General features: G+C 41.1%; 7 protein-coding genes, 3 long non-coding RNA genes, 1 other non-coding gene and 1 pseudogene across 35 annotated transcripts; 4 read left to right on the top strand and 8 right to left on the bottom strand.

Moving 5' to 3' along the window:
• Positions 1 to 63816: 63816 nt before the first annotated feature.
• On the top strand, positions 63817 to 68507 carry LOC106025290 (uncharacterized). Its single transcript, XR_001198859.2, has 3 exons — positions 63817 to 64797; positions 66327 to 66426; positions 66527 to 68507. It is a non-coding gene; the product is annotated as an uncharacterized LOC106025290 (long non-coding RNA).
• Positions 68508 to 94229: 25722 nt separating this feature from the next.
• Positions 94230 to 118506, bottom strand: LOC134470684 (uncharacterized). Of its 2 annotated transcripts, XR_010039741.1 has the most exons (6): positions 118411 to 118506; positions 110451 to 110630; positions 108908 to 109168; positions 107569 to 107786; positions 95371 to 95497; positions 94230 to 94992 (listed from the first exon to the last, which is right to left on the bottom strand). It is a non-coding gene; the product is annotated as an uncharacterized LOC134470684 (long non-coding RNA). The 2 variants fall into 2 exon arrangements; XR_010039742.1 differs by lacking the exons at positions 110451 to 110630; positions 118411 to 118506 and adding an exon at positions 109355 to 109475 and having other exon boundaries at positions 94230 to 95497.
• A 38512-nt stretch (positions 118507 to 157018) lies between these two features.
• Positions 157019 to 200570, bottom strand: Mn1 (MN1 proto-oncogene, transcriptional regulator). Its single transcript, XM_003478351.5, has 2 exons — positions 196782 to 200570; positions 157019 to 159738 (listed from the first exon to the last, which is right to left on the bottom strand). The coding sequence occupies exons 1-2, from the start codon at positions 200560 to 200562 to the stop codon at positions 159557 to 159559; spliced, it is 3963 nt and encodes a 1320-aa protein (XP_003478399.1). The 5' UTR covers positions 200563 to 200570; the 3' UTR covers positions 157019 to 159556.
• Positions 200571 to 238670: 38100 nt separating this feature from the next.
• Positions 238671 to 301756, bottom strand: Pitpnb (phosphatidylinositol transfer protein beta). Of its 2 annotated transcripts, XM_003478350.5 has the most exons (12): positions 301622 to 301756; positions 296862 to 296892; positions 293467 to 293612; positions 284225 to 284316; positions 283585 to 283592; positions 283017 to 283091; positions 279080 to 279163; positions 258871 to 258948; positions 246936 to 247046; positions 245168 to 245290; positions 241702 to 241787; positions 238671 to 240592 (listed from the first exon to the last, which is right to left on the bottom strand). In XM_003478350.5, exons 1-11 carry the CDS (start codon positions 301639 to 301641, stop codon positions 241740 to 241742), a joined length of 816 nt encoding a protein of 271 aa, XP_003478398.1. In that variant the 5' UTR covers positions 301642 to 301756; the 3' UTR covers positions 238671 to 240592; positions 241702 to 241739. The 2 variants fall into 2 exon arrangements, with proteins under 2 accessions (XP_003478398.1, XP_005007346.1); XM_005007289.4 differs by lacking the exon at positions 241702 to 241787.
• A 34873-nt stretch (positions 301757 to 336629) lies between these two features.
• LOC134470777 (uncharacterized) lies at positions 336630 to 365847 on the top strand. 3 transcript variants are annotated; one of them, XR_010039936.1, is made up of 6 exons: positions 336631 to 336840; positions 337636 to 337771; positions 338367 to 338454; positions 361792 to 362236; positions 362697 to 362824; positions 365610 to 365847. It is a non-coding gene; the product is annotated as an uncharacterized LOC134470777 (long non-coding RNA). The 3 variants fall into 3 exon arrangements; XR_010039934.1 differs by lacking the exon at positions 337636 to 337771 and having other exon boundaries at positions 336634 to 336840; XR_010039935.1 differs by lacking the exons at positions 337636 to 337771; positions 361792 to 362236 and having other exon boundaries at positions 336630 to 336840.
• On the bottom strand, positions 342193 to 1035242 carry Ttc28 (tetratricopeptide repeat domain 28). Of its 8 annotated transcripts, none has more exons than XM_063227059.1 (23): positions 1035039 to 1035242; positions 992293 to 992571; positions 651569 to 651716; positions 642910 to 643182; positions 641816 to 641946; positions 519491 to 519998; positions 456523 to 457864; positions 454719 to 455242; positions 450739 to 450848; positions 447845 to 447974; positions 445476 to 445694; positions 443472 to 443637; positions 399462 to 399602; positions 374043 to 374187; positions 363633 to 363812; positions 361856 to 362576; positions 357823 to 357947; positions 355223 to 355454; positions 354484 to 354560; positions 352963 to 352986; positions 352091 to 352220; positions 348778 to 348885; positions 342193 to 347745 (listed from the first exon to the last, which is right to left on the bottom strand). In XM_063227059.1, exons 1-23 carry the CDS (start codon positions 1035138 to 1035140, stop codon positions 346115 to 346117), a joined length of 7446 nt encoding a protein of 2481 aa, XP_063083129.1. In that variant the 5' UTR covers positions 1035141 to 1035242; the 3' UTR covers positions 342193 to 346114. The 8 variants fall into 8 exon arrangements, with proteins under 8 accessions (XP_063083129.1, XP_063083133.1, XP_063083130.1 ...); XM_063227063.1 differs by lacking the exons at positions 992293 to 992571; positions 1035039 to 1035242 and adding exons at positions 761734 to 761900; positions 762128 to 762891; XM_063227060.1 differs by lacking the exon at positions 352963 to 352986.
• LOC100720564 (microtubule-associated protein 9-like) lies at positions 416438 to 443463 on the bottom strand (annotated as a pseudogene).
• A 4885-nt stretch (positions 1035243 to 1040127) lies between the features above and the next one.
• Positions 1040128 to 1077275, bottom strand: Chek2 (checkpoint kinase 2). Of its 8 annotated transcripts, none has more exons than XM_063225995.1 (18): positions 1077122 to 1077275; positions 1075727 to 1075802; positions 1075349 to 1075467; positions 1074861 to 1075233; positions 1065776 to 1065900; positions 1065511 to 1065658; positions 1064358 to 1064448; positions 1060238 to 1060346; positions 1057111 to 1057164; positions 1055509 to 1055570; positions 1051333 to 1051432; positions 1048651 to 1048737; positions 1047124 to 1047287; positions 1046786 to 1046901; positions 1045532 to 1045617; positions 1045085 to 1045195; positions 1042312 to 1042392; positions 1040128 to 1040370 (listed from the first exon to the last, which is right to left on the bottom strand). In XM_063225995.1, exons 3-18 carry the CDS (start codon positions 1075361 to 1075363, stop codon positions 1040281 to 1040283), a joined length of 1812 nt encoding a protein of 603 aa, XP_063082065.1. In that variant the 5' UTR covers positions 1075364 to 1075467; positions 1075727 to 1075802; positions 1077122 to 1077275; the 3' UTR covers positions 1040128 to 1040280. The 8 variants fall into 8 exon arrangements, 6 of the variants coding, with proteins under 6 accessions (XP_063082065.1, XP_063082067.1, XP_063082068.1 ...); XM_063225997.1 differs by having other exon boundaries at positions 1075349 to 1075450; XM_063225998.1 differs by having other exon boundaries at positions 1075349 to 1075445.
• An 80-nt stretch (positions 1077276 to 1077355) lies between these two features.
• Positions 1077356 to 1096007, top strand: Hscb (HscB mitochondrial iron-sulfur cluster cochaperone). 5 transcript variants are annotated; one of them, XM_023560864.2, is made up of 6 exons: positions 1077356 to 1077416; positions 1078577 to 1078673; positions 1079386 to 1079480; positions 1080176 to 1080320; positions 1093054 to 1093101; positions 1095847 to 1096007. In XM_023560864.2, exons 4-6 carry the CDS (start codon positions 1080221 to 1080223, stop codon positions 1095936 to 1095938), a joined length of 240 nt encoding a protein of 79 aa, XP_023416632.1. In that variant the 5' UTR covers positions 1077356 to 1077416; positions 1078577 to 1078673; positions 1079386 to 1079480; positions 1080176 to 1080220; the 3' UTR covers positions 1095939 to 1096007. The 5 variants fall into 5 exon arrangements, 4 of the variants coding, with proteins under 4 accessions (XP_023416632.1, XP_063082074.1, XP_003478397.1 ...); XM_063226004.1 differs by having other exon boundaries at positions 1077369 to 1077416; positions 1079386 to 1079475; XM_003478349.5 differs by lacking the exon at positions 1077356 to 1077416 and adding an exon at positions 1077423 to 1077682 and having other exon boundaries at positions 1079386 to 1079475.
• Positions 1096008 to 1101222: 5215 nt separating this feature from the next.
• Positions 1101223 to 1115859, top strand: Ccdc117 (coiled-coil domain containing 117). 3 transcript variants are annotated; one of them, XM_003478348.5, is made up of 5 exons: positions 1101223 to 1101598; positions 1102245 to 1102295; positions 1108972 to 1109196; positions 1110104 to 1110241; positions 1113012 to 1115859. In XM_003478348.5, exons 1-5 carry the CDS (start codon positions 1101417 to 1101419, stop codon positions 1113250 to 1113252), a joined length of 837 nt encoding a protein of 278 aa, XP_003478396.1. In that variant the 5' UTR covers positions 1101223 to 1101416; the 3' UTR covers positions 1113253 to 1115859. The 3 variants fall into 3 exon arrangements, with proteins under 3 accessions (XP_003478396.1, XP_063082072.1, XP_063082073.1); XM_063226002.1 differs by lacking the exon at positions 1101223 to 1101598 and adding an exon at positions 1103343 to 1103389 and having other exon boundaries at positions 1101621 to 1102295; XM_063226003.1 differs by lacking the exons at positions 1101223 to 1101598; positions 1102245 to 1102295 and adding an exon at positions 1106097 to 1106115.
• A 3040-nt stretch (positions 1115860 to 1118899) lies between these two features.
• Positions 1118900 to 1124170, bottom strand: Xbp1 (X-box binding protein 1). Its single transcript, XM_013142119.3, is given in 6 exon segments — positions 1118900 to 1120037; positions 1120371 to 1120478; positions 1120481 to 1120516; positions 1121518 to 1121664; positions 1122952 to 1123048; positions 1123880 to 1124170. Coding segments are annotated over 6 exon segments (1176 nt in total). The 5' UTR covers positions 1124110 to 1124170; the 3' UTR covers positions 1118900 to 1119479.
• A 2948-nt stretch (positions 1124171 to 1127118) lies between these two features.
• Positions 1127119 to 1127255, bottom strand: LOC111754008 (small nucleolar RNA SNORA2/SNORA34 family). Its single transcript, XR_002788745.1, has one exon. It is a non-coding gene; the product is annotated as a small nucleolar RNA SNORA2/SNORA34 family (small nucleolar RNA).
• Between the last annotated feature and the right edge of the window lie 26178 nt (positions 1127256 to 1153433).

Raw genomic sequence — 1153433 nt, 5'->3', positions numbered from 1 at the left:
CCCAGATTTTCCCTTTTTTCTCTGCTTCCCGGCCACCAGGACAGAGCAGCTTTCATCTACCATGACCTTGTACCATGCTGTTTGTGCCTTGGAGCAAGTCAACCAGGGACTGAACCAGGATCTAACACCATCAGACAAATGAACTTCTTTAAACTGTGAATGTCAGGTATGATGTCTCAGTGATGGCATAGTGGCTAATACAGAACACTGGCACGGGGGACATTGTGTTGTTACGTGACAATACCCAACCAGCTGGCTCAGTGGCCTTTGTAACTGGTTTGTGGGAAGAGTTTGTAAAGGTTTGAAGATGCTACAGAAGCCCCAGAATGATGTGAGCAGAGATGGATGATTCTGGTCAGAGCTCGTAAGATCAGAACGGTGGTGGGAAGATGTACAGAAAAGACCTTCAGAGGCTTCCGTTGGGAACAAGGACTCCGTTGACAGTTGGCCTAGAGGCCATCTGTGTTGCACTCCTGCAGGAAATTTGTCTACACTTTGTCCATGTCTTGAGACTTTACAGGAGAAGGAGATTAAAGATAGTGGACAATTATCTTGAGGAGGAAAGTTCAAGACAGCTCAAAATTCACACTGTGGCATCGGCACTGCTGGTTGCTTTTACTAAGGTTTATAGTGAGGATCAACGGCAAAAAGTAAAGGCAAAAGATGCAAAAAGTTTGCAGTTACACCAGAAAGGAAGTACAGTCCCTGCAAATTTGGGGTCTAGGGGAGTGTGGTTGGTGAAAAGATTACCATTAAAAAGAAGCCAAGTAATTTGTATCAGGATGTTAGGAGCAATGCCCTGAGGGCATCTCAGGAAATAGCCACACCCTATCCATTGGGCAAGCTCAGATGTGTAGAAAAGTAAACTCCCTTAAAAGATTTTGCTCTGAAAGTCCATGGGACTTCTGCTCAGCCCACCTGGGCAAATGTTTCCCTTAGTTTAGCCACGTGGGTACTCAAAAGTCACTACAGCCATGGTCCAAGGAGGCCAGGTTGCTGTTCTCACCAGCGGTGGACCATGGCATCACTCATGTGCTGATTTTTCAGGAGGCAGAATTCAAGAGTTGTGGGAACATGAAGCTTCCACCCAGATTTCAAAAGGAGGCCTCTGAGACCAGGCCAGGAGCCCCTGGAGGGTGGTGTGAGGAGCTGAAGGTGCGGTGAAGATCTCAGGAAGCTGGACATTGTAGGAATATGGATATTTTCTATAGATTTGGGCTTTGGTTTTTGGTTTTGGTTTTGGTTTTTACCAAAAACTAAAAATACACTCACTCCGGGCCTGCCAGACACTGTGCTGCCTAGCACTGGGCCTCTCTACCCCCTAGTCACCCACTAACCTGTCCTCCGACAGTGCCTCTCCTGGGAATCCTCCCTGCCTGTCTCCTCACACGGCCTCACACCAGTCCCTGTGCGGCTCCGTCTTTCCTCCCAGCCACTGCTGTCATCATCTTGATTTCTCCACTTTGGGCCTCACTCTCTTCATTTAAGCTGTCAGCCTTATGCTCCTCTAGTTTGTAGATGCCCGGTATTTGCATTTTTCCTGGCACATGATGATAAATATTTGTTGAGTGACTGACAGAGCAATCAGGAAGAGGTAGTGGACCAGTGCAGGATATTTTTCAGGGAGGAGGTCACACTCTGCAGTTCTGAGACACCAGCCCCAGATGCCAAAGGCCTGGCTGTAGAGGGGGCATTCATCTAGGCACTGAGGGCATGGTGAGAGTGGGAGATTGTCGATGTCGCTCCCAGCCGGCAGGAAGGACACACGACAAAGTCTGGCAATGGACAACCTTTTCTTTTATTTTCTCTCCGTACAGCCTGCCCTGGGATCGCTCCCAGCCGAAGCCTCCTCTGGTCCGCTCCCCGCGGCTCCTTCCGGGCTTCTACTTCCCCCCAGGGGTGGCACCAGTATATATACGGATACAGTGTCCAATCATATTAAAGTAAGCAAGGCAAGCTGATTGGCTAACATATTATTGAGCGGGTTGTTTACGCGGTAAGCAGGAAACTAACGTGCTCGATGGGAGGGGTAATCTAACTCAGGCTTTACTCTTTACCACAGGCCGCATGATCGCTATATGCGGCGGCTCGGCAATGTGGTGGCTCCCAACAGGAGATCAATGTGGGGGGCAAATGATGACCCATGGAACATGCCTGTGACACAGTCCGAGGTGATTATGGTCACGAGGGACAACAGAGCTAGGGAAGGGGTGGAGTCATGGTAGGCTGGGGTCCAGGAAGATCTCATGCACAAGCCCTGGCATAGGTGTCCTGGGTAGAGGGGCACAGTTGAACATGCACAGGCAGTGACAGCTGTGCAAGGCCAGGAGCACAGTAAATAGGATGAGGACCTGCTGGCAGGGCCGGTTCTGAGGCAGGGCGAGATCTGAGGTGTGGGTTCAAAGATCCCCACTCTGTGAAGGGAAAGAATGGGACCAGGGAAGACCTGGGAGCTGGCAGGGGAGGCAGGAATGGGGGCTCGAGAGGCTTAGTGCCAGGTCAGCTTGACTTGCAAAGGGGGTGGGGTAGGCAGGGGTCGGGGGATATTCCTTCTACTGGACAGGAATCTCACCCCTACTCCCCACCCTGTGTCCCCACAGCATCCTGAAGGCTTGACATTGTGTTGTCACACTCCTGCAGTGCTGGGGAGCTTGCTCCCTCCTAGGGCAGGGCTGTCATTGCCACATATACATCCTTGAAAATGAACTGCTCTGGGGTCTCATGAGCTCTCCCTGCACCCAGCCCCTATACCACACAGAAGCCACTAAACAGGAACAAGGAAAGGGAGAAAGAGGAACAACCAGGGATGTTAGCTTACCGAAGCTCACTTCTTCTCCCAGAGACTCTGCTGTGTGGCCACTGCCCCCGGGCAGCTGCCCAGGAGTCTGTGACTCAGGGAGAGGACCCAACCTACCCCAAACCACCAGGAGGCACAAGGCCACGGTGAGAGTCCAGCCTGGGAGTGGACCTCACTTTAGCTGCATCTGTGGACATACACAGCCTCCGAGCCCAGTGTTCTGGAGGCATCCCTGTCTGGCTCCCAACCCCCAGTGGGTGTGGAGGAGACAGGCAGCCTGGGAAGCTCCAGAAACACAGCCCACCTGAGTGACAACAGATCGGATGGCCCTTGATCTCTCTGTCTTGGGAAGACCTAGAGAAACAATGTGGGGTCCATCATCTCCCTGGAGAAGTGTACCCGCAGTGATTTCTCCTGACACCTAAGCCAACCAGGCTTACTGATCTACTTCCAGGTTCAAAGTTCAGTACCAGCCCCAGCACTCAGCTCTGCCCTTTAGCATACAGTAGATGCTCAATAAACACAGCTGGTGTGTATATGAATCATAACCTGTGTCTGCCCCCTTCCTCCCCAGTAAGGGGGAAAAGTCCATGAAGCCTGTACATAGACACAGAATTTTAGAAATCAGTCTAAGGAGTCAATTGCAAGACCGAGGCCAGGCGGGTGCGCCAAGTCGAGTGGGGACAGGGAACTGTGTCAGCTCCACTGTGAGCCACTGATAAGAGGGGCTCGGCTGGGGAATCCAGACAGCTTGTCTTTCAGCCTATTAAACACCATTCTTACAAGTTTTCTCTCCCTCCCCCCTTTTCATTAATACGCAGGGTGAATAGAACATTGAATAAAAATCAGCCCTCACAGCACAATTGCGGGATTGAAAGGTAACTGTCAACAGAAGGATTTGGGTGACAAAGGGAACGGTTTCAGCGCTTAGCAAATGATTTTCGGCTTGTCATCTCAATGGGCTGTGTTTTTCAGAGATTGTGGGGTGGGTTTTTTTCTTTTTCTCTCTCCTTTTTTTTTTTTGAATAGCATTTATTACCATGCTTTAAAAAAATTGTGTGCGTGCGTGTGTGTGTGTGTGTGTGTGTGTGTGTGTGTGTGCACGCATGTGTTGTCTCTTTGCAGACACCCTTCATTCACAGATGCCCAGTTTGTCTGCTCTCTGGTCTCACGATGCAGCGTTCTTTACGTATAAAATAAGACACAGCATGGATCTACAAAGCCAGGAAGGGAGAAAATGTTTTCCTGGGCACAGCACCAGGGCTGGGACAGAGGGTGAGGGGACCAGGGAGGGAGGAGCAGGCATCTGGGCGCTCAAACCCTGACCAGGCCACACCAGCCCGCTCAGGCCTCCAGCCTCATCCCTAGTGGCCACGTTTCTCCTTTTAGATGGAGTCTTCAGCTCAGCGATGTCCTCTGTCCCTGTTGGGGAGGAGGTCATGCAGCCTCCTGGAGGCTGGACCCCACCATTTACTCTGGGCAGCCAACGGGGGTTATAGATGGGAAAAGAGTGTCTGTGTGGTGGGGCCCAGAAGTCATCCACAGTCCTGCTGTGGTGACTCACTCTGGAGGACAAGAGCAAGCCAGCTCTCCAGAGGAGCCAGAGCACAGAGTGACGAGGCAGATCACCGCATGTCTGCAGACACCAGCTACCGTATCAAAATAGCACTCACCACACTTCCAAGCAAAGATCACATGCAAAAAAAATACTTAGGAATCCATCTAACAAAGGAAGTAAAAGATCTCTACACTGATAACTACAGTACTCTGAACGAGATTAAAGAGGATATCAGAAAGTGGAAAGATAACCCTTGCTTTTGGTTAGGAAAAAACCAACATAGTGGAAATGGCCATAATTCCAAAATTGTCATGCAGATTTAATACAATCCCAATTAAAATACCATTAGCATACTTCATAGAACTACAGAAAGCATTTCTCAAAATGATTTGGAACCCAAACAGACCTAGAATAGCAAAAACAATTTTAGGCAACAAAGGAAGTTCAAGGGGTGTCACATTCCCTGAGCTGAAATTATACTACAAAGCTACTATGATAAAAACAGCATGATACTGGCAAAGAAAAAGACCTGAGGATCAATGGAACAGATCAGAAGATTCAAAATCAAATCCAAACACATCCATCTACCTAATCTTTGACAAAGGAGCCCAGCACATAGCTTCTTTAATAAATGATACTAGAAAAAACTGGCTTTCCACATGCTGAAGATTAAAATTAGACCCATGTCTATTATCATGCACTAAACTAAAATCAAAATGAGTCAGAGACCTAAATATTAAAACATAAATACTACATCTGATGGAAGATAAAATACAACTCTTGAGGACATAGGTGTAGGCAAAGACTTCATGAACAAAACCCCAATCGCATGGGAAGCGCTAAAAGAATTAACAACTGAGATCTCATCTTATTAAAAAAAGCTTTTGCACAGCAAAAGACAACTCACAGCATTAGAAAAAAATTTAGCCAGTTGTTCCTCAAAAACAGACATCATTTTAAAGAGCGCTTTCCCTCTCTTGGGTCAGGAGGACGAGTGACATGCACAGCAGGCAGCTATGCAAACTCCCAGAGCGGGCAACCCAGAGTGGCTCCTTCACAGGGTCCCGCCACACTTCGCTCCTCTGCAGCACCCTCTGAGGGGACGGATGCTGGGATGCCAATTCTGCGTCAACTTATGGGCCACGGAATCCCCAGAGAGCCAGTTAAACAGTGCCCTGGGCGTGGCTGCGAGGGTATTTCTGGAAGAGAGGAGCATCTGAATGGGCAGACTGAGTAAAGCAGGCCCCTACCCCGTGTGAGTGGCGGGCGGCAAGTCCACTGAGGCCTGAGCAGAACTGAAAGTCAGAGAAACGTTGGTTCCTCTGACGTCAGGCTGCGGGAGCTGGGGTGTGGGTCCCCTGTGCCTGAGCTGCAGGCTCTGAGGCTGTCGGACTCCAGCCTCCACCCACACCTGGCTCCCCGGAGTTCCCAGTTAGAGATGGCACGTTGTGGAGTTTCCCGGCCACTCTAATAACAAGAGCCAAAGCCTTCTCATGCATTGCTAGACAGGGCCGGGGAACCTCTGTGGGTACTAAAGTCCGTGGGTGTTCAAGTCTTTTGTAGAGAACAGTGTAAACATTTGCACAAAGCTTGTGCACTTCTTGTAGACTTACACTTAGTACAATGTAAAATGCCATGTTATAGACGACCTACTGTGTTGCTTAGGGAGTAACGACAAGAAAAGTCTGCACACGTTCATCAGAGAATACAGTGGAGAGGGTGGAGCGCTGACCGGTGGCCGCCACAGCTCCGTGTCCTGTGGTCTCACTTCTCTAGAGAACCCTGCTCAGACAAGCACCTTCCCCCTTGCAGTGAGGAGCAAGCTGCTCCTTACCACTTGACCAAGTTCTGCCCTTCTGTGGAAGCTTGTGGAAGGTGCATGTCGCTTGGCTTGGTGAGTGCTGGAACTCACGGGCCCCTCACTCAGAGAGGAAGTGAATCTCTACCTGCTCCCCAGCTTGGATTGTGCCTTGGTTCCCCCACCTGTAAGAGGAAGAAGGCAGGACAGGTGATCTTCCTGGTGCCTTGCTGAGAGCCCAAGCATCTCCAGGGCCTCGGTGAGGACTCAGGTGGGTCCCTGAGGAGCACCTGCTCCGTCCACCACCTGCCGCACCCCTGCATGCCCACCTCACTCACCTCCCCACGAGGCAATTTTAGTCAAATGAAAACATTACCCAGTGTCTTCATCCCCCTTAGTCACCAGATCTGCAACCATGCAACTTCAAGCTCTTCCACAAAGTCAAAATGATCATATAGTTAAATGTTTTCAATCAGTTCGGGACATGAAGGCAGCACCACTATAGACACTCATGAAAGAGGACTCCCGGGGCTGCTTCAGAAACTGGCAGGAATGATGGGATGAGTGTGTTTGAAGGGAGGGGGTATTTTGCATGTAGTTAGTGGCAATGTGGCCTTTACTGTAATATATTTTCTCATTGAATAGTCACCTTAGGTTTCTACTGCACTTCCTAAGGCAGTTATGTGATAGAAGGTCAAAACTGTGACGGGCAAAAGCAAGCTGGAGAGAGCACCGAGAAGCCCAGAGGTCGGGCCAGCAGCGGAGCTGGCATAGAACGTAGTCAGGGGGAGAAGGATCCTGTGGACATGCAGGTCAGGCGTGGTTAGGCAGGAGGAACAGCAAGCTCAAGGCAGAGCCTGAGTGTGAGGGCAGCCAGAGGAGGAGGAGGAGGAAGAGGAGGTGGCCAAGGAGCTGGGGGGATCCAGGGAGGGGTCTCAAGGAGGGGTGGCGCAGAGCAGGCATGCTCACTGCTGGTGAGAGGCCCATGGGGAGGCCATTGCCCGCTCGCATGTCAGGTCCCTCTGGCCACCAGAGATGAGGATAAGGCGTTAGAGCCAAGGATGGCAGCAGAGAGGCCCGGAAGAAGGTGGCCACCATTATCCAGAGGAAGGACGATGGCGGCTCTGTCTCCTTCCTGGGGCAGTAAGGCCTCCCTGGCCCTGCCTCTCCCAAGCACCCTCCTGAGGACATGGCAAGTGTCTCGCTGAAACCTTGGAGCTGTGCCTGGCTCAGGACCAGCATCTGATGAGCACTAGTACCTACTCATAACTTCAGAGACCCTTCCACGAGGGAAAGAGGGATGTGGAGAGCCAACCCCAGTCCCAGAAAACTCTGGAGTCACGTGGATCCGAGTTCCAGTCCTGCCCTGCTACATCCTCACTGTGGGACCTGCCCCACACTGAGCTGTAGTGACCCTCCCCTTCCTGAGCCTCAGTTTCCCCACCTATAAAATGAAAAGGGTCATCTAAGTCACACCCTCCTTGGAGGTAACCCGGTGCCTAGAGATAAGGACTCCTGACTGCCTTCCCAAGGTCCCGGGCCTCCAGGGATGCTCTGGGCCTGGGAGCTGCTCTGAGGCTCCGATGTGGGTAAGCCTCACTGTCCTCCTCTATCACAGGCACCACCCCAAGTGCATCCCATGGCCCATGGCTGTGATGGAGCCCACAGGAATGGCCACAGGGAGCTGGGGTGCAGAGATGCCTGGGCCCTCAGAGGCAGGAAAGAGAGGAAGGATCCTCCCTCAGAGCTTCCTGAGGAAACACAGTCCTGCCAACACCTTGACTTCAGACTTCTGGCCCCCAGAACTGTGAGAGAATAAATTTCCATGATTTTCCATTACTTTAGGTCACCAAGTTTGCAGTGATTGTAATTTACAGCAGCAACAGGAAACTAATACAGATTTTTCCCCTTAATATTCTTGCATTGCTATGATTGTTTATTGCAGCTGCCTGCACATCTGTCCTTCTCCCTCCTATGAATTCTCGGAATGCAAGCATTGTATTTGTGGGGACTATAGATAAGTGGGGTCCTGTTAGCCATTTACACTAGAGAATAGCAGCCCCTGCTTGGCCAGGCTAGAAGAGGCTTCAGAAGCATCTAGAATAAGTTCTTTATGTCAAAGCTAGGGAAGAGCAGGCCCCATCCGATACCGCCAGCAGGACTAGAATTTGGAGCCCTGAGCCCTAGTAAAGCTCTCTGGGATTGTGGCAGCTCCTGACAAGGGCACACACAGTCCCCAGACATATGTCACCCTCTCAGCCAGCATTTCAGGCCCTGTCCCAGTGAAAAGTCAGAAGGAGAGAAGAGGGAGAAGAATGAGGAGGAGGAGGATGCAGGCAGACAGAGAAAGAGAGAGATGGAGAAAGAGTCCGAGAGACAGGAAAGGAGCCTAAGGATCTCAAGGGACTTCTGATGCCTTCAGTCAAGTCTTTGAGAGAGGCTGCATTTTATTAATACCAACAATTGAATGCTGTGATTCACAACGCTTAGGAAGAACTGGCTCGGTGCCCACAGGCATTGACAGGTGGGCTGGAGTTGTAGGCTGCTGGGGGGAGTCTGCATGTGGGTTTTGGAGGAACGTGAGCTCACGCCTGCCTCCCTCCACTCCCTCCATTGTCTCCGAGGCAGGACCTCTGTGTCCCACTCCAGGCCCGTAGCCATGGAAGATGCACACCCCCCCCCCCCGCAGTCTTTTGCCTCCTGTGCCTTCCTGGCAAATCATAGATGATGGCTGCCATTGTGGTTATGGCTGCTGGTCAGACTCAATATATGGGAGCCCTAGTAAAAGTCCTGGTGTCCACTCTAATCTTCAGGGCATTACTCATAATGATAAAGGATGAGTTTTACCTGGCATGTGCCTGAGTCACATTAGATAGAGGATAGATGGATGGGTGGATGGATGGATGGGTGGATGGATGGATGGATGGATGGATGGATGGATGGAGAGATGGACAGATGGATGGACAGACAGAGTGGATGGACAAATGGATAGATGGATGGATGGATGGATGGATGGATGGACAGAGGAACAGATGAACAGATGGATGGATGGGTGGACAGATGGATGGACAGATGAATGGATGGATGGACAGATGGGTGGATGGATGGATGGACAGACAGAATGGATGGACAAATGGATGGATGGATGGATAGATGGATGGATGGATGGATGGATGAATGGACAGAGGAACAGATGAACAGATGGATGGATGAGTGGACAGATAGATGGGTGGACAGATGGATTAGAGAAAGCATAGATGAAAATTAAATGAATAAAGGATGGAAAGAAGGAAAGATGAAGAGAAGGAAGGAGAGAAGAATGAAAGCACTATTAAAGGAAGGAATTTATTGGGGTCAAACAAGTCTTGGTTCACATTCTTACTCCTCCTGGACTGTACCTGTGGGCCTTGCTCCAGGTCTTTCCTCCCTGCTCCTGTTTCTGCTGCTGTGCAGTTGATGATGCTCAACTGTAAATGAGGATGATGACGTCACAAGACCCCTAAAGTGTCTAGTTCAGCTGTCATCACCCTTCTCAGTGTCCCCTGCCTGCAGCTCAGCTGGCACACATGCTGGTCCTAGGGAATACTGAGTTGGCCTCAAGGTCCTGATTTGGAGGCCTTTGTGTCCTTTGTGAAATTAGGGGGGCACTGTGATTCCCACTCCTGCTGGGGGTGAGAGGACCTAGGTGGGGTTGTGGTAGGTCCCACCCAAGCCTTGTCCTCTGCAGGAGGAGACTCCAACATGTATAGCCCCGACATCCCCGATGGAAAATAAAAGCAACTCCTTTTCCTCCCATCTTGGCCCTCAGAATTGGAAAAGGAGAACTTACAAGGACAGGATAAGGTCAATGCACCCCATTTCTCCAGGAGTCAAGAGTCAATGTTTGCAGCCACCCCACCGACCAGCGCAGATGACATTTTGAGCCCTAGGCAACCTTCTCGATGAGCTATAAAGTCCCTCTGCTTGTACATGTGCAGAAGACGGTACAGGCTCAGGACCTCCAAGTCAGTCCCCAGTGTCCTTGAGTGTGACATTACGGGGCTGGAAAACGTCTCCAGCCACATGGGATGCACATGCCACACCAAAAGATCCTGAAGACAGCAGCGTGTCTGAGAAGCATGAGCTGGGAAGAGCAGCCCACTGCGTGAGAGTGGAAATGCCCAACTCATCACACCAGACACCTGCTCAGAGGTCACCTGGCCTTGCTCTCAGTTCTTTGCCTTTTCTAGCAGGTGTCAGAGGCTCTGCGGGAGAGACCTGGAATGTTCTGCATGAAAGCTGCCCCATTGCAAACTCCAGGGTTACCTGGGAATGCTCCCACTTCCTCTTACCCAACCCTTCCTGCTTGCGCAATGCAGCCCAGAACCTTTTACTCCTCCACCAGGGGCCCCAGGAAAGGGCTCTCAGAATAATTGAATAACTCTGGGACAGTATGAGCAGCTGTGGAGGAGGTGTGTGCAGGAGGAATCCAAGGTGAAATTTATTTCTGTCAACTGGTGGTCTATTTCCCTGATACCATTTCCTTGTATACAGATAAGGAGTTATCTTAAATGACCATGTCTCTTTCAATTTGTACTTAACAGTCAATCCCATTTTCCTTATATGATACTATCGCAGCTGGATGAAAAATGCATTCAATAATCCCTAAGGATCTTCATATATCAATATCAAATGGTCTAAAATTGACCTGTTATAAAATACAGTCCTTCAAGCCAGCAAGAGACTAAATCAAAAAGAAGCAAATTTGAGCGCTCATGGTGTTTTGCGTAAGCCGAATGCCCTGGCATCAAAGCCTGTTTTCCAAGGCCTTAATGAGGACCGATGGGCAACATCCATTAAAAGACAAAAACTTAGCAGAAGGATGTATCTGGATCGTGATCTGTTCATCTAAGGCACAGGGCTTCTCCAATGGCCTGGCCTGATAGGAGGGGGTTTATGACATTATGAAAGTCTTAGGGTCCTGAGCTTTGCATCCACACTTCAGAATGTCTTGGAGTCTCAGGCAGTGGGACTTGGGCTCAGGATGGAAGGCTCAGACACACACCTCACCGAATTCTAGGTCCAGGTGCCTCAACCCCATCTCTAGGTAAATACGTGACTAGCGTTGTTCATGGTTCCTCTGATGTTTGCTCTGGATAGTTAAAACAAGGGGAGTTGGTGACAGTTCACAGCTCTTGTCTGCCCTTAGCAAGCAATCAGGAACTCTATAGAGAGGGAAGTTTTCTTCTCTACTGATCTAAAGTCTCCCAGATTCACTCCATTAACCCTTCAGAGGTTATGCTGAGCTGAGAGACATAAACAAAGTTTTCTTACATGTAAGACAGAACACCTGACCTGCAGCCTCCTAGAGTTTATAGTTGCATGGAAAAATTGTCTAAATCCATCCGGTTTAAGTCTCAGAGTCACCTTTGACATTGAACAGGATGGAACTAGAGCTGAGGGTGGTAAAGGGGCTCTTCCAGGGCCACCATGGTAGTCGCAGAGCTGAAGTTCAAACTTAGAGTCTGTAAACACAGGGAGGATGACCTAGAGCACGAACAGCTCACCCCAGCAAATGCTGACTTAACAGCTGCTGGCTGGGGAGGGGAGCGGAGACGGTACCCCTCGTAGCTTGGGCTCTCTGAGATCAGAGGGAAAGGGGGTCCCCCTGACGTGGGATGATCAGTGCAGGCTTCCTAAAAGAGGTGGTACAGCTAGGGCCCAAAGAGGGCAGATGCTGACACTGACCCTGTGGGGTCCTCGATGCCACCAGGTCCTGCCGGCTCAGGTATGCACTGAGGGCCTCGGGAATCAGAAAGGGAAAGAAAGCCAAGGATCCTGTCCTCGGGAAGAGCCAGGCAGGAATCTGGTCATCACAGAGGAAGGGAAACACAGCCATTGCTTAAGCTGGCCCATCCCCTCTACAGGAAGACAGGAAGTGGGAGGGTTACACAGGCGGAGTCCACATTCTAGCGTGACCACCTCAGAGCCTATGACTCAGGGTACCTCGCCCAGTCTCTACCTCTCGTGAGCACAAAACGCCACGTGAGGAAACTCCAGCCCTGACTTACTGCCCCCGCCAACGTGGCCTTCTCCATCCTGGGGGGGATGTCAGCTCACGAGTCAGGGGAGGGCATCCCCAGCACCAGGCAAGGTGGGGGTCGGGCATGACTGTCCAGTGGATGGACCTGGCTGGACAGATGCATACAGAGCCACCCAGACTCCAGACCACTTGTCAGAATGCTCTGTAACCTCATCTCTTCCCTGAGAAATGTGCTCCTGTACTTTTTTAAAGTTTAATTTAATTTTATTTTTTGGTACTGGGGACTGAACACAAGGCCTTCACATTAAGGTATATCCCCAGCTTTATTTTAAAATTTGAAATAGGGTCTTACTAAGCTGCACAAGCTGGGCATAAATTGGAGATCCTGCCTCACCCTCCCGGAGTGCCAGAGTTACAGGTATAACCGTCATGTCTAGCTGTCCTGTATCCCTCCCCTGGGTGCTTGCCAGTTTCTTGTTATTTCAACAAGTGCTCTAGTCTCCCAGGTCCACAGGCAGAACTCCAACATGTACAAGGACTGCTCATCTTGCCAACATTGAAGCCAAGAAACCAAAAGTCACAGCCCCTCAGCATATCTAAGCTCAGGGGTTCGATGGTGACTTCATTCTCACCACACTAGCCTTCTTCTCTCTAGTACATGCTTGGATCATGCCTGCCCCAGGACTTTTACACATGCTGTGCTCCCAGCTTGGAATGGAAGTTCTCCACTTTTCATGTAAACAACCTCCTCTTTTCTTTGCTTCCTAAGCCAAAAGTTACCTTCCCTGGCCAGCTCTCTCATGTAAAGTAGCTGTCCTCTAGTCCTCTAATTTTCTTTCCTGGGGGGAATTTATAATTTACAGGTATCACATAAATCTGTCTCTTGGCTGGTTTTGCCTGTCTCCCCGGTAGACTATGGACTCCATTCGAGCAAGGAATGCCACACTCACTTCTGCTACCGTGGTAGCCAAGCAGCAGGTCTACAGCAAGTGCTCCATGTAGGCTCCTCAAATGAGAGAGAGAGAGAAAGAGAGAGGCAGAGGCGTCCAAAATCTGGAGGCCTAACATCGGGCAGAGGAATCATGTGCTTCATTTTCCTTTCATGGTTCTAGGACCCCAGTGTTGTGAAGTGAGGTAGACAGACACAGGGCCATGATGAGCTCCAGTTGTTCTGTGGGCCAGGGGACCAGGTGTGGCCTGCTGGACTTGGCTAGGGCTGCGCTGGCCGTGGGGAGAGCAGCCACAAAGCCAATCTCCTACATCGTGCTTCTCCCCAGGAGCCGCCTGGACCACCTGCCTCATCTCTGGGAAGGACAAATGGGTCTTACAATGCTGAGGTCCAGGTCACCAGTCCTAGTCCTAGGAATCAGAATCTCTAAGGCCAGCTCCTGAGCATCTGCATTCTCACCTGCCTGTCTGGCATATTCCAAGCACATCAGAGTTTGAGAAATGCTGCATTTCTGAAAGTCAGCAGGAAATCTGCTGCCAAAGTGACTCAAGAAGCAAACGTGGCGCCGGGTGTTACTGCCCCAGAACTTCTCTCTGTCCGTGAGGAGGGGCGCGTCTCACACAGCTCTTCATCCCTCAGGTTGGATGCTCCCCACTTCCCGGAGAGATCCCAACTCCTTGGCCGCCCCCAGGACCCCAGCAACCCGCCGAGTCAGGGAGACAAGTCTACAAACAGCACAAACCAAACATCACTCCTCCTGGTTGGAGAGCACTGCTTTTTTAAAGAGGAAAAACTCTCTGATGATTGACTGTGTTTTTGCGTCTTCCAGCCACTTGCTGCTGTGTAATATAGACATTTGCCTGTCAACAAAAACGCCGTCAGTTTTACAAACACGCGTCTTCTCCTGGCGGCGTCGGGGGGAGTGTTTTGACTGGCTTCACTTGTTGAGTGTCTGTGCACTCTCTGCCCACCGCCAGCTGCAAGACAGACAGACCTGGGCTGCCCAAAGATTTCCCTTCCCAGAAGCCCTCCTGGGTTGCAGACCAACTGGATCCAACCAGCAAAGCCCCTGGGTCCAGCAGGAACCGAGGCAGAAAGAAGAACCAGACGTGGGACCGGGCAGAATGGTCTACAAGCCTTGAACAAGTCAGGGTCCTGTTGGAGCCTCAGCTTACTCCCCTGTAAAATAAGGCTCAGCCTTGAACTTTCTCAGGTTAAATTACATGAGATCTATGTAAAGGAGGCCCCAGGTGGTAGCCAGCTGCCGAGGTTCCCGCTACTCACACCTCTGTGGTGTCCACTCCTGCAATCAGAGCGCCCAGTACCGCTCTGCACTGGACAGAGCATGTGACGTCTAAGGATGGATCCAGGAGCCACCGTGGCCTCTGCTTGTCCTTTCAGACTCTTTGAACTGAGGGACGCTCAAGTGTGGACTCATGTAGATACGAAGAAACTGAGGCTCCCAGCCAACAGCCAGTAATGAATGAGCCGCCTTGGAAATCCGCCACGCAGCCTGAGTTACCCCCGAGCTGCTCCAGAATTCCTGATACAGGAAAACTGCTAAAGATAAGAAATGACTATTATCACTCTAAGCTACTTAAACAATAGTGTGGGCTGATTTGTTCCTCGGCAGTAGATAACTGATACACACAACAGCTGCCACATGTACCCTGAATGATCAACAGTCACCATGACTTGCTGTTTCCTGTGTGCCACGTGCGGTGCTCCGTGACTGACACAGGTTTCTCACCCTCGCCCGTCACCTGTGATGTGCTCCCCAGTATGAAGCTTCTGTCACAGGTAAGAAATCAGGGCTCAGAGACATGGAGCAACTCGGCCAGGGTCACACAGCTTGAACCTGGCAAAGGCAGGATTGTAACTCAGACCTGTCGAACTCTAGAACCAAAATTCTGAATTACTATGCTACACTGCATTGTAGATACAGATGTGGATTAGGATTATCACCAGCATTAACTTTTTAAGAGGTGTTTTCCCCGGTGCTGTGCGAGCCCTAAGAGAAATGATAAATTGCTCCTGAGTGAGCTCCCCGAGTCCCTTCAGCTGGGCAGACAAGCCCAGACCTCCCCAGCCCTGCTGCAGGTGACCGTGGGAGGGGCAGGCAGGAGGCACGGAGGTGGGTGGAACTTCAGGAGCCCAGCAAGAACGGCTCCATCTGCTGCCTGTCTGCCCGGAGCTGCAGGGGTTAAAGAGAAATGCCTGGCTTCCAGAAAATCTCTCCACCGGTGTTAGAGCAGGGGAAAAGGCAAAATGATTGTAAATTCCGCCAGGGGAATTCTGCCATGAATCCGGCTCACCTTTCGTAGACCACCCCCCTCCCTGCCCCCCGCCCCGCCGGAGAGGATAAGTGACCTTTGGAGGGAAATAATGAAAAGAAGAAATTCCTTGGAGAAAATAATGTGTCCGGGCCCCAGTAATGAGATCGGCTCCTTTTATGTTGCCATGGCGACGGCAGTCATTTTATAATACAAAATACATGAATGGGGGTGGGCAGGCGCAGCCGGGCCAGCCGGGGGCTGCGGGGCAGTGGGGTGTGGGGTTAGCCTCTTGCAGGCTCAGGGCTGGAGGTCGGGTGAACAGCTGGGGTCAGGGGCCACCGTGCCTCATTTCTCCCGAGAAGCAGGCCTGGCTCTGGGGTCTTCTCGGGCTGGGGCCTGGGACACAGAGACAGACTGGTGCCTGATGGGCAGAATCGGCCCAGGCTGGGGTGTGGTGCTCTAACATGGCAGTGTCACCCCAAGACCCACTTTGCCCTGGCTGCGCAGCTGTGTGGCCCAAGACAGAGCTTCTCAGCTGCTATCCTCAGGGGGAGGGGACAGGAGCTCCATTGTATGGATCAGGAAACCAAGGCACAGGGAGATAATGACCCCGAGATGGGGACCCCAGCCCAGGAATGGTTGCAGCCATACTTTTGGGTTAAGACTATGGACTCTGGGTGCTCTGGGATGTTGACACAAGTGAAATTGTCCCAGTACTAAATGTGTGCTACTTGGTGACAGGTAGCAGATGCCTATAAAATGCAGGGTGCGGGGTTCAGCTCAGTGGCAGAACACTTGCTGAGCGTGCAGGAAGACTCCAGGTTTCATGCCCAGCTCTAAAAAAAAAATAAAACTAGCGGCCAGGTGTGGCGGTACACACCTACAATCCAAGCACTCCGGCAGGCTGAGGCAGGAGAATCCCAAGTTCAGTGTCCGCCTAGGCATTTTAGTGAGAGCCTTCCTGCCTCAAAATCTAGAAAAAGATGAAAATAAAAATTTTAAAAGGGACAGGACTCAGTGCAAAGGCCTTGCATTCAATCCCCAAAATAAAAATAACCAAATAAGCACTGAGCCTCTTGCTTAGACTTTGTACGTGGTAGTGTGTAAATCAACTCTCAGTGCATAAAGTTGTGTGTGTAAAAAAAAAAGTTGCGTGTGACACAACAGGAAGGTAAAGGGAAGGATCTCTGCTGTCAGGAAATCTAAACCAAGTCTCAGCCTCAACCCCAGCTTCCCGGGTGCCTCAGCAAACAGCTGCCCTGTCCTGAGAGTGCCTGTGACACGGTGCGGGAACACGCCCACGCTCTGGGCCCAGGAATGCCCCGGATGCAGCAGGTCCTGCCGCACTGCTGCTGCCTGCCCTCACCCTCCTGCAGTCTCCTCTGTGAGAGGGGGAAGAATGTTCTGAAGAGAGAAGGACAGGGGAGATTGGAAAGGATGGAGAAGAGTTACAGAGAGCAGGAAAGGTGGGTAATTAGGTGAGAGAAGAGACAGCAGGGGGAAAGAGTTACGTCATTGTGCACTTCTCTGCTGTGTGTCCATGAGAAAAGTGCATCCCTCTCTGAGCTGTGGCTTCCTCACCTGTAAAGCACTACCCAGCAGGTCCTGGGGACACACAGTGGGTCCTCAGGACACCAAGGGAGAGGAGAAGAGGCAGGGCTGGGGTGGTGCGGCCTCCCCTCCCAGAGCAGGAAACAGAGCCCCCACCTCGGATGTCGGCCTCGGCCCCCTGTCTGCTCCTCGCCCTGCAGCCAGCGCAGAGCTCTGCCACCAGCCGTGGGAACCAGGCCTGTTCCCGCAGAGCCCCTCGGAGGGAGCTGCGGTGGCAGCCCGTAAATAGCAGCCCCACCCTGGTCAGCTTTTTATAGTTCTGGGTCTGATGCAGGAAGATGTATGGGGATGCCTGTCTGCTAAGAGAAATTGGGCCAGGAGAGCTCCACGTCTGCAGAGAACCTCAGATCTGTCCCCAAGGGAGGCCTGGAAAGCCAAGGGCTCACAGGGTAGTGGCCTGTGACTGCAGCCAGAGCCGCCTGCTGAAACCAGGCTCCCTGGGATGCTGAGCTCCTTTCTGCATTACTTAGGCTCTTAGGCTCACCACAAGAGCTTCCTGGGCCAGTCCTGCTCAGCACTGCCCATCTAACATCTCAGTTAGCCTCATGAACATAGGCCATCCCATTTCACAGATGAGAAAACTGAGGCTCAGAGAGGTCAAGCCACATGCCCAGCTCATGAGCGGCCCAACTGGGACCTAAACTCCTATTGGCCTCCCACAAGGCCCACACTCTGGACCCTGATGCCCTGGAGAGAGGGGATAAGACACTGCCAAGGAGAAAAGGAACGCAAGCTTGAGGGAAGCAACCGTACAGTGTGTCTTCATACCCCTTATTGACCACATCTGGCACCATGCAACCTCTCACTCTTCCCCAAGTCAGAATGACCACAAAAGGCAAATGTTTTCGATCCATTCAGGACATCAAGGCAGCCATGACAACACAACTAGAGACCGCCGGGAAAGAGGATTCCAAAACTGCCTCAGAAAACGGCAGGAGGGTCGGGTAGGTGCGCTCACGGCAGGGCGAGTGTTTTGAAGATTCGCAGCAATGAGGCTGCGCTGTAATATACTTCTGAAGTAAAAGCCTTGGCCACAGCTTTTGATCACACTTGCTGTGCCAAGGCCATGTGGCGCTGGGCCCCTGGGTGATTCCGAGAAACTCCGTCTGCTCGTCAGGGCCTCAAGAGCACTGAACCAGGGCCAGAAGCTGCCGCAGAAGTCAGCGCTGCCTCCAGCTCCCGCTCTGCACGCTGCAGCCGGGAGCCGGTAAGGAAAGGTTAACCGGGTTTTCCCCAGGCCCTGGGCGTGCTGTCCATCGCCTCGGCTTTCCCAGGGCTGCACTGCGACTGACGGTCCTCCAGACGCCTTTGGACTCGGTGCCCGCGATCCCTGTGACAACCTCGGAAGGCCCCGCTGGCCCTGCCACAGGCCGGCCTTGAGTCCCCCACTGGTTTCAGCTGAGATTCATTCTCAAAGTTCCTGCCTGAACCTCGGTGAGCCCTGGGCCTCCGCCTGACCCCGCTGACCCAGCAGGGCAGCAGAGCCCTTTCCAGGCTGGCTCCTCTCAGCCTGAGGCCGGTTGGTGTCATAAACACGGGAGGCCGTCTGGCGGCCCCTGGGCTCGGGGTTGCTGGGGTGTTAAACACATCTGGCCGGTTGGCGGGAGCCACAGCAAACATCTGGGAGGTGGGAGGAAGGGAGGGAGAGGAGGCGGAAGGAAGCTGATGCTCGCTGGGTCTGAGGGGCGGGAGCTGGCCCGGCTCCAGATGGCCAGGTGAGCACTCTGCCTGCGGCTCGCACACCCACCATGTGAGTTAGCGCACGCACGTATGCAGTGTGTGTGTGGGTGCCGGTGTCTCCGTGCCTGTGTCCCTTGTCTCTGTGCACAATGCGTGACTACACTGTTATACACGCTGTTTGTGTGTAATGTGTCATCTTGCACACGCACACAGACACACCCGTTTGCTTGTACACATGTAGTATGCTCACGAGTTCCTGTGTGTCTAGGTGTGCACATCAGGGTGGCCCCAACACACTGCCCTGTGACCCCGGCCCGTTCACCACATCTCTCTGAGCTCAGTTTCCTCCTCCTCACCCAGCTCAGGAGGCCTGGCTGAGACGGTCTGCAGAGGCTGAGCTCCAGCTCTCGGCCCAGCAGAGGCTGCGTCACTGGCCGTCGTGATTCCTCCTGGTTTGCTGCTGGCTGTGTCCTGGGGTCCTGCACAGAGCCGGAGGGAGGAAGGACCAGCCGGTTGCTCCCGAGCTGCCCGCACCCCCGTAAATTCAGGAATGGCCTGCCGCGGGAATGCCATATTTCTATCATTTCCCAGACAGCGTCCGCCTTTCAGAGCCGTTTCCCCCTGGCTTGGAGCCAGGTTTAAGAGTTTTACGAAAATTCCCAAGACCTTTAGCCGTCTCGCCTTGAGAAGAGAGGGCTGACGGGGATGGGGGGGAAACGAGAGGCTACTGCAGGCAGGAAGTGAGCTGCATTCCTGGTCCCACCGCCAAGGTACGGCGGGCGGGCGGGCAGGAGGCTTGGAACGGCCAGGACATTCCTCTCCCAGATAAAAATACGCAGCACGTCAGCGGCCTGGGCCTCTGCACCCTCTGTCTAGTCCAGAAATCACAGCGGTGCAGAGCAAAGGGAGGTCAGCCGGGCCAGAACCCAGCCGACCCGTGTCCTCTGTATCACTGCCCAGGCCGCCTGGTCCCTTCTGGTCCCCTGCCGGGTTCACCTGCAGCCACCTTCTCCCAAGCACAACATGTGTGTCTGAGGCACCGCTCCTCGCATGCTGCGTGTCCTCTGGAGGTCACTGCATGTCTCTGTGCCCCAGTGCGAAGTGAGAAAGGCCTCCTCCTTTCCCTGGCTGAGCTTCTCCTGTCCTGATTGATGCACACACCTGTTTGAGGGACAGGGACACCCCAGGCCTGAGCACCAGGAACCTGGACAGTGTCTGCCTTCCAGAGCTCTTTTGGCTGGGCTTGGCTGACCCCTGCGTGGTATCTTGACGTTTCTGCATGGCTCCAGGCAGATCATGGAAATCTCTAGTCCCTCTCATGATGTGAGACAGTTGAACCGATCAGCAGTATCTTTGTCATTTTCAGTTGCTCTAACAGGATACCTGGGACCAGGTCCTCTATAAAGAAGGGAGGTTTATTTGGCTCACAGTTCCAGACCAGGAAGTTCAAGATCATGGCGCTCGTCAGGGCAGGCCTGTTACTGCCCAGTAACCTGGCCCAGGGCACCTGAGTGAGACGGGACAAGAGCACCAGCTCAGGTCTCTCTCCCTGTCCTCCCAAGGCATTGTGGGGCCTCATTTCACAACCTCATCAACCCTAATTGCTTCCCCAGGGCCCCACCCTCAGATACCACCCTATGACTTTGGAGATTCAGTTTCTAACACATGAACTTTCAGGACACACAGATGCATTCAGATCTCAGCAAGAGGTTTCAGTCCCCAGGTGAATGCTAACACCCCAGCAGCCGAGAGAGAGTGGCAGGTGGTATACAAGCTAAAAAAAAATGTACGTAAGCTTTTAAAAAAATTCTCAAATATTTATTTTAATTTGTAATAAAAATATCATTGTCGCTTCTAAGGATGTCATGGATATTGTTGCTAAGGCTAAGTTTTTTGGGTTTTTTTGAGACAGTCTCACTATGTTGCCCAAGGAAGCCTTGATTTGGTGATCCTCCTGCCTCAGTCTCTCCAGTGCTGAGAATACAGGTGTATACCACTGTACCTGGCTCCAGGGTCTTCTTTTTTTAAGTGAGCTAACGTCAAATGGATGTAAAGGGTGACATGGGGTAAATCACGGGCATAAACCCCCATGGTCGCCCATGAAAGACCAACTTTGGGGAAGTTTGTCAGAGAAAGCAAGTTCCAGGGCTGGCCTCTCCCTCCCAGCATAGAGGACAAGAATGGAGAATGTGAGTAAGCCGCGGCATCTCTGAGTCTCAGTTTCCTCCCTGGTGGAGGAAATGATCAAAGTGGCTCCCCAAAGGCCATGGGTGGGGTTTAGGCAGGAGGAGGTTGTAGCATGCCCCACAAGACACCCAGGAAGTGAGTGGTCCTGCAGAACTCCTCCTATCTCAGCCCAAGGACTCACTGTGGTTCCAGATCATAATTAACTATGTTTCAGTCACCTTCCAGACACATCGCAAGTTTCCAGTGGCTGCTGCTACCTCGGTGGTGAGAGTTTGCTCAGCACTTATTACACAAGGGCGTTTCCCATGTCTGAGCCCTTGGGATCCTCCTAACCGTCCTGTGTTGGTGCTGTCCACTGCGGTTTATTGAACGTCTGCTTGGTGCGAGACCCAGGGTGTGCAGAGTCAAGGAGACAGGCCACACCCCCCTGCAGAGGCTTTGGTGACACACGTGTCATACATTTCCAGCCCCTCTGGTTTTTCCTGTCTTGGTTCTGAATCTGCTGCAGGGCTGGGTTGGACTCTACATTATTCTGCAGCTCCCCAATTGTGGGAGACACCCCTGGCACTGCCTGTGCACAGCACATTCACTGGCCTGACCTAGACTGAGAGTGTGTGTGTGTGTGTGTGTGTGTGTGTGTGTGTGTGTGTGTGTTCAGGGTGAGCCATGTGCATCTGTGTCTATGCCTGTCCAGACAAGTGTGCCCATCACGTGTTCAAGCATGAGTGTGATATGCACAAGAGAAACATGCCCCAGAAGTACACCGTTGGCTGGAGTCCAAAAGAGGTCTACCTACAAAAGGGTTTCCTGCTTGCCTCTCTGTTTGGAGAAGCTCCAGGTGCAGAGGAGAGACACCCATGAACCCAGGCTTGGGGTACCCACCTGTAATCTCAGCATTGAGGAGGCTGAGGCAGGAGGATGCCAAGTATGGGGCCAGCATGGACAATGTGGCAAGTTCAAGGCCAATTAGTTTATTTAGCAAGATTCTGTCTTATAAAAGAGAGGAAAGGAAGAGAGGGAGGGGGGAGTGGGGACCATAGGCCCTGCCCCAGCACCATGGGCCCTGGTCCCCCACTAGGAAGGGATATGGAGGGAGCAAGAGAGAGAAGAAGGGAGAAAGGCACCCATCCCTGCTGAGCTGCTGGGTCAGAGTGAGGAGCTCAGCCCTGCTTGGGACTGGGTTGCCTGCATCTTACGGAGAATGGGAGCTTGGCAGGAAACACTGCTCACCGAGCCCGCAGAGGAAGTCAGGATCCTGTCCAGCCCTCGGGGCTGAGTCCCCTGGGTCCCACTGCCTCCACCAGGGAACGTCCAGGAGACAGAGGAGGAAGAACTCGGACAGCTGCAGCTCCTCCCCAGCCTTTGGCGGCAGAGCCCCACACATGACAATGGTGTGAATGCAGAGATGGGAACAACAGCTGGTCCCTCCCCGGTCCAGATGTGGAAAAGACAGTTTCTCCCAAAATACTCTCACTGTGACGCCAGGAACTTTCCTGGTATAAACAGAAAGCGCTGCTCGACATAGGGAAGGAGCTGCTCATGTCCCATCAAGCCCACCTGCCGCTGGTGCTCGTGGGGACTGGGAAACCCAGCCCCCCTGCAGCCTATTTTAGGACCTTCCCTGCTAAGGATACCCAGGGGATCCTGACTCCAGGCATCTTGGTGGAGGCAATGGCTCACATGATGATAAACAGTGGACGGTGAGGACACAGGGTGACCGATGTTAGGTGTCCAGCTTTTTCCTCGCCAGTGCTGAGCTCTGTTCATTGAAGGAGTTCCCAAGGGCCCACCTGCTCTGGCGCTCACTGTCCCACCTAAGATTTCATCCAGAGGAAAAGAGGGGAGATGGGAATTCTCTAAAAATCACTGACTTGCCATCTCCCCAACACTGAACAGGAAATTAGGGTCCAGAGAGGGCAAGTGACCTAGCCAAGGGGAAGCAACAGGTTTTTGTAGAGTACTGCCGTCCCCACCGCTGAGGTGGGCACCTTGTAAACCCCTCAGGCCTGCTGGAGGCTAGAGGAGGGGACTCTGGGTCCCACAGTGTCCAGCAGAGGCAGGGACTTTGGGAGGACAAGATCTCCTTCAGGGACACATTCAGACCCAGTGTGGGACAGAACAGACAGGGCTGGCGAGGAAGAGGGAGTAAGCAGGCCATGGACACCCCGCCTCCTGCTGACGAGGGACATCTTCCCTGGTACAGACAGTGATGGGCACCGTGGGCCCTGGCCCTCCATTGTGAGAAGACGCTCTGGTCACCTAGATTCCTTCAGGTCAACTAAAGCTTTGTGAGGAAACAGGAGGACACAGACTCCCTGGTTGAGCAACTCCATCAGGAGGATGAGGATTCCTCCCCCAGAGGATCCTCACTCAACCCAACCTGGAGCCCGGGTTTAACACCTCCTGCACCCTGACACTGCCAGGAAGAAAGTGTGTGTTACAGTCAAAGGAAACCAAGAGCCCTTCGGAGCCCAGAGTGCCTGGAAACACCCACACCGCCATGTCCTCACCCAAGGGACCCACCCAGACAGGCAGCAGAAGCAGCAAGTCAGAGGTCTTGCGGTTGGGCATGGATCCAGTGCCAGCCAGCAACTCCCAGAGCAGTGGAACAGGCTGAAGGGGGTGGAGAGACACTCCCAGCCCACGAGTGGGGGTTCTGCAGAACCCAGCAGGCTGAAAGAGCCAGAAGCCAGAGTGACACAGGCTGAGAGTGAGGAGGTGAATGGGCTCCGAGCCACCAGGCTTGGGGCAGTTCCGAGGAAGGGGATCCTGGCCAGTGCCCAGTTCACACTCATGGATACTCAGAGCAGGGAGGAAACTTAAAAGTCTCCAAAACCAACCTTCTCACTGATGCTGGAGCCTTGTCAAGGAGCTGTCTAGTATCCGCTTGCACACCTCCCATGACAGGGAGCTCACTCTTCATTTTAGGTGCAGACTGAGGTGCTCCCTATTGAGTTAAATGGTTCCCCACTCACTTATCTGCACTTACATCACACTGAACACAGACTGAAAACATCCAGGTCCTATTTATAAGTTTGTTTTGCTTTTCCTGAAAAAGCTAATTCCAAGAGAATTCTCTGTGTGTCTTTCCTGCTATTCTCTGGTTTCAGGCACAGTACTGGGCACACAGTAGCGGGCTGCTGAGTGACCAGAGGAACAAGAGAGGCTGGGGACTGGCAGAAAGCACCTCTCCTCCTGTGCAAGCCAAGTTCCCCGGTGGGCTAGATTGGAAAGGAAAAATCCCCCAGGGTGGCTAAAGGTATGAAGGGGGAAGGAGCACCCGTGGGTCAAGTTCAGGGTAAAGAGAGGGCAAAACACAAAAGCAAGACAGGTGAGAGGCCAGGACAGTGGATGCAGATGAGACGGGTGCCAAGTGCACAGCCAGGGCGAAGGGGTAAAGTGGGCATCAAGTCTCATTGTTATGTCCTGCGGAGCATCGGGAAGGTGGCCACAGGCACACACTGCAGAGGTGGGCATCGAAGACTCTGCAGGATCCAAGAGGACGGCACGGCAGCCCAAAGGCAGGCAGAAACCTGGGCTGAGGGCGGGCCTGAGGCCTGGAAGCCACGGAGACAGAACCAGCGGGGGTCTCCTCCCTCTGCACCCCTTCTCCTCACGCTCCTCCAGAGGGCAGATAAGGCAGGGAGAGGCGGGGGAGGATCGCTGGGGCTCTTTGGAGTTGGGAAAGTGCTGGGAAGGGCGTGGACCCCGCCCTGCTTGGGCAGGTGCGCTGCACAGGCTGCAGGGAAGCGGCAGAGGGCGGTGAGTCAGAGCTGCGCCCATGGCTTGGCCACCTCCTCATTTCCTCACTGGGTCACTTGGGACAAGGGAGTGAACCCCGACCCCTCTGCTCCTCAGGTGCAAAATTCCATCAGGAGGAGCTGCCAGGCCTCGACATGGGTGCAGTGATATGTGTGCGCACAGTAAGTGCTCAGTAAGCGTTGCTCATCCTCCTCCAATCTTGAGAGGAGCCAGTCCCCAGCCTCTAATGCCTCCGGGGGGCCTCACCTGGACAGCAGGGGGTGGGCAGGGGAGGTGCTGAGGATGAAGCTTCTCCGTGCAGTACCCCCACGCTCCCAAGCTGGAAGAGTGACCCAGCCCACTGTCCATACCTCCTGCCAGGGACTCAGTGTCCCCAGCCCCCCAGGGGAGCTGGTAATTTGCTAATTTAATATTTGTTCCTGCCTATGAGTAGAGAAAGAAGCCTCCAGGAACCATGGCTTGGTGTCTACTTATCCATTCATCCATCCACACAGCATCCCTTCATCCATCCATTCATCCTTCCACTCATCCACCTACCCATTCATCGATCTACCCAGCCATTCCCCCATCCACCCAGCCATCTAGCCATCATCCATCCACCCACTGTTCCTCTTTGTTCTACCCATATTCACTGAGCACCTGTTGTGCCAGGCCATGAGCCACGGTGTGTTCAGAAGAGGACAACACAGACCTGGATCCACCCTCGGAGTTCACCTTCGGCACAAGGGCCCAGGGAATAGGAGCACCATTCAAATAACCAGTCAAATCATGCGTCTCACACTCTAACACTTTCCCCACTCTGAAGCCAAGGAGCCTCAGAGAAGCCAAGCCTCTCAGACAGGGAGCAACAGCCCCACGTCCTGGGAGGGAAGACCCACATCCTCGTCACTGCTGGCCAGGTGAAGGGCAGCATCTTTCAGAAAAACAATCCCACTGCATCTCTGAAACTGCAGACTCTGCCTTGCACCCCAGGCGCACCCTTCTTGGGGTCCCTCCCACAGAAACAAATGAGGTCACAGGCTCAAGAATATTCCCTGGTGCAGCAAAAGGTAAGACAAGGCAAATACAATGCATGCCCTAGGCAGGGCAGGGCAGGGCAGGGCAGGGCAAGATGTTGCTAGGGCATCCTTGAGCCCATGCTCTGGGGCATCCACAGCACTAGACTAGAAGGCACAGAGTCGAAAGGACCAACCATGCATGTGTGATCATATCCCACTGCTGGCAAAGACACATCCTCCATGCACTGCATTGCATTTTCTTACGCTGGACCATGGGGATGTCAGAATGGCGCCAGGGTTGGGATCTGAAATGCCCCCCACAGGGCCGATGTGATGAAGATATAGTCCCCAACAGACTTTTGAAAGTGACTGAATGGTGAGGCCTGTGACCTCATTAGTGGTTTAATTCCTGGTCAGGTTCATAATTTGGTGGCATTACTATGTGGTGACAGGAACTCAGGAGAGGGCCCAGCTGGAGGAGGTGGCCATGGGGTAATGACTTTAAGGACTACATCTGGCCCAGGCCCCTTCCTGCCTGCCTCCCCCTCTTTTCTCCTGCTCTCTCACTGTCCAGCCGCCACGAGGTGAGCAGCTCTGGCCCGTCGTGCCGTCTCTATCATAATGTTCTTACCTGTCTCAGATCTAAAGCACTGAAGACAAGCTGACCATGATCTGGAGGCTGCAAAACCGTGAGCCCCAAGAGATCGCTCCTCCTTTAAGTTGTGTGTTTCAGGCCATTTTGTCACAGGGACAGAAAGCTGACAAGCACACAGGGGAAAACTAGACAATCTTGGGAGACTGGTGCTCAGCTCTTAACCTGGTGGCCCGGCTGGAGGTGGGCTGGAATGGGAGGAGGAGGCAGCTGGGGCTTCAATGCTTGTTTCCGTCCCCAAACTCACTCTGAGAGCTGCTGGCCACTGCGTTAGTGTTGAGAGGCCGTAGGTGAGCACGCTCTGGGACCTCAGAACCCAGACGCGGAGAAACGCCAAGGCTTGCAGTTTACCCAGTCTGCTACAGCAGCACTGAACGGACTACAGCAAGAGTGAAGGAAGCCAAGGCCAGAGAGTTAAAGGAAACGAAACTGTCACTGCTGGAGAGGCACACGGGGGACATGAGAGTTATGTCTGTAAATAAATCTGCACACAGGCATAGCATATCAAGGAATCCAATTAAAACGTTTAAGAGAAATTCAGACCATGCCCCCCACTGTGGCCACCCCATCTCCTCTCTGGACTCCTCCACCTCAGTGCCTGCAGCACTGTCCCTGCTGGTCACCTGAGCATGTCACGTCCCACCTCTGGGCCTTTGCATGCACCCCTCCCTCAGCCTGTGATGCTTTCCCATTGCTGTACGCCCATGGTCTCTGAGAACCCCTGAGGACCATGCACCAGCTAGCTCTTGTGAGCACCTACTGTGTGCTGGGCCTCGGGTGAGCTTGGAGACTGACTTACTGACCTCACGCTCACACTGCCCTGGGTTGTGCTTCTCTCCTCTGCCACACACTGTGCCAAGTACAATCTACAATCACATCTGCCCAGGTCGACCTTCTCGCCCAGGATCTCAGCAGTGTCTGGTTTATTCCGGTCTGCAGAGGAAAACGCTGAGGTCTCAGTGGCAGGATACTGCGCCCAGCATCACACAGCTGGTGCTGCAGGATTTGAATCCAAGGCAGATCCCTCGGCCTGGCCTTATTCTCACCACACAGGCTGCTCCTGGAAAAGACAGAAGGACAGGACGTGGGCCGAGTTCTGGCTGTGCAGGTGGAAGGTTGGTTCCTCCTGTCTCAGATGCTCGCTCCAGAGTGAGATGGGAAGCTGAAAGAGCCCGAGGGCCCCAGACAAGGCCAGGACAGCCTAGCTTCCCAGCTGGAGATACGCGCCTGGCCTGGCTCCCAGTCCGCAGCCACACCGCCCACCTAACGTTTACCCACTTCATTACACACCCTCTTCTTGGTGGCCTCCTGGCCTCCCTGCCTCCCACGCTGAGCACGCACAAACCTCACAGCCGTCAGGGCTATGATATAAACCTCTGGGTTGGCTGAAGAACTCTCACCATCTCCTGTGGGACGCAGCAGCTGGGCCCTGCCAGGTTAGAATCAGATGCTCCTAGAATTGGGCTCTGCCCACATATCTACACCAAAGCTTCCTTGGGGCTGGAGGACAGAGTTTGCCACAGCAAGATCATTCAGAGCTTCGGCAACATTGGCAAGCACAGCACAGAGAGGTCACCACGATCCACTGCATGTCGAAGCCGGGGTCCAGGCACAGAAAGGACACAGCCCTGACCCAACGCCACACAGCAACTGAATCAAAGGAGCTGACACTACCCAGTACCACAAAAAATGTCAGCCACAAACATCATCTAGGGTCAGGGTGGGACTCAGTGGTGGAGGGACTCTCTAGCAGGTGCCGGGTCCTGGGTGTGATCCCCAGCACCACACACACACACACACACACACACCACCACCACCACCATCATCCTTGTCACCACCACTGTCTGCATCCAGCGTACATCTTTACCACCCTACCTTCCATTCCCAGACTGTGCCCAGCCCCCGGTGCAGTGCCGAGTACTTCCCAGGAGCTCTCCGGGCCTTGGCAAACCGTGGTCCTTCCTGTCTCACCATCTCTGTCCCTGAGTGCCCCTCCCACCACAAGCACACACACAATTTGTTCGTCTTCTTTTAATGATCTCCTTGTTTGCCTTGTTTTGCTTTTTAACCTCAGCCTCATCTGCAGCAATAACCTGAACAAATCCACTGGGAGGATGTGCTCGATAGCCTTGCGTCCAATACAACTTTGCTCCTCTCCTGTCCCGTTTGCCGGGGAAATGCAGACTCACCGATAGCAAACATCGTGTGCGTTGGTTTAATCCCTGGAAGGCTTTGCATGGTTGCTAGGCCATTCCCATTTCACAGAATGGTAGGTACGGCACAGAGAAGGGAAGTAGCTCATTTGGCCATCAGCCCACGAGCTGCAGAGCCATACCTCAGAGCAGGACTCAGACCCCTCCCTCTGCTGCCTCCCGGACCTTTTAAACCTGTTCAGCCTGGAAGGACTGGAAATGCAAGCACACCAATCCAGCAGAGTACCCATTCCACAGACACAGGAACCGAGTCACACTGTCACCCAACCGTCCTGTAGAGGCCACCAAAGAGGCAGAAAGGAGCCGTCCACTCCCCAGAATCACACGATGACCACAGCACCCTGGAGTCTCTACCGCCCACTGAGGATCTGCATGGCTGCTGTTCCTCCTGGCTGGCCCCCACCCATACCATGGTCTAACGTCCCTCCTCCGCCAGTTCCCCTGACCACCTCCTCGGGCATCCCGCTTTGCTCTTTCATTATTCCCTTTCAGCCATTCAGGGAGGCCAGGCATCCCCATGGCGTGCGCAGGACCATGGGACAGGGCCCCGTCACCGCGGCTGGAGCTGCAGCACGCAGAGGCCCAGCTCCCTGTTCCCTGCCGTTTATGACATCAGGCACCGACTGTCGAGTAAATGGAGAAGGAATGAATGGGTCGCGCCTGGCAGCCGGGATCTCTGTCAGGCTCACCTGCCTGTCACCTCCCAGCACAGGGCACAGCACGCAGCAGCTCCAGAAAGGTCTGCAGACAGAAGGGAAGGGGACAAAGAAAGAGGGAGAAGCACAAAGAAAGAAGGAAGGGAGAAAGAAGACAGAGAAACGGGAGGAAGGAAAAAGGAAATGAGGCAGAGAGGAAGGGAAGAAAGAACAGAAAAGAAGCAGTGACCACGCGCATATCAGAGTTGGGAAACATGAGGCCCAGAGAGGAAAAGCATTGCCAAAGGCCACACAGCACAGTGGCAGCCAGGTAACGGGGTCACAAGATCTCTCAGTCCCCTGCTGTGCGTGCCTAGCACACAGGGAAGGAAGGTGGGCCTGGCCTCAGCTGGGTGCTGGCAAGGTGTGGGAGGAACAATCGGGGGGCAAGCAGGACCCCTCAGCCGCTCTGTCCTCCTCCCACAGCTGCCCAGTTCCAGGAAAACTGTCATGGAGTTGACTCTCATCACAGACAGTGGAATTTGACCAGTTTATCTCTGAGGATAGAACTCTGCACCTGAATCCTGGATTGTAGGACTCAGCGGCCAGTGAACACCCCGTCTCTATGCCCTGTGATGATGGCCACAGCTGGCCACCCTGCATCCTTAGCGATGTATTCTCTCCCAAACCCCCATGCAGACAAGGATGCAGGCAGTGGCCCTGGGTGATCCATAGGCTCCTGTCCATTAGCTGCAGCTGGACTGGGCGCCAGGTGACTCCCACCTTGAAACCTGGCAAATGTGTCTGCCAGGGCTGAGGACACAGTGTCCATGTCCCACAGAGGACAATAGCGCGTCGCCTCGCCTCACAGTGCTCTGCTCTGCTCTGTTCATAGTATTTTCCCAGTGTTAGGGATGGACCCAGGGCCTCATGCACTCTAGACACAAGCTCTAAGCAGAGCCACACCCAGCCCTGCTCATGCATATCGTTAGACAAGAGCTCCTCCCTCCTGGAGGAGGTGTTCCTTTTAGCGGACTGGGAAAGGCACTGTGTTTAGCTCGGAACCAGCCAGAGCAGCCAGTGTCAGCCATTATGGTTCCTATTAGTGCCTTGACTCACAGTGGTGGAAAGGGCCCCAGATCCAAGAGGCTTGAGACCCACATTTCCAGGCCCCCTGGCCAACTCACGTGCTAATCTCATAGGAAAGAATGCATGGGTCTGAACATGCGTGAGGCCATCTCCAGGACAGCAACAAATAAAGTAAAATAAAAACCTGACTGAGTGTGCAGTTACTACAGCCAGTGGAAGGGGACAGACAGACGAATGGGTGCTGGGCCAAGGCCAGGAGGAGTGTCTTGGGGTGAAGAGCAGTCGAGAAGGACCCTCTTGAAGAGGTGACCCAGGGCTGGGGTGCAGAGAATGAGTGGGGAGTTTGCTGGAGAGCTGTAGGGAAAAGCCATCCAGGCAGGGAGTGCCGCTTGCTTAAATCCCTGGAGGCCTCAGAGGTCTGCTGGACTTGGGAATCACGAACAGCTCCTGGCAACAGAGCACAGATACATGGAGCATGGGAGGGGCTGGCCAGGAGGGACCCAGACCAGAGCAGAGGCGCAGCAGCACCACCCAACCTCACCGCCCGGGGCCCCAGAGCCCTGCTTTTGGCTCTGCATAGATGCTGCCTCTGCTACTCACAGTCCCTCTGGGAGGCAAGTGCTGTTGTGACACCCTCTGGACAGATGGAGAAACTGAGGCCCGAGAATTAAAGTATTTAGTCAAAACTACAGAGCTAGGAAGAAGCAAAGGTAGGATTTGAATCCAGGTCATTCAGGCTCCCCACACCTGCAGCCAGCAGTGGAGAGACACTGCCAGGGCAGGGGCGGCAAGTGTGGCATGAGACTGTGCAGGTTGAGCACATACATGCCTCAGAGGGTACTGCGTGTGTGCAGGCATGTGCAAACCATGGGGACAAGCACGTGGGAGGTCACAGTGGATCTCAAGTCCGTGTGTGCATGTGTTTGCACAAGTAGACACCTCCGCTATGTGTACCAGGGCTGATGTACACAAATCTGAAACATGGCATATACTGAGGCTGGATATGTGCCTGGTCACGTAAGTGCATGCCTGAGTGCACCATGTACATGTGTGTAAGTTCGCGCATGCACATATATGTAACACGATATGCTCACAACAAACACATGTGCACAGGTATGCAAGGCACAGTGGCAGGATGTTCATGTACAGACCCAGATGGCCTTGCCAAGTGCATGTGGATACACACGTGCAGACATGTGCAGTGCTGTGGCACGCACACCTGCGTAGACACCTTGCCAGCAGGTGTAGGTCTCCTCGTGTGTGGTTGTCATGCGTGGGCAGCTTCAGCCATAAGCCTAGATAGAGGCCAAAAAACAGGGACCCACCTTACCCCCAGTGCATTATCAGAGAACAGGCCAGCTTTGTCAATACTAGCAGACTAGGCTGGTCTTGGATAGTAATTTTCATTTTTTTTAAAAAAAATGCATCACAAATCAGGCCCCTGCTGTGGTCATTACCACCTCGGAAGACAAGCAGTAGCTGCTTTCAGCACGTCACATGACTTCACTGGGCCAGGTCAGATGAAGCCAGGTCATATAAGGACACTCTGGTCACTCTAGGTGCCCCCATGCTGGGCCTGAGCAGCCACCTCCAAGGAGGAGGTGTCCGAGGGGAGCAAAGTGCAGGCCAGCTACTTGCAGCTCTCCTGGCTAAGCTGACCGCAGGACAGAGGGAGAGGGAGTCTCTGTCACCGTCTGAGCACACTGCTCCCTTCTGTGCATGTCTGGGCAGGTCTTGGGACTCTCTGAGCCTGGCCTCGCCCCTGTTACCTGGAAACCCAAGTCACACCTCACTGGGATGTTACAGGATTCGACAGGACAGAGCAGCAAGGGCTGATGGTGCGCGGGGCACAAGGTGGAGCAGCCACCGCTCCCTCTGGCTGGGACTGCTCCTGTTGCCAAGGAAACCAGCAAAGCTTGGCAGGAGCAGAACGTGCACTGTTTTGACGGCTGGCCAGCTCTAGGCCAGCACTGCTCGGGCTCTGTGGTCAGGGTAGACAACCTGAGCAGCGACACTGGCCATGCCCCCACCGCCATGTGCCCCTGAACTAGTGAAACTGGAACCCCAGGCCCTTCTCTTTCCCCTCTAAGCCTCAGTTTCCCCTCTGTAGAATAGGGATAATAAAGGCGCCTGCCTCCTAAGACAGTTGTCTGGGCTCTGTGGGTCCTGCACGGTGCTCCGGGGACGCCCGGCCATTGTCACCGTTGCCATCGTCTGTTTCTTGTGACTGTGGCTGTGTCCCGTCATCCTTTGAAGGCAGTGCCAGCTGTCCCAGCCTTTTCCGTCCTTCCTTCTGCCTGTCCCTTGACCCGTCTACCTCTGGCCTGCAGCCTCTGAAGCCCCACTGTCAGGCGGCCTGGTTAGAGGCAAATGCTAACCGAGGTCCCTTAGGGTCCTTGAAGTTACAGAGGCATCCAAACTCCAGATCTCAAGCTGCACCTGGAGCTGGAATGGCCGATGGGCTGGAGGTGGAGGACCAGGGCCTTTCAAAGCAACAAGCACCCTACCACCCCCACAGGAAGTTAGGTCCAGAGCACTCTATCCTTAGAGGAAACAAGAGGACTAGCGCTGGAGGCCAACAGCTGTTCTGATCCCAAACTGCCCTTTAGCCTCAACTTCCCCATCTGTGCGATGGGCTAGTACCAGGGCTTAGGTACTGAGCTGACTGTGTGGCACTCTGCATGTCTGTGACAGATGAGTCACACACGCCACCTCCCACAGCAGGGAGGCCTCAAACCCTGACTCTGAGCTGAGTCCTCCAATGACCCCATAGGCTCAGTGCACAGAACAGCAAAGACAGGTGAGGGGGAAACACACTGACTTTGCCTGTACACAGGCAGACCATCAGGGGACTCTGCAATGTAACACACTTTAATGTAGCAACCCTGCTTCTTTCCGTCTCGGCTTCTCTGCACTACAGCCCTTTGGCCAACGTGGGTGTTCAGACTGGGTCTGGAGATGCCCCCAAGGACCCATGTTGAACCCTTGGTTCAATGCTGGGGACCCTTAGGGGCGTGGTCTAGTAAGAGCAAGTCGTCACTGGTGGTGTGGCCTTGAAGGGGATGCTGGGTCCCCAACCCTGCCCCCTGCTTTCCTGCCGTAATGAGGTGAACTGGTCTCCTCTACCACATGCATCTACCATGATAATTGTACCCCTGCAGGCCCAAAGCAACAGGGCCAAGAGTCACAGGCTGCAATCTCCTAAACCATGTGCCAAACAAACCTTTCTTTGTTTTAAGTTAATTATCTCAGGTATTTTGTCACCCTGAAGGAAAGCTAACAGTTAAGTGTGTAAATGTCACCTTTGCACTTATAATCCCACAGCCTCTCTCCAGATGGGAGCAGGCCTCAGCTGAAGGCTGGCCATTGTCCCCGCCCGAGAGAAGCCCTGGCCTGAGGTCCCCCGACTCCCACCGACTCCCACTTCCTCCAGGCTGTGGCCCTGGGAGCCTCAGCTTGCTGTGCCCCATCCCTCACCGGCTCACCACCCCTGACAAGGACCGCTGTGTCTTCCTCGCTGGGTCTCTATCTTTTCTTTTTCTTCCTCCTTAAAACTTGTTTCTCAGGTTGCGTCTTCTCCCTGAACTCTTACACAAGACTGCCAGGCTGAGCGTCAGTTCCTCTTTCCTCCTCTCCCCTCCCTGCCTCACCTCTCCCTGCCTTTCTCTCTTCCTCGTTCCCATATTCCTCACCACAGATCCCAGCCACAACTCTGCCGTCCTTGACCCGATGTCCCTGGGTCCACCTCCTCCTCTTCCCAGCTGTACGCCTTATGCAAGCTACTCCATCTCTCTTGGCCTCTTTCTCACGATAATAAATGTCTAGCTGCTGGCAGAAAGGCCATAACAAAGCGCATGCGGAGCATTCGGCACCGCGTCTGCACATGGTAGTTGTGCAATACACTTGCACGGCTACTGTCTTTCAGCCTGGCTCTGCTGCTGCTCTTACTACTGCCTGGGGCAGGAAAGGCCCGGCAGGAGGACCCAGGAAGCACAGGATTGTGGGTAAGCGCCCCTGCAACATAATGTGACATGCTCGGAGGGTACAGGCCCTCCAGGAAGAGAACAGGCCCTTGGAACTTGTAAGAATCGTCATCCTGTCTTTAGGCCCAAAGTCCACAGCATGGGGAGAAAGATTGGTTTTCCCTGGGAATCAGGGCAGCATCCCTGTAAATCACATTCAGTCCATGGAGCCAGCAGTCAGGAATTCCTTCCCCGCCCTCTCAATTTCCACCACGTGGCCACCCAGTCCCCCTCCTCAGAGTCGTACTCAGATTCCAGTCCTGGGAATGGTGGGGCCCAGCCAGCCCTGGAATGCAAGCTGGGGGCAGGGGGTGCTGGGGGCAGGGGGTGCTGGGGGCAGGGGGTGCTGGGGGCAGGGGGTGCTGTGTCCCTTCAAGTATTAAATGTCTGGTCTCCCTTGCCTCCTGTCTCATTCAGAAGGGCCAGAAGTCTCCTGCGTGACCACTGAGGAGACTGATTCCTCCGTTAGTCTCTCTTGCTCCCGGAAGACCACCCTCCATGAGGCCTGCACGTCTGCTCCAGCCACCATGCTGCCCAGGGCCACGGAGGACACACCAGCACCTCACACTGATAACGGGCCACCCTGCCTGGCCACACCATCTCCCCAAGTGTCCTCATCACTGATGGACTCCCTGGGTAGCTGCACCAGATCGTCCAGTGTGTCTCCCAAAATGCCCACCCATCATTTATAGCTGTAGGCCTCTGTACATGCTGTTCCTTCTGATGGGAGTCCCCCACTTTTTTGTTCTTTCTGGAAGATTCCTTCAAGCGATCTCTCTCGGTGACACTGACCTGGCATGAGTCCTTCCTCCTGAGTATGGGTCAGCATCTAATTCTCACATCTCCCCATCCACACACCCCTGTGTCATCACGGCAGAATATTGTGACAAAGCGTTGGCAGGATCCACACACTCTGGGTCCTGCTATCTAATGACAGAATCCTAAGTTCAAACAAATGTTTAACATAAACTTCTCAAGAATCAAATAGGAGAGCAGCTTGGCTCTAGGAGATGGGATGAGACTGTGTGAAGTGGGACCCTGTCCATTTTCTGCTTCTGTAACAAAATGCCTGAGACAGGGTGTTAAGAGTTCACTCACAAGAAGAACAAATTTATGAAGAATAGAGGTGTATTTGCCTCACAGTTCTGGATGATAGGGAGTCCCAGGGCACGGCACCGCATCTGGTAAGGCCCCTGCCACATCATAGCACGTGGAGGGCTCTGCAAGGGCACACAGGGCAAGCGAGGCAGTGCGGGCCTCCTTCCTCCTCTGAGAAAGACCCTGAGCCCTGTGGACGCCACTCACCCCTTCATCACCCCTGATCACTTCCTGAAGGCCACACCTCCGGCTGCCAGTCAGTTCTCTGTGCCTGAATCTACAGGCACACGGGCAAACTCAGCAGAGCCTTTGAGGTGTAAGTTATAGAAGTGGACTCAAAACTGCAAAAGAAAGGACAGAAGGAAGAGAGAGAGGGAGGGAGGGTGCGAGAGAAGAAGGGAGGGAGAGAGGGAGGATGGGAGGCAAAGGAAGCCAAAGGTTTATGTCCCTGAACCGTGGGAGACGCCAGGCAACTGGATTTGGGAGCAGACCTGACAGCACGGGGAGCCCACACGGTACCTCAGCTTTGCCTGCCTTCACACTGCTTCACTCTGAGCCAGGCTCTTCCCAGCTCATGATGAAGGAAGCTCCCAAAACTCTCGCGGCCAGCCTTCTGGCTCCGCCACCAGCTGAGCAAAGACACAGAGCCTCATAATGGTTGCAGCAAGGAATCAGGGAAAATGTTCACGGGTTCTAATTGGCCAGACTTGAGTCACGTGCTCACTCCAAGCCAATCACTGTAGCCAGGGAAGGTGCTGATCAAATTGGTCCCTCCTGAGTCACATGACATCCCATGATCCAGGGGGTGAGAAAACGTTCAGAATCACTCTAACAGTGAGGGAAGTCTTTGCCCAAGGTAAATACAGGATTCAGGCACCCAAAAAAGGAATCAGGGTAGGTTCCCCAGAACCGATGCCCAGTTCACTGAGACTTCATCCCATTTGCCTCTCTTTCAGGCCCCTAAGACATTTTATAAAACTCTTGGGATCTACAGAAAAACAGTATGAGAAAACAACTCATCTGGTCCCATTTTATAGAAAGAAAAGTAGAGGCCCAGAGAGGGAGTGTGTCTCTCCAAAAGTCACACAGCATATGCCACCAAGCTCCTGACTCTTTGAAAGTGCTGCCCAAGCTTCTTCTATGTGTCTCCTCCCCATGGGATCCACAGCATCTCCATTACTAGGTTTGGCTGAAAGGATTTGTCAGTTGTCGGCTTGCTTGTCTAACTAAATTAATGTTTTACATTTCTCCTCCAGTTTGCAAACTTTTTAAAAAATTAATCCCATCATTTCAACAAGTGTAACAACTAAATTATCATCTTTACATGATTAAGGAGCCTGCCACGTCTTCTCTTGGCAAACACTGCATGCACATAATTTTACTAAATGTAATAAACCAACCATAGAACTATTAATTTTGCCATGGTATTCATGACAATTAGAAACGCGTGAACCTGGAAATGATAAAAACTGAATGGAATACTGAAATCACAGGAAATCCCCATTGCTCTCGCTGCAGGCTGAGGCAGTGTCATGAGATTCAGATGAAGGTCAAGAGACAGAAATTGGATGTTGTTTGCCTCTGAACTGCATTTCAATATACCCAGAATGAGACAGATCAGGCTGGGAGCTAACTCGATGAAGCATTTCCTCCAATGTCTAGAGATTTATGAGGAACAAAGTATCAAAGGATATGCCCCACCTTTTCCAGGTTTAATAGTCTCTAAGAATGTCTAGCCTATGATAGCAAATTCCTGGCAACGATGCCACCAATTCATTTCCCACACCCATGGCAGACATTATTAATTGATCGTAGCACTCGTTTCCACTGAGTTCAGACAGGCAATCTCAACACCCTCCAGGCAGGCATCATCAATCAATCAATCAATCAATCAATCATGAGGTGCTATTATTTACTGTTCCAGAGGTAGTCCAATTCTGCTGGTTTGTACAGAGAAAGCCTAGGGTATAAAGAGAGAAATGACTGCTCAAAGTCAGGAATCCAAGGCTGAGTCTACAAGAGAAGCTGGGATGCCATGCCTTTATTATAATAGGCCAGGAGGCAAAGCCCCCATTAACAGAAAGTTGCCCTCCTAAAGAGAAAGCTACCTCCCCCAAATCCTAGCAGGTAAATTGCCCATGACCCCATCTCCTTTTTCTCTCCCACTATTTTATCAAATGTATTCTAACCCTTTTCTTTCCTGCATTACCAGTAGAACAACACATTGGTACAAATTTCCTAGAAAATAGCTGCATTTTCATTAAAAGATTTAAATATCAAATATTCTTTTGCTCAGAATTTTTCAAGCATAGCCCTAAAACATAAGAATACTTATCATGATACTGTTTAAAATGGAGTAAAATTGAAAACAATATAATAATTGGTATTTTTAAAGCATTTTAAATGAGGTATTTGTTAATATAAACAAAGGGTGACTTTTTGGTGAGAAGTGCAACTTTTCAAATAGAGTATGTAGTTTGTTGTCATTTCTGTAAATAATAAACACCATTATAAATCAACATATAACCAGATGCCCAGATTATACACTACACAATTATAGTCACTTAGAATATGATAGAAAGAATGTCTGGAGTTATGCAATGTAACATCCCCACTTCTGGTTGAAAAATATGAAATATTCTTTATCAAAATAGCAACAGTGACTATGACAGAGAGGGGATGTTTGGTCCTTGTCTTGATTTTTTAGTATTCCTATAATAAACATGGCTTCTCAAAATATGTAAAATAGTAAGCCTTTTGAAGCATGTTCTAGTTTGTAATTCAGTAATTAGGTGTCCTGACTTACTTCTTACATATCTGGCTTACTTACTTTTTTTTAATATTAGTTTTTTCAGATACTGGGCATCGAACCCAAGGTCTTCACACTGAGTTACACCCTCAGCCTGTTTTATTTTTTGAGACAGAACCTCACTAAGTCACTAATTTCCCAAGCTAGGCTTACAGTCCTCCTGCCTCAGCCTCCCAGGCCTGCACACCTACACCAGCTCCTGGTTTACTGTGATGTGTGCGCATGCGTGCCTACACATGCACAGATTGCACAGAGTAAAACAGGCACTGACACTGGACGACTGAGGGCCAAGCCTCACACTGAAATTGTAGGCTCAGTTCTTGCTAGTTTCAAGTCTGTGCACGGGGGTGGGGGGGTGTAGACTCAGAGCAAAGACATTGCAAACAACAGTGGGGAGGGCAAAGCCATCTGCCCCAGCATGGATGGTAGAGCTTCCGGAATGTTCTGCAGAATGCACATGGGGAGGCTGGACTTCCCAGCACACGACCAGCTTAGGCCAACATGACCGAGAGACAACCTGGGACCCCTCCTCCGGCTGTCTGGGACACTCCGAGCTTGGTACTCTAGAGGTCTGACAGCAGAACACTTGCATTTGAACCCAGACAACACCTCAGTCTCAGTTGTTTCTGTGAACTGGGAAGAACCCTGGGCTCCCCAACTCCCGAGGAGTAGATGAGATAAACCTGACAATGTATGATTACCTGGTCTGAAGAACATGCCGACTGGCGGCAGCAATGCTTGTTTCTTACTAACGGAATTCCATCTGAGCCTCAGCTGAGTGGGGGCAGACGGCAGCCCCACCCAGCCCTTCCTGACGGGGCTGGAACAGGATCAGGAAGAAACTGCTTTTCCAGGCTGGAGACCTGCGTTCCCCCTGGCTGTGCTCGGCGGGGCTGGCTGGGAAACACAGCAGCGCCCAGGTCTGCCAGATCCCCTCCCTCTGCCTCCGCTTCCCTGCCTGTCCTGTCCCCAAGATCTTTCTCCCTCTAGGCAAATCATAGTCTGTGCATTTTCGACACCCACGTTTCACAGGAAATTGAAACTATCTGCAGGGCCAGTGTTCCCTTCCTCGGCTCCCAGAATCCCCAAGACCACCACTATTCTTCTTGCTAGCCCTTTCCGGATAAAAGAAGCCGGGCGAAGACTTAAAGTCCTGACTTCTTTCCCCAGCTCTGCTGCACGCACACGGGCTAGGCCGCCATCCTGGGCCTCAGTTTCCCCACTCCCCGGCTGTGTGTTTCCACAGGTCCTTCCTGCTCTGAGTCTGACTTGCTTCAGTCTGGTCCTGCTTCAGACAAGTCTACGGGGTGTGTGCTGTGTCCCGCCACACTGGGGGCCAATTTTCTCTCCAAACCACCGTGTTTCTGCCACCCAAAGGACTGTATTTCCCAGTGAGGATGCTTCCCTGTACCCCAAATAAGACTCAAACCACCTTGGCCCAAGACTCTTCCAGGCACCACCAATGCTCCCAAACGTCACACCCCACACCACCCCCAGTCCCCCCCATACCTGAGACCATCTCAGAGTGGTTGGACTACCGACAGTACTGGGCTGAGTCTCCAGACCCCTAGCACTTTCATGCGCTTTGGCCACCTCTCCAAGGACTGGACTGGCTGACTGGGTTCCTTCAGTCATTCAGTGAACGTGCACCCAGTGTTTAGGGTATGCTGGGGTTTACAGCAGGTGCTGGAGACACAGAAATGAGGCAAGTCCTGGACAGCCTGGCCACGGAGTCTCACCAGGGGCAGGAGACTAAAGGAGACTTAGTCATTCAATATAAGGCAGGAGGGTCAGCTTTGGAGAAAGTGGCTGGGCCGCTGAGACTCCCGGGGGCTGTCTGGAGTGGGGCAGTGGGGGGTGGGCCCGGGCCACACAGGTTCGTCCTCCTGAGCCTCAGTGAGAAGCCTCTCCGTGTCATGATGAATGGAGGGGGACAAGGATGGACCCTGGAGGGCCACCGTGGTGCAGAGAGGAGAGGAAATGGTGGCCTCGGTAGGGCACTGGAGGTGGGCATGGGAGAGGCAGGCAGATTTGAGAGATGGGGGAGAAGGGGTCTCACAGCTTTGTGGAGGGCTGTGTGGGGAGTGAAGAGGGAAGAGGGCCCTGGGGCCTTCAAGAAAGCACCAGGCGGCCCTGCTGTCCATGAGGAAGGGCAGGCAGGGTGAACGTTCAGCTCAGGGAGCATTGAGTCGGGGCTACCAATGTCCAAAGCAAAATGCACACCCCAGCAGATGTTCCAAACAAAATCCGAAGAGCCGGAGCCCATGGTGGTCAGGAAAGGAGTGTGCAGGGAAGAGCCTGGAAGCCGCTGTCTCTGCCCCACATCCGGCCGAGATGGCTCACTCAGACAGGCAGGGACCAGCTCTCCCATCGCAGGGTCCTGGCCACAGGACCGGAAGATGACGGGCAGCCCGGGGCCTTGCCACTGGCCTCTGTGTCACCCGGAGCAAGGCCCAGCTCTCCGAGCCTCCCGAGGCTACTGCCCAGGCCAGAAGTCTCAGTGCGAGAATGGCAGGCACCCCGACTTCCTCAGTGGGGGGGAAACGCTGGGTAAAGCAGGCCAAGCGTGGGTACGGCTTACTGATCACCTCCCGCACACACCTGTGCCCGAGTCGTGTCCCCATCCGGCCTGCCCCGCAGCCCACGGCCCCTGAGCCCCGGCTTCTGGCCACCGTCCGGGAGGAGCCCTCCTCCTCCTCCTCCCCGGGCCCTCCCAGAGATGCCCGCTGCCCATTCCCCAGGAACAGGAGAAAAATCAATGTGGACGACGCAGGCAAACAGCCCCAGCTGAGCCTCTTACCAGGCAGCCTGTTCTCAAAAGGAAACTCGTCTTGCCCGTGAACCCAATAAGTCTTTCAGTTTGACTCAAAACTCCACATTTTTCCTCTTTAGAAAAATGTCACCGACATTTCTCGGTTCCATTACTCTTGGCTGCGGCTGCACTGGCCCAGGGGAAGCTGCTCACAGAGGGCAGTGCCTGTACCTGGCTGCACCGGGGCCACACCAGGCCACAGCTGGCCGCAGGATGCCAAGTCCACCCAGGCTGGACACAGCCTTAATCTACCTTGACAGGGTCCCCTCCTGGGGCTGATGCACCCCACACACACAAGGTAGTCACAGGCTGGAGACCCTGGACTCTGTCATAGCAGTGGCCAGAGCCCCCGGGCCTCCCTGCCTTTAGCCAGCTGGACGTCTGCTATCCCCCCACTAGGCCCAGATGCTGTCTGCCTTCGAGCTGGTCTGTCCCTGGCTCTCATCTCTCTGTCTCTCTGTCTCTCTCTCTCCCCCTCCCTTCTTTCTTTTGTGTCTTTTTTATGTCTCTGCCTCTTTTCTTGCCATTTAGATTTTCAATAAGCATTTACTGAGCATCTATTATGTGCCAGACACTGTTCCAGAAGCTGGGGTACAGCCAGGAATTAGAGAAGGTCCCTGAGTCCGTGAGACAGTAAATGAAAAAGCAAACAGACTCACACAATAGACCATATTTTCCAGAGATCCTCAGTAACCTCTCCTTTCCGTCCCTCAAAGCAGGCGTAGCCAGAGCGTTGCTGTTCACCTGCAGAGCTGGGTCCTAAGGAGTGCGCACAGCTTAGTTCCCAGCCAGCAGCCGCTCCTCATCGGTGGGAGTGAGCTCCCTCCGGCCTTGTCCCTCCAGCCAGGGGCCCTTGGAGCCACCCCTGCGGAGCCTTATTCGCATAAAACACTCAGGAGCCCATGGGTTGATGGGGTTTGCTTTTTTGCTTGGTTTTGTCTTTATTTCTATTTTTTGGTGCTGGGATTGAACCCAGGACCTTCGCCCTGAGCCCTTCTGTTACTTTTCTCTTTTAAGACAGAGTTGTTCACAATGGGCTTGAACTCCTCCTGCCTCAACCTCCCAGGCCTGTACCACCATGCCCAGCTTGGATTGCTGAGGTTGGAGTCCCTGAGTTCTGGGGGAGTTTTGTTACGCAGCCGCACACACAGTCATGAGGGGTGATCCTGGGCCAGGCAGGCGAGGATGGGAGGTAGGAGACTACAAAGGTGGGCGTCCCACCCAGCGCGCCAATGCTGGTGCCTGAGATGAAGCCAGCAAGCCCACGGACATGCAGGCAACGCGTCTGCCACGGGTGCAGCCTGGGGGACGGGGTGTTCCGAGCCGAGGCCCTGGCCCTGTGTCTCCCTGCCGGGCAGCCCTGGTGCCCAGCCCTGGCTGGAGGAACAGGCTTCTTTCCACTGGGGCCAGGTACACGACAGGACACTGGTGTCCCTCTGCCCCTCCCACACCACGCTGGTTGTCAGAGAAAGGGACCAGCTGGGTGACTGGGATGCCTTGAACGTGTTCAGAAGAGGGAAGACTTCTGTAGTCACACAAGCATGGGAGACAGGGACCTGCACAAAGGACATGCAGAGCAGGACCCCCGGACCAATGCCAATGTGACGGAAGCCCTCAAACTGTGGTCAGAGGTGCGCCCGTGGCCACCAGCCTTTCTGACAACGCAGTCCACTAAGGGGGCTCTGACCTCCCCGTTTCCGGTTCCCAAATGTCCAGCAGCCCTGGGAGAAAGGCACAGAGTTCAAGGCATGAAGACCCAAGGTTCAGTGCTACCCGTGGTCTGCTCCCTACTGTGTGACCCTGAGTAAGTTGCCGCCCCTCCCCAACCCCAAAGTCAAATGGATACAAACGTATCAGTGAAGGCCAGCTTTTCTTCCAAAGCTCCCTGGTCTGTGTGTCCTCCCTGCCCTGCCTCACTGTATCTCCTCTGAGTTGGCCTCCTTCTCTTACTGAAATACACGCTTTTGTTGGGAAAAAAAATAAAAAATGTATTGAAAAATTTTTGACACCACCTCCACTGGGAAACCAGCTTCCCATGCCAGCAATAAAAAAGGAACCATAAAAATGAGGGTCAGTAATCCTAGCACTCTGAAGCCTGGGGCAGGAGGATTCCAAATTCTAGTTCTGACTGAGAATTTAGTGACTTAATGAAAGCCTGTCTCAAAATTTAAAATAATAATACTAATAATGATAAAATAACAAGGAATGGGGTGTGTGCAAAGGTCCTGGGTTCAATCTCTAGTACTGAGAGTGGGCAGGGAGAGGACAGGAATCAGGGGAGGAGAGAGGAAGAGAGGAGAAGAAGAACCCTCTGCTGCTCTGGCCTTGAACTGTGTAACCCATTTTACAAGGGGACTAGCAAGAGAGAAGGTGAAGGACCCTTAGCACCCTGCTGAGGCCTCTGCCACCTTCTCCCTGTCTGCCCCCCCCCGCCCCGTGTGTGTTTGTTTGTGTGTGTGTGTGTGTGTGTGTGTGTGTGTGTGTGTGCCACCTGTGTGACAGCAACCCTGCCCACCTGGCGAGGAGGCCCCACTGTGGAAAGCCCTGCAGCCTTGCCCTAAGGGGGTCAGGGAGAGACATCAGCTGCCCCTGTGGCTGAGGCTTTTGGCCCAAGTCCTCTGAATAGTCAGGGCAGGGCAGGGCCAGGGGCCCCCAAAACTGTAGAAACCAAGAATGGAAGCCTCTGTGTCCCAAAGCTCGGTTCTTGGGGGCAGTGCATGTGTCCCACCCTGTGGACCATTGTGACCTCTGGATCCAGCAGCCAGCGGGCTCAGAACACGGGGGCCAGCCTGGCTGTCCCATCCACATGCTGCCGGGGACCCGTCAGGCCACCCCGCCCACCACCCTTTGTTAGCAGGTTGTGCATCCTTAAGTGAGTAGCCCCAATTCCTGGAGTCCCAGTTTCCTCTCTGTGCCTCAGTTTCCCCTCTTACAGAACCAACTTACCCATCGGTCACAGCAGACACAGAGACTGCAACCCATGTTGGTCTCAGAAGTTTTGAAAATGTTTTAATTTCTTTTGGGATCAGAAAGAAAAAAGGAAATGAGCTTTTAAAGGAAAATGTTTAAATGCATAAGTTTAATATTTTATCTTTATGCTAACGAGTGTATTCATATACATTGTGTGTGTGTGAGTGTGTGGCTTTTTGAGACAAGATCACACTGGCTGAGCTCGCTTTGCAATGATCCACCTACCTCAGCCTCCCAAGTGCTGGCATTACAAGCATGTGCCGCCATGACTGGCTTCATAAAACATACCTTTTAATGTTTTTAATGTAGAAAGCGGCCTACAAAAGCCATCATGTGCCCTCTATAAGACAGGGACAGGGCAGCACCTGCAAAGGGCAGATAACTGTGGGCCCAGGGCCCTTCTGTGGCTCCTGGAGGCTGCCTCAGTCTCCCCAGCTGCACCAGAGCTGTCCCCAGTGTTGAGGTTCCTCCCTGAGGCAGAGCAGCTGACAGCAGAACGGTTAGCCGGCTCTGCAAAAGCCCCGCGCCTCGCAGTCACGTCTGCTACAGGTTCTGACAATCACTGTGGCTTCTCTTTTCTGTCTTGTTTATTTTTAAATTCCAGGATGTTTGATTTGGCCGGGCCCCAGCTCATGTGTTTGCGCTCGGCGGGCTCTGATTACCCTGCTCCCAGCCCGGGTTTTCCTGTAGAAACCCGTAAGGCATTTGCCAAGGGTCCTGGACGCAGCCCAGGTGGGGGAGGCACCTGCCGGAGTGGAGTGGGCAGGGCGTGATGGCAGCGACGGCTCCCAAGTGCCCACTCTGTGCCCTGCGCCCTGCAGGTCCCAGGACCCTGCTGGGGACACAGACAGAAGAGGGGACGGGAGAGGCAGGAAGCAACACGGACTCCGGAGTCAGCAAAGGTCCCCCTGCAGGGCTGAGTGCAGCTGGGGGTGGCCACCTGCTTAGCACACACAAGGCCCTGGCACCCTGAAAAAGAAACCCAGGTTCCCCAAATAGAAGTGACCTCGAAGGCTGAGCCCAGGCAAATGAGCAGGCGTCAACCAAAGACAGGCAGGCCAGGGTGTCGATGGCAGGTAGGACACAATATGCAAAGAGGAAATCGCTTCCAGCCCAGTGAGGGAGACCAGGCCCATCTTACAGGTGGGGAAACTGAGGTTCGCAGAGGTCTAATTCGAACTCTCCTCTGTCTGGTTTCTAACCCACAGGTGATGCTCTTCTGTGCCCTGTGCTTCCATCCTGGAGGAAAGGATGGGTCTCAGGTCACCAGCCAGGTGTGTTTGCAGGGTCTCCACAGAGGCTCTCAGTTTACTGTGTGCAAAAGCAGTCCCCAGCGCCTCCCAGTCCTTGACGGGAGCCTGGTCCATCTCCTACACAAGCGACTCTCCAGAGGAGCCCAGGAGCCCAGCGCAACCCTCGCAAGGGACACGGGGGAAACTGAGGCCCGCACAGCTGCAGCTCTGCAAGGTCAGCAGCAGCGGCCAGGCCAGGGACAGGGCGCGGGCTGCCGGCTCAGCGCGCCTCCGTGGGCGGGACCCCCCCTCCCCGCCCTCCACTCGCCCAGCCCCCTCCCGCCCCTTCCCCCAGGACAATGGGCCCTTTCACAGCCAGACAAAGGGGAGAGTTTAAAAGGCGAGAATTATGTTTCCACCGTGGAGAAGGGGGTGGGGCGGCCCGGGCTGGGGCCGGGAGCAGCGGCGCTGTCCAAACCGACCGGGGTGTATTTATTCATGTCTGACACAACACAATTTGATTTTCCACATAAAAGATCAAATAATATTTCAGTTACAGTTAATTACACACCCCCAAAGCACATCAAAGACGTCCGCGTCCGCCCAGCCCGCTCGGCAGCTCTGCGTGCGCCTGGATTTCACGGAGGGCTTCTCGGAGCCTGCGACCCAGCCGCTCCCACATTCGCAGGCCTTTGAGCGGGGCCGGGCCAGGATGCCCCTCGGCAGCCTCCCAGCACGTCCGCCTGCCCCGTTGATGCCTTGTCTCCCCGCTGAAATAGCAGTCCTGTCTCAGTGGGGAGCGGGTCTTCCCAGGGAAAATCCCCTCCTCATCCCAGCAGGCAGGGAAGGGACTGAGGCCAGCGCCCGTGGTCCCCTATTAGGTGAGGAAGCAGAGGCCCAGACAGGCCAAGCTCCTTTTCCGATCTCACACGGCCTGGAAGTGGCAGAGCAGGGAGCTGAAGTGATCCAATTGTGCGCCTTCTTGGAAAGGAACCTGGGGTTTCTCACTGCAGTCTGAAGGGAGGCCCACCCATCCTGGGTGCCTATCCACAGGTCTGTGTGGGAGGTGGTGTTGGTGTTGTGTTTGTTGAGTGAATAAGTGATTGGGGAAAAAAGTAAAAGTACAAGAAAATGCACTTGTAAAAGGGAGGAGGGGAAGCAGGGAGAGAGAGGGAAGGGAAGGAGGAATCCGGTCAGCCTGGAGCGTGTCAGAGCAGTGCCTGGTGTTGCGGGAGTCCTGCACACTGAGATGCAGCAGCATGAAGACTTTGGGGGAGCACAGGAAGCAGGTGCTGGCAGAGGCTACCTCTGACTCGTGACTCGGGCATCACTGACGCTCACAGCACCTCAGCTCACCCCACACTGGATCTGGGAGTCGTTTCCTGGGCACGTGGCTGAAAAAATTCTGGAAAGAGCATCCGAGACTCACAGAATCTTAGAATCCATGAAACAGACTCTGGAATCACCCAGTCAGAACCCCCAGGAGAAGAATCCCTGTCACCGTCCTCCCACTCTGTTACAAAGCCCAGAGAGGGTGTGCGTTCTGTTCAACGTCACACAGCAGACAGGCTGGGGCAGTGCTCGTCATACTCCAGTAACAGCTCCCAGGACACTGGGGAAACGGGGTGAGAGGGAGGTCTGGAAGTCCCAAGGGAAGGGGGACTTGGGTCTGCTCGGCCACTGGCCTGGCTGCAGGGGACCCCAAATGCAGACCCCTTCCTACCCCTGTCCCTAAGCCTTGAGAGAGCCCTGGACTGCAGCCTGTGCTGGGTTTAAGGGGGGTTACCATGTTCCATCTGCGTCCCCCGGCCCGCCTTCCTTCCCGAGCCTGACGTGTGTCCTGCAGGCCCAGGGCCCGGGAAGGCCACCTGGCTGGCTGCAGCAGGCAGCTATTCTGGGCCCTTCTGCTCCGGCCGTGCGCCCTGAGGCACAGGCCGCCAACGACCATCCTGTCGGGGAGGCAAAGATGTTTCCTGCGCACTGCAGCCGGCTGAAGCTGCCGGGCCCACCGCAAGTCTCTGCTCCCCAGCCGCCTTGGGGCCCAGCCTGCGCCCCACCTGGCCCCGCCGCCCCACTCCCACACTGCACCCCAGCCTCGCTTCCTTATTTTCCAGCAGAAGTCAAATACTCTGATCTCGCAATACAGCGATGGCCAGCAAATTACAGCAGTCACCCAAGGCCGAGTGTGTGGCAGGTGTGTGACGGGCCTGTGGGGTGGCCGTGACACTCTTCTCCTAGTGTACGCCACACAGTGATCTCTGAGCAAGGGCGTGCAGATTTTTTTAAATGAGAGAAAAAGTATTTTTTACTTTTACCGGAGCTCTTGGTTCCCGCCTGCCAGCTCGGCCTAACCGACAGCCTCGGTCACCTGGAGGATGAGTCCGGTAACGTCCTGCAGGCCTCTCCCTACGTAGCCCGCAAGGTTCCCGTGAGGCCCGAGGGAACGGCTCCCTGGACGGTCAGGACTCCTGCCTGGCAGAGGAGGGAGCTACTGCCGGCCCCCACCCTGCTGAGTCCGAATCTTGCTTGGCCCCTCAGTGGGAGCAGTTCTCTCTGGTGAAAGTTAATGACCTCAAGCTGGGCATGGTGGTGCATACCTATAAACCCAGCACTCAGGAGCTGAGGCAGGAGGATTGTCACAAATTCAAGACCATCCTGGGCTACAGAGTGAGCTCAAAGCCAGCCTGAGCTGCATAGTGAGACTTGGTCTCAAAATGACAAAAAAAGAAAAGAAAGTTAATGCCCTCGAGGACAGGGATGTAGGTCAGTGCCACAGCACCTGCCCGACAAGCCTGAGGTTGTGAGTTCGATTTCTGGTAACAACAACAACAACAAAAATTAATGACCTCTGAGAGTGGCCAAAGACCTGGCAAGGGTGAGCAGAGATGCTGGAGGTTTATGCCACACTATACCCTGCCTCCCTCCACCTGGCTTGCACTGAAGTGAGATCCCTGGGCTTGGTCACAGAGGCCTGAGCCCTGCCATGGGACAGGCAAGGCCTGAATTCACAGTGACTCGGTAAAGTCCGACGTTATAGTCAGAAAGAGGTGGGCTGAATGATGTACATCTGAGGAGCATACCTTTGGCAAAGTTGTATAAGTAGCTGATTCACACTCTGCACTGGGTTAGAGTTGTTGGGTCTCTTAGAGTCCCTTTGGAGAAAGCTAGGGGATGTACCCAATGCACCCACAAGTCTCTCTTTCAGTCCCTAGCACACTGTTCCCTCCCACCACGGGGCCTTTGCACATGCTACTTTCTCTGCCAGGGCACCTTCTCCCCAGACTGCCATCTGTATGGTAAACCAGGAGACAGGTGTGAGTCTGGTGCTTGCAGATGCTTGTGATCCTGAAGCAATGTGCCTGCCACATTATGGGCATGTGGGAGAAACGGGTGTGATCTCTTGTACGAGAAAACCAGGTGCTGTCCTGAGTGTGCAGAACTTGGTGTGGCCCCAGCTGGACTGGAGTGCAGTACAGAGCTCACTTTTCCAGGGCAGGGAAGAGAATAAAGTGAGTCACAAAGCCTAGAAAGAGGAGAAAGCCAGAGGGACTGGACTGGAGAGCGGGGATGGAGAGCTGGGGCGCCCCTGCTGGTTCACCCCGGGCTGCTGCAGGCCTGCAGACCACACAAGACACTTCCCTGGCGGTGGCGGCTGTGGTCAGCACCTGTCAGGCTGATTTACGGGTGCTTGCCGCCCGCCGCGCGCCGGCCATCAGCCCCGGCCGCCAGATCTGTTATTGATGAACTTCCCAAGACCTGCTAATTAACTGCGCACCCATGGCGGGCAGTGGCGGCAGAAATACAGCCCCAGACACCCCGGCCAATGTCACGGCTGTGTGACCCTGCCACGTCAGCCAGGGCCCCAGGAATCCCATGCGCACCTTGGGTGAACAGCTCGTCTCCCTGTGCCCAGGCACCGATGGCGGGGACCAGAGGGGAGGGCACCCCTGCAGAGCATGGGCAGGCACCCGTGGCACGGGCGGCCCAGACAGGAACTTTGATGGAGCTTGAGTTCCTGTTGTGCACATCGCAGTCAGCCAGGGCCTTGATCTCTGAGCCCTTGTTTGGAAAAATGGGAATGAAGCTGGCTTGGGGGCCCTGCAAAGTCACCCTGGTCCCTGTCAATGCACAAGGTGCTGTAGGCTCCTGGGGCGACAAGAGCCTCCTGAGCAGCTGCCCTCTGGGGCTCCTGCCTGGTGTCCTCCAGGGCTGGGCCAGGAGCTCACTACCTCTGCTCTCCTCCAGGGTTGAGCCAGCCCTGGAGAGAAAGGCACCGTCAGTGCTTCTGGCTATTTACTGAGGGGCTGGGGCCACAGCAGCAGCAGCTAACATCACAGTCAGGACCCAGGCAGGCAGGACTCGGGAAGGAAAGCGAGCAGGATGGACAGCAGCCAGGAGTTCCTGGAGGGTGGGGGGCACGCCCCAGAGGCTGCTGGAGCCGAGGCTGCATGAGGGCTCCAGGCAGAGGGAGCTGCAAGAGCAAAGGCCCTCAGGGAGGAAGGAGGTGGCAGGCTCTGTGACTCAGTGGGACCAGGGAGGGAAGGGGAGGCTTTGGGCCAGGAATTTGAACTCAGGACCGGTGTGGGGCACCGTGCTGGGAGCTGCCCATGAGCAGCCAGTGTCCCACCCCTGGCAGGAGCGGTTAACAGCAGGCTGGGGGGGGGCTGGGCCTCTCAGCACAGCTTGCTGCTCTGAACCTCATCTCTCCCTTCCTCTCCTCCCTCCCCACACCGCTCCACTTCTTAGGACCCAGGGCAAGGCCCCAGAACGTGTCCTCATTTTACAAATGAGAAATCAAAGCTCAGAGAGGGTGAGCAACCTGCCAGAGGCCACACAGCCAAACCTACCCCGATCCTCATCCCTACAGTGGGGCAGGTACAGACCAGAAGACCCCAGGGCCTCCTCCTGAGCATCGCATCCCCCACAGCAAGGGATGTGGACCTGGCCTTTTCCTGTTCTGTGGATAGGGAGTGGGGCCTGGAGGAGCCTGGAGAAAGGCTGGGGCAGAACCGGACTCAGGGTTTGCTGCAGAAGGAAGAAGGTCCTGAATATCGGTTTGGTTTTCATTTTTTAAATTGTCTTGAGCACTTACTTCCCTTTTTCTTATCTACTGCTCAGTTCGTACAGCGTGTGTTCTGTGTGCTGTGGACCTGTTTCCCTTGGAGCACCTTCCCTCCCCCATAAAAGCCCCTGAGCGCAGCTCGGCCCTCCGGGAGCTCGGTTTGTGCCCTTCACAGCTGCTTCCCATCATCCTTTGGGGTGAGAGGCTCAGGGCTTGAGGGAGGCAGAAAGGAAGCAAAGCGACAGAGACAGAAAAGGAGGGAGAGAGAGACAGAGAGAAGCCGAGACGTGGAGGGAGAGGGAGACAGAGGCCGCGAGATGCCCGGGTGGCTGCTGGGCAGCAAGGCGTGGTGGGCCTCAGCTGCAGGCACCTCTAGGTGTCATTAAAAATCCTCCAGCCCGCCCTGCAGTCACCTTGAGGACAGAGGCGCACGGAACCCTGGACCACAGGGTTGGACCCTGGATCAACTTCCCTGTGTGATGGGGCGCAGGACATGCTACCCTGAGAGAAAGTAGCTGAGCAGGAAACTCTCTCCCCTCAGCAGGGCAAAGGCTGCTAACTCCGCAGGTGACCTCCCTGGACCCCAGAAGGCACATGTTCACCTCTGAAGACCTGAGAGGATGATGATGAGCCTGGCCTCTGCAGGACTTGGGGCCCAGAATGCTGCGACCCTGGATGGGCTGCCTGGACTCTCTGGAGGGGCTTCCTGTGTATTCCCAGAGCCATCTGAGAGCAGGGCACGTCTCCAAGTGAGAGGTGCATCATCATTTCCCTTTGCACCACTGTAGTCTGAAAAGAAGACTAAAAGCACGGTGGTTAAGATTTTCAGAGACAATAAGACCGGGGTTCAAATCCTGCCTCTGCTACTTCCCCACCGCAGGATCTTGGGTGATCCTTGCCCTCCCTGAACCTCAGCTTCCCCTGTGCGTGCAGCGGGGAGCAGCCGTAGCTGCACGGCCTGCAGTCGGGACAGAAAGGAGTATACAGCGGGTGCTCAGCAGGCCAGTGTGCTCCCTGCACTCCGTGCTGAAAAGCAGGCACATCTGGCCTCCAGCCAAACACAGCCACCTGGGGCTCCCAGCCCCCGCCCCCTCCAGAAAGCCCTCTGCAGCCCCTTGGGGCCTCACGGAATGAAAACAATACCAAGGCCTGTGCTTGCCCTGCACAAAGACAGAAGCACAAAACTTCCTGAGCATCGCAAGGGGGCTGGAGGCTCAGGAGAGACCACAGCCTGCCCACCCCTGAGCACAGGGATTCACTCCTGGGGACCCTCCCCATGCACACAGCTGCCTGAAGTCAGGCCCTCATGAGCACCTCCCGTTTGCCAGAGGAGGACACAGGCCAAGAGCAAAAGCTGACGGCTCCAGCCCAAAACCTGAACCCAGAGCAGCCTCCCAGACAGCCTCAGCTGGGCACTGCTTTGCCATAAACATCTGACAGAGGGAATCTTGGGCCATGTGCCACAGCCAGCAAGCCCATGAAGATACCTGATCCTTAATTCAATCACTACTTTTCGTTGATGGCCAATTTTTAGTTCAAAATAGTGATAGAACACTTACTACTGACAAAATAAGAAGCCTGCCCCTTTAAATGCAAAGGAAGAAACTAAACAAAAACAAGAGTAGATGGGTCTGAATCAGGGCTGCAGCAGGAAGGAGGGAAGGCCTTTTGAGAAGCACTTTCCCTCCCAGCACAAGGGACTGATAGTTTGTAGGCCTCACTTGCCCCAGAAGGGTGCCACATACATGCCCTTTCATCAACCATCAACTAACATTGTTGGTTGATGTGGCTCACTGGCTGCTTGTGACACTGTACCACCAAACAGAAGTGGTCCTGCCTTCTGAAGCTGTTATATAGTGAAGAAATAAACACATGAGATCCTCATGGATTGTGATCCATGTCCTGAGGATCCAGTTATGCTAGACCAAACTGGAGGACAGGAAAAGATGGGAGGGGTTATAGAGCACGTAAATGAGGAAGGTCTCCCTGGGGAAGAACATTTAAGCTGTCCCCTGGGGAAGAAAAGGCCACCTATGTGCTGGGATGTGTGGGTATCAAGTGCAAAGTTCCTAGGCAGCACCCAGCTGCCCCAGGAGCAGCCGGGAAGTGAAGAGCGGGCTGTGGGATCTGGAGACTGAGCAGTGGCTACCTGCCCTCACTTAGGGGAGGCGACAGCAGCACACAGCTACTGGCTACTGCAGCACCTCCAGGCCGCGGGACGCAGGTCTGGGGACCAAAGGCAGAACCGCACTGTGCGGTGCCCGAGGGCGGTGGAGGCCCACCAGGACCTGGGGAACGTCCCTGCCCCTCTGCGTCCAGGACCTCCTGTCCTCACCCACAAGGCGTGGTCAGCTGGAGAGGCCCCAGCAGCCAACCCAGTGCCCAGGCCGGAGCAGAGGGTGACCAGCCTGGCAAAGTCCTGGAAGACGGCGCTCGCCTTGCAAAGACAATGTTTCAGCCTCAAAGCTCCATGTAAGCAAGTGGTGGGATGATAGGTCGAGTCCCAAAAAATAGAGGTTGGGTAAGTGTTAGAGCCTGGCCTGTGTCCCATCGGTCCCCAAATCTGCCTCATTACCCCCGTGATCACTGGCAGAATGAATCTGCCATGGAGGCTCCCGTCAAGCTTATTTTTGTTTCCCTCTGAAGGTACGCGGGATGGACCAGGGCCTTCCAACGTAGCTACCGTCCCAGTCCTTTCTAGTTTTTTTATTTTGTTAAGTTGAGACAGAGTTTTGGTAAATTCTTAAACTGCGCGGGCTGGGCTTGACCTGAATCTCCTGCCTCAGCCTCCCCAAGAGCCGGGTTACAGCATCTTACATGTTTAACCTCCGAGCTACCGCCTGCCTGGGCCTGAGATGGATGAAGACAGCACCAGGGAATCATGCGGTCACCTCTGAGTCACCTACTGCGTGCACCGGGCCGGGACCAGTTGGCTTGAACCCCAACGGGGGCCCTTCCCCATCTATACTAGGTGGTCACAGGGCACGATCTATTTTCCAGATGAGAAGATACACCTGGGAAGAAGAAGGACATTTCCAGGGCAGCAGCTGTCTAGGGGAGGGAGGACTCCAGTGCAAACCTCTGGCTGTCAAACCCAGAACCACACCCCCACCCTCGCTGGAGGACCCAGGAGTCTGTAAAGTGACAGTCACAGGCACAGGTATGTTGCTACTTAGACCTCTGGGCAGCTTCCCTGGGTCAGGCCTCTGCCACTCAGGCTGCCCGTCACAGTCTGCGCACACCAAGGGCTGCCCTGCTCAGGAAGCCCCACCACCAGCCACCTCGGCAGGTCCACACCACTTCCCACCGTGTCGGTGGGGCCCGCAGGTCCCCTTCACAGCTGCTACCGATTACAGCTACTTAGCTGGCACATTAACCACGGCAGGCGGCAGAAATTAGCCACATTTTGCTCCATGCTAACAATCACTGCATCACTCGACCTGGCCTTTCTGTTTTGTTCTAGCCTTCCTTTGGTCTCCTCCACATCTAACTGGTAGTCTGGAAAGAAGCCCCGCTGGGCACAAGCCGTGTCACTGGCCCTCTTTCCAGCCCTGACGTTTGCAAAGCTGGGTGTGATGGTGCATGCCTGTCATCTCAGCACACCAGGAGGCTGAGGCAGGAGGATCATAAGTTTGAGCCCAGCTTGAACAATTTAGAGACTTAGTGAGATCATGTCTCAAAATAAAAACACAAAAAAGGGCCAGTGTAGCTCAGGTGAAAGCCCCGTATTCAATTCCCTGTGCTGGCGATTATCCTTTGGAGTAATGTCATTGTGCAGTCCTTAAAATGGAGCTCTCGGAGGAAGTTACAGACTGCCTGCAGCCATGCTTAGAGGCCAGCAGGATGAGCTCCCCGAGGATGCCAAGGGTGGGCTCTTACCCCGCCCCAGGGCTGACTGCACTGCCCTGAGCACCTGCCCAGCAGGGACTGCCTCCCTCCGGGTCCCCTTCCCTCACCCAGAGCACCCTTCCTCTCCCGAGGTCACCGCCGGTCACAGTCCTCGCCACTCTATCTGCCAGTCCTGTGCTGCTCTCCCTGCCTGACTTCTTGCCAGCCTCGTAAGGAAGTGTGACCCCTGTCCCCACACTTTACAGCACTAACAGCACCCAGAAGACTGATCATCTGATCATCGCAGTACTAATGCTGAGCGCCGGCCCTGTGCAGGGTGAGGGCCTCAGGGCTTTGCGATGGCCCCTCTTTTGGGGAAGCAGGTGGGAGGCTCAGGGAGGGAAACCACTCCCCGCCCGCCCCCAGACCAGGAAAAGGCAGCTGCCACCTGTTTCCGCCCCAGCGGGGAGGAAGGGGCCCCAGGCTTCTCAGACCCTGGCAGGGCAGGCATGGGCTCCAGCCCTTCCCCTCAGTTCCAGCCTGGGCCAGGCACAGGCAGCAGAGCTGGGTCCCCACCTTCGGAGGGACCTGGGTTACACCATGACACTGGAGGAGGAATCTGCTGTCTCCATGCTGGAGTGCCAGGGAAGGACAAGCATTCCAACCCCACGAGCCACCCTCGCCAGCCCCGGAACTCCTTCCGCTTTCACAGAAGTAAAATAAACACCCAAGAAGGCCGCCCCTCCCAGGGGGAGAGCAGGAGAGCTGGCCTCGTGACCTCGGAGAGCCGGTCCGGGGCCCATGCCGCCGGGAGACTTAGGGACTTCCTCTCCGAGGAAGCAGAAGCTGTGACCTCCAGCCTGGTGTTTGCGGCCCCAGGACCAGGCTGTGTGTATGCCCTGAGCCACGTGGACTCCCCTTCCTGGGCCGGCCTGCCTCATTGTTGGACAATCAGCTTACTCTTCATCTTGGCCCCCAGAACTCTGAGAGTTTGTATAAGGGGGGAAACTGAGGCACCGAGAGAGAAAGAACTGGTACACCCAGGAAGGCTGGAGCAGAGCCGGCCCTCAGCCCAGCGCTAAATCCCAGGCTGGGGAGACCTGGTTCCCACCCGTGGTTTTCAAACTGCTCCAGAGAACCCTCGGGGTTCCAAGAAGCCTGCTCCGAGGCCCCACGGTGTGAGCAGCAGAGAGCCGAGCAGGGATGCAGGCCCCACCGCCCAGGCCACCCCCTCCTGGGTCCCATTTCAGGGCTTCTCAAAGACTGCGAGTGAACCCCCATTGTCACAGCTAAAAAGGGAGAAGGGTGACAGCAGGAGCGGTGGCGCACGCCTGTGATCCCAGTGCTCCGGGAAGACGGGAAGCTGGACCCCGGCCTGGGCAGACAGAATCTCTGAGACCTGTCTCCGTGTTTTTTAAGAGCCGGGGATCTTCAGTGAGAAGGCCCCAGGTTCCATCCACAGTACCACACGCACACACACGCACACACACACGGAGTGACACTAGAATCCATTCCACAGGACCAACTGCATGGCAAGAGGAAAAACAGGAGGAAAGGGTGCTCCTCCCGGGAAATGGGGTACAGTCAGGTCCCTCTTTCTTCACTCACACTCTAAGGACGAACTTCCAGGTTCTGACAAGAACCACAGTCATTGCCTTCTCCACCACCGGCTTAGGAGTCCCCTGAAAGCTGACCCAGAGTCCCCAGACCCCGAGGCCCTGCACGCAGCTTCCAGGAGGGAAGAGGGGGCCCAGCCTACAGCCCTGGCCCTGCTGACCATGTGTCAGACCTTCAGCCCCTTCCCCCGATGATGGGACGCCAGGAGCCCACGCTGTGGCAGGGCTGCGTCCTCCTCCTGGCATGGACTGGACCTCAGGTTAATTTGTTTGGAAAGCACATTTGTGGCATTCAAGAAAAATGAGCATCAGGTGCCACAAAACAAAAGTTATCCAAAACAGTGAGCCCCCCAAAACTCCAGTGGGCAGGGCAGGCATCATCCAAGGCTCACCTGCTGCGCAAGGGAGCTAGAACTGGTTCTGGGGGGATTCCAGGAATCACAGGAGATTCCAGAGGGAACCTCCCATCCCTCCCAGGAGTGGCCAGCAGCCCCTCTTCCAGGGCTGATAGGGCACATCTGTGGGCTCTGCTTTTTGAACCATAGGGATTTAACCCAGGCCCTCACCCTGAGCTGAAGCCAGAGTCCTTTTTTGTTTTTGATTTTGAGACAAAGTGTCACTTTTCACCCAGTGCTCTGGGCTGGGCCAGAACTTTCAGTCCTCCTGCTTCAGCCTCCCCAAATCCCAGGCTCCTGGGATTCTGCACCACCACCCCGGCCCATCTGTGGTTTTTTTCCGAGAGCTGCTGGACATTCTTGGGGGCAGCCATGTGCACAGAGCCAGCCTCCTGCCTTCAAGCACATCACTCCCGCCCCGTACCTCACACCGGACTTTCTCACACAGCACTGGCCCTCTCTTCAAACGGCTGCTCTCTGAGGAGTTATGTCGCCCTCAGTGACCAAAGACCCACAGGCTAATTAAAGGTCAGACTTGTTACAAGGCCACAGGGAGGGTGTGGAGAGGCTAGCGAGACTCCCTGAGGACCCTATCCCAAACAGGCTTCTAGCAGCAGTTCATGTCACCCAGATGGCCCTGGAGAATCTCACAGGAAGCCCCCATGCGCCCTTGAGTCACACATGAATTTGAGTGAGTGTGTGTGTTTGCCATGTTTGATGTTTTATTTTGAGACAGTGCCTCCACAAATTGTCCTGGCTGGCCTGGAACCTGCACCTCCTGCCTCGGCCTCCCAAGTAGGTGGAATGGCAGGCGAATGCCACTGTATCCAGTCAGTTTGGGTATTTTGCCTTAGGACCTTCAAACCTCAAGGTGAGAGAAAAATGTACAGGAAAAGACAAGAATAAAAACAACGCCCACATTTTGTTCATATTTTAACCATTTCTAGAGGGTATGGTGTAATTGATTTTACCATAAATGAAGACAGTCTCCTTCCCACAGTGAGTAGGATTGGGGCACTTCTGCCTCTGTCCCCCACAACGCACCAGCCTCCCCATCTCCCTTCCCCTCTGTGTCCTGATGTCCGAAGCTCCTCCGCCCACCGCTGGGCCGTGATCCTGCTTTGCCCCTAGTGGGCTCCACAGCACCTTCTCCAGTGAATCCGGGAGGACCCTCAGGACAGCAGGGAGCCTGGGAGAGTCCGGGAGGATGGCAGACCTGGGTCACCAAGGCCAGCCCAGCCCCATCACTTGGTGCGTCCATTCACACGGGGGTGGGTGGCGGGGGCAGCCAGGCCGCTCGGTGTGCAGGGCCCAGGATATATGCAGAGAAACGGGGGGACCTCCCACTTGGTCATGGGTTAAATTCCGGCTTCAACATCTTGGTCCTGGGGCTTTGCGATGGCGAGCAGGCGAACCCCAGAGGCAGACTGCACACGTGCCAGCCCCTGGCGCCTCTCTCAGGAAATGGGGTCTCAGAGTCACAGGACCCTAACTCCAGCACAGTTTTCATCAAAAGGGCTCAGGGCTGCATCAGCACTGACGATCTCACTGTTTGAAAAAGAAAGTGCCTGCCTTGTGGGCTTATCTCGGGTGTAACCCATTTATTATTACAAATTTTAGAGAAAATATCCGTAACTGAAGAGTCATGAAAGCAAACCACCTAAAAACCGGCGAGTCTGGAGACCAGGCTTGTTTTATCCTTTTCCCCTGTATGTACATTGTGCATATTGGTATAAAATGACTCTTCAACGCTGTTAAACATTCACTCATCCACCAAGAAATTTTTATTGAACATCTATTGCATCCCAAGAAGTGTCCTAGTCCTAGATCCTGAAGATTTAGCAGTGAAAAACTAAATGGATGAGCAAAATTTTCGACCTGAGAGAACTGACATTCTTACACTACATCTTGCTAATAGGCTGGCCGTTTGAGATTCCATTACAGGAATGTACTGTTATTCATTTAACAAATCCCCTGTGGTTGGGCAGCTGGGTTACTTCTAAATGTTTGCTGCGACGTGCTTGCAAGGCCACCTCTCTGACTCATCCTTTTATTGCTGAAGCTTTATGTGACCCTGATCATTTAATTTTTGAAATGGCCGAGCCCTGAGCCCCGCCAGTTGACTTTGTGGCTCTGAAGTTGCTCCCAAAGAGGACGCCAGGCAGGATGAGAGCAGTGCCACTCCTTGTCAGAATGAAAGCCCCACGTGGGGGAGTGTGCGGTCACCTGAGGCCCTTGTGAGGGTCGTTTGGATCCCGAGACTCAGAAGTACGTCTCAGGACTGTGCCCTTCCCTCCGATGCCACGACAGTCAGCCTTTTTGCTTCTGATAAGCTTGCACCCCAAAAGTTTAATATACTCTTCAGAGCTCCCAGACCACCAGCAAATGGGAGCAGCAGATCACGCACAAAGAGGCTGTTCTGAGTCCAGGCCAGGGCAGCCACAGTGCCACACACTGCAATCCGTGGGACTAGTGTCCCCATCTGTGAAATGGGACCTCTTGGCATCAGTGAGACTATACACGCAGATTGCCTCCCAGTGCCTCCCAGCCACGGGGCCGAGTGCTCTGACACCAGCCTCGGAAGTGCCATGAGAAGTGCATGCATTCTGGGGAAACTGAGGCCAGAGGGTGACTCCTTCATTCAGAGCCACACCACTGGAACTGGCAGAGTTAGGGGACTCTGTCAAGAACCTGATGCCCAGGAGCAGCTTAGAGCAATGCCTGAGCCCTGTGTCCTGCAGCTGGACCCTCCTGCCTGGAGGCTGCAGCAGGGACCTTGGGACCCCAGTGAGGTCTGACAGTGACAGCTCAGTGACAAGGACACCAGAACTCTCAGCTCTGGAGAAGCCTCACGGCAGCTCCGTGTGGCAAACAGGACCGGCGCCATCTCACAGGGAGAACCTGGGCCCACCGTGCCTGCACAACACCCAGGCCACACGGTGTCAGCCGCCTGTGGCTGCTCTTGCAAGTCACTGTCACCTCAGCAGCTTGAGACAACACCACAGTGAGGTGGTGACCTTGCTGTTCTAAAAGCTGGAGTCCCAACATGCACCTTGCAGGGGACTCACGGTGCTGGCAGGACTCCATCCCCTCTACGGGCTCCTGAGAGAACCTTTGCTGGGTAGGTCAGCTGTGGTGTGAGTCTGTCCCCCAGACACTCCTGTGTTGAGAGCTGAGTCCTGCAGTGTGACTACAAAAAGAGGTGAAGTCTGCTGAGGTCCTGGGGTCACAGGCATTGCACTCAGAGGAACTGAGGTAGTGCTTAGGGACCCAAAACGCTCTCACAAGGAGCAAACGTGGCCACACCCTGGGCTCTAGGCCCTTCTATCTGGCCTCGAGATGGCCATGCTCCTGTATAATGACTATGGTGCCACCAACACAAGCCCTAACCACACCTAATAAGATGATGTGGGCACCACACATTCGATCTTCCAGAACTGTGAGCTATAAAAACCTCTTTTCTTCATAAGGTTACTCAGCCTCAGGCACATTGTGATACTTACAGAAGTTTAAGGACTACGCTGAACTCTTCCAGCTTCCAGAAGTCATCTGCACTCCTTGGCTTGTGGTCCCTTCTTCCATCCTCAGAGCACATGGCTCCGAAGTGTTTCAAGGCCACATCTCCGACTCAGACCTCCTGCCTTCCTCTTAAAAGGCCCCTGGGGAGGAAGCTGACCCACTCAGATAATCCAGGATAATATCTCTGTTTTAAGAATCTTAACTTCAAATTTTCTCCCACATAAGATACGGTTGCAGATTCCTGGGATTAAGGATGTGGCTACCCTGTGTGTGGGGCAGTGGTGTCTAGGAGTATCTGTCCGTGCACAGAAAAAAATTGGCAAAATCAATTTGAACCAGTTCTGACTGGCTCTCGAGTTTTTTTTAATCCCTAGGTTCCCCAAGGATCTTAACTATGGTAGGCAGAGTTTCTAGATAAAATACAGAATAAACAGCTGCTCAGAATAGGTGTGAGGTTTGATGAAAAAATATGATAAATGCTTAAATTTTAAAAATTAGTTGCAGTAAAGGATACATTGCCATTCAGCCCCATCAGGACGCCCCTCCCTGGACCACACTATGCCATGGTTTTTGCCCCTTCCTGAAGCAGTTCTGGGAGTCTTCTTTCCTGAGTCTTTAGTTGCACTGGGGCAGAAATGGAAACCACCTCCCAAGACAAAAGCCACCAGGAACACCAAGGGAAAGAGTCTGCATACTGCAGAGAGCAGGACCCCTCCGGGCAGCCTGCTCCCTGCCCCTTCCCAGTCCACCAGGCCAGGACTGAAGAGGTATTCCCTGGGCCCAGCCCAGATGGGGCTGCAACCCTGCTCAGACGGGAGCCAATTTCCCTGGTTCATTATCCCAAACTAAATTAGGGGCAGCCCAGACTGTGCCACTGCTGGCTTAATTGGGACTCACAGATGCCCCACCCCGTGCCTCCTTTCTCTCCTGCTCCCTGTCTCCAGCCAGGCTATGCCTTGGGGGAGCCAGAGGCTGCCCAGCCCCTGCCACCTGGGCCTTGCAGACGCCCTTGTGTAATCAGTTAGCCCCAGGCCAGCCCCGCATGCATGGGGCACCGCCAGGCAGCTGGGCCCCGCATCGATCCTGGCCCCTGGTGACCCCCAGGGAGGGGTTGAAGCCAACACAACCCATGCAGATGGCAGGCTCCAGGCCTCTGCCCCACCTCCAGCCCAGAGCTGCCTGTGGATGGAGTCACAGGACAGAGCCCTGTCCTGGAGGGCCCTGCAGGGGTCTAGAGGCTGCCTTCCAGGTTTGGTCCTGAAAGAGGCAGGAGAAGCCAGGAAGCCCTGCCCTGCTGGAGCCCGAGTGTCTGCCAGCTGGTGCATTCTTCATCCCCCCAAGCACCAGGTTGTCCCCTCTGGCCAGGGTGGGGTGGGGGCTGTTGGAGGCTCTGAATGCACCAGGGCAGAGGCCGCCCAGAGGCCTTTGGAGAGTCCCCCCTAGGGGCCTCCCCTATGCCCTGCCCCCATCACAAAGGTTGGGCAGGCTGGCAGGGCGGGGGAGGGGGCTGATAGCTGCCGCAGCACATGGATGCTGTCTAGGGAATCACAGGGGCCCTCGAGCAGGGAAAGGCGCCCTCTCAGCCTTAGCTGCCCTCACCATTGGTCTCTGAGGCCCCACCTCGCCCCTCCTGCCCCAAGAAACAAGGCTAAGAGTTTTGCAAGGGTTGGAAGTGTCCAGGGAGTGGGGAGACCTATATGTGGGTTTGTTTCATTTCTGGTTTGGGGTTTTGGTTTTTTGAGACCAGGCTTGCTCTGTAGCCCAGGCTGGCCTGGAACTCTTTCAATCCTCCTGCCTCAGCCTCCTTAGTGCTGGGCTTAAAGCATGGGCTACCACAACCAGCTCCTGAATATGAACCAAGGGGGAAACAAGATTATGTGCATAGCTGTGTGGATTTCAGGGGTGAATTGTGGGAAACAGGGACTCCTGGGTGTCAGCCCCGCTCTGTGCTCCCACATACATGGCAGAGGGAGGTCTGAATTTCTGAGCTTGTGAGTGTGTACATGTGTGCATAGGTGTATGTCTCTGTGTCCATGCAGCACATTTCTCCCTCTAGCCAAGATGGGACTTGACCTCCCACCTTGGGGACCCCAAACTCAGGAGTGCTACTCCTGCTACAGAGGCCTCTGGCTGTGCCACCCCTTGTGGAACTGTTCCTATGCCAGCCTTGAGTCACACTTGCCAGAGTTCAAATGTAGAAAAGCAAATGAATGTAGAAAATAAACCTCCTATAGTGGCAGTGCTCCTCCGCTCTCCGAACAAACTCCTTGGAATCCTGCTGACCCATTACACAGATGCACAGAGCAAGGCATGGCTGAGCACCATGGCTGAGCTGTCAGTGGAAATACCTACATCAGATACAAACCAGGCTTGGGGCCACACCTGGGGGACAGTCCTGTAATCTAGAACTCTGGGAGGCTGAGGCAGGTGAACTGCAAAGTCAAGTACAGTCTGGGCAGTTTAGCAACTTTATGAGCCCCTGTCTCAAAATAAAAATAAAGAACCGGGACGTAGTTCATTGAGGAGGCTCTGGGTTCAAGCCATTAACTGCTAAATAAGAAAAGAAAAGGCTTGGAAGAGACCACAACCTGGCTGACGGAAAGGGATTTGGGACCTCTGAGGGGTCTGCATCCTTTGGGGCTGAATTTTTCGTGTCCAGTCCCCAGCACAGAAGAGTTTTCGGATCTAAGGGACCGTAGCAGGCTTCCTCTCCCTCTGCGACACCAAGTCACACTGTCAGCCAGCGTGATCACAGGAGAGGTCACAGGAGTTGGCCCGGGTTTGAGACTGTGACTCATCGCGGGGTCTAAGCCGCCTGTGCCTTGGTGTTCCCAGCCCTAAACTGGGGTGGAAAGGCCCCACCTCCCAGGACTGAGGGCCACGGCAGGATTGACACTCCGCCTCACATGTTGGCAATGACATGATTCAAGCTTTTCTTCCCCCCCCCTCCAAAAAATGCAGCCAGGGAAGCAGGTGGGAGCAGAGTGGAGGGGAGTGGGAAGCGCGCTGGGGACATCTCTGGGACCAGGCATCCGCACTGCCAGCCCCTACCTTCCTCATCACCATCCTTGCCACTCACCACTGCTTCTTTAGGCTGAGACAGGTCTGTCTTTGCTACCTCTGCATTAGTCCTCCAGCAGGTGTCACCTAAGGTGCCCACTTTCCAGATGAGGAAACTGAAGCCCACAGAGAAGACGCCTGCCTCCAGCCCTGGGGCCTCTGATCCCTCACTCCAATGCCCCCTCCTTCTCATCTGAGCCATGAAGGCTGGCAGGGCAGGCAGGAGCTGGAGCAGGAGCAGAGCTGACACCCCCTGGGCCGGCCAGGGTGGCGGTGCGGGCATGCAGGCTGCGGTCCAGCCACGGGGCACAGGCTGGCTAATTGCCGACACGCGGCCGCTGCCCTGGACGGCGACACGAGCCCCTGACAGACGTGATTTATGAGAGCCCTCAGCAAAGCGGAACCCACTCAATTGCCTATTACCTCACTTAGCAGACACCTTGTCACCGCCCGAGAGCCGGGTGTTAAAAATACAAACCAGGCAGCCGGCCTGCGTGCATGGCCTCCACCTGCTCGGCGCTCGATAATGGGCCTCAGCCGCCAGCTGATCTCTGTGCCCGAGGGACTCTGGGGAAGACACATAGGTCCAAATCCCAGGGTGGACATCCTCGGGCCTCAGTTTCCACACTGGGGATGGGCTGGCATCCAGACTGCTTCAACTGCAGCCAGCGCTGTCTGCAGACACAGTGGGCTGAGGCCCAGCCCGGGACAGCTGCTCACCTCTGACGAGGGGAGGGCTAGTGGAGCCAGGGTCCCAAAGCTGTCAGGGCAGGTGGCCAGTGAAGGGGCAGGAGGACAGTCCCCGAGCTCACTCAGGCCCTGACTCTGCCCCCGAGGGCAGCCCAGGGGCCTTGCACCATGGTAGGGACTGGCGATGGCAGCACCTGCCAGAATCCATCTGTGCCTGGAGCTCCAGGAGCAGCCAAATTGGTGGCAGCTTGGGATAAGGTATTGCTGACCTCAGGCTTTATTTTAGCCACTGGCGTGTCCCTGGGAGCCCCAGTGGGAGGAGCTGGGGCTTTACGAGAAGGATTTGTGCAGGTATTTTCAGTCAGGGTGGAGGGTCAGCTTGGCCTGCACCCACTCAACAGGCAGAGAAGGCTGGGGGGAGATCCAACACCGCCCTCCACCCGCTCTGCCACACATGAGCAGAGAGGCCTGTGGGACATCTGAGCAGACCTGCATCTGGTGCCCCCGAATAGCTCAAGGCTCTAGGGTTACAGAAAAGCATGAAGCGGAAGGAATCGCCCCCATTTCACAGACACAGAGACCGAGGCTCGGAGAGATGAGCATGATTTCTGTGCAGAGGGAGGTCCCACGCCATGCTAAGCCAGGGAATGATGAGCGAAGTTCACACATCCCTCGGCAGCAGCCAACAAACGCCTGCTCTTGCACGTGCCTGCTTCTCTAAGTGCTGACGGATCTCATCAACAGCGAGTCCTCACCCTCACTCTGTGGGTGGCACACCCAAGGGGCAGATGAAACCTAGCCACTGGACCACTTGGGAGCAGGCAGAAGGACCCAGGTCCCTAGTGCGCCTTCCTCTGCCTGACCACTTCGCCAAGCCCTCCTGGAGCCAATGGCTGCCCAGATGCCCCTACCTAAAACGGGGACCTGTGGGAGCTGGTGAGACACACAGCGCCCCTGCTCCCACCTGTCAGCTAGAGGCAGAAGGCAATCGGGCCCAAAGGCAGAGCTGGGGCTGGAAACCAAAATCCATGCCTGCCCTAGCCTGCCTGTGGCTCCCTAGAAAGACCATCAGCCTTTCTGAGACTCAATTTCCCCCTCGTAGAAATTGGAGCACCTCTCCGTATCTGATCTGTGCCCCAGCAAGGAGAGCAGGCTCAAGAGAACACCAAGGCTCTTCTCTGCCTGCTACAGATGAGGAAACTGAGGCCCAGGGAGAAGCTAGAGACACCCAAGTCTGTCTGGAGGGGTAGGACAAAATGAGCCCTTGGAAGTCATGTGCCGCTGCCCAGATGACGAGGAGAGGGACTGAGGAACATCTGCCTCCCACACCAGCTCTTCTGGGAAACAGAAGCGGGGAGGCACGAGCACAGTGATCACCCCAGTCCCCTCCTGAGCAGCTAACTACTAAGCCTCCCTGAACCTTTGCTCGGCCTCACCTCGAAATGTGTGCAGCTGAGGTAGGGTGCAACTGTGGTCTTGCTTTTTTGCCATGAGCACAGGAAACCTGGGGGTAGGGCCAAGGATTGCAGAGCATTTACAAATGGGCTGAGCCTCAAACCGGCTGAGTCCCCCATGGTGCAAGGGAGAGGAGGCCATGCCAAGAGGGTGAGGAGCTAGTCAGCTTCCCTGGGGAGTTGGTGCTTTGGAAGTGCGGGGGGCGTCTGCAGGGAGGGGCTGGAAGAGTACTCTGGGCGGGGGAACAGCAGCTGCAAAGGCTGGTGTCTCACAGCACGGAGCTGAGCAGAGCGGAGGCAGCCTCAAGTAGGGGTGTGAAAGGTGGCTTTTCTGTGTGTGCGTGTGCACGTGCGTGTGTGAGTGTGGCTGTGTGTTCTAGCGGGTCCCACCCCCCAACCCTGCTCCGGGTTTGTTTGCTCAGGCCAGGCTCCCCACCCCCTGCTGTCTCACTGCGCCTGTCTGCCTCTGCGCTCTCTGCCTCTCCCGGGGGCTCCACGGGTCATTAAAACCGAAACAAGCCCCAGTGCTGATGGCTAAACCAGATGCCCAGGCCCCGCCTGCCGGCCTCACAGGTCAGCCGAGGCAGGGGCTGCTGGGGCGAGATCAGGCCATGGGGCGCCCGGGTCCCAGGAGGGACAGCGCCGGGCCAGGGGAAACCCAATCCCTGACACATGGAGATCATTTGCAGGAGGAACAGAATCCGTGACCAACTCCAGCTCCAACCGATGGACACAGGGGCTAGATGGGCTGGCCGGCGGGTGGCCAGGCCAGCAGGAGATGGGCTGAGGCGAGTGCTGGGCCACGGCCTTCTCTCCCTGCCTCCCACCTTCTCTGGGCCTCTGTCTCCTCCTCAGGAATACAGGGAGGACTGAAAGAGACAATTCAGAACAAGCTTCTGACCAGAGGCAGCACACAGTCAGCCCACAGCAAAGAGAATCCAGGCATTGCAGAATCCGAGCCTCAGAGAGGTCCTGAGGCTTCCAAAGGGCGCGCGGCAGATCAGTACAGGCTCAGGGTGGCCTCTCCCCACAGGACCTGGGGACATGTGTGTGTCCAGGCCGCCACTGTCATTTGCTACCTGGCGGCCTTATCTCCCTCGAGGTGGCTTTCCTTTCTTATTTTCCTGAGGGCCTCAGGATACCCCGTGGCTTCATCCCTCTTGTCTTTCTTAATAACACTTTTGGGGGTGTCTAATGTGCCCATTTAAGGTGTATAACTCAGTGAAGGGGTTTTCGGTATATCGTCGATTTTTAAATTTGTGATAAAATACATAATATAAAAGTCGCCATTCTAAACATTCTAAGGGGACAGTTCAGTGGCACTAAACATACTCACAGTATCATACAAAACTCTTTCATCACCCCAAAAAGAAACTCTGCACCCGTAAGGTAAGCGGTAATTCTCCATTTTCCCCTCGCACAGCCCCTACACAGCCCCCCTCTCCTCTGATCCTGTGAACTGGCTGCTGCCCAGAGCACTGGGGTTTGGGGGCTCCCAAACAGTAATGTGTCCAGGACTTCTCTCCTTGCAGCTGACCCGGAGTTTGCTGTATGGATGTACCATGGGTCTTTTGTCTGTTCATCCCTGGACAGACAGACAGACGGTCAGGCTGTTTGCAGCTTTTGGCCAGTGTGAGTAAGTTCCAAGTATTTATTTACAATTCCTCTGGAGTGGATGCTGGGCCATGTGATAAGTCTATATTTAGTTTTTAAGCCACTGCCAATCCAGCAGGTATCAGAAAGTGCACAATCCAAGAAGCCACGGCCCGCTGGCTCCAAGCCCAGCGTGTGTGAAGCTGTGAGAACCGAGGCCCAGCTCAGCCCTGATCGCTGTGTTGTGCTTGGACCGGTGCAGTAGACACCTGGCTACCCCGTCTCTGCCTCTGCTCCTTCCCAGAATGCTCACAGCCAGGAAGATGGTTCCCAAATGCATGCAAAGCTCCCCTCGGCTCCCTAGCTAAAATCCGCAGGTGGCTTGTCTTCTGTGAAGCCCTGCTGTACCCCCGAATCCCCTGCTGCTTCTACCCTAACCCAGCCCAGCACTTAGCATGCTCGCTGAGCTCAGCGGACTCATCTATATCTTGCCCTTGACAGCGAGCGAGCATTCTGAGGTTGGAGATGGACAGATTCATGTCTCCTCCTGAATACTGGAGTTTCTCAACAGATAAGTGCATCTCATAGATGAAGAAACTGGGGCTCAGAGAGTGAATTAACCTGCCTAAGGACGCAGAGTTAGAAAGAAAGTCACGAGAAGCCGTTGGACTAAGTCGGTGCATATGGGAAAGAGTGTAACAGCTAGTACGTGGATTCCCTTCCTGCCTGAACACCCCTGGTCCAGCCCAAGCCCTGCTGCTAATTTGCTGTGTTACCCGAGTGAAGACCGTTGTCCTCTCGGAGCCTAGGTCTCCAGCCCTGGATCTGGAATAGCAGGTCCCTGTTCCCACCCTCTCTGCAGGCTGGGATTGGAGTTGTTTCTGGCTGTCCTTCCCTCCCCCTCCCCCATCAGATTCCTAAAGGCCCAGCGGGCCCCCTGGCCGCCCCTCCTGCCCACAGGTAATTAGACTAATGCAGGGGGTAGGGGGCAGGGAGCCCCAGCAGGCAGTTCCTTCCTGGAAAGGGGCCCCTCTGCGCTGTCCCCGGCCCCTGCTGCGGGAACAAAAGGCCTTGCGGACGTTCAAAGCCAGGCACTGGGCAGGAGGCCAGCGTGGGAGGCCAAAAGGGTGGCCGTGAGGCTCGTGGCTGGGATGGCCGGCGACTGGAAGCTGTCCCCATCCATCAGTCAGCGGTGACAGCTCCCAGGGCCCGAGGCCCCCTGTGGCCCAGCCAGCTGACTGTCCTGTCCGCCCGCTGCAGCCTGATGACCTGAATAATGGCTCCTCGGGTCGGTACGGGAGGCTGCCGTGACAGGCACATCTCTGTCCCCGCTTTGCCTTCTCAGTCCTGTCCCCAGCCACTGGCACCCATGTGCAGAGAGAGATGTGACCCATGTTTGGAAGATGTGACCCCTCATTTGAAAGGGGTGGTGGGTCCTGGGGCACATCATCCTGGGGGTCCAGGAGACGATGGGAGTTTGGTCTTGCTGCCAACTCACTGGGTGACTCCGGACAAGTCTTGGACTCTCGTGGGCCTCAGTTTCCCCTTTGTGAAAAAAGTGTCCTCTGCAAACTCTCATATACAGTGGGTAATGCTGTTTCTGGGCAGAGAGGGAGAGGCAGGATGACCTGGTTTGGGGCAGATCTAGTTCCAAATCCCTTCTCTGCTTGGCCTTGCTGTGTGACCCTGGTTAAGTTACCTAATAATGTCTCTGAGCTGTCTCCTCCTCTTTGCTTATACAATGAAGATCAATCCCACCAGGAGATCATTGTGAGGACAACATGAACGCTTATTTGTAAAGGACTAAAGCCCAGGAGCCGGCACAGTAAAAGGGCTTTGTCAAAGCATATACTACAAGGGGTAATAGAAAGATATGATGAACGCTTATATTTTTAAAAACTTATTCCAGTTAAAGCTACATTGCCAAGTAATGCTACATTGATGCGTTAAGTTCAGTGGAAGCGTGCCGGGCTATTTTGAGTGTTTTGAGGAGGATGGATGCCAGTGTGTCCTTTACTGTAATACGTGCTTTAAACATTCACTGTAGTTTTTGATCATATCTCATTAATCAAACATTTATGGCAATTTCTGTCAAATAAAAGCATTATAGTGTGTCCTCATCCACCTCGCTCACTAGATCTGGCAGTGTGAGACTTCTTTCTCATCCCCAAAGTCAAAATGTCGTGAAAGAGAAGTGTTCTGAATGGATTCAGAACGAGGCAGCCACAACAGCACAAGTTAAGACACTCACGAAACGAGACTCCCAGAACTGCTTCAGAAAGTGGCCAGAGCGATGGGATGAGTGTGTCTGCGTCGAGCAGGAGGATTTGGGCACTCTCGGAGGGATGAATGGCCCTGTGTCTCTTATTGTCATGCATTATTTTCACTTTAAAAGTTCAGTGTATTTTTTGATCAACCCTCACACACGACAGGCAGTGCTGAGTGCTAGGCAGAGAGAGATGAACAAGCTCAAGGAGCTGCTTGCTCCGAGGGAACCACAAACACTAGGCCACTTCCCAAACAGTGGAGCAATTTTAAGTAGTGAATGCTGAGAAGGAGAGAGGGAAAGGGTTGGGGAGGGGTCCTGGGAGGCCATGTGAGACAGGAAAGCCCTCTGGGCAGAGGGGCTGGTGGGAATGCTCCGAGGCAGGACCAAGCTGAGGGCTCCTAGGGACGTGACTGAGGCCACTGCGGACGGGCAGAGCGGTGGGCAGGGTGGCCGTGCTGCTGAGAGCTGCTCTCCCCTAGCAGCTGAGTGGCCCTGCAGAAACTCCTTTGCCTCTCTGGTCTCGGCCTGTGTCTGATGCTGGAGAACAGGCTGGTTTTGCCTCTGATTACCATCAACATGAAGCGGAGGTGTGGAGCCTCAGGGCATGGAGTGATCCTAGAGGAAGCCACACACTCAGCACCTGAGAGTTGTGTTTGTCATTGTCCTCGTGGTCACTGTAGGACAGGGTGAGCTTTGTGACGTGTAGTATTGGCTTTCTGTCACCAGGTGCTTTTCTTCTAGGAAACACAGGAGGCCGGAGTGTTGACTGGTACAATAAAGCTCCTACAGCCTGGGTGGTAAGGAGAAAAAAATTGGAAACAGCCTACATGTCCATCACGGGGAAGATGACTCAATGCGTACTGACACATTTATACCGAGGGATGGTCCTTCGCGGTGACAGCGTGTCAGCTGGAGCATCACGTATCAACAAGGATCAGTCTCAAAATGGGACATCGAGCCAAAAAGGCAATCAAGGAATATACATATGTGTAGGAAGCTGTAAAACGGGCCAAGCCACACCCTGCTCCCTCCCTGGGTGCACGCGTGCGCAGGAGCGGTGAGAGCCCGGGTGAGGGTGACAGAACCAATCAGGAGTGGCGGTTCATTCAGGGGCGTGGCCCCTGTGCCTCAGTCTACTTTGTCCTCAATGTCGCTCTGATGTATTGTCCACTGTCCCCTGATTCTTTGGTCCTGGGTGTTCTTTCGTCTAGACTGTAAGCACCCCACGGGCAGGGCTGGGACTCCGCCTGGAGTAAGCCTGGCTGCTTCCACAGTGCCCAGAACATCTTGAACACTAGAGGAGCAGGTACTGAAGGGAAGCCTGGGGTGGTGGTCTCACCTGTCATCCTAGATCCTCCGGAAGCTGAAGCAAGAGGATCACAAGTTCAAGGCCAGCCTAGGCTACTTAGTGTGACCTAGTCTCAAACAAATAAAGCAAAACAAAAATCAAATCCAGAGGTATAGCTCCGGCATGGAGCACTTGCCTAGCACATGCGAGGCCTTGGGCTCCTTCTTCAGTGCTCAAAAAAGAAAAAATTAAACAGATACCAGGAGGAAGGAGGACTGGAGAAATGGAAGAGAGAAAGGGAATCGTGGTGGTGGGTGAAACCCCAGGCCAACATTATACAAACACAGCACCGCAGAGACCCTGGGGGAAAGCAGAGTTGGCTGGATTGCCAGGAAGGAGGCCGCCTTCTCCCCAGCCTCTACCCTCGGGGGCCCCACCCCTTTATAGGCTCACGGACTCCCTGACTCCCATCTTTTTGGGAAGAAAGGGAGGAAGTGGGGTCCAATCCAGGGTGCAGGCCAGACGCCTGTCTGGCATGAGAGAGATTTGTCCTCTCTGAGTCAGGGCACCCAAGAAACACAAACCCATCACCGTCATGGTTCTTCTTCTTTTTCTGTTTTATTTATTTATTTGCCATGGTGGGAATGAAACCCAGATATGTTCTACCACTAAGCTACCTCTCCAGTCCTTTTTAAAAAATTTTTTGAGACAAGGTCTCACTAAGTTGACAAGACTGAGTCAAACTAAGATCCTCCTGCCTCAGCCTCCCGGAGTGCTGTGATTATAGGTGGACACCACCACACACAGCTCACAATCATAGTTATTGATCATCACGGTCTCCCCTATAGTCTGAAGTCAAAGCTCCCAATCCTACTTGTACACACCGAAGTAGACACCTACGGCCCCAGCATGGGTCCCCTGGACTGCACCCCATCATTTCTTCCAATTATGTCCCCTTCACTACCCCCCAGCCCCATTTCTTCCCTGCACACAGCAGCTCACGTGTCTGCCTCCTCTGTCAACACTGAGCCCTGTTGTCTCTGTAGACACTGCCCCCTCCCCAACATTCCAAGCCCTGCTTCCTGGCCCCCAGGGTCACCAGCTGCTTCCTAGAGTGACCCTGCCCCACCCCTGGGCTTCTGCATGCACTGCTCCCCCAACTCCTAGACATCAGCCCTGGACTCTCCTCCTCATCCCTTGTCCTTCAGTCCCCCAGCTCACTGCCTCCCAGGATCTGCCATCCCAGCCCTTCTGCAGGGAATGAAGAAGTGAGAGAGTGTCAGCCAGAGCAGGTGCCCAACCCCACCCATGGTCCCCACACTGGTCCACTGAGCATGCAGCAAATTATAAGATGCATGGAGATCTTGGCCCGATTTCCTTGCAGGATAGTGGCTGACCCTAGATCTCCACGGCATGAAACCCTCCAGTCAGGAGTGGGCCGCATCTGTGCTGCTGGGAGACTTGCGGTGGGGGCGATCAGGAGGAGGAGCAGGTGAGAGGATGTGGGTGCCTGAAGCAGGGTTGGGGATCTCCCCCCAGCTGCCCTGGACGACTGTCCAGATGGGGAGAGGAGACGTCTGCCCTGCTGGCCCTCAGGCCCCCTAACCCTCGCTCTCACTGTCCACTGACGGTGTTTCCGTCTCCTCTGTTTCTGGATGGGGAGACTGAGATCTAGATCGAGAGTGGAATGGTGGGGTCACTGGAACAGGAACAAGACGGGACAGAGGATTTCAGGGATGCACAGGAGAGGTTTACTTAAACGATATCCTTTTCCTTTTCTAGCCTCATATCCTGGCTCTCTTTGGCAAAGCCAGCACTACCAATTCCTGTTCCCAACAAAGGCACATTGAGGTGCAAGTGTCTGTTATCTTTCGCACCACTGAGACAAAATACCTGACCCTCAGAGTTAAAAGAGGAAAGGTTTGTTGAAAGTCTGTCGATGTTTCAGGCCATACTTGGCTGGCTCCAAGGCAGGGTGGCGTGGCAGAGGGACATGGCAGAGGAGAAACAATCCATGGAAAGCAGAAGACAACACAGCAGCAAGGGACAAGCAGCAAGTAACAGCCTTCTCTCTGTCCCTATGCCCTATCTAGGCTGTCTTCCCTTGGGACAGGTAGCACACACACACACACACACACACACACACACACACACACACACACAGGGTGGGGGCACCTTTGTCCTAGAGTCACATCATGAATCAATCCCAGCATCGCATCTTTGATCTCAGCAGCGCGCTCCCTAGATCCAGACACTCTGAGAAAGTCCCTCCTGTGACCCCGTGAGGCTTCGGGAGGAGATCTAGACACAAGCTATAACAGCAAAGTCCAGTTTTTCCCTCAAAAATAAAACAGGCTAAGAACAGCACCAAGCTACCCGTCTCATTACACCATTAAATTTCCACTGTCCTTGTTTCTAAAAAGACCCTCTGCTTAAAGATACCACTAATGTTGGGTTTGTATTATCTCCAACAATATACAGTATTTCCTTTACTGTGTGTTTAATATGAGTTGGCCTAAAGAAATATAAGTAAATCATATGGGGATGGTATTCAGTAATGCCAAAATCCACATCAACCACCTCTCAGCATTATATTAGATGATTATGCGTATGACTCAGCCTCCTTCTGGACAAAATCCAGGAAGATCTCACTAAGTTGCTGCATCGCCCAGACTAAGCTCAAATTTGCAATCCTCCTGCCTCAGTCTGCCAGAATGCTAAGGTTACAGGTGTGTGCCACTGCACCGAGCTGAGTACAAGTTTTTGTTTGCTGACTTCATGGATTTGTCCAAAGTAGCTTAGAAAGTGCCTGGCATATTATAGCTGCTCAATGAAGATGTGTTAGGGAAGGAGGCGGCTATCCAAGAACGGGGGATTGAAACGCAGCAGAGCCTGCCCCAGTGCTGCGTTTTCCAGCTCTGTGAAGCTGATCTGCCACAATCCCAGTGTTCTCTCATTCTCCAAGACCAGTGAGCCCTGACTGCGGGGCACCAGAGCTCGGGATTCCTGACTCGGTGGTGCTCTGGAGCCGTGACTTCTGTGCCTGGCCCTGGTGGCCCAGGATGACTCCTGAAGGAGGCTGCTGTTGTGCCATGCATGGGAACCAGCCCCAGTGAAGACCCAGCCTGCGGGTGGGGTAGAGAGAGGGAGAGGAAGAAAAGAGGAAGGGGAAGCATGAGGACAGCCAGCAAAGAGAGGAAGAGAAAGGACTGAGCAGAGAGAGGAAACTCAAAGGGAAGGGGAGAAAAGGAAGAAGAAATGGAGGTAACTAGGGAGGGAAAAAACATGAAGATGCAGAAAACAGAAAAAGGAAAGTGGCACACACAGTCCAACCCCGCCTGGGCCCCTCACTGTCCCACTCAGGACACACGGACAAGTCTTCCTGTGCCTGCCCCTCTGTGGGCTGTGTGTCACCTGGGCACAGTTTCTCCCCACTCCATAAGTACAGTGTCACTGGAGGTGGGAGCACCAAATGCACCTGGGTACCTGATGCCAGTGCTGTGCAGAGAGCTGCTGGCTGTGCCCCTTTTCTGTGCCAGGCATTCTCATATAGTCAGTCCCATAAGGTAGGCATGACAGCCTCGTTCTATAGAGAAGAAAGCTAAGGTCAGCTAGACTATATAGCTTTACCAGACCAAGTGAAAAAGGCTTAATAAAGATTAGATGAGTGGATGGGTGGATGGATGGATGGATGGGTGGATGGGTGGAGGAATGGATGGATGGATGGATGGATGGATGGAGGAATGGATGGATGGATGGATGGGTGGATGGGTGGAGGATGGACGGGTGGATGGTGGGTGGAAGGATGGGTAGATGGGTGGATGGATGGATGGATGGATGGATGGATGGATGGATGGAGGAATGGATGGATGGATGGATGGGTGGATAGATGGTGAAGAAGGTGAGTGCATGCATGAATGGATGGGTATGTGGATGGTTAGATGGTGGACTCTGGATGACTGAATGGACAGATGATGGGCAGATGGGTGCATAGATGGATGGAGAAAGGGAAGTAGAGAGGGCTGACAGTTTAGTGGATGACTTTATGGCAAATAGCCCATCTTTATAAAGGATGCATTTCCTCTCCTCCCAAATCAATCCAACATCCTCCACTTTCCACGTCTCGACCCTGTCCCAGGTATGTTCCTATAACTTAATAGCATGATGGCGGCCACCAGCAAGATCCAAAAGAGTGGATAGAAGGAGCCAAAAGGTGAGACGGAGGAGCCACTCCAGGTGGCCTGCAGCAGAGCAGCACCACTACCCAGGAGGGGCAGGTGGAGAGCCAAGCCGAGGCCCGGGGAGTGGGAAGGGCAGGTGCATTGTTTACCCTTCGTGTTGAAGGCCACCGGTCTGACACAAAGGGCGGACATGGCCACTCACACTCTGCCAAGGCCAGGAGCAGGGCATGGGAGGGGGAGAGGGGAGCAAGGAGGTTTGTGCAGGGGCTGGGGGAGGGGTGAGGAGGAGCAGAGGACTGATTCTGGGTCCTTATGGGGGTGTCCTTGTCAGGTCTGGAAATGGACTGGTGTAAAACGTGAGCCAGTGGGGGGATGCAAGTGACCCCCAGAGGTGTGGAGTTAGGCTTTGAGATGATAGGAGGAAATTATAATGAGCCATTGGAGAGTGGACCAGGTTTAAGGTGGAGAAATCAAAATTTCTTGTGTTTACTCATTCAAAAATACTTGTGGAGTTGGATATGGTGGCCGTAAGACCCTGCCTCAAAATACAAATAAATACATAAACAACAAGTAACTACTTACAGAACACCTAATGTGTATCTCCTCCTATCCCACAGCGTCAGGCTCATAAAGAATGTCCCATGTCCACTACCTCATGGCTGCCCAGCACAGCATGTACCCGACAAGTGACCCACCCACTCACCAAATCCCTTGGGAGTGACAGGACCAAGTGTAGGAGTGTCAGGTTCTCGCCAGCCCTGCCCTGAGACCAGCTGGCCTGTCCAGCCTCCCAAGAGCAGGAGGCCTCTCTCGTGTCCCTGTGCCCCTGGATGCTAATCCCTCAACCCTACCCCGGATGTGTGTACAAAGATCTGCACAGTGGGGACCTGTGTCACCCCCACCCAGCAACCACCACCCAGGACCCAGGGGTTCGCAGCCCCTGGTTGGGTGACCTTGGTTGGGCCACATTCCGAAATGTTCACCCCAGGGAAGGAGCCATTTGTTCAGCCACCACCTGCTAGGTGCCTTCCTGGTGCCTGCCAGGCTTAACAACATTCAGACCCCTCCAGTTCTCCAGAGTTCCCTCCCCGGTGACAGATTATCAGCAAAAGTCTTCCAGGCAAGGACTTTTGGAAAACACACCAGCAGAAGTAAATTAGTTGCACGGCACAAATATTTAATCTTCACAACACTTGAGAGACAATCAGGGACAAGCACAAGCCTCCTTGGGTAAGTGGAGAAATTGAGGCCCCCAGAGCCAAGGTGTTGCTGCAGGTCACAGAGAAACTCTGAGATGAGCCAGGTCTCAATGTCACAGCCCACAGCGTCCAGCTAGGAGCCGCTGACCCGGCTGCTGCCTCTCCTGACTGAGGCAAGTGCTGGGAGGTCCAAGTCTCAGACGCAAGGAATGATCCAAACAAGGGAGGTGTTTCGGGAAGCCTGAGAAAGCCGAGAGGATTCCTTGTCCCCTCTGACCACCTCCTGTTCATTCCAGACAAGTGCTGAGGTCCTCAGACCCCAACCAGGAGCCATGATTAGAAAGATGAATCACCCAGGGTTACACCAGGCTTTGCACTGTGCTAAATTTAAAATCACGTCGACCTCAGGACGGAGTTAAAACTCCTGGGGCACAAAGGAGGACACAGGCCAGGTCAAGAGCTTCTAGCACCTCCCTAGGCCCTCAGAGAGACCAGAGGGGCCAGGGGCGTGGGTCCAAGGTGGGCCGGAGGAGAGCATCAAGGTGGCAGAGCTTTGCCTGCCCTCCTGGACCCAGAATGTCTTCTAGTTCCTGCCTAGGGCCACTGTGCTCTGTAGCAAGCTCTTCCTGCAGATAGGATGGAGACACACACACACACACCCCACCTTCTTGCCAGTGAGCCCCAGGCCCATCTGCTTAGAGCAGGGCAAGGCACAACCTCCCCAGGCTGCAGGGGCCCAGGGCTGTTCCACAGGCTGGGGTGTGGCTTAGCCCCCACCCCTCCCCACCATCCTGCCCCCACCAGGCCGGACCACAGGCAAGCACTAAGTCAAAAGCCCTCTTCACAGTCTGCAGGAAGCACAAGCTGGGACTGAGTTTGGACCTCCGTGTTTCTATCTGTAAAAGGGGCTCAGAGTCAATGCTGCTGTGCAGTGTCAAGAAAACAGAAAAGACGGCAGGGCACGCAGCTTATTAATATTCCTGTGGTCATCACCACCCTGGGGAAGCCAAGCTCTGCGAGGAGAAGGGGCCAGGCAGAGCCCAAGCAGACAGGGGCTGCGTGTCCTCAGGAGGTGTGTCTGCAGTGCCACCCACTCAAACTCGAGGTCCCCTCACCAGCTGGGAATGTGGCAGGAATTACAGGAGGCAGGGGCTGAGGGGTGGTGACGCCCCAGGCAATGTCCACACAGCCTCACAGGTCTGCGACAACCACGGGCACTAGTGTGAAATCACCTTTCCCCAGATGGGGAAACAGAGACACAATGTCCCAGCCCCTGTCACCTGCCCAGGACTCCAGAGCCAAGTGAATGCTGCCATCTAGACTTGAGCCAGCCCCCAGCCACTGCAAGGTCTTCCACTGCAGCCACCCTGGCCCTGGCCCTCCATCACGGCTCCCCAGGGTCCACGCCAGGCAGTGGTATTTCTTCTCCTCCTGCTGCCCAGATGTCGCCTGTCTCTTTGTCTTGAAGGGTTTCCCTGTGCCTTTTCTTCTCTAGCTTTCTTTCTTTTTGGTTCTTTCTTTCTTTCCTTTCCTTTTCTTTTCCCAGTTCCAAGGATGGAGGAGTTGCTCCTGGGATGCACTGGGAAACAAAAGGGCTGCTATCAGCCAGCCCTGCAGCGGCTGCACCCCCCAGAGCAGAGGGATATGGAAATGAGCTGGGGCGCATGTAAATGAGGCTCCAGGGAGATTTGCATGGAGCGGGCCTGGGCGGGGAGAGGTGGGAGCAGGTGGGGAGGGCTGTCCAGCTCTCTGCCAACTCCCTCGGGAGTCCTCCCCCTGATAACTGGCATCTTGTGTCCAGCCTCTCCTTGGGGAACCTCCCTAAATGCTCTGGCCTTTGCAGCTTGAAATATCTAGACAGCTGCTGAGGTTTAATCATTCTTATCTCTGTAAATAAAATTAATTTTCTATTCATTGCCTCATTGTGCAAACACACGGCCATTTGGGTTTTCTTTAATCAAATGTGGAGGGTAACTTGGGGAGGGTGTGACTTACCAAGGTTTGTCTGTATCCCAACCGAGTCAGAGACTACCAGGGGAAGGATGGAAAACACACCAAGCTGTCACAGTTAGCCCTGTGCAGAGACCCTGGGCCTAGACTCTGCTGTGCCCTGAGTGGTGCTGAGTGCAGGGTGGGAGTACTGGGGTCTCAGTGACCCTTTCAGGGAGCATGGAGAGGATGGATGATGGGCAGGGAGAAGAAGAATGTAACAGGGTGATAGATGGATGAGGGGAGAGAAGGAAGAGAGGAGGGAAGCAAGAGAGGAGTAATGGATGGATGGGTGGATGGATGGGTGGATGGATGGATGGATGGATGGATGGATGGATGGATGGATGGGTGGATGGATGGATGGATGGGTGGATGGGTGGATGGATGGGGTGGGTAGATGGGTGGATGGATAGATGGATGGATGGATGGATGGATGGATGGATGGATGGATGGATAGATGGGTGGATGGATGGATGGATGGATGGATGGATGGATGGATGGATGGGTAGATGGGTGGATGGATAGATGGATGGATGGATGGATGGGTGGATGGATGGGTGGATGGATGGATGGGTGGGTAGATGGGTGGATGGATAGATGGATGGATGGATGGATGGGTGGATGGATGGGTGGATGGAATCGTGGATGGATGGATGGATGGATGGATGGATGGATGGATGGATAGATAGGTGGATGGATGGATGGGTGGATGGATGGACTGATGGGCAGATAGAGGGAGGAAGAGAAGGAGAAAGAGAGAAGAGGGGCTGAACAGTGCTAAATGGACAGGAGACAGGTGGGTGAATGAATAAAAGGATAGAAAGATGGGTAGGAATAGAAAAGAATGGGAGAGAAGGAGAATGGAAAAAAGAAGGGAGGAGCAAGGCACCTTGGTTCATTCAATCTGTGCTTTAGATGCACGCTGTATTCCCGGAGACACATATGTTGAAGCCAAGTCCCTAGTGGGTGGTAGTGCAGTGTCCACCAAAGGTCTACGTGGCAAAGGCTTGGTCCCTGGGGTGGTGTATGGGCAGGCGATGGGGCCCTGAAGAGGCAGGGCTGAGTGGGAGTTCATTAGGTCACTGAGGAGGTGACCGCCAAGGTGACAGTGGGTTCCAGATTCTTCTGCTCACTTTGGCTTCTTGGCCATGAGAGAATCAGCCTCACCACTGTCCCAAACAACGTGGACAATCAGTGAAGGACCAAAACTGCAGAAACAAACCTTCTCACTGTGTAAGGTGATCGTGTCTGGTGGTTTGTTCTAGTGACGGGAAGTTGACTGACAGGAGGTGGGGACTCTGGGAGGTCATCCAGGCTGAGACTGCAGCCCTTGTGATGGTACTAGTGCCCTTACAAGACGAGACTGGACCTCTCACCTCTTCCCCTCTGCTCTGTGTAAGAAATCAACAAAACCCGACCATCTCAGGAGGACCTAAACTTGTTGGCACCTGACCTCGGCTCCTACCTTCTAGAAATGTAAGAAATAAATTCCTGTTATGTAAGGCACCCACTTATGGGGTAACATGTTACAGCGCCCTAAGCTGACTGAGACAAGCTGCCACTACAAGCACCACAGACTGGAGGCTTAAGCAGCAGAGATTTTTTTTTTACAGTTTTGATGGCTGAGGTCTGATCCTGAGGTCCCAGCTGCTCTGGCTTCTGGTGAGGGCTCTTTGCCTGGCTGCAAATGGCCACCTTCTCTCCGGTGGCAGAGTACTCAGGGCAGTTCCTCTGGGCCCAGGGAGTGACAGGGACCCGGCGTCAGCTCTGAGTCCTTTATTCCCATTTCAGCATGAAGGGCCTGGGTGGTGATGTGGGCATAACACTATCACAGGCCCACAGGGCAACATGAGGACTTGAGCCTGGGCCAGGCGGACTCTGGGGCTGGCCCTAAGCCACCACATCCTCACCCTTCCACCAAGCGTTCCCTAGGCAGAGGGCCACAGGAGTCCCAGACTCTGCTGGGAAGCTTCAGGCAGGCTCCTTGATGTCTCTGAGCCTTCTAGGCGCACATGGAAAATTAAGGCGCATGTCTGTGCCCTGAAGGTGGGAGATGCCATTTAGGCATTCCATGTGCCCAGGGGAGTGCTCAGCTCAGGTCTGGCCAAGGACAGGCTTTCCTTGCAGCTCACACCTTGGCCTCTACACAGGCTGATCTCCCTCCACGGCCCCCACGGAGCTGTCCCATCAGAGCCAGAACCACAGAGCCACAGAGCAGCAGCAGGTCACTGACCTGGGGCACACGCCCCAGGAGCATTATCTCAGGACCACCGCTGGCTGGGAGACAGAGCCCTGGGGAAGTCACAACTTCCGAGGATGTCACCCCACTTCGCCACCATGCAGACTCAGGAGTGACCAGTGCCACCTGAATGCACATGCTCGAGACAAAAGCAGGTAGGAAACAGTCCTGAGAGACAGTTCACATAGAGCCCACTTTGTGGTCTTGGAAACTGAGGCCACAGACGTCCAGACATGGTTACTCCCTCTCCCCTCACTCAGTGAGCTCCTTTTCTGTATCAGATTCCGGGGGTCAGCGAGGCAGAGATTTGGTTGGGTGGGGGGTTCATATTTTCTTTTTTTTTTTTTTTTTTGTCGGTACCAGGGATCGAACTCACGACTGCCTGCTTGCAAGGCAGGTGCTTATGCTGCTGAGCTAAACCCCCAGCACCCAGGGGGTTCATATTTTCAAAGGTACACAGGGAGAGAGTGGGCAGGCCAAGGCAAACCTTGGTCAGTGGATGCTCCAAGCACTGGACGCTCAGCTGCCTGTGTCATGGACAGACCTGGTCCCACTGCCACACTTCCTCTCTGTCACTGTCTCTGAGCAACCTCCTGTCACCGGTTCCCCTCTAGCCAAAGGACAAGTAGGCCATCTCTGGGCTCTGGGCATGTCCCCCAGAGAGGCTACAGCTCTAGAAGTAGTGACCGCCTAGTGGCCACTGCTAGGTCCCCCCAGTGGGTGTTCTAGTGACCTGAGGTCTCCATATTCCATCAGTAAGTGGCATTCTCAGACCTGCGTTTCCATGGAGCATCTGGAAAGTAAAAAAAAATCTCATCTCTAAACCGCAATGTCTTGTCGGGTAAGATCCTGTGACTTAGAGTTCTCTCCTCTTCGCTGCACTTGAATATTAAATGTTGTATTAATAGCTCACTCTTAATTATCCATGAGTAATGTACTACGGCTTGGAAATTAATGAAGGGAAGGACCCAGTCGAGAATATTTCCCACTCCTCTAGGTGCCTTGTGCTGATGGGAGGCTGGAAATTTGCATATGATCTGCATGAGATGTGAATCTGGCCTGTGGACGGGGAGAGTGAAAGCAAGATGTGTGGACCATGATGTGGGGGTCCACTGGGGCGCCTTGCCACCCTCCAGTGAGAGAATCCATTTCTACCCTCTCCTATCCACCCACTTTGCCCACGCAGATCTCCCTGCCAGGCGCAGCCTTCCTGTCTGGCTCCAAGCTGTGCACTGCATGTTTCCCCAAAGCCCAGGTTGGAGGCTAATCCCACTGTGACACTCGGAGGTGGGCCTCTAAGAGATGATCAGGCCGTGAGGGCTGACGGGCTAACGTCCTTGGTGCAGGAGAGGACGTCACCTGAGAGTGGGTCCCTCCCGACCACAAGTGTGCTCTGCCCACGTCTTGCCTCCTCTCTTGGACATGCTCTTCCCTGGGCCTCCATCAGACACTGGTATCTCAGCATCGAACTTGTCAGTCTAACTAGAGCCAAATACACCTGCATCGTTTATAAATTACCCCGCCTGCAGAGCCCTGTCACAGTGTAGGAAACAGAAGAAGGCAGTCTACACATGGGCCACAAACTGTGACCATAACTGCTGCGTACCAAGGATGATGTAACACTGATACACACAGGACGGGGCTCATGTGCTGAACACACGCGTGCATATACAACTGTGCACACACACGCACATGCATACGTACTCACTATTTTCAAAAATATGCTTCAAAATCAGTCTGGCAGTGCCTCGGTAAACAAATGTAAGCAGGCATAGGATTGGACACAGGGACTCAGCCTGTGCATATCCAAGAGAAGTAAAAACATATAGGCATGTAAACACTTGGACCCAAATGTCCATAGTGGCATAACTGTCTGGAAGTGACACAACCCAGTGCTCATCAACTAGCAGATGGAGACAGAAAGTGTGGTCCATCTCTGCAGTGGAATATCTCTTAGCCACAAAAAGAAGCAAAGCACTGACCCCAGCTACAAGGTGAAGGAACCCAAAACACCAGGCTGAGGAAGAAGCCAGAAGCAAATGATTTCACAGCGCACTCTGTTTAAACGCAGAGTCTGGATGAGACAAGTCCACAGAGACAGAAGCAGAGTTGTGGCTGTTGAGAGCTGGAGAAAGGAGGGAGTCTGAAGACGACAGACAAGGGTACAGGGTTTCTTTCTGAGACGATGAAAATGTCCCGAAAGTTACGTGGTGCTGGTTGCACGACTCTTGAACATACTGGGAGCTATGGATTATGCACTCAGACGGCCGCGTTGGGTGGTATGTGACTGCAGTCTCAATAGAGCATTCCCAAACATCCCACGTTTTAGGTCCTGTACCCCCTGGCGGGAACACTCTCCCCATCTCCCTCCCTCTGCCCCAGAGGGGTCTCCCTTGGGGACTGAGAAATGGAGCCCAGAGTGCAACCAAGAGGGACCCGTGGGAACATGACCACACATGGCCAGCTGTGCCCCCACCAGGCTGCACGCCCCTGTCAGGGGACTTCGGGATCCCAGGACCAGAGTGCCAGGCTGTGGGCCCAGTGTGATGTGCTGGGGATGGGGTGGTGCTCAGCTCAGATGCCACCCTGACCTGGGTGCCCAGGGAGCTGTGGTCATCAGGCCCCGTCCTGCCAAGACACTGAGGTCACCAAGAGGCTGGACAAAGCAGGACATAGCCAGTCCGGTTCTGGCAGTTGCCCCAGGACAGGGGTGACACCAAGGCCACACAGGGTGGCACGCGGGCACCTGGCCAGGCCAGGGAGGGGATTTTCTGTTCCTGTCTCTCTGCAGCAAGGGCAAGAGGTCCCCACCCCTCCCACAGAGTGCAGGGCTGTGACCTGTGACCAAGTGGTCCCCTGAGGGACAGCAGAAGGGCAGAATGAGGGCAGTGACATCCAAATATGTGCCAGGAGCCTGGGTTTGCCAAGCCTCCACCATCAGCCTCTTCCCAGGGAACCAGTGACCTTTCTGAAGTGCGTTTGGGCACGTGGCTCCCGTGCTTAAAACGCTGCCTGCCTCTCACCACAGCACCAAGCCGAGGTGCCCGGGCCCTGCCAGCTCTCTGGCTCTGGCTCTTCCCCCCCTTCGCCCCTGCCAGGTCAGCTGCCAGCCTCTGCCCTTGCTCTTCTCTTCCTATCCCCTGCCTCGGCTCAAAGGTAACCCCCCCAAGAGGCCTTCTGTCTGTCCCCGCCTAGAAGAGCCCCTCTTCACCTTGACTGTTTATCTGGAGGTGGCATCCACCCTTCATGCAAGTCCCACAGATGCAGAGCCCCCAGGACCCAGCCCCTGATTTGCGGGGAGACACTGAACATACCCTCCTCTCTAGACAATGGGTCAAAGCTTTTGGGAGCAGAGAATCTCTTTTGTTTGAAATTGTGGGACCCCCAACACCCCTATCAGCCAGACACAAAGTGGTCTGGGCTCACAGTAGGGGTCTGAGGCCCCCAAACCTACTTCCCTTTTGCTAACCTTCCTTGTAAGGTCACGGGGTCCCTCCGGAGCCAGCCACGTGCACCAAGTCCTGGGTTGCTGGAATCCCCACAGCTGAGTTTGAAGTACGTGAGTTTCACTGGGGTAATGCCATCTCCTCAAGCCCAAGGCCACCAGGTAAAGAAAACCCCAGAGCAAGAACCCTGGCAGGAAGTACAGCCCAGCTGGACCTGGTCTTCCCTGCGGAGGAGGTGTGAGGCAGGATTTCTGCCCCTTTGTCCTGTGATTATTTTCAGATTTTCCACCAGAAGTAGGTCTAGATTATCAGAGTAACTTAACAGTCTGAAAACATCCTCCCTCCCTAGTGACAGCACGGCACTAGACCACGGCTCAGGGTCCCTGTCGCCTGGGAGCACCAGGAAGAGGGCAGAGGGACTCTGTCCGGAGGAGGGAGGCCCTGGGCCTGGGGACCCCACAGGAGGACAGCAGGCATGTGGGGACACCAACCCCCGCCCCTTTCCTGTCTTCGGCCCTCATGCTGGCTGCAGGCTTCTGACTTTGCTCATTCTCTCATCACTGTCACGAGCCCCACGGGCCCTCTCTGGGTGCCCCGGCTCTGTGGGCAGCCGAGGGTCCAGCCAGCATGGAGCAGACAGGTCCTGCCCCTCACTCTGCTGAGTGGCTGCGGCCAGCGGCCTGGTGTTTAGAGTCTCTCCAGCTGTGATGTCCAGGGGGGTGTCCCTGGCCCCATGGGGGCTGAGACTGTCACCCTCTTCTATGGTCTACAGCTGTTAGTCTCCCAAGGGCTCAGGTGTCGGAGGGTGAGCCCACTGCATGGGATTAAACGTGGATGGGAGCATGAGAGCGGTGGACCTGCGGAGGTGACCGATCATGGAGGGCTCTGCCCCAGGAGGGATTCAGTCCCACGGGCTGCAGTTCTCCAGAGAGTGAGTGCTCTATACAGAGCACCCCTTGCCTCTGAGCGCCCCTCACCTGTGATCCTGCCATGGCACCATGCACGCCGTGTCCCAGGCCAGGGACACCACTGCCGGCTTTCCAACCCTACCACTGTGAGCCGAACAAGCTTCCTTCTCCACAAATGGGCCGGCTTCAGATACTTTGTTACAATAACAGAAAACAGACCTTTCTCACTCGATCTTAGCCAAAGGCCCAGAAGTGATCTTACACCTTCCTCAGCGACTGCGGGCACCAGCCTTTGTAGCCATTTTGCCTTTGTCATTGTCCCACAAGGATTCAGGCCATCAAGATATAAATCTGCCCAGCAGTCCCCTCCCATCCCACCCTGGATGGCTGCCATTCAGTATTGACGGTGTTTACTGAAATTCCTCCTTTATGTCTTTGAACTGACATTAGATACCTTTTTTCCTGAGTTTACCAAAGTAGCACATGCTTATTGTAGAGAATTTAGTGATTTAACATTTGCCTTGTTACTGGCCATGTAACATCAAGCACAGTACTTCTCTAGAACCCTCAATGATATCACCTATGAAATGGGCACAGTCCTGGCACTCACATCACAGATGCATTAGGAGTAAAAGATACCCAGCACGGATGCACGTAAAGCCTTATCCAGCACAAAATAAAACTCAAAATCAGTGTGCATCATGTTGAGTATCCCTGATCTAAAATTCTTGGATTTTTTTTCAGATTCTAGAATATTTGCATATATATAATGAGATATCTTGGGAATGGAACCCAAAGTCTAAACACAAAATTTGTGCTTCAAACACTCCGTGTCCTCCTAGCTTGAAGAGTATCTCAACACTGTCTTTGGTGCCCTTGTGTTTGCCTGCGACCCATCCCTTGAAGTCGGGGGAGAATTTTTCATATGTGGTATGAGAGTGGTGCTCAAAAAGCCTCAGATCTTGGAGTAATCTGAATTTCAGATTTTTAGATTAGAGATCCCCAATGTGTAATTTGAAGACCAAAAACAGATTCATAGCCTTCAGGGGAAAACTCAGATAACAGTTTAGGTTAGTCCCTTTTACATATTTTCTCTGCACAGACGGGGGGGGGGGGAGAAGAAGAGAGCGTGGTAGAGAACAACTTTTTAAAATTAAGGTTGGGCTCAAACAGGTGGGGGTGTGGCTCAGTGACAAGTCATTTGCCCAGCTTGCATAAGACCCTGAGTTTGACCACCACCCACCACTGCTGAAAGCAAAACTTAGAATCACATTGTAACTCTGTTTTGTAATTTGACTTTTCTCATTTAACACCCTGGAGATTTGGACACAAAACAATATCACTTTGCACTTGTGATGTCTTTTCCTCTTTTGCTAACTTCAGTGGCTATGTAAAGTTTGAACATCCGCCTGCTGATTCTATGTGCAAATACCTCCTTGTCCAGCCCAGCACCAACCCTGGGTATTGTGTCAGTCAGCTGCTGCTGCGTAACAAAACTTCTGCACGGCTACAAGCAGTAGGTATTTAAGATTACTCATGTGTCTATGGGACATTAGTGCATCCGGTGGGCCTGGTATCACTTCCATACCTGTGGTTGGCTATGCAGATTGTAACAGGCTATCCCACTTGCTTGAGGCTTACATTTGTGGCCCAGAGTTTCTCCTCTCCGGGATAGTTTGGGCTTGTGCCTGCCAAGGAAACACAGGTCCAGAGAGCACACAAAGCAGCCAGGCCTCCTGAGGAATCTGCTGAGAACTGCTACACCATCACATGTGCCCATATTCCACTGGGCAGATCTAGCACCTGACTGTGCCCCCTGGCAAGGTTGGAGAACAGGGACCCCCCTAGAGGAGAGGAACTGTAAAGCCACGTTGGGAAGGGAACAGATACAGAGAGGGCCAGAAGACAGAAACTATGTTTGCAATCAATTATTACATTAAATTTTAACCTTTAATTAATCTTTTAAAATGCTCACCCATTTTCTAACCTAGAAAGTGCGTTCTTCGGTGATCTCTTGGTAAGTCGCCTTTTCTTCGGGTCTGTTTTCCCTGCCATTCGTCAGTGGTCTCTCCACACTCCAGCCCTGGACTTCACAGTCACCGGCCCGTGGGCCCCTCGGGCATCCCGCCCGTGCCCTGGGAGCCGCCTGGAAGCTGCCAGCATCCCACACAAGCTCCCCTGCCCGTAATGAATGGGCCGGGAGCCTGTAGGCCGCCCACCCCGCTCTCCCCCGGGCCAGCCCCATGATGACACCATCCATCACTGCCACCCTCGGTGGCTGGGCGCCCCAGGCTGGCCATGGAGGGAGGAAACGCTGCCCACAGCTCAGTGGAGCCCTTAATGATTACGTCAAGTGGCAAGCCATTTATTAGTCTCTTTAGCAGCCAAAAAAAATAAGGCCCGAGAAGCCGGCAAGCACTTTGGGGGACTGTGGTTTGATTTTTTTATGACTGCTTCAAGCTCAGACACTGAGAGGGACGTGGTATTGCTGTGAGCCTTGGGGAAGGGATAGTGCAGGGGTTCTGAGCCCTGAGCCTGTCTCTGCCAAGAGAATATAGGCCCAGAAAGTTTGTGTGGCCTGCAGAGGTCACACAGCATCTTTTTCAGAGTCTACCCCAGGACTGCTTTTCTTTGCTGTTTGTATTCGTGTTAGCAGATCTGTGATTTAATGGCCTCAGATCCTTTTCTGGAGATGGATGAGTGGGAAAGAATCATGAGGAGACATGGTGTGAGAAGAGGGATACAGCAGGTGCTCTGGAATCAGAGTGAGAATACCAGAATGTGCCATTCTCCAAAGCCTCAGTTTTCTCATCTGTAAAATGGGTATGGCCAGGGCCAGGCTCATGGTTGTGAGAGCTTCACAACTGCACTGTGCCATACACTTCGAATTGCGGGCTGAGACGTGGAAGTGCACTGTGCAAAATGGCACAGACAAGGAAAAGGAAAACATTTTCTATCTCCTATTTCAATATTTTGTACTGTGTGAGTGGAGGGTGCTAGGGATAGAACCCGGGGCAGCTTACATTCCAAGCTCTTTCTCTTTTTTTTGAGACAGTGTCTCACTATGTAGCCCAGGCTGGCCTCCAACTCACAGTGATCCTGCTGCCTCAGCCTCCCAAGGGCCGGGATTACAGATACGTGGCCCCATACCCAGCTCCTTTCTGTTTTTATTATGAGTCAAGGTCTTGCTGAATTGCCTGGGCAATTGAGATCATCTGAGTAGCTGGGATTACAGGTGTGCATATACTCATCTAATAATCTCTTTAACAACCCTCTTCTCCTGCTTTCTGAACAAGGGCCCTAAAGCTTTCTCTCTTTGCTGGGCCCTGGAAACTCTGTGGTTGGCTTGAGAGTGACCAGCTCGGAGCCTGAGGGCTCTCGGGGCTCACCCCTAGAAGCGCAACTTCTGCCCTTCCTTCCCATTAAGCCCAGAAATGCTACTGGGATGCCATCTCTTCCTGTCCCGACACAGGTCTCGCAGGTCAGCCCTTCCTGCTGCCTCCCTCCCCCTCCCCCTTCCCCTCCCCCTCCCCCTCTGCATCCGCTCAGCTCAGTCCAGTCTCCCACCACGGCTGCCTGGGTCTCTGCCTCTGGGACCTGACCATCGCTCATCCCCTGGTGTGCTATGGCCCTCCAGGCTTCCAATCCTGGCTCTGAGCTCTAGGGATAGCTACCAACCCCGAGTCCACCTGCCCACCCCTGTTTATTGAGCACCTGCAGTCTAGCAGGACCCAGACTAAGTACCTTACATGGATTATCTCGTTTTATTCACAAGGACCCTGTGACATAGCACCATGAACATCTTCAGCGGTGGAGAAACAGAGGCCCAGAGCAGTCCATTCACTTGCTCCCTGTCATACAGCAAACGGCAGCCTAGCTCCCCCACGCACACTTCCTGGAGTTTTGCAGGAGCCAAGGCTTCCTCAGGGGTATACTCCCCTGAGGGTTTAATCCACCTTAGTACTCCAGATGTATCTACTGAGTCAGGGCGGGAGTAAATGACTGTATCCCTCACTTGCTGTGTGGCTTTGGGTAGGTCACTTCCCCTTTCTGGGTTTTGTTTCCTGTTGAATCTAAAGAATTGATCTCTGAGTGAACCGCAAGCTTAGTGAGGCTTTGGACCCCTGGGATTGGCCACGGCTGCATCCAGAGGGCAGGATAAGGGAGACGCCCAGCTTATGCAGCCGAGGTTATATCTGGGCCATGACTAAGCTTGCCCAGCCCTGGCCCATCTGCCTGGCCACATCCGTCACTGTGAGGAGGGGGCAGGGGTCCTTGTCCCTGAGCTCCAGGCCCACGTGACTGCTCCTCCGAGAAGTGCAGAGCCTTGTGTGAGCCGGCAGCCCAAGCTCCTCTGCTCCATTCCACGAGGCCTCTCTGGACCGCACCCTTCCTTCCCAGTCGGGCCAGGAGCCTGGACCAAGTACAGCCTTGAACCAGTCCTGTGTACAACCAGTGAACAGACGGACACCCATTGTCCCACTAAGCCTGATGATCAGGGCTGGGCCTGAGCCAACCTTGTCTCCTGGAAGTTTCCAGGCAGCCTTGCAAGTCAGGTAATCATGTGCGATCACTGTCACAGAGGGGTCAGGACACACCCAAGATCACAGAGCCCATTGGTCACAGCCAGCTGGCCCCAAGGCTGCAGGCTGGAGTCACTGAGCTTTACTGCTGCCCATGCAAAAGGGGCCAAGGGAGAGACCAGTGTCCACCCTCAGACGTGACCATTTGCAAATGCACACATTCCAGGACCAACTATCCCTTTCCCTCACCAGGTCAGAAGACTCACCTGGGGCCCAGCTACCATTACATGCAGTGACAAGCCCATGCCTCTCTCCCTGCTCCCTCATCCTGTTCCACGGTTGAGCTGGGTGACCTTGGTTGCTTTGCCTCCTGGCTGCCTTTTCTCCCTCATCTGTATACCTTGCAGGCAGAGTCAACCACCAGGCTTATTACTGCAACCTCAAAATCATGCATAGATGTTTGCAGATGATTCCCATTATCCAGATGAGGAAACTGAGGTTCAGAGGAAAGGAAGCTGGGCGCAAAGTCAGGAAGTACATTCAAGGCACAGAAGAGGATGTGGGTGTCCATAGGGCAGAGGTGTTTCCTGCCCAGAACCAGAGGTGGGGGCCAGGCCAACCAGAAGGAAGGGACTTAACCCTTTCCTGACTGCATCCCCCCTTCCTCTCCCTTCCCCCTCCTGAGACCAGCCAAACAAAGCTGCCTTTATCCAGACTGTGGCTGCATTCTTCAGTGACACATGAGGACAAAGGCGGGGGCCACCGGCAGCGACAGGAAAGCTCTACCGCCCCAAACCAGTTTGCAGCCTTCCCACGCCCTGCCCCCACCTGCTGGGCCTCCACAGCCTCCCAGCTCAGTCTGAGCCCCAGGCAGGATCGCCAGACCCTCAGGCCTCTCCAGCCTGCTGGGCTGTCTTGTACACCATCCTGGAGATACGGCAGCCGCCTCCCCCACCTCCTTGGCCTCTGTCTCCTGCCTGGGCAGTGGGTACATGAGCGGCAGGGCTCAGTGAGGTGGCACAGAGGGGCTGACCCGCATGGCTGTGATGGTCATGGTTACTGTTGTTACAGCCACTGGCCTCCTGGCCATTTCCAGCCCGTCTGAGTTTTCAAGTTCCTCGAGTGCCAGTCTCAGCTCAGGGCCTCCACAGGCTGTTCTCTTCGCCCTGAACTGCTCCCCTGTCGGGGCTCCTCCCTGGGCCACCTCCACAGGCACCTCCCTCCTCCGAGGCCGTCTACCCCCAGCTGCACCCCGGCTGACCTCGGGGCTTCCCATGGGCTCCTCTGCTCTGTGCACGCTCCTCACAGGCCCCGGCGCCTTCTACCACCACGGCCCGCTGGCCTTGTCTTCCAGGTCAAGACGGGGCTGTCCGGTTCCCTGTGATCTCCCCAGAGCTAGTCCTGCGCCCAGCCTAGCTTGGGCAGAGCTTGTGACAGGGAGGATAAGGGGGCAGAGAGAGTGGGCAGATGGATTGACAAGCAATGAATCTGTGGGGCTTTGTTTCTCAGACTTGCTGGACAAGGAAGGTAGAAAGGAAGGAAGAAAAAGGAAAGGGGGGAGAAGGGCAGGCAGGACCTTGGAGCACCGAGAGGGGGAGATGAACCTCGGAGCCAAGGCTGCCCCCAGCCCCAGCCCATCCCCAGCTTTGTCTCACCAGCGCTGAGAACTGGAGCTGTGGGACAGCATCGGGCTGCAGAGCTCACATAAAAATAAGAAAAGCGGGAACCTCTCTCGGCCCACCTCACCCGAACCTGGGCCAGCAGAAGGAACCACGCTGTCCCGGCCAAGCCCTCCAACCAGCCCAGTCCGCCATCTGGTGCCCACGCTGCTCAGGCTTCCCCTCATTTCCGTGCTTGTCTCTGGGAGCATCCACTGGATACCGGGTGGACTGGAAAGCGCACACAAAGGAGACACCGAAGCCTGTGCCCTGGCGTGCTCACAACCCAAACACAGCGTGAGAAAGAGCCCCTAAAACGATCTGGCCAGAGGTTACACGGCAGGTTCCAGCAAAGTGAGAGCCAGCCAACCCCACGCCCCACGTTCCAGCACAAGTCCAGGTGAGGAGGAAGGCCAGGTGACAGTGACCAAGGGAGACGGAAAGGAGTGGGAGGAGGGAAGACGGGCTGAGCACCCGCTGTGTGGCAAGCTTCTCCCTCACCCAGCATGCTGGGAAGCGCCAGTCTCCATTCTGGGCAGCTTTTATCACCTCCCGAAACAGAGAACCACAGCCCAGAGTGGACGGGACTCCTGTCAAGCAGAGGGCTGTTGGATTCCCAAGACTGCTCTTTTGGTAGCGTTCAGGCAGAAGTCAAAGACACTGAGCCCTTACTGAGCTCGCGGCAGGTGGGGATTAATTAATGTAACCGGAAAAGAGGGCGCAAGGGAGGCGGAGGAAGGAGGGAAGGCTCCCTGCCCTTGAGCTGCTCACCGTGTCAGGTGGATAAAATATCTTCATGCAAGACAAATAGCCAAGTCATTCTGGGGCTGCCACACACAGGAAGCATGGGGTCTTCCCTAGGCTCCTAGAGTGACCACAGTGTCCATGCTTGTGTGTGAGAGACTGGACCCAGTTAGGCACAACCTCAGCTTTAAGGTCCCCGAGCAGGTCCAGGACAGTCTCCAGCTCAGATGGGCGGCTCCCAGGAGTCGGTGGCCTTCCAGCTGGGCATAAAGAAGGTGTCTAAAAACAAACAAATGACTTCCGGGGCAGAGGGCAGGGAAGTGGCTCTGGCGGGGTGTTTGGGCAGCATGTCAGCCATTCACTCAGCCGTGCTGGGATGGGAGGGGACAGCAGAGAATCAATCATGCTCCGTGTGTGTTTGCAAAAGGGCGTGTGTGGCTGTGACAGCGGCAGGAGCCCCCGGGGAGGCCCCCTGGGGACACGTGTCCACCACCTGGGCCATCGTGCCCTCGGAGGCCCTGTTGCTGAGACAAGAGTACCAGGTCCCAGACACAAGGGGCGACCATGGCCCCACAGCCAAGTGCCAGTGTAGCCCAAATGCTGGCATCTCTGGAGGCCTCCTCCGGACATGTCTGCTGGTCACTGGGCTTGGAAGGCTTGGCTCCCTGCCCGGGGCAGGTCCTGAGGGCTGAGTGGGACTGATGAGGGACGGAGGGCGAAGGCAAGGGGCCCAGGGTTTTGCAGACAGCCAGGTCCCGCACGTGTTTCTGGAACATTCTGCTCAGCCACAGGCAACACAGCTGCAGCTGTAACCACAGGCTCGCTAGGGGAAGGGTCCACAGCTTGTGGCACCTAATGGGTGCTCAGTAAATACCTGTCCATCAAACTGCCCCCCGCAACTGTCTGTCCCTGTTACTCTGTCTGTCCTCTTTTCTGGTGCACCCCAAAGCTATCTGTAATGACTAGGACAGTCCCCATGTCCCATCTGCCCATCCCAGCATTTTCACCCTGAGCCAAGGTTGAGCTCATTTTAGAAAGGCCAGTCGGGCTGGGAGAAAGAAGGCCTGCTGGAGAAGCAGCCCTCTGCCTGGCCCTGTTGCATGACAGACCCCCACCACACACACACGTCTAGGCCTGGGGACCACAGCCTTCTTGAGGGGTGGGGGCTGAACTCATCCCGGCCCCCGTCTCTGCCCAGTGTCTGCAGAAAAGGAGCCCCAGGACCAAGCCACTCACCAACACTGAACAGATCAGGAGTCCAGCCAGCTGAAGGGACGCTGGCCCGGTCACCCAGAAAGTCTGTGGCAGCCCTCACCACCCGCATCACAGGGCGCTTTTGCATCCCAGAAGGCAGCCAAGAATGCAAGACTCAGAGTGACGGAAAGTGGCCACGTTGTCCAAATCTGCCTACCACCCCCGTTTTATCAATGAGGACAGAAAGACTTGCAGAGCTGAGGTGGCTCTGCAAAGACTCGGGGCAGTGGGGATATTCTGGGGCAGCAGTTGGATAACCACAGGTTAAGGCTTCTCAGCATATGGAATTTAACTTAACGGAGGAACACTCAGCTAAGGTCAACTTAAGTAACACATTAAGTGCCCCCAGAGGACATGGTGTGACAGGGTCTTCCCACCCTGCTTGGATTGGAAGATGCCTTCAGAGCCTGGCCCACCCCCTAATCTCCTGTGTGTGTAAGCGGCTGGCTTCTCAGGCTCCCTGGGAGGGTCATACCTCACAGCCCTGAAACTTAGGCCTCAACTTCGCCTGCAGTTTGATGAGAGAATCAACAACACATCCCAGGGCAGGAGGAAAAGCTAGCTATGCTGGACCCAGGAAATGACAGCAGTTGGTCCTGACGCGACAGCTACATGGGGAGCTTGGATGAGTGTTTGACTGTGTGTGACTTTCCCCTAACACACCCGTCCTCTGCCTCACCATTCCCACTGGCCCTCCAACAACCTGAAAAGAAAGAAGACACCAGGCACTTTAAATCAGAATACAATCTACATCCCCCCAAATGGACAGATTGTGAGTGTACAGCTCAGTAATTGCTTCATCGAACAAAAACCTCTCCCCGAGTGTTGTCTGGTATCTAGATCCCCACAAAGCCCCATGAGCTCATAGGTGGGCTCTCAGAGCTGGCTGGGTCTAGGACATATCATACTGAGGTTAAGGGTGTGGCAGTAAATTAGCTCCTGATTGGAATTAGCATAGTTTTGGGTGTGGCTGATGGAGGTCCCACCCTGAGTGGTGGCACCAATAAATAGGCTTAGCGCCCAGATGCAATATAAAGGAGGGAAACCCGGCCTGCTGCTGCTGCCTACTGCCTTCTGCCTGCCATGAACTGTTTCTCCTCTGTGGTGGTCCTCTGCCAATGTCACTCGGTCTTGGAACCAGCTGACTGTAAACTGAAACCTCTACAAACTGTAAACTGAAATAAACCTTTCTTTAACTTGTGGGTGTTGGGTATTTTGTTTCAGCAACAAGAAAAATAACTAAGACACCCTCCTTTTTGGAGATAAAGTAGCACTATGTGGTGTAGGCTGCCCTTGAATTTGCCATCCTCCTGCTTCAGCCTCCCCGATAACTGTGATTATAGATGTGCACCTCTGTGCCTGGTTCATGCTGAGCTTCTCTCAGGGAACAGTGTCTCTGAGATGCATCCACGTGGTCCTCTGTAGTGATAGTTTTCCCTAGTCTCCTTGCTGTGTGTTATTCTATGTATAACTATGTCACAATGTATGTAGTCCTTGTATTGTGGATGATGCATCCCTTGCTGCTAGATAACAAAACACCCCAGCTTTCAGGAGCCTCTAGCACGACCATTAATACAGCACACACTTGCTTCTCAGGTGGGCCCCAGGGTTCCTCTGGGCTGATCTCAGCTGGGCTGGCTCCTGTGTCTGTCTCCTGCAGCAGGGCTGACTGGTCTTGGATGTGGAGGTTGGACAAGCTCCTGTCTGCTCTGCAGACCTCTCATCCTCCAGCCACCTATCGGAACTCCCCACATGGTGGCCCCAGAGCTCCCAGAGGGCAGAGAGGGACACACGCAAGGCCTCTTTCTGCTTGGGCTGGGGGCTAACACACATTGCTTCTGCCACATTCTATTGGTCACAGCGAGTCACATGACCAGCATAGCTTCAAGGGGAGGAGAAAACGCCTCCTCTTAATGGAATGGGCTGCACAGAGCAGCAGCTGCACTAGCAGTCTACCAAAAGAGGCATTTGTGTAATTTCCATTTAAATAATCCTGCTGAGAATATTCTAGTATTGCCCATCTTCCAAAAAATCTTTCATTTCAGAGAGTAGACTTCTTTCTAGGAGAAGGTGATGGGTAAGAAGGAATGGGTTTACACTAGTCTGGATATTTTTGCTGCTATAATGAAATCACTGAGACTAGATAACTTTAAAGAACAGAGGTTTATTTAACTCACAGTTCTGTCAGGTTCAAGGGCAGGGCACTGGCATCATGGCAGAATACACTCAAGACTGAGGGATCTAGTGGGACCAGAAGCCAGAGGGCAGAAAGGAGCCAGTCTTGGGGCCTCACACTAGGCCCTATCCCTTAAAGGCCTCACCACCTCTGCACTGTCACATTGAGGACAAATCTCTGCCTCGTGACTCCCTGGGGACAGACCACAGTTAAGCTACCACAGGTATCATTCCGCTCACACATGTTCCTAGAGGCCTGAGTGTTGGGACAAACACCTGTGGGGTGGATTCTCTTAATGGTGTCCCACAAACACATGTATGCATTCTGCAGGCCCTCCTGTCCCGGAGCAAGCCCCTCCTTCAGCAGAAGCTGCCCTGCCATCTCCCTGCTGGGCTGAATGGTGTCCCCGTCAACGCTAATGTGTCTATCTTGGTCCTCAATGACTATTTGGAGACAGGAACAAGGAACAAGGTAGGATGAGATCAGACTAACTCCAGTAGGCTCTTACCTGGGGACTGATGTCTTTTAGAAGAAAGGAGAGGAGATCTGAATACAGGGACACAGACACTAGGGGACCGTGGCCTGTGCCAATAGTGGCAGAGACTGGATGCATCAGCAAGACCGTGACCTCCAGGGACCACTGGAAGCTGCAAGAGGCCAAGGAGGAGTCTTCGCTAGAGCCGTGGCGAGGTCACTGCTCTGTGGACACCTTGATCTTGGACGCCTGATCTCTGCAGTGGGGCAAAGTGAGATGCCGGGTGTGTTATGTCCCCTGCTGTTACACCTCGATACAGCAGCCCGAGGAGAGCAGCTCACCCTCCTGCTCTGCCCTCAGTCCAGACGGGAGCAAAGGACAAGTTCTCCGTTGCCCCTTGTACTTGACCTTTTCATGCTGCTTGGTCCCCAGGGTCACACGGTAAGTGTGTTACCCGGAAGATTTATCCCAGAGAGCGGACAGAGCGTGGGCCATGCAAACACTTGGCTGCTGGTTCACGGTGATTTACTCGAAGATTACCCTTTGATGGAGGGGGCCCCAGCCGACAAGCCTCTCTCATATATCAAAAGGGAAATCCTGAAGACATCCCTATAAACGCAGTGGGGAGGAGAACCTGGCAACGCCGCCGTAAACTTATGCGATGTGGCGGAGTCAGCTGGGCCATCTGCTGCACTCAGCGATCCAGATGCGAGACTGTGCTCCCCGGACACCTCCTTCTCACCTCTCCGCCGTGGCCAGGACTGCAAGGAGACCCACAAGAGACGCATGTCAGGGCCTGGAGCCCGGCCCCCACTCTGCCACCAAAGCCTGGTGGGAGCACACGTCGCTGAGTTTCAGCCTGCCTGTCTGTGAACAGAGCGCGCTGCAGCTGTCTGGGGAGCGGGAGTCTTGAACGAGAAAGTAGCTTATTAAACCAACCCCTTGCATTCCCCCATCGCCGAGTGGTATGGTCAGAACTCCTGGCTGCCAGTGACAGAAACCCATTTGTTTTGTCACAAATCTGAAAAAATTGTGAAGGTGCGGTTTGTAGGGCCTCCAACGAGGCCAGTTTATTCTCAGGCAGGCTTTCTCTTGGGGGTGCCCTTGGGGCTTCATGGGCCCAGCAGAAGAGAAGAGAAGAGAAGGTCTGTCCTGGGCTGCCATGAGAAAACACTGACAGCAGGAGGCAGGAAAAGATGCCCGGACTCATGTGGGAACATACAGCCGTACCTCGGTTCATGAACTTACTTGGTTCCCCAGTTCTGGGGAAGATGGCTGTGTTCAGGTTCTCGTTGGGAAGATGGCCAGTCATGCTCAGCACCCAATGTGCAGTTCCAGTGGAAGCATAATTTTGCTGAACACTTCTGTTTGCAAACCGAATTATTACCAAGGTGTTCCTGTATTTGTGAGAGGGGACACTGCTTCCTCCCACCATGGCCCAGCTAATCTGCATCTTCTCACAGGAGAATTTCTTCTCTATTGTTCTCCCTCTCTGCTCTTTAGGAGGACTGCCTCCTCCCCCAGGTCCTCCCTGGGCTTCTAGCCCGAGCCTCTCTTTGCTGGGATATCAACAACCACCTTAGACAGATCAGTTTTCGGCATTGTCTGTTATTGTCTAAATTTTGTTCCTTGGATCCTTCAAAGCTAATACTTTTGAGGTTCAAAAGCCAGAGTGGAGAGACTTTAAATAGGCTTTTGAAAGCCAAAACCACAAATTCATTTCTCCTATTGTCCTTCTTTTGTTGTAACAAGCATCCCTGAAGCAGAAAAACTGGAGCTCCCTGCGGTTTCCTCAATCAGAGCTGGGGGTGGGGACATCAGTCAGCACATCAGAGTGTCTCCTGCCTGAAAGGCCCCTCTAAAGACCCACGTGCTATCCAGCGAGAACTTGGTCTTATTTTTCTTCATGTTCTCGAATCACTGCCACAGTCACCGTCCTGCTCCTGTAGGACGGAAGTGATGTATCTAAGCCCAGGCCGGAAATGAGAGCCACACAGAGAGGCAACAGGTTGCTTCAGAGCTAGAGAGGCGACACTGGAGGTGCACAAGGAGAGGCAGCCTGGCAGAGACACTTAAGAGAGGAGTCGGGCAGTCAGGCATCCGGAACCCAAGCTCCAGGAGAAGCGGCAGGACCAGCTTTTGCTAATCACTCTCAGCTAGCACATGTATAGCACAATGCACAGGTCAACAACAGTAATAACAGTGGTTGAGGTTATTTTTCTGTTGTGTAACAAAATACCTGATATTGAATACTTTATAAAGAAGATAGGTTTATTTGGACTCGTGGTTCTGGGGGCTGGGAAATCCAAGAGTTTGGATCTGCCTAGTTTCTCCTGAGAGCCTCGAGCTGCTTCAACTCGTGCAGGTATCAGAAGGGGCAGCAGGGACAGGCAGAAGAGACAAAGGATTAGAACTCCCATGACTGATGGCTGACCCATTCCATGTGAAAATGTGCTCATCGTTCTGCAGCTCACTCCTATGACCCAAACATCGCCCACTAGGACACTGCCCAGCCCCAGCACAGTGAGCAGTTAAGGCTCCGACACTTGAATTTGGTGAGCATCCAAATTCCTGTCTATGATGTCTGTGATCTGTGCATCTGCCCCCACCTCCACCTACCTCCTGCATCTGCTTTCTTCTAGCCACCCTGGCCTCCTTTTCACTCTCACCCCAGTGCCTTTGCTCTTGCTGTTTCCCTGAGACTGAGTATCCTTCCTGCAGTGTTTGGTGTGACCAGCTTCTTTTCAGTCTTCCATCTCAATGTAAATGTTATCTATCCTTTTCAGAAAATCTTCCTAACTGTAGTTCAAAATTCCTCTCCCCTCAATTCTCTCCATCCCTCTGTATCATTACCTTGCTTTCTTCTGCATCACTGAACATCTGATACTATTACATGAAATAACAATGTCTTTTTATTCTGTCTCTCCAGCTGGAATGTTCCAAGGGCTGAGACCTTGTCTACCTCATTCACTACTGCATCTCAGCCCTCATCTCAGTGCCAGGCTCAGAGCAGATCTGCTCAGTAAGTATGTGCTCACAAGGCTGTGTCAGCTAGCTACTGCTAGGTGCTGTGTAACAAGCAGGCCCCAAGTTCTTAATGGCTTCATCAGATCATGTTGTTCTTTTCCTCTGAGGCTGCAAAGTGATCTCAATAAATAGGTGGTGATTCATCTGGCATGGTAGGACAACCCCATAATTTCAGCTACTGGAGCCCAAGATGAGAGGATCACAAGTCTGCAGCCATCCAGGGCTGCTTAGTGAGATACTGTCTCAAATGTAACTTTAAATTATAGAGCATGTGGCTCAATAGTAGAGCATTTGCCTAGCACATGAAAAGGCCTACTACTGAAGAACAAAAAAAAAAAAAAAAAAAGAAGAGAGAAAAACAAAAACAGCCATTGAAAGGCCCAGAGTCCTTCATTTGGTGTCTCCTCCAGCTCTCAGCTAGCAGACCTCAGTTTCCAGCTTCACAGCTATCAGACAGAGAGAGTGGAAGACTATGAGATTAGACAAGAAGCAGGAGTTGTTTTATGGGCCAAACCTAAATGTAACATACGTCATACCTGCCCACATTCTATTGGCCAGAACTCATCATATGCCTACACCTAAGTGCAAAGCAGGCTGGGAAATGTGGCCTGTCTGTGTGCTAGGAAGACAGAGAAATGAGTTCAGCGAGCAACCAGTCTGTGCCACGACAGTGAGCAAATGGGTGGATGGATGACATTATATTTCACATATGCTTTTATTCAAGACCTCTTCTATAGTTCCAACTTGTGCTGGTCCAGAAACTCAGGCACCAACTGCTTTCTGTCTCACTTCATTCACATTGATAGAATGGCAAGAGGCAGAGGCTAGAGCTGAAAACGTGCAGCCCAAGGGACAGACAGACAGACAGAGCTTCCAGAGCCTGCTGGCCCAGATAAAAACTGCCCACAAACCACCTGTGCAAAGCGCCCCTCTCCCTGAAAGGCAAGGGCGATGAGATTCATCTGCTTGGGCTCCACCTGGTACACAGCAGGCCAGGGGACCCAGGGGACCCATTCCCAGTGGAATTTAGGCACCAGGAAGCATTTATTAGGTACTTGCCAGAGCTACTCATTTTTCCCTGGGGCCACAGCTTAGTCCATCGCCGACTGCAGCGTCCAGAACACAGTAAGCACTCAATCAGTGCTTGTTAGCATGACCTTTTTCCCTCTCACAGTGACTGTGTGTTGGTTCAGCCACCAGACTATTCTCTAGGTTCTGGGAGCAGCAGTAGACAAGAAAGAGCCTGGGCGAGCCAGATGGAGAGCCCAGCACCCATGGGCCTGGAGTTTATTGCACATTCAGGTTGTAGGGTACCAGCACCCCCCAGCATGGCACACTGCTTAAGAAGAGGCTCTCAGAACTCCTCGAGAGAGAGTTGGGGAGAAGTATCAGGGAGACACAATCTGCCTGGGAGATTTTTCCTGCTGCCTGTCTTTCTCTATCTGCCCTGGTTGCTCCTAAAGCCTAGTCTCCCCCAAAGGCCTCTTCTTCCCAGCAGGCGCCCAGAACCAGCCTGGAGCTGGGGTGTGGCCACAGCCTATGGTTTCTTTGCCCTGGGGAACAGCAGAGGCTGCTGGGAAGGGGACAAAGCCCACACCGGACCCTGCACTTTCTACATCTGGAATCCAGTCTGGAATGCACTGAGAAAGTGTCTGTGTTCAGCCTTCTGCACTCTGCTGGGTACCCATGCGCTGGTCATTGATCGTCATCCCATGCACTATCCTTGGAGCTGCCTCCGCTGCTCTGGGCCCTGGGTCATCCCAAGGAGCCTCAAACCTAAGCCAACACTTCTGGAACCTCTAGATTTGCCCACATTTTTCAGAACTTCCTATGCAGTTGGTTGAACATCACAGTGATCTTTGTTTTGCGAAAGTGTTATCAGAATGAGGGAAGGACAGGTCTGCAGAAGAGTTGGGCCTGACCGAGAGGGGATGGTCTCATAATCTTGCTATTTTGAAGATAAAAAGGAGGCCAAACTAAGAAGCTGCCAATAGCAAAATATCTGCCACCTCCACCAACTACTGCGTAGATGAAAAGTCAGTAAGGTGGCTGTCACCTGCTCCTCTGGAAAGGAAAAGAGGCAAAATTCTGGAAATAAGCGGGAGGAGACTACAGACTTTGCCTGAACACAGTCTGCATGGCAATTTGATCATTGCCATTAGCTCTCCAGAGTTGAAACTCTCCCTTCTGGCGTCATATCTGTGCATCTGTAATGCTTGAAATGGGAAGGGGTACTCGGTGTCTTCAGCACAGGTCACCTCGGGGCTGATGCTGAGCTGCCTGAAGCTCAGAGACCCCAGAGGTCAGTGAAGAGCTGGGGATGACCAGGGCCTGCCACCAGCCCATGGAGAAGCTCCCCCAGAAGGCCCCCAGATCCCCAGGCCTGAGTCCACCCCAGAACAAAGGCCTGCCGAGACCTCTCTTGTCTGCATCCAGCCCCGGAGCAGGTGACAGCCCGGGAGCAGGTGACAGTGGCTGCTGTCCCTCCACAAGTCCAAGCTACACGGTGGGGAGGGGACATCCACTGGCGTGCACTAAGGGACCCTGTGCATCCTCCTCAGGAGGCCAAGGGCACCCCGGACGTGGGAATTAAAAAGGAGGAGGGGAGGCCCAGCATATTAACCTCCTTAATCTTTCATTTCTGACACAGATTGTGCTCCTTCATTTCAAAGAATTTCAAGCTAATGTCTGGAGGGCAGAAAAATCTATTTCCCAATACGCGGCTGCAGCTTTTTCACCAATCGACTGCCCTTCCTGGTACAATCAGCCGCGCATTGATTTTTTTTCTTTTTTTTTTCTTTCTCTCTCTCTTTTTTAATGCTAAAGCATCATCCAAAAATCTATCAATACAAACAATATCTTTGAGGAAAATACCAGCAGTCCTCGGCTGCTTCTTCATTAACCCTGAAGCTGCCAGCTTGAGATCAGATTGGGAAGGGTTACTTCCTACAGACCCAACCTTGGGGACAAATCTGTGTCCCTTCCCTGAATGACAGACTCCTCCAGGAGTGTAGATGTAAGAATCAGTAGTGTCCTAGTGCTAGAACTCTTTTAGAACTGGGGCCACTGAGGTTATTTAAATGTAAATTAACTAACTTGCTGGCTAGGTGGCCCTCACCTGTAACCACCAGCACTCTGGGAGGTAAAGCAAGGAGGGTCACAAGTTCAGGTCCAGCCCAGGCAACTTAGCAATTAATCGAGAACTTGTCTCAAAATAAAAATTAAAGGGCTAGAGATACAGCTCAGTGCAAAGGCCCTGGTTCACCTTCCAATACTAAAAAAAAAAAAAAAAAAAAAGGTTAAAATTAACTTTTTTTTTGAGATACCATCTCACCATGTAGTTCAGGCTGGTCCTGAATTCACTGTATAGTCCAGGCTGTCCTCGAACTCACAGCACTCTTCCTGCCTCAGCCTCCCAAGTGCTGGGATTACAGATACGCACCACAACACCTGCTTAATATTAACTTTAGATAGCATTTAAAATTCAGTTCCTTGGGTTCATTTCAATACTCAGAGGCAATATGTGCCTCATGGGTACTCTCTTGGACAGCAAAAGTCCATGACATCACAGAAAGTTACAGTGGGCAGTGCTGCTTCAGAACAGGACTCAGCACATACTTTCAGGAGAATGCTTGATTTTTTTTTATCATATACAGTCTCTGTGGGACTACTCAACTCTCACTTATATAGCAGAAAAGTAACTATGTGTACCATGTCGATAAATGACCATGTCTGTGTTCTAATAAAACTTTATTAACAGAAGCAAACAATGGGCCAGCTTTAGTCCACCAGCCAGGTGGTTTGCTAACTTCTACTGTTTCAGAAAGTTTAAGGATCTCAGAAGGTCAGAAATATTTAGAACTGAATGAAGCACGGTATAGGAGCTGTCTGGGCTGAAAACATTCCTTATCTTGATTTGGGCGGTGGTTTTATGGGAGTAGCATGCAATATTTATGAATTTTACTATATATAAATTGTTTCTCCATTAAAAGAAACTCTTTAGAAGCTGGATTATCTTAGGGAGACAAAATGCTTTGAAATGCTAGAGTCCCGTGGGACTCCTGGGCACTGTTCTTGTTCCACAGGACCCTAATGGGTCCCCAGGGGGGATGGTGTTGGGCCTCTCCTACCCTCTCCTCCTTTACCCAGCATTTGTAAGCATTTGTAAGTGTACTGGGCATTGAGAAAGTTCACAAAAATACAGTATGAAGGTCAAAACTAGCTTTTCAGAAAGTGAGAATCATTGAGAGAAGTAGATAAGAAACAGAATTTAGACCCAGAACCCCTGGGAGGAGGAACAGGTGGGACAAAGGGAGGTCTCAGGACCCCAGTTCCTACTCCAGCCTGGGCAACCCCCTCTTCCATACTTTGCCTGTTGGGTTTCTGAGTAACAATTCACTGTGGAAAATGCCAAATCCTTCCCAAAAGTATACAAATCGCTGCCTTTTAGTCTTTTGAGTCACAGTGGTTTGCTCCAATATAAGCAGGGGAATGGAGAGTTAAAAGCCCAAGTTCTGGGGCCAGAAGGCTGGGTTCAAATCCCAACTCCAGCCGTGTGACTTCCGGGAAATCACTGCTCTCTGCAAATGAAAGCAGTGATAGCTCCCTCCTCGTGACTGGTTAGGACCATAGCAGCACTAATGCTTGGAAAGCACTGAGAATCATGCTAAACCTTTCACTATAGGAAAAGGCCTCCCTCACTCATTCCTTGATGGGCTTTCTCCACGGGATACCAGGGTTTGGGAGAGGAAGCAGCTGGGCTGGAGGGTGGCAAAGTTTCCCTCCCCAGCAGGTTGTCACCTGGCAGCTGCCCCTCCTCCGTGCCCTACATGACCCCTTAGGGAAGCCCCACAGCCAGGCCAAACAAAGGCCAACAGCCTGTCAGGCCACCATCCCCAAGCTAGGAACCACAGGTGACCCAGGATCCACTAGTATCCAGTATCCTGGCTCAAAGGCAGGCCATGCTGTTCTGGACCTGGGTCTAATGCCTTTATCACTCTGTCACACAGAGCCTGAACTCCATGTCCAAGTGTCAGAATCCTATTCGCTGCCTCTCCCCCATTTCTGTCCCATTCCCATTTTAGGGCACACAGGTGACCCCAAGCACAGACATTCACCTGCCCATCCATCCTCTTGTGTCCTCTTGGCCCTGGAAAACCCTCATCCTCAGTCCCTCACTTGGCAGCCACTTATGAGATGCCTACTAAATGCCAAGCTGGCTCCCCAAGGCTGGAGTCCACAGGGAGCAAGACAGACATTCTGCCCTTGCGTCTCTGGGAGTTTGCGTTTAGTTGGGTAGACATGCAATACACAAGTAAAGATCATTTTACCCAGGAGTCAGTGTGAAGAAGGAAACGAGAGGTCAGGCATAGGCAGAGAGGGCTTCCTGGATGAGGTGACAATTGCATGGAAACCTGATGGCTGGAAAGGAGCAGACACGGGCAGATCTGGGTACAAGCTATCCACATGCACAAAAGCCAGGCGGTGGGAGCACGCTGGAGAAAAGAGGAGCAGAGCCAACGGAAAGCAAGTGGCCAGAGGTCAGAGCAGCCAATGCCGTGCAGCTCTTGGCACCCACCTCTGTCCTGTCTGCTCTGTTGACAGCCTGCCTTGACCTGGAAGGTAGGGCTGCCCTAATCATTGGTGAACACCAGTGATTAAGGAAGCCACAGGATCTGGATTCAAATTTGACCAACTTTTGCCTAGTTGAGTGAGTTCAGCAAAAGAATTGCCCTCCTGGGCCTCAGTTTGCCCATCAGGAAACAAGGAAGAAAAAGCAAGGAACATCTTCTAACAGGGTGTTGCAAGGCTCGGCTCAGTGTCAGGCCCATGGTGAGTGCTTAGTCAATGTTAGCCAAGATTGAAAATCCCTCCACTCTGACGCCAGGCAGGGCCTAATTATAGATGCCCAGAGGTCACTTTTCAGCCCCTTGTGACTTGGGCCAAGAGCCAAGAAAGCTAAACTGCCTGGCAAAGGAAGTGTCTCCCTGCGGTCCCAGCTCTGTCCCCAGGCTGGCCGACTCCCTGTCCACTCGTAGGTGTACAGCCCCTGACCAGCCCAGGGGCAATGCCAGGCAGGGGCAGAATGACAGACTCAGGCCAGACTGGCCAGTGAAAAGCCCAGGCAGTGCTCAGTTGCCTGGTGGTCTACTAAGTGGAGACGGCAGTGGACCTCGCCTCCCTGGCCGTAAGAGGGCCCAGAAAAAGACCTAAACCCCAGCGGGGCTCCGTTCACCCTCCATACTCCACAGCTCACACAGATGTGGAAGTGGCTGTGATGCAGACAAACGCTCCCTGAGGCCTTTCTATCTTTTATCCAGCTCTGCGTTAAATACTTTGAGTACAGAAATGTCCATGACAGCCACCCAGGGACTTACAGAGCCAACAAAGAGGTCGGCCAGGTGGCAGGGGCCTGTGGAATGTGCTCAAAGAACAAACTAGAGGTTCCAGAGAGAACAACCGTTCTTGTTTGCTCTCTCTGCTCTGCTGATTCAGCCTCCCAGCATCCAGGCCCGATCCAACAGGCCTCAGGCTCTGGAAACTTGCGGAGGACACAGCATCCCCAACAGTGGAACCCCATGTTGTGACCCTGCCTTCCAAAATGATCATATTTGCCCCAAGATCTCAGTTCAAGTCCTGGGTCTCCATCCAGCTGCAAAAACTCGTGCAAGGCATGGAGGAGGTGATGCCTCAGTTCCTCACTTGTGACACAGATGAAAATGAAAGCACACTGTTGGGGCTGTTTGTGGGTTCATGTGATCGTGGGGCTGTTATTTTGTGCTCTAAAGACTACAGCGACAATCACTGTTCTCTTCATTGTCTAGGACATGCTGCAGGCTCCAGCAGCAGTATCACCAAGGAGGTTCAAGGAGAGACACACCTTTACTATACCCTTTGGCACCAAACCATTGGATGAAGCTAGGAAAAACTATCCACTCTTGTTTTTTCTTGGTCACCTCCTGGAAATGAGGACACTATGCTAAACAGAGATGACCACCAAAGTTTGCTGCTGTCTTTCTGTATCTTAGACCTATTGCTATTAAGCAGATGATCATACTGGAACTACATTTCCCAGGAACCTTTGCAAATAGGAAAGGTCATGTGATTTGCTCTTGCCAATAGACTGTGAGAAGAAGTGATGTACATCACTTTTGGACTAGGATGGTTAACCAGTAGTTGTATCTCTTCATCCCCTCTTTCCATATCCACCAGAGAGATTGAGGAAGCTCCAAGGTATATGTTAAAGATGGTAGAGCCACAATCAAGTCCTTTTCCATGTTGCCCAACCAAAACTGCCAGTGGTGGGCTAGCATATTAGTGAGAAATAAGCTTATTCTGTGCTATCCACTGAAGCAACAGTTACCTGTTGCAGTGGCTGGCACTGCTCTAACTGGTACACATCTACTGTGTGTACATACAGATAGTCCCAAATCAGGATGGCTCAGTTTACAATGGTGCTAAAACCATATGCATTCAGTAGAAACTATACGTTCCATTTTTGGTTTTGATATTTTCCCTAGCTGGTGGGTGATACGCAATAGAGTCCTCCTGGCAGTGCTGGACAGTGGAAGCAAGATGCAGTTCCCAGCCAGTCACAGGACCGGGGGGAACAACTAGTACTCTACAGTACACTGGGTGACCTTGTGTTTTGGACAAATATATGTAATAAGTTACATGAGATATTCAATACTTTATCACTACTTTGTGTTAGATCATTCTGCCCAACTGTAGCACATTTAAGGTAGGTTCAGCTACTCTAAAGGGTTTAGTAGGTTAGGATGTAAAAACATTCTTGACTTAATGATATTTTCAACTTTTGATGGGTTTATTGGCATGTAATTCCATTATAAGTTAAGGAGCATCTATATTTTTTCCACTTGTATGTACATTATCTCACATAACACTCAGCAAATCTTTAATAATACAATATACAATAAAACAGCCTCCTAGTCCTCGGAGTGGTTAATTTGTGCCAAGCACAGAGCTAAATCCTTTGCGTACACTTTCTGAGTTGTCTCACTACAGCTCTGTATTGTAGGCTCAAGGATTATTATTATACTCACATCACAGATGAGGAAACTGAAACTCGACAGCTTTCAAATCCCGTCCAAAGTCATCGGCCCATAAATGGAAGTGGCTAGGTTGGAGCCATTGTCCACATTCCTACCATGGCGCTCCGCTGTCTCTGAGAGCCCAAGGGGGCCGACACTGCGAGCCCTGATTTACAAGTGAGGACATTAAAGCTCAAAGAAGGTCCACAACTTGGCCAAGGCCATGGAGTTAGCATGGAACCCAGCGTCTTCCGGCCCTAACCCAGTGCTCTTGGTTTACCCACACTGCTGCCTGTGTTGCCTGCGCTGGCAGATGTCAAAAAAGTGAGCCCATTCCCATCCCCAGTGCTCAGTGCCATAGCCAAAGGTGGGCTTGGCATCTGCAGCATCTGTTGCGTTGCAAAGTGAATTTTCCTCTTGGCAGCCTCGCCTCATATGAAACACCCGGGAGTGCCTCATGGCTTCCAAAGCACTCTTAATTTCTGTCCGATCAGGACGTCCTTCTCTCTAGGGGAAAGGGACAGGTGGGAAGAGGACATGCTCCTGAGGGCCCCTCTGCAGTGCTTCTTCATGTTCTTCCCCTCAGCAGTCCTGTCCCTGCAGTCGGAGTCAGGAAAAGGGGCAAAAACGAGGACGGAGGGGAACTGTGGCTAAAGAGGCTTTGTTTCCCCAGCAATCGCACGCTCTGGACCCGACCTGGAGGTAAACTAGAGTGAAAGGTAAAGATGGATGTACCAGGTTACTAGGGGTCATGATGGTGCTGGTCCAGGGAGAAACCAGAAAGGCCATCAGTGCCTGGCAACAGGGCACCAGTTACATAATGGATGCACCCATTCAAGGAGTGCTACCGGCTGTTAGAAAGAATCACATGAGGCCGTTCAGGCTGAGATTCTGCAGGAAAAGTGGACACAGAGCAGAAGCCTCCTACACTCCCATTTGTGTTAAAACAAAGCTTATAGTGTTAGCATCACAAGCAGTTATCCAGGGTAATACACGTCACACAGTTTTAGACAGCCACATTCATTGCCTCCTTTAAGCCTTGTAAAACCCTGTAACGTACAAATTCTTATTACCCCCAATTTAAGTATGAGAAAACTGAGGCCTGGGCAAGTTCAAGAAGGAGCACCCAGAGTTACATCTTTAACGAGTAGCAGGGCTGAGATTCAAACCCAGGAAATCTGAAACCACACACACATGCACACACTCACCCGCACAGCAGTAGCTAGCTCTCCATGTGTCCAGAGTGGGGAAGGGTTGGTGGGAAGGGCACGCAGGAGCTCCCTGGAAGCCAGGGGGCTTGGTATCTAACAGCCATCTGGGACAGGAGCTCCCTAAAGACAGAGACCTCTGCCTAAAATCATGATTCTCAAAGAAAGAATGAAGTGGAAAAAAATATGGTGGTCCCTCGGGTCCAAATTTTGGAAAAGATGGTCACATTTGTGTCAGTGTGGGAAAGATGGTCACATCACGTTTGTCACCCAATACAGAATTTGCAAACCAAAATAAATCTTGCCAGAGGCTTCTGTTTGTGAACAAAAGCATTCATGAACCGAGGTGCCACTATGCACGGCAGGCAAAGCACAACGCAAGGCAGTTTGGTGTCATGGTTTGGGCTCCATGTAAGGAAAAGGATTCTGTTAGAACTGTGGACCTGAGGTCACCTCCAGCAACTGAGACTCACAGAAACCCCAGACCAGGGAAGACAGTACCATGGCAAATGGGAAAGGAGCAAATGTGTGATCAGAAGGACTTACCGCTTCAGCCCAGGATTCCCACAGATGAATTTGCAATCACCAAGTAGAAAACAGGCCAGAGAGAAAAGTACCACAGAGCACCTGCACAGTCTGCCGAGGACGAGGACACTCCGCGGTGATGTCTTCAGAGAGGAGGGGAGGCGCGGGGAGCAAATGGCCCTGCACTTAACACGCATCTCGGGTGGCTTGAGTTCCTCAAGGCTCTGGGCTTACACTGTCTTTTCATTTAGTATTGAAAATAATAGGTTTTGTTGGAAATGAAAAAAAAGAAAGGAAGAAAGAAAGGAGAAAGAGGAGGAGACAAGTTAGCTTTGCCACCCCAGCCACGGCCTCTAAGACCGCTCCTACACTACTCCTCCCCAGGCGATGCCGCACAGAACGGAGTTGAGAGGGGTCCCGACCCGCCCCCTCCTCCCCCCAAGGATGCTTGCACTTGCATGTTGGTCAGAGATTGGGGCCCAGGCTCCCAAACAGCTTCCAGCAGAAGGGAGCTGTGCCCAGTCTGGCATGTTCCCTGTGAGTCACGGGTTGGAAGCAATCCCCAAAGTCATGTTTAGGTAGCCTAGAGGTAGGGCTTGGGGGGTGATGAGGGTCCACTGAGGTCATGAGGGCGAGGCCCCAGCAGTGGCATTAGCCCCTTCTGAGACGAGGAAGAGAGAGATGACACACTTGCTCTGTCTCACCATGGGTTGCCCTCTACCGTTCGATGTGGCAGCAAGAATGCCCATCAGAAACTGGTGCCACACGCTCAGGCTTCCAGCCTCCAGGATTTCAAGCTAACTAAACCTCCATTCTTCATAAATTGTCTCTGGGACTCCGTGATGCAACAGAAGATAGATAAGGTACCTGACTCTTCTGCTGGCACCACCAACAGCCAGTTCACTGATTCTCCCTCCTTGCCTTTCCCCCTACCCCACTGTCTGTCTCCATCCGAGCCCCTCTGCACCCTGAACAAACCCCAGGCCCGGCTTAGAATAGCCTGCCTACCTTTTCCATTGATCCCACCAGCCCATGCTCCAGCCAGCGGCCAGCCTGACCTTCCCCAAAAGCAAATGCAAGGAGAAAGTATATTGGTCCCCTCTCAGGCACGGAAGAAACTCCAAGACCTTCCCGCAGCCTGCAGTTTCCTAGAGGCCCTGGTCCCCACTGATTGGTCCCACAATGTCACTCGCTGCATCCCTCCCCAACCCCACCTGCTCATCTTGTCCAGCCTTTGCCAGACCTAAGAACTCCACAGGGCCCACAGTACCAGGTCATTTTCCACATGCAGGGAAACTCAGTTTCAGCCTTCAGATTCAACCTAAATGTTCTCCCTCTCGGGCAGCCTCCCTGCACCCACCTGGAGCAGATGCTGAAGGTGCTCGTGGCTTCCCAAAGACATTTACCCTTCAGTCTCCAGAGCCTGTGAATCTCCAAGCTGGCCTGGCCATAGGGGCTGTGCAGATGTGATTCAGGGAAGGGCCCTGAGAGGGAGCGCTGATCCTGTGTGATCCTGATGGGCCGATATCTTCACAAGCATCCTTACAAGAGTGAGGCGGAGGAACGGGAATCAGGGTGGTGAGCGTGACAGCAGCGGGAAGGAGTGGAAGGTGCTCCAACACTGTTAGTTTTGAGGACAGAGGAAGGACACCAAGTTCAGGACGGTGGCCAGCCTCTAAAAGCTAGAAAAGACAAAGCAACCGATTCTCCCCTTGAGCCACCAGAAGGAATGCAGCCTCTGCGATACCTTGATTTCTGCCCCCTAGAACTCTAAGGTGATTAATATCGGTTGTTTTAAGCCACTAACCATGTGGTCTTTGTTACAGCAGCCACAGGAACCCCACAGAACACTGTTCGTATCCCTCAGAGGCGGCCATCCCTGCGCTCTCCAGGAAGTCCACTCACCGGCTCAGATCACTACTGTGCACCTGCAGAAGGAGCACGGGAACGCTGGAAGTAATGGCCCTGGAAGGCAGGGCAGCAGTGCCACAGCTCCCTCTCCTCACAGGGGCACCACTCCGGCTGCCCACCATGGCAACGCTGGACTCACACATCGTGTATTAGCTGCCTTTCCTGCCCTGTCTCACTGCCCCATCCCTTCCAAGCGTCTCCTGGAATCATCTCTCAAATAAACCACTTGCCCATGAACCCTCGTCTCTGAGCAGCGTAAGGCCCCTTGAGGAACATTTCTTCCCATCTCATCCGCCCTCCCAGGCCATGGCACAATGGTAACTCCACCCCCTCAGTGAAAATGGCTGTGCCAGGCCCTGGAGGGCAGGGCAGGATCCGGCTCCTTCACTGCAGGTCTCCTGGGACTGACATAGGGCCTGGCATGGTGAAAATGCTGGATAAATGTTTGTTGAGTGGCTGGCTGAATAAATCAGCTTTTTAAAGAGAGCAGAGCATCCTCTGGAAGATGCGCAGGTGCTCCCTCTGCCAACAGAGCTTGCAAACTGGTCCTTGGGGGCAGCTTTAATGGAGCCCAAGTTCTGGCTGCAATTAGCAGCCTCCATTTGCATGCAAATAATGGAGGTGCCAGATACTTGAAAAGAGTTGGCTCTCCAGGTGGACTCAGCACCCCCTGTACCCAGCACTTGCTTGGAGGGGTGGACCCTAGCGGGGAGCTCTGAAAGAGCCCAGCTCTGCCACAGGTCCACATACACTTGTAGGGGCCTGGTGGATTTCTATGCAGGCCTTAGACTGCACCTTCCACCTGGATTTCCCTCTGTGCACCTGGGAAACAATGGCCTATATTTCAACATTTATAGGACCCATACAAAGTTTTCATTGCCTTCTCTACTTTGATCTTTCCCCCAAACCCCTACTTTCCAGCCTGCTAACACTTGGGGTATCGGCCTCCACCCTGCCTCTCAGGTGGACATTCCTTTCCATCAGACACCTACTGTGTCTCTGACACCTAGTATACAGTAGGTGTCCAATGCTTGCTGGCTTGTACAGCTGTCCTTCAAAGGTCAGGGGATCACATCACAACTCCACCTCATGGGGGTCCTGAGCCCAGCAGCTGGCCACAGTTGGAATTCTTGAGGCCCAAAACAAGGGGTGGGGAGGATTCCCAGCTGTCTCTAGAGAGAAAAAAGAGATAAGGTGAAAGAAAGCCAAGGGACCAGCCTGCTGGGTAAAAAGCAAGCCCCAGGCATGCCTAGTCCCAGAGCAGCCGCACTATCGGTCACTAACACTACAAGGACCTGCAAAGGGCCTGCTCTTCGATGGTCACAAGCTCCTACTGGGTGGTACTTAGAGGACCTAAGGTGAGGGGGAATGGAGACATCAAGCTTCACGCTGCTGAACCAGGAAAAGAGGGCAATGACCTGGGCTTGGATACAGGGCAGAAGGCCCATGTTTTACCCCATTAGGCAGCCTCAGACAAGTCCCCCGAGTCAGCATGGTGCGATGGAATGATGGGAGGAGACTGACAGCCGGGTTCCAAATCTCCCTCCTACCACTTAGCTCCACACGGATTGGCCTGTCTCGGCCTCCCTCAGGCAGAGCCACTGGGGCCTGCAAAAGATCACTGTCCAATCAGCATGCATCTTACGAGCACCTACTGTGTGCCTACTGTGCTAGGGCCCCTGGACTGGATGCAGTAGACAGAAGCCCTAATATGTGAGGGAGAGCCTTAGTATATGAGCAGGAGTTGAGAGAAACAAGGACAGGATTGGGACAGAGCAGGTTGACCAGAGCCTGGCACATAGCTGGCAAGGGTTGGTGTGATTCTCAGGACAACAGGGAGCTCAGGGAACGTAAAATCAGATACTCCCCACCCCTCTGCTCCCTCAGGTGCTCTGGCATCCGTGGACATCTGGCTTATTTCCCCTAAGTAGCCCTGTCTCCCCTGTCAACAGGCAGGCATTTGCAAACTCCTGGCACAGTGCAAAAAGCTAGGATCCTTGGCCACCCTCTCAAAAGGATTAAATCACTCAAAACAACACTAAACAAGTCACAGACAGTGGCGTACATGGGGTAACAAAGAACCTGCGTCCATCACGCCGGACCTTGGTCTCTATTTGGGTGGTGTGTGCTCTGCCTGGCCCTGGCTCTCCTGCATGCTTCTCAGGCCAGTATGCTCATTCCCATGCCTGTGCCATCTTGCTCCACGCCAGCCTGACAGTGAGCTCACCTCTTGTCAGTTCTCACACAAAGTCAGGTGCAGGTAATCAAAATTTAGAGACTTCCTGAGGACAGGTTACTGGCCCTCCATCGGTGACTGCCAACTTGGAATAAGAGGGTCACGGTTCCACCTCGATCTGTGCCCAGTGACTCAGGTATGCCAGCTGCTGACAGACCTCACCAAGAGTTAGAGCTGCCCACAATGGCAAGACGGTTGGGGTCACCACCATTGGCAAAGGTCAGCAGACTCCTTCTGGGATGACCCGATCAGCAATGACCCCTACATGCTCTGCTGTTCAGTCTCTTCTGTCGGGTTCCTCCTCCCAGCCAACACCATAGCCAGCCCTCTAGGACCCCTCACAGCTTTCCTTGACTGCCTTTCTTACTTCTGTTGCCCAGATTTCCCTACTTATCCCAGGAGCCCTTTTCTGGGCTATGCACCTTCACATATGCTGATCCCTCTTTCCGGCAAATTCATGTGCAATACCCAGCTAAAATATCTTCTCTTCCAGAGTTCCTCTGGCTGTGGATCTATCTCCTACCTTCATCTGTCATTCTGGGTCTATTTCCTCCATTGAACCAGAAGGTTCTAGAAAGTTCTAGACCTTCTTCTTTGGCCCAAACAGTCCTATGGTGCTTAAGCTCCTGAGCCTCAGTTTTCCTGATTGGATAATGGCATTGCAGACAGGAAGGAAAATGCACAGGACAGGAAAGGTGATGACTGTCCCTGTAGCAGCCACTTGGACCAGAGCAGAGCCAGCCTGGACCTGGGGACATGAGAATAACGGTGACCATGTGCATCCCAGGAAAGGAGGGGCCAAGCGGAGAACAGACTGTGGAGCGTTTTTTCCCAGCTGCTCAGAGCCACCTTCTTCTCCTGTCCTTCCCCGACCCTGCAGAGGGAGCCATCTCTGCCAGGCCCACACACCCTGATCTCATACCATACCGGTCAGGAGACCAAAAGGAGAATTTGTCCCCTAGCCAAAGGCCAGCTGTCCTCACAAAAGTCACAAGGCCTGATGTAGGCAAAGGCTGAGCCTGAGTATGGCAGGGGCCCCTCCTCCTGTCCTCAGCCTAGCCAAGGCTGTGGTCAGAAGATGGGACTCCCAGTGCCCAGGGGGCTTCAGGGAGCCAGGAGTGTCCTGGATGTCACCTCAAAGCTCTGCTCCACTCAAGCGATGGGAACACTGAGCTGGGTGTCAAGTAATGGGCCCCGGATCCCACGGCTGGTAAGTGGGAGCCAGGATTTGAACCCACCTCTGCTTCTTCACCTGGGCCGTTATCTGCCATGCATGTTCTCATCCCCAAGACTTTGGCCCCTGCTCCAGCTCCAGGCCACATGTTCAGTGTGTGCATCTGAAGCGGCCTTTGAGAAGCAGCAGGTGAAGATGCGGGCTCCCCAGGAACTCCTGGTGTTGTTTCCACGGAGGGTCAGAGGCCTGTGGAGAGCCTGTGCTTCAACCAGGTGCAGCCGAGCTGTGCCCCTGCTGCTTGGGCAGGGCCAGGGAAAGCCCCAGGTCCACCTTTCCATGCAGTGACCTGCACTTATCGAGCACCTGCTGTGGGTGCTGCCACACGAGCAGTGTTCTGCCACTTCCTTGCCTGTGCCCCTTTTGAGCCCCTCCCCCAGCCTTTACGACCTTGGTCATAGTGGTGCCCAGCTGTACCAGGCACCTGGAAGGGAGCCAGGCCCAGGGTGGACACTCCCTGCTTTACCATGGTGACCAGGAGACAGACAACACACAGGCCACCGAACCTGTCACTCAGGAAGTCAGGGTTGCTGAGAGTTGGGGGCGAGGGGCAAATCAAGCTCTGCGCATCCCCAGGGCTTGTCAGGAGGGCAGCCTGGAGGAGGCGGCACCAGAGCTATATACTGAGAAGGGCAAGATCTGGGGAGAGCAGGAGTTGAAGGAACCGAGCAAAAGAAGAGTGTCCCCAGCTCCCCCTGTGCTGTCTCTGTCGCTCTTGGTGTCTGTCATCATCCACTGCGGGACCTTCACAGTGTACTCCCTGGAGAGTGCTGTCCAGTTTCCAAGGCCCGCCCCCACTCTTGGATCCTCACATCTACTGAGACACCAGATAAGGCTCAGAGAGGAAAGGTCGCCCAAGGTCACACAGCCAGGTGTCCCCAGCCCAGCCCAGGCCTCCTCCTCTCACCACCTGCCGCTCGCCTGCTCCAGAAGGCAGCGGCTGGAGGCTGCCGCACCCCTCCCAGGCCCATCAGCCTCCGGGGCAGGCTGGTGGGCGAGAGGCTCCGCACCAGCCCATATATAACCCACTCCGCACACCTTCCCCGCATTAATAAATGGGGAACCGAGGGGCCATAAATCCTGGGGCTGCCAATGTCCCCGGGACCAGCTCTTTCTCTGGCCACGCACTAGTACTTTTTACAACCCATTAATTAGTCCCTCTAATAAAGTTTGACAAAATGATAACTTGCCCATGAAAAGTGTTGTAATAAATACATTTTCCCTAACTTTCGACCATTCGAGCGTGCCTGCCTCATAAACCCGCCGCCATGGTTCACTGCCCTATTGTCTCTCTATATTTCTCCATCACCCTGGAAGTTCAGGGCCTAGGGCCTTGTGGACTTGGGATAGACCTGGGCCTGACTCCGGGCACCCAGCACCTCCAGGCAGACAGCTGTGGGCAGTGCCTCCCCTGCCCACAGAATTTCTGTGACTCCCAAGGCCCAGGACCCAGGTTCCCAACTCCAGTCCCATGTTTCCGGGTGCAGCTTCCAGGGGACCCTTTCCTGGGTAGTATGTTTTCTCTAACTGTTTTCCTTTATGTAAGTTTGTATTGAAAGGAAACTATTCTCACTACAGAGACCTGGAAAAGCAGTGTAACAAACCCTGACAAGAAACCAGAAGCAAATACAATGAAAGTAAATCCCAGCACTCTAGGACCACTATCTGCCTGGTGTCTAAGGCCTGGCTTCTCTCCCTGTCTTTGTAGGGAAGAAGGTCAGTCAGGGCAAGAGAGCCGTTAGGAACACTTAAGCGCCAAGCTGAGACTTTCTCTCAGTGGAGCTGAGGCTTCCAAGGAGGTTCTCAGGAGCAACGGTCTCCCTTCAGAGTAGGCATGATGGTGGCTCATGAGCAGGCGTTCTGAGGGCCTGGGGTGGAGCTCTGGAGAGGAGGGGCCGAAGGAGCCCCGTGCAGGGCCAGCTCCAGCGTGGGATCAGTGACGTGACTGGGCTCTTCCCGTTTTAGACAGTGGTGAGCACTGCCAGTGTTCACAGGACCTGCGGGGGGCAGACAGGGGGAGCTTGGGAAGTCACTCACAGACCTGTGTGCTCCTTCCCATCCTGTTAGGAGACAATGGCCACCCCTTAGCTTGACACTTAGTCAGAAACCCCAGAATCCAGCCTCGTGGCCGGATTCCTACATCCACCTCCACCACTCCAGCTGCAACACCAGGGCCCCCCTCACAAGCCACTCCGAGTTCCCAGCGTTTGTCCCTCCGGCCACCAGGTCCCTTGTCAGTGGCCTGTCAGTCTCAGCCTGTGTCCCGTCCCCAGCCTGCTCTTCACAGAGGGGGCCCCTTGGCTTCATCTCGGGAATCAAGCGTCTGCTGCAGGCTCACTTCACAGGTGAACAGCGTGAGGCTCGAAAGAAGAAACGAGATCCAGGCCCGAGCAGTCCTGAGTGCAGCTCAGGCCCTAAACACAACCCCACACCGGCTCAGGACGGTTCTGCAACAGCCGCCAACCCCTCCGTGGGTGCTTTGGTGCCGGGACTGCCCACATCCCAGGACCCACCCGGACATCACCAGTTTGCAGATCCTCCACGCCACCTGCTCCCTGGGGCAGCTGCTGGTGTAGAGCCCGGCCGGCCCTGGCCCCTCTCTGCAGTCAGCCTTCGGCTCCACATGCTCCTCACCTCCCGCAGCTTCCGCTGGCCCTGGGCATCTCTGGCTTTGCTGCTGCATCGTCCAGCATCTGCCACCATCTCCATGTTGCCTTCTCTTCTGTGTCCCCTCCCCTTTTGTTTCTAAGGACATTTGTCATTGGATTTAGGGTCCATGTAATCCAGACGGATCCCATTCAGGATCTCTAACTTAATTACATCTGCAGACTCTTTCTAAATGATCACATTCATAGGTTTCAGAGAACAGGCTTTTGGGGGAAACGTTGACTATGCACCCCCACTACAAATAGTATCAACACTGAAGGCTGCAAGTCAGCCTCCTGCCATCTGCTTCTCCCCACAAGAGCTCACTACGACGACACTCTCACACCTGGGGCAGCAGGCACCTGTGACCAGGGCCCAGGCCTCCAGGTCCTGCATGGTCTCTCACTCCTGTTTAATTAGGACAGAAGCCTGAACTCCGCTCAATGATACCGGCATCAGAGCAGCCACCTGCCTGGGGACCCATCTCTTTGAAGAAATTTATGGCCATAATTTAGTGAGTGATTTATGGCTGCTGGCACCTGAGCCATGAGAATTGCCCGGGCACATTAAACCTACTTGCTGACACCCCCTGACACCAGAGCCATCCTCCCAGAGGCTGTAAAACAGAGATGGCAGAGAAAGGGACCCTCATGACTGCCACAGGGCTCAGGACTGAGCTGAGGGCAGAGGCCTGGGTGTCCATCCAAGGAGGCCTCGCTGGGCAGGTCCAGGTCCTGCCGGTGCCAGCTGCCCAGCTGTACCAAGAGTGACACAGGGATCGGGTCTCAGGAGCACCAAGGAGATGGGGGAAATGCAGCGTTCAAAGCCCAAGCTGAACACCATCCTGCTTCTCCCAGCCCCACCCAGACACACGGTCAAGGCTGTGTTTGGCAGACAGCACGGGACAGAGCTGTTGTGTTAGTCAGCTCCCCGTCACTGCGTGTGACAACATATCTGGGATAAACAGCTTACAGGAATAAGGGTCTGCCTTGTGGCTTAGAGGTTTCAGTCCATGGTTGCTCTGCTGCACTGGGCCTGAGTTGGGGCAGAGCCAGGGATCATCATGGTGGCAGGAGGATGTGGTGGGGAGGCTGCTCACAGTGGTCAGGAAGAAAAGAGAGAGGGAGGAAGGGACGGAGCCAAGATACACCCCTGCAAGGAGCGCCCCTCTGCTGTTTCCCCCACCTGGCCTCACCTCCTACACTTTCATCACCTCTAATAAGGCCATCACGGATTCACTGTCCCATCCTAGCACTTCCTAGACTCTGGCATCTGAACACTGCGGCGCTGGGGCCACGACATCAACACAAGAGCCTGCAGGTAACATTCCAGGCTCGGACCCTAACAAGTCCCAGACAGCTCAGTTGCCATAACAAGACGCCGTAGACTGGGTGGGTTACACACAACAGACAGTCATCGCTCACAGTCCCAGGGCCACAGAGCCCAAGGGCAGGGTGCTGAGGGGTTCAGAGTCTGGGGAGCATCCACTTCCTGGTTACAGACAGCAGCTTTGCACTGTGCCCTCACATGACAGAAGATGGCAAGGGGTCTCTCTGGGGTCTGATCTTCCTGCCTATTGTCTCATCTATCTATTATCTATCTATCTATCTATCTATCTATCTATCTATCTATTATCTATCTATCATCTATTTATCTACCATCATCTATTTTTTCTGTAATACAGACTGAACCGTGGGCCTTCACAGTGAACTACATCCACTATGTTTTGAGATGTGTTCTCACTAAGTCACTAGGCTGAGTTCCAACTCACAATCCACCTGCCTCAGCCTCCCAGGGTGCTGGGCTTAAGGAACACAACACTGTGGCCAGCTTTAGGTCTGATTTATAAAGTCACTGATACTGTCTAATAGCCTAATAACCCAGTCACTTCCCAAAGGTCTCACCCCTCAGGGTCATCACTTTAGGGGTTTTAATGCACGAAAACACAAACATTTAAATTAGAGTACAGCAAGACCTTCACAGCCCCCTGCTCACCTACAAATCGTGCCCCCAACAACCTCCCACACACTTATGACCCCTGCCACCTTTCGAAGACACCCAATACTGCTACGCGTGTTGGTCCACCCAGACTTCCCCAGCCAACCGCCGGGTGCTGCCCCGTCCCCGGCCCACGTGTGCAGCTGAGGAAGGAAGCCCGGCCTCAGCCCCCGGCACCAGGTACAGAACAACAGCAATGGGGGAGGGCTGGGCAGGCACCAGCAGTGGGGAGAAGCCAGCCAGAGAGCTTCCCAGGAACAGAACACCAAGTCAGATCTCATGGAAGTGTCTCCCAGGACTGCAGGGAAAAGCATTCTCCACAGAGGACCAGAAGGAGCCACGGCCTGCAGCGCAGTGGGTGGTTCTGGGCAGGACATCCGCAGGGCCCTGCTCCTGAGCTTCCTCCTCTTCCCGGCCCAGCTGTCAGCACCCAGCCAGGCCACTCTCACAACCCGTTGGGCCAAGACGGCCTCCCCACTAGAGCTGCTGGACTCTGTCTCACTCCTGTGCAGGCCCACTCACCCCACGGAGTGCCGCGTGGACCTTCCCAGCATGCAACTCTGGCCACGTCACTCTCTTCGTAAGCCCTACCTTGGCGCTCTTGTACCCTCAAACTGAAGACTAAACTTGCTGTGCCCCTCAAATCCTTCCCCACCCCCACATTCAGTTGCGTCTGCCACGCCATGTTTACCTGGTGCAGTATCCTCTTACGGCCTTGCTTTCGTAGGCGCTGCTCCTCCTGTCTCACAGAGCCCTTTCCTAACCCCTTTCTCTACCTGCCAAACTCCTATTCATCCTGCAAAACACATGCTGGTCTCATCCAAAATGACCCTGAACTTACCCTGACTGTTTAGTCTGAGCAGTGCTTAGAAAAGAAGCAGTAAGCCTTGGGGTCAGATCCTCGCAGCTTCTTGGCAATTCAGGTTCTGGGATAATCTGGGAAAGGAATGGGCATGAGATTTAAGATCAGACAAAATCATACGGTGAGCAAAATATATTTTCAGTTATTTTCTTTTTTTCCTAATTAGATTTCCAGATACTAGAGGTAAGGGGAATTCAAAGCGTTTTCAAGGATCATCTTTCTTAGTGCCCTAAAACAGTCAAACTAGTTCAGTTTTTATTTCCTTAGACCTTAGGACCTCAAGCAAGCCCCAGGACAAAGCAGCTGTGTTTCACAAAGAAGGTGAAACCAAACCACAAAACCCACTGCCCAGGGCTTCTGATAGAGTGGGGACAGAGCTTAGCACCAGCAGCAGCCATAATGATGGCAGTGATAACAGGGGACTGAACCCAAGGCCTTCACAGTGAGCTTCCTTCACAACCCTTTACAAAAAGCCTCTCAGCCACAAAAGGCTACACGAACCCACATAAAACCAGCTCCAGCCACGAAACAGGAGGCACTAGCTGAGCTGACATGTGGGAGACTCCAGAGGCTGCTGGAAAGGCATGAGGCAGTCCAAGAGGGCTCCCTGGAGGAAAGCAGCCTTCCCACACCTGCCTTGGCATCTCTGTGCTGCTCCAGGACAGCAGACAGGCCTCTGTCTGCCCTGCGGGAGCCAGGCCTGCCCTGCCAGCCCTCTGCAGCTCTTTTCTGGGTCCCTACAGGAGCCCAAGGCAAAGGGAAGTTTCAAATTCGGTTGCTTAGAATTCCTCGCTGGTGCAATTAGCAGATCCCAAAACATTGTTAATCATGTTTCCTGTGGCCTGTGTACAAATCAATCGATCAGCTCTGTGCTGCCAATTACCAGGGTCACACAGCCCAAGGCACCTTGGGGAGGGGAGGTGGCCAGCTCAGGTCCCAGCATGGGGCTCTGGGCATTTTCTGTCTGGTGAGGCTCCATGAGGGAGGGCACCTGTGGACAGACCTAGAAGGCAGAGCGGCCTGGCACTCAGGTTGGTGACACTGAGTCGGGAGGGGTGGGTGGGCGGCTCACACACATGCAGCAGCTGCGAGGTGGGACCACCCTGCTCAGAATCCAGCTCTACCACAGACCACGTCTGCATCAGTCATTGCTGTCACTCTGAGCCCAGCACCGGGCCTGACACACAGCAGGTGCAGGAAATATGGGAGAGGGCAGAGGGCACTTGACTGCTCCTGGGGCCTCTGCACATCAATCCAGAGTCCCGAGTTCTGATCAGGCTCCTGCCACTGGTTAGCAGCAGGAACCAGGAAAATGTTGTCTCTGTGTGACTCAGTTTCCTCACTGGTAACAAAAATGAGACTTATAGACACCTGCGGCAGTGACCCCTTGGGTCTTCCCAGTGATCAGGGCCAGGGAAGGGAACTGGGGTGCTGACCAGCCTGGTGACACAAGGAGCAAAAAAGGTTTCCTTGGGTGGCCTGGGGACTAAGTGATCCACGGAGCACTAGGAGGACTTAGCAAAGAGCAGCAACACCCAGGGCAGAGGGGGCCCAAGGAGGCTCAGGTGTAGCAAGCGTCTTGGAATCCACGCTGGGGAGGTCAGCTCCAGGCCGCGGCGCTGGGGAGCAGAGAGCAGCCTGATTTGATTCAGATTTAAGCAAGCCATACCAGGCAAAGAAGGAGGCGCCCCAGGGACTGTCAGAATCACTCAGGTGAACGTGCTGGGCACTGGCAGGGACAAGACGGGCAACTTCAGGAGGCAGTTCAAAGCCAGCAGGAGAAGAGGCCTGCAGATAGAAGCTGAGTGCTCAAAGTCAGGGCCACCTTCTGTGGCCGTGCTGCGGTCTCCTCTTCTGGAAAGGAGGCCTGATGGTGTCTCCCCTGCCCCGCTCAGGGGTTGACATGGAAAGCAAATGCCAGGACGATGCAAGAGTTGCCCTCCAAAAGTGTTAAGCACAAGTCTAGGTCTAGGGTCAGGCAGTAAACACTTTAGGCTTCATGGACCATACGATCCATCATTGAAGCCCCCGGCTCTGCACTGCAGCAGCACTGTGACCCTGGGTAACACAGGAACAAACGGGCACGGCTGCGCTCCAGTGACCCTTAGCTGCTCGGTATCCTCACCCCGGGTGCAGACTCATATGCAAACATCAAGACCTTCTTACCCTTCCTCAAATCTCCTCTTCTGGCCCTGATTTCTTCCTATTCGTTCATCTCTAAACATCACAGCCCAAAGGAAGAGAAAGCACAGTTAGACCTCCATGGATTCCACGCTTGTATGCTGAACCCACCATGGATGGAAAATACACTTTTAAGAACTGTGTAGGTACCAAATACATAGACTGTCTTGTCACTATTCCCTAAACAATGCGGTATTACACTATTGCCATAGCGTTTAGATCGCATTAGGCAGCGTGGTGAGTAGAGGTTCTAGGCAAAGATAATACTGTTTCATATACAGGACTTGAGCATCTGTGGAGTTTGGAATCCTTGAGGGTCATGGAACCACACTCTTGAGGATACCAAGAGATGACTTCTACTTCTTCACAAGCACATATTTTACAGATGAGGAAATTAACCCAAAAAAAGAGGCTGTCTAGTAGGTATTTTTTGTTTGTTTGTTTGTTTTCTTTGTGGTACCTGGGAATAGACCCAGGGTTTGCCCGTGGGTGGATGGATGAAGGATAGATGGATTGATTGATTTATAACAAAGTCTCATTAAGTCACTAAGTTGCCTATATTGGGCTCAAAACTACAGCAATCCAGCCTGAGCCACCCACAGAGTTAGATTATAGATATAAAGCACCATGCCCAGCAGCATGTATTTTTAAAACACACATACTAGATGAATGAAAAGACCTTGGTGGTTCAGTCCATGGATAGCACTCCTGTTCCAGATCACATCTTGTACCCACAGCAGACATCACTAATTGATCCCAGAACCCTTTTCCCTGGAGCAGTGGTGGTGAGCCCATGGTATGGAGGCTGCTGCTGGCTGCTTACTATAATTGAAAGCTCTAAGGGGTTTGCCATCACTGCCCTGGAATGTTGATTTTAGGCTTCTGAATTCTCACGGCAACACTGCAGGCAGGCAACTTCAGTCAAGAGCAGCACATAAGATGTGGGCTTCACCTCCCTGCTCTATAGATGAGGAAACTGAGGCACAAGAAGGTCTCATGGGGATCCCTTGTGGACCAGTTGATGCCCCCTGGCTGTCTGCTTCATTCAGCTTGTCCAGAGCTCCAGAAAAGCCTGGTCCAGCTGGGCAGGCAAGGGTTTCAAGGAGGAGCACAGCTGGGCAGCTGGCACCGGCTCATCGCGGCGTTGCCCTGCCCATGCAGGCTGCAATCGGCACTCTGGCGACGTCCCTTCTGTCCTCCGCCCGCTGCTCCCCACAGCTGCTCTTTTGAAAGCCCTGCATGGGAAGCTGCTGATGCATCTCTCTGCTCCTTTTCAGACCATTGTCCCCTCATTGGCGCCAGCCGTGCCCTTGCCTTGGCTGCTTAATTAGCACTATTATCAATGCCGAGAGGGAAGTCACCGGATCCTCTGTCATAGCCCTCCAGCTCAGAGGACGAGCCACGGCAGTCAGGAAGCAGGGCTGGTGCCAGGAGACGCCCGCTCCCTGTCCCTGCAGCCCTTCCTTTGGCAAGGCGCAGCTGGACCACTCAGCACCCAGGGAGGGCCCTGAGGGACAGGCAGGAAGCCAGTCTGCAGGGCCCAGCCTGCTTCGTCAGTCCTGCTCTGAGCAATGGATGCAAGTTAAGTCTTCAGGAGTCAGAACCTTCTCCCTGGGAAGGCTGAGAACTCAGCCCCAGCTCTTCATTACCCACACCGAGAAGCAGCAGCAGAGTAAACACACCTGCAGGGATGGTGTCCAAAAGTTGCTGGCCAGTCACTGTCTCTGCACTCAATCTTTCTCATATCAAAGGCACACCAGGGTACCTGGTCCTGAGCTACAGATGAGCACCCCGGGAGTACCAGACCCAAGACCACGGTTACCTCGAGACATAGTCTCAGAAGTCACAGTGTCACCTCCGCTGTGCTCTACTGACTGAGGCGGTCACACTGAGGTGAGCCCACTGGGCTCAAGGGGCAGTGACCAGACTCTCCCTAGGGAGTGGGGAGGTCCTGCCGGCGATGAAAACAAATGGTTACCATCTTTGGGAAACACAATCCACCACGTCCTGTGATGGGAATCATCATTCCCATTTCACAGACTGGGGAAATGATGTCCAGGGAAGTTAAATTGTTTACCCAAGGTCACACAGCTAAGTGACTGAGCAGGGAAACTGATTTCAAATTTTAGACATTTTCAAACTATTTTTTTAAGTTACAAAACATTTTCTTCTGATACAATCCTCGACAAAGATTTGGGGAGTGAGGGGAAGAAATAGAAGGAAGTCCTCCCAGGAGCTCATATTTCCAAGAAACAGTTTGAAAACCCCACAGACAAATCAGCCCCCAAGTTCCCCCGAAAAGCAACAAGGAAAACCCTTGCATCATGGCCTGACCAGCCGGGTTTCCTGGCCTCCCCATCACCTTCTCGGGCTTCCCGGATCACTTCCTCCTCGGAGCGCCCCCACCAGCCCGGGCTGCTTCTCCACAGCCCCCACACCAGACGGCTTCTTGTTGGAGAAAGTTGCCTGTGGGATGCAAGAAGTTGGGGCCAGGGAGGTGGAAGCAGAGGGAGCCACCGAGGCCAAAGCTGGGCACAGAACAGCAGGCTCAGGTGGGAGCCGGGCACAGCAGGAGCTGAGGCTGGTGGACGAGGGGGCAGAGCCGGGAGCACTGGGCGGGTCTTCATTTTGAGGGTTTGGGGGAGCTGGGCCACCATGTGGAGGATGATGGATTGGGAGTGGGCAGCCTGCACTGCAGGGGGCTCAGGCATGTTGCAGGGTCAGTGTCTTCCATTCTGGGTGCTCGGTGGAGCTGGAGAATGTATCCCCATACTCAGGAGAGGATGGCCATCTCTGGCCGGACTGATGCCCTGTCCCTGAAAACAATCCCAACAATTCAGCTCCCAGAGACAGAGAAGCAGCAAGAAAATGGAGTGACTCAAGCTCCCGCGTCAGCCCGGGCTTCTCCCCAGCTCTGTCTCCCAGCGTCACTGCCTGACGTGATGCCTTCGTGGTGACTTTAAAATGAACACATTTTAACTATAAAAAGCAGTGTTTAAAAATAGCTACCTTGTCACTAGGTGCAGGGAAGCGAGATGCCCGAGTCTCACACGTGCGAGCCAGGGGGAGCTACCTAGCACTCCTGGTACTGCGCCTGTGCTGCTGCCTCTCCTCTCCCGGTACTGACGCCTCCGTGCTCCCTTGGAGTCTCTCTGCTGCTTTAGGCAAATCATCTGTGCCTCAGTGACGTCTGCCAGCTCGGGCCTCCATCTTCCTGGGGCTCACCAAAGCTGAGGGCAACACGCAGTCAGCCTGCGGGGGCCCCTAAGGGGCGTGGGAGCACCACCAGCCTGCTCTGCACACTGCTCATCTGGGTTCAGATCTTCTCCATCTTCCCTGGTGGGGAATCCTGAGTAAAGATCTGACCTCTCCAAGCCTCCATCTCTACATCTGTGAGATGCAACCTGCAAGGCAGGGAATCCAGGGACTCTGGGTGGGGGTGGCCCCTAGCAAGCAAGAGCTGGAAGCCCCAGGACCCACTGGGCAGGGCCAGCAAGTGTGACTTCCCACGGAGACACTCAGCTGAGAGGAGAGCCCACGGGGCAGCCTGAGGGCCTTCAAGCTGCTTGATTAATGTTCCATTTAGTGCAATAAACAATACAATTACTCAGCTCCTGCAAACTCCATCCTAACCAGGCAAGGGCGGGGTGTGGGCCGACAGGATGGGGCTTCTGAGTCAGCCTCGCTGTTAATTACAGGTGCTTGAGCACAGCCTGGGAGATCCAGGTCCCCTGAAGGCTGCTGAAAGGGTGGGTGTGGGGAGCGGACCGAGGGGGGCCTTGTGGTCCTCCACTGTGGCATCTGATGAAGCAGCACAGGCAGACAGAGGTGGCTCATGGATGGCAAGCTCTCCTTCTGCCTGATTGTTCCTTGATCACAATAAATCTGCATGTAAAATGTGGCACCTCCCCAGGGGTGCCCGGTGCTGGGCATCCACGGGCACATCCACAGGCGCTAACAAGGTAGCTAGATCCAACGCCATGTCCAGGGCTCCACCTCCTGTTGGCCGGACATGGGAGGGCCCTTGGATAACCTGCCCCCCCCCCCATCATTAGCAGGCTGGTCCGAGCAGATCCTTCTCTTGGAGGTGGCAGAGGGTAAGATCGAGCCCAGCACAGTGAACCTTTCCAAGCCTCTGCTTGCACCACCGTTGCTGACACACCCCTGACCAAAACAAGCCACCTAGCTGAGCCCAAAGGCAGAAGAGGACACCAGAAGGTCACATGGCAAAAGACGAGCAAACATTTCTCAACTTATAACATGTTCATATCCCAAGAAACCCATCATGATCGGAAAATATTAGAAGTCACAGCCGTTAAGGAAAACAGTATGGAGACTGCTCAAAAGTTTATTATCAGAGGAATGGTAGGACCCCACTCCTGACTCTGCATCCGAAGGAGGTGAAATAAACACACCAGGGACACATCTTCACAGCCCAAAGAGGATTTCAGCATCACTTACAAGAGCCAGGATGGAACTGTCTACCCACCATCTGTTGAATGAGTAAATGAAATATGGTCCACATATTCAGTGGAATACTATGCAGACACAAAAAGGACGAAACCCGGTTCTTTGTGACCTGAATGGAACTGGAAGACATTATGTTAGATGAAATGAACCAGACATGAAAAGGGAAGAAACCCCTAATCTTGCCCATATGAGGAGTCTAAGAAAGCTGATCTCACAGAAAGTAAGAGTGAAAGGTTGGTTACTAGAGGCCATGAATAATAGGACGGAGGGTAGGGAGAAGTTAACCCTTGGACCCTGAGTTACAGGTAGATAAGGAGCAAAAAGTTCTGGGGCAGCCCGTAGGGTGATCAGAGGTAGCGATAATGAACCGTGTATCGTAAAGAGCTGGTTGGATGAAAGCCTTCTGAGTGTTTTCACCAAAGAAATGGTGAGTGTCAGAGAAGATGCGGATGTTTAACCCAGATCAAGCATTACCCAATCTATCAAGACTCACGTGTCAGGCCAAGCTGTGTTTAATCTTCATACATTTACCTATCGGTTTAAAAACTAAATTAAAATTAAACTTTCGAAAAAGAAAAGATCAGAAGTGGAAACCGCACTGCGTCCACCCCGTGTCCCGCAGGTCCCTACTCAGCACCAGCCAGTGCACATGGGCGAGCCCAGGCCCCGAGACGGTGGGCTGACTCAGCCCCATGGCCGCTGTCTTTGCCCGGCACCTCCAAAGGACTGAGGTGGTCCTGAGCCCAGGCAAACATCCAAAGTCAAAATCCCAAGTCTAGGTTCCACAGAACGCATGCTGCTTTCTCCCCATCACAAAGTCAAAAAGTCACAAGTCAGATCCTGCGTCAGGGACCTTCTGCAGCTGGAGGGTGGAGACCACAGAGGACCAGAGAGGCGTTGCTCTCCCCAGCCATGAATAGCTCTGTACACAGCCCGGGAAGGGACAATGAGCTCCTCGGCCTCCCAGAGAAAAGTGCTTTGAAGAGGAACAGAGTGTGCAGTGACAGAAATACGGCCAAGCTGCACAAAGGCTGCGACACCAGCCCCTCCGAGGCACAGCAGAGGTCTGTTTGTTTGAACTGCAACAGCCTGAGAAGCCCGAGAAGCAAAACCAAGAAGTACTTCGGCTGTTTGTTTCACTGTCACTCAAGCAGAGCTGAGATCCCAACCCGGAGGCCTCTGACTCCCCAAAGCCGAGGCCGCTCAGAACAGTCATCTGAGACAGTTTTATAGATGCCCGGGGTGTCCCCACGGGGAACTCATGGGGACAGTGCAGTGTGCCGGTCCCCAGGAGGAGACCCTGGCATGGGCAACCCCTCTCCAGGGAGGCTCATCTCAAGGTCCTGGACCCAGATCTAGAGCTGCACTGATAGCTTAGTCGAGCCAACCCCAGTGGAGAGAACCTCCCAAATGCAGTCAGGAGCTACTGTTTTTGTTCCCACTGTATTTGTTTCCCAGCCTCAGGGTTGTCTTGAGGCTGGGAAAGGAACAGGGGAGTGACAGCGAGGTGAGAGGCAGGAGGCAAATGAGGGGGTCCTGGAGCGGAGACCTGGCTGCTGTGTCCCATGTGTCCTGTGGAGGACACACAGGGGACGGCAGGTCTGAGCCTCGTTTCCAACATCCGGCCCCTAGTTGGTCACCAAGGGACACTCAAAGAAGCTCACCAGAGGGCCCCAGTGCATACTTGTCTCACCTCTCAGACCTGCCAAGGGGGGCTGCCACTGTCCCCAGATCTGTCCCTATTGCTATCTTAATGATAGGAACATTCTGGAAAATGCATCTCCAGGCGATTTTATCATTGTACAAATATCACAGAGTGGGTTCTCCAAAACCAGGATGGCCACAATGTTGCTGAGTGATACAATCTCACAGGACCATCAGATGGGCCATCCGTCATCCACTGAAACATCTTCACACACTACGTGACATAAATGTTTCCTCACCTTCTCTGCTCCAGCCCTGGCCCCTCACTTCCCCTTGGACTGATTTCCCTTCCCAAAACCTCCATCAAATCACCCACACCCGAGGATGTATCTGTTAGATTTCACTGTGTAACAAACCATACCAAAACTTCACACACAAACAAATCCATATTTAGCGCACAGTTCTTCTGGCTTACAGTTTGGGCTGAAGTCAGCAAAGCTGCTGTGGTTGCTTGAGCCTGCAGGCAGTGGTGGGGTAGGTGAAGGCTGGCTCTCACCAGGACGGCTTGCCTTGCCCTGCAGGAGCTTCGCAAGGCTCATTTGCATGCAGCGAGGCAGGGCTCTGCAGATTCCCACAAGGCCCTGCTTGGAACTGGCACAGAACCATTTCTGCCACACAAAACTGGCTAACTCAGATCACATGATCAAGCCCCGTGGTATGGACTCAGTTGTTTCCCCAAAGACTCATGCATTGAAGTCTTAACCCTGGTGAGACTGTATCTGAAGACAGAGGGCTTAAAAGTTAAGTGAGATTAAATGAAGTCACAAGGATGAGGCCCTGATCCAATAGATCTGTGGCCTTCTAAGTCCTCCTATCTTTTCTCCTTTGTCCTTCTATGTGAGAATGCAGCAGAAGATGACTGATTAGAAGCCAAGAAATGTATCCTCACCAAAACCTAACCTTTGTCACATCCTTAGTTCAGGCTTCCAGTTTCCAGAACTGTGAGAAAATACGTCTTTGTGGTCTATTTCATTTGAACAACCTGAGTTAGTTATGACAACCAGATTCCAGAGACAGAAAAAGATTGTGTGTAAGGCATTGCAAAGCCATATGATAAAGAGGCACCGATAAGCAAAAGATCAGGGAAGGAGGGAAGGAGGATGGAGGGCTCAGTCCCACAGCACAGAAGTTACGTGCACCAGTGGTGAAATACCGAAGAAACGGTGGCTTACAGTTGTCTAGACAGGCGGCATTTGGTAAGTCATCTACTTCTCCAAATCTCTAATCCTTCACACACCGAATGGAGATAAAAATATTTCCCCTAAATCCCCAGCCTGGGGCTGGGGATTTAGCTCAGCGGCATAAGTACCTGCCTTGCAAGCAGGTGGTTGTGAGTTCGATCCCCGGTACCGATAAAAAAAATATTCCCTGCCACACAGAGCCATCAGGAGACTAAAAGAAAGGTTGAAGTTGAGGTGTTTGCAACCAGAAGTCTCTCAGTAGGCTTTATTCCTCCTCATCAGTGTTACTCGTGTGGACTTCTGTTTAAATCTGGCTTGGTCACCTGCCCACACTATAACCCGGAGGGAGTCCCGAAGCCCCTCTGCATCTCATGTCCCTTTCCCTCATTTTTAAAATGGGGGAATAACAAATGTGATCTACAAGGGCACTATGGGGTTCAGTTAGATGATTCCGACAAGATGCTCAGCTCGGTGGCTGGCTCGGTGTGGGGTTCTTGGGACGGGAGGTGATTAGGATTGGTAATATGCGTCAGGGAGAATATTAATATTTGGCTCTGAGGAGCAATGGGGTTAATGAACTATGAGGCGCCCCAGAGGCCAAGACAGGATTGCATTTATCAACATGGGATTAGTCATAGGAGGCAGAAGCACTAATTCCGTGCGCCTGCTCAAAATAGGATGCTTTTGGCTTTTGGTACCAAACATTTTGGAAGAGGACAGGTGTGCGGCAGTGCTCTAGGATGCCAGGCTCATCTGGGGATTTCCTTCACCTTCATCTCCTTCTGTCTTTATTGATATCTTTTATTCTTTATTGATATCTTTTCTTCTTTATCTCTACTGAGCAGGTGACATGCTATAAATGGCTCAAGGCCCACAGTCACAGAGGATTAGATCTGCCTTCAACTATGCCCAAAGCAAACACCCAGGAAAGGGCTCTGATTGGCTCAGCGTGGGTCACATGCCCATCTTTAGAGCAATCACAGTGACCAGAGCGTGGGAGAATATACTTGACAGCGCCAATCAGGAGCACACGTTGAAAAGAGGAAAAACAGAAGCTTGGAAGGAAAGAACAGGAATTCCTGGTAGCTACAACCAAAAGGCCAGTTTGGGGCTCTGCACCACCATGCCAGATCTGCTGGGCTATTTGACAGATTAGACTCTCAAGATTCAACAAAGTCAAGATCAAGAACTCACTCAGAAAACACAGGACAATTTTAAAATATAATTTTAGAAACAGACTTCACTCCCAACGCCATGTGATGCTGGAAGGATCTTTGCACACAGGCAGCCCTGTTCAGCCCTTCGCCCAGCCTGGCTGAGGTCTCCCTCGACCCATCCGTGGTATGCTCAGGGGACAGCCTTGGAATCTGATCGCTCCCTCCTGGATGGGTTGTCACTGCCCAGTGCTGCTGGCCCACGAAGCTGAGTCTTGGTAGAGGCAGTTGCCTGCCATTCTCAGTCCCACAGGCAGCCCGGCACTGGTCACTGTATCTTCCAAGAGAAATTGGATCCATATGCTCTGAATTCCTCCACACTCAGCTCACTCCGGCCAGGCCTTGGCACGAAAGAACTGTAGGCTGTGGAAAGGTTTCCCTTCCCTCTGGGCAGATGACAGGATGCCAACAGGATGGCAGGGTCCCCAGCTCAGAGTGTGCACAGAACCTTCACAGCCTTGTCCCACCGGGTCAGAGGAGGACAAAGGCTGTGGTGGGAGAGACCCGACATCCAGGGCCTGGGCCTGGGGGAAGCCAGGCATGGCCCATTTCAGCACCAGCTAGAAAAAGGAGGCAGGCAGCTGGAACCCCATCCCCACTCTTTCTGCAGCTGGGTGGCCACGCATAACCTCGGTTTCCTCATCTGAAAAATGGGGATTAAAATGGTGTCAATTCCACGGAAAAGTAGTCTTAACAATAATGAGATGGGAAACAGGAAAGTGCATGCTAGTTGATTATACTGTTACCACATCATCACCGCCTCACCACCATGATCACTGTTCTCCTTGGGATCCTCTCCATCATCCCCACCACCATCACCACCATCGCCGCTGTCATCAGCACCACTAGTTACTGAGCCTCCCTAATGGCTCTGTCCCCAAGCCACTGCCTCCCTGCAGGTCACCATCACTTAGCCTGGAGCACAGCTACCATCTCTTCCTGACCCCTCTGGTTGCTCTCCCAAAGCCCTGCTCTTGGTCTAAGCCTGTCCACCACCATAGACTGAACCTCCAATGCCAATCCCTCCTATGGGGCACTGGGGCCCTCCCCACTGGGCCCATCTCTGCCTTATCACCCGCGTCCTATAGTTTCAGGCACAGTTAATGGTCCCCTTTGGACTAAATGTGCCACACGTCCCTGTGTGGCCAGGACTGTACCCCAGGATGCCCTCCCTGCTGCCTGTCACACTCCCGGTGGCCCTGTGGGATCACTCAAGTGGCTCCTCCTCAGAAGAACTGCCACCACATTATACCGAACAAACACATCACCTGCAGGGGCCTTGGACTTTGCTAAAAATAGACTGGAGTAAGGCAAGAGAGCGGTCTTAAGGACACATTAGCACCCCCAGGAGTCTCTCCCCACATCCGCAGAGGAACGGGAAGAAAATGGTTGTCTCACTGGGGCACTCAAAGTTGTCCGTCCCATATTCTAGTGGGGAGCACACCCGAGACCTCAGGACACATGGCACATGTGACAGACGAGGGAAAGCTCCACGCAGGATTTTGCGTTCCCTGTCACCTTCTCTAAGCAGGACCAGCCCCGCACTTGTGGGGAACGTGCCGGGAGGCAAGGAGGGAGCTAAGTGGAGGCAGAAGCCGGAGCCTTCACACTCAGCTACACCCTCAGCCTTTTGTATTTTGTTTGTTTTAAGGTAAGGTCTGGCTAAATTTCCCAAGCTGGGCTGGAACCAGCAATCGCCCTGCCTCAGCCTCCCGGAGTGCTGGAATCACTGGTGTCGGCCCCTGTGCCTAGCTGGGATCCCCCTTTGTAAGGCTGGGCTTATGTCATTTCTCCTGTTCTAAAGCCGACATTCTTAGCTCAGATCCCACCCCACCCTTCCTGCCTATTGGAAGCCTGAGTTTCCTGGACTATACAATGGCTGGTTGTGCTCCCCGACCTCTGGGAAGCCTTCCTCTCCCGAGCAAGGGGACAGGGTGCTGGGCGTCTGGCAGATCTGCGCTCCTTCGAGACGAGGAGCCACCCTGCAAGTTTCTGGAAGCCTGAAAGTTTGGGTCCTGGGTGTCCCTAGCAGGGTGGCCCACTCCCTCCCCCTGCACTTCTCTGCCTGGACCCTTGTGGAGTCTAACTGGTGCTCTCTGGGCACTGAGCCTGGCACGGGCGGCAGAAGTCACTAGTCCTCCCGCTCCTTCTCCTCCTCCTCCTCCTCCTCCTCCTCCTCCTCCTCCTCCTCCTCCTCCTCCTCCTCCTCCTCCTCCTCTTTCTCCTCCTCCTCTTTCTCCTCCTCCTCCTCCTCCTCCTCCTCCTCCTCCTCCTCCTCCTCCTCCTCCGCAGGAGCCAGCACTGGGGTGCTGGGTGGGGAGGGGGTAGAGTGGGAGCCCCAGGAGGTCCACACCCCTGCCCACCTCCTCCCTCTATACTCCTGCTTAAAAGGCATTATGGTAAAATCTTTTACAACAAAGACTGTAGAAAAATGCAAACAACATGCCTGTGAGCTGTAGAGGGTGCCTCACACACAGAGCCTGGCCCAGCCCCTCCGGGCCCCCGGCCGACCCCAGGCAACTGCCCCTTCCACCTAGGAAAGGGGGTCCAGAGGAGCCAAGAAGGGGCCAGACCCCAGCTCCTCAGCCGCTGCCCTTCACCTGCTAGCCACTGCACACCTTTTCAACTGCACACCTTCTGGGATATCAGACTGTGCCCATGGACACTGTGAGGATTTGATCTGACTCCTCTGCCCCACAAAAAGCAGAGACCCTGTGCCCTCTGTGTCTTGGGGCACCACCCCTAAGGAAACCTGCCTACCTCACCAGCTCTTTACTTACCACCCTGGCCTCTTGGTTTCTGCTGCAGCCACATTGCTCCACACATGTATTAAACTCTCCCTGCCACAGGGCCTTTGCACTTGCCAAATACTCTGCCTAGAATGTATGTTCCAGTCTCACCTTTTCCAAAAATTTCATTGATTACTTGATGCATAGTAAGGAATCCACCTTGTTATTTTTTATTAAAACATCAAGCTCAATCCTTCATAACTATTTTCACATCAGTAACAATGTTTATCTGTCAACAGAAGCAACCAAGTCAATGTATTCATCAGTGTTTCTCTAAGACCTAGCATCATGACCTGAACATGGAGGTACTCAAATATCTGTAGGATGGGAATGTGGAATGTTCCTGTCTTGGGTGCTTGAAGAAACAAAAAAAGGGACATTTGAAAAGGGTTCTGGAGGATAAGTAGAAGTTCACAGGCAGTAGGAAGGAAGTAATGGAGGCGATAAGCACAGGAAGAAGTGAGCTTGAGGCTGCAGTGGTGTGGCCTGGAGATTCAGGGCCCCAGCAGTAGGCTTCAAATGCCTCGGCTGAAAGCCAGCTCCCCCGTTCATGATGGCCTTGCACTGGGTCTCTGAAAACTTTCCTCGTCTTTAAAATAACAGGGTTGAATGAGGCTATGCTGCGAAAGTACACGGTCTTGGAAACACAGCTGGTCCCTAAGCAAAGGAAAAGGAGGGGAGGCAGGCAGGCAGGCAGGCAGGCAGCTGTGAGCAGGACCGTGAGAGATTCCTGCAGCTCCCAGGGCTCAAGTCAGACTGACAAGAACTCTTGGCAGAGCCTGGAGAATTGGCCAGGGGGGACAGAACTTGGAGTCACAGGCCCTGAGCACATCCATGGTGTGGGGGGTTCTGCCCCAGCTTGTGTCTCTGGGGGCTCCTGGGGGAGGCCCAAGGCCAGGCAGGCGCTTTCCCCTTGAAGCCCCAGCCCTCAGGAAGACCCTTCTCCAGATGTTGAAGCCCTCAGCCAACTCGCAGCCTCTCTGCTAGGACTCAGCCCGCACTGCCACTGGCTCACGTCCAACCCTGGCCCACTAAGGGGCAGTCACTGTTGTGGCCTCTGGCCTTGGGGTCTGAAGTTTCAGTCACCTGGCTTCAGCCTAAGATGCAGAGCTCCAGCCAGCCAAGGGGGAGTTCCTCCCAGCCTGGGGTCAGGACCTCCCGCCCTGCACGGCAGGTAGTCAAGGAACATTTGTGGAATGAAAAAATAGGTGAATTCTTGAGAGGCAGGAAGCAGGCCAACGAACTCAGCCCACACCTGCCCTTGCCACAGGCACCCCATCTTGTCCCCGGGAGCCACCTCTCTTCTTTAGTCCCATTATAAGGAAATGAAGGTGCCTTGAGGTCCTGGTTTAGCTGACTTTGATCTCAGCTGGATCTTTGTCCCTCTCCAGGCCTCAGTCTCCCCATCTGTAAGGGCAGCAGCACCTCTGGACCAGAACCAGCATCATGCATGCGTCCTGTCCAGAGTTTGCCAAACTGACGTGGTGTTCTGTCCTGTTAAACCCACCATAAGTTGAAAATACCAGAAGTCAAAAGCACACTGAATCAATCCACCTGTTACAGCTTCTATGTAGATGTCCCCCAAAGCCTCACGAGCTCTTGGGTGGATCATGGGGCCAAGATACCTCCAGTGAGCAGTCCGCTGATGAGTTCACGGCTGTGGGTGCCCTTGGAAGGTGGAGCCTGGTGCCGGGGCGTGGCCTGGAGGGTTCCTCCCTTCCTGCTCCCCTGAAACCAGCTGACTGTGGACTGAAACTTCTACAAACTGGGAGCCAGAACAAACCCTCCTCCTTCTGGGGCCGATGTCAGGTGTTGCGCCTCAGGGATGGACAGTGCTCACAGCACCGCACGCCGCAGGCTGAAGCTGAGGCCCTTGTGGTCACTGGGCTGACTTGGAGCTGTGCATCCAAGATACAGACACACTACATAGCCCAGAAAAAGACTCGGATTCAAAATTCAGAGTATGCAGAGCTGCAAGCCCTCATGGTCTGCTTGGGCAAGCAGGTGGTAGCTAGGACCAGGGGAAGGGGTGGGGTGGCGTCCCCAAGGGGCTCTGCTTTCTGTCCAAACAGATTTCAAACGCACCAAGAATGCAGTGACCTTCTGAGAAACAAAAACAACCAAGGGGCCCTATCATATCCTCCACCTTTTAAAAATCATTTCATTAACACTGTTAGCTGTGTTAACCTTAAGAGTTCCATGTGATCTTCTCACTCTTCTGTACTACACGCACTGATCAAATCCAACCTGCCCTTAGGATCCTCCCCCACCCCTACATCCTTCCCGCCATCCAAGGGTCACTTTCCTACGTTCTGGGTGACATGTTTGTTCCATACGGAGGATGGAGCCCTGGGCCTTACACACACTAACCAAATACTCAACAGCGTGGCCACACCCCCAAACCCTTGAGACCAGGTCTCACTAATTTGCCCCGCTGGGATCAGACGCACACTCCTCCTGCCTCAGGCTCCCAAGGAGCTGTGATTACAGGTGTGTGCCACGGCACCTGGCTTATCTTTCTTTTCCCCCACTGTAGTGACCCTGCAGTGGAGAGCATTGGTAGAATTGCCATGTATAAGAAATTTAAAAAAAAAACACCTGAGTTACTTTTAACTAGCAATTTTACCATCCTGGTAAAGACTAAATACCTGTGTCCAAGCCAAAACACAAACTAAATTTAGTGATCCCACATGCAAGTTAAAAGCTTTCATATCAATACTTAACACCGGCAATACACATTATAAAGATAATTGGTAAAATACATGTAGCAATACACACATTTATTTAGGAAGACGTTAAATACAAAATAAAATCACAAAGCCAGAGATAAACTACCAAAAAAAGGCTTCTTTTCATGCTCCCCCCCCCCACACACACATCTTCATTTTGCCCTGCAAATTACATAGCCAACCTTCCTGGAAAGGGCAGGGAGCCCCGCCGGGCGAGGGTGAGCTCCCGCCTACGGCCCCATCCCCTGCTCACCCCTGAGGCTGCAGTGGCGGCCACCACCTCCCTACTGCCTGGGACCTGCAGGTGCCAGGGCAGGGCAGCTGGGGGCAGGGACTCTTCCACCTGGGACCATCACCTGTCCCAGAAGTCAGAATTTCTGGCCCCACCTCTAGAGGGTCAAGTCAAGGACCTAAGTGGGATCTGGGGCCACCATGACTTTTCTTTCTGCTTATCTTTATTTTATTTATTTTGTGGTGCTGAGGATGGAACCCAGGGCCTCACGCACGGTAGCAAGAACTCTACCACTGAGATATATCCCCGAAGCCCCGGGCTGTCCTACCCTCCTACACAGTACCAGGAAGACATTCCATAAAACACAAGTCCCTCGCTTGGATACACTGCTTCATTTAGCAGGAGAGGGGTGCTCTCTGTTACATGCAATCCCAGACCCCAGAAAAGCTCTAAAAACAAAATTCTAAAACTTCTATGCCTGCAGGTCTCTATCCCACTAACCGTGCATACTCCGATGAGCTGAGGTGTTTGATTACAGCTCCTGGGGTGTCACGGAGCATGGAATCTGCAGTCTGCCTTGCTTGCAGTTCTAAGTTTTCCAAAATTCTGGATTTGGAAATACAGCTGGCCGCAGGAGTTTCCTGTGTGAGGCAGCAGCCTCTGTATTGCTGTTGATATTAACGCTGTGCACTACAAGTAACAGTAATGACCAGTCACTGGGAGCACAGTACTGGTCATTTCATTCCCCTCCTACCACGTCCATCTCAGAGATGGATAGATTGAGGTTCCCACAGGCAAGGGTCTCACAAGGGTGCAGTTTGTTTGGATGGCAGAAGCAGGACTTGAACCCAACACCAAGGAAGTGCTCCTGCCTTGTCAACTCTTGTCAGTCACTCTATTCCTTCTCTGTCCCCTGGCCAGGCTCCTCAATGAGTCCTTTGTCCTTTCAGGGGCTCAAAAGTCCTATCTGGAGCAGTGAGGGAGGCCTGGGGTGCTGGGCAGGAACTCCAGAGGCTCTGATAAGAAGAATGTGCTCCTGGGGGTAGAATTTCCCTGGGGCCAGAGACTCCTTCGGCCTCACAGGAAGGGCTCTGAGTGTGGGGACAAAGCTGCTGCCCCAGCACACACGGGCATGGCCGGCCAGACCTGGACGGCTCTGCCCCAGGAAAAGGGTCAGTCAGCAGGAGGCCCATCTACGGCAGGCATAGCAGAGCCTCCAGGGGTCCCCCGGCCTGGCCCCTCAGCCCTCAGCCCTCAGCCCTCGCACTGCCCAGGACAGGGGAGAAGGGTGCAAAAATCCCCTGCCCTTCCCACCCTAATTGTTCCTCTCATCTCCCACGCAAACAGCAGTCAGGGACAGGAAAACTGAGCCAGCCCAGCCCGCACTGGAACAGAGCATTTATCCAGCTCTGCTGCATGCAGGGCACGGATTGGGACAGGGAGAGAAGAAGACCCAGCACCTGAGGCCCAGGAAGACCATGTGCTCAGCCCTGACAGGGGACATGGCCTCATGCGGAGGAGTCTCAGGAGCCTCCCATAGGCAATGATGGCATTGCTGGGCTTTCTAGGAAGCTGGTTAGGACGATGGGAGATGCTGGTACCTTTCTTCTATATTCCATCGGTCTTTCGTCTGCTCTCTGGAGAGAGCACATAAAATGCCAATGTGACCTCAGCTTAAGTCTGTCCGAGTGGCAGCAAGATGGACAGATGATAACCACGTGTCACTTAACAGGGAAGCATTGTATGAGATGCATCCTGAGGCAATCCCATCATCGTGCCAACATCTTAAGGTGTGTTTACACGAGCCAGGACAGCTGTGACATCACCAGGTAGTGGGACCTAATGGAGGCCACCACAGTATAAGTGCCCATCCTTGACCCAAACATCAGTATGCACCAAATGACTATAGGTGAGTAGAAAAGAGTACAAAGATAGATCCCTAGGTTCAGTGTGAAATTATTTTCAACAAGGCAACCAAAGCAATCCAGGGAGATGGTAGACTTCCTTCAACAAATGGTTGCTGGCTATGACAGAAACGGAGAAGCCTCAGCTCTGCCTCACGTCATACACAAATCCAGATCAAAATGTTTCCCTGAGCAGAATAAAAGGGTTAAAATTAAAAACATAAAGCTCCTAGAAGAACCCTGGAGGATATACATACAAACAACATTGTCACAAAAGAAATTAGAGAGCTGAGTTGCAGCTCGATGACAGCACTTGCCAGGCGCTCATGAGGTGGCTCTGGGCTCTGTCCCTGGTACCCTAAAAAGAAAACAAACCTGGTTAAATGCACATCTTGAAATTTTATTCTATTTGTTCTTCAGAAGTCACTACGAAGAGAAGCCACAGCTGGGGGAAAAATATTTGCAACCAAGAGAAATCTTTTGCACACAGAATAGATAACACTTACAGCTCAACAATGAAAAGACAGTCTAACAAAAAATTAGGTAAACAACTAACAAGTTTATCAAAGAAAATACACAGACAGCAAATACACATGTGGCAAGAAACTCGATAGTGGGTCAGCACGGGCACGTGAACAGTGTGGCCCAGTACCACGTGCCAACTCCACTCAGCTCCTCTGCACCTCTTTCTCTTCGTGCCCAGCTCAGGGAGAGCTGGAGCCCCAGATGAGCTCCAGTTGCCATGGGGCTGTTATCACGACAGGTAATTTCTTAAGAATTCTCTGGTACTGAGCTGGGTCCAGAGCTGGGGGTGGGTGCAGAGGTGTGGGGAAGACTTGCTGGGGAGTCATGCTCCAGATAGAGCGTGATCAGACACATCCGCCCAGTTCTCGGCACCCATTTCCATCTGGGAAGGTCCTTACTGGGAGAGCCCTGGCAGCACACCCAGCCTACTCTTCTTTGTAATTGGAAAGGCAAAAGCTCAAAGCCAGCATGTCTACCGTGGCTGCCACACTTCTGTCCCATATATGGAAACCTAGAAGGAGAGCCCCAGTTGGAGGAACCTGGACCTTTGCTAGAAAGAGATCCAGTTGTCATCAGTACCCAGGAAGTCCTGCTTTTCCTCCTGCCGCTGCTCTACCACCTCAGATACTGGTGGTTTAAGCTTGTCTCCATGGTAACACCTTCATCTGGACAAGTCAGCCTAAACTGGAAACCTACCTATCCTGGGCAGCCACTACCATCACCATCAGCAGCCCGGGGACACTAATCATTGTAACACAAAGTCTGCCTTCTATTCGGTTCCCTCTGCCTTCTTCCTCCTCTTAGCACCAGAAGATAAGATATAGGTTGGGGCTGGTACTCCAAAGCTTATTGACATAGTCAATCTATTTCCTAACTGGGTCTCCAGAAAATAAATAATTAGGAAAAAGCAGGGATAAGAAGGCAAGAGACACTGATCATTTGAGGGTAAATTCCACATTTTCTCTGGTTGAGGGACTGGTGATTGCAGGCAGAATGGCTAACCCACCAAGATAGTCCTTGTGAGCCAATTCAACAGCAGAAAGGCATGAAGGGGACTTTGGCTGCACATTAAGGACCGTCAGAAGGTCATGGAGCTGCATTCTATTGATGGAATGATCCAGATCAACATCCACAATGGAAGAATGCAGAATCTTTGCAGTGGGCTGAATACCTCTCTTGTATAAAGTCTTGCTAAGAACCCTGCTGATATGACGAATGTAGTCTCGTGTTTGGATAAAAGTTGACCCCTCCTCAAAGCCTTCTTAGAATTACTGTGAGAAATCCTTCAAAATGTCACTCTCCTCATCCTGGAGATGAAAGCCATCATCTTCCTCATCCTGTCCTTCCATTGCTGCTCTGCTGAAAATAACAAACTCTGTGGTCTAGTCATGAGCATCCCAGAAGTCAAAGCAAAGCAGAAGCTGGCTGGATCAAGGGGCCACCATCTTGTTCTCAGTGATCAGCATGGTGCTGGTGACTGCCTTCCATGATTGGAGCAAACAGAACCAATTTCAGGGGCTGCAGAGCCGCTGAACAGGAGCAAAAACTCTCCATTATCCACAGCAGTCATCATAAACTGCTCCCTGAGGCTGAGATGGTGGTGGGGATTATTTCCCTAGTCAAATATGGTGTCCTGATACCTAATAATGGGATTCTCATGCAGAGGAATAATCCTGAAGGTTAACGAGAGCTCTGACAGGGAAGTCAAACTTTGTTGGGAAGTCCTTGGACAAAGACCTACGTCGTTCTCACACACCCACGTGGTGGGAGGGTGACTGCTGTGGGAGTCGATTCCCAGATGGAAGTCATCTTTACACTCTTAGGGCCCAGTACGGGTAAGCAGAATAAAGGAAGAAAACAAAGAGCACCAAATATCAAAACAAAGCAGAGCCCCAGGATGGAGTAGCCTCGGAAATCCAGCCATTCACCAGCCCGCAGGGATCAAGAGTGAGGAAAAGGGCAAAGCAATAGCCAAGGTGTCCAAAAGGGGCAGGGACCAACTGTGTCTGCTACCACAGGTGCCAGCCTGATTCTGTCCTTTGCGACTGACAATTTCGTGATACAATGCTGCCCATGGCTACTAGAGTTTACTCCCATCCATGTTCAGTAGTCACTGTACTGGTGGTGGAGGGGCTGCCACTGGCAGTCTCCATCTCACCAGCCTAAATGATGAAAGATGATAACCTGGTCAGCACGTGGATGCTGGGGAGGCAGTGCTGGCACTCATGCCACCATCTGCTCTGACAAAACAGGCACATGGAGGATCAGTTGATGACGACGGTACAAGCTTACATCAGAGCCCCTGCTGCATCAGACCCCGAGCTCTGGGGTCTTCCTTCCCAGAGTTCTGGACCTTACTGTCAATATTTCTATCAATGGTGCTTACACCTCCAAGACTCTGACCCCTGGAGAAGGAGAGGGCCACACAGCCGTAGAGCAACAAGGCAGAGCACACTCTGCTGGGCTTTATCATCAATCTGAAGCACAGTGGCCAGGACATGCACAGTGAGCCACTAGAAAAGCTCCACGGTGCTCTTCTTCAGCTCTGCACAGTCCGTGAGCACAGTCATCAGGAATTAGCAGGGACTTCTCAGCAGCAGCCTCTGCCCCATCATCTTGCACAAGTGTAGGAGAACACTGGACACGAAAGTGGAGGCAGTGCCATCCAGAACGAGAACAGAGACGACGTGGTATGCACTGTCCTGGAGCCCGTGCCCTGTGAGGGACTTCAAACTCTCTGCATAATGGACTGAGGTTTTGACAACTCAGACCCCTTGTCGTACAGTGAGAACAAGAGCTTCACGGAGCTGACCTGTGTCTCAGCGATGGCACCGAAGAGCATGGGCACCCTGGACATGGAAACAAGCTGACACTACTGTCAAAGAGGTGGCAAGTAACAACGTCAACACGGGCTGGGCCATCACCACCAAAGGTGGCATCCTGATACCTGGAGATCACTTGTTGTGCTTAGAAGACAAAGAATTCAACAGACTCACCCGCAGTGAGGAAGGCAGGGTAGAACAAGAGAAGCTGGGCGAGATGTGCCCCAAGCTTCAAGTGCCGTCTTCCCCCACTGGCCAGCACTCACTGGCCAGCACCATGGGCATCACTGTTGGAGAACAGTTGCAGGTGGTAGCTGTCACTGGTGACGGCACAAAAGATGGCCCTGATCTGGAGAAAGCGGGCACTGCAGACACAGATGTCGAAAGGAGGTACCAGACATCAGCCAAGCAGACGACAGCTTCACCAGCTTCATGAAGGCAGTGGCCTGAGGATGCCATGTCTGTGATGTCTACGACAGCGTCTCCATGTTCCTACAGTTCCAGCTCACTGCCAGTGAGGTGACCGTACTCATGGCCTTCACGAGAGCCCATGTCACTCATGGCTCCCCACTGCAGGCCATGCAGATATTGTGAGTCAGTCTAATCGTGAACACTATGTTCTGCTGGCCCTGGCCACGGAGCCTCCTACGGACTTTTGGTAAAGCATTGTGGGAATAATTTACTATTGACGAGGTGAAGAAGGCGCCGCTTCATCCACCACTCAGCCGACACCCTCCCAGTATTTTCAACGCCTTCATGCCGATGCAGTTCTTCAATGAAATCAAGTCCCACGTCCAGGGGAGAAGAGCATCTTTGCAGGCATCAATCACAATCTCATCTTCTGCTTTGTTGTTGTAGACACATTCATCAGCCAGGTGCTCAGTGAACAATTTGAGGGGGAACCCCTTAGCCTTGTCACGACCAGCCTGACCCAGGGGTTGTGGTGCTTCTTCAGTGGGTCTGGAGAGCTTCTGTGGGGTCAGATCCCCTCTGAGATGATCTGAACCCAGGCTCAGACTCACGCTCTGAAGCTCCTAACAAAGGCTCAGAATGGCATCACTGAAGAGGAAATCACTAAGCATACCGAGGAGCAGGATGAGATCCACCATACTAGGATGGATCTGTGCCGCAGCCAGCTCCTCTGGTTCTGGGGCCCGAACCACACCCAGGCTCAGATCAAACTGGCTGAAGTATCCCATAGTTCTCCTCATGGAAGCATTCAGAAGCCCCAGAACCTAAACTCCACACACGACTTCATGACCCACTCTGAAGTCACGATTGATGGTGTTCTAGGAACACCATTCTTGCATGAGCAACAGGAAGATCTTGAAGTTCCTACAGCTGGGACCAGCACACTCCTGCTGGACGCTGTAGTAATCCACGTGCTAACAAAAAACAACTCCCCGGATTGCGACCGAGTGGATGTCATCGCCCTCCACAGAACCTGGAGCCACCAGCTTGAGCTTTCATCCTGTGACTCCCAACTCTGCCCTTCCTATTCCCTTTCTCCTCTATCCCGCCTATGAGGTGGTGATGGGACTCTTTGCTGCCATGGCAACAGTTCCCAAGTGTGTGAGACATCCCCATGGGACTGCAAAGAAGCAAGAGTGCAGACCTACAAGGTGGTGACTTGACCTTGACTTGTGGTGTGTAGTGGTTTAGGGAGGGAACTGGGGAGGCCTTGGCCACCTTGACCTGAGGCTGGACTTGCTTCAGGACTCAGGTGAATGCCAGGCTCCTTGGGGATATCGGTGGTCATTTTTAAAGAAACTGCCACAATTACATTTGGGAGAAGTTCACCTGGACTTGACCACTCCAGCCTCTTCTCCTGGGCCTCTCCTCCCTCAGCCTTGCCCCTGAGCTACCCCAGGTAGGAGAAATGTAGACACACACTCCCTATACGTTCCCATCATCCCATAATCTGTCACTGTAGAAAACAGAAAACTACTTGATTTTGGTTTGCAAAAGTCACATTCTTCAGCAATCTTTTCTGCATCTTAAATACTCAGGAAGGGAAAAAAACCAGTTTACTCAAGGTGTTAAGTGTTCGCATGTATATTTACTAACTACACCGGAAGATTTAATTCCGTGAAGTCTTAGATCAGTTAAAAAAAGAAGCCAATACCAAGCCTTGGAGACCTCTTTACTACCCCTGCTCCCAAAAGATGCTCATAGCTCCTGACATGTTACTCCTGAGACCTGTGTCTACTTCTTAATTGTGTGTGTGTGTGCTGTGTGTGTGTGTGTGTATTCTAGTTTCCATAGTAAAGGAGAAAAATATAGAAATGTTATGCAAAAATACAGTTTTCTTTAGCTCAAAAACTTGCATTTTTGAGCCAGCCATATGCATTTTGTTTAAAGGATTTAAAATAAAGTGCTGTCACGTAGCCTGTGGAAAGGAGCACAGAACCAGCTGTTTGATATGACAGGTGACTTAGTATATTTATACTTAGTTTAAAAACCAATATACCGTATTTCCTTACTTTAAACGGCTATCTTTATACTTAGGAGGAAATTTTTGTTGGGTTGTAGACATTTTTAACCTAAACTTCGTTGATATGGAATTGGATGAGTGTAAGTGTTTATGTGTATGTGTTTTATAAATGTTTCTTTCTATTCTGTTTCAGTGATCTAACAGGAGGTTAGTAAATATGGCAGAAGTAATTAATGATTTTTCCCAAAATGGTGCTGTGGATTTGAAAAGGGTCAGATGGGGAGAAGGAGAAAATATCACCCTAAATTCCTCTTTTGTTAACCCTAACAAAGCAGGCAGTAAACTGTGATGGTGAGAAAAATTCTAGCATGAAGGGACACAGCTGTCAGGATAGGCACACATGATCCCTGTCCCCACCGCTGCCCACTGAGATGGGCTGCTGGGTGTTTCTGGAGGTAGTGGGCAAGACCAAGGCCTTCTGTCACATTTGTGCTTTTTGAGTCAGCCGGCAGAGTGACACCAGGCTCCGGGGATGCTCTGATTGCCTGGTTGCAGTTTTTTATGGTCCTTTCATGCTCTGTTCCCCTTGGAATTTTCCCTTAGTGAGTTTTGGTGTCAGGATCTGTTTTGTGACTCCTCCCCTCCCCTAGAAAGGCTTTGTGCAGTACATTAGATGTGAGTCAGAACACCAAGTGAGAAAATACGCTGGTCCTGCCCCTGGCAATGGGGCTAGGGTCTTCCCATAGCTGTCCTCTTAAATGATCTCCCGCCCCCACAGGTATTCAAAGAGAGACCTCCTAGAAATCCCTCTGGATCCTTGTGGATTCTTTAGGGTTTAGGATTCTTCTCATCTTAGAGCTTCAGAAAGGAAAGTTTGAACAGATAAACCCAAGTGAGGACCTCACTGCCAACAACCCAAAGGATCCCAGCCAACTCAAATTACCAGTAAACCTCTTAACGTATCTCTTTCCCTACCTTACAGCTGAAGCCACCCCAATATACCACATGCTCACCCTTTGCATGAGGGGCCCACGCACTGCATGAGTGTGAATACATACCTGCTGGGCTTTTGTTGTTTGGTACATGTTTGCAGTACACAGTGATTGCATTCACCATGGGGTGCTGGTACGCCTACGCAACATGTTTCAATTCTTTTTATATCCTCTTTCCTTCCCCTCTCCCTCTACTTCTTGGTCCTCTTGTCATTTGCAAAAGATCTATCTCCTCATTTCCTATTGCCTACCTTTTATTTTTCCCTATATTTATACTTTGAGTTTCATATAAAAGAAATTAGGCAATACTTAAGCTTGTGTGTCTGAGTTATTTCACTTACAATTATGAATTCAAAGTGCATCCATTTTTCAAAAATGACTTAAATGTATCCTTCTTTATAGAAGAGTAGTACTCCACTGTTTTCTTTATCCATTCATCTGTTAATGAACAGATAGGCTACTTCTAAGATTTAGCTATTATGAGTGGTGTTGCTGTAGATATGGTATCACTGCGATGCGCTGGCTTTAACTCTTCTGGGATAACACCAAGAAGAGGAATAGCTGAGTGGAACAGAATTTCTATTTTTAGTTTTTTCAGGTAATCTCCATATTGATTTCTCAAATGGTGGTACTATTTTGAATTCCCAAGCAGTGTAGTTTCCTTTTCTCCATAGTCCTGTCAGCATTCATTGTGCCACTCCAGCCCCTTTCCTCAAAATAGAGGACCTCCCTTCTCTTCGGCTCGGTGCTAGAATCTTTGCCTTCCCCACTCTGCAGCTGGACCTCCAGGCCATTTCCTCCCACTCAGCAAAGATGGAGGGAGATGTGCTCCCCATGACTGGATCAGCTCTGGCCGTGTGTGTGTGTGTGTGTGTGTGTGTGTGTGTGTGTGTGTACGCCACAGGGGACTGGGCCATACAGACGGGCCGGCACATCTCTCTACATTGTTCTTTTCTAATCAGCACACACAGGAATTTAGAAAGATTTTTTTCATTAATTAGCTTAACAAGCATTGGTATTTTGTTCAAAAAAGGGAAAAAATGAGACTGACTACTGTGGTTTGCATGAGAGTGACATAGAAGCAATGTGTACCCTCATGTGCAGCGCCATGATTTGCCATTCAGCTAACCGGTGCCCCAAATATGGAACCACATATTACTAAGATGTATGTACCACACGTTGCCCTGTGCCTGGTGAGTGCGTCTATAGCACAGAAGCAGTTCGGTCCTAGTAATCTATAGCCCATCCCTGGGCCCATCAGTGAGTACAACATTTCCATGCAATGTAGATAAAAAGCAATACGGTGTCAGTTGGTTGAAGTCATGATGGCAAGGTGAGATGACATTCGACTCCTCAACTCCAGCAAGACGAAATTTAGGAATAAGATGGTAGAGTACCAGAGGGACTGCGTTATAGGAACACCCCAAGGGGAATCTTGAGGCGCCCTAGTCTGAGCCTCTCTTCTTCCCAATCCAAGCATGGGACTCAGTGCCCAGAGAGTTGGTCCACTACTACGGCCAATAGCTCTCTGGCTCCCTGTGTGGGCTCCCCTTTGAGCTGCATATTAAGCCAACTCCACCATACAACAAATTCCCTTTTATAAGATTCATTCCTTGCAAGCATTCTGCAATTCACTTTGACCTTCTAGTTTTGAGGGCAAAAATCTCATCATCCAAAATTCTTTCCTATCCCAAAATATTCTCACTCCACATCCATTTTTCTTTACATCTCACTTTCTTCCCTAAATCTATGCCCTAAAACAATCACCACAAAACCCAAAGTCTAGACAAAATCACTTTCCTCCAACAGAACAAAAATGTTTCATTTTTTCTAGAGCATCCAATTTCCTTGTATACAGAATAATGCACCTTAATGAGAACTTTTAGCCCAGGAAAAAAGTAAACCTGGACTGTTTTTATACACACCAATGTATGGCTTGACTCCCCCCTGTTGGGGAAGGGGCTGCATTTGAGTATGGTGAGCCCCCTAACAGGAGAACTTGATGCTGCAGCTGTTGGTCTTGGGCCCTTTGCCTTTAAGACAGCTTGAATGGGGTAGGGATCTGTACTTCCAAAGACCAGCTGGAGGATGACTTAGCAGTTGTAACTACTGCTCCGAGATAACCAGTTTGTCCCATGCCACTGCATCTAACCACTTGGATAAATAGGGTACAAGCCAGGGAACATCTCCTAGTCTTCAGTAAGGACTCTTATTGTTATCCTATGTGATTCAAAATGACAAAGACCCTAGCAAGACTTCGCCATACTACACAAACCCAGGCATCTACATGAAACCAAAATCAACCATCCTCAGAACGTTCCTAGAGTACCTCCATGCACCACTTCAATTAATGTGCCTGCTAGAACTCAGGTAATTGAGAGCTCAAAGTAAAGTCACAGATTGCTGAGCCGCACAAGCCGAACAAGCAAGACATTCCTGGGCAGTTTTTGTAACAAATGACCAAGAGGCCCAAAGAAAACTGCTGTTTTTCTCTACATGCTGTGACAGGGGTTACCCCAGGCCCCTCCAGGGTGATGGCATCTTTGGATGGTGGTGGAGCCTGGAAGATCCTTAGACTGCCACATTTCAGGTATAGACTCTTCCTCTCAAGGAAATATGTCCAACCCTAACTGCCCAGATAACCCTTCCGAGGTTGGTTTCTACCAAAACCTTGATGAGAAAATTTCTGAGGGTCATAAGCGTTGCCCTAAGGTAAGGGTTGAATTAAAGCGGCCAAAAGCTGTGTCTTTTCCTCTAATCTCTGATCGCCCTTTGCCTCTTCTGCCAGTCTTGGTTATTACAAATTTGAAGGCCTCTTCCACCAAAGTTGACTGTGGTTTTGGGGTCCTGCCTCAAACATGTGTACCTCTATGTCAGTATGCGGTGCAGAATAAAAATGCGTGTCCTCTAGGACTCTGCCCTCTGCTGACCCTGGTTTGGTGTTGGAATGCTCCTGGAAGGAAGGCCTCCAACGAGTGACTGAATAACACAGCAGGATTCTCCTCCCTTTGTTGTGTCACCTCTTTGGCTCCCTCAAAATCAAAAGGGCTACCAGACACCTTCCCATTTCTTCTGGGATGTGAGTTACAAAATGCTCCCTGACTGGCTATGGGCAAGGTTTTCGGGATCCCAGTTACAGTTGAGACAGGGGACTACATGTTTCCCAGGCCTCTGGCCATCGTGGTCCTGAGTGTTAGCGGCTACTTCAACAGCTTTTAAAAGAATCAGCTCTCTTCAGAAGTTTAGCCATGGGTTAACACTGCAATCGTGTCCCTCTAAGTCAGAATAAAAGTTACACAGATCTTAGTAAGTTTATCTCTAGATTTATCCAGGTTCTCATAAAAATTACAGAACCTTTCTTTACATTGAGCTACATTCATCACTGAGAAAGGAGCGGACGGTCTAATAACTCCACCATCGCCACCTAATGCTTCCCATACGGAGCAGATTCCCTCGAGTAAAATGGAGTGCTAGCTTGTTTCCTAACCTGAATTACATGGAAAATGGAACTGGTGGGGTAGGTACTGGGGGACAGAGGTAAAGAGGTCTCTATCTTGAATAAGAAAGAAGAGGTGAGAGCAGGAGAAAGGGAGCGTTCATCTGGCTCAGAAGACAAGGATGGTGGGCCCAGAACAGATGCCATAGGTCCCATTCTGAGTACGAGATGCTGAAATTCACCAGCAAAGTATCAGTGGAAAGCACGGATCTGTTGGGGTGTTGGTGTCAACTTCTGTGGGCCTGCGTGATTTAGAAACTGCAGCCACACAAACCCAACAAGGTTAAGTCTAGGGTCCTGGCACACCTCCACAACAACCTGGTTGCAAGGGATAGCTCGCATTTCCCTTCCCTCCCACAGAGCAGCTCTAGCTGGTGTTACACTTGGAGACTCAGTCTTTGGCCAGTATTTGTGATCTCCCAATTTATACTGAGATTGAACTATGGTGCAAAGGATTAGCCTTTTTTTCCCCCTTAAACCATTTCTCTTAAATTTGTCCCAACTACTTAGAGGTATCCTGGTGCAGGTCCTTTGGAACACTCTCTATAGCTCCCATGGGTGGTAGGACCTCCATCAGCTAGAAGCCAGAAACCCTGGACTCATTACCTTTGAGCTACTACCTAGGATAAGCAAGCTACCAAACACCAAAAATGAAATCTCATTTATACAACAGGCCCATAATACTCCTAATAAAGCTAACAGCACCAGAAATAATCACAGGGATGATAATAACAATGGACTAGACTACAATTACAGTAAATAAATATTGGGGCTACCAGTATTTTCCCAGAGAAATACATACCCCAATGAATAAAAATCATAAACAAGCCACACAGACACAATAACAATACAGCACAGACAGCATAAATTAAACACAAGAAAGTCTAAGAAATTAGACCATCTATCCTCCAAAACAACATTTCCAACAGGAAAAAAACTAATGCTTCCATTGAACCAACAAACCAATAAAGCCCAGTATCTGGAAGCATTTGCACCAAACCAAACCACAGGACCCCATCTTAAGGACTAACTATGTACGACCTCTTTAGCTTGATTAACTCAGGTGATCAATCCAGTCCAGTGCGGCCCCAACCTGCCCTGCTGTGACTATCCACTTGTAATGGCAAAACACTGTTGGTGGTCTCACTCTGTCCTTCCAGCAGATATCCTGACATGCACCTATATGTGTGTCCAGTGTACACTGAAAGCCTGATTATTTTCAAACCACAGTCGATTTCAGATTAATTTCAAGTGCTACAAGGAATTGCCCTGCAAGATCAGCAGATCTATTCCCCAGAAGGCAAATTCTGAATTAATAGTTTTGAGTGCACAATTATGAAACCAATTAATCCCAATTGGACACCTAGGGGGAGTGCCCTTTTAACACCAGGAATCCTTAACCAGGAAACAGAAAAGAAAGTTGTCTCGAAGGAGTCAGAAACAGAAATAGAGGGTATAGGTAAGAAGACAGAGAGAGGCAAGAAGGCAGGGAGTGTGGCTAATGCAGGAAGGCCACACGGCAGAAGACAGCCAGGGAAGGACCTCACCACTGACCCAAGTTCAGGCAGCTGTTTGTCATTCATGAGGCAGGTTTTGCAAGCATCAAATATAGCAACCAGTTTTGGGTTCTTTGCTCAATTCAGATAGAAATCACAAATTGCAAAGTGCAGTTGTGCTAGCTGCTCTGGGCTTTCAGTGCCAATGCCCTGCAGCCCTTAAGGTTGTAGCTCTGGGCCCTGATGCTACCTACTCACACCAGCTAACCCTGGATTCCATTAGTCAACATGCTGGTTCCAGGGCTCTGCTGCTACTAACATCACCAGTCAACTCTGCTAGTAAGTCAGCTCTGCCACTGATTTCCATGGGCTTCTGGTGTCCAGGGTTTTTGAGGGATAATAGCACATTTTTAAAGTGGCCATTCTGTCCACACTACTCCAGAGTATCTTTATAGGACCTTGAGAGCCCACATTACCCAAGAAATAAATTAAGCATAGGACCACCAGAGTAAGGCTTTAATTTGACAGATACTGTACTAGAGCACAGAAGTCAGTATACCAGAAGGAGGTCCTCTACATCAACACCCCAAGCACAAAGGGAATGTTGTTTGTATTATAGTTGTAAGCCTGTTATTGGTGCAAATTCTAGTCTACTGGCTGGTCCAAATTTGAGCCTACAATTGGTCTAAAGTTGAGCCTGTTGATTGGTCCAAATTTGCCTAAACTCAAGCCTTTTGATCTGAGCTTGCTGACTCATCCACCTTCAAATCTAATGCTTAATTCAAATTCAAGCCTGCCACCATGATCAGAGCAGACACCTCCCAAGTGGGTGCAAGACATGCAGTACAGTCACAAATTTCATGGCATCAGCGTCCTGTTTCTGCCCAAAATGACAAAATCAAACTGGACAGTCTTCATTAGGGTTATCTATATTAAACACAGCTACTGAGGTTTGAGTATGTTGAGGATGTTACTAATAAGCCTGGATCCTCCCCCCAGTATTTGCTACATTAGGGGTGATTGTCACCCCCTCCCACCCACGCCTGAGCTTCTTCAAAAAGATGTGTGCGGTGGTGGGAGCAGGGGAGGAGACTGAGGCTGACACTGAACTGCACTTCCGTCAGAGCGATCTGGGGATCGGTCATGAGGTCACCTGAGGGGAAGCAGGGGACACTGAAGGAAACTGTCCCAGTCCTTCCTCAGGGGCTGTGAGGAAGTGAAGGGAAGTGAAGGGAGGCGTGACATCTGCCAGCCACGCTCCCCTCTCCTAGTCACCAGAAGTGGGGGGAGTTAGACACTTCTTTGGTTTCAACAGAAGCATCCACAATGGCTGAAAAATAAAACCACCCAACTGGTGAATCCATGCATGAATGAATGAGCAAAAAAATGTGACCCACCTATATATACTGTGGGATAGTAACCTCTTTCACTGTGAAGGGAACAGCCATAACAGGGAGGGGCCCTGGTACCCGTCACAGTGTAGGTGAACCTCAAAAACACTACGCCAGCTAAAAGAGGCCAGGCCCAGAAGGCCACGTGTCAGGTGTAAAGTGTCCAGATCAGAGGAACCAGAAAGTAACTTGGTAGCTGCGAGGAAGAAGGAAAGTGAGGCATGATTGCTAATGAGCACAAGGTTTCTTTTTTGGGTCATGAGAATGTTGTAGAATTAGATGGTCATGATGGTTGCACAGCCCTGCGAATATACTGAAAATTACTGATATTTAAAATCACTGAATGATGGATTTTATGTCACATTGATATAAATTCTGTCTCAATAAAAAATATTCTTCTAAGAGCTCTGAGGCTCCCCATCCCGCTGCTGTAAGTGCACCCTATTACACTGTGTGACTGTTTAGGGATTTGCCCTTAATTCCCAAAGGTGCAGGCTGCTAATGTTGGAGGTGTAGCCTTCTGGAGATGACAAGTCTAGATGAGCGGCGAGGGTGTGGGCCGGCCGTGGCTTTATAAGAACAGGAAGGGGCCTGAGCTGGTGTGCACGCTCTGTCTCAACATGGAGGCGCTGGCCGTCCTCTGACACAGCAAGGGGGCCTCAGCAGATGTGACCCTTTGACCTGCACGCCTTAGCTTCAGAAGAATAAAAGATAAGTTTCTTTTCTTCACAGATATCCCCGACTGCAACTTTCAATGACAGCACAGAAAATGGCCTAAGGTACATTGTGTGAAGTGTGGCGCTTAGCCCACTCACTGCCGGGTCAGATCAGCCCCGTGCAAGGGTCAGGGCTGGGCATCTCCCTCGCCACTGTGTTCTCAATGACTCGATGGCGGTGCCCGTGGTGGAGTCCTCTATGCTGAGCCACAGCGAGTCCTGCTCTTCCTGTCTCTCTCTAAAGCCCATGTCATCTAACTCCTCTGCCGCTCGCTCCCGTGGGACACCAGGTGCACTGGCTGCCACTGTTCGGCTGACCCCTTCTCATTCCCGTGACTGGGCATCCTTCCTTGTTCATGGGCTGTGACCACAGATCTGCTGGCTTCTCACCTCCTTCCCTCTCCCCCAAATGCAGTGGAGCCCGTGGCAGTGATTTACGGAGACCACAGGCTCCAGATTCCTCCTTTCATAGATAAGGAAACCACAGCTATAAGATGTTTAGTCCTGCATCGCCACAGCAACAAGCAGCAGAGCCAAGTTACAGGTCAATCAACTTGCCTGCCCTCTCCAGGTTGAGACGCCAAGGTGTGACACTCAGACTTATGATTTATTGAGCACCTACTGAGTGGTAGGCTCTAGGCTGAGAAAGACTTTACAGTCCTAACCCCTTTGGTTAGGACTTTCAAGGTGTGAGTGCCACCTGCACCTTCTAGCTAAGAGAAGCAGCATTCAGAGAGGCACAGTGATCTGAGGCTGCCCACAGGTCACCCAAAGCCCTCTCTCTTAATGACTCAGTCCTTCCTCCTTGCTCGAGGCAGGGTAAATACTTACATGCATTCTGTAGCCTCTGGACTGGAGCTTTCTAATAGAATTAGGCTGTGCATGATGTGGATTCAAAAGCCTGAGTAGTCACATGCGTGGGTGAGCACACCCAGGGGACCCGGTGACCCACATCCTAGTACCATCCCCTCCTGACTACCAGGGGAGGGACTGTGACATTCCTCTAACCACAAGACCATGGCACAGATGAGGGGATTCACTCACCGTTGGGTTATGTTAACGTACTTCAAGACTCTGTCTTAGCAGACAAGAATGCAAGGTCCTTCCTTACCTGGAATGGTGAGTGCCAAGCTGTGAACCACCTGGGGACACCTAGCAGGGACCATCAGGGACTTTTAGGAGAAGAGCACAGCTCCAACATTGCCAGCAAGACACCAGCGCCCTCAATTTCAGAAGCCCAGGGAGTGAATCCGCAACAACTGGGCTGGTCTGGGAGTGGATTATCCCACAGCCTCCCAACAGCTGGGTCACAGCTCAGGCCCCTGAGCAGGGAACCCCATTACAATGGGTCTGGACCCCTGAGCCACACACAGATGTGGTTCCAAGCCAGGTGCCTGTGGCGATGTGTTCTGCCCCGCTGTGGTTCGCAGGGAGTTTGTCTCCACCAACGCTCATGCTGAAGCTCAGTGCCCCTTGTGACCGTCTCAGGCAGTAAGGCCAGAGCAGACAGTCGGTGTCACAAGGGATTCAGCCCTGCAGATGGGGTAAGGTCTTTCTCAAGTGACTGGATTAGTTCTCTTGAAACTGGATTCCATTTGTGTGACTGAATTAGTTACCGTGAGAGCAGATGGTCATCGAGTGAGTTTGGCTTCCTCAGATCCTTCTCTTGCTTCCTCTACCACTTCGTGACCTCCCCCATGGAGACTCCCACCAAATGCCACCAAACTGTGTTGTGATGGCCATGAAGCCCTCACTAAAGGCTAATGAGTGTGGCCTTCTCATCTTACTTTTGGTCTTCAAAACTGTGAGCTCAAAAAACTTCTTTACTCTATTATGTAACTAGCCTCAGGTACTTTCTTACAGCAGCAAACAATGGTCTGAGACAGCAGCAATAGAAAACTAATGCAGTACATTTTAATTAAGAAAATTATTTCAATTTGCATATTACAAAGATATGCAAATATTTCAATATATGAACAATATATAAAATTTTAATGAATGAGACACCTCTATATTCTTTTTTTTTTTTTTTCTATACTAGATCTTCAAAAACTGGTGCATGTTTTAAATTTACAAAACATTCTGATCTGGACTCGTGGCTGGTGGAGACCCTGTTGGTCAGCACAGGGGAGACATTTAGTGGCCTCCTTCTGTACACCTATGCCACCACCCCATGGTCTCTGCATGTAGCATGGGTGGATGCACACAGGAGTCCGTGACTCCTGACATTACAATCAGGGATGGTCACCAAGCACTCCCTGGTCATTACTGTGACCTTTCCTTCCACACGCAGGTGAGGAAAGGAATCTGAGGTGCCAAAAACGGAGGCCCCCAATCCTGGGCTATGGAACCCACCTGTGTATGCAAGAGCTTGGATGGTCTCCCAACTGGAGCACCAAGTCCCAAAGTCCCCTATACAGCCAGGCGACCCTTCCCTCGCAGACCGCAAGGACCCTGAACAGACTTCCACGAAGCACAGTGACATCCTGACTTCCCCTCTCCTTTCTCCTCCTTTATTTTCCTAACAGCCAACCTCCCTCTGCCAAGGCCTCCCCTGCTCCAATTCCTGAGACTGTACGTTGGTGACAGAAGGTGGTTCCAAGGGCGTACAGGTGCAGATGTTCACACCCTAAAGGCCCCTGGGCCACCACGTCTTTTCACCTCAGAAACCATTGTGTGGGCGGTGGTTTTACAGAAAAGGAGTCTGGGGCCCAAAGTAGCGACTTTCCAAAATATAGTTGACAGCACCTGCCATCGTCACTCCCGAATCCTCTGCGGAACGTGGCTCCTTGTGGGGCTGCAGAAATGGAGCTCACCTGCCATCCACCCTACAGACACCCCCTTCCTCAGCGTCCTGCGTGAGCTGAGTGGGCCAACCCCCTCCTACACCTCCAACGCCTTGCCATCAAGCTAGCTCTGCAGGCCGGCTCCCACTGGGACCTGAACGGGGGTCCCCAGCAGCCATGGCTCTGTCCCTCATCCCCCATGGCTAACCACACTGTTGAACAGAAGGGACCACCATCCTGGGGTGTGACAGGGACACGTGTTGATGGCGCCTCTCTGTCCATGTGGAGGGAGGCCCAACCTGCGAGGTGCACCAGCCAGCTGCTGGACCCCTGTTTTTGCTGGGCCACTATGCACCGCTGGCAGCAGCTCCGTATCACATGTCCCCCCGCCCGTCCCCAGTGATGTCACAGTCTGGTCCTTTTGGTTCTTAGGCCCTTTGGGAATTCATTTGTTCATCCATTCATTCCTTCTACACCAACCCAGAGTCTCCCCAGTGCCCACACCATGCCATCTCTCTTCCTCCTTTTCTCCCTCTGCTCACTTTGTTCAAGAGTCCTTCAAAGAAATTTTAAGTTTCCAGATTAAGGTGAACATAGAGGGTTTATCCCTAAAACCTTGTATGCTGATGAGTATGCTATTATCTATGCCAAGAAAACTTTAAAAATTGAAGGAAAGAAATCAATTAACCTTCTTTAAAATTAGCATCAAATTACATGCTGATATGAATAGAATAAACTCTTATTTAACCATCAAAATCCTACCTACATATGACCCACTGGAAAAAGCCTTCTCTAAGCCTCTCCCACAAGTGACATTCACCTTTTTTGGTACTGTGGATTATTGAGAATATTCCTCTGACATTTAACTGTCAATTTGTTTATCCGTCTTCTCCAAGTCCCTGCTCCACACTGTGAATATTTTTTTAAGTTCATGTAACCTATTAGTTTTCTTCAAGCAGTCAAGATAAACAAGTCGCCAATGGCAACCAGAAGCCATGCACAGTTTTCTGAGAACTGGACCCGCTAAAAGCCTGTAAGAGTGGCTCTGAGTCCCTGTGGCAGATGTGCCTGGGAAGACCGACCTGAATCAGAAGATCACTCTGTGGATGCATGTCAGGCTGGGAGTTGATTCGTAAGTCAAATGGTGCATATTCCTTCGGGAGTGGCCCTCTTGCCAGTGGAAACAGCTATGCTACATAGCATAGTCTTAACCAGGGAGCCACCTGCATCTCCAGATGTGGAATGACTTTTTTGTGAGGGTCCGAAAAACTCCTATTCATGCTTCAAAACTCGAAGTCCAAACAAAGGATCCAAATTCACCTCCACTTCACAGCGTGTTGTTCCCATGGCTGCTTATGGTCCTCTTCATCTGTGACTCTTCTTCAGAGCTACGGATTCTGTCTACGTCTGTGACTGTTAATTTGAATTAATACACTATGACTCTGCTCCTTGATTGGCATTCTTCTTGGGACCAGGTGATCTGTAGTGCCAGTAACAACCAGCCTCAAGGCCGCATCCTCAGCTCACCCCCATGAGCCCGGCAGCTTCCTGAGGCTGTTCTCTTTCTGCCCCGTGTGGGCTGCGAGGGAAACAGATGAGAAGGTCGTAGTGATCAAGCACCCAGGAGGCTGTCTCAGCGCCCTGCAGTGCTATCACCTGGCTGCTCAGGTTGGGCACACAGCATGTGAGTACACTTGTTCGCTGAGAAGAGGCGCGTTCCCTGCCTCTGTGTGTGTCTGCGGTAGGTCGCTGCTGAGGAGAGGGACCAAGTCTCAGAGCTGTCCCAGGGAGGCAACCCTGCTGCAGCTCCCTGCTGTACCTGGCCCTGAACTCAGAGGTGGCCCGGGCACCTCTATGGGGCGGTCACACTAGTGCCCGCTCCTCCTCCAGGGAAACCAAGGCTGTTTCCTTAAGGTCACCACCTCCCCTTGAGGCGCAGTGACTTCAGCCCTCTCCTCACTCGGACCCTGAACCCATCCTCAGAGCAGCTGCAGGAGTGACTTTCCGCTGTGCGTCCTCGCTGCTGAGACGCAAAACTGCTGAGTGTCACTGAGCTTGTCCCCAGGTCTGTGCCAGTCTGGCGGCTTCTGTGCACGAGCCATGTTAGGGGGGTGCTTGTGGGTGAGGTCACAGCAGAGTCACTCGTGGAAGTCTGCAAGCTGTTTGCCTCCATGCTGAATGGGTACACTTCAGCTCTCATCTGCCTGGCATTAGACTCATCAGACTGGCATGGCGGAGCTGACCTGGGGGCTCACACCTGTGACCTTAGCACCTGGGCTGAGACAGGAGGACTGCAAGTTCAAGGCCAACCTGGGCTACGAAGTGAGGCCTGCCTCAAAACACAAGATAAAACGAAGTAATTGTCAGGGAACCCACCAGCCGCAGCCCCCCCAATCTGCGGTGGGCTGGGAAAGGTGACTGCACCTGTGGGGATTATGTATAAAGTAAGAGTTCAACGGATGATTTGAAGCTAAAAATCTGGTGTTCGCAGACGTCTGCCACAGTCCTGCGGACCGCACTTTGGTGTGTTAATGGTGCAGAGGGGGGGCAGGAAGGGTCTGAACCTGAGGCAGCAGGTGCCAAGGTGAAGCCAACGTGACAACGCCATGGGAAAGGTGGCTCGTGTGTGAGTCTGAGCTGCTGGAACTGCACCTCAGCCCCGTGTGTGCTGGCCAGTGCTCTAACACCCACCGAGCTGCATCCCCAGTCCACACTGGAAATGAGACATGGGCCCTCAGTTACAGCACTTGTCATAGTCAGGCCCAGAGCAGTAGGCAGGGGAAGCAGCGTCCAGCCTGGGACAGCGTGGCTGCAGGACGTCACCTGAATCCCGTGTGCGTGCCCCCAGGGCGATCCTGATGCTGGTGGTTGAACATCAGAGCCCCCTCCTTCACCTATGACAACTCAGGGAGCTGGATCCACTCCACAGACGAGGGCGAGGCAGAGTGGAGAAGCTACATAACCTGCGAGGAGTCACAAAGCCGTGCAGAGAGTAACTGCCGTGGACACGGTGCAGCCAGCTGCCCCTTCCCTCTGCCTCCCTCCCCGCTGGGCTCCCAGATCCCAGCAGTTCTCTCCCCAGGCAGTCTCCCCCCAGGGGACACTGAGAGAGGCTGGAGACATTTTTGGCCACCACAGTGGAGTGGGGTGCAACTGAGAGCTGATGGGCAGAAGCCAGGGATGCTGGAATATTCCACAGGGCACCGGACAGTCTGGTCCCACCAAAGAAAGAATTATCACACCCAAAATGACAGTGTCGATGCTGACAAGCCCTGAGGTACCCTAACTTAACATGGGCTGGGAGTTCAGCTCAGCGACATAAGTGCCTGCCTCACAAGCACACAGTCATGAGTTCGATCCCCGGTACCAAAAATACACACACACACACACACACACACACACACACACACACACACACACGTACTCACCCCAGCATCCAGACCTGCACCCCCATAACCCAGAGAACAGGAAGCATCCCAAGGAGATGGGGAGGAACAGCAAGCCCCACCCACAAACATACCTCCGTCACCATTAACGTCATATTTATTGTTATTTAGCTGCTCAGGAAAACATATACAGGTATATACAATATGCATGAATAAGGAAGACTGCACTTTACATATTTTTTTAAAAAAGAAAGAAAAAAATAACACTCAATTTCATGAGCTATTGTCACAGTCTTCCAACCAAGCATTTCAGAAATGAATTTCTCTTAAGAGTCAAAAAAGATGACAGGATTGCCTAACACACAGCAGAGTTAAGTTTTCATATTTTACATGTGCAACAACATTTCGTTTCGTTCCCGAAGAGCTCGCTATGCAGTACCGATTACCAGTGTTCGGGGGCTCGTGCGTCGGGTGTGTTTCTCATTTGCTTTTATTCTTTCCATTAAACCAAATTTAATGAAATTACATCCTTTTGCTTAAGGCTGTTTTAAAAGCTGTTCCATTCTGGGGTCGTGGGGAGCGAGAATGTTTAAAACTTCAGAGGTTTCCAAGATTTTGAGCTCATGGCCAAATGCTGATGGAGTCCACGCTGGGAAAGTCAAAGACAGAAGTTAAGACGCTTTGCTCCCCGGCCTTAAGCAATTAAGGAGAAACCATTCCTGTTTAAAAAGGAAAAGGATGAAATTCTCGAACAGCTGTACATAGCAGGGGTGGGGGTCCTCCTCTGTCCACAATCCGGCCGCTTCTCCCGCAGCCCACGCAGGGGGAACGTCCATCCGTCCCTCCCCATGCCCGTGGGAGCACGGGACCTCGACAGCTCGAACTTTCTTGCTGTTACCTGAACACCACCTGCTCTGTCTGCCCTCTGCAGCTGGGGTCTGTCCCTGGCCAGGCTGTCCAGCAAGAACCTCGGACACCTGGACTCAGACCTCAGCCTAAAGGGCCTACCAAGGAAAGAGGAGGAGGGAGATGGAGGAGCGAGGGTTTTCTGGACGCTGCTCTGGCTTTGCTGAAGAGTTCTTTGAAATAAACAATATGGGTGTTGTGTAGTGAGCCCCAAACCTGAAGGTCATTTGCAAAAAAAAAAGCTGGACCTGTAAACTCTGGGAGAGTGGGATGGCTCAAAACCCAAAAGTTAAGGGGGACACCCTCGGCCACCACAACGGAAATAAGATAGGAAGGAAGAGTCACCCATGGACCCGCCAAGGAACCTACACGCCCCCCACAACCCCACAAGTCACAAATGCCTTTGGCGTGGGCATCACCACTCCCAGGGGTACCCATCCCGGCCCTCACCAGGCCTCTGGGGCCACTGCTTAGCTCTGCCTCCTCATGAGATGGGGGACATGGTTCTAGTTTTAAAACAGAGTGAAATCAAATCAGATGGGGAAACGCAGGGTTAAACAACAAAAGGCCCAGGAATCGAAACCATTAGCTGCGTTCTCTGGGTCCCTCCTCTAAGCCGCCAGAAGTTTGCAAAGAAAAATCTGAAAAAGGGGGATTTCTTTCAGGGTGAGTTAGGGGCTCTTCATCCCTCCCAGGATGGGACTGGGGAGTGGATGAGAAAAGTGGGGAGACACCCCCAGGCCACTTCTTGCCCAGAGTGCATGGCCAGGAAAGAGCAAGGAGCCCGGCAACCAGGCCTCTGAGCTGGAAGGGTCCACCCTCTGGCCCACACTCTGCAAAAGGCAGAACTGGCACCCTGCAGAGGGAGCCAAGGAGGGCGGGAGGGAGGCCCAAAAAGGAGAGGAGAGGAGCCTCCCATCTAACTTCCTGTCCCCCAGCTCCCTCCACTGCACCCTTCCTGAGCAAAGGGACAGAACAGAACACAGCCCGAGGCCCAGAGTGTGTCTGTTGGAAAGAAAACCATTCTCTCTCTCTCTCTCTCTCAATCTCAACAGACAAAACAAAGTCACAGGCAGAATACCTAAGAAGGGTATTAATTGTTTGGCTCCCGCGTGACCCGTGACAGCTGGATGTCCATGTGTGACACTGTGATGCCGGTCTGATCTGACTTTCCCCGGCCATAGTCCAGGACTGCTACTCTCAGGGTTACCATTCTCATAGTGAGCAAAGCAGAGAGGGAGGAGGAAAATAAAGCAAGGGTGGGGGCGGGGCAGAAAAGGAGAAAAAGAAGAAGAAAGGAGAATAAAAAAGGAAGCAATTCTTTTCTTATTATGAAATACTTGGACACACAAGCAGCATGATAATAAAACAAAGAAAGAGGTCATCTAAAAGTGTATGCCAAGATGACAGAGAAACGGGGGAGTCTCTAGCAGGAAAAAGGCTTCAGCAAAGTCTGCTAACTGCCGAGGGTTAACACTGGTAACATACTGTGGCAGACAGTTTCTTTAAAAAAAAAAAAATACTTTGAGGTTCCCCCGCCCCCGCCCCTTTAAATTAACCCTTTCGGGTCCATATGCCACTAAGCAGGTACCAATCAAGACCAAAAAAAGAAGGGGGAAAAAAAAGGAAAGGAAAGGAAAGAAAGAAAGAAAAAGAAAATCATCCACTCAGCAATAGTGGCCCTTTCAAATTAACAGCGGGGTGAGGGCAGGGGAGGGGAGGAGGGGGGAACACAGGGGCGCCTGGTTGGGGAGGGCCCTCTCTTGTCGATTCAAGTCAGGGCAGCCACAAATGTCCCAAATCTGTTGGAGATGTCGGAGTGCAGGGACCGCCAGGCGGGCACAGAGGCACGGGCCTTGGCATCACCCACGTCATCGGTGCAGTGGACAGACAGGCACTGCAAGTGGCTGCCGGGCTGGGTGGCTGAGGCCTTGCTCGCCGGGAGGTCGTGGGCTGCAGAGAGAGAAGGGAGAGAAGAGGTCAGTTAGCTAACAGGCTGGCTCTGGGGCTTGGTGGGTCAGGGTGGTTGCCCTTGGCTTGGCTGGGAGGCCTCAGCCGAGGGAACCTCTCATGCCTACTGGGTCTCAGTCTCCCCCTTGGAAAGTAAGAGTTGGCAGGATAGGCGGGATTCTGTCATTTCTGATGATCTAACATTCCCAAAAGACTGACCTGGGCATGTGGTCCAGGTTACTCAGGAAGGCTTCCTAGAGGAGGGGTATCTAAATTGGGCCCCAAAGGACATGTAGGAGTTGACCAGATCCAGTGAAAGTGTAGAGGAAAGGCCTGCCCACATCTAGAACACAGCTCGTTTTCTTGTCTTCCAGCTGGACGTTTGCTGAGGGGCTACCATGCCTGGGGACCTCCTCAGTCAGTGCCTAGCACTCCTCGGTAGCTGAGAGCCAGGAGGGAAAATGCGCTGCCCCAGCTCACACAGGAGCAGCACAGGGAGGGGCAGGCAGAGATGGAGGCCTGTGGTTCCCCACCTTCCTGTCTCTACCCCCATCCCTGGAGATTCTGTGCAGGGGGTGGAAGGGAGGAGCCCCGGGGCACCTGCTTCTGCTCTCATTCCCTCCCATCCTCTGGGCTTGGCCTTCTCCTCCTGTTTTATGGAGCCCAAGTCTACAGCCCAGAGACTTTGCTGGAGGCACACAGCTCCAACCCAAGGGTGGAGACTCCAGTCCCGCCCCACAAAGTGACCCAAGGCAGATACTTCCCCCGGAAAATGGAACACCCATAAGGCACACAGCGACCTGTCAGAAGCCCCAGCAACAAGGCCCTCTCGTGTGCACAAGGCACCTCAAAGCACAGAGCGCAGGACTCGGTACTCCAGGCAGTAAAGACTGTGAGTCTGAACTCAACCTCCTACCAGAACTGCACCGAGCCCCAGCTCCCGCTGCTGCATGACAGGTGTTGAGGACTGACGTGTGGGAATCTATTCTTTATGTCAATAAAAATCCCCTCGATTCCTGTCCCACTCAGCCACACAGACCCAGAAACACCACGCATCACAGCAATGTCCACATCTGATGCACTTGAGGTTAGGGGCCTGGCAACCATTCACACCTGAGTGTGAACAGGGCCAGATAAGCATCAGAAGTGGGAGTTCTAAGGTAGGAAAGGGAAGGTGCAGTCGTTTTGGAGGATGCTGCCAAGAGGCCACTGGCTATTTTATTTTTCCCCTTTCTCAGAGAGGGCAGGAACATGGGTTTAGTTATGGGCTGATAGGGCTGGGGATTTAGCTTAGCGGCACAAGCACCTGCCTTCCAAGCAGGGAGTCGTGAGTTCGATCCCCAGTACCGACACAAAAAAAAATGTTATGGGCTGATGGTGAATCTCTGCCTCTTTAGAAAGGAAATTGGGGTGGGGCCAAGCTTCCACAGAGGGCACAAACCCTGATAGTACACTCCACAACCCGCCAGCCAGGAAGACAGCAAGCCCAGCAGCCCTGGCCACCCACTTCCCTCCAGGAGCCCAACCTCAGCCCACAGAGAAAATCTCCCGGAGGGACAGGCCACGTGGCTGAGGCCAGGCCATGGGGGAAGACATGGGGATCCCCTCCCTGTAGGACCCGCGTGCTGGATAGAACCTGAGCTGCGGAGGAGGGAGCCCCTCTTCCTCCACTCTCTCATTCATTTGTTTGTAAGCCCTCAGGGCAGGCCTACAATGGACCAGGCACGGTGTGGGGTGGTGATACCAGTAGGCAGTGTCACTTTGGGGCCAGAGCACAGTCCCAGCTCCTAGGCTGTGTGACCCTCCCCGCCCCTCAGATGCCTGGTGGGTAACACGGAGACGTCTATGGCCTGGATCAGGAGGTCCCACTACAGGACCTGGATGGTCTACAGGCAAAGGACCCTTGCAGCTACCTAGAAAATCCTCAAAACCCCCTTTTGGGGGTTGGCAGGGGCACTTTCTGCCTGTGACATTGGCATCTCTGCCCCCTTTCACAGACAGGGAAGCTGAGGCATGGATCCCACAGTGGCAGAGCTGGGTGGTAAGGTGAAGCCATAGCCAGGGACTCCTAGGAACAGGAACCTTGGAAGGTGGAGGGACCGGGTGCAGGGTCACCCAGCACCCACAGACCCTGGATTCCAGTGACCCCAGTGCACAGCCCCCACACCTGCATACCTGAGCCCACTCATGAATGAGGAAACTGAGGCCCAGCAGGCAGAACCTGGACAAGACCAAGTCCAAGCTCCCAAACCCAGGTTCCCTCGCTCTGTGGCTGCAAACACCAGGAAGGTGAAAGTGGCTGGAATGTCCTGAGCACCGTTCCAGGATGCAGGATGCAGGTTAGCTCAGTGATGCCTGCAGATGGACCCCAAGGGCCAAATGGCCCAGAGCTGTTTCCTCCCAAGTCACAGCCCACTCCTCCGCAAGCTGCACCCCAGTCCCACAGACAGCAGGCCTCTGGCTCGGGCTGGATTGCAAGAGGTCATGCCAGGCACACAACAGAACATCTTCTGTGTGTTATCTAGCTCCACGCCCAGCCAGCCCAGCAGCCTGTGACCATCTCCCCACTTCAACAGAAGCACCTAGGGCTCAGAGAGAGTGAAGCCACGTGCAGTCCGGCATCCTCAGGGAACATTTTGAGGAGGATATTGTGCTTTGGTACTTGACAACCAAGCATGACCAAACTCATCCCCTCATCCAATTCATTTCAACTGGGGGACCCAGCACAACCTGCAACGGTGGCTCCCCTGGGCTACAGGGCCGCTGCCTTGATAAATCAGGCCCATGGAAGCTGCCTCAAGCCCCAACCTGTCCCAGCCAGAGAGACGCTGTCTGTCTCCAGGCTTCAGGGCATGGAGCAGGCCATCCCCCACTCCAGCACCCCAAGATAACACCGCCCCTCACCAAGCCCAAGGGTTAGGCCCTGGTATTACCCAGTGCCGGCAGACACCACGGTGTGTGGCCTTCCCTTGTGGGTTTCTGGCCTCCACCAGGCTGCGGTTGCAGTGGCACAGATAAGCTGGTACACAGCAGGTGCTCGGTGGGGTGTAAGCAACCTGCAGTGTGACCCCCAGCCCCGTCTGACACAGGGGGAGACACAGGGAGGCCACAGGGCCTGGTCGGCTCCCTCCTTTCAGCCAAGGATTCCCAGCTGGTCAGTCTGAGGTTGGTTCCTGGATGGCCCGTGTCTGGGCAGCGGGCTTCTGTCTTAGAACCTCGGTTTCCTCATCCATAACTTGGAGGTGAGTTCCAAGAGACCGGGATTCCTGGCAGGCCTGACTCAGCACAGCTTGGGGCACGTGAGAAAGACCTACTGGCAATGACTCAAGATCCCAGCTATGGGGATGGGGAGACAGAAAGATCACAAGTTTGAGGTCACGGTGCACATGGGGTCAGTCCCAGGGGAGGGCCATCTTTGCCTTAAATATATAACACCTCACTTGACTCAGGCCACACAGGAGCTGAGAGGTATGTGTGTGGCCGCCCAGCAGAAAGGACCGCAGGACAGTTTTAAAGCCATCTATTGCCTAAAGCTGGCCACTTGATGTCCACAGCCATGATCTAGGCCAGGACCAGACCCCCCTCCGGTCCTCCTCCCAACGCCCCTTCCAAGCCCTTCCTTCATCCATCACCCCTCTGCACCACACTGTCACCCTGTCCCTGTAATGCTACAGCCTTTGACAGGATCATTTTTGCCAACCAACTTCAAATCATGCCACCAAGGTCAGAGCTACCTCCTGTTTCCCCACTGCCACAAAAAGACCCGCAGTGGACTTTGCCCCATTCGCCTCTCAGTCCACACAGGGACAGGGGACTCCACTGTGGGAAGCATAGAGCAGGGTGCAGGTGCCCAAAGCTGCATGAATACTTAAAGTCATCTGTCCCACTTCCGTGGCTCAGCCAGTGCAGAGCTGCCATTGGTGCCTATGCAGGCAGCTGCCGCGCTCAGAACCTGAGTTCCGGGAAAGCAATGGGTTGGCGGTGGTGGAGGCCATGAGGAGGAGGAGGGACTGACCCATGTGGAGCACGGGGCATGCCGTACTCCCCACCAGTGTGACCGTGGACCAGAACAGGGGTGAGGGCAGTGTACCCGGGACTGACAAGGATGGGAATGTGGGAACAGTAAGGAACCTGCCTCCTGGCTGCTAAGAGGAAGCCCTGGGAAAGGTCCGAGGCTCTGACACTCACGGTTCTCAAGGCGAGGGAACAGATATGCAGTCAGAACCACCACGTGCCAGCTCCGAGCCATGGGGCAATTTCCCTGTGCACAGGTGGGGGCTCCCCCAGAGCACAGCAGGCGAGTGAGAACTCCTGGCATATTTTTAACGGCACTTATGTAAGAGACAGTGTGGGCCCCAGAACACGGCAGAGCGCCTCTCCGGCTCACCTGCTGGAGCCCGCAGAGGCAGATGTGCTGCGGTTCCTCCCATTCTTGGGCTCAGCAGGGGTGAGGGGAGAGATGCTGGTTTCTGTGACAGCTACCACTCTGCTGGGGGCCGGTCCCTGAGGCAGGCCAGGCAGCCACAAGGCTGGGCCCCTCCTCTGGGGCCTTCATCCTGCAGCCACAGAGCCCTGGAACTCCCCAGACACACACAGGCACACCCATGACGCCGACCCCTGAAGTTCCTGCTACCTGTGTACAGATGGGCTGCGCCAGTCCCGCCCATGCTAGCCCTGGGCATCTCAAGTGGCTCTTCACCGGGTCACCCCAAGTACCAGCGAGGGAAGAGGCTGCCTCCAAAACCCACCTCCTTTTTCCTGCCCCGTGGCCCCACCTCCAAAACCCACCTCCTTTTTCCTGCCCCGTGGCCCCACCTCAGTCCAGGTCCCCACTGACTGCTGCCCCCTGGCCTCCTCTCCTCTGTGAGCCAGCAGCACCCTAAGCACCAACCACAGTGCACTTCACTGTTGCGTAAACCTTCCACGGCTTTTCCCTGCCCCAGGATGAGGTCCCCACTTTGGCACAGTCTCCCTCTTTGGGTCTCTGGTCTCATTTCCCTGTTTCTTTTCCATTCCTAGAGCCCCAGCTACGCAGTCCTTCTACAGAGCGCCGATCCTTGTCACCTCCAAATGCTGCTTGGTCTAAAGCACCCTCCCTCCTCACCCCTGCTCCCCCCCATCCTACCTGGCTGCCACCAATGCTCTTCAGACACCCCCTATTCAAGCCATGCGACCCCTGCTGGCACACACACCTCACACACACCTCACACCAGCCAAGATGGGAAGTATGACCTCTGGTCCCGGCAGAGGAGGCATCAGAGCCTAGGTGCGTCCTGAGGGCTTCTGACGACGGAAAAAACCCTGTGGGGTTTGGAGTAGATGAGCAGGTCTGTACCTTGGTCCCTGGCATTCTTCCCTGCAGGCCAGTCACCTTTCCTCCCTACCCTCCCGGCGGGGGGGGGGGACTGAACCCATTCCTAGCAGGGCAATGCCGGATCCATGGGGCTTGGCCGGGGTGAGGAGTCCCCCGCCCCACACCATGGAAGTGACATCACAGATGTTACAACTCATTGTGATTGTGTGGGGCACTGGGGATAGAACCCTGGACCTCACACATACTGGGCAAGCACTCCCCCTGAGCTACACCCAGCTCCTTCAAAGAAGCTTACCTTGCACCTGATCCCTATGCAGGTGGCCCCTAAACCCAACTGGAAGCCTTGCAGCGCCAGGGGCCTCATGCACACTGGATGCAGGGGCAGGAATAGCCGAACTCAGCTGGGTGTCTGGGAGCAGAGGGGGGGGGGCTACACACGGCCACCCTCTGAGGGAGAAAACAGGGAACTGCTACAGTTTCCCTTCCCCACATCCAGCAGCCCCATCTTGAAGTCAGGGACCCAGGCTCCATGGTCATTTGTATCTCAGCTCTGACGCCCACCAGTTGCATGATCTCAGGTGAATCAGTGAGCTGGGCCTCTGTCTCCCCATCACAACTGTCCGGAGAAGGCCAGAGGCGACCACCTGGAGACCCAGGCCAAAACTGAGCCTGACACACTGCACAGCACAGTGTTGGGTGTTTTCATGAAAGACACATTCTCAGCCCTGCTTGGCAGGAGCCCTCCCAAAGCTGGGGACCTCAGGCACTTTAACCAAGCACAGTGACCCACACCCACACCCCCAGGGAATGGAATGGAGGAGCAGGGGCCAGCAGCTCCCCAACCCAGCCTGCCACCTGTGTCCCCAGCCCCTCTGATCTCCCGTCACTGATGATAGTTACCATGACAACACAGAGCCTGTGGGCCACAGATCCATTCCACCCTGCCGGGCCATCCCAGGACCCAGGCAAGAGGCCCAGGTGCTTCCACCTCCGGGAGGCGGTGCTCCAGGCCCGAATAGTGGCCTTAGCAAAATCACACTAAGAAAGGAAAATGTCCCTGGTCAAATCCTGACAGTCCCTGGCAGATGCTGCATCCCTCCTCTCTCCCACCTTCTTAGCCCACCTCTCTCCTGTTCATCCTCCCTCCTCATCTTCCCAACCATCTATCCACGCGCTCTCTCGCCCTCCCTCTCCCTTTTGCTCTATTCTGCTGTTTGGTGGTTTGAGACAGGGTCTTGTTACATAGCCCAGCTTGCCCTGGACCGTGCTGCGCTCCCAAGCCCTGGGTTTGCCTCTTGTTCTCCATCTTTCTTTTCATTCCCAGCTCTGAGGACTGATCCTGGGGGTGCTGCCCCACCACACCACATCTTCAGCCAGACTGGGACCTCTGGGGAACTATCCTGGGGACAACAGTCGCTGCCCGGCCCATGCTGCTCCATGGCCCCCGCTTAGGAGCTCCAGCCACACGCCAGCCTTGCAGGGGCCCTCTGCCCTCGCACAGAGCTGGACTCCACGAAAGCCCCCTCCGACAGTCAGGGGCCCTGACCCCCTTCGCAGGGCCCGGAGGGTGAACACAGGGCTGCGGTGACAGTGAGGGTGGGGCGGTGGTTGCCAGGCCCTGGCAGCCTAGGAAGTTAATGCAAAGTGACTTGGCTGAGGGCAGCTGTCATCTAGATTGAGAGCTGGCCAGGGGCTCGGGGAGGAAAAGCATCAAGGGCACAGGCAAAGCGGCCACCCAGAGCTGGGGGCAGGACCAGGCATAGGGACAGACCCATGCAGGGGACCGTTCCCACCTCGAAAGGGGTGGGTGGGTGCCAGGGCTACGGTCCACAGGGTGGGTGGAGGGACCAGGCTGAGCACTACCGAGTGGCCTCATCCTGCAGCCTCCAGCCACGAGGGAGGCAGTGACCCGTGACAGCTGCGGCCCACACGCCCCCAGCCACTCCTGACCTGATGCTGCTGAGACACAACAGCTCGGGGGGAAGAAGAGCGAGACTCCCTCCGCAGCCTGCAGCTTCCCTCCTGATGGCCAGCAAGGGGGCACTGGTTGGAGGGGACTGTGTGGAAATCAACCCCCATGCCTCAGTTTCCTCGCCAGGGAAACAGAAACAGAGACGTGTCCTCCTCACAGCAGCAGGGATGCAGCCATATTGCAAGCTTCACACTCCGTTTCCTACTGCCCAGTTCACGGTGCTGTTGTGAACCCTGGCTCCCACCCAGCCCCCATGCCTTTTCTTGTTAAGATTCGCCTATGTGACATCAGACCGGATTCTGGCTGGCCTTAGGCAGGACACTGTATCTCTGAGTCCCAGCACCCTACAAGTAAACTGGGACAACCTGGCCTTTCCCTGAGTTCCCAGCATACCAGCTGGCATGGGTAAGTCATTCAACAAACACCTTGGTTATTAAATAAGAAAAATACATACATTCCTTTAGAAGCCCACTTTCAGCTCTAGGAGGGAGGCAAAGGCCCATTCAGCCAAGAATCTGAGTCTCAGAAAGCAAGGCTGCAAAGGACCAATGTTTGGTGCAGAGTTCTGGGGCTGACGGCTCCTCCCTCACCTAAGAGTCTGCTTTTTTCTTGGGGTGAGCAGGGATGGCAGACAGCCAGCTCTGCATCTAGGTTCCCAGAGAACCACTGTGTCCCCAAGGAAGGACTGCACAGGAACAGCCACGCTCCAAGACACATGCCCACCCCAGCACTGCGGGGCTGCATGACCCAGAAGGAGCCCCCTCAGATCCCCAAGTCTCCATTGCCTCCCCTGAAGAACAGTTTCTGTCATTCCCAGCTTCAAAGAGAGGACGAAAGCTCCAGGTCCCCAAGTGCTACTCAGTGTCCTACTGCTGCCATGGCTCCCCCAACCCTGGCCTGGGCAGCCCACACAAGTCAGATGGCAGGGAGGGGGACTGACGGTGTGGCCAGAAGCAAGTGCAGCACACCCAGTGTGGACCCCAGCTCTGTATGTGAAGCCCACCGCAGCCCGTTCCCCAGAGCTCCCAGTCTGGCTGAGAGGTGTTCACACAGACCTGCAAAGCAAAGCAAAAGGCCACCTGTGTTTGGGGTCTCAGCCAGGAACCTGGGGACCCAGAGAGACTTCACAGAGGGGCCTTGTCTTGCTAGCAGTGGGGAGCAATGGAAAGCTTTTGAGCACAGGCAGTATATCAGGAAAGTCAAAATCGTTAAGAAGCCTCCGCCTCATTCATTCTGGCCTTGGCACAGGGCATCTGACTTAGAAACATACAAGACTCTCTAACTCTAAACAGAAGGGAGATAAGAGTTTCCCTTTATCCCCACTCCCCAGAATGCACCCAAAAAGCTCTTAACCAATAGGGCTGCTTTTGAGTCACAGCTGTAACTCAAGTCCCAAGAAACCTAGCCCAGCTCCTAATCACCCCTGCCACATCCAGATGGTAACCCCTATAAGGGACACCTCATCTCTGTACCTCCACCTTCCCTCCTCACACCCAATGGGATCATCGTGTCCAATATCAATGAGTTCTCTCTGAGGCTACATTAGGGAAACTGAGGCCCAAGGAAGTGCTAATGTGCAATCCAGGCCCTCGCACAGGAAGCAGAGAGGCGAGGGTCCACCATTAGCCCCTGTGTTCCTGTTGCCTGTGAGATGAGGTCCTACACCCACAGGGCTGAGTGACATTCCAGAATAGTCACAATGGCAGGTGACAGTGGCAGCCATACCCATCCCAGGTCATCCTCTTACGCTCACTAATCCTTGCCATAACCCTGGGGCAGCACCTAGTCACAGATGCAGAACTTCCAGGTTAGCAGACCACGGTCACACTCAGCCGGCCCCTGCCTGTGCTTGCAAATGCAGCTTTATTGGAACACAGCCACACGTGTGTGTTTATGGGTTGTTTGTGGCTGTTTCCATGGAGTTGCAACAGAGACTACTGGTATCGGTCCGTGTTCTCCTGAGAAACAATAGCCAACAAATATCTGGGCACCCCAGGACCTGGTCAAGTTGACACATAAAAGTCACCATCATGTTGTATAAACCAAAAACCTAAAACACTGGCTGGCAGCCCTTGTGTAGAAAATGTTTGCTGAGCCCTGAATCTGAGCCTTGCAGAGGTGACATCAGTTGTTCAGGTTCACAGGAGGAGGAAGCAGCAGCCAGCCACCCAGGAGACACTCAGTGCACGCTCTGCAGCTGGAGGACTTCACCACGGCCCTCCCGTATTCAGAGGGTCCTTATTGTTCACTGGGGCCGTCCCCCTTCTGGGGATATAGTGAAAACCTTCCTACCTCCTACTTAAAAAGTGATTCGGTGTTAAATGGGGTCAGGTGACGGTTATAAAAGTCAGAAAAATAAGAAGCCAGTCCAAGGTGCGTCCACAACAGCAATAAGAAAGGAGCAGGTGCGGCTGTGCACACCTGTATCTCCAGCTACTTGAGAGGCTGAGGCAGGCGGACCCCAAGTTTAAGCTCATCCTGGGCAACTTAGGCAGCTGGGATGTCGCTCAGTGGCAGAGCAGCCCTGGGTTCAAGAAGAGAAGAGTGGGTTCCCTGATGCACAGCAAGGCCACCTTGGAGGGACAGAGGATGGAAGTGCCAGGTCCCGGGAGCCTGTGTGGAGCAGAAGGGCCTGGGCAGGCCAGCCGGAGGGTGGGAAGCAGGACACTGGAGAGGGCAGGTAAAAGACAAAGCAGACAGTAAAGGCCGGGTTCCTGGGGCCCGAGCAGACACAGGAGGCAGAGTGCGATGCCCAGGCCCTGTGATGCTTTAGCTGATGGGTCTTATTTATCCTCCTGACCCCTCCATCGGGGTCAGAGCCATACAACACAGCTGGTAAATGGCAGAAATGGATGGGAATCTGGGTCTGTGTGAGTCTAGCACCTGAGTTAGTTTAACCAGCCCCTGGCATCTGTCTGCCTAGGGGAGAGTGATAGGATGGGTGGAGCAGTGGGAGCCCCTGTGGGCTTAGAAAGCTCAGGATGATTATTACATCAGTGCACTAGGGAACAAAGCCCCCAGGGTACTTGTGTTTGGCACACCCATCCTTGGCTGTCACTTCCAGAGGGTTCCTCTGGCAAGAGGGTGGCCCAACACAAACAATCCCAAACTTGATTCTCCTCGAGGCTTGGCTCAGCTCTCCCATGCCAGGAAACCAGGATCTGGCTCTGCCTAAAGCTGGCTGTGCAACCTCAGGTACACCACTTGCCCTCTCTGTGCCGCCATCCACTTTGTCCTTGGCAGGAGAGCTGCCTGCCAGGACTGTGACTCTGTGACTTGAACAGGCCACCAAGTGGCTGTCCTCACCCCCAAACTGCACCATGGACTGCTGGGAAATGTTTGCTAGTCTCTCTCTTGGGGTAGCAGAAGGATTGAGTGGCACCAACTAGCTGAGCCCCAGGATCATCCGCTGCGCCCATCCTGTTGCTGGCACTGACCTGAAAAGGTGGGGTGTGGGCCCGGGGGACAGGGAAGCACCGGGTGAGTAAGTCAGCCCCAGCCTCACCTTCCCACACAGGCTGCAACACCCACACCCCACCTCACAGGAGGATTTTCTGCATTTGGGTTACATCTCTGGGGTGAAGAAGCACCCAGAGCTGCTCCTCCCGGCAGAGGTCACAGCCCCTTGTCCCTGGGGCCTTCTGAAGAAAGCAGAACCAGACCCTAGAAGACAGGGCTGAGTGGTGCTGTATTCTGGGGAAACTGAGGCTGGAGAAGGGTAACTCAGGGGCAGAAGCATGACTAGCTCAGCCCCAGCCACCTACGGGAAGCACCGTGTCCACCACTGTCCCCTACACCTGGCCACCACTGTCCACCCTCCCTTGCCCTGGCCAAGTCATCATGTCCTCCTCCTTAGAGGCCTCCCCAGGCCCTCAGTGGGCTCATGTTCCCTGTAATGTAACACTTCACATGGACCCCGACTTCTCATAATTGCCCTGTCTGTCTCAGGACCCCGAGACCTTAAGGCCCACGAACCTGACTGTCTGGTCTCTTGTATTCCCCACTGTGGCCCTGACACCCAGTGCTCAGAAGTCTCCCGCCTGTGTGTGTTGACTGCATCAGTTCCCAGTGATAGAAACAACCTCTAAAAATGGAGGGTACAAGACCCAAAACACAACACAGGCCCTGGGCCTGCAGACAAATCTGAAATGGAGCTTCCAGGGCCTTTCTGGGGGCAGTTACACACCGGCCTTCACCAGTAGGGCTGCCTCCTGTCCTTGCCCAAATTGCCTGCGGCCAAGGAGGACACCCACCAGCACAGCCTTCCCTGTAAGGCGGGAAAGTAGGCTCCTCCAGTTGATCTGAGATCCTGCCAGTGGGTGAAGAAACCTTAAGATAAAGATTCCTTTAACATGGACAGCACACCACAGCTGTCCCTGGGGTACGCTGACAAGTGCCAGCCCTCTCTTCCTGCGTGGGGAGTCTGACCCAGGACCCAGCCATCAGCTCCACCGGCCTGAGAGCAGCCTACTGGGACAGTGTCTGGGATGATTTTTAAGTGGACTCCAGACAGAAGCACTTGGTTGCTGACCCTTCCCTGCCCAACACCCTCTTTGGGCAGGAGGAGGGGTGTGGGATGGGGTGTCACTGTGTGTGTTTTGATGATGTTAGAAGGGGCAGGTGTTAGAGCACTGCAGGGTAATGTAACTGAATGTTTGCCAAGGAAAGGAACCCGGCCTCCTACACATTTTGCACCTATCACCACACGGAATCCCGCCGTCAGAGGACAGGGCTGTTGCTCCTTTCTAAAGGATGCAGACATAGGTTCAGAGAAGTCCAGTGATTTGCTCAATGCCACACAGCAAGAGAGCAGCTAAGGCGAGATCCAGGAGAGTCAGTTTCCAAAGCCTCTTTTACTTTTGACCCACACCAGAAAGAGACAGAGACAGAGTCAGAGACAGAGACAGGAGAGGCCTAAAGGGAGAGAGGAGAAAGGAAAGGACAAAACACGCTTCCCTCTGTCCTTAAGGCCCACCCCCTGCCTTCTTTCGTGGTCTGCCCACTGTGACCTGGTAGCATCTGTCCGTTTCCTACTCTGTCTGGGCCCAGAGTATGATGACAGCCCAGTATACAGGTCCTCTGAGGGGCCAGATCTAGTCCAGGCCCCCACCCACAGAGGCCTGTGGTGCAGAAGAGCAAGGCTCCTCCTCTGTGCAGAGCCCACCCACTGAGTTTGCAGAGGCGGTTCCCGTGGGCGGAGCTCCAAGACGCTGCTTGCCTCTGCTGCCAAGCAACAGGCTCTAACCCAAGGACCTGCCCCGAGTTCCTGGGGCATCACTAGTGGATGACCGATGACTGATTAAGAGAGCTCTTGCAGCTCCAGGACCCTGGGAGTCCAGAACTGTGACATCCAATCAGGTAGCCACCAGCACAGGGGAGTTCTGCATTTTTAGTGAAAGGAAATTTTAAAATCAATCCCTCACTCTGGAACCTTAGTGAAAACAGCCTGGGGCTAGCTTGCTGTATTTCAGGTGTTTGGTAACTACCTGTGGCCAGCGGTTGTCACTGGATAGGGTAGCGAGAGGACATTTCCATAATTGCAGCAAGTTCTATGGGACAGCATAGAAGCTGCCCTTCAGTCTCTCTCAATCTGCATCACTGGCTGCCAAGACAACCAATTTTTATTGCAAAAGGCAATCTCCATCAAAAGGCAATAGGAAAGTTCCATAGATTGAGATAAATGTGGGACTGGGAGGAGCCACAAAGGTTTCTTTCTAGAATCATTAAAAACATAAAATGTCTAACAGAGCATTTTTTTTTCTTGCACCCACAGCAGGCATTGCTAATCAATTGTAGCACTGCCTCCTACAGGATCCAGGCAGCCTCTGACTTTCTCAACACAATGCTATAGGCAACCAGGACTAATCACTTGACATTTGACACCGACTTGACACTGACTCTTAATCCCACCTAGTGCAACTACAAAGGAGGAACCAAAGCCCAGTGAAATACCATGACCTGCCCAAGGTCAGTTGATAGATCAAGGCCAAGCTGGGATTAAAACCCACACTTCCTGCCTCTTATCTCTCCATCAGGCCTCCCCCTTAAACCTCTGGATGGCTAAAATCCACAATCCTTAGAAAAAACACCTGGACACTCAATGACTGAAAACTTAAAAATGAGGATAATAAGAACAGTGATGCCAATGTATTGATCACCCGCTACATGGCGGGCCCCAGGCTCAGTTTTCACTGCGGTGTCCTTTGTTCTTATGACAGTCTGTAATGTATGTAATATTCTCATCTTCTGGACAATGAATAAAGGGAGATGTGAACACCCAAGGGGACCTGCCCCAGGTCACAGTCACTAAATGCCAATCGTGACCAATATGGGCGATTTCAGAGTCCATAGCCTAACCTGGGGTGTAATCTGTATCTCCATTTATAGCACCCCTGATTTCAGTACTCTCTGGCCAGCACAGCACACGCTCCCATGATTCTGAGCCACGAGGCTGTGCAAGTTATCGCTGCCGCCACCCCACCAGCACGGGCATATGCCAGGCAAGTGCTCCAATCCTGAGCTACATCCCCAGCCCTTTTATTTAGCTGTGAGGCATAGACTCACAAAGTTGCCCAGGCTGGTCTTCATCGTGCTGTCCTCCTGCCTCCTGAGCAGCTGGAATTACAAACATGCACAACCACATGCGTGATTTCGCCTGAACTTCAGAACTGCTAAAGGGATGAGAAAGAGAACTTCCCATTCCCTGCAATCCGGCAAGCACCCAGGATGGGGAATCCAGTGCACGGAAAGAGGTCCAAAGGACAGTGATTCCCAGGCAGAGAAGCTGAGGCTCAGGGAAGAAAGGACGGAGGCCCTGGGCCAGTGTGCTTTACAATACCAAAGTGCCGCACAGGATCCCGAGGCCTTTCCAGGCAGACTCCGGGCCAGGCAGGAAACTGTGGGCTCAGCCCACTCCTGCCTTTCCCAGCTATGTGACCTTGAACAAAGCACTTTCCCTCTCCCTGCCTTGTTCTCCCTGCAGCAGCAGTAAGTCCTGCCTTGGTCAAAGAGTACACCAAAAACTGTAAAGACACAGGTGTAAACCATAAAAAGAGAGGGTCATCACAATAAACTTCGCAGTGCAAACCTGTTTTAACTTACTCTTAAATAAACCCATAAAAGGCATTTTAATGTGGAACTGGGAGGAGAGGGGGGTCAGAAAACTACAGCCCACGGGCTAAATCCAGTCTACCATCTGGTTTGGGGGTTTGAGGGATTTTCTTACAGTGCAAGAGCTAAAAAATCTTTGTTTCACGTTTTGTAATGGTTGAAAAAAATAAAAAGTTGTCTATTTCATGACGAATGAAAATTTTATGAAATCCAAATTTCAGTGTCCATAAGTGAAATTGAGTCAGAACACAGCCACAACCATGGGGGCCACCTCTGCCTGAGGATACCCATGTTGGTACGAGTGACCGAGAACTTGGGATATGTAAAGCCAACAACAGTATTTACTGTTGGGTCCTTTACAGAAAAAGGCCAACCCCTAGATTAATTTATAGAATGATTATTGCTCCCATTTTACAGATTAAGAAAACAAGTTCCCCCAAAAGGAAGTGGTTTGCCCAAGGCCCCAAGGCAAGGAAGCAAAGTTGCTAGGACTGGAACCTTGGACAGGAAATGCTGCACCTGGGATTGCGTTACTGGAGATAGAGATTTAGGATCTTCCAGACAGGATGTGACCCAAGACATGCTTCAGGCCACCTGCTGAGGACTCTAAGCCCAGTGCTATTTGCTTCGACCCTTCAGATATAACATAAGGGTGAGGAAAGGGGCTATCACATCCTTCCAGGAGCTCTGTGTCCAGGGAGAAATCACTGCTATGGGTTGCAGGCCCAGTGATGGGGTGTGCGGGCAGGGTACACCCAGCACCAACCGGCCCCGCGCCCCGGCCAGCGGGCACCAACGCAGCTGCCTTCGCCCCGCTACCTTACTGTGTCTCGGCAGAGAAATTGCCCAAGACTAATTGCAAGTAATATTTAATTTTATCACAGATAATTACATGAAATTAATCCGACTTCTACCTGGAAGCACTCCGGTACCATCTGCCTTTCCAGGGAGCCGGGTGGAATCGAGGCACACAGGAGCAATAGGGTGTGGGGAGAAGGGAGAGGGCTGTGAGCTGCCTATGAGTGGGCCGCGGCTGCTACCAAGTCAACCAGGAGCGATAACACAGCACTTAGGTGGCACCAACTGTATGCCTGTGCCCCGCTCTGTATGGTGCCACCTCCCACCTGACCCCAAGACAACCCTGCAGGCACAGAAGCCTGTCCATCACGGCAGATGGCACAACGGCACAAGCCAGCTCCGGGGAAGCCCTCCACAGAGTGGCCTTTTCCTAGCTGCCTGAACGTGGCCAACTTGCTGGCTGGGCCTCAGTTTCTCACCCGGCAATGAGAACAGGGTTAACAGTTTCCCCTCACGGTTCCGAGGAGTCCATGAGAGCACAGAAATCACACTGGACGCGGCTTTGGGTGTCAGTAAGCACTTGTGGCTCTGTGTCCCCCTTATTGCTCGCACCCCATCCCCTAACTACCACTTTCTCTGGCACCATCGTCACTGTCACCACCCGCCTTCCCATCCCTAACACTGCCATCGCTGTCGTGAGGCACGGCCACAGCAGCAGGGCCTCCTGCCTTCGTGGGGCTGGTCAGAGGCTGGGGTGCCCCATCAGGAGTGGCTCTGGGGACGGCCCCACTTCCTCAGCTGCCCAGGGAGGCCCCCCACACAGAGCCTCTGAGCCAAGAAGCATGAACAAGGCTCTGCACAAGCTTGGGAGCCCAGGCCACCCCTCCCCAGACTCTGGCCCCCCACCTAGCCCTCCAGGAGCCCCATTTGGGGGCCCAGGCCCCCCAAGGCACTGAGAAGAAAAAGAAGCCCCTCCCCCATGGCGGCTGCCATTGCCAGCCTCCCCGAGGCCCGAGGGGGCCCAGAGCTGCTCTGAAAGGCCGCTGGGCGCCGGGGGGCTCATTCAGCTGTTTTCGGGTGGCTCCAATGAGTCCATTTTACAGCGGCAGAATATTAAACAGCTCCCGGGGAAGCAGATGCTGGGCTTTGGTTTCAGATGGAGGTAAGAAGGGAGGCCTCGGGCCAGTGAGGGAGAACTTAAGTTCTGCCGGAGGCCGCTCCAGACCTTTCCAGGCAGCCAGGCCATGTGGTTACCATCTTGATGGATGCCAAGGCAGGTCCTGAGGGTCCAGCTGGTCCCTCAATTCTCTGAGTCCTTGTAGCTCCTCCAAGAGGTAGAAACTCCAATGGTGCCCATTTTACAGAAGGGGGAACGAAGGCAGACAGATGCAATATAACCTACTCCAGGCAATACAGGAGAGGGAGCCAGAATTCAGGCCCAGCCCCCAAGCAGCATCTGGGCCCTCTAACTGCAGCACACGGAGCCCGAAACCTGGAACACTCCTGGAGCCGCCGAGAGCTCTGCCTCCCCTGTGCTCAGACTTCCCCCACTCTGTGGAGCACCCATCCTACGTTCCATTATTCTAATAATAACCACGGCTTCTGCACAGCCTTCGTGGAGGCTGCAAAACGTGTCTGAGCATATGGCTTCCTCTAAGCTATACCACAGCATCCCCCTTCCAGATGAGGAAACTGAGGCCCAGCCATCGGGGTGGACCCCAAAGCCACTGCTCAGTGGAAGACAAAGCCATGAAGAGGACCTCCCTGCCTCGGCCACAGACTTCGGTCCAGACTCAGGCTTCTGGCTGACCAAGGAAGCTGGCCTCAGCTCCCACCAGCAGAGCATGGAGAGGTCAGATCACCTGGCCAGGGTCACACGGCCCTAGTTCAGAGACCAAACCTTTGGGCCTCCTGCTTCTGACTGTCACCGGGGACCCTGTGTCCCCGGCCACCCACACAGGTGCTGACCTAACACAGCTTCTTCCTCTCAGGCCCTCGCTACTGTTTCTTGTCTCCATCCTTAGGAATAAAGGATAACAATGATGATTCCTGCATTCAGGTTTACCTGGCACGTGTCAGTGACCATAAGGTTTTGGGTACAAGCAAAGTTTAGTGCCCAGAGCACTCACAAGGGGACACCACCACTGTCTACTCAGACATGAGGAAATGAGAGCTCAGGGACAATGTGCCTGACAATTACACAGCGCCCCTATGCCAGGACAGCACTGCTAGGGACCGACCTATGCCACTGAAGGCCTTGTCCCTTATCACCTGGGCAGCACCCCAGGAACACCCCCTCTCCTAGGCCCCATTTCAGACCATCCAACTCACGTTGCCCTTGGGTCACTCCATGGGTGACAGGAAACCCAGTGGCCATGAGGCCTGAGCTTGTAGCCTTTTCCCCCACTGCTATGGACCCGTGGTGTCCCCAAGTCCGGGCAGCCTGGTCTGGAGGGCAGAAAGCGCAGGAGACAGACCCAGCTCTGCGCTTGTAAGCCCTCAGGCAGGCCTTCTCCTTCTCGGCATTCACCCAGTCAACGGTTTCTCAAGGGCTGGGGGTGCAGTGTGTGACACCCTGGCACACCCTAAGCTCCCCATGCCCATCCCTGCCATTTCAGTGGCCACAGAATGGCATCAGAGTCCAGAAGCAACATCGGAGCCCAACTGCTCCTGTCCCTGGATTCTGGGGAGCTCCAGTAGGCAGGAGGCAAGTTCAGTCCTGGAAACAATGCACCCCAACTCCCTCCCTGTCTGTGTTCAGCTGGGAGAGCGGAGACTGTCACCACCCCTGAGCCTCCTGTAAGTCTCCTAGGATACCTCCTAAGACGCTGATGGGATAAAGCAGTGGAATGGCCTTGCCCCATGACACAGCATCCCAAGCAGCTAGTGTCTCAGCCCTAATACCTTAAGCACCTGATACATGGAGCACACAGAAACAAAAAGCACGGCTGGGCATTCTAAGGGAGGCCACCGCACGTAGCTTAATACTCTAAAAATGACAACGTCCCCAACTGCTGTGAAGAGTGGGGAGCGGGGCCTGTGGCCTGGAGTGTGCAGGCAGGGGCTGGGCTCCAAAGGGTTAAGGCTGCTCTGGTCTCTCCAGAGGGGACAGGCAGCAGCTGAGGCTGCCCTTGCTCCTGCTGCCTGAAGCCTGACCCCTGACATTTCCACTCCCCGCTGCACTTGCATTTAAAAAAGGGAAGGAAAAAACTGGACCGGTGCACAGGGGGCAGGGAGGAGAGCCTCGAGGAAGCAGTGTGGGCTCCAGATTTCCTCTAGCAGGGTTCAGCTCACCCAAAAACAATTTTTTAAAAAAAGAAAGAAAGAAGGACCTAGAAGGGAGGCAGAAGGGGAAGAGGAGAATTAAAATGTGGCAGACAAGTTCTCCAGCATCGCCAGCACGGCTACATTTTCTGATTAATTAACCCTGAAAGGGGTCTCTCTCCTGGCCCTTCCTGGGGAGGCTCTGGCTGGAAGAGCCCTGTTTGCAATGTGGGGTGGCCCGTCCGGAGGGATTCACTCGCAAGTGGGGTGGCAGGCAGTGGGGGAGCAACCATCCCATCTCCGGGATGCACCGTAGTTAAAATCAAGGATGATAAGGAATTTATCAAACGAGATTTAGGCAGGGAAACCCTAATTAAGAGGTTAATTGCCTTCAAACCTAGGCAGGCCCAGGCAGATGGATCTTCAGTCTGACCTCATTAAAAAATAATAATAACCAAACAGAATACAGAGTAAAATCCAAGGTCCACCAGGAGGCTAACAAGAGTGAGGCGGGGACAGGGCCACGGAGGGACGGGGCTGGCCTGACCCAGAATCTGTGTATCACCCCTTGTCATCCCGCCCCTCCCTCTCTCCTCCCTTGAAATCTAGTGATTCCCGGCTTCTCCCTTCCCGAGGTGGCTTCCCCCGCAGCCCCTGAAGCTGGCACGCCAGGATATAAATTTGGAAGCATGCCCTCCACACACACAAACCCAGGCCGAAGCCACACACCGCACAAAACAATTGCAGGCCCGGTCATCTGGGGTTAAGAATGGTTTTTGTTTGGGGCAGAAAATGTGGAGGAGCCCAAAGGAACTGGCCAGATGATTGTTCCGGGAATGAAAGGGAGAGAAGAAAAAGGGGGGAGGGGTGGGGCGAGGGGTGCAGCAAACACCTGGGAAACCACAACCCCCCAGGAACAGACGGGTACGGCAGAAGTTTTCACCCTGGCCCCTAACACACAGGAGGAGACGTGGAGTGTCCACTCTCATAGACAGGCTGTGTCCTCCAGTCTGTCGGCCGCCCCACCACTGTTTTATATAAACCAGAAATGGATGCTGGAAGTGAGAGTGAATCAGAAGAGAGTTTTGTTTTGTTTTGTTTTGTTTTGTTTTGTTTTGTCTTGTTTTGTTTTGTTTTGTTTTGCCAAAAGGTGAAACCAAGAAAGAAGCTTCCGGTCCAAAGTGCTTGCTCATGGTGGAATGGATTTGAAGAGAAACAAGGAGACAGTCCCAAGGGAACAGCTTTCCTGTCCTGCCTCTGCGACCGCAGATGACCAAGCAGCGAGGAACAGTTTTTAGGCCTTCCAACCAGCCAGGCCCTGTATTTAGAGCTATGTGTGGTTTGTCTGGTAACTGTCTGAGGATAACACATCGCCATCTATGTCTTTAACTATAATTAGCATCATTGTCATGGTGTTTCAGCAAAGTGTCCTTACATTAGAAGGGCTGATTTTCCAAACCCTACACAAACACGGACCTACGGGATGGGTACACGGGTCCAGAGGAGAGTTGGGGAAATGTACAATGCTTCTCTCAGAGCCAGTTTCTTACTGACTTGCACTCAGAACTGTCCATCTAGCGGTCTGGGGGTTCCCGTCAAACACAGCACCCACTGGCTCTGCCCTGCCCAGAACCTGAGACACACCCCAAAGCTGTAGGCAAACCTGGCTGCCCACTGGGGAGCCAGCAGGGACACCTGCTCCTCCGCATCCTGCTGTTCCACCCCACCCCTGGTAGGTTCCTGACTTCTCCTGCCCAGGAGATGGACAGAATGTGCATTTTTCCCAAGGCTCAGTGACATCTGTGATGTAGCAGCCGCTGAGCTGAGTGATCTTCGTTTTCCCTATCACCATGCCCTGTTTCACCCAAAGAAAAGAAAAACTCAGGCTTCGGAGGTAAGTAACCTCAGTTCAGCAGGAGGCTGCAGTCCAGGCATCGGGCACTGCCCTCCTCCCAACCTCCAGGACGTGAACACCAACTCCAACAGCCAGAGGTCAGATGGCCAATGGGAAACCCCACCATGGCCAGGGTGTCCCTGATGTCTGTAACAAGCGTCACTTGTTCCGGGAATAAAAGGGAGAGAAGAGGCACAGGGGTATGTCTCCAGCCACAGAGTCTCAGGCAAACACAACTTGCAGGAGGAGCTGGGCCTAACCAGCAGCTCAGATTGGAGAGAGGAGGCAGGCAGAGCTGGGGTGAAGACTCCCATGTGCAGGGCGCCCGCCTTCCCTGCTTGCCCAGCAGAGATGTGTGGGGTCCCCAGCCTAGCCTCCCTGAAGGAAACCCCCATCTCTCCTTATAGGCTGCCAAGGCCACTCAAATCAAAACCAGGTGAGAGGCACTGGACATCTGGACGCAGAGACCATTGCTCACTGGAATCCTAGAAAGACACCAGGACTGACCCATTGGACAGATTAGCAGACCAAGGCTTGACAAGGCGGCGCAGACCTGCCCTAATCACACAGTGCTGTCACCCCAGACCTGGGGTTTTAACCGCTGCCCCTTAACCTGTGGGAAATGCACAAAGACTCAAATATCCAAGGACACAACTCAATAAATGCTATGAGGGATGGGGCCTGGGTGAGTTTTTCTTTCTTGCACCTGCGGGTAGGAGACACGGCTTCCTGCCAGGGTGCTCAGTGGTTTTGAACACAGCCTCAGACAGACCCAGGAATGAATCCGCATTCTGCCCTCTCCCAGCGAGGTGGCCTTGGGGAGCTAACTTTACCTCTTTGAGCCACACTTTTCTTACTTCTGAACTGGGGGATTGGTGGGATGGTACCGAATAATTATAGTCTGTTATGAGTCCTTCACCGCTCAGAGAGTCCCCAAGGAAAGTGAGAGAAGTTTCCAGGAGGCAGACGCCAGTCCTGATGGGCTGGCCTCAACTGGTCTGTGCTTTCCTGTCACAGTGACCTTGGCAAGGTTTGGAGAAAAATGGAAACAGAGGCTCCCAAACCAGGGGGCACGGGGAACAGGGACAGCCCCTTCCCTAACCTGGTACTCTAAACCATTAGGAAAGCATTTTCGCCTCTCAGAAGGGACCAGGGCACAAGGCAGAAAACATGGTATTTTCTCAGACACCATGGGCTCCAAAGGAGCCACCTCTAAATGTTCATCTACTAGGTGGCTGGAGTTCATCCTCGCTGGCCACAACTCCCTCCCTGACAGGATTCCCATGTCTGACTGTGCCCATCAGCCTGAGCAGCCTGGCCCTATCGCCTCGTCTCCCCTCTGATCCCCAGCCATAGCCCCCGCATCACTCTCCCAGTCTCTGTTCCCGGAACACACCAGTTCAGTCCTGCCTCAGGGCCCCTGCCTTTGCTCTTCCCTTGCCTGATACCTTTCCCGTTCGGCCTGGCACGGCTGGCTCCAGTGTGTGGGAGCCCACTGCTAAGGACACGGGAATGCTGCAGTCGGGCTGGGGGCTGACATCACTTTGGCAGCCTGACGTCAGTCAGCCGTACCAACCAGAGCGTTCACACCCTGGGGATCAGGATGAAGGCTCCGGTTACCTTCCAGAGCTGGGGGGCAGCAGGCACCAGGACGCCACCGACTGGCTCCTCATCACTTGAATCTCAGCTCACTGTTGGCACCTCACAGAGACCTCCTAGTGACCCGGCCTAGAGCCTCTCATTCATGTCCTGTCTGATTCTCTCCCGGCCCTGCCCACTCTGTGTGTGCCCATCTGTCTGTTGATTTGTCCTGTCCCCTAGAGAGTGAATTCCTTACAGCTCTGCACCAGAGCTCAGCACCCAGAACAGCATGGCCGTGTGGTTAGGTGCTGGATACCTGTTTGTTGCATGAATAAATATACTTTTGGATTCCGACTTTACTATCATGTTTTGAGGATTATTGGGCCCAACCTCAGTGGCTCACAGGGGATTCTCCACCGGGGCAGTAGTGACCTACGGGGCTGCAGGTCTGTCAGGGGAGGATAACAAGGCCTCTCCTGGGCTCTGTAGGATATTTAGCCAAACCCCAAGCTTCCTGCAGGACACCCCAGCATCATCCCTCTCTCCCTGGGGTCATGGGAATCATGATTGTCTCTAGACATCGCAGGGTATCCCCTGGGGACAGGGACAACATCATCCCATGTGCAGACCCCTGCCACAGCCCAGTCTGCAGCCAAAGACACTGATGGACTTGATGGAGGGTCCTCTGTGGGAATCGGGAGTGACTCCCTTCTAAAACTTCAGAGTCATGTTCTCAGCATCCCTTGGGGAGAATTCTAAGGTGCACACCTGGGGTTACAGGAAAAGAACTAGGGTTCAGAGAGGTGACCCACCCACCCAGGTCACACACCATTAAGTGGCAGAGCTGGGATTCAAACCCAGGCCTGCACACCTCCAGGTCTCGGGCACTCACTCTCAGCCTCTTGGATCAGCCCCAGCCTGCCAAAAATCCCCAGGCCCCACCTAAGGGCCTCAGTTTCTCTGGCCAGCTCCCAGACTGGCTGTGGCTGGCACCGGCTCCTGGCAAAGCGGCCTGAGGCTGCAGACGGTGTGTCTTGTGAATTCCTTCAACAGGAAGGCTGACCATGACTCATGCCTATCAGGGAACTTTCCTTCGGAGGCTGGGATGGACGTCAGGCAGAAGAAAAATGCCATCTCCCTGCCAGGGACAGCCCACCTCTGTCCCACGGGGGTCTGCTCTGAACAAGAGGTACATAGAGGCCCTCTCCCTCCCCAGTTGCACACCCAGCCCACAGTGAGGCTAAACTTGCCCCTGCAGATATAGTGGGGTGCTGCAGAGCCTGCCTTGTGATGCTGTCCCATACTGAACAAATCCCAACTGACAAACCTGGCGCTGAATGCCTGAGCACTTGGTAAAGTTCCTCTCCAACCTCCACCACCCCTTGGCCTTTCTGGGCCTCAGTTTCCCCAGCCCTAAGATGGGTCAGTAACAGCAACATTGCCGTGCCTTTAATAAGTTCATCAAAGCTCTCTCTATGAAACATCTGTCATACTGGAGGTGGGGAATAAAAGCTGCTGCTGGCATTGCACTTGCTGTGGGTCAGAAAGGCTTAACTCGTTGACTCCTCCAAGCCCCATGAGGCAGGAACTATTATCTCTCACCAGTGAGGACATGGGAGCACAGAGGGGTTAAGGAACCTGCCTGAGGTCACACAGCTGTGAGGTGGCTTTGCTGGGGTTTGAACCCAGGTTGTCTGGCTCCAGAGCCTGGGCTCTGAACCTCATACCCTATTTATCCTCCTGATACTTCTAAGATGCAAACACTGTTATTTTGTCTTTTTCAATTTTACAGGAGGAGACCAAGCTGGGAGCTATGAGAGCCTTGTCTGAAGCCACACAGCTGGAAGGCCAGGCCTGAAACTCGGACGGCTTGTCTAATGGGATGTGACCTGGCCACAGCTTCCCAAAGGCCAAGAGTCACTGCAGCAGGTCTGCTCTGTAAAGGCAGAAGGACCAGAGCTGCTGTCATCAGGGGTGTGTGTGTGTCACAGTGCAGCCTCACAGGCCTGGACACTTTCGGTGTCAGAAGCTCCCGCATATGTCTACGCCAAGCTTGGCCAGGAAAATCAGACCCAAACTCCCCCAGTGGATGCCAAAAAGCAGAAGAAGAAAAGGCCAAAGCCAAGGCTCAGCTGAGGTCCAGTTCCCTATTCCTGTAGCTATGCCGTGTTACCTTGGCCGGATGACCTACCTTCTCTGGGCTTTAGTTGTCTCTGTCGTAGAGAAGGGGCATAGAAATGGAAGACCTTTTCCATTGTAGAATTCTACCTAAACTTTCTCCTTAGAGTCGTTTCAACTGTGAAAACTGCAGGCAGGTGTTTGAGGATGTCCATCTACTGTGACCTAGTATCCAAGGCTGCCTAGTCAGGACGTCTAACCCACCAAGGTGAGCCTACCAAATAGTTCCATATGCCCACACCCAGGCGGGGAAAACTGGATCACAGACACTGGCCCGTGGCAGCCGGCGCAATGGCGCTCAAAGTCTTTTCACAGTGATAGCTGAAAGCTTGTGCGGGGGTGCAAAGTCAGCCTCCTAAGAAGTTCTGAGCTTCTGCTCCTCCCAGAGGGCCACATAGGCAACCCTGGCAGAGCGGCCCACAGCAGGGCTCCTTGGTGCCCACAGCAGGGCTCCTTAGTGGGTAGTTGGGAGACAAAAGAGGCCCTTTACCTAGCTGTCACTAAAGGGGAGCAGAGCAGGGCTCAGGACACCTCCTCCCACCCCCCCACCCCCACCCCCAATCCCGCAGTCCTACAAACACCAGAGAGAGACCTGTGACTCAAGGGAGTCCCAGGAATTCTCGGGGTCAAGAGAGGCAGAGGAGCCTCCCTCCCAAGCCAAGCCAGGACCAGCACACACAGCTCAAATTTCAAGACTACTTTCTAGATTTGCTGAAGCCACCAATGACCCCCAAACCTACAGTAGGAAAGCCTCAAATGTGGGCAAAGCCAGCTCCTCTCCTGATGTCCAGCCTTGACGTGGACAGAGCAGAGCCAGAGCCCATTACCAGCAGCCAGAGGATCTCACTTCCAAAGCGGTGCACGGAGCAGGAGGGAAGGGGCCTGCGGAAACCCAGGACACCGTTTTTACAGGCTTCAAAACAGATCAGTTTTACTCTAAAGTTTAAAATGAAACATGCTCCTGTTTGGGAAAAGAATTTCATTAGGGGGAAAATATAATATAAAAATACCCATTTAGAAAGAATGTGCTATTAATTCTTAGCACTCTATGCAGAAGGGAAAATTGCATTTTTATCTAAATGGTTTTTCTGCATAAGCCATTTACAATATTCTTTGCCTCTCTGTAATAGGCCCTGCTACCATTAGTCCTGGGACAACCAGGCTGAGAGCTGAAATCACCCTCAAACACATTTTATACATAACCCCTGGAAATCTATTCCAATGGGGACCTCAGCGCACAGGCCCACATTCCTTTTTAAAGGAAGAAATAAATATTATTGGGGTGGGGGAGTCCATGAAGAAGGAAAGGACAAGATGGTTTAAGTTAAAAGCAAATGCTCTGGGTCCCTTTAGCCAGCTGTAAGATTATAATCCCCTTCTGGCGGTGCAACTGTATCCATCTGACCGTCTTATGCATGTTCATGGATACGTGTGCAGGAATGTTTTGCACAGGCAAACATACACGCACACACACATGAATTTCCATCAGACAAGCAAACAGAAAGGATGAAATGCAGGATATCAAAACAAACTATTTTTAAACGCTAAAGCAAACACACCAAGAGAGCAATACTGCTATTTTCCCATTAAGCCAAGTTTCTCTCGATTTGAAAAGCAAGAGTAATCTAAACAATGCTTCCAAACGTGCTACATGGAGTCAGGGTGTTATGACCTCTGCCGCTGCTAACAAACAGAAAAAAAAATCCCTCCAGAGGGATGTGGGAATGCAGGCAGGCCGAGGCAGGCCGCTCAGCCACACCGGGCTGCATTGCACCAAACACACACACACACACACACACACACACACACACGCACACCCCGAAGCATCCCACGCCTGAGCGCCAAGTTGTCTCAAACTTCAGAATGCAGTACTTTTTCTTTTTTTCCAAAATGTTAAAAAAAAAAGTCTTCCATCTCTTTCTCCCTTGGATTCTCAAAATAACTACTTAATACCAACTGTCGGGGAGCTAAATTAATTCATTAAGGAAATGCAGGGGCTGTGATGGTACTGGGCGTGGGGGCTCTTGCAATTTCTCTGCCAGGAGCCAGAATGCCTCTGGCTGCTGTCTTCCGGCATTACCTGGCCCATAAATTCTGCCTTTAAAACCAGAGTCCAGAAATGTCATAATTATAGCTGATCCAGGTAACAGGTGTGTTCCCCTGCCCCCCCATCCCACCACAGGCCCCCAGACCTGCCTCTAGAAGATTGAGTGGTCTGGCCAGGGGTGTCATAATTACCGGAAACGACTCTGGCTTTAGGGGTTAGATAAAGACCCTCTCCAAATTTAAAGCCAGACACCGATATCCATTAGACTTTAACGGGCCCACATAAAAAAAGAAATTGTATCCTCATCCCTGCAAATGCGTTTCCTCAGCGCCTCGAGTCCACTGCAGGCTGGCCCAGTGCCAGAAAGAGTCTGCCAGCCCAGGCTCTGCAGAGACACGGCCTCGGTGGCAACTCTGCGAGAGGAATTAAGCCAGCGGAGAACGGGGGCGCTCGGAAACCACCGCTCAAAGCTGTTATGCGCCAAACCTCGCTTTTTGGTGGTAGTGGCAGCAGAGGTTTTTTAAAAAATGGAATTTCAACCCGCCATCTGGAAGCAGAGAGACAGGCAGGGCTGTGGGAGCCCCCCAGACAAAGAGGGGGGCATCCAGAGAAGCCCGGCTGAAGTGCCCTTTGGAGACTCAGTGGTAGGGAAGGCCAAAGTCGTAGGCTATTTGGCTTTGTTTTTCTTTTTCTTTTTTTTTCCCCCCAGCTTCCAAGACTTCGGCAGGCATTTTCTTCCTTCTTTGGAAGTCAAACCACGCATTTCTTAAAAGTTACATACGCGCGCGCTCACACTCCACCATCACCTCCATTTGTCAAAGCAGCAGGCGAGGAGGTGCTCCAAAGAGGCTTAAGATTCCTTGGAATCAAGAGACCTCTTGTCCACGCTGGCCCCCAGCTCCCAGCCGATTAAGAATTAATGCTTGGAAACTTTCAGGGGGTCTAGGACTCAGAGACCAGAAAGAAACTCATGTTCTTTGGCGGCTTCCAAGGCTCTGAGAAGCTGGGAGAGACGAACGAATGGGCCTTTTCTCCTTCCCCTCTAACAAGCCACAGACAGGAGCACCACTCGCCCCGTCTTTCCTGTCCTGGGGAGCTGGCAGGAGCGGAGACCGGGGGCCACTTTCCCTGTGATGGGTGAGGAGGCCTCCTATGGGAGAGCAGGACTTGTGAATGCAACGCACACACACACACACACACACACACACACACACACACACACTTCGAATCCCAGCGAAATGCTTCTCACACACTGAGCACAAAATAAATGCTTATTAACTAAAGTGACCCAAAACAGTGAAATGTACAAGTAAATTCATTATGCCTTGCCCGGAGGTCTAACAGGATTACAAATTCGGCAAAAATTGACCACACAGAGATCAATAAGCATCTACTTCAAACCGAATAGAGCCAAAACTTTCTATGAGCGTCTTCTTGAGGGGGAAAAAAATTATTCTTTCATTTATTATTAAGACCTGTCAGGCCTGCACGACTATGAGCGCGTGTGTTCACGCGCGCCCACCAGCAGACCCCAGCAGAGAGCGTCCACCGCTCTGTCCGATCCGGAAAGTCACCGCACAGGGATCATAAAACTGCTCCCATTCTAAATGCAGCCAAATTTGGGTCCACAGCCTCCCTCCCCTCAGATGCTAAACAATTACCAAAAATTACAGCCCTTGGGATGAAAATGGTCAGTTTGTTTTCAGCCAACCAGGGCTCAATACAGAAGCGTTCAGACTTATCCATGGCTGGACCACGGGCCCCCTAAAGGAGAGGGACAAGCAGGTTTTCTCCAGCTTCTTCCTCTGTGTGTGTGCTCTTGCGGAATCCACCACCAACTTGCTACCATTCAGAAAAAGGGAAAAAATATCTTCCGAGTAGGAGACCATCAGGGGTGTGCCTTGTTGGAAGACAGCGGAAGCTGCACAAGGCCCGCAAAGGCAAAGTTCTTCCCCAAAGGGGTTCAGGGGTGAGGGCGAAGTGTCAATGACTGTCATAAGGGTCACCAGCAGAAAAGTCACTCCCGTCCCCCCTCATCACCCTCTCTTTTATGGAAAGATGTGAGCTCATGTCCGGATGCATCCACGGCAAGTCACATGGGCCAGCTCCTCCCCGGACTTAGACACAGAGTTACTGGGGCTTGACCCACCCACAGCCTGGCTGGGTCTCTTCCGCACCTTGTGCCTGCATTCGCCACTAACGAAGCAGAAAGGGACCCTGATTGCTAACAGATCCACCGCGCAGGCATTCATCAGGCTGGTTGAGTCCTCTGTGCCTGTGTCCCCTATACACCTGCGGTCAGATGGCAACCCGCGGCCAGATGGGAAAGCTCAGCCAAGAACTTTCCATCCTTTGTGACGTGGACACCAGCCCCCAAGCCATTCATACATCCCCAGGCTCCCCCGGGAGGTATCGGTACAATGACTTTCACAGTTACAAATTATCTTCCACTTCTAAACCCCAAGACTCGGTAAATAACATTTCAACTTTTATGGATGCTCTCTCATCCCTCTACCACTCCCTCATCCCAAGAAAATAAGCTGCCCCCCAATCTCCATCTGCCATTTACTAACTTGAGGGTGCTTCTCTGGCTCCTAGGAAACGGAGCTGGAGTGTTTGCATCAGGATTCAGGGCCTAAGATTTTCAAGGTGTTTTCAAATGGCGCAAGAGGATAGAGAAGCCACTAACTTCTCAGCAAATTTTCAACCAGTGCTTTCTTTCTCCAGAAGACTGAGCTCTGGGGATTTCACATCAGGCTGGGTTTTCTCTAAGGCTTGCCCGCCCCCTCTAATCATAAGACAGTCTCTCAGAAGTGTTTTATTCCTGGTGGTCGTTGCCAATCATCTGACAAGCTTGTATCCAAATCCATAGGCATCTGAAAACACAACTTCCCAGTAACTGAAAAGGGTCATACCTTACCTTACTATGGCCTGAATGAGTGAACAGGAAACTGTGTGTGTGTGTGTGTGTGTGTGTGTGTGTGCACGTGCATGCACACATGTGCATGTTTGTCTGCGTGTGCATACATGTACAGGAGTTCACTCATTAACTGTCAACTCACGTCCCAGAAACTCCCAAATCAACCAGGAAAATCAGATGAAGCCAAAGGGGGCACACCACTGTGGGACAAATGGATTCCCCCAGTCACACTGTGCAAAGCCAGTGACATCAGAAAGGCCCTAAAATTGTGTCATTCCGGTGAAATTTTTGTCCCATACCTTAAGATCAAATGAAGCCTTCATGCTCAAGGACTCTTTCAATTCTTATCAGTACTGAGAAAGAAAAAGCAAATTTAAATTCTGTTGACTGAATGCATGATGGGCAACTTAGTAGTCATTCAAAAGGCCACTTGAAGAGCAAGCAGAAGGTAGGTCCAGGAATGCCTCAGAATTAGTTCACATTCCAAATTCTGCTCTGGACAGAGTTCCTGAGATATACAGGAGCGGGGAAAGGACCTGATTCTCCTCCACGTGTCTTCAAAGTACCCAACTTTCCAAAGACCTTCAAAGGCGATGAGTCCCCAGTACACTCTTGCCAAAGGCTCTTCCTGTTTCCTTAAACTCCTTGCTAGCACACCCTGATTTAACCAAACCAAGCCCTAACATGGATAAGTCAAATTGCAACTAAGAAAGTCAGAGGCAGTGCAGGGATCAGAATCCCAGGAACAAACATCTTGGGAGAAATCTAGTATTTTCCACAGAAAGGCCAAAGACAGAAGAAAGATGGAAGCTTGGACTCGCAGAGCTGATCCTACAAACTCTCAGGGAAGTGGGGTGACGTGAGTTCTTTGGACCTCTGAGCTTTGACGATCAAAGCATAAAAACCTGCTCCTCTCCACCAACAATGTGAATTTGTACTGGGACATTTGTTGGGAGTTTTTGCCGCTTTTTGGACCAGTCCATTTCAGGTTAGATGTCCCTTCTGGGACATTTAGAAAGAGCCAGCATGTCAGTATGAATGAGCTAAGACCTCCAAACTGTTAAATTCAATTGCCTTAGGTTTAAAGGGCATTTGGGTCCCTCCAATGATACATAAATCATGAAAGGATTTGCAGACGATTGCTATAAAGTTCTCTCTCTCTCTCACTCTCTCTCTCTCTGTCTCTGTGTGTGTGTGTGTGTGTGTGTGTGTGTGTGTCTGATCCAGCCTTACAAGGAAGCGATGATTCTGCAGACCTACCAGCTTTCTCAGCCAAGAGGAAGACCATGAATTCGGCATGCCATGGCTACCACGGAGCCCTCAGTAGGTACCAGGGGTGCCTTCCCACACCCACCCCCGAGAGGTTCGTACCAGAAACTACTGGGGACCTGAAACAAACCCTTGCATCGTGAGACGGGGGGAAACTGCTGCAGTGTACCCGCTGGTGTGCCTTCGAGGCAAATGCTGTTGGGAGCAGACACTTTACTTGCTTCCCAAACCTTAGAGGCAGCTGATTAAAATGCAGGCCAGCAAACAAAGCAGCCTCAGCACTTCTAATCATGACACCCTAAGAAAATGACGTCTTTCAAACATCCCTCTCCACTCAAGTAAATGAAACTTAACTCTGCTTTTTCCATTTGGAGGAGTTTTGAGTTTGGGGCTCACACATGTACAAGATTTCTTCTAACACACTACAAATTGACTGACTGTCCAACACACACACACACACACACACACACATATCCTGCAACCCCGGGAAAGCCACACATTGGACGGGTGTTTACAGAAGATGGCAGGAAACAATTCAGGCACATTTATACTAGGAAATTCATCCAGTGCAATTCGCCAAGACCCCCAGAACTATCTCAGGCTTCAAATCACATGCATGGCTTCTGGGGTCCTGAGCAGACAGAGCCAGGGAACGCAGGCTGGGCTGTTATGCACCAGGACACAGAGGGTCCCTGCAGGCAGGGCCGTGACTAATTCGAAAGCCCAGTGTTGTCCCCGCCACGTCGTTGGTACCAAAAGATTACAATAAAGGAGAGGAATTTCCATAAATGAGAAGCAGCGTCTGCTTCCCACAACTGGGGGGTAGAAACGGGGGAGGGTGCTGATTCAAAGATTCCTCCCCACACAGAAGCCCCATCGCTGGCTGAACTCAGCCAGGGAGGCACCTCCATGCACATTCACGCACAAAACCCAGCAAGGGGTGACATGCGTGTGTGTGTCTGCTACTGAAATACGCCAGATCAAAGTCACACGCAGCCCAGGAGGCCCGGAGGCCGAGATTTCGTAATTAGGATCTTCAAAATCCTCCCTCTATTTTTAGGACTTGCGCTCATTCAGTCCTCTACAGACTCAGAATCTGTCAGCTGAGGCCATTGAGACAGAAGGTTTAGCTCCTCTGCCTGCTTGCCTTTGGGAAAGCAGCTTAAGAGAAAGTACAGGAGTAACTCCAGATTCCGGGGCACTACCCTTGGCCATGCATATGCATACGTGCGCATGCCGGGGAGGGACCAGGGCAGAGGGGGCCTCTTTCACAGGCTGCACTGCAGGGGCATTTGCTCTCTTCTGCTGCCACCTCACCCCGAAATCTGACACCTGCCCTGGCACCCACATAACCCTCTCAGACCATGCTCTTTCAAAGCAGCCCCCAGACTACTTCATTCTGCTCTGCTGTAGGCAAGAAGAAAAGAAAACTTGAAATTATCCCTTCAAATGTCTCTCTTCTCCATCACATAGTCATGTATATATCAACATCGCTGCCACCAGCGATCAAATCCCACACTCAAATCTGTCCACCCCAAGATGCACCTAAAAATAGACACTGTCCTAACACAAACACATCCAAGTCAGAACCCTAACTGCAGTCAAGATGACGAAGCCAGGCTATTCCAGACCCTCCAGTCCAAAGATTTAGGTGGGACAATAAGCAGGCTCAGAGAAAGGAGCAGAAGGCAGAGGTACTGGTTGTAAGAGGCCCCCAGTAGACTGAAGGAAAGATTTGGTGTTTTATGTCATGAAGCGCTTGTCTTCACACACTGCCCAGATATCTGATCCTATTATATAAAGCTACAGCCTTCTAATCTCTAAAATTAACCACGCAGAGGTAAACACAGTATTCCTGACTGAGACTATTTATCTCCTAAAGGCTTTCAGCAGAGCAGACTGCTCCCTGGGCAAGGAACACAATCCGGCACAGTTCTCGCTCAGGTGGAGAGAAACGGGCCACTGGTGCTTTGCTACCTTTTCGGCACAGAGTGAGCGTGGGAGATCCCGTGAAATCCCAGCCACACGCTCAAGTCTGCCCGTCCACAGTGGGAAGGCTTTTCCTCCTCTAATTTCACCTGGTCCTCCCGGACTGTTTATTAAAGATGTATATTTTATATCAGCAGAGTGTATCAAGTAACTTCTTGGCAAAGGCAGCTGTATTTTCAGGACCTATTAAGATTCTTTGTGGAAATTTAAATACCTCTGTCAGGCAAACAAAATCATATCAGGAATCATAGAATTTCATTGCTAGAAAGAGAAATTAGATTAACCAACCCGCACTCCTTTCCTAGAACTCTCAATAAAATAGAAGTAACATTTCAACAGTCTCTTATTTCTGGTCTGAAGAGGCCTCACAAGAAATCTAAATAAATTTGTAAGAAAGCAAGCTATCCCGAGGAAAGCCTTTCAGTCTACAAAAGTTGTGCACGGAGCGAGATTGGAGACTATGTCAGTATATATTGCATAGTAGAAGGCAGTGACTATTTAAAATCAAAACAGCCAGAAAGATCCAGTAGCAAAACCTATAACAAGTTCAGCCCTGCTAAGGATCAGCCCCTGAAAACATCCTTGTCCTTTATTAATATTTAGTGGAAATGTATAATTGCAGATGTGCACTAGGTTAGGGTTTTATGTCGGGAGGCGGGCAAAGAAGACAGGTTTATTACAGCCATGAAATATTAAACAAGCACCAAAGAACAGTAGTTGTATGTCCTAGTCTAGCCAGAGAGCAGGCAGGCCCGAACGTCAGCTGCACAAAGAGGGCCCCTATCTGTTTACATTACCCCTGATTAACACCTGCGAAGTTTTGAGTTACATCTTCCGGAGGCACAAGAGTCCCATGAAGGCATGCACCCCAGGGTGGACAGTTCTGCGAGGAAGCAGGGAGCCATGCTCCTCTCCTGGCTCTCCCCAGACAAGTTTAAGTCAGCCTTAATGATTCTCTGCATGGTGTTGGGAGAATGAAAGAGGACTCAAGAGAAAAGCGATGCTTTGCTCTGAGGCTAAGACCTCCTCCCTCTCAAATCTGCCCCATGGCTGGAGAAATTCAGTGCTCAATTCCTGCCCGCCTAGTATTTCTCAGCGCTGCCTCTCCGTTAGGAATGGAACCCTGACAAAAGCATGAAATCCTAAACATTTCTCCCACATGGCTGGATAAAAATCAGACTTCCAGAGCGAGCAAGACTGGGTGCAGAGGGTCTATACCAAGGGTGCTCCCATTTCAAAATGTGCGAAAGGCTATTCTAGGCTACTCTGGGTTTTAAGAGAGAGAACCACCAACAGAAAAGAACTGGAGCAAAGACAGTTATGGGACACAATTAATTCAGAAGGGGGAAGCTACTTTCTCTTCCTTAATATGTATAATCTGCACATGTTTGGTCAACTCCCTATCGTTACTCCTTTTGGCCCTGTTTTGAAATTTATCTGTAGCCATACACACCCCTTACAAAGACAGAGGATTTTGCAAACTGTTTTTAAATTCATGTCATCCACATAGCCTTAAAAGATGTCTGAACAGGGACAAACTCAAGCTGCTTGTGTGTGTGTGTGTGTGTGTGTGTGTGTGTGCGTGTGTGTGTGTTACCCCCTTTTCATAATCTCACCGTTTCCCCTTCAGCAAACAGAGCCTTACAATCAGATGAAGTTTCATTATACAAAAGTTGTCTGGTGAATTAACAAGTCAAGAGAAGCATAATTTGGAGAAGCTGGTTTTCCTGTTATATGTATGTATAGAAAATCATAATCACTTGTCATTCCAACCTAGACTTCTCAAGAATTACAACTTGCCAATCAAGCGTCCTCCCCGCCAAAGGGCACTCAAATCCTATAAGAAAGGCAAGCTGGCCATGTCCAGCGGCTGCAGGCCTTATACAGTTCTGAGCACTGATTCGTTCCTCCAATCCAGCACGGATCATTTTGTTAAATACCGATGAGTATTTTGTCATTGGAGCAAAGAATTTCAAAAACGTTGTTAATATTTAATCACATTAGTACTGGCGTATTTTATGGTATAACAAAATAAAATATCATTACAAAAATGGACTTTGCCTGAAAAGGGCTGGGAGGGATGAGGAAGAGATTGTGCGGCTGGAACCTAGAGAAGGTATCTTCCAAGCCATCAGACGTCACTGTTCCTTGACTAATGGAACTACAAGGCACATTTTTGAAGAAAAGCAGAACATTTTGCCTGAATTTTTTTTCCCTGACTCTATTTCAAAGTGGCACACTTCACTCTGATTTTTAGCCAGGGGACTCAGGGACCTATAGAAAGCTCTGTGTACCTATTTATACAACCTGTGCAGATGGAACTGCAGGGTGTTATCATAATGAAAAGTTTAATCATCCTTATTTACTATCAGTAAGGGAGCAGGAATCAGATGCAGAAACCTTAGAAAGCCTCTACCAGCAGCCCAAGGCTGCAAAAGCTTGGAGTGACCTCAATTCCAGGCTTTATCTGGGAAACTGTCCTTCCCACTTCAGAGTGGAAAACAAAGGAGGTCAAATGGGTGTCCCCGCCAAAGCCAGTGCCTAGGAGGTGGCCAGCCCCCTGGTCCCGGAGGAAGTCCCTATCTTTTCATATGGGGGGGGGGTCATTTAGTTTACAAAGGAAATCAACCCTAAAGTGACTAACATCTGTTTCCAAAAAATAATTTTGCTCATCCGATTGTAAAAATGAAACAAACCAAACAAAACATCTCTTTTATGACATTTCTTCATCCACAGCCTACATCTCTTTCTCCCTGCCCAGTAAAGGACTGACCAGTAAGAGGGTAGAAAGATACCTCTAGAAAAATCCCATTAAAACCACTCAATACTGCTCCACCTAGGAAAGCCCTTTCAAAGATTAGAGGGAACCAGTATTACTAGTTTGCTTTATCAATTCTCTAAACTGGTTTTTTTTTTAAACTTTTCTCACCCTATTTTGGTCAATATGTTCTTAATTACTGGAGAGCAGGGGGGAGGAGGGGGAGGGGCAGCCAGGCCAGGTAGAAGTGACAGGGGCTGAGATCCGTGCTAACCAGCTATCGATCGGGCCAGATCGAGATGTTGTGTACAAGAAAATAAAAGAGAAGGGAGGAGGGGTGCAGCAGCAGGACGGTATGTCCGACTCCCTTCTTAAAAGGAAAAAAAACCTGCGGAGGGTCCCAAACTAACCAATTTATGGCCTTGCCTGGGAGCAGCCCGGAGCACGCTGACGCTGGACAGGGAGCGCTGCTGTGCATGCTAAACACCCGGCTTCAAATGAGCGCGCGCACGTCCCGGCGTCCCGGGCTGGGCAGTAATGCGAACAAAGAGAAAAGGAGCAAGCTTGCTTTCATGAATGAGAAAACCTAAGGGGGAAAGCGCCCTGGGCTGGCGCCTGGGAAGCCCTGATTTCTGAACTAGCCAGCTCCTTTTCCTCTCCCCCTTGCTTACCAGCCCCCAGCACGTTCCCTGAGAACCTACCCTCACCTTAACCCCAGGGTCAGGAGATGGCGCTTGCAGAGGGCTGGGGAAGAGAAGGAGGAAGCTAGCAGGGAAGGCAGGAATCAAGGAGCACCCTTTTAAGAGACAGGGTTAAACTGTCAGCCAGGGGCTCCACAGTCACATCCCGCCCACTGCAACCCAGGGAATTCAACTAGGGTTTAAAAGAAAAAGATAAAAGATGGCAGAGAAATGATATTGTCTGATTTTAAGGAGCTATTAGTTCTATTTTTGTAAAAAGCCCCACTAAAATAAAATGGATACATACTGCAGCCCCGTCATCTTTAGGTTTCAAAGAATTCTCACGACTTTAACTGGAAGAGTATGGAGCTAACCTCACCCCCCCCCCAACCACCTTAAAGGCCTCCAGGCTTGGTGGGGAAGGGGTGCTTAGAATGCAAACGAGAACTGGGACTGGACATCTGTCACCAAAGCCAAGCGAGATATTGACAAACGCGGGTCCTTTGTGTCTTAGGAATATATATCTGTATCCCCACACACACAAGTGATGTCCTCATGGACTGGTCTGGGATCTGCCAAGCAGAACCCCCCAGCCCCTCCATGCCAAATGTCAAGCAGATGTGCCCTGAAAAGTAGCCTACCTCCTCCAACCCCTACAGGTCTCCGCTTTTCCCCCCTCAGTGAAACTCTAATAGTCACGAAGAGACAAAACAGCTATTCATTAGGAACAAATGTCAAATGAGGCCCTGCCTCGGAGAGATGCTGCTGACACCGGGGCTGGTAACTTTTTTAGTAAAGATACTGTCTCCTAAAAGAACTCCATCTGGAGGCTCGCTGACTAGGAGAAGGTGGGGAGGCATTAACACAACTTTCCAGGTGCCCTGCCAGGAAGGAGGGTACACAGCTCCTAAGAAGGGGAGCTGGCCTGAACATGGAGGCTGCAGAGGGGTCTTGTGTAGAGGGAAGGGGGTTCCTCTGTGTGCAACACAGTGGGCTGTCAGCCGAAGCTGGGGGTCAGGGATGACTCTACAGTGAGTCCCAAAAGTGGCCAGCTAAGTTCTTACCATCCTTTAGATCCAGAATCTACCTGGTGACACTTGGTGATGGGCATCCCAGTAGCCCTTCTTGGTAACCAAGTAAGGATCCCCAGTTCTGAGCCACAGATTAAGAAGGCCTGTGCCCTCCTAACCCTGAGGAATTCAGGGGCAGAGGCCACCCACCTGAGGATGGGTGGTCACAAGGAAAGGAAAGGGACCGAGTGTGCGAATATACCTTCTTTGCTGTTGGGGTTCTGGGGTTTGGCCTTTTCCCAAGGTGCCAGCGTCTTGTCATCCTCTGCGCCGTCCACCAGGGCCTTGTCAGCTGGCATGTACCAGGTGGCACTGTGCTCTGCCATCAATGAGTCCAGGTCAATGGTGCTCATGGCGCTCTTGACCGCCTCTGAGCAGCAGCTCCCCAGCTCGCTGTCACCATTCTGCGTGCCCGAGGCCCCCACTGGGCATTCACCCTTCTTGCCACCCTTGAGCCCCAGGGGCTGGTCCTCAGAGATGCTGAACTGCTGCCTCTGCAGCTGGATCTGCGCCTGGAGAATCTCCAGAGGGTGGATCTCGTCGGGAGGCGCTGCCCCGCTGCTGCTTGTGGGGGTCCTGACCTGTTCCAGGCCCGGAGTGCCCGGATGGCCAGCAACCCCGCCCCCACCGTAGCTGTCAGGGGTCGAGGTAGAGGTAGACATGATGCCCAGGCCAAGCGGGGGTGGAGGCGCCTTCGGTCCATGATCCCCGGTGCCCACCCCTCGAGGAGGGAGTTTGGGTGAGCCAGTCACTAGGGGGCTCCTGCTGGCTTTGGCCAGGGCTGGGGGGTTGTCAGAGCTGGACGACACCTCGTCCTCATTGGTGTAGCTGGTGCTCACCTCGTCGGAGGTAAACTCACCCACGTGGGGCGAACTACCGGTCGACTTGGCCCCGCCGTCCAGGGATGTCATGAGGTCTGGCTGGTCCCCCAGGAGCAACTCAGCCCCTTTTCCCCATGACGGCGATGTGAGTGCCTTCTCGTGGGGCGTGGGCGCCCCGCGAGCCTCGCTCACAGAGCTTCCCCCGACGGCAGCGCCTGGACCTGACTGCTGCCCCGGGCTCACCCCAGGTGCACCCCCACTGTCTGGAGCCACAGAGTACTTGTCAAAGAAGGTCCCAGGGCTCACGTGACCACTGTCCCTTTTTCTGCGACCCCGTCCCCGGCCACCGCCCCCTGGGACCGGCTTGCCATCGTTCCCCGACGTGGACTCTAGTGTGTAGTTGGGGGAGAGGCTGGTGCCATCCCCCTGGGTGGGCGGGTTTGAGGGCCCTGATGCTTTGGAGCCGCTGCTACTGGTCCCTGAGGGGCCTCCAGATCCTGGGGCTCCAGGAGCAGACCCCCCAGGGAAGTAATCCGAGCCGGGGTTGCCTGCCACCGCTGCACCGTCGGTGTCATTCTGGCTGAGTTTCCTCTTGCCCTCGGGTGGGTTCTTCTTGTTGAAGGTCACGTTGAGGTTGGGGGCCCCGAGACTGGCAATCATGTTCTGACAAGCGGTGGAGAGCGCAGCCAGGCAGCTCTGGCCAAACAGGTTGTCCTTGGAGCTGGGTTTATTGAAGGAGCCCAAGGAGAGTGCCCCCAGCTTACTGGCCGAGGCGCGCTGGCTGGGCTGGAAATCGGGCTGTGGCGGGTACGCGCCCCCGCCGCCCCCGCCGCTCCCTGAGCTGCCGCCGCCCCCGCCTGCGCTTGGGGGCGAGTTGACGCCGGGACCGCTGTGCGGAGTGGCTTGCCTGCTCCCTGCGCCGAAAGGAAAGCCCGGCTGACCCCCGAGCCCTGGCGCGGCGAAGTCCGGCGGTGGAGGCCGGCGCTCTGAGGCCGCGCTGGGTAGTCCCACTCCGGCCCCAGGCGACTGCAACTGACCCAAGCCAGCCAAGCTGCCCCCAAACTGCAGGCCCGGCGAGGGCAGCGCGGGCACGTGGCCCTCACCAGGCATCCTCAGCGACTCCTGCAGAGGGCCCCGGAACAGCACCCCCGAGCCCCCGGGCGGAGGGGGAGGCGCCAGGCCCGGATCGTGCGGGCCGCAGTCTGCCGGCAGGCCCGACCCACCCATCCTGCGGGGCAGCAGGTCACCGGGCTGAGGACCTGGAAACCACGCGCTCTCCTGGGCCAAGTGCGGTGCCTGCTGCTCGAAGGTGCCCAGGCGCCCCGAGGCACCCGCGCTGGAGCCTTCGCGCTCAAAGTTCGGCTGGGCCAAGCCACCCACTGGGCCGCCGTGCACCAGACCGCCCTGGCCCACGTCCCCTGGGTGGCCTAACTGGGCCAGGTTGGGCTGGCGCAGCCTCTGTTGCTGATTCCGCGACGCCATCTGTTTAATCATGAGGGCCGCGTTTTGGCGCTGTTGCTGCTGCTGCTGCTGTTGCTGCTGCTGTTGCTGCTGCTGCTGCTGCTGCTGCTGCTGCTGATGTTGCTGCTGCTGCTGCTGCTGCAGGGACTGGTGGTCAGGGGCCGGGTGCTGGAGGGGAGGCCCTGAAGGGAAGCTGTCGGGTACAGGCGGCGTGAACTCGCCGGGGAGGCCCGGGTAGGCGGAGGGCGAGAGGTGGTTGTCCAGGGCTCCGTTGTGCATGTTCCCATTCCACGAAGACGCACAGCGGTCCACTCCCGCGCTGCCTGGGAAGTCGAATCGCGGCCTCTTGGCCACGTTCATGTAGGGGGGCGCGTCGAAATGCTGCAGCCGCTGGTTGGGCGCCTGCTGCGGAGGGGGGTGTTGCATGTTGAAAACCGGCTCGGAGAAAGGATGCATGCTCCGGTTCTCCAGCCGGTGGATGGGGTACTCGAACTGCGCGTGCTGGCTGGGCAGCATGGGACCCCCGTCCTGCAAACCTCCGCTGGGCGTGCCGGCCTCACCTTGCTGGGGCCGCGGATGCGCAGGCGGGCACGAATTTTGTCGGACTAGAAGCCCAGGTGGTGGTGGTGGCTGCTGTTGGGGCGGTTGCTGAGGGGGCTGCTGCGGAGGGGGCGGCGGGGCCTGCTGGGGAGGCTGCATTAGCGGGTGCCTGGAGCCCACCCCGGGCTCCAGACCTACAGGCATCTTTCGGGCCCCGCCGAACCTCTCGAAGAACACGCCGTGCTGCTGTTGAGGCTGCTGGGGTTGCGGAGGCGGCTGCTGCGGGGGCTGGGCATGCATTTTGGACAAGCCCACCATGCCCGCAGCTCTGGGCATGGCCGAGGCACCCGGGAAAGTGCCCCCAGGAACCTGACGACCTGCCGCGTAGTGAGGCAGCTGCCCCTCTGAGTCGTTGGGTGAAAACATGTCAAAATGTCCCGAGGGCGCCTCGCCCGGGTAATTGTATTCCAGCGAGTCCACGGCTCCTTGGTTTGACACCCTCCGGGACTCAAGATTGTGGGAATCGGAGCCGTTGGAGGAGGGCAAGCCGTGGAAAGAGGCGGCCCGGTTAGGGCTCTGGTCCAGCGGCAGGCACGGGGCGGGCACGGCGTGGCCCGAGGCGCCCGAACTGTGGAAGTCCGGAAGGTTTCCTGGTCGCTGAGGGCCGAAGCTATCCGGCCCCTGGCTCTCCGCCATGTGCTCGTAACCCTCTGCGAAGGGCGGCTGGCTGCCCAGGCCGGCGGTAGTGCCGCCGTAGCCGAGCAGGCGACCCCCATGCAGGCAGGAGGCCCCTGGGTCCGGGCCACCGAAGTTGCCCCCGAAGTGGGGGTGATGCTGGTGGGGGTGGTGGCCTCCCGGATGGCCATGGTGAGGCTGCTGGCCGCTGAAGAAGCCGTGCACAGGCTGCGCCTGCAGCCCCCCTGCATGCAACTCCGAGTGGCCCCGCGCGTGGAAGCCGTAGGGTTCCATGTTCATGCCCAAGATTGGGGGCTCGCCCAGTGCACTCATGGCAGGGTCCACGGGACCTGGGGGCCCCCCTGTGTGGAAAGCAGGGGCCTTAAAGTGGGCGTTCATGCTCAGTCCGGTCTCGTTAAAGTTCCTCTCGCCCTGGCCAGCGTTCCTGTTGTTGATCTGGGGCTCGAATTGGTCCAGCCCAAACATACTTGGCGGGGGGCACGGGGAGATCAATAGGGCATGACAGCTTGCTCTCCACCGCGCGCCTCCCGCCAGCGACTCCTTCCAGCCTCGGCTTGGGCGCTCCGGGACGCTCGGCACCGCGGGGGCGCAGCGCGCTCCGCCACCCCGCCAGGCGTGGGGAGACCGAGGGCTATCCGATCCTCTCGCGGAGCTCTGGATATGCCGGGGCGGACCTCTCACATCTTTCGAGGCCGCGGGGCCTCCAGAAGCCGTGGTGGGGGGCCCATGCCCCGGGCAGTTGGCGCAGCTGCGGGTGGATTTGCAGGGAGGGGACCGAGCCGCGGGTGAACGGAGACAAAAAGTTAAGTGGGGGGAAAGGAGCGGGAAGGAGGGTGGGAAAGAAGAGCGATCACCTTCTTAAGTCCGATCGGGTCGATAGGGGAGCCCCGGGACGCCGCCCGCAGCCTCCAGGAGTCCGTAGCGAAGCTGCTAAGGGCCGGGAGGAAGACCCTTCCAAGCCGCGGCCGGCGATGGGGCACCGACAGAGCGGTCCCTCCCCCCGCCCCCCGTGATCCCCGCGCTCCACAGCCCGAGCCTCCGCCGAGCAAGATCCGCTCGCACAGTCCCCGCCGGCTCCGGGAGAGCAGCTGCTGCTTCTTCAGCGGATCGGAGGTCCAGAGGCTCCGCTTCGCATCGCTGGTGCCGGCCTCCGAGCCGAAGAGGCAGCGGGACTGAGGAGGTGGCAGGCGCCGGCGTTGGAGCGGAGGGTCCGAGGTAAGGCGCGGCTGCCCTGCCCGGCAGAGGGTGCGCTGCGCCCCGGCGCGCCGCTTCTCGGCCACGTCCGCCGCCTGCGGCTTCTGTCCTCCGCCGTTGGATCTCTGAGTTCACCGGAGTCTCCGCACCCGGTTGCAGAAACGGGCGAGTAGAGGCGAGGGGCTGGGTCGCTCCAAGGCTCCGGTTCCCTGCCTCCGCGCCGAGGTGCTTCGACAGTTCCCCCTCGGACCCAGGGAAGGGGGGCGTACGCGGGTTGGGGGGCCACGCTGCGCAAGCGAGCTCAAGCGTTCCGACTGCGTTCGTCAAGCTGGGAATAGGGGGGCGGGGGCAGCTCTGAGGATCCGCGCACCCCTCTCCAGGCTGATACGGGGAGGGGGCCTCTGCGTGGGGCGTTCCGAGGGTCTCGGCTCCCCTCTCTGTGTCTGCCTTTAGCCCAGCACCGGGAGAAGCAGCAACAAGTTTTGCATTTCAGCAATCAATTTCAGCCATTACATTTGCACCAATCAGCGCCTCCCAGGCTCCGGGGCCGGGGCGGGGCTCGCTCTTAAGGTGGTCCCGGGTGCTGGCTGCGGAGGCCCCCGCCACGAACCCGAACTACCCCAGCTCTGAGCTCCCTAGCGTTCCGCTCGCCTCGGGGTCCGGCGCCAGTGCGCTGGGGGCGCGCCCTGGCCTCCGGGCGCAAGAGGCTGGAGGGGACTCAGGCAAAGGAGAATGGCGGGAGCTTGGCTTTGTTCGCCCCCTCTCTGTTCACTGTGTTCCCAACTCCCCACCCCCAACTGAAGCTAGACCCGCCGGGTGGCAGGGGGCGGGGAGGTGGACGGTGAGCGGTGCGGGGCGCTCAGACAATGGGGTCGCCTGGCAAAGGCCCTAGACTCGCGGAAAGTCGCAGTCTGCGGCGCTTCCCTTGGGGGGAGCCCTCCCTCGGCTCTTCACTAGTGGCGCCCACGGTGGCCGATCCTGGGATTTTCCTGGAGGTTAAAGCGGACTGGGAACCCTGAAGTTAAGGTTCTGGAGAGATCTGGACGTCTGCTTTCTCCTTCATTAGGGCACGCGCAATGTTCCCTATTTCCCAGGCCTGGGGTTGCCGGTTCACAGCCGCTGGCTTCTGCCTGGAGCAGCCAGGAGCACTCGGCCACTTTGTAGGGGGACATCGGATAAACCCAGCGCGGGAGCTGCGAGCCGAAGCGTCTGGGAACCCGAAGAAGTGTGTACACCGGGCCGGACACCTGGCTCCAGTCACCCACCCCAAGCCTCAGGCCCTCTCCAGGTGGGCGCGAAATTGGCCCCCTTAAAAGATCAATTAAACTGAAGAGGCCAAGGAACGGAATTAGGTTGTGATACTAAAATCAATAGGAGTAATTTAATATCTGCCCTGCTCTTTTTGAAATATTTATCCCAATAATCTTAGTTAAAATGTTTAGATCTTCCTGATCCCCACCGAGGCTGAAATCTATCTTGCAATTAGAAGCTGCAAGTTAGAGGTGATGGAGGATAGACGTATTTATTGTGTGTGTGTGTGTGTGTGTGTGTGTGTGTGTGTGTGTGTGCCTGTGCCCGTCCCTGCGGTCGTCCGTGCGTATGCGGGTTTCTTTCTAAAGTGTAAGTAGAGGAAGAGAGGGAAAGCCTTTAATTGTCTTTGCCATAAAATACCACGAAATTTTGCTAGCAGACTAGAGTTCTTACGCGAAAGGAAGAAAAAAAGAACTTTGGTTGAAGTGCCCCCCCATATCGCTATTAAATCTAAATAAAATTAAGCATGGTGTATAAAAATGCCTTTTCCCCCCACAAAAGAAAGTGTTTATCGCCCAAGTCTGTCTGGCGTTTGCTAAATTGTGCATGAAATCTGAAATGAAATAAACGTTATAGTAAAACTAACCCCTGAGCCCTTTTTATTTAAAAACCTCAGATTAAGCACTCCACCCTGACGGACTCCAGTTTAAAAGTTACCATGTCGTGTGCGAAGGAGCCCTTGCCCCCTGGGCTCCCCAGAACTGCTGTTCCCTGGGATACAAGGCTCAACTTAGAAGGTGGGGGCAGGGCACAGGGTCCTCAGGGATTTCCAAAGAAACCCCCCACATACACACAAATGAAAACAAACAATAAAACTAAACAACTTTAAAACTCAGAAAGCTGAAGCAAGCTGAGATCCAAGCCCCTCCTGGAATATATATATATAATTTTTTTCCTTTTTCTTTTTGAAATTAAAAATGAAAATTACCCCCACCAAAAATGGGGTCCATAAATAAGCATCGAGAAGAAGCATTTGTACAGGGCGGTGGAGTTTTAAAAGGATTTTTCTGCAGGATCAGGTTGTTGGTCTGTGATTAAATATTGATTTTGTGTAATTAGTTTTCATGTGAACTATCCTCTTGCTGATAGCTTAGAGGTTTCAGAACTAGAAAAGAAATGGAATTGGACATGGAAATTATTACTTAGCAAAGTGACAGGGAAGCGGGAGGCACAGAAAAGACTGAGGCTGAGCTGATTTAGGCACAAAGAAAGAAAAGGACCTGGGTAGGCCTCCTGTGACCCCTGTCGCACCTAAGGGCTCTAAGGTCTCTGGGCAAGGCAGCAGGGGAGACCTTAGCACTCCTGGCAGGATGGAGGGACCCTTAGTGGGAACCATTGTGAGAGGAGTCCCCCACATGGGTGAAGTCTGACACCAGGTCACATACTTGGCTCTAGGTTGTGGGTGTCTGGAAAGGGAACTTCATGAATAGTCTTGTGTCTGGAGGGAATGGGAGAGGTAGGGACCTGTCTGGGTTTCAGGGGTGGGCTGGGTGGGGAGAGTGGCTCACAGGCCTACAGTCTGGGGAGCCCCGGTTGGGGTGTGCCGGTCTGGTCTGAAGCATGATTTCACACTGGGTCGTGCAGGGGTCCCCTGCACACCTGGAAGGGTTTCCTGTGGAATAATTCTGTGTGCTCAGGGGTGTGGTGGAGTGGGAGTATTTTTCTGGGGCTGTTTCCAAGCTCTCTGAGGTGTATGAGTATCTGAAAAGAGAGTGTGTTGGGGGCCTGGTTGTGTTTCTGTGCAGGGCTTGTGTCTAGGTCCCCTTTCCTTAAGACTATGAATGCGTCACGGTTATACATGTGCCAGCATTCTTGGCCTGCGTGAGCCTGGTGGGACACCTGTGTGTCCCGTGTTTTTGTCACAGCAGGTGCAAACAAAGCCTACATGAATTTAGGGTGTCTGTGTGGCTGCCTGCGGGCTGCCCCGGCCCTGTGGATGTGCACCCTTCCGTGGGTTTCCACACGTGCACCGTTGCCTCTGTCTCTGCACTCCTGTTTCCCACTGCGAGTGTGAAGGTGTGTGTTACTGCCTGTGACCATCAGTGCCCATGTGTGCCCTGGTGTGTGCGCCTCCAGGATATGGGTGCCCCGTGTGTGCCTGTGCCTGTGTGTGCACTCCACCTGCCGGCCCTCGGAGCTTCTTCGAAACAGACACATTGCCCCCTAGTGCTCAGACGAATTCAGAGTCCCCGCTGGCCAGATGGGGAGCAGCAGGATCCCCAGGCAAGGATCTGCCTGGGGCCTCACCTCCCTTGTCCTACCTCCGCCTCCGGGGAGAGAGATGGCTGGGGAGAAGGGACCCCCTGGGCAGTGGGAGGAGGGGCACAGGTGGCTGAAGAAGGATGCTCCGAGCTGGAGGCGTGTGGGTGCAGCCTGGAATGGTCCCCAGAGGCTGCCCAGAATAGGGTGGGTAATGGGGTGAACTCCTCACTGGATCAACCACATGAGGCCAGCACTTAACCCCCTCCACCCAGGGCACAGCATCTGCACAGCTGCCTGTCAGGCCCCACACCAACACACACACTTACACTGACTTGCAAGAGCTGTATTACCCCTCCACAGAGGGCACGTCAACACACATCTCTGGGCATGGCAGCCTCACTCCGTGTCCATTCCATGTCACATGCCCTATATCCATTTCATCCTCTCTGCAACCCTATGGGAGTCAAGACTCTAGACCCATTTTTCAGATAAGGATATGGAGCTCAGAATAGGCGGCTGGGCCAAGTTCCAATCTCCTGACACTGAGGCCTACCTCCTAACACTGCCCAATCCTCCTGAAGGTCACAGTTAAAAGGAAAGCCTCAAGCCTTCATAGGGAACATGGAAGGTCCCCACTTACTGCCTCTGCTGTCATTATCAAGATTGGTATCATCTTCTCGCACACAAACATGAGAAACTGACCCTTCCCAGGGGCCAGCGGACTTCAGACTTTCAGACCCAGAGTCAGTCTTTTGGGCACAATATTTCCTTCTCTGAAACACAGTTTCCCTGTTGGTAAGGGACATCAGAGACACTTGCTACAGAGCAGAAGGATCAGGGGCGATGTCTGTAAGGTAGCACAGAGCATGGCACATGACAAGCACTCACTGAATTGTAGCCCCTCTTGTTATCATGGTTATTTCCTCGGCTCTTGAACCCAGGGAGGGAGAGATCCCAGAGATCCAATCTAGTTGTCAAACCAGCCAGTCTGAGAGGACGGATGGCCCTCTTTGCTGGTCACCTCAACCTCCCAGGCCTCTGCTGCTGTAGACAACGCAGGCCCTGGTGCCTGACTAAGTGGAATCCAGTGCTGATGCTTCAGAGAAGCCCCCGCATGTGACTGGGACAGAGGAGAAAAGAGCTAAGTGGAGGTCAGAATGGATGAAACCCCCATGTGGCCACAGGCTGCCAGTTGCTAAGCAACAGCACCCCCTCCTTCTCACTACACACGATGCCTGACATCTTTTGGGGTCTCTCTTCTTCCATTTGTTCATTGAATGAATACATATTTAATGCCTACTGTGTGCCAGGATTCAGTCAAGAGCTCAGAAAAAAGTGGAGAGCCCAGTCACAGCCCTCATGCTAGATCAAAGGAAACCTAGTAATTGAGAGGAGGACCACATCAGTAAAGGACTAACACAGCTGTGTTGGAAGGGAGCAGAAATAAAGACGGGATTCCCAAAGGTAGGTTTTGAAGGCAGAATAGGAGTTTGACAACTAGATTCAGCCAAGGACTTTCCAAGCAGAAGAATCAGGCTAGACGGGATATAGGAAGGTTCAGGCAGCAGTGAGTGAAACTCTGGAGATCTGTAAGACCTAGATGAAGCGGACCTCAGAAGCAGGTAAGAAAGCCCCTGGAAAAATGGGTATACCTTGAGACCATAATGTTCAGTGAAATAAATCAGACATACAAGCTTAAGTACTCATGGTTCCTCTTATATGACAGACTCAGTACATGAATAAAGTCCAAAGTAAAAGAGGATACAAGGAAGAGAAAGAGAGTCATTGTGATACAGCATGCACAATGTATCTAAAAGTATACCTTGATTTAGTATAATCGTCTTGTACCTGCTAGCTGGTTGTTAACCTGTGTGTATGATCATTAACTTTATAAGGACTTATAAATAAATGACTGATACTGACCCAAAACAAACGCAGAATAGAGTGAAAGGGGAAAGAGAATTGAGAGGTAGCAGTTCCCTACAGGGCACTGCAGCCACTGGGTTCTGCAAACATGTACTAATACAGGGTTCTAAAGGCCCTGGACACCTGAGGGTCTCCCCTTTCTGATGGTCCCAGAAATGTCTGTGACCTGATTGTCTTGGAAACAGACTCTGTCCCCAAGCAGCTCACACAGAGAAGACCATCCTATGTGCACAGATGAAAGTCCCCTCTGAGTTTGATGACTGTGGACAGTGCACCCTGGTGAGCAGGACTTCCGCCCAGCCCTCGGCTGGGCAAGCAGCATGACGAGGCTGGGTCTCCTTAGTCCAAAGCCAGCACTTGCCTGCCCCTTTGCCCGGATGCAGTAACGCCTGGCACCCAGGTGTCAGGAAAGAGAAAAGTGCAGAAAAGCACCCAGCTCCCATGATAGATGATAGATGGACGGATAGGTGGGTAGACAGGGAACTACCCAAGAAACCCTGTGAAGGAGATTCTCTTTCTCATTTCATAAGGGAAGAAACTGAGCACAGAGAAGGTGAAGAAACCTGGCCAAAGTCATGCAGCAAGGACAGACAGAGCCAGAACTCAAACTAGCTCCATCCGGACGCCACCATCATCCCACACACCAGTCTCCGAGACTCAGCTTGGTTCCCACCCAGCAATCTCCTCTGGAGGAGGAAGCCTGGTCCTCGGTTCCGAGGCCTGAACCTGGGTCCGAGCTCCTGGAGTCCCCCAGTCCTGGAAAAGGGCCTCCTTCCTCTCCACTGCTGCATTTACTTCCCTGCTTCCCACAGGTACCGGGGGCAGCCTGACACCTCCCAAAAATGGAAGTGTCTGTGGCCCAGTTCACCTTGTCAGGTGAGGCTACCTGCACAGGAAAGGAACTGTGGTCACCACAGGACATTTCCGGGTCCCCAGGGTCTGGGGTTCCATGGCCAACTTCCTGCTTGGAGCTCCTCGGGACAGCTCAGTTTCCCTTTGATCACAGCCAGTCCTCAGGAGTGCAGCTCAGAGCCCTGCCGTGTCTCAGCTGCTATCACCACGCTTGGCTGTGATCTGGAGCATCAGAAATGGGATCACTGGGTTGGGGCAGAGCTCAGCGCTCAGGACTGCAGCGTGTGCTTAGCATGCACAAGACTGTGGGTTTCATCGCCAGAAGAAGGAAAGGAGGGGGAGGGAGAGAAGGAGGAAGAGAGAGAGAGAGACAGAGAGAGACAGACAGAGAGAGAGAGAGAGAGAGAGAGAGAGAGAGAGAGAGAACCATGCTTAGAAACACAGAGTCACCTCCTTTCCCAAGCAAGCAAACTCTCCTAGACCCCACCAAATCCTGAAAGCAACCCCAGGAGGTTCACACCTCCACTGTCCTCCGGGTTTGTGGCTCCAAGAAGACCATCTTGCTCTGGGCCACACAGCCAGCAGCCAGCGCAGGGCAGGCCCTGGTTTTAAACTGGGGTCCCTGGGATCCTAAAGCCATTAGGAGATGTCTCCTTCTATATGGATTTTTCTCCCCCAGACAGCAGCCAGCTATGAGCTTCTATTTTCCATTCTCTAAGCAAATCATGCTGAACCCAGGCCCTGCTCCCAAAATAACTCAAACCAGCCCTGCAGGCTGAAAGTGAGGCCTCCACACTCCAGGGCCCAGGCCAGCCTCCCCTTTAAAAAAGTTCCCATTGAGCAAGAAAGGAAAATAAAAACAAACACACACACAAAACATCACCCACCACACAGCAAAAGTTTGGCAGGGCTCATAATTATTCAGTAAACCTACTTAGCATGATCATGACCTTTCCCACCTCCTCAGTTTCTGTCCCTGTACCAATCAGCAATTCGGGCTTGTTACCAGGGAGAATCTGCTGGAAAACCAGCTCGTAAACAGAACCAAGTAAGCATATACTATGGGGAAACTTTGGATAAGCCATTGGCCAACACCTTTCAAATCACTCTGTCGGTGTCAGCACGCAGCCTCTGTGCTCCTCTGCTCCTCGATCCTCTGCCGAGCCTGTCAGAGTTGTGCATACTGCACCTCAGCTGGGGTCAGGAGCAGGTGTTGGGGGCACTTCCATGGCTCCAGTACCTGGGCCCAGGCACATCTTGCAGGAAGGACCTCAGGTGCGGCTGGAGTGACGGTGCCGGGTGTTTATCAGGAACCTGTCGGTGCCGTCCTGATCTTTGCATCAGTGAGCAGCACACGGTCTGAGATCTGCAAGCTACAACAGCTTCTGCCCCTCTCTGTGCCTTGTTCCCAGCAGCACCTGCATGGAAGGGCACTGGGCGGGGGGGAGTGGGTTAAGTGCACCGTCCCAGGAGAAAGGAAGGGGGCGAAGCAGCAGGTGCTCAGCAGGGCTTCCTGAAAGCACAGGCACGGGGTACCTTGAGGCACCCGTGAGTCACAGTACCAGGGGAGGAGCTTCAGGTTCTGAGTGCACCCTGTGCATTGGGCTGCTTTTGGAAGAAGACTCTCCACTCTCACACCAACCCCACAATGGGAATAAAAGTGGACTGGGGCGACATCCTCTCATCTGAGAGCCCCAAGGACTGGGCCAGAATGAGAACCCCCAGACCCCTCCCCAGCCTGCTACAGGATGGCAAAGTCAACAAGGCTGCTGGGCTTTGAATGCCCTCCCCACTTGCTGAGGAGGCAGAGCCCAGCGTCAGTAATGTGCTCATTTCTGCAGATCCTTGGAAAAGTGCCCGTATCGCTGCTGTCGGTGGTGACAGCCTGTCGGCTCTTCCTCGGGATGCTGTTTTGTGCGCAGTATGGCCCAGAAGGTTGGGGGTGGGAGTCAGCCTCAGGCTCAGCTCCTTACAGTCACCATATCCCTCTCTGGGCCTCAGTTTCCCTGTCTGTCAAATGGGAAGAATAAGAGTTCCTTGGATTGGCAAGGAGGTGGGGGAGCCCCTGCAGAGCACTTAGCACATAGTTAACACTCAATAAACGGCAGCTACTGCATGGAGCAGGCCCTGAGGGCGGGTGGCTCCCTGGGGCAACCCTGGAAAGGATTGCCCAGGCTTCTGGCTTGGGTTTGCTCCCCCGCCACTGGCTGTGCCATCTGAGGCTCCTGGCTCCTGTCTGGGGAGGCCTTGCCACATCAGCGCCCCCCAGTGATGGGGAGTGGTGCTGGGAGGGGAACCCACCCTCTCCTAGCCAGCTGAGGCCTCTGACTATTGCCACCAGGCCACCTGGTGAGCATCGGGCAGGCAGCTCCAGGCGCCAGTTGCCCCCACCTCTGGCTCCGATGAGCTCATCTGGGTTTGGTAACTTCCAAAGCAGCCAGGAATGTTCACTCAAATGTTCCAGGCCCAGGGAGTGTAAAGAGCAAGCGGGTGCCCTCCGCCCCCCTTCCCCAGGCAGAAAGCAATCTGCTATAACTCAGGCAGGCCGGCTTCACCAAGCCCAGGAGATGGATGCGGCGTTTTGGAATCTATATCATCCAAAAGGAAAATGCCTCTTAAATCACAGAAGCCAGGAGAGACTCGGGGGTAGGGGTGGAGAGTGCAGGGACCTAGCAAGGATCCCAGCACAGGAGGGGCCTGCGGAAGGGGCGTGGCACCAGCCCCCCATCTCCTCTCCTGTCAGTGTAGCCACTGTGCCTTCTCCAGGGGAGACTCAGACAAAGGAAAGGCAGCCTGAGGGGCTTGGACACCCACTAGGTTGCACACATGTACAAGCACACCCACGTGCACACGCAAAGTACACAGGCACACACACAGGTGCTCACACTGAATCCATCTCTGACGCTGCAGAAATCCGTCCCTTCATCCTTCCCCTGGGCTTGACCCCAGCCTACCTCCCTACCTGGACAACAGCCGGGGTCTAAATCTGAGCCAATCAGCCCACACGTGAGCCCCTGACCGCTCCTCACCCACATACACCATGGATAGCCTTAAAGTACCGCAGTCCGTGAGGGCGGCCTTGCCCACCTCGGTCCCTCCAGTGAGCCTACTGGTCCTGCCCTGCTCGTCTCACCGTCACAGTGGCTCGGAGGGTTTTAGGCCAGCTGAGGCCCAGCCACCCCACCCCCACCCCCACCTAAGGGCCTCGAGAAATCCTCCCCAGCCACTTCCTGGGGATGCCCTCCTAGCCCGAATGTCTGAGCAGCCTGACCACCCCAAGACTACTCACGGGCCAGATCTGGAGCGACTCCTGGACAGTGCACAAACTGGGGTCTAGTGAGCCCTGAGGTGAGGAAACCAAGGTTCAGGGCAGAGCAGAGACGAAGTCAGGCCTGCTGCAGAGACAATTCCTTTCAACGACAGATTTTAAGGATCACCGACTATGTGTGCCGCCTCTGGTGTCCCTGACCGTCAACCCTTGGCACTCCTGGGCTCGGAGACACATTGCTTAAGCCTCTGCCTTCATTATCACATGGTATTTTCCACGGGCCTCTCTATTCAGATTTCCTTTTTATATGAGCACCAGACACATTGGATTTAGGGCCCACTCTCCTCCAGTATGACCACATTTTAATGTGCTTCCATCTACAAAGACTCTGTTTCCAAATAATGCCACAGTCGTGGGTTTCAGGTAGACATGGATATTGAAAAACACCTTTTAATTCAGTGTATCCTCATTGCTTTAAATATACTAGAATGCACTCCAGGGACACCTGCTTTTCCAGTATATATCAGATAAAACCAACAGGGAAGCTGGGCATGGTGGCATACACCTGTGATCCCAGCACTCTGGGAGGCTGAGGCAGGATGATCTCAAGTCCAAGCCCAATCTGGGCAACTTAAAGAGTCCCTGTCTCAAAATTTAGAAATGCAGCTCAGTACAAAGGCTCTGGGTTCAATTTCCAGTACCCACCCTGAACAAACTTATGAGTAAAAATGTTATACTTTTTTGCCAGATTTATCATGTGCTATCTGATTGTTTAGTATGTTCTATTCAGAAACATCACAAAGCATTTCGTTCCAGTTACAGTCAATCTGCAGTTCGTCTCATGCATGCAGCAACCAGCTAACTGCAAAAATACAAGGCTGAATGCAGACAGGTTAAATCTAAATAATTATTATTCAAATATTTAGAATTGTCTTAGGATTGTAATTTTATAATATTTATAAATTTTTATAATAATCACATGCAAATAAATAACTGATTTCTGTTGTTTCGATCAATTATATGCTAATGATAACTGTAATAACTCCACCCTGAAAAAAATTACTATGTTTCTTGGAGCCTTATAATCACAGAAAATGGGACAGATATTAATGCTTGTTAACATGTGTGGAGTAACCTGGCTTGGACAGGATGTTGGGGCTGGGTGACAATATTGCTTAGCAGGCAGCACAGACTGAGACAGGCTGAGACCACGTTCATCTTTCTAGATCCTTTAGGATGAGGTTCAGAGGGCGAGGACTTCCCGCACCCCCAAAGCTGGGCCCAACCCTGGAGCTGGAGCTCCAGAACCGGAGTCCTCTCCTCCAAGCCCCCACAAGGAGAGCTGTGGGCACAAGCCTTTGACCCAGAATGACTTTAAATTCTGCAGAAGCTAATTTTGCCCCCAGAGGCAGCCAGAGCATCGGAGTTGACACCACACCGGCCTAGAGCAGACCTCGCTAGGCCTTCCCCGCCTGTCTCCACAATAAAACTCCCCTGCACCAGCCTGGCTTACCCAGAAAAATCCCCCAGCACAGAGCCCTGGGCAGCTGCCAGCAGCTGTGGCCCTGTGAAGGTGGCTGAGGAGCCAGGCTCACCCTGCCTGATGGAAACTCTCAGTAGCAGGAGGCCAGGCCCTTCCGTGGCTTCACAGGCTCCGCTGGGGCCCTGGGAGTGGCTCAGTGATGGAGCACTTGCCTGGCATGCGTGAGCCCTGGGTTCTATGCCCAGCACTGCAAGAAAATAAACCACCAGCCCCGCCAGACTTGCCCGGGATCCTCCTGGCCGAGTGCTCACCCTGAGCTCCGGCGGCTCAGGAGCCACAGAGAAGGTTTGACACTGGCGCTGAGGGGCTGTGCAGCCCCATCGCCCACACAGCTGCAGAGGTCTCTGCCAAGACAAGCTGGCACGGCAGAGGAGCACAGAGCAGCCCCAACAGGGTGAGCCTGGAATCCCCAGCCTCTTCCTCCCCACCTGAGATTCAGTCCCTAAGGGCTGCAAAAGCCACTTCTTACAGAAGTAAAACACACAGAGCATAAAACTACTCTAAAATGAGCAGTTTAACAGCAATCAGTATATCCCCGATGTTTGGTAGCCACCGCATTTATGTCTATCTAGGTGCAAAATCGTCATCACCCGAAAGGAATCCTATACGCATTAAGCATTTCCCTCATGGTCCTCCCTCCCAACCCCCGGCCACCGCCAATCTGCTCTTTATCACTACGGATTTGCCTGTTTTGGACACTACACGTTAATGGAATCCTACATGATAGGGCCTTTCGAGGCCAACTCTTTTCTGTTGGCAGAACATCTCTGAGGTTCACACACATCACAGCAGGTATCAGGATCACAGCAGCCTCTCCTTTTCGTGCCTGAATACTACTCCATGGCCTGGGTGGCCCGCATCGTGCTTATGTGCTCATCCACTGATGGGCATGTGGGCGGTTCCCACCACCGGCCACCCTGGACGTGCTTGACTATGCGTGGCCATGAAGCTGTTTCCTTTTAAGCATCTACACTATGGTAAGCACTGCGGAAGCAACAGAGAAAGACCTAAAAACCCTCCTTTCCTTGAGCCCTCTGCACCACAAGGCGTGAGCGGTGCAAAGCACAGTCCTTCCTCTCTGTCTCTCTCTCTTTTTTTTTGCTTCTTTTTTTAAAATTAAGTCTATCAGTACAAATTGGATGTACACAGTGATCACACTCACCACGGGGAATCTGCCCCTGCGCGTGCTGTACCTGGTTCCTCTTGTTTCTCCACCGCCCCCTTCCCTTTAACCCTCTTTTCCCTCTTTATTTACAAAAGCTTTGTTCCCATTTTTCCCTTGTTTTCTCAGGTTTTTTTCTTCTTCTTTTTCCTCCCTTCCCCCCTCCCTTCTCCCCAGTTCCCTTTTCCTTTTGAACATTTGCTTCCTATTTCTCAATATCTAGTATATATTTTGGTCCTTATTTACACTTTGCATTTCTCACACCAGAGAGACACTACGATATTTACACACACGTGTCTGATTTATTTCATGTGAGAGTATGGTCTAAGTTGCTAGAAATGTCTTAAGCTTGTTCTCCTTTATGGCAGTGTGGTACTCCACTGTATAAAAAACCACATCTTCTTTATCTATTCGTTGACTGATAGGCATTTGGGCTGTTTCCAAGATTTAGCTATTATAAACTGTGCTGCTATAAACATGGGTGCATGCATATCACTGTGGTATGATGCTTTTAATTCTTTCAGGAAGATACCAAGACAGGGAATAGCTGGGTTGCACGGAACTACAGAGTCCCTAGTTTTTTAGGAATCTCTGTATTGATTTCCACAGTGGTTGTACCAGTCTCCTGCATTCCCACCAACAGGGGCGAAGGGCTCCTTTGTCCTTACAGTCCCATCAGCAATTTGGGTTTTTTTGTTTTTTGTTTTTGTGACAGGGTTTCACTATGCAGTTCAGGCTGGCCTTGAACTCACTTTGTAGCCCAGGCTGGCCTCAAACCCACAGTGGTCCTCCCACGTCAGCCTCCTGAGTGCTGGGATTATAGACCTGCACCACCACGCCCAGCTCTACCAGCACCTGTGGTTGGCTGATTTCTTGATAACAGCCATCCTTTCTGGAGTGAGAGGGAACCTCAGTGTCATTTTAATTTGCATCTCACAAATGACCAGTGGTGTAGAACATTTTTTCATATATTTGTTTGCTATATCTACTTCTTTATCTCAGACATAGCCATTCATTTCAGATGCCCATTTTTAGATTAGTCCTTTAAATTTGTCTGATTTTTTTTCAGCTCTTTATATATTCTAGATATTACGCCCTTGTCTGAGGAACCAGTGGCAAAATTTTTCCCCCTCTGTGAGTTGTCTCTGCACTCTGTTGGTGGTTTCTCATGCTTTTTAGTAAGATGAGATCCCAGTTGTTGATTCTTTGTAACATTTTCCAAAGCACATTACTTTCTGAATGGCTGCTTTTTAGAAATTCCCCCAACTTCTGGCTTAACAAATACAGGATGAAAGGATGAACTAATGAATGACCAACGTCTTCATCTCCTTCCTTACTGGATTCCAGGGCCTGCGTGGGCCGATATACGGTAGGTACTCAAAGCGCCTTGCTGCATGACTGCATCTGGATCCCAATGCTGCTTCCACAGGCGAGCGAGCTTGGGGCTGTCCACTGTGCTGGGGCTCTGGTCCAGATCCTCACCTGCTCCACATCTGGAAGTGATGATGGTGTTGGTGTCCCCTCCTCAGGCCGCTGCAAGATCACCAGGGCCTGGACACAGCAGAAGAGGGAGGGTGCCAGGGCAGGCTCCCCAGCGTCACGTCACGTGGCTGGTGGCCTTTCTCATCAGGACAAAAGGCTCGATTTAATCCAGCAGTCACTGCTGCTGCCTGGGCTGCTGGAGCACAATCCGGCAGGTTTGTGGCCAGTGTCTGCCGATCAGGTTTCGGGTAATATCCCCGCCCGGCTGCCTGGCCCAGCAGACAAAGACTTCTTTGTTGCAAATATATTTTTTAAAACTCTGCACATATTAGCAGTGTGGGGAAGCTCACACTTGCAAAACAGTTCAGAAATTGTCCAAGGAATGTGATCCACTGTCGGGTCTGATCATGAAAATGGAATCTGCCCTTTGTTTCTTATCAGGAACAAGTGTGCTCCCAGCAGATGTGGGCCTCAGACCTGTTCTGAGAAGTCGCCAAGAGCAAACGAGGCTCATGCTCACTGTCACACATATGCCAGCTGTGGGTCACCACTCCCAGAGTCCATCCCAAAGACCAACCCCTCTTATGCATGTTACTTCCAAATCTCAGCATTTAAAATCAGACTGGCAGTCCCATTCTACAGATGGGAAAACAGAGGCCCAAGAAACAGGGCTGGCAATGGGCCAAGTACGTTGGCTCCTCTAAATTGCCTGCCCTGTGACCATGTCAAGAGGTCAATGGTCACAGATGTGGAGCACGTCCCCACCTCAAGCTTGGCCTCACTGGGCAGCCAGGAGGATACCAACGGCCACCAGTTCCCCACCACGCCTATTACCTGAAGGCCACATCAGAGTCTCCCCAGGACATCTTTCCCACTAGCTGTCTCAGGGTTGGCTCCAAGGAGTAAGTCCTCAGTTCCAGACCACGCCATGCATTAAGCCTTCAAACAAAGCGTGGCAACAGTTCTTGAGAGCCACAGAGCACCCTAAAGCAGGCAGCACTTCCAGAACCCTTAGAATCAGGAGAGGACTGTGACCAGGAACTTGGAATAGAAGGACCAGTTCTACCTTGGACTTCACCAGCTGTGTGACCAAAGCACGTTCCATGCTCACCACAAAGTGAGACTTCACCTCACCACATGCCAGAGCTGTTCCACCCCTAGGTACCTATCCAAGAGGGCTGAATGTCTGCACACACAGTTCAAACTGAGCAAGTAAACACTCACGGCAGCATTATTCACAACAGCCAGAACCTAGGAAACAGCCCACATGCCCATCAACAAATGAAGAACATGTGGACAACATGTGGTCCATCCATACAGTGGAATAGTATTTAGCCACAGGAAAGATCGAAGCACCGATACCTGCTGTGATCCGGATGCACCTCGAGAGCATTCTCCAGATGAAAGAAGCCAGACACAAAAGCTCATCTATTGTGATTCTACGAACATGAAATTTCCAGAACAGGCAAATGCAGAGACACAGACAGCAGCTGAGTAGCTGCCAGGGCCTAGGAGAGGGCGCCCAGGGAAACAGGAAGGGGCTGCTCAGTGGGCACAGAGTGTTAGTGCGAGGATGTTCTAGAGCTACCTGGAGGTGACGCTTGCACCCCACTGTGGATGTTTTTAATGCCGTTGGATTGTACCTTCACGATGGCTAACCGATAATTTTAGTATGTGTCTCTGATCACAACCAAACAGTAAAACTGTACGCAGAGTGGAGGACAGACAGTAACCACCATCAGAAGACACGGGTCCCATCTGAGCACTGTGCGCCATGCCGGGTGACCTTCGGCACATTGGTATCTCTCTCTGAATGTCTCTGGGTGCAATTGTCCTTGGCCTTCGGATCCTACGGGGCTCAGAGGAAGCTCACTCAAGAGACTCCAGGGCAGCCGTGACACTCCAGGCCCAGGTTAAAACTGTCTACAGGAACAGTGTCAGAATAAGGACGGCACCCAGGTGCTCCCTGCCGACAGCAAGACACCCCTTATGTGGGTCAAGCTTTATTCTCCAGAAGAATGCAGGCCAGGGATCAGAGGCAGTTCCAGGTCTGATCTGCCCATGTCCTCTCCGACCGGCTTTCCAGAGCACATCCAGGGGTGCACAGCAGCAGGATGGGGGGCGCTTTCCCTGTCTGCTGTATCATTTAAGAGCAGCTTCTCTCTCTGATCACAGTCTGCCTGGTAAACCAGGGTGGGAGCCTCAGGCGCGCCCCCTGCTGGCAGTCTGTGGCATAAGGCCTATTCTGTCTCACCTCGGGCTGTTGGTGAGTGCTAACCCTCTGCCTGGAACTCTCTCCCACGTTATTTTCTTACTGGTGCTGTAACCAACCACTGACTTAAAGGTCAGCCACACAGGCAGGGCCCTACAGTGCTAGAGGTCAAAGCTGGACACGGGTCTCACTAGGCTAACCTAAGGCGTTGGCAAGGCTGTGCCCCTTTCGGGAGGCTGCGGGGGAGACTGTCCTCTTCCCTCTCCCAGCTTCCAGAGGCTACTGCGGTCCTTGGCTCAGCCCTCCTCGTTCCATCTCCAAAGCCAGCACTATCGAATCTCTCCAACATTCTTCCCTAACCACATGTCCCTCTGCACGGAGGCGGGACAGGGGCAGGAAAGGTTTCCTGCTCACTTTAAAGTCCTGTGTGATGAGACGGGGTCCAGCAAGGTGATTCAGGACAATCTGGCCATCTTGAGATCCCTTAATCCTGTCCCACTTGCAGAGTCTCTCTTGCCATGCAAGGAATCTTATTCAAGGGTCCTAGAGACGAAGATGTGGACATCTTTGGGGGCCATAATTGACCTCCACATCCACTCCCTCTTACCTGGACTAACTCCCGTTTGGTTGGTGACCCAGTGCCTAATTCTGGATGTCCTGGGCACTATACTGAAGACACAGAAATGGTCAGGACAAATGTAGCGTCTGCCCTCATGTGCCTCCCCGAGAGGCAGGTCTCTGTGCAGATGGTCCCTGCCTCCGAGAAGCCTTCCTTGACAGCTCCAGGGCTCCCGTGCTGCCACTGTGTGAAGGCCTGTGTCCCCAGCTGCTCTCCCTCAGGACAAGGACAGTGCCTCGGTCACCTCCATGTCACCAGAGCCAGGCACAGAGTGGGCCTCGGGACCTGTTAGCTGAATGGGTGAGCCTGGGCCCCCTGCTAGCTTGGCTGCTTCCTGACTGTGTGACTCTGAGCAACCCCACTGCCGCTTGTATCCGGTTTGGCTAGATTTCACGTGCATGTCCAGGGCAGTACCTGGCTTGGGGAGCTGTTGCCAGAACTGAATCACACGTGGTTCAGCGTGTACAGAGTAGGTGTTCAAGCAACTGCTTTTGCTCTTGTGACTGTTTCACAGAGGCAGGTTATGAGTTATGTGGCCCTTGGGGGGTTGATTTCCAGCCCCAGAAACAGGCCATAGAATGAGGTTATAAAAATATCCACAGGCCCACAGTGCGGCTGCAGGTGCTCCCCACCTGAAACACCAAGTGCCACCTTCGAGGACTGTTTAGAAACCTCGAAGCTGAGGTTTGACTGTATACTCAGCAGAAAAACCAAAGAAAGTGTGAAAGGTGGTCATTTGCACACAGTAGGTGTTTCTGTCCAATAGCCTGCAGTGGTGAAAGCTCGAGCTCCATTCAAGTCCTGGCGCACGGTCACCAGTAACCTGACCTTGCACAAGTGACTTTGATGTCCTTGAACTCAATTTGCCTTTTCAGGAAAATAGGGGAAAAAATGACACCTAGAGACCCCACACTGGGCAGCTGGCACATAGTAGGACAAGATTGCCATGAGCGATAATGATCAGAGAAGAGTCCTGCCGTGACCAGGGCAGCAGCCGGAGACAGAGCCCTGGAAAGGGCCCAAGGTCGTTCTCCAGTTTCCCGTAACTCAGCGACTCCTATCCGCCTCCTAACTCTGGAAAATATTCTCTTAGCGTTTGCAATTCTTGATCTGGGCCCAATGCTGAAATTATTGCAGACTTTTTTTTTTATTCCTTCTTCTCTTTCTTGACAGCTTGAGCAAAAGGAGCTGTTTTTGAATTTCAGGAGAGGAAAAATACACATGCGCACGCACGCATCCCAAACAGCATCATTTTGCAGGACAGAACGTCCCTGCGCTCTGCAGCAGGCGCCCGGCCCTCCCCTGGCCCCACAAGCACTCAGTGTCAGTGCGGCTTATGTAAGCGCGGTTTGGGCCTGTGAGGCTGGCCGCGGCCTGGGCTTTGAAAGGAGGCAGAAGACTTTGGGTGAGGAGCTGTTGAGCTCTTTGGCTCCAAATAAATCCAGGAACTCGATGCAGGGGAAAATATCCCCAAGACTCTGATGGAGGGAGTCGTCCGATGTATAGTTTGCAGAGTGCAGAGCTTTGAAAAAACAAGGCAGAGCTTGGCCAGCGGGGCTTTCTGGGCCACTCACACACCTGGGTGGGCTGAGAGGGAGGAGAGGAGAGGCACCGAGCAACCCCTTCAGGGGGTAAGATGACAGGCAGGTCTCATCCCTCCTGGAAGGAAAACGCCCATTGTTCACTTTCAAAAGTGGTTTGTGCTTCTGTTCCCTGATTTTTTTCCAGCCTTCCTGTTGGACTCCGGAGGTAGCAATTCCTGCGGGCCAGTGGGACGGGGCGGCCCAGCTGGGGAAGAGATGCAGGCGGGCACGGTAACCCTTCATCCCCCTGCTCTCAGACCTGCCCTGCGTTGAAACCAAAGCCGCACGTTCAAGGAAACTTCTCAGAACAGGACAAACGGGGACAATCAGTCAGCCCATGAGAGGTAGTAATGATACCACCGCCATCATCATGGAGTGCCAGCCACATGGCCCGTGTCAGGCCGGGGCTGCTGGTGTAAATTGTCCCGTTTCTTCTCTCCTGCTCAGCTTTCGCATTTATTACTCCTGGCAAGTGGGCCTCAAAAAAGACGTGCGGGGGTAGGAAGGGAAGATGCTCAGGGCTCTTATTAAAACCTGAGGTTCCCAGGCTTCGCTCTGAAGATCCAGTTCAGCTGCTGGGGCCCCTGTGTTTACAGCACATGCAAATCATCCCAAAGTGCGAACCCCCAGTCAGCACCACAGGGCGGCCCTGGGAACCGTCATGAGCATTAAGTTCCACAGAAACAGCATTCAGGCTGAGGGAACAGTGTGAGGAAGGGCGCCACGGTGCAGACAGGAGACTGGGTAGCTGCTAACTGCGGTGCCCTGACGGATGAAGTGGGAGAAGGGCTGCCAGTGACAGACCGACCCAGGGCGCAGAGTCTGGGCCTGAGGCAATGGTCCTGGAGCTTCATCTCACAGGGAGCCAAGGCAAGATGGAGACAGTAGTGACAAAGTGAAAAGTGTATTTTGGAAAGAGGATTCCAGCTCCCATGCGGCAATCATATTGAGGGGGATATAACTGGAAGCAAAAGCAGTTAGGAAGAAAGTGGCAAAAATCCAGCTCAAACCTGCTGATGTAAAAATGGAAATTTTTTTCTCACATAATTGGTACCAGCTTCAGGCATGGCTGAATCCAGGTGAGCAATGTAGAAATCGGTCTCCCCATGTTTTGGCTCCATCCTGCTTCTTGCCAGACAAGCTCTCCCTCTGTGATACCTGGATAACCCGACCTCCCAGGTTGGCCTCTTGTGAGCCAGCAGCCTCACCACAGAGAGAAGCGCATGATTACTTTCGGCCCAAGTCCTAGCACTGGCAGCCACCGGCTCGGGTGGGCCCACTCCTCAGCCAGTCACACTAACCAGCCCTGCATCAAGACCAGTCCCAGCCCAAATCCACAGGCTGAGGCTAGAGCGGGGTAGGGATCTGATTCCCACAGGGAAATCCGTAGACCAGGAAGTGGCCCAGTGTGAGCTGGGACCAAGGTTATCACCTGCCTTTGCCTGACTCGGAAGCAGGGACAGAAGCAGGAGGTCAGACGGCTCCCAGCTTCTTTCGGGTAATGCAGCCCCCCTGGATGGGGACCCTAGTGACTTCCCTTTTGCAAGCCCATCTCCCTATCTACTACATCTGCAGATAAGGCCGAATGGGAACAAGTAGTTGACAAAGAAACACACACACTTCATTGTTGACAAAATTTTTTTTAGTTAACAAAAATTATACACACAGTTTTTGGAATATTATTCAGCCGTATAAAAGAAGATGTCATTTGCAACACAGATGAACCTTGAAGAAATGCTAAGCGAAAAAAAATACCAGATGAGCTCGCTGACACATGGAACCCAAAAACTGCAACTCTGCAGGGCACAGTGGCACGTGTCTACAATCCCAGCATCTGGGAGGCTGAGGCAAGAGGACCCCAAGGTCACAGCCCGCCTGGAATACGTAGTGGAACCCAATCTAAACAAATAAGCTTGCAGAAGCAGAGAGGAGAGTGGTGGCTGCCAGGGCAGGAGTGAGCAGGGGGAAGAGCAGAAATATCAGAGTACAAAACTTCAGTTAGACCAGAGTCAGTTCTGCAGGTAAACATGCAAAGAGAAGCTTCAAGCAAGGTCTGATCCCGAACCACGATTGGTCCAGGCCTCTGAATTACAAGGTCACCAGGGGAAGAAAGAGCTGCGGACTTGATGGAGCTAAAGTCCCGGGAAACACGTGACACACGCTGAATCATCATCCGGGCCAGCTGTTCAGAGGAGCCAGCAGCCTGCGGCGGCCCCAGTCACGGCATGGCCAGTGAAGTCCTCACGTGTCCTCCTCCGGTGTGAGCTCCAGGAAGGACACGGTGGCGTCAGTTGGGTCTTCAGCACCTAACACGGGCCTGGCGCGCTGTGAGCCCGGTAAGTGGCTGCCAGACCCATGAAGGCTGGGCCAGCTGTCTCGCACACCGGCAGGCCCAGGAGACTCACTGCCGTGTGAGGTTGTCTGCTCCTGTGTTGAACAGCCCTGATCAAAGCGCCACCCTCAACCCCCAAGGGAAGAATTACGGAGGAAAACCCAGGGCTCTCCTCCTTTGACAATTGTCTGCAGGAGAGAATTAAAACGCAACAAAAATAAGCAATCCATGTGAAGAGTTTGTTCCAGGGGTGGCTATCATGGTGGAAAGCTAGTATCCATGTGAATGTGGTGTGTGTGTGTGTGTGTGTGTGTGTGTGTGTGTGTGACACTCCGGAGACACCACGCGGACAAACTGACAGGCACTAAACATGCGAATTATGAAATGCAACCCAGAAATGTGGGAACAGTAGGAAAAGCAGGCTACACGTGTGTCTGCAGCTCCCCCGCCATGCATGCCCAGACAGGAGGGAGGGAAACGTGCGCGGAAGGAAAGTCATGTGGGCGAGGTGGCAACACGCTAGGCCGTTCGCAAAAGTCTTCTACCCCTCGTTCTGCAGGTACCGTGACTCCCACAGTGGAGACAAAGATCTCTCGTGATCCCGTCTGCCTCTCCCACCTGAACCTGTCTCAAACCCAGGGCCTTTTCAGGGACCATGCAGGGCCCTCGCCTGACTCGGTTTCCACAGTGCAGACCAAGAAGGCACAGGAGCCAGGACGCCTCCACCGCAGGCAGGAATTGCCTAGAAATGTTCACGCTGCCCCAGCCTGGCCTGTGTGTGAATCGTGGGAGTGGAGGGTCCCTGGAGCACAGCTGCAGGGCAGCAGACACGGTCGCTGTCACAGCTGCCCAGCAGGGCCACCGGCTCTTCAGTACACAGTTAACCTGGCCCGGTAATGACGACTCCCCAGTAGGTGCAGCCTCATCTCTGCAGCACATCCCTAGGCCCAGGCACCTGGAAGACCCTAGAGTGCCCTGGGCTGGTTAAAGGTCCCCTTCTTTTAAGTCAAAAGTACTCTGTGCACAGATCAAGCCTTTATTTTTACCTCTCCTGGTCCCTCATTCTCTCTGTTCTGCAGATGAGGGAACTGAGGCTCAGTATGTGGGCAGCACCATCACATTCATAAGGCCGGAGCTCGGCTCTGAATGCAGTCTCATGCAGAGCTCATGGCCATCTCTGCAGCTGCAGTAACAGCAACTTGTCAGCACCTGCTGAGCTGGCACAGGCCTTGCCCTAGCCAGAGTGACCATGCACATAGAGGGGGGATTGGCTCATCTTCTGGCCACCATGACTCCGATCTGAGGCCTCGACAGACCCGCAGGTTTAGCCACCACTGCCTCAGGACTGAGTGCTGACCACTGGCCACTCATCCCCCTTGGGTCTCCAGTACGATCACCCAGGTCCTGTGGTTGCCGCCTCACCTCAGCAGGCACCAAGCAGTCAGACTGAAGGGTGTTCATCCTCACTCAAGTTTCTCCAAAAGAATATTCTAAGGCTAGGAGTTGCGGTTAACCCTATGGCAGGTGTTCACAGAAGACGGAGTCCGGAGCAGGAAAGCAAGAAGAGAAAACACAGCCAGCATGGAAGAGGTTACACTGTGGGGAAGTGGAGGTGCGGGCTGCCTGGGACCTCAGGACACTGTGACTTACACCTTGGTTGCCCTGCTGGAGGGACATGGGAGCTGGGGCATTTATTTACCCACCAGCATCCAGTCCTCTTCGGCTCAGTCTCTCCTGGGATGCAGTGGAGCTCTTCCAGCCAGCAGCCGGCTCACCCAGCCAGAGCGCACAGGGCAGTGAGCAGGTTACCTACGAGATGACTAGGAAGTGTGGATGGCACACCAGTGACAGGCAGTCCAACTGTCCATCCATCTAATCGGCTGGCAACACAGACTTCTTGGGCACCCTCGTGTTTGCACTCTGATAGAGACAGCATGTCAGGTGCCAAGCTGAAAATTTAAATACACTACCTTTTCAAAGACCAGGTGAGCGCAGGTTTCAGACCCCTCTCAACAATTGTGTTCCCTTCACATTGAAATATTTATCAATAAATGGGCGCAGCTTGAGACCATACTCATAAGTGAAATAAATCAATCTCGCATGTGTGAATACCGAATAGTTTCCCTAATGTAAGTAATAATTCAAATATACAAAAATATGTGGTAATCATGATTCCCCATTATGTGGCCTTGAAGCCTTATAAAGTTTTCACTTATTAATTGGAAAGGCTTTATTCTGGGCTGCTTGATATGGAAATATTTGAAGCTATAGTATATGAAGTTTTATTCAAATATTTCAAGGAAAAAGACAGACACTATGGTAACTACTATTAAGTCGGGTTATTTGGTGGTGAAGCACTAGGTTGCTGAAACAGTCATGCTTTGACCTGTATTGTTATATTGTTATGTCCTGTTTTATCTCAATCTCTCCCTTATTCTTTAAAAAAATTATTTAGTTATTTCTTATGTTTGTTTTAATTAAGGGGAAAAATTTAAAAAATTAGCAGGATATATTATAGTAACTTTTTTTGATTTCCTATTAACTTGTTTTGAAGTCCTGTAATACTTCCACTATCTTGTTTTGACTGATTAGACTCTGTTCCATTCTGTATGATAGTATCAAGTTTGAGGGTATAGGCAACTACTTTGAAGGCAATAAGATTCACTAAGATGCCCATTCTGGTTTGACTATTGTCTCCTTTGGAAGTCCTGTAATGTTTACAATGCCTAAGTTTTATTGGTCTTGTTCTCTACTGTTTTGTTCAACTTTATAATATCTAATGAGATAGACAATTCTTTTTAAGGAAACAAGAGACATCGTTGATAACCATTGTTGATAACCTTGTACTCTGTTTTACATCATGTGCTATGTCTATCCTTGGTTTTGACTGACAGCTTTGTTTTGCCATATTTGACTTTATTCTCTCCCCCCCCCAAAAAAGTAATAAGAACTAAGGAGTAATAAAACCCAAAACGTGTAAATTTTGTTGTAAAAAAGAGAGGGGAAAAAAAAGTGCTCTAAAGGATACAACAGCAAGTGTGTTTAGGGTTGTTAAATAGCTGACCATATTAATGTTTTTGGTTGGATCATTGAACACAACTGTTTGCAGTCTTACTGTTTGAATGTCCACTTTGTATTCTTTGATACTGTGATTTGAGCAACTATTTCTAAGATGATAATATGTAATCTATTAACTGGTGATTTCTTACTGATTTTTTTTTTTTTTTGTAGTTCTGTATTACGTGTACCCTTACACTGCTTTGTTTTGTGTTTTTCTTTTTCCTTTTAAATAAAATTTAAAAAAAAAAAAAACAAAAACAATTGTGTTCCTTCCTACTGACCAGGACCAGAATGGGAGTGTGAATCAGGCTAGAAACTTCGGTTTCTGCATCCTCAAAGAGGGCACGGTATTGGTAGCTGTCTTCTACAGCTGAGAGGACTGGATCTCAGGGTCACGGGCGCTGCACCTGGTGAGAGGAGCTCTCCAGAACTAGCGCTCCTCTGTGTCGCTCATCATCACAGCTCACCACATCTAAGACACGCTGTTCTAAGTCATGGCTCAGCTCACTTTTAGAGATAAGATAATGGGAAGAGTCCCCCAGCCGTTACTGGGAATTGAACATAGGTCCTTTGCGCTGAGCTGCATCTCCAGCCCTGTCTGATTTTTCTTCTTTTGAGAGAAGAGCTCACTGAGTTCCCCACGTTGGACTTGAATTTGGGATTCTCCTGCCTTAGCCGCCCCCTCCCCACCCAGAGTGTCAGTCATAGGCATGTGCCAGCCCAGCTGAGAACACTTACTGGAACCGAGGGGCTGTGACATTATTCCTGTCTTCTAGATTAGGACTTTATTATTTGTGCAGTGCCAGGGATGGAAGCCAAGACATGTGCTAGGCAAATGCTCTGTCACTGTGCCACATCACCAACCCTTGTTAGGACGTTATTATTTCTAGGGCTGGGATCGATACTCAGGGCCTCACACACGGTAGGCAAGCATTCTATGTCAGTTACACCCTGCCCCAAATCGGGACATCACTGCAGACAGGCACAGCTCACCTAGTCCCCTCCACATCCCTACTTCCAGCTCCCAGCCAGGTCCTCACCAGGTCACCGGGTGTCAGGTGCGGGCAGATTTGCTGGAACTGCCACACCGCAAGAGGAGACTGAGCCGTGGACTGTTCAGCTTAGTGCCGCACCAGGGAGAGAGGCAGGCGCCTGCAGCAGTTATGCTGGAGGGACCACACCCACCGGACACCCTCCTGCCTCCACCAAGATGATTCATCCCAAATTAGCCCCCTAATTGTCACAACCCATGTGGACTCTGAGCCAGGGCCCTCCTTGCCCCTAACCTGCACCACTGGGTCGTTGAGAACTTCAGGCTGTCCCCTCGTTGCTGTCACAGATACAGGCCACTGTGTATACGATGTATCTCATCTTAAAGATCTCATGGTAAGAAGTCTGCAGCCATTCACTATGTATCCAGGAACAACAGTGTGACCGTGGGTAGATGGCTCCACGGGGGACCGAGCCCCTTTCCTGTAACAGAGCCACATTCCTGGCTTCCCTGTGGTCACTCATAAGCCTGGTTCCACCTCCCCTCCCTTCTGCCCACCGTCTGCACTCACGGCCAGCCCTCTAGGCTTCTACAAAAGCCCTCTCCACCCGCTTGGGGAACCTGTCTCCTCTGCCTCCAGCCCTGATTTCCGCTTAACCACTTGCCTGAAGAAGGGAGGGGAGTGAACTGTAAGCCTCACGAGGGGAGGAATCACCTCGTTTTCACATCTGGATCTCATCTGGCAGAGCTTGTAGCACAGAAAAGCTGCACCAGACAAGTGGGGCCAGATAAAGAGCAGATAAGAACTAAAGAAGTTTAGTTATAGAGGAGACACAAGAACAAATTGACACACCACCATACCATATAAATTGAGGGCTACACAGATGCCCTCGGGAGAGGGGAGAACAAACTAGAGGTAAATGTATGTATTTGTTGGCTGAGAAAGCTCTCTGAGCACAAGCTGAGAATCCCTAATCTGAAAATCCAAAATCTGAAGTGCTCCAAAATCCCAAAGTGTTTGCGCATCATGCCAGTACTGAGATTTGGATTTTGGAGCACTTGGATTTGATAATTTCCAAATATGGATGTTTAGCCAGGACGGTCTATATGATTATTCCAAAACTTGAAAAACAATGGAACATGGCTAGTCTCACACATTTTAAACACAAAGCCTAAACATGGGTTTTACCAGTGCAAAAGTCCTATGAATGGAATAGGTTTGTTTTTGCAGTGCTGAAGATCTGACCCCAGAGCCTCACACATAGGCCAGTGCTCCCCCACTGAGAGCTACATTCCTGTCCTTTATTTTGAGACAGGGTCTTCTAAGTTGCTCAGGCTGACTTCAAACTCTGGATGCCCTGGCGTTAGCCTCTTGAGTAGAGTAGATATGACAGTTTTACAACAGGTGTTGTTCTGGGGACCAGTGGGGAGGCCAACTGTGGCTCACAGGCTGCTTGACCAGGCTGTGCCACAGTGGAAGCTGGAGACATCAGGAGCCTCTCTTGATGACAGCTGCACTGGAATCATTCATTCCCTCCAGGGCACTTGTCTTCGAGTGGCTCAGCATCTTATCATGGCAGGCAGCCTTCAACTCCAGAACGTTTGGCTCCTCACTGCCCCAGACACAGGCCACTGTGTATTTAAGGTGGTCACATGCTTCTGAGTAGTCTGTCACCTTCTGTGTATCCAGGAACAATAGCATGGCCTTGGACAGATGGCTCCTGAGAGAACATCAGTACTATTATCTTCTGTGGCTTACCTGCAATTTTCTTTTCTCTGTCAACATCAATTAGTAAGATTTATCCTTGCTGGTAACCACTGTCACAACTCCTTCCTCTTCTGGTGGGCGGAGAAACAGGAGGTAATATCAGGAATCGAACCCAAGACCTTATTTGTCCCGGACAAGAGCAGTGGAGCATGTGCCTACCATTTAGCTGCACCCCCAGCCCTGGCTCACTCCTTTTAATTGCTGTGTAATATGCTATTTAGTGAACTTTTCTCATCTATTCACTCCCTGGTGGGAGGATATGCAAGTCATTTCTCATCCTGCTCTGCAGGACACCTCCCTCCCTTAATGACATCACCTATACAAGTGAGGGCTGCAGATGGCTTCCAAGTTTCCACAGACTGGCCACTAAAATGCAGACTTCACCCCTGGGAAGTTCAGTCCAGTTAGAAAGACACGACTTGCACACACCCAAAAGAAATTTTGCCACATAGCAGAACTGGGTGGGAAATAAGTGCTTTGACTCAAACTGCTATGAGCCTCCAGTCCTCCTGAGTGTTCCACACAGGGCCGGGAGCTGCTACAAGAGCAACGCAGGCCAGCGAGTGCTGCTGGTTGCCTGAGACAGGGGGTGCCAGGGGAAGTCTGCTGATGGCCTTGGGGACCCTGCCTGGCCTGTCACTCGTAGCTCAGGCAGGGCGGCTTCCTGGCCCAGCCCAGTGGGATGCATCTCACGTCGCGCAGTGGGAATCCTCTTGCTGTTATTTATGTTGACTGCAAAATCCAGGAAATTGTCACTGGATATATAGCTGATGCTCAGGATTAAGCCCTGTTAGCATGAATCTCATTCCCCAGTACTCCCTTGTGGTCCAGACCACAGGGCCCGCCTGATGGTAGATCCAGATTTGTTGTTACAGGGAAAAAGAAACCAGAGCCCACGTCGAGTAAGCTCAGGATCAGATCTACAACCCAGTGGAAACACTGCCATATGCTTAATTGTGCTCCAATTACACAGAATGCTCCAGAATCACCGCTCCAGGGTGGAGACGCTAATGGGCATTATTACATTTGGACAGCCCTGTTCGGTTTTATGTGATCCTCGAAACTACTATGAGGCTCGCTGAGAGCTGCTGCCTATCCTGACGTGGGAGGAACGGTGGAGTCACTCATCTGCAGATGCTTAACTGGCAAAAGATCCTTATGGAATTTCGGGTGCAGCGGGAAGAGGACACCAGACACACACACACACACACACACACTCTCTCTCTCTCTCTCTCTCTCTCTCTCTGATGGTGGTTAAGTGTTGTGAAGAATTTAGATGGGAGGGAACCCCTGAAGAGGGAACATTTCAGCATGCGATTTGAGGGAGGGAGCCATGAGGGATCTGGTAGATCATTCCAGCCAGCACGATGAGCTCGTGCAGAGGGGACTGCCCATGGTGAGTTGGAGAAGTAGCCAGCAGGTGGTCAGTGTGGCTGCAATGAATGTGGGGAAGACCGGGAGGGACGAGGACAGAGCGGGACCTGCGAGGGTCACTAAGGAATCTCCACTGCACTGTTTCACATAAGACCTTCGGGCAGATGCCTGTAACCTATTTGGTATCTAAAAGGAACCCAGTGGGTTCCTGGGGGAGAGGAGAGTCCAGGCAGGAAACTTCTGAGCAACAATGCTCAAAAGGGAGAGGATGGTGGCTGGCTGGGTTACAGATGTTGCTACAGGGAAAAAGAAATGATGAGAAACCCTGGATCTGGGGGTAGGGGTGGAGCCAGATCTCCAGCTCACCTGGCCACAGCTCAGTCTGTTGCTGGAGAGCTAATCCATTCTCTTCAATGCTGACTGCCACCAAGTCCAGTGTGTTTGAGACAGTTGGGTGACACCCTGTACAGGTGGACGCTTGGCTTATCTCCTGTTCTTTCTTGCCAACAGAATGATCCCAGAGTGTGTGGAAATAACAGTGGCATCACATGAGCAGGTAAAACCCATACAAATAATCCTTTACGTCTACCCACATTAAAGTCACAACACCCAAGAATGGGGTCTTTCTGCCACATGTACAAACATGACTGGGACAGGCAGCTCTAAGGCGATAGGGCTAAGCTCAGGTGACAGGATATCGCTCCCTCGTTAGCCCTGCACAGGTGAAGGAGCAGAGGATCGTGGTGCTGGGACTCTGTAGAGACCACTCTTTGCTCATGCTCGGCCTATTTCCCTAAGTGCTGGTCTCCTCTGCCCAGCTAAAGACCTCTGCACTTGAGTCACGTGCACACTAAAGCACCGAAATACGCTGGGCTTCCCTCATCAACTACAAGAGGCCACTCCTATTCCTACCACCTGCTAAAGCTCCTGTGCTGTTAAGAAAGAGCAATCCCATAGCTTCTTCATGGTCTCAGTGCATCCCATTTTAGAGTTTTTAGATCTGATTCCTTATTTGTTCCGTCCTAGAAAATTTGAAGATTTTCATTCTTAAAAAAAAAAAAAGCCTAGATTTTACTCTCACACTACTAAAGTTTCCTTGACCTAATTTCTAATCAAGTTCACCCCAAATCTTCGGAAACACACACAGGCGTGGGTCGTGCCTACTGTAGCTATTTCCTTGTACCCAATCAGTTTGCCTTGCAGTCTTTTCCCAGTGGTGACTGCCAGGCAGCCAGGCAGAGCTTGGACTGAAAACAGGGGACTGTGCCCTGAAGAAACCAACCCTGTAGGTAAATGATGCCATCGTGTCCTGAGTCCATGCCAGATGTTCTCTCAGTCCACGGTGAGCCAGGCACACCCAAGATGTCATGGACCTTAAAGGCACCAATGGCTCACTGCACTGCTAGGGTTCCCGAATGACCCACAGAAACATGACCAAAACACAGCCCTCAGCACCACAGCACCTGCGTCTTCCTCTCCAGGTTAGTGGGAGGCAGGACCTCCCCATGCAGGATGACGGACTACTCTTGTTTGCCCTGATTCAGAGGGTTCATCAGCAGGGGGGATTTACAGTGCCCAGGATAAAACCAGGATAAAACCAGAAAAACGGAGTGAATTGGTGCAGTTGAAACTCCAAGAAGTAGGAGTCTACAGTTTTAAGATGCTTCAGTTTTAATACAGTCAGTCAACAGGACAGGATAGGTGCAGAGGAAGCCCTGACTCAGTTTTCTCTGTGCCAGGCTGAGTTCCAGGGGACAGGACTGGCTGGCAGAGGGCATGTCACACAGTGAGGGAGTTGAGACTCCATAGAATGAAAGCACCCCTAGAGAGTAAGACCCCAATTCTGCACCAATCGTAATCTGCTTCTGCACCTCCCAGTACACAGCAGGTGAGCTTGAGAAGTTAAAATTAAAAAGGATGGATTAGCTCAACAGAGTGATGTCCAAGCCCGTGGGTATCCTGCGACCCTATTTCCCAGCAGCCTCCAGCCAGGCACAGCTGAACTAAGGCTTCGGTGAGCTGCAGGATATTTGGAATAAAGGCTCAACCTTGGAGAACTATTAATGAAAATGTCACAGGCACTAAAGTCAAAGCAGATGTGAAGCCAGCTACATGGGCAGACATAGCTGATAAGAAACAGCCCAAGAGAGAACAAGACCTCTTGAGATTAGGTCAAGGGCAGAAAGAAAAAAAAAAAAAATCCAGGGGCCCCCATGGCAACTGGGAGGACCGCCGTCGCTCTTGTGGAACAAGCTGACATTTTTTGTGCTGCTGTGTTATATACCTACATCCCGACAGGGCAGCGTTTGGAGACCTCCACATCAGCAAATAAATATTACGTCTCCATCTTCAGCTAAGCAGAGCTGTGGTGCATTCCTATTACTTCATGTGGATTAACCATCTGGAAGTTGAATCAAGCCACAGAGTAAAGAATGGGATCCAATTTTGCATTCACCAAAATAAGCCATACTAGTCTCAATTTATGGCAGATGGTTATGCAGTCTCAGCGGGCCAAAAAATCTCTTTGCAAAAGAATAAAGTTTATGCCAATTACTGTAATAGGAACCAGCACAACAACTGTGTGGGGTTGACTAAGATTGCAGATACTGCAGTACAGCTCATAAACTGCAGGGGGCCAGGGGAACGATGGGGACCCAGTTAATTCATTAAGATAACATGAGAGAAACGAGAAGCAGAGTTAGCCATAAAACAGAAGTATTTCCTCACAAAGGACGGGAGAGTTGAGGTGAAGTGGCTCTTACTTGCCAAGGGGCCTGGGTTATGCTGCGGGAAGAGCCAGGGGATGGCTCATGACAGCAGGCAGGCTGCCTAGCTGCTCTGTGGAAAAGGCATGGGAGGAAAGGGGTTAAACTATGAATTCGTTTCATTCATTCAAATCAACTCGGCTAAGCACAGGCTGCTTTGCTGAGGCGGGCAGTGGGCTGGCCCACGGACACAGGGGCCAGTATCACCAATATTCTTAGTATCTGCCTCAGAGTTCCCTGGCTGGCTGGGCGGCAGTACCCAGTATGGACACTGGATTAGTTGCCAGTTCAGTGATCTTCAACAATGTGGCCCTTGGGCTGAGATCAAAGGAAGAACAGGGTCAGAAAAGGGACTCTGACTTCAGAGAACCTAGAGTAAGGCCCCTGTGGCTGCAGCCTCAAGGTAAGAGGCAACAACTAGGCAAGGATGGAGGGCAGCCAGGACAATGCACAGGGCCTTGCCATCTGACAGTCAAGACGGGATGACAGGATACGCTGTCCCTTCACCGAAGCGCCTTTTTGGCCTATTCAGCAGCTTCTCATCCTGTGTATTCCGGTGTCCTCCAGGAGCAGATGCCGTCTAGGGGGACCGATGCACTGCTGTGGCTCAGGGTCAGCCCGCCCAGGTGAAGTGCTGTCGGACACGTCCTAGCCAGTACCTCATTGGAGACAAGCTTCCACGTACCTACCCTTTCCCAGCTTTGAACCTTTCTGTGCCCTACTAGGCCTGAAGAGAGAACTAGGCAGTTGGTCTGGGGAACATCGGTTTACAAAGCAACATGGTCCATCTACACACTGTTGGTCTAACTTTCAATCTGTTTTGAGAAGCTACTGGCTTAAACATGCTGACATTTGAGTTCACAATAGGGTGACCAACTGCCCCTGGCCCAGTTCATCTAGGCCCATGCTGGTTTCAGCATGAAAATGTGGTCTGGAATCTTCTGTCCTGAGTGAGATAGGATGCAGGTCACCCTAGCTTACTACCAGACCAGCCAAAGGACAAATTCAGCGTTGGGAAGGTTTTCATGCACGTGTTACATATACATTTCTTGTCACACAGTGACATTCCATGTTGGTGTGACTAGCCAGACTTCCACTGTGAGGCCCAGCGAGCCCAAAGCTTTAGTAAGTGAAGCTGCTACCAAGTGGAGGTGGCAGCCTGGAATGCAGGTACAAGACGCCAAAGTCCCAAGTCTAATGTGGACAGAGAGCAACTGTATTCACTGTACAACTACCAGTCAGGATTGCGGAGCGCATTTTCTGGACACATAGAGAAGGAAGGGGACAAAGCTGTTCACAAGCAACAGTAATCCTGCTATTCCTTGCCCGCCCAGACATCTCTTCCCTGCTCCCACACGCCTGAGCAAACACAGGCGCCGCCATTTCATCCTGGTGACCCACAGTGAGGGGTGGGGTCAGTCTGTCCAAGTCCCCAAGAAGCCACCTCCAACTGAGTGAGATGGGGCTCAGGAACAGCCTGAGGGCTCTGCGTGAGGAGTGAATTCCAGAGCAAGTGGGAGAAGCCCCTGGTTGAGGCCCAGCACTGATGTGCAGGGAGCTCGCCAGCAGAAATGCAAGCGCTGGCCTCAACTGCACAAGTGGAAAATCTGAGCTGCCGGGTTGGAAGGAGCGGGGAGGAATCCTGAAATCCCCCCTTCAGATTTCTGGCATGTGTCTAGGAAGAGGACTGAGCTCATGGGCCACCAGATGCCGAGCTGAAAAACCTCATCCCAGACAGAGAAGGCAGTCACGTATAGGGAACTGTTGGTGAGGCCCCGTGCGTTACAAGGAGTTTTAAGTAAGAGTCTCCCGTAAAGCAAAAGCAGTGAAGACAATTCAGGGTGAGGGGAATCTACCTGCAATCCACCATGCTGACCAACACCTTGGAGCGCCCTTCCCTGTGCGCACAGGCCCAGTTTCCTTCCAGGCACGGCTTGTTTTTCCTCCTCCAGGCCGCAGCCTCTGTCCACTTTGCCAAATGTATTTTAGAATTTCCATGGAGCCCTTCCAACGAGTACTTCCAGGGCACTCAAAACAGAGCGCTCGGGTCTGGGAGAACCAGAACCCCTCATGTCTCATGGTACCAATACCAAATCATAGCCCAGCCTAAAGAGGTGGCCTCTGCTGAGGAGAATCCAGCCTGGGAGCTCCCAGACACTGCGACTGAGGGAGCATTCACGCAGTCTAAGGAGTAGTATTTCCTGGCTCTCAACTCCGGGCAGAATCAGTCATGGATGTTTGCTTGTTCCCGGTGTGTAAGAACACAGAGTCTCAATTTATGAGGGTTGCTCACACCGCGCTTAGTCAATGCCTCAGACATGCAGTGCCCGCAGTTGTGAGATGGGAGCTGGAAGAGCAGGAGTTCTGAGTGACTCTGGGGTACCCCTGGGTAACAGCCCTGGCTCCACCACTCTCAGTGTGTAACTGGGGCAAACTACACTAAGCCGGGCCTTGGTCTCTTCAAATGGCGGAACAGCACCAACCACATGGGTGTGGTGAAGATTCTACAAGGCTGGTTATGAGCTACGCTTAGAAGAATGCCTGATACACAGCAGGTACTATTATGTGTTGGTGGGTATTAGTATTGTTTTTGCAATCTGACAAAACTGTGGAAAGATGCTGAAAAGGGACGGGCAAACTATGGCTGCTAGGCCAATTCAGCCTGCTTCCTCTTTGAAGTTTACTGACAGCCATGCCAACTGACTGATGTCATAAATAATGTTACTTTCCATCCTGCAGAACCAGAGCTAAGGAGCTGCAACACAGACACTATGGCCCACAAGCCCAAATCACTTACCATCTAATCCTTGGCAGGAAGGCCTGACGACTGAAGAAATGGAATAGCTGGTGTTGCTTCCTGGGGCTGGTCCTCTCCTGAAAGGACACGGGTGTGACGGCACTTGGCAGGCTGAGCAGCAGTTCAAGGCTCCACAGGCCGTGGGAAAGGACGGGTGGTGCTGAGAACAGCTCTCAGTGTTCTGGGCTGCGAGGAGCCAGCCCGCAATGGGATGCCCAGAGGCAAAGCTTTTGTTCAGCACATACATTAATACACACTGTAAGCCACTCCTCGTTCCACTTCATGAACCTCCCTGTCTGGAGTCCAAGGCAAATCTGCTATCAACTGATTGAGCAGGTGGTGTCAGAATATATAAAGGATCAACAAGGCAGAGGCACGTCACAGTGCTTTACTGCTCCTCAAAAACCCAAGGAATAAGCAGATTCAACTCGAGGTTGAGTAGCACTGACTCAGGGAAACTGGGCCAATTTTCTAGGCAAAGGCTTGGCCTTCCAAGGCCACATCAGGAGCCATGATGCCAATTCCAGGTTAATAAATCAGCAGTGGCATCTAAAGAGCTAAACCTAAATTATACAAAAAGGTACAGCACACCTACGAACCTTTGCATCAATAGAGCATTTCGTTTAACAGCCACAGATGGTATTTTCTGGACAACAGACAGAGATAATATGCCAAATGAGAAGAGTTTAACCAGCATTATATCTTCATTATATTTCTTGTTAACAGCTCCCAGCAGCATGTCCTAGTTCTACCTTTCAACACTCAACGTGCCCGTTGGAAATCAGATGTTTAAAGCCTTTCCTTAGATGGACAACATGGACAGGGTATCAGAGAAACCAGCGGGGATTTTTGTTACCTGCAAACACCACACATAAGGCCAGGAGGCAGATAAGCATCACTGGCTCTGTCACACTAATGGCAGGATGAGGCTTGCAGCAGTCACTGCCTTTGGCTGCTGCACTCCAAGACCAGTGCCACTAGCGACTCAGGAAGCCATGCAGATATCTGAGCAGACCCCAGCACCATCAGGGGTGTTACCCAAAGTTAACTATGCCAGAACCTGGCTAACGCTATACAAGCAATGACCCATGTAAGGGATTGACAATTTACATATGAACTCACCAGTCAAAGCCAGCCCACTGTCTACTTCCAGTTTTATTGGAAATGACACACTTCTTTCTAATTTACTGCCTTCAGGCCGTTTTTGCATTACAAGGGAATAACTGAAGAGCTCTAAAACAATAGGGCTGCCCAAACCAGAAATATTTACTGCATAGCCTTTTATAGGGAGATTGTGGAGCTGTGTGTGAGACAGGAGGATGGTCAGAGTGTAGCCCAGGCCAGCACATACAAGGGGGCAGGGATTTCACTAGGGACACTTTCAAGACTCAAGCACCAAGTGGGAGCCAATGATGTGGTTACTGGTGGGAGGACAGTGCATTCTGAAGGACAAAAGACCAAAAGGAGTTTAAGGCTTCTCCATTTGGAAGGTCTCTGAAACTTCCAATTCAGGTGTCTACAAAGTGAGGAAGACACCGTGGGCGTGGAGCTCCCTCTCCGTTCTCTTATCGCATCTTTACCTTTGGCTACCGGAATTCCATCCAGCTCCAGGCAGTCTGCAGCTTTAATCCTGAGGGCAGCAATGGGACCTTACTGACCCTCTTGCTCAAACTCCAGAACTCAAAAGGAACCTTGGTCTTTTGGTACAGGATAGGCAGACATGTGGACCAGAAGACACAGGTTCAGAGTCTAAGCTTTTATTAGGACTGTGACTTTGGGGTACAACTATGATACTTCCCTGAAGAGTGTTCAAGCTCATATGGGACAGAACATATTAGAGATTCAAAGATGACATCTATCAACCAAAGTGTCAAGCCTGAAAGAATCAAATGAGGGATGCAGAAATCTACAGAGCTAATCATTCCAAGTTAAGGCATTCAACCATGCAGAAAGCGGCATTTGGCGTGGGCTCCAGAGCACAGACATAGATCTGATTACCTGGAGAGAATGTGGCCATCTCAACAATGTTCTGAAAGAGAACAGGAATCCCAACCCCTTTCCTTATCCATTGAAAAGGGGATATACTGATCTCAAGTTACAGAAAGATAACTGGGGGCCAAGTGTCTTAAAGGCTCCCCACAAGACTTCAAGGCAGAGCCAGGACAGAGAACCACTGGTTTCCCCAGGCTGAATTTTACACTTCGGCTTCACAACAGAACTATCACTCAAGACATGGAATCCCAAAGACCCAGCTGTCCATCACGAGAGCCTGACTGAAATGAGGACACTCTTTTTTCACCGAGGGGCCACATTTTAACTCACAATTTAACTTGGTGGAAGGGAACAGTGTGAATGAGGAAGTCATGCAGCAGCAGCTCCCCAGACAAGATTCCGACCCCTTCCAGGGAGGCACGAGCTGTCTTAAGAAACAGGGAAGGGGAACCAGATGAACATCCAGCACAGGGGCATCAAACGGCAGCCAGGGAGGAGCAGCCACAGGGCTGGTATCAGGCTGGCATGCACTGCTCTCCCTCCGCCTGGCTCTGACTTCTGAAGGACTGCTGCAACCTCTCTACCCAGTGAAGTCAGCCGGAGAACTAGCTCTGCAGGAACCCACTGCAGCTGCTTACTATTATTCCTAGGTCAGAAACATAATGCCAGGGTCACTGGCAGGATTCTGGGAACCACTCCCTGTTGACAGTAGTCACTCCAAGCCCAGCAGAGCATCTAAACCTGAGTTCTGGCACTCTCCCTCCCTCACAATCATGCCAAGTCCTATACTCAAAAATGTCCAGTAAGCCAGACCTAGAAGAGCCCATCTGGAGCCACTGAGGCTCCATCTCAAACATTCTGTTACTCTAATGAGATCAGATCTAAGGCTAAGACAAAGAGCACTCTCCTTCCAAATGGGCAGTCACAGGGAATCCCACACTGTGCCCTTGGGACTGGCTGAGTGCTAAGAGGAGACAGACAAAGCGAATGTGAGCACATGCCTTTCGCTTACTCTGCCACAGGATTTTTGGAGGAGGGAAAGCTGTAAAACTTTAAAAATTTAACAAGTTGAAAGGCAACAGAAAGGCCAAGGATCTTAGATTGATTAGGAGGTAGATTGCCAAATGAATAAAACACCGAGGCCTAAAACTTGTTAAGAGTAATACAGTGTCGGACAGTCTCACCACAGGGCATTACAGTTTTAAGCAGCACACGACTCAGGGAGGCGGCAGGCGTACCCTGGGGATGCGGACCAGCACTGGTCCAAGAGCCGATGGGCTGAGATTTTGTATTTCTCTGTACGAGGAGGGTGTCTTAATGTTCACTCAATTTCAATCAACTCTCCACTCTTAACTGTGAGGAACATACAGTTTTGAAGTTTATCTGCTCACAAGTTTACCTCCTCCACTGGACTCTATCACTGTTTTCACTCTTCCTACATCCTCCAGCAAGACCCAAGTGCAAGTATAAAATGCTCAGGCTGCTAAGGACATTAATGACTGCCACCACAAATGTAAACAGCATGTCTGAAACAGAATACAAGATGCTTACCTCAAAAAACAAACCCCAAGCACCCTGGAAATACACGGTACACTGAATCCATTCACACAGCTGGCCATCTTTTCTAACACTGAGTAGCTCTAAAATGCATGCTGAAACTGTAAGACTATGACTTACATCTGCGAAATAACAGAATAGAAATGATAATATTTTGAAGAGGTGAGGAAAAATTAATCCCAAACCAAAGCCAAAGTCTTGAAAAAGAACAGAATCTACAAGTAAAACCTTGGAATACTTTTAAGAATATTATAGATTTTCCTTATTTCTCCCTTTAAAATAATGTTTAAAAACCTGACACTAATGATATATACACTCTTTAACTCACCACTTGGCTTTTAACGACAAAATTATTTACAAAACCAAACATAACTTAAGGGTAGCATGGCTACAGTTCAAGATTAAGTTTATAATTAAAAAAGCAAACAAACAAACAAAAAAAAACCCAAAAATAACAACTTTACTTTCCCCAGGGTGAGAGTGCCACAAATTAAAGAGAAGCCTTGAAAATGTAGCAGAGAAGTGGTCCACGGTGTTCTGAGCCAGATGTGACACCAGAGAAACAACCACTCAAGTACACAAATGGCATTTTGTGATCAAATTTATTTTTGTTTAAATTTCATTTACTGTTTTACTGTAATTTACATGAGAGACTGCCAAGTCAACTAGGTATTTTACATTCACCACACGTCCCCTCAAATCTCCACAGTTGTTAGAAAAACATTAAAATCCATGTGCTGGGCTCTCATTTTCATGTGTGCCCAAGCTCCCCGTGAGACTACAGATGCCAGTGAGACTTAGGTTCATTAAAGGGAGAGGGCTAGACTCTAATCCACAAAATTAGCAATGATCTTCCTTGAACCACTTTGCAAAACAACAATGCTTTGATAAAACCTATCTTACCACAGTGCCCAGAGAGTAAACATCAGTCCTTATCCTGAGTACACCAAGGACACAGGAAATGTGGAATTTGTTGTGAAGACAACAGCATACCACAATGCAGCAGTGACTGTAAACACCACTGTCCCACTCGCTGCCATCACTCCAGGGGGGACACAGGACATGTGGGAAAATGAGGGAGCAAGGAAGGCAGGGCTGTCAGCAAATCAGATTACTAATGTGATTGGACTGCAGGGTTTGGCATGTTTTAGAAAGGCCGGAAAGTTAAAGAAGACAGTTTGTGACCTGAAGGCTTCAACAATATCATTCTACTCAAGCTCCCGAGACTGACAGGAAAAAATTACAGACAGAGAAAGGTGGTATAAAACCGTACCCAGCCACTGTTCTTTCTTTAAAAAAAAAAAAGGTGGCAGCAACTTCTAACAAGCATTTTCATGACACCTCTGCAGGATGTGTTCCTTGATATCCTACTAAAGAGCACACACAGAATCAGAAGGCCACTGGCCTCTAACAGTATGCAGCCAAATCCTGTGCTGCGTCTCATACTAGTCCTAGCTGAGAGTCAGCATCTCGCCCCGAAGTCTATGGCTACATGAAGAGAATGAAATGTCATCACTATATCCTCCTATAAAAGCTACTAGGAATCTAGACCATTTGCATAGTTTTTATGCTACAACTGTAGAAAACAGTCATTTCTGAAATGCTATTCTTCCAATTTTCCCACATGGCCTATAATACCCATAAGATTAACATCTTTGTTAAATTATTTTTTTGTCTAACAAAAGCCTGGAAATTTTCTAGTGCTTATTACAAATCACAAACTGTCTTCTCCATCTTTGCTAGATTTGGTATAGAAAAATACTTGAAATTTAAAATACAAAAATCCAATAAAAATCAGAAAATTCTTCTAAAAGGATTTTTCTCTCAGAGCAAAGTAGTAAAAACTAGTCTATAACTTTACTCTTAACAGATATTGTCAAATTTGGCTGGAAGATAATGACCATCCAGAAATAAATAGCTATAAATACATTGAGTTTACATTCCAGATTCAATGGAATACCAAAAGATTTTGAAGAAATCTTTCTGTGGGAGTCTGTTGCTTATATGACTAAAATAAAAATTTGTAAGAGACTGATTTAAAAGAACAGAAGAATAACAAAATGTTTTATATATATATATATATATATTGGTCCACAAGACATTTATGAAACATACCAGCTAGTATCACATTGCAATCAATTTGTCCATTAATGGGATTACTCTGATAATTATTAAAATCTGTTCCAGGTATATATATTGAAAATATTTTCTTCTGCATTCTTGCTCACGATAGGTACAGTACTTTGGAGAAATTGTACTAATCCCTCAGTATGTCTGTATGTACATATATACACACGTGTGCACCTGGGTCTGTAGCTCTACATGCCTCTATATACAGCCACAAACATACACACACATATACACATGTGGCTGGGAACCTGTGTGTGTGTGTGTATGTCATCACAAGCACACGTCGGAAACGTCAACACTGCAAGATTCTGGTCAGATTCTTCTTCACTCGTCACTGGCTGCGCTTGTTCCCCTCACTTGACCTTGATTACGTAACTGTAAAAAAAAAGTCAAAAGTACAAAATGTGTTAAAATACAGAGAAAGAAAACGCTAGACAGCAGCTTGTCATACACTCTCCAGGCAAAAGCTCTTGATGTGGCAGAACTTTTGGCAGAAAATGTATCCCAATTACGGTACCTTCACATTTTTAGTCTCTTTGGTCTACTAGTATAACATTTTCTTTTATCAGGGTGAAAATAAATCATAAGCAGAAATAAATCATAAAAACTTAGAACTTAATAAAAACAATAATAAAAAAATTTTAAATGAACACTGAGTTTAAAGAGTAAGCTTTCCAGAAATCTTGGAAGTCAGTCTGTTCTTATTTGCCGCTAACTCAACATGTTTATCTCACATTCAACCATTAAAGAGCAGGTAGCTCACGGAATAGGGCAGCAAAGAAACACAATGGAACAGAAAAGAATCACAATGAAGAGCTACACACACACTGTCCTTTCTCTTAATGAACATCGTAATTCAGTATTTACAAGTTATGGCTGTGTAATGGATACTTCTGCTTACCCACACTGGTTTCAGTAGGTGGGGTACATTTTGACACTCTTTTTCCCATCTACAGAAGTCTGTTAATTGGGCATGTAGGTGAAATGTCTTATACACTAAGTTAAAAGCAAAGTAAAAACTAACTGCAAATTAAATAAAGTTTAAACATGAAGACTTTGTGGTGCACAGACAAAAGTTCACCAAGTCAATGCCTGAGGTTGGCTCTTAGGAGTGAATGATCTGTTTGATTTTAAAATGCTTTTACATATATCCTTACTATATCCTGGCTTTACTAAGAAACAAGTTAGTCAACTAACAAAAAAGCCAGCTTCCAGGACAATGCTACATGATGAACAAGTCCACAGGTGGCCAATTTGTTGCCTGTTAACACCATGAACTGGCCAGGGACTGCTACATTTAACCTGTTCCATAGAAACAACTGTCACGGAAGAACTCAAATATTGATTATCAATTTCTAAAATATCTCTTTTACATTCTAAAGACCTTGTTTAACACTTACACCCTCTGTGCTCAGCAAGTTAACTTCCCATCACCAAAAAGGTACAGGTTTTTAAACATTCTTTTTACCGAGGTATTCACTTACACAGTTTGATATTGTCTCTGACCCTAGAGGGGACTCATCTAGGCATCAGCAGCCGAAGTGCCTCGGACGGAACCCTTCTTACGCATCTAAATGTAAAATAAAATCATGAGCTGCTGAAATCAACCTCTAAGCAGGAGTTAGCAAAGCAAAGGGAGAAAAAAGACCCAGAAGAGATTATGAAATGACGGCTGCCTGGATATAACCATACCCACATGAACAATTATACTGAGGTCCCCCTGATAATCTTGCAAAGGTTTTCTTTCCTTACAGAAAATACAGATATACTTTTATATCTAGGAAACAAATACCTGCAGGTTGATTTGAAATTATCAAAGTCACCAGCAGATAAAAAGAACTGTTTGCCAATACAATGTGAAAAAGATGCACAAAGGTCTGGCCTACAGTTTCACAGTTCCTAAACCAGGCAGGAAGTTATACGGTGTGGTCAGCTCTACTCATATTAAGGCCAGGTCTCTCAGAGTCCATTAAAGGAAAGTTATAGAAGAGAAAGACTGAAAGAAAGAAGCAAGCAAAGGAATAACATGTCGTAAGCAATGTAGAATAAAGTGATTAAAAGGAAGGGCCAGGCATTTTTAATAGTCTACAGACAAGCAAAATAAATATTCAATGGGAAAATCAAGAGACACAGAAGAAATAAACACAACAAACACATTTATAAACATCCACTTCCCCCTCCTCCCTAGGAAAGTGCCAGCAGAGAACAAGAATGATGCCACCAACCCATTCAGTGGCCAGGTCTCACCCCACCAGGTTTCTAAGGAACCACAGGGAAGGCTGCTCCTCTTGGGTCCAACCTCTCAAGATACCAGGCCTTATTCCCAGAGCCAAAACCCATTTGGGAGCATGAAAGCCATTTTTTTTTTTCTCCTTTTTTTGAGACAGGGTCTCACTATGCAGTTCAGGCTGACACTGAACTTACTTATTAGCCTCAAACTCGCAGCAATCCTCCTGCCTCAGCCTCCGAAGTGCTGGGATTACAGGTGTGTATCACCATAACCAGCAACAAGCAAGCCAATGCTTAAAAATGTCTGTGAACTAAGAGCATCAATTGGGCCAAATTCTTCCAGCAGGTATAGAGAAAAATGACCTCAAGGACTCAATAAATTTCTGATGGGGTAGGAGTTAAAGCATTAGATACCCTTCAGAAGGTGGGAGTTTCCAGAGTGTTCCTCACCACATTCTGGAGATGTGCACAAATCTGAAGATGCTCTAAGCAGCAGCAATGCCAGGGGAATTAAGCACTCTTCAATGACTCGACTTACGTAGGGTTTAATATTAAGATGATCAGCATCCAATGCTGAAACGTCACTAAATGTTGCTGACATATTGAACAACGAAACTGCTATATTCTGTCTGCAAGCCCAACTGAGTTATACCAATTTCATGAAGAATTAGTCAGTTTGAGCCACAAGAGGGTCCAAGAATGATGATACTAATAAACAGAGTTTGTATTTATTTATTTTATTTTTGGTACTGGGAATCAAACTCACAATCTTGCACTTGCCAGGCAGGCACTGTGCTGCTGAACTATAACCCCAGCTCCATAAATTGGGTTTTTAAATTGTGTGCAGTTTCCTGTCTTAGACCTTCTTCTCAAGTGTAGGTTCCAATTCCCAACTGACCCACATGGAGAAGGAGCCGAGTCTGCAGGCTCACTGCCACAAGTGGAAACAAGAGCAGCCACCTGCGTGTGTCCACCTGCGTGTGTGTGCAGGGGTCCTCACTGTGTGGACACGGACCACAGTGAGCTCAGGAACCTCCTGACTGAGCACTTGCAGAGACACTGAGAGCAGGGAAAGAACAGGTATCAGCCAAGTTCTACCCAGTGGGCTGAGACACAGGCAGAGCTCAGAGCCACACCAAAGAAGACTATATGCAAGTTGACTGGTCAAGGTGAATGTTCTATGTGACAGTTTTTGGGCAAATAAAACAAACAAGAGAAGGGTTCTTTCTGAGGGTCTGGACCAACCAAAACAAATCTGATTCCTGTTTTCTCTTGGTGTGGGTAAATCCTTATTGAAAATGCGGTGCTGTGTCATGTGCTTAGTGTTAATGTGGTAACAAGGCAGCCACTCTGAGCAGTGAACGTCAGCTGCTTGCAGGGAGCAAACCAGGTAGGGCAGGAGAAAAGGGATTCACCTGGGTGGTCTGGTGATAGGGGTGAATTCTTAGTGACGGCTGAGAAAGGGAACTGAAGTAGGTGAGCGGCATGGAAAGAAAGGTAGGCTGCACTTAAGATCCTGTCCAAATATCCATGCCAGCCTAAAAATAAGGGAGCAAAGGGAGATCTTCCACTCTTGCAATTTTATCATCCTGCTCCAAAGATCCAGAACTTGGAGTTCTACCATTAGTATAAGAAACTGAGGCCAAGGAGGTTTTCTACTGGCCGGTTCAGAAAGTAAACCCCAATTACAATGTTGTTCCTATGGGAAAGTATGTTCCAAATTCCAAACAATCAACTGAAAAAAAATCTGGGGCACAATCCATTCATAAATTGAAGTCTGCCTATAGTTTACTTTATGTATAAGATAAGGTTAAAACATTTTATTGCCTTATAACGAAAATATGCCCTAGTCTTCTCAGAAGGTTTGTATAAAGCTAATTAGAAGCAGACCTGCTGCAATCACCAAAAGTAAGCTAATTTAGACATTGAGTCTTTACAATGCACTGTGCTAGAGAAATACATTTCCTTCTGTGCCACAGAATGTGATTCACTGCCGCTCTCCAGTGCTTAAATGGAGTATCTGCCTCTCATGGGGGCATCTGTCAGACACACCTGCAGGGCTTCCAGAGCTGGGCCTGCTGGCAGGACAAGAGGTGACTGCATAGAAACCACTCACGAGTCCTGGACATTCTTTGGGTTCCTCACTCACTGCCAACTACAGAAAAGCATGGCCCAGGGCAAAAACAAAACCAGACACATGCAAGAGCCAGCCAAGGAAGAATCCATCCCTGAGAGAGGTGAGACACCCACTGGTTGCAGAGCCTGCTCACTGGCAGCAGGGAGGAGTTCGAGCATGCTGGCCTTCTGCTAGGGCATCACTCAAACCTGCCTAAAAGTTGCAAAGAAAAAAGAATTCATAGATAGCAGAGGAAAGGAGAAGGCATTTCTAGGATTAGTGACAATATTAGCCTTACTCTATCCACAGAGGAGGGAGCCTTACATCTTGGTCTGATAAAGTGAGTCTAAAAGGACTGTGAACCAGGTACCATCTCAGGGAACTTACGTGTAAGAAGGGATACAAAGCCAATGAACATTTTACAGGTGATAAATTCTCAACAAAAGGGGTATCAGTACCCATCAAGACATTACTAATGTCTAAGAAACTATTTTGATGAAGAAATAGCTTCTGAGAGCATACCTAACTGTGAGGCTATCCTCCCTAAGCTTGTAGTTTTAGAAAGAGAGACAAGGAGAGAAGTCCCACAGGAAGGTAAGTCTTACTGTTTCTAGTTCTTTCTGAGTCTCATCTTCCATTCTCCTAATGTCTTCCATCGTCAGATCAATCCACTTGTCAATCCAACAAAAGAGCTGGCGATGAAAGTTTGTAAATATCCTTTTTTCTTGCTTTAAAAACAAAGAAGAGCAGCATAAGAAGGCAAAAACCTAAGATCAATGACATATTAACTTTATACATCCCAACTCATGAAATTTACACATGCTTCATTTGAAAAGACAATTCTGTATGGATTACTGGAAACCTGAACTTCATCTTGTAATTCTGTACAGCAAAATAAAAACTTTCTCTATGAAATGGGAAGTAATCTCCTTTGACAAAGGTGTAATGATCTAGTAGAAACTAAAAACTATGGTGTGCACAATCTTATCTAACATACTAGTTTGCGCCCAATCTATTTTTATCTTTTCTAAATATCAATGGGCAAAGGGCAAACTAGATTTTCTTCTGCTATGAAACTAACATTGTCATTCTTCACCTTTTTGCATGTCGAAGGAGTATCATGAGGTGGAATATAGTAATGGAGTCAAAGAAAATAGCTCTGGGTTCTTTGGGATAAAGATGTCTTACTAAAGTAACAACTGAGTATCACATATATATACCACTAAGTTTCTGTGCTACATGCTACTGTCACTATAATATATAAAACCATAAATACAAACAGGGGCTTTAATTTCTAAATCATTTAAGTTGTATTCATATTTTCCCACGAGAAAAAGCACACAAACAATGAACACATCTGGACAAACTTCAACTTTTTAAGTTTTCCATGAACAGAAAAGACTTTATCAATCACTCAAGTGACTTCTATTCATCAGGACTGTGTTGGTAATCTGTTACTATGATTCAAAAGGAATGAAGCCAATATTTAGTGTGCTACCATGGGCCAAGTGCAAGCAGCACCAAGAATAAGTAAGGTTTCCAGCACTTTGGGGTCTTTTTCTTTTCAAATGTTACAGTAGCTACAGTACAAAAGTAGAAAAGTTATAGTGAAATATAGGCCCAACTAGTTGTGGGAATCAGACAGAATGGGAGTGTCTTTATAACGATAATGAAATAAATACTCATATTGCAGAAAAAGTGTCAAGGCAACTTTCCACGCCCCTTGTGTATTTATAACCACATGTATTTTTGTTGTTTTATGGTACTAGGGATCGAATCTGGAGACTCATGCATACTGGAAAAGCACTCTATTATAACCACACCCATTTATACAACTGCAATTCTCCTTTCTTCCTGGATCTGACTGCCTGTTACTTTCACTTTAATAAAGAAGACATATAAAAACAAAGACAGAAATGTGAACCCTAAGATCTTATCACTGTAATTCTGACTACACTCGTCTTCAGTGAGAACCTGTTATAGAAGCCACCGAAAATGACAAAGTGATGTCACAGAGAGGGGTGTGGGAAACAGGTAAGAGAGGCAAAGACTGCCCTCTCCATCCAGCCGGGCCCAGGCCAGGGCCCTTGGGAACATGCTGTACATGGGAAATGCTCTTTACAGAAGGGCTGGGCAATCTCTCAGGAAACCATCTTGAATAAAAAACTGCTATGGGCTACCCCAAAGGGAAGCCCCTTAAAACCTCTTCTAGCATCAGTCTCTACTGTTTCTACAGATTAAAAAAAAGCAGAAATAAGTTATATAGGAATAATAATTTTCACCTCATAAAGGAGAAAAAGATTAGTAAAAGATTTCCCATTAGTGTGTAATTTCAAATCCTGACCCAAGTTTGGATGTTTGAACAGATCTTACCTTTTGGATGAAGTTTTCTACTTTATTTTGTAGCCCCCACCACTTGAATTTGATGGTCACCAGTTTATAAGCACACATTTGAGGACAGTCAGGGTTGTTTGCCAGCTCCTTCTAGATGAGTAAAATCAAAAAGGAGAAATCATGACTTCAAAAAGTGACTGTTATGTTTAACATCTCACAGGCATAATGAAGAACATTATAGGCTCACATGTTTAATTCAGAAAGATGGAAATGCAGAATCATTTTACCAAAAGCAGCCACAATTCCCTGGCACAAACCCTCCTTCCACAGACCAAGTTACTTCTTACTCTCAAGTTTACAGGTGTGAGCCTCTACCTCAAATGACAGTATTCAGATTTGGTATTTAATACCAAGTTCTGTTCACATTACATCAACAGCCAGCCTTTAATACGGAAGGGTTCTCCTAACTCCATTATCGTATTCCCACCGCGGATGTGGTGAAGTAACCATCAAAAAATGACAGCACGTTTAGTCTTCTGTGTCTTCAATACTAGCAAAAAGAGTGGCACTCTTACTAAACCGAGGGATTTTCAATAGAAGGGGAAAGGAAAAGTGATGTAGTAGCAAGAGTTACCTCGAATTACACCAAGTATATAAGGCGAATCCTACACATACAACTTTTAATTTCCTTACCCCTCATAATTTAAGTGGTGTAGTTAGGGAATCAAATCAAGTTATGTTTGGAAAATCAAGGAAAAAAAATTTTTTTTAAAGACAGAAGAGAACTAGAGGAATTATCTGGATTAAAAGACACTGCAAACACAAAATATAATGTCTGCAATTTATTTTTAGAAGATGACAAAAAAGATGCAATTAGAAACTGGAGTAATAAATACTATCCTAGGTTCAGAGTATAATGTACCCTAAATTTTTAGGTTTTGCCCCCAAATTTTAAAATATGTATCTGTGTGGAAAATGAAAAGGGAAAAAGAGGGGAGGGAGAAGCACAGCAGTGCCAACAAGTGCCGAATGCAAGTGGTAGTGTCCACTGTCCACCAGCTCTTCAACGCTTGAGTTTCTCATCACAGAAGCAGGACTACCGCGTGGTGCGGGTGATTTCTGTGTAACCGGTGAGGGCAGGCCCCACCTAATGAGAGCAACCCATACGCACACATACTCGCAGAAGAAATGATGTTCTCACTGCAGACCCACATAGCAGGTGGGCCCACTTCCAAGATCATACAGGAATGAGATCCAAACCTCCTGAGCCTACCCAGAAAAGGCTACGGCAGACTGGGAGCAAGAACAAACACGGCACAGTTCTGCCTGCAGGAGCTCACAGTCTAGCATGAAAGGCACGCATGAGAGAAGGGCAGAACGGAGAGGCAGACTGTAGTAAAAATAAATAAATAAAATTTTAAAAAAAAAGGCAATTTCATGAGTGCTAAGCCCTGGGCTGATGTGTTTCTAAGATACTTAACAACAAAAGACCTAGTGCCCAACCACCCCGTCCCCTGCTGCCCATCATCTGAAGACTGCCCTGAGGACTAAGGCAATGTGCAACCCACACGAACTTGAAAGACCTCAAGGGCTTCCTGCATGTTAGTTTTCTCTCCTCATATTCTTTAATAACAACCACATTTAACACTTTGAATCCACATGCAATTTTAACCAAATTTCTACATAAGAGTAGAAAGTCTCATACACTATGGGAGCCCATTTGTAAGAACTGCATCCTAACGGTGGACAAAGTCTTGCACAGAGCTCTTCCTTTCTCCATCAGTATTCTCAGCTCTCCACATCATGTCCAGAACATCACCGTCAGTCACACTATATACACACTACCTGTCACTGTCACTTCCTTCAGATTCAACTTGCACACACCACTGTCAATGAGTTGTATGTGAGCAGAGACCCTTTCTACCCAGATACACGAATTCAAAAAGTAATGACTTTCTGGTACTGGCGACTGAATCCAAAGTGCTTGCACTGAGCTACAGATCTTTTTTTGCTTTTAGAAAGAGTCTAAGGTTTCCCAGTTGCCCAGGCTGGGCCTGAACCTGCAATCTTTCTGCTTCAGCCTTACAGAGCACAAGGATTATAGGCATGGACCGCCATGCCTAACTGGAATTTCTGGATCTTCTTCTAAAACTTCAAGATTTTTGCTCATTTATGTAAAATCAGACCACATTTTCCTCAGTTGGCTATGATATCTGAGACAAATGAATTTAGGTATATGCAGTATGAAAATAATCCTATCTTCATATCACAAGCAGGACCAAAATTCTATAGAGTCATGTATAACTGATCGATTTTTCTTAGGACATCTGTTCTGAAATAACATTTCAACTTCTGAATAATGACCCAGGTTACAGAAGTTCAATCAGTAAGATAATACCACCAAGCCTTTAAATGAAAATATCATCGGACACATCCTTCTGCACGTTAAGTTCTGTATCAAAAGAAGACTGGCAGGCTTAGCTTTTTATGAGCCCCTCCACTAGACAGAGTTCCAATGTGAAAATTCAACAGTTCTAATGCATAAACACATATGCACATTATTCTGTAATTTATAGAGCAAATTTAATCTAGTAAGGGTTCACTGGGTACCATTTACACCTCAACCTGTGCTGGGTATTGTCAAAAGAGACATAAAAATAGCTCATAGAGAAGAATATAATTATGCATAAACATAATGATAAAACATCACTGCTGCCCTTGGTGCCAACAATCCCTTCCAGAGGGGACCTCCTCTTATGGTGGATGCTATCCCCCTGGGCTAAAGATTATATACTAACATCTAACCCCCTTTCTTTGACTTGCTGGCCCTTGGAACCAAGTTAGGCTCCTATGTGTGGAAGAGGTCAACCAGCCCCCCCCCCACCCTATAGCTGGCTTCTAAAGGCCCAGATTTATTGAAATGATGACAGGGTGGATCTTTCATAGATCATTTTTTTAGATAAGCAGTGAGTAGATGCTGTAGTATTTTCTAACCCAGTGAGTGCTCCTTAAGACTCACCTAAGCAATACACAATTTGAGTGTATACACGGTATAGCACTTAAATTGTGAAATATAGTTGCCAAGCAGGAGCACCAGACAAAGAGTAAAGGACTGGTGTTGCAGCTCCTATTATGCAGAGTGTTCCTCTGTAACCCAGGCAGAATCCTTAACCTCTCTGCACATTCAAACTCTGGAGGCCGGGTGAGAGGTAAGGCTATGTTCTATGTATCAGGATTCTTCATCTTTCACTGAAGCAAAACCTTAAAAGACCAGGAGTGGGTGAATTTAGCAACTCCATGGCTTGACTGGATTCAGGGCCACAGATGGTAAACACATGGCCTTTACGTTCAAGGTTTATTCTAAAACTTCCTATAATTTTGTATTTTCTTCTACAACATGCCGAGGCTTAACAAAATAACCCCCTGGCCCACCTACCCAGATTGAGGCACTAACTAACTTAGTGCCAAAGGCCAGCAAGTCAAATTCCTCTATGGCTGAGCACCTCACCGCACCACTGATTATCCCTAAGACGCCCTTCAGACTGAGCAGGTCCTGTAACTGCGGGCTGTTAGAGCTTCATTCTAAACCCTGAATGGCTGGGCACCTTGCCCCCATGCAAACCTTGGTCATTTCTGGTAGAATACCAACTCCAGAATTTTCCCACAATTCTATAAAAACTGGGAACGAAGCATGGTTTTAATTAAAGGAGTAAGCTAAATGTAACACACACATGCTTCTACCAAACTTGAGCTCCTAGGGCAGAGTACACATGTGACTTCAGAAATTAACGAAGTTTCTTACATGCACTAAACTGACTGGCAAAGCACTCAAATCAATACTGGTAATTTATAAAGTAACACTGGCCTACATATTTTAAAAATTAAGCCATGAGTCAATAAGAACCATTTTTCTATGCTATCTCCCCAGATCTAAGATATATACTCATTCTCAATCTGCTTTTTGTTTCCCTTCATTATAATTACTTAAAAAACAACACAACAACAAAAAGACCTTTCAGGAAAGAATTTGTAAACCAGCTAAAAAACAAACAACTGAGCACACAGCCTCCTGCCTTTATTTTCTGACCTATTCTCCATAGTATCACACAAAGTGAATTACAGAAACATAATCTTAGTCTCAGAAGAAAGCTGCAAACACACATTTGTTTCTTCAATTATTATTATAACATGCACATGATATTTAAAATCTTACTCAAGTCTAAAAATGGCATTTAGGAATCATTCTTAATTTGAACTATGGCTTTCAAACCAGTGATTAAATTAGGGAGGGAGCTTTAACATTCTCCACACTAGATGATGTAACAAATTCTTAAAGTACTAAATGTGGTAAGCAAAGTGTTAAAGAACCCTTTTGGTACCATTTTTCTGGGGTGAAATTTGATACGATGCAATAAAAATTCCTACTGGGGCTCATATCTTGTCATACACCTGGTAACCTGGTAATTCCACTTGCAGAAATGTAGCCTATTCATCAGGTAATGAAACAGCAACATCATAGATTTATTTCTATCAGCAAAAACCTATACTTACTATCAACGTCAAAGCCCACCACCACCAGTGGTGAAAACACTTTACAAGCCTTTCAAACAATGGGTATTACATGTACAACCATAAATGCCATCTCTAAAGAACAGTGGGGATGGAATAACAATATGAATAGGTATCCATATGAAGCATAAATATTTTATAACAAAATAAACCACAGAAATTGAACCCAAATAGTAGTAATTAAATTATGGAAATACAATCAACTTTTGTTTTCTTTTAGGTACAATTCCTTTGCGGAACTCACATATTTTATCATCGAGTATACAGGGAACCCAATGCTTTATAAAAAATGGTTCTAGAAACATTTTGGCCCTTAGCCATGTATTTTGGACAAACATTTGCTTTACCCTAAATTGTCTGGGCACTATTTCAAATCTTCATTCTTCTTTGACTATAAACAATCTAAAAATTTTTAAATTCTTTTTTGATGTTTCATAAATCAAACCTAGACAAAAATCAAGCTAATATCTGAATTAAGATCTTTATTAGACATATAGACTCCTATTTCACTTTTCCTCAAAGAAATCACACAATATATACACAAACATGTGATTAATTCTTCAAGATTATCTGGAACAGTCTTGAGAAGAAATGTGTACCTTTGAAATGTGAAAAACCTCAATGGAACAAATACTTGGGACCCTACAGAAACCAAGAAGTCCCTGCATGTGCACCCAGTCTTCAGGAGGCTCATGTCCCAGGATAAGGCAAAACTGTCTCTTTGGCCTTAAATAATACGATCTTGTTTTTCTGATTCTTTTCTGTCCATTGGAAAACAACAAAACAAAAACAAAACACCTTTGAAGTATACCAGGTATGGAATATGCCCACTATTGAAGAGGCTGAGGCAGAAAAAATCATCTGAGCCCAGGAATCTGAGGCTAGTCTGAGCAACACAGAGAGATTCTACTTGAAAACAAACCAAAAAACAAGGACAACAAACACCGATATAGCCAAAATCTCATTTACTATCTTTCCCAAATAACTCCAAAACTTTCCTAACTAGGCGAACTGTTAACCTAAAAACCAACAAAATTATTTTGCTGATAAATCAGTTTTACATATAGACTAAAGCTTGTAAGGTTAAAAGGACAATTTTAAAAAGAAGGTAAAGAAGATTAGCTAGTTACAAAAAGAGCCATCAGAAGTTCTGTAATGGGACTTACAGGCTAACAGAGGAACTCAAATTATATGACTTTTTCTACATTAAAGTCTTAAAGTCTATCTGCAACATAGTAAGCACTAGTTTGTTGTGAAATGCTTCCAAAATTGTATTTAAATAGTTTGTATATTCACTGAATTCTTTACATTTCACGTTACTAACTATAAATGAAGCTTCCAAACTCAAATCATGTTTCTAATTTAACAACACACATGAGGTCACATTAAGGTATGTGGGTGAGGCCTACAGGGGAGTAATGCACCCTAGAGCCACACAACTACCTAAACAAAGGCAGCCCTAGCTAAATGGGAAGCAATCCACCCATGCTATTCATAAGAATTAGTTTCTTGACTCTGTGACAAACACATACAAATGTAAAAGAAAAAAAGAAATCCAATGGAATTCTAGAAATTCATTTTCTAAATATGTAGTGCTCTCAGTCTCATGAGACATGTAAGCTTTGCATACACTTTTTCTGGTTGAAAAGGAACACGGAATAGCATGTTACATATAACCTGAGTTAATACTTTGCAAAGACAAAACAGCTTCTTTATGGTTCGTACTCCATATATTAATTTTTCAATTTTAGATAACCTGAATACTTAAATCCAGTGGCCGATTTTCTAATTTAAGTTTCCAACACAGACTTTCCTAAGAAAGTCAAAAACACACACACTCCCAGGGCTGCCATCGTGTGTGCACCAGTAAGTATCAATGCACGACTATAGAATATATGTGAAGTCTGCATGCTAATTTCAAATGAAGTCCCATTCCTAACTCACAGCTGTTCTCTCAACTTACTTCACTAGTTGTTTGGACACACATACACTGAATAACTGATTTTTGTTTTAGTTAGTTAGGGTTAACCCAGCAAACACTAAGCACCCACTGTGAGCACAGCCCCATGCTTTGCATAGCTACATTCAGGGTAAGGGAAACAAAACAAAAGTGAACACATAAGCCACTAATCAGGCTCAGGACACACCAATGCCAACAACAGGGAAACCATTAGATGTTAAAGGAGTTTAGAGGCAGGAGCTTCCCACTTGGCTTGAGCAGATGGGGCATGTTCAAAGTAACACATGTGAGATCAAAGTTCAAAAGGTTTGACCGTAAGTTAAACCATTTTTACAAAAATAGGCAAAATTCAGACAGGCTAATTTCTGCCCAGGAAAGAATAAGCAGTCAGATTTTACTACACATCCATTTTACTTATCACAATTATGATGGTTGTTTCATGTGTGCTCATTTACCACAGTGTAACATAAAGTACAAACGAAACCACAGATTTATACTCAAGTGGAACTACGAAACACATATGCCCGACAGTGTCAGGAAGGAACACTGCAAGAGGCCCATTCTGCTAAGGTTACTTCTGGAAGCCAGGTAAGATATTTTACTTATCCAGGCCTGATTCCTGCAGCTCTTTGAGACACAGATATTCCACAGCCACAACACTGCCAGAATGAATCATGTGTCTTTCAGTACCCAGCTTCTTGAAAGACATAAAAATGACTTGTTTGGTGTCTTCTATAGGAGGATGCAGGAGTGTAACTAATAAATAGTAAGTACTAAATGCACAACTTTTAAAAAATGAACAAAACTCAAGTCACCAAAGAACTTAAAAAAGCTCACCTACATTTGCATGTTTGCTTTATTACACATAATCCAAAATATAACCTAGCCAGAAAATAACTATTATTAAGCCTCTTTATGTCCAGTATAGAGTTTCAAAGGTGAGATTATAAGGAGGGAGCACATTTTCAAATGCCTTCCACATCCTCTCGAGGTCTCACAGACATGTCTAGACTAGGAGAAAAGAGGACCATCAGTCATCCTGATAGGATGGCTACCAGAAAAAGACACTTCTCATGAGCCACTTGAGTTTGGGGGTCTCTTTCCTGCCAGTCTCTATTTCAAAAGAGCTTTCCACAGCAGGTTTTCAACTTTTTCCTAACACTACTTCCACTATTCCTACCCCCAGCCAACCATCTTGCAGTTTCTTTATCTTAACCCTCTGACAACCAAGGCTACCATCATCTTTTCACAGATGTGGAATAGAAAGAGAAGGAATTTGACCATCCTCTCTGGTCTGGGGGACACAGAATATCCCTAAGGCCTTTCTAGAATAAATCTACAGTGTGACTAAACAAGCAAACAGCACAACTGTTTGAAAGGTCGAGTTTCAAGTGCTAGGGTTTGTGTTTAGATAAAGCTAACAGGACAAACAGGATGTGCTTTAATGATTAAAAAGAGGATACCATATAAAGATAATAACCAAAAAAAACACCATAATTTCTGAATCAACTTGTTTGACCTGATCCCCTTTTAATACAAGGTTTAGAGCACTGGCTAAGATCTCTAAAATTTGTCGAGCACTGTAAGGGACAGATGCTTTGGCAAAGTCTCCCACAAAGGCCTTCTGAGGCCTAATTACTATCATACATACGTAGACACAGAAGCTTAAGTCTTCATGAAGTGTCTGGCTTAAATGGAGAAAAAAACAATGCCTTGCCATCAAAGGTAGTGTTTCAATTTGTTAAGATGACAACTTCTCACCCAAATCAGAGAAGAAAAACAGGAACACTAAAGAGAATCCATACGAGAAATGTTTTAGGTACATTATCAGACTAGGTACTTAGGTCAGTGTTGCAACACATACATAAAGCCCCCTGAACATAAAGTGAAAACATGTATGCGTACACACACACACACACACACACACACACACACACATATGCACGCATATACATGGTACTATAGAAAAGCAAGACATTCACATCCGTCAGAAACCCGTGATTCTGCCTTGAAGCAAAAATCTTAATCAGGTTATAAATCGCTCTCATATTACTATACACACAGTCACTTATTCAAGTGTTGAGCCCTAAATAGCAAAATGTAACTCATGTGCTCAAATTTTAAAATTCTTTCTTCAGAAGAAAAATGAACATTTAACCAAGCCTGCATCTGAGCCTATAGTTTAACAAAAGAAAAAGAAAAAAAATATATATATATATACCTACCGTGTCATAGTGGCGGTGGAGGGGGGAGAGGGAGAGCAGGCAAGCAAGCAAAGTCCGTACTCTTAACCAATGTGGAAAAAAGGAAACATTATTCCTTATTTCCAGCCACATCATCTCCTGCTTAGAGAAGGCTCTCTGAACTATATGACCCTCAAGGCTGGCACTATAGATACATACACCCACAAGGGCTAAGGACAAGTGAAATATGACATCGATAACAGGTGTAACAGCAACTAGATGCTAGAATGAGAGGAATTACTTGACATTAGAGATTTTAAAAAGTGACTGTCATAAATATAGGGTAGCATATTCAGAGATCTCATCAACTTCAAGACACAATGAAGGCATGAAGAACCGCTATATACAAAGACAAAAGTGCAATGATAATGGTATGAAATGTACACTGAGCACCTCCTCTGCCCTGGGAACTTACTTTTATTTCATTGAACCCTCATACTACTTTCTGAGGTAGTTTCTAATGTTCCCTTTAGAGATGTGGAAACGGGCTCAGAGAGCTAAGTCATAGCACTTGCGTTGTTTCATACAAGCGCAGTGATGCAACGCGGCCTAAAAGGTGGAAACACACAGCAGTCACCAGCTTGGGAATCAGACTCTGCTACATCACTTCTCACCTGCCTTCCAGCAGCACTGGATCAGGTGCTACTGAAATGGCAGGCACCATGCAGCTTCTCCTACAATCATCGCCTTTGTTCGTGAAGCCATGTTTTTCACTGATAAAACTAATCAGCTGTGCCTGTCCCAAAGGAGTGTAGGGAAGATTCAATGTGACCTTGTACAGGACCTGACACCATCTAGAGAACATAGGCCATAAACAGTGCAATACTTGAGAAGGAAAATACTTCCAAGGGGTAAGTAAGGAAATGTATCAAAACAATCACAGGGGCCAGGGGTGTAAAACTCAGTAGTAAACTGCATGCTTAACACAAAGGAGACCCAAGGTTTAGAACAAGAATGGAAGAAAAAAGACCAAGGGATTGGCCTTGGTTTTCAAGTGCACTGGTAAGGTAGCAGCCATCCGTCAAAGCACGTGGGTGAGCAGACTCAGCCTTATTTACAAAGCGGGTACACACTTACACCAGGGACAGTCAGCCTTTTAGAGTGTCTAAAGGCCGCAGCCCGCTGCAGCACACGTCCCCTCGCTTCACCACCACGCCCCCACCTCCCAGCCAGCACTTACGCGAGATCAGTCTTCCCTAGATCCCGTGGGACTAGGTCCAGAGCACAACTTCCCCTTCCTTCTTAGCCTAACTACCACACACCTGTCCTCCAACTATCATTCTTCCTGCAACCAGGACAGTTATGCAAAAGAGGGCCGGCTGAACACATTTACAGAAGCTATGGAGCTGAAGCCCACAGGAACCTATTTTCTGTTATGTTGTACTCTCAGCAACTGTAATCTCTCTATTTCGCTTCACAGCAATAAACGGACTGATTGGGTATTCTTGATTACCCAAGTTATTTGTGAGTTCATGATAATTCACTGAAATTCAGAAACTCAATTTACAAAAAGTCCTCAAATCCAGCATCATTTTACCAAAGTGAACAATCAACAATCACATGCATGGGGCAGCTTCTATCAGGGTGATGTTATTATCTGAAGTAGGAGGGAAAAAAATGTACAGGATGAGGCAAGAAATCTGCAAGTTCGAAGGCAGCATGGGCAACTTAGCAAAATCGTGACTCAAAATAAAATTAGACGAAGGAGCCAAGCATGGTACCACACTCCTGGAATCCCAGAACTCGAGGAGCTGAGGCAGGAAGACTGCTCAGAGTTCAAGTCAACCTGAATTAAAATAAGTAAATCAACAAATAAAAATAAAAGCTAAAAATAATAATAAAAATAGGGGTAAGATGTAGTTCAGTATTTGCCTCACAACCAAGGTAACTTGGGTTCAATCTCTGAAAAATATACTACACTTCCACAACTGACAAAATGATAAATTCATATTATTCTAAACACAAAACCACTCGAATTTTAAACATTCCACATAGCATCACCAAGAACCAGACTGAGTGCTTCCTGGAATAAGATGCCCCTTTGGGAATGAAGGCAGCCTCCTTGCAGGAGTTTCAGCCCACCTGCTGCTTGGCACAGTGCTACTTAAAAGGCCAGAATTACATCTCTTCTAACTCTGAGTCTACAGTCTGCAACTAGAAATCTGAAAAAGGGTCAAGACATTCTACACACCATTAGAAAAAATTTAGATCATGCATACTGATCCATTCCTTAATTTATATGTGAGATATATTGCTTTCTAGGTATTAAATTTCTAGTCCTGATCATTGAGAGAACTATAAACTGAATAACCCAGAGAACAAATGTAAAAACAAATAATGAATCATTTCCTATAAAACCAAATCAGACTTATTCTTCTCTTTAGCTGAAATACAATAATAATGGACAACCAATCAACGAATTATCTGTGGAGTGTTACAGTAATCCTCTGCTTGCAAGCAACAACTAGCATCTAGCCACCATTTACCAATACTCTGTGACTAGTTCTCCGTGAACAGACTGGTTTCCAGGAAAACGCTGTGGTGGAAAATGTGCTCAGGGCACTTTTAGGTTTCTGTGTTCTCTTCTGTCAAATCAGCTCTAGCAACCTAGCATCCACACTTAAGCTTCTTTAAGTTTGTCATTTAGTACTGTGGACGTCTTTCAAATGCATTATATCTACAGCAATTCACAATATCACCAGGCACTGCTTTTCTTACTTGTATAAATAAAGCAAAAGTATACTCTTCATTCAAAAACAACTACTTGCCACAGAAATTGTTCTCTGGTGTTCTGCTTTCAAAATATAACTATCAAAAGGCCAAGAATGTGAGCTTTGGTGAAGAGAATTTGTTCAGTTTTTAGTAAGACTAAATTTGTAACTATAAACATTCATTTAACATGCATTTTTACACAGCTTCAAGTCTCAAGAGAATGTTACTATCCCCAAGGACTAAATAACTGGTCTCTTTTAAGAGTTATCAGAATAGCATTATGCTGAAAGTGACAGACGGGCTCTGTGCAGTTTGTTAAGTCCAGACTTGCAGGCCAACTGCAACTGGCTACAAGTCCTTATCACAAATAAAACTATTTTGTGTGCCATTTTTATTCTTCACTTAAACATCACCAGCTCTTCAAGACTCAGGACCTGTCAAGTGTTCTGCTGCCAAGATTCTGCTTGTCAGAAAGGTCAGCATCCAGTACCTTCCAGTTGGGTCCCAAAGGGCCTCTCTTAGTCTTGACTGACTGGTATAATGCTGGGTCTTCATTAGCTTTGTAGTCCTGTAAAGCAAAACAAAGTCAGAGACAGACCAAAAAAAAAAAAAAAAAATCCAGACAACATTCTTTAACCTAGCCAGAACAGCTCTTTGCAGCTACCAAAACCCATGATAGAAATGGATTAAAATGTACTGTGTTTTAGCATATAAATAGGAAAATGCTTCTATCAGACACTACATTTTCAATTTTGTTCCCTTTGCTTTAAGCTTTTATCATAGGCAAAATAAATAAATAAATAAATAAATAAAAGTAACGAAAGCCTTGTCTAGCAACCCACTGTGACTAGTTACTAGACAGCTAACTCCAAAAATGAATCTGCCAACATTTCTCACAGTTCAAGCATTTTGAGAGGGAGAGAACAACATTCAAGAAACAAGAGACAGCATCTCGCTTATGGCAATCCCTATAGATGACAATCCTGGGGTACTAACACCCATCAGAGCAACCACTATGACTGGAAACAATGAAACCGACTATGGCTTCCCCATCTCTTCCATCTTTAGGAGATGGAAATTTTAAGTTCCTGATCAACCCCTCTAATCCTAGTCCAATGAGAGCTGTGGGCTACAGAAATCCCAATGCCTTATGGAAAGAGGGGCTACATTCATGTTGATTCCTTATTATCCAAGGAGGCGACCAAAGCGTGTCATGGGATGGCCTCAGCTACGTCAAGACACAGGGGAATGGCTCTAAAATCTTGTTTAGGCATCAGCTGAGAAGATAATGAGATTCATTATAACACCCATTCTCAAGCTGACTTTTATCTACTTTTGAAGACCTACAATGTCTCCAATGTTTTGGTTTTGTCGGTTTTGTTCTTTACTGTTTTGTTCAATTGTATTACAACTAATGATATAGGCAATTCTATTAGAGATAGCGGGAGGCATTATGGTAACCATTGTTGATCACCTTGTATTATGTTTTTATATTATCTATTATGTCCACCCTTTTGACTTGACCGATTCTGTCCTGTTATGTCACATTTGGTTTTACTCTCTTCCAAAAAAGCAATAAGAACCGTGGGAGCAATGAAACCCAAAATGTGTAATAGTCATTGTACAAAAGAGAGGAAAAGAAAGTGCTCTAAACTATATAACTGCATGTATATTTAAGTGTATAAGATAGAAAATGATATCACAGAGTTTTATTGGATCATTGAACAGAACTGTTTGCAGTATCATTGTTGGAATGTCCACTCTACAAGCTTTAATTTTGTGACTTGAACAATTATTTCTAAGATGGCAATATGTAATCCATTAACTAGTGATTTCCTACTGTGCATTTTTTCTTCTGTAAATCTGTATAACTTGTACCCCTTCACTGTTTTTTTTTTTTTTCTTTTCTCCTTAAATAAAAAAAAAAAAAAAAGAAAAGAAAATCTTGTTTCTTCCAAAGGTCCAGTGCAGTGATGGCAAACACTTTGGAAGCTTTCAATGATAACAAACATTCCACTACAGCATGTGTGCCATCGGTTCACCATCACTGTTCTAGTGCATGTAAGTTCTATGCCCTTTAACATCGTCTTCCTGACAGGATGAAGGAAACATAAACATTTTTAATCCATCTGCTTTATAAAAATCCTCTTGTCATATAACATATACTCGGCAGATAGAAATAAAAAACTACTTTTGAAGTACCAAAAAAAGTGAGTTTAGTAACAGTAGACAGAGGTCATTGCGTCAGTTTAAAACGTGGCTGAGGGGGAGGAGGAACTTTTCCTTTTCAAGCAGAATTTGTGCAACATAGTTCTTCATTGCATTTGTCAAGGAACCACATACTTTAGGGAACTTTCCAGCCAAGTCAGATATGAAACTTCAACAAATAAAAAAAAGTAAAGTACTATTCTAGAGATCAGAGCAGTTCAAGTGCAAAGCACACACTGAACATGCTCTCAAGTATAATATAAACTTTCCAAATCAAAGAAAACATGTTGAGAAGCACTTGAGACTCAATAGTTACTCAGTAAATGCATATGGCATGTTAATTCCTAGGGAGAGTTATAAATTATGTGAAGAAGAAAAGATGTGAGATCCAGGAAAAAACTTTAAGGAAAGATAATTGGGTAAATATGTGACCTTGAACTTGAAGGCTGTCCAAAGGTTGTCTAAGAAGCTACAAAAAAGCCTCACAAAATATCAGTTTCTTTCATACAAGAAATTCAAAATAGAAACAACAAAATAAAAGTCAGATAATAGAAAGCAGGGAGATAAATCTTTCTGAAGTGAGAAGTGATTCAAGAGCTGGAGGGAGAAGAGAGAGGAGGGAGGGACAAGAACATGGATAACAATGGAGGGGATGGGGAATCCAGCCAGGAAGGGAGGGAGAGAGGGAGGGAAGAGGCAAAGATATAAGAAGAATTAAGATGTCTTCCCACAAGGAGTGTAATCATTACACACTGTGAACATGTACTAATGAAAACAAACCAGGCCCACAATGGGCTATAATTATTAAACAAGCAAAATTCCTTGGCTACACTGGGCTTTAACATTTTAAAATATAGAGCCCACCAAAATAATGTATACACACTTCAGTAGTTCAGCAGACTAATAAATGTCTGGTAGCTAAGGTGACTACTTTGAGGTCCTCTTATAACTGTAGGGTCCAAAGATAACTTATATTAATCTCATGTCTCAATAAATTTAGTATTGAAATATTGAAACAAAATTTTTCTTTCCCTGATGTCTCCATTAATTTTTTTTGGCAGATTCTGTATATAATGTGGTACAGCCATGGGCACTAGATCAGCAGCACCCAAGAACAACAAGCTGGGATGAACTGCCTTCAAAAAGCTAGCCAACTGGCATTCCTTCGTAAGTCTGGGCATAGCAGCATAAAGTTCATTTACTGCCAGTCAGTATACATCCTTAAATTCCAACTCAGAAACGCATCCTAAAAACTCACTTCTAACTGAGCAAAGAATCAACTGTACAGGTGACCTCAAAATTTGGATTTACAGTGAGAAACAATCCACTTTGCTTCTGTTCTATGTTAAAGGTTTGAAATAAAAATCCAAAGACAGGCTCACTTACCCCTCAAATTAAAAATTAACACCACATAAAATAAACGCCTTCAGCATCATTTCCCTCAACCAAAATCTACTGAACAGCATTATGTAGATGACAGCCCACAGGTTAAGAGGTGAAAAGAACCAACACATAGTGCAGACTGCATAAAAAGCTGGGAGAGGCAAGCAAAAAAAAATAAATAAAACCCCAGGAGCATTAACAGCCAGTGGAGGATGGAGAGAATAGCTCATCATTAAGGTACATTACGTCTAAAATATTCCAATGCCTAAACTTTAATTATCAGTACAATGCTCCCCGGGTCAATGTACACTACTTTATTGCATCACAGGGAAAAGTCCTGTTTCCCCCTTTCCCTACTGACTGGAGTGTGACACTACCATGGCATGACACTCATGTGTTTTTGTGCTTTTATTTTTGCTTTTTACAAAACCTAAACTATTACGGAACTTAGAGGAATTAGATAATAAATAGTTACCTTTTATATAGGATGCATCATCATTTTATGCAGCATGAAAATAACAGTCAATAAATCATAACTAGAAGACAACTTCTAATTTTAGATTAATATAGGAGGGGGAATGAAGGGAAGTAGAATTTTAGAACTGATACACCAAGCACAGAGTGTAAAATTACTGTGAATTTCAAACTTGCTCACCTCAAGAGAAAAAAAAAATCCACAAAATAATGCACAAAATTACTACTATGGCTAAAAGAATAAAACTGTCAAAATAGCCACTTTGAAAATAACAAGAGGCATTACAGTAACCACTGCTGATTTCCTATTATCTTGCTTTGAAGTCTTATATCACATTCTCTGTCTCTATTCTTTGGTTTGGTTTTAGTCTCTTCAGAAATAAAAATAAAAGAATAAAACTGGTAACAAATATGTAAGGGCAGCACACACACAAACAAAACTTATCTAGAAAGACAACTGGGTCTAAATTGTGGCCAGGCCTGATGTAAAGGTGACAATGCAAGAGAAGAGATTAGATGAACTTCTCTGACAACACTACTCCCTCCCAACCAGCTTCGCAGCACTCTGACAACCTCAGGATCTTCCAATGCCTCTGATACAGATTAATTAGAAAGTGGAACAATACTTAGAAATTTCTCTATTCTGGACCTATTAAAGTGTTCCAAATCTTCATTATTAGTGGTAAGTGATCAGCAAGACAATTTTCTGAACTAAGGACTGCAGAAGCTCAGAGATGAATCTTAAAAACTACCCAGCTCCCCACATTTGACAGATGAGAAAATGACAGTTCAATGAGGTGATATTATACTTCCTACTCTAGGACTCCAACTCAAACTTTCTTAGCCTCTGTCCAGGACTCACTCTGATAGAGCACGTAGGATGACCGCAAAATCTGTCAACAAATTCCAAACAATCAAAATACAGTATTATTTCAAAGGCACCAAAAAGCCACACCACTATAAATATCAACATGAATTTTCCTATGAGGCAGATACACACAGGAAGCTGCAAACACTGAAGATATTAACACTGAAAATGTAAAAAACCCAATTATTAACAATATCACTTTAACCCTGACAGATGAGAATAAGGCATCCTGTCAAAACTTAGGAATTTTGGTATTTTATGTTAGTTTGAATACGTAAATGTTTAATCAGTTGAATTAAATAGCAAGATATTAAAAAGCAAGAAGCAGATGCAGTTTTAACAACCTCAGCTTTGCAATAAACACAATTTTTTTTTAACCGTGTCTTTTTCACTGCAATTTTATTGTTGGGTATCTAGTTTGGTCTTTCTGTATTTGAAAACTAGCCGATTTATATCGGTATCACAATGAACAAATATATTCCTTCATGTATGACAGTCTCAGCATACAGAATGCAACCTCAGCTACCAATTATAGCTGCAAATGAGCAATAGTGTGGAATGAGACAGCCTGCTGGCTTTGTTAGTATTCTGTCTCCTTTGGGATCCCATGGGGAAAGGGGAGGCTCTGATGAAGAGAAGCCCTTGGCTCATGGTTTATTGTGCTTGCCACCAGCTGCAGACTTCTCATCTCATTAGTTCTTTTAGAAGACTGTGGGTGAAGACAGCTGTAGCCTACTTGAGTCTTCAGCTCCTGGGTATTCTGAAGGCTGAATTTGCTATGCACTTTCTGTAATCCTTGGGAAAAAAGAAAGCAAATTCACTAGGCCAAGGAAATGCATTTTTAAAATGAATTTTAAAATCACGTTTAAAAGTAGGAAATTTTTACTGTTAAGGTGCATTGCGTTGAAGTTTTTTATGATCCAATTTTAATTATCTGTATAATGCCCACCTGGCCAGGATAAGGCGTTAGTACAACCATCATTATCAAGTTAGGTGCAATGTCCCCAGACACCACTTACTTCTCAGATAACAATGTTTGAACAACATAAAAATACAATAGTATCAGCATAAAGTAGATTCAGATTAGAGTTAATACAACTCTATTTAATTGAAAACTCTTATTTAAGTAAAAACCAAGGCGAATGAAAAGTCGCCACATTCTTAGGAGAATAAAATGAAATATAATATGGTAAATAAATGGGTTACTGAGTCTCCATCCTGTAGCCACAGAATACATTCATTAAATTCTTATAAATAACTGTGTTCTGTCACTGGAATACAGAAGTTGTGCTACCTCTTGGGTGTACATCTGTTACTCACTATAGTTTCCAATAGCAATAGCAAGTCTCAATAGAAACCAGATTCATTTTGAAGACAAAGAATATTAGTTTTATGAATCTTTTAGCATAGTGGCTGTCCCTTGAAATCCAAGTACAGAATGTGTGCTGAGCCAACCTACATATGTCCTTGAGCCTAGATGATTTAACTCATGATTATGAATGGGGAAGTGAGTAGGAGATGAAGGGCATGCTGCTAGGAGTTTCTTGACAGCTTGTGAAAAAAAAAATCAAGATGAGCTCTACTTTAAACAGCCATGCATGGGTTGCCACAGGTAAGTACATATGTGAGCTAAGAAGAGGGTATCTAAGCCCCAAGCATTAGCAACCACAAAACACAAGTTCATAAAACCCAATCCTAAGGGGGGAGGGTGTTACAGTACAAACATATAAAAGTGAGAAGGCCATTAAGATCCTGCAGTCAACTACAAAATACTCTCCTTTAGCATAAAGTGATTAATTGGATATCTATTCAAACTCCAAGATCATCCACAAAGTTTAAAACGCATGGGTACTGCTCTTCACTCAGCAAAGCTTATTTCCTCTACTCACACCCTAAAAATAGAGCCCAGAATAGGAGAAAAGGTTGAATTAAAAATAAAGATAAGCAACAAACATTATTTACACGCACTCCTCAATGTTTTCAGTATTGTGGCACTTATAAAAAACAAGAAGTTCCTGGATCCGATCACTGCTGATCTCTGTGCCAAATGTATAACTGGAGCTGACAAAATTCAAGCCAGACTCCAAAGGGTAAGCCCATTTTAAAAACTGTTTGTATAAAGTGTTGTAATAGCAAATAACAGAGGTGTAAAGAGAAATAACATTTACTAACTTGTTTAAGAAACTGACTTCAACAGTTATTTTCCAATAAGCAGCTTTCCTTTCTATTTTTAATTACATCTCCCCAGTGACTCCTCACCCTTTCAGGCTCCCACAGAGTACCATTAATATAGTATAAGTAAATCTCATTAATTCAGGTCCTACCACCTTGGAATTCATAATCACTCGGACAGGGGCTGGGCTGAAGTTTATCTTTGCATGATCTATGAAAAAAAGATTTGCTACACAAATTAATAGAGTAACAAGATCTCAGGAGGGCTGTTTAAACAGTTCAGAAGTGTTTTAGAGCAATTCAGAAGCATTCATTTGCATATAATTATTATGCTAATTACAAATCATTCTTATCTATTCATTAAAGCAGATTCCCAAAAGACCACTAATTGTCAATAACTTGTTGGCCTAGTTTCTGTTACTGAATGTACCTCAGAGGAACAAAACTACATTAAAAAATATTCTATAATTCAATCCTCTCATTAATCCTTACTGGCTTTCCACCAACAAATCCTACAAGCTGAATTTTTAAACAACTGAACCAAGAACTGAGAAATGCAGTCAAATATATGCACACTGGACAAAGTAGTTTTCTAATTTTTCTAAACTCACAGAGACCTCCACGGAGTCCTGGGAAACCATGAGTGGTTTTATGTCCTACCCAGGGTCATCAACAGAGCTGCAGCCACTCTGATTAGCAGACCAGCACTATACTAATACAGTTAAAGACTCCTAGCTTATTCCTTGACACCAACACCACCATGGTTTTGAAGAAACCCCTCCTTAAAGTCTTTGGAAAGGTACACCTGAAAAAAAAGTCAGAATTTCAGTCCTTAAAAAAATCTTAACAACCAAATACCTGATGTAATACACTACCTTATCTTATAACAAAGCAAGGAAACCAAATAGTTGTGCTCTGGAATGAGATGACCAGGTAAGGTCAAAAGAGCACCCAAGAAGTTAGAAGAGGATTCCTGGATGGCTTAGAGCTGACAGGCTGTCCTGCTGTCCTAAGCAACTGCTAGTGAACTCCTCTCCAGCACTTCCTTTCCTGGAGCTGCGTTACTGGTCCAAGTGTACTTCAATCACAAATAAGCAATACATTTATTATTTGGCTTTATACTTTATACACAATAGTATTTTAAAGTAAAGACATTTTATACTCTTAAGATACCAATAAAATATGTTTTGGCACATTAACATGTCCATTTTGCTATGGTGCTTGTTTAGTAAACAGTACATTTTTTGAAATTAAACTGCATATACCTTAATAATACACCTAACAAAGTTTTAACAATGCACTTGTTTCCTTTTAAATGATAGGAGACCACTGAACAAACTGTATCAGATTCCATCAAATAAAATGAGGAAACTATGAAAATTCTTAATGTACCACTCCCAGTACAACATTGAATTTGTTGTCTGGCTTTTAGTTCCTAAGACCTAGGACCCACTTGATTCATTAGCACTAATTTGACAAACAATGAGCAGGAAAATTATTGGAGAAAATAAAACACTGCCTTACAGTATGAGCAAAATCCAAAGATCATTATTCTTAAGAGTACTGAAATACTAGGCCAGGTAGGAAGTCTCCCAGTGAGCCCTCCATCACTGGTAAAAATCTTTGCCCAAGTGCACCCCTGCTGAGCAGAAAGCTTGCGACTCAGAAATGCCCTGACACCAAAGCATAGTGGATACTGCAGCAGGGTGGCTTATGCTTTATTACTTGCTTACACTTCAGTAAGCGAAGAGGCTCTGCTACTTCTCAGCCCAGAGAATCTTCCCTAAAAGCTTTTCTAAGGGATGTCCTATAAAAACTTTGAGTGGTTCATACTGGTTTCTTTAACAATATCTGGAACTAGCTGCTTAAAAAGACATTTTCTGGCTCTCAATGGACATTGCTCACCCACGTCACCACTCTCTTCTTTCCTTTAAAACACAGACAAAATTAGAAATGAACATCCAGTTAATCAGTGGGTTCCAGGGGGAAAAAATGGTATTTTGTGCAAGTATGTTTGTACACACAGATTTTTAACAGAAAATTAAAGTCCTTGCAAAGAGTTAAGCAAGCATGAAACAAGCAGTATTTTATTTTCCCACAAGAGGGCACTACCACCCAGCACGCCTTCAAACACAACGGACATTCTCTAAAGCCACTACTAGAAGGCACTGAAAGTACTCAGCCATGTAAGGCAGCAAAATTAAGTGGGAAAACACTTTCATATTTCTTTTTAATGGGAACCACACTTCCACTTACTAATATCTTCTTTGAGAACGGAGGAAATCCTCTACAATTTACTGCAGAACTGATCTGGCAATGGTTTGCTTCATGGCACAGCAAAAGCGAAATGAGCTAAGCATTTGACAGGTGTAAATTTCTTAAGTATAAGCAAAATTGCTGCTATCTCAAAATTTGTATTTGAGTTGTTTTCCCGCCCAATACTGAGGTTACTAGTACATGCACTCATCACAAGTTAGAAACTGCGTCATAATTTTCACATCAATAAAGAGCTTTGAGAATACTCCGATACATCAGGGTTAAATGTCAAGTTTCTAAGATAGAAATGAATGTGTATGTTCATGGTAAGAGCAAAAGGAAAAGGTGCTCCACTGAGATCAAGTGCCTGCTCCTGCCAAAGAGAACTAACCAAAGCAGGATTCGGCAACAACACAGCTTGCTGGATTTCAGCCACAGACTTCTCATAACCAAGAGTGCTTTTCAGATCTAAAAACGTGGGTAGCCATTGCACATTTCCAAGAAGCACAAAGTCCTTTTTAGGAAATATGAAACAACTGTTGAAGCAAATATAACATCTAAAGTACATCTGTGAAAGAGAACCAAACAGAATGACAATGACGGTCTGACTTGGACATTTAGTCTATCATCTACCACAGATTAATCTGGTACCTCTCTCAGGTTGACCTGGAAGAAAATGTCATTTCCATAGCGCAAAAGCTGACAAATAGTACCAACTTCACACTGTCTGATGTAGTATTTAACTTCCACTAGTCAGATTCCATCACTGTTTTTAATTTTGAAAAAAAAATATTTAATCTTACACCAATTATTTAGAAAATATACTTTATGTTCTTACATGTTCTTAAGTCTTTTTTCTAAATGTGTTGTGTCAGTAAGATTATCTACTCAAATACATAACATGCACAGTCTCACAGAATATCTTATCAAAAGAAAAGATATAGGGCTGGGGATAAGATATAGGTAGCATAAGCGCCTGCCTTGCAGGTGATAAGTTCGATCCCCAGTACCGATAAAAACAAAACAAAATAAAAACAAAAACAAAAGAAAAGATATGGCTGAAGCCTTCTGAAGGCATAACAAGCAAGCACTGTGTAAGGTGTGGCCTAAACTCACAGCCTCTAAGAGTCAACCCTAAATAAACCAAGCCTCACCAGCTTGCTACAGCTAGCATTTAGGAGCATCACAAAAAAAAAAAAAAAAAAAGCATGATATAAGCTTTTTAAGAACAATACATGCTCATAGTTCAAAATAATCAAAAGTACTTTAGTTTCTACTTTAGTTGATTAAATTTAATTTAAATTCCACTTTAAATGAGGTACAGCATATTCTCGGCCTCATTTAAAGTGGGACATGGTCATGTGTACCAAGAAATGATCACCAAATAGTCAATGTTAAACAGAGCAAACAAAAAGCACAAACTTTAAAAACCATTTCACTTCCTCAACATGATCCCTAAAAAGATTATCCTAACATTTCTGTAAGATGCTCAGGGGAGCAGTCCAGATGAAACTAACAATTCCTCACGGTCTTTAAACATATAACTAAGATGAGGACTGACCATTCAGCAAAAGACAAATGTCCAAATCTCCCTATTATGATTAGCTCTGGAACACTGACTGTGGCAGCAGCCTGGAGCCTCAGCACCCCTATGTTTAAATTCTTACTCTGCTCCCACTGGTTATATGGCTAGAGAAAGTGACAGCACTTCTTTGGTTTAAAACAACTAAAAGCAAATTATACACAACAAATTCCTGATCAGTGAAAACAGGCCGAGATAAATGCTCCTGGACCATGAGCTCCCCTGGAACTTCCTCTGCTCCAGAGATGTGAGAAGGGTGCCTGCTCTACAGTCTTCACCCACAGTAGTGTGCCAGACCACAGCTCTCCAAAGCAAGCACAGTCAGGCACCACTGGGAGAGCGCCCCGAATCCCAGCCTCACCTCAGAATCTGTAGAAATTTACACTTCAAGCAAGTTGCCAAGGGCAGACCACGCTTCATCTGAAAGGGTACCAAGTGTCTTGGCCTGGACCCTAACAAAGGCTATTACAGACAAGCTCTGAAGTTACTTACAATGCTCCCTGAAGCCCCTCAGGGCCTCTAAAAGAATACCATAACTTCCAAGGAGTGTTCTGAAAAATGGACCTGCTTACAACTGGGACACACATATAGTGTTTTCCAAATGAGACAAAACCGTGGGGTCACTGAGGGAGACTTTGAAAGAGAGGTCATTCTCGATAATGCAAGGGAGGCACAGCTTTATCTATAGCGTAACCTCTTACTTGGGTGGTAAAGCAAGAACTGTGATTAACAAGTGCGGAAAAGATGCCAGAAGAAGCTTTCTGCTGGAAGGAGATCTGCAGAGCAGTCTGGAGTCCACCAGCAGCAGCAACCCAACAATCCCAAGCGGGCAGGGCAGCTGCCATAAAGAGGTACCTGGGCTGCCCAAGGCACTTCAGCACTGCTCCCTATTACTCCCCAGGGGTGACAACGCCAATGACTAAGGGATTAAAAACAAGGAGATTTGGGGCAAATATGACCTGAAAATTATGCTCAGGTCACGGACAGGGAACAGGGAAGCATATGGGAATAACAATTAGGGTGGATGTTTACAAAATTAAAAGAAGGAAGTTGCACAAATGAAATGTGAACGTTTTCTTACTGGGCCATACTTACCGGGTAAACACAAAAAAGAAGCCCCTTCAAGCCCTGCAGGGACATGCCAGCAAAGAACCCTGAGATCTTGTGTGCTGTTTCTGTGACCCAGAAACAATGTGCAAGAAATGTTTCTAGCATGCACTGTCTTTCCAGAAATGCCTTTTTCATGGAACCATTACTCCAGCACCAAAATGAGTAACTCTTGGTTTTGAAATGCCTCACCCATGAAAAAATACCTTTTTCCACACGTTAAAACATTAATCTCATATATCCTAAAATGGGAGGTAAAAAATTCCACTTTCTCCTTGCACTTGCTGCATTTTAATATGATACACAGCTATGCTTTCAAACTACACTGTCCAAACAATTTAGTATTTTTATACTATTAATACATTCTTACCACTGATACCAAAAAAGTTAAACGCTGAGTTGTGTTATCTTTAAATGTGTAAGCTTAAGTTTTTTGAATTACCATTATTTCTACTGTAAAAAATACTAGGAAATCATAAAGTCACACAGCATGCACTGTGGAGGGAAGCTGAGACAAGTCTTTCTTGTTCCATACAAATACCTTAAAATGTGGTTCCAATTTCTTTTTTTAAAAAAACCATGCTCATTTTCGTTCAAATTACTTCCAAAAACGAAGGTTTCTCTGATGTTAATCATGTATACACTTTGGCTTACACTTTAAAGAGCCTTCCTCTCCTGGGAAGTGACTTTTGTATACAAATCATGGAAAGCTATTTAGACAAAGTGCTGGGGATGATTAAAAGGGCCCAGATTCAAATTTATACCTTAAAAAAAAAAGCAGAAGCAGATGTCAACAGACTCATTTGTGTATATTTTGAGAATGAGCTGAAGGTATTCATGTGCATTTCATCAGGATATTTAGAGAATCTCCAACATTTTACTGTAGTTTTATCTCAATGGCAGCTTTATAAATTGTAAAAATAAATTTTTTAAATTTATATTCTAGTGTTTTCTACCTGATAGCTTGACTTGTTACAATTTGATTTAACTAAAACACTTTTAAAAATTTAATTCATTTAGAAACTCATAATTTTTAGAACTAAATATACATCCGACTTTTCTTCATCCAGAATTAGTAAAGTAGGAATTAAAGTAGCACCATATGGTAGTTTACTACTTGAACAACAAAAACTTCCACTTCTCTAAAACACCTTTTGGTCATTACCGTTCTGTTTTTTGTTTTTTTGAGATGGAATACTGTTTATTTGCTCGGGCTGGTCCTGCTCCATCAAACCCATTATTGAGAAGCTCCCTCCCATGTGAGAACTGAGCACCTTTGCCAAATCCTGGAAACACTGAAATGAGAACATGCAGCCAAGGAGCACCCAATTTACTGAGGAAGGCCTTCCAGGAAGGGTGTCTGCGCAGATCTGAAAGCAGGTGAGAAGGTGGGAGGAAGGGCTGGTACGAGAGGGCTGGTGAGGAGATGCATTCTCCTAGAGCGCTGAATTGCTGCAATGCCAAGTGCAAGGATCCTTCTTTCTTAATGCCACATCACATCTTCCCCATGAAACAGAGAATCTGTTTTGTGTGGTGGATACATTTTAAAGGGCCACTGAATGGAGACATTCCAGACTGGTAACTTCTTACTTCAGAACAGTGTTCTAGTTACTTCTAGAACTATGACAACCAAAAAACCCCTTAAACATATACTTAAATATAAGTGATTTCTACACTACTTTGCGAACATACAACCAGTGCTCCTGTGCCTAGAATTACTGTAACAATGCCACTCTTCAATTACAGAAACATGTGGAATTATCCAATCAGGTATTCAATTACACCACAGATTAAATTGTATCCCTTCTACACATAAAATCAGTTCATAAGAATGATCAAAAAACAGCAAGTTAACAACAAGAGAGATATACAAGCCATCTGACAATCTCACATAGAGTGGAACCCTAAAAGTAATCAAGTCATTTGGAATTAAAATGGCAGGGCTGTTTATATTAAACCCACCTGCAGTGGCAGAAAACACCCACCAGGTGGGGTGAAGAGAGTCAGGCTTCATCACGGATCCTTGACTTCCTGTACATTAGTACAGATTCTACCATGTGACTACTCGCCTTCTTAAAATTAGTAATGCCAATTGTTTCATTTTCTTTAAAGCAAGCAATATGAAGCAAAAAACACAATGAAACTTTTTTGAAGGGGAGAGAAAGGGGACACAAAAATAACTAAGATATGTGATGTATATTACACAAACGCTCCGTATGTAATAATAGTTATTACATACGGCAAACATGTATTAATAAAAATTTTAAAAAATAAAGAGCTGGGAATGAAGAGTGGCATGTCTATAGCCCAGCATTTTAGGAAGCTGAAGTAGGAGGGTCAAGTTCAAACCTAGCCTATGTGATTTAGTGACTTAGGAAGATCATATTTCAAAATAAAACATTAAAAAAGTGTTGGAGACATAGCTCAGTGGTAAGGTTCAATACATAGTACAAGAAAAGTTTTTAAAGAAATTATCTCCAAAAAACCCAAGAGCAGTTCAATATAAACAAAAGGAAAAATTGCTGAATAAATCATACGGAGAATAAAGTAGGAGTCAGCATGCCCCAATCTAGGAAATCTCTTGACTTAGTAGAAGGGCTCCTGATCTTTTTTCTTCTTCCACACTATTACCAAAACAAATCTTATCACAACCTTTACACTGAGCAAGACAAGGCACACAGATCTACCTAACTGCTGAATATTCTAAGTAATCAGATCTGGCACACAGATGAGAGAGACACTTTCCAATTAGCCACATTATCTCACACTCAGAAAGGGCGCTCCCTTTCTACCACAAAAGTAGTGTTCTAAAAATCAGAGGAGGAATCCGGCCACAGCCTCCAGCAGAGGACTGAACAGAGCGGAGGCCTGATGATTCAAGAGTGAAGTAGGCAGTGATGCCTCCCACTGAGCTGCAGGATGAGTCTTGAGAAGCTGAGGGGGCCGGAGCTCAACATTTCCCATCTGACCTGGGCCTCCACAAACCACTCTCTGATCCCCTATACAAAGCAAGACCCAGACAATTTAGGGACTCACTAATAACTCCTTAAGTTAATCAGGTGACCCAAACAAGTAGGTGCAGTACTAACCCCAATCCAACCACTCATCCTACTGGCTTACTGAAGTCATAAGTTCCCAATTCCAACCCTTAAGGGGCCTAGTTTTTAGCACTAACACCGGAATGCTTTTGTGACTTCTGCACTCATAGGTGATGGCCTTTGTAAGCCATACTCTTGTACAAACCCTGCCCCTAAGTACAAATGGAATTTCTGACTTGCTACTAAAGAGCACAGAATGGTAAAGATCCGGAAAGCCATTCCTTGATTGGGTTACACTACCTGGCCACTGATGGCAGTGATCCATAAGCCAATGAAAGAAAACTGATGTAGTTAATGAGGAAGACACCCTCCAGATGTGGTACACACAGCCATGTGAGCTGGAGTCTCCATCCCAACTCCCCTGCTTTAAAGAAATCGCTATTTTCAGCAGAGCTGTACAAATTCTTCTAGACTATCTAAACATAAGCAAATACATGTGTAAAGATATATTTTTCTCCCTTTTAAATAAAAATGTATTTTACAGACCTTTATCCTTTTTCCTCTAAATTATGAAATGAATGCTCATCAACACAATTAGAGCTCACTGACTTTTACTGACTAGATGGAACAACTGTTCCATACTCACCACGTTTTTAACCAGGTCCTGATTCATGGAGAAATATTTAGACTTCAGCAGTTTCTAATATTTAGATTTATATTCTTGTCCCATCACAATAAATACATTTCTAGAAAAATTTTGCTAGGTCAAAGGACAAGTACACTGGTAATTCTGCTAGGCCAATTTTACCAATTTATACTCCCACTGGAAAATGTGTGAATGCTTTCTTGCCCCTTTCCAATACATTTGTTACTATATTGATATCAAACTGAATTAATTCCAAAATAAACTCGACTCACACAAGTTAGCCCCAAGCTCATGAGGTTCCTCTGAAATCTCCCCAGAGGAACTGAGACCTGACTTAGATCCTCAAAGACACAAAGGCCTTGAGCAGAAGGAAGGAGTCCCAGAAAGAAGGGAAAGCAGTACATGGGACAGGATATGATTGTGGCAGACCAGTATGAGGAGCAGAACATGTACAGCGCTCAGGGACAACTCAGAAGCAACTGAGAATCAAGAGTCAGCAGAGAGTAATGGATGGGAACAGAATGTCCTCTTCTGTCACCAGTTCAGTCATCTTGAGAAACTAATTCGTCTGGGCTTCAGTTTCCTCACTTGTAAAACGGGGGTTCTAGCCCTGGAACCAAACTTCATACAGCTAAAGAAGTGGGAGTTCAAAGCAAATTTAAAGGCCAAGATGACGATGCCTGATGAACAACAGTTTGTTGGTAGAGGAGAACAGGAGAGACTCAGCCTCAAACTCTTGCCATTCCATCCTGACAACTTAAGGGGACACCTAGAAACTAGAAAAGCACAGCTAGAAAGCAAGGACTCTTAACTAGTTCAGTTTCTATTCAGGTTTAAAAAACATCCCAACTCAATGCGACGCTGGGCCTTTACCCCTCACTTCTATTTTGCTTGATGAAACTCCATCATTTACTTAATACCCATTTACTGAGTACCTATTCAATCTCAGCACTGCTGAAGGAGCCAGAAGACAGGTCAACAGTACACTCTTTCCTCTGAGGTTCAATTTCTATTTGAAAGAGAGAGAAAGAGAGAAATGAGCCAAGAAATTTATAACATGTCAGAGCAACGAAAGGAAATGAAGGGAAAGCGTAGTGAGCAGGGATGGACTGCGCCACCACTAAAACCCTACCCACTGTCACGTCAGCATTCCATCCAGCCTTTGCCATCTGAGAGATTCTCTCTTCTCTGAAGCCCTGCAGCACTTCGGACCTCACATGAGCTTCTGCCACTTGGCAGCTAGCTTTCCACACTTCGGGGTTGGACTCACTCAGACTGTAAGCCTCCTGAGGCCCGATACCAATCTTGAAAAGCTACTGCAGTGCTATGCTGGCTGTATATACTTAGTAGCACTACATACATGTTGACCACTATGACAACACTGTCATTTTAGACTGCAAATGTGCTCTTAATCCTTCCTTCTCTAAACACCATGAACTAAAAGAGCAGAACAAGCTAACTCAACAAAACAGGATATGGAAAGAAGTAAGGACCAAGTCAGCAGCTCTCCTCTCCCAGCAGGTCTCCAGATCACCTCTTCCCTGAACTGGGGCACTGGTCCTACAGCCTGCCACTCACCCCAGCTTTCGCACAAGCCCAGGCAGCTCAGTGCTCTGTCCTCACTCTGAGGCTTAAACACTGTCACGGGCACTTTCACCATCACAGAGTTCCCCTCATCTCTCCTTTATACCAGAAAAATGTGTAAGTGGGGTTCTTTGGATGTCAGAAGGCCTGACAGTCCCTACTTATTAGTTGTACTTTCATTATCCATGACTGAGAAAGTATGTTAAAAAAAAAAAAATGACTGTGACACAAAGGTGACAACACAACAGCCAAGTGAAAAGAAGCAAAATCCCATCAATAAACAAATGCATAAGCATTTGTATGTCCACACAATGAAGTATTCTTTAACCATAAAAAGGAATTAAGAGCAGACCTATGCTATGATGTGAATAAACCTTGAAAACATGCGAAGTGTAAGACAGAAGCCAGAAACCAAAGGCTACTTGTTATGACTAACATATATAAAATATCCAAAGCAGGCAAATCCTGAGACTGTACAGATCAGCGGGTGTAAAGGCTGGGATACCCAGGAGTGCAGAGGCTGTAATGAATACAGGGTGTTCTTTGCGGGGGGACGAAAATATTCTGGGAAACAGACAGTGGTGACTGGCTGCACAATACTGACTACATCTGAAAGGCACATTTGAAAATGAAAGTTTTATGTGTATTTTATCACAGTAAAGAAAAGCCATCACAAATTCAGTATGACTTAAATCCCTACCTATTCAACCCTAAAATGTAACTTGCAAAAGGTAACTACAAACGCTAGAGCTCAAACCTGCACTCATGAGGTGAGCACTCACGGGACGCATAGCACCTGGTATGACTGTGGAGGCTGGAACTCCTGCACAGGTACAGTTAATAACGATGGCACAATGACCAGCCCCTCCAGAACTGCACTCCCCAAGTACCCTCATTTAATCCTTTGAGATAAGCAGCCACGGTATTTCACAAATTAAGAGGCACAGACAAGTCACCAGCAGATGGTGGAACCTCAAAATCTGACCGTGAAGCCAGTCTAGTTTCAGAATGCGCGTTCCTAATCTCCTGCCCACTAACCCACAACGCATGGACCCAACCCACTGTCTCCACCACCTGGCCATCCCTTACCACTCCACAGAGCCTCCTATTCAGGCTTTGCATACACAGAGCTTTCCACCTACAGTTGCTGGTATCTTGCATCCTCTTGGCAAGCAGGTCAGAAGCCTTCCCGAAGGCTTCTCTGAGGCAGAGGTAATGAGAATCAGCCTCTAGAACTCTAGTGCTGTGTAATCTGCCTTACACTGTTCTTTTCACGTATCTGCAAATGCCAAATGCCCACTTTTGCCTGAGGAACAGAACTACTTTTTTTCTCCCTTCTCCCAAACCAAAGATGCCTTGTACTCTGCTGGTTAACAAGAGGGAATGCAAATCAGTGGACCACAAGATCTGACTAACAGAATCACTTTGGCCAGCAGTGTTTCAACACCAACACAGGAAGTCTTCCCCAGGCACTCACATCTGCTGAGCCACCTGGGTGCTTGGTGTCCTCTTGTGATCAGCAACTCTAGGCTGGTCAGTGAGCCTGACCAAGCCAGTAACTGATTCACTGACTCCTAGTTCTCTTCCAATTACCATCCTATTACATACTGTAAATCACGGCTAGGGCGATGCCAAGAGAAATAAATGACCAGAACAGATTACCATTTGGATGTTCTTCATTTCTAAACATAAAAAAAACAACTCGTGTTATGGCTTATGTCTGGATATCCTGTCCCTCCCCCAAGCCTCAGATAGCCACAGTGGGGTTTTTTCAGAAGTGGCTGGATTTGGGGTGTGTGATGCTGAGATTAAAGGCTTGACACAGGGATTAAGGTGTGTAGTACTAAATTGGTCCTCTGATTGGTTTGGTGTAGTGCGGGGTGTGCATACTGGGAAGGCCCACCCTGCATGTGGGTGGCACCACCCGAGGGCTGGATCACCTGGAAGGATGTAAAGGGGCAGAAAGAAGGCGAGCCGGCTGCTGCTTCTGCACTACACTGCTGCCTTCTGCAGACCATGAACTGTTTCTCCTGTGAGGCCCCTCTGCCATGCTGCCCCAGCACGGAGCCAGCCAACTACGAGCTACAATAAACCTTTCCTCCCCTGCCTTTGGGCATTGGGAATCCTGTCTCAGCAAAGAGAAAAGTAGTTAGGATTACAAAGGTGGAATATGGTTTATATGATTTCAAAGGTGGAAATAATGCTACAATTGAAGTAACTTCAAACCACAACACAACTAAAAGACTTCTAGGACAAAGGGTCCCTTCTATGTGCTCACACGTCTAGTCAGGGAAGGGGCCAAGGGGGTTAGGGTCACTGCCGTCAGCCACAACCCGCAATTTCAGAGGAAAGGTCAAAGACTTTTGTTTCCTTTTACCTTTAAACTCAACAGCAAAACTAAACACTTTGTGTTTGACTTATTTCTTTTCAATGATAGCACTGCTCAAGTTCAGAGACTAAACACTGAACAGAGAAATGGAAGAAGACGATCACTGAACATACTACGCGTGACCTTGCCAAAGCAAGGGGCACCAATCACGCTTTATAAAGCTTCGGCTCTCTAGCCAGATGATCACTGTTTGTTTTAACAGGCACAGTTTACAGCTGTGCCCTGCTAGGCTGAAACATGATGGCACCCTGGCATACTATAAAATAAGAACTGGGTTAGTATTCAAAAAGCTCAACGAAGCAATACAAGGATCTTAACTTGGCATGGAACATAAGTGCACTTACTTGTGTGGGGGGGATTTAAAGTCAAAAGCCTGAACTATAAACATTTACCTTGAATAAGAATCAAAACAGAAAACTAAACACTTAAAATTAAGAGATGCTATATCAGCTGGGCACAGTGGAACACAATAAATCTCAGAACGCTGGAAATTAAAACAAGATCACGCACAAAGTTGGAGCCTAGCCCAGGCAATGTAACAAGACTGTCTCAAATTAAAAAATTTAAAAAGGGATGGGGATATACCTCATTGGGAAGACCTTGGGTTCAATCTGCGGTGCCAAAAGAAGAAAGTAGTGATATTACACATCATATACTGTGTACAAACAACTTCAGCCTTAGCTGACATTTTTGTCTTTTTACCGCACTTGAAGTTTAAAATCCAAGGGAGGATACTTTTATAAACAATGTGGGTTTTTTTCCCAATGAAAACATATATGCTAGATATAACATGATCCCTTAAACAAAAGCAAAATCTGCACAGAAAAAAATGGCTTATCTCATCCTCAGGTCTCTGTGCACAGACTACATCTGAGCTCCTAGGTCATTTCAGTATAGAAACACAGCCATACAGAAAAGGGGGAAAAAATGATTTTTAGATGTTTAAGGAAGACTGTTAACATGTCATCAAAATGTCATCAAACTGTACTTACTCCAGGTTCAACTTGACTTCGATCTGCAATATCTATGTGGACTACTTCAACAGTTTTCCATGTGTTTGGATCCAAATCATGGACCTACAAGTGACACGAAAATGAAACAAAGCAAATTCTAGTGGGTAAAAAACTATTACACTCATGTTTTTTCTTTTTTAACTCCTTACAGCTCCCCAAAATAAGGGGTGATGTCCATGTGCAAAGATACTGCCAAATGAAGGGAAAGCTTCATTATGATTTTCTGGTAGTCCTGAGGAGATAGTTTATACAGCCAAATGTTACCAGTCTTGGGCAGACACTGCTCTAACGTAAGATTTAGACTCTAACATATCATTTAGACTTTAAGAAGTCATGCCACATGCTGCTAAATTAAAACTTTTCTGGGTGCTGGAAAAACTGGCTCTCCATTTGCCGAAAACTAAAGCTAGACCCATGTCTATCACCATGTACTAAATTAAAATCTAAATGGGTCAAAGATCTGAGTATTAAAACAGAAACACTAAATCTATTAGAAGACAAACTGGGTAGAAATCTTAAGATACAGGAGTAGGTAGAGAATTCATGAACAGGACTCAAACCGCACAGGAAATAACTTTCCAGAATCAGTAACTGGGACCACTTCTTATTAAAAAGTTTCTGCATGTCAAAAGAAATCTCCAGCATAGTGAAAAGAAAACCCACAAACTGGGAAAAGATTTTAGTGAACTCTCTCTCAGACAAGGGACTCTTGTCTAAAACATATAAAGAATTAAAAAAACTCAGACCCCCAAAATTCAAAGATCCAATCCAAAAATGGGCATCTGAGATGAATACACACTTCTCAGATAAAGAAATACAAATGGCAAATAAATACATGAAAACATGTTCATCATCATTGGTCATTAGAAAAATGCAAATTAAAACCACACTGAGATACCATCTCACTCCTGAAAGAATGGCCAGGATCAAGAAAACCAACAACAACAAATGCTGGAGAGGCTGTGGGGAAAAAGGTACTCTCCTACACTGTTGGTGGGAGTGTAGGCCGGTACAACCTTTGTGGAGGTCAGTCTGGAGATTTCTCAAAAAGCTGGGATTGCAAGTCCCATTTATTCCAGCTATTCCACTTCTAGGCATATTCCCAGAAGAACTGAAAGCATCATACCACAGTGATATATGTGCACCTATGTTTATAGTAGCACAATTTGTAATCGCCAGATCTTGGAAACAACCCAAGTGTCCATCAACCAGGAATGGATAAAAAAGTTGTGGTATTTCTATACAATGGAGTACTACTCAGCTATAAAGAAGGATCACATTGAGATATTTATCAATAAATGGGCGCAGCTTGAGACCATACTCATAAGTGAAATAAATCAATCTCACATGTGTGAATATCGAATAGTTTCCCTAATGTGTATGTGATAATCATGATTCCCCATTACGTGGCCTTGAAGCCTTATAAAGTTTTCACTTATTAATTGGAAAGGCTTTATTCTGGGCTGCTTGATATGGAAATATTTGAAGCTATAGTATATGAAGTTTTATTCAAATATTTCAAGGAAAAAGACAGACACTATGGTAACTACGATTTGGTGGTGAAGCACTAGGTTACTGAAACAGTCATGCTTTGACCTGTATTGTTATATTGTTATGTCCTCTTTTATCGCAATCTCTCCCTTATTCATTAAAAAAATTACTTATTTTTTATGGTTTTTTTTAATTAAGGGGAAAAATTTTAAAAATTAGCAGGATATATTAATTTTTTCTGATTTCCTATTAACTTGTTTTGAAGTCCTGTAATAATCCCACGATCTTGTTTTGACTGATTAGACTCTGTTCCGTTCTATATGATAGTATCAAGTTTGAGGGTATAGGCAACTACTTTGAAGGCAATAAGATTCACTAAGATGCCCATTCTGGTTTGACTATTGTCTCCTTTGGAAGTCCTGTAATGTTTACAATGTTTAAGTTTTATTGGTCTTGTTCTCTACTGTTTTGTTCAACTTTATAATATCTAATGAGATAGACAATTCTTTTTAAGGAAACAAGAGGCATTATGGTAACCATTGTTGATAACCTTGTACTCTGTTTTTACATCATGTGCTATGTCTATTGTTGGTTTTGACTGACAGCTTTGTTATGCCATATTTGACTTTATTCTCTTCAAAAAAAAAAAAAAAGTAATAAGAACTAAGGAGTAATAAAACCCAAAATGTGTAAATTTTATTGTAAAAAGGTGAGGGAAAGAAAGTGCTCCAAGGGATACAACTGCAAGTGTGTTGGGGTGTTAAATAGCTGACCATATTAACGTTTTTGGTTGGATCATTGAACACAACTGTTTGCAGTCTCACTGTTTGAATGTCCACTTTGTATGCTTTGATGCTGTGACTTGAGCAACTATCTCTAAGATGATAATGTGTAACCTATTAACTGGTGATTTCTTACTGGTTTTTTTTTTTTTTTTTTTTTTTGTAGTTCTGTATTACTTGTACCCTTACACCGCTTTGTTTTGTTTTTTCTCTTTTTCCTTTTCAATAAAATTTTTAAAAAATTTAAAAAAAAAAAACTTTTCTGAGTTTGAGGCAAACACTGCTAGTCCCAGCACTTTGAAGGCTGAGTCAAGAGGATCACTGCAAGCTCAAGGCCAACCTGGACTACAATGTAAGTTTGAGGCCAGCCTGGGACTACACAGCAAGACCCTGTCTCAAAAAATGTGATTACCCCAAAGTTATTCCTTTTCACTGGGATGGCAACTCTATACTTCATGTTGATCAATCATTTATTTCTGAAAATCTATGAACCAATTAAGAGTTGTTTAAAAAACTGTCAACAGATATGCTTACTTGAAAGCAGGAAATGGCAGATTATATAGATTAAAAAATACCTAATCATCCCTTTAGACCCTATCTTAGAGAGTTATTAAAAAACATAAAATGTCAAATGATCACTTGAAAGAAAACTCAAGTACTGCAAATTGAAAAGTTGAAAGTTCTAACTGGCATCAAGAACAAAACAGCATAACAGACTTGGCTCCTGTGTTATTCCATGGTGGCCCACCTTCATGCTACAGAATGTACTTCTTTTCGTTTTACTTGGCACAAACTTGCTTTGTAGAGCCTGTTTCTTTTCCTACCTTTAATAAAACGTTGCTACCATTAAAAAAAAAAAAAAAAAAAAGCACAGAAAAAGAACAAAATTCACCACAATACTGAACTTTGTATTTCTGTTACAGTGAATCCTAAGTTTGGATAGTAGCTCTCCAACTGGGACTTGCACCAGCAAACAGACTGCTGAGCTCCATCCCGAGAAATTCTGATTCAGTAGTTCTTGTGTGGAGCCAAACTAACGCATTTCTAACAAGTACCCAGAAATGCTTATGGTGTTACGCTACTGCTTCTCCAGGCACACTTTTGAGCATCACCAAGCCAAGGGCACATAAAAAAGTAAGCCAGACACCCTCCCAAGCTCCCCAAAAATCCTTAATGATCACATTTCTTTGAGCCTAGGTGACGTACATCACTTCTCTGACTTCAACTCCTATCCCAGCAAACTGGAATGCAGGTGAAAATCAAAGCAATCAATCCTGCTGCGGTATGGACAACAGCTCTGGCAAACACAGAGATGAAAGCAATCTAACACTAATGGCTAAAATTGGGCTGGAGATTATCTGTGTTCCACACTCTCCCTATTCCAGAGAACTGCTGACTAGAACAGCAAGCTCACCAAAGTACACTCAAGCACCAAGGCAGGGGACAGAGAAAGCACGCTTATGCCCCGCTGCCTGCTTCCCTCACCTCAATCTGACGGGCCTGATGTGACCAGGTGCCAAGCTGATTAACAACGCATCACTTTGCTCACATTCCCAAGTCTGCTTTCTACCATGTTTTCTACATATAGCAATCCCTATTCACAGGAGATTCTACATCTTTTAGTGTAGAAAACTCAAACTTACATTTTCTAATGTTCCCAAGTCCGGTTTGTGCCACGTTTCAATTTTAATGAAGAAGTCATCTTTCATATATTCATTCTGCAGAAAACAACAGAAAAAGGGAAGTGATGTCCCCCAGCTCGGAGGGGCTGTGTCTCCAGAAGCACTCCCAGCACAAGCATGCATGCTTTGATTTTACAAATAGGCCCTCTAACAGTGACACAGTATTAGCTACAGTTCTTACAGACTTGTCACGAAAACTAAATGCTGCATGCTTTTAAACAATTTAAACAATGCCACTTATCATTCAGCATGCAAGGCTAATAAAGAAGCTGGGAAGCCTGGTCAGCAATGTGGCATATAAAGTAGCAAAAGCACAGTAAAATCAACAGGAAGACCCCAAGGCAGAGCTGGGGAGAGCCCGTGCACGCTGCGGAAGTGTGGAGCGCAAGCGGACAGCTGGGAGGGAGGGAGGGAGGGAGGGGCAGGCAGCAATGCGTAGTTTTCATTAAAAAAGTCAACAATGATTGAAAGCAATTATTATGCAGAACAGAATTGAAAGGTGAAGATTATATTACAAAAAGAGTCTTACCGTTACAACTGAGGCACAATGGAGAGGCAGGCAATAAAACAGGAAAATTTTCAGATTAATTGGAGGTAAAACAATCTGTCCCAATATTTTATGTCACAAAGACTAAACTACCTGAAAACACAGAACATTTAGTAGCTTATGCCTTCAAAACAGTTTCTACACAAGTAACACCATAGGATACTTTAAATTACAGAGTCCAAATAAGGTATGGAGAATAACCTAACTTTAGTAATGCTACAGAGAACAGTGCTGTGTAACAAAATACCAGTTAAAGTTAACAGCAACCAACGGGAAACTGTTTAGAAGCCTGTTACATTCCTCCCAGCACGTGGCACAGTTAGTAAAGCACTGCAGAAAGTGCACTAGAAGGCACTTCCGAGCACAGATAACCTTCACTGTGACTTCCACATCCATCTGCTCACCTGAACCAGAAGGGTCACTGGAGACCCAAATGTGGTTGTCACCTGCGGGAGAACTCATGCCCTTCATAAAAATCTCGGGGACACCCCAAAGCAGTGAGCACTCAAGAACCCACAGAAGGCCTGTGAGGTGTACCCTGAAGCTTAAGGTCTCGGCACCCAGCGGCCTCCTTACCCTGGTGCTCAGTGGCAAAGGGCTGCCGGGAAGGGCGCAGGCTTACTTGTTCGACAGTAGGGGTACGAGTTCCAGGCCTTCTCATGAAACACCAAGGAGCCCTCGGGAGCAATCATCCTCACGAATGTAGGGACTTTGCTGTGAAGAGAAATTAGATATATTTTCAAGTATATTATCAATTTTTTTATTGTTGAAAAGAGTGAAACAATAATTAGCAAATGTGATCATGTTCTAAGTTTGATAAAGTATTCAAGACTTTCTTTTTCCTTGAGATAGGGTCCCCCTTCATAATTCAGGCTGGCCTTGAACTCACTGTATAGCCCAGGCTGGCTCTGAACTCAAGCTGATGGATCCTCCCGCATCAGCATCAAGTGTACTGGGAGTATAGGTGTGTGACACCACACCCAACTCCAAAACTACTATCAAGTTTTATTTCCATTCCAAACTAGTACGTGGAAAATTAATGTTAAAAATTATAATTTAGGAACTTCAATTATATAGGTGGCTGTTTTTCACGGAAACAATTCTTTCTTAGCAGCTTTCAATCTTTCCACTAAAGGGAAAACTAACAAATGACTACGCTACCTGCCTGTACATTAATACAACATATTAATTTTCTTATATAGCTAAGACGACACTATTAGGTTCCCTCATACAAAAAAGACTGAGAAAAGAGTATCTCTTTTGATGTACTCTTATTATATTTTACAGAACAGACCAAAAGTAGTGACAATGTGATTGTATAGAAAATGAGAATCGAGCACATCCCAAGTAGAAAATTCTGCATATAGGGGGCTGGGGATTTAGCTCAGTGGTATAAGCACCTGCCTTGCAAGCAGGCAGTCGTGAGTTCTATCCCTGGTACCGATAAAAAGGAAAAAGACAAAAAAAAACAAAAAGAAAATTCTGCATATAGTGTAAGCAATGACCGCCACTCACTGCCTCAAGTATGAACAAACCAAGGGTTAAACACATGATTAATATTCAAATCTAGGAAGCTTGTGTAAATTCCTAACAGGAGCAACTCCAACAGACAGAGGCAGAGAGAAAGAGAAAGATGGATCGATTTATCAATATAACATGAAAACCATATTCATTAACACATAAACAGAAAATCAATCTTGGAAGTCTTCAAAAATAACTGTTTTTACTGACTGGAGCCTACTATCAACACCAGAGGTTCACACAACCTGGACTCAAATCCCAACACTTACAAGTGACAGCCTATTACGTGACTCCTATGAACTTCCTCATGTGCTGAATAGAGTTAGTCTTACCTATCCCAGTCACTAAAGAACTAAATCAGGTGAAAATCCATAATGTATTCAGCACATCATGCAGTACAATAAAAGCTCAAAAAAGGGTATTCATTTTAAATTATGACATGAAGCTAGGTATGTTCACATGCTTTCTTAACAAATTCCAGTAATACTATGAATGAAGTATTATGTCATCATTTCAGATAACCAGCATATAACTGACTTTTTAACTGTCCAAACTACAGTATGTCCTCCAACTTAACCAGTATCTAGTCTTTTTCCACATCACAGCTGGCTTTTTTTTTTTTTTTTTAAAGAACTTTTTGTTTGTGTTGTTGCTGTTGAGACAGGGTCTTGCTCTGGAGTTTAGTCGGGCCTTAGCTCACAGCTTAGCCTGGCCTTACTCTCACAACAAACCTCAGTGCCTCACCCTCCCAAGTGCTGAGTACGCCATTATACCTAGCCTGAGAACTTTCAAATAACTGCTGCTACTAAAGAAGTAATAAACTGTGCAAAAACGGAGCACAGAAACGACTTCTGGCCAGAACTACTCCTGTACTGAAGTCTGGAGACTAAGTACGGTCTACGGTGAAGAGCCTCACTTCTGCAGAGAGCTGTGCAGCAGCAGAGGTGGCACGCACAATCTTTTCCTGTTAGCTCCCAGACATCTGACCTATTGTATGTAACAGATGCGTACAGTTTGCAAATTTCAGTATTCTGACAAACTATCACAGTAAAGCAAAAGTTAACGTACATTTACATATGGCAGTGCAAGTAGATTCCAGGGCCAAAAACGGTTTTGTTTACACACCTTCACACCCTTCACAGATAATAATGAGGAGGGCTAATTCTTTGATGATTTGGTCTTTTCTAATTGTAGAACAATTCAAACTCTAGAAATATGAAGCCAAGATAAATGAAAATAGTATTGCCTTAAAAGTCAAAGAACATCCACCACCAAAGCCTTCTTACATTATTCAAGAACTAGAACTTTTATCTCGTTAATATGAGTGAGGTGTACTTAAGGCACAGCATAAAACATACTGGTAACTGAAGACAAGCTCCAAGGTTTCTGATTCATTTCAGAGAATGACAAACGTCCATTAGTAGTCAGCTGATTAACTCAGAAAGGCAGACCAGAAACAGCTACACAGCTATGTATTGTTAGCTCAGAAGCATATTTTCACAGCCTCCTGAGGAAAGACTTCAACATCTAAAAATGTTCCAAAGTGAAACGTCCCAGACTTTGCTAATCAAAAAAAGGCAGTTACTGATGGCCAACAGGAAGCAAATCTACAGGAAAGTTTTAATGTTTCTTCAACTTGATCCCAATAACTACTGTCTTTCCATCAGGGTATTTTTCCTACCCTATGAATTTCAACATTTCATCTTTGTTTTGATTTAGAATTAAAAGTCCAACTCTATGGGCTTGTTTTGTTCTGAACTTACTTTTACATTTAACAGTAAAACATTACAGATATAGCTCTCCTCAATGAATCTAAGTAAATTAATAAATGGCAAAAATACATAAATGAAGTACAACTTAATTTCGAACCCACCATAAAGGAGAGGAATTTTCATTAATATACTCCTAATCATAATAAATCCTACCAAGGCAGTCCAGGCACGCCATAAAGATGACTGAAAGCACATACATCATTTTTCCATCAGTATCACTCAGGAAGTCACTTTAATAAAATGCAGGAAATAACTATTTTGAAGCTTGGCAAGCCTCAGAAATGGAACACACATAAAATGAATTTACAAAATGGAACCAGACTTTCAAAAACTAACACAGGTAAAGGACATACTCTTCTCCCACAAACTACTGACAAAATGGTGCTCTCTCATATAAGCCAACATTTACAACAGCATGTCCTTCAAGGTAATGAAGGTGCTGAGGACTAAGTAGTATACACCCCGGGATGCCTAAAGGCGTGAAAGCGCTCCAAGAACATCAACTCTTCTCCTGCCTCTGGATGCGCTCTAGGCACATTTAACACTGGTACAAACAGTGTTTGATTCAATTGTGTGGAGGGGAGACAGTGTGAGGTTTCACTTCAGTGTAACAATGGCTCTGCATCTGTTTGTTGGGGGCAAGGCAATTCTGTCACAGTAAGTTCAGGACCACTCTGAACTACCGTGAGATACTATCTCAAAAAACCAACTAATTAACTAACCAAGCAACCAACCAAATAAACTTCAAGGATGTAAACTGTATGTCAATATTAAAAGATGGCTAGATATCAGTATGGAAACAACTGAAAGAATCTGAGAGAAGATGATTAACTTAGATTAAAAAAGAAGCAAAAGAACCATGAGGGGGAAAAAATACAAAAGTGATTTCAAAAATGGATTGATGGGAAGAAATAAAATAACCAGACACAAACTGGTTAACTTCTGGAAAATACAAGACTAAAAAAGGAAAGACTTACAAAAAACAAAGTATTTTTCACCTAACAAAACATACTGAAAGATGAGACATGCCATGGGAAAACAATGTATTTTCAGAAAATATTTCTGGCAACCCGCAGTGTATGTGCCATTGTTGCCCCCTGGCTGACAAGTTTTGAAATTTTGTTGTAGTTTTTCCTTCCTTTTTTCTTTCTTTTTATTCTTGAAATAAAATGGATTTGGGGAAAAACAAAGAAAAATAAAAGAATATATTCCCAGTACAGAATCGCTATTCAGAAGAAATTTTTTTTTCTTTTATTTTTCTGAGACAGGGTCTCATTATGTAATTCAGGCTACCCTTGAACTCACTACATATTCCATGCTGGCCTTCGACTCATGGCAATCCTTCTGCCTCAGTCTCCCAGGTTCTGGAATTACAGGCATGCACCACTACGCCAGGCAGAATTATGGAAAATTTAAGACTGAACTATCTACCTAGAAAAAAAAGTGTGTCTGTGATGGCTAATCTTCAACTCAAGAATGAGTTTTCATATTTAGCTACTATTTATTTCTTACTTGCACAAAATGCTCACTCATGTAAAACATCATATTTAATTTAAGTTTGAATTTTTATATGTTTTAAGCTTATCATTTTAAAATATAGTTTAAATTCCTGGCACATGACTCTTTTTTGATTACAAAAATGAACTCTTACCTTGAAACCACATGACATTTTAAAACAATTTTTCAGTAAAACATTTTTTGTTTCAACCTTTGGAAAACAGGGCCATTCTGGCACTGGCAAAGCATAACAAACTTCAGGACCGACTGGAGACGGTAAAGACGTAACTCTCATGAACTGACAAAAGAATAAAGCTGACTTCCCACAAGACAGGAAAACGTAAAAATCTAACAAAAAGGACTGAGCAGTGGGTTCATACAGGGAGGTTTCAGGAGAGCTAGAAGCTTTTCTCTGAAATAACCATCTCAAATTTGCAACAGATTTCCCTAAAATTCTTCAAAATTCTCTAGTAGCTGGGCGTGGTGGCGTATACCTATATACTCTATAGTCCCAGGACTCAGGAGGCTGAAGCAGGTGGATTGCTGTGAGTTCAAGACCAGCCTGAACTACATAGTGAGAATGTCTCAAAAGAAATTCTCTACTTAGAAAACCCTCTTCTCCCTCACCAGCATTCAGTGTGTATTAAAGAATTTCTGTGGAGAACAGGGTACAAGATGACAAATACGTATACATACATATGGAAAAATACTTGGTCCAATGTTAAAATGAATAGAAGGGACAAAAAATGAGTTCAGGACGAAAAGTCAGTATGCATTTAAGTAACCAAACAACGTCTACACAGCTCAGAAACACCAAGCAGATTAGAAAAGGCCTAAACATCAGAAGAAAAATGTCCAGCAGGTGGACAAAACCTGGGGCAGGTTATCTCTAGAGAAGACAGAAAAAGACAATGGCTTACTTAGTGCCAGATCTTTATTCTGGAGGGAGCTTTAACAATTGGGAGAATGTGAATATTCCTGAGTACCTTAAGTTTAACTTTACTTTGGACGTAAGACTTTAAAGATGTAAGAAACGAGACACGGTGAGCCTGTGGTTCTGGAGAATGTCTAGGCGAGCGCTTCAGGAAGCACTTCAGGAAGGGAAAGTATTCCCACCTTCCACAGGGCACAGGAACAGCCAAAGTGCTCACGACGGCTGGTTCTGCAGTCACAGCGCCTGCCTGGGTTCACGCACTATCTCTGCCACTAACGCGCAACAAGACAAGAGGCCAGCTACTAAGATCTGAGGAAAACAGACACTTGAAATGTTCCCTCTATTTTCCTAGTACCTTCTCAAGATTGTTTCTCAACCTTCGGGCTGAGATTAAGTATATAAATCTTACCAAGAAGTATTTTGCAAAAATGGGAAAGTATACACTGGCCAGATTCCAGAGACTGGTTACCACTAGATAAAGTGACTCTGAATTTCAAACATCTCAAATGGAAAACAAGGTCTTGGTTGCTTTAGCCAACTTTGTGATTCTACTGACACTTTCAAGGGCAGTGCACATCGCTTGGACTAACTAATTTAGTAACACTAGAAAAGGAAATACATGTTAAGGCCCAAATTTAACTTTCTCAGAGACAGCACTATAAACTCTGCACGGACGGCGGGCACACCTTCACAAGCTAACCTGAAGCTATCCTTAGGAAGCGGAAGTATTAAGGGGCTGTACCGCCAGGCTTGCCCTAGGACCAAGGTCTTTCTACAGTGTGACAAGGCCTTAGGCCTTACCAGGAACGGTTCTTCACCTTCAATAACATGGCTGTACTGTGGCTAACGTGCTTCCTACTTAACGCTGATGAATTGAATGCACACACTTGCTTGCCCTTGCTCCAGCTGCCGTTCTCCCTCCCAAACTACATCAGCAACTGGTCTGTGCAGCGCTGTCACCACTAGACAGGTTTTTAGTTTTTTCTCACTCTTACTGCGTGCTTACCACTTGTCACACTAACTGAGGCCCACTCCTGCCACACACTTCACTTTCCCCCTCTGTGTCTCGTGATTCTATCCACAGTGCTATCTTTTCTTTTTAAGGGGGTGGGGAATCAAACACTCATTTCCATCTAGTCAGTCCTCCTCTCTCCCTCTTCATGGAGACACGCCCACTGGACTCCAAGCGCTGGAGTTGCCTCTTATGATCTAAAGGGGAGCAGAAGTCAGAGTAATCACATCCACCACATTCACACCATAGGCTGTGTGACCTGGAATAAGCCTGTTCCTTAGTAAATGCTCATGTACACTCTGCATACTGCCTATTTCTCCAGACTGTAACAAGAAAAGAGTGCACAGAAGAGGTAAAACCAAAGGCTCCCATGGAATGATTCAGCTCCATCTGGGAATAAAGAAGCTATTCTAGAAGCCCAAGTGTGCAGGAAGGCTAGTCCCCCAAAAAGCAAGACTTTCCTTTATTTAATCCACTAAAGGCCTGAGAGTAGAATTCAGAACCTCTAGCCCAAATAAGATCTGGAGTAAAAATATCACTTGGACTAATCATATTTATAGTCTTCAACCGAAGAATCTCATGATTTATGGCTGAGTGTGATCTAAATCAGATGTTTTAAAACTGATAATGAACAGTTTTCTCCTCATAAGAATGAAATAACCCCAGCACTCGGAGGCTGAGGCAGGAGGACTGCTGTGAGTTCAGAGACCAACTTGGACGACATCACAGAGTTCAAGGCCAGCCTAAACTACAGAATAAGATCCTGTCTCAAAACCTAAACAGGAACAGTGACACGCGCAGGCCACTGCCACTGGGAGGCCAGCCAGACCCTAGCCCCTTCTGGCGCACAGCTGGGAAGCAAGAGCTAACCCCCACCCTGCAAGCAACCGGCTGCTCCGGAGAAACACAGGCTGCAATGATGGCTACTGAGATGAAATGCAGTGATGCTTGGGGTGTTTGGTGTTTCACTGACTCTGCAGGGCGAGGGCCAGTGATCACCTATTCAGAGGATCACGGTACAGTGTGGCATCTATGGATGATCTTCTCAAGGTGGTAGTCATTGTTAATTCCGTATTATCTTGTTTGGAAGTCCTGTACCATTTTCATTATTTTGTTGGGTTGGGTTTTATTCCATTTTGTTTCGTTTGATTTTGTTGTATCTAATGGCCTGGGCAGCTATCTCAAAGACAGCAAGACATATTACAGAAGCCATTTTGGATTTACTACTGTCTTGTTTTGAAGTCCTTTATTGCATGCATTGTTTTGTTTTTATTGGTTCTATTCTGTTTGTTTGATTTTTACTATGTCTGAAGGTCTCTGCACCTACACGGAAGACAATAAGATGCATTATGTTAACAATTGTTGACTCTGTGTTGTTTTGAAGTCCTGTGTCACACTGGTTTGTTTTGATTGGCTTTATTCTGTTTTATTTTGCTTGGTCTTATTCCCTTTAAAATAAAATTTAAAAAATAAAAACAAAACAAATTAAGAGTAAAAATTTTTACTCTTTAATTTTAGAGTAAAAGTTTAAAAGCTCATCCTTCCTCCCATCACCAAGTGATAAATAGTCTTAACATCTTAGCAGTCCATCGTTGTCTTAACCACTCAGCCACCTCGTCAACCATTCTTAACATTTCAGGAAATCTCTTTCTAGGATTTTTTCTGATTGGTTTGTGATTCCCCTGCCTCAGCCTCCTTAGTAGCTGAGATTACAGGCATTCACCATTACACTAGCCTTACTATGTTTTTGAAAAGCTGTTAGGTGTTTTAAAAGCATGAAACATGAAACTTAAAATCTGTCCATGTAGTATTATCAAACATTTCCCCAATATTACAACATTCAGCTGTCAATCAGAATATTATGAATCTATTTGAAATTTATTCACACATAGAATAGCATCTAAAAAGGATGCCATGGCCAGTAGAAAATTTCACATATTAAACTAATTCCAAGAAAGAGTTCAGTGTTTAAGAAAAACTGTTAGCAAAATTCAATTAATGAGTAAACAAACTTTAGAAAAAGAAAGCTGAGTATACAAAAATAAATTCAGGGGCTGGGGATTTAGCTCAGCAGCATAAGCACCTGCCTTGCAAGCAGGTGGTCGTGAGTTCGATCCCCGCTACCAATAAAAATGAAAAAGACAAAAATAAATAAATAAATAAATTCAATACCGTCACTATTATACAGACTATGCCATCTAAAAGGTCAAAATTTTATCTCAACTGACACTTGTATTTCTCAAGTGAACTATACAACAAAAACAAGGAAATGCAGACCTCAATGATACAATTATAAGCAGTAGAGTTTAACTGAGAAAAACACAAAACAATACGGATACACACAACCAATCTACAACTTTACAATACTCTTTACAATTGTATAAAATATCACATCCTTTTCATCCATTCTTCATTCAATGGGCACTTGTTTCCAAGATCTGGTTATTACAAATTGTGCTGCACATGTACAAATGGGTGCACATATACAGCTGTAGTAGGATGTTTTTAACTGTTCTGGGAAGTACTGCCTTTGCTATTCTAGGTCTTCTGGTTCCAGATGAATTTTAGCATTAGAGAGACAGTATTTGTAAAAGACACTAGAAAACATTTATAATCCTTAAGAAAACCTACCATTTAGGGAATAGCTAGGTAAACTAAAACTTTTTACTCAGCTTTAAAAGGAGTCACATGGATATTCAATAAAAACGTGGAGGATATTCACAATATATCCTTACATGAAAAAGCAAGCTGTATAGTATGAGTCTATTTGTAAAACACTAAAAATGACACAAGTGATTTATCTCCCTGGGTGCTTACTGCTTTTAAATCTTTGTCTTTGTAAAGAGAATGATGCAAGAGGATTATCCCTAAACTATTTCAAGTGTTTCTTTGATTATGGATGCTTGATAGCTAGTGGTGAAGGACAGAGAAGTTATAGACTTCTCTGTTGCTTTAATTTTTATTATGCAGGTATACGTTACTTCTATAATTTAAAAATAACCAGGGTGGGAGGTCTTCTGAACAAATTAATACACAGTACACCACACTGAAATGTAACAAAGTACCTCACCTTGTGAGACAGGCATTACATTATTAGTCATGGCATCAAATACGAACACTCCACTTACCTCTTTAGGTGGTAAATTTTGTGTGTAAATTGTCCCTTTTCTCCATCCTTCTCATAAGGCTCGTTCTTCAGGACTTCAATTCCTTCACCACCACCAGTCTCATTCTTACTAGCCTCTGCGACAGAGTAAAGTTGTCCGACCTGATACTGAAATTTCAGAGTAGAGTTTTAACAAGTCTGTAGTAACTGCAGAAACTTCTTGTGCTAAAATCTTACTAGAAGATACAGAAAGTGTATCTCTGACCAGTCACCACCTATATTCTTTATGAAAACATGACTCAAGTTAGAAATTAATGTCTAAAAAAGCAAACACCAGCTAACACAGCTTTAACTAACTATATATTTTACAGGATTTTCATTATTCAAACCATTGCCAGTTAAAAATACTCTGTGGCTTTAATATGTACTGTCCATTCACCAAGAAGCCTTCCTGACATGTGGTTTAATTTCTGAACAAGGCACACCTGCACTCTCCAAGTCATTTTCACTTCTGTTATATCTCAGTTTCACAACATTCTCAGGAAGGTATGACAAGAATGCAACTGTCACTTTGTAAATTAAAGCTGAGCAACCAGAATTTTGACCTTATTAACAAATAGGAAAGAAATAAAGTAGAACAAAAGCCCGGTGATCCAAAGAGCTGTAACAGTCCAAATTTCAGTAAACTTGTGACTTGTATATGACATGCCCAATTTGGTCCTTGCTCAGTTTAACAGAAACAGCACTGAGTAGCCAGGATCAGAACTTTTAAACAAAGTTGCTTAGTAAACATAAACTTTTAAGGTACTATAAGTACACAAATATTACCATAAAAGGCAGGAAATTGCAAGAGCAGTATCTGTTTCATTTTAAATGAACCAAACTTTTTCCTGGTTTTTTTTGTTTTGTTTTGACCTTTTTGAGGCAGGGTCATTACGCAGTTCAGGCTGGCCTTGAACTCACTTGGTAGGCCAAGCTGGCCTCCAACTTACAGTGATCCTCCTGACTCAGACTCCTGAGTGCTAGGATTACAGGTGTGCAACCCCAGGCCTGGTCAAACCAAATTTTTAGTGGTATGCATCAATACTCAGTATTGTTCTGTATCGCCAGCAGATCCCGACAGGTAAAGCAAATTCCCATGGTCTCCAACTTGTTTCATGACCAAACCCTGGCATGATCTCCAATCTCTCCTGCTCTGCAAATCTGACTAAACTTTTTTCCAATGAAGACAGCCTAAAAAGTATCTTCCCTCTTTATTAAGTATGCACAAAGAAAAAGCACAAAAACCTACCTCTTAGAATCTGTAATTCAAAACTAACTTTTTCTGGATAGTGGGGATTGAACCCAGAGCCTTCACACTGTGCTACACCCTACACTTTTAATTTTGAGATAGACCCTTACAAAGTTGCCAAGTTGCTCAAGCTGGACTTGAACGTGTGATCCTACCACTTTTGTATACAAGTGTACTATGATTACAGGTTTATGCTATCACAACTGGCTTAAAGTTTTTGAGAGGAAAAAAAATGAGTCACCTTAAGCTCAGGCAACATTCCTATGTAAAAAGGATATCATAGAGATAGGCTATCTTGCAAATTAACTTTTAAAAACACACACAGTTGTAGTCAATTTAGAGGGATTTGGGACCAAATAAATATTTTAAGTGCTCCCAAAATAAGTATGTTGGGATTTTAGACTTCAGAAGGCTCTTTCCTCTTTTAGAGGTTTTCCATGACCTAACACTACAGTAAGTCTAGTAATGCCATGCTTAAGTCCTTCAAAATATACTTTTTAATACTGTGATATTAAAAAGATTAAACAAGATTAAATTTTAAAACAAGATTAAAATGTCTCTAAACCAAAAGTTAAATTTGATCTTGATCAGGAATACAGTAACAAAAATGTACACAGAAACATCTAAACAACTGTATTTTAAAAAGTTGTTAGCGAACTGACAATTTGTGGTATGCTGCTATGTTTTTCTCTTGTTGTAAGAATAACTTAAGAGACAAGAGCCGTGCTTATTAAATCTTGATATAACAAAAAGCTGAGAAGATTGTTTGAGTGATACTGCAAGATCCAGAGACTTTAACAACTTTATTCAACCAGGGAAAACCAAAAGGAAAACAATCTAACGATGTCAAGTTCCACACAGGAATTTAAACAATCAATTGCGCAAATACAGTAAAACACAGTGCCTGGTTCACGTTCAGTGTATTATAACACAGTGCAACCTCGGGCAGCACTGAGGCATCTACAGCTGTGTCCACGTGCGCACTAAACAGTGTCGGGCAGCTACATCTTTTTAGTTCCTGCACTTCCCCGGTTACCGGGTTGCGCCATCTCATTTCCAGTTCATTGCTCTGCTCTGCCGCCAGCCTTAGGGAAACCAGGTAACTGGCTGAGTAGGAGCTACCTGCAACCTCCGGGGCCCAGCGGGGTTTATGAATTCTACACACACCATATCTTACTCAGCCAGCTTTTCTACCTTTGTCCTCAGTTTGGCGGTCTTACAACTACCTACAAGTACAAGACATAGACTCTCTATAGATGACGTATTTCTACATCAAGGGCAGATCAAATAAAACAAGCTCTCACAGTTAATAGTAGTCAGAACATGTCTGGAATACTTTTTTCAAAGTGACAACTCTAACACATGCAATGATTAGGCCAGTTGGTAAAGAAGTCTAGAAGTTCTGTAATATGACACCAAATGACAGTGCTGGAAACATTTAACACTGTGACCGTCTAAAACAGAATAAAAGGCATGGTGGTACACACCTGTAATCCCAGTATTCGGGAGGCTCAGGCAGGAGGGTCTCCATGAGTTCGAGGCCAGCCTGGGCTACAAAATGAGTTCAAAGCTAGCCTGAACTACACAGCAAGACTCTGTCTCTAAATAAATACATAAATAACAGGGATTAAAGGTCTTGCTGGGGAGGTACCTGAGTTGGCAGGGAGAGCTGCCATAAGAAAACAAAAGGATTACAAAGAGTAAGACAGAGCAGGCCTAATTCCTACTGCTAAAGTTAGATGAAGTATCAACAATATCCAACAAGCCCAGAAAAGCAGCTTTTGATTTAAAGTAATGACAAATATTTAAAATACCCTACAGTACTCATATATAATAAAAACTTACAATACATAGTATCCTACAGTATAGGAAGTTACTTCTCTCAACAAATAAAAAGGTGTTTAAATTCAGGCTGCAGTCTCATTTCTCTGGGATGGTACAGAAAGAATTCCTGCCCTGGTTATATTACTTTTTTTAGACTCTTCCAAAAAAACACAGAATAAAAGAAATTCATTTGTCCTTTATGATCCGTGATGTGTTGAAAAACAAATATTACAAAGATGTGTGTTCAGATGAACATACCAAAGTAAATTACACCAATAAAAAGTTGCAGAAGAGAAACTTACCTCCTGAACAGAACACGGCAAAACCACACGGCTGAAAAAACAAAAAAGAATATGTATTTCACATAAAGTGGCTTTAAATATGTATCTTCAGACATAAAGGAGTTTATAATTTAAATCCAAGACACCACTGACAGAACTCTTTAAATTCAGAGACACAAGAAAGCCATTATGGAAGACATCTTTCCAGTGCCCACTGCCAACATCCGTTACAAGTTATTAAACTGTAAAAATAAAAACTACCACTCCAGGATCACAGTGTTCATTTGCGTTGAACATCCTCATGGTACCCAGAACCCCAAAGGAGTAGTTGCAGTGATTCTTGTGAGGAGCAAGGAAATGAAACAAACTAAAACTCATCACTGAAAACTGTACAGCACATCTGTTCTTTGTAAATTGGCTACTTAGTTGTCCTTCTGAGATGTTGAATATCTGTATTCACTACCTATATACTGTGCATTTTTAAGATGCTTCTCACAGGATACACATCTTGAATTCCCTGAGCAAATGCTTGTCCAAATTGTTCCTTCACTACCCAAGTATTCAAGTCTAATAAGCTAGTAATAAGGGCTCCTTCAGAATTAAGAAAAAACTTTAAGGAAACCACCTGAAGCCTTACAAATAGAGTAACCTTTTCCAGGATAGAGTCAATTTTTATGTTTTTGATTCTGTTCAACGGAATGCATTACTAAACACATCAAATGGATACTTGTAGGCTGGTGGCACATGCCTGTAACCCCAGGACTCAGGAGGCTGAGACAGGAGGATCCCTGCAAGTTTGAAGCCAGCCTGGGCTACAAAGTATGTTTAAGGCCAGCCTGAACTACATGGTGAAACCCTGTCTCAAAAAAAAAGGTTCTTTTATACTTTCATTTTATTCAAAATACAGATGAATTTTAAAAAACTGCAATTTATTATTTTATCAGAAGACTACATTTCACCTCTAGACTTTAACAAGGAAATCTTTTAATACTTTCACCATTAACTTTTTTTACCATCAATTCCAAAAAAATCAAGGCCTCTTCCACATATCAACTATGTATCAACTGTCTCACAGTATCTGGCTTTCTAGAGAGAGCATATCCCCCATCCCAGCCCTCCTTAAACTTTTAAGAGGGAAAAGGGAACAAAAAACCCTCACAACCAACTCAATTCACATTTTGTAGAAAACTCCCAATGGTTTTATTCATTTTTACTTTTTTTTTTTTCAGCTGCCTTCTCTCTTTTTACTTTTCTCTATGAGATATTTAGTTTGTATGACCAACAGTTTTTTTCAACACAGACATTCTTGGTCCATTTTCTCTACAAAAATATGAAATAATACAATCCACATTACAGTTAAGCTTACATTTCAGCTATATGCTCCACCTTTCTCTTTTTATTCTCAAATATCTAAGTTTGAATGCTCACCTAAAAACAATGAATATTCCCAAATACAAGTAACTAATTTCTATTCTCATAAAGAACAAATTTGTCCACCAGGTATAAGAGTGCTCGCCTGTAATCCCAACTCAGGAGGCTGAGGCAGGAGGATCTCTGCCAGACTGAGACTAACCTGAGGTACAAAATAAGCTTAAGGCCAGCCTGAACTGCATAGTGAGATCCTGTCTCAAAAAGACAAAAAAGGGGCCGGGGATTTAGCTCAGCAGCATTAAGCCTGGCAAACAATAAGGTCATGAGTTCAATTCCAGGTACCCACGCACCACCCGCCACCAAAAAAAGCAAATCTGTTGTTCCTCCGGAAGCAAAAATCCCTAATCCTAATCATTTTAGCTGTCCCCTCAGAGCACAGTTTTGCTCACTGCCTCAGTAAGAGACAAACTGAGAGATGAGACACTAGAAAAATATAGGACTTGGACACAATGGAAAGAAATGTATTAATCAGAAAGTTCGTTCCAAGAGCTAAGGGATGTAACTGCAGGTGACCTGAAGAAGACATCTGTAGCCGAGAGAAACCCTGAGAAGCAGGAAGATGAGAAAGCAGCCTTTTGGGAGGCTCCTAGAGCATTATTCAAAAAGGTCTGACCCAAAATGTGGAACTGTAGAGAAAAGGGAAGCGGGAAAAGTTTTCCGTGAAGTTTCCAAAAGACAAAGAATCACAGCTGAGAATTTAGCAAATACTCACTAGCAGAAAGATCCCCATTTTCGTTTAACAACACTTGCAGAGAAACTTCTTTCACAGAAAGAGATTACAACTTTCTAATTTAAAACTTCTGATACAAGGGGCTGGGGATTTAGCTCAGCGGCATAAGCGCCTGCCTTGCAAGCAGGCAGTCGTGAGTTCGATCCCTGGTACCGATAAAAAAATGAGAAAGACAAAAAAAAAAAAACAAAAAAAAACTTCTGATACAAGACAATCTTAAAAAGGTGAAAGCAGAGTAGGAGAAACAATTCTATTCAACAGCACTGAGTATTTTCACAATTCTACAGCACATGTTGTACTAGAAACACTTAAGAAACAGTCTCCACCTGAAAAAAAAAGTCTAGATGGGAAAAAAAATCTGAAAGACACACAGGAAGAATAAATATCAAAAAACAATGTTCCACTCTTAGGAAAAATAGACTTTAGGCATATCTCAACATTTGTTACATTAGCACACAAATTTACATCATGAAGGTAAAGCATGGCATGCAAATTCCCAGTGGGCACTGCTTTAGAAGACTTAGCTTGGTACTACCACACAGCAGACAAAGGCATCTGCTGAACACTTAATTCACATTTTTAGAAGGAGAACGTTAACTCTAATCAAATGACTAGATATCTGATCTAGAATCAGTTCCCTTAATTCGGGCCATATGGCTTGCGCCAAGTTCATTTCTGTCATCTTAACTCCTCCATTAGTCTTGGTATCCGCCACTATGTTCATAACATAGGTATCAGAGTAATAAATGGTATCTGCATGATACATTGTTAGAAAACACTTGGAAGAAAAAACTTACAGAAACCCAAAGTTCAGTACTAGGAATAAGTTTTAACTGTAAAACTTTACAGCAAAAAGCAAAACTGTGCTTTCCAGGATCCGTCACTGACAGATGCTGTAATCTTCCATCAATTCACCTAACTGATATATGTGCAAGAACTACTCTGAAAGACAAAAGAGTGAGCAATACAGACAAATTCATGGAGCTCACATGTAGTAGAGACTACAGCTAGCACATAAATTCCCAGAGGTGAAAGAAGACCTCGGAGGAGGAGAGCTGGTGAGCTGAGGAAGAGCACTTCAGACAGAGCAAAAACGCAAAGATCCTACATTAAGTTTACATATTTGTAGAGTAGCAGTGGAAGAGGAAGAAAAACCAAAGTGAGACTTGAGTGGCCAAAGGAAAAGTAGTAAATGAGATCAGAACAGAAAACATACGTAAGGTTTTGCAAGGCAGTTTTAAACCAAAAAGTACATGAATCACTTTTTTTTTTTCCTGCCAAGTCACTAAATTGCCTAGGCTGGGCTTAAATTTGCCATAGTGTTGCCTTGCTGGAATTATAGGACTGCTCACCATGCTTGGCTACTAATGATAAAAGGGACATAACACACCAAAAATAAAGTGTCTGACGTGGCATGTTTCTAACCTACGCACCTGGGAGGCTGAGACAGGAGGATGGCGGTGAATTCCAGGTCAGACTGGGCTGCACAGGGCGCTCAAGGCCCACCTGAACTACATAGCAACTCTCTTAAAAACACCAAAAATGCTAGGGATAAAAGCTCAGTGGCACAAGCACCTGCCTGGCAAGCACAAGGTCCTGAGTTCGATTTCCTGGTACCAAAAATAAATAATAAATTCTTTAAGTCAAAGCATTTTCTACTTCAGAATTTAAAGTGAGCCAAGTGTGGTGGTACATGCCTGTAATCCCAGCACTAATGAGGCTGAGGCAGGAGGATCGCCAGTCTAGGCTACAAAGTGAGTTGTAGGCCAACCTAAATGACACAGTGAAACCCTGCCTCAAAAAATAAATAAATAAATAAATAAACAGGCCATACTAAAAACCCCTAGTTACCCAAGATATATTGAGGACAGGAACCAAGTTTGTTTGACACTCGGGACACTGAGTGTCAACCAGACGTTTCGCGACAAGAAAATTCCTTTGCCCATCTGTTGTTCAAGCGTCTTGCACCTCACCTCAACCCTGTTAAATGGTTGGTGCCCCGAAAGTCGTCTCATCTTAAAGATGAGGAAACTGAGATTCTGGATAGAGAAATGGCTCTCTTGTCAAGTCAACTGACCAACCAAGGGAGGGTGGGTTTTGCAGGTTTCGGCTCCAGCTGGAACTCTAGGGCGCCAACGTGCCGACACCAGTGCTGCCCGCCTTCACCTGGCGATCTCTTGTCCCGCGGGGTATGAGCAAAACTCCACCCCAGACGACAAATCACAGTCAGATCATCCCGCCCACCCCATCCTCGTATTACAGGCCGGTCCCACCCGTGGGCCTGAGGGTGGGCCCAGAACAACAGGGGTGGCAGGGACAGGGGAAGAGGCTGGCCCCGACGGAAACTCTGGCCGCACCTTCCCAAGCCACACGCTGGGACCCAGACCCAGCAGCCCACGCCCCAGAAAAGGCGGCTCTGTTACCATGGTAACCCTTGGGGTTCCAGGGCGCACCGCGCAGGGTCCGGGAGTGGTTCGGCTTACTTGCCGGGGGTGGGGGGCCGCCGGAAGCGACCGGCCCGGGACTAGCTCTGTCTTACAAACATATGCCCATTTTTCAGCCAATGAACCGCCCACCACCGTCGTTTTAGACTCCCGCTCGCGCCCACGGATCCACTCACAATTCTTTAATCACCACCATCTTCCTGGAACCCCCTTACAACTGCCGCTGCTACCTCTCCCGCTGCCGCCGCCGCCGCCGCCGCCACCACCACTACCGCCTCCCAAAACGCAGGCGCGGCCCCGCCTACCTATCCGGGAGTAACAACTGCGCCTGCGCGTCCACACCCTTCCGCCGCGACCCGTCGCATCAGCGCGCACTGGGTGGCTAGCTCCGCCCAGTTCCACGCCCATCCGGAGGACACGAGGTCTCTATTGCACCTGCGCGGTTCGCCCGCGTGCGCGCGCGGTTCTGCCGTGCCTGCGAATCTCGGCGCGCGCACGCCGACGGGTCTGGTGGGCTCCTCCCTACAGCCTGAATCGGTCTGAGCATCTGTGTAGTCTGCGGCGAGTGTTCCGGTCGGTTTCCTGGAAGGCGTTAGGCGGTGGCCTGTACTGTACTGTCTCACTGCTTTGAGAAGAAACCTGTCTTCTTGACCGACGCCTCACTTAAAAGTTCTCTGGAAGCTGACAACGTGGAGTTCTGTTACCCTCCCTGGCTTTGTCGCCTCAGATTCCGCGGGAACATGTTATTAGAAAGCCAGAACCTGGTTTTTAGGCCTAATATTTTTAGTTTCCTGCCCTGCATCTTTAAACTTAGCATAGGTAGCCTCTGCCAAGAGGGTCAGTTGAATCAAATTCTACGAGTCGCATACAGCCGTTTATTTTATCACTTATATGTGATTTGGGGGCGAAGAGCTCATTGTAAAAGTCATCAGTTTTACTATGGCAAACCAAAAGATTTGTGAACACAAGCACGTGTGCCATTTTATGCACTGATTGATGTAACAACTCTGGTCGAAGAAATTTGAAATCTTTTACCTGGTTTAGCCTGGTTTTTTTTACCCCTAAAATGTAGATATTCTTAATTAGGGGTCCAAAGTTTTTGTAGGGACGCCAAGGGAACTTATGAATGGGTGAAATTACATACATAATTTCTACACACATTTTTCCAGGAAAGGCCTTGCTTACTCTGCCTTTTTCCATTCCTTTTTTCCTTTCCCCCATTCCAGGGTGATATTGGTTGAGATTATTTCCAGGAAAACTAGAAATATTCCCAAGAATGTGTCAGTTGTGCTAAACATCAGGGCTTAGATCATAAGGCTGTCGCGATGTGGGAGAGAGAAGGTTGTAAGAGCTGGGCCCCAGAATCCTTTGCGTTTCCACTTAAAGGTGCAGATGTCTCGAATAAATGATGGTCTCTGAGAGACTAGAATTATGCATCTAGAAAAGAAAACTAATATAAAAAGTAAGAAATCTATGCCACATTTAATGAATGAAAGTTTAAGTATACAAAGCACCTATGTTACTCATTACCTAACCTATTATAGGGTTTTCAGTGAATGGGAACCATTTAAAAGTTCAGAAAACAGGGGCAGTAATTTAAGATAAGTCTCTTAAGGTTATTGCTACTTTATTATCCTAATGCATAAATTAAAAATTCATGCATATGGATATGTGCTCTGGTATCATTGACTGTAATAACATCCTTTACCTACAGTACATAATACAGATTACAGTTCTGTGTTATCACCAGCATTTACCACTGCCAGTTTTTATTTTTGCTGCATTATTGACTTTAAAATGTTTTTTGTTTGTTTTGTTTTTTGTACCAGGATCAAACTCACAACCTCATAACTTGCCGGGTAGAAGCTTATGCTGCTGAACTAAATCCCCAGCCTTAAAATGCTATCATACCTATTCACTGCTTTCCTTTGTATGATGAGAATCTTTGCATCTGTTATTGGCCACATTTTTATTCTTTTTTTTTAATATGTAGGAGGTTTTTGTGTGCACGCAGACAGATGTTCTGGATTTAAATTTAAAGTGTATGTGTACTTTTTGAATACAGTCATACTCTGATACTTGGCTTCAGAGCATGTCAAATGAAGTATTCCTGGCATTTTGATGAGAATTATTTTAGGGCTTGGCACTTCCTCCAGATTTGCTGCACTTGTTAAAACTACTGAGTCAGGACCCGACTCCACAGAAGAGGTGTTTTTCTTGTCCCTGGCTGCTTGGTGTCCCTCTGGTTTGATGGAATGGGTCCATGTATAGTCTCACAGTAGCTTGGGTATACTGCAGGACTCCACATGTCTATCGTTACTATCTTATACTTTTGTGCATTTTAAGTGCTAGTCATGAGTCACAGAAAGATTGATACCACCAAACCAAAAAAAAGCAGCCTTTGAAAAGAAAAAGATTGTAGCTAAGAAAGGGAGTATAGATAGGTGTGATTGCTCTTGCTCTTTAAAACACCCAGATCAGGCTGGAGATTTAGCTTAGTGGCATTAGCGCCTGCCTGGCAACTGCCAGGTTGTGAGTTTGATCCCTGGTACCAAAAAAAAAAAAAAAAACAAAATGAGTAAGTAAATAAATTTTTTAAAAAAGACCAGATCAACAATCTCAGTAATAGTGAGAAATAAGGACAAGACTAAAGCAACAAATGTTGCTAAAGGTGTAAAGTCTGTGAATAAGCAACATTCGCAGATAATAAAATAAGTTGAAAAATTGCTCTGCAAATAGATTAAAGAAAAACATTGGGTGACAGCATGTCTAAGGCAATAATTTGCAAAAACACTAACCAAGTGGATGCTGATCTGTTAATACAGGTCCTCACACTGGGTTGCAGCCACCCATAGCATACTTTTCTAGTGTATTATGTAATTTAGCATAATAGTAGCCAGCTGTGCATCTCAGGAGCTTGCTGGCATCAAGTAGTCACCTACTTGATGCCACAAACAGCAAGGTGTGTGTACACATGTCAAAGGGTAACCAGGTGAGTTTGATCCATGTTACGTGCTGTGTTACACTTTTGTGTATTGAAAAAATTTTTATTGAATGTTTTCTTCCGATTTTTCTTACAGAATTAGCCCAATTCAGTACCTCTGTTACTCCTTAGACTTCAACTTCAGAGAACACAGACTCGATGTATTTGACATCTAGCGTTTTCCCTGTATCAGTTTCACAGTCGTTGAAGCTTTCAGCAGTATATGCTGCATAAACCTCCCAAAAGTGCTATAAAAATATATGCTTGGTAGATATAAACACATTTTACACTTTGAATTTAGAAATGTAACTTGGAACTCAGTCTCCAGGTCTTTATTCATGTAGTAATAAACTTTACGGATACAGAGGGAATATGCAACTAGCAACCAGCTAGATGCCAGATATGTCAAATTCTTATTCCCCAAAATCAAAGAATGAATTCTAAGAGACAAAAGAGGTTAACAGTAGGAAAATTAATTGAGAGATACTCCTGAGAGAGAGGAGAGGACGTGAAAGTGGGTGGTCACCAAGCCCACTTTTCTGAGAAAGTTTTATAGGGCAAAATCACAAGGTGGACACAACATGAGTCAAACTAAAATCAATCAATAAGATCACAAGGACACTTTTGGTCTTTTTTTTTTTTCTTTTGTACTGGGAATTGAACTCAGGACCTCACACTTGCCAGGCAGGTGCTATGCCACTGAGCCACATTCCTGGCTCTTCATCTTTATCTTAGTGGACGGAAGAATACAGCCTATGTCCAGTGAGGTGACAGTCTATTTCTGTGGAAAATCTCGAGAGGGCGGTGCTGATGATCTCAGATTTTCATGTCTCCCACAGGGAACCAGGCAAATCTGGTCACTGTGATTTTAGTCTTCTTTAGATGCACCTCCAGCCAGGTTTTTTTTGGGGGGAGAGAGGGGGGTTTGGTTTGGTTTGCTTTGTTTGTTGTCTCTTTGAGACAGGGTCTCACTATGCAGTTCAGACTGTCCTTGAGCTCACTTGTAGCCCAGGCTGGTCTCCAACTTGTGATGATCCTTGCCTCAGCCTCCGCAGTACTGGTATTTTAGGTATGCACTTCCATGCCCGGCTTCTTGATGTTCTGTCTTCTGTAGTGACTCTCTGGAGGGCTCAGCTCGGCCTATAATATTTCTACCTGACTTAATTATGTATAATACTATGACTTGGTGAACAGACCTGTTGCAACTATTTCAAAAAGTAACCCAATGTGACATTCAACAATTGATTCACTAATTATACATTGATGTTAAAAAACACCAGTTGACGTACACAGGACTATTCTTCAGTACTAAGACTATTCTTAAGTACAAGATTTCTGAAAAAATGTTTTAAGTTCCCAATAGAGAAATGCATAGATTTCTTCACCTCCTGTTTGGCAAAGAAAAATGAAGTAGTCTTAACACTGTCAACATTATTCCATGAGCATAAGATGGATCAATGTGCATAGTAACCCTTTCATTTCCCAGGATATTCCTTGTATGGATACACCAGAATTTGTTTAGGCCCTTACTTATTATGGAATTTTGAGTTCTTTCTAGCTATTCTTCTTTGAGAGTATTGTGTGTTTATGCGTGTGTGAGTACTTGGGATTGAAACCAGGGCCTTTGCCCTGAATTATATTCCCAGCCCTTTTTATTTTTGAGAAAAGAGTTCCTAAATTGCTAAATTGCCAAGGCTTGAACCTATGATCTTCCTGCCTCACCCTCCCACAGAACTGGGATTATAAGCTTGTACCGCTGTGTCCAACTTGAGTTTTTCTTTTTTGTATAAAAAATTTTTGGTAAAAAAAAAAAAGCCTTGGTCAGGTATAGTAGTGCATGCTTGTAATCCCAGCACTGGGGATGCTGAGGCAGGAAGATGGCTATGAGTTCAAGACCAGCCTGGCTACATAGCAAGACCCTGTCTCAAAGAACCAAAGGAAAACAAAACAAAACAAAGCAAAAAACCCTAAAGGAACAAAAGAGCCTCTACAACTATTTGGTGTTTTTTTAAGACAAGCTTTTGCTTTGTGGTTCAGACTGACCTTGAACTCACTCTGTAGTACATGGTGGCTTTGAACTCACAGTGATTCTTATGCCTCCTCCTTCTGAGTGCTGGGGTTGTAAGCGTGCCCCACCATGCCCGGGCACTTTTCATCTTTAAATTCTGATGAGATCAATGATCACTTGTTTTCTTTGTTGTTCATAGTTTATATGTCCTTAGAAATCTTTGCATATCCCATAGTCACTAAGATTTTTATTTTACTATATTTCCTTCCAGAAATTTTAATGTTTTAGTAGATCTGTGATCCATTTCAAGTAAGTTTTTATTCATGTGTGAGGTGAGAATTGAGGCAGAAGAAAACACCAGACTGCCTGTGCCTTTTACCTGAAAATGTCCACCCTTCTACCTGCAAAGTGAGCCGTTATCTTTCTACCTATGGATGGCCCATCACTTCTGCAGTTTCTATAGATGACAAGTTCCACAAGTTTCCACCACCAAAACCACATAAATATTCCTGGGTAGACTATAATGTGCCTCTCTTTTGACTTGTACTTCATTTCTTCTAGTGTGTTCCTTTAAAAATCTGCCTTATAAATCCTTTTATGACTCTTAGAAACAAGCTCTGAAATTTTTTCTTCTGTGATGGGACTTAAGGAACCTGCAACCTGTCTCAGGGGTGAAGTGAGTCAAAGTCCTCATCTCTGTTTTGAGGACTTCCTTGGCCTCTTGTCTTCAAAAATCAAGGCTGAGTGCCAGGTGTGGTGGGAGGCTGAGGCAAGAAGATTGTTGCAAATTGGAGGCCAGCCTGAGCTACAAAGTGAGCTCAAGGCCAGCTTGCAGTACGCAGTGTCTCAAAAAGACAAAAAAAAAAAAATCAAGGCTGGATAATACGTATATATTGCATATGGATATAATACTATGATGGATCCTAGAGATAGATTCCAGGTTCTTGTGTGTGATGGACAAAGGATTGTACATGTACATCACAGATGTGCTGAGGGCAGGTCTGTGCCAACAGAAGCAAGATGGTGTCCACAGGGAAATAAGCATATGAGCTGCCGAAGCGCGCACACAACAGGAAGTAAGCACACAGATAAATCGGACTTTGGGATTCTAACAGATGAGCACGCACCCCTGTCCCTCTCACTGGGTCTCTGGATAAGACTGACAGGAGTGAAGACAGGGTGTTGAGTCATTTCAGGGACACCGTAACACACACACACCTGTGTGAGGAGCCGTGGCAGTTTGCTTTAAATCCTAGGGCATCTGAGGATGCACAAGGACGTGACTCAAGGGTTTAGCACAGGTGCACAATGTGACGCACTTGCACAAACATGTCAGCGTTGACAGCCTCACAGGCACTGCAAAGTTATGACAGTACACAAGGACGTAAGGTTGGTAATGGACACTACATTCAGGGCAAACCACGAAGAAGCTGGCTGCTCTTGCTGCTGCTGCTGCTGCTGTTGGCTCTACATGCTTGCTTTTACTTGGAGACCTCACCTGCAAAAATACCCCTTTTCTCTCTCTCTGTCTCTGTCTCTTTTACACACACACACACACACACACATACACACACACGCCCCACCCTAACAAGTGACATAGTCACTAGGATGAGGTGAGTGTTCCTGTTGCATCTGTGGAAACAGCACCAGAGGGAGGCAGAGCCCTGCGGGGTTGCTGACATGCTCCCCCAGTGTCACCCTGCTTACCTATCATCACCTTCGTAGCAGCTTGGAAGGCAGGGAAGCTGTCCCACTGACACCCAGGGATGCTTGATATGCATGGCACGCAGCCCTTTCAGCTCCCTGGTACAGCCTGTACAAAAGCTGGACAGGACACGGTGAATGGTTGTCGTTTATTGGGGACTGAAAAAACCGACTCCTCTGTTGCATGCAGCAGTGCCTGAGGTTGCTGATTGGGTGGATCACCTGACGCGGGGTCCCTACCATTATGCTGTGGATTTGGCTAATGCCTTCTCCATTGCTGTCATGCCCAACAGGATCAATTTGCCTTCACCTGGGAAGGCAGGCGGGGGGCCCCCAGTGTTCCCACAAGGCTGTTTCCATAGCCCAACTTTGTGTCATGGTTTGGTAGCCCAGGACTTGACCACCTGGACCAAGCCACACTGTGTCACTATTCCATTATGTTGATGATGTTAAACTCTGATTGCCTTGCGGATTTGAAAGCTGCTGCACACAGTCTGAAGGAAGCTTTGCTGGCCTGCGGGTTGCTGTCAGTGAAGACAAGATCTAGGAACCTAGTTTGTCAAATTCCTGGGTGTTATCTGGCTGGGTAAGGCAACACCAATTTCAGGCATATGTGTAACTGGGCTCTTGGTGAATGCTTGTATCACACCTACATACCCTGTTGCACCCTTTATATCACATGGCCGAAGGGGTGTGACATGGGACTGGACAGACACAACAGAAGCTGCTTTTCAGGACTCAACAAGGCAGTCATGCAGGTACGAGCCCTCCAAAGTGTTGACACTATCTGCCATTTTCCCTAAAAATTGGTGTCGATGTCAGGTTTGCTGGAGCCTATGGCAAAAGCAAAGGAAGCAGAGACCCTACCCAGTTTTGGTCAAAGTTGTGTAAAGGAGCCCAGAGTCAGTGTTCTCTGTGTTCTCACACTGCTCTGTGTGTCTGTGAGGTGACCCAGAGGCAGCGCACAGTGGATCCGTAGATGTTTTGTCGCAAGAGTGGAGTGGCCTCAGTTCCTACCATCATGTATTGGGGACATACTTGCAGCTTTGGGCCTCTTTTTTGGCTAGTCTGATGGCAGCTGAATTGGTCACAGTGTTGGAACCAATGACATATATGGCACAGGATGACAGGCTATAGGCCATGACACCTGGCTCCTATGCAGCAGGGAAAGAGGGGCCTCTGGCTGATGCCTGGCATATGGATGAGTCCAGCTGTGTCAACCCAACAGTGGACAGTGGTCACTGTCCAAAGCAGTACACAAATCCTCTGGTTTGAAACCAGTACAGGCAGCTCGAGCCAATGGACAGAGTTGTGGATAGTGTGGCTACTTATAATGCATGAGTAAGGCCCCTTACATGTTTGCATGGACCGCTGGGCCATATTTAGGGGGTTGATGCTCTTGTTACCAACTTGGATGGCCTAGGATTGGCAGATAGAACACTGACCCTTGTGAGGCCCTTATGGCAAGACTTATGGGACCATGGCCAAACAAGTAACCATGTAGTGTATCATGTTTCACGACATAAGCCCCTTCTCTTGTAATGGCACAATTATAGAATAGCAAACTTGCAGATATTTTGTAGCAAAGTGAAACATCAGTTAATAACCTATGTTTATCCTCCTGCTGCTTGTCACATAACCTGCTAAATTCAGTCAGCCTTGACTGTCTGCATCAGCTGCTTCTCTCTGTCTGGGTCAACTAAGCCGTGTCCAGCTTGTGTTTTTCCTTACTTAGAAAAGTATAAACCTTATCCCCCTTCCTTTGAGGACTTCATGTTTGGGACAGACAGGCCCAGTCAAGGACACATTTAACTCCACTCAAAGCCCCACCCCTTCTTCCCAGAAATCTATTTAGAACTAGCTTGCTTGACGACATGTAACTTAATTCATGCAGCCAATCACGTAATGACCTGCCGTCAGCCTTATACTTCCTGTTTGCAAACTGTATTTAAACTGAACTCTAAGCTGACTCCTAGCTGGTGATTTGGAACTGATTCCCACCAGCCTGCTAGCATAATAAACAGTTTCCTTCTCTCCTTAGAGCAAAGAGTCTTCCATTTGGTTTGATATCAGATTTCTGCAACACTCTCACCAGCAGATGCCTTGACAAGGGTAGCTACTCTCGGAGGGCTACATTCTGCGATGACCATGGTTCCATAAAGCACATAGGATCCCACACCATGCAAATAGTAGTGCAGCATTCGCAGCCAGACTTGACTCCTGCTGAGTCAAAGCTGTGGTAAAGGCATGTTCACTACACACCCATTTGGCGCTCTGGAGGAGAAAGATGCCCACGCAGTTTGGCACAATACGGTAAGCACTCCACCCTCTACAACAGTGACAGGTGGATCATGTCCCTTGTAGGGACATAGATATGCTTTGACTACTGTGGATACAGCCACAGGTCTAGGCTTTGCCTGCCCTGTTCCCTGTGCTGGTCAAGACCATACCATTAAAGCACCACAATGGACTGCTGCATAAGGGATGCTTCTAGGGATAGCATCTGACAGGGAACGCACTTCACAGGGGCCCAAGTGCAACAATGGGCCAAAGACAATGGCGTCAAAGGGCACTTCCATGTGTCCTACCAGCCACAGGCTGCTGTCTGACTGAGAGGTACAACAGGCCCTAAAAACCAAACTGGTCTATTTGGCCCCAAGGTTCACTGGGTGGGTGCTGGTCCCACCCAGTGATCCAGCTGCTCAGTGCCCAACCCCAGCGTGTGAGTGACAGCCTTTTGGATCATTTCTTGACAGCACAGCTGGCCCATCTGTATATTGGACCCACAGAGCAAGGTCCTAAGGTAAAGAAAAGGGCCTCACCCCCACCCGGTGTTGGAATCTATGCAGCCAGAAATCTGTCATCAGTGGAAATGGGATCGGCACATGGATCCCCCTGGTGGGGAATTGGGTGTCCCTCTTGGAACCCTGGGGGAAGGACTGAGACATGCCACAGACGTACAGTCTGAACTTCAACATGACTCTTAAGGACCTTGCTGTGCTCTCCACCCAATGCTGGAGCAACCGTTCTGAAAGGAAGTGACACTGTGGCCCTGGCTCATCCCTCTGGGAGAGCTGGCCCTAGCCCTGACTCCTTATCCCTGGTAGCAGCGAGAGCCCAGGTTTGGTATTCTAAGCCAGGGATAAGATGATTCTGGCTACAGTCTTCTCACGGGACAAACATGTGGCCTCATCCTCCTGGATGGGTGAGCTGTCCCTATAACGCTTTCTCTTTCTGCCCTGGGCTTCTGATCAGGAGGAGCAACGGTAACAATGTCATCTCCTGGGCACATATGTTTGCCCGAGTGGCCAGCAATCACATTGTTGGCTATGTATTGAACTCCTGACTGACATCCTTGAGGGCCTCCTATGGAAGATCACGGCAGGGACCCTGCTCAGTTGAACTGACCAGTGGCACCAAAACTGGACCGGCTCTGCCTGGGATCAGTGATGCCACTCACAGAGGCTGGGGCTATTGTGTACAATGGCTGGGATGGTTGACAGGAAATCAAGTACCATTGCTGAATACAGCCCTGCTTTCTATTGAACAGGTGAATGTGGCAGTGGAAAAGCAAACCGTGGGGTGGATGCCCCCTGAGTGGTGTAGCCATGTGTTACTGGTAAATGATACAAGCTCTTGGTGGGGTGGCCCTAAGCTCATCAGTGCGGTGCCCTCCAATTGGCCCATTGCAGAAGCCTTATGGGTCTTCGGCACCACGGGCTGGCTATGCCTACCCACACAACACACAGGTCACTGCACCTAGGGATTCCCATTTATTGAGGGCACTATCAGACCCACCATCACAGACACACTCCATAATTGGGACGCTGTGTACCATAGGTGGTACCATACTCGATGGATGGCCTGGTACTTTATCCAGTGGCTTTGATGCTCTAAGGGACCGGGACCGGACCTTAGACCTAATCCTCCACGTTGAAGCTCTCGCTCAGCATGTGGTGCAAGCCCTGAATGAAATATATTAGGCATTGATGTAGCTCATGGATGAAACTTGACAAATGAAAAGGGTGGTCTGGCAGAACCACACAGCCCTTGATTTGCTCACTGCAGTGCAAGGAAGTGCTCGCACCCTCTTGCATACAGAATGTTTGTATTTATATCCCTAACTGCCAGGCGCAAATACAAGAAGACTTACAGGAAATGGATGCAGAGATTTCTGCCACCCAGGCCTTGCAGCAGGACCTGTGCAGCCAACAGCAGGAATCTTTGGAATTCACCTGGCTCTGGGTGGCCACAAGCTGTGTCGTGGTGCTAGTGGGGTTGGTGACATTATGCTGTTCCCTTTATTGCTGTTGCAGTCTCTGTGCACAGGGGTTAGCTCACAAGAAGTGATAGTCCCCTGACCTTTGGGAGGGTGGGATGTGGGAAGCCACAGCAGATTGCTTCAAAGCCCAGGATGTCATGAGGACAGTATCTCACTGTTCAGTGCAGCGCACAACAGAGTACACTTATGTGAGCTCATGTGGCTGCTACATGCAGGCCAAACAATGAGATGCTGGCTGCTGCTGGTGTTGCTGATGTCAGTGCCACATTGCTGCCTCTGCTGCTTTCTTTTCCTCGGGGACCTCACCAGTGATGATACCCCTTCAGCCACCAACCAACAGCTTGTCTCAGAATTTACTCTGATTAAATCACATAGATGAGAAGCACTCCATCCATATGTATGAGCCTTTAGCAAGCTTCGCGTGACAGTACAGCCACGAGCTCTAACGTGCATGAGCTCTGGGTTGGAGCTTTAGAGGTTTCCTGGGTCTTTGTCATTTTTATTTCTGCTTCTCTTAGGACAACATAAGGAAGATTGGCCCTGGGATGTTACCCAAATTCAGGTAGATAAAGGGGAATCATTTTTCAGCCCTAATTGTTCTGTCTGAACTAGATATACAACAACTACTTCTTTTACTGTTAAAAATAGTCCTCTGTGTATGCACAGCTGTTTCTGACCTCTGCTTCTTTTGCCTCATTTATTGATAATCAGTTAACCATATGTACATCATCTGTTTCTATATCTTATATCATTGACTAAGTGCCACACTGTTTTGACTACAGGAGCACTAACTGGTGCTAGCCCTTGGCCTTCTAGGAAGCAGGCCACGCAGCAGGAGCTGGTCAGAGGGCGAGCCAGTTAGGCTGTGCCCCTACCTCCACTGCTCACCTTACTTCCTATGTTCTGCCTCCTGCAAGACAACAGCAGCGTTAGAGTCTCACAGGAGCGGGAGCCCTCCTAAGGACGGCGCGTGCAGGAGAACTAGCTTGTATACTCTGTGTGAGAGTCTAATGTAATAATAATTAAACAGTACACAATAAATGTGCTTGAATCACCCCCAGACTACACACACACACACACACACACACACACACATGAACACGAACACGCACATGCACACACACGTGCAGACCCACACACACGCACATATGCATACATGCACTAGTCCCATGGAAAAATTTTCTTCCACAATTCTGGTACCTGGTACCGAAAAGGTTGAGAACCATTGCTATTTAGGAAGAATTCAAAAGCACGTAATGCACCTCCGCTAGTTTTTCATTTTCAAAATTACTTTGGCTTTTTAAAATCTTTTGCATTTCCATAGGCATGTTAAATAATCTTACTACTTCACACCCCTAAAATGAAAGTTCTTTTCCCAAAATGAAAATTTTACGATAAGCATTTGGTCTGTAGAATGAGCGGGAAGAATTGAGACGTTACTATTGAGTCTTCATGTACAGTATATTTTTTCATTCATTTAGGTCTTATTTAATGTTTCTCAGCCATGTTTCACAGCTTACAGAGTATGGGCCTTCCAAATACTTTGCTATATTTATTCTTCAGCTATTTATGTATTTATTCATTTTGGTCTCTTTAAGACTGGGTCTTTCTATGCAGTTCAGGCTGGCTTCCAGTTCACTTTGTAGCCCAGGCTGGCCTTGAACTCACAGCAATCCTCCTGCTTCAGCCTCCCAAGTGCTGAGTTTTTAATGTTTGTCCTCGCCTGTAAATATTTTTTTATTTTTAAGAATTGATAACACATATATAAAGATACACTTTTAATTTTTGTTTATTAACTTGCTCACTTATTATTTAGAGTAATATTTCATAATTTTCCACACAAAAATGTTTTCTATAAGTAAAAAGTGCTTTGTCATTGTATTAATTTATTATTTTTTGCTTTATTAAACTGATTAAGAGCGTCAGCACAATATTGCTAGAAGTACTTAAATCAGTCTGAGTACAGTGTATCAATAGTATTGGTCTTTTTAAAAATTTTTTATTTAAAGAAAGACAAAACAAAACAGAAAATGGGCAGAAATAGTACATACTTTCAAAGAAAAGAAATAAACAGTAATAAATCACTAGTTGATATATATATTGTCCCCCAAAAAATAGTTGTTCAAGATACTAAAGTGGAACATATAAATGGGAATTCAACCAGGGGGACTGCAAACAGTTCTGTTCAACTATCCAACAGAAACTAAGCAAATTGCTATCAATCTTATACACTTAGACATGTGCACATTTATCCATATCTTCATTTATGTTGAGACCTAACAAAACTTATTAGATTAAAATCTTTCTGAACAAAGATTAATAATATTGCTGGATTTCACATCATAACACTCTGGACTCAGCACTGGGTACTGCAGTGGCCCTGTCTTCCCTTCAAAGTATTTGTTCATTTCATCATGTGTCATAAGATCAGTTCTCATAAACTGTTCATAGGTTTTACGCAAGCATGAGTCTTACCATGTATTTCTATCCTTTCTGTATTAGAGGGAGAAACAGAACAAAGCAGGACAGCACTAAACTTTTTCCTATAGACACATAAAACTAAAAAGACATATAAAACTGCTGTATAGGGAGTTCTACCATGGTCACTGTGCTGTTTCTTGTTATCATCAACAGAATTGTCTGTATCATCAGATAAAGTATAATTGAATATCAGTACATAACAATTAATAGAAATATAACTTTGTACATAGTGTAGAGCTACAAAAACAGGCAGTAATCAAATCAGAATGGGTATCATAGTGAATCATTGTCATTTTCAGTATAGTTGTCTATACTCCTCAACTTGATACCAGCACCCTAACAGTTTTGAATAAAATCTGTCAATAATAAGCAGCAATCAAACAAGTCAGATTTAACTAAGATCAGTCATGATACAACAGTATAAGTCATACAGGGATCCTGATTGAGTTGATAGGAAATTAAAGATGACCACTGTGCTATATATCCTGTTATCTTCAGGACAGCTCTGTGCCCTCAGATCCAGTGCTTGTATACAAACTGGAACGGAACAAGTTCCATCCAAGCAGAGTGGTGCGAGGAATAAGAGTTTTAATTCCTGATACACTATTAGCAATATCTTCTGCTGTCTTTTTAAAGACTCTTCCTCCCCTTTCACTCCCCCAGGGTGTACTGTGCATTTTTGGGTCTCCCCAACACTCTCAGTTTTATATTGGTCTTCATGTCTATTTTTGTCCTTGCACCATGTCATTTTTGTTACCATGACTTTGTAGTATAATTTGAAATCATATGATGCCTTTAGACTTGCCTTTTTTGCAGACTGCTTTGGTTATTTTGCGTCTTTTCTATTTCTGTATGCGTGTTAGACTTATTTGTTCTAGTTTTGTGAAGGATGTCTTTGGAATTTTGACAGGGATTATACTGAACCTATATGTTGCTTTTAGTAATATCTATCTATCATCATCCCCTCTCTCTCTCTCTGCCCTTCCTTCCTTCCTTCCTTCCTTCCAAGTCAGTCTCACTGAGTTGCTAAGTTGCCCAGGCTGGGCTTGAACTTGAGGTCCTCCTACCTCAGCTTCCCAGAGTGCTGGAATTACACGTATGCATCACCATTCCTGACCAGTATGGCCATTTTAACAATATTCTGCTGACCCATGAGCATGGCAGGGCTTTGCAATTTCTTTTTAAACTCTTCCATAATTTTCACTGTAGATTGGTTAGATTGATTTCTAGGGTGTTTTAAAAAATGTAAACAGAATTGTTTTCCTGATATCTTTCTCAGTTTGTGCAATGTTGATATATAGGAAAGCTATTGATTTTTTTGAAGTTGGATTTGTATCCTCCTACTTTTCTGAATTTTTCATCTATCACATTGTTTCTCTTATATGAGAAACGCATAGTAAAGATAAAGAGAAACACCAAAGACAAGGAATATAAAGTAGCGAGCTAGACTGTTCCCAGAGGGGAAGGATGTGAAGAGATGAGGCCGGGGAGAGAGGAACGAAATGAGTTTGGGATGTGTTAGGTGTGTGTGTGGACTCCTCTCCACACAGCACTGCAACAAAGAAGGGAACCAAGGGGCGGCTGGAGGAGGAGAGGAGGGAGGTGAGCAAAGGGGATGAGAAAAGGGATTAAGAAGTGTTCTGTACGTGTACTGACTCCCCACAAGGAATGTAAACATTGTATACTGCACACGTGTGCTAGTGAACTAACATTTTAAAAAATTAAGGTCTGTCAAAGTCATTGTCATATTGAATATCACAAAAGATAATTTGACTTCTTTCTTCCTTGCTTGCTTTTGGTGTGTGTGTGTGTGTGTGTGTGTGTGTGTGTGAGTGTGTGAGTGACAGGCTGTCTCACCACGCTTTTCATGCTGGCTTTAAACTCCCTACATGGCCCAGCTGGCGTCAAATAATGATCCTCCTGCCTCAGCCTCCAGTGCTGGAATTAGAGGCAAGCAGCATCATGCCTGGCAGATAATTTGATTTCTTTCTTTCTTGTTTCTATTCCTTTTAAATATTTTCTAATTGCTGTGGTTAGAATTTGAAGTACTATATCGAAAAGTGGTGCGAGTGGACATATCGCATCTCTGATTTCAGAGGAAAGGCTTTCACTTTCTCCCCCTGCATCACAATGCTGTTTGCTGAGCAGTGGTTTTTATTTAAATACATACACAGGGAAGTGTAAAGAGTGTAACTATATATGCGGTACATTTTCAATAGTAAAAACACTCATGTCACCATATCTGGATAAAGAAATAGAGCCGGGCATCCCCGCAGTCTCCCCAGCGGCCCCCTTGGCGTTTGTCTTCCAAAGGCGATCAGCGTTTCTTGTGTCGTGGATTAGTTTTTCCTCTCTTGCACACTTGCACACATGTAACCATAGAAGCAGCCTTCTTTTGCGGCTGGCTGCGCGTGCGCAGTGCAGGAGCCGCCCTGCAGGAGTTGATTCACGGCCCTTCTCCCGGCTGTGGGGCGGCCCACGACAGGAACACGCTGTCGCTATTTTACTGATATTGGGGTTGTGTCCAGATTTTGATCATTTCAGATAGTGCTGTTTGTCTTTTAGCAACATTTATATTTGTTTTTATTCTTTACACATGGAGACGTGAAATTGCTGATGATAAGAAACTGCCACAGAGTTTTCAAAATTTTTGAATAAACGTTACCTTCCACTGAGCACACAAGAGCACTCTGGTCATTCCACTGGCTCACTGATGATGGTGTTCCTGATGGCTTGCTTCTCTTTGTTGCTGATTTTAAAGGAGGAGAGGCTTATTTTGAGTCTTTATGTGTTTTAATTTAGTTTAATTTTAAATTTTAATTTAGTAGCTGTTTAAATTATTTGCCTGTGATTTTCACCATCTCAAATCCTTTAATGGTCATTGTCCTTTGAATGTCTCTTGATTATGATTTGCATTTGCTCTTTCTGTTTGTGTTGAACGTCCTCTCTCCTCTTCAGTGCTAGGGATGGAGCCCACGGCTGTGTCCTGCTAAGCAAGCCCACGCTCACCTTACCGCTGAGCTCCTCCCCAGGCCTGTGTGGCTACACTTTGGATTATATCCTAGATGCTAGGAATGACGCAGTGTAAATACTTTTGATCTTATTATGTTCTTCCTATGTATTGATTTTTTTTTCTTTTTAAAATACTAAGCCATTTGTGCACCTGGAAACTCTTATCTCCCTCCACACTGGAGAGCAGCTTAAATTTTAATATGATTCTTTTTAGCCTTATCTAGGCAAATTGGAGCCTGTCCTTCACATGTATGGTTCAGAGGTTACCTAGAGATTTGAGCAATATTTGTAATATAATACAATTGAGCAACACAATTAGATAGTTGAGCAACATTTATAAATACAACGTGGGACTGCTCCACTCTGACCCTATTTAGCCCCTCACCAGCTACTACATTTTCCCAGAAATCTGTCTAATGGGACAAGAAAGTAAAACCATGGGCTTTTGTTGAAATTAGGGCGTGTTAAGTTACCTAGGCTGGGCTCAAACTTGGAATCCTCCTGCCTGAGCCTCTCAAGTGGCCTGGAAGGTAGGCATGCGCCAGCACACCCGGCAGACTATGCATGATGTGGACTGGAGTCTGGTTAAAGAAGAAAAAGGAACATTGCTGCATATACCCCCAACTCCACATGATTGTCCCGCTTCTGACTGCTCTTCAGTGCCTTTAGGTAGTTGAGGGGTTTGCAGTTTTTACCAGAGTGCATAGCTGTTATCTGTGGAATTGCTGTCCGCATAGGATTTGGTCATAACTAGAAGTAAAATCTTGAGACTCTTTTTAATGTATTCAGTTTTACGGATAGGTATCTGCTGACAGTGATTCCTGTAATTCCTTATGAGGTCTGGTTTTAAGACATGGATTCCGTTATAAGACAGCCAGCAATAATAGTCGTTTCCCCAGACTTTGGCTGCTATATGCAGCAAGTAACTGCACCAAGAGCCCCCTTTTAGGGTTTGTTATGTCAGGTGAAGCGAGCCCCTAAATCGGTGATGGGGACGCTTTTAGAGATGCATGCTCAAGCTTCAACTCAAAACCCACATATTCACTGCAAAGTGCCAACATTGCAATTAAATCTGAATACTGAAGTTTAGGTTTTTAAAAAAAAAACCTCATACATTAACATCTTTTATCTTAAAAGAAAAACAAATAAGATGCACGCATAGGTTCACTCCCACCGTGGACTTAACGATGTAAGCAGCAAAGTTACAGGTGAGCAGTTTCAACAAATCTAAGTTTCATGTCTGCGTGGGGCCCAAGAAGGGAAACACGTAATTCCTGTGGTCAGTGAATGTTAAATCATTGTGATGAACAACTGTGGCCCTGGTAAATGACTACAAAATAATACATAATTTAGAATGGTGATGGATTTGGGTGTGCCCAAGGAAAAGAAAATTGCCTGCAATATTAGGAAGTTCAAGATACATAACCATCTGTGACTTGATGGAGGGGGGTGTAACATAAAGATGTATGATGCCATTTGTAAAACTAATTTCTCTTTTCATTTAATCTCTTGTTGCCTAAGAAAATGCAGCTAGTAATTAAGATACCATTTTGGTCTTGCTTATAAATGCTGTTGCCTTCATTAAATTTCACACTTGTGAAAAGGAGCTATTAAGAGACAGCCTAAGGTAACACTTTTGAATAGCTAACTTTGTTAAAAATACGTTTTCCAAATTTCTTGCAATAAAATGTAATTGCATTTTCTGTTTTTACTTGCATAGAATCTTCTCACATATTATCAATTAGAGATAAGTCTTGGTGCTAGAGGGAATATTCTGTTAAACTGAAGTAGTACAGTGACTTTTGAATTCCCTTTTTCCTTACCATTCATAATTAATAAAGTTGTCTGGTTGTTCTGCTACTTTTTCTGGAAATTCCTTTCTCATAAAGTTAGGGAGTGGCAGAGGAGAGAGTCCAGTATGTACAGTTTTGAAGCCATGTCAAATATTTTTAAATTGTGCTTAAAGTATCCGCAATTACTAGGGAACAGCAGTAAATAATCATTGAGTCCAATTCTCAACCCTAGAATACCTCCATAGGAGCCGTAAAGTTAAACTAATAAAACAGTTTAAGGAAGAGGGGACAACAAAACACTATGCCCTTCTTTTATGTTAATGTATAAAAACAGGGCCTCTGAAAACATGACTGTGCAGTAAAATTATACACAGAAAACTGATACATAGAAATAATCATTGCTGCTATAGGATGAACAGTGACTTTGTGAGATGTCTTTTTTGTGTTATGTGTTCTGAGTTTTTTCCACTGAGCCTCTTCTAAGTCTTTAGTTCTGTGCCCAGCCCACAATTAGGGTACTACAAGTGATGAAATGCTCTTAGACTAAGTTGGTGTGATCTCTAAGGATCATGACTCAGTTTTAGAGAAACCTCAAGTGTCTTTATTTACATCTAGGAGAAGCACCGAGCAGGGGTGACAGCTCACAACTATGGTCTCAGGCCTCCAGGAGTCTGAGGCTCAAGATCACAAGTCGAAGTCCACTTGGGCAATTCACCCACTGAGACCCTGTCTCAACATAAATCCATAAAAGAGGCCTGGGGATGTGGTTCAGCGGGAAGCCCTTGGCTTCAACCCCCATACCAGACACACAAAGTCAAAACAAAAAAGAATCATTAATTTCAAGTTTATTTTGTCATTTTAAAAAAGTGACACTAGTAAGATACTTCTGGCTCTTTCTTCAGATATGATCAAAATATTGTCCATTGTGCATTGTTAGCCTCTAAAGTTTATCTTTAAAAAAAATCTAGTTTTATCTTTTAGGGTTATTTTGTTCTTTGGCTCTTCCTGGTGTTACTGGGGATCCTGACACCAGAAGGAGCCAATGACACCCCTCAGTTCCTTGTGTCTCTGATGAAAAACTTCAGACAAGATGCGTGGGCTGTCGCATCGAGTCTAGATAGAGTTCACTGGAAAATGATAGATTTTCAAAGCAAGAGAGATTACAGCTTCACGAGAGAAAGTAAGAAAGTGCTACATGGCAGTTGCCCTGAAGGAGGTCTCAGATTTCATTTATAAGATTAACTGTCTTTCAAGCAACGTCCTTTCCTTCCTCCAAGGTCATTGCTCTTTCACAAGAAAAAGGGGCTGAGTCCTCCCTAGGTCCCTGTGGTTTGTTTAGGGACCTTACGGTTTCTGCAAACCCTCACCCATGGTCTAGACTTTGCCCAGGCCCTGGACCTTATCAGCATATTATGCTCTCGCGAGCTAAAGTTTGAAACCGCAGCTTATGTGGATTTTGTCTATAGCTAATGACTAGGAAAGCGCAGGGAAATAAAAGTCACGTGGTCTTGCCTTCCAAGCAGCCCCCGCAGCCCTCTCCCAGGCCTGTTAACCTCTAACTTTCCGCCCAGCACTAGGGTTGCTGATAGACTGCCCGTGAGTGAGAGTGAGCAGACGCATGAGGTCCTGCAGTGCCTCCCTATCTGTGGGTTTTCCCCCTGCAGTGTCAACCAAAGTTCAAAAAATGTTCAATACAAAATACTACAGTAAACAGTTCGTAAATGAATTTGGAAGTGAATGCAGTTCATGAGTTTTCAAGTGAGTGCTGTTTTTAGCAGCATGATGCCATCTCTGCCTTCCCACCAGGGACACGGCCTTCCCCTGTCAGCGGGCCCGCACTGGTATCAGGCCCTCCGCGGTTACCTTGGTTATCAGAGAGACCGTACTCGATGGAACACACGCTCTGGGGATGAGAGAAGGCACCTCTGTTATTCTTTGTGTGTCAGGATTATTTCATGTCACGTGACGTCCTCCAGGTTCATTCGTGTTACTGCAAATGACAGAGGTCTCTTCTTTTTAACACATTCGCGCTGGGGCCCTTTAGGGCCTGATGGGACCGTCACGCATGTGCAAACTGCAGGCCTGTGTTAAAGCTGTGTGATGTTTCATTGTGCGCGGATGCCACGTGGTCTTCATCCTTTCTTCTATTAATTAACACTTGTTCACTTGATATCTTAAATGCTATGGATACAGCAGTGAATATGATGGTACAGATTTGTCATCAACATGACTTCATTTCCTTAGAATATAATTCCTAATAATGGAATTGTTAGGTCACATGGTAGTTCTATTTTTTTCTTGAACCTCTAGAATATTTTTGTAAGCACCCTGCTAAATACATCGTCTCCTAACAGTGTGCAAAGGACCCCTTTCCTCCACACTGTCACTTGCCTTCTGTCTTTCAGAGCAGTCCCGCTGACAGTTGGGAGGTAGCATCTCCATGAGGAAATAATTTGCCTTCCCCTGATGACTGGTGACAATATTTTACCTCTTAACCATTTGTGTCTTTTTTGGAGATGTGCCCATTCACGTCCTCTGCCTGGTTTTTCATTGAGTTGTTTTCTTGCTTTTGAGTTGTTTCTTTTTTGCGTTATTTACATTACTATGTTATTAGCTGTATGATTTGCAAGTATTTTTTTCCATTACATAGATTAACCCTTCATGTTTTTGTTCTGTATCATTGTAGACACTTTTTATTTTGATATAATGCTATTTGCTTGTGTGTTGGGGTCATATCCAAAAATCATTCTCCAGGTCTAAAGCCTTTCTAACTTTAACTCAGTCTGGTATATTAAGAAAAGAACGCATCCAAAAATACATTAGGTAGCAAACTAGTAAATAGAATTTACAATTTATTGTCATAAGGGACTAATGTCATTTATATACAAGGAGATTTCAAAATACGTAATCAAAAACCCATAGAAGACTAGGTAGGAACTTGTGCATCTGGTTCACAGGAAAAGAGGCCATGGGCTTTCACCTTATGAGAAGATGCTCAGCGACCTTAAGTGAAGTTCAAGTTAAAACCACACTCTGCTACAATGAAACGCCACCCAACCATGAGGAGAAACAAGCTGTTGGTAGCAGTATTATGCTAAGTGAAAGATGCCAGGCACAGCGGTTAAATACTGCTTCATCATATGACACCATGAAATGAGCTGTACAACCAGAAATAAATGGCTGTGAGGAGCCTGTGATAGCAGCACGGATAGGAGTTAGGAGCTGGGTAGGTGATGCTGCTATGGTTGGGATCCAAACGCTCCTGGTGTGAGGGCTTGGTTGCCAGCTGCTGGGCGTTTGGCAGTGACTGGAACATGAAAGCTTACACTTCAAAAGGTGCCTTAGTTCCTCGGCTGAGTGGGTTGTTGAGAGCGGGCCTGTTGCAGGAAGCGGAAGCTGGGGGCACGCTGCTGAGGGGGTGTGCGGTCCCCATCTCCTCGCTCAGGCTTGCTCATTCTTTCTCTGCTTCCTGGCAGCCATGAGGTGACGGCTTTCCCTCCACACCCTGCCACCAAGGTGTTTTTACCTTGCCACAAGCCTAGGAGCTCTGAAGACCAAGCGTGGCTGAAATCTGAGTCCATGAGTCAAGGTAAATCTTTCCTCTGTTAAACTGTTTGTATCAGGTATTTTGTTACAGTAACAAAAAGCTAACAGATGATTATGTTCCATATCTTGGTGGAGGTGGGGGTGGCCATACAAGTGTATGTTTGTCAAAACTCATACTGTGTACCCAAAAAGATGAATACTTTTGGTTGTCAATGATTTTTTTAAAACCACCGTATGATAAAAATTCTTTACAGCTTAACAGAATTTCAAAACTTTGGAGAGGGATATAGCTCAGTGGCATAGTGCCTGCCTGGCAAGTGTGAATCCTGAGTTCAGTTCCTGGTACCAAGAAAAAAAATTGGAAATTCTTTAGAAACATTGGCACTGTCATCCATTACTTGTGGGAGTGCAAAGTGCCAGTCATTTTACTAAAGGAATTTGACAACATCTAAAACAGAATTATGTAGACATATGTGTTTGTTAATTTAGCAGTTCCATTTCAAGAAGAGTGCTCCATTTTTATTACTGCCTATGTTCCGCCTTGTATTAGTCACTTGCCTGTGGCTGGGACAAAATATCAGAGACCTGCAAACTAGAGAACGAAGGGTTTATTTTGGCTCATGGTTGTGGAAGGTTCAGTCCATAGGTAGTTGGCTCCAAGGCACAAACATCACGTTGGACGGGAGCAATGGAAGAAAGGTGTTCACCTCCCAGTAGACCAAGCATAGAAAGAAGGGAGCAGCCAGGAGTGAGGATACTCCAGTCACAGGCCAGTTACTCCCCACTTCTGATGGGGCCCCACCTCCTAATAGCACATTCAGCTGCAAATTCAGCAACGGACTAATCCATTGATGGAGCACCTCGGTTATCTGGTCATTTTCCAAAAGCCCCACTTCTGAATACGTGAGACTTTGGGAGGCACATTTTACATCTCAACCCTAAAACCTAACCTTAAAACACTTTGTCACATGGGATAAGACACCACTGTCGTTCACTGTTGTGTCTGTCGTATAGGTTTTTAAATGCATTTATATGCACATAGAGATGAATGTTCTTCTTTTTGTAGATACACGTGCTTTATGTTCCATAAATGCTTTGCTTTCTTCCCTTCCGGTAGCTCAAAGCGTTTTACATGTGGACATAGAAAGAGCAGCCTCTTCGTGGGTAAGGATGTGGGGGGAGGGTGTGACATTTCAAAAAACCAATTGGGTACAACATTGTACTGGGTGCATAAATTTTATGAACTCTGGTTAACTTTGTGTGCACGTTATGAAAGTTAAGCACTTCAGATTACATTAGACATCTGACTCTATCTGACTCTTATCTGAACTCAGCTACATCTGCAAAATCCTGTTTTCAAATAAGGTACCTCCTGGGAGGTACTGGGGTTCCAAACTTCAACACCTTTCCTTGTGGAATATAACTTAGCTCATAACGAATAGGCATAGAGTTTCTCTTTGGAATGCAAAATGTTTTAGAAATTCTTAGTGGCTAAGGTTGTATAACACTTCATCTATTTTATGCCACTCAATTGTACTCTTAAAAATTATTAAAATGGAAAAAATTGTGTATATTTTATAGCAACTCAATGAAATTTTTGCCTCCTTAAAAATGTTTACTTTCCTTCTCTGCTTTAAGAAGTATAGATACTTATAATTCAAAATTTCAAAGATTTAAATTTAGCATGATGGGACACATCTATAATCCCAGTACTCAGGGAGGCTGAGGCAAGAGGATCACAAGTTTAGACCAACTTGGGCAATTTATTTAGCAAGACTGTGTCTCAAAAATTAAAAAGGGCTGGAGATATAGCTGAGGAGTACAGTGCCGGTGAGTTTGCTCTCCAGTACTATTTTTAAAGAGAGAGGAGAGAGAGAGAGAGAGAGAGAGAGAGAAACCTCAACACTCAAAAGCAACTTATTTTTCAAAATGAGCAACAACTTTTAGTTGTTGGTAACCAATTCCTTTCTTTAAATTTTTTTATTTGTGGTACACGATTAATCAGGGACCAAGGGTACATGTATATAACATTCTAATTCATTTTTTAAATTATTTGTTTGTTCATTGAAGCTGAGTCTCATTATGTTGTTCAGGCTGACCTCAAACTGTGTAGCCCAGGCTGGCCTTGAACTCCTGGCAATCATCCTGCCTCAGCCTCCCGAGCACAGGCACTATGGGTATACACCACCATGCCCAGTTCAGGCTGCCAATTCCAATGGCGGGTTTATTATGTTAAAAAGATTGACTTACCATTCCAAATTAGGTTATCATTTTTACTGTTAGGAAACAGTGAAGGAAATGATAAATTTTTATCACTTTTATAATACTGACCTTATTGTTTTCTTCATAGAAAAATGTAATAGCTTTCCTTTGCTAAGTTTTAGGCATGATTACTGGAGTAGAATTTGACTGGTAAAATAAGAGTTACGGTAGTATTCTGATTTGGCTTCATGTGTCCTTTTGTATAAGCCTGTTGCTTTGATTTGACAGCAGAGTTCAGAGTAAGAAGTGGAAGATGGGTTCCAAAGTGAACTTCAGGACCCACCAAGGAGGCGATAGATCCGAGGCGAAAGAAATGAGGGGCGTTAAGCTGATAATGGGAAGACACTCACGTGTTCCCTGGGAATGGATAGACACTTTTCTGGGAACTCAGGTGTCCCTTTTTTTTTTTTTTTTTTTTTGCTTTCTATGGTTCTTTTGTCCTCCTGGCGCTGGGCGGTGTCATTTTGCACGCAGGTTAATCACAGTGAAGTCAGAGACCCTCTGGCGGTCGCTCTGGCCGCCCTGAGACCTAAACAGTTCTGACAGCTCACCGGAAGAGCGGCCAGTGGCCGACAGGCATCTTGTCCTCCAAGATAATAAGCCGAGGGGCGGGACTGATAGTTCACTAGGTCGGGAAGGCAGCAGGCGGGGTAATAAACTGCCTTTGCTTAGTTTCACTCCTTCCTGGGGGTCGCTGGAGGGCAAAGGTCTGGCTTTCGGGACTTCACACTGAGCCTGAGTGTCATTAAGGGGCCCAGGAGAGAGTGATACACGAGCGCGTAAAGACATAATTTGTTTCACAAAAAAGGGTAGGTTATTTTAAAGGACAGTGCTATCTCTTTTTGCCATGACTAGCTGAACAAAATTTCACAGCTAAGTCCTGCTGCATGTTCTTTCTGGCAACTATTCTGATATAATGCTCTTGAAAATAGCTCTAAAGCTTACCTGGAAAATGAAAGCAGGGCAAACATCTTTACCTGTTAACTATAGTCAAATCTGGATGAATTAAAAAATTGATTCATGTCTCACTAGATACTTATCATCAACTTAATTTTCAGAAAAGGCAAAGTGAGGATAGTATCAATCATTAACATTTTGCCCTTAAAAACTTTTAAAAAGCTGTGGTAATTGGATGACTTTCTGAGAGATAAACCATTAGAGTTTATGGGTCACATTCACAGAAGCCTGCTCCGTTCCAGCATCCCCGTTCATCACTTCATCCTACAATAAACATAAAAGCCTCTGCCTGGAGTTCAGAGCACAGCAAGGGAGAGCGGGGAAAGCCAAAACCCCAAATCCAGACAGCAGTAAGTAGGAAGTGTTTGGAAACCTTCTGACCCCGGCTCAGGACCTCGGCTGCCAGCCGTGGGAGCGGCTCTGTGGTCTCCAGGACTCTCTGAGCCTCGTCAACTGACTTTCCGAGCGTCCCTCAGTAAAGATGGCAGCGGGCCGGGAGGCGCGGCGGCTGGGAGGGCCCGTCCGGGCGCGCTGGGAGCCTGGCCCGGGGCTCAGGCGTCTGTGCCCACCAACGTCGCCGCGCTGGAGGCGCACCCGGCGTCTGTCCGAGATCTCAGCCAGCGTCCTGGCTCCCCCCGCACCAACAGGAAACTCTCCTTCAAGCTAAAAAGCAAATTCCTACTAGTGATTGAAAACGCGCGCGCGCACGCACACACGCACGCACGGACGCACGCACGCGCACGCACGTCACGGCGCGGCCTCTGGCCTCGTGTGGGAGGAGCCACTTGATCATGCCCCGGTGTGGGCCGAGTCTGAGCACAGGCAGGGACGCCGCGTGGTGTCAGCGAGGGGGCCCTGTGTGTGCCTCTCTGCCGGAGGCTGTGGCCCCAGCGTGTGTGCTGATCACAGACCGTGATCTCATAAAAGCACCCACTGTTTTCTCCTGTTTCCCTCTTACCACTTGCCTCATTTTATTTTTGTTTTTGTGGGTTTTACTCTGCACTTATCTTGAGGTTCTTCAAGCCTTTTTGAAGACTATGTCTATTATAAGACTATCGAATTAATATATTTACCTAAGAACTTTTTTGTCATGATTATTGAAAAGCATTATGCAAGTCTTACTGCATGTGAGTTTCTTTCAAAATAAGTCTTAGATTTAAACCTTTTTTTTTAGCCAGTTGTGGTGGTGCACATCTTTACACTTGGGAGGCTGAGGCAAGAGGATTTCTGTGGGTTCGAGGCCAGCCTGGACTAGACAGTGAGTTCAAAGCCAGCCTGAATTGTAAAGTGAGATCCTGTCTCAAACCAACCCCCCAGATTTTAAAAACCTATTTTTAAAAATTTTCTGTTAAGGGCTTTTTTGGTGCAATAGAGAAGCAGAATAAAATAGAGAATAAAGAAGCAAAAGAAAAAGTAGAAGTGGCCTTTTTATTTAAAAGACATGAAGAGGAGCTCACAACCAGCAACGGTTTGGCTTTCTCTTCTGACCAGACATGGGAATGTGGGGTTTACGTGATCTTTGACTGGATGTGGTGCGTGGGGTGGGCACTGATGACGTGCGAGGAGCTGATTAAAATTTTCTTCGCGTGCATGGGAAAGAAAGGAGGAAGTTGTGATGGGGAGGGGGAGGAAGTGGCCATCACCGTAAGCATCCCCGATTTGGCCTTCCTCCATGTTGAACTACTGCCATAATGTCCTGCAATTTATTCCAGGGTTAGTTCTTTTAGTTCTCTTTTAGTTCTACAAGGATAAACCGAATGCCAGATCTTATTTTGTGGTTAAGAAGATGTATCAAAAACACACCCTTCTCCATGAAAAACACTCTTAGAATTAATAACCAACTCCAGCAATGTGGCCGGATACAAGATCAACAAACAAATATCACTAGCATTTGTGTACACCAATAATGAATGAGATGAAAAGGAAATTATGAAAACAATATCATTCACGGTAGCTTCAAGAAAATTGCAACACCTAGGAATTAACCTAACCAAGAAAATTTAAAAACCTCTACAAAGAAAACTACAGTGCTCTGAAAAAGGAGACTGAAGAGGCTGTCAGAAAATGGAAACATATCCTCCTTTCTAGATAGACAGTCAATATTGTCAAAATGGTCATACTTCCAAAACTATTATACAGGTTCAGTACAGTCCCGATCAAAATACCAACAACATACTTTACAGATCTAGAGAAAACAATCCTAAAATTCATATGGAATCAGAAGAGACCCAGAATAGCAAAAGCACTATTGGATAAGAGCAAAGAAGGAGGCATCACAGTGTCTGACCTTAAGCCATACTACAAAGCAACAGTGATTAAACCAGCATGGTATTGGAACAAAAACAGACACATGGATCAGTGGGACAGAATAGAAGATACAGAAAAGTCTCCAGACACATTCAGTGATTTGATCATTGACACAATAGTCAAAAAGATGCATTGAAGGAAAGACAGCCTGTTCAACAAGTGGTACTGGGGAAACTGGACAACTGTTTGGGGAAGATTGAAACTGGGCCCATATCTCTCACCATACAATAAAATAAAAATGGATCAAAGATCTGAACATTAGAACAGAAACATTGAACCTACTGGAAAATACAGTGAAACACTTGAAGTAATCATTATAGGAAAGAATTTTCTAAATAGAACCACAAGGATACACAAAGTAACAGCAAGTTAATAAATAGGACTACAAAATAGCTTCTGTACAACTAAGGAATCAATTAGTAAAGTGAAGAGACAGCTTACAGAATGGAAACAAAATTTGCCTACTATTCTTCAAAAAAATTCCAATACCTAGAGTATGTAAAGAACTCAAAAAAGTAGTGCACCTAAAATAAAAGACCCAATCATGAAATGACCAGAGGAAGAAATACAAATGGCCAACAAATATATGAAAAGAATATTCAGCATCTCTGGTCATTAAAGGAATGCAACTTAAAACACAGAGATTCCATCTTTGTGTGTGTATATTCCAGAAAGGATGGCAATTCTTAGAAAATCAATCAGTGACAAATGCAGGTGTGGCTGTGGTGAAAAAGGAAATTTTCTGCATTGTTATTGGGAGTACAAATCAGTATAACAGTATAGAAACCAGGATGGAGATTTCTCAAAGAATTCAAATTAGAAATTCCACATTACCAGCTATTCTCCTTCAGTGTATCTTCCCCCTCAAAAGCATAAATCATCATACTACAACGACACACGCATGCACATACCAGTGTTTACAATAGCAAAGTTTATAACAGCTAAGTCTTGGAAGCAGTCTGTGTGCTTATCCATAGTAGTTGCACCAGTCTACACTCCCAGCAGCAAGGGAGAAAGGTAGGACCCTCTCCCCCGCAGCCTCACTAACATTTGATATTGGTGATTTCTTGAGAACAGTCAGTCTTTCTGGAGTGAGACGGAATCTCAGTATTCTTTCAATTTGCGTTTCCCAAATGATCAGTGACAGTGAACATTTGCATCTATTTATTTGTTATTTGTACTTCTTCATCTGAGAAATGTCTAGTCATTTCACATGGCATTTTTTTAAAATTGGGTCTCTAAATTTGGAGAGATCTAATTTTTTAAGCTCTTTTTACATTCTAGAAGTTCTTTGAGGAGTAGCTGACAATTTTTTTTCCCATTTTATGGGTGTCTCTTCACTCTGTTATTGTTTTCTTTTGCTATGCAAAAGCTTTTTAATTTGATGTGATCCCAGTTTTTGATTCTTTGTAGTATTTCCTTTGCAATCAGGATTTTATTCATAAAGTCTTTGCCTACTCAGACAGAGTCTTACCTATTCTATCTTCCAGCAGATTATGTTTTTATAGTTAGATCTTTGATCCATTTCAGTTTTAATTAGTGCGTGGTGAGAAATATGAATCTAGGTTCAATGTTCAGCACGTGGAAAATCAGTTTCCCCAGCACCATTTATTAATGAGGCAATCTTTTTTCCAGGGCTGGTGTTTGGCCCCTTTATCAAAGATAAGTTATTGGAGTGTGCTTGGAGTTATTTCTCCACCTTGTGTTCTGTTCCACTGATCCTCAGGCTTGTTTTGTTTTGTTTTTGGCCAGCACCAGGCCTTTTTTTGTCTAAATCATGGTATCTTTGTGATGCCTCTGGCATACCCTGCTTGCTCAGACTTGCTTTTGCTACTCTGGTCTCTTCTGGTGCCGTGTGAATTTTAGGGTTATTTTCTCTAGTACTGTGAGGCACGCTATTGGTATTTTGATTGCATTGAGTCTGCATAACAGTCTTAAAAGTATGTCCATTTTCTGTATTTGTTCTGCCTATTCAAGAACGGGGTATGTTTCCATTTTATCATATCCTTTTTCATCTTTTTCAGAGTATTATAGTTTTCTATGTATAGGTTTTTCTCTTTCTTTGTTTGATTCCTAAGTATTTCATTTTTCTTGATGCTACAGTAAAAGGTGTTGTTTGCCTGATTTCTCTGTCAGTGAGTTTGTTATTTTGTACAGTAGTGCTGTTGATTTTTGAGAGGTGACTTTGTGTCCTGCTGCACTGCCAAGTTTAGTTATTAATTTGGGAAGTCTTGGGCTGGGGATTTAAGTGGAATTAGTACCTGCCTGGCAAGAGCAAGGTCATGAGTTTGATCTTCAGCACCAAAAATAAAAATAGAAATAAAAAAAATTGGGGACTTTTGAGGATCTTCTATTTAGAGTATCATGTCATCAGCAAAAATGATAATTTAAATTCTTCATTTCCTATCTTTATTCTTTTTTATTTCTTTCTCTTGTCTAATTGCTCTGGCTAATGCTTCCAGAACTATACTGAACAGGAGTGGTGATAGTGGACATTCTTGTCTTGTTCCTGATTCTGGAACAAGATAAGCTTTCAGTTTTCAGTTTTGATCACTATTATGATGTTGGTTCTTGATTTGTCACAGATTGCTTTTGCCAGATTGAGATAAAGACCTTTGATTCCAGTTTTCTGTAGGATTTTATCATAAATGGGTACTGGACTTTGTAAAATGTGTTTTCTGTGTGTGTTGAGATAACCTTATGGTTTTGGACTATGGTTCTGGTAATGTGGTGTATTACATTTATTGATTTGCATATGTTGAACTATCCCCTCATTCCTGGGATGACTCCTACTTGGTTATGGTGTAAAATCATCTTGAGGATTTGCTGCATTCTGTTTGCCAATGTCTTCTTGAGGATTTTTACTTCTCTGTTTGTTGAGGAAATTGGCCATTATTTCTCTTTTTTTGGTTGGCTCTTTCTCTAGTTTTGATGTCAGGAAAATGCTTGATTCCTGTAATAACTGGGGAGTATTGCTTCTCTTTCAATTTTATTGAAAAGTTTGAGAAGTAGTACATTAGATCTTTTCTAAAGTTCTTGTAGAATTCAGCAGTGAATCAGTCAAGACCTGGGCTTTTCTTTTTTTTTTTTTTTTCTTATTTTATTTAAGAGGAAAAAGAGAAAAACACAAAACAAAACAAAGTGGTGTAAGGTTACACATAATACAGAACTACAAAAAAAAACATAACAGTAAGAAATCACCTATTGGTCTTCTTCTTCTTCCTCTTCTTCCTCTTCTTCTCCTTCTCCTTCTTCTTCTTCATTGACTGCCATTAGGTTATTTAGAATTTTTATGTCTTCTTGATTTAGCTTTGGTAATTCATATGTATCTAGGAATCTGTCTATTTCTTTGGGGTTTTCCATCTTATTGGAGTACAAGTTCTCAAATATGGTACTGATGATCTGGATTTCTGCAGGATCCCCTGAAATTCTCCCTTTTTATTCCTAATTGCATGGATTTGGATCATTCCTTTCTTTTTTTAAAAATAAGGTTTGCTAAAGATTTGACTATTTCATTTAATCCTTCAAACAACTAACTATTTGATTATTTGTATTGTTTTCTTAGTCTCCACTGCATTAATTTCTGCTTTGATCTTTATACTTTCCTCTATTATATATACTTTGGGTTTAATTTGCTCCTCTTTTTTTCTAAAATCTTGAGAGTCAACATTAGGTTATTTATTTGAGCTTGCTCTGATTTTCTGATGTGGAACTTCACAGCTATAAATTTCCCTTGTAGGACCACTTTCATTGTGTCCCGTGGGTTTTGTTATGTGATGCTGATATTATACTTTAATTTCATTTATGACCCATTCAGGAAGGGGTTATTTAATTTCTGTATGTTTATGTATTTTTTGTGGTTTCTTTTGCTATTGATTTCCAATTTTATTTCACTCTGATCAGATGATATGCAAAGAATAATTTCAGTTCCTTTACCTTTACATAAGCATGTTCAATGAGCCAGTATATGGTCTTCTGGAGAAAGTCCCTTGTGCAGCTTCCTTGTGAGAAGAGTGTGTATTCCGTTGACGTTAGATGGAACACGCTGTAGACATCTACTAAATCCACTTGTCCATTTGCTTCAGCTCTGATACATCTTTGTTGACTTCTTGTCTACTTGATCTATTTGTGACAGTGGCTATTGAGTCCTCTATTACAATTATATTAGCACTTATGTGATTCTTCAAATCCATTAGTGCTTGTTTTATATAGTTGGATGCCAGTATTTGGTGCATGTTTATTTATGGTGGTTATGTCTTCCTCTTGGATTGTTCCCTTAACAAGTATGTAGTGACCTTCTTGGTCTCTTCTGATTAGCCTGATTGGCCTGAAGTTCACTTTGTCTGCAAAAAGAATAGCTACCTCTGTTTTCTTTCCAGTTGCTGTCACATGTACTATTGTTTTCCATCATTTGACTTTCAGTCTATGAATTTCTTTTTGAGTTGAATACGTTTCTTATATGTAGCATATTGTTGGATCATGTTTCTTGATCTATTCTGCCAGTCTGTTTCTTTTGATTGATGAACTAAGATCTTTCACATTGATGGTTATAACTGATATATATTAGTTTATCCTTGTCATATTATTTTCCTGTTGTTGGTTACTTTTATTTTTTTGGTACCAGTGATCGAACTCATGATCTTGTGCTTGCAAAGCAGGTGCTTATGCCACTGAGCTAAATCCCCAGCCCTTGTTGGTTCCTTTTCTTTCTCTTCTATTTAATTGTTTGCCTTGCCTGCTGGTTTCATTCTGTTTGGATTCTTGGAATTGTTTTCACTGTCTTTTTTCTAGAATATCCTTCAGAACCATTTGGAGCACTGATCATGAATTTCTTTAGTTGTTCTTTATCATGAAAGTATCTTATTTCTCCATAAACTTTAAAAGATAAATTTTCAGAGTAATCAATCTGGGTTGGAGGCTGATTTCTTTTAGAGCTTGAAATACTTCACCCCAGGATCCCCTTGACTTAAGGGTTTATGTTGAGCAATCTGCTGTGCTCTGATTCTAATGGGTTTTCCTTTATATGCGACCTATTTCTTTTCCCTAACAGCTTTTAACATTCTGCTCTTGTGTTAAATTTCTAGAATTTTGACTATTATATACCTTGGTATAGTTCTTTTGTAAATCATGGCTGTAGACCTTAACTATCTGTATGTCAAATTTTTTTATATGGTTTAGAAGTTTTCTTGTATTACTCTTGTGAACAGGTTTTTTTTTCCTTATATATATATACCTTTTGTGCTATTTTCTGATTCTTCATTGAGTCTATTTAAGCTTATATTAATCTTCTTTGCATCATCTAGCAGCTGTTGAATTGACCTTTTGTGGTCCCTTGCTACTTTTAATAATCCTTTCATTTGATGATCGCCAACAATAACCTTATCTTCTAAATCTGATATTCTGTCTTCACGTTGATTGACTGCTGCATATACTTTCTGTAGAATTTTTAATGTCCTGCATTTTTATTTGTCTCTATTTTACAGAATCTAGTTATCTCTGTCTTTTTTTGTAATGGATCGAATTCACGCCGCCACACCTGTCAGGCAGGTACTTATGCCATTGAGCTAAATCCCTGGCTCTGTAGTTCTTTTCTGTGTGGGGCATTTGGGGTTTCCATTTCTTTCTTAAACTCCTCTATTTTAAAAGTATCTATACTCTAGATTCACCAACCATTTCCTTCATTATGATCATCATCTCTTTATCTGTTTTAGTTTTATCGAGAGATTTATTCATCTGTTTTGTTACTTCCACTGCTGCCCTTTCATAAAATCCAGCTGGGTGACTTTTGATTTCCTTTCGCCTCATTGTCCCCTTAATTTGCCTCGGGTGAGTCAAAGGCTGTGGATTGGCGTCTTGCTTCTGTGTTTTGACATTTCCTTTTTTCTTTACTTGTTTTCTACATTAAGACTTATAAATTGCTTATGGTAGCCAGCTTTGTTACTACTATTGAGGGCTCTTCAGGAAATGACTACTTTACAGAGATGTCTTCTGGGTGTAGCTGGCTTTATGAGTCTGTCTCAGGATCTTGCCTCTTCCATGGGTTAGGGATATGGGGTTGCTGCCTGCTTGGCCTAGGACCCAGTTCTTTGGTACTGACTGTGGTACTGTTCATGACTGCTAGAGAATCTAGGTATTGGCATACAAGGAGAATCGACTGATTACAACTGTGTCACCTTGGTCAAAGTAGTACTGTCAGTAAGAACAGCGTCAAACACAGGACTGGAAAATAACAAACTGTGGTAACTATTCATCTGCTGCCTTTAACCACAGGTGTAAGATTTATAAAAGAAGGGAAAGAGATTAGAAGCAAGACTGCAGGATAAACGAAGATTATCCGGGCTGCAGTGCGTTTCTCCCTGGAGGCCTCCGGCCAGCGTCTCTGCTCTCTGGATTTAGTCTTCCTTTCTCTCACCAGGAGCCAGGAGCCAGGCAGAAAGCGCAGATGGTTCCTTCCTTTTACTGCATGGCACTGTCTCTTCACTTTCTCTAGTTCCAGGAAAGTGGCTGTGATTTTCTTTTGGTTTTGAATAGTGTCTTTTCATTATGACATTCCCTTGATAAAGTGATCAAGCCACTAGCCTCCGGTGGTACCTGGGACTGTATCTGTATAACTAGCAAATTAAAGTGAGAATTCTCTTTGATCACACTAACCACGATTTAGTTGCTCAGAAGGCACATGGGACCAGTGGCTACTGTATCAGATGGCACAGATTTCCCGCACAGCAGAACACTCTATTTCAGCACGGCACCAAGTTTTGTGTAGAGATGGGGTGGCTCAACTTTTGGATTTGGTTCACTTTTCTCATGGTATTGTGTAACTTCCTCTAATAATCTCTGTATTTGCAGTATATTGAAAGTTACATACACACACTTCGACTTTATTACAAGAGTGTCTCATAGGTGACTTTGCATCTTTTCTACATTACAAAAAACTGAGAGTGATGGGGGCTGGGGATTTAGCTCAGAGGCATAAGCGCCTGCCTTGGAAGTGTGTGGTCCTGAGTTCGATCCCTGGTACCGATTTAAAAAAAAAAAAGAAGTACCAGGATAAAAAATTTAGGGGCTGGGGGTTTAGCTCAGCGGCACAAGCGCCTGCCTTGCAAGCAGGCAGTTGTGAGTTCGATCCCCGGTACCGATAAAAACGAAAAAGACAAAAAACAAAACAAAACAAAAAAAAAAATCCCGAGAGTGGGCCATTAGGTTTTTAACCATGGTTGTAACTGTTGATCTTGTATTAGAGGCAAAACCCCAATTTGAGGCTATTTCAGGAGAGAAGTGAGCAAGCAGAATTGGAAGCACTGAATAAAGACCATTCGGGAAGGGCGGTCAGAATGGGGCGTTGCATGGGTGAGGACGTGAAGCGCCTGACCCCCATGCAGCATGTGCCCTTTCATTGCTGTGTGCAGTTCTCTGGCTGTCATTTCTTCCTGCGGGCTTTCACTCTGTAGCCTCTTCCTGCTCATTTCCTACTGGCTTCTAACACGCCACAGGTTCAGGCACCTGCTACTAAACTCACTGAATTGCAAAAGAAAACAAAAGCCCCATTTCAGTGATCCCAAGTGGGAAGTAACCTGGCACCTAGAACGGCTGGGACCGGCTGCTATCGGGGCTCTGGCTCTCTGTCTTGGTGTTTTGCATTGCTCTCTTCCTCTCTCACTCACAGTTCTTCTGCCTCTGTCATGGTGAGGGGCACATGGCCATGCTGGCCCCGGGGACCTGGATTTATATCCCCACAGTGTGGCTCCCACTTCAGCAGCAAAGAGCCTGAACCTGTCAACATTTCCTGGATTGAACTCATGGGAAGAGGAATGTGATTGGCCGGGCTGAGGGTCGAGGAGGTCTGACCTCCCCTGGGATTGGCTGACCTTGCAGCCTTCCCTGCTGCCGCCTCCACAGCTGCTCCCAGGAGAGGCCTGTAGGACAGGAGAAATGTGTGGCCAAGGCAGGCTTTAAAGAGGGCTTTGGGAGCTAAGGGACAGTGGTTGGAATTTTCATTCCTGAGGCTATTTTAATTGTGGGTAATACAGACAGCAGTAGCATCTAAGTGAAGTGCTTTAACTGTAAGTTACAAATTTTTTAATGTTTAACTTTGTGCTTATTTGCTAGATTCTATTTATAATAAAATCTCAACAAATATTTGTAAAATGAGTGACTTTTAAAATGATAGATAAGGGTTGCTTTTTGATTATCAGTTTTATTTAACTTTTGTATTTTTGGTTCAAAAAGAGAATGGCTATACTTCAGAGGGCTCTATATATGGGGAAAAGAATCAGAATTTCACAAATGCTTCCAAACAGATCAGCATTCAAATTCATTTACCTGTTCCCATGAACTGAAAGTGTAGACTGTCTGTGCATTCTGCTCCTGGGAGTTGAAGTTATTTCAGAATTTTAAAACTTTTATTCAACATAAATATATTGGGTATATTTATTTATTTACGAGTATTAGTATTCCCTAAAGCCAAAATGCACAATTGCTACCAATTTAATAAATATCTTGAGCTTGGATGGAACTCATTTGAAGAGCAAAATGTTGCCTTAATGCCAGCATGTCCTTTTAATGTGTTTGGATCCAGATGTTTGGCCTCATTTGCTGGAGTGGATGCAGCACTAGCCTGTCAGCCCCCTGCTGTTTGCTGTTATTTAGGAGTGTCACAGGCTCCAAGCTTGTGTGCTTCTTAGGAAAGCTTGAAGAAGTGCTTTCAATTGAGAAAGATACCAAGCTGTGGTCCCTGTCCAGAACATTGAGGCTAAAAACAAAATGAAGTGACTATAAATAAAGCATGATAATCTTAATATTAAAAAGTAGTCACCATTGCTCAGTGCAGTCTTTGTTGTATGTGATTTTTGTTTTAGCTATCAGTGGAGGTCTGGAAGCATATAATCAAATCTTCACCAAGGGCTCTGCTGCCCTTCTAAGGAGCATCCACAAACATTATTCCACAATGCAAATTCTGAGCAGTGACAAGAGAACACAAGCTGTGTCCCTAAGGTAATGGGGACCACACAATTGTTCTTGTAAATCCTTGCACTATGCTTTGGTAGCCTTTCATACTTAATCTACAGATTATTGTATTAAAGTAATACTCTTCTTTAATAGTAATAGCAGGATATAGTTCTTATATTGCTTACTAAGAAATGGTGGAACTGCTTAGAATTCCCATTACACTAACATGCATATTTCATTATTCTTCTGGTAGATACAGACTTTGTTTTTCATATAATTATAATGTAAACCATACAACTCAGCCACTCCAGGTCTCAGGGTAGGAATGTTCTCCATAGTTAATGCTTTTTGTTTTTCCAGAGCTCTGGCCCTTTAGGAATGTCACTTGTGTATCCACTAGCAAACATTAACACTTGTAAGTCAGTAATATATGAGTTCACTTTCAAGCTCTGTTTTCTTAGTTTTAAAAATATAAGGATTTGCACAGAGCCTGCCTGGCAAACTTGAGGTCCCGAGTTTGATTCCTGATACAAAACCACCCCCCAAAACTCAGGGATTTAATGGCCAATATTTTATTTAAGATCTTTATGTGTAGGTTCAGAAATGAAATGAGCTTGCGGTTTTCTTTTCTCATACGCAGACTCAACTATCAATGTTATTGAGGCTGGCCTGGAATTTGCAGTGATCCTTCTGCCTCAGCTTCCTGAGATTACCTCCTGCGATAACAGGTACACACTACCACACCAGGCACTCATGGCTTTAGAATTAAGAATTGCACCATAAAGTGGTTTGAGTTACCATTTCTTATTTTGGTATTTTCTATGTTTTCAAAACTATTTTAAAAGAGAGATTAGTGAGCTTCTTAAAATTTGGTAAAATATGTCATAAGACTGGCTATTTGAGAGTTAGTTAAAAACAAGGGTGAGAGGCAGGGAGTTCTGTTTACCATACAAATCTCTTTCCTTTCTTTCTGTAACATTTTATCTTTCTAAAATAACTTTTAATACCTTCTTTTATGTTTATATAATCTAATTTATTGTATAACTGCTAATACTGTTTTCACTTGTCCTTACATTCACCGGGAAATATTTCAAATATATGAACAAGAAGAACTGTATGTTATAGTCTGCTAGAAGAAACTCTTGATGTCATAGCCATAGGCAAGGAATTTCTGAACAGAACTCCAGTCTTATTAGAAATAGTTTTAAAATCAACAAATGAGATCATATCAAGTTAAAGAGCTTCTGTACAGCAAAGGAAACAACCAACAGAGTGAAAAGACAACCTGCAGAATGGGAAAATATTTTTGTCAGTGATTTCTCAGACAAAAGACTCATGCCTGCAATATTTAAAGAACTAAAAAAAAAAAATAAGACCCACCCAAAATAAAAGATCTAATAAAAAATGAACAAGTGAAGTGAATGGACACTTCTCAGAAAAAGCACAAATGGCCAATAAGCATATGAAGAAATACTCAACATTTTTGGCCATTAGAGAAATGTAAATTAAAATAATACTGAGATTTCAACTTATCCCATAAAGTCTATCATCAAGAAATCAAATAATAAATGCTGGAGAGGGTGTGGAATATGCAAACCTTGTGCACTGTTGGTAGGAATGTAATCTACTATAACCACTATGGAAATCAGTAGAGATTCCTGAAATACTAAAACTGAAATTCCATTTGATCCAATTATCTCCCTCCAAGGTATTTTCCTGAAGGAGGTAAAGACATTATATTACAGTGACACATACACAGTCATGTTTATTGCAGCCAATTCATAGTAGCTAAATCTTGGAAGCAACTCATTTGTCCATCCACAGATGAATGGGTAAAGAAAACTGGTATTTACATACCAGAGAGTACTACTGTGCCATAAAGAAAGATAAATTTGAGTCATTTCTAGGGAAATGGATGCACTTTGAGATCATACTGTTATGTGAACTAAGACACGTAAACTTAAGTATCACATTGTTTCTCTCACATGAAAATCCAGAGTATGGACAAAGAGCAAAATAAAAGACAGATATTAGTGTAGGGGATGGGGTCTGTAAATAGATGTCTCAGTTACTTTTCTTGTTGCTGAGACAGAATCCCCAACATCCAAAGTTAAAGGAGGAAAGGGTTAGTTAGCTCACAGTTTGTAGACATTTCGGTCCATATTGGCCGGTTTCAAGGCAAGGTGGCATGTGGCAAAGGGGCAACCATTCATGGTGGCAGAAGACAGAAAAAGCAGAAAGAGCAAAAGTGGGAAGCAAGCCTCTTTTCTGTCCTTCATACTGTATGCAGGCTACCTGTGGTAAGGTGGGCATAGCCCAGCCCAGCAGTAGACAAGGCACTAATCACAACTCTAGATTCAGCCATCTCCAAATGCTTACACCCCATGACTGCATGAGGCGTTGGAGAGACATCTAGACACAAACCATAACAACAGGAAAGGCCTCAGTGGACTTTCTGGCTAATCCTGACTAGAAAAAGTTAAAGCTTTACTGGAGAAAGCAATCAACAGGAATTAAGCAATTAAGGCAGAGAGGCAGAGCACGGGGAAGCCAGGTGCTCAACTCCAAGGTAGCCGCCCCTCACCCACCTCCAGTAAAATCAAAGAAGACAGGGACAGCCTCCTGAAAGATCTCACTCTCTCTCCCTCCCCCTTTCCTCCCCTTACTCCCCCCACCCCATCCCTGTCTACCTCTACCTCTCTATCTCACTCTACTGTGGGAATACCTTGGAGTCCCCACAGACACTAAGAGATGACTATAATTAATAAGTTTCCTGGGGGCTGGGGATTTAGCTCAGCAACATAAGCACCTGCCTTGCAAGCAGGCAGTCCTGAGTTCAATCCCCAGTACCGATAAAAAGACCAAAAGAAAAAAAAAAGTTTCCTAAAAGTAGAACATAAGCAGAAATTAAAATAAGCATGTTTTATTTCATGGATGAGAGTGAGACTGTCGTCTGCTGTGTGAACTTGCAGGCTCGTGTACAAAAGGTAAGCCACCCTCTGTTGTGAGTAAAAGTAAACCCTAGGAACTTTCCAGGATGCATGTGGAGCCTCCACTGGTCTTGACATGTGATATATTCTCACTTCTGTGGTTCTTCTGGCATTCTTCATGGTTCAGATGGTCTTTAGTGTACTTTTAAATATCTGATTAGAAACTTTTATCTTCCTGTTACTGATATTTAACATAGTGATATTACATTGCAATTATGTTGCCGTAGATACTGTTATTTGTTGTCTAATTATGTGGTTTGTTTTCATACCATATGCCATACGTGTATGTGAAGAATCCGGATTCACAATTGGAAACTAGGTTTGTCTGACTCCATCTCATTAGCCTATTTGAATTGCTTAGATGTGCTACATACTTTTAAATTTTTTTTGTCTGGCCTATCAGTTGAGTAGTGGATTAAAATATTTATTCCCTTCATGATAATATATTTTTCCAAATGTGTATTACATTTGACAGTTTTTCCATTATGAATTTTCAGGCTGTAAAGTTAGTTGCATACAAATTTACAATTTTGCTTTTTTGCTAAGTTCATCATTAGAAATGGATGATGTTTTATTAGAGCCTTTCACCTTAACATTTATTTTGCCCATACTTTTATTATCAAATATTTGAGGGCGATAGCTGTTGCTTTTTTCTAAGTAGTATTTCCAAAGAGAATATGATACATTCCCATCATCTGTCTACTTTTGTTTAGTTCACTTACATTTATCACTGATATTTTATTTTTATCTTATATTTGTCCTTTTTGTTTTTTCATGCTTTTTCTTTCCTTTAGACCCACCAAGGTTTATGAAAATGTATTTCTTCCCCACTAACTAGAAGTATAATCTCTACTTCTGTCTTTGTGTGTCATTATGCATTTTTTTTGTACTGGGAATCGAACTTAGAACCTCATGCTAGGCAGGCAAGTGCTGTACTGCTGAGCTATATTCCCAGCCCTGCATCTTTGACTTATTCCAAAAATAGCCTACTGTTCTTCTGTTCCCAAACTTACAATGTTTTAACTCCTAGCCTTTTGTTTTACATGCTCCTACCTATAATTTCTATTGTTGCCCACATGAGATACCACTTTTTATAGTTTTTATTAACATCTATCTCATTCTTTGTTCAGTATTTGTCATGCTTTTTAGGCTTTTTACCTGTAGGATTATTTTTTCTCTTTCTTTGGAAGCATCCTTGCAGATGGGGATCGGATGAGGTTGGCCTGTTTTTCGTTGTCTAAACACTTAATCACCTGTAGAATTCTGTGGTCTTCCAGCTGTGATTACAGAGCAGTAGGGGCAGTTAGCCATCTACACCATCACCCCCACCCCATCCCCGGCACCGGGTGGCTCCACTGTGCACCCTCCCCGGGGGCAGCCGGGAGCACACACTCCCTCGTGAATGCCACCATTCTGCACATCTGAAGAAGCCTAGAAAGAGCAAGATATGTACAGAAAGAGATTCACAGCCAGCACTTAAAACCAAGGGAACTCATGCTTTAATAGACACCGAAATCACAAAGGAAGAAGGCCAAGTGCCTTAGCAGTCTCAATAAAAATATGAAGTTCTTTTTACATGGCAAATTTTGTAATATAAAAAGTTTAACGCCGTCTGGAAACTGTGTAATTTACAAAAACAGTCCATGTAGGCCAAAGATGGCTAACACTGTATTTAAGAGCGTGAGTGGCAAGTGGGGAAGGCTGCGGCGGGCGGAGGGCGGGGCTGGGAGCAGACGGGGATACCGCGGAGGGGTCTGGCACAGTCGAGGGCCTGGATACACACTACATGGACAGTGGGGTCAGATGAAACAACACAACATGTGAGCAAAATTACACAGCTTTACCTTTCGCCTGCTTACTAACACAAACCAGATTATTGCATATTTGTCCAACTTGAACCAAAACTAGCAGAGCTACAGGGCACACAGGGTACTTGCCCACTGGAGGGCCCCTGGGGCAGATGACAGTGGGTCAGGACCAGGTGGGCAGCACCTCGCTCCCATCAGAGTGGACTGTGAATTTTTAAAAAATGAATTGGAGGTGAAAAATAATTCATTTTCTGCACACAAAAGTGGATCAGATTTTAAGTTTTAGTAGCTAATTTTCCTGTGGTACTTTGACTTGGTCAAAAACATCAAAGGAGTTTGAAATTCACTAGGGAGAAGCAAGACAGTCTACAACTTCCTTTATGGTCCTACCAAGGTTTCTAGGAGAGGAAGATTTTATTGCTTATCTTCAGTGTATTTGTTTGCATCTGATGGAAATACTGTAGGGCAGGGCTTTGGCTCCTGAGTTAAAAAGAAACAGATTCAATGCTATCTGCAAATGGGAAGCAAAAAATAACTGTTTTGTAAATTTTCCACATCCATTACTCTTCCTACGAGAGAGGAAGAGCCGGTGGCTAAGCAGACGTTTATGTGGCCCTTTTGTGCTCAGGGTCCCATCATGCTCGTCAGTCTTAATCCACTTCCTGACACTCATTTGTCCTGGGTTTCAGAAACAAAACATTATTCCAATTGCGTCGCCTATCATCTACACCAGGAGTCAGCAAATTTTCTCTTAAAAGGCCAGGTATTAGCCAGATACAATGGCCTGCTGCTGAAATCCCAGCTACTCAGGAGGCTAAGGCAAGGATCTCAAGGTCGAGGCCAGCCTGGACAATTTAGTGAGACCCTGTCTCAAAATAGACACTAAAAAGGGCTGGGGATGTAGCTCAATGACAGAACACATACCTAGCATGCATGAGGCCGAGGCTCCATCCTCAGTACCATTAAAAAGGAAAAAAGAAAAAAAAAAAAAAAGGTTTGTACTCCATTACTTTAGATTTTGTGGGCTAAGAGGCAAAATCAAGATTACTACGTAGATACTTCCATAACCATTTAAAAAGGTAAAATCTAACCTTATGGCCATAAAAACCGGATGGCTTACCAGATTTAGCTTATGGGTCATAGTTGCCAACCCCTTATACAAAAAAATCTGTATGAATTATACAATCTTGCAAAATTTTTAAGTGCATAATTTTTTCAGTGTAGCCTGAAAAATTTACTTTGATTTGAGGACTTTTATATACATTTCACTCTTACAGAAACACCAAGACTGACAGACAGTAAACATAAAACAATGATTCTGGTGATCTTTAGATTGATCACATTATTTTAACAACTTTGTTATTCCTACACTGGAATTTATGTCTAGAACAATGAAAACAACTTTGTTTGGCTCTTGAGGCTGAAACCTAAAATAACAATGTACTTGGGATAAAGCCAGGTCACTCCAGAAGTCCTACTAGGTGGCTCGATCACCACAGGAGGAGGGCTGGAGTGGAGGGATCTGCTCATGGTAAGCAAGTGAAGCAGTGCCCACAGATAGGGCACAGAGCTGGGCTTTCCTATGGGGCTCCGGGGCACTTGGGAAAGAGGCTGGGCAGATGTGCCAGGAAGGGACACCCACCATCTACACATGGGTTACATGTTGGCTTTGAGGTGTATTCTTTGTTGTTGAGGACCTGATTTCGTTATCAAAATGCACAGTGCTATAAACTTGACTTTCCTTTGCCACACTGGTACTTTCATTACTAATTTTCACTAACATACAAACATCTTCAAAATTGCTTAATGCTTTATAAAGTATTTCTCTTCCAGTGTTGGGATCAGGGTTAGAATGTGCCATCCCTATTGTTTGTGTTTATGAACATGGTTGTTGGGTTAAATGCAAAACTCTCTATGACTTAGCTCATGAGAATAGCACAAACTTGTAGATATTCTTTCTTCAGCAGAGTATATTAAGGAACAGGTGAAGTGGGCAGTATATCGTACAAAGTGGAGCTAGGGGTACCTGGGGGTCTTGATGTTCGTGTCTCTCCTGCAGGCCCGCATGTCCCCTCTGTATGCTGCTGATACACCCTTGTGTGACACACCTTCAAAGTGAGGATGGAGGATGAGAGAAGGAAGTTTAGCTGGAGAATGAATTTTCCAACCAAACTTAGTACTAATATGATTTTCAACATTTCATTTCTTTAGTTTAAGTAAATTAATGGTTACCCCTACCTAAACTATTCCCTTGTCTGGTCTGAGCTGGTCCTTAAGTATGCCATCACAGCTGTAGGAAAGAAAGCCCAGCTTCATTTTTTATGGTTCACATCGACTTCTCTAATTTGCCAGTTTGGGTACATGCCAGCCACAGGAGCCCTGCTCTTTAGGACACAGACAGGAGTCTTCTGCAGCGGCTGAGGCAGCTCACTGTGGCACAGGCTCTGGGACTGCGGGAACCTGGCACTGGACTGAGATAGAAGAGGTCCGCAGGGCCTGGATTTAGGAGAAGAGAACACAATTAAGCAGCTAATACAAGGGAATGGGGGGTGGAAGGAGAGGTTCTGGTTGAATCTGGTTAGCCAGAGGAGTGATTTTTTTTTTTTAACTTTTAAATTTTTTAAAATATTTTTTCCCTTAATAAGCAAACTGAACAATTTTAACCTTTCCCCTCAAACTTGATAATCGCTTATGATGTATGACTATTCAAAATTTGATACTTTAAAAAACTTTCTGAGCTTTTAAAAATAATGGCTATAAATGCAAAGTACTATTGATACTAAAACCAAGTTGTTTATCCATGTACAAAAAAGGTCAGTAATGTTTTAAAAGCACAAAGTTGCATTTTAAATCACAATTGCATAGTTCTAAAATGCCTGGATAAGAGTTACATAAACTTTTTAAGAAAATTCAAGTTTGGCTGATAGAAGGGCCCAGAGTTTGATGGAGTGGAGCAGTTCAGGCTGGAAGCACTGTTTCAGTGTGAGTTATTGCATTGTTGCTGGGATGTTACAATATCACGAGACCAAAATTGCTACAATTTAATTATAAATCATTGGCATTTTAAAAACCATTATTCTGTTTTTGGCTAATATAACATTTGCGTGTAGAATTCAACTTAAATTTTCTATATCCCACCCCCAACCAGCACCTGAAAGCCTTAGAAAAGCTCTATTTGTACTTCTGTGTAAAAAAGGTACTGCATATAGACCTCTTAGCAAAATATGTGCTCCCTTTCCTCTCCCATCCTAGAACCATGACCATTTTTTGTACAAAATCCTGTTGAAGAATCACATCGAAGATGAGAAACAGGGGGTTCCAGGTAAACATTTGGTGAAGAGTGTAGACAACGCTGTGAGCCTCCTGTACCAACCCCACAGAAGTCCTGGCTTTGGGTGAATCTGGTCCAGAGGAGCCCCATGTGAGCATATGGGGTTGGGGGTGTGGGAAAGCCCCTCGCCCAGAGAGCCCACCCTGGTGAGGTGGTGCTGGTGGCTGTGTGGGGTGACTGCTCTAGACGAGGGGCAGCCCAAGGGACCTCAGGACCCTGTTCATGCTGCTGTGCACGAGTCAATGGGCAGAAAGATGCTTTAGCATTTGGAAGAAGGGAAAAACCTTCCCGGGGAGAGGAACTTGTAGCCATTAGCAGAAGGGAGTCTTAGGGGGCGTTCAGGTGCCAGGGCGAGAGGGCTGGTGGGCAGCAGCGGGCCCAAAGCTGTAGTCTCGGTGCGCCAATGGCCATTAGGAGGGGCTCTGGGGGGGCCCTCGTCCCGCCGCTGCACAGACAGCTCCTGAAGTTCCAGCTTATCTGCCTCTTCCTCCTTCTTGTTGTGCCGAGGTGACAGGTTTAGCAGGCTGAGCACATCTCTCTTGGAGGTCATGGTTCCTGGTGGCGCACGTGCTGGTTTCACAGGACCTGTGGCATGTGGGGCTGTGTTCTGCCAGAACATCTTCAGGTTGTGCACGGCCTGTACCTTCTCGTCGATGGCTGCCAGCTTAAGCTTGTCCAGGTCAGGAGCATCAGCTGGACTTGAGCGTGCAGAACCCGCTGAGGAGTAGGAGAGTGCAGGGGATGGGGCACTACCAGCAGGGGATTGGTGGCCTGAGCTTGGCGACATGTTCCGTGGTGACTTGGAAATGTGTGCACTGTAAGGAGAGCTGGGATACTTCAGTTTAAAGAGCGGTTGATCAGACAAGGAGGCCTGGGAGTCACAGCTGGGGGACGGGCGGCCACTGTGCTGGTTTGGACTGTCTTTGAGGGATGCCTCTGAAGTGGTAGGGCTGCTGTACCCAGAGCTCACCTTGGGCAGAGATGAGCTCCTGGCTGGGGGCTTTGGTTTGACAGTGACTGGGGATGGCTGACTTTTCTGGTGGGATAGCACAGGCCTGCTGAAGGCGCTTGTTTCTGATGCCCTGAAGACAGTGGCACTGCTATTTGGCACTGACACACCATCTTCCCGATTATGACTCTTGCCCACCTGACTGCCACTCCTCTGAAGACGCTCTACTGCAATCAAGTGACTCTGCGTCTCCTCTAGGATTTTCTGAGCCAGCTCCTGGGGATCTAGCTTTGGATTGCTTTCTTCTTGGGACTTCACTGTGCTGTCTGTCTCGGTGCTGGACTGGTCCGACTCACCCGTGTCTGAGCTTGCTAACTTCCCTACCTTCTGGAAGGGCGAGTTTGGGCTTGGGATCAGAGTCATCTTCACTGGGGAATTTGGAGTGCTCACGCTGCCCTTGGAACTGACCGAAACCTTCACACCTGCAGCTGCCCCAGCGTGGGGCTGCCTGTGGTCTGGGGAGAAGCGCGTCTTTTTGCTCTCCTGGTAGGCTGCCAGGGGCTCTGTGCTGATGATGGAGAAGCCCTCGTATTCCTCCTCTTCTTTGCTGTCAGCAGGACGAGTCTGCGGGGATAGCTGGGTCCGAGGTAGGGTTGATTGCTGGGGGAAGGTATTCTTGGGCCTGTCGTAGTCCTGCCGTCCTCTGGGGCCTCCAGCTTCTGACCCCATCTCAGGCTTGGAGACAAAGCTCATGGAGGAGGCAATGGAGCTCAGACTGTACACAGAGATGGCATCAGAGGCAATGCTTTCGGCACCAGTGGGTGAGAAGGGTGGATGCTGGTAGCCCAGGGGCAGAGCATTGGAGACAGACTGGGCTGATGCCAGCGACTCCAGAGAGGATGAACTGTCCAGGCTGAGGCGCTTGGGGAGCTCTGTGGAATCTAAGAACAAAGCAGTTAGAATTTGATATAGTTTTGTTTTACCTTTCATAATCACAAATCTTTATTTGCATAGAAGCTAGCAAATAATTTGTAAGTACTATGTATCTGTAACTCACAATCCTATAAATATAGTCTGACTGGAAAAAAAGTCTTTTTTTTTTTTCTTTTTCCTTTTTATCGGTACCAGGGATCGAACTCACGACTACCTGCTTGCAAGGCAGGCACTTATGCCGCTGAGCTAAATCCCCAGCCCCGGAAAAAAAGTCTTACAGACAAAAGCACCCTGGGAAAGCTCACCCACACAGCTCAGACCTTCTCCACACTGCTGCCCGTCACGCAGGGTCAGCAGAGGGACCCATGTCTGCCTTCCTGCCTACCCAGGGCCTGGATGCGAACTGTGGTCTCTTTCACCTCCAACCCCATGCTTCCCACCTCTTGGCTCCAGTCACCTGCTCTTCTTTCTAGCAAGCATCCCAGGCGTTGTCTGCACTTGTTGCTCTCCAAACGGTCTCTCCTCTACCTTCTGAACCCACTCGACTCAGGCTTTTGTCCACACCCCAAACTCAGTGTTCCCCACTCAGTTCTGCAGCCTGTCGTCAGTAACTATTCCTAACCTAAGTCACCCTTATCTTTGTGACCCACAGAACACACTCCTCTTCCCCTCTGACCTATAGGGACTCTGGGTGCTTCCATGCACTCTCACACTGGCCTTTTCCTGGATCTCAGATGCAGGGAAGCAGCCGACTCCTGCCTGGTCTCATGCACCCACTGCACCCTGCAGAGGGTGAGACGCAGACTCTTGCCATATTCTGCCAGTGTCGCTGCTCTCCTCTCACCTGTTCACCCTTCCCTGCCACCGTCCAGCCTACCGCCTGCATGTCATTGTCTCCCCAGGATGGTACATTTGGGAAAGCTAGTGTCTCTGTTGACTGCTCTTCAGTAGTCTCTAATACTACATCAGGTCTGATCACTCCCCATCCTGGGGCATGGCTGGCTGGCAGCACAGGGGCTAGATGGAAGAAAGATTCTTACCAAAAAGAGACAGCAGGGACTGGAGCGCAAAGTGCATGGTGCGCCGACTCGCTTGTTTCCCAGTTTTCAGGATAACTTCCTCCTGACCCACTTCACAGAGATCAAAACCTAGAGAATAAAAGGATATATGCATCTGCTTCCATGTCCAGATGCTGAATGTGGCCAGAGCTGTGTGTTCCTTGAACAATCACAGGATGCCTGCATGCCCATCAGCAAGCACTCAACAGGGTTTTCAGGCTGCTTTAACCAGTAGAGCACCGCCTACTGCATAAAGGTACCACTGCCTGGCTCTGGCTGCTGTCTCACCCTGAACCAGGTTCCTGAGAGCTGAGGTTCAACTTAGTAAGTTCATTAACAACTGGCTTTTTTCATCTGTTAATAGAAGCTCAAAGACTCCCCAAGATGAAAACTCCATTCAGCACTAAGCCCCCTATGTAAAGCTGGTGTATAAGAAGGCAGTGATTTCACAAGCATAGGATAAAATTGCCTACATGTTCTTTGTCTACTGCTGCCTGCTCTGAAAGTGAGCTCCTTTGGGACACGGAGAATGTGTTCATTGGGTTGAACTAGCCTACAGGAGCTTCCCACCCCCGCCAACCCCAGAGGTGCTACCCACTGATGCTAATGGCCCTAATGAGACTCAGAGCAGGTACAACAAAAGGCGGAAAGCTTTCTGAGCAAGAGGCTGGGTAAGGAACTGTTGATACTGTGCTTGTACAATTTTAAGAGACATTACAACTAATCAGGTGCTGTGCTCGTAGTCCCAGCTACTTGAGAGGCTGAGGCAGGAGGACTGCTTAAGACCAGGATGTTCAGGGCCAGTGTGGGCAACCTAGCAAGATCCTGTCTCAAAACTGAAATAAAACCAAAAACTGAAAACCAAGAACCAAAAACCAAAACAAAACAAGAGAGACATTACAGAGGCAACCAATAAGTATCTCTCCTTGGGAAGATGCCAAACACCAATGCTGTGGCTCATGGTGTATCCCAGTTGGGGACCACTACGTAAGACTTAGGGGCTAAAGAGTCTTCAGGGTGGAAAGTCTTCACTTGGCCTCCTCAGTGTGCTGAGCTCTCCCTGAAGCCATACGAAAGACCTGGTTCTGGTCTCCCAGGGCACAGGGCAGCTAGAATGCTGAGCTCTGTCCTTTGATCTTGCAATCTTCAAATAACAGGAACCTCTACTACATAATGCTGCTATTGTTTCATGACTGAGCACTTGAGCATGGGTGCCAAGGGGGATCTTGCCCTCTCTTTTTTATGCTGGTTCAAGGGCTCTGAAACTGCTGTTCCCTTTAGAGTGAAGTGTACTACAAGAGCCACTGAGCATTGATTACTTTGGGATATTTTCCTCCCTGACCTGGAAAATAAATAAGCCCTGAAAGCAACAAGAAGGTCTCAGGTAATCTAGCATATAAAATCAGTAACAAAGTATGTAAAGGTAATATTTCTGTTGGGAACATGTTACTAGAGTCATCTGAATTGGCTGCTGCCCTAGAACTGGGCTGTCCACACCGCAGACAGCCTCATAGTGCACTGGGCTGGCTGCTGTGGCCTAGCTGAGGACAGGAGGGGCAGGTCTCCGGGCTGCGGAGCCCACAGATCGTGGGCCTCCACACAGCACCCTGCTCTTCCTCTCTTCCCTACTGTGAGCCAAGCACATTGACTGCCACAGTCCCGTCACCAGTGGGAGCTTGTATTGGGTTTTGTTGTGTTTCTTACTGGACTGTTCCTGTGATACGGCTGACAAGGACGTTGGAAACATGAAGCTCAGTGCAGAGGGCTGTCTTCCTCACGGTCACACCACACCCAAGGAGGGTCAGGCCCTGTGTGAGGGAGCTAGCTCTTCCTTTGTAAGAAAGACAGAGCTTTGTCTTCGACTGGCATATCCGCATCATGGCCCCAAGACTGGCCAAAGACTGTCACAAAAGAGAAGCTTTGTGGACATGGACCTGGCTTGTCTCACTCTGGCCTCCATGTGTTACCGACTACATTTACTTAGTTGTAAATTTATTGGATTTACCTTATTTATATAGGGAGACTGCTTTAATCCACAGGGAAGAAAAAGGAAGAGGAGAGGAAAAGAAGAGGAGGAAGATGAAGAAGGGAGGAAGGAGGAACACAAAGGAGAAGGAGGGGGGAGGGGAGAAGAAAGAGGAAGAGAAAGAGAGGAGGAAGGAGAGGAAGAGGAAAAGAGGAGGAGGACAAGAGAAGAAAGGAGGAAAGCAAGGAGTACCGCTACTCAGGGCTTCCTTCCCCTTGAAACAAAAGGCATCAGACCTAAATGGAGGTGGACTGAACATGGGTGAGAAAAGATGGCCTGGTGCCGAATACTCGAGTCTACAAGTGGGAAGAAACTTTCTTGTTATGGAATCGCTGCCCTGCAGTGTCTGATGGTGAGTCTCTGTGACAGTGAAGTCAGACTGTCGTGTTCAAGGGCTGTCTCCGTCTCTCAGGTCAGAACCTGAGAGATGCCCCATGTCTCACCCAACCCTGCACCAGCCTGGGGCTGGGCCAGTTCTTAGGCCTGGGTCTTCCCTCATCCGCATTCTGGGGCTCTCAGGTCTGCCTGGCGGCCCCTCCTCCAGCCAGTACCAAGCATGGGCTCCCTCACCTTCAAAGAGCTGCCTGAGGTATGGCTCTGATCAGGCCTGTCTGCTTTTTCTAGAATGCAGAATAGCAGGGGAGGATTTTTGAGAAGTCTTTTGGTCACCACCTAGAACCAGGTGTTCAAGAGAAAGCTGTGAAGTTGCTCTCAAGAAGACTCCAGGCAATTAGTGGGGTTATGTGGGGGTGTTTTATCAACAACATGCCTGTTATAAGCAAATTACAATCATGTCAGGGGCTGATCAGCCATTTTACAAACTGTAGGAAAGAGACAGTAAGCTTCCTGGATGGAGCAAGCACCTACTGCGGGCAGCTCTAGGTGCCCACGGCCACATCACAGGTGGTGTCCGTGTACTGTCTCCCTGCTGGTTCCCAGAGCCAGATGGGACCAATTAAGTGAAACCATTGTTTTATGACTGTAATTATGAGCTTTCTTTGGCTTGAACTTTGACAATACTAGAATCTAGCAGATTCCTAGTAAGATAATGTGTTCAGATGAGAAAGAGGACATCATGATATAAGGAGATGGGAATCATCCCAAGGCACTAGAATCTTTGACTAAACTATTTTTAAATAATATAGTAAGAAAACATTGAGATAAGACCCACAAGTGTCTACCAACTTTACCCAACAAAGCCAATATAAAACAGGTTTAAATGAAAAATGGAAATAAGGGATTCATCATTTCAAGGATGCTGTGTCCTACCAAGAGCTGCCAGGAACTCGTGGCATCCTGGGAGCCGCCATAACTGGACGCTGATGGAGACCTGAATGGGAGCCGAAGTGAAGTCTTGCTCCTTCTCACCAGCCTGCAGCTGGACCAGCACCTGGTGGAGCTGAGGAGGAAGGACAGACATGAGCAGCTAGCAGCCTTGGGACTCAGCCCCAAGTAACCGTTATGTCACCTGTCACTGCCATCACTAATGACCCTCTCACCTTCCATATGCATAGCCCTTGTATTCTTCTTAAACTGCCATTATACCTGCTGTCCTCTCTGTGGGGAGGCCAAGGGACAGCAAAGGCTGAGTGGCCTCCTGGGGCCCAGGTTCTGTTGCCAGCCTTGCATCTTTCCTTGAACACAGAGGAGGGCCAAGGAGTAGGAGGAACAAGTGAGGAGACCAATCACTTTCCCGCTTTCTACTAACGTGTTACAAGGAAGTCGTCTTTAGGATCCTGAGGTTCATGGTAAAGAGGAATCCAACACTAACTCCACTTGGAGCCCCAGCACTCAAGGACGAGCCCAGGGGACCTGCTCAGGTGTCTGCGTGGCCCACACCCCAATCTGTGAGCTCTTCCCAGGGTTCTTCCTGTGGGTTCAAAGTATTTCTTGCTTACTGTTTTTTGTTCCTGTTCTTCTAGTGGAACTTAAAAAGGCCAAACCAAGGACACAGGAGTGTTGAACAGGAAAGGGGAGCCACAACCGAGAAGGGGACTGGGCCCCCAACCCAGAGCTCCACAGCCCATTGGGCCCTGCCAGCCAGAGTGAAGTGCATAGCGAGCTCAGAGCTGCCGGGGGACTCAGGGTGGGTGGGTGGAGGGGCTCACCTGACAACAGTTGCTACTTAAAGTTGTACTCACCATTCCCACCATATTTTTAACAGCCTTCGGCCAGCAGATTATAAGAAAAAGAAAGAAAAAGAGAGAGAAAGAAGAGAGTTTAGACTCAAGCACAGGTGTTACGCACACGAGCTGATTGCTGCCTTAGGAAGCACCGCACTGGCCAGCTCTGACCAGGAGAGAGCGAGAGGCAGCGGGACGGACGGACGCACAGGAGATGAGCAGCCACCTAGGCCAAGCGAGTCAGGGCGAGGGGCAGGAGCAGCTAGGCTCTACCCTATCTTCCCAGGGCAGCTCAAAGGGGCAGGGGCATGGGCACAGCTATAGTTCCTGAGGGATTCTGGAAGAGACTCAGCCCTCATCCTTGGGGCTCTACAGTGCTTCAGCCTGAAACTTTTCTCCCACTGAAAGCAAGAAATTTAAACAACTGGCTCTTTTGGGCTCTCGGCCTTGTACTGTAAATGTAATAGTATAATTCTGGCATTAAAATTTTGTTTATAGATCACAGTTTTCTAGGCAACTTGGGTTCTAGGTGTTTTAATAAACAATGTTCTGGAAATGTCTTCCTGGTGCTATTCAACAGCAGAGGTAACAGTACAAAATGAGCAGGAACCAAGAAAGGGAATAGTCACAGGGCGGGTCTAAATCCTGAATAGAAACAACCCTGGGCAGCAGGATACCTCACCCCCACCCCAGCAGCCTCACCCACACAGGAATGTTTGTTGACAGACCTCATCACAATGTGTGTTCTCTTTTCAAGCAATCATACTGCACAGCAACCAGAAGAAACTGTCTTGTACTCTTACAAGGCTTCTCCACCACCCAGAAGCTCTACCACTCCTACGTGACTGTCACCTGGGGCTTAGTGAAGACTTGCCAGCCAGCAGGAAGGTCAAGGGGTACAGAGAAGCTCCAGGGCCATGTTGGCAAGGGCCTATGAGATGCTAAGGAGTGGAATCCTCCACAGTCCTGAATGAGATGCACATTCCTTCACCAAAGGCACATCTCCAAAAGGTGCTCAGTAGACTCACTGCTCACCACTGTGCCTCAGTTGCTCCCCATTCTCATTCCCCAGTGGCTCCTGGCTTTCAGCACAGAGCATGCATCTGATAATAAGTACTGGAGCTCTGCAGCCATCATGGTACAGTGGCTGAAGGCCTGCAACTCAGGGATGGTGGCTGTGGTCCTTGTCAACGAGCTGAAGAAGTTGGGTGGGATGACATGGTGCAAGGCAGCACTGAATGGAAACTCCAGGAAGTGCCTGGACTGCAGGTGACAGGACTTGTAGGTACCCTCTGAAGGCCCTCCACGTCCTTGGCGCTGACTGCCCAGAAGGACACAGAAAGAGCTTGTGCAGGCCCAGAACACACAGGGAGAGTGGCTCTCTTCCTCACAGGCCTTATCCTTTTCCCTAATCATTCTGGCTGACAGCAACAGTGCACACATATCATTTACAGGTCCTATCTTGGGCCAGTGTATACTTTGTCTTTCTAGCCCCACACAGCCCAAATGCCTCGGCTCTACTGTCTGGGCTCTACTTACCCGGCTGATGAGCTGCTCGCCTGTCTCAGAAGCAGTGATGAGTTTGCACAGGGCCTGAAGGGCAGGATTGGGCAGACCTAACCCAAGACAAGGATGGAAGTTATTCAGAGGGAACTCTGTACCCACATTTCTGCCACCTTCCAGGGAAACCCCAAATGCTCAGCATTGGTGGCATTTTTTTTTGTCAGAAGTGTGGCCCAGCATGACATGTATATCTATATGGCACCTGGGGGACTGTGGATCCCAGCAGAGGAAGGAGAGAGGCCTGGCCCTACTACAGTCTTCTAGGTGCAATGACAGTCCTGGGACTCCCTCGGGTGCTCAGGCAATCACCTCTGAGTTAAGCACCAAGGGAAGCCCTGAGAGTGTGCACCTCCTTCACCCTGGTGGCTAAGCAGCTTTGTCAAAATCACAGTTGCCAACAAGGGTTTCAGTTGCAATTGGTATTTGCTCAGCACAGCCTCACATCATCCCCAGAAAGGGCCGAGCAGGGACAATGCCTGCCCAGCATGGATGCCTCACCATGCAGACGTAAGACCGGGTGAAGAGAACACGTGTGCCCCAGATCAGCAATAGGAAGCTGCGGCTGGGGCTCCCTGTCACTTCTCACTTGCTATGTCCCAGCTCTAAGACCTAGCTTTCCGAATGCAGGGACCACATCCACCTCCTACCCTGCCTCTGCTGTGCACCAGATCCTTGGCCATCTGGCTGTACCAAGGCTGAACAGGTCCGTGCCTACCCAGCAGGGACTGGAGCGTGCTGCTGCACTGCTGGAGCCGGTCGCCTGGGTCGGAAGTCGGGAAGAAGACAGCTGCCGGCAGGCCGCTGGCTGGGGGGTCCAGCCGGAAGCCCACAGCAGTGAGGAGGGCCTGCCAGCCAGGGATGCCGCCCACTTTGTTCTCCACACTCTGCTGGGAGGTGTACATGGCATTGCGCTGCCCATTCTGGATACGCTGTAGGGATTTCTCCACCTGGCAAGGAAATCAGAGTCAGAGACTTTGCTAGGCCTGGTTCTTCTCCATGTGGCTCTGAGGGAACGTGAAGCCAACAGAAGCCAAAGCACATCGGCTGGGTGCTCAGGCGGACATCTCAAAAGGAAGGGTCCTAACAGGATGATCTGATCATCAGGTGGGTGTACTGAAGGATTCTGTCCTTTCCCTCACAGGAGGGGTCTGGCTCCAGACATTAATGCAACTTGCCTGAAAACAAGTCTCAGAACAGAGGCGGCCCGACTCATGGAGGGGCACCTTGTCGCTATAGGGTACACTTCAGCCTCCTCCGCATCCCTTTGCTGCCACAGCACCTCTCCCACCCGAAGTGCTCACTTCAGAGCCTTGGCTGGGAGCCTTGGCCCTCTTCCCCTACTTCCCAAACCACCTGGCCCCTGCATCTGTACATACACCCACACCTGGTCTGGCCCCTACACCTACAGAGCTCTGCTGCTATACCTCCCACCCATGCTCTCCTCTCCATAAAGTGTCCAGTGCCCTCTAGGCCTCAGCAGATGTCTGACACCTGGGGAACTTGCCGAGTAACCAATTCATTCTGCACTAGTGAGCATGTTGGCAGCACTACACATGGCCTTTCACGGGCTCACCCAAGTGGCCTCGCCAAGAGAAACCCTGTCCTAAGATGTCACTGGGCCTGAGGTCTTTCTCAGAGTGATCCACTGAGATGTTGGGGCTCAGACATCCTAAGCAAGAGGAAGTGGGCACTCACACCATCGAGGAGGAAGTGGGCATTCCTGAGCTGGAAGGCCCATGGGCCCACTGGGTTCAAGAAGTATTCAAAGTAGTGAGAAGAAGGCGGGGGCTGGTGAATTTGACCATGACACCCATATCCACGCCAGGAGTTAAAGCCAAGGAGAAAGAGAAAATGTGCCTAAGGGACTCCAGGCTGTGTGGCAGCTGAGAAGCCTGGCCTCGGAGAAGAAACCTATGGAGGTGAAGGCATTTTTTTAACCTAACAAAAATAGTCTAGAGCAGTGGCACTGAGGTAGGACTTAAGGGATGATGGGACCTGGGAAGGGACCCAGGCTGAGCAGTGGAAAGGGTAGCTTCCAGACACAGGTTGGCATCACTAGCGCCATCACTCAACACCCTCCAGGCCTGTGGACACATCTGCCTATAAGAGGGCTCTAGGATGCACTGGGCCTGACCTAAGAGCTGCTTGGAGCATAGCCAAGGTAGGCTTACTTGCCATACACTGATGACTGTCAGGTCAGAGAAAATTCCTTCTAAGGCACAATGAGCTAGAGAAAGGGACACAATTTTCTGTCATTAGATGTGCACAGAGAGCCACCACATCCAGGCCCAGGCCCCCGGGGTAGAGAGGACTTACTTAGGTCTTCCCCATGGGACAAGGATTTTGCATGGACCAGGGACCCAGGTACCTAGAACCCAGTGTGCTCCCAGGCCCTGCATGGAACTCTTCTTGGGGTGCTCCTTCCTGAGCATAGAGAGGGCCATGGTACATGCAGCTCCTGGCCTGCAAGGTGACGATGGCACAGGATCCTGGATATGGTATGCTTAAATGCCACAAAGGTCAGGGCAGATCAGGATTTGTCCTGCTGCCCCAAGACTCTAAAAGACTAGGAACTGTAAATGAGGCTATCCTGGCCTTCTTCAGGACAGCCTGCATTGTATCCTCCAGGGTGTACTTTCAGCTTGCCTTCTCCTCTTTTCCTCAGCCCAAGCTTGCTCTGAAGAGCCAGTTTTTCCCTCACTCTTTGCTTTTTCAAATAAACTTTGCTACCATTAAAAAAAAAAAAAAGGATTGTAAAAGAGCAGAAACTGCCATCCAGGCTGCTAGCAAGATAGAAAGATGGGGCAGGGATTATGTCACTGATTCTTGACCTAATTGGTAACTTTTAAATGTCTAGGTGATGTCAGGATTTCATGGGTACTCTCACCCATACCCTGGAAATATGGAGGCAGGACGAGGGCATAGACTTTTAACTGCATGTGACAGAAAGATCACTGGCATCTGAAAATAAAAAATCTGTTAGCTACTAGGGCCCTACTGTGTGCCAGACACTCATATTTTCTCTAATCCTTACAGTAATCTTAAAATGTTAGTTTCACCACTTCCTTCCAGGTGGGGAAAGGTGAGATCAGGTTGCTAGTGACTTGTCCAAAGCCACAGGGAAACACTCTTCTGCTGCCACACTGTCCCGCAGTCTTGGGGAGGCATGGAGCATCCATCTGTGACAGCCTACACACAGTGCCTTGTTCCCATCCCAGTGCCAGGGAAACCTCAACCCTCCCCTTTTCAATTCATTTCCAACCCGCTTTTACTGGCTCCTTCCACAAGCACAGCCCCAAGATACTGGCCTCTTACCAGGTGCAGCAGTACTCGCAGGGCATCCCGTGCATGCTCTGGATGCTGTAGGATCTCCGTGAGGGCCTGGCCAATGAGTGAGGAGGGACTGTTCAGCTTCACATCACTTCCAATGAGAAGGAACCCTGTAGAGAGCATGTTCCACTTCAGCAGTGGCTGGAAGCTCCACCCAGCTCTGCCCCCACCCCCAGCTGGTTCCAATCACAAAGCAATGCTCAAGTTAATTTAGTGGAGAGCCTGGCCCAGGCAGGACATCTACCTTACCGTAGCATCCTATGTCTCTTTCCTTTTAGGAATTAATAATTCCTACTGTTCAAGTAAGTGAAGACAGCAGATTTACAGTGAGAGGATCTTGGGAGGTACCTCCCAAGGAATGACTTGCTTTCCTTCCCTAAAATTCTTCTGCATCTCTTGGGAGGGAACATGCCCAAGATTCGGGGGGAGGATTAGCAGATGAGGGAGCCAGGGAAGAGATGTTCTTGAGTTCTAAGAATGAGCAAACTAAGTCTAGGTAGGGAAAGAGCAAGGAACATAGGCATCCTTACCTATCTCCATACTCAGCCCTTGGGGTCCCTACCTAGCTCCCTTCTGTCTACATGGCCTGAAGGAGTCTTAGCCCTGTTATGCAGACAAAAGGCTGAAGACAACATCTCTAAAGTTAACAAGGGGGGGGGGTAATAGCTCATTGGCAGAGTGCTTGCCTAGTATGCACAACGCTCTGGGTTCAATCCTGTTATGTTTTGGAACTAGATGTCCCCCAAGAGTCTCATGTACTCAAGTGGGGCTTTTAGAAGGTGACTGAATTATGGGGTTGCTACAGCTAACTTGCTATTAGGAGGCCAGGCTGGTTAGAGGGGAGTCGCTGAGTGATGGCCTGGAAGGACGGATCTCCCTCCCCAGCTTTTTCTCTCTGCTTCCTGGCTGCCACAATGTAAGCAGTTTTCCTTCTCCCAGACCCTTCTGCCTTATTTTTTGGGTTTTTTTAAACCTTCTGAATGTGGAATGAAAGTTCTGAACCATGAGCAAAAATAAATCTCTCTTTGCTAGAGTTGCAGGTATCAGGTATTTTGTTCTAACGACAAGGAATACACCTAAGACAGATTTGGGTATCAGAGAAGTAGGGTTGTTGCTGTGACTCTATCTGACCAAGTGGTTTAGAAACATTTAGAACTGGTTCAAAGAAGGAGTTTAGAAAGTTTTGGAAAAGCTGACTAGTGAAACCTAGAATGCTGTGAGCTAAGCTTAGATTGTAGAGTTTGGTTGGAGCTCAGACCAGAATGCTGACAGAAAAACAGACAGTAAAGACCAGAGTTAGGAGGTTTCAGTTGGGGTTAAGGACTCCATTGGCAGCTGTACTCAAGATCATATGCATTATGCTGTGGCAAAACATCTGTCTATGTTTTGTTCATGCCTGTAGACTATAAATGTCTGAGATTAGGGTGGCAGGTTAATTAATCTAGCAGAAGAAATTTCAAGGCAGTACAATGTTCAGGCTACAGCATGGATATAACTTGTTGCTTTTAGCAAGATTCACATTGAGAAATAGAAGTGTAAAGCCCATTTAAAAGATTTTGAGTTTCACTAGGAAAGAAGCTCTTGCAAAGGTGAGGCTTGTATAGTTTTAGTCAAGGAGAACTTGGTTGCTGAAAATATTACCATTTTAAAAAAGTCAAGTATTTGGTATTAGGACAGCAGAAAAGATGCCTTGTTGGCATTGCAAGAATCAGAAGACTCCTCATTTCTCAGAGTAAAGGATGTAAAGATATAAAGTTTTCATTTGAGAAGAGAGTTTCTGGGCACTCTGTTCCAAATGAGCCACCAAGGATATCAGCTCCTTGGGATTCAGTTCACACAGTGCTTGGCCATTCAGGCACTTGGAGGCCTCTGCAATCATGATTCAAGGGGACCTGATTACTGCTTGAGCTGGCAGCAGACTTTGATGTCATCCATGTGCTGCTGATTTTATGGGTACACAGAATACAAGAGTTGTGGGGGTTATGGAAACTGCCACTCAGATTTCAGGTAGTGTACTTCTAAAAGGACCATGCACGAAGCTGTGAGAGCGAAACAAAAAGTACAACGGATGACCCAGCAAGATGGAGAAGCCAGGAATGTGGGACATCTGGGGAAAGCCACAGGCAGTGAACAAAGCTACTCAGAGAGGCCATGGCAGTTTGTAATTGGCAATGCTTTAGGGGTGGAGCCACCCAAGTCCCTTGGAGTTCACATTTTTGCCCCAGATTCTGGACATGGAGAATTTAATATTTGCTCTGTTGAGTTTTAATACTGCTTTGCTTTTCCTTTCCCCTGTTATGGTTTATATTTGGGTACTTCCACAAAACCTCACGTGCTCATTTATGGGGTTTTTGCAAGGTGACTGAGTCATGGAGGTGCTATAGCTAAATGTGATGTTAGCAGGAGGAGCCTGTTTGGAAGAGGTGGGTCACGAGGGCTGTGATCTGGAAGGGCATGTCTTTTCCTTCACTCCTCCTGTCACTCTGCTTTCTGACTGCCATGAGGTGAGATGCTTTTCTCTACCTAGGTCCTTTCACTGCCAGCAGCTGAAACTTATAAAACATGAGTCAAAATAAACCTCTCCTGCTTTGCACTGCAGGCATCAGGTATTGTACCCAGAACTGTGACTAAGATACCCCATATTTCTCCCTTATGAAATGGAAATGCTTATCCTGAGTCATATTTTGGCAGTATTTAGCTTTTTATAGGGGCTCACAGCTAAGAATTTGCCTTGAATCTTGGAGACTTGGGAATTAGACTTTTCTGCAATGCTGAACTGTTAAGTCTTTGACAACTCTTAGAGATGGGCTAAATGCAATTTGCATAAAGAGATAGACATGAATCTGTTGGGTATCAGAGGCAGAACGTTATGGGTAGATCTAGGTGTCTCCCAAGAGCTTCATGCACTCAGGCAAGACGTTTGGAAGGCGATTGAATTATGTGGCGTTACAGCTGAGCTGGTGTTAGAAAGTAGGGTCTGGTTAGAGGAGGGTCACTGGGGACACGACCTGGAAAGACATATCTCCCTCTCTGTCTCCTTTCTTTTCTGCTTCCTGGCCACCATGACATGAGTAGCTTTCCTCTGCCCAAGCCCTCAGGCCACGCCATTTCTGTGTTTAAACCTGCCAAACATGGACTGAACCTTGTAAACTGTGAGTCAAAATAAATCTCTTTACCCAAAATACCCAGGCGCTGGGTACTCTTCAGCAATAAATAAAATGACTAAGACAAACCCTATGAAAATAAAGAGAACAGTATTATTGAAAATAATTTCCCCAAGAACAAAGTTGCAAATTCTGTATTGTCTCTCAATAAAATTGAATCAAGACTCAAAAATATGATATCTATAAGCACCTGGGGGAGACCTACAGAGGGCCAGGCCCCCAAAAACCGGTAAGATATTGTATGAGGCTCAGCCGGGCTCTGAGCCCCTTCTGCCCACCAGGAGTATGAACAAAATAGGTGTCATATGATGAGAAAGTGATGGGTCACTTCTGATTGTCTCATCTTCCCATCACTTTTCTTGCAATGCCTTGTGTTTCACAAGAAAATTCAGCCTAGGGCTTATAGATCCTCCTCGCTTGATACCACCCTGGTCAGGGTGGTAACATCAGCACCACCTCATTGTCTTGTTGTGGTACTACTAAGGACACTGAGCTTCAGAGAGGGTAAGGAATCTGTCTTAGATCACACAACTATAGCACAGAGCTATCTGCATCCTAACCCTTCATCAAATCAAAGGCCTTTCCTACCAACATGGTGTTTTGAAGGAGGTTGCCATGAAGTGGGTCACTCAGTTTCTGACACCAGTTCTGCATGGAGACTCTGAAAATGTCTGCTGCTCCCTGGCCCAAAGAGCAATCTTTCTACCATAGTAGAGACACACTCGTGTGGCAGAGTGGAAGGTCCCCCTCTGTTTCCTCTACAGCTGCCCTCCCTGCCTTCCCCCTGCAGAATGAAGTGGGGGGCCAAGGCGTCCGACCCCGAGGCCCACCTGCAAGGCTGTGCAGCATCCTACCTGCCCAGTTGGAGGGGTGTGAGAAGGCCTTGCTGCTCTGCACTACCTTCATGGCCTCTCCCAGAGCAGCACTGGCCTTCAGGCCATTCAGCAGAGATGAGTAGAAGGCGTGGATGAACATCTTGGAAGCCGCCACTGGCACTGGCCACAGAGACACAAGGACACACTGTGCGCCAGCAGCCAGGAAGGCTCGTGTCAGTGCCACCACCCCATCTGCGGTGACCCTGCTGTTGGCCTCCTGGGAGGAGCCAAGTACCACGAGCTTCACGGGCAGCCGCAGGTCCAGGAGGTCAGCGGCTGTGAGCAGCAGCTCCCGCAGAGGCGGGCAGTCTGAGATACTCTCGCCATCACTGGCATCGTCCTGTACGCGCAGGGACTCAGGTATTGTGTAAGGGTGGCCGAAGGAGCTCTTGCTGCTGGCAGGGTTGCCATCCACACTGGGTGTGAGGACCAAGGCTGACAATTTCCAGGAGATATGGGTGGCGAAGTGGACACACTCAGCCTGGGTCAGAGCACTCATGACCCTCTCCTTGGTGGCCACACTGCCCACCAATGGCTGGCAGCCCAGTAGCTCAGACACCATATAGGCTTCCTCCTCAGCGGATGGCATGGGCCCCCACAGCCATCTGTCCATCACTGCTGATGGGAGCTTGGGATTGCCGATGACAGCTGCCATGGATGTAGAGCTGGAGTATGAGGGTGGGCTCTTCCTCAGGTGACCCTAAAGGGGAGGGTACATAGACAGATCACCGTCAGAAAGGAAGGGTGGCTGGATGTTTCAGAAGCACCTGTTTTCCAATAGCCTCATTCATTCTAATTTTTCAACCTCTTTTTGACACAGACACCTGACTCAACAGAGATTTATACCTGCTGTGAAGAGCACTTAAGAATAACCAGGATGGGACAGGAGAGGAGACCCTTCCTGTGGGCCATCTCGAGATGGCTGGGAAAGAGGTACTGCAGGGACAGGTATGAGATGATCTGGTTCTCGTGTTCAGACTGTGTTTGATGTCCTACAGTAGAGGTGACCAGCTCCTGATCAGCCAGGGACTCGGAGAGGGACTTGTTAAATCATACAAGTCAGTCTCAGGGAAGATGGGGCCAAATTAGAAGCTCTAGGGATTGAAAAGAGTATTCTTCATCTTTACATACTGCTAGATAATATCACTGAATTATAAAGTCAGGATAAAGGGCCCAACAAAGCTAAAACTTTTCCTTCATGATAACTCTTGGCACATTTTGTGAAACACTAAGTTCCAGGTTAATTCAGAGTAACTTTGGAAGCTCTGATAGGTGCCATCTTAAACAGGGTAAGAGAAATGCCAAGCTTGCCGGGAAACAGGCCTTCTCCAAATCAGTGGATGAGTTGGCAAATAGTCCTTCACGGTTACTATCATAATAGAGGCTTTCTGCAGACTGACATCTTCTGATTCATCAGTGGCACTGTGGGGAGGCGGCTGGCCACTGGGTGGCACATTCCAAGGAAGATTACCTTGCTTAGCATCTGGGATCCACAAGCAGTCACAGAAACAGTAAACTGGAGAATCCTTTCTTTTACTTTGATTTATTTCTGCCTCATGAGAAAATATACAACTCAGCTATAAAGACAGTCTAAATTAAGATCTTCAAAAAGGCATGAGCCAGAAACTGATCCCATGTGAACCTGCCAACAACCCAGTTCAACCAACGGGCCAACAAGGACCAGTGGGGCCCCCTGTGTCCAGGGCCTGACGCCTCAGTTCCCTCCCAGAGGCAGCCCCAGAGCTCTGTGCATTACCTTTGAGTATGGGCCAAGTGAGCGGATGGCAGGCACGGCGATGAGGGTGAAGCGTTCATACAGGTACTCGTTGGAGGAGCTGCCCTTCAGGAGGGCAAAGGGGATGAGGTAGAGTTCCCCCTCCAGAACCAGTACCAGTTGCCGGTGTCGGCCCACAGGGCCACTGGAGTGCATCAGGCCCTGCGGAACAAGCACAACAAGCTGATCCATGGGGTAGGGGCTTTGGGATGCCATGCACATCCTGGAACCCAGGAAAAGGGTACAACAATGACCAGGCAGGTCCAGACTTGCAGGGACAGTGGGGTGTGGGGATTGCTCGGGCACCACTGAGAGATGTGTTTGCTCCAGGCCTGGCGGGGGAAGCACAGTGGGGGCTTCTGCTGCCTGGCAGGAGAGAAAGTCAGAGGACAGTTTCTTGACACAGATGACTCGGGGTAGGTGGCAGACTAGAGGTATTAGCCATGAAGGAGATGGCCCATAAAGACAAGGATAGACTCTGGAAGACCCAGATGCTTCCTGGGGTGTCATGGTGCACCACAAAATGTGAGGCAGGGAATGTGTTTGCACACAGACCTTTAGAACAAGGTAGACACAACCTTCTCAAAATGGGCAGCCAGTACTCAACAGGGTGGGATGTGCTCTCCACTCAGAGGGACAAGAGGCTAGAAACTCAAAGGAGAGAAAGTTCAGGGGCCTCGGATGGCATCTCCTGGAGAAGGATCAATGACTGCTCCTCTTCTCAGGAAATAGACACCCACTCATTCCACAGTAAAGGCACACCTTTCCAAAAAGGTCAGTGATGGAGACTGAAGTCTGGGAACCTGAAGAGGGTGAGGAGGCAACTATGAGAACCGGATCCACCCAGCTCAGGCAGCAGAGGCACGAGATACAGCCACTGCCCAGCAGCTTGGAGGGAGGCGACAGGGGGCACAGACAAGCCACAAGCCTTCTCTTTCCCTCACCCGTTCTGCCCAGGCAGGACTGACAAGCTGTGCCTGTAGGAGACAAACATGCTTGCCTGACCCAGCTGCCCTGCTGCCCTGAGCACTTGGCTGAGGGTGGCAGAAGCACTCAGCTAACCCAAAGTGACACATGCCTGGTGGGACATACAGGATACACAAATTCCCATGACTTAAAAAAAAATTCTAGCTACACTGGAACAAAGTACAAATTAAAACTGTTAGGTCAGGTTTGCTTTCAGAGTGCTTTCCTAGGAAAAACTAAAGGAATTGCTGTGACTACTGGCAGGGAGGACCAGGCTGTAATAGAGTGGGCCCAGGGCTGTCTGTGGGTCATTCTGGGTCTGCATAGGGAGTAAGCAGAACTGCAGCACTGGATCCCTGTGCACTGAGCTCCGTGCCCAAGGGTTCTAGCCAGACCTGCTGGGGCTGTGGCTCTGGGGTTCCTCTGAAAGCAGTGCTACCATGCTGGAAAGTGTGCCAGTAGCTTTGGGCAGCAGGCATCAGTGGCAGAGCTGAATGGGCTATGCCCTTGGGGGTAGGGTCAGTAGCTGTGATGGTGGCAACTTCTTACCACTCCATAAGAATTATGCTGCAGATAAGTGTATGGGGGTGTGGGGGGGTTGTCAGCCACCTGCCACTTGCAAGTGCGTGTTACAGGTGCCAGGCCGACAAAGCTTTGACAAGGTGTCAGCCCCAGGCCTGCAGGTGCCCCCAGAGCTCCTGTTTACCCAGGCCCACATCCCAGGTAGGCCTGGTCAGACGTCATGTCACAGGCCACTGAACTCCCCTGGACACACATTCTTCACGGACAAGTCTCTGGTCATGATAGGACCTTTTCAGGGGAACCAAAAGCAAACAATGGAAGGCTGGGTGAGTTATGGCTTATAATTAGATATTCTGGCAAAGCCTCATGCATTCATAGGTGGGGCTTTTTGGAGCTGTCTGAATCTAGGGTATATGATACTGAGATCAATGGTATGTGGTACTAAATTAGTTCACTGATTGAAATAAACAGAGTCCTGGGTGTGACTGAATGGATTTACTGAAAACAGAGGCCCCACCCTGAGTGTGGACAGACAGGATAAAAGATGGAACGCAGGGTGCTGCTGCTTGCTGCTTTGCTGTCTCCTGCCTGCCGTGCCATGGACTGCTTCACCTATTTGATGCCCTTCTGCTGTACCACCTTGCCTTGGAGACAGCTGATTATGGTCTGAAACCTCTACAAAATGTTAGCTGAAATAAATCTTTGCTCCTCTAACTTTGGGTGTTGTGTATTTTGTCTCACTATCAAGAAAATAGCACAGATTTTGGTACCAGGAGTGAGTCATTGTTGTGACTGTAGCTGATCATAAGGTTCAGAGCCTTTTGGAATTGACTTAAAGGGAGAGTTGGAGATGAAGAAGCAGCCCTGTAATGCTGTAAGCTGAACCTGATGGGAGGAGAATCTAGTCAGAGTTTAGAAGACCAGAATGTATACAATACAGCTGGAAGAGACCAGGCTGAAGAGGTTTTAACTGGGAAGAAAGACTCCATTAGCAGTTGGACTCCAGATCAAGTATGTTATCCTCTGCCAAAAAGTTGTCTGCAATTTTCTTATGACCAGAGATTTTGCATGAGACTGAGTTTAGGAGCAACAGATTACTCTGGTGCAAAAAATTTCATGACAGTCTAATGTCGAGGCAGTGGCATAGCTACTGTTGGGGTCTTTTACCAGCAGTACCTTGAGAATCAACAGCCAACAATCACCTTGCCACCATCCACATGGTGATGGCTTTATGTGCATGCTGAATGCAAGAGCTGTAAGATCAAGAAGGCTTCCACATAGACGTCAGAGGAAGACCTGGGAGACCTGGCAGTGGCTCTGAGAGACCAGTTTATGAAGCTGTGAGTGTGAAGCTGAAGGCACAGTACAGACCTCAAAGGATTGGAGATGCCAGAAATGTGGACCATTTAAGGAGAATTCCAGGGAGTGAGAAAATCCAGCCCAAGGGAGAAGACATGGGAGCTACAATCAATGGGAGAGCTGTAGGGGCAGAGCCACCCAAATCCTTTGGAGTTCACGTCTTGCCACAGATTACATTAGATGTTGGATATGGAACTACAGGACTTAATGTTTGTCCTGCTGGATTTTGGTCTTGTTTTGGTTCTATTCCTTTCTACCCTCCTACTGTACATTTTATAATGGAAATGTCTATCTTGTACCATTGTATGTTGGAAGTATTTAACCTTTTTTGTTTGTACAGGGACTCACAGATGAGTTTGCCTTAAGTCTCAAAAGAGACTTGAGACTTGGACTTTTCAGCAATGCTGAAACTGTTACAGCTTTGGCAACTCTTAGTGAAGGACTAAATCCCTTTTACATAAAGGGATGTGCATGAGTCTTTTGGGGGCAGAATGTTATGGTTTGTATCTACAAAGCCTCATCACTCATGGGTGGAGCTTTTCAGAGCTGGCTGGATGTAGGGTTCACACTAGGATTTGGGGTTATGTGTACTAAATAGTCCACTCATTAGAATTAGCATAGTTCTGGGTACAGCTGAATGGATTTACTGAAGATAGACCCATGATGAGTATGTATGGCACCACTCAGGAGACTTGTAGCCTGGATGGAATACAAAGGAAAGAAGGCAGACTCACTGTTGCTGCTGCTGCTGCTTGCTGCTAGGCAGCGGACTGTTTCTCCTCCACCATGCCACACTGCCTTGGAACCACCTGATTATGGACTAAAATATCTACAAACTATGAGGCAGAATAAACCTCTCCTCCTTTAACTGTGGGTGTCAGGTATTTTGTTTCAGCAATCAAAAAGTAAGTAAGATACTATCAGTGGGCCTAGAAAGCCACTCTGTCACTTGAGTCGTGGCCAGGTGATCACCTTCCCACAGCCAGCTCCATAAGGAAACCAAGGTACCACACAACCTGATGCTCAGCAGGCTCCAGCCAGCAGGTGCAACTCCCATGCACACAGGCTCTTGCCTGGTAGCTGATGGCTGCCCACCTAGAGTTCTTGTGGCTTAAGAAACATGTGGGCCATGCAAATCATTAAGGCTCAAAGGACAAGTGGACCCTACATGAGACTACGCCCTACTATGGGGACTGACTCATTTTCATGGGGTACCGACACTGGTGGTTTTAGTCATGCAGACAGCTTGTGATAATTGCTTATATTTTTCCTCCTCTTAATGAGTTGTGGAAATGCTGTTTGTCCTTGGGTGATGTCTGTCCTCATTTGAAAATCTCCACAGATGTCTCAATCAGAAATCTGTTAGATAGCAAGTGGCAGGGCTGCTGTCTCCAGGGGCTTGTCCTCCACTCCAGACTTTTTATCTAACTGATTCTTTGGAGAGAATGTCCCCAGCTATGTCTAAGACACTGGAGTGCCCAGCACCTTCCCTGTCTGTCCTGAGGCAAGCTATTCATTAAGCTACTTAGTTTTCAGGATCACTTAACAAACAAATATTAAGGGAGTCTTCAGAGTGATTACTGTCATAGCCCAGTTACAACCAAGCTCTCCTTGCAGCCCAACACTCACCAGAGCCACAGCCCTGTGAGTGTTCTTTAGGTGAGGGCCTGAGGCAATGTCCCTGGGCTCCCTACTTTAGGATAGCAGTTTCCCAATCTAAGTGGCCCAGACAATAAGTTTTTTTTTTTTTTTTTTTGGTCTTTTTCGTTTTTATCGGTACCAGGGATCGACCTCACGACTGGCTGCTTGCAATAAGATAAGTTTTAAGGACATTTTTTAGGTCTTGTCTGTGAGCAGAGGTGAATAAACAGTATTCTTTCTGGCCAAAGTTATTTAATCTTGCTCTGTGCCCTATAACCTTTCCTTAAGCCAAATCAAATAAAATTAAATGGCAAATAGAGTTTAAATAAAAAGATAAGGGGACAGAGCCTGTTGTAACTAGAACAAGACCAAATTCCAGAATTCTGAAAGGCCCCCAGGTCTCGGTCTTTAAAGATTGACTTGACCAAACCAAGGAAGCTGTGGCTTTGATGCCTGCAGTCCTGGCTTCAGCAGCCCTGGCTTTAGATGAAGCCCATCTGCAGTCTGAGGAGGGATCTGGCTGGGAGTGTATGAGTGGTTTTGCCCAGGGCAGCTCCAAAGGCCCTTCGTCATACATGTATGCTATTGGAGGGGTCAAGAGCAGAACTCTGAGGCACACTCAAAAGACCATTTTCACATGTGGTCCTGTACATTTGGGTGGGGGGAATAGGAATGATCCCATCTGTCATTTCTCAGCCAGTGGGGAAGACCAAGTCCAAAGCACAGATTACTATCCTTCAGTCTAACCGATGGAAAAGATAGTGCTGCAGCCACAAACACATCCCAGTCCCGTTCACACGGAACACTTGCAACTTGCCTTGGTGACATTTCCCTCCCCTGTGTATCAGACAGGATTTGACTTAATGTTTGATGATGGCTCATGTGCAGATGTAGCTGGGCCCTCCTCAAGGATAAGTGGACAGGCTCACCCCATCCTGACAGCAAAGGACGGCGTGGTTCCAGGAAAGAGCCATGGCAGCGCTTCCCTTAAGCCAAATTAAATCAAAAGCTGGTGTAAGGCCTACGGTGAAATATTATCTATTCTACTTTTCATACTGTCTGACCTCGTCCCTTATCCACAGGACTGCGACTAAACAAAGGCAGTTGTTCAAATAATTATATGCCCCATGTGAAGAGGCTAATCGTTTTAGTCTTGAAGTGTCAGTGAATCATAATCGAGGACTTTCGGTTTTGATTTGTAGCCTCATTTGAAAAGAGAAGGTCTGTTTGGCAGCTGACAGCACAAGGCTCCTGGGCTGGTTGATGGGTGTGTATCGCCCTCTAGTGGGCTCCAGTGCACTTGGCAGCTCACAGGAGGAAGTGGAGAATGAGCTGGGCCTCCCTTTCCGGGGCAGCCAGGAGAGAAACCACCTAGGCACTCCTGCTGCACACCCTCAGCTGTCTTCTACAGGTTTAGGAAAGCTAGGAAGTAAACAGATGAAAGTGGGGTAGACAGGACCTCTAATTAGACTCCGACTTCTCAGGGAAACGTTTTTACTGAAACAAAATGGATGTTTTTGTTTTATTCAATTTAAAAACTTTTATGCCCTGTGTGGTGGTGCATACCTGTGATCCCAGCACTCAGGAAGGTGAAGTAGGAGGATTTCTGCAAGTTCAAGGCCAGCCGTATGTACGCAGTGAGTTCAAAACCAGCCTGAACCACATAGTGAGACCTAGCCTCAGAAAACCAAAAAACAGCAGAAGTGAAAAAAACAAATGGAAAAGGTTATAGTGAAAATGATCTTTCAGGTACAAAAATAATGATGCTTAAAATAAAAGATATTAGATGAGCTTAGAAAAAGATGGAAACAAAAAATGCCCCCACATAGGAGACACACGGGATCCAAGAAACAGATCTAAACAGAGATTCAGTAGATTAAAATCTCCATGGAAAGTATATGCAACAGACTGAACAAAAGAAAGGTAGAATTTCATATCTTGAAGACAGAATTGTAGCTAGTGATCATGAAAAAGAAAGATATTTTTAAAATAGCAAGAGACCATGAGAAATCAATCCAACAGCTACAAGATGAAGTAAAGATTAACACAAAATTGGTTGGGGTCAATTAGAAAGCTAGAGACAGCACAAATGCCATAACAATCATAAATATATACACACCTAATACAGGAGGCATCCAAATATATAAGACAGTTATTGGTAGACATGGAAAATCAAATAAGTGATAACATAATTGTAACGGGAGACTTCAATACCACATTGTCACAGAGAGACAGATCAATTAGATAGAAAATCAGCAAAGAAATATCAGAGCTAAACCAAACCTGTGAACAAATGGACTTAGTAGGAAGAAGCCACACCCTGAGGCCCCACTGCCATCAGGGGAGCATTGGTGAACTACCACCACTTGCTTCTTCACCACCCCAGGAACCCCAGATTGGAGGAACCCAGGTTTCTAGTCCAACACACTACACTGAGAGACTGGCAGTCAGTGTAAAAGCTTCTGGGATGCAGCAATGGGCTGATTCAGAGGAACACAGGGAAATTTGAAGATAAAGAGCAAAAGGCAATCTCAGACTTCCAGCCCACACAGAACAAGTGCAGGAGACACAGACAGAGTAGAAATTAGAAGTCATACACCTGGAATGATAGCCATTGTTAATATACTATTACTTTGTTTTGAAATCCTGTATTTTCTTTTGTTTGGTTTTATTGTTTCATTTTGTTTGTTTTATTATGTCTGATGGTCTGGGCAGCTACTTGGAAGATAACAAGATACATTACGAGCCATTGTTGATTTCCTATTATCTTGTTCTGAAGTTCTGTATCACTTTCATCATTTTGTTTTAATTGGCTTTATTCTGTTTTATTCTCTTTTAAAAATACATATTTAGTGTTTTTTTTGTTTTCTTTTGGTTTGGGCTAGGTTTTTTTGAAACAGTCTTGCTGTTTAGCTCAGCCTGGTCTTGAGCTACATAGTCCAGGCTGACCTTGCATACATAGCAATCCTTCTCCCTCTGCCTCTCGAGTGCTGGGATTCTAAGGCATGCATTACCATAGCTGGATGTGTTTAGTTATTTATTTAGAGGCAAGTTTTCCCTCTGTTGTCCTAGCTGGCCCTGAGGTCCTAGGCTCAAGCAATCTTCCCACCACTTGGCTGGGATTACAGGCATGAGCCATGCCACTCAACTATAATAGATGACTTTATTAGCCAAGAAATGGTGCTTGCTCTGGTAATTTACTTTAATGGCTTTAAGAACATTCCACTCTGTTTTATTTGAAGCAAGCAAACACCCTTATTGTGTTTAAACACCTAATTCATGAAAAAGGAATACTTTTAAATATCAGGATTTAGAGAAATGCTTTTGACTCAAGAGACCGATAGGCACGAGCAAGAGCCTTCACCTGCATTTGTACAAATAGCTCCTTCTCAGGGTGAATGTGCAAGTGCTCCTGGCAGCTGGAGTGAGTTGACATGTACCTGGTGGCAGGACCTATCTCCCTCCCCAGTCAGCTCTCTAAAACACTATTCTGATTGATGTTCTATCTTGTTTAGGGCTTGAGTCCATAAATTCCGCCTTCCAATACCCCCGGGGGACATCGGGGTGTTAAAAAAATGGGCTGCTACTAGCCCATTAGCTTATTTTTATTCTTTAAATCACAAGGGAAGGCCCTTGGGTGGAAAGACTGGGAAGACTAGGAAAGACAGGGAAACATCCAGGGCTGCTTTCATACTCTGGGTGAATCTGATTGAGGGGACTCTGGCACTGTGTCCATTTCTCTCCCAGGTGAAGACCCTGAGAGCTCTGAGGCTGCTCTCAGCTTCCACTGCTGATTTCCCTCCGAGGTATGGGGCCCCACAGTCACTATCACTACTGTGCTGCAGACACATCCACCAGGCCATGATTGTGCTCCACAATCACCCAGTACCCAGTGCTACACCAGCTGGTGGATAGAAGCAGGCCTGGCTTCTAACCAGTTCACTGTAAGTGGCATAAGAAGCCAAGTGACTCATTTCTTCATTAAGTCCTCTGCTTTTTATGCCGATGTAGGCCACATACCACTCCATCAACCTTACTGAGTGTCCCTGTACACCAGGTCCAGGACCAGCTGCTGTAGACAGAAATGGGGGACATTTTCCTTCAGACAATGTGGCTAAGTCACAAGGTAGAAAACAAGAGGCCTGCAGAGAGCCAGGTCCTGAGTCCAGTCGACTACCTGTACCACACTGGTACCACAAGATGTACCAGTGTGTAGGGCAAGGGTGGGGGTGCAGGGCCAGAGAGGCCTCAGCGGTTGCACTTGAGCTGGGCAAAGTGCGCGGAGCCTGACCGCTCCGGACGCCTTTCACTCATCCAGGTCAGTCAAGGCTTGCCTCCCTCTGCCCCCTGCTCCCTCATCCCACTCGACATTTGGGGGCACTGTGGACCTCAGGACAAGCAGGAGGGCATGTGGGCCGTGGGTTACCCAGATGGTGTGCAGGACAGGTGGAAAAGCAGCCTAAGGGGCTAGGTGAATATCTCTTCCTCTGAGGGTGGCATAAATCAAGGCAAGTTCCTCCGAATTAGGAAGGTCTGAGCAGTCACGTTCCCTCACTAAAGGAGGGCCAAAGGGCGAGGGTGCTGAGGGGAGAAAGGTGGCACACTGCACGCTTCAGCATTGCATGGGGTGGTCATATCCAGTGGTGGTGGTGCAGGAAATGGTCAAAAGGTGTGGCAGTAGATCCCTGCTTGAGGAGGTGCTTTTGGCACAGCAACTACCCCTTACCAGTTAACAGCTACTTTGGTAACACAGCATGCTCTGCACAGTAGTCCCATCCTAGGGCTCACCTGGCTTGGCAACATGGTTCTCATTCTCCAGTGAGAAAACAGAGACCAAGGAAGGACAGAGCTTGGCCAATGCAAGGGCCAGGAAAGGGCCAGTGCCAGAGGCCGTTTCAGCTGCTGGCTCGCAGGGCTCTGATTTTCATGCATCTGGCATTTCCAGCAAGGCAAAGCCATCGGGCGCTGGGGGAAGAGCAGCCACCTCCTAACCGTGAGTACAGCTGACACATGATCTCAAGAGGCTAGGCAGACAGGTATAGGCATTTTCTGGGGACACAGAAATCCTTGTGAAGAGAGCCTCTCTTCCTGAAGGGCAGCTCTCTCTGCACACAGACCTACCTGCAGTGGCCATTGCGAAGGGACCACACCTGCCCCACCCATGGCAGGCTCTCCTGGAGTGGGTCCCACAGGAGGACACCTGTCAGTTCACCATTCTTATCCACAGGAGTCCTGCCTAAAGAGCTCTATCTGAATTAAAATGTGATGCACATGGACCCTGGAGCTGTGCGGCAGGAAACCCCTCATGGCCATCTCTGCCAGGGTGTCTACTGCTGGACTACAGTGCAGTTGGTGACTCCTGACCCCAGCTAGGCCAAGGGAAGGAGCAAGGCGGGACACTTCTCTGAGGCCTGTTCTCAGCAGAAAGCCCAGCCATGGCTCCAAGTGGTTCAGATGAGATTTCAGAGTGGGGAGGCAGGGAGGTGGGAGACATTCACTCCCTGCAGGGTTGCCAGGGCACGAAGAAGGACCACAGGTCCCTAGCTGTCTTCCACCGATCTGTGTCCCTGCCTGAACCTCACAGAGGTATAGGCTGGCAAGGGAGCAGCATGTCATGTTGTTGCTAAGGATGCCAGCATTGCATTCACTTAGTTTGTGACGAGCTGGACTAGAACTTGAACCCAGCCCTGCTAACCCCAGTTGAGGGCCTCGGCCAGCAACACGCAGCCAACCGAGAAGATGCATCCAGTGGAGCATTCACGTGTGACTGAGAAGGCACACATCCTGAGGAATGTCTGGTTGTCTTGAGAGCCTGTTTTTGTATCTTGGGGGGATACACGGATGCACTGACCAGTAAACAATGTGTCTTGACACAGGGAGCCTCATGCCCCGGGAGGCACTTACCCCTTCCATGGGTGCAATGAGCAGGTCATACAGAGCACGGAGTGGGGGCTTGGCAAAGGAGCTCTGCCTCCGGGGCAGAGATGAAGTGCCGTCCTTGATGGGTGACATGGTGTTACTGAACAAGCTCGTCATGCTCTGGCAGCTCCTGTGGAGAGAAGGGGTGAGAGATGAACCAGGCCCATGTGGCAGGTGGGGTCACCAGCCTCCCTCCCAGCCATGGCACCTCTCTTCCCTTCCAGGTGGTTTTCATGTAACAGTGAGCACTCTAAGACACTGTGGCACACGCCAGCTGCACACAATAGTTTCCATTTCTGTGGGATTTTCCTCACATTATCAATGTCCCAAAGTGCTGTTCAGAGGATTTAATTACATGCTGTGTGGCACAATTGTGCACAGGCAAACGTGAGGACCATAAGGAATCAGAGGAACCAGGCTGAAAAGGGCAGCACCCCACTGCTGGCTCCAGCATGCACTCAGACCAGCCCCTGGACAGTCCCTGCCTAAGCCCTGCCATGGCGCAGCTCTGCAGCCTTGGCGGGTAGGAATGCTGGGAGCTGCAGAAAGGCTTGTTCAAGTGTGGCTGCAGAGTTTGTCTGTGATTTTCAATTTCTGTTGCAATGTCTCCAGACACTTAATACCCCACTTGTCACACTCTTGATACAGGATGAGGGCACACACTGATTGGTTTAGAAATGCTTTCTAAGTACCAGCTGTCTGCCAGGCACTGCTGCAGTCTCAGGGGATCTGCAGAGGACAGGGCACATAGGAAAGCAAGAGAGGAGTGGCACCAGGGAACCAAGCCTGTTCCCAACACAGACGGGACTTCCTTATGCCCTTTCAGAAGCTGCCTCTGCCTCTGCCTGGCCCATGTGGTTCTCGCATAACCATCCCGTGGCTTTCTCTGTATACCTGCTGGGTAGCAGTGATCTGTCAGCCTTGATCTAGACATTGCTTTACAGTTCCTGCTACCTTTGCAGGGCCCTTCAGGACAGTGACCATGGTGTATAACAGATACACCACAAGGCTTCAGCAGGTACTCTGGCTGCTGGCTGTGACAGTAATTCAGCTACTGCTCAATAACAAAGCACAGGTGGCTTTCTCATTAGCCAGGCCAGAATCTGTGACATTCCAGAAGACAGTACAGAAGTTCCATCTACGTTTCCAAGGTTTGGCTTCAAGCCTGCCCCTCCTTCCCTTCTCAGGGATCTCTGCACTTTTCCACTTGATCTGAGTTCTATGACCACAGCAAGCTAAGCTCTGAGCACCCTCCGGCCTCCACCCCTCTGCATACTCCCCAAAGACCAGAGCTGAACAGCAGGATGCAAGAGCCTGGGGAGCAGCTCATGCCTGCCTACTCACTCAGGAAACATAATTACCAGCAACTGGGGCAGTGGGCCGGCCTTGCCGTCAGAGCCAGTGAAGCACAGAAAGCCCTGGAGTGACCCCCAGGCTCACATAGTACCAAGGAACACACTGCAAAGAGCAGTTCTCCCCTGAAGGGGAGATTACCAAACTGCTCTCCAGAGACACTCCGGAGTGACAGGTGGTGTCTGTCATGGCACTGGGTGTTACTACACACATGTGCACTCAGAGACTACAGGAGGATGGTAGCTGGACACTTGGTGTCTCATACCTTTGGTGTTGTCTGTCTGGACTGTGGGCTCACACTGTCTGACCTGAGGCACCAACCCCTCCACCCACCCACCCCTCCCTGCCCAAGCCTCCCAACGGTGGAGCTGCTGAAGGAAATGTGGGGCTGTGTAGGGAAAGGGGACTAGAGCTTGACCAGGGTCAGACAGGATGATGTGGAGGGGAGTGATGAGATGCAAGCAGGGGGCTCTGTGAGCATGTGACTATCCTCTGGTCCCCTCTGCATCTGAAGAAAGCTGTACTGCTGCCCTTTAGGGAATGTAAGGACTGGAAGGACTGTTACAAAGCTTGTAGACCAGTAAAGGCCGATGGTGGGCCAGGCTGGGGCTCCTGGCAGTGGGGTTGGTGAGACAGGATTAGATATTGATGGCAGTGGTGTCTATGGATCAAACAATGGTATGCCATTGGCATCTAAAGTGCTGACCCTCCCCTCTACCCCCACATTACTGCCACCATGTGTATGTTGGCTCCCACCTGGCTCAGGTGTGTGACTGTAGCTGCTGGGTAAACTGGACTGGGGTGGCTTTTGGGGAGAGCATCATGTGATCTGGGGTGAGATTTGGGGAAGATTTGGAGCCAGCCTGCCTGGTGGACTAGGAGGAAGAGGTCATTCCAAACAGAAGGACAACACAGGAAAGGTACAACACTGGGAAATGGAGACCTGGCTGTTAGGTGATGTGTGCAAGGCATGAGGGGAAGGAGTGGAGCACCCGCTAGAGAAGCAAGGGCTTGGGTGGGAGGGCCCTGGTCACCCTGTGGAGAGCAGGCCATTTGCGTCTTTCAGCCATCACTTCCTTCCCACAGCATGAGCAGAAGGATGCCAGCTGCATCTGCAGTCCTTCCTAAGGACCCTACCCTTATCCCCAGTGCTGGCTTGGCACAGCAGCTACAGTTGGGCCACCCGCAGCCCTTTTCATCAGCTGGGTTCAACAGGGAGGCTGGTCAGCTGTCTCCAGGCAGGGCTGGTGACTCATGGCACACTGTGAATCTGCAGAGATTTCCCTGGCACCTTTGGGCATGTGAGTGTCTGTTTTTAGGTGGTGCCCGTTCTTTGTGAATCACGCCCTGTGGGGTGGGCAGGTCCCCCAAGCTCATCAGCAGAGGCCCTGTGTCTAAGTCTCCACAGAGCCACCTGCCTGGTGGCTGGTGGACCTGGCCCCACTCTCTTGCAGTCTGTCAGGCCTGCCCTGCCCCATGTACACAAGGTGATCTTAGACCCTGAAAGTTGCACTGAGAGCTGGCCCTTGGTTACCTACCCTGGCCCCTGCCACAGCCTTGCAGCTCCCAGACCAATGACCTCTGGAGCCATAGTTCCTGCCTTTTTATGATGGTCAGGCAGGAAGCCCAAGAGACAGCCCTGGACCTGCATCACTATCCCTTGGAGGGCACTTATCCCTAGAGAGGATCCTTTCAAGTAAAAACAAAAGGACAGAAACAGTAGGATGGTGACTAAGAAAGCAAAACACAACTAACCTAAAACCATAATGTGAGTTCCAAGTAAGTCCATTCAAGACCGTTCTCTCTCAACAGAAGGTCTCTGTTACTGCCCCCAGACAGCAGCTTTCTTGCTTGCCTCTGTCCCTAGGGAAGCCTGGAACATCACAGCATCAGCTCCTCAACCACAGTCACCTCTTAATTTTCCATGTTAGCTGCCCTGGTGTCACACACCAGGGCAGCAGCAGGAGCTACTCTGCACTGGAAAGCTGTCCCGGGAGCCACAGGCCCAGGAACAGAGAAGGGGACAGGGAACCAAGAGCAAGAGTGACCAACAGCCCCTGGACTCTGAAGGCCCTCTGGGTACACAAGTGTGGAGAGGATCTTACGCTGGGACCCAGAAGCAGAGCAAACCTTTTCCAGCTGCACCAGGGGCTAGGGGTTTCTTTACCTGTGAATTACTGCTGCCCTCTCTTGACCACTACAGTTACAGTGGCCCACTGTACTGCTGCTATACTGGTTGCACTGGACAGAGATCTGCAAGAAGAGATGTTCATAAGGATTCAAATAGCCCAAGTCAGTCCTTAGGCCAGGGTCTGGATGTTTAAGAGGACAAGTGGGACTACTAGGGGCCTGGTATGTCACCAAGGCCCACCTCTTCTCTACCCTTTCCTCACTTGCTTCTTCCAAGCAAGGAAAACCTGGGCTCCTGCCGGCCATGGGGAGTGTGTGCCACCCTTGAACCTTGGCCTGTGCTGCTGCATGCTTCCTGCATGGCTCCCACCAGCCTGGAAGAAGCCACACCAATAGCTGCTGCCCTCGGTGACCCTCCCCATCTCCTAGACCAAGTACTTGATCTGCGGCTCCCACTCCTCCTCCTAGAACCTTAAACTGCAGTGGATTAACCAGCTGAGTTGAAGGGAGACGCAGTGACCTCTCACCCAAACAGATGATCCCAGCAGGCTCCAATCACTATTCTCCTGTGCTTCTTCTGGCATTTGTCCTACAATTTTAACAACCAGTTGAAGTTACAGCTTCACTAAGTAGAATAGGACCAAACAAGAATGAAACAGAATGAAACCCACTCAGAACAAAACCATGAAAGTGATATAAGACTGCAAAACAAGATAGCACCCCACGGACACCCCTCAGCCCAGGACCACGTACATCACTGCACCGTGCTTCCTACGTGCCCCGTGGATGCCGGGACTGAGCCACCAGCCCACCCCTTGGCCCAGGACCGTGTATGCTGCTGTGCTGCACTTCTTGTATGCCCCGCAGACACCTGGACTGATGCCACTGGCCTGTACCTTGGCCCAGGAACACCTATACTGCTGTGCTGCACTTCCTGCGCACCCAGAGGACACCTGAACCCAGGACATCTGCTGGACCCTTGGGGACACTCCCTACCTCCTGGACCTAATACTGCTGTTGATCTTCAGCTCCTACCCTTTCTCCCAGAACCTTGGTCTACAGCAGATTCACTGTCCTAGCTCAAAGGGAGATTCAGTAACTGCCTCACCCAAACAGAAGATCTCAGCAGGCTCCAGTTATGGTGGTGAGTATGCCCCTAAAATAGAGGTGTACAGTGGGTAAATAGGGCCAGTAATAAAGCTCCTTCCAACTAACTGTAAGACCTAGGTGAGTCTGGCAAGAGTGTGGGTGACCCATTTCTACATACAGAAAACATCAGGCAGGGTGAGGAGTATGCCAGTAAGGACTCCCCCAACTTGGAGAAAATCAAAAGGGCTTATGAGACACACGGGCACACAATAGTGACACAGTAGGGCCTCAGCCGACACAAACACTACAGACAGGGAGACCTGGTGACCTGGAATGACTCTTTATGAGTCATTATCTTATCTTTACCTGAAGATAAAGTAATAGCAGGAACTAAAAGTTGACCTACATCAACACTACTAGGCTTGTCAGCCCAGGAAGAATATAGGACTCACCCAACAGGCCCCCAGTGGGAAGTCAGGTGACATGCCCATCTCTTCATTGAGGGACCCAGAAACTGGACAAACATCAACCTTGCATTAGGACTCCAAGATACACACTACCAACAGTTGACACTAATGGTACTGAAGGACCAAGTGGTAACTCAAAAGGGGAAAATGGCAAAACAAAAAAGCAAAATGCAATCTCAAATATCTAGTCCACCAGGAGCAAGTACAGGAGACACTGAAATAGAGGACTTCAAAAGTAGCACACCAGAAATCTCTGAAAAAATAGCGAGTGAAATAAAAACAATTCCATGAGGCTATAGCAGAAATCAAATTAGAAGTATTCTCCCATGTAAAGATAGAAATAACAACCTTAGTAAAGGAGTTGCTGAGTACAACTAAAGAAGAAATAGAGAAAAAAGTACAGGAGCAAGGGAAACTGATTGAAACCTTGAATGAATAATATAGAAAACAAGCAGAATTCATGAAACAAAATCAAAGACACATCCAAGAAACAAAAAATTCTATTCAGAGCTGGCAGAATCATTTAAATGAAGCTGAGGATAGGATTTTAGACCTTGAGGACAGGATTGCAATTAGTGATCAAGAAACGATAGAACTTTTAAAAATAACAAAGCAGCATGAAATGACAATCCAGCAGCTTCAAATGATGCCAACAGCAACAATGTAAGATTAATAGGCATTGGACTTCTGGAAGAACATGGCAGATAGATAGCAGCGGCTATGGAGGCTCTCTGAGATACCCCGCTTAAAATCCAGGAATGGTCCTGTACGAGGAGTCCTAAGCAAGCAGAGATACACCCTGCCAACCCAGGAATGAACTAAGCTAAGAGAAACCAACTGTAAATCCATTCTGGTGCTAAAACAGAAACAGATAAAATCTCAGCACAGAAGCTAGAACCCGCGCCACTGGAAGCCACGATTTGAATTTCCTGCTGCCGCTGGTGCGTCCAAATACGCAAGGCAGGGAGAGAGATGCACAAAAGCTCTGAGAGCAGGAATCTGTGAACAGAGTTGAGAACGGGACTAGCAGGGAGCCCTACATTGACTTGCGGTGAGTGAGCGGAACAGGACCCTATCATAGAGTAGGAGACTCCAGCAAAGGACATACTGGGACCAGGCAGACTTGCTGGAACAGGGCGCTGCAGTGACATTAGTTGCATATTCCCCTCTCAAGCGGGATTGGTGGGGAGTGCCTGGCCTGCGTGATGCCGCTGACTAAGACCCAGTAAGCTAGCCCAAACCAGGTTCCAGCGCCTGGAGGTGCACCCTAGTGGTGAAGCCTTTGGTAGGATGACCTGGAGGGGTGGGCCCAGCAGAGGCTGCCCAGGTCTGTGTCTCCCTAGTACACTGCAGTGGGCGGGAACACCTAGCCAGCACAATTCAAACAAACTAACCGAAAAAGAGAAAAAAATTGGGCCTCCTACATTTGCTTGTATGGAAGGAACAAAAAGCATGGGAAGAGGAAGCAACAAGAAAGGTCCTCAGTCCCCAATCCTGAGAACGCTGATCCAGGAAAGGGAAACACAGAGGAAAACAGAAAACATGCAATATCAGACACGGCACCAATAGACATAAAGCGATATCTCCAGAGTTTCATAGACGAATTTAAAAATGAAGTATTTAATGAAATAAAGCAAGATATAAGTAGAATTGTTAGAGAAATGCTAAGCACCACCCAAGAAAAAACAGATGGTGGAATGGAAGAATAGAAAAAAAGGGGAGAACTGTTTGATAGAGAAAACATAGAATACATGAAGCAGGTTCAAAGAGATTACCAGGAAACTAAAAACTCTATCGAAAGCTGGCATAACAGCTTGAAAGAAACTAAGGATAGATTATCTGAATTGGAGGGCAGATTTGTAATATGGGAGCATGAAATGAAAAACTTCTTAAAAATAACAAGAAAACAAACAGCAATAATACAAAGGCTAGAAGATGATAAGAGGATCTATAACTTAAGAATTAAGAACATAAAAGAATTTGGGACACAAATAAATGGACTACAAAAGCTATTCACAGAAATAATCCAAGAGAATTTCCCTAATTTAGCAAAAGGTAAAGATACTCAGATGTATGAGGCATACAGGACCCCAGCCACCTACAACCCAAACAGAGCTACACCCAGGCATATAATAATCAAAATACCAGAAATCCAATATAAGAACAGAATACTAAAAGCCATCAGAGACAAGAAACAGATCACTTACAAGGGAACACCCATCAGAATTACAGCAGACTTCTCGGCACAAACCATCAAATCACGAAGAGTGTGGGGTGATATAATTCAAGCTTTGAAAGACAATAACCTCCAGCCAAGATTGATATATCCTGCACAACTGTCCCTAGAAATTGATGGAAAAACAAGGTGCTTCCAGGATAAAGAGGAACTAGGGGAATTTACAACCACCAATTCAACTCTACAGAGAATACTGCAGAATATTCTGAAAAAGGAAAATACCAAGACTTCAGAAACAGTGGCAGAGAGGTCACAATGAATGGAGCAGAAAGCGATATGAAGAAGACAAACTGACAACAAATGACAGAAAAAGAGCTCAACAGAAATGAGGCAGAGAAGACTGGATGGTAGGAACAGCTATTTTGGAGAAAACAAGACATCATGATAGCTAGTGCTGATTTAGTATCATCTTGCTTTGAAGTCTCATCAAGCTTTTATTCTTCTGTCTCCATTGGTCTTAACAGGTGATATCTTATTGTATTTTATTATATGTGATAATATAAGCAAAAACTTTTATAGACAAGAAGATTATACAGAAACCATTGTTCATTTTCTGATAGTTGGTTCTAAAATACCCTGTAATACTGTCATTCTCTTGAATGGTTTTACATTGCCTTGATATGTTTGGTGCTACAGTATATGAAGTTATACTCAAAGATTTCAAGGAAAGAGACACTATGGTAACTACTATTATGTCAGGATATCTTGTGGTGAAACATTATTTTGCTTAAATGGTTATGCTTTGACCTGCACTGTTTTGTTGTTATGCCCTCTTTTATCTCAGTCTCCTTTTTTTTAATTATTTAATTTTTTATTTTTATCTTTTTAATTAAGGGAAAAATAAAAAAAAGGCAGGATAAAAAAAGATTAATAGGTATCAGTGAAGATGCAGGAGTCAATGCAAATGACATAACTAAAATATTCATATAAGTAATAGCAGAAAATTTCCCAAACATGGGGGAAAAATACGATACACATAAGTGAGGCATATAGAACACCAAACAGTCACAACTAACATAAATCTACATCCAGAATATAATGATTAAGATCTCAGACATACAGCATAAAGACAGAATATTAAAAGCTCATAGAGAAAAGACACAACTCATCTATCAAGGAAAGCCCATTGGAATCACAGCAGATTTTTTAGCACAAACCCTCAAGTCAAGATGAGCTTGGAGTGAGGTATTTCAAGTCCTGAAAGAAAACAACTTTCAACCAGACTGATGTACTCAGAAAAACTTTCATTCAAATGTAATGGAGAAACAAGATACTTCCATGAGAAAGAACAACTGAAGAAATTCATGTCCACCAAACCAACCCTAGAAAGAGTACTGAAATACATACTAGGTAGAGATAAAAATGACCACAATCTCCAAAACAACAACAGAAAGAAAACACCAGGTAGGACAAGCAATTAAACAAGGGGGAAAAGCAGAAAGCAAACAACTGGAACATAGCATGGCAAAGTCGAGCCAGTACGTATCACTGATACCCATAAGCGTAAATGGCCTCAATTCACCTATCAAAAGAAATAGGTTGACAGAATGGATCAAGAAACATGATCCCACAATATGCTGTATACAACAAACACATCTAATCCAAGAGGAAACTCATAGATTAAAAGTCAAAGGATGGAAAACAGTATTCCATGTAACAGGAACCCAGAAAAAATCAGGGGTAACTATTCTATTTGCAGACAATGTTTACTTCAAGCCTAAAATGATTAAAGGAGATAAAGAAGGTCATTACATACTCATTAGTGGAAAAATTCAAGAGGAAGAACTAACAATTATAAATATATGTGCACCAAATACAAGAGCACCCAACTATATAAGACAAATACTAATGGACATGAAAAACCAAATATACAAGAACACAGTCATAACAGGGGACCTTAATACCCCATTGTTACAAAGACATAGATGAACTAGACAAAAAGCAAAGAAATAATAGAACTGAAACAAACCTGTGAGCAACTGGACTTAGTATATGTTTACAGAGTGTTCCACCCAGCCACATCAGAATACACATTCTTCACAGCTGCGCATGGGACATTCTCCAAAATAAGACCATATACTAACCCATAAAGCATTCTCAAGTAACTGCAAAGGTACTGAAATTATCCCATGCATAATATCTGACCATAGTACACTGAAATTCGAAATTAATGGCCAAAGAAATTGTAAAACCTGCATAACTACATGGAAATTAAATAACAACCCTCTGAACAATCAGTGGGCTACAGATGAAATTAAAGAAGAAATAAAGCAATACCTACAATTCAATGAAAATGCAGAAACAACATACTGTAATCTATGGGATGCAATGAAAGCGGTCTTAAGAGGGAAATATATAGCAATAAATTGACACTTCAAAAAAAAAAAAAACAACAGAATGAGCACAAATAAACAACCTAATGCTTCATTTCAAGCTTTTAGAAAAAGAAGAGCATGTTAAACCCAAAGCTCATAGAATAGAGGAAATTGTAAAGATTAGAGAGAAATCAATGCAATTGAAACTAAAAACAAACAAACAAACAAACAAAAAACCCACAAAGAATTAATGAATCAAACAGCTGGTTTTTTGAGAGAATAAACAAAAATGACAAACCTCTAGCCAATCTTATAAAGAAAAAGAAAGAAAAAAATCCAAATTCATGCAATAAGGACTGAAAAGGGGGAAATTCCTACAGATCCCATGGAAATTCAAAAGATCATGAATACCTACTTTGAAAATCTCTACTCACATAGAGTGGAAAACAGAGGGAATGGACAGATTTCTAGAAACATATGAACTACCAAAGCTCAACCAAGAACATATAGCAATTTTGAATAACCCAATACCAGCTATTGAAATTGAAAATGTAATTAAAAACTTATGAGCAAAGAAAAGCCCAGGTCCTGATGGATTCATGACTGAATTCTACAAGAAATTTAGAGAGGATTTGATGCCAATACTCCTTAAACTCTTCAATGAAATTGAAAAGGAAGCAATCCTCCCTAAATCATTCCTAGAGGCAAGTATTACTCTCATACCAAAACCGGAGAAAGACCCAATCAAAAAGGAGAACTATAGGCCAATCTCACTAATGAACACTGATGCAAAGATTCTCAATAAAATACTGGCAGACAGAATGCAGAGAAGATTGTACACCATGGCCAAGTGGGATTTATTCCAGGAATAATGCAGGGATGGTTTAACATATGCAAATCAATAAATGTAATATACTACATCAACAGATCGAAAAACAAAAACCATATGGTCATCTCAATAGATGCAGAAAAAGCTTTTGATAAAGTCCAACAAATGTTCATGATAAAAAAAAACCCTTCAGAAACTCAGAATACACAATGTCTCAATCTCGTAAAGGCCATCTATGACAAACCAACAGCCAACATTATACCAAATGGACAAAAACTGGAAGTTTTCACTTTACAATCAGGAACAAGACAAGGATGTTCACTATCACTGCCCCTATTCAGTATAGTTCTGGAAACCTAGCCAGGGCAATCAGACAAGAGAGAGAAATAAAAGGAATAGAGATAAGAAAGGAAGAAGTTAAATTATCATTATTTGCAGATGACAAGATACTCTATATAGAAGGCCCAAAAAACTCCATTAAAAGACTACTAGAAGTAATAAACAAATTCAGCAGTGTAGCTGGATACAAAGTCAATGCTCAAAAATCAGTAGTATTTCTGTACACAAATAAAAACTCACCAAGAGAGAAATTATGGAACTACTGCCTTTGACAATAGCATCTAAAAAAATGAAATATTTAAGAATCAACCTAACTAAGAACATAAAAGACCTACATGCTGAAAATTATGCTATGCTAAAAAAGGAGATTGAAGAGGTTATTAGAAAATGGAAGGATACTCCTTGCTCTTGGTTAGGAAAAACCAACATTGTGAAAACGGTCATACTCCCAAAATTGTTATACAGATTCAACGCAATCCCAATCAAATATCATTAACGTACTTCACAGATCTAGAACATTCATTTGGAAACAGAAGAAACCTAACCTAAAATAGCAAAAGCAATTCTGGGCAACAAAGGCAAGGCAAGAGGCATTTCAAGTCCTGACTTGAAACTATACTACAAAGCCACAGTGATAAAATCAGCATGGTACTGGAAAAGAAATAGAACAGATTAGAAGATACAAGCCCAACTACAAAGACACTCAGCCACCTGATATTTGACAAAGGGGCTAGACATGTTCACTGGAAGAAGAATAGCCTCTTTAATAAATGGTTTGGAAAAACTGGCTCTCCACATGCTGAAGACTGAAACTAGACCCATGCCTATCACCATGCACAAAACTAAAGTCTAAATGTACTAAATATTAAAGACTTAAATATTAAAACAGAAACACTAAATCTACTGGAAAAGGTAGGTAGAAGTCTTGGAGGCACAAGGGTAGGCAAAGAATTCATGAACAAAACACAAACTTCACGGGAAACACTTCAAAGAATCAACAACTGGGATCTCATATTATTGAAAAGTTTCTTCACTTCAAAGGAAATCACCAAGAGTGAAAAAAAACCCCACAGAATGGAAGAGAATTTTAGCCAGCGACCCCTAAGACAAGGGACTTATATCCAGAACATATAAAGAATTAAAAAACATCAAGCCCCCCAAATTCAAAGACCCTCTCCAAAAATGGGTATCTGAGATGAACACACAGTTCTCAGGTGAAGATATACAAATGGCAAATAAATACATGAAGAAATGTTCACTATCACTGGTCATTCGAGAAATGCAAATTAAAACAGCATTGAGATTTCATCTCACTCCGGAAAGAATAGCTGCCATCAAGAAATCAACTGATAACAAATGTTGGCAAAGTTGTGGGGAAAAAGGAACACTGCTCCACTGTTGGTGGGAGTGTAGACTGGAGCAACCATTATGGATATCAGTATGGAGACGTCTCAGAAGACTAGGCTGGGAAGTTCCATTCAACCCTGCTATTCCCCTCCTGGATATTTTCCCAGAAAAACTGAAAAGGTCATATCACAATTATATATGTGCACCTATGTTCATAGCAGCACAATTTGTAATAGCTAAATCTTGGAAACAACCCACAAGCCCATCAACTACAGAGTGGATGAAAAAGATTTGGTATTTTTATACAATGGAATATTACTCAGCTATAAAAAGGGTGATCTTGAGGCCTTCGTAGGAAAATGGAGACAACTTAACACTATCCTCATAAGTGAAATAAATAAGAATCATATTTATATCACATTGTGTCTCTAGTGTAAAAAGAAATAAGAACTGTAGGAGTAATAAAACCAAAATGTGTAATTGCTATTATAAAAAAGAGCAGAAAAGTGCTCTAAAGGATATAACTGCATGTATATTTAAGTGTGTAGGATTGAAAACCATATTAGTAGGTTTTTGTTAGAACGTTGACAAGAACTATTTTCAGTCTTGTTGTTTGAATGTCCACTTTGTATGATTTACTTCTGTAACTTGAAAAACTATTTCTAAGAGGACAATATGTAATTTATCAACTAGTGATTTCTTACTGTTTCATTTTTTTGAAATTATGTATTATTCTACCCTTTTTTGTTTTTTTTCTCTTTAAATAAAATTTTAAAAAAAGAATGATTAGTGTTTGTTCCAGGTTTTTCCCAAGGTTACTTTTTCAACTCTTAAAATTTAATAACTGTAGTAGGAAATGTCACTTTAAAAAGTAGCACTATGGTGGTCGTGCCCAGTGTTTGTTTAGGCTCAAATGTTAGTTTATTCCACAACTCTCTGTTGTTCACCTATTATGTGCAAGGAGTGGAGATGCACTAATAAAGTCTTCTGTGATGAAAAAAAAAAAGGAAAACCTTTCTGATGCAGGCTGCTGAGCCCTCTCTGCCATGTCCACCCGTGCAGGTATCCTGTAAGGGTAGTTAGGGTGCCGACACAGCGTCCAGGTGTTGTCATTTATCCTGGAGAGAGGGCACTGCTGAACACAGATGGCATCCTCTAGTGAAGTGCGGTCTGGGGCCTTAGTGTCAGCTGAGTGGCAGCAAGTTGCCAGGCTCTGCGGCCCAGCTGCTCAGGGCGATTGGCAGTATGACACAGGGCATGAGAGTCAACTTAGTCCCGGCATTGCCGTGAAGGCCCAGTGGGTCTGTGGCCACAGGGGTTTGACAGGGCCACAGGAACAGCATCTCAGGTATTGGGCTGCTCTGATTCCTGTGTGACCTCACGGCCTGGGTGACTGCTCCTGCCTCAGTTGTCTAGACTTAAGACCAGAGGATGTGCTCCTCATTATTAGCATAGGAGCTGTGAAAGGGGCCCTGCCAAGCTGCCAGGTTGTGCTGCCCACCCAAGACCTGTGAGGTGAGCTGTGCCTCTACAGATGAGCACCAAGGTTCAGAGAGGGTGATGTCTGCACCAGACCCCTAACGCTGCAGGGTTTTCACTGTGCCCTCCTGGCCAGCTGTGGAGTTACGGTGGGACCAGGGCAGCGGCCCCTCTTAGCAGTGAGGTTTCACAGCTGCAGCACCCCAGAGCTCCAGCAGGTGGCGCTGGCTCACTGTCATCGTATCCATTTCCTGACCAGCTCTACTCAGGCTGTGAGCCCAGCCCTGGGCAGAGGATTTTCTCACACTGCATGGGCCTTATTAGCTCGCTCCTCAAGGATGTTAATCCGGTTCTAGAGAAAAACTCATTTTCTCCTCAGCATAGCAGTCTGTGTGGTGGTGGGGAAAGGAGAAGCAGCAAGCTTGCCGGGAAGGGTGTGAGGCCTCTGTGTGTACAAAATGCAGAGCTGTGAGATGATGTGTGAAGAGTCACTGAGGGGGCAGTGGCATCAGGGGTACAGTTTATGTCTTTGCAATGATGACAAACACCAGCTGGCCTGGGCTGCACCGGGTGCTCAGGAATCTCCCCTCCTGGGAAGAAGAGCTGTGTTCTGAGGTGGGAGATTTGTGACTGTAGCCAGCAGGGTACCAGGGGAGTTCCTGTGGCAGTGAGTATGCCTACCTTGTGGGCTGCCTAGCCACTCCCCTGACCTCCTGCCCAGGCTCTGTTTAAAGACACAGTCAGCTCCCAGTGCAGACTGCAGCCAGTGTGGGTCCCAACCCAGCATGCACGCTGCCATCTCTGGCTTCTGTGTTTTAGATGGAGCTGAATGAGTGCCTGCCTGAGCGCACACTCCTTCAGTCAGCTTCCCCACCCCACTCTGTACGCTGGAGTGGCCCCTCCCTTTGATCCCCTGCCCTGTGTTCCCCTTGCTCACACTCTTCCCCCTGGACCTGGCTCTCAAGCAGTTGCCGTGGCAGTGTGGTCTGGAGGACTCAGCTGGTGAGGCAGATGGAAACAGGGGAACAAGTCTCAGCCCTCCTGAGGGAGACTAAGAAAGGACCTCTTGGAGGCTTGAGGTTCTATCCCACCTGTCTAGACAATGAGGCCAGGAGAATTCTCAAGAACCTGGACAAACCAGGTTAACAGGCTGCCTGGGGTTGGCGCCTACAGGGACAGCACAGTTGGAGGGGGAAGGGTCACTGCTAGAGTGTGACACAGACTCCCTGGCCTGGGAAGGGGCAGGATACCCCAGTAGGGCACAGGTAGAGAAGGGAAGGATGACATTTCCAGAACACACAAAGGGCCACTGTGAAGGAAGAACTAGCTTTGTCTGTGCTTTGCACCTCACAGTACCAAGCTGAAATGGTGGAGTCACTCGCTCTTTTGACATGCAAGCTTCAAGGAGATTTGGTCCTTGCCCTCTGGAGTTCACAGTCTAGCAAGAGCCAAGTGGGGCTTGGTAGCTGCAGTGTGCACCTGTGCCTGCCTGCATGCACGTGGCCTCAGAGTCCAGGCCTTCAGGGACCATCTTCCCCACTACCACCTCTACCTGCTTCCTGCCTCTTGTTCCTCTGGGGTTCAGCCCATACTAGGCACACAGACCAGGAGCACTCACCCAGGGCACAGATGGCCTTGGTGCCTTTAGGATTACCAGAAGGGAGGGAGAGGGAAGGAGCTGACACTGGCCTTCTGGGCTATTCTACACTCAGCCCTCTTGGGCTCCCTGCAGGGGCCTCACTGTCAGGAGGAGCAGGTGGAGCAGGAGGGTGGAGCATCTCCTGAGGTGGCCATGCAGCTCAGGTGTCTGTTCTCTGGTGGTGGTGGGGTACCCTCATCTGGGTGCTTTCTCCCCTAGGAAGGCAGGCCTGGGGTCACCATTTTCCAGGGGATGGCTGTGAGCAGACCTGCTGGCCTCCAGGTACCAGTGAGCAGTGTGGGGAGGACAACAGGCCTTCTTCCTCTGGGGATGGTTTACTCCAGGTATGGAAGCTGTCCCCCAGCCCAGCTGTCTTTCCTTTGCTCAGCAGGGCTCATTGCCCCCAACAGGCACTTTCATTACCCAGCCTCTGCTGGTCAGCTGTCCCAGGGCCTCCTGCCCCTGCCCCTTACCAACTCACTAGCTTGTTCTGGGAGTATTGCGCCTGTCTGCTGGGCTTCTGGCCTCTCTGAGGGCTGATCTCCCAAGAGCTCCTGGTAGACAGTGATGTGGCTCCCTCTCTCCTGGGATTTTGGGACGGCACTGCCTGGGACAGCATTCCTTCCTTCCTTGCTAACCTCAGCCCTCACTGAAGATGATGAGCCCACTTTCCCTGTGGGCTCTGAACTCAATCGAGTCCTCTGAGGGCTAGGAGCTAGCCTGAAAAAACATGAGTTTTAAAGAACCAGTGGAAAAAATTAACTGGCAAATCCATTATGTTCAAGTAGCCAGAAATGCTTCAATTCAATTCTGCAACCATTCAGTGGTGCTTCTCTATGAGCATCCTCACATGGAAGGCTGTCTCCTTTGGGACACAGGCGCCATCAAATGCTGCATTTTAAGTACTTAAGCTGTTGGCACTTTCTGACAGCTAACCTCCTAATTACCCTGTGCCTGCTCCCTCCAGGCTGTGGGCTCCAGTGCCAGGGACCCCGCTCTCCCCTGCACTGGGAGCCTCTCACCTCAGGGAGGCGTCCAGCATACCTTGGCTTCCCTCTCCTGTTCAGGGGCTCTCCTGGGTACAGCAGACTCACTGTCCGGGTGGAGAGGCTGGGCCTACCCAGTACCTTGTGCAGAGGCCACACAGAGCAGGCAGTGCCTGGCCTCGGTTCACTCCATCTGCTCTCTGTTGTGACCTCCAGGAGGTGCTGTGGCCAGGCCTGGAGATGTCACCATGGAAGAACCACTGCCTGGGCTGCTTTGCATAGGCTTTTTCTGCTGACCCCATATGGGATCAGAACAGAGACCCCAGTGGACAGTGGGGGCCTCTGCTGGGTTCAGAATGGAGAAAAGATGGCTAATACGCAGCATGATCCACTGATGCATGTCCAACAACATGGTAAAGCCCCTTTCCAAAGGCCTCTGTACTCCTGGGCAGTGCATGATCCATGTCTGCTCCCTCACATAACTCCTACTCACGAGGGGCCTACTCACTAGTTCACAAAGAACACACTTTTTCAGGAGGTGGAGTTTCCATAGTACAAATCTAAATGTTATGGCTTGTATCTGGATGTCCTCCCCAGGCCTCATATGGTCATAGGTGGGGCTTTTTGGAGGTGGCTGGATCTAGGGTGTATGATGCTAGGATCAAGGATGTGACGCTGGGCTTGATTCACGGTGCAATGCTAGGATTAAGGCTGCCCCACGGTGGTGTGAGTGCCATCTACCGTAAGGGCGGGTAGCCTGGATAGTATGTAAGACTCTCTAAGTGTGTAAGTAAGAGGGCTGTCTGTTGTTTATAGCTTGCCGCCTTACTGCTTTGCTGCTTTCTGCCTGCAAGAACTGTTTCTCCTCTGCGGTGCCCCTTTGCCATGCCACCTGCCCTGGAGCCAGTCAACTGTGAAGAGAAACCTCTACAAACTGTTGAGTCAAACAAACTTTTCCTCTGCCAACTTCGGGTGTTTCTCAGCAATGAGAAAAGTAACTAAGACACTAGGCAAAGGCTCGTGACTATTTGACAGGGGAGTCAGTTGGGTGGGTGCCTGGGCTGCCCCACACTCTCTGGAGTCTGATAGATCTGGATCCTAATGCTAGTTCTATCACTTTCCACTGTGAGATGCTGGCACATGAATTTAATCTCTGAGCCTCCAAGTGCTAATAGTGCCCCTTGTAGCTGCTGGAGGCTCTGAGTAAGCACACACAGCACTTTGGGGTAGCACTCTGTGCTCAGTAAGAAACCAACAGATATTCACTGCTGTCTTCATCTCTGCTAGTGTAGTTGTTATGGCTGCCATCTACCTCTGTTCTTTCCTCCTTCCTTTCTTTCTCTATTTTCTTCTTCTCTTTTCTCCTTCCCTCTTTCCATCAGTCAGCAAGTCCCTGCCTGTTTAACAGAGGGCACTATGCCAGGCACCCTGGAGGAAACAGTGAAATCAAATGGGACTTGGCATTGGGTGACTGCCTAGCCTGGGAGGTCACTGACCTATGTAATGAAAGGAGTCAGCTCTATGCCAGATAAAGTGCCAGGGAATTTTAGAAAAGGAACTGTTCCCAGTTGGGGTAACCCAGACAGACGGTGAAAGACATTGTGTGAGATAGCCCTTCAGGAAAAGCCTTCTTTGGCCCTGTTGCAGAGCCTAAAAGAGGACTCTAAGGTAGGAAAGGGAAGGTCCTGGCTCCTTCAGGTTAGCAAAGGAGAAAGAAAGGGAGATAGGACAGCCGAGGGTGGGGCTCCAAGTATGAGGTGATCAGACGGGAGGACAGAGGACCAGCAGTGGCCTTGGGATGGGTAGGAAAGAATCACAGCAGAAAGCCTCAGGGCCATGCCTTCTATAACTGAAACAATTAACCTGGGACAGGTTTGGAGGGCACATGGAGGGCTGGGGGTGTACGTCGGAGAGCACTAACAACCTGTTTGCAGGATTATGTTACATGGTAATTTCACACAAACAGCGATCGTGGAAAGGAGCAGGCATAGCAGAGGGTACTGGCAGAAGGATAGTGCCATTTGTAGGTCTTCGCAGAAGATTGCGCTTGGGACATGAGATGCCTGGCAGCATGGGCTGTAACAGGGACAAGAGATGCAGGAAGGAGTAGAGGAGGTCTAATTCCTGGGTCCTGGAAAAGCTGAACTGGATGAGGAGAGCTTGACACAAAGTTGTAGCAGCTTTTTTCCAATTTCAACTTTCCTAAACGTACCTGGGCTGTGTTAAACCACACACTCATGTTCAGTAGCTCTGGGCAGGGTCAGGGCTTTAAGCAGGAAGATGACTTACGTATGCTGACCTCAGGGACAGAGGTCAGCCTAGGATGGAGCAGGCGCACTCGTGCACGTGTGCGCACACTATACCTTGTCTACTTTCACTTTCCGTCCAGAACAAGTTTCTCAACCATTTATCTTTAAATGATCTAGTACCATTTATGTTTTAAAATTACTTCTAGAAAAAGTAAATAAAAACAGTAAATAAAATATTGCTTATCAGCTAAATTATGTTTTAGAATATATTGGCAAGCTTGATTCTCAGAGGCAATCTGTGGGAACTCCTTTTGTGTCTGAATGAGTCACTATTCCATGGACCCATACTTAAAGTGACTTTTGCTCACTGTGTCTTACTTTCCCACCTATAGCTCATTTGCATCTATGTTGTCTGGTACAAGTGAGAAACACATAGAGAGCTGGGGGGCACCACATCAAAGAGAGAGGGAGGCCCAAGGGAGTTGCATGCCAGGACAGACACCTGCTTGGGTCAGGTCATGGGGAGGCCACTGCCTAGGACAGTCATAGCAAGGTGGGCACAGGTGTGTGAGGGGCTGGGTCCAGCTTGCAGTGACAGAGAACAGTCAGTTAAGAGTAGGGATCAGGAATGGTAGGACACTGGTCAGAAAGCTCAGGAGTCACTATTATAGGACTGTGCATCACTGTGCATCTGAGTGAGGTCTTTCTAGTGTCATCTGAGGGAAAAGGCATCAAGTTACCCACTCAGGGGTTGGGTAGAGATTCGACTTTCTGGATCTGTTGAGTGTTTGATCCACTCCCCACCCTCCAAAAAGCCTTGGGTGCCATGGAAACCTCGGAGCCAAGATCAGGAGAAAGGAGCCACAGCACATGGGAGCTTTCTTCACGTCATCCTACACTGTAACAACTCCATCAGATGGCAATACTACCCCATCTTCCACATTAAAAATAAAAATCTCAAAGTCACTTACAGATAATGGGTGGCACCAGGTTTCAAATCCAGGTCTTCCTGGCACCAGAATCCAAGATCTCCCCTGCGCTTGGCTTCACCATAGAGAATGCCTAGGCCGGGAGTACAATGGTCCAGAGTCCTTCCATGCTGGACTCCCACAGCCTTGCTGCAGCCAGCCCACACAGATGCTCTCAAAAAAACACAGTTACACATCTGTACAGATGTGCTCAGCAGGGATGCAGAGGAAAGCACCTGTGCAGGGTGTCAGCTTACTGGCCATGCGGACCTTGGAGGAACAGTTGACTCCAGTTCATCCTGCTGACCTTCTTTCCTCTCATGCGGTCACACCTTGCCCTGCTCTGTCCCACCTCCCTGCAGGTGAGGCTCCCTGCTCTGTCCCACCTCCCTGCAGGTGAGGCTCCCTGCTCTGTCCCACCTCCCTGCAGGTGAGGCTCCCGCTCATGGAGCTGGAGGGAAAGGCAGGCTCTGAGGCGGGGGTGGGGGGTGGGGGTGGGGGGTAGGGGGTGGGGGGGGTGAGGAGACTGTCTTCTTTCTACCACCAGAGCCTGACCTTCTGCAGAGGGGAGTTCTGTTGAGTACACAGGGGAAGGGTGAGGGAGACCCCTGCAGGGGCTTCTCCTACACACCAGCCATGGCAGCCAGGCCTTAGAGCCCCCTCCACCCTGCCACAGGCATCTATCCGGATCATTTGTTCCTGAGGCCCTGGCTTAGCAGAGAGCCTCCTGTGGGCAATTAGCAAGGGGCTGACCCATGAGTCCTTCCCAGCAGGCCACACACTTGTGTGCCTTCTACAAGTGGGCATGCAGACCTTACTGAGGCCAGGGCCCTCACTGGGTCCCTCTGTCTTATCTCTTTTTGCCTTGCATACTATCACCAGAGGCCGGCCCTGGGAGGGAGAGGCTTTCTCCCCTTATTGAGAGTGATTTTCTAGGAGGACCTTTGACCTGGTCAAGGATTCATGCTTGACCTCCCCATTCTGTGGGCACAGGGGAGTGTGAAGCAGATGCTAGGTGGAAGCTGTAGTGACTCAAGGTCTAGCTGTACTATTTCTTTTTAAAAGGGAAGACATAGTGCTTCTTTGTTGTCTGTTTTGCTCTAGTTGCAAGTCTCTTGGCAACAAGTAAACCTCTCTCCATGTGATTTTATACATGTGACCATAATGAGGCAAATTTGAGACCTAGGATGTAGGGTGTCCCAGACGGGACACTGTAGCCAGTAAAGCCTTGAAGGCAGAACCAAGGGGCTCTATCTTGAGGTCATCTTCCCTGCCGCTAGGAATTTATCTGTGGCACGAAATGAATACCAATGGGGCTATCTGTGCATCACTAATGCCCCTTAAGCACCACCCCAAACCTGAGCTACATGTATGCCCCCACACCACGTGTCTGGCGAAGAGAATGCCAGATCCCGGAGGGTCAGGGAGTCTCTCCTCACATTCTTTGTCTCTTTTATTTCATACTTCTTATCTTTTCAGCTGCGCCAAAATCCTATCAGATGGTTCTCTTCCGCGCCAAAAATTCTATCAGGTTGTACCAGTGAGAACAATAATAGTCAGACCATTCCTTTAGGATATCAGTCCAAAATGATCCTGGACAACCCACCTTCAACGTCAAGAATCCAGGGTGTGACTATCTTGTTTTGACTGATTAGACTCTGTTCCATTCTGTATGATAGTATCAAGTTTGAGGGTATAGGCAACTACTTTGAAGGCAGTAAGATTCACTAAGATGCCCATTCTGGTTTGACTATTATCTGCTTTGGAAGTCCTGTAATGTTTACAATGTTTAAGTTTTATTGGTCTTGTTCTCTACTGTTTTGTTCAACTTTATAATACCTAATGAGATAGACAATTCTTTTTAAGGAAGCAAGAGGCATTATGGTAACCATGGTTGATAACCTTGTACTCTGTTTTTACATCATGTACTATGTCTATCCTTTTGACTGACAGCTTTGTTTTCCCATATTTGACTTTATTCTCTTCCAAAAAAAAAAAAAGTAATAAGAACTAAGGAGTAATAAAACCCAAAACGTATAAATTTTGTTGTAAAAAAGAGAGGGAAAAAAGTGCTCTAAAGGATACAACAGCAAGTGTGTTTAGGGGTGTTAAATAGCTGACCATATTAACGTTTTTGGTTGGATCACTGAACACAACTGTTTGCAGTCTCACTGTCTGAATGTCCACTTTGTATGCTTTGATACGGTGACTTGAGCAACTGTCTCTAAGATGATAATGTGTAATCTATTAGCTGGTGATTTCTTACTGTTTTTTTTTTTTTTTTTTTTTTGTAGTTCTGTATTACTTGTACCCTTATACCACTTTGTTTTGTTTTGTTTTTTCTCTTTTTCCTTTTAAATAAAATTAAAAAAAAAAAAGAATCCAGGGTGTGGTTGAAAGCCTGTGAAAGCCTTTTTGCTGTAGCACATGTGTTGACTGCCCCTAGGTTCACCCATAGCCCCCTGCCTCTACTGCACGTACACACACCCGCACATGTGGCACATGCTGACTTTCAGGCCTCAGCATAATTTCAGAGGCCTAGGGCTGCTGTTCTCCCTTTGCAGGCCCACACAGGCCCTACACAGGTAGGGTGCTAAGCAAAGAAGGTTTCTCCATTTTTGTTCACTAATGGGTTTGCCCTGGACTCAAAATACAAAAGTGTTTTTTTCTGCCAAAGTGCACAAGCAAGAAGAAAAATAGCGGCCACAGAGACCTCAAAAACAAAAGCAGAACAAAGGCCAATACCTGGAGTGGCAAGAGAGAGAGAGCTCTAAAGCCAAGTCTCACTTGACTTGAATTAGCTACACAGCCTTACTGCCAAATCAGTCCCACTAACAGCACAGGAACAAAAGGGCCAAGGAATCCATAAAGTCATTGAGGCAGAGAGCCCCCAGGAGGCAGCCGGCAGTGTTGGAGCACACCATGTCTTTCGCACATGGCTGCCTCCTCTTCATTTCTGCAGGCTCTGGGCATGGGTGCTCAGCAGGCCCTGGCCACTGTCAGAAGTCTGCAGAAAAGCCACTTCTTAGCTGTCCTGACAAGCCAGCCTACCTCTTAGCCCAGATCCCTGGCTATGCAAGGGGCAGAGAGAGAGGATGGGGACCCCACAGCAGCACAGGGTTTATGAGGGAAGATGCAGGCTGGTGAGGGAGCTGCAAGGTGTGAGCTGAAATCAGCTGTGGCACCTACTGACAGGCAGTTTTCCACCCTCAGGCCTGTGTGTGCTCAGCGTTGAGATGTGCGCTCTCAGGGCTGGTACATTAGTAACAAGGGTACACGAACTCTGTGGGTGCCTGGCTGTAGCTCTGCTCCCTTGTAGGCACAGGCAACAGAGGGCATGCCATGCTGCAAACTGCTTTGGGCCACAAGGATTCACCTCAGAGGGCTGCTGCCCTCTGACAATGTGCCTGATAGCCTCAAAAGGTCTGGAAGACTTGAAGAGATAGCTTCACTTTCCTGAAGGTAGGACAGAGGGCCGGAGCCAGGTCAGAGAATACCATGCCATGGAGGTGGGGTACAAGAGTGGCTATTGTGGGTCTTGCTGCTTCTCACGTGACCCATGGCCTGGGCCAGCAGCCTGCCCACTTGGCACATGGACTGTGTTATTTAAATGATCAATGATCTCAAATGAACAAATGATCTCATAGTATCATGCTCATAGGACTTACCTAGAGCTTCTTGGAAGGACAAAAGCGGTCTTTCTAAAATAACCAACTCTGCAGTCCAAAATCCATAATGCTGTAGACTCAAGGTTGATAAAGTAAGGTTCCAGATATGCCTGGCACAACCCTTTTCTTGTGCAGTGCCCAGGTGGGTTTGGGAGGCTGGCTCCTGAGTACAGGAGCACTAGGGATCAGGTTGCCATGGATGCCTGAGTGTCCTAGGCATGGTGGGACAGGAGAGGTGGAGGGTTGAGGCCACCACCCCAGCTGTTTACAGATTTTGTTCCTTGTGAAGGGCACCTGCCCACACTGTCTTAAGAATTCAAGCTGAGTAGTGTTCTTCCCACTTCATCCCCCAAAGCAGAAAGCTAGCACGTGCACATGCCTTCCATACAGCAGCACGTCAGTGATGTGTTAGTTACACGTGTCCCCTGATACTCCCTTTATTATTTTTTTAAGTTATGGCCAAATTTATTCAAGAAAGTAAAAGTTAAAGGGGGTGGGGAGAAACTGGCTCTGCAGAGTGTGCTTGGGTCAAGTAAAAGAATAAAAACAAGATAAACGAATACTCCGAGAAAAGTCCCAATAGGCGATATCTCCTTTAGAGGACCTCTGTAGGGTAGGAAGTTTGTTCCACCTCAGTGCTGAAGAAACTGAGGCTGACAGTGGTGAGCCTCAACCCTGGACTGTGCCTGCCACAAACTGTACCACTTGGCTGATTGTGGAATCTCAGCTCTGTGCTATGCCTCCTCACATCTGATTGTGCCCCTACACAAATTCAAAGCCTTGAAGCCCATGCGGAAGGGGGTGAGGAAGGAGGAATTGGGTGTGGATGTTCTGGCCTCTTTCTGACCAAGCTGCCAGCTCTTAAATCCCAGGCCCTTGGCCCCTTTCCTACTCAGCTTGGCCCTGGGAAAGTAAACACACTTTTGTCACCCTGACAGCATAATAATGAGAGGAAACCAGGCCCACAGTAGGAACAGACAGGACACATAGTGCCCAGCATAGCTGGGCTGCCAAGCAGAGGCCACCCTTCCCCAACACATAGTCCCATATTCATGTGTCCAAGTCAACCAGCTGCCTTCAAAGACAGGTTCCCAGGCTAGGGCAGGGACCCTGAGTCCACAGTATCCTTCTGGAGAGGTATGTCAAAATGTAACTGCCAGGTTGTTGCCAGGCGGCCAGGTGACAGCAGGAGAGGTGCTCCTCTGCTAGGCACCTGCCCCTGCTGATCTGGACCCAATTCAACACCAGGCCCGTGAAGAAGGAGAACGGCTGTGATAGCTTGGCAATTTCAGCCATGATTCATCCTGAAGCTGTCAAGGTCATAAGGCCATGTGTCATGTCATAGGAAACTGAGGGGTCAGAGCAGAGAGGTGTACTTACACCAAGCTTTCCTGGGCCTCCAACATGCCGACTGAAGATCCTGGGCTTCTTAGCCTCCACAACCATGTGGGGCTCTTATAAATCTCTTTGATCTTGATCTCTCTCCCTTTTTCTTTTTATCTTTTTGAGACAGGGTCACACTGTGCAGTTCAAGCTGGCCTCGAGCTCACTTTGTGGCTCAGGCTGGTCTCGAACTCGCAACAATCCTCGTGCCTCAGCCTCCCAAGTGCTGGGATTACAGGCATGTGCCCTCATGCCTACTTTCCTTTTTATACAAATCTCTTTATACAATGTCTTCATCTCTTAGTTATTATAATTTTTATAATCGCTTTATCTCTTTGCATAAAAAATATCCTACTAGTATATTTTTACTGTCTTAATTTTATATAAATGTATTGTCTCCCCCTTCACACACAGTATACATATTATATGTACACACAGGCCCACCTTCCATTTGTTAAGTTTCTCTGATGAGCTGGTAGGTGAGCCAGTTTCTTTCTCTGGCAGCCCTGGTTTCTCCACCCTTGATGGCCTCCCTGGACCTCAGTTCAGGAAGCCAGCAGTGGTACTTGGCCTTTAGATTAATTCCTTGCAAATGCTATCAAAGGCATGTATGAAGCTACTCTGGCTTCTGTTTGCTGATCAGAAAGTCAGCTGGAGTTTGTGTGAAGCAGCTAACTGTTCCCTTGGTCTCCTCTCCCAACAGAGTGAGGACTGATACATCAGACCTTTCACTGCTCCCCATCTGAGCTAGGATGCTCTGGGAAGCAGAGGCTTTGGTGAGCATGGGTTATCTGGGCATCTCTGATGAGACTGCAACTCTACCACTGGGTCAGCAGCTCTCCAGCCAGCAGGAGCCTCAGCTGAAAGCACATGACCTGAGCTGGGCCCTGCACTGCACCAGGCTCAGGGAAAGGGCCCCCCCTGCACCTGTTAAGGAGGTTATTGCGGCGGACCATTCGCAGAAAGCCAGTGGGGTCGGTAACGGAGTTAAGTTTGTTGTTCATCTCTTCAAACTGCTGGTCCATGATGTCTCCGGCTTCACTCTCTGTTTCACTGCTGGCACAGGCCCTGCAGAAAAAATGATAGAAAAGCCAATCAGGAAAAGGTTGTGCTGGGCTTCTGAATTCAGCTCTGATGTCCCATCTCATGAATCCTAGTACTCATGCCTCCTGACTCCAAGGCCTTCTGCTTCTCTCAGTGGTCCAAGGCCCACTTCCCATATCACTTCTCTGGTCAGCTGTGGCCAGGTGTTCATGACCTGCTGCACCCCATTCTACTGACTGCAGCTGCATGTGACTAAGTCTCATGGTCTCAGGGTCCAGCACAGGCAGAGCACATGCCAGGTACCCACTGTCTGGAGGGGCTGGCCAGACACCCTCCCCACTGGGCTCAGGCTGTGGTATGTACGGCTGTGGGATGACCCCCAGCTTGGGGTCTATGCAGCCCATTACAAACCAATGACTGAGCACCCACACTATGTGGGACACCACGCTAAGCACAGCCTAGAAAGTCACTTCCAAATGAGGAGACAGACATTCTTACAGAGGGTTGTAATTCTGTACAGTGTAGGCACCATTGAAAAAGGCTTGAGAAAGCCTGCTCAGGAGGCCCTTTCTCCAAGCTCAGTATGAGGCAGTGACCATTTTGTGAATTAGTCCTCCTGTGATGGACTTTAACAGGATGCTTGGCAGTGTGTTCTGAATAAACAGAACCCAGGAGTGTCTTGATTCATCAACATGATTAAAATGACAAAAGGCTTGTTAGATGTAAATGTCATTCACTGTCATTCACTGTGTCCCAAGGATAGAAAGAAATGACTAGGACACATGTCCACAGGGGTACTGCCCACTCTCATAGTGAGAGCAGCCTCTCATTCAGCAAGGCCCCCCTCAGCTCTGATCCTAACCTTCTCAGGCATTGGATTATACTGAACTTGGAGATGCCTAGTGGTTTCTCATCCACAGATAAATCTCAACCCACCAGCCCATGACTTTCTCTTTCCTGATGACTGAGAACTAATGTTGATGAGTGGAGAGTACAGGGCCCTAAAGTCAGAAGACAGACTTGCAGCCTCTCCTGTGCTGGCCCAGTGGCACTCTGGGAAGGCTATTCTTCCTGTCACTGTGAAGGAAGAGGCTTGACACATAGGGATTTGGGTTTAAGGTGATCTTCATCCTCATCAAATGACCAGGCTGCTGATACCTGTGATTGAGAAGGATATAAGCCTCTTACTGTATTATTCTGGGGCCAAATGAGATACAACATGTAAGTCTATGTGGTAAGGTAGAATGCTATATTTGAAGTCAACTCTGGCACAATGTTGAATTTTATGTCAATCTGACCGGGCTGCAGGATACATAGATAGCTGGCTGGTTGTTTTCCAGAGTACCTGTACTAGTGTTTCTGGTAGACTGAATAAAGCATGTTAACCTTCTCGGTCTGAGTGGGCCTCCTCCAATCCAATAAAGTACTGAATAGAACAAAAAGGCTAAGCAAGGCAGAATTCACTCTGTTCTGTTTTCTGACTTGAGATCCATACTCAGACTGGACCTATTCCATGGCTTCCCCAGGTGTCTTGGCTGCTGACTGTAGATCCTAGAGCTTCTCAACTTCCATAACTATGACAGCTAGTCCCTTATCACAAATCTCTTTGATCTCTTTATAGAAATTGCTTTATGAAATGTCTTCACCATTTAATCTCCTAATTATATAAATTTCATAATCTCTTTAAAAACATATCCTATTTGTATATACTTTTGTATATATTATATAAATGTATGTGTCTACATACAGATATTTGTATGCACATACATATTTGCCCATATTCTATTTCTCTCATGAATTCCCACAAAAACCCCTGGTAGTGATCCTAGAAATGTGGTGTGGCTGGCAATGAGTTGGCCTTTAGTCCCCTTTCCCTCGAGGCCCAGGCTGACTGGAGCTGGCACTTCCCACACAGAACAGTAGCCGGCATGCGGTCGCTCTGTGAGTGAATGGCTTCTGCTGGAGAGCATTTCCCAATGGGAAGTACTTCTACACAGATTTGATTTTATCTGTACGACATCTCTGTGACCCAGCTCTGACTGTCTCTGTGTATCTGACATAGGTCTGAGAAGCTGAGGCCCCTGGGCTGGCCTGAGAGTACAGGTGGCAGAGAGGGTTGAGGCCAGTTCAGGTCCGTGGCAGGTGATTGCTCGTGTTCTTACCCATTCAAGGGCCATACTTTATACTTCCTTCTGCAGGGGTTTGATTGGGGGTGGAAGGGCTGAGAAGAGGAAACTTCAAGCCTTTAAGCAAATCACCAGGGCCTGCATCGTGCTGTCAAATAAGGAAGCCCCTGAACAGGTGAGAAGGCTAAAGCGTGAAATGCTCCCGTGGGAGCCGAGGACCTTTCACAGAAACCCTGGAAAATAGCACTCAATGAGCGCCTCTGTCCAGGGATGCATTTATCACCTGAATGCAACTGCTTGCGTGGAGCTGAGAAATCTGCTTGTCATTCTGCACTCTGCAAAGGAGAGAAGAATTGGCCGGGATTGGTATCAGCTCCATTATCTCACAGTTCCACTCTAGCTGTCAGCCACAGACTGAGCTCTCAGAAGCTCCTGCTTAATGGGGTTGTTTCCTCTTTCCTGACCCTTCCAAGTATTAACACTGAAGGGGAAAACAAACATGCGATGTCACAGATAAAGGGACCTCCAATTTACAAAACAAGCCTTGTCTATATGGCAGGGTTGCAAGAATGCTGGCCACCAGTCCTCCTGTTACTGTCCCCTCCCAGTACCCACCTTCCTGGCGATTCCTCAGAGATGTCACAGTACACCTAACATGGTCCCCGAAGACCTTGATTCAATTCTTTTTGACTCATCAGTGATTCCTAAGTGGGATGGAGATGCTAAACAGGTGAGTCTTGTTATACCTGCCTTCAAGGCACTTACTGTTCAGAATGACTAATATTCTTAGAGTTTACTTCTTGCTAGATAATCCCTTTGCATTTTATTCTATGTTATAGTTAACTATTCACCTTACGCTATTCCTATGCCAGTTGACCACATGGATTCAAATTTCTGTTTTGACACTCTTAACTTAAAAACATAAATAAAATAAATTCTGCTATTACAGAATCCTGAGAGAAAAGTTAGTTACACCTTGGTAACTAACCACTGGCCACCAGATGACTAACCATCAAGAACATCTGTTACTCAACCAGCATGTGCCAGGACCTTAGCTGGGTGACTTCACATGCAGACACTCTGTGCTGAGAGGCTCAGGGAAGGTGCTAGATGGGCATGTTCATCCCCCACAGAACATGTGCACTACATGCAGAGATCAAATGAGAGTTGGAGAGGAAGAAAGAATAAACATATGAACAGACATAGAGACACAAATGGAGCACTTAGTCTCATGGTTTGATTTTGGCCACCCTTCTGAGGGCCATGATCTGAAACAGAAGGATTGCCAGAGAAGTGATGCTTTACAGACAAAACATAGCTCAGCAGGGAAAAATCCCAAGGGCTTCAAGGGACTGAGGCAATGACAGAGCAGGAAGAGTAAAAGGGGGCTCCTGGGTCCAGCTGCCATGCATGAAGTGCTAAGGCCCTGTCTCTCTTTTCTCTTATTTGGCTTATATTCTGCTGCGCCTGCATAGCTCTATACTCTCAAACCTGGCTATCTGTCGTACCCTGGACTTGATAGCCATATTCCAATTCCCTGTCTCTTGTGCCTTTTTAAGTCTAAGGATTCTAGCTCATACTTCAACTCCTGGAATCTTTTGGGAGGTAGAGGACCACCTCGTTCTTGCTCTAGACCCCTGGCATGGCACTTGACCATCAGCCAGGACTGGATCCCAATGACTCCCCAGCCTATGGTCCGGCAGAGGCTGAAGTTCAGATCATTGTTATGGAGGACAGAGTGGGCAAAAGGTCAGCACAAGCTAGCCTAGGTAAAGACAGTAAGGTACACACCCTAGTGAGTGCTGGTAGGAGGGCAGGAGGGAAAAGCAGTTCAGAGAGGCTGGAAGCTGCCCCACAGTGTCCACAGGTCCTGCGGGCATCTCTTTCAGGGGCCTTTGAGATGTGCAGCCTGAGCACTCTGGGGAATATAAATCCTATCATCAGCAGAGGCGGGCTTCAAATGCTATTCACATGCAGCTTTCCCCAGAGAGATGAAAACAGCCATAAATCAGGGTCCATAGAGCTCTGTCCTGGGGACAGGGTTTGGCAAGAGGCTCCACAGAAGATTGTCATTTGCAAGGGTGGCCTCTTAATCTCTCCAAACAACACAATCTCTGTCATCCCTCTAATAGTTGCAGCTGAAATGCCACAAAGGCACACTTTTATTTATGTCTCACGTCCCTCTGCTAACCCATTCCTTCTTCATCCCCTCACCCTCACCTCCAGGATTCTCTTAAACTGATGACCAGTTACTAGGTCAAAGATCAGCTCTTGCAACCTTCAGGCTGGAAAGCATGGATGAGAAACTTCCTGTGTACAGGGCAGGGTAGCACTACCCCATGAACCCACTCCAGGTGGGAGCCATCCGAGGCAGCAAAAGACTCCTTCTTTCATAGCAAAACTCTCCTTAAAACTAGGGAAACTTGGGGAAAAAAAGCTAGTTTTTTTGCTGCCGCTGTGCACAATCATTCAGAAGCTCCTGATTCCAAAGGCCAGGTTGTACTGCACAGCACCCTGGGCTGAGAGATCCACACCAGGAAACAGAGAATGTCTTGGAGGTATGACAACATGCTCAGAGAATGAGTACCATGGGCCTGCATGGGCTCTACATAGCCAGTCTATGAATAGTGGAAAGAACTAATTTCACCCAGAAGTCATTTAGCAGCATCTGTAACCACAGACATGAGATTCTGGGAACTCAAGATTTCTGAAATCTTTGAAACTTTCCTATGTGAACTACTTACTAGGCAAACTGGTTTTTCATAGGGATCATTAGAAAACCTTTGAAAAGAAAAAAGTCTGGGACTTACTTTAAGATACAGTAAGGAAAAAGGGGGAAGTATCTTAGTCCCTGAGTTGTCCCAATAGAAGAGTCAAAGAAACAGAGAAGAGATACGAGTCTTTAAGGCAGGAATCAGGTACATACTGGGAACCGAAAGGGTGGTGTAGACAGTAGACAGCTGATCACAAAGATTTTAGTTTTGGAAGTTGCTTCTTTGATCCCTGGGTCACAGGTTCCAAAAACTGTATTTGCATCTCACTGCTTACTGGGCCAGAAGGGAATTCCTGTCCTAAGCTCAGCAGGGTACTTTCTGTTTCCTTTCCCCAGGATGTGAGTACTGGGATTTAGGGAGAGCTGAATGTGACTTGCCAAGGGTGGCTCTGTTGGTAAAACTCTGGACCCAGAAGCAGAGTACCTTTTGCACTCTAACTCCATTCTGTAGTTGCCAATGGAAAGTGGCAAAGCGGATAAGTACCTAAGCCAGCCTCACAGATCCCAGGGGCTCTGGAGCTTTCTTCCTTTGTACAAATTTGTGCTGGAGTTCATGGATGCTCCGACTCATGACCTTATTAGACATCCCTCTTCCTGGTTTAAATAAACTTTCAAGAGGATTTTTGGGGTGAGGGAGGAGGTGGGAAGTGTTCTCAGAGATCTGTGTAGCTTTGCTGCACCAAGCCACTACTGCAGCTCCCAAACGGTGCGATTCAAACATGGAGTCACATGGAGAGCCAGCAGGTCGAAGGAGTGTTGGTGTATAGAGAAAGATGTGATACAATCTCTCACGAGGGCAGGGACAAGCTGAAGGCTACCCCGAGCAGCAAATTCTTCCATTAAGTCCACTCATGTCAAGTCCAGACTTCATATTCACATTGAATATCGCGCAGCAAACAAAGACAAAGGTCAAGTCCACTGGTACAAACCCTGCTAGTAACATGACCCTCCTGCATTCCCAGCTGACACTACTTAGGTGATGGTAATGGTTGTTCATCAGAAATTCAGTCATTATCACACATGCACTCATCTCTCTGGAAACATTTATATTCGGATAAAACCAGATTTAAGTCTTTGCTCCTGTGTGTCACTCTAGAAAGTGCTTTTCTCTGTATTCTTTCAAGACTGTAATTCATACTATTATCTCACAATTGTTATTTATAGAACAAACTTCCTGTTGGTCTCAAGGCAAATGATTACATTTATCTACCAAGAATCTACACGTGTGTGCATGTACACAAATGATCAATAAATTCTCACATGTGCTTCGTTAAACTGCTAAAAGAACAAAAGTCTTTTCCCAAAATGGTTTCTTAAGAAATCAACTGTTTAAAAATAAAAGGAAAAGTTCCTAGCCTTTGGGATCCAGAACACTTTGCATATTTGAAGGGCTTTGTAAGTTTCCAGCTTATCTCATGGCCTGAAATTATCCAGTCTGTACTTAAGTGTTAGGAGGAGGAACAGGGTCTTTTCCTAGCCTTTCTTCTTTCAATAAACACAGTGATCAGACAAATGAGGCGGTTTCCCTTCCGCTAGTGTGATGGCCTATGTACATGAATGCAGAAGAGTATAACTGATCAGAAGGCCTCATTACTTGGCATTTTATTTTTGAAAACTTTACTGAGGAAGAGTCACTGCTGAGGGCCGACTTGTTGGCTGGGAAACAGAGTTGTTGGCAACACAGTTCTCCACTGACAGTGTGGCTTTCAAACCCTCTTCTACATGGATTAGATTCTGTCAAACTGATAAAAGCCTAGTTCAACTCATATGAATGATGTGTCGTTGTAGAAAAAGCCAAAGACCTTGGAGACTGGGAGGTAGAGGGTTAATCCCATTCCCTCTGGACACTTCAAATGGAACTTAGGACAAGGAAACTTTCTTCTTTATGTGTCAAATGGGATAATTATTGTATAGGAATGACGAAAAACGTCAGTACAGCACCCAGGGTAGAACCACAGCCTGACACACGGGCAGTGGGCTCCATATTTTCCTTTCCAAGTACTGTGAATGCACGGGATGATTGAAAAATATGACAAATGTTATGAATGTTTAAATTTTAAAGTGTGTATTACAGTAAAATACATACTGCCAGTAATCCCCTTGAGAATACTCTCCCTTGCTTTAAACACAACTTACTCCATCATCCTTACCTCGCTCTCCCTTTGGGTTGTTGTAATCTTCTCTCATTTATTAGGGCAATGTTTAAGAAAGACAAATCAACTTTTGAATATAGAAAAGTATCAGTGCTAAATTATATAAATCAGCCAAAGCACTCTGGAAGCCTTCTTTCTCGAGTCTGTACCAGGTGTGACAAAAAATGGCAAAAACTGTTGCTGAGTGCCATCCAGCAGAAAGGCAGGCTTGTGAAAACATTGCAGTATGTCTTCATTTGCATTATTCACCAGTTCTAGCTCTCTGAAATTTCTGGTTGTTGCCCAAAGTTGAAATGATGAGGCAATGTAACCATTTTGAGTTAATTCAGGACACTGAGGCAGCCACAACAGCACAACTAAAACCACTCATGAAAGAGGACTTTCATGACAGCTTCAGAAGGCAGCAAAAGTGATGTGTATTTGAATTAAGGAAGAATATTTGGAAGGGGGTTAATGGTAATGTGTCTTTTATTGTAATAACTTTTAAATATTTAAACACACTGCATTTCTTAACCACACAGGAGGATGGCATGCATGTGCACTCCTGTGCCTGATACATTGATGAAGAATGTCACCCCATCTGTTGCAGGGCCAGCAGGAGCACATGTGAAAGCCCATGTAGAAACAGAGTGTAGAAGGGAAAGTCACTGCTGTGCTGTCACAAGGTGCACTTAATGGAATGTTCGGCTATACCACTATTTAGCAGCAGAGCATTCTCCTTTGTGAAAATGCCAACAGCTGGAAAAAGTAGTATGGCCACTTAACCTTCACTTTCTTTAAAATCCCATGGTAAATATTTACAATTGATTTAAAAGGTGAGAAAATGAAGCCCCTCCCATCTCACAGCAGGAACACTCCTACACCGCGGGCCCACAGCCTGAGCAAGAGATGTGTGAGAATGCGTGCAAAGAAGATTGTCAGAATGGGACCTTCTAGAAGAAGGTGTCAGTACAATAATTACTACTAGACACATGCAGGACAGGCACTTTTTCTTACTTCCCCATGTGCAGGTGCATGGAGAAAATGGCTTTGAGTTCTGTCTTGGGGCTTCTGGGCCCTATCAGTCCACAGGTCACAGTGGGACCAGAAAGGAAGGAATGAGAATTTTTCCCATGCAAAGCCCCTCCATCCCAGCTTATTTGGGAGAAAAGTGAGGGTACCATTCTCATCCTAAACCTAGTGGGAGGTATTTTCAGGGGGCACCACTCAGAAAACTTGGAGTCTATAGAGAATGTGGGAGGACTGGTACCTGGTCCCTCCATCGTGGTTTCACTGCGCCTCTTACCCTACTGTGCCATAGGGCCAGGCTCTGTGGAAGGTTCAGAGATGCAAAGGTGATTCATTTCAGGTTCTATCCAACATGGTGCCCTGAAGAGGTTACAGGAGGTATATCACTGGACGCCAAGGTTGAAAGACATGCAGAGATGTGCCTCCACCAGCTCCAGCAGTGCAGGGCATCCCAGATGGTTCACAATATATAGATTATACTTTAATCAGCTGACAGACCTCAATTATCCAGAGTAATCAAGCTGGGCAAGAAGTTTCTGTCTCCTTCCTCCTCTCCTCTCTCTGGCCTGCCCACCCCTGATAATGGCAGTGTGGCAGAGCAGACAGGCATACCCTTTATTGTCTGCAGGTTCCAGCCCAAAGCAGCTTAGGTGGGCAAGCTCTTTTCTTTGGACATAATGTGACAAATCTGGCATGCAACCTCATTTGGACTGATAGGAAGTGGTCTCACAGTTCATTTGAAGAGATGAGTCTACCCTGGACACAGTTTTTTCTTTTGGTACAAGAACTCATATTGCCCTGAGATGTGGTGGTAGGAAGCATCCTTGTCATCTTCCTGGAGTCAGGATTTTGCTCTAAGTTGCAGAGAGAACTCCCTGGCTCTTTTTTCATCTTCACATACCACAGGACTTAGGGGCAGGTGCCATGCTTGCCTACATGGAGATCTGTTTCTGCCTGTGGAAATTCGCAAAAGTCTAGGCTCTGGGTCTCTGGGAAATGAAGGTGAGGGGAACAAAGTGTCCAACCCACATGGGCCAGAACAGAATGTACTCACTCACTCAGACATCCTGGACTGTCTGAAAAATGCAAGATGCTGGAGAAACATCCCCCGGCCACTGCCCCTGCCTACCAAGTGCCAGAGTCTGTGGCCCAAGAAGCTCCAAAGCCAGGATGGAGCTGAATGCAGATATATATGTATCTGTCACAACATAAGCCAAAAGCTGCAAAGTGTCCAATGCATGTGGACATGGGGGCCATGAGATAGGAGAGATGCCTCATAGTGAGAGGAGGCCCTTCCTTTCCCTTCAGAGCCAGGGGCACTTGAGATGAATCAAGGAACAATCCAGGTGAGGAAGGAAGAGACAGTTGAAAGCTAAAGATAGATGTGGCATTAAGATTAAGCACAAAATATTATCAGAATGATCTGGAAACCAGCACCCCAAACTTGATGCTTGCAGCAAAACCCTAATTGCAAACAACCACAAATACTACCTACCACTAAGAAGCCAGTGCAAAAGACTGGGGTTCAGATTGCAGACATTTAGCACCAGCCCAGCTTTTAGATCACATCTTCATGCCCACTAAACCAAATATTTCCCAATCTCCAAACACACATTCCTCCTTTGCTTGGTCTGTGCTTTGACCATCAATCCTGATCTGTCTACACACATTCCAGATTAGCTCAGATGTCTGCTCATTGAGAAAGCTTACTTGACCCAACACCTCTCCAGTATGACTCTCCCTTCATAGGAGATGCCTAGCAGGTAACTGCTTCCTGAGATTATTACCATGCAGTGTATTCAACTTTGTCTCTGCCAGGATGGCCCAGTGTGAAGTCAGGGCCTTGTTTGTCTCACATGTCTCTGGTCCTCACAAGTCCAAGCAGAGGGCCTGGGCTCTCCGAAAGCTCACCAGAGGCTGGTGGCTACATAAGGACTCCTAAGGGCTTCCCCGGGTTCATTATGGTTGCCTTCATCATCCTGCAGAGACACATGACAGACCCAGGGTTGTCCCATCAACATATTTGGGAATGGTTTGTTCAGGTTAACTTCCATCCCCTCCCAGGAGAACCAAGTTACTAGGAAAACAAAATGTACACCTTTGAAGCAAACAGTGATTTCACAATAATTTTAAGAAGCCTTTCTTTCATGCCCTTCCTGGAAGTCTAGTACTCTTTTCCTGTGAGATGACCAGAGAAAAGGTGCACTACAGAAAGAAAAAGATTTTTTATTTAACAAAATTCATTTGGAGTCAGTCTCTAGAGTAAAGCATTAGAGAACACAAAAATCCAGAAGGCAGACCCCAAATCCATGGACTTGGCTATCCTTTCCCCATCTTGCTTGGGGATTGCATAAGAGCACGTGATGGTTCCACTCTGCTTCCTCATAGGTCATGTGCATATTGTGCATGCTTGATGTGAAACAGCGAGGGCTCATCTGCAAGGGCAGCATGCCCACAGTGTGTGATGTAACGGGACAAGGTGAACACATGTCAGGGGTCTTGCATGAAGGGCTGTGGGGGACAGGAACTGCATCAGGGGGCAGCTCTGGGTCCTTCTACTGAGCATCTATGATAAAGTACCCATTCTTTAGGACATCCTAATTCCAACTACAAAGGGCAATAAAATTGAGACCCACAGCAGATGAAGTCATCATTGAGTGTCATGGTCTTTCTCTTACATTATCAGTCACCTTCTAGCACAGCCAGGAAGTGCATCATATCTTTGCTGACAACGTCTAAAGGCAGACTCAGAGGAGCTTGGTACTTGTCCCAAGCTCCAGGGGTGTGAGCAGCAGAAGGGCTGGAGTGGATGAGGTTGTGTCTAGGCCTGTGCCTCCTTGGCTTCCCTAGCCTCAGGCTCAGAAGGTGATGCTGGACCACATGTCCTAATGGCAGTAGGGACTAGAAAGCTCAAGGTCCACAGAGGCCTCTGCTTCACCTTGGCTCTTTCAGCAACAGGAGCAGCAGCACAGCAGCTCCCACACACTATGCACACTTTTAAATTTTGTTCGATTCAGTGGTCTTTGAAGATCACCATGAGGTCCATTTGTCTTGTCCACTAAGAGCCAAGAAGGCCCCAGGGAGGAACTGTGCAGATGTGATGCACATGACCCATGATGCTTAGGTGCTTCGCACATCGAGGGCAGGGAGAAGACAGGTTTGTCTCTTAACAGCTGTTCAGGGAAGACTGGCCTGAGTCAGTGCGTAAAGACTTCTGTCTCCTACAATTGCACTAATGCAAGTTATATTAAAAAGCCAAATGACCCCTTTAATAAATGGAGAAGAAACGAGGGTTGAGGATAATGAGAATATTACAGCATGGTTCTCATTGTGCCTGCTTATAATAGCAGTCCTACAGCTAGATCTCCACGGAGGGCTGTGAGGCTACCCCCCTCAGAGTTGCTCTATATCCAAAAGCTGCAATGTGTCATACTGAGAATGCATATTCTAATGCACTGTGATCCCCTTAATGAGGAAAACTGGAAGAGGTGCAAATGCTTTATTTATAACCCTCTAAATCTAGGTATATTGCACACAGTTACAATTTCTATACAAATATTGTCACCAGGAGCCACTAAACCAAGTCTATTTTGTACAGATAATAAAACCACTTAACAAGAGAGTCAAGGTATGCCTAAATGCTAAGCAAAGACTCAGGTAAGGGAGGCTACTTTTCATAGAGGATGTAGTCCCCCTAAGATAAGGGTGACTTCTAAAATCACCCCAAATTTCCTAGACCTTCAGTAAGACCATGTATAACTGTGCAGTAAGAGTCAGAGGAAGACTCTGATTCCTATGCCTCTAGGAGGAATTGCAGAAAGCCTACACACCCCCATATTCATGGCAATTTTTTGAATAGTCATATGCTATTGTCTAAGCTGAACTTCGGGTAGAAACAATTCCCTGTTTGTCTGCAGCATTTGCTTCCTGAGAAGATATCCACAGACACTGATTTTCTGAAGCAAGTCAGAGTAATACAGGGTTTTCCTTTGTTAATATCAAAGACTTTTACCTCTGGGGAGAACCTGTTTCTCTCTCAAGCATATTTCCTTCTCGCTCTAATTGGATTTTCTGAAAGGATCTGTTTCCCCTTCTCTTCCAGATGCTCAAGATACAGCACTGTACAAAAGCCTCTGGCTGGTGTCGTTCTTGTCTTTTTCTGCCACATTAACCCGGTAGGGGGTTTAACAGCCTGAGATTCTGAAAAGCTGTTGTCAAGTCCTGAAAGCCCCCAAATGCAACTTAAATGGTTATTAGCTAGTGGGAAACGTCCCTTGCATTCTAATACTTCCATTTAAATAACAATAATAAAGAAAATAATAACAATAAGAGTAAACTCCATGCCTTCACAGCCATGATTATACCCTACCACCCACAGTCCAAACAGCGTAAGGAGAATGTACTGTATGTGGGGCTAGGAGTGAGGGCACAGCTTTTGGCTTGGCCAGCATGCCTGATTTTGCAGCCAGCCGGCAGGGGTCGCCCAAGTCATCCAGCAGCTAAATCAGAGACTCCATGACATCGTGGATAATTCCTTTAAACAATCTAAGGCATAGACAAAAGAACTAAGGGGGTTCCTTGCTCTACTAAAAGCCCAGAAACACATGTATTTGCCAAATGGAAAGATGCAGAATTAATTGGAAAAGATATGGAATTCGTATTTCTCAGCTCCCTTGGGGTGTTTTATAATTAATAAATATTTGTGAAGCATTTGATAAGCATGAAATACCATATATGTGCTAAGCAAAACAAGCTTTTCCAGGCATTAGGAGTACTTAACGTGTATTCTGTGTTATATTGAAAGACATGAAAATGAAAAATAAGGCAATGGTAACAGTGTCATACACTAACCCCATAATACGCTGGGCCTTTTCCTAAATTATTACTTTCCTCACAATGACTTCATTATTATTAGCATTTCGTAGGTTTTTATTAAAAACTCCCCTAGTGTTATGTGAGGTTCACTTGGCCCAGGAGGCTCCATCAGTAAGCAGAAGAACCAGATTCAAATGGGTTTGTAAGCTAATGCTTTCGAGTTCCCAAATTGGTTTGTGTTCCTTATGTCAAGGATTCCCTGAAGGAAACACTACCACAGATTAAAAAGACCAGCCATTCTCAAGAATGAATAATGAGGTACAGAGTATGTAGGTTATACAAAAAATTTTGATTAGGCTATAGGGTTTCTAAAATAATGTCTCAAGTGTTTTTATTTCCTTATGTATATTCAATGCTTTATAAAATGTCCACAGATGTGAAAATTATAGTAAATATGTTCTGCAACCTTAATTGCTAAACAATTACAAAGTGACTAAACAAGAGGTGGCAGGCTGCCTTGTGGCTTTATTCATCTCTTTCTGGAGAAGAGGAAAATCATAAAGTCTTCCCTGACACAACAGGTTTCTATGGTTACAAGAGATGTAAATATATTATATGTCCTGTGTGACGTGAAAGGACCAGCCAGGCGCTGCGTGCAGCAGACCCCCAGAGGGAGAGCACTCATGTGGATGGCTCTCTACAGCCGGTTAAATATTTGTTTCTGGGTTTACAATGGAGTGGGAATAGGATAAAAGCTGTTGGTGCTGCAGAGACCGTCTACATAGCTCAGCAAATGTATCAGCATGATGGCCACAGAGAAATGCAAGGAATGAGATGGCTTCTGCTCTGTCACACTCAAAAACTAGTGCTCAGTGCACTCCAGGAGGTAGAGGTTGTGTCTATCGTCTCCTCCGGACACAGGGATACCGTGTCTTGTCTCAATGGGCAGGTACCAAATCTACATGGATCCAAATTATCCTAATGGCCTGCATTTTTTTAATCTTAAAGGAACATAACTGAGTAGTGGCTGTTGAGAAACAAAATTTAAAGAATAGTTTCCATGTAAGATAGGAAAAACCTGGTGACCTCTGCATCTAAGATTCACTATAGTATTTGCATCATGAGAAGCAACAACTTGCAATAATTGCATCCTTAGGATTCAGGATGGAATACTGGAAAACTCAAATTTGAAAACAAAAGATAAAAATAGCTTAGATTTGTGCAGAGTTATATTACTGCATAAATTGTGAAGCAATGTCAAATGAAGAAATGCTGTTGGCCATTAAATAGAATCCCTAAAACCCCGAGCTACATCCTCTTCCTGCTTAACCCTGACTTCACATATCCCAGGGGCCCTGGAATCTGGACAAGTCATTTATAGGGCAGCTGCATTCCTCTTTTCCTTTCTAATGATTACAGAAAGATAAAGTAAGGACAAACCAACAATTTCAAGGAAAAAAGCAAGATGTTCTGGATATACAGTGTTTATCTGGAAAAAGTGTACACTGGTATCTTTTAGGGTCAGCAGTGCAACATGCTGTGGGACATTTTCGCTTTTAGACTTTCAAAGAACATATGAAAAATTCTTTGGACAAATGAGAAAAGAGGAGGGTTGGAGATTTAGCTCAGCTGCATAAGCGCCTGACTGGCAAGCATGAGGTTGTGAGTTTGATCCCTGATACCAACAAAAAAAAAAAAAAAAAAAAAAAAAAGAGGAAAAAATGGAAACAAAATTTCTTTTTTGGTACCAGGAATCAGACTCATGACCTTGCACTTGCCAGGCAGGTGCTTATGCCACTGAATCTCTGCCCCCACTAAATTTTTTTTAAATAGGAAGGAGAACAAGGGTTAAAGGGAAGGTAAGAGAATAAGAGGGAGAACCAAGATATATCATGTACAGGTACAAATTCCCTATGATGAGTGTAATAATTATGCATACCTAAAATGTACCAATATACTTAATTTAAAAAATAGCAAAGAGCACATTAATTGTGCAAAAGTACTGAAAATGCAAACTTCAACCTTTCAATAAAAAGCTTGTTGGTATCGTTACAAAAATTCTTTGAAATATAAGTGTATCTTAGTACTTATTAGCCAAGGGATTGCTTAACTGAGCCCCCATACATTCCCCAAGTAACAGAGCTGATGTGCGTTAGAAAAACAAAATAGGAACCTGGTTAGGGAAGAAAAGGCACACATGCTGGTAGCTGGCCCTGCCAGAGAGAAAATGAGGAGGCTGGCTTCCTGCAGCTGATTTTCAGGATCTAGCAATGTGGCAAAGGCAGAAATGGAGAGGGGATGATGGAAGAGACCAAAGGGAGAGCTGTGATGATTTCAGGACGGTCCTAAGTGTAGCTTGTTGAAATGAGGCCTTCTAATGAGTATCCTGGCTTAATCTGAAGACATATAAATATCAGGCCGAGGCTGTACCAAGAGGTCCCTCTTGGGCTTGGGCTGTCTCAGTGGGCTACTATGTGTGCCACATGCATAATGCAAAACCAACATTTCCAGATTGAAATGGTGGGGCTCCAAATGTGTCATTTGGATTTCATTTTGAAGTCAGCATTTGAGCCATGTCTCTGGCCCAGATAAAAGGATAAAGAGGTCAGGAACAAATCAGGCATGAGATATGGGAGGGGACTGGTGACAGCTTCCAACCCATCCATTCACCATCTTGTCCTTTTTACATAATGTGATATCCTATTGAGCAGCCAGCTCCCTTCTGGGGACTCCCTGCCAGCACAGATCTGCCGCCATTCTCAGTCCCTGGCTCATGTCACTCTACACCCTTGGAATGTTCTGCCCTCTCTTTAGACAACCCACATCTCTCTCCACCAATAAACTCTGTTTACTCTGTACGTCTTCCATGAAAGCAAAATGCCTTACTAATCCCAACTGGCTTTGAATATCCAGATTCTTTCATTTAACTTCTAGCATTCTTGGGTTTGATAACATAAAATCTTAGATCAATTCCAACTCTTGAATGTTATTCATAGTTTAACAGAAGAGATGAAAGAGTATCCACCATAAAAGGAGGATTCCTGTCTTTGAAGCCAATGTGTTTGGACTGGGTTGGGTTCTTAATATTGCATCAGGTTGTCTGGATAAGTCTGGCAGGATCAGAAGGGTAGGTAAAAGCAATGGTGTGTCAATGTGTTTATTAGACAGAGCTAAGTGGGATGCACAGTAAAACACAAGGAATGGTTATTCTTTTGCTCATTCATTCAGTACTTGCTGAGCCCTTTCTATGTAGAGACAAAATAATAACAGACATAGATTCTATCTTCCTAGAGGCATCAGTCAAGAACAATACTCTAGAACAGCTGGTGGAAGAGGCCAGATGCATATACTCAAAAGAACACTTCTAAAAATGTGAGACATAGTGGAATAGAGTGGTGTGGGCCACCAGGAATAATGGTCCTTGAAGAGTACAAAAAGTACTACGGTGTTATGAAGTTGCAGAAGACAAGTCCCTTGATAGTTTCTGAGGATTTAGGTAAGTAGGAAGAAAGAAAGTGAACATTCACTCAGTGAGTATCAGAGGTAAGTGCTGGAGGTTCCTGGACATGAGCTCAGTTTAGATTCACATCCACTATATGAGGTTGAAATTGAGATGATAATTCTAATTTTATAGATGAGAAAGGAAAGTCTGAAGAATGATCAACACCTTGCCCAAAATGATGTAACTGGTAACTTGCGGGGCTCAGATCTGACTTTATGTTAAATAGTTGTCCACGGACTTACCCCTAATCCCTCATCTCTTCTCATTATCTTCACTAGTCCATGCAAGGTCCATATACTCAACTATACATCTGTCACTCTTCCTTGTCATCCCTTGGCCCCACTCACATGTCTTTTCCTCTTTGGCAACTATTCTCATATACTTGCTATATATCAATTTTCCTAAATTTTTCCCCTTGAATCTGTATATAGGTATTTTAATTACGTACATATTAGTTTATTTGTTTCCTTATTTTTCCACTATTTTCTTTACGTTTAGGATCTACCTGGCCATGCCATTTTGTATATTTTCCCAATATTTTAAAATGAAAATATTAAACATATAGAAAAATTTAAATACTTTTATCGTGAATATCTATATATCCAGTGCCTTAATTTTATCATTAGTATTTTAATAAAATTTGTTACTGCATATCTCCCCAACTATTCCCTCTTTTTTCCATTATTTATTCATTTTGAATTTGGATGCAGTACAAAGTAAATTACATACTTCAACTAAAGTTTCCCTAAATACTTCAGAAGGCATATTATTAGCTACAATGCAATATTTGTTTATAGACTTTAATATAAAACATATACAATAAAAATAATCACACAAAATTAACTGCACAAATCTTAATGCACATTTAGTTTTGACAAAGGCATGCACTGGTGTTCATAAACCGTACCAAAAAGTAAAACATGTTTTCACCCAGAAAGTTCCTATATAACTTTTCCTAGTCAACATTTTTTCTGTCCTACAAGCAATTATTCTGATTTTTTTCCACTGGAGATGAAGCCTATTCTAGGAACCATATAAATGAAATCATATAGCATATTACTCTTCTCTATAAACTTCCTTTCCTAAGCATAGCATTTCTAAGATTCCTCCCAGTTGTTTGTATTTCATTACTTTTTATTGCAGAAGACCATTCTAGTTTGTGATTACAGCACTGCTTGCCTAGTCATTCAGCTGAGACACATTCCAGCTGGTATCTAGTTTGGGTGCTACAAATGAACCTTCTAATAACCTTTGTGTAGATGTCTTTTTGTGAATGTGGATTTCATTTCTCTTGGGGAAATACTTCAAAGTGAAATTCCTAGCCTATGGTGTTGGTATATTTTGTAAAAATCACCAAGATGCTTTCCTGGGTGATTATATGTTTACAATCATGCCAGTAACACAGGGACCTTCCAGTTGGTCTATATCCTTAAAAACATTTGTGTTATCAGTCTTAAAATTTTATCCCCTCTGCTGGGAATGTAGTGCAGTCTTCTTGCGGTTTAAATTGCATTTCCTTAACAGTTAATGATATTGACTATTTTTGATATATGCACTGTCATCAGAGAATTTTTAAAAATGAAGTATCTGTTCAAATCTTCTGCTTTACAACTGGATTAGTGTTTTATTACTGGAATGTAGGAGTTCTTTACATATTTTGGATCCCAGTCCTGTGTGTGTATGATGTGGCTTGATTACTCAGTTTTTTTCTTCATGATATCTTTTAATGAGCATGTTGGGTTGTGATGAAGCTTAATTTCAATTTTTTCATATTTTCTATAACCCCTAAGTCAGTAAGATCTCTAGTCTCAACTATTATATTAATGATTCCTCTTGATTTCTACTTGGTATGAGGTGAGAGTCCAGGTTCATTTTTTCCATGGATATACTCAGGTATTCTAACATCATTTGTTGAATACACTTTCCTTTCCTCTATGCATTTCATTGGTATCTTTGTCAAGAAAAAAAAAATCAAACAACCTTATTAAATATGGTTTGATTTCTGGGACCTCTACTCTGCTCCCTGGATTTACTTATCAATTCTTACTAAGGGTAATCAAAACATATGGTAAATATTCAAGCTTTAAAAATTTATCATAGAAGAAGTGAACCTATGTCCTCCCATGAGCCAGCAGCAGTCATGGACTGGGAGGAGAACCAAGAAGCCAACTCCCTCCTGTGAGACAGACAGTCTGCAGGCTGGGAGACAAGAAAAACCCCCACTCCAGCTCCCCTGGTAAGCAACAGGATGATTTGGTGGAACACAGGCTGGGATGATAGCAACTGAAATAAAACAACTTAATGCTTGTATTGTTTGATTGACTCTGCAGGCCTAAAGCTGATAGTTGAGCACATATTTAGAGGATAACAACATGCAGTACAGCAACTATGGAGGATTTCCTTCTGTACTGTTTTTGAAATCCAATATTGTTCTTGCTGTTTTGTTTTGTTTTGCTTTATTCTCTTTAAAATAAAAAAGTTATAATAAAAGACAGACTGACAATCTCCCTCAAAATATTCCCCCTTGTTTTAAACATATTTATTATTCTTGTTACTTTCTGAAGCAGTTCTAGAAGTCTTTTGTGAGTCTTTATGAGACACATTAAAAAAATATGGATGCATGTGGCTGTTGAGTGCCATCCAAGAGAAAGGCAGGACTGTAAAAACGTTATAGTGTGTCTGCATTTCCACTGGCACAGAATCTGGTACTATGTGACTCTGGCTCTTCACTAAAGTCAAAATGACTATGAAAGGTAACTGCTCTGAATCAAGACATTGAGGGAGCCACATCAGCATAACTAAATATACTACAAAAGGAGACTTCTAGAACAGCTTCAAAAAGGGCCAAGAATAATGGAATAAATGTGCTTAAAGTGAGGGAGAAGTATTTATATGGGGTTAATGGCAATGTATCTTTTACTGTAATAATTTTAAAAAATCTAAGCATTCACTGTATTTTTCTATCATATATCATATGCACTGCATTGTCTTAATGATCATTTAACCTTTTTTTTCAAGATTTCTTTGGACATTCTGGGTCAAGGGTCAGTAATTCTATTTTTTTTTTTAAATTAAAGGCCAGGTAGAAATGTTTTTAAGCTTGCAGGTCATATAGTACCTGTCATAACTACTCATAACCAGTGTTGCTATACCATGAAAGTAGCTATAAACAGTGTGTGCATACATGAGTATGACTGCATTCCAATAAAAGTTGATTTAAAGAACAACAGCTGGGCCACAGCCTTGGAGTGTGAGCCTCTGCTCTAAGTCCTTTGCATTTCTACATGGTTTTGTTTTGCTTTGTTTGTTTGTTTTGTACCAGGGATCAAACTCATAACCTTGCGCTTGCCAGGCAGGCACTTTGCTGTTGAGCTACATTTGCAGACCTGTCACGTGATTTTAGAATCAGCTCATCAATCTGGGCATTATGATTGATATAGTGTTGGGCCCATAAGTCACTCTGGGGAGAGATGACATTCTAACAATATAGAGTCTTCCAATATCTTAATATAGCAAAGTATAATGACCGGCTTTGAATGCTAAATCAGATTTAATATTCCTAGTGTAAGCCTACTTGCTCATAGTACAGTCGATATGCTACAATTTGTGACATATTTTGGCACCTGCGCTCAGAGGACCTTGCTGTATATTCGCCCTCCTCCTTCCCCAAAACTGATCTTAGATTTTGGTATTAGGATTAAAGTTATTTTGGCTTCATAATATAAGTGGGAAAGCAGTTCCTTCTGAGAGAGTTTGTACAAAATTGTGGGTTTTAAAGAAATGTTTGATAGAATTCATTAGCAAAACCACTCAGGCTTTAAATGAGTTTGTTGAATGTTTTTCGTTTGTTTTGTAGTACTGGGTATCAAACCAAGGAGAATTGTACCACTCAGTGACATCACAGTCTCCCTTACTCTTCTAGAATCTTAAAACAGGGTCTTGCTAAATTGCCCAATCTGGTCTCAGACATGCAATCTTCTTACCTCAGCCTACCAAGTGGCTAGAATTACAGGGGTATACCTCTGTGCATGGATATTGAACGATTTTTTTGGAGAATGAATTTAATTTCTTTAACAGATATAAGGCTATTAATAAAATTTTGTTTAGTATTAGGTGTGATAAAACAAAAAATTCCACTTTTCTCATTTCATGTTAATTGCAGAATTTATCAGTAGAAAGTTGCTTACAGTGCCCTAAGATCTGCAGCAATAATGCTTCTTTCAATCACTGCACTTGTAATTCATGTTACAACTTTTCTTTCTTAGCCAGTCTTGCTAAACTTTAATCATAAACACCATAGGTAGATATGACTTTTTGCTTATTTTATATAATTCATATACTTTCAAAAAATAAGGAAAAACTAGTTGCTAGTCTTTACCTCTTCACCTCCCATTTCTGATGCTTTTTATTCTTTCCTGAAGATCTGCATTTCTACCTAGTAATTTCCTCCAGCTTGAAGAATTATTTCTAGCATTTCTTGTGGAGCACGTCTTCTGATGAAAAGTAACCTTAACTTTCTTTTATCTGAAAACATTTTTATTTTGCCTTCACTGTAAAAGATTCCTTTGTTGTTTATAGAAATTCAGAGCCAACAGTAATTTTTCTTCCAACATTTTAAAGATTTCGCCCTACTGTCTTCTGTCCAGCATCCTTTCTGATGAGAAATCCCCAGTTGCTCGAATCTGTTCCCTTTTATGTAATGTGTTGATTTTTCCAACTGGTTTCAGGACTTTTTTTTGTTTATTTTGTTTACAAGAGTTTGGCTATGATATCCCAAAGCATTTTTTGTCCTTATTTATTCTTCTTGGGCTTCTCTGAGCTTTGTGAATTTTTAAATGTATGTCTTTCACCAAATTTGGAAATATTTTGGCCATTATTTCTTAAAATTTTTTTCTGCATCATAATTTTTTTCCTAGACTCTAAGCACATGCATGTTAAATCACGTGATGGTTTCCTACACATCTATGAGGCTCTATTTTTAATTTTCTCAACATTTTACCTTTGCTCTTAAGATTTGCTATCATCCACTGATTTATTTTCTAAGTCCACTTATTTCTTTAATATTTCCATTACATTGTTTAGCCCATTCAGTGAATTTTAGTTTAAGGTATTTTATTTTTTGGTTTTAGGGACTTTCATGGTATCAATTTTAGAAGTTTCTATTGTCTGATTAACTGTCATATTCTTATTTCCTGTGAGCATAGTTCATTGAGCACAATTATAATTGCCTAAGATCCTTGTCTGACTATCTCATCATCTGAGTCATCTCTCTTAAAAACAAGTCATATTTTCCTGGTTCTTTGTAACTCAAATAATTTTGCAAAGTATCCTAAACATTATGAAAGTTGTAGTGTGGATTGGTTACATTCCTCAAAAATTTACTGATTTTTTTTCAAAGCAGGCAGTTAATGCAATAGGATTCAAATGGGAGACATGACTTCTGGGGTGAAAACTCAAATTTAAATATTTAGATAAAATCTGTTCCATGTGTTTGTGATTTAGGAATCAATCAGAGATTCAGGCTGAGTCTATACAAAATTTGGCTTTCCACTCTCTAGCTCTTTCTATTGCAGAACATACTTGCTCCTTTCATTTTCTAGAAGCTGTAGTTTCCTTGCACACTGTCATCTGGTTCTCCAGACCAGAAAGGTTGTGGGTTTTTGTTGGAGTATTAAATAATAAATGTGGCTACTAGACATGTTCTGATCTTAGGCTAACAGCCATAAAAGTGGGAAACACACTCTGCAATTCCCTTCTTTTGTGTATTGATATTCCTCCAGTGTCTGTGTTGTTCACTTTTGTGCACCATTAGGTAGTTGTACTTTTCCCCAGTGTTTTTTAAGTTGTTATTTATAGGAGGATTGTCTTGGAAGAAGATTATGTCACCATAGTTCAAAAGAAGTCACTGTAATAGCCACTGTTGCATAATATGCCATATGTATCTCCCACATTTTACCTATCCATTGTATGAGGGATGGCATACAGCTCAGGATGATGCCAATTCTGCACCCACGCAAATAGCACAGTTCAGTATGCTTTGTAACACATGCCCCTGCGGTGGGAAGGCGTCTGGATGAAGATTTCATCCCAAGCTAAAGCAAAGAGACAGGCCTGTGAACCCAGTATGTGAACAGATGGAAATAAAAGGAACACAGGAGGAGGGGTAAGCATGGACGTGGGGACCAGTGCACTTGGTGGAGTGGGAGGGGAGCTGTAGTCTGCCTGTGGAGTGTTTGTTGAACTGGAATGTGAAGAGACTGGGATCCAGAAATCTGGTTTACTGTGCTTTCTTAGCCCACATTTGACGGAATGAGAAGCAGGATAAGTATTGTTGGCAGGGATGGATATGGAAGAACTGACACGTGCTTTATTAATTTTCCTCTGGATGAGGGAGGAACACGTATTGATGGGTACTTTGAATTTTGTTCGCAAAGCTGTTCCTCAGGAGACTGGAGACGAAGGAACAGTGGAAGGAATGTCCTCAAACTCCATGTCTGTGGGTTTGGTGTCTTGGGAGGCTGGTGGTATCGCTGACACACAAATCCAAGGGAAAGGGATGACTTCAGGCTTGGACGGAATCTCTGAACAACCTCCTGGGCCTCTCTTGCTTCAAATCTCTCTGGTTCTGTTTCTGAGTGTGGTTTTATGATCATGCTATTTATGCTCTGATGCTTATTTGTTTTACTTCTGTGCTCTCGATTTGATGGCACTGTCTTGAGAACAGGAGCTGGATTTTATCTTTTAAAATGATGTTCTGTGGTATGTTTTTTTAAACACTTGGGTTTTTATAGTATTTTAATAGCTGCTAATAATTAAAACTGATATCTATTTGCTAGATCTTCAAGCAAACAAAATATCTAGCATAGAGATAATAACCATATCTGCAACTGCAATCTGAGGAGACAGCACTACTTCAAAGAAATGGACACAGAGCTGGACCTGAATTCTGCTCCCATCATGCTCATGTTGTACAGACCGGGTAATTTACCTCATCTCTGTGTCTCAGTTTTCTCAACTGCAATGGGTGAATCTCATCTATTTTAGAAGGTTGTTGGGCATTAAATAGCATACATAAAGCAACTTGCAATGTCTGGATTTTCTTTATTAACTCTTTACAATATTGTTCCATTAATTGAAGATGGGAGACAAAGTATTTCTAAGCTCTGAACAGACTCCATTTACAATTTAAAATATACAGCTATGCAGAATCTCCATGCTGGACAGAAGACTGGGAACAGGAGAACGCCTCAAGCCTAATTCTGCCACTCTTAACTTTAACTATTCTCTGTCTTTTATCTATTTGTTAGAGTAAAACACAAGTGAAATGAGCTAGAGAATATAAATATTTTACTACTAGAAAATATCATGTATATTATTTTATTATTAAATAGGTCAAATGCACCCTTCTCCCATATAACTCCAGACTTTCAAAATTATCCTTATCTTCAGAATTAAAGCTGCCCAACATTTTCACTGTCAGTCACTACTACTGCTCTCAAGAAACAAGGAGGCAGGGGCTGGGGATTTAGCTCAACGGCATAAGCGCCAGCCTTGTAAGCGTGTGGTCGTGAGTTCAATCCCTGGTACTGGTATAAAAAAAAAAAAAAAGACAAACATAATAAACATGAGTGAGACTATCTCCAGAAAGGTATTCAGGAAACTGTAACACTGACAACTCTTGGGAGGAGAATCAGGTAGCAAAATAGTTGGGAGGGAGACTGTTAAATCTTTGAATTTGGTACTCTACGCAAGTAAGATTTATTCTAAACTAAAAGAAAAATTAAATAGTGAGTGACAAGATGTACAGAAATAAGCTAAATTAGACTGGGGATATAGCTCAGTGGCACAGTGACTGATTGGTAAGAACAAGGTTCTGAGTTAGATTCTGATTTTCTAAAAAAAGAAATGAGCTATATCAATGCATCATTTTGATACCTTCTACATAAGAACATGTGGTTTTCTCCGTGGCCTCCAGGAACCAACAATGCTTCTGGTATTCCAGGCCAGCCAACTCCTATGCACAGTGGCTTGGCAGCCACTGCAAAACCCCATTAGGTCAGCCAGGACAGACTTACCACACTAGAGTATTTCCTTTCAGTGATTATGGACGCACGTTCTCTTCCCAAAGAGGTAGATGTGAGGATAATTATACTTCCCACCAAGATGAGATTCTTCCAAAGAAGGAAGTAAAACCTCACAGATGCTAAACAAAGTACTGGGTCCTCTGCCACAGTTCACAACCTACATACTTAGCCCCCAGTTCTTCCTTTTCTGCCACTGAGCGCACGCTCTGAGGTCACTGAGTGTCTTTTGCCTGAGCAAGCAGACATTCTTTCTAGTCTGCTCCACTGTAATAACATTATTCTTCTTCAGAAAATGGTTGGGCCAACAAGGGTCAGGTGCTAACTGTGATCATTTTTCTTTTACGAAAACACACTATAAGGTCAAAATAATTTAAGAAAATATGTTTTCTCTGGTTATGCTGAGAACCTGAGAGCCCCTTTGACAGCCTCACCACTGCAGTACATAAAGACAAAGTCACAGCCTTGTCTGTCCTTCAGAAAAAGGAAGCCATTTATTCATTTTCTTTTTAATTTATTCTTAGTGACACTATGACAAAAGTATTCAATTTTAATTCTAAAATGAAACTGGATGAGAGGAGAGTCTGAGTCTATTCTGTTCTGTAGCTCACACTGCCCCGCCATACAAGTAGATTTAAAGAGCAGATTCTGAACATCAGGGCATAGCTAAAACTCTGACGCCTTCATGATGATCCCAGATAGGTAATTTCCTATCAACACAACTAAAGGCATTATTAGGAAATGTACATTTTGTACTTGATTTATTCTTACAGCATTTTCTAGATCAACCCAGAATATTAATTTTCTAGTTTTTTCTAGAACTAGAAATTGAGGCTTTCCCCTTCATAGACACAGTATTTCTTGCTTAATGGCAGATACTCAACATGATATTTAACTGTCTGCTAGGATTTAACAATAGGAATATTTCTATTTTTCCTGCTCAGAAATGACAAAATATATATATATATATATATATATATATTCATGTGTATGCAATAGTTTGATATGTGTGTTGAATAATTTGATACATGTATATATTGTGAAATGATTGTTAATCAACATATGCATGTCCTCATCAAATTATTGCACGCACGCACGTGTGTGTGTGTGTGAATAGTAGGGCTGGTGAAGATAGTTAAGATCTACTCTTTTAGCAAATATCAAGTATAAAATACAGTACAATTAACTTTAGTCACCATGCTGTACATTGCTTCTCTGTTCTTACTCATGCTACATAACTGAAAGTTTGTATCCTTTCACCAGTGTCTCCCTATCCCCTCTACCCCAACCCCCCAGAAACCACCATTCTACTCCCTGTTCTATGAGTTTCACTTTTTTAGACACCACATATAAATGAATTCATACAGCAAGATTTTAAAATAGTTCTTTTTTTCCTTCTAAAATAATAGACTATGTGGAAATATTAACCTAAGACACCCCAGAGAGCAGAGGATAAAATGCCCTTGAGCTCTCATGGGATGATATAGGGCCATGTGATCTTTCTTACTTGCATACACTCCTACCCTGCTGCAGGGAACACATCCCTGCCTGGCTGCCCAGTTCCTGGTCCCCTAATACCGTTCTAGCCTCTTCCCATATGTTCTGGTTTAGGTTATTCCTGTACCTTATTTTCCAACTGAGCTTTCCCCTGCATTTCACTGGTATGGCTACCGGGCAGCTCCTGCCACATCATGGGCTGCCCCTTCCACCTGGGTTTGGCCTGACCAAAACTCACTGCATCTCTAGGTACAAATAAAACAGCATCTTCTCCAGGAATCCTGTGTGCCTTTGGGGACATGATCCTAATCCTCTTTTCTCATAATGGCCAATAGTGGCAATTACATGATGCCCCTCCTGACACATGGAGCTCTATTCTGCTTTTCATGACCTCTGTTTTTATATTTACATAGTTTTCTGTATATGTAAAGAATTGCTGTTACAAAAACTCCATAAGATTAAATTGCTTGCTAAAGGTCATGCAGCTAATAAATGGCAGAGTCAGCATTGGGCATTTTACTTATTGTTTTCTCTATCAGACTGAGTTCCTTACAGTAGCAAATGTATCGGGTTCATCTCTACAACCTGAATCCCAGAAGAGAAGAGGTACATAATCTACGTTTAACAACACTTGCTGAATGAATAGATGACTGTCTTAATAATTAGACTGTCTAGATTGATTGTAGTGTTTCCTGTGCTATGAAATATGAAAATAAGAGATTTAGAGCTGTAGGGCTGGTAAACTTGGTGCCCATCCTACAGTGAATATTACGTGACGCTTCCACTTGTACTTCCCCTTCCCAGTCTACTACAGCTGACACCTGCCAGTCTACCAGCGTAAGAGCTCCTCAAGGACAGGAACTGTGATTTTTTTCCTTTGGGGTGCAGCACAGTATCTTGATACAATGGGGACACTTAGTAAACAGTCTCCGAATAAGGATAAAGAGACACTAGACTTCACACTCTAAAGGAACACAAGATAAACTCACTTGGAAAATGCTTTTTAAAATGCTCCACACTATTTTAACTCTACTTCATGGCTGGTCTTTTAAGTGGAGTTGTATCACACTGACGTCTTATTTATCTCCTCTTTGCTAACTGCTTCTTCTCCCACATTGATTTAAGTAGCTTCAGATTTATCCTGGAACCCACATGCCCACACTAGACCAGTTATTCATATACTGCAGTTTTAAGCTTAGTTTATCTGTAAATCTTAGTGTTACACAGCAGATAATTCAAAGCATCATTATTACAGCTCAGATTGTATTCCTATAAACACTGCTCTAAGACCCAGGCAACACCCACATGTCTCAAACACAGGAAAACTCCATCAGCATTGGAAACTTTACCTAGCCTTGGCAGATCTTTCTAACAATACAGCTACAATCAAGATAGTATGCATTAAGAGAGAAAAATGGCCTGGTAGAAAACCGGGTACTATAGGCTGCAGACCTAGGTTTTAGGTCTGATTCTGTCCACCGTTAGCTGTCTTTGAGATTCAATTTCCCTGTCTTACAGAAAGGGATCCTAACAGTTGTCCTGCCAATCTCCAAGGGCTCCTCTGAAGATTCACGGAGGCATCCTACGCTAAGCTACCTAGCAAAGATATTACCTACATAATGCCTGTGTGACAAGTGCCACTGTCCCTGTTAGGCAGCTACCTGATCCCATGCTGCATATCCTTCTCTTCTTCTCTCCTGAGTCCCCATGGACATACACTGAGGTCATTATTTCTCTTTTTTAAATGAAGTCAAATATGATGCAGATTCGAGTCTATTTCTACGTTGAGCAAAAATCACCGAAGTAATTATTTAGGGGGAGATCAGGGAATTGCATGTAAGATTAAACAATCATTTTAATGTTTGAATGGGGAATAGGTAAATTTTCAGTGATTTTTCATGATGTGCATAGCTTGGTATGAACTATTTTCTCCTTAAGAAATAGCCAGAGCAATGGATTTTTTTGAGAAAATTCTTCAAACTAAATAATTTTTGTTTCTTAAAGTGAAACTGTTCTCCTTACTTTCAAATTCACTATAGTAAGATTTTTAAATTGATGTGTCAGATTTCCCAATGATTATTTCTCTGCCTTTTCATCTTGCATATTTTTCTTCCCTCCACTACACTCTTGAGGTCAGTGAAATAGGAGATTCCTCAGTACTTCAAGACCAAAAGGGAATTTCCAGAAGAAAAAAAGTCCACCAAAATCTCCTAAAGGGCAGAAAAACCTAACGAGACAGTAATGAGTTATCTTCTGTGAGTTTCTTTCTCATTCTCAGACAAAAAAATCTGAACACACAATTTCAGAGACAAAAGAGACCAGTTGGCACTCTGATTCTGAGACTCACTAAAGCTCACACTGCAGTTCCACTGTCTACATAGCTGTGAATCCCCAACCCCTTCTCTCCCCTGCCCGCCTTCCCTGCTCTGTCTCCCTTCCCTTTCCCTCCTCTCTCTTTCCTTCTTCTTTCCTCTCCCTCTCTCTTTTACTTTTGAGACAGGATCACACTATGCAGTTCAGGTTGGCCTTAAACTCACTATGTAGCCCAAGCTGGCTCAAACTTGTGGCAGTCCTCTGACTCAGCCTCCCAAGTCCTGGGATTATAGGTGTATGGGACCAGGACCAGCTTCTGGACAATTTTTGAACTACTCTGAGCATTTGTTGGGTGTAGCGTAAGGTAGGGGTCACCATCATCACCTCAAAGGATGCTGCCAGCATCTAGTAAACTCAGGCACCTGTGTCTGTCACATGAAATGTACTCAAAAGAGGCCATACCTCTTTCCTCTGCTCAAAAAGAAGCAAGCAAACAGGTCCTAACAGGGGTAATGGCTAAGACATAAGCAGTGTCTTGGCATGACAGTAGGGTCAGGCATCTTATGTGCCTTGGTATATTAATATTATTCACTAATATATCTGATGGGAAACCCCATCTGCTGGATAACTGAAATGACTAGTGTAATACAGAATATGGAGCCTCTTATCTGCTAGACTTATTTACAAATACAGTGTAGACAAATAGCTTTTGTCCTTTTTGCAACTTTCTTCCAACTACAATTCTCGACCTCCTTTAAACTTACCCATTTCTAATATTTGAAACCAACATATTCCAAAGTTTTTATTCACTATCAGTGTTACTGTGTTTTTATCTTTAGGGCTTAGAACTCAATACTGAACCAAAGCAGGTAGAAGCGGAGAAGAAAAATACAATAAGGCCTTAGCCTACACTACTTTAAAACTTAGTACACACACACACACACACACACCGTTCTCCAATCCATTTCATGCTAGTATTGGGCCAGTTTTCTCATTCTGTATCTTTCTTTGGAAATGTTTCTTTTTTCCCTTGAGCGTAGCTAGACCCACTCTAGTATTGATTAAAAACTTTCCCAGCTTAAACTTTGACATAATTATGAATAAGTACTGTATTTATATGGGGAAAACAGGTAGGCTCATTTCATTATACAATGATTATTCCCTGAGAGCCAGTCATGTTGCAGGGACTATATTGATGGTAATTTGGACAGATCCAATGTACACCCTCCACGGACTTCCAGTTCAATGGGAGAGACAGACATTACCAAATGAACCATTACCCACATATACTGCAACTAGGGATACCTGGAAACACACAGGGTGCTGAGAAATGGGGAAACAGTGAAATTTACAACAGTAAAAATACCCATACCAAATAGAGGTTTTTTTCTTAAACAAACCAACGGGATCTCTTACATCTTCTAGAGTATAAGAAATCAAAAGCATCGTTAAGAAGCCAGCGTGTAAGGAAGAGTGGAAGTAGTGGGAGGAGGGAAATCAGTGTTGTGTATCACTCCATCTTCCCATTTAAACTTCATCAAGAAAGACTGTTGCCCACCCTGAGGTGATGATCAGTATGTGACACCTACAGTTTCAACCTCATCAGTCTAAATTATATGTATCTGCAAGTTGTGCCCTGGCCAGATTCTTTTGTGGATATGTGAACCTGACTTTTTGTTTTAGAAGGAGCATCACTGTTGCTTGGGCCACTGCGAGATAGTCCTGGTCTTGGGGCCTGGGAGAAAGAGTGCAGGAAAACTGGGACCCAGCTCAAGGTGGAAAGGGCATATAGATCTTTTTAAATACAGGATACTTTCATTAGTGCCATCAGAAAAAGAAGGGTTATCTCATGACGTCTCCAATTAACACAGAGTGAACACAGGAATAAAGAAGACATTTGCAAACTTTGTCTCCACAGCCAGCACATTTCCTGAAAAGACAGATCCTTTAATCAGTTCTGTCTCTCCTTGCTTATTAGCACAGAATTCTCACTATATTAGCATAAGTCTATCAAAAATCCAGGAAAAAACATTTCATTACTTTTGATGCCTCAATAAGTCTTAACCTAATGTTTTACTGGGAATCACGAGTTCACGTGCTGGCCTTGGAGTAGTATAGATGTTAGTTCAAGGTCTATCATTAACTGACTGATCTGGGTAGGTCTACCTCTTTGAGCATACAGGATAATGGGCTTTTGTGCTACTTCGTGTGCTAGAAAAAGGCAAGATGTAACTGTGAATTCCATGTAATCACTTGTGTCAGGCTCTGTCACACTGATGCATTAATGGTGCTAGGCTGCCTGTCTGTTCAGAAGATGTGGTTTGTTCTCCCTCCCCAGGCCCCAGCAATTTGTTCTCCCCCTTCACTTGTCCATTCATTTAACTGGCATTCCCCCAAGGCCTCTTCCATTCTAGATACCACCAAGAGCTGGCAGAACAAAGACAAGGCATGAACACTGGCAGCTTTATTCTGCCTTCAGGGCAGTCATCACCGGGGACTGCACATCTGTATTATCAAAATTATAGTTAGCCATCAAATTCATCAGAGTTCTAAGTACTGTACACCCAGTCTTTCAAATTTTGTTCAGGAAGTAGAGAAAGGTGCAAAACATGGGCGGGTCAGCCTCTTCCAGTCATCTTTCATTTCAGCCAGACCCGCCCCCAATTTTGGCTCCTACCCACCTGAGTAACATTTCTTGCCTTCACCATGTGCACAAGACTTCTAGAAAAGGCCATTTCCTGGGGGTACACAGCACTAGGGGACCCTCACATTAACAAGAAGAAGAAAGAAAACCGCAAATGCAAACTTACTGAAATATTCATGATACACAGGGGCAAGGGAAGCTGGGATTTGTTGGCACAGATAGTACCAGGAGCAAGAGCAGACATGCAGTATGGAGCAGTGGGGCCTGCTAGCCAACTTCTCTGCCAGCACTCCTGGCTGGTCACCTCCATTCTCTGTGCCTGATATGCGGAGGAAGATGGATAACAGTGAGTACTTAATAAATGTCTCTGGCAGCTCAAGGCCAGAAGCACTGTATTGGAAGAAGGAAGGAAGCAGGAAGCCAGCTGGGTACAAAGACATATTCCAGTTAGGGCTGGGCCCAGTATGAGAGAAATGAGGTGATTCTAAGAGAGGATGGGTAAGATCAGGCAGAAGCTAGTAACTGATTAAGTAGACAAAAACAAAGACATTGAGGACTGGGGGAAAATGATTCAAAACTAAGGATCTTGGGGTGTGGGGAAGATGAAGACTTTGAAATTAGTGGGCAAAATAATTGGAATAAAGGCCTGCCAACTGAGGGGCTGCCTCAGGAAAGGTCTGGCTTGGAATATGCTGAGTCTGAGGGGAACTGCCCGAATTTAGGGGCGGTAAAACCTAGAAACCAAAGGCGATGCTGGCCAGGACATGAACTTGTGTCCTTGAGAAAGGCTACATTTCCATGAAAAAGAACAGTGGCCAGTGTGCCCCCAGTTCAGGATCTAGAGAAAGACGAGAACCATGGGTGGGGTGAAGGTGTGTCTGGGTGTGTCAGGTGCAAACAAGACAGATGTGCACACTGGTGCTCAAGAGAGCAAGGGCACATCTTTAACCATGTTAGAACATCTCCAGGGCTTCCCTCTCCCTGGGCCCCTGCTGCAGAGGCTCTAGCATCCTTCAGCCCATCTATACTCATGGGATGAGCATATTACCACCCCACTTATGCTGAGCCCAATGCTCCGGCCTACAGGGCGGGAGAACATGAGAGATGAGCAGAAGTTTTGAATGTGCCTCCTTGTTTTGCTCAGTCTCTTGTCATCCTGTTTTCTGCCATAAAAAGAAATTCCCTCAGTCCTTATTGGTCACAGCTGACCCAACCTTAACAGGAAGCTAAGAGAAGAACCACACCAGGAGACCTACAGACCCAGGACAATACATCACGATTGTGGCTCTAAGTTCCTGAGGTCCTGGGCGCTACATGGCATTACCAGAGGACCACTTGACTAGCTCAGGACGAGTGATGGGTCTGACATGGTCAAAGGTGCTCCCTCAAAGCCTCCTGACCTCTAGGTTTAAATCATAAAAGTACAAGCAGAACAAGAAACAATGCTTGTTTCAGCCAGTTTAAAGAGGAACTTGAAGTTACTTCTCAAAGCAAGATAAGTCAAGAGTTCCATATTACATATCTTAAATATTGATTGTTGAATAAAGCTGAACAGAAAAAATGAAAAAGAAAAGACGAGAGAATTTTCATTAGAGCTAATGGCAGCACATTTGAAGTCAGGGATGTTGAGGTTTGATCAGTTTAAACAGTGTTGTGGCAACAGACAGCCAACAGCTGGTATGATACCAAGAAAGACAATGTCTGGATTGATCAACTGCATCAGAATCCCATTCTGTCCTTTCTCCTCCTGGCCCTTAGACTGGCAGAATCCCACTCCAAGCTTTGTGACCATAAACAAAGGGTCTAGGACAAGAGATAAAAGATACTTGTCTGATGGTCAACAGTGCCTCTCTCTGCCACAGCTTCATGGACTTTGCAAAACTGGCTCCTGCCACCTCCACAGCACAGCAACGGGAGTGGGGGGTGCTCCTGACCTAGGGAGCCCAAGCCATTCAGAGCCCCAGGTCCTCATGCTTGCCCAATGGCAGGCTCATGACAGCATTCCCTATGTCAGGGCTGTCTGCTTGCCTTTGACTGATTCTTTGGTTCACAGCATACTTTTCTTATTCATGGCTTGCTCCCATTCATTTATTTTGCAATCACAATGCAGTAAGCTTCCACAAACAGCCACTCAAAGACAAGCATACCTGAATTATTAGTTACTGAGGCCAATTTGCCACCCTTGCCCTACCCAGCCTGAGGTGAGGACCATCCCTAATCACAGAACCCCCACTGCTGGCTGTCCTTTCTGTACAGATTTAATTGCATCTATCTGAATTCCTAAAGGTGTATTTTTATTTTTGTTTTTATTAAAAGAATGTTCTGGGGTAATTTGGAGGGGCTTCATTTTTTCACTATTACATTTCTAAGAGTGGTAAATCTTTTGGGTGCAGTTTTGAAAGATGCCTAATATTCCACATGGAACCACACTGGCACTCACTTACTCCTGTTTCTTACTGACAGAAAATGGGCCATTTTCAGGAGTTCACTATTGTTTACAGCACAACTCTGGTCATTCTCATTCATGAACAAGAGCCTCCCTTGGTTATCACACCCAAGGTATAGGGTTTGTGGTTCTTCACCTTTATATAAAATAATGCCAATATTCTTCTGATGTCATTACAACTGGCTCTCTCACCAGCCAACACACAGTATGTTTGAGGATCATATCTCCTTTAATACTTGGTATTTTCAGACTTGTTAATATTTGCCATTTGTTATCAGTGTAAAATCAACATTTATAGATGAGCGTTTTGAAATAGGAAAACATATTTGATTACAAAAATAATTTTTACCAGGAAAAATTTAGAAACATAGAAAATCACCATGAGAGTAAAATGATATAATAGCTATACTTTATCATGACTTAATATTTCCTTATAATGAAGGAATATTATCCCATGAAAAAGGAAGTCTACAATCGCAACTTATTTAAAACCTCTTGAGAGTGCTTCTTTTAGACCGGCCTCCTACTGAATACAGTCCTGCCAGTGTTCTAACCAGTCTTAGGGTCCCCAAAGCGCCGCCGCACTGTCCCAGGTACCCAGGGAACAGCTTCCGTGCTTCAAGACTCTGGATGAATATCACAGATAAAAACTGAAGATGTGTTTTGAAATTCATAACATCTCTCTCATGGGAAGCTCATGTTCTGTACACTGGTTTCTACTCCCGCCTCTTTTGATCTGGGAGGAAGGGACTGGAACTGCTTATTAAACACTTAATAAAAGCAACTCTTTTATTTTTAAAATCCATTTCAGAGACTTCTTTGCAGCATTTTACTTCCTTTCAGCAGTAAGATGCCATTAAGGAGAGCAAATCTGCCTGCAGAATAACAAGGACAGTGTGGCCAGGCTGCAGGTAATTGAATGAAGGTATCCCCTAAGGCATAGAGGCTCAATTTCTAAGGGCATGGTGTATTTTACTAGCTCTAGAGAAAGAATCAGAAACCCAGCCCAGCATGAACAGAGTATGCTCACAGCACATCTTCTGGTGACTAAATTTCAAATTACTGAGGTCTCACTGTGTGGGTCAGGTGCTGTTGAGCAAAAATTCAGGGAGGAGGAGGACCCAGCACCTGCTCTCCAGGGTGTTGCCATCTGCTTGGGAAGACACACAAACTACGTAATTTTGAATCAAAGAAGAACAAAGTAAGTGCCAGTATTAGGCACAATCGAGGGCAGTGAGAATCCAATTTAGACTCACAAAAGTTGACATAGATTCTGATGAAAGCAGCAAGAGATTTGAACAGAGCTCTAAAAGGCAATCAGACTATCTATAGGAAAAGATGAAGGACAGTCTGGGCAGAAAGGGGAAGCAATTCATTCATGCAGAGGGTCAGTTAATGGTTCAAACACTGTGGGTCCAGGGCTGTCCTGGAGACCGGGCACAGAGGTGAACAAAAAAAACAATAGTGTTTCTGGGAGACCTGTCCCAGGAGGTATCATTTAAGCAGGAATTTGAAGGATGAAAGAAACAGCCAAACTCAGGGCAGTGGGAAGATTTTACAGAGGGAAGAGGCATACTATGCAGACATCCAAGGCAGTGCTTGTATCTGGCGTACACAAGCGGGGACGTGAGGACAGCGCCACAGGGAAATGCCAGGCTGCTGGAAGGGCAGGCAGAGGCTGACCTCAGGAGTAGGCAGGTCAGTGTGAGGAATTTGAGCTGGAGTTTAGGACTGTCAGAAGACCTGGCAGGATTTAAGCATGTTAGGGGGATTTGCTACAGTTGAGAGAGCAAAGAAACAGAATCTAAATACATATTTGAAAGACTACTCTGGATAAGAGGGAGTAACAGTCTTTGGGAGAAGGGAAAGCAGGAAGTCAGAGAGGAGGCAGCAGTGAGGTTCAGGATAGAGATGCAGATAAGCTAACACTGTGCTTGCTGCAATGGAGACAGTGAAGACGGAAATGGATGGATTAAAAATGCCTTTTAATTGTGGTAAAAACTCATATGAGATTTAGTGTGGTAGCCAGTTTCTGCACACAGTAATTTTTATGGATGTATGCTCAGAACTGGGATTGCTGGATCATATGTTAATTAGGCTGGTTTTGTGATCATGTTGTAGCCCAGGTTGGTCTCAAACTTACAGTGATCCTCCTGCCTCAGTCTCCCAAGTGCTGGGATTACAGGCGTGTACCACCACTCTTGGCTTGATGATTAGCTTTTCATTTGAGGCAGTTTATCTACAGTTGAAGAAATAGTTTCCCTGACGAAGCTGCAAAATGCCTTTTCCATTGTCAGTGTAAGTTCCTAGCATTTAGTTAAAACACATTCTTGTAACTATAAGGAATTAGATGAACGGCTTTTAAATCAGTCTCTAAAATTGGTGAATTGATAAATAACATAAGAACTAAAATTATCAAAACACTTTTGAGAACGCAGTTCTGCATGGAAGGCTCCATGGTGGAAGGGCATCATTTTCAAGAAAGAAATGCTGTTTCTTTTGTTTTCATCCAGTTCTTTCCAGCTTTTCTTTCTTTTCCATGAAATTCCAAGTTCCTGTGGGTCAAGACCAAGTTCACCAGCCATTTTCCATATTCACTGATGGCTTGTTTATCTTTATCATTTGTTTTAGCTCTTTTCAGTTCTTCCCTGGTTTTCTCTTTTTTCCTTTTGCTTTAAGAAAGCTTTCTTTTTTATTACATTTTTCAACAGCAGTTTTCTTTCTTTTTCTCAGCACGTTTCCTCTTCTTTCTATTTCTTTGCTCTTTCATATTCTTTTGCCTTTTTATTTTTCCCTTTAAGATATCCCATCTTTTTCTCTTTCCACTTTTCAGATGCCCGCGATGCCTCTCCTTTTCTTAGTGCATTCTCTTCTTCAGTTTGCCTGCTGTGTTCTTCCTCCGGCCTTATTTTGGCAGCTAGTTTCTTTGCTTTCATAGCTTTCCTGGCCTCAAATGATGCTAATGCTTCTTTTCTCTTAACAGCACTTTTCTGTCCATGTTGAATCTTTAAATTCTACACTTTTCATTCTGCTCTTTTCATGTAAATGTACATTTTTCTTTTCTAACCACTTCTGGTAAACAGCTGCCCTTATGTGAACTGCTCTGTCAGGTTCTGCTTCTGTGAAGGCTTTTGGTCCAAGACTTTCAAAGTCTCTAAGTAGTGGGAAGAGGTAATCAACATTGGAGTTTTCCTTATAGAACTGGATTTCTTCACAAACTCAGAAGTCATTAATCTGGTAGAGGAATGGGATACTCTATTTGTTGTTGATTTTTTACTGTTCATGTTTCTCTCTTCAGTTGTTTTCTGTGCAGATGCTGTTGTGCTAGTAGGTCCGACCAGGGTCCGCAGGCAGTTAAGTGGTAGAGGAGCAGCTGTGAAGTCCTGCCCCACCTCTGGCCTGTTCTCCTCCTTGTCCTCTTCACGGTCATTAGTGGTCACCTCATTTTTCTTGGGTTTCTTAAGTTCAGGAGCAACACAGTCTATCAAAATTGCATTTTCTTCATTTGCATTTAACTTATAAGAATTATGGTTTTTAGCAACTTCTCCATTCTGATCTGTTCTGCATGCTTTCTCCTCAGACCCTGGAGGAAAGCGCCCTCCAAGACTGTTGTAGTCAGGGGTTGTGAGGAGAACAATTAGAATCAGGACACAGAATTTATATCATTATTTTATGATGGTCACCCACAGTTAAACACAAGAAAGTACAGGAAATCTATCCACAATACTAAGACCTGGAATATTCAGCCAAGTGCCTGAATCCCACAGCAATATTTTGCATGAGTCCAGATGAAAACCTAGAGCCCATGACACTGCCTCCCACAAGTCCAACTGGAGGTCCAGAGCCCACAAGAAGCATTCATGTCAGTCTGTTTTGCAGATCCGCACTGGGAAGGCCCAAAGCTCAGTAATGGAAGCTGGAAAGTCTATGCCAGTTGGGTGAAGTAGCTATGCTGATAGGTTGATGCTTCTATGCTGGACTGAGAAGTCACGCTCAAAACAAAGACCAGGGCTGCCTGAAAAGCACCACAACATCCTCAGCAACACGGAGGTTCCAAGCTTCTCCAATGATAAGAACAGTCAAGTACATGCCAGAAAGCCAGTGTGACGAGTTTCTCCTGGAGATTAAATAGCATGTCTTCTCCTCTGGAGCCAGGAAGCGATGCTCGATGTAAGGACCAGAGCTCCCCCAAAGTAAACCACAGTCACTCTCACCAACAAGGTCCCGAGCTCCTCTGATGGCAATAGTTGAACTCACACTGGAGAAACTAGTCATGACGAGCTCCTCCAGGAGAACCAACAGCTCAAAACAGCAACATGTAGGAGAATCTATAATGCCTCACTTATCTTCTCCATGTCTCTATTTGTGCTGGCAACTTTCCTCAGGTAGGCCCATCTACACTCAGCATCATGCTTATTTAATTCAGCTGGTGTTAAGTTGACCACCAGTTTTTAATCCATAACAAAGGCCTTCTTGAAGGGATGATGATGATGGATCCTGTTTCTTGAGACCAAGGTCTGCAAAGAATGCGTCTTTCACCAAGCTTGGGAAGCAAGGAAGAGGCAGAATCCACACTGTCACAGAAAACAGTTTCTTTCTCTTCTCCTAGTTCTTCCTTCTCCTTCACATGGCTATTCTTTTTTAAAAGCTCCTTTGCTGAGGTGAAGGCCTAAACAGTTCATCTGCTTCAAGATTGATGCTATTTTTTTGCTGAAGAGGTGTTTTTGATTAGAATAATTCTGGGTTTCAGTTTTACTTCAATTCTTTTTCAATATCTTGATCTTTACTTTGAGATTCAAAGAATTTGCGACTAAGTCTTCACAAATATCAGGTACCCTTTCTTCACTGTTCTTGACAGCAACTTCTGGTTCATCTCTTATTATGTCACTATTCGATTTCTTAGTTTTCAAAAAAGACAGTCATGGAGAATTCTTTTCTTCATCATCTGATATATGAAAATCACTTATTTTTTTCTTAACTGAATTTTCATCTATTGAGGTATAAGAAAAATCACCTAAGGAAACAAGATCACTCTTAAAGTCATTGAGTACTCTGAACTCCTCTGCCTGGCCGAATGGGCTATGATTGCTCTTAACAGCTCATCCTGGAGAGTAGTTCTTTTAGTAACTTTTATATTCTTCATATATGCCAAAGTTGTGCTGAAAACTTCGTCAGCCATAGTGTATTTTTTCCTCTACCTCTATTATTTTATTTTTGGTATTGGGATTGAACTCATGACCTTGCGCTTGCCAGGCAGGTGCTTATGCTACTGAGCTACATTCTCAGTCCCCCTCTACCTCTATTAAATAGTTAATAAATGGTTGGAATAATTCATTCAACCCTTGATGGTGGCAGGCCAGGTACAGGAGCTTCCAGATGGGCTATGCTGAGCTTGTCCTCTCACTGTGGGAAAATGAGCCCAGCCCCATGGCGTTCTACTCTCTACTCACGACTCCCAGCTCTGCGCCCACCTGGGCTTTGCAGCTGCAGGTGCCGGAACCTGGAGCAGCACGGTTCTCAGGCCTGGCCGGCCATGCTCTGGAACCCACACCTATCTTTAATATTTTGAGGAATCTTCATGCTTTTTTTGCATAGCAAAAATAGTTTTATATTCCAGTATAACTGAGATTGAGTTAGATGACTGTCAGTAATATCTTGGTTCTTGAACTTGATTCTTTCCATGATTCTGGTTGCAAATTGAGTTGGATGAGAACCAAATCAAACTCAGTGGCTAGTTTCAGTGTTGATCTTATTGGGAAATTTGATTCAGTTCTAGTCCAGTTTGATTTATAACCAGAATTATGGAGAGAATTGATTTCATAAACTGAGGTACCATTGTACATGCTAGGTAAGCACTCTAACACAGAGCTGCACCCACCTCTTATTTTATATTCCAGCAAAGCATGGGTTCTGATTTGTACTCATCTTCACCAATAACTGTTATTTTCTGTTACCTCTTTCTTTCTTTCTTTTCTTTCTCTCTCTCTCTCTCTTTCTTTCTTTCCTGGCTTTTTGACACAGGGATTCGCTATGCAGTACAGGCAGGACTTGAGCTCACTTTGTAGTCCAGGCTGCTCTTAAACTTGCAAGGATTCTCTTATCTCAGCCTTCCAAGTGCTGGGATTACAGGTGTGTGTCACCATGCCTGGCTTGTTTTTATTTTTCTGAGAGTGGGCATTTTAATGAGTAGGGTGGTATGCGCATTGTGGCTTTGATTTACATTTCCCTGATTTCAGGATGTTCTTGAGCATCTTCTCATGTGCTTGTCATGTTATATATATGTGTGTGTATATATATACATATATCTTTAAAGAAATGTCTATTAAAGCTCTTTGCCTATTTTTAGTTGGATTGTGTTTTTGGTGTTACTGAATTGTAAGAACTTTTTATATATTCTAGATATTAACTCTTATTGTATATAACAAGGTTTGCAAATATTTTCTATTTTGGAGGCTTCCTTTTTCTATCATTCTATCAAGTTTGATAGTCTTCTTTGTGTATATTTTTTTCATTTGTTGCCAGTGTTATGATATCACATCCAATAGATTAGTACCACATTCAATGTCATTGAAGCTTTTCTCTTACATTTCCTTTTAGGTGCTTTATAATCTCTTTAGGTCTTCATTCCATTTTGAGTTAATTCTGGTACAGGGTAAGACTCCAAGTTCATTCTCTTTCATGTTGACAATATAGTTTCACTAAGAACACTTGCTGAAGAGATATCCTTTCCCTACTACATAGCTTTCACACCCTTGTCCAAGTTCTTCTGACTGTGCACATAAGGGTTTATTTCTGTAGCCTCTGTTCTATTTCATTAGTTCATATGCCGTTATCATACTATTTTACTGTAGTTTTACAATGTGATAATATCAAGAAGTGAAGCCTCCAAGTTGAGTGTGGTAGTACTCACTTGTAAACCTAACAGTCTGCATGGTTGAAGAAGGAAGATCTCAAGTTTAAGCCCACTCTGAACAACTTAGGATTTTAACAAGATCCTATCTTAAATAAAAATTTTTTAAAAAAGACAGTCTCCAGTGCTTCAAATAGCAAAACAAGAAGACCAGCAACTATAGTTCCACCATTCACTCCTCATTACCACCAGCACCATCGCCACTTCTTTCCTAGATTTTATTTTGCTATACATATTTTATATATATTTCAAAATTAAATTTATACTACATAATTCTACAGTCTACTTTTCATTCAATATTTTGTCATAAATATTTGACTGTGATTAAAAATTATGTGTAAACAATTTAAATTGCAATGATATAAAATAATTTGATAGTTAGAAATTAAGGTAGTTTTCCATTTGTTCTATAATAAATATAGACCCTATGGTAAATGCTCCTAAGTATACATGTTTGATCCATTTCTGGAATAGAGACTTTTGGGGTCAAGAGGAAGGAATATTTTTAAAGAGCTTTTGACACTATTAGAAAACTTTTTCAAAAGATTAAACCAATTCATATCCCTAGGGAGTAAGCATGCTTATTCCCTATATCCTTATTATCACTGAGCAATATAGCTTTTTAAATATTTACTAATTATATAGATGAAAAATAGTATATCATGTTTTTATTTTGTTTTTACTGCTTTCATGAAACTGTGAGGTAGAAACCAGAGTCTCATAAAATCTCCAGTCCAGTACATTCAGGTCATGCAAATACAGTGCTCTACTCTAACTTCATAATCAAGAACGTAAGTTTAAGCTTATGAAATATCAACAAATTTCAAACAATTCTATTCCAAAGCCATAAGAGGAGGCCCGGGACCTCATTTCTGGCAGCACAGGGTGGGTTGTAAGCTATGGAGAGCAGCCCCACAGAGTTAAACTTGTCAGCTTTCTGGTGTGTAGGGGAGCTAATGCAGTAAATGGGACTCCTTCCTTCCTCTGTTATTGAAGATGAAATAAAGTACAACCCCAGAGGCACTGTTCAGCTGACAAGGCACCTGGAAACAGAATTCTACAGCCTCCAGAGTTACACAGAAAAGAGCTGCTTAAGTATAAGTGTTTAAAGTTAACTCAAGGCTGATGCCCAGAAAGAAGAGAATTTGGGAAGAGTGAGTCAGAAGAAAATCCTCTTCTTCTTCATGGTAAGTTTAAATCTGGATACCTGCTAACCGGTGTCAAGTGAAATCCATATTTTCACATAGGCTTTGTCTCACCAGTGTTTGCTTTGGATTAGATGTCTTGCAGGCCACCATGGCACCATGAGGGATTTCACATGAACAGGGACTTCAAATGGTAAGTTCTGTATACCTGGGTGCTTTCAGGAATTAGTTCAAACTCTGATTTGTGGCCTTATAAGTTCAAACCCCTGACTTATTTTGATAAGACATCCAAAGAAACTTTGCCCCTTGGGCATCAGAGCCTCCATTAACCATGCCTGAAGAGAGTTGTATAGATCAGAACGGCAGTTCTTATACACATTTTTTTTTTTACCTGTAAGTGCCTTTATGTGCATAACCAAAAGATAACCAGAAAGGGTGGCCAAAAGCATGAGACTGAAACAGGCGAAGCACCTGAGAGTTTCCTCCAGCAAGAGTATCTGAGCCTCTGTGCACCACATCTGCGCTGGCCCTTAGCAGTGTACTTATCATCAACCCTGGGGCTCAGCACAGGCACTGACCTCTCTCAGGAGACTATCTACAGAGCCAGACATGTTTTCCACCCCATTTGGCTTATCCATACTTATTACATCCTGTGTTTTTACTTCAGTACTTATTATAATTAAATATTTTATATATCGAATTCTGTCATTTACTATCTTTCAGTAAGGCAGGAACAGGGGCTCCATCCACCTCGTTTGCCATTTTCTCCAGTGTCTAGCAGTATACCTTGTGTAGGTGAACCTTCCAGGCCTTGTTGGGGTGAGAGATAAGAATGTGAAGATCACATGTCCATCACAGGAACAGCCTTGCCAATGGGACTCCATTCCCCAAGCCAAGACTCTCTTGGTCTATAATAGCATCAGAAATGGGTAAAACCCAAATCTGTCATTTACTCCTCCTCCTTTGTGTTTCCATTACTGCCCAGACACTGCCCTCAGGCTCTTGCTTCAAACACTAAACACCTTTGGTTAGGTTAGTCTGGCCACAGTGGCTCCAGTGTCGTTTATTTGCTGCAACCATTTAGGGCACTGATGGTCTAAGTTAGCAAATAGTCCCTGTTATTTAAATTTCAGAGAGTGGCTCTACTCAAAGTTCTCAGAGATCATCACAGTCTCAACCCCATAACTGCCACATCACTGCTCCAGGATGCACCAAAGTCACAGGAGAAAGAAGTGTGTGCATGTGGGTGAAGCCTGTTGCTACTTCATAAATACAGAAGCTCTAAAATTGCATTCCTCCACACTCTGACTATTTCCCCAATATATGATATTAATTTGATAATTAAAAGCAGAACAAACACTGGCATGGAAGTCTGGGTGAGATCAAGATTGTTTTGAACCTGGCTCTGACAACAGTGTGACTATCAATGAGTCCTACATCACTATGGGCTTCTCTTGGATGAAGGAGTTGAACCAGATGACCACTTTAGTCTCTTCTGATCTTGACATCACATTATTCAATGATTAGATTTTTACCTAACAACTTCTCCCCAGCTTCATCAATATCCCAAAGACTATTCCAGCTACTAGAAATAGCTACCACACATATGGGGTCTGGGTGAAGTATGCTTCTAGGAATCATAGAGAAAGCTTGGGACTTTTACAATTACAAACGAAAATGTCAAAAGACATCTTCTTGGGACCCAGAATCAGCAAACATAGTAGACTTGTTGACCCTAGATCTTCTGGGTACTTGGCAAACACCACCTGGAGGACTGAGATGCCTGAAAGTTGATTACATCTAGTCCTTTAGTACATCGTTGTACAATATTTCTGTGAAGCAGGGTGTTTGCTGAAACTATTTTCCATATGTTCTTACCTTTCACAACCTTCACAGAAAGCAGTTTCCTCTCTATTTTTGATATTTGGGAGTTCATTCCCCCCACCTCAGCCCACAACCCACAGATCCAAACACAGATATTGCACTCAATGACTCTCCAACAGGAGGTCAGCTATTGTAAAAACTCACTATAATCTGTTCATAATTTAAAAAACCAGCCTCAGTTTTAATTAGCTGTATACACATCCAAAGTCATGCGTATGCTTAGAACTATGCTTAGTGTATATAGCCTGCTATATGTATAGCAGGTATATGTAAGCATAGTATATACACTATGCTTAGTGTATATAGCCTGCTTAGGGAGCTGGTATCATAGACGAGGACTTTCCTATTTGAAGGGAAATTACTAACAACACACAACCTTCCAAGGGCCTTGCATACCACACACACACACACGCACACACACACACACACACACACACACACACACATATAGACTGGTTTCTGCTGAAGCTACTGAAAATCAGCTTAGCCTAAAAGAGTGACTGTCATAGAATTTGTTCTACTAGCTGAAGTAGGATGTTTACAAAACAATAACCTTGAAGTTTGAGTGGAAGTGGCTTGGAACTTTGCCTCCCTACCTGGAGTAGTAAGACTCCACACCCAGGGCCTCACGCACACTGGTAATGTGCTGCTCCAGAACCGAACTGGTTGCTGTTGGCAGCGTGGCACTGCTCCCAGCCTGGAAGTCACTGGAGCTCTCCACCGCGTTGTCACCCAGGTAGTACTCGTGAAACTTCAGGATGCCTGAAATGAGGCAGGCACAGCCATTGTCAGACATAGTTGGGATGGCAGTAAGAAGGCTGGAAAGCAGGGATAGGAATGCTTTGTGACTTCTTTGTCAAACATTCCCTGTAAGGAAATCCCAAAACCTAAGATCCCAAGAGGGCTTGCTGAGCTGAGGTCAGTGCCTTTTTACAGCCTTTACCACTAGGTTTGGTGTCTGAAGCTCGGGAATTCAAGATGCAGCTTTTGCTTCTGATGATGTGTTCAGAAGCTAATCAGGACTACTTCTCCTATATTTCCAAACTGATGCTTTTCAGAAGCACCAGCCTTTCAGGATCAGTCCCTGAGTGTGCCTGGATAAAATGAAATCTCAGACAAAAAAATAATTAGCTAGGTAAAAATTGTATCACAAAAGACATTTCATAACAGCAAGTCAAAACAAACATGTAGTATAAGGGCCAAATAAATCATTTTAAGTAATTTTTAAATAAGATCAACTGGTCAATGATCATTAATGGATTAAAAGAGCAAAAAATGAAGGCCCTGAGAAATGGAAGCTATTCACAGTGGTTTTCTGGCAATAAACATAGGCTGTATTCTCAAACAGTAATGAGGTGTGTCAGCCCTGGAAAATGCTGGCCCTCTCTGATTGGATTAGAGGCTCCAGTGAAACCTTCAGAGTCTCATTAAAAGCAAAGAGGAACAAAAAAAGAAACAATAGCAGCCTCATTACACATGGCTCATTATTACAAGGATCTGGATATACCACCTGTCAAATCATGTCCCTAAGATGTAACAACAAAGAAAGAAAGAGTCTGACACCCCCCAGTTGTCAGCCTCTACCTCCTGTGTGCTGGTGCCCCTCTGGGAGTGGGGCTCCACAGGGGCTGACAATTCACTCACCAGGTCACCAATAAAACCACAACTTAAAACTTTTAGCATAAAAAGGCCAGAGATAAGAATGTCCTTTGCGGAAAACACATTAAAACATAGAAACAAAAGGACAAAGATTATAAACAATAATACTGAGACACAGATCACACAGGCACAAGGGCTCAAGCCCAAGAAGCATCTGGGAGCTGTCATGCAGCCATCATTTTTTTTTAAATCAAAGGGAAAGAAACATAATCAAGAAAATCTTGTCAATTCTCCCTGGCAGTTGAACTTTTTACAGATATTCAAGAAGGCCATTCTTCAAAATTCCCAATTATAAGATCCACTTCCCCAGTCAATAAACTCTAATTGGATCTGGTATGTCTCCAACATGGTAAAGCCATCAGCATTTTATTATGCAAAAAATATGGCCCTTACAGCCAATTAGTGGTTCTGTATTTAGTAAAACTGTTACATCCTGAACATTTAATGCCAATTTAATCAAAGGAGATTTTTACTTCTAAAACTGATTTTCAATAGAACTAGTTTAAAAAAGTTCTATTAAATTCAGAAATTTCAAGCTTAAGACTTATTTATAAATAGTGAGAACTGCCATTATCTTTTAGTTGCTTTAACTTCACCATGACAAAAGATCACAATTATTAAATCATATCTAGAAAAAACTCATTAAGACTTGCAGTCTTTGTTTATTAGCTAATGAGCAACAGCTGCCTACAAATGGGGTGGCGTGTGAAAGGTTAGTCTTCCTTGACAAATGCTCTCACATTCACTGGCAAAGAGTAATAATTTCTTGGGAGAGTGAGAAAGTGGGGGTGTCTTATTAACTGAATTCCCACAATAGCTGAGGTTTCACTGGAATCTGACATCAGTTCCCAAGTCTGGTCTATGACGATGCTTCTCCTGCTCTGCCACTGGATTTTCTTAGGGGCTGCATCTTCTCTGCCCAGTTCCCACCGTGATCTCACCTGCGCCAGGAGCAAGCAGCCAACTATACAGGTACCCTGCAGCCAAAGAGTAGTAAAGCACAAGTCCTCGCTGGCCATTAACCATCTCTAAGATCTGATCGATGGTAACTGGGGAGTAGGGGTCCGAGTCCTGTTGTCCTGTTTGTCGTTCCACCAGCAGGTCAGCAAATGCCCTTGTCCGACCTCTTTCTGCCACAGCTAGGGCTTCATCAAGGTGGCCTAGGAGACAAAAGTACAGGCTGAAGGAGTGCACTGTCAGCATAGCAATTCACAGAGGGCCATGGGGTATGGCCATCAGATTTTGGATAATGCCTCAAAAGCCTCTGCTCTGTAATATGTGACAGGTTTGCATCCACACTGTTGTTCACCTTTAACTCCCTACCTCTGTCGGTGGGTGCAGAGTTCACTCAAAGAACCTCACATGACCAGATTCAGCTAGACTTATTGCATGCCATCTAAGTCATTTGGCCTTCCTCTGCCTTGCAACCAGCACAAGAGCCAGCCTAGCTCACAGCACTGTGCCCAGCCCTGCCTGTCCTCTGCTCCACAACCCCAGCTCTTCCTGACCTGGTTTCAAACAACTCCTACTGGATTCATCTGGTTTTCTAGGTGCTCTGAGTTCTTTTCACTTTCCTGATCCCCAGTGATTCTCACCTGGAGTTGCCATATGAGATCTGTGGGATATATCTCCTAATCTTTCTCGCTACCCTAGATACAGCCCCTTTGGCCCCAAATTATAGCTCCAAGTCTTTACACACACCTGTGGCTCTCTTGGGGTACCTTCACTTTTCACTGCAATTGTCTCAAAAAGGAGGAATTGTAATAGCTGTGCCACCTACTTTCAAGGACTGCTGCAAAGATTAAGTGATCCCTCTATACCAATATGCCTGGCAGGTGTTGTCTGTAGACAGGTGGTACCGTTGCTGTTACAATCCTTACTCATTCCATTCTGGGCTCCCACATACTTTCTCCTCTTCTAGTCCCTATGGGCAGCGAGCTGAAATTCTCAAATTGCTATTCCTTTAAAATTTCAAGCAGAGTGTGGCAGCACATGCCTGCAATCCCAGCACTCAGGAGGCTGAGGCAGAGGATTGCCATGAGTTCAAGGCCAGCCTGAACTACATAGTGAAATCCTGCCCTCCCACAAACAAAACAAAACAAATAACTTCCTCTTTTAAGCTTTTCCTTAATCTTTCAATCCAACTTCTACTCCAATGTCCTCTAATAAACTAGTCTGTAATTTAGTTTAAAATCTGGCATACTTATGTAAAAACACACAAAAAAGAAAGCTGTCAACTTTCAAGTGGGGAATGTTTGTAAGTGCTGAAGGAGGACAGTGCAGAGGATTAATGTGCATCATAAATATAAATACAGAGGAGTTGGTAGAACTATGCCCCAAAGAGAGCAGGCAGAAGCAGGAGCTCTGACTACGCTTCCAGAATGACTCCCTTCTTGCATTCCAGCATCGGTAGAAAGAGAATTTCTCAGAGGTTATGCAAATGTATGATTTTACTCTATTAAGTTATTAACTGGAACAGCAGGGACAATTTCTGTGCACATTGGAAAATTGGTCCCAAAGTGCTAGACAAACTTAACACTGTGATTATAGTAGATAATAAATTATAATCCCAGGAAATGAATACATTTAATTCTTCAAGGGGAAACTTGAGTATTCCTATATGTACAGCAAAGAATATGTTATTGAAAAGGCTTCTGCATCCAACTTGAAAGACTTCGTGTCTGTGAATACCTTCTGGGAAGATGCAAGTAATAGAAGCTAGAAAGGACCGAGTGTGATAATTAAGGCCAAGGTAAAGGAGGGAAACTGCAGGCTCTCCAGTACCATGGAACATGCAGGTCTGGGAGGATGATCTCTGACTGCGTGTGTGTCACAGTTCAGGGGACAGGCCAGAGGATACAGACCTTTTCAAAATGGCAACACTGAAGGAAGTGTGGCTGAGAAAACAGAAAGGGGCCAAATACCTTCTTAGGGACATGCCCAGAGTCAGAGGCTTGAACCAGGTGTTAGTGGAGCTGAGAACAGGTACGGGAACACCTGAGTCAGGTTTCTAGGCCTCCTGGCCAGGCTGCTTTATTTCTCAGCATCTGAGTTTTTCTATCTTAGCACCTGCTGAATTACACTGGACTCACTGACTCTTACCACTTGATAGGCAAAGACTACTTTAATTATAAACCCTTAGCACACAGTAGGCGCTCTGCCAATCTTTCTTGAATAAATTAACAGGTATTCAACAGAGGACTGTGATTTCACAATCTAATGTGACAACAAACCACACTTCACCACAGCCTGTGCATGCAGATGCCCCCGCCTCACCCCCATGAGTGCAAGAATCCCTAAAGCCTCTCACCCAGGCTGACCAGCACCCGCTGCAAGGCCTGGTAGGATGAAGTCTGCAGGTCAAAGAGGGAGAGCTTGTAGTCTGTGCTCAGCTGTGCCTCGTGCCGGATTGTTTCAAACAAGGCTGATGCCCTGTAGAGCTGTAAGCAGAGGTGGAGAATGTGATTGTTTCCCAAAACAAGAAACAGCTGATTAAGACTAGTGATGATTTTTTTTCTCATACTTTAGTGCAAAACCTAAACATTTTTTTAGGTTTGAAAGGTGGGCCTTGTGGATCTGAAGGGATGTCACATCATCCCCAGTAAATTATACAATCAATTTTTGTTGACTGATAAGAACTAAAGACTAGGGATATAGACTTATGGTCTGAAGGATATTTTTAAAAATTAGCTATTGATACAAACAAGTTTTGTATTTTTCTTTGCATTGCTGGCAATGGAACCAGATTTTGCGCTTGTTAGACAAGTGCTCCATCACTGAGCTTCACCTAAGCCATTTTTATTTTATTTTGAGACAGGGTCTCACTAAGTTGCCCAGGCTGGCCTTGAACTTATCATCCTCCTGCCTCAATCTCCCAAGTAGCTGGGATTACAGGTGTGTGCCACATCACCTGGCTAACAAGTAAAAGTTTGATTAGAACAAAAAGCTTTCTTCTTGTTATCAATTGACTATCACCATTACCACCAGGCCTCAGAATGTGGAAGGATAAAGACAGACAAGGACAAGAGTGGGGATAGGTGTAGCAGAGACGTCCTGGAGATAGATGAGGTCAGGGTAACAGCAAAAGACACCTGGCTGGAGGTGGGCCAGCACTGTGGAGCCCAACCATCATTGCCCTCTGTAGGGACAGGTCTTTGGTGGTAACATGGACACCTTCAGAACAGACAGACATGTGGGCTGGGAGGGCAGTGACTGGCAGTCCTAACAGAGACCCTTTCCCTGCTGCTCTAAATTACACACAGTAAAAAAAACTCCAGAAGACTACAACAGTGTGGCCAGGAGAGAGCTCAGAGAGAGGAACATGCACCTAACTCTGCCACTGATTCGCCACATGAATTTTGGAGACTCTGAGCCTTGTTTCTTTCCCTCAACAGAGGGGGCAGTTATCACTTAATCTCACAGAGCATTTTGAGGTATGAGTAGAAGCACTGTAAAATTTGTGAATCAGTACATCAATACACAAGAGGTGACTGAAATATATGATGTATGTTTAAATTTTTAAAATTACCACAGAGACACATTGTCATTAATGCCCCTCAAAATATTCCCCCTTGCTCAAACACATTTATTTCATGGTTTTCACCACCATTTGAAGCAGTTCCAAAGTCCTTTTTTTCTTTTGGTACAGGGATCAAACTCACAACCTCATGCTTGCCAGGCAGGCACTTACACCATTGAGTTAAATCCCCAGCCCTTGTAAGTTGTTTTTCATGAGTGTCTTTCAAGGTATGATCAAATCCAATAGAGTGCCATCCAATAGAAAGAGAGGCTCTTAAAAACGTTAGTGTGTCCTCAACCACTTTATCCATTAGGTCTGGCACCATGGACTTCTGGTTACTCTCAAAAGTCAAGTTGAACATAAGAGATGTCTTAGTATCTTTTTTCTCATTGTTGAGATAAAATAAATGACACCCAAAGTTAAAAGAGGAAAGGGTCATTTAACGCGCAGTTTGAAGAGGTTTCAGTGCATAATCAGCTGGCTCCAAGGTATGGTGGGCTTGGAGACCAGTCATGGCATGCAGAAAATAGCAAAGCAATGAGCAGGTGAGACACGACTCTTTTTCCCATTGTATTTAGACTGCTGGGATCAGGGTGGTGCCAAGCCAATTAGTGGATTTAGCAATCACACTCCTTTAATCATAATATCACACACTACATTTAGCCACCTCTGAAAAAAGCCTAAAGCTATATGAGGTTTTGGGGGGACATCTAGACACAAACCATAGCAAAAGGTTAAAGATTTTCAATTAATTCAGGACATTGAGGCAGCCATGATGGTGTAAATAAAGCTACTCACAGAGAAGGACTTCTAGAACTGCTTCAGAAAGTGGCAAGAACAGTGTGACAACTGTGTTCAAAGCAAGGGGGAGTGTTCTAGAAGGCACTGATAACAATATGTGTTTTATGGTAATATTTTTAAAACCATATTTATTGATTATATCTCATATATTTTAATTTTATAGCCAGGATAGTATAGAATTATTTAAATTGACTTTACTAGTTTTAAAAATATTATAAAATATCCTAACATTTCAGGATGCTATGGAACAATTTAGTCATGTCATATCCTCAACTCTTGTGAGCATCTCCAGAGAGGAACCCCACTGTGGTCTCATCCCCTGTCCATCTAGCATCAATGCCACAGTGATCACTCAAACATGAGCTGGCCAAGTGAATCAGTAGTCACTTCAGTCAATCCTCTAATGTAACGAAGACATCTGTAACTCTATGGATCTCCCTAATCTCTGAGGTTAGGATGGCAAGGGACTGCCCGTAAGCTCTTTCTGTACATGCAGCAACACACACACACTGTAAGAGACAGGGAGAGAGAAGTTCTACCTGTTGTTATAACAGAGATCTACCAAGACATTCAATCCAAAAATTATGTACTTTTGTTTTACCTCTGTATGTTGATTTCATAGTGAAGTTTAATGTAAAGTAGCAGCTGACAGTACAAGAATTCCAGAGACATTATTGAGAAATTTAACACTTGAGTGAACAAGAATCTCTACTGATGTGAAAGCTCAACACTTCTAGGTTGGTGCAGGCTGGAAATCCTGTGTGTCAACCCATAGGAAGAGGTCAGCATGTCTGATAAATGTCATCAATACTGAGATTATCACTCTCAGGTCTTTCACATTTCTGGGAAAAAAACTCCCCTTGGGCCAAGATGCTCGTGCTCACCTGGTGTTGGGCCTCCTCCAGGTTTCCACTTGCCCAAAGGGATAGGCCAAGACCATGGCGAATTTTTGCTTCATCTTCTCTTCGGCCTAGTTGCTCAGCTAACCTTAATCCTGAAACCAGATAGAGAAATGTAAATAAACATAAAAGACAGATAATTCCTGTCTTATCCTGCTGATGAGTCCTAGAAGGTAAGTTTGCTTTGAGTATATGTCAAGAATGTTAACAACCCCACTAGGGAAATAGCAGGATGAGAGCCAAATTAGGCAAGACAAAATAAGCATTCTTTTTAAACCCCATGGTTGGTAGCCACATTTGCAGAACACTCAGAGATGTCCCAGTGAGCGCTTCAGTGATGGTTATCATCAAGAGTCAGGTTTGCAGGGCAGGTGAAAACACTAAAACAAATGAACCTTAACCTGATGCCCTCCCAGATGTGAAATCCTTAGCTTTGCAAATAAAAACTGCTGGCTGATAAATTCATCTATTCTTAATCTTTAGTTGGCAAAAGCTTTTTCTAACAGTCAAGTACAGAAGCTAAGATAACACTTCTTCCTATCTCATTGCACAACACCCAATCAGTGCTGATGAGGGACACACGATGCACTTCTGAAAGCAGAACGTGCATGAAGCTGACCCTGCTGCTGTTACTGATACTTCTGACACATCCCATGCTCTATCTGCTTTTTCTGTTAAAGCCTGAACTTTGATGCACCTCAGTGGGGTTACATTTAAGTCGAAAGCCTTAAATGAAACTGTCCTCATTGTAATAGCCTTCAGATAGAAACCTGCAGTCTGGGTCACTTACCCACAGCAAGCTTCTGGGTTTCAGGACACCAGCAGCCTCCGGGGCTTTGTGTGAGTTACAGCTGAAGGCAATCATTTATTGTATTGGTCACTAAACTGTTCTTAGCACCACTTTACCCTCATTATCCTGCTATCTGTGGAGAGAAGTGAGCTGGTTCAGAAGCCAGCCAGCACAAAGGCACACACACAAAGAAAGGGTTTCCTTCTGATCTAAGTCAGGGGTCTGGGAGACATCTCTAGCATGCTGGGTCTGTGCAATTCCTGCTTTGAAAAGTTAACAGTCACTTGAGAGGCTAATAAGAGTGTTACTCAGTTCAAGCTTATAAAATATTATGCATTTCAAAATGCATGTAATACAAAAAAACTTAAAAAGAGCATTTTAAGTTTAAATTGTGTCCTTGGGTAACACAAGTAATACTTGCAAACAATTCACCCTTTCAAACACTTCACAGAATGAGAACACACATGAAAGATGTTATTTCTTGAGAGAAAACCAAAAGGGTAATTTCAACAAACTAATGAGATTGATTTTTTTTTAATGTAGACATCCCTAACTGATCTCAGTTTGTAAGTCAGAAATAAAAACCTACAAACCAAGCCTTCCTTAGAGGGCATGAACTGTGAGAATGGGGACTTTGCTTGGATGTGGCTATATTCCCAACATGTAAGCCATCAGCTGGCCACTACGTAGAGGCTCAGAGAGGACATGGTATCTGACCCATCCCGCACATTTCTGGGTTGGCCTTTAGGAATCTGACTTACCCATTCAGGTCTCTCAGACTGATTGCAGAACTTCAGGTAAATCACTAAATTGCTGCAGTCTCCCTTTCTTTATTTGCAAAATGAGAACTGGGCAAAACTAAGTTCTTTAGCCAGAGGTAGCCATTCAAAATTACCCAGAAAGCTTGTTCAAGGAGATCTGAACAATTTCAACCAAGAAATTACATTGTACAGGGAAAGGGGTAGGGGTACTAATTAGCAGCTACTCGCCGCTGGAGACAGGAAAAAGCACTGGGGTGACTTCCATCAGAACCACTCCTTCCACTGCAAGATGTGTCACACTCAACTTAGAGCACTCAGAAAACACTTTCCAGCTCACAGCTCATGAGCAGATATACGCGGTTTGGCCACCGAGGGACATAAGGAACTGGCTGCAGGATGTCATCACACAGCAAACATTGTGGAGATGCTATAAGACTTAAAAACTATAAGAAACAAAAATGAACTAGAGGCTTTTTAATAACTATTGAGTTATGTTACAATGTCTTGGGCAACTGGCTGGTGCATAGAAACACTATCTCAGGAAGCAGAAAAGTTGTCAGATGCTGGATCTGAATTTAATAATTTTCACAAATTCAACTTAGAAAATCATCCATAGATTGCAGGAATTTTACTGAAGTTAAGTTTCAGGAAACCCAAAGCTACCAGTCATATTCAGTGAATTGAGGCAGAGCCCCTCATAGACTAGGAGCCAAACAAGGCTTAGGCAGGGGCTTGCAGCCTTCCTGGACTTCTCTGCTCCCAGGTTGGTGCCATGCCTGGTCTGCACAGAGGACAGTGAATCATCAGGCCTTTGTCCATTCTCTACTTGGCTTCCCAGCTGGGGCTCAGGAGTAATGAGGAATCTGTTCTTGTGTGATTGGAAGTAACTGCATACAGGGTCTCATTAGGTTCTTGGAGTCAGAGCACCCAGGTGGAGCTCCACCCTGAGTAATTAGCCACATGGTCAGGAAACAATTGGAACATGACATGTGTTGCACTTCTCTGAGCTTCCAGTAACTAAGTTGAAAAATGAGAATAAAAAGATATATTTTTCCCTTAATCACAGCACTCAGGAGGCTGAAGCAGGAGGATTGCTGCCAAGTTTGAGGCCAGGCTGGGTTATGTAGTGAGTTCAAGGCCAGCTTGCACTATAACGCAACACCATGTTTCAAAAAGAAGAGAGAGAGAGAGAGAGAGAGAGAGAGAGAGAGAGAGAGAGAGAGAGAAACATATCTCTCAAGTTTAGTTTAAGAATTAAAACAGATTAAATAAATTATATATGCAATTTGGAAATTACACTAGAGTTTTTGCTTGAAATCAGTAACCATAGCCTTGTCCTAGGAGCTCAGAACAGCAAGTCTACATCTACCCCCTCATCTGGGGGTATCCAGTGTGCCTGCGGAGGGTTCCCTCGAGCCAGGGGCCAAGACTTGTTTAAAGAGGTGGAAGGCAGGCAAACTTCTGTGACATTTCTGCTTTGGGAGAAGGGAAGCACCCAAGGACCAACTATACAATTATCTGTGCACAGATAATTGATGGAACTTGATAGCAAAACCTGATAGAACTTGATGGAAGAGGAAGAGAAGTATCCAGTTGCCAGTCTGCTTGGAACAAGACTCTATCATAGGGGCTGGAGATTTAGCTCAGTGGCATAAGCACCTGCCTGGCAAGCATGAGGTCATGAATTCAATCCCTGGTACAAAAAAAAAAAAAAAAGACTTTACCAGGGTAATAAGCCCTGGTAAGGAACCCTAGTTGAATACTCAAGTGACTCTCAGATGAATGCTTATGGGTTAGACTCTAGCTATCATATCAGAAGTGATGTCCATAAAGAAATATTTTTTGGGTCTTTTTGAGACAGGGTTTCACTGTGCAGTTCAAGCTGGCCTTGAATTCACTTTATAGCCAAGGCTGACCTCTAACTCACAGTGATTCTCCTGCCTCAGCCTCCTGAGTTTTGGGATTACAAGTGTATGCTACCATGCCTGGCCATCGGTACAATTTTGATCTGATTTAGATATTGTCAATGCAGACAACAGAATTTGGAAAAGATGATTTTGTACCTCTGATTTAGACCCTTACAATGATTAGATCTTACTTGATTCAGTCTGTGTGACATGTGTTGTTCACTCAGTTAAAGTGTTCTGAAAACAGAGTTATCAGTTCCTTGGGCAATCATTAACAGTAGATGCTGCCACTGAGAAAGATGACCTGAGTCCAGAGAAGTGGGTAAGATATTACAGAAAATCAAACACCTTATTTTTATCTGTAGACATAGTTGATAAAGGCAACTGCGATTCTGGAATTGAAATGACAGTGTGGCCTCTGAGACACTTACTCCACATAGAGGTGGCCACTCAAACTGCATATTTGTCCCCAAGTCTTAAGAGACCATAGCAGGCCTTCCTACCTACCTTCCTGTAAGTACATGACCGCCTGGGAATAGTTCTGCAAGGCATGATGGGTCCTTCCAAGGCTACTATAGGACACTGTCTTGGCCACTAAGTCGTTCATCTGTGCAGCGATGCTCAAGTGCTGTTCTTGGTAGACCACAGCCCTTTCAAAGGTGCCCAGGGACTCATATGTCAGGCCCAGGTTCCCATAGGCTCGCCCCTGGCACGTAGGGTTATTAGTTTCCTCGGCTATCTGCAGATCAAGCTGGTGGTACTGCAGGGCTGTATCATACTCCCCCATCTGCTGGTAGACGCCCCCCAAGCCACAGGCTGCATCACTCTCCAAGGCTCGGTCTTTCATCTCTCTAGCAATGTTCAGCTGGCGTTCAAGGCAGGAAATGGCTTGTTCATAATTCCCTAATTGGCTGTGCAGACTTCCCAGCTCTCCATAGGCCTGGGCTTTATTGAAGGCCTCCCCAAGTTCATGGGTGACCACAAGCCTCTTTTCAAAGCACACAAGGGCTTGCTGCAAGCTCCCCATTGCCCTGTGGGGATGTAGACAGAAAAGCAATGATATTATTTCGTGCAGGTGCAGACATGCTAAAGCCCCTGAGAAAATGAAAAGCATTTGTCACTGTCACTTACTATAGAAGCTCTTAACTCCTCTTCTAGCTAAAATCTATCATGTGCCCTTAGAGTGAGATGCAGAGGAATTTCATAATCTGGAAAGCAATTCAAAAGTCATCCCTTAGTGACCTTCCCAAGAGCTTGAGATTCAATGGGATATATACCCCAGAGGAAACATAAAATATATTAATAGGCACAATGATAGCAAGTGAACTGTTTGGTTCTTCAGGCCTCCCAATTTCCACTGCTGCTTAGACTATGTTTTTGAAATCACTTTACAGTAGCTATAAATCTTTCACCCTGAGCTTCTTAGAGCACTATGTGGGTGATGATTTAGTTTGACCCTTGCCCTTCCTCCACTCTAGGAGCCCCAATCCCTTCCCTGTCTGGTGAGGCCATATATTCTGCAGACACAGGCACCTTCTTCAGTTCCCCACATTTGGGACAAAAGCATCCTCTGGCGGACAGTGTGTCTTTTTATGCTGTTCAGAGCTGACATGATCAGAGTAGAAAGAGCATGGATTTTGGCGGCAAACCAAACTAGTTGTATAGGCACACACATTTCTTTCCCTAAACCTCAATTTCTGGTGATAATAAATCCCCCATCCCATAGCAGCTGATAGATCATCTTGTACAGTAACACAAGATTGCTGAAACTATTAAGATACCTATGCAAGGAGCCTAGCATGATGCATAGAATACAAGACAGGCTTATTTGCTCCCTCAATTATCAGGTAGCTTTTCCGAAAAGCAACACAAGGAGGGTCCAAGTAAACGGAGTGTCCCAATGTTGTACTAATAAGCATATTCATAAAATATTGAAGGTATTCAGAAAAGATCAGTGATGCACCTTCCTATCTCTGTTAACTCTTTATCCTTCTTATTTTAAAGTAGTCATGAAAGTTCTGCATTTGGAGACAGAGAGCCCTAGGTTTGATCCTCAGCTGTCTCTTTTAAACCTTTTAAACTGGGTAATCTTAGGTATTCACCTAACCACTCTGGGTTTTAGTTTCTTTTTTTGAGAACACAAGAGTAATAATATTGCTTGACTAATTCAAAGGCTTACTGGAGGAATCTAGTGAGATATGTACAAAAGTGCTTTGTAGTTAATAAATTGCTTTGCAGATGTGTAGTTGCTATTACTGTTGCCCCTGTTCTTCTTGCAGGTTTATCTATCTCAATTGTCTTGTCATTTTACCTGTGTCCATTTCCTAGACCCCGGTAAGCCTTGGCTTGGTCTTGCATACGATTCAGACTCTGGGCAACAGATAAATACTGCTCATAGTATTTGATGGCTTCCTCATAGTCACCCAGGGCCTCATAGCAATCCCCAAGGTTGCCATAGGCCCGGCCTCTGTCGAGCACTGACTCATTCCCACTGAGCTGCTGTAGCATGGCCAACTGCTGCTCAAAATAGCCAATGGCTTCTTCCATCACGTTCATATTCATCTTTGTGATACCCATGTTGCCATAGACCTGTGCTTCTAGACTTGGATCCTTCAGCTTCTGCCCCAGGTCTAGCTGCTCTTCGTAGCACTTGAATGCCATTGTGTATTTTCCCAGGGCCATGTAGACAGCAGCCAGGTGCCCATGAGCTCTGCATTCACCTGGCAAGTCACTCAGCTCCTGATATACCTCTAGTTCCTGTGTGTGATAACCTAAGGCCTTGTCATACTTCTGGATCATTCGGTATGCCGTGCCCAGTGCTGCATATGCACTGGCCTCCAGTCTTCTGTCCTTTACGTGGTGAGCTAAGCTCAGCTGCTGCTCATAGAATTTTATTGCACCATTTATATCTTTTTTACAAATGAATATATCACCTAAGTTCCCTAGGGCTCGAAATTTAGCCTGGGAATTATTCAGGGACTGAGCTAGGGATAACAGGTACTTCTGACACTCTTCAGCTTTGCTGAAATTCAGCAGAGCCTTGAATGCTAGGCCTAAGTTGCAGTAGGCTTTTGCTTGGCTCAATTTATCATGAAGGTCTTTGGCCAGGGCCAGATCCTGCTCATAGTACTTTACTGCCTCCTGATAATTTCCAAGGCAATAATGGGCATAGCCAAGATTGTGGCAGACCTTCCCCTCTCCTTCCATGTCTTGAAGGTCAGGAGCCAGCTGGAGATACTGTTCATAATAGGGAGCAGCCTGGTCATACTCTCCCCTAGAGCAGTGGAAGTTTCCCAGGTTGCTGAGGGCCCGGGCCTCGCTTTGGATGTCTCGAAGCTCCCGGGCAATGTTCAAGTGGTTCTGATAGTGCTGCAGGGCCCGGTCATGGGCACCCAGGGCCTGGTACGCCACTGCAAGATTCCCATGTGTAGATGCTTGTGAGGCACGGTCATTAACCTCCATGGAGATCTGCAACTCCTGTCGGTGGTACTTGACCGCCTGGTCATACATGCCCAGTGCGTTGTAGGCATTTCCCATGTTCCCATAGGCTCGACCCTGGGCAGCATAGTCGCTGAGTTCCTGGGCAATGCACAGGTGAGTCTTGTGGAGTTTCAGTGCTGTATCATAATCACCTTTCATCTGGTGTATGATTCCTAAAATACAGAATGGCAGAACAGAAAAAGATGAGTCATTTAGGAAAAAAATGTCATTTTCCACTTGATTTATAGTAAATACAACCCAGATGGATTAAAGAATTTAAAATAACAGAAGGTAGAATTAAATATTTATCACTTCTCCAGAAAAAGGGTAGCTTTCTAAGCTTCAAAATAACAGAGAAAATAATCAACAGATTTGATTACAAAAATGTGAATTTTTGTAGTATAAATATCTGAAAAGAAAAACACAACACTGGAAAATATGTTAATTATATATGAAAAAGTTTAACAGCTATTGTGAGTAAAGATTTCATTCAGTTTTACTTAGAAAAAAGAAATCAAAATCCCAATTTATTAAAACAGGCAAAGAACTATAAATGTTAGCAGACAACTCACATCCAAAGAAATACAAAGAGTAACCATAGGGAAATGCTAATTTCCTTTAATAATCCAAGAAATACAAAATAAGAACCCTGAAGTACCATTTTACTACTACTAAATTAACAAATAAGAATTTTAAACACTCTCTATACTAATGAGGTTGCCCTGAAACTGGTGAACATATCAATTGCTAGATATATAAGTAGGAATAATCTCTGAACAAGAAGCCTGGGGAGAAGTACCAATGTGGCCTGGTCTGACCCACAGTCTGGCTCAAGGGAAAGCATCCTAAGAGATCAGCCAGCAGGCACACAAGCTAATGGATAACAATCTTCACTGTAGCATTATACATGAGTGGAAAACCATGTAATGCCAAACTCTGGGGGCACTGCATGAGCACATTTTGGCATGTCAACTCAATAGAGGATTATGCAGTTATTAAAAAGGTAATTATGAAGACTATGCAGATAAATGGGGTAAAATATTCTTACAATGAAATTAACTGGAGAAAGCAGGAAACAATGCTGCGTGCTCAGAGTGACAACTAGGAGGATGAATGTGCGCACATGGACAAGACCTGCAGGGGAGTATGCAAAGTAAAAAATAGCTGTCTTGCTAGGTGAAGGAATTTGAGTGATTTTTCTTCCAAGATTTCTTGTAATTATGTAATATTGCTTTTACAGTAGGCAATAGTAGTGCTTCAAGCACTCTCATAAACTATGCTATTGCTATGAAGCTAAACTACTGTTTTTACAAGCAGTTCAAACTGAGGTCTATGATACATATCTTAAACATCAAGTACTGTAGTTCCAAATGAGGGATGTCATGAAGATAACTTGGAGTGGGGGCCCTTTTTAAATATGGAGGAACCCAGTGTGCAAACAGACTCCTTGCCTTTGGTTTTAAACACACTTTTCTGTGGGCATATGAGCTTTTCAATGATGACCCACAGAAACACAAAAACTCAAAAACACCAGGATGGAATACTATGATAGCATTAAAAAGAGTGAATTATGTATTAACATGGAAAGAAATTTATTTTAAGGGACTATGTCACAAAACAATACATTTTAATAACTTTAATAGAGTACTGTATACACATTCATGTTTACGCCTGTACATATAGCATAAAATTTATGTAAATGTTAATAGTAGTAATCTTTGGTTGGTGGGATTTTAGGGTGTTTCCTTTGTCTTATTTTTAAGAATTTTTTATAATGGTGCTGGGCGTTGGTGGTCCATGCCTATAATTCCAGCAGCCAGGAGAGGCTGAGGCAGGAGAATCACTGTGAGTTTAAGGCCAGTTTGGGCTACAAAGTGAGTTCAAGTCCAGCCTGAATTAGACCTGAACTTAAATAAATAAATAAACAAAATTTCTTATGATGGACACATAACTCTTGGTTTAAAAACAGTTTTTCTTAACAAAACAAAATACTTCTGATCCAACTAGAGAAGTAGCATTCCTGGGGATTGACATTTACATCTCTAAAATGGGGGTCAAAATATCTGCCCATTCCAGAGTCGTTGGTAAAGGCCGAGTCTGAGCTGGGGAGAGCAGCAGGAAGGCCTGGATCTTCTCATAACTCCTTTTCCCACTCTGAAGCCTTGGCAAAGATTGTGCCCTTTTGCTTTTTTATTTTTTTGCAATGACTTATTTTTTCAGTATCCAGGGTCTTGGGCATGCTAGGCAAGCATTTCACACCTCCTCACACATACCATTGTTTCCGGGGGACTTACATTCTCAGTCCTTTTAAGATTTTTTATTTTGAGTCACGATCTCACTATCTTGCCCAGGCTAGCCTCAAATTTGAGATCTTCCATTCTTAACCTCCCAAGTAACTAGGAATCCCCAGTAGCTATAAAGACAGACGTGTTCCACCACACCTGCTTATGATGAGGTTTTTTGTTTTGTTTTGTTTTTTGGTCTTTTTGAGACAGGGTTTCACTATGTATTTCAAACTGGCCTTGAACTCCCTTTGTAATCCAGGCTGGCCTTAAACTCACAGTGATCTTCCTGCCTTAACATCCTGAGTGCCAGGATTACAGGCATGCACCATCACGTCCAGCCTACCATGATTTTTTTTAATTCAACAGAATCACATGTTGGTTTCTAAAATGATAAGAGGAAGCAAGGGATGAGAGGCTTACAGAGAAGCAGTCAGAGGCTGCTTGGTTTTCATGTATGCCTTCCTCCACCATGACCAAGGCCTTAGGAGCTCCCTACCCACCTATAAGCTCAAGCTGTGCCCCATCCTACAGCGAACTGGCTAAGTGTCAGGAAGGCACACTATAACAGAAAAGGTACAAGATGTTAGTAAATATCCAAAGTCTTTTTTAACAAGCCTCTGGCTCCCTTTGCATTAGTCACTTAACACTTGTGAGTGTTTGCTTTTTTGTTGTTGTTTATTTTTTTAAAAATTTTTTTAAGTCTTTGGCTCTTTTGTTTTCTTAATAATACGGTCAGGTCACACTCATTTAAAATAAATTATTTGACAAACATACATAATATGCTCTGTAAACTATGTTTGACATGGTATTTACAGAGTGAGAGAAAATGAAGGAATTGTTTCTCTTGCTCGCTGCATCTGGGCTGGTTGACAGGGAGCAGTTGGGATAGCAGTGGCTACCCAAGGCTCAGAGATCAGCGAAGACAACTGCCTGCTGGTTACAGCAAAATGATCTGATCGCCAGCCAGCTTCTCAGGCACTCTCTGTCTTCTGTGGTTATCTTCTCATCTTACCTTTCTATGTGCTTCTAAAGAATCAGAGCGGAATGCCCAAAACAAGGACTTCTTAACGCAGACAAGGGTGAGAGAAGGTAAATGTGGCTGAGCTGGGCAATATTTCATCTGCCCTGTGTCCCCACCATCCCAGCAGCGGCTGCCAGCCTGGAGAATCCTGACCAGAACATTACACACTCTTGGCAGCCTTTCTCTTTGTTGAGGCAACATAAAAGCAGCCCGAGAGCTGCCAGCAGAGTGGCTGCACATGCTGAGGAGATAATCTGCAGACCCTCCTTCCCTTTAGAGACCACAGCTTGATTTTCCAGGGCCATCACTCAGATGAAGACTTACAGAGGGCTTGTCAGCAGGGGCGCACTAGGTGACAACGGGCTGCAGGGAGGGGAATTAAATGAAGATTAGTGGGGCAGAAGATCCTCACAAAGACGTGTGGAGAAAAGAAACCTGGCTATGAATTTATACATCACCTCAGCAGGCCTCCACCTCAGGGTCACTGCCATGGGAGTAGTCACGCCTACTTCAAAGGGCTGTGATGGGGGCCTGGGAAATGGTGCTGAGAAGTGGCTAGCATAAGAGCTAGGACATACGAAGTGCTTGGTACTGTTTGCTTATATGATTAACTACTGCCAGCAGAGACCTAGGGAGGTGGGACTAGGGCAAACCACGCTGAAAAGAATGCTACTAAAAGTAGAACACGGCATTTTGCTGGGAGTTCTACTTGCCTTTTCTCTTGGGAATTCTTTGAAAGAAGGGCCTCGGTGACTTTCACAAACAACGGAAAGTCTTTTCTCATTTACTGGGAATGTTACTGCTGTGATTACTAATAATGCACACCCAGTGGACCTTTAGGAACTGACCTGTTCTTTTCCTCTGGCTTCAAGCAAACCAAGTTCTGCTCCACCCATACCAAACCACCAGCAATCCTCAGAGGACACACAGGGTCTGAGCACTTGAACTTAGTAAATGACATGAGCAAGGCTAGTAAGAGGAGGTGAGTGGCAGTTTTGAGGCAAGACCTCTTAGACCCCGGTACCCACAGCTGTACAAACCTGCACACTTCCCAACAAGCAGGGGGCAGGAAGAAACTGCTCTTAGTCATGCTAGGTGTGATGAAATGGCAGCTGTGCCTTATAAGGTTATCAGTCAGAAGTACATATGGAAGTATTTATAAATGAAACAGCATGGTGTCTATGGTTTGCTTTAAAAATACTGTGGTGCAGTAGTAGAGAGGAAGAGTGAGAGCATATATGTTTATGAAAATAGATAAAACGAGATTAGCAAATGTTAATAATTTGGCTATGAGTATGTGGGGGTTCATTATACTGTTCTATGTGTGAAACCTTCCATAATAGAGAGTTAAACAATACAGATGGGCAGAGATGGGCACAGAGTGTTCAAGGGAAAGTCGCCACGAGGATCCATTATCCTCACCCTAACCTTCTTACCTTCCTGGATCCTCTCTTTCTCTCAAATTTTCATGGAGTTTTCCCACATTGTTTGTTGTTGTGCAGTATTGGCACTGGAACCCAGGGCCTTTCAACTGAGCTTCATCATCAACTTTTTATTATTATTATTAAAATTTGAGACAGGGTCTCTGCAATAAAAAGGGTTGGGAATCTAGTTCAGAGGTACAGCATTCCTGGGCTCAATCTCGGGTGCCAGAAAAAAAATACCGCAAACTTGGGGGAAAGGAGGAGGGGCAGACTGGGTTAGTAAATAGATGCCTGGAACCAAAGGCAAAGTACTTTGTGCTAGAAGTGCAACCAACTAGATGTTTTATCTAACACATTTTCCAATGAATATTTATGTCTGGAGAGAAGTACCTATGATGTTTTATAAGAGAAGACAGTAAGAATGTACTTTTTACATAGCAGATAACTGGAAAATTACTTAACATAATAACATCAGCTACAAGCATCTTCTAGATAGGTAAGCTCTTCTAATAACCCTCACTGTGCTTGGCCTTCTACTCCACAGTCTCATTGGTACCTGAAAACAGTCCTGCAAGGTTGTGTTGTGGTCACAGAGACTTAGATGCTTCCAGAATTTACTTAGGCACTCGGAGGTCTAAGGGCAGCTTTGGCCCTGCACCTACCTGACTGAGGAGCCCACACTCTGCCTGATGCCCTGCTTCACCCTTGTGGCTAAAGGTAGATATGATTCTTGCCTATTTCTTCTCTATCAACGTTAGCACACTGCTTTGTGGCAAACTAAGCCGTGGCAGGTATATGTGAACAGAGTAATGGTATGGCTAAATCTGTATCCAGGGAGCAGAGAAGTGTACATTAGAGACCAGAAAATCTTAAGAGACTTAGGGCTGAAGGAAAAGCAGCAGATGTAATCACACCCATGGAAAACTCCTGGCCATCATGAGTCTATTCTGCCATCCTTTAACTTAATCACACTTGTCTACTTTTTCAGCCAAACCCACCAGACTCTGCTAGTTCCTTGGGAGGATAAATGAAGTCACAGGTCTGTTATCTTTTTTTGCTTCAACAGCAGTTTAGGATGTTTTATCTTTGGTGACTTTTAGAGTTCGTGGCATGTCCTTCCCAGATCTCAACTGCCCTTTCCTTCTCTTCTGACTCTAAGAAGTCTGCTAGAATAGGAGGAAGGAAATTACTGCAGGAAATTACTGAAGGAAATTATTCTTCCCTCCTACAAGCACTCTCCTTAGACAACAACTTTTTTTTTTATTGGAGTCTTGTGGAAATACAGCAGACCTCAATTCTACTCCTCAAGGTTTCCCTTGAGAGACAGTTCCTCTGTGGTCCCTTCTTGCCACTGTTCCTAAGGTTTGGATAATCCTTGCTGGTTGGGAGGCTGAGGACAGAGGACTGCAAGTTTGAGTCTAGCCTAAGCAATTTTGTAAGTCCCTGTCTCAAAATTAAAAATAATTTTCTTTAAAGGTTGGGGGCATAACTCAGTGATAAGAGTCCTTGTCTAGCACACACAAGGTCCTGGGTTCCAGCCTCAGCATTGAAAAAAGAAAAAGAAGAGTAGGAGGAGTAGAGAAAGAAAAAGAAGATTTAGTTCCCTAGAACCCAATATTATTTCACTGGACTCATCCATGGTTCCACTTCCTACATCTCTTAGATGTTTAAAAACCAAGACTGCAGGTGAATAGCTCAGAAATTCCCTCAGCCTGTGTGCTGTAAATCCTGCAGTGATGGGAAAGATTAATTATGCCATGAAGCGGGAGAATTAATAATTAAACAGATTAAAAAGGAGGTGGCTGGAGAGGGGTACTCAAGTGATGGATGATGCAGGAGGAAGTGTAGGCACATTCACTCCCAAAGGCTCTGGCTCGGTCACTGTGTGAGAGAACTTGGTGGAAAGCCCAGAGCAAGGTGAAAAATCTGCTGGGCCTGCCTGGCCAAGCCCTGCCATTAGTCACTGTTTGGAAAAGGCAAAGAGTGCCTGGTTTTCATTCTGGATCACAATAAGAGGTGGGAGGTACCCTCATAAGTGAACAATGCAGAGAATGTGAAGAGAGCAGTTCCAAAACAAAACACTTCTTTTGTTCCAGGGTTGGGGAGAGACACTGAAGTGCTGAGATAGCAGCTTCTGTCCTCACTGAGGCTGAGGCCTGGGAGTTGGATCAGTCCACCCCTCCCTGAGCACTTCGCTGGGTCCCTCAGCCTTGCAAACTGTTGGCCAGTCACAGTGGCATATATATGCAGCTGGACCTGCTTTTCTGCCTTTCTTGGTTTGGATTGCCTTTCCTCCCTGGCTGTGGTAAACTTTACCAATGTCCCTACCATCTGGTTCTTTTCTATACCCGGATGTTTATTTCCCTATTTGTGAGAAGGTAGGCATGACACAGAGACTTGCTTTGCCTGAGGACACATTAGAAGTGATGTGTTACTGCCAGGCAGCAGTGGATTTTGCTGTTGCTCATTTGTGATATTGAGGAAGTGAAACTAAGTTTTTACATTCACTGGCATCCCAGTCCTCCTTACTTTCTTTTAAGTCTTGAGACAGAGTCTCACTAAATTACTAAATTGCCCAGGCTGGGCTGGAAGTTGCGATCTTCCTGCCTCGACCCCTCAGAGCTTGGATTACAAGTGTGTGCCACCACACCCAGATGATAGCAGGTCTTAAGAACTAGAGTATAATATTCCACGTCCTCTCTTGTCCTGCTTTGACTGTAGAAGCCGTATGTTCCAGATGGTGCCACCATAGGAAAATGGACCCCTAGCAGGCCCAGATTAGTGAGCTGCCCCTGAGGACTGCAGGATTTGTATGAGTAAAATACTTTATTGTTTTGGATTATCAAGATTTGGGACTGTTACTATTGTAGCAGAAGCTAGTGTACCCTGATGAATGTGTCCTATCAAGTTTGCAATCCCTTGTCACAGCTTCCAGTATCATTATGTATCCTAACAAAGTCTGTGAGAGAAGAGACATCTATTAATAGAAGCCCCCTGATCAGGGAGCTTTTGAGGCGCCTGTATCTCAGGATGCACTAAACTTTAACCCTGGATCTAGTACACTACTAAAATATGTAACTTTACTTTGGACTCAAACAAAATAGGCTTAAGTGAATTCAGGATTACCATTATGCCCTCGAGGTTAGTTTTTTTTTTTTCAATTAAAGTTTGCTATTAGAATAGTACATTGAAATCTACTATAATATTTGCTGTGAAATTTTATTTCTGTCATACATTTTGTCCTCAGAATCCTCTACATAGAAGGCTCTTGAGAGTATTCTTTTAGAATTCAGCTCTCCTTCCCCTGAAGAATGTTATGTCCTATCTCTTAGGTAATGAGAGATACACGCTTCTCTTTTTACTTCAGCCCTCAGGAAGCTCTGTTTCAAATATGAAATTAGTATAACATCTGTCAGCCCTTATATACTGCATATTTGAACTCCTTGCCCTGGTCTTGGTTTATTTCCCTCATGCTGATTTTTCTATTTTTGTTACATCATCATTTGATATAGTAAGGTAAGTAAAATTCTTTCTGGAATGAAACAAATTATAAACAGACCAGAAATGAAAAACCCCTTTTCTATCCATTATATACGCAGCCAGCTTGGTCCTGGTAATCTACCTATATCTTCCTGCCATGTCATGTGACCTGCCATGCTCTGCTGCATGAGCTCTAGAGGTCCCCCCCCCCCATGGGAGGTGATCCACTAGTTTTATGAACCAAGAAGTATCAGTTACTTGGAGACAGTGCTTTATGATAAAAATGCTGGTACCAGAACTATAAAACCCTTCTTTTAGCTTTATTCTTTGCTGTCACTTGTAACAAGGCAAGTCACTACTTCTGGCTTCTGGTTTTGATGTATCTCAGAAGCCATTTTGAAAGTTAAGCAAAATGGCAAAAGCTTTCGTTTTCTAGGGTAATGGCATTATTCCAAACAGTCCTTAACACTATAAATAATAAATTAAAAATTCCATCTCCATCTAACATTAGTTTTATAGAGTATAATTTACTATAAGTTTTAGTTGTCATCATTTTTCATATGTATCAAAAGGAATTTGGTATCAGATCATCTCATCTAAGGAGAGAGAAAAATGCAGGTCTGAGAACATTATTGCCAAGACCTGCATGTAATGGGAGAATGGGACCACCTCCATCCCCACAAGCACATCACTTTGTGCACTGAGGAGGACGGTCTCCCTATAGGAGATCTGGAAATATGCATCATGTGAAACTCCCCCGCCTTACCTCACAGTGCTGAGACAGCGGACACTTTTAGTTGTGAAACTGTCTAGGGAACCACACGGGCAGGTTTAGGGCCAGGGGTACTAAACAGCCTGTGCTATGGTTTGGATACGGCTTGAATATCTATCATTGCCTGATGTATTGAAATTTAAACCCCAGTGAGCAGTATTAAGAGAATAGAAACCTAATGCAACCAAAGTGTTCAGAAGTGGAGACTTTGGGAGGTGATTAGAATTAGATTAAGTCATCAAAGTAAGGCCCCATGACTGAATCCTGGCTTTTTAAGAAGAAGGAGAGAGGGGCTGGGGATTTAGCTCAGCGGCATAAGCGCCTACCTTGCAAGCCGGCAGTTGTGAGTTTGATCCCAGGTACCGATAAAAAGGAAAAAGACAAAAAAAAAAAAAAAAAAAAAAAAAAAAAAGAAGGAAAGAAATCACACAGGCACACATATTTGTTCTCTGTTGACTGCCATGTGATGCCTCATTGCCACCCAGGACTCTGCCAACAAGGCCATCATCAGATGTGGTATCTCTAAGACTGTGAGTCAAAATACATTTTTTTCTTTATAACTTTCAAAGTCTGTGGTATTGTGATATTAGAGAAAACAGATGAACACAGCCTGCATATGGGAAAGTCCTATACAATGAAGAATATTCACACTAAAATGCCAAAAGCATGATGATGAACAACACTGGATGCTCCAAAGTGATTTTATACTCTGGAATTACTAATTAATAATCTGAAAAAACAACTTCATTTCTGTACTGCCATCCAGGTGAAGTTGTTAAATAAATCATCAAAGCTAATTAATTGGGAAGTCTTTTGGCTGGTATCCAATAAGTTAAGCAAAAGCCTGAGAAACTGGAAACCTTAATTTTATAATCTGGCTTACTGACTGATTCTCTTCACCAGCTTCTTATCTGTGAGATATAATTCATTAAGCAGATAAATTAAAAGACATCTCTCTATATAGGCTTCCTCCTGATCTCATTATGATTATTAACAAGACAGAGAAGCCCTTTGTAAGTAATAAAAATGGTAGTAGTAGCATTAGTATAACAATAATATTCAAAATCCCACTTTTGTGATCTCATTTAATACCATTACACCAAGGACAATGATGTTACTCTCAAACATGCGATTCCAGCTAAAGGTTCTCGTTGAAGCATTTCTTACCTTATAAATCCAAGTGCCTGCTGGATATACATCAGATAATCTGAAACTCACTGTTTCCAGAAATATTTGTTGTGTTGTTAAGCTGAATTAGATCTAATATTTATGTTGATCATCTTTTTTCAGAGTCCTTGGACCTCTGTCACTGCATTTCATTCTGGGACAAACGCAGGCTGACTGGGTCTCCCAGAGGTGATAGGTTCATTCACCTGCAAATCTAGGACTTGAACCTACCGCCCACTGCCTTTTTTCTGGTGCAGCACTTTTTTCTGGGTTACTGTGCCCCTCTAAGAGACTGAGTAAAAGTTGCAGAATCTAGCCAGTCACACAGTATGAGTGAGGACAAAGCCCAGCCCCAAGCAACATAATCCCTTTGGCGAGACAGGATGAGAGAACAGTATGTTCTGCCCAGAACAACAGGGAGCCCTAGAAGTGGATAGGAAAGGGAAGAGCTGGCCAGAAAGAAGGGCCTTCAAAATGATTTTATTTTGCAAATTCAATTGCAAAGTCAAATGGATTTTCTAGCAAGGCTGGAGAGCAAATTATGAAACCTACTTTTCTAAGGCAATCAGGTCTGCAAAGCTTCATTTTAAAAATTCACACTGGATTGAGAATTCAAAGTATGATTGTGTGAAGTGTTCTAGCTAGATTAAGTGTAATGCTATCAAAACAAGTGATTCATATATTCTGCTCGTTTTTCTATTAGTACATGGGCTTTTGGTTATGGCAATTTCAAAAACATGGAAAAGCCCAAAGTGGAGCTGAAACTGTGAATGCATTTACTGCTTTGGTTTTTCTCCTCTTTCTGTTTGAGAGAGATTTACTTGGGAAGTTGGAGGCTCTAGAGGCAGCTCAGTCATGCAGTCAGAGATGCTGCTGAAACATGTTTTCCTAGAAAGCTCTTTGTGATCCACTTGAATTCTAAAACCTTATTTATCACCTCTTTTCAGGCTATAGACTTACAGGCACTATAGAAATCACCTAAACTTGAGCTTCCCCAAACATCTGTTGGTTCATAATATACCTCAACCCAGCAAGAATATATCAACAAGGAGCAGGCTGATCTGTCAGTCTATCCTGCCACGGCTGTCCACTTACACTCTCATCTCCTTGCCACCCACTTCTTCCACATTCATGTAAATAATCACCTAATCTTCTTCCTTTTGATCATATACACCATCAAGTGGGGGAACATTAATGTCATAATCTCCAGATCCAGAACAGACAATTCTCATGTTTTTGTGGCTATCTTTTAGTCCTTTAGTTGTATATATTTTTACATTATTGAGGTAGCAGAGTAGATTCACAATTAAACATAATAATTCTAATTTTTTCAATTATAAATGTAGTAAATACGTTTGAAAATTCTTACAGTAAGAAACAATGGTTTATTCACCCAACATTCAATTTCTTTTATCATCATTATTATTATTTAATATTTTTTTGGTGCTGAGAAATCAAATGCAGGGCTTCACACATGCTGGGCCACATCCTCAGCTGCCAAAACTCATTTTCATCTTCCTTCTGCTCTCCTGCCTGCCTCTGCTGATGGAGCTATAAAGTTAAATACTATATCCACTTTCCTAGCCTCCCTTGCAGCTAGGACTAATCAGGTGACATCCTTGTTGAATGCAATAAAAGCAGACATTTTCTTGGAGTGTGGAAAAGCTTTCACTTTTCTGATACAAGGATACAGAAGTAGCAGCTCCTCTCTACTGATTTGAAAATGTCATAAAGTCTGGAGATTGACTAGCCATGAGGTAAAAGGGACTAGAGTGAGAGAAAAATCAAGTGAAATATAGAAAAGTAGGAACTGTTATTCATAGGCCGCTAAATCTGTGCTGGATATCTCACACTTACTGTTTGTGGAAAAAACCAAAATTTATTTATTTAAGCCACTGTAAATAAAATTTTCTGTTTCTTACAGCCAAAAGATTCCTATTGCCTATTGAATCTAGAAAATATATTTTTGTATAAAATATTTTAAAACAGAAAATAACTCTGTATCAACATATCTATCTAATCTAGTGCCTGTCTGAGATAATCATTGCTAGCATTTCAGTGTAGCTCCTGGCAACCTGGGATTTGGGGGTTTTGGTGTGGATTGTTTTGTTTATATTGTCATATATTACATGTGCTAATTTTGAAAAACTTAAAATAAGATCAGGTTTTTTTTTTTTTTTTTTTTTTTTTTTTTGTCTTTTTGAGACAGGGTCTCACCATGTAGTTCAGGCTGACCCTGGGCTCACTCTGTAGCTCAGGCTGGTCTTGAACTTGCAATGATTCACTTGCCTCAGCCTCCCGAGTGCTGGGATTACAGCAGTGTGCCACCACGCCTGGCTAAGATCAGGTTCTTAAGGACAATAGAAAAGATTTTGATGATAGCTTTTATGCCATTAGAGCTTTATTTAGACTTAGGTTGTTTAATATCAATTTAAAGGATATGTCCAATGACAATCATTTCTCATGTGTCTTGGTAATAAAAATAATAGTCATATTGTTCTTCTGGCTCTGTTTATAGAATAAAAATTTTGGTTTACTAACTCTTCTAATAGTGTTCTCAAATCTTGGAGACAACTAAGCTGCACTTAGGCAGTTCTGAAACAGAAGCACTCCAAATAAAGAGATTTCATTTGAAGTGAAGGATGAGGATGTCAAAAAAGAAACACATTTTCTGGTGTCAACAAAGAGACCAAAGAAGAAAATCCTATGTATGTAGCAGGTCCAAAATTCTCTTGGCAGCAAAAACCACATACAATCTATCAACCAATTGAACTACAGGAAAAAGATGAAAGAAAGAAGCCCTTCAAGCCCTCACCACCACTCGTCATTCTTTCCCTTCTGTGTCTTTTCCTTCTGTATTCTAAGGCGATGTTCACTCCACTGAGTCAGGTCCCCACTGTATTAGTCCCACAAGTTTTACCTTTATTGCAGACTTCACATATTTAGGTTCTTTATTGTTCTTTCTACCATCATCCTCTTTTTTAATCTGATACTTTCTTCCATATCAACCTGCTTTTTTATTATGATTTCTTACTTTTACTTCATTCTCTTCTCTTTTATTAGTATGTTTATAATACATAATAAATATATTCATCCTGGGAAATTGGTACATAAACATATTGCATCTAGATCTTTCTTTATTTCCCTTTCTCCTTACTTTCCCTCCTCTCCCATCTCCACAGCCAAGTCTATCTCCCTGTTTCCTACAATCTATTTTTTATTTTGTTCTTTAAACTATCTGTACCTTGGATTTCTTTAAGATAAACCTTGCAACATGTAATCTGATTTATTTCACTCAGCGTTATAGTCTCAAGATGTATCTATTTTCCTCACATTTATCCTTCTTTATGACTAAGTAGTACTCCATGGTATAGCACATCACATTTTCTTTATTCATTCATCTGTTGAAGGACATATAGACTGATTCCAAGATTTTTAACTATTATGGATTGTGCTTCTGAAAACATGGGTATGCATGTACCACTGTAATATGGTGTCTTTAAATCTTTTAAGAAGAAATATAAGTGGTCAAATAGAATCTTTAGTTTTAGTTTTCTGGAGAATCACCACACTGAGTTCCATAGTGGCTGTACTAGCTTACATTCTCATCAACTATGTAGAAAGATTCCTTTATTTCTTACAACCTAGCCAGACTTTTTTTTTGCGCTCTTGAGGATAGTGATGATTTCTAGAATAAGATGGAATCTCACTGTTGTTTTGATTTGCATTTCTTTTTTTTACCTTCTTTCCCTTTTTTTAATAAACTAGATTTGTTGGTATAATTCAGATATGCATAATAATCACATCCATCATAGGGAATTTGTAGCTATATATGACACATCTTTTATTTTAAGTGACAAATTTGGTTTTAATAACTTTTTTAAAGAGGATAAAACCAAGGAAAATAAAACTAATAAAAATTAATCAATGTAAGTGATACAGGACTTCAAAACCTTACAAAATCAACAATAATTACCATAAGGCCTTTTGTTGTCTTCAAAATAGCAGCAGATACCTTTGGACATAGTAAAAATTGAACAGAACAGAATAGAAGAGAAACAATAAAAACAAAACAATAAAGGACTTCAAAACAAGCCAATAGTAAATCCAAAATGGCTACCATAATACATCTTGTTATCTTTAAATAGCTGCTCATGTCTTCAGATCTAACATAATCAAACAAAACAAAAGACAATAAAACCCAGCTGAACAAAATAATGAAAATGATATGGTTTCCAGGGGGATCGCTCCTGGAGAGGCCTTGTTCTTTCTCTCCACAGTCTGCAAATGGCGCTGAGTCACGGAGAGAGGCTTGGGTCTGGTTGTCCCCACTTGGGCAGTGGCCCGTGCATGCAGCTGGCTTCCATGTGGGGATCACCTCCTGGTGAGGCCTAGTTCTCTCTTTCCACAGGCCACAAACTCATGGAGAGAGGTTTGGGTCTGGTCCTGATTGGCATTTCTTAACGACTGAAGATATCAGATACTTTTTCATGTACTCAATATATTTGTACTTCTTTTAAGATGTGTCTATTTGTTTCAATTGCCCATTTTTGGATTGGTCTTTTATTTTAAAGGTTTAATATTTTAGACTTTATATATTCTAAGTATTTCTACTCCTAATTCATGTCTTTTTGTATTCTGCCAGGGGTGCCAAACTTTTATAAATTTTTCTTTTAATTCCTATAGCAAACAATTTTTAAAGGTCTACTGAAGAACCACTGTTGTCTCTCCCTTATTATGTAGTAATTTTTCATTTATCTGTTTTTTTCCTTCTTGTTTAATTTTCAAATAAAATAAGCTATATTTAAACCTAATAGTTACTTAGAAAGAAAGTATATGGCTTGTGCTCCAGTGGGACTGGGCCTGTTTCTCTGCATATTGAGTGTTAGCCAAATTCTCATTTCAAACCTATAGACAGATGACAGAATGGGGACATATACAGTGCCTAACTCAATTTCAGTGTATAATAAATACATTTAATAGATCAAATTATTGAGGACTTACTATGTGCCAAGCATGATTTTACATGTGCTAATTTAATTCTCATAAGAGGATATGAGTTGGATGCTATAATTACCCTCCTACTGTTTTCCTAAAAATAAAATAAGGTCTTATATTAATTTTTGCTCCAAAAGACACAATAAGGCCAGGAATATAGCTTAGCAGCACAGTGCCTGCCTGGCAACCTCAAGGTTGTGAGGTCAGTTCCCAGTATGATTAAAAAAAAAAAACACTAGAGCTTATGTTTTTTATGTACAACCATCTACATTCATCTATAAAAGCTACATTTATTCATGTATAAAAACCTACATTTATTCAAATACAGTCATGTCCTCTTCCTCTTGAACATAGTTATAATATTCTGAACCCAGAATTCTCACTGAATTTTTTTGTGACTCCATTTTCTATAGAAAAATCGGCCCCAACTCTGCATGTCCAGCAACAGAGCTCTACTTAAAGGAGCACTGTCTTTCATTACTTTTCTTGTTGCTGAGACAACATACCTGACACTCAAAATTAAAGGAAAAGGTTTGGCTCCCAGTTTGTAGAGGTTTCAGTTCATAGTTGGTCAGCTCCAAGACAGGGTGGCATAGCAGAGGGGTAGCACAGAAGACAGGCAGCAGGAGTAATATGCAACAAGTGACAGGACAGGACCACAGCTTTTTCTATCGCTTATATCTTACCCAGCACTCACACCTTTCTAGCATCACACCATAAATCGTTCTCAGCATCATGTCCCCAGCAGCACAAACTGTAGATCTAGCCACCTTGGAAAAGCCCCACTGACGACCATGTGAGGTTTTGGGGGGATATCTGGATACAAGCCATAACAAGCACTTTTTATCTATATAACCTGTTGTAGTGCATTGGCAACACAGAGCTATCAGTAATTTTATCCCTGAATTCTTCACCCAAATCATGACTTCTTAAAAGCTAGGCTTCACAAAGTTTCCATTAAATCAAGTATTAATTGAAGACTTGTGAGATAGGTCTGGCAACAAAAAATGATGACAGTTATGAATGATGGTCCACACAAGACTGATGAAAAGCTACAGGTACCAAATTCAGAAAATACTTCTTTATTTCACATGAGTGCATTAAGTATGCCTGTTAAAATATATAATGCATTGAATTATAAAGTCATATTGGACCCAACCATGCTCACTGATGATCAAGTGTGCACATTATTCATGCATTGTGTCTGTTCTCTGATTGGTCATTGGGCAATGAATCTTCAGTTCATTGTTTATATAGGCATTTAACTCTTGTCAAAAGGTGTCTACTTGAGTATTTACAAATAATTGCACTTTATTTATTTTAAGCATTAACGACAATAATATCTATTTATATTTAATTATATATTATTATCTTATAATTCAATATGGCTGTCATGTGTTACAATGGATATACTAAATGCATATGCTTGGCTGATGATCTGGACTTTTTGGGGAGTAGGGCTTATACTATGATATTCTGAAAAATCATGCTAGGGCTTATTTTCCAAATAGGTCTATTCCAGACAAATGATACAAATAAGTATATAAAAGTTGATAGAGGAAGTAGAGAGGAGAGAAGAAGGGGAAGAAAGGGATTAGAAAAAAAATAAACTGTAACATGTACATAGAACCGCTCCTCACGATGACTATAAACTGTATGAGCTACAAACATGTACTAATAAAATTTTTAAAAATCTATAAAATTCAGGAAAAAGAGAGATTAAGGAAACTGTTTGAAGTCACACATTTAGAAAGGAGCAAGCTAGAATGTGAACCCAGGAAATTTGATTATGGAATTCAAACTTTTATGCAGTACGCTCAACAATTTTAATGGCATCTAAGCAATAAGTCAAAGTTTCACTGAGGCAAAGCAGACAGGATCTGGGGAGATACCACTTATGCCTAGTGACTTCCACATTATCCCCAGCATGGTCACCAGAGGTCCACTCATTGGTCTCTAGCTGTCTCTGGCTGTAACTGTGTTCATTTGGGGTAAGGGTAGGTAGGAGAGGAAATTCTTCAGAATAAATTCCCCTAAATTTCCCAATAAAAGACAGATTGTGGGTTGGGCTCACCCTATATAGCCAACCTCCTCTCATCAGTATAAACCCTCTAAACAAACTGAATACACTGGACACTCTAGAGAAGCAGCAGTGACTGAGTCTTACATGATCTTGCCCTTAAAGGTTCTGCACACTCTCACTTTGCTTCTCTACAACTTTACAGTGTCATTTACAAAGATGAAAAGTTGTATCACTCATCTTCCAGATGGAAAAATGGCAATACAAAGAAGGGGAGTAGCCCAGCAATGCTAGGCAGCTGGTTAGGGTTACTATATACATCTGCTTCCTGTCTAACCTCCTTAGAATCAAGTGCCGTGAGCCCTAGATTTATTAATCTCTGTTGACTTGGACATAATTTGACAAAATGCCTTGGTCATTCTTATAGCAAACATTTATCACAGTACTGTAGTGGGCATCGAGATAAAAGATAATGACACAAGGTTTCTTTTCCCAATATGGCAGGGGAGGAACAATCACAATCCATAACAATAGGTCTATGATTGGAGGCCTGGATACAACACCCCACCACACCCCAATCTGGTATGTGTTTCCTCAGATGAGGGACAGTGCTGCCAAGGCTCTTCTCAGTGCAAGGAGAAAAACTAGAGAATGCTTTTATACCTTGAACTTTGGTTACATAAAACAGTACAGATCAATACTGTGTAGGCTTGCAGAAAGAGGATTCATATTTCTCTCATGATGTGCTTCTTATCTGCAACTGTTTATAAAGGACTGTTTGAAAACAGAATTATCACCAGTTGTTAATAAGAGATACCAACTGGATTAACAGTAATTTTTAGAAAGTCATTAATGAAAATTTATTCAGCAAAAATATGTTCATAAGTAATTCAGGAGTGTTTCATCCATTAAATAAAATAGTGTTGCAAAGCTCATTACAAAAATCTGAGTAAAAGACAAAAGGATGAGTTTTCTCTTCTGAGGCATCTGCATAAATTAGATGAAAAAAAATACTACACTTGGGGCTTGGAAACTGCACGTACCCATCTACAATCCTTAGAGGACTGGAAGAAATGGAAATTAGAAAGCAGCAAAAGCACTGCATTCTGTATTACTGAAAGACACTGTATCCCTGAGGCAAAAAACAAAATATATAACAAGAAAGAATGCTTTGGTCCTAGCGAGGACTGGAGAGGAAAGAAGAGAGGACAAATTCGGCTCTCTGCTCCAGGTACATGTGAAATGATTTACTGCAGTACTGAGCAATTTATACATGGACCAAAGTTCCCCAATTCCTGAGATACAGAATATCTGACCCTGATTACAGTTCCTCAGATGCATGGTGCCAAGTAGCCAGTGAAGGGCAAATACATTCCCTGAAGGAAGAACAAATAGCTTTTCCTTAATGTAATGAAATAACCGAATCATGGAACTGTTTAATCTGGTTATTGGGCTGACTTTGGTCACATGATTCAGATGAATCAACATCACAAACGTAACTATGGTTAAGCTTTCTGGGAACCAAGAGAGCTTCCAGGTTGTGTAGTTCAGCGCCTCCTTCTATGGCAGTAATGGTGAATTTTTTAGTGCTTTCAAGAATAACAGCCTGCGATAGCAGGTGTGCCATAGGTTTGCCCCCACCAGAGGATCTGAAGCTCCTCTACCTTCTGCACTCCTAATCTTGCTTGCTACAATGGTTCACGTACATACAGAACAATTTAACCTAAGGAGGTGCACAGACAAACCTTGAACAGAAACAATGTTGGTTCTCAAGTTCTGTAGGGCCACTCTTGGGTCCATTATGCCCATTTAGATGAAAGAGGGAAAGGTTCTATACCTTACTCTTCTTGTAGGAAAGGCAGTCATTGTGTAAATACTAGGTCAGCAAAGTAATGGAACTGATCATCCAGTTTTGTATTTTCTGAACCTTGCTCTGCAGAGCACCTGTGTCTCATGAAACACTAATAGATGCCTTAAAGATGCATGTGTCTTACACTGTCAGGACTATGTTAAATAAAGTTTATACAGGATGTCTCAGAACTTTTCATAGGTATAATAGTTGACACACTATGTCAACTTGAGAAGTTTAGAAGTTTAACTAAATGATTCACCAAGAGGCCAGGGTTCTTACTTTGTAAACATCCTCATCCTGTGTAAGAGGAGAGTAAAGAAATGGTGTGAGTGCTACAGTAGCCATAAGAGGGTTACCCTGCTTATAATATAAGGGAGGAAAAGATGCTTGCTCTCCCTTTTTGCTCTTGTTGCTTTTGCCAGCTTCTGCTGCTTTAAACTATTGCCCCTGTGCCATGCCATCCTGCCTTGAAGCCAGCTGCTGATTATGGGCTGAAACTTCCACAGACTGTTAGCTAAATAAACTTTTTCCCTTTATCTTTAGGTGTTGGGTATTTTGTCCCAGCAACAAGAGAAAAGTAAGCAAGACAATAAACTAATTTGTAAAGTGAATTTCCTGGTGGGGGATCTAATATTCCAAATTATCTGACCACAGAAGGACAATCTTATCTATATTTCTTGAGGAAGAGTTCTGTAGAATATAATTTGTCATCTAGCCAATTTTTAAAAACATCCTAATAAAGTAAAATATCTAGTTTAGATTGATTCTTAAACGGTTTTTTATAACTCATTACTACAAAATCAAATCCTATTATAGCTATTTATTACAGAATGAAGGAATCAGTGAGTCACTAGGCCTTGGAGCCACAGGTAGTTCTTCTCTTGGCTAGGCTAGGAAAACGCTACTGTTAAGAACTAGAATTACATTATTTTGCTGAAACTTTAATATATGAGAAGATTTACAACTGAAGGCCACTGAGAAGCATGATTTCACTGAGTGCATAGGGGATAGCCTGAAGCACACAGCAATACATGTATCTCAATGTGGGGCTTTAAAGGAAAAAATGTTGGCAATAATCACTCTCCTCTCATCTCTGCCCTTCACACAGCTATGTGCTTTCCTTGCTCCAGATGGTGCTGTCCAATATGGCAACCATTGGTCATATGTGTTTTTTTAGATGGTCCTTTTCAACATGGTAGCCACAGATCACGTGTTTCTTTAAATGGTTCTATTTAAAATATGGCAGCACTAGTCATGTGTGTTTTTCTCTAGAGGTCTGTTGACCAGTGTTACAGTCATTGGACACGTGTGTTTTTCTAGATAGTATTGCCCAATATGGTAGCCACATAGGGCCACATGTGTGTTTCTACAAAGCTATGTTCACCAGTAAGGCAGCTACTACCACAGGTAGCTGCAGAACATTTGAAATATAAACTGAATTATAACCTAAAATAGATGCAAGGTTTCTAAGCCAAATGTGAGAAAAACAATGTAAAGTGTCATCAGTTTTTATTGACTATATGTTAAAACAATAATTTTATATATTGTGTTAATAAAATATAAAAATTTATTTTTACCTTTAAAAATGTAGCTACTGGAGAAATATAACTGGCATATATGGCTTGCAAATTCTTTCCATTGACTAGCACTGCACTCATCCATTTATCTACCCTTCAAACAGTGAGCACCATGAACAAAATAACTTCATCTTTATTTCTACAGCCGTAGAACTTACCTCAGAGTCTGGCCCACATCAGGACCTCTGTAAAACTTTGTTCCCCTAACTTTATTCCCTAGGGGTTGGCTCTCCACAGCTAGATCCTTTGTTATATTAGAAAGTATCATAAAGAAGTGGACTGTTTTGGAATTATTTTGAGTTGAATTGCAGTTCCAGCAAATTGTTTAACTTTTTTGAACTTTAATTTGCTTACCTAAGAAATACGATAAGGTGAGGATTAAAGTTAATGCTTCTGTAAAGCATACAGCCAATTCCTGTCACCAAATGATGGAGTGGAACTTTAGTATCTGTTTTTAGCCATAGAAAGTGGGCTGAGACCCACCTACAGACCTACACAAGACTCTGATGTTTGGAGACAAGGGCCCAGCTATGTGTGAAGTAAGAAAGCTAAGGAACTTATCATGATAAGAGAACATTATTCATCATAAAGATTGCAAAATATGCCTATCTATCTTTAGGCATTTAGCTAGATCTGCATGGCCATAGTTAATCTGTCTTTCCCCTAAAATAGTGTGATCATTGCACGTAACAATATATCAGATGTTTCAGGTCTTAATGCCACAACTCCAGCATTCCTGATTCTAGCAATCTCAATATACACTCACTCAGCAAATGAACCAGAGAAGGTGAGCTGTTATGGATGAGGGTCTGTCAACAGGGCCAAACATTCAGGTAGTCTGTAAAGCAGAGGTCTCAACCTTAGGATACAAATTAAAATCACAGAGGGAGGTTTAAAGAGATCCCAATGCCAGGCCCAGACCTCAGACCAATTAAATCAGAATCTCTGCAGGTAGACATTAGTGTTTTGAAATACTCCCCAGGTAATTCCACAATGTAGCCAAGGCTGAAATCAACTGCTATAATCCCTTTCTCATCCTAGTATGTTCTCAAATACTTGGAAACAGTGGGGGTTCAGAAGTCAGGGAATTGTCCCAGAGCCAGCATTTCTTGGTTGTGTGATCTTAGGCAAGTTACTTACCCTCTTGAGCTTCATTTTCCTCAACTGTGAAACTAGCTAATAATACCTTTTCATGAGGCTTGGTGAAGATAAAGTGAATATAATTACCAATGGAGGGTGCCTGGTGCATGGTGGGGTCCGGAGGAAAGGCAGTTACTGTCACCACCACTATTCCCCTCACCTCAGGGGAAATGATTCCTCCCTGTGGTAAGGTCACTATCACTTTCTCCTATGTTCACACTACATTGGTCAGGGGAGACAAGACACATAAAAGGACAGCAGACTGAGGCTTCTCTAAACCTCATGTGCACCAGCAGCACAGGGGCCCTTGTTAGCCCATGAAGGCTGATGTCCTGGGTCTAATGTGAGGCCTTCCGAGATTCCAAGTTTCTATCAAGTTCCCAAATGAAGAGACTGTAAGTGACCCTAGGACACACTCCGAGGACCAACATAGTAAACACTAAAGCTCTTTATAGGGGCAAATCCCTACTAGTATTTCCTTAACATACTTTTGGAAGTTAACACCATATTACCTATTCTGTTAGATTTTCAAACCATTTTTGAGATATGTTATAACAAACTTAACACCTATAAAAAAGACATTCTCGGACTCGGTTAAACTCAGCGCTGAAGAGGCCTCGCAGGTCGCAGTCCCTCCAAAGGGGATTCCGGGCTCAGACGGGGCGGGAAGGAGATAAAACTGCCACCCACCCTCTCCCACTCGTGTCAAATCTACTGGTATTTTCATGTTTTATTGCTATAAAATAGTACCACTGACTATGAAGAACAGATGAAATACTCTTGTGCTGTCTGGAGGAGGAGGGGTCCCGGGTTCCTGAGGAACCTCGGCCTGTGCCCAGCCGCGCCTGGCCATCGGTGTGCGGAGGAGGAGCTGCGCGGATCCGGAGCCGCCTGCAGAGGCCCCTTCCTTTGTCTGGAAGAGGAGGGGTCCCGGGTTCCTGAGGCACCTCGGCCTGAGCCCAGCCGCGCATAGCCATCTGTGTGCAGAGGAGGAGCGGGGTAGATCCGGAGTGCCCGCAGGAGGCCCTTCCTTTGTCTGGAGGTTTGTGGATATCTCTGCAAGCAGGGAGGGATCACAGGCTCCTGAGGCACTGCGGTCTGTGGTGAGTACCCTAACCCGGCTGCGATCCAAGAGCTGTGGATCTACCAAGGGGCAGGTGGGCGCACAGTGTCCCTGAGGCCCAGCTTGTCTGGAACTGCGGAGTTCTGAACAAGCAGAGAAGGGCCATTGGTTCTGCAGGCCCAATGGCCTGGGGTAGAGTGGTGCCAGAGTCTCAGTAGCTGCAAACATAGAAGGGGATTTTCCACAGATCCTGAGGAGGCTTTCAAATAACACTTGAAACACAGAAATATAGGAAAATGACAAAACGAAAGACCAAATTACAACCTCAAACCTCCAGCCCATCTCAGGAAACCCTAGGAGAAGTGTATTTAGAAGAAAATATATCCCATCCTCCTCATATATTAGACACAATAGCTACTGAAGTTGACAAGCAACTCCAGGAAGCTTTAAAGAAATTCAAACTCGAAATAATTTCCCAGATAAAAGAAGAAATGATAAAAGAAATGAAAGAGATTCTAAATATATCTAAAGAAAACACAGATAAAAAATTGGAGGAATTAAACAAAAAGATAGAATCCCTAGACGAGCAATATAAGAAACAAACAGAATACATAATGCAGATGCACAGAGATATACAGGAAATAAAAAACTCCACTGAAAGTTGTAAAAACCGCCTTAATGAAAGTGAAGATAGAATTTCAGACCTTGAAGACAGGATTGCAGCAAGTGAACAGGAAAGGAAAGATCTTTTAAAAATAACAAGGAATCAGGAAACAACAATTCAACAACTGCAAGATGATGCAAAGAAGAATAACATAAGAATGATAGGGATTAATGAAAAAGAAGGAGACAACATAAAGGATATCAAGAGGATATTTAGAGAAGCAATAGCTGAAAACTTCCCAAGCATGAGATCAGAAACTGACATCAGGATCAGTGAAGCATATAGAACTCCAAATAGTCATAACCAAAATAAAACTACACCCAGACATATAATAATCACCATCCCAGAAATCCAACACAAGAATAGATTATTAAAAGCTGTCAGAGAGAAAAGACAGATCACTTATAAAGGAAAACCTATCAGAATCACAGCAGACTTCTCATCACAAACAATAAAGTCAAGAAGAGCATGGAGTGAAGTATTCCAGATCCTAAAGCAAAATGATTTCCAACCTAGACTGATATATCCTGCAAAACTATCATTTAAAATAGATGGTGAAATACGATACTTCCATGACAAAGAACAGCTGAAGAACTTCATGAACACCAAACCAACCCTGCAAAAAATATTGAAAGACAGTTTAGATACACAAAGGAAAAAACCACTAAGCAAAGCAAATAATTAAACAGAACAGAAAGATAAAGATGCAACAGCAGAGAGATAAGAATCCTACAATTAAACAACATTTAACAGTAATAACCATTAATGTAAATGGTCTCAATGCACCAATCAAAAGAAACAGACTAGCAGAATGGATCAAGAAACAAAATCCAACCATATGCTGTTTACAGGAAACCCATCTAACCCAGAAGGATACTCACAGACTGAAAGTCAAAGGATGGAAAACAATTCTTCATGCAGCAGGAATCCAAAAAAAGGCAGGAGTAGCCATTCTGTTTGCAGACAACGTGAACTTTAAACCAACAATGACCATAAAGGACAAAGAAGGTCACTACATACTCGTAAGGGGAAAACTCCAAGAGGAAGAGATAACTATCTTAAATATATACGCACCAAACTCCAGAGCGCCCAGTTATATAAAACAATTATTAACAGAAATGAAAACTCAAATTATCAGTAACACAATTGTAACGGGAGACCTTAATACGCCATTGACACCAAGGGACAGATCGACCAGACAGAAAATGAGTAAAGAAATAACAGAACTGAATCATACCTGTGAACAAATGGGTTTGATAGACATATACAGAATGTTCCACCCAACAACATCAGAATACACATTCTTCTCAGCAGTACATGGATCATTTTCTAAAATAGACCATATATTAGCTCATAGAACATATTTAAACAAGTGCAAAAGAGCTGAAATCATCCCTTGCATGTTATCAGATCACAGCGCTCTGAAATTAGAAATTAATGATAAAAGATACCGCAAAAATCCCACAAACACATGGAAACTGAATAACACACTCTTGAGTAATCAGTGGGTCACAGAAGAAATTAAAGAAGAAATCAAACAATACCTAAAAGAAAATGAAAATGCAGATACAACTTACCGGAATCTGTGGGATACAATGAAAGCCGTTCTGAGAGGAAAATTTATTGCACTGAGTTCCCACATCAGGAAAACAGAACGAATACAAATAAATAACTTGATGCTACACCTCAAACAGCTAGAAAAGGAAGAGCAAGTCAAGCCCAAAGCCAAAAGAAGAGAGGAAATTATAAAAATCAGAGCAGAAATCAATGCAATAGAGACTAAGAAAACAATCCAAAGGATCAACAAATCAAAGAGTTGGTTCTTTGAAAGAATAAATAAAATCGATAAGCCCCTAGCCAACCTTATTAAAAAAAGGGAAGAAAAAGCTCAAATTCATGCAATAAGAAATGAAAAAGGAGAAGTCACTACAGACCCAATAGAAATACAGAAGATCATCAACACCTATTTTGAAAACCTCTACTCTCAAAAGTTTGATAACACAGAAGAAATAGACAGTTTCTTAGAAGCATATGAAGTGCCAAAGCTAGATCAAGAGGATGTAAAACTGTTGAATAACCCAATCTCGGTTACTGAAATTGAAAATGTAATTAAGTCCTTACCCACCAAGAAGAGCCCAGGCCCAGATGGATTCACTGCAGAATTCTACAAGAAATACAAAGAAGACCTAATGCCGACACTCCTCAAACTATTCAATGAAATTGAAAGGGAAGCAATCCTTCCTAAGTCATTCCTGGAAGCAAATATCACTCTAGTACCAAAACCTGAGAAAGACCCAACTAAAAAAGAGAACTATAGACCGATCTCCCTAATGAACACAGATGCAAAAATCCTCAATAAAATATTGGCAAATAGGATCCAGCAAATCATCAAGAAGATTATACACCATGACCAAGTGGGATTCATCCCAGGAATGCAAGGATGGTTCAATATACGCAAATCAATAAATGTAATTCACCATATCAATAAAGCCAAAAATAAGAATCACATGATCATTTCTATAGATGCAGAAAAAGCCTTCGATAAGGTCCAACATTTATTCATGATAAAAACTCTACAGAAAATTGGAATAGATGGTCTTTACCTCAATATAATAAAGGCCATTTATGACAAACCAACAGCCAGCATCATACTAAATGGCCAAAAATTGAAAGCCTTTACTTTAAAATCAGGCACAAGACAAGGATGTCCTTTATCACCACTCCTATTTAATATAGTACTGGAAGTACTAGCCAGAGCAATTAGGCAAGAAAGAGAAATAAAAGGGGTAAAGATAGGAAAAGAAGAAGTTAAGTTGTCATTGTTTGCAGATGACATGATACTCTACATAGAAGACCCCCTAAGCTCCATTGAAAGACTCTTAGATACAATAAATAAATTCAGGAATGTGGCTGGATACAAAATCAATACTCAGAAATCAATAGCATTCCTATACACAAACAACAAAACCACAGAGAGGGAAATAAGGGAAACTGGACTATTCACATTAGCAAGCAAAAAAATGAAATATTTAGGAATTACTCTTACGAAAGAAGTGAAAGACTTATACAGTGAAAACTATATTACACTGAAAAAGGAAATTGAAGATGATCTCAGAAAATGGAAAGACATCCCTTGCTCATGGATAGGAAGAACAAACATTGTGAAGATGGCCATTCTCCCAAAACTCTTACACAGATTCAATGCAATCCCAATAGAAATACCATCAACATACCTTATAGATCTAGAGAAATCACTCCTGAATTTCATCTGGAACCAGAAGAGACCTAGAATCGCAAAAGCAATTCTAAGCAGCAAAGACAAAGCAGGAGGCATCACAATCCCTGACTTGAAATTATACTACAAAGCAACAGTAGTAAAATCAACATGGTATTGGAATCAAAACAGAGCTGAAGATCAATGGAATAGATTAGAAGATACAACCACAACTACAAACACACTCAACCACCTTATCTTCGATAAAGGAGCCAAGCAGGTTCACTGGAAGAACGACAGTCTCTTTAATAAATGGTGCTGGAAAAACTGGCTCTCCATTTGCCAAAAACTAAAGCTAGACCCATGTCTATCACCATGTACTAAATTAAAATCTAAATGGGTCAAAGATCTGAATATTAAAACAGAAACGCTAAATCTATTGGAAGACAAATTGGGTAGAAACCTTGGAGACATAGGAGTAGGTAGAGAATTCATGAATAGGACTCAAACTGCACGGGAAATACTTCCCAGAATCAATAACTGGGACCACTTCTTATTAAAAAGTTTTTGCATGTCAAAAGAAATCTCCAGCATAGTGAAAAGAAAACCCACAAACTGGGAAAAGATTTTAGTGAACTCTCTCTCAGACAAGGGACTCTTGTCTAAAACATATAAAGAATTAAAAAAACTCAGACCTTCAAAGTTCAAAGATCCAATCCAAAAATGGGCATCTGAGATGAATACGCAATTCTCAGATGAAGAAATGCAAATGGCAAATAAATACATGAAAAAATGCTCATCATCATTGGTCATTAGAGAAATGCAAATTAAAACCACACTGAGATACCATCTCACTCCTGAAAGAATGGCCAGGATCAAGAAAACCAACAACAACAAATGCTGGAGAGGCTGTGGGGAAAAAGGAACTCTCCTGCACTGTTGGTGGGAGTGTAGACTGGTACAGCCTTTGTGGAGATCTGTCTGGAGGTTTCTCAAAAAGTTGGGATTGGAAATCCCATTTATTCCAGCTATTCCACTTCTAGGCATATTCCCAGAAGAACTGAAAGCATCATACCACAGGGATATATGTGCACCTATGTTTATAGCAGCACAATTTGTAATCGCCAGATCTTGGAAACAACCCAAGTGTCCATCAACTGAGGAATGGATAAAAAAGTTGTGGTATTTCTATACAATGGAGTATTATTCAGCTATAAAGAAGGATCGCATTGAGATATTTATCAATAAATGGGCGCAGCTTGAGACCATACTCATAAGTGAAATAAATCAATCTCGCATGTATGAATACCGAATAGTTTCCCTAATGTAAGTAATGATTCAAATATATAAAAATATGTGATAATCATGATTCCCCATTATGTGGCCTTGAAGCCTTATAAAATTTTCACTTATTAATTAGAAAGGCTTTACTCTGGGCTTTTTGATATGGAAATATTTGAAGCTATAGTATATGAAGTTTTATCCAAATATTTTAAGGAAAAAGACAGACACTATGGTAACTACTATTCTTTAAAAAAAATTATTTAGCTATTTCTTATGTTTATTTTAATTAAGGGAAAAACTTAAAAAATTAGGATATATAGTAGTAACTCTTTTTGATCTCCTATTAACTTGTTTTGAAGTCCTGTAATACTCCCAAGATCTTGTTTTGACTGATTAGACTCTGTTCCATTCTGTGCGATAGTAGCAAGTTTGAAGGTATAGGCAACTAATTTGAAGGCAATAAGATTCACAAAGATGCCCATTCTGGTTTGACTATTGTCTCCTTTGGAAGTCCTGTAATGTTCACAATGCCTAAGTTTTATTGGTCTTGTTCTCCACTGTTTTGTCCGGCTTTATAATATCTAATGAGATGGACAATTCCTTTTAAGGAAACAAGAGACAATGTTGATAACCATTGTTGATGACTTTGTACTCTGTTCTACATCATGTGCTATGTCTATCCTTGGTTTGGACTTACAGCTTTGTTTTGCCATATTTGACTTTATTCTCTCCCCCCCAAGAGAGTAATGAGAACTGAGGAGTAATAAAATCCAAAATGTGTAAATTTTGTTATAAAAAAAGAGAGGGAGGGGAAAAAAAAAAGAGCTCTAACGGATATAACAACAAGTGTGCTTAGGGATGTTAAATAGCTGACTATGTTAATGTTTTTGGATCATTGAACACAGCTGTTTGCAGTCTCTCCGTTTGAATGTCTACTTTGTATTCTTTGATACTGTGATTTGAGCAACTATTTCCAAGATGATATTATGTAATCTATTAACAGGTGATTTCTTACTGTTATGTTTTTTTTTGTAGTTCTGTATTATGTGTAACCTTACACTGCTTTGTTTTGTTTTGTGTTTTTCTCTTTTTCCTCTTAAATAAATAAATAAAAAAAAAAAAGACATTCTCAATGAGAGATCCTGTAGGAAACACTCAAGGTTTAAGTGAATTATTTTTCACTTTTTAGTCTGATCCAACTTAATGAATGCCTATCATAACCTCAAGAATGCAGAAAACACACCTGCCTTCTTTTCCGCTAGAATTACAGACATGTCTCCCTTTGTTTATGTCTGAGGAAAAGCAGACAGTTCACTACAACCTCCAAGGAGCTTTGGGCTTCTTTCTACCACATTCAGAAAATGACAATAAACTGCCTCCTCAGTGCTTCAAAAGCTTCTCTAGATTTACCTTCATAATGATGATAGAAATCTCAACAATGCCAGCATAATAATCTCTATCTTGTGAGCACTCTATCAGAATAGTACTGGAGTTTTTGTTTTACACATATCTATCCAGCTTTACATACAAACATGTTCCCTAAACAAACTGGACTTCAAAAGTTTCTGGATGAGGGCAGATGCAGAAAGACTGCAAATGCAGAAATATAACTGGTTATTTAAAATTTTTCTATGGAAGATAATTTTGAAAATCAACCCTGAAAGTCTACTTTGTCCTCTGGAAAATCTGGATTTTCATTTTGCTGCATTAGTGGAATGGATTACCTCAACTATTGATCACCTCTACAAAACTTCCTTCTAGTTCTGTGGAGTTTGGTTTTGGGATTTTCATTTGTGTGATTTCATGGAGAACCCAATTTGACTTGTCATCTGGAAAGAGCAGAGAGGATACTAATGTGTGTAGATACTCTCTCCCAAATTATAATACATATAATTCTAAAACACATACATTTTGCCTAGAGATCCAAAAGTCATTTCTGTCAATTCCTCAGAAAATGCTCAGTTAGCACCTTTATCAAATCTCTTCTATCATTTGATGATTTTGAATAACAATGGCAGTATCTAGGATGACAAACAAACACTGAAAGGGCCTGTTTGGCAAGTATAGCAGTCTCTCAGTATTCATGGAGGACTGCCTCCAGGATACCCAAAGATATCAAAATGTAAGGATGTTCGAGTTCCTTATATATATTCATGTAGCATGTATCTGTATATAAACTATGCAATCATCCCATGTTCTTTAAATCACCTCTGGATTACTTATCATATCTACTACAATAGAAACACCGTAAATAGGTGTTATTCTATTTTGGCTAGGGAATAATGACAAGAAAAAAAGTCAGTACATGTTCAAAGCAGATGCATTTTTCCCTGAATATTTACCAGGATTGGCTGAATGGCTGTGGAATCTAAAATATGGAAGGATGACTGTACGTAACTTAGTACTAGGTGCTAAAAGTGTTTAGGCAAGGGTTGTGAATATTTTTTAAAACTTCCAATAAAGCCCCCCACCTTTTTTACTTGAAAGGTATATTTAATAATTGGATATTGTGTTGAGAGACTTGGTTCTGCTTCTAAACAGAAAAGCATAACAACCACAAAACTTTTCTAAAGTAAGTATTTTTGGCTATAGATCTGTATCATGTACTAACTCTGACTCCTGGGTAAATTGTCTAAGCCTCACTTTGTTCATATATAAAATGATGATAATACTACAAAGGATTGTTGTACAGATTAAAGATTTAACATGGTTCTTGGAATGGAATCATGCTTAACAAATGGCTGCCATTATAATTTTTATTATATATTCTAAACATTTAGTTGCTTGTTCTGATGATTTTCCATGAAATAATATCCAACCATGGGAGAAGATACAGTTCATAAGTCAAGAGTCTCAAAAAATTTGATTCCATCCTTTTGTGGCCATTATGCCAAGTATGCTAAGAGGTAGATGTTTTCACATTTTGGTGGCTACAAACTCTGGGATTCCCGTCTCTATGGAAAAGGAAAAATGTTCATTACATGCAATAAAATGCTCAGTTATAGGCCATAGAAAAAGAAAAGAAGGAAATGAGAAGATGTAAGACATAAACTGTAAAATTGGGATCTTGAAGTCTGGTATGTTAATAGCTAAAGATATAACACTGAGGTTGGCCAAATGGAAGCAGTTCTGTACTACTAGATCAGTAACTTCAAAAGATTACACATGTTAATAAGAATCGTTTTTGATACAGAAATTCTAAATAGAGAGAGCCATTTGTAATCAGTCATCCAGCATCTCAAACACTTCATAAACACAATTCTTATTCTGGTGTCTTTAGCGAGATCCTTCCTACTAATAATAAGTGATGTACTAAAAGCCAGAAGAGATGTCTTCCTCACTCTACACAGCCACAAATCAGTTGTGTGATCTCATGTTTTTCAGAGTATCTCCCCAAACAAACTTTTCTCATCTGTACAAGTGTTAATGTAATGTTTTATAAAAAGTTTTTCCAGTTCTAGCATTCAATGGTTCTGGGACTTTGTTAACTTTAGGATACACTAATGTTTTTATTTTCTACCATTACCCTGCCAATGTTGGGAAATCCCCTACTGTCAACATTACTCAGATCACAAGCTAACTGCACCAAAGGAAACATGGCACCTTAAGGCCTTCAGCAGAAATGACTGTAAGGAATGGTGCACTGAGTATATCTGTGCCTCTTGAAAATGGCTCTGGGTGCTTCTAAAATTCAAGCAGGCTGAAAGATGAGAAGTTCATTAGTTTTTGGTATTTAAATTTGGAATTCTGAGATTGAAAAAGCAAAATTAAGTTCCCTGATATGTCAAAATGGTAATTTTGCTTTTGATAAGAGCTGACAGACTTTGTTTTTAATGCTGGCCCTGACTTTAGCTGGTCATATGATTGTTTTACCTACCTTTTACTTTGAAATAACTACAGTTGCAAAATAGGCAATTGCAAAGATAATATGGAGACTTTTAAAAATCTTCCTGGTATAAATACCTAGCAGGGGATTACTGGGTCATTTGGTTAAGTCTGTGTTTCCCAGATTGGCTATATCAGTTTTCATTCCTGTTAGCAATTGCTCTAAATTCTTACCAGCACTTAGTATTGTATGTGTGCCTTGGTTTTTGATTTGGTATTCTTCATGACTTGATATGATTACAAGATTTTTCTTTTTTAGCATCTTAGTAAAGTAGCTTACACTGTTTGATTTTCAAATACTGAATCACATTTGGTTTTTTCTGATTTTGTACCCTCATATGGTCATAGTGTATAATTCTTTTTATATACTGCTGAATTTTATTTACCATTTTATTAAAAATTTTACATCTATAGTCATGGGTTTTATGTGTCTACTGTATTACATTATACTATACATATATTAGATATTCATAATATCTTTGCCTGGATTTTGTATCAGGATAATATTAGCTTTTCAGAATGAGAAATTTTTCCACCTTTTCAATTTTCTAGGAGAGACTGTAGAATCTGTGTTTATTTTTCTTTCAATATTTGATAGAATTCTCCAGCAATGCTCAGCGGCATAAGCACCTGCTCTGCAAGCAGGCAGTCGTGAGTTCAATCCCTAGGACTGGTAAAAAGAAAAAAAAATATGTTGTGAATTCTCCAGCAAAACCATTTAGATTTGTAGATTTCATTTTGGGCAAGGAGGTTGGATGGTGAAGTCAGCTCTCTTCATAGCTCTAGCACTATTCAAATTACTTTTCAAGAAATTAATCAAGCTATTTCAGTTGTCAAAGTTTTGAAGTGTAAAGTTATTCACAGTAGTTACTTAATTTCCTTTTTATGCATCAAGGGTCAACAATGATATCCCCTTTCACTCTCAGTAACAGTATTTTGGGTCTTTCATTTTTCTTTGTTAGTTTTGACACAAGTCTATTGATTTTATTGCTCTTTTCAAAGAACCAGCTCTTATGTTCAATGACTGTACTGTTTTCTGTTTCTTTGTTGTTTAGTGTTTTACATTTCATTAATATCTGCTCTTATCTTTATAATGTCCTTCTTCTGATGCTCTTTGCACTTACTTTGCTCTTTTTTTCTTGCTGTTACATGTAGAAATTTAGATGATATTTGGTATTTTTCCTCTTTGCTAATGTAAGCATGTGAGTGCTATGAATTTCCCTTTTAGTAGTGCTTTAGTTGAACCCTCAAAATTTGAAATATTTTCATTTTAATTCAATTCAGTATGTTTTTTCACTTTCTTTGAGACTTTCTTTTTGATTCACAAATCACTTAAAAGGCAGTTTAGTTCAGCGGTGTTAAGTGCCTGCTTGGTAAATGCAAAGTCATGAGTTCTATCCCTGGTACCAAAAAAACCAAACCAAAACAAAAACAAAAACAAAAAGTATGCTGTTTAGTTTCCAAATGCTTGGAGACTTTCCGACTCTCTTTCTGTTGATTTCTTGTTTGGTTTCATTAGAGTCTGAGAAAATGCTTATTATGACTTCAATTCTATTAAATTTGTTGAAATTTGTTTTATGGCCCAGGACACAGTCCATTTTGTTAAATGATCTGTGGCTGCTTATATTCTGAGACTATTATTGTACTATAAATGTTAATTAGTCCCAGTTGGTTAATGATATAACTGAGTTTTTCTACATATTCTTACAGGTAGAAAGGTCTATTGTATTTACCCACATTTATGCTGTTCTGATGTTCTTCCTATATTTTGATGCCCCCAAATTCCTCCATTTCCTTTCTGTTAAGAGAACTTTTTAAGGCATTCTGTTAGAAAAGGTCTGATGGTGGCAAATCCTCTTGATTTTTCTTCACCTAAGAATTTGATTTCCAAATTGACTGGACGTAGAGTTTTGGGTTGACATAGTTCTTTTCTTTCGGCACTTGAAACATGTTCTGCTACTTCCTTCTGGCCTCTATGGTTTCTTATATGAATTTTTCTGTCCTTTGAATAGCTCTTCGTCTCTGGTTTATTTTTGGCTATTTTTAGTTTTTCCAAATTTGACTACAAGGTGCTCTCTCTCCTCCCAGTCCATGAATGGAGCTGACTTAGGGGGAGAGGCTGTGGTCTGGCTGTTCCAGAGCAGCAGCGGTGCGTGCATGGTACTGGTTCCCAGACTAGACTTGCTTGCTGGTGTGGCCTTGTTCTCTCTACACTATGTCTGCAAATAGCACTGACTCATGGGGAGAGTCTGGGTCTGGCTGTTCCAGTCCAGAGGCCTGCCTTTTATCTTTTAAAATAGTCTTATGCTTGTTTTATATATAATGTCTAAGATTTTTAGTTATCCATTGGGAGTAGAGAAGGTGCTACTTGTATGCTGGATTGGGGTGGGACTTCAGGCTTCCCAGTGGGCCTCTGTGGATTCCACCCTGGATGGGAGAGGAGGGGTAACCTGATTAGTTTCCCATATTGCCTCTGCTGGTACCATGGTGGAAGCAGCCTTGTTAGTGTTCAGAGTCAGTGAAAATCGGGACTACCAATGAGCCTACAGAGAGAAGACAGGGGGGCATCATATTACTGCTGCAGGGCTGGAACTGCAGGCGCTACATGTGCTCTTTACTGACACTGGGATAAATTGGGTCTCATCATCTCACTAATGCTGAAAGTTTTTACTCTCCACTGTTTCCTCTGCTGCTATCCCAGGAAGGAGAGGCAGAGGTACCTTATTACCATGGAGTACTAGTGGAACTCAAGGGTCATCTGCCATCATGAGGCTCATTCCCATTTGGCAGGAATGAGCATCCTAACTCCCTATGCTCTTGCACTGTGCCTGACAGTGGACTGGATATAGGGGTGAAGCCAAACTGGAAGCCAAAGTGGAGAGAGTACTGGGAACTTAGTATCTAATGGCTTCCGTTCCTAAGATTGTTATTGTTATTGCATTGTAATTAGAGTAACTTCAAAAGAAACATCAAGAATCCACAGAAACAGAATGAATGTATGAAATAAATACAAAAAGGAATATTCTAAAATTGATTACTTTTTAAACTATATTTGATTAATTTGCATATCCTACAAAATAGTACTTCTCAACCTACTTTGATGAGAAACAGTTTTGGAGAGTTTGCTTTTTATAAACCATGTAGACTGATATTATTGTAAAAAGATAACAAAATACTCCAGTGGTACTCAGTGATGATACAGGTTTTGAAATGCTTACTCTGGGTTTTTGTGTTCACTCCTCATGGACTTGTGACAAACTGTCCATACACTGGTGCTGGCTTACTCTCAGAGTAGCACTGTTCTCTAATGCTGAACTTGAGCTGCACAGACTCAAATTCAGAACCTGACTTTTTCCAGATGTCTACGGAGCCATGTAACACAAGGATATTTCACTCTGTACCCTTCTTGTTATTAATCAGGGCTGCAGGGCTGGGCTCCAGGGGAAAGGTCAACATACTTCTGTTTTGCTTTCTCTGCATGCCCACAGTGAGTCAGTAGGAGCTCTGCTCCTCACATCTATCGCCTTAAGAGTCTGTGGCAGGCACAGAAACTGGGAACTGACCTCAAATTTGGAAAGAAGTAAGAACATGTCTTGCAGAAGGTGGGCAAAGGAGACTCTGGTGTAATTATAAGAAGCAGAGACAAGTGGCTCTTAATTAACCAGTGTTTTCTTGGCTGTTGCTAGCTTTTTGCCCCCAAATGGCTACTGATGTTGTCTTTGTGCCAGACATTCAAGTGACAGCCCCACGGTGAGTCTTGATTAAGTTTGTTGGGGTTGCTATGAGGAGAACTACCTATTGCACAGTTCCCTGATGGGAGAACACTTTCTCAGACGTGGTCTTAGAGTTATACAGCTTTGTGCTCCTGGGGTTCCTTACCCAGTGGCAGCCCTCTTGAGAAGGCTCTGGAGAGGTATCTCAAGACATCTGCTCTACTGCTTCATAGGAAATTCAGGCATTCTTGACTTGCCAACTAGGAGTGATAGTTCTCTATTAACAACTTCTCTTTCTTTTTTCTCCCTCTCAGGAAGGTGCAGGGCTGCACCAGCAAGTTCACTGTGGAATGACATGTATCTGAAGAATGTGACTCTCATTCCTGTAGGAACTACAAATGCTCTGGATAGTTCTCTTAGAGGCTCTATTGGTTTGGAAGAGAAGTACCAGTGGGTCCTCCACAGAAAGGATGGTTTTGAGCACCTTCATGGCTCCAGAGTGAGGACCTGTAAGGAATAAGGCTGAGCAGAAGCTGAACCCTTGTTGTAACCTTGTGTTTTGACTTAGATATAATGCATCCCTCAAAAGCCTCTGGTGTTTGGAAGGTGGCTAGATTGGATGTTGGCACCCTATACTCATCAGTAGATTAATCCACTTATGAGTTCCTACTGCCTTGGTGGTGTTGAGGTGAAGTCTGTTTGGAAGAGGCAGCTTACTGGGGTGAAGAGACATGAAAGGGCTTACATCTCTCCCTGGTTTCACCATTCTCTCTTTGCTTCCCGACCGCCATGGGTTGGACAGCTTTCCTCTGCCATTCCCTTCCATCATGCCATTTCTGGTTTGGAACCAGCCAAATGATGGATTAAATCCTCTAAAAAATGGTGAGGCAAAATGAACCTCTCTTCCTTAAATTGTGGGTGGTGGGTATTTTGTTCCAGCAAAGAGAAAGTAACTAATATACCTTGGCTTACAAGTCACATCGTTACTTCTGCCATATTCTGCTGGTTAGCCAGCAGTCACCAAGGTTGGCCCACAACCAAGGGAAGGGGAACTAGGCACTGCTCTTTGAAAGAAAAATGTCAAAGAATTTGTGGACATATTTTAAGACCACCACACTCCTTTTTACACATTCAGATAAGTTTAATTAATTCTTTGGAATGAATGGTAGTACCAAACAGTCACAGTCTGAAGCAAACAAATGTCTGACACAGAAATCATTATAATCTCAAGATATTGTCAAAGCTGTTAGAACACTTTGTTTTTATGAATATTTAATATGGGTAAAAGGATGTATGCTAGACTCTTAGAAAAATCTTTAAATGCTTTAGTAAATTTCTTTCCTCCACAAATTTTTAAAAAACATTAAGCAAATGTTTACGAGTATTTCTGCAAAGGAAGCTTTAATAACCAATAAAGTAAGAGCACAGAAATAATAAGATTCCATCTCTTTCCTCATACCTAGCATTACCATCATGTTGCCTACTTTGGCAGTAGCCTATCCTTCCATCTGTATGGATTATCAGAGCAGAAAACAATCCAGCAGTATGTTACTGTTTAGAACTGCAATGGTTCTGACTTGGTCAGGGCAACATTGGCTTTAATAGTTCAGGGAAATCTTGAGCTTTATCAAAGCCAAATAACCTGTCCACAGATAACCCCACAGGCAGGATGTGAGAAGCTCTGTGTCCTATTCCCACCAACTCTACAGCCTGAGCTTTGTATCACTAGGCGGCATTGCCTCTCCAAACACCAGCAATATAACTCAGTATGCAGCAGAGACTGGAGGTGGCTTCTGTTCCATTAAAAGAAAATCAATATTGTTGAACTGAACTCAAAGATATGAACAAAGAATACAGGACAGTTCAAACGAACTGAGAATAACAATGACTACTAGTTCTCAAAATACAGATACTTGAAAAAGACAAATAGAAGGAATCATGACTCTCCAAATCTTCCTGTCAAAACTATTAGAATTATAGAGCAACTGCTCTCATATTGAGCTTGGGGTTGGGAGAAATGAGGTGGAGTTGAAGGGCCTGAGGATGATAGAGTATACAGAAGCCACCAAAACAAAAATATTTAAGAAGTGCTTTCTGTAGGTCACATATAGTGTTCAGGAACACAATGCACAGACTCCAAGGATCTGGAAGCACCTCTCCAGAAGCTCACATGCTACATGGGAGGGCAGATACAGAAAGATACAAGAACAACACAGGGGGATATGTAGGTCAACAGGAAATAAACAAGGTTGTACTCGAGTGCCTGCTGAGTGTTTTCGCTGTACTATATGAGTAGCTCAAGAGGTGACAGCAAGAAGAGTGTGGCCATTGCAAGGAAGAGAGGACTGCCCCAATTGGCCTGAATCATGACCTCACTTGGATTCAAGGAATATTAGTTAGAACTGCTTTTAGGAACCACTAGCACTAGACGAACAGTTTTGAAAAATAAAACCATCAAAAGTAAAAGTGACTTCTCCCTCCCATTGTAGGAGGGAGACAAAGGTAAATAACCCAGATAATAAGAAGGAAAACACTATAGAAACCCATTTCTCAGGACAGTGAGAATGCCAGGTATGCACACTGCTCAGCCATAGGTCAGCTGCCTTAAATCCCTTCACTTCTTTGAGCTAAGATTCTGTCTAATTTGTTTTTGTTTTATAAACATTAAAATCCCCACAATCCTTCTCAAATTCTGAAACTTGTGATCTTAACAACATTACAACACCTCCTGGTGTCACCTGTTCCTGCACAGTGCTCTTTGGCTCCAGCCTCAAATCAAATCTTTCTCTTTTGTTCCTCCTTAACTCACCTAAGTATCCAGGATCATAATGTAAATTCTTACCACCCGGATGATCTGTATAGGTAGACAGGCCACTTGCCAGCTATTTTCATGTTGAGGAAGGTGCTCCCTAGGAAGGTGGCCAGAAAAGATACTGGTTCATCAGTGGGGCCTAAGCATGGTCCTGGCTGCATGGAATAACCTGCCTTGGGTACAGTCCTTCTTTACCCATTGGGTCTGTCCTGACTTTCAATAGGATGATTGGGGAGGACACGAAGTGACTCATAAGAGTACTGTGCAAGTACAGCATGTCACCATGATGACTTGAACACTCTGGATTCAGGGCCTGCCAGCCAGGAGTCTCTAGGACAGAGCTGTATGCCATATTGCCCTGGAAAGGAAAGTGAAGTAAAACAGACAATGCCTCGAGGCTGATGTGCCTCTGAATCTCTCTAGTACTAATAAGATCCCAATGGACTTTTCCTTTAAAGAGGCTTTTAATGTTACCATGAACTGACAGACACACTGTCCACATCAGTCTCACTCAAATCATAGCCTCTGGGACACATCACCTTAGAGACTTTGACTCCATAACTTCCCTGTCACTTCCCACTTAAGTCAACACCCATGCCACCCGCTGTGCCATGAACAGTCCCAAGTGAAGCTCTCTATTAAAACTGACTTCTAGGCTTCCAAAAAGAGCTTCGTAGGACTCTGGACACTTAACATGGTGATCCTATCGATGGACTTGCACTTTCTAGAAATGGCCAACTCCTTTTTAACAAAAGCAAAGATTAATTACATGTACCATTACATATGAGTGCTTATCATAACTCTTGGTTATTTATTCATATAAATAAATCCATAGATCAGAAGTATTTTTTGTCAGATGAGATTCTCAAGGCTTGATTTTTTCCTTGAAAAATATGGTTATTGTAAGTATCATAAACTCCAGTTTAACCAGTGTGGTTGAAGAATATAAAGCTACATTTAATTCTTATATGGAAAAGAAGAAGAGAGGAGGAGAAAGAAGAAAAAAGAGTGATATCAATAGACATCAATCACACTTGTACATGACAGCTTATTAACTGCATTTTAACAGATGATAAAACAGACTTAGGGAGGTCCAACAGTAAGTAAACGACGATGCCAGAGTTCAAAGCCAAATGTGGCTTACCCTCTGCCTCACTCAGACTTCTGTACAAATGTCACCTCCTCACAGGGACCTTCTTTGAGCATATTCCCTAAAAGATAGCCTCAACCAAATCCCTCCTTCCTCTCCATCCATTTCCTATCCTTTCCACTTTCTTAACCAATGTTATTTTCCTTTATAATATTTATTTGTTTGATTCCTAGTATCTAAAATAGTGCCTAAAACATAGTTGGTATTAAATGAATGAATAGGTAAGGGACCTAAAGTATAGGTATTTTTTCATTTCATCTCACTGAAAAGATATGGTAGGGAAGCAGATGCGTACATATATAAGTATTCGGCTGTATAACTCTTTTTATAATCTGAGTGGAATGATTACAGAGGAACAGCTCATACTAGCTGTGAAGATGACTGCTCAATAATTTTATGAACAGAAATGAGGATCTGGTTGCTAGAAATGGAGGGACACCCTTCCAACTGGAGAAGTGAGTTCCTCTCCACTGTCTTGCTTGTGTCTTCACTCTATTACAAGAATCAAGACACAGCATTCTTTTCATGTGGAGTCTAGGAATTTGGTCAGATGATTTTTGTCTTATTTTTGCCCTATGAAGGACAATTTAATACCAAAACAAGCCTCCCAGAGGCTTCATACAGTTAATTCCACAACCACTAAGCCTCTTGTGACTCACCAACCAAAGCCACATCAACATAAGGGCAAAGATACATTTATTACACCAAAACAGGCTTTTCAGCACTTCTGAAGTAATTTTGATTCTTTTGTCATTTAAGTGATTTTTACGTTTTAAATAGATTCCACTTCCAGATCTTTTTGCATTTCAGAAAAATAAGGGGGGAATGAAATGGATTGTGGAGCTTTTGGTGCATCTGGGTTTCTGTAAAGTTCATATTCACTAGCTCACCAAACATTCTCCTCTGGGAAGTAAAACTTCCCAAAAAAGTGATGCCTCCAAGGGTACATTGTGAGGGCAGACACCTGCTTTATTCAGGCAGGACAAATGCCCAATAAATGTTGGGTTGCTGGTTCACATATCTCTCACATAACAAATACAGTACTCTGAATTCTAAATTGCAATTTTAATACAGTAATTCTGCCTCGAATGGAGGGATAAAGATGTGTGTGGGAGGGGAAAGGACTGGGAAGAGATATGCTCTTCCTTCTGGTGTACATAATCAAAATACTGTTACACAGACCCATTTTGTGTTTTTATAATTACCAAAATTCTCTTCTTTTGTCAGAATTCATTCTCAGTAACAGCTTGAGCAATGTAGCAATCATGCTCTGAAATGACTTGTAAACCACAGACACAAATATTTGGGCCAAGAATATGGAATCCATTGCTGTCACATTCCATTATTTCTGGTGGAGCAATTCCCTAACATTTTGGAATCTAGATCATAAATTATGCAGAGCCTCAGCAAAAGAGCTGAGGACACAAAATGCTGTAATAAAACTCCTGTTACTGAAGCCATAAAAACAGAACAAAGGAAAGACAAAGAAGAAAAATCATGGCTGGACTTTTCTGACATGCCTTATCCACCATTGTTAATGATTTCACAGACTGAAAATGTAACATTCAGGGAACTATCAGATGAGCCAAAAATGATCCAATGGGCACAGTGTCATTCATAAAAGTTATTACTATGAAAGTCCACAGAACAAAATGAGTTTTTTGAAGGATGCTTGAATGTTGACATAAATTAAAGGGCTTAAATGTACATATAACTGAGCAATCTGTACATTTTCATAAGTCTCAAGGAGTGTGAAATGTTCTTCAACCATGTCACCTGGGCACTGGTCGTATCTTTAATTGGGAAATGTCATAAACATCAGAGGTGGAAAGAACTCTGCACTACATATGTCATGCGTAAGTCACTTTTCCCCTGTGAAAACTGAGTCAGCGGCAGTACTGGGACTAAAACCCTTATCTCTTGATTCTACACCCATTAGGCTTTGTTTTACAGTGTGATGACTCTAGCCAAGGGGGTGTGGGGAAAAGTATATGATGGGTTGATGGATGGTAGGATGCTAGAGAGATGAGTAAATGGATTTTAAAAATGGACAAATGACAGGACCATCTTCTGTGGGTCAATGCTCAGAGTCAGAAAAGACCAAAGCAGACGCATCATTGAAATGTTTTTTTTCAAAAAGAGAACCAAAAAGCCATATGTACTGTTGTTAGCAATCATTCCAAAAAGCCATTATTGGCTCCAACTATTTTTTCTTTTTGATTAAAATAACATTGTTTTGGACAGCACTGGTACCAAGATATCCCCTAAGGAGTAAGTAGCATGCAGACATGGCTGAACATATTTCTTAGATGAGACTGCTGCTATGTGACCATCGTGTAGTCTGACTCCCCTTGTCAACATGCACCATGAATGAGGGCAAACAGAGTAATGATGTCAGGAGCACCCAGGGCAGAGAGGGACTCCAAGTCAGGCATCTGTTCTCTGAGCACACCACTGCTACTACAATTATTACAAACACATTTAGAAGAAAACAAAGTATTTCCAAGATCACATAGAAGATCTAAAATTTTAAAATGGGGGAGAAAAATCTCTCAGTAAAAATTAAAAACCATATAAGGAAAGAAAGCTATTTTTTTCACCAGCCTATGGAGAAATTTCTAGTGAATTCCACAGCACAAAGGGAACAAAATCCAATCATTTGTCTAGGTCAGCAATCTTCAAGTTTTTACAAAGAAAAATTACCTTTCTCAGAGCCTTGACATCTCTTGGAGAAAGAGGAAGGGGAATGAAGGAAAAGAAGTGTCTAGGGACCACTGGTCACTCTTTCCTGAGTTGATATTGTGAGCTGCGCACTGTGCCTCACATCCATGATCTCATGTGATCCGTACATGAATCATACCCTCTGCACTCACTTCAGAGGTTCTATTCTTAATTGCATTTTACATCTTACAAAACCTTCCTCAGACCATACTGTTCCACCAGCAGAGCTGCGATTCAAATCAGGGTCACCAGTCACCAAGGCTTGGGTTTTTCTATTTCCCAGCTGCACAGGCTCCCTGCCCACTGAGAATCTCAGGAAGCCAGGGATTTCCCAGGTGTAAGAGTGAAGGTAGTTTGAAACTTTCCAGGTACACCTTAAAGTTCTCTCAAAACAAAACTCTGCGACCACTGGTTAGAGTGTCTATAATCTGAATTTGCCATCGCAGACAGTCAGAAGTTGTCTTTCTTTGGTAAAAACTTTCTGCAAAATGCTAAAATTGCTGTTCTATGGTCAATTCTTACCAAAGTCTACATTTTGACATCAGCTAATTGAGATGAGTGGAGACATCTGTAAGCTTATTTTATAAGATATAAATCTGTGCATAATAACAGGAATACCATTTACTGTTTGCTATGTGCTAACTACTACTCACCAATCTACATATATCAAAAATGAGCAAATCAAAAGCCAAACACTGGGAGTACAGAGGCATCAGACTGGGAGCTGGCAGCTTCCCCTGGGCTTGAGGCACTAAAGGGGAGACAGACAAGCAGGCAGACAGACCACACAAGGAAGTGTGAAGAGTGTGTCCCAACATCTGGACACAGAGTGGTGGACAGTGCTGAAGAATGCTGACTTGGGTCTGAGAAAGCTCCCGAAGGCAGTGGTATCTCCTCAGGATACACCTCTGACATCAGGACAGATTCTGAAATTGTGCGAAGGGGAACAGGTATGAATTCAGTTGAGCTCAAGTTTGCCTCACTTTGAAGCCATACTGCCTATTCCTTGCTGTGAGGTCACAGCACCCTCTTAAAAGTCTTCTGCCACATGATTACTTTTATCTTACAAAGGAAAGAAATGAAACAAGAAACCACACTGACTTCTAGGTATATTCAGTCAAGTTATGTTAATGTGATTCTTTAGTCACATTCTCACTTGAGTATAATAAAACTCTTGGTTAGTAAAATCAAATACTATGTTACTATTCCTATTTGTATATTTATTTGCAGTACTGGAGATTAAACCCAGTGCTTTACACATGCTAGGCAAGCACTTCATCAGAGCAGCCTAACAGCCTAAGTTATAAGCCTGGTCCTTTTCATTCTTTATTTTGAGCACAGTCTCACTAAACTGCCACCAATTTGCAGTCCTCATGTCTCAGCCTCCTGAGTAGTTGAGATTTACAGGCATGTGCCAGCAAGCCTGCTTATTATTGCATTTTTTATTTTTAAATCAGAAAACTATGACTCAGGAAAGTGAAGGAACTTTCCCAAGGTCACACAAAGGTGAAGCCCAAAGCTTAGCTTCTGGCAGCTAGATGTCCCATTTCTGTCCCACCATCTCTGCCACAGACATTGAGTATAGCCCCTGCCTGAACGTCTTTTTGTATGATACTCAGGATGACAGCCTTCTTCCAACAGTCTTTCAAAACTGGGGTTGAGTCAGCGTCTGAGATGAGTTCCCCTTATTCAATGCTTTGATTTGGATTTGTTTATGGATCTCCTTCATTTGAAATGTTTGTCAGAAAGATGTCAGCTAGTAATAATGAAGAATGTGTCAGCAACATCAAATAACAATCTATACTGATAATACCTTCAAACTATCAGTGGATCATATTAGCAAGGGTAAAAACATGTTATGTATTTCGGTAATTTTTCACATTTCTTTCAGCATCTTATTTTTGTGTTAGATGAGATACTTTTCCCATATGTTGTAGTCAGGGGTTGTGAGGAGAACAATTAGAATCAGGACACAAAATTTATATCATTATTTTATGATTGTCATCCAGAGTAAAACACAAGAAAGTTCAGGAAATACGTCCACAACACTAAAGACCAGAATATTTAGCCGAGGGTCTGGATCCTACAGCAATGTCCTGCGTGAGTCCAGATGAAAACCTAGAGCCCATGACAATATCTCCCACAAGTCCAACTGAAGGTCTAGAGCCCACAAGAAGAACTCACAACAGTCTGATTTACGGATGTGTGCTGGGAAGGCCCAAAGGCCAGTGGTGGAAACTAGAAAGCCTATGCCTGAGCAGGGGGAAGGAACTATATTGGTAGGTTGGGGGTTCTACACTGGAGCCAAGAAGTCACGCTCTACAATAAAGGCCAAGGCTGTTCTGAAAAGCACCACAGCCATCCACAGTGGCACGGAGTACCTGAGCTCCTCTGATGCGAAGAACAGTCGAGTACATGCCAGAAAGCCAGTGTGACCAGTTTGTCCTGGAGACTAATCAGCACATGTCTTCCCCTCTGGAGCCAGGAAGTGATGCTTGATATAAGGACTAGAGCTCCCCCAAAGTGAACCACAGCCATTCTCACCAACAAGGTCCTGAGCTCTTCTGATGACAATAGTCGAACTCACACTGATGGTGAGCTCCTCCAGGAGAACCAACAGCTCAAAACAGCAACACATAGAGAAATCCACAATGCCGTACTCCTCTTCTCCATGTCTCTATTTACGCTGGCAACTTTTCTCAGGTGGAAAATTTAAGCTCAGCACCATGCTGATTTAATTCAGCTGGTGTTAAGTTGACCATCAGTTTTTAATCCATAACACCATATATGATACAAAATCATGATGATGTTTGGATTTATTATGTGTTAGGCATTGTTCTAGGAACTATGGGTTTTTAACTTACTCAATTCTCATGGCCATTTGTGACACAAGTAATATAATTATCCCCATCTTACAAGTGAAGAAATTGAAGCATAGAGCAGCTAACCATTTTCTTCAAGGTTACAAAGTCAGTCAAGTGGCAATTGCTGCACTCAAAGCCAGGTTGTCTGATTTCAGTACTTACATTCTTCACAAATACATTATATATAGGGAAAGTATTTCCTAATAGTTCCCGAGGCTCTCCTAGTGATAAACTATGTGGGCACCTCAATGGTAGCATACTGTACAAGTCCATACATTGGCAAGCCATTTGGGAAGGGACTTCTTAGTGATCACAAGGAAGAAAAATCAGCATATGACATTCATGTAGCTTTTTTTTTTTTGCTACTAGGAGAAGAAAACGGAACAGCCTAACAGGATGCTTATGCATACAGCCTCACAGCAGAAGATCATAATGTTTAGTAAAGGACTGAGCACATAGGTGCTTCTTATGCCTTTTGTTACAGAGTGGTGCGCACTTTTCACTGACGACAAAGATGTCTTTCTCCATCAGGCATTTAAGAAGCACCACGAGCTGTCAAGGCAGACATGCCAGCTTGCCAGTTGGTGCCATGAACTAAAGGATACCATCTGTTTTACTAAGGTGACAGTCTGACGTTCCTGGTTAAACTCCAGATCTCCTTGTTGTGAAGGGCTTGGTAACTTTTAGTCCATTACCTTCTGCTTACTGAGTCATGGAGCATATTATATCTCCCTCCAGAGCACTCCAACAGCTGGGCCATATTATAAGCTGTCTTTGTCTTATTTGGTATTAGATAATGGATTTGGTGGGACCTTCCATTTGAATAAGGGAAATGCAATTACAGAATTGCTGTTGTTTCAAATAAGTGGCCAATGCTGTTGGTCTGGCTCGAGAACACACACGTTACTTTTTTGCCACTGGGGCTATTCTGATGAGGGCTTGCTTTACAGGCACATTGGACATACAACAACAAAGCATTTACTTCACTTTTTAATTGATCTTGGAAACATTTTAAATGGCACCCATGCAATTTTTACTAGGAAATGGAAGCATTCCACTTCCCAGAGTCACTTAACTCTTCAGTAGAAGGGCAGAAAGGACCACTCTTTGAAATCCATTGAAAACTGAGAGCCTGTATTCAGAAGCTAACAAAGCTGTTTCAAAGTCAAATGGGGACAGGCTGAGTCAGCAGCACCAACTAAAAGTTGCATTCTGGCTTTAATCCAATTCGACAAATGTATTTTGTGCTGTGTCAGAGAGAGTCTTAAGAGGAATTTCTGGAACAACATGCAGAAAATGGTTCTCAGTGAAAAGCTTCTTTTTGAAGTCACCATGAAATTACTAATTGTGCTGAAGAGAGTCTTAAGCACTTGGTCTTTTGTGGATTTCATGCTGAAAGAGAAGGACTTGGGGTGCAGGCACAGGAGCAGCCACATTTGCATCCTGCTCCTGGGATATATGTGATCTCATGCACACCCGGGAAGAAATGGGAATGGATGAATGACAAGAAGCCATGGTAAAGAGAATTGCCCACTTTCCAGCTTTTCTAATTACAACATCACATTGTTTTAGTCCAATAATGGGGAACCTTTCAGAGCTTTGAATTATAGCAAACAGCCATAGGCTCGCTACCACTATCCTAGTCTCTTAGAATGATAGAGCTTTACCTTTTTTCTAAAAGCATTTAGTCATTTTCTTCACTAAGGTACAATAACATCACAAAGTACCAATTCGATTTAGACAGCTCTGGGCTCAAACCCCAGCTCTGTACACACTTGCTTTGGGACCTCTGACAATTTAAATTCTGTTCTTTGACTTCCTCTTTTCTAAATGAAAATAACAGACTCTGCCTTTTTGAATTTTAAAATGAAATAATGAACACTGCATAAGAAGATACACCAAGTATAGTGTTAGCACACTGGGGCATTCAGCAAGTATCATGTCTTTTATTCTAAGCCACTTCAAAGGTGTATTGAAGATATCACAAAGGCCTTTTCTTATAGTCTCTATGGAACCTATTATTTGAATACCTTGATAAGTGAAGTCAGCATCAGTTTCCTAAGGCAAGATGTTAAATACAGAGGAGAATAGACTATTAAGTTCACGTATTAAAAGAAGAAACAGTGTGATATCCTAGTGATTTTCTTGTCCAAAAGTCATAAATATTAGGGCTCTTCAAACCTGCACAAAGGGTTTATTTTAGCCATGCTTTGTAAACTTCATGGGTGAAGACTCAAAAGGTTAATATATTATTTAGTTAGCTGGCTAATCAGACTGTCTCACTTAGCTATAGGGAAAAAGACCATATAAAAGAAGGAAAAAAATCCCAGAATTCAGTGTTCCTAGTAACCAAAGAAATAAAATTAAAATAGATCATAAAATCGAATCACTGCCTGCTGGTCTATTTCTCAAGCTCATTATATTTTTAGTTCATTTTAAAAGTTTTAAGAATCAAGTTCCAGCTTCAAAAATATGGTCTTACCATGGGAAAAATCATATAGAATATCAGTCTTTTAAACTAGGAAGGAATTTTAGAGATTGTTTATACCAGTGGCAATGTCAAGGAACAATAAAAGTGGAAAACAATTGCTCCGAGAACTAGTCCTCCTTGGCTCTGTGATTATAAGCAGCAGGAATGATATCTGCATTAAATTACAGTAGAAAGACACAAATGCATAAACAAAATAAATAGAACAGAGGTAAGTAACTGTTTGTACTTTGTTCTCCAGTTATTAATGCCTAGTACTTGCCACAGTGCTTACTGCACATCGTTCTTCATCCATTCAAGACACAAGTATGATATACTGTTTTGGTTTGAATATTTCCTCCAAAACTTATTTTGAAATTTAATTGCACCTATGAATGTATTGGAAGTGGAACCTTGAAGAGGTGAGTAGTTCATAAGTGGATTAATGGCATTATCACTGGCTTGGATTTTTTATAAAGTGAGTTTGTGCTCATGCTGTCCTCTTGTCTGCTCTTGCCCTCTCTCTGTCTCACACATGTTTGCTTGTCTCTCTGCCATGTTATGACACAGCAAGAAGGCTCTCACCATATGTGGCTCCCTTGATCTTCCCAACGTACAAAACTGTGAGTCAAATAAACTTCTGTGGTTGATGACTTACCTAGCCTGTGGCATTTTCTTGTAGCAGCAAAAAACAAAATGTCACATACCCACTGTGGACTAACTATGTGATACTACAATTAAAGATATATATCCTGCCAGTTCTTGAAATTTATCATCTAGTTGGTAAATAATTATACTTAACAAGGACCATGTACGAAATGACCAAGGAACAAAGATGACATTAAATCTTTAAAAGACTTCGGAGTAATATGACATTTGATCAAAGTACAAAAAAGAAGTAATATTTTATTACCTGACAGAGGAGAAAGACATTTGGGCCATTTGGGCCTGAAAAAGTGGCATGGGGAAAGCCAAAGAAGAGTGATGAATCCAGAGGTTTGAGGAGGTAGGAATAGTGGAAACTGACATCAGTAAGACAAATTGAGTTCAGAGCCTCCATGAAGAGTTCTCTGCCCAACTCTCCCCTATTTAAATTACACTCCATGTAATGCTTTCTAAAATCACTAAATACTTTCCCTTTAGACACTTCAAGTGCCTCTTTTGATCCCCTAAGAAAGACTGGCAGAGTTTCTGGAACACAGATACTCAACAGGTACTTTTTAGATGCTGAAGATTGTTAAAGAATGCATATAGCAGGGCAAAGACTTCAGGCATCATCCAGAAAGCACTGGGAAACCCCTGCAGGGTTCTGAACACAGAAATGATATAATGAGCTTGAGCAGTTAAAGTTTCAAGAAGGTTACTATGGAAATCAAGTGGAAAATTAGCTGGAGGAGACGCTGGAAGAGCAGGGTAGAGGAAGACATTGCAATGGTTCATGCAAGAGATGATGGGAGCCCAGCAAACAGTACTGCAGATAAGAGCAGATTGACTTTTGGAGGTAAACATCTCAGAACTTTTGACCAACTATCTTTTCTTGGTTACTTTACTCTTGTTATTGAGACAAAATACCTGACACCCAAAATTAAGGAAGGAAGATTTAGCTCACAGTTTGTGAAGGTTTAAGTCCATTATCAGCTGGATTCAAGGCAGGGTGACATGGCACAGGGGCAACAACTCAAGGAAGCAGAAGACAGCAAAAGCAGCAAGAACAAAAGGGAGGAAGAGCAAGCCTCTTTTTCTCCTTTACGTTGTAAGCAGGCTACTACCCCTAGGATGGGTGTAGTACTCACACCATTTTCATGCCTGCCTCTTACACAGGATGAGGATGTTTACAATGCAAGAACCTGGCTCCTTGCTGAGTTTAGTTAGCCAGCTAAACTTTTCAAACTGACACAATGTATCAACCATTACAATCTGCAAATCTGAGATATGAGGAAGGAGGAGGAGATCTTAGAACAACTGAGGTTTCTAGATTATGCACTCAGGAGATACTAAAAATGGGGAAAACATGATGAGAAATCATACTCAGATAGAAGCCTATTTGGAGTAGATGGAAGTGACAATAAGTAGCTAGATGACCCAGTCAGAAGTCAGGATCTGAGTTTGAGGAAACACTGTACAGTAGCGAAAACTACAAGCATGAAAGGGATCAGGGTGTCAAGAGATACCAGTATCCCCCTGTCCATTTCAGCATGATTCATAGTAGCCAAGATACAGAAGCAACCTAAGTGTCCATCAATGGACAAAGAAAATGTGGTGTATGAATACAATGGAATACTCTATAGACTTTTATTTGTGTGTGGTACCAAGGATCAAACTCAGACACTTGCCAGGCAGGCACTTACACTGCTGAGCTAAACCCATGGCCAACTATATAGACTTTAAAAAGGAGAAACTCTTAGAAAGTGAGACAACATGAACCTACAGGACATTATGCTCAGTGAAATTAGCTAGGTACTGAAATAGTAATATTATATAATCTCCTTTATATGTGAATCCAAAGAATTGAATCCACAACAGCTGAATAGGCTGGGCATTACAGAGGGTGGTGAGTGGGGAAAGAAGAAATGTCGGCCAAAGGGTACAAAGATTCATTAGATAAAAGTAAGTTTTAATGATCTATTATATAACACAATGACCATACTTAATAATTATGCATTGTATAATCAAAGTTGCTAAAGGATTAGATTTTAAATGTCCTCACTACAAAAAGAGGTGAGGTGATATGTTAGATTTATTCTTTCTACAATGTACACATTTATCAAATATCACATTGTAACTTATATTTACAGTTATTATTTTTCAATTAAAAGTTTGAAAAGTGCAAGGAAGCAAGCAAGAAAAAAATGCATACCATTCTAATTATACCCTGCCTCAGAGTGTTTTTAGATAAATTTGGGCCAGAGATTTAGCTCAGTGGCACAGCACCTGCCTGGCAAGTGTGAGGTCCTGAATCAGTTCCTGTCATTAAAAAAAAAAAAAAAAAAAAAAAAAAAAACTTTTTCATTAAAATATTAAATACAGTCAAAGAAGTATAAAATCCTATCTATATAGCATAACAAATGTTTACAAAGTCAGGACAAATATGGAACTATCACTCAGATCAAGGAATAGCACATTATCTGAGCTCCTGGACTTTTTTTTTAAATATCAAAGGCATTAACTACCACAATCATACTGGTGACTTAGGATCTTGGAATCTTTAGCTCTAACCATTAACCGTCTTCAAAACAGAATTCTCTACAGAGGAGAACCACAAAGGTGATCTCAATAATTTTCTACATCATCTACAAATGTTTATAGAAAAGACCCAATTCAGTGCTCTACATTGTCTGCTGTTATTCAATTTCCTTGAAACATCTGTCAAAATGAAATTCAACCAAAGTCCCTCCAAAACAGATGGAATGATCATGGGACTAAAAGCAACGCCAACTAATTCCTGTAGAGAGTGCCTAGAATTCAGTGTAGTCACATGGCCTGGGCCCAGAGGGCAGTGTTCAGGACAGACGGCAGGACCTCAGATCACATCTGCACTCACCACCTCTGGGAAAGCAAAGGACTACACAGGACTACTGCAGATGGAGGGACTTAGAGGCAGCCAGGTGTGCGAGGTGCTGGTGCCAGGCGTGGGTGACAGGAGCCAATGACTAACATCAGTGCACGGCTCCGATGCTCACTGCATGGTGCCAGGAAGCACTAGCCTCAGTAAAGAGCCCAAGGAAAGAAGTTGAAGTTAGGGAGAACACTAAAGTGACAGATAAAGCCCACCTAAGAAAACAAAACAGTGTTCAGAAATCAATATTCTCCAAAAAGATCCCTCAGACGTTCCTATCAGAGGTCCCAACAGAAAAGTGTTATCAATGCTCAGGACTGGGCTGCCTAATGGGAAAAGCCCCCATGGGGGCTTTTGACTCATAAACCTATTCAGCCTCACATGTTCATAACCATTTGTGTAAAGAAGAAAAAACCTCTAAGCACTAATTAGAAAGATAAAGCTGTTGTGTTTTCCTCCTGATCACCTTATCTTCTTTATTCAGTTCTTGAAGACTCAGCTATTAAAAGAAATTAAGTAATTCATCAAGCCCATTTCAATTACCTGCTGCTGATAACATCAGATTACAATTAGCATCTACAAATGAACCAAGTGCCAACTGCCAGGCTGAAACATAAGCTAATTTACTGCTAGACTCTGCCTGCTGGAGACACAACTCTGGGACCTGGCAGCAGGCATCCACTTCATTATTCCAACAACAGTTTTGCAGCCTCTCTTGCAACAGTTCAGAGTGCAGCTCTGACCAAGATTTACAGCCCTGTCTGCCTCTGCTCACATGTTTACAGATGCTCTCTATCTGTAAGCAAATCACAGTTCCTTTCAGATAACAGTGTCTAGACAAGCAGGGTGACAAATCTTGACCTAAAAGAGCAATATTTATTACTATTTATTAGGCACTGATAGGTGTTGGACCCTGCACAGGATATGCATGTCATAACCTTAATGAGGGTCTGAATCATTTTCTGTGAGTTCTCCCGTGCTTGATCAGAGAAATCTGCTTTGGTTGATGCTCTTTCCATTTCTTTCTCCTTTCTCCTTTTTAAGAGGGAAAGGACACTCTTTCTTTCGTTTAAAAGAATAGAAAAATCTGTTTTAGGGCCTACCACATATTAATGAATATGTATGTATATATATAATGTGTGTATGTATGCATCTATAGTGTGTATGTGTGTATAGTGTGCACGCGCTTTAGATGAAAAATAGAGGTGTGTCAGGTTTGGCTTTCCATGTCAATGGCATTATAGACTTGGACAGCTTGCCTGGTCACAGGTATGCTTCTCAAATAGAACTAAGTACACAGTAAATGTGCAGGGCTTGGAGGAAGCCAGTAGGCTATATCATACCTGAGAGAGAATGTGGTCCTGAGTTTGGATCCTGCCACTGTGGCTTGTAATATATATAACCTTAACCTTTACTTTATGCTTACTGCATAATTCTGTACTGAGGATTAAATGAAATGTTTGCAAGGAGCCTAACTCGGGCTAAGCAATAAACAGTTACTTTTTTAAGAAAAGAGCTGCTGGTAGTGGCTGTACTCCTCTAGGAATGCTCAGTGTCTTGTGGTGGGCCAAACAGAGACCAATACCCCAAAGAGGCCTGTACCTCTTTAAGTGGTATATCTTAACTTTCATCTTCCTGAGGACGGGCATGGGGAGTGGTGGGGACAGAAAGAGCACCTTTGGCTTTTATCCCTAGCTAGGTAATCCCCGCATGGCTCACACCTGGATCTGCTGTGTCAGTGAGAATGTTCTTTCATGGACAGATTCACGGCCATGGGATATAAGACCTGAAGTCTTGCCCCAACCCTGCTACTTACTCTATGATCTTTAATTTTTCAATCCTCATCAGTAAAACAGAAAGTAACAGTGTATTTATTGGGAGGACAAGCGTACTATAACATAAAAATATCATGGATTTACAGTACTATACCAAGAACTATGCAGGATTTCATAGAACTTTGAACATCTTGAGAGGTTATTTAGGTCCTATGTATCGTTCTGATGATTTTTTCTTTAAAAATCAATATAAATTAGTGCCTAAAATTATAAATATTTTACCTATAAAATTAGGCTTCTTTCTGCTTAAGGAAAACCTAACATAGAAAAAAAATCTTTCTTGAGACAAGGTCTCACTATGTAATATAGACTGCACTTGAACTCACTGGGTAGCCTAGGCCGGCCCCAAATTCACCATGATCTTTCTGCCTCAGCCTTCATGTACTGAGATTAGGTGTGCCATCACAGTCGGCAATATAGAAAAATTGAAATGTTAATATATATATATATATATATATATATATATATATATATATATATATTAGTGATTACTACATTGTAGAATACTTTTTTACAAAAATAAGTTATACAATTCTTTTAAATACTAAATTTCATCTGGGTTCAGAGTAATGATTTAATTCTTAAAATCTATTCAGGGATAGTATGCAACTAATATTTATATATTTTATAGATAGTAAGTAGCACCATTCCACCTGACTGTGAATTCAAGAGTTTCTTATTCAGGTTGCCAGGACTTAATTTTTAAATATAACTTTTATTAAAAAAATCTTAGGTGTTTTTTCTTAAATCCTAGGATTAGAATGGCTGATGGTTACCATTTCTGATGAATATCATTTTCCTGCACTTTAGATCAGAAGAATTATATATACCTACCACAATTACTTTTACTCCAACACATGACTCCAAGGAAGGTTTGAAAACACAGGAAAAAAAATCATTTTGTGAGATTTTAATGAGCTCTTTATGCTACATGTCTTCTAAAGCTCAAGGAATTAAAATTAAGTTTTTTAAAACCTACCTAACCCTTGCTTTTCACATATATAAAATCAATTAAGAGTCTCAACTTCATAAATTTGTGGGGAGGATTAAATATGAAAATGAGCATAAACATAAACATGTGGCACAGAGCAGGTTTCAACATATACTTGCTGAATAAAAACTGTATGCTTCATAGGACCAGGAATGATTTCAGCTTTACTTTTTACAAGAGCACAGGACCTATCACATGGCTGTTCCATAAATACTGGTGGATAAGAAAAAGGAATAAGTAGATAAATGAATTGATATACTTTCTTGTTTCTTTTCCTTCCCAAATAAGGTACTGTCTAGATATACAACAACTTGTTGATAAAAAGGGACAATTATATTAAAATTGTTGATTGTTTTCCAAGGGTAGATTATTGGATATCTGACCTCAGGCCCTGGAGGGACTCATTCTCCATCTCTTATGGTATTTGATCCTATTCTAGAGACAAGGAGGCCTAAGAGTGATATGTCTGACAAGAGGCTCCTGAAATGAGCTACTTTTGTGTCTCTCTCAGGGATACAACAGCAAGCTAAATGTGTGTGTGTAACGGGGTCGGGGAAGGCAGCCATTCTTCTCCCTGTTGCACTTCTCACCTTCCTAACCACAGTTTACCTCAAGGTGAGATGAGGGCTAATTCTCTTAGCTCCCAGTAAATGAGAAGCTCAGTGATGACTGGAGGGAGAGGACTACAGTTAGGATGCTAGTCCAGAGGCCTACTCTGCAGTTTGATTTCAAACTGCCTAGATTAGAACCACAAACAAGACCACAAAACACCAGAGGCTACAGAAATACTGTCAGGCAGCTACAGTCTTCTTCAACAGAAAAGAAAAGGTTGCCATTTCCCAAACCAAAATTTGCATTAACATTATATTCAAAAGGAAGAAGTGCTTACAAAATAACTAGGCGCTCTTACTGTTCACACGACATCTGTAAATCATTTGCACATGTTTTATTTTAAAACAAATAAAGTATAGGTAATAAATATTAATACATGCTGACCACCAAAAGACAAAGACATCTTGTCATCTTCACTTCTTTTCTCTCCCCACCTCCACACAATCTATCTACTTCATCCGTGGCTATGCACAGAACATTTCTATTGTCCAAAAACTTTCCTAGTGACTCGAATGCTCACTTTTCTTGGCTCCTTTGACATGAATATCACAAAAGTCCCATCCTGCAGCTCTCTTTTTCCTGAGCTCCACTGGAATCCCTCTGTCCATTCTGCAGGCCTACTCAGCCTCACTGACTAGTTTTCCTATTGACCCCATAGAAAACAGCAGGATGTCATCTTAATACTTGTTTCCATTTCTTTTCATGGTACATTAAGAAGTGAAATACATACCTGGAGTGCACAAAACCAAACTTTATCATTTGCTTTTCCAAACTTCTTTTCCCCCTCAGCTTTCCTATTTCTTTCCAAAGGTACAACCATTCTTCAAGTCATGCCAAGAACAACATCTTGGTATAAGCTTTGACTCATTCAATCTAACCATACAAATACTTACCGAGTATACACTTTGCGTAAGGGGTTACACTTTGTGATATAGTGATTAAAGAGTAGAGCATACTTTCCACTATTAGTAATACACAGTATAATAACTATTGTTATTCTTTTAAAAAGGAAAAACATATAAACAATAATATATGATTGAAATATAAACTGAACAAGAGAAATTTTTAAAATGCTATAACGGCTCAGATAAGGGTAATAACTTACCTTTCTATATGACACTTTTCAAAGAGTCAATGGTATTTGGGATAATCCTAAAATGATGGGCAAACTTTAGACTGCAGATAGTAATGCCAGTTCTAAGAGGAAGTGATTGCTTGGGAAAGCATGGCCAATGTGGCAAAATTAGTAAAATTGAAGAGCCAGTTTTAGGTAGAGCGTATGAGAATTAGTGGCATCAACAAATGGAAAATTGGATGTAACTGTAATCATGACAGCCTTCATTTCAAGATAAGGACTCTGACTATAATGTGTTGTGAAATCTATGGCAATCAATAACTTGACAAAATCTTTAAGAAGTTCCATCTATATTGATATGTGCAATACGGTAGTCATGAGATGAAGGAAATGGTGGTAAGGAAACCAATTAGTAAGCTAATGCAACCAAATGGGTAACTATGATGGGACAATGCAAAAGAATCTCCACGAGAATATTTATTTGACAACTTTGAGTAGGAGCCAACTGAAAAAAGGGACAAGATCATGATGACTTTTAGAGTGCTGTCACTTTGTTGTGTCACTGAGATCCAATACCTAACACCAACAGTTTAAAGAAGGTGAGGTTATTTTGGCTCATGAGTACAGTCCACAATCTCCTGACTCCAAAGCAGAAACAGCATGTAGACAGAGGGGGCACAGCAGAGGAAATGTTGTTCATGTCATAGTGGTCTGGAAGCAGATTGAAGGGAGGAGCCCAGGACAGAGACGTACCCTTCCAGGCTACACTCCCAATGACCTGCCTCTTTTAACCAGATCCCACCTCCCAAGAGAACACTCAGCTCAGAACTCATCTGTGGAATGAATGAGTACAGCACCTCCCTGATTCAATTATCCTCTAAAAGTCATACCATACCTCGAAACACATGAGGCATTTAGGGGACATTCTAGATCTAAACTACTAACAAGTGCTAAGTTAAACACTTGTTATGGTATGACTGAATGTCTCCCTGCAATAGGTCTACATCCTAAGCCCCAGAACTAGTAAATGCCACTTTACTTGCCCAATGGGACTTTGAAGGTGCATTTAATTAAGAACCTTAAGTTAGGAATAATACCTGGACCTTCCCAGGGGGCCTGATAAAAGGACAGCAGTCTTTACTGCTAGGATACTGATAGAATCAGGCTGAAGAGAAGATGAAGGGAATGGTTCATTCTGAAGGAAGAAGGTGGCCACTAGTACGCCTAGGCAAAGACCCAGATTCTCTCTTGGACCTGGAAATGAAAAGGCACTATCATCGTCTTGACTTTAGCCCAGTGAAACTGATTTTAGACTATGTACCCCACCCCATCCTGAGCTGTAAGAGACTACATTGTGAATTGTTTAAGCCACCAAATTTGTGGCAATTTGTTATAGTAGCTATAGGAAACTAATACAGAAAGGTACAGAGGTAGCCTATCATAAACAGAGTTAGGAAAGCTGGACCCCCTAACTTTGACAGGGCAGCATGAGAATCAGAGGGATGATCCACTGGACAGTTTGAAATATGCCAAGAAAGAGAGCCAGTAGACATACATTTAGAAACAATGTATCCTGAAACAGTAAAAAGCAGTAAAGGGAGATGAAAAAAAGAACAGAAAAGATTCAAGGACAAAACACAAGAAGTCCCATGTTTAACAACTAGAAATGGATGGAAAAGGCCATTAAAACAACATAGGGTATCTACACAATGGCACAGAGGAAAGGCTGGGAGAGCAGGCACCATAAACATATTTCCATCTATGACTCTGCTGCTATGTATTTGTGTATAGTAAAACCATCTGGAATGATCCAAACTAAATTGTTAACATTAGCTAATGCTGAGGAAAGCACTAACCTAATGTGAGGGGTAAACCTCTCATGGCTATTTTTGCCTATTTTATACACTTTTGTACTATAAGAATTTTTTCACAACAGTAATTATCATTTTTGTAACCATAATTTGTTTTCATTTGTTAAAGGGAGCAAGAAATGCCAAGGAAGACAATGCAGAAAGAGTAGTTAGAAGAAAATCAGAACAGTGGTGCTTCATAGTAACCTAGAGAGCTTTGAATTTCTAGGAAAGGTTAGTGGAGTCCCAGCCATCTTCTGAACAGGGAAGTTTAGAAATGTTAAAAAACAAAACAAAACAAAACAAAACAAAAGCTCTTGCCTCCACTGAGAGGAGAACACTGTTGATCTCTGTCAGAGTACAAGTGGTGCTATGGAATTGTAATGGTTAAAAAACGTTGGGAAGAATTAGGCTTCTGGTAACTGGGAGCAGCTCCTTTTTCCTACCAATCCTGCTGTAGATAATTACACTCCAGTGAGAAGGGGAGGAAACCTCCAGGAGGCATCAGAGAGCAGCAGTTAGAAAAAGCAGACTTTGGAGTGAACCTACTGAAAAGGGCATTGACCTTGGGAAAGCTTTTCAAATGCCAGGGAATATTTTTATGCACTTTGTGTGTGTATGGGTGTGGAGGGTAGGGACCCTAGGGGATTAAACCTAGGGCCTCCTACATGCTAAGCACGTGCTCTATCACTAAGCTAAACCCCCAGCCCAGAGGACACCTTTTCCTTCCAAAGGACATTTTTCAAAAATTAATTTTTTTGGTGAGTGTTGGAGGAAAGACAGGTCCTGAGGAGCACCACAAGGTGAGGCTAAAGTTCAGATAGAAAAACAGAGGGAAAACAATCTCAGAGAATGTTTGAAGAACATTCCTCTTGAAGAATCAGAGGAAAAAGAATCTCAGCAAGCGCTACAAGTCACAGTAAGGGTAAACTTTACCCATCTCTGGCTCTCTAACCCTCAAAATATGCATGCGCAAAACAAATCTAAACAGTCAATTGAAAGCTAAAAGACCAAAAGAAAGATTTCAGCTGTCACCCACCACAAGGAAGACTAATTTTGGATTTTGAATCCAGCCAAGTTAATTGCCTAGTAAAACAGCATAGACAAATCTGAATTATTAAGAAAGACAACATCCAAATTCACTTTCTCTACAAAATATCATTCACAGTGTCAGATATAATCTCACACTACTAGGCATACATAGAAACTCTGGAATGTGACTAATATTCAAAACAAAAAGCAATCAGCATACAACTCTTGAGACTGTACTAAAAACCACCACCGAATTATACACTTTAATTGTATGTATGATATGTGAATTTATCTCAATCAAGCTATTACCACCCATAAAAAAGCACAATCAGTAGGATCAAATTCCAAGATGATCTATATATTAAAATTGGCTGTCATAATTGGATTCAGCTACGTAAAGGGAAAACACATGGCACAAATGAACATATAACTCTTAGCAGAAAAACGGAAATGTTAACAAAAAGATCCAAATAGAAATTCCAGAGATTAAAAAAACACAATATATATCTTTTATTTTATTTTTTATTTTTTATTTTTTTAGCTTTTTCATTTTTACCGGTACCAGGGATCGAACTCACGACTGTCTGCTTGCAAGGCAGGCGCTTATGCCGCTGAGCTAAATCCCCAGCCCCAACAATATATATCTTTTAAAAATCCCCTCGTGCAATAAAGAACTAACCTTGCCCAAGAAGAGGTCCAGGCTGTGTGCATGGCAAAGACTGTATCATTCTCCATGACTTACTAACAGTGTTTCTGGTTGTCTGAGAGTCTTGCTCTTGTCACACAGATTATGCTAACAATGTGATTTATTGTGGGGGCTTTGGGTCACATGGCCTTTGCTCAGTTTTTGGAGGAGCTAGAAACTGAGGTCATACAAGTAAATGGTCAACTACATCTATATGAGTAAGGGCCAATAAAAATTGGACACCAAGGCCCAAATGAGCTTCTCCAGTTAGCATACTCTGTATACTGTCACATGTCATTTTTGAGAGGAGTCTGTGCTATCCACAAATCCACTGGGAGAAGACAACCAGAAGCCATGCACTTGGAACTCTCCTGGACTATGCCCCTTTACCACTCCCTTAGCTGATTTTAATCTGTATCCTTTCAGTGTAACAGTTTATCATCATGAATATAGCAGCTTTCAGTGAGTTTTATGAATCTTTCTAGTTAATTATTGAGGATAATGGTAGTCCTGGAACTCTGAACTTGAAAAATTATCAGACCCCCATATCACCACCACCACCACCACCATCACCACCACCATTCTATTATCATCAAAAGAATAACAAAGAAAAAAATAACAAAGAATTACAAACAACTTACTCCAAAATATTCAACAACTTAGATGAAAAGCTTTTGAAAAATACTACTTTTCAAAGCTGACACATGATGACAGGGGAAAACTGAGCAGTCTAATAGGCACAATATGGCAGTAGATTCCAAGCCTTCTAACCCATTCTATATGCCACTGCAGGACTCATCTTCTTGAGATACCTACCTGTTTTATCTTCTCACTTCTACATTTCACAACTTTTACTTCTTGTTCACTAGCACATTCTTGCATAGTTTTCATAACAAAATTTCATCACCCTCCAGCACATTCCTGAAGCTGATCATGGCACCAACTCTCAAATGTGCCAATGTGCTGCACCTCATGTCTTCTCATACATGCCACCAATGCCATTTCATTCCTGACCAAACTTACCTTTGCTTCCCGGCCTAACTTGGTGTAATCTCTAAGAAGCTTTCCAGGCTACTCCTAACCCTCAGACTCTCTCTTTTAGGAATTCTAAGGTAACACATCATTAATATTGTCATGGCTATACTGTGTAATGGTCTTGTTTTCCTGACTAAATTATAAGCTCTTTGATGTCAAGAAAAAATTTTTTCCTGGTATTGGAGATTGAGCCCAGATCTTTTACACAGAGCCACACTCCCAGCCTCTTTTTATTTTTTTCTTTGAGATAGGGTCTTGATAGGTCACTAAATTGCCCAGAATGAGCTTGAGCTCTGATCTTATTGCCTCAGCCTCCCAGAATGATGGAATTATAGGCATATGCCATTACACTTGGCTCAGAAAGCAAAGAAGCTCTGTATCTCTTAATTGTGAATACACAATTTTTTAAAAAAATTAAGTACAAGTAAGAACTCAGTAAATATTTGAAATGTATTGAAGCAATATAGAAAGCTAAAGTCTTATTTCTATAGTTCTTGGCAGACTCTCATTCTGTTCTCAATACCATCAGAAGAATAGTCTCTATAAATTTACAATTTTCTCTGGCAATAATTTAAAAATACAGTTAAAATAAACAAAGGTAGAAGGGAGGTGGGGTAATGCTGAGATTACATAAATAGAGATGGGATGTCTTGGTTTGGTAAGTTACATAAGAAAAAGATTTATATTCTGCTACCAATTGTATCTGAGAGGAACATACTTATGCCAATAAAGTCTTCTCTTTGTCACTTCCCTATCCTGAATCCTTGCAGGCGTAGAATCAAGCAGCTCCAGAAAGAGAAATGAATGTAACTTATACTTCTAATCACATCTGTACGTTCCATTCATTATGTACCCACATCTGTTTAGACACAGAAACAAAATAATAATATGTCTAAAAAGTAACCAGTTACCAATTACTTTTGGTCTCTCACTACTACATATAAACATAAACCGCCCCCCCCCCCGTTATACATGTCTTCACTGCAACCAAGAATATCAAAAGAGATCGAAAATCTATGCTCTTTATATATATTTATCATAAAAATAATTTTGAATTTTTACTAACATTATCAGTATTATCTGTGAATATACTCAAGCTTGATAAAAATATATATATTGGTATATAACATGTCAAGTTAATTTATCAAAAATAAGTCCCTGTAAGCAAAATTTTTCTGAAATTCTCTTGCACTGATGACTTCTTAGCAGCTTCTCTTTCATTTAAAGCAAATATAGCTTTATAGCATCCTCATTTTTCTTCTCTCTGATTAGACAAATCTGGTTGCTCTTCACTCTAGAGAGATTAAAAGGCTGGGGTATTTTGTTTTTCCAGCACTTCAGAGTTCTAATCCTTGGAGCACTATGATAACCTGAAAGACCGTGATTTTGAGCAGCCAGGCTCTAATGGAACAATCTGAAGGAAAGGTATAGGGCACACAGTGAGGAGATGCTTCTGAATAAAAACACACAGAATCCTATAAAAGAAAGTGGGTTACTCCAGCTATTTCCAGCCCATAATACTGACCCAGAATCTCACAAGCAACCCAATCCTTACCTAGATTGGAGGAAGCACGCCCCTCTGCAGCTCGGTCCTTGAGGGCCTCAGCAATGCCCAGCTGCTGTTCATGATACTGTTTTGCCCTCTCCAAATCCTGCATGCACCTGGCAGCATGGCCTAGCCCAGCATAGGCCCGCATCTCAATGGCCTTCTCCATCAGCTCCTGTGCCAGCTCCAGCACGTAGTTGTGGTAAGACATAGCCTTGTCAAAATTCCTCCGGTAGTGATAGGCACTGCCAAGGTTGCTGTAGGCCCGGGCCTCTTCTCGCTTATTTCCCAGGTCCTTGGCTATCTTCAGATGCTGCTCATGGCACTGCACAGCATTCTCAAAGTCACCCATGGCAATGTACACTGCACCCATGTTGCCAAGTTCTCGGGCTTCAGAAAGTTCGTCTTTGGATTGCTTGGCAAGAAGAACACACTGTTTATGACTGGCCAGTGCATTGGGATAGTCTCCAATTGCTGTGTACACGTGGCCTAGACTGCTCAGGGCTGACGAAGCTGCCTGGAAAGAAAGGATAAGGCAAAGAAATGAAAGTGCATCAGAAAAAGGCTTTGGTTTGTTTCAGCAGATAAAATTTTAGAGTTTGCCTGTACTATCAATTCAATTCCTAATAGAGTTTCTATCAGTGGGCCACAGACTTACGTAGAACTGATTAAAAAAAACACATCCAACAGCAAGGTCCTAATGGAAAACAATGATGACTTAAATCAGCAGCTTTCCATACCTAATCTCACGGAAACAGGTTGTGTTCCATATAACCTTCACCCTGGCTTAAGGACTTATTGACATTTCCAGTATTCACTATGATATTATAGCTCTTAAAGCCTATTAACTTCTGTAGTATAAGAAAATGTTAAAGAAAACCAAAATTAATTATGACAATGATAGAGCCTAAGACATTCACAAAGAGAAATTCATGCTTGGCTCTCAGGACTTTGCCAATTTGTCTACTCCACTCTTCTTCAAAGCAAAAACATGCAACCATGGTGAGGGGCACATTTACCATGGTGACTGATAATTTTGTGACCCAAGGCCCATTGTAGGATCAGTTCTCTTATCTTGTTTCTTCAGAATGACCTCACCAGTGCTGGCTGCTGTGGATGATTTAGATTTGGATGAGTTTCCAAGGAAAACAACCAGTGCCTCTGCAAGGACAGTATCCATGAAGCCTCTCGACCTTCCTCCCACTCCATCAGCTCTTCAGCGTTTCTTCCTACCCAGGGACTCTGCTAATTCCAGCCCCTCTGTGCAGAGAGACATTCTCTCCCCACACTACTCACTACTCGACCATTTCTTGTTCAAAGAAAAGTACACACATCTTTTACCTTTAAAGGCTTTAATGTAAACGGCTCTATATCAGTATAGTGAACCACACAAGGAAATAAAATTAGCAAAGGCAAGGTTACACAGTTCGTAGAATCCTACCAATGTATGTACAGTCTTAAGAGTCTGGTATTCACTTCAGGACTTCTTTCAGATATATAAAAGGGAGTTATGGCAATTTATGCCTTTCTTTTTTATCTATAAGGTGGAAGCTTGCTTACATTTCCCTTCCTTTACTTTGTGCCTATGGATAAGGACTCTTTCTTCACGATGTTTTTCTCCTTTGCCTCAAGAACACATGGTCCTGAGGAACAAAGAGTATACTTGTTCTTCCACTAGTGGGCAAAGAATTATCCCAAGGGCTGAGGGTCAGGGAATAATAATGAGGTGGTATTAGTCCTGCTGGAGAAAAGGGTATTTCTTTAAGAGATGTGTACTATGTCTGTGCAACTCAGAACACATGTATTAATATTTTATAGATATGAGTGATATGCTACCCTATTTTCTTTGCTTGTGAAATAGTTTCTGATCAAAATGACTGTGAGATCATTTTTATGGTGCTTGCAAATAGTGTATCTGCAATGTGTTTCATATTGTTTTAAGATCCTTTTATCATTTGACAGATGTTCCAACAAAAAGGATTTAGTGAATAGAAAGGGAATAAATAGTTAGGAATTTACTTTTTTTTTTTGTTTTTGTCTGAGTGGTAGGGGGCAGAATCAATTCCACAAAGGTCACAATATTGTAGTAGTATGACTTTGCACACTCCACATGGGCAAAAGATTCATGGGCCTTTCCCTTGTTCATACCCACCCACAACCCATCCTGACAATATTTCTCTTTTGCTGCAGACCAAGGAAATGGGCCTCTTTCCTCTCTCTCTCCTGCAGTAGCAGGCCCTCTTCATCTTACTCTGTGGACAGGGAGGCCACAGTCAACACACATTCCCACTTTTTATTGTCTTCACGGTAAAACACAGAAGTTCTTCCATGATAGAGTTAAGGTAGCTTAGAATCAGACTCATTTGGGTCACAATTACAATGCCCTTTCCTAGTTCTGGGACCTTAAGCAACTTAACTTCTCCGAGCCTTGGTTTTCTAGACAGAGAATTCTAGGCCCTAGTAGCAAGCAGGGGCTAGCCACTTTCAAATTCCAGCCTGAGCCCCTGTCAAATATATAGACCATAAATAATTTACTGGATAGCTCCAAAGAGTAGAACTGGTTGGAAGCAATGAGCCCTTGAACACTGCAAAGGATGGATTTATAAGGCTCGGGACAGCCACAATACCCCAGGCATCAACTATTCTCAGAAACTTCTGGTTTATAGCAACTTCAAATGACAGCCCTGGGATCTTCTGCTTCTAGTTTTTCATTTCTCTAAAAGCCAGGAAGACACAGACGCTCACTTACTGGAGCTCTCTGAACATAAGGAAAGGGACTATTGGGGCATCTCTTTTCTGGAGTGTTGAGGGGAGAGGAAAGAACTATTCCATTAGCTCTTTCCAAGCCTCCTCCAGTTGCCAGGCAGTGCTGACAGGCTAGAGTTGTTCATGGCAGGTGTCCTGCAGACCAGTATGTCTAGGAAACACTATATAATTTAGGAAGTAGAGTCTCTGAAATCACAGAGCTACCTTAGTATAGAGTAAGAATAGAACAAGACTTAGGATCAAAAGCCTTGGCTGTACAATCTAATAAGTTATTTCAATTTGTTACCCCTGATTTATTTATAAAACTGTGCTAATAACAATATTGAACATACTTCACAGGCCTAGGATGGGATCTGATACAGCAGTGCCTGTAAAGGCATCACTAAGGTCTTCTCAGGAGTTTCATGACTGCAGCCTGGTTGAACTGAGCTCAGTTACAAGTAGAGGCCAGTGGCAGTAACTGAAAATATCAATCATTGTGCCCAAACATCTCTATTCCCGTCACTTGCCATAGGAAATGAAGTCCAATGTTTTATAATCCATGGGCAAATAACATGTGATGATATTTATCAGCCAAGCAAATTACGAATTAATCACTTGTCTTTGTTCCTGTTCCTGTAGAATAAGTGTAGATATGAAACATGGTTTCAGGCTGTTAATGAGGATCTAAAGACCCACTATTGAGGGGAAATCACCAGCCCCACCTCAAGCAGATGCTGCACTTGCCACACTGCCTTTGTATATTAATCTCTCGGAGATTTTTGTGTTAGAATAGCAGCAGCTGCTTTCCACAGCGGAAACATTTTGAAACATCTGTATTTGAATACTAAAATGCACACAAACAGTTATACTAACAAACTATCTGGTTGGAAGAAGACAATAGTTTTCTCTTTCTACAAGATAGAAATTAGTCATCTACTTGCCAAAGCATATTTTCCAGCGGCAGACTCAGGTACATAGGAGTCAGTCAACCCTTGCTTTGTGACCTAACTATTCATAGAAAAACTACATCCGATAAGTTAGTTTTGTGAGATCTGAAGCCAGAGCTGGGAATCTGTTCATTTATCTTCAAACCACCTTTAAAAGTTTTTAATTTGAGAAATAAAGTTTAAATACCCAAACTATGGGACATGGATAACATTGATAACAATACCATTGAATAGTATGCTAAAAATTTAAACATGTTTCTAGCATATCCCTCACTTATTTTATGCATTTTTCATAAGGGCTATATTTTATGGAGAATTAAATGAATAGTAGGGCTATAGAGAACATTTAATATAATTGTCAATGATTAATTGCACATAGTTGGAAAAATGGAAAATGTACCTACAACTAGTATCAGAAATGCTGTATTCTTTTTACTGCCCAAATCCATATATACTAAGTGTTCCCTGCCGCTCAATACTCATAAACTCAGAGTCCTAAATTAACCATTCACAAACCAGTAGACATAAAAACACATAGAGATTCATTCTGGAATCAAGCATACACACTCTGTGATGATAGGCAGTATATAAACATCTCTGAGGCCCAAGTTTTTGCATTTGTAAAACAGGAATCTTAAAACCTCTCAGAGTCTTGATGTCTCATACTAAATAAGATAGTGTTCTTAAAGATCTTGATTCTGCATTTGGTACATCTAAGACGCTCTTTGTATCAAATTTATTTAGCTCTAGTTACTTCAGAGATGTGGTAGAAGATGACTAGGATATAGAACGTAAAGTTTGTCATCACAACTAAAAAAACAACACAAGAAGCAGGTCTACCAAAGACAGAAAGCATCATTGCTTTCATCTACTGAATAGTAGGACATTATCCATGTCAATTTTCTGCTATTACATGCTTAAGGAAACTCATCCTTTTCTAAGGGACATTTTAGATTAATTGGTCTATACAACGTGTAATCTTGGTAGAGCCACTTTTACTTCAAGTGGTTAAAGCTTTGTAATGTTTGGGGTCCACTGGCTGGCTGGTTTGTTTATTCATTCATGCATTTAAGAGAATTTTCTAGACTTGCACAAATCAAACCAACTAATATTTGGCATTCAGTGGAGAAAGAATACCCTTTGAAACAAATGATGCTAAAATACTGGACTTTACATGCCAAAAAAGAATCAGACACAGATCTCACAGCTTTCATAAAAAGTAACTTGAAGTGCATGGTGGTACATAACCAAAATTCCAACATTTAGAAGGCTGAGGCAGGAGGATCACTGAGTTTTTGAGACCAGCCTAGACTACATAGTGAATCCAAGGCCAGCCTGAACTTCCTGGAAAGACCATGTCTCAAAAGATCCCCTCCCCCAAAAAATTAACTTGAAAACATTCACAGGCCTACATGTAAAATGGAATCTTACAAAACTCTTAGAAGATAGCATAAAATAAAATCTAGCGAATAGTCATTAGCTACAACAAAAGTATGCTTCCTGAAAAAAATGCTAAGTTTTTCATTAAAATTAAAGATTTATGCCATGTAAAAGGCAGTTAAAAATGAAAACCATAGGTTCTGAGAAAATGCTTGAAAAATTTACTTCTGAGAAAAAGCCTTTTTCTAAAATATTAAAACAAATTGACAAAAGAGTTAAATGAATTTTAAAAGTCCAACAGATCTGAAGACAAACCTCACCAAAGAATATATAATTCAGATGGCAAGCATATGAAAAGATGTTCAGTGTCACAAGTCATTAGGAAACTGTGAATTTAAACAGCAAAATACCATTCACTATATACCTATCTGAATGGCTAAAATCCAGAAGCAATGACTAAACCAAATACTGATAAGGATGCATATCAATAGAAATTCATTTGTTACTGGAGAGATTGAAAAAAAGTGGGAGAGTCATTTTGGAAGATGGTGGGGCAATTTCTTCTAAAACTAAACTGTCTGCTACATGGTCCAGCAATCATGCTCCTGATATTTACCCAAATGACTTGGACATGTATGTCCACACAAAACAGTTTTACTTTTTTTTTTGTCTTTTTGAGATAGGGTCCACTGTGTGGTTCAGGCTGGCACTGGGTTCAGTTTGTAACCCAGGCTGGTCTTGAAATTGCAATGATTCACCTGCCTCAACCTCCAGAGTGGTGGGATTACAGCAATGCGCCGCCACACGCAGGTCACAAAACAGTTTTACTAATAACTGCAAAAAACTGGAGACAACCAACAGATGAATGAATAAACTGTAACAAATCTACATAATGTAATCATATCTGGCACTAAAAAGAAATCATCAACTCAAAAAAAGACATGGAGAATCTTTAAATGTATATCAGTGAAAGAAGTCAGTGTAAATGGCTATCTACTTTAGGATTTCAACTTTACAACATTCTGAAAAAGGCAAAACTATATAGTGAAGGAAATGATTAGTTGTTTCAGGGGAATTGTAATGGAAGAAAGAAGAATAGTGGACATTAGGAATTTTTAGGGCAATGAAAATATTCTCCATGCTGCTATAGTGGTGAATACATGAAATTAACCATACAAAACAAAGACGTAAATTATGAACTTTAGGTAATCATGATATATCAATACTGCTTCATCAATTGTGACAGGTGCATGTACTGTGGTAATATGAGATGTTAATACTAGGAGAAACTGGGGAGAAGTAAGAGGAAGAGGAAGAGAGAGACAGAGACAGATACAGAGAGGGAGAAGGAGAAACAGAATGAATAAGAGTGGGTGGGGAGAGAGAATACAGATGTGGAAACTAAACTATTCAATTATCTGCTCTAAATAAAGTATATTATTTAAAAGGTAGACAGACAGACAGACAGAGAGACTGGAGTTTCTCTCATTGGGGGAATAATTCTAGGAAATAGAATCAGTCTGAGAAAGTGCATAGAGCATGACTGTTACAGTTTTGCATGAGTTATGTCTATTCAGCACTTTGTAAAATCTCAGGCATTTTCTATGCATGCAGTTACACTTGATCATTGTAACAACCTTCTTAAGCATGCATTGTTATAATACTCATCTGTGAGATAAAACTAGACTCAAAGAGACAAAGATTCAAAGAGATAAAGTGATATGCCTAAAAGAGCACTAGCTTCATCAGTGGAGTAATCCATTAATGAGATAATTTGATAGCATTATTGGGAACTAATGGGAACTTGGGAAATGCGGCCTACTTACAGGGTGTGGATCATGGGGGCTTGACTTTGGAACCATACTTGGTCCCTGGCTCCTTCCTCTCTGGCTTATTTTATTTTTTCTTTCTGCTTCTCAGTCAGCATGAAGTTAGCAGCTTTTCTTCCACACCATGATATTTCTGTCTGAGAATCAGCTGACCATGGATTAAAATATCTGAAGCTATGAGCCAAAATAAATATTTATTTCCTCTTTTGTTTTTATCTGTTATTGGGTCACAGTGATGAAAAGCTGACTTATACAAAGGGCATTCACACATATACTAGCTTCTCTCCTTCTAGGCAGGTATGACCACATCTTTGTTTGGGTGAAGTCACATATGAGTGGCTATCTGACTTATTTCCACTATTCAAAGCAGGTATGTCTTAGAATGTAACCTACACTTACAGGAACCAGTGCACACTTTGCCCCATCCTCTCTTGATACATTGACTGTTTCATCAGAATTGATCTTTGAGCGAGAATTGTGTCAATGTGTAATAGACTTCTGGCTGATCTTAATGAACATACAATGAGCACAAGATATAAACCTTTTTCATTTCAAACCACTGAGATCTGAGGATTGTTATTATAAGCATAATCTGGCCAATCCTGACCGATACCACACTAAGCATAAATTTATTTATTTTATTTTCCAGGAAAATCACAGTTAGAGTTAATACTACCTAGGAAACATCATAGTTACAGTTAACACTATGTAATAGTTTGACTACGTGGCAATTACCACAGATTTTTGGATGATGAAAATTCACCCCCCCTTTTTTAAAATAAAAAGCATTTTGAGGAGAACCCAATACAAAAATCAGGTTTAGCTAAATTTCTGAAACCTGTATCAGTCTAGATACAAAGATCTATCTGGGCATAATTTCAAAATTTCAGGAGGAAATCAATAGCTATTCAAATATACTATAAACCTACAGAAATAGAAGACTGAATTGTGAACTGTGGAGGACTGTTTTTAACAAATACTCTTCCTACTTAAAGAGTATATTGTAGCCTGAAAAAAAATCTACCCTGAATCAGCAATCAAAGTGATTCTGGATAAAAGTTAAATGATGGTGACAAACTCCTACAATTGGTTAGTGATGGTCACATAATATCAACCAGGAAAGAAAATTTAAAAGAAATTTTATAATATATATTGTTGAGAAGTGTCCATGATTTCATCCAATGTTATCTCTATAAGGACAATGGAAAAAAGATCATTCAAATCTCAATGCTTCTATCAAGCAGCTGCTATGATTTTATCTTTAAAAAGCGTAATTCTTATAAGCAGTCACATTTAACTCATAGAGCCACCAGGAAGTTTAAGGCCAGATATTGAGCCACTCTTTAAAAGCCAGACGGAATTCTACATATACACAACCTCTGCCCTAGTACAATATGACCCTAGTGCCCCTATTACTCTATTTCTTCCCTTCTATATTTTATTTCCTGTTCCCACAAATGCTTCTTAGCTTAAACTATACAAATCAATGAAACATAAACAAAAAAGCAGTTAAATTCTAAGGACTGTGATAAAAAGAAAGCTGTCTAAATGTGATCTCTAAGAACTGTGAACACATGGCTACAGAGAAACAGGAGGCTTAACTACCACACAAACAGAAATTTTTAATTACATAGTTTTTAGTTGTTTTAAGTCATCTGCATGTTATATGTTCAATAATTGGTGTCAAGTTTATTATAATCAATCTAACCAGTTTACTGCAAATCTAAACCTAGAGTTGGATACATATTTTGCAATTATTCTACAAAATAACACATATGTGTATGTATATAAATATATATATCATGTTTAGCTGCTTGATAGTAGCATTGAGATTTGAATGATCTTTTTTCTATTGTCCTTACAAAGATAACTATATATATATTTTTTTTCTGAACCCTTTTCTACAATAATAGTTGTAATGGTTGGTTTGAATCCCTTACTCTGATCTTAGAGAGTTGTTAGTAATAGTTACAGCTTCTCTACGGTAACATGTCAGCTTTTCTAATACCGTGAGGCCAGAGGAACTTTCATAATAATTATTTTTATCAAAATTATATTAGGGTTGAAGGAATAACACAATGTCAGAAAGATCTATTACCTAAACCTAAGAGTTGCTATCACAGGTGATAAATTATTTATAATGCCCAGCATTAATGCTGCAATGTTTTCAAACCAAGGATTTGTAAATGTCCTTTGCAGATGCAAATTAACAGATTAATAAGGAAACAAGCTTTCTGGTATGAGAAGCGGGGATGACAGATTAGCTATTAAGAGCAATTTATAGGTCATAAGATATGAAAGTTGGCAAGAAACACTACCTCTGCTGGCTCTATAAATAGTAAAACCGCATTTGGTTTCCCAGAGGTATCCTGTTAGACATTTTAATTATACCATAAAAACTGCCAGAATTTATAATGATTCCATTTTTTTTAAAAACTTGATGCTCCATGTAAACTTGATGCAATACAACAGGCATTCGTGCTATGTGCTGTAAATGCCAAGCTGCAGCCAATGGAAGACTGTGTGTTCCTTCCTCCTGAAGGACTGTAAATGGTGAGGCCAATAGTGAACATCAGTGGAGGGAAATGTAACTGTAGTACCTCCTCTGTGTTGCTTATGGCTTCTTCTCCCTTTCACATCCTAACATCTGTTGCAGCCATGCTACCCATTTGGGAAGACTTAAGAACTCTATTCCATGTAGCTCTTTGGCCACACTAGAAAGATCAAATAAAACACCTAGTCCTGGCAGTTCTATCAGGGAGTTAGTTCAGTTTGATCCAGGGTAAAGTCTTTTACTAGCTTGAAACAATTGGTTAAGATTATGTTTGGAAATTTATTTCTCACTTTCAGTTCCACCTACATTTTCAGTTTTATTGAAGTAGAAGCAGATAATCTGGCCTCATGAGTGTTCTATGACACAATTCACTCAAGGTTTTCATGTAATAATTTGACCTGGATTAGGAAACATATTCTACACAAATGCTGTTTTTAGTCCTATCAAAGCTGTTCCATTCCACACTTGTCAGCCAACCTGAATTTCAGTGAGCTATAAAACATTGTTCTTTAGGGTTTTGGAACGTTGCCAATCACCCTTCGAAGACAGTATTTACACTGAGTCATAAAACCTGGCTTTGGCAGGGCAAACACAGCAGAGAGATGCAGAGAGGGAGAGGGATGGAAAACACACATGTGCACAAATGCACAGACAAGAGGTAGTTCTGGAAGAAAGAAAGACCAAGAAAAGGACAGATTATTTACAGAGGACAGCAGGTTACAATTCATAAAACAAATCTTTAAAGTGTATGGAAATGGATCTTTAAGGATCTTGGAGAGATGTTAGTGAATTAAACAACTGAGATTTTCTGTATGGATCCATCAAGGAATAACATTACACTCTCCTCCCATTAAGGCCCTAAGGTAGCCTGACACTGTCTGAAATGGTGGCTTCTGAATAGTCAAGAACAAATGACTCACAAGGTCAGTTCTCTGGATTTTTATTCCGGCAGATTCACCTATTCTTGAGGGCTTCCATGATTAACATCAAAAGCAAACACTATCATTATTTCATCCAAGGAACTAGGCTAAGTTCAGCAGCACCACTGCCTTTCTCCTGACCTGTGAGCCACATACTCAGCAACCATTCAAGACTAACTGTGAAATTATATTAGTCTTTAATAATCTTTATTTTAATATCAATTATTAATATAAATCTATAGTGGTACCTTGCTTCACAAATGTTTTTGAACAAAACAATGTTTGTGAACAAAATTGTGGTTGTTTGTGAACCAAATTGTTGTTTGCAAACTCCACATTGGGTAAGAAACAGCACAGCCATCTTTCCTACGTCTACTCAAATGTGGCTATTTTTTCCAAAATCATGGAACAAATTAAATTTGGGAACTGAGGTACCACAGTATTTAGAATTAATTTCTAATAGGTTTGGTTCAAATTATCATTTTAAAAATTAACATGTCTTAACAGATAAAGTTTGTAATACATTTAAAATATATTCTAGTTTAGTCTAAAATGCTAGGTAGTTATTTAGTGATAAATTCAATGGCAAACTTTGACAACCTTAATCAACCTCAGTAGCTTTTCTAACAACTACTGATTCCCCCGAATAATAATAGACTTAACAAATCCTAGGGAGATAAATGAGTGGAACTTCTTAGATTGAGTCTTCCCTCTTTGTTCCTTTACATATGATAGCATTATGATATCTACCACATGGGATTATTATGACCATAAGTAAGAAATTTAGAATTGTGCCTGACACATAGCAGTAGGTATTCTACTATTCCTAGCTGTTTATTACAGATGTTATAAAACTGAGTAAATTAAGCAGTTTTAAAGCCACATATTTATATAATTTAATTTATTTTTACATTTATTTAAAATTTAAACATACCAAATTAGCATCTTCCTTTCCCTCCCTCATTAAATCAATTTTAAAAGCCCAAAAATGTCATTTCCCTTCTGTGGCATTTTTCACTGCTCCTTTGGCACATGACTGACTTGGACATGTAAGCACATAAGTCTTCCTTTTTCGGGAATCCCTAAAGAAAGAAGACATTGCACCAAGATCTAAAAATGGAACATAATCTTTTCACTGTAGAAAAATTACAGTTTTAATTAAGATCCCAATTAAGATTAATTTTTGTCAAAAATTAGTGTACCATATACAAGCTGACATTAAATATAGGTTACATAGTTAGATAAAATTTCTAATTACAAGGATTATCAAATTATTCATCATATTAAGTTTGAATTTGTTTTCCAGTGGTATACTTGTTTGGATGAAAATGAATGTTAAAAATGTTCCAAGTTTCAGAAAAAATACATTATATAACAAAAAAGGGTGACTATTCTATTTAATATAGTAAAAAGGAAACAGGATACAGGTGAAGGAAAGAGGTGCACAGTATGAGACGCTATAGGTTAGGTTTCTTGAAACCAAGAGTTGTCTTATTCGTTCCTGTTGCTTCCAGGTTTCCCATGATGACTGCTACATAGCAGGTTTTCAACAAACATTTAAACAACCAAATACAGTCCTGAGTCTTTTCGTGTGAATAGCTATGTGAAAGAAGAAACCTCACACTCCCATGTAAGAATGCCAGAATGAATGTGTTCTATCACTTCTCAATCCCTACCTTTCTGTATGCAAAATTTGGATACACTAAAATTTATTCCTGTTTATGTTTTTTGGTTTGTTTGTTTTGGTGTTTACTTTTTCTTACAGCTAAAGAATATGAAACCCACAAAGAGGTGTTTCTGAGTTGCCAGCTTGTCATTCTGAATAGAATTCTTGGTCCTTTATAACTGTTCTTATTCTATTTGCTATTTCTCCTCCAATTAGTCATAGTCTTGTTAAATCTTTTGAAGTCTATTCCCTTTTATCTTTGTTTTTTGCACATAAGGCATGAAATGATTAAACAGAAACTGCTATTATTTTTGTTATAATATTCTTTTCCTTAATCATTGAAATGGCAGTCAAAATCAGAATCTGAGAAAATTACTAGAACACACGTTTTTTCTAGGTATGACTAACATCTTTCTTACAAAAATATAATGAGTATGATTAGTATTCATTGAGAGCTAAGCAGATTATGTTATAAAATCAAAATTGTCATGAATTATAAGAACTTTTCAAGATGTACCATAATAAAACAACAATTAGTACAATTAAACAATGCCAGTATACTTACTGATTGTAAGAGCATCATGATTTCAGAGATACATATTAAAATATAGAAAATAAACATCTCAAAGCAGATGATTTATGATATATCAGTTATCCTATTTACATTATCTCAAATCACCACAGAGTTCTTTTTTTTTTTTTTTTTGTCTTTTTCCTTTTTACCGGTACCGGGGATTGAACTCACGACTGCCTGCTTTTAAGGCAGGCACTTATGCTGCTGAGCTAAACTCCCAGCCCCAACCACAGAGTTCTAAAAGGTAGGCATTTTTACTCTTATTTTGCAGACAAGAAAGAAATACTAGATGACTTGTTCAAAGTCAAATAACTGAGATCTCCCTGACTTGGAGGTTTTTAAGTTTGCCAGCCTGCCTTTAAGTCCAAAAAAGCATCTATTATATGATTAATATCCTCCTCAGGAGTATATATAAACACAGAGATATGGAGTGAAAAAGTTTAGAAGATGTGCTTAACCTAGACCTAGCTAATGTATCTGGCATGCCTGGGGACTCTGACAGCTATCCCCAGTGCTGTGATTACAGTCATTCAGAAGCTTACTCCATGTAAGGACACAGGATGGCTTTCTGCAGTGATACTGGGCTATGCATTCCAGCAGAGCCATTTAAATGTGCCTCAGTAATGCATGTATGTTGGGAGCTCCACAGGAAGGAAGAATTAGATAAACTAGAACGGCAGGGCCTATTTCCAGAAGGTCCGATACAAAGATTCATGGTATCAAATAGAGACAGCTGGAAATCATGACCCGAGAACCCTCTTTCTGGAAAAATCTGGAATTAGGAAGGGCTTGGTTTACTATGTTTCTAGTAAATGATGAAAGGGGAAGTGATGATCGGGTCCCTGATGGAGACAGAAAGCAGAGGAGGAGAAGATCAGATGGTGAATGATGACACTTATAATGGTCTCCATTTCAGAGTGGGTGGGCACAGTCCTGTCTTGCTCTGGCTTCTCCGCAAGAAAGTAGAACACATTTTCCTTGTTAACAAAGCACTTACTATACTATATCTGATTATACCAAAGCTTAATTTACTTAATTTTATGGTTTATAATAGGAGAGAGGGAGGAAATGAAGAAAATGGGGAATAAATGTTGTTTCCTAAGTTTCCTTACTTATGTGAGTGGTATCTAAGAAAAATAGGTAAAAGTACTAAAAAGAGGGATTCACTAAGTGAGAGTAAGAAGTTAAGGTTATTCTCTTATAAATAAAAGAGATGTAGAATAACAGTTTTGAAAGAAATTAAAAATATCAGTACTAAAATATTAACCTATCTTAAATAATTGCTCATAAATGTAACATAATACCCTGAATTTAATTTAAAAGAAACACAGAAATTTGATTTGCATTGACTGAGTTATTAAAGATGGAACTTGGATTTTTTTTAAAAAACCGTAATTTTTGGCATAAAATAAACCTGCTAAACTAATGATTAAAGAGAAGAGACCCGTAAACCCAATCTGCACTGTTGGTTCTCCTCAGGATTTGCCAGTCTTTTACAGCATAACCAGATATATCCACTTCCCCCTAAGATGCATCTCTCTAAAGTCTCCCCTCACAATGTAAACAGTGGTCTTCACTCCTGAGTGCCATCAGAGGCAAAGTCAGAGTGGAGCATTAAACATGTGTGGGGTACTTGAGAGCAATGTAGTGATTAAGTAACCTGGGGGCATCAAGGATGTGCTTTGGGGGTTTGCTAATAAGAGTGGGGGGGGGCTGGGGATTTAGCTCAGCAGCATAAGTGCCTGCCTTGCAAACATGTAGTCAAGTTCAATCCCTGGTACCAAAAAAAAAGAGTCTGGGAGATGTATTCATCATTGGATACTTAATAAAATCCTCTGTATAACAATGCCCACTGGGAATCCTAAGTAACTGGCACACGCTGTGAATACCAGCTGCATTCAAAGGAGATCAGCCTCACTACAATAGCATGATCTAGATTGGCATCATAGGCAGTTTGCTTCAAGATACACCATGAAAATAAATGTTCGCAAAAGTAATAATGAATATTTCCCTTCATTGATTTGCTCATTCAATTCAGCAGGCATTTGAGTGCCTGCACTATGCTGGGCCTTGGAAATGTGAAAACTAAGGAGACAAAGCTTCTGCTTCAGAGTCCCTCACTGTGCAGGAGATTTGGAAATCCTCAAATTTCTCAACTTCTGCTAGAAATTACTGTAATGGAAGTTTTAATGCGAGAAGCCCATAAAAACAAAAAGATTGAGGAAGGTGGCAGCATAAAATTTTGGAAGAGCAATGAATGCAGTAGGACAGGGAAAAGGGAAACCAAACTTCTTGCAAGAGGAGTTTCAGGAAGAGAAAAGCCAAGTGCAGCTGCAGAGCCCTGGGAAAAAAACAGGCTGGAGACACTAAGGCCTTTGGAAGAAGAAGGGAGAAGGGATGTAGGGCTGAAAACAGGATGGGATAGAAAGGCCTTTAGGCCTTAGATCTGCTCCTGCAATCTTACAAAAGATGAATACCTGGGGATTTGATTCCTAACAGGAGCCGTGGAACAAACACTATGACACAAGTGAGAAAACTTCTACCTTGAATGACAGTGATCAAAATGAACAAACAAACAAACAAAGGAACTCAGCGGAACAGAAACAAATTGAAGAATGAAAAAACAAAAAACTCAAAAAGTATAAACCTTTCAGTGACATACAGCAACCACAAACCTTTTGGGTGCCACACAAAAGAGTCAGTCAAAATGACAGATAGTCTTCAAAATGTTGAATCATAGCAGAAAATAGTAGATAAAGTAAGAAATTGAACAACAATATTATTTTTAGAAAGGATTAAAAAAATACAAAAGAGAAAGAATGGTAATAAAATTAGAGGACCTACCATTAGACTAATAGAACAAAGAAAAGAGAAATTATCAAAAAGTTATAAAAAGAAAATGTCTCAGAAATTAAAAACCTTAGACTCTAGACAATGAAAAAGAAGGAAGGAAGGAATAAAATAGTGAAATTTCTGGTCACCAGGAATAAAGAAAAGATCCCAAAATATTCCAGACAGAAAAACCTGGTAACATATAAATAACTGAGAACCAGAGTAGCATCAAACTTCTTAACAGTAATAGGAAGTTAAAGACAAATGAAGCAAAAGTTATCAAAACTCTGGGAGACTAGCATGCCAAATAGAATTCTATTCTTAGCCAAGCTGTCAAAGTAGAGTAGAATTGAAGAACTGTACAATATCCAAGGTTTCAATAATACTACCTACTGTACACCTTCTCTCAGGGAATTAATGGAATGTACACCAGCAAGTTACATGGATGTAAACAAAAGAAGACAGTTCAGGAAACAGAGGCCTCTACACAGGAAACAGGCAAAGGAATACTCAGGATCATAGGGGAGAGAGGTCTCAGGCTTTCACAGAGAACAAGTCAAGTTTGGTCAACATACAAAGGTTTGCAAGAAAGATTTCTTCAGAGAAAGTAAGAGGTAGATTATGTTTCATACTGTAGAAGGGAGTTTTACAGTTCATTTGGAAAGTCTGACAATAGTGACTAGCATAAAGAAAAACTAGCAAAACCACAGCAACAACAAAAACTAAAGTACTAATTAACTCCAGTTGTGCAATACAGAAAGACGCTGGGGGCAGTGTGAAGGATGGACTGGCAGGCACAGGACTGAACAGGGAGGTGGGTGAAGGGTTGGAAGTAAAGTCCGGCAAGGGGTTCTAAGGGCCTGAACCAGTTGCAGCAGGAGGAAGGATGGAGAGGGCACCCAGCACTGTGGATGGAGAGCTGGTAGACAACTTCTGCCTCTCTGGAACCTTAACTGTACACAGTTATTGATAAAGACAAAGGGAAATATTTAAGAAAAAAGAGTGGTATTATAATCATGGTCAATTAATTGAGTGAAGCACTGAGTCTTATTAAGAAGCTGAAAGAGGAAAAGATTCAATAAGCATAGTTACTGCTAGAACACTGTGCTGGGTACTTTATAAGAAACAAACTCAGGAAGGTGTTACTCTCCATTCTATAGATGTGGCATGAAGAGGGGAAGAAACTTAGCCATGTCACAGAGCTGACAGGTGAGAGATTCAAACTCGAGCTGTATTCTTTACAATCACTACTTAAAAATAGTTATCGCCAGCTGAGGGAATATTCTGTGTAAAGCACTGGCCTAAACATTTACTTGTAAATGTAACATATTTAATCCACACAGCATCTTATGAAATGCATGCTATTATCTCTACTTTGCAGATGAGAGGACAAGTGATATTCCCACGGCTGTTCAGTTAGGAAGATGGGTGCCAGGATTTGAGCCCATCACTCCAGCTCAAGATCCTGCACTAAATCACTTATAGCCATTTCTCTGAAGTTACTTTGATTCCTGAGTCTCTTGGTTTCTCTGTCTGTTCATGCTAAACCTCTAAGGTAGCAAGTAACATTCAGCAGACGTATTTCATTTGATTCATTACTCCATTTTGTTTCATCAAGAAATCTCACATAAAAATCCAGGTTTCCAGTTTTTCCAAGGCAAAAACAGCAGCTCTGACAACACTGGTCCATATTTCCCCATAGGACAAGCTACCTGACCAGGCAGTGGCTGTCCCTGTGGAAGTATGTACATATGCATTTTCCGGTCCCCAGCAGACTTCAAATCTAAACAGACTTTAGCCATCTGAAATTGGTGTGGTTCCTTTGGGAGTTCAGTCTTTGAGACTCCTACTGTTACCTTATGCCTGTCCAACCTCGGAGCCTTTATCTCTCACCTGCACAGCTTTCACAGCCTCTCAGCTGCCTGCTTGGTCTCTATTCTCTCCTTTCTGCTACTCTACTAGTTTCCCTAAGGCACCAGCCTGATGATAGCATCCTTTTGCTTAAAAACCTTTGATGATTTTCCAATGCATACTAATCTAACCCTGAGGCCTGGCAAGTAATGACTTTTACAATGTGATTCCCACCTTCTTATTTAGTATTAGCTCCTTCCTCACAATGCAGACCTTCTGACATATTTGTTGTTCTTTAAACATCCATTTCATTTCCTTCTTCCAGGCCATGGTTCATATTTATGTTAAATTTTTAATCATAAGAAACATATTTAAATGCCAGTTTGCTTCAAACTATGCTGAAGGCTCTTTCAAAAATTCTGGTTATGAGATCAATGAAGAAAAAAGGCTACTAACTAACTGAAAATGGAACAACTAGCTAAAAATTACACAGCTCTTCAAAGTAAATATCAGCTGGATAAAAAATTAGACATAAAAAATAAAACTAGAAGCAAATATAGATTATATAATCGCTGAATTGAGAAGGACTTTCTAAGGTTCAAAACAATAGCAACCACAAAGAGAAAAACATAAAATATGACTATAAAATTTTAAATTCATTTATGCCAAAATATGAAAATATAAAGAAAATTAAATGGCAAAAACTTTCCAGAAGAATAATCATCCACAAATAAGATACTGGAACAAGACCATACAATTCACTCACAGACTATAAAAAACAATCAAAACATATAGCAAAATTAATCTATTGATAATTAATGGTATATAAAAATAATATCCAACTTAAGTTTCATATAGCCAGGTATGAAAATGAATAAATAAGTTCTCACCATAATGTTTTTTTTTTAAATTTTATTTAAGGAGAAAAAAAAAGCAGAGAAAGGGTACAAGTTATACAGATTTACAGAAAAAAATAAACAGTAGGAAATTACTAGTTAATGGATTACACATTGTCATCCTAGAAATAATTGTTCAAGTCACAAAATTAAAGCTTGTAAAGTGGACATTCCAACAGTGAGACTGCAAACAGTTCCGTTCAATGATCCAATAAAACTCAGTGATATCATTTTCTGTCTTATACACTTAAATATACATGAAGTTATATCGTTTAGAGCACTTTCTTTTCCTCTCTTTTGTACAATGACAATTACACATTTTGGGTTTTGTTGCTCCCACAGTTCTTATTACTTTTTTGGAAGGGAGTAGAACCAAATGTGACCTAACAGAACAGAGTCAATCAAATCAAAAGGGTGGACATAATAGATAATGTAAAAGCATAATACAAGGTGATCAATAATGGGTACCATAATGCCTCCCGCTATCTCTAATAGAATTGCCTATATCATCAGTCACAATAAAATTGAACAAAACAATAAAGAACAAAACTGACAAAACCAAAACATTGGAGCATATTGTTAAGAAAGGAGTGAGGTAGGTACTCTCATATACTGATGTTGGGAATATAAACTAGTAAAGCCTTTGTGAAAAGCCACTTGACAGAATAAATCAAAAGTTCTAAAAATATCCTTTGATGGAATAACTTTCTTTCTATACTCAAGATCAGGAATTTTCAGCTATGGCACTACTGACACTTCGGGTTGGATAGTTCTTGGTTAAAACAGACTATATGGAACCCCCAGGAAACAATGGGTGATTAAACATACTGTGAATATGTAAATTGTTAGAAATTCATTATAGTAAAAGACACATTACCAAAAGAATAGGATAAGTGTGTTTGAAGCAACAGGGAGTATTTTGATGGGGATCAATGGTAAATGTGTCTTTTACTATAGGATTAAACATATGCTGTATTTTGTTTTTACCATGCTTTACTGATCAAATGTTTACGGAAATTTCTGTCAAGTAAAAACATTACAGTGTGTATTCATCTACTGTATTACAAAATCTGGCATCATGCAACTTCTGGTTTTTTTCCCAGCATCAAAATGACCATGAAAGGTAAATGTTTTGAATCAAGACAGTGCATCTAAAGACATAAAAGAGTACTTCCAGAATTGCTACAGAAAATAGCAAGAAGGATGGGATAAATCTGGTCAAAGTGAGGGAGAATATTGCATGGGGAGTAATGACAAGGTGTCTTTTACTATAATAAGTTTTTTAAAAAAAATTTAAGCACTCACTGTATTTTTTATCATGCCTCTTATGCCAGTAAAATCCTCCTATCATGACAATCAAACTTGTAATTAAACAATGCTAAATGTCCCTTGCTCGGCACAAACAAACTAATGGATTTATATAGGATTTATACAGAAAATTTGTCCCAATCTAGGAAATACTATAAACATGGAAGTACTCAGTAATAACCAAATGATTAAATAAATGATAGCACTATCACACTATGAAATACTATACAGTTATTTTAAATAATTTTTCAGGGCTAGAGGTATAGTTCAGCAGTAGAACACATGGTCAACCTGTGCAAAGCCCTAGGTTCCAATCTCTGGCACTGAAGAAAACATTTAATGAAATGAAAAATACTCTGCTAATTAGGATAGTGCTAGTTATAACAAGCACCAAAATTTTACTAAAATTGCAAACAAAAAATTTTACTTCTTGTTCATAAAGCATTTGATGGTGACACTGAATAACAGGGCAGAATGGGGTAAATGGGGCCCTGCTTCATATAGGCAAGTAGCTTCCAAATTACCCTTAATGCCAGTTTGGACCTGGCAGTAAAATAAAGAGCATAAACACAAGTGGGACTATTTTAAAGGTCATACCTAAAAGTCACAAAAATGTCCCTCCCACTTACATTCTGTTCTCTAGAGCTGAGTCATGGGCCTCAATTACCTATAAAATGATCTGGAAAATGTATTCTTCTAGTCATGGGTTCAGAAAAAATAGAAAATAGGTTTGGTACATTTGCTCTGTTAGAGTCCTGATATAATGTTAAAAGAAAAAATAAAAATAAAAGTAGTTTAATACATTGTACATACAAGGCATTTCAAATTTTTTCAGAAGGACATATTTCCAAATTCCAAAAATCTATACCTTTTAACACAGCAATTCAACTTCTAAATATATCCTCTAGAGAAATACATACAAAGGAACATATATAAAGATACTAAAAATATCAACTACAGCCAAAATAACCACATTAAGGACTAATAAAATACATACCTAAGGAATATTATGCATAAAAGGAATAAGGTGGTATTACATGAAATGATTTGGAAATATATCTAAGACTAAAATGCAATAGGTAAACTCAGAGTGGTGGCACATGCCTGTAATCTCAGCTACTTGAGAGGCCGAGACAGGAAAATCACAAGTTTGAATCCAGCCTAGCAACATAGGGAGATTTTTATCTTTAAAAAAAAAAAAAGAAAAGAAAAGAGGGAGAACAATTTTTAAAGTATGATGTTTTTTACATTTTTAAAAACAAGTTGCAAATATTCATAAAATAAAACTGAAAGAAAATTATTCAACAGTGACACTATTAACATTTTAGAGCAGACTCTAACTTTTACACACCACATATCACTGACTATTTCCACTGTTTTTGGAAGGATAAATATTAGTAAATGGATAAAAGCATTACTGGAAGAAAGAATAGGAGAGTGACAAAAGGTATATTCATTTCAGCTGTAATACTTAAGAAGTGTCTATGAGAATCTATCCATGTTTTACTTTTTTAATTATCAGAAATAAGGTACATAAAAATATTAACAGCAATTATCTGTGAGTCATGAAACTATTGATAACATTTCTTGCTTCTCTATATATTTTCTATAAATATGCACTGTTTTTGAAAAATAAGATGAACTTTATTTTCAAAGAAAAAGACAAAGACCAAAAAAAAATTAAAAATGTTAACAGAGCTTACCGATGGAAAATGCAATGACATGTCATATTTGTTTGCCTTTTTGATCTTTGCTTTTCAAATTTTCTAAAGCAGCATGTACTAATTTGTAATTCAAAAACATTTGCTTTTTAAAAATTCTAGTCTAATTACCTCTGAATTAAAAAGAAAGATTTCAAAAAAAAAAAAAAGAAAGGTTTCAAAAGCATAAATTAAGGTAATAAAGAATGAGAGATACTGTTGCTATATGACTCCCCTCTACATGAAATCCTTGCCACAGAGGTCAGCTGTTGAGGAAGGACAGAATGGAGTATAGACCTTAAGGGCTGGTAAGACAGCTCCTCTGAGAATTCAGGAACCACATCAAGGCAGGTAGTGCACACAGTGGGTAACAAACAGATGTGATTTAATCTTGAATGCTCCAACCAGCAATTAAGGAGCAGTATAATGTACTATCCAGTTGGAAAGGTGGACATGGCCTCAGGTCACAGCTAGGTATTCGCGGCAAGATTGCAAACCACTGCTGAGACAAGTCACTCATAGTAAGTTCTGAGACTTGCTGATTCACATACTTAATTTCATGACATTGTAGAAATATAATTTTATTTTATACTTGACTTTACAAACATAAAATTGTATTACATCTATCAGAAGATGCAATAATTCTTGCTTTTATATTTAAAAAGCACTTTATATTTTTTGGAAAATTTCTATTGTTCTCGCTTATCTGTCAGTGAGAGAAAGATAATGTTCATTCAGCATGCTCTCTGCCAGGCAGCTTACATCCATTGGCTCATTTGTAATTTATAATATACAAAATTTGGATGGTGTTATCTCACTTCAGAGACTGGGAAACAGATGATCGGTCTGGTCATTTAGCCAGGAACACAGAATGAGTAAAATATAAGAACAGTTCTTGATCAATCTCAGTTTATTCCTTTATTCAAACAAGCAAACCAGTGATCACTGCCAGACAGACTGTGAATGGAAGAGGGAGCTGCTTTCATCAAGTGTGCATGGCTACAATAGATCACAGACTTCTAACAGATTTACAAGACAATGTTCCAGGAAGACTGAGGAAGGGCAGAACAAGAAGACACACCTTCTTTTAGCAGCCAGGGAAGGCCTTCCAGAGAGACTGAGACTGATAATGACGCCTGAGTTGCAGCAAGGAGTGAGATTTGGGGGTGGAGTTGACAAAAAGCAGGAGGCCAGAGAGGATAGAGAGGACTTCGAATTTACTGAGGCATGAAATGCAACCTGTATGGAATGCCAGAAGTGAGGAAGACTATGGTGTGAACAGAAGAGAGCACTCAAAGGCAACTGCAAAGACTGGAAGAAGCAAGGGAGGAGGGTGTGATCTGATTTAGTCTCTGACTAAAGAGAAGCAAAATCCATTTGAGGGGAGCCAGTTCAGCTAGACACTACTGTGTATCAAGTCCAGCCCAAGTCTAGGTAAAGTAGCCATATGACTTGATCAGAGGAGATGACCATGAGGCTGGACTGTAACAAGTAAACAGAGTGTATTTAGGACACAGAACTTCATGTTAATATTAGCACAGAGCTTCAGAGGCCAAATGAATCAAACTACTATGAACATCTTTCATTTTATGTGCTAACTCTGCATTTTGTGCAATCCTATGAGGTCACTCAGGGAAACAAAGGCTCAGAGAAGGTTAATACATACTTTGTTCTCCGTCTCAGAGAAATTAAACAGCAGGATTTGGACTCAAACTGTCACTTTGACTTCAAGTTCTTTTCAAATTACCATACTGCCTCTAATAGATTTAGTAAGTGCAAAATCCTGTTTTTAATTCAATAACTTAAAAACAGGAGAAAGAAGATTAGTAGAAGAATTTTCTTTGCATCATCATTCTGTATCACAGATTTACAAAGTTACAAAGATGTCAAATTAGCAGAGGTCTTGGTCACCAGAGAACCACAGAGTTTTAGAGCTAGCCTTTTATAGAGGGGCTTTAGAGGGACTTGCATTATCTACCAAAGCTTTTATCTAGTAAATTAGGCCTGATTTGCTTTTCATCTTTTAAAGTGTTTTGAATAGCAAAAATACGAAAAACAATATATTGATTACCCATGACCCAACTTTAACAAAATTTTGACATTCATTCATATTTGCCTCTAATTTCCTCTTTTTTCTTCCTGAAAATAAATATAAATATAGTTTACTCCCTACCTCTTTTCAGAGAGATTATTATGCAAAATTTGATGTTCACCATTACCACACACACTTGATACTATTACTGTTTATTATGAATCCATAAAAATTGATAGTTTTTGTACATTTTCAACCCCTATGTTAATGGTAACAAACTGCACATATCACTCTGTAGATTTGTTTTTCTTCATTTATTTGTACATATTTGCATTTGTAGGTGGAAGACAGCATGGTGAATCCATGTCCAGTAGGGACTTTAGATTCAGTCAGGTATTATAGTGTTCTCTAAAGTCCTCAAGCAAGTTACCAAACCTAAAACTCATTTTTTTGATTTGTAAAATGGAGATAAAGATTTACTTACAAGGATATTGGGAAGCATAAAATAATATCTATTTTTGGACCTAGTACAAAGCAAGTATCCAATAAATGTTAATCATTTGGCATGATAAAATAGCACACACTCAATAAAAGGTAGCTATTTTATTGTAATCTATAAAATTCTTCACATTTCTTTGAGAAACGTAAGTCTTAGAATGACCTGTTCCCAATACCTAACTGTGCTCATATAAAAGAAGATATGATAATGTCTAGGTCAAATCTTTGTGCATTTTTATGAATCCTGTATCCAGCTGGGATTGGCTGGGTTAGATTAACGGCAAAATTAAGATACTGATTTTTGATCTCTACTGAATACCATTCTATTTGCCTGAAATCAGGAATTTAACTTGCAGAAGTCTTTCAAAGCCTAATCCAAGGGCTAGGGATTCAGATCAGTGGCCCAGTACCTGCCTAGCAAGCATGACATCCTAAATTCAATTCCCAGTACCCTCTCCTAACAACAACAGAAACCCTAATCCAGTGCATGAGGACACAATGTCTGGTTTCTTCCCACTTCTGTGGACTAACACCATCTCACTATAATTCTGGGATACCCAAAAATCAAAGAGCACTTCTTATATGTGTTTTCCACAAAGATGCAAAACTCAGGCTCAGGACTGATGCCAGCAGAAGTACTCTAAAACATCCCCACCTTATTCATCACAAGGAGATTGATGCTGTGCCTTCCAGGGCTCTTCTGATTATGTTTTTACTATTCTTTTTTTAAAAGCAAAAACAAATACATATATTCATTGCCATAGTTTAATACCTTTATATCACTTTTCATACCTACCTCCCCGTCAAAACTTCACTTGTTCTTCATGATTCCTCTTAACTGCCAGTTATTCCATAAAATCTACTTTGATGTTCAGCTCCTTCAAAAGGGCACAGATCTGCACCCCTTTCTCTGCCATCATGTGAGTATTGTACAGACCCCAGCAAGGAACAAGCTCTGTGCATCCCTGGTTAAAATGCAAGTTCTCCCAGGGAAAGACATCCCGTCTCTTCACAAGCATAAGTTAGCTATGTGCTGACTTGAATTCAATGACTAATAGGACTCAGTACTCTGTGATGGATTACCAGCCAGTATTCACACCATGACTGCCACAGAGAATGGGGCAGACTGCCTATTTTAATATTCACATGGATTCAGCATCTGTCTGATGCTAACAGTAATGGCCATCCTTATTAGCATCCTCTGCCATGCCTGATTCTTATTTTTAGTAGTTCTAACCTTGTATTATCCTCAAGAAAAGTAGAATTATTTCCATTTTACAGGTTGTAGTAGAACTGTAGTTCAATCTGGCTCCATCTAACTCCGTGGTCTATGCCTTTCCCACTCCACTCTGGAGTACCTAACATAACAAACACTACCCTAATTCTCACCATTCTGTGAAAGATGTTCATGCCATAGTGAAACTGGATTTGAGGAATGGAACACAATAAGTAAGTAAATCAGGATGCCCTCAAACAGGCAAAGAGTTATTCATAAAAACACACACTTTGTCTTTTTCACAGATTCCTAAGCCTGTAGTTTTATTATTCCCCAGAGGAAAAAACCTAAACCATTTGGGATATTAATTATGATAAAAATTTATTAAATATTCATAAATGCTAGACACTATGGGGAACACTAGAAAAACACAGCCATGTATCTACATTCTCATTCAAAGAAAATTAAGTGTCTAAATGATGAGGACTCCTGGTAGCAGTAAATACTACTTTATTACTTGCATTCTCCCTATCCTTCCCTTAAAACTGTTTATTATTTATTTGGTCTCTTGGATTTCACACCAAACGCCAAAAACTAATATGTGTTCCATGTAAAATATGACCGTACCAGAGGAGCATGCAAGCAACTCACTACCAGCCTTATCTTCATCATAAGGGCCCTTATGAAATACTGCCTGTGGTATTTTCATATTTCTTTGCTCTCTCTTATGTTGAGACAGAGAATAGAAAGGGCTTAAACCTTTTAGATGAATATACTGAAGATGAAGACATGCTCTTTTATGTTAATACTAAGCATACATACACACCTATTTACAGATAGAGACATGACCCTATTCAATCTCACTTTTTCTTCAATTGGACATTTTTTCCTTATAAATATCTTTAAATTTTCAGGACCATTTTCCCCAAAGCCTCTGTTTAAAGTAGTACATGTGCATCACAGTAATTAACATACATACCAAAACCAAAAAAAATCATGCACACCCTAATCCCAAACTGAAATTTATACCTGATGACAATTCTGCCCAATTGCCCATTCTCCAGGGTCAAGCTGTTACTAAATTTTAATAAAATGACACTTCCAATCAGTCAATTCTAAAAGGCTGCTTAAAACAGAAAAATGTCAGACTGATAAATGATTGACTTCTTTGGTATGAATTAAATGAGAAATGTCAGTGATGATGTTAAATGAACACCAGAATAAAACAGGTGATGGGATAAATACATACAAATTAAACTTCTAAAACCAGGGCCAACTCTGAAATGAAGGTATGACTTCCTAGATCAAGGGAAGGAGCTCACAGAAACCTGAATCTTTTACACTTCCCCATGCATGATTTCCTTTTACAAACCACAAAATCATTTATTTCACCATTAGAGAGCAAGCTTAAATGGAAATAATCCCTTGGAAGAAATAGCACATTGATTTTTATGAAATAACATTGATTTCTTACCCTACTGTTTCACACTAAGGTTGAAGTATCTGATGAATAGAAGAGGGCCAATACAGATTCCACCTGCCCAAACCCTTAAGTAGGCATGCGGTGTTAAGAGGGGGCATTACTGAAAACCATCCAAAGGAGAGGTTAAAGTCCAAGGATCTAAAATAAAACATTATCTTAAAATTCCAGGCCTAAGTGGCCTGGAAGCCAGCTTGCAAAGTCTACTCTCATGATCATTCTAATCATGAATTGGGTCAACTGTGAGATACTCTGCAATAATTGCTAATTAAAATACAACAGCCCATGATCACAGACTGGTGAGTAATGAAAAATACACACACTTAAAGAAGGTTGGGGGAAACCTAAGATTTTGGTTCATAAATCCTTTGGCTCCCTCAGATTTCTTTGATGAAAGATTCACTCACTGGGGACTGTAACACAAGTTATAATCATACAGCACCTCCAGACCCCAGATCTTTTGTTGTTTAATTCTGTGGAGAACTGATGGTATATGCCTACTTTCTAATCATCTTTCAATTTTAATAACCTTGGACGCTAATTATAATGTTTGTGCTAGCCCAAACAGTAGATAAGTGTCCAGAGCCAGTGTGAGAGAACCTGGTTCATCATGTTGTTTAGACATTAGGCCATAAAAGAAATTTAGCCTACTCTGCTGATGCACAAATCTGGTTAATATGTCCCTTGTAGTGAATGAGCTCTGATTAGTATTTTCTCTGCTAAATCATTTAAGACCTGGGAACTGCACTTTTCCTTAAATAGCAGCAGAATTTCATAAACAAAAGCAATGGGTCTGCTCCTCAAGGATTTGAAAAGTCACTGAATTCTGGCTACAGGAAAGCCAGAACAAGAAAACAGACACATTTCTACCCTGGGAACAACACTATATTCTAGTTTCCATCCTCACTGGTACTTCACTCAGCACTGCTGCAAGAGAAACAGCCACTCAAAGGTAATTTAAGTGCTACTGACTTGTATTGGAACAGATAATGGGGGAAAGTCTGTACTCTAAACAGAAGTGGGGGAGAGCAAAGGCAATAAAACTTAAAGGACAAAGAGAAAGGGCTAGTCAGAACAAGTAATTCATTCCAACATTTCAACACTAGATAATATAAAATGTTATTAGGAAGGCAAATTTGGGACAACCCCCAAATGTAAATGACATTTAAATTGCCCCAGTTGGGGATGATCTATTACCTAGGTTATCTACAAATTTAATGTAGTACTCTTAAGGGGAAAATTCTGAGTGTAAATAACTAACAAGTCACTGAGTCCTTTGAAGAGGATGCCACTTGATTTCATGGGGGCTAAGTAGCTATAATAGAGGAGAAAAAATATGTCTTTGATGAATAGTTCTTTTCTGTGACATCGCTATACAACCCAAAAAGTATTATAGCATTGTTCTGGAGGAATACAAAAGAATCTGGAAAACACTGACCCCAAAACACTATTCAGAGCACACAAAAAAGGGCAAGGGATCAATTCTGACATCGGAAAAATGTGGAACTGAATCATGGCTCCTACTAATTAATACAAATGACTTTCACAAGTTACTTATGCCTTTGGACCTCAGTTTGTCAGGCCATAAAATGGGGCTCATAACACCAGAGCCTTGTAGGTTCTAAGTATATAAAGGCACAGTAGAGTGCTTAAAACACTGTAGACATACAGAAGAAAAAGATTTTGCCTAAACCCAATATTAGAGCTACCACAATCAGCATCAAAGGATGAAATTCAGAGACACTGGAAAGCTGAAGCAGAGACATGATTCAAGGACACAAAGAATACAATGTTACCTACTTCCTCTCCCTCAGGAACCACTGAGCCTTGCTCATATGGCTTCTGGTGGAAGATTGAGAAGAGTGCCATGCTTGTAAAACTGTACTTGAATGAAGCACAGGATTGTTAATGTAAGTAAGCTCTTCAGGTGCAGTGGTAAAGCCCTCAAAATTCAGGTGTGAAGTGGAGGCCACGAGCATGGTAGGACTTGACCTACAGAAGGGTTGTCTTGAGAAGCCAAATACCTGCCAGTAGAAAAAGGGTGAGCAAACCACCCTGCTACCCTGAGACATCTTTGTGTAGCCAACTGCCTCAAATGCTACCAAGTATTTAAATGTTTTCTGAATGAATAAAGGACACATTAATCTCCTAAGGAGCATATTCGTTTCTAAAATGATCTTTAAGTGCACACACACACTTATGTACTACAATATATGTGCATTAGAGAAGGGTATGTTTGTGCATGGAAGAGTGTTCCAGTGACTAAAGATAAGCCTAATGGTGCTTTGCTGTGGTTTTCATTATCCTCCTTTACCAGCTCTGGTCACAAAATCACACTAGATTAGGTTCTTTGTCCACACAGTGTGTGGCTAAAACAACAGCAGCAGAGACTCCAGATGTTACTATATATATTCACAGGATGAGTTAACAAGCTTCAAGTCCCACCTCCAACTCTGATCAGTTTCTAATCTCTTGTACCATAAACCACAAAACAAGGAAGCTCAAAGATTTGGGAAATCTAGGACTAAAAGTAGCCATAAGAGTAAAAATAAAAAGCAAATATTAGAAGATAGGAAGATAGACTGTTCTTTTTTTTTTTTTTGTACCGGGGATAGAACTCACAACTGTACGTTTACAAGGCAGGCGCTTATGTCACTGAGCTAAATCCCTAGTCCAATAGATTGTTTTTAAAGGGGACCAAAAAACAGAGCAGAGGGAGGAAACGGGATTAAAAAGAAGAAACTGGGATGTACTATGTATGTACATGCACCAACTCGGTATAAGGAAAATAAACATTATGTACTACAAAAATGTACAGGGAAACCCATTCAGAACCCCTCCTATTCCCCATTACTATTCTCCAATAAATTTTCCTACTCTTAAAAGAAAAATGTACCAAAAAATCAAGGGGAATCAAGAGATGGGCGGAGGAAGAAGAAAGAGGATGAAAAGAGGAATTAAGATGCGTTATGTACAAGTACCGACTTCCTACAAAGAATGTAAACATTATGTACTACCCACATGTAATAATAAACTAAACAAATAAGTTAATAATTATGTTCTCACATATGACCTTCTCCAGTTTACCAGACTTAAATACACATTCCCTTACATACTGTAGTAACTGGCTTTTTGCTATATAAATTAATATCCTGTAAATCAAATTATCACAATCTACGGTCTTCTAAAACATTTGGCTAATATAGAAACAATAAATGGAATATATATATATATATATATATATATATATATATATATATATATATCACACCCCTAAAACCTTAAAAAATGCAGATGCAGAAATGCTGTAATCAATATTTGGAACTGATTTAGAGAGACTTGACAGACCTGAAACCAATTTCAGCCTCTTGGAAGAGGTCTGTCAGAAAATTGTGCATTCAGATTTTGGACTGGGAGTACTTACTCTCTACATATCAGAGGAACAACCTCCAATCAGTCAGAATGCAACTGCGCATTAGAATCATATGGGATCTGCCAGGGAACATTATACCCACTGACTCAAAGCAGGTCAGTTTAATTAAAATGTTTCTCAGACATATGCATTACAAGCGGATTAGCATACACTACAAGTCCAATTCTCATGGTTTTAGATGTTCATGCCAAGTGATCCATAGCCATAGATCACTTACCAATGAACTAGCTGAGAGACCTTAGATAAGTCATTTTACATCTTTAACCTTGGGTCTTCAAAGCTTGGACCAAATAGCTCACTTGGTACCTTCCAGCACAAAAACATCATATTCATTCACGACTGTACCCTGTGCTTACCCACTACAAAAGGAAGGTGGAAATTCCAATGATGGATCATGCTTACTTGGTTTTGTTGGGAAAATTATGCTTTTTTGCCCTCTTTGTTCTTTGTCTCCTTATTTGGTGATTAATTTTCTTTCCCATAATAGTGGCCTAATTTTGGAATGTAGGTCTGTAAAATAAAGGCAATCCCTCTAAGGTGGAGTTTTCTAAAGTGATCTTAAAGCATGCACATATATGTGCATTAGAGAGAGAATAAGTTTGTGAGAAGTGTGTTGGGGCTGAGTCAGAAGACAGGTAAACTTTTACCTTTTTTTAGCCTTGTACAAAATAGGAATAAAACCATATTCCTTATTTACCTTAGGATACTATAATAATCAAATGAGATAAGTATGGAAAAGAGTTAGAAAACCATTAAGCATGTGACTAATATAAGGCATGTTTTAATCAATGGTTCTTAATGTTAGATACAAAATTTTCTTGAAACCAAAAGGGGAAAAGGAATAAATGCATAAAACAGGGCCTCATTAAATTTCAACTTGCTTAAAAACTAAACACCAGGAAAGAGGTATGAATGAGAAGCATCTATGATTCAATAGTCATTTTTGTTTAGCCCTTACAGAAGGCAAACCCAGTAGGGCTAGGCACTGGGGACAAACATGCCTAGGTTCTGAGAGAGAAGGCACTTTGGGTCACCACTGGGTCCTCAGCACCCAGCACCATGGTGGGACAGAAAGGTTCTCAGCATTTCGGAATGAACAAATGAAATATGCTCTCTGTCTCAGAAAGACTAAGAGCATGGTGTGGAGACCTGGAAAGTAACAAGGACATTAACTCTTGTGGCTGATTTAAAACAAGTCTATATAGTTGAGTGTGAAGGAAGGAGTCAAAAATCCAATTTAGACAGGGTGGAGTGGTTGGAAGTTTAAAGAAAGTAAAAAAAAAAAAACCTTCAAAAGGGAGGTAAATTTAGAAGGAACTTTTGTTGCAATATACTAATAAATCTAATAATACCCCTTTAGTTATAAAGTATGCAGAGTGAGATATATTGCTGTTACAGTTTATATCTAGATGTCCCCCTAAAGCTTCATAGGGTGATAGACTGGGAATTTTGAAGGTGGCTGGATTAGGGTGTTCGAATGTGGATTAAGGGTGTGATGTTGAATTAATAGGTTTATAGTCTGAAATATAAAGAGAAAGAGGAAGGCAGCTGCTGTCTCTCTACTGCTGCTGCTGTACTGCTGCTTGCTAATTGTTGCTTTCTGCCTGCCACACCATCAACTATTTCTCCTCTGCAATGCCCTTTGCCATGATAACTTGTCTCAGAGCCAACCCAACTATAGACAGAAACTCCTACAAACTGTGAGTGGAAATAAACCTTTCTTCTTTTAACTTTGTGTGTCAGGCATATTTATCTCAGCAAAAAAAAATGTAACTAAGATAATGATATCATATGAGCTATGTTTTACAGAGCAAGATATAGTAAGAAATAGACTGTATCTCTGTCACCTTTGCTATATGTAATGCTGCTGAGCTATGCCTTGCATGGTTTGAATGAATGTCTCTCAGAAGTCCATTTGTAACGTTTGGTCTCCTGGGTAACACTATGGGACGTGGGAGATCTTTAGGTTATTGAGGTATATCCTTAAAGGGAATTATGGCCTTTCTTCTCTCTTTTTCTCTTTCTCTGCTCCCTGACCACTTCCACCAGTATGTACTGTCCTTACCAGTAGCCGTGAGAGGCCAGCTATTCTTGGATTTGAACCTAAGACTGTGAGTTAAATCACCTTTTTTATCTTTATAAGTTAACTACCTGAGATAAGTTGATATAGTACTATAAAGCTGACTGATACAATGGTTTTATTTACGAAGGGGGGGAAAAGCATGACATAATCCATGAAGAAGAAACAATATTGGCAGCTTACACAGAGATCCAGCAACATCACAGTCATTAATGATGCTAAGGTCCAGTAATCATGTTGATAGCAGTACATATTATTTTGAATAACTAGCTTCATGTGATATAAAATAGCTTACGTTTGAAAAATATCAAATATTCTCCCATCCGGGCAAGAGATTTGCTGTGGTTAACTAGAGTATATTCATTAGATGTTATTAAATGGTCTGTGCCAGAGAATACATTGCTACTAATAAATGACTGTTAATTACTATGTGAGGTACACATCTTCCCAAGATTCACTGTAATAACTAAAAAAAGAAGCAGAGTGATTAATAATCTATAACAGTTTATATTTTAAATGTAAAAACTATAGTGCTAAATAATTATTTCATTAGCAAATTTAATTTTCAAAAACTGATCAGTAAAAACAGTTTGCAGTTTTACATGATTAAAATTGAGTTTGTTAACTTTCTAGAGAAAGATGAACTAACAAAACTTCGGGCATAAACGTAAAATGTTCTACCATATACTTGTTATATCAGTTCAGCGAAGTCACATACTAATTTATGAATTCTATTTAGTAAAAAGGAATTGTGGTGATATGGGACAGTGTATTTAATCTCCTAACATCATCCATTTACTTCTCAATGGCAAAATCAAGGCAAAGAGAAGGTAAAACAGGCTCACTATCATTAGTAAGAGGAAAATGTATCTTTAACATGTCTAATCAAATTAGTCTGCTTATAACATTTTATTTTAGTTTTCAGAATGGACATATAGGGATGAGAAATAACATAGTATCTTTATAGTTCTACAAACTTATTTTGGTCTCAGAATCCATTTTATATGTTCAACAAATCAATCTAAAGAGCTGTGCTCACGTGGTTCTGCTTAATAATATTTAATGTGTGAGAAATTAAAATTTTCAAACATTTAGTAATCCATTACAATTCTAACACTATTACAGGTTAATAAAAAATGATCCATTTTGTGAAAATTATGTCCTCTAAAACAGCAAAAAAAAATAAATAAATAAAAAGATTTCTTAAAAATCTCTAAAGTTTGCTTACTAGAAGACAACTGAATTTTCATATCTGCTTCTGCATTCAGTCTGTCAAAGTATGTTGTTTAGGTTGGAATTTATGGGGGTTTTTTTGTCTTTTTTCCTTTTTATCGGTACCGGGGACCAAACTCAACGACTGCCTGCTTGCAAGGCAGGCGCTCATGCCGCTGAGCTAAATCCCCAGCCCCCGTGGGTTGGAATTTATGAATAAAAACTGATCTTATACAGATATATAATTGGGAAAGGGATGATGTAGATTTATCCATTCCCATGGTCTCAAAATTTGACATGTGATAGTTTCTTAAACATCAGCTGCAATGTGGAGATCATAGCAGTGAACTTCTTGTAACTCTGTTGTTTTTAAATCCATTGATATAACTCAAACAACTACATTAGTACTTTTCTACCACAGTGATATGTGGAAGTGATGATTTATGCCGTGCATCTGTTTGGTCACACAGAATATTAAAAAGGCACATTCTCAGAGGCTGAGATTCAATAACATCAATGTTTTTATTGCTTTATTGAGGACCTCTCCCCCTTTTACCTGCCAGCTTATGGCAGGGAAGAATACTCAAGAGCATAGAGCTGATGTCAGAGACAGAATTCAAATACTACTGACATTGGCTCTGTGCTCTTGAGTATAATACTTAACATCTTCTGGCTTTTGGTTGTGCACTTGACAAAAGGAAGATAAAAATACCCATTTCATAGACCTACTGTGGAGAAAATCATAGGAGATGTGCTACAAGCCGCAAAATACTCAGTAGGTATTCACACACAGTGAATAAAACAGAAATTATCCCATTTCACACACATGTGAAAGCCAAGAGAGGTTAAAAGACTGATGAGCAGAACAAACAATAAATGGTAAAATTTACTATGAGAATGATGCACAAATAACTGATCGGTTTTATATTGTTATGAAACAGACTGGAAATGCTTTGGACAAATGTTTATATTTTTGCCAGTGAATATTTGTGAACTGTTTCAGTTTCTAGTGATGGTAAACACTTTTCCAAAACCCATTTATTACTACATTTCAGACACTACTTCCTACACTTCCTAGAACACTTATAAAACCCCTTAAGAATTCTTGTTTTTTTTTTTTTCTTTGTTCTATATTGCACACAAGGTTGCACTCAACATAATCTCTGTGATTTCAGGCTTTTTCTTCCTCAGCTGCTGGATCCCATCTGGTATCCTTTATCTAGGGCACCTGTTTCAGGAATGAGACAATTAAATGATGAACTAGTTCCTTATAGTAGATAAAAATTTTCCATTTTCTTGAGAATGTTAATATTAGAAAGAAAAATGTTTAATAAAGCACAATTACACATCTAATTACCAGATGCCAATTATTTAACCAGAAGAGCTACTCTAATTGCTGTATCTTGTTTTGCTCCACTGAGACATTGTATTAGTTATCTATTGCTGCATAACAACATTTCCACAGGCTTGGTAGCTTAAAATAACACACATTTATTATCTTACAGTTCTATGAGTCAAGAGTTCAGGGTAGCTTAGCCAGTCCTTCCCACAACGCTGCCAACAACACATCATCCAGGCTGTTTTCCCCTTTGGAGGCTCAGATTAAGGGGAATCTGCTTCCCAGCATCTGTGGCTTGGGGCTACATTCAGTTCCTAGTGACTGTGGAACTGACAGTTTCATTTTTTTGACAATTGTCTGTGAAGACTGCCTTCAGATCCTCAAGGCCACCCATAGTTCCTTACTACATAGAGTTCACCAACATGCCTACATGTTCCCTCACATTCAGCAAATGATAGACTCCAGCAGGACAGGTGCTACAGTCTTAAATATAATCATGTACCCATAATCATGTATATTCTGTCACTCTTGCCATACTGTGCTGGTTAGAAGCAAGTTACAAGTCCTACACACATTCCAGGGGAAGGTGTCATACAAAGTATCTTACTTTTCTCCTTGCTGAGACAAAATACTTGAGACCCACAAGGAAGAAAGTTTTATTTTGGCTTACAGTTTATAGAAGTTTCAGTCCATAGTTGGCTAACTGCAAGGCAGGGTAACATGGCAGAGGGATATCACAGAAGTCCATGGTAAGGTGAGCAGAAGCATCAGACAGCAAGGTAGCAACAGCAAACCTGCCTTATTTTGAGTCCTTTTATTTCATCCAGACAACAAACCCATAGATTGGTACCACCCATACCCTGGTGAGGCTTCCATTACCCACCCCTTAATCCCACCTTTAATCTGTATTTATATACGCTAATCCAGATCCCTTCATAACTCCCCATCTATGACTACATGTGGCTTTGGGAGGAACTTTAGATATAAGCCATAACACAAGGCATGAGCACAAGAAGGCAGGAATCTTGGGGACCATCTAAATAGTGTATATTTGCCACATACATGCTCGAACATGCATCTGGTTAGTGGGAAAGAGGGAGAAGGTGAGAAGAGCCAATATTAGAATGAGGAGAATTAGTGAACTTGACAGTTATGGAGAAGGAGTGTGGGCCACTATCAGTCTAAACCTATGTCCATACAGACACAACAAATTCAGATGGAGCTAACACTAATACACTAATACATAAGATGGGCTGGATGGGTGGGTTTGATACAATGGTAAATTAGCAAGCAAGTACAAGGACCAAGTAACAATGGTTATGGCTCTGAGAAAATTTTCAATGCAGAGGGATCCCAGTGATCAGCTGGGACATGGAAAGGAAGTGGAAAGAAGAATAGAGGCCAAGTAGGGAGTGGACTGATAAGAGAGAAACTCTTGTCTGAGGTCTATCTCTAACACTGGATTTGGAAGGATAATCAGAAAACCAAGCAAAAACCCAGGCATGAGTACTAGGTGAACAAGGACAGAACAATGCCTGTCCAGAGCTCTAGAAACTCAGGAGCGTCTGGGTATACAATAGTTTAGGATGCCAGGGCTAATTCTAGATTTCATAGTTAACAGTCCACTGCTACTTTGTTCCTGGTCAGGGACTGAAAGGTGAGGCTGAAATAAAAGATGAGGCTGAGCACTAACCAAGAGAAGGCAGGAACTGGTTTGCATAATATCTCATTGCTCAGGACACTGGGTGGAGTCTTAAATCCACAGTATGGTATTGTTGTAGTCAGGTGTTATGAGGAGAACAATTATAGTCAGGACACAGAATTTATATTATTTTATGATAGTTACCCAGAGTTAAATACAAGAAAGTGCAAGAAATCTGTCCACAGCACTAAAGATTCAGAATATTCAGCCAAGGGCCTGGGTCCCATAGCAGTGCCCTGCATGAGTCCATCTGAAGACCTAGAGCCCATGAAAATGCCTCCCCATGAGGCATTTTTAGGTCTAGAGCCCACAAGAAGGACTCACACCAGTCTATTTTACAGACCTGCACTGGGAAGGCCCAAAGGTCAATAGTGGAAACTAGAAAGAGCTGTGCCAATAAGTTGAGGGTTCTACACTGGAGCCAAGAAGTCTGCCCTGAAAAGTACCACAGCCATCCTCAGCGATACAGAAGTCCTGAACTCCTCTGATGGTAAGAACAGTTGAATACATGCCAGAAAGCCAGCATGACAAGTTTCTCCGGCAAATTAAAGAGCATACAGTGTTCCCCTCCAGAGCCAGGAAGTGATGCTCAATGTAAAAACCAGAGCTTCCTCCAAAGTGAACCACAGCCACTCTCAACAACAAGGTCCTGAGCTCCTCTGATGATAATGGTGGAACTCACACAGGGGAAGCTAGTCATGATGAGCTCCTCCAGAAGAACCAATGGCTCAAAACAGCAACACTTAGAGAAACCACAACACCTAGTTCTTCTTCTCCATGTCTCTATTTATGCTGGCAACTTTCTTCAGATGGATCATCTACGCTAAGCACCATGCTGATTTAATTCAGCTGGTGTTAAGTTGACCACCAGTTTTTAATCCATAATAGGTATGAACCCCACCAGAATCCAACCTCAACTGGCCCAGCTAGTCGTGGTCTCTCTCCTTGTTTCATACTCACACTCCTAATTTTTTTTTAAATTTTATTTAAAGAGAAAAAAAAAGCAAAACAGAAAAAAGGGTAGAAATAATACAGAATTTCAAAAAAAAAACACTAAGAAATCACTAGTTGATTAATTACACACTGTTATCTTAAAAACAGTTGTTCAAGTTACAAAATTAAAGCATACAAAGTGGACATTCAAATAGTGAGACTGCACACAGTTCTGCTCAATGATCCAACAAAAACTTGGGACAGTCTGCCAAGTCCTGAATGTGACATGAGTTTGCATGCCTTGGAGATAACCTCTGCTGCCTCTTTCTGGAGTGTCCTATCTCTTCTATCCTCTTGGGAGATTCCCACCTAGTTCAAATGCTGCTTTCTTTGTGAAAGGTGCCCAAGAACTGTTCCATAGCACTTGTCATCATGCTATGACTGCCCATTTTATGTCTTTATTTAATGGACTACAGGCATGAGAAGAAAAGGGCTAAATTTATCCTTTTTTTTTTTTTTTTGCTTTGCTTTGCTTTGTTTTAGAAACAATGTCTTACCATGTAGTTCAGGCTAGTATTGAAATCACTATGTAGCTCAGACTGGCCTTGAACTTGTGATGAATTCACTGCCTCAGGCTCCTGGAGTGCTGGGATTACAGGCATGCACTACTGTACCTGGCCTCCATTCTACTTGGAATGCTTCACACCTGAAATAATAGCTGGTGTCTAGTGGTTACTTGATAAAAACTATTGGAACAAAAACCCCATGAAGCAGTTACATTGTGCTGTATTGATCTTGCTTTAGGAGACTAATTTTGTTCCCTCGTCTCATCACTCCCCCCACACTACATACCCTTGCAATATTGATGGGAGCTCTATATACACACCTGGCTTCATATAACTGCTGCTTTTTAATAAGCATTAATGCAGTTGAAACCTGACACAGAGGGCTGAAAAAACAGCACTAAATCTTTTATGGACAAACTGAAAATCTGTATTGCATGGTCAGACATTTCCCCTGTTGACCCTGAGCTCTGATCACCAAATGTGAGAGGTAAAGCAGAACACAACAGCCACATGTTTTCAGACAAAAGAAAATCCCAAGTGCGGCACATGGCTGCCACTGTGGGTAACCCAGAAAATCCACATGACCCAAAGGTGATTTTCAGTCCCTTTCCCTTTGCTGAGAAGAAAAACATAAGTCTTGGCACTTGGTATCTTTAGTGTTTGAAGCTTACACTCAAAAGTATTTCTGCTTCAAAATTCATTCTGCCCTTATATGTGAAACTTTAATGACTAAACATAAAGCTCAAGCAGAGTTGGATCACAGATCCAGCAATTACTACTGCCAAGGCTGGGTACTGAGCACTAGGAGATGTTCAGGAGCTGTCTACCTTCAACTGGGCCAGACAGAAAGGGGCTATTCATCATCCTCAGATCCACACGACAGTACCTGTCAATTTTCTTCTATGGTGAAAGATTTTAAGTTGAAGTGAATCTTTTAGATCTGATTGTTAAAACTCAAAATGACCCCAACTGGGAGTGGCTAGAAATAAGGTCTCAGTTAATCTGCAAAAGCTCCCTGTTCAGCTTCTTAACATGGATATTAAACCCTAGAAATGGAAACAAATTATGCACACATCTTTTCATTTTATTTTAAAATATGCATAGATCCATGTTTTAAAATGGCCCTATGGCCTAAAACAATGAAAAAACTCCATTCATAATGAGGGACAAGCATTAGACATGCTGACAAAAGAAGAATTAATTTGCCTAATATGTCCTCTGAGTCTGGCTTGTGCAGCAAACATGTCCAGGAACTAGAAGGCCCTTCTGCCATGATGCTTTCAACATGACACTGAGCACAGCAGGTGCACTCCAAGGGGACAGTTGGTCACAGCCAGTGTTTTGGGTGGTGTTCTGGCTTATCTATATGCTCCTTTGACCTTTCTTCTTTCCATTCATCAAATTATTCCTCAGGAGCAAACTCAATGCTATTACTATAATAGGCTCCTTCCCCTAAGAAGGGAATTTATACAATGACATAACTGAAAAACAAAGACTATGGAAAGGGAAATCTTATTTCTCTCTCTCTCTCTCTCTCTCTCTCTCTCTCTCTCTCTCTCTAACCCAGGGACTTCAACTAGAATTTCTGTTGATAACTAGGAGTAGTCAATCCATTCTGGATGCTACAAACTGACATAGGGCTGAGACAAGAATGGTTGTGTCTGGCCCATATGCAGACAAAAACAGGATATGGCTACTTGGTTCTTTAAACATCCCCAAAATGCTGCTTTAGAAGCATCGTATAAATTTTTTAAAATTTAATTTTAAAAAAGGAATAAAACAGAGCAATAAAATGAGTTAAAAGGAACTCTATAATAGTTACTGTATTGCATACTGTCCTCTAACTAGTTGCTTGGCTCCCATAAATTATGATATGTTGCATTTTCAATCAGTTCAAAATATTTTTTTAATTTCCATTTAAAATTATTTTTTCATTATGTGTCAGAAAGATTAAATTACTTGGAGATATATAGCTCAGAAATAAAGGAGCTGGACTTAATAACCAAGGGCCAGGGATTTAACTCAGTGGCACTAAGTGTTTGCCTGGCAAGTGTGAGGTCGTGAGTTTGATCCCTGGTACAAAAAAAAAAAAGGGGGGGGGGAATTCTAACCAATAGGACAGTAGTCCCCAAAGTGATCCATAGATTCACTGTAACTGCAATCATGTCTTGTGGTTTTTGTTCTTGCTGTTTTTATTTGTTTGTTGTGGCATTGGGATTGAACCCAAGGAACACTAAGCTATATCTCCAGCCTTTGTAATTTTATTTGAGACACAGTCTCACAAGTTTCTCAGACTGGCTTTAAATTTGCAGTCCTACTTTATTCTCCCAAGTCGCTGGGACTAGAGGGATATACCACCACATCTGGATTCAAGGCAATCTTTATGAAAATCTTAATGTCACTTTTTTCGTGAAGAAACAGAAAATCCATTGAAAATTCATATGCAATCTCAAAGGATCCTTAAGTCCAAAACAATCTAGGAAAAAAAAGAACAAAATTGAAGGATTCACACTTGCCAATTTCAAAACTTATGAGAATCAGAAAGCAATTAAATTGTGTAATACTAGCATAAACAGACACTGTACACAGATCAGTGGGACAGAAGAGATAACCTAGAAATAAACTCTCCCCTAATATAAACGGTCTGTTCATTTTCTACCAGTGTCACAACTATTTAATAAAAAAAGGAAAGTCTTCACCAAACAGTACTAGAAAACTGAGTGCAAAAGAGTGAGTTTTGGCTCTTAAATTAAATTATATACAAAGATTTACTCAAAATGGATATAAGACCTGAACTATAAAACTCTCAGATTAAAACCTAAGTGAAGAGATTCATGACTTTGGACTTGGCATAAATGACACCAAAAACACAACAATAAAACTAGAAATAAAATAAACTTCATTTTAAAAACACTTTGGCGCATCAAAGACAGTGAAAAGACAATGAGATAAAATATTTGCAAATCATATTCCTGATAAGGAACTTATATCTAGAATATATAAAGAATTTATACAACTCAGCAACAACAACAACATAACCTAAGTGAAAAATGGGCAATAAACTTGAAGGTATTTCTCCAAATAAAACATACAAACAAATAATAATCAATATGCACATGATAAAATATTTAACATCCCTAGTCATTAGGGACATGCAAATCAAAACCACAATGAGACACCCATTAAAATGTATATTCATATGTTTTACAAGAAAATAACAAAATTGATGCAGAGGTAGAGAAGTTGGAACACATGCATAGTGCTGGTAGGAATGAAAATGTCACAGGTACAATTGAAAACTGTGGTGATTCCTCAAAGAATTAAACACAGAATTATTGTATGACCCATCAATTTGAGGTTTATACTCCAAAGAACTGAAGCCAGAATTACAAAGATACATTTATAAAACCATGCTCAGAGCAGCATTATTCACGATAATCAAAAGGTAGAAGCAACTCAAATGTCCATCAGATGAGCAAAATGTGGTATAAACATATAATAGGGTATTACTTAGACTCAAAACGCAGGAAATTCTGGCACATGCCACTATATAAATGAATCTTAAAGGCATTATAAATAAAGTAAGATAAGACTCAAGAAGAGAAATATTGTGTGATTTTACTTATATAAGAGACCTCAAGAAGTTTAATTCAGAGAGACAGAAAGTAGAATAATGGCTTCCAAGCTCTCAGAGGGGAGAATGAAGAGTGGGTGTTTATGGGTACAGAATTTATGGTAGGAGAATGGAAAAGTTTTAGAGATGGACCGTGGTGACAACTGTACAGCATTGTGAAGGTACCTAAAGGCACTGAATTGTACAAGAAAAAGTGGTTAAAATAATAAATTTTATTGTACATATTTTAACACAATAACAACTTTTTAAAAAATACACATATTCAGACTTTATCTTGGATCTGAGAAATATCACTCTAATACAGTTAGTTGGTAGGGGTTACTTTTAAGATTTTCTTTAAATTAATAAATATAGACATTTTTAGATTTTTTAAAAAGTAAGATAATAAAGTCAATTTCAAGGGAAAAGGTAAGCCAATCTTATAACGCTGGCTAGAATATCTACTTCCTTTAAAGCTCATACATACATTACAACATTAAAGTTTCCCTTTGGTTTTAAAAATAGAAACCAAAAATTTAGTTAAACAAGTTAAAATAAAGGGAGACCAAGTGTCTCAATAAGATAATTAACTTTCAATTGTTACCATAGTGGACTGCTGCTAACAGTTCAGTAAAAACCAATTCCAAAGCTTGTTTCCCCTGCAGTCTTTCTATTCTATAACTGTGAGAAACAAGCATTAAGGCTTAATAGCAACAACTCTGAAATCTTTTTTTTGTTTTTTTGTCTTTTTCCTTTTTATCGGTACCGGGGATCGAACTCATGACTGCCTGCTTGCAAGGCAGGCGCTTATGCCGCTGAACTAAATTCTCAGCCCCAACTCTGAAATCTTATTCTGAGCTGAGTTAGATACAGCAGCATCTCTGAAATATCTTCTACCAGATAGAAATAATGATGCTTTTTCTTCGTCATAAAATGATTTTGAGAATAAATAACTCTTTGAAAACATTTTGAAAGGCTTAAAGTTAAATAAATTAAAAAAGGGGGAAATCCTATATATATTGATTGAATCATACTGTGGTAATAAATAGGACACATACCTACATTGTGTTGGACTCCCTACAGAATATTGAAATAGTGGGAATCTACGTTCCAACCTGGCCATCTGCTGACAGATACCACCTAGAAATGATGGAATGGAAAAACCCAAGTGGCAGGCAACAGCATCCTGCAAATAGCAGATTCTGACTAGTATCCTCTGTGAAAGGTAAAAGAATCTGAAACCTGTGGCATTAAGGTATACAAGAGAGACAAGGAAGAATGCAGTGAACATCTCTGGCCACAGAAAGGCCCCTTCATCCAAGTCCAGCTAAAATTTCTCCAGGAGAGGCACAGAGCGCTGTTGGTTGTAAAAGGCTTATTGATCCTGCTGGAGCTTTCTGCAGGTTATTAAATCTAACTCAAGCGATCCAGACAAGACTTATTGCAATGCACTCACAGGAAGCTACAATATAAGACTGCACCTTTACACAAGAGGGAAGGTTCTTTGTCCTCATTGTCCTTTTATTCTCGAGTCACACTGCATATCACAGGACAGTGCTTCACAATATTTCCTTCGCATGCCATGACAGATTCAACCAGGGCCTTTTCTTATATTATAATGTTTTGGGATACATACAGAGCTAACAGGGGCTTAGCAGAAACAGGATATTTTCCCTTGCAAGTATATCCTGTAGTGCCAGCTGGAAAAGGTCTGAGCATTAAGTCAAGTGTGAGTTGTACCAAAATTTTCATCTGTATGGGCAGCAAAAGCTTCCCAGAACTATAAACTATTATACTCTCATTCATTTTAACCCTAGGATTTTAATACCCCTCAGCCAAAAGAGATGACCTAATAAGTCTAACTTCACTACTCAATTCTGTATATGAGTTTTTGGCCAAAAAAAAAAAAAAAAAAAAAAAAGTTTATGTAAGAGACATATGGGTGCTTCCATGGGAAGCTTGCACTACTGGAAAATGTATTAACAATCTTACTGGTGTGAACTATAATCCATACTACTATATAACTCTTGGTGATCCATCTATTTTTATATATTTACATATGTTTTAATGTCAGGATCTCTAGCTTTTCTTTCAACAATCTTTTCATGCCACAAATACTGACCACATACTTATTCTCACAAGAGACAGATACATAAATAAACAGCAATATAGAATGATAATGGTTTAATACAAGGTTTAAGAAAACTCAAAGAGATCAGAACATCTGAGCCTGGAAGTTTTTGAAAGGCAAGGCAAGGGAATAAGCCTAGAATCCTATTTTTAAATTTTAAGTCCATATCCCAGCAAAATGCATAGCTTGTATCTATAACTCTTCTAACTCCTCCTAAAGTCACAAGATAAACCTAATACAAGAGTGGCTGATGTCTGCAGATCACAGCTGGAAACAGCTCAGGGTTCTGTTTGGTTTACAAGTCCTATGGGGGGCTGTGGAATGTTAGTAGTTTACACATGGTTGATGGGTAGAAGCTATTCAAGAGCCATCAGGAACTCAGTTCTAATAAACCAGGCGTGGTCATTAGGATAATCTATGTAAATAAATGTCTGCAAGGAAGATAATCATTGTTTTAATAATGAAAGAAGTCAAATATTAAGACACTTAGCCTTGTGACCCTGTATTTGTTCCAGCTTTAGTAATAGCAAAAAAAAAAAAAAATTGATTTATTTATGTGAAACAAAAAAATCAATGACCTGCAAGTGTAAGAGAAGTTTTCTTTCTGATTCGAATCAAGGATTAAATACTCTAGACAAATGAATGTAGATGCCACAGAAGTTTGTAATGTCTAAAAGAGTCAGGCAGAGTATTGGTCACTGTGGTTAATTTTCTAGAGTCAAATATTGCCTACAGTCACTTAAGTCAGATAGAAGATTTTTTTTACAACAAACAAGTCAATGATAGGCAATGCTTGCCTCTTTTCATAGCAAACTACTTCTTCATTTCAACCCCACTAAGAGCTATGGCTGACCACCTGAGTACCACAGAATTCCAACTAACCATTGCAGTTGATTGAACTGAGCATAGATCTGCCTTGAAGACAGCCAATTTATTGACTGGCTAGTTAACTACTTTTGGCCTGGGGTGAAAAAATAGGGCTCCAAACAATAAGATGAACCATTTTCAGGAATTTAAACTAATAAATATTAAAGGAAGGAGGGCGTTCATAATGAACCTGAAGCCAAAAAGAAGGCATAAAAGAAAGGCCTCTTGAGGCCTCCTTTTGGACATAAGAGCTTTGTAGTAAGGCCAACTGATGAGGGAAGGGTCCTAACAGCAGCCATACAGAAAGCTATTAGGCCTTGCTGAGGTCCTCATTCCTGAGCACTTATATCTGCATAAGAGACCCCCTTTGCTTTAATGTGGTTTTTTACAAATTTCCATTTCTTGAAACCAAAAGAACCCAAGTATAATCTCAACTTTACTAATAAAAAAAACCTGAGAATTGATGTAACTAAATAACAGCTAAGTAGTAGGGTTAAGACTGAATCCTATGTGTGGCTCAAGACAGAACAGTATGAACAAATAAAATCATTTGACTAGTATTTCTTGTGCATTTATCAATGTGTCTTTGATGATATTACTTTGGTTGTTGAATTGTTCAGCTTTTCTGGTGCTACAACAAAGTATCTGAAACCCATAATTTAACGGAAGAAAAGTTTAATTTGGCTAACAGTTTCAGAGGTCAGTCCACTGTTGGCTGGTATCAAGGCAGGAACCTTATGGTGGAAGGGTGTGGAGGAGCAAAACTGCTTACTTCACTGCAGCAAGGAGGCAGAACACGAGAACAGCCAGAGACAGTTTCCTTCCAAAACCATATTCCCTGTGACCTACCTCTTCCAAATGGTCCTCACATTCTAACAGCATATTCAGCTACGAGTATCAGTGGTTTTGGTCCCTACCCCACACCTGTGATTCAGTCTTCTCCTGGAGTCTCTTAATCTAGCCAAGTTCACATTTAAGATTAACCGTCATCATTATTTAGCTCTATTTTTTCATTTAGATTATTGTGGTTTCTTTCTGCTTTATAATGATTAATACAAAAATACTTAAGAATTTAAATTTTGGATTTTTTTCATAAAGTAAATAGAATATACTGATAAAGTAGTCTAAAGTCCTCACAGTTGGTTGACATTTGAATTTTGCATTATTTTTCTCACACTTTAGTGCTTTAAAATGAAACCACGTTATCACGCAATTATGTTCATATTTAATTATCTTTATTTTCTTCACTATAAAAAGATGTCTTTAAATTTCATAAAATGTACCATTTTTACACTATCCTAGAATAGTGCCATATTGATTAATATGCAAATTTCTGCCCATTATACAATTAGTGATATAGTAAAAATTAAATTAAATGATGGTTAAAAAAATCCTAGGGTTGATTCCTTGGTTGAACATATATACCCTGAATATCATCCAGACATTAGAAATTCATTAGCAATACATCACATCACTCAAAGCTATATGTTGTGTTTGTTGCTAGGAACCATACCAAATATGTGTTCTAGCCCAATATATCATTGGCTAAACAACAATGGAAGAAGTCACAAAAATTGTTAGGGAAATAGGAATGCATTAGGATCTGAACCCTCATCTTCTAGTATTCTAGTCTAATCTCTAACCTTAATACTATATAGACTTTAGGAGAAGTTGAGCTCTATAAATGTATTTATCCATGGATAGTGAAAAAAAGAGTTAAATAAAATCTGACAATTCTTAGATATCTGATAGAGGAGCACCTGAAAATTAGAATTTTCTTCTACACTTGAATTACACTGGTGAATTTTTCAGTGAGGCAGTGAATTTCTATCTGATAAATTTTTAATATATTCACTGCAGATAGAATGGGTATTATTAAGAACATAAAAGCAACAAATACTGGTGAAGGTGTGTGTGTGTGGGGGGGGGGGACCAAAACATGTCTATACTTCGGTATTGCTGATGGGTATGTAAGCTGTTTGAACCAGTATGGAATAGAATGGATATTCCTCAAAAGAAAAAGAAAAAAGATCCTAAAAACAGAAAGTTCATTTGAATTAGGTATACTCTCCTAGGTATCTTCCTGAAATAGTTGAGGACATCATACTATAATGGTACATGAATACCCATATTTATAGCAGCACAATTCACAATAAATGAACTCCAGAAATAGCACAGATACTCACAACAGATGAATGGATAATGAGACTATAATGTCAAGTGAAATAAGTCAGACACAGAAAGATAAAAAATATCACATGATTTCTCTTATATGAGAATCCTAAAACATAAACAAACAAGTGTAAAATAAAAGCAAGATGGTAGGAAACAAAAAGGTAGAAAATACAGAAAGGGATCAAGTGGAGGGGTGAAGAAAGGGAAAAGGATAAAAGACAAAAAATGTACCAGCTTTCACAAATCAAAGTAAGTGTTTTGTATTACAAACACATGCTAATTTAAAAATATACACACTAACAATCAGCTAATGATCACCTCCAACTTGAGGTGTAGAGGGGTACAATAGGTAAGAAGTTCTTCCTGCTTTGGGCTTCTTTATATACAGGATTATGAAGATTACGAAAAACCTGAATGGTTTCACTGAGCCCACTAAAATGAAATTACAGCCCAAAGAGAAGAAATGACTCTCCCAGGGAGAGTGTCAGTGTCAAAGCCATCACCCCGCCTCGATCAGCCTCTTTTAACTTTGTCAAGTCTGCACTTCCAGTTATTCCAAAACTATATTTATTTTTTAAATTTTTGTTTTTGATTTTGCACTCTAGATAGGCAAGACCAAGAGACCAGGGAAGAAAGTAACATTGTAGTAGCATTTTATGCCTGGTCTTGCAGCTTCATTCAGTCCTACATCTGAGAGACCAACCACATTCACCTACACAAAACTCCACAGTAACAAAAAGCAAATAATTTCAAGCTTTGGCCTCTAAATCTCAAATTTCTCCTTTACATGAATAACTGCTAATGCTTAAAGTGTAACGCTACTTTAAGTGAAGTTCTAGGTAAAGTGAACAAGAGTGGATTTAGGGCTTTTTGTGCTATAAAGGAAGATTAACTCTATTGTTATGAAAACATTCTAAAAAATCTGAAGGATAAAACAAATAGAAGTGCTAGATATAAGGTGCTAAATTATATAAAGTGCATAATAGAATAATGTAATAATATACAATGTCCAAACAAACACAAGTGCAGAAGAAAATTTAGAACATGATCAGGGCGTATCTCAAAGCATGAGGCAAAGTAGGATATTTCATGAAATACTGATAGGGAAAGCTGAAGAGTCTATGAAAAAAAATGAAAATAGGTCCAAATCTCGTATGATCCATAAGAATAAACTCCAAATGCATCACAGACATAAATGTAAAAACTGAAATTTTACGATTGTTCTAGTCTTAATTTGGTATGATGGGTACATAGTGCCCGGTAAGTTTCAGCTAGTCTTTGTCCTCTATCCTCTTGCAGGCCAACAGTAGTCCCTGGTCCATCACTAGACGCCTGGCAACAGTTATAAGCAGACATCTTCCTCCACAGGCCCCTTCCACAAATTCCCCCTCCACAATCCTAGTTAGGCCTCGTATTCCTCTGCAGGGTACAGCTTGCTTAGCAGTGCTGGTGCTTCAAAACAGGTTAGTAACTTTCCCACCAATCCTCTCCCAACTGGACTTTCATTTCTTTACCTACTTCCTCTTTTTCATAAAGCCTAATTCCTGTATTAAATTTCTTATCCTCTAACACTCACCATGGACTTACTTACATTAAATCCCCAGAACAGGGTCAGGGTAAGAAACCAGGAAGCTTCTCTGATGGTCCTAAAAGAAGCCCTTATTTCCTGAAGTCATAGTTCAAGATTTCTGAAAACTAAGGTTGTTCACTGGGAAAGAACAGACTCTTTACATGAAGGACAAAGACATGTGGGCACACTCTGATGATAGTAAGACCGCAAACACCAAGAATAAACAGTCATTCCCCAAATAATTGCCTCAGTAAAGGAAAGGTGACTAAAATCCAAACTACTTCCACTCTGTTCCCTTTCCTCCTCTTCATCCTGCCTTCTTCTGAGTCAAGCAAGCATGAACATTTGTTAGGATTTAATCTTATCTTCTCTATTGTTTGTAAGCGTTTCTCTCTCCCTCTCTTTCTCTTTCTCCCTCCCTCCTTCTTCCTTGCCTTTTTCCCTCTTTCCCTCCCTCTCTCTCACTGTCTCCCTCTGCCCTTCTCCTCTTCCCTCTGTCAACTGCTCTCACAGTTCTCTTTAATAGAATTCTATGACAGAACTAAGCCCTAATGCCTGAAGAATCCACTGTAGTGATCTAACCCCTCTCCTATGCATCACAGAATAGTACTAATTACATTTCATCCTTAGGAGAATTCACACAGCAATTATTCAAATCATTCTTATGCTCTGTAGCAGAAGTGAGGAGTTGAGGAAGCCTGCTAGGGTTTACTGGACATATATGCTGCCTTTAAATAGTATGACCCTGCTTCCTATATACTGTAGGTACATGACAATACTATGTTCTCATTCCCTTTCTTGCCCTTTGAGCTTGTATTGCAGTACATTTTATTTCAATATATATATATAAATGCCACAATATATTATTTTTCCTTTATAAAACTTATTTATCTTCTAAGTTAAATCCTTTAAATAAAAGAAAAAGAAGCAAAAGTCACTGATATTTGTCTACATATTTACATTTTGGCTCTCTTCTTTCCTTCGTATAAATCTAAGTTTCTTTGGTATCATTTTCCTTCTACCTGAAAAGCTTCCTGTAACACTTGTTTAGTGTAAGTCTGGGGGCAACTATTTTTTTCAGTCTTTGTTTGTCTGAAAATATCTATTTCATCTTTATTTTTGAAATATTTTTCACTAGCCAGTGAATTCTAGGATGACAGTTTTTTCTTTTAATACTTCAAAGCTGTCACCTTATTGTTTTCTGACATATAGTGCATCCGATGAGAAGTCAGCAGTGATTCTCATCTTTGTTTCTGTGCGTAATGTCTTTTCTCTTTAGCTGCTAGTCAGATGTTCTCTTTATCATTTGTTTTCAGTAGTGTGATTATAATGTGCCATGGTACAGTTTACTCTGTGTTTATCTTGTATGGATGGGATTAAGATTCTTAGGTATAACATTTACAAAATAATTAGGAAATTCTTTGACTAAGACATCTTCAAATGTTTGCATGCCCCCATTCTGGGAATTTCAATTATATATATGTTAGAACACCTGACAGTGTCCAAGAGACCACTGAATTTCCATTCATTTTCCTTGGTCTTTTTTTCTTTGTTTCAGTTTGTATGGTTTTTTTTTTTTTTTTCTGTTACATCTTGAAGTTCTTTGATCTTTTCAGTGTCTAGTATGCTATTAAGTCTATCTAATAATTTTTTTCATTTCCAAAATTATATTTTTTAAATCTAGACATTACTTTAGTTCTATCTTATAGCTTCTATATCTTTTTTCATTATATCAAATGGCTCTTAAGTCATAAACAGATTTATAATAACTTTTAAAATATTAGTATATTAATTCTATCACTTATTTGCAGATCAGCTTGCTGATTTCAAGACTTACTTTTAAATTTGTTAGGTTGGGTGGTCCACCACAGACATTAGCAAGGATAGTTAGTACTACTCCCAAGATACAATATTTTTTGGGGTCCATTATGTACTCTGGGTTCACCAGGGCCTTTCCAGCCTGCTCTATGGTAGTTCTGGTATTTGTTCATTTCACAGGTAGTTGTCTTTCTCCTCAGTAACTATTCTTTGCTTAGATTCATAGAAACTAATCTAATAGAAGTATAGCTTAATATTCATCCAAAGACTCAGGGAGACCCAAACATGTATAAATTTCTGCAGGTCTTTCTCTTTGCTTCTACTTCCTATCTCTTCCCCACAAATTCCAGATACTGCATTGTCTTCAACTATGCCTTACTTTTCCTCAATCTAGCAAACCCATTGTGCTATGCTAGGGTTCTTCTTCCTATACCATAACCTGCAAAGTGCCTTTAGGTACCTGTAAGGCTTATTCTCCATTTTTTTCTTCTCTCAGGACTTGCATTCCTGAACTATGTAATCAATGTATGAAAAGTGTTTTCATATAGATTAGCCAGTGTTGTAGTTATTTATAGTGGAAGACTATTCTGTGGCCAGTTATTCCAAAATGCCCTGAGCAGGATTTTTATTATTTTATTATCTACACTTACCCTTCTAACATTGTATTGTTAATAGAATTTTCTGTAATGATGGAAATATTCTATTATCTTCTGTGTATAACATGGTAGCCAGTAAGCCACTAAGGGCCACTAAGAACTTGAACATGTTAGTAGAGATTTTTTGCTTGAAAAATGGAAAAAAGCCTCATTCCATTTTATGATAAGAAAACAACTCAACAAAATAAAAATTAATCACTTGCATTGAACTGATCAGAGATTTTACAACACAGAGTAGATTACTAACCTGACCTAAAGGAAAGTAAAGCACTGCAAATGGTACTTGAATATTTACTTATCTGCTACAGATACTGCAAAATGCCATAAAAACCCGTATGAAGAGATAAAATTTCAAAATGTTCACAGATTACAAAAAGCTTCATATGGTCTAGTAGGAGAGGTCGTACAGGGAAACAAAGATATGGAGATGTTATTATACATAAGCAAGCTCTTCCTCCAGAAGCTCTACTAGAAGGAGGAGAAAGGGATGAGATTCTAAAGAAAGGGATGGAGACATTCAGGCATATTCTGATGTAGCCTAGGATCATGCAATGGTCCCTCCTGAACTGCTATGAGGGAGGTGCTCCTTTCCTTAGACCTATCCTGATATATACATCACCTTTCACTGCTTCTCAATCTTGGAACTACCGAATCTGTGGATGCATAATTGTTTTTATGGGGGCTATCTAGTGCATTATAGAATGTCTGGCAGCATCCTTGACCTCTGTCCACTAGACTAGAAGGCAGAAGCAAGTGAACCTGACTGCATTTCAGATGAATGACATAATCGTATTAAACAATGGGAACTAACCCGCTGAACTTCTGAACCTAGTGTTTTGATGATGTGCTCTCAGACAAACAGAAAAACAACTCTACATAAACACTGAACTCCAGCTGGGAAGTGTGTTTTTTACATGGTATAAACTAATAATTCTGAAACTACATTTTGACATTAAAGGACTGAGAAACTATATTGAGAATCACAGAGAGTCAGGTTTCTCACTGCTAGAAAAGGCAGTAATAAATATGGAAAGAAAGAAGACTAGAATTAATTCTGTGGTAATGTTACACTGAAATTGGAGGCATCTAGAGGGACTTACAGTTTTTCATGGATGGTTTTAAAAATGCTTAAGTACAGAAATAGTTACAACTATAGATGTTTGTATATCTGCAAATATGAATTTGTACATATAAATGTAGCTATATGAATACATCTATATATTTATATCAATATCTATATCTCCCCAAGTTTAGTTTTCAAAAAGAATCCCAAACACTGATACCTCATTAATAATAAGTATATATAGAGTTTAGTTTTGTGTGTGTGTGTGCTGGGGATCGAACTCATGACCTCATGCTTGCCAGGCAGGCACTTGTAGAGCTGAGCTATATCCCTGGCCCTCAAAATTGAGATCTTAATTTCTAAAATTATTCTCTTTGAAAAGGAACCAGAGCAATCTGAAGAAAGAGCTAATTCTGGGATTTGGTTGAGAAAAGCAAACCATGAACCTGGTATAATTATGCACGAGGGTAAAGAAATGCTGAGGACTTGTCAAAGAGACGTAGGAGTCATCTTAATAGGACTCTCAGTGTGAATAATTTAAGTATCAAATTAAATTACCACAGAAACAGGCTTTTAGCTCATTTAACAAAACAAGAAAATAAAAATCCATGAGATCACATTGATATAAACTCATGAATGGTGAGAAAGGGAAAGCTCTTCTTTCTGATAAAATATCGACTAACAAGTGTAAAATAATAAACAGGAAATAGCCACTGTCTAATCACACAGTATTTATAAACTATAAAGAGGAAAGTAGTAACTTGACAATGGAGAAGTCTAGCAGACTCCCACATCCCAACTACCTGATCAAAGTTCTCTCATGAATGAGGCACTCTATAAACTCCAGGTGCCTCATGACAAGGAGCCAACATTACTTCTATGATATTCCTACTCCCAAAACACACCACTGAAATTTAATCCTGAAGAAACTCCAACAAACCAACCTCGACTGAGGACAATTCTACAAAATAAACAGCCTGTACTCTATAAGTAGGGGTAAAAAGTAAGTAAATGCCTCTAATTTGCTCTCCAAAGGCAAAAAAAAAAGAAAATCACAAAATAGGCTTCCTGTGTCCTCATGACTTAGGCAGAGTCTTAAAATTAATTGGTTATGAAATACAGAAGTGATAATGGAACTAGAGAAACTCTAGGGGAAGAGAACTAAAATAATCAAAAGAACTGGGAAGTCCTACCTGGTTATACTGAAGTCAGGTTCCTTTGTAAGTAAAAAGCAAAACAAAAAAATTAAGTGAGGATATGAATGAAGCATTTATGATCACAAAAATGATGGCTAAAAAAGATTCATTCAACAGGATTATAGGAGGAGTTCTACTAGAAGGTTAAAAATAGTACTCTGAGGATAAGAAAAGCAGCACTGAATAATATGGCACATCAGAAATTCTATTTAGGATCTGCAAGCAACTCACAGATTGGCCTCTGTTTTCTGTTCCTCTGTCCACAGCACATCCACTTGGAACCATTAGTGTACATACCAAGAGTCTGTTAAGACTGAGCCTAAATGTGCTTCTTGTCACTTTTACTTGTTATAGTGATACATAAACTGAGGAACTACAAGTGCAGTAAGGAGACTTGTTCTCTAAAATTCCATTAACAATTCAGGCAGACAAAGAAGAAGTGATTTTGATGAAGATAAAATAAGTATAAAATATTAGGAAAAATTTAAAATCTAGGGAAGTTTTGCATTTAGATTTCTTTGCAGATTTTGAGCTCAATTCTTGTACCTCTTTGAAGAATGTGAAATTGTAAATGGGTATGATTTATGTAAAAACAACTAGACAGAACTCTAAGAGCTGCATTAAGGAAAAGGCATTGACTTGAAATCTTAAAGTTACTGGAGTGGTGTTTCCGTACTTATTTTGGTTGAAATAACATGTTTAGATTAGTACCTTTCTTTGATATGATTACTATTCCAAATAATTTTTCCTATTAACCAGCCAGTCACTGGTGCTGTTTGACTAGCTAAATTTTAGTGTTACTTAACCTCTGTGACCAATAACATATTAATAGCCTGGAAGTGATAATAAGAAATTCATTTTAACTGAAGCATTAAAATTGAATTGGCACTAAATTGGGCAACCATGATACTATTATTATGTCTCTAACTGTGGACTGTAGAATGGTGTTAATTTACAAACTATTTGTTACTGGTTTATCAGCGTAGACATACACATACATATTACATATAAAAATATTATAAATTGAAAGTAGGAACTCTTAAAATCAATTTGATAGTAATTTTATATCTACTTAATCTAACAGAAAAAATACCCCGAAATGTCTTATATTTGACTTTTCATTTTATTTCACTTTTCTGGGATTTTTTCTGGGCTGGTATTTTTTACAAAAGTGATAGATCAAAGAAACTAAAGACTGATCCTTAACCATTCAGAATTTGAAAAGCGCTCCCCTATGCCATATGTTTTTGGATGATCCTGTAGTATACTACATACTGTAGAGCTAGACAAAATAAGATCTAACCGGCAGGGAAATACTTAAGATTCAAGGCTTGAGTTTTAGCGAATGTGAAGCATGTATCTTTCCTAAACCCCAGTTTAGTGCTTCAGTGAACTTGTAAGTTGTGTATAGTAGGTTAAAAGCCAGGAATAATAAAAGCACTATCTGATACATAAAAGACAAGCAGGTTAAGATAAAGGTAAGTAGAAGTTGGGAGGCGATAAAGGAACAAGAATATATGAGTAAATGAATTGCTTTCCCCCACTGCCCTTAGACCTAGACAGTTCATTCAATTGATGCAATAGGAATCCAGAGAACTCTCTTCCAGCCACCATATATGTGGTTACTCTTTATATCCTTCAAATATAGGGGAAAGGATTTACTAAGAAATAAGTTATCTTGATTTTCTAATCAGAACATAGTCAAATGGTGGTTTAACTAAAATGAGGAACGTAACCAAAGTAAATACCACACTATTCCTATACCAGTGATTGGATGAGTAAGTACTACTTCGACTTTATATTTTAATTGAATTCTCCTTTGGGGACTAATATTTAGACTATAATGAATTAAAAAAAATTATACTTCCTCTCAAATAAAACACCCAGTCAAAAACAATGGGCAAGTAAAATAAATACACACTTCTCAGAAGAAGTATAAATGAATAATAAATACAGTAAAAACTGTTCAACATATCTGACCACTAGAGAAATGCAAAATAAAACAACACTGACACTTTATCCTATTCCATAAAGAATGGCTATAATCAAGAAAGCAAACAATACTGAATGCCAGCAAGGCTGTGAGGATAAAGGAACCTTTCTACAATGCTGGAAGGAATGTAAAGCAGTACAACAGAAATCAGTATAGAAATTTCTCAAAAATCAAAAAGTAGAAATTTCATCTGACCCAGCCATTCCCCTTCTAGGTATCTTCCTGAAAGAGTTAAATACATCATATTACATGATACATACATACCCATGTTTATAGCAGCATAATTCATGATACCTAATCTCAGATGCAGCTGCCTATATGTCCATTAACAGACAAATGGATAAAGTAAATGTGGGTTTACAACAGAGTATTACTCTGCCATGAAGGATAAATCTGAGCCATTTGTAGGAAAATGTAGGAATCTTAAGACCATAATGCTAAGTGAAATAAAACAGCACACAAGCTTAAATATTACATTGCTTCTCTTATATGAGAAACTCAAAGTATAAATAATTTGCAGAGCAAAATAAAAGACAATAGGAAACTGAGAGATAAATTTTTCACAAATGAAAAAGGGACCAAGGGATAGAAGGAGTGGGGAAGAGGACAAAAGGAGGAAAAGGGGAAATAAAAAATTAAGATGTATTAGGTTCATGTATCAACTCCCTGTGACAATTGTGATCATCACATACTACAAACATGTATTAATAAAAAACATAAGAATTTTCCTGTGAAAATACCTCAAAAAGGGAAGCTTACAGTTCTCTATTTTTCTTTCCTCCACTATTGATGGTGAATCTTTAAGAGCTTTCAGTGGTAACAGTTGCCTGTGGTACGCGTGCCATGGGTTCGCCACTGCTGCATACTAAACATCTGCTCTGAATTCTCAGCACCTCTGCTTCCAGGGCTCTTGATACATTATTCAGTGTTTTTAATTCATGACAAATTATATCTAAATTTTCTTCCTCATGTTCATTTATGGGACATTTTTATCTTGTCATCTTTTTTTCCATGTACTGTGCAAGCAAGGAGAGAACATCCAGCACAACATACCCTTCAGAAACAAGCTAATGGCACAATTTGGTGTCAATTTCACAGCTCAGTGAAGTGAAAGTGATCTAGCTGGCTATCTACACACACCTAGAAGGAGGTCTACGTGAGTGCCCTGCCTTGATGTTACTGTGTCATGCCTGCAAGCAAGACAAGTTCAAGCAGAGACATTATGTATTAAGAGAGAAACCAGTTATCATTCAAATGCCCTCAGAGTTAGTTACTAGCATAGAATCTGCAGAGAGAAAGCAGAAGCAGGCCATCATGTTTATACTCTGGAAAACTGTTTTTCAGAAATCATGCTTATATTCACAAACAGCAGGGAACAGAAGCTTCTTTGGGGGTTTGATAACGTTTAGAAGCTGAAATTTTCTTTAACAGATGCATAAAACTTGAATACCTACTTTAACAGTTTCCCATGCTTTCTGACAAGAAAAAGTCACTGACTTCCAACTCCTTTCATTTAATATGAAACCAAAATTCAGTCAGAAGCTTATATATAGTTTTTTTAAAATTTTATTTAAAAGGGAAAAGAGAAAAAACAAAACAAAGTGGTGTAAGGGTAGAAGTAATACAGAACTACAAAAAACAAAAAACAACAACAAAAACAAAACAACAACAACAAAAAAAAAACCTAAGAAATCGCCAGTTAACAGGTTACACATTATCATCTTAGAGACAGTTGCTCAAGTCACAGTATCAAAGCACACAAAGTGGACATTCAAACAGTGAGACTGCAAACAGTTGTGTTCAACGATCCAATCAAAAACATTAATATGGTCAGCTATTTAACACCCCTAAACACACTTGCAGTTGTATCCTTTAGAGCACTTTTTTCCCCCTCTCTTTTTTACAACAAAATTTACACATTTTGGGTTTTATTACTCACATAGTTCTAATTATTTTTTTTGGAAGAGAATAAAGTCAAATATGGCAAAACAAAGCTGTTAGTCAAAACCAAGAATAGACATAGCACATGATGTAAAAACACAGTACAAGGTTATCCACAATGGTTATCATAATGCCTCTTGCTTCCTTAAAAAGAATTGTCTATCTCATTAGGTATTATAAAGTTGAACAAAACAGTAGAGAACAAGACCAATAAAACCTAAACCTTGTAAACATTACAGGACTTCCAAAGCAGATAATAAATCAAACCAGAATGGGCATCATAGTGAATCTTATTGCCTTCAAAGTAGTTGCCTATACGCTCAAACTTGATACTATCATACAGAACGGAACAGAGTCTAATCAGTCAAAACAAGATAGTGGGAGTATTACAGGACTTCAAATCAAGTTAATAGGAAATCAAAAAAGTCACTATAATATATCCTGCTAATTTTTAAAATTTTCCCCTTAATTAAAAAAATCATAAAAAATAACTAAATAATTTTTTTAATGAATAAGGGAGAGATTGAGATAAAAGAGGACATAACAACATAACAATATAGGTCAAAGCATTACAGTTTCAGCAACCTAGTGCTTTACCGCCAAGTAACCTGGCTTAATACTAGTTACCGTAGTGTCTTTTTCCTTGAAATATTTGAATATAACTTCATATACTATAGCTTCAAATATTTCCATATCAAGCAGCCCAGAATAAAGCCATTCCAATTAATAAGTGAAAACTTTATAAGGCTCCAAGGCCACATAATGGGGAATCATGATTACCACCTACTTTTATATATTTGAATCATTACTTACATTAGGGAAACTATTCTGTATTCACACATGCGAGACTAATTTATTTCACTTATGAGTATGGTCTCAAGCTGCGCCCATTTATTGATAAATATTTCAATGTGATCCTTCTTTATAGCTGAGTAATACTCCATTGTATAGAAATACCACAACTTTTTTATCCAGTCCTCAGTTGATGGACACTTGGGTTGTTTCTAAGATCTGGCGATTACAAATTGTGCTGCTATAAACATAGGTGCACATATATCACTGTGGTATGATGCTTTCAGTTCTTCTGGGAAGATGCCTAGAAGTGGAATAGCTGGAACAAATGGGACTTCCAATCCCAGCTTTTTGAGAAATCTCCAGACTGACCTCCACAAAGGTTGTACCAGACTACACTCCCACCAACAGTGTAGGAGAGTTCCTTTTTCCCCCACAGCCTCTCCAGCATTTGTTGTTGTTGGTTTTCTTGATCCTGGCCATTCTTTCAGGAGTGAGATGAAATCTCAGTGTGGTTTTAATTTGCATTTCTCTAATGACCAATGATGATGAACATTTTTTCATGTATTTATTTGTCATTTGTATTTCTTCATTTGAGAAGTGCATATTCATCTCAGATGCCCATTTTTGGACTGGATCTTTGAATTTTGGGGGTCTGAGTTTTTAAAAATTTTTTATATGTTTTAGACAAAAGTCCCTTGTCTGAGGGGGAGTTCACTAAGATCTTTTCCCAGTTTGTGGGCTTTCTTTTCACTATGCTGGAGATTTCTTTTGACATGCAGCAACTTAATAAGAGGTGGTCCCAGTTATTGATTCTGGGAAGTATTTCCCATGCGGTTTGAGTCCTGTTCATGAATTCTCTACCTACCCCTATGTCTTCAAGGTTTCTACCTAATCTGTCTTTCAATAGATTTAGTGTTTCTGTTTTAATATTCAGATTTTTGATCCATTTAGATTTTAATTTAGTACATGGTGATAGGCATGGGTCTAGCTTTAGTTTTCGGCAAATGGAGAGCCAGTTTTTCCAACACCATTTATTAAAGAGACTGTCATTCTTCCAGTGAACCTGCTTGGCTCCTTTATCAAAGATAAGGTGGTTGAGTGTGTTTGTAGTTGTGGTTGTATATTCTATTCCATTGATCTTCGTCTCTGTTTTGATTCCAGTACCATGTTGATTTTACTACTGTTGCTTTGTAGTATAACTTCAAGTCAGGGATTGTGATGCCTCCTGTCTTGCCTTTGCTGCTTAGAATTGCCTTTGCTATTCTAGGTCTCTTCTGGTTCCAGATGAATTTTAGGAGTGATTTCTCTAGATTTATAAGGTATGTTGATGGTATTTTTATTGGGATTGCATTGAATCTGTATAACAGTTTTGGGAGAATGGCCATTTTCACAACGTTTGTTCTTCCTATCCTTGAGCAAGGGATGTCTTTCCATTTTCTGAGATCATCTTCAATTTCTTTTTTTCAGTGTATTATAATTTTCCTGTATAGGTCTTTCACTTCTTTCATAAGAGTAATTCCTAAATGTTTCATTTTTTTGCTTGCTAGTGTGAAGAGTGTGGTTTCTCTTATTTCCCTCTCTGTGATTTTGTTGTTAGTGTACAGGAATGCTATTGATTTCTGAGCATTGATTTTGTATCCAGCTACATTACTGAATTTATTTATTATATCTAAGAGTCTTTCAATGGAGTTTAGGGGGGTCTTCCATGTAGAGTATTGTGTCATCTGCAAACAATGATAATTTAACTTCTTCTTTTCCTATCTTTACCCCTTTTATTTCTCTCTCTTGTCTAATTGCTCTTGCTGGTACTTCTAGTACTATATTAAATAGGAGTGGTGATAAAGGACATCCTTGTCTTGTGCCTGATTTTAAAGTTAAAGGCTTTCAATTTTTGACCATTTAGTATGATGCTGGCTGTTGGTTTGTCATAAATGGCCTTTATTATATTGAGGTAAAAACCATCTATTCCAATTTTCTGTAAAGTTCTTATCATGAATGAATGTTGAGTCTTATCGAGAGCTTTTTCTGCATCTACAGAAATGATCATGTGATTCTTACTTTTGGCTGTATTGATATGGTGGATTACATTTATTGATTTACATATGTTGAACCATCCCTGCATTCCTGGGATGAATCCCACTTGGTCATGGTGTATAATCTTCTTGATGATTTGCTGCATCCTATCTGCCAATATTTTATTGAGGATTTTTGCATCGATGTTCATTAGGGAGATCGGTCTATAGTTCTCTTTTTTAGTTGGGTCTTTCTCAGGTTTTGGTACTAGAGTAACATTTGCTTCCAGGAATGACTTAGGAAGGATTGCTTCCCTTTCAATTTCATTGAATAGTTTGAGGAGTGTCGGCATTAGGTCTTCTTTGTATTTCTTGTAGAATTCTGCAGTGAATCCATCTGGGCCTGGGCTCTTCTTTGTAGGTAAGGACTTAATTACATTTTCAATTTAATTAATAGAGATTGGGTTATTCAGCAGTTTTACATACTCTTGATTTAGCTTTGGTACTTCATATGTTTCTAAGAATCTGTCTATTTCTTCTGTGTTATTAAACCTTTGAGAGTAGAGGTTTTCGAAATAGGTGTTGATGATCTCCTGTATTTCTGTAGAGTCTGCAGTGATTTCACCTTTTTCATTTTTTATTGCATGAATTTGAGCTTCTTCTTCCCTTTTTTAAATAAGGTTGCCTAAGGGCTTATCAATTTTATTTATTCTTTCAAAGAACCAACTCTTTGATTCATTGATTCTTTGGATTGTTTTCTTAGTCTCTATTGCATTGATTTCTGCTCTGATTTTTATAATTTCCTCTCTTCTTTTGGCTTTGGGCTTGACTTGCTCTTCTTTTTCTAGCTGTTTGAGGTGTAGCATCAGGTTATTTATTTGTATTCATTCTGTTTTCCTGATGTGGGAATTCAGTGCAATAAATTTTCCTCTGAGGACAGCTTTCATTGCATCCCACAGATTCTGTAAGTTGTATCTACATTTTCATTTTCTTGTAGGTATTGTTTAATTTCTTCTTTAATTTCTTCTGTGACCTACTGGTTACTCAAGAGTGTTATTCAATTTCCATGTGTTTGTGGGATTTTTGCAGTATCTTTTATCATTAATTTCTAATTTCAGAGCGCTATGATCTGATAACATGCAAGAGATGATTTCAACTCTTTTGCATTTGTTTAAATATGTTCTGTGAGCTACGGTCTATTTTAGAGAATGACCCATGTACTGCTGAGAAGAATGTGTATTCTGACATTGTTGGGTGGAACATTCTGTATATGTCTGTCAAGTCCATTTGTTCACAGGTGTGATTCAGTTCTGTTATTTCTTTGCTCATTTCCTGTCTGGTTGATCTGTCCCTTGGTGTCAATGGCGTGTTAAGGTCTCCTGTTACAATTGTGTGATAATTTGAGTTTTCATTTCTGTTAATAGTTATTTTATATAACTGGGTGCTCTGGAGTTTGGTGCATATATATTTAAGATAGTTATCTCTTCCTCTTGGAGTTTTCCCCTAACGAGTATGTAGTGACCTTCTTTGTCCTTTATGGTCATTGTTGGTTTAAAGTTCACATTGTCTGCAAACAGAATGGATACTGTTGCTTTTTTTTTTGGATTCCTGTTGCGTGAAGTATTGTTTTCCACCCTTTGACTTTCAGTCTGTGAGTATCCTTCTGGGTTAGATGGGTTCCTGTAAACAGCATCTGGTTGGATTTTGTTTCTTGATCCATTCTGCTAATCTGTTTCTTTTGATTGGTGCATTGAAACCATTTACATTAATGGTTATAACTGTTATATGCTGGTTTATTGTTGACATGTTATCTCTCTGCTGTTGCATCTTAATCTTTCTGTTCTGTTTAATTATCTGCTTTGCTTAGTGGTTTTTTCCTTTGTGTATTTAAACTGTCTCTCAATATTTTTTACAGGGTTGGCTTGGTGTTCATGAAGTTCTTCAGCTGTTCTTTGTCATAGAAGTATCGTATTTCACCATCAATTTTGAATGATAGTTTTTCAGGGTACATCAGTCTAGGTTGGAAATCATTTTGCTTTAGGATCTGGAATACTTCAGTCCATGCTCTTCTTGACTTTATTGTTTGTGCTGAGAAGTCTGCTGTGATTCTGATAGGTTTTCCTTTATTAAGTGATCTGTCTTTTCTCTCTGACAGCTTTTAATAACCTATTCTTGTGTTGGATTTCTGGGATGGTGATTATTATACGTCTGGGTGTAGTTTTATTTTGGTTATGACTATTTGGAGTTCTATAGGCTTCACTGAACCTAATGTCGGTTTCTGATCTCATGCTTGGGAAATTTTCAGCTATTACTTCTCTAAATATCCTCTTGACATCCTTTATGTTGTCCCCTTCTTTTTCATTAATCCCTAACAATCTTATGTTATTTTTCTTTGCATCATCTTGCAGTTGTTGAATTGTTATTTCCTGATTCCTTGTTATTTTTAAAAGATCTTTCCTTTCCTGTTCACTAGCTGCAATCCTGTCTTCAAGGTCTGAAATTCTATCACCACTTTCATTGAGGCGGTTTTTACAGCTTTCAGTGGAGTTTTTTTATTTCCTGTATATCTCTGTGCATCTACTTTATGTATTGTTTGTTTCTTATATTGCTCATCTAGGGATTTTATCTTTTTGTTTAGTTCCTCCAATTTTTTAACTGTGTTTTCTTTAGATATATTCAGAATCTCATTTCTTTTATCATTTCTTCTTTTACCTGGGAGATTATTTCGAGTTTGAATTCCTTTAAAGCTTCCTGGATTTGCTTGTTTATTCCAGTAGTTATTATGTCCAATATTTGAGGTGTATGGCATATATTTTCTTCTACAACATCGCTCCTAGGGTTTCTTGAGATGGGCTGGAGGTTTGAGGTTGTAATTTGGTCTTTCGTTTGGTCATTTTCCTATATTTCTGTGTTTCAAGTGATATTTGAAAGCTTCCTCAGGGTCTGTTGGAAATCCACTTCTATGTTCGTAGCTCCTGGGATTCTGGCACCCAGTTCGCCCAGGCCGCTGGGCCTCTAGATCAGTGGCCCTCTTCTGCCTGTTTCGAACTCGGTAGTTCCAGACAAGCTGGACTCCAGGGACACTGTGCGCCCGCCTGCTTGCTGGAAACTCCACAGTTCTCCAAGCACAGCCGGAATGGGGAGGCGGATGTAGGCACTGTATATAGTTATTATTAACAACTTAGTAATATAATATTCTTTTCCATTAGCACACAGTAATCATTCCATTTTATCCTTAAGCCAAGACTGTAAAGAAGGGTACATAGTCACAGTTTTCTCAGTTAGTTAAAATACACTTCTATTCATCACAAACATGTAACATTTGTTACATGGAACACAGTGTGACATTTCAATAGATGTACTGTAAACAGTATGTAACAATCAAATCATGGTAACTGGCACATCTATCACCTCAATATTTATCATTCCTTTATACTGGGAATATTCAAAAGCATCTCCTCTGGCTATTCAAAAATACAATTAACTGTCATCAACTATAGTTATCTTACTGTTCTGTAGAACATCAGGAGTTATTTCCTCTATCCAGCTACACTCCTGTACCCAGTAATCATCTTCTCTCCATCTCCCATTCTCCAGACCCTTCCTTGGATCTGGCAAGTACTTTTCTGCTGACTACTTCTATGAGATCAACTTTTTAACTCCCACAGATAGATAAGAACATGTGTTTGTTTTTCTGTGCCTGACTTATTTCACTTAACAATGTTTTCTCTGGTTTCATTCACACTGCTATAAATAACACAATCTCATCTTTGTGGCTGTGTAATACTCCCTTGTGAATATATATCACATGTTCTTTATCCAGTCATCCACTGATGGTTACCCAGGTTGACTGCATATCTTGGATACTGTGCATACAGCTGCAATTTCCCAAGTTTTATAGAGAAAGAGGCTGAGTCTAAGTCCATACAGTTTATAAATGGTATAGTTAGAATTTAAATTGTTTTTCAGGATAAAGGGGCTCTAAAATATGACAAAAGAAATGAATATCTTGCTATACTGAAAATTTGTAAGTCATAATTAGAATGTTCTAAGCCATAGTATTATACAGGTACTAAATGCTTTCATATAATGCATTAAAATTAAAAAATGCAACTCACAAGTAAACTTGAAACATCTCACATTTTTAACTTTACTAGAGTACTAAGCTGGGGAGACTTCTTTTCATTTCTCATCATGATGGAAACATGTTAGCATTTGCCAATGTCTCTAGAATAAAAACAAGGTTTTCAACCTGGCCAATAAGACTGCTCACAACAGGTTCCTTTTCAATCTCAGCTCCATATATAAACTCTCTATTTTATTTGAAGAGTAACAGTACTCATGAATATGCTTTGAGTTTTCTTTCCTTTCTCCTAACATGCTATTACTGCATCTCAAATGTTTCTATATTCTTCTCCTATCAAACTAAATTCTTCTCCTATCAAACACTCATCCTTCAAAGGGCAATTTGAACTCACCTCTTCCATGAAACTAACAGTAAATCATGAGCTCTCCTCTTACTAATTACCATTAGATTTAATGGTAGAAAAACATTAAATGGGAATAAAATTATCTATCTTAATACTGTTTTGAAGATTGAGTTAGTAAGTACCAGGACACCAGCCTATGGTTTGGCAAAAAACAGGTGTTCAACAAATGTGTAGTGAATCTGTGATCTAAGGAAGCCATATGAGATGGAGTCTAAAGCCCCTTTCTGATCTAAATAAAATTGTGTGATTCTTAGAAGACTAATCTTACCACTTTTCATGTAATACCTTATGTTGCTACTTACTTGTTTCATGTGTTAGGATTTTATGTTCCACATGAAAGTCAGCAGAGCTGTGTGGCAATGATCACAGCGATCAAGAATTTGGTACTTTACAAGTATAAATTGTCTCACTGAATCTTCACATCAACTTAATGACATAGGAGATACCCTCATTTTCCACTGAGAAAACTGAGGGTCACCACTGTTAAATAATAGGCCAAAGATGACAATCTAGCAAGTGGTGGAGTTCAGCTTTCATCCTAGGCCTCTGACTTCAAAGTTCCTGCTATTCTTGCTGTGTTTTGTGATCCCTTGAAGGAATGAGGAAAAGGAAGACCAAGTATCACAAGTTAGTAAAAATATTACAGGACAAAAGGCAGGGATGTGTTAGACTCTTATAGAAATGGTTTTTTAAAGGAAAAAGATTCTGCACACCCCAGTACCTGGAGAGGATGAAAATACATCTCTTGAAAGCACACAGCATGCAGCACACACAAAAGCAGCAGGGAGCCTGACAAGCACCCTGGCTAAGCTTAACATCTGCCTGGCCTTGGGCACCTTTGCCAAATAAAACAGTGAATGATTCACATCAAGAGAGCAGGAGCTCTAACAACTGCTTTTCTCCTAAGTGTAAATGATAGATGATGTGGCTCCTAGGTGCCTACTATGATGCCAGGGACAACACTCTATAAAAAGCATCTCTAGTGACAGCCCTCACAAAGGAAAACAGATTGCATAGTTTGTGTATCTGGGCTCTTTGGTCATGGAACATTCGGGGAGCTACATTGCTGGCCAGTTCTTCAGTTTGAACTTTCTCATGAGAGGGTGTGCGAGGCACTGGGATGAGGACTATAATAAGAATTATTTGTGGGGCCTGGAGATTTAGGTCAGCAGCATAAGCACCTGCATTGCAAGCAGACAGTCATGAGTTCAATCCCTGGTACTGATAAAAATGAAAAAGACAAAAAAAAAAAGAATTTTTTGTGTTTATGATTGAGCAAGCCTCGTAACTGCTTACTGAGCAGTGCAAGAATCACTGTGGCTGGCTGTCACTGCCTGAGACCCAGGGCTGGGCACTTGACGATAGGAAAGCAGATGTAGTGCAGTCTTCCCATTGCATATATACAAGACGAAAGTAGAAACAGATTGCTTCGATTACAATGGGGTAATAAGAGTTTCCTAAGATAGGGGATGTCTCCCTTTCCCTCTGAACACACAGGGGAGTATGCCAAACCCAAGCTGCGGAGGAGAAAGAGGGAAGTTGGAGGGTGAGTCCTGACTTGAGGCTAATAAAATATGAATTTTTACTTTGATAAAGAAGGCAGAGAAATTCCTTGTCAACAAACAAATGAGAGCTAATTCCTTATCAAGAAAACAGAACAAAAAGTCAAGGGAAACCCAAAAACTGACTGATGGATGTGGATAGAAATCTAAAAGCATTTCAGACTTTGAGTCAATAGAAGGGCATGAGGCTTCCTATGAGGGAACTCCCAGATCTGAGTCCTTTGGAACATAGTGAACCATAGCAAAGACTCAGTAAGACGAACATGTAGTCAAATTTATATTTCAAAATAAATTAGTTCTCTCTAGAAGCAACTAGTAAACTGCTTCTTTGCAAGTAAATCTGTGAAGTGTTAAGAAGCAATATCATTGATGACATTCTAAAGGAACCAAGTCACACTATTTGCTGCTTACTTGTACCAGGGCCCAGAGCTCAGTCAGTATCAGTAAGTGGTCTATGATAAATGACCCATTCAACTCCACAGTAAGGCTGGGGACAGAGAGGGGTCTGAAGTGTCCCTAATGGAAACAGCATGTGTTCTTGTATTTGTATTCACTGAACACACCACATGTGGTGCCCACACATGGCTGAAAACTCCAGGAAACCTTAGAGCTCCCATCTATCTCCCTGACAGTTCTCACTGTAGCCAGCCTGGAAACCAGGGGCCAGGCTGGGGGTTGACTTTACTTTAATCTCCGCATTTCTCAGGCTCTTATTAGTCATGGAAAAATGAGAGCTAATTCCAGAAATGTTCTTAAACTGAGGACATTAAAATTCAAAACAAAATGCAACTCAACACTGCTAACTATGAAAATAATGTGAAGATAACTAACATACATCAACATCAAGCATGCACTATCCAAATAAGCAGGTAATTGTTTTTTCAGTTCACCAGTTAGTAAAAAGGTAGAAAGGCTTGGAATGTGATCCCACTGTTGGTTGCAGCTTTGTCCTTCATCAGATGCTCCCATCAAAGCTACACGAGTTGGCTTTGCAACGGTGCTTCTTAGGGGAGAAAAAAGGATCTTGTCCAAAGTACCTACCAATCCTATAAGGCTTCTATTCTATGGGGTCAAGAATAAAGGACCACACTAGTATTTCAAATTATATTTCTGTTGCAATTTATTTGCAAACTCTTTTATGCTTCTCTACCTTTCCATACCCTAAGAACACACTAAAAGAAGTATGGAATGTTTTGTAAAGGGGAAATGTAAAAACATGCAAACAGTTTCCTTTTATACCAGCTTTTCCAAGAGAATACTTCTTTCCAACCATAAACACTGCACATGTTAATTCATAATAGGTAAGGTTCAGAGGAATAACATTAATTCCTTAATCCTCCAAATCTTTCTATTTACACTATGTTTTGTAATTTGTTATACATCCTAATAATGCATCCCCTGAAGAGAAGCACAAAAGAAGATAAACCAGTACTATAACTGAGGAAGGCAGAATAGCACAGAGGTCAATAGCACAGCTTCTTGGAGTGAGATAAACCTGGGTTTCAAATCCCAACTCTGCTACATGGGGGCTCTGACCCTGAGTTTTCTCATTTGCAAAACGAGGACAAGAACAGTATCTGCCCCACTGGGTAGCTCTGAGGATTAAATAAATGAATGTATAAAAGATCTTTACTTCAGATCTGTCACACAGAAAATGCTTGATAGATGCAAACTCTAATTATCATCACTGCTTCTCATAAAGCAGCAAGGTGACATACCCTCTCTGTAGATCTTAGGACTAAGTAGCAGAAAATCTCCCATAGGTAAATTTTTAAAAATACTTAAAATTAATTTTTAATTATACAAGTAGTATATGAGTATGTTCTCCTTTGCCAGAGCTAATTTAAATGAATTTCTACTTGGAGTCAGAGGTCTGAATGAGATAACGTCTTGCAATCTAAGAACTGATGAATCTCCTAAGGACAAGGGCAAAAGAGCAGCACCTCCACTGGGACCTGTAATGCACTTGGGATTCAGCCAAGCTTCACTTCCCCCAGAGGCAAGGTTGCATGCCCTCCATGGCTGCTTGCAGCTCTCACTGTGCCGGTAGGCTCTTAATGATAAACACACTGTCCAGCAAAATGAGAGGATGGATGTGTTTCCAGCTCGGGAAACTTAATAAAAAATTATTTATCTATTTTATTGAAAACTCAAATTTGAGACATTACCTCAGAGGTCAGGCCTGAAGACCAGCCACTCACTGAGGTTCGTGTTGAAACCAAAGCACTGCTCCTCAGAACGGCAACTTTGAAGATTTCACTCCTCTTGTTGTGATTAAAATGAGGCTCTCAGTTACTTCCATATAAAATTTCAATTAACATCCAAACAAGAAATTAATTCTACACATAAAAGAGAGATGCCTAACGGAAGGAGGTGGCAAATCATGGTGCTAGAAAACAGTCATGGGGATCCATAAGCCATTTTCGATGGTTCAGAAGGAAATACAGTTTCTCTAGGAAACTGTAAACTGTGCAATCTAACTAAAATGTCACGTTCCTCTGCTGTGCCTAGAATTCCATCTGCACAATACACACCAGTCACTTCAGCGTGAGGTCTGTCTTTTAAATGCCCTATACAACATAAACAGAAGACCATTCTGGGATTCTTTGGTATATTTATCCATTTGTTTTATTACAGAAGTCAAGATTTTTTATTATTATTCTCTTTACATCATTATTTTTAAGGAGAGATTATTATAATTAACACCTTACACTTATAAATATATTTTCCATTTTCTCTTAAGTTCTCTAATAATCTGACAAGTCTATCCTTTCAAAGAACACAGGTAATTCTTGTAATTCAATGTCCAAACATAATAATTCTTTGGTTTTCAAAAATATTCTTATTTTCATGATTTATTAGTATATGTTCATAGTACATGAAGTTTACATTCATCTTGAGGAATAGGTATATGTATATAATAGTTTGTTTCTTTTTAAAATCCCTTTCCTCGAACAACTGGGATGGGTGAAAGGAGAAAAGAAAAAATATATATATGAAAGACAGCTAAAATAGTTAGATTACTAATTTCTTTTAGATCACTGAAAAAATGGTTTGTGCTTATATTGTTTAATCAATTATGTATGTCTATATCTTGTAATCTGAGCAACTACTTGGAAGATAATAATATGCAATATATTAACCATTGTTACTTTTCTGATATCATGTTTTGAAATTCTATAAATTTTTTAATTGTTTTTCTCTTTAAAATAAAAAAAAATTAAAAATAAAACAAAATCTCTTTCCTTCGCCCACCCACCACTATTGTTAACAGACTTAGAATTCTAATTCAAAATGATAAGCCTAATCAATTGTTCCATTACATAAATTAAGACTTACAAAGCCGATACATTAATGAAATAAGCATATTTTCCTAAACATTAAAAGTATATGATCCCTAATACAAATATATGAATAACATTTTGGTTAGAGTTAATTAAAATTATTTTAATTCATAATACTAAAAAGTAATTACTCATTAAGGAGATAATGATGCTATTCTAAACAATATTGAGAGTTATTTGTACGAGCATTTTTAGGGGTTAATTTCTCATTCTAGTGAGGCTTTGTCATGACTGGAGAGAATGGCTGGGATGTATACCTACAGATGCAGACATCAGGGGATTGTTTTCCTAATCTGACAGCATTCCACCCTCTTTCTGTGGTTGGCATTAAATAGGCTATAGAAGCAAAAAGAAGAGGTCATCAACTATTCCAATATTCAAGGCCCAGCATCTGAGTTAAACAATTAGCTAACTTCAAGTCACTACCTAGGTGGTTATGCCCTTAATAAGAAACTAGATTCAGTATATCACAGAGTTATTTATGACTCAATTGTCATGGCTTTTAGGCAACACGGCATGACATGTTTTGGTGTTTATTTATAACTTTGTTAATTTACAAATCAGAGCATGAACTCATTATTATTCAATATTGAGTTTGTCTTAAAGTTCAACTTTCAAAACACAGAGAAGTAGGAGTCACAGTAGGAACCATAAAAGGTTCCTTACTAAGAAAAGTTTGGAGTTTGGAAGCTACTGGCTCAGAGCAGAGGAGACCCAAATCTCACTCACCATCTGCTGCTGTAAACAAACTCTTACTGGAACACAGTCGCGCTCATTTATTTATTATCTATGGATGCTTTTGGGCCACATGGCAGATTTGATTACTTGTGACATAGGGCCCCAAATCCCTAATGTTTACCATTTGGCCCTTTACAGAAAACATTTACCAAGTTTAGAGGGATATGAGAAAAGCAACTGCTGAATTCTATGTCTGACTCTAACAGTGTTGGGAGAAATAAAAACATATGTGTGAATTACTAACTAAAATGTAAAGTGATTTACAAGTTATTTGCAATTAATGTGTAATCTTACATAATTGGTTTAAACATTTCGTAGTCTCGTATATAGAAAGATTATATTTACCCTCAGTAATAATATGAAAGGATGAGAAAATGCATGTTTGAAAAATTTAAAAGGCTATGAGATAGGTTAATTTCATCTTCCTATCCATTTAAAATAAATCCTGAATCAAAAACTCTCAGTGTCTCTCTGTCTCTGTCTGTCTGTCTGTCTGTCTGTCTCTCTCTCTCTCTCTCTCTCTATATATATATATATATATGAATCTCTCTCTCTCTCTCTCTCTCTCTATATATATATATATATATATGTATATATATATATATTCATCACCAACTATAGAAGGTCAAAAATAAGAACATTTTATATATATATATATATATATATATAGAGAGAGAGAGAGAGAGAGAGAGAGAGTATACATATTCTATATTCCATGTGACTAAGAGCAAAACACATACCAGCACTATGTATGAATATTCATCTTACACCCCCGGGCAACTGACTATCAGCTATATCAACTACATAAAAGACATTCTTCTATTCAGTTAATAATTTTTAGACGAGAGAATTAAGTTGTATTTTATGTAGTGGAGACACAATTCAAAATGGCCATAAAATTATTTGATACCATAATCTGTGCACATGAAGTGGCTATGTGATAACATGCTGTAACTGTCTTTCCAGCATAGCCCCAGGCTAATATGGAGTAATTTCATTTCTCTCCTATGCTGCAACTCATGTGATAGAGCAATTCCAGCAGGTTTTCAACAACTCTTTTCCCATTATCCAGGAGTAGCTACAGCTACTGGGAAACATGAGCTATAACTCTAGCAAAACAGAACTCTAGGATATCACTGTGAAAAACAAGAAGACAAAGTTTCTAATCACCATTTTCAATCCACCATACCTGCTCTTCTCTGCTCCACCTCTGTGCTGAGTTGAAAAAGATTTTAAGATCGAGAAAGGAAGGACAATGGCATATAATTCTACAAAACTGAAGCCAAATAGTTAAATAGTAACTGCCATAATTAAACTCATTTATGCAAATGGTGTTGTATCGTCTTCCAAGAAGCACTTGAAACAGCTGTAAGTGGAGAGGAGCTGTTCACTTGCGCTAAGTTAGATGCCAGAATTTTTCCCCCCTCTCATTTCATAATACCAAGTTCATCTCCATTAGTACTGCTGGAGCCTTTTAAAATGTGGACAATAGGGAAAAGACTCAGGTTTGTGTTCAAAGGCCAAAATAGTCTTGGCATTATCCTCTGGCAGTACCTGACTACAGGGATAGATGTGATGGTAGCTTACTCACTTGGCAAGCCCAAATTCAGGCTCTGCATCTCCCTCAAGGGAAGTTATTAATTATATGGTTAACCTAAGGTATCAGAAACATATTAACTGATTCATCACCAACTACAGAAGGTCAAAAATAAGAATATATTATTACATAAAAGTCCCCAAATATAAATACTTTCTAATAAATACAGAGCCATGATGAGTACTCTGGTCTTCACTCATCTCAGTAGCTACTCACTCAACTCAGTTGCTATTTTTCTTCTTAAAAAAACTCAAATTACTCTACAGATACTTACAAAAAGTTTGCATAGATTTTCCTAACAACAGACAAACATTTACACAAACATTTTAAATATTTTGGAGAGGGAGTATGATTTTCCTCTTCTGGAAAACTTTTCTAAATACAGCTTTTAAAAACTCATAAAATAATGTATCTAAGTAATCAAATTTTTAAAGGAATTTATTTCAATAACATAGTGGAAACAATTGTTTGGACTACAATGTTAAATAAATTTATGTTCTGCCTATAGAAAACTCAGAAAAATAGGCATAGTACAGTATTTTCTGACACTCAACTTTAATTCTATATGGAATCTTTAAGAAATTTTATTTACATTTCAGAAATCTAAACCTACAAATCACACGAGTTTAATTATGGCAATTACTATTTAACATCATGATAGCATGATGTTACTAAAAGGTAATGGCTTAGGGCTAGGGATTTAGCTCAGCAGCATAGATGCCTGCCTGGCAAGTGCAAGATTGTGAGTTTGATCCTTGGTATTATATATATTTTTAAAAAGGTAATGATTTATTGTTCTCTAATTTACAGGGTACATATTTATTCATTTACTATCTCCTATGTGTGAATAAAAATACCATGTAAGCACAGACTTTGTACCTTAGTTACAACTGTGTATTCAGTATTTAGAATACATTTTCTGGAACATAGTAGGTGTTATGGTTTATGTCTAGGTGTGACCCCCTACCCCCACCCCACCAAGCCTCATGCAGTCATGGAGGTGGCTGAATCTAGTGTTTGTGATTGCTTCATTGTCTAGGGCTGGGAGCAGTGTGAGTGCTGCATCCACCCAGGGGCAGAGCCAGCATGCAATTTAAGGGTGGGAAGCAGGCATGCTTTTCCTCTTTCACCCTGTTTGCTCTTTCCATTTGCAGCTGCCATGAAGGGTTGCCTCTATGCCATGCTACCCTGCCACCCTGCCTATTAGCCCTTCATGGCTTCTGCAAACAGCAAGGCGGAAGTCAGTAAGAGAGACAGACATGTTTTCTTCCCATTATTACATCATATTCTGGCTCCACCCCTGGGCAAGTGTAGTACTGACACCACCAATCTGAGCACTAGACAATGAACCAATCACAAACGCATAATTGCATGACACTTGGGGTCACTGACATAAACCATGACACACAGGATCTTCAAAATGTAGTTTCAAGGTTTGACATATTTTCTTTAGTGATATTCCTTTTCTTCATTTAACCAGCACAAATCAAAGAAACATTCAATCTAGGCTACTAATTTTCCATTTTATCACAATAGGTTATGAGAACTTCATAGCCTATATTTTTGCTAGTATTAGTACTAAATTTTCCACTTATTTTTATAAATAAGGGAAAATTTAAAACATATAAACAATTGAACAAATTCACAACAGAATTGGCAATAAAATAAGACATTTGCACTGTCTAAAAATGGATGAATCTGGACTCATTTATCTCACCATGTACTGAACTAAAATCAAATTGATTAAAGAACTAAACATTAAGACAGAAACACTCACCCTGCTGAAAAATAAAATAGATAAAACTCTTTAAGCCATTAGCATAGACAAGGACTTTCTGAACAGAATACTGGTTGCATAGGAAATAATATGGATAATCAACTAATGAAGTCTATTCAAATTAAACAGCTTCTGCACAACTAAAGAAAACAACCAACAAAATGAAAAGAGAACCTAAAAAATACAAATTTTTTTGTCAGATATTCCTCAGAAGACTGATATCTAGAATATATAAACAATTCCTCAAAATTAGACCCCTCAAAATAAAAAATCAATTAAAATTAGGCAAGTGAAAGAAACACTTCACAGAAGTAGTACAAATGGCCAACAAATACATGAAGAAATGCTCAACATTGCTGGCCACCACAGAAATGCAAATTAAAATAACACTGAAGTTCCATTTACTCCAGGAAAAATTTGATCAAGAAATCAAATAATAACAAATCCTAGTGAGGCCATGGAGGGAAAAGGAATGTTTTTACACTGTTGGCAGAAATATAAAGTAATATAACTACTATGGAAATGAGTATGGAGAGTCCTCAAAACAAAAATAGAAATTGCATTTAACTCAGATGTTCTCCTTCTAAGTATTTTCCCAAAACAGTTAGATACCATAGTACAATGATACCTGTGTACTCACATTTATAGCAGCATACCTCATAATAGCTAAATCTTGAAAACAGCCTGTATGTCCATCAATAGATGAATAGAGAAAGAAAATATAGTATTTATACAATGGCATACTTCTCTGCCATAAAGAAAGATGAATCTGACTCATTTGTAGGAAAATGAATGAACCTTAAGACCATAATGTTAAGTGAAATAAATCAGACACACAAGTTTAAGTATAAAATGGTTTCTCTTATATGGGAAACTCAAATTATAAACAAAGAGCAAACTAAAATATAATAGGAAATAGGGAGATAGAACTTTCTCAAAAGGGAAGAGGATCAAGAGATAGAACAATAGAAGAGGTGGTAAAAAAAGGAATTAAGATATGTACACATACCAACTCCATGCAAGGAATATTAACATTAGTAACTGAGATCATGTATTATAACTCAGTCAATCAATCAAACTAGTGTGAAGTCTGAACTCTACAGGATATAAGAAATATCTGCAAATTAATAGGAGAGCAACTCCAACCCCCTACACCAAAAAGAATAAGACATGTTACAGAAGAGGGAAATCAAAAGCTAACAGTCATATGAATAATGTTCAGACTCATTACAAATAAAAGAAAGGCAAATGAAAACAATCAGGAAGTGTGTTATACTTCTTAGAAAGCAACACATTCAACCCACATGAATCTGGCAATGTTTAGTTAAATAAAGTATATGTATTCCAACTCTAATATATGTTCCAAAGAAATTCTCATACAGGTGTGTGAAAGAACAAATATAAAAAAGATTTCTGAAAGATGACTGTGGAGGTAGGAAGGAAGCCAGTTAACTAGTAGAATACTGCCCTCATAAAATGTAGTGAATGAGCACCATAGACATTACAGTCCTCTAGAAGCAGCCTGTAATTGTTATTTCTTGTTTCATCCATGTCTTCTCTCTGGACTCTGAGTTCTTCAGGGCAGAGACTGAAGCTAGTTTGTCTTCCTCTTCAATTAATTCTACAGTGTTCCTCCCCCATATGGGGTACTTATTAAGTATTTAATAAATGAATAAAATACATTTTATACAACTTTTAAGATGCAAAAGTTAAACTATATACAAAGTCTAAGACACAATTTTCACTTCCATGTAAAACAATTTGATGGTAACTTCAGTAATAGTAGCAGTTTAACATTCTGGCTTTTCAGTTTGGACTTAAGAGTGCTAGTGATAACAGAATAATCAATATTAGTCCAGAAATATTTTAGGAAGTCATAAGAAATGAGGGTATCTGCAAAATGTAACACAAACACTAGAGAAATCTATTAGAGACTACTGTGGATAGCTTCATATCAAATCATGTTTCTCAGAAAAAATGTGTTGCATGTTCCATGGATGAAACATCAAATATGAAAAGACAGGTCAATGGATTTACATCATAAATTTTTAAAAAAAGAATTGGCTAGCCACAGTTATATATGTTGTCTAAAATCTACTAAGAGCAGCTGTAATGGAAATGTCAGATGAAACTATTTCACTATTTGCCTTTAAAAGTGCTGTGCTGCATTTTAAAGACACTTAGATATTTGGCATTAAAAACTATGGTGACATGGTCACATGATTTCTCTCCAAGGAAACTGCAAGGAGAGGGGAAAAGGGCAGCAGGAGACACTGGCTGACAGCAGAGGCAGAAAGTCAGTTTTTAGACCCAAACTTTCTACTCTTGAGGTTTTCTTCTATTTGCAACAGATCAGCTGTCCGTGCATTTATCAAGAACATGTCTTTACACAATTCTGATATTTTCAGTTGAGGCTGTGTTCTCTTGGATGAATGCTTCAGAGAAAAGACAGGAACAGATGTGGGAGACGTAATAATTTATTAGGAACTAGTAGAGCTTGTGCTTTGTTCAGGGCAATCACACGTACGAAAGCAAAATCCCATGGGACATAAACATGCCTCCAAACAATTTTCTTTTTATGAAGCAAGAGTAGAAGAGCTAGAAAACCAATATTGATGATTCTGTACGTTTTGTATTTAAAGGGACAACTTTTGAAGCAATTACGCAGGACATTACTACATCCATTCTATTTAGCCAATGGAATAGGAATATAATTTACCTACCTAGATAAGAATGGAGTTCAAACTTTCTCTTCTTTCTTTTTAATAAATATTTGATAGCAGAAAGGGACCACAAACAAGCCAAGAAGCTGTGTGGGAACAATAATTATATTTCTTCACAGCAGAACTAGTATTACTATTATAGTATTATGTCTTTAACTCAGACTTCTATTGTGTTTTGAAAAACCAAAAAAAGAATTCAGTTTTAAAATTATGATTCTGAAAAACAGAAAGAGAAATTATCAAAATCCATAAACCAAATGAACAAGGTTAACAAAACAAATTGAAACAATAGCAAATAAATCTTTCACTGGAAAAAGTTTCCCAGAAATCTGTTCCTTGTGTGGCTTGTTTGACATTATTTGGCACCCAGTAAATCTGTGCTTAAAGATTGACAAGCCAGTGCTTCCTGGACTCAAGACAAATTCAGCTCTACACTCAGGGGGTCACTGTGAGGCCAAGCCAGAGGGCTGCCCTCATCCTTTCACATCACAGTGCCTGTAATATCAGGAGAATGTAGCGTGGTAAAACAAGCACCCTAACCTACTCCTCTTTCAGAAGCATGAGTCCCTAATTTCCTCTTACTTCCTTTTCTTACCCACAGTCCTAAGGACACTGTAACTATGTGTATATGCAAGATCATAGTAAGACTCTTCTTTTCTCACACAGAGACTTCCTAGAGGAGACCTTCCTGTTCTGTGAGAACTTCTGACCCTCTCCCTAGTCCATGCAGGATGGAAATTTTTTTCTTAGCATGGAGTGTGTCTCCTTTAATTTAGAGTCTCCTGATTTTTCCCAAGGACAATTCATTCATTCAACAAATAGTTATTAAGTACTTACTATGTACAGCGTGGCATCCTAGATGCTGGGAATATAAAGGAAATAAATACATGAAAAATTCTGTCACTGTAGAATATACTAGCAGGAGACAACAGATCATGTAAAACATTGAATAAGGCCATGATGCAGTTCGCACTGAAGGCCTTGTGCTCTTTGGAGAAGGTAGAACAAGAAGGGGGATAGGGAACACTGGCGGAAGGATGGTCCAAGGAAGCCTCACTGAGAATGCTTACTGCACCTGCAGAGAAGACATCAGAGTGAAAACAGGAGACCAAGGCCTGTAGGGCCTCACAGAGCCATGCTCAGGATCCTGGCTTTTATTCTTCATGAAATGGGAAGCTATTTCAAGGAAGCTTTTTCTTTAGGTTGAGATAGGGCCTCACCAAGGTGACCTGGCTGCTCTCAAATTTATGATTTTCTTGCTTCAGTCTTATAAGTAGTGGGGATTCCAAACACCAACTTCTGAGTCTAACTTTGATGGTTTTGAGCAGCACAGAATCATACTCTTTCTGATTAGCTATTGTAATTGCACTTGTCTGATTGATGTTTGAAGGTGTTCCAACAGAAATAATTCAAACATCTGAATAACTCTCCCTACTTAATGTCTCACTTTATGATTAACAAAATACCTTAATGTATTTAAAGGTCTGAAACTCTAGCAGAAAGGAGATAATGAGCTTAATTTTAACCTTGGATATCATGTGTTCACTAGACCTTCTAATCTTTTTATTATTGAGGTCAGTGGGGGTGGAGCTCAGTGATAAAGCGTTTGCCTAGCACTTATAAAGTCCATAGTTGGCATCTCTAGCACACTGCATGCACACACACACACACACACACACACACACACACACACACAGAGTTGATCAGAATTCTATTTTTTTAATCATTGATACTTTCTAATATCTCAGAAAATACAGTTAAAAACCCAGGTCAAAAAAACCAGAGTTAAAACACAGTTAAAAACCACTGAGCTAGATGACCCTTAAGATCCTTTGAAATCTAAAATTCTAAAATTTTGTGTCAAAAACATTTTGATAGAAGACTCATAACTAAAAAGACATTATTCAAGGTCAACATATATTATTGTAAACAATATAAGAAATAACAGGCTTAAATGTCTTCCTCTCAGTACAGTGAGAAATAACAAAGAAAAGAGAAACAAGATATTTGGAAACAAAGAAAGGGGCAAAATACCCCTCAAGGTAATGTGAAACTATCAAAGTTAAGGGTGTGTAAAATTAAAGTCATCAGTTTAAACACAGATCCTCTGTGGCCCTTGTGTGTCACACGAGAATAGATTCTACAGTTTGAACTATTACAACTAACACAACTCTGAACCCATTTATATCTGACACAAATGTTTATTTATCTTAGCTACTGACTTTGTAAATTAGACTTTATGCAAACAATAGTTCTGAGCCACTAAACTACACAAATAGAGTTTTCCACACTACATCAAAACTAAATTAAAGTTGCCTCTTTCAAAGCAATATATTCTTATCCAACTTGTTCCTTTGATCTTTTCCTATTCACATCAAAGTACCTCAAATATGTCTTGTATGTCCATAATGTCTCTTAGTCACTGGAGCTTAATATAAACTAACAGCTTATTTCTGTAGCTTTATCCCCGATATAATTAACTATGAAATTTCCCTCTTAAAGTTAAAAAAAGTATAAAATAAAATCTATGCTAAGGAAGGGACTTGCATTAACATATTTGAGAATAAAACTGTTATTCGGTAAGTACCCCATGGAGTAGCGACTGCCTCTCTCATATATTATACACATACTGCAAATATGCCATCCCACAAGTTTCAAATGGTAACAGAAAATTAGGGCTTTCCTCGTGGGAAGGGGTGATTCATGATACGCATGAAAGGCCACCAGGAGTCAGATCCTTCTGGTATAGTCAGAGGTCCTGTGTGGTTGACAAGCACACTGGTGCAGACTGGAGACCACATTACAGAGGCTAGTAAGTAGTGGGAAGCAGAAGTAGTAATGAGTTAGGAATGGCAAACACAAGAAAGAAGAGAGAAAGCAAGCCAAAAAGGTGATCTGGAAGAATTTCAGAGTCAAAGTTGAGAGTCTGAAGTGATTTTTAAAGACATGTTTATGGGCGGAGGGCACAGATCAGTGGTTAGAGCAGTTGCCTAGCATGCATGAGGTCCTAGGTTCAATCCCCAGCACTGAAAAAAAAATCTCAAGGTAAGTTTTCCTGGTGAAGCTTTATGTCGTGAGTTGAATGAGATAAATAAGAGATAAACAAGATATTTTCTGGCATCAAGAAATCAATAATAATAGAGAATAGCATCTTTTACATTTTAGTATATACCATTCATGATAGTATTGTGTTACGTGCATTTACTTTTTAAATATCCCTCTGAAGTATGTTCCATTTTCATCCCCATTTTACAGATTTAGGAAAGGTTTAGAGGGCTTAAATAGGTAACTGAACTTTTTTCAAACACTAAAATTCTTGCCATGCGCAGGCCATGGGAAGAAGAACCAGACGCCAGCACCTTTCTGTGAGTCAGGGCCAGTTGCAGGCTACAGAGAGGAGAATAAGATGCCAGTCCCTTCCAGTACGTCATTGCCATTTGCCGGCTATGAGAGGAGAACCAGACATCAGCCCATTCCTGTGAGTTGGCACCATACACAGGCCACAGGGAGGACAGCAAGATGCCAGTCCCTTCCAGTATGTGGGCTGGAAGACAAGAAGAGCCAAGGCCTACCCACCTCCCAGAAGCAACCGGCTGATCTGGAGAAACACAGGCTGCCAATGATAGCTATTGAGATAAAGTACAACTTAATGCTTGTAGTGTTTAGTGTTTCATTGACTTTTTAGGCCTAAATCCAGTAGTCTGATCATCTATTTAGAGGATAACAAAATGCAATATAACATCTATGGGGGGGGGTCTCCTGAAGGTAGTAGCCATTGTTAATTTCCTATTATCTTGTTTTAAAGTCCTATATCATTTTCATTCCTTGGTTTGGTCTTATTCTGTTTTGTCCTATCTGATTTTATTGTATCTGATAACATAGGCACCTATTTCAAAGATAACAAGATATATTATGGCAGCCATTTTGGATTTACTAGTATCTTGTTTTGAAGTCCTGTATTGCATTCATTGTTTGTTTTTATTGGTTCTATTCTGTTCTGTTTTGTTTGATTTTACTATGTCTGATGGTATAGAAAGCTATTTTGAAAACAACAAGAAGCATTATGGTAGCCATTGTTAACCTCCTATTACATTGTTTTGAAATTCTGTAACATACTGTTTTGCTTTGTTTTGTTCTGTTTTGTTTTTCTTGGTTTTATTCTCTTTACAATAAAAATTATTTATAAAGCATTAAAATTCTTTTTATATTTGTGATTCATTCATATATTGCAGTACATTATATGCCCAAAATAAACATTTCATGGCAAATGACACAAAGATAACAAACAAAATTAAAAATTTAGCAATAGTTACATTATTTTTTGCTACAATAATACTCAACTCTGAACTAGAAAAAAATCATTACATACAGATGGACTCTGCATTCTCTTTCATATAATGATCCTACTTTCTTAAATTTATAGTTTACTAGAATTCTTATATAAATGTGGAGCAAAAATGTGAAAGAAAGTACTGCTTTGTGTTTTCTGTAGGGTGGTGTTGATAATGATTCATCACTGTCTGTCTAGGAAGGGATCATGACCCAGCGTTTAGGGAAGGCTGGTGAGAAAGGATGAAGTTTGATCAAAGTGTTGAACTTAGGATAAAAGGAGTAGGAGGTTAGCTAAGCCAGAGGACAGGTTCAAAACCAGAAAGGTAGTAAATGATGGTGAAAAGGCACTTAGGAGTTGGGTCACAAAGTACCAAAGTTAATGAGTTTCGACTGATTTGTGGACTTCAGAGAGTCATTGATGGATTTGATACAAGGATATTATGTTTAGAGCTGCACTTTGAAATTCTGCTGAGGTCTTTGGAAATGGGTCAGAAGGAGAAAGTGGAGAAGCAAAAATACCAATTCAGAGATGGTGGTTGTCATGGATATATATATATATATATATATATATATATATATATATATATGCTACAGCTGGTTTGAGCATGGATATCAAGGATCTAGAGGAGTCAGTGATACCACCAGGACAGGAGATGATGAGCTTGAGTTTATACCTGCTGAGTTGAAGGTGACTGAGACATACAGTGAGTTGTACAGAGGGAAATCTGAAATACAATATAGTTTCAGAGCAATATCCAAGGTGCATATATATCCCTAGTAATTTCTGAGAGATTATTCACTTTTCCCTCCATATATCAGTACTGAATATTAGGTTGAACCATATGAAACAGCCAACATTCCATTTTTATCTACAAAAATGATTATTTCAGCATAATAATATAGTATATCCATGAGCTCCTTCAAAATGACAGTAACACATCTATAAGGATTCCTGAAATATAATCTATCACAGATATTGCTAGATAGCCTAGAAGAATAAAGTGATTAATGCATATTTATATATTACTGTTTTTACAATGAGGGTTTGTGAAACTACTGTTTTTAGAACTTGTAAAAATTATGCAATTAATGAAACTATAACACTAAGGTTCTTTGCTAGACTTCAATTTCAAGTAAATGTGTTTTGGAGTGTCATGCATATTATGCATCCTTCCTTTGACTTTCTGCTCATATGAGGAACTAGCAACTATATAGTTGTTCAAATGGCTTATCAGTATTCATTAAATCATATTCTCCTAGCTAATCTCTGGGGAGAAAAAATAATGAAAGGTGGGCACCAGATAACCAGCAAAAAATATCCTCAAGAGGGCACCTAAGTTTCAGTGTCTGTAAAGCAAAGATAATGCCATCAACTTCTATCTGACACTGTATGTGTTCCACAGGACACAGGAGAGGTTTAGTAAATGATAACTTCAGTTTTGTCAAATGGCCAGCGACTGCTACTCAAAAATCATAATCTATGTCAGGTTGCTGATAGTGAGTGAATAAACTATCTTACTCACTTAAGATTACTGTACAAAAAGACAAACATTAGAGGGTAATACTGGAACAAAAGGTCAGTCATTTGGAAGATAACACAGTAACATATCTTTGAAAAACTATATACTCAGATTATGCAGTAAACATCAGATCTTAAAGATTTTAGACTATGAAATGGTCTTCAGAAGTCTTCAACATTCCTTTAATGGCACGCAAAGTTAAGGAAGCCCAAATATTTCAGGAATAATCATTAGAATTATTTTTAAAAAAACTTTCTAGATTATTCCAGGAACAAGGTTTAAAAATGTGTATCAAGTAGGCTGACAAATTAACTAGAAGAGGACAGTTTTTCCTTTGGAAAATGTGGACACCAAGTTGATCATTTTCTTGAAAGAAATCGTAGTAACAGCAATGTTCATGAAGGTGTTTGTTACCTAGGAGTATCGTTCTCAGTCATACTCATTTATCAGCTAATTAAGCCATCACACTGTGGTACACTGATAATCCCAATTCTTCACTTTTCCCACTGAGGATGTAGTGATAACTCTAGGCTCAATCAAATTTACTTGTTTAAACAAATAAGATTTTAGTAAACATGATGCAGTCTGAAGGTTAATGAGCACTTGTTCCTCCACCTTCAGAGAAAAAGCAAGGCTAGGGTTACCTCCTGCAGGACAGAAGTTTGTCTCAGATGTGAGATATGGTAGGCAAGATCAGGAAAGTTGCAAAGTCATGGTCCCCAGTGACTTCAGCTAGCTGCAGACATACATAAGCCCTACTGATGAGCCTAGCTCAGATCAAAGATATGTAAACAAAAATAAATGTGCACTGGTTTATGCTACTGTGGTTCTGTAGTTGCTTTGTATTTTAGCATTACTGTGGCAACAGAAAACATATTTACATGATTATTAAGCATCTGAAAACTGTTTACTCACTAACCCTATCAAAACCCAGACTCTACCACAATGACCATGTAACAGCATCTCAACAATGACATAGGTTACTTGTACTTGAACAAAGATTTGAGAAACCACTGTTCTTCAGGTATTTATAAACTACCAGATTTTAACAGAGTTGCATCACATATGGTACTTTACTCTTATAATACTTAACTTGAAATTAGAAGACAGCAAGGATAATGAATTGCTAAGATTACATTCATTTAACTAACATTTAACAGTTAACTAAATGTATATTGGGGAGTAGCAGGGCACTGTACCAAACACTGGGCTAAATGACCTACCACAGGCTTCCTACTTTTAATTTCTGTGATTTCTATACTTTAAAAGAGGCTAGATACCTAACTAAACAGGTATATTTGTTTCTAATGAGAAGAAAAAGCACTCAGATTTCTATTCCTATTTCTTAGCAAAACTTTCTGTAGTAAGCTTCTCAAGAGTCTAATCTTGGCACATTAATGAATAAGAAAACTTTAGAAGCTGGGAAATCTACTCCTTTAGTAGTCATTCAAGGCAGAAAAGCAGGTAAGTGCCAGGGTAAACACGCTGTAGCAAATGGAAACAAGGCAAGCAAATATCTATTTCTAGAATTTGAGAAGAGGCCCCAGTCACTGCCTTTTCTTAATCTTTTATTTATGTTCAATTCTTTTTGTAAACAAAAGGAATAAAACAGAATAAAGAAGTAAATAAGGATGGTTGAAGGACATAACATTGAATATGCAAATATATAAAATATTTGGAGTTCTTTAGGGAAAGATCATCATGTAAATGAAATCTACATTATTACTCCTGTTTCCAATCACAACACATGAGTTGTGATCTAATCAGAATTGGGCATTACCTAGATATATTAAGCCAATAATATCAATTAGAGCTTTTATAAATTCAAATATTTTTGCTTAAGGCTTTAGTAATTGTTTGTTGCAATCTCTCTAAAATGATTTATGTCCCACATTCCACTGTAATAGTATAGGACAGAGATCAAGTCCTTGGGGACTAGGACTGGTCAGCTGCAGGAAAATCCCCTTACTGACATTTTTAAACTTTAACATTAGTATTTTATCAGATTTAGACCTAAAGGGCATGTTGAAACCTAGTGGGCCATCAAGAACATGCTTTTTATTGCCAGTTTAAGTGGAGATATGGACTCTGTACATTCAAGAGATTAAAAGCAAATGCAAGGGAGGAACCAGATAATGGTCTGGCCCATGAAGCCTTAGTATAGAGTTTACTTAAAATGAAAGCTTTGGATACTGATCCAACTTTTATAAATTTAACCAAGGTTTTCACTTGAATGGCCCTTATAACAGCATTAGTACTGAATCCTCCAGTTCATTCTTTCCAAGGTACAAGAATACTGCAGAGAAATGTGATCCAACTTTTTTCTGCAGTGGGTATAGGAAAGGAGTACAAGTTCAACACCAGAAATGGTGTGGGGTGCATGCCAACAAAAGTCCCTTTAAAGGATTGATTCATGAGGTAGGTAAAAATCTGGGTCACCAGAACACATCTTTGAAGGCAGCAGACTGACTTCAAGACTCATCTATGTTAATGATATATGTGGAAATGAAAGCCAATTGTCATGGTAATGCACATTTAGTAGCAAGAATCATTGAACCAGAGTGAGCTCTGACATACTAGTTTGAAAATATCTGATTCTAAAAGAGGATCAGTTTTCCTTTAAAGTGGTAATGAGAATTCCAGATCTTCTACAAGTATGCATTTAATGGGAAGTGCAATGATCCTCTTCATACCATCCTGTCTAATTCCTACTTCCTCCCTTTACATATTAATAGAGTTAAGTTTTTATTGTGCTTCATCTAGACATCCAGTTTCTTAGTTGTTTTCTCTTATACACCCTTCCCTTAATCATGTTCTTTTACAGAAAAGCAGTAAAATTTCTTCTTGAGTCAAAGTTATTTAATTTTGACTTCTATTTTGGTGAGAAAAAGTAACTTTTTTATTATAATAATCTATTATTTCTGATCTATTTTCTATTACTTATAAAACACCCCCTAGTACTCGTGATCAGAAAGAAAAGCTGTATCTTTAATAAAACCTCTAATGCAGGTTTCAGTGTGCTGGCCAGTAAATGTTTGAATACTGCCAATACCCAGCAGCCTTCTGGCAGTGCCTGGCCTTCTAAAAGCTGTTCTCTGGCAGTAGTCTTTCATGCAAGCACTAATTTTATTATAGCTAGTTTATGATTTTCCCTTATTTCCCTGCTATTTTTAAATGTGAGGCTGTAACAGGAGGCATCTAGAGGCCCAAGAGATGAAGGAACTATTCCACACTATTAAGTCTCTGTGGTATCAGTAGAGTTTGGAAGCTAAGGATTCAAATGCAGTGTCAAAGCATTTTTGAACACAGGGTCCCTCAGGGAAACTCTGCCCAATCAGAAACACATTGCTTTGCTCTCTTATTCTACTTTTAATTTCTGCTTTAAACTCCTTGTGGTCTCTTAACACTTTCATCACTTTGGTTCTTTAAAGTTATTTTTGTACAGTGGCTATTGTAGCCAGACCTATTTAACTACACTTAAAAATATTGTCTTGAGGGATGAGCACTTTTATTTCAACTATAATGTACAAATACTGATTTCTCTAACTTGATAAAATAGCTTATGATGTGACTAAGGCCTTCTATTAAAATAAGGTCAAATTTATTTGGTGTCATTACATAAGGATGCATAGAAAGACTGGCTATCAGAATAAAAGTTCAGAGAATCAGCATGGTTTTCAAGGATAGTTTATTGAGATGAGTTTATTCATGAAATGGGTGGTTGAGTTGTCAGGGTGAGGGGTGTACTTTTCTTAACCCAAGTTTATTTCCAACAACTGGGTTAAGCAGAGCTCCCACATATGAAAGTGAAAACTAAATGTCCTGGATCCAAACAGTCTCATCACAATCAGTCTCTTCTATCAGCAAACATACAGCCCAGGTTGCATACAACCCAGGTTGCACAAAAATAAATGTAAAATCACGTTGGCTGCGAGAGGACATACACAGAAGAACAAGATGTTGATTAAGAGTAAAGACTGATTGCAAATCTACCCCTAATCAGCTATATCTATGACTCATTCTCTTTGGCTTCTTCATCTACAAAATGAGTACTATGGATAACCTTCCTGAGTCCTTTCCACCACTAGAATTTTGGTTTTAGAATTTTCACATGACCCTACCCCTACCATACAAAGGAACTGCTGAATTATTTTGTCATTTTTTTCTTTAATTTTTATAGGGGAGGGGCTGGGGATTTAGCTCAGCAGCATAAGCACCTGCCTTGCAAGCAGGCGGTCATGAGTTCAATCCCCGGTACCGATAAAAAAAAAAAATTCTTACAGGGGAAAAAAGACAAAAAGAAATACATTAAGAAACATTTGAACCCTATAATTGCATTTTTAAAAAAAGAACAAATATTTCAAATGTATTAATTTGGGGTTATATTCATCCTAAAAAACAACAGAAAGAGATGAGAAATGTCACATGCACATAAAATTATGTCTCTGGTAATACTATTAAATAGTAGCAATCAGACATTGTCCCACAAATGTGCTTTTTTCCAGGCAGGAGAGAATCCAAAGCAATGGGTAAGAGTTTTTTTTTTTTTTTCCCAGATTGTAAACACAGATTTACTCCACCACAAAAATTTTTCAAGCCACAAATTTAAAAGTAGCTTTTATAAGCATGAAGAGCAAATATTAAGTAAAACTTACTCTTCATTAGTAGCATTTCCTACTCACCTATTTCTAGTATTTATGTTTCACTTTTCCTAACACTACCTGAAGGACAAATAGATATGCAACCTAGATGTTATTTTATATAACTGGTAGAGCAGGCATAATAAGGGAACCAAGAGATGTTACCATAAAAGCCACTGTCAATGGCTCTTCTTTGAGATGCATAAACCAGATCAAACTCTGTGGCCAGAGCCAGCTCCATTCATTCAACAGTGTATTCTCTGAATTTACAAATAAGTTTATACTTTGTAAGAGAAATTATCATTTTACTAATAAAATAATATCAATATCATCTAAACAGTGTCAAAGTAAATTACAAATGAAGGTTAAGATAACCATCTTTGGTTTTGCACCCTTTGTATATAATTCTATAATCGTATATGCCTTATTGCCCTTTGGTATGCTCTCTAAGCTGAGCTACTATACTTGATAAATATTTCTTTATAGCCTTAAAAATGGGCATAATCTGGTAGTGTTTATTAATTATCTTCTCTAGGCTAAAAAAAATCCTCATTTTACATGGGGATTAACTAAAGAGATAAAAAATAATCTATGAGTGGTAAATGTAGGTGTTATTTAGCATAAAGAGGGCTTTACAGATGTTCTTACAAGTCAACAATGCTATCTCAACTTCATATTGTAAGCTGCTTTCTCATAAAAACAAGTCTATCAAAGCACTATTACCACTTAACCAGATTAAGATTGAGTTGATTTCACAGAATACTGGTTAGACATGGTTTAAGATGTCAATAAGTAACTGATGCAGTGTAAAAGCCCACAGGCCACAAGTTGGAAGCCCCTGTAGGAGAAGAGCCATTAGCCGACTATGTGTCCTTGGGAAGATTTTTCTGTCAGAGGCCAGTTGTCTCAGCTATAGAATGAGGGCCAGGTACTCTGTAAGATCTTTAGCTGATCTAAAAGTTGTCATTCCAAATAAATAAATAACAGGAATGAAAATATTCACTAATAAAAAGCACATAACAAACTACCTCTGACCATGACAAACTATATTTTATTTACCAAGAACAAGGAGAATTCTACACATTTTTAAAAACCCCATTTACGTATACAGGACTAGTATCAAGGCATTCAGGACAGAAGAGACCAAGATTCCGGGCTAAGAAAAACTAAGCAGTTTATACAATCTGAAGCAATCTTTCATTTTGGGTAATGATTGAAAGGTCCAGCGTAAAGTGGCTACTAGGAAGGACAAAAGCAGCCGAGATTTCAGCAGTTCCAGTGGGACCAGGGTGATAAAACTGAAGTTCAGAGGTAAAAATAAAATTAGCTTATTTTTTTATTTTTACTAGTACATGTTTGCAGTGCATACCAATGATTACACACATCATGGAGAGTTGGTACCTGTACATAACACATTTTAATTCTGTTTTTATCCCTTCCTGTCCTTTCTCTTCTCCTCCATCTGTTGGTACTCCTTTTGCAAAAGATCTATCTCTCTGTTTCTTATTATCTATCTTTTATTTTACTCTCTAATTTATTTATAGAAAAGCAAGTTTTGAAGGCCAACACTACAGAAAAGTGAATCCTGTAGTATACACTATATACTGCACTATACCATAATTTACTTTTGGGGGGCTGTACTAGGAATCTAGGGATTAAATGGTTCAGCACAGGATCTCACTCATGCTAGGCAAGCATTCTATCGCTGAGTTACACCTCCAGTCCTATGCTGTGTACTATTTTAAAGCAGCACACATGCACGGAAGAAAGTCAGTAGAAAGTGAATATGAGAGATCACAATGGCATTCTCACATGTGTGGAAAGATACAAATTAAAGCTCCAAACTCACCAAGGCAGTGGCCCTGTAAAAACCTCAGGGAAAGTGGACCAAACATTGGTTACACTGAGTCCCAGCTTTAAAATATCTCATTTTTGCCTGGATGAAGATGATGTACTGCTGCTCCAAACATCTACCAGGTAGCAAAGAAAATGTTAACGGAAGGAAGACAAAACCATTGAGACTCTCTTAATGTTTTTATACACAATAACCACACTTTAGAAACTGCATTAAACACAACAATAGGACCAAGAGGAAAAACAGAAAGTAGAAACAAACCTATAAATTACTGTGCACAAAATTTTAAATCATTATATGTACAATTTAAAATGGTAAGAAAAATCATTAGCCAGTATCACAAAATAGGTAAGAGAGAATTTCATCAGAGCTAAAATTATGAAAAATAAAAGTGAATTATAAAAAATCATAGTAACTGAAATTAAGAAGGTAATATGTAAGTTAAATGGCAAAGCTAGACATACATAAAGAAAGAACATCTGTGATCTAGAAGATTAGATAATAAAAAAATCTAAGCTAACACATAGATATAAAAAATGGAAAATATGAAGCATAAGAGACATTTGGAAGGAGGAAGAGAGGTATAACTTACATGCAACTAGAATTTTAGCATGAAAGGGCAAAAATAATAAGGTGAAAGCACCATTTGTTGGAAAAATCAGTAACAATGTTTCAGTACTAACACAAAGCATTTAGTCACAAATTCAAGCTCGGTGAACCTCACCCAAATGAAAACCAAGTAAATCACACCCAGGTAATTTTGCCCATAAATACGCTGAAATGACAAAAGAAAAAGCAAGAAGTAGGTATAGTAAACAACAATACACTAAGAATTTTCAGTAGAAAAAATTAGAAATAACTCAAATGAATACTGTGGATATTCATATAATAGAATACCACTTAGAATGAAAATACATGAACTACTGTTAAAGATATCAATAAAAACAAATCTAACACAAATAACGTTGAACAAAGCTGAGCTCAAAAGAGGACATACAATTACAAATCCATTTTAATAAAATTAAAAACAGGAAAAACAAGCCAGTGCTGAAACTAGTCAGCATAGGCTAGTAATCCCTTGAGAGTGGTTAAAACTGGAAAGAGGTAATGTTTCATGAGTTGGTAACATGCTAGTTCTCAACTGGATAGACATTAGAAGGGCATGCTCATCTTGCAAAAATCTATGGGAAGTTTATTTTAAAAATTGTGTATTTTTCTGTATGTGTATCAGACTTCAACAAAAGTTTACTTAAGCACATAAACACATTAATGTATGATACCAGTCTTTAAATTGCAAATGCATTTTATGAAGAATTTACACACAGTTTCTTTCCTTGTTTCTACTCTGCTTAATATATCTTCCAATTAGCTGTTCTGTGAATTCAAAAGGCCCTAAGGAATGAGATAGCCTCAGAAATAGAAGCTTAAGTTTACAGTTCATCTGTAGATTATTATCATCTTGCAGAATAAGGCAGTGAGAGTCACACTGGGAACTTGATCTCATATAAAAGACATTTCTATGGGTAACTGATTTTAAAGATAAACAAAAAAGCATATAAGAGAAACACTTATTGAGTAACAAAAAAGGAAAGATGCTAATAAGGGTGTATTAAGAAAGGAGTAATTAGACACAATAGATAAAGAAAACATGAGAAGAAGGGATAGGCAGAGAAAGGCTAAAGGGTAGAGAGGTGCATTGGAATAGGAGGAATAGTAATCTTCTATACTACAGAAGGCAATTCTGGTTGATAACAATTACCAGACATTTCACTCTACTGTAATAGGTAGTAGAGAGGATTTTGAATGATCTTAATTTAAAAAAAAGTGGGGGTTGGGAGGTAAAGAAAAAGAAAAGGAGGGTCAGGGAGGGAGGGAGAGAGGGAGACAGGGGAGCGAAAGAGAGAGAGAGAGAGAGAGAAAGAGAGAGAGAGAGAGAGAGAGAGAGAGAGAGAGAGAGAGAGAGAGAGAGAGAGAAAGAGAAAGAACAGGGGTGAGAGTGTAACCCAGTGGTAAAGCACTTTCCTAACATGCACAAGGTTCCTGGGTTCAATCCTTAGTACCATAAAAAATTTTTTTTAAAGTTTAACATGATGGACATGCTAATAACCCTGATTCTATCATTATATATTATATACCTGTACTGAATGTCACACTGTACCCTATAAATAAGCATAATTATTACTTGTATGTTTAAAAACTCTAATGAAAAAGAGAAGATCATATCTTAAACTCCAGAGTAAGAAGTCCACTTATTATCAAGTTAACATTTAGCAAACACAGAATTGAAAAATAGAATGGACTACTCATGCTACATAATATAAGTTCTGCAAGAAATTCTGCATTTCTAAAGCAACTTTCAGGAAATTCATCAATCTAGTGTAAAAAGCTTTGGCAAAGCCCTTTTCAACTTCATGCATGTTTCACTTGGAACAAAGAGAGACAGCCCTTAAATTAAATTCCCAACACCACCATAGGTTTGCCTCAAATAATAAAATCAGCACACACTTCATTATACAGACTTTTAATAAAACAATCCTATTGATTTGCAGTTGTTTTTTCTCTAACCATTTTTTTTACAGAATCACATATGCAGTGAAAGTAGTTTTAAAATACACTAAACAATGTTAGGAAATAGATATCTAGTCTAAGTTTTACAGGTATTGAATATTTTTACATGCCAGTAATTTTGCAGACTCTGCTGAGTATTAGGAAAGACAGTTATTCCCGATGATATATATACTTCAACTTATTGTGGTTCTTATATGACAATGGCTTTTTTTTCCCTGTTATTTATGAAGGAAGGTACTTTGCTTTTGTTTTGTTTTGCTTTTTGTAGAGTAAAAGTATTCCACAGTAGAGGAAAGCAATTGCTGTTTAGCTTACAGATGAAGAAAGGGGGAAAAGATTTTAAAGAGAATGCTGTTTTCTCAAACCATGCTGCCTCATCCCTCCACCCCTCACCACTCCCCCTCACTGATACTGAAATACTGAGAAGAGGAATTAGTCAATGAAGTCATGTGAGTGGGAGCTGGTACGTTTGGTTTAGAAGGCCAAGTGATTCTGCCCTCCAAATTGAAAGCAGCATTGGATGAAAGCAAAGTAACTGATATACAGAAAGTGACAGGTTTTAGAGGATGGTTTCATAAATAGCTAAGAGAAAAAAATAGGTACTATCATCACTATATATATAATATAAACATTTCAAATGTATCAACACTCAAATCTTGGCTAGTCTTAGCAACTGGGATCCTGAACTTACAGTTAGAGCTAATAGATAATATTGCACATCAAAAGAAAAATAGAGATCTTGCTATTTGGGTTCAGAGAAAGATAATCTGAATTAATAGTATGATTTGATTAAATAGTTATGCCACCACAAGTACATATAGTAGCAACAACTTCTATAATGGCTTTCATGGCCAGAGGAGGGAGTATAGGGTAGTGATAGCAACAGGACTCCCAATTTTTTGGACCAAGAGACACAGGTTTAAACAAGTTCAGTAACTGGCATGAGGTGATACACCTAGAACAAGGACTTTAATCACATTCCGCTTATAAATTCTTAACACTATAGTTAACTCTCTATATTCTAATATTTCCAGAGAATTTGTGAGTGCTTACTAAGTATTTTACTTATCTTACAATCATTTTTAGCCGCTTAGTTTGTCTAGTAAAACTTCCTAAAAGATAGATACAAGGTAATTGGCCCAACTAATGCTATTCCCCCAACTCCAGATACTAGGATTGAACTCAGAACCTTTGCACTGAATGAGCTACATCCTAAGTAATTGTTTGGGTTTTGTTGTTGTTGTTGTTATTGGGTTTTTTGTTTGTTTGTTTTTGAAGACAGGTTCTCACTGAATAGCTAAGTTGCCCAGGCAGGGCTTGAACTCAGGATCCTCCTACCTCAGACTTCTACAATCTTGGAATCTGGGCACTACAACGCTCAGCTTTATAATAAACTCTAAACCGTTACAATGAACTGACTAATTAATAAAGTGTTAGCAGTGACTGAAATGGTAAAAAAAACAATTCAGAAAATCACTGGCATTCTCAACCTGCCAGGAAAGGCTGAAAGGCATGTTCTAACTTCCCTTCAAAAGCCAGTGGCCGCCACTTGGTAAATTGGTATGGAAGACTACAGATTAGAACTAAAAGCCACAGAAATTCAACAGTGATTTCTTATGGAAAAGAGATTCATATGTGTTTTATGGTAATTAGAGGAAAGTGCTTTTATTGGGGAGAATAAGAGATTCTGATTACTGCTTCAAAAGCATTGTTTTTAGTGAGCTAAAATTGAAATAAGAAAGGATTCTCAATTTGGATCATCTCTATGGAATGGATAGAAAGGACATTGTTCTTACAATCTATTCTAATCAGATTTTAATTGTTCTAACCCACAATGATATAAAATTAAACAAACCTTAGTGATGCCCTTATGAAATTAAAATAGACTGCAGGAAATGATAATTTCTGCTATTTTTATTTTGGAAATTATCTTCTTAAAAACTGGACTTGAGGCAAATTTCATTTCAGCCTGGATTTCTTATTTGTACCCTTAAAAAGCTAGCAAAACATATTTTATATTGTTTTTGAAAATCATGATTCTAATAGTTACTACCTTTATAATCATGAAAAATCATCCATCCTCATTAAATCTCATTTCTACATCTCTAAAATAGGAATAATAGAACTAATTTATTTTAGTTTTTCCAATATGGCCTCCAGAATAAGCACATCCAAAATTAAAAACTCAAGTAGGTACAAATTTATCCAGGAGCTGTTCTGTCAGGCCAGCTGCAATGATGGGCAACATCTTACCCACAAAAGCCATATTCCTGGCCTCTGAGATTGTTATTAGTTTTTTTAGAGACAATATTACTCAAACACTTCTGACTACCTAGTGATGCTTCAGTCTTCATTATATCAGATCCATTTGTTTCTGAGTCTTCTAATTTTGACTTTAGGCTCAAATCTCTTAGCTTTTGGTTCAGGCCATAGTCCTCAATAGAGGTGGTGGCATTCACTGTCAAGCAGAAGGTCTTTGGGATAGCAATTACTGAACTATGACAAACTATATCAACATCTGTTCCTAAAGTCAAAATACTGGCTCTTGGTTTTTATACAAATAACATTTGTAAATGTAAAAGAAAATAAGAAATCTGTTTGCAAATGGTAAACATTATACATATAAGTAATAATTCATTTTTATCAATAATCATTATTTTAAATGACTGGGTCTCAAGTATACAGATTGAATCACTATAGGTTTAAAAAAAGAAAAAAACCAACTGATTTGCCCTCAGCCATGAACACCTGGGACGTCCCAGCACAACTTAGCTGCCTGGGACTGCTGCTGTTGGGCCTGCCGCTCCACAGGAACACCTGGGACACCTGCGGCACGACTGAGCAGCCTCGGACTGCCGCTGCAGGACCGTCCCTTGGGCAATCCACCCACCTCCTGGACCTAGTACTGCAGTTGATCTTTGGATCCAACCCCTTCTCCCAGAACCTTGGACTACAGTGAATTACCACGCTGGCTGGATGAAAGATTAAGGAACCCCTCACCGAAACAGAAGACCTCAGGAGGCTCCAGTCAGCATGGTGAGTTTTCCCCTAAAACAGAGGTCTGCAGTGGGTAAAAAGGAGTGGAAGTGAAACTCCCTCCAACTGTAAGACCTTGACAAACCTGGCAAGAAAGTGGGTAATCCCCTCCTACTTACAGAGAACATCAGACAGGTTGAGGAGTGTGCCAATAAGGCCTCTACCAACTTGGAGAAAATTAAAAGAGCTTATGAGACCCTCAGTGACACAGTAGGGCCTTGGCTGACCCAAACACTATAAACAGGGAGATCTGGTGACCTGCAACAATCTGAAGACATAGCAACAGCAGGAACTATGAGTTGACCTACATCAATATTTCTAGGCTAGTTACCCCAGAAAGAATATAAGACTCAGCCAACAGGCACTATAGGAGGAATTCAAGTGACTGTCTCTCCACTTCATTGTGGTACCCAGCAACTGAACAAACATCAACCACACAGTAGGACCTAAAAATTCACCCTATGGACAGTTGAGACTGTTGGGATTGAAAGACCAAATACCCAAAAGGTGAAAATGACAAAATGAAAAGGTAAAATGCAATCTCAAACATCTAGTACATCAGGAGTACAGGCAATGATGAAATAGAGGACTTTAAAAGTCATACACAAGCAATCTCTGAAAAGATAGCAAATGAAGTAAAGAAACAAATCTATGAGGCTATAAAGGAAATCAAATTAGAAATAATGTCTTACATAAAGGCAGAAATAACTTTAGTAAATGAGTTGTTCAACATAGCTAGAGAAGAAATAGATAAAAAAAAAACAGGAGCATGGGAAATTGATTGAAACTTTGAATGAACAATGCAGAAAACAAGCAGAATCCATAAAACAAATTCAAAGAGATATCAAAGAAACAAAAAACTCTATTGAAAGCTGGCAAAACCATTTAAATGAAGCTGAAGATAGAATTTCAGACCTTGGAGACAGCATCACAGATAGCTGTCATGAAAGGGTAGAACTTATAGAAACAACAAAGCAGCATGAAATGACACTCCAGCAGCTTCAAGATGACGCTAAGAGAAACAATATCAGACTAATAGGCATCAGTGAAGATGCAGGAGTCAATGAAAATGACATAACTAAAATATTCATAGAAATAATAGCAGAAAATTTCTCACACATAGGGAAAAAATCTGGTATACAAATAAGTGAGGCATACAGAATGCTGAACAGTCACAACCAACATAAATCTACACCCAGACATATAATAAAGATTCCAGACATACAGCATAAAAACAGAATACTAAAAGCTGTTAGGGAAAAGACACAGCTCACCTATCAAGGAAAGCCTATTAGAATCATGGCAGACTTTTCAGCACAAACCTTCGAGTTAAGATGAGCTTGGAGTGAAGTATTTCAATCCCTGAAAGAAAACAACTATCTGTCAAGACTGATGTGCCCAGCAAAACTGTCTTTCAAATTTAATGGAGAAACAAGATTCTTCCATGACAAAAAACAAATAAAGGAATTCATGTCCACCAAACCAAATCTAGAAAGCATACTGAAAGACATGCTAGATAGAGATAAAAATGACCACAATCTCTAGAACAACAACAGAAACAAACCACCAGGCTGGACAACAAAATAAACAAAGGAGAAAAGCAAGAAATCAACAATAGGAACACAATATAGCAAACTCTAGCCAGTACATATCAGTTATAGCCATAAATGTAAATGGACTCATCTGTCTGATGTCTGGAGGACATCTTGGAGTGGGGCAGAGCCTGGTGCCTCAGTGGCATCAGTCAGCTGTCCCTGGCCCAGAGAGGACTGGTGGGATCTTCTTGGGCTGAGCCACACTCCCTGGTGGGAGCCAATAGCCAGGGATGAAACTGTCCCACACCTGTGACATCCGTAAAGCACACGTTAAGTTGCTGAAGGCACTTGCGGGTTGACTGGCTCAGAGGCTAGAGGCTAGCCTGCATCATCCCTGCGTGCACTTCAGATAACAGCAAATTGGAGAGGCAGAAAAACCCCAGTCAGCATGCTTCAGAAAAACCATAAGCAATACAGAGAGGGCCAGGGACCTCCACAACACACCTGTCTGAAAGAAACCAGAAACATGACAAGAGATAGAAATTAAAAAAGCAAAAAACAAACAAACAAAAAAACCCTCCAGTTGCTGACCCTGGGAACCAGGAGAGGTAAATACAGAAGAGAACCAGTACAGCAATCATGCAATATTAGCCACAACATCAGTGGACATAAAGAAATACCTTCGTGACCTCATAGATGAACTTAAAACTGAAATTCTAATTCAAGTGAGGCAAGATATGAAAAGATTAATTAAAGAAATGCTAAGCCCCTTTCAAGAAAACATAGATGGAAGAACGGAGGAACCCAGAAAAGGAAGAGAAACCTTTGATGAAGAATACAAACAAAACCTAGAATACATAAAACAGATCCAAAGAGATTACCAGGAAACTAAAAACTCCATTGAAAGCTGGCAAAATGCCTTGACAGAAACTAAAGTTAGCCTTTCAAAATTTGAAGATAGATTTGCAATGTGTGATCATGAAAGAAAAGCTCTCTTAAAAATAACAAGGAACCAGAAAGTAACAATTCAAAGGCTAGAAGACAAGAGGATCTATAACTTAAGAATAAAAAATGTGAGCGAAGAAGCAGGCGTAATCACAAATGAATTACAAAGACTATTCACAGAAATAATTAAGGAAAACTTCACAAGCATAGGAAAAAGAAATGATATTCAGATGTCTGAGGCATACAGAACTCCAGCCACCTACAACCAAAACAGATCTACACCCAGACATATAATCAAGATCCCAGAAATCCACCACAAGAACAGAATATGAAAAGCAGCTAGAGAAAAGAAGCAGATCACCTACAAAGGAAAAAAATCATCAAATAACAACAGACTTATCAACACAAACTCTCAAATTGAGAAGAGCCTGGGGGAAAATAGTCCACGCCCTGAAAGAAAATAACTTCCAACCCAAATTGATGCACACTGAAAAACTCTCTCTCAAAATTAATGGAGAAATAAAATGTTTCCATGACAAAGAGGAACTGTGGGAGTTCATGGCCACCAATCCAACCCTACAAAAAATACTGAAGGACATTCTACAGAGAGATAGAAAAAAATACCAGGATTCCAGCAACAGTGGCAAAGAGGCCTCGATGAACAGGGCACACAGTGGAATGAAGGAGTAAAGTGGACAAATAATAGCAGAAAAATACAATTGCAGAGATGAGGCAGAGAAGATTGGCTATAATCTTTAATATAGATAGCCTTGATACACTAACAAAAAGAAACACAGGCAGAGTAGATTAGGAGGCAGGATCCATCAAGATGCTCTGTATAGGAAAGTCCAAGATGAGAAAATGATGCTATATGTGACAGGAAACCAGCGAGAAATAGGGACAACTTGTCCTGCAGCCACAGATAGATTGGAAAGTTATGACACTTTTGAGCAGCATAGAACTACACAGCTGGAAGAAAGGAAAACCTTATGGCTTTAGTAAGTAAAGGAGTACAGCTCCAGATTAAGGTCAGAGGTAAAAAGGTTCAGCAACACTCAGATAGATAACGGGTGGACTCCTTAATCTAAAAACTAAGGAGCTAGGGGGACCCAAAATATACAAAGCATCCTGAGAAGAGGAAGGTGAGAAATTGCCTTTAAAAAGGAATTCAGAGGATATTGTTAATAGTTTATCAGGATTTAAAAGTCACGGTAGTCTTATCGCTCTGTTTAGTTTGATTTTATTTTGTTCGGGTCTACTCAGATTTGAGGGCACAGATAGCTATCCCCAAAATAGCAGGTTATATACCACAGTAACTATCTTTAATTTTCTATTAACTTAAACTGAAACTGTGTATTACTTACATTGTCTTACTATCACTGATCTTATCTGAAGTTGATTTGTTAGACTGCTGTTTTGCCTTGACTGTTTTTATTCGAATTTGGTATGCTTGATAGTATCAAGTCTATGAGTACAGGCAACTACTCTGAAGATGACAAGATGTAAAAGATACCCATTCCGGTTTGATTATTAACTGCTTTCAAAGTCCTACAATATCTCCAAAGTTGTGTTTTTATTAAAATAGCTATGTAATTCTATGTTCAATTATATTATGTCTGATGATGTAGACAATTCTATTGAAAATAACAAGAGAAAGCATAATAACTACTGTAGATCACCTAATACTGTGGTCTTATATGTCTTTTTCATTTCATGTTTTTCTAGGAATTCATTTCATAGTCTTGTTTTGATCTGTTTTTCCCTATAATACAGAAAGGAAAGATACACAATGTAGAGATTCACACATGGGGAGAATTTTTAAACTATTTATGGGAACTGATTATATAATGCATGATGTAATGAACAGATACTCTAAAGAAGAAAAGACACTAAGAAACCCAATGCTAATTCTGTAGCATTATGATATAAAATCTAGCAATACTATTATTCACTGTCCAGAGTGATATTAGTCTAGTCTCTTATGTTCAATTTCAGCATATGTAAAGATAAGGACAGCTACTATGAAGAGAATGAGAGACATTATGGCAGTCATTATTGACTTCCCCAATGTCAGGTCTTGAAGACCTAAAAGGCCTTCATCATCCTGTAATGATTTGATTAGTTCTACAATGTTCAGTATGTATTCAATGTGTGTAAAAATGAGGACAACTATTTGGAAGAAAACTAGAGACAATAAGATAGACAGTGAAGATCTCCAGTAGACTTGCTTTGAAATCTGTGTTTCTTTAAATTTTTTCCTTATGAACTGTTTTGTTCTGTTTTGTTCTTACCCCCTTTAAAATAAAAAAAAAAAGTCAAAGTGTGGAAAACAATATTCCATGCAATAGAACCCCAGGAAAAAGCAGGGGTAGCTATTGTTTGCAGACAAAGTGAACTTCAAAACTTAAAAGCATTAAAAGAAATAAAGAAGGTCACAATATACTTGTAAGTGGAAAACTACAAGAGGAAAAATTAGCAATTATAAATATATATGCACCAAATACAGGAGTACCCAACTATATATGACAAATACTAATGGACATGAAAAACCAAATACACAAGAACAGAATTGTAATAGGAGACCTTAACACCCCACTGTCACAAAGAGATAGATCAACTAGACAAAAAGTCAGCAAAGAAATAATAGAACTGAACCTGTGAGCAAATGGACCTAGTGGATGTTTACAGTTCCACCCAAACACATCAGAATATACATTCTTCTCAGCTGCACATGGGACATTCTCCAAAATAGACCATATGTTAACCCATAAAGCATTCTTAACTAAATGCAAAGGGAGCGAAATTATCCTATACATAATATCTGATCATAGTGCAGTAAAATTGGAAATCAATGGCAAAAAACCCTGCAAAACCTGCATAAATACATGGAAATTAAATAACAACCTTCTAAATAACAACTGGGTCACAGATGAAATTAAAGAAGAAATAAAACAATACCTACAATACAATGAAAATGCAGTTACAACATACCATAACATATGGGAAGCAATGAAAGCAGTCCTAAGAGGGAAATACATAGTAATAGTCACATAAAGAAAAAGGAACACAAATAAATAACCTAGTGCTACATATCAAGCTTCTAGAAAAGGAATAGCAAGTCAAATCCAAAGCTCATAGAAGAGAGGAATTTGTAAAGATTAGAGCAGAAATTAATGCAATTGAAACTAAAAAAAACAATACAAAGAATTAATGAATCAAAGAGCTGGTTTTTTGAGAGAATAAACAAAATTGATAAACTCCTGGCCAACTTTAATAAGAAAAAAAAAAGAAAAAACTCAAATCCACGCAATAAGGACTGAAAAGAAGGAAATTACCACAGATCCCATGGAAATTCAAAAGGTCATGAACACCGCCCTTGAAAATCTCTACGAACATAGGGTGAAAAACACAGAGGAAATGGACAGATTTTTAGTAACATATGAAGTACCAAAGCTCAACCAAGAAGATATAACAACTTTGAATAACCCAGTATCAGTATTAAAATTGAAAATGTGATTAAAAACCTACCCACAAAGAAAAGCCCAGATCCTGATGGATTCATGGCTGAATTCTATAAGAAATTTAGAGAAGATTTAACACCAATACTTCTTGAACTCTTTAATAAAACAGAAAGAGAAGCAGTCCTCTCTAACTCATTCTTGGAGGCAAGTATCACTCTGATATCAAAACCAGAGAAAGACACAACCCAAAAGGAGAACTATAGACATTCATCTCACTAATGAACATTGATGCAAAGATTCTCAATAAAATACTGGCAAACAGAATGCAGCAAATCATAAAGAAGATTATATACCACGACCAAGTGGGATTTATTCTAAGAATGCAGGGATGGTTCAATATGCAAATCAATAAATATAATATACCACATCAACAGAGCCAAAAGTAAAAATCACACAATCATCTCAATAGATGCAGAAAAAGCTTTTGATAAAGTCCAACACCTTTTCATGATAAAAACCCTACAGAAACTCAGAATAGATGGTATGTACCTGAATCTCATAAAGGCCATCTATGACAAACCAACATCCAACATTATACTAAATGGACAAAAACTGAAAGCCTTCACTCTAAAATCAGGAACAAGATGAGGATGTCCACTATCACCACGTCTATGCAATATAGTTCTGGAAATATTAGCAGAGCAATCAGACAAGAGGGAGAAATAAAAGTCATAAAAATATGAAATGAAGAAGTAAAATTTCATTATTTGCAGGTGACATGATACTCTAAGACCCCCAAAACTCCATTGAAAGATTGCTAGAGGAAATAAATCCAGCAGTATAGCTAGACACAAAGTCAATACTCAAAAATCAATGGCATTCCTGTACACAAACAAAAAACTCCGTGAGAGAGAAATTATGGAAATATCGCCTTTCACAATAGCATCTAAAAAGTGAAATACCTAGGAATCAACCTAACCAACAATGTAAAAGATCTATATGCTGAAAATTATGCTACTCTTAAAAAGGAGATTGAAGAGGATGTTAGAAAATGGAAGGATATTCCTTGCTCTTAGTTAGGAAGAGCCAACATTGTGAAAATGGCCATATTCTCAAAACTGTTATACAGACTCAATGCAATCCCCATTAACATACCTTACAGATGTAGAGAAAATATTCCTAAAATTCATCTGGAAACAGAAAAAACCTAGAATAACAAAGGCAATTCTGGGCAACAAAGGCAAGACAGGAGGCATCTCAATTTCTGACTTGAAACTATACTATAAAGCCACAGTGATAAAATCAGCATGGTACTGGCAAAGAAATAGACCTGAGGATCAATGGAACAGATTAGAAGATCCAAACACAACTACAAAGCCACTCAGCCACCTCACATTTGAAAAAGGGGCTAAACAAACACACTGGAAAAAAAGTGAGCTTCTTTAATAAATGGTGTTGGAAAAATTAGCTTTCCACATGCCAAAGACTAAAACTAGACCCATGCCTATACACTAAACTAAAGTTAAAATGGATCAAGGATTAAATATTCAAATACAAACATTAAATCTACTGGAGGACAAGGTAGGTAAAAATCTTAGAGACGTAAGGGTAGGGAGAGAATTCATGAATAAAACTCAAATTGCACGGGAAATATTTCAAAGAATCAACAACTGGGATCTCATATTACTAGGAGTTTTCTACTTCAAAAGAAATAACTAACAAAGTGAAAAGAAAACCCACAGAATGAGAAAGAATTTTAGCCAACAATCCTTCAGACAAAGACATATCCAGAACATATAAAGAACTGAAAAACATCAAGCCCCCCAAATTCAAAGACCCCCCTCCAAAAATGGGCATCTGAGATGAATACACAGATCTCAGATGAAGATACACAAATGGCAAATAAATATATGAAGAGATGTTCAGCATCACTGGTAATTTGAGAAATGCAAATTAAAACAGCATTGAGATTTCATCTTACTCCAGAAAGAATAGCTGCCATCAAGAGAACAACTGAAAAGAAATGTTGGTGAGGATGCGGGGGAAAGGAACACTTTTACACTATTAGTGGGAGTGCAGATTGGTGTAACCACTGAGGAAATCAGTATGGAGATTCCTCAAAAAACCAGGATTGGACATTCCATTCAATTTTGCTATTCCTCTCCTGGGTATTTTCCCTGAAAAACTGAAAAGGTCATGTCACAGTGACATATATGCACCCATGTTTATAGCAGCACAATTGGTGACAGTTAAATCTTGAAAACAACCAAAATGCCCATCAACTAGAGAATGGATGCAAAAAAAGGTATTTTTATTCAATGGAATACTATTAAGCTATAAAAAGGATGGTCTTGAGGCCTTTATAGGTAAATGAAGGCAACTTGAGAATATCCTCATTAGTGAAAACAAGACTCACATTAGTAAATATCACATTGTCTCTCTAATACAAAAAAATAAGAACTGACAGAATAATGGTACCCAAAAAGTATAATAGATACTGTAAAAGTGAGAGGGAAGGAAAGTGCTCTAAAGAATATATTGATATGTATAATGTGTAAGATAGATGACCATATTATTAAATTTCTGTTATATCATTGAACAGAAGAGATTTCACTGTCAATGTTTGAGTGCCTAGCCACTTTCAATGCTTTGGTTGTGTAACTTTAACAACTATTGTTAAGATGACAACATGTAATGTGTCAACTAGTGATTTTATGATGCTAATTTTTTAAATATTGTATTCTACTTTTTTCTCATTTTTTCTATTTTGTTTCTTTAATTTTCTCTTCATTCTTTCTTTAAATAAAATTTGAAAAAAAGTAATTATAAAGAAAACTGATTTATTTGGCTCTTTGGAAATGCCACAATTATAGCCAAAAGATGTAAAATTGATACAATTTACTTGATCTCGGGCAAGGCTCAACTTTCCTTTGGCTCTGTTTTTCATGTTAAAATGAGAGCATTTGTGGTGATTTCTATTAAATTGCATAAAGTACTTCTCCTGATGGGGATCGAACCCAGGGTCAAGCTACAACCGCAACCCTTTTTTATTATACATTTCAAGATAGGGTCTTGATAAGTTGCTAAATTGACCATACTGGGTTCAACTTGCTATCCTCCTGTCTCAGCTTTCCAGAGTTCTGGGATTATAATGATTTGAACATATATCTTGTTCCATACCCCAGTCCTGCCAGAGAGATGTGACTTCCCAGTGAATGCTACTGACCATGTAACTGAAATGAGGACCCCCACCAGCACTGAAATGGAGAATGAGACAGCTACTTCCCACCCCTCAAACCACCTAAACTGCCCTTCAAGGAAAAAAAAATGCACTTCATTAGTTTTGGATGAGTGAATGGGGAAGTGGCCCGTGATTTCAACCATGCATGGACATGTTGCTGTGCTGTGTTTCCAGGATATGCTATACACGTGTAGCCAGGAAGAAGATGAGAGCTGTGGTATGATTTTGTCTGTTTTGCATGGAAAGCAGAGATAGAGGCACCCAGTGGCACTTATTTCACTTTGCCAGCTCTCACCAAGAAGTCTCATCACTAGAATTACTGCGAACTCCTCCTTTACCATCTAGATTATCCATTCTTTACCTTTTTTAACATTTTGTCATGAAAAATTACAAAGAGAGAAAAAAGTCCAAATAATTGTATAGTGAATACCTATATATTCACACTAAAATTGTATAACTACTAACATTTTGCTACATTATGCTTTATGTATCCATTTTTCATAAACCCATCTGTCTTTTGACACAATTTAAAGCTTCAAACATTAGACTTTATTCTTAAACATTCCAGTGTATATATCACTAACTGAGGGTCAGTATTCACAGTTCTTCATGTAAATATATATAATGAAATATAAAAATTTTAAATTTACCATTGATGAATTTTGACACATTCACCTACATAATACAAACAAGTACAGAGAGATAAAATGTCCCCATCACCCTAGAAAGCACCCTTATTCTCCTTTCTCATCAATCCCTATCTCCATTTCTACTCCCAATCATAACTGCTGATCTATTTCATCACAGATAACTTTTAGTTGTTCTGGAACTTCTTATTGTTAGAATTGTAAAAAATTTGCATTTTTGTGTTTGACTTTTTTCATTGTCTAATATTTTTTAGATTTATTACTGTTATAGCATATATTTTATAAATATATAACTTGAATATATCTCTTTTTAACTGAAGAACTCAAACTATTTTCAGATTTTGGTCTCATAAATAAAACTCCTATGAACATTCTTGTACAAGTAATTTTGTGGACACATTTTCAACTTTCTGAAGTAAATACTTAGAGCTAATCTTGCCAGACCGTAGCATTTGTAATTGTTGTATAGTTTACACTGTAATGAAATGAAACTAAGACCTTTTTCTAAAGTGTTATATCGTTTTGAACTCCAAACAATAACATACCAAAAAACACACCACTTCTATGTATGCAATAAACCCTGCTGTTCTATGATATAAAGGATAAAGTAAGTGCAGTTTTTTATGTTCAGCACTATACTTATTATATCTGGTACCTTTCATTTTTTTTCCTGAAGACCTATGTTTTCATTTGGTATCATTTTCCTTTAGGTTCACAATCTTCCCTGAGAATTTCTTACAATACAGGTCCATTAATAATTTTTTGTTTTCATGTATCTTAAAAAGGTCTTCATTTAACTTTATCTTAAAACTTATTTTTGCTTATTATCAAATCCTAAGTAAAAAGCTTTTTTATAGAGAAGGTGAAAATTTTTGTCATAAAGAATAAAGGACTCAAAAATAAACCCATGCATCTGCAGTGAACTGGTTCTTGATAAAAGGGAAAAAGCAAACAAACAAACAAAACATGTAGGTATAGCCAACTGACTTGATAAAGAGACCAACACATAACACACATTGGAGGAAAGACAACCTTTCCAGCAAATGGTGCTGGAAAAACTGGCCATCCCTATGCAAAAGACTCAAACTAAACTCCCATCTCTTACTCTGTATAAAAAACAACTCAATATATATCAAAGATCTTATTACAAGACTTGAAGCTACTAGATGAAATCATAGGGGAAACACTCCAAGATATTGTCACAGGAAATAATTTCCTATACAGGATCCCAGAAAACAAAAGAATTAATTGACAAATGGGATTATATCAAACTAAAATCCTCCTGGACAGCAAAAAAAAAACCAAAAACAAGAACAAAAACAAAAACAAAAACAAAACAAAACAAAAAAAACAGAGTGAAGAGAAAACCTAACAGGATTTGTCAGCTATTTATCAAATAAAGACTAATACCCAGAATATATAAAGGAAAAACTGTAACAAGAAAATACATAAGCAACCCAATTCAAAAAATGGGCAAATGATCTAAACTGATACTTCTGATATATTTATATTCAATAAATACATTAAAAATTCTTAATATTTTTAGTTATCAAGGAAAAGCAAATAAAAACAACACTGAGCCTTCATCTCATCCTAATCAGAATGCCCATTATAAAAAAAAACAAAACTAATGATGATGAAGATGTGGAAAAAAAGGAACCCTTATCTATTATTGGTAATAATGTTAATTAGTACAGGCATTATGGAAAACAAGATGGAGGTTCCTCAAAAAACTAAAAGCAGAAGTATCATAAAAGACAGCTATTCCATTTCTGCATATATACTGCATAAGTAAATGACGTCAGGAGTCTCTCTGGTAGGAAGCCAGCAGGGTCAGAGAGAGCCAACAGATCTGCCTCTACCTGCAGGGCTGCTGATAGAAGGCTTGCTTTCTGTGGGCAGCCAGTGGGAACAGGAATGCACAGCCTGGTGAGTCCTGTGCACCCCAACCTGCAGGCCACCACTGCAGACCCTTGCTTCCTTACAGCAGCCATCACCCACCAGGAGAATCAGACAAACACATCCCTGTATGCCTCCCATCATCGCCGGAGTCTCAGTGTAAACATGCAGGCTGAGAGAAGCAGTCCCACCACCATGCACCACTGGTCATCAGGGAATCCCCAGTGTAGCTGCACAGGTCTGGAGAAGCCCATTCCACACCTTGCTACCTCCTTGTAAATGTGAGGTCAGAGGAACACAGGTGCGTGTCCTATTTCCCTACACTGTAGAGGGGCAGTCAAATTGGGAAATGCCTGGGACCCCCACAACCAGCTTGTTGGGAGGAACCCAGGAGAATGTCAAGATGAAGGAGCAAAAAAGGCAATCTCAGACCTGCAGCCCACACAGAACAAGTCTAGGTGATACAGTCATGGGAGAAAACAAAAGTCACACACTTGAAATCTCCTAGAGGATAACAACTAAAATTTAAAAAAAAAAAAACACTACTTCATGAGTCTGTAAAAGTAATCAAATCAGAAATAATGTCTCAGGTGAAAGAAGAAATGAAAAACATAAAGAATTGCTCAGAATATCTAAAGAAGACATAGATTTTTTAAAAAGAAGCATAGGAACATGATGGAAACCTTGAATGAACAATATAGGAAGGAATTACAGTGCAGGAAACACAGTCAAAGAAATATTTAGAAAATTAAAAAGTTGATCAAAACCTGGCAAAACCACTTGAAAGAGACTAAAGATAAACTTTCAGACCTTGAAGACAGGCTTGCAGCTAGTAATCATGAAAGGAAAGATTTTTTAAAAATAATAAGGAATCAGGAGATAACAATTCAGTGGCTGCAAGACAATGCAAACAATTTTAGAAATAATTTAAGAATGCTAGGTATGAATAAAGAAGCAGGAGTCAACACAAATGACATAAAAAGTCTATTTATAAAAGTAATAGCAGAAAACTTCCCAAGCATGGGAAAAGAACCTGGTATTCACATAAGTGAGGCATATAGCACTCCAACTAGCCATAACCAAAGTAAATGTACACCTAAATATATAATAATCAAGATCCCAGAAATTCAGCACAAGAATAGAATATTAAAAGCTGTTAAAGAGAAGAAACAGAACACCTATAAAGGAAAACTAATCAGAATCACAGGAGACTTATCAGCACAAACCATCAATTCAAGAAAGAGTTTGAAGTATTTCAAATCCTGAAAGAAAACAACTTCCAACCCAGATTGATGTACCCTGCAAAACTATCTTTTAACATTGATGGAGAAATAAGATACTTCCATGATAAAGAACTGAAGGAATTCATGACCACTACACCAACCCCACAGAGAGTGCTAAAGGTTATTCTAGAGAGTGATAAAGATGACCATGTTTCCAGGAATAATAACAGAGGAGGACTGCCAAGCAGAACAGGCAATTGAATGAAGGGGGAAAGTGGAGGGCCAACAGCAGGAGTATAGCATGGCAGAGATGAACCAATGCACACTGGTTATAATCATTAATGTAGATGACCTCAATTCAGCAATAAAAAAATGGGGAGTGGAACAAGAAACAAGATCCATCAATATACTGTATACAAGAAACACATTTAACTAGAAAGTAAATTCATAGACTGAAAATCAAAGGGAAGAAAACAAGTGTTCCATGCTACAGGAGATGAGAAAAAAGCAACGATAACTATGTAAAAATAAAGGTAGTCTATAATTCATACTCATCTGATTAAAGAATAGAATCATAAGAGACTATAATAGCTTTGTCCAATAGAACTTCCTCTTAGAATTTTTTTTTCTGTTCTATTCAATATGGCAGACACTAGTCACTCTAGGCTATTGAATACTTAAAATGTAATTACTGTGACTGATGAATTGAATTTTAATTTTATTTAATTTGGATAACTACATGCAATAAAAAGTCAAGTCAACATTAAAGTGTATCTGACCTAGTCTTACTGTTTTATAAACAATGAACTATTAGCCCACTGAGCATCCGGAGGAGGATTGCACATAACACATAGCTTTTAGTGGAATACAAAGATTTGAATTTTGATCTTCTCCTAATCAAAAGTTCCTTTAAAAAATTTCTTCTATGGGGCTGGGGATTTAGCTCAGCGGCATAAGCACCTGCCTTGCAAGCAGGCGGTCGTGAGTTCGATCCCGGGTACTGACAAAAATGAAAAAACACAAAAAAAATTTCTTCTACTCTATACAAGAAGAGATTATAAGATGTTGTGGCTGGAAAAGACAATTAAAAATATAACAGATGGAGGACTGCTAAGTAGAATTTGCATAATATAGATGGAAAAATGGAACAGCAGAGGACTAAGTGATTTGCAATCATACCATCCATTACACATGCATTCACATTTATTCATCAGATATGTAACCCACTTTGATGGGATAACTATTTTATCACCAGATAAAAAGAACTTTATTAGCCTCATTACAGGTCAAAAGGTCTGAGTCATTTGATTTATAATACCAAGTACAAAGAGGATAATCAAGAAACTGACATTCTGCTTCTGTTCTTTACAAACATCTCCTTTCCAAGTCCTACAGACTTCAGGGCTGTGAGAATTACAGTTTAACCTGTTTCTCAAAAACCTGTCTCTCAAAAACCTGTAAGATACATCACCCAGAAAAAGTTGCCAAGCCTCTTCCTCATGAACTTAATACTTCCTATATGAGAATACACTTCTCTGCAAAAATGGAATGCTTTTTATTTTTTAACTTACTCTTTTGAAGCACTAGAAGTAAAATAATTAATTACATTCTTTCTGTTTCTGTGTCATACACACACACACACACACACACACACACACCACACACCACAAGCCTTTGTATGGATTTCATATTACTATTATTGAAAATTATATAATAAAACATACAATATAGAAAATGTCTGCAAAAAGCTCCAAGAAAAATAGCATTGTTTCAGGAGAAAGTATTGTGGTTAGGATGATGTCATCAAAAATCATTTAATTAATTTCCTGCAGCCACATCCTAAAGGAAATTCAGAAGGCTCAATTTTCTTAAAAAGTAGTCTTTTGCAGGGAGTTAGAGGTGGTCAGTAACTACTCATGCAAACCCACAGGTATCATAAATTGATAATCTATTTTCACAGACACAAAAGATTAAATTTTACTTTAAAAGATCTTTTATGTGACAGGTATTAGCAGAAAGAAAAGGCATCCTCACTGAAAATGAGTTTTAGATTTTAGTTATTAACAGCAAAACTACTTGCAAAAACAGAAATGACAACTAAGTTGGTTGATTATTGGTTGATTTCCGAAGACTTTCTCTCCAGCTCTAAGTAAAACAAAGATTACCCCTTTTAAGGACAAAGGAGAGAACAGCTTTCTTTACCTACTGTCACACTCAAAGCTTTCCTTCCAGGTCTTAAGCATCCATTGACAATAACCTGAAACACTAGGAGGCAGGCCAGGAGTTTGAGTTCCTGAAGGGCAAGAACAATAGTCAATCATCTTTGCACCAAGGGCATCCCAACACAGGGTGCACAGTGAACATGCTGACTGAACAAATGAATGTGTCTAATATAATAAACTTCGGTCCTTTTCTTCTAGAAGCTTCCAGCTAGACAGTGGGGAAAAGACCAACATTAAAAATAAATCGTAAGTTCTATACTTAAAAGAACAGTGAAGACAACTTGCCCATCAGTTGGCAAAAACAAACCTAAAAGCTTGATATTAAAATGCTGATATGTTCAGAACAGGCTTGCTGGTGAGAACTTTGGGGAAATCTTTTCATTTCAAATGTGTATCGGATAGGATACCAAAGCACAAGTAACAAAAGAATACATAAGCAAGTAGAAGTATGCCAAACTAAAAATCTTCTGCACAACAGATGGAACAATCAACAAAATAAAAAAGCAACTTTCCCAATGGGAGGAAATTTGCAAACCATATGTTAGATAAGGGGTTAATACCAAAGGGTAGACAAAAGTGAACCTCTGTACCCTATTGGTAAGAATGTAATCAAAACAGCAGTAATGCAAAATGGCTGGGAGATTCCTCACAAAAATAGAATGATTCAGCAATCCCAGTTTTGGAAAGACACACACATACACACACACACACACACAGAGAAAGAGAAACAACATCATTGCATCAAAAACATATCTGCATATCTATTTTTATTGTAGCACTATTCACAATTGCCAGGATCTAGAATCAATAAAAATGTCTATTAACAGATGAAAGAAATATCATTCAACCACAAAAAAAAATCCTATCAGCAACATGAATATAACTGGAAGATATTAGATTCAGCAAAAGAAACCAGGCACAGAAAGATAAATCAAATGTTCTCACCAGCTATGGAAGCTAAAATGTTGATCACGTAATTCAAAAGAGGAGAAGAGTGGTCTCGAGAGTCTACAAAGGGTAGCAGAAATGCATAGATATTTTGGCCAACAGGTATCAAAATATAGTTAGATAGGAGGTAGTAATCTTAATATTCTATAGCACTATAATCTACCACACTGTATTATTTCAAAACAGTCAAAAAGTTTAAATGGGTCCAACAAATAGAAATGATGATAGAAATGAGATAAAAATGCTAATTATTCTGATTTGATCACCATGCTTTATACAAATGTATCAAATTATCTGACATCCTATAAATATATACAAACACTATATGTCAATAAAAAAATAAGAATAGGGAAAAATATTAAGATATGTTCATTTTCTTGACATTAAACATGAGAAAAATGAAAAATAAAACCATTCATTTTGATATATAAGTATATTTAAATGCATAGAAAATAGGATAGAACTGTACTGGCTAATAAAAATAGGTTAGAAATATAATTTAAGATTTTTAGTAACCTCATAAAACATAAAAAAGTGAAATTGATTTTACTAACATTTTATTTAATCTCATGTATCCAAAATATTGCCACTACATTAAAATCAACAAAAAACTTAATTTATTGAGATCCTTCACACTTTTTTGTTCATTCTAAGTCTGAAAATCTAGAGTACATTTTGCATTTTCAATACATCTCAATTCAAACTACTCACATTTTAAAACTTCAACAGCCACATGAAATAGTGATTACTGTGTAGATAGAATAGTTATAAAAAGACATACATTGAACTGGTAACCGTGGTCACTTCTGGAAAAGATAGAATTTTATTTTTTTACCTTAGTAACTAACATATATTACTTATGTAATGATAGAACAATAACATAAGAAACAAAATAGTATAGGAATACAGATGGCTGAAAAAACAACCCCATTTTCTGAGTTTCTGAGTCAAAGGGGAACCAGGAGAAAAAATAAAATTTAAAATACTACTTATAATAGCAAATACACAAACATGAATATACACAACAAATACAAGCCTAAAAAGAAAAATATATAATAATTCTACATTGAAAAGAGTAGAACATTTTTGGAGGGAATTTATATGCCATAACTAAAGGGAGAAATATTCTATGTTTTGGGGCTGGGGATTTAGCTCAGTGGCATAAGCACCTGCCTTGCAAGCAGGCAATCATGAGTTCAATCCCTGGTACTGATAAAAAGTTTAAAAAAAAAAAGAAATATTCTATGTTTATAAAACATAAGATTAGAATATATTTATGTCATTTCAACCAAAATTCCAGTCGTATCTTTGAGCAGAGAAAAGGGTAATGGCAAGCTGATTCTAAAACACATAACATACACATATACACTAGAAGAGCCAAAGCAATCTTGAATTAGAACAAAGCTACAGGTATTACATTATCATAAATCTGGGCCCCTTCTAAAAGTGACAGTAATTAGGCAATATGTCACTGGTATGAAGATAAATAGATCAGCACAATGAAGTCCTTAAAAACTTTATATCTTATTTAGGACAAAAGTAGCATGTAATATATGGCTCATATATGGTGCATACATGTAGCTGCATATATGATTTCCTGCATATATGGTGTTGAGTCAACTAAATATTCATATGGAGAAAAAAATCTTTGATTTATACCCCAAACCAAACATGAAAATCAGTTCCAAATGGCAGTAGATCTAAATGCAAAAAGTAAAACAATAAAACCTAGTAGGATAATATCTTCATGATATTGGGATACTCAATTTCTTAAATGATACACAAAAGGCACTTAAAGTGATTAAAAAATTAGACTTCACCAACAGTTGGTATGATATTGAGTAGAAAACATGAGACTGAAGGAAGAGTGCTTCAGTAAAAAAGAGATGATTAAACTAAAATCTGAAAAAAGAAAACATTACAAAAGGGTCAAAGATGAGGTTTTCCAGTAGAGGGAATAGAATGAGTAAAGATACTTCTGTGAAAGCATAATACACTAAGCAGCCTACATGAACAGATTATAAGGTCTATGACACAAAGATTAGTTCAAGGAAAATAAGGGAACAGGGTTATGAGAAAGTTTGGATTTTATCTTAGAAGCAACATAAGGCTATCAAAAAATTATGATACATCATGTATTAACCACTGTTATTCTCTAGTTATTTTATGAAATTTTTATAAAAGAGTGCTTTTCTTATATTTTATTAATATCTACTTGTATAATATTTAAATAAAAAATAAAAGTTATAAACAACAACAACAACAACAAAAAGCTACCTAAAATAAGCAGCACTTTTTCTAGGGTTGTCCAGTTTACTTGATTAGTTGAGAAAACCAATTTAATACTAAATAAACACTGATACTACGTAGTTACTTGTAGCATTTATATGAATTATTAAATGATGACATTGGTAATGTCAACAATAATAGTAGCATTCTTGTTTAATATTTAATATGCCTCAGGTACTGTGATAAGCAAACACTTTCTCTAAAGTAATTCAATTTAATTCTCACCATAATAAGCCAATTAACTATACATATATGGTTATTTGTTCAAACATTCGTGTTTCCATATTCATTTTTCTTTTTACTTTTTAATGATTTTTATTAGGGCTTAATACTCTTTTACATTGTTAATAAAATAACTTGATACAGAAAAATGGCACAAAGATGAGCCTGCCAATTGCCATCAGGGACTGGTAACCAGTGAGGGCTGGAAGCAGCAGCCCTCCACACCCTCATGAACATGCTGGCCATCATCAGGACCCTTAGCCAGTGCAGGCCAGAATAACTAGATGGCCATGCCCCTGTGAGCCTACCAGCCAACATTACCATCAGGGACAGCAGTAGCCAGCATGGGCCAGGAGAAATAGCCAGCCATGCCTCCATGCACCTGCCATCACTGGGAGAGTCTCTGTGTAGACATGCATATCTGAAGAAGCACCCATGCCCTACTGCCTCCCCTGGAACCTGGGGAGAAACCCAAGTGTCTGGCCCATTCCCTTACACTGTGGACAAGCAGCCAACACAGGAAGCACCTGGGATCTCATAACTAGCTCATCTGGAGAAATCCAGGAAAATGTCAAGATGAAGAGGCAAAAGGCAATCTCAGACCTCCAGCCCACATAGAACAAGTCCAGGAGACACAGAAATAGAAGTTTCACACCTGAAATTTCTGAAATGATAGCATCTGAAGTCATGAAGCAACATCACGAGGCTGTAAAAGAAATCAGATCAGAAATAGTATTTCAGGTAAAAGAAATGGCAATCATAATGAAAGCATTGCTGAGCGTATCTAAAGACATTAAAAAAAGAGCATAAGAAAATGGAAAATGATAGGAACCTCAAATGCACAATGTAAGAAAGTCTTAGAAGCAGATTCAGAGATATCTAGGAAATTAAAAACTCCATCAAAAGTTGGCAAATTGAAGCTGCTTGAATGCAATTGAGATAAACTTTCAGACTTTGAAGATAGGATCGCAGCTAGTGATCATGAAAAGAAAGATCTCTTTAAAATAACAAGGAACCAGGGAATTACAATTCAGTAGCTGCAAAGAAAAATAATTTAAGAGAGACAGATGTCAGTGAAAAAGCAGGGATCAACACAAATGACATAAAAAGACTATTTACAGAACTAATAGCAGAAAACTTCCCAAGCATGGAAGAGGATCTGATAATACACATAAATGAAGCATATAGCACTCCAACTAGCCATAACCAAAGTAAATCTATACCAGATATATAATAGATCCCAGAAATTCAGCATAAGAACAGAATATTAAAGGCTGTTAGAGAAAATAAACACATCACCTATAAAGGAAAACCAATCAGAATCACAGCAGATTTCTCAACACAAACCATCAAGTCAATAAGAGTTTGTAGTGAAGTGTTTCAGGCCCTAAAAGAAAACAACTTCCAAACCAAATTAATCTACCCTGCAAAACTATCTTTCAACACTGATAGAGAAATAAGATACTTCCTTGATAAAGAACTACTGAAGGAATTCATGACCACTAAACCAATCTTGCAGAGAGTGCTGAGGGATACTCTAGAGAGAAATAAAGATGATCATGGATTCAGGAACAACAGGAAAGGGGGACTGCTGAACAGGACAGGCAATTGACAGAGGCGAAAAGTAGGGGACCAACAGCAGGAGGACAGCATGGCAGTGATGAGTTAATACATATCAGTCGTAATCATTAATGAAGATGGCCTCAATCCACCAACAAAAAGAAATGTGGACAAAGTGGATCAGGAGAAAGGATCTATCCATATGCTATTCAAGAAACACATCTGACTTGAAAAGAAATTCATGGACTGAAGGTCAGAGAAAAGAAGAAAATGCTGCATTTTTTTTTTCCCAGAAAAAAGCAGGGGTAGCTTGCCCATCATTCACAGATATGATATTTTTATACAATGGCATGCTACTCAGGTATAAAGAAGGTTAACTTCAAAAGCCTTCGAAGCCCTTGTAAGGGCTGCATATAAATGAATGCAACTTGAGATCATGCTCATGACTGAAATGATTTGGACTCACATGGGTGACCATTATATTGTCTCCCTAGTATAAAAACTGAAAGAGTTAATGGGATCTAAAGTGTGCAATAGATATTGTAAAAGTGAAAAGGGAGGATATGACTAAAAAGGGATGGGAGAGAGGAGAAAAGAAATAGAAAGAGACAGAGAGAGAGAGAGAGAGAGAGAAAGACTAGATATTTTTACTACTAATTTTTGTTAACCCAACAAAAAATGGTTTGTGCATTCATTGTTTGACTAGTTTTTCATGCACACACCTAGTAATCTGAACAACTGCTTTGAAGACAACAATATGCAGCATAATTGATCCCCTAATCTGTTATAAAATCTTGTATCATCATTTTTATTCTTTTCATTTTTTAAAATTTTATTTTGAAGGTAGTAAAATACAACAGAATAAGACAGAACAAAGCCAATCAAGACAATGCAGTGAAATTGGTGGAGAACTTCACAGCAGGATACCAGAATAACAGTATATCTCATTATTTTTACAATAGTTGCCCATTCAATCAGGTATAGTGAAATTAAACCAAAAACAGAACATTATAAAACCAATCAAAAGAGAATACTGAATAGAGCAAAATAATCAGAACGAAGTAAAACAGTGAAAACATTTGCCTCCAAACAGAAGATAAAAGGACCCCTCCCCACCATATTTGCTGTATTGCATACAATCATCTTCCCAAAAGATGCTCAGACCTCTGACCCAGTTGCTAAAGGGGTGGAGGTGCGGAGGTAAGAGGGATGGGATGTTCGATTTGCAGCCCACACGCCAGTAGACTCTTGGGAGATACTGACTGGTTATCTTCCTGGCTCATGCCAGGGCTGCTTACCAGGAAGGGAGGCCTGTTGCTTTCTTGCTCAGCCACCTAGGTTCCACCATGGTTCATTTTTAAAATAAAATAAAATTTTAAAAATTGTAAAAAAAAAAAAAACAAGCCAATAAATATATTAATTTCTTCAAAAAAACGAAAACTGGCATAAAGCCACTAAGTGTAAACATACATATGACTAAATGCCTAATAGAAATAAGTACAGATGATCATCAATAAGTACAGATAATATGTAAAGAAAGAATTAACAGCCAAAATTAACAGCCAAAAATTAAAAACAACTCATGTATTCATTGGGTATATTAAAAGAAATTAGATTCAAGGCTGTGGTTATAATTCACAGAGCCAAAATTTAGATCTGAGTTTGCTGACTATCTAAAGTCAAACTCTCCACTATATTGGAAAAAATTATGTTTTGATGGCAGATGCTTCAGGCTATGCTTATAATCTCAAATAGTGTATGTGATCTCTCTTCTACTTGTAGTAGAATTTTTATTAAAAAATGTGAAAAGTTCTGAGAGAAGACTACTGCAATAAAACCAGATAAAATATGGTATGAGAGAGGGGAAGAGACAGAAAACAGATTTCTATTACAGAAAGAAGAGAATCCAGTAGCCAACCAAAGATGACAGCGAGGGAAGACGGTGGCATGGGAAACAGATCCATGGTGAATGCTGAAGCAGACACACATAAGGGCTAAGTCAGGTGTGCTGAGCGGAAGGGGGGTGTTCAGGACACAGTTGGAGAGGGTAATATGAAGCTCTGGAGAGATAAGACTTATTAAAAAAATACTTAGAGTCATCAGCATTTGCATATCAGATTTTCTGAATAGAGAACAACAATGTAATTTATACACTGTTCTGACAATTAATATTATTAGCTCATAGGAAGGTCTCTGTGGGCACCTGAAATTAATTTTGAAACCATTACATCAGACAGAAGGTTAGTCAGAATGAAAGATCCTGTGGAGAAGGTATCACCTCTCCTATTAAATATCTGAGAGTAATTATATAAAAGGAAAAGCTATTGCTTTTTCAAGGTAAGCAGACAAACTAGTTTTAGTTTGCCATCTTGCTACCTGGGAAAATCTAAATTTTATTATAGCTCAATATGTAAGAGGTAAGGAGATTCAGTTTGCTAATCTCACCATTCATATCAAGTACAGTGGTTAATTTTTGCTGTAAAAGGCAGTTTCCTAGCATTTATTTAAATATAAAAATGACACAAAAGGGCAAACAAGAAATAATTGAAAGTTACACGTACAATTTTAAAGTAGGATGCTAATGAAAAAGTACATTGACTGAGCTAGGATTTTAGCTTAGTGGTAAAACATTTGCACAAGGCCTTAGATTCCATTTCATAGGTCCAATTACAAAATGTGCAACATAAACATCTTTCCTATATACTATCAATAACTACTTTTTAAAAAACAAAATGGAAAAAAGACCAATGTATCTAGTAAGATACATTAAATGCATATGAAATAACTCACTAGATGTGTGTATCAATGAGAGGCCACAAAGAACTAGTACATAGAGCAGCATGCTGAACAACTAAAAACATAGTAATCTACCCATAGTTAATATGTAAATTTAATAGAATTCTAAGAGAAACACTAGTGATTCTCCAGAATTTAATAACATGATTTTAAGTTTAATGGTGGAAGTAGAAACCAGAATTCCTACATATTTTTCAAAAGAATAGTGGCATAATACATGTATCAGATGTAAATGTATTCTATGGCAATAATATTTAAAACTGTGTGTTATAAGATCACATAGTGCAAGACAGTACAGAGGGATGAGATAGCAATGCCAGAATTAGAATAATACAAAATAACCAATATCATTACAGAAAAAGAAGTAGGTGATGAGTATTAAAGTTTTTTATAAAAGAAATATAAGCAGCATAAGTGACCCAAGTGGTGCAAAGAAATGCAAATTAAAATTATAAAATACTATTTTTTAACTTATCAAACTGACTTTCCAATTTTAATACTAACCCTCAGCATTGGCCAATACAGAGAAAGACAATCCATAATACATGCCTGGTAAGAATGAGGCAGATTGCTTCCATACCACTGGAAGCAATTAGTCTTCAGTATAAGATGACTTAATATGCTTTTTTCTAAACAAACTCACATTTAATCATTTGATCAAAGAAAAGGATAAAAGATACATTCAAAGATTTACCTACAAATATGCCTTTTCATGTTCTTCAATACCAAAAATTTTTAAACAATCTAAATATGTAACAATAGGAGGACAGATGAAATAAATTATGATAAAGCCATAAGACTTTCAATAGAATCCTAAATAAAAAGGAGAATTTTTTTTTAATTAAGTGGAGAGCCAGGGATTTAGTACAAGTGGCATAAGTCTGTGATTTGCAAGTACGCGGTTGTAAGTTTGATCCCTGGTACCAAAAAAGCAAAACAAAACAAAAAGAATAAAGAATAAAATTAAGTGGAAAAAAATAAAAGAAGAAATAAATAGAAAATAGTCCTATAATAGAACTTCAAGTTTGGTAGGATAAACAATTATAATTGCATATATGACTAAAAGAATATATCTAAAATAATAACAATATTACAATATTGGTCATTTTCAAATATTTCTCATGTAATTGGATAAAACTAATAAATTTAATTTTTTAAAAACTAAGATTCTGTGCCTGTGCTGATTTTAGCTTAAAGATACGAGCTTCCTTATAACTCAGTGTTGTAGTCAGGGGTTGTACACAGAGAACAATTCAGATCAGGACATGGAGTTTATAATATTTTTATAATGGTCACCGGAAGTTAATACAGGAGAATGCAGGAAATCTATCCGCAACACCAACGACATAGATTATATAAGTCAAGAGCCTAAACCCCACGGCAATGTCCCACATGAGTCCAGATAAAAACCCAGAGCTCAGGACAACGCCTCCACGAGTCCAACTGGAAGTCCAGGGCCCACAAGGACTCACACCAGTCTCTTTTACGGATTCGTGCCGGGAAGACCCAAGGGTCAGCGGTGGAAGCCAGAAAGTCTATGCCAGCAGGATGAAGGAGCTGTGCTAGTGGGATGAGGGTTCTACACTGGAGCTGAGAAGTCACACTCACAACAAAGAGTGGGGCTGTCCTGAAAGGACCCACAGCTGTCCTCGGCGACACGGAGGCCCCGAGCTCCTCCGACGACAAGCACAGTCGGGTACGTACCAGGAAGCAGCGTGAGTTCATCCTGGAGACCAGGCAGCACATGTCTTCCCCTCCGGAGCCAGGAAGCAATGCTCAATGTGAAGACCAAAGCTTCTCCAGGAGAACCAACAGCTCAGACAGTAACTCGTAGGAGAACCAACAGTGCCTCCATAACGCCTCCATCCCTCTTCACACCTCTCTTCTTCTCCACCTATTTATCCTGACAACCCTCCTCAGGTGGAGCATCTTCTCTCAATACATGCTGATGTAATCCAGCTGGCGTTAAGTTGACCACTAGTTATCAAACCATAACACTCAGCAAGACATCAAGGATACATGAACAAGGCTTTAGAACTCCATTCAGAGTTCCAGCTGTTTCAGAAAGTCTCAAATCTCTATCCAGTCCATGTCTCTTCTGGAATTCCAAAATATTGGCATTAACTAAGAGAACATTTATCATTTATTGCTCAAATAATATTTTAACATTTTTATGTGTTAAAGATTTCCCGGGAGCTGGGGATTTAGCTCAGCGGCATAGGTGCCTGCCTTGCAAGCAGGCAGTCGTCAGTTCGATCCCCGGTACGTACCGATAAAAAGGAAAAAGACCAAAAAAAAAAAAAAAAATCATTTAAAGCTTTTCCTCAAACAGAATGCAAGCCCCTCACAGGGAGAAATTCCCCAGCATACTGCCCAGACCCTTCACCCTGGGTACAGCATCTGGTGCTTCACAAGAAAGACTCCGGCCAGCTCAAAATTTGAATCTAAAGAAAATCCACATCGTTGTAATAGGTTCCCTTTAGATATTGTATATATTCCTTTAAGTAACAAACCAATATTAACTCTAGAGTTACTAACTGGTATTGGTTTCAGGAATATAAGAATAAAGATTTTTTTTTTATCGGTACCGGGGATCGAACTCATGACCATGCACTTGCAGTGATGCTTATGCCGTTGAGCTAAATCCCCAGCCCCAGGAATAAAGATTTTTAGCTAATTGCAGGTAGGTAAGAAGCATCACTCAGAAACAATCTTAAAAACGAAGAGAGACATCCATATTCTTTGGATGATTCACAACATCCAAAACATGGAAACAACCTTTCCATCAACCAAATGAATAAAGAAAAATTACACTATATATATATATTATATGTATATAATATAAAGTCAGAGACAGAGAGATGGAAAGAGGAATTATTTAGCCTTTAAAAAGGAGTAAAATTCTGCTATTTGCAATAAGGAGGATATTATATTATGTACAATAAACCAGACAAAAATACCTATATGATTTCATTTATCTAGAATCTAAAAAAGTCAAATTCATAGAAGTACAAAATAGAACTGTGGTTACCAGTGCTGGAGGAGAGTGGAATGGAGAAATGACAGTCAAAGACTATAAAGTTTCATTTATGTAAAACAAATAAGTCTACAGATCTTATTACAGCAGGAGGTTATAATTAATAACATTATATTGTCTACTTGAGATTTGGTGAAACAATGGATCCTAAATATTGACATGCAAGTTTTAAAAGAGAATTATTAGTACCTTTTTATATATCAGATACAGGAAATACGAACAAAACATTAAAAGAAGTTAAGAAGGTAATATTACACTTTATGAAAAGGAATACTATCCTATAACCCCAGAGATAAGCACAACAGAAGAGACACAGAGTGAGAGAAAAGAAAAATCCCCGAGGCTAGTCTAGGAATCAGTTAAATATACTTGCACAACACCAAGCAGGAGCATCACTCAAGCAGCAACAAGGCCCCTGCTGCGGTCAAGCTATGTACAGCTAAGTGACAAACCACATAGGCTAGTGTCAAAGAGCAACAGCTAGAAGAGGGTCATTAAGATCATTAACATATTAATAATTAGAAACTGTGAGGGAAAATGAATAGCATTTTTCAACTTAGAAAGGTATTATGGGAGCTGGACATTCTCTACCTTTCCACAGAGGGGAAGAAAGAAATGGATGCTAAAGCCAGGCCCAGGCTCTCTCCGTCAGCCACAGGGAGGACTTCCCTACAGGCAGGCTTTTGAACTATGCAGCAGTGGCCATACAAAGGGTCAAGAAAGAGAAAACAGCCTGTGTGAGTGGAAGCTCTAAGAGATGACAGTTTAGGGGAGAGGAAAATATCAGTATTATCTCAGGGTCTACACTCATAATTCAATGAGCTATTAAGAGTATGTTGTATAAGAGCAGTTTACAAAATCCAGATAAAGCAGCTAGTAGAAAATTTCACTATTAAGAAAAGGGAAGATAGAAAATTTTTCATTTCTCCTTTCAAATACCTATGACATTACTGTGATCTTAATTAAAAGTTTTCCACACTATTCAATAATTGAGCTAATACATTTCAAAGGTTAGGGGAAAAGCATAAATGCAGCTCTTGACATATTTATAGTTATCTGTCCCTTCACCAAATGACCTGATCTAGACAATTATGCTATTTTAGTACTTAAATCTGGCTCTCACTTCTTAATGCCATCAGTATTCATCACTGAAGGTGCAATTTGTTTCATTCCCTGAACATCAAGAAATCAGATCATCTATCTTATAAGAACTGCTGATTAATTAAGGGTACTAGGCAATGAAAAGTGTTCAGACAACTCTTTAGAGAATACAATTGCCAAAAGTTGAAGCCCTTGAATAGTCTCGTTGCTGGGTTTGGTTTGGTTTGATTTGGTTTGGTTTGGTTTTGTTCTTCTTCTCTCAAAGAAGGTCTCAATATGTTGGCAAAGCTTGTCTTAAATTCCTGGGTTCAAACCAGGTATGGTGGCACACAACTGTGATTCCAGCAATCTGGGAAGTTGAGACAGGATGACTGCAAGTTTGAGCCAGACTGGAAAAATAAGTGAGATCCTGTCTCTGAGTTTAAAAATAAAACAAGGTATGTAGCTCAGTGTGAAGGTAATCCCCTATATTACCAAAATAACAAAAACTATCAAACTCCTGAATTCAAGTGATACTTCTTCAGCCTCCCGAGTAGCTTGGAGTATACGTGTACACCATTACAGCTTGGTTCTTGTCGACATTCATTTTTTTTTTCTTTCTTAATTCCTTCAGATATCAGTACCTGACTATGTGCCAGAGAACTGAAGTTTCTGGATCATTAAAATAATATATTTCTTAACATATAAATTGACTTATAAAGTTGTTGTTACCTCTACTATTAACCTTTATTTCTCTATTAATATAATAAAAACTATCACTTATAAAATTTTTAATGAAATTCCAATATGGAATTCCAGATACCATTTTAGGCACTTTACACACACTATTTCCAGCCACAATTATACATAGAATGTATATAATAATCATCATTTCCCATAAGAAAATAGAAGAGTAAAAAAGTTCAGTATGAATTTCTGCAAAATTGCACAGCTAGGGAGTCCTGGAGCTGGAGTTCAAAGCGAGTTCTCTCTGGGCCCACAACCCATTCCTCCATGATCAGAAGCAGAAGTACCTTGTCATTTCATAGTATTTACTGAGTATCAACTGATTGAGAATATTACAATCCATTTTTTAAATAAAGACCAGAAATTTTCTCATGCTTCATTCATAAGATTTAAAAATCTACCAAATGATATTAAAGAGTTGCACCAATAATATTCATCTCAAAATATAACATTTACTTCTTACAATTTTGTGAATATATTATGATGTATAGATTTTTGCCAACTTTACATGTCTACTCCATAGTGTATGTGAACATGTTAAGAACAATGCATCTGACCAAGCTGTTAGATGCTTAAGTCAGAACAAGGTCTCATCCGCATATGAAAGCAGACGTATATAGTAGATATCCAATATCCTACTGTGGATAAAAGGCAGAAGCAATGTCAACTTATGATAGTAATATTTTAAAGTTACCTTAAACATTTTTTTGAAAAGTTAGAAGTACTCCATGCTTTTTTTAAAAAATGACTTTTGTCTACAGATAAACTTCCTACCTCCCGATCCTTGAGTTTCATGGCGAGCACCAGCTGATGCCTGTGGTTGGTGAGAGCCTCCCGGTAATTTCCTTTGGAGAAGAATGCAGAACCCAGATTCCCATGAGCTCGGCATTCTCCTGTCTGGTCACCTGAATTGGATTAAAAAAATAAAAATTTTCCAAGCTATAATACTACTTATAATATACAGTGGTTATCTTAAAAAATTTTGGTACTGTTATCTTAAATTTAATAGCCACAGATATACTACCTAAGATTTCATTTATCTTCTTTTAGAAAAGTATTTGTTTCTTCCACAAGACTCTAAATGGGGAGTTAAGGACCTAGAAATTAAATCATTAGACAATGTTTGTTATTGTTGTAAAATATAACCTGAGTCAGGGACTTAGGTATCTTAGAAATGAGAGGTTAAAGACCTTGTCACAAACCAGCTGTTTCTCATTTCTCTACTAATAAACTTTGATAGTGAACAATTATCAGTTTGTTTGTTCAGTCATTTGACTCCAAACTTACTATGTTAATAAACTGCTTCTTTACAAATACACTAATAGTAGATTCACCATGCCCCTTCTCTTCCTACAATCCTGAAAGTCCTTGAAAAATAACCACAATGGCCATCATAAGCATAAGTCACATGTATCTTACTAATGAGGAGACTGCAGCTGACAGACTTATGATGCTTATTACAAAGTCACACTGTGAGTAAATGACGGAGCCACTTAGCCTGATGATTTGGCTCCATAGTACACACTTCTGGCTTCTGTACTGTACTTCCCTTCACAAAATGATGATGCATTCTTATGGAGGTACAAAATTAAGACAGATATACCTGCTAATATTATCACTTAAGATATTAAAGTTATAAGCACAAATCTCTGAAGAAGGTGATGGATGTTAAGCTTCTTCTCTTGGCCTTTTTGAAAGCCCTGGCACCTTGTTACATAAAGAGTCCTAAAGACCTGAAACTCTAAAACAGAAGATATTCTGAAAATACACTAACTTTCCATTGTATATGCTCTTCCTATTTCCTGTCAGGCCAATGTGCTTTGTGTTTCCTTTCTGTACTGAAATAAAGGAAGAAAACATAACTCTACCTAAGGTCTTGGCTACATCCAAGTCCTGCTGCATATATCCAGTGCTCTTCTCTGTGTTTCCGAGAGACCAATAAGCACTGCTCAGGGCAGAGAACACAGAACCTCTCAGTTTGAGGCTGCAGGTGCCAATCTTCAGAGCAGCTTCCAAGACAACCACAGATGCCCCATGGTGGCCAGCTGTCAGGAGTTCCTGCCCAACCACAGACACGACCACAAAGGGACTCTTGTCCAGTTTCATTTTCTGAAGTTGCTGATAAGTGGGCTCGAGGGAATCTGAAGAAAAAGGAAGACAAGAGAATGTAGGGAGATACACAAAACAATGTTTTCTAATAACTAAAAACAAACACTTAGCCTACTTTCATGGCCTAGTTCAAATACAAATGTCAGTCTTTAATTTAGCACTACTCTAATTGTCCACTAATCCCATATGACTAGTATGACCTACCCTAATCCAGCAATTTCCTTCTCACGTTGCATAAATATGCAACCCTCATCCTTTCTTTTTTGATCATGATATACTGCTTTCTCTGAATGATTCTTCTCTGTCTTGCTTGTTTCTCAAAATAAAAGGGGTAATTAAAATATAAAGTGAATGTTTACATTTTAAAATTTTATTACATATTAAAATATTCCTCCTCACTTTGAACACACTTATCTCATCATACTTATCACTTTCTGAAGCAATTCTGGAAATGTTCTTTCATGTCTTTATGAGCTTTTATCAAAAATAAACTGGATGCTGCTGCTAAGTGCCATCTGATAAAAAGGTAGACTCACAAAAACATTATGGTATGCTCTCACCTACTTTATTCACTGGGTGCATTCCTGTGCATCTTCTGGCTCTTCCCTAAATGATCAGGAGAGTGAAATGGTTTGAACTGATTCAGGACATAGAGGCAGCCACAATGGTGTGACTAAAGACATTCACAAAAAAAGACTTCCAGAATTAATTCCAAAAGTGGACAGAACAATGGGGTAGTTGTGTTTAAATAAAAGAGAGGAAGAGTAATACCAATTTTGTTTTTATTGTAATAGATTTAAAAAATTTAAACATTCATAGTATTTTTCGATTATAACTCATATAAAAGCATATCCTTCAAGGACTACCTTCACTTGATAGTATCCTCAGCTCCTCCAGCTTACATCAATTCTTATATCTAAACTTGCTTTATATTTTTATAGTCAGTAGTACACAGTTTGTTCACTGATTATTTTAGAATGTTTCTGAATTGGTCAAATTTTAAATATTTTCCCAGCTAACTCTGAAAGCTAATGTGGGACTGTTGCATGTTTTAACTCCACAGTGTGAACATGATTAAAAAAAAAACCAAGTCTGGCATTTGGTAAATGATTGTTAAACCTAAATTTGAATGACCAGTTAATAAAACCTGCTCATAGTTTTTCCTAGAAGATGAAATAAAAGAAACTCTGCCAAGAAAATACTAATCATTAATCGCTGGTGGTTCAATGTTTATCACTGCTTTTGAAACCTATATTCCCAAATAAAACTAATATTGGTTTTGTTTTATTTTCATGTGGCATTTGTAAAGGACAGATAAGAGATCAATAAGCCACAAAGGAATCTTTTTACCTGAAGGTAGGTTTGAATATAGATGCCTTAACACTACTTCTCCTTCATTTCCCTTCTTTGTCTTTTTAGAGAATTTGTAAACTATTCATAATTGCCCAATAAGCAGATGGTACTTACAATGCATTTGTTGTTAGCTTTCCTGAAAAATTATTTGACATTAGTTGTTCCACTATACACATGTAAAAAAATTATATAAGAGTTGGTCTCTTTAAATCATGAATCTTCTAGCCAACCGAACTGCATTAAAATGTAATTTTTACAGTTTATGACTTCTCAATTCTCCACTAAGGAGCTCTTGCCTGAATCAACATTACCACAGAAACCTTGAAACTTACTGGTGCCTAAAGCTTTTTTTTCCCCTTCAATCAGATCACTAAACAGAGAACAAAGAACATTTTTACACCTGTCAAGACTCAAGCAGCACACAGAGCCAGTAAACATTAGCTAACCAATAGGGTTAAATACTGGCACAAGAACCCAGGAATTGCTAGGTAGAAAAGAATAATACCATACTGAAAAGCTGTGAGCAGAATTTTGGTAGTGCCTGCTGACGAGTTTGGCAGCCAATGATGCCAATGATCAGCATCCCACAGGTCAATTAGCAGGAAAAAAAATACATTTTTAAAGCTGAAAATATTTCTTTAAATGCCCTCATTTTAGAAATTGGAAGTATTTGAGTATTTAAGGATTCCCTCAAGGTCAGATAGCTTGATAAAGAGCCAAGAAATCATTCAAAGCTGTATTCCTGGACTCTATCACACCATTACAGGAAAGATTCTTAGTTGCTAGCAACAGAAATCAGTCTTGACGGCTTTTAAGTTAAAAAGAAGTGTACTTAAATGACTACTAGGAACGGTGAAAATCCAGACCTCCAAAACCATGTTACACAAGCTGCCTGGTTAAAGACAACATAATCACTGCATCTGAACACAGGGCATCAGAGCTTGCAGCGCTGCCCCCTCCATGGAACCTTAACCCTTGGGAAATGACTGTTAGTGTTTCCACCCCCACTCTCTTCCAGAACAAATTCTATGATACACGTTCTTCTTTGAAACCTTTACTGACTCAAAGGTCGGGTCCTTGCTGCAGTGGGAAAACTAGGATTTTGTTTTCGCTTTTATAGGGGAATGTAGGAAGCAGAAGTATCAGATGGGGAACCCCTAAAAAACAGGAAACATTCAAAAAGACTGATTGTCACCAAAGATACTATACTTTAGAGAGATTTCTTTTTTCCATGGCAACTATTGCTAAGATTAAAAAAGCTATCCAACTTACTCTCAAAAACTATACAACAGTAATAGAAAAGAGAAAATATTGCAACAGTTCAAAGATTGAAGAAGATAGGTGGATGAGTCCCAAAAAAGAAAGACATATTCAATTGTATAAATTTCCACTAGGTAAATATGAAATTGAACAAATGAAAAGTAAAAGAACAAATTACCATTTGTATTTGCAAGAAGAGAATATAAGTACATTAAATAATAAATGCTGATGCAAAGACAAATATAAAGCTTATACAAAGTAAGCGATTACCAAGGGCTACTAGAAAGCGTCATGAAAGGATAACATGATTCCCCAAATAGGACTTAATCTAAGTCTTTGATTTCTTTTGAAAGTGAAGGATACTTTATACAGAAGTTTTGTCCTAACTAAAGGAACCAGGGGAAGATACATATACAAACAATAACAGAGACTGCTACATAGGCCAGCTTGCTGACAGAGTTGAGAGAATATAGATAGGAAGGCAGCTGATACATAATATCAGAGAAAACACTGAGGTATGGACAAAAGTATCTGTATTTTAAAGCCTCATAGCCTCTGCCTCCTCACTTTGTTAAATGTTCAAATTATAAATGAAGGAATTGTTATATATTCTATGCAAGAATACAGATACATAATGTGCATTTTTTGTGTATCTATGCATGTATACAGGTACATACACAAAATGTCCATTTCACTATATATGAATTTAAAATTTTAATGTCAAATTCTCTGTTTTAGTCTGTAATTGTGTATCACTGCTTCATTTTCACCCACTGGAAGTTCTAACTAGCAGTGATACATACAATTTTTTTATTTTAAAAATAGCAAAATACAACAAAACAAAACGGAGCAAAGCCAATCAAAACAATGCAGCAAAATTGGTACAGAACTTCAAAGCAGAATACCAGGAAAACAACATAGCTACATAGTATATCTTGTTGTCTTTACCACAGTTGTCCATTCCATCAGGTAATCAAATCAAAAACAAAACACAATAAAACCAATCAAAGCAAAATATTGAATAAAGCAAAACAACTAATCAGAACAAAGCAAAACAGCAAGAACAATATTGAACTTCCAAGACAAGACACAAAGAAAATTCCCATATTTGCTATATTGTCTACTGTTGTCCTCCCAAGAGATACACAGACTGTCAGCCCCAGGCCTGAAAAATCAACTAAACAATATAAGCATTTAGTTGCTTTATGTAGCTTACTTTCTATCAACGCAGACTGTCCTCTGAACAAGCCAGTTGCTTGGGTGCTGGGAAGCGGGCAGGTAGTGGGGAGCTGATGTGGGGGAGCACGACCACAAGGTGTTTGTGCTGGTTGGCTCACAGGAGGCGCTATCTAACTTTTCTCTCCCTGGAACCCAGGCAGCTTGCCTGGCTTACTAGAAAAGCTGGCTAGTTTTTTTTTTTTTTTGTGGCTCCTCCTAGTCCCAGTATAGCTGATTCTCAGGACACACATGCTGCTTTAACAGCATGTCTCCTTATGTTGCCCAGGCTGCTCTGGAATTCCTTAACTCAAGCAATTCTCTCAACTCAGCTCCGGGAAGCTAGAATCACAGGTACATGCCACCATTCTTGGCCAGATGTACACACTTTCAATGAACAAAGATGGTTCAGATAATTTTTAATGTATAGATGTTCTCAAATACTCTTTCTAACTCTATTATTCTAATTCCTATTCTAGGGTAAACTTAGGCTATTAGCAAAGGGAGTAATTTTGTGAATTTTTATCTGGTTAGATAGAAGAGGATTTTGGCAGCCTATTGCTATTAAGATGTTTTTCTTTCTAGAATCTATGCATAATACATGAAACAACCAGTGTCAAACCAACTCCACAAGAATATAAAGGCCCTTTGCACACTGATTGATCAGCTACAATATATTTTTGAAATGCAAAGGCTTTAAGAACTTAAGATTAACAAAGTCACTTTTTCTAACACTTTTCACATTTTCTGAAGAGCTTGTAGGAATGCAAGGTTTGTAATCACACTTAACTAAGAGATATACTACAGTACTTCATTAGTATTGATATGTACATTTATTTACAAATTAACATTTCTAAATTTGGTACTTCTCAATGGTTTGTCACTTCTCTATTGAAAAAGTTACGTGAGCATTTAATCATCCGTTTTATTCTTTCTTAGTAATATATAAAATAAGGAGGCAGCTTTGAACCCAGAGTTCTTGGAATTGGTACAATGTACTTTGGGAACCTAAAGGGTAGATCCAAAGTGGCTTCTTTGAGGAAGAAATATCTGGATAGAAAACAGACATGTTGAAGACCACAGTGTTTTGCAGGAATGGCAGGGCATTTTAGCTGGGAGTATCTGGAGAAGAGAAGCAAGGTCTTTAATATTAAAGCCTGAGAGAAATTTCTTGGTGAGTGGTCACAAGGAGAACCGTATGTAGCAGTCTTCTACAACCACAGCACTGTGCCTGACATACACACAAGGGTAGATGAGTACTGCTGCCAGTTCTATTCCCAAGTGAGCAGTAGGATGTTGTCTGCAGAGCAGGCAGAATCTACTGAGCTTGCCTTTCTGTCAGTGCTTGGCTCTCAAAACAACTTTAGGAGGTTGATATTATTATTTCTTTCTACTGAGGACAACTAAAGTATAGAGAAGGAAGTAGCCTTGCTCAGTCCATGGACTAGCAAATGACGGTGCTGAAATTAAATTTTAATCCTGGTATGTGTTGGTGGTGAGGCCATGTTTTTAACGTAACATTTCAAAATAGGCTTGTTATGAAAAGTGACTGCGCCTAACTGAAAATTAGAGGGAAAGAATTCAGAGAGGGTGGACATCTAGACAAAAAAAAAAAAAAAAAAAAAAAAAAAAGATGAGCACCAGTTGATTCTGAGAGAAAAGCTATGCATTCTCCAGCCATTTTCCATTAACACTTTATAAAATCAGATTCCTTGGATCCTCTGGAGCTGTTTGAAATACAACAGGTGACAGGTAATAAATATGATAGTCTTTAACAGGAGAGAAAATACATACAAAAAACCCCACACTCAGGAGCAGCTTTGGCATTATTAGAGGAACAAATACAGGTTCACTCATTCTCACTTCATAATTATATTGTTAAATCTATGGTTGGCAGTAGCAGTATGCTACCACATCCAAATTTGTTTCAAGATACAGTGAAATGGTACTGCTGAAAGGCTATCTAGAAAGGAGAAATGGAAAACAACAGAGAATAACCTAAGAAGTCATGTGACAGTATCAATTTATTTTTGTACGTATTTTTATATTTTCATTAATGACTTAAGACAAATATATATAATGATGTAACTCTACCTACAGGAGAAATAATTTAATTGATATCCAGTTTGGAAGCATTAGTGAAACTATAAAACTAAAGTAAAACAGATTTAACTCAGAAATGGAATAATAAAAAAAATCAAATTAATTTTAATATGGATAAATATAACATTTATATAAGAACCAGAGTATATTAATATAAGTTAGTCCTGCCTTTAAAAAGAAATGAAATTTTGGAACTTCCAAAAAGATGAAAAAATAGGAACACTGTGCACATTATTTGGGTTTTATTTGCCTGTCGAAGCACCTAGACTAGGAATTTTTCTGTGCTACATTTAAAAATTATAACACAAAAACAATTGACAGAACAGATTAGGCCTATTTGTAAAGTACCCCAGACTGCATAGTTACACAACAATGACAGAAACTTATAAAGATGCAGGAGGCTAAAATAAACAGTGGGTAAAAAATGAGCAGCAGGGGCTGGGGATTTAGCTCAGCAGCATAAGCACCTGCCTTGCAAGCAGGCAGTTGTGAGTTTGATCCCCGGTACCGATAAAAAGGAAAAAGATTTAAAAAAAAAATGAGCAGTAAATGATCAGATTTTATGGATTGCAACCATATGACCAAAAAAGAGGTCTTTAGAATTTAGGATGGGTCACAAAACAATACTACAAAACAATAGTCTATAAAATGTTAAGAGGCCCACCTGGATAGACACTTGGGGTAAAGACAATGCTAAAAATAACCCTGATAAATTAAACTGCCTAAGGGAAGAGAAGAAAATACGAAGTGCTTCAGGCACCTGTAAGAAGCAGCTTTCTCCAGGGTCAGCCTTAAGTCACTCACTGTAAGATGAGAAAGAACCAGCCACAGAACCCTAAGGGTGACAGCAGCTCTGAGAAATTTTTCTGCAGTGTATGGAAGATTTCCTTACATTTATCTAAACAAATTACTTTAAAGGCAAAATATTAAGTATGATTCTGCTAATAGTAATACATTCATTCCAGTCCTCTAAGGCAGCAGCAGAAACATCTCAGGATAAAGAGATGCTATCTTCATGAACTGAATTAGTAATACTCCTTGTATATTTTTGTGGAGGGTATAGGAAGAGAATGAGGAAATGCTGGGAAAATGGAAAACAGAGACAGGCTGATTTCATTGCTGTTGTCCGTTTCTCCTCAGTCCCTGGAGCTCTGAAGAGCATCTGCTCTGAGTTGGAGTTTATTAACAGCCGGTCCCACAGTGGGAGAAGCCATCAGGCTCCTGCAGCAAAGATTCATCGTTACACAGCTTATAAAATTGCATGAAGAAAGGTTTCCTTGCCAGTTTCTTTTCTAAGACACAAAATCCCTAACTTTAAGGAAAACATTTTTATAGCTATGTATTGCCCGGAAAATGAGCGGTACCATATTAATTCATCACACTTTTATTTAGCACATATTTTGAGCCAAATACAATATTGGCCAATATATTAAAACTATTTAACATTACAAACAGTTTCATAACTAGATAAAATGTGGAACTGTACTTCCATTTAAAAATTTAAGTTCATTTTCTCACATGAAAAATTCAAAAATGTATCATTTCAAGAGTTCTGCTGACAATAACCTAATTAGCATGAGACATTATTAGCTGCCTATTATATACCATGAACCTGCTTTAATGGTTCTATCACTACCCAAATATAACACTTAGTACATGTTTTCAGTCAAACATTCCCCAAAGCTCCTTTTTCAAAATTCAGTGTTCCTGGGCTGGAGTGTATGGCTTAGTGATAGAGTACTTCCCTAGCATACATGAGATCCTGAGATTGTTCCCCTGCACAAGGGGAACGCAATCATTTCTCAAAGCAAAGTCAATCTCTTGGGATTTACAACTTTCATCTACAACCTCTAAATTTCACAGTACCATTTTCAGCCCATTCTCTTATTTTTCCAATATACCAACTGGAATAAAGTAGAAGTAATAACATAGAACATATATGTGGTATATATCTGTTTTGTTTTGCTTTCTCCTTTTACTTCAACATATGCTTTTAATGTTACATACTGCCTCTCATTGAGTACACCTTTCCTTTAATGAAGTACATATAAGAATGTCTAATATCATCTCATACTTCATTATTTCTAAAAGGCACATTGGTTCACTAAAGAAAATCAATTTGTTGTCAGAGGTATTGTAATTTAGAATTGCAAAATCTTAGAAATACCAAAAAAAGTTTGCTAGAAACAGCCTTAACAACCTTAAAATTGAGTTGACTCATATATCCATGACCATATAATAATAAAAAATTTCAGAATACAAACAACCTATGTCCACAAACTTCAAGGCCAGTGGTCTCTTCACCTTACTATTCGGTCTCATTAATGTCAGGTATGGACAATGATTCTTGATCTTCCTTTGTCTAAAATATCATTTGTTAGTAAATTTGCTAACTTATCAATTGTTAGTACTTGAGCCTAAAGTCTTGGAAGGCTAGAAATGTCCTACTTTAAGTTAGTGTCAGAATACCTATTTTATCATTTTTACCTCTCATGGGAGATTTCATGGCAGCCTCTACCATCCCCACCAGAAGTTGGAGACTCTTGGGGTCTTGAGCCAGTCCAGATGCAAAGGCTGCCAGGGCATCGGCATGACGTCCAAGGTACTGGAGGGCAACACCCTGTCGGAAGTATGCCTGGAAATGAAGAGAAGATACCGTTTTACACATCACATTGCACTCTAGCAAGGGGAGTTGACAGGGATTCTTCAACAGGTCAGTAGCACTAAGACTGAGACTTCCTTGATTCAAAAGTAGAATGAAGGATTGGTAATCAAAGGGACTCTAACATCACAGAATGTAGCAACATCACAGAATGTAGCAACACTTCTTTCAGGCAACTTGTGTTTCAAACTGTGACCCTTTTTATTTCTAGGATATATAATCACTTTCTTTGGCATTTATTCCTGTGTTGTTTTTATTGTGTCTTGATAATTTTAAAATTATCTATTCCACCTTTAATTTCACAAGCTCTTCAGGGACAGGGATTTTGTACTTATTTGGAATAGTATACAATAAATGAGAATAAATTCAACTTATGTTCTACTTTTTCTTTCTATAGTTAAAAAAAGATTAATATGTGATTATTGTTGAGCTATTTTTATTAATGAGTAACATAACATGGTTACATGCTATAATATGATTTTCAGACATAATGTTTAAAAACAGCTACCTAAAATGTGTGGGTTTTGCTTAGAAACAGAAAAAAAATTGTTGTCCTTTAACTGGATTAGTTTTAAAATTAATATCTTCTATGAGTATAAGAAAATTATAGTTTCAGATAACTAAAGAAAAAAACCAAGCGAAAAAACTTAAACATAATTTAAATATTTAAATTTTAAAATAGCTTTAAGAAACTGAAGTCTGTTTTCAAGTACGGAATAAAACCAAGTAAATAGACAAAGTGCTACTAGCTTGTCACCAGCACAGTATATTCTATCTAATTAAATAATACATGAAAGTGACATTTTTAAAGTACTCATTGGTTATATGACATCCGCTTCTAAAATAGTTGGCCTCATTTCATCTAAATACTTCTACAAAACTATTTGCAACACAAACTTAACTTTCTTCAGTTCACTATACTAAGATGTTCGAATGAATAATATTCATGGGATCTAAATAAAGTATCAAACCCTTAAAACTATTAAATAGGCTTACTATACAATTTTGTCATTTTATATCCTGTATGCATACAAATCAGAGAATGAGACCAAGAACTTTTCATGTTTATGAAATGTATTTACTTATTTGATTTCTACAACAACACTCTGAGGTAATTTAAGAAGCAACACTAATCAAGTTTTCTATTAAGAAATAATCCATAAACAATGAATATTCAAATTATTACGGGCTATTCAGGTTTCTATTAGTTTAAACTACCAGAAGCTGTTAAAAGTCAGACCTCAGTAAAATAATAACCTGTGAATGCACTTTCATTACTAATTCATAAGATCCTTTCAACAGACTCAGCCACTATTTTAATCTTTAATGCTTACAGACATTTTTCATTAGCTTTTTCATTTCATATTTTAGGTAGTTTTTCTAATCCAAAAGAAAATACACGGTTTATATTCTAACTAAAAACTATGTTTATGCAAGCCAAGAAGTGCTGTTAAAACAATTTAAAATATATTTATATAAACTTATTTATATAAGCATATATACATCAACTATCTATAAGCTGTAATGATTTGTCTGTTACAGGACACAAAAGATGTCTGTAGTTATTGATTTCACATATGTATTTGAAAAAACAAAATCTTAGTAGTCTCAACTTTAATAACCTCTTGCATATATAAAGCAAAACTTTTTCATTCACTGCTTCACTGAGATAATGATTTCCCCATTTGCCAGGTAAGATCAGTGAAAGTGGGTACCACCCCCACATCTGCCTTGCTTGTTTTATACTTTTGTGAGAGATATATCACTATAGAGTTCAAGCTGATGGTGGTAAAACCCAGAACAATGGTTTTTTTGTGACAGAATATAGAGAATTCAGTACAGTCCTTGAAGAATATGTAGTGAGTACTTGGTAAAAGGAGCTATTTCATTGTTAGTTGATGAGAAAAGAATCATATAAGAACATAAAGTTACGGACTAACAAAATACAAGTGTATTCCAATAAAGATGTTAGTACTTAAAATTATTATTCAATTCTTATTACTGCTTTATTGTTATGGCTTATTTCTAGATGTCCCCTCAAAGGTGAGGCCCTTAGATCATGAGTGTGTGACACTAGGTCACAGGCTTGTGATATGATTGTTTTAGCACAGTGCTGGGTATGATGGACTTACTGAGGAGGAAAGATCTACTCTAGGTGTTGGCAACATCAACTAATAAACTTGTAGCCCAGATGGAATAAAAATGGGAAGAAGTTGTTGCTATGAACTATTTCTCCTTCTGCCATGCCTTGATGCCATGTTGACTTGATTTGGAGCCAGGTGGCTATGGACTGAAGCCTCTACAACCTATGAGCTAAATTAATTTTTTTTCCTCTACCATGTAAGTGTAGGTACTTTGTCCCAGTGATGAAAAGGTAGCTAAGTCATTCATCCACTCCTTCCTTTTTCCAAAACAAACGTTGTATAAACCAGGGATCTACATAACTGAGAACTTCTCATTGCTCTAAGGCTTCCAGACAAATCTAAACTACCCAACTAAAAGTAATTGGTATTATCAAGTCTTAGGAGATTCGGCAGCCACCCACATGATCCTCTGCAGGTTCCTCAAAAGCAAAGGTCAAAATCTGTTGAGATTTATAACTGTTTACAATAGCTTCAGGAAAACTGATGCGACACCCTGTAGCCTATATGCTCTTCCTCTACTTGTTCCTGCTACTAATTTTTCTCTAGTTTCACAGCAGTCTACTTCATCTGGAGGAGGGGCAAATTCTGATTTCTTCAGATTGAGAAGGCAATATATGTGCAGCCTTCCACAGGAATTTGTACCGCATGAGGCAATACTGACTACTTGGTGCCTGGACAATCTCAAATCATATACAAGGCGTGGTCAAAATATAAGATAAATGTTTAATATTTTATCTTTGTTTATCTAATGTTATAATTTTATCTTATAAACGTTAAGATAAATGTTTAACATTTCTATTAATCCCCATCAAAATACCCTCTTTTGCTTTGAACATATCCCAGAGTTTTGCCACATTCTGAAGCAGTTCTGGAAGTGCTTTTATGTCTTTTTGAGATGTAACCAAAAAAAGTGATGAATCTTGCAGCTGATTGCCCTTAAATGGAAAGGCACTATGAAAACACTACAGTGGTCCTTATACACCAGACTTGGCACTGTGCAACTTCTGGCTCTTCCAAATAGATAAAATGACTCTAAAATGAAAATATTTTGAAATGATTTAAGACATCAAGGTATCCACAACAGCATGACTAAAGACACTCATGAAAGTGGACTTCTGAACCCGGACATGGTGCTGCATGCCTGCAGTCCCAGCACTTGGGAGACTGAAGCAAGAGAATCACCAGGAGTTGAAGGTTAGCCTGAACTAGAGATTTCAAGGCCATCTAGAACTACATAGTGAACCCCTTCTCAAATAACTAGAAAGAAAAAAAAAAAAACTCTCAGAACTGTTTCAGAAAGTGGCAAGAACAATAATATTAGTGTGTTTGAAGGAACAAGAGTATTTCAAAGGGGATTAATGGCAATGTGGGTTCTTCTGTAATAATTTTTCTTTAAACTTAAACATTCACTATATTTTTAGATCACACCTCACCTGTCCCTGCCTCACCAGCTCATCGCACATACACCACATTCTGGGCCATGGTTATGCCACAGAGAAGAAAGGGCAATGTGGATTAACTAGTGAGAATACCTATGCCCTGTGAACAATAGTTTAAAATGAAATGTTACTCAGGGACAAGAGAAATTTATAGAGGGTGGTTAATATTCTAAAGGTTTGATGCCTTTAGCCATTTTTTGTTGTTGTTTACCAAAAAGTAACCATAGTAATTATTCCATGCATGCAACCAAATAATCTCACAAATAAAAACAACTAAGTACAACTTTCTTCCTTATTTCAGTTTCTATTGCCTAAAATTTGGAGTGCCAGGCACTGTGACACACAACACAAAGAAGCCAAGGCAAGACTGATACCTTCAAGGTACTCACAGTACAGCAGGGGAGAATATGAAAGCTATAAATGCTTAACTACTAGCTTCAGTAAATGATGACTCACAGCAACTGTCTCTGTAATATTTCAGCAGAAACAAGAAAATATAACTAATGACTAAAGTATTTATGACCTGTTGTTAAAATTGCTAGTATTATTAGCATTTGCTTTTTATTAAGTGGCCATCCACAGGGTTAAGTCAAAACACTCACAAGACTAAATATTTGAAATAGTAAACTATTTACCCTACAAAGTACCTCTGGAAACAATGACAGACGCTTGTCTTTTTTTCCATTTCATTCTTGGTTCACAATCCCAAACTATTACTGAACTCAACAAAACTCACTACCCTACTCTCCTATATTTTCCAAATGAGTGCTGAGGTTAACTACTATGCTCACAGGTTAGCACAGTGTACTAATACATGTTACATATAACAAACATATATAATAACACATAGAACTAAATGCATATTCATATGCACAATGAAATTCAATAGCTCAAGTACTTACAAAAAATCTGCCTTTTCATTTAGATTTAATCTGTACTGTCAAATGTTATATTGTCAATATTCTCAACCTGTCTTTTACAGTTTGAATTTAAACTTTTTAAATATCTTCTGAAGAATGATTATCTCCAACACGGCGGTATACCTTCCAGTCAATAAATACTTCCACATCATCATCTTTTTTCAAACAATGTTTGTAAATCACACAACTTTCTTAAATTTTTCATTATTTTTACAATGAGTAGAAATGCAGAATATAAAAGTTACTGATTCTAGTTTTTAAAAACAAGTACCACTAATTTATAATGTAACACAACTGGTTCAGAAAATGATTATGAGATGCCAAAACCAAAAAATTTTAACATCAATATATATACACAGAAAACTGTGGCACTGCATTGGAAAAGTGCAAAAAATAAATTTAAAAGGAAAAGTATGATTTGAGATTTTATTTCTTTAGGTCTCTGAAAACGAACATTTCTTGTTTTTAGTCTTATGTATGATGTTTGCACATCAAATATTTTTCTCAGTTCACTTTCACATAGTTTTTCAGAAATCTATGGATAAATAAAAGGCCTGTATTACTTGAGATAGACACCAATTATATATGCAAACTATAAATACACGTTATCTGCTATATATGCTAATACGTTTTATATATTATACATTATGTCACTTCATTTACACATAAAAATGAAGGCACAGGACATACATTCTGGGTAAGTTTTCACATCCTTGCATTAAATAGATACTTGCAAGTATACATACATGAAAATTACTGTGTGTTTCTTTCATTAAGGACAAGTGAGAAATTATCCAGAATACATTATCTAACACAACTTTCTGAGATGAGGGAAATGTTCTCTGTTCAAGTTTGTCACATGTAGCCACTGAGCACTTGAAATATAGTAATATGACTAAGAAACTAGATTTTTTACTTTATGTTATTTTTTTATTAGCCACAAGTAGATAGTACCTACTAAATTAGATAATATAGTTTTAGAGTTTGATCTTCCTCTATCAGTAAACCTATGAACATAAATCAAAATGGGAAGAAAGTAAAAGGATATACAGTCAACAGTGAGAAAACTACTCCAAGACCCCTAAATTAAAGTTATTCTTTAGTCCTAAGACAGTTATGATAGAAAAGAAGGGATTCCTATGGCTGACAGTGGAATCCTATCCTACTTTTTAGCTGTGTACCTCTGGCCAACTCACTTAGCTTTGCAAAACTTCATGTTCCATTTCCACTTATAGAAGGAAAGATAATGATGACCCCAGTGGGTTGCAACAAGAGCTGCTACTTGATATGAAATACAAAACATAGAGTAGCCACTTTTAAAATACTGCACAGAAGTTAATTTCTTAGTAAGCACTATTTATAATTGGACATTTGCTATTTCATCAGCTGGTTCTTCACTAGCTCTATATTACAAGCCACCTTATGTAACATGAGTAAAAGACTGACAAAATTTAGTCACAAAATAAAAATTAACAATCATAATGATCACCTTGAGTCACTGAGGAAGTAATCTATAGCTGTCATCATCCATTTAAAAGCCTATAAACTACACTGGAAGAAAATTTTTCAATAAAAATTACTTTTTAAAGTATTTATTCTTTGCAGGCCTGGGTGTTCAGTGGCACAAGTGCTTGCCTGGCAAATATAAGGTCGTGAGTCCAATTCCTGATACCAAAAAAAAAAAAAAAAAAAAAGTATTATACTTCAGCAATGGATTAGAAACATTAAATGCAAGTTAAAGAAAGTCCTTTGGTCTGAGAAGAAAAGAAGAAGGAGATGGTAGAAAATGGAAGACCAAAAATTTAACTATAGGAATATGAAACACTTTTTTATCAGAGACTTTATCCTGATACGTCAATTACTGGAAGTTATTATAGGATTTTTCAAGGCCCAAGCCTAATACTTAGAATACCATTTTTAAAAGCCCAGTATTGTCCTATCAGTCTATAATTCATCATGTTTTACTGTATATATGAAAATGTTTGATTTTCTAAAACTTTTTTAAGTTACCCATTTATTGAACATCTAGCTACTCTGTGCCAGACACTGTGTAGGCTTTTTCTCAAAGTTTATTGCTGACCCTCATAATTCCTTGCAAGATGTTCTTACGATGACTACTTCACAAAAGAGATGGCTATAAAATTTGCCCCAAATCATACAGCTATAAAGTAAGGCAACTCTGCTGCCATACTCTTTTTTCCCCTACCCCATCATAAAACAACTGATGGTCTGCAATTAACCTCTAAATCAGCTTGTGTTGGAATTCTTGTACTTGTAAAATTCAACCTATGGAGGGAGAAATGAAGGTAAATCAGAAATGACACAGAAAATTTATGAACATGAATATTTAATCGCTAGTCCATTAGTAACCGTTGATTGTAGAACAATTTTTAATCAATTGGATGGAGGGAAAATTCATTTCATTAACCTTTCATATAAATGTATTATTATTGAACCAAACGGGCCACTGTACTTTCAACTCAGTTTGATGTTAATTAGATTACAGGCATAAGGCTTTAAATCAAAGATAAACAAAAGAAACTATCAGCAACTTCAGTTAATGCTTGTTTGTTTGCTAGTTACAATACAACTTGCTATGCTTCTTCTATCTTCTGATATTTTCATTAAGTTTTCTCTTGCTATTTGCTGACACTTTATACTGAAAATAAAATAAAACCTCAAGAATCAGCAAAGATCACATTCTTCATGCAGTAACTTATTTTGCCTGTTCAGCTGGGAATAATCATTCCTACCTTTCCTAAAAGCTACACTTTTACTTTTGCTATTTTTTTTTATTACTAGTCTGTTGTAGTGTATGCTGAGAGCGCATGTGAGAGATTGGGGACTATTTAGAAAACACTATTATTTAGTTTGGAACCTAGAGTCAGCGGATAAAATGGCCTAAATATAATGTTCTAGCCAAATCTGCAGCTGTGAATTATTTTTTCTCCAGTGTTGGCTTTTGGTGCATTCAGAATCAATTTCTAAAGAAAATCTGCTTTCAGTTCTGATTTTTTCATATCATATCAGCTATTTCTTTTCCAAAATCAATTTAAATAAGTTATACCAAAAATGTTACTAAGAATAAACATTTATGAGAAAATAATATAAAAACAAATTAGAAATTTGATAAGATATATAAGAAAAAGATGAAAGGTCAACCAGGAGTTAAAAATTAAGTGTCACTTTGTAGCACTGGAGAGGTTCCCAAAGTTATAGTTTACATCAGATTATAAAATGTATGGACATCATCTGGAGTTTCTCTTCTAAGTTTTAAAAATAAACAATGAAGATGTCTGAAGGTTCCTGCAACAGTTCTGAACTTTCTATAGCTTATGCTTTCATTCTATGGGTGTGCCATAGGAAGCATGAAAAGTCATGCCAAGAAGAAAACAGGGAATTTCCTGAACATTCTCCAAGAAATCATCTGGTTTCAACATGAGTTCTGTGTTCTTGGCCTATCAATCCTCCCTCCACCCCAGGACACAGAGAACATGTGCTTTCACACACATAGGCTGATCCTGGGGAATATGATAAGACCAGAAGCAAAATGGTAAAACAAAATAAAAAACAAAAACCAGTGAGTAGAAAGAACAGCAGATTAGGAAACACACTGATGTCAATAATATGGGCATTAAAACATCTTGAATTCTCATTAACTGCAGAAAAAACACATGGCATCTTGCCTACCATAATGTAACTATACCCAAATCATGCCAGATTAATGGGAATTCACACTTTCCAAAAAGCAGTCTATGAAAATTATTACTATAAGCAGCTGTATATCTAGATATAGAAGCTCTGCATGCAGCTTCCTTGGGCAGATGTAATTCCACCATTGGTCACTCACTGCTCTGATCAACATTTTGACCATCAATTTTTGCTTTTCTATTCAAATTAAGAATACAAATGGAAGATAGCATTGTACCAGGAAAAGCAGCAAAGCCACACATGTGCTGAAATGCCAATTATTTAAAGTTGAGCAAAGAGAATTTTTTAATTAATAAGCTTTATTTATTGAGCAGTTTAGGTTCACAGAGTTCCCATATATCACCTCTCCTCATTCATGTACAATCTCCCTAAGCACCCTGTACCACAGTGGTGCTTTTGTTATAACCTGTGGAAAAATACTTTTACATGAAGAACAACAACATGAAGAGCTCACAATTTTTAAAAGAAAAAATGCCCTCTTTCACTCCTCCTATTGCCCTGCTCCTTAGAATAATTCTACTCTTCTGGTTTTAGGCATATGAGGAAGCAAAGTTTGAAAAATACTTCTACACCACTGACAACTAATAAGTTTTGCCAATTGCTAGTCAGCAGTAAGAGTTTTAGAAAACAATGTATCTTTGGGGAAGGGGCATGAACAGGGTGATACTAGCAAATGGCCAGAGCAGAACTGAAAGACAACATTTACTTAAAAATCTTTTGCATAAATATGTCACTTGTGTTTTTCTAAGTGATAAACTTCCTAGCCTATCTCTTTCCCCTTCTTGCGTTATATAATTTTTCCTCATTGGAGCCATGTTTTTAGAGTAACAAAGATCAAAATGAAAAACAAGAAAAAGAAAATATTTCTCAGTAGTGATCAACACAAAAAAACATTTCATACTTTTCAAGAGTCAGAATTTCCAGTTCCTAGCAAGATACAGTAACCACATTCTACCCAATCTTTTCTATTGAATATAGCTAACTATACACTGGAAAGACTTCATAGAACACCAATCTGAGGTCACTGAGAAGTATATACTAGCAGGTCAATCAAGGAAGAATACAAGAATTGAAAATAGCAGATAGGTACCAAACCAGCAAAGGATTTCCTGATGTATTTTGGTTTTTATTAGCATTACACTCCACATGAAATCACCTAGCTTAGCTTCAAAGGCAGTTACTCACTAGATACATACAGAAAGGACTGGAGAAAATCTCTCCCTGCCCTCTCACTGCTTGATGCCTCATTTTTATGTAATTACAGGACAGGACTGGCCCCAGAAGGTAAGTGAGCCCTAGCGTTTGGCCAGAAGAATGGAAAGGGGATAGGTCAAAAATAAAAGGGTGCTTGTCAGAGCAATACCATAAAGTCATGGATGGAGCTGATCCTAAACAGCATACTGACGGCTTTGAGAACTAAACCATAGGACACAGCACCACTCAGTTCTCAGAGTGACTCCTGGGTGTTGCAGATAAAGGACAGGCCCTGGTGGAGCAAAAAAGTCTCTGACAGTGTGACCAGTAATTACACAAAATAGGAACTGAACTTGATTCTGAACCTAACCAGTTAAATTGTTAAAACAATAACTACATTCTTCTTAAAATGTAAACAAGGTGCAGAGACTAATAAGGTAACATAAAACATCCAGGATATAAAGTGAAATCATCTGGCGTGTGAAGAACCAGGAAAACCTCAATTCACAAGTAAATCAGACAATCGACAGACACAAATGCCAAGATGAAACAAGGATTAATAAGATCATGCCAAGATTCTAAAACAGTTATCATAATCAAGCTCCAATGACTGAGGTTAAACATGCCCAAATAACAAATCAAAAGTTAAAAACACTAGAGAAGAAGGAAGCTATACAAAAAATACACATTTAACACATGCATGATGCTGTAATCCCAGCAAGCATTCTGGAAGGCTGAGGCAAGAGGACTGCAAATCTGAACCCAGCCCAGCATTTAGTGATTTAGTGAGGTTCTGTCTCAAAATTAAAAATAAAAAGGGCCAAGAATATAGTTCAGTGTGAAGTCCTGAGTTCAATCCCAGTACCACCACCACCAACAACAAAAAATAATAATAATAGGGCCAGAGATATAGTCTAGCAGCATAGCACCTGTCTGGCAAGCACAAGATCAGCGTTCAATCCCTAGCACAAAAAAATTTTTTTAATTAAAAAAATGTATATAAACATTATAAAAACATATCTATGGAATAAACTATAACAAAGTAGACATGATAGAACAAAGAGAGAATCTGAAGCTAGATCAATAGAAATTACCCAATCTGAATAACAGAAAAATGACTAAAAAACATAAGTGAGCATATTCTCAGAGGTAAGTAGAACAATAACATGATCCCAGCATTTATGTCACTGGTGTCCAAATAAGAAATATAAAAGAGGGTAGAACAATAAAATTTTTCTAAATAATGAGTGAAAATGTCCCACATTTTAAGTAACCTGCATATTTAAGGTCAGAAAAACTGAAACATAATGAACCCAAAGAAACCCATGCCTAAATATACTACAATCAAACTAGCTAAGGAAATTATCAAAACTAACAAACAGTTACAAACAACAAGGAAAGGACAAAGAAAACAAAAAAAAAGTCTTGGAGGGAAAGGGTTTGTTTTTCCATATAAACTGTGTGTGTATGTGTGTGTGTGGGTGTGTGTGTGTGTGTGTGTGCATGCTACTGGAAATTGAATCTTCATACTGGACTATAACTTCAGCCCTTTTTAATTTTGAGACAGTCCTAAATTACTATGTTGTCCAGACTGGTCCCAAATTGGATGCTCCTGACTGAATTTCCCAGAATGCTGGGTTTACAAGTGTGTGCCCCTATGTCTGGCTTCCATATAATATTTTAAATGTTTAGTTCTCAACCAAGATATTACAAAGCATGCAAATAATAGCAGGTCAATCAAGGAAGAATACAAGAACTCAACAAGAAAGAATGGCCAATTCACAAAAGATATTACCACATACTATTCTTGAAGAAGCACAAATGTATTAGATGAAACTTTTAAATCAATTGTATAAAAATATGCTCAAAGAGCTAAAAGAAACCATGAACAAAGAACTAAAAGGAATCAGGAAAAGAATGTAAAATGAATTTTAGAGATACAAAATAATAAAAGAAGCCAAAAAATTATAGGATTAAAAAGTACAACAGCTGGGGCTGGGGATTTAGCTCAGCGGCATAAAGCGCCTGCCTTGTAAACAGGCAGTCGTGAGTTCGATCCCTGGCACCGATAAAAAGGGAAAAGGCAAAAAAAAAAAAAAAAAAAAAAAAAAAAAAAGTACAACAGCTGAAATAAAAAATTCACTGAAAGGTTTCCATAGCAAACTAGAGTAAGAACAAGAAAAAAATCAGTCCAATTAAAAATGAGTCTACTGAAATTATTCAGTTTGAGATGCAGAAAGAAAAAACAATGAAGAAAATTAAACAAGCCTTAAGACACCTGAGGGAATAGTATCATGAGTACTAATGTGTATATAATGAGAATTTCATGAAAAGATCAGAAAGAAAAATGGGACAGAAAAAATATCTGAACAAATTATGGTCCAAAACTTCCCAAATTTGATAGAAGACATGAACTTATATATATGAGAAATTCAACAAACTCCAAGAATAAATACACATCTGCTCTGAGACACACTAGCATCAAATTGTCAAACACCAAAAACAAAAAGAGAATGCTGACAGCGGCAAGAGGGAAACAGTTGGTTACATATCATCAATAAGCTTATCAGGTTTTTATAGAGACTGAAGGCCCACAGCAATGTCCTGCATGAGTGCAGCTGAAGACCTAGATTCCATGAGGATGTCTTCCATGAGTCCAGCTGGAGGCCTAGAGCCCACGACAATGTCTTACGTAAGTCTGTATAAAAGATTTGCAGTGGGAAGGCCCAAAGGTCAGTAGTGGAAGCTAGAAAATCTCTACCAGTAGGACGAGGGATCTGTGCCAGCAAGCTGAGGGATCTGCACTGGAGCCAGGAAGCAACACTCAAAGCAAGGACCAGAGCTTCCCACAAAAGAACCACAGCCATCCTCAGCAGCAGAAAGGTCCTAAGCTCCTATGATCATGAGAAGACCAGTACAACAAGCTTCTCCAGCAACACAACACCATCTTCTCTCCAGTTCTCCTTTTATGCTGTTGGCAACAATCCTCTGGGGTATCTTTCACACCCAAAACCACGCTAGATGTTTCAAGTCAACCATTAGTTAACTCACCACAATATTTTAAAATTGCACAAGGACAAATCTTTATAACCCTTGATTTGGTAATCTTTGTCATAGACTTAATACTAAAAACCAAAAGGACACTTGTATACAAGCATATACATGACAGTTCTGTCTGACATTGTGCTAAAAAAATTCAAGGAAGAAAAGGCAGACATGGTCCTTGACCTTGCCAGCCTAATGCTTATACCCAAAGACAAATAGTAAGCAAATACACAAACACACACACACACACACACACACACACACACACACACAATATCAATTTGAAAGTAATGAAACAAATAATGAAATAAAATGGAACAAAATGTATTTTAAAAAATAAGAAAGAAGAATATCTTATTTAAGACTATGCTCAGAAAAGTTACTTTTTTAAGTTGAGAGCTAAGAGTGATAAGAGGTCAACTAAGGGGAAAAAATACCACAAAAAGTGCAAAGGCCAGACACTGGAAAAAGTCAGGCATGCTTAGGGAACTCAAAGAAAGCCACTGCACTAGCAAACAATGGCAAGAGATAAATACTTAGTTATTACAACTGTCTTGGAAAGCAGGCATTCATTCGCAAGAGAAATGAGTTCAGAGAGGGAAAGAAAGTTACCTAAGTTGCACAGCTAGGGACCAAAAATTCAATCTCTGAGCAGACTAATTTCAAAATCCATGTTCTTTCATCTAAATCATACTGCTTCTCATTTTTTATGCTATTTTAGGATTCATTCCCAATAACTCCTACAAACTGTACACACTAAAATACACACACACACACACACATACACACACACATAATTAAGAAAATAAGTGAAGCACAGAAACCCAATAAACAGAAATTGATGTCAATAGGCACAGTTTATATGTTATTTCTCTATCTGTGAACATCTCCAGGATCTTATGCTCTACTAAATAGTCACACCAAACTGTTAACACATGTTCAATAATTATATTATCATCTTCAGTACATCTCTAAAACCCACTGATGATAGGGCTTTCTTTCAATCACAAGCCAATACAGTTTTTCTCCTATGAGACATAAAACGAAAATGGCTTTTCATTTATAAAAATAAGGTGGAGAGGTTAAAATTGACCATATCTTCCTCTTTGCACATTACAGTTGTTCTAACAAGCAGCTCTCCTTTGCACGTGCTATTTACAGACACTTTAATCACTAAATGTTTTGTGTCAGGGACTCGGGCTTCCCACATTCTTCCTTTGTTTTTGTTTTCTTAGGTGTGTATTTATGTGACTGTCCCCTAACTAAATGGACCAATCTGAGCATAAAGCATTTTCTCATTTTCTTTGCTTATAGAAAGGAATGGTTTATTTCAGCACTGCAGATAACACCTTGAGGTCTCAAGAGGATGACAAATTAAAACAGACTCTTTCTTGCTTAACATTTCTTACCCAAGAGTCAAGTGATGATACTGAGGAAAAATCTCTTGTCTCTTAACAATTTGCACTTATTTTCTTAATAACTCTACTAAGGTTCAATGAATTTTAGTTTGCTTAGAAACTTCTTAGTGCTTGCCAACAGGCACAGAAAGATTTCATTCATCAGTGTGATAGTTCTATTGATGGTGCATTCCTATGAAATTATGACAGCAATTCCAAAACAGAAATAGCAGGGATGGGGCAAATGAATTCTCTTTTAATAAAAAGAAGCTATTAGATAGCACAGTAGTTCCTACATAACTAGAAACTTACTGAATTATTTTGATGGAGAAATGTCCAGAAATTTTATTAAAGTATATCAACACAATTAAAAATGATCTATTCCTACCATTATCTAAGTTTATAAACTCATTATAAAATTACCACAGCTACCAAATGTAACTATGTAAATCTATTAACAATCAAACTATTAGTGATACTGCAGAAAGACAATAATGTTCACCTACACTTGGTCCCTCAACTGATGAAATAGTTCTAGATTTATGTTCTCCTTCAACCTGTTAAGGTTTCTTCATACCATGAAATTCTGATGTGCTATTTGATAGGCATCTTTTGTACAGCAATAATGTAATTCTATACTTTTCCCAAAAATCAGAAATTATTGTCATTTTCTTTGTCATTTAATTTGTTTCTGTAAAACATATATATATGACTCAGTTTCCCATTTGTCCCTCATTTAATCAACTTTATATAAGCAATTATACTGTAATCTTATTGGTTGACCACAGTTATGTCCCACCTCATGCTCAGTTTGTGATTTCCCCTTTTTCCCCACCTTGGACCCACTTCACCTCCTGGTTTTGCTCTACAAAATTCCTATAAAAGACAGTCTTTGGCAACCCACTCAGGATCTCTTCTGTCTCTCTCTCAAAAGCTTCCTTTCTCTCAACAAATATATTCTGCTCTTTAAAAAATAAAAATACCTAATGCTTGTTCTCTAGTATTATTTGTTGATAAATTTTAAATGACAGAATCAAATTGATTTCATTTATTTATCTATTTATTTATTGGTACCAGGAATCAAACTCAGAACCTCACACTTGCCAGGCAGGCGCTGTGCCACTGAGCTAAATCCCTAGCCTGATTTCATATATTTAATGAAAGGTATCACCGCATTTTTCTGTAATTATTTCACCTTTCATCAAAAATGTTCTTTCTATTATTGTAGATACCTAAGTTAGAAATTAATATACAGTTAGAGAGAGACTGGACTCTCAAGGAAGTCAGTGGAAAAATAGACATTGAAATTATCTGGAAGCACATTTGAGACAGATCAGATCTCAAGATAAAGATTCAATGGCCAGATGATCTATATCCCTTCCTAAGAAATAGGTAGTAACTTGGAATTATATTGTAATTAGCACCACTTTGTCTAGGAAGTACAGATAGGCATCAGTCACCCAGCTGGGTAACACATTCTTTCCCAAAAATATCTTTGTTCTTTCCATATACCCTTGCTATACATAACCCACTTTCCTACTGGATTAATATTAACTAAGCATCCCTGTATCCCTATAGGTTGATTATTGTTTGATCCATGTTGTAATTACATTGTGACTTTGTGTTAAAAGTTATCCCTGACAAACGGCAACTCACTTTCAGGACCCATCCTGTCTCTCAGGAGCTATTTCTCAATAAATCTTTTCTACTGTTAACTTCTTGTTGTTTATTGGAATTCATTTTTCCATTTCAAGAGACACAAACTCAGCACATTTGACATCTAGTAGGTTGGAAGTTATATTTTCTCCTGTATCATACTATGTATACATCTATGTAGTGCTTCAGCAACATATAGGAAGAGATCATCTCAGCCAACAAGCATAAAGTTAACCTAGGGAGATACTCAATAAGGGCAGAGTTGTTTCGGAACAAGTGTGAATCAAAATGTAAAGTGGATCTTCCACAACTTACAAAGGAATTGTTTTAAAGTTCATTTTTGAGTTACCATAGCTGTTTGGAATATTTTTAAGCTTTTTCTATTAAAATATGATGTAAAGCATAGTTATATTCTCTGGCCAGTTCATTATGTTTTCATTCATATAAAATGTCACTGGACCATAGGACTAACAATTTTATAAGAAGAAATGGAAGTAATGCTCATTACAAATTATAATGCTCATTATAAATGCTTTCACACAAGTAATTTTACTTAGTTTTAATAATCTTGCAATGTAGATATTATATCCTCCTTTCAGGTAAGAATACTTAGTCTGATAAATTTTAAATAACTAGCCCAAGGCAATAGCTTGTTTTATTTTTATAATAGTTTGTAATTGATAGAAGAGAGATTCAAATCTCACTAAGAAGTTTTCATTCCACTTTCTACAGAATGTTGCTTCGCTTTAAAACAGCATTTATAAGGGCAAATTTTTCACTCATGCCAAAGGAGAGTGTCAGGAATATGTTTTATAATTACAAAGATCTTGGAACACAGAGGAAATGCCTTTTCATCTTTCTATCTCCAGCATGGTATATAGAAAGAGTACACAATGATTTATAAATGAACAAATTAACAGAAAATAAGGTCCTCAAAGCTAGAGCTCATTGTGTGTGTGTGTATTTCTAACTTAGATACTTGATCTATCCATCAGTATATATTTTATTAACTGAAGAACTTCCTCCCACTTAAAGACCTCTCATTCTGTTATTTCTAAATATGTGAACCTGACCACTTCAAAATTCATTACTTAAAACCCTGTGTCTTTTAAACTCTCCACTGAGTCTTCCTTCCTTTCCTGTAGTGCTGAAAACCATATTTACCTCTTTTATGTGGCTGAGTTTGTTTCCCACCAGGACAGATATAAATTTAACCTGTGATACTTTACTCAAAAGGCCCTTGGAATTCTGAGTTTGAAAAAGTTGCACTGCCCCTTGAGGAAAAATTATCTAGGCTAATATCAGTGAAGTAGATTTATACTGTCCAGAGGAAATGCAAATAAAATTTGGTTGCATCAACTTTATGAAACTATACTTCTAAAGCAAATTAAGAGGTTCATATCAAGTTGTGTGAATGGAATGTTGCCTGACACTTGCAAATGAATCTTCTATGAAGAAGTAGCTCTGATTCTGCAGTTTATCATTTCAAATAGTCTTAGAAATGAATATTCAGATCTCACATCAATTTTTAATGTTAAAAATCCCACATGCTTAAAAACTAGGTTTCACTTCATAGTCAGTCATCTTTCTCTACATTCTTTCACGATACATTAATTTTTTAGTAAGTTCTTTTAACTTGCTTCTAAGATACATTTTTAACCACTACAAGTTCAAAAATGATGCATAAAGCCCCTAATTTAATTGATCTTATATAGAGGTCTTGTTAATCACAAAACTGTGACTATCTTTAAATAAAAGTATAGAAGAGAAATATAGGTTCTGACTTTCACACTAAAGTTCTTTGAAAAAATTAAACCATTTTAAACTATCAGATAAGTATATTTAATATTCTATACAAACCATGTTGTTTCCAAATTTTTTCTGAATAGAATTACTGCCAAATGTTAAACCACTAAATGTTCTATAAAATTGATAAGGAGTCACCAAAGTCATGGTTCAATGATTTCAGTATGTTTACTTGGCAAAACAGGAAAACTAACAGGTCTTTCAAGAAAAAATCTTCACGCCCTTCAGCCCAACTGGCTCAAACAAGGAAAACGAAATACTTGTTTTTAAAGTGTACTTTATATTCACATTTAAATGCATAATTAACCCTAATAATTAAATATAACTACTATCTTCGTAAGATCTCTTTGTTATTTCCATAAACTTTGGAACTTAATGGAAATCATTGTGTCATTATGGCTAAGGTAATAAATGCCTATTGGTCAATAAGCTCTGAACCTTAACAGGCAGTTAACTAATTCAGTTCGAAATGAGACCAATAGTTCTAATGGCCTCTAATTTCACTGCAAGTCTATCCTTATGAACTATGGATGGTTTTCATGAGCTCTTCCTACAGCAGAGAATAACAATTTAAATGTAAAAAACATGCATTTGAAATTCAGTTGCTTATACTGGTTTCATTTGCCAGGGAGCCCACAGCTCACAAGAGGTCCTTCCTTGAAAAATACTGAAGTACAATGAGCAGAGCCAGTGCAAACAAATATAAAACAAATGTAAATTACAAGAGCCAATTTGGTCTCTTTGAAAATCATTTAGATTTTCTTTTATTTATTTCAGACAATCGGAATAACTTTTTTAAAAAACTGGACAAGAGTAACATCTATAAATATACCTTGTAATAAAAACAAAAAAGGAGGCTTAGAAACTTAATCTCTTCCTGCTGCCTCACTCATCCTCCCCTGGGCGTGAAAGCCTCTTGATTTCAACATAAATAGATATATCTTAGTATGCAGATATCAGTATACTTGAGGTCAAAATAGTGCGGAGACATGAGTATCCACTCAAAACCTGATCTTTCAGCTGTTTGGCTCATATTATAACAGCAAGTAAAGTATTTCAAGTGATGAGATAAGACTGTCCTTTCACCTTATGATGTCAGGGGGTGACTTCCACGTGAAAATAAGCAACATTATGCTCATTGTTCTGCTAATACTCAATTTGTGATCATTGTGTGTCTCTGATCATACTCCTAAAGTAGCTACACCTCCTCATAAGAATATCAGTTCAATTACACATTTGGGTTCCTCATTTCAAGGACATTTAATTTAAAAAACATTTTACATGCTAAATGTAAAAACCCTCAACACTTCTTCATCATTTACTTTGTTAATTATGGTGAACTCAGTTAAACCAAAGTTCTCTGATGTAATTTTGTACTAAACTGTTGATAAAGCTAAGAAAAATAAATTGCTGTATTTGCTAATATACAGTTCAATCATAATCACATTTCCTGCAGACTTTAGGACTGATCCTCCTGACAGCAAAGAAATTGTGGGCTGATTTTAGCCTTATTTCTGAGCTGCTCTGTGAACCCTAATTACTACCATTCTCTGAGCCTCAGTTCCATCATTGCTAAAGTAAGGAGTTAGGTTAAGTAACCTCTTAAGGTTCTTTATAGCTATAATTCTGAAATCCTATTTTATGAAATGTAATCTTCTTTTCCTTTAATTATTTATAGAATGGCAAACGGCTGAGGCATCTCAGACTTCTCCCTAATGCCTCCAAATTCACTGTCATTTGTATCCAATTCACTCTCACTTGGAGTCTTGTGATTACCACACTTGGCTTCATTTCAATGTCAACTTATCTCTTTTTCAAACATCTTTTGCCTAAAAAGAAAATCTAACATAAAAGTCTTGGGTAAGAAATCTGCCTCCACCATCCTCCAAAGAAGGGCAAGCTCTCTCTTTTAACAAAAGCACATGCAATTGGTAAGAAGGGTGTGAGCTAGCCAATTTCTTTCCATGTGTTAATGAACCACCTATGCCAAATGGAATTCTTTCCTTAATTCCAGGCCAGCATACACCATTTCCTGGTGATGTAAAATGACAAAGTACTAATTAGAAGGAAACTAATCTGAGTCACAATTCTCATTAGTTAGAAGTTACTACAGTAATTATTAACAAGTTACATTATCATTAGACAAAAGAAAATGTCAAAATTGATTTATGTGTATAGGAGCCTCTAATAAACAGGGTCTACAATGAAAGCCCTTTATAAAATGACCAGAGTAGAGACAATAACAATTTGTGGATTTAATGAATATTAAAAAATATCACATTTTTTATTGTTCAGATGCCATTTTCCAGTATTAAATATACCTTGAAATAGTGAATTAAATAAGATGACTCAGAAGACAAAATACTTTAAAGCCTCCACTGAATACAACCCACAGCATTTTTGAGAAGACTAAAACAATTTCAAAGATGACTAATGTTTTGAGGATCCAAATATGCATGTATCACTAAGGTCAAAAGAATCCTACCTTTGATCCAAGTTCAGCTGGCTAATTAAGATGAATTAACGATAAATACATTGGCCATTTGGAGACCAACATATTAAAATGATAGAATGGAAGCAAACTGCTCAATTAATTGCAAAGGCCTAATAACATGAATAAATTTCTTATTTCTTTTGAAATCTGACAGATTTGCTGATATTTCCTTATAGATTTTTGCAATTTTTAACTAGCTCAGTAATTTAAGTTTTTTAGTCATTTTTATTTTTAAATTTTATTTATTTTTTTATTTTAAAGGGGGTAAAATTAAACAGAACAAAACAGATCATAAGGAAAAAATTTTAAGAAACACAGATTTCAAAGCAAGACCACTGGGAATCTTTACTGTCTATCATATTGTTTCTTGATTTCTTCCAAATAGTTGTCCACATCTTCACACACAGTGAATACATACTGAACATCATAGTACTAAACTAATCACAACAAGATGATGAAAGTTTTTTACATATTCAAGACCAAACAGTAGGGAAGTCAACAGTGGCTGCCATAATATCTCTCGTTCTCTTTGAAATAGCTGTCTATATCTTTATGTATGTTGAAATTAAACATAACAGACTAGACTAATATCACTCTGAACAGTGAATAATAGTATTGCTAGATTTTATATCATAATGCTACAGAATTAGCACTGGGTATCTTAGTGTCTCTTCTTCAGAGTATCTGTTCATTACATAGTGTATTATATAATCTATTCCCGTAAACTGTTCAGAAATTCTACACATGTGTGAACCCCTACATGTACACCTATCCTTTGTGTATTACAGGGAAAAACAGATCAAAACAAGACAATAAAACAAATTCCTAGAAAAACATGAAATGAAAAAGACATATAAAACCACCATATTAGGTGATCTACAGTAGTTACTATGCTTTCTCTTGTTTTCAATAGAATTGTGTACATTATCAGACATAATATAATTGAATATAGCATTACATAGCAATTTTAATAAAAATACAACATTGGAGACATTATAGGACTTCAAAAGCAGTTAATAATCAACCGGAATGGGTATCTTATTATATCCTGTCATCTTCAGAGTAGTTACCTCTACTCTTAGACTTCATACTATCAAGCATACCAAATTCAAATAAAATCAGTCAAGACAAAACAGTGGTCTAACAAACCAGATTCAAATAAGATCAGTCATAGTAAGACAATGTAAGTAATACAGGGTTTCAGTTTAAGTTAATAGAAAATTAAGGATATTTACTGTGGTATATAACCTGCTATTTTGGGGATAGCTATCTGTGCCCTCAAATCTAATATGAGTAGACAGACCGGAACAAAATAAAATCAAACTAAACAGAGCGATAAGACTACCGTGACTTTTAAATCCTGATAAACTACTAACAATGTCCTCTGAATTCCTTTTTAAAGGCAATTTCTCACCTTCCTCTTCTCAGGATGCTTTGTATATTTTGGGTCCCACCAGCTCCTTAGTTTTTAGATTAGGGGTCAACCTGTTATCTATCTGAGTGTTGCTGAACCTTTTTACCTCTGACCTTAATCTGGAGCTGTACTCCTTTACTTACTAAAGCCACAAGGTTTTCCTTCCTTCCAGCTGTGTAGTTCTACACTGCTCAAAAATGTCATAACCTCCCAATCTATCTGTGGCTGTAGGACAAGTTGTCGCTATTTCTCTCTGGTTTCCTGTCACATATAGCATCGTTTTCTCACCTTGGACTTTCAGTTTATTAACCCTCTTTCAGGTTGAGTATAATTCCTGTTGAGAGCATCTCGATGGATCCTGCCTCCTAATCTACTCTGCCTGTGTTTCTTTTTGTTAGTGTATCAAGGCCATCTATCTTAGAGATTATAGCCAACCTTCTCTGTCTCATCTCTGCAATTCTATTTTTCTGCTATTATTTGTCCACTTTTCTCCTTCATTCCACTGTGTGCCCTGTTCATCGAGGCCTCTTTGCCACTGTTGCTGGAATCCTGGTATTTTTTTCTATCTCTCTGTAGAATGTCCTTCAGTATTTTTTGTAGGGTTGGATTGGTGGTCATGAACTCTCAGAGTTCCTCCTTGTCATGGAAACATCTTCTTTCTCCATTAATTTTGAGAGAATTTTTCAGGGTACATCAATCTGGGTTGAAGGTTATTTTCCTTCAGGGCTTGGACTACTTCACTCCAAGCTCTTCTTGATTTGGTAGTTTGTGTTGAGAAGTCTGTCATTATTTTGATGGATTTTCCTTTATAGGTGATCTGTTTCTTTTCTCTGATCACTTTTAATATTCTGTTCTTGTGGTGAATTTCTGGGATTTTGATTATTATATGTCTGGGTGTAGATCTGTTTTAGTTGTAGTTGGCTAGAGTTCTGTATGCCTCATTTATCTGGATATGATTTCTTTTTCCTATGCTTGGGAAGTTTTCCTTAATTATTTCTGTGAATAACCTTTGTAATTCATTTGTGGTTACTTCTTATTCTTAAGTTATTTATTGTCATCTTCTAGCCTTTGTATTGTTACTTCCTGGTTCCTTGTTATTTTTAAGGGGTCTTTTCTTTCACGATCACACATTGTAAATCTATCTTCAAATTTTGAAAGGCTAACTTTAGTTTCTGTCAAGCATTTTGCCAGCTTTCAATGGAGTTTTTAGTTTCCTGGTAATCTCTTTGGATCTCTTTCATGTATTCTAGACTTTGTTTTTATTCTTCACCAAAGGTTTATCTTCTTTTTCTGGGTTCCTCCATTCTTCCATTTGTGTCTTCTTGAGAGAAGCTTAGCATTTCTTTTATTAATCTTTTTATATCTTGCTTCACTTGGATTAGAATTTCAGTTTTAAGTTCGTCTATGAGATCATGAAGGTATTTCTTTATGTCCGCCGATGTTGCATGATTGCTGCACTTGATCTCTTCTGCATTTACCCCTTCTGGACTTATTTTCCCAGGGTCAATGGCTGGAGGCTTTTTCTTATTTCTTTCTCTTGTCATGTTTCTGGTTTCGTTCAGATATGTGTATGATGGAGGTCTCAGGCCCTCTCCGTATTGCTTGCGGTTTTCTAAAGTGTGCTGGCTGGGGGCTTGCTGCCTTCTCCAGTTTACTGTTATCTGAGGTGCATGCAGGGACGATATGGGCTAGGCCCTCTTCTCTGAGCCAGTCAACTGGGAGTGCCTTCAGCACATTAGTCTGTGCTATGTGGACATCACAGGTTCGGGACAGTTTCGCCCCTGGCTTTTGGGTCCCGACCAGGGGCGTGACTCAGCCCAAGCAGGTCCCACCAGTCCTCTTTGGGCCAGGGTGGCTGATGGACACCACCATAGTTCCAGGTTCAGTCCTATCCTGCTCAACTCCAATATGTCCTCCAGCCGGCCACACCTGCCACAGGACCCAATTTCCAGCACTCACCGCGAATTAATGCAGTTCTCCAATTTGGTTCCACTCTATTCTGTGCTGTGTCCTCCCACCAAATGCCCCAGACTCACCAACTCCTGATTTTGGTGGCCACAGCTTCAGTGCGACGGTGAATTGTCCAACTCCCATGTGCGCCCAGCACAGCACAAGACCAGTCCCATTAAGCGCGTCTCACTCCCACCTTTCATCCATGTTTTCCTTCCTTCCTTTCTTTCTTTTTTTTTCCTCAGTTTCTTCCTGGGTCATGAGAATCCCTGTCCTTTTGTCTGGTCTTCTCCATGATGTTAAAGTCTAGCGTCTGGGTTGTTTTACTCAAAGAGGCTCTCTACCCTGCTACCTATCAAGCTGCTATCTTCAGAACTCCCAAAAAACTCACAAAGTAATTTTAATGTTAGTAAATTTTGACATGCATTTGTATTCTGAATGTGGCTAAAAATGTGTCATCAAACGTTATCTAGTCAGTGGTGGTGGTACATACCTGTGATCTCATCTATTTGGGAAGCTGAGACAGGAAGATTACAAGTTAGAGGACAGCCTGGGAAATTTAGCAAGACCCTGCCTCAAAATAAAATAAGTAAAAAAAAAAAAATACTGGAAATGTAGTTTAGCACTTTCTGGCTTCAATTTCCAGTATAGTGCCACCCTCCCCCACAAAAGGTTATCTATCAAGCACTAGTAATATGTTGTATGTTATATTTCTTAATTGCTATATGGAAGTCTTGATTAGAAAACTGTCTTTAGTATATGATTATATGTCATTGTAATGGTGAAACACAAAAGGTAAACTTACTTAAAAATTATTTTTTACAGTTAAGCTTGAGATTCAAACTGTTAATAATGAGATTAAAACATTTCTCAATTTAAGTAAGTTAAAAATGTTTCTTTCACCAAGATGCAATGTGGTTTTATGGATCCCTAGTTAATTCTAGAAAATGAAACACATTCATAAAAAATGAAATACATTCATCCTTTAATCATATGACACACAGTTAATCACTTTTATTTTTGTTTATATATTTCCAGCCTTTTTCATTCAGACATATTATTTACAAAGTTGGAATTCACCTAACCTTTTATATTTGTCTTAAATTGGTTTAGTCATGTACTCACATAATCTTCACACATAAAAGTGGGCAAAATAGGATTTACAAGTCAGTTATGATTTTATATATATTCATATGTATGAACTGTGGGTTCACATGATACACACAGAATATATAAAATGTTTATACATATGTGTTACCTTTCCCACAACTCACATTTCAGAATTATACTAAGTCATCTATCTGGCATGTCTAACTTGTATGGTACTGATCACATTATAATTCTACAATGGAGACTAACCAGATAAAAGAAAATAGGTTAGCTTAAAGTATAAAATATTTTTCAAATAAAAGTGAAAAATCACCATAAGAACACTCATACCTAGAAAAAGTTTTATTAGACCTACAAGAACAAATTTCAAACATGTTTCTTTCACATCAGCCTTTGCTACTAGAAAACCAAGCTATTCACACACATATAAACACACGAAACAAAAAGATATATTTTCATTATGATAACCTCTAGTTAACGGCAGAGAGAATATACACACACAGTGAAAAATACAATAGTTTAAGAATGACATATATCAGAATTATAACTTTACTGTAACTATTATCTCCAAAAATATATAATCCACAGAAGTATTCAATTTTTCCTAATTTTTTTTCCAGTGCTATGGACCAAACCCAGGGCTTCACATGTGCTAAACAAGCATTTTATCACTGAGCATATCCCCATCTTTGTTTAATTCTAGAATACAATAAAATATAATAGATATTGGAAAGAGAATCTTAGATATGAAAATCAGATATATATTTCAAAACTCCAGATGAAAAGGTCTGGCTTGTCCTCTAATACCAGAATTCCAAAGACTTACTTTATTGAACACAGGTAAGTCCTTCTTGCGAGATCTATAGGATGTGGCACTGGAGATGAATATATTTTAATTTATAACATGTGAAAACATCTATAAAGAGTTACTGAAACTTGTTCTATTCACACCAACATTTTCACTGAGTTATGCATTTTGCAATGGCAGATACAGCTGCTCTTATAGCTTTCAAGTGCGGGTATAAAACTAGTTTCTGCCTATTTAAAAATTACACAAATAGTAAAAACTTGGATTAACCCATTACTGGTGTTTTTAATTTCCTTGGAAGGCTTAGAGAAAGAACAAAGAGAAGATATTTTTATTGAACATTTACATATATGCAATTGTTTATTCATGAACATAATCACATATGCATACATTCACCATTATGCTTTAGTAATATTATAAATTCAATAAAAATAAATAGCATTCACTATTTTAAAATAGCCTCATTCTACTAGTCATTTGGCATCTGGCCTATGCCTTTAACAGATCATTCTAACTGTATATACCAGCCCCATGATCACCAATCTAGCAATCTGACATGGTGTCTTGCAACACAACTGACAAATCAGGTCATATTCAAAATAAAACAAGTGCCTTCTATCTGTGTCTTGAACAAGGGGTACTAACCAGGGAAGAATAAAAAAATATACAATCCCTAAAGCACGTTACCTTCTTGGGGTTTTTTGTTTTGTTTTGTTTTTTTGTGCTGCTGGGGATAGAACCTAGGGGCTCAACTATGCCTAGCAAACACTATCACTGAGCCACATCTCTAGCTTTAAAATTACTTCAACTCTAAATTTCTTCAGCATTCTTTCCTAATCAAAGATTCTGCTACTAAATTTGGATATAACTCAGTGGTACAGAACTTGCCTGGTATGTGTGATCAATCCCTACTACCGCTAAAAAGAATCTGACACTGTATGAAGATCTTTTGGGAATATACTTAAGAACTAAGATACGAAAAATCCCTTCTTGGTAGTGCTGAACCATGACACTGTCAGCCAAACCCAAGAATTTGAAAACATTACAGAAATGGTTCTCTAACATACTGAAAGACCTGGAAAACCTTGAAATATAATTGAAAATAATAGATCTATATTTTTTCTGATTGGTATTATTAGAGGTAAGAATTGTTAGAACTAGCAACCACACAGGCATTTCAATTAGCTCCAATCCCAATTACTGTATAATTTTCCTTGTTCTATAACATGAATCAAGATAGAGTCCCCCAATGTCTTAGGGAAGTTTTCCCAAGAGATGAGAAAATGAGTTGCCTTAATCTTAATGAGGAAGAAGGGAGAGATTTTCTCTCCTTTCATCTCCAATGGGACTCCTACGGATCTGTTGTGCTGTGAAAGCAGAGACTGAAACATTCTTTGATGAATAAAGAGCTGAAGAGGAAGAAAAAATGAGGTGATTAACAAGGGGAGACCTTTACACAGCAGTTATTTTACATAAATTAATGCCCCCAACTACCCTGAAACTTAAAAATTACTAATTCACTTTTTCAAATGAGGGAGAGGAGCTTACCCCATGGCACATTCCACACATATTCCTCAAGCAACTGGTTGGGATACAAACTCAGATCTAACTTCAAAGCCACTGCCGTCTCCACTGTAGCATGTCACCTCCGTGACTGAAGCTTTATGCCACACAGTTTAGTCATAATATCTTTCTGTATCAAAATAAATAACTTTAACCAGCTGGTCTTAATATCGCAGGAACTAAAATTAAAAAGAAAACCCACAATCGCCACAAATATTTGGAACCACAAAGGAATATGTCATGCTACAGCCAATAAAGTTCTAGTTAACAGAGCTTCCAAAGCTAGACCCCCAAAATAAAAATTCACAGGAAAGAAAAAAAAATAACTGTTGCCAAAATGCTAATAATCACCCCCTAAAACTTCTTACACAGTACAGGGAACTATCCAATCCTCAAGTCCCAAACCATCTCCTTCTCAAGCCCTCATGTTTTCCTGTTTCCTTAATAAGAGTGGAGGAGGCTGGGCAGCTGAGGTGCCTGCAATGGCCTTTTATGGATCTATCTGCCTGTGCTTGCTCATGAAGCCCAAAGGCAAAGCAATTTTGAGTGTTTGGCAAAGACATTCATTCTTTGTTGTTTTTATTTTTAAGAGAAAACATCATCACAAAAACATTAATGCTCCGGTTACAAAAACAAGAAATATTTCTTATGAGGTTCAGTCTCTTTTTCAAAGACGTTTATTGCATAGAAATCAGAATTTAAAACCCAGAAAGGCACATGAGATTGGGTTTTGCAAAAACAACAAAGAATCATAAAACTACAGGGCTTGAAGAGATCTTGAACAGTTACATAGTCCATTCTCTTCTTTTTAAACAAAATCATATTAAAGTATTAAAAATAAATGGAAATTCAGTCAACACTAAAACCTTCTCCGAGAAAAAAAGGCAGCACTCAGAGGCATACTGAACCTTAGTCACTCATCCTGCCTTTCAAACCTCTTAAGTTCTTATTTAATCATCAGGGTGGAAGTTGATGGTAGGTGATAGTTTGTGTGAAAGAAACAAAAACAAGTATCATCAAATACCAGGTACCATCCTGGATGTTATTTCTCATATGACATCATTTAATCTCTATAACCATTTGTAAAACAAACATAATTACTGAACACACATTTGTAAAACAAACACATTTACTGAACAGAAATTGAAGTTCAGAAGGGTAAACAAACTGCCAAAGCCTATAAGGTAATAGGCAGCAGAGCTGGGACATGAGCTCACCACATATTGGTTCATGTTCATCATTCTTTGTACAAGACACCCCAAACTTATCAAAACAGGGTATTGAAGTTCTTTACTACTTTCACTAGAGTGTGTCAGACTGGATCATGGACTGCAGTCTGAGTAACTAGAGATGAAAACACACACTAACCAATAGCCAGAATGAAAAATTATAGAAGAAAATTGCTATTTTTCTAAGACATTAGAAGTAACCACAGAACTCATAAATGTGGTCTAAAATGAGGAGATGCAGCTCTAGCTATTGCCACCTGCGTGATAGCACTCAAGTCTTTGAAAGGTTCAAAGTAGCTGAAGAGTTAAGGACAGACGTGCTACTCAGGACTCTGTAGGGTTCTAAGTGCAGGCCTACATAGGGCTCTAGGGGCTAATTCTAAGGACTCTGTAAAGACCAGAGGGTTTTTTTAAAGTAAGCCTAATATGTAAAAAACTGAGCCCAAAATAACACACATAGATTTTCTAGTTTTAAAATTAGCTTTTACCTGAGAAGCAGTGTCTTCCTTGTAACATACTTGAACCAGATCTACTTCCCCAGATTTGAACCAGAAAAGGACAGACCTCCATAGGCTACAGATATACCCAATTATTTGGGAGCTGACTTCCAAACATGCAGAGCTTTCATTCATGACCAAATGCTACTTAAGAGTTATAGACTACTGCTAACCAATCGATGGCTTCTGATCCCATACTCCCTGCTCAAGTGAACTCAGAGAAACCAAATGTCAGGCTCTTTAAACATGCCAAGTGAAAATCAAAGTGAAATGCTGACGGAGAAGTGACAGCTCAGTGTTTCTCTCTAGTATAAATTCACTGATGTTCACTCTTAAAAGAATCATCCCAGTCCTTTCCTGTTTGACATTTCCTTCCTAGCTCAAGCTAAAGTGGGTCCTGTGCATAATCATCTGATGAACTAAATGCCCACAAGAGCACCTCAAGTGACACACACAATGCCCTGACACAAAAAACAAAATCAATAATCTGCTGCTCTATGTCACATGAAAATCCTGACTGCTGTCAGCTGACAGGAGGAGGCTTGGGGGTTGCAGTAGAGGCAATTAGAGCCTTTTGAAAAGCAAAGTGAAAAGTAATGAAACCTCCCCAAGTTCATCAGTTTTACACACACACACACACACACACACACACACACACACACACACACGCCAAATGAAAGGAAAAGGCCATGTAGCTAGAGGTCATATTTTTCTAGCTTGCTAAATTAAAATGACTCAAAACCTCTGTAATTACATGGAAACAGATGAAATTGTTATCTTAACTAAATTGTAAAAGCACTTTAAATGTCATAAGTTTTGATGCAATTTAATATTTTGAATGGACATTGCTCACTGTAGTCACTGATTTTCTACCAAGCAGATGGGGATATAATCCATGTCCATTACTAAAACTGAATAAACGCCCACCCATCTGCCTGAGCAAGACAAAAGACCAGTGCAGAGAAAGCAAAGAACAAACCATCTCTGGAGTTACAGAGTGCTGCGAAACAGCCCAGAGGTTTGAATGCCTCAGGTCTACAACTTATTCTGTTACTTTAAGCAAGTCACAATCTTTGTGGGCCTCAGTTCTCTTCTGTGAAGCAGAAATAATGCCTCTTATATCTGTGTCACTATCTACACGGTGAATACAATATAAACAGTTGTATACAAATGTAAACAATTATTATTAAGTATATCATTATGTATTTGTAACAACATATGAAAATAAATCACTACCATAACCCCAAAATAATTTGAATTCACTTTATATTAACAAATCAGCAAAATAAAAAGTAAATGAATGACATAATCTTAGTGTCTGACAATTAATGCCCCAAAGTCTTCAATAACTAAAATGTTAATTCAACATTACATTACAGTGAAGATGAGGCAGTATTATCATCTTCATGTATAAAACTTGCACACCCATCTACTATGTATCTCAAAGGCTGACAGAGAAAGCATACCTCATTCCATATCTAGCTCATTAGTTGAGAATGACACAAGCAGTGGAAGGAGACAGGTCCATTATCTCTCACCTTTCTGTGTCCCTTCTCTCATATGTTATGTATAATAAAAGAACAACAGAAGGTTATAAACATACCACTGGAGCAGCAACTTTAAATATTAACTTCATTTTAGATAAAGCACATTTTTCCTACAGCTCTATTGACTTATTTGCCAGTATATATTCTATGCATCTTGCAGATTCACAAGCAAATCTAGGAAGATAAGGAATTGTGTGTATGAATTAATATCATATGAAAATCTAGATCTCTATTATTTCTAGTTTCTAGCCTTTTCCAAGGACTAATAATCACCAAAAAAGTTATTTTTTCATGATTTAATATACTTTCCTCAAACTCTAAAAATTTGCTTTGTGGTTAATCACAGGAATAGGAAGTTTTAGATTTAATGGACTAATTTTTGAAGCCTGGAGTAGATGAAGATAAAAGGTATTTTATATTTTGAGGCATACAGAACATGGATAAGACTGCATTTCTATAACCAGATTCTCTTATAATCATAAGCTCCATCCTACGGCTACAATGGTCCATATGTGTACACATGGTTAAGGATCCCTGAGCTAGTGGACAGCCACCACACAGCGTAATCAGAATCACAGGGCAGGAGTTAATACACCAATAGCAGACAAATAAAAACTGCTTCAAGATATTTAGGAGAGCCCTTTGCTTGACTTTAGATCTCAAAGTGCTACTCTATGAACACACAGGGAATATGGTTAGATTTTGTTTTTTTAAAACAATAAATAAGGTTTGAAAATCTCCATGAAATCCTTAAGCATTTTTCAGAGCAGCCAAGAAAGGACTGCCCACACCACACATAAAGAGAATGTTCCATCAACTGTGCTATACAAACAAAAGAGTTCAGTTTCACATGTAGAAAAAGGTCTTTTTGGTTTTCTCAAAAAGAAAATACTGTGAGGGGGAAAAAAAAAAGGAGAAGATCACATCTTAATATAGTCTTCCATCATTTCAACGTTTGCTCGCTTGATCTCAGGAATCCCATATATGCTTTGAGAGGTGAAAAGCCTTTGTGAATAATTGAAGACAAAATAATGAAACCCTAGAATGTCAGAGACATAATATAGTTTTGTAGAATTCATCATGGAGCTTTTAAATTCCCAAATACTACATGCTGAATAATTTATTCCTGTGTCAATATGGGGCCAGCAGATGTTCGTTCAGAGCCAATATTAACCCTCCTCAAGCTGAAGAGCAGAAAAATAGACTCTGCCTGAGATGAGAGAAAGCACTTAGTTTAAGTGAGATTATCTTGGTGTTTATGAGAAAATTAAAGTAGCTTTGAAAATCAAGAAAAACATACTACTTAATCCATGATCTTTTATCAGAGTCTGCTTACAAAGATAAGGAGGTGAGTTCCATGAAAACACACAAAAGGTTGATAGAGGGGGAGCCGATAACACTGCTCTTTCCTCCAGAAGGTCCCTGGGGGCTTTCCACTGATTCTGTCTAAGAATATCTTTTAGAGGCTTATTGATATTTATCTCCTTCTTTGGATCACTGATTCCTGGTATGGTTGTAAATTATCTACTGCATTTTAGTTTCTGGATATTTTCCCCACTATGATCTATCCTCTAATTCAGTTCACTTTAAGTAACACAGGCTCTGTAGTTCATTTAAAAAGAAAATAAAACAGAAAAAAACTGCAAAACTAAGCAACAATAAGTTTCATCAATGGTAAATAAAACTTCAAAAACTGAAAACCGGTACTTCAGTTCTCATTCATCTATTTCTTTATTCAAATGCTAATTACTAAGGAGCAATTGTTTACAAAGTACTACGCTACAGCTAAAAAAAGAGAAGCCATTTAATCAAAGATTAAGACTTATTAGACAGGGTTATACACAGGTATACAAGCTATAATCAAACTATATGGTGAATATTTAAATTATAAAAATTATTATAGTAAAAGATCAATTAGCATTGACTCTCTTTAAAATACTTCACCTCGCTTTGAACACACCTTTCATATCCTTGCCATTTTCTGAAACAGTCTGGAAGTTCTCTTTCATGGGTGTCTTTATGAGGTATGATAAAAAAATACAGTGGGTGCCGCTGCTGAGTGCCATCCAGCAGAAAGGCAGGTACATACAAATATTAGGGTATATCCTTATCCACCTTATTGACCATGCAACCTGTCAGCATGCAACTTCTGGCTCTTACCCAAAGTCTAACAACTATGAAAGGGAAACATTTTTAATCTATTCAGGACATGAAGGTAACCATGAGAGCACAACTAACAATACTAATAATCTGTCAAGCATTTACTCATGTTTCAGACTGAACCAGGCATTTCATACATTTTACCTAATAGAATCTATTCTCGACAATTTTTGCGGTAGGGATTATTATTCCCATTTTATAGACTCAGAAAACCAAAAATACAGTAATATGCCTATTCACTACTTTCAAATTCTGATAAATAATTCCATTCAAGTGGGAGCAAATTAATTCCAGTTCCCAAAGGAGTCAAAGAATAGTAGACACTGCTGCTACTAGGAACCTACTTAACAGCTGCCCTGGCCTGCAGCATGGCTGAGTATCTCAAAAGATCTCACACCCAAATAAAGTGCTTGGAGGGCAAAAGACCATCCTGCTTCCCTATGGAGTCTAAAATGGATTCTACTTCAGTACCAGCCCAATGTAATTGAAAATCCAGCCATTACACAGGGCCTGGACCCACACGAAAGGAGCTCATATTGCCTTCCCTTATTTGGGTACAAAGAAGAGAATCCTAGGCACCTTCTGAAAAATGGAGACTTTCAAATCTTGTCTCAAGAGTGAAGAGTAAAGTCTATATTTTCAGTAAACATTTTGGAAATGATCATATTTATCTTTTCCCTTTTGACTACTTCATCTTCATTTAAACATACCTAATGTTCTTTAAAAAATAAAAATTAGAAACAAAACAAAACATTCTAGCTCCCATTTCAGCTTCTACTTTCTTTTACACTCTTCAAGGCTAAATCTTTTGTTTTTGCTGTTCTACATTTTATTTTTTTAAAAACACATAAAATTAGTACCAGAATTCAGTATTCTATTTTGATACATATACACAATTGAACATTTTTTGTGATCGCTGTCAGATTTTACTTTTTACTCACTGCATACATTGACTTCTCTACTCTTTTCCCTGCAAAAGCTATCAATAAGGTCATTTTTACCCATGCCATGTGAGTCTTGATGGGACCCTGAGAAATCTTGAGGCCAGGGTTAATGTTTATTTTCTAGGGTAGCCACGTAATTTTTGGAATCCAGTAAAAATGGAAAGTGAAGGGCCTCTTGTCTCAAGAGGTAGGAAAAAAAGAACCTTTCACCTCTTCCTCTGTAGTCTAGGTTTTTCTCAATGTGTTGTTTTTAATTTCATTTACCACCTACACTTGTGTAAAATCCCATAGGCACTGAGAACATGGCCCATTACTTTATATATAAAATACACACCCAATCCTACTCCATTATGTCCATACCCTAGAGCTCCCAGGGCAGAATGTGGCACCAATTTGGACACAAGCAGGTGAGTGATCAGCTGAAACTGTATAGGAATGAAGTAGGAAGTGCAAAAGGTTGGGTCAAGCACATGCTCCACTGACCATTTTGACTTCACTTACAAAATACAAACTTAAAGATAAAATTATTCAAAATTTTAAAAGAGCAACTACACAGCTTTAAATTCCAAGCACAGAAGTGAGGGGTGTAGCTAAATGGTATAGTGCCTGCCCAGCATGCCCAAACTCCTGAGTTCAATCCCCAGTACCACAAAAACAAACAAGAACCAAGCATAGGACCTCCTAAGTGTGAGACCCCATGCAGCTGCACTGCGCTTGTGCCCAAAAAGACAGCCACACATAAACACAATAATATCTGCATAAAACGTGAGTCCACAGGATAACTTGTTTCCTTTGAGTTCCGCAATAAACTTGTAAATACATGTGAATAGATGTCCCCATTCTACAGATGAAAAGCTCACTCAGAAGCTGAGCATGAAGGCCTATAGTATCAGCACTTAGGTGGCTGAGGCAGGAGGATCGCCATGAGTTCAATACCAGCCTGGAAAATATAGTGAGTTCAAGGATAGACTAAAGTACACAATGAGACCTTATATCAAACAAACATAAAAAAAAATCAATAAAAAACTGAATCAGAAAAGAGAAATGCATCACCAAGACATGGAAGAATAGGTTCTAAGCCCACATCTCCCAAATTAAACTCTTCCCACAGAAACATACTTCCCAAGTAAAGGGTAGATGAGAGAAGACAGTATAGTGACCACATGTCTATATGAGCCACTGGTTTAATCACCAGGAACAAATTACTTTTATCAAAATTCTCTAAATTCCTGTCATAATTTTTTTAAACTCAATTTGTTTAATTATATTTCAAAATTCAAAGCCATATATCTGCATGTAGTCTAAGAGAAAAAGTAACAGATGAAAACAAGATTTTTTGTTCCCAATGTACCTATTTAACAGATACTTTGGCCAATCTGGACCCCCAATCACCAGGTATCAGTCACATAGGACACTAGGGTCAGCAGGTAAAATCACACCACACCAGGAAAACAGCATGAGAACTGATTCTTTGATTTGATTGAGGGAAATTTCATCAGAATACCAGACAGTAAAATTGGTATGAGAGTTCTTAGCTAGGACACACTAGACCAAAGAGTGAACTATTTCTTTCAACATGAGTTTTCTTTACCTTTATTCCACATAATTCAAGCTTGCCAGATAAGCTTTCTCATGTTAGCATAAAGGATTTATTTTGAAAATCAAACTGTCAGCTCATTTCAATTTCCTAATTCAGTCAAAATCCTCCCCTAAAAGCAAGAACACTGTATATTTTGGTTGAACTAATATGCATTTGTTACAACCATTTACAGTGTCGGTCCTTCACACTGGCTGATCACCCAGAAAATATCCAAGGAAAAGGAAGTGGAAGTGCATGTTAGATCCAAATAGCACAATCTCTCAGCTCACTAGAGCAGAATCTCTCACTAATACACTGGTCACAGGCTATATTACTAGCTCTTTTTATCCTATCTCTAGGTGGAAAAGCCATAATTTAAACTGACAGCATTACTTGTCAAGAAGTCTGTGGGTTTACAATTTCTAAATGTCAGTTTGAACTTCTGACTAGTTCCTTAGAGCACTGCTGTTTGTTTCTAAATGAGGCAACTTGTCAGCTCTGCATACATAAAAGCTGTTAATCAGCAATTTGTGGAGCAACACAAGAGGAATCTGGTGGTATGCTAATAGTAAACCAACAAAGCACCTTCAATTAGGAAAAGAAAGCTTTGTCCTAAGCCAATAATACTCTCATATATCATAAAGTTCATTCTCCTATCAGAAGATGAAATATTTCATGTCAAGGAACTTATGTTGAAGCAAACACTGGCAATCAGCCTGAGACCCCCATGGCATACTGGCAGGAAACAGAGGAGGTACAGGCAGTCGGTGCAATGGGGAGCACCATGCTTCCTGACTTTCCTGCCTTGTGGCTTCCATTCAGTTCCCGGTGGGTTCCTGTCTTTACTTTGTCCTTATTTATTATCTCACTTTCTCCATTTTGTATGAATCTCCATGTCTGTTTTTAGCTCCCTAGGTAAAATGGAGATGGAATCTTAAGAGTGAAAATACCCTGGTTCTGGGGCTGGAGGTTTAGCTCAGCGGTATTAGTGCCTGCCTTGAAAGCGGGCAGTTGTGAGTTCGATCCCCGGTACCGATAAAAAGGAAAAAGACAAAAAAAAAAAAAAAAAAGAATAAAAAAAAGAAAATGCCCTGGTTCCTTTATCTTTTTATATGCCCATATTGCAAAACTAATTCCTAAAATATAGTAATAAATTTAACAATCAGACTGTTTTGCTAATAAAAATATCCTACTGTCAGGTTAAAAATAGTTTGGCGCAATTTTTAACTATGTATAAGCCTATCAACTGAATTCTAAAATATGGATTGCAATGACTACAATGCAGCAGCAAAGAAAACGTAAAAAGGGTCTTTTTTTTTTTTTTTTTAAGAAAATGTGTTCCATTATCTTTAGTGGCTATCATAGCAGCCTTTTTATGTGATGGCCTCTCAAATCAGATTGTACATTGATCAAACAAAGTGGCTTAGTGATTGAGTCAAGGAAACCAGTCACCATACCAGAATCCAATAGTCTGTTTTTTTCTCATATGAGACATATTTTACTGAAATTTTAAAAACAGGTGCTTCTGTATATGCTTCAAAGTTGGTCTTTGTGCCTAAGACATCTGAGGGGAAAAGAAAATTCCTTTCTGGATCCAATGACAATCACCTGCTTGTCAAGTAACAAGTGGTAAGTACATAGGCAGATGCCAAAAAACAGAACATGCCCCACGGTAAAGCCAAGTTCCACGTGCCATCCATCAAGTAGGAGCACACTAGTAACTTGAAAAGCTGGATTTATAGACTACAAACGCTCCCTTACTGGGCACCAGTCAACAGAGGGAAATTCTGAGACACTAGAAATTTTTATTGACATCAAGTTTAACACTACTGTTTCTTCATGATACTATGTGGACCAGGGATGTGAAAGAAAAGCAGCATTAGGCCAGAGAATGTGCTCTGTGATAAACTTTCCCTCTACTATTGGAGAGTAAATCAAGGCCCAGAAATCACTTGCCCAAGATAACAGGGTGCTAAGCACAATTAATTCTAAAATATCTGGTTCCTAAGCCAAATATGTAACTGGCTCCCCTCTCCCTCCCTTCCTGCTTGTTTATCATCTTGAAATAGCCAATATCCTTCTTCAAAAGAAATTCTAACTAGAAGTCCAATATATAAAACAAATTTTAAGAGGCCTGCTTAGATGCAAACTGAGAAGGGAAGTATATGACATGAATCCTGCCCCCTTAACTAAGCCATCATACTCTTCTGGGTCCTGTGCAGAGTGCTATGAACAGTGCTGAGATCTGGAATTAGTATTTTCTAAAATATATGTTGAAGAAGCAACTGCTTTTTAAAATGTTACTTTTTTTGTTCTATTTTCTTACTTGTTTTAAAAGAAAGTCCAGCATTCTTAAAGTTGGGTACAAGGGTACCCTTCTTATTACAACATCAACATTCAATCCAAACCACATAGGAATTAGTTTTGTTTTGATGCCATCAGTATAAATGAACTAAACTGGTGTGATAGATTTATGTAGCTGATATTCAAAATTAGGAAATAAAATGATGGATAGTGATGAACTCTTATCATTCTTCACTACTTAGCTACCAGGAAAAAGGCATATGAAGCTGAAAATGCAAAAGCAAGCTTTGGGAAATAATTTGCAGCAGAAAATATACATGAGATTACCACATGCAAACATAAGCCATCCATCTTATTCCCTTCGGCGACTCTTTTCATTAGTGCTAATGGGTTCAGGGCCTCCATTTAGAGGCAGCTTCTGCAAAGGCTTGAAGAACACAACTCTTATTCTCTTTGGTGAAGTTCATTCTTATGAACAAGAAAAAAATGAAATTTATGTGGTGATATTAACACACGGACACATGTGTATCTGTCTGTATTACTTATATTCACTTCTTTCAATTTGAATTTCTTGCCCTATTAGAAAATAGGCCAAACCTTACTAAGTGACTTAATGCAGAAATAGAATCAAAATTAGATCCCATACACATTTCTAGTTATGTCTCTTTTTGGCAGGATTAGGAATAAAAAATAAATTATGTGTTGTAGCACTGAATGTCACTCATCATAGTGGCTTAAATAAATAACACAAAGTGTGGTACACGTCAGTCAAATATTTATTAAATACCTATTTTTCACACAGCTAAGTGCTAAATATTCTGTAAAACTGAATTCAAAAGAAAAGCATGTGCCTCAAGGGCAGCTGTTAGTTTAACAACTTGCTTTCTTTGCATGAACATATGCTGATGTACAAATTTTAACATACTTTTTAAAGTACTATCTTCTGCAATGTTTGTCTATCCATTATTAACTACATTTAATTATTTAAAGAAATAAGACGAAACTTTAACCAAAAATCTTTGAAGAAGATGAAACAATATGGAAAATAATGAGGTCTTATCCAAAGTTTCCTATAACCTATACGACATTGTGGTCCAAAAGGCAAGTCAAATCTAAACACAACATATTTTCTTCCCAACAGCTTTTCTCTTAAAATACCTCTTTTTAAATGAATGAATAAATGAGTTAATTGTATTAGTGCATGTTTTTCAGTACTAATGCCCTCCTCTCAACCAGTACTCTTCTAATATTTTCCTACTTGGTGGGTTCTAACCAATAGAATACAAAGATGAATTAGCCATGATCCCTGTGCCTGTCTTCTGAGATAGTAGCTGTTAAATAAGACAGACAGGTAGATAACCACACAAAAAGGTAGTAAGTACTCAACAGAAGTCTGTCTACACAAATTTAGGCAATGGGTGGCTTCTCAGAAGTAACACTTGGACTTAACAAAGGAGTTGATGCCTCTCTGAGGAAAGGATAAGCTAGGCAGAGGAAAGGCACAGAGGCATGAAACTCAGTGACACAGTCAGGGAACAGACAGCAATTCCACACTGCTAAAATGGAGAAAGTAGAAAAGACAAGTCATGATAGATCAACAAGGAAAGATTAGCTAAGGCTGAATTATTATGGGCCTCACAACAGAAAAGCAGAAGGGCCAAATCAGAAAACCCAGTAATTTCTGATAAAGACACACAAACAAATGCAATGGAGGAAAAAAGTCTTTTTAACAATAGTTGCTAGAAAAATTGGATATCCTAATAATAATGAGGAAGAGGAGGAGGAAAAAGACAAGGATAGAGAAAATGAAGAATGTGGCACCACACTTCATACCAAATTTTTTAAAGATCACAGACTTAAATATAAAATCTTTAAACTATAAAACTTCTAGGAAAATCTTTTGATAGGCAAAGATTTCATACATGTGACACCAAAAACACAATATATAAAATAAGAAATAGGTAAATTAAATGTTATACAAATTAATAACTGTCATTGCTTTAAAAAAAATTACAAAGCCATAGCTAGCCATGCCTGCCTACAACTGCAGCTACTTGGAGGACTGAGATGGGAGTATCACCAAGGAGCCAGCCTAGGCAACTCAGGAAGACCTGGTCTCCAAATAAAAACAAAAAATGGGGCCGCGGATTTAGCTCAGCGGCATAAGCACCTGCCTGGTAAGCACAAGGTGGCGAGTTCAATCCCAGGTATTTAAAAAAAAAAGGGACTGTACCTCAGTGGTAGAGCTCTTGGCTGGCACGTGTGAGTCCCTGAGTTCAGTTCTTAGTGCCACCAAAGGTGAGGGAAGGGGGATTTAGTTAGAATAAAAAGACAAGCTGCAGACTGAAAGAAAATCTTTACAAAGTTTATAACTGGTAAAGGACTTATATTCAAGGTTATAATGGATTCTTAGAATAAAAAATAAGACACACCCCTGTCAAATCCCAGTAAAAGATTTGGATGGTTCACCAAAAAAGATATATGGATAACAAAGAAGAGCATCTTTTCAGATGTTCAATATCATTACTCATTAGAAAAAGTATATAATAGATAGGAACAAAATGTTCAAATGAAAAGGTGGAGCAAGGGAGGAATGAGGGGGAAAGGAAAGGACAAGAAAAAAAGAAACAGAGGGGAAGAGGAGTTGAAGGGTGGGGAGGGGAATGAAAAAAGCAGCAGCAAGATATATCATGCACAGGTACAAATTTCCTATGATGAGTGTTATGATTATCTAAAATGTACCAATAAAAAGTTTTTAAAAACCTTTTGTCTATGGCTGCAAAGCTTCATGACACACAGTAGCTGTATTTTTAAAATTTTTTTACTATAATGATAAAAGACTACAAAGAATGTTCAGTTCCACTATGGTAAGAGGATGCAGTGGTGTTGCTGTAAAACCACATTTCAGTATGTATACTGCGACATGTAAATACACTGTCTAATAGGATGAATGTTTAAACTGACAGAACAATGAGTGGTGCTGAAAGAATGTACAAAAACACTTTAAAAGAGTGTAAATACTTCAAAATATTTAATAACACTCGTCGAGATTTTATAAAAATACAGACAATATAAATCCCCTTCAAAAATAACTATTACCTACATGCAGTGAAACAGAATATGTTCCAAAAAAAGAACCATTATGTAATATTAGAAGGGAAAAGATCCAACAGTCTAGAAAGAGATGTTTTCCAGGCTAGAATGCATGCTCTTAAAGTTACTTTCTCAAACAACAACAGTAAACTAATTCACTTTAGATCTGAATCAAGTGTTTAGAAGGGTCTCCGGCTTTGTGAAGAGTTACCACTTAGGGGAATTCATTGTTTTTTGTCTGTCCTAAACTACTCTTGTAAAAATAAATACAAGAAGACAAACAAACAAAAAAACCATTACATTTGTAAAAGGTTAGATTTGAGAAACTAACACTATAGTACCAGAGTGCTCTGGTATTTAGACTCTGGAGCACAATGACCTGGGAATAGAAATGTACCACGGTGACTGGCATGATATCTGGTCCCATTTCCCTTGGCATGTACTTATCAGGTTATCAGGCCTTAAATAGACAATGCAAGGGAGATGGGCAAGGTAGAGAATTCTCTCATTTAAAACACAAGAAGAGGGGGCTGGGGATTTAGCTCAGCGGCATAAGCACCTGCCTTGCAAGCAGGCAGTCCTGAGTTCGATCCCTAGTACCAATAAAAAGGAAAAAGACAAAAAAAAAAAAATCTTCATCAAAACACAAGAAGAGTTATATTTTAAATGCTTGTAAGTAAAATATATTGTAAGTTAAAAGGTTTTTTGTTGTTGTTTTAGCATGAAACTCTCTCAGGGGATGCAATTTCATTGCACAATGTATAACTCTGATGGGTCACCAATAAAACTGAGTTTGTAAGACACACAGTAGGTGATAGGAGATCCACATTATATCATGAAGGGACATGGAATACAGAAATCTTTGAGAAAACATATTCTATATGACCAGTTGTAACAAGTACTATAATTAGTTCAATAACAAATCATTCAAAAGAAAAGATTACATGCTGAAATAGACTTCTTCATTCGGTCCATGTATTTCAGAGATCTCGCCTTGTTTTAAAAATTAACTAGCAGGTTCTTCAAGATTCATGCTTAATTTAAAATATCTTTCATCAGCTTTAAAAGAAATGTCAACACTACCTGCTTGCTCATCTCCTTTCTTGGACTGTAATAAAGATTTACAGAAGTAAACAAAATCTAGAGAGCACAATGAATTTGGTTTTTGGTAATTACCCAGAAGTCTTTCTCCTAAAAGGATTTATAAGGCATGGTGAAAATTATTATCTGTAAAAGGCTTAAGGGATAAATGCTAAAACACAAACAAGAGTAAAGGAAATACATGGTCATGAGATGAAATCATAGATATGCTCCATTTTATATGAAGTCTGACTTTGATCTGTAAATCAAAATGTACTTTTTCTGTGCTGACCGCACTGTTTGCCATTCCTACTCTATATCCACATCCTACCTTGCCAGCCTCTGTACCCAGCAGGCCAACTTTACAGCAACTGGACTCTTCGGCCTGCTATTACTAGCACTGGGAAGTGACAAAAGAAAAGACATGTGTCAGAGCATTTACTCCATCTCTGCCACCACCCCTCAGGTGCCTTCCTACCTTACCATAATTACTCCAATAGTTTCCTTCCTCTAAAACTACAGCTTCCACCACATAGCTGCTCTTCAATAAGCTCTTTTGAGGTTTTAATGACACTATTTCCTCCTTGTCTCTCAGTCTGAGGGAGGTGGTACAGCTTCCAGGGATACCAGTCGCAAAGAGCTCATCATGTTTTGTCAGTTTCCTTAATGTTGCTCAAACCTCTGTAAATAGCATCTTCACTATATGCTCTTCAGTTAAATCTTGACTTAATACACGTAGCATTTCTTTAAAGTAAGATACACCTATTTTGAGGAATAAATGAACATTTTACATAAAGACTATTCTGCCTCTTGTTCAATCTCATAATTCCCACCTATCTGAACTTTCTCTGTGATACTGTTATGGTTTATATGAAAGACAGCTCCCAAAGCCTCAAGAGTTTGGAAGGTGACTAGATCACAGGTGTGATATACAGAGCAGTGGATTTATCTACTGGTGAATTCAGCAGGTGACTATGCTGTTAGGAGGTGGGGCCTGGCTGGAGGTGGGTCACAGAGGGGTGACCTCGAAGTATATTTTTAACAGCAGCTACTCTCTTCTCTCTCTGCTTCCCAACTGCCATGGCTTAGCACCTTTTCCCCTACTATGCTCCTCTGCCATCCTGTTTTTGCCTGGGAGCCAGGTGACTGTGAACTGACATTATAAGCTAAAATAAACCTCTCTTCCTTTAAGTTGCAAGCATTTCAATGACTGGAACATACACCAGTTCATTCATACCACTAACATTAATGATTACATGTTTACCCAAAGCTTTCCTAAAAAAAAAAAAAAAAAAAAAAAAGTCTTCTCTTTTAAGTAAAGAGACATAGCTCTAGTTTCTTGATAGCTAAGAAATAATAAAACATATAATATGTGATATTTTGAGATGTTAAATCCAAGGAACATTCAGATTAGTACTGCTATATGAGTATGGCATCTAGTAAGTAAGAACCACTTACAGATGAAAAGTTGCAGATACATAAGAAACTCAGTTGTGTAGGCCCCTGTTCCTATCACCCTCTAGTCTCATCTCTTCTTCACTGAAACCAAAGCAATGCAGTCATTACTTGTATTCTAGAGCAGTATCCAGAGCACTAAACAGTTAAAGGCACCCAGCTGGGCTGCTTAGGTCTTAGATCACCCATTGTTAGATACTACACACAGATAATGACTCAAAAATGCAAACTATGTCAAATAGCTTCCCAAGCAAACTAAATAGACATTTTCCTTTACAAATTACTACTCTCAGGTATTCTGTTACAGCAGAGAAAATCAACTAAAACAGAAAGAGTACAGTAAAAGAAGAGATAAGCAGAGGCAGGTTGTGGAAAGAAAAGACAGAAAGAAAAGGAAAAGGTAAAGATGAGAAAAATAAGGAGGAAGAAAGTAGAAAGAAGAAAAAAGGCAGACAGGCACAAGGAGAAACCATGAGTGATAAAAACACAGAGAAATGGAGGCAGAGACACCAATTAAGAACAGAGAAACAACTAGAAAGGGTAGGGAGATAGTGAAGCAACACTAGAAAGTCTTGCTTTGATGCTATCCATCCCAGAAGCCTTGGCACTGCATAAATTTGTTGGAGGGCAGAAGCTTGGGCCTATATCCCTCCGATTTGATAAATCAGAATCTACTCTTAAGGATATCTCCAGGTGATTGATGTGGACTTTAAGTTTGAGAATCACTGACACTACAGCTAATTCAGGTCATTTTAACTTAAAGTAAACTAATTGAAGTGTTGTTCCTAAATGCAAAATCACAAGATTCCAACTCCTGGGAACTAGGATAAACTTCAATGTTATGCCATGAAGCCCACAAGTTTTTCTAGGCACAACCTAACCACCCTTATTGTCAGCTCCCACTACCACCACACACAGCCAGGGGATTCACATGGAAAGAGTTAATAAAATGGCCATTTAATTCCATAGAAATTTTATCCCAAGAGTTCAGAAAGCAGGAAAATCAAGACTGAAAAATGATAGATATAATCAGTAACTTTAAATTGATCATCTGTTGTTGGGAAATTTCTGAGCTGCCACTATAAAACATCTAATTTCCTTTTTTTTTAAAAAAAAAAATTGAGATGTAGCACCCATCCCATGGTAACACACATATTTAAGATAGTCTGTGTTTTAGATACAGGGTAATATATAAAATATCATTACATGATGATTCTATTAAACAGCCAAGCACATAATTAGAGGATTTTCAGTGTAAAATTACTGCTACTTTGAAACTCCAGCAGTTTACTCAGCCACATGGCAATATTTTCTTTCCCTACAGTCCCAGCCATGTTCTCTGGACACTCTGCCAGCTGCCATTTTCTCTATCTCCCTATTTTTCATAATTTGTCATATCATTTTTTAAAAACTAGAAGAAAAAAATGTACAAGACACAGATAGCTACTTTTTCCAAGATTATGGTCTTTGTTCTATCCAGAGGGTAACAATAACTGTTTGTAACTGAAGGGCTAGTCAGAGGCTCTTATAGGTTGATGGTTGGCTTATCCTTCTCCATCTCCTTCCTTTCTCCCTCTCAATCAATCTCAGTGGTCCTTCACCTCCTACCCACATGGTTCAGATATCAAATTCTAATGTGAGAAAGAACAAGATTTGTGCTGTAGATTCCAACATCAAAGTCAGAAGAATGGGCTATAAACACATTGGCTGACTGACTGAATGCTCTTGGATAAATAATTTCCAAACAGAGGAATGTCTCCATCCAGTAAAGGTGTGATAGCAAAATCCCTTACAAAACATTCTATATTTTTAGGGCAGGCTTGCTAGAACCCCTAATATAGAGCAAGGACCAAGAGAGCAGGGTAAAGAAGATCTAAGAAAAAGAATGAGAAAATATTGGATGTTGGTGACTACATCCCTAAAACTAACTATATTTTGGAAGTATCTTCACTATATTTGCTGAATCCTTTCATCTGCTCAAATAACAAATATTTATCAAGTATATCAATTATATGCCAGCCATTTAAGATGTAGAAGAGATCAAATATAAGGCAAGTTTTATTTCCATTTCACAAATTTAGAAAAAGATTGGAGGTTGACATTATTTTTAATTTTTCAGATACTTTATGGTACACAAAGTTTGAGTTTCTTACAAACATCTAATGTTTTATAAAACCATAAGCAAATCAAGGGCATCCCAAATGCACAAAGCTGCTCTCCCCATATATCAACACCATCCTAGGAAGTATGTGGCTATTAACAGAATTCTTTTGTTGCAAAAGAAAGGGTGCTGCGATCATAATCTATAGATTCCATCACATCTTTAAAAACACCATGTTTAATAGCTGTACTCACTAAGATATGTTAACTGTGATACTATATACCAAAGATGGCAAATCTTTTAGAGCCTCCAGAGCTGCGGCCCTTGTCATAGGTATATGACCACATGCTATTGAATATAAATTTATCACCCACAATAAGCAAATAAGCTTATTTAACAGGTAATTGTGAAGAATATAACCAGCAGCTAAACAAACAAATAATACTACCAAGTAAGTGTACTAGGTTTACAGGATAATTTGACCAAAACTGGTTTCTGAAAATGATAGCAATCCTCTGCCCAAATCTGTAAGCAGCACAGGTTAAAAAAAACAAATCAATCAAAATTGAATGCAGCACAGGTTAAAAAAAGAAACAAAAAATTTTGTCAAAATTCTTAAAAGAATACAAACATTCTAATACTAGGGGAAAAAAAAGAAAAACTACAATTAATCAATTACCATGAATAGGCAATGGTAATTAACCATAATGAAGGCCCCCCCCAAAATTGTCTCCATGTAAGGATACTATAAGATAAGCAAAAACAAAACAAAACAAAACCAAAAAACATAGACTAAAGCAAAGATGTTTTTTGTGTTTTTGTTTTTCTGAAAGTAAACATGGATGAATAGTCTTGTTTTTTTTTTAAAAAAAAAAAAGGCTATTTTTAAAAGATGTAATTAAGAATGTCCATCACTTAAATTTTCTGTCTCCTTCCTTTGTTTTAAATTCCACTTAAGTTATTTTAAGCTTATTGCTTTCATCTAATTTAGCTTCAAGTAATTATATTTAGTCCGAGACATTTGATCTATAAATGGATTACTATGACTTCCATGAAACTGGCAAATAGAAGCTCCATTTGATGTGATTCTAGAAAAGCTTTAGCCTGAAAGAAAATGTAGTAAATTTACCTAGAGAAGATATTTGCTTTCAAAATTAAAATCTCATGAATGTAGTTACATATTCACATTATAAAGAAAGAATTACCACTGAATAATATCTTCTTAAACCTTATTAATTACTTAACATTCATTCTCAACTTGAGGAAATAAACTACAAAAGAAAAACTTTTTCCTTCATAGACATATATTTAATTTGAGCCACTAAATGTAATAAAAGGACTTTTCATGTCCTTGCCCTAAAAAAATATAAAATTCACTGTTGTGGACTTTTAATGTAAATATGTAAAATATATCAGTGGGAAACAACATGGTAGTGAAAAGAAGTCTATTTATTTTTAAGACTAAGTTTCACTCGGTTTCCCAAATTGGTCTCAAACTCTTGGGCTCAGGTGATCCTCCCACTTCAAGGACTTGCCACTTCCAAATAGCTGGAATTACAGGGATATACTACGACACCCAGCAAGTACTTTTAAACAGGAATTCCCTAATCTTGTAGCTCTGCCATATACTACCTGTTTGGCCTTAAATTTTGTGCTTATCTTTTCTGAGTTTCAGTTTTCTCAATACAAAGTAGAGATTCAGTCTTCAAATAAGATTAAAATGTATGTGAATACATTCTTTAAATTGACATGAATATTATTAAATAATATATCCAACAGATGAATGATAAAGAAAATGTGGTATCTATACAAAAAAGAATACTCCTCAGAAATACAGAAGGACAAAACTGAAACATTTGTTTCAATGAATACACCTGGAAAATACAATGTTAAGTGCAATAAATCTGACACACGTGCTTAAACATGTATGGTATCTCTCATTTGAGTGAGGTAAAGTGTAAATAAAGAACAAATAAAATATCCATAAAAAAAACAGGGAGATAGATCTTTTGCAAACAGAACAGGATCCAAGAGCCAAGGGTGGGGAAGAAGAGAAGTAAAAATATTCAAGATTAAAGATCTGTCATGTACATGTGCAAAATACCACAGTAGATGCAAACATTATATATCATAAATGTGAACTAAAGGAAGAATAATAAGAATAATAAAAAGCATAATAAAACAGAATCTAGAGACAGACAGACAGACGGAGGGATCAAGATAGGAGAGGAAGCAGAATAAAAAAAGAGAATCAAGAAGTGTTAGGTACATGTACCTGCTCCCTAAAATGAATGTAAACCATGTATTACAAACATGTACTAATAATAAAAAATTTTTAAAAATTGAAAATAAGGCTACAAAGGTAAAGTTTCTACTAGAAAGTTGCAGTTAGATGTGATCATTTCATTTTTAGATCTTCATCACTGTGGGGAACTTCACCACTAGTGAAGGTAACAATAGCTATCAATTAAAGAGCCCAAACTATGTGACAGGCGCTGCATGAAAGAGCTTCATATTTAATAATTTATTTAATCTTCCCAGTAACCCTGGAAAGATATAGTACTGCCTCTTTCATAAAACTGATGGTAAGGCTGGCAGAAGACTCTGCTGCTAAAGACTGAAAAGGAAAACAGGACTTCACTCCAGCTCTGATTCCACAGATGAGGCTTCTAATTGCTAAACAATTTAGTCTTCTAATAACAAGTAGTATGGCTTCAGAGAAAGGTGTTGCCTCTATAGTTATTTGGAGTATTAACAAGATGGTTTAGCACTGGTAAAATAAATTGAGCAGGGAAAGAGAAAGCGCGAAACACTTCTACTATCAATATGGGTTTTTTATACTTCAAATCAGAGAAAGTCCAAATGAAATGGACTCCTCCTAATACTAGTTTTCCAGGCTGGTATAAGCCATGCGCTCCTCTTTTTGTGTGCCAATGTAACAGCAACTAAATTCATTGAGCATTTAGTATGTACTAAGAAATGTCCTGTTTAATATATGCTATTAGATTCTGTCCTCAGGAATCCATAGGATTATCTTCATTTTATACAAAGTAAATTAAAACATAAGCCAATTAAATTACTGGCTCATATTCTGCTTTTGTTCAAGATGGAGTAACAGGGGCAAGATTCATCTATCTAATGACTTAACTAAAACACTTAGGAAAAAATATATGAGGTTTAACAGTATTCAAACAATGCACAAAGGACAATAATGCCTGAGAGAAAGAAAGCAAGAGATAATTCCCATCATTGTCTAAGACATTGCCTAGAAAGGTTTTAGGCTGTAGCTTTTAGAAGGGCAACCCCTAAAAGAGCTCAGAGATCTACTTGTTTGAAAAGACAGAGTTGAGTGTTCTCACTATAAACAATACAAGAGAAATAAGCAGAGCAACGTCTTGAAATTTCTGATAAAAATATTCAGACCTTGTGAAAATACAAACATCAAAGCAAAATAAGCCATTTTCTGTTATATATGACCTAATATGAAAGTGGTGTGGTGGCTCTTAAGAACTCAAAATAGAATTACTGTGCAACAACCTAGCAATTCTACTGCTGTGCATATGTTCAAAACAAGTGAAAACAGTCTTGGATAGATATTTTTAAATTCATATTCCCAACAACAATGTTTATAAGAACCAAAGTATGGAAGCAACCAAAAGTTCTATTGAAGAATGAATGTATAAACAACATATACACGTGCATAAAATGGATTATTATTCAGACTTGAAAAGAAAGGAAAATGACAATATAGGTGAACCTTGAAGATACTATGCCAGACGAAAAAAGCCAATCACAAAAAGTCATATAATATATAATCCCACCTATATAAGGTACTTATAGAAGTCAGATTCATAGAGACAAATACAGAATTGTAGTTGCTAGGGATAGAAAGGATTGAATAAAGATGAGTTATTCAATGGGTACCAAGTTTTTGTTTTGTAAGATGAGTTTCGGAGAATAACTGCATAATGTGAATGCACTTGACACTACTGAACTTTACACCTAAAGATAACTAAGAGGACAAATTTAATGTTACTCACATTTTACCACAATTAAAAATACATAATATGAGATATTTAAAAAGAAAGAATTCAACAGAAGCTGTTAAAAATGTTAACGTTCACAAGAAAAAAACAAGAAAAGTCATGTATCAGAAGATATGGCAGTGAAATGCAATGTGGAATTTGAATTGTATCTTAGAATACAACATTAGTGAAAAAATATGAAATTCATATATATTGTTATTTGGTTGACATTAGTATATGCATTTTAATTATACTATACTTATTTACAAATGATAACGTTAAAAAAAACCTAGGTAGAAAGTACAAAAGAATTCCATTTTTGTAACTTTTCTGAAATTTAATATTGTTTAAAAATAAGGTTTAAAAAAGAATAATACATAGTTAGCCACTTTTGACAACAGCTGAAAGCTCCACCGTTAGTATAGGTGAATAAATTCTAAGATGAATACATTTTAGGTAAAACACATAGGACACAGAGGAGGAATAATTTTTTATCTCTTTGTTTTCATTAAAAAGGAATATAGGAATAACAAGTCAACTAACACTGCTGGAACAGAATAAAACTCATAATTTAAATAAAGCATAATAATAAGTGCCTCCTCTAAGTTTGGACATGTGACAGGAAAATAAATTTCAAAACTAATCCAATAAATGCAAAGATTTGGAAATGTAGGAAGAATCAAGAATAAATAAAATGCTAATAAAGGGTTAGTCTGTGTAATTCTGTATGCCGGGTACAAAATCCAGTCACTTAAAAATCAATCCTTTCTGTAAAACAGTAATAATTTTCTGGTTAAATTTCCTTAAAAATAAAAGCATATTTTTTTTTCTGTATCTATCCATGGATGAAAGCATTTAATTCTGAAGCTCCTTACCCAGTTCACTGAAGAGACACTTTTATGGAACAGAAAAAGGATGAAACTAATAATTATTGATCAGCTATATGTATCCAAGTACTGTCCAAAATACTGACATATGAGCTGCCTTATCACTCTTTTAGTTCTCATCTCAAGCCTGAGAAGAATATACCTCATTCCCTCTTTTACATATAACCACTCCAGTCCTCGTTTTCCATGATGTCACTGGGAAAGATCACAGCTTTTTGGGACCTAGGAAGCCAACACCTATGGACTGTCTCTTCCTAGCATTTACTTCACACTCGCCCTACCTAACCCACTACAAACTCCTAGAGAATGAACAATATTCTCCTTGGAGTTATTAGGTACACATATGTACTAGATTTATAGTTGCTAAGATAGATAATGGTGGGTTAAACGACTGAAATAGAAAAGCAAGCCACTAACATTTCTTGCAGCAATGCCATCACAAGAAAGCAGAAAAAAAAGAAAGGATGGGAGGGAGGGAAGGAAAGGAAAGAAGGAGACCCAGTGGAAAGAACAGACTACAAGTGAGGAACCTGCGGTTTGGTCCCAGCTCCACCACTGAATGACAATGTGAGGATTCACAAGTCTCTTTCTATCTGGGATTTCCAATTGTTGCAATATAAATTATAAAAATGCCCTTCTACATTCAGCTGAGTATTGTGAGAAATTACTAAGTCTGCTTTAGACATCAGCTGAAAATCCAAAAGGGATAATACACGTAAAGTTCTTCGTACAAGATCGGAGCCCAATCCTAGTTTCCTCACTCCCAACAAGGAAACTGTAAGATGGAGCTGCCTTATTAGGAGATGGTGCCTTCCTGTCTGCAGCATTTTAGTAACCTGGCATTTTCACTCTGATCATATTTTTTGTGGTATCCTACAAATCTTGATATAGAGTGTGATTCATCATGTAAACTAAAATCACTGCTTGCAAGTAAATGCAAATTGCAAATTACAGGGAAAACAAGTTGAAAAACATACTTAAAAATAATAAAAACTCAAATGAAGTCACTTAATCCAATATTTTATTGAAAACTGGATCAACTCCAATTCTCTTAAGGGTACCATAGTTTGGCAACCAGATATTAGTACTGTTGTGTTGCCAAAGAAAAGCACAAGGTTTAAAAGCTACGTTTTTCCCTAAAAACAAATTATGTCTTATTTATGTTCCCAAACATATAATTCACTGATTCCCCAATAGATTGGATTGAAAACTAATCAAAGTATACTCTCAATCCACTCTGAGACATATTAGGGATGCCCTGTCAGGAGTCACAGGAAGAGAAAAAACCTATTTTTTATAATTTGGTTAAATAGCAAAATGGATGCCTATACATAGCCCACACTCAGATTCAGCTAAAATACAAGCATTGTAGAAGCAGCCCAGACCCCACAATAGAACTTAATTATTTCACTGTAACCAACAACATGAGCATTAAGGGATGGGCACAGGAGCCAGGAAAAAGTGTGACTACTGGTATGATCCAAGCTATCAAAACAAATAAAACAAACCAGCCAAACTTCAAAGTAAAATAAATTCTCTACATTTCCCCTCAAGATACAAATATGAATATAGTAATCCACAGTATCACAGTAGCAACTATGACAAATATACCAAGACAGTATATTACTATTAGACCTGGCAAGATCTCTGAGCTGCTTCCTCTACATCATCGAGTATTCCCTGAATCGCAAAGCAATCTCAGACATAAATGAAGCACAGTAAATATGATATTCACCTGTGTTATTTTCAAAGCACAGAAAACAGAGTAGATATAATTCTTTGGCAGGATTTTATAGAGATTTCACCTTTGGTATTGTTTCTAAATTCATTAGCTATCCAACTCCAGTAAATGGTCAAAGGAGCAACAGGGTTAGACTGAACAACAGCAGACCAAATTCACATCTCTGTGAAGATACCTTCAATCTTAGATAACAAATAAAATGGAAGCTAAATTGCACAACAACAAATCAAATAGACATCCAGGGGGCTATAACAAGAGGCTATATTAATGTCAAACAAAGTAATTTCAAAATAAAGAGTAAAATCAGAATAAAGAGTAAAAGACTAAGATATACATTCTATAATTATAAAAGGTAAATTCATCAAAATATATATCTTAAGTGTACATGCACCTAGTAACAGTATCCCAAAATGTATACAAATACCTATCCTGACTACTTTTTCTCTTATTTTTTAAACTATGTTCACCAAAGCTTGTCTAAGCTAATACAAATGACTTTTGTGTTGTTAAATCCAATAAACAATTCTCTATCTTATCTCAGTTGGTCTCTTATGTCCTCTTCCTTGAAGTGTTTTTCTCTTTTGATCTCAAGTGTTCCATTTTCTCTCCATTCTTCTAAAGCCTATCATCTTGCCTGATATAAGTGTTTTAAAGAAGATGTGAGATTCAGAAATACCAATAGTAGTCCTCCATTCATTTATTCATTTACCAGACATTCCCTCTTAGTTTCTTACTTCTCCACTCTACCTTTCTAAATATTGTTGTATCCAAGTCAGATTTTGAACCTCTCTGCTACCTATTATGTCTATTGCTTTCTGTATACATAAACTTGTTGTTATCCTAAACTATCCACATTCCCTCACTCAGCTCCATTTAATACTTGCAATTTCAAAGTAACTGGCCATAGTTACAATCTACAACTCAAAATTTTTAACTCCATTGAATTCCAAATACATACTCAAACCTCCACTTGGGTATTTAATAAGCATCAAAAACTAGGAAGTTAGTTTTAACTCCCTTTCTGCCAAAAGTTTTTATACTAAATCTCTCTAAATAAATGGCAATTCCAATCTACCAGTTGCTCAGATCAAATAACATCATTCCATTTTTTAATATCTTATGTTCAATCCTTCAAAAAATTTAGTTAGTTCTACTCTCAAAAGAATAACTCAAGACTTCCGGGAAGATGACAGAGCAGTAAGCAGCAGGGAAAACAGCCTCTCTGAGAGTAACTGGTCAGATGCTGGAATATAGCATCATGAGGAAGACAAGAAGAAAGGAAACGGCTTCCCTAGACTCAGGAAGAATCTGAAGTGTGAACTGAAGCCCACAGAGAGAGTAAAAAGAAAAATTTCAAAGAAGAAGAAAGCAACAATAGCTGGGAGCACCTTCACCCAGAGGCAGACCACCTACACAAGATGAGCTGTTAGAACCTGGGTGTGCATGGTCACGGTGATTGTGGCGGCTAGCGACCCCAGAGGCTCCTGCAGAAAGTCACAGAAGTGGAGAACAGTGGACTTGGAGGACCGCGCTGGCTGACATTGAGTGCAGAGGACTCAGTCCTCCTGCGAGAGGCAGCAATTGACTGGTAGCCATTTTGGAGCTGGGCCAGGTTAAGTCCAGAACCAGAAGTGCTGCCAGCTTCCTCCAGCAGTTTCTAGCTGGGCACAGACCTGTGCAAACTGCTTGAACTGCAGATAGTGCCATGAGTCTGGTCTCGGGTCAGGCCTGCTAAGGTCATTTACTACTCTGCCATGACGCAACAGTTGGCTTGCTGGAATACAGTGGCATCATTCGGGACTCTGTCTTTACAGGCTGCATACTGGTGAACCCAGAGAGAATCTTGGAAGCGGACTCTGTGAGGGATTTTTTTTTTCTTTTTTTTTCTGTTTGTTTTATTCAGCTTGCTTTTTTATTTCTCATTGTTTTTCATTGTTTTTTTAATGAGTGTGAGAGTGGTTCCAAACCTCTTTGTGGATAGGGTTCTGTTTTGTTCTGTCTTTTATCTCTTCCATCTCTCTTTTCTTTCAATCTTCTGCACGTTTCCCCAAGTTGGTAGGACCCATTTTCATCCTCCAACCTTACATGTAACCTCTTTCTCTTTTTCCACTTCTTCATTATCTCCTTAATCCATTTTAAATTTTAACCCTGAAGGCAAAATTACATATTATAGACTTACATATTGCATATAATTATCTAGTTGGTTTTATATTTTGTTGTATAATCACAAATCTAGTTCACACAGTTAAAAGTTACAAATTCATGGTTAGCTCAGTTTGTTGTTTATAGGCTGTGTTTGATGTTATTAGTACCACTACAGCCAAAATTGACATAAATTGTTGTAAACAGCTATTGGCCCTGATAATCCATGACTCAGATTAACTAAGGGTCACAGAAAATACTGTGGCACAGTGCCAAAGAATCAGGGAGTAAGTCAAACAAGCAACAACTTCACATCTCCAACAATATGAAGAGATAAGATATTCCAACAACTATACCTGGAAGATACCTCAGAGAGGTAATCATCACCTAAGTGTTCTAAATACTATCAATAAAACAACTCACCATAGGCAACTTATAAATATCACCCCAGGAATTAAACAAAAAAGAAAAAAGTGAGAAGACACAACAGAGATGCAACCCCAGACACCCACTTCACCAAAGGCAAACCCAGGGGCAATGAGGGGGGACAACCCGAAAGCCACCCACCAGATCCCACCAAACTGGTAACAACAAAGCAATTGAATGAGGCTCTGAAAAAAATAAAACCAGAAATAATCTCTCAAGAGATTATTACAGATTATTACAGAGATTACCAAAATACTCACCCTGCTTAGCGATGTTAGAGCAGACACAGACAAGAAAATAGACGAGCTTAAACAAATTATGGAAGTGTGGCACAGGAAACAAATGGAACACATAAATCAGATTCAAGCAGATATCCAGGAGAATAAAAACTCCATTGAAAGTATTCGAAGCAGATTAGACCACTGTGACAACAGGATCTCAGATACTGAAGACAGGCTTGCAGTTAACAACCAGAAAAAAAGAAAGATTTCTCAAAACTAGCAAGGAACAGGGGGCTGGGGATTTAGCTCAGCGGCATAAGCGCCTGCCTTGCAAGCAGGCAGTTGTGAGTTTGATCCCTGGTACCAATAAGAATGAAAAAGACAAAAAAAAAAAAAAAAAAAAAAAAAAAAACTAGCAAGGAACCATGAGAAATCAATCCAGCAGCTGCTAGATGATACAAAGAAGAATAACTTACAATTAACTGGAGTCAATGAACAAGCAGGAAATACCACAAGTCACATTAAAAACATCTTCACAGACATTGTGACAGAAAATTCCTTGGTTGAGAAAAAAGAACTTCACATACAAATAAGTGAGGCATATAGAACTTCAATTAGCAATGGTCAAAAAAAAAAAAAAAATCTACAGCCAGGCTTATCATAGCCAAGATTCCAGAAGTTCAATACAAGAATAGAATCTTAAGAGCTGTTAGGGAAAAGGAACAGATTACGTCCAAAGGAAAGCCCATGAGAATCACAGCTGACTTCTCAGCACAAACTCTCAAGTCAAGGAGAGCTTGGAGTGAAGTACTCCAAGTTCTAAAGGAAAACAACTTTCAACCCAGACTGATGTACTCCACAAGACTATCTTTCAAAACTGATGGAGAAATAAGATACTTCCATCACAAAGAACAGCTGAAGAAACTTATAACAAACAAACCAGCCCTCCAAAATATTCTGAAGGACATTCTAGAAAGATAAAAAGGACTACAGCTCCATGAACCCCAACAGAAGTAATCCATCAGGCAAGGCAAACAATTAGAGGAAAGGGAAAAAAAGGGGGAGCCAACAACAACAAAACAACATAACAAAAATAAATTAATATGTATCAGTTTTAACCATCAATGTTAATGATCTTAATTCACCAGTCAGAAGATACAGACTGGCAGAATGAATCAAGAAGCAAGATCCAACAATATGCTGCATACAAGAAACACATTTAATTCAAAAATAAATTCATAGACTGAAAGTCATAGGATGGAAAACAATATTCCATGCAACAGGAATCCAGATAAAAGCAGATAGCTATTCTATTTACAGACAAAGTGAATTTCACGCCAAGACTGATTAAAAGAGATATAGAAGTCACTACATCCTTGTAAAGGGAACAATCCAAGAGGAAGAGATAACAAATCAGAAAGATGTATGCAACAAATACTAGTGTACCTGGTTATATAAAACAATTACTAATGGACATGAAAAATCAAATAAGCCCTAATACAATTGTATTGGGAGATCTCAATACCCCCCTGTCACAAAAAGACAGATCAACTAGATAAAAAAATCAATAATGAAATATTAGAACTAAATCAAACTTTTGAGCAAATGGACTGAGTAGATGTCATTAGAGTGTACCATCCCACAACATCAGAATACACACTCTACTCAGCTGTACACTGGACATTCTACAAAATAGACTATATACTGGCTCATAGAAGATGCTTAAGTAAATGTAAAGGAATAATATCCCATGCATATTATCAGACCACAGTGCAATGAAACTGGAAATCCATGCCAAAGGAAACAACAAGAACTTCATAAACACATGGAAATTAAATAGCATGCTACTGAAAAACCAATGGGTCACAGACAAAAATTAAAGAAGAAATTAGACAGTTTTTACAGTTGAATGATAACAATACAACACATCAGAACTTGTGGGACACAAGAAAGCAGTCTTAAGAGGGAAGTTTATAGTAATAAATACCATATCAGGAAATAGAGCAAGCACATTTAAGCAACCTAATGTTGAACCTCAAGCTTCTAGAAAAAGAAGAGCAAGCTAAATCAAAAGCTCACACAAGGGAGGAAATTACAAAGATCAGAGCAGAAATTAACACATTGGAGACTAAAAAAACAATACAAGGAATCAAAGATCTGGTGCTTTCAAAGATTAAATAAAATTGACAAACCCTTAGCCAACCTTATCAAAAAAAGTAAAGACTGAAATCCATGCACAAGATATGATCATCTTGATAGATGCAGAAAAAGCTTTTGACAAAGTTCAGCACCCATTCATGATTTTAAAAAAGCCCTACAGAAAACTGTAATGTATAGTTTTTATCTCAATCTGATAAAGACCATCTATAACAAACCAACAGCCAACATCATTAAAAATGAACAAAAACCAAAAATAAATAAATAAAAAGAAATGAACAAAAACTGAAAGCTTTTTTTTTTTTTTTGTCTTTTTCCTTTTTATCAGTAAAGGGGATCGAACTCACGACTGCCTGCTTCCAAGGCAGGTGCTTATGCCGCTGAGCTAAGTCCCCAGCCCCTAAAAACTGAAAGCTTTCGCTCTAAAATCAGGAATAAGACAAGGATGTCCACTGCCTCCACTCTTATTCAACATAGTCCTGGAAACTTTAGCAGGAGCAGTTAGATAAGAAAAAGAAATGAAAGCAATAAAGATAGGAAAGGAAGAAGTCAAACTATCTTATTTGCAGATGACATGATACTCTACTTAGAAGACCCCAAAAACACCACCAAAAGACTTTTATATTTGGTAAGAAAATTCAGTAACATAGCTAGTTGCAAAATCAAAACACAAAAATCAATAGCCTTCTTGTACATGAATAACAAACTCACCAAAAGAGAGATCAGGAAAAGGATACCTTTTATAATAGCACCCCCAAAGATGAAATACTTAGGAATCTACCTAACAAGGGATGTAAATGACCTCTACATTGAAAACTACAGTATTCTGAAAAAGGAGATTGAAGAGGCTATTAGAAAATGAAAAAATAGCCTGTGCTCTTGGGTAGGAAAAATCAATATACTTCTAAAACTGTTACACAGATGCAATACAATCCAAATCAAATTGCATCTCACAGAATTAGGTGAAATAATCCAAAAATTTATCTGGAATCAGAAGAGACCTGGAATAGCAAAGGCAATCCTGGGCAACATGACAAGACAAGGGATATCACAATTCCAGACTTGAGATTATACTATAAAGTTACTGCGATAAAAACAGTGTGTTATGGGGGGGGGGGACAAAAAAAAACAAAACCAGACCTGAAAACCTGAAAATCAATGGAACAGATTAGAAGATGCAGAAACAACTATAGACACACAAAGCTATCTTTATCTTTGACAAAGGTGCCAAACACATTCACTGGAAGACAGCCTCTTTAATAAATGGTGCTGGAATAACTGGCTCTATACTTGCTAAAGATTAAAACTGGACTTGTCTCCTTCACCATGTACTAAGCTAAAATCAGCATGAATCAAAGATCTTAATATTAAAACAGAAACATTAAATCTGCTGAAAGACAGAATAGATAAAACTCTTTAAGACACTGATATCTTAGAAGGCAAAGGCAAAAACTTTATGAACAAAACCTAGATGGCAAGGAATTGTCACAAAGAATCAACAAATGGCATCTCACCCTACTGAAAAGCTTTTGCACAGGAAGAGACAACACCAACACAGCTGTTCCTCTGGCAAAGGATTACTATTGAGAACATGTAAGAACTCAAAAAAATCAATCCTCCCAGATTTAAAGATCTAATCCAAAAATGGGGATCTGAGATAAAAACACAATTCTGAGATGAAGAAATCCAAACAGCAAATAAATATATGAAAAAATGTTCTATATCACTAGTCATAGTGCAACCACTGTAGAAATCAGTATGGAGATTCCTCAAAAAACTAGGATTGTAGGTCCTTTTTGACCCAGCTATTCCCCTTCTGGGTATCTTCCCAAAAGAAATGAAAACATCATACCACAGTAATATATGCACACCCATGTTTATAGCAGCACAGTTTATAATAACCAAATCTTGGAAACAACCTAAGTGTCCAATGACTGGAGAATGGATAAAAAAGATGTGGTATTTTTATACACAGAGAACTACTCAGTCATAAAGAATGATAAACTGGACACTTTTATGTGTAAATAGATGCACCTTTAGAATATATTCATTAGTGAAATAACACATGTGTAAACATCATATTATTTCATTAGTGTGACAATATGAAAGAACAAACATATGTGTATGTAAAAATACATAGTAAAATAGTCATACAACTGATTTCTCTGAGTTCATTGAAGAGAGAAATTTGTGCTGGTATTGTTTGGACAATTGAAGGTAGATGTCTTGTACTCTGGGTGAATGATTTAGGGATGACATTGTGCAATGTATTCACCATTGTTACCTCCTGATAGATGTACCTTAAAATTTTGCTGTAGTTTTCTTCTTCTTTTTTTTTCTTTCTATGTTTGAATAAAATGGATTTGAGAAAGAAAAAAAAAAAAAGAATAACTCACCAAGGCTCAGTGGCTGTAGTCCTTGCACTTAAAAGGCTAAGGCAAGAAGATCACAAGTTTTAGTCCCATTGTACAACAAGTGAGCCCTGTGTTAAAAAATTTTTAAATATTTTGAAGGGCTGGGGCTGTAGCTTTAGGGTTAGGGTTAAGGCTGGGATATGGTTAGGGTTAGGATTAGGGTTAGAGTTGGAATAGGAGTGTTAGGGTTAGGGTTAAGGGACAGGAACAAGGACAGAGACAGGGATAGGGATAATCTTAGGGTTAGGATTTAGGTTAGGTATAGGGGCGGGGTTAGAGGTAGAATAACAGAATTCCCCTTTGTTTGATCTTCAGTGACTGAATATGAAGGGGGAGGAGAAGGAAGGAAAAGAAAAAGTTTAAAAAGGAAGGATAAAAGGAAGAACCCAACTATGCTTTAATACTCTACCACTTTAGTCCAAATCACTGTTTTCTTCTGCTTAGATTACAAGGACCACTCAATTATCTCATGGTTCTGACCCTTTACTTTCATAGCTATGCATGACATTAACATCCTTTTAAATGTTAGTGTGATCATGTCACTACTTCCTCAAAACTTTCTGAAGGCCTCCCATTAGAGTAAAATACAATGTCCTTACCACAGTCTCCAAATCCAAGATGATATGCCCTCTTTGCAACAACTTCTTTGGCGTCATCTACGAATATGCCTTCTATTCATTCTGGTTCAGCCAAACTGTTCTCCTTGTATTCCTTGAGCATAGCAAGCTTGTTGCCTCCTCGGGCCTCATACTCTTGAAAGTCTGCCAGAAGCTACATGCCTTTTACTTTTACTTTCCTCAGGTCTCTCTCCTCATACTCTCTTCTTTAAAAACACTATCTATCCTACCCAAGATAATTCTTTACTTCTCTTCATTACTGTTTTTCTTCTGAACACTTAGCATCATCTCTCACGGGTTAGAATATAACCACCTGTAAGCAGAGACTGTTTTTTGAGTGCTGAACTCCCAATGCCTGAATCAGGTACATGGTAGATGCATATTAAATATTTGGTGACTAAAGTTTTCCCAGTAAACTGAGTATCTTCAATACTCTGTCTTGCCACCCATATCTCATTAGTATAGGTAGATTCTTTCACATCTGTATATACAACGTTCCCTACATCCTCCTAATTCCATTTCCCCTGACACCTCCTCTATTCATAGTCTACCATCCATGACAGGCTTATCACTGCATCTTTGGCTAAAGGAAGTGAAAAGATGACAGACTAAGAATGAGCTAGTATAGACACTTTCCTTAAGTAATGATTCCCAGATATATGGCTTTCAACAAATTATTTGAAAATTTCAAGGCTTAAGTTTCCTCATTGGTCATTAGAGACAATACCTACTTTAAAAAAAAAGTCATAGACTTTATTTTAAAGAGTTTTAGGATCATAGCAAAATTGAAAAGAAGTTACCGAAAGGTCTCATATGTTACCCATAAGCAAATAATAGCTGCTTTTCAGGATTATTATCAAGAGTAAATAAAATAGTATAAAATATATGCTGTTAGTAGTAGAATACATACTAAATGCCTACAGTAAGAATTTTTCCTTTTCAAACTCTGACTAGGTTTTCTCCTGCCTCAAAAGTTTGGTTTACCCCATATATAAAATAAATCAAACTCTTCAATCTGCTATTGAAAGACTTCCACAATATAGACTCAATGTATTTTCCAACTTTAACATTCACTAAACAGCCCATCTTCTAGCTCCCATGAATCTTACTATTTATGACTACATTCATAATTTTCCTATTTCTATTCTTCATTCTTCCTCTGCTGAAAATACTTTTCTCCTCCATCAAACCTGCCAAAATCATGCAATCCTTTTAAGCCCAGCTCAGATAGCATTTTTGTATTATTTACTCCTCCAGTTTTACCGCTGGTCTTTACCTCTATTTTTACTATATGTTCTATATTACTTTATTTATGCCTCTTTTCCTACTCACTCCTAATGAGCAGGAATTTCATTTTGCTCAGTGGTTATCACAGTGCTATATGATATCTGGGACTCAGGAAAAGTCAACTGGCTGAATTTCCTGAGACTATAATCACACTTAGAGAAGAAAGTTATATTTTCAGCACTTATAGAAAATAGCTAAAGATCCATTCCTACATTATTTATCTTTGAATGGATACTGAGTGAGATATAGGTATTGTTACAGTAATATGAGTTCCTTGAAGTATTTCCACTTTAAAAACTTAAAAAAAAAAAAAAAAAAAAAAAAAAGACCAGGAGAACATGGCGGACAGATAGCAGCAGCTACAGAGGCTCTCTGAAAGACCCAGCTTAGAATCCAGGAATGGTGCAGAGTCAGGAATCCTAAGCAAGAGAGGAGATATGCCCTGCTGACCCAAGAACAAACTGGGCTGAGAGAAACCAACTGGGAATGCAATCCTGGTGCAATAACAGGAACAGATAAAGCCTCAGCGTGGAAGCTGGAGCCCACGCCATTGGAAACCACGATTTGGGTTTCCTGCTGCAACGGCTGTGTCTGAATTGGCTCAGCAGGGAGAGAGATGCATGAAAGCTCTGAGAACGGGAATCGGTGAACGGAGTTGACTGCGGAACGGGTGGGGAGCCGTGCATCGACCTGCGGTGAGTGAGAGAAACTGGGACTCTTCCACAATCTAGGAGGCTCCAACAGAGGACATTCTGGGACCGAGCAGACTGGCCGAAACAGAGTGCTGTAGTGACTTCAGTCACATATCCCTCTCTCAAGTGGGTGTGGTGAGCAGTGCTTAGCTTACGTGACGCTGCTGGCTGAGACCCAGTAGGCTAGCACAACCCAGGTCCCAGCACCTGAAGGTGACCTGGAGGGGCGGGCCCCGCATAGGCTGCCCAGTTCTTAACTCCCTGGTGCACTGCAGTAGGCGGGAACACCTAGCCGGCGCAATTCAATCAGACTGTGGCCAACAGGGAAGGAAGCTGGGCCTCCTATATACGCTTGCATATATAAGGAACAAAGAATATGGGAAGAGGCAGCAACAAGAAAGGCCCCTCAGCCCCCAATGCTGAGAAACAGGCAATAGCAGATACTACACCAATAGACATAAAACGCTATCTCCAGAGCCTGAACTCATAGACGAGTTCAGGAATGAAGTTATTAATGACCTGAAGCTAGACATAAGCAGAATAGTTAGAGAAATGCTAAGCACCACCCCCCAAAAAAACAGATGGTGGAATGGAAGAACAGAAAAAGAGGGGAGAATTGTTTGATGGAGAAAATAGAGAAAGCATAGAATACGTGAAGCAGGTTCAAAGAGATTACCAGGAAACTAAAAACTCTATCGAAAGCTGGCATAACAGCTTGAAAGAAACTAAGGATAGATTATCTGAACTGGAGGCTAGATTTGTAATGTGGGAGCATGAAATGAAAAACTTCTTAAAAATAACAAAGAAAGAAACAGCAATAATACAAAGACTAGAAGATGATAAGAGGATCTATAACTTAAGAACTAAGAACATAAAAGAAGAGGTAGGGACTCAAACAAATGAACTACAAAAGCTACTCACAGAAATAATCCAGGAGAATTTTCCTAAATTAGCAAAAGGTAAAGATACTCAGATGTATGAAGCATTCAGGACCCCAGCTACCTACAACCCAAACAGAGCTACACCCAGGCATATAATAATCAAAATTCCAGAAATCCAATATAAGAACAGAATATTAAAAGCTGTCAGAGACAAGAAACAGATCACTTACAAGGGAACACCCATCAGAATTACAGCAGATTTCTCTGCACAAACCATCAAATCACGAAGAGCATGGGGGGAAATAATTCAAGCTTTGAAAGATAATAACCTCCAGCCAAGATTGATATATCCTGCACAACTACCCCTGGAAATTGATGGAAAAACAAGGTGCTTCCAGGATAAAGAGGAACTAGGGGAATATGCAACCACCAGTTCAACTCTACAGAGAATACTGCAGGATATTCTAAAAAAAGAAAAATATGAAGAATCCAGAAATAGTGGCAGAGAGGCCACAATGAATGAAGCAGAAAACAAAATGAAGAAGACAAACTGATAACTAATGACAGGAAAAGAGCTCAACAGAAATGAGGCAGGGAAGATTGGATGATAGGAACAGCTATTTTGGAGAAAATGACGTCTTAATAGGTAATACTGATTTAGTATCATTTTGTTTTGAAGTCTCATCAAGCTTTTGTTCTTCTGTCTCCATTGGTCTTAGCATGTTGTATCTTATTGGAATTTATTATATGTGATAGTTTAAACAAAAACTTTTATAGACAAGGAGATTATACAGAAACCATTGTTCATTTTCTGTTAGTTGATTCTAAATACCCTGTAATACTGTCATTCTCTTGAATGGTTTTACATTGTTTTGATATATTTGATGCTACAGTATACAAAGTTATACTCAAAGATTTCAAGGAAAGAGACAATATGGTAACTACTTTTATGTAGTATTTTGCTTAAATGCTTATGTTTTTTCTGCACTGTTTCGTTGTTATGCCCTCTTTTATCTCAATCTCCGTTTTATTATTTACTTTTTTATTTTTATCCTTTTAATTAAGGGAAAAATAAATTAAAAAATAGTAGGATATGTTATAGTAACCCACTTTGATTTACTATTAACTTGACTTGAAGCCCTGTATTGCTCTCACCATCTTGTTTTAACTGATGTGCCTCTATTCTGTTTTGCTTGATAGTACCAGGTTTTAAAGTATAGGCAACAGCTGTGAAGATAGTGGGATTCATTATGATGCCCATTCTGGTTGACTATTATCTACTTTTGAAGACCTGTAATGTCTCCAATGTTTTGGTTTTGTTGGTTTCATTCTTTACTGTTTTGTTCAATTTTATTATAACTGATGATATAGACAATTCTATTAGAGATAGCGGGAGGCATTATGGTAACCATTGTTGATCACCTTGTATTATGTTTTTACATTATCTGTTATGTCCACCCTTTTGATTTGACCGACTCTGTTCTGTGATGTCACATTTGATTTTACTCTCTTCCAAAAAAACCAGTAAGAACTGTGGGAGGAATACAACCCAAAATGTGTAATAGTCATTGTACAAAAGAGAGGAAAAGAAAGTGCTCTAAACAATATAACTGCATGTATATTTAAGTGTATAAGACAATGTATTACTGAGTTTTGTTGGATCATTGAACAGAATTGTTTGGTCTCACTGTTTGAATGTCCACTATATAAGCTTTAATTTTGTAACTTGAACAAATATTTCTAAGATGAGAATATGTAATCCATTAACTAGTGATTTCCTACTGTTTATTTTTTTTTCTGAAATTCTGTATAACTTGTACCTTTTTTCTGCTTTTTTTCCCTTTTTCTCCTTAAATAAAATTAAAAAAAAGAAAGAAAATGATGCCTGAGGATGAAAGAGAAAAGAGAGAAAATAGAAATATTTAACAGCTATAGACTCTTAAGAATTTTCTAACATTCAAGAAGCATAAGCTAAATACTGATTTTGTTTAGCATTACCTAGAAACGTATAGGGTTAGAAAAGGAAACTGCTATCCGCTGGTTCACTTTATCCTAACCTAAACTGTCCCTGACTATCCCTTTCTGAAGAGCGCTTCCTTCATCTCTAAATTCCTAGAGCAGTTCCATCTACATTTATCATTTGACAATCACATACTGTATTTTAATACTTCTCAGTGTTTCTTTCAGCCACTTTTAAACCTCTCATGATTTAACTTCATTTCTCACACCATCAGCTAAATGATCACTCATAAATGGAAGAGTTCATCTCTTGTACTATTACAGTCTTGCAGTATTTACACTATTAGTATTCTGCTCTGATACATATTTTCTATGGTACCACTTATCTCATGTAAATAGAACATGGAAGCTTCACGGTTCACATGTGATTTATCCCCCCTAGGCAAAAGGAGCTGAATAATAGAATTCAGAATGACAAGCAAACCTGCTTCAGTGGGGCTACTGCTCAGAGGGGTTCCTTCATTTTATATAAAGAAAATTTAAAGTGAGCACCTGTATGCAAGGCTAACAGAGGCCTAATTCCTGCTCCTCACTTCAAGCAAGTCTTCCTCTGTGTCCACTTTAATGGCAACCCTGCTAGCTCAGGGCTCCACTTTTAATGCATTATCTCATATTTCTACAAGCCAGCACTTTCAACTCTATTTTGTGTGTGCACTTTTAATATCCTCCTTAGTACTTCTGCCCATGCTGAGCCACCTGTGTAGACAGTCTATGCTATTGTTTTTATGATTCCATGATTCAAAGATGCATAAATTTTTAGTGTTCTGTACTCAGCCCTATTTTTCTCATATGCCCTGTTATTTTAGTGGACAATTTTGTAGAATATACATATATTATGTTAAAGAAAAATGCTAGGTTATTCAAAGTCAATAACACAGTGCCTGTGTATATAACACTTAAAGGCTATTGCATTCAATTTTGAAAACAAGTAAAAGTATTTCATTTTGCCACTATTACCAAGATCTTAAATCTAAAATCAATTTGTTGTCTCCCAATTTGGGATTCCTAAGAAGGTTTTAGATCATAGCAAGATTGAGCAGAAGTTACTAAAAATTCTCATATACTATAAAATAATATGAAATACATGATGTTAACAGTAAAGTACATAGGGCATAGAGTACACAGAACATACTCTCACCTAAGGAGTCTTACCCTATACGGTTCTCATTCATCACACCACTATCACTCTTTCAATTAAATTGGTTCTGCTAAAAAAAGATCCAATTTACCATTACAAAATGATGAAATCTCCAACAATATCAGTAGGACTCTCAAACTCCAGTAAGCAATGCGACCTCTTTGTTTGGCCATGTTAAACTTTGGAACAAAAAGAATTGAAAAGCTGATACAAATGAGGATAGTTTTCTATTCACTTTCACAGCTGCTTGGGCTACTGCCCAATCTCCATAATGAGGGTGGTCTCTCTTTGTTTTGTTGAAACCTATAGCATGTAGAACACACAGCCTTTCAATAATGTATGAATTTCAGCCTTTACATATTATATTGTCCCCAGTTGCTCGATATTTTGTCTCTATTCCTCAGAATGGTAAGAAACTCACTGGGGCTATAATACTAACTATATCTCTTACTTGAACCAGCTTAAATGATCTACTTATTGTCAACAAGATGAATAATTACCACAGCATTTTAAGAAAAGGCGTCTATGTTTGTATCTTTAATTTCAAATTCCCAAGCTTGAGTTTCAATTTAAAACTTGGTACTCAGAAGTACATTTTAGTATATACTTAACTGGACCTGGCAAAGGTCCTTTAACCTAGTTTAGCATGTAGATGCATGTGTATATTTTGTGAACATAGCAACAGAATTTGTTAACACGCACCAATATCTGCCAAACACTATGCTTTGAAAGTGAAGTGTCCATTAATCTTTCCTTCTTTTCCTTTTCTCCTTCCTTTTCTTCTTTTTTCCTCTTCTATTCCTTCCAGGATGACAGGTGTAGTGCCAGTAAACATCTTCCTTTATAAAATACTACACCTGCCAGAGCCAAGGATTTAGCACAGAATAAGCACCTGCCTTGCAAGCGTGCAGTCATGAGTTCAATCCCCAGTACCAAAAAAAAAAAAAAATCCCAATCCCATCCCAATATTCATTCTTACTTGTATTTACATAAACTCTGCATACAGAACGCATGCTCTTGTTGCTATTTCATTGCTGACATATGCTGCTCAACCAAATCACTTACATTATAAAATATGTTCAACAAAAGCAGCAACATTTTAAAACAGCATACACTCAAGGTCTAGTCACCATTTGGATATAAGTTGTGGCTTACCTTTCACCAAATCAGGCAAAATCAGGAAAGATGCTGATAAATGTCATATAGAAGCCCTAAGAATCTGAAAATATTCACAAGTATAACTAATACAGAAAAATAAAGTGCATGCTCAAGTTAGTATTTTTTAGGTTCCAAATCCTAGAAATATAAAATATCAACCTGAAGTTTTCTTTAGAGATCAGTTATTGCAGCCACTTCATTTTCACCTGAGAAAATTAAATTTCACAATGGGGAAGTGACTGGTTTAAAGTCACAGTGCTGTATGTTCCAGGTCCACTGACATTTTAATGATCTTCTGCTAGATTAAAAAAAACTTGGTATTAAAGTTTGAGATAAATTCAAGTATTAATAAAATATCTGATAGGATATTTTTATAGACTTCAGAAATGTAACATTAATTTAGCAAACATATTTAACTATTTTATTCTTACAGTCTTCCACATTTGTAGCTCCAAGATGACATTTCCTTGCAATTCCAGAAACTTTTTACAGCCTTTTATATCTGTTGAAATGTGCTCATAAAATATGTGCTATATCAAATACAATTAAGTGGAATCACTAAGGAAGCAAATTCACTGAGAAAACAATAGTAATATTTATTAAGAATTTAGGCACCAAGAAATGTAATAAGTACTTTATATTATTACTGAAGTTCACTTTATCAACTCTAGAAAGTAGGCATTATTAATATTTCATTTTTAGATGAGGAAACTGAGGCAGAGAGGTTGAATATCTATCCAGGATCAATAAACAACCAGTAAATTGTAAAGTAAGGTCCCCACCCCAGGCATTCTACTCAAATTCATGCCTTAACCACTAAACTCATGGACTCTCTTTAAGGTTATCATACATTCTAAATGAAAACAGGTATGGTTTTTTTACTAGTAGAAAGTTGGAAGATTAACAGACTACATTTTATTTTTACAGGAAAATAAAATTTCCAATCTCAAAAAAGAAACTTCAGATGTCATTCATTCAAGTCCTTCACTACATACACAACGGAATTGACGTTCAGACAAGTTAAGTGACTTGTCTAAGGTTACACAGCTGCTTGGAGGAAAAACTTATTTTCATTATTCCTCACTGTTTCTCTCTGCTAAAAGACAGACTAAAGAATACAGTATTTAAAGGAGCAATGAAGGGACCAAATAATCTAGAAGAAAAATCTGACTTTGAAAAACCAACTTTCTAAAGAGTGACACATCAAAGAACAAAGTATGAGTGTAACTGGATAATTACATGTTCCACAAACAGGCAGGAGATTTTCACTAGCTCAAAGAAAGCCAAGGCCAGACATTACATTCTCCCTTAGAAAATAAGAGATATTTTACCAGTATTGATTGGTCCAAACTGGTGCCTGGCAGTAAAAACACTCTATCCAATAGCTGTCTGTTCACACTTGGCCACATAGCTCAACTTACGAAGGCTGTGATTCTGTTATCAGCTTCTGAATGCAAGTGTTAAACAAAGCCTACACAGCAGCCCAGATCATTTCCTCCTCTCCTCCTTTTTTTTTTAAAATGAAACCACAAATTCAGTGGAGTCTGGAGATTTAAATTCTAATCATTTTCCCTTTGCCCTTTAACACTGGTGCTCTCAAGGGAACCTTTACTTCCAAGCATTACTATTCTAGGCCCCTGAATCAATAACCCACAGCTCTAAAATGTAAGAATGCCAAGTAAATGCTATTTTCTTCCTCCCTCCACAGCCCAATTAAAGAAAATGAAATCTATAAGGTTGTGGAAGAGCCTCCAATAGACCCACTATAACACAAAAACCACTCAGAATAGCACAAACCACACTAAATAAAATGCTGTGCTCTGCTTGCACATACCAGCCATGTGATAAGCTAGTTAAATACATTTGGAAGAATGTATCCCCACAAAAAGGGCACCTAAATCTGAGTGTCTTTCTGTCCCTGTTCCAAGCCTACCAGAAACACTACTCACCTTATTCTCTGTACACAAGGAGATCTACCAGACCACAGCTAACTCTCTGCATTATTGACACCACTTAGCACAGAACCGATTATGTCGTAAACCAATTCAATATGAACAATAAACTCTAATTTAATGAATATCTATTGAATATCTTTTATATGCCATTGAGTCCCAGGCCAGGAACAAAGTAAAGGGAAAAATATGTAGACTCTGATCACAGTGATCTCATTGTCTACTTAGACAAATAGATCAGGGCACATAGGAAAAATCCCTTACAATCCTATTGCCCTCTAAGACTTTTATAAAGCTTCTGCATCCTTTATAGCTCACTGATCTTTTTAAGAGTTCTGAAGTAAATAAGACAATTCTTACTGGTCCTTTCTAACAAATGAAAGCACAGATTCGGAGTTCAGAACTACTATGAGGAAGAGCAGGAGGAATGACATGCCTCAAAGCCATTGCCAAAGGAACAATAATTAATGCAACAACAAATACTCAGGCATTATAACTGTGGCGGGAGCATAGGCAAGGAGTAAACAGCTATAACAGCTGAACACTGCTGAAAGGGTGACCAAATAAGTAGTAAACTAAAAATGCCTGTCCAGGCACCAAGACTCTGGATACCCTGATTGCGTCTCTACTAAACCATTATGGAGTTGTTATTGCTATTCTGTCTTTTATTCCTCCCAATTGTGTCACCAAAATTCTATTATTAGAAAATATGCCACCAACAGAAAAGGCTTGGAAACATTGACTCAAGAACACACATAGCTTTTACGAAATGGTATAGGATCAAATTTTGATTCTTTTTTTAGGGTTCTTGCTACCATAAGATATCAGAACTCTACAAAGAAAATCCAGGTCATGTAGATTTCCCTTTGAAAAAAAATTTCTTTAACAATCCTGAAGGATTTAAGTCCAGGATTCCTGAGAATATCCCAAGTCTCAGATAGCCTCATAATAATCCATAGAACCCCACTCATCCTCAGAATTTGTTGAACCTGAGGCATGAACATCTTAAAGACACATAGACTAGACTGAATTTTCCCAAGAGCCCAATTCAGACAAGGTGACATTAGTTGCCCCAACACTAAGTGCCTCCAGAAACATGGGTACTATAAAGGGCAGCACAATTCTAGTCAAGAGAGAACAACAGCCCCACCCAATTTCAAATCAAAAACAATCTGGTAAATGCCTAAAATGGTCACCTTGAGAATTGTGGAGCCTACATGATTACACAGGCCCACATATGTGCTCAGGAGAGATTGAGGTGGGGAGAGAGACAGAAAGGAATGACAGAGAGAAAGTGAATATGGGAGGAAAGGAGAAAGAAAATGTGGGAGCAAAAAATAAAAATGCGAGCATATAAAAGGAATAGGAAGATGTGAATCTGCTCTTGCCTTAGTCAGCAGTTTCTATAAGCCTCACAGGGATAATTAACACTTCGACATGCGGAAAGTGGTCTCAGGGTACAGATTATTATTTGTCCCTAAGCATGTACATTACTGTAAATATAAGTCAAGGATATCTGGAGCCCAATCAATGAAATACTGCTTTGAAATAAAATAGCTGTATTTACACTCGAACATGGAATTTCTAAAGAAATGTTTCAAGATAATTTTGTCTATTCCATTTTTCACTTTAGTATTGACTTTGAAATCTATCCCCCAATAAGGAATACCTTCCTAATATTTTTCTGAAGATAGATATGATTCCTTATCAGTTGAGTATTGTCAGTCTTTTGTCATTATTTCTCTTTCCAATGTCCAGTTTAATGTTTCTATAGTGACCTTCTTACTTAGAAAACTGTAATAACTGGTTCAGATATAATATGAAAAATTAAGCTGAAATATGAACTACAGTAACCAAATTTGTTTAAATTTTTAACTGCAATGATTTAGCAGTGAAAACTCATTGCATTGGTGATGATCCTAATCCATGATGCACTTCAGTTCTACCAGACTTTTTCACTCTCTAGCCAACTGTCTCTTGTCAGCCTTTGTTTGAAATTTCTTAACTCCTGGGGATTTCTGCCAACTCTTAATATCATGAACTCTGCATTATCTCTGTAAAATTTAAATCCCAGGCTGGCTTCCCCAGCCACCCAACTCATTTCCGAGCTCTTTTCAAGTACAATGTGTATAGTCTGAGAATAGAAACTAATTTTACTATCAGACTAAGACATAATTAGGAAAGAAAGTTTCTATAATCACCTAAGTTGATAAATTTATCTTAGATATTAGCAGTTTTTTAAAAAATAGGAAGTTTCCTTATTCTTGATGTCTTATATTATCAATGGCACTGCATTATTAATCTGTATGTTAAGTCTTCAAAGAATTCCATCACTTGCCTGACCTCACCTCACTCCACAAAAAGCTGGTAACCATCCTCAACTAAACCAAAAGGAGAATTTACCAGATAGTCCTCTTCAACAGGCAAATGTATACTTCAGAAAATTAGAAAGTACAGATAAGTGAAAAATATTATAATAAACATTTCACATTCCCATCATCCAGAGATTAGCACTGTCGACACCTTGAAGCATAGTCTGGTAGTCCTGCTCTCTACCCCAGATATTTATATTTTTTAAATTTATACACATTTTCACCAAAATGACATTATTCTTCTACAACCCAACCTTTAAAGCCAACAGTCTTTACCTTTCTAGTTCTGTAAGTATTCATCATACCTAATTCCTAAACCAAGTTTATACCAGATAGACTCAGCTGGCTTGTCCAAATTAGTAGTAAATCAACTATCATTACTCAATTTTTATTGCAGGCTCTCTCTATTGTGCAAGGAATGCTCTGTCTTCTTCCTTTTGCAGTCTGCACAGCTCAAGTCCTGCTCATATCTCAAAAAGTTCCAGGGCTCCTTCCCTAAGCCTCACTACTCAAATAGTTCTAGAGTAGGAGTAGAAGTTTGAAGCAACAGCAGCAACTAGTAAACATTTCCTCCACCTTGCACTTGTAAACATTTCCTTTTCATATACATACAAAGTTTAATGCAAATTAAAGTCCTTTAAACTAGCAATCAGTACATCATCAATGTGGAAAGAAAGAAAGAAAGAAAGAAAGAAAGAAAGAAAGAAAGAAAGAAAGAAAGAAAGAACCTTCAATCTGTACTGTCTAGATTGAGATCTAATTAAGTTTTGTGTATAATATGTAAATATTAACTAAACTGTTACCAGATGGTAACAGCAATAGTGCTAATTCTCCAGGTCACCTGCTAATGTATTTTGACTATTACTATTTCAGCTTTGTGTATTCTAAATAATTGTTCGTAAGAAATACAACTATAACACAGTCTGATTTCTTCAACTCTTGAACTCAAACATTTTTAGGCATACACAATCATCATTGAACATGCACAATTTTTTTCCTATTTTAAAGTTAAACTTCTTCAATTCTTGTTTATGTTTGAGAAGGAAGATGTGGTGATAAGAGTAAGAAAAATGAGTATCACTAAAATATGATTAAGAAGATAGGCAATGTAGTTTATAGTCTAAAAAGGAAGAAGAAAAGGCCAGACAGAAGGGGGGGAGTTCTAAGTTATATTACAGTCAGTTAAGAAACCATCACAGAGAAACAAATGCATAATGATTCAACTGACCCTCCCACCATCGCACCTCCTTAGAGTAGCAGCAATAGTTCTTGCTAAATGATCATTATATGGCCAAAATAAAAATAGAAGTCAAAGCTTTTAGAACTTAAAAGACATTCAGAGAGGAAAAATTCATGTATATATTTGTATGCCTTTATTCACTCACCAAGTATTTGTTGAAATCCCCAATGTAGAAAGCTGAGCAATAAACATGCACATGTCACACATCTCTAATGTCAAGATAATTATTATCAAATTAATGTTATCTATAGCACAGTAATGAAATTCTTAAATCATAAAATAGCATTAATAAAAAGAAAAGAAAGAAATGTTCAATTAACTTATCCCTTTACTGAACTTAAATAAAAGTCTCAATGGGCTAAAATTTCCTAATGAAGATGTGAGCTATTCATTTAAAAACTAAACCATTAGACTTACAGCAGAATATAGATATTACCACCTAATTTACTGATTTATGTTGCCAAATCTAAATATCAACTTACTGGAAAAGATCTATATATTTAATTCAGGGTTGTTATGTTTCAGACACAAGATTTTTAAATCAACCCCTCTTTTTTGTTTAAATAAAAGCCAGGATCTCCCATCTGTCTTTTTACTGGTCAAGTTTCCCTGTCCTGAGTCCATATTTAAAGTCTGACTTCAGCATTAATTATGCTTAAACATAGGGTTTCCAAAGAGCATATCTATCAAGAAGGGTGGAGGCACTAAAGACTGAAGTCTTCTGTTTAACCCCAGAATTAGTTGAATAGGAAAAGCAAACACAATACCACCACTTAGCTGAGGAGGTCAAAAGAAGTTTTGGAATGAGAGGCTTAGGAGAATACTGTACCCTTCTCCAGGAGCAGTGGTAGGCAACGAAAAAAACAAGTTCCTAGTGTCAACTCTGAATAATGCCTAATATGGTAACAGGAGAAAAAGTGTTGCCACTTATAAAGAATATCAATGTGTTAAAAATTCTGTGGTGGCACGTGCAAAAAATGAGACTTCTTAATATTTTCCTTTGCTTCTTAATTTATTCTAAAATGTGTTGCTGGTCTGAGATTTTTAAAAATATGTTGAAAGCTCTGCTTTCTGGGATTTTCTGCCATATAAGCTTGGGACACAAGTCCTTTCTAGGCTTGTCTATAAGCTACTTTCTCCTCTAGAAGTACAGGTGTATGGAATGGTGCAGCGCATCTGTGTCAGAGAAAGCCAGGTTCAAATCCCAAATCAGTATTTACCTCTTCTGTGACTGTTGGGAAATTCCACTTCCATTCTTACCCTCAGTCTTCTCCCAGGTAAAGCAGTCAATCTAAAACCTTGAGAACTGGGACAATGTGGAGTATGTAGTGATGCCAGCACAGCACCCACCACACAAAAGGAACTTAGTAAGTAGGAGCTATTACTATGTTTGTGTGTGCCATCATTTTGCTTCATCTATGAAACTGAAAAACAGTTTCAAAAATTTTCTTTCAAATCATCCTTGTAGAGCCAAGATTTTAGACGTTCTTTTTATTATAAGTCTAGTTACCCTTGGGTCAAAGATTAGTCAGAAACTTATATAACTTCTCTATAATTTCCCAGTCTCTGCTGGGCAATTTAATCTATGGAAATAGTTGATCTCAATGGCTATATATGTTGTGCTTATAGGTCTCTTAACTGTATATTAATATGTTTATGAAGCAAAGCAAAAGAAATACACAAAAATTTACTTCAACTGACTCTTGCCAAACTTAGTAGACGGAGGAACACAACTACTGCTCTTGCCCAGTAGTCTTTGGTTACTGGAGCTAGACACCCAACAGTTACCTTCGAGGCAGACACCTGGAGAAACAATTGGTCTAAACCCTTTGTTTTAGCCACAAGTAGCTATGTTATGAGTAAAACTGTTACAATTTAAAACATTAGCAATTCTAAAATCCAAAAAGGGACAAGGCTTGGAGAATGGGCAGATAGATTCCATAGATACAGTTTAATTCACCAGTTAGACAACTGTTCTGATCCCTTATTAAACATGATGCTAGGTTCTAAAATCAAAGCTTTGCTAACATTTCTTCTTGTTATTTCTCACTTTAGGCCCTAAATTCAGATGCCTCCCTGAGCCAGGATATCTCCATGAAGATCCACTCTGTGTTTCCTCCAGCTCTGATAGCAAAGTGCTTCAAGAGGTCAGCTTCCTCAACTCAGCATAACAGACAGCCAATTAAAAGTGTCTGTTAGCTGTCTCACAAATGCCCCTATTAGTCCAACTCAGATATAGCAAGAATGAAAGAGGCTACAGCAAAACGTTAGATAGATTTTACTTGGCTTCTTGCTATCAGAGGTAAACAGCTTTGTGTAGTTCAAAGCAGTTCTGAGCCTTATTTCCTCCTGAAAACCCCCCAGTGATTCATACCACCAGTCAGAGGAGTCACTCTGGGCTGGAAAGGGAATAGGAAAGACAGACTATAAGTCCCAAAAGTTTAGGTAACAAGTTTCCACTCTCATAGCTTGAATTTTGATCTCTTCGCTTCTCAAATGACAAGCTCTAAAGACAAAAGCCACACGATGATGACCAGTAAAAGGTATTCTAAACATTAATAAAATAGAAGCTGGGAATGTTGGTAAATGCCTGTAATCCCAGCACTTGGAAAGCTGAGGCAGGAGGATCACTGCAAGTTTGAGGCCAGCCTGTGCTACATGGTGAGTTCAAAGCCAGCCTAAACTGTACTTTGGACACCATCTCAAAGAACAACAAAAAATTAATAAGATAAATAGGATAGGATATATGGATTTTTTTTTTACAATATATATACTAAAAGGAAATGGTGTAACTGGCAGATATGGCCCACTGTTCCATCCCTTTCAGGCTGCCCAGCTGTCAGCCCCTGATGGCCCTCAAGCCTGCCTCACAGCACTGACACCCAGTTTCCTCCTTCTCTCAATTGTTCTTTCCCTTCCTTCCCACCTGCTCCCTGTCCTCCCTCACACTGCCTCAGATCACCTTCCTAGCTACTCTAACAATAACTATCATTATTCATCAAAATAGGCACTGTTTATTTTATTTATGACAACTATCTAGGGTGAGAGGATGGAGTTTTAAGCGAGATGAAACCTAAGACAGTAATGATCACCACCAAGCATAAGAGAAGATATGGACAGCAGTAATAGAAGTTTGTTTTGAGTTATATAGGCTTGAGATTGGCCAAGGACTGATTGAAATAGGAATTGACTGAGTATTTTATTTTCTAATATTTCCTGAAATACATAATTTTTCCATTTGTGCATCAGTTCACCATTTAATAGAGTATGTTGTCAATACAATAGATAACATTGATAACTCTGAGCTCTGGACAGTTAATGAAGACTTCTATACAGAGCTTTCTTACAGAAGGCTTGATTTAATCAGTATTCAGCCTGCAAAACTGTCGATTCTGCTAAGAGTATCAGATGTCAATTTCTTCTCATATCCAATTCAGCATTCAGGAATCTTTAAAAATGATTTTGACTATTTTTGAGATTTGAGAATAAAAATATCACTATATGCCTAAAAACAGTTACTGAGTCTCTTCTTAGGACTCTAAAGTAATCACATTAAAAAAGATTAAAGTCTATGGTAAGATGTTAGCTCTTTCTATTTGCCATTCAGTTGATCTTTATTGCTATATTGTGCAAGCCACTACACTAGGCTCTGTGGGAGACAAAAGAGTAGGCAGTGACTGAACATGCTTCAGGAGTAGATTTACACAAGTGTAGATAAATAAGATACAAATTTCAACTTAGGGGTGCACAGATATGATTGTGATAGTGGGTGATTCCATCAAGAGGCTAACAACTTCACCATGTAGTAGCATTTCAGACCTTCACTGGGGAGCTAAATCTCTTATGGAATTTATAGATATTATATCTATTGTTAATGTTCTTGTGGATAACATTCTCTAGTCACCTCTTTCATTCAAACATGAATATGTAAGAGGAAACAAGAGGATTTAACTCTTAAATTACAATGAAATTAGTAAAAGGACCGAAATACAAGCTTCATTCACTGAGCTAAGCCTCATACCCTTTGTATCTAATAGTGATAATCCCATAGCAGCTAGAAGACACACTTTATCTTATTAACGAGACTGGAATTATTTTAATTAGCTATCTCCACATGCACCAACTGTTAGATATCAGACTGTTTTGAAACAGTTGTTAATGACTTAACACGGCAAACGTTCTCCTCAATTTCAGCCTGAAATCTGCTTTTGGAGACAGATGGGGAAGAACCTGGCCCTGCTGTGTAGCAGAGAAGCAGCCTGGAGATGCATTTTCCACTGGGATCTAGCAAAACAATCTTAGAGACACTCTAAAACACAAATCGAAACTTTGGTAACAACTGCTACATTAAAAATTGAAAAACCGCTAATGTACATCTAATTGTGAGGAGAAATGCTTCATCATGACACAAGCCTCTAAATTTCATTGTCTTCTAACACCTAACAAGAATATCAGAAGCCCAAGGTCTAACCCTAATCTTCTGGTTAACCTTGGCACATTTTCACTCATTCTCTAATAGACCTGCTCCTGAGACAAGAATCAAGATTAAATGGAGTTCCATTCAGTGCTTCACTTCCTTTTGGAAATGAGGTTGTCTTCAGTTTATTATTAATTCATGAAAATGCTTAAAACTTTGGAAAGACTGTTCAAAAATGTACAGAAATATTTAAGAGGCCTAGTGTTGACCCTCTGAGGATGCACGTGCCCTAGAAATTCTAAACTGTGTTAAACAGATGTTTGACCTTGCAGAAGCAAGATGCAGATGTATTGAAAAGCAACAACTCTAAGAATAGATTTTGAGAAAAGAACTTTGAAGAGAGAGAGAAAAAAAAAAGAATAGATTTTGTTTTAGCAACTGGGTAAGTACTACCCTTCTTGGTATTTCTTAGATCGGTGTCCACCTGTCTTTATAGAAGAAACATGTTTTAAAAATAGCACATTAGTGGAAATTAATTTATTCTAAATTATTTTCTGGTCTACCTAGGATGGAAAAAAATTGAGTTCTCTTCTAGTCTGCTGAGTCTTATCCTAGACCTGGGACAAAGATAATTCTATAGAAAGTAGAAGGTAGGAAAGCAAATGTAAGCAATACTAATTCTGAAGTTTACAATATTTGGTATTTCTTCAAGGTTGTGATGAACAATTCTTTTCCTTGCATGCCTGTCTGGCATGCCTGACTTCTTAGGCTCCAATGTTTGGGAAGACGAAAGAAACTACTACTTGTACAATATACATAAACACAAACATAAGCAGTGTGTGATACAAGGTTTTGGTATCTGGAGAAGATGGTTTGTCTTGATTCTCAAAGTAAGTGTGGCTTAGTAATCCATTTAATTGCTTCACTGATTAAATTTTTCAGAGCTCTTATGGAAAAGAAAAAATTACAGTTGTTACAAAGCACAATAACATCTTCAATATAAGCATTTTGAAAATATGTACTTTGTAACTTTTACACATAATGAATGGAAAGACTGAAGCACCCTGGTGATAAATTCTTATCTCCTCTTCTTTTCTAGTTCTCACATGTTCAATCACTTCTATTGGTGCTTACTGACCAACGAACCATTCTACTACTATTACTGATCATAACACTAAGTATACACCTCAGAGAGCCACACTGTTTATTACCTTATCACTATCCTCCCCTATGGGAAGTGAGCTAAGTACAGGAGAAGTAAAGGCTACATAGTGTCAACTAACTCTCAGAATGACACAGTTGCTCTGTTAATAAAAGCATTCAAGAAAAGATGTTTGTGCATAATTTAATTACTTCTCTTATATTTAATAATCTCTCATTTTAGTTATATTGCAGAAAGAATTACATAAAATCATTACTATTTCCTGTTTTGTAAACATGTTTTATATAGTGGATTTAATTAATAAAATGATAGGAAGTATAGTTTCTAAAAATTGCAAAGAATTGAAAAATAACGTTTCTAACATTATAGAATTGACGTTTCTAACACTACTATTCTATGTGTCAAAACAACTTTCCCAATGAGTAGTTTCAGTCCCTCAGGAAGAACAAGGAGATTGGAACAAGTGTCTTCCAAAGTCTGCTCTATACAGGTGACCCTATGCTCTCAAAACAATGCTTCACTTTATAAAACACACAATCAGCAAATACTCTGAGGACAAAATCCTACTTTTATTTTACTCAGGTTGAGGCAGGAGGATTGCCAGGAGTTCAAGGCCAGCATGGAGTACAAAGTCAGCTTAAGGTCAGCATGAACTGCACAGCAAAACCCTGTCTCAAAATCACAAATGTATAAGTGAATACAGAAATAAGTGTTCTGTCTTAAACTAAGGCTTCTCTACATGTCCCATGCAATGACTCCAGGCCTTCAAGACATATTGGAAAGTAATCTTCAATTATGATGAGCACTTCAAGTGAATCCTCAGCTATCAAACTCTGAAATGACAGGTGACTAGAGAACAACTTCTCATGTGGAACAGATGGTACAGTCACTAGAAGTCACTAAAGGCCCAGGCAACAAAGTATGGCTTGCAAAGAATTTCTTCAGGTCATAATCGATTATTTATTAAACTCAAGAGTTGAATCCTTTCTGAGCTACTACAGCATAAAGAAATAAATTCTAAGCTTCCAGATATAATTTATGAATCTTAGCCTTGCTTCCACTTCACCCTTGTAATGTTACATAAAAGCCACCTTCAAAATGTGGGAATTTTACACCACCCCCTCCTGCTATGAGAAACATGATAATGATGAAAAGAAAAGTAGTAATTGTTAAAGAACACAATTCTAAACTTAAAGCAGTCACTCTTATAAATCATGCCTATTGTTTATTGTCATATTACTAATGCACAGAAAAAGTACACCTTTCAAAATAAAAAAGATTCAGTGTTGTGACATCTAATTCAACTTCCTATATGACACTTAAATTGTACCAGCAGCGTGTAACTGAGTGCGTCTTACTACCAGAAAACTTACTACCTCCAGAGGTAGAGCATTAGCACTTGAAAATAAAGTAAAAAGCCAAAAACACTCCCTCATTTCTGCTAACTGGTAGAAACATTCATACGCGATAAAATTTACCCCTACCACTGCCTTTTAGGACAATGAAGAATGTTATGGTTTGTGTCATGCACTCATGGGGGCAGCCTTCTAGAGTGTGTTGTTGATTAACGGTCCAATGCTGTGGAGTAGCCCACATACAATACAAGGGATGGAAAGGGTCTTTTCATGTGTTCTTCCCTTTTTGGCCTTGTTGCTTTTGCTCTTTTCCACCACCATAAACTGTTGCCCCCCTGCCACATGCCACTCTACTTTGGGGCCAACTAAGTATGAGCTGAAACCTCTACAAACTGTGAGTTAAAGAAACCTTTCCTTCCTTCATTCTGGGCACTGAGTATTTGTAACCAACAGAACAAGGCTAAATTCTCTCCCATATGACAATCCTTTAAATTTTTCAAGTTTTTATAACCAGTGGTAGCAAGCCTGTGGTACACAGCTATCCATTTTCTTTCTTTTTTTTTTTTTCTTTTGTACCAAGGATTGAACTCATGACTGCATGCTTGCAACACAGGCGCTTATATCCATTTTCAAGTCACCCTTCTCATCCATTCTGTTGGCTTTTGTGGTTATCCTAAACATATTCCTGTTTATCTATCTTCACCTTAAAGTTACTTATATTTTATTACAAACATGTTAACTAAATAGTAAGTTATGAGGTTCTAGTGAACATTTCATTATGAAAGGATTATAGACAGAGAAGAGGAAATGGTAAATTATAAGCACAGACATTGGTAATTAATGAACAGAAGATATCTAGGAATCAGAAAAAAAATGAAGTCATTCAAAAAGAAATAGAATAGAAGGTTAGGAGGAGACCAAGAAAAACCAAAGCCATATGCAGATAACAAAATTGTACATAGGTATATACAATCAAAAAAGTATTTGAGACATATTTACGTGGATTAAAAATGTACAGAAAGAGGGAAAATAGGAATTAAATGAACTAGTAAATAAAGTAGCTAGTAACTATTTAGTTACTATTACTATAACCATTCCTTATTTTTCAACTTTCCAGAAAAAAATTTCTTTTTAATGGTATAAATGTCAATATATAATTTTTCATTAATAATTCTTACATTGAATGAAAAAAGATAATAGCAACTATTTCTGAAACAGTAATTTGAGTAAGCTATGGAAAAGATTTAATATTTTTTTATTTTCAAATTTATTATTTTTTAAAAAGATACTAAACTCTTATTTTACAGGTAACTTTTTAAATGTTCTAAATGGAAGTTCAGCAGGCAATAGTTTTTAACATACTCATCAATATTCCAGGTAAAATTCTTAAAATAGATTTTATATAAAAGTATAACATTTTAATATTTTGTTGTCCTCACAAACTTCTCTCAAATCCAGCTGCAGAATCAATGACAGCAAAAATATTCCCCAGCTATCTAGAATCAGTAAGAGAAACTATGTAATTGTTTAAATCCCATTCATAAACAATCATGTGCTCTTAGTGATCTAAAGCAAGCTTCTTCCAAAAACCATTCCAAAAACATAAGCTTAGAAAAGAATTCCAGTTCAGAATATCACTCTTATCTATTCTCTGAAACTCAAAAAGAGGTTTGTAAAAAAAAAAAAAATTTTGCTCCTGACAGGGTTCAGTAGAACACAGTGCTCATACAGCAATATCAAGTTCCTGATAGTCACACAAAAACTACAACCTTTCCAAAAAGGAACAGGATTGAATGATGTCAACAAGAAAGTTCTGGGTTCACAGCAACAACTACACTATCAGTTTGATGGCCTTCACTATTGATAATTTCTAGGCTTATGAAGGCTTGGAAAATAGTGCCTTAAAAGCAATACCTCTAGTCACTACATATCTAGCTGTATACAAGTGGAAACAAATGTGCTATCTAAATTACTGTTAAGGTATGAGGAAAAAATTTATTGCCAGTCTGAAATCTGAATATCAGACCATAACATAGAGGTGCCAGGATCCAACTCTCCAAAAGTTCTAGACCTTGTTGAAATTTCCTCAAATAAAGATTTTAAATTAGTGTCATTTCAAAACAATCAAGTGTTTCAATGCCTTAATCTCAAATTAATAATGTCACAGAAGTTATGAATAGTAAAACAAAGACTAGTAAGGCAAGTTGTAACAGAAAAGGTAATACAAGCAGACTGATAGGTCACTGACCTTTCACTGTTGTAGCTGAAGAGGGCAGTTGGGACTACAGAAATTTCCCAAACAAAAAACACAAACTACTAATCCCAGCTACTTGGGTGGTTACAGCAAGAGGATGATCCACCCTGGGGAAACCCATAGCAAGGCTGTCTCAAACAAACAAAAAACCCTAAATTGCCTTCAGACATTTGAAGATCTATTTTATAGAATATGAATGAAGGGTGGCCATGCCAGAAATCAGAATCATCTTACTCCATCCTTGATTATTCTTTTAATCACAACTATTACAATCTCTCAGGGTAACAGGTCTTCCTTCTCCACAAATACTGTACTTTTTTCTAGTTATTCTCCACCTTACAGAGACATAAGATCATAGTGGCTGCTGTTTTGAAAATATATGTTGAATATTCATGAATATACGGACTCTGAAAGCACACAACTCCTTGAGTTGGCCTATCAGGCTTTCACAGTATGACCCAATCTAGCCTTCCAGCTTTGTCTCCTTATAACTTGCCACCAACTGCAGTAAGAAACTGCCACAATAATCAACTCTAGATAGTGGGTATGCTAGATGTTTTACAGTTCTAAACTAGATATGCCCGAACTCCTACTTTCTTTCAACTGACAAAATGTTTTTCCTCCTTTAGTGCCAGGTCGGCCCTAAAGATTTGCTAATCTGCTGCTCTTCTATTAATTTCACAGTTTAGAAAGTATTGCTTTTCTATAATTCTTTCTGCATTTAGGTATGGTGATGCTTGGTGAAAGAACAGGCAGGGAATGAGGTGAGTGCAAATAGAAAGGAAAGCACAATAGAGTAGTAGGCAAGCTTTTGTCAGCCTTGTAAAAGTGATCACACTTGCTGTGTAACTTGTACCTGTAATATCTAGCAGCACATTTGAGAAGGCTTCAATAGAGAATGCAGGCCTCGACATGCCTAATCATACCTTTAAAATCACTTTTAGTCACCTGATATATTATGGAACTATAATGTGAACTGAGTTTTATTTTCATGAAATACTGAGCAAAACAAGCTGACATGCCATAATGAACTCTGGTACTTACACCAACACTAGAAGTGGCCCAGAAAGCAACCACAGGAGTTAAAGAGAATCAATTTTGGTGCAAGGAAACTTATTTCCATGCAGGAAAAATATCTTACATTTCAAACAACCTGTCAAAATTACTTAGAACACTACAGAAGCAAATCTATATTTTCAGAAAGTTTTAATTAAGGTTGAGAGTTCAAAGAAAAAGTGAGTAACTGCTTTCCCCACAACTGCGTTTCGTATGATTAACGCTAATGCTGCAAAATAAGGATTATTTCCTTTGGGAAGTTCAAACTCAAAAGTATGACAGTGAAATGACAGTCAGCCCAAAAGAGAGGTAGAAGGAGTGTCATCTTTAAGCTTTTCTGGGAATATAAACAATGAAAAGAAAAAAATTACTAATTAAACTACTCATTCAATTCTCTAATTCACTCTGAAACTTAGACATATGTCAAAGCTTAGAGGAGCTTAAACATTTTTCCTATTTTCACCTATTTATGTCAATCATTAATAGGTCACAGTATTATCTAATTTTGTGTGCAGAACTTCAGAAAGGAGCCCTTGATTTCTCTTCCAAGTAAAATGAGTACACATGAGAAACAAGACTGTCCTTCTGGCTTGATCTCTTTTGGTTGGAATCCACACCAGGAAATGACCTTTCAGAAGCAAACACCCTGCACAGATGCAGCACAGCTCCCCAGAGAGTGCCAGTAAATCTGACATTGATCAGACTGCAACTGGGAGTGCTCCAGGAAGGAATATTTGAAACATCTGGGATGCTAACTGCAATTCCCTAAAATAATGTAAGGTGAAAGCGAGTGTGGGAGAGACCAGTGTGCATTATGTTCAGGGAGATGGTCCTTCTCAGACAGACATGACTCCGGATTGACAAGTGGGTTCTTACTTGAAAACCACAGCTGTTGATCAATGGTCGGAAAAGCATTGGAACTGGAAACAAGGTATTCAGAGGTACATGCTTCATAGATGAATGAGTAACGTATTATACATCAGGATAGAGCAACAGAAACAAATATCTCACACACCTAAGATGTCTGTCCGCCCTGGCATTTATACTAGTGTGTGAAGAAAGGAAAAGATTGAAGAGGGAAGGACGGGACAGGAATGCAAGCAAGTCCCTGAGGGTGGAAAAGAGGATGTGCAATGATCTGTGCCCCAAAAATGGAACAAAATTATAATTTTCCAATAAATGTATAGGCTATAGTTCTACTTCTACTTTTTACAGAAACAAGAAATATCTGCCTCTGAGATAAATGAAGCAATAAGCAATAATCAGGACAATATTTACAACTTTTAAAGAAACATGTAACCAGGTTGGACAGACTTGATCAATTTATTTTTAATATCTTATTCACATAATTTGCTGAATTATGGAAAAACCAATGACCTGAAACTATATTCTAGAAAATATCTGAGACAAGGTCTCAGAGCCTAATTCACAACTTTAATTAAAACTGACCTAATATGAGCACTGCTAAATGGATTGAAAAGTGACTCCAAGATCACATCAAAAAATGATCAAGGAATATATGTTAAAGGAGAGAAGGGCCTGTTGATAGCACCAGAGTTAGATTCATTAACATAATCCTTAAAGGATAGAAAATATAATAGTAAGATAATATTGGATAAATTAAATTCTCTTGAGATAAGATTAATTTTAAATACAGACACAGTTATAGAAAACTGGAGCCTATCCCCTAGAGATAGGTAGGTAAGAAATCACAATTTTATTTTTAAAAAGTCATGAAAATTGTGTCATTTTTAAAAATTCAAATGAAACATATTTTCAATGTGATTCTAGAATTATGGTAAAATCACACCTGGAAATTAATAAAAAATAATTGAAATATAGATTTATTTATATAATTTAAATATAGATTTATTTATAAATAAATACACAATAGGCACAATAGGTAAATATGATTTCAAACTCCCTTTTAGGGATATGATAATAACGTATTGCCTTACAGTTCCCCAATGCTTTCATATTATTTTCCCTTGAGATCCTCCAAACAGTTCTCTGAGATAGGATAGTTTCCTTGGCTAATTTAAGACAAATAAAGCTAATAGATACACAATGTGCCCTTAACCACACAGCTAACACACAGAAAAACTGCCAGCAAACATAATTTTTCTAACTTCTACTCCATGAAAGAAAGGGATCACATCATTGGGGAAAAAAAATTAAGCTACTACAATTGTAAATTTCTTTTAGTGCTTTATCAGACATTTCAACTTCTCAAACTGGTAAAATCCAAATAATAATGCAAGTTCTTAAAAGGGTCAAATTAATTTCATTAAATGGTTTATAAAAATTACCAAATGCATATATTTTTCACCTATTCTAGCCTTGAATAGATAAAGAATGTGTGTGTGTACAAAAGGCAAAGAATTTTTGGAAATATCCTTCACTAAGAAGGACTTAAAGGTTCTCTTAACATTTAACAGTTAACAGTTAACATTTCAACATTACAATCTGATTTTTTCCTAAACACATCCCTTTCTATGAAAAAATGGTGTATGAAAATTTCTCATTTTGAAAGTACACAGAACTCTAAAACACAGAGGAGAAACCAATCTCATACTTACAAAAAGTATATTTGATAGTCTTATTTTCCCATCTCTACTTCTAACTTCAGAATATTAGAACTCATACTTGTTTGATTTTTTTCCCTTAGTTCTTTGAAAAATTTCATTTCACCCAAAATAATTTATTAACTGAGAGGTTATTAAAAGATAATAACACATCCAGCCACAATTTTCTATGGAATTCTAAACAGTCTTAGCAGACCCCTGAATGCATCAATGTGAAGGGATGGAAATGGACTATTAGGTGGTCGTTACATACAGGATACAACCTCCCACATTTACTTCTGAAGAACTTTTACTTGGAGCCATAGCAAAGGAAGATTTACCCAGCTGTAAAATGCAACTTGTTTTTGTTGTTATTATGTTCCTAGAAATAGTCTTTTCTTGTATCCATCAGTCTTACTTCTTTAATATAGCACATCAGAATGAACACCAACAACATGACTTAGCTCTAATTCATCATTTTAAGATTTTAGATTACTCCTAGAATCTTCACACAATACTAAAACAAATGGTGCGAGAGATAGCAATGTTGCTCTGCAAAGAGAGCTAGGAGTATTTAAAACAAACAGGAAAACTTCAGTGAAAGGAAAAATTTAGCACTCCAATGATAAAACTTCATTACATTCAATCAGCAAATATTCACTATGCACATACTCTCAATATAAAGAACACATTCATAGAAAATGGTATGTCCATAGCATAGCCATAATATTAATGATTCCATAAAGTGATTTTTCAAAAGATTTTCTTTTAACATAGTCATTTTTCCCCAGTTTGGACAAAGTTCAGAAACACAGGTTTGCTTGCCCAGTTCCAATGAGAAATATCTTGTGCCAACATGAACCTTAGGAAAAAAGAATGAGATCACTGTTTCTACATTGGACAGACATTTTAAAAAAGCAGACAACATATGGGTGACTGAGATGACTCAGGAATTTACAAGATTTAGATTCTATCTACCTACCAAATGCTATGGTAGACATGTTCACATAGTTTTAATACCAAAAGCATATGCACATACATTTTCATTACATTAATAAGTTACAATACTACAAGTGAAGATTCCTGACAGAAAAATGGCACAACACTTGATTACTAATCCATGTATTGAGCAAAGCTATGGAAGCCTTAATAGCTCTGAGTTTAAAACTTGAAGCCCCCTCAATTCATAAAGGGCAAATTGTTATGAGCCTCAGCCCCTCAATCAAAAGCAAAGAATTACTTGTAAAAGGAGTGGGTATCTCCTGCTCTGAACACTATTACCCTATGGTTTCTTTAAAATACAAGGAACTTCTTACAGTACTGTCAACATACTAAATACAGGTCTTCTGCCTTTTGTCTGGTTGTAACTTTAAAAAACCAGTTTTAAATAGCATGCAAGTGCAAATCTACAATGAAGGCAATCTCTCAAGATTTGAGCAAAGAATCAAGAGGGAAAACCTTGAGAAGACAGTAATTGGGCCATTGGAGTTTCTTCTCACTAATTATTCCAGGGTGGCCATTAGCTATGTAACCAAGGAGGAAAGTGTGTCAGACTTCAGTGAAGCTGTGTCTTCAGCATCTTATGGAATGCACCCTAAAGCCACTGTGTAATTAACTGCCAGGAAAATGCTGAGTGAGTAGAATAAAGAAGCTATAACAAATCAAATATACTGCATAGTTCAACTCCCAAAGACAGCAGTTGAACTGCGTAGAACTTCAAAATATCTATCAGCATGCCTTCTCTTTTTGGAAGCTCCAGAAAAAAATATTTTTTAGACTAGTAAAAAGGCAAAAAATATAGGTAACAAAAGGCACAACATTACAAAAATTCTCAACAGTATATCTTGTTAAATCTAGCTGTCCCTCACAATGGTAGAGAAGCTTAGAAGTGATGTTCAAAGCATGAGTCACAAAGAAGCTGCAGGGCTTTTCTAAAAATGTAAACATCATACACTCAAGTCAAACAGAACAGAGAGATGGAGAGAGGGAGGGAAAGGAGGAGGGATGGAAGAAAAGAAAGAGAAAGAGAGAGACAGAATATAAGTATCTCTTGTTATAGGATATTACCCAATACAACCTTAAGACTTTTTAGTTTATTTTTATCTATTCAACAAATATAAATATATATTCATCAAGTAACAATAACCAAAACATTGAATTTCAAAAATCAAAAACCTAAACACAGATTAAGAAATGTCCATTTGTTTTTGTTTGCATTTGGAAGCTGAGGAGTCAGAGGAAAGGATGCATTTTTATGTAGGCAATGAAGGTTCATACAGATGGTTATCTTCCAAACTTGGCTGGACAGAATCACAGGGAACTTAAAACAGAATCTTGAGCTCTATCCAAGACTTAGTGGGACAAGCTCTAGAGATGTAGAATCCAGAAAAATGTCTTTTAAAAATATTTCTTGACCTAGATGATGAAAAATGTCCAACCAAGCTTAGGAGTCAACATTCTACAGAGTATTTGTCAATATTAAGAACCTAAAAGCTATAGTCCTCCCATAAATCATAGGATCATAATTAAGAATGCTCTATAATTATCTGGAACCAAAATTTCTCACTGGATCAACATTACATCTTTCAAATTCATTACTTGAAATAAATACATCATTATTTTTAAGTAATTTCAGCTCATGCCTACTTGTTGAAATTCTGCCCATTGCTGATGACAAATTAAAACACTATAATTTTCCAAAAAGCCTTCCTTGAACCCTTAAGCAGGAATTTTTCCCTCTCCTGTATTTATAGCATTTTATAGCACGCTTCTTATATTATGTAGGTTTGCATTGGCCACCAGTTCAGTTAAATTCTTTAACAGAAGGAACCTCCCCACATAATCTCTTTATTTTAGCACCTCCTTGCTCAAAGTAGACGCTTTGTGTTTATTTAATTGAACTTACACACCAAAAGAGTTTTAGCCTTTTTATGACTGTCTCAACATAGTCATTAAGAGATTTTGCTGATTTAGAACTCTTGCTTAAAATATGTATTATTCAGCAAGTTAGCAATCTAAATAAAAAGGAACAGTTGCCTTCTAGACATGGTATGTGGGCATTTTATTTAAATTAGATCACTCAATTATAAACAAACTGATCACACACACAAAAAATTGTACCTGGGAAGCTGATGCAGGAGAAACTCCAAGTTCAGTCCCAACCTGGGCAATTTAGCAAGACTCTGTCTCTAAATAAAAAAGGGTTAGGGGTACAGTTCAATGTAAAAGCTATGAGTACAATCTCCAGCACCAAACACAAGAGACAGAGACACCTTTCACATTAAATTAAACCTTAGAGTCATACTACAAGTGTTAGATTGTACAGTTTCTGTTCTTCCAAGAAATAAAAATATCTACTTCCTTAGAATGATATTTTCCCAAAAGCACTTATAAAATGAGACTGAGACTCTGCCTTGCCAAGAAAAAGAGCTAAAGATGATTACAAATAAAAGCAAATTGTCCTTATGTCCATATTACAAGATATTAATTTATAGGTTTGCTGGAAGTCAAGCAGTTAAGCTACGAATCTTAAGAATGGCTGATTTACTTCCTATGGAGTAACTCTGATTTTGAAAAGTTACATTTTTGATTCTTTGGCAGCTGCTACTAGTGTTTGTACAGCCCTTGTCATCACCCCCAGATGACTGCTGATTGACAAGACTAATGGGTTTTTTTTAATTGTAAAGAAGACAGATGAAAGCTTTTGGCTGGATAACTAAATGCTCATCTTGAATAATAAACATGCCTATTACTCTCCCTCTGTCTTAAAAAAAAAACCTGATTTTAATTTACTGCTACTAATTTAAGTATAGTATAAAAGTTCAATCTTATCACTTTGAAAAATTGTTTAATTTTTCCAGTTTCAATTATTAAACACAAATGCCATATGAAAGCTAAGCACTTCTTTCATAGTTTCTTTGTAGCTCTAGTATTTCTCCAAAATCACATTTGAAAAAAGATAAGCAAGAATGAGCCTGAAGTCTTTGACCTTCTGGCTTTTTTCTTTCTAAAGCAGTTGAAAGAAAGCAACTCTACTTCTGTTTTCATAGTATCAGAGTCATAAAACCAGGAAATATTATATTAGTTGAGACTCACTTGGAAAGTAAAACTAGATGGCTTCCCTTTTTCTGCTATATTTTATATTCACTGATACAAAATTCTGAGGTACATTACCACATTTTATCCAAAAGCTAGGTATCATAATCTGAGTGATCTAACAAAATGTTCTTTACTATTAGAGTGACACAAGTACTACTGAATTACAATCTGCAGAGGCTGATGCTATTATTAACCAACAACTAAGTATTCAAAAGGAGCCTCTCCATTTCTGATTTAACCTAAAAAGCGATTTATTAAAAAAAGCTATATTACCTCAAATTATTCTTCCAGTATATTTAAGTATACTTTCCACATTTGTCCTTTTGGTCTTGTCTCAACTATAGAAATGTAGCCTGGCATATCCTATTCTGTTACATTCTGATATGTACATATTCATGCTTAATAGTTGGTTTTTCAAAATTAAACTAGTAAAACTACAACCCTAGAAAATTGATTTTTCAAGTTTGATCCCCAGTCCCAAAAAAAGAAAAGAAAATTGATTTTTCTTGATCAAAGTAAATACAAGTACTAGAGTAACATCTATAAGAAGAATTGTCTGGATTCCATTTTACATAACAATTTATTGACTTTTTAGAGAAAATTACAAATAAGCAATTCATTAAAAAAGTTGAACCCCCCAAAACATACATATACATATATACATAATTTTTCTGATGACTAATGAATTTGGAATGTCATTTTTCTATGTATTAGCAATAACTACCAATTTATAACTGATTCTCTACTTAAGAAAGAAATATCATTTATAGAGCTGATGAGATTATACAATAAGGCATTTAACAAAATGCCTATAGATGCTACTTCAAATCAAGAGAAGTTATAATAAATACTTAGTCAAGGAACAAAAGAACAAGAAATGTAATCAAATCTAAACTTTAAGCACATTTGTTGTGGATGTTTGTGGTCTTCAGTGGCATAAAAAATCCTAATGATCATTTCTAAAAGGAAAAGAGGGATAAATGAATGTAAGTATATGCTAATTCAGCAGAGCATAAAATGATAAATTCAACACAATAAAAAGTAATAGTGTAATGTTCAAAAACATGGAAAGAAAGCTGTCCTCCTTTCACTTCATACTTGAATGGTCTCCATGCTAAATGCTTTTGATGAGCAGTAAAGAATTCTATATATGAAATGGCAGATATATGGAAGGATTTCGGAGGTTAATAGTCAAAATCCCTTTCTGAATATGAATAGCACAGCAAACATTCTGATCCTCACATCTTATCATTTGTGATTTAAAACTTTATGTTTCTAAATTCTGTGTAGTATGCAGTTTTTTTCATTCAGTACCATTAAATAAGTTAATTGGTATTCATGCCTCTTTAGAAGTTCAAAAGTATTTTAAAAATCAGAGAGCAAGCCAGCCCTTACCTCACAAAATACCAAAAGTTCTCATTTTTATTTTAAAACAAATATACTGTTAATATTATTAACAATTCATAACAGCCACTGGATAAAAGAATTTGCCATTTTCTTATTTCTAGCCACCTACTTTTTCACTCAAAATAGTGAAAGCATGGTTTGGTATCTTTAATGAAGAATTACAGGGGCCAGGGATTTAACTCAGTGGTACTTGTGCCTGCCTGGCAAGTGGGAGGTCATGAGTTTGATCCCCAAGTACTAAAAAAAAAAAAAGAATTATAGTCATTATATATCATGTAACTGTCACGCAAAAAAAATTTAGAAAACTGTTAAAAACTTAGATCCCTGACATTCCTAAAGATCTCTAGACCATCCCAAATCCTCAAAATTACATATGATACTACAGTAGACAGCTTCTTCCACAAATTTACTTCTCTCACAAATTTACTAAAGTAGCTAATCTTTCTCAGATCTTCAGTGGTTCTATAAATACTGACAGAGTAATCCATAATTCCACTGAAATAAATCTGACCTGCAAATAAACTCTAAAGTCCATTAAGTCATAACCTTACCTGTCTGTGAAAAATCACAGCAATGCTTCCAAGTACTGATGACAGCTCCTGTATGGCATATATGACAAAAAAGACAATGATGGGCACTGCTTGATAAAGACAAGTCAGGTTGTACTAGCAATAATCCAAAAGTGGATATATTTATAAATAGAGGTTGCTGAGTAGCCAGTTAGGCTCACTCATTAGCTATGCAACTCACACTATGTGCTTTAACCAAACCCCAAATTTCTAAGTTACTTCTTGGGATTATCAGAATGATCTAAATATTCACTTATAATTACCACAGTCATCTCTTGTTATCTGTGGATACTGGTCCAAGGACTCCTGCAGATTACAAAATCAGTGGACACTCAAGAATCTCATACAGTGGCATATTATTTGCATAGAGTCATACACATATGCTTTAATAATCTCTAGATTATATATAATATCTATTAAAATGTAAATATTATTATTTTGTATTGTCTAGAAAATAATACTGACAAGGAAAGAAGCATGTTCATGCTCAGTCTACTTTCAATTTTTTCCAATAGTTTTGATTCTTGGTTAAATCAGTAGATGTAAAATCTACAGATATGGACAGCCAACTCTACTCAATTTATATGAATTAATCTTATAAAACAAACTGAAAAAATACCTAATAAAATATTTGCACATAAAAAGATTCAATGCAAGTGTGTCCTTTCACTTAATTAATGCTGCATTAAACATGAGGAAATACTATAAAGACCCAAAGAAATACATTTCCTCGTTTATAATTTTTGCTACTGTTTATATCTGAGAGCATAGAAAATTAGGCTCTTTGCTTTACAGCTTTACTAGGGTATAGCTAATTTTTGTCTTAGTTACTTTTTATTTGTTGCTGAGGCAAAATACCTGATGCCCAAAGTTGGGAAAGGAAAGGCTTATTTTTTATAGTTTTTGGAGGTTTTAGTCTATAGTTAGTTGGCTCTAAGGCAGGGTGGCATGGCAGGGCCACAGTGGTGGCTGCAAACAGAAAGGCAGAAACCGGCAAAAGAGAGTAAGACACATCTTTTTTCTGCCATTACATTGTATGTTGGCTCTACTCCTGATGGGTGTAGCACTGACACCATCAATCTAAACTAGACAATGAACCAATCACAAATATACAATGCAAATGTATAAGGTCTGGGGGCCACCAACATAAACCATGACATTAACTGGCAAACAGAAATAATATATTTAAAGTGTTCAACTTGATATCTAAATTTAGAAGTTAGACAATTACTTGCCTATAACACTTGATACTTCCACAAACAAATGAGTCAATTTGAAAAATGTGTTCTACTACTGTACAACATCATGCCTTCTTTCCATTATGGAGATCTCTACCTGAAACTATCTACTCTTCTCTACCAGGCTAATTCCCACTTCTCACAAAAGTGCAGGAAACCTTCTCTAGCTCCTCACATTCCTTTCTCAGTGTTTCTCAAGATTTGTGGTACGTACATACTTCCATTAGAATGCTTAGGAGTCTATAATTAAATATTCATATGTGTTTTTCAAAGGTTGTAGCTTTTTAGCTCCTTTTAAAGTATCATCTCTTCATCCAGGTTATTGTCTAATTCGAATAACAATTTCCTTTGTATATTTTTCCAGGGAAAAGCATCTCATACCTAATTCATAGCTATTTTCTATAAAGTTCTTTCTTATCATTTGTCTTCAACAGGAGGTCATTTCTCACCTCTAGGTTTTACTATACCAAACCATAATCACATTTAGTCAAACATTTAGGTCTTTGCTAATTTCCAGTTAGCACCTATCCATATGTTCTACTTTCACAAACTTCCTGGATTAGATCAGTAAGAAATGGATACTGGCAGCTGTTTGCCATTCAGTTTTGCTACCACTAATGCATGTGAATATTTCATTGTTTAGGCATTCTAGCAACTCTCTGCAAACATTTACTCTGGGTTCTTGGATTAGAACATTTGTGGTAGGCAAAAGGTAAATAATAAACCACAGTGCTACTCAGCCAGTGACCTAAAAGCCTTCTGACATCTGACTCAATTGCTTACCAAATCATTATACATATAAACAAAGATTCAACCTTTTGTTTCTAGTACAACAATATTTTTTAAATCACAGTTCTTCTGTTATTTTGTTTATTTAAAATAAACTAAAGGTGCAATAATCCAGCAGCTGGCAAGCTAATGTAAAATACATAACAATACAAATTAATCTGTAGCCAGGCGTGATGGCTCACGCCTGCAATCCCAGCATTAGGGAGGCTGATGCAGGAGGATCGTTGTGAGTTAGAGACCAGCCTAGGCTACAAAGTGAGCTCAAGGCCAGCCTGAACTGCACAGTGAGACCCTGTCTCAAAAAGACAAAATAAATAAATACAAATAAATTAATCTGTTACTGATTCAATAAATAAAGCTGAACATGTCACCTTAAAGTAATCCATCAGGTCTCTGATTTCCTCTAATATAAACCTGTTATACAAAATTAATTTATAATGGATCAAATCAGTGAATCATCAGTTCTTTTGTATGTGAGAAACAAACAAAAAATCTTATATTCAAAGACATAGTTAAATGCCTTTTACAAATCAGGCACTTTGCTAGTCACATGGAAGAAGATGAATGAGAACTCATCACTGCCCTTCAGGATTTATGATCAAGTGGGAGAAACCATGTCAGTCAACAAAAGGAATGCATAGTTGGCTGCTTGAATGCAGGGATAGAGTCTTGCTCATCACAAAACTTCTTGATATGTTGAATCACTAATATATAGCATTGTGCAGAACAAATTAACTAATCAATCAATTCACTGATCAATTGACCATAATGCAATAATTGCTCGAATGAGGGTGAAAGTGTGTACTGAAAGAAGAGATTAGTTCCCACATGGTGGATCTGGAAGAAGCTCATGAAGGAAATTGGGTTAAGCCTTGAAGGATGAGACAAATTTGGAAAAGCTATGATGGGAAAGGGACTTTGAGAACAGAGTGATGAAAACTCTTCCTCAGTACAACAGTACCCAACAATAGCTCTTCGGTTTCACTTTCCTGAAAGCCATTCACTTGCTAGTGACTGTCCCCATCTTACCAATATCTACAGGTATGTCTTTTCCCTCACCACAATCCACCAAGCACTTAAAAAACATTTGTTCAATGAATAACTCAACCTAGTGAGTGTCTATGTAAACAATGAAATCTTCCTTTGGTTCCCTTAAATTCAGCTGGTTACACTTTTAAAAGTACTTAAAATGTCAAGGTTAACAACAACAAAAAAAGAAGAATACAGTATATTTAATGTACACAGGGGGAAGGAAAGAGGGAAGGAGGGGATAGAGAGAGAGAATATGAAGCTTACACAGTTAGTTTTCTGAATCTATCTTCATATAGTTAGTTGGTTTGCTCTATGAGTTGGAGCAGACCATTATAATTCCTAAAATAACTACATACCAATCCAACAGAACCCTTAAAACTTCGTTAAGTTTCTTATTTTCTACTTCCATGGGTCGCTGTTACATAAGGGGATCACCTGGTGGCCCACCACATAAGCGTTAACTAGGATATTCTCACTGAGGAGAGTTAGGTCATGTTCCTTCCTCTATTCCTGGTCTTACATAAGCTATCAGGTAACAAGGGTTGACAGATTAAATAAACCTCCAATGAAGTTTAGAAAGACCTTTTCTTCCACTAGAGGTACAAAACTATAACAATATCCCCCTATAAATCACTAAACAACAATTCATATCCTCACTCAAGACTCAGAGATGTTTTACTACAGATCACATTATCATAGGCAACAGTACACTGAGTTCTTTTCATATCACCTCAAACTTACCAAGCTTCAAACAGTCAGGAAAGGAAAAGGCTTTTCTAACTATGAAATTTTCTAAGAGAACTACACCCTCTTATCTAATTTTATGTTGTTAAAAATTCTAGGTATGTAGTAATAAAGTGAAACTCATGGATACAACTTGTCAGGAATAGCAACAGGGAAATGTTTTAAGCACTGTGAAAAAAATTAGGTAAGAAAAATGCTTTGCACTGAGCAATATTTTCATGACCCTTGGGAAATATTAAATCTAGGAACCTTATAAATAGATTTTCACTACCTTTTAATAATATTTTGTACTTTTATAAGGTAACATTTTCTTTTTAGGTTTCTGCTGTTACTAAAATTTTTCTTGTATATTTCTTTATGCCTGAAAGGAAGTTTCCTCATTTTACATCCTTCTCTTGCCCCCTTTCTTCTTTTATTTCCTTCCAGTTAATTTCAACCATAAGAAACAAAGGTTATTTCCATATTTCCTATATGTATGAATTCTCAAAGATACATTAACAAAGTAATTCCCAAAATGCATATTTTTTAAAGCCGTACTATTTTTTGCTATGCTAGGAATTTTTTTGAAGTCTTTTTAATTGTGGGAATTCTCAGAATGTTTAAGATACATCAAATGAATCTCCATTAAGAAGACAGCATATTTATCTCTTTTAAATTACTTTGGGCTGGGGATTTAGCTCAGCGGCATAAGCGTCTGCCTTGCAAGCAGGCAGTCATGAGTTCGATCCCTGGTACCGATTAAAAAAGGAAAAAAATAAATAAATAAAAATAAATTACTTTAACAGTTGAATTTTTCTTCTTTGGTGAATGTTGTAGAATATAAGAACTGCTTTCCTAAATTAAAGAAAATAAGTTAATATGAATATCAGATATTCAAAAATTTATAAAATTAAAATATTGGGCAAAACAAGAAGAGGAAAACATAAGGAATAAAAAGCTATAGGACATCCCAAATCTAAAAATTTGAAATTCATAGTGCTAGAAAATCCGAAACTTTTTAAGTGCCTATGTGATCCCACAAGTGGAAAATTATACACCTGACTCCATTTGATGAGTCACAGTCAAAATATATGTACACTAAAAATTACCTTCAGCCTGTGTGTATAAGAAACATAAATTAATTCTGTGGTTAGACCTGAATCCAATCATATATATCTGCAGATATTCTAAAATCTGACTAAAAAACCCCTAAAATCCACTTCTGGTCCCAAGCATTTTGGATAAGAGACACTCAATTTACCTATTTTTTTTTCAAGCTATATTAAGAACTATGAAATCAGAAGTGAAAAATATAGAAAATATACATTTGTCTTCCAAAAGTACTTAAGAAATTAAGTTATAAATAGGAATATGATGAAGTAGCAAATGAATTTGAAATGGCAAAGATTTTTAGAATTAGTTAATCCTGGTTACTTTTGAAAGTGAAGGGATAAGGAATTGTATACTATGGAAATGTGTGAGTATTAATCTAGATATTTATGAGTATTAATAATTATGAGTATTAATCTAGATATTTAAATGCATACCACCTCTGCCTCCTCCTCTCTTCTGCTTTTCATTGTTCCCACAGCCTCTCTTACGTAGTACCACTCTTATCATACTATAATGCTATAATTCATTTTTTCACCTGACTTCTGTCCACATTGTAAGCTCCCTGAAAATGGGCATCATATTATACCTAAATCTGCATCTTCAATGTCTCACACTTCATAAATTATTACAAACCTTATAGTTAGAAAATTAATTAATTCTCTTATATTCAGCACTCATAAGATTAAGCTGAAGTACACCAAATTTTGAAGTAATGGCAACAGCACTACTGTTCATCAATTTTCTTACTCATTAAGATGTAAATATCCAGCATCTGGCACATGTGTAGACCTATGGTAAATGAATATTGAGGTAATTACTCAGTCCATTCATGCAACTCGGACTGTAAGTTTTGACCACAGTAGAACAGGTTGAACATTTCAAAGAGGAGTTCAGAATCATCTGTAGATTTTGTGTCTTAATAGCTCTGCCTACTGATTACTGCTGAGGAATGCGTTTTCCTCTCCCCCAGACCTCAAACACAGAAGTGTCTTCACAGGTTCAGGCACTGCACCTAACAACAAGAAGGATAAAAGTTCCAGCACCAACATACTGGCTTCAACTGACTCTCAGGCAAAAAAAAAAAAATCATGTGAAGAAACAGGTATTAACAAGAAAAGAAGAAGAAGAAGAAGAAGAAGAAGAAGAAGAAGAAGAAGAAGAAGAAGAAGAAGAAGAAAATTCAAGAGTTTTTAAACCACCCCAGCAGCTCCAAAACCTGAAATAGTTTATTTCTACAGACGATCATAAGCCTAAGCATGAGTTAACTTTTATAAACCTGTCACCAATCCAGACATGTCCATCATTTCTTTTTCAGTATTCTTTCACATTTATATTCTACTGTAAACCCATTCCTCCCACTTCAATTTCTGTTTTATGTTACATACAGGTTACCTTTCCCAGATGGTATAATTAAATACTTAAAAATAAAACAGTCGTCAGAATTCTGTCTTCACAAAAGTGCCCAGAGAAATAGCATTTCTTTCAAGCCATGGCAATTACCTATACAGGAGAATAATCTGCACATGAGTTAGAAATCTTTTTCACCATCTAGACAATAACTTCTTTATGGATTTATTCTCCTAGTAAAGATGATTATTCGCTTAGAATGGACCTGTAAGTTCTCTCCAACAAGGGCTCTGGAATATGATTTTTTTAAAGTGAAGCCTGAGTTTAATAGAAATTCAAACAGAAGTGTGAATTAGAGGGGTAATTTCAGATGTAGTGAAAAGCTGTAATGTCCATTCAAAGTAATGAAGGCACACAGCATTAATCTCCTAAAAGGATTTAAATGCTATGAGTAGAGCAATTCTATTTCTTAGTAGGAACAAATTAAGATGATTCCCCTTACAGAAATTGCCATAATTACAAGTAATTATCTCGTACTCTCTAAATTTACTACTATAGCACATTCTGCAAATATCATTCCCTTCAAATACTTTATTTGGAAATACAGGATAGATTGTTGCTTTGTGAATTGTGCTACAGAACTCAAACTGATTATCAGTACTACATAATATGTGTAGAAAAGAGATAGCATTCTGAAGTTGGAAGAGCTTAGAATTCCAAATTTATGATATTCTCCTCATCAGGTAACTAATACTACCCAAAGGAGTACAAACAAAATGAGAATGGCAAACATTCAAAGATAAACTTGAATCAAATGTGGGTTTATGCATGAAACAATAGAGAAAATCATTCTGATATTCATGGGGCAATCATGAAAAACATGTAAACAGCTGTTGTAGTATTTATAAAAACCCTTGCAGAGTCAACTAAAATCCCATCATTTGTATCCTGCTCAGTTTTTCATTTTCCTTTAATAAGAACATGTGAGAAAAACCAATTACTCATTGGGCATTAGGAGAATAAGCATGTGAAAACCTAATTTCACCATCTTTGGGGCCAATTACTGTCTGGATTTCAGCTGGCATTTGAAGTTCATTCTTCAACCAAACAGGGATTCCTTACCACTGGGGAAAAATACCCCAAACTAACCCTTCAAATCCACTTGAAATGGTACTCCACCATGAAGACTCTCAGCCTATTCATTTCTGCTCTTATCTCTAAACCTCTCCCCTTCTCCGACCCAACTCAGTTGTGACTTCTTTTATTCACTCTCCAGAGAATACTCTTTCTGCCACTCTGGTGATACTTAACATATGGCACCTCACATTTCAGGTATTTGTACACTTGTCTTATCTTCTTATGGACTTAGTATGATATTATCATTTCAAAAAAAATTGATTTTAAAATTGTTCCCACACAGGAGCATAGCTACACTCCCAGCCCAAGTCAATAAAAATATTAACTATATTTGTATATGTATTCACACAGTCAATAACTTGTATCATAAGGCTCCATCTTTAGTATCTCTTAAGGTTATACTTTTTATGTTTTATTTTTAAATAAAAATGAATATTCTGTTTCTCCATATTTTCATCCTTTCTTAATCAACATTTAAATGTCAGTCCTACATCCCATGCATTTAAAATACTTTAAAAATTAGCTTTATGTGCTGGAGACATAGCTTAGCACTGCAGCAGTTGCCTATCGTGCACCAAGAGGCTAGGTTCAAGCCCCATTATTATAAAAAAAAAAAAAAAAAAAAAGCAAAACAAGAAACTTTAACTTTAAATTGGGTATGCTGGCTGGGGATTTAGTTCAGCAGCATAAGCACTTGCCTGGCAAGCATGCAGTCCTGATTTCAATCCCTGGTAAAATAAATAAATAAATAAATAAATAGGGCTGGGAATTTAACTCAGCAGCATAAGTGCCTGCCTGGCAAGTGCGAAATCATGAGTTAAATCCCGGGTACTAAATAAATAAATAAATTGGGCATGCTGGCTCATGCCTGTAATCCCAGCATTTAGGGGACTAAGGTAGAAAAATTGTGAGTTTGAGGCCATCCTGGGCTAAATAGTGAGTTTCAGGACAGCCTGAGTTACACCATGAGCTCAAGGCCAGACTGAGTTTCATAGTAAGATCATGCTGTGGTGGGGGCGATAAATGGGCTTTAAGAATTTTATATTCTTACTCATGTATTCTTAGTCCAATATAATGAAGGTATAATGAAGTCCAAGGTAATGAAAATAGATATTATAGATTCATTTTAAAAACAAATTCATACCCTCCACTCAAATTAACATAGATAATTTGCCCATGGGTACTAATCTTTACTGGAAACACTGTCACATAATAGTTCAGATCTTCTAAAGTATTTATGTCATTAATACTGTATATAGAATAACATTTATATGGTTCATTAAAATATTTTAAGAATCATGGATAGGATCAGAAATAATAAGAACAGCCTGGCATGGCGGTGCACACCTGTAACCTGATACTGACCTCCCAGCACTCAGGAGGCTGAAGCAGGAGGATTACTAAGAGTTCAAAACCAGCCTAGAGAGCTCAGGGCTTAGCTCAGCAGTGTAAGCACTTGCCTGGAAGCACAAGTCCTGAGTTTGATCCCCAGTACTAAAAAAAAAAAGACCAGCCTGGACTACATAGTGAGTTCAAGGTCAGCCTGAACTGCATAGTGAGGCCCTGTCTCAAAAAGACACACACACACACAAAAAGAATAAGGACAATAACAACAATATATTTAGTTATGATCTACTTATCAGTGATGTCTATTCTGTATTTGTGTAAACTGACAGAAATTGTTTATTTTCCATGTAAGTTATTCTATCTTTGTTGATAGTACCCATTCGTTTTCTCCCCATTCTCTTGGTCCTTTTGCATTATCTATATACTGACCTATAAGAGGTCTTCCCTCGAAATTATAAAATATGTAAAATCTGTGGGCAACATCCTCTGTTTTCACTCCTGACTACCTACTTGTCCTGTGACAGAAGTGCAGACCCTCTTAATGTTTCTTGGCTACCCAAAGTTCCCTCCAAAGTAGTCAGTCCCATTTCCACATCAAACAGGCCCCTCAGTGACTATGGCTTTGATATTTCACGATACTCCCTTGTAACTACCACGTGGTTATAAGGATCTCAGTTCTTAAATTGTTAGGGGGTGACAGACCAGCAAAGCTAAAAGCAAACAAATGTTACTAATATATTTACATTTTACATGGATTTATAAAGTCTCACCACAAAGGAAATTTAGAAAAATAGCTTGTAGATGTGTCTGAAAGCCAATAAACATCTTCATGTCTTCAAAATAACATGTGTTTAACTATCTTCCCTTTTGAACAAACCCAAACCACTCCTAGAACGGAAGCAGAAGAAGAGCATCCCAGTGGACACACTCACTCCTTAGGGTCCCCAAATCAGGGGCCACCTCTCAATAGCAGGTGACCCACAGAGAGTCACTTTGCCCTCTGGTGCTTCAAAAATATTTTAGTGTTTTGTAAAACTAGTTTAAGTAATATAGATATGGTAAAGCAAGCCTAGGCTAAAACATAAAGGATTATTTAAAATAAACATTTCTTTAATAAACAACAATTTTAGTTAATTAAAATTAATATATAAGCTAATATTAATTTTTAATTAATAACTTGAGTTCTTTGGTTATTTCTTCTCAAAGGTAATTGCATATACTCCTAGGATATGCAAGTCTACCCACCACACACACCATTTAAACTAGTTCTTTCCACAGTGACTTTTGTTGTTTGTTTTCTCACTCTGTTCTGAGAGAAAATCTTGCTGTTTTGCCCAGACTAATCCTGAACTCTGAGAGCTCAGCTGTTCCCCCTGCCTCAGCTTCCTGAGCAACTAACTACAGACATGCATCATACTTGGTAGATCTATGTTTTTGTTTTTTAATTATAGCATCTCTGAATAAGTTATTGAAAAAATGCCAAGGCAGATACATCAAAGGAAAAATAGGAAAGAGAAAACTACAGTGGCTTTTATCATATAACTAAAAATATTTTCCATCCTTGTGATGATGCATCCTCAAATGTATTGAATGCTAGATAATCAACAACATAATAAATAATGCTCATTGTGCTGGGGATTTAGCTCAGTGGCATAAGTGCCTGCCTTGCAAGCACACAGTCATGAGTTTGATCCCTGGTACCAAAATAAATAAATAATGCTCATCTATCAAAACATCACTACCTCAACTATGTAGAACACAACTCAAAAATCAGAAATTTCATACTACATGAGAAAGAAATGTCAAGTTTTTAAAAAATGTTTTTCAACTTTCTTAAATTTCAAAATATCTCAAGTTTTACTATTTGACACAATTAATTCTACTTGCTCACTGTTCAAAAAGTATCAGTCCCCTTACTGGGACTGCTTGTTTTTCTTTAATAAACAGATTACTGCTGAGTCTACATGTTAGCAGCATTATTTGGGGCAACATGAAAAGAAAAGTAAAAATCGAACCAAAAAATGCATGAAACTATTTTATAAAAAAAAAAAAAAAGTCAATCTGGGGTCATTCCATATGGGAACAGATAATACTGTATTCCTTTAAAAAATTCCTGTAGGATTGCAATGTTATAGTAGTAGAATGATTATTTATGTTGAATCATTCTTTGCATGACTTCTGTATAAGAAGTCAGAAAATATATAACAATTTTTTAGAAAATTTCACATTAAAATGGCTGAAATTTTTAAAATGTTGGCAGTTAATGAATTAAGTCTAAGTTATCAGGAAATTCGCAAGAATACTACAGGTAAAGTAAAATTAATGCAGTGATTTTCCATGAACACCAAAGTGACCAAAGAAAATTAAAATCCATGGTTAATATTCCAAAAACACTTCAGTTTTATTTTATTTATTTATTTATTTTTTTTTTGTCTTTTTCCTTTTTATCGGTACCAGGGATCGAACTCACGACTGCCTGCTTGCAAGGCAGGTACTTATGCCGCTGAGCTAAATCCCCAGCCCCCATTATTTTTAATATTTATTACCACAATTTATACTCCTCCTCCCAAATACTTGTTAAGCCATAGTAAATTTCTGTTTTTGTAAGTCAAAGATAGTCATGCATAAGAAATTTCACTTGGATCAACCTAAGTAAATTTACCAGAATTATTAACAATAACTTTAATAATAAAGTGATTTTCATTTCATCTTTTCTTTTTTTTTTTTTTTTTTTTTTTTCATTTTTATCGTTACCAGGGATCAAACTCATGACTGCCTGCTTGCAAGGCAGGCGCTTATGCCACTGAGCTAAATCCCTAGCCCCAATTTCATCTTTTCTTTCTCCAGCCTACTCTCTATTGGGAAAAAAAAATCTAATTATTAAGCAATAAAGACCCAAAGTCCACAAAACAATTGTGAGCCCATCACCACTAACTGACACTTTTTATTCTTCACCTCAATCAAAATCATGACTTATTTCAAACCTAAGAATTGCAACTACACAAAATAGCTCCCAAAATATCTAATAGATCTGGGCTTACACATTACAGCTTTTCACACATACCAAATATATGTAACAGTCTTGAAAATATGTGCACATGCACATTCTAGTTATGTTCATTCATACATATTCAAAATGACAAAATATGTTAATGATTGTCAAAGCAATGAATTAATAATCCAGATAATTTAATGGACAGGCAATGTTTTCAGTTGTATAAAACAATGTAGCATTCAGCTTACCTTTAAATTTAAGATATTGCATTTTTATTTTCCTTAAAACAAGGAATATCTACATTGGACAAATCAAAATAAAGAATCATTTATCTATTTTAAAAGTATTGGTGGATAAGTATGTCTGCATAGGATTATAACATAACAAACTCTCCCCGTGATTTCTTCCTTCCCTATTCTTCTCTATTACCTTTCTAGTTTCAAGTCTATATATATTGCATGTTTGAAGATTATGTGTCCAAACACTGAGTTCCCACAATAACCTACTGGTTCTCAATTCCACTGGACCCCTTTTCCAAATGCTAACTGTTCCTTTACTCACACTTGCCTAGTATTTGTGCTTCCAAAAGTCCTAGTTCTCCCAACATGATGCAAATGCAAAATATGACCTCCCACAAAGTAAATAATGCTGGAAATATAGCTACATTTATGTACCTATACAGCCAGAGATTTAGCTCAGTGCCCTAAGTGCCAGCCTGATAAGCCCAAGGTTGTGAATTCAATCCCAGCTTCTGCCAAAAAAAAAGTAGTACATTTATGAATAGACACTGGCTTTATAATCAGATATATGCTAGGGAAATTTCATTCTCTGATAGTATAAACTGAGAGATATCTACCAGCAAAATAGTTTATATGTGGGGCTGGGAATTTAGCTCAGCGGCATAAGCGCCTGCCTTGCAAGCCTGTGGTCGCGAGTTCAATCCCTGGTACCGGTAAAAATACAAAAAAAAATAGTTTATATGCAATTTGACAAATGCCATCATCATGTATATTTTCCAGAAGTATCTGCTTATATAGAAAATATAAAAGATATAATTTTAAGGATATAATTTTGTTTCTTTCTTAAAATATATGTTAAAAAGGACACACTGCTCAAAATAACATTAAGCACTTTAACAGAATAATCGAAAGGACTCTAATAGAATAATCTAATCCATTGAATAATCCAAATAATCTAATGCTGAAAAAAGAATATAGTTATATGGTTCCATCATATGAGAATGTGAGAATACTTCTTAGCTACAAAAACCTAAAGTGGGGGACTAACAAGAAAGTTCTGAACAAAAGCTTCATATAAATCCTGAAAATGTCAGTTAAATGATATAATTTCTATAGCTTTCAATAAAACTACATGGTTTTAGCACATCAATAAAGGCAAAATCTTAAAGCTTAGCCACATTGTCATTAATGATATAATGAATTCACTGTGGAAACTGAAGCTGACAGGACCAGCCGAGATTTCAGGTTTTCTCTTGCTTCTGTCGTATTTTCCACAGCATGTCATTGCTGCGACTGACTAGCAAAATGAAGGTGGCTGCTGGCACCCTTTCTTGAAGTTGGGCCAATTAAACTCTGCAGCCTCTCACACTGGCAATGTTTACTGGCTAGCTCCTGAACAGTAAAGGTGTCAACTCAGATTTCCTCCTCCCTGACTTCATTCACTTCTTGTCAAGTCTGTCAACTATTCCAAACTTCTTGAACTCTCCTGGAAGTCATCATTTATAGATGACCAAATTTACAGAATCAAAAATATTCAGGGCTGAAGGGAATAAAGATTTACTGTGGTTGTTAGTTGGAGGTCTTGTGATTGATGTGAGACATGTCACAAATAATTTTTTCTCTTTTTAAATTGAGGTGAAATTCACACAATAGAAAACTAATCATCTTAGAAGTACACATTTTAGTGACATTTATTACATTAACAATGTAACTGCCACTTCATAACTGTGACTTTAACAGGTACATAGTCCTAGCCAGGCATGGTGATGCATACCTGTAATCCCACTTGTAATCCTCAGAAGCTAGAGCAGGAGGATTTCTTTGAGTTCAAGGCCAGCCTGGACAATAAAGCAAGCTCAAGGCCAGCCTGAACTGCATAGTGAAACTGTGTCTCAAAAAGGCAAAAAACCAACCAAACAAAAAAAATATAATCCAAATTATCCCTTTAATGAAATACCTTTACTTGTATTCAAAATGGCATTCTGAGAAGATGAGAAATGGCCTTATAAAAACTTGTAAGCTAGGTTAAAGGATCTTGCCAACTGTTTAAAAAATCAGTAAGTATCTCATTCCAAAAATGTATTCATTTATTCAAACATTCACTCATTCAGCTGTTCCTCTGTGCCTATGCCCTCAGAATCTTAAACTGGTAAAGACAGATAAACTGACAGTTATAGTTATAGGGCTTGGCCTGTGGGCTGTGCAACTCATGGTCAAAGTTGGTATGACCAACTATGCTCAGCAATATAAAGATTGCTTATAGAAGGACTGTCTAAGGAGGAGAAGGCATTCTAGGCAGAGAAAAGAAGCCTAGTGAACCAGGTCCAGCTAAACTATAGGATATGCTACAAGGAAAAAACATGTAAGCATTTTTATATGCCAGACATGCTCATAAGCATTTTGCATTATACCCTCAAAGTTATACTGTTAGATGCCATTCACATTAAATGGCTGAGTACAGAAAATTAAGGGTTAACCTGGCTACACAGCTACTTAAGAGGCTGAGCTGCAATTCTAACTCAGGCAGCCCAGCTTTAGAGCCCATCTTCCTCATCACTACCTAGTCTATATTACAGCTACTGTTTTTAATCTTCTTCTTTGTAATAAAATTAATTACTTTTAACACAGATCTTTTATGATGGAAACTATAATATGCCACTGAAAGTGAATAAATGATTGATGTGACTAGTGTATGTGCACTAAGAATTCTTTTGGCCTCTGAGCAAGCAAGAGAGCAAGCAACAATCATTTGCTTGTACAGCAAGGCCCTACCCCAAGTCAAGGTTGTGCTCAAACCACTTGGAGCTCTCCTTAGACAATGGAGACACAGGCCAGGGCTTTAACAAGGTGAGTAATATGAGCAGATGTATGTCATTTAAACAATTACTTGGCAGAAGAAAAAGAGACTAGAAAAAGAAAAAATCATTAGGATGTCATTTGCAAAAGATTCAGCAAGTGATAATGAGGCGCTAAACTATAACAGTGGGGAGTCAGATGTGAAAGATAAAATGACTTGCCCAAGGACATGAGTCAAGGGAAGTGCCAGAACCAAAACCCAGGTCTGTATCATACATTGCATTGATCTGGGAATGGTGTATAAAATGATTTGCAGAAAGACCACTATCACGAAATTTCTATGACTTCTGTATGCTGTGTAACTACTTTTATCCATAATGCTGATTTTTCAGGTCTGATTTTATACTATGAAACAAGCTATGACCTAAAATGAATTATGAACCGCATAACATTCAGGCAAGTGACTAAGTAATTTAGTATAGCTGTATTAAAATTGAGACTAAGTCTTATATATAATCCAAAAACAAAATACTTCATCATAGAAAAGTTGGGATTTGAAATACACTCTTTCATAAAATAAGCTATTCTAAGAAATACATTTACAGGACATAATCCTCACAAGTGAGCTTCCAAACAAGATTTCAAAATAAAGTGCTATCAGAGAAGTTATGTAAGAAGCTAGACTCACATTTTATTAATGTGGCAAATATAACAAGATAAATATATAATTCTCGAGTGACATAATTAATGTAGCTTATGTGACATATTCCTATTAATGATCTTTTATTATGTGTGAACAGTAAAATAACATTAGATGAGCAATGAAAAATCCAATCAACAGTAGCTTTCCAGAAGGTTTTGACTGCAGTCTTATTTACACAGTGTTATCTGATACTAATCCTTGGATTTTTAAAGAACAGAAATTGCTTCAGAATTGTAAACAAACATATTCTTATGAGATGAGCATTTTAATTATCATTTCTACAACTACAAGATAATGTGATACATGATAGACTCATTTCTGCAAATATTAGTAATGTGATACATGATAGACTCTTAAGATAAAATTAGAGGGAAATGTATTTTGCCAGGCCATTCAGTTACATGAATAAAAGAATCATGACACTGAATCATAATTCTGATTTTTTTTACTTAATCATGACTTTGAGGGAGATTTTCTGCAGAGTCCCTGACCCCTCCTTGATATCTGCAAAGATTAGAAGTGAGTGTGAAAATATCCTGAGTTTCTTTCATAATTTACTACTATCCAATATTATGAATCAACTGCAACACAACTAAGTGTAGAAATACAAGTTTATAAAATAGTATTGAGCAAATACTTTATCCTTGTCACCAAAAAAGAGATGTGATCTAGAAGGATCTTGTAAGGAACAAGAAGTATAATGAGTAGGCTAGATATAAACATAAATAAAAAAATAGAGATATATGCATGAAGAGAAAAAGAGATGCCAGTTAATAAAAGACAATTACAGCCTAAAGAGGCATGAACTCTGAGTGCTCCAAATATTCAGAGGTAGGTAAAATCACTGTGCTTGCTTACAGAGTAAAACAGATTCGGGGACAGGTGAGTTCATCTTGGTTCTGGTGCCTAGAATTGATGTGCAAAGTCATCTCAACTTTATCTTTCTTAGGTAAAGAGCCCGGGTAATCAAGTTCCAAGTACAATGATGAAGAACACATGTTTTAAAGTAATTAAGACTCAGTCCTAGTTCTGGCCATGCCCTGCTCTATGACTCTGGGTCATTCGCTTCATCTTTCTAAAACTCAGTTTCCTAATCTGTAAAATGTGAATTGTAAACATCGACCACCTCACTGGATGAGAATGAAATGAATGCACATATCCCAATTAGAGATGCCTACCATGCACCATGTGCCTAAAAAATGTAGCTGCAGTTTACAGTATTTTAAATACTTAGCATGATAAGATCAGGACCACTGCTCAGAATCTTGCTATTTTTAAAACCTCTTTATTAAAGTATAATAGACTGTCAGTATATATGTATCCAACTTGACAAGTTTAGTAATAACTATATACCTACAAATCTTGCTTTTTAGGAGGATTACATGGTTCTTGGTTGGAGGCCCACTATACTGTCCTCTAGATGATTGGGTCTGAAACACTTCACTATCCTTGGAGCAAAACATGAGGAATCATGTTTTGATGGTTTCTCTTCAAAAAGGTATCTGACTCTAATAGAATACACCTGACCCATATGTTTAACAAGCTTGTTTTAAGGATTAAATTTAACTGATTGAGAAAGCAAAGAGGAAGAAGGAGTTCCTTTTCAGGCATGTACCTCGGCTGCATGCTCAGAAGCAAAAGAAATCTGTAATCTAAAATCACTCCCATGCAATGACCCAAAATTTAGAAAATCCAAAAGTAGTGGTGACTGACAGGACACGACAGCAAGCTACCAACCATTCTAGTTGCGAAGCCAGCTGCAGACAAACACTCTTTGCAACGTTCTGTGGCTGATCTTCCTAGCTTTGTTAAAATCCTATCAGTGCAGTATCTCTTTTCATATGCAGTATAAATGGATTTTATGAAATAGTTTGGTAAAACACAAGGCATGTGACTGTACCACTACAAATGTGTTAGCAGATCCAGCCAGAAGCCATAGCAATGATCTGAGCATGTGAGTATTCTGGCAAGAGTAAGAAAATAAACCTAATCTTTGTAAAGACTTACTGGTACCATGCTGGAGCTGAATATCAAATCTTTTCCCAGGTAGCTTCCCTTTCCAATGCAGAAGCAGCAAGAATTGTTCTCAAGCTACCACCAATAATTATACAGTGTTTGATGGCTCAGTTAATTTTTCTCAATCTGCTATGAACTCTGCAGAATTGTGTAAGGATCCTTATGATGATTTGAGATTATGAATACAGTGAATGAATACAAGCTTCTGGTATAGCAATTTAAGCATCATTCAGTGGGTAAATACTGCAGAGTGAATCCTAACACTTGAAACAGAATCTTTCAGAGTCCAGAAATTCACCTGACTGCCAAGAATAATACTTCCGTGGTTCAAGCAATACTAGTACCCAGAGGGGTTTGCACAGACATAACCACATGAGTTACTGCCTATTGGGTAAAATAGAAAAAACAGACATTTATAAATGTACAGTTTGCAGACATCTTTAAACTACTACTCATAAATATTCAATTTGCAAATACAGTAGAAATGGAAGACTGTAAGAATATAAAGTATCTGTTTAAATTGCTTAATTATATGGTTTCTTCTATGGGTTTTCCTCATCTTATTTTTATTGGGGGCTGAGGGTGGGGAACACATGGCTCTCTTAACCAAAGTACGGTACATGAAACCAATTTCACTGAAAGAAGCTCTATGATAAGAACAAATAAATGAGATATTCTGAGTTTAAGATGAAGTAGAAAAGGCAATGTCACAGGACAAAAATCTCATCAATTAGATATCAAAGAAACATTTTCAGTTCACCAGGCTATACTGAGGCAGCGTTTGCTAGGTTCTCCAGCAGTAATCAAATGCACGGTATCGTCTCAAGCATTTCACACATGATTTCTATTTCAGCTCTGATGTAAAACTCGGCATCTCACATCGTGGCACAAAGAAAAGAGTCAGTTTAGTTAGTTCAAGTAAAAAACCAGACAGCTGCTAATAGAGACAGGTCACGGCTGGGAAGGGGCACAGCACATTCAGTTCGCTATGTTTTCCTTCATAAGAATGTCAATAAAAACCACTGCCAAATGAGGTATGGGGGGAGTCCCTCTATGCAGTGAACCACTGGGTTCACCTAACAGTTAGTGGCAGTCAGACAAGTTAGCAAAAAGGAACCCTAGCCAAATGTACAGCTGCCAACAACTTGAAGAAAGCTCTCTTTCTCCCTCAACATCCTGGGGTAAGGACCAGTCAGTCCCACATTTAGAAACGTTATTTCTGGGACCAATAGCAATTTATTTTGATATAACCACTAGATTTTTTTTTCCTGAGTTCTCAACAAAGGAGCCATATTAGGAAAAAATCTCGCAAAAAAGCAAAGTGCCCCCTCCCCTTTGCCCACGATCGATGCACACACGCGGCGCACGCGGACACGCACAGACACTCGCCCGTGCACAATGGCCGGTGCACTCGCACGGGCTCACGCGGCCGCCCAACCCGGGCTGAAGGCCCCGCAGCCGGGCCTCAGGCGCTTGGGCGGGAAGCCCGCGGCCCGCCGCCCTGGAACCAGCTGCTTGGCGTTTGGGCTGGGGCTGCTCGCCCCCCAGCGGGGCCCTTCGGTAGCGGCTGCCAGAGGCCCGGAGCCCGTTAACCCCTTGGGGAAGTAGGTGCTACAACACCCACCTGCGGGGCCACGGGAATGGGGTGGGGACGCGAGTGGTCTACGCCATCAGGGACCGGGCGACTCGGTGTCCTGGGTCTCTGTAGCTCTCAGCTGGCTTTAGCAAAGCTAATCATGTCACTGGCTCCACAGGGCTTCTACAGCGAGCGGGTGTTTCTGAGCTGTCACCCTGAGGGTCCACACATCAAAAAGGAAAAACTTAAGAGGGCAGTGGACACAGACCAGACTTGGTAACTTGTCCCTAAGGGGCCAGCGCAAGTCCCTGACTGGCCAAGCCTGCCTTCGATCGCCAGCCCTGTAAACTACAGAAGATGTGGAGGGACCCGAGGGCAATCGCCCTCGTTACCCTTCCCTGAGTTGGGCTTTGGGGCCCCGTCCCCACTCCGGGACACTTACCTTCTTCCGGGGCTGCCATTTCATCATATTTGTACAGCCGATACGTGGAACATCAAGATGTTGGCTGGGGGCTGGGGGCAGATGCAGGGCAGCCGCGACTGCAAGTCATGCTGCCTCCCTCCCACCCCCTAATTCTTTCCCATATTCACTGCGGAAGGGAAAAAGCCCAAGAGAGTCCAGTCTTTTCGCCTTCAGTTCAATGAGAAGTATCCCCAAACCACGAACACACTTCCCACCAAGCTAGGAAGTCCCAGCAGCCACCAGCGTACTCCTGCCAGCGCGGGGCATTTTCCCCGCTGGCGCCTGCGAAGGGAGCCTACTGCAAGGGGTCTCCGAGCCGGCTGCTGAGACCCTCCCTCACAAAACAGACTGAAAAGGCGAGCTGCCACAGAAACCCAGCCGGGCTCTTGCCATCCAAACCCCTTTTGGCGAATTCTCCTCTTCTCAAAAAAGATTAGACAAGCAATCAAACCCTCACGCGCAGCCTGGAGCAATTCCCAAAATTCTGGGTGTATTTCTCGTTTGTAAAATTTAGCAAAGAAAATTCCAAAGATCTGTAATCAGAGCTTCTTTACGCTGTTTTTCTCTTCCTTCTTGGATAACTTGGGAAAAGAATCTGCCCTTCCCAAAATGCCTACCTTCCCTGAACACTTTAAATAGGAAAACTTGGTTTGTGTGTTTAGATTTTTTGTTTTTTAATTCCCGAGAACCTTAGTAGGGAAAGGCTGGAAGGAAATCCTGCAAGAACCCAACTCCACAGCTCAGTCTGCACTAATGACTTCCTTCCCTCCGGTGCAAGCACAGCCAGCCCAGCTCCAGCCACATGAACAAACGCTTCTGGGTCTTAGTGCCACGACATCCGCTCATTGCAAAAAGTAAAGAGTATCCGAGGTATCCAATGGCTCCTGAGGAAACACAGCCAAAAGGGTCTACAAGGTCAGTATACCTGTCTAAAGGATATACTTAGATTTTTAAGCACATTATTTGGGGGGGAGTCGAAGAGGGGAATCATAGACCAAATGGCTACAAAAACTTAATTTCTGATATGAAGAAAAAGATTTGAGGTATCTCACAAGATAAAATATTTTACGCAAGAATTTTGCCTCCAAATGAACTCAAATATAGATTCTTTGCTTCTGCAAATCAAGTGCTTTATATATTACTATAAAAATATTGCTATGGGGATTGAGTTTCATTTATCTTCTATGAAATGATTCTATCTTATTTAAGATTAATCTACAAATACAAGATACTATATAATTCTACTATTTATCTGATATATCTATCAACTCCTATTCTATTGTTTTGATAGTTGGTAATAGTATAAGCTACTATAATACCAACTGATATACATAGTAGTTACTAATGTACTGAGTCCAATGTCCCCACAATGCTTAACTTTCATAACTGACATATGAATTGTCAGAATTGCCTTTATGTGAGTTATATGCAAATTATCATTAACTGTAACATAAATTATTAAAATACTCTATAACAATTACAGTTGGTCTTTGGTATTCATGTAGAAATGGTCTTCCCATTCTATTTTCCAGTAAAGCTTACTGAGATTCGGAGGAATTGCTTGTTCAACCAAGACTACACATATAGAATATGATGAGGCTGGAATTCAGACTTACAAGGACCTTATTCTAAAGCCTATGCCCCCTCCATGGTGAGCATCATAGCTACATGTTAATTTTCCCTTTCATCTCAATAAGCCTATTAAGTACCAACTACTTACACATTATTTATTGGCCAGATCTAAAAATATGAATGAGAGGCCACCCCTATTCTTGGAAAAATTACATAATTTCAGGCAGTTGTCATGAATAACTCAGCTTCTCTTCCTAACTCTCCCCGTTCTGTCTATAACACCATTATTCTTCCAGGATTATAAACAAATCCCTAACATTATTTCTTATACCTATTCTATCACCTAGTCCTTTCACTTCTTTCCTAGACATCAGTTTCAAATTCCTACTTCTGACATCTGAAACTAGAGCCTCACAAAATAAATAATACATTAAGTACCAGCTAGGTACAGAGAACCATGTGGAATAGAAAGGCCTAAGACTAAGTGCCTAAACTAGTAAAGATTACAAAGAATTTAGGACAGAAGTCCTATAAGAAGAAAGCCAGCCAGGCATGGTGGTGCACACCTGTAATCTCAGCACTCAGGAGGCTGAGGCAGGAAAATTATTGAAAGTTCAAGGCCAGCCTGAAATACAAAAGACCCTGACTCCGAAAGAAAAAAAACAAGAAGAAGGAGGAGGCAGAAAGGAGAAAGGGGAAGGAGAAGGAGAAGAAGCTGTGAAAGACTGGCATTTGATGACTTAGTTAAGTAACTAATGGGTTATGTGATGATAGATGTTCTAGGAGGTAGAGAAATCATAAACAGAATGACAAAGGGAAGTTTTACAAAGAAACCTGAAGTAAGAAGTCAGAGGAGGTACAATTTATTCTGGAGTCAAAAGCCAAAGTGCTTACCAGGGCTGTAATGCCTTTGGCCTCTGCATGCTTACAGCTGAGCACACTTCTTACCTTCTCTTACCGTCCCTGGTTTACTGGCCCTCTCACCGTCCCTCATGCCTCCCAAGCATTCATTTGTTGTGCCCTCTGCTTAGGTTCTTTTAGATACCCTATTGGTACCTTTGAGACTGCTGAAGTATCGTAGAAACTGTCTTATCACCCTCTCTCATAAAATAAACCATGACCCTCACACTGTTACTTATCCTGCTAATTTTTCTTCATAATCCTATGACATACTTTGTTTGTTTTTCATAAAATGTCTATTTACCTCACAAAAAGGAACAGAGACTTTGTTACAACACCAACACCCAGTGAATAATGCCTGCTACACACTAGGTAATGAATAAATATTTCTCAAATAAAACAATGAAAGGAGGAGAAAAAAAAGAATAGTGTAAGCAGAGGCATATGTAAGACATATTCAAAGCACAAACGAATAACCTGTCTAAATATAAGAGTTAGGCTATCGGTATATCTCAGAGCACTTGCCTGGCCTGTACAAGTTTCAAACCTCCTTATTGAAAAAAACCCCTAAAATATAAGGCTTAGGTGTAAGAATAATAGGGACATAAGCTTTGTCTTGTTCAACTTTGTGATCTTCTGTGTCTAGAGCAGTAGTAGGCTGAGCATGTTGGTACATACCTATAGTCCCAACATTTAGGAGGTTGCGGCAGGAGGATCACCCTGAGTTCAAGGCCAGTCTGGGCTACAAAGTGAGTTCAAGGCCATACTGAACCCTTGTCTCAAAAAGACAAAAAGAACAATACCTGACACAGAAAAAGTACTCAATATTTATGGGATTAGACAATGAAAGGGAATGAGTGGCAAATGAATGAAATTTCATTCCATTTCATATAAAGGAAAAGATACTTTCTCAAGAATCTTGGCTAGGTGTGTTGGAACCAAATAGCTAAGAAAGACAGTGTAGGCTGGTCCGAAGGTAGTGAGTTATCTCAATTGATTGTTTACAGTCAGTACAGATTGAACTCCTTGTTCTACTCTTTCCCCCCTTCTCACTACTGCACTTGAGTAGTCTTAAAAAAAAAAAAACAACAACAACAACAACAACAAAACAAAGACAGTGTAATTTGAACCCTAACCTGCAAAATGCAAATGATTAAAGGGATTAACAATAGGAAAGGGGAACAATTGAAGTAGCATTTTTGATATTGTTTTGCTTTGTTTAGATGGGGTCTCATTATGTTGTCCAGACTGGCCTTGAACATTTAGACTCAAGTGATTCTCCTGTCTTAAGTAGCTGGGACTGTAGGCATGCAGCACCATGCCTGAGTTGAAATGGTATTTTTAAGCAACCTAATAAGCAACCTAATAAAATAAAATAATATTAACTATGATTTTATGGGACTGTTTTTAACCTTCAAAAAAACTATGTGCATGATTAAAATCCTTATTGTGACTAAAGTTCAGAGAAGTTAAACTACCTGTTCAATGCTATCTTGCAAGTCAAAGGCATTGAAAGGACTGGATCCCAAGGCTTTTGTGCTTATAAACCACTGCTTGAGTGAGGGGAGACAAAAACCTACAGTTGCTTTAGGAATCAAAAGTTTCTACTCTGCCAATGACTTGCTATATAAAAACAGTTTTTAGAAGGGCAAGGCAGGTTACATGAATAAATGAAAGAGGTCTAAAACAAAAGGGAATTGTGAAGATTGCAAACATAGAGATACATGAATCACGTAAAGGGGACAGCTGCTACACAATCCAGTGAATTGATGTCTTGCAGGAATATCAGTCGAACAATGTCAGATCCTCTAAATTTTCAAGAGAAGTTAGAAATTTCGGCTTAAAAGGTTTAAAGCATCCAAACAGACCAAGCAAAACATGCCCATAGAACTAAATTCCATCTGCAAGTCCTAATTTGTGACTGCTGACTTAACCACTCAAAGCCTCACTCTCCCATATGTAAATCAAGGGACATAATAGTACTCAATTTGTGGGATAGTTTTCCAAAGGTGTTAGTGAATCCATATGCACACCATGCTTGGTCTGTGAACAAAAGCACAACCCCTGCTCAGATATTGCTGAATTTACTGATCTACAAAGTTATTTAAACCCAGGGAATGCAGGGGGGTCTGAAAACAGTGGGCTGAGTCAGAAAAGGAGACAGAAAATACATCTGTGTTTGTAGAAAGAATGAATCTAAAGTAATGTAAGGCTTTAAATCGATTTTCAACCTTTTAGGCTTCATTTAGCAGGTACTCCTTGATAAAGGACCATTACTTAGAAGCTTTTAAATATCAACACTGTCTTAAGTCATTTTTTTCTATTTGTCTTTATTTATTTTGCTTAATCCAAATTGAATTGGTATTTATACCTAAAATCTTTACAGATTTACTATTATACCAATGTACTTTCTCTATTAGGAATTATTTACATGTAGTTAGCATACTAGTACAGTTCAAAATGTGTAATTTAACATTATTGTTTCAAAGATCCAACACTGAACAGTAAGAACATATTTTCCCAGATCTGCAGCCACTAAAAGACATTTTTACAACTTCCTCATTTTTAACATAGCACTTTGGAAATCATTTCCCTAAAAAGCAGATACTGTAAAACAGTCTATTAAAAATAGTATTTTTCTCAATAACTACTTGTCTATTCAAATCTGAACAAAAGCAACAAAGAGGAAATGAATGGTGAGAACATACCTTTTTTCATTGTTGTGAATTTCTTCAAGCTTTCCTAAGGAGTGACATATCTGACACTGATCATAGGGTATATACTTGAAAAAGCTAGCCTTGTACTTATTTACATTTATTGTGTTTTAGAAGTAGAAAATTAAACTCAATGTGAAACAGTATTTGGAAAAATACATTAATTTTCCTAAAGACCTCTAAATTATTTTCAAGTCTCTAAAGAGACATAAGGAAAATAAAGGGGTAAAAGGTAAGTATATTTGATACCAAAAAAATTCTGCCTCATTGGTGATTTTTCACACAAATGGATGCCTCAAGAATATGAAGCCCTTGCTTTGCTAGAAAAGAAACTAGAATTAATTGCTACAGTAAGAATTCTGCCACACAGTCCTGCTGATGCAGGACATGCTTCCACTCTCTGCCAGGAAATTATAGCAGATGGCTAAGACACATCCAAAGAAGATCACATGTAACCTTAGCCACCTCATCTCCTACTAGCAGGCAGCTGAAGTTCCCGTCTTCCTTCCCTTTAACTCAACGCTCATTTACTCACTGTTCATTGTGTACCAAAGACTAGGATTTGTGAGACAGACAAAAATAATTCAGTTTATTTTCATCATTGAAAAGACAGCCGTCTAGAGAATATAGAGATACAACTAATGAAAATGAAAATTTGTCTGATTCTTAAAGAAGCTAGGCTTTTTTTTTTGTACTGGGGATCAAACTCATGATCTCATGTTTGCCAGACAAGTGCTTATGCCACCTGAGACAAATCCCCAGCCCAGAATCTAGGCTCATAAGCACTATAAGAATGGAATAACTACTGGAAGATTCTCTCATTAAGACTAAGGAAGCCCTAAAGAGTAATTAATTCTGATTGTGGTAACTGGAAAAAGTTTCACAGGAGAGATGGCACAGTATTTTTCCAACAAGCAGAGAGGGGGCAGGAAGGTGTATTATAGAATGAATGAAAAGAATGAGCCCAAACCTGAAGGTGTGATTATGTAGCCACATAACCACATCTACCAGATCTAAAGCCTATAATGCAATGCAAGCTGCAGCACAGTTAAGTTCAGAAGGCTGTGAGTGCTATTCTACTGAAACAATGATAATAGCTACCTTTCATGGATTATGTGCCAAGCACTAAAATTTTTAAAAATATTTTTATTTCATTGAAATAACACCTTTAATGAAGAGGAGCTATTATTATGCCATTTTATCAAAAAGGAAACTAAGGCCAAAGGAATAAGTAAATCCCAAACATATCATGGCTAGAACGTGGGAAGAAATTCAAGTCAATCAGACTCCAAAGCTGTGCTCTTAATTCTTGACATAGAAGAGTAGGATGAACAAGCACAGGGATTTAATCACAGCACTGGCAAAACTGTGAATTTATGCTGATAATTCTGCAAAGATGAATCAATAAGAGATGAGGTGAATAAGGGCAGCAGAGATAGAAAGAGACCTTCTTCAGAGACATTTCACAAGTAAAGCAGGTTGTTAAGAACCTGTTTCATGAAAGAGACAGTAAAGGAAAGATTTAAAGGAGATCCAGACATGCTTACCATCTTTTAGAAAAAAAGACACTCCATTAATTCACATATAGGTCACATAAGAAGAGCAGATAACTGAATTCTCTTTGAAAATTTCAGAGTCTGAAGTATTGAGAAACACAGAAATGTAAAGCAATTAGCTAAAAGTACAGCCTAAAGATGAGTAGTTGGGTGGATAGACAGATGAAATAGAAAGACAGATAGATAGATAGCAATATTGAGTAACTATAACATTAAACTACAAAGAGAACCAGAAGTGTCATCCACATAATATTGGCATTTGGAGCAGAGAGAAAATGGGAAGGGCTTTGGGAGAGGGAGAGAGGGAAAAGAAGAGAGGAGAGAGGAAGAAAGAATAGAGCTGAGTAGAATCTTAAGTAATGCTATATGACTGACATCATTGCCCAGATAAGAAACCTACCTAGTTTCTTTAAGGAAGTAAATTTTATTTGGTAAATACTGAATACTGTCTGGCTCAAATCCTAGAGTCACCATTTATTAGCTGTGTGACCTTGAGTTATTTCATTTTTCTGTATCTCAATTTCTAACTCTGTAAATGGAAGTAATAATAGTATCTACCTAATTATGGTTGTTGGGAAGCTTAAATTATATGTGAAACTTTGTGCAAGCACTCACATATATGTAATACATCCTGCACATAGAAAAATCTTATATTTAATATCATTATGACTATCGCTATTTTACTGTGATAACATTGATATTTTATTCTCTTCATCATATCATGGAGTTTGTATTGGTTATATCATAACACAAACCAATGCTCACATGCCGCAGTAATATAATCATTTTTCTAATGAGACTTTTGCTTTGCTTTTGTCCATGACACAGTAAGTAAGACTAGGCTTATAATCCTGATATAGCTAAAAGATTAGATAAAATAAAGGAAAGATTGCTTTCCAAGTGTTTCAGATGATAGACTAATACTATGAGCTTAGAAAGAAGCAGAATAAATGAGATGAGTCCTATGATCTTCCTGGTGTTCTTTCTGTGGATAATTTTCATAATACAGAGCAGGAAGGAGGTCTCAAAAAGAACAGCATGGTCTTGCAGAGTTGAGAAGACAGACATCAGAGTTTGAGGGAGACAAAATAACTGGAACATTCAGAGTAAAGAAATGGAGGATACTAGAAAAATAAGGAGCTTCAGAAATCAGTACAGGGTCACCTTCAATTTTTAGGTGACTACTAATTTGTCCAGTGTAGAAGGAAATACCACAAAGAAGACAATGGACATAATAAGCTGAACAACTACCACAGTTCATTAGGGCTACAAGACTTCCAAGTACAAATTAGCTTTCAAACATGAAGGAACATCACTGAACATTCAGAACATTCAGCAGAGATCTCAACAAGGTAGTATCCTTGTAGAAGAGGTAAACTAGTCCACTTCACCCTATAAAGCTTTAAAATATACTTCCATATCACCCTTTAAAATGTAAAAAAAAAAACCTTGAAAGAAGTAAATTTAAGATGTTCACAATAGGGCTATAATTCACATCTCTTGCTGCCAGGTGACTTGAACTAGCAGCAAGTGGTACATGCATGACCGTCCTGTACATGATGGTACCACTTCTTTGTACACCAAAAGTACAAACTGCCCATTGAGCTAGTAATGCCCATTCCAACAGTGGTTCAAACCAATGGGGAAGTGTTAATCTGAGGATAATTTAATCATCTATTAGAACAAATTTTAATATTTTTTGAAGGAAGACAATAAAATCTAGTGTTCAATTTTAAATGTCTGCATTCCCTTTCCAACAATGCTTGTAAAGAACACAGATACCAGACTAGAAATGCAAGGTATGGTTAAAATCTATGGTGAGCCAGGCATTGTGGTGCATACCTACCTATAACCTCAGCACTCAGGAGGCTAAGGCAGGAAGACTGCCACAAGTTCAAGCTTAGCCTGGACTACATAAAAGGTTCAAGGCTAGCCTGAATTGTGTAGCAAGACCCATTTCAACAAAAAAACAAAACAAAAAATATATAGTGAATATTTAAAATTTTATAAATGTATTACAGTAAAAGACTCATTGCTATTGATCCTTCTCAAAGTACTCCCCCCACCACCAGTTTTAACACACTTGTCCCATTGTTTTTGTCATTTTCTGAAACCACTCTGGAAGTCCTTTCATAAGTGGCTTTATGAGGTGTGATCAAAAATTTGAATGCCGCTGCCAAGTGCTATCCAATAAAAAGACAGGCTTGTAAAAATATGATGGTTTGTCCTCCCTCCACCTTATTCATTAGATCTGGCACTATGCAACTTCTGGTTCTTTCCCAAAGTCAAAGTAACCATGAAAAGTAAATATTTTGAATGGATTCAGGTGATCAAGCCACCATGACAGTGAACTAAAGACACCTATGAACAAAGACTTCCAGACCTGCTTCAGAAAGTGGCAAGTCTATCATTAGAATGCTATGACTGATGATACCCATCTGTCCCTCAGCTCCGGACTGTCTACGCTGTGCTGCGCACTTCCCGTGTGCCCCATGGATACCCAGACAGACGATACGGCCTGCCCCTCAGGGACATCCCCCCACCTCCTGGACCTAATACTACTGCTGATCTCTGGCTCCCACCCTTTCTCCCAGAGCCTTGGACTATAGCAGATTAGCCGTGCTAGCCCAATGGGAGATTCAATAACCCCTCACTCAAACAGAAGACCTCAGCAGGCTCCAGTCAGTGGGGTGAATATGCCCCTAAAATAGAGGTCTGCAGTGGGTAAATAGGGACAGTAGCAAAGCTCCATCCAACTGTAAGACCTTGGCAAGCTTGGCAAGAGTGGTAGTGATTCCCTCTATCACACAGAGAACATCAGGCAGGGTAAGGAGTGTGCCAATAAGGCCTCTCCCAACTTGGAGAAGATTAAAAGGGTTTATAAGACACACAGGCACACAGTAGGGACATAGTAGGGCCTCAGCTGACACAAACACTACAGACAGGGAGATTTGGTGAAGTGAAATAACCTGAAGACAGAGTAACAGCAGGAACCAGGAGTTGACCTGCATCAATATTCCTAGGCTTGTCAGCCCAGGAAAAATATAGGACTTAACCAGCAGGCCCTGCAGGAGAAATTCAGGTGAATGGCCCTCCTCTTCACTACAGTACTCAGCAATCAGACAAACATCAACCAGTAGGACCCAAAGATCCATAATACCAACAGTTGAGACTATTGGGATTGAAAGACCAAACATTTGCACAAGGGGTGAAAATGACAAAACAAAAAAGTAAAATGTAATCTCAGACATTTAGCCCATCAGGAGCAAGTACAGGTGACATCGAAATAGAGGACTTTAAAACTCATGCCCCAGAAATCTCCAAAAAGATAGCAAATGAATAAAGAAACAAATCCATGAAGGTACCAAGGAAATTAAATTAGAAATAGTTTCCCATGTAAAGACAGAAATAACAGTCTTAGTAAAGGAGTTTATCAGCATAGCCAGAGAAGAACGTGTGAAATTGATTGAAACCTTAAATGAACAATACAGAAAATAAGCAGAATCTATGAAACAAACTCAAAGAGATATCCAAGAAACAAAAAATTCTATTGAAAGCTGGCAAAACCATTTAAATGAAGCTGAGGATAGAATTTCAGATCTTGACAGGATCACAGTTACTGATCATAATAGAGTAGAACATTTAAAAACAACAAAACAACATGAAATGACAATACAGCAGCTTCAGGATGATGCCAAGAGAAACAATATAACACTGTTAGGCACCAGTGAAGATGCAGGAATCAATGCAAATGACATAGGTAAACTATTCACAGAAATAATAACAGAAAATTTCCCAAATATCGGGAAAAAATCCAATATGCAGATAAGTAAGGCATATAGAATGCCAAACAGTCACAATCAACATAAATCTACACCCAGACATATAATAATTAAGATCTCAGACATGCAGCATAAAAACAGAATACTAAAAGCTTCTATAGAAAAGACACTACTCACCTATCAAGGAAAACCCATCAGAATCACAGCAGACTTTTCAGAACAAGCCCTCAAGTTAAGATGAGCTTGGAGTGAAGTATTTCAATCCTGGAAAGAAAACAACTTTCAACCCAGACTGATGTACCCAGAAAAACAGTCTTTCAAACTGAATGGGGAAAGCAGATACTTGCATGGCAAAGAACAACTGAAGAAATTCATGTCCACCAAACCAATCCTAGAAAGAGTATTAAAAGACATATAGATACTAGATAGAAACAAAAATGACCACACACTCCAGAACAACAGAAAGAAACCACCAGGCAGGGCAAGCAATTAAACAAGGGATAAAAGCAGAAAACAAACAACAGAAATATAACATGACAAAGTTGAGCCAATACCTATCAGTTATATCTATAAATGTAAATGGCCTCAATTCAACAATCAAAAGGAATAGGTTGACAGAATGGATCAATAAATAGGATCCCACAATATGCTGTATACAAGAAACACATCTGACTCAAAAGGAAATTCAAAGATTAAAAGTCAAAGGATGGAAAACAATATTCTAGGCAACAGGAATGCAGAAAAAAGAAAGGGTAGCTATTCTGTTTACAGACAAAGTGAACTTCAAACTTAAAATCATTAAGAGATAAAGAAGGTCACCACATAGTGGAAAACTAAGAAGAAGAAGAACAATTATAAATACATATGCACCAAATAGAGAAGCACCCAATTATATTAAGACAAATACTAATGGACATGAAAAATCAAATACACTAGAATACAATTGTAATAGGAGACCTTAATACCCTGTTGTCACAAAGAGGTAGATAAACTAGGAAAAAAGTCAGTAAGGAAATAATAGAACTGAATCAAACCTATGAACAAATGGACTTAGTAGATGTTTACAGTGTTCCACCCAAGCACGCTAGAATATACATACTTCTCAGCTGAACATGGGACATTCTTCAAAATAGACCATATATTAACCTATAAACCATTCTTAAGTAAATGCAAAGGGACGGAAATTATCCCATGCATAATATCTGATCATAACGTACTGAAATTGGAAATTAATGGCAAAAGAAATTACAAAACCAGCATAAATACATGGAAATTAAACAACAATCTTCTGAACAAGTGGGCTACAGGTGAAATTAAAAAAGAAATAAAGCAATACCTACAAATCAATGAAAATGCAAATACAACACGTCACAACCTATGGCACGCAATGGAAGCGGTCCCAAGAGGGAAATATATAGCAATAAATTGTCACATCAAGAAAATGGAGCAAGTGGACTTCTGGGAGAACATGGCGGACAGATAGCAGCAGCTACGGAGGCTCTCTGAAAGACTCGGCTTAGAATTCAGGAATGGTGCGGAATAAGGAGTCATAAGCAGGTGGAGATATGTTCTGCTGACCCAGGAACGAACTGGGCTGAGAGAAACCAACTTGGAATGCAGTCCTGGTGCTAGAACAGGAACAGAGGGGCCTCAGTGTGGAGGCTGGAGCCCGCGCCATTGGAAGCCACAATTTGGGTTTCCCGCCACGCGGCGGCTGCGTCTACATCAGCTCGGCAGGGAGACAAATGCGCAGAAGGTCTGAGAACGGGAATAGGCGAATGGAGTTGAAAACATGACGGGCGGAGAGCTGTGCACTGACTTGCAGTGAGGTGAGTGAGAGAAACTGACACTCTCCCACAGTTTAATGAGACTCCAGCGGAAGACATTCTGGGACTGGGCAGACTTGCGGGAGCAGGGCACTGCAGCGACTTCAGCCACGTATCCCCCTCTCAAGCGGGATTGGTGAGAAGTGCCTAGCCTACCCAGATCCCAGAGCCTGTGGGTGGCCTGGAGGGGCGGGCCCCGCCATAGGCTGCCTGGTCTGTAACTCCCTGGTGCGCTGCGGTGGGCGGGAACACCTAGCTGGCGCAATTCGATCAGGCTGTGGCTGACAGGGAGGGAAGCTGGGCCTCCTATATAAGCTTGCATATATAAAGAACAAAGAATATGGGAAGAGGCAGCAACAAGAAAGGCTCCTCGGCCCCCAATCCTGAGAAACAGGCAATAGCGGACACAGCAACAATAGACATAAAGCACCATCTAGAGAGCCTCATAGATCAGTTCAGGAATGAAGTTATTAATGACCTGAAGCTAGACATAAGCAGAATAGTTAGAGAAATGCTAAGCACCACCCAAGAAAAAACAGATGGTGGAATGGAAGAACAGTAAAAGAGAGGAGAATTGTTTGATGGAGAAAATAAAGAAAGCATAGAATACGTGAAGCAGGTTCAAAGGGACTACCAGGAAACTAAAAACTATCAAAAACTGGCATAACAGCTTGAAAGAAACGAAGGACAGACTATCTGAACTGGAGGGCAGATTTGTAATATGGGAGAATGAAATGAAGAACTTCTTAAAAGTAACAAAGAAACAGCAATAATACAAAGACTAGAAGATCATAAGAGGATCCATAACTTAAGAATTAAGAACATAAAAGAAGAAGTAGGGACACAAACAAATGAGCTACAAAAGCTACTCACAGAAATAATCCAGTAGAATTTTCCTAATTTAGCAAAAGGTAAAGATACTCAGATGTATGAGGCATACAGGACCCCAGCCACCTACAACCCAAACAGAGCAACACCCAGGCATGTAATAATAAAAATTCCAGAAATTCAATACAAGAACAGAATATTAAAAGCTGTCAGAGACAAGAAACAGACCACTTACAAGGGAACACCCATCAGAATTACAGCAGATTTCTCGGCACAAACCATCAAATAACAAAGAGTGTGGGGGGAAATAATTCAAGCTTTGAAAGATAATAATCTCCAGCCAAGATTGATATATCCTGCACAACTATCCCTGGAAATTGATGGAAAAACAAGGTGCTTCCAGGATAAAGAGGAACTAGGGGAATTTGCAACCACCATTCAACTCTACAGAGAATACTGCAGGATATTCTAAAAAAGAAAAACACAAAGAATCCAGAAATAGTGGCAGAGAGGCCAAAATGAATGGAGCAGAAAACAAAATGAAGAAGACAAACTGACAACTAATGACAGAAAAAGAGCTCAACAGAAAAGAGACAGAGAAGATTGGATGATAGGAACAGCTATTTTGGAGAAAATGACATCTTAAGAGGTAATACTGATTTAGTATCATCTTGTTTTGAAGTCTCATCAAGCTTTTGTTCTTCTGTCTCCATTGGTCTAAACAGGTTGTATCTTACTGGATTTTATTATGTACGATAGTATAAGCAAAAACTTTTAAAGACAGGGAGATTATACAGAAACCATTATTCATTTTCTGTTAGTTGATTCTAAATACCCTGTAATGCTGTCATTCTCTTAAATGGTTTTACATTGTTTTGATATATTTGATGCTACAGTATACGAAGTTATACTCAAAGATTTCAAGGAAAGAGACAATATGGTAACTACTGTTATGTCAGGATTATCTTGTGGTGAAACACTATTCTGCTTAAATGGTTATGTTTTGATCTGCGCTGTTTTGCTGTTATGCCCTCTTTTATCTCAATCTCCACTTTATTATTTACTTTTTTATTTTTATCCTTTTAATTAAAGGAAAAATAAATAAAAAATAGCAGGATATATTATAGTAACCCACTTTGACATTCCATTATCTTGATTTAAAGTCCTGTATTACTCTCACCATCTTGTTTTTGACTGATGTCCCCCTATTCTGTTTTGCTTGATAGTACCAGGTTCGAAAGTTTAGGCAACAGCTGTGAAGATAGTGAGATTCATTATGACGCCCATTCTCGTTGACTTTTATCTACGTTTGAAGACCTATAATGTCTCCAATGTTTTGGTTTTGTCAGTTTTGTTCAATTTTATTGTGACTGATGATATAGGCAATTCTATTAGAGATAGCGGGAGACATTATGGTACCCATTATTGATCACCTTCTATTATGCTTTTACATTATCTATTATGTCCACCCTTTTGATTTGATTGACTCTGTTCTGTTAGGTCACATTTGGTTCTACTCCCTTCCAAAAAAGTAATAAGAACTGTGGGAGCAACAAAACCCAAAATGTGTAATTGTCATTGTACAAAAGAGAGGAAAAGAAAGTGCTCTAAATGATATAACTGCATGTATATTTAAGTGTATAAGATAGAAAATGATATCACTGAGTTTTATTGGATCATTGAATGGAACTGTTTGCAGTCTCACTGTTGGAATGTCCACTTTACAAGCTTTAATTTTGTTACTTGAACAATTATTTCTAGGATGACAATATGTAATCCATTAACTAGTGATTTCCTACTGTTTATTTTTTTCTGTAAATCTGTATAACTTGTACCCTTTCTCTGCTTTTTTTTCTCCATAAATAAAATTAAAAAAAAAAAGAAAGAAAGAAAATGGAGCAAGCACAATCTGATGCTTCATCCCAAGCTCCTAGAAAAGCAAGAGCAAAGTCAAACCCAAAGCTCACAGAAGAGAGAAAATTGTAAAGATCAAAGCAGAAATTAATGCATTTGAAACTAAAATAACAATACAAAGAACTAATGAATTGAAGAGCTGGGTTTTTGAGAGAATAAACAAAATTGATAAACCTCTAGAAAAACTTATCAAGAAAAAGAAAGAAAAAACTCAAATTCATGCAATAAAGACTGAAAAGAGAGAAGTTACTACTTGGAATTCAAAAGATCATGAATATCTACTATGAAAATCTATACTCACATAGGGTAGAAAACACAGAAGAAATAGATTTATAGAAACATATGAACTACCAAAGCTCAATCAAGAAGATATAACAATTTTAAACAACCCAATATCAATATTAAAATTGAAAATGTGATTAAAAACTTACCAACAAAGAAAAACCCAGATCCTGATGGATTCACGGCTGAATTCTACAAGAAATTTAGAGAAGAGTTGTCTCCAATATTTCTTAAACTCTTCAATGAAATGGAAAGAGAAGCAATCTTCCCTAATTCATTCCTGGAGGCAAGTATCACTCTGATACCAAAACCAGAGAAAGACCCAACCAAAAAGTATAGGCCAATCTCACTAATGAACATTGATGCAAAGATTCTCAATAAAATACTGGTAAATAGAATATAACAAATCATCAAGAAGATTATACACCACGACCAAGTGGGATTTATTCCAGGAATGCAGGAATGGTTTAACATACGTAAATCAATAGCTGTAATACACCACATCAACAGAGCCAAAAACAAAAATCACATCATCATCTCAATAGATGCAGAAAAAGCTTTTGATAAAGTCCAAAACTTATTCATGATAAAAACTCTATAGAAACTCAGAATAGATGGTATCTACCTCAATCTCATAAAGGCCCTCTATGACAAACCAACAGCCAACATTATACTAAATGGACAAAAACTGAAAGCCTTCACTCTAAAATCAGGTACAAGACGAGGATGTCCACTATCACCATTTCTATTCAATAGAGTTCTGAAAAACATTAGCCAGACCAATCAGACAAGAGAGAGAACTACAAGGAACACATAGGAAAGTAAGAAGTTACATTATCATTACTTGAAGAAGACATGATACTTTATATAGAAGACTCAAAAACTCCATTAAAAGACTACTAGAGGTAATAAATTCAGCAGCGCAACTGGATACAAAGTCAACACTCAAAAATCAATAGCATTACTGTATACAAACAAAAAACTCCCTGAGAGAGAAATTATGGAAATTTCACTTTTCACAGTAGCACCTAAAAAAATGAAACATCTAGGAATCAACCTACCCAAGAATGTAAAGGCCCCATATGCTGAAAATTATACTATTCTAAAAAAGGAGATTGAAGAGGATATTCCTTGCTCTTGGTTAGGAAGAGCCAACATTGTGAAAATGGTCATACTCCCAAAACTGTTATACAGATTTAATGCAGTTCCAATTAAAATAGCACTAACATACCTTACAGATATAGAGAATACACTTCTAAAATTCATTTGGAAACAGAAGAAATCTAGAATAGCAAAGACCATTCCTGGCAACAAAGGCAAAGCAGGAAGCATCTCAATTCCTGACCTGAAATTATATTACAAAGCCACAATGATAAAATCAGCATGGTACTGGCAAATAAATAGACCTGAAGACCAATGGAACATATTAGAAGATGCAAACAGAACTACAAAGACACTAAGCCACCTTATATTTGACAAAGGGGCTAAACATGTTCACTGGAAAAAGGATTGCCTCTTTAATAAGTGATGTTGGAAAAATTGGCTTTCCATATGCTGAAGACTCAAACTAAACCCATGCCTGTCACCATACACTAAACTAAAATCAACGTGGATAAAAGATCTAAATATTAAAACAAAAACACTGAATCTATTGGAAACAAGGTAGGTAGAAAGCTTGGAGACATAGGGGTAGGCAGAGAACTCATGAACAAAATGCAAACCACATGGGAAATACTTAACAACTGGGATCTCATATTATTAAAAGTTTTTGCATTTCAAAAGAAATCACCAACAAAGTGAAAAGAAAGCCCAAAGAATTGGAAAGAATTATAGCCAATAATCCTTTAGACAGTGGACTTATATCCAGAATATATAAAGAATTGAAAAACATCGGGGCTGGGGATTTAGCTCAGCGGCATAAGCACCTGCCTTGCAAGCAGGCAGTCGTGAGTTCGATCCCTGGTACCGATAAAAAGGAAAAAGACAAAAAAAAAAATAAAAATAAAAAAAAATAAAAAAATAAAAAAGAATTGAAAAACATCAAGACCCCAAATTCAAAGACCCTTTGCAAAAATGGGACCTGAGATGAATACACATTTCTCAGATGAAGATATACAAATAGTAAATAAATACATGAAGAAATGTTCAGCATCACTGGTCATTTGAGAAATGCAAATTAAAACAGCATTGAGATTTCATCGCACTCCAGAAAGAATGGCTGCCATCAACAAATAAACAGATAACAAATGTTGGCAAGGCTGTGGGGAAAAAGGAATGCTTCTCCACTGCTGGTGAGAGTATAGACTGGTGCAGTCACTATGGAAATCAGTATGGAGATTCCTCAAAAGCTAGGATTGGAAGTTTCATTCAATCCAGCTATTTCCTTCTTGTGTATTTTCCCCCCAAAATTGAAAAGATCATGTCACAGTGATGTATGTGCACCCATGTTTATAGCAGCACTATTTGTAATAGCTAAATTTTGGAAACAACTAAAATGCCCATCAACTGCAAAGTGGATAAAAAAGATGTGGTATTTTTTCTTTTAGATTTTTTTTTTAAAATGGTACCAGGGATTGAACTCACGCCCACATGCTTGCAAGGCAGACACTTATGCCACTGAGCTAAATCCCCAGCACAAAATGTGGTATTTTTATACCATAGAATACTACTCAGCTATAAAAGGATGATCTTGAAGCCTTTATAGGTAAATGGAGGCAACTTGAGACTATCCTCATAAATGAAATAAATAAGACCCACATTTGTAAATATCATATTGTCTCTCTAGTGTAAAAATATAATAAAAAAGTGGAAAGAGTAATAAGATCCAAAACGTATAATAAATATAGTGAAAGTGAAAGGGAGAGAAAGTGCTCTAAAGGATATAACTATATGTATGTTTAAGTGTGTAAGATAGATGACCATATTACTAAGTTTTCATTAGATCATTGAACAGAATGGTTTGTACTGTGAATGTATGAGTAACTGTCTACTTTTGTGTTTTGATTTTGTAACTTGAACAACTATTTCTAAGAGAATATGTAACTTATCAACTAATAATTTCTTAGTGTTAATGTTTTTCTTTGAAATTATATATTATTTCTATCCTTTTTTTCTGTTTTGTTTTGTTTTGTTCTTTTTTCCATTTAAATAAAAAAAGACGGAAAAGAAAAGAATGCTATGACTGTGTGAAGAATATTCTTTGTAAATGAGATCAATGAACTATATTAGGCTGCCATCTTGTTACTTGCCTCTACCAGTAACCATAGCTACAGAGCATGAATAATTTTTCTGTTATATAATTTATCAGTCAAGGTTAAATTTCAGCATGTTTCATCTGTATTCCAATCTACTACCACTGACGTAGATTTCAATGGTTAGGTGTTTGAGCTAGAATATGCAGCTTTGAGTGGTTATCCTTACTAAATATAACATGAGTATGTAGTAATAGTGGTCATGTGTGGGATTTTTAAATATGTTAATTTTACTTTTAAAAGATACTTAAATTTTTACTTTGTGTTTTTAACCAAAAAAGGCTATGTATCTCTGCCCATGGTGCAAGAGATCTTTTTAATCCTAGAGCAAGAAACTGGTTGTAGAAAAAAGAAAGTGGGTCCTTTTGGACCTTAAATGCTTTAATGCTTACATTTATAATTATGTTTATTGACAAAAAATGGGTTTATTATGTAGTTATTGACAATCAATTTGACAGTTGACATTCACAGAACTATAACATGAACGTATATGGCATAAAAGAATAACTATAGATTTCAGGCACATTGGGACACAGCTGTGATCTCTAGCTACTCAGGAGGCTGAAACAGAATAAACATGAATTTGAGGCCAATTCTAATAACTTAGTGAGAACTTGTCCCAAAATAAAATTTTTAAAAGGGCTGGGGTTATAGCTCAGTGTTACAGTGATTGCCTAACATGAGTGAGCCCTTCAGTTCAGTCCCAGTACCACCAAAAAAAAGTCTTTTTATGCTGGGCTTTTGAATTTCCATTTTTTGTTTTGGGAGACTTATCCCTTATCTGATTCCTAGATAACACCAATAGCCATGATGGAGACACAATACCTAGTCTCAGTTATCTGAACGAATACTGAGTGTGAAATTAAGTGACAAAAGAATGGTGATAGAGAATTAACTCTGGCAGTTGCCACAGCATCTGAGCTAGTGGATCTGTAGACCTAGCTCTAGGCTTTGTAGTGGTTCCAGTTCTAGTATGTCAGCACAACAGTTGATGTGGTGTCATTATGAATAAAATTCAAATACCTGATCTCCCTTGTTTCTGCATATTTTCTAAACCTGCTTCACCACTCCTTTTTTTTTTTTTTTTTTTTTTTGGTCTTTTTCCTTTTTATCGGTACCGGGGATTGAACTCAGGACTGCCTGCTTGCAAGGCAGGCGCTTATGCTGCTGAGCTAAATCCCCAGCCCCTCACCACTCTTCTGAATGACCACATGAGCCACCCACTCTCTTTTCAGTAAAATCCCTCCTTAACCAAAATAGTTGTAGTTGTAGTTTTCTGTTACTTGCAACTCAGAACCCTAACTCACAGCAACATTTGATCTTATTTGGGACACTAAGTTTTGTTGTATGAACATACTCAAAATTATATGTGTTGGAAAGTTCCAAGGCACATATTTCTGCCCTCTGGTATACCTATCATGAATCCTTGGAGATTACAAGTCTCAAGTGTGTATCAATTTTTAATTGATGACTCTCATATTAGTATCTCTGATACCTCTCTGCTGAGCTCTAGACTTGGAAAAAGTAACTTCCTGCTCAACATCTTCACTAAGATCTCTATTATGGTTTGTGTCTAAAGTCTCATGCAGTCATAGGGTTTTTTGGAGATAGCTGAATCTAGAGTGTGTGACTGACTCATAGTGCAATGTTGGGATTTAGAGTGGGTGACTGCTGGATCTGTCTACTAATTAGATTGGCACTGCCCTAATCCTAGCAGTCCAGATACAGGGACAGGAAGAGACTTGTCTTTTTTCTCTCTTGTTGGTTTTGCTCTTCTACCACCATGAACTGTTGCCCTCTGCCATGTGCTACTCCACCTTGGAGCCAACTGAAACCTCTACAAATTGTGAGCTAAATAAACCTTTCCCCTTTTAACTCTGGGTCTCAGGTATTTTGTCTCAGCAACAAGAAAAAAGTAACTAAGATGATCTCTAACAGCCATCTCTGACTTATACAGCCAAAAAACCTTGTCCCTCTTCAGTTTTGTTCTATCTCAGTTAATGCCATCTCCAGTAGGCCAGCAGCTCAGGTAAGAAATTTACAGTTACTTTTGATTCTTCTCCTTTCCTAGTGCTAAACATCCAACTCATCGGTCAATACTCACCTCTTCCCTATAAAATATAATCCAGATCCTACTACTTCTATTCACCTCTATCCTTTCCTCTTTAGCTAAAGATGCCATCAATATCCTCTAGCTTCCACTCTACCTCCTGTGATTGGTCTCTCAGTGTACCCAGAAATGTCATCTAAATGTAAATCAGATCACATATTTCCCCCTTTGAAGAGACACAGATTTCCTTAGCACAAAGAATAAAATCCAGTGCCTTTCCCATGGCCTACAAAACCATATATGATCAGGGCTGGGGATTTAGCTCAGAGGTATAAGCACCTGCCTTGCAAGCAGGTGGTTGTGAGTTTGATTCCTGGTACTGATAAAAAAAAAAATCACATATGATTTATCCCCTGCTTTTCACCCTCATTCCTATTATACTTGCCCTTCACTGAGCTGTGGCCAGACCTGCTTCCTTGTCCTTCTTTCTTAACTTTGCTAAATTACAATTATGTCTGCCTGGAATGCTTTCCCTCCAGAATAAGTGTTTCCTTCTTCACATTCATTTATGCTTTTCAAACAGAAAGTCATCCAAGAGGCCTTTGCTAACTAAAGTTAACTCCCTTCCCTAATCACTATATATTCTATTATTTTGCTTTGTCTTCTTCAAATCATTTGGTAAAATTTGAAATGATGAAGCTGGACATGGTAGAACACTGGTGCATTCCTATAGTTGTAGTATTCTAAAGGCTGAGGTGGAAGGATTGACTGAGCCTAGGAGTTTGGGGCCAGCCTGAATAACACAGTTAGATGAAAGGAAAGAAGGAGAAAGGAAGGAAGGAAGCAAGGAAGGAAGGCAGGCAGGCAGGCAGGCAGGCAAGCAAGAAAGACAGACAGAGAAAGGAAGAGAGACCAATTGATTTGCAATTACATTACTCTTTTAACCTGTGTGTCTCCCAACAAATTGTTAGCCCTATGGAATGGTATCTGTTTACCACTGCAAGTTTAATTCTTTAAAGAGGTTTCAGCACAATAAACACACATTAAATATTTATTGAATCAATGAATGAATATAATCTTTTATATAATAAAATTAAATACAGACTTTCTCAGTAAGATTTTCAGTATAGCATTCATCTACCTATCAAGAGGTACTCAAAATATTGTTAGTTCTGAAAGATATATTCTGTCAAGTGATGAAAAAGAAGAAGCCGTTGTCTATAAATCAGTACTACATCCAGGCCTAAGCCAGAAGTGGTTGAATTGAAATAAATATAAATTTCTAAAAAATAATCAGTAATTATTCTGAAAAACAATTATTCCTTTACAAAAATTATAATACTATCACTTTCTGGTTTCATTTATATTAGGGAGAATCTTATATTACCCAAAGATGAGCAGATAAAAATGATCTTTAGATCACTTAATAAATAAATTAAAAACACTTTGAAATTCTTAGATGAAATACACATCACTTGTCAAAAGTACAATCTTTTTTGTCAAAACATGAAATTGAAAAAAGAGAAGACACAGAAATAACAGGCTCAGAGCTGCCAAATTGACAGCCTGTATTAAGTGAGATAGTCAAAACATTCATATGCTAATTTTTAGAGTGCTGTCTATCTGGCCACCCACACAAAAACAAGAGAGGGCTTTTTCTTTCTATTTCAAAAGTACATGAATGGGTCAAACAGTAGACACTGATTTCCAAATTAAGGAACAGCAATTTAGATCATGAAGAATTTCCATTTAAGTTCGGAATGTTCATAAAACACAGCTACTAAGTGACTGGCTTGGGAAGTAATTCAGACTATTCAACCCTACAAAAATATTCTTTATCACCAATATCAGTTAACACAATTATTGGCAGTCTTCAGTGGGATGAACATAATGCTAAAGATAGCTTTCCAGACCAGCTGAGATTAACTATATACTATTAATGGCAAAAACTGAACTATAAAAAAGCCATCAAAATAGGATTAAAATTTTATCTGAAATAAACAAGTATTATTTTTAATTATTCACATTTCTTTTCTTGTTAGCGGTTGCTCAGTTCCTCACACATGCTAGGCAAGCTCTCCACCATAGGCCTAGCTCTTTAAAATGTTATTTTATTTGCATTCCCCAAATAGTCCTTCTTCCCACAACACTAATAGTTCTAGCATTTCCTTGAAATGTTCTCTCCATATGGCTGATGAGTTCTTCATATCTGTACCTGACTTTCTGGAATGTCGAATTTGGTCTAGCAATAAAATCAAAGTTTTGCTCAAATTTGCCTGGATAAGAATGCTAGTGCTTGTAGACTTGAATTCACATATTATGATGTTAAACAAGAATGTGGTCATGTATTACATAATTTCATTTATATGAAATGCCCAGAATAGGAAAGTTAATGCAGACAGAAAGTAGATGTCTACAACCAATATCTGGGGAGTGGAGAGAACGAGGAATGATAGTGCATATGTTTTTTGTTTTTTTCAGAAGAAATGAAGATGTCTAGTGAGAATGGTTGTATGACTTTGTGACTAAATAAGCAAACAAAACCACTAAATTGTAAATTAAAAGCTTAGATTTTATAGTATATGAATTCAACCTTAATAAAGCTATTGTGAAAAAATTAATGTGGCCAGAGATCCCCAGTAAAAAATTAAGATGAATATCTCTCAGGGGCTGGGAATTTAGTTCAGTGGCATTAAGTGCCTGCCTTGCAAGCGCATGGTTGTGAGTTCGATCCCGGGTACTGATAAAAAAAAAATGTGTATCTCTCAATTGAAAACCATTTTTTTATTTGTTTGTTTAAGAAGTGAGATCCTTCTATGTTGCCCAGGGTCATCCTGACCTCCTAAGCTTAAAAGATAGCTTCCAATTAGCTAGTGCAACACTGCACTTAACTTCTAATAATATTTTATAATCACTGGCATGAGTACCACTTGTCTTCTACAGTAGACAACAAAAATAAGCAACAAGCAAACTAATGTCCACATGAAAAAACAGATAAATAATCCCAATTAAGGGCATATTTTATTCAGACGTGCTAACAGTATGAATTTATTATAGCATGTCCCACAAATCAGTTTTCTATAATTATCAGTTTATAGCTTGCTTAAAAGATAAAATGTTAATATTTCATAGCACTCCACTAAAAATAGCACGGATCATTATGATGTCTTAGATATATCTGAGCTAATGAAACAAACAAAATTAACAAGGCCAAATAGTGATAAAACTAATCTTTCTCTTAATGATTAGTATTTGGTAACCTATCTCATCTATTCTACAATCACAATACTTAAAAAATGTGCACAACCCATTTTCTCAAGATCCCTCCACAAAGTAGATAGAAAGGCTGCATTACATAATCCTCCAATTTTAACACCACCTCAAAAATAAAATATAAAACGATTCATCTTAAAATACAGTGACTATCTTATATATCAAAATCCATTCCAACCTAAAAAGAAAATTTTTAGGCAGCCTACTTTCTGAGGCTCAGCTGTACCTTTACAAGTAACAATCACTTCTTTATCTGAAGATACAAAATTCAAGCTATTCATAAAATATCTAGCAGAAGCAGAAATATGGTTATTTCTATTTACATGAATTTTAAAATCAAAACAATTCATTCAAGTGGTATATTGTTTTAATTATTGCTTTTGTAAAATTATACTTAGTCCTTTTTCATTAGTTTTATTTTTAAATGATTTTTATATTCTTACCTATTAATTCTTCCATATACATTTCAAGTGAATAATGTCAAATTCAAAGAAAAATTTAACACTGAAATTCCTATTAACATACTGCCTCAGCTTTCCAAATAGCAGGAATTACAGAAGTACACCACTGCACTCAGCTTGAAACAAATATTTTAATATCTAAAAGTATACAGAAAGTTATGGAATCAGGAATCTTTCTAATAAGGAAGTTCCAGCAAATCATGGCTGAAGGAAAGACTGCAGGGAATTAAAGGCATGTCATGTGTGTGTGTATACCCATAAGTTTGATAAAGAAAATAATTAGAAAATGATTTAAAATGAAGTATTCATTTTTCTTTCCAGCATAGGACTTAAACACTTTATCTCCACATTTTATGTCTCAAGGTATTCCCACATACACACACACTCTGGCACCTCCTTTTCAATACTAAAAGAGAGGATAATTATCTAGTGTTGATCTTCCCACAATTTTTATATCCACTTGCCTGAACTATAGCATTCCTCACTGATTCATGTCCTCTTCCAGAAAAGGAAACAATAGTACTTGAAGCTTTTAAGTTGAGCTACATTTTAAAGCACAAAATAACCTGATATTGTAGTCTTTTATAGACTTCACAACAGATTCTTTCAATTTTATAGAGTCTCCCAAAACTTTGCTCTCTGACTGTATTTTTGTACCTCTATATCTAATGATTATATATAAACAGCAGAACTATAAAACATAGATTTACATTTTCTGGGGACTGATGTTTGCAAACTCTGTTTTCTTTCAATTGAAAGAAAACTATTTTCTTCCCTTGTCTTCTTAAAATACAATCAGGGTAAACGCTGCATGAAGGAAAACTTCAAGAATATACTATATTAGATCTAGCAAGGAAAGAGAACTAGAAGCTAAAATAAATAAATATAATACATAATTTTTTCAGAAACAATTAATTAGGTATAAAATAGGTTTATCTGATTACACTGGACAAGGTTAGATTTAGCTACAGATACTAGATAACAAAAAATAATGGCCTAAGAGAGGTTTAACTTTCTCTGATACAAGCAAAGTCCAGACAACCTGGGTCCATGCTGAAATTTCACCTATCATAACAGGGTCAATGATCTATTCTGTCCACACCCTATCAGCAACATACAGGTTTTAACTACCATCCAAGCTTAGGCATCAGTCATATCCACATTCCAATCAGGAGAATAGAGAAAGAAAGCAAAGCTCATCTCTCCCTATCACATGTTCTAAAAATTGTACTTCTACTTACAACCCACTGGCCAGAATTTAGTTTTATGACTATACTCTAGCTAAGAGTTTGGGGAATGTAGCCTTTATTCTGGTGGTTAAAGTTCCAGCTGATAAATATTCAGCTTATTGAAAAGGTAAATGGGAAGCAAATATTCACAAAGAGCTGAGCATCTTCTGCCACAGTGATGATGATATTTTATTGTTTTTGAACACCTGGACAAAACTTATAACCTCAGGCAAGTCGGTTTACATTTTCTCACAAAAAGTATCCAAACTATCAGTATGAAGCATATCAAGTATAAAAACTCCAGAAAATATCAGGTTATATTGAGAATGCCAAGAGCTTCTCAACATAAAGGCAGCAGTAAATTTGCTAAGGGTTTTAGGCAGCATTTGAACAATGAAAGGAAATAAAACATGCTGATTTGATACTCTCGTGTTGTTTTTTCCCCTGAGATCCTCCCTCTGTATGGCAGGTACAGACATGGGAAAATTCCACTGCAAGTGTGAATACTATATAGGAAATGGTATAGCAAACAAAAGTAATAAATCTAAAAGAAATCACACAAAGTAAGGAGAATGTGAAATGTGATTTGGCACTAAGACTAGCAAAGAGCAGCACAGTGTGTGATTAATCCTGCATGGCCACATTTACATCTCTAATTTGCTCATATAAATGCATTAAGCCAGATGGTTTTAGAGACTAGCACTCTGTATATACTTGTGGGTCAGCACCCACATCTTCTGTACTTCATGGGTGCCCAGGCTTGAGCAGTACTTATCCTTTGTCCTACATTAGTTTCTTAGCATAAACCACTTTATTCTTATTTTTCCTTATTTCCCAGAATGGGTATTCTCACATCCAATATATATTCCTATACCAACATCCAATATATATTCCTATACCAACCTCTTGTTAAGTAATATATTAATAACACATAACAAGGTAACTATTACTTTAACTTAGAACACTTTAGGAAGACAACTATGAAAAGGGATATTTTATTTTATTTTTGAAAAAGTAGCACCTTGTATCCAAAAATGGGTGTGATACATATGTGTTATTATAAAACCTATTCCATCTCTTAAAGAATAATCTACACTATTAACTAGAATTCTTAATAATCAATAAAAATTATGACAAAGCTTTTATTTGTTAAATTTTAATGTTGGATTTCAATTATTACAATAATTCTGTATTTACTCATGTGTTAGTGTCTCACTCCCAACTAGAGACACATTCTGTGAGCCTACTCAACAGGGCAGCTATAATAGCAGTTTGTTTCTACACCAACAGTATACTCTTTTTTTTTTTAACAGTATACTCTTGAAAATGGTTATTTTCTTCCATCTCAAGTGCCATTAATTCATCGATCCTCAAATTAGTCTTCACTATGGAATTTGTCACATTAGCAATTGTATACAAGAAAAGATAAGAATAAAGATATGGCTCAAGAATAAACAAACTTCAGAGCTTCTGTTACATTAGAAAACTGAAACAAAGCTGGTAGGTCCCAAAAGACAACTATTTATTTTGGAGAAATAAGGTACAAAATAAGAATGCTATGAAAATATGATCATACATCCACAATGAAAACATTCTGAAAGAATGTGAGCAGGATTGGGGGCTCCAGACATAACTCTCCCTGAGAACAAGCTGAGTGAATCTCTGCAAGGAAGTCTGCAGCTGGTCTACAAATGGAAAAGTTAAGGGATGACACCTTCAGGTTCAGGCCCTTGGCCTTCAATTCCAAGACCTACAGAACTTATTTGAGCGATGGCCAAAACTATTTAAATTAACAATCTGAGGAGAAGCGTGAACAGTAATGACATATGGCTATCTATTTCTTAATATCTATGACCTGCCCCACCTTAAAGCTCAAATTATCACTACTTTCATCCTCCACTTCTTTCATACATAAAAAAAAAAAATTCACCTCTTCTAGTGCTATCTTGAGGCAACAAGAAGGATTATACAATTGGCTCTTGCTGTTTTTGAAAGTAAAGGGATAAAAATAAACGTTTATCTGCTTGATGCAATCAAAACTCTCCAATTACGATTCTCAAGAACATGTATATATTTTCTCTAGCTATGGACCTCAGTTAAGGTTCTTTACTGGTTACTTTTTTTTTTCTTTTTGAAACCTAATCTCAACAACACTGAGCTGTCTGAAGTCCTGTTTTACAACTAGATCAGGATTACACACCTGATCAGTGGGCTTCCAGTTATCTTTTCTGGGCACCTGGATTGATATTCAACTTTCCTACTAAACTGAACTATTCTTTTGTGAATTCAAGGTTCATAGACGCTGCTGTGTATTAGAAATTGTCAGGGCTCAGAACATGATACCTCAATGTTTGGTACCTTGGCACACTAATACTTTCAACTAAAGGAAAGGGGCTCAGAAGCCAGTTCCTACTGTTTTTTTTTTTTTTTTTTTTAAGAGAAAAAACAATAAAGACAATTATAGAGAATTTCTTAACAAGATAATAGGAAATTAAAAATGGTTAATATATTGCATATTATTGTGTTCAAAGCAGCAAAATATAGGAATGCAAAATTGATCAATGTAAGCACAAACCATTCTTTTCAATGAATTAAAAGAAATTAGTAGTATAATTATCTTAGCTATCATATACATATTTTTTTTCTTTTCTTTTCCTTCTTTTCTCCTTTTCCCCATCCCAGTTCTTTCCTTTTGAGCAAGGTTTTTCCCTTTCACAATATCTATTGTAGATTGTGAATCTTATTTACTTTTTCAGTGTCCTATACTAGGGAGACAATATGATGTTTACCCATGCGAGTTTGATTTATTTCACTAATGAGTATGGTCTCTACTTGCACCCATTTACTTATAAAAGCCTCGAGTTTATCCTTATTTATAGTTGAGTAGTATTCCATTGCATAAAAATGCCACATCTTTTTATATCCAATTGAGTTGTTTCCAAGATTTAACTATTACAAATTGTGCTGCTAAAAACACAAGTGCATGTATATTGCTGTAGTACAATGCTTTTAATTCTTCTGGGAAAACAAGAACGGGGGGAGGGGGAGATAGTTGAGTCTAATGAGACCTCTAATCCCTGTGTTCTGAGAAATCTTCACATTGATTCTTCAGTGGTTAGGCCAGTCTGTACTCCCGCCAACAATGGAAAAGGGTTCCTTTTTCCCCCACAGCCCCTCCAGCATTTGTTCTTGGTTGATTTCTTAGTGACAAAAACTACAATTCCTCTTTACAAGGTAAGTTATAGAAATTAGAACCCTCAAAGCTAGCCATAAAACCTGGACATATTATTCTAACCTTCTCTCACCTTTCTGTGTAACAGGTGGCCATAAAGAAATTCTCTGGTGTATCTTGTCTCAAAATAGATCACAAGACTCTTCTTCTAGAAAGGGTCCTTCTCTATATCCAGGAAAAAGGAAAGCCACAGAAAGAAGCCCCAAAAGAATCCAAACACATAGGCCCTTTAAGGCTCCCATTTCACACACACACACACACACACACACACACACACACAGGTCTATTACTATTAAGAGTATACTCTATTTGTCCAGTCATAACTCTGCATAGTTAAATATTCTTTAGTGAAGAGGTATCATGTTTTAAGCACAAAAATAGAGTTCTCTCTGGACTTTTGGGTCTTAATTTCTGAAGCCTCTTGTGACACTTTCATTTAAATTTGTTGTGCTATTTTTCTTGTTACTGTCTTTCTCAGTTTTATTTCAGATCTAGCCAGAAATCCTAGAAGGATTGAGGAAACCTAATGTTAGGATTTAGATCTAAAATATTCTCCCAAAGTCCCATGTATTCATAGGTAAGGCTTTTGAAAGATGACTGGGGGCCAGGGAGTTAGCTCAGTGGCTTAAGTGCCTGGTTGGCAAAGGCAAGGTCATCAGTTCAATCCCCGGCACAAAAAAAAAAAAAAGAAAAGAAAAGAAAAAGAAAGATGACTGGATAATGGGTGTGCTATACTAATCAATAGATTAATCCATTGAAGATTTCATAACTGAATGTGCTATTAGAAGGTGGGCCTGGTTATAAAAGGCAAATCACTAGGGATGTGACCTGGAAGGAAGTGTTAGAGGTGATTAAAAACTACTGTAAATGTTTACATTTTTAAAAATTCATTACTGTAGAAGACATATTGCCATTAATCATCCTCCAAATACTCCTCCTTTCCTCAAATGTACTTATCCCATTGTTCTTGTCACCTTCTGAAGGAGTTCCAGCAGTCCTCTTTCCTGAGTCGCTTTAGGAAGTGTGATCAAATATACCATGAATGGGTGAATGCTGCTACTAGGTTGTAACCAATGAAATGATGGGCTCATCAAAACATTATGGTTTGTCCTCAGCCATCTTATTTACCTGACATGGCACTGTGCAACCTTCCTAAAGTCAAATGAACCATGAAAGGTAAATGTCTTGTGTCAAGTCAAGACATTTAAACAACCAAGACAGTGCAACTGAAGACAAAGTTCATATTCTTGGCCCAGCTGCTCCTCTCTCCTTGCCTCCTGGCTGCCACATGGGCAGTTTTCCTCTGGTATGTCCATCCACAATGCCATATCCACTTCAGAGCCAGCCAGCTATGCATAGTCTGAAACATTTAAAATTGAGTTAAAATTAACCTCTCTTCCTTTAAATTGTGGGTGTCAGATATTTCATCCCAGCCACAAGAAAGTGACTAAAATATCCACAGAATGTTTGGTACTTGTATACCAAATCAGACAGAATGACGTTAGACAGGGACAGACAACTACCAGGTTCCAAATGTTCTACTTCATTCTTTCATATGGCCTAATTTACAGGCCTTGCTGTTAGGCATCATGAAATATTAGCATTCCATTTCAATATATTCAACATTTTGCTGGGGTAGCACACACTTGTAATACTAGGACTGTGGGTGGTTGGGGCAGGAGGATTAAAGCTCAAGCCCAGCTTGAGCAATTTACCAATTTAGCAAAACCCTGTTTTAAAGTTTAAAAAAAAATTTTTTTTTAAAGGGCTGTGATATACCTCAATGTGAAGACTTTGGGTTCAGTCCCCAGTACTACAAACAAATGAATACAAAATTTTGCCTTGGCCAACCAGAGTCTTAACTAACGTATGAGTAGGATCCCAAAAAGTCAGTATAAGAAGCAATGCAGTGTAATTTGAAAGAACCATAGCTCATAGTCTTCAGAAAACAAAAACAAAAATTTGTACCCTCTCCCATAAGTGATACCTTTGTGGCTTTAGCTACTGTCTCTAAAATTCCCTTTCTTAAACACAACCCTATTTTTACCTGCAAGGTGAATACTCCAATATAATTGCATCAGCAGACTACATCACCATAGATTTGTCGACAAGATAATATAATGGGCAACTTTATGTTCTACCCTAAAGAAACTGGACAGTGAAAAGATACAAAGGAAATTAGAAGAGACTACAATGTAAAATAATCATTTAAAAGGAAACATTTAGGTAGCAATGTGAAAGGAGAAGGTTTAGCAGGGAGAGAACAATACAAGCTACCCAAGAGAAGAAGATACTCAAATGGTTAGATTCAAAACATGGAGATGACAGGAACTGATTTTCTCCACACTTCAGCCTGAGATTCAACAGAGAAAGTAAAATATGCTGCACAAATCAAGTCTATCTGAAAAACTCAGAATAGAAGATACACTCTCCCAACATGAATCTCAGGTCTCAATAGAATGAGCAAAACCATCTTCTATTTTCAACAATGAGAAGTGGACAGTTTTACAAATCTTTGCATTTTCCAAAGATTGCAAAGGTATACTTTATAAATACTTATTAAAGTCCTTAAGTCTTTAATTTGCCTTTTAAAACTCTTAATAGTATGCAACACAACTGGTTTTCCAGAAAAGGTTATCTTTAATGTAGTACCTTTATGGAATAGGTCATTATGTCATGAACTTCTAGCATTTGGATGCTCAATTCACATTAAAAAACATAAGTGTCATTAGAGGCTGTTTGATTAGTGATGCAGAAAAGCAAAATCCTAACATAACAGAAAACTAATCCAGGTTAAAATGCTACTGCTAAAGTCATCAGAAATAAAGATATGGGTAGCTAGAAAAGTCTCCAGGACAATAGAAAAGACCTGAAAGTGGGGGTAGGTGACGCATGCTTAACATAAATTGGAAAGATATTTAGTCATTAACATAAGTTGGGAAGATATTGTGTCAAATGCAAAGTATTCTGCACAACAGATAACTAAAGTACTTATTGATCCCCTAGAAACAACAGGGAGCAGAGAAGGCCAGGACAAGGGAGCAACTACCCAAACAGGATTATCTAGAACTCTAAATGCTTGTCACTAATTATAAATTATCCAGTCATACTGTGAAATGATCAAATAGGTTAATACAGGATTTGAATTAATCTTCCTTGGTTTAAATTTTTCCTCTAATCCACTGAAATTTAGGATCAGTGGTGTGTGAGAAAGAACACTGGAAACATTAACAAAATATTGTAACTCCCCCCCCCACCCCGCCAGTCTCAGATACATCTCTTTTGCTTGAATGTAAACAATGCCTCATTTCTGACCTTTATTAGTAATGGTTTTTAAAGAACAGCTCATATAAAGCCTGAGAATATCTTTGAGTCTCGGAAGGGCAATAACTGTGTTGAAGGCACTTTTAAATCTTTAAGGTTTAAAAAAAATCTTTAAGGTTGAATAAGTAATATACAGTTGATTGATAAATGAATGACACAAATTAATATCACAAACCTGTCTTCAAAAAGGAGCATTTCCTACAGCTAATGGAAGCTCCAAATACAACCATTTACTAACCCATACTAATCAAACTAAGAAACACAAAGAGCAGCCAACCATATATGTATATATAATATTAATTTACATCAAATATCATATCTAATTTCCAGTCCTTTACCATAGATGATTTTCTCCCAGATGTCCCTATCATTCTTTTTTTTTTTTTTTTTTTTGTCTTTTTCTTTTTTATTGGTACCAGGGATCGAACTCACGACTGCCTGCTTACAAGGCAGGAGGTGCTTATGCCGCTGAGCTAAATCCCCAGCCCCCCTATCATTCTTTCTTGTTGTTTAGTACAATGACGTTTCTTTGGTTAAACAGCAGCTATCCTCATACAAATAAAGACAGACTTGTTTGGTCACTTTTTTTTAATTTGTGGAGGCTATAAGTCTCAAGTAATGTTTGGAAAACTGAAGACCAAAGGAGAGAACAGGAGTTCATTCTGCTGTTCTAGGTGGTTCATAGACATTTACTTACTGGTAAATCACTGACTTATATTTCCTGCTTTGTACACTTTTGTTTTCTTAGATTACATTTTGGCCAAAAGTATGTGTATATGAGAATGCATGGTGAATTGTGGTGAGTATTCTCATGTACATAAAAAGCAAAACTGCAACCCTGAAATAAGAATACATGAATTGAAAAAATAAAAAAACTTCGGAGAACAAAAAATAACTTTCAGAAATTTTAAAATATAACAAAAGAATTCATTAAGAAGTCACTAGTAGGACAGTAAGGTAAAACTATAGAAGTCTCCAATAAAGTGAAATGAAAAGGAAAATAATTTGAAAATAAAAGAGAGGGACAAAATTCAAGCACCAACCCAAGAGGGATAATATCTATATAATAATCATTTCAACAAAAGAGAAACCAGGAACAAAATCAACAAATAAGTGATTCAAGAAATTTCCAAAAAACGTTTATTTCCAAAGCAACAGGCCTACTGCATACCCAACACCATAGATGAAAATCCACTCACATCAAACCATGTTGTATTATCAAGGAATTTCAGAATACTGAAAATTTTACAAGATTCCAGAAAAAGGAACCTATTAACAAGTCATGCATAAAGAATTTGGAAAAAGAATGGCTTTCGACTTCTCAACAGGAGCACTATTTAAACAAGTTTGGGTTTCTTACTCCTTGCAACCAATACAGATTTAGCAAAAACATTGATCTCATTGTATTTCAGAGAAGCATAGTTTACAAAATAAAAACAGAATGACACACAATTATTCCTATAAACATGAAAGATAGCTTTATAATGAAATGAAAATAATATACAAGATAAAAATAACAAAAATCAATTATATTCTTTTTATGGATTGAATTCACATGTTAAAGTCCTATTTCTTAATACCTCAAAATGTAACAATTTGGTTCACAAGCAGAAGCATTTGGCAAAAGTTTGTTTTCATCTGCAAACTGTGTATTAGGTGAGAACACAACTGAGGCCACCTTTCCGGGAGGAACACAAATGTAGCCACCTTTCCAGAAGCACATGACAAATTAAATTTATGTATCATGGTACCACTTTACTGGCAGTTAAACAAGAGGGGTGAAATACATGCATTTAGGTCTCTTCTTTTCCCAAATGTCACTAAAATGATATTAAAAGGACTTTACAATGATACAGATTCACAAGGCACAAAAAAGGCCAAGAGAAGAAGCGAAAGCAGCAAACCATAAAAAGCTACAAAGCAGATGGACAAGTGTTCTGTTTAGCAGAACGAAACGAAGAAGCAAAGCTGACACCAGTGAAAAAGTATGGGAAGCAAATTGATGTATATTTACATCAAAATTCGGATAAACCTCAGGAAATGGCAGCTCCACATACCTCTGACACTCAGGGTGAAAGTCTGTGTAAGATGTAGCTATATTCACAGAGGATTGCTCTTCCCTTTCTGGCAAAAGCCCGGGGAAAGGAAAACAAGGTCTCTGGGCTAGAAGATGAGAATAACTAGAGGATTCCATGATAAGAATGCCTGAATGAACTAACAGATTATCTATTTGCTTAAAAAAATGTGGGGGGGGGTTGTGATACGGGAGAATTTGACTATGGGGGACACAAAGGAATTCTACTAAGGAATTTCTCTAAGGATATGCCCCAGCCAGATCACCATGGGATGAATGATTTGACTTATTCAGAGAGCTTGCATTAAATTTTATGGTACCTCATTTTTAAATATAAGCAGAAAAATAAAGATGCTAGCCATTTTCTTGAAAACATTTAATATAAAAGCACATACCAAAACAAACAGAAAAAAATCACATTAATAAAAACAGACTATTGCACACCAATAAAAAACTTTTAAAGCTATCACTAATATCTTCAAAGATAGTAAAAGAATAATTTTCGATGAAATGAGAATAAGTATACTAGAAACACTCAGGAAACAAAAATAGAAGCATGGTAGTACACAGCTCTAACATTAGTTCTCAGAAGACTGAGGCAAGATTCTGAGCTTAAGCCCAACCAGGGCTACATACCAAGAACAATGTCATCTTGAGCTGCTTAGACAGACTGTCTCTCTAAAGAAAAAAGAACACAAAAAGGCATATACCACAACATGCTTAACCTTGAAAATGTTATGCATATTATGATAAGTGAAGAAGTCAGAATTAACAGACCATATTATATGACATGCCCAAATTATGCAAATAGAAGATTAGCGTGCTTTTTTTAGTAATCTTAGTAAACCACTAGAAACATTAAGTAGAACACTAGTATTCTAATCTAGTAAACAGATTAGTAATTCTAACTCCTGGCTATACCAAGCTTGCATAACCTAATGAATATATTAAAAATCACCAAACTGTACATTTTTAAATGATGGATCTTATGGTAGGTTGATTATATCTCAATAAATAAAATTAAAATTAAAAATATGGAAGAAAAAATGTAAAATGCAATACAACTCTCCCAGAAAGTAGAGCAAAAAAAAATAGAGACGAAACTGAGAGAAAAAAAACACAAAAACTTAAAAGTAAGACTAGAAATTCAAAATCCCAATAACAGAAATTCTAAGCGAGAATAAATAGAAAAGGGTAAACTATTAAAGTGTATTTATAAACTGAAAATTTGCTTGAACAAAAAATAAGCACAAATCCTTATTAAGGTACAAGAATGTGAAATCACAGAATATTGAGTATAAAGAAGATATCTTATAAACTCTAAAAGGGAAGGGAAATTAAAAACAACTTTCATATAAAAGATCAGAAATCAAAATACCACTGGACTCAAGTGCACAATGAAAACTAGAAAAAGATACGAGGACTTCCGAGAGAACATGGCGGACAGATAACAGCAACTACTGGAGGCTCTCTGAAAAACTAGGCTCAGAAGCCAGGTATGGTGCGGACTAAAGAGACATAAGCAGGTGGAGTTATGCTCTGCTGACTCAGGAACGAACTCGGCTGAGAGAAACCAACTTGGAATATTGTCCTGGTGCTAAAACAAGAACAGAAAAGTCTCTCTGCTGAGGCTGGACCCTGCGCCATTGGAAGCCGCGATTTGGGTTTCCCGCCGCACGGTGGCTGGCTGCCTCTACATCAGCTCGGCAAGGAGAGAGACGCGCGGAAACTCTGAGAACGTGAGTCTGTGAACGGAGTCGAAAACAGGACGGGCAGGGAGGCATGTTCTGACTTGTGGCGAGGTGAGTGAGAGAAACTGACACTCCACCACAGTTTGACTCCAGCGGACTTTCTGGGCCTGAGCAGTCCTGTGGGAGCAGGGTGCGCTGGCAACGCCAGCCACACATTCCCCTCTCGGGCGGGATTGGTGAAAAGTGCCTGGCCTGCGTGACGCTGCCAGCGGACCCAGTAGGCTGGCCCAACCCAGATCCCAGAGCCCTACGGAGGTCGGAAGGGGCGGGCCCCCGCGTAGGCTGCCTGGTGCGCAGCGGTGAGTGGGAACACCTAACCGGCGCAATTCGATCAGGCTGTGGCTGACAGGGAGAGAAGCTGGGCCTCTCATATAAGCTTGCATATATAAGGAACAGAGAATATGGGAAGAGGCAGCAACAAGAAAGGCTCCTCGGCCCCCAATTCTGAGAAACAGGCAATAGCAGACACCGCACCAATACACATAAAGCACCATATAGAGAGCCTCATAGACCAATTCAGGAATGAAGTTATCAACGACCTGAAGCTAGAAGTATGCAAAATAGTTAGAGAAATGCTAAGCCCCACCCAAGAAAAAACAGATGGTGGAATGGAAGAACAGAAAAAGAGGGGAGAATTGTTTGATGGAGAAAACAGGGAAAGCATAGAATATGTGAAGCAGGTTCAAAGGGACTACCAAGAAACTAAGAAGTCTATCCAAGACTGGCATAGCAGCTTGAAAGAAACTAAGGACAGACTATCTGAACTGGAGGGCAGAATTGTAATATGGGAGAATGAAATGAAAAACTTCTTAAAAATAACAAAGAAACAAACAGCAATAATACAAAGACAAGAAGATGATAAGAGGATCCATAACTTAAGGATTAAGAACATAAAAGAAGAAGTAGGGACACAAACAAATGAACTACAAAAGCTACTCACAGAAATAATCCAGGAGAATTTTCCTGATTTAGCAAAAGGTAAAGATACTCAGATGTATGAGGCATACAGGACCCCAGCTACCTACAACCCAAACAGAGCAACACCCAGGCATATAATAATAAAAATTCCAGAAATTCAATACAAGAACAGAATATTAAAAGCTGTCAGAGACAAGAAACAGACCACTTACAAGGGAGCACCCATCAGAATTACAGCAGATTTCTCTGCACAAACCATCAAATCACGAAGAGCGTGGGGGGAAATAATTCAAGCTTTGAAAGATAATAATCTCCAGCCAAGATTGAGATATCCTGCACAACTGTCCCTGGAAATTGATGGGAAAACAAGGTGCTTCCAGGATAAAGAGGAACTGGGGGAATTTGCAACCCCCAATTCAACTCTACAGAGAGTATTGCAGGATATTCTAAAAAAAGAAAAATACAAAGAATCCAGAAATAGTGGAGGCCACGACTAATGGAGCAGAGAACAAAGTGAAGAAGACAAACTGACAGCTACTGACAGAAAAAGAGCTCAACAGAAATGAGACAGAGAAGATTGGATGATAGGAACAGCTATTTTGGAGAAAATGACATCTTAATAGGTAATACTGATTTAGTGTCATCTTGTTTTGAAGTCTCATCTAGCTTTTGTCCTTCTGTCTCCAATGGTCTAAATAGGTTGTATCTTACTGGATTTTATTATGTACAATAGTATAAGCAAAAACCTTTTAAAGACAAGGAGATTATACAGAAACCATTGTTCATTTTCTGTTAGTCGATTCTAAATACTCTGTAATGCTGTCATTCTCTTAAATGGTTTTACATTGTTTTGATATACTTAATGCTACAGTATACGAAGTTGTACTCAAGGATTTCAAGGAAAGAGACAATATGGTAACTACTTTTAGGTCAGGATTATCTGGTGGTGAAACACTATTCTGCTTAAATGGTTATGTTTTGATCTGTGCTGTTTCATTGTTATGCCCTCTTTTATCTCAATCTTCACTCCATTATTTACTTTTTTAATACTTTTTTAAAAATTTTTATCCTTTTAATTAAAGGAAAAAAATAGCAGGATATATTATAGTAACCCACTTTGACTTTCCATTACCTCGATTTAAAGCCCTGTATTACTCTCACCATCTTGTTTTTGACTGAGGTTCCCCTATTCTGTTTTGCTGGATAGTATCAGGTTCGAAAATTTAGGCATCAGCTGTGAAGATAATGAGATTCATTATAACGCCCATTCTCGTTGACTTTTATCTACTTTTGAAGACCTACAATGTCTCCAATGGTTTGGCTTTGTCGGTTTTGTTCTTTACTGTTTTGTTCAATTGTATTATAACTAATGGCATAGGCAATTCTATTAGAGATAGCGGGAGGCATTATGGTAACCATTGTTGATCACCTTGTATTATGTTTTCACATTATCTATTATGTCCACCCTTTTGACTTGACCGATTCTGTTCTGTTATGTCACATTTGGTTTTACTCTCTTCCAAAAAAGTAATAAGAACCGTGAGAGCAATGAAACCCAAAATGTGTAATAGTCATTGTACAAAAGAGAGGAAAAGAAAGTGCTCTAAACTATATAACTGCATGTATATTTAAGTGTATAAGATAGAATATGATATCACAGAGTTTTATTGGATCATTGAACAGAACTGTTTGCAGTATCATTGATGGAATGTCCACTTTACAAGCTTTAATTTTGTGACTTGAACAATTACTTTTAAGATGACAGTATGTAATCCATTAACTAGTGATTTCCTACTGTTCATTTTTTTTTCTGCAAATCTGTATAACTTGTACCTTTTCTCTGCTTTTTTTTTCTTTTCTCCTTAAATAAAATAAAAAAAAATAAATTAAAAAAAAAAAAGAAAACTAGAAAAAGATACATAAATTTCTTAATAATTCTGAGGGAAAATAATGGCCAGATAGAATTAAATTATTGTGAGGATAAGATATATCTCTTAGGATTTCCTTCATAGGCAGGCACTGGAGAGTGTGCTGTTACACAAAAATGAGAAGAAATAAAAAGAGATGAAGCATGAGGTTGAGGACAAAGATTCTCCAGAATCTTTGGTTAGACGCATGTAATTGTTGTTCACTCATTTTCCCCTAACACGTAACATTCTAAGGTGTGAATACCCACAATATTTTTTTTTTATCCTGTCAATTAACAGTTGGGCACTTTTTATGTTTTGCTATTACAAATAGTGTTGTACCTGAGCATGGTGGCACATATCTGTAATCCTAGTATTCTGGGAAGCCAAAGCAGGAAGAGTGCAAACTCAAGCTCAGCCTCAGCAATCGAGTGACTTAGCAAGATCCTATCTCAAAAAAAAAAAGTGCTAAGGATACTATAGCTCAGTTCAATATCCGATACCATCACTACCACCAAAAAAAAAGAAATGTTGCTCTCAAAATTCTTGAGATCTCAAAGACCTCAAAGCCTCTTGTGCAGACTGGTACTGGGGATTGAACCCCTGGGTTTCACAGAGAGCTACATGCACATCCCTGTTTTTGTTTTCTTGAGATAGGGTCTCATTAAGACACTAAATGGCCCAGACTGGGTTCACACTTGAAATCCTTTTGCCTAAGCCTCCCAGATCACTAGGATAATAGGTATGCATTCCTAGTGCTTTTACACAAGAGTTTCTCTATGCAGGAGTTATACTAATTTACTTCCCATTAACGAGATGTAAAAATCCCTAATGATATTATTCCCCATAAAACTGAGTTAAATGTCATTTATGTAAATATACTTCGTGGACATGGTGTCTCACTATAGTCTTAAAATTTACATTTGCTTCATCAATGAAATGGTACAAACAATTTTAAAATATAGCTGACCATTTCTTTTATGTGCGTGTGTGTGTGTGTGTGTGTGTGTGTGTGTGTGTGTATGTGTGTGTGTGTATAGACTAGAAGTGAAGCTAGGACCTTGTACAAGCGAAGAAAGAGTTACCACTGAGGTATACCCCCAACCCTTTCAGAAAATTTTTATTTTGAGACAGTATCTCACTAAATTGCCCACCAGACTAAACTTGCAATCCTTCTGCATTAGCCTCCCACCTGGCCTCAAACTACTGTAACCCTTCTGCATTAGCCTCCCAGTAGCTGAAATTACAGACATGTACCACCATGCGCAACACTGATAGTTTCTTATAAAAACTGAAATACATCACACTATCTAACCAAGATATTACTTCCTGTTATGGTTGATACATTATATCATCTTGAGAAGTTTAGGAATTTAACTAAATTAAATCCTAGGCAGGGCGCCAGGATCCTTAGTTTGTATATATCCTCAGCCTGTGCAAGAGGAGAGCAGCAAGGTTCTGTGAGTGCTACATCTGCCCTGGGTGGGGTAGGGGTTAGCCTGCTTAGAATATATGGGAGGAGAAGAGGCTTGTTCTCCCCTCTTTTGTTCTGGCTGCTGCCTTGAAGTGTTGCCTCAGTGCCATGTCACTCTGCATTGGAGCCAACTGATTGATTATGGACTGAAACTTCCATAAACAGTGAGCTAAATAAACCTTTCCGTCCTTCATTTTGAGTGTTGGATATTCTGTCCCAGCAAAGAGAGAGATATAACCAAGACCCTCTCTTATGTATTTATTCAAGAAAAATGAAAATATGTTTGCAAAAAAAAAATGTTCATAATAGTAAAAAAAAAAATTGGAACTAAACCAAATGTCCATTGATAGGTAAATAAATAAACTGAGTATAATAAGATAATTGCATAGTATACAACAATAAAAACAAATGAATAGCTAGTGCCTGAAACAACACAGCTATATTTTATATCCCTTATGTTGAGTCAAACAAGTCATATACAAAATAATAACATTAGTCTTACTCTACTGACCTGAAGTTCTGGAACAGGTATAACTAATTTATAGTTGTAGTTATAAAATTACCCCCATAGAAATTGGATCAATGAACCAGTTGTGGCACATGTCTGTAATCCTAGCACTGCAGGAGACTGATGTAGGAGGATGGCAAGTTTGAGGTGAAGGAGGGAAAGAAAAAGAATCAGACTGGTAGAGGAGGAGAAATTGACTGCAAACGAACCTGATGGCATCTTCTGGAGTGACAAAACATTTGAAATCTTGTCTAGGGTGATGGTTACATCTGTGCATTTTACTATATGTAAACAAACTCAGATTATCAAAAACAAAGTAAAACATAAATAAGATCATGTGATTCCCCAGCTCCCTAACCTAGTATGTCTTTCCAGCTGCTCTTAGAATGATACCTAAATTTTCCATGATCCACAAGACAATAAGCAAATTAATCTATTTTTTCCTCTTCACACATGATCACTTCTTACTACATTCCAGCCATATTAACCTTTTCAATGTTTATTAGAAATTCTAAACTCCTTTTATTTGGATTCTCATTCAAAAAAATGCAAAAGAATGTCATTCACATTACTCGTGGTAAATTAATTGCATAAAGAACAGCTTTCCTGATTTGTTCACCATCTTTGTTGTTCAGCTACAGTTTGATCTTAAGAGTTCCCCAAAGATCTGTGGGGGAAAAGCTTGATCCCTTGCAGTTTTTGACAGGTAGTAGAATCTTTAAGAGCTGGAGCCAAATGGAGGCCATTGTGGATGTATCTTTGAAGTTGATAATGGGATTCTGGCCCACCCTACTTGATCTCTTGCTCTCTAACCATGAGATGGGGCAGTTTGGTTTAACCTTATGCTCCTGCTATGATACACCAGCTCGAGCGCAAGCAACAGGTCCAACAGATCATTGGCTGAAATCTCTTAAAACAGAGAGCCAAAATAAACATTTTCTCTTCATAAGTTGATAATCTTAAATATTTCTTATAGTAACAGAAAGCTAATACGACTCTCCTCACACTGACTTACTTCAACCAACAGGAAGCCAGCAAAAGTGAGATCAGCAGAGGTTATAAAAATCATGTACTTGTTTTTTCTTCTCCTTTTTCCTCATTTTTCTTCCTTCACCTCTTCTTTTTTCTACTCCTTTTTCTTCCTCTTTCTCATCCTCTGCCACCTCCTCCTCTTCTTTTCTCTGTCTCTCTATCTCTGTCTCTACTTCTATCTCTGTTTCCCTCTCCTCTCTTCTCTCTCTCTGATTCTTTCTCTCTCATGTACAATTAAACCCAGGGCCTCACACACACTAAGCCAACTGCTCTTCCTTCCCCAGCACTCACATACTGTCTTAGGCAGTTGGTTTCCTCTTACTCTTCTGTTACATGAAAAATTGCCCCATATTGTCTGTGAGAGGAAAAGACATGTGGGGAAAAATCAAGTCAGACCAAAAGAAGCTCTAATACATGACAGAGCAGACCAAGATCAATAAGTCACCAGATCCAGCCATAGCTAATCATAGATACACATGAGTGAGTTTCCTAAGCCCTATTTAGAGCAACAGAATTACCCACTAATCCACAACCTCCATGTTCAGCCTTCTGCAGATCTCTGAGGTTTTGTGTGTTTTGTAACATATAATTATGATAGTAGATAACTGATCAACTATTTAAGACAAACAGAAGCTTAAATACAGACTTGAGACCCATGTCAGTAGCATTTGCTCCTGTCAAACTCTGTGCCCATAGATCCTGCATCTTGTTCATGGCCACCTGCCAACTCCAAGCCTGCTCTGTTTTATTTCCCCTGGCACAGGGTAGCAGATTGGTACGGACCAAGCAACTGAACTGTTCATGGACAAAGGCAACACCTTGAGAGAGAAGATAAGCCCAGAGAGTAGAGGGCTCCAGAGAGGAGGAAAAGTACCCAGCACAGTAATGCTAGGTCCAACAAATCTCATGGCTATTATGAACTTACAAAAACAGCATATGGTTTTACTCCTACAGTGACCCCTTCATGGCAGACTGAAACTGAAGAAAAAAACCTGTGCAACACCCACTATACTGCTACAGGGTGTAGTCAGGCACTATTTTGGGAAGATGTTAATTATTTAAGACTGAGCCAGAAAATAATTACAGAAAAACTCCACTCCAGGGTTTCCAGTTATAACTTCTCACAGTCACAGGAGAGACTCATAGAGAGACACAGACATGCAGGCTAGACAAAGACTTTCAGGCTACACACAGACATGTGGGCTAGACATAGATCTCATGAAAACTTTTAAGCTTAGGATAGGGAAGGACACGGGTCCTACCCTCCATTGTGACAGATGAAGCCTAGCAAGGGTGGCTTTCAGAGGTGGCTGCGTCTGAAGGAGGCTGTCTGAAAGTGCTGGCATTAAGTTTAGCATTCTGCTTAAAGCCCTGCCCCAGTGTCAGTACCCAGCACACCTCGGTGGTCTGATTGCTTTTCCCATCTACCAACATGAGTAAGGAGATACCTCAACTCAGTCAGCTGCCACTCTGGGGTTTACAGACACAGTGGTCTCTAGAGCAAGGAAGGCACCTCACAAGCCCACAAGACATAAAGTGAGGTGGAGAAAATTGTGACTTGTTGGATTCCAAGACTGTACATTCTGGAAAGAAATTACTCATTCAAAAAGAGAGAGGAATTTTTTTCATATTTTTTTCTTTATTTTAAAGGGTATAAAACAAAATAATAAAGTGGAACAATAAAATGGAACAAGGCAAACAAAACTGGATTTCAAAAATAAGACAGAAGCAAATTCCCCATAGTTGCTATATTGCATATTGTTATCCTCTAAATACATGCTCAGACTACTGGCTTTAAGCCTGCAGAGTCAATCAAACAATGCAAGTGTTTTTTGTTTGTTTTGTTTTGTTTTGTTTTTACTTTAGTTGCTATCATCTCAGCCTGTATTCCTCTAAACCAGCCAGTTGTTTATGGGGGCTGGGAGAAAGGTGACATCACTCTTCTTGTCTCCCAGCTCATGAGAAGGCATATGTTGGCTTTTCAGTTCTCCTTCTGGCCCACAACTGCCACTGACTCACAGGACACTGGTTGGCTGCTTGGTTCTCCTCCTAGTGCATGACTCCCTCTGGCTCATGGAAAACATGGGGGAATTTTTTTTCCTTTTTATAAATTAAATTTAATTTTTTATACAGGTAAGTAACTTTTTTATTGACCTCCCAGTTTTTAAAAAAGTTAAATTTAAGGTCATATTCCTCAAATTTGATGTATTATATGCAGATCATGCAGAATGAATACGAAGAGATAAAAATTAGTCCATGCCCAAAAAGATGTACTAGAATACAGAATCATTTTCATAAATATATATAAAATCTTGTGAAGATAAAAGGGACCATGTGGCTTTTCTGGGATACTTTCCAAAGTGATTCAAGGCATGAATCACACAACCCTGTGTGAACACCCACTGTCAAGGTTTTGTGCCTGTGACACAGCCCATCGGAGATCTGGCTTCATGGCTGTGATGAAGCTAAATCGATTGAATGGGATTCTGCTCCTTAGGTGAAAAAACACAGACCTATAAATATCATGTAGATAACTTCTCCAAAATACAGAGAATACAAATACAAGCACATTATTCTAAAAAGCAAACAAAAAAGACTGGTGTAAATCCAAAGGTTGAAATGCTTCCATTTTGGATGAGTCAATTATGAACATATACAAATTTGTTCCCAGGAGCTAACACATCACTTGTCTCTATGAAAGAAAATGAATTCTTAAAAATTAACATGGTTTTTCAGTATTTCAAATCTATTATATAAAAACTTAGAGAGACCCATAATATCCAGGAACTTTAAAAGCTAAACGACTTCGCTGTAATCAACTAACCCAGTGACTGATGTTCCATGGCAACTTTGACTTTCTTTTTCATGTTACCAAATCCAGTGTCACTTTTTCTTTTCCCATTGCCTTTTGGAGGTTTTTCTTTATGATCTTCAGAATTCACACTGTCCATATCCATGCTGTTCATTCCACTCACTTCCTCTTTTGGGTGGTTTTTTTCCTACCTTTGTAAGTAATTCTGCCACATTTTGTTACTTCTTCTTTTTTAGGAGTTGGCATGTTTCCTGAATGTTTCCCAAAGTACACTGCAATACGTCCTGTGCATCATACTGTACATAGCCTTCATACATGGGATTGAGTTCCCTGAGTGTGTTCAGCAGCTGCCATGGCTTCATGGCAAGCTCATCAGTGTATTTCTCTGCAATTTGTCCACTGTTCCACTGAAATCGTTAAGGACTATAAGCTGCAAATAAGTTCGTAACTTGCTGAAGAATCTTCTTTGCAATTTCCCTTGTCTTTTTGATTGGTTTCATCCTTTAGCGTTTCTTTCTTGAGATAATATTAAATAAGTGCTTCACCTCAAGTCAGAACAAAAACATAGTACCTGAAGTATACTATTAAGATAGCAAGTATTGCCAAGATTATTTAGTCCCACAAAAGGCAGGAAATTTTCTCTCTTCTCGCAGTTTATATGTGAAGACTCTGCTGCAGGAACAACCTGATCAATTTCTGATCCTCTATATTGAGAAGCTTTTCCTTCATTTTCTTGAGTCTAAAATCCAAGGCTCTCTTACTTTCCTTTTTCTGAAAAAATTCAAGGAAAGTCTGTTTTTCTTGGATGGACTACCTCTTGAAAGCCCATTATTTTCAGTAGGTATGACACTAGACATCTTTTTTCCAAGTCCCAAGGAGCAGATGAGAATTTATAGAGGGCAGTTGTAATTAGCAGCAATTTTATCCAGTCACGGTCTGGCCCGCGGTCTGCAGGCAGCCGCAGAGCCTGTTCCGGTCCGGTAGGCACTCACATCACGGGCGGCCCCACCAGGCCGCTCATGAGCCATGCAGTCCCCGCTCTGTCCTTTTTTTTTAATTTTTAAAGAGAATAAAACTGAACAAAGTAAAACAGAATAAAGTCAATCAGAACAAAACAATGAAAGCAATACAGTTCTTCATAACAAGATAATAGGAAATCTCAACAATGGCTACCATAATGTCTCTCGTTTTCTACAAATCGACTGTTCATACAATCACGCACAATAAAATCAAACAAAACAGAACAGAATAAAACCAGTCAAAACAAAACAATGAAAATATTACAGGACTTTTAAACCAGAAAATAGAAAATCAACAATGGCTACCATAATATATCTTGTTACCTTCAAAATAGCTGCCAATACCATCAGACAGTAAAATCAAACAAAACAAGACAGAATAAAATGAAGCCCAACAAAACAATGAAAATGATACAGGAATTCAAATTAAGATAATATGAAATTAACAATAGTTACCACTTGTGCTTTTTAGACATTCCCCACTCCCAACATTTCACAATATCTATTGAACATTTTGGATCCCACTAACTCCTTCAGCTTTTTATATGGGAGATAACATGATTCTCACCCATATGAGTCTGAACCATTTCATCCATGAACATGATCTCCATGATCTCCAGTTGCCATCCATTCACCTACAAGAACCTCAAGATTATCCTTCTTATTGCTGCGTAGCTTTCCATTGTATAAAAATACCATATCTTTCTTATCCATTCTGCGGGTGATGGAAAAGCTATCTCTACTTTTTCTGATCTCTTATCACATGGAACAATTGTTTCCTTCCCTTGACTTTGGTCTGTGAATTTCCTTTCGAGTTAAATGTGTTTCTTGTATACAATAGATTGATTGATCTTGTTTCTTGATCCACTCTCCCTGTGTTTCTTTTTATTGGTGAACTAAGGCCATCTACATTAATAGTTACAACCAGCATGCACTGGTTCCTCTCTGCCTCTCTGCTATCCTTCTGCTGTTGGCCCTCCACTTTTCCCTTCCATTTGATCGCCTGTCCTGTTTGGTGTTGCTGCTCCTGGAATCAGGGTCATTGTTATCTCTCTCTATAATATGCTTCAGCTCTCTTTGTAGAGTTGGTTTAGTGATCATGAATTCCTTCAGTTGTTCTTTATCACCGAAGTACCTTAGATTTCCATCAGTTTTGAAAGATAGTTTTGCAGGGTACATCAATCTGGGTGGAAGTTGTTTTCTTTCAGGATTTGAAACACTTCACTCCAAACTCTTCTTGACATGATGGATTGTGTTGACAAGTCTGCTGTGATTCTGACTGGTTTTCCTCACTAGGGGATCTGTTTCTTTTCCTCTAACAACTTTTAATATTCTATTCTTATGCTGAATTTCTGGGATCTTGATTATTACATATTTGGATATAGATTTATTTTGGTTATGGCTAGTTGGAGTTCTATATGCCTTGTTTATCTGTTTGCCAGATCCTTTTCCCATGTTTGGGAAGTTTTTGCTATCACTTCTGTAAATAGCCTTTTTATTTCATTTGTGTTGACACTCTGCTTTTTTGCTGATAACTGTCACTCTTGAAATTTTTCTTTGTGTTATCTTTCAGCCATTGAATTGTTATTTCCTGGTACTTTGTTGTTTTTAAGAGATCTTTCCTTTTACAATGAGTAACTGAAAACTTGTGTCTTCGAGATATGAAAGTCTATTTTTAGTCTCTTTCAAGTGGTTTTGCTAGTTTTTTATGGAGTTTTTAATTTTGGAGATATTTCTTTGGGTCTGTATGGTGCATTGTAAAATCCCTCCTATATTGTTCATTCAAGGTGTCCATCATTTTCCCACGCTCTTCTTTATCTATGTCTTCTTTAGATATGCAGAGCAATTCTTTCATTATGTTTGTGATGTGTTCTTTTACCTGAGATACTATTTCTGACCTCATTACTTTCACAGCCTCATGAAGTTTTTTTCCTTACTTCAGTTGCCATCATTTCAGAGATTTCAGGTTTGTAACTTCCATTTTCTTCCTTCTCTATACCTCCCAGACTTGTTCTATGTGAGTTGGAGATCTGAGATTGCCTTTTGCTCCTTCGTCTTGACATTTTCCTGGGTTCCTTTTGACAAACTGCTTGTGGTGTCCCAGGTGCTTCCCACATTGGCTACTCCTCCATGATATAGGGCAATGGGCCAGGCACCTGGATTTCTCCAAACTGAGATTCCTGGGTAGGCAGTGGGGTGTCGGAGAGGCTTCTCCCGACCCATGTGGCTATACCGAGGCTTCCTCATGGGTGCATGGTGATGGGGTTGCTGCTTCTCTTGGCCTGTGTGGCTACACTGGGGCTTCCCCAATGGCAGTAGACTCACAGTGACATGTTTGTCTGATTCTCCTGACCCATGCTGCCTGCCCAAGAGAAGCAGGGGCTTATCTAGCTGTTTCTCTGCCCACACTGGTTACCTGAGAGAACCAAGAGTCCTGATGGCATCAGGCATGCAGGGACATGTCTGGCTGTTTCTCCCTGCCTGTACTGGTTACCTGAGGGAAGCAAGCATCCCTGCAGGGGCAAGTCAGGAATTTTTTTAACTAAACTTTTTTTCTTTCTCTTTCATGAGTGCTTTGGAGATTTAAGTTTTTCTCCTTTATATTTCTTTGAATTGTTTTCCCTTTATTATTTATTTTTCCCTTATGATCTCTGTATTTTCTTTTTTCTTCTTTTTCTCAATTTTTCTTTTCTGTTACTTTTATCTAATACTATTAATTCCCTTTTACTCCTCCAACATGTCCTTTACTTTACTTTTCTCTTCTGCTTGTCATCCTTCATTAATTTTCCAAATTCTACTTTTTCGTCTTCAAGTTCCCTACCTCCTTTATCTTAACAAGTATAATGATTAGTCCTTACTAGTATAATAATTAATCTCTACTAGTATAATTAATCCCTAGAAACTGAACTCAATGTTATTACTGTTGAGTACTGTTCTACTGTTAGTGGAGGTACAGTTGTTACATTTAATAGATATTTACTATATGTCACTATCTGGTTTGTCTTGGTGTTTATACTATAATTATATATTTTTCTATGGTTAAGGGTGGTACTATTGGTTCTTAGGATATGCAAATTCAATTTTGTCTTTGACAGTATTACTTCTATTGATTTTATTGCTATTGCCAAGGTGGCATAGTTGTTGCTACAGGTATTAATTGGTTTTATCTAATGTCAATATCTGGATTACCTCTGTATCATTAAGAATATTGTGACTCATTCTTAGAAAATTTGGTGCTGAGCCAAATACACCAAGGCTTTCTCTCCCAAATAAACAGAGTTGGTTAAATATTGGGACAAAGGCAAAGGCCTATAATTAGCCATAACCAGATGCATTAGTGAAAAGTAAACACTAACTAAACAGTTCTCCAAACACAAAGTCTTCTACCACAATCAACCTACAAACCTAAGTACAAAGCAAAATAAAACAAAACACATGAGACAAGGCAAGAAAAATGCCTTCAAAAACTCCAAATTACTCCAAAGCTAATCAATGGGGCTTCAAGAGGGAGGAACGGAAAGGCTATACTATCAAATTATTTTAAAAACACAACACAGAAGAGACTTTAAAGAACAGATCAATGAAGTGTTCAGTGAGCTCAAAGAAGATACAACTAAACAGATAAATGGGCTTAATAAAATGATCAGGGGCTAGGGATTTAGCTCAGCAGCATAAGCGCCTGCCTTGCAAGCGGGCAGTTGTGAGTTCGATCCCCGGTACCTATAAAAAGACAAAATAAAATAAACAAAATGATCAGTCAGTTTAAAGAATATACTACCTGAGCTACACAAAATTACACAAAACATAACTAACCAGTTTAGCAAAGAATTATAGTCCACTAAAAGGTACAAACAGAAACCAATGAAAGTATAGGAAGCAAAAGTGACCAATGTGAAGACAGTGTCAGAAGTAGGAGACAGGGCTGTCAGAGACCAGTTACTCAGAAACACCTAAAAACAAAAGAACAAGAAAAATTGATACAATAGCTGCTAGAGATGATGTAATGAAATTAATTTAAGATTAGTTAGAATTAACAATCAGAAACAGCACAAATGGCAACAAAAATCTGTTTATAAATATGATAGCAGAAAACTTTCCAAATATGGGGCAAGAATTTAATATACAGATAAATGAAGCATATAAAATCCTAAACGCTATGATCAGAAAAGAACTTTTCCATAACATCATTGTCAAAAATCCCAGAAGTCCAACACAAGAACAGAATCTCAAAATGTGTTAGAAATACCTAATCATGTGTAAGGGTAAATTCGTTAGAATTGCAACCGACTTCTCTACACAAACCTTAAAGACCAAAAGAACTTAGAGTGAAATGTTAAAAGTCCTACAAGAAAACAGCATCCAACCCAGACTGACATACCATGTAAAACTACCTTTAAAAACTGACGGAGAAATACTGTTTCCATGACAAAGATCACATTAAAGACAACCAGACTAGATCTTCAAAATATTCTCAATTATATTCTAAAAAGAGACAATGAAACTAGTACACAGAATGAATACATCAAGTAGAGTAACCAGTTAAGCAGGGCCATGGAAGGGGAGGGTGTGGGAATTAGAAACAAGAAAAATCACGTAATGACAGGAATAAGTCAATATAGTAAGTCCCTGACTTATGAACATTTGAGATGCAAACTTTTACAGATACAAATGGACCTTGCATAACGAACATTCATAAATGCAAACAAATTACAAAAGTAGCTCACAATTCTGCCAGACAATGTCACAGTTATGCTGCTGTGTGCCTACTGTACAGTGTAATAGTGTATAGTAATAAGTGCTCCAGCAGAACCCAGGATGTAGTAGTGATGTGGAGGGAACTGCTAGGAAGCCCAAAGCACAAATGCATAAAACTTACATTCTCCCAGAATGGAACTCATTTGTAAGTTGGGGATTCACTTGTACCATTCAGTAATTACTCTCAATATGAATAGTGCTAATTTCCCAATGAGAAAACACACATTGGCAGAATGCATCAAGAATAAAACCCAATGATATGACACGTATAAAAAAAAATTTAACCCTAAAATAAATTCATAGACTAAAAATAAAAGAATAGAAAATAGTATTTTATGCAATGAGAACCCCAAAAGAAGCAGGAGTGGCTAACCTATTTTCACACAAAGTTGACTTCAAACTAAAACTCATCAGAAGAGGACAACAAAGTCACTATATATTGGTTAAGGGAACAATTCAACAGAAGAGCTAACACTGAACATCATTTCATCCAACTTCATAAAACAACACTACTAATCATAAAAGATCGGATAAATATCAACATAATTATAGTAGAAGACCTCAATATCCCACTGCCGTTAATATACCATTCAACTACATTTAAAAAAATCAGAGATGGAGAAGCTCAGGGGAGCAGGCCGAGGGTGAAGAACTTGTCCCCTCACCCCAGGAATCCTCCCTCTGCTCGTAGATCCCCCCTCGTCCCCCAGCGCCAAGGCAGCTGGTACTTGGTAGGGCCAGGTCGCCGCAGATACCCGGGTCTTTCTAGGACCTAAACTGAGCGAGGACGATTTGACTAGAGTGATCACGCCATCATATTTACCTTTGCTTTTTGAGAGCTGGTCCTCCTCTGTGTGACCATCATTTCATAAAGCCACAGGAGGGCAGCCAGCACTCGGGACGTGTTTAAAGAACTGACTGCGGGCTGGACGCGGGAATGGCCGGGAGGACCGGACAGGTAAGTAAGTGCTGGGTGCGGCTACTGCAGAAGCTGGGAGCGTGGTGGGTAAGACTTCTTTGGCAGGGGTAGCGGGACAGTACAAAGGAGGCAGGGCCATCACACCCACCCACCCACACACACACACACACTAAAAAAAAAAAAAATAAAATAAAAAATAAAAAAAATAAAAAATAAAAAAATCAGAGATGAACCAAACCTTCAAACAAATAAACTTAATAGGTATCGATAGAGCATTTCAACCAACATTAGAATATTAACTTTTCTCAGCAGCATATGGAACTTTCTCCAAAACGAACTGGATACTAACCCATAAAGCATGCTTAAATAAATGCAGAAGAACTAAAATTACCGCAAGCATATTATCAGATCATATCACAATGAAAACAAAAATCAATGCCAAAAGAAACCACAGAAATGATGTAAATGTATGGAAACAATACACTCAAATAATCAATGAGTCAAAGAAGAAATAAAGGAAGAAATTAGATAGTTCATAGAGGACAAAGATAAAGCTAATACAACATAATAGAAATGGGACACGATGAAAGCAGTCGTAAGGTGAAAGTTTGTGTCTGTGGATGCTCACATCAGAAATAGAAAGTAAGCCCAAATAAATAACCTCAAAGTCCTAAAAAACAAAAAACAAACAAACAAACAAAAAACACAAGAAAAATTCAAATCCAAAGCTAGTACTAGGAAGGAAATTATAAAGATCAGAGCAGAAATTAATGAAATTGAGACTAAAACCTACCAAAAAAAAAACCCCAGTGAATCAAAGACCCAGTTCTTTAAAAGATAAACAAATTAGACAAAGTCTTATCCAATCTTACCTCCCCAAAAGGTAAGAAAAGGCTCAAATTAGAAATGAAAAAAGAGAAACTGCTGGGTGTGGTGGCATACACCTGTAATCCCAGTGCTCAGAAGGCTGAGGCTGTGGAGGTCAGACTGGGCTACAAAATGAGTTAAAGGTTAGTCTGAATTGCATAGTAAAACCATATCTTAAAAAAATAAAATAAAATGAAAAGGAGAAATCACAAGGTACACCACCAAATTTGAGAAAATTATCAGCAGCTACTTTGAAAATCTGTACTCCAATAAATTGGAGAATGCAGGGGAAAAATGGATGGATCCCTAGATATATATGTATTACCAAAACTGAACAAAGATATAAAAACCCAGAATAATTCAGTGACAGGAAATGAAATTGAAGCAGTAACACTTAAAAAAATAAAACAAAAAGCTTACCAACTAACAAAAGCCCAAGGCAAGGTGGATTCAGTGCAGAATTCTACAAGAACTTCAGGAAAGATCTAATACCAGTACCCTTTAAACTCTTTAATGAAACTGAAAAGTACGAAATACTGTCAAATTCATTCCAAGAAGCTGGGGTTACACTGTAGTAATTCCAAAATCAGACAAGGAGCAAATCAAAGAAAAAAGCTACATACCAATCTCTTGTTGAGGATTTTTATGTCTATGTTCCGATTGGATTTTGTCAAACAGAATGCAACAAATCATAAAAAAGATCATACATATGATCAGTTAGGCTTCATTCCAGGGATGCAGAAATGGCTCGACATATGCAAATCAATAAATGTAACATATCACATAAGCAGAAATAAGGACAAAAATCACAGGATCATTCAATAGATGTAGGAAAAGCCTCTGATAAAATCCAACATCTATTCATGGTAAAAAATCCTGAAGATAATAGATATAGGAGAAACATCTCAATTTGATCGAAATCATTTATGACAAATCTACTACCAACATCATATTAAATGTGGAAAAACTGAAATCTTTCCTTCTAAAATCAGGGAACAAGACAAAGATGTCCCTTATCACTACTCCTATTCAATACAGTACTAAAAACATTAGCCAGAGCAATTAGGCAAGAAAAAGAAATAAAAGGGGTATGTATAGGAAAGAAAAAGATCAATTATCATTATTTGAATATTACATGATCTTGTACATATAAAACCCAAAAGACTCCTAGAATTAACCAAATTCAGCAGTGCAGCTGGATAAAATATGAACACAAAATATCAATAGCATTCCTCTATTGGGAGGAATGGGAAAATATTATGAAAATACCACTCACAATGCAACAAAGAAAAACAAAATACTTAGGAATTAACCTAGCCAAAGAAATGAAAGATCTACATTATCATGAAAAAAGAGATCAAAGAAGACAAATCAAGACAAAGAAGAAAAATGTAAAGATATCCCCTATTCCTGGATAGGCAGAACGAAATACAGGCAAAATGCCCACACTTTTAAAACTGATAAACAGATTAAATACAATCCAAATCAAAATACCAACAGCATTCCTCACAGAGCAAGAGAAAACAATCTTAAAATTTATACGGAGGCTGAGGATTTAGGTCAGGGGCATAAGCGCCTCCCTGGTAGGCACCAGATCATCAGTTTAATCCCTGGTACCAAAAAACTCATGTGGAACCAGAAGAGACCCAGAATAGCAAAGCAATACTGGGCAACAAGAACAAAGCAGGAGTCATTACAATCATGATTTCAAACATATACAGTGATAAAAATAACATGATGTTTATATACAATGAAGTACTACACTGCTGTAAAGAAGGATAAATTTGAGTCATTTTTCACAAAATGGATTTGTTACAAAGGGATTACTTAGAACTCATAATGTAAAGTAAAATAAGTAGATATGCAATCTTTAGTATCATATAGTTCCTCTTATATGAAACTCAAAATATAAATAAAGAACAAAATAAAAGATTGCTAATAGGAAATAGGGAGACAGATCTCTTGCGCATACGAAGGGGGTCAAGAAATACACTTAGGGGAATAGAGAAGAGGAAAACAGGATTTTAAAAAAGAATGGAAATGTGTTAGGTACATGTATCATCTCCCCACAAGGAATATAATCATTATGTACCATAAAAAATAAAATTAAAAATTAAAAATACAGACAATATTTGATACTAAACCACTATTATTTTTCTTAGTTATGAGAATAGTTTTTTTAAAAACTATCTTTTAGAAATATACATTCAAGTATCTTTATATAAAATACTATAATGACTGGAAAATAGTAAGATATTAAAATAATATATAAGTGATATGAGGTAAAAAATTTCATCAATGAAATAAGGAATGGCATGAGTTGGTAATGTATTTCAAATTTTCCATAACAAAATTTTTTTTAAAATCCAAGTCATCTGGTCTGAGGAACTTTGTACTTGCTACAGTACTGTTCCTTCCATCTCAATCACTGAGGCCTTACTTAAAATCTTACTTTCTCAGGGACATCTCCTTTGACTATCTTTGACTCCTTTGACTCCTTTGACATCTCCCAAAGTCATTCTGTATCATATTATCCTTATTTATTTTCTTCTCAGAACTTAAAAATATCTGAAATCACCTTGTTTATTCATTTGTTTTTCTATCTCACCTCCATTACAGTTCTGAAATATACACTTCAAGTAGGAAACTGCCTGTTTTAGTGCTCACTTCTGATTTTCCAGTATCTGGCACATTTTTCTCTCATTATAGATGCTAAAAGAATAAAGTAATCAAGCCAGAGCTGACTACCTGAAATGCACAAGTCAAAAAAATGCATATTTGTTAAGCACAAAGAATAAAAACATCCCTGAGATGATTTCACACAAACAGAACCAAAACTGGAACTCACTATTAGATTAGCAGGTTAACCCAATCAAATTCTCTCTTTAACATATGTAGAAATAAGTGGGCATGGTGGAACACAACTGTAATCCCAATACATTGGAAGGCTAAGAAGGAGGAGTGAAAGGTAGCAAGGATCTGTCTGAAAATAAAAAAAGGACAGCGGGTATGGCTCAATGGTAGAGCTCCCCTGGGTTTGCTCACTAGTACCACAATCTTAAAAGTACATTCCATACATGTAATAAGGAGAATCACTTTTAGCATAGACTGTTAATTACAATCTGGCTATAATTAACTCCACAATAACCCTTACGTTATAATGTTTGCATACTGGATGACAATTCCAGTTAGAATGACTTCTAAAGCTCTGCACATAAATTCTCACAATAAACTCTAAAATGAAAGGTATTTTTCTTTTCTTTAGAAATATACAGACATCTAATCACAGGAAGATGACAAATTTGAGCTTAATATAATTTTATAGTTAGTCACTGGTGATGAACCTACTAGAACTTCCTTTCTAGTGGGCTGTTCTGATGTCCCCATTTGGAATGAACCCTCTAGTGACTTATGTGTGAGAGCTGATGAATCATAATAAATTGATAAACATTTTTAAAGGACAACAGATAACAGATGATCATCCAAATCTCAAAGTTTAAATGAATGTATGAGCTCTCACTGACACTAGCATCAAAACAATTTTAATTGTTCATTGTTGGAATGTCCACTGTACAAGCTTTAATTTTGTGACTTGAACAATTATTTCTAAGATGGCAATATGTAATCCATTAACTAATGATTTTCTACTGTTCATTTTTTTCTTCTGTAAATCTGTATAACGTGTACCCTTTCACTGTTTTTTTTCTTTTCTCCTTAAATAAAAAAAATGAAAAAAAATGAATTTTAATTGTTCTTTCTTCCCATCTTCTCCCACTCTTAAGCCCTACACCCGCTTCTTCCATCTTGCCATTTTTTCACTTTATTTCTTCCATTCTTTTCTTTTTCTGCACACATATTCCAACCCTTTGTCTTACAATCTCTTTCTTTCCTTCCTCCCTAAGCTTATATTAAAATAAAACTCATTCATAATTTTAAATTCTTGTTGAATAAAATAAGAAATTTAAAAAATCGACTTCCAGGAGAACATGGCAGATAGATAACAGCAGCTATGGAGGCTCTCTGAGATACCCTGCTTAGAATTCAGGAATGGTGCGGTGTGAGGAGTCCTAAGCAAGGGGAGGTGTACCCTGCCGACCCAGAAACAAACTAAGCTGACACAAACCAACTGGAAATGCAATCCTGGTGCTATAACAGGAACAGATAAAATCTCAGCACAGAAGCTGGAACCCACGCTTCTGGAAGCCGCAGTTCGAATTTCCTGCTGCCGCTGCTGCATCCAAATCAGCACGGCAGGGAGAGAGGTGCATGAAAGCTCTGAAAGCGGGAATCGGTGAACAGAGTTGAGAGCGGGACTGGCAGGGGACCATGCATCGACCTGTGGTGAGTGAGTAGAACAGGGACCCCTTCCATAGACTAGGAGGCTCCAGCAAAGGACATATTAGGACTGGGCAGACTAGCCAGAACAGGACGCTGCAGTGACTTTAGTCGCATATTCCCCTCCCAAGCAGGATTGGTGCGGAGCACTTGGCCTGGGTGACGCCGCTGACTAAGACCCAATAGGCTAGCCCAAACCAGGTCCCAGTGCCTGGAGGTGCACCCAGCAGTGAAGCCTTTGGTAGGTTGACCTGGAGGTGCGGGCCCAGCAGAGGATACCCAGGTCTGTGTCTCCCTAGTACACTGCAACGGGCGGGAACGTCTAGCCTGTGGATTCAAACAAATTGTAACAGACAAAGAGAAAAAAAAACTGGGCCTCCTATATTCGCTTAACAAAAAGTATGGGAAGAGGGGGCAACAAGAAAGGGTCCTCAGTCCCCAATCCTGAGAACACTGATCCAGGAAAGGTAAATGCAAAGGAGGACAGAAAACATGCAATATCAGACATGGAACCAATAGACATAAAGCGATATCTCCGGAGCCTCATAGTTGAGCTCAAAAGTGAAGTATTTAACGAAATAAAGCAAGATATAAGTAGAATAGTTAGAGAAATGCTAAGCACCACCCAAGAAAAAACAGATGGTGGAATGGAAGAAGAGAAAAAAAGGGGAGAACTGTTTGATGGAGAAAATAGAGAAAACAAAGAATACATGAAGCAGGTTCAAAGAGATTACCAGGAAACTAAAAACTCTATCGAAAGCTGGCATAACAGATTGAAAGAAACTAAGGATAGATTATCTGAACTGGAGGGCAGATTTGTAATGTGGGAGCATGAAATGAAAAAATTCTTTAAAATAACAAGAAAACAAACAGCAATAATACAAAAGAAGATGATAAGAGGATCTATAACTTAAGAATTAAGAACATAAAAGAAGTAGGGACACAAACAAATGGACTACAAAAGCTATTCACAGAAATAATCCAAGAGAATTTCCCTAATTTAGCAAAAGGTAAAGATACTCAGATGTATGAGGCATACAGGACCCCAGCCACCTACAACCCAACAGAGCCAGGCATATAATAATCAAAATTCCAGAAATCCAATATAAGAACAGAATATTAAAAGCCATCAGAGACAAGAAACAGATCACTTACAAGGGAACACCCATCAGAATTACAGCAGACTTCTCAGCACAAACCATCAAATCACAAAGAGCATGGGAGGAAATAATTCAAGCTTTGAAAGATAATAACCTCCAGCCAAGATTGATATATCTTGCACAACTGTCCCTAGAAATTGATAGAAAAACAAGGTGTTTCCAGGATAAAAAGGAACTAGGGGAATTTGCAACCACCAATTCAACTCTACAGAGAATACTGCAGGATATTCTAAAAAAGGAAAATACCAAGATTCCAGAAACGGTGGCGGAGAGGTCACAATGAATGGAGCAGAAAACGAAATGAAGAAGACAAACTGACAACAAACGACAGAAAATGATCTCAACAGAAATGAGGCAGAGAAGGTTGGATGGTAGGAACAGCTATTTTGGAGAACAAGACGTCATAATAGCTAGTGCTGATTTAGTATCATCTTGTTTTGAAGTCCCATCAAGCTTTTAATCTTCTGTCTCCATTGCCTTAACAGGTTGTATCTTATTGTATTTTATTATATGTGATAATATAAGCAACTATATAATAAACTTTTATAGACAAGGAGATTATACATAAACCATTATTCATTTTCTGATAGTTGGTTCTAAATACCCTGTAATACTGTCATTCTCTTGAATGGTTTTACATTGTCTTGATATGTTTGGTGCTACAGTATACGAAGTTACACTCAAAGATTTCAAGGAAAGAGACACTATGGTAACTACTTTTATGTCAGTAGACTATTTTGCTTAAATGGTCTTGTTTTGACCTGCACTGTTTTGTTGTTGCCCTCTTTTATCTCAATCTTTTTTAAATTATTTACTTTTTTATTTTTATCTTTTTAATTAAGGGAAAAATAAATAAAAAATAACAGGATATATTATAGTAATCCACTTTGATTACCTATTACCTTGATTTGAAACCCTGTATTGCCCTCACCATCTTGTTTTGACTGATTTTTCCCTATTCTGCTTTGCTTGATAGTACCAAGTTCAAAAGTATAGGCAACAACTGTGAAGACAATAAGATTCATTATGATGCCCATTCTGGTTGACTATTATCTTCTTTTAAAGTCCTGTAATGTCTCCAATGCTTTGGTTTTATTCTTTACTGTTTTGTTCAATTTTATTATAACTGATGATATAGGCAATTATTTTTAAGATAGCAAGAGGCAGTATGGTAACCATTGTTGATCACCTTGTATTTTGTTTTTACATTATCTATTATGTCCATCCTTTTTATTTGACTGACTCTGTTCTGTTATGTCACATTTGGTTTTATTCTCTTCAAAAAAAAGTAATAATAACTGTGGGAGTAATAAAACCCAAAATGCGTAAGTGTCATTGTACAAAAGAAAGGAAAAGAAAGTGCTCTAAAGGATATAACTGCATATATATTTAAGTTTATAAGATAGATAACCATATTACTGAGTTTTGTTGGATCATTGAACAAAACTGTTTCCAGTCTCACTGTTTGAAAGTCCAGTTTATATGCTTTAAGTTTGTAAGTTGAACAACTATTTCTAAGATAACAATATGTAATCTATTAACTAGTATTTCCTACTGTTTATTTTTTCTGAAATTCTGTATAACTTGTACCCTTTTTCTGTTTTTTTTCTTTTTCTCCTTAAATAAAATTGAAAAAACAAAAATAAAAAAATCAAACTATAAGACAATACCATTTTTACCCATTAGATCGAGCATTTTCTTCCTGAGGGAGAGAAAAGACAAGCAGCAAACTCTTACCACAGAAGATAAGGCAAAGCCAAATGGGGGTTATCAATATGCAGATTTTACAAGTCTCCAGATGTGAACTGTCAGTCACAATGATTACCATAGCAATCTCACAATGGCAATGTATGAGAAACAAGAATGCTGCTACCAGCATTCATCCTAAAAGCATTTAAGTAATGAGACTTGGGAAGATTTTTGCAAATATAACCAACAATTTTCTCCTCTTGTTTTTCAGATACTTGTTTCTCATGTAACTGAGTTATACATAGATCCTAAGGTTGTATATACTATCTTGCCATAAAACTAAAATTTTATACTTGTGACCTCACTATCAACTTTTTGGCACTAATCTTTACAGAAAGACTCAGGACAATAAGCTCAGCAGGAATCTTGAAGTTTTCAGAAAATTAATTAGTATTTGGCATGGTGTTTAAAAAGATTTCCATTCTGGTTCTGTGGAAAGCAGTCTGGCACATTTCTCTAGCACACTAACAATCTGATGATTGGTAAACCAATGTTTTATTTACAGTTCTTCAATGTTTCATTTGCATACATACATAAAAGCTAAGTTAATAGCTGACGTTCCAGAAGCTAGACAAGCAAAAGGCATTTTCTTAGAACACTAAATGTTCCCTAAGACTGTTTTTTATCAAGTGAGATGAGAGTGAGAACAGTTAGGGAAGCAAACAATCCAATACAGTCAAGTGTTCATGGCTGAAAAAAAGAGAAGTAAAAGGTATTCTGTAAATCATTAACTTTAAAATAATAATCACCTCTGGTTGCATGTGATACCCTATTTTTAGAGACAGATTGCTCATTTTCATTTTGTGAATTGGTGAGTAGATGTTAAATGAGTTTTCCAAGGTCACATAACCAGCAAATAATATAGCTGGATGCAAGATTAGGTCTGATTCCAGAACTCAGTGCCCTTGACTACTATGCTATTCTATTATTGTTTCTTTGTTATGTACTGCATTACATCATACAATTCACTCAACATAAAAATCTAGCTATGTTAAGACACTACTTTTAAAAGGAAAAAATGTTTAACTTTTATTGTAGTCACTAATATGACAGGTGACATACCACAGAAATTTTAGTTGTTCATTATTAATTTCCAGAAAAAGGAGTTACAAACCTACATTTGATAATAAGCCTAAGCTTAGTGCTTAGATATTTTCTCATTTTCAGAGATGCCTTTAACAGAGAAACAATTGCTAATAGTTACATATATGGGAATATAAACAGAAATAAAAACAAGGGTAAATTTTTAACATTTATTTTTATAAACAATCACTTGGTGGCCTTTGTAGAGCGTACATTAAAGGCTAAAGTTTAGTAGGTGAAAATGTCAAGTCTAGACACTTTATTATAATTTATAATAATTCAATTTATCTAGATTCTGACTAGAAAAAAGAGCAAGTAAGCATGTGATAATCATTAGGGAGTGCAACAAAGTTATTGAATGAAATTAATAGGGTAAATTAGGAAATATGTTTCATTTTAAAGAAGAGAAGTTGATAGTAAAATGAATGAACTCCAGTGTTAAGATGAAACCTGGATTAATTAATTTCTGCTCCTGCATCCCACTAGGAAAAAAGATCACATCACTCAACAGAGACACTTCTAGCCAATTATAGATTGGTTTGGGGCTGGAATTATTTCACTGCATCCCTAAACTGGAAGGATTTCAGATATGATGTAGGATCCACAATAAGGACAAAGCAAGAAAGAGTAGGTAAAATGAGCCCTGTCACAGAGGCAGGGAGTCCCATGGGAAGGAAAGAGCCAAAAAATTAGCATTTCTGAACTTGACAAGTGAACATTACATACACTCAGCCGTCATATGCATCAGCAATCTTACTATGCTGAGTCCCTCATACTACATCAGATTTTAGGAACTATTTCTAAGTGTGTCCCTTGTCAATCAAGTATTTTCCTTCCTCTTATCAATCAAACAGTGCACAGATATTTTAGTCTAATTATTGTTTGTTCTCATTCTCCCATTTTTTTCCTCAGGTAGCTAGTGAGTGGCAGTTTTATACACATTTATCTATCCATATCAGGCACTCAAAACAAACAAATTCGTTCAGTCATTAATTCATCACACATTTATAGAATAATTTATGGAGGTACAATTCACATAATGTAAGTTAACCATTGCAAAGTGAACGATGCAGTAGCAAATGGTACATTTACCAAGTTGTGCACCACCATCTCTATCTGGTTCAGAAATATTTCTATCATTCCAAAGTAAAATCCTATAGCCATTAGGCAGTTTCTGCCCACTCCCCCCTTCCCAATAATTTCTGGAAACCATCAATCTGCATCCTGTTTTTATGGATTTATCTATTCTGAACATTACATGTTAGTAGAATCAGACAAGGTATGACCTTCCCATTTTGCTTCTTCCACTTAGCATACTGTTTTTGAAATCCATTTATGTTGTAGTATGTATAAAAACTTTATCCTTCTTTATGGCTGAAGAATATTTCAATGTGTGTATATGTCACAATTTATCCATCCATCAACAGACACTTAGGCTGTTTCTACCTGTTAGCTATTGTGAATAGTGCTGCTACAAGTGTGTATGCAGCCAGGGAGATAGCTCAGTGGCACAAGTGCTTTTCTGGCAAGCATAAGTTTGTGAGTTTGATCCCTAGTACTAAAAAAAAATTGTATACGCATATATATTTGTCAGGTTACCTGTTTTCAGTTCTTCCAGGTACATAACAGTAAAAGTAAAATTTTGGGGTCATATGATAACTGTATGTTTAACATTTGAGGAACTATTTTCAACAGTTAAGTAAGAATTTCTAAGTACCAGTTGTATGTCAGATAATGTCCTTCTATCATGAAGTCTATATTCTAAAGAGAAAAATAATAAATGAGTAAATCATTTATATATACATGCATTACTTCACACAGGGCTGGTTTAGGAGAGGCCTTCCTCAAGCACAGACACTATGAAATGAGATTGTCAAATACTTTTAGATAGCTCAATTATCAGTGAAACATTTTTAAATGAAACATTTCTTACATAACATTTTTTCCAAAGCACTTCCATCTTTTGGGATTGAATAATCTGAACTTTGTATTTTTTTCTGAATGTTAATTTAGTCTGGTAACTTTATACAGAGATTCTCACTATTTATTTTGTACATATAAAATAAAACTCATCTAGTGAATTGTGTTGATCACCAGTACACCCCACAGCAACAAACCTACATTTTTAATATGATCACAGTTAGAAGTAGTCATCCCAAAAAAATGTCATAGAATATCAAGACTCTGTAATCACAAATCATCAATTTCCCTGACGAATAAAATTAGCAAATCATGAATAGCTCAGGTAAAGTATGAAGCTCCAAATGTGAGGCAGATATACCTGGCTAAGAGTTAAGGAACCCCAATCATAGTTACTGCTTTTCAAATTTGAGCAAATCAATTACCTCTCTGGATCTCAATTCCCAGAATCTGGATGTTGGGGGTTTGAGATAAGGAGTGGACTGTGTGATGATACCTAAGGTCCTTTCCATCTGAAGTTTAAATACACATTTTGAATAGTACAGTTGGAAGTCCAAAGGGTGGCTAAAGGGAACCAAATATATCTGCAAAAACACAATGCTTTGCTTGTCTGTGAGCCAATTCAGTTTAGAGAAGAAATGGTTATTCATAATCCTACTCTAGAAAATAGCTTCAGTTTGAACAGTAAAAGGAAGTCAGAATTTTACACTCTAAACCAAGGATTACCATTTGGATTATGCATGATATATATTCAAGGGTAGTTGTACACAGATTTTAAGCACAGTGCAAAATATCATAAAGCTATCTTTTGAATGTCTCATACATGGCTGATACAAAATATATACTATATATGTGATATGTATGTATGTAATGCATATACGCAAATATATATACCTTATATGTGTTAACATTCCTTTTTACATATGAAAAACCCAAGATTTAGAGAGGTAAAATAAAGTATTAAAGATCATGCAGGCGTGCATAGTAAAAGTCGGACTCTAACCCACAAAGGACTGAATAATGCAAAGTCCACTATTATTCTGAAAGATCTTAACAACATGACTAAAGATACTACTCTTCACTTAAGTGCATAATATTTTACCTATATCAATAAAACCAGAATGTAAGAAAAACACTCCAAATTAAGCAAAATCAACTATCTCATTTCTTCACCTAAAAGTTGCCACTGTTTAATCTTCAAGTCAGTTAAAACTTATCACTATCAACCATTTAATTGACTTTATTTCACAGGCAATATATCTTTTTAGGACAAAATTCCCCATTGTAGAAATGTAACAGATCTTACATATTTTCCACCAATGTTTTGTCCCCAGATGATTTCATTCAGCCTGATCATCTGTAGGCTTATGACTTCCAAGTCATATTGCTTGCTTTAACCTCTCCACTTAGGTGCAGAGATGATATACTACTTCACAACAGAATTGGTAACCACATAATAGGGTTATATTTTTTCACAATGCCATCAGCTATCTGTATCTGTGGGTTGTGCATCTATGAACTCAATCAACCCCAGACTGAAAATATTTAGGGAGAAACTGCATCTGTATTGAACATACACAGAATTTTTCTAGTCATCACTTCCTAAATAATATAGTATGAGAATTATTTATGTACCATTTATATTATATATTATATTGCAAGTATTGTAAGTAAACAGGAGATGATTAAAGTATACAGGAGGTTGTAACTAGATCTTCTGAATTGAGCTATATCTCTAGTCTTTTCTGGGGTTTTTTTTTTTTCAGTTTGGTTGGTTTTAGAGGTGTTTGTTGTTTGTTTGTATATTTTGGAGACAGGACCTTGCTAAGTCTCTAAGTCACCCAGACTGGGCTCAAATTTGAGATTTTTCTGCCTCTCCCTCCCAGAGTGCTGGGAATACTGGCATGTGCTGCCATGTCCAGCTATGTATCCTGTAAGATATATGCAAATACTAAACCATTTTATATAAAGGGCTTGTGTATCTTTAGATTTGGTATCCAAAGGTGTCTTAGACCCAATCCCCTAAGAATATCACAGGAAAATGGTATATAATAAAGACTGATAAACAATAGCCTTTTGTCCTTGCTCTTCAAAACCTCTGTTAGTCATTGCTCATTACTCATCTCTCCCCAAATTTTATTATAAACTTCATGAGTCATCATTTCAAAGTATCAAAACATAGTTGTACAAACAAGTAAACCCAGTGATCTATTATTTTCAATATCCAAACTCCTATGAGCCCTTCCTGGAAGCCTCAAAGGAGTATGACCTCAAACATTTTCCCTATACTCATGTCCTAAATCTACCTCTATAATTATTCTTTTTCTGTGCTCCCAGGTCCTCTGTCAAGGATCTGTCTTACGGATACTAAACTCATAATACAATAGGGCCTGCAAGGTTCCCTCCATAACTCCAACCCCCAGTGAACCTAGAATGACAAAATCATAGATTTACATTGAATTAATTCAATGAAAGTATAGAAGATGTAAATAAGCAAAATGTGAAAACAATAGACAACCAACCTCATAACTACTGACATCCAAAGGCTCTTCTGGGTTACTGCTAAAATCCTCAAACATGATTTATATGTCTCATCTGTCTTCTCAGCTTGACACTAAGTATATTGAAAAGCATAGCATCTGTAAATCTCCCTAATAAAAATATCTGTAAACTGCTCCCTCTAGAATAGTCCTCAAAGTCCAGTATATTTTTACCATCTTGTCAATTTTCTGCCAGGATATTATGACAGGGTTATCTCATTTTAAAGGTTACCATCCCTGCAAGTGCCAAATACCAAGTATCACAGACAATAGAATAATTTCCTGTAATTACTCTACATAGAGTCAACATTTCTTAAAGGTTGTCAGTGAATGAAGTAATTTTAATAATTCTAAAATCTGAAGAAATGAGAAAATTAGAAGAAACTACAAAATCTTAAGAAAAATAAAATCCTTCTACTTGTTTCATCAGTAAATTCATATTACAGTTTCATCAAGCTGTTTCATTACCTCTTGATTTCAGTTACGGGAAGATATATATATATATAACAAAATGACCTGGAAACTGAAATAATCTATAACAGTGATTTTAATATAAATTCACAAAATGCTATCTTAACATGAGGTTTTTGCATGGTTACTAATTTACTTCACTTCCATTCTTTCTTTCCCAGATCTTTTCTCATTCAGTTGGCTTTGAGTACATTCTTGCCAATTCTCCATGTTCTTGCAAGAATGATTAAAAACTTTTTATACAACATCGGTATGGTAGATGATTGATAACAATCTTATTCTTCTTAAACTGATTCCTTTTTGGATCTGTGGAGTAGAAAAATGTTAAAAGTGATTTAAAAGCTTGATTTTCTGAAATTCCACTTTTTCAGGTGAATATAAAAAAAAAAAGAAAATGAACACACACTTGTTCTACCTTTAAAATGAGAAGTCCACACTGTGAAAATGGAAGAAATATATTCAAAGAGTTGGAGAAACAAACTGCTTAAAGCTATTTCCTAAAAGGAAACTGCATTTCTGGTTGTAATTGTTAAAATTACAGAAAACAACTCACTGTTCTTCAAAAGCACTGCACTATGCCTCCAAAATCATAGGTATTATTATGAAAAATGTAAAGATATCAAGAGCAAAATTATGGTGCTGACAAATTTAAGCGATGAGCTGTTGTGGTAAGATATACACTATACTAACCTATTTCACAGAAAAGAAGACAGAGTAATAAAGACAATGAAAAGAGAAAATTGATTAAATCACTTTAAAAGAGACATTGATGCTTGTAACATTCTTTAGTATGGAATTTTCTTCCTATGGGATAACTATACAATGTCTTTTTCCTGTCTAAAGTGCACCAAAATTACAAATACACTGAGAAAAACTGCTTTCACTTATCAGGTTGAAAGAAACAAGGAACATTTAAAAAAACAGATATTTCCAGGAAAGAAAAGGAAAGCAAGAAAATGAAGGTATAAAAAAATGGGTTATAATCAGAGATATAGGAGGAAGACAAACTGCATTAATTAATTTTATTTAAGAAATGAGACTAGCTGCACAACTGAGATGAATTGTCTCATTCGCCAAATGTCCCAAGGGTGGCAAAGTCAAACAAATAACTCTGTAATTCTTCATTAGTATTTCATCAAGTTTAACTATTTGAAGACTGCCAAAAAATGGAGGGAGAGGATTCCTCAGCTCTTTGAGAAGTACAACTAATCAACTTTGTATGGGTAGTTTCCAAGGCCTTTCTACATTACAAATTAACCGAATGACAAGTACAAATATGTATAGAGCAAAGTGAAGTAAGATGAACAGGCAACCCTTCACAGGAAGTCATGCTTTCTGTGGACAGAGCAAAGCCGTTTAGTCCATTCAGAACTAGAGAGGAGAGAGAGAGAAAAGGGGAGGATCTGGAAGCAGGTTCTATTCTTCAAGACATGTCCCTAGTGACCTATTTCCTCCAAATGAACCCCACCTTCTAATAGTCCACTCACCTATAAACTCATGAATTAATCCAGTGGTGAAGTTAGTGTTCTTGTGATCCAGTCACTTCTCTAGGCCTATGTCAGAATATTACAGCAGTGAGGATCAATCCCTCAATACTGAGTGTTTGGGAGAACACTTCTTATTTAAACCAGAGTATACTCTCTCTCATAGACTTCAAGTTTTTACTCAAATATCTTCTCAATAAGATCCTGTCTGAAATTGTAATCCTACTCTACAACCAATACTCCCTTGTCTCCCTTCTTTGATTTATTATCCTCCACAGAATTTATCTAAAATGCATGTATTTTACTTATTTGTTTTTGTATACCCTTCTTCTTATAGTATAGACTTTGGGAGAACTGTGTTTAATAGCTATATCCCTAACAGAGTACAAGTTTAATATTTTATTGAATACATAAAAAGATATAGAGAATATGAAGCAAATTTTTAAAAAATACTTCTTAACATTTAGTAAAAATGGAGAACTTCCGGGAGAACATGGCAGACAAATAACAGCAGCCACAGAGGCTCTCTGAGATTACCAGCTTAGAATCCAGGAGCGGTGCCATGTGAGGAGTCCTACGCTAGGGGACATGTACCTTGCCGACCCAGGAACAAAGTAAGCTGAGAGAAACCAACTGGAAATGCAAACCTGATGCTATAACAGGAACAGATAAAATCTCACTGCAGAAGCTGGATCCCGCACCACTGGAAGCTGCGATTTGAATTCCCTGCTGCCGATACTGCGTCCCAATCCGCACGGCAGGGAGAGAGGCATGCGAAAGCTCTGAGAGCGGGAAACGGCCCAAACAGCGTTGACAGCGAGACTGGCTCGACCTGCAGTGAGTGAAATCGGGACCCTTTCATAGACTAGGAGGCTCCAACAGAGGACATTCTGGGAACAGACACACTAGCTGGAACACAGCCCTGCAGTGACTTTAGTTGTATATTCCCCTCTCAAGTGGGAGTGGTGGGGAGCGCTTGGCCTGGTGACGCCTCGGACTAAGATCCTGTAGGCTAGCCCAAACCAGGTCCCAGTGCCTGGCGGCGCACCCTAGCAGTGAAACATTCAGTAGTTTGACCTGGAGGGGCGGGCCCAGCAGAGGATGCCCAGGTCTGTGCCTCCCTAGTACACTGCAGTGGGCGGGAACACCTAGCCAGTGGATTCAAACAAACTGCAACAGACAAAGAGAAAAAAAACTGAGACTCCTACATAGGCTTGTATGGAAAGAACGAAAAGTATGGAAAAGGGAGCAACAAGAAAGGCTCCTCAGTCCCCAATCCTGAGAACACTGATCCAGGAAAGATAAAAGCAAAAGAGAATGAAGACAGAAAACATGCAATATCAGACACAGCACCTATAGATATAAAACGGTATCTCCGGAGCCTCATAGACGAGTTCAAAAATGAAGTATTTAACGAAATAAAGCAAGAAATAAGTAGAATAGTTAGAGAAATGCTAAGCACCAGTGGAATGGAAGAACAGAAAAAAAGGGGAGAATTGTTTGATGGATAAAATAGAGAAAACATAGAATATGTGAAGCAGGTTCACAGAGATTACCAGGAAACTAAAAACTCTATTGAAAAGCTGGCATAACAAGACAGATTTATAAGGTGGGAGCATGAAATGAAAAACTTCTTAAAAATAACAAGAAAACAAACAGCAATAATACAAAGACTAGAAGATGACAAGAGGATCTATAACTTAAGAATTAAGAACATAAAAGAAGAAGTAGGGACTCAAACAAATGAACTACAAAAGCTATTCACAGAAATAATCCAGGAGAATTTCCCTAATTTAGCAAAAGGTAAAGATACTCAGATGTATGAGGCATACAGGACCCCAGCCACCTACAACCCAACAGAGCCAGGCATATAATAATCAAAATTCCAGAAATCCAATATAAGAACAGAATATTAAAAGCTGTCAGAGACAAGAAACAGATCACTTACAAGGGAACACCCATCAGAATTACAGCAGACTTCTCGGCACAAACCATCAAATCACGAAGAGCATGGGGGGAAATAATTCAAGCTTTGAAAGATAATAACCTCCAGCCAAGATTGATATATCTTGCACAACTGTCCCTAGAAATTGATAGAAAAACAAGGTGTTTCCAGGATAAAAAGGAACTAGGGGAATTTGCAGCCACCAATTCAACTCTACAGAGAATATACTGCAGGATATTCTAAAAAAGGAAAATACCAAGATTCCAGAAACAGTGGCAGAGAGGTCACAATGAATGGAGCAGAAAACGAAATGAAGAAGACAAACTGATAACAAACGACAGAAAATGATCTCAACAGAAATGAGGCAGAGAAGGTTGGATGGTAGGAACAGCTATTTTGGAGAACAAGACATCATAATAGCTAGTGCTGATTTAGTATCATCTTGTTTTGAAGTCCCATCAAGCTTTTAATCTTCTGTCTCCATTGCCTTAACAGGTTGTATCTTATTGTATTTTATTATATGTGATAATATAAGCAACTATATAATAAACTTTTATAGACAAGGAGATTATACATAAACCATTGTTCATTTTCTGATAGTTGGTTCTAAATACCCTGTAATACTGTCATTCTCTTGAATGGTTTTACATTGTCTTGATATGTTTGGTGCTACAGTATACGAAGTTACACTCAAAGATTTCAAGGAAAGAGACACTATGGTAACTACTTTTATGTCAGTAGACTATTTTGCTTAAATGGTTTTGTTTTGACCTGCGCTGTTTTGTTGTTATGCCCTCTTTTATCTCAATCTTTTTTAAATTATTTACTTTTTTATTTTTATCTTTTTAATTAAGGGAAAAATAAATGAAAAATAACAGGATATATTATAGTAATCCACTTTGATTTCCTATTACCTTGATTTGAAACCCTGTATTGCCCTCACCATCTTGTTTTGACTGATTTTTCCCTATTCTGCTTTGCTTGATAGTACCAAGTTCAAAAGTATAGGCAACAACTGTGAAGACAATAAGATTCATTATGCTGCCCATTCTGGTTGACTATTATCTTCTTTTAAAGTCCTGTAATGTCTCCAATGTTTTGGTTTTATTCTTTACTGTTTTGTTCAATTTTATTATAACTGATGATATAGACAATTCTTTTTAAGATAGCAAGAGGCAGTATGGTAACCATTGTTGATCACCTTGTATTTTGTTTTTACATTATCTATTATGTCCATCCTTTTTATTTGACTGACTCTGTTCTGTTATGTCACATTTGGTTTTACTCTCTTCAAAAAAAAGTAATAATAACTGTGGGAGTAATAAAACCCAAAATGCGTAAGTGTCATTGTACAAAAGAAAGGAAAAGAAAGTGCTCTAAAGGATATAACTGCATATATATTTAAGTTTATAAGATAGATAACCATATTACTGAGTTTTGTTGGATCACTGAACAAAACTGTTTGCAGTCTCACTGTTTGAAAGTCCAGTTTATATGCTTTAATTTTGTAACTTCAACAACTATTTCTAAGATGACAATATGTAATTAACTAGTGATTTCCTACTGTTTATTTTTTCTGAAATTCTGTATAACTTGTACCCTTTTTCTGTTTTTTTTTTTTCTTTTTTCCCCTTAAATAAAATTTAAAAAACAACATTTAGAGACTTCCGGGAGAACATGGCGGACAGATGACAGCAACTACCGGAGGCTCTCTGAAAGACTCGGCTCAGAAACCAGGAATGGTGCGGACTAAGGAGACATAAGTCGGTGGAGATATGCTCTGCTGACTCAGGAACGAACTGGGCTGAGAGAAGCCAACTTGGAATGCAGTCCTGGTGCTAAAAAAGGAACAGAAAAGACTCGGTGTGGAGGCTGGAACCGCGCCATTGTAAGCCGCGATTTGGGTTTCCCGCCGCGCGGCGGCTGGCTGCCTCTACAGTGACTCGGCAAGGAGAGAGACGCGCAGAAGCTCTGAGAACGGCAATCTGCGAACGGCAGGGAGGCGTGCACTGACTTATGGTGAGGTGAGTGAGAGAAACTGACACTCTACCACAGTTTGACTCCAGCAGAGGACTTTCTGGGCCCGAGCAGTCCTGCGGGAGCAGGGCGCGGTGGCGACTCCAGCCACACATCCCCCTCTCGGGCGGGATTGGTGAAAAGTGCCTGGCCTGCGTGACGCCGGCGGCGGACCTGGTAGACTGTCCCAACCCAGATCCCAGAGCCTGACGGTGGCCGGGAGGGGAGACGCGTAGGCTGCCTGGTCCGTAACTCCCTGGTGCACAGCGGTGAGCGGGAACAACTAACTGGCGCAATTCGATCAGGCTGTGGCTGACTGGGAGAGAAGCTGGGCCTCTTATATAAGCTTGCATATATAAGGAACAGAGAAGAAAAGGCAGCATGGGAAGAGGCAGCAACAAGAAAGGCTCCTTGGCCCCCAATTCTGAGAAACAGGCAATAGCAGACACCACACCAATACACGTAAGGCACCATATAGAGAGCCTCATAGACCAATTCAGGAATGAAGTTATCAATGACCTGAAGCTAGAAGTATGCAGAATAGTTAGAGAAATGCTAAGTACCACCCAAGAAAAAACAGGTGGTGGAATGGAAGAACAGAAAAAAAGGGGAGAATTGTTTGATGGAGAAAACAGAGAAAGCATAGAATACGTGAAGCAGGTTCAAAGGGACTACCAAGATACTAAGAAGTCTATAGAAGACTGGCATAACAGCTTGAAAGAAACTAAGGACAGACTATCTGAACTGGAGGGCAGACTTGTAATATGGGAGAATGAAATGAAAAACTTCTTAAAAATAACAAAGAAACAAACAGCAATAATACAAAGACAAGAAGATGATAAGAGGATCCATAACTTAAGGATTAAGAACATAAAAGAAGAAGTAGGGACACAAACAAGTGAACTACAAAAGCTACTCACAGAAATAATCTAGGAGAATTTTCCTAATTTAGCAAAAGGTAAAGATACTCAGATGTATGAGGCATACAGGACCCCAGCTACCTACAACCCAAACAGAGCAACACCCAGGCATATAATAATAAAAATTCCAGAAATTCAATACAAGAACAGAATATTAAAAGCTGTAAGAGACAAGAAACAGACCACTTACAAGGGAACACCCATCAGAATTACAGCAGATTTCTCTTCACAAACCATCAAATCACGAACAGCGTGGGGGGAAATAATTCAAGCATTGAAAGATAATAATCTCCAGCCAAGATTGAGATATCCTGCACAACTGTCCCTGGAAATTGATGGAAAAACAAGGTGCTTCCAGGATAAAGAGGAACTGGGGGAATTTGCAACCACCAATTCAACTCTACAGAGAGTATTGCAGGATATTCTAAAAAAAGAAAAATACAAAGAATCCAGAAATAATGGCAGAGAGGCCACAACGAATGGAGCAGAGAACAAAATGAAGAAGACAAACTGACCTCTACGGACAGAAAAAGAGCTTAACAGAAATGAGGCAGAGAAGATTGGATGATAGGAACAGCTATTTTGGAGAAAATGACATCTTAATAGGTAATACAGATTTAGTATCATCTTGTTTTGAAGTCTCATCTAGCTTTTGTCCTTCTGTCTCCAATGGTCTAAATAGGCTGTATCTTATTGGATTTTATTATGTACGATAGTATAAGCAAAAACCTTTTAAAGACAAGGAGATTATACAGAAACCATTGTTCATTTTGTTAGTCAATTCTAAATACTCTGTAATGCTGTCATTCTCTTGAATGGTCTTACATTGTTTTGATATACTTAATGCTACAGTATACGAAGTTGTACTCAAGGATTTCAAAGAAAGAAACAATATGGTAACTACTTTTAGGTTAGGATTATCTGGTGGTGAAACACTATTCTGCTTAAATGGTTATGTTTTGATTTGCACTGTTTCGTTGTTATGCCCTCTTTTATCTCAATCTCCACTCCATTATTTACTTTTTTATCTTTATCCTTTTAATTAAAGGAAAAAAAAATAGCAGGATATATTATAGTAACCCACTTTGACTTTTCATTACCTTGATTTAAAGCCCTGTATTACTCTCACCATCTGGTTTTTAACTGATGTTCCCCTATTCTGTTTTGCCGGATAGTATCAGGTTCGAAAGTTTAGGCATCAGCTGTGAAGATAATGAGATTCATTATGACGCCCATTCTTGTAGACTTTTATCTACTTTTGAAGACCTACAATTTCTCCAATGTTTTGGTTTTGTCGGTTTTATTCTTTACTGTTTTGTTCAATTGTATTATAACTAATGATATAGGCAATTCTATTAGAGATAGCGGGAGGCATTATGGTAACCATTGTTGATCACCTTGTATTATGTTTTTACATTATCTATTATGTCCACCCTTTTGACTTGACCGATTCTGTTCTGTTATGTCACATTTGGTTTTACTCTCTTCCAAAAAAGTAATAAGAACCGTGGGAGCAATGAAACCCAAAATGTATAATAGTCATGGTACAAAAGAGAGGAAAAGAAAGTGCTCCAAACTATATAACTGCATGTATATTTAAGTGTATAAGATAGAAAATGATATCACAGAATTTTATTGGATCAATGAACAGAACTGTTTGCAGTATCATTGATGGAATGTCCACTTTACAAGCTTTAATTTTGTGACTTGAACAATTATTTCTAAGATGACAATATGTAATCCATTAACTAGTGATTTCCTACTGTTCATTTTTTTTCTGTAAATCTGTATAACTTGTACCCTTTCCCTGCTTTTTTTTCTTTTCTCCTTAAATAAAATTTAAAAAAAAAATTTAAAAAAAAACAACATTTATTAAAAATGTACATAAGAAAGGAAAATTAATGGCCTTCTGTATAACATTATCATAAAGATGATTATTATAATCATAAAAATACAGATATAACTCAATAATTCTCAAAATTGGCTGCACATTAGAAGCAAGGAAAAAACTTTTGAAAATCACAGATACTCAAGATCCTCCTCAAAACAGAAAATGGAGAATCTGAGGGTGAGCCTTTGCTATCTACATTTGCTCATCCAAGTTTCCCAGGATTCCAATGTATAGCCACGACTAAGAAGCACTCATCTATCCAAAATTGCAACATAACTACAGCAGGAATCTAGGAGACAGGAAACAATTATGTAGATGATAGAGAGAAGAGGTATGAACAACAGTTAAATATTCATCTTTCATAGATAATTGCTAAAACTTTAAAAAATCAATAATACTGTAAGGCAAAAAAAATCAGCTATCATGTTTGAAAATATGTTCCATTCTGGAAAGAAATAGAAGGGAAAGCCTAAGAATAGTTACCTAGAAGAAAAAAATGGACAAAAGCACTAAAGATACTAACTTTGTATAATAAGTTGAGTATTTTACTTTTAGAGTCTGAATTCACATAACTTAGATTTTAATGAACCAAATTTTTAATAAATTAACAAAATGTTGAAGTTCGATCAATTAATTAGCCAAGTGCAAGAAGAAAGAATGGGGCCTAAGAACCATGAAAATGAGACTAGATCATAAAGAAATAAATTTCCAACGCAGACTGGCCAAGTTTTCTACAAAAGAAGGATTAAAATTCTACTTTAAGCTGGTTGTAGTAAACAGAATATTGACTTGACCCTTCAGTCAAAAAGGAAAAAAAAAAGCCAGAATATTTGAGGAATAATGGTGACAGCAAGAAAACTATAACTGTAACATTGGGAACCCATCTCCCTTTAATGAAACTGCAAATTAATCTCAATATAGTAAAATTATATCCTATGGCAAGTACCAGTCAGGATCCTAGCTAGGAACTTTTTAGTCACCTATAAATATTGTACAGGCAGGTTACTTTGGTTGGATTCTCTCTCTGTCTCTCTGTCTGTCTGTCTCAGTCTGTCTCTCTCCTTGTGCAGAAGAAAAGGAAAAGATGGGGAAAAATTTTTAATTATGAAACCTCAAGCCCAGTCTGAAGTGTGTTCAAAAGTAAATTGGGAATCAAAAGTGCGATTACGTAAGAAACTATTTTCAAATGAATATTCCCCATGTAAGACATAAAAAAAAAAGAAAAGACATCTTCAAGGAAGTGCTTGTGTTATGGAAATAAAATTCATTTTTCACTTGAAATGATATGCAATGTTTATCCAAAAGTAACTCCCTTGGTTTCATGGTTAAACTATGATAATGTAAAATTCTTATTTTATTAGTTTAACACTCTTCTGTCACCTAAGGAAACATTTTAGACATTTAATTATTCTTCTGTGCTCCAACAGTCCCCAGAAAAGTTCCTACAACACTCTAGAATGATAAGCATACACACAATGGGAGTTCACTCTGATTAAACATATCGACAGCTCCAGCTGTGAACTTTGTAAGAAATGCTATCAGAGTATGGTTTACAGTAAATGCTGCTGCCAGCATCCAACAGAAAGGCAAGCTCATAAAAGACAATACAATATGTTCTCCTCTGTCTCACATTATATTTTTCAATCACACCATATTCAGATTCAATAAGTATTCTATCCCCTGCAATATCACTGGTCAGGGAGACGCAAATGTGAAGAAAAGTGAAAGTGAAAATGAATTTCAGAACATTTAAAACGTTTTGAAAAAATTCTTTTCAATAATTAAAAGAAAATACAAACTTCATATAGTAGTTTAAAAATCAGTTGATGCAAACTATGAAAAGAATATGAATTCTGCAAAAACTATGTAATTTTCATATCCTTTAAAAGACAAGTATCTTGACTAGCTTTCTATATTTTTCAGAGTAGAGAGAATAACTATCAGCCTCTTAGACCCACCTCACAATTGTTACATATATTACAATATGGTACACTTTTCCCCCGAATAAAAATGCAGATTTTTGCAATGCAATAAATTTATAGTCATCTTCACTAAACACTTACTAACCTGTTGTACATAGAGAGATTGCTCAACCCTAGAAATAGAAGCAAAAACAAATTCATGGCTCCTATATGAAAAAAATTTAAAATATAATAGTGGACATAGCACATGAATAAGATAGCCTAAGACTACATTTTTCCATTATCCTATTAGGTAAAGTCCAACATTCTGGTATTTTAAATATCAACTTTATTGAGATACAAAAGAGTGAGATAAAATTCACCCTTTTAAAGTATATATAACTCAAGGATTTTTATAATATTCAGGTGTACATCCATCATCACAGTCAATATTAGAACATTTTCATGATCCCCCAAAGAAACTACATATCCATTAACAATCACTATTTCTCCTACTGACAGCTCCTGAAACTGTGTTTTCTAGTTTTACACACATTACAACATGCATTACTACTCTGTTTATCTTTATGGGGCAAATAATACTCCATTTTTTAGATAATAGCCCCCAAAATGTTATCTATTCATTCACTAGTTGATAGGTTTGGGATTATTTCTACTTTAGACTACTAAGAATAATATCAATGTGAATATTCTTGTAGAAGTTTTTGTGTGGATAAACATTTTCAATTCCTTCAGGTTATCCTTAGCAGTAGAATTGCTGACTCATATGGTAAAACCTATTTAAAATTTTGAGGAGCTGCCAAACTGTTTTCTAATGTGACCGCACCATTTGACAATCTGAGCAGTGTTTGAGGAATCTGATTTTCCCACGTACTTGCCAGTACTTGTTATTATCTATCCTTTTTTATTTGAACCATTCCACTGGGTCTAGTAGTAAGATTTTTGTAAAAAAAAAAAAAAAAAAAATATATATATATATATATATATGTCTTAATTCTAACTCCCTTCCAAACAATATGAATAGTAAGTACTAAATAAATATTTGTTCAATTGGTATGCTAATGTGAAACCCTTGGGAGAACCTGCACAAGTGAGAGATGTCTCCAAGAAGAAACCATTACCACTGGAACATAAAAAAGACTACCACAAGATGTGTGATAGTTGCAATAGGTACCTGCTGGCCTTCATGCTAATATTTTGCTGTTAGAATTTCATTGTCCATCTTTTTAAGGTAATCTACATTCACTGTTATGTCCCTGGGGCTTTAATCAAGTTTTCCCTTAAAATAAGAAGTTAAATGCACAGCCTAGAGTCAAACATCCCACTTCCCCTAACTTCTTTCTCCTGTCCCTCCCGTTAGCAAATGGGAACCAGAAATCTGAGCCCTCCTGGGAGGTTGACCATAGCAAATAAGGGGGACTTCCTTCTACCATCTCTTTGAAGGCAGATATTTTTATTACTGTTTTGCTCTATTCTAATTAATGATGCTGCTCTATTCAATATTGTTTTGATAAGTTCTATAATGTTCTATATTTCATCTCATTTTGATATACGTGATTGAAAGAACAACTATTACAAAGATAATGAAATATACTGTGATACCTATTACTGTTATCCCAGCGACCTGCTGTGAAGTTCTGTACCAATTTCACTGTACGACCTTAGTTGGCTTTATTCTGTCTTGTTCTGTTGTATTTTACTACTTTCAAAATAAAATTTAAGAAAAAGAAGTTAAAAATTCCTTAAAACAGTTAAGAATTACATGCTAGATATCTGTAATAGTCTTATAAATATATTTTTCTTATATAATGAACTAATATTAAAAAGAGGAAATTATTATAAAATAGTAACAATATAAGAGGTATAATATAGGTCCAACTCGTTTTTGATACTCAGATTAGTTTTATCTTTTGAATAATATATAATCTTGCTAGGACACAGCTAATTACATTAAGGTCCTCAATATGCAGAAACCTTGACATTTATAATAGACAATTCTTTATCACAGAAATCCCATAATTTTCATTAGCAGTAACAACTTCTACTTATTAGCATAGCAATTTTCTACATGGCTCCTGATAACCTGAGTTTTATTAAGTTATATAAAGAATAAAGATTTAGTTGACAATTTTACAAAATGAGAGGAAAGGAAGAAAAACTAGAAATAGATTTATCACTAAAGACAATGGATGTATTGATTAGAATTTTAAAAATGATCTCATCATTATATTTGCCTTTAATTTGCTTGCAAATTGCCTGGTAAAACAGAACAAGCTTATATGATAGCATTTCAAAGTCCACCAGAATAGTTCTTAGTGGTGTGAATTTTGGACACTGTGAAAAAAATCCTTCACTGTCTATTTCTAGAACTTTGAAAAAGCTCATAAAATAAGCATTTGTGAAGCACATACTACATGGTAAATATTGTACCAGGCACTAGGTATAAATAAATAAGTAGTCACTGTGCAGAGATAGTGGTATACACCTGTAATCTCAGCAATTTGGGCAGTCACAAGTTTGAGCCCAGCTTGAGCAATTCCTGAGTTAGCAAGACTCTGTCTCAAAATTTAAAAATGTAAGAGGGGGATGGTAGTTGAGAATATAACTCAAAGTGAAGGTTTTGAGTTCAGTCCCCCATACTTAAAAAAGAAACTCACTGTTCATAAGATATTCACAATCTGTTGAATGCAGTAAATATAACCAACATAAAAACCAAGATTTATTGAGACTCACTATGAGAAGACACTACATTAAAAGCTTTAACTGAACTCCAACCCAGTCTGTCTGACTCTAGGGCACATTACTAATCACATGAAGGTGCAATATGTAAATTATCCCACATAAAGGAAACCATAGAAGTCTAAAAGCATAAAATGTATGATGTATCCATGGAACCATAATTAGTTCAGCATATATATAAAAAGAAGTCAGAGGGAAAGAGTAGCAAAAATTGGGACTAAAAAATTTAGCAGGAGTTAGATAAAATTGGACTGGGATGTCATTATGATGCCAAATTAAAGAAGACAACTAAATAAAGTATGTACCATATTCATGGATTGAAACTTCAGTATTGTTAAAAGTGTCCATCATTCTCAAATTTATTGATAGATTAATGTAATCTCAATTTAAACTCCAGTTATCTTTCTATAGAGCATAGCAAGTTGATTCTGAAGGTCGTATGAAAATGCAAAGAACTTAGACTAACCAAAACAGTTTTTAAAAACAATGGAATTGGAGAATTCATAATATTTGACTTAAGATTTACTTTAAAGAGACAATAACCAAAACAGTGTGATGTTGATGCAGTAATAACTGTACAAATCAATGGAATAGAATAAAGAATACATAAATAGACTCAGGGATAGAAAGTTAACTCATTTTCATCAAAATGGTGAACTTAACTCAATGGTAGATAAGATAGTTTTTCAACCATTGATGCTATATGGGGGATACTCAGACCTTAAATTATACCATGGATAAAAAATAATACAATAGACCAGACTTACAAGAGTAAAGTATAAAACATCTAAGAAAAAACATTCACAATCTCTGAATAAGCAAAGATTTCCTAGGCATAACTCAAGAAGTATGAATTATAAAAGAAATACTTGCTAAAGTGGTTTTTATAAAAATTAGATACTTAGGCCAGGCGTAATGGTATATGTCTGTAATTTCAGCACTTGGCAAGCTGAGGCAGGATTGCCATGAGTTCAAGGCCAACGTGGGCTACATAGTAAGCTCAAGTTCAACCTGAACTACATAGTGTGACCCCATCTCAAAAACAAATTAGATACGTACTTTGAAAAAGGACACTAAGAAAAATGAAAAGGCAAACCATACATTCAGAGAAAGCATTCTTAATACATATGCCTGATGAAGGACATGCCATCTGTTCTTACAGTCTTCTTCAAATTCAACATTAAAAAAGAAAACAGACTAAAACTTGGACCAAAAATTTGAACTGGCACATTATGTTAAATAAATATACTGATTACTAATAAGAACAGAAAAAAGATGTGTATCATTATTTATCAGAAAAGCTAAAATTAAAAACTATAGATATCATTCTCTATCCATAAGAATGGCTAAAATTAAATACAATTGTGCAATGCATCAAATATTCATGTCCGCTCAAAATTTATGTGTTGAAATTCTAACCCTAAAGGTGGTAGTATTAGAAGGTGGAGCTTTGATAAGATTAGTCATCAAAACCTTACTCTCATGAATGAGATTACTCCCCTTATGAAAGAAACCGTAGAGAAATCCCCTGTCCTTTCTGCTATGAGGACACAGCAAACGACAGCCATCTGTGAATTGGGAAAAGAGCACTCACTAGATGTCAAATCTTCTACACACTGATCCAACCTCCTAAGCCACCAGAAATGTGAGAAATAAATCTTTGTTTATTGTAAGTCACCCAGTTTATTATTTTGTATTTTATGTCATATTTAAGTATTTTGTAATAGATACTCAAACAGTGTAAGACAAACAGTAGTAGATCAAATAAGAAATCACAAAGGAAATTAGAAAATACCTTGCAATAAATGAAAATGAAAACATATCAAAATATATGGGATACAGCAAAAACAGTACTGTGGAAAGTTTATAGTAATAAAGAATTATTATTTTTAAAAAGAGAAGAAGGATCTGAAGTCAATAATCTATCTTTGCACCTCAAGAAATTAGAAAAAGAAGAACAAAGTGAACCCAAAATTAGCAGAAAGTAATTAAGAGCAGAAACAAATTAAATAGTAGGGAGGAAAAAGCAAAATCAACAGAATTAAGGGTTTATTTTCTTTAAATCAACAAAATTGACTATTTTTTCCTAACTAGCTCAGAAAAAAAGAGAAGAAAAACTAAAATCAAAATAGAAGATAAATTATAACTAACCATAGAAATAAAAAAATTTTAAGAAACCACTATAAACAACTATACACCAAAAGACTGGATAACTTGGAAGAAATACATAAATTCCTAGAAGCATAAAACCACCAGGACTGAATCATAAAGAAATAAAAAACCTGAATAGACCTATAACTAGTAAGAAGATTGACAAACAAAGAAGACCAATAAACAAAATACCAGGGCCAGATGGCTTCACTGAAGTTCACTAAACATTTAATTAACACCAATTCTCACACTTCCAAAAAACTGAAGAAGAGGGAACATTTCCAAAATCATTTTATGAAGCTAGCATTACCGTGATAACAAAGCCAGATAAAGATACTATATTAAAAAAAAAAAAACTACAGGATATATTCCTAATGAATACAGATGAAACATACTCAAAATGTACATACTAGCAAAATGAATTCAACACTACATTAAATAGACTATGTACCAGAACCAAGGAGGATTTATCCTTTGAATGGAAAGATGATTTGAACACAAAAAATCAGTTTATAAAACATAATAAAACGAGGGTCCAAAATCTCACAATTGTCTCAATTAATACAAAAAGAACAATAGAGAAAATAAACATACCTTTATTATTTAAAAAATGTAACTCAAATTAGGAAGAAAACAAGGCTTTCCCTAATACAATAAAAACCCAGAGCTAATATATGAAAAACCCAGAAATAATATCATATTTAGTGATGACAAACAAAGCTTTCCCTCTAATGTCAGGAACTAGGCAAGTTGACTGCTATCATTAGTTCTGTTCCACATGGTATAAGAAGTCCTAGCCAGAGAAACTAGGCAAGAAAAAGAAATAAAAACCATCCAAATTGAAAAGGAAGTAATAAAATTTTCTCTGCTCACAGATAACACAATTTTTATATAGAAAATCCCAAAGAGCCCATAAAAATATGTTAGAACTAACAAATTTAACAGTCACTGGATAGGAAATTTATACAAAAATTAGGTTTCTGTAAAGTAATAATGAACAATCCAAGAAGGAAATTAAGAAAATTATTCCACTTACTATAGATACCTAGAAGAATAAAATATTTAGGAGTAAATTTAACCAAGGAGTCAAAAAAATCTGTACACTGAAAACTAAACAATGCAGCAAGAAATTTAAGATGACACAAATAAATACATAAACATGCCATGTTCACAAACTAAAAGAGTTAATTTGGTAAAATGTCCATGCTACCCAAATCAATCTAGGGTCAATGCAATCTATAAAGTCACCAATAATACTTTTTGAAGAAACAGGAAAAAAATCTGAAATTCATGCGATGCTCCCAAATTGCCAAAAATATATTTTTAAAAAAGAACATGCTAAAATTCCAAAAGCATATCTCACAGAATTAGAGAAAATAATCCTAAAATTCCACATCTCTTCGGAATCCAAAGAGATCTAGAATAGTAAAGGCAACTCTGGGTAACAGAGACAAGACAGGGGTATCACATTACCTGAGTTGAAATTATACCTTAAAGCTACTGCAATAAAAACAGTGATATTGGCATGGGCGTGCACGTACGCACACACACGCGCGCACACACACACACACACACACACACACACACACACACACATACACACCAGATTAGAAAATACAGATTAGAAGATACAGAAACAACTCCAGAACAGACTAGAAGGTACAGAAACAACTCCAGACATACTCAGCCACTTTATCTTTGACAAAGGAGCCAAACACATTCCTGGGAAGAAAGCCTCTTCAATAAATTGTGCTGGAAAAACTGGTTTTGCAATGCTAAAAATTAAAATTGGACTCATATCTTTCACCATACACTAAACTGAATTCAAAATAGGTCAAAGATCTAAATATTGAAAGAGAAAACTTAAATCTGCTGTAAGATAGAATAGGTAAAATTCTTGAAGAAATTGGTCTAGGCAAAGACTTTATGAATAAAATCTGGATTGCATAGAAACTATTACAAAGAATCAACAACTAGGATCTCATCTTATTTAAAAGTTTTTGCACAGCAAGATAAACCACCAACAGAATGAAGAGACAACCCACAGTGTGAGAAAAACGTTTGCCAGCTATAGAAATGTTTATGGGTAAATGGATGCAACTTGAGAAACCATACTCATAAGTGAAGTAAACCAGACTCACATGTGTAAACATTGTATTGTTTCCATAATGTGAGAAGCTCAAAGAGTAAACAAGATTCAAAATGTAGAATAGATACTGTGAAATGGGAAGAAACTGTTCAAAATGAAAGAGAAACTTGGATGAGGGAAAGGATAAAAGAAGGAAGGAGAAGAAAAATATACATATATGATAGTTAAGATAGTTACATTATTAATTTCTCTTAGTTCATTAAAAAGAAAAGGTCATGCTAACATTTTTTGGACAACTAAATGGCTATACCTTATACTCTGAGTAACTAATTTAAAGATAACAATATGCAATGTATTAATCATTGCTATTCTCCTATTATCTCATTTTGAAAGTGTTTTATTTTTAAAATAAAATTTTAAAAACAGAACAAACTTAGAGACCACAAATTTTCCGATTTCAAATACTCCATGATTATGGTAATCAAAACAGCAGTTATAGTAGAGTACTAACCAAAACATAGATATATAAACCAAAGAATCAGAACAGAGAGCCCAGCAATAAATCCTTATCAATATAGTCAAATAATCTTGCACATAAGTGTTGGTATCACATTATGGGCAAAAACATTTTCAGTAAGTGCTGCAAAGAAAATGCAATATCTATAAGCCAAAGAATGAAGATATGCCCTTATTTTCCATAACATACCCAAATTCAAAATGTATTACAAACCTCAAAGCAAGACTTGAAACTATAAATCTCTTAAAAGAAAATAGAGGGGGAAAGTTTCACGACAGATTTGGTAATGACTTCCCAGATGCTAAAACCACAGGCAGTAAAAGCAAAAATTGACAAAACTTTTACAAAGAAAAGGAAATAACCACAGTAAAAAGGCAACCATGGTATTGGAGAAAATAATTCAAAATCATATATGTAATAAGGTATTAATATTCAGAGCACTCAACAAAATGACATGATTTTAAAAAGGACAAAGAATTAATATATAAATGGCTAACAAGTATATGAGAAGATGCTTAAAATTGTTAATTATTAGACATAAATAAATCAAAACCCATGAGATATATCATACCCAGTAGGATTGTATAATACAAAAAATAAGTGTTCATAAAGATATAGAGAAAATTAAACCCTTGTGTACCGCTGAAGGGAATCTAAAACGATGCAGGCACTAAGAAAAATAGTAAGGAGATTCTTTAAAAAACAAAAACTTAGAATTGCTATATAATTTTCCATTGGCCTATTTTGTATTGTGATAATACAATGCCTGGCACTAGATAATTTACAAAAATAGACATTTATTTGGCTCACAGTTGGTTCTGGAGGCTAAGTCCAAAAGCATGGCATTGGCGTGTGGTAATAGCTTTCATGGCAGAAGGCAGAAGGACAAGGGAGTGCAAACCAAGAACAAGAAAGGGCTGAACTTGCTTTTATAATGAACCCATTCTCACATTAACATTTATCTATTCTCAAGGTCAAAGATTTAAACATCTCTTATTAGGTCCCACCTCCCAACACTGTTCCACTGATGAATGTCCCCAACACATGAAATCTGAGGGATATGTTCAAACAAAAGCACCCTTTAATCTCATTTCTGAATATGTATCTAAAAGAATGGAAAGCAGTATTAAAAGCCAAGCATTAAGGATGCTTTTATTTCGCTAATGTATATATTAGTCACTTTTCCATTGATAGGACAAAATACAAAATAACACCTGCAATTTAAATCAGAGGTTTATTTTGGCTCATGGTTTCAGAGGGTTCAGTCCATGATCAGCTGGTTCCAATGCAGAGACAACATGAGGAAAGGGCATGCCAGAGGAATCTGTTCACTCCATGATGGCCAGGAAGCAGAAAGAGAAAAGAAGAGAGCCAAGGACAGAGTATCTCCCTGCAGATTATATCCCCAATGACCTCCTTAGGCTCACTTCTGAGCTCATGAGATTTAGGCAGGGGACATTTTAGATCTAAACCTTCACAATTACCCTAAGTTTGACAATCAGCAAGAGGCCCTTGTGGAAGCTATCTCTTCTAGTTTGTTCGCTGCAAAATACGTAGTTGCTATAAGCAAACTAATCAGTGAAAAGAATAGCCCAAGGAAATAATTGTTTTTGACATTTGAAAAACTAAAAAGCATCTCATGACTACACAATAAAAATCAGATCTGTGTTGTTTGGTTTACCTCCCATGAGAAAGCACCCCCCAGTCTATGATTATTCATTACTCATGTAAACCACTCCTACATCAAATTCCTAGCAAAATATACTTTGCAAAGAGTGTTCTCTATTTTCTTATATAGCACACCCCACCATTGGCCCCAGTGTTGGAGACTGAATCCAGGATCTTCACACAGACCTAAATCTAGACCTCTTTTTGTACTTTTTATTTTGAGACAGGTTCTCACTAAGTCACTAAGTTGCCTGGACTAGACGCAAACTTGTCATCAACTTTCCAGAATGTGGATATCACAGGTGTGTGTCACTATGGCTGGCTAGTCAGCCTTTTGAATAGTTTTCTTCTTGCCTCAGAACATTGTCTCTTGACGTAATTCATCTGTCACGGGGTGTGCTGCCAGACATGGGCCAAGTAACAATATCTCAAATTATCTGCAAGTCCAGATTCATTATAGCATCAGTCACAATAACCAAGTGGTAAAAGAAAACAAATATCCATCACCAGATGACTAGATTTTTTAAACATTGTATATATATACATAAAATATTATTCAGTTTTTAAAAAGAGGAAAATCCTGTCATATGCTACAACCTACAAGGAATAATCATCATGTAATGTAAGTATGTGCTAATAAAAAATATTAAAGAAAAATCTTGACCACAAGAAAAGTCTTGTATACAGAATGCTGAATAAAATAAGTCAGACATAAAAAGACAAATACTATATTATTTTACCCTCTTTCTATGAGAGTCCTAGAGTAGTCAAAATTATAGAAACAAAGTAGAATAATTATAAATAGAAGAATAAAGAAGCAGTAGTTTGATGAGTAATAAACTTTTAGTCTTACAAGATAAAGTTCTAGAGAGCTATTATACAGCAAAGAACACTACTGAACTTACACACTTAAAAATAAATGAGGGTGATTTTATATTAAATATTCTTACTACAATTAAAAATTAAAAGTATATAAATATCAAGTGTTGTTAAGAATATGATTCAAATGCAATACTCACTCATTGCTGGAAGCAGCATAACAAATTCTTTCATTCCACTTACAAGAACCTCCAGAAACTTTGATCTATAATGACAGTAAATTAATGGTTTCCGAGGGCCAGCAGCAATAGAGGTGGTGACAACTACAGAAGCATAAGAGGAAATTTTGTTTTTTGTTTTGTTGTTGTTGTTTTGGTACTGGGAATCAAACTCAGAAGTTCACACTTGCCAAGCGGGCACTGTGTCACTCAGCTACATATTCCCTGGCCAAGGAAATGTTTTGGATGATAGAAATAATTGCTTTAAAGGTGAGGAGCATCACAATCCCTGATTATACTACAAAGCTACAGTGATAAAAACAGCATAGTCCTGGCAAAATCTCAGACCTGAGGATAAATGAACAGAAGATGCAGAAACAACTCCAAACACATTTAACTAATTTATATTTGACAAAGGGGTCAAACATTTTCACTGGAAGAAAATAGCCACTTTAATAAATGGAGCTAGAAAAACTCGCTTTCCACATGCCAGCGACAAAAACTAGACACATAGCTCTCATCATGCATTAAACTAAAATGTAGATGAATCAAAAGACTAAATATTTAAAAACAGACACTAAAGCTACTGGAAGGTAGAAAAGTTAGAACTCTTGAAGACATAAGTGTGGAAAAAGACTTTATGACTAGAAACCCAAACATGCATAAAATACCATAAAGAATCAACAACTGGGATCTCATCTTATTAAAAAGTTCTTGCACAGTTAAAACAAATCCAAAAAAAAAAAAAAAAAACACCAACAGAGTGAAGGATGACCAATTAAATGGGAAAATTTTTTTCTAGCTCTTCCTCAGACAAAGGGCTAATATCTAGAATATAAAAATAAATTTAAAATATAAGATCGCCCAAATTTAAACACTCAATCCAAAAATGGGCATCTAAAATGAATAGACAGAGCCATGAAGTCAGGAACAGAAACAAGCCAATTCACCTTTTCCTGAGTTGGCAGAGGCCATGCAGGGCCTGGGAGGAGAACCAAGAAGCCATCTCACCCTTCCTGTGAGCTGCACAAACCGTGTGGAGCCCAGGAGGAGAAACAAGCTAATTCACCTTCCCTGTGAGTCAGTGGAAGCTATGCTGTTCCTGGGAGGAGTAGCAAGAAGCCAATTCTCTCTTTCCAAGAGTCAGCTGAAGCCATGCTGGGTCTGGGAGGTGTATAACAAGAAGTCAATTTGCCTTTCCTATGAGTCACACAAACCATGTGGGGTCCAGGAAGGGAAAGAAGTCACCTTGCTCTTTCTGTGAGTCAGCAGAAGGCATGCTGGGCCTGGGAGGGGTGAAAAAAAAGCCAATTTGCCCTTCTCATGAGCCGACTAGGGCTCAGGCTGAGACACAAGAACCCCCACCCCATAAGCAACCAGCTGACTCAGAGGACAGGCTGAGTTCATAGCAACTGAGGTACAAAAACAACTTAATGCTTGTACTGTTTGATTGACTTTGTAGGCCTAAGACTAGTAGTCTGAGCATCCATTAAGAGGATAACAATATGCAATATAGCAAATATAAGGTATTTGCTTCTATATTGTTTTTGAAATCCAATATTGTTCTCACTGTTTTTATTCCATTTTATTGTTTTGTTTTTTTCAATGTTCAGTTTTGACTGGCTTTACTGTGTTCTGTTTTATTTGATTTTTACTAAGTCTGATGGTATGGGTAGCAATTTTGAACACAAGAAGAAGCATTATCGTAGCTATTGCCCTGGTTTGAAGTCTTGCATCACTTTCACTGTTTTGTGTTGATTGGCTTTATTCTGTTTGATTTTGTTATTCTGTTATTTTATTCTCTTTTAAATAAAATTTTAAAAATAATAAAATGAATAGATATATCTAAGATGAAGAAGTAGAAATGGCAAATAAATACATGAAAAATATTCAGCATCACTGGTCATTCTAGAGATGCAAATTAAAACAATGCTGAGAGCCCGTCTCACTTCAGAACAAATGGCTGCTATCAAGAAATTGACCAACAATAAATGCTGGTGTGGCTGTTGGAAAAAAAGCTTTCCGCTGCTGATAGAAATGTAGACTGGTGCAACCACTGAAATCAGTATGGAGATTCCTCGAAAAACTAAAACTAGAGGTTCCATTTAACCCAGCTATTCCCCTTCTTGATATCTTCTCAAAATAATTAAAAGCATCCTATCACAGTGGTTATATGCACACTTATGTTTATAGCAGCACAGTTTGTGATGCTTAAATTTTGGAATCAGTCCAAATGCCCATCAATCAATTAATGGATAAACTTGATACATTTCTAGATAAATGGATGTATGTTGAGACTAAACTCTTAAGTGAAATAAATCAGATACACATGTTCAAATATTGCATGTTTCTCTGGTGTGAGAAACCAAAGAGTTTAAACAAGGACCAAAATGTATAATAGACATTGGAATATGGCAGGAAAATGTCCAAATGAAAAAGGAGAATAAAGAAGAGGGGAGGGGAAAATTAAGGAAGGGAGAAGAAAAAAGAGAGAAGGAAAAAACGGAAACAAAGTTTTTGTAAGTAAGGAGGACAGCTGGGCATGGTGGTATGTGCCTATATTCCCAGCATTCAGGAGGCTGCGGCAGGAGGATCACTGCAAGTTTGAGATCATCCTGGGCTACCGAGTGAGCTCAAGGCCAGCCTGAACTGAAAGTGAGACCTTGTCTCAAAAAGATAAAAAAAAAATGAGGAGAACAATTGAAGAGAGATGAGGGGAATGTGAAAAAAGAAGAACAATATATCACGTACAGGTACAAACTGTACCAGTACTCATCAAATATCCTATGATGGATATTAGTGTTATGTATATCTAAAATGTACCATTAAAATTTTTTAAAAGAGGAAGGGGGTCAAGAGATAGAGGGAGAAAAAGGGTAAGAGATGAATAAAAGGAATTGAGATATGTATGTACTGTATAGGTTCTTAACTGAATTATCAAAATGGAAGTATTTAAATCTTTTAGATTTACACCAATATTTTGTATTTTATTTTTAAAATAAAGCATTAGTATTTGTATTTGCCATGTTTTTAAAAAAAATATCCTATTGGGCACAGTGATTATGTCTGTAATCCCAGCTACTTTGGAGAGTGAAGTAGTAGGATTTCAAGTTCTCGGCCAGCTGGACAATTTAAAGAGACTGTATCAAAAAAAAAATCTGTTTGGACTATGTATTTTACTGATACAGACTCATCGTATAATACCCATAAGAGTCCATGGCTGCTTGTGGCTTACTACAGTAGATTACCTGTCAGCAGACAGAGAAAAGAGGGGCAGAAAGGAAGAGGTGGAAAGGAGAGGGAATGTGTTCTAAAGGAAGTTCTTTCAGATTGCATCACTAATTGTCTCAAGCACTAAATAATTTGTTGAATTCTTCTACTAAGAAGCAAGAAACTTGGGCTGGCCCCTGATAGCCTCACTAGACATCCAAATATACTACTACAAATACACTAGCCTAATTTCAGTTTTTAAACCTAACTACAATCCCCATCCCCACCTCTGGACTACTGCCCGTGCAATTCCCTCTACCTAAACACTCACCACCTCCTCCACTTCCTTCTGAACTCAGATGAAATACTTCTTCTTGGAACTTCAAGACTGTGTCAGGTCCTCCTCTTATATACTCTCATCCCACACAATACTCCTTAGCACTGCTTATTACTACTATGATTAAATAATTAATCCTATGATTGATCACTTTAATATCTGGCTCTCCCTTAGGATGTAAGTGCCATGGTTTCCAAATCCTCATCCCCAGTGCCTTTTACAAGCAGACTCAAAATGACTGTTCAATAAATGAATAATTTCAAAAACTATCTGTGTAACTTACCAGGTAAATTTGAAAAGGTCACTTAATATCATTAGATTTCAGTTTCCTCTCATCTACAAAATGAGGATAATAAAAATTCTTTTTCCCTGAGTTACTGGGATTATATATAGTGAATTCTAAACTAAAATGATGCATAAAAATATTCATCTAATATTATTTTCAACAAGAATATTTCACATTTAATGTTATCTTTAGCTGTATATTAATGGTACTAGTTAAGATCTCTTTAAAATATTATAGATTACCAAGATGCTAATAAATAATGTAACTTTCTGGCAAAAATTAAAATAGTCATTAGTTCCAGTCAGCAGCAGCCTGTGACAGATTCCAGCCACTGTTCTAATGATTTCTGGTTTCATAATAATTGTCCATCTCATATGAAAGCCTGGCAGGCCTGCTGGAATTCATGCTTCAGAAAAAAAGTATTTCCTATATTCAGTCTCATGCACAAATATACCAGTTAAAGTGTTGATCAATAGTGAAAGATGAGCTTCTCCAATTTACTCACAACTATGCCTGAGTTAACAGACTCATGTACATCAATAATTTGTTGTATTTGCTACATTTACAGTCTTTAATCTTTAATACAAACCTGGCTATAAAATAACATACAATTTTTCCTCTTTTCTATAATAATTTGATCATGAATATGGTAAAGGGAAAAATCTATTTTCCCTCTCATCTGTGTAATAAATACATAGCAAAGTATTAATTCACATCTTTGAGGTAACTGTAATGACTGTCTTCATAAGGAGAAGATCTTTAAAAATCATATGGAAACAGCTAAAAGTCAGATACATAAAAGATGTTAATCATATGTAATTTTATACTTTGGCTTATCCAATGTCACTAGGTACCCCTATAATAGCCCAACATATTGGATATAAGTCTCTCTGTGTATATATTATCGATATACATATCATATATACATATCAAAAATCTACATATACTTAGATACATAGACAGATATAGACACACAGATAGATATAGAGATAGATAGAACAAACTTGACACTTGCTCTATCGTATTACAATTATGTAGTATTTACCAGTATACATGCCTAAGAAGGTAGCTCTTTGAAGACATGATCAACCCTTTTCAATCTGTGTCCTCAGCAACAAGTGTAGTGTTTCCACAGGATAGGCACCCTGAATGTTTGCTAGGTGAATTTTAGTCTCTCCCCACCCTAACACTTCCCTGATGCCTCACTCATTCTACCAAAGGGTGTATTTCCAGTGCTGCTTATTCCTATCACTAAAGAAAAGACTCATAATTTTTAAAAAGTTACTTGCTACAAAAAAAGTACAGGAGATGATAAGGTGATTTAGATGTGAAATAAAATTATCTATAAGCTGAATTTTTATTTTCTATATAGTTTACCATACAAATTCTCTTAACTTCTGTATGTATGTGAAATTTTTCATAATAAATTCTTCTTAAGTAGAAAAATGTTTTGGAATTTTACAACTTTAAAAAAATGTAAAAGAAGTTTCTAACTTTAAAATGATTTTTTTAATGTTCACCCTAGTAAGTTTTTCCTCACTATTCTTAGAACAATATAAGTAGTGGCTATTTTCCAGCTCACACTTTGAATTTCTAATGTAAAGAAAAATATTATCTCTTACTCTTTTATCAGTAAGAGTCTGTCCGATGCATGTGCATACAAGCTAATGCGTCATAGTGATACTTTAAGCCATGTCACATTTAATTCTAGTAATCGCTTCCTTGGTTAAATTTTTAAGAACTGAAATGGAAAAAATTTTTTTTCTAGTATACAAAAGCAGCATTTACTTTTTAAAACAAAAATTTTTATCACTAAAAATAAGATTTCAAAAACATTTTAATGATGTGAAAATCTGAAGATACATTAAGTCAAAATAATCTAGAAAATGAAAATCTTAACTCTGGAGATTTAGCTCAGCAGGTAAGGCATCTGTCCAGCAAGCAGAAGGTCATGAGTTTGGGGTTTTTTCTTTTTTTTAAATTTTATTTAAAGAAAGACTAAACAAAACAGAAAATGAGTAGAAATAATACATACATTCAGAGAAAAAATAAACAGTAAGAAACCACTGATGTTTACATACTATCCCTTTTACAAATAGTTGTTCAAGATACAAAAGTGGAACATATAAAGTGGGAATTAAACAGAGACACTGAAAACAGTTCTATTCAACTATCCAACAAAAACTTAGTAATATGGTTGTCAATCCTATACAATTAAACATACATGCAGTTATCCATATCTTCATTATGTTGGGATTAAACAAACTAAAGCAGGCTACCGTCATTCTGAACAAAGAATAATAGCACTGCTGGATTTCACATCATGACACTACGGGATCAGCACTGGATACTGTAGTGTCTTTTTTTTTTTTTAAGTTTTAAAGACTAAACAAAACAGAAAACAGGTAGAAATAATACATAATTTCAAAGAAAAAAATAAACAGTAAGAAATCACCAGTTGACAATTACAGATTGTCCTCTTACAAATAGTTATTCAAGATACTAAAGTGGAGAATATAAAGTGGGGATTTAAACAGTGAGGCTGCAAACAGTTCTGTTCAACTATCCAACAAAAACTTAGAAATATGGTTATCAATCCTATACACTTAAACATACATGCAGTTATCCATATCTTCAATTATGTTGAGATTGAACAAACCCAAGCAGTCTAATATCACTCTGAATAAAGAATAATACTATTGTTGGATTTCACATTATGACACTCCAGGATCAGCACTGGGTACTTTAGTAAGTACCTGTTCATTTCATCATGTGTCATAAAATCAGTTCTCGTAAACTGTTTATAGATTCTACACATGCATGAGTCTTAACATGTATTTCTATCTTTTCTATATTAGAGGAAAAAACAAAACAAAACATATTCCTATAAACACATGAAATGAAAAAGAAATATAAGACGATTGTACAAGGAGTTCTACCATAGTTCCTGTGTTGTCTCTTGTTATCGTCAATAGAATTAGCTATATCATCAGACATAGACATATAATTAAATATATCAGTACATAACAGTATTAATAAAAACAGAACTGGGGCTGGGGATTTAGCTCAGCGGCATAAGCACCTGCCTTGCAAGCAGGCGGTCGTGAGTTCAATCCCTGGTACCGATAAAAATGAAAAAAAAAGACAACCCCCCCCCAGAACTTTGTATATAGTATAAAACTTCAAAAGCAGGCAGTTATCAAACCAGAATGTGTATCGTACAGTCTTGTCATCTTCATTGTAGTTACCTATACTCTCAGACTTGATATTACTAATCATATCAGTTTTGAATAACATCTGTCAATACCAAACAGCAATCAAACAAACCAGATTTAACTAAGATCAGTCATGATAAAACACTATAAGTCACACAGGGCTCCAGATTAAGATAACAGGAAATTAAAGATGATTACTGTGCTATATCCTGATGTTTTGGGGATAGCTATCTGTGCCCTCAAATCTAATACAAGTAGACAAACTGGGACAGAATAAAAGCTATCAAAAAAGGAATAAAATCTATCTAAGCAGATAGTGCGAGTAATGTGGGTTTTAAATCCTGATACACTATTAACAATACCTTCTGCCATCTTTTTTAAGACTCTTCCCTCCACTTTCACTTCCCCAGGGTATACTGTGCATTTTTTGGGTCTGACCAAGACCCCTGGTTTAAATTGGGGGGCAACTTGCTATTTATCTAAGTGGTTCCAAACCTTCTCTCTCCTGGACCTGATCTCTAATGGTATTCCTTTACCTATTAAAGCCTGTCTTTCCAGCCTATCCACAAATACTAGTCTAGTTGCCCCTATTACTCTCTGGTTCTCTGTCACATAGAGCATAGTTTTCTCATATTTGATTTTCAGTCCATGTACTCTTTTTCATGTTAATTATATTTCCTACAAATAGCATCTTGGTGGACCGTGCCTCCTGATCTACTCCACATGTGGTTCTTCTTTTTTTTTTTAGTTTAGAGTATCAAGGACATCTATATTAGAGATTATAACCAACCTTCTCTGCCTCATTTCTGTTGTGCTCTTTGTTTGCCATCAGTTGTCTGCTTATCTTCTTCATTCTGTTTTCTGCCCCATTCATTGAGGCTTCTCTGCCACTGTTCCTGGAATCCAAGGACATTTCTCTCTCTCTAGAATGCTCTGCAGTAATCTCTGTAGAGTTGGATTGGTGTTTGCGAATTTCCCAAGTTCCTCTTTGCCTTGGAAGTATCTTGTTTCTCCATTAATTTCTAGAGACAGTTTAGTAGGGTATATCAATCTGGGATGGAGGTTACTTTCTTCCAGGGCTTGGAATATTTCGCTCCAGGCTCTTCTTGACTTAATGGTTTGTGTCAAGAAGTCTGCCGTTATTCTGATGGGCCTTCCTTTATAGATTATCTTTTTCTTGTCTCTAACAGCTTTTAATATTCTGTTCTTATATTTTTCTGGGATCTTGATTACTACATGCCTGGGTGTAGCTCTGTTTTGGTTGTAGGTGGCTGGAGTTCTGTATGCGTCATACATCTGAGTATCATTTCCTTTTCCTATGTTTGGGAAGTTTTCCTTAATTATTTCTATGAATAACCTTTGTAGTTCTTTTGTTTATACCCCTGCTTCTTCATTCACATTCTTTATTCTCAAAGATCCTCTTGTTGTAGATCCTCTTGTTGTCTTCTAGCCTTTGTATTGTTACGGCTTCTTTCCTTATTATTTTTAAAAAGTTTTTTCTTTCATAATCCCACATTGCAAAACTGTCCTCCAGTTTGTATAATCTATCCTTAGTTTCTTTCAAGCAGATTTGCCGGCTTTCAATGGAGTTTTTAATTTCCTGGTAATCTCTTTGAATCTGCTTCATGTATTCTATATTTTGTTTATATTCTTCATCAAATGGTTCTCTCCTTTATTTGAGTTCCTCCCGTCTTCCACCTGTGTCTGCTTGAGGGTGCTTAGTATCTCTTTTATTAATCTTCTTATATCTTGCTTTACTTGGCTAATATTTCACTTTTGAACTCATCTATGAGGTCCCGAAGATATCTCTTTATGTCCACTGGTGCTGTGTCTGATATTGCATGTTTGCTGTTCTCATTCTCCTTTATATTTACCTGTCCTGGGTCAATGTTCTCAGGGTTGGGACCTGGCGACTTTTTGTTGTTGCTTCCTCTTCCCATCATTTGTGTTTATTCCAGGAGGCCCCAATTTCTTTCTTTGTTGGTTACAATTCTTCTGAAGCACGCTGGCATGGTGACCCTTCCCACTGCAGTGTGCTAGTGAGTTGCAGACAGAGGCAGCGTATGCTGGCCCCTCCCCTCCGGATCAGTCAAGCTGCTGAGGCCTGCACTGCATTACTATGCACCACCTTCCCTCTGGGTCAAATTTCTGAGGCTTCACTATGTTAGTGTGCGCTACCACATAGGGATTTGATTTCGGATGACCTATTGGGCCTCAAACAGGTTGTGTGACCCAGGCCTATCTCACTCTACCGATCCCGTTCAGAAAGGGTACAACTGACTGAAGTCACTGCTGCCCCTTGTACTTGCTAGTGCTGCTCAGTCCCAGAATGTCGTCCGCTGGAGTCCCCCTTTCTGTAGAATGGCTCTACACCTGTCACTCACCACAGGCTGAGGTAGGCTCCCCATCAGCTCAGCTCTCCATTAGGCTGGCCGACCCGACCTCAGTGTGACTGCGCCTCTGGTGAGTCAAAGTGGAGGAACCTTGGACATCTTGGCAAGTTGCCTACTGCAGGCAGGAGCACTGAACCTTTAGCTGTTCCAATAATAGCACTGGGACTATATATTTGATTGGTTCTTCTCACCTTAGTTTCTTCTTGGGACAAGAGAATTCATCTCCCTCTGTTCGGGGCTCCCCACGCTGTATTATGTTGAATTCTAAATTGACTATCTCAGGGACCCTCTGTAGCCAGCTGTTATCTATCTGCCATCTTTGCTCCGCCCCCTTAAAGGTCATAAGTTTGATCCCTGGCACCCCCTACCAAAAAAAAAAAACAGTAAATTTCAGAGGGTTTCCAAATTTTTTAAAAATACAGGGGCCAGGGATTTAGCTCAGTGGCATAAGTGCCTGCCTGGTAAGTACGAGGTCATGATTCAATCCCTGGTACCAAATACAAAAATAAATAAAATAAAAATATAGAAACATTCTTCTACTTAGGATGAGGTTATGACCTGATAAACCCACTAAAAAGAGAAAACATGATTAAGTCAAAAATGCATTAAATTCACCTAACCTACAAAACATAATAACTTAGCTTAACCTACCTGAAATGTGCTCAAAACACTTAAACTCCAGGTAGACAAAATTATTTAACACAAAATCTATTTTATAACAATATATTGAAAAATCTCACATAATTTATTGAATAATGACAACAAAAAAGTCCTGAGAACATTACACTTTAAAGTAATACTAATCTATGCCATCATCCTATAGCTAGCTGGGACCTGCAGCATCGCAGAAGGGTATGCATCGCCTATTGTTGGCCCAGCAAAAAGCCCAAGTTAAAAATACAATTTCCTCTGAATGCTTATCACTTTTGCACCATCATAAAGTTAAAAGATCATACGCTGAACTATCATAAATCAGGGACCATCTCCATAGTCACATCTATATACACACGTATATGTTCATGTATGTATGTGTGCATGATCAGAAAAACATTCTAAAAGTAAAGATATCAAAATTCTAACCATTCTGTTATATTTCATTTTATTATTTACATTTATTATATATTCTTATAGCCTATAACAAACAAGCATTGCTCATCAAAATATTGTAAAATCATATTGCTCTGTGAGGTAGCCTTTGTATAAGGTAAAACACAGCTTCAGATTTAAAGATGGTATCTATTCAAGAAAATTATTGGACTTTTACTAAAGATCTTGTGACTTGTTAATAAAAACTGAAGAGTAATAACTAGGTACTTCACAGCTTTTGTATCTTCATATACTCTTCTATCTTATAAGCCACAAATTCCTAGTAGAAATCACTTTATTTATTTGATGTTTCCATAAGTGAAGCACTACAGCATAATGTAACAATATCTTAAATAATAGTAATGAGAATAATTAAAGCACCAGAATTATATTCTTTCTGATATATTAATGAAAGGAACAATGATTAGCAGCACTGAGTCTCTAATATAACCATATTCTGCTGGGGAAAAGAGAACAATTTGGCAAGTTAGCTAAATCAATTAATCATTTCCATCTGCTGCAACTGTGCACAGTAAAATACTCTCTCAGCTTTACTTTAATGGAGAAAATGGAACTTTCATTTGTTCATATCGTATCAATAGAAAGAACATGCTGAATAAGGCCTTCCGAATGGACTACATTTGAGAGCCAACAAAAGGCCAGAAGCTGGAGAATTAAGAAGAGAAAGCCTTACAGGGAGTATTCATACTTGGCAGCTACTGGCGATCTGATCACGCTCAGGACAGAACATTCTTGTTTTACTTCTCTATATTTTCATAAAAATGGTTTTTCCATTCCAACACTTACATATTCTTGTACACGGCAGTGAGAATAGCATTCACTGACTCTCAATACATATGGTATGCATTCAATTACATCATTCACTACTGCATTTGCCAAGTTTAACCTCTGCTATAGACCACCAAAACACAGTTTCACAGTCCCTGTGGAGCAAAGAGAATAGTTCCAAAGCAATAGGTCGGTCCTGCATAATGGAGAGGTTATTAATGTTTCATCCCATGTATACCATACCCTCCCTATCCCCTAATAAATAAAAGCCTTTGTAATCTTTAATGTATTCAGTTTTTATTAACTCTTTCTCTGTTGTTTGGCACAATGCAGTGAATATACACTTGATGGCCTTTGTATCTACAGTGCTCTGGCAGGTGCTGTTTACAGTGTTTTTATGGAAGAGATTACAGAATGAATTTTTAATATGATGAGAGATGAAAATTACTATGTGAGTTGTAAATAATAATTAATGTAACTGATAGCTTTCATTAATGATTATGAAATAAAAATCAAACCAGGTTTGCTTTTTTCTTTCTTTCTTTCTTTTTTTTAACCAGGGATCAAACTCACAACCTTGTGCTTGACAGGCAGGCACTTATGCCACTGAGCTAAATCCCCAGCCAAAACCAGGTTCTCTATCAAAGAAAAACTTTCAATAATGTTGATTTTTTCTAATTTAAACATCCTACTTAAATGATTTTAAAGTGACTATATAATGGATTCTATGATCTTTTAAGATAGTTAAAAACCTTTATAACTTTTAAAAATCTTCCTTAATAATTTTTTTAAATCAATGAAAAAGTGGAGGAAAACATAACATTATATCAAATTATTTTTTCCAATGTTCTACAGTGTAAAACTACACCCAAATTATAAAAAGACAAAATAAGAAGATACTGTTGAAAGTTTTCAGGTGAGGTCTTGCTTCAATCATGCTGTTTACTGATTTACTTCAGCAAATAACAGAGCTCTCGAGCACAAACTGTTTGGGATTTTCAGATAAATGTCAAGAAATCTTACCTTTGAGCAGTACAATAGAGTAGAATATTCCTTTGGAAGGCCTCAACATCTCTTTATTTAGCCCTTCTCACAGGAGGCTGAAATACTGACTAGCATTATACATAGTGTATCAAACAGTAAATTACAAAAAATAAGTCAGATATTACATAAAAAACTGATTACATATTTTTAAAGAACAGGAATAGTAATGCATTTCCATTCAAAAGTAAATTTCACAGAATTCATATAATTTGAAAAAGGGATGATTGTCTTATGCATATTTTAATGCAAATAGTAAAGTTTATAAATAGTAAACTTTAATGCAAATAGTAATGTTAAATTTTCTGAAGCATGATATTGTAGTGTTTAAGAATTGTTTAAGCATTTTTATTTAAGCATTTTAAAAGCAAAATCTACTTAGAAATGTGAGAAAAATTATTCTAAAAAAATCAATGATTCAACTGCAAAATAGAAGCCAAGTTCTAGGATAATATAGTGGTTTTCATGTTTTCACTAATTATCATCATTAAAAAACTATAGGTACTATATATGCAGTAATAGATATGCTAATCAGCTTGATTCAGCCAATCTGTAAAGAATATATATCAAGACATTATATTGTATATCAATACATAATTTTTCATTTGTCAATTAAATATAAATTAATTAATAATAAAACTCCTTAACCAGTAATGAGTAAATAATACTATACCTCTATAATGAGGTAATGAGTAAATAATACTATACTTTATACTTAGGGAACTTGAGTGCACAGAATAAATATTATACCCAGGACTGCACAATTAGTAAAAAATCAGAGTTAGTTTTTCAAACTGTAAAGTCCACTATCTTTTCTCTATATCAAACTGACCACAATGAAATGGACTTACAATACAGGTATATTCAAGTTTTGTAAGGAGTATAAAAATTCTTTTATCCACAATAGACACACTTGGTGACTCCCATACACATCTTACACATCTCCACATGAATGTGAAACCAAAGATATAGAACCAAATCCTACAAATACAGTCATGTACAACGTAACAATATTTCAGTCAATGACAGATCACATATACAATGGTAGTCTCATGAGATTAAAAGGAGTCAAAAAATTCCTACTGCCTCATGACATCACAGGTGTCTTAATAGTGTACAGGAATACATTATTCACAGGTTTGTGGAGATACTGATATAAAGTGTTGTGCTGCCAATCATTTAAAAGTATAGGAACATACAAGTATATGTATTCCATACTTGATAAAGACAATAACTATGTCACTGCTTTGTATATTTACTACATTACATTTTTTTCAGTGCTAAACATTGAATCTAGGGGTTTCAAATACTAGGCAAGTGCTTTACCACTGTGTTTCATCACTAGCTCTACGATATACTTCTTATCATCATTTCAGAGCATACGACTTCTCATTTTAACAAAAAAGCTTACTGTGAAATGTTTTTATAGCAGCAGTCTCACACATCTTGTGTCTACTGGTCTTCTGATTGTACTAAGAAGACATGTCAAATGATTGACTGATACCATCTAGGTTCATATAAACACACTCTATAAAGTTCCCACAATGACGAATCACCTAATGATCCATTTCTCAGAATTTACTCCCATCATTAAGTGATGTAAGATTGTACTGAGACTTCACACACACACACACACATACACACACACACACCAAAGTTTAATTTATAAATCAGAAAAGATTAATAGCAATCACTACTAATAAAGCAATTTAACAATATACTATAATGAAATTACTGACATCACTACTCTTGTTCTTTGCGGCAATTGTTAAATAAAGTAAGAGTTGTAGGAACATAAGCACTGCAACAAATAGCAATAGCTTTAAGAACTATAGTCGCTACTCAGTAAACGTGGGCCAGTAGTGTATACAGTGTGAATACTAAACTATATTGAGTTCATTGGGGGAGTAGAACAGCACAAAATTTAATTGCAAGATACTCAGAATAGTATATAGTCAAAAGTTACAAATTTTTATTTCTGGAACTTTTCATGTAATATTTTAGGAGCACAGCTGACTGAGAGTTACTGAGCCTGAAGAAAGCAAAATCACAAGTAATGGGGAATCAGTGTAGATAGACAGCACAGGAGACTGGGACCAAAAGTATAATTTCTATAATTAGAAGCAAACAGGATAAAAGCAGAAATCTTCTAGCATTCTTTGAAAGCCAAAGGTAAAGAACTGAAACTTACCCAGTAAAATATCCCTAAATCTTAAGTATGCACTAGACTCAGTAATACATTCCAGTCCTAAAATTCTGCCATTCTGTTTGTTGACCAGTGTTTAAGGATATCAGTCACCTAATACCATCATATAAAATTGCTTTTACAAAATCAAAAATTGATAAGCTCTAAATATTAAAACAATTGAGCACAAACAATTAGCTAAAGAGTTTATTCCAATTTGCTTTGCAATCAGCAAAGCAAAGTATCATTAAAGACTTGACATATCCAACCTAGTTAGAAATCTAAAGAGAAAAGATAGATAAGCACTGATACTCCTTCTTGGCCCCCGCAAAAGGAATAAAGATATGAGAACTCCAGGAAGATCCTAGGAGAAATAGAATTACAGCCAGTGAATTTCCAGTTAGGTCCAATGTATCTTGGTCCATAATACTACCTTTACAGTAAGAAAACTCTGCAAGCTTTTAAGTTACAGAATTGTCAGTCATCAGACTTCAAGAACTCCTACTTCCAATATTCAGGTTAACCTAAAGTCTTCCAATTCATCTTAACTGAAAAACTTCACAGTCATTTATATTCCTTGAATATACTTGCTAAACATTTATTAAAGCATTCTAAGAACTGTAAAATGAAAATATTTTCAACTCCTTACTTCCCTATTTCAATACTTCATAATACATTAAATGTGAACTGATTGAAAGTGACAGTGAAAGCACTTTTTCTTTTTATCAAAGTTTACAGATAGGTTTTTCAAGTACTAAGTATTAACAATATAAATGTGAGATATATAATTTCAACAATTTTAAGCAGAAATCTTAATGTTCCTATTATTAGCTTTCAGCTTTATGAGTTTCAATAAACTTAGAAATTAACTACATTGGTTTTTTGTTTTTGTTTCTTTTTGTCTTTTTTTGAGACAGGCTCTCGCTACGCAGTTCAGGCTGGCCTTGAGCTCACTTTGTAGCCCAAGCTGGTCTCGAATTCTCAACGATCCTCCCTCAGCCTCCCGAGTACTGGGATTACAGGCGTGAGCCACCTACGCCTGGCTCTAAATTAACTACATTGTTTATATTAACAAATATCCGTGCTAGGGTCACAATGACAGACTTTAATTTTTGAGAATATATACAATTAAATAAACATATACATATGAAGCAAATATATAGAAATAACATGTCTAGCAGAATTCAACCATCAAGTAGGAAGGAAATAAAAAGTTCTCTAACTGTTCATGTCGAGACCCAAGCCTATCTCCGCGAGTCACTGACATTACTAGACCAGAGGTGGAGGAGAGAATCAAGCTTTACAGGGCGGTGATCCCTGCCTGGAAACCAGCGCCACGCGTGGGCTGCTGCTAGAGTGGGGACAGGCAGACCCAAGTCTCTCTCTGTGAGTCAGCGCCGCGAGCGGGCTGCAAGGGGAGAGAAAGAGGTCTCACTACAAGCGATCCTTGCCTGGAAATCATATCATTTTCATTGTTTTGTTGGGTTGGGTTTTATTTTCTTTTGTTTTGTTTGATTATATTAAATCTGATGGCATGAGCAACTATTTAAAATACAGTAATACATATTATGGAAGCCATTTTGGATTACTGTTGTCTTGTTTTGAAGCCCTTTATTGCATTCATTGTTTTGTTTTTATTATTTCTATTCTATTCTGTTCTGTTCTGTTTTTACTATGCCCCAAGGTATCTGCAGCTATTCTGAGGACAACAAAAGGCTTTTTGGTAACTATTATTGATTTTGTAAGGTTTTGAAGTTCTATATCACTTATACTTGTTTAATTTGATTGGTTTTATTGTTTTATTTTCCTTAGTTTTATCCTCTTTAAAATAAAATAAAATATTCATGACTGATACACTTTATTCATTGGTGTTCTCGATTCTCATTTGGTGACTAAAAAGAAAAACTAAAACCAGTGTATAACATAAAAGAAAAATTTGGTTACACTTGTTCCAAATGGGTTAATCAGCTAGGTGCTTTAGGCAAGACTTTCTTTCTCTGGATCTCAATTTCATTATTTATAAAGTAAAGCTACCTTGGGGCCAGGAAAATAGCTCAGTGGCATAGCACCTCTCTGGCAGGTTCAAGGTCATGAGTTCAATTTCTGGTAGCAAAAAAAAAAGTTACTTTAACTACCCTCTAAAATCCTAAAATGGTATTCTCATTTTTAAGACAATTTTAACACCCTTGATAATTTAGCTTTCCAAGCAGTGGCAGATCAAAATAATTAAAAAGAGAAAAGTAGCAATCCATTGAAAATGGGCTAAGTGGAAACTAACAAAGGAGATGATGTAAAATTTTTAGCAGTTCAATCTGAAACCCTCATAGTAACAGGGGTCCATTAGGAATAGAAGAAAACAACTATCTACAGATAATTCAAGGGTCTTATTTCTCTTCTGGTGCTTCAATTTTGCTTTGGTCATTTTACTGAAGTATAAGGAAAAGAAAATAAGAGATGAAAGCAAAATTTATCACTTTTAACTGTTGACTGTTAAAGTAAAACCAAAAGTAGCAATCCATTGAAAATGGGCTAAGTGGAAACTAACAAAGGAGATGATGTAAAATTTTTAGCAGTTCAATCTGAAACCCTCATAGTAACAGGGGTCCATTAGGAATAGAAGAAAACAACTATCTACAGATAATTCAAGGGTCTTATTTCTCTTCTGGTGCTTCAATTTTGCTTTGGTCATTTTACTGAAGTATAAGGAAAAGAAAATAAGAGATGAAAGCAAAATTTATCACTTTTAACTGTTGACTGTTAAAGTAAAACCAAAACCATTCATGAAGTTTATGTTCTGTTTAGGACAAATTAAAGAGAAAGCAAGAGAAGTTTTCAAATATATCTGTGATATATTACTTTACCATAAATGCTTCCTAGTGTACTATTAGACAATAAGACAAATGGATTTACACAAGAGCTGGTTTCTACAGTTCCATGTGGATGAACAGGAAAAAAATACTAGGTCTAATATTATATAATCTGGTTTTAAGACTTAATTATCCCCAAAAGCAGCACATGAGGGATTTAAACAAAGAAAGAAAGCAAACTGTTGTCTTTCCAAACTGGACCCTTAATTGGAAAATAGAAGATAATAATTCTTATCCTCACAAAGCTGAAAAGATCAAATGAATTAACATCTGTGAAAGTGTATGGTAATTATATAAAAGATTCTTCACAAACTAGAATCGCATATACACATCTTATAAATTCTGAGAGTTATAGTAATTTATATTAAAAGCATTCTGTTTTACAGTGACTAACTAGAGGTCAACCACATAGATAGAAGCACAATATAAAAGGTAACAAATTCTTCTTGCCAAAACTGTTCAAGCTGCACATATGCAAAAGCACAATATTATTCATTAAGTCAAACTATTGATTTAAGGTAGGATGGAGTAGTTTGTGGTAGGCCAAATTTCCAAAACTTACTCCCAAAAAACCCAAGTAATACATCTTTTACTTAAAAGCATAAACTACTTAAAAGCATCAGAAAAAACTAAGTATGTATGACAAGCCAAGATTCCAGAGAGAAATCAACAAAGTACTGAGCAGATACTCTGCTGCTTGTCTTTCTCTAGAGCTACTCCTAATTCCAAACAAAGGTCAAGAGATAGAATCCATGCAGGCTTCCCCAAAAACATAAGGTTCAAACATAAGTATCAAAAATTTGCCAAACTGTAAAGGATAGAAGCCTGAGTAGACAGCCTCTGAAAAACACACAGAATTTTCAGGAAGCTCAGGACAAGAATTAAGAGTTCAAAACCTCATCAAGGCAAGAAGTCCTATGAATGCAGAGCGCTTAGTCAGTAGTACTACAAAGTTAGCCCTTAATTTAATCCCCAATTGGATTAGCGTGATCAGCCCTTCTCTATTTTCTCAGTAAAGAACAAACCTCTCTAGACGTTAATATTATTTGTTGGCTCACCCAATTTTATATACAGTGTGTACCTTTCTCTCAAAATATACCATATGTGCCAGGAAAGACAATCATATGACAGACAGTGGGAAAGCATTCAAACAAGAAAATCACAGGTGACTCAGAAAGGAGTTTGTAAATAAGAACCACAGTTATCAAGTTTACAAAAACTGAGAGGCAGAAAATATTGAGAACAAGACTGAAAATCACAACAGAAAATTAAAATTTACTAAAAATAGAAATAATATAACTGAAAATTACTGAAATTAGTATTCAATAGATAAGTTTAATAGATTAGTTATAATGTTCAATAAAATTAATAAATAGAAGTATAGAAAGAAAAAATACTGAAAAAAAGAATGAAATACTAATACATGCTTATTGTATAGAAAAAAAATCTAAGTGAAAGAAGCCAGACACAAATGATCAGCTATTGTATGATTCTACGTATGTGAAATGTCCAGAATAGACAAATCCCTGGAGATAGGAAGTAAACTGACGGTTGCCAGAGGCTGGAGGGTAAAGGGAAAGAAGATGAGGAGTAACTATTAGTGGATATATTTCTTTTGAGAATGATAAAAATGTTCTGGAACTAAATAATGTTGATACATGCACAATTCTATGAATATACAAAAAAAACTGAATTATATAATAGGACAGACTGTATGACAAGTGAATTACATCTTAGCAAATCGGTTATTGAAAAAAGTAAAATAAAAGCCAACATATGACTTAAAGAGATAAAATCTAAATAAAAAGATACAGAAAGATATGCAATGTAGTAATGCACACCTGTAATCATAGCATACTGGGAGCCTGAAGTTCGAGCCCAGCTTGGGCAATTTAGCAATCTAGCATGAACCTGTTTCAAATAAAAGATAAAAAAGGGTCAAGGATGTTGCCCAGTGTGAAGGTCCTAGGTTCAATTACCAATACTAAAAAAAAAAAAAAAAAAAAAAGATACAGAAAGATCAGTAAAGGGATAGAAAAATATGTACATATAAATACAATCCAAAAACAGCTGACATAGCTACACAAGTATGACAGAAGAAACTACAGAAGAAACACTGACATTTCATAGTAACAATAGAAAAAATATACATAAAAGCAATAGTAATAATAATAGTATTAACATAAAGCGTTCATACAACAGAAAGGTATCACAATGCTGAACCTGTATGCATCATATGATAAACTGAGTTATAATTCAGTAAATCCACATCTCCTCCCACATTCTACTGAAGGCATTCTCTCCAACTCTGCTAAATGTTGAGTCTGGCCAGATTACTGTATTTGCATCAGCCTATGAATTTTCAGCATGACATGAGGAGAGACCTCAAATGTGTTCCACAGTTTGGACTGAGTCCCAGATGGAGCCTTTCCCCATTAGCAGGGGATGCAAAACAAAGACTCAGGAAATACAATTGAACTAAACCTGACTGAAGCAAAGTCCTTGGTTAATACACAAGCAACAAATGTTGAGAGAATATGCTCCAGTGATCTCTGAAATTATTTGTTACACAGCAAAAACTATTATCATCAAAATATATATAATGCAAAAATTGACAAAACGAAAACTAGAAAGCAAACAAACCCACAGATACTGTGAAAAATTGTATACCTATGTCAATTGTATACCTATTTTAGCACCTACAGAGACGCTAAAAATCTAAAGGAAGTGAATATCCAGATAGGCTTATTATCCATAGCATGTCTTCTTGGTACTCTTCTACTACGTGTAGGGAATTTGCCAGCAATCATAGCACTGGAACCTCTTACTAAAATCAGTGATGCATCCATATTATCAAATACAATGCTCCACTTCTCAGATCATCTTTCTTCACTTCCCACTTGCCTCTGACACAGTTATTGAAACAACTCTTTCTCAGACACTACAGTTGTGGTTTAGCTTCTATTGTTCTGGCAACTTCATACTCTCCTCTGCCAACTCTACTGACGCGGTTCTAAATGCTGCAACTCCCTAGGATTCAGTACCAGAACCTTTCTATTTCTTAAAGCACTCATGATCAACAGTGATCTCAATCTATCCCAGGGCTTTTGCTATATTTATATGTTAATAATTCCTAATTGTTATCTCCAGTCCTGATTTCTCAGATTCAGATTAAAATATTTAACTACATAGTTATTATCTTCTCTTCAGTCGATTACAGATATCTTAAATTGCACATGTCCAAGCCAGAATTCCTTATGTTCTCTTTCTCTCCCTTTTTATCTCTCCTTCACTAGTTTCTCTTTTACAGAAACAGAAGTCATCTTTGTCTTCTTTATTTTCCTTATGCATATTTCCTTAGAAGATCTTGTCAATGCTGTCTTCAAATTTTATTTTATATACCTCTGGTTGTGCCTTCATAATTATAATCAAAGGTCATCACATTTCACTTAAATTCTAGAGTAGACTTATATCTTCTCTTTCCCACTTTTGGTACCTCTACAATTGTTCTCCTAGCTTCCAAAAAAACTCTTTAGCAATGTGAATCGGATCATCCTTAACTAAACACATCAAATGGCTTCCTACGGCTTTTAAAATAAAGGCTCTTGAGATCTGCCCCTGAATGCCACTGCTGCCACTGTAAAGTTTGCTTACTGTGGGCAGCCAGAGTGGGCAGGGAGACTCAGACAGACCCACCCCTATGTGCCCTTTGCTACTATTGGAAAGCTTGTCTCTCTTAGGTAACAAGCACAGGCAGAGAGAAACATCCAGATATGCTCCATGTACCTGCAGGCTGCCAGTGGAGATCCTTGCTTCCTTCAGACAGCCATACTCACTGGGAGAATAAGATAAACACACCCCTGTGTGAGTACTGCCATCAGGGGAGTCTTAGTGTAGACACACAGGCCAAAATAAGAAGCGGCCCGCCTCCACACACTTCTGGCTACACAAGGGAAACATCAGTGTAGCTGCATGGGTCTGGAGAAGCCCACCCAACAGCCTGCTCCCTCCCAGGGAACCTGAATTTAGAGAAACCCAGGCACCTACCAACTATTTACCTACACCAGGTATACCACAACCAGCTCGTCAAGAGGAACCCAGGAAAATGTCAAGACAAGGAGCAAAAGGCAATCTCAGATCTCCAGCTCACATAGAACAAGTCTGGGAGGTATAGTCAAGGAAGAAAATGGAAGTCACAAACCTGAAATCTCTGAAATGATGGCAACTGAAGTAAGGAAAAAACGTCATGAGGCTGTAAAAGTAATCAGATCAGAAATATCTCAGGTAAATGAAGATATCACAAACATAATGAAAGAATTGCTCAATATATCTAAAGAAGACACAGATTTTTTAAAAAGCATAGGAAAATGATGGAAACTTTGAGTGAATAATATAGGAAGGAATTACAATGCATGAAACAGATCCAAAAAGATATCCCCAAAATTAAAAACTCCATAGAAAGCTGGCAAAACCACTTGAAAGAGACTGAAGATAAGACTTTCATATCTTGAAGACACAAGTTTGCAGCTACTCATTGTAAAAGGAAAGATCTCTTAAAAGTAACAAGGTACCAGGAAATAACAATTCAATGGCTGAAAGATAACACAAAGAAAATTTCAAGAGTGACAGTTACCAGCAAAAAAGCAGAGTGTCAACACAAATGAAATAAAAAGTAATAGCAGAAGTAATAGCAAAAACATCCCAAACATGGGGAAAGGATCCAGCAAACAGATAAACAAGGCATATAAAACTCCAACTAGCCATAACCAAAACAAATCTACACTCAGATATATAATAATCAAGATCCCAGAAATTCAACTCAAGAACAGAATACTAAAAGTTCTTAGAGAAAAGAAACAGATCGCCTATAGAGGAAAACCCATCAGAATCATGGCACTTCTCAATGCAAACCATCAAGTCAAGAAAGAGTTTGAAGTGTTTCATATCCTGAAAGAAAAAAAATCTTCCAGCCCAGATTGATGTACCCTGCAAAACTTTCTTTCAAAAACTGATGGAAAAGGGGCTGGGGATTTAGCTCAGCAGCATAAGCACCTGCCTTACAAGCAGGCGGTTGTGAGTTCGATTCCCGGTACCGATAAAAATGAAAAAGACAAAAAAAAAAAAAAAAAAACTGATGGAAAAATAAAGAACAACTGAAGGAATTCATGACCACTGAACCAACCCTACAGAGAGTGCTGAAGGATATTCTGGAGAAAGATAAAGATGACCATGGCTCTAAGAACAGCAGCAGAGGGGGATCACCTAACAGGACAGGCAGTCGAATGGAAGGGAAAACTGGAGAGCCATCAGCAGGAAGATAGCATGTTGGGGAAGAACCAATGAATGCTGGTTGCCAATATAAAGAAACACAGGAAGAGTGAATCAAGAAACAAGATCAATCAATATACTATATACAAGAAACACATTTAACTTAAAAGGAAATTCATAGACTGAAAATCAAAAGAGAGAAAACAATTGTTCCATGCAACAAGGAATCAGAAAAAATTAAGGGTAACTTGCCCATCAACTACAGAATGGATAAGAAATACATGATATTTTCAAACAATGGAGAACTACTCAGCTATAAAGAAAGATAATTTAAGGGTCTTGCAGGTAAATGGATTCCACTGGAGATCATGCTCATGGGTGAAATGGTTTGGACTCATAAATAAGTGAACACTGAGTTATCTACCAGGCATAAAAACTAAAGGAGTTAGTGGGATCCAGAAAGCACAACAGATGCTATGAAAGTGATGGGGAGGAAATGCCTAAAAAGTGGCAACCACTGTTAATTTCTTATTATCTGCTTTTAAATTTTTGTATCATTTTCATAATTTTGTTATGTTTGGTTTTATTCTGTCTTGTTCTGTTATATTTTAATATGTGTGATAGTATGGGAAGCTTTTTTGAAGATTACTGGAAGTATTGTTGATTTCAAAGCCTTATAATGGCTTCATTCCTTTGATTTAATTGGTTTTATTGTTTTGCTTTATTTGATTTTATTATGTATGAAGGTATAGATAGCTATTTTGAAGAAAACAAGAGACATAATGGTAGCCATTATTGATTTCCTATTATCTTGTCTTGATGTATGCTTTCATTCTTTTGTCTTGAACTTTTTTATGCTGTTTTGTTTGATTTTATTATGCAGGAAGGTATGGACACCTACTTTGAAGAAAAAAGACACACTGTGGTAACCATTTTTTATTTCCTATTATTTTGTTTTGAAGTCCTAGAATGCTTTCATTCTTTTATTTTGATTGATTTTGTTCTATTTTGTTTTGTTTGATTTTATTTTGTGTGATGGTATGGACAGCTATTTTGAAATTATGGTAACCATTGTTGATTTCTTGTGGTTTTGAATCACTTGCATTGTTCTATTCTGATTTACTTAATTCTGTTTTGTTTGTCTTTATTCTCTTTAAAGCAAAATTTAGAAAAATAAAATAAAATAAAGACCCTTCAAGGCCTACCACCTGCTTATCTGTCCAATTGAAACTGCAAGTTGCGGCCCCTCTAGTAGTACAAAGAACACAAAGAATTTCTTTTACCTTGTTGTGCCCCAGAAATCCTCAGAAAAACAGATGCTTCTTAGCTTCCAGGTCTCATGGTAAAAGTCATCGCAGAAGTTAGGTCTCTCTTGTTATTTTCTAATACTGTATGTGTTTACCTCTTTCTGTTGTAACAATCTAGATTGTTTTATTGGCTGTCTGACTCTCGACTAGTACATAAATAAGAAATTTTATAAGTCTACTTTTCTTCACTGTTGTATCACTAAGGCCTAAAAGAATGTCAGAAATAGTGTGCGTAATGAGAAACTCATAAGTGCAATTGCTCAGGTCCCAAGGTCTCTGTTCTCAAGTGTTTGGGATATTATTAATTAAAAATAAATAGAAAGCCAAGCATGTTGATGTAATACTTTAATCCCAACACTCTGGGAGGCTAAAACAGGAAGATTACAAGTTTTGCAAGATCCTGTCTCAAAATTGAAAAGTAAATAAAAGTAAATATAAATAAATAAAGCTGGGTGCAATCATATGATCGTACAATCTAGCCACTCAAGATGCTGAGGCAGGAGAATCATTTGAGCCCAGAAATTTGAAGTCACCCCGAGCAAACCGAAAGACAGATAGATGAGTTAGAAAAATATATAAATGATACACACATACATACATGTGTAAAAATATATTGATTGGTCCAGTTTAACATCATAAGATAGATTTTTCCTTACTATGCCCTAATGAAAGCTGGACAATCCTAACACCAAAATAAGAAAATAATTAGGAGATATTTGGGCATTCACATGAGGCCTCATAGTTGAATCTTCGTGTGATCCAAAAGCTCAAAGGATATTTTAGAAAAAGACAAGAAAGACAAAAATTCTATAAATCGAAATAGAATGAGAGACCAAGGACACAGCTCAGTGGTACAGTGTCTGCCTGGCAAGTACAAGATCCTGAGTTGGATTCCCAATACAAAAAAAAAAAACAAACAATGAATCCACCAGACAAGTAATTAAATAGAGGGAAAATACAGGGTACCAAAAAAGGAAAATAAAATAATATGACAAGGATAAACTAATATATATCAGTTATAAGTATCAATGTAAGTGATCTCAATTCACCAATAAAAGAAATTGGCAAAGTGGATCAAGAAACAAAATCTAACAATATGCTGCATAAAACATATTTAACTCAAAAAGAAATACACAGACTGAAAGTTAAAGGATTGAAGACAATATTCCATGTGACACACATCCAGAAAAAAACCAAGAGTACCTATTCTATTTTGAGACAGAGGGGATTTCAAGCCAAGATTGATCAGAAGAGACAAAGAAAGTCACTACATATGTGTTAAGGGAACAATCCAAAAGAAAGCAATAACAGTCATAAATAAATATGTACCAATACCCATCCAACAATTAAAAACAAACATTAATGGACACGAAAATCAGATAAGCCCTGAGATAATTGTAATGGGATACCTCAATACCCTACTATCGCTAACACATAGATCAACTACACAAAAAATCAGCAAAGAAACATCTAAACTGAGGTACCAAAAAAAAAAATGTGAACTGAACCAAAATTGTGAACAAATGAACTCAGTAAATACCTACAGTGTTCCACTCACAAAAAAGTACACATTCTTCTCAGCAGCACGAAAGACAGTCTCTGAAACAGACCATATATTAGCTCATAGAACATGCTTACCTAAATGCAAAGGAACTGAAATTATTCTACACATGTTATTAGATCATATTACATTGATATTGGAAATCAATGGCAAAAGAAACCACAAAAATTGCATAAATACATGGGAATCAAATAACAATACTCTAAACAACCAATGGACTAAAGATCAATTAAAGAAGAAATTACACAATTTTGACAACCAAGGGATGATACTAATATAATATACTAGAACTTATAGAAAATAATAAAAGCAGTGCACTGAGGAAAATTTATAGTGGGAAATTCCAACATCAGAACTGAACCAAACCTTTGAACAAATGTGCTTAGTAGATGTTTACAAAGTGCCCCACCCCACATCAGAATATTCATTCTTCTCAGCAGCACATGCGACACTCTCCAAAATAGATCACTAGTTCATAGAACATGTTTAACTAAATGCAAAGGAACTGAAATTATTCCATGTATATTATCAGACCATAGTGCAATGAAATGGGAAATCAGTGGCAAAGGAAACCACAAGAACTTCATAAACACATAAAAATTAAATAACATCCTTCCAAACAACCAATGGGTCACAGATGAAATTAAAGAAGAAATTAGTTTTACAATTAAACAATAATGACAATACAATATACCAGAACTTATGGGACACAATAAAAGCAATCCTACCAGGAAAATTTATAGCAGTGAATATCCATATCAGGAAAACAGAGCAAGCTCAAATAAACAACTTAATGTTGAACTTCAAACTTCCAGAAAAAAAAAGAGCAGGCCAAGTGCAAAGCTCATACAAAGGAGGAAATTATAAAGGTCAGAACAGAAATTAATGCATTGGAGACTAAAAAAACAATACAAAGAATCAATGAAACGAAAACTTAGTTCTTTGAAAGATTAAATAAAATTAACAAACCTTTAGCCAACCTTATTAAAAAAAAAAAAAGGACACAAAAGAGTCAAATTCAGAGAATTAGGAATGGGAAGGATGAAATCACAATGAACCCCGTAGAAATCCAGAAGATCATCTGTACCTAATTTGAAAACTTACAGTCTAATAAGATGGAAAATGCAGAAAAAATGAACAGATTCCTAGTTACATATGCATTACCAACGGTGCATCAAGAAGATATAAAATGCCAAATAAACTATTATCGATCAATGAAATTGAATATGTAATTAAAAACCTACCAACAGCCCTCCCCCACACTCAGATAACTTCAGCACTCAAAAGGAGTCTTGGCCACCCCTCCCCTGCACCCAAAAGACCTCAGCAGCAGAGAGGAGCCTCAGATGCCCCTCACCCCTACCCCAACAACCTCAGCAGCTGAGGGAAGCCTCACTCTGTCCTGCACCTGAAAAACCTCAGCAGCTGAGAGAACCCTCAGCCACCCTTCCCCCTTACCTTGACAACCTCTGCAGTGGAGGGAAGCCTCAGCCATCCCTGCCCTGCAGCTAGATGATCTCAGCAGCTAAGGAGAGCCTCGGTCACCTCTCCCTGATACCTGAAAGACCTCAGCAGCTGAGGGGAGCCTCAGCCGCCCCTTATCCTCACCTCAACAATGTCAGCACTAGAGGGGATACTCAGTAATCCCTTCCACCACCTGCAGTACCTTCCTGGGCTCTTGGGAGCCTCAGCGGCCCCTCTCCCCACCTTGTGGACCTTCGTAGGCCAGTGAGAGCATAGGTTAGTCCTTCTGCCATACAGAGAACTCCGGGGGGCTAAAGAGAGCACCGGTGAGGCCTTCCTCCACGCGGAGGAACCCAACTGAGCCTGCGAGACTCCCAGTGAACACAGTAGGGTCCCAGCTGGGGTGCACACCACAGACAGATAGGTCTGGTATCCTGAAACAGTCTGATGCCATAGTAACAATATGAGCTAAAGGTTGATTCACATTGTTACACCTAGTCTAGTCAGCCTAGAAGAATACAAGACTCACCCAACTGGGCCTGCAGGAGGAATTCAGGTGACTGGCCCCTCCCTCCACTACATTGTAGGATCCAGTGAATGGGTGAATGTCAGCCATATAGTAGGACTCTAAGACACACATGATGGAAAAACTCAAAATATTCACCCAAGAGGTGAAAATGACAAAATGAAAAAGCAAAATGTAATCTGAAATGCCCACCCCAACCGGAACAAGTGCAAGGGACATCAAAATAGAGGACACTGGAAGTCACACACCTGAAATTTCTGAAAAGATACAAACTGAAATAAAAAAACTAATCTAAGAGGCTATAGAGGAAATCAGATTAGAAATAATATCTCAGGTAAAGGAAGAAATAACAACCTTAATGTAACTGTTGCTCAATACAGCTATAGAGAAGACACTGATAAAAAACAAAAGTACAGGAGCATGGGAAAGTGATGGAAACCCTGAATGAACAATGTAGGAAAGAAATAGAATGCACGAAACAAATTCAAGGAGATATTCGGGAAATTCAAAATTCCACTGAAAGCTGGCAAACCGCTTAAATGAAGACAGACTTCTAGACCTTGAAGGCAAGATCACCAGTAGTGATCACTGAAAGGGTTGCTGACCCAGACGGGACACTGTAGCCAGAAAAAGCCTCAGCCGAAACTAGGGAGCTCCTGCCTCCCCCGCCCCTAGAGGTTTACCTGTAACCCTATACCCCCCACCCTTCAGAACCTGCCCTTGGCGCCAAACGTGTGCCAGTGAAATACCTGTGTATCTCTAATGGCCTTAGGGCACTGCCCTAAGCTTAGGCTATTTATATTCCCCCACGCCATGTGTCCGTGTGAGAGAGATCGCCAGATTCCAGCGGCCAGCGCGCCAGTCCTCTCTCCCCATGTTCCCAGAATAAAGGCCTCTTTTGTTTTATACTCCTCATCTTCTGGAAATATTTTTCATTCTCTGGAAATAATCCTATCAATCACAAAAGGAAAGAACTCTTAAAAATAACAAAGCACCATAAAATAACAATTCAACAGCTCCAAGACAATGCAAAGAAAAATAATATAAAATGATGAGAGTAAATGAAAACACAGGAGCCAATTCAAAACATAAAAACTACTTTCAGAAGCAATAGCAGAAAATTTCCTAAGCATAGGAAAATAATCTGATTTACAGATAAAATGGCACAAATATATGAAAAAATGTTCAATGTCATCGTTATTTGAGAGATACAAATTAAAACAATGCTGAGATTCCAACTCACCCCCAAAGAATGGCTATTTTCTAGAAATAAACCAATAACAATTGCTGGTAGAGTTGTGAGGAAAAAGGAATCCTCCACTGTTGGTGGGAGCGTAGAGTGGTACAGCCACTGTGCAGATCATTGTGAAGATTCCTCAGAAAACTAGAAATAAAGGTTCCATTTGACCCAGTCATTCCCCGCCTGTCTTCCAAAAGAATTAAAAGAATCATATCACAACAATATATCCACACCCATGTTTATAGTGCCATAGTTTGTAATAGCCAAACCTTTAAAACAATCTAAATGCCCATCAACTAGTGAATGGATGAAGGAGATGTTATTTTTTTATACAATGAAGTACTAGTCTGCCATGAAGGATACATTTCAGACATTTCTATGGAAGCATATATACCTTGAGTCCATACTCTTAAGTGAAACAAATCAGACACAAAATGTGTAAACACTGCATTGTTTCTCTGTTGTAATTAACCAAAGAGTGTAAATAATGACCAAAATGTTTAATAGATACAGCAAAATAGGAAGAAAATCTCCAAATGGGGAGAGGAACAAAAGGGAGGGAAGGGGAAATGAGAGAGAAACCACCAACAGAATGAAGAGACAATCTATAGAGTAGGAAAAAATGTTTTTCCAGTTGGTCCTCAAATAAAAGATTACTACCTAGACTATATATAGAACTCAAAAATATCAGAATCCCCCTAATTTAAAGACCCAGTCAAAAAATGGGCATCTGAAATGAATAGACACTGCTCAGATGAAGAAGTAGAAATGGCAAATAAATACATGAAAAGATGTTCAACATCACTGGTCATTCAAGAGATTTAAATTAAAACAATACTGGGGCTGGGGATTTAGCTCAGCGGCATAAGCACCTGCCTTGCAAGCAGGCTGTCATAAGTTCGATCCCAGGTACCGGAAAAAAAGAAAAAAAAAAAAAACAAAAAACAATACTGAGATTCCGTCTTACCCAAAAAAGAATGGCTGTCATCAAGAAATTAAAAAATAACAAATGCTGATGAGTAAGGAAAAAGGAACCCTTTTCTACTGTTTATGGAAATGTAAATGGATGAAAGCAATATGGAAAACAAGGCCAGGGATTTTAGCTCAGTGGCATAAGCACCTGCCTGGCTAGCCTGAGGTTGTGAGTTCAATCTCCAGTACCAAAAAAAAAAAAAAAAAAAAATGAAAAACAGTATGATGATTTCTCAAAAACTAAAACTAGAGGTTCCATTCAACTCAGTCAGTTCTCTTCTTGGTATCTTTCCAAAAGAGTTAAAAGCAACTTACTAGAGCGATATATGCGCATGTAATGTATATAGCAAAATACATAATACTAAGTCTTCAAAAAGCTCAGATGTCCATCAACAAATGAATGGATAATGTGATTTTATATGGAATACTACATTGTCATAAAGAAGGATAAACTTGATACATTTTTAGGTAAATAAATACACGCTGAAACTATAAAATGAAATAAATCTGACACACAGTTAAATATTGTATTGTTTCTCTTATGTGAGAAAGCCAAAGTATAAATAAGGACCAAAATGGATCATGTATACTGGCATGTAGGAAGAAAATATTCAAATGGGAAAGGAAACAAGGAAGGGGAGAGGAAAGGGAGGTAATGCAGAATTTTAAAAAATAAAAAAGAATGGATGGAAAATGGTGGAAATAAAATTTTATAAATGTAGAATGAAAGTATTAAAAGGAAGAGGGGAATGTGCAAAATAGAAGAATTAAGACATTTTGTGCATAGGTTCAAATTCTCTATGATGACTATAATCATTATGCATATGAAAAGTATACCAATAAAAATTTTTTGGTTTTTTTTTGAGACAGGGTCTCATTACATAGTTTAGGCTAGCCTTTTCACTACGTAGCCTAGGCTGGCCTTGAACTCACAATAATCTTGCCTCAGCTTCCCAAGTGCTGGGATTATAAGCATGTGCCATCACACCTGGCCCTAGAAAATTAATCTTCAAAAATGAATTAAAAAGTAGATCCAACTTCATAATACCTACTGAGTATCTACTACATTCCATGAATCATACCAATTAAAAATGAGACAGCACACCATTTCTGCTTGTAAAGGACTAGAATTCTAATTAATTAGCCAAAACATTGACTTCAAAACATTTTTTTACTTTTATATTAACTCAGTGAGCAAAGTTGCACTTATTCACAGATTTATGAGTATGAGATTCAGCCTGTGAAGTGAGACATAAGCACATTCAAACACTAGCTCTGCCATATAATTGTAATAAAATAAGAACCTCTCTGAATTTTCAAATCCTTATCTGTAAAACCAAGGATCACATATTCCTGGTATTAAGGTTGAAATAAAACATTTAATGTATAGTAAATATTCAATATATGTTAGATATAATCATCTAACAATATTTTTCACAAATTTAAATTTCTCTTTCCATAAAAATATGTAGGTACCACTTTTAGCATTTTAGCTTATATGGATCTTCCCAAAGATAAATACTACAAACTCTGAATAAAGCATAAACTATAACTAATAGAAAATCAATCAAAAAGTGGAAAAGTGTTTCAACAGAGGTCTATCGATAGTTTGACAAGACTTGCACACGTATGACTATTTGGTTGAGACAGTCCTAGTTCCCAACATGGCAGGCAGTGAGAATTCAGGCAGAAAACCCCAGACTTGGAGAGTCAGAGGATGGATGCATCATTCGTTAATTGTCTTTCAACTTCAAATTGTTTTAATACTTGCTCTGCAAATCACAAGACGAAAGTCTTCACAATGAACATGATATGGAGCTTCCTTGGTAGAGAACCAAGGTCCAGTACAGGAAAGAGCAGCTCTCCTGGTTTATTCTGTCACACAGAGGATGAGTGATGTTAGCATGAAGACACCTGGTGGCATTCTGCTTTAGCCAAGTGCTAAGAATGTACATACAGTACCTCAGCCATTTCACAACTCCAGCCTGGTGACTCCCATCCTACAACTCTCTCAACAGAAATACGAATGCTCCAAGCCTCCTACTCACACTGGTGCCCCAACTCTGTTCACTTCTCCAAGATTTGTTTCTGTTGTGTGCCTGTATACAACAAATATACCAGTACAGACACTGTACTTATAGCTTCCTGTATGCACTGCATCAGCTGAGATCTGCTTATGCTTTAGAGTGGTTTATGTTTGCCAAGCACCTGGGGACCAGTTCTGGCCTAGGCAAACCAGAAATTTCTCTGCCATTCAGTGAGCTATAATTAAATCAGTTCTTTAACAAGGTCTCCAGGTTTGCAGTGGGACATCTTTACAAGTTTGGACCTTTTTGGCTACTCAAACTCTAGGGTACACAGAGAGTTCTAAATTTTATAGGTATGCTTATATAATACTAATTCTTCATAATTCTTTCTCTGTTTAAGAGACTATCTCCTGACTGTACTCAGACTGATACAGAATTATTACAGAGTATGGTCTGCAATAACAGCCACCTAAAGGTGGAATTTCAGGATTGATCTTGCTTGAGTATTTGAGTTTGAATGAAGTATAAACTCCTTGCCAATCAGAAATGGGATGCAAATCAGCTTGGCATGCATTCCATCACAATGAAAATACCTCCTGTGGTTGTTTATGATAAAGTGTCAATTGAAGCAACTACCTTTGAAGCTAAGTGATATCCTACTATACTTCACAATTATAACAATAATGATGAGCATAAGGACTGTGTTGTGGTGTAAATTCTTTTGAATATATCTCAGTGCTCACAGGATAGAAATAACAAGTCCATTGTTCTGGTTTTGTTTTTGTTTGTTTTGTTATGGTTTTGTTTTGTTTTGTCTTTAGTTGGCAAACTCCCTTACATTCTTACTTGGTATTTTTCTTTAATTTGCAAATCTGGTTCATACAGGCAGTTAAAACTGGTTATCACTTTTACATCAGAAGTCTCTGAGTCTCTGGTATAATAATCTTCACGAAAACATACAGTATGGCAAAACAAGGAGAATACACAATAACTATCTCTTCAGAAGTAGTGGTACTTTCATATATACTAAATATATATAGTTTTAATAAAACTATATATATTTTTGTAGACTATACTTTTTACATAACTCAGATAACAGAACTGTATATTATAATATTTATTTTATGGAAAAAATGAAAATTATTTCAATAATGACTTACATAGAGGCCCTTTTCTCATCCTCATTATGGTCCAGAAAATTTGCATCTGTAATCTCATAGAAATGTTATGGAATTCTGACAAATTAATTGCTAGTCATCACCTGCAGTGCAAACCCCAGAAAGAATAAAGATATTAAGACATATTTATAGTTAAGGGCAGCCATGGGGTCCTGAGTGCAGTCCAGAAGAGTATTCATGGAAAAAAGGCCCCGACCCAGGGCCTAACCCAAATTTTATTAATTCATGAAGAAGGAAGTGGCTAGAGGATGAGAGTCTGTAAGAATGGCGGGAACTATGTTAGTACTATGAGCTGAGCTAGCTATGAGGCAGAAAGCACCTCTGCAGTATGCAGAGAGAAGGACACACAGAAAGACCAACCTACATAACACAATTGAGATAGCATTCAATGTTTAGGAGGCAGGTACTTCAGTTCTGATGTGTAAACCTTTTTTACCCTGGGAAGTCATAGTCTCTTACCTCGAGGCTTGAACCCAGTTGACATGCCTGGAGCTGTGAGGTTCTGCCATCCTGCTTAGCTCAACCATTTACAGGGAGACATTGAGGCAGAAAAACAGGGTGGTCACCTAGCTTCAAAGATTATGCATCAATACTTCAACTAGCTCTGTTTACACTGCTAGTGAGCCAACTGAAGGAAAAAAGGAATAGCTTAGCCAACTCTGTACATATCATTACATTGAGGTAGAGCCAGGTTTAGCCAAAGTGGAGGTAATTGCTCTGTATTCAAGGACAACCATCCAGGTAGTCTTCTACAATTTAAATGCTATTAAGTAATTAGCATCTTCTTAGACTAGATGGTCCATGCAAAGGGCCAGGTAGAAAGGGGCTCACCAGAACATAAACACCGTTTTCCCTAATTTACAACAATCTTGGTCAAAAAGAGCTCGAAAACAGTAAATACGACTGCCATTATCAAGTGTGTTTAACCTAAATGTCTAAGTACAAATTAGAAAGTGTCCCAATTTAGAGCACTGAGCAACAACAGAATAATCCTGGGTTTTTAAAAGACTTTTTTTTTTTTTTTTTTTTTGTCTTTTTCATTTTTATCGGTACCATGGATCGAACTCACGACTGCCTGCTTGCAAGACAGGTGCTTATGCCGTTGAGCTAAACCACCAGCCCCGGGTTTTTAAAAGACTTTTAATGAATTAAACTCTCAACTAAATTATTTTTTATGAAAAGGTCATTTGTATCTAACCTAACATGGTTTTGACATTATTTCTGGTTCTTCAGTTTTTCTCAAGGAAAGAAAACTTCAGCAGCTGAAGAATGAACACAGAGCCATTAAGGGATAATACTATGAATAAATCTTAAGGCCTCTGTGCATCCAAGTAGGTTTTCACAACAGAATGAATCCATGCCTATTCCTGCTGAGAAGGCTCCTTTTACTTTACAAACTAGACAAATGATAACCAACATAGTTTACACAGGAGTTACCAAAGCGATATCCTCTAGTGAGGATAATTAACCAATATCCATGGCACATGAAATTAACAAACTAAAGGGGAAAAAAATTATCCTATGTTCTTCCCTGAAATTCAACTTCTGTTAATTCTTATGGAGGCATTATGACAGTTCCTTTTCCAAAAGACAGTGAGAAAAAGGTAGGGAAACGCTAAAATTTTTCTCAGCAGAAATCATGATCTGAGATCGAGGCTTCCATAAAAGGCCTAAAAGAATCATTTATTTCTTTTTTTTTATCAGTACCACGGATCGAACTCACGACCGCACACTTGCAAGGCAGGCGCTTATGCTGCTGAGCTAAATCCCCAGCCCCAAGAATCATTTATTTCTTGTAGACACAGAGTACACTGAACACAAAACACAGTTGCATGAGTTGCTGAACTACAACAATTAGGCTGAAGTCATAGTCTCATTAAGTTTCTCATCTGAAATTTATGACAAAGAACTGGATCCTAAAACTTGAAATAGGGAAGTCTAAGTTCATAAATGAGGTCATGGACAGTATCTTTAAATGTTTAAAGAAAAACTTATATATTCAGAATTTTATATACAGTAAAGGGAAATGGTACCACATGAAAATGCAGATCTATAGGAAAGAATGAAGCAGCATAAGAAATAGCTAACTTGTGAGTAAATACTTTAAAATGTATTTTTCTTCTGTTAATTTTAAAAAGACATATGGCTAATTAAAGCAAAAATTAAAATACTAGGTCATGAAATTTATAACATATGGTACAATATATATGACAACATTACAAAGGACAGCAGATAGACAAATGGAAATACGTTGCTGCAAGGTTTATGCCTTTTAGTGGTTCCATATTTGTTCACAGTAGATTATTAAGAGTACATAAGGTAATTCCAAGAATACCATGCTTAAATATCACATATTATATATGAGAATCCCAAAATATAAATAAAGAGCCAAATAAAAGATAATAGGAAGTAGGGAGATAGATCTTTATCAAATAATAAAGAGATCAAGAGATGTAGGGAAGGAGCAAAGAGAGGAAGGAAATGAACTTGAAACTGAAAAGCAAGAAAACACATAAAAATATCAATAACGTGTAATCAATGCAAAAAGTTAGAGTAAACTACTTAAAAATTAATAGGACACAGCTACTTTTTAACATAATAAAATGGAGATATGAGCTCTCCGCCTAAAAACCAGCATATGAATAATTAGAAAACTCTATAAATATTCCTATCAAAGTCATAAAAAGCTAAAAACATACCCAATAGTACCATGATTACTTAGCATTGTTCTAAAATTAACACTTGATACAATTACTCAAGATAAAAGCATAAAGCGGTGAAGAAATAAAAATTGTATTTGAAAATTATAAGATAAATTGCTGGGAAACCAAAGGACATTAACTAGAAAACTATCTTTAAGACAATAAAACATGGCCTTCAAGTATATGAGCAATACATTTGAAAATACAAGGGAAGAAATTATTTAGCAAATACAAAGAGGAAATTATTTCAAATATAGGAGTAACAAATGAGACAGATGATATAAAAATAAAGTTATTAAATAAAGTGTAAGATCTATACGATGAAATCTTTTGAAACTACCAAGAGGCATAAGTAAATGTAATGATCTTTTATTTTGAACAGAAAGAGTCTATGACATTAGGATGTCAAATTTATTTTTTCATAAATACAATGCAATCCCAACAGGATACTAATATAATTTTAGAGTTAGGCAACTTCAAAGTTAACAATTAATAAAACTGCAGTGAGAAAACCCGAAAGTCATTAGAAAAACAAAGTAATATGGAGTAGTAACCTAACTCACATACTAGTAGTTACATGTACCTCTAGTATCTATAATTCCATTGTATAAATCATTACAATTATACCTATATTGTTCAATAATTATAAGCATAATTTTCAAACATATATATCAATGAAAAATATGAGAAAGTCCAAAGATAATCCAAATAGCATAAGAATTTAGAATATGATGAACAGGAAATTGTATAGCAGTAGAGAAAAGATGAATGGGTAGAGATTATGGGAAAAAATAAAAATCAGTGCTCTCACACTAAAATGAATTCTAGATTGATCAAACATTTAAATGTAGAAATGAACATCTTTTTCTTTTTTTTTAAGTGTTTTTCGTTTTTATCGGTACCAGGGATCGAACTCACGACTGCCTGCTTGCAAGGCAGGCGCTTATGCCGCTGAGCTAAATCCCCAGCCCCAAAATGAACATCTTTCAATTCTTAAGAATAGTGAATACCACTCAAAGAATGGTTCAGAGTCCTAGAATTGGCTTGGCCTGATTGTGCAGGCCTATTCTCCTCATACCTAAGAGGCTGAGACAGGAGGAGGGCTACAAGTCGGAAGCCAGCCTGAATTACACAGTGAGTTCATGGCTTGCCTAATCTCCACAGCAAGGCCCTGTCTCAAAACAAACAAACAAACAAACAAACAAAAAAGACTCAGAATTATAAAAGATTATTAGTCCAAAATATATGAAAATTGAAATTGTATACATGATTTTAAAACAGTAAAAAAGACAAAAGGCAAAAAATAATCTAAGATAAATATAAAACAAAATAAAATATATTCATTATATAACTGAATATAACAGCAAAGGCTTGGAAATAATCCATTAATGTAAAGTTATTAAATTATGATTCATAAATTTGTTCAGTAAAATGTATTCATTCCTTATTATCAGATATATAAAAAGACATGTATTATGATTTATAGCTCGATATACTCTCAAAGCCTCATGTGTTTATTGGTAGGGATTTGGGGGAAATGAATGGACCGTGAAACTGTGATACTCACCAGTGGATCAGACAACTGATAAGTTTATAACCAAATGTGATGTTGAGAAGTAAAGCCTCATTGGAGGAAGTGAGTCTGGGGACATAGCCTGGAAAGGCTTATCGCTCTCCTTTCCCCTTGTTTGCTATGATGGCTCGCCTTGGAGCCAGTGGACTACACCCTGAAACTTCTACAAATTATGAGCCGCTCCTTTCTTAAACTGTGTCAGGTAATTTTCCCCAAAAGCTACAAAAATAACTAAGACAATATAAAATGGACTAATGTACATACTATGCTACTCCATATTCATTTAATTGTATATGTGCAGTTGTATATATACAATTTTAATAACTGGCATGCATCGACTACCTACAGTAGTACAAACAAGAAACTGTAATGAGAGTTACCTCTGGGAAGGAGTCCTGCAAAGAGGGAAACTAGATTGCTGAATACTGCCAGTGAGGTATAAAGGAGAGAAACTTAATACTTCACTGAATTCCTTTAAGTATTTTTCATATCTCAAACTATGTGCATGTTTTATATAATCAAAGATAGTTAATATTTTAAAGGATTTGGGTGAGAATTTGTAATGGAGATTAAGAATTTAATATCTATATATTCAGTCGTGCTTCTCCCTGCAGGAAGTTGTTTCTAAATAAGGTCTTATGAAAACTCAGAGGTATCAGAATAGGATTTTCACATCTATTTGCATAAAACACTGTTACAATGTACAATATTTATGAATAGGTACCTTTCTACATTAAAACTCAATGCTCTAATAATGTCTTCATCCTCGATTATTTAACTAGATCAAAATAGGAACAAACCTTTATTGAGCACAACCCAGATTCTTTAAACAATGCTTACCTAGTTTCAGAGCCTGGATATGTAATTTTCAGGAATATTTATTAGACATGATATAGAATCTCAGAATTTTACAACAGAATAAGACTCGCGTCTTAAATGAGTCTAATGTATTTCCTTCATTTTCACAGACAGAAGCAGATATTTGAATGGTTGAGTACCACACATGTCAATGGCCAACTGAGATTAAATATGTGCAGATCTGATCATAACTCTATATGTCATGCCTAGTATTTCCATTCCTGGGTCTATTACCATACAACAAGAGAAACTAGTTAGAAGTAACAAGATCAAACTGTCTTTAAATACTTTTACTTAGAATAAATCTTTATGAAACTTATATTTAACATACTTATTTATCTATTACCACACCCTCAAATGTGTTATGAACTACATTAAAACCAGCAGTAGCTTCTGCTTTCAGTCACGCTGTAATAATAGATCACATTTATGCTCTGCTATAAGAACTAGAAAATTGAACAGAATATATGAAAAAAACTCTTTTAGAAACTGGACAACAAGCAGTCTCTCCTATGGCTGAGAAGGGATACAAAAGAAATGCCCTCAGAGGGATATTTTGTACCACAGAGCACAAAGGGGAATCTAGACCCCAGTAAGGGGTCATGCTGATTTGAGGTCTCAAGCATCAGAAAGATGGAGGCAGATGAAGGTGGTAAGGCAGTACTCCAAACATGGAAGCTATACACTAAAGGAGCCTCCACAGTTCTGCAAACAACTGCCTGCCAGAATGTAACCAAACATTTTCTGAAGGAGACAAAATCCAAATGCAGAAACATCAACAGGAAGATATTAATGAGATCCATAATCCATTTTTCTACCAGAAATGTGAAAAAGTAGGGTAATGTGAACATCAGAAAAATAATCAACAAAAAAGCCAAAAATAACAAGAGATGGTGAAAGCAGAGACAGGAAATTAAGAGTTATTAAAACTGTTTAAATGCTTTTTAAAATGTATTGAAAAACAGGTAAAAGCTACTCAAGAAACGAAAGAACAAAGTAGCTGAAATTAAAAATTCATTGGACAGGGCTGAGAATATAACTCAGTGGCACAGTGCGTGCCTGGCAAACATGAAGTCCTGAGTTCGATTCCCAGCACTAAAACTAATTACTAAATAAACAAATAATAAAATAAAAATTCACTGGATGGATTAACCATTGAATAGACACTTGTGTTAGCTGGCTTTTAAAAATGCAACAAATATCTGAGATAATCACCTTATAAAACAAAAATGCTTATTTGTCTCATCGTTTCATACCATAAACAGTTGCCCCTATTGCTTTGGGCCTGTAGCAGCACATCATAGCAGATGAATATAGCAGAACAAAAGTGTTCAACTCATGGCCACGTTGCAAAAGAGAGCAAAATCGGAGGACTGAGCACAGAGACCTACAATTTCCTTGAAAGATACACCAGCAATGATCTACAGACTTTCCTCTAGGCCTCATCTCTTAAAGATTTTACCACCTCCTAATAGCACAGCTTCAGGGAACAAGCCTTTAACACATGAGCCTTTGAGGACATTGCAGACCCAAACTGAAACAACACTGCAGAAGAAAAGTTCACTAAATCGACTTCCGGGAGAACATGGCGGACAGATAACAGCAACTACCGGAGGCTCTCTGAAAAACTAGGCTCAGAAGCCAGGAATGGTGCGGACTAAAGAGAATAAGCAGGTGGAGATATGCTCTGCTGACTCAGGAACGAACTCGGCTGAGAGAAACCAACTTGGAATGCAGTCCTGGTGCTAAAACAGGAACAGAAAAGGCTCGGTGTGGAGGCTCGACCCCGCGCCATTGGAAACCGCGATTTGGGTTTCCCACCGCGGCGGCTGGCTGCTTCCACAGCGGCTCAGCAAGGAGAGAGACGCGGAAGCTCTGAGAACGTCAATCTGCGAACCGAGTCGAAAACAGGACGGGCAGGGAGGTGTGCACCGACTAGTGGTGAGGTGAGTGAGAGAAACTGACACTCCACCACAGTTTGACTCCAGGGGACTTTCTGGGCCCCGAGCAGTCCTGCGGGAGCAGGTCGCGGTGACGACTCCAGCCACACATCCCCCTCTCGGGCGGGATTGGTGAAAAGTGCCTGGCCTGCATGACGCTGCCGGCGGACCCAGTAGGCTAGCCCAACCCAGATCCCAGAGCCTGACGGTGGCCGGGAGGGGCGGGCCCCCGCGTAGGCTGCCTGGTGCGCAGCGGTGAGTGGGAACACCTAACCAGCGCAATTCGATCAGGCTGTGGCTGACAGGGAGAGAAGCTGGGCCTCTCACATAAGCTTGCATAGATAAGAAACAGAGAATATGGGAAGAGGCAGCAACAAAAAAGGCTCCTCGGCCCCCAATTCTGAGAAACAAGCAATAGCGGACACCGCACCAATAGATATTAAGCGCCATATAGACAGCCTCATAGACCAATTCAGGAATGAAGTTATCAATGACCTGAAGCTAGAAGTATGCAGAATAGTTAGAGAAATGCTAAGCACCACCCAGGAAAAAACAGATGGTGGAATGGAAGAACAGAAAAAGAGGGGAGAATCGTTTGATGGAGAAAACAGAGAAAGCATAGAGTACGTGAAGCAGGTTCAAAGGGACTATCAAGAAACTAAGAAGTCTATCCAAGACTGGCATAACAGCTTGAAAGAAACTAAGGACAGACTATCTGATCTGGAGGGCAGACTTGTAATATGGGAGAATGAAATGAAAAACTTCTTAAAAATAACAAAGAAACAAACAGCAATAATACAAAGACAAGAAGATGATAAGAGGAGCCATAACTTAAGGATTAAGAACATAAAAGAAGAAGTAGGGACACAAACAAGTGAACTACAAAAGCTACTCACAGAAATAATCCAGGAGAATTTTCCTAATTTAGCAAAAGGTAAAGATACTCAGAAGTATGAGGCATACAGGACCCCAGCTACCTACAACCCAAACAGAGAAACACCCAGGCATATAATAATAAAAATTCCAGAAATTCAATACAAGAACAGAATATTAAAAGCAGTCAGAGACAAGAAACAGACCACTTACAAGGGAACACCCATCAGAATTACAGCAGATTTCTCTGCACAAACCATCAAATCACGAAGAGCGTGGGGGGAAATAATTCAAGCTTTGAAAGATAATAATCTCCAGCCAAGATTGAGATATCCTGCACAACTGTCCCTGGAAATTGATGGAAAAACAAGGTGCTTCCAGGATAAAGAGGAACTAGGGGAATTTGCAACCACCAATTCAACTCTACAGAAAGTATTGCAGGATATTCTAAAAAAAGAAAAATACAAAGAACCCAGAAATAGTGGCGGGGAGGCCACACGAATGGAGCAGAGAACAAAATGAAGAAGACAAACTGACAGCTACTGACAGAAAGAGAGCTCAACAGAAATGAGACAGAGAAGATTGGATGATAGGAACAGCTATTTTGGAGAAAATGACATCTTAATAGGTAATACTGATTTAGTATCATCTTGTTTTGAAGTCTCATCTAGCTTTTGTTCTTCTGTCTCCAATGGTCTAAATAGGTTGTATCTTATTGGATTTTATTATGTACAATAGTATAAGCAAAAACCTTTTAAAGACAAGGAGATTATACAGAAACCATTGTTCATTTTCTGTTAGTCGATTCTAAATACTCTGTAATGCTGTCATTCTCTTAAATGGTTTTACATTGTTTTGATATACTTAATGCTACAATATACGAAGTTGTACTCAAGGACTTCAAGGAAAGAGTCAATATGGTAACTACTTTTTTTTTTTTAACCTAGAGGTTGCAAAATGTTGATTTTCTTTTTTTTTTTTTAAATTTTATTTAAGGAGAAAAGAAAAAAAAAGCAGGGAAAGGGTACAAGTTATACAGATTTACAGAAAAAAAATGAACAGTAGGAAATCACTAGTTAATGGATTACATATTGTCATCTTAGAAATAATTGTTCAAGTCACAAAATTAAAGCTTTTAAAGTGGACATTCCATCAATGATACTGCAAACAGTTCTGTTCATTGATCCAATAAAACTCTGTGATATCATTTTCTATTAGGTCGGAATTATCTGGTGGTGAAACACTATTCTGCTTAAATGGTTATGTTTTGATCTGCGCTGTTTCGCTGTTATGCCCTCTTTTATCTCAATCTCCACTCCATTATTTACTTTTTTATTTTTTTATCCGTTTAATTAAAGGGGAAAAAATAGCAGGATATATTATAGTAACCCACTTTGACTTTCTATTATCTTGATTTGAAGCCCTGTATTACTCCCACCATCTTGTTTTTGACTGATGTTCCCCTATTCTGTTTTGCTGGATAGTATCAGGTTCAAAAGTATAGGCATCAGCTGTGAAGATAATGAGATTCATTATAATGCCCATTCTCGTTGACTTTTATCTACTTTTGAAGACCTACAATGTCTCCAATGTTTTGGTTTTGTTGGTTTTGTTCCTTACTGTTTTGTTCAATTGTATTATAACTAATGATATAGGCAATTCTACTAGAGATAGTGGGAGGCATTATGGTAACCATTGTTGATCACCTTGTATTATGTTTTTACATTATCTATTATGTCCACCCTTTTGACTTGACCGATTCTGTTTTGTTATGTCACATTTGGTTTTACTCTCTTCCAAAAAAGCAATAAGAACCGTGGGAGCAATGAAACCCAAAATGTGTAATAGTCATTGTACAAAAGAGAGGAAAAGAAAGTGCTCTAAACTATATAACTGCATGTATATTTAAGTGTATAAGATAGAAAATGATATCACAGAGTTTTATTGGATCATTGAACAGAACTGTTTGCAGTATCATTGTTGGAATGTCCACTCTACAAGCTTTAATTTTGTGACTTGAACAATTAATTCTAAGATGGCAATATGTAATCCATTAACTAGTGATTTCCTACTGTTCATCTTTTTTCCTCTGTAAATCTGTATAACTTGTACCCTTTCACTGTTTTTTTTCTTCTTTTCTCCTTAAATAAAATTAAAAAAAAAAAGAAAGTGAAAGTGAAAAAAAAAGTTCACTAAATCTGAAGATAAAGAAATATAATCTACAGAAATTAAGCACAGAGAGAAGAAAACCTGGATAAAAAGAAGGTCTATCCATGGCCTAGAGGATCAATATCAAGCAATGTACATACATTTAACTGGAGTTACAGAAAGTAAACAAGTAATGAATAGGGAAAAAAAGTCTTAGCAAATAATGGCTGAAAATTTGCCAAATTTCATAAACCCATAAACATATTTTAAAACTATATATATATATAAAATAATAAGCTTAATAAACCTAAACCAGGATAAACAAAAATCAGAAATATACTCACACCATTAAAGTACCAGAATTACCAAAAATTGACAATTATGTTAAATTAGGATGGTCTAATATTCAGTCTAATAAAAAGAGACTGTCAGACTAGATAAAGCAAGTACTAACTATATATTATCTTTAAAAAGCTGTTTTTAAAATGTCACGAACAGTTAAACAATATAGGAAAAGGCAAACCAAAGCTAATTACTCATAACTAAGGAAATATAATACATTAATTGTGAATTAACTATTAAAAGTACAAATTACTTTTTTACTAATTATATACTAACTAATACCAGACAAAGTAGATTTAAGAACAGAGCGTATCATTTGGAAAAGAGAATACATATATACATATACATATATACACACACACACACACACATATATATATATATAAAGGATAATTCACAAATAGAATACAACAAATCTAAATTAGTGTATCTACTTAATAAGATGGCTTCAAATTACATAAGGGAAAAACTAACATCACTGAAAGGAAATATTGATAAACCTACAATTTTAGTTAGATATTTCAACCTTATCTCACAGGAAATGATAGAAAACCAGTAAGATATAAAAGACTTGTCACTATCAGTCAAATGGATCAGATTGATATTTATAGTTTACTGAGTGCAGAATTTAACTTTAGCAAGAGGAAGAATTCAGGATATGGATGATGTGATGGTACATAACAATGTGAATTTCCTTAAAAGTGCTGAACTATACACTTAAAAATGATTACAATGATAAATTATGTTATATTATATTTTACCAGAGTTAAAAATAATTTATTAAAATGTTAAATTAAGCACCAATAACAACAGCTTTCAGAGAAATCTTAGAATATTTTAATTAAAGCACCTGAGTAACTCATAGTGTATATATACTAAATGTAGGGGATATCAGAATATACTCCACATAGAAGACCCCTAAAACTCCACTAAAAACTCCTAGAACTAATAACCAATTTGGTAGTGTAGCAGGATAGAAGTCAACACTCAAAAATCAATAGCATTCCTATACCAGAACAACAAATTCACAGAGAACCCATACTCTAATAACAGTAAACTCAGAAAACATCAGGAAAACAACACCTTTCATAATAACATCAATAAAAATGAAATATTAGGAATCAATCTAACAAAGGAAGTAAAAATATTTAACACTGAAAATTATAGTACTCTGAAAAAGGAGATCAAAAAGGTATTAGAAAATGGAAAAACATTCTTTGTTCTTGAGTAACCAACCAGTCAAAAGGCTATACTTACAAAACTATTATACAAATGTAATACAATCCCAATCAAATACCAATAGCATGTATCACAGAACTAAAAAAAAATCATAAAATTCAAATGGAAACAGAAGAAAGCTAGAATAGAAAAAGCAAATTTGGGCAGCAATGGCAAAGCTAGAGGCATTACAATCCCCAATTTATACTATAAATCATGATGAAAACATCAGGGTTCTGGCAAAAAACAGAGGATCAGTGGAACAAAATAGAAGATGCAGAAACAACTCCAAACACACTCAGATACCTTATCTTTAACAAAGGGGCCAACATCTTCACTGAGAAAAAAGACAGTCTCTTCAATAAATAGTATATTGCATTTATTGATTTGCACATGTTGAACTATTCCTGCATCACTGGGAAAATTGGCTTTCCACATGCTATAGTTTGAACCTAAGTCTATATCTCTCATCATAAACTAAACTAAAATTGACATGGATCAAAGATTTAAATATAAAAACAATCAATCTTCTGGAAGACAGAAGTAAAACTCTAGAAGACACAGGTGTAGGCAAAGACTTTATAAACAAAACTCTGATTCTATAAGAAATACTACAAAGAATCAACAACTGGAATATTATCAAATTAAAAAGCTTTTGCTTTAAATGAAATCAACAATACAGTGAAGAGACAACCCACAGAGTGGGAAAAAAAAATTTTACCTGCGGTATCTCCAACAAAGAACTAACACTAGACAATATAAAGAACTCAAAAAAATCAGATCCTTCAAATTTAAAGATCCAATCCAAAAATGGACATTCAAGTGAATAAACAGTTCTCAAATGAAGAAGTACAAACAGTGCGTAAATATATGAAAAAAATGTTCAACATCACTACTCATTTAAGAAAAGCAAATTAAAGCATTCCAGAAAGAATTGTTATCATCAAGAAATCAACCAATAGGGTCAGAGATTTAGTTCAGTGGAGTAAGCACCTGCCTGGCAAGTGCAAGGTCATGAGTTCAATCCCCAATACCAAAAAGAAAAGAAATGAAATTAAATCAACCAATAACAAATGCTGGAAAGTCTGTGGAGAAAAAGGAACATTTCTCTATTATTGATGGGAGTGTAAACTGGTACAAACACTATGGAAATCAATACAAAGATTCCTCAAAAATCTTAAACTAAAAAAAAACACATAAAACTTAAACTAAAGGTTCTGTTGTGGTCTGGATGCCCCCCACAATGCCTCATGTAGTCAAGGGGGCGGGCCTTTTGAAGGTGGCTGAGTCTAGTGTTTGTGATTGGTTCATTGTCTAGCGCTGGGATTGGCGATGTGAGTGCTACCCACCCAGAAGTGGGTAGCCAGCATACAATATAAGAGAGGAAGGAGGCCTGCTTTCCCCTTTTTTGCCCTTTTCACTCTTGTCACTTGTGGCCACTATGAACAGTTGCCCCTTAGCCACACCACCCTGCCTTGGAACCAGCTGAGTATGGACTGAAACTTCCAAAAACTATAAGCTACATAAACCTTTCCTTCCCTAATTTTGTGGGTTAGGTACTTTGTCCCAGCAACAAGTGAAAAGTAACAAATCCAGGTCCCATTTGACCCAACTGCGCCCCTTCCAGATATCTTCCCAGAGTCAAAACATGATATCACACTAATATATGCATACCCATGTTACAAGCACAATATATAACAAATCTTCAAAACAATCTATATACTGATAAATAGATCAATAGATAGAGAAATGTGGTATCTATATACAACTGAGTACTACATTGCCATACAAAAGATAAGAGTCATTTTTAGATAAATGGATGTACCTTGAGAGCATAATATTAAATGAAATAAATCAGATACACAAGCTGCAATATCACATTATTTCTCTTGAGTGAGAAACCCAAAGGGTGGGTATGGAGCAAAATGGAGAATATAGTAGATACTGGAAAGTACAACGAACATGAGAAGGGGAACAGGAGAAGAGAGAGAGAAAAGGAAGGGATTGAGATTTAAAACGGAAAAGAAAACAAGGAAACAAAACTTTTGTAAATGGAGAAAAGGGGAAGGTTAAAGGGAGGGGAGGAGAATGGGAAAATACAATTACATTATGTACAGACACATATTCACCACAACAAATGTGATCATTATGAATGGTAAATATATACTAATAAAAAAAATTTTTTAAAAGAAATAGAAAATGTGAATGAGTTTATATCTATTTAAAATGATAGACTATGTCATCTAAAAACCTTCCACTCAGAAAATGTTGTTCCTGAACTGAGAATTTAGCTCAGTGGCATAAGGGCCTGCCTTGTAAGCACATGGCTGTAAGTTCAATCTCTGGTACCAAAAAAAAAGAAAACACTATTCCTAGACCATGTTACTGTTTAATTTTAGAAAATATTTAAAGAATAAATATCGATCTCACACATTTTTCAAAAAGATGCAAGAAAGAAACATTTTACAATTCCTTTTGCAAGGTAGTATTATATTGGTACTGGGAGCAGATCAAAACAACTGTTGACCAATATCTCTCACAAACACATAAAAATTCTAAGTAAAATTTTAACAAATCAAGTCCAACAATATCTAAAAACCAGTAAGATGCTATGACCAAGTGAGACAAACTTTCAAATGTTAAAATAAACTTTGCATTCCTGAAATGTTTCTCACAAGGTTAATTTAACATTTGTGTAAGAATCAATTGTAGGGGCTGGGGATTTAGCTCAGCAGCATAAGTGCCTGCCTTGCAAGCAGGCAGTCATGAGTTCGATCCCTGGTATCCATGAAAAGGAAAAAGACAAAAAAAAAAAAAAAAAGAATCAATTGTAAACTACCATATTAAAGTAAAAAAGAAAACCTTGAGGTTAATAAATGCTTTAAAAATGATATCATTCAAGATTATTCGTGACTAAAAAATAACTTTCACACCATGAATACAATGGAACCTTTTCAATATGATATAGTACTTTCTCTACATAAGACTTCATGAGGGTTTTATACAAGAAAATCTACAGTTAACATGCTTAATGATGAAAGATTGAACATTTTCTCCCTATGATCAGGAATAAGGCAAATATATAAACATTACCATCAATTGTTTTAAACTGGCAAATTCTGGTCAGTGCAGTAAGGCATAAAATATCCTAATAAATTTACAAACTAAAACCTAATATGACTTATAAGCAAATTTAGCAGAGTCACAAGAATATAAATTCAAAACACAAAAATATACTGAACTTCTAATATTAGACTATAATTGTAAAATCTTTTTTACATTGTATATTTTATATTGCATATTGTATATTTTTATATTGTGTATTTTTATATTGTAAAATATAATTGTAAAATCTTTTAAGATACACTATTTATAGTATCATCCAAAAAATAGAATATTTAAATGCAAGAAAATATATTCAAGGCCTGTATAAGAAAACTTACAGCTAGGTACAGTAGTACATGCCTATAATCCCAGCATTGGGAGGCTGGGCAGGAGGATCACTGTGAGTTCAAGGCCAGCCTGGGTTACATAATGAGTTCAAGGCCAGTATGAACTACACAGTGAGACCCTGTCTCAAAAAAAAATTATAGAACATGGTTGAGAAATATCAAATAATATTTAATTAAGTGGGAAAGTATACTACATTTATGGATTATAAAATAATATTCTTAAAATGGTAGTTTAAAATTAATCAACAGATTCGATGCAATTCCAATCACTATTTCAATAAGCTTTATTAGAGAATGGAAATCCAAAGAATTTAAGATAGCTCAAGAAATTTTGAAGAAAATAAAACTGAAAGACTTACACTACCTGATTCCAAGATCTAATGTAAGTTCACAGTAATCAAGAGACTACATCCTCAGTCCTTTTTTTTTTTTTTTTTTTTTTTTTTTTTTTTGGTATTTTGACAAGGTCTTGACAAGTTACTAAATTGCCCAGCCTGGGCTGGTACTTAAGATCCTCTAGCTTCAGCCTCCCAGAATGCTGAGACATTTCTATGTGCTACCAAGTCACTCAATTTTTGACAAAAGTGCAAGTATATCTACATGTTATAAAATGATTCGTAATCTCATCTTAAGTTACCCTGCAACAGGTCACAGACTTACACATAAATGTGAAAACTGTAATACTTCTAGAAAAAAAATAGGATAAAATCTGCTTGACTCTGAGGTAGTCCAACATCTTTCAGGCAGTATTCAAAAAACATGAATCATAACAGAAAATGTTAATAAATTGGAAACACACAAATTTTAAACTTTCCTATAAATAATGTTAAGAAAATAAAAAATTAAACTGTAGGCAAGGAGTATATATTCATGACAGGTAGGCGGGGAGAGAAAATTGAGAATTTTTACAAACTAGTAAGAATACAACTTATTAAAACTACATTTTTAAAAAGAAAGTGCATAGACATTTAACAAAAGAAAATGTAATGTCCAGTAAAAATATGCCTAACATCATTGGTAAAGATTTCCAAGATTAGTAAGGCAATAATAAGTTAAACGACAATGAAATATTACTCTACATACATTCAAAAGACTGATAATATCATGTGGAAGAGGAAATCAAGCAAATGGAACTCTGTTGCAAGAAGGAATGTAAAATGCTATAGGCACAGGTATAAAGTTTACTGATTTCTTTAAATTTATATATACACGTACCATCTAATCCAATAATTCTACATCAAGGCATATATCCAAGAGAAACTGGAACCTAAGTGACATGGCCTGTAGTTGAGTATTCATAGTGGTTTTATTCATAAGACCAAAAAACAACCCTAACCCAAAAGTCAATCAATAGGTAAATAAGTAAACTTCAGTGTGTCTAAACTACTTCAATAGAATGATATACAGCAATTAAAGATGAATTACTTATGTAAGAGCAACATTAATAAATATCAAAAACATCATGCTGAGCAAAAGAATCCAAACACTGAAAGAGTTCATGCTTTATAATGTCATTAAAATGAAATTCTGGAAAAGACAAAGCTGTTCCATAGCAATAAAAAACAGATCAGTGGTTGCCTTCAGTGTAGACACGGGTATAATGCAATTTCTGGGATCTCAGAAATGTTCTCCATCTTGTCTATACTATATAGTCAATATATAAATATTTAAATCTGATTATAGCAATTAATATATTTGTTAAGCTTGCAGAACTATATGCTTAAAATAGGTATATCTCATATGTAAATTATACTTGAACAATGTTATTTTTTTTAATGGGGTCTTACTGGTTTACCCATGCTGGTCTCACACTTGTTGGTTCAAATTGCAGACTACAGATGTGTGCCACTACACCTGGCTTCAAAAAAGTGATTTCTTCTTACACACACACACACACACACACACACACACACACACACACACACAGAAAGAGAGAGAACATGGGTAGTTATGATACAACCTTCTACAGCTGTGCAATTTAGTGATCAGGGCTACCAAATAAGTATCGCCCTGAACAAATGCAGACTAAACATCCATTTAATCACCAATCATCTTCCTGTACCCCAGCTGAATGAAGACAAAATAGCACAAGTCTATATTTATTTCCATAAAGTGGTCTACTCTTTAAAAATAATGCAAAACTACACTCAAGAGTCTCATTTCTGAGACTGAAGCGCAGACAACTCCCAGGATGACCTTAACAGCACAGTTAGGAGAAGGTCACTGTGATTTAAGACAGAAGGAACTGAGTGAAAAGAGCAGAGATCTTCTCAGTTCTATCTCCAAACTCTCTATTTGTACTTTTTGTGAGTAAAAAATACCTACTTGGTTTAAGAAGGGGGTGGATTCTCATTGTTTCTTTGTAAAATTACACAAGACATTTTCTGCCTCTCATACTGTATCTTGTCTGTTGTTTCTCCACCTTTAGTCTATTAAGCTAGTATTGAGTCATGATTTTATACTGTAACCAAATCCAAAAAACTGTCACTTTTAATTTAACATCCATAAAAAATGTACTCAGTATAATATGATGTGTTCCTTCCACAGTCATTTACAATATAATGCAATATTCTTTTTTTTTTTTTTTTTTGTCTTTTTCATTTTTTTTATCGGTACCGGGGATTGAACTCACGACCGCCTGCTTGCAAGGCAGGCGCTTATGTCGCTGAGCTAAACCCCCAGCCCCTAATGCAATATTCTTAAGGACATTTTAATGTTGAAGCATGTTAAAGAAAAGTATCAGAAAATAATTCTAAAGATATGTATCATTTAACTAGTCAAAATAATTATGCAAAGAGAGTCAATAAGTAAACACTGGATAAAAATTAAATCATTCTAAATAAGGACATCTTTTTGTTTTTGTTTTTGTTTTTGTTTTTTTTCGTCTTTTCATTTTTATTGGTACCGGGGATCGAACTCACGACTGCCTGCTTGCAAGGCAGGCGCTTATGCCGCTGAACTAAATCCCCAGCCCAGTAAGGACATCTTTAATCGTAATTTCTTAGCATTGTACCACCCTATCAAAAATATTATATGAAAATTATAGGTCTCTAATTTGTATCTATCTATATCATCCAATACCACTGCTTTCTTGTAATTCTTTTATGTCATACAATGCTAATGTACTAGTTTTTTTTATTATTAGCTAAATACTGTCTTAAAAGACAAAAACTATGTCAAATAATAACTTGATTTTTTATTCCTTCATCTCAGCATCCCATTTTCTTGACACTGATTTACAAAATGAAGTGAGTACAATTTGTGGTCATCCTGAAGGACACAGCTTTGTCCCAGATTATTTTAAGAGTAATAAGACAACCCCAATGAAATATAGTGAGTGAACTCTGTGCTAGGACATACCAAAGGCTATGTGTAAAAAATTTATAGTAAATTTGGCCATGTAATCTCAGTCTCAGTACCTAACTATGGTTATCTAGGAGCTCTAAAACTGAACTGAGCATCTTAGCTATTCTGCCATTGAACCAATATTCCTGAGGCTCTAGCAAAAGTCACATACTTTGCAAGCAGATATTGTATCTGTTGAAAGGTACATTTATTATTAAACTATTATTATATCTCATTACTAAATCACTTAAGTGTAGTTAAAATTCTACTACTGGATCAATAAAAACTGAGGACCTTAGGGAGGTTCCAAAAAAATTGAGGCCCCATATCAATCAGTAATGCTTGCACCTGGACAGATCATGTAAAGTTGTGAATTTTTAAAAATTATCAATGAAGTTACAATATAAATAAAATAAAACTGACATCTGCACAACACAGCAAAAAGATACAGACTTCTGATTTATAGAAAAAAGTAACATACTTTGTGAACAACTGTTAGCTTCACTCTGTTAGAAAACTAAATATATCCTTTAATCAAATGATTCCATCCAAATTATAACATCAATTATTTTGTTCTATATGTCCATGTACTTCATTCCTAGGTATGTTATGTTACTGCCCACAGAAATACACACAATTTTAAGACTAACAGCTTAAAGACCGCCTCATCAGGTTCTCTTAATCTGGTTTCCTCAATGAGGAAAAGAGCAATTTTGTCAAAAGTTATACATCTGTTAAACAGTCTGACTAAAATGAGAACTGAATTATTATTGCTAGTCTACAGTATAGCGCCCTCTTTAATCACTAATTTCCATTCTGACTACTGTACTGTATACAACTATAATATCATTAAGCCAATCTGTAATTATCTCGTGAATCTCTAAGCAAAACTGTAATGTAGATGAATTTTGTAATTGGTTCTTTAAGCTGCTTCTTTTCCCTTGATCCATATGCTCTGATGCTCCCAAACTGTTTTTCCTATTTCACCAGAAATTCAGTGCATTTCTGCTCTATCTCTCTATTAAAATCTGGTCTTAAAAAATGATTGAGACATGCACTCTTGGTAAACTGAGCATTGGGCCTTCTTTAAAAATATATATTTAATAGCAGGCAAACATATACTCAATTAAAAAAGAAATAATCGATTGATTCTGGTATCTTGGGATACTGAGGCAATTGGGAATAAAATGAGCAGAGGGAACTTCTATCCTGGTATCATACTATAACAGTAATCTCTGAATAATAAGGCAGGCCCAACTCATCCCATACCATTTAAAGCTATAGTTTTAAATTCAGCATCATGTATCACCAGTTATAATGCTCAAAGTCATGCTGACTTGCCAGCTTTCTTAGAGGGCACCTTTACTGACATTAACGGCACTATTTCTTACTGTAACCTATGCATCTGTCAAACAGCTGAGTGGCAGTGTGCCCGGCAAGCTCCTGGCACTCAGCAAATCAGTTTTGGTGGTAAAATGGCAAAACTGCCATTCAGAGATCCACATTTCTTTTCCTAACCACCACCCACCAATCCAGCTTTATTAAAGCTTCATGTTTTCCAATTAGGTCGTTTTCTTGCTAGTCCATAATCAGATTGTCTCACCTCCATATTAGTCACTTTCTCCTCACCTGTGATGCTTCCCATATTCATATTCACATCCTACCAATCCCTTAGGAATTTTTCAAGTTCCATTTTCTACAGGAAACTTTTATATGACCTTGAAACTATAAGTTCTGACAGTAATACTCCTACTATGTTCAGAAACTATTTCAATGTTTCCTCCAAATTCTAACATATCTAAATTCTAATTAAGTAGCACATAATTATTGTCTATTCTTCACTCTGGATTTATATATACTATTATACCTAAGAGCTGTAAGTTTCTTGAGGGCAACTATTGGGCCTGTCTCTTCCATCTATTCATTTGAATAACCTTTAATCTATGTCTACTGCTGCTAGGCCCTGTACTAGGTACCAGAAATATTAAAAAAAAAAAAAAAAACAGAGACAGTCACATTCTTATAGGACTTACATTCTATCCTTTTTAAGGTTACCTTCCTTTTAATCATTATAGAGCCTTGTATAAGGTTAATACATCATCACCCATCAAATATTTGCTAATTAAGTAACAATAATATCTTTACATTTAAAAAATATGTAACAATTGTAGTCTGCACTTCAGATTCCATTTCAAGAAAAAGAGCTTTGTGGTTCAAGACTTTTTACAGTTGTAATGTTGAGCTTCATTTGAAGAGACTGATACTTGTTGAAATCACAGTCCTGCACACTTTAAAGATTAACAATTTACAAAAAAAGATTGCAAATTTTTTATTTTATTTATTTTAAAGACGATAAAACAAAACAGAACAAAGCAGATCACAAGAAAACAATGTAAATGAAACATATTTCAAAGCAAGACATCAGGAGATCAACAGTGGTTACCATAATGTCTCTCATTTTTTTCTAAATAGTTGTCTATATCTTCACACACAATAAATTCATACAAAACAAAATAGTACAAAAGTATCAAAACAGAAGAATGAAGGCATGACAGGCCTTCAAAACCAGACAACAGGAAAATCAACAATGGTTACAATAATGTCTCTTGTTCTCTTCAAAATAGCTGTCCATACTTTCATGTATGTTGAAATTAAATAACACAAAACAGACTAAAACCACTCTGAACAAAGAATAAAAGCAATACTGGATTTTACAGCATGAGACAGGGGATCAGCAATGGATACCATAATGTCTCTCTTTCTTCAAAGTAGCTGTTCATTTCATCACACATAATACAATCAATTCTCGTGAACTGTTTAGGAGAAGTTCTAGGCATGTATAAGGCTCTACATGCACACCTTTCCTTTCTGCATTAGAGGAAAAAGCAAAACAAAATAAACTAATTACTAGAAAAACAAGAAACAAAAAGACAAGTAAGAATAGCAAACAGATCAAAACAATGACAATATAAGATTTCAAAACAAAGTAGTTGGAACATAACTAAGATTGTTATTTTACATAGTGATGTTCAAAACAGTTCCTCAGATCACCAGACACAAACTTGCAAAATTGTTCCAATCCTATGAATGTTAACTGATTTGTTCGGAATTTATAGAATTTGTAACACAATCATTTTAGCTATCCAAACTGTGCTTATTCGAATTTTTCTTTTCCCTTCCTGTTTTTCCCCTTTTCCCTGAGATATTATTTTTCCCCTTTGAGCAGATTCTTACCCTTTCATCATATTTACTGAGGATTTTGTATTTTATATACTCTTACCATTTCTTACAGTAGGGAGACAATATGGTATTTACACCTATAAGTTTGATTTATTTCACTTATGAGTATGGTCTCAAGTTGCATCCATTTACTTTTAAGTATCTCAATGTGATCATTTTTAATAGCTGAGTAGTACTCTATTGTATAAAAGTACCACATCTTTTTTATTGATTCCTCAGTTGATGGGGATTTAGGTTGTTTCCAAGTTCTGGCTATTAAAAATTGTGCTGCTATAAACATGGGTGCACATATATCACTGTGATATGATGTTTTCATTTCTTCTGGAAATACACCCCAAAGTGGAATAGCTGGGTCAAAAGGGACTTCCAATCCCAGCTTTTGGAGGAAACTCCAGACTGACCTCCACAATGGTTGTACCAGTCTACACTCCTACCCACAGTGCAGAAGAGTTCCTTTTCCCCACAGCCTCTCCAGCATTTGTTGTTGGTAGTTTTCTTTATCCTGGCCATTCTTTCTGAAGTGAGATGGAATCTCAGTGTGGTTTTAATTTGCCTTTCTTGAATAACCAATGATGCCGAACATTTTTTCATGTATTTATTTGCCATTTGTATTTCTTCATCTGAGAACTGTGAATTCATCTCAGATGCCCAGTTTGGATTGTGTATTTGAATTTTGGGGGTCTGATTTTTTAAAAATTCTATATATGTTCTAAACAGAAGTCCTTTGTCTGAAGGACAGATTAAGATTTTTTTCAGAATTCATGGGTTTCCTTTTTACTCTGTTGCAGATTTCTTTTGACATGCAAAAACTTTTTAATAAGACAAAATTCCAGTTATTAATCCTGGGAAGTAGTTCCCATAATTTTGATTTTTTATTCATGAATTCTCTATACCTACCCCTATGTGTTCAACATTTCTACCTACTTTGTCTTCCAGGAAATTTAGTGTTTCTGTTTTAATATTTAGATCTTTGATCCATTTTTACTCTAGTTCAGTTCATGGTGACAGGCCTGGGTCTAGTTTTAGTTTTCAGCACATGGAGAGTCAATTTTTCCAGCACTACTTATTAAAGATACTATCTTTCTTCCAATGGACATGTTTGGCTCCTTTATCAAAGATAAGTTGGCTGCGTATGTTTGTACTTGTTGTATCTTCTAATCTATTCCATTGATTTTCAGATCTGTTTTTATTCCAGTACCATGCTGATTTTTTTAGAGTAACTTTGTAGTATAGCTTCAGTTCAGGGATTGTGATGCCTCCTGCCTTGCCTTTGTTGCTCAGAATTGCCTTTGCTATTCTAGGTCTTTTCTGGTTCCAGCTGAATTTTAGGAATGATTTCTCTAAATCTGTGAGGTATGCTAGTGGTATTTGGTTTGGAATTGCATTAACTCTGTATAACAATTTTAGGAGAGTGGCCATTTTCACAATGTTTGCTCTTCCTATCCATGAACAAGGAAAGTCTTTCCATTTTCTGAGATCCTCTTCAATTTCCTTTTTTAGGATATTGTAATTTTCCCTGAATAGGTCTTTTACTTCTTTTGTTAGACTGATTCCTAAGTATTTCATTTTTTAATGTTATTGTAAAGGGTGTAATTTCTCTTATTTTTCTCTCAATGAGTTTGTTGTTTATGTATAGGAATGCTATTCATTTTTGACTGTTGACTTTATATCCAGTTACATTACTGAATTTAGCTATTAGACCTAGGAGTCTTTCAATGGAGTTTTGGGGGTTTTCTATGTAAAGTATCATGTACCTGCAAAAATGATAATTTAATTTCTTCATTTCCTACTCTTACTCCTTTTATTTCTCTGTCTTGTCTGACTTCCCTGGCTAGTATTTCCAGCACTATATTGAATAGAAGTGGTGATAATGGATATCCTTGTCTTGTTCCTGATTTTAGAGTAAAGGCTCTCAGTTTTTGGCTGTTTAATACGATGATGGTTGATTGTTCATTTCCTGTTATTTGGTTTTGAAGTCCAGTAATGCTTTCATTCTTTTGAATGGTTCTATATTATTTTGTTATGTTTGATATATTGTGTGTGAAGGTATGCTCAACTATTTCAAAGAAAAGAGACATTATGGTAGCTAATAATAATGCCTGGTTGTCTTGTTGTAAAGTGCTATTTTGCTTGCATTGTTTGTTCTGATTTGCTTTCTATTCTTTTGTTTTATTCTTTTTAAAATTAAAAAAAATATGATGGCTGTTAGTTTGTCATGGATAGCTTTTACCATATTGAGGCAAAGACCATCTATTCTGATTTTCTGTTGGACCTTTCAAAAGCTTTTTCTGCATCTATAGAAATGATCATGTGATTCTTATTTTTGGCTCTATTGATATGGTGGATTACATTTATTGATTTGCATATGTTGAATGATCTCTGCATTCCTTGCATGAATCCCACTCGGTTGTGGTGCATAATCTTCAATGATTTGTTGCATTCTGTTTGCCAAAATTTTATTGAGAATTTTTGCATCTATGTTCATTAGGGAGATTGGCCTATAGTGTTCTTTTTTAGATGGGTCTTTCTCTGATTTTGGTAGTAGAGTAATACTTGCTTCCAGGAATGAGTTAGGGAGAATTGCTTCCCTTTCAATTTCATTGAAGAGTTTGAGGAGTGTTGGCATTAAGTCTTCTTTGAATTTCTTGTAGAATTCTGCAGTGAACCCATCAGGACCGGAGCTTTTCTTTGTTTGTAAGGTTGTAATTACATTTTCAATTTCATGAGTTGAAATTGGGTTAGGCAGCAATTTTACATCTTCTTGATCCAGCTTTCGTAATTCATATATATGTAGGAATTTGTCCGTTTCTTCTCTCATATCAAACCTATAAGAGTAGACGTTTTCAAAGTAGGTATTTATGATCTTCTGTATTTCCACAGGCTCTAGTATTTCAGCCTTTTCATTCCTTATTGCATGAATTTGAGGTTTTTTTTAAAATAAGGTTGTCTCAGGGCTTTTCTTACCTTTTTTAAATAAAGTTGGCGAGGGTCCAACATTCATTCATGATAAGAACCCTACAGAAAATTGGAATCAATTTTATTTATTCTTTCAAAGAACCAACTCTTTGATTCATTGATTCTGTGTATTGCTTTTTTAGTCTCTACTGCATTGATTTCTGCTCTGCTCTTTATAATTTCCTCCCTTGTTTTGGCTTTGGGCTTGACTTGCTCTTCTTTTTCTAGATGTTTGAGGTATAGCATCAGGTTGTTTATTTGCGTTCATTCTGTTTTCTTGATATGGGAATTCGTTACAATAAGTTTTCCTCTGAAGACTGCTTTCATTGCATCCCACAAGTTCCAGTAAGTTGTATTTGTACTTTCATTTGCTTATAGATATTTTTTAATTTCTTCTTTAGTTTCCTCTGTGACCCACTGATTGCTCGGGAGTGTATTATTCAATTTCCATGTGTTTGTGGAGTTTTTGCAGTTACTTGTGTCACTAATTTCTAGTTTCATGGCATTATGATCCAATAACATGCAAGGGATAATTTCAATTCTTTTGCATTTACTTAAGTATGTTCTGTGGGCTAGTATATGATCTATTTTAAAGAATGTCCATGTGCTGCTGGGAATGTATATTCTTGTGTTGTTGAAAGGAACACTCTGTACACGTCCACTAAGTCCATTTATTTACAGGTGTGATTCAGTTCTGTTATTTCTTTGCTGACTTTCTGTCTAGTTAATGTGTCCCTTTGTGTCAGTGACATGTTAAGGTCTCCTGTTATAATTGTGTTAGTGCTTATTTGATTTTTCATTTCTGTTAATATTTGTTTTGTATAGCTGGGTGCTCCCAAATTTGGTGCATAGATATTTATGATTCTTATATCTTCTTCTTGAAGTTTTCCCCTAACTAGTATGTAGTGGCCTTCTTTAACTCTATGATCATTCTTGGTTTGAAGTTCACATTATGTGCAAACAGAATAGCTACCCCTGCTTTGTTGTTGTTGTTGTTCCTGTAGCATTAAGTATTGTTTTCCATCCTTTTGACTTTCAGTCTATAGGTTTCCTTTTGGGATAGATGGGTTTCTTGTATACAGCATATGGTTGGATGTTGTTTTTTGATCCATTCTGCCAGTCTGTTTCTTTTAATTGGTGAACTGAGGCCATTTACATTAATGATTATAACTGATATATACTGGTTTATTTTTGACATGCTATCTTTCTGCTGTTGATTCTTTACCTTTCCCTTCTATTTAATTGTTTGGCTTGTTTAGTGTTTTTTTCCTAAGTCTATGTAGAAGGTCTTTTAGTATTCTTTTCAGGGTGAGTTTGGTGGTCATGAAGTTCTTCAGCTGTTCTTATTTCTCCACCAATTTTGAAGGACAGTTTTTCAGGGTACATCAATCTGAGTTGGAAGTCGTTTTTCTTTAGGATATGAAATACTTCACTCTATGCTCTTCTTGACTTAATTGTTTGTGTTGAGAAGTCTGCTGTGGTTCTGATAAGCTTTCCTTTATAGATGATCTGTCTTATCTCTCTAACAGCTTTTAATACTCTGTTCTTATGTTGGATTTCTGGAATGTTATTATATGTCTGGGTATAATTTTTTTTTTTTTGGTTATGGCTATTTGGAGTTCTATATGCTTCACTTATCTGTATCTCAGTTTCCATACCCATGTTTGGGAAATTTTCAGCTATTACTTCTGTAAATAGCCTCTTGATATCATTTGTGTTGTCACCTCCTTTTTCATTTATACCTATCAATCTTATGTTGTTTTCCTTTACATCCTCTTGAAACTGTTGAATTGTTATTTCCTGATTCCTTGTTATTTTTAAAAGATCTTTCCTTTCCTGTTCACTAACTGAATCTTGTCTTCAAGGTCTGAAATTCTATCTTCACTTTCACTCAGGTGCTTTTGCCAACTTTCAATGGAAATTTTGATTTTCTGTATATCTGTTTCAGTCTGTTTCACACATTGTTTTCTTATATTGTTCTTTAAAGGTTTTCATGTTTTTGCATTGTTCCTCTAATTTTTTTAACAATGTCTTCTTTAAGTGTATTCAGCATTTCTTTCATTAAATTTGTCACTTCTTCTTTTACCTGGAAGATTATTTCTGATCTGAGTTATTTTATAGCTTCTTGGAGTTGTTTCTTTACTTTAGTTGCTATCATTTCAGGATTTTCATGTGTATGGCTTACATTTGCTTCTAGGTCCATGTTTCCTAGGCTTGCTTGGGATGGGCTGGATGTTTGAGATTGCATTTTGCTCTTTTGTTTTGTCATTTTCCTGTATTCCCTTACCGAAGCTGAAAGCAAGATCTGTTGTTTTTTGGGTTTTTTGAGAATATCTATCCCTACTGCAGGAAGTTTCCCCAGTTGATTGGAAGTCATTAAACAAGCCTTACCAGGTGGTCCCCCGCCACTCGGGATCGGGATCACTGCGTGGGGCCCAAATAGCCCCAGAGGAACCTTCCCGTAGGTCCTCCAATGATGGGAGATGCTGGGCAGAGTCCTACCAGTCTCAGAGCCACATGCCGAGGCTTCCCTGTGGGATGGAAGCTGCTGCATGCACTTTCAGCTCACAAGGCAGAGCACAGGCAGCTCAGGGGTCACTGGAGAGAGGGCCAAGATTGCAAATTATTAATTTAATTTATAAATTTCCATACAAGCCAAAGTTTTTAAGTTTCCTGTACTCATAATCCAATAAGATCTGTACTTTCATTCTCAAAAATTTTAGTGCAGGGCTGGGATTTAGCTCAGTGGCGTAAGTGTCTGCCTTGTAAGCGCGCAGTCATAGTTTGATCCCCAGTACCCAAAAAAAAAAAAAAAAAAAAAAAAATTTAGTGCAGGCCAGATGTGATGGTGCACACCTATAATCTGTTGAGAGGCTGAACTGAGACTCAATCTGAAGAGGCTCAACAGAGGAAGGAGGATAACTAAAAGTTCAAAGCCATCCTTTGGTACATTCTGAGTTCAGAGCAACCCTAAACTACTCAGTAACATCCTGCCTCAAAACAACAATTTAAAAAGTTAGTGCAATCAGGTGTATGAACAATCAATTTTAAGATCAATAGCTACATTCTCTAGTTATTCAACGGAAAAGTATTTTTCTAATGATGGGCTGAAACAGTTTATCAAATAACATTTTTCCATTTTCCAAGAATTAATCCTACTATATCCCTGAAAAGAGATCAGTTATATTACTGAATTTTACAGAAGACAGCAAATTATTTTAAAGTAATTTCTTAGGGAGAGAGTGATAATATCATAACTGTGACTACAATTCACTTTGAAGTATAGCCGAAGCTCAATTCCAATTCTCAGTTCAAAAGAACAAAATCCAATAAGATTGATCTACATTACTAGGGGTAATGATCTACATTACTAGGGGTTCACTAGCCTCATTCAAGCTACAATTCTTTGAAGATAATAATTTTTAGTTCATTTCATCAACCACAAGGGCTCCACATATCTGTTTAAGTGTTTAGTGTTCAGGCATCAACCATAACTACTATTGACTGTCCCTGTAAGTAACACTGCCAAGGACTAACATGCTTTTGTGCACACCTTCTATCAGAAAAGTATCTCTCTTACTTGTATCAGTAGCAAAAATAAAACAGATAATGATTTGTCACAATATTTTGCTCTATGGAAAACTATAAAGAGAGTAGAATAAAACATTAAAAATTACTTAGGTGCCTTAAATTCTATTTTATAGTATAATGACATCAATGCAAAGGTTTAATAGACTTGCACCAAGGCAAAATATATGACAAGTCATTACAAAATTCTACAGGTATATTTACTATATAACACTAACAGTTAAGTGAAAATATTTAGCAAATACACAACAAATGAATATATCAATTTGATTTGCCGATGTTTAAAATGTTTAATAAATATATACTGATGAATTAAATATACCTATATTTAGAGTTTGAAATATAAATACACATATTTCCTATATAAAGATTTTGATTTTAGAAATATTCCTCAGCATTAAACACATTTAATGGCAGGCATTTTATAATGTATGTAATGCATATTATTTGCCTATTCTGTTTTTCATGTTTTAGCATTTTCACTGTAAAACAAATACAATCTTTGTGTTTCCCTTTGATTAAACTCAAACTATACTAGAAAAGTCAAGGTGAGTAATTCTTTAAAAGTTAATATGTATCCAAAAGAGAATTTATACTTTAACTATAAACAACGAACATCCAAGGAACCTATCACTCCTGATCCAAATATTACTTTTTTGTTTTGTTTTGTGGATTGAATCTAGAAACTTGCAGTGAGCTATATCACCAGTTTTGTTTTTTAATTGCCCAGGCTCACCTCAAATTTGTCTCCCAAGTAACTGAGATTTACAAGCATAAATTACCATTTTCAGCCCAAATACTACCTTTTAATTAATTACATGATTTTTGTTTTCATGACTCTGTTATTTCTATTATTTAGTCATTGCCTCTGAAATATTATCATCTATGCACAATTTACCAGAATCTAATATTAATCTTTTAACCAAATCCTTCCAAACAATATGAGGACCTAGAATTTACACACTATTTTATTTACCACTACCAGGTAAAGTTCACTGGAACAAGAATGTTTATCTCTTTTCTTATTGCTGAATACTATGGAGATAAAGGCTTTTTCTTCATTCATCTTAGCTTTGTGACTAACTCCTCTGTAATGAAAGATAGGTTAATAAGAGAAAAAGCATACAAATTTATTTAATGTAAATTTTATATAACAAGGAGCCTTAAAAAGGAAATCAAGTCCTAAAGAAACAGGTAAGCCTGAATATTTTTATGGTAGGCTTGAATGAATAATCAGAGAAATCTATGTGAGGATAAAAGGTTATGATCTCAGAAACTTAGCCATTTATTCAACTTCCTTTCTGTGTCCATATGCTTTCAGAGGTAAGGATGTTCCTTTTCTCTGGTTACAGAAAGGGCATATCAGATCTCACTTGATGATTTCATGGTCTGCTTCAAGGGAATGTTAGTAAATCCTTCTTAGGTGTGGTGGTGCATGACAATAATCAGGAAGTTGAGGGAAAAGACAACAAATTTTAAGGTCAGCCTGGACAATCTTGTGAAAATCTGCCTCAAAATTTAAAAAAAAACAACACTTTTAATGCCTAAGGATGTAGACACCTATAATTATAGTACTCTGAAAGTTAAGATAAGGCAATTTCAAGTTGAAATGTTCACCTGGACTACATAGTGAGTTTAAGACTGGTGGAACAGGCCGACAGGAGAAGCCCACCTACACCTAGCACACTTCCTGTGAGCTCCGCAGCATACACAGAGCAGACCACCAACTTTAGACTGCCTGCCCTCTGGCCCGGCCCGCCTACGTCTAGTGTGCTTCTGTATGCCCCACTGCACAGACCGCCGACCTCAGACAGACCACCCTCAGGGACACCCCCAACCTTCTGGATCTAGTACTGCTGTTGATCTTTGGCTCCCACCCCTTCTCACAGAACCTTGGACTCCAGTGGATTAACCATGCTGGGTTGATGAAAGACACCATAACCCCTCACCCAAACAGAAGACATCAGCAGGCTCCAGTCATTGTGTTGAGTTTGCCCCTAAAATAGAGGTCTTAAGTGGGTAAATTGGAGAAGTATTAAAGTTCCACTCAACTGTAAGACCTTGGTGAGCTTGGCAAGCGGGTGGGTGATCCTATACTCGACACAAAGAACATTAGGCAGGTTGAGGAGTGTGCCAATAAGGCCTCCCCTTACTTGGAGAAAATTAAAAGGGCTTATGAGACACCCAGTAGAGCCTCAGCCAACACAAACATTATAGACAGGGAGATTTGGTGACCTGGAATAACCTGAAGACATAATAACAACAGGAACTAAGGGTTGACCTATATCAATATGCCTAGACTGTTCAGCCCAGGAAGAATATAAGACTCACCAAACAGGCCCTGCAGGAGAAATACAGGTGATTGGCCCTTCTCTGCATTGTGGTACTCAACAATCAGACAAAAATAACCATACAGTAGGAACATAGGATACACACTACTGATGGCTGAGACTAGTGGGATTGAAAGACCGAATATTAGCACAAAAGGTGAAAATAACAAAACAAAAAAGCAAAATGAAATCTCAAACACCTTGTCCATCAGGAGCAGGTACAGGCAACACTGAAATAGAGGATTTTAAAAATCATACATCAGAAATCTCTGAAAAGAAAGCAAATAAAATAAAGAAACAAATCCATGAAGCTATAGAGGAAATCAAATTAGAAACAGTTTCCCATGTAAAGACAGAAATAACAACCTTAGTAATGGAGTTGCTCAGCATAGCCACAGAAGAAAGAGATTTAAAAAAAAATAGAAACAAGGGAAATTGATTGAAATCTTGAAAGAACAATGTAGAAAACAAGAAGAATCCATGAAACAAATTGAAACAGATACCCAAGAAACAAAAAGTTCTATTGAAAGCTGGAAAAACCATTTAAATGAGGCTGAGGATAGAATTTCAGGCTTTGAGGACAGGATTGCAATTAGCAATCATGAAAAAACAGAACTTTTAAAAATAACAAAACAGTATGAATGACAATTTAGCAGCTTCAAGATGATGCCAAATAAAACTATTAGGCATCAATGAAGATGCAGGAATCAACACAAATGAGATCAGTAAACTATTCACAGAAGTAATAGTAGAAAATTTCCCAAACATGGGGAAAAAATCCAATATGCAGTGATGCATAAAGAAAGCCAAATAGTCACAACCAACATAAATCTACATACAGACATACAATAATTAGGATCCCAGGTATGCAATATAAAAACAGAATACTAAAAGCTGTTAGAGAAAAGATACAACTCACATATCAAGGTATCATAGCAGACTTTTCAGCTCAAACCCTAAATTAAGATGAGCTTGGAGTGAAGTATTTCAAGCCCTGAAAGAAAACAACTTTCAACCTAAACTGATATACCCAGAAAACTGTCTTTCAAATTTAAAGGATAAACTAAGATATTTCCATGATAAAGAACTAAAGAAATTAATTAATGTCCACCAAACCAACCCTAGAAAGAATATTGAAAGACATAATAGATAAGAGATAAAAATAACCGCAATCTCCAGAACAACAACAGAAAGATCACCAGGCAGGCTAGCAATTAAACAAGGGGGAAGAGCAGAAAGCAAATAACTGGAACATAGCATGGCAAAGTCGAGCCAGTACATATCACTTATATCCATAAATGTAAATGGCTTCAATTCATCTATCAAAAGAAATAGGTTGACAGAATGGATCAATAAATAGGATCCCACAATATGCTGTATACAAGAAACACATCTGACTCAAAAGGAAATTCAAAGATTAAAAGTCAAAGGATGGAAAACAATATTCCAGGCAACAGGAATGCAGAAAAAAGAAAGGTAGCTATTCTGTTTACAGACAAAGTGAACTTCAAACTTAAAATCATTAAGAGATAAAGAAGGTCAGTACATACTTGTCAGTGGAAAACTAAGAAGAAGAAGAACAATTATAAATACATATGCACCAAATAGAGAAGCACCCAACTATATTAAGACAAATACTAATGGACATGAAAAATCAAATACACAAGAACACAATTGTAATAGGAGACCTTAATACCCTGTTGTCACAAAGAGATAGATAAACTAGACAAAAAGTCAGCAAGGAAATAATAGAACTTAATCAAACCTATGAGAAAATGGACTTAGTAGATGTTTACAGTGTTCCACCCAAGCACGCTAGAATATACATTCTTCTCAGCTGAACATGGGACATTCTTCAAAATAGACCATATATTAACCTATAAAACATTTTTAAGTAAATGCAAAGGGAATGAAATTATCCCATGCATAATATCTGATCATAACATACTGAAATTGGAAATTAATGGCAAAAGAAATTACAAAACCAGCATAAATACATGGAAATTAAACAACAATCTTCTGAACAACAAGTGGGCTACAGGTGAAATTAAAGAAGAAATAAAGCAATACCTACAAATCAATGAAAATGCAGATACAACATATCACAACCTATGGCACGCAAAGGAAGTGGTCCTAAGAGGGAAATATGTAGCAATAAATTCTCACATCAAGAAAATGGAGCAAGCACAAATAAACAATCTGATGCTTCATCCCAAGCTACTAGAAAAGCAAGAGCAAAGTCAAACCCAAAGCTCACAGAAGAGAGAAAATTGTAAAGATCAGAGCAGAAATTAATACATTTGAAACTAAAATAACAATACAAAGAACTAATGAATTGAAGAGCTGGGTTTTTGAGAGAATAAACAAAATTGATAAACCTCTAGAAAAAAACTTATAAAGACAGAAAAAACTCAAATTCATGCAATAAAGACTTAAAAGAGAGAAATTACTACTTGGAATTCAAAAGATCATGAATACCTATTATGAAAATCTGTACTCACATAGGGTGGAAAACACAGAGGAAATAAGACAGATTTCTAGAAACATATGAACTACCAAAGCTGAATCAAGAAGATATAACAACTTTGAATAACCCAGTATCATCTCCTGAAATTAAAAACATGATTAAAAACTTACCAACAAAGAAAAGCCCAGGTCCTGATGGATTCACAACTGAATTCTACAAGAAATTTAGAAAAGATTTGACACCAACACTCCTTAAACTCTTCAATGAAATGGAAAGAGAAGCAATCCTCCCTAATTCATTCCTGGAGGCAAGTATCACTCTGATACCAAAACCAGAGAAAGACCCAACCAAAAATTATAGGCCAATCTCACTAATGAACATTGATGCAAAGATTGTCAATAAAATACTGGCAAATAGAATACAACAAATCATCAAGAAGATTATATACCACGAGCAAGTGGGATTTATTCCAGGAATGCAGGGATGGTTTAACATATGCAAATCGATAGATGTAATACACCACATCAACTGAGCTAAAAACAAAAAATCACATCATCATCTTGATATACGCAGAAAACCTTTCAATAAAGTCCAACACATGTTCATGATAAAAACCCCACAGAAACTCAGAATAGATGGTATCTACCTCAATCTCATAAAGGTCATCTATGACAAATCAACAGCTCACATTATGCTAAATGGACAAAAACTGAAAGCCTTCACTCTAAAATCAGCTACAAGACGAGGATGTCTACTGTCACCATTCCTATTCAATAGAGTTTTGAAAACATTAGCCAGACCAATCACACAAGAGAGAGAAATACAAGGAATAAAGATAGGAAAGGAAGAAGCTAAATTATCATTATTTGAAGATGACACAATACTTTATATAGAAGACCCAAAAAATCCATTAAAAGACTAGTAGAGGTAATAAATTAGCAGCACAGCTGGATACAAAGTCAACACTCAAAAATCCAATAGAATTTCTGTACACAAACAAAAAACTCCCTGAGAGAGAAATTATGGAAATAGTGCCTTTCACAATTGCATCTAAAAAGAAATGAAATACCTAGGAATCAACCTAACCAACAATGTAAAAGACCTATATCCTGAAAATTATACTACTCTAAAAAAGGAGATTGAAGAGGATATTAGAAAATGGAGGGATATTCCATGCTCTTGGTTAGGAAGAACCAACATTGTGAAAATGGCCATACTCCCAAAACTGTTATACAGATTTAATGGAATCTCAATCAAAATACCATTAACATATCTTACATATATCTAAAGAAAACATTCCTAAAATTCATTTGGAAATAGAAGAAATCTAGAATAGCAAAGGTGACTCTGGGCAACAAGGCAAGTCATGAGGTATCTCAGTTGCTGACCTGAAATTATACTAAAAAGCCACAGTGATAAAAATCAGCATGGGAGACTTCCGGGAGAACATGGTGGACAAATAACAGCAGCCATGGAGGCTCTCTGAGATTACCACTTTAGAATCCAGGAGCGGTGCCGTGTGAGGAGCTCTACCTGAGGGGAGATGTACCCTGCCGAACTAGGAATGAACTAAGTTGAGAGAAACCAACTGGAAATGCAATCCTGATGCTATAACAGGAACAGATAAAATCTCAGTGCGGAAGCTGGATCCCGGCGCCACTGGAAGCCGCAATTTGAATTTCCTGCTGCCTATACTGCGTCCCAATCCGCACGGCAGGGAGAGAGATGCGCGAAAGCTCTGAGAGCTGGAATCGGTGAACCAAACGGCGTTGAGAGCGGGACTGGCAGGGAGCCCTACATCGACCTGCGGTGAGTGAGAGAAATGGGGACCCTTTCATAGACTAGGACTCCAACAGAGGACATTCTGGGAACAAGCAGACTAGGCGGAACAGGGCCCTGTAGTGACTTTAGTCGCATATTCCCCTCTCAAGCAGGAGTGGTGGGGAGCGCTAGGCCTGGTGACGCCATGGACTAAGATACCGTAGGCTAGCCCAAATCAGGTCCCTGTGCCTGGCGGTGCACCCTAGCAGTGAAGCATTCAGTAGGTTAACCTGGAGGGGCGGGGCCAGCAGAGGATGCCCAGGTCTGTGTCTCCCTAGTACACTGAAGTGGGCGGGAACACCTAGCCTGCGGATTCAAACAAACTGTTAACAGACTAAAAGAAAAAAAAAAATGGGCCTCCTACATACGCTTGGAAGGAACAAAAAGTATGGGAAAAGGGAGCAAAAAGAAAGCGTCCTCAGTCCCCAATCCTGAGAACACTGATCCAGGAAAGGTAAATGCAAAAGGGAATGAAGACAGAAGACATGCAATATCAGACACGGCACCTAAAGACATAAAGCGGTATCTCCGGAGCCTCATAGATGAGTTCAAAAATGAAGTATTTTAATGAAATAAAGCAAGAAATAAATAGAATAGTTAGAGAAATGCTAAGCACCACCCAAGAAAAAACAGATGGTGGAATGGAAGAACAGGAAAAAAGGGGAGAATTGATTGATGGAGAAAATAGAGAAAACATAGAATACATGAAGCAGGTTCAAAGAGACTACCAGGAAACTAAAAACTCTATTGAAAGCTGGCATAACAGCTTGAAAGAAACTAAGGATAGATTATCAGAACTGGAGGACAGATTTGTAAGGTGGGAGCATGAAATGAAAAACTTCTTAAAAATAATAAGAAAACAAACAGCAATAATACGAAGACTAGAAGATAATAAGAGGATCTATAACTTAAGAATTAAGAACATAAAAGAAGAAGTAGGGACTCAAACAAATGAACTACAAAAGCTATTCACAGAAATAATCCAGGAGAATTTCCCTAATTTAGCAAAAGGTAAAGATACTCAGATGTATGAGGCCTACTGGACCCCAGCCACCTACAACCCAAACAGAGCTACACCCAGACATATAATAATCAAAATTCCAGAAATCCAATATAAGAACTGAATATTAAAAGCCGTCAGAGACAAGAAACAGACCACTTACAAGGGAACACCCATCAGAATTACAGCAGACTTCTCGGCACAAACCATCAAATCACGAAGAGCATGGAGGGAAATAATTCAAGCTTTGAAACATAATAACCTCCAGCCAAGATTGATATATCCTGCACAACTGTCCCTAGAAATTGATGGAAAAACAAGGTGCATCCAGGATAAAGAGGAACTAGGGGAATTTGCAACCACCAATTCAACTCTACAGAGATTACTGCAGGATATTCTAAAAATGAAAAATACCAAGATTCCAGAAACACTGGCAGAGAGGCCACGATGAATGAAGCAGAAAGTGAAATGAAGAGGACAAACTGACGACTAATGACAGAAAAAGAGCTCAACAGAAATGAGGCAGAGAAGGTTGGATGATAGGAACAGCCATTTTGGAGAAAATAAGACATCATAATAGGTAGTGCTGATTTAATATCCTCTTGTTTTGAAGTCCCATCAAGCTTTTGTTCTTCTGTCTCTATTGGTTTTAACGTGTTGTTTCTTATTGGATTTTGTTATATGTGATAATATAAACAAAAACTTTTATAGACAAGGAGATTATACAGAAACCATTGTTCATTTTCTGTTAGTTGATTCTAAATACCTTGTAATACTGTCATTCTCTTGAATGGTTTTACATTATCTTGATATGCTTGATACTACAGCATACGAAGTTATACCCAAAGATTTTAAGGGAAAAAGACACTGGTAACTACTATTATGTCGAGATTATCTTGTGGTGAAACACTATTTTGCTTAAATGGCTATGTTTTGACCTGCACTGTTTTGTTCTTATGCCCTCTTTTTTCTCAATCTCCTTTTTATTATCTACTTTTTCATTTTTATCCTTATAATTAAGGGAAAATAAATAAAAAATAGCAGAATATTATAGTAACCCACTTGGTTTCCTATTAACTTTATTTGAAACTCTGTATTGCTCTCACCGTCTTGTTTTGACTGATTTTCCTCTATTCTGTTATGCTTGATAGTACCAAGTTTGAAAGTCTAGGCAACAACTATGAAGACAATAAGATCCATTGTGACGCCCATTCTGGTTGACTATTATCTTCTTTTGAAGTCCTCTAATGTCTCCAATGTTCTGGTTTTATTGGTCTTATTCTTGACTGTTTTGTTCAATTTTATTATAAGTGATGATATAGGCAATTCTTTTTAAGATAACAAGAGGCATTATGGTAACCAATGTTGATCATCTTGTATTTTGTTTTTACATTATGTATTATGTCCATCCTTTTGATTTGACTGACTCTATCCTGGTATGTCACATTTGGTTTTACTTTCTTTCAAAAAAAAAAAAAAACGTAGTAAGAACTGTGGGAGTAATAAAACCCAAAATGTGTAATTGTCATTGTACAAAAGAATGGAAACGAAAGTTCTCTAAAAGATATAACTGCATATATATTTAAGTGTATAAGATAGATAACCATATTACTGAGTTTTGTTGGATCATTGAACAAAACTGTTTGCAATCTCACTGTTTGAAAGTCCCCTCTATATGCTTTAATTTTGTAACTTCAACAACTATTTCTAAGATGACAATATGTAATTAACTAGTGATTTCCTACTGTTTATTTTTTCTGAAATTCTATATAACTTGTACCCTTTTTCTGTTTTTTTCTTTTTTCTTCTTAAATAAAATTTTTAAAAAATTTTAAAAATCAGCATGGTTCTGGCAAAGAAATAAACCTGAGGATTAATGGAACAGATTAGAAGATGCAAACACAATTACAAAGACACTCAGGCACCTGATATTTGACAAAAGGCTTAAACAAGTTCAGTGGAAACAAGATAGCCTCTTTAATAAATGGCGTTGGAAAAGTTGGCTTTCCACATGCTGAATACTGAAATGAGACCCATGCCTGTCACCATACACGAAAGTCAAAATGGGTCAAAGATCTAAGTATTAAAACAGAAACACTAAATCTACTGGAAGACAAAGTAGGTAGAAATCTTGGAGACATAGGGAGAGGCAGAGAATTCATGAACAAAATGCAAACAACACCAGAAACACTTCAAATAATCCACAACTGGGATCTCATCTTATTAAAAAGTTTTTGCATTTCAAAAGAAATCACCAACAAAGTAAAAAGAAAACCCACAGAATGTGAAACAATTTTAGCCAACAATCCCTCAGACAAAGGACTTATATCCAGAATATATAAAGAATTAAAAACCATCAAGGCCCCTCATTCAAAGAACCTCTTCACAAATGGGCACTGAGATGAACACACAATTTCTCAGATGAAGATATACAAATAGCAAATAAATACATGAAGAAATACCCACCATCTCTGGTCATTTGAGAAATGCAAATTAAAATAGCATTGAGATTTCATCACACTCTGGACAAAATGGCTGCCATCAAGAAACCAACTGATAACAAGTGAGGCTGTGGAGAAAAAGGAACCCTTCTACATTGTTGGTGGAAGTGTAAACTGGTGCAGTCACAATGGAAATCAATATGGAGATTCCTAAACAAACTAGGATTAGAAGTTCCTTTCAACCCAGCTAGTCCCCTCCTAGGTATTTTCCCCTAAAAATTGAAAAGATCAAGTCACAGTGATACATGTGCACCCATGTTTATAGCAGTGCAATTTGTAATAGCTAAATCTTGGAAACAACCAAAATGCCCATCAACTGCAGAGTAGATAAAAAGATGTGGTATTTTATGCAATGGAGTATTTCTCAGCTATAAAAAAGGATGATCTTGCAGCCTTTATAGGTAAATGGAGGCAACTTGAGACTATCCTCATAAGTCAAATAAGTAAGACTAACATTTGTAAATAGTCTCTCTAGTGGAAAAATAATAAAACCTGAAAAAGTAACATGATCCAAAATGTATAATAGACATTCTAAAGGATATAACTATGTATGTTTAAGTGTGTAAGATAGATGACCATATTGCTAACTGCTCGCTAATTTCAATTTTTGTTTTTAGATACCATTTTACAAATCATAACTAAGGCAGACTCATTCAGAGTTGGAAGAATGTATTTACCTAAAAATAGAAAAAATTAAGTGCTGAAATTGTTTAACAAGGAGAAAATAAAATTTCTCCTATAATGAAATGACTAACCAATATAACTGGGATAGTATTTGTGGATTTTATCCTCAAGGGCAGGTCTCTCTCTAATTATATCTATCATTATGGCTCCAGTCAAGACTATGGAGTAAAAAAGGACAACTAAGGAGTTGACAAACAGGGAAAAACTGAAAGTGTGGGTTCCTATCTCCACATAGGAAACACTAAGTGCAGACCAGGGGTTCCTATGTCCACTGTAGACCATCACACTTGATGATCCTGAGACAATGTGGTTTGAGAGGAGGAACAAGAGCCTTAGCAGAGGAAGGTAACAAGTATTTGACCTTGAGGCAATACTCCTGACATCCCGAGGCCTGCATTTATAGACAGAATCCATAAATTCCATAATCTCTGAAATATCACTCTTACAAGACAGATAAACAAGTTCAAAGGGGTCAAAACAATTCAACACATGACTAGTATTATAGTTTAAATATATCCTCCAAAGTCCTTGTGTTAGAAACTTAATCTCCAATGCAGCAGTATTGAGAGGTAAGACCTTTTAGAGATGAGTTCTTATGAGTAGCCTGTCATTATTACAGAAATTGTTCATTATAACAATAATGCTACAGTATTTAACCCCTCTCTTGCTCCATATCATGCCCTCTTTGCCTTTCCATCATAGGATGAATCTTTTCATATACTCACTCTCTGATTTTGGACTTCCCAGACTCCAGATTTGTAAGGAATCAGTCTCTGTTCTTTATGAACTTCCCAATTTCAAGTATTTTGTTATGCTCTACCAAATGGATTAAGACAATTAGATTAAGACACTCTCCAAAGCAAATATATACCTATTTAGACTGGTACAGGATTCCAAGACACTACCACTATCACATACCACATTGAGCCACCTCTGTAACACTTCAACATCATCTTAAGGCACAACAGAGAAAAGCAGAAATGGAGATTATGTGAAAGACTCAGCACAAACCTAACAAAAGCTTAATTACTTAATGAAACATATTAGCAGGCAAGTTGAAATTAATACCTCTCCTTGACTACTAGTACTATTAGATACTAGGCTTGCAGGAAGATTAGGGCCATATTTTTCTAAAACTTTGAATGTTAGACAGAAATTTTTCAATGTTGCTATATTAACAGTAAGTTTACTGATTTAGACTTTATTTTCCTCTAAAAACCAACCAAGAATAGAAAATACCATCATTAATACACTCAGATATGACACAGAATGTATCAAACAGTATAGTATTTAAAGTTAGTAAAAAGAAAAGGAAAAGTTCTTAGGAATCCAAAATAAAAACTCAATATAATGATGAGAAAACAGAGACACTGAGAGTTCCGTTGGGTCTAGAGGCTGCCCTAGAAAGATCTCTACTATACATGCATGTGGAAGATAGGTGCTTTGGAAGAATTTTTAAATTGCCGTGTTTTAAAAATGTAACATCATGAGCCTCCAGAACTGTTTTTAAAACACCTACTCTGACAAGTCTGCTCCCAGAATTCCACAGTCATCCTTGAATCATTTCTAAGGACCATAGGGACTGGGAGTCTGGGTATAGTGACCTGCAGTCATCCATAAATCCTCACCGAGGCCCAGGGGAATTGGGAATCTGCTCCCAGCGACCTGCAGTCACCTGGGAACCCTCAGTGAGGCTGGCAGGGACTGAGAGTCTGGCCCCAGCAACCCATCCACACCCAGGAACCATCTCTGAGGCCCACAGAGACCAGGATTCTACACTAAGCAACCCACAGTCATCTGAGAACTTTTGGTGAAGCCTACGGGTACTGGAAGTCTGCCCCCAGTGACCCACCCATAACCAGAAACCATCTCTGAGGCCTGTGAGGAGCAGAAGTTTGTGCTCAGAGACCTAAAGCGATCTGGGAACCCTCAATGAAGCTTCCAGGACTGGAAATCTGATCTGAGCATTCCATAGTCATCTTTAAACCATCCCTGAGATCCACGGGAACCACAGTCTGCACCCAGCAAGCTTCAATCATCTGCGAATCTTTGATGAGGCCCACAGGGACTGGGAGTCTGCCCCCAGTGACCCACCCATACCTGGAAAGCACGCTGAGGCCCACAAGGACTGGAAGTCTGAACTCAGTGATCCACAGTCAAACTGGGAACCCTCAGTGAGGTCCATGAGGACTATGATTCCGACCCTAGTGACCTGCCCACACCCAGAAACCATCTCTGAGGCCTGCACGGACTATGAGGCTATGCCAGAGACCCAGAGCCATCAGCAATCCTCAGTGAGGCCTGCAGATGGATGGGTCACCAGTGTAGGAAGCAACTAGGACATGGCATCTGATTGATTTGGAGGAACACAGGAAAAGGACAAAATGAAAGAATAAAATGGAATCTCAAACTTCCAGCCCATCCAGATCAAGTCCAAGAGACATAGACATGGATGAATTTGGAGATCACACACCTGAAATTTCTGAAATGATACCAACAGAAGTAAAGAAACAACTCCAGGAATCTGTAAAGGAAAGCAGAGCAGAAATAATCTCTCAGGTAAAAACAGAAATGATAAACATAATGAAAGAATTTGTGAGTATAGAAAGAAACATTTTTATGTATATATTATATACATATACATCTATGTATATATTATACACATAGATAAAAAAACAGAGAGGCATAGGAAAGTGATGGAAATGAACAACACAGGAAACAATTAGAATATGTGACATAGATTCAAGGAGATATTCAGAAAATCAAAAATTCCATTGAAATGTGGCAAAACCACATGAATGAAATCTCAGACCTTGAAGACAGGATTGTGGCTAGTGATCACAAAAGGAAAGATCTCTTTAAAATAACAAGGAATCAGGAAATAACAATTCAACAACAGCAAGATGATCCAAAGAGTAGCAATATAAAATTTGATAGATATCAACAAAAAAGGAGACAACACAAGGGACATAAAAAGTCTATTTTTAAAAATAATAGTAGAAAATTTCCCAAAGATGGGAAACAAATTGACATATAGATAAGCAAGGCATATAGACTCCAATAGCCATAACCGAATAAATCTATACACAGATATATAATACCCAAGATCTCAGAAATTCAGCATTAGAACAGAACATTAAAAGTTGCTAGAGAAAAGAAGCAGATCACATGTAAAGGAAAGCCTACCAGAATCACAGCAGACTTCTCATCACAAACCATCAAGTCAAGAAAAGCATGGAGTGAAGTATTTCAAGAACTGAAAGAAAACAACTTCCAACCCAGATTGATATACCTGCAAAACTATCTTACCAAATAAATGGAAAAATAAGATACTTGACAAAGAACAAATGAAGAATTTCATGACCACCCAACCAGTCCTACAGAGAGTACTGAAAGATATTCTAAAATGCAATAAAAAGACCATAATTCCAAGAATAACAACAGAAAGAAACTAACAAACAGGACAAGGAATTAAACAGAGGTAGAAAGTAGGGAACCAACAGCAGGAAGATAACATTACAAAGGTAAACCAATACTATCAATTATAGCCATTAATCTAAATGGCCTCAATTCAATAAAAAGACACTGGCAGAATAGATCAAGAAACAAAATCCAACAATATGCTGAAACACATCTAACTCAACAGGAAATTCATAGATTGAAAGTCAAACGATGGGAAACAATATTTCATGTAACAGGAACTCAGAAAAAAGCAGGGGTAGCTATTCTGTTTGCAGACAATGTGAACTTCAAGCCAAGAATGATCAAAAGAGATAAAGAAGGTCATTACATACTTGTTAGAGGAAAACTTTAAGAGGAAGAGATAACAATCATAAGTACATATGCACCAAATATGCAAGACAAATATTAACAGACATGAAAAATCAAATAAGCAATAATACATTTATAGTGGGGTATTTATACACCTAAATGTCACAAAGAGACAGATCAATTAGACAAAAAATTAGCTAAGAAATAACAATTGAATTAAACTTGTGAACTAATGGACTCAATAGATGTGCACAGAATGTTCTACCAACAACATCAGAATAAACATTCTTCTCAGCTGCACATGAGATGTTCTCTAAAATAGACTATATACTAGCCCATAGAACATGCTTAAGTAAATGCAAAGGAACTTAAATTTTCCCATTTATATTATCTGACCATAAGGCAATAAAATTGGAAATTAATGACAAAACCACAAAAACTCCACAAACACATGGAAATTAAAAAGCACTCTATTGAATAACCAATGGGTCACAGAAGAAATTAAAGAAGAAATGTTTTAAACAATACATACAATCAAACAAAAACGCAAAATACAACTTAACCAGAACCTGTGGGATGCAATGAAAGCAGTCTTCAGAGGGAAATTTATAGCAGTGAATTCTCACATCAGGAAAACAGAATGAATATAAATAAACAACCTACTGCTGCACCTTAAACTTGTAGAAAGAGAAGAACAAGTCAAGCCCAAACCCCCAAAGAAAGGAGGAAATTATAAATATCAGATCAGAAATCAATGCCATTGAGACTAAGAAAACAATACAGGCCATGGAGAATGGGAAGAGAATCATGAAGCCAGACCACACCTTTCCATGAGCCAGGGGCAGCTGTTATGGGGAATGGGAAGGGAATTAAGAAGCCAAACCATGTGTTCCTGTGAGTCAGGGACAGCCACCATGGGGAATGGGCAGAGTATCAAGAATACAAACCACATCTTTCTGTGAGCCAACCACTGAGTGGGCTAGGAGACAAGAAGAGTAAACTACCTCTCCGTGTCCTTAAGATTTCTACCTACTTTGTCTTCCAGTAGGTTTATTGTTTCTGTCTTAATATTTAGATTTTTGACACATTTTGACTTTAGTTTAGTGCATGGTGATAGGCATGGGTCTAGTTTAAGTCACTGGCCTATTACCATATGGGTAGGCAAAAAGTTCATGAACAAAAACTAAACTTCATGGGAAGTACTTCAAATAATCAACAACTGAAATCTCATCCTATTAAAAAGTCTTTGCACATCAAAAGAAATCACCAAATGAAAAGAAAACCCACATATTGGGAAAAGATTTTTGCTAGCTGTCCCCCAGACAAAGAACTTTTATCTAGAATGTATACAGAATTGAAAAATAACCAGGTCACCCAGATTTAAAGACCCAATCCAAAACTGGGCATCTGAGATGAATACACTTCACAGATAAAGAAATACAAATGGCAAATAAATACATGAAAAAATGTTCAGCATCATTGGTCATTCAAGAAAGGCAAATTAAAAACACACTGAGATTCCATCTCACTTTAGAAAGAATGGCCAGGATAAAGAAAACTACCAACAACCAATGCTGAAGAGGCTGTGGGGGAAAAGGAACTCTTCCCATAGTACGTGGGAAGGAGGGTAGACTGGTGCAACCATTGTGGAGGTCAGCCTGGAGTTTCCTCAAAAAGCTGGGATTGGAAGTCCCATTTGACCCAGCTATTCCACTTCTGGGCATATTCCCAGAAGAATTGAAAACATCATATCACAGTGATATATGTGCACCCATGTTTATAGCTGCATAATTTGTAATAGCCAGAACTTGGAAACAATCCAAATGCTCATCAATTGAAGAATGGATTAAAAGTGTGTGGTATTTTTATAAAATGGAATACTACTCAGTCATTAAGAATGATAAATGAGGCTTTTATAGGTAAATGGATGCAATTAGAAACTATATTCATAAGTGAAATAAATCAGACTTGTATGTGTAAATAATATATTGTTTCACTAGTGTAAGAAACTGAAGGACTGGGGCTGGGGATTTAGCTCAGTGGCATAAGCGCCTGCCTTGCAAGCAGGCAGTCGTGAGTTCGATCCCTAGTACCGAAAAAAAAGACAAAAAAAATTTTAAAAAAAGAAACTGAAGGAGTAAATAAGATCCAAAAGTTACAAATAGATATAGTAAAAGGGAATGAAACTGCTTAAAGGGAAATTATATTGTTTGATCAATCTTATATGCCTGTATCTGGCAACCTGAGCAATTATTTTGAAGATAACATAATGCAGTATAACAATCATTGTTAAATGCCTATCATCTTGTTTTGAAATTTTATGTAACTATTATTGTTTTTGTTATTGTTGTTGTCATTTTGCTTTGGTTGTTTTTTTTTTTTTTGCTTGTTTCTTGATTTTTGTTTTTTTTTTCTTTAAAATAAAAATAAATTTAAAAAGAAAACAGAAAATATCCTATAAATTAGAGTAAAAAAGATCAAAAAATTATAGAAATTAAAAAAGAAAATCCAGACCTGTTGACTTATAACTGTAATCTCAGCTACCTGGGAGGCTGAGGCAAAGGAATTACAAGTGTGAAGCCAGACTTGAGAACTTACCAAGATCCTGCCTTAAAATAAAACTTAAAAAGAAGTTGGGGGTATACCTGGTTTCAACCTCCAATTCCACAAAAAGAAAAAAGGAGAAGGAAAGGGAAGAAGGGAGAAAAGAAGATAAGAATTACAGAGTCCAGGAAATCAATAATAATTAAAGAAAGCATGAGCTTACAAAATGAAGGCCCTCATTGCAGAGTGAAGACAGTATACCTAAAATAAAAGACATCATCAAGAAATTTCAAAAATGCTTTAAACCTTCTAAATGGAAAAATAAATTACAAAGGATTGGGATTCAGAATGATTTTGGAGGCCAGGCATGTGGCTCAGCAGCACAAGCACCTGCATAGAAAGCACAAGATCCTGAGTTCCATTCTCAGTACCAAGAGAAAGACAGAGCAGAGACAGAGACAGAGACAGAGACAAAGACAGAGACAGAGACAGAGAGAATGGTTTTGGAGTGGAGGGCTAGAAAAACAACCCAGGGAAAAACAACCCAGGGAAAAGACATGAAAATTCTAAGCAAAAATTATTACTGACATGGCATTGTATAACAAGTCAAAGTATCAAGTGTGGGGCACAATAAAGAGGTACTGTTCACACTTGTAGGATCTCTGTTTACCTTCTAGGCACCCTTTATCAGGAAACAGCCAGAAAAAAGTATATACCAAAAAACAGAATGGATGAAGAATATGACATGAATCAGAACCAGGATTCAACACAAAACATATGTACAAGAAAGTTTCAGGTGATAAAGAAGAAAGATCCCAACATAACAACTGCATACTAGGGGAAAGAGCAACCAGTCCTTATTGAAAGTATCTGTCATGGTTTATGTCTGTGGCCCCCAGGCCTCATGAGTTTGCTTTGTACATTTGTGATTGATTCATTGTCTAGTGCTTGGATTGATGGTGTCAGTGCCACACCCACATAGGGGTGTAGCCAGGATGTGATGTAATGGCAGGAAGAAGGTGTGTCTGGCTCTTTTGCCGGTTTCTGCCTTGCTGTTTGCAGCCGCCATGAACTGCAGCCCAGCCATGCCAGCCTGCCTTGGAGCCAACTGAGTATGGACTGAAACCTCAAAAAACTGTAAAAAATAAACCTTTCCTTTCCCAACTTTGGGCTTCAGGTATCTTGTCTCAGTAATGAGTAAAAAAGTAACTAAGACACCATCAGAAGAGATGTCTTCAATAAGATGAAAATGAGAAAATACTCAATGTGTATGAAATGTTATGAGAGGAAATTTGGAAAATTGGAGGATAATATGCAACAAAATTAGTGATAAGTATGTCAAAAACTGAAGAAAAGACAATTTTATGGCTTGGGTGTAACTCAGTGATAGAGTGCATACTTAGCAGCCACAGGGTCTAGGGTTCAATCTTCAGTGTAAAAAAAGAAAAACCCTTTATTACTTCAGAGAAATAAGATTTTACAGGAAAAATAATCATAGCATAACAAATAATTCAGGGTAATACTAATATTGCCTTTGGAATGCTACTAATATAAACAGTAAATTCTAATTTATGTAAAATTATGATGTAATGGTCTTGGGAAAATCGGAGCACGGGAAATATACATGTATACCAGAAAGGAAGAAATCTATTTCTTTTACTGCAGGAAGACAACAGGTACATTAAAATTGAAAAGTAACAGCAAGCTAGGTGTGGTGGCTCACTCCTGTAATCCCAGCACTCACAAGGCTGAGGCAGGAGGATCATTGAGAGTTCGAGACCAGCCTGGGCTACACAGTGAGCTAAGACCAGCCTGAACTGCATAGCGAGACCCTGTCTAAAAAAAAAAAAAAAAAAAAAAAAAAGAAAGAAAGAAAAGTAACAGCAATGATGGTGATGGCTGCACGGTAATATGAATACATTGATACCACTACACCAATTTACACTTGAGAATCATTAAAATTATAAATTCTGTGTTTATATATTTTACATTTATTGTGATAAAAGTAACAGCAAAACATATGGGGAGCTGACTACAAAATGAACTGCTAGAAGAGTGAACTTTGTTGTCTTGGTAGTTCAAGGAAGCTAGATGGTTAAAAAGAGGGCAAGGAGAGGCCAGGCACTGCAGGGGAGTATGGGAGTTCCCCAGGTCTTTAAAAGAGATACATCTAAACCCTTGATAAAAATTAAGACTAATTTTAAAATCAAATTAAAGGTAACTTTTTTCTCTAAATTTTGTTACTCTTTAATTAAAGTAAAATAAATAAAATAATTATATGCATGAACATTTGAAGAAAGAACATGTCCCAAATGAGTTTATCCTCATTAAAATACATTTCTGCCTATCCCTCAATGCCAAGTATATGAAGCTTTGCACAATTCTGAGCAGTAGTCAAATTAAGCAAAATATAATTCTCCTGAGTAAATCTTTGGTAACGCCTCTGCTAGCTGACTCAAATTTCTATAGCACAACTGAAGCCCTCTGTTATCTGTTCTTATTCAGAAAAGCAATCTGAATAAATTTTAATCAATTTACACAAGTCAACTATGGTAGCTCACTTAGCAGTTTAGATACTTTGAATATAGAATTTATAATAATCTATAAAAGTCATAAATTATCTTTAAGAACATATTTAAAAATTAAAGATTTTTTTGCTTTCAAATCAAGATCCAGCCCTAAATTTTATTAGTTTAAAGAGTTAAAAATGGTTTGCAACCATTTGATTGACAGGTAAATTAGATTGTGATAACCAAATATGGATCAGAAATCTCAAAATTTATCCTACTAATGACAAAGTAAATCAGAACAAAACTTTGAATAACAGTTTTATACTATGAGACAAAGGTGAAGACGTGTATAGGCTGAAACTTAGCAATCTAACTCCAGGACAGGCTCTTTTTTGTTTGTCTGTTCATTCGTTTGTTTTCTTTTGTATCATTTTTGAGACAGGGTCTCATTACATAGCCCAGACTTGCTCTAACTCCCAGCAAGCTTCCTTCTCAGCCTCCCAAGTACTGAGATTATAAGTGTCATTACTGAAAAGTTTTCGCCCTAGTAGAAATTACTGTACAATTATGGTGGTGGTCTAACATGGAGAAGGCCAAAGCAGGAACGCTTGCCATTTCTTCCTTCTTCTTCAGCCCTAATTGCAATTCCTTTTCCTGTTTGAGCACAAAGAAAATTCCAATCAGTTCCTCACAAGTCATTAATATCTGCCCCATGCGCCACTTCCATATATAACCCTCTGCCTTTCTATATCCAGTCAAAGGAGACAGCCCAACCGCCTTGGGTTGTGTGCTCCTTTCCGCATTCTCAAAAACCTGTTCTTTTCTTTTTTGTTACCTTTTTGCTTCTCTATTGCACCAGAAAACTCTAATAACTACCATGTCCAGCTTCTTTTATGAAGAATTGTTCACTGCACACACAGAATGTTCATGGTAGCATTGTCATAATAGCAAAAACCTAGAAATACAAATGCTAAAATTACAAAAATAAATTATAGCATGGTATATTTACACTAATGAAATTTTACAAAGGAGTTAAAAGTGAAAAATAATGGTGAGATGATCCAAATTGATTAATATTAAACATAATGTTTACCCAACAATGGAAGCTCCAAAAGAATACTTATAAAGTCATTCCATTTACAAAATTTTCAAAAACAAGCAAAAGTAGGTCATATATTGTTTAGGAGGGGCTGGTGATATAGGGAATCTATATATATGTAGGTGGCAAAACTATAAAGAAAAATAAGATGATAATTTATTACAAAAATCAGTGTTTATCTTATTAGGAGAGTTGAATTTGTGGGAAAGAACAGAGAGTGGGCATCTAAGAAATTTACAATCTTCTGTTTGCTTCAGAGGCGTAATTAAGGAACTGTTCATTTTATAATTAACCTTCAAAGCTTTACATATAACTTTTTTATTTAAAAGGAAAAAAGAACAAAACAAAACAAAACAGTATAAGGGTACAAGTAACACAGAATTACAAAAAAACGGTAAGAAATCACTGGTTAATAGGTTACATAATGTCATCTTAGAAACAGTTGTTCAAGTTACAGGATTAAAGCATACAAAGTGGACATTCAAACAGTGAGATTGCAAACAGTTGTGTTCAATGATCCAACAAAAACTCAGTAATATGGTCATCTATCTTAACACACCTAAACGTCCTCTTATCTCCATCTCCCCCTTATTCATTTAAAAAATTATTATTTTTTATTTTTTTAATTAAGGAAAAAAAATCAAAAAATTTGCAGGATATATTATAGTAACTTTTTTGATTCCCTATTAACTTGATTTGAAGCCCTGTATTACTCTATCTTGTTTTGACTGATTAGACTCTGTTCCATTCTGTTTGATAGTATCAAGTTTGAGGATTATAGACAACTACTTTGAAGGCATTAAGATTCACTATGATGCCCATTCTGGTTTGACTATTATCTTCTTTTGAAGTCCTGTAATGTTTCCAGTGTTTAGGTTTTATTGGTCTTGATCTTATTGTTTTGTTCAATTTTATTATACCTAATGATATAGGCAATTCTTTTTAAGGAAGCAAGAGGCATGGCAACCATTGTTGATAACCTTGTACTCTGTTTTTACATCATGTGCTATGTCTATCCTTTGTTTTGACCGACTGCTTTGTTTTGTCATATTTGGTTTTATTTTCTTCCAAAAAAAGTAATAAGAACTATGGGAGTAATAAAACCCAAAATGTGTAAATTTTGTTGTAAAAAAGAGAGGGGAAAAAAGTGCTCTAAAGGATACAACCACAAGTGTGTTTAGGTGTGTTAAGATAGATGACCATATTACTGAGTTTCTGTTGGATCATTGATTTCTCAAAAAGCTGGGATTGGAAGTCCCATTTGTTCCAGGTATTCCACTTCTAGGCATATTTCCAGAAGATCTGAAAGCATCATACCACAGTGATATATGTGCACCTGTTTATAGCAGCACAATTTGTAATCACCAGATCTTGGAAACAATAAGTGTCCGTCAACTGAGGAATGGATAAAAAAGTTGTGGTATTTTTATACAATAGAGTACTACTCAACTATAAAGGAGGATCACACTGAGATATTCATAAATAAATGGGCGCAGCTTGAGACCATACTCATAAGTGAAATAAATCAAACTCACATGTGTGAATACTGAATAGTTTCCCTAGTGTAAAAAATAATTCAAATATATAAAAGTATGTGGTAATCATGATTCCCTATTATGTGGCCTTGAAGCCTTATAAAGTTTTCACTCATTACTTGGGATGGCTTTATTCTGGGCTGCTTGGTATTATTGCCTGTGATAAAATGAATAGCTATTTCGAAGAAAACAAGACATCATGATAGGTAGTGCTGATTTAATATCATCTTGTTTTGAAGCCCCACCAAACTGTTGCTCTTCTGTCTCCATTGGTTTTATGATGTTGTATCTTACTGGATTTTATTATATATGATAGTATAAACAAAAATTTTTATAGGTAAAGAGATAATATAGAAACCATTGTTCGTTTTCCGTTAGCTGGTTCTAAATACCCTGTAATACTTTCATCCACTTGAATGGTTTCACACTGTCTTGATATGTTTGATGCTATAGTAGATGAAGTTATATTCAAATATTAGAAGGAAAGAGACAGTCAGGTAACTACTATTAAGTCGAGTTATTTGGTGGTGAAGCACTAGGTTGCTGAAATTGTCATGCTTTGACCTGTATTGTTATGTTGTTACATATAACTTCTTGTATTATTATAGAATACAGTGTAAAAGGTAAAAAACTAATCTTGCTGTCTCTGCATGAGGGCCTCCCTGTACAATGATGAGTGAAGCCCTCATGTGAAATAGTCCCTTGACCTCAGACTGCATAACCACCAGATCTGTGAGCCAAATTAACGTCTTTGTAAGTTTTTTTAAGTAGTGTTCAAAATAAAAAGAAAATACAATTCCATTAATAGGAGCCTCCTGTCAGTTTTTCCATTTTTGTTTTTATTCTCTAATTTAATTTTTGGGCCTTTTTACCAACATCTCCCCACGCCCCATTTCCCTGGTAACCATCATTCTCCTATGCTCCTATGAGTTCAATTCTTTTCAGACTATGTATACAAGGGAGGATATGTTTTATCTTTCTGTACTTAGCATATATCACTGAACATGATGTCCCCCAGGTTCATCTATATTGTCACAAGTACAGGATTTCCTTCTTGTCAAGTCTGAATAATTTTTCACTGAGTACATACATGTTTTCTTTATCCTTTCATCTGTTGGACACAGGTTTATTCCCTATCTTAGTTACTACACAAAACTGCAATGGATATAAAGTGCAGACATTTCCTTGACATGCTGATATCAAGTACCTAAGATATATATTGAGAAGTGGGATTTCTTGGATATGTTAGTTTTAGTTTTTTGATAAATCTCCCACAGTTTTCCATAATGGCTCTATTAATTTATATTCCCACCAACAGGGCACAATACTTCCCTCTTCTTCACTTTCTCATCAACATTTACCTTCCATCTTTTTGGCACTAGCCCTTCTGCCAGGTATAAGATGATATCTCATTGTGGTTTTAATTTGCATTTCCCTGATAATTAGTCATACTGAGTGTTTTTTAAATATTAAATGGTCATTTGTATGTCTTCTTTTGAGAAATATCTATTCAAGTCTTTGCCCATTTTAAAATCAGATCAGTTTTTCACTATTAACTATTTCACGTTTTTATATATTTTGGTTATTAGCCCCTTATCATATATATTGCTTGAAATTTTTTCTTCTAATCTGTACATCATCTCTACACTCTGTCACTTACATTGTTGTACAAAAGCTTATTAGTTTCATGTAATCTCATTTGTCTATTTTTACTTTTATTTCCAAAGTTTTTGAGTCAAATCAAATAAATCTTTATCCAGACCAATGGAAACAGCCTGTGTTCCCTGTGTTTTCTTCTAGTATTCTTACAGTTGCAGGTCTTATATTTAAGACTTTAATTCATTTTGAGCTGATTTTTTTGAGGTCTGTTCAGGGTGGCCTTTAACCAACTATGTAGCCCATGTTGGCCTCAAACTCACAGAGATCCTCCTGCCTCAGCCTCCCGAGTGCTGGAAATATAGGCATGTACCACCACACCTGGATGAATTTTCTTTATATAGTGCAAGATCAGGGTCCAATTTTATTTTGCTACATATGGCTACCTAATTTTTCCCAACACATTTTTTTCTTGTGTGGCACTGGAGATTGAACCCATCATCTTTGCATTGAGCTACAATACCAGGCAGTCATCATTTATATATATTCTGAGACAGTTCTTGTTAAATCAGTTAATTTCTCTGCCTGGACTAAATCTTACAATCTACTTGCCTCAACCTGGCATACACCTGCTAAAATTATAGGTATATGCCATCATGTTAAGCTCCCCAACACCATTAGTCAATGAAATGTCTTTTCCCTGTTGTGTGTGTTTGGCATCTTTTGTTGAAAATCAGTTGACCAGATTTCTGGGAAGATGGAAGAGCAGAAAACAGCAGCAAATCAGCCTCTGACACTGGAATATAGCAACTTGGACAAGTAAAAAAGGAAAGAAATAGATTCCCAGGATCCATGAAGGATCTGAAACAACTGGAGTACACATGGAAAATGAAAAGATAGACCTTCAATGAAGAAAAAGGAGCAAACAGCACTTTCTCCATGACTACCAGCTTGCAGCTTATGAGATGAGGCTCAAATCGACAGACAAGGTGAGGGTAGGTAACTCTAGAGGCCTCCAAGGAGGAATGCACTGGTGTAATGGAGCACTGGATGCTGTGATATACAACAGCTGGCAACTGACATCCAGTCCAAGCAACTTCCATGTCCCATGGACAGGGTACCTGGCCAGAAGCCATTTTAGGGAGTAGACAAACTGTACTTAGGACTCAGAGCAGCCATTTAACCTTCAGGAACTCAGTGTGAAAATCCCATAGTACCTGGGTAAGGGGCAATCACAGGACAAGTCCAGGGCCAAGGAACCAAGGACAGGCCAACAAATGAAATCCAGAGTGCTGTAGGCTGAACAAATCACGCCCTAACCCCACAACCAAGACCAGGATCAATGTGAACTTCTATGGAGCTGAAAGCCCAAGAATGGACTCTCCAACTTATTCTTGCTGCAGACATTCTGGAATTACCCAGCACCTTGCCTTACTCCTACTATAAGCCCACTGGAATCATCCAGTTCAGATCCAGAATCTGTCTGCCTCCTTTATCTACCACTAATATGGTATGCCTTGAATTGGACACTACCACAAAACTGCAGATACCAGAAGATAACTACAGGCTTGAAATCACAGAAAAATTTTCTTTTTGCTTTCTTTATTTTTTTAGATTATTTTTATTTTTTCATGAGTGTGAACATTGTTTTTAGTTTTTTTGTTTTTAGCATCTTCTTGTTTTCGTTTTTGGTCTTTTCCTTCTTTCTTTCCCTTTTGTTTTCTTCACCAGTTTCCCAGCACTGGAATAATCTTGATTTGTTCTTCAGCCTTGCTTCTAATCTCTTTCTCTTATTTCTCTATCATTTTGTCTTACCTTTTCTAAATTTTCTTGCCTGCAGGTAGATTTGCTCTGTTGAGGGCATACTTACTATATAGAATTTCCTGATTTGTTTTACACTTAGTTGAAAAACTATAAATCTTGTACCTGTGTTTAAAAGTGGTAAATTAGAGCCAGGGATTTAGCTTAGTGGCATAAGCACCTGCCTTTCAAGTGCACAGTCCTGAGTTTGATCCATGGTACCAGAAAGAAAGAAAGGCAGGCAGGCAGGCAGGCAGGCAGGCAGACAGACAGACAGACAGACAGAAAGAAAGAAAGAAAGAAAGGATGAAAGAAAGAAAGAAGAAAAGAAGGAAGGAAGGAAGGAAGGAAGGAAGGAAGGAAGGAAAGAAGGAAAGAAAGAAAGAGAAAGAAAGAAAGAAAGAAAAAGAAAGAAAGAAAAGTGGTAAATTAACAGGTATTACAATTTGTTATTTTCTAGACTACACTTGATGCTATTCTTATTACTGACTAGACTACTTTACTCAAAATGACATAGTTGTTGTGATCAGCTGTTTTTCCTTGTATGCCAATACCAAAATTGTTTGGGGAATCATAAACAACACCATAATCCAGAGCCAAACAACTGCATGCTGCACCAAATACACAGAAACTTCTCATCTCTAATAAACAGAAAAGTCAATCACTGGGTCTCATCATATTAAAAAGCTTTTGTACACCAATAGAAACCAACAGAGTGAAGAGACAACTCACAGAGTGGAAAAAGATTTTACCAGCTGTTTCTCAGAAAAGGACAAATATAGAGAATATATAAAGAACTTGAAAAAACTAGATCCTCTAGTTTAACATGAAACCAGAGCTTCCATTTGACCCAGCTGTTTGCCTTCTGGGTATCTTACTGAAAAAATTAAAAGCATCAAACCACAATGATGTAGCAATGTGGGATTGTGAAAGGAAAAACTTTTTAAAAATAACAAGGAAACAGGCAGTAACAACACAAAGATTAGAAGATGACAAGAAGATCTATAACTTGAGAATAAAGAATGTGAATGAAGAATCAGGGATGCAAACAAAGGAACTACAAAGGCTATTCACAGAAATAATTAAGGAAAACTTCCCAAACATAGGAAAAGGAAATGATATTCTGATATATGAGGCATACAGAATTCCAGCCACCTACAACCAAAACAGAGCTACACCCAGGCCTATAATAATCAAGATCCCAGAAATTCAATATAAGAACAGAATATTAAAAGCTGTTAGAGATAAGAAACAGATCACCTACACAGGAAGGCCCATCAGAATTACGGCAGACTTCTCGACACAAACCATCAAGTCAAGAAGAGCTTGGAGCGAAATATTCCAAGTCCTGAAAGAAAATAACCTCCATCCCAGATTGATATATCCTGCTAAACTGTCTCTAGAAATTAATGGAGAAACAAAATACTTCCAAGACAAAGAGGAACTTGGGAAATTCGCAAACACCAATCCAACTCTACAGAGAATATTGCAGGGCATTCTAGAGAAAGAGAAAAGTACCAGGATTCCAGTGGTACTATTATTATAGTAGGAATTATTATTATATTATATTATATTATTATTATATAGGAATCATAGTGGTACTACTATTCCAGTGGTAACCCACTGGAATTATTTTTATTCTTTGCTCAGAGTGATTTTAGCCTGCTTGGGTTTGTTCAATCTCAACATAAATGAAGATATGGATAACTGCATGTATAAGTGTATAGGATTGATAACCATATTACTAATTTTTGTTGAACAGAATTTGTTGCAGTCTCACTGTTTGAATCCCCACTTTGTATGCTCCACTTTTGTATCTTGAATAACTATTTGTAAGAGGCCAATATGTAAATATCAACTAGTGATTTCTTACTGTTTATTCTTTCTTTGAAAGTATGGATTATTTCTACCCATTTTCTGTTTTGTTTAGTCTTTCTTTAAATAAAATTTTTAAAAAACAATTGCAGAGGATAGTTGTGGTTTCAACAAAATTGTGAGAGTTTCCACAATTTTATTAGTTAGGTTCTAACAAAAAAATCTGCTAATGACTGAGGCTGTGAATTCTGATCTGCGCCTTCGTGAGGGTAAGTACAGCTTAAGCAATGAATACACCACAATGAAAAAGGCACAGCTCACAACCCTGATGCAAATGGTTTGGAGACACCAACATATAATCAAAATATTTTAATCAATATTTTTCCAGATTATAAAAACAATCTGTGCTCAGCATTTAACCCTTCTATAGTAAAAAATGAGGTAATAAAATGTACCTACTACCCCATCTTAAACACCCTAACATTTTGTATATATTCTTTTAATAGTCACTATGACTGAATCCTCTTTGACCTTAAATCCTATCATCTTTCAATGCTTGGGCATGAAATCCTAGTAGTATAGGCAACTGAGTTAGTTAGAAATATTATAGGCATTTAGGCTGAGCCTTCAAAGCAGCCGGTCAGAAGTTCAGATTCTTTGCAACCCCGGAGGAGACAAACACTTCTGTGGGCCAGATCTCAAGACAAAGGCAAAGCAAATACACCCACATCCTAAGGACTGATAGTCTAAATAGTTCTCTACCAGCCTGAGAAAGTCAGGAGTCACCATATCAATCCCCTACAGGAAAACTCACTGTTGTTAAGTGTGCCCACTTGCTACGTGACTCGCTTTCCCATTTGTTTCTGACTTAATCAATTTTACCTGAGCAATTGATCTTATGAGTTGACCACAGGTCTGTACCACCTTATGCCCACTTGTGAGTTCCCAGGTTTTCCTCACATTGGACCCAACTCACCTTGTGGTTTTACTCTACAAAAGTCCCTAGAAAAGGCATTCTTTGACAACCTACTCAGGACCCTTTCTGTCCCTCAGATAGAAACTTTCTTTCTCTTAATAAATATATTCTGCTCTTAACCTCCATTGTTCCTAAAAGTCATTCTTCAATTTTAGAGAACATGAACTCGTACCCAACATATAGTAGTTGGGAGTTTCATGTCCTAGGACATGAGAAATAAGGAGCAACCAAAAAGAAATTTCAAGAAAAGGCTTTTATTTTCCTAGGAACAAAACAGGAAGAGATGGCTCTTTTTCTTTCCTGGACATTACTGTATCTGGAACTGCTGTGGCTCACTTGCTATGAGTCTGAGGACAAGGCCAATTAGTACAACCTCTTCGTGTCAGTGAAATAAAATGTACATGATGAATAAAGAACTTTAAAATTATTTTTTCAGTTTTTCATTATTTTTAAATAATTTTCATAACAGACATCTTTTGTAAAAATCATTGCCTGCATTTTATATCTTTAAAATATTTAGATAAACAGATAATTTCAATGTATTATGTCATAAAATCAGCAATAAGCACACATACAGAGTAATAAGGAAGCATAAAAGGAACACTACAATGTCCAAACAAGCAGTATTCTTTCACTTACTATTCCCCCCTACTAAATGATAGGTAATTTATATGACCGAATACATAACTGTACCTTGTTAATTTTGTCATTACAGGATTTAGTCTTATAATGTGATTCTTCTCCAAATGTTACTGACAGACCATGTTATCTTGTACTCTTACCTCTCTGTAGACATTTCCTTTGTGGTACATTCAATTTATTCTATCATAAGTTCCATAAATTTACCTATATATTTAGAACTTATGTTATTTTTACACAAATTTCAAACACAAAAATATTTAAATTAACCATTTACTAGACAAATTATAAAAATATTTGCCAAACAGCAGTAATGTACTAAACTATATAATCCACCAAATATCAATATTATACTATGTAAGATCTAGAGTTAAATATTCTTTCTTCTGAAGAATTATAATGATTTTTATCTGAATCTACTCACTTTTCTTTAATCTAGTGCTAGTCTTTAAAATAACTACTAATACATGACATTAAGGGAAAAAAACAACTGAAGTCTTTCATTTTCAGCTATCTCATTCTGAAAGTACTGCAAAAGCTATCCTAAGAAGCTAAAATCCCATGAATTTCAAGGTTTATATTCCAGAACTAAATGAAAATAAGCACTTATTAAATAAAATATTCTTACTTTTTTTTCCTTAGACAAAGTCTCGCTATGTGGCTCCGAGTGGCCTCAAACTCGTGGTAATACTCCTGCCTTGCTCTCCTGAGTGCTGAGATCTATCACTGTTTGACTTTGCAATAGCACTCTTTCTCAATAGTTAAGAAAAATAAGTACAAAAAAGGTAAAATCAATTTATTTTAATTTCTACATCCCTAGTACATCCTATGTCACAACAGGAAATTGATGGTTAAAAGTAAGATCAAGAAATTCTAAGGAATAAAAACATGTTGTGACTTTGTACCAAAGCTTTGAAATGGTGGAAGTTTTTAAGGAAATAAATTATCATGAGTAGCTATTGAATATATACATACCATTTAAAATTTTGAGAGGTAGGAATATGATACCAAATAGCAAACAATTCAATGATCTTACCTACAAATATCAGTGCAGCAACATTTCTTTCATTACATGATTTCTTTTCTTATATATCAACATCATTGAGATAATCCTACCAATAGGATATGTCTGTAGCCTCATAAATAATACACTGACATATGTGTCATCTCAAGTATCTGATATAAAGTCTGAAGAAGAGTTAAGGACTTTATAAAACTTTGGAAAGAAAGAGTTATTTAGAACACTTTGGCAAGTGCAACATTTCTATCTCAAAATAATATTAAATTATTTCCTCTTTAAAAATAAAATAAAGCCACATTATTATAATTTATTATAATAATTTTGTGGTCTATAAAGTAGAAATTCATGTTATGATTAATTTTTCTCAGCTAATAATAGATGATCACTATTTCAAATTTATCTTATCTGACTGTATTATCATGATTAACTGAGCTCTGTTCAATGTCAAAAGTTTAAAAGCCATCAATAATTGCTACAGCAGTAATAGGGAAAAGATCTCAGCAAATAGAAGGAAAAATATTTATTTGTGCCACCAAGAAAATAAGAGTAAAAATGTTTCATATTTCAGACACCGATTATGTCTCACAGAGGGTAAGTAAAATGAGATTATAAAAAATCTTTCATATTTCTTAGAAAAGAGTGCTGGTTAGTAACAGCACTCTATAAAAACAGTCTAACAGCTATGACTGCCTTATTTAAGAAGGACTAACGAAAGATGCCACTTAATCTTTTTTAACATCAATGTAGTAAATATTAATGTGCAAATGAAAAAAGGATATTGAAATCTATGAAATGATATATGTTGAATTTCAGGATGACCCAATATGACTAGAGAAACAGAGCATCCCAAAAAATCTATTAAACAGTTTTATGTTTGAAAAACTGGAATGCATCTTTTTTGTAAATTAAAGACAGATTGTAAAGAGAGGGTTAGAGTTGGAAAGTTCCCTGCTCATCAAATTAAAAACAAGAGCTCTATTCATAAAAAAAATTATGTGGTCAACTCACATTTTTTTGTTCCAAAGTTTTCATATGCAACTTGGGGTGAGCATTTTACTTATAATTCATAAATAAAAATAAATGACCACTGTAACAAGGTCCTAGAACACATGAATACATTCCAGGTGATATGTAAGTAGTCATTTTAAGATACCATTGGAAAGAAGGAAACAACCCCCTTAATACTCAGAAAATAAGAGTGTGTTCACATGATCAACAGCTGGGCTTGATTAAAAAGAAATACCAGGTTAGGCTCCATAGTGGTTCTTCCATAGTTACATGATGACACAAATGAGAAATGCTACATTTCTCACAGCCTGTTGTCTAGTAATTTCAATGCCTTTCTCTTTATTCACCCTTGCAATGCAACCACCTCTCTTTCCTTTTTTCCTATACAGCATTTTAGAATTCTTCTCATTTCACAAAATCATTTTGAAGGACATCATGAAAAATATAAAGCAATGTAAATAAAATATCAGTTTCACTTAAAATTTGTGATTCATTGTTACTTTAACAGCAGGATAAAAGATAAGTTTTTTTTAATCAAGTAAAAGTTACTGTTTTTAAAAACCAGGTTAAATTTTGCTGGAACAGTAGAATTACTGCTGTCTAAAATTGAAAGTTAAAATGCAGGACAAAAAGCAGATGATAAATACACATTTTTCTTTCTTAAAGTTAGTTGTACATTACAACAGAAGACTAAGACAGGCTGTAGTACTATGGGAACAACACAGCCTTATTGAACTGTAAACTAAAGAGTTACATTAAATACCCGCAATTCCTTGTGAAATCTCTTTGTTTTTGTGCTTGTCAGCATCTGTATTTTACAGCTGTTTCCTTCAGTATGGACTCATCTTGTGGAAGTTCAGGAACTTAAAGCATTAATATCCAGGAGCTTTAAAAAACAACATTAATAACTTACACAGATGGGAGTAAAACAGACAGAACATTTTTGACTAAAAGCTAAACAAAAAATAAATCTAGACTAGAGATGGCTATAGAATATAAGAATAAAATTATCTCTTTCAACTTGGTAAAATCATTTATATTTGCAAAATTTCTTTAGCTCAAAAAAAAGCAGATGGGTTAATAGCAGGTCTGAGAGGTCATTTACCAAAATAAATTGTTACCCAATTACTTATTCTTTTATCTTGGTAGTAAAAGTAAACAACATGGTTTCTTTCTCTTCTGAACTACTCAGCCTGCTACAAGAAGCAAACTTCCAGCAGTATTCCATTTATTTCTTTCAGTGTGATTCTTTTCTTTCACATCTGTTACATCTTTTATCTAGATGTCCCTTGCAAAGCCTCAAGTGCTCATAGGAGGGGCTTTGAGAAGTGACTGGATCATGGGTATGTGACACTGGATCTGTCTGCCGATTGGTTTAGCATAGTTCTGAGTGTGGATGATGGATTTACTAAAAAGGGAAGACTCATTCTGAGTATTGGTGGCAACAATCAATAAGTATACACCCTGGGTGGAATAAAAAGAGAAAAGAAGGAAAGCTCGCTACTTCCTATCTGCCATGCCTCTGTTTCGCCTCTGCCATACCACTCTGCTATGCTACCCTGACTTGGAGCCAACAAATCAGGGGCTAAAACCTCTAAAAACCATGAGCTAAAATAAACTTTTCCTCCTTTAATTTGTGAGTGTATTTTGTCCCAGAAATGAGAAAGTAACTAAGACACCATCCATAGTCCAGGGAAATGACAGAAGTAGCTCCCCTGCCTCTGCTAACGCTACCATCACTGCTACTGATCTTTCAAAGTTCTCATTGCAAGGCAGTTCCAGATTCTCCCCAAGAACTCTTAACTCTGAAAAGTAATAAGATAAGCTCTCCAGCATCACCTCTGCTTCCATTGCCCAAACTACCTAGGTCCAGAGTAATTCCAATCTACCTCTCTTATTTTTAAGATATTGAATCTAAATTGGCACTGTCCACTAGAACTTAAAGTAATAATGGTAATATTCCATTATCTTAGCTGACCAGTATGGTCATATGTGGCCATATATGGCCACATATGTGGCTTAATCATATGTGGCTATTGAATGTCTGAAATGTAATATGACTGAGGAACTATTATTTTATATTTTATTTAATTATAATTATCTTGAATTTAAATTTAATGCTCATACAAAATTAATATATACCCCACTGGACAATGTAGATCTAGAGCAAGAGTGCTTTTATTTACACAAGAAATTATTTGCTTTATCATGCAGATGATAAGAGATGCTAGAAAGCAAAAGTTTCATTTTATAAAACTTTACATTTAGAAAGCTTTCTTAGGCTGCTTCATGGCAGGATGATTTTACAGGTGGGGAACAGAAAGCAAATGCTGATGGTCTAAAAAGTGTTCACCAAATTTGGCAACTAGGAGATCACTGGGAAACTCAGACTGAGAAATTTCAATAGACTAGTGCAGATAGAAACCTAGACTAGAAGTAATGACTGCAAATATAGTCTGTTATGGTTTGTATCTAGATACTCCCCAAAGCCTCATCCACTCATAGGCAGGGTTTTTTAAGAGGTAACTGTATCATAGGGACATGATGCTAATTAGCTGATGTTTTATCCCCAAATGTGATGTTGGGAGGTAAAATCTAGTCTGAGGAGGTGGGTTGCTAAGGTTGTTACCTCGATGAGTATCTCAATCCCTTCTCCCTCAAACCCCCTCTCTACTTCCTGCCATCATGCCACAAGCTGCTTCTCCTCTGCTATACTACCCTGCCTTGGAACCAGCTTGCAGGAGGAATTTGCAAACTTTTGGAGACATTGGCTGAGGAAGGAGCACTATCATGCTAAAAGCTGACCTTGATAAAAGATTCTGGTCAGAACTCAGAAGATCAAAATGTTGATTTAAAAAAAAAAAAGCAGATGCAACAGACCAGACTCAAGAAGTTTCAGTTGGGAACAAGGGTTCCACTGCCAGCCTTTGTGTGATATGCTATGGCACAACATTTGTCTACATTTGGCTTCTGTCTTGAGACTTTGAAGGAACTTAACAGTGATAGACTAATTAATCTGACTCTGATCTAAAGGTGGTCTAATGTTGAGTAGATGGCATGGGTATTATTGGGGACTTTTAGCCCAGCTCTATCTGAAAAAGACACCACTGAATGATTTAAACAGTTTTGAGTTTGACCAGAAAGGAAGTTCCAGAAAAATGGAGCCTACAAAGTTGGAATAGAGGGCAGTTTGGTTGCTACAAAGATTAGCATTAAAAAGAAGCCATCTACTTCAGATCTGGACAATACAAAGGATGTCATAAGCCAAGGGTGGAAAAATAAAAGACTTAGCATGGTGAAGAAAGCCCCTTGGCACCATACTCCAGAAGGGTAGCACCTTAGAGAAAGAGGGTTGATTATCTAGGATTTAGTTCACCTTTCTCAGTTATTCAGGCACTTAAGAGGCCTCTCCAACCATCAACAAAATAGAAAAGACCTCAGTTACTGTTTAAGCTAATGGGACACCTTGACACCATCTACATTCTGCTGATTTTACATGCATGCAGAATGCAAAAGTTGTGGGGTCAGGAAGGCTTCCACCCAGATTTCAGAAGAAGGGATTGGAAGCCAGGTAGTGTGTACCTGAAAGGGCAGTGTGTAAATCTGTGAACATGAAGCTCAAAGTGCATTGGAGACTCCAGAGTTCTGTAAAAGCCAGGAACATGGGAGGTCTGAGGAAAGATGCAAGGAGTGAACAAAGCCAGCCCAAGAGAGAACTCATGAGGGCTCTAATCACTGCTTCAGGGGCAGGGTGACCTAATCCTTTGATAGTCCACATCTCATCACAATTTGTCCAGGGTGCTAGACATGAAACTACAGGATTTAATGTTTGCCCTGCTAAGTTTCAGTCTTGCTTTAGTCCCATTTTTTTATGTTTCCATATTTTTCCTTTTTGTTTAGTCAGTGGTTTTTGTATGTCAGCAGTACTTAACTTTTCATCTTCTCAGGGGCTTTGAGCTAAGCGTTTGTCTTAAATCTTGGAGGAGACTTTGTACTTAAGACTTTTCAGCAATATTAAAACTGTTAGGACATCAGAAATGGACTTATGGACTTATGAAATGGACTAAATGCATTTTGTATAAAGAGATACACTAGTCTTTTGGGGGTGAGGAGTGGAACATTATGGTTTATATCTGGATGTACCCCCAAAAGTTTCATGTGTTCATACATAGGGCTTTTAGGAAATGACTGTATCATGGAGACATAATACTCAGCTGTGGATTAGTCTATTGATGTATTTATAGCTAAATGTGATGTCATGATGTAATGTAGGTGTTATGATTTGTGTCAACATTTCCCCCAAAAGCCTCATGCAGTTTTAGATGGAGCTAGTTCCAGAGGCAGCTGAATCCAGAGTATGCAGCTGATTCATGATCCAATGATAGGATTAAGGGTGCTATGATTAAGAGTGGATGATTACTAACTCAGTTCACTGATTTGTTTGGTATCACTCTAATCTCAGTAGCCTGGATACAATATAAGGAGCAGAAAGATGCTGTGAAGGTCTCTTGATGCTTTGCTACATTCTGCCCTCCATGGACTGTGTTTCTCTGCCAACCCACTTTGTCTGACTATGAACTGAAACCTTTACAACTTGTGAGTTAAATAAACCTTTCCACCATTCACTTTGGATGTTGGGTATTTTGTCTCAGCAACAAAATAAAAGTAACTAAGTCAGAATTTGGTACCAGAGAAATGGAGTCATTGCTGTGACATTACCTGGCCAAATGGCTCAAGATATTTAGAAGGGGAAGAGCTAGGAAAGGTTTGGAGATGCCAACTGAAAAAGTACAGATGGAACACCTTAGGTTGTACTGTATGGGACATTTGATTAAAGCTCAGATGACCAGAAGGCTGACAGAAATCCTGATGGTGAAGACCAAGCTCAGGAGGTTTCTGTTGGACTCTAGATGATGTGTGTTATGGGTTGGCAGAAAGTTTGGTCACATTTTGCTCAAGTTTAGAAACTTTATCTGAGACTAAGATTAACGGCTACAGATAAACTTGAAAAATTAATTTCAAGGAGGCCTAATGTTGAAGTCATGTCATGGTTGCTGTTTGAGGCTTTTAACCAAACCTATATTGAGAATCAAGAGCAAAGAGGCCAGCAGAATGATTTAAAATGTTTCAAGTGTGGCCAGAAAAGAAACTCCAGCAAAGCTGTGGACTGCACAGACTGAGCAGAGGAAATCTTGATTACTGAGAAGGAACAGGAGAACAGAAAAGATGGCCTGAAGGCTTCACAAAAAGCAGCAAGACTCTATTCTTTGCAGTCGCAAAATTCAAAAGTGAATTTGCTTTGAGAAGAGAGGCCAAGAGCACCATGTTCCAGAATGGCAGTGGCCTAGGGAAATTGTTCCTTGGGTTTAGGTTCATAGGGACTCTATAACCTCTACAACCAAGAGAGAAGGAAGCCTGGCTAACTGCCTCAGTGGACAGCAGACCTTGGCATTGTCCAGATGGTGCTGGTTTTAGGTGCATGCATAATGCAAGAGTTGTGTGGTCGGAAGGCTTGCACCTAGATTTAAGAAGTCTTGGAAAACTGAAAGATCATATCACAGTGATACATATGTGCACCTATGTTCATAGCAGCACAATTTGTAATAGCTAAATCTTGGAAACAACCAAATGCCCCTCAACCACAGAGTGGATGAAAAAGATGTGGTATTTTTATACAATGGAATATTATTCAGCTATAAAAAGGATGATCTTCAGGCCTTCACAGGTGAATGGAGACAACTTGGGGCTATCCTCATTAGTGAAATAAATAAGAATCATATTTATAAATATCACATTGTGTCTCTAGTGTAAAAAGTAATAAGAAATGTAGGAGTAATAAAAACCAAAATGTGTAATTGCTATTATAAAAAATAGAGGAAAATAAAGTGCTCTAAAGGATATAACTGCATGTATGTTTAAGTGTATAGGATTGATAACCATATCACTTTTTATTGGATCATTTAACAGAACTGTTTGCAGTCTCACTGTTTGAATGTCCACTTTGTATGCTTCACTTTTGTAACTTGTACATCTATTTGTAAGAGGATAATATGTAATTATCAACTAGTGATTTCTTACTGTGTATTTTTTTGAAATTATGTATTATTTCCACCCCTTTTCTGTTTTGTTTTGTTTTGTTTTTCTTTACATTAAAAAAGAAAGTCTTGGGTGGCCAGGCACTGTGCCCCTGAGAGGGCAATGTGTGAAGCTGTGAGAGTGAAGTCAAAGGTGCAGGGGAGACCCTAAAAGTTCAGGGAAGCCTGGAATGTGAATGGTGTGAGGAAAACTACAAGGAGGGAGCAGAGTTCGCCCTAGAAAGAAGCCATGGGAGCTACAACTATTGGCTACAGCAATGCCAAAGGAACAGAGCCACCCAAGCCCTTCAGAGTTCACATATTGTCACAAATTGCTTTGGATGCTAGACATGAAATTATGAGACTTAATATTTGCCCTGCTGGGTTTTGGACTTGCTTTGTTCCCATTGCTTCATACCCCTCTATGTCTATCTTTTGGAATGGTAATGTCTATCTTCTGTCATTAAATGTTGGAAGTGTTTAACTTTCTTTTCATTTGTACAGGGGCTCACAGCTAAGAGTTTGTCTTAAATTTCAGAGGAGACTTTAGACTTGGATTTTTCAATAATACTGAAACTCTTAGAACTCTAGCAACTCCTGAAGACAGATTGAATGCCTATTGCATAAAAGGATGTGCATAAGTCTTTAAGGGGTCAGGGCAGAATTATGGATTGTCTCTAGATGTTCCCTCAAAGCCTCAAGCAGTCATAGGTAAAGCTACTTCTGTAGGCAGCTGCATCCAGAGTGTGTGACTGATTCACAGTCAAATTCAAGGATTAAGGATGCTAGGAGGACTTCCGGGAGAATATGGTGGACAGATAACAGCAGCTATGGAGGCTCTCTGAAAGACTCGGCTCAGAAGTCAGGAATGGTGCGGAGTAAGGAGACATAATCCAGTGGAGATATGCTCTGCTGACCCAGGAATGAACTGGGCTGAGAGAAACCAACTTGGAATGCAGTCCTGGTGCTAGAACAGGAACAGAAAAGCCTCAGTGTGGAGGCTGGAGCCTGCGCCATTGGAAGCTGCAATTTGGCTTCCAAATTGTAGAGGCGGCGGCTGCCTCTACATCGGCTTGGCAAGGAGAGAGACGCACAGAAGCTCTGGGAATGGGAATCTGTGAATGGAGTTGAAAACAGGACGGGCAGGGAGGCATGCACTGACTTGTGGTGAGGTGAGTGAGAGAAACTGACACTCTACCACAGTTTGACTCCAGCGGAGGACATTCTGGGACTGGGCAGACTTGCGGGAGCAGGGCACGGTGGCGACTTCAGCCACATATCCCCCTCTCAGGCGGGATTGATGAGAAGTGCCTAGCCTACGTGACGCTGCTGGTGGACCCAGTAGGCTAGCCCAACCCAGATCCCAGAGCCTGAGGGTGGCCTGGAGGGGCGGGCCCCACGTAGGCTGCCTAGTCTGGAACTTCCTGGTGTGCTGCGGTGGGCAGGAACACCTAACCGGCGCAATTCGATCAGGCTGTGGCTGACAGGGAGGGAAGCTGGGCCTCCTATATAAGCTTGCATATATAAGGAACAAAGAATATGGGAAGAGGCAGCAACAAGAAAGGCTCCTCGGCCCCCAATCCTGAGAAACAGGTAATAGCGGACACCACACCAATAGACATAAAGCGCCATCTAGAGAGCCTCATAGATCAGTTCAGGAATGAAGTTATCAATGACCTGAAGCTAGACATAAGCAGAATAGTTAGAGAAATACTAAGCACCACCCAAGAAAAAACAGATGGTGGAATAGAAGAACAGAAAAAGAGGGGAGAATTGTTTGATGGAGAAAATAGAGAAAGCATAGAATATGTGAAGCAGGTTCAAAGGACTACCAGGAAACTAAAAAGTCTATCGAAAACTGGCATAACAGCTTGAAAGAAACTAAGGACAGACTATCTGAACTGGAGGGCAGATTTGTAATATGGGAGAATGAAATGAAAAACTTCTTTAAAATAACAAAGAAACAAACAGAAATAATACAAAGACAAGAAGATGATAAGAGGATCCATAACTTAAGAATTAAGAACATAAAAGAAGTAGGGACACAAACAAATGAACTACAAAAGCTACTCACAGAAATAATCCAGGAGAATTTTCCTAATTTAGCAAAAGGTAAAGATACTCAGATGTATGAGGCATACAGGACCCTAGCCACCTACAACCCAAACAGAGCAACACCCAGGCATATAATAATAAAAATTCCAGAAATTCAATACAAGAACAGAATATTAAAAGCTGTCAGAGACAAGAAACAGACCACTTACAAGGGAACATCCATCAGAATTACAGCAGATTTCTCTGCACAAACCATCAAATCACGAAGAGCGTGAGGGGATATAATTCAAGCTTTGAAAGATAATAATCTCCAGCCAAGATTGATATATCCTGCACAACTGTCCCTGGAAATTGATGGAAAAACAAGGTGCTTCCAGGATAAAGAGGAACTGGGGGAATTTGCAACCACCAATTCAACTCTACAGAGAGTATTGTAGGATATTCTAAAAAAAGAAAAATACAAAGAATCCAGAAATAGTGGCGGGAAGGCCACAACGAATGGAGCAGAGAACAAAATGAAGAAGACAAACTGACAGCTAATGACAAAAAAAGAGCTCAACAGAAATGAGGCAGAGAAGATTGGATGATAGGAACAGCTATTTTGGAGAAAATGACATCTTAATAGGTAATATTGATTTAGTATCATCTTGTTTTGAAGTCTCATCAAGCTTTTGTTCTTCTGTCTCCATTGGTCTAAATAGGTTGTATCTTATTGGATTTTATTATGTACGATAGTATAAGCAAAAACTTTTAAAGACAAGGAGATTATACAGAAACCATTGTTCATTTTCTGTTAATTGATTCTAAATACCCTGTAACGCTGTCATTCTCTTAAATGGTTTTACATTGTTTTGATATATTTAATGCTACAGTATACGAAGTTATACTCAAGGATTTCAAGGAAAGAGACAATATGGTAACTACTTTTTATGTCAGGATTACCTTGTGGTGAAACACTATTCTGCTTAAATGGTTATGTTTTGATCTGCGCTGTTTTGCTGTTATGCCCTCTTTTATCTCAATCTCCACTCCATTATTTACTTTTTTATTTTTATCCTTTTAATTAAGGGAAAAATAAATAAAAATAGCAGGATATAGTATAGTAACCCACTTTGACTTTCCATTATCTTGATTTAAAGCCCTGTATTACTCTCACCATCTTGTTTTTGACTGATGTTCCCCTATTCTGTTTTGCTGGATAGTACCAGGTTCGAAAGTTTAGGCAACAGCTGTGAAGATACTGAGATTCATTATGACGCCCATTCTCGTTGACTTTTATCTACTTTTGAAGACCTACAATGTCTCCAATGTTTTGGTTTTGTCGGTTTTGTTCTTTACTGTTTTGTTCAATTTTATTATAACTGATGATGTAGGCAATTCTATTAGAGATAGCGGGAGGCATTATGGTAACCATTGTTGATCACCTTGTATTATGTTTTTACATTATCTATTATGTCCACTCTTTTGATTTAACCGACTTTGTTCTGTTATGTCACATTTGGTTTTACTCTCTTCCAAAAAAGTAATAAGAACCGTGGGAGCAATAAAACCCAAAATGTGTAATAGTCATTGTACAAAAGAGAGGAAAAGAAAGTGCTCTAAATGATATAACTGCATGTATATTTAAGTGTATAAGATAGAAAATGATATCACTGAGTTTTATTGGATCATTGAACAGAACTGTTTGCAGTATCATTGTTGGAATGTCCACTTTACAAGCTTTAATTTTGTGACTTGAACAATTATTTCTAAGATGACAATATGTAATCCATTAACTAGTGATTTCCTACTATTTTTTTTCTGTAAATCTGTATAACTTGTACCCTTTCTCTGCTTTTTTTTCTCCTTAAATAAAATTTTTTTTAAAAAAAGGATGCTAGGAGTAACAGTGCATGATTGGTTAATCCATCCACTGACTGGCTGGCATCACCCTAATCCTGGTAGCCTGGATACAATATAAGGGGCAGAAAGATGCTGTGAAGGTCCCTTGCTGCTTTGCTGAATTTCTGCCTTCCATGAACTGTTATCTTCTGCCAAGTCAAGCCATGCCACCCTTCCTTGGAGCCAGTCAATTATGGACTGAAACTCTACAGACTTCAAGCCAAATAAACCTTTCCTCCTTTGAATTATAGTTGTCAGAAAGAGTTTAAGACATCATACTACAGCAATATATGCATACCAATGTTTACAGAAGCACAATTCATAATAGCAACTCCTGGAAACAGCCTGTATGCTCATCCATGAACAAGTGAATAAAGAAAAAGTAGTATCTATATCTAATGGAATACTACTTGGCTATAAAAAGGACAAATTTGAGACATATGTAGGAAAATGGATTCATCTAGAAAATATGTTGAGTGAACTAAATTAGACACACAAACTTGAATACCATACAGTATCTCTCATCTGAGTAAGGCAAAGTACAAACTAAGAAAAATAAAGGAAGGATACAACAAGGGGATGGTTCTCCTGCAAGTGAGGAGTCCAGGGAATCAAGGGCAAGTGTTCAAGAGAAGGGATGGGTAAATAGGTAGAGTGAATATATGCCATGCACAAGGTCCTAATAACTCAGTGAATGTGGACATTACATACCATAAACACAGTTAAGATCAGTAATATCAACAATAATGAAAACAGGGAAACAAGAACTGCAGGAAGAAGGAGGAAGGGGGAAGGAAAGGTATTTTAAAAAGAAATAATTTGTATTACATACACATACCAACTCCCCAAAATGACTGTGTAAAATGCATGCACTGCAAACATGTACTAAAAAAATAAATAATAAATATTTTCAACCAAAAAACAAAGATTGTGGCTGTCAGGAAATGTGTTGCAGCAATGAGAAACTAATTAAGATACAGGTCTTTCTTTAAAGAAGTCTGGCTCTGAATGGAAGAACGAACATCATGAAGAAATCATTAGAGAACACAATGTACAAGTACCTTTAGGCTGATCACTCTAATCCTGCTTAATACTCAAAACAAACCCCATCTCCACTTTATAGAGTGCAGACAGGGTTTAAGCGTCAGCATGATAGGTGATTTGTCCTGGAAAATCCTCATGATCCTGGGATTATAATATAAGCATCCTCTAGCACGCATGAGGCCCTGGATTTAATGCCAGACTCTGAACAAAACAAAAGAAAACAAAACAAAACCTACAGTCTTCATGCCAATGTTAATTCCATTAAAGTCTTCATGCCAATGTTAATTCCTCACTTTGGAAGTGAGGAAATACAGTTGAGACAGTAAACCATCCACAGAAAGATTAAAGATACTAAAAGACAGTGAGAATAATTAATGGAATAAGGCTCCAGGAAAGATAAGTAGAAATAAAATTCAGACTCTAAGCAAGATACATTAACCTAAAATAGGGAAAGGAAAATCACTTCCTCTGAGATAGAAAGATAGAAAGAAATCAAGTGAGTGTGAATGTACATATATTTATATTACAAGAATTTAAGGATACAGAAAATAAATGAAAGGAATGAGGATACAGCTCAATGGCACAGCGCCTGCCTGGCAAGCATGAAGTCATAAGTTTGATTCCCAATACTAAAAAAATTAATTAATTAATTAACTAAATTAAAACCTGGTGATCTGTATTTTCCCTAAAAAACAGAAGGCAAGACCTTACATAACAAGGAAAAAAAAAAAGGAAAGTTCAAAGATAACATTTTGATGCTGAGAACTACTATGAGGAGCAAGAGTCTATTGTATTAAGGCTGGGTATCTAATACACTTAAAGAAGAGTAAACTGAAGACTTTTTATGTGAAATTAAATTCTTTTAATAGTTATACAATTTTAGATATATTTTTCATGAATAATATACAGGTATGAAATGTCACCTTCTATTGACATTACAAAGTAGGGGAAACTAAAAGTTGACAATTTCATAATTAATTATGGTAAAATCACATCTTTATAATGAAATTTGGATATTTTATAAATATCTTTCAGATTAGTTATCTTGAATCTTGAATTCTAAAAGAATCTGCCTAGTTATATCAAGATGTGAAGTCAAATATTTTTAAATTGTGAAAGTATCAATGATTTTTTGCCAAAGTAGAATACAGGTACATACTTATAAAAATGTGCTGTTACTAAAAGTAAAATATGATTTAAAATGTATATAAAAGTGTAAACCTCATGATGAGAGATAGACTAGATTTAATCTTCTACCTGTGCGTAGCCTGTTTTCCCAAAATCATTTGTTAAAGAGGACATTTTTCTTCCAGCATGTGTTGTTGGCTGTTCTATCAAAGATCAGATGGATGAATGTGTCAGGGGTGTTTCTGCATCCTGAATTCGTCTGATTCTGTAGGAATTTTAGAATTGTTTTCTCTAATTTTGCAAGAAATGCTATTGGTATTTTGATTGAGACTACATTTAATCTATATGTAAATACAGACTGCAAATATGGCCAGTTTGATTATTGGTTTTTCCTACCAGGAACACAGGGTATCTATTTCCTGATGTCTTATTCAATTTGTATTTTCAGAGTACTATAATTTTCTTTATAGAGTTCTCTAACTTCCACTTATAGGTTAATACCTAAATAATTTTTCTTGAAGCTACTTTGGATGGTATTGTTTTCCTAATTTCTTTTTCAGTGGGTTCATTATTGGTGGTTCCTTATTTTGTGAAAAATTATTTTGTGTGTTGATTTTGTATCCTGCTACCTTACTGAATGTTTATTAGTTCTAGTTCTGTTTGTTCATTGGTTTGGGGTCCTTATATAAAGCATCATGTTGTCTCTGTAAATAAAGATAAACATTCCCCATCCCTTTTTTTGTCTTTTTGAGACAGGCTCTCTCTATGCAGTTCAGGCTGGCCTTGAGCTCACTTTGTAGCCTAGACTGGTCTCAAACTCACAAGGATCCTCCTGACTCAGCCTCCCGACTGCTGGGATTACAGGCGTGAGCCACCACATCTGGCAAACATGCCCCTTTTATTTCATTCCCATCTGATCACTCTTGCTAAAGTTTCATGTACTATATTGAACAGCTGATGACATGGACATCTTTGTCTTGTTCCTTATATTTAGAGATAAAGCTTTCAGTTTTTTCCCTTTTCATATTACGTTGGCATAAGTTTACCATAAATGGCTTTTATCAAATTGAGATAAGGTTCTTCTACACCTGTCTTTTTTTTTTTTTCTGGAGTTTTTAACATGAGTAGATGTTAGTTTTTGTCTAAGGCTTTTTCTGCCTATTGAGATTTTTGTTCTCATCCCTATTTATGTAATATATTCATTGATTTGCATATGTTGAGCCATTCTTCCATTCCTGGGATGAAACCTGTGATTTTTATGATGATTTGTTGCATTTTGTTTTCCAGTATTTTGTTGAGGGTTTTGGCACCTATGTTCACAGCAACTGGCCTGTTGTTTTCTTTTTCAGTTGAGCCCTTGTCTGATTTTAGTATCAGTGAACTGCTAACTTCCAGGAATGAGTTTAGCAGGACTCCTTTCCCTCCAATTTCACTTTTTTGAGTTGGCATGTTTTTTATTTCTGCTTCAATTTCATCACATTACTGGGTTATTCAGTATTTTTATATCTTTTTGGTTTAATTTTGGCAATTCATATGTATCTAGGAGTCTAGTCATCTCTTCTAAATTCTCTAATTGGAGTGCAGGTTTGCAAAACTGTCACTAATCTGATTTCAGTGGTATCCATTGGGATCTTCCCTTTTTCATTTCTGATTGCACTGATATGGCTCTCTTCTTTCCTTTTTTTTTTTTTTTTTTCCGGTCAAGATTGGCCCAAGTTTGTCTATTTTTCTTATTCTTTTAAAGAACCAGCTATTCAACTCACTGATTCTTTGTATTTTTCTAGTCTAGCTTCATTAATTTCTGCTTTTATCTTTGCAATTTTCTTTCTTGCACTACTTTTGAATTTGAATTATTTTTGTTTTTCCAGGACACTGGGGTACATGACTGAGTTACTTTATTTGGGCTCATTCTGTCTTTTTGATGTGGGCGTGTACATAAACTTGCCTTTTAGCACTGCTTTTCTTGTGTCCCATACGTTCTAGCATGTTGTACTAACATTATTATTTGATTCTAGGAATAATTCCTTCCTTGATTTTATTATAAAACAGTGATAAGACAGTAGGAAATCCATAATAATTACTGTATTGCATATTGATTATTCAAAAATATGTTGTTTACCATGTATGTGCATAATTTCTGTGGTTTCTTTCACTATTTATTTACTTATTTATTTTTGTGGGGTATTGGGAATAGAACTCAGGACCTCACATTTGCCAGGCAAGCACTTGCACCACTGAGCTAAATACCCAGCCCATCACTGATTTATAGTTTCACCGCACTACAGTGTAACAAATAACCAAACAATTTTAATTCTTTCGTATATTTTAAAAGGTAATAAAACAGAACAATAAAATTAAATGAAACAAAACAGTGATAAGACAGAAAATCCACAATAGTTACTACATTGCATGTTATCCTCTAAATAGTTGCTCCGACTACTGGCTTTAGGCTTGCAAAGTTAATCAAACAATATAGGCATTAGGTTGTTTCTTTTTTCAGTTGTTATCATCTCAGCCTATGTTTCTCCAAATCAGCCAATTGCTTACAGAGAGGGGAGTCTTCTCTCCCAGCCCATGCACCATCTGACTCACTGTGGGGTGAGATTTGTCCCTGGCCAACAGGACCACCATTGGCACACAGAGGGCTACGTAGCTCTTTGTTTTTATTTAAGCATACTTTAAGGGGTAGTACATGGTCTATTTGGGGGGAAAGTTCCATGTGCAGCTGAAAAGAATATTTATTCTGTTGTTCTTGTGTGGACACTCTAGACATATATTAAGAAAATTTGTTCAAACACATGGTTCAACTCTGATATTTATTAGTTTTTGTCTAGTTGATCTATTAGTGACAGTGGAGTGTTAAGGTCCCTCACAATAACTGGGTTATATTTATGTCCAGAAGTGTTTATTTCATTAAGTTGGTTGTGCTGATATCAGTGCATATGGGTATACAATTATTCTCTCTTCCTGTTGGTTTATTCCTTTAACCAACAAATAATGACTTTCTTTGTCTCTTCTGCTCAGTTTTGCCTTGAAGTTCACTTTGTCTGAAAATAGGATAGCTACTCTAAGTTTTTCTTGTGTTTCTTTTCCATGGGATATTGTTTTATATCCTTTTAACTCTATGAATTCCTTTATTGGGTTAACATATTTCTCATATATAGTCAATCTGTGTCATTTAACTGGGGAGCTGAGACCATTCATGTTGAAACTTATTACTGAGAGTTATTCCTGTCACTGCAATATTTTCCTGTTGTTGATTCATTTTTTCCCCTTCTGCTTAACTGTTCATGCTGACTGATGTACTGAATCTGCTAGATATTTTGGAGTTGATGGTTTCATTAATTCTTTCTAGTATGTCCTTGAAAATTCTTTAGAGCACTGGTTTGGTGGTCACAAATTTCTTAGTATCTCTCTAACATGGAAACACCTTATTTTTCCCATCAATTTTAAAAAGATAGCTTTACAGGATAATATTAGTCTGGGTTGAAAGTTATTTTCTTTCTGGACTTGAAACACTTCATTTCCAGCTCTCCTGGCCTTCAATGTTTATATTGGTAAGTCTTATAATTCTAATAGGTTTACTCTTATAAGAGATGTGCTGCTTTTCTTTAACAGCTTTTTAAGGTTCTGTTTTTGTGTTGGGCTCTTGGAATTCTGACTATGATGTATCATGAAAAAGTTATTTTCTGATCATGGTTATTTGGGGTTCTGTATGCCTCATGCATGCTTCTGTTAAACTCTTTCTCCAAACTTGAAATGGTTTCTTCTATTATTTCTGTAAACAAGCTTTTTATGCCATATGTGTTATCTTCTGATTTTCCACTAATCCCAGTTAATCCTAGTTTTCTGTGTATCAGCTAGCAGCTATTAAATACATTTTCCACAGTTTTTCATTTTTAAGGTATCTCTGAATATATGATTACCTGCTTCAGCCCTATTCTTTAGTTCTGACACTCTCTTCACATTGATTACATCTGCTACCCACAATTTCAACTCTATTTTTCATCTCCTGGATTTCTGTTTGGTACCTTTCAATGGACTCTAATTCTTTTCTAAATTCATGTTTTGTATTACTTTATTTAGCTCATCTAGCTTTTCATTAGTATGTTCTGTAAGCTCACTGATCATTTTATTAAGTACATTATCTGTTTAGTTATATCATCTATGAGTTTGACAAGCACATATTGATTTTTTCTTCTTTTATCATTTCCCATTATTCAGTGTTTAGCTTTGATTTCTTTCTCGTTCAATCAGTTTCGGGGGAATAGGGAGTTTGGAGAAACATTTTATTGCCATGTTCTCTCTCTCTCTCTCTCTCTCTCTCTCTCTCTCTCTCTCTCTCTGTTTCTCTGTCTCTGTCTCTCTCTCTCTCTCTCTCTCTCTCTCTCCCCCCCCTCCAAACACCAGCCCCCAAAAGGCAATTATAGAGAAAACACTGTGTATAGTGGAAATCTTTCATATCAGCTTTCCAGTGATGTGTTCTGGATGTGGCTATCTATAGGCCTTTGCTTTTCTCCCAATATCTGACTACCTCCATTAAACCATCCCTTCTGATTTAACTCTCAGATACAGTATGTGGCCATAGCAGTAAAAAGCTGACTAACACACCAACCTCAGCAACATAACAAGACCATGTCTTCGAAAAAAAGGCTTTTTTAAAATCTCACCAATTAACATCTTTAATTTTAAACACAGATGTCTTTTTACTCCTCCCTCTGTACTCATGACTGTATTGTTAGAATTAACTGCTTCATTTTTATGAAAAATTTTTCCTTCACTGTCTTCAAGACTCTGCATGTCTATGATTCTCCTTAAATCTGTCTTTGTTTGGTTGTTTTCCATAACCTAGAACCTTTTATGAATATCAGACTCCTTTCGTAGGTACAAATAAGAACTGCAGTCCCATTTTCCCAGGTCAAAAATACCATTGACCACTGTCTGTGCAACTTAGCACAACCATTAACTCTTTCAAAGTCACTTCTCTATTTCCCAAAACTTCATTTCCTGTATAGATATGCATTAGATTTTGCCAGTGAAATGAACTCTTGAAACAGAAGAAGCCTTATCCTTTGGAGGTAGCTAACAGTAGAGAGGTGGATGTTAGAATCATAGTAGCTTTTGAGCAAGTTCTTGAGAATTACACTCCTTATTACTACAGATAAAGATATCTCAAAAGTGTTCAATAATTATAGCAGTTTCCAATGATCTTGAAATTCCTGGAAGTCTTCAGCTATAGCTCTCTTAACTTTCAAGGCAATTTGATGTGACATTTATTCCCCTAGCTCTTCTAATAATCATGTAAATTCAAATTCCCAGATTAAAAATTTATTCCCAAAATATTTAAAATGCTTCTTTTTTTGTATAAATCCCATAAATCAACATATATCTAGCAGGAGAAAAAGTAGAGATATGAAGAGGGGAAAAATGACTTTAGAAGGATGAAGGCTTTTTCCCCACTCATAGAAAAGATCAACTATAAAGCTATTGCCAAGATTTCTTGAGTTTAAAAGAAGAAATTTTCTCATTAGCTCAATAAAATTCACACCAGTTTGTGAGAGATATAAGACAAATCTAAAGGTCCTCAGTGTTATAAACAATAGATAAATTGCTCTAATGAGATACTAAATGATGGGCCTAGAATTTTAGAGATAAAGTTATTTTTAGAGATTAGTTACCAGCATTATTTTTTTAATTGTGATTATCTTTTTATAATTTGTATTACTATAATTCAAGTAGACATTAATGAAGAAAATACAAAAACATTTCTATGAAAAAATAAAATTTCATAAAATAATTAGCGAATAACAATGATAAATATACTGTGTATCATGATCTTAAAAGAATATATTTTCAGGGCCGGGGGGGTTTAGCTGCTTGGCAAATGCAAAGTCTTGAGTTCGGTCCCTGATACCAAAATATATATATATATATATATATATATATATATATATATATATATTTTTTTTTTTTTTTTTTTTTTTTTCCCCAGGCTGGGCCATGACTATAATTCCAACACTTGGGAGGCTGTGTAGGAGGATCACTGTGAGTAGGAGGCTAGCCTGGGTTACAAAGTAAGTTGAAGGCCAGACTGAACTGCATAGCAAAACTCTCTCTCAAAAAGACAAAAATAAAGTATATATATTTTTTAATTGCTAATATATCTCTAAACTCATCTATAAAAATTATACCTTTTTTAAACCTTATTATGAGATTATAATTTCAACCTTTATTCCCTTGAAAATCACTAGGCCAGAGTAAGATTTGAGAATTTTAATAAATTAAGGGATGTAAATCAAAGTATAATGGTTGATACACTGTGTCAACTTGTGAAGTTTAGAAGTTTAATGAAGCAACTTAGCAGGAGCAAGGACCTCACTTTGCAAACATCTTCATCCTGTGTAAGAAGAGAGGGGAGATGGTATGAGTGCTACAACTGCCCTAGTGGTGGATAGCCTGTTTATAATATAAAGGAGAAAAAGAAGATTGTTCTCCCCTGGTTTTGCTCTTGCTGCTTTTCCTATCTTCTGCCACCTTGAACTGTTGCCCCTGTGCCATGTCACCCTGCCTTGGAGCCAGCTTATCTATGGACTAAAACCTCCACAAACTGTGAGCTAAATAAATCTTTTCTGCCTTAATTTTGGGTGTTGGGTATTCTGTCTCCGCAACAGGAGAAAAGTAACAGACACAAAGATTGTATAAATTACCACAGTATTTGACCTTTAAATCTAAAATGTACATTTTCAGTAAGAAAGGCAGTGCATACCAGTAATCCCAACTACTCTAGAGGCAGAAGGACCACAAATTCAAGGCCCGCCTGGGCAACTTAGGGAGATCCCATGTGAAAATGAAAATTTTTAAGCTCTCTGCAGTATAACAATGTTTAGTGAGCAAACACAAGATCATGGGTTCAATTCCTAGTACTTTAAAACAAACAAGCAAATAGAAACATATATACAGGATCTGACAAAAAGTATCTATACACATTTCAGGAAAACAAGAAAAATAGCCTGATTTTTTTCAACAGATGGTGTTACTCTCATATGGGAGATCCTAGAGGATGTCTTGTATCACAGAAAACCCACTATACTGCCAGCCTTTAGAAAAGAAATTGAAAATACGTTTTTAGCAATCTCAGTGACCAAGGTTACCCAAGCAGCAGTTTGTCATACCAATAAATGTCTAGAAGCTAACAGCCACTGCTTTGAGCACCTCTTATAATTATAGAGGTCAAAATAACTTGTATTAATCTCATAATGACTTTAGAAATTTAGTATTAAAGTATTTATACAAGTTTTTTTTTTCCTGAAGTATATACATTTTTTTTGCCAGACTCTATAGTCTGGAAAACTTGGTAAAATGAAACATAGTTAATATTTCCCTAACTTTTTTTTTAATTTTATTTTAAAGAGGGTAAAATTAAACAGAACAAAAAAACAAAGCAGATCACAAGAAAACAAAGTAAGAGACACAGATTTCAAAGCAACATAACCTGAGATCTTCACTATCTATCACATTGTTTCTTGTTTTCTTCCGAATAGTTTCGCATATGAATTCATACAAAACAAAATAGTATAAAACTGATCAGAACAGGATGATGAAGGCCTTTTAGGTCTTCAAGACCAGACAACAGGGGAGTCAACAATGGCTGCCATAATGTCTCTCATTCTCTTCAAAATAGCTGTCCATACCTTCACATATGTTGAAATTAAACAAAACACAACAGACTAAAATCACCTTGAACAAAGAATAATAGTATTGCTGGATTTCACATCACAATGCTATGGAATCAGCACTGGGTACCTTAGTGTCTCTTTTTCTTTAAAGTAGCTGTTCATTTCATCGTGCATTATATAATCGACTCTCATAAACTGTTTAGAAGTTCTACACATGCATGAGTCTCTACATGTATACGTATTATTTCTGTATTAGAGGGGAAAACAACACAAAACAAGATAAATCACAGAAAGACACAAAATGAAAAAGACATAAACAACAATAGCAAAGAGCCCAGAACACTATACAAAATAGGCCTTCAAAACAAGGTGGTATGAGCGTAACAAGATTGTTATTTTACATAATAATCTTCATGAATTCCTCAGATCACCATACAATAATATGCACAATTGTTCCAATACTATGAATGTTAACTATTTTGTTCCAAGAACTTATAGAATTTGTAGCACAATTATCTTAACTACACTAAGTCTGTTTATATAATTTTATATTTTTGTTTTCCCTTCCTTTTTTTTTCATTCTCCCTGAGATATTATTCTTTCCCCTTTAAGCAGATTCTTGTCCTTTCAATGTGTTTATTGATTTTTTTGAATCTTATGTACTCTTACCATTTCTTACACTATGGAGACTATACAGTATTTACACATGTGAGTTTGATTTATTTCACTTACGAGTATGGTCTCAAGTTTCATCCATTTACTTATGAATATCTCGATGTGATCATTTTTTATAGCAGAGTAGTAATCCATTCTATAAAAAAATCATGCTTTTTTATCCGTTCCTCATTGATGGGCATTTAGGTTGCTTCCAAGATCTGGCTATTACAAATTGTGCTGCTATAAATATCAATGCACATATATCACTGTGGTATGATGTTTTCAGTTCTTCTGAAAATATGCCCAGAAGTGGAATAGCTGGGTCAAATGGGATCTCCAATCCCAGCTTTTTAAGGAATCTCCAGACTGATCTCCACAGTGGTTGCACCATTCTACACTCCTAACACTAATGCAGAAGAGTTCCTTTTTCACCACAGCTTCTCCAGCATTTGTTGTTGGTAGTTTTCTTTATCCTGGCCATTCTTTCTGAGTGAGATGGAACCTCAGTGCTGTTTTAATTTGCATTTCTCTAATGACCAATGATGTTGAACATTTTTCATGTATTTATTTGCCATTTGTATTTCTTCATCTGAGAACTGTGAATTATATCAGATGCCCACTTTAGGAATGAGTCTTTGAATTTTGGGGATCTGATTTTTTTAATTCTTTATATGTTCTGGACAGAAGTCCTTTGTCTGAGGGACTGTTTGCTAAGATTTTTTCCCAATTTGTAGGTTTTCTTTTCATTATGCATGAGATTTCTTTCAACATGCCAAAAGTCTTTAACAAGTCACGATCCCAGTTGTTGATTCTGTGAAGTATTTTGCGTGCAGTTTGATTCTTGTTTATGAATTCTCTACCTACCCCTATGTCTTTAAGATTTCTACCTACTTTGTCTTCCAACAAATTTAGTGTTTCTGTTTTAATATTTAGATCTTTGATCCACTTAGACTTTAGTTTAGTACACGGTGACAGAGGGAAAAACAAGACAATGGCATGGGTCTAGTTATGGTTTTCAGCACATGGAGAGTCAATTTTTCCAGCACCATTTATTAAAGAGACTGTCTTTCTTACAGTGGACATGTTTGGCCCCTTTATCAAAGATAAGTTGGCTGAGTGTGTTTGTACTTGTAGTTGTATCTTCTAATATATGCCATTGATCTTCGGGTCTGTTTTTATTCCAGCATCATGATGATTTTATTATAGTAACTTTGTAGTATATCTTCAAGTCAGGGATTGTGATGCCTTCTGCCTACCTTTGTTGCTTAGAATTGCCTTTGCTATTCTAGGTCTCTTCTGGGGAATTTTAGGAGTGATTTCTCTAGATCTATGAGGTATGCTAGTGGTATCTTGATTGGGATTGCATTAAATCTATACAACAATTTTAGAAGAGTGGCCATTTCACAATGTTTGCTCTTCTTATCCATGAATAAAGGATGTCTTTCCATTTTCTGAGGTCCTCTTTGATTTCTTTCTTCAGCATATTATAATTTTCCCTGAATAGATCTTTGGCTTCTTTTTTTTTTTTTTTTTTTTTTTTGTCTTTTTATCCGTGCTGGGCATTGAACTCACGACTGCCTGCCTGCAAGGCAGGCGCTTATGTTGCTGAGCTAAATCCCCAGCCCCAATCTTTGGCTTCCTTTGTTAGATTAATTCTTAAGTATTTCATTTCCTTAGATGCTATTGTAAAGGGTGTAGCTTCTCTTATTTCTTTCTCAGTGGTTTTGTTGTTACTGTATAGAAATGTTATTGATTTTTGACTGTTGACTTTGTACCGAGCTACATTACTGACTTTATTTATTATGCCTAGGAGTCTTTCAATGGAGTTTTGGAGTCTTCTAATGTAAAGTATCAAATCATCTGCAAATAATGATAATTTCACTTCTTTTCCTATTCTTACTCCTTTTATTCCTCTCTCTTGTCTAATTGCTCTATCTAGTATTTTCAGCACTATATTGATCTGAAATACTTCATTCCATGCTCCCAGTGATGATAATGGACATCCTTGTCTTGTTCCTGATTTTAGGGTAAAGGCTTTCAGTTTTTGGCCATTTAATATGATGCTGGCTGTTGGTTTGTCATAGATGGCTTTTATCGTAGTGAGGTAAAGACCATCTATTCCAATTTTCTCTAAGGTTTTTATCATAAATAAGTGTTGGACCTTATCAAAAGCTTTTTCTGAATCTATAGATATGATCATGTGGTTCTTATTTTTGGCTCTATTGATATGGTGGATTACATTCATTGATTTGTGTACGTTGAACCATTCCTGCATTCCTGGGATGCATCCCACTTGGTCATGGTATATAATTTTCTTGATGATTTGCTGCATTCTGTTTGCCAAAATTGTATTGAGAATTTTTGCATCTATGTTCATTAGGAAGATTGGCCTATAGTGCTCTTTTTCAGTTGGGTTTTTCTCAGGTTTGTGTATTAGAGTAAAGAGTTTGCTTCCAGGAATGAATTTGGGAGGTTTGTTTCCCTTTCAATTTCACTGAAGAGTTTGAGGTATGTTGGCATTAAATCTTCTTTGAATTTCTTGTAGAATTCCACAGTGAATCAATACATCTGGACCTGGGCTTTTCTTTGTTGGTAGGGATTTAATTACATTTTCAATTTCATTAATTGAAATTGGGTTATTCAGCAGTTTTATATCTTCTTGACCCAGCTTTGCTACTTCCTATGCTTCTAGGAATCTGTCCATTTCTTCTGTGTTATCAAGCCTATGAGAGTAGAGGTTTTCAGGGTCTGTAGTGATTTCACCCTTTTCATTTCTTATTGCATGAACTTGAGTTTTTTTCTTTCCTTTTTAAAATAAGATTGGCTAGGGGGTTGGGAATTTAGCTCAGTGGCATAAGCGCCTGCCTTGAAAGCAGGCAGGCGTGAGTTCAATCTCCAGTACCGATAAAAAGGAAAAAGACAAAAATAATAATAATAATAATATTGGCTAGAGGCCTGTCAATTTTATTTATTCTTTCAAAGAACCAACTTTTTGATTCATTGATTCTTTGTATTGTTTTCTTACTTTCTATTGCATTGATTTCTGCTCTGACTTTATAATTTCCTCCCTGCTTTTGGCTTTGGGCTGGACTTGCTCTTCTTTTTCTAGATGTTTGAGGTATAGCATCAGGTTGTTTATTCTGTTTTCTTGATATGGGAGTTCACTGCAATAAATTTTTCTCTGAGGACTGCTTTCATCCCGTCTCACAGGTTCCGGTAAGATGTATTTGTATTTTCATCTGCTTGTAAATATTATTTAATTTCTTCTTTAATTTCCTCTGTGACCCACTGATTGCTCAGGAGTGTATTATTCAATTTCCATGCATTTGTGAGGATTTTGCAGTTTCTTTTGTCATTAATTTCTAGTTTCACGGTGCTATGATCCACTAACAAGCATGGGATGATTTCAATTCTTTTGCATTTATTTAAGCATGTTCTGTGGGCTAGTTTATGGTCTACTTTAGAGAACATTTCATGCGCTGTTGAGAAGCTCATGTGCTGTTGTATATTCTGACGTTGTTGGGTGGAACACTCCATACATGTCTACTATCTCCATTTGTTCACAGGTGTCACTCAGTTCTATTATTTCTTTGCTGATTTTCTGTCTAGTTGATCTGTCTCTTTGTGTCAATGACATGTTACAGTCTCCTATTATAATTGTGTTATTGCTTATTTGATTTTTCATTTCTGTCATTATTTGTTTTGTATAGCCAGGTGCTCCCAAATTTGGTGCATAGATATTTAAGATTGCTATGTCTTCCTCTTGAAGTTTTCCCCTAACTAGTTTGTAGTGGCCTTATTTATCTCTTTGGATCATTCTTGGTTAGAAGTTCACATTGTCTACAAACAGAATAGCTACCCTTGCTTTTTTTGGTGGGGGGGGATCCTGTTGCATGGACTATTGTTTCCCATCCTTTGACTTTCAGTCTATGTGTTTCCTTTTGGGATAGATGGGTTTCCTGTATACAGCATATGGTTGGATGTTGTTTCTTGATCCATTCTGCCAGTCTGTTTCTTTTAATTGGTGAATTGAGGCCATTCACATTAATGGTTATATCTGATATATACTGGTTTATTTTTGACATGTCATCTTTCTGCTGTTGATTCTTTACCTTTCTCCTCTGTTTAACTGTTTGCCTTGCTTAGTGGTTTCTTCCTAACATCTATCTAGAAGGTCTTCCAGTATTCTTTTCAGGGTGAGTTTGGTGGTCATGAAGGTCATCAGCTGTTCTTTGTCATTGAAGTATCTTATTTCTCCACCAATTTTGAAGGACAGTTTTTCAGGGTACATCAATCTGAGTTGGAAGTTGTTTTCCGTTAGGATCTGAAATACTTCACTCCATGCTCTTCTTGACTTCATTGTCTGTTTTGCTAAGTCTGCTGTGATTCTGACAAGCTTTCCTTAATAGGTGATCTGTCTCCTTTCTCTAGCAGCTTTTAATACTCTGTTCTTATGTTGGATTTCTGGGATGGTGATTATTATATGTATGGGTGTATTTTGCTTATGGCTATTTGGAGTTCTACATGCTTCATTGACCTGAATGTCAGTTTCCATTCTCATGTTCGGGAAATTTTCAGCTATTATTTCTGTAAATAGTCTCTTAATATCATTTGTGTTGTCACCTTCCTTTTCATTTATACCTATCAATCTTATGTTGTTTTCTTTTGCATCCTCTTGAAGCAGTTGAATTATTATTTCCTGATTCCTTGTTATTTTTAAATTAAATTTAAATTTAATTTTAATTTAAAAATTAAATTTAAATTTCCTGTTCACTAGCTGCAATCTTGTCTTCAAGGTCTGAAATTCTGTCTTCATTTTCATTGAGGTGGTTTTGCCAACTTTCAATGGAATATTTGATTTCCTGTATATCTCTTTGAATGTGCTTCATGCATTGTTTGTTTCTTATATGGTTCATTAAAAGTTTTCATCTTTTTGCATTGTTCTTCTAATTTTTAACAATGTCTTCTTTAGATGTGTTTAGCATTTCTTTCATTACATTTATCATTTCTTCTTTTACCTGGGAGACTATTTCTGACTTGAGTTCTTTTATAGCTTCCTGGAGTTGTTTCTTTACTTCAGTTGATATCATTTCAGGAATTCCCAGCGTATGGCTTATATTTTCTTCTGTATCCATGTCTCCTGTGCTTGCTTGGGTTGGGCTGGAAGTTTGAGATTGCATTTTGCTCTTTCATTTTGTCATTTTTCTATATTCCCAGGTTTTGAGTGATATTTCAAAGCTTCCTCCATGTACTGGGAATCACCTGGCCCACTTTTGGCCCCCAGGGCAGACTGCTGGCAGCTGCCAGCCACTTGGAGCTCCCTGCGCGTGGGCCATTGGGCCTGTGGGGACTCTCATGTTTCCTCTGGTGATTTCAGATGTAGGGTATGGTCTTACTGCCTGGGAGCAACTTTCCAAGGCTTCCCCACATGCTGAAATTCAATCCCTACATGTGCTCAGGGCTCAGGACTGGATCCCGGCCCCTGCTAGCTGGTTGGAGTTTGCAGTGTGTGGCCCAGTTAGGCCCACAGGTATCTCCTGTGGGTCTTGGCGTGATTTCAGATGTGGGGCATGGTCTTACCACCTGGGAGCAAAGTTCCAAGGTTTCCCTGTGCGCTGGGATCCAATCTGTGTGCGCATGCACAGTCAGGGTCTGGGCTTCCCTAACTTTTGACTATGGCTTCCCTAACTTTTTAAGGTGACTTTCATGTGACATCTACCCCCTAGATCTTCTAGTAGTTATATGTCAAAATTCCAAAATTAAAAATTTTATTCCCCTCCCCAATTTTTTTTTTTGAGACAAAATTTCATTATACAGCTCATGCTGGCCTTGAACTCACTAGATAGCCCAAATTGGCCTTGAACTCGCAGCAATTCTCCTGCCTCAGCCTCCCAAATGCTGGATTGCAGGTCCCGAAATGTTTCAAATGTGTCTTTCCCACATGAGTCCCAAAATTTCCTAAAATTTCAGTTACTATACACTAAATTTCCCAGGCTGGGCTCAAATTGGCAATCTTCCTACCTCCCAGGGTGCTAGGGTTACAGGTATGCACCACCAAACCCAGTTTATACTTCCTAACTCTTAAGAGTAAGTGATGCCGGGCATGGTGGCTCATGCCAACACTAGGGAGGCTGAGGTGGAAGGATCATTGTGAGTTCGAGAGCAGCGTGGGCTACAAAGTGAGCTCAAAGTGAGCTATGCAGCCAGCCTGAACTGCACAGCAAGACCCCGTCTCAAAAAAGACCAAAAAAAAAAGAGTAAGTGATATTCAGGGTTAAATATTAAGAATAATATTCTTTTAATGACTGATAACCCTAATTCCATAAAGATGGTTAACTCTAACCCCTTAAAGTAGGACTCTTTCATTAGACAATGACACTCAGAGATCTGGGGGAAAAAAATTGCCTTAAACTGACAATCACTGAAGCAGCAAGCCTCTGTCAGGGTTAGCGTATCTTATCCCTTAGTACTTCTGAGTAGAAATGAAAGTTCAGACCCAGTGCCATATTAAATTTAAAGTAGGATTCAACACATAAAAATTTTATCTTATTTATAACCTCTAGGAAAAAATCTACAGCATCGTATATAGTATAAAATAGTGGTAACTCCTTTGTAGCTAACAATCCCTATTTATCATTACACTAAATACTGAAATAAATAAGATTCTCAGGAAAAACTCTTAAACACAAGATAATAAAATGTTGTAGGAAAAGGAAAGTCAAAATATCTCTTGAAATCTTTGCTATCCTATGAGTAAGAAGGGAAGTCTCTGCATGTTAAATCAAGTCCCTAATAACTAACAGATTTGCACTCCTGTTTAGCATGCCCAGCCACACAATTTTCTTGGTGTACTACTGCCTCCTGGAGGTTCCAGTATATTACTACTACTCTCCTGAAAAAATATTATTAGTGTAAATAGAAAATAAAGATATTATTTTCTATTAATAATAGAATGCAAAAGGCCCATACAGGCCTTTTAAAAATGAATAGGACTTTACTAAATAATCTTTTTTAAAAAGTACAATATTTCTATATGAATAATAGGGAACTAAGTAAAACTGATTATAGAAAGCGGTTATTAATATAATTAAGACTATCACCTTATATTGCATTTTGCACTTTCAAAGCACTTAGGCAACATTAAATGATTAATTTTTACAACATTCTTTCAAGTCTATACTACCATCGTTTCTTTACAGAAAAGTAAATAGCAAGGTTAAGTGAAGTATTAGAAATTCAAGAACTAGTCAGTAACTAATCAGCAAAGTGCCTCAGGAGAATGATTTGATACAAAATATAGAGCACTAATTCATTAATTTATCTTTGATACCCCCTTGACCTATCTCTAGGAAAAATTAATTATTTTCTTATCTATATTCTCATAGCATTTTATAGGTTCTTCTATTGTAGGACTGAACATTTTCATATTATAGTTATTGTCAGACTCCCTGATTAAGCTATGTTTCTCCATAAGACTTTGCATAGTGTCTAGCACACAGCAAGACAGAAATCAGTTCATTTGCTCAACAAACTATTAAGCATTTAATACACATCACTATAGGAAAAGCCACAGAGAAAATTCAAATTCAGCAATGTAACCAGAGACAGCTAAATGGTAACATTAGATTAGGTAATGGTAGCCAAACTAACACTGGATATGAACAGAAGAAAGACACAGTCATAACTTATATGGGGACAAGACAATTCCAGGTGGCAAGTGCCAAAGGCCAAAAGTGGGAAAGAAACAAAGATATTTAAGGAACAGGAATGCATTCACAAAAAGACTGCAATTACAATATGATAGGCAAAAGAGTGAGCAATAGAAAAATCAGACCAGATCAGGGTTTTCTTGGACCACATAAGAATTTTATTCTAAGTGAAAGGGGGAGTTATTTTAAAACACCATAATACATATTTGCTGATTTGAATTTCCTATTTGCCTAGTAGGTAGCACTAGAAGGAAAATTAATATTTAGAACAAAAGTTACTATGCTATTGGTTAGGGAGCTTTTCTGTTTTAATAAATTACCTTTTAGTGAAAAGTTATTTTATAATTAAATCTTCAGAGTAAAGGATAAAACAGCAGAGTCTACTAACATTTTAATAGAAGACAGAATAATGAGATTTTGACAGTCATTACTGGAAGAAATTGAAGAGCTCTGGCACAAGCCACTGTACATTATAGATGACTATACTAGAGTCTTATGCTAATCACTTATTAATTTTTCAAAGCCTAAGATATCACCAGATAACTCACAGTAAGTGCCAGACAGACATCTGGAGAGGAGGTTCTTGAGTGAAAGTATGCAAGTATCATTAAGCACAACAAATCTTTTCATCTTACAAAGTGAAACCAGAATGAAAAAATAACACATGAGAACATTTCTCACCATATTAACAGATCAAATAAAGCAAAAGCCTAGAAATTAAGGTCAGATTCATATTTTGCTTAAGATGACATAAGGGTTACAGAACCTTCAAGCCTACTATGAGCTATAGTCCAAAATTCAGTAAGATTTAATTTCATAAATAACCACTGTGGAGAAAACATCACTTGCTCATTCCAGAATTTTAGACTTGGTAAATTCCTGAACATCAGTTAAATTTTGTGCATTTTCTAATTTTTTTATTGTTTAACTGTCACAAACACAATACATATTTACTCTCTTAGCCACTTTAAAATGTTGAATTCAAAAATATTAAATATATTCACATTGTTGTGCAACATAACTTCACAACGTTTTCATCTTATAAACCTAAAACTATATTCACTGAACAATAATATCCCTTTCCCTTTCCCCCAGGCCTAGTAACCATCATTCTACTTCCTATGTCATGTTCTGTTTTTTAACTTATAACATTACATTATAAAAATACCCAAACTCTGACAAAAGAAACTCTCTATGAAAATGTTTAAGTTCGTGTTTTTATTTAAACACAATTTCATTCCTGTTTCCTAAATCCAAATGTGGATACTAGAGTTGGAGAAGCTAAGAATTATCTTTAATATGTATGCAGAACCAGAAGTGACTGAGAAATATAATACATACTACACTATTTCTAATCTGCCATGAATACTCACCAAAATTATTAGCGAGAAGCAGGGTTATTTCTATCAATATGGCAACTAGTCAATATGTCATGACCTATTTATACAGAAAAGCATCTAATATATAAAAAATAGATAATGAATTTAAAAGACAATTTGACAACAGTCAAATAGACAATAATGAAATCCTCATGTTTTTATCCTTTTATATTTTAGAAAGAACATCACTTAGTAAAATCACACAATCTTTCTAGATCTCAGTTTTCTTTATCTATAAAACAGATAAAAACATACACTAAATATAAATATTGTATCTGTATCTATATAGACAGAGACAGAGAGATACTAAAGATAAGTTCAAAATGTATCATAACCAAGGACTAGTCAACATGGTTCTGTGCATGGATGTATTTACTAAATATTTATCAAATAACTTATAGCATATCATAGATATTGAGACACTAGAATTTTCTTTATTCATTTGGGATATCAAAAAGACTCTTAAATCTGATAATAGTGAGATCACAGCTAGAAGATGATCAAAACATTATTCTGAACCAAACAACGCCAGTACTCAGGAGACCGAGGCAAGACGATTAGAAGTTCAAGACCAACCTGGGCTGCATACCAAGTTCAAGGGCAGCCTGAGCTACACAGTAAGAGCCTGTCTCAAAAATCAAAAACAGGAAAAAAAGATATAAATCTATATATTATATATAATAACAATAAAAGTACAACATGCTCTATTTTCATCGCGTTGAAGAGACAGGATTATGGGTGTACTGTAGTCATTCAAAAGTTATTGCTAGAGTTAGTGGTTTGGTAGATTGCAAAACTATCAGTGAAATGTTCAATGAAAATTACAAGACCAGAAGCAAGATTCTTACAAGACAAATTAACACAAATCAAAATAAAAAATTACATTTCTGTGAGACTATATAGGAAAAGCATTATCAAATGCTGAATCTTTGAAAACTACTAGCTCTTTAAAGTCATCTTTTTAATTTTACTCTGACTTGAAAGAAATGTCTTGCTTATGACATCATTTTAATTTCTAAAATCATCCTAGCACAATGACTCATAAACCTACACCAAGTTGATCTTTCTACTGAGATTCACAAAATCAATCAAAACCCATTAGAAATCCAAATAAGACGAGTACTATTTCCAGAAGGCTGTATTCTGAGATTTGAATATGATTATAGGTTTCATGAGGCATAAAACTCCATTTCAATCAAATACTAGACCAAAAGTCATTTTTTCAGAACCAGAGTAACAAAACTGTGTCTCAAATTACAGCAAGCTGACAACTATCTAATTTCAATCAAAAAATATAGGTGGTCAGCCATGATCCTCTGTTTTTCTTTTCAACAAATATTTACTAAAGGACTACAATGTGTCAGGCACTTACTAGTTTGATCAGCCAACATAGTTTACAACTGCCACAAAACTTTCATATAAAACAACAGTTTAGTTAAGCGCTGTTTAACAACTTTAGAAGTAATTTATGTTCAATAACACATATCCAAATTAAGACATTGATTAAATATAATAAATATTGATATAATTTTAAAGGTAAATATATGGACTATAATCAGAAAAACACACATTCTTTTCAATTGTACTACTCTATAAAGATGCTACAGGTATAGTGGTACACCCTTGTAGTTCAGCTCTTTGGGAGGCTAAGGAAGGAAAATCACAAGTTCAAGCCCAACCAGGGCAACTTGGAGGCTTAGCAAGGCCTTGTATCAAAATTTTAAAAATGTTTAAAGGACTGGAATGTAGTTCAATGTGAAAGCTCTAGGTTCAGTCTCCAGTACCATACACATACACACACACACATACACACACACACACACACAAAGATGCTATGTGACTCTTCTAATAATGATATGGAGAAAAGGGTATTAAATATTTATAATTCACTTAAAATTTATGATATTTTCAAAGAATACATATATCACAACCCAAACTATCAATCTAAACAAGATTACCAACAGCCACATAATGTAGAATAGTCTTAATTGCAAATTGAACACAAGAGGGCGTACAAGTCTAGGACATTTTTTTATAAAGCCAAAGGCAACTTGCATTTTACTCTACAATTTGCAGTTCTTACTAGCAAAAAGTCGCATGGATTAATGAAATATTCTTCCTGCAAGCCCAACTACTTGCTACAAGGCAAACTACTTGAAGCCTAAATGTAATACTTCATCATTAAGAAAAATTATAAGGGGCCAACTGTGGTGATGCACACATGTAATCCTACCTACTCAGAAGGCTAAGGGAGGAGGATCACGTGTTGCCCAGGAGTTAAGGCTATCTTCAGCAATAGAGAAAGACACTGTCTTTAAAAAACAAGCAAAAGACATCTACTCAGAAGTTTCTACCACCTTTTGCCTAACTTCTCTTTCTTCAAAGAGAAGAACTTGCTCTTTCTGGCAAATAGCCAATTCTTAAAATGTTTATTTTCAAATATCAGAGCTTATACATTGAATGATAGAATCCTAATTAACTTCTTATGGGAAAAAGACATCCAATTTTTAAAAAATATGTAAAATATATCATACTAGTATCAGATATTTAATTCTTGAGATGTGAATAGCTTATCTTAATATTCTAAGTGCTACAAAATGATCTCAAATGGTAAGCCAGGATTCATTAGTTTACTCCCTCACAAGGTATAACTCACAATCTAAAGAGATTATATACTAAGACTATGAAGTCTGTAGGTAAAAGCATAATCCAAAATAATTCAGGAGACTATTGTATCTAACCCAAGACTCACAGCAGTGTATACTTTACACATGCACGCACATATGCGCGCGCGCACACACACACACACACACACACAGAGTTCATTCCAGGGGTGTATCTCTCTTCAGTTTTATACCCTAATGCAGATGGGCCATGTTAAATTATTCTGAATGCCAAGTCCTGGCATATTCTGCCTCACCTCCACACAGAAGGCTCACCTTTCACAAGGTCTCCAAGATGGGCACAGGTACAAAAACATTATTTATCTCTTCATAAGAAGAAGAGGCAAGCGGGGGAAAGGTAAGGGAAGAGGAGAGAGAGGGGAAAGGAGAGAGAAGTGGAAAAAGAGAGAAGGGAAAAGAACAGGGAGAGGAACAGGAGGAAGGAGAGAACTAGTTACTAGAATCGAGAAATTCAGCCAAGCAAACCAGCAGCAGTGAGTTTCAGTTAAGTAGTACAGGCAAAGGCTAATAGTAAAACAAAGAATAAATCATTACAGTGATCAAAAGTCAAGGCACCAAAGAAATAACAATCAAGAGCCCAGGAGTGGTCAGAACCCAGCCAATCAAATAAGTCACTTAAAATGTGGGCAAGTAATATGGATCTGACAATACATTCTGACTATGTAGAGGTTCCTAATACATTCCTTGCCAAATTGTTGATCTTAGACGAGAAAAGAAAGGGCATCCATAAAGAACATTACTTAAACAATTACTGAAATCTGAATGGGATCTGTGGAATAAAGAATAGTGTTAATTTCCCAAATTTAATGATTGTATTGTGATTATACATCAAAGTGTTCTGCATACATACTGAAGTGATAAGACACTGTGTCTGCTAGTCTCAAATGGTTCAGAAAATGTAATAATAATAAGTAGAGAATTCTAGACCAAAGATGGTAAAATATTAACAATTAGAAGACCCACATGAAAGATATGCGGGAGTCTTTTGTACTAATCTTGTAACTCTCCCCTATTTTCAAATTTAAACATAAAAAATTAAGTCTTAAGTGCTTTAATAATGAAGCACAGTACATAAAAAATCCCAAGTAATAAAATGAATTATTTCAAAATAAAAAGTTAAAAAATACTTTCACATTTCAATGTATCTCAAAAACTAAACTAATAAATATTCTAACTTCAGTATTTTTGGTTTTGCTTTTTATTTTTTGTGTTTCAAAGAAGAGTCTAATTGTGTAGTACAAACTGGCTATGAACTTGCTATGTAAACCAAGCTGGCCTCAATCTACAATCCTCCTGCCTCAGCCTCCTGAGCGTTGAGATTACAAGCATGTGCCACTATTAAAAGCCTCACTGGAGGAGGATATCCACTTGGGCTGACTCTTGGAAACTATTTTTATCTCCAAAAAAACTCCCCTAACCTCAAAAAAAAAGTCTCACGGGATATCAACTAGCAAAAAATAACATCTTCCTTAAATTAAATTAGAAGGTACTCTTTCCAAATAACTTAAGTAATAGTAAAAATTTAAGTTTCTAGAAAGCTATCTACAAGTAATTTTCAAAATATGATAATGTAAACACAATGCCTTGAACAGTACTTTTTAAAACTAAGACAGCATAACTAGTACTTCTGAAATATCAGTCAATCCCTGTGAGAGAAAGATCACTAAACCTAACCAATAACTAACTTTTTCCAATCATTTCTTATGTGGTTTTGATAATACAAAAAAGAATGTCTCAGCATTGGTTTTAGTGATACTTCAATTTCCAAAACAGATTAATTTTATTTAAGTATACTGTTCATCCACCAATTTCATTACTTTAGAATGTATTCTGGAAAAACTACTTATTTCCCTGCCATAATTTCTGGAGTTGCTTTTATAGCTTCTAATCTGAAATGTTCTTTGGAGACTACAGTATTGAAAAAAATGTTTTTATGAAGTGACTGGAAGTCCCTAGGATAGTTTTCTCTGGTTTGTATGTTCATGGGTCTAGGGATTAAACATGGGGCCTTAGCTCTGGGGCCAGATCTTTAAAAAAAAAAAAAAAACATTATACCTTTGTAACTTGTTCATTAGGATAGACCATTCTATTCCTAAAAAGCAGTCAATCAGTATCTCTCTCTCTCTCTCTCTCTCTCTCTCTCTCTCTCTCTCTCTCTCTCTCTCTTTCTCTTTCTCGGTCTGTGTCTCTCTGCCTGTCTCTGCCTCTCTGTCTCTCTATCTCTCTGTCTCTCTCTCTCTCTTTCTCTCTCTCTCTTTCTTTTTCCTCTTTTCTCCCTACTTTTTTTTTCAAGACAGGGTCTCCTAAGTCACCAAACCCAGCCTAGGCAGGTTCAAATTTACAATCCTGCCTCAACCTCCCTGAGTGCACAGACTACAGGAATGTGTCACCACATGCTGTTTTTCTCTATTAGCACAAATAATGTTATGCAGTTTTTTTTGCTTTTGTTTTTGTCTTTGGAACCCAGGATTGAACTCAGGACCTTGCACTTGCCAGGCAGATGCTTCTGCCACTAAGCAATCCCCGGTCCTGTTATGCAGTTTTTTATGATAAGAGAAAAGATCAATAGAAGCTTTTTCAAAGTTATATGCCCTATTGAATTCTAAATGTGCCCACAAAGCACATATCAACATTTTAATTAATGTCATTGTCAAGTATGAATGATAGTAAAACTTTTGCTTCACTTAAAACAAGGCATCCAGACTCTTTACTGATAAATACACACCATCTAAAAGCTAAAAGTGAAACTCATTCCTTATCATATGCTTATAACTTAGTCATTAGGATAGACCACTCCTAAAATGAATTACAATAACAAAACAAAACAAAAACCTGAGAACTTAAGTAACTGAGCTCTTTTTACCTACATTTCCTGAAAGCCAAGACTTTGCTTGTTGCAAATATTTAAGGACACAGCAACCATCTTAAAGTAGTTTCCACCCGACAAAAGTCTAGTTTCCAAAGGATATTCTGTGAACTATTGCCTTAACTCTAGGGCAATAGTGGCAAACCTACAGCACTGGGCTAAAATATAGTTCATTGGCACAGCGCCTGTCTGACAAGCACAAGGTCATGAGTTCAATTCCCACTGCACAGCACATGGTAGCAAGCTGTTTATATCAGTCAGAGTTCTGAAAGATTCACCATCATGTTCTAGGGTGACATTTGTAAGGGGAAAAAAACTCTTGGCAAAATGGATCATTCTCTTAAATCAACAATAGTAAAATAAAAATTAAATGTATAAACAATGACTAGTGGGCTACAAGAGATTATAAAAACTAGGATCAAATGATGGCAACTAGAAAACAATCTTTTTTTAATAACAAAGAAACAAAGACTATTCTGTGTCTTCTTATAATGTACCCAAGAACAAGCAGAAAGCTTTCAAACACTAGAACCAACCACCTTCATTAATAAAGGAGGGCCATTCTTTAGCCAAATGTATACAAGTAGCTGTACATCCTTGCTAGGCCTTCCAAATAAGCTCTCATCTCTTAATATAGATCTTTATCTTCTTTATAAATAAAAACTCAAAAAATACAAAAAAGAAAAAAAAAACTAGAGTCAGGCAAATAGAAGTTTTAATCCTGTTTTGCTTTTTAGTTTTTTCGGTTTTTTTACTCTGTAAGTCTGGGCATACTACGTAAATCTCCATGACACCTCATCTTACCTATAAAATGAAGACAGTACTACTGGTAACAGATGACAGCCATGAGGATCAGCCTTTCACTTACGAAGTCATTGAGCCTTCACACAGCACAGGTCAAGTCCCCTAACTTCTCTCCCTTTCTACCACTGCTATCAGCCTCCCTGTTCTGGCTTCTGCCCTCTTATCTTCTGTCTCTTTCATAGTAATTGTCTACATTTTACCATAAATTAAACTGTCAAGTATTCCCAAAAAGGAAGAGAAAGGACTTGCACAAACCTACTCTTCCACAAAAACAATGGGAACACTAGCAAAAGTTGTCAAAAGCAACTTCTTTAAAACTCTGAAAATTAATCTATAGCTTGCAACAATTCCAAAAGTGTTTTTTTTTTCAAGAAAAACAGCTCTCAATAAGAACAGCAAGCCTTATGTTAACTTACATTATTTCTATCCCATTTTCCCCAACTATATAATAAGACCAGAAAATCAGCAACCTTCAAATGGTGTTCATTGATATGAACACCAAAAATGTAAGATTTAATGGAGGGGTTAGAATGGTTTGAATCTCCCAAAAACACCCCATCCAGAGCTTCTGGACACTTCCATTCACAAGACTCTTAAGTGAGGTGAACAGCTCTCTTTGCAAGGTGCTGGTCAAATAAATTGTATGAACAAGAGTCTAATGAAAAACCTTAAAGGAAAAAACTGGAGAATGATTCCTATTCATAGGAATCTTTGAAAAATGTGTTCCTGGGAACCTAGCAAAAATACAAAGCCATGTGCATGCACAAGAAAGATCTAAGTCCTAAATCTTTGCACTTCTGGCTAACCGCAACATATTTTCCACAAATAGTAAATAAAGATAGAGCTGTAGGGGCTGGGGATTTAACTCAGCAGCATAAGCACCTGCCTTGCAAGCAGGCAGTCATGAGTTCGATCCCTGGTACCGATAAAAATGAAAAAGACACAAAAAAAGAAAAAAAGATAGAGCTGTTACCTGCCAGGAGTGCCGAAGGTGTGCCCCAACCCACAACAGTTTCTTTAACAAAGGTTGGACTTACTGATCAAGTCATTTAAGGAATTCTCTGACAAATTATCTAATTACTAAGCCACTAAAACTTCAGTGGCTACAGATGACAAAGGACACAGACTTTGAAGAATGGAGAGAGGAAATTCAGTAATAGACAACGACAAAAGGTAACAATTTTTAAAAAAATCTCTGTGGAAGAGGGCCGCTGATTTCCAAAGTTGCCACATTTTAACTTGAAATGTCCAAATCTCAAGAAAAAAAGGATGACACAAACAAAGACAGGAAAGTATGCCCCTCCACTAAGGGGAAAAAAGTGGTAAATAGAAACTAAAGAAATCCAGATGTTGGCGGTACTTAATAAAGAAATTAAATCAGGGGCTGAGGCGGGTAACTCAGTAGTACAGCACCTGTCTAGCACACATGAGACTCTGGGTTTGATCCACAGCTACTATAAACACATTCAAATAACTACAAGACACAGTGTTGAAAGGACTAAAGGGCTATGAATGTAGCTCAGTGGTACAGTGCTCACCTAGCATGTGTGAGGCCAGGGTTCAATCCCTAGACCATACACATAAATCCAAAAGAATTAAAGGCAAATGTGAGTCTGATTTCTCACAAAACAAAGAAATAGTGTTCCAACAGAGACAGAAGCTGTATGTGGTGGTGTATGACTCTAATCCCAGTTCTTGGTGATATAGGGCCTTTAGATTATATAGGGGAAATAAATGTAACTCTTAACCTGCTAGATGTCCAATACACTGAGTTTGTGTTCCCCAAAATCAAAGAATGAATTTTAAGGAACAATAGAGTTTAAGAGCAGGAAATTTTTTTCTTTTTAATCTGTACCAGGGATTGAACTCATGACCACCTGCTTGCAAGGCAGGTGCTTATGCCACAGAGCTAAATCCCCAGCCCCAAGAGCAGGAAATTTTGAGAGACAGACATCTCTTCAAAGAGACAGGAGGGGATCCTAGCAGGTTGCCAACAAGCCCACTTCTCAAAGGAAGTTTAATATAGCAAAATCATGAGGTGGGTGCAAAATGGGTATAATGTGGAACAAAATTATAATCAACCAATAAGATTACAAGTATAGCCACTTACGTAATGTTAATCAAATGGGGAAACAAGTCACATAGCAAGTGTACATGGAAAGAACAGAATAACTTTTCAGGAAGGAATGGATCTGGTGGTCTTGGTCACCCACAAAGGTGACTGATATCTATCTAGATTTTATTATACCAGGCATTACCATTTATCTTATCCCTTGGAGAGGCATGTAGGCCTGGTCATTCCATCTTTATCTTGAGGCTTGGCTTCCAACAGATGCACCTCTGATCACAATTACGTGTTTTTATATTTTGCATTGATTCTCCCAAAGGCACAGCCCTGTCTGCCTATATTATTTCTACCTAACTTAGCTGTCTATAATATTGGGAAGCTGAGGTAAACTCACCATGAGTTTAAGGCCAGCCTAGGCCACATAGTGAGTTCAAGGCCAGTCTGAACCACATACTGAGACCCTGTCTCAAAAGACCAAAACCAAATAGACAATTTGTATATATTTTTATTTTTCTATTTTTTATCAGTACGTGTGCAGTACATGATCACATTCATCATGAGAGGTTGGTATATATGTGTGACACATCTAAATTCTTTTTACTTCCTGTTCTTTTGGGTTTTTTTTGCTTTGTTTTTTGTTTTTGTACTGGGAATCAAACTCACAACTTCATGCTTGCCAGGCAGGCACTATGCCACTGAACTATATCCCTGGCCCCCTGTTCTCTTTTTAAAAAACCAAATAGGAATTCTGGAATTTAAAAAAAACTACTGAAACTACTTGGGCATGATGGCACACGCCTATAATCCCAGCATTTAGAAGCCTGAGGTAGGTGTACTGCTGTGAAGTCAAGGCCAGCCTGGGCTACACAGAGAATTCAAGGCCAGCCTGTACTTCATAACAAACTTTATCCAAAAAAAAAAAAAGAGCTATAATTGAAAAGAAAAATCCAGATGCTCACCCTTTCCTGTGAGTCGGCACCATTCACAAACTGCAGGAGAAGAGAACAAGAAGCCAAGCTCTCCCTGTGAGTCAGTGCCATGTGTGGGCCAGCTGGGGGGCAACTATATGCCAACCACTTCCTTCTGGCATGTGGGCTAGGAGACAATAAGAGCCAAGGTTTCCCCCTACAACCTTACCCCAGAAGCAACCAGCTGATCTGGAGAAACACAGGCTGCCAATGATAGCTACTGAGATAAAATACAACTTAATGCTTGTAGTGTTTAGTGTTTCACTGACTTTGAAGGCCTCAAGCCAGTAGTCTGATCATCTATTCAGAGGATAACAATATGCAATGTAGTATCTATGAGGAAGCTCCTTCTGCAGGTGGTAGTCATTGTTAATTCCTTATCATCTTGTTTTGAAGTCCTGTATGATTTATATTCTTTTGTTTGGTTGAATTTTATGTTTTGTCTGATTTGATTTTATTATGTCTGAAGGCATGGGCAGCTATTTCAAAGATAATAAGATACATTATGGTAGCCATTTTGGATTTATTATTACCTTGTTTTGAAGGCATTGTATTGCATTCATTGTTTTGTTTTTATTGGTTCTATTCTTGTTTGTTTGATTTTTACTATGTCTGAAAGTATGGGCAGCTATTCTGAAGACAACAAGAGGCACTATGGTAGTCACTGTTGATTTCCCAATATCTTGTTTTGAAGTCCTGTGTCACTTACACTGTTTTGTTTTGATTGCCTTTATTATGTTTTATTTTGCTTGGTTTTATTGTCTTTAAAATAAAAATTACAAAATTACATAATTAAAAAAAAATTCACCAGAAAGGCTCAATAATATATTTAAATGGAAATAAAACTAAATAAACCTAACACAGGTCAATTTCTGAGGAACAGAAACAAAACAAAGAATACCAAAAATGAACAGAAAGGAAAAGGTGGAATACCATCATGCATTCCAACCTGTGCAAAATGGGACTCTCAAAAGGATTTGGAGAGGGGCTGGGAATTTAGCTCAGTGGCATAAGCACCTGCCTTGCAAGCAGGCAGTCATGAGTTCGATCCCCGGTACCGATAAAAAGGAAAAAGACAAAAAAAAAAAAAAAAGATTTGGAGAGTGAAAAAAGAACATAAATAACATTTAAAGAAACAGTGGCTGGAGGCCAGGGATTTAGCTCAGTAGCATAAGCCCCTGCCTGGCAAGCGCGAGGTCATGAGTTTTATCTCTAGTACCACAAAATAATAAAAATAAACAGTGGCTTAAAACCTCCAAAATCTTATAAAAAATATTGCACATCCAACAGACTCTATGAACTCCAAGTCAGATAAACTCCAGTACATACCTAGACACCTGATGCACAAATGGTCAAAAACCAAAAACAGAAAATTCTGAGAGGAGGAAGATAGAAATGATTAATCACATACCAAAAAAAATAATTCTCTATAAAATTAGCGATTGAACCTGTTAGCATTTTTTGGCACAATAAAAGAACAAAGTGGCCTTTATTCTAAGGGTGTGGAGAGGAGCCCATGACGGACAGAGTCTGGCTTTTTCTGACCGGAATATGGGGTATAGGATATATATATAACCTTTCTTTAACCACGGGTGGTGCTTAGGGCAGGCATTGATGATGCGCGAGGGGTTGATTGGAACTTTCTTCATGAGCACTGGGAAAGGAAAAAGAAAGTTGTGATAGGGGAAGGAGGAAGTGACCTCAGGGTAAATGTCCCCATTCAGCCTTCCATCGCCATAATGTCTTGTAATTTATTCTAGGGCAAAACTCTTTTAAGAATCATTGGTCAGTCCCAGGAGAACATGGCGGACACATAGCAGTAGCTACGGAAGCTCTCTGAAAGACCCAGCTTAGAATTCAGGAATGGTGGTGAGTAAGGAATCACAAGCAAGACGAGATATGCCCCGGTGACCCAAGAATGAACTGGGCTGAGAGAAACCAACTGGGAATGCAATCCTGGTGCTATAACAGGAACAGATAAAGCCTCAGCATGGAAGCTGGAGCCCGAGCCATTGGAAGCCACGATTTGGGTTTCCCGCCACCGCATCTGCGTCTGCATCGGCTTGGCAGGGAGAGAGACGCACAGAAGCTCTGAGAACGGGAATCGGTGAACGGAGTTGAGAGCGGGATGGGCAGGGAGCCGTGCATCCACCTCCGGTGAGTGAGGGAAAACTGGGACTCTTCCACAGTCTAGGAGACTCCAACAGAGGACATTCTGGGACCAGGCAGACTTGCAGGAACAGGGCGCTGCAGTGACTTCAGTCACCAATCCCCCTCTCAAGCGGGATTGGTGAGCGGTGCTTAGTCCTCGTGACGCTGCTGGCTGAGACCCAGTAGGCTAGTACAGCCGAGGTCCAAGCTCCTGAAGGTGACCTGGAGGGGCGGCCCTGCATAGGCTGCCTGGTCTGCAACTTCCTGGTGTGCTGCAGTGGGCGGGAACACCTAGCCAGCACAATTCCATCAGACTGTGGCTGACAGGGAAGGAAACTGGGCCTCCTATATACGCTTGCATATATAAGGAACAAAGAATATGGGAAGAGGCAGCAACAAGAAAGGGTCCTTGCCCCCCAACCCTGAGAAAGAGGCAACAGCAGACACAGCACCAATAGATATAAGGCGCTATCTCGAGAGCCTCATAGACAAGTTCAGGAATGAAGTTATTAATGACCTGAAGCTAGACATAAGCAGAATAGTTAGAGAAATGCTAAGCACCACCCAAGAAAAAACAGATGGTGGAATGGAAAAACAGAAAAAGAGGGGAGAATTGTTTAATGGAGAAAATAGAGAAAGCATAGAATATGTGAAGCAGGTTCAAAGAGATTACCAGGAAACTAAAAAGTCTATCGAAAACTGGCATAACAGTTTGAAAGAAACGGAGGACAGATTATCTGAACTGGAGGGCAGATTTGTAATATGGGAGCATGAAATGAAAAACTTCTTAAAAATAACAAAGAAACAAACAGAAATAATACAAAGACTAGAAGATGATAAGAGGATCTATAACTTAAGAATTAAGAACATAAAAGAAGAAGTAGGGATACAAACAAATGAACCACAAAAGCTACTCACAGAAATAATCCAGGATAATTTTCCTAATATAGCAAAAGGTAAAGATACTCAGTTGTATGAAGCATACAGAACCCCAGCCACCTACAACCCAAACAGAGCAACACCCAGGCATATAATAATTAAAATTCCAGAAATCCAATACAAGAACAGAATACTAAAAGCCGTCAGAGACAAGAAACAGATCACTTACAAGGGAACACCCATCAGAATTACAGCAGATTTCTCTGCACAAACCATCAAATCACGAAGAGCGTGGGGGGAAATAATTCAAGCTTTGAAAGATAATAATCTCCAGCCAAGATTGATATATCCTGCACAACTATCCCTGGAAATTGATGGAAAAACAAGGTGCTTCCAGGATAAAGAGGAACTAGGGGAATATGCAACCACCAATTCAACTCTACAGAGAATACTGCAAGATATTCTAAAAAAGAAAAATACGAAGAATCCAGAAGTAGTGGCAGAGAGACCACAATGAATGGAGCAGAAAACAAAATGAAGAAGACAAACTGACAACTAATGACAGAAAAAGAGCTCAACAGAAATGAGGCAGAGAAGATTGGATGATAGGAACAGCTATTTTGGAGAAAATGACATCTTAATAGGTAATACTGATTTAGTATCATCTTGTTTTGAAGTCTCATCAAGCTTTTGTTCTTCTGTCTCCATTGGTCTAAACAGGTGGTATCTTATTGGATTTTATTATATATGATAGTATAAGCAAAACCTTTTATAGACAAGGAGATTATACAGAAACCATTGTTTATTTTCTGTTAGTTGATTCTAAATACCCTGTAATACTGTCATTCTCTTAAATGGTTTTACATTGTTTTGATTTATTTGATGCTACAGTATACGAAGTTATACTCAAAGATTTCAAGGAAAGAGACAATATGGTAACTACTTTTATGTCAGCATAATCTTGTGGTGAAACACTATTTTGCTTAAATGGTTATGTTTTGATCTGCGCTGATTTGCTGTTACCCCCTCTTTTATCTCAATCTCCATTTTATTATTTACTTTTTTATCCTTTTAATTAAGGGTAAAATAAATTTAAAAATAGCAGGATATATTATAGTAACCCACTTTGACTTTCCATTATCTTGATTTAAAGCCCTGTATTGCTCTCACCATCTTTTTTTGACTGATGTTCCTCTATTCTGTTTTGCTTGATAGTACCAGGTTCGAAAGTTTAGGCAACAGTTGTGAAGATAGTGGGATTCATTATGACACCCATTCTGGTTGACTATTATCTACTTTTGAAGACCTATAATGTCTCCAATGTTTTGGTTTTGTTGGTTTTGTTCTTTACTGTTTTGTTCAATTTTATTATAAAAAACGATATAGGCAATTCTATTAGAGATAGCGGGAGGCATTATGGTAACCATTGTTGATCACCTAGTATTTTGCTTTTACATTATCTATTATGTCCACCCTTTTGATTTGACTGACTGTTCTATTATGTCACATTTGGTTCTACTCTCTTCCAAAAAAGTACTAAGAACTGTGGGAGCAACAAAACCCAAAATGTGTAATTGTCATTGTACAAAAGAGAGGAAAAGAAAGTGCTCTAAACGATGTAACTGCATGTATATTTAAGTGTATAAGATAGATAATGATATTACTGAGTTTTGTTGAATCATTGAACAGAACTGTTTGCAGTCTCATTGTTGGAATGTCCTCTTTATAAGCTTTAATTTTGTAACTTGAACAATTATTTGTAAGATGACAAAATGTAATCCATTAACTAGTGATTTCCTACTGTTTATTTTTTCTGTAAATCTGTATAACTTGTACCCTTTCTCTGCTTTTTTTTTCTTTTTCTCCTTAAATAAAATTAAAAAAAAAAAAGAATCATTGGTCATTTAAGAAATACAAATTAAACAACACTGAGAGTCCATCTCACTCCAGAAAGAATAGTTACCATTAAGAAACCAAACAATAACAAATGCTGGCAGGGCTGTTAAGAAAAAGAAACCCTTCTCCATTATTGGTGGGAATGTACATTGTTACAGCCACTATGAAAATCAATATAGAGATGCCTCAAAAAACTAAAACTACAGGTTCCAGTTGACCCAGTTGTGACCATTCTAGGTATTTTCCTGAAAGAGTTAAAAGCATCATATCACGCTGATATATTCATAGCCATGTTTATAGCAGCACAAACATCCAAATCTTGGAAACAGCTTGTATACCCTACAACACACGAATAGATAAGAAAACTCTGCCATAAAGAAGGAGCTATATTCATATTTAGGTAAATGGATGCACCTCAGGACCATAATTTTAAGTAAAATAAATCAGACATGTACATTTAAATATCACATTGTACCGTGTATAAATAAGGATCATAATGCAGGAAAGATATTGGGAAGTAGGAAGAACATGTTCAACAGGAAACTGGGGAAGGGGGAGCGGAAAGGGATTAAAAAAAGAGAAAACGGAAGGAAAATCTGGAACCAAAGCTTTTATAAATGAGGAGAGAAAGAAGGGTTGAAGGGAAGGGAGAGAAATGGGGAAAAAAGTAGAATTAAAATATATTATGTACAGGAACAGACCCCCTATGATGATGTATGGTAACTATTTACTAATAAAATGAATAAATTAAAATTTTAAAATATAAAGAATATTTTAGATAAAAAACAATTGACAAAGATTCAAAAAAAGTAAGTGAGATGACCTATTTAAGGACTTTAAAAAAGAATACTAACCAAGAATTCTATATCCAACAAAAACACCCTTCAAAATTGAGGAGGAGAATGTGAGGGCAATCTGGCTGTGACATGTCACCCCATTAATTGCCAGGGTTGATTCAGCTGATCTGGCTGGTTAGGTGGGTGTCTCCCCCCACACACACCATCACCCCATGTACGTTGTTCATGAAGCTGTGCACTTAGTGGAAGAGGACGACCATCCAGGATAGAGGAGGACCCATTCCTCAGTCAAGGGTATAGGAGCAGTTTTGCTCCCTTGCTGGAACCTCCAAACAAGCTCTCAAAACTGAAGAGGAAATTCAGATATTCCAATGTGACAAAAACAAAGAATTTGGACTAGCAGTCCTGCTCTACAAGAAAATACTAAAGGAAGTCTTTCAGACTGAAATGAAAGGATGCAAAACAGTGAATTGAAACCACATTAACAAACAAAGAGGCTATAGGTCAACACTGTAGTGATATACACCTGAAATCTCAGCTATTCAGTAGGTTCAGGCAGGAGGATCATAGGCTTGAGACCAGCTTCAACAATTTAGCAAGACCCTATATCAAAATAAAATAAAAAGAGGCATAATGGTACATGCCTGTAATCCCAAAACTCAAGAGGCTAGGGCAGGAGGATCCCAGTAAATTCAAGGCCTGCCTTCACTACAAGTGAGATCCTGTTTCAAAAAGCTGAATAAAATAAAAATAACACTATAATCCCAGCAACTGGGAGGCTGAGGTAGGACAATCAGCATGAGAGCAAGGCCACCCTGGGGTATATAGGGAGAACGTGTTTTGAAAAACAATACAAAGCGAGGCGGTCCCTTCCGATGTCATGGCCGCTATTGCATGTCAGGGCAAAATAGGGAGAGTTAGATGATTGCTAGACCGTATTTTGTGGCTTCTATTCGCTGTGGACTGGTTAGAAAGAGCCTGGGAGACCTCCGAGCTATGCAATGGTGACGCTATGAGATGGGAGCAGTGAAATGGGGTGGAATCAGGTTGAGACCAGTTAGAAGTGGAGGCAGTGACTTTTGAGGATGTGGCTGTGAACTTCAACAGTGAAGAGTGGACTTTGCTGAGTCCATCCCAAAAGAAGTTGTACAGAGATGTGATGGGAGAAACTTTTAGGAACATCACTGTTATAGGAGGACTTGGGGATAACCAGGAATTTGAAAAAGAATGCAAAATTTACTGGAGATATTTAAGAAATGACAAGGTAGGGAAATGCTATGGACATAAATTTTGGAATCAGTGTAAAGAAGCATTCCTTTGTACTCCAGAAGCTAATGTGGGCGTGAAAGAAACAAAAACACAGCACAATGTTCAGATCCATGAAAAACATCGAAGTGGAGGGAAAAAGTATTTATGTAAGCAATGTGGGAAAGCTTTTACCAAACATGAACATTATAAGCAACATGAAAGAATTCATAATGGAGAGAGACCCTACATATGTAAACAATGTGGGAAAGCTTTTACTACACGTACATATTTTCGAGTCCATGAAAGAATTCACACTGGAGAAAAACCCTATGTATGTAAGCACTGTGAGAAAGCTTTCATCACATGTACATATTGTGTAATCTATGAAAAACTTCACACTGAGCAGAAACTGTATATATGTAAGGAATGTGGGAAAGCTTTCAGCCGAAACTTTGATTGTCAGACACAAGAAAAAATTCACACTGGAGAGAAACCATTTGTGTGTAAGCAATGTGGGAAAGCTTTTACCAAACGTGGACATTGTAAGAAACATGAAAGAATTCACATTGAAAAGAAACCTTATGTATGTAAGCAATGTGGGAAAGCTTTCACAACATGTGGAGATTGTAAGTAACATGAAAGCATTCACACTAGAGAGAAACCCTATGCATGTAAGCAATGTAGCAAAGCTTTTACGACACATGAATATTGTAAGAAACATGAAAGAATTCACACTGGAGAGAAACCCTATGCATGTAAGCAATGTAGCAAAGCTCTTACGACACATGAATATTGTAAGAAACATGAAAGAATTCACACTGGAGAGAAACCCTATGTATGTAAGCAATGTGGGAAAGCATTTACAACATGTGGAGATTGTAAGCAACATGAAAGAATTCACACTGGAGAGAAACCCTATGCATGTAAGCAATGTGGCAAAGCTTTTACGACACATGAATATTGTAAGAAACATGAAAGAATTCACTCTGGAGAGAAACCCTATGCATGTAAGCAATATGGGAAAGCTTTTACCCAACATGCACATTGTAAGAAACATGAAAGAATTCACACTGGAGTAGATTCCTATGTATGTAAGCATGGTGGGAAAGCTTTCAGCACACATACATATTATGAAATGCATGAAACAGTTCACACTGGGCAGAAACCATAATTTTGAAGCTGCATTTATGTTAATTTTTTGATGCACATGTTTCATTTTCTGTGTCATAAATGATGTTTCTGAAATTGATGCTACATTTCACATTAAGATGTTCATTTATAGGGGTTTGGACCATGTGTTTTTGACAATGATTTGTTCTTTTCACATAACTTGTACATTAATGAATGTTATGTTTTTGATGCTGTCACAGGAGACCTGTTTATATCCTAACATCACTGGACATCATACCATGTACATTATGTTGCCTGTTTTTTTTTCCTCAATGGAGCAAATATTGACATTTATGTAAATCTTTGTCTTTTTAACCATCAGAATTTTACCTGTTATGTTTATATTGCATCTTTAGTTGCTATTAAGTTGTCCATGACATGAATCCAAAGTAAACTATACCACTGTGAGTTTCTGATTGCCTCACACTGACAGAAACATAACTTGTCTCCAAAAGTATATCATAAATTACAGTAATATCTCCAGAAACTATAAAATATGGTATGATTTATGAGTAACCATACTTTGAAAGGAATTTTTTTTAACTGTGGAGTTGTTTGGGGGAAAAAGGTTGCTATTGATTATATCATGCAGATGTCTTTATTTTATTCCTTGATGCTGTGAACTCATTATATATTTTATAATTATTACAGCTTTTCCCTACAACACTAAACTAATAGCATGAATGGAAACCTAAATTTTGAGCTGTCAACACAGTAAAAAGTAAATTGCTCAATTGTAAAAAAAAAAAAAGAAAAGAAAGAAAGAAAAACAATACAAAGCAAAACAAAACAACCTTCAAACAATATTTAGTTGATTTGTGTTTTTTTTTTCTTTTGCTAAATTGGCAGATTGACCTTTTCTCATCATTTTGGTATTCTACCTATTGTCCATGATTTTAAAAAAATATATTGTAGGTCTGCCCTGTACTCACTAGGTTTTACCTCTATAACAAATCACTCTGAAACTTAGTGGCTTAAAAAACAATCATTATTTTGTTCAAGATTGGCTCTTTTGAATTGTGCTGGTCAAGCTAATCTCTATGCTTGCTCATAAGTTTGAGATCAAATAGAAGTTTGGCTGATGGTTCAATTTCTAAGACAGGGTAACCCACATTTTTTGGCAACTACTATGCTGTTGCCCATGGGAACAGTGGCAACTGAGCCACATGTCTCTCATCACCCTGCAGGATTTGCTGAGCTTCTTGGCATGGCATTTGTAGGATTCTAAGAAGCTTCAAAAGAGTACAAACAAGTGTGCAGCACTTTTTAAATCTGTTTGTACCACATGTACTATTGTCCCACTGACCAAAGCAATTCACCTGGGCAACCCCAGAACCACTGTCAGAAAGAGATTATGGAATAGGACATAGACATGGATGGGACAAATTCATGGCCAGTCTTGCAATTTGCCCCAATATTCTTTGTCAGATCAAATGTATTCTGCAGTACATATTCGTGTATCGTCATTCCTAGAACATTCTTTTTTAGTTGTATCTATTTTGTCCTAGTGATATGGATATTTTCTTGAATCATATTTCTTAGACAAGTCAGTTCTAGCTATTGTCATCTTATTGTGAGTTACAAGCACAGAAAATGGTTATGTTTTTCAAGGGTACCATAAGAAAACTCAAAACAAGGATAACTTTTCATATGGTATATAAAGGGAGACTTCACGTTGGAATTTTCTTATTCATTTTACAGTACATTAGCCAGGCATGGTGGCACACTTCTGTAATCCCAGCACTTGGGAGGCTGAGGCAGGAAGATCATTGCACGTTCAAGACCAGTCTGGGCTATAAAATGAGCCCAAGGCCAGCCTGAACTGCATAGTGAGACCCTGTCTTAAAAATAAAAAATAAAATATTTTTAAAAGTACATTATTAAATACCTCCTTTTTCTCATAGACTTAAAGATCTTCTTACATTCTAAAAAAAAAGAATTTTTCCTTATTTTGTCTTCTAGCTGATTGTTTCTGTTTTAATATTTCAAGCTTTGATCCATTTTTATTTTAGTTTAGTGCTCTTTCTATATTCTCATTTGATGACATAATCTTGCCACTAAGTTTTAATACCTAGCACCAAGTTTAATACCTGAATACAGATATAATTATAAGATATATAAATATCATATATAAATAAAATATACATAAAAGATATATATAAATATCTTATTTGTCAATTATTGTACCTGATGAGAGAGTTACCACGTTAGGAAAAAATATTAAGACATATCTTGACTTTATGTTTCCCCTTGGTTTACCTAAGAATAAAATATAATAGCTCTTTTTTACCACGAAATCTCTTACCCTTTTATTTGTCATTATCAATTTTATGCTCACATTAATACGACATATATTATCACCCTAAATGTATAAAAGAGAACAAATAACTTGCTTAGGACATCTATTAGCTGCAAGAGATGGATGTTAACCCATGTCTATGTGATTCAAAGTATGATTCAACAACCAGGTATAATAGTAATTAAAAGAGACATTTTTCACTTAAGGACATGATCATCAACAATGAAGAGCTTAATACTCTCCCACTAAGATTAGGAATCACTAAATAAAGTTCACTCTTGCAACTTCTGTTCAACATTGTACTAGATATGCTAACCATTGCAAGAGACCAAGAAAAAGAAACAAAAGAAGGAAAGACAGTAGAATGTTCGTTACTTGCAGGCAACATCACTTTATGCATAGAAAATCCTAATGCATATGTAAAGAAAAAAACTTACTGAAAACCAGGTGCAATGGTGCATGCCCTTAACTCAGCAGGCTGAGCTAGGAGGATCATAAGGTAGAAGCCAGGATGAGTGCTAGGTGAAAAGTAGCTGGGGGATATAATTAGCATGCCCAAGGTCCTGGGCTCAATACCCAGTACTACCAAAAACTAACCTACTACAACTGTAAATTATTAGGGTCACATGACACAAAGTACAAAAGTACATTGTACTTATATAAATTTACACTGAAATGTCAGAAAACTTAAAATTTTTCACTCCACTTATTACAGTATTTCTAAAATATCTCATGCCAGTTACAGTGATACATGCCAATAGTCTCAGCTGCAAGCATGTGGCAGATGCCTGTAATACCAGCCCTCGGGAAAATGAGGCAAGAGGATGGCTACAAGTTCAAGATCAGTCTGGACTACAAAGTGAGCTCAAGGCCAGTCTGAACTGCATAGCGAGACCCTGTCTGAAAAAAACAACAAAACAAAAACGACAATAGTCTCAGCTACTTGGAAAGATAAGTAAGGAAGATGAGTCCAGAGTCCAGGAGGTCAAGACCTGCCAGGATAACATAGTGAGACTCTGTCTCAAAAAACAAAACCAAAACTTCAGAATAAATTTAAACCAAAGAAATATGCAACATTGAAAACCATAGAAAACTTGCAAAAAAATTTATAAAGGCCTAATAAATGGAAAGGTATACCATCTTTATGTATTGAAAGGCTCAATAATGTTAATATAGTGATGCTCTCCAAATTAATATAAAAATTCCTAGCAAGTTTTTTGAACATCTGATTCTACAACTTATATGAAAATGCAAAAACAAAAAATAGCAAAAACAACTTAGAAAAAGAACAGGGTTGGAAGACTTACCATAAGTCTGCATAATTAAGTCATAATGGTTAGGATATAAGGATGGATACATATATCAATGAAATTAAATAAAGAATCAGTAATAGCCTCACACTTACATGATTAAATGATATAGATGGCCCTGACTTACCATGGTTCAAATTAGGGGTTTTTAACTTTCTAATAATTCAAAAGTTATATACATCTAGTCATAAACATATTTTAAATTTTGAATTTTAATCTTTTCACGGGCTAACAATGTATAGTAGATACTTGCTGAAATGGCTGATAATTGGTAACAAGCCACAGTTCTTATCAGTCACATAATCATGAGTATATATACCCCTTGGTGTATCTTGTTTCATTTGCTATGCTGCCAGTGTTTTTTGGATATAGAAATTCAATAAATTACAGGAGATATTCAATGTTTTATTATAAAATAGGCTTTGTATTAAATAATTTTGTCAACCTATAGGTCAGTGTAAGTATTCTGAGCATGTTTAAGGTAAGCTAAATGTATTTTGTAGGTTAAGTGCATTAAGTGCAGTTTTTTAGGGTTTTGTTTTGTTTTGTTCGCTTTGTTTTTGTTTTGGGGTGGTTGGTTTCAGGAGGTTGTTTGGGGTATTTTTGGTTTTGGTTTTGGTTTTTAGTTTTCTGAGACAGGATCTCATTATGTAGTCCAGACTGGCCTTAAACTCACTGTGTAATGTTGTTTAACTTAATCTACTTTCAACTTAAAATGCTTTACTGTGGCATAATCTTATAAAAGCATCTGTAGGTACGAAACAAAGACAACTCAAGGCTTGCAATATTCAAGGAAATAGGGATAATTCAATGACTCACTAGAAAAAAAACTTCCCTGAGTATATGCATTCTGAAAACAAACAAGTATTGATACAATAAAATTACTTAATTTTAAATTGAAGGACAAAAACATGATCATTATCCCCCATCTAAAACATCTGGACAAAAAAAGAATGTCCAAAACCTAAATAACTATAATATAGCTATGAAGAGGTTGAGAGAGAAAAACAAAATCTCAACTATATAGGAAAAGAATTAAACTTGAACAGCGAAAGCACACATCCAAAACACTGAAAAGAAAGTCACTCACTAGTATATAAGCTCAGTAAGTAATTCTACATTTTGCTTAAGAACTGAATATTATACTAGTAACAGTGCTGAATCAATGGAATGTTATACTAAGATAAGAAATCAGCACAAAAGATTCTGTGAAAGTCAATTAAACTTCTACCTTTGGCCATTTGGGATTGAGAAGTCGGGCTTTGATTGCATCATCCAGTGCCTTCTCATACTGCTGGATTTTCATGTAGGCTGCAGATCTATTGCTGTATAAGATGCAGTTCTGAGGGTCAACAGCCAGGGCTTCATTATACAGAACAATAGCTGTGTGGAAATCTCCATCATGACAGGCCTGGTTACTCTGACGAACTTTCTCAACAAATTCAGCTTTGCTCAGTACTGGTTCATCAGGACTTCTCCGGCCAATAGTCTTGGCACCAAAGAGAGAGATCTACAAACAAACAAACTTTGTCAAAGTTCATATAATTCAGACAGTTTCCTTGTCTGAACTTCAGTACATGAATATTTTGTTCTACATTATAGTTGACTTTTGTGCCCTTGACAAAAATAAACTTTCCTGGAAGCTGACAACATAGTGCCTTGAATATTGAACGTGTGTGTGTGTGTGTGTGTGTGTGTGTGTGTGTGTGTGCGTGACATAGATATATGTGCATACTTGTTGATTAACAGAACAAATGAATCCAAAAGAATATTCAGGTTGCTCCTTGGCAATTTAGTTATACTAGGGAAAATCCAAACTGCAAACCTACTTTTTCAGTTTCAGCATGATCTTAACTATGTTAAGATGGTTTACTTCAAAAAATGATGAAAAGAAACAGTTATCTCTGAATATAAGATTATGAAGTTTTGTGGGTAGTTTCTTGTTTTGTTTTGTTTTTGTGAGCATACTACTCAGTATTAGATCCAAGGTCTTTAAACAAAGCTACATTCTGAAGCCCTTTTTTTATTTTTTATTTTGAGACAGGGTCTCACTAAGTTGCCTAGTCTGGGCTCGGACTGGTATTCCTGCTTCAGTCTCCATGACTGCTGGGATTACAAGCATGTACAAACTATGCTTGGCTTTATTTTTACTTTCTTAAATTTCTCTGTCTTGATCAAATGTTAGGTAATAAGTACATGCAAGTTTTTTGTTTTGTTTTTGTTTTTTGTCTTTTCTTTTTTATCAGTACCAGGGATTGAACTCACGACTGCCTGCTTGCAAGGCAGGTGCTTATGCCGCTGAGCTAAATCCCCAGCCCCAGTACATGCAAGTTTTAAAGTCAAATAAATTAATAAACTTTTTTAAAAATCATCAAAATGTACCATTGAATCTTTTTTGGATGGGTAAACTTGCTGACCATGGCTTGACTTTTATCATGAAATTTCAAAACCACCAGTTTAAAGAAAAAAGAAAAAAAAATCAGCTATAAAGTGTATCCAGACACAAGGGTCCTGGGAGGAGAACAAGCCTTTCCTGGAGTCAGCAGAATCCATGCTGGGCCAGGGAGGAGTAACAAGGAAACAAGAAGCCAGTTCACCCTTCCTGGGAGAGAATGAGCACACAGCAGGTAGACAAGACCACCGCCTCCACCCCAACCTCCACCAAGCAACCCACTGACTTGTAGCACAGGCTGAGTTGATAGCATCTGAGGTACCAAAACAACTTGATGCTTCCATTGTTTCACTAACTTTGTAGACTAAGGCCAGTAGTCTGGGCATCTATTACAAGGATAATACACTATAGCAAATATGGAGGATTTCTGTCTTGTTTTTGAAATCCAATATTGTTCTCATTGTCTTGTTCTGTTTTATTGTTTTGTTTTATTCAATATTGTTTTGATTAGTTTCATTGGTTTGGTTTTGTTTGATTTTATTATGTCTGATGGTATTGGCAGCAATTTTGAAGATAGCAAGAGGCATTATGGTAGGCATTGATGATTCCCTGTTATCCTGTGTGGAAATCTGGTATCACTTTCACTGTTTTGTTTTGATTGAATTTATTCTCTTTTATTTTCTTTGGTTTTATCCTCCTTAAAATGTACTTTCATTCTTCTGTTTTGTTTTGTTTGATTTTATTGTGTCTCATGGTATGGACAGGTATTTTGAAGAAAACAAGAGACATTATAGTAGTCATTGTTGATTTCCTGTTATCTCATTTTGAAGTGCTGTTCTGATTAGCTTTATTCTGTTTTGTTTTGATTTTATTCTCTTTAAAATAATTTTTTAAAAAAACTAGGATCAGAGGCCCCATACCACCCAATTATTCCACTTCTGGGTATCTTCCCAAAAGAATTAAAAACATCATACCATAGCAATATATGTACACTCATGCTTACAGAAGCACAATATGTAACAGCCAAATCTTGGAAACTATACAAATGCCCATCAATTAAGGAATGCATAAAAAAGAAAATGTGGAGGTTTTTTTAATACAAAGGAGTACTACTCAGCCATAAAGATGGATAAATTTAAGACTTTTATAGGCAAATGGGTAAAACTCAAGAATATACCCATAAGAGAAATAAATATATATGTACAATATAGTTAAAATACTTATACAGCTAGTTTCACTGGAAAGAGGTTTGTGCTAATATTGTTTGGACAATATTTCATGTGCATATCTTGTACTCTGAGTAATCACTATGAAGATTCTTTACATTCTGAATGCACTTTTACTTTTCCAAAAGATATAAACTTATTCTCTTGAAACTGAATTTTCTTTTATTACTTAAAACATATTTGTATATCTGGTAAATCATTACCAAATTTTTATTAGGCTGCAAACAGTAAGTTGAAATACACATTTGGTACACACACAAAAAAAACTACTATGAAGACAATAAAACACAATGTATTATTGTTACTCTTCTGTTTACCTGTTTCCATTTTATTGGGGGTTTTTCTCTTTAAAATCAAAAAGTAAAGGTGAAAAAAAGCATATCCAGAAAATTTAAGATTTGTTTTTGATGTTCACTTTTCAAAACGATTAAGTTTTGTATGATTTTATGGCAGTGACCTTAAAACCAAAGGGAATGAATGAATCAATCATTACTCATGTTTAAAACAAGAAAATTACAAATTTGCACTAAGGTACAAAGAGAAGACATTTAACACAGTAGTAACAGGAAAAATATTTTATAATTCAAAGCAAGTATGCCCTAAGCAAATAAAAATAAATTTGCTAACCAACATCTTCCTTTAAGACCAAGTCTAGAGCTGTCATTCAAAACAGGATGCATCTGATTTGATGCAACACACCAACATATACAAAGTACACACTCCACACAAAGGTATTTGTGTTAAAAAAAATAAACTGCACAGAAGCTAGGAGAAAAAATCAATCTAATCTTCTATAGGGACAACCACTATTTTTCTTCTGCTTACAGGGATATTATGTCCAATTCAAAACACTGAAATATCCTCGAACTTTCAAATATCTATGTTCAAGTTTCCTCAACTTCCTCATCCTGGAAGTGGATAACCAATAATATATTTGAATTATTTTTAGCTGGGTGTGGTAGCACATGCCTGTAATCCCAGGACTCAGGGAAGATGAGGCAGGAAAAGCACAAATTCAAGCGTAGCTTGAACAACTTAGCGAATTTGGCAAAGAAAAGAAAGGGCTGGGGATGCTTGAATTTGCACTACTTCTGTTCTCTTCCTGCTGGAATTACAGGCATGTGCCACACTCAGCTAAAAGACACTTTTTTACTAAAAGATTTCTTCAAATTATGATTTTGAAACATGTTGCTTGAAAGTTACTAAACAGATTATGTTACATTTACAAAAAAAAAAAAGGATTTTCCTAAGCAGTCTTGATTTTTATTTACTTTATCCCATCATCAAACTAAAGTGTAAGACATTGAATATAACAGAAGTGGGACTGATTTCACTTTGGAAAATTAGTCATCATGACCATAATCAGTTTCAGTTATAGAAATAACCTCTATTTCTCAACACTAAGAGTTATGATAATAAAAAAAGCAATAACAAGCTTTGAAAGAAAAATAAATTATTAGGTTGACAGATAGCCTAAAAGTGAAAAAGGCATAATCCTACTATTGCAGCATATCCTACATCTTAGAGAAGGGTATAGCTCACTGGCACAGAGCCTACCTGGCAAGCACAAGGTCATGAGTTCAAGTCCTAGTACAAAAAAAAACCCTTATATCTTAGAATGACAGAGTAATAATTTTGGTTCAATGGCAACATAAGAATCATATCAAATTTATAAAAGATCCTCTGGGTGTGGTGGCACATAGCTGTACAGAAAGACTGACATAAATTCCAGGCTAGTCTTGGCTACATAGTGAGTTCAAGGCCAGCCTAAACTACACAGTGAGCCTCTGTCTTAAAAAAAGAAAAGGAAGGAAAGAAGAAAGGAAAGAAGGAAGGAAGGAAAGAAGGAAGGAAGGAAGGAAGGAAAGAAAAGAAAAGAAAAGAAAGAAAGAAAGAAAGAAAGAAAGAAAGAAAGAAAGAAAGAAAGAAAAAGAAAAAAGGTCTGCATTCTATTATTTCAATGTATAGCCACATAAACTAATATTTTGATGGCACATACCTATAATATCAGCACCAGGAGGCTGAGAAGTATTGCTGTGAGTTTAAGGCTAGCCTAGGCTACACAGTAAGTTCAAGGCCAGTCTGGACTACATAGTGAGATCTTGTCTAAAATAAATAAATCCAAAATAGCATTCAAGGAAATTTTAGGTCTTCAGGATACTGTAATGAACTAAATAAAGTTTTTCTTTATCTGGGCATGGTGGTACATGCCTATAATTTCAGCACTCTGGGAAGTTAAGGCAGGAGAACTACAAATTTAAACCCAGCCTGGGCAATTTTTCAACATAGCAAGACTGTCTCAAAATAAAAAATAAAAATGGGCTGGGAAAGTTCCTGAGTTCTATCCTCTGTACCACAAAAATAAATAATAAGCAAACAAACTTCTTTTGTAGTGAAAGATTTCTGAGATTCCATTTGCACATTGTCAGTGTGAGGGAGCAAATATTACACATTATGAGATCAAAAGAGACATACAGCATGTAGCATGACCAGAAATTACTTAAAATACTGATGTAAGCTATTAATAAGGCCTTAAAGAGAAAAGAAAAACACAACAGCAACATAGGACTCGTGAAGATAACTTAAAAATACCATTGGGAGGCTGAAACAGGAGGATCACCCCGACCTCAAAGCCAGCCTGGGCTATGGTAGTGAGTTCAAGGTCAGCCTAAACTACAGAACAAGATCCTATCCCCAATACAACGGAATATTACTCAGAAAAAAAAAAAGATCCTACCCCCAAAACAACAACACATGCTAGAGAATTCCATCATCATCACCACTGAATATCCACAAATTTAACAGAAAAATGAGTGAAGTGCATTGGCAGCGCTCAGGAAAAAGAGACAGGAGGATCACCATAAGTTCAAGGCCAGCCTAGACTATGTAGGGAGTTCCAAGGTAGCCTGAACTACATAGCAAGATCCTATCTCAAAAGACAGATGAGAGAGAGAGAGAGAGAGACAGAGAGAGAGAGAGAGAGAGAGAGACAGAGAGAGAGAGAGAGAGAGAGAGAGAGAGAGAGAAATACAGTGTAATATATGCCCCACAGAAGCTTTTAATTTGTGAAAATATGCCTGTGTCTGCTCAGCTGGATACAATGTGAACCTTTAAGGCTAAGAAATAGCAGTATTTCTGTACAGTTTAAAGAATTAATTATATAAATTCCCTAGTACTTCTCTATCTTTGCTGCAACTGATAAATTTAGAATGACAGAAAAAAAACACCTTTGCATGTAACACCCAGCTAACTGAACCAGCATGGTACTGGGTGTAGAAGGCCCACCTGAAGATTGTTGCCAAAAGCATAAAAAGACAACTGAAGGGGAAGATGGCGTGTTTTTGCTTCTCCTGGAAAAGTGAGTCGGATGGTTTTCCTGATATGAACTTGGCTGTTACCAGAGGAGCATGAGTCTTTGCTGTTACTAATGATGGCTGCTATTCTCTTCAGAGGAGCTCTGGTCCTTAGTCTGAGTGTTGCTTCCTGGCTCCAGTGCAGATCCCTCAGCCTGCTGGCACAGACCCTTTATCCTGCTGGCGCAGACTTCCTAGCTTTCACCACTGACCTTTAGGCCTTCCCAGTGCAGAGCCTTGCAAGAGAAACTGTAATGGTCTCTAGGCTTCCAGCTGGCCACATGGAGAACATCACCATGGGCTCCACGTCTTCAGCTGGACTCATGCAAGACATTGCCATGGGAGCAAGGCCTTCAACTGGATTTCTTGGGTCTCTAGCGTGAGACAGATCTCCTGCACTTTTTTTAAAATCAAAGATAGAAGGATAGAAATAATATAGAATTTTTTTAAAACAATAAGAAATCAACACTTGCATTTGACTCTTTGGGTGAATATGATAAAATAATCCTATAAATTATGTGTCCTGTATTAAAACTTTTCACTTATGAAACCTGACTACAATATCACTTAATTAGTTTAAACTGACCTTGATATTCTTTCGCAGTTTCAAAAAAAAAGAAAAATATTGTAACTATATTTCACATGTGTACCATATAGAGATACCAAATATATAAACATTGCTAATATTTTCTGGCCAACTCTTCTTTAAAAAGGTAGAGGGGACATCATGCTGCATACCTGTAGTCCCAGCAACTCAGAGTATAAGGCAAAAGGATCACTTGACAATATGAATTTTAGACCAGACTGAGCAGCATAATGAGATCTTGGCTCAAGAAAAGGGGTTGAGAGGGGTTTTGTTGAGGTAGTTGAATGGCACAGTGCCTGCCTAGCATGCCTGTGGCCATGGGTTCAATCTCCAGTACTGTAAAAGGGCCCAAAATATTCTGCCACATATAATTAGTATACTTTATAAACTGTTTCTACTTTTATCAAAATAAATAAAAAATGCTTGGAATCCACTCTCAGCAAATTTCAAATATATAATACTTTGTTGGGGCAGTTCTGAAGACCAAACCAAGACCTTGTTCATGCTAGATGAGTGCTGTCACACAGAGCTAAACTCTCAACCCTTAATACATTATTATTAATTACATTTACTCACTATACTTTAGGTCTCCAGAATTTATAACTGAAAGTCTATACCCTTAAACAACATTTTCCTTTCTCTCACACCCTGACCTCTGATAACCATCCTTATTTTATCTTTGTGAATTCAGTCTTTTTAGTTTATCCATACAAGATGTGATCAAAAACATGGTGAATATAAAAGCTTATTGCTCTAAAAGACATGTTACCATTAATCCCTTTCAAAATACTCCTCTCTTCAAACACACTGTCCCATTGTTCTTACCACTTTCTGAAGCAGTTCTGCAAGTCTTCTTTTATATCTTTAGTTAAACAATTGTAACTCCCTCAACATTAGAAATCCATTCAAAATATTTATCTTTCATGGTTATTTTGACTTTGTGGAAAATCCAGAAGTCACAAGTTGCCAGTTTTGGCAAATAAGTCAGGCAGGGACATACCATAATGTTTTCATGAGTCTGTCTTCCTGCTGAATGGCCCTCATCAGCAGCATTCACCATATTTTTTATCAAACTTCATGCAGACACTCATGAAAGAGGGCCTCCAGAACTACTACATAAAGTAGCAAGAGCAATAAGATAAGGCTGTTAAAAGTTAGAGGAAGTATTTTAAGGGGAGAGGATTCATGAATTTAGTCTTTTATTGCAATAAATTTTTAACAGTTTAGTATTTACCATATATTTTTATCATTCCCTGTGTGATGAGACAGTATTTTTCTGTGTCTGGCTTATTTCATCTAGCATGATGTCCTCTAGGTTTATCCACATCATTGTAAATCACAGCATTTTCTTTTTTAAGGCTGAATAATATTCCATGTATGTATATACACTACTTTTTATTCACTCATTTATTGATGGATACATAAGATATTTCTATGTCTTAGTATGAATAATTCTGCAATGAATATGAGCGTCTAGATATCACTTTGAGACAGAATTCTATTTCTTTAAGATATAAATCCAGAAAAAAAAGATATAAATCCAGAAGAAAGATAGCAGGTTCATTCTGTACTTCTATTTTTAATTTCATGAAGAACCTCTATAATGTCTTCTGTAATGGTTATGCTGATTTACATTCCCACCAAGAAGGTAAAAAGTTTCCCTTTTCTCCCAACTCCCAACCTGTTTCTGCCAACAGTTGTTGCATTCTGCCTTTTCATAATAGCCACCCTAACTGGTATAAGGTAATAACTCATAGTGATTGTGATCTGTATTTTTCCAATAATTCATGATGCTGAACACTTTTTCATGTATCTGTTGGCCATCTGTATGCCTTAGTAAAAATTTCTATTCAGGCCTCTTATTTTGTTTGCTTTTGGTTTTGTTATTTTTGCAGTTTTGTACTTTGTTTTGCTATTAAATTCTGAGTTCCTTACACATTTTAGATATGTGGTTTAAAATATTTCCCAATATTCCATAGGTAGCCTTTTCATTTTTTTGATTGTTTCCCTTGCTGTACAAAAACATTTTGGTTGTATAAAATACTATTGTTTTTATTGCCTTTAGTGTAATATCTAAAAAATCATTGCTAAGATGTCATGAAGATTTTCCATTATGTTTTGTTACAGGATTGTAATAGTTTCAAATCTTAGTTTAAGTCTTCAGTATGTTTGGGGTTGATTTTTGTATATAGCATAAGGACTTAATTCCTCATTAATTTTTTTACTTTCTTTTTTTTCCTCTTCTTTTCTATTTTGTTTTTAACTGTTGAATTCTTTTCTGGATTCTTTACTGGAGATATCTTTCCTGGAGACTCTTTACTGAAGATATCTTTGCTGGAGATATAGCTATTGCATTCTGTACATACCAGCTTTAAATCAACATCTAGTTTGTCTTAATATTTGCATCAAAATTGTGAATTTCTTTTCAAGGATTAAGATAGCATCTAATTGACTGTTATGGTATGGTAATACACAATTTGTTCTGGGTGATACTACTGTAGCTGATCTGTTTCGTATTAACAGAGTTGCATAGTTATTGCTACTAATGCATTTCCTCTGTAAGCCAATACCCAGATTACCTTCCTGACATTTAACAATACTAGAGTACATTCTCAGAAAACTCAGGGTTGGGTTGATTACTCTTCATCATCCCCTGCCAAATTAACTGAGGTGGTCAGATGTTGGAGTTGAACAAAGTATGTCACTGGAAAGAGATCTCTGTGCAAGCAACAAAGGCTTCACACTATAAGCATTTGCAAACCTCTGTACAAAATAAAAACATAAGAAAACAAGGCAACAAAATGCCCCCTAAAACTCCCAAATCCCTAAAAGCCAATCAAAGGGGTTTCAAGGGGGGAAATAGGATGAGCCACACACCAGAATACTTCAAAGGGTAACAGAGGAGGTTAGAAAGCAAGTTAAGAGGTACTCACTAGGGTTACAGATGATATAACTACAGATGATGTAAACAGATATAGGAAGTAATAACCAAAATGACCCAGGAGATCTCAGGGGACAGTTATAAAAAGCTAGCTGAGCTAAACAAAATATACAATATATTAATGACTAAAAAATCATTAGAGTCCAAGAAAAGATTTCAATCAGGAGATTAAAAATTATATTGAAAGTATAGGGAGTAGAAGCAAGCAGTGTATAAGGACAGAATTTCACAACAAGAAGATAAAGATCTACTACTCAAAGATAACATAAATGCAACAAGAGAACGTGAAAAATTGATCTAACATGTATTAGATGATGCAAAGAAGACTAAATTAAGAATAATTAAGCGAAAAATCAGAAAACATAAATAGCATTTTGAAAAAAACCTATAATAATGGAAGAAAACTTCTCAAATATCAGGAAAAAAATAAATATACAGATAAGTGAGGCATGTATAACACCAAATAGCCATGACTAAAAGAGCTTCTCTATGCCACATTACACAAGGTACCACACTGCTACAGAGATAAAATCTTAAAAACTTTAAGAGAAAAGCGACAAATCACATGTAAAGGCAAACCTATAGCAGAAAATCCCCCCTGTACCACCACACTGGTCAGTATATTTCAGTTTGTTAGTTGCCCAGGTAATAGTTTCTGTTCCAATTCTGGTTGCTTCTAGTCTCTTTGAAACACCTGGTCACTGTGATGTACACTGTATAAATCAATCCCCAATTGACAAGCCACTCTGCCTCTGTACTTCCTGCTTGCTTATCCAATATAGGCCCTAAATCACCAAACACCAGGGCATGATATTTTGGGAATGATCTAGATTAGTGCCTGTCAACATATAATAAATATACCTCCCAATTTTGGGTGTTTCTGCTTGCCACTGCAAACCCACTAGAATTACAGCAGACTTCTCAACACATAACTTAAAGGCCAGAAGAGCTTGAAGTGGTTTCAAGCCCTAAAAGATAATTTCCAACCTTGACTTATGCACCTTGTAAAACTTGCCTGTAAAACTGATGTAGACATGAAATATTTCCATGAGAAGGAGCACAAAAATTTCACGATCAATGGATGCACTTTGAGACCATATTCTTATATGAAATAAATGGGACGCATGTGTTCAAAAATCGTGTGGTTTCTCTGGTGTGAGAAACCAAAAGTCTAAATTAGGACTTTTCGCAGATATTGTGAAACAGGAAGAAAATGTTCAAGTGGGAAAAGTACCCAGAGAAGGGGAATGGAGAAAGGAAGGAAGATGTGTTGATTACTTTTCTCTCGTTGCTGAGCCAAAATACTTGACATCCAAAATTAAGGAAGGAAATGTTTATTTAGCTCACAGTTTGTGGAGTTTTCAGTCCAAAATCAGCTAGTTTCAAGGCAAGGTGGCATGGCACAGGTACAGTTCTTCAAGGTGGCAGAACCAAGAGCAAAAGATGAGGGAAAGCCTCTTCCACTCTAATGTTGTATGTAAGCTATCTCAGTGCCCTCCACTTGCATAGGACAACAATATTTACAAAGGACTCTGGCTCCCTGCTGAGCTGCTTCATTAAACTTCTAAACTTCTCAAGTTAACATAATGTAAGAGCCATTACAATCCACTCCTTTTCAACATGACAACCAGAAACACTTCTTTAAATTGGCTTCCAGATACAAAGAGACATGCTTATTCTTAACATTTCACAACTATGGCACAGGTTTAACAATGCTTAAGCACCAGTATTAAGTCTATAGCATTATATAACATTACAACCATAATATTCTGTCCTTGGCCACCCAAAGACTCATGCATATCCTTTTATGCAAAAGGCATAAAAGGTTCTTCTGTAAGAATTGCCACAGTCCAAGTTTCACAGTCTAATTGCTTTACACCTTCACCTCCAAGGTGTAAGGCAAACTCTTAGTTGTAAGTCCCAGTACAAATGAAAAGTTAGACGCTTCCAACATTCAATGGCACAAAATAAACATTTCCATTCCAAAAGTTACAAACAGAGGAATACAAAGGATTGGAACCAAAGCAAATTCAAAATCCAATAGGGTAAACATTAAGTCCTATAATTCCATGTCTAGCACCTGAGGCAATCGGTGGCAAACTGAGAACTCCAAAGGGCTTGTGAAATCCACTCCTGTGGCACGTCTAGTGGTTGTAGCCCCCCACAGCTTCACTCCTGAGTTGGTTCTGCTCCCTCCTTTCATATTTCCTTAGATGGTCCACATTCTTGGATTTTTCAAACTTCTGGTGTCTCCACTGCACCTTTCATTTCACCCTTACAACTGCATACACTGCCCTTTTAGAGGCACACTGTCTGGCCTCCCAGGCCTTCTGAAATCAGTTGAAAGCCTTCTTAACTCCATAGCTTTTGCACTCTGCATGCACCTAAAATCAGCACCATGTGGATGATGCCAAGGTCTGCTGCCAACTAGAGCAGTAGCCAGGTTTTCCTCTCTCTTGGCTGTAGGAGTTGAGAATCTGGGTCACCAAGCACTCTGAATCCAATTCTGGAAAACAAATCTATGCTGCCACCATTCTGGAACATTAGTATGGCCACTGCCATTCTGGCACATGGTGAGGACACCACCATTCTGGAACATGACACTCTGTGGCTTTCTTCTCAGAGCAAAGTCTTTCACTTTTGCAGTTTTGAAGCTGCAAAGGGTGGAGACTTGCTGCTTTTTTGTGGTGCCTTCAGGCCATCTTTTCTATTCTCCTGTTCCTTCTCAGCAATCAAGATTTCCTCAGCTCTATCTTTGCAGTCCATAGATTTACTGGGTCTTCCTTTCTAGCCAAATTCACAATGTTTTAAATCATCCTGCTGGGCTCTTTGCTCTTGATTTGCAACATAAATCTGGCTAAATGATCCCAGTAATAGCCATACCACACCCTCAACATTTGACTGCCTTGAAATTTCTTTTGCCAGATTAATTAGTCTACCACCCTTAATCTTAGTCTCAGCCAAACTTTCTGGACACAAGCAAAACACAGACAGAAGCCATACATTATCTGGAGTCCAGCACTCAATGCAGACCTTCCCAACAGAATCCTCCCAACCTTGGTCTTTACCATCAGGATTTCTATCACCCTTCTGGTCTTCTGAGCTCTGACCAAAATCTTCAATACAGAACAGCCTAAGGTGTTCCAGTGCTACTGTTTCAGGTGACATCTCCAAACCTTTCCAAACTTTTCCCAGAAATCATTCCCAAAGGCTCTTGAATCACATGGACAAGGATGCTCACAAAGTAAGGACCCTGGCTATCTGCTGAGTCCCTTAAACCTTTAAATTTTTCAGATTGACACAATGTATCAACCATTACAGAAGGGAAAAGGAAAAAAGAGAATATAACAGAAAAATAGAAACAAAGCTTTTGTAAATAAGATGAAGAAGTGGGGCTGAAAGTAGGGGAGGTAAAGGGGGAAAGAATCAAGATATATCATACACATGTACAAACTGCATGCAATAAATGTTATTATGTGTATCTCAAATGTATCAATAGAACTAATTTTAAAAAATAAAGTAGTAATGCTAAGAAACTATTAAAAGAAATTCTATAAACTGAATTTATCAATTATTGCCAATGTAAAATAAATTTAAAGCTTGCCCTCCCCCCGCAACTCAAAACAATTTCATGACTACCACGCCAGCATTAAAAAAAAAAGTCTCAAGGACATCCTAGAAAAAGACAAGGAATCCAACAATGCCAATTAGTCAAAAACAATGAATAAACCTTATGGGATGAGCAGTTAATCAAAGTGAAAAAAAGAAATCAGCAACAGGAAATAATGCAATAAAAGTAATAAAACAATACCTTGGAGTAATATCTGTCAATGTTATTTGATGATCTCAATTTCCCAGTCAAAAGACACAGATTGGCAGAATAGATCAAGAAACTAAACCCAAAAATATGCAGTACATAAGAAACACATTTAATTCAAAAGGAAATTTACCAATTAAAAATTAAAAGGTAGACCTCTGCCTGTCAGGCGCCACCACCAGAAGGACCTTTCCTCCACATGCCCAGTGCAGGTAGACAGAGCCAAAAGATCCACCTCAGTTTGCCAGGCATCGCCACTGGAAGGCCCTTTCAGAGAGCCAGAAGATCTGCCTCAGTCTGCTGGGCACTACCACCAAGAAGCCCCTTCTTCTACATGCTCAGCATGGGCAGAGAGAGCCAGAAGATCCACCTCTGCCTGCCAGGCACTGCCACCAGAAGGCCCTTTCTTCTGCATGCCCAGCGTGGGCCAAGAGAGACAGACAGATCTACCTCTGCCTGTTGTGCACTACCACCAAGAGGCCACGTCCTGCAGGTGATCCGTGTGGGCAGAGAGAACCAGCAGATCCACCTTCAGCTTCCAGGAGCTGCCACCAGAAGGCTGTTTTTGCAGGCAGCCAGCAGGAGCAGGGACACACAGCCAGGTGAGCCCTGTACATCTGTAGGCCACCACTGGAGGCCCTTAGTTCCCTCGGCAGCCATCACCCACTAGCAGAATCAGACAAACACACCTCTGCATGTCTGCCACCATCATGTGAGCCCAGTGTAGACACATAGGCTGAGAGAAGCAGCCCCACCTCCATGCTCCCCTGATCATCAGCAAAGTTCCAGTGTAGCTGCACAGGTCTGGAGAAGCTTGCTCCACACTCTTCTACCTCCCTGTAAATCTGGAATTAGAGGAACCCAGGTGTCTGTCCCATCCCCCTACCCTACCTAGGGGCAGCCAATGTGGGAAGTGCCTGGGACCCCGTAATCAGTTTGTTGGGAGGAATCCAGGAAAATGTCAAGATGAAGGAGCAAAAGGCAAACTTAGACCTCTAGCCCACACTCAATAAGTTTGGGAGATACAGTCATGGAAGAAAACAGAAGTCACACACCTCAAATCTCTGAGAGGATAGCAATTAAGTTGAACCAAATCTTCAAACAAATAAATTCAATAGATACCCACAGAGGGTTCTGTCCAACAGAACAGAACACAGAATACACATTCTTCTCAGCAGTAATGGGACTTTCTCCGAAACAGAACACATCCTAGCCCATTAAAGCATGCTTAAGTAAACACTAAAGAATTAAAACTGTCCCATACACATTATCAGATCATAGTACAATTAAACTAAAAAGCAATGGCAAAAGAAATCACAGAAACTATGCAAACACATGGAAATTAAATATAATGGACCTCCAAAATTTATGGAGGTAATATTTGTAGAATACCTGCGAGTTGTGAAAAAACATGACTTTCAGATATGAACAGAAAAATGCCTATTTTTTTGTTTAGATGCTAAATATTCTGTCTCCCAGAGTTATGTAATTTAGTTTAATAAAATAATGTATTAATAAAGTCTTAAAGGTGCAGGGCTTTCTGACAGCATCTTAGGGAACTGAGAACTCTAAGAAGAGCAAAACCAAGAATCCTCAAGATACCTACAGGCAGTACAGTAATCCGTTATGATGTGAGGATGTTGGTGCATCTGCCAGAGATGTGTTTCAGGGTAGCAACCAATCAGCAGTGAAAACTGGAAAACACTCTCAGATTGGCTACTTGCAAACCTCCCATCAAACGAATTGTGGAGAACATTATAGTTTTCAAGAAATTGTGGGGGATTCCAGGAACAATTATTAGTTAGGTTTTAAGGGGAAAATCTGGGAACTACTGAGGCTACAAACTCTGAACCGCAACTTTGTGGGGTTATACTGTGCTTAAAAAAAAAAAATCTCATAATGAGGAATGAAAAAAGGTATGTGTGTGTATGTGTCTATGTATGTGTGTGTGTGTGTGTGTGTGTGTGTGTGTGTATGTGCGTGTGTGTGTAAACCCCTTTTTATGTGTCATGCCTGAGATGTTCCTGACCAAGCCCTTGGCAGAATCTCACTTTTGGGAAACCAAAATCTTGCTTGTGTGTAGCCAGTCCTTAATGAAGGATTTAACTACATCACTGCTTTTCAGTCTTCACAAATGACTGAGGCCTTTTGGGTTTTAAATGGGAAATAGCTTATCAAATAGAAATGAACAGGCAATCTGACTAACTTTATCTAACCAATCTTCCTATACTGCACTCTTTTAGCCTTTTCTCCTGTCCCTTATTCTTTTGGCTGACTAAAAAGGCATGTTACAAGCACAGCTTATAAAAGTCCTGGGGATATGAAAGCTGCACACAGTTTCTAAAAGCGGAAGACTTAATATATTGATTTGGGGCATGTATGGGGAGGTTAAAATTTTTATGGATCCTCTTATGTTAAGTAACTGGGGGCCTGCAAATTAAAAAAACACATTTAAAAGTGAAAATTTTATAGTATGCTTATGCAAGCTAACAAAAAGAAGTGGTTTGCTAAATGTATAAAATTAAAAGCTTATATATCTAACTAGTAGGGAATGGTAGTAGGGAGAAACAATTCCTATGAGAAAAAAATAGGTTTCTTTAGGAAACACAAATGGGTTTCTAGAAAAACAAAAATAAAAGGGAGATAAATTTCATGGTAATGTTTATCTATATAGGTGCAAGTGGTCTTTCCATCTTATTTAGGGGTGAAACTCCCTGAAAAGAGTATTTATGGTAGACTTATTTTCATTCTTTCTCCTGGAAGTAGACCCACCCTGGAGATATAAAAGCATAATCTTTAAATGTAGAAGATGTATATATGTCAGTTTGGGGAGCATGAGGGAGGTTAAACTTTTTATACATCATTTTATGTTAAGTGACTGGGGGAATGTATGGCAGTCTCATTTCCCAAAAGTTATTGCTTTTAGTCTGAGTAGAGAAGCTCCTAAAAATCACCCTTTCTGTATCTTTTGAATTTCAAATGAGAAGATCCCCACAAGCTTTAAACTCAGGCCCATGGGTGGGAGACTCAGGGAGGCAGATTTAGGGTTACATAAGGAAAATCTGGACAGCAAATAATATAAAGTTGTTTTTTTCTTGTGAAGGCTTGGAGTATACTGAGGGCATTTTCATATAATAGGGAGCAAGTGAACAAATCATAAAAATGCTAAAAGTTTCCTTTATACAGTATTAAGGTGCTTACCCTGGTGTCTTACTTGACTGAAAGACCATCACACTATCTTACAGAATGGTGGGGGAATGTTATCTTCATGGAAGACTAGAATTTTCTAAAGTAGTTGTTTACTTCAATTCTGGAACAAATTTCAAAGCTCTGTAATAAAATGTAGCTAAGGAAAAGAGGCACATGCTAGAGGGGCAACAGTACATGGTGGCAGAAGACAGAAAAAGCAATAAGAGAGATGGCCTTTTTCTGTGCCTTATATCCAGTCTACTGGGATTAGGGCAGTGCGAATCCAATCAGTGGAATGATCCAGTAATCACCCACCCTTAATCCCAGCATTGTACTACAAATCTATCAAATATTCTAGATTCTGCCACCTCCAAAAGAACCCTGTGAATGCATGAGGCTTTGGGGGAACATCTAGACATAAATTGTAACACTAACATTTTGGTCTACAAAATTTCTAGGCAGTTGTTATCAGACAGCAATATTAATTTAGAGAATACAATCTCAAAATATTTTCATAGATATTTAGTTCTGAGCAATATAACTTCTTTTCAAATTTGTCAGGTCAGATTATGATAAAATGTTCACTTAAATATTTAAATGAACAAATATTGTTGAGGTTTTGAGTACAAGCTAATTATATATTAAAGATATCTGGCAAAAATAATATGAATAGTTGCTATCAAGGCATTTTTTTCTGATAGCACTTAGATAGCAGAATTAACTAACCAGAATAAGTTTTATCTTTTTTAATGACAAAACTTAAATTAGATAACTTCTCCCTGGGGTCTATGGACTCCATAGTTTAATTCATATCTATATCAAGCATTATCTGTATAATAAGTAAATAAAATAATTTTCCACACGTATGTTTGTTTCACCAAATATATACTGATAATGTTTGCTATGGTTTGTGTCTGGATGTCCCCTAAAAGCCTCATGCAGTCATGGGGGCAGGCTTCTAGAATTTATGATTGATTCATGGTCCAATGTTGGTATTATGGGTGTGAGTGCTATACTTTCCCTAGGGTGGGTAGACCACATACAATATAAGGGACAGAAAGAGTCTTCTATGCATGTGGTCCTCCTCCCTTTTTGCTGTATTCTGGCCATCATGAACTGTTGCCCTCTGCCACACCACCCTGCCTTGGATCCAACAGATTATGGACTGAAACCTCCACAAACCGTAAGCAAAATAAACCTTTCTTTCCTTAATGTAGTTCAGGCTGACCTTGAATTCACCAAGTTGGCCTCCAACTCATGATCCTTCTGCCTCAGCCCCCTGAGTGCTGGATTATAGGTATGTATGCCTACCCTATTCATCTCCATATATATACAAATGACTTTTTCCAGATGAAGAAACAATTGATTTATCTCTTTTTTTATCCTCTAGAAAAGCCAGCTTTGCAACTATTTAAAAATTAACTTTAAATGGTCAGGTATGGTGGCAAATTTATTTCTAATCCCAATACTCTGGGATGCTGAGGTAGGAGGATCACAAGTTCTAGACTAGCCCTCAAAATAAAAAATGTTTTAAAAAGGGATGAGGATGTAGCCCAATGCAAAAGTCCTGGGTTCAACTCCTGGTATTGCCAGGCATGAGACCCTGCCTTTAAAAAAAAAATCCCTATATTGAAAAAAAATTCAACATTCCTCATAGCATGTGCATGTACTTTTACTTTAAAGTTCTTCTCTGAACTGACTGTAATACTTTACTAGTCACTCATTAATTAATGTGTTAGTCTTTGATGTGCTCACTTGTATTTGTATTAAAGTATAATTTTACCTTTAGAAACATTGATATTTTAATAGAAGCAAGGTCCTTTTGTGGTTTTTATTCATTTCTTCCCCTCTCACAAAGGCTATGAAAGCATCGGTAAGCTCAGAGATCAGTACAAATCTCATGGATTTTGTCATAATTGCAGAAAACAAATGCATTTAAAATTTCATAGTGCCTGGCACGATGGTACACACCTGTAATCCCAGCATTTAGGAGGTTGAAACAGGAGGATCACTGAATATGAGGCCAGCTTGAACTATATAGTGAGTTCTAAAACTAGTCTGAACTAGCAAAACTGTCTTAAAAAAAAAAAAGACAAGCCAGGTAAGGCAATACATGCATGTAATCCCAGCCCTTGGTAGGCTGAGACAGGAGGATTACTGTGAGTTCAAGGCCATCCTAGGGTACATAGTGAATTCAAGAGCAGCAACCAGAACTGCATAGTGAGACCCTGACTCAAAAAAACTAAATAATAAATAAATTTAATAATATATAAATTATTCATAACTATGCATTAAATGTTTACATTGTAACCACCTGTAACTTGGTTAACCAAATTAGTTAATAATGTATGATACAAGTTATTTATACCTGTATGTTAGATGTTGAAACTGTAAGCATTTGTAACTTGGTTGATTTTTAAATATTATTTTATTTTTTGAGTTTTTCTTTTTTCTTGCCTTTTTTTGAGAGAGTGGTTTGCTATCTAGTCTAGGCTGTTCTTTAATTCACAATATAGCCCAGGATGGCTTCAAACAGGCAGGCACCACCATGCCTCGCTTTAAAATTTCAATAATTACTTTTGTCCTTGTGTATTTGAGAATCTGTTATCATGAGTAAATAAGTCCAATTATTTTCTTAGTCGTAAAAGACAGAAGTTGTTTATCAAAATGACAGTACCACCTCAAGTGGAGAGAGCAATACAGAGAGGGTACACTGCACATTTTGGGTCCCACCAACTCTTTCAGTTTTTAGATTGGGGGAGCAACCTGCTATTTACCTAAGTGGTTCTGAACCTTCTCACTCCTGGACTTGATCTCAAGTTGTATTCCTTTACCTACAAAAGCCTCAAGGTTTTCCTTCATTATAGCTAAACTGCACAAAAGTATCCTGTCTTTTGAACCTATCTATCTCCAGGTGCTAGTCAAGTTGCCCCTATTTCTTTCTGGTTTCCTGTCACATAGAACGTTGTTTTCTCATATTTGATTTTTGGTCCATAAACACTCTTTCAGGTTAATTGTATTTCCTATACAGAGCATCTCCATGGACCCTACCTCCTGATCTACTCTTCCTGTGTTTCTTTTTGTTAGTTTATCCAAGCCATCTATGTTAGAGATTATAGCCAACCTTCTTTGCCTCATTTTTGCTATGCTATTTTTCTGCCATTGGTTGTCTACTTTTCTCCTTCATTCCACTATCTGTCTTGTTCACTGAGGCCTCTCTGACACTGTTCCTGAAATCCTGTATTATTTTTCTCTCTCTAGAATGTCCTTCAGTATTTTTTGTAGGGTTGGATTGGTGGTCACGAATTCCCTCAGTTCCTCTTTGTCATGGAAGCATCTTGTTTCTCCATTAATTTTGAGAGACAGTTTTTCAGGGTACATTAATCTGGGTTGGAGGTGATTTTCTTTCAGAGCTTTCACTCCTTTTTTTTTTTTTTTTTTTTTTTTTTTTTTTTTTTTTGTCTTTTTTGAGACAGGGTCTCGCACCATACAGTTCTGGCTGGCCTTGAGCTCACTTTGTAGCCCAGGCTGGTCTCAAACTCACAACGATCCTCCTCCCTCAGCCTCCCAAATGCTGGGATTACAGGCATGAGCCACCATGCACGGCTTTTCCAAGCTCTTCTTGATTTGATGGTTTGTCGAGAAGTCTGCCATGATTTTGATGGGTTTTCTCTTATTGATGATCTGTTTCTTTTCTCTGAAAGCTTTTAATATTCTGTTCTTGTGATAAATTTCTGAGATCTTGATTATTATATGTCTGGGTGTAGCTCTGTTTTGGTTGTAGGTGGAGTTCTGTATGCCTCATCGATCTGAATATCATTTCCTTTTCCTATGCTTGGGAAGTTTTCCTTAATTATTTCTGTGAATAGCCTTTGTGTTTTCTTGGTGTTTACTCCTGCTTCTTCACTCACATTTTTTATTCTTAAGTTATAGATCCTCTTGTTGTCTTCTAGCCTTTGTATTGTTACTGTCTGTTTCCTCGTTATTTTTTTTTTTTAAGAGATCTTTCTTTTCATGATCAGACATTGCAAACCTATCTTCAAGTTTTGTTAATCTATCTTTAGTTTCTTTCAGGTAGCTTTTCCAGCTTTTGATGGAGTTTTTAATTTCCTGGTAATCTCCTTAAATCTGTTTCACATATTCTAGGTTTTCTTTATATTTTTCATTGAACATTTCTCTCCCTTTTTTGGGTTCCTCCATTCTGTGTCTTCTTGAGAGATGTTTAACATTTCTTTTATTATTCTTCTTATATCTTGCTTTTCTTGAATATTTCAATTTTGAGCTCATCTATGATGTCACAAAGATATCTCTTTATGTCTGCTGATGCCATGTCTGATATTGCATGTTTGCTGCCTTCAATTTCTTCTGTATTTACCTCTCCTGGATCAATATTCACTGGGTTGGGGGCTGAGAGCTTTTTCTTCTTTTTCTTGTCATGTTTTTGGTTTCTTCCATGCAGGTATATAGTAGAGGTCCCAGCCCCTTTCCTTGTTGGTTATTGTTCTTCTGAAGCACACTGGCTAGGGATTTCTGCCCTCTCCAGTTTGTTGGTCATTGAGGTACAAGCAGGGGTGGCATATGCTGGCCCCTCCCCTTCCAGCCAAACTGCAGGGGGGTCTTCACCATGTTAGTGTGTGCCACGCATAGGGAATCAGTTCAGGACAATTTTTTGGGTCCAAGCCAGGGGCATGACCCAGGTCAACAAGATCCCACCAATCTGCTCTGGGTAGGGAGCAACCAACTGAAGTCACTGCAATTTCTTGTTTGTGCCCGACCTGCCCGATTCCAATATGTTGTCCAGTTGGTCGTTCCTTTCCCATGAGAGGGTCTTATTCCAGGCACTCATCATGGGTTAGTGCAGGTTCCACGCTGGCTCCATTCTTCATTGGGCTTGCCAACCCAGACTTCAGCATGACCGCAGCTCTGGCAAGTTGCGGCAGCACAAGTTTGGGTGGCTCCAGCAAGAGTCCCGTGACACTAATCTTAGCTGCTCTGATGGTGGCCCCGGAACTGTGCATTTTACCATCAAGAGGATCCATCTCCCTCTGTCTGTTCCTCTCCAGGATGTTTTATTCTGGCATCTGAGTTGTTTCTCTCAGGGAGGCTCTGTATTTTGCTGCTTACTGATCCTCCATCTTTAGCTCCCCACTGAACTACAACTTAATCCTTTTTTTTTTAATTTTGAGAGTGGCTCACTAAGTAGTCTTGGAATCCTCTTGCCTCAGCCTTCCAAGAAGATGTAATTACAGATGTGTGACATCATGACCATCAGCCTACCTTTTCTTTAAAATCTCAGCAGAATACAAAAACTATAAACTTGGAACTAGAATGTTTTCAAAAGTACAGAAGTGATTCTGGATATTGTTTTGGCATAGCTCATTCAGGCTGTATGAAAGATATGCCTAAATAGTCTTAGTTCTGTATTTTCCAAAGTGCAGAAACAATGTTCAGTGTGATCTCAATCAGTATTTAAAGGTACACAAAATAATCTGTTTCCAAATAATTCTGAAAGGAGGGATACAGTTGTTAAGCCTACAAACTTGAGAGCCAGCCTAGCAGTGTCCTATAGACCCACCATGTATTACCTTGCTACATTCACATTCTCCCTCTTTATTAGTTATTTAACCTTTCTGCACTTCACCTCTTCCTCTGAAAATAAGTAAAATAATAGTATCCATTTCATAGGGGGCTTTGAAGAGTAATAACATCTATGAAACACTTAGCTGTTGCCAGGCACATATTAACTGCTCAAAAATTATAACAAAAATTACTCATTGTGGAAACATTATATATGATTGTTGTTTGAGATTCACAGTTTACATTAGCATTTTAAAGCCTCTAAGGAAGGCTTGCAGTAACAAAATCTGTCTTCCTCCAATCAGGTAAAATATATTGATAACAGTTGATCAATAATCAACTGATCATCAAAAATAAACAAACCAAAAACTTATCCTGGTGCTGATACAAGGTTATAATCCCATCTACTTGAGAGGCTGAGGCAGAAAGATGCAGGTTCCAGGCTAGCCTGGGCAACTTAGTGAGCTCTCATCTCAAAAAAGAGAGGTGGGGCAGGGGTGTATCTCAGTGACAGAATGCTTACCTAACATGAGTAAAGCCCTGGAATCAATCCCCCAGTATGGAGGAAAAAGACAACGAAGCACCTTTACATCTTAAGAAATAAGCCTTTTCAGGGGCTGGGGATTTAGCTCAGCGGCATAAGCGGCTACCTTGCAAGCATGTGGTCGTGAGTTTGATCCCTGGTACCGGTAAAAATACAAAATACAAAAGAAAAAAAAAAGAAAGAAAGAAAGAAAGAAATAAGCCTTTTCAAAGATGTGAGGAATTTCTTCCAAATTAGTTTTCCCCAAAACTGTTTGATCACAGAATACCTTTTCAAGTAAGCCTATTAAGATCATTTCAAGGAAGAATTTGGAAGTGTTCATCAGTTTACCCTATGGACTGGGTATTTATTGGAAAGATGGCAATTTAATGCCAATTCTGCATTATGGTTTCGTTTTTTAAAACTGATAACCTCTTGTGGTGTATCTAGTTCTCAGGCTCACATTAGCTTCTCTAAATTTCTTTATGACAGCCTACAAAGCTCTGAACCAGCTCTGTTCAGTAGGTCTTGCTGTGAAGATGGAAATGTTTTGTATTTGCATTGTCCAGCCTGGCAATCACTAGTTACCATGTGTGGCTACTGAGCACTTGCAATGTGCCTAGTACATGTGAGGTGCTAAATCCTTAATTTCATGTAATTTTAATTAATTTAATTTTAATTAAGTAAAATAAAATTAAAATTAAAATTTAGTCACATAGAGTTGGTCACTACCACATTGAACAATGAATGTAATACAATTACACTATAATACAGTGTAATTAGACATTGAGGCACATGCCTGCAATCCCAGCATTCAGGAGGCTAAGGCAGGAGGATCGTTGCCAAATTTGAGACCAGCCTGTGCTATGAAGTGAGCAGGCCAGTTTGAACTGCATAGCGAGACACTGTCTCAAAAAGACAAAAAAATTTTTTTGACAAAAAAGTTTTTAAAAAATACAGCGTAGTGCTAAGCAACTGAAGACTCATTTGCTTCTCTTATCTTATATACTTTTACTTTCTACTCTCCTCGCCTTTACTGACCTCTAAACTGTTCTTCAAATGGGCCCTACCCCCACTGTCTTTCGTTGCTTTTCTGATAGATATTTAATCTCATATCTATCTGCTTAGCCAACTTCTTTACTTTATGACTAGTCATACTTTGATCAGGTGTTTGCTCATAGTTCTGACTGGTTGAAAGTTGGAGAGGATGATTCCCCACCCCCACTAAGCACAGGGGTTTGCAATGCATAAGGGCTTTGCAAGGCTTGTGCTTGCCTTTCACAAATGTATCCATGGATTTGATTTTGTTTTGACAAGCAGTTTATGTTGTCTAGATTTGGATCACCAGTGCCTCAGACATGCCTGACACATACATATACCATATTCTAGCTAAGAAATTTTTGCTTGAGGTAAGACCACAGAACTTTTCTTCTGTTTTCTTCTGGGAATTTTAGCTCTTATACGTATAACCCACTGCTTTTATTCTACTGTTGGCCCAACTGGCCCCACTGCAGGGCAAGGGTTGACCCATTTGTTTTAATGCCTTTTTTTTCTGGTTTTCTTTCGGATGAATCAAAATTTTTAATTATTTTTCTTTTAACTTTTATAATTTTTTAATCACTTATAATTTCCTGAGTGATTATAACGTGAATCCTTGACTTAATGTGACCTAACTTAATTAATATTCTCACTACTTGCATGGGTCTCGTAGAACCCTAGAACTTCAATAAAGTGTTGTGCATACACCAGTAATATCTATATTATTAGGACCTAATAAAATGCAGAAGCTCATTCCCCTTTCTAAACTTACTGAATCATAATTTGCATTGTAATAGAATTCCCAGGTAACTTATATTAAAGCTTGAAAAACATTTCCTTATAGAAGACTAGGTTTTTTACCTCCTCATATCATGTTTTAAATATATTAAACTTCGAAGCTGGGTATTTAGCTCAGCAGCATAAGCGCTGCCTGGCAAGCAGGCAGTTGTGAGTTGGATCCCTGGTACCGATAAAAACGAAAAAAACAAATATATATATATATATATTCACATTGCACTTATTTTGTGTCACTGATATTCAATCATATTTATTCTTTCCAGTACTGTCCAATTCCTCCTGTATGTTCATATTTCTGTCTAGGATAGTGTTCTTTCAGTGTTTCCTTTAACATGTCTTTAGTGTAGGCCTGCTATTGGTGAATTCTCTCAAATTTTGTTTGAGCAAATTGTTATTTTACCTTATTAAATACCAAAGTTTCATATACCATAAAATTCACCATTTCAAAGTGTATTATATATTTCTCCCTTCAGATCTTTTAATATTTGTTTCACATATTTAGGTACCTTGATATTGAGTAAATATGTATTTATGATTTTTAAATCATAATGATGAATCAACCTTTTTATTATTACAAAATGACCTTTTTGTCTCTTGTTTCTGTTTTTTGACATAAAGTCTATTTTGTCTGGTGTAAGTGCAAATATTTCCACTCTCTTCTGATTTATGTTTGTATAGAAAATCTATCTCTTTGCTTTTCATTCTCAATGTATCTTTAAGGCCTAAGTGCTTTTATGGGAAGCACAGATTTGTCTTATTTTTTTCTAGCATCACATTATTTATTTACTTATTTTTAAGCCTTTATCATGTTATTACAGCCAGACTAAAAGACAAAAAATATATATAAAACATAAACCAATTATACTAAATCAAGGTACACTTTTAGATACATTGACCATGCTGGATTACAAGAACTTTTCTCTTTTTTCCCACTGTCTTTTATTCACTTAACACTATGGTCTCACAGTGCACCCATTTTATAAATGACTCAAGTTTACCTTTATGGCAGAGTACTAGTCTACTATGCATAAGTACTTCATTTTTTTAATCCATTCATCTATTGATGGACATATAGGCTGCTGCCAAGATTCTGCTATTATAAACTGTGGTACTATAAACATAGATGTGCATTATAATAGGGCATTTTTAACTCTTTCAGAAAGCTACCTGGAAGGGAATAGTTGAACCATTTTTGAAGAATCCCCAAACTGATTTCCATAATGGTTTACCAGTGTATACTTCCACCAACAATGAAGAAGAATTCCTTGTTATTTGATATTTTGAAGATAGCCATTCTTTTTGGAATAAGATGGAATCTGAATATTGTTTTCATTTGCCATTTCTTTGATGGCCAGCGATGTTGAACATTTTTTCACATATGTATTGCTCGACTGTACTTTTTCACTTAGGAAGTATCTATTCATTTCAGATGCCCATTTTTTTTATTTTGTCTTTAGACTTAAAAGGTCTTTAGATTTAATATTTCTTTGTCTTCTTTTAGTTCCTTATATATTATGGACACTAGTCCTTTGTCTGAAGAGTAGCTTACAAAATTTTTTCCTCCAATTTTTTCCCCATTTTCCCCAATTTTTTCTGTAGGAAGGAGGTTTCTTTTGCAGTACAGCTTTTTAATTTGGTGTGATCCCACTTTTTGATTCTCAGTATTTGTTCAGGAAGTCCTACATCTGACTTTAAGAGTTTTGCCTTAAAAAAACATAGAATGTTGCCTATTTTGTCTTTTAGCAGATTATTTAATATTTCAATCTTTGATCCATTTTTATTTTAGTTTAATGCACAGTGAAAGATAATGGGTCTAGAGTTAATCCTTGGAATATGGATAGCCAGTGTTCTCAATACCATTTGTTTAAGAGGCTTCCTCCAGTGACCTCCATATGTTTCCTCCAGTGAAAGTATTTGGTCACTTTGTCAAAGATAAGCTAGTTGAATGTGCCTGGAGTTATTTCTGTATCTTCTGTTCATTGATCTGCAAATCTGGTTTTTTGCCAATATCATACTGTTTTTATCACTGTAGCTTTTTAGTATAATTTGAAATCCAGGATTGTGATGCCCCTGCCTTACTTTGTTGGCCAAATTTACTTTTTTTGTTTGTTTGTTTGTTTTGGTACCAGGGATTGAACTCACGACTGTGTGCTTGCAAGGCAGGCGCTTATGCCACTGAGCTAAATTTCCGGCCTTCCAAATTTACTTTTGCTATTCTAAATCACTTCTGGTTCCATGCTTTTTTCTAGTTTGTTTGTGGCGGAGTCTCAATATATAGTACATGCTGGCCTCAAACTCATGACGATCCTCTTGCCTCACCCTCCTAAGTACTGGGATTGCAGGTGTGCACCACCACGCATGGCACTTTCTCTAGTTCTAAGAGGAATACTTATCGATATTTTGCCTGGGATTGTGTTAAACCTGTATAAGACTTTTGGAAGTATTGCATGCCCATTTTGACTATATTTGTTCTGCCTATCCAGGAACAAGGGATATCTTCCATTTTCTGATGTTCTCTTTAATCTCCTTTTTCAGAGGACTAATTTCACTTTAGAGGTCTTTCACTTCCTTTGTTAGGCTAATTCCTAAGTACTTCATTTTTCTTTATGCTACTGTGAAAGGTACTTTTTTCCCTAATTTCTCTTTTGGTGAATTTATTACTGGTGTACAGGAGGATAAGTTTTGAGTGTTGATCTTGTGTCCTGCTATCCTATGAAACGTGGTTATTAATTCTATAAGTCTTTTGGTGGGAGATTTTTTGTGTCTTCTATATAGAGGGTCACATCATCTGCAAATAATAATTCTTCCTTTCCTATTCACATGACTTTTATTTGTTTTACCTAATTACTCTAGCTAATGTCTCAAGAACTATATTGAAGATGAGTAGTGATAGTGAGCATCCTTGTCCTGATACTGATTGTAGAAGGAAAGCATTTAGCTTCTCTCCATTTAGTACGTTAGCCATTGATTTGTCACAGATGGCTTTTATCAGATTGAGATAAAGATGTTCTGTGGTGGATTAATAACTATTGGTCAACTTGTAACATCCAGCTGAACTGAATCAGCATGATGCTGGATGTAGAGGGCATACCTGAGGATTGTTGTCAACATCATAAAAAGGAGAGGATGATGTTCTGCTGTTGAATCTCCTGGAGAGGCTTGTTGTGCTCATTTTCCTGATATAAACTCAGCTGTTCTCATCACTGGAGAAGTTCGGGACCTTGCTATTGCTGAGGTGTGGCTCCAGTTCTTTCCATAGGAGCTCTGGTCCTTTAAGCATTACTTCCTGGCTCCAGTAGAGATCTCTCAGCCTGCTAGCAAAGATCTTTCATCCCCTTGGGACAGACTTTTTAGCTTCCTCCACTAACCTTTGGGCCTTCCCAATGCAGATCCTTGATATAGACTTGCATGAGACATTGTTATGAGCTCTAGGTCTCCAAGTGGACCCATGGAAGACATGGCCATGGCTCTAGGTCTCCAGCTGGACTCATGCAGGACCTTGCTGTGGGATCCAGGCCCTTAGCTGGATTCTTTGGGTATCCAGTGTGTGAACAGATTTCCTGCACTCTTTCTGCATTTGACTCACTGGGTAAATATTATAAAGTACTCCTAAAAATTATATGTCCTGCATTAATTCTCTCCCTTGTAAACCCTAACTATAACACCTTCTATACCTATGTTCTTCAGAGTTTTTATCATGAATGGATGTTCGATTTTGTCTAATGCATTTTCTGCATCTATTGAGATGATCATTTTTGTCCTTGTATCTGTTTATGTGGAGTATTATGTTTATTGATATGCATATATTGAACCATCACTGCATTCCTGGAATGAATCCTACTTGGTCATGATCTTTTTTATTTGTTGCATTTGGTTTGCCAGCATGTTGAGGGGTTTGTTTCTTTTTTAGTTTAGTTTTGTTTTATTGTCTATATTCAGTAAAGAGATTGGCCTGTAGTTTTTTTGGTTGGGTTCTTTTCTGGTTTTGGAGTCAGGGTAATGCTTGCTTCCAGGAATGACTTTAAGAGTACTTTGGCCCCCCCGACCACCACTTTTTTTTCTTTTCCTTTTGAATTTCATTATAGTTTGAGGAGGAATGCCATCAGATCTTCCTGAAAAGTTCTTGTAGAACATGGCAGTGAATCCACTGAGACATGGGCTTTTCTTAGTTGGTAAATTTCACTGCTTCTTTAATTTCATTAATTAATATTGGATAATTCAGAATTTTTATCTTTTTGGTTCAGCTTGGGTAATATCATAAGTAAAAATCTATCCATTTCTTCTGAATTTTCCACTTTACTAGAGCACAGGTTCTCAAAGTAGTTACCAATGATTTTTCTGGATTTTGCCAGAATCTGTTGTGATTTTTGTCTTGCTGATTTCAAATTGCAAAGATTTGGGTTTTTCCTTATTTTGGTAAGACTGATAAGAGTTTTTCTATTTTGTTTATCCTTTCCAAAAAACCAACTTTCATTCATTCTTTACATTTAATTTCTGCTCTGACCTTTATAATTTTCTTTCTCATACTACCTTTGGATTTGGTTTTGTTTTTCTAGGACCTTGAGATGTGTCATTAGGTTATTTAAGCTGACTGTTTTTCTGATGCAGGAACTTCCCTCCTAGGACTACTTTCACTGTGTCCCATCAGTTCCATATGTTGCATTGCCTCTATTATTTGAATGTAGTAACTTTCTTTCTTAATTCCCTCTGTGACCTAGTGATTATTTAAAGAGAGTACTATAGTAGAGTCCCTTGAAGTTGCAGTTCAGAGTACTCAGCCTCAGTGTTTCCAAGATTTTTCCTTAGAACCTAAATGACAACTCTTCCTGCAATTCCTGCAAACCCCTACAATTTCACAGAAACCATAAATACCCTCCACAATTTTTTTCTTTTCTTTTTTTTTTTGTAGAAAGTTTGCAAGTAGCCAATCTGCCAATGTTATTCAGTTCTTCTTGCTGCCGACTGACTGCTGCTCTGAAACTCATCTCTAACAGATACACTAGCATTCCTGCATCCTAATAGGTTGCTGTGCTGCCTGTAATTATCTCAAGTGTTCTTAGTTTTGTTCGTCTTAAACCCCTAATATCCCTAACATGCTACCAAAATGCCTTGCACCTTTTAAGGCTTCTGGCAATGAATCTAAGTGCTAGAAATTTAAGACATTTAAGAGGTTGAACTACTGTATAGAACTTTTACTAACTTAAATTGTTGCAGTCCTGTATACAGTATTTTATTAAGTTAAATTACATAACTGCAGTAGACATAGAATATTTAGGGTTTCAACTATAAAAATAGGTATTTTTCTGACCAGATCTGAAATTTTCAGGTTTTCACAATTTGAAGGTGTTCTAATAACATAAACCCTGTTTATGATCCACTGCATATCTTTAAAAAAAAGTTATCATAAATTTGTCACTTCAACCACCCGCAATGGCAGCAAATCACTAGGTGGATAGTGGAAAATGATAGTTTCTCTCTAAATTGAATACTCTAAATTCCCTCAAATGTTCATCACACGATCTAGTCATGTTTTAAGGTATGCTTTAGTTAACTAATATGTTCTTCTGAAAATATGGTTTGTAAAATTAAATTCAAACTCAGAATGGAAGAGAAACAACAGCTTTCTAGACTATACATAATGGATTATATTCATTAGCTTCTTAATAAATGAATATAGTTAATTCTTGTTAAACTTACAGATAACATCAAAATCTTTTCCCACAAATTAATGTTAAGCAAGCTTTATTCATATGCATTTGAACCTAAAGCCAGAACCTCGCTTATAAATGATGAATTTTCTCTTTGAATTATCAATATATTCAAGTACTGAGACCATGCTCCTGTCCCAGGCATTTACTAAAGATTGGACATAAAATAATAAGTGAATAAACAATAAAAAAAAAAGAAAGACGAGACAACTGCTACCCTGTAAATCAGAGACACCCTGGTAGTTTTATCATATTGCAACATCTCTCTTAATCTTAATTCATTTGATATATTTTCATCTCATATTTGTATAAACTATAAATCTAATAAACAAGTTTCTCATGACCTCACCAAGGAAACAGTATACTATTATATAAAATTAGATTTCATAATATACAGAGTCCCACATCTTGGTATATACTTTCTGCAAGTTTCTACCACCTCTATGATTATCTAATTAATGTATAAGAGTTATAATGTCCATAAAATTATCATGAGATATTTTTGTCAAATTATCTAGGAAAAAGTCAAGATATACTGTTTCATCTTGGAATTATTGTTTCAAAAAAAAGGTAACAATTTTTTATGTGAATCCATATTGACTCCTAATTATTATCACCTCTGTCTCTATCAGGATTCAGTTAGAAGACAGAAACTACACCAGTTACTTAAAAAAAGAGAATTTAATAGGAAGTTAACTAATTTTGTAGTTTTTAAGTATATAGCTAAAGGGGCAAAAAACTCCAAGGAATCATGGGACGCAGGAAAGCAGCTACCCACCTCTAGGGCAGGTCTAACAAAAGCTTAGGGGAAGGGTTTGAAGTACTTTAAACTCAGGTGTCTTGTAAGATACTGCTCAGTTGGTGCTGGTGTCTCTGATTTCCAAGGAAAAGCCAAATGGGCCTGGGACCTAGCTCTCTAAAGGGGGGTGGTGATGGCTGCTGTTAATGGTCTCTGAAGCAACTGGTCCTGGAAAAACTTCAAAGTGGACCCAGCAACTGTACAGTAAGGTATTGCTGCTTCAGAGGAAGTGTTATTAGGGCAACACTCACAAGAATTGCAAGCAAAAAAGGAAAAGCAAGTCTCTCCCTCCTTTTCTAGATTTCAGTGCCTCCTGTTTGCAAAAGAGAACTATTAGCAAAGTAAAAAAGTAACTTGCAGAGTCTCAGCCTCTAGATCACAAAGCAAACTAAGATGGATCTGGAGCTAAGAGATAATAACTTAATCAGCAAAATACTTTCTGTCATAAGTCATACCAACTATACCTATTCAGTTATCTACAACTTTGTGCAGGGAACCAAAATCAGTCACACCAAACTGTATCTAACACATAACCATTTTGCTACTACAACAAAAGCCATATCTAACATCTACTTAGCATTAGGTCCTACTTAAAATAGTATACATGCATTAATTCATTTAAATCCTAACAATGACATAAAGTAACATGTCACTTTCAAGGTGGACATTTAAGTGTAGAGAAGTTAAATATCTTATCTAATGTCACAACAGTTGTGGAAGGTGTTCAATTAAACACAAGCAGTCACACACCAGAGCTCATGCTTTTCCAGTGCATATGCTACAATGTAGTTTAAGGAAGCCTTTGAAACATTTGAACACAATTTGCTTACATGCCTTTTAAAAGTTTATAACTATATTTTTAACTCTATGGATATACTGGCTTGTGTTTAGATATCCCCTCAAAGCCTCATATAGTCATAGGTGGGGCTTTTTCAGAGATGGCTCAATATAGTATGTGATACTCAGATTGACTGATGCCACAATGCGAGGATTATAACACTGAGTTTTTTAAAAATCCTATATTTTTCTACAGTAAATTTGTACTTTAGCGTAACAGTAGCTAGTTATATATCTCAGTAGCTACACCTAAGGGATACAGGAAGCAATCTTTGTGTTTAGCCATTTGGTATGACAAGGTGTGTGCACATGTGCTAAAGTGTCAAACTGGGACTTTTACCCACATTTAAACTCCATCTATGTTTATGTTTACCTGAGCATCATGAGGGGTAAAATACACCTGCACAATTCTTCTGCTAGGTAAACATGTACTTTACCATAATGAAATGTGGATTTCTTTTGATTTTTCTAACAAAAGTAGCCAAATGCAATACAATGGCACATGAAAAACCAGATTTCCAAGTTTTGGAGGAAGTCAAAAATTAATCATCAGATCACTCTTGCATGGAAAATTAAGATGATAATGACTTTGAGGTTGGCCTAATGATTCAAAGTACCTGTGACAGGAAGATGGAGCAAGAATAGCCCAATACAGACACAAGGAATGCAAACATCCTTGATTTAGATTATGAAAAAAACAGCAATAGGAGTACATATTTGACTAGCAGAAATGCTGCAAAATGGAATGACCCAAAGTTAGAACTTGGTCCAAAAATATAGTGAAGATCCTGACAAGGGTGAAACCTATTGGGCAAAATGCTAACAATGCCATTCAATGTTGGAAACTGTAACAGACAAAATGCTACAAGATGTTATGAAATACACAACTTCTGATGTACAAGTCAAACATTCTATATAGACCAATAGCCATACTCAAAAATGTATTTACTATGACACCTCACTGACTGAAATGAAAACATGCACAGGTCTGCTGTACTTAGCAGGGAGAACATGGTCATTGCAGGAATGTAAAAAAAATTACAGAAAAGTAATTTTCTGGTGTGAGCTTAAGGTTTGTAGAAAAACAGTGACACTGAAAACATTTGGTTTCCTTCAAAGTTGCTTGAGGTAGCCGGGTGGTGGTGGCTCATGCCTATAATCCCAGTCCTCGGGAGGCAGAGGCAAGAGGATTGTTGCGAGTTTGAGACCAGCCTGGGCTACAAAGTGAGCTCAAGGCCAGCCTGAACTGCAGAGAGAGACCCTGTTTCAAAAAGACAAAAAAATTGCCTGAGGTTTGATGACAAAACTATTCACCAAGTAAGAAAAAGAACTGATGATCTAGCTGCTATCCGCTCACTGTTGGAGTTCTGTGGGTAACTGTCAAACAATTTACACCCCATCTGAATTCATGACTATTGATGAACATCTAAGCATTTCATGGTCACTGTAGCTTCAGGCAGTACATTTCCAAAAACCTTCAAACTATACTATAAGAATTTATGCCCTTTTACATGTGAAAACTTATTATGCTTTCAATTTAGAAATTTATCCTAGAATTCAGCCACCAGGTCCTTATTCGTAGAGTAATAAAACAAGTGATATTATGAACAAATGTGTTACTCTCATCTCCCAAACTAATCAGAGTGTGACACTGGACAACTGCTTTACCAGTTTCCAACTGATGTTATATTACAAACAGACCACAAGTTGGCCAGCAGAGGAACTATACACAGGAACAAAGCAGAAGTTCCAAATGAAATTTTGCAATTTCAAAACAGAGAACTGTACAGTACAATCTTTGGATTTCAAAATAATTTACATTGACCTCATATACAGCACAGAAAAACAAACTAGTATTGCTGATGTCAACATTGCACCCATGATGGAAATATTGATAGGGAAACCTTGACAAAATGAAAGCCTGACATGTTAACTTTCTACCAAAGGCAGAGTAGACACTGTTGATGATGGCACTCCAACACAAAGCATTGGCCAATAGCTGTTTTACTCAATCCTAAACACATGTGGCATAGTTTGATAGTTTATCAAAAAAATAACCAATGCAAAATATCACAGAAATTTTCTTAGAAGATTAGGACTGGAATTGATAACAGATCATTTACAACAAGGAAAAACTAAATGTTTCTGCACAGGAAACTACACATAAAAACTGTGGAGCACACTGGTGACTTGACAGGTAAACTAGCAGGAGCAGCATCACAAAGACTTATTACAACAACAGGAAAACCAAAAAGATGTAAACTGTGCTCTACAGGAAAACAAAACATACATGCTATCAATGTAAATGATACTTGTGTATGAAACATGCAGTTTTCATGTGAAGCCTGCCTAGAGTGTAAAGTTGAAGCAAAGATTATTTCTGTGGTAGACTTTTGTTTTTATTTACATTGAAGTTCAAATAGTTTTTTATTTCTGCTGTTGTCTTTTAGGTTTCATAAGCAAGTAAATAACTGATGTGAACATTTAAATGTCTATTCTAAGCGCTCATTACATATTTAATATTTTACTGATATTTTCCTGTTAAGTGCACACTGTACAGTATAGTAAGAAGCTCCTGACAAAAGAGAAGTGACAAGAATGCCCTGCTACATAAGAAAGATATGCAAGATGCAGCTGATATGAAAATACTGATGTTTATTCTAAAAGTACAATACATATTAAGAATTTACTATTTTTATTTTATTGATATTTTATGTTTCTGGTTAACTACACCTTGTATAACACAATAAGAACCTCCTAACAGAACAGTAAGATAAGCAAGATGTCAAGTATGTCCTAAAAAAGACCAGGAAAGCAAAACACATGTGCTGTCAGAATCACCAATATAATACATGTGCATGGATATGCTGCTGCCATGTGTGAAGACCACTTTAGGTATGATAACTGAAGATTATTTTTTTGTAGAGTTCTACTGGTATTTCCTTGTAGTTCATATAGGAATTTATTCCTGTTGTTACTTTTTAAACTTTGTACATCAAAAACAATCACTGAAAATTTTGATTTTTTAAAATAAACATTCAATATTAAAAATTCAATGCTTTATTTTTAAAATTTTTTTCATGTTAAGTAAATACTGCTTAATACAATAAAACAAAATTAAAATAATTCATCAATAGAAATATTCTAAAGAATAGTCATGGGTATAATTTATCCACAATAATAAACTTTTTGACAAAATTGGCATGATGCCCCATGGGCTATGGGCACTAGGATTAAGGGTGTGAGTGCTACTCACCCTCAGCACAAGAAGCACAGATAAGTTACAAGGGGCAGAAAGTGGCTTGGACTTGCTGCTTGCTTCCTTCTCCCTGCCCTGCTTTGCCATGGACTGTTTCTCCTCTGTGATGCCCTTCTACCATCCTACCTTGCCTTGAAGCCAGCCAACTATGGACAGAAATCTCTATGAACTGTGAGTCAAGTAAACTTCCTCCTTCAAGTTTTTGTGTCTGGTATGTTGTCTCAGCAATGAGAAAAAGTAACTAAGACAATGGAAAATAAAATTCTCACACATGGAGAGAATTTTAAAACTCTCTGCTGAGAACATCCAACTTGGCAACATGTTTCTGGTGCCTCAAGCAATAAAGAACATGGGCAGAATAAAGGCAATTAACTTTCACTCATCAGCATGCTGATATGTATCTGTAAGCTCAGCACTCTGGGAGGCTGAAGCAGGAAGATCACAAATTCAAAACCTGCTTGGGCAACCTGGCAGATTTTGTCTCAAATTTTTTTTTTTTAATTTATGTTAAGGACCTGAGAATGTACCTCAGTGCAAAGGCCTATCTTCAATTCCCAGTACCACAAAAACAACATAAAACCAAAAAAATTCTTTCACCATGCAGAATACAACTACTACCTTCACTACTGTCTCATTCAGAAACCAGAAGTAAATTTATTCATGTAAATATGTATATTTTATTTCATCAACAATTATTTATATTGATCAGAGCTAGAAAATATGTCAAGCTTGAGAACATAAAATTTAAAATAGCCAAGCACAGTGGTAAATACATGCAGTCTCAGCTACTTGGGAGGCTGAAGCAGGAGAATCACTTAAACCCAGAAATTTAGAGCCAGCCTGGAAATATATCAAGACACTGTCTCTTAAGAAAAAAAAAAATAAAAAATAGTCCATGAGGGCTGGGGATGCAGTTTGATGGTAGACCATTTAGCTAGCTTACATAAGACAACTTCCATCACTGCAATAATAATAACCAATATCAAATACTCATCCTTTTGTTTGTTCATATAAATATTGAAATTCTACAACACAATCTTAAACCTCAGAATAAATATTAGATCTTTAACAAGATTCCCACGCAAATTGCCTGTCATTTTCCAGCAATACATAGTAGCAAAAGATAGTTATAATTGATCACTGTTTGCTTAGTGATCATACAAATCAAACAATCTAGTACAATGATAGACTCTAGAGTCAGACTGCTAAATTGTAATTCATGGAACTGAACTTCCTAGCTGTGATTTTTTTGCCCCTAGTAATAGAGATTGAACCCGAAGCCGCTGTACTGAGCTACATGTCCAACCTCTTCTATATTTTTTAAGATACAGTCTCACTAAATCATCCAGGCTGAGCTCATTCCTGACTAATAAGGCTTTGAGTGAGAAAAAAAAAAACCGTATATTACAACAGTAAGCAGACATCACTAATGATGTCTAGCCAAAAATACTTAATCTGAATCCATCAAGTCTTTATGCAGCTGTTAGTTTATAATAATGACCTAGAAGAATAAAATAAATGATACCATATGGAATCTACCAGAAAAATGCAGAAGGTAGGAGGGCATTTTTCTGGTCTGGTTTCTCCAATAAATCTCATGCATTATAACATGAAAAAAGCAGAACACCTCAGACTGAATGAGACTTTAACATTAATTAAGGCACAGTTCTGGACTACACATTGATTTAGACAGACAACAGCTTTAAAGAGTATGTTTTAGCTGATTAGAAAATCGAGACGTAATAAAATTTTACTTAAACAGAAAATGAAGAATATCACTGACGGTGAGAGAAAGACAGAAGTTTCAAAACTGTATCTATACAAACCAACAACTCCACTCTTAAGGATATACTCCCTCCTCTGAAAAAGAAAAAAACATGAAATACACAAAAATTTGTATGTGAATGTTCATAGCACTTCTAGTAATAACTGCCAAAAATTGAAAACAAATGTTTAACCATTTGTGGGTCACAAATTTTATATACATGCAATGTAGTATGAATAATAAAATGGGATGACCTATTGCTATTAACTGATGATGATTATATACAATTGTATATACTTGCCAGAACTTATAGAACTATAATTTATCATATATAAATTATACCTACAGGCTGATTTTCTTTATAACTAAAGATATCTTGTACAATTTTACCTTACATTACTTAAAATGTCAATATATATTTGGGTTATATGTGTAAATACTGTTAGAAAGATGTACAAAAAATTCCAGAAGGTTATACAAGAAAATACTGGTAGTAATCATTAGACATTGAGATTGTTATGGGTTTTATAGGATCTTTTTCTTATATTTTCTATTTTATATAATGCACATGTATGGCTTTTATTTTTCATGTATAGTTTTCACAATAAAAGTTTTTTAAAAATAAAGGCTTTGATTTAAATGAAGGATTTTTTCATATAAATATCTATGGTTATCAATTTGAAGAACTGTGTGTTATATTTACTTATAGTTGTGGTTCTGGAAATAAATTTTTAATGCTAAAATAGTATCGACAGAATAAATAACTATTTTCTTTGGTTCATACTAAATGCACATTCAATGTACAGGATACAATCCAAGCATCAAATTGGTATCATATTGTGTCTCTTTTATAAAACAACAATCCACACCTGGCACTGAAGAGATCCCAAAATTAAAATATTTCTAAGTTTAAGTTCAAACATCAGGCTTTCTTTTTTTGTTGTTTTGTTTTTGGTCTTTTTAAGACAAGGTTGCACTATACAGTTCAGGCTGGCCTTGAACCCACTTTGTGGCCCAGGCTGGCCTCAAACTCAGCGATCCTCCTGTTTTATCAGGTTTTCTAACCAAATTTTTAAAAATTAGTAGCCAAAAAACAAAAAGGAAATAAACCAGATCACAAGCTTACATAGTACATGGTTTCTTTTATATGACATGTCCCAATTATAAACAATGAACAAAATAAAAGGTAATAAGAAGCAGGGAGACAGAGCTTTCCCAAATGGGAAGTGGATCGAGAGATGGAAGGAAAAGGAAGGAGAGGAAAGAAAGGGGAGGAGAAAAGGAATTGAGATGTGTATGTGTACCAACTCAACACAGGGAATATAAACAGTATGTACTGCAAACACGTGCTAATAAAAAACAATATGGGGGCTGCACATGGTGACACGGGCCTGCATACACAAGGCTGAGGCAAGAGGATCACAAGTGCAAAAACACAATAGTGTGGGAAAAAACCAAGAAGAGTAATCATTATATTTTTGTTTTATTTGTGTTTTTGAGACAGGGTCTCGCTATACAGTGCAGGTTTGCCTTGAACTTATTTATGCAGCCCAGGATGGCCTCAAACTCATGGTGATCGTCCTGTCTCAGCCTCCTGAGTGCTGAGATTACAGGCATGTGCCGCCATGCCCAGCATGTAATCATCAAATTTCATGAAAAAACAGTGCCTCAGATTTTAGTGAAAAAGAAAACAGTAACAACTATGAGACAAAAATGAATAGCTTTAAATGATATTTTTATTATCTTAATAATACTCAGAAAAACTGATACAGCAAATAACTCTACACAGCAATTTAGGTTTGAAAGTTTTTTACAAACTCCCATGTCTTCTTTCACCGTTGCTCAAGAACTCAACCAGGATTTCCTCGGTCATAGAAAAATGATAGGAACAGGAAGAGGTTTGTGGTTTTTGATTGTGGTTTTTTTCTTTTTTTTTCTTTCTGGGTTTTTTTTTTTTTTTTTCTTTTAGAGGAAGGCAGGGGTCTGTGGTTTTGAGGTTTGGGGAGTATTGTATTTGTTTTCATTAATTTTTACTTCGTTTGATATTGTCAGGGAAGATGCTTTTAGCTGGACTAATATCGTAAGATAAACAACAAACATCAAATCTCTACCACGTTTAAGAACAGTTCTAAAAGTCTACATTACAGATTATATATACATTATATATATAATTATATATAAATGAGATCGTTGAAATGCCTAACAGTTAAGATGTGTCAAACCTCATATAACTACACAGTAAGTAGCAGAGACAAAACACAGCCTAGTTCTGAGTCCAAGTCACACTTAGGCTTTTAAAAACATTTTTCCTCATTAATGTTGAGTAGATTTGAAACAGAATTGTAATAAACAACTAAATGATAAAAAGACATCCAAAAAGCAGTATACAATGACATCAAACAGAATCAAGTACTTAGGAAAAATTGTTAAGTGCAACACTTGCACATGAAAACTACAAAATACCATTGAAAGGACAAATTAACACACTTACTATAAAAAAACCCCATTTTCCTTTTTTGTAGAAATTGCTAAATTGATCACAAAACCACTTAGAAACATAAGGGACCCAGATAGTCAAATGGTCTTGAAAAAAAAAAAAAGATGATGCGTTACATTTAATTTCAAAATCTTTTACAAAGTTATAGTAATCAAACAGTGTAGTACTGCCATAAAGACAGACATACAGCTCAATACAATAAAATTCAGAGCCAATGAATAAAACCTTACATATTGTCAATTCATTTTCAACAATGATATAAAGACCATTAAATGGGGGGAAAGTCTTTTCAATATATGGTGCTGGAAAAACTGGATATCCATATGCAAAAGAGTGAATTAGGATCATTAACTCATACCATATACAAAAATCAATTCAAAATGTATCAACAACCTAATTATAAGGTAATTATAAGAGTTAAAAGCATGAACTTTCTTAAAAAATTTTTTATTTTTATTATTAAATGTTTCCAGTACATACTGATTACATTCATCATGGGGAACAGATACATAAATATAGCACATGTTTTTATTTCCCTTTCTTTTTCTCCCTAAAAACATAAACTTTTAAAACACAGAAATAAATCTTCATAAATTTGGATTTGCCAGTGGATTCACATATTATACCAAAATCATAAGCCTTTTACAAAAGAAAAAAAATAAACTAGACCTCACTGAAATTTAAGGTTTTTTGCATCAAAGGATATTATTGAAAAGATAATATATAGAATGGGAAAATATTTCAAATATATATCTAGTAACAGTTTAATATTCAAAATATGTAAAAACTCCTGCAACTTAATAATAAAAATGCAAATGACTCAATTTAAAAATAGGCCCCGAAAATAAAAGATTCTCCTTTTATTTTCTCCAAAGACACATAAATGGCCAATAAGTACAGGAAAACATGCTCAAAATGTACATCAACCCCAAACCAAGATACTGGTTCATAACTACAAGAATGGTTCAAGTTAAATAAAAGAGACATAAAGTCAGATATAGTAGCAAATTCTAGCTACCTTAGAGACTGAGAAAGGAGGATCTTAATTCAAGGCCAGTCTGCACAGTTTAGCAATAACTAAATAAATAAGTAAAATGCTGAGTGTAGCTCTGTGGTAACGCTCTAGGGGATTCGATTCCAAGTACAAGCGAGGGGCAGAGAGAAAAATACAGACAATAGTGACCAAGAGTAGAGAAATTAAAACCTTCCTATATTGCTGGTGAGACTATAATATGAAGCTGCACCTTAGAACACTATTTGGCAGTTCCTCAAAAGCTAAACAGAACTGATATATGACCCAGGATTCTGCTCCCAGATATACCTGTGAAAAATGAAAATATATTTCACATAAAAATCTGTATACAAATGTTCATAGGAGCATTATTCATACATACACTGGCTGCATAGTGAGACCATTTCAAATTTTTAAAAAAGTAGATAGTGGTAATGATTGTACAACTCTGCAGGTATATTATAAACCACAAAAATTATATACTGAAGAGATTATTTTTATGGTAGGTAAAATATATCACAATAAAACTTTTTAAAGACTTTTTTTTTTGAAGCAGGGTCTCACTATATAATCCAGGTTAGCCTTGAACATGCAATCCTTCTGCCTCAGTCTCACTGGTATTGGGATTAAAGTATACACCATACAGCATGTTTAAAGCACTTTTTAAAAAGACAAATCCAGATGGATGCAATGACATAAGCCTATAATCCAGCCCCTTAGAAAGGTGAGGTAGAAAGATCTAAAGTTTTGAGACCAGGGCAATTTAGTGATTTAGTGAAACTGTTTCAAAGTAGATATAAAACAGAGATGGGAATGTAGTTCAGTGCAAAGGCCCTGGGTTCAATCCTCAATATTGAGGGGGAGGCATTCACATAAAAACAGCTTATTAAGAGACTACAGCACCTAACTTTTCAATTTTTCTTCAGATGTGATCTCAACTCCAAAATTATTCCATAGTTGTATACCTTGTTCAGTGGACAATCACCACCACCACCTACCACCACCACCACCACTTACAGCTACCAACACTTACAACCACCACCACTCTACTGAAGTGAAATCAATTAAACGCAGCTTGATTTAAAAAAAAAAAAAAACCAGCCTGTGAAATATCAAACAATTCTATCCACAATTCTAACCCACTGACCCTGGATCTCAATTTCAAAATATCACAGAAAATCCACAAATTCTCAGAGGTTTAAGCCAATTTGTTAACTTACCTGAACAAATGGCCAGGCCTGCTGTAATGATGCATGCCTGTAATCGCAGCACCCGGGGTTTGTAAAGGGGGGGCTACGAGTTCAAGGGCAGCCTACATTACCTAGTGAGTTCAAGGCCAACCTGAACTATACAGCGAAACTCTGTCTCAAAAAGCCAAAAAACATATTTAACTAAAAAATAAATGGTCATTGAGATTTGCTTCAATGAAAATGCAAATATTTATCAGCTTATCAGAAATGAAATCCGTTATACCTCCTGTTCCCAACCAAAGAGAAATACGCATTTAACTCAGAATTTTGTTTCAAAGTTATTTTTAACCTAAAAAATACAAAATTGATCCTGTATATTAACCAACACACACTAAAACATACTAAACATACTAAAAATTTAACATTATAGTAAAAAAAAAAATGGGAGCTGGGAAAAATCACATATACAGTAAAGCGAATAGGGAGAATGGTGTCACGAAGCTCCTGAAAGTGTTTCAAGAGTTCCTATGCTGCAAACTCTACTTAAGTCTTCTTACAAATATTTACTAATCATTTACCACGCTCGGGGCACTACAAAAGACACCAGGAGTAGCGTGACAATCGTGAGGTCATGAGTTCGATTCCCGATACAAAAAAAAAAAAAAATACCATGAACATCTGTGCTATAAACCCAGCAGATCTCTGCTCTCAGAAACTTACGCGTCATAAAGCTTGCCAAACTCGCCTAATCAAAATTTCAAAAGTTTGTTAAAGATTCAAAATCTGCTTCCCTCCTTTGGAGAGCCAGAATCCACCGGGCTGGAGCAAGGGGTGCTGCCCATACTTTTATAAAGTGCTCCAGATTATTCCTTTACCCTGAAAAAAACTCAAGGGAGTCCCGTGTTCAGGGCCATCCCAACCCGTTTGGCAGGAGCCCCTTTGGCTTAGCATTCTTCACCATGACACACACCAAACACTCTACATAGCTCAAGTGGACGGAAAGCTTTCCAGTATCGCTCTGTGGAGAGCCAACAACAGCCTTGCTGCCTCCGGGGACGGTGAGCTGGCTCCCTACCAACCCTACTCGGGATGTCAGCACCTGAGCCTCCCCAGCTACGCCGACACCTGTCTCCCAGCGACCCTAATGTACAGCTTCCAGGACCCGGGTGCCCAGGTTCCACCCCGAGGGGGCGGGGTCGAAGAGGAGGCGCGGCGGGCATTAGGCGCCGACTGCATACAGCCCCCTCCTCGCGCGCGCGCGCGCACCTACATTCTCCCGCGGAAACTGAGGCAGACTAAAGGCAGCCAGGGACGGGTCCCACTGCCTCACGGCCCACAGCGGGGCTCGAACCCTGACGGCGAGGCGGCTTCCGCCTGGAGGCCACTCGTCCGCTGCCGAGGCCCGGCCCGGCTCGCACCGACGGAGTTTCACAAAGAAAGTCTCCCGGCCCGCGCCCCTCACGCACTCACCGGCGCCGGCCCCGGCGGAGACTCGGGCTCCCGCCTCCTGCGGCTCCGCGCCGGGGTAGACCCCAGGGTCGGCTCGGGAGCCAGCGGCAGCGACTGCTCCATCCCCACGGGGCCAGGGCCGCGTCCGCCTCGAGCTAACGGTCCCGCCAGCTAGGCGCGCGCACCGCTCCCGCGCGCCATGTTCCCGCCGTGCCGCGCGCCGCCGCGGCAGCCCACACCCGCCCCCCCAACCGCGCACGCGCGCCCCCGCGGCTTCTCCACTCGCATCGCGCACGCGCACACTCGCCGCGCCCCCTCCCTTGCGCCCAGCCTGGAGCCCTTTGCGGCGGGTCGCTGTTCCCGGCGTCGTGTTTACCCCCGCCGCGCCTGTCCGGCCCGTCCTGGAAAGCGCGCAGTTCCTTGCTCTGCGCCACCGCCAGCCGCACTGCAGACCACCCCGGCCCAGCCCCTGGGCTCCACGCGCAGGAGCCCATCTTCTTCGCTCTCAACGCTGAGCCCGGGCCGGGAGTCAGTCCAAGAAGTGCAGAGGGAGGACGCCACTGACTCGGTGCGATCTCATGCTGGAGCTGTACAGACACGTGCACCAGTGTAGGTGGTACAGTGAAAGCCTGAAACCTAGGCAGAGACTGACTGCACTGAGAACCTGCATCTCCACTTCCTCTTGCATGACTAGGGTCAGGTCTTCATGCCTGTTTCTCCTTCACCTGACAACTTGATGAAATAATCCCCCACCGCACCTGGTATTTATCAGATTGTCATTATTTGACAGGACCTCTGTAGTTTTGGTCGCTAAGAACCAAAGGGCTCTCTAAGAGTTCAAATCCTACCTCTCTCTTAAAAACTGGGAAACCATGAGGTCACTGGACGGAGCCAGAAAGACTTGATTTTTTTACGTTTGCAAGTGGGGAATGTATGACAGTGCTTCACAAGGTTCAGGGAGATACATGCACTTCCCTCAGCACAATGCATGGCATACACCAAGCTCTCTAAGATTCACTGGTGTAATCCCTACCCTATCCGTCCAAGAGTCCTAAAAGCTTAATGAAAGGGGCTCTGCTCCCAAACCCTGTGGTATAATTAGCTGGGAGGGTCCACCCAACCTTGGGGTTATGAGGACGCTTTCTTCCCACGTCTTCACTTTCCATTCTCAGCCCCAAACTTTTACAAAAACCCTGAAGTTGGCACAGAAACAGCAGAAGAAAACATTTTCCCTACTTGAAAAAACAAGAGTCTTTGAGAGTCTCTTGGAACTTGTAAATGGTTTCGTTTACTAGTCTGGACTTTTTCAGATCAATTGACACAAACCCCAACCTGGAGTAAAACAAAAAAAGGAGCACACCTAATCACACACTTGACAAGTCTTGAGTGGTTCTCTGCTTCAGGCATAGCTGGATCCAGTTCAACCGAAACTCAGTCTCCAATCTTGGGTCTTCCTGCCCATTTTCATGTAGCACTTTGCACATGGTGGCCACATACCTGCTAGCTACCTCTACCCAAGAAAGCAGAGGCTGTTTCCCAATACAGGTTCAGTATCCATTATCGAAAGTGTTCGCCAGTGTCTGATTTTTTTTTTTTTAAGAGGTTTTATGCAGTTCAAGCTGTTCTTGAACTCACTGGCAATCCCCCAGCCTCAGCCTCCCTAGAAGTACTGAGATTACAGGTATGTGCTACCACACCTGGCTGAATCTGATCTTAATTTTAGAATATTTGCAAACATATGAGCTGTGGTGCAGAGGCAACCCAACTCTAACCATGAAAAATTCACGTTTCATATATACCCTATACCTACAGCCTGAAAGTAATTTTGTATTCAATAATGGGGGTTTGTTTGGCTGGGTTTTTTGGTACAGGGATTGAACTCATGACCTTATTTGCCAAGCAGGCACTTCCACTGCTGAGTTAAACCCGTGGTCCTCAATATTTTTAATAATTCTTTCATGCAAAGTTTAATAACAAGGGATTTTCCATATGGTTTCATATCAGTGATCAAAGTTTTGGATTTTGGAGTATTTTGAATACTCAGATTAGAGATCTTCAAAGTATAGTTACAGCTGAAGTCCCAGAACTGACTTACTCGCTTCATGTGGGCCTCATGCCCATGTCCGAGCCAGTCACCACAATCAGATTGGCTAGACTAACTAGTGTATATAAAGGAGCTGGGGTCATCCTTCTCATGTGAGATGGAGCAGGAAGTGGGGTGCCTCCCAGTGAAAAATAGGGATACAACTACCACGTGAAGCACTGGGCAGAGGCTGATACAAGTAAGAGCTACCACGCACACCACCATATAGGTACACAGGGCATCTGTCATAGAACTATCTGCCTGTTCTACAAAAGGGACTGGGAATGGTCTCCACCTCTGCTCCTACCACCCACATCAGGCTTGGCATTTCCCAAACCTGCTTAGTCAAAGGCATCCCAGTGATAATACTAAAAAAAAAAAAAAAAAAAAAAAAAAAAGTTGAAAAGGTTACCTTCCTGCTGAAGCACTTTCTGCCTCCCTCTGGCTATGCATACGGCTCTCTCCACTTTACAATGAAGGCTAACACTGAAGAAGCCCTTGTCACATGGCAGGCACTTGGTAGATTTTCCACTGACTATCCACCATGTCAATAGACGGTTGCTTTGCTTACTGCATCCATGTTACAAATAAGGGAACAAAAGCTCAGCAATTTTAACTAATTTCCCCCAAAGCCAACATAAGAAAGCACAGTGCTTAGTTTAGCATATTACTGTTTCCATCATGATGTTGCCACCTCACTACCATTTGCTCATGTTTCCAAGCCCTCCAAGTAGATGACCAGTGGAAGGAGTTCCACAGCATCAGAAACTTCTAAGGAAGCCCTTCTTTGAGTTTCTGTACTAGGGAGCAGGCACTCAGCTTTACTATGACCCCCCCCACACACACACACACACACGACTCAGAAAAAAAACAAAATTTCTTACAGTTCCAAAGCTATAAAAGGTGGTTGATCCCTTCATGGATTCTCATGGGAAAAACCATTTCCTTGCCTTTTTCAGCCTCAGTGGACAGCTTTACTCTGGATTGGTAGCCCCCTCACTTCATTCTCAAATCATATCATTAATTTCTGTTCAGTCATCACATCACTATCTGAGCTGATTTTCACTCTGCATTCCTCAAAAGACCCTTGCAATGACATGGGCCCAAGAGATAAGACAAATTATGTTCCTGTCTCAGATCGTTAATGACATTTTCTGCCATGTAAAGTAAGATATTCCCAGATACTAGGGATTAGGTTAGGGTACTTACTGAGTGCCATTATTCAGCATATCATGGCAGGTATCAGAGGGAGCTAAAACAAAGTGCTCTGGACACAGAAGTACTGATGAACTCTACCCCAACAGGGAAAATACCCTTTAAAAAAATAGCCTCATATTCTTCCAATGAGCTAAAACCCATTTAGCAATCTCAGCCTCAATTCCTTTAAATATTCAAGCCACCTAAATCCCCACTACCTCCCCTCAGAAAGCTTGCATACCCTTCTAGTTGCCAACCTGAGTGCTCCTGCCTCTGACATGGAAGGTTAGTAGCATCTAAACAATGCGACTCGATCCATGGCATCGCCAGTGAGTTACAGTGTGGTCAAGCACCAGTTAGACAAAGTTACATAAGAGGCAAATCACAGCCAGGTGTGGTGGCACATGCTCGTAAGTCCAGCATTCTGGGAGGCCGAGGACCAGGAATCACATGTTACATACCAGCAAGTTAGCAACTTAGTGAGACCCTATCTCAAAATTTTAAAAACAGCTACAGCATGTGGCTCAGTACAAAGGCATTGGGTTCCATCCTCAGTAGTAAAAAGAGGAGGGGGAGGGGAAAGAATATGATCAGTGGATCAGAAAGAAACAAACACAAGCCAGTCATTAGGACTGCTCGCATGCCTGGTAGCTCCCAAGCCCAGCCATCTGTATCCCTGATATCAATCTTTCCATGAAATACTGAGTGGGATCCAGCTTCCACAGATCAGTGGGCTATCCCTGCAGGCAGCCTGTAGGAACTAAACAAACTTGATAGGCAGATAAGAAAGTGTTCCTTCTGACAGTTCATGCTCTTTATAACTAAACAGATTGGCATTTAGGATTCAGACATCAGTCTGTTATGAATTTTGTCTGAGTCAACATCCTTAGTCTGAATATAAAAACGAGAAGACAATATTAGCTTTAAAGGCAGCAAGACCTAAGCCGGGCATGGTGGCTCACACCTGATCCCAGCACTAGGGAGGCTGAGGCAGGAGGATTTTTCGAGTTCAAGACCAGCCCAGGCTACAAAGTAAGTTCAAGGCCTGCCCAAACTGCATTGAGACCCTGTCTCAAAAAGACAAAAAAAAAAAAGTTAGCAAGACCTCAGTTGGAACTGCCACTTACCAACTGTATGATGTTGGAAAAACTTACTTTACTTCCCTAAGTCTGGATTCCTCATCTATAAGATGAAGGTAGTTGGAAGACCTAGCTTACAAGGTCACTGTGAGGACAAGACCACTCAAAAGTAGAACTATGCAGACTCCCCAACATTACTGGGTCAACATGACATATCCACACACCTGACCACGTCTAAAATCCCAACGGTTCTGAAAAACAAATCACCTGTATTTCAACTGACAGAAAAGACAGACATGACTGACAGTCTCCTTATGTTTCCCTCTCTCTTACTGTGAAAATCTGCTATTGAAATATCAATGGATATGTTTACAGGAATGAAAGGGGTTTTTACAGATAATACACAGAAGTGCCCTATCACCTTCCTAAAATGAGAAAAATTTTGACTTTACAACTTACCCGCTCCTGAGATTTCAAAGACTATGCACATGTATGTTTAATAGAATGAAGATGGGAATTTAACAGGACTGTGATACATGCATCAACAAACCCTTTCCAGTGACCTTCTAAGGGGCCCTTAGAATTTATATTCAGCTCTCACTGACTAAAACAGAGTAGCAGTCCAAGAAACTAGCCTGGTAACAACCGTCAAGGTAAGGTTTGACATGAAAGGCACACAGTGACTTCTAACACCAAAAAAAAAAAAAAAAAAAAGCATTAGAACTCAAGAATCAAGTATATGCACAAAGCCTGAGTTTTATCGGGTTTTTAATTATATACACAATTGTGGAAAAACAATCACTCCCATAATTAAAATAGAAGCCATTAAAAAAAAAAGACTTAAAGAAACAAGATGACAGCAGAGTAAAAGAAGAAACATTTCTTCCATGTTAAATCACAGTGTTTATGACACAGCAGCACACACAGCCGTACGCTTTCTGGTCTTTACATCCTCAGCTTCTGCTTCGAGAGACCGTTTTCGACTAGTGGAAGGCTGGAAATACAGAGAGGAAAAGGGAGAAATGTTGAAAAGAAAATCATCAGCTTCTAGCAAAGTTCTCTAAAATGCTTCCAGTAACTGAATGGCACCACACCCCTCTGGATTCGGACAAATTTATCTACTTGACATTTCTCTCCCTTGTGGCTTCTAACTACTTAATGATGCACAGACAGTTTGACTTAGAGTTTTTTTATTTTTTGAATCAAGGTCTTGCTCTGTAATTCAGGCTGGCCTTGAACTCACTATGTAGCTCAGGCTGGTGTTGAAGTTGCTGCAATCTTTCTGCCTCAGCCTCCCAAGTGATGGGAATACAGGCATGCGCCACCATCCCCTGCTTGACTTTGTTTTTGTACATAAAGCAAAGCAAAAGCATTACACAATAGAAAATGAACTTCAAATTTGGATCTTTTTTTGAGCTAGCAATATGCAGTACAATACTCTTGAGATTGGGAAAGGAAACCACACTAAAGCACATTGTGTTGCTAGACTAGGATGTTCAATAGGTTAAAATATTTGCAGCTTACATTGGGTTTGCCTGGGCCAGGCATCGTGACGCACACCTGTAATCCCAGCACTTGGAAGGCAGGAGGATTGCTTCGAGTTTGAAACCAGCCTGGGCTACAAAGTAAGTTCAAGGCCAGCCTGAACTATAGAGTGAAATCTTAGACAGACAGGATGACAAAAAAAATGTTTACCAGGCTATAAATCCATCTTAAGTTACAGAGCACCCATATATTGAAAATAGGGAGGAAAATTAACCTGATTTTGTTCATCTTCTCCTACATTACCACATTTATAGAGACTGGAATTATAGCTCAATGATAAAGCATGTGCTTAGCATGTGCAAGTCTTGGGTTTACTCCCCAGCACCAAAAAGAAACAATAACTCTATTTAAAATGAAAAGAAAAGCCAAACATTGCAGTACACACCTCAGGAGACTTAGGCAGGAGGATCACTATGAGTTTGATGCCAGGCTGGGCTACATAAACAAGTGTAAAGTCAGCCTGCACTATGTACTGAGATTGTCTCAAAAAAAAAAAAAAAATCAAAACGGATTGAAGCCCTCCTACCCCCAAATCTTGCTCTTTTATGGAAAGCTAATGTTTTGTGTCTTAGTTCTTTCCTCACTTAAAAAATCAAGAGGGAACAGTGGGGGAGGGGGGAAAGAGATACCATTTACTAAATAAAACAGGACCAGGGCCACAGATTTAGCTCAGTTGTATAGTACTTGCCTAGCATGCACAAAGCCCATGGTTCCATCCCCAGCACTGTAACAACAAAACAACAAAAAGAAACAGCTGGACAGGAATGCGCAGATATTAATTCACACTTACAAAGAACTGAAAAGAAAAACATAATCAAGAAATCAAACCCTTGCCAAATTTTACATTTTCTTCTTTTTTTTTTTTTTGAGACAGGATCTCACTTTGTAATACAGGCTAAACTCACTATGTAGCTCAGGTTGGCCTCGAACTTTCAGGGATCTTCCTGCTTCAGCCGCCTGAGTGCTGGAATTACAGGTATGTACCACCATGCCCAGCTACATTTTCCGAAACATTTAAATTTGAACCTCTAACAGAACACTGGATCTTGCCTTGTAGGAAACCTTTTGATAACCCCTAGCCATGCTCCTTGCATGCATTTAACATCCCTTGACTTATTAAGTCTTATAAAGATACTGTAGCAGATAAGGAGAAACCAAGTATCTACTACATTATAAATCACACACTCAGGACTGAATGCAAGCCTATGCATTGAGCTACATCCCCAGCCTTTTTTTTTTTTTTTTAATTTTGAGATAGGGTTTCACTAAATTGCCAGGTTCAGCACAACCTTTTGATCCTCCTATCTCAGCCTCCCAGAGTGCTGAAATTACAGGTATATATGACTTTCTAGGCTTCTAATCTACATTTAGTTAACATTAATAGGGATACCTGCAGCACAACCTGGGGAAGAGCCAACGGCTTATCTTCCTCGGCCAGTAGACTCTGAAACTTTCTCTTCATGTCCTCATCCTGTGAAGAAATTAAAAAGCTAAGTAGGCTATGCATGACAGAAAGGAAGACCCCAGGATGACAGGGCTGTCGCTCACTTGTTTCTTCTCACAGTGGTCTCATAAGCAGTCTGTTCTCTTCAGCACTGGCCAAATTAAGCCTGTCTGCCCAAGATCTCCCAGTGGGTGAGAGAATCACAAACCCCAGCAGCTAAGAATTTTAGAACTAGCATCCCAGATCCTGAGAGAAATGACAATCAGGAGGCCAGACGGTAAGGATGACACCATGAAGCTTTCTGAATCCTTCTAGACCCCTTCCTTCTCCTGCCACCATGGAGGCCAGTGACCCAGGCCATCCTAACAGACTCAACAACCTAAGAAAATTATCCAGCACATGTTGTACAAGTTGCCAAAAGGACCTAAAGCCCCCAATATCCCAAGGTCAGGTCTAACAAGAAAGAATAACAATAAAGAATAAACAGGGCAGAGCACTATAGGCGTTTCATGCTGGGATCTGAGGAGGAAAGAGAATGCTTATCCAGATGTGTCTGAACCTAAGTTCCCATCTGCCTGGATGCTCAATAATGAACCTTCAAGGATTTGCATTTGGTACTGTTCTCCCTATCTTCGGAAATATGAAACACCTATAGCCAGGAAAGTGGGGTTTGGGGTAGCTAGAAGCCTAGCTTGGTTTCTCAGAAGAGGCATGTACTGAACAGACCCAGAGTAGCAGGATTACAAAGCCCCAAGTACTTTTCAACTCAACCCATCCCCTTCCCTATTCCTCCCCAAGCCAAGAGTACCACAGAAGTCAGGGAGAGGACACATGAACAGAGACCTCCAACACTCAGCAAATTCACAGACACCGTGAAACGGCAGTACTGAGAAACCAACAATGAGCTCATCTCTCAACTACCTGGTAGCCACCACCAGCTGCTTCCACCACACTGACCGATTAGATCACTTGGCATAGCTCCCGTTGTTACTCAATCCAGCACCAAGCACAGCTGGATTCCCCACTCTGCTCTTGACCTTATGATCTCACTTCTCTTACTGGGTCACTCTCCAAAGTCATCCCTTTTTTCTCCATACTCATCCATGGCACAGCATCCATCCACCTCGCCACCTTCTGCCCTTCTGCCAGCAGCCCGTTAGTGCTGCCAGAGTAATGTACAATCTATGTAAGTTTATGTCTACAAATCATCAATTAGCCATTATGTGAAAAAAGATTTTGTTAACACAAGTAAGAATTTATCTGTAAAACCTTTCCTTTGAGATATCTACAATCTACTAAAAAATATTAAATTAAGCCAGTATGGTGGAACGCTTGTAATCCCGGCACTCAGGCGGCTCAGGCAGGATGACAGCCACAAATCTGACGTCAGCTTGAACTACATTTACATAGCAAGTTCAAAGCCAACCTGAACTACACAGCAAGATCCTGTCTCAAAAACCCAGAAAATAATAAATTTTTAAAAATAAAATTATAATATCCCTCATTAAAAACTCTATTTTAATAAACGTAAGGCAAAAAGAGGATAAAAGAAATTCTCACCAAACTGGACACCATTAATGATACAATGAAAACAAGAATATACGTTCCCAGTACCAGACCTGCAAAACCACCTGGGTTCAAAACAATACTAATATTCAAAAATAAGTAAAACCTAACCATTATTAATGACTTTTTAGATAGCTGGTCTGTGCCCGCTTTGGCAGGGCATACAGGAGAGCTAATCTGCATCCTTATCCTTCACTTCACCTTTGGCTGTAAAAACGTCAACGAAAGAGCATTGGCATGGGACCCCTGTATCCACATTCTGCTTGGTTGTGGATAACAGACTCTGCTGGCTCATAAATTTCAGGCAGACACAAACACTATTCCTAAACCTCACTGGCCAGCTCCATTCTCTCCAAGTCTAACCCAACTCCTCTACCTCTACAGTGGACCCCCAAGAGTTTCCCTGTTAGGACACATGAAAAGAGCTAAGAGGCGTGTTTCTCTTTTTCTATGAAAAATCAAATCCTCACATGCAAAGGCACCCTTTGTTTCCAAACTCCTTTTCTCTAAGGTCCTGCTGCTTCAAATCTGTGTGGTCTATTAAATGCTAAATCATCTGACAGATTTCTTGTGGGGGGACTGTTGTTTCCAGGGCAACATCCAAAACACACATCTCCCCCCACTACCCTTCCACCCCCTTTTACTCTTTCTTTCTTTTAAGGGTTTGTTGTTCTCAACCTGAGCTGGCCTGAGCAAAACTGTTAGGTATGCAGGATTGCAAAAAGAATAGGGACAGTCTTCCCAGAGGCCCAGGCTGGACTGCCCAAGGAATTCCTGGACCAGTAATTCTCCAAGTAACAGCTTTTAACTCAAGCTACATGATTACAGCATCACAGAATACAAAAAAGACCAAAAGAAAGTTAACAGAAAGAGGCCTGGCTGTGCTGAGTAGAAATGTACTGAACAGATTATAACATATGCAGCAGAAAACTTCCCTGATACTATAGCTAATTTCAAAGCCAAAGATTAACCTGGTGAAGCCACAAGGGTGTGCAACTCTGGCAGCTCTGAATGAGGTCAGTTTATGATCAAAAGGGAGCCACAACTCAAAGCATAAACACAGAGGTAATACAGACCAGACAGACACAGATGACAGCCTACACTAATGGCATGCTTACTCAAAAAAGGAGCACTAAGTGGGACCCCCACCTACCCAATCTAACGGGCTTCCGTAACAGCTGAATTCTCTCTGCCTTGCTCCAGCTCGCTCAGCTGCCCTGAATGAAGGCAGGGGGTGGCTGGAATGCGGCCCAGCCCACCCCACCTGTTGGAGGGAAGAAGGGGGCACATAGCTGGAGGTGCAATCTCTCAGAGGACACACTCAAACTGTAGGCTCAGGGTAGCCAAGTGGAACCAGAGCAAGTTACGAAGTGAGTATGTCCATTCCAGAGCCATGGATAACACGGGAGGGGATACACACTCCAAGCACCCACCACACCCCATGTGCCCCCCTACACTTGATCTAAAACAATTACACAGACTCAGCAACACAAAACGTTTTTTCGTGCTCTTCCTCACCTCACTGGGGCAGTTCAGTCAAGGGCTCCCCATGTATTTAATACAAAGGGGCACCACTCCACACCCACCACCCCACACCCACCTGAAGCCACGGGTGACCTAAGGCTTCTTCCGTCGTAAACCGTGCCTTGGGATCCACAACCAACAACCTCTTGACAAGGTCCAGAGCTAAAGCAAAAAAGAATTGGGCAAACTGTAGTGAAAAGAATAAAAACATAAAAGCAGCAATATAATAGTATGCCAGAATAACAGGCCACCATCCAGAAAGAGAAAATCGTCATGGAGTTGGCAGACAGAGTAGACAGCGCCTCCCAATCCTCCTCGATTGTATTCAGAGGACTCTGAGCACCAGGAATGACCACATGCCCCCATCTCTCCCTGCTGGGTCACTGTAAGCTCTCAGATGCCTGTTTCCTTTCTTAGGACTAATTAAAACTGAACTTTCATCCAGTTCTCAGATACTATGAATGCACAGCCAACTCTCCTGAGACCCACAGATAGATGATGTCTCTTAGCCAGAGAGGGGCTCCCCCGAACTGCAGGCTTGTCAGAAAGAAAACCTGACAACGCAGCAAAAAATGACTGCAGGTTAGCCTGTTTACTGCAAAAATACTATTCCTTAACGAGAGTGACATGTAGCCGGGCACAGTGACCCACACTTGTAATCCCGCACTCGGGAGACGGAGACAGGAGGATCACTGTAAATTTAGGGCCAGCCTCGTTACATAGCAAGTTACGGGCAGCCTGAACTGCCTAGCGAGACCCTGTCTCACAAAGACATAACATAAAACAAAACAAAAGACGTGCCTTAAACATACTGACATTTCATGCAACCACCTATATTAGTGGACATTTTATTTTAACCTACTTTTTCTTCAGAGAGTTACGAGGTTGCACTTTTAAATTATAAAACACAAGGTAACTAATGTTGCCCTTTTACATGCTACTTACAAAAAGCTTATAGTAAAAAGTTATTTATTTTGCATTTTTAAATAGGTAGGTACCCAGCACTTGTGTACGTTATACTTAATCTTCACAAAAATTCTTTCAAGCAGGAGTTATTGAAGGCTCCTTTACAAATAAAGAAAATGAAGACTCAGAGAGGTTAGGTAACTTGGTTAAGGTCACACAGCTGGTAAATACTAGACCCATGACTTGAGTTTGGATTCTGGAACCCATGATCATAATTTCCTCTGCTCAAATGATGTAAAACTGACAACAGAAACTAAGACAGAGTCAACAGGAGAAAACACCATAGAGCTGGAAGAGAAACTCCCACCAACAGCACACTTACATTTCAGTAAACCACAAATTCTTAACCCTTTCGTATCCATACCCTTCTCTGAGACATCTGCCCAGACTTCAGGAATGAAGGTGTACTTTCCACTGGTGATCTGATCCTTCAGTGACACTTGAGTCTTATGCTCAGAGAAAGGTGGATACCCACTAAGGCTTAACATTGGTAGAGAGAGAAAGGAAAAGAAATCAAGTGGTATTCTCAGCAGCATTCAGATGTATAGCTTTCTTTTTCGGCATAATGAAAAAATCAAGTTTTTCTTTAAATCAATGATCAAAAAGTGACTGAAATTAAACACAAGCTCTCTACCTGAACACATTTATGATTTCACTTAATCACCTCCAACCAGATAGTGAAGTGATGAAAACTTTTCTTACCAGATAAAAAGAATAACTCCTAAACTCCAGCAGTCCACAGCTCGGTTATACCCCGTAGTCCCAACAGAAAGAAGAACCTCAGGAGCCAAGTAAGTGGGGGTACCACATAAAGTTCTCATGAGAGAGGTCTCCCCCAAAATCTTGGACTGCCCAAAATCAGTAATCTAAAATTAAGGACAAAATAAGTAACTTTTAACAATCTCATAAAATAAAAAGATCATACTCTGTTGTCCTCAAAGACATGTAAATCCAGACAGTTTTTACTGTACAGTTGACACAGTTTATCTGAAACAAATTCATTATCTTTTGAGCTTTTTTAGGTTTCTTTTTTTGAGTCTCGTGGAGGTCAGGCTAACCTCAAACTCACAGTAATCTTCCTGCCTCAGCCTCCTGAGTGCTGAGAGTACAGGTGTAGGCTACTATGACCAGCATTTCTTTGGACTTTTTTGAGACAGGGTCACTGCAGGTTCTGGCTGTCCTTGAATCTCTAGTGATTCTCCTGCCTCAGCCTCCTGAGTGTTGGGATTAGAAGTATGGGCCACCACGATCAATTATAAATTCCTATCTTTCAAAGCTAAAGGATTTGATTTTGCTTACAATAAAATCTGAGCCAGGCATCATGGCACTTGCCTATAATCACAGCATTCAGGACGCTGAGGCAGGGGGATTCACTTTTGAGTTTGAGGCCAGCCTGGGCTACATAGAGTTCAAGGCCAATCTGAACTACAAGTTCCTGGCTCAAGAAACCAAAAAATAAATCAAATCTACAAAGCTGGGAGGGCTCTGCACTTCTGTAATCTAGGTACTGGAGAACTGAGGCAGGAGGATCTGAAACTTAAGGTCGCTTGGGCTATGCAGTGAGTTCAAGACTGGAATAAATCCCTGAACATAAGAGCCTCAAGAACCAGATTTTCCAACTGTCCTCTGTTCTGTGTAACCTTATAAGAAGTTATAACCCTTGCCACAAACACTATACAATTCAAATTAATTATCCCTGGTTCTTCTTAGACTCAGATTTCCAAACTTCACTACCCAAGGAATGTCTGAGGAGCTAAAGAAAAGTTGAAAAAAAAAAAAATGCTTATAATCCTTAAGAGCTTGAGGCAGGAGGATTGCTGCAAGTTCGAGGCCAGCTTGAGCTACAAAGTGAGTTCAAAATGTGTACCATGCTCGGATTCTGAGGTAGCCTGGGTGCTTTTAGTTTGTTTGTCATTTTAAAAGTCCTAACAGGAAATTCTAAAGTGAAACTAGGCTTAACAAAGAAGACAAGGCAGGCTTTCTGATTCACTGAGTCTCTTAGACCTCCCCTCTTTGCACAAAAGTGGCTTGTATACAGTGAAGCTCAATTACTCATTACACTGCAGAGCACTGCAACACCGTCTGACTTCTACAATAATTGCTCCAAGTGGAAAGGTCAGTGTTTCAGCCTTTTCATGATCTCATTTTTTTTTAACCCGATGAGTTAAAAGACAGTTTCTAAGCAGAGATCTACTGGAATGTCCACATGCGGAACACAGTATTTCTTACCTTTATAAGACAGTCATCTTCTTGAGATGACAGTAGAACATTCTCTGGTTTTAAATCCCGATGTATAATCCCATTTTCATGAAGGTACTACACAGAAAGGGAGGTGTGATCCTTAGATATATACAGTGGATATATGAATACGGACATACATCTCAGGCTGAGTGGAACTGTATGCTGATATATACAATTATATTTTTGAAATCAGAGAAAACTGTAAATTAAATGGGTTAGTTTATAAACATTTCCCAAATATCCTTAAACAGCAGTAAAAATGAAAAAAGCAACTTAGAATAATAACTCTTATAATTCACAATTCTGAAAAATAATTTAAATGATATTTAAAGTTTCTATTGTAATAAAAACAAATTAAGATAGAGTTTTGCTGGTAATACAGGCTGAACTTGAACTCACTATGTACCCCAGGGCTGGCCTGGAACTCAGAGATCCTCCTGCCTCAGCCTCCCAAGTGCTAAGATCACAGGCATGCACCAGCATGCTCAGCTTTAACTAAAATTTAATTGTGCTGCTTACGATGGTGAATGTCTCTAATCTCCTCTATTTGAGAGGCTGAGTCAGGGGACTGCAAATCCTATACCACCCTGGGAAACGTAGTAAGACCTTGTGTCAAAAGTAAAAAAAAATTATATAGATAGATAGATACACACACACACACACACACACACACACACACATTTGGAAGGACTCATGCATTCTAGGCAAGTACTCTACCATTGAACTCAATGTTCCCTGAGTTCAATCCCCAGTACAGTGGGGGAAAGATAATTAAATGAGTAATAGAAAATTATTCTAAAAACATAACAAAATAACTATGAAAATTCCACCAAGAAATATGTTGGCCTGGGTGTAATGACACAAGCCTATAGCTTCAGGCCCCAAGAGGCTGACCAAGAAGATCACAAGTTTAAGGCTTGTCTGAATTACAGACCAAAACTCTGCCTCAAAAATAAATAAATGCCAGGCATGGTGGCACACGCAGGTGGGAGGCTGAGACAGAAGGACTGCCAAGAGTTCAAGGTCAGTTAGAGCTACATAGTGAATTCAGTCAGCTAAACTACATAGTGAGACCCTGTCTCAAAAAAAAAAAAAAAAAAAAACCAGGCAACGAAATAAATAATTTTATGTATTTGTAAATTATCTGTACAAATACCCAGAATTAACCTATTCTTAGATGCAAAGCCTGACTCTAGTCTTCAAAAACTCTCTAATCTGAAATAGCATATAAAAATAAACACACTACCAAACATGGTGGCGCACACCTGCAATCTCAGTACAAGAGGATTTGTAGCAAGAGGATTGCTACAAATGTGAGGTCAGACTATGCTATACAATGCTATATAGTGACTTCTAGGCCAGCCTGAACTATGTAACAAGACCTTGTCTCAAAAGCCTGGAAAAAAATAAAAAGAACACACAAAGCATCAATATACTATGTCACAGTCATATTGTATTAGGAATCAAAAGTATACCATATCCAGTGTCTTCACAGTGTCATTCAATAAATATAAAAGAGCGAGGGAATAAACCAAAGTGCAAGTCAAGCACTGGATAGGTCACAGCTGCCATTAAAAACTGCTTTCGTCCAGGAGAGACAGCTCGTCAGTAGAACATTTGCCCATCATGCACAAGGATCAGTCCCTGGGTTCAATCCCCAAAACAAAAAAAAATTCAGCCTCGTCTAATATGCCCCTGCTAAGGGCAAATCCTTTCCAAACACTTCCAGTAGGAAATGGATTTGGGGAAAACTTCAAAGGAAACAAACCCAGGTGGACAAACTCCAGAAAAATCTTGTTCAATCCAAGAAAGGCTCCAAACAGATGTGCTTCTCTCATGAAGTTGTTTTTGGTTGGTTTCTATTTGTAGCACATGGGACTGAACTCATGGTTTCACGCGTCCTGGGCAAGGACTGTACCACTGAGCTAGAGCCCCATCTGCCCAAGAAGTGGGTTTTAGGGGCTGGGGATTTAGCTCAGCGGCATAAGCACCTGCCTTGGAAGCAGGCGGTCATGAGTTCAATCCCCGGTACCGATAAAAAGGAAAAAGACAAAAAACGAGTGGGTTTTCAAAAGAGAAAACTGGCAGGGAATCACAAGACCCAAATTTGGTTTGGAAAATGGTGATGTCCACAAAGAAAACTGTCCCTAACTGTTCTTCCATCAACACCCTCATGAGAGAAGGTTATGCATGTGCCCTGCCCACCTGCCAGGAACAGCAAACCATCAGTCTGAACCTGCCCAACTCATGAACCTTGTCCAGCTCCCACTCTGAGAATTAAGGAGGATTTCCACAAGGATCAAGCCAATGTAGAAATCAATGCTCCTTCAGAAAGAGCTCCAAACTAAAGAGAGGAGAATGAGACAGTGTATTCATTTCTTTAGTCTCCCTGCTCCCCCTGCCTTTTCTTTCACAAATTCTGGAGACTGAACCCCAGGGCTGGCGCATGCTAGGCAAGCACTCCACCACTGTGCTGCCTCTCAGCTCTTAGTTCCCTTTCTCACTGTGTCTTAATTTCACAGCAAGAGCTTTGTCATCTAAATCAAAGGGGAAGATGTTTTTGCCAAGAACAGAACAACAAACACAGACTTGCTTCTGAATTTTAATCCCCAGTTCCTCTGTTTCTGCCTAATTCAGGCAGTAATTCACGTAACTGGGGGCTTCTCTTACCTGGACAGCCAATAGCATCTGGTAAAAATAGAGCTTGCAGGTAGTTTCCTTCAGACGTTTGTGTCCCACAACCCTGTCAAACAGCTCTCCCCCTTCCATCCTGAAAAATACAGGCAAAGCAAGGAAATTTACTTGGACAGAAAATAAGCACAAGCAAAAAATTAGGACAAGAAAATATTTTTACAAAAATGAGGCAGAGAAGGTTGGATATAATCTCTGATATAGATGGCCTTGATACACTAAATTAAAAAAAAAAAGAACCACATGTGGAGTAGATCAGGAGGCAGGGTCCACCAAGATGCTATTTATAGGAAATATAACATCAAAAGGAGTACATGGACTGAAAATCTAATATGAGAAAACAATGCTCTATGTGATAGACAACCAGAGAGTAATAGGGGCAACTCGACCAGTATTTGTGGATAGGTTAGAAAGACAGGCTTTCATACGTAAAAGAATACAATTAGAGATCAAGTCCAGGAGAGAGGTTTGGGACCACTTAGGTAAATAATAAGTTGCCCCTACCCCCCAAATTAAAACCAAGGGTCTTGGTCAGACCCAAAAATACACAGTGTACCCTGGAGAAGTGAAAGGGGAGGGAGAGTCTTAAAAAAATGGCAGAAGATATCACTAATAGTGTATCAGGATTTAAAACACACATCTGCTTAGATAGATTTTATTCTGTCCTAGTTTGTCTACTTGCATTAGATTTGAGGGCACAGACAGCTATCCCCAAAACATCAGAATATAGCACAGCAATCATCTTTAATTTCCTATTAACTTAATCTGGAGCCCTGTATGACTTACACTGTTTTATCATGACTGATCTTAGTTAAATCTGGTTTGTCTGATTGCTGTTTGGTATCGACAGATTTTATTCAAAACTACACTGAAGATGACAAGACTCTAAGACACATTCTGGTTTGATAACTACCTACTTTTGAAGTTTTATACTATATACAAAATTGTGTTTTTTAAATACTGTTATGTACTGATTTATTCAATTATACTATGACTGATGATATAGCCAATTCTATTGAAGATAACAAGAGACAACACAGGAACTATGGTAGAACTCCTTGTGCAATGGTCTTACATGTCTGTTTTGTTTCATGCGTTTATAGGAATATGTTTTCTTTTGTCTTGCTTTGTTTTGTTTCTAATATAGAAAGGATAGAAATACATGTTAGGACTCATGCATGTGTAGAATCTGTAAACAGTTTATGAGAACCGATCTTATGACACATGATGAAATGAACAGATACTTTGAAAAAAAAAGAGACACTAAAGTACCCAGTGCTGCTCCTGGAGTGTCATAATGAGATACCCAGGAATAGTATTATTCTTTGTTCAGAGTGACATTAGCCTGCTTGGGTTTGTTCAATCTCAACATAATTGAAGATATGGATAAAATGCATGTATATTTAAGTGTATAGGATTGATAAATATATTTCTAAGTTTTTGTTGGATAGTTGAACAGAATTGGTTGCAATCTCAGTTTGAATCCCCACTTTATATGCTCCACTTTAGTATCTTGAATATGTATTTGTAAGAGGACAATCTGTAATCATCAGCTAGTGATTTCTTAGTTTATTTTTTTTCTTTGAAAGTATGTATTATTTCTACCCATTTTCTGTTTTGATTAGTCTTTCTTTAAATAAAATGAAAAAGACAGTACAGTACCCAGTGCTGATCCCGGAGTGTCATGATGTGAAATCCAGCAATACTATTATTATTTGTTCAGAATGACTTTAGCCTGCTTTAGTTTGTTTAATCTCAACATAAATGATGATATGGATAACTGCACGTATGTTTAAGTGTATAGGATTGACAACCATAATTCTAAGTGTTTGTTGGATAGTTGAACAGAACTATTTGTAGTCTCACTGTTTGAATTCCCACTTTATATGTTCCAGTTTTGTATCTTAAACTATTTGTAAAGAGACAGTATGTAAACATTAACTAGTGGAACGTATGTATTATTTCTACCCATTTTGTTTTGTTTAGTCTTTCTTTAAATAAAATTCTTTAAAAAAAGAAAATATTTTTACTTCACTTTTGACTCCCATTTTTAATCAGATGTTCCAGTTGGAAAGAAGAGAACAGAAGGAATGTGCAAGGGGTGCTGATACTTGGAGAGCTTTTAAAAACTGAACTCAAGCCAGGCAGAGGGGTGCACGCCCCGGCACTCTGGGAAGCTGAGGCAGGATGACTGAAGTTCAAGTCCAGCATGGACAACTCAAAAACTTACTAAAACCACACTTCAAAAGACTAAAATAAATGGGCTAAGCATGTGGGTTACTGGAAAGGCCCTATACATGGGTTCAGCAGACCACAGGTAGCGCCTAGGAGTTTGCTTTTTTCCTCTCTTTTCTTTTTAACCATACTAAGAATGGAACCCATGGGCACGTAACTACTGAGCCACATTCCCAGCTCTTTTTTGAGACACAGTCTCACTAAATTACTTAGGCAGACTCAAACTTGTAGTCCTCCTGCCTCGGCCTCCCTCAGTCACTGGGGGTACAGGCAAATACCGTCACACCTGGTTAGGAGTCTACATTCTTATCACGAGTTGGGAGCTAACACAGAAGAGGAAGCTGACACTTACAATCAGGCAATGGGGGTCTGAATTCCAACGCCACCACTTCCCAGCTAGAAGACTTTGGGTGAGATATTTAACTTCTCTGAGCTTAAAAGAAATGGGGATAATATCATTGTTATGGTTTGAATCTACATGTCTACCAAGAGCCTCACGTGCTGGAGGAGAAGAGCTTTTGGAAGGTGACTAAACCATGGGGACACTACAGCTGACTTCTGCCAGGAGGTGGGGCTGCATTAGAGGGGTCTGACTAGAAGGGTATCTCTCCCTCCCGGCTCCTCTCTTCCCTCTCTGCCTCCTGAGTGCCATGACGTGAGCCCCTTTCCTCAGCAGCAGACCCTTCCACCAGGCTGTTTTCTGTGTTTGAGCCTGCTAAACATGGACTGAAACTTCTAAAACTGGAGCCAAAAGAAAAACTCTCCTCCTTCAAGCTGTAGATATCAGGCATTCTGTTCCACCACAGAGAAAGTGACCAAGACAACCACCTACCATGATGGCTAGTGTGAAAATCTAAGAGCTAACTGACGTAAGTAAGGTACCTGGCCTGGTGTAGTTGCTCAAAAAGGCTGTGCATTTCCTCTGTGATTCAACTGTCTTTTCTTTAAGGAAGTCTAAAAACAGTAACGTACCAATAACTCGTAATCAACCTATAAGATTATTATAAAGCATAAATGTGTCAATACACATAAAGTGTTTATAGCAGTACTTGATTCATAGTAACAGTTACTGTTACTGTTTTGCCAGAATTATTAAACTGTGGTAATTGGATCCAGTCAAGTAACAGTCTTCCACTTAGTAGCAACATTCCCTAGGCATTCAAGTATAGCCCAGTGCTCCTATCAGGACTCCGATTTATTATGTAATCTCAAGGTCAACCTGAATAATCACTGTTTGCCGGCCAACAACAACGCATACTCTCCTGCCACAACAACCATTCCCAGAAGCACTGCAAATTTATGCAGGAATGGACATGAGCCCGGCCTCTCCCAGGAATAAAACAGGAAACTATTTTGGTCATACGTGGTGAAACTAGACCAATGTGGCCTCTGAAGTAGCAAGACTCTGAAGGATACTCTACAAAGTTCCATGATTCTGAGCAGAAAGACACACTCGGTCAGGGAGCTGCAGAATAGTAGTATGAAGCCAAAGTTGCCAGGCACTCTCTGTGAAGGTTTTCAGTTCCATCGTATATCATCCTTACAAGATTTTTACACATGGGATATCATTAATATCTTCATTTAATATTAAGAAAACCAGGCTCAGAGAAGTGAAATAACTCACCCATGGGTGCTTAGCTGCTCACACGTAGAGTTCAAACCCAGGTTTGAACCTCAGATATAAGACCTGGAATCCCAAACTAAATGCTTTCGGAAACATGGGAGGGTTTTTAGAAGTGATATTCACACACACACACACACACACACACACACACACACTCACACACACACACTGTGGGTCCTACTACCATGTACATACATGTTGAGGGTCCCCAAGATAAGAAAGGTAAGTACATTCAATTCGTTGCTGGTATATGAGCACTTAAAGAGAAACATAAATGCAAAACATGTACTACTTACAACTCCAAAACAATGTAATAATCTTCTGCATCAAAAAAGTTTTTAATCTTGATGATACAAGGCTAAAAAAAAAAGGAAACAAAGAAAAGTAGTGAGAAAAAACTTTCAAGAGGGAAAACGACTAATGCCATAGAATTTGAGACATTTGCCCAGAGAGTCACGAAGGCCAAGACCAGGCATCTGGCTCCCTGTCTCTGGATCCTCTGAAGTTGAAGCAGCAGAGAAGACAAAACAAAATCTAGTCGACTCAGTGAGTACATGCAGGAAACATTGCACGCCACCACGTCGGTGAGGAACTAGACCGGATTTCCTATACAAGGATGTCCTTCCAGGGGACAGGGGAATGGGAGCCAACGTGACAAGGGCCTCCCGTTGTTCCAGGAGAAGAGAGACATTCTGATTTTATAAGAACCTGTGTAACCTTTTGACTTGCCTGGGCTACATTAAGTCAAGAGGTGTTGTCTTGAGCCACATATAGAATATATAATGTAGCTAATATATAAGTAATAAAACTTCCCTTTTAAAATATATTTATTATTATAAGTTTAAAAAAAAAAAGAAAGTGGAAGGACTGCAGACCACAGGTTGGATATGTCTGCAGTGGTCACAAGTTTAACTCGAAGGCTTTTGGCTTCACAAACACTCATGAACTGATGAAGAAACTGAAAGAACCAATAAAAAGAAAAATAGGATCCAAACCACACTTCAACTTTTTGTTTTCATGTTTTTGAATTGAGATATACCATACACTGAGAAAAAGTCATCACTGCACAAAAAAAAAGAAAATTTTTTCTTTTTTTTTTTTTTTGGTGGAGATTGAACCCAGAGCCTTCGCACTGGGCCACATTCCAGTACTTTATTTTTAGACAGAGTGTCACTAAGTCACTAAATAGCCCAAGTTCAGCTCAAACTTACAATCCTCCTGCTACAAGAATAAGAATTATTTACAGCCAGCAGAGCCACCAACACCATACGATCAGACATGAGGACAGGGTGTTGCCATACTTATTAGTTATCCTTGGTTCTACTCAGATTAGTACAGGGGACCAAACTGGGTCTCACTAAGCAAATGATCTATCACCAAACTATATCCCCATGCCGAAGTACTTAAAAGTGTTAAATCAAATTAATTAGCCTTGTCTTCACATACATAATTAGTTGATGAAGTCTATATGATACAGACTTTGGTCAGAAGCCAAGTATAGTGGCACATGCTTGTAAATCCCAAAAACTCAGGAGGCTGAAGCAGAAGAATGAGCCTCAAGTTTAAAGTCAGGCTAGGCTAGATAGTAAATTCAAGGCCAACCTGGACTATACAGCAAGACCCTATCTCAAAAAGAAAACAAACAAACAAACAAAAGAAGAACTAAGTAAAAATACTGTATAATTATTCATGAAATCGTAAACACTTATGAAGTATTATCCCTCAAAATTTTGAAGTAAAAGTTTTCCAAGATAAATGACAGCTAGATGCATGTATATATGCCACCTACAGATAGAAAGTAAATAACCCAGGTTAAAACTAGCTCTGTGATATTGAAATAACTGATCTGCTTCCCATATTTTGAGCTTACATATAAATCATATTTTACAAGTACTTACATGGTTCAGTTTTTTCAAAATTTCTATTTCAGTTTCAACATTAAGAGCTGGGTCCTTGGATAAAGAGAATAACAGTTTATCAATAATAACAACAGCCATTATTTTTTAAATGTTTACAATTAAACTTAACTGAGTAAAGACTGCCTGAATTCAAACTAGGCTCTATTTATACAAAGAAACAAAGACAGAGGTCAATGAATTAAATAAGTCATGAAAAATTACTTTGCAAAATGCTTGGCAAATTACAGACATTCAATAAACAGCCAGGTCTTGCACCAAGCTCTTTATGTACAAAATTATGTCACATAACCATCTAATCCTCAAATGAAGTAAATTCTATAATTATCCCCATTTTACAGAATAGGCAACTGAGTCTCAGAAAACAAATTACTTATGCCAATTTCTGCTGCCATAAGCAAGTGTGTTTCCCATTCTTTTCATCTATTATTGGTAACCTCTCCCTCAACTTCATTAGCTATGGAAGTAAATACATTTAAAAACATGGTAAAATAAGTGAAGAGTATAGAGTATAAGCTTTGATTAAACCATATGAAGAAAATGTCAAGTAAAATTTCTAATGACTGAGGATAGACAGGTTCCACCTTTAAATACAGGATAACAAACTCAGTGAGACTCTGAGGGGAGGAAGCTTTGGTGTACTGACATTGTTCCCCATTACGATTTCAAAACATGAATCAAGTAACTCAACTTCTAGGGCTACACCCTCCACGAGCAAAGAGAATATAGAATTACACATTCATGTCAAATGGACTCAGCTAGGAAACCCCAGATGTTTAATTTTAAAAGCCTGCCTCTTCCTGTAAGCCGTTAACACTCATTAGCACATCAGGGTGTAGCACTCTGAAAATACAGAGGTCATAAGGAGTCCAGCATGACTGTACAGTGAAATTAACAAGTAGAATTTTACTTTTTTTTTTAATTATTGATCTGGTAGGTATTTTCTTTTCCAAACAGAAAGCAAACCAGAATCACAAGGGAAAAGGTCTGTAACAAAGTGAACACAGAAAGGAAATTCTTCCTGCCATGTGAGAATGGCATTGTCTAGGGAAAAAAAAACCTTTAAGGAATGTTAAAGTATAATAGCCAGAAACAGCTGGCCGAGAAAGGAAAATATGATTACAGACTATGTTTTACATTACTTTCTCAGGCCATATGTGCAAAGACCAATACATTCAGCTACATCATCTATACAGTAAATATAGATTTCAGAAAAGGCAATAAAATGATACGTACTATATAGAAATAATTTAAACAACTTAACTCTGAAAAATCTATACTAAAGGCTAAGGGCGTAGCTCATTGGTAAGAACATTTGTATAGCATGCATGAAGCCCTGAGCTGGATCCCTACTACCACAAAAAAGAAAAAAAAATCTGTAACTAATCCATGAATACTGAGATATTCATTGCTCTACGATCCAAAAGAGCAGAGTAATTCACTGGGAATTACCTCAATGACTAACAAAAAAAATGGTGGGATAAATTATTAAAAAGTTGAGACCACTCCTTTTTTGTGAATGAGTACCTAGAAATTTTTCTCTAGGATCATTCAGAGCATTTGTACAGAGTTCAAGTGACAGTTACAGAACTGAATACTAAGCAGGGAAAGCACAAGAAATGCTGCTTTACTGGTGGTTACAGTGTAGATCTTGAGTGTTCCCTAAAAGCCAATGTTTAAAGACTTGGTCCTAGGTGCAACAGTGGTCAGGGGTACCTTTCCAAGGTGACTGCTTAATAGGCTACTGGGAGGTGGTGGGAACTTCAGTAGAGATCTGTGGAGGAGGCAGGTCTCTGGGGCATGCCCTTGTACTGTGTATATATTTTGTCCCTGGCCCCTTCCCTCCCCTCTCAATCTTTACTTCCTGAGCACCACGAGAGGAACAGTTTCAATGCCCAGAATACTCCTCACCATGATGTACTGCCTGATCACAGACCCAGAAACTAAGCCAAGTGACTAGGCTGACACCTCCAAAACTGTGAGCCAAAATAAATCTTTCCTCTCTTTAATTTTCTCAGGATTTTTGTGACAGAAAGCTAACCAATACACTGAGTCTTTGGACATCTCTACCACTTTAAGGAACACACTCAGAGAAAGAAGGCTGGGGCAGGGCTTGGAAAACAAATGCACTGTTATTAATGGATCATTACTATTTTTTGCTGTTGTGATTCTTCATACTTCAAAACTTGAAGTCAGAAAGATCCTCAATTGTATAACAAGCTGAAATGATACATTTTGAGAGTGCTGGAAATGTTACATTTTTGAAAACTGTTTTCAAGATAAAAGTTCAGAAAAGAGTGCACACTTTTTTGGGCGGAGAGGGGGGTAACAGAAATTGAATTCAGGGCTTCACCCTTGCCTTGAAGACATTGGGCTACATACATCCCCAGCCCCCATGCAACACTTATGACAGGCTGAAATCAAATTTTTATTAGTTTTCAAATTTTTATTTCTCAATACAGCTCCAGCCCTCAAGAAATTTAATTTCCACTGACAATACAGAAATTGATTAAATGTTTGATAGGATTGCAAATAAATAAAATCATGATAAAGTTGATGAAATGGACATAATCATCAAAAAGAAAAATGTATGTGGGGAAGCGTATGCTCTCCAGCACATGTGGAAAGCAGAATGCCCAGTTGTACATACAATAAGATTTCAATCAGCTAAAAACACAGATTTGTACAGACCAAGACTAGAAAGAAAAGGAAAACTGAAAACAGCTGTAGAGTTGCAACAGCAGGATTATGGTTGGAATTTTTTCCCTAATTTCCTTTCAATTATTGTAAAAGCAGTCCTGTAACAATTTGGAACAGGAAGGGGGGAAAAAAACCTCCCTTCCATGTACATTATTAGTTACAACCAAATATTTTTAGACCCAGATTATCTGTAAGTAAAATTTTCTAAGTTAAAGATTCTTGAAACTTGTTAGTATTCTTTTAGTGTTTGTGCCACTGAAGCAAGCACTTTTTGATGTTCTTTGATAATCACATATTACTGTGTCTGAGCAGTCAATTCTTGCCGAGTTTGAAAAGTGTCAAAGATTACCTAGGGAAGTTATAAGGAAGTGTAAGAAAAAGCAGAGCAGCCACTAACACAGGTACTTACTGACTCTTTCAAAGAGCCAATAGCAAATTTCCTTTTGCTGATGATCTTTATGGCTACTTTCTTACACGTTTTCCTCTCAAAAGCCAGCTTTACTTCTCCACAAGCACCACTAGAGAGAAAAACAGACAGTGACTTTTCAGGATGTTTTTAATCGTAACACCCACCACACTCAACTCTTCCTGAGTATTAGAAGTTAAAGACAACTTTTATTTTTTCTATTATCACGGGACACAGTGAAATTTTAACAATGCAAAGTATCAAGGGCGTAAGTGGATGTAGGTCATCTAACCACACTGAGTCAGCTCCAAATTCTATTTCCAAGGTGAGTGACAAGTAACTTGTCCTAAAGATCATAGACATACCAACTAGAACATTCTTCTCTGGTCAAAAATGAGTCACAGACACACCAATAAGAACATTCCTCCCTGCTCAAAACAAGTAATAGTCAACAGAATATGCAGATGAAATAGTTTCACTGGCACATTTCTTTATCCTTATTCTCTATCTTTAAAGAATGCATAAGGCAGCCGGGTATGGTGGCTCACCCCTGTAATCCCAGCCCTTGGGAGGCTGAGGCAGGAGGATCGTTGTAAGTTTGAGACAAGCCTGGGCTACAAAGTGAGCTCAAGGCCAGCCTGAACTGCACAGCGAGACCCTGTCTCAAAAAGACAAAAAAAAAAAAAAAAATCCCCAAGAATGCATAAGCCACTGATGACATGAATTGCACCTGACATCAAATCTGAAAGTATTACACAAGTTACTTGCTTATAGCAGCCTCTCACAAAGGTTTATAGCTAACGAGGGTATTACTAATGGAGGAGGAGGAATGCTATCTAGGATGCTATGCAGCACACACTTAACATATTCATGAAGGGGCCATAATTCATGTCTCACTGCTGGGTGGCTTGAACCACTGGGTGATATATGTGTGACTATCCCATCAAGCAGCTTGTACCACTGGCAGTACAAATGAATCTAATCATTTTTATCAGTCTTTCTACTAATAAACAAAAAGTCACTCAGTGAGACAGTCATGCATGTACCACTGGCAGCTCAAGCCTGAGTAAGCTAGGCTTTCCAAAGCTTGGGTCAGCCCAAAGTAAAGGCTACCACAATACAAACCATTTATCTTGATCTGCTTGAAATAGACAATGAGAAGTATAGGTTTTAAGGGAGTAAGGTGGCGGGCTTACCAAGACGTATTTTTTACTATGTTAAATTCATACAAAACTTACCTTTGTGATCTTTACAAGGCAAGGTTTATTTTATTAGTTTGTGTGTATGTCTGTGTGTGTGTATGCTTTGTTCTTACGCTGCTGCAGATTAAAGTCAGAGTTTCACTTGTACTATGCAAATGCTGTATCACTGAGGTATATCCCAATCACCCTTTTTTCTGAGACAGGGTTTTCCTAAGTTGCTCTGGCTGCACTCAAACTTCAAACTCTCCTGCCTCAGCTTTCAGAGTAGCTGGAACTATAGGTACTTGCACGGGACCCAAGTAGTTCACTTCTTTTTTGTAGCTGAATAATATTCTATTATATCGCAATGTCACATTTTGTTTATCTCCTACACCACTCCCCCACTTTATTTGTACTGAGGACTGAGTTAGCATTAAGTTATATTCCCATTCCTTCTTATTTTATTTTGAGATAGGGTTCAGCTAAGCTGACCAGGCTGACCTTGAATTTGCAATCCTCCAGGCTCAGCCTCCCAAGTAGTTGGGATTATGGCCATGTGCCAGCTCATTGAAATATCCACCATCTTTCAACACTTATTTCAGTTGTTTTCCCTTTTTGTGAACTGTTTCATAAATATGACACCAAAAGCACAAGCATAAAAAAGAAAACAGAAAAATTCTCTGAAGAGAATTTCCAGGTCATACAACTAATTCTGTTTAACGTTTAGAGACCAAACTGTTTCACATAGCGGTTGCACTATTTACATTCCTACCAGCACTGCACAGTGGTTCCAATGTCTCTACATCTTCATCAACACTTGTTAATTTTTTCCTCTTTATTATGACCGTCCTGGGGGATTGGTATGAAGTGTTATCTCAATGTAGTGTTCATGTGTTTCTTTGAGAGACTAATGACATTGCGCATCTTTTCATGTGTTCTTGGCCATTTATGTGTTTTCTTTATGGAAATGTCTCTTTGAGCCCTTTCTGTCCCCCTCCTTTGAGATTGCTTGTCTTTTTGTTGTTCACATCTAAAGGTTATTTCCTTCTATATACTTTCTATGTTCATATTCAAAAAATACCAAGAAGAGGGCCAGGGATATAGCTCAGTGGTACAGCACCTGCTGTTCAGTACAAGGTCTCGAGTTTGATTTTCAATACAAAAAATAAATATATAAATAACAAGAGGATATCTGACATCAGTATCTGAGAAAGCAGCTCATTGGTGGAGCACACAGCATGTGTGAGGCCCCATGCCCAGTACCACAAAACAAAAAAACAAACAAATATACCACTAGATATACAGCATAATTCAACAGAAAGGCCTTTCCAAGTGGGAAGAAATGGGTGAAAGACATTGTATAATACAAACAAGTATCCTGAATTCCTTTCCTAAAGCAACAATTCTCACAGCCTGGTTGGGCAGCCCTTACAAGACCAAGACTCCCGGGCCTCCACAGTTAGAATATTACCAAGACCTTACTTGTCTTTTTCAATCTCATTTTCTCCTGAGTCTACAATAGCGTTTTCCTAGAGGCTACAAAAGCATGTAATACCCATAACAGACTGAGTGAAAAATCAAACTTCAGTACTCAGTCACCTTCTAAACACAGACCCATAGACCTCTAGGCCATGCTGACTGCAACTAAATAACTCAGATGTTAGGACTGGGGATTTAGCTCAAAGGTATAAAGCGCCTGTCTGGCAAGCGAAAGGTTGTGAGTTTGAGCTCCAGTACCAAAAAAACAAATTAATAACTCACATGTTAAAAGGATTCATAAATACATTGACCAATACCTCTCTTTTTAATAATTATTTTTATTTAAAATGTTATTAACTTTAGTAAATCTAGTCAATTAATATTATAAACATTTTTCTCAATTTTAATTTCTAATACTGTAAATCAATAGATTTAAACTACAAAATCAAAGCTCTTTGGAGTCCTCAAGAATTTTGAATTTTACAAAATTGTTCTGGTATCAGGGATCAAATTTGAGGTCTCCTACATGATAGATAAGTACTCTACCACACAGCTATATCCCAAGCTTCTATCCTCAATAATATTTAAATGTGGAAGTCCCGAGACTAAAAATTTAGATTACATTCAATAGTCAATACTTTTTTTTTTTTTGTCTTTTTCCTTTTTATTGGTACTGGGGATTGAACTCACTACTGCCTGCTTGCAGGCGCTTATGCCGCTGAGCTAAATCCCCAGCCCCGTCAATACTTTATGTTCCAAGTTGATACAAATTCTAAACAAGACAAATATGTAACTGTGTTTTTAGACAGACATGAGCATGTTGCAAAACCGATTATGGTGCCTGCTATGTTGGCACACGCCTATAATCCCAGCACTCAGGAAGCTGAGACAGGAGGATTACCAAGTGTTTAAGGCCAGCCTGAGTTACAAAGTGAGTTCAAAACCAGCCTGAACTGCATAGCAAAACCTTGTCTCAAAAAGACAAAAATAAATAACCATTTATGGTGATGACTGCACCACCCTATGAATGTACTAAAATTCACTTTTTTCCTTTTATGATGAGGATTGAATCCAAGGTCTTGCACTAAGATCTACAATTAATTTGAAAGAGTAAGATGGACACATGCCTATACTATGAATACTTGGGAAGCTGAGGCAGGAGGATCACTACAAATTCAAGTCCAGCCTCAGCTACATAGTGAGACCCTGACTCAAAAAAATTAAACAAACAAACAAGAATACAATACATGTTTATATACATATATAAAACAAAAACATACATAGCAAAAAAGTTCAAATTGACATTGTAAAATAAATCAATAATACAGTGCATTCATCACCAATAGTTGTCCTACAATTATGTTATGAATAAATAATGTTATAAAATCAGGACAAAAACTAACAAATAACAAACATGAAGGAAAAAATGGAAGTATAGTTTCTATAAGAAAAAAACAACTTACCTTCCAAGAGTTTTTGATATGATGTATTCATCTCTTAACTGCTTGGGATAAACTGACTGATCATCTACAGTCAGATCAAAAAATACAAAAACTAAGAGAAAAAAGGGCAGACGGGTGATTATTAATTCATACACTTAGATAATTTATTCTAAAATGCAGTTGTAGTTATTATAAGGCAATTGTTTTTAATTACATTATTTAGCTAGACTAATGCATGGCACAAAACTTTGAGAAATGCTGTCAAATTTCACTGTCCAATGGAAATACTCTCATAGTACGGAAAACCTATAGTGTAACTGCTGCTTATATTCACTGAGCTCAGGATATAACCAACTGCTCTAATGGTATTCCTTTTGCTCACAGATTTAGTCAGTGGGAGCTACTTAGAACTCTGTAATTCACTTTTGTCAATTATTCCTTCTAGAATTGGCTCTTACTGAAACTATTTTAGATATGATCTTGTTTTGAGGAGTGGATGTTTCTAAGATACTACTGAAGGTGTAAGAAACATCTCCACTTGCAGAGCATAACTGCCAGACATTTAAGAAGACAGACTGCTGAAGGAGTGGCTTTGTGAAAGTGAGCATATGCGGACGGCCCAACACCCAACCCCAGCACCACTAAACTTAGCCTCTTACAGAAACACTCATAGCCTAACACTTGGCATCAAAAGGAGTTTAATAAATACATGCAGAAACTAACAGAAAAAATGAAGGAAAGTAGCAAGAGAAAGAGGGGGGGAAGAAGGAAGAATTAATAACCTCAAATAATTCAGACATATGAAAGGCTGATATGGTATAAACTGAATCAAGTATTTTAAAATGTATTTTAGTAAGTATTAAACAATACTTAAAATACTTAAAATACTTTAAAATACTTAATTAAGTATTTTAAAACGTATTTTAGCCAATATGATAACACAAATGATACCATATAGCTTTATTTAAAATCAATCAAACCAATTAAATCTAAGAAAATCTGTCTGAATAAAACTTTATCATTTAAAAATGCAATGATAACAGCAGAATTAAGTGCTGAGTCGTAATTTAATTTTACTCACTGAAACCATACTTTATCAGGGCACAAAGTCAAATTTTCCCTTTTACACAGCAGGGAGGAAAACAATCTAGTAATCATAAAATGATAATATTACCTTTATTTCTACATAGTGAAAGTGCAATTTCAGAATTGTTACTCAAAGGACGACGTTTTCCTTTCCCTACAAGCTCTGTATTTACAAAGGTTCCATTCCCACTGTGATCTTCTATGTATGCAATGTAAGAGTTTTTAGGACCCACTTCCTAAAATAGAGGACATTTTATTTAAAGTTTTAACAGCAGGAATTTGTAATTAAAAGATATCCAAGAGCAACAGCTAGATAACCAGTTTTCCCAAGCATATACACATTGTTTACCTACCCTGAAAATCCGAAAATGTTTCTTGCTATATGTCCTGTATTTATCTGTTCTTTTTAGCAGAGGTTCATCAAAGCAATAGTCACAGCTTTTATCCCTCCCAAACCAGTAGCTGTCATTAACACACTCTGTAAAACAAAAGCACACACCAGAGAGCTGTTGAATTTTCTGTATCACGCACCTTTAAAAATTGCTTATATGAGTTGGGGATACAGATCAGTGGCACAAGTCCCCGCCTACCAAAGGCAAGGTCCTGAGTTCTATTCCTGGTATATATAAACCAATCAACCAACCAACAAATAAATAAATAAATAGCTTATAAAATCTGCTTGTAGGAAAACAGGTTAACAAGGCAATCAAAATTAGATTTAATTATCAAGATTTTTGTAACATTACAAACTGGCAGGGAGTGCTGGTAGCTATAACTTTGGTGGGTACATGCTAGCATCCCGGAGACACTGGATTCAGTCCTCAGCACCAAAAAAGCAGGGATGGGATGAGACACAAATTTCACAACAGTGGGTTTAATCAGTGATGATTTATACAGAACCATGAAATACAAGCAGTCATTAAAACTTCTCAAATAACTTTTAAAGTACTTGGAAAGTACTTCAGTAGAGTAATTTCCTGTTTGTTACCTTCCTCAGGCTTCCCACCACACTTAGTAAAAGAACATATACTCATGGTCCACTAGATGCTCCGCGCCTGGCCTCTGCCTCCATTCCAATGTCACCTGGAGCCTCTGGGCCCCCACTCATATGCCCAGTCCTTCTGGCTTCCTTTTCTACCCACATATGCCAAGCAGAGGCTTTGTGGCCTCTCCACATCCTCAATCCCAACTACCTGAAAGGCTGCTTTCCTCTTTTGTATTTAGACTCAAACATAATCTTCTACTCAGCTTATGTAACCAAATCTGACCTCAAACTCAAGGAGATGCTCCTCCCACAGTCTGGAGTCCTGGAATTACAGGCCTGTACCATCACACCCAGCCCTAAAAAGAGTAAATCAAGACAAACTGGTGGGAAATGAGCAAAGGATGTAAAGAGACAATTTCCAAAAGAGGAAAAACAAATGCTTCAAACACAGACAAAGATGGCCTATTTAACCCGATATAAGACATTTTTAAAACCAAAAAAGTATAGTATCTATACCCCCCAGATTCACAAAAATCAAAAAGCCTCATATTAGGGCTGGGGATTTAGCTCAGCAGCATAAAAGCCTGCCTTGTAAGCGCGTGGGTCTTTGAGTTCAATCCCAGTACCGATTTAAAAAAAAAAAAAAGAGCCTCATATTACATTGTTGGCAAGAGGCACAGAGAAGCATGTACACATACACACTGCCAATAAAAATATAATGCATACACATGTTATGTAATTGTCAAGGCAGAACAATTTGGCAAGACCCATCAAAATTACATGTGCAGCCACATCATACTCAAAAAGACAGCTATTTAAAGAAAAAAAGCTCTAAGTAAGCTCCAGGGCCACACTTACCTAGCATGCACACAGGCATAGGTTTGATTCCTAGCACCAAAAAACCTGTCATATGGCTTAGCAATTCTCTTCCTAGGTATAAACCTGAAAGAACTGAAAAAAGGGTACGCCAGTGGTCACACCAGTACTACACACACTATTCAAAAGGTAGAAAAGACCCAACTGCCAATAAATGTATAAATTATGAGATTAACATATAATAGAATATTATTCAGACATCATAAAAATAAATAAAATACTAGCATGTCACACAGCATGAGAACTTTTAAAACATCATGCTAAATGAAAGACGCCACACTGGAAAGGCCACACACTGTACAACATTATTTAAATGAAATGCAGCTTGATGCAGCGGTGCACAGTTACAGTGCCTGCTACTTGGGTGAATCACGTGAGCCCAGAAGTTCTGGGCAACAAAATGAGACCCACCAGAAGGAAGATGGGAAGGAGGAGGAGAAGGAAGCAGGTAAGGTTGGAAGGGGAAGGAGGGAGGAAGTGAGGAAAACAAACAAAAATGCAGAGCAGAAAAAAAACAGAAAGGAGAGTAACTTTAATGGGTGCCAAGATTCATTTTGGAACGATGGAAATGTTTTGAACTACACATAAGTGGTACCTGAACAACGCTATGAATATGCTAAATGCCATCGAGTGCCATTTACTTCTGTTGTTGTTGTTTTTTGGTTTGTTTGTTTGTTTTGAGACAAGTTCTCACTATGTAGTTCAGACTGGTCTTAAATTTGCACCGTCCTCCTGCCTCAGCCTCCCAAATGCAGGTGCACCACCATGCCCAGCCATTCACTTTTAAAGGGTTAATTTTGTGAATTTCACCTCAATTTTTTCAAAAATTACCTAAGTACACACTCATTGACTCAGAAATTTAATCGCTAATAACTTATCCTACGATATCACACATATTATGAAAGGACACAAGGCCACATACCATTGTTCTTAATAAAAAAGATTATAAACAAATGTCCATGAGCCAGGTATGGTAGCACATACCTATAATCCCCACACTCAGGAGACTGAGGCAAAAGAATCAATAGGATTTCAAAGCCAGCCTATGACTTATAGTCCATGGGCTATGAGTCAGATTCTGTCTCAAAAACAAAAGCCCATGAGTAAGGGCCTAGTTTAATAAATCTATCTATCTATAAAAAGAAATAAAGGTGTTTATATTCTAATAAAAGAGTGTCTGTGATATAGTAAGTGTAAAAAGCAAGCCTCAAAGTTTTTTACACGTAAAGCATCATATAATACATTACAATTACAATTAGTATAAACTTTCTTTGGGGGGGGGGATTTTTAAGTCTTGCTATGTGGTCCAGGCTTTGTGATCCTCCTCCCTTAGCCTCGTGAAGGCCGGCACTATAGGCATGCATCAACAGCTAATAATAATTTTTTTTTTGTCTTTTTTGTTTTTTATCGGTAAAACAAAAGGATCGGACTCACAACCATCTGCTTGCAAGGCAGGCGCTTATGCCGCTGAGCTAAATCCCCAGCCTCTGGTTTTTTTTTTTTTTTTTTAATATTATGTCATAAAAGCCTCTCTCACTACGTAGTTCAGGCAGGCCTTGGACTCACTATGCAGCCCAGGCTGGCCCTGAACCCAGAGCAATCCTGTCTCAAGGACTAGGAATACAAGCATGTGCCATCACACCCAGCATGACATTGCTAAAGTAGTATAAAAACAAGTGGAGGAAAGTATATACATTTATTTGTTTGCATATGCTTCACATAGCCCGGAAAACTTGTAAGAAACTGGCAATAATGGGAAGTGGGGGAGGGGCAGGCATTGGATGAAGCCCTTGCTCTTCTCTTGAATATCTACTGAATACAAATACAACCTATTCAAAGCTTAAATGAGAACTGGACATGGTGGTGGTGCATGCCAGTAATTCTAGCACTCAGGAGGCTGAGACAAGAAGATGGCAGCAAGTGCTGGGTCAGCCTGGGCTTCTTACCTTACCGAGACCCTGTCTCAAAAAACCTGAAGTGAAATAACCCAAATACACCACATTGTTTTTCTGGTGTGATAAACTGAAAGTGTAAATAAGGATCAAAATGTATAATAGATACGGTGGAATAGAAAGAAAATGCTCAGATGGCGAGAGGAGGGAGAAAGGAAGGGAAAAGAAAGAAAAGATGAGAAAAGAAGGGAAAAATGGAAATACAGCTTTTGTAAATGGGGAGGGGAACAAGGGTTGAAAGGAAGGCAGGAGAATGGGGGAAAAAAGAATCAATGTGCCATGTACAGATACAAATCCCTTACGATAAACATGATCATTATGTATACTTAAAATGTACCAATAAACTGACGTAACTTTTTAAAAACGACATGAATCAGGGAAAAAGTTTTCAGACAGTATTTATAATGCACACCTACACTATGGGAGGCCGAAGACAAGAGCCTGGCCATCTCAGGGCCAGCCTAGGCAATTTAGCCGGCATGTCACACACACAAAAAAAAGATTAAAAAGGACTAGGGAAGCAGCCAGTACAAAGAACCTGAGTTCAACCCCTAGTGCTGTAATAACAACATAAAGTAAGAAGTTTCCAGTGTAATCAGCTGGGCATGATGGCTCACACCTGTAATCCCAGCACTCGGGAGGCTGAGGTGGCAGGATCATTGAGAGTTCGAGACCAGCCTGGGCTACAAAGTGAGCCCAAGACCAGCCTGAACTGCACAGCGAGACCCTGTCTCAAAAAGACAAAAAAAAAGAAGAAGAAGAAGAAGTTTCCAGTGTAGATGAGGCAACAGGAAGACTGAGAAGAGGAAATAGAAATGAAGGACCTCAGCACCTCGGGCTGAGGCTCTCAGGGAGTTCTCACAAAGGAAGTAAGGCAGGAAGGACTGACCCAACCAGCCCCATCAGAAAGCAATGTCACGACCTAATTATTAAGTAAAATTGTGTATACTCTATGACCCAGCAACTCAACTCAAGCTCTCAAACCTGGAGACATTTCCCTAAAGCCTGAGTTCATACCTTTCACCTGTAAAATGACCACCATCATTTTGGGGATTAGACTTCTACAGAGACAACTTTAATAAGGACATTTCTGCTTCGTCCTGCTCTCCTGAGAAAAATTGGAAACCTAAGCCTCTGTTAATAAGGGGGAAAAATAATGAATAATAGTACTTCTACTAGAAACCAGTTGGGCCAGGTATAGTTGTGCACACCTGTGATTGCAGCATTCCTGGAGGCTGGGGAAGAAGATGGCAAGTTTGAACCCAGTGTGGCAAGTTAATAACTTAGAAAGACTTGTCTCAAAATTTAAAAAGCATTTCAAAAACCATTTAAAAAAAAAAAGAGCCTGGGGCTATAGCTCAGTATGAAGGCTTGGATTCAATCCCCAGTATTACCAAAAGAAAAAAGAAAAGAAAAGAAAGAAAAAGAAAAACCAGTGGAAAAAAGGACACAGAGAATTTAGATGGACAGAGCAAAAGGGTGGCTAGGGATGAAAAGGCTTTGCTTTAACCGTGGCTGGTAAGATAAGTCCTTGGGCACATGAGTACAACAGTTAGAAAAAGTCAGGTAGAACAAAAAACAAAGATAGGTAAAAAGAAGACAAGGAAAACCATATCTAAAGAATTGCACCTTTAAGAAGACTGTAACAACTGGGACACAAAGTTACTCAAGGTCATCTGCATCAGCATTCTTTAGCTTAATGTATGCTTCTTTTCTTAAAGACCCTCCACACCCCAAACTTCTTACAAATACTTTAAGCCCAAAGTAAAAAATAGGAAACTGATCCTGGATAAAGGAACAAATTAAGAGAACTCAAAGAATGCTTAAATTATCCATCTTAAAACAAAAACCTGAGCTCACACCTTTCACCTGTAAAACAGGCCATTATCATTCCAGGGGATGGGCCACCTTTTCCATAGATTTCCACTTCCTCAAGAGAAACATAAATGTGGCCAGTTCCAAAAGATAGTGGGTCTCACTTCTCTCAATTTCCATATTTCACCCTTGAGTGTGCACTTTTAAAACTGTGCCTAATAAAGCCAGGAATGATGGTGCACACCCATAATCCCAGCACTTGGGAGGCTGAGGCAGGAAGATTGCCACAGTTCAGGGTGAGCCTGGACTACAAGATGAGTTCAAGGCCAGCCTAACTACACAGTGACACGCCACTGTCTCAAAAAACCCTCTACCTAGTAAGTTCTTACCAGGCCTCTTACTCACCAGTCCTAAAATTTTTTTCTGTGACAGGAATCAGAGAACTGTACCACTCAGAAAGTTGAGGCAGAAGGATCTCAAGTTCAAGGCTGGATTATGTTTCGTAGCAAACTGGATGCCAACCTGAACTACGTGGTAAGACTCTGTCACAAACAAAACAAAACAAAAGCCAGGTGTTGTGATACACACCTGTAATTTCAACATTTGATAGGCTGAGATAGGAAGACCACAAATTCAAGGTCAGCCTGGTCCACACAGCAAGTTTAGGACAAGTCTGCACTACACAGCAAGACCTTGTCTCAAAAAACCAAAATTTTAACAAAGAAAAAAAAAAAAAATACCCAAAGTGGGGGGAACTATTTGTAAGAATGAAAACTATAAAATTCCAAAAAGCAAGAAGTATGGGGAAACTTTGTACCTTCCAGCTAAGCAAGTTTCTCAGATATGATGAACAAATCTAAGAGTAAAGGGAAAAAAACAAGGAAACTGAACATCATCAAAATTAAAAGTATGGTGAGGTAAGGGAGTGCCTATAATCCCAGCACTCTGGGAGGCTGAAGCAGGAAGACAGCAAATTCAAGCAAAGTGTGGGCAATTTAGTAATTTAGTGAGACCCTGTCTCAAAATTGTAAGTAAATACATAGATAGATACATAGATACACAGATAGATACATTAGATAGGCTGGGCATGTAGCTCAGTGCAAACACCATGATACAAACTGCGGTGTAACAGCATAATTAATAATAACAGCAACATCTGTATACACCAAAAAATTACATCAGAGAATGAAAAGGACAACCCATAGACTAGAAGTATTGAGAAACATATCTGATAAGGAACTATATCTAAAATATATATAATGAAAAAATAAACTACTTAATTAATAAATGACACAAAAGGAGATGTAGCTCAGTAGTAAAGCACTTATCTAGCATACACAAAGCCCTAGGTTCAGTCACCACAGCGTGTACACACACATCACACCACACATGCATGTGAACAAGCACACACAAAAGTTCTCTTGCTGAGTGTGACTGTGCATATAATCCTAGCCCTCAGGAGCCTGGAGCAAGAGGACCATGAGCTCAAGACCATCTGGGCTGCATGACACTGTATTTCAAAATAAAACAAAAGAGGGATGGGGATTTAGCTCAGTGGCATAAGCACCTGTCTGGCAAGCTCGAGATCCTGAGTTCAATCCCCGGTACCAAAAAAGAAAAAAAAAATTCCAAAAGAAAACACAACAAAATGATACAGCTACTGTAGAAAATAGTCTGTTAGTTCCTTACAAAGTTGAACACAGAACCAAGTGATGGTGCCCCTGGTAATTCCAGTGCCCTATGACAAGGGCACCAACCAGAACCAGAACCAGAACCACACTGCAGGAGTGAAGTGCAGGCAAGGGAAGCTTCATCAGGACATACAGCTAATCCCCCCGGCTCAGATTACCACCTGAGCTCCACCTCCTGTCAGATCAGTGACAGGTTTAGTCTCCTAGGAAGCTTAACTCTACTGTAAACTGTACCTGGGAGGGATCTAGGTTGTGTGCTCCCTATGATTCTAACACCTAGTACTCTGAGGAAGAACTGAGGCTGTGATGCTAGCGATGGTGACCAGCTGCAAATACAGATGAACATTAGCCAAGAGGTTTGTCTAGTTTTTGTTTTTTTGTAGTAGAGACTGACTGTGAACCTACTATGTAGCTTAAACTGTACTATACTTGTGGTAAGTCTCCTGCCTTAGCCTCCCAAGTGGTAGGATTACGGGGATGTGCTGCAATGCCCAGCTACCCAAGAGGTTGCACTGCAGAGACTAACAAATTGTTTGTTGATTCATACCAAAATCTTGTCAAGTAGCAAGTGACAAGCTGCATCTGGTGGCAGGCTTTGCAGTGGCTAATAAGTTGATTTACTTTAATAGTACAGCTACACCTGGAAGTAGCCTTTAAGTCAGAGTGTGACACTTACTGTAGTCCACTTTTGCCCACCCTATATTTTATTTACCACTTCCACTTATGCCTCTTTCCTGCCCTGTGCACTTGCCTCAGTCACAAATTCATTAGGGCCACAAGCTAACCCTAGCCAAAATGAGCAAAAACACATACATCACAGGAGAACTCTTTGAAAAGCAGGTAAGATCCAATGATGAGACAGTTTAAGGCTCTAAAACTGCCACAAAAAGAAAATACAGCCAGGCCTGGTGGCACACACCTGTAATCCCAGCACTTGGGTGGCTGAGGCAGCAAAATCACAAAATGAGGCAGCCCAGGCTACATGTGATTTCAAAATCAAGCTAGACTATACATAACACCTTATTTCAAACAACCAAATAACAACAAAGAAAGGTATAAAATGGCTTTAAATGTTTACCTCTAAATTTAATGTTGTTTCCACTTTATTTATTTATTTATTTATTTTGAGATAGGATTTTGGCTATATAATTCAGGTTGATTTTCTGTTTGTTTTGTTTTGTTTTTTTGATACCAGGGATCAAACTCACAACCGTGCACTTGCCAGGCAGACACTTATGCTGCTGAGATAAATCCCCAACCCAGTTCAGGCTGGTTTTGAACATACTATGTAGCCAAGGCTGGCCTCAAATTCACTGTGATCCTTCTGCCTCAGCCCCCTAAATGCGAGGATTACTTTTTTTTTTTTTTTTACTGTTTTTTCAATTCATTGAAGTTGATATTTAAGTAAAATGGATGGATGGTAAGTTAGAGGGTACAAAGTAGTATATTAATCATTCATTTCTTAATATTATCAAGTACAAATTTTGTTTTGCCTTTATTTTTTGGAAATAGGGTCCCATAGGTAGTCTAGATCAGCTATGTATCCAGGCTGGCCTTAAACCTGCAACCCTTCTGCCTCAGCCTCCTGAGAGCTGAAATTTATAGGCATACGCGACAACACTCAAATCAAGTATTTTAAAATACAAAGTCATTTTAATGTAAGAGATAACTAAAATCCTACTTCAAACATACTCATAGCAAAGATTCTCTATTGGGACCACAGCATGTCAAAGAAGATCACTATATTGAAATTACATCATTGACTATTTGGAGACAAAAACAGTAAACAGAAGCAAGAATAATATTCCCTCTTCTGAACTCATCTGATGCCCTCACAGAATTTTTTTGTTGTGGTTATTTTGTTTTTTTGTTTTGGGGTCAGGTAACCTTGCTTTGTAGTGCAGGCTGGCACTGAACTCACAATGACTCTTCTGCCTCAGCCTCCCAAGTGCTGCAATTACTGGAGTGCACAGCCACGCCAGCCCCACCACTGCCTTTTATCTTTCATTACCTTCAGACTCCAGAATCATTCCATGAGTGTCCTAAGCTTTTCTGCTGCAACAATCATCTGTAATCTTTTTCTAAACAACTCATGATACTGTAAAAGAAAAGGACTTACCAAGATTGGAGAATCCTTCCTGGAGAGCCCACAGTCGAGCCCAAGGAGCAGGAACAGGTTCCTCTGGTTCTTGGTCCTCAGGAATAGAACAGAGTTCCTGAGTCGACACTGTCTCTAAGGAGCTCAGCGTCCCGGAGCTGGATTGAGAGGACTGGCTGGAGGTAGGCACTGTGCTGGTGGAAGAGCTGGATGTGCTTGGGGAGCGCATCAAGGACCCATGAGATTGTGAAGCAAGCCCAGAGGATGGGGAAAAACAGCCTTGGGACTGGGTGAAGCCACCTTGGGTCTGTGAACTGGTACCAGTGCCATGGGGCTGTGAGGTGCTGGCATAGGACTGCTGACTCTCTTCATCGGGCTCTCGAGACATCGCAACCTCAAAAAGTATCCAATCATAAGTTTCAAAGAGTAAGATTTATCTCAAGAGTGAAGAATCGGTACATTATCACAGCAAAAAAAATTTTTAAAAAAAGCCAGACAGAGGCACACACCTGTAGTCCCAGCATTCGAAAAACTCAAGAAGCTGAGGCAGGAGGATCATCATGAGTTCAAGGCCATCCTGGGCTTCGTAGTGAGTTCAAAGCTGGCCTGCACTACATAATGAGACCATCTCAAAAGAAACAAAATTTAAAAAAAGAAAGAGAGAAAAAAAGAGAAAATTCAGGGCAAGCATGCTCTTCAAATCCTAACAACCAAGCACGGCGTGGCACACTTGTAATCCCAGCTACTCAGGAGCCTGACCCAGGAAGATGTAAAGTTCAAGGCCAACATAGGGGATTTAGGGAGACCTTTTTTCAAAATAAGAAATTAAAAGGGCTAAGGTTTTAGTTCAATGGGACAGCATTCCCCCCCCCCCCAAAAAATCCTACCAGTCCACCTATAAGTTTCTTCTGGTCTGAACTTTTCATAAGATCACTTTCATTGGATCAGGTTTTTGTCTGGCAGCTATAAAACACAGAAAGAAAATTATTTGAGTTATTTGAAGGATAAAAGTAAGTAAACAGCAATGAAACTGAAGGGCATGGTAGTGCAAGCCTGCAATCTCGGCATTTAAAAGGCTGAGACAGAAACATCTCCACAAGTTCCACTGACAAAGGAGGGCTACCACAAGTTTGAGGCCAGCTTGGGCTACACAGTGAGTTCAAGGCCACTCTGAACTACAAGGGGAGATCTTGTCTCAAAAAAACAAAAAAAAGGCAATGAAACTGATACTCAAAACAGCATCCCATGCATACAATTGTTTAAAAATTGTAAGTGAAACAGACTTACAATCAACACTACACGTAAATTTCATTCCTATTTTGGAAAAGAAAGTGTCAGGTCACCTGAAATAGAAGACGACAACTAAAAAGAAACTATATAGTAACTCCCTTGCCACTTCAGAGTAACTATTTGCACAAAATACTGATACTCCTTCTACCCCCAGGCATTCTCCAAGAACGCAGAAACCATGTTCGTTTTGATCCCGACACCTAAGTCCACTTAATGAAGCCGAACACAAACATACATCTAAACAACTCCACCTAGCTCTTTGCCAACTTAGGAGCTATTCATATTCGGAAAAAAAGGAAGTGAACTCAGCAAAACTCCAGGATCCCAATTATAAAAAATCTAAGGGGCTTTACAAGCTCCACACAACCTTTCTATTAAATGGCGAAACCTCAAGCTGGGCATTGGTGATACATGTTATGACTAACACAGGAGGATCGCTACAAATTTGAAGCCATCCAGGGCTATACAACGAGTTCAAACCCAGCTTGAAGTACATAGTGATACTCTAGTGATACTCGTCTAAAATAAAACAAAAACCTGTGAAACTTGAGTCCCAAGGAAGATTGATGCTCCTTGCCACCCTATTCCACACATTTATAGCCACCAGCATGGCACCTTACACAAGTCAGCACGTTTTCAGTTGTATTGCACCTAGCAGTTAAAACTGGGTTCTCAGAAGCAGTTCAGGGATTGAATCTAAAGAATGTTCCTAAGTACTAATATCTGTATAATTCTTTACAAAGTAACGATACTCTGTTATCGACCACAACTCTGTTCCTTCTCATCTTACATCTCCAGGCCTGTTTTATTTTCTAACTAACAAAGTCAATTTCACCTCGAGGATCATCTATAAAGGAAGAGTCGCCCACGCACTCTCCTTCCATCTCAAAAATCCAGTCAAAACGAAAGCCAAAGAGATTACACTTCCATAAACCCCGAATATGGGACTCGAACCACCAAGCACGCAAGAGAAGTTTCCCACTATGACTCACCGCGTGAGCCCACCAGGAGGCTCAGGCTCCCCCCCAGCCGCGGGTAGCAGAGTGGCGCTAAACCTGAAGATACAAACTCCACCCTCAGCCAATCAAAACACTCTCTACTGCTACCGGACCAATGAAAAGCAACGGAAGTGACCGGCACGCGTGACACCGATACTTGCTGGGTGTTGTAGTTCAGAAGGCACAGCGGGACTCAGCCGCTATGCTTCCCCCCAAATGACCCCGCCCCCTTAGCTCTCTCTCCAATCAGCTGCATTAGTCTGGTCGGCGGTCTCCACTTCCCCAACAGGTGACCGCGGCGAGATACGCAGCGGCCCATATGTGGGGCGGGAGACTCGGGGCCTTGCTTCTGGGATGGGGTCGGCGACAGGCGGGGGCCCCCGGAAGGAGACTGCTAAGCAGCAATGCTGCTGCGCAGGCAGGAATCAGTGCGCCGCGTTGTTGGAAGTGCGGCGGCCCGGGGGGCCCTGAGCGGGGGGACGGGTTCTTCTGCCCGCAGTGCCGTGCGTTGCAACCACCTGACCCCACTCGAGATTACTTCAGCCTCATGGACTGGTACGCGAGGAGGCTTCAGGAGTCGGGACGGGAGCGACGTCCTGCGTGAGGGGAGGGTGGCAGGCTGGGACGCGCCGGGGCTGGTCAGATAGGTGGGCGGAGCACCACGGAGCGGGGCTTGAGGCTGTGTCAAGATGGAGAGGGGGAAGAGGGGCGGGAACTGGAGAAGGGCATGAAGGGGGTGAGGTGGGAGTGGAGAGGTGGGGAATGAAGGAATTGGAGGGGCGGAACCTGTAGGAAAGGGGTGGAGGCAACGAGGGACAGAGCTGCAGGGAAGGGGTGGAGTCAAAAAAGCTTGATGCTGGCTTGAGACTTGGGAGAAGAGAAGTATTGTACTGAAGCATGGTGCAAGATGAGACTCTCAGGAGCTTTAGCTCAGGGCGCTTGCTTATATTGCAAGAACCCCTGGTATTGTCCTCAGCGAGGCAACACAGAACAAAACAAAAATTACATGTTGCATGTGACAGTAAAAGCACAAACAAGGTTGTAGGCAAGGCCATAAAAGAAAGTAGGAATTAGAGGTAGAGTCCAAGAAATAATTTTTCCCTTTTATCACCCTGAAGATTGAGAAGTTTGGAAAGAAGAAGGGAAATGTGGGTAGAGCTGAACTGGTGAAGAAATGGGAGGAGAAAATGAAGGGGATTGGGTTGAAGTAAGCTGCCCATCTTGTTTCCACCTCATGGCCTTTGCACTTGCAGTTCTCAAGTCTGGATGACTTTTCCTCTGGTGGTCTTTCTCCACTGCATTACCTTGTCTGCCCTTATTCTATTTTCCTTCATAGCAGTTACATTTTTCAGATTATTTCTTTATTAAGTCTTCCTCAGGAATCAGACCTGTAGTAGATAACCTTATAAATATTTATTGCATGAATTTCATGTCCCAATTTTCTTTCAGCAACCGTTCCTTCAGAATTGATACCACAAAGCTCCAGCATAGGTACCAGCAACTACAGCGTCTTGTCCACCCAGATTTCTTCAGCAAGAGGTCTCAGGTATTTTATTGGCCACCGCAATATTCTCCCAAACACGTGTGTATACAAGATGGGTGGCAATGACCCTGTACTTATGTTATTTTTAGGGACAAAGTTGGATAATGAGCTTCACCCAGTGACAGCCTGACCCCAACCAGCCAGGTCCTTGCATTATCAACCACTTACAGCTTTTCTCTGACTTTCAAAAAAACGTAGAAGAATAAAGATAACTTATCCAACACCAGTTCTGTGTACTTTGGCCACTTCCTTGGACACCTGCTCATCAGCATATTATTAAAATTTGGACACAGTGGTGTATACCTGTAATCATAGCTACTCAAGGGGCTGAGGCAGGAGGATCTGAAATTAGAGGCCAGCATGGCCAATTTAATGAGACCCTTTCTGAAAATAAAAAGAGCTTGGGAAGTAGCTCAGTGCTCCCTGAGCTCAATACCTAGTACCACAAAAAATAATAATAAGGCCGTGTATGTTGAGACATACATGGAGTTGCAGCACTTAGGAGGCTGAGGTAAAAGGATCTCAAATTTGAGGTCACCCTGGGTTACATAGGGAATATTAGGTTACCCTGGACTACAGAGCAAGACCCTGACCCAAAAAAGGGCTGAGGATATAGTTCAGTGTTCCCTGGATTCATTCCCCAGTATTACAAGGGGAAAAAGTGAATTTAAGATTACTGTAATCTTGGTAATAAGACTATATTCATTTCTAACAGACTGAAAAGGACCTAGCAGAGAAGCATTCAACACTGGTGAATGATGCCTATAAGACTCTTCTGGCCCCTCTGAGCAGGGGACTATACCTAGTAAGGTGATTTCTCAACCCTTATACATGTGACTTCCTTTTGCTCATTGTCATATAGGACAGTTGCTTCCCCATATTCCACATAAGAGTGCTTGAAACTTGAGATGGGCGTGGTGGCTCATTTGGGAGGCTGAGGTGGGAGGATCGTTGAGAGTTCGAGACCAGCCTGGGCTACAAAGTGAGCTCAAGGCCAGCCTGAACTGCATAGAGAGACCCTGTCTCAAAAAGACAAAAAGAAAAAAGAGTGCTTGAAACTTGAGTTACTCCAAGGTCCCAGTGATACTTAGCCTCAAAGATACTATATAAAGAAAAAAAAATTACTGTGTAAGTGTAGCTTTCTCTATTCTTTGTAAATCTTATGTGTCCCAGTTGCACTGTTTTCAGTTTCAAGAGTTTGATGATGATAGTTTTTAAAGTGGAATAGTTTTTTTCAAAAGCATCTTAAGAGTCCATAAAATTTTAGAACTGAATGGTGTTTACAAACATCAATTTTGATTTTGTAGAGGAATGTTTTCCCAGGGCCACACAATTTCAGACAGCACAAAGTAAGATTCTATACTATTATTCTTATCTCAGTCTAAGCTGGTGGCCTACCATCATGCTTTCATTTCTGGTACAGTTCAAGTTTTCAGAACAGGATGTACTGACATTGACCATGCTTTCTTGAACCAAACTTATTTTTCCTGCCTTTGCCCTCATAGCTAAAACTCCATGGAATAGAGATTTCTGAAGGGACAGATTATAAAATGGACAGCCAGTTCCTCATTGGAATAATGGAAATTAATGAAAAACTCGAAGAAGCTCAAAATGAAGCTGCCATAAAAGAGATTGAATCTACTGTCAGAGGTAAAAGATAAAATACCACCAGAAGCATTGTGTTGCTAGTATGAGTCAAAGTTAAGTGAGACATGAACATAAAGACTATGCATATACTGATACAGCAAGTATTTTTTTTCTTGATCATAGTAATACCAATTTTGTCTGGAAGTTAAATTTACAGCATTTCTAATCTTAGGAAGGCAGCCTTAAACTAACAATGTAATTTGTTTTGCAGATTGCAATGGTCTTTTCTACTCATGAGATCATTAAATACTGTTATTATCTCTATCAAGGAAATTGGGTCTCAGAAGTTGGCAGAAATGTCCAACATCACACAACAGATATACGACAGGGCCAATACTGAACTTTGATCTGCTGATTCATATTATTTGTTTTCTACTTTCTTTCATAAAATTTTAATCAGAGTTCTCCAGAAAACTAATAGCATACAGAGATTTACTTTTAAGGAATTAACACCTATGATTATATGGGCTGTGACATTAAAATGTATAGGGCAGGCCAGTAAGCTGGAAACTCAGGTCAGATTTCTGTGTTACAGTCTTAAAATTGAGTTCCTTCTCCAATTAACTTGTGCGTACACTTACTGCTTTTACTTGATTGGATAAGGCCCATTATGATTTGTGTCTAGATGTCTCCCTAAACTCTCATGCAGTCATAGGGTATTTTCAGAAGTGCTGGATTTAGAGTGTGTGACATTGGGATTAACAGTGTTTAGTCAGTTTACTGATTGGTTTTGTACACCCTCATCCCAGCAACCTAGATAGAGTATAAAAGGGGCAGAAAGAGCCTATTAAGCTCAGCTGTTGGTTTTGCTGTATACCATCACAATGAATTGTCCCTCTACCATGTGCCACCTTTCCTTGGAACCAACCGATGAAGGACTGAAACTCCTACAAACTGTGAGCTAAATAACCCTTTCCCACTTAAACTTTGGATGTTAGGTATTTTGTCCCAGTAACAAGAAAAAAATAATTGAGAGAGAGTCCTCCCACATTATTAAAATTAATTTTTTGGGGGGGGTCTTTTTGAGACAGGGTCACTATGCAGTTCAGGCTGGCCTTGAACTCACTTTGTAGCCCTGGCTGGTCTCGAACTTGCAATGATCCTCCTCGGAGGAGGCCTCAGCCTCCCGAGTGCTGGGATTATAAAATTAATATTTACTTAAAGTGACTGAGGGCTAGGGGTGTAACACAATAAAAGTGCTTGACTAACATGTAGAATGCCCTGAGTTTTACAGTACTACAAATATGTTGTATGTATACAAATGTATGTATATATATATATACATATGTACATATATACATACAAATATATGTATATATATATGTGTGTGTGTGTGTGTGTGTGTGTGTGTGTGTGTATATATATATAAAGTCAACCAGTCATAAACAACAACATCTACAGTAGTGTTTGGCATCACAGCCTACCCAAGCTGACACATAGTCCTTCCACATGGAAAAAGTTCCAAGGTTCTTGTGTAGGTTGTATGCACTTGTGTATTTTCACAGATTTACAGTGTGCGTAGTATGTATCAGACACTGTGCATGACAGTGAGGGACAACAAGGAACAAGACATAGCTATACAGAGAGAGCTGAAGGCCAGCCTGGACTACATAGAAAACCCTACCTCAAACACACAAAAGAGACATGGCCCACACTGAGCATGGTTATGCATACCTATAATCCTAGCCGAGGCAGAAGTTTGAACTCGCCTGAGCAGCTTAGTAACTTAAGACTGTTTCAAGGTAAAGAGAGATCTTGTTCCATCCCTTCACGGAATTCACATATTCCAACTCAGTGTATCCAAAGTGGAATTCATTTGTCTCCTCTGTCTCCCCTACCCCTCTCCCACTTCACTTATCTAAGTGAATGACACCATCAGTTGAACAGTTATGGAAATATCTTTGAACCTATTTTCCTTTACTCGCATAATCCATCCCAAATCTTAAATGAGCTGATCTAAATGTGTTTCAGATTTATCTACCCATCTTTATTTTAACTGCCTGTGTCTGTCTTAGCTATAGCCCTGTTCTAAGCTACCATTTTTTATTACCACAATAGCTTCTGACTGGTCTACCTTCAACCCTGATCTAAAATTCCTACATGAATCCTATGTAACCTTTTTTTTTAATTTTAAAGAGAAAAAATTTCAAAACATGATAATTAGGGGATAACATTGTGTACTGTTACTTCAAACCAGTAACTCAGACTTTTGCATTTAATCTTGTGAACAATACTAGCAGAAAACTTTCTCTTCAGTGAGCTCAGAGAAATCAGAGAAATCGTAATATAACTAAACTCTTTTTATATAGTTTCTTTCAGCTTCTCACACTAGTGAGATAATATAGTGTTGACACATGCATGTCTGGTTTTGGGGAGGGGTTGTTTGGGTTTTGTTTTTTTGTTGTTGTTGTTGTTGTTGTTTTGTACCAGGAATTGAATTCACAACTTTGCGCTTGCCTGGCAGGCACTTACACTGCTGAGCTAACCCCTGGCCCCCAAATGCATGTCTGATTTATTTAATTTGAGTATGGTCTCAAGTTGCATCCACTTACCTATAAAGGTCTCCAGTTTATCCTTCTTTGTGGCTGAGTACTCCATTATATAAAAAGACCACATCTTTTTTTATCTACTCCTCAACTGATGAGCATTTAGGTTGTTTCCAAGATCTAACTATTACAAATTATGCTCATATATCACTGTGATACGATGTTTTTAATTCTGGGAAGATACTCAGAAGGGGAATAGCTAGGCCAAATGGTACCTCTAATCCTACTGTTTTGAAGAATCTCCACACTGATTTCCAAAGTGGTTACACCAGTCTACATTCTTACCAACAGTGTAAAAGTGTTCCTTTTTCCCCACAGCCCCTCCTGAATTTGTTACTGGTTGATTTCTTGATAACAACCATTCTGTTAGGTGAGGTAGAATCTCTGTGTTGTTTTAATTTGCATATCTTGAATGACCAGTGATGAGGAACATTTTTCATACATTTATTTGCTATTTATATTTCTTTATCTGAGAAGTGTATATTCATCTCAGATGCCCATTTTTGGATTGGGTCTTTAAATTTGGGAGGACTGATTTTTTTTTTTTTTTTTTTTAGTTCTTTATATGTTCTCAAAGTAATCCTTTGCATGAGGAACAGCTGGCAAACAATTTTTCCTACATTGTGGGTTGTTTGCTCACTCTGTTGGTGGTTTCTCTTGCTGTGCAAAAAGCTTTTCAGTAGGGTAAGATCCCAGCTATTGATTCATTGTGATATTTCCTGCACAATCGGAGTTTTGTTCATAAAGTCTTTGCCTACACCAGTGTCTCTAAGAGTTTTACCTATTCTGTCTTCCAACAGATTTAATGTTTGTTTTAATATTTAGATCTTTGATCTATTCCAAATTTAGTTTAGTGCATGGTGAAATATATGGGGCCAACTTTAATCTTCAGCATGTGTAGAGCCAGGTTTTCTAGAACCATTTATTAAAGAGGCTATCTTTTTTCCAGTAAATGTGTTTGGCACCTTTGTCAAATATAAGGTGGCTTAGTGTGTCTGGAGCTGTTTCTACATCTTCTACTCTGTTCCATTGGTGTTCAGGTCTATTGTTTTGCCATTATTACCCTGGTTTTATCACGGTAGCTTTATAGTATAATTTCAGGTCAGGGATTGTTATACCCCTTTTCTTGCCTATGTTGCTCAGAATTTGCTATTCTAGGTCTCTTTTAGTTCCAGACGAATTTTAGGATTGTTTTCTCTAAGTCGATGAGATGAGTTATTGGCATTTTGATTGAGATTGCATTGAATCTGTTTAACAATTTTGGGAGTTGGCCATTTTCACGATATAGATTGTTCCTACTCAAGAGCATGGGATATCGCTCTATTTTCTTTTTTTTTTTTTTTTTTTTTTTTGTCTTTTTCATTTTTATCGGTACCGGGGATCGAACTCACGACTGCCTGCTTGCAAGGCAGGCGCTTATGCCGCTGAGCTAAATCCCCAGCCCCAATTTTCTAATACCTTCTTCAATCTCGTTTTTCACTCTACCATAGTTTTCGGTGTAAAGGTCTTTTACATCCTTTGTTAAACTGATTCCTAAATGTTTCATTTTTAGGGATGCTATGGTGAAAGATGTTGTTTCCCTGATTTCTTTCTTAGTGAATTTATTATTTGTGTACAGGAAGAATACTGATTTTTGAGTGTTGACTTTGTTTGACTGCTGAATTTGCTTATTAAATATACCAGTTTCTTAGTGGAGTTTTTTGGGTCTTCTACGTAGAGAATCATGTCATCTGCAAATAATGATAGTTTAACTTCTTCTTTTCCTATTTTTATTCCTTTGATTTCTTTCTCTTGTCTAATTGCTCCAGCTAAAATTTCCAGGACTATGTTGAATAAGAGTGGAGGCAGTGGACATCCTTGTCTTGTTCCTGATTTTAGAGTGAAAGCTTTCAGGTTTTGTCTGTTTAGTGTGATGGTAGCTGTTGGTTTGTCATACATAGTTTTTATCAGATTGAGATAAAGACTATCCTAATTTTCTGTAGGATTTTTATCATGAATGGATGCTGGACTTTGTCAGAACTTTGTCTGCATCTGTTGAGATGATTATATGATTTTTGACCTTGGTTCTGTTGATGAGGTGTATTACATTTATTTTATGTATGTTGAACCATCCCTACATACCTGGGATGAATCCCACTTCATCATGGAGTATGTAATCTTCTTGATGATTTGCTGCATTCTGTTTGCCAGTATCTTATTGAGGATTTTTGCATCTATATTCATTAGGGAAATTGGCCTGTAATTCTCTTTCTTAGTTGAGTCCTTTTCTGGTTTTGGTATTAAGGTAATTCTTGCTTCCAGGAAAGAATTAAGGAGTATTGCTTCCCTTTCAGTTTCACTAAAGTTTGAGAAATGTAATGTTCATTCTTCTCTAAATATCTTGTAGAATTCAGAAGGGAATCAGTCAGGGCCTGGGATTTTCTTTGTTGATAGGTTTTCAATTAAATCTTCAATTTCATTGATTGATATTGGTTTATGTGGGATGTTTTTATCTTCTTGATTCAGCTTTGGTAATTCATATATATCTAGGAATCTGTCCATGTCTTCTGTATTTTCCATCTTATTAGAATATGTTTTCAAAGAAGGTATAGATGATCTTCTGAGTTTCTGCAGGGTCTGTTGTGATTTCACCCTTTTCATTCCTAATTGCATGGATTTGAGTCTTTACTATTTTTTTTTGTTTTGTTTTGTTTTGTTTGTTCCAGAGATTGAACTCATGACCTTGTGTTGCCAAGCAGACATTTAGGCCACTGAGCTAACTCCCAGCCCCAGTCTTTACTTTTTTTGATAAAGTTAGCTAAGTGTTTTTTCAACTTTATTTAATCTTTCAAAGAACCAACTCTTCGGGGCTGGGGATTTAGCTCAGCGGCATAAGCGCCTGCCTTGCAAGCAGGCAGTCATGAGTTCGATCCCTGGTACTGATAAAAAGACAAGGAAAAAAAAAACAAAGAACCAACTCTTCAATTCATTGATTCTTTGTATTGTTTTTTTAGTCTCCAATTCATTAATGTCTGCTCTGATCTTTATGATTTCCTTCTTCATATGAGCTTTTGGCTTTAGCCTGCTCTTCTTTTTCTACAAGTCTGAGATTCACCATTAAGTTATTTATATACACTTGCTCTGTTTTTCTTTTATGGGTGTTTACTGCTATAAATTTACCTCTTAAGACTGCTTTCTTTGTGGCCCATAAATTATGGTATGTTGTATTGTCATTATCATTCAACTATAAAAATTGTCTAACTGCTTCTTGTCTTACTTATTTTTCATCTTTTTTCGAGGTAGGGTTTCACTATATGGTTCAGGCTGGCCTTGAGCCCACTTTGTAGCCTGGGTTGGCCTCAAACTTGGCAATCCTCCTGCCTCAGCCTCCCGAGTACTGGAATTACAGGCATGTGCCACAGTCCCCAGCTAATTTCATCTTTAATTTCATCTGTGACCGATTGGTTGTTCAGGGAAGTGCTATTTAATTCCATGTGTTTATGAAGTTCTTGTGGTTTTTTCCATAGATTTCTACTTTCAATGCACTGTGTTATGATAAAATACATGGGATAATTTCACTTCTTTTGCATTTACTTATGCATGTTCTATGAGCCAATGTGTGGTCTGTTTTGGAGAACATTTCACGTGCAGCTAAGAAGAATGTATATTTTAGTGGTGTGAGGTGGAACACTATAGGCATCTATTAAGTCCATTTGTCCAAAAGTTTGGTTCAGTTCTAATATTTCATTATTGATTTTTTTATCTAGTTGATCCGTCTTTTTGTGACAGTGGGATATTAAGATCTCCCAATACAATTGTATTAGGGCTTATTTGATTTTTCATGTCCATTAGTATTTGTTTTATATAATATGTAATTGTTATGCACTGGTATTTGTTGCATATATATTTATGTTTGTTATGTCTCCCACTTGGATTGTTCCCTTTACAAGGTAATAGTGACCTTCTTTATCTCTCTTAATCAGTCTTGGCTTGAAATTTACTTTGTCTGCAAACAGAATGGTTACCCCCATTTTTTTCTGGGTTCCTGTCCCACAGAGTATTGTTTTCCATCCTTTAACTTTCAGTCTATGAATTTCTTTTTAAATTAAATGTGTTTCTTACATGCAGCATATTGTTGGATGTTTCCCCTTCTGCCAGTCTATGTCTTTTGATTTGTGAATTGAAACCACTAACCTTGATGGTTATAATTGGTATGTGCTGACTTATCCTTGTCATGACTTTTCCTGCTCTCCCTTTTTTTTTTCTTTCCTCTAATTGTTTGCTTCGTCTGATGGATTCCTTCTGTTGGGGTTCATGGAGCTGTAGTCCTTTCTTTCTCATTCTAGAATGTCTGTCAAAACATTTTGGAGTGCTAGTTTATTGGTTATAAGTTTCTTCAGCTGTTTTTTGTGATGGAAGTATCTTATTTCTCCATTAATTTTGAAAAATAGTGTTGTGGAGTACATCAATCTGAGTTGAAAGTTGTTTTCCTTTAGTGCTGGAATACTTTACTCCAAGCTCTCTTTCACTTGAGAGTTTGTGCTGATAAGTCAACTGTAATTCTGATGGGCTTTCCTTTTAAGGTGATTTGTTTCTCTTCCTTAGTAATTTTTAAGATTCTTTTCTTGTGTTGAATTTCTGGAATCTTGACTATGATTTGCCTGGCTGTAGACTTTTTTTTAGTCATGGCTAAGTGGAGTATTACATGCCTCACTTATCTGCATATCAAATTCTTTTTTCTACAAGTAAAGTTTTCTGCCATGATGACTGAATACTTTTAATATCATTTGTGGTATCTCCTTCTTTTTCATTGATTCCAATCAACCTTAAATTATTCTTCTTTGTCTCATCCAGCAGCTACTGGGTTGATTTCCCTTGCTATTTATGAGAAATCTTTTTTTCCTTGTCACTAACTGCAAGCCTGTTTCAACATCTGAGATCCTGTCCTCACATTGGCCTAATCTACTTCAAATATTTTCAGTGGAGTTTTTATTCCCCCAGATATCTGTTTGAATCTGCTTTATGGATTCCATTTCTTTCCTATGCTGAGCTTTCTTAATTTTCTTAAGCTTGTCTATTTTTTTTGTCTGTATCTGCTCTAGAGTCACTAAGCATGGTCCTTATTTTGGACACCATCTCTGTAGTTATCTGAGAGATTATTTCTGATTTTGTTTTTTTTCCAGCACCTCATTCAATTGCTTTGTTTTTACTACTTTAAAGAGGCCTGGTGGGAGGCTTTTGGATTGTCTCACCTCACTGCCCTCTGGATTTGCCTTTGGCAAACTAGATGTCTAGGGCTGCATTTTGTGTAAGCATCTTCTCCTTTTACTTTACTTTTCTTTTCTTTTTTCCTTTTTTTTTTTTTTTTTTTAGCTTAATTCCTGGGGTGATGCTTGTAAATTTCCTATCTGATGTTGCTTTATTGCTAGTATTTGGAACACTTAGGTGATGACTACTTCCTCACTGAGATATCTTCCAGGTGTAGCTGGTTTTGGAGTTTTGAGTCTGTTGGAAGATCTTACCTCTTCAGTTTGCTGGAGTTGGAAAGTTGTTTGGCCCAGTCCCTGGTTCTTTGGCACTGTGCCACAGTATTTTCTGTGACCCTTACTAAATCTCAGTCATGAAATACCAGGATCAACAGCTGTTTAGAACAATTACGTCAATTTTGGCTATAGTGGTAGCAATAGATTCAAACACAGCCTAGAAAATGACCAACTGAGCTAACCCTTAATTTGGCACTTTTTTAATGAAAAAAAAATTTTTTTTAATTTGGCACTTTTAACTGTATGAACTAGACTTGTGATTATTTAACAAAACTCTAAAACAAATCAGGAAACTACATGCAGTATACAATGGTATGTCAATTGATGTGTAAATTTTGCCTTCAGGGGTTAAATTTTAAAATAAGAAGAAAACAGAGAATTGGAAAAAGAGGAAAAGATTAGAAGTAAGGTTGGAGGACCAAGGGGCATCATGCTGACTCTGGGAAGCTGGAATAGAAGACTGGAGGGAAAGAGTAAAGGGAGAGATGAAAAGAATACAGCATAATCACAGAGAGGCTAGAGACCGTGTTCACATTTTTATAAAAACAAAATCAGACAATGAAGGAGAAAGAAAAAAAAACAAAAAGTAAAAATAAAAAACAAACGTAAGAGAGAGGAGGGAGAAAACAGAAAAAAAGAAAAACAAATGTCCACTTCCAGGTTTGTCTGTTTTTACTGGCAGACAACCTGCAGAGACAGTCCCAGTCCATGTTGGTCTATCCCAGTAGGCCAGCAGTAGCTTTTTGGCAGAGTAGTGGGTAATCACAGTAAGCCTGCAGTTTCTGGTGGAGATCAGTCAGTCACATTTGCCTCCCTACCTACCAAGCACCTTCCAGGTCTGCACCCTGCTGATACCCACCACATGCAACCAGCTGCGGTTCTGAGTTCTGATCTCAGGCTGCCCATCTCCAAGATGGCTGCAGGCCAGCTGCTGTCTTCTGAGGCAAGACTGAGACCGTTGCCCTCACTGCCAGTCAGTACAGTCCTTCACATCCACTGCCCCCCTCCACATCCGTTGCTCCCCTTCACTGGCACATCTCTCTGCAGAGGCTTCCAGGTTGGCAGCTGTCAGTGTCACCATGACTGTGCATCCCCAGGTTCGAACTGCTCCTCTCATGCAGTGAGTCCCCTCTTAGGGAGAAGGTGCTGCTGGCTACCTCCCTCTTCGCTGAAGTTTCTTTCTTCATTCTCTCCATGGGCTTCAATTTGTGCTTCAGATTATTCCTGAGTCCAGGGCATCCCCTTTCCTCCTTGTCTTCCTCATGTGGCTATATTCTAGCATCTGAAAGGTGACTCTCCAAGAGGCACTTTCTCTGCTGCTTAGCACTCTGCCATCTTCCTCTCACTTCTATGTTATCTTTTTTGTTGTTGTTGGTACCAGGGATCAAAAAATCCCCAGCCCTATCTTATCTTTTTAAAATTCAAATCTAATTACCATGCTTGAGCTTGTTTAAAAACTTTATGTGGCTTCCCACTGCTGTCAGATTTAAAACCAAACTTTAGCATAACTTATAAGTGATAGGTTCTGCTAGCCTAGAGTTTAGCTACATCCTCCCAATTTCATACCAGACCCAGAGATACAACGTATCTCTCCAAGAGTAACTTCTACTTTCTCCTTCTCATTCCAAGGATAAACCTCTCCCTTATTGCGTGTCCACGGAGCCCTCTCCAATCCCAAAACTCCACAACCACCCAGGCTTCCACCTCCAGCTGCCAGTAAATCTTTCTGTCTCCTGTGTAAGACAGGCAGATACTCCTTCAAATCAGCAGTTAACGTCATTTTTCCCACCTCCCAAACTCCCTCCACAGCCAAAACTGATAAAAGTAGTCCCACCTCTTTGTTCTCGCTTTAAAGCCGCTGTACCTCCTGCCCAGTGAAGCTCTCCCATGTCCACATTAAAGGCCTTCTCCTTTGTCTCCCTCATATCTCTCTCATTATTCTTTGCACTGCTTCAGATTGAGTGCTAAGAATACTCAACCAATAAGACCTTGCATGGTCTCTATTTTTGCTTCTCTCCATTTTGTTCCTTCTTCTCCATCCACACTGGTCACTTCCAGTTCTCATCAGTACTAGGCACCCTCCTACCTTGGGGCCTTTGCAGGTGCTGTTATTTCTTTCAGAAACACTCATCTCCATGCAAGTTAAGTCCTTGTTCAGATCTAGGAACAGTCACTGCTTCTTCAGAGAAACCTTTTTGACCTCCCTGCGTAGTACCTCTCCTTTGTAAGACTTTTTATGACAATGAAGAAGTGACTTTACCTATCTGGCCCTTAGTTTTCTCAAACCTGTGGAATGGACTATTATCTGAATATGATAGTATATACCTATAATCTCAGCTTCTTGGAAGGCTGAAGCAAGACGATCCCAAGTGGGATACCTCTAATCCCAGCTACGTGGAAAACTGAGTCAGGAGGATCACAAATTCAAATGGAACCAGAGAGTTTAGCAACTCGGTGAGAACTTGTCTCAAAATAGGAAAATAAAAGCTGAGCATGGTGGTATACCCGTATAATCCCAGTACTCTAAAGGCTGAGATATGAGCATCACTGAATTCAAAGCCTGCTTGGGCTAAATAGTTCATGAACAGGTTGAACTACCTAGTAAGACTCTGTCTAGGACAGAAAAGAAAGAGTTGAGAATATAGTACATTACAAAGGTCTCAGGCTCAAGCTCAGTACCAAAAAAAAAAAAAAAAAAGATAAAGTATCTAAAATATTTGTTCTAGTCCTATAGGGATCATTTGGCTTTGAGCTCACACCTGTAATCCCAGCACTTGGGAGGCTGAGGTGGGAGGATGGTTTCGAGTTCAAGAGCAGCCTGGGTTACAAAGTGAGCTCAAGGCCAGCCTGAACTGCATAGTGAGACCCCATCTCAAAAAAAGACCAAATAAATAAATAAATAAATGGACTTGTATAGTTTATATGTGGAAAGCAAAAAAAAATTTTTTTTTTTTTGCTGTTTTGACTACTATGACATGCATGACAAGTGCCAATTTCAGAACAGGCTTCAAAAGAGAATGAGAATATCAAGGCAGGAAACAAACTTGTAAACATCCTCTTTTGTTTTGGGTTTAGGATTGAACCCAGAGCCTATGCTAAGCAAGGGCTCTACTACTGATATATATATAGTCCTGGTTTTATCTATCTACCTATGTATCTGTTTATTTGACAGGGTCTCACTAAGAAGTCCAAGCAGGTGTTGGCACTCACTGTGTAGCCCATGCTGACCTGCAATTTGCAGTGATCCTCCTGTTTTAGGCTCCTGAGCCCTGAGATTATAGGTGTGCACTACCACACCCAGTATGGGAGAGTTTTTTGTTTGTTTTTGAGATAGGTCTCTGGTTTATTTGGCCAGACTAGCCTTGAACTTTTCTTTTGAGACAGGATGTTGCTATGTAGTTCATTCTGGCTGCCCTTGAATTTGCAGTAATCTTCCTTCCTTAGCCTCCCAAGTGCTGGGATTACAGATTTTGCCACCACACCAGCTGTCCTTAAACTTTTTATTTTTTTTATTTTTTTATTTTTTATTTTTTGGTCTTTTTCGTTTTTATTGGTACCAGGGATCGAACTCACGACTGCCTGCTTGCAAGGCAGGTGCTTATGCCGTTGAGCTAAATCCCCAGCCCCTGTCCTTGAACTTTTGATACTCCTGCCTCTGGTTTTCAAGTTGCTGGGATCATAGGTGTGTACCACCATTTCCACATAAATCCCTCACTTTCTAATGAGAAAATGAAAAATGATGAAATAGCTGCTCCATTATTTCACGTCTTCTCTTGTAAGACAGAGATATGATCTAGACTACACATTTTTTTGTTGTTGTTACTGGTAATCAAACTCACCACCTTGCCCATGCCAGGTTAAGCACTATGCCGCTGAGCTATATCCCCAGCTCAAGACACAATATGATCTAAATATTGTCATTTTCCTGGAAAGCTATGCCACTATAGTAATTTACAAATGGTTGCTTAAAACACTTGATAATGCCCTGCTGATAGGCAATCCTGTGCTGCCAACTTTCTTCTTGCTGAAATCTGGAAGATAATTTAAGGAGAGTATATTTTTATCTCCATATGTTAGCTTTCCATCACTGTGATACAACACCTAAAATATTCAGTTTACAGAGAAAAAGGCTTTATTTTGGCTCACACTTTTGAAATTCTCAGTTTATAGTGAGTTGACCCAATTGCTTGTAGGTCTGCGATAGGAGGAAACTGGTCACCACAGGGCCACCAGGAAGCAAAAAGAAAGAGTAGAAGCCAGGCCTCCACTGTGTCCTTCAAGGGCAAACCCCCAGTGAGCCATTTCCTTCACCTCTTAAAAAGTTGCACTATCCCCCAGTTGCACTCTAGGCAGTGGACCAAGCCTTTACCACACATAGGCCTCTGGGGCACACTTGTCCAAACTATAGCAGCCTTTGCCCTGCCCTGATTTTTCTTAAATTATTCTGTAGACATTTTATAAACCCTAGTGATTGCCTCAGATCTTTTATGGGTAGAAAAACAGGGTGAGTAGGGTTACCCAGTTTTGCAGCTAATGTTACAGTATCTGCAAGACAAAGACCTCTTGTCTTACAATATTTAAAGCAACATGATTACAAAGTATTACTGCTTCATATCGTAAATCTGTTTAAGTAGAACTCAGAACTCAGATAATGGTTTTCTCTTTCAGCTAAACAGAAAGAATTTACTGAAAATGTGAACAGAGCTTTTGAACAAGGTACTTCATTTCTTGACTTTCTTAAATGTGGGATGAAATTATAAGCATTGAGATATGACCATTTACTCAGTAAGTAGCTATTATATACCTATTCTCTAATAGGTACATGTGGAGATAGAAAGTATATATAAATAGGAAAAGGCCAGGGATACAGCTCAGTGGCATAAGCGGCTACCTGGCAAGCGCAAGGGCCCGAGTTCAATTCCTGGTACCAAAAAAAAAAATCTAGGAGAGCACTTTCCTAGCATGCACAAGGCCCTGGGTTCAATCCCTAGTACCGCCAAAAATAAAGGAAAATGGGAAAGAAGGAAGGGAGAAGAGAAAGAGGAAAGGAAACCTGGATTAGTTACAAAATGTATACTGCAAACCCTAGGGCAATCACTAAGACATAGTGAGAAAAGGAAATATAACTGATACACTGAAAAAAATAAGAAAACGGAATCATGTAGATGTTCTGCCAGGCATAGTAGTACATGCCTGTAATCCCAGTGCTTGAGAGGCTTAAGCAGGAGGATTGCTGCAAATTCAAGGCCACCCTGGGCTACATAGTTGAAGGCCAGACTGAACTACATAGCGAGATCCTGTCAGGGAAAAAAAAGTGTTCAACCACCCAGGCATTGTGGCACACACCTATAATCCCAGTGCTGTGAAATCTGAGGCAGGAGGAGCATGAGTTTAAGGCTGGCTAGGGCTACCTGGCAAGTTGATGGCCATCCTGGCCTATAGAGCGAGACCTTGTCTTTCAAAAAAAGGAATTTAAAAAAGTTAGACACAATGGCACATGCCTATAATCCCAGCTACTTGGGAAGATTATAATGTCAAGGCCAGTCTGGACAATTTGAGACCTTGTCAATAAAATTAAAATTTTTAAAAATGGTTGAGAATGTAGCTCAGTGGTATGTTGATCCCCATTATTCAAAAAAAAAAAAAAAAAAAAGCCTGCCAAGCATGGTGGCACATGCTTATAATAATCCCAACACTACAGAGGCTGAAGCAGGAAGATCTCAAATTCAAGGCCTACTTGATAACTGCATACATAACAAGCTCCAGAACCAGCCTGTACAACAAAACAAGACCTTGTCTTTAAGAAGAAAAGATTTTTTAAAAACTAAAAACAATTAAAAACAGTAATAAATGTGGTAGATAGTAATCCAACCATATCTGTGACTACTTGGAACATCAGTCATCTAAATATACCAAGTTTTCCTTTGCTGTTTAGTTTTATTTTGTTTTGTGAGACAGGGTCTCACATAGTCCAGACTAACCTTGAACTCACTACGGAGCCCAGGCTGGCCTCAAACTCCTAGCAATTCTCTTGCCTCAGCTTCCTGGGTGCTGGGAATACAGGTGTGTGCCACCATGTCTGGCTAAATGCACCAATTAAAAGCCAGAGATGTCAGAGTAGATCATAAAACAAGACTGGGGCTGAGGATATAGTTCAGTGGTAGAGTGCCATCCAGGACTACAAAGCCCAACTTCGTTTTTAAAAAATAAAATAAAAGCTGGGAGTGGTAGTACACTCCTGTAATCCAGCTACTTGGGAAGAATAGAATGTGAAGACCAGCCTGCGCAATTAATAAATGACTCAGCTTAAAATGAAAAACTTTAAAAATGGCTTAACACACGTGAGTCCCTGGGTTCAATCCCCAGTACCACATAAAAAAGGAAAAAAAAAAAAGGTTAACATGTAAAATTTACATTGTGTGTATATATCTTACCCTAATGTAAAAGTATTTAAATAATGAAAATACTCAATTAAATTTTTAAAATGGTGGCTTGGAATGTGGCTCAATAGACCCTTGCCTGGCATTCAGTAGACCCTCAGTTTGATCAAGAACACAGCTGTGATCTTCCAAGCTCCTACTGTCCCCTTTGCCATTATATCTCTTTTTAAAAAACTGCTCTCTTGAATTCGTATGAATCATTCTCTTTGTTTTCTTGATATTTTTAATCACATAAGAACACAACAGTCTATCACTTCATGTGCATATTTTGCCATTCATATAATTAACATCATGCCTTATGTGTTCTTCTGTGACTTGCCTTTTTTTTTTTTCCTGTGTGGTATTGGGATTGAACAGGGAGTGTGAGCTACATGTTTACCTCTTTTTATTTACTTAATTTTGAGATAGGGTCTCCCTATGTTGCCCAGGCTACTTCAGACTTTTGCATAACATTTGACGCTCACTATGGGTGGCTATCAAGGATATTCACTTTGGCACTTAGTACATTGTGTTGTTTCTGGCTACATCAGGTTTCTTAACCTTGACATCACCAACATTTTCAGTCAGATACTTCTTTGTTGGGGAAAGTGCTCCTGTACACTGTAAAATAGCATTTAGCAATATCCCTGGTTTCCACCTGTTGAATGTCACTATCACCTCCCTAGTTAGAACAATTGAGTATTTCTCCAAAGATTCTCAAACATCCCTCGGGGATAAAATCACTCTCAATAGCAAACTACTCATAGAAGAGCGTCATCTCCTAAAAAGAATCAAATTTCCATCTCCTGAAAATTCTCAGATTTATCTGAATTTTGTAAACAAGCATGCTCTTGGGCCCTTTTGGTTAATCTCTGTCCCCTTAAAAATCCAGATATCCTCCCTTCACTTTACTAATTTATTGAGTAATTGATGGATCTTCCATAGCCCAAGGTCAGGTTTGATCTGACTGACTTAGTCAACAGAGTTGGTTTTATTCTTGCCTAAAATGAAGCCTGACATCAATGTCTTTTGTTTATTTCAGATGACTTTGAAAAAGCCAAGGAAATTTTAACAAAGATGAGATATTTTTCAAATGTAGAAGAAAAGATCAAGTTAAAGAAGACTCCCTTGTAATTAACTGTTAAAGTATTAAAGATAAAGTCCTCCCCCACAAAAAATAAAATAAAAAAAAATAAAAGTTCCCACCAGGTGTGATACCTAGCACATGCCTGTACACTCAGGAGGCTGAGGCAGGAGGAGTGCCATGAGTTTGAGCCCAGACTGGCTACATAGTGAGTCCAAAGGCAGCCTGACTACAGTAAGACCTTGTCTCAAAATACCTGAAACAAAACAAAACAAAGAAAAATAAAAGTTCCTATATATTTCTTTTCTAGCTTCTAATCAAGACTAAATATGGTGGTCAGGCGTGGTGGCATATGCATGTAATCCTTGCACTCAGGAGGCTGAGGCAGGAGGATTGATGCCAGCCTGAACTACATAGTGAGACTCTGTCCTCCCTTCCCCCAAAAGAGTAGATGTACTACAACTATTTACATCATTTTAATTTAATCTGTGGCTGAAGCATTAATGGATGGCAAAATTTGTCATGCCAGAAAAATGCAGTGAACTCATAGAGTGGTCAGTTCTTCATCTGATATCATCTCACACTGATAAAACGTAACCCCATCAAGGCCACAAGATGAGAAATTCAAAAACATATAAAGGACCATATAGTGAATATTTTACTTAAATAGCCCTTTGCGGGCTATTTGACATCTGTTGTAACTGCTCAATTTGTCATGCAGCATAAAAGCCACCACCATAAACTATCTCTTTTTTTTTTTTTAAATCAGTACCAGGGATCGAATTCACGACCACGTGCTTGCAAGGCAGGTACTTATGCCACTGAGCTAAATCCCTAGCCCCTAATAAACTATCTTAAATGAAGGGGCTGTTTCAATTACATTTTATATATATGAGAGAGACTGAAGTTCATTTATAAAAGAGGCAATGGGCCTAATTTGGCCATGGGTTTGCCAACCTCTGCCCAAGAGCCACAACTTTCTGATAGCATGATCTTCACTAAAATAGATAGCTTCCTTTGTTAGTTTAGCCAAGCAAAGAGGTTTAGGATTAGGCCTATAGAAAATATTACCAAGAATTAGTTTGGCTCGGCATGGTGGTATATGCCCATAATCCCAACTCTTTAGGAGGCTGAGGCAGGAGGACTGCAGCAAACTCAAGGCTACATAGTGAATTCAAGGCCAGCCCAAACTACATAGCAAGGCCCTGTCTCAAAACATTCTTCCCACTCAAAAAATCAGTCTAGTATTAACCATATTTCTGCTCTTCCTCTGGTGGAATGGAGAAGTTTGGTTCACAGGCAGATGACATTCTTGTCACAATTTTTGTGCTCTTCTAGTTCAACCCAAAGCAGCTCTACTTCCCTTCCTAGATCTTTGGAAATTCAGTGTATGTTCTTTTTTTAAAATTTTATTTTGAATGTAGTAAAATTACAACAGAACAAAGCCAAATGAGACAATTTAGTGACATTGGGTACAGAACTTCAAAGCATGATACTGGGATAATAGTATATCTCGTCACCTTTACAATAGTTGTCCAGTCAATTCGGTGTAGCAAAATCAAACCAGTTACAGAACATTGTAAAACCAATTGAAGAATATTGAATAGAGCAAAACAATCATTACAAAACATAACAGTGAAAATAACCTTTCCCTTTAAACAGAACATAGAAGGAAATCCCCCATATTTGCTATATTGCATACGATCATTCTCCCAAGAGATGCTCAGACCTCTGTCCCCAGTTGCTGATTGTGGGGGAGGGATGTTTGATTCTCAGCCTGCATACTGGTAGGCTCACGCAAACAGCTAACTGATTCTCCCCCTGGCTGGTGCCAGGGGCACTTACCAAGAGGGCGCAAAAATTGCCTTCTTATGCAGCCACCTAAGTCCCAACATGGCTGGGTCTTGGCAGCCGCTGGTTCTCCCTTTCTTCTAGAGAAAAATCACTTGTTAATAACTTAAAAAATCATGGCTCCGAACCAAACTACTCCAGAAGCTTGAAACTGCAGCTCCTTATCTTTGTCTTAAAAATCTGGATTTTCTGACTACTCAGTTAACATTTGAGGATTTACTGATTTTCAGAAGGCAAATTAATCACAGCAGCTATATGACCAAAAGGTTCTTGGAAATGCCATATAGTCATCACTTTACACACATACACACACACACACACACACACACAATTTACTGAGAAGGGTCACGGATCTGAAAACACTACCGGAGTCCTTTAATCACAATGCAAGCAAATGTCCTAGTTATACTGAGTGCTTCTCTAAAAGAGGAGACAAAAGGAAGTTTTGGAAAACTGTAGAAATTTTTATTCCTTCTTCAGAACAATGACCAGGACCAAAACAACCTGACCTCAAAAAGAATTATAGTCAACACTGCCTTAAATATCTTTGGAGGAACTTGAAAGAAATGTCCCCTTTACCTGTTGCGATTAGTTGCAGAGGCTGCTGGTCTTCCCAGCAAACCATTTCCAATTTGGAAGATAAATAAAAAGACATTGTTGGCCAGGCGTGGTGGTCCACACCTGTAATCCTAGCATTCAGGAGGCTGAGACAGGAAGATCCCCTGGAGTTCAAAACCACCCCCTGGGCTACATAGCAAGTTCAAGACCAGTCTGAACTACATACCAAGATCCTGTCTCAAAAAAGTACTGTTTCTGAGTTATGCCTTCTGAAGTCAGTGGAATTACTTTTTTTCTTTTTTCAAATTCTTTCCCTTTTTGTCTAAAGTCCCAGTTTACTTTCATTTCTAAATCCAAGAATGCTTTCAAGTGTCCCTTATGAAAGCTCCAGTAGAAAGTTAAGTTTCTAGATGTCTGAAAAATTGGCAGCCTCACTTGGATGAAGTTTCTGACAGAGTGAAGTAAACTAACACACACACTCTTCTATTTATCTATCTATTTATATTATAGCAAAATAAATGAGAATTTTGACTAATTTGTGAACAAGTTTTCCCAGGCTGTGGGGTCAAGACAGTGTTAATACTGGAGACTGAATGTTGATTCCCTCCAGAATTCATTTTGAAATCCTAATCTCGAGGGCAGCTGCATAGAGAATGCAGCTAAGAAATTAATTATAATTTTGCAAATAGGGAAGAGAAACTGAAGCTGATCATGATAGCACCTTCATTTTGGACCTCCAGTCTTTGGAAATACGAGAAAATACATTTATGTTATTTGAGCCATCTATCATTTTTTCCTTTTCTCAGTGCTGAGGACCAAACCTGGGGCTTTATGCATGTTAAACAACCACTTTTCCACTGAGCTGTATTCTGAGCCATATAGTATATTTTTTTAAATGTCATCCCAGGCTAATATTCCTAGGTTTGAATCCTAGCTCTCCCATTCTTTTGCTTATTTTTAACAGGATGATAGCAGCTGGGTGTGGTGATTTGACCTGTAGTCCCATCTACCTGGGAGGATGAGGCAGGAGATTGCAAGTTTGAGGACAGCCTGGGCAATTTAGCAAGTCTGTCTCAAATAAAAATCCAAACTGGGTATGGTGGCACACACCTGTAATCTAGGGGCTCGGGAGGCCAAGGCAGAAGGATTGCTACAAATCAACCAGTAGATCAATCAATAACTATCAGGCATAGTGATGCACATCTGTAATCCCAGCACTCAAAGTTGAATCAAGATGAGAATCCAGCCTGGACTACATTGTAGGTTCAAGGCCAGCCTGTACTACATAGTGAAACCCTGTCTCACAAAATAAAAGGCTGAGTTACTTGATTGCCTGCCATGCTTGGGTTCTGTGTCCAGTACTGGGGGAAGGGAGGACTCCCACCATTGCAAAAAATAAATAATTACCACATTATTTCCATTATTATACCTTACGTTGGAGGTAGAATCCAGGGCCTTGTTTATGCTAGGCCACCACTGTACCATTCAGGTGCATTTAGAATTCTATCTTATCATTTTTACCTAAGCAATAGAATCAAGCCTTTTATTGCAGAGTAAATGTCCTTTAAGCCCAATTCTAACCACCTGCTTTATGTAAGTGATTAGTCAGCCTTGAAAGAGATCTAGAACAGTAAGATACTTTCTATTTGAGGAACTTCTTGAATACCAGTAAGTAAAACATTAAGTTTCTACTTCCTGCATGTGTGTTGGATGCTTATATATGCACTATAAGTACTTTGTATGATTCTTTCAAGTTAAACTCAGTTTGATTCTTTGTAGATGAAGAAATAGCCTGCTGGAAGATCAAGCTCAAACCCAGGTCTGTCTGCAAATCCGGTACCATTAGGGAAGCTAAATTCATCACAATCAAGTACCAGTTGATCAGGTTAAACAGTTTGTACCAAAAGATATTGTTTACCAAGGCCTTACACCATGCTGTGCAGAGGCAGGAGTAGAGTCTTTTTCTAAAGCCTGTGCCTACAGCTTCACTAGGCCTCTGGAGGACTCACTCTCAGGTATGGAAACCAGATAGACATCAGTGAAGAAGACGAATAGAATTCAAACAAGCAAAATATAAAAATAAGTAATTTTTTTTTTTTGTCTTTTTCTTTTTTTATCGGTACCGGGGGTCGAACTCACGACCACACACTTGCAAGGCAGGCGCTTATGCTGCTGAGCTAAATCCCCAGCCCCCATAAAAAGTAATTTTGAAAAGGAATCCAAAAGGTAGAGAGAAACTGTCAGATGTCCACAAGATCACCCCCCATTTGATGATTTCCTACAAGAACTCACAGGACTCAAAATATAATCCTCATGGCTGCGACTTATTACAGCAAAACAAAACACAGAAAACTCAGCAAAGGGAAAGGCTTCGGAAGACTGAGGCAAAAGGATAGCCTCCAATTCAAGGCCAGCCTGGGTTACATAGTGAGACCCTGCCTTATAAAATAAAAAGGCAAATGTGCTTTTGGGGAACATACCAGATCCAAACCATAATACCAGCCTCCATCTGAGCCTTCGTACTTCATTAATAGTATAAACTCCGGGTATTTCAAGGACTCTTTTAAAAGTTTTCTTTTTTGGTGATGCTGGAAATCAAACTCAAGGCATTGCGCATGCGCTTAGCACAAGCTTATATCCCCAGGCCATCACAAAGATACAGAGTAGATTCTTCCCGAACCAGTGCACCAGCACGTCCGGCATGTTTTAATTCACTTACTCTTTACATCAAACCTATGCAGATACGTAGTTATTATCCTGTTTAGAAATTTAAGGGCAGAGGTTACAATATTTGAGAAATGGGACTCGAACCTTTGAACCACATCGAGGCACCCCTAGGCCACTCTCCAAGCTCAGTCACGGGGAACCCATGCTGTTTGTAGTCTGTAAGGACCACAACTCCCGGCATCCCTCGCGGCGGCGGCCCGCCACACAACAAATCCCGGCATGCCCTTGGGCGGCTCAGGGTGGAGGGTTCTAGAAGGCGTGACGTGGGGTCGCAGCGGGGTCGCTGCGGGCTCGGAGGCTGACGCCTCCTGGCAGTCACTGTGGCGGCGGCTGCCGGACCTGGGGGCGCGGACGGTCGGGGTCGCGGTCGTAGTCTGCTCGAGTCGGCAGCCATGGCCGCGCTCGGCCGGCCCTTCAGCGGTCTCTCCTTGAGCGGCACCTCGGACTTCCTCCAGCCTTCTCCGGCCTTCTCGGGCCGGGCCTTTCCTTCGGGAGCCCACGGCCCAGAGCTGGTCCCACGGCCGGGACTCCGCGCCACCCCGAGCAGCCCGGGTGGGAGCACGGCGCGCGGACGGTAAGAAAGCCGGCGGCGGGAGCGGGCAGGCGGGCACGTTGATCCTCCCCGCGACTCTGCGGGAGGCTTCGGAGCCCGGCTTGCTGATGGGGACCTTGGTCCCCAGAGACGTTAACTGTAAATCGCCCGAGGTCTCACAGCCCGGCAGTCCAGGTCCAACCCCTCGTGGCCCGGCTGCGCCCCGAGGAGGTGAGACTTTTCCAGTTAGAAACCCGGGCGATCGGACCCCGAGCGATCCCTCGCGAGCACTCGCGCGCGCTCACCTTCCTGACCGCGGCGCGATCGCTGCTGGTGACAACTTTGGGCGCCTCTCGGACCCTCGGTTTCCTCCTCGCAATGTGGGGACAGAAACTGGTCTTCGCAATGAGATCACGGAAAGAGGGCTTCGTACAATGCGCGCGCCTAATGCGTTTGTCCTGGTGTTTCTCTCTTGTTTTCCTCCCTTTACGTTCGCAGAGTGACAAGTTTTGAGTTCGGTGCCGGTGATTTTATCGGGACTACCCACATTACCTGACTGACCTTGTGATCTGTATCCATCTCATTTGGCCCGGAAGGGGACATTCGGTGTTGGGTGGGTGACCTAAATTAGCATGAAAAGATGATGAAAACTCATATACATTTAATTGATATCTGTTTATTTCGACAGTGTTTCCGTTCACTGTAGAAAGAAACACAAGCGAGAAGAGGATGATGATGAGTAAGTCTCATGGAACATTCACTTAATGATCACTGGTTGTTGTTGGTCTCCTTTAAAAACAAACAAACAAAAACAGTGTCCTTTATAACCCAGGCTTTTTGGGAACCTTGGATCCTTCTGTCTCAGCCTCTTGGGTACTGGAATTACTGGCGTGGACCATCATGTTTAGCTACACTGTTAATGTAACATGTTTACAATGTTTTTAAATATTTTAAGTGAAAAGTTATAAAACAGGTGTGTTTCAGGAAGCAGGAATAAAAAACTAGTAATATGAAGATAAAGAACATGGCTGATGAATGGATAAAGAAAATGTGTTTATTTTTAGAGTCAGGGTCTTGTGTAGTCCAGGCTACTCAGCTTCCCCCTTACCTGTGTCACCATCCCAGGCTGAAAATGTGATATTTATATACAGTGGAGTACTATTCTGCCATAAAGACAAATATGAGACATTAGTAGGTAAATGAATGTAACGAGAATATAATTAATGTTAAGTAAACACACAGGCTTAAATGTCACATGGTTTCTCTTAAATGAGAAACTAAATGTATATCTGGAGAGAGCAAAATAGAAGATAGATAAACAGGAAATAGGAAGAAATTCACATTATTCTGTTTCAAAAATATTTTAAGATAAATACTAATTTGTTGTGTTTATACTACTAGAGACTAGGGGTTTAGCTTAGCAGCATAGTCGCCTGTGTGGCAAGGGTGAGTTTGTGAGTTGGATCCCTAGTACCAAAAAAACCCAATAGTATTTATACTACTGATTTCCTTTGTTTATTGAAAAGAAAGTTTGGGCTCTGTTGATGAGAATTTTTTTTCAATCGTTTGTGCTAAGTAACACCTTGGCCATTCTTTACAAGATCAGGATACACAGTATTTGTTGTTTGTCTCTTGTTATTTTGTTACAAATGTAAGAAGTGTTTTTATATTCTTTTAAATATCTGCTTGTATTACATTAAAATAAATTTTTAAAAAAGACTTAATAGCGGGAACCTTTACTCCTTAATCAGTTGTAATGTTTGACACTATGTTAATGTTATTACAGACACAATGTAAAAGAATGTGAGGATACCTGCTGCAAAGTCTTACAAGGTACCTCTCAGTGCTACTCCTCAGAGGCAACTGTTACCTTTCTCTGTTTTGTAGGAGATAATGTAAAAACTTATAACCTTATAATTGTGTATGCTTCTTTAATTTATGAACAAGCCTATCATGACCATTATTTTGAAGTTCTTTGTTTGCAAATAGAAAAGTGGATTCCTTGATGGAAAATTGAGTCTTTTGTGTGTGTGGGGGGGGTCTTTTTGAGACAGGGTCTCTCTGTGCAGTTCAGGCTGGCCTTGAGCTTACTTTGTAACCCAGGCTGCTCTTGAACTGCCAGTGATCCTCCTGCCTCAGCCTCCCAAGTACTAGAATTAAAGGCATGCACCACGAGGCCCAGCTATATTCTTGTTCACACTGAGACTTTGTGTCTTCATTTTCTGTCAGACCTGTATTTTTTAACTTTCTGATTGCTAGTTAACTGGTAGGTGAAATTTTGGATCTTGTAGACAGGCAAAAGCAGAAGTAGAAGCGTTAAGGTTTTTTAGGGAAATGTGTATTAAAAACCTCTATCATTAGACACTGGAGCAGATGTATAGCCCCCCAAACTCATACACCATGAGAGTGTAAATTGGTGACACTGGAAAACAGTTTGGCACTTCTACATTGAATATATGCATATTCCTGCATAACAGTTCCCTTCCTGAATATACCTTAGAGAAGTTCACATATGGATATATCAGGAAGCACATAGAAGAATGTTTATAACATCCTTGTTGATAGCTCAGACCTGAAAATAACACAAGTGACTCAGTGAAATAGATAAAATCAATTGTAAATTAATACACAATGGATCACTATGCAGGAAAAATCAGAACACTACTTCCCAATATTATACATCTTGTGAGTATAATAGCAAAAGAAATATCTCAAAGTGTATTTAGTATAACTCACTAAGTATAAAGTTCAAAAACAGGCAAAACTAAAACGTTTTTGTTGAGGAAGGCTTATACTTATGTACATGATGGTTTGATTTAATTTGGTTTTTTGAGACAGTCTCACTGTGCAATTCAGGCTGACCTTAAACTTTATAGCCCAAGCCGGCCTCAAACAGTGATCCTGCTGCCTCAGCTTCCTGAGTGCTGGGTTATAGGGGTGTGCCACCATACCCAGCTATAGTTTATTTTTTAAAAGAAAGTATTTACCCTAAAATCAATGCTGGTATGTCTGCCACTACTAGAAAGGAGGAAATAGATTACTCTTTTGGGATGTGGTATTGTTTTGTATCTTACTATTTGTTTTCTTTTTTTTTTTTTTGTCTTTTTCATTTTTATCGGTACCAGGGATCGAACTCACGACTGCCTGCTTGCAAGGCAGGCACTTATGCCGCTGAGCTAAATCCCCAGCCCCTATTTGTTTTCTAATTACTCATTGAATTTATATACTTTTATGCACATAGAATTTTATAGTTAAAAATGAAAGAAATGGAGTCACTCAATTTGCACGGTTCATTATAATTTGATATAAGCTATTTGTATTTTTTGGTTTTAGGTGCTGGGGATTGAACTCTGGGCCTTCACACTGGCAACATCCCCATCCCTTCTGTGTTTCTTCCTTTCTTTTTTTTGAGATGGGGTCTCACTAAATTACCCAAAGTAGGCTCAAACTTACATCCTTCTAACTAAGCCTCCCCAAGTGTTGGATTACAGGCATGTGCCTCCATACCATCTTCAAAATAAAATTTGAAAAGGGCTAGAGATGGAGCTCAGTGGTACAGCACTTATGTAGCATGTTTGAGGCCCAGGATTGAGTCTATGTTAGCCACTTTTGGTTTATGAATGGAGAAACTGAGGCTCTGAGGAATGGTGCAGCTAGGTATTCAGATGTTTAATGACTGGATATGTACTACTCAACTGCTACCTTTGTGAATAGCTCTTACTTGCAGAGTGAACCTACAGATGTGCAGTAACTTAGCCATTACCAGAATCATGTGTTGCTGGAGATTCCAGAGCAGAGCCTGATTGTCTCAAACATGTTTGCAATTTCATGCTGAATTTTTAGATGTGCTAGATTACCTGTTCTGTATGGATTTATTTACTTATTTTTTCAGTGGTACTGGGGCTTCATTGGAGAGCATTTGCACTGAGGTACATCTCCAGCCCTTTGTGTTTTATTTTGAGACAGGGTCTCGCAAAGTTGCCCAGTCTTGGCTTGAACTTTGGGTCCTCCCACCTCAGTGAAGATTGTGCCATCATGCCTGGGTTTTCTACTTTCCTTAGCTTTTTTTTTTTTTTTTTTTTTTTTAATATGGATAAAGGGTGATCAAAATACACAGTGAATTTTAAAAATTACAGTAAAAATACATTGTCATTTATCCCCTTGCTGCTTGCTGTGTTTGGTGGCACACACCTGTAATCCCAGCAGGTAGGAAGTTTAAAGCAGGAGGATCACCACAAGTTCAAGGCCAGACTGGTACTACATAGTGAGTTCAAGGCCAGTTTGAGCTACATAATGAGTCCCTGCCTCAAAAAACAACAAAATACCACTTTCACTCACTTTAACCATACCTATCCCATCATCCTAGCCACTTTCTGAAGCAGTTCTCCCTTTTGTCTAGGAGGTATCATTAAAAACTATGGTAAATACTGTTCTTATATGGCATCCATTGAAAAGATAGGCTTATAAAAGCATTATGATGTGTTCCTCATTCATTTTATTCACCAGATCTGGCACTGTGCTGCTTCTGTCTCTCCCTAAAGTCAAAATGACCATGAAAGGTAAGCATTTTGAAAATAGGTACTATATTGTGGGAGCCACACAGGGCAACTAAAGACATGAGAGAGGACTTCCAGAACTGCTTCAAAAAGTGGCAAGATGATGGCATAAGTGTATTAAAAACCAGGGGGTATTTTGATGAGACAAGGTCTTACTTTACAGACCAGGCTAGCCTCAAATTCATGGTGATCCTCTTGCCTCAGCTTCCCATATGCTGGAATAGTAGTACAGTTTCCCCTTGTAAAATACATTCTTTTTCCTCTGACCCTGGGTTTGTTTTTGGCTACAAAACTGTGTTCTGCTCTTAAGATTGCACTTGCTGATACTCAAGCAAAAGAAGTTCTTTTGCTTTAAATAGTTAAAAAGAATAGGGCAGGGGCTGGGGATTTAGTTGAGCGGCGTAAGCACCTGCCTTGCAAGCAGGTGGTCGAGTTCGATCCCTGGTACTGATAAAAATAAAAATAAAAAACAAAAAAGAATAGGGAAGTTGTCTGACCTAGCTTTCAGCTTAAACCCTGGGCATGTTGTAGTACTTGAAGATACTAGTTCATGGTAAGCCCTTGAACAGTTGTTTATGAAAAGGCAGGAGGATTTAATCCCCAACATGCTACTCAGTGCTTTACTGTATTACTTTGGAGAGTCAGTTTAACTTTTTGAGATCACAGTTTTCAGATCTAAAAAAGAAATTGTTGATGGGGCCCGATGTGTGGCTTGGTGGTAGAGTACTTAGCTAATATGCATGTGGCCCTATGTTCAGTCTCTGGCACTACTGAAACCCCTGATGTGGATATCAGTTTAACCCACCTGGCAGTATAGCACAAGGATGCAAAAGAAAGATAAAGAGAAAAATCTTTCAGTTGAGGAATTTCGGGATGACCCAGAGTTCTCTATGAACTCTATGTCTCCTCTCCTCTTCTCTCCACATCTCCTGGGTTTCCTGGTCTCAAAAAAACCAAAGGAGGTACATGGGTATGGGAGCAAGGTACAGAATGAAAAGAAACTTTGTAGCCATATCCAATAAGAGGCCTCTAATTAGCCATGCACAGATAGTTTTTGATGTGTGGAAGGCTGGTACTTTTACTGCCAGAAGCATTTATCTCACTGTAGCCAACTCTACCTCAGTAAATAGTGACAGGTTGTGGCAAAGGTTATGTTTCTCAGAGCAGCATGGTGGTCTCCCACATGGCACTACCAAAAAAGTTGGATGCCCAGCATCAAGTACCCCAGCACTCTAGAGGAACCCCTGTTCAGGGATAGCCTGGGCTACATTGTGAGTTTAAAGGAAAGAAGAAATTGTATTTGATTAATTCTATTTGGTTAATTTTAAGGATTCTAAACATTTGTCCCGGAAATAGAGATAGTATGTTACAGAGTAAGAGTGAACTCCATTATTGTTCAGGGGCAGAAAACCAAATGACAGCATCTTGTTAAAATCATTTTATCACCTATGCTTATAGTATGTGGAACGTACCTGATGTGCATTTTTGCTCTAAGGATAGAAAAGATGGCCGCCAGATCGCATTCCCATGCATGTGAGGAAGCACCACCAATGTGACAAAAGATGGGTGACAGTGCTTTGTTATTTTTGCTTTAAGTTCCATCTTGAATATTTATATCCTAAAAGGTAAAATCTTTTTTGCCTTTTTGAGACAGGGTCTCACCATGCAGTTCAGGCTGGCCTTGAGCTCACTTTGTAGCCCATTCTGGTCTTGAACTCACAATGATTCCCCTGCCTCATCCTCCCAAGTGCTAGTGTTAGGGTGCCATCATGCCCAGTTTTTGTTTTTGTGTTTTTTGGTTTTGTTTTGGTTTTTGGTTTTTTTGAGACCAGGTCCACTAATGTAGCCCAATCTGGCCTTGAACTCACAGTGATTTTTCTTCCTCAGCCTCCCAAGTGCTAAGATTACAGGTGTGTGCCACCACATGTGAATAAAAGGGTAAAATCTTGTAAGTACTGCCCAGGTTGATAAAGAGCAGTAAAAGAAAACATCTCAGGGGGTCTGTGAGAATGCATGATATTACATTATTTTACACACAAAAAAGCTCAGGTAGGCTATTCTGTCTTTCCTCATGATAGCCTCAGGGTGTCCCACCTGTGTCCTCCAGGATGTACTTTTTTTTTAGACAGCTTCTCACTATGCAGTTCAGGCTGGCCTTGAGCTTACTTTGTAGTCCAGGCTGGCCTTGAGTTTGCAACAATCCTGCCTCACCCTTCTGAGTGCTGGGATTACAGGCCCGTGTCACCATGCCTGTTGACCAGGGTATACTTTTATCTTGCATTTTTCTCTTCTGCTCAGCTGAAGCTCAGTCTACAGAGCCAGTTTTTCCTTCACTCTTCACTTTTACTCATTTAAATACACTTTTTTTTTTTAAAGCTAAAATTCCAGGGTGGTGTTTCGCTTTGTTTTGTGTTGGACCCAGGGCTGCACACATCCTGAGCAAATGTTCTCCCACTGAACTCTTTTCCCCAAACCCTTTTTTAAAAAAAAAAAAATGTTTTTTTGAGGCCAGATCTTGCTAAGTTCCCTAGGCTGGTCTTAAACTCATGATCCTTGTGCCTCAGCCTCCCAACAAGCTGGGATTACAAATGTGAGGCACCAAACATAAGAATTTGATTAGAAAGTCAGGTACAAGGACACACTGGTAATCCTGGCAATTGGGAGGCTGAGGCAGGAGAATTACTGCAAATTTGAGGCCAACCTGGGCTGCATAGTAAGTTTAGGGCCAGCCTAGACTATACAGCAAGACCCTGTCTTTAAAAACAAAAGAGAATTTGATTGGAAATAAAGGTGATAAATGTTTGATTTGGTGTTAATTGATGCTTTTATTGAATTTCCTTCTTTCCTGCTTTTTTCCAGTTGTCCAGTAAGAAAGAAAAGACTGACTGAAGCAGAGCTCTGTATTGGTCCTAATGACTGGATTCTTTGTACACATGAGGATATAGAAGGTCGTAGAGTAAACCCATGCACTGGTGGGCTTTCTGTACCCGGCATGTTAGATGCTGTTTGTGAAGAGATGGATCAGACAACTGGAGAACCACAGTGTGAAGTTGCCCGAAGGAGGCTCCAGGAGATTGAGGACAGGTAGGTAGACAGCATGTGTATTTGGCTTGCTGCTGTTTGTCTTTGTCTTTTTGAGACAGAATTTCGCTGTGCAGTTTTTTTTGTTTGTTTGTTTGTTTGTTTTTTGGTGCTGGGGCAGGCACTTATGCCATTGAGCTCAATCCCAGCAATTCCAGCAGCCAGATCTTGAACTTGCAGTGATCCTCCAGTTTCAGCTTTGAGGGCTGGGGTTACAGGTAAATGCTTGCTGTTTCTCTGTAAAGTGAATTCTCATAGAGCCAACTAAACGCTCTCATTTAGTACTGAATAATTATTTTAGTTATGAGATCATTTTCAAATTTGATTCCATTGTTTTGGTTGGTTTTGTTTTGGGTTTCATAGTGGAGACAACACAGAGCTTTTGAACTGAGCTACATCTCAAGCACATTTTAATTTTAGGATAGGGTCTCACAAAGTTGTACAGGTAGGTTTTGTACTTTTAACTTTTCTATCTCAGCTTTCCACAGTGGTGGAATTAGAGACATGTGCCTCCACATTTGGCTTTAAAACTGTTTGTGCAATGTTTTTTTGTTGGGGGGGGTGTTTGTATTTATTTATTTATTTGGCTTTTTTGAGACAGGCTTTTACTTTGTAGTGCAAGATGGTCTTAAACTCACTAGTCCAAACTGGCCTCGAACTTTTAGCAACTCTCTGACTCAGCTCCCTGAATGCTGGGATACTAGGCATGCACAGTAATGCCCAGCACAAAAACTTGTTGGTTAAATGAAATACTGAACAACAAAAGAGCTCATTTGATTATTTTTCTGTGAGGTATAGCTGCTTTTGATGTTTTGGTATTAAGCACCTGTTTTACAGTTATGTTCATTTACTAGAGAAATACATGATTGTTTGACTGAATTTTTTTTTTCTTTGAATCTGCTGCCTTTAGGATTATTGATGAAGATGAAGAAGTTGAAGCTGACAGAAACATTAACCATCTGCCCAGTCTTGTCCTTTCTGATACCATGAAAACAGGTTTAAAGCAGGAGTTTGATGAAGTCTTTACAAAGAAGATGATTGAGTCTATGTAAGTTTGATAACATCTTTTCATTCAATTATGTTAAAAGGAAACTCCAGTAACTCTTAACCATTGACCATCCTGTCTTGGTCAGCTCTTCAGCTCCTTATCACCAGGCAAGTGGAAAGCTTGTATTTAGCCCAGTTGAGGTAGGCTTCTTCTTAGTTAATGGAGGGTGAGCAAAATGCTATGTGAACAGCAGTTTTTAGTATACAGGGTGACAGCCTTGCCTACTTATTCTGTGGTTCTTTTAAGGGTCTAAAATGTACTCCAGATTACTATTTAGGAAAAAGAGGACTGGCAAGTGGATCTCTTGGTAAAGTAGAAGAACCACATCTTTTTTGAGGCATGTACCACCACTCTCATCTGGAACCACATTTTAAAACCTTTAGTTTATTTGGTTCTCTGTAATATCCAGAAGCACCATTAAGACCTAGGAAATAGCCAGGTAAGTTTAGTGCATGCTTGTTATCCCAGCACTTGGAAGGCTGAGGCAGAAGGATCATTGGGAGTTCAAGGCAGCCTGAATTGCATAGTGAGAGCCTGTCTCAAAAAAAAAGCAAAAAGAAAAAGAAAAGGACCTAGGAAACAAAATAAATGTCCCAACAATAGTTATAATAAGAGCCAAAAACCAAAACTCATATTCTTGGCTCATAGCATAGCAGCTCAGAAGCTTTAGCAGAACTCTTTGTTTTTAATTTAAAACATAGTTTAATGAGCTCGGTTGTCTGGTTTCCTGGATTGTCAGAGTAGAATAAAAACACCACATGAAAGGAAGACAAACTCCTGGTAAGGAATAGTGACTGCAGTGAGAAAGTTAGGGAGAAAACTGGGACGTAAATACAAAGAACTTAAAAAACAAAGGGGTCTAGGGCCCATAAATAAGAACTTGAGCTGGGGATTTATTCCAGTGGGCACAAGTGCCTGCCAGGCAAGTGCAAGGTCGTGAATTCAATCCCCTGTACCAAATAAATAAAAGAACTAATGATTAACTCTAGTCCTATAGTCTCTGAGCCTAGAAGATCTCAAGTTGTCATTGTCTGCTGCATAAAATAGTAGATAGTGCTATAATGCCATTTAAGTGTTGCCTGGAAAAGAATTTGAATAGTCTTGGTACTCAATGAGAATAAGTTTCAGATATCTGAAAGTCTCTTTTAGGACACCATTCCAGTGATGACAGGGAGATGGGGCATTATTACCTTCAGGTACAGTGAAAGTGATTTGTGCTAGATTTTCAGCTGTTTCTTGGTGCTAGATCATGGAAGTTTACAGTAGTACTCTACCTTGAATTTATAATTAACTACCCAGCCCTAAGGTGGATAAATAGCATAAGCAAAGTTACTGGGTCACATTGACCTCAAGCTTTTAAAACATAATATTTGCTACTCTTGGTAATTTTCCAGACCCTGACCTTTGAGAGAATTCTTTATTATATTTTATTTTTGCTTTACTTGCCTTTAGATTTCAGAAACTTACTACTGTGGAGTAGGGATAGTATATGATTAAATGTGTATTAAGCATTATATTCCTATTAAACAAAAGACATCTGGGATATTTTTATGTGTTTTGTTTCATTTTAATCTATAATGATTTATTATAAGTCGGCCACGGGGCTGAGGAGAGTTAGGGACATAGCTCGATGGTTGTGTGTTTTTCTACCATGTGTGAAGCCTTGGGTTCAACGACCAGCACAACAAAAGGGAAAAATAACATGTGCTAATTTAAAAAGTTACAAAATTAAGTTGTCTTTTTTTGTTTTCCATGTGGGGTTTTACTTCTGATCAGACTATCAGTACAAGTGGCAGAACACTTACAGCATGCGTAATAATGTCCTACATTCAATCCTTAACACTGTAGGCGGGGTGGGGTATAGAACTGTGAAATAAATTTTATATATTTGAGTGATTTGTTTGTTGTTTGGGTACCAGAAATCTAACTCAGGACTCATACCTGCCAGGCAAGCGCTGTGCCACTGAGCTAAATCCCTAGCCCATTGTTTTATTCTTTTGAGACAGAGTCAGGCTGTATAGCTCAAATCATCCTTCCATTGCCTTGAACTTACTGTGTACACTAGGCGGGCTTCAAACTCATAGCAGTCTTCTTGCATCGGTCCTGAGTGCTGGCATTACAGGTATGCAATAGCATAAGTAGCCTGAGTGGCCATTTTAAAGATGAATTTAGAGCCTAAAGTGGTGACACATGCTTATGATTCCTGCACTTCAGAAAGACAAGACAGGAGAAGCAAAAGTTGTAACCCAAGCTGGAAACTTAATAACTTTCTAAGACCCTGTCTCAAAATTAAAAAAGGTTAGGGATATAATTCATTGCAAATGTTGTAGGTTTAGTGCAGTATCTGGTATTGCAAAAATGAAAAAGATCTATTTGGAGTTTTCTGAATCTCCTGTTCGGTGCCATTAGTTTTTAGTTCTAAGATACAAAGTAATAAGCATTGGGGCTGGGGATTTAGCTCAGCGGCATAAGCGCCTGCCTTGCAAGCAGGCAGTTGTGAGTTCGATCCCTGGTAACGATAAAAATGAAAAAGACAAACAAAAAAAAAGTAATAAACATTAACTTTTCTATATAGTGGTTGTTTTGAGACATAGTCTCATTATGTAGTGTAGGCTGGCCTTGAACAATCCTTATGTAGTTCAGGCTGACTTCAAGCAATTCAGCCTTCCGAGAGCTGGGATTACAGGAATGTGCCACCATGCCCAACTCTGTATAGTTCTTATTTTTCTGCCCTAAATGACTTGATAAAAATCTGTATTTTGTACCATAGGAGCCGTCCTTCCATGGAGCTTGTGCTCTGGAAACCTCTCCCTGAACTCCTTTCTTCTGATAAGCCAAAGCCATCACCAAATGCTAAAAACTTCCTGGGAGAGAGCCAAACTAAGCATGCAGGTGCTGGCACTGCCTTCCCCCAGAGAACGGAACTGTATTTGGAACCTCCACAAACAGGGATGCCTCTTTACAGTAGTTTGGAGACAACTGCTAGCACAGAAGAAGAGATGGAGCTCTAGAATCAGATTCTGTACCAGATTTGTCAAAATGTAAAAGGCTCTTATGTTCAGTAATGAGCCTACTTGCATAGTGTAGGGATTTGAAAGTTTTATGAAGCGGGTGTCATTGTGCATCCACTTGTGATTTGAAGTGGGACTCCCATGTTGGGTAGCCATGTATTGAAGCCAGCTTTTCGCCATGGAAGCTTGTCTCAAGGGAAAAGCAGTTTTCTAGCAGGTTTCTTAAAGGAATTATAGGTTATAGAAACAGCATATGTAAGAGTGACTTAAATCATCAGTCACATGTTTAAGCCATTCGTAAATTTGGAGAACACTCTTGAAATGAAAAAGATGATTAAGAAAGAAGGATGCTTTTAATAAAACTACCAGTGTACCCTGTGAGTCACAGCTTAAGACTAAACTGTTTACGAGTGGTGACTGTATATGATTGGGAAGGAGAAGGGAAGAAAGCAGTAGCATAAGCCTCTTTCCAAGAAATTTAACTGAGGCCGTGAAACTTGTGTTAGTTGTCAGTTCAAAATAGCCATATTGATAAAGTAGCCAGTAGCATTGTGGCTGTTCTCAGAAATGCAACTGAAATACAAAGGTTTTTTTCTTCAAGGCTTTTTTGCCTTGTGCTACTGTTGCTCAGTGGTGTCCCTACCATAATTGATGAGCCTGGTTTTTCAGTAATGTTTACAGCTTAACTTTGAGCACAGGTATAAAAATTTTGAGGTAACTCATCTGGAAATTGCCTATGGAAGAAGCATCCTTTAATCCTAAGAAAGTGCTGTATCAGCAAAACACAGCATTTTTAACATCTATAAAAAAGGAAGGGTTGTACCTGTGTTAGCAAGTTATTTTTAAATGTTAATTTTGAAAATGATTAACTGAGCATATAAGGCAAGTGACATTGAGATTACTGGAATAGCCAATTTGTCTGGTGCTTACACTGTTCAGTAAGCCTAAAAATTAGTAAAGAATAGCTTCTTGCTAGGAAGATGCTATCTTTTGGATACTTAAACCAGGTTTAAGGTGTCTTGGAAATAACTGGGGTTACAATTTTTTAATTTCTCAGGAAGAGCTGTTCTATGTGTCAAAGACTCATAGTACAAGGTGGAGTGACAATTGCTTTATTGCTACAGAACATTCACAATGTTATTAAATGAGTGTAATATTGTAATACTGGCCCTTTCATCGTACAACAGGAGACCCAGTTTTTTTCTGGGTTTCTTGTGTAGGAAAATGGTTTATGCCAAGTAGAGGTAAGTATTTGGGAAGCTAGCCTTCCAGGCAATTTTAAAACCTATGTTGAAATCCCTCTCCTTATTACAGATGGTGTGGAAGTTACAAGTCTGTTAATTGGACTGTTTCTTCTCTTGCCTATTGTTTCTGCTTTTTCCATTCTGTCTGGATAGTCAGGAAAAGATTTAATGTTTAATATTTAAACAAGCTATTTAATGTCTACACAGTAAAATTATTCAAACTTCAAACCAGTATTGAATCCAGTTGGAAACCAGCTAATAGATTCTTAATCTCAGATTTAAGAGATGAATGTAAACTGTTCTGTTGAAATGTGCAGGTGTTTTATTCATGCCATTTGAAAAACTGCCTTGAGGTCATTGTCTAGTGGGACCAACTTGTAAAGTTTGTAGCCTTAAAGAAGTCTTTGTGCTAAAAAGTTTTAGTACAACTCAAAAACATGGAGGGACTGCCTAGAGTTTGGATTTAGTCCCAGTGTCACGAAGGAAAAGGAAATGGCAGCTTTCCAAAGAAAGACCCGTAGCACACTAAGCTTATCTTCCTATCTTCTGTAGAAATGGTTGGCCTCTGATCAGAGCCCTGTTCCATAAAAGGGAAAAGAAAGCCCTAAAACTAGACTGTGATACAGTGGATAAAGGACAGAATTAGGAGTCTGTTTATTACAATCTAAAATCCCCCACTTGTTTTTCTGGGGTTATCAGATATGATCGTTATTTCTGCAGGAAAGTAAATGTTTAATGCTCCTTTTTGGACTATTGTCTTCTGGCATATGTTTGGTTTTTTTTCTTCATCCTTGTGGTGCTTATTCATCTGAGCCATCTCCACGGTTCCAATGTCTTTTTTATCATAACGCTTTTATTTTTTACCTTAAAGTTTCCCTGGAGAATTAATAGGTCTTTTCATTTTATACATTTTTTTGCAGCATGGATCAAACATTGGCTTAATATACTAATGTGTGAAGAGAAAAAATTGCCTAAGAAGTTGAGTTTTAGTGAACAAATGTATATTTTCTCCGAGTTTGAGTAGGGTATGTGTGATTTTTTTTTTTTTTGGTTGTTTCTAATTAATACGAAGAAAGTAAGTCCAGTTCTTGCAAATAGTAATCATTTTTTAAAGTGCTATCCATCCCTGAAAAGGTACAAATGTAAAATTTAAAAAAGTAATTAGGGTAGGGCTTAGAACTATGAGAAAAATGTTTACCAGCAGATCCATTCATTATTTTGGATTTGGAACTTTTTTTGTAATAGTGACAAGAATGGGTACAGTGCTAGGAAAGTTCTGAGAAATGCTGTCAATTTTACTTTAAAATGAGAATCTGGTGTTTCTGTATTTTATCATTTTTCAATAAAATTTAAGTGTTTTGGACATTTGGAAGTATTTTTATTCCTGCACTTAGGTAAACAGATTGCTAAAGCATGTCGAGTGGTTTCCATTAAGAGCATTTCACTGGTGTCAGTATTCAGGTGGCAGTCATGATGGGATCTTCAAAAATACTCAAATGTGGAATTGAAAATGGGTTGTAAGGTTTACATAGAATGATTTGGGCCTTTAAAAATGGAGAATAGGAAAATACTGTGATGTTCAGTTACATAATTTTTTTTCCTTATATGACGAGTTGATAGGTCACTCACTAGGTGGCAGTATTGCTTGCAACATTTATAGCCATTTTTTGTTAAGTAGTAGAGGTTGTTCCTTTTGGCTTAGGTACAGAAAACAAAGATTTTGTTTTTAACCAGAAATTTAAAAATCTGTAGGGGGAAAAAGTGGATGTGGAAAAAAAAATTTAACTAAAAGTTACTAAGTTTACAGGCTTGAAAATTAAAGTCTAACTAGACGATATTTTACCATGGCCAGTGTTCTTCACACTTGAACAGTTGATTTTACAGAATCTTAGCACCTCAGATGATGTCATTTAGATTTCATAGGTGTAATCGAGTGTTTTAGGCTGTGTAACATTAAACTCCTTGAGGAAACAATTCTGAATCATTTTGATTCAAATATTTTAGCTCTGTCCCTTCCCTAGTTCAGACTACCAGTAACATTTTGGTTTGGTTTGGTTTGGTTTTTTTGCAACATGTTCTCATTATATAACCTAGGCTGACTTTGAACTGAGATTCTCCTGTCCTAGCCTCCTTGATGCTTTAATTTAGGTATGTGGGGCTGGGGATTTAGCTTAGTGGCATATGCCTTGCAAGCAGGCGGTCATGAGTTCGATCTCTGATAAAAAGACAAAAAAAAAAAAAAAAAAAAAAACTTAGGTATGTGCCACCACACCTAGCCCATGATATTTTGTAGAAATAAAAGTCAGTGTTTGGTCAGGCATGGTAGATGTGTCTGTAATCCCAGCTCCAGCGAGGCTAAGGATCACAAAATTTAGCCCATTTTGGACAACTTAGTAACATCTGCATTAAAGACATGATATAGAGTTAAGTGCAAAAGCCAATCCCTAGTAGTGGGCCCCCTTTGAAAAAAAAAAAAAAAAAAGATTGAATTTGACGATCTGTTTGGTAGGTAAGCCAGTCTTCCTATCTCTTGATGAAGTCTTAAGGGTAAGTGATACCTATAGTAGTATTACCTTCTGCCTACAGTTATTTTCCTGCTGTCTCTGCCCCAGGAGCACATCTAGTACAAAAGCAAGGGGGCAGATTGACAGTCCTTTGATGGTGTTTGCTTTGGTTTTGTGGAAATACCTCTAGATCTAACCAGTTTGGTGTTTCAGTATGAAAATGTCCTTGGATACCAGGTGTCTTGTTAAGGCTGAACACAAGTGATTACCAATTTTCAGCCATCTGTGCAGGAAATGAAAACCCTGGTCTGTTATATATATTCTGTCCTGTAGATACAGCTGCCTCTTTCATGTGACATCATTGATCATTGAATGTAAATGACTTAAACCTCAATCTCCAGATGCTTATGCTATCACAGTAGACAAAAAATGCATCTCTAAATACATCTGTCTATATAATCCCTAAATAGACTTCTGGCTCTGAAGTTTTCAGTGAATCTGACAAAGTAGTTTTCAATCACGAGGACTAGATGCAGTCCTGATACACACAATACAGAAACTCAGCCCAAGAAAGCTTGTATAGCTGAGCTCTTAAGATTGGGCTTTTAGGGGGCTAGGGGTTTAGCTCAGTGGCATAAGCACCTGCCTTGCAAGCAGGCGGTCATGAGTTCCATCCCCAGTACCGATAAAAATAAAAAAGACAAAAAAAAAAAAAAAAGATTGGTCTTTAGCTTTTGTAACAAGCTCTTAGCCCAAGTTGCTTGCAAGTATGCTTGTGGAAAAAATTTTAAGTACCACACATAACCAACATGTTCCCCTATACTTTTTTGCATCTATGGCCCGCTTGGCCTCACTGCTTGGAATTGCCTCTTCCTCTTGTGTATTCATCCACTTTGACCTCTACAGAAGTGTGTTATTTAAATGCTAAATGGGCATAGAATGATCTCATCTCCTAGCATAAGTAAAATAAATTTCTATAAATGGGAAAGTCCTTTACTATTTTGTGAGATTCCAAAAAAATGCAAGACGAAGTATGTTATCAAGTTGCTATAGTTTGAGTGTTAATAGGTCTAGAATTTTTTCCTAAATAGATTGTTTAGGAAAAACTATGGGGTTAGGGATTTAGCTCAGCAGCACAAGGTCATGAATTTGATCTCCAGTACCAAAAAAATAGAAACATTGATATAAAAAAACATAGAAACTATTCTGTAAGAGATTAAAGCTTGACTTTGAGGGGTTTAAGATGGTGTCTGCTGGTCTCAAACTCTGGCAGTCCTTCAGCCTCAGCCTCCCAAGTGTTGGGGATTACAGGGGTACACCACACCAGGTATATGAAGTACTTATAAAGCACCATCTCTTCAGTTCTTCACAACCTTCGGAGATACTGTTATTCCTCTTTACAGTTGAAATAAGTGACTCATCTCCCAGGATTACCTAGCTTACCAGTGGCAGAGTTGAAACCACAAAGTTTGAATCTAGAAAATTTCCTAATTTGTATAGTAAGGGTAAGACTCCTTGTAACTGCTTCCTAGGCTGAAGCAGGAAAATCAAGTTGTAAGCCAGCCTAGCTTTTAAAAAGGCTGGGGGCATGGAGCTCTTCAGTAGAGCCTATGTTCAATCCTCAGGTCACCAGGAAAGATTCAACAAAAACAGTGGCTAGGGCTCTAGTTCCACTTACTGTGATACTGGTTAATTAGGATAAAGAAACCACTGTAATTGCTCAAATTGTGGCTTATAGCACTGTGGCAGCCAGGAATTGATACAGGCAGTAATTAAGATGGAAAAACCCTTAGTTACTTTTAAAGTGCCATGCTCACTTTAGTTGGATAAATTACCACAGCAAATGATAAAACATCTGTGAGAAACTTACAGCCCTGTAAGTCAAAACAACAAGGACAATGCATTGCACTTTTTTAATTGCATGGGTAGTTTTAAATAAATGGAGAAAGCACCTCTCAGAAGATTCACTAGCAGAAAAAGAATTCTATCAAGCGTTTACATAGTAAATTTCCATAACTTTATGAAAAACTTTTAATCCTTACTTGAAATGTAGATGGAAAATGTGCCCCCTCCGATGGTTTGTTTGCAGAAGCAAACTAAAGGACCTAAAATCAGAGACAAGCCTGGGGATGCTAAGAAGAAAGGGAAATAAAGGGCTATTCATAAATTCCATGATTACTTTCTGACATGTCAGATGAGCTTATACACATTCTGTCAGAAAAAACTACCACCTCTCAGAAGTATAGTCTCATAAGCTATAGTTCTGAGTTACTGTAATATATCTAGGTCCCTTGGACGCTAGACTTCAAAAGACAATACTTGAAGTCAACTGTGAGGTTTGAGCCAATACTTTAGAGGAACACTTTAGAAATGTACACCCTCTACTTTGGTTTTTTTTGAGTAAAGCACAGAAAGCCGCCTTTGCTAGCCTCCCAGCATGTAATAATCAAGAAGAAGAGCAACTGTATTAGATTATTCCTTAGACACTAATCAGCTGGGGGAAAAGTTCATTGGCAAAAGTGTCCTCCCAAGAATGATTTATACTAAGTGGAGAGGACATGTCACTGAAGGGGGAAAGAGAGCCCTCATATCCGCAGTCACTATATGCATCCAGCAGGCAGGAAGATGGCTTCAGGCAGTGGCTGGATGAAAGCGGGTTTGAGATACCCAGCTCTGGGATGAAGTCATCTTCTATAGGTTCTTCCTTCACCGAAACAATGAATTCAGGGTGATCATTCTCTGAGGGGGTGAGGGGTGCTTCCTCAATTTTTACTACCACATTAGGTTGGCTCCCTGTCTCAGAGGGTATCTCTAAGACTAGAGGCTTAGTATATACATGGTCAAATCGAATTAGTTCATTAATGGCTTCCAGCTTGGCTGATGACGTCCCCATTGAAAGAGAAAGGGAGGCTGGTAAGGAACTAGGTTCTCCTGGATAGGCTTCTGGGAGTTCTTCCAGCCTGGTAGACTCTGGGGAAGGACATTTGAAGAACATGACTGGGTCCAAGTTGTCCAAAATGCCCAACAAGATATCAGACTGCAAGAGGCAAAAATGAAACAGTACAACTATTAGAATGCATATGAAAGTTGACTGAGAAACTCTTAGAAATAGATTCATAATGCAAATTAGTTATTATGTAGTAAGATAATCCTGAGGCTCACCAAACCCATTTATCCGTACTTCATTCCTCATAGTAAATTAACAAGAAAGTTCAAAGAGGTTGATGTTAACCTCTAACCCCATTTAAAAAGCTAGCTGTTTGTCTTCTGTCTAATCATGTCAGATACCAAATAAATGGAACAAACAAGTTTTATATGTTGAAAAAAAAAAGTTTTATATGGTGCTTCATTAAACCAGAATGATCCCTACCTCAGAGTCTGAAGAGTCAATGCCATCAGAATCCACAGGGAGATGTTCTGGAGGGGTGACAACTGGGCCTGCACCTGCTGCAGAGGTGCACGTAGTCTGAGTGCTGCGGACTCAGCAGACCCGGCCACCAGCCTCACTCCACTCCCCTGAGAGAAAAACCAAAGTGAATACGCAGCCACAAGTCTCCAAGAAAATGCTCAAGGCAGCTGTGATTCTCAGCTCTCAAGAAAAAGCTAAAACTACTCTTTGGAGCTGAAATCTTTTCTTACTACTCTTGTTTTCTTCAGTCCTCAAGAAGTGAGGGAAAGGAGGTAAGGCTTTTCATTATGATTTTCTGTGCACTGAAACATTTGTAAATTTTTGCACATAAACATTCAGGCATGTTAGTAAGATCTCTCCTCCCCACCCCCAGTCACCCCGCCTCCTTGCTGGGGATTCAGTGCAGGACCTTCACAGCCCTTTTTAAAGTTTTGAAACAAGGTCTAAGTTGCCGGGGCTGAACTCAGACTTACAGACCTGCCTCAACTTTATGAATAAAGTGTTTCAGAACAATGCCTTCCCAGTGTAAAACTACTCTGGTGCCTATTTCTGATCACTTAAGCAATAGATTTGCCATTATCCACAAACAAATCTGTATTTCATCCTTTTATCCACAATCACTATTACAATGAATCTTCTTTTTCATATTCAGCAAAAACTATAGAGGGGCTTGCTATGTATTCAAGTTGGCCTTAAACTCACTGTGTAGCTAAGACTGGCCTCAAACCCACAACTATCCTTCTGCCTCAGCCTCCTGAGTACTGGGATTATAGTCATGTATGTACCACCAGGCCTGGTAAAAAAAAAGACTTTTTTTTTTCTTTTAGCACTCAAAGCCTGGCTTTCCTTGATGCTTGCATGGTTCATCTCACTGGCTATTACTATTTGTTGGTACTTGTTCTGAGAACATGTAACAATTTAAAACTTAGTACTATTCATTATACTTCAAAATGTTACTACAGAGAGAACACACTGTCTGCATCAAATGTTATAAAACTAAGAAAAATGTCAAAAATGCTTTTAATTAGAGGTCCAGTATGCAGACATAATCTGGGTCATGTCCTTTGGAATCAATTCTCAAATATGACACCAAATCAAAATGATTTACCTTGGTCTGTGCTTCTGACTCTGCCTCCAGCTCTTCTTCAGTAACCAGGGCATCCATCCCCAAGCGCAACCTTAATTCCTGGTTCTCAATTACAAGGCCATGAGTTTTCTCACGTAAAAGCTGATTTTCTAGCAAAAGTTTTTGGTTCTGGAAAAGTTAGAAAGAGGTTATTAAAACATCTAGCGCTTTCAGTTAAGGATCTATCTTGAAGTTTTACTGCTACTGTTTTCCTTCTTGGACTTCTGGAAAAATCTATAGGCAGCTGTTCATAGAATTAGAAGGGGGCAGGCTAGGGATTTAGCTCAGCCTGGCAAGTGTGAGGTTGCGAGTTCAATGCCCGGGTACAAAAAAAAAAAAAGAATTAAAAGGGGCTGGTTCATAATTATAAAAAGAAAAAAAAAAAGCTATTTCAGAAGTGCTATTTCATAGTATCAAAAATAATGCCTCCAACTACTCATACAGACTTCAGCAAAGGGTGACCTGTAGCTTTAATTTACATGATACCTTAAATTACCCTATCGTAAATTGTCATGAAATAACAAAAGTGATAGTAATGAACTGTATTTTTTTTTTTTGAAAAGGGCCTGGGGATTTAGCCCAGTGGCTCAATCCCTATATCAAAAAACAAACAAACAAACAACTGCTGCTAAAATGATACGTATTACAAGAATCATGTAATGATTCATATAGTCAAAAGACCAATATAAATATAATCCTTGTGTATCTAATATGTGAAATAGGCAGTGATTTAAGATTAGGTACTAGGTTAGATACTAGGTGCACTCTATACAAGAAAGGGAAAATTTAGGGAACTTTTGTCCATGCCAGAAGACTTCAAAGTTTTAAGTAACCATTTCTTATCTGTCCTTTTTTTTTGGGGGGGGGGGGGGTGCCCAGGATCAAACTCACAACCCTGCACTTAGCCAGGCAGGCGCTTATACCACTGAGCTAAATACTGGTTCCCTATCTGACTTTGTTAAACACTGTAATATATCTAGTACAAATGCCAAGGGTCAATCACCTGCACTGTCAATAAGCTTCACCACTTTAAACTATCAAAAGTACAGTATATGTTTAAATTTAGAATACACATAAATTTAAAATACAATAAAAGACCCATTGCTATTACCTACTCTATCCCTTCAATACTCATTTATTTCAGAGGACTTGCAGAACTCCTTCCAGAAAGTGGCTGGAACCAATGGGATAAGTATGTTTGAGGGCAATATGTCTTCTACTGTAATATTTTTTTAAAACTTTAAATATTTACTATAATTTTTCCATCACCCCTTAGCTACACTTAGACTAAACCTTTAATTACATATTCAGTTCTACTCTAACAAGGGCTGAAACAACTTAGGGTGGGCAGCTAACACCAGAATATTCACCAAGGGGGATTCTACAGTGGAGAAGTTTGTCTTTAACTAGTTTTACCTCTTCTTCCAAATCTACGACTTGTTGTTCCAGCTCACTCATCCGAGCTTTCTTTCTGTCTCTGGCAGTCTGAGCTGCTACTCTGTTTTTCAATTTCCTGAAAAGAGAAGAGGCGTCCATACTGAGTCATCTCAAATCTTACTTACACCTTCATATAAAAACTTGGCCAGCTGGTGTTTTCATTTTAATTTACAGCATAAGGCAAAGCAATGGTAAAATACACTTCATGTTCCTCCTCAAATAAAACCAAACAAAAAAATAACAGCCTCTGTCAGTCCAGCTTGAAGACTTGCTTTATTCTCCCCCATGTGGTGTCACCCACCTCAGCCTCGTCCTGAACACACACTCTGTTCATCTTGCATCATAAGGATCCTTTCTCCTCCCCCGCCGCTTCCTGATTCCAGTTCCCTCAAACATGATCCAATGTGGGCTGATTAAATCTAGCTGTGAGGGCTGCTATGACTCAAGCCTTCCCTTCCCAAACCCAAGTCAGGCTGCAAGAGCTGACGACTTGCCCTGACCCTCTGGCAGACATGATTCAGCACAAAAGGCACAGTAATCAGAAAGACTAAGTCCCAGGTACGCCATACACAGGTATATTTTAAGGACACCGAGACAGAGGTTGACTAGTAAACCTTACAGGTCTCCCAGTTCCATCATTTCAGCTTTGCGACCTTCCAAAACAGCAGGTAAACCAAGAAGAGGCTAATCTACTTCAAGTCACAGCCCGAATCCAGAGGTGTGCCTTCCGTGGTCTTACTCTGGGCGCCCGCATCTCGCTGTTTTCTCCGATTAGACAGGGAAAGTACAGCGCGGCGGCCCGGGCGGCCCTGGACTCCAGCCAGCGCGGCGGATCCGGTCAGTCCCGCCCTTCCGCCTCGCCAGTCCCGGCCTGGACCCCGGACCCCGACCCGGGGCCCTCGCCCACCTCCTCAGCGCCTTCTCCTCCGGGCTCAGGTGCGTCAGGCGCTGTCTCTTGCGCGCCTGTGGCGGCCCCCCACTCGCCGCCTCAGGACTGGTCACTTTCTGGGCCGGCATCATAAGCGGCATAGTGCCGCCAGCGGGAGCTCCGGCGGCAGTGGCGGAGGCCTGGCCGGACAGAAGCAGTACTTTGGGGGCCCCAGAGGCCGCACTCGGCGCCGCTGCTACCACCACCATGGCCAGAGACTGGACTACTCCAGGGTGCCCCGCCACCACCGCCGCCCAGCGGCCAGCTCCGCCGCGCCCGGCCTTTCTAGGGTCGTGGCCGTCCGGGATTGGCTAGCGCCGCGTGATGCGCCAACTGAGCTCGGCTTCCATTGGTCCGGTGCTCCCAGTGGGGGCGGGGCCGGAACGTCCAACGTGGCGGAGGACGGGGCAACTGAAGGTATTTTCCGCTGCGGCGTTTTTCGCCGGCCTGACCCGCGAGACTGCCGGGCCAAGGAGACCACCATGCTGGTGTGGAGTGCCCAAAAAATGAGTGTGCCTTCTCTCCAAGTTAAAGCTTCCCCCCAGAATACCAGGGTTTTATTTGAAACTCAGAGGTTTTTCCAGACTGAGGGATTTTCTTCTGCCGAAACTAACAGGATTGGTTACCTCAGCCTGACACGTTTTAACTGTCGCTGCTTCTGACCCCTGTGACACGAGAGAGGTTTCATATCCTGGGAGCGGTTATGCCACAACTCTTGTGAAAGAGGGGTCTCCAGACAGCAACGAGGGAGAGTTCAGACGCAAATGGAAAAGGGGGTACCCTCACACACCTGCGCATATTGACATATTTATATTAACTTTTTTGAAGCGAATTACGTAATGCCAAAGCAAAACTTCTTTAACAATTTGTATTTTATTGGTTCATTTTAGATATACATAATGATATCAGGAATTCGTACCTGTATATAATATATCTTGCTTGTTTTTCCTATTCCCCTCCCCTCCTTTCCCTAAAGCAAAACTTTAACAAACAGTTGTTGCTTTCTCCTCCGTGCTCAGTATTATTCCAGGATGCAAAAATTAGTCAAACTGCTAGCTTGTAGGTGGATGTTATGCAAAAAGTAACAGTTAAGATCTCAAAATTCTAGGTGATCGGTTCATGGTGTTAGGTCAGATTGGTTCTTCAATTATATTTTGGTAAAGTGGGGAGGAATAAGTAGGAACTAAAAACAATTTGTTTTCTTAATATCCAAGCCTTTTAAAGGGATTCAGCTTCTGTTATTCCCAGGACTGAACTATGAGCCTCTTAACATATATCTTATTTTTCAAGTTGCCCAAAGGAAATCAGTGAATGTTTGTTCAAACTGGCCTAGCTCAGCTCAGAACATGTAGAGAATATGCTGTTTCTGTGGAAAAGAAATGGCAGTGATCAAAATTTCTGCAGCATGAAGAAACCTGCCTCCTTTTCAGTTTAGTTTTAATGTGTCTCTCAGTGCCAGGAGATTTCACTGCTGGGCTCTGCAATATTTCAGGTGCAGTCTTGGGAGGTATCTTCTGATTGAGACCTATGGTTCTGTGGTACTGGGGATTGAAACCAGGGCTTCACAAATGCTAGGGAATGTATTCTCCCACTGAGCTACCTCTATAGCCAGTTTTACTTTGAGACAGACTCTTGTTAAGGTGCCCCCAAATTGGATGCTGACCAACACCTGCCTGTCCCCCAGCTATTTGGCATATACCAACACTTGGCCTGTTAAATAACTTTGGAAAGCTGTAAGAGGATCTGAGCACATACCCTTCTATTTGAAAATTATTAACACTAAATATATGTAGGCATTATGGAAGAAATCAAGGGAATGCTGGGTGTGGTGGCACATGTCTGTAACCCCAGCACTCTGGAAGCTGAGGCAGGAGGATCACCTCAAATTCAAGGCCACCTAGGGCTACATAGTGAGTTCATAGCCATCCTGGACTACATAGTAAGATCCTGTCTCACAAAAAAAAAAAAAAGAAAGAAAGAAAGAAAGAAAGAAAAATTACAGGAAAACATTTAAATTATTTAGGTATAATAAGAAAATCCATATGATTCCTATTAATCTAGTAGGATGAAAAGGAATAGCCATGTGGGGGAGGCACAAGATGTGAGAGTAGGAAAGAAGAAACTGGTGGGTTGCACTTGGTTTTGGCTAACAAGGCAGAACTAGAATGCTGAATTTCACTCTCCCAGATTATTTCAAGACTTTAATCTTTTTGACAAACATTTAAAATTATACTAGAAACAAGGTGGGCATAGTGGCACATGCCTGTAATACGAGCACTCAGGAGGCTGAAGCAGGAGGATGGTTATGAGTTCAAAACCAGCCTAGACTACATAATGAGTTCAAGGCCAACCTGAACTGCGTATTTAAACCCTGTCTCAAAAAATAAAAAATACTGAAAATGGTAATTTGATCCACTGCAGATTACTGACCATGAAATCTTATACATTTAACTATAAACCCTTGAATAGTTTCATATTCTCTTTATAAGATTAAATTAATAATTCTTGCCTCATATGTTGTTGATATTTTTATTTTTTAAAATTATTTTTATTTTAAAGGGGGTAATATTAAACACAACAAAATAGCACAAAAGAAAGCAATGTAAGAGATCCAAATTTCAAAGCTAGACGACATGAGATCTTCACTATCATATTGTCTCTTGTTTTCTTCCAAATAGTTGTCCATATCTTTGCATACAGAGAATTCATACTAAACAACATAATATAAAAATGCTGAACAGAATGAGGAAGGCGTTTTAGGTCTTCAAAAGGAGACATTAGGAAGGTCACTAATGGCTGTTGTAGAGTCTCTCATTCTCTTCAAAATAGCTGTCCATACTTTCATGCCTATTGAAGTTCAACAAAACAAAACAGGCTAAAATAACACCATTAATTAGAACAAAGCAAAACAGGGATAAAACTATTTGCCTTCAAAGAGATGAAGAGGGAAATCTCCCCTATTTGCTACATTGCTTAAGGTCAACCTCTCAAGGGAAGTCCAGATCACTGGCTTCCACTTGCTAATGGTGGAGAGGGGAAGATGTGATGTTTGATTCTCAGCCCACGCACCAGCAGGCTCACAGCCACTCTTGGGGCAGTGTGTTTGTGTGTGGGGGGGGGTTGCTTGATTTCCCGGGGTGCTCCAGGACCCAGCATGGCTCCGGTGCCAGCGGCTCCCTTCGTGAGCTCACAGCCGCTCTGGGGGGTGGTTTGCTTCAAGGTGTTTCTTTCTAATGAATTGACCATTTCACTGCTCAAGTTCTAAAATAGCCAACAGACCATAGAAAGACGTCTCTTTAGGCTCCTCCTTGAAACCAGCAGCTTCAGCAAGCTGCCGGCCTTGATTCAGGGCCAGGCTGTTGATATTTTAAAGAAACATTCCAGCACCTGTGATAAGAGCTGTAAAAGATATAACACACAAACATCTTGGCCTTTGTGACAGAAGTAGTGATGAACAAACCAGTAAAACATTTGGTCTGAGTAAGAACTGACGAGAAGGGTGGGGAGGGCAATGGCCTGAAACTAGAATTCAGGAACTTTAGCACCCTATATGGTATCCACTAGCTACTAAACATATGAAATGTCGGAATTAAACCGTGCTGTATAGTTACAACTGTGAAAAGTATATATGAAGATATACATTTTTGAGACAGGGTCTCTCTATGTAGTTACAATTAGGCTTGAACTGAGTAATCCAGGCTGGCCTCAAACTCTCAACAATCCTGCCTAGTCTCCCTAGTGCAGGGATTACAGACATGCAGCACCATGCCGAGCTCAGTGTGAATGTATTTAATACTAGTGAACTACACACTTAGATGTTAATATCTTAATCATATCTAAAATAGGGCTGGGGATTTAGCTCAGCAGCATAAGTGCCTGCCTTGCAAGCAGGTAGTTGTGAGTTCAATCCCCGGTACCAATTAAAAAAAAAATCATATCTAAGATATATATACATATATATATATATATATATATATATATATATATATTTTTTTTTTTTTTTTGGTCTTTTTCATTTTTATCGGTACCGGGGATCAAACTCATGACTGCCTGCTTGCAAGACAGGCGCTTATGCTACTGAGCTAAATCTCCAGCCCCAATATATACATATTTTAATCCTTTTTACTTCCCCTTTTCCCCTGCATCGTTCTCTTTCCATCTCTAGATCTCCTTCCCATTTGCAGAAGTTCTACTCATTTCCTATCATTTATCATTCTTTTTCTTTGACAGATTTCACTCACCCTATTTTTCCTGTGTAAAAACTCTTATGTTGTAGCCACTGCTGGAGCTTGAGTCCTTTGGATAGAGACTCAGGTATGAATGTTCACATGATGGTCCCTGAATTCCTGAAAGAAGGCTTGGTGAACACAGTATCTTCCCAGAGGCCAGTGGTCAAGTAGCTGTAAGGTCTTGGAGATAATATCAAAGGTGACCTTAGCTAGGAAAAAGAAACATCAGGAAAGGAGTGTGGATAACCAGCCCACCCCAGACCAGAAGCTGTTGTACTCCTAGGAAGAGGCCACTTTGGGGCAGGTCTATCATGCATTAGGAGGGTCTTTCCCTTCTCTCTCTCTTGTAAAATAGCTACTTCTTGCTTTTTATTTATATTTTGGGTTTCTCATATAACAAGAGTCACATTATTTAAAGTTTGATTTGTTTCACTTAGCATTATAGTTTCAAGATACATCCATTTTCCTTAGAATGGCTGTGTCCTTTTTTGTTTTAAAATGTATACTTATAACTGAGCAATATATATCATCTTCTCTTTATGCATTCATCTCTTGATGTACATATTTTATGAAAATTAAAAGGCAGAACTAAAATGTGCTGCAAGATAAAATACACATTGAGGGGCTGGGGATTTAGCTCACTGGCATAAGCGCCTGCCTTGCAAGCATGCAGTCATGAGTTCCATCCCTGTTGCTAAAAAACAAACAAACAAACACATTGAATTCAGTAATTTAGTATGGCTGAGCATAGTAGTGCATGCCTGTAATCCCAACATTTGGTAGGCTGAGGTAGGAGGATTGCTGTGAGTTCAAGGCCACCCTGGGCTTTAAAGTGAGTTCAAGGCCAGCCTCAACTGCATAGTGAAACCCTGTCTCAAGATGAACAATAAAGATAATTTAGTATGTAAAAGTATCATTTTTACATTGATTTAATGTTGAAATGATAGTAGTATATTTTCCTGAAAATAAGACCTACCTGGGAAGTAAACCCTAGCATGACTTTCCCAGGACGTATATAATTTAAGCCCTACTCAAAATAAGCCCCAGTTAAGATCATCAGCCAGGCAAATTCATTTAGTATATCCATTGCAGCACACAATGACTTATTAAATTATAAAATAATAATAGTGTATAATTATAAATAAATACTAACATTAATAGTTAAATGTTACCGGGCATGGTAGCCCACACCCATATCCCAGCACTTGGAAGTCTGAGCCAGGAGGATTGCCATTAGTTTGAGGCCAACTTGGGCTACATAAGCAAATTCAAGGCCAACCTGCATGAGAAGACCCTGTCTCAAAAGTTTTTTGATTTATAAAGTGAAAAAACGATAATATATTTATTTATAAATACACAAGCAGATGCCTTTAGATGAACTTACTGCCAAATGACCAGTTGGAGTACAGACAACATAAACAGTGTGCTCATTTCATTAGACATGGCTGTGTCAAATATGAATCTTCATAATTCAGTATGTGGTGTGTTGTAATGGATGTACTCCTATGAAATAAAGAAGTCCATCTATGAAATAAAGGGCTATGAAAAAAAGAAATAAAGAAGTATTTATGAAATATGAAATATTCATATGAAATAAAGAAGTATTTTCTGAATTTTGGTACCTGCAATTGTTTATTATTTTTGTGTGGACCATCATTCTTCACTGTCATTATTTTTGTTGTCTCTCCTGTCTCATGTCTTCAATTAACACTTGACTAAATGGAAAGTTTGTGAAGCATAGCCTGCTGTCACTAGGTCATGACTTGCTAACCATGGAACGCACGTGCCTGTAATCCCAGCACTTAGACTGAGGCTGGAGGATAACACAAGTTCAAGGCCAGCCTGGGTTACAGGATGAGTTCAAGGCTACTTGGGACTACACAGGGAGGCCCTTCTTCTTCTTCTTTTTTTTTTTTTTTTTCTTTTTGTGGTACCAGAGATCGAACTTACGACCTGACCTCACACTTTCCAGGCAGGTGATTATGCCGCTGAGCTAAATCCCCAGCCCTGATGGGAGAACCTTCTCAAGAAGAAAAAAAAAGAAAAAAAGGTTATGACTTGGGTGAAGAATTCATGGGATAAAATTACTGACAGCTGTGTTGCCAATGCATTGGGATTAGGCTCCATGGACAAGAAGTGCTCATTTAAGGTGATCTCTATTGCTGGACATGAGAGATTGGGAAATGGAACTGCAAGAAATTCAGGCTGAAATTTTCAGTTTGGAGAGTTATGATGATGTTCTAGAAGGTGACATGATTATATCTGAGTAAATGTAGATTGTTATACGTGAGGCATTTCCTGAAAATAAACCCTATTTTGTCTTTTGGAACAAAAATTAATAAGACCCAGTCTTATTTTCAGGAAAATATGTCAAAGGAGAAAAGGTTTATTTAGCTCAGTTTCTGGAGATTTTAGTTCACAGTTGGCTGGCTCCAAAGCAGGGTAGCATAGCAGAGGTGCATTGCAGGCAAAGCAGTCCTTTGGGCAGTGCCACCCACTTTTAATGTTGGACATCTGAGAGTAAATTAACTTTACTTTTTCCCCCTAAATTGTCTACTAGGGAATTTTATATAATGTAAACAGATTGCATTTACTTCTTGTATAAGTATTTGACCACTAACCAATTGTGCCTTGGAAGTGTCTATAACTCTTTTTCTTTCTTTTTTTCTAATGGTGCTGGGTATTCAATTAAGGGTCTTGTGTGTGCTAGGCAAGCACTCTACCACCTAGCTACATGTCAAGCCCTTTCTTAATTTTTGTTTTGTGAAAGGGTCTCTATAAATTGCTCAAGTCTGCTTTGAGTTTGCGATCCTCCTGCCTTAGCTTCTGGAGTAGCTGAGACTATAATCATGTATCATCATGCCCAGCTAGCTTGCATTATATTTCTATTAAACACTGTTGACCTAGATTTCAGTATGAGAGATGACAGCACAAGTGAAAAGAAGAGAAAGACGGAGAATAAAAATGTACTAAATCAACTTGTCAGGAAAAAGGTTACTTTCAGACATTATTAGTATATATAGGAGTGTTATTATGACTTATATCTAGATATTCCCCCAAAGCCTCATGCACTCATGGGTGAGGCTTTTCAGAGCTGGTTGAATCTACAGCATAATACTTTGATTAAGGGTGTGATGCTGGGATTAAAGGTACCCCACCCTAGGACAGTAGCCTGGATGGAATATAAAGAGACAAAAAGAGGGTTATGCTGCCTGCTGCTTGCTGCTTCCTGCCTGCTCTGCCATGGACTGCTTCTCTGCGATGCTCCTCCGCCAAGCCACCTTGTCTTAGAGCCAGCCATCTATGGACTGAAACCTCTGTGAGCTAAAATAAACCCTTCCTCCTTTAACTTGGGTGTTGAGGAGTTTGTCTCAGCAACAAGAAGTGACTAAGACAAGTGTTAATCTCTCCCTCTCTCCTCTCTCTCTCTCTTTCTCATTTCTTTCTTTTGTAGCCCTGTTGCTTAAAATAGTGACTTTAAAGCCAGGATTACAGCTAGGCTCAGTGGCCCAGTCCCAGCTACTGGGAAGCATAAGGCAAGAATATCCCTTGAGCCCAAGAGTTACTTTTTGTAACTGTAAAGTAAAATCTTTATTATTTTTTAAAGGATGTTACTGCCAGCATCTAGCTCATAAGTTCTGTAGAATTACTGTAGGGTAGAGCAGCCAGAAAGGCCTCACCAGTCAGCCTTTCATTCTTTCTCAGCTTTTCTCCCAAAGCTCAAGGCCTGCATTTGCTTCTTCCTGCTTCCTCTGGGGAGCAGGAGGGCCCCATTCCCTTCCAGGTCTGACCCAGGAAACAGGGTAGTGCCTTGAGGACCGCTGCTGTCCCTGCCTGAGGCTGCACAGTCCTGATTTACGTGCCTCTGGCCATTCTGGGCTGCCGCTTCTGCCTCCCTCTGCCTATCTGCATGCAGCAGTACTGAACAGGCCTGGGAGGGAACAAAGGATGCACTGGCCTCTGCCCAGCCCCTGCACTACTTCCCTGCTATGGAAGAGAAGGCCTGGTTCCCTAGAGTGTCCCACCCTCATGCAAGAACCTGACTGTTCCCTTCTTAGAGCCTCTGCAGGTGGCAGGAGCTTTGGCCCCTCCTGAGTGTCATGGTGCCATGGACCCAGAGGTGCTGATGGCCCAGAAGCCTGAGAAAGGATTTAGAGGGGCAGGGACCCACACACCAGATGCTGGACTCCATACTTCTGAGGGCCCTCCATGCACCAGCAATAGCACCCCAGGCCTGGGCTGCAAAGGGTCACAGGATAACTGGAGGCCTATCCTGCCAGAAGCTACCTGACACATGGAACCAGGATTTCAGTCTCCACATCATGATAGAATAAAGCCATCCATCTCAGAGCTTTGCTTCATCCTCAGTGAGAATCCCCTGTTGGGCTCAGGACCTGGCAGGGAGAGCCCAGGTGCAGAAGGCAGGTGGAAGTGAGGATTGGGGCCCCAAAAAGAACCAGGGCTCAGGGCAATCTGGCCAGCATTGCCTCATGCTGGAATCTGTGTTCCAGAAATATCTGGCTACCAACTAGAGTGCAACATGGCTCAAGAGGGTGACTCCAAAAACTGGGCCTGGAGCCCACCCTACCCACTGCTGGAAGGCCCAGGGGCAAGGGGCAAGGCCACTCACCTCCTTCTCACCCTGGGACCTGTTCAAGGCTGGTGAGGAGAAGCTATCAGCAGCTATTTGCACTTCTGCATTGGGTTTGCATGTGAAAGGGGAGCTACACAGGAAGAGTACAGCTTCCTACAGGGTTCCTGCCCTCACAGGGCATGCGATTGCATTCCTGTACCGTTTGGAGGGCACATGTGCAAGATATGGACCCCTTATTGCTCCATACTGCCCTGGCCACAGCACAACAGGCTGGATGGGGGAGTACACCGGGCAGTGGGGTGCAGTGGCTCCAGGGACCCCATATCCCACCTCCAGATTAAATGACAGCCTTGAAGAGAGTGAAAGCTCAGAGCCACATTCCAGGTCAGTTGAAAACCAGCTGGGTTTATGTAATGCTGACCACTCATTGAAAACCCACCTCAGAACCCCAGCCACACTCCACACAGCCCACTAGGGAAGGACTAGGCCAGTGCCCCACACACCACAGGCTGGCAGGAGCTTCACAAATCGGCCTGAGAGGGAGGCACAGTCTCTGCAGGCTGGGCCTCAGGCCTGACCCATACCTGTCCCACAAGCTGCACCTGCAGAACTGGGTGGGCCCCGGGCTGAGATCTGAGACCAGCTTGGGTAACATAGGGAGACCCTTATCTCAAAGAAAACAAAAAGCAAGGGGCTGGGGATTTAGCTCAGCAGCATAAGCACCTGCCTTGCAAGCAGGCAGTCGTGAGTTCGATCCCTGGTACCGATAAAAATGAAAAAGACAAAAAAGAAAACAAAAAGCAATGAAACAACAACTGCTAAAAGAACAAATCTATATAACCAGTACACATGTGACTATGTAGATTAAATGCCTTTTCCAAAATCCCTGAGTGAACAATGCAGGCTGCTCCCCCACTTTGCAGTCACCCTAATAGCATAGCAAAGGGAAGAACCTTTTCTTATTTAGGGTTCCTTTTGTTGATTGCATTTGCTTAAGGTAGAAAAACCTCCTTGCCTCTGAAAACAGTCTAGCTGTTGGTGATGGTGTTGCAAACTGGAATGATCTTCATCTGAGTATTCAACCCCTTCCCACCTCCAGTGGTTCCAGTGCTTTGTTCTCAGTAAAGTTAATGGAAAACAAGACTGAATTGTCAGCTGAAAATTCAATTTTTGAAGATAAATCGCTATGTGACTTAGATTCAAACTCACATGATGTTCAAAGATTTGAAGGATGTTGTTATTTTAAAAAATAACTCTTCTATTCCCATTCACTTAGTCATATAAATATGCTTACCTATTTTTAATGGAAAAAGAATTCTTAAGGCAGCAAAGCTATTCTGTGTGATACTGCAGTAGTAGAAACATGTTACTATCCGTTCATCAGGCTTCATCGAGTGTGCCATACCAGGACTGAACACAACTGTGACAGACTCTGGTGACAATGATGTGTCTGTGCAGGTTCACTGACTGTGACAGATGTCTCATAGGGATGGGGATCTCTACAATAGGGAGGGGTGCACCTCACAGTCAGGGAGTTCAGGACCCCAGGCAACATGAGGAGGCCAGAATCTAAAGCAAAACTTAGAAGAAAATATAATAGAATGAAAGCCTTTGGAAAAGGTAGAAATACAATTTAAGAGAAAGAGAAATGAAATAAAATTCTTGATTGTTTGGTGAGACAGGGTCTCACATGTAGTTCAGGATGTCCTTGAACTCACTATGTAACCCAGGCTGGCCTTGAACTCACAATGATCCTCCTACTTCAACCTCCCATGTGCTAACATTACACGCATATACCACTACACCTGGCATTTCATTCTTTTTGTGCAGTGTTTTGTTTATTTATTTATTTATTTATTTATTTATTGTACAGTGTTCTTAACCCCATTCCCCTGACTGTAAGAACATAGGCTCCTATTAAACCTTAATGTGCTTACTGTGAATGTGAATGTGTATAGTCCATCTGTTGTCAAAGGATGGTTCAATCCTCAACCTCAGTATATGCCAAACCTTACCCTTGCCGGTCATTCTTAGCTAAAGCCTCATCTCCTATTATATAACATGCATAATGAGATTGGTATTTAATAACTACTGACTACGATTCCACTGAGCACATCTAATAATTTAACACAAAAGTTGTTTGTTATTTGTTTGGCATCAGGGCTTAAACCTAGGGCCTTGTGCATGCTAAGCACCACTCTACCACAGACCTATGACCCCAGCCCAAATGATGGATTAATTATCAGAGATTAAACCCAGAGCCTTCTCAATGAACTAAATCCCCAGACAAGGTCTCTTCAAGTTGTTAAATTGTCCAGGATAGATTTGGATTTATAATCCTCCTGCCTCAGCCTCCCAGAATTCCAGGATTAGTGGTATGTGCCACCAAGCCTGATAAAAGGTTTTATTTCAGAATGTCAATACTTTCAGTTACATTTGAAGTGATATCCTTTGCCTGGAGATATACTTTTATGGTAGAACACTTGCTAGTGTGATTCCTAGCATCACAAAACAAGACATCCTTTGCAAATATTCAAGCCTGTGATGAGAAATTTTAGATATCAGATGTAAAATGCATGAAGGCTGTTAAAACAATATTCAAGAGCACCTGATACAGATAGACTGGCAGACAATGGGAAAAGCAGTACTACTATAGGTGTGGGTACCACGGCAATGGTTTTGCAGTGAGGGAGAGAGATTGCATTCCAATGACAGCATGGGCAAGTGGAAATTATAGGTGCGGAGCACAAACACAGTAGAAGTCAGCGGGTGGAAATTTACTAAGAGGAACCATCAAGTAAAGGAGATTCTGGCTAAACTGACCTAACAGGATCTTCACTGAAGGCAGGCCAGGGTAATCAAACGTTATCTGGGGGTGTGGAAGGGGAGAATACAGGGTCTGAGAGGACACAAAGGGTAAGTAAATATTGAAGGCAGCAGGCTTCCTGCCAAACTGACTTACCAATGTTCTTGCTAAAACTGGGTTTTATAGATGGATATAGACAGACCTAGGAGAAGGTTCAGGAGTTGACTAAAGGGTATAAAGTTTTACTATTATTTTAGGGGTATGTGAACACAAAAGTTTGAAGACCACTCTACTAGAATAGAACCAAAACATTAGGAGAGGAAGCAAAACTGAAAAAGCAGGAGACTGAGAAAAATAATTTAAAGAGCATTCCAGAACATATGCAGCCCCAGACTTCCTGCTCACCAAAGGCAAACTCGGGGGCCTTATTGGGACAATCCAAAAGCCACCCACCTGGGCTCTCTCAGGCGGTAACAGTGGGAGTAACAATCAAATGAGGTTCTAGAAAATAACAAATCAGAAATAATTTTTCAGATAACTACAGGGATGCTGGCCATAATGAAAAACATGTTTAATGGCTTAGTGACTTTAGAGCAGATAGAGATTTTACAAAATAAAATTTAAGAAAAGAGGAGCTTAAGAAAATAATGAAAACCATAAATGCCCAACATAGGAAATAAATGGAATCCATGAAATAGAGTCAAACAGATATTCAGGAGATTAAAAATTCCATTCAAAGTATAAACAGCAAAATGACCAATGTGAGGGCGGAATCTCAAATATAGAAGACAAGATATTATCATGAAAAGAAAGACTTAAAAATAGCAAGGAACCATGAGAAATCAACTAGCAGCTGCTGGATAATGCAAAAATGAATAACATAAGATTGATCAAAATCAATGAAAAAGAAGGAGATAGCACAAATCACATTTTTTTTTTAAAAAAAGCCTTTTCGCAGATGTCATGGCAGAAAACTTCCCTGGCAGGAAAAAAGAATTTGGCATACAGATAAAGTGAGGCATACAGAACTCCAACTAGCCATGATTAAAAAAAAAAAAAAAAAAAAAAAAAAAAAACTATACCAAGACATACACAGTCAAGGCATACCTTATGCTGTATACAAAAAACACATTTAATTAAAAAAGAAGTTCATGGGGGCTGGGGATTTAGCTCAGCAGCATAAGCGCCTGCCTTGCAAGCAGGCAGGCATGAGTTCGATCCCCGGTGCCGATAAAAAAAAAAAAAAGTAAAAAAGAAGTTCATAGATTGAAAATCAAAGTATGGAAAACAATGCTCCATGTGACAGGAACGTAGAAAAAGCAGGCTGTTAATTACTCTATTTGCAAACAAAGTGGACTTCAAGCCATGACTGATTTAAAGAGACAAAGAAGGTCACTACATCCTTGTAAAGGGAACAATCCAAGAGGAAGAGATAATAATCATAAATGTATATGCACCAAATACCAGTGCACTCAAGTATGTTAAACAAATACTAATGGACATGAACAATCAAATAATCACTAATACAATTGTAATCAGAAACCTCAATATACCATGGTCACAAATAGATCTAATATTAAGACAAAAACATTAACAGTGAAGTATTAGAACTGAACCAAACATTTGAACAAATGGACTTAGTAATGTCTAGAGTGTTTCACACCACATTAGCATACACATTCTTCTCAGCTGCATACAGAACATTCTCCAAAATACACCACATATTAGCTCATAGAACATGTTTAAAGACAGAAGAAATGAATTTATCCCACGCATATTATCCGACCACAGTGCAATGAAATTGGAACTTAATAGTAAAAGAAACCACAAGAACTTTATAAATACATGAAAATTAAGTAGTACCCTCCTGAATAACTAATGGCTCATAGATGAAATTAAAGAAGGAATTAGATAGTTCCTACGATTCAATGATAAGGCTGATACAACGTACTGGAACTTATGGGACACAATGAAAGCAGCCCGCAAGGAAAATTTATAGTAGTGAATTCCCATATCAGGAAAACACACCAAACTCAAACAACTTAACTAACTCGGAGGAAATTATAAAGATCTGAGCAGAAATCAGTGCAAGGGAGACTAAGAAAACAATACGAAAACAAAAGAATAAATGAATGAAAGAGTTGATTCTTTGAAAGATTAAATTGACAAACCTTTAGCCAACCTCCTCAGAAAAAGGAAAGAAAAATTCAAATTCATGCAATTAATAATGAAAAAGTTTGGCCGGGGATTTAGCTCAGTGATATAAGCACCTGCCTGGAGAGCACGAGGTCATGAGTTCAATACCTGGTCCAAAAAAAAAAAGGAATGAAAAGGGTAAACAGATCCTGCAGAAATTCAGAAGATCATCAATATCTATTTCAAAACTTGTACTCTGATGGAAAACACAGAAGAAATGGACAGATTCTTAGGTACATATGAATTACCAGAGCCAAATTGAAGACAGAAAAATTCTTAATAAACCAAAACCAGTCAATGAAATTGAAGAAGTTAAACTCTACCAACAAAGCAAAGCTCAGGTCCTGACAGATCCACTGCTGAAATCTACAAGAAATTTAGAAAAGACCTAATACTACTACTTCTCAAACTCTTTAATGAATCAAAAGGGAAGCAATACTCCAAAATTTATTCCTGGAAGCAATCAGTACTCTGATAATAAAACCAGAGAAGGATCCTAGTGGGCAATTTAACAACTAAAAAAGACAATCACAGGCCAATCTTCTTAGTGAACATAGATGCAAAAATCCTCAGTAAGATACTGGAAAACAGAATGCAGCAAATCATCAAGAAATTATTATATGCCACTACCAACTAGGACTCATCCCAGGGAATGCAGAGATAGTTCAAGATATGCAAATCAATAAATGTAATACACCATATCAATAGAACCAAAGACAAAAATCATGTGATCTTCTCAGTAGATGCAGAAAAAGCATTTAACTCATACGTGATAAATACACTACAGAAAATTGGAATACAAGGTCTTTATTGCAATCCAATAAAGGTCATCTACGACAATCCAAGAGCCAACATCATACTAAATGGACAAAAACTGAAAGCTTTCACTCTAAAGTCAAGAACAAGACAAAGATATCCACTGTCACCACTCCTCTACATTATAGTTCTGGAAACATTAACCAGAACAATTAGACAAGAAAAAGAAATAAAGGGGATAAAGAAAAAGAAAGGAGGAAGTTAAATGATCATTATTTACCATGACATGATACTCTACATAGAAAACCCCCAAAACTCCACCAAATGACTTCTAGATTTAATAACTAAATTCAGTAGCATAGCTGGCTACAAAATAAATGTTCAAAAATCAATAGCATTTTGTTACACCAACAACAAACATACTGAGAGAGAAATTAGGGAAACCACACCTTTTTTTTTTTTTTGTCTTTTTCATTTTTATCGGTACCAGGGATCGAACTCACGACTGCCTGCTTACAAAGCAGGCGCTCATGCCGCTGAGCTAAATCCCCAGCCCCCACACTTTTTCACAGTACATCCAAAAAGAATTAAGAATAAATCTAACAAAGGAAGTAAAAGACCTATACTATGAAAATATAGTACTCTGATAAACAAGATTGAGGAAGACATCAGAAAATGGAAAAATATTCCTTGCTCGTGGTCAAGGTAAACCAACATAGTGAAAATGGCCATACTTCCAAAATTGTTATACAGAGTCAATGCAATCCCAATCAAAATGCCATTAGCATACCTCACGGAAATGGAGAAAACATTCCTAAAATTCATTTGGAACCAGAAGAGACTTAGAATAGCAAAGGCAACTCTATGCAATGGAGGCAAAGCAGGAGGCATCACCATTCTTGACTTGGAATTATACTACAAAGTTATGTGATAAAAACAGCATGGTACTGGCAAAAAAACCCAAACAAACAAACAAAAAAACCCCTGAGATCAATGGAACAGATAAGACACAGACACAACTCCAAACACACTCAGCTACCTTGTCTTTGATGAAAGGACCAAATATCATCACTGGAAGAAAAATAGCCTGTTTAATAAATGGTCCTGGGGACAAGATGCCCTACTTTCCTGCTGTCCCTGCCTGCAGCCCCGCCTGCCAGCACCTGTGCACCCCTGTCTGCCCAGGCCTGGGAGGCCCTGTGATTGAGCACGTACTCCCAGGAGTGTCTGGTGGCTGTGCAGAAGCAGCCAGCACTGGAGCGCAGGACTCAGGGCAGCGTTCCCTCGGTGACCGCAGGGCCCGTGCAGGTGAGCGTGTGCAGCATGCTGGCCTATGGCTGCCCCCGCTTCTGGCTGCCCCTGCGCTATTCCTGAGCAGGGCGAGTCCTGGGGCGTCCCGCCCTCTGGGGACGCTCAGACCTCCCAGCGGGTGGTGGAGGAGGAACCAAACACCACCTCAGATCCCGTGACTGCCCGCGTCACAGCCCATTGTGGTCTGCTGGTGGTGTTTTCCTGCAGATATTTTAAATGTGTAACTTTTATATGAAAGAAAATAAACTTCCGGAGAGAGACAGAGGGAGAGAGAGAGAGAGAGAGAGAGAGAGAGAGAGAGAGAGAGAGAGAGAGAGAGAGAGAGAGAAGAAAAAAAGAAAGAGAGAGAGAGAAAACAGAGGTGAATGCTGAAAAAAATAAAAAATAAGTGGTCCTGGAAAAACTGACTTTCCAACATGCCAGAGACTAAAACTAGATCCTCATGTCTATCGCCATGCTTCTACATTAAAATTTAAATGTATCAAAGATCTAAATGTTAAAATGGAAACACTAAATCTGCTGTAAGAGAGAATCGGTAGAACTCTTGAAGACACTGATGTAGGCAAAGACTTTATGAACAAAATCCCAGTGGTAGAGGAACTATCACAAAGAATCAACAACTGGGATCTCCCCCTATTAAAATGCTTTTGCACAGCATGAGAAACCAACAACAGAGTGAAGAGACAACCCACAGTGTGGTAAAAAAAAGTTTCATCTGTTCCTCAGACAAAGGACTATGATCTAGAATATATAAAGAACTCAAAAAAAGCATGCCCACCCAAATTTAAAGATCCAGTCCAAAAATGGGCATCTGAAATGAATAGACACTTCTCAGATAAAGAAATAGAAGTGGCAAATAAATATATCAAAAATGTTCAACATCACTGGTCGTTTGAGAGATATGAATTAAAACAATGCTGGGGTTTCGTCTCACTGCAGAAAGAATGGCTATTATCAAGAAATCAACAACTAGAGAATTCACTGCAGAGATGCCTCAAAAAACTAGGACCACTTGTCCAGTCGGACCCAGCTATTCACCTTATTGATATCTTCTCTAAAGAATTAAAAGTATCATACCACAGTGATATATGCACACCCATGTTTATAGCAGCATAGTTTGTAATAGCTAAATCTTGGAAACAGCTCAAATGTCTATCAACCAATGAATGAATAAAAATGTGGTTCTTTTATACAATGGACTACTACTCTGGCATAAAGAATGATAATCTTGAGATATTGCTAGGTAAATCAATGCATGTTGAGTACATGCTGTTAAGTGAAATAAACCAGACACACGTGTAAATACCACATAATTTCTCTTGATTGAGAAACCAAAAGTGTAAAGGACCAAAATGCGTAATAAATATTGTAAAATTAGAAGAAAATGTTCAAATGAGAAGGAAAACTAGGGAAGAGAGTGGGGCAAGGGAAGAAAGGAAAAGAAAAAGTGAAAATAGAATGAAAAATGGAAAAAAGTTTTATAAATAGGGAGAGAAAGGGGTTGAAAGGGAGTAGGGGATTGGAGAAAAAAGAATCAAGACATATCATGTACTCATATAAATTCCCTATGATGAATATGGTCACTATGTATATCTAAAATATACCAATAAACTTAATTAATTTAAAAAACATTGTTGGCCATCTGAAAAAAGAAAATATGAAATAAATCAGTAGTTATAGGTCCAAATGTCAATATAATTAAAAATAAATATGAATGGATTATATTCTCCCCTTGAAAGAGAAAGGCTCTGATTGAGTGAATAACTTAAAATCTGGCTACAGGTTGTTTACAAGAGGTAGACATAAAACAAAACAGGATAGCCAGGCATGGTGGTACATGCCTGCGGTCCCAGGAATCTAGGAAGCTGAAGCATGAGGATCACGAGTTTGAGCCCAGCTTGGGCAACTTAGTGACTCAGCAAGACCCTGTCTCCAGGAGATGGGGGATGGTGCTGAGGATGTATCTCAATGTAAAGAATCAATACTCAGTACCACAAAACAGAAAGAAAGAAAAAAAGTAAAATATTTACCAGGCAAACATTTACAGAAAACATATGTAGAAATATATCAGAAAAATAAAATATAAGGTGAAAGCGTTTAAAAAAGGCAAAGAAAGCTGTTTCATGTTTATTAAAGGTACTGATTCCTAGTCATAAATTGTTTTGTTTTTTTGGTACCAGGTATTGAACTCATGACGTGGCACTTGCCAGACAGGCACTTATGCCACTGAGCCAAATCCCAGGCCCACTAGTCATAAATTTTTATGAACATTTCAACATAATTTTAAAACACATAAAGTAGCCAGACATGGTGGTGCACACTGTGATCCTAGCACTTGGGAGGTTGAGGCCGGAGGGTAGCAGTGAGTCTGAAGCCAGCCTGAGGATATAGTGAGTTCAAGGCCAGCTGAAATACATGGCGAGACCCTCTCTCATACAAACAAACAAACCCACCAACCAATTCCATTATAACCCTAAATCACAGTGATTGGTCTCCCTCTCTAGGAGTAAAGTGGGACCAGAATTTGGGAATGTTTCAGCTGAAACACGTGTGAACTTTGGTGTGCTGTTCAACCGTTCGCCGGCTGTAGCAGCTGATTCAGAGAGGTGTCTGTGTCCCTCATTGTGATTGTGGAGCAACCGTGTTCACTGTTTACGTTCAATCTCTGCTTGTTTTGCTTTGTCTCGTTTTGTTTGAGACAGGGTCTCACTCTGTAGTCCAGGCTGGCCTTGAGTTCACTATATAGCCCAGGCTGGCCTCAGATTTACTGTGATCCTCCTGCCTCAACCTCCCAAGTGCTGGGACTACAAGCATTCATGGAACTGTTTTGCTTCGTGTGCATAAAGCTGCTGTGAGCATTTGTGCACAAATCATTATGTGGAACAAGTGTGTCTGTTTTCATGTCTCTTGGGTAGACACCTATGATGAAACTGTAGGATCATATGGTAGAAGGAGGGTTAAATTTTATAGAATCTGCCAACTTTTTGAAATGATTATACCACTTTACATTCCAGCCAGCAATGCACCACTTTCTTGTGTTGCTATTGTGGATTATTTAATAACCAGATTTTATTTGTTCATGTTGAATGTTTTTTCCCAACAGGATTTTAGCAAGCTCATTAAAAGCAGAAGCCATGGTTGCACTTCTTTGTGGTCTTATGTATTTACTGTCATACTGAGTATATATTAGACAGTTTTGGGGTTTTTTTATTTTAAATTTTTTCTATTTTTTTCATATTACACATTTAATAAATACTCTTTGGTTTCTTATTTGTCAGTTAATTTTGGTTTTGTTGCTTTGTTTTCTTTTGGTTTTTTAAGACAGTCTCCCTTAGTTCAGATGGCCTTGATCTTACTGAAAGGGTTTTGGCCCAGGCTGGATACTGTAACTGGTAAAGCCAGGAAGCTCCTATCTCCCCCACCCTTAGGAATTTACCTCTGGCGCCAAACTAAGACCAATGGGCTACCTGTGCACCCCTAATGCCCCTTGGGTTCCACCCCAAGCCGAGGCTACTTATGTGCCTCACTCCACGTGTTCCACGGAGAGATTAGATCGCCTGCCCAGGGTGGAGAAGCCACACCCCAGGGGGTCGGGGGTGTCTCTCCCTGCATTCCCAAAATAAAGGTTATTTATATTTCATACTTCTTATCTTTTCAGCGGCTGCCAGTCCTTCCCCCACCCCCACAGTTCTATCACTTACTATATACCCAGGCGGAAATTCTCCTGCCTCAGCCTTCCAAGTGCTAGGATGACAGGCATGCATTACCGTGCCCAGGTAGGTGTTTGTTTGCCTTTTTGAGACAGGGTTTTACTGTGCAGTAGTTCAGGCCGGTCTTGAGGCTCACTTTGTAGCTTAGGTTGGTCTCAACTCTCAATGAATCTCCTGCCTCAGCCTACAAGCATGAGTCACCAAGCCTGGCTTAGTTTTGGTTTTTGAGACAAGGTCTCACTATGTTGTCTAGGTTGGTCTTGAATTCCTAGACTCAATCCTGCAGCCTATGCCTCTCAAATAGCTGGGACTACAAGGCTGTACCACAATGCTCAGCTTGGAACACATTTTTTATTTTTATTTTTTGGAAAATACAGTTTAATAAAAAAGAGAAACCAAACTCAGTCAACCAAAATGGTGAACAACGAAAATGGGGTTCAAGAGCAAATGGAAATTTAAAATGAAAATTGATGACGTGCTGGGCAGGCGGCATGGTAAGGCTGGGCACGGCGGAGGTTTCTGTGTTGCCAGGTGGAGCGTGGGCCTGTGCGTGGCAGAACCTCCAGACAGACTGCAGAGGGACAGGTAGGAGGTCAGTGCAGCGGCTTCCCCATTCTGGGGTCCTCACCCCAACACTCCTTCAAGGCAACGGAACTTCAGCCCCTGCTGTTTCCACCCCACAGCCTCAGTTTACTCTCAGGGAAGGAACAAAAATATCTTTTGAATATTGTTTTTTAGGTTGTGGTTTTTGTTCTCGGTGCAGGGTAGTGAACCCCCCTGTGCTTGCTGAGCATAAACTTTACCACTGAGCTACAGCCCCAGGCCTTTGAATGACTGCTGAATTGTTAGTCGGTCAGCGTTATACATTAAACAGAACATCTTTGAAATTACCCTGGAAGATTACTGTGTAATATCATTCTTTTAAGAGCAGAGTTCAGTATCATCTTGGTCTTTCTTGGAGTCTTGACAGAATACTGAAATATCCTCAGCTTAAGGCAACACTTCTGGTTACCTGCACAGCATCTCACTTGAAAACACTCAGCTGTCAGGTTTCTTGAAGCTGCAGATACCTATACAGTTGAGGCCAATATATAATTTGAAGTTCTAGGCACAGAAGACTCCAGAAAAGTTTGTTCAGTGGAGAAAACTCAACTGGGAAGGCTCTCACCTATGGCTTTTACTTCTTTTCCTTCTCTCCTGCACTGCCAAACATTAAGAAGGTTCTGCAGTTGTTTTGCAAGCCTCTGGAAGGCAGTCACATGCTAAGGATGTGAGAAAGAACGCACAGAAGTCTGGATTCCTGAGGGCACCATGGAGTGGCTACCTAGCCCTACATGACCTGCTTTTAAATCCAAGGCTATGTAAAAAAAGGAATTCCATGGTATTTAGGCTCTTGTTACGTGTCATAAGACACAGTCCTTGCCTGCTTAAAACACAGGACCAGCACTTTTACCTGCCACATTGTCCCCTGATGGATTTCCTGACCACTATGTCTCTGTTGTTCTCCTGAATTAGGTCACTAGGCTGCTGAGGGCAAGTACGCTTGAGGAGAGAAACAGGAAGTAGGTGGATCCCGGAGACATAATTTCTATCAGCAGCACCTTTTCTCATTCCTGGAAAAGAAATGAGTCACTCAGCATTATAGCATCGCTGTTTTGCAGTCAGAAAAACTGAGGTTCAAAGGGTAGAAATAATCAGCTTAAGGCTATATATTATTTCATTTTATTTCTGTCCCACTTTGTAGGCCTTGAATTTTAACTGTTAAGTTTCTTAACAGTTTCTCTCCAGGCAAAGTAAGAAAAAAAGACATTACAGGAAAATTCAAGAAACTGTTTAAACCAGTTATGCAACCTCAGCTGCACTGGTATTTGGGGTTGTACAGTTCTTTGTGGGAGGGCTACCTTGTCTCTTGTAGGATGGTTAGCAGCATCCCTGGGTTCGGTACCCACCAGATACAGTAGCACATCTTGACACTTCCGGTTGTGATAACCAAAATTGTCTGCAGACATTGCCAAAGTCCTCTGAGGACTAACATCTCCCCCAGGTGGCATCCAGTGCCCTAAATTCAGGTTGAACATCCTTGCACTCTGCCCCTGCTCTGGTCCCAGACAGTTCCCCAGAATTTCAGCCTTGGGGCTGTGGCCCTCAATGGCTGCGGCTCTGCTGTCTGTATCTCCCAACAGGCTCTATGCACCCTTCAGGCAGGGGCTGCATCTGACTCACCTCGGCAGTTTCCTAATTATTGACTAAATAGATTTAATCGTGATTCCAGAGATTAATGGAAGTAGAATTCAAGAATTGTCTTCTGGGGGCTGGGGATTTAGCTCAGCGGCATAAGCTCCTGCCTTGCAAGCAGGCAGTCGTGAGTTCGATCCCTGGTACCGATAAAAACGAAAAAGACAAAAAAAAAAAAAAAAAAAAAAAAAAGAATTGTCTTCTGGATGCCATTGTTTTGACACTCAACATCAGACTCGGGTGTGTCATGCTTTTGCTTGGTATCATGCTTTCTAGATTCCCATTCTCTAGATGAGAGATAGACTCTAGCAAGGAAGTGCTGTGCTGTTCATTGTTCTAAACACATCAGTTAAAATGGGAAAAGGAAACAAATTATTTAGGACAATTTTGTTTTTCTCCAAGACAGTACTATACATTGAACCCAGTGCTTCATCCATGCTAGACATGGATGAAGCTCTACTATGAAGTTGCATCCCCAGTCTATTTTTCTAATTTTGAGACAATGTCTTGCTAAGTTGTCCAGGTTGACCTTGAATTTAACAATCTTTCTGCCTGAGCCTCCCAAGTAGCTGGGATTTCAGGTGTGCACTACTACACCTACCTAACCTTTTATAGTCTCACAAGAAAAAAATGGAAACTCTTAAATGATCCAGGAGAAAGTAAAGAGCAAGTTTCCATATAAAATATTAATGTTTTCTTCATGGAATCAAAGTGGAATCTTAGGCTTTCTGAAAGTGCTATTTTTACTCATCTTAGTTCCGATTCCCATAACATGATTTTAAAAGTGACTATAGGATACATCATAAGAAGCCAACTGCATAGGACTTCATTGCCTTCTAGAAGTGGATGGTGTCATTTTGACTTGCTAGAACTGTTGATCCTCATGTGTTTGTTTAATTTCTCTCTTTTTTCTTTTTCTTTTTCTTTTTTTTTTTTTTTTTGTTGTTGTTGTCTTGTTTTTTGTTTTTTGAGACAGGGTTTTTCTATGTAGTTCAAGGTTGGCCTTGAACTCACTACATAGCCCAGGCTGACTCCAAACTAGCAGTGATCCTCCTGCCTCAGTCTCCCAAGTGCTACAATTATAGGATGCACTACCATGCCCAGCTGTTTCATTTCATTAGTTAGGTTGTTTATTTTTTTTCTTCATTGTGCTAGTAGTAAGTAAACCCAGGGCTTCACATGAGGTAGGAAGGCACTGTATCCCTGAGCCGTGTCTACAGCCCTGTTTCCGTAAAGGACATTGTCAACTGTTTTAGTAGCACCGAGACAGACGCCCAGGGTGTGGGCAGGAAACGCTACCACATTGGTGAATGTTTCCTTCAATCCTTTTCAATCCTTTGGATGCCCACCCCTTTCTAAAAAAAGAGTTGTGATACTTCCTGAAGTTCACTTGTATGTATTAGGCTTCTAAGAAATTCAGTCTTCCTTTGGCTTCTGCAAAATGCTTCAGTTCATTTGCCCAGTTGACTAAACAGCAACTAGAAGGGCACGGCAAGAAGAGGAGAAGGGTCATTAGAAGGGTGCAAAGACAGTACATCTTTCTCTCCACCTGACACCTACCCAGAGCAGTTAATGGTTCTGTATTTGGTTTTGTTTTTGTAAGAAAGCAGACTCTGCATTGTCAGGTAACTATTTTTGGCTCCAAGGTTCAAAAGCAGCAAGGGAAGCAAGTTTTATCTTCTTTGAATAAAGTAAAGTACCAAAGGGTCCTATCATTGCTCTTAAGAGAAATGTCACTGGTTTTGAAGTCTTAAACTTTTATTTTGACATAATTCAAATCTACAAAACAGTTTCAAGGCAAAATGGAGAGAGGATAGTTAATAGGAACAGGAGTACAGTTGGATAGGCGAAATAATGTCTGATGTTCTGTAACACCGTAGCGTAACTGTGATCAATAATAATGAACTCCCCATTCTGGCTGCACTCGGAGAACTGTGGAGTTTCCAGCAAGCAGGCGGGCGCACACTGTCCCTGGAGCCCAGCCTATTTGGGACTCTTGCACCTTCTGGGTGCAGAGTAAGGGCTGGGTGGATCTGGGGCGCCTGCATCCACCTCCCCGGGTGTCTGGAGGACTGTAGATTTCTCAGCAAGCAGGCGAGCATCACCAGTTCCAGAGGCCCCGCGGCCTGTGATAAGTGCCCAGTGCACTCTGCCCCAAGCCCAGACTGTTCCGGACCCTTGAGCCTTCTGGGTGCAGTGAAGTGGCTAAGTGGGCCCCAGGCACCTACATCTGCCTCCCCATTCCAGCTGTGCTTGGAGAACTGTGGGCTTTCCAGCAAGCAGGCGAGCGCACAGTGTCCCTGGAGCCTAGCTTATCTGGAACTACGGAGTTCTAAACAGGCAGAAGAGGGCCACTGGTTCTAGAGGCCCAGCAGCCTGGGGGGAACTGGGTGTCAGAGTCCCAGGAGCTGCGAACATAGAAGTGGATTTCCAACAGACCCCGAGGAAGCTTTCGAATAACACTTGAAACACAGAAATATAGGAAAATAACAAAACAAAAGACCAAATTACAACCTCAAACCTCCAGCCCATCTCAAGAAACCCTAGGAGCAATGTATATAGAAGAAAATATATGCCATTCACCTCAAATATCAGACATAATAGCTACTGAAATAAACAAGCAACTCCAGGAAGCTTTACAGGAATTCAAACTCGAAATAATCTCCCAGGTAAAAGAAAAATGATAAAAGAAATGAAAGAGATTCTGAATATATCTAAAGAAAACACAGTTAAAAAATTGGAGGAACTAAAAAAGATAGAATCCCTAGATGAGCAATATAAGAAACAAACAGAATACATAAAGCAGATGCACAGAGACATACAGGAAATAAAAAACTCCACAGAAAGCTGTAAAAACCGCCTCAATGAAAGTGAAGATAGAATTTCAGACCTTGAAGACAGGATTGCAGCTAGTGAACAGGAAAGGAAAGATCTTTTAAAAATAACAAGGAATCAGGAAATAACAATTCAACAACTGCAAGACGATGCAAAGGAAAACAACATACGATTGATAGGGATAAATGAAAAAGAAGGGGACAACATAAAGGATGTCAAGAGGATATTTAAAGAAGTAATAGCTGAAAATTTCCCAAGCATGAGATCAGAAACCAACATCAGGTTCAGTGAAGCCTATAGAACTCCAAATAGTCATAACCAAAATCTTAAATATATATGCACCAAACTCCAGAGCACCCAGTTATATAAAACGATTATTAACAGAAATGAAAACTCAAATTATCAGTAACACAATTGTAACAGGAGACCTTAACACGCCATTGACACCAAGGGACAGATCAACCAGACAGAAAATGAGCAAAGAAATAACAGAACTGAATCACATCTGTGAACAAATGGACTTGATAGACATATACAGAATGTTCCACCCAACAACATCAAAATACACATTCTTCTCAGCAGTACATGGGTCATTCTCTAAACTAGACCATATATTAGCTCACAGAACATATTTAAACAAATGCAAAAGAGTTGAAATCATCCCTTGCATGTTATCAGATCATAGTGCTTTGAAATTAGAAATTAATGATAAAATATACTGCAAAAATCCCACAAACACATGGAAACTGAATAACACACTCTAGAGTAATCAGTGGGTCACAGAAGAAATTAAACAATACCTACAAGAAAATGAAAATGCAGATACAACCTACTGGAATCTGTGGGATGCAATGAAAGCCATCCTCAGAGGAAAATTTATTGCACTGAATTCCCACATCAGGAAAACAGAATGAACACAAATAAATAACCTGATACTACACCTCAAACAGCTAAAAAAAGAAGAGCAAGTCAAGCCCAAAGCCAAAAAAAAAAAGAGAGGAAATTATAAAAATCAGAGCAGAAATCAATGCAATAGAGATTAGAGAAAAAAATCCAAAGAATCGACGAATCAAAGAGTTGGTTCTTTGAAAGAATAAATAAAATTGATAAGCCACTAGCCAACCTTATTTTAAAAAAGGGAAGAAAAAGCTCAAATTCATGCAATAAGAAATGAAAAAAGTGAAATCACTACAGACTCTACAGACATACAGAAGATCATCAACACCTATTTCGAAAACCTCTACTCTCAAAGGTTTGATAACACAGAAGAAATAGACAGATTCCTAGAAACATATGAAGTACCAAAGCTAGGTCAAGAAGATGTAAAACTGCTGAATAACCCAATTTCTCTTAATGGAATTAAAAACGTAATTAAGTCCTTACCTACAAAGAAGAGCCCAGGCCCAGATGGATTCACTGTACAATTCTACAAGAAATACAAAGAACACGTAATGCCAACACTCCTCAAACTATTCAATGAAATTGAAAGGGAAGCAATCCTTCCTAAGTCATTCCTGGAAGCAAATATTACTCCAGTACCAAAACCTGAGAAAGACACAACTAAAAAAGAGAACTATAGACCAATCTCTCTAATGAACACAGATGCAAAAATCCTCAATAAAATATTGGCAAATAGGATGCAGCAAATCATCAAGAAGATTACACACCATGACCAAGTGGGATTCATCCCAGGAATGCAGGGATGGTTCAACATACGTAAATCAATAAATGTAATCCACCATATCAATAAAGCCAAAAGTAAGAATCACATGATCATTTCTATAGATGCAGAAAAAGCTTTTGATAAGGTCCAACATTCATTCATGATAAGAACTTTACAGAAAATTGGAATAGATGGTCTTTATCTCAATGTAATAAAGGCCATTTATGACAAACCAACAGCCAGCATCATACTAAATGGCCAAAAATTGAAAGCCTTTACTTTAAAATCAGGCACAAGACAAGGATGTCCTTTATCACCACTCCTATTTAATATAGTACTGGAAGTACTAGCCAGAGCAATTAGGCAAGAAAGAGAAATAAAAGGGGTAAAGATAGGAAAAGAAGAAGTTAAATTATCATTGTTTGCAGATGACATGATACTCTACATAGAAGACCCCCTAAACTCCATTGAAAGACTCTTAGATATAGTAAATAAATTCAGTACTGTAGCTGGTTACAAAATCAATACTCAGAAATCAATAGCACTCCTATACACTAACAACAAAATCACAGAGAGGGAAATAAGAGAAACCACACTCTTCACACTAGCAAGCAAAAAAAATGAAATATTTAGGAATTACTCTTCTGAAAGAAGTGAAAGACCTATAGAGGGAAAATTATAATACACTGAAAAAAGAAATTGAAGATGATCTCAGAAAATGGAAAGACATCCCTTGCTCATGGATAGGAAGAACAAACATTGTGAAAATGGCCATTCTCCCAAAACTGTTATACAGATTCAATGCAATCCCAATAAAAATACCATCAACATACCTTATAAATCTAGAGAAATCACTCCTAAAATTCATCTGGAACCAGCAGAGACCTAGAATAGCAAAGGCAATTCTAAGCAGCAAAGGCAAGGCAGGAGGCATCATAATCCCTGACTTGAAGTTATACTACAAAACAACCCTGGTTAAAATCAACATGGTACTGGAATAAAAACAGAGCCGAAGATAAATGGAGTAGATTAGAAGATACAACCACTCCTCAACCACCTTATCTTTGATAGGAACCAAGCAGGTTCTCTGGAAGAACAACAGTCTCTTTAATAAATGGTGTTGGAAAAACTGGCTCTCCATATGCCGAAAACTAAAGCTAGACCCATGCCTATCACCACGTACTAAATTAAAATCTAAATGGATCAAAGATCTGAATATTAAAACAGAAACACTAAATCTACTGGAAGACAAATTGGGTAGAAACCTTGAAGACATAGGGGTAGGTAGAGAATTCATGAACAGGACTCAAACCACACGGGAAATACTTCCCAGAATCAATAACTGGGACCACCTCTTATTAAAAAGTTTCTGCATGTCAAAAGAAATCTCCAGCATAGTGAAAAGAAAGCCCACAAACTGGGAAAAGATCTTAGTGAACTCCCCCTCAGACAAGGGACTTTTGTCTAAAACATATAAAGAATTAAAAAAACTCAGACCCCCAAAATTCAAAGATCCAATCCAAAAATGGGCATCTGAGATGAATACACACTTCTCAGATGAAGAAATACAAATGGCAATAAATACATGAAAAAACGTTCATCATCATTGGTCATTAGAGAAATGCAAATTAAAACCACACTGAGATTCCATCTCACTCCTGAAAGAATGGCCAGGATCAAGAAAACCAATAGCAACAAATGCTGGAGAGGCTGTGGGGAAAAAAGAACTCTCCTACACTGTTGGTGGGAATGTAGACTGGTACAACCTTTGTGGAGGTCAGTCTGAAGATTTCTCAAAAAGCTGAGATTGGAAATCCCATTTGTTCCAGCTATTCCACTTCTAGGCATATTCCCAGAAGAAGTGAAAACATCATACCACAGTGATATATGTACACCTATGTTTATAGCAGCACAATTTGTAATCGCCAGATCTTGGAAACAACCCAAGTGTCCATCAACTGAGGAATGGATAAAAAAGTTGTGGTATTTCTATACAATGGAGTATTACTCAGCTATGAAGAAGGATCACATTGAGATATTTATCAATAAATGGGTGCAGCTTGAGACCATACTCATAAGTGAAATACATCAGTCTCACATGTGTGAATACCGAATAGTTTCCCTAATGTTTTCATGTTTTTTTTCTTTTTTTTTTTTTATCGGTACCAGGATCGAACTCATGACTGCCTGCTTGCAAGGCAGGCGCTTATGCCGCTGAGCTAAATCCCCAGCCCTAGTTTCCCTAATGTAAGTAATGATTCAAATATATAAAAGTATGTGGTAACCATGATTCCCCATTATGTGGCCTTGAAGCCTTATAAAGTTTTCACTTATTAATTGGAATGGCTTAATTCTGGGCTGCTTGATATTGCCTGTAATGAAATGAACAGCTATTTTGAAGAAAATAAGTCATCATAATAGCTAGTGCTGATTTACTATCATCTTGTTTTGAAGCCCCACCAAACTATGGCTCTTCTGTCTCCATTGGTTTTGTTATGATGTATCTTGCTGGATTTTATTATATGTGATAGTATAAACAAAAATTGTTATAGGCAGATTGTTCCTTTTCTGTTAGCTAGTTCTAAATACCCTACAATGCTTTCATCCACTTGAATGGTTTTACACTGACTGGATATATTTGAAGCTATAGTATACGAAGTTATATTCATATATTTCAAGGAAAAAGACACTATGGTAACTACCATTAAGTCGGGTTATTTGGTGATGAAGCACTAGGTTGCTGAAACTGTCATGCTTTGACCTGTATTGTTATGTTGTTATGTCCTCTTTTATCTCAGTCTTTCCCTTATTCGTTAAAAAAATTATTTAGTTATTTTTTATGATTTTTTTAATTAAGGGGAAAAATAAAAAAAATTAGCAGGATATATTATAGTAACTTTTTTGATTTCCTATTAACTTGATTTGAAGTACTGTAATACTCTCACTATCTTGTTTTGACTGATTAGACTCTGTTCCGTTCTGTATGATAGTATCAAGTTTGAGCGTATAGGCAACTACTTTGAAGGCAATAAGATTCACTATGATGCCCATTCTGGTTTGACTATTATCTTCTTTGGAAGTCCGGTAATATATACAAGGTTTAGGTTTTATTGGTCTTGTTCTCTACTGTTTTGTTGAACTTTATAATACGTAATGAGATAGACAATTCTGTTTAAGGAAGCAAGAGTCATTATGGTA

Source organism: Cavia porcellus, unplaced genomic scaffold (genome assembly GCF_034190915.1).
Source record: "Cavia porcellus strain 051 isolate PalLab524CR breed Dunkin Hartley unplaced genomic scaffold, mCavPor4.1 scaffold_16, whole genome shotgun sequence".
Taxonomy (NCBI): Eukaryota; Metazoa; Chordata; class Mammalia; order Rodentia; family Caviidae; genus Cavia; species Cavia porcellus.
Note: the sequence above shows the minus strand (reverse complement) of the source record. Positions and strands in the feature narration are given on the sequence as shown.

Bases quoted from the DNA above. Each gene is read 5' to 3' on its own strand.
- Chek2 (XM_063225995.1), bottom strand. The intron at 1,065,901-1,074,860 runs GTAAGTCCTTTT...TTTGTTTTACAG, and splicing joins GGAAGGATTCTCCAATCTTG to AGTGTGTTAATGACAGCTAC. The intron at 1,045,196-1,045,531 runs GTGGGTGTGGGG...TCCCTCCAACAG, and splicing joins TAGGTCACCCGTGGCTTCAG to GTGGGGTGGGCTGGGCCGCA.
- Ccdc117 (XM_003478348.5), top strand. From the start codon at position 1,101,417: ATGGCCGCGCTCGGCCGGCCCTTCAGCGGTCTCTCCTTGAGCGGCACC. The intron at 1,101,599-1,102,244 runs GTAAGAAAGCCG...TTATTTCGACAG, and splicing joins GGGAGCACGGCGCGCGGACG to TGTTTCCGTTCACTGTAGAA. The intron at 1,102,296-1,108,971 runs GTAAGTCTCATG...GCTTTTTTCCAG, and splicing joins CGAGAAGAGGATGATGATGA to TTGTCCAGTAAGAAAGAAAA.
- Mn1 (XM_003478351.5), bottom strand. From the start codon at position 200,562: ATGTTTGGGCTGGACCAATTCGAGCCCCAGATCAACAACAGGAACGCT. The intron at 159,739-196,781 runs GTATATTCGCAC...CTCTCTCTGCAG, and splicing joins GAACCCCAACAGCAAAGAAG to CCCACGACCTCCCGGCGAGC.
- Ttc28 (XM_063227059.1), bottom strand. From the start codon at position 1,035,140: ATGGAGCAGTCGCTGCCGCTGGCTCCCGAGCCGACCCTGGGGTCTACC. The intron at 457,865-519,490 runs GTAAGGATTGGG...TCTGTATTTTAG, and splicing joins GCGTGCTTCCTCCAATCTAG to GAATCATACACCAGATGAAA. The intron at 374,188-399,461 runs GTGCAGGGGGGG...TTCTCTCCACAG, and splicing joins CGCAATAACCTCCTTAACAG to GAGCTGCCAGAGCATGACGA.
- Hscb (XM_003478349.5), top strand. From the start codon at position 1,077,447: ATGTGGGGCGGGAGACTCGGGGCCTTGCTTCTGGGATGGGGTCGGCGA. The intron at 1,079,476-1,080,175 runs GTAAGGTGATTT...TTGCCCTCATAG, and splicing joins TGAGCAGGGGACTATACCTA to CTAAAACTCCATGGAATAGA. The intron at 1,093,102-1,095,846 runs GTACTTCATTTC...TGTTTATTTCAG, and splicing joins GAACAGAGCTTTTGAACAAG to ATGACTTTGAAAAAGCCAAG.
- Pitpnb (XM_005007289.4), bottom strand. From the start codon at position 301,641: ATGGTGGTGATTAAAGAATT. The intron at 279,164-283,016 runs GTAAGTTTGAGT...TGTCACTTGTAG, and splicing joins ACTTGGGAACATTAGAAAAT to GTCCATGATTTGGATCCAAA. The intron at 240,593-245,167 runs GTAAGACTTACC...TTTTTTTTACAG, and splicing joins CTCAGAAAGAACTAGAAACA to TTACGTAATCAAGGTCAAGT.